The following is a 1,153,433-nucleotide window of genomic DNA, read 5'->3' as shown; positions in this document are numbered from 1 at the left end:
ATAATTTCATCCAATATTTAAGGAAGCAATTACAACATCCCACATATATATCTTTCAGAAAATTGAACATGTGGGAATACTTCCCAATTTGTCATATGAAGCTGGCATTATCCTACCAACAAAGCCAAATACAGCAGGAAAAGAAGACTAAAATCTAATGAATAATAACCCCATGAACATATGCACAAAAATCCTTAACAAAATGTGAGAAAGCTGAATCCAGCAACATGTAGAAAGTGTTATGTACCATGATCAAGAAATTTATCCCAGGAATGTGAGGTTAGTAACATCTAAAAATCAATTAATGAACTGCAACATATTAATAGAATAAAGGAGGCCGGGCACAGTGGTTCATGCTTGTAATCCCAGCACTCTGGGAGGCTGCGGCAGGCAGATCACTTGAGGTCAGGAGTTCCAGACCAGCCTGGCCAACACGGTGAAACCCTGTCTCTAATGAAATTACAAAAGTTAGCCGGGCATAGTGGTGGGCGCCTGTAATCCCAGCTACTCGGGAGGCTGAGGCAGGAGAATTTCTTAAATCCGGGAAGTGGAGGTTGCAGTGAGCCGAGATCGCACCATTGCACTCCAGCCTGGGCGACAGAGTGAGACTCCATCTCAAAAAAAAAAAAAAAAAAAAAAAAGAATAAAGGACAAACCTTTCATATGCACTTCAACAGATGCACAAAATGCACTTGCTATGGAAATGTAAAATGGCGTAGCTATGGAAAACAATATGGCAGTTCCTCAAGAAGTTAAAAATGGAATTACCACAGGATTCAGCAATTCCACATCTGGGTATATGCCCAAATGAATCAAAAGCAGGGACTTGAACAGATATTTGTACACCCATGTTCACAGCAGCATTATTCACAATGGGCCAATGTTGGAAGTAACCCAAATGTCCCTTAAAGGATGAATGGATAAACAAAATTTAGTATATACCTACAATGAAGTATTATTCAGCCTTAAAAAGAAAGAAAATTCTGATATATGCTGCAACATGAATGAACCTAGAGGATATTATGCTAAGTGAAAAAAGCCAGACACAAAAGGACAAATACTGTATGATTCCCCTTACACGAGGTACCTAGACAAACTCAGAGATAGAAAGTAGAATGGTGGTTGCCAGGCACTAGCAGGAGAAAGGAATGGAGAATTAGTGTTTAATGGGTATAGGGTTTCCATTTTGCAAGACGAAAAGAGTTCTGGAGATGGATGGTAATGAGGGTAGCACAACAATGTGAGTGTACTTAACACTACTGAACTGCACACTTAAAAATGGTTAAGATGGTAAACTTCATGGTATGTGCATTTTACAATTCAAAAAAAAATGGGGCCAGGCGGGATGGCTTATGCTTGTAATCCCAGTACTTTGGGTGGCTGAGGCGGGCAGATCACTTGAGGTCAGGAGTTCGAGACCATCCTGGCCAGTATGACGAAACCCCATCTCTACTAAAAATACAAAAATTAGACAGGTGTGGTGGTGCGTGCCTGTAGTCCCAGCTACTTGGGAGGCTGAGGCAGGAGAATTGCTTGAACTCGGGAGGTGGAGGTTGCAGTGAGCTGAGATCACGCCACTGAACTCCAGCGTCTGCAACAAAGTGAGACTCCATGTCAAAAATAAATAAATAAATGAAATGAAATGAAAGCTACTGTGGCTGTGAGGCCATGACAGGCAGATGTGGCATCACAGTGCTCTCCACAAGCCCATGCAGCTGATCAGACTTCCCTGTGAGCCCAGCCTTTCCTTTGTTTCAGGCTGACATCATTAGTGACTTTTCCTCTGATCCTCCAGCTGCAGCCTTCCAGAACTCTCCTCTTCCAGCTCCACCGACAATCTAATTCCAATATAAAACCTGTTAATACTTTTTAGAAAATAATGCATTTGAAAAAATCCAACTCCCATTCATGACAAAACCTCTCAGCAAAATAGGAAAAGAAAGGAACTTCCTTAATCTGATAAAGGGTATCTATGCAAAACCTACAGCTAACTTCATATTTAATATGAAATACTGTTAAGACTGGTAGTAAAGCAAAGGTGTCACCTCTCATTATTTTTATTCAACATGGTATTAGAAAATCTTATCACTGCAATAAGGCAACAAAAAAACAAAACATCTAGATTGGAAAGGAGAAAGTAAAGCTGTTTTTATTTACAGATAACATGATTCTGTATGCAGAAAATCCCAAGGAATCTATCATCAAAACAAAACCCAAAAACCCATACTACTAGAACTAATAAATTCAGTAATAAGATAAACAATCCCATTTTTAAATGGGAAAGGAATTTCAATAGGCCATTTCACCAAAAATTAGATGTTCAATAGCTAACAAGCACATGAAAAGATGCTTAATGTCATCAGTCATTAGAGAAATGCAAATTAAAATCAAAATGAGATGCTACAACACACATCTACTACTAGTGTCAAAAAGACTGACAATATTAGGCATTGGCAAGGATGTGGAGAAACCTTATACATTGCTGATGGGAACATAATATAGTACCATCACTCTGGAAAGTATTTTGGCAGTTTCTTAAAAAGTTAAATATATACTTATCATATGATTCAGCAATTCTACTCCTAGATATTTTCTCAAAAGTAATAAAAATATATGTCCACACAAAGACTTGTATGCAAAAATTCACAGAAGCATTATCCATAGTAGCCCAAAACTGGAAATAATAAAATTTTTCATCAACTAGTGAATGAATAATCAAAATTTGATGTATCCATACAAAGGAATACTGTTGAGCAAAAAAAGGAACAAACTACTGATACATGCTACAACCTGGATGAATCTCAAAAACATTTTACCAAGTGAAAAAAATCAGACATAAGCAACCGCATATAGTATTATTCCATGTATGTGAAATTCCAGAAAAGGCTAATCTATACAGTCAGAAACAAGATTTAATGGTGGCCTAGGCTGGGCGTGGGCACTGGACTGACCAAAAATGGGTCAACCCTGTTTGGAAGACATGGAAATATTCTCAAACTAGATTATGGTGAAAGTTGTACAACTCTATAAATTTACTAAAAACAATTGATTTGTACACTTACAATGGATGAAATTTATGAAGATAACATATACCTTAATACAGCTGTTTAGAAAACTGGGGGTAATTAGTAGGGGAATGGAGCTGTTGTAGTGATCTAAGGTGAAGGTGATGGCTTAAGCCAACATGATTGTAGTGAGGATAGTGAGAACTGATGGGATTCTGGTGTTAGTAAAGTTGACCAGACTTGCTGACAATGAAACACATAGTGAGGAAAGAAGATAGAGAGGAACTGTGGGAATAGAGGTGGTGATAGTTGTGGTTATATTTTGACCTGGAAAAGACAGGCTTTGTGGTTAAATTCTGAGGGTTCATTATCACCCACAGCTGAGAGCCCTGGCTGATGTGTGGGTGGAGGCAAGAGGAGGTATATGTGTGTGCATGTTGGGTGAGGGACAGGAGGGCCCTTCCTGTAAGTACAGATTCCTGGGCTCTGCTTCTACTGAATCAGGACTGCTAGTGGTTGTTGCTATAATCCACATTAAAAAAGAAAAAGTTCCCTCAGGCAATTCAGAAGCACAGCAAGATTTGTACATTAATTTGCTATATGCATTATTTTGAAAGTGTTACAATGGGTGATTTTAAAAAATTAATTCCTATAGTCTAATGTTCATCTTTAGTGTCAAGAGTATAGATATCCTGTTCCCATTCACATTGGTTTGGCCCTAAGAAAGCCAACATCAAAAGTCTTTCCCGTAGTTCAAAAACGGAACTTCACAGAAAACCAAAAACAAATATACAGCATAAGACTATCACCAGCAATATCCCAGAACTCAAATATGAAAAAGAGACAGGTCCTGGGGCCACAGAGAAGTGAAAATTTTCTGAGCAGAAACAGACTGTTCTCGCTAAGAATCTGCCACATCCTTCCCAGCAGTCTGCCCAGCACCCAACATGAGGGAACCTCTCCACCCCACAACTCACAGTTTCTACAGCGGAAAAAGTGAGATGAAGGTGGACAACCAGCTTCCCTGCTTTCTTGAGTTCTCTGGCAGGAGAATTATCCCTGCCTCCATCCATGGGAAGCATCAAGAATGCCTGGTGGGAGAAATATCCCTGAGAACAGCCAGAGACAAACAGGGGCAGTAGGGTCACTATCCCTAGCCATGGAAACTGCTCTGTAACTTGGCCAAAAGAGATGCCAAATCAAAGTGGCTTTTCAACAGAATCACTCTGTGGGAGATTCATTCCACAGGGACACAAACCCCTAGTCAGCCTCCCCATACTTCTGGGATAATCCCTTTGGGACATCCCCGACTCAGGTCAGGTGGCATTCTGATTGTTTAACCAGAACTGAGGCAAACCTGGAATTAAGGTGTCATCTAGCGCTAAAAAGAGAGCAGTTACCTAGTAGGGGAGAAAAAGAAAGAAAATTGCAAAGAATCTCTAAGCAAACATATACAATAAGAAGCAAAATGAGCCAGAGAGGACTGGAATAAACAATTAATCCTTCAATATAAAGGCATAGATGTATGTCCATGAGAAAGAACAGCAAACAGGGAATGATGCCTTCCCAAATGAACAAAGCAAATGAGCGCCCTAATGAAATGGTGGTATGTGAACTCTCTGGCCAAGAATTTAAAATAGCAGTTTTTTTCTTTTTTTTTTTTTTTTGAGATTTTGTTTTAATATACTTTAAGTTCTGGGGTACATGTGCACAACGTGGAGGTTTGTTACATATGTATACATGTGCCATGTTGGTGTGCTGCACCCATTAACTCTTCATTTACATTAGGTATATCTCCTAATGCTATCCCTCCCACCTCCCCCCACCCCACGACAGGCCCCGGTGTGTGATGTTCCCCACCCTGTGTCCAAGTGTTCTCATTGTTCAATTCCCACCTATGAGTGAGAATATGTGGTGTTTGGTTTTCTGTCCTTGCTATAGTTTGCTGAGAATGATGGTTTCCAGCTTCATCAATGTCCCTACAAAGGACACGAACTCATCCTTTTTTTATGGCTGCATAGTATTCTATGGTGTATATGTGCCACATTTTCCTAATCCAGTCTATCACTGATGGACATTTGGGTTGGTTCCAAGTCTTTGCTATTGTGAATAGTGCCTCAATAAACATACGTGTGCATGTGTCTTTATAGCAGCATGATTTATAATCCTTTGAGTATATGCCCAGTAATGGGATGGCTGGGTCAAATGGTATTTCTAGTTCTAGATCCTTGAGGAATCACCACACTGTCTTCCACAATGGTTGAACTAGTTTACAGTCCCACCAACAGTGTAAAAGCGTTCCTATTTCTCCACATCCTCTCCAGTACCTGTTGTTTCCTGACTTTTTAATGATCGCCATTCTAACTGGTGTGAGATGATATCTCATTGTGGTTTTGATTTCCATTTCTCTGATGGCCAATGATGATGAGCATTTTTTCATGTGTCTGTTGGCTGCATAAATGTCTTCTTTTGAGAAGTGTCTGTTCATCTCCTTTGCCCACTTTTTGGTGGGGTTGTTTGATTTTTTGTTGTAAATTTGTTTAAGTTATTTGTAGATTCTGGATATTAGCCCTTTGTCAGATGGGTAGATTGCAAAAATTTTCTCCCATTCTGTAGGTTGCCTGTTCACTCTGATGGTAGTTTCTTTTGCTGTGCAGAAGCTCTTTAGTTTAATTCAATCCCATTTGTCAATTTTGGCTTTTGTTGCCATTGCTTTTGATGTTTTAGTCACGAATTCCTTGCCCATGCCTATGGCCTGAATGGTATTACCTAGGTTTCCTTCTAGGGTTTTCATGGTTTTAGGTCTAACATTTAAGTCTTTAATCCATCTTGAATTAATTTTTGTATAAGGTGTAAGGAAGGGATCCAGTTTCACCTTTCTACATATGGCTAGCCAGTTTTCCCAGCACCATTTATTAAACAGGGAATCCTTTCCCCATTTCTTGTTTTGGTCAGGTTTGTCAAAGATCAGATAGTTGTAGATGTGTGGTATTATTTCCAAAGGCTCTATTCTGTTCCATTGGTCTAGATCTCCGTTTTGGTACCAGTACCATGCTGTTTTGGTTACTGTAGATTTGTAGCATAGTTTGAAGTCAGGTAGCATGATGCCTGCAGCTTTGTTCTTTTGGCTTAGAATTGACTTGGCAATGTGGGCTCTTTTTTAGTTCCATATGAAATTTAAAGTAGTTTTTTCCAATTCTGTGAAGAAAGTCATTGGTAGCTTGATGGGGATGGCATTGAATCTATAAATTACCTTGGGCAGTGTGGCCATTTTCACGATATTGATTCTTCCTATCCATGAGCATGGAATGTTCTTCCATTTGTTTGTGTCCTCTTTTATTTCATTGAGCAGTGGTTTGTTGTTCTCCTTGAAGAGGTCCTTCACTTCCCTTCTAAGCTGGATTTCTAGGTATTTTATTCTCTTTGAAGCAATTGTGAATGGGAGTTCACTCATGATTTTGCTCTCTGTCTGTTATTGGTGTATAGGAATGCTTGTGATTTTTGCACATTGATTTTGTATCCTGAGACTTTGCTGAAGTTGTCTATCAGCTTAAGGGGATTTTGGGCTGAGATGATGGGGTTTTCTAGATATACAATCATGTCATCTGCAAACAGGGACAATTTGACTTCCTCTTTTCCTAATTGAATACCCTTTATTTCCTTCTCCTGCCTAATTGCCCTGGCCAGAACTTCCAACACTATGTTGAATAGGAGTGGTGAGAGAGGGCATCCCTGTCTTGTGCCAGTTTTCAAAGGGAATGCTTCCAGTTTTTGCCCATTCAGGATGATATTGGCTGTGGGTTTGTCATAAATAGCTCTTACTATTTTGAGATACGTCCCATCAATACCTAGTTTATTGAGAGTTTTTAGCATGAAGCGTTGTTGAATTTTGCCAAAGGCCTTTTCTGCATCTACTGAGATAATCATGTGGTTTTTGTCTTTGGTTCTGTTTATATGACAGATTACATTTATTGATTTGTGTATGTTGAGCCAGCCTTGCATCCCAGGGATGAAGCCAACTTGATCGTGGTGGATAAGCTTTTTGATGTGCTGCTGGATTCGGTTTGCCAGTATTTTATTGAGGATTTTTGCATCAATGTTCATCAGGGATATTGTCTAAAATTCTCTTTTTTTGTTGTGTCTCTGCCAGGCTTTGATATCGGGATGATGTTGGCCTCATAAAATGAATTAGGGAGGATTCCCTCTTTTTCTATTAATTGGAATAGTTTCAGAAGGAATGGTACAAGCTCCTCTTTGTACCTCTGGTAGAATTTGGCTGTGAATCCATCTGGTCCTGGACTTTTTTTGGTTAGTAGGCTCTTAATTATTGCCTCAATTTCAGAACCCATTATTGGTCTGTTCAAGGATTCAACTTCTTCCTGGTTTAGTCTTGGAATGGTGTATGTGTCACGGAATTTATCCATTTCTTCTAGATTTTTGAGTTTATTTGCATAGAGGTGTTTATAGTATTCTCTGATGGTAGTTTGTATTTCTGTGGGATCGGTGGTGATAGCCCCTTTATCATTTTTTATTGTGTCCTTTTGATTCTACTCTCTTTTCTTCTTTATTAATCTTGCTAGTGGTCTATCAATTTTGTTGATCTTTTCAAAAAGCCAGCTCCTGGATTCACTGATTTTTTTAAAGGGTTTTTTGTGTCTCTATCTCCTTCAGTTCTGCTCTGATCTTAGTTATTTCTTGCCTTCTGCCAGCTTTTGAATGTGTTTGCTCTTGCTTCTCTAGTTCTTTTAATTGTGATGTTAGGGTGTCAATTTTAGATCTTTCCTGCTTTCTCTTGTGGGCATTTAGTGCTATAAATTTCCCTCTACGCACTGCTTTAAATGTGTCCCAGAGATTCTGGTATGTTGTGTCTTTGCTTTCATCTATTTCGAAGAACATCTTAATTTCTGCCTTCATTTCGTTATGTACCAAGCAGTCATTTAGGAGCAGGTTGTTCAGTTTCCATGTAGTTGAGCAGTTTTGAGTTTCTTAATCCTGAATTCTAGTTTGATTGCACTGTGGTCTGAGAGACAGTTTGTTATAATTTCTGTTCTTTTACATTTGCTGAGGAGTGCTTTACTTCCAACTATGTGGTCAATTTTGGAATAGGTGTGGTGTGGTGCTGAAAAAAAATGTATATTCTGTTGATTTGGGGTGGAGAGTTCTGTAGATGTCTATTACGTCCACTTGGTGCAGAGCTGAGTTCAATTCCTGGATATCCTTGTTAACTTTCTGTCTCATTGATCTGTCTAATGTTGACAGTGGGGTGTTATAGTCTCCCATTATTATTGTGTGGGAGTCTAAGTCTCTTTGTAGGTCTCTAAGGACTTGCTTTATGAATCTGGGTGCTCCTGTATTGGGTGTGTATATATTTAGGACAGTTAGCTCTTCTTGTTGAATTGATCCCTTTACCATTATGTAATGGCCTTCTTTGTCTCTTTTGATCTTTGTTGGTTTAAAGTCTGTTTTATCAGAGACTAGGATTACAACCCCTGCTTTTTTTTGTTTTCCATTTGCTTGGTAGATCTTCCTCTATCCCTTTATTTTGAGCCTATGTGTGTCTCTGCACATGAGACCAGTCTCCTGAATACAGCACACTGATGAGTCTTGACTGTTATTCAATTTGCCAGTCCATGTCTTTTAATTGGAGCATTTAGCCCATTTACATTTAAGGTTAATATTGTTATGTGTGAATCTGATCCTGTCATTATGATGTTAGCTGGTTATTTTGCTCATTAGTTGATACAGTTTCTTCCTAGCATGGATGGTCTTTACAATTTGGCATGTTTTTGCAGTGGCTTGTACTGGTTGTTCCTTTCCATGTTTAGTGCTTCCTTCAGGAGCTCTTGTAAGGCAGGCCTGGTGGTGACAAAATCTCTCAGCATTTGTTGGTCTGTAAAGGATTTTATTTCTCCTTCACTTATGAAGCTTAGTTTGGCTGGATATGAAATTCTGGGTTGAAAATTCTTTTCTTAAAGAATGTTGAATATTGGCCCCCACTCTCTTCTGGCTTGTAGAGTTTCTGCCAAGCGATCAGCTGTTAGTCTGATGGGCTTCCCTTTGTGGGTAACCCGACCTTTCTCTCTGGCTGCCCTTAACATTTTTTTCTTTCATTTCAGCTTCGGTGAATCTGACAATTATATGTCTTGGAGTTGCTCTTCTCGAGGAGTATCTTTGTGGTGTTCTCTGCATTTCCTGAATTTGAATGTTGGCCTGCCTTGCTAGGTTGAGGAAGTTCTCCTGGATAATATCCTGAAGAGTGTTTTCCAACTTAGTTCCATTCTCCCCGTCACTTTCAGGTACACCAATCAGACATAGATTTGGTCTTTTCACATAGTCCCATATGTCTTAGAGGCTTTGTTAGTTTCTTTCTACTCTTTTTACTCTAAACTTCTCGCTTCATTTCTTTCATTTCATCTTCAATCACTGATACCATTTCTTCCACTTGATCAAATCCGCTACTGAAACTTGTGCATGCATCACATAGTTCTCATGCCTTGGTTTTCAGCTCCATCAGGTCATTTAAGGACTTCTCTACACTGTTTATTTTAGTTAGCCATTCATCTAATCTCTTTTCAAGGTTTTTAGCTTCTTTGCAATGGGTTCGAACATCCTCCTTTAGCTCGGAGAAGTTTGTTATTACTGATCGTCTGAAGCCTTCTTCTCTAAACTCATCAAAGTCATTCTCTGTCCAGCTTTGTTCCGTTGCTGGCAAGGAGCTGCATTCCTTTGGAGGAGAAGGGGTGCTCTGATTTTTAGAATTTTCAGCTTTTCTGCTCTGGTTTCTCCCATCTTTGTGGTTTTATCTACCTTTGGTCTTTGATTATGGCGACGTACAGATGGGGTTTTGGTGTGGATGTCCTTTCTGTTTGTTAGTTTTCCTTCTAACAGTCAGGACCCTCAGCTGCAGGTCTGTTGGAGTTTGCTGGAGGTCCACTCCAGACCCTGTTTGCCTGGGTATCACCAGCAGAGGCTGAAGAACAGCAAATACTGCAGAATGGCAAATGTTGCTGCCTGATCCTTCCTCTGGAAGCTTTGTCTCAGAGGAGCACCTGGCTGTATGAAGTGTCAGTTGGCCCCTACTGGGAGGTGCCTCCCAGTTAGGCTACTCTGGGGTCAGGGACCCACTTGAGGAGGCAGTCTGTCCGTTCTCAGATCTCATACTCCATGCTGGGAGAACCACTACTCTCTTCAAAGCTGTCAGACAGGGACGTTTAAGTCTGCAGAAGTTTCTGCTGCCTTTTGTTCAGCTATGCCCTGCCCCCAGAGGTGGTGCCTACAGAGGTAGGCTGGCCTCCTTGAGCTGCGGTGAGCTCCACTCAGTTTGAGCTTCCCAGCCACTTTGTTTACCTACTCAAGTCTCAGCAATGGCGGATGTCCCTCCCCCAGCCTCACTGCTGCCTTGCAGTTCGATCTGAGACTGCTGTGCTAGCAGTGAGCAAGGCTCCATGGGCGTGGGACCCTCTGAGCCAGGCACGGAATATCATCTCTTGGTGTGCCGTTTGCTAAGGCCATTGGAAAAGCACAGTATTAGGGTGGGAGTGTCCCGATTTTCCAAGTACTGTCTGTTACAGCTTCCCTTTGCTAGGAAAGGGAATTCCCTGACCCCTTGCACTTCCCGGGTGAGGCAATGCCCTGCCCTGCCCCATGGGCTGCAACACTGTCTAACAAGCCCCAGTGAGATGAACCCAATACCTCAGTTGGAAATGCAGAAATCACCTGTCTTCTGTGTTGCTCATGCTGGGAGCTGCAGACTGGAGCTGTTCCTATTTGGGTATCTTGGAACCTCCTCCTAAAATAGCAGTTTTAAGGAAACTCAGTGATCTCTAAGATAACACAGAAAAGCAATTCATAAATTACTCAGAGAAATTTAACAAAGAGATTGAAATTTTAAAAAAATCAAATATTGGAACTGAGAAATACATTCCCTGCATTAGAGACTCTCAATGACATAATAGATCAAGCAGAGGAAAGAATCAGTAAGCTCATAGACAGGCTATTTGAAAATATGCAGTCAGAGGAGAAAAAGAAAAAAGAATGAAATGAATGAAGATTGCCTGCAAGACAAAGAAAATTATCTCAAAAGACCAAATCTAATAATCATTGATGTTCAAGAAAAAGTTGAACAAGAGCAAGGGGTAGAAAGTATATTCAAATAAATAATAATAGAAAACTTTCTAAAACTTGAGAAAGAGACAAATAGCCAGATACTGAAAAGTAAGAGAACAACAGATTTGACCAAAATAAGACTATTCCAAGTCATATAATAATCGAACTCGCAAAGGGTAAAGACAAATTCTCAAAAGATAAAAGCAGCAAGAGATAAGAAGCAAATAACATACAAAGGAGCTCCAATTCATCTGGCAACAGACATCTCAACAGAAACCATACAGGCCGGGAGGGAGTGGCATGACATTTTCGAAGTGCTGAAAGAAAAAAACTCATCCAAGCATACTGTGTCAAGCAAAGATATTCTTCAAAAATGAAGGAGAGATCAAGTCTTTCTTGGACAAACAAAATTCTGAGAGAATTTACTACCACCTGACCTGTTTTACAAGAAATGCTAAAGGGAGTTCTTCAGTGTGAAAACAAAACAAAACAAAACTCTGACATGCAAAAAGAAAGTACTTAAACATATAAAACCCACTGGTAACATTAACTACATGGACAAACCCAGAATACTCTAATACCGTAATTGGGATATGTAATCCACTCATAACTCTAGTATAGAGCCCAAAAGACAAAACTATTAAAACTAGCAACAGCAACATGTTAAGCTCTTAGCAACAGCAATGTGTTAAGAGATAGGCAATATAAAAATATGTAATTAGAGATGACAAAGTCAAAATTTGGAGGGGATAGAGTTAAAGTACAGTTTTTTTTTTCATTTTTTTCTTTGTTTCTATTTTCTTTGCCATTGAAGATATAATCTCTTTAAAATAACTCGTTATAACTATAAGATGTTTTTTGTAAGCTTCATGGTAACCACAATGCGAAAATCTACAACAGAGTCACTAAAAATGAATAACAAGAAATTAAAACATACTACCAGAGTAAACCACTTACCCACAAAGGAAGACAGTAAGAACGGAAAAAACAGAAGAGAGGAACTACAAAATAACCAGAAAACAAGCAACAAAATGGCAGTAGTAATTACTTATAAATAATAATGATGAATGTAAATGGACTAAATTCTTCAATAGAAAGGCATAGAGTGGCTGAATTAATAAAGAAACAAGACCCAACTATACATTGTCTACAAGAAACCCACTTCACCTATAAAGACACACATAGAATAAAAGTGAAGGGTTGGAAAAGATATTCTGTACAACTGGAAACCAAAAAAGAGCAGGAATAACTGTACTTAGATTAAAAAATGGACTACAAATCTAAGACTGTAAGAAGGACAAAGAAGGTCATGGTATAATGATAAAATGATCAATTCAGCAAGAGGATATAATAATTTTAAGTATCTATGCAAATAACACCAGAGCTCCCAAGTATATAAAGCAAACATTAGGAGTTCCAAAGGAGGGATAAACTGCAATACGATAACAGCAGAGGACTTCAACACCCCACTCTCAGTAATAGACGGATCATCCAGACAGAAAATCAACAAAGAAATGTTAGATTTCACTACACACTAGACCAAATAGCCTTAATTGACATTTACTGCAATAAAATACACATTTTTAATAAGTACATGGAAGATTCTCCAGAATAGACTATATTATGTCATAAAACATGTCTCAACAAATTCAAAAAAGTAGAAATCATATTAAGTATGTATTTTGACCACAGTGAAATAAAACCGAAAATCAGTAGCAATAGGAGCCTCGGAAAATACACAAATACCTGGAAATTAAACAACAGCTCCTGAATGAGCAATGGGTTGATGAAGAAATTCAGAAGGAAATTTGACGATTTCTTGAAACAAATGCAAATGGAAATACAACATACCAAAATCTATAGGACACAGCAAAAGCAGTTGTAAGAGGGAAGCTTGTAGCAATGAACACCTATATCAAAAATGTAGAAAGACTGAACGATCTAATGAGGCACCTCAAAGAACCAGGAAAACCCAGACAAACCAAATCCAAAATGAGTAGGAGGAAAGAAGTAATACAGGCCAGGCACAGTAGTTCACCCCTGTAATCCCAGCACTTTTGAGGCTGAGGCAGGTGGATCACTTGAGCCCAGGAGTTCAAAACCAGCCTGGGCAACATGGCAAAACCCTGCCTCTACTAAAAACACAAGAAATTAGCTGAGCATGGTGGCACATGCCTGTAGTCCCAGCTACTCAGGTAGGAGGTAGGAAATCACCTGAGCATGGGAAGTTGAGGCTGCAATGAGCTGAGATGGCACCACTGCACTCCAGCTTGGGCAATGGGAGTGAGACCCTGTCTCAAAAAACAAAAACAAAAACAAAACCCAATACAGATCAATGAAATGAAAAGTTGTGCTTTTTTAAGAAAGATAAAGTTGGCAAACCTTTAGCTAGACTAAGGAAAAAAAGTGACCCAAATAAATAAAATAAAAAATGAAAAAGGAGACATAACAACTGAGAAATACAAAGAATAATTAGAGACTATTGTGAACAACTACATGCCAACAAATTGGAAAACCTAGAAGAAATGGATAAGTTGCTGGACACATACAAACTACCAAGATGAACCATGGAGAACGAGAAAACCTCAACAAATGAGTAACAAGTAATGAGATTGTCTTAGTCCATTTTGCATTGCTGTAAAGGAATACATAAGGCTAGGTAATTTATTTAAAAAAAAAAAATAAGAGGTTTAGTTGGCTCACTGTTCTGCAGGCTATACAAGAAGCATGGTGCCAGCATCTGCTTCTGGTGAGGGCCTCACAGGATGCTTCCACTCATGATAGAAGGTGACAGAAAGTTGGCATGTAGAGATCAAATGGTGGGAAGTGGGCAAGAGAGAGAGGGGAAGAGGTGCTAGGCTCTTTTCAACAACCAGATTTCTTAGGAAATAATAGACCCAGAACTCACTCGTTACTATGAAGACAGCACCAAGCCATTCATAAGGGATCTGCCCCCATCATTCAAACATCTCCACTAGGCCTCACCTGCAACACTGGAGATCAAATTTTGACATGACATTTGGAGAGCACAAATATTCAAACTATATCAGAAATTGAAGCTATAATAAAGTCTCCCATCAAAGAAAAGTCCAGGACCTGATAGCTTCACTGCTGAATTCTACCAAACATTTAAAGAACTAATACCAATTCTACTCACACTCCAAAAAAATTTAAGAAGAGGGACTACCTCCAAACTCATATTACAAGTCCAGCATTACCCTGATACCAAAACCAGACTAGGATACAACAAGAAAGGAAAACTACAGGCCAATGGCAATGATAATATAGTTGGAAAAACCCTTGACAAAATACTAGTAAACCAAATTCAACAATACGTTAAAAAGAGTATTCACCATGATCAAATGGGATTCATCCTAGACATGAAAGGATGTTTCAACATTTGCAAATTAATAAACATGATATATCACATTAACAGAACCAAGAACAAAAACCATAGGATCAGCTGGGAGCCGGTGGCTCACGCCTGTAATCCCAGCACTTTGAGAGGCCAAGGTGGGTGGATCACGAAGTCAAGAGATCGAGACCTCCTGGCCAACATTGTGAAACTCCATCTCTACTAAAAATACAAAAATTAGCTGGGCGTGGTGGTGCACCTGTAGTCCCAGCTACTCGGGAGGCTGAGGCAGGAGAATCGCTCGAACCTGGGAGGCAGAGGTTGCAGTGAGCCAAGACTGTGTCACTGCACTCCAGCCTGGGCAACACTGTGAGACTCTTTTTCAAAAAAAAAAACAAAAAAAAAACCATAGGATCATTTCAATAGACACTGAAAAAGCATTAAATAAAACTCAACATTCCTTTATGACAAAATTCCTCAACAACTGAGTATAGAAGAAACATACCTCAACATGATGAAGGCCGTATATATGACAAGCTGACAGCTAATATACTGAACAGGGAAAGACTGAAAGCCTTTCCACTAAGATCTAGAAGAAGACAAGGATGCCCACTTCCACCATTTTTATTCAACATAATACTGTAAATCCTGGCCAGAGCAATGAGCAAGAGAAAGAAAGAAAAAGTCCAGGCACGATGGCTCATGCCTTTAATCCCAGCACTGTGGGAGGCCAAGGTGGGCAGATGGCTTGAGCTCATGAGTTCAAGACAAGCCTGATCAATGTGGCAAAACCCCATATCTACAAAAAATACCAAAATTAACCAGCCATGGTAATGTGTGTCTGTAGTCTCAGCTACTTAGGAGGCTGAGGTAAAAGGATGGCTTGATCCCAGGAGGCAGAGTTTGTAGTGAGCCAAGATCATGTCACTTCACTGCAGCTTGGGGGATAGTGCCAGATCTTGTCTCAAAAAAAAAAAAAAAAAAAAAAAAAAAGGAAGAAAGGGTATTGAAATCACAAAAAATGTCAAATAAGCCTTGTTCACAGATGAACATGATCTTATAATTAAAGACAACCAAAACTCCATCAAAAAACCATTAGAACTGATATATAAATTCAATAAACTTGCTGGATACAAAATCAGCAAAAAAAATCAGCAGTATTTATATATGCCAACAATGAACAATCTGAAAAAGAAATCAAGAAAGCAATCCCATTTACAATAGCTACAAGGAATCAATTTAACCAAAGAAGTGAAAGATCAAAGATCTATACAATGAAAACTATAAAACACTGGTGAAAGAAATTGAAGAGGACACCAAAAAAAGGAAAGATATTCCATGCTCATGAATAGGAATAATTAATGTCATTAAAATGACAATACTACTTAAACCAATTTGCAGATTTAATGCAATCCCTATCAAAATACCAATGACATTCTTCACAGAAATAGAAAAAACAATCCTAAAATGTATATGGCACCACAAAAGACCCCCCATAGCCAAAGCAATCCTGAGTAAAAAGAGCAAAGTTGAGGCATCATGCTACCTGACTTCAAAATGTATTACAAAGCTATAGTAACCAAATGAGCATAGTACTAGCATAAAAGCAGATGTATAGGCTGGGCATGGTGGCAGGTGCCTGTAATCCCAGCTACTCAGGAGGCAGAGGCAGGAGAAACGTTTGAACCTGGGAGGTGGAGTTTGCAGTGAGCTGAGATTGCACCACTGCATTCTAGCCTGGGCGACAGTGCAAGACTCTGTTTCAAGAAAACAAAAACAAAAACAAAACAGATGCATAGACAAATGGAACATAATAGAAAACCTAGATATAAAGCTACTCTTTTACAGCCAACTCATTTTCAACAAAGGAGCCAAGAACATACAATGGGGAAAGTCTCTTCAATAAATGGTGCTGGGAAAAATGGATAACTATTTGCAGCAGAATGAAACTAGACTCCTATCTCTCAACATACACAAAAATCAAATCAAAATGGATTAAAGAATTAAATCAAGACTCAAAACTATGAAACTACTAGAAGAAAACTTGGGGAAATGCTTGAGTCCATTGGTCTGGGCAGATTTTTGTGTGTGTAAGACCTAAAAAGCACAGGCAACTAAAGCAAAAATAGACAAATAGGTTTACATCAAGCTAAACAGCTTCTGCACAGCAAAGGAAACAATCAACAAAGTGAAGAAATGACTCATAAAATGGGAGAAAATATTTGCCAACTATGCATCTGAAAGGGATTAACAACCACAATATAGAAAGAGCTCAAACAATTCAACAGCAAAAAAACAAATAACCTGATTAAAAATGAGTAAAAGATCTCAATAGACATTTCTCAAAAGAAGACATACAAATGGCCAAAAGGTACATGAAAAGGTGTTCTACATGACTAATAATCAGAGAAATGCAAATCAAAACCACAATGAGGCATCATCTTACCCTGGTTAAAGTGACTTCTTATCAAAAAGAGGAAATAACAGATGTTGGTGAGGATGTGGAGAAAAGGGAACCCCTGTACACTGTTGGTAGGGATGTAAATCAGTACAGCCACTATGGGAACTGTATGAAGTTTCCTCAAAAAAACTAAAAATAGAACTGGCATATGATCTATCAATGTACTACTGGGTATATATCCAAAAGAAAGGAAATCAATATATTAATCAATTGGATTATTTTGGATATACCTGCACTCCCATGTTTACTGCAGCAATAGTCACAATAGCCAAGACATAGAATCAATCTAAGTGCCCATGAATAAATGAATGGTTAAAGAAAATGTGATTTCAAGACCAGCCTGGCCAACATGGTGAAACCCCACCTGTACTAAAAATACAAAAATTAGCCAGGCATGGTGGCGGGCACCTGGAGTCCCAGCTACTCGGGAAGCTGAGGCAGGAGAATTGCTTAAACCTGGGAGGCGAAGTCTCCAGCCTGGGCAACAGAGTGAGACTCTGCCTTAGAAAAAAAAAAGAAGAAAGAAAGAAAGAAAAAAGAAAGGAAGAAAGAAAGAAAGAAAGACGGACGGAAGGAAGGAAGGAGAGGGACAGAACGGAAGGAAGGAAGGGGGAGGGGGAGGAGGAAGGAAGGAAGGGAGGGAAGGAAGGAAGAGAGAGGGAGAGACACAGAGGGAGAGAGAAAGGGGAGGGGAGGGGAGGGGAGGGGAGGGAGAAAGGTGATATATATGCACAATGGAATATTATTCAACCATATAAAAAGAATGAAATCCTGTCATTTGCAGCAAACTGGATGGAACTGGAGGTCATTATGTTAAGTGCAATAAGCCAAGCACAGAAAGACAAATATTGCATGTTGCCCACTCATATTTGGGAGCTAAAAAAGTGGATCTCATGAAGATAGAGAGTAAACTTGTAGTTACCAGAGGCTGAGAAGAGGAGGCGGGAGGGTGAGATAAAGAGAGGTTGATTAATGGGTACAAATGCACAGTTTGATAGAAGAAATTAGAACAGGCATTTGATAGATCAGTAGGGGAACTATAATTTATAATTATTGTATATTTCAAAATAGTCAGAAGAGAATGATTTGAATATTTCTAGCAAAAGACAAATATTTAAGGTGATGGTTATCCCAATTATGCTGATTTGATCATCCCGCATTATATGAATGTATTAAATTATCACATGTACTTCAAAAATAAGTACATCTATTATGTATGAATTTTATTTAAAAATTTTTTCATTGGAATACTCATAATAAAAGAATGGATTCATTTTTTAAAGTTCTTTCAGGGAATGTCCAGCTTTCTCTGTGCACTGTGTTCTTTCTCACTTAATTTTGTTTGCCCAGGATGGTGAGAACCACTCCCAAGAGACAGGACACAACTTTGGAGGAGAAAGTTTTACCTAGGCTGGTGTCTGGAGTTTCCATGCCAGACTTCCTACCAGGGACTGTTTTAAAATGATGTAACCACAATTCTGACATGAACCACTGAAATTATTTAGAATTCATGGAATTCACAAGTGTTCCCACCAACCCTTTTAATTGGTCTTCCTCTCTTTTTTCTCTGACTATATCCACCTCTTCTTAAGACCATTGATTTATGAAACCTGAGTTTGAAACCTCATGTCCCACTTAACTAGCCATGTGGCCTTTTTCAAGTTCAGGGACACAATTAGCTTATCTGTACAGGGAGCATGGAACAAAATCAGTGGAACAAAGTCTTAACCCTAGCTGAACATCAGAATCACTGGGGAGGAGATTTTTAAAACTACTGATGCCCTGGCCACATCCCAGACCTCTGGAATCAGAATCCCTGGGTGGTAGTCAGGCCTCAGTAGCATTGAAAGATACGCAGGTGATTCCACTGTGCAGCTGAGGCTGAGAACCACTGATGTAAGGTGATCATTAAGAACGCTTAAAGTGGCCAGGTGCAGTGGCTCATGCCTTTGGGAAGCCGGGGCAGACTTTGGGAAGCCGGGGCAGGAGGACTGCTTGAGCCCAGGAGTTTGAGACCAGCCTGAGCAACATGGTGAAACCCCGTCTCTACAAAAAATACAAAAATTAGTCAGGCATGGTGGCACATGCCTGTAGTCCCAGCTACTCAGGAGGCTGAGGTGGAAGAATCATCTGAGCCCAGGAAGTCGAGGCTGCAGTGAGCCGTGATTGTGCCACTGTACTCCAGCCTCGGCCACGGAGCAAGACCCTATCTCAAAAAAAAAAAAAAAAAAAAAGAGAGAGAAAAAAAAAACTCTTAAAGTTCTTTCTCTGATCTGTATTTTCCTTGGCTCCCATGATCCCCACCCATGGCCACCACTCCAAGGCAAGGATGAGTGGGGTACACTGTATCCCAGTCAGTACCAGAGAGTGTATCTGTTCAGTCCAAGGAGGACCACATCTAGCCTGGCTATGAAGAACCAGTATTTGAAGGTGTGTTCTCGAGCATATAAGCAAAACCAGCCTCCCTGGGTTGCATGCAAGATCCTGCCCTTGATGTCTCCTAAATCAAGGAAAACTACCACTTTATGGAGAGCAGGGGTTATATCTCTTAAAGACATTGCCTGGAAGCCTCCAGAATCCACAGAAAGGCAATCACGGTTTGTTTTTTCATCTTTTGTTTCTGCCACCCAGATGGAGTGAGTCAAATAGAGGGAATGTTAACTTCAGGAAGCAGAGACTATTTTTAAACATTAGTTTGACTTTTTGGATTGATCAGGTGTCAACATTAGCTAATAGGATCCTGAGAAATTTGTAGGACTTTAAGTTATGTGGAAATCTCTAGACATCTTATTTTTCTATGTATTTAGAAATTGCCCATTATGCCTATATGGTATAAATCATTCCTAAACCTATACAACACAGAATTTGAAGACAACAAGAATGTCTGAAAACTTCAAATTACCTTCCCCACAAGTGTCTCCCCCATCTCAGCACACGGCACCATCTAAAAACCCTGGGTCCACCCAGGCACAGTGGCTCACACCTGTAATACCAGCACTTTGGGAGGCTGAGGCAGGTGGATCACCTGAGGTCAGGAGTTCAAGACCAGCCTGGCCAACATGGCAAAACCCCGTCTCTACTAAAAATACAAAAATTAGCCAGGCGTGGTGGTGAGCACCTGTAATCCCAGCTACTCGGAAGGCTGAGCATGAGAGTCGCTCGAACCCGGGAGGCAGAGGTTCCAGTGAGCCGAGATCACACCACTGCACTCCAGCCTGGGCAATAGAGTGAGACTCTGTCTCAAAAATAATAATAATAAACAAATTTAAAAAATAAAAAATAGAAAAATGAAAACCCTGGGTCCACCTTGATTCTACTCTTTCCCACCTGTATGCCCAATCCATCAGCACTTTCAGTTAGAAGTACTGTCGTCATATATCCCTAGCCTAATTTTTTCCACCACCTGTGTCTAAGCCACTGGCATTTCTTTCCCAGGTCTGGCTTTAATGCCCATTTGCTTTGTGACCCACTGAAGCAATATCTCAGGTCTGACCCGCTAATATCTGAGGTCTCTGCTAGTCCTAAAGGTCTAGATTCTAACTCATAGAAGTGGACTTGTACTGAGTGCTTACTCTGTACTAAGTGCTCTGCTTCTGTTATTTCCTTCCTCATGCCAACCAACGAGGTAGGTGCTATTATTCCCCCTTTGAAAGGATGAGATGGCAGAGGCTTATGGAGGCTGAGTGTGACAGATGCTGCTGGTGCCTACCTAAGGCCTTTATCCTGTGCCTTCTTGCTAACAGAACCTGATTTTGCTGGGAGTGGCAATGAGCCCAGCTCCTGGTGAGTCAGTGAGACAAGATTAGCCAAGCCAGTTTTGCTAGCCACAGTCCACTTTATCCATGTTTGGTACAGAGGTGGGCATGACAGACAGAAGGGAAAGTCTGTTGAAGGCTCCTGGGGAAGTCTTTTCTCCCCACAAGAAATAAAAGAGCAGGAGACAATTATGCCACTGCTCCTATTACTTCATGCTTGGGATATTATCATGAGAGGAGGTGAAGCTGGGGTCTTTGTCAGTCTTATGGCAATCATAAGGGGCAGTGTGGGATGAGATGTACCTGAGGATGGAAGAAGAAAAGGATGAGAAAGTTCGGTCCTTGGTGATGTCCTTGAGCCACTGAAAGCTACCTCATCTTGCCTAGTTCTGGGCTGCTTCTTAAGTGAACCATAAATGTCTTTAGAAATTAAGCCAGGCTAGTCAAGAATCGTGTTACATGGGACCCAAAACATCTTGACACAGGAGCAACTTCCCTAAGGACACACAGCTAGGAAGTGGCACTGCCAGACTGCAAAACCATGTCTATCTCTCTGTCTGTCTGGAAAGCCAAAGTGGCCAGGCTCTTGCCTCTGTCCCACCCCTAGTTTAATTCCAACTCTACAACTCTGTAATCAGCTGCAGTCGAACAAGCATTCAAGGGCTCCCGAGCCGCAGCTGCTGCTGGGCATAGATCTGAACACAGCTGCTCTTCTCACCCTCCTGGGCTGCACCATCCTGAAGTCAGCTCTGTGGGAACCAGGGACCCCCATCCCCTAGCATTGGGAAACGGTAGTCAGGGGCACCAGTGCATCATAATAAACAATGAGACTCACAGGAAGCCACTCAGCCTCCCCACTCATCTGCCTTCATGACTCTGCATTTCACTGTGCTTATGTCTGGAGCTTGGTTGACTCCACTCAGCCTTATTTTCTGGAGTTAGAACTCAACAGGAAAATCCTTCCCCCAAATTATTATGTTCTCATCTGGGAGGCCTCAGAAGTCAAGCCACTCATTCTTGTACTGTACACAGAGGGCTCAGGGAGGGTGACTGGAGTGTTCTCCTCTCTCCACTCCTGGTCTAACCCTATGCCCCAACAGGCTGGCCTGTAATTGTTGAAGCAAAGAGATCTGAGGAATGCCAAAAGCTTCAGTCATCTACAGATGTCTCCCCCATTGACCTAGCATAGGGTGAGAACTCCTACCCTTAGCCAATCCAAAGAAATATAGTAGTATTTCAAAATTTGTATGTTTTGCAAATATACAGATTTGTATATTTTGCAAATATATTACTTAATAGGGATAGCAGATCAGCCTCCTTGTTACACAGGAGGCTTTTATATGCTGCCTCCGTTTATGTGGAAATAAAACCTATCTCTATTTGAAACAATTGTTAATACAGAGATCATAAGACTGACAGAATGGACTCTTTGTGTCAATAAGATACCAAATTATAAACAAGAACCTAAAGCCATGCCAGACAAGGGTTAAGTCATACATCCCAAAGAATAAACTATATTCTAACTGCTACAAGACTTTTTGCTTTTTCTCTAGCAGCTAAACAAGCACTGGCCTTGAGATAAGCAATGTTGAAACAATTGGAGCTCACTGACAACCAGATGCTGACTAACTGGCCCCATGTTCAAAAAGCTGTAACTACAGCTTTGATTGGATAAGAGACTGAAGTCAGTAACTTTCTTTTTTTTTTTTTTGCTTTGTTTTTAGACAAGAGTCTCACTCTGTCACCCAGGCTGGCGTGCAATGGTGTGATCTCAGCTCACTACAACCTCTGCCTCACGGGTTCAAGCAATTCTCATGCCTCAGCCTCCAGAGTAGCTGGGATTATAGGCATGTGCCACTACATCTGATTGAGTTTTGTATTTTTAGTAGAGACGGGGTTTTACCATGTTGTCCAGGCTGGCCTCAAATTCCTGGCCTCAAGCGATCTGCCAGCCTCAGCCTCCCAAAGTGCTGGGATTACAGGTATAAGCCACCATGCCCAGCCAACTTTCTCCTGTTAAGAGATCACTGATGGTGGACTGGTTCTGGCCAGTTTACAGAGGCCGCACACTGAGGGCCTTCATGTCCCTGCTTTACCCTTTGACACACAGGGCTTAATTGTAATACATTTAAATGTTATGTCTCTGCCCCAAAGTGAACATGGGATGCATGTAACAGGCATGTTTGGTTAGCTTATAACACATGTGTGCATCCCTCTCTTTGTGAATATTAATAGCTCCTCCTATAACCTGTTGCATATGCATACTTGGCCAACTTATTCAGCATAAATCCTTGTCTCATCTTTCCCTCCCTTGAAGTACCTGCTTTTAGTTTCTGCTGGAGGCTACACTTCCCAGCCCACAGGATGGCCAGCCTGCAGGATGTAGCCCTTTATAAGAAATAAAGTTCCCCTTTCCAAATTTATGGATCTCATGATTTTTCAGTTGACATTAAGTACCTTTAAAATGTGATTTGTGGCTAGGTGTGATGCCTCATGCCTGTAATCCCAGCACTTTGGGAGGCTGAGGCAGGCAGATCACCTGAGATCAGGAGTTCGAGACCAGCCTGGCCAACATGGTGAAACCCCGTCTCTACTAAAAATACAAAAATTAGCTGGGCATGGTGGCACATGCCTGTAATCCCAGCTACTCAGGAGACTGAGGCAGGAGAATCGCTTGAACCCAGGAGGCGGTGTTTGCAGTGAGCTGAGATCACGTCACTGCACTCTAGCCTGGGTGGCAGAGTGAGACTCTGTCTGAAAAAAAAAAATGTAGGCAGAGCGTGGTGGCTCATGCCTGTAATCCCAGCACTTTGGGAGGCCAAGGTGCGCAGATCACAAGGTCAGGAGATCGAGACCATCCTGGCTAACAAGGTGAAACCCTGCCTCTACTAAAAATACAAAAAAATAGCTGGGCGTGGTGGCGGGTGCCTGTAGTCCTAGCTACTTGGGAGTCTGAGGCAGGAGAATGACATGAACCAGGGAGGCGGAGCTTGCAGTGAGCCAAGATCACACCACTGCACTCCAGCCTGGGTGACAGAGCGAGACTCTTTCTCAAAAAAAAAAAAAAATGTAATTTGTTATTAACCCTGTTTCTCTTTCTCAATAGTCTGTAAGCTCTGTGAGTGTGTAGGGCCTTATTTATTTAGTAGTCTGAGCATATAGGATGGTACCTGGCATATAATAGGTATTTAATAAATATATATTGAAAGAATGGGTGAACTGTACAATGGAAAGTCAAAGGGAGGTAGGACGTGGAGACAAGTGTAAGTAACTTTTTTAAGAAGGTTGGCTTCTTAAGGAGAGAAAATGACTGTTAAGAAGGGAGATGGCTGTTGTTGTTGTTGTTGTTGTTAATAATAATATACTGGAGAGAAAGGGATGGTAGAGAAGTATTATTTTCAGGACAATGCTGTGCATTGCCAACTCCAGGTGGCATAATTTACACTGTATTACTTGTGAATGGCACCCCCTACAGTTGTGCAATGCAGTGGCCCAGTTGCACATAGGCAGGGAGTGATCATCAGTGAGAGGAAGATAGACAGGGATCTATCTAGAACATAGCTTGGCTTTAGTTGGGGTGCTCATCCTTTGAAATTGAACATAGATGAATATATTAGGAGTAAAGTGGGAGGCAGGAAATTAGGGCAGTTTTTGCCCAGTGGGTTAATTTTTTTTGGTAATATGGGAGATGAAACCATCCAACTATGACAGGGCTGGGACTGTGTGAAGGTCTTAAGGAATGTGAAAAAGGTTTGGAAGGGGAGAAAGACAAGTAAAAGAATGTAACTAAATTACATGCAATGTCCTAGGGATCATAGACCTGGGTCCGGGAGACCTGGGGACCATCCAAAGGGAAAGGAGGGGAGGCTGAGAAGTGAAGTCGGGGGAGATGGTGAAGGCTGGAAGGGTGTCTTTCACGCACAGCCTCCAATTCACATATGGTTAGAAAACTCATTTTTAAGTGACTTATCTGGACTCACACAGCATTGTCCTATCAGAACTATTGTTTACAGTGGTTTGATTCTTCAACCAGCAACACATCAAAGTCTATTTATTCTTCAAAGTCGCTGACGTCATGAGCTGATGGCTGTAGTAATACTTCAATGTCAACTCCCACTATTACTATTTGTAACCTTTGTATGGAAAAATGTATTCCATGTTACAGGTCAGCAGACCAATAGCACCCTTCCCTTTTACCACCCATCTCTGAGACTCTCCTCCAGCTTCCCCGCCTAACATGTGGTGAAAGCCTTGGTCAGCCTCCAGTGCCAGCCTGCAGGTGGGACCAAGACTCTGTGCCTCCAGAGTTTGTTGTTAATTCCATTCACTCAGCCAGCCACTGGACCTGTAAGCATTTGTAGTGGGACTTAGCATCCCCCAGAGTTTCTGAATTCCACACAAATGGCAGCAGCCACCACGTGTGCTTGGGGAAGAAGGCTTTAGAGAATGGAGCACTCTGAGACAAGTCTCCCTTTGATTGACAAGTCGTTTCTACATCACGACACTTAATCATTGAAAGGACCCTTAGACTTCGATCCAGCTGTCCTGTTTCTAGGATTCTGGCTGGTTGAAATATCTACACAAAAGTACGAAGATAATCTTGAAGCTCTTCACTGCAGCACCATTTGTATTTAAGAAAAACTGGAAGTGATGAAAATATTCATTATGGGGGAATAGGTAAATTAATTATGGCATTCTTATTTCCCCACACAGTGGGCCACCATGTGACCTTTAAAAGGATAAGGTAGGTCTCCAGGTATTAATATGACGGATAATTGAAGAAAAAATTGGGTTAGATACAGTATGTGTGATATTAACTTAGATATAGCTGTATTAAAAAATATAGGCTGGGTGTGGTGGCTCATACTTGTAATCCCAAGACTTTGGGAGGCCAAGGCAGGAGGATCACTTGAGCCTAGGAGTTCAAGACCCTGTTCAAGATGGCAAGACTCAGTCTCTACAAAAAAAGAAAATTAAAAAATTAGCCATGTGCGGTAGCAGATACCTGTATTCCCAGCTACTCAGGAGGCTGAGGCGGGACGATCCTTTGAGTGCAGGAGTTCGAGGTGGCAGTGAGCCACTGCATTCCAGTCTGGGTGACAAAGCAAGGACGCTGTGTCTAAAAAAGAAAATATACACATGTTAAATATATGTGTATGCATAATTACAAATGTGCTTATTGAAAGCACCTTGTAGGATGAACACCTCATAACAGTAAATTTTAGTATCTGCTAGGGTTTATCTCTTTTAATTTCTCTTCCTTTTCACAAAATTCCTGATTATTCTACTGTGTTTATTTTTTCATATTAACTTGAAATCAGCTTGTTGGCTGGGCATGGTGGCTCACACCTGTAATCCTAACACACTTTGATCCACCAAGGCGGGTGGATCACTTGAGCTCAGGAGTTCAAGACCAGCCAGGCAAAATAGTGAAACGCCATCCCTAAAAAAAAAATTAATTAATTAATTTAATGAAAATAAAATCAGCTTGTTATATTACCCTCAAAAAGCCTCTATTTATATTTTCATTGGGAGAGCATTATATTTATAGATTAATTTATGGTAACATAACATACTTACAATACCTGATATACTTTTAAATGGGCTTAAAATGCTGTTTCTATTATAGACATAATACATGCTCATTGTAAAAAAAAGTTCTGGCAATTCTGTAATTTATGAGGTAGAGTATTGAAGTTCAGTTTCTTCTGTCCTAATCTTTCCCCTAGAGGTAACCACTGTTCATCATGAGGAACGCTTTTACACTGTTGATGGGAGTGTAAATTAGTTCAACCATTGTGGAAGACACTGTGGCAATTCCTCAAGGATCTAGAACTAGAAATACCATTTGATCCAGTGATCCCAATACAGGGTATATACCCAAAAGATTATAAATCATGCTACTATAAAGACACATGCACACGTATGTTTATTGCGGCACTATTCACAATAGCAAAGACTTGGAACCAGCCCAAATGCCCATCAATGATAGACTGGATAAAGAAAATGTGGCACATATACACCATGGAATATTATGCAGCCATAAAAAAGGATGAGTTCACATCCTTTGCAGGGACATAGATGCAGCTGGAAACCATCATTCTAAGGAAACTATCACAAGGACAGAAAACCTAACACTGCATGTTCTCACTCATAGGTGGGAGTTGAACAATGAGAACACATGGACACAGGGTGGGGAACGTCACACACCGGGGCCTGTCGTGGGGTGGGGGGTTGGGGGGAGGAATAGCATTAGGAGAAATACCTAATGTAAATGACCAGTTGATGGGTGCAGCAAACCAACATGGCACATGTATACCTATGTAACAAACCTGCAGTTGTGTACATGTACCCTAGAAGTTAAAGTATAATGATTAAAAAAAAAAAACCATACACCTGGCTTTCTTTTTTAAAAAAAGAAATTATAAAAGTATTCAAATAAAGTATAACAGAATTTGAGAATATGTAAAATACAGAATGCAGAGTGATTTTCTAAAGAATACACAAAGCCCAGAAACCATAGAGGAAGTTATTGATGCATTTGACTTGATAAAATTAAATTTTTTTCTACATGGCAACAAATACCTAAAACACACGAACTGCAGACTGGAAACATATTTGCATAATAAATATTAGGAGGTTAACTTCCCTAATACATAGAGTATTTCTACATCAATTTTAAATAGAGGTCAAGGAATCAATTTTTAAAAATAACCAACCGTGACTAGAAAATCCACAGAAATCTAACTATAAACATACATGGCTCATGACCACTTAAAAGATGATCAGCCTCACACAAAACAACATAATATCATTTTTCATCTATTAGCTTGACACAGATAAAAAATTTAACAACAAAGTTTTAGTAAGACCATGAGCAAACAGACTCCTACACGGTTGGTAAGAGTAGGTATGATCCACTTTGGAGGGGAGTTTGGCAATATCAGAATAAATGTGCATCTACTCTTTGGCCCTGCATTCCATTTCTAAGAGCTCATCCTTCAGATGAACAGTACCTGTGTGCAAAGATGTATAGTCAAAGTTGTAGAACAAAAGACTAGATATAACCTGTCTATCACTAGGGAATTAGTTAAACAAACCAAGGTACATCTATGCCAGAGAATGGAACATTACACTGTTATGGAAAAGAATGATTGCCTCTTATGTATGATGATACAGAACAATTTTCAAATTATATTTTAATGACAAAAGCAATATGCAAAACAGGGTGTGTAATATACCGCCATTTGTGGACAAAGGGCGAAATTGTATCTGTGCTCATACAGTCTCCGAAAGCATGCCCAAGAAAGTATATGGTGCTTGCATCTGGAGAGAGAGACCAAGGACTGTAAGTCTGCAGTAGAAGATAAATTTATTTTTATCATACATCTTATTCAGACTATGTGAATTGTTTGCCAACTACATGCATTTGTTTTCAGTTAAGCAAACAAAATGTAGTTGAAAATACAACATTACAGATCATTAACTGAGTCCAAACCTCCCATTTCACAAACAAGGGAATGGAAGCCCAGCCTATTCATTCGTTGAATGCTTTTGAGTGCTCTTTTCGTTTCCTATTGCTGCAGTAACAAAGTGCCACTAATTCAGTGGCTTAAAACAACACAAGTTTATTCTTACTGTTCTAGGAGGTCTAAAATGGGATGGAAGGACTGCATTCTTCCTGGAGGCTCTAAGGGAGAACCCATCTCTTTGCCTTTTCCAGCTTCCAGAGCCTGCCCGCATTTCTTGGTCCGTAGCCCCTTTCAACAATCACATCTCTCCAGCCCTGCTTTCATCATCACATCTCCTTTGACTCTGACCCTTCTACCCTTCCTCTCATAAGAACCACTGTGATTATGTTGGATCTACCCACATAATCCAGGATAATCTCCTCATCTCAAAATCCTTATTTTAATCATGTCTGCAAAATCCCTTTTTCCATGTAAGGTAACATATTCACAAGTTTCGGGATTAGGGCATAGACATTTTGGGGGATTATTACTCTGGCTACCACAAGTGCCTTTAAAACAGGAATAATACAAGGCGGTCATAGGAGAATAGAAAATTCCAGGCAGCAGTTTCACATGACAAGCAAAAGGAAACCGTTAAAATAGCTGCAGAAGCTAGGAACTGATTAAGACCCTGAAAAACAGGGTGTGGACCAAGCTGGTTTAGGATCGACTGGACCCAACATGGTAATGTATTTGATTAACATACAAATCACACACCCACCAGCACCATGACAGTTTTGAGAACACTCATATTTGGTGCAAAAATGGGTGGCATGGCAGTTCCGAGAAATCCCCACCTTTTCCCAGGAATTTTCATGACTATCCCACCCCTTGGTTAAAGAAAACCATAAAGGTAGCAGATCAACCTCCCTCACGCGTGTCTCTCTTGAGTATGCTTGCACTCCCATGTCTTCAGTGTGTACTTTTCCCTTTGCAATCCATCCCTGTACTTTCACTATTTTCTGATGCATCTTTGAATTCACATTCTTGAGATGGCGTCAAGAACCTCGACACTAGCTGGGGTCGAGGTCCTACTGGCATTTGGGGACCTCCCCCAGGCCCAAACAACTGGTATCCCCTTTACTGTGCTGGTGCCTACTCTGAACCAGGGACTGAAGATACAGCAGCGACAAGACATACAATCCCTGCCTCAGGCAATTCACATCCAGTAGGGGGAGGGAGACAGTAAACAACACACATGGATGAAATAAATACTGTTAGATGGTGACTCGTGACTCTTGCTACAGACAGATAGCAGGATATTGGGGGAAGGGGTGTTGGAACTGGGGTGGAGGAATTTAGAACCAGAAAGCCTTCACTGGGAAGATCTAATTCACTGGTGTGAAGATCTAGGGGAGATAAAGAAGTGGCTATGCAGACATCTAGGGGAAGAGCATTCTCAGCAAAGGGAACAGCAAATGCAATGGCTCCAAGGCTGGAGTGATTCTGAAATGTTCACCGCAGCACAGAAAATGACATGTGTGGCTGGAGATGGGGAGGGAGATGGTAGGAGACAAGGCCAGAAAGAGCTGAGTGGGCACACAGTGCAGGGTCTTCAAGGCCGTTGTAAGCCTGCTTTTCATGTGGAATGTCCTGAAGCTTCTGGAGGAATGTGAGCAGAGGCGTAACAAGATCTGTCTTACAAAAATCCTGTTAAAATGTAAGGGAGGAAACCAGGCAGTGATTGTGGATTAAAGATTGTGGTAATCCAGGTATTAGAAGGTGATAGTGTGGTTCATGGTAGTAGCAGCAGAGGTGAAGAGAAGTAATTTGATTTTATGAGACGACAGCATATGATATATACGCCAGACAGATTTATAGACAGATTGGATGTGGGATGTGAGAGAAAGTGATAAGTCAGGAATGACTCTAAGGGTTTTGGTCTGAGCAGTTGGAAAGATGGCACTGCTACCACTGGAGAAGGGGAAGAGCTTCAAAAGAAGCAGATTTGGGAGTGGCTGGGGGCCAGGAGACAAAGATTAGGAATTTAGTTTTGGACATGTTAAGTTTGAGAATCAGGCATCCAAGTGGAGATGATACATGGGTAGCCATAAATCCAAATCTTGAGTTCAGAGGAGCGGTCTGATTGGAGATGAAAATCAGGAGTCAGAGAAATGGCACTGAAAAGCATGAGACTGAACTGCTACCAGAAAGGGGTCCCAATCCAGACCCTCAAGAGATGGTTCTTGGATCTCCTGCAAGAAAGAACTCAGAGTGAGTCCATAGAGTAAAGTGAAAGCAGGTGGATTAGAGAAGAAGCAACAGAGAGGCTACCCCATAGAGCAGCCCTGAGGGTTGCTGGTTGGCTATTTTTATGGCTATTTCTTGAGTATATGCTAAGCAAGGGGTGGATCTTTCATGAGTTTTTTGGGAAAGGGGTGGGGATTGCCTCCCCAACTGAGAGTCCTCCCTCTTTTAGACTATATAAGGTAACTTCGGGCGTTGCCATGGCATCTGTAAACTGTCATGGCGCTGGTGGGAGTTTTTTAGCGTGCTACTGCATTATAATTAGTGTATAATGAGCAGTGATGACGTTGCTTTCATGGCCATCTTGGATTTGGTGGGTTTTGGCCAGCTTCTTTACTGCATCCACTTTTATCAGCAGGGGCTTTATAGCCTGTATCTTGTGATACCAGACCTACCAACCTCTTAGCTCATTCTGAGATTAAGAATGCCTAACGTCCTGGGAATGCAGCCCAGCAGGTCTCAGTCTCATTTTACCCAGCCCTTACTCAAGATAGAGGTGCTGCGATTCAAATGCCTCTGACAGAACAATGGGCCATGGGTTGGTGAAGCCACAGCTTGGGCCCAGATCTACTTACACTTGCCCTTCTACACTGAAGACGCGAGGAGAGAACCGACTGTATTTGTTAGTTTTTGTTTTGTTCTGTTTGTAAAAGAATTAATTTCTGTTTTCCTTTTTTAGTAGGAAAGTATTTCATGTTCAACTTAGAGACTTTCTAAGAAAACATAATAAACATCAAAAATAAAAATTATTTATAATCTCATTAATCACAAATAATTGCTCTTAACCATTTGACATATTTTCTTTCAGACTCTCGCCAGTGTACAGTATATATTTTGTATGTCACACAGTGTCCCGCCCAAAAAGTATGAGTTGATTTGACTTTTTTATTTTATAAAAGAATGTGAGAAGGGAAACAGGTAGCCCCAATGGGAGGCTGGCCGGGAGAAAGAGTGGAGAATTACCATCCATCACTATCCCCAGTGCAGGCTTCCTGCCCAAGGAGGCTTGGTTTTGCATAAGAATTCTCAGTGCCCTGCCCTGGGCCATGTGGCCATGTGGCTCTGCCATCTGTTGAGCAGATAAGGGAGCCTGGGTTTCTGACGTGGGTCCCTGGCACCTGGTGAATACACCGGTAAATGGGCCTTTCGCTGGTGTGACTGTCTGGTGCATCACAGACCTTACCGCCCTGGGCTTCCCCCCACTCCGCAGTTGGGTAAGTGAGAGGCTGTTGCCGTGGCAGCAGGAAATTTGTTTCCTTATCCAAACTGTGAGGTTCAGGGAAGGTTATTCAGGAGTGGTTTCACAGTGGAAACAGAAAACTGTTTCAGACAAAATGGGAAAAAAAATAAATCTCAGGAATTCATTTTGTCTTCTTAGCTCCCAGAACATCTCATTCAGAGGGGAGCTGTCACCTTTCTATTTCTGACCTGGCACGAGGCTCAGAACTCATGCCCTGCCTGTCTTTAGCCTGCTCTTTCTTTCCCCCCTTAATGTGAGGCCCAAAGTGAAAGTCCCCAGGGAGCAACTGCTCTAAATACTGATTCACAAATGGAGGAGGGGTGTGGGGCAAGATCTGCTGCGACCCTCCCCAGCCACACGCCTTTCCCACTTTCCTGCCTCATCATCCCACATGCTCTGGCCAGGACAAAGTGAAAGTGTGACATGGCCCCAGGGGCCCCAGGCTCAGGGTTTTCCTTTCCATGGAGGTCAGCGCCTCTTATCACAATGAATTCAGCACACTCAGCCTTACTCACTCCTGCCAGAGCCCAGCATGATGCATTGATAAAAGCACGGATTTTACAGGCAGCACATTTGGGCTCAAATTCCCCCTTGAGCAAGTTCTTTAACTTCTTTCAGACTCAGTTTCCATGTCTGAACAATGGAAATGGTAATGCCCACGTCAGGTCTCTTGGGCAGACTAAATGGCTGCAAAGCCCCTGGCCTAGAGTACAGTCACAGCAAACATGACTTCCCTTCCCTATTCACAGAGGCCAGTCCGGTGGAAGTGGATTCCCTCTCTATATATGTTTCTTCTGGGGACCTCAGGAGGTCATCTGGTGACACACTTCTCCATTAGCATCTTCCACAGTGTTCCCAAAAAGGAATCACATGTCATTACCTTGACATTTGCAGTGCTTACTAAAACAGAACCTGATATGAAGTTCAGAGACTAAAAGTCACAGTTCAGGGCCTAAAGAGGGTTCAAAATAAAAATTACCTGGGGTGAGAAGTTTAATTTGGGAAAATGTGAGTAACTCTCTTTGGGGAAAAAGGTAGATGCTTCCCAAAACTGCCTCAACAGAAACATTTAATGAGGAGGAAGGCCTGCTGGGGCCTGGGGATGGCACGGATGTCCCAGCCCCATGCGGTGAGGCCCTCTTGGATTAGAACCATTGCTGGGCCCAGGTGTGGCCTGTGGAAGAACGTGCATGTGGGTCCCAGAGGAGTGCCTGAGCCCTGCTTTTATAAACAGCTTCATCAGATAATCTCCTGACACTTCGAAGGGGGAGTCCTCCCCACAGGAAACGCGAAAGCACAAGGTAAGTGATCTTATCCTTTTCCACTTAGGCTTCTTCAGAAGAGACACAGCGGAGAGCAGTGTGTGAATGGAAGACAATTTTTACTTAAAGATTGTAGTTTCAAGATTATTTCTACAAACAGATACTAAATGCCTCCATGTGACAGGCAGGATAAAAGCCAACTCCTCACCACAGCATGACAGGCCAGGGCATCCGGAGGGATGTATGCTCCCTCCAGCCACCCTGAACTTGACTCACTTCCTTGAGTACCCCGACAAAAACCCTCCTTCCTCATCCCAGCTCCAGGGGTGAATGGTGGCAGTGCCTAAACCAGGCCTGGCAATCCCATTTCCCTGGAGGTGATTCATTTGGGTGTGGGCATGGAACAGAGTTCTGGCTAAGAACTAGAAGGGAAATCTCTAGTTCCCTGGGGAGTGGGGAACCAGAAAGCACATTAAACAAAAAGCTCCTATTATTCTGCTGGACCCGCCCATGTCTGTATGTGAAGCCAGGAACAAGGGCAACCACTTTGTAACAGAGAGTGAGCTAAGCTGATATGTGAAGATAACAAAGGGAAAAGGTGAAAAGAACCTGGGCTTTAGAGAATGTTGTTTGAGCCGCTGAACTAATTGGCCCTGCAGCTGCTCTACCTCAGGACTTCTTGCTGAGTGAGACAATACATTCCCCTATAGAGTGAAATAATACATTCTCCTATACAGTGACATAATACATTCCCCTATAGTTGTAGCCATTTTGAGATGGGTTTTCTGTTCGTTCCCACCAAAAGCATCCTAAGTGATACATGGTCCCATCGACTTGAAGTCGATTTTTAATGCTGTATTTTAATTATATACATAGTCACAAGACTAGATTGTTTTTCTCTGAAGCTTCTACTTTGTTTTTCAAGGGAGCAGGGGAAATGAGGGGCACAGCAAGAGAGAGGAAGCACAATCTTTCTTGGCTGTCTACGAACTGAGACTAGCATTTGCCTGGATGATTGTTTGTTCCTGTGGGGATGAGTGGTTGCCTTTTCACATTTCACTAGGGTGTATGTACGTGTGTGCTGTGAAGGGGAGGATGCCCTTGGAGGATTGCTTGCAAAAGACAAGGAGCTGAAGGAAAAAGTTAAAGGAGTTCTTTTTCTGAGGGTTTTTATGGGAGTCTATACATGGACAGCCAGGGACTTTTCTCCACTCCACACAAGGCCACCTGGCCAAGGGGGCAAGTAGGCATGCAAATCCAGCTCATTCCCTGCTAATTGAAATGCCTGGCACTGGCTGCATCCACCTGGAGGAAGGGGCATTTTTCTAATCTGCACAAAGGTACGATAAGGGCTGGTGGTCACTTTATTGCAATATTGCTTCAAGGCCAGGTAACGAAGTGTGTCACAGAGGTCAAGAAGACCTATGTTCATATTTAGCCCAAAGCTGTTCTAGAAGTCCATTCCGGAAGTAGGGCTTTGGCAACAGCAGGAGAGAGCTTTCGGAACAGATGTTCTTGACATCTCGAAGAGCATGTCCCCATGTCTATAAATTGCTTTAAACATTTCATCATAGACCAGGTGTGCTAGACATACGTGCTAGATGGTTCAAATGTCATCTCTGAGCATGTCAGTTGTCTTAATCAAACATATGTGTTCTAGGGGTGATCAGTTGGCTTTACATCAGAAAGGCCACAACACATGCTTCTGATCGCATTTCCATCAATGCTTTGCCAATTAGGACAGTAAATGTCAGAAATTGCTGTTGAATGATGAAATTGGCGACTTGTTGATTAATGTGATTCATGGTTAGATATGCATTCTCGTTGGTGAAATAATGGTATTTAAGATATGTGGACTGCACGAAATACTTTAGAGATAGACAATTAAAACACAGCTTGCTAAATACTAGGATAGAGGGTCATCAGGCTGCTTGGATCAGACACATCACAATACATCAAGGCTTGAGGGGCGATCTTCCAGGGTGTGATCACTTGATCTGAGTCTTGCAGGATTAGCCAAGTGGCCAGGGTGGAGGAGCAGAATGAAAGGCATTCAAGTGGGATGGCAGCATGTGTGAGGGATTGCTGTTGTGACTGTGGGGGTCCCCGGCGAGTCTGCAGGGAATTAAGCTCTTTGGCAGGTGGGGCATAGGATGCACTGGGTGGGGAGGGTGCAGGATAGAGTGGTTGGGGTAGCATCAGAGAAAGCTGAAGCTCCAGGCAGTGCCCAGATCACAGAGAATATTGAACTTAATCCTGAAGGTGATAGGAATTCAGAAGATTTTAAACACAGAAGGAACTTATTACAAAAATATTTTGTTAAAGGGCATCGAGGACAGACTGCAGTAGAAAAGAAAGATGGGAGGCAAGGCCATGGCAGCAGTCTACTGTGCGATTTTTAAAAAGACCCCATTCACTTATATTTACCCCTAATATTATTCTACTCCCATAAGTAGTCTATAATTAAGATTTTTTTTTTTTGAGACGGAATCTCACTCTGTCACCCCCAGGCTGGAATGCGGTGGCGCGATCTCTGCTCACCACAACCTCCACCTCCCGGGTTCAAGCAATTCTCCTCCCTCAGCCTCCTGAGTAGCTGGGACTACAGGTACACGCCACCACGCCTGGCTAACTTTTGTATTTTTTGGTAGAGATGAGGTTTCACCATATTGGCCAGGCTGGTCTCAAACTCCTGACCTCTTGATCCACCTGCATCGGCCTCCCAGAGTGCTGGGATTACAGGTATAAGCCACTGCACCCGGCCGATATAATTAAGACTTTTAAGTTGAAGGCTCATTGTTCTCTAGTACTGGTACTTGAATCAAGGAATGCTATTTATCATTACCAGTAAATCATGTTGCTGAGCAACTTCCCACCTGTTGAAGCAGTGGCCTTCTTTGCTTCAGAGAGAAGGCAGACACCACTGAGATCAAAGAAATCATAGCTCAGCTTTAAGTTTCAAGTATATTTGAATTCCATGGTGAAGACAATAATCTTGAAAGCTGGGCTTTGTTGAATGACAAGGGTGTTTTCTAAATTCTGAAACCTTCTGTTTAAATAAAAAGAAACAAAGCTTCGATCATAGAGAAGGAAAGAACTTGGATAAAGGGGGAACATTTGAAAAGGGTAGAGGAAAGGGGGCAAAAGATCAAATGCAAATGCCTTGGCTTGTCCTGGGGGGTGGAAACTTCCAGAAGACGTGTAATGAGCCCACTCTTACGTTTGAAGAAACCTGAGAACACTGGGCGTTCTATGCATGAGGAAGCTGTAGGAAAGGAAGTCCCACACTGGGCAATGATGCTGTAGGGAAGTGGTGGAGCAGCTTCATTCAAGTGGAGTTAGTGGTCCCACTGGACCACAGTCTACATGGTGCATGCAGGGCTCCAGGAGGGGATGTGGAAATACTAAGAAAATTGGTGGACCAGAGAAAGCCTGGGCACCAAAAAGAGGAGGCCCCACAGCGTAAGATCTTATGACTGAAGGATGTAGCAGGGACCTTCATATTTTGTGGTAACATCCAAAATTCCAGCCAGGACCTATTTGTCCTCAACATCATGGTTAGAGATGGCCCTGTAGGACAAGGGCCATCTAGTGGTCAGCAGGGGCAACCCATAGAGGGCACCACCCCACCCCGCCCCACCGCCTGCCACCTATACCCAGGTGCCCAAGGAGAGGGGAAGATACAGTCTTGAGAAAGAATGTAAATAGGGTAAAAATCCACTATTTACCCACAATTCACAGATTTAAACTGGGAGACTGAGTTAAATTTAATATAAAATTTTAAGTGTTTTCCTCAACACGGGCAAGACGGGCTCACTGAGTAAATACAAAATTACAGGCTTTGTGTGTGTGTGAGTTGTAGTGTGTAAACTTCTATCCTGCTTCATATATGTATGTGAGTATATATGCGTGTATTCATATACACACACAGACACACACACAGGCTTTTGGATTCCTTCTCTGACAGAAACGAGCGTGTCAAAAAATATGGCCCGATGTAGCAGACAACAAAAAATCCCAGTGAAGGGTGGCTTTCCAATGAAAAGGGTGAGCATTCATTTACAGAGTATAATCATTACAGAGTATAATCACTGAGCCCAAGGGACCAGACTGGGAGTCTTCGGACCCTAGTTCTGTTACCAGTGGATGGTGTCCAGGTTCTTGGCATTCTGAACAAAGAATTGTTCACAATGCACAAACAAAGCAAGGAAAGAATTAAGCAAAAAAGCAGAGATTTATTGAAAGCAAAATTACACTCCACAGGGTAGGAGCAGGTCCCGAGCATAGGGCCTCAAACGCTCAAGAGCCGGTTATAGAATCTTCTGGGGTCCAAATACCCACCAGAGGTTTCCCATTGGCTACTTGATGTTTACCCCATGCAAATGAAGTAGTGGCTCACAATCAGTCTGATTGGTTGTGACCAATCAGAGGTACTTTCCATTTTCCATATGCCTGCAGAAAAGTGGGGTGGTAGGGATTGCAAAGGGAGTAGCCTCTGGTCCTTTTGCTACTTAGGCATGGAAAGTTGGGATTTTCCTTTTGATTTAGTTCTAGGAAGTCAGCGTGAATTGGCCTTAGGTTCCCTGCCTCCAGACCCTATTCTCTTGTCTCAGTCCCACCACTGACTAGCCGTGATCTTGAGCAAGTCATTTTTCTCACTGCCTCAGTCTCCTCATCAGTAAAATGGAAATAATAGTACCCACTTCCTAGGGTTGTCATGAACGTGAAATAAGTTGATATTTGAAAAGCACTTGAAATAGCGCCTGGCCACACAGTTGGTGCTGTGTTTAACGAATGAACACTGCTCTCAGAACCTCAAACTCCGGAGGGTCCCCTGTGGTTGAAGGCACAGGGCACGTGTGAGATAACCATTTAGAATTTTTAAATGTAAAATTATTTTTGTCCAGTCTTCTTTTGGAATCTGGGCAGGTCCTTGGGCTACAAAACTTCTTTTCTCCTAAACCTCTGTACTATGGATATAAGTTTCTTTTGTCTGTTTCTTACACTAAAGGACTGTGGGAATGAATAAGGAAGATGTCTGTGAAGTGCTTTGAATTCTCTGCAGGAAAAGTGTATCATAAATAAAAGATGATCTAATTTTTGAGGCACTTTTTTATAATCTTTTATGTCTAACTGTTTCACATTGTTGTCTTTCTTCTAGTATTCTCTATTTACCAGGTGAAAAAAAGAAAAAGAAAAAAGAATACCAATCAAAAATATGATGTTTCATGAAATGTTTGTCCCTCAGCTCTCTTATAAAATTTAGAGCTGGGTGGCCTATGATATGTATTTAATATATTTTCTTATGTTTGTATTTAATATATTTAGATTTAAAATAAATTTTCATGTGTTAAACATAAGAAGGGATTTCTCTTACACTGAATCCGGAAAATTAATCTGACATCTATCTAAAAATAGAGATGGTTTCTTTTCTAATTTTTTTATTTCTGGAACAGGGTCTCACTCTGTCACCCAGGCTGGAATGCAGGGGCACAATCTTGATCTTGGCTCACTACAACCTCTGCCACCTGGGTTCAAGTGATTCTTCCACCAGCCTCCCTAGTAGTTAGAACTACAGGTTTGCACCACCACACTGGCTAATGTTTGTACTTTTTGGTAGAGACAGGGTTTCACCATGTTGGCCAGGCTGGTCTCAAACTCTTGACCTCAGGTGATCTGCCCACCTCGGCCTCCCAAAGTGCTGGGATTACAGGTGTTAGCCACTGCGCCCAGCCTGTTTTCTTTCTTCTATGTCCTTTTCTCTATTTTTGAAAACCCACTGCTGTTCATTTGCCTTTCCCAGATGTTAGCTGGAAAGTCTAAATTTTTTTAAAGCCTAGGTAGAAGAACTCACAGATACACAAAAGTGTTGATAACACCAAAGGTGGAAGTTACATCAAAATCTCACAGAATTCAAAATTCTGCATCGTTGCCACTTCATCTTCCATTATTAAATGCATAGAAATCACAAGATGTGTGCCTGTGAGAATTTCTTGAATTAACAAACATCCAAAAATGTAGAACTAATGGGAATGACATTTAGGCTTTGAGGCAGAGCTAAATTCAGATTTTAAAAGGTGGTCAGCTGTTCAATGCAGATGTTGTTTTAATCTAGTGCTATGATCATTTCATCAAACGAGCATGTTTCTTGAAGTGGCGGGAAATTTGGGTCTTGAGATATGTTTAAAAGGGGTAGTTCCTGTGATCCTCCTAGGTGCATATGTGAATTACACTCAGCTGTGTCCTCTCCCAGGCTCTTACCAGTGTTTTTTCAAACTGGGTCATGACCTATTCATAGGCCTTGAAATCAACTTATGAATTAAAGCTAGCATTTAAAAAAATAGAATAGGAGATAAAAGAAAACACAACATCAGAGGAATGCATTATGTGTTCAAAGAGAAAGCTTTGTTTCAGTTCATTTATGAGTGTGTGGGTGTGTGTTTGGTTAAGATACAAAATGTGTTTTTTAGGGTGAGTTACAGTTAAATATCTTTGAGAGCCACTAAGATTACTACACGCAGATTTCCCAGCCCATCATATTGCTAGTAGGAGAGAAAACTAGTACAAACCTAATGGAAAATAATTTTTCAAGAAGTTTCATAGACCTTGAAATTAGCCACACCTCTAAACCACTTATTTCATCTTTGGTTATCTACCTTAAGGAAATAATCCAAAATTCAGCAAAGGCTTTGCACAAAAATATTCACTACACTGTTATTCATTATACTGGAAATCCCAAACAGCTTAAATGCTCAAAACAGCAACATTAAGTCCATTTTAGAAGATGAAAACGGTTGAGTATTGTGTCATCATTAAAAGCAATATTTTCAGAGGATTTATAGTGATGTTGGAAATGCTCATGATATAATATGAAGTAAAAAAAATGATTCAAAATTGCTCATGCTACATACTCTTGACAATTACAAAAACTGGTTAGAAGAAAAATGCTGCATTAGTGGTTCCCCAAGTGGTGGAGTTATGGGTGATTTTTATTCTCTGTTTTCCTATATTTTCTAATTTTCTAGAGTGCACATGTAACATATATCTATTGCCTAAGGAAAACAGTGTTTATTTTGAAAAAAGATCCCCCTCCCTAGGACAGTTAGGTGTATTCTCATCAGTCAGGTAACTGTCATCATTTACTTTTGCAAGGATGCCACCTTGGTTGGCTCTCTGTTGGGCCAGAGAGAGTAAAATTTCTCTTCCTGTAAATGCATTTTCACAGTGTCATGACTTTCAAGGATTTGGTTCACGTTCTTCCTGGGTGATTAACACAAAAGCAACAGCACCAGGGTCAGGGTTTTAGGTCTCCTGGCAGCGTGCCCCATAGCGGCTTTCTCTTTTCTCAAAAACTAGTCTATTCGTTTCCTATGGCCGCTGTAACTAATCACCAGTAGCCTGGTGGCTTCGAACAACACACTCTTATTATCTTACAGTGCTAGAGGTTGGAACTCTGAAATGGGTCTCACTGGGCTAAAATTAAGGTGTCACCAGTCCTGGGTTCCTATCGGAGGCTCTAGGGGAGAATCTGTTCCCTTGCTTTTTCTAGCTTTATGAAGCTGCCTGTGTTCCTTGGATCATGGTCTCCTCCTCCATCTTCAGAGACAGCATCAAAGCATTTTCAGCTCTCATTCTGCTTCTGTTCTATCTCCTTGTCTCACTCTGGCCTTCCTGCCTCTTTCTTGACGGGACCTTCTGATTACATTGGGCCCACCTGGAAAATCCAGGGTAACTGCCCATCTCAATGTCCTTAACTTAATGACATCTGCAAAGTCCTTTTGGCCATGTATGGTAACATATTCACAGGTTCTGGGGATTAAGACACAGACGTCTTTGATGGGGGGGGGGGGGGGGTGGGAAAGAATGTTCTGTCTACCACAGCCAGGTTTGACAGAACAGCTTGAAACTGGGAAGTTTCATCCCGCTTGCATAACAGAGTGGTTTGAAAATTGCACTGTGGCCAAGTAGCTGTCCAAAATGTGAACGGTCCTGTCAATTTTCCACTAGGGGGCAATATCCATTAATAACAGATCCCTGTCACTCAGCACTGGCACTGGCTAAAGGTTAAACTAAGAAGAGATGGTATTTAAGTTTACTGTTATCTTTGTCATACTCTACAGCATGACAAAAATGTAGGCAAGGTAGAAGCACATACATAACAGATGCTAGAGGACCTGCAGTTGCAATTAGGATTCCTTTGTATTGTTATACTTTGGGCTATTGCCATATAGAAAGCAAATGAACAAGAGGAGGGAAAATATGGGCTCAAAAAATTCAGAGGTTATTGTAAATAGCTTTTATTTTTATTTTAGAACTTTTATAAATCACTTGAGTAATGCCACATTGTAGAAAACTTAAAAAAACAGGTAAATTTTTACATGTTTTTTATGCCACTTTCAGTTCTTGCAAGTTGAGTACAAAACAACTAAGTGTCAGTGTTTTATTTCTTAAAGACCTTTTTACTGAGTCGTGGATTTTGAAAATTAAAGTTCATTTTAATAAGTCAAATTCCAAAGCAATAAGAACATTTGGTTATTAGCTAATTATCTTTGCACCTACTGTTTTTGTTTGCTTGTTTTAAACTCTAGTGTGCTTTTTCTAAAAAAAAAATAATTTTACTGTCTTATCAAATTTTAGAATCACAGTTTTCTCCAGGTTTGAGCAGACCTCTGTGTTCCTGGCTTTTTTTTTTTTTAATTTAATTTAAAAAATTTTTTGGCTGGGTGCTGTGGCTCATGCCTGTCATCTTAGTACTTTGAGAAGCTGAGACAGGCAGATTGCTTGAGCCTAGGAGTTTGAGACTAGCCTGGGCAACATGGCAAGCCCTGTCTCTACAAAAAATACAAAAATTAGCCGGGCATGGTGGCACATGCCTGTAGTCCCAGCTACTCGGGAGGCTGAGATGGGAGGATCACTGGAGCACTTCAGCCTGGGCAACAGAGCAAGACCTGTCTCAAAAAAAAAAAAAAAGGCAAGACAGAGTCTCTCTCTGTCACCCAGGCTGGAGTGCAGGGACACAATCATAGCTCACTGTAACTTTGAACTCCTGGCCTCATGCAATCCTCTCAACTTGGCCTCCCAAAGTGCTGAAATTACAGACATGAGTCACTGTGCCAGCCCGTTTTGTTTTAAATAGCCTCCAGTTCGGGTTTCCCTTCCTTTCCTTTACTTCAAAACTAATAGAGGAAATAAAATGCCAGTATTCACAAGACAATGTGCCTTTTCTTTTAATTCCTCTTTTTGGACAAAAAAGTAAAAAAAAAAAAAAAAATTCTTTCCCATCTGTCTCTTCATTTCCTTTAAACTTTTTCTTCTCAAGAAATTATCCTGCCTGAAATAGTCTGCCTTCCTCCCCATTTCCCTAATCTCTGCCCACCCTCTCAAAGCTCAACTCAGATACTGCCTCTTCCATAAAGATTTACAGAACCACAGAGGCCAAAGTAGATTTCTCCCTCTCTGAGTTTCTCCAGAATGGATAGATGTTCTCCGCAAGTCTGCTACTTAAGCACCGGTGTGTTGACCAAGCATTTTCATGTGGCCTGAACGTATGTTCCGAACTCCCCTTTTACAGCTAAGGGAATTTCATCCCAGAGAGGTGAAGTGGTTGTCCCAAGGCCTCAGGGGACCCTCAGCACCAGTGCCATGATATTGTCGAAAACAGGTCTTTTCATTTTATGAGATTAAGCTCTTGAATGTTCATATTTCACCCTAGATACATTATAAACTGCTTGAAGGTGGAGGTCATATTATTTCATGCAAAGTACAAAGAATATGGATTGAGCTCCTACTGTTTGCCAGGTACTATGTCAAGTGCTAGAAATGCAAGGCTAAATTAAGACCATCCTTACCGTCAAAGTTCCTAGGGTCTGGTGCAGAACAGAGAAGTAAACCAGCAATGGCGCTGCCTTGTGCAAAGAGTCCTAATATAGGAAAATGCAGGGGTGGCCAAGACAGCCTCGGGGTCAGGAAAGCCTTTCCAAAGGAAAAGTCCTTGAACTGAGCCTGGAAAGGAAAGGAAAGCAAAACAGAGGGGAACTAGCATTTATTCAGCAGGTACTATGTGCTCAACATGAGCCGGCTGCCACTGGCATAGACCCCTTTTAATCCTCATAGCAACCCTATGAAATCTGCGGGGGAGGGCAGAGGACACCAGACAGGTATGACTTACTTGCTGTGTTTCACCATACATTACTAGTAACGGCAAACTCATATGCAGCATGTATGAGCCGGCACTATTCCAAACATGTCATGTATGTTACATATTTAATCATCACAATAACCCTACTAGCTAAGCACTGTTTTACAAATCAGTAGAGCAGGCACAGAAAGGTTGAACAACTTGCCCACAGTCTCACAGCGAGTAAGTGGGCAAGCTGGATTTAAACCAGGCAGCCTGGCTCCGGAGTCTAACCACCATGCTATGCAACCTCTACCAGACTTTTTTCATTCCTTGAACACTTCTATTGGTAAAAAGCAATGCATATTCTTATGAAAGAAGTCAACAATTTAAAATTGTATAAAATGTAAGCCCCTTCTTCACACTGACCCTGACTGCATTTCCCAAAAGGAGCCAGTATGAACAGTTTGGTAAGTAGTGAAGCTAAATATTATTATCTCTATTTTACAGATGAGAAAATTGAGTCTCAGAAATGTTAAGTAAGTTGTCTGGGTCACACCATTGGTAGGTGGCAAATCTGAGGTACAGAACCAAGTCTTTCTGGCTCTAACACCTGCATGGGCACTCCCAGGCAAGCCGGGAGTCTGGTGAAGGGTCACTAGCTGACTACTGGCATGTGTTTTGTAGGTGAGATCAAGAAGAGCTGAACATGCCATGCTAATGAAATTAGGCTTGTCTTGTTGGCAACGTGCCAACAAGGGCACACATGATCCCATTGGCTTTTTAGGAATTTCTCTCTGGTGACAGTGTGAGGTTTGAAATGTCGGACACCAGAATCTGAAACAAGGCAGTGGTAGAGGCGGAAAGATGCCAGTGATACTGGGGGATTGCGGTGATGGAACTTGGTGACAGATCTGCTGTGGGGAGTAAGGGAAAGGCAATGTCTGTGTGGGTCCCTGTCTTCTGGCCTGGGTGAGTAGGTCTATGGGCCATTGGTGTCATCCCCAGAGGTAGGGAGGACACTTTTAATCCACGAGGAGTTTGCTTGTAGTAGGATGCTGATGCATGGCAGAATTTCAACATTAGTTCTAGGCAAGAAAAATTTGTCTTTGTTTTACTGGTTGTGAAATTGCTAGACAATTTACTTTCCTGGAAATAGTTCCTCATTAAGAGTTCCAGAAACTGCTTCTGATGGTTCAGGCAGTCTGAGTTTACTGGAATAGGCTGAATATTTATGTCCCCCTAAAATTTATATGTTAAAATCCTAACCCTCAAGATGCTGGTATTAGGAGGTGGGGCTTTTGGGAGGTGATTAGGTCATGACAGCAAAACCCTCATGAATGAGATTGGTGCCCTTTTAAAAGAGACTCCAGAGAGCAAGCTTGCCCCTTCCTCAGTGTGAACACAAAGCGAGAAGTGTCATCTAAGAACCAGGAAGTGGACCCTCACCACGCACAGAATCTGCCTTGATCTTGGACTTCCCAGTCTCCAGAACTGTGAGAAACAAATTCTTGTTGTTTATAGGCCATCTGGTCTATGGTATTTTTAATGGTAGCCCAAACAGACTAAGAGAGTTGCTTTCCTGCTGTCTTCTTTCTCTAGCCTCTCAGGAGAAAGCTCTGCCACCCCTGTATCTCCTGCCCATTGAGCTTTTCTTTCCACCTTCTTGGTCCCTCTCTGAATGATACACTTAGTTCTGGGCTACGGTTCACCATCTCTGGCCAGCAGCACCAGCTTCAACAACTGCATCAGACAGTAAGTGAGCAGTGAAGAGAGAGGGGCCCCAAAGCCCATGCTGGCCAGGAGCTGTGCATGTGAAGATTGTCAATCAGAATATAAAGACCACAGTGTGGCAAAAGGCAGTGGGTTTGTCACTGGGAGACCAGAAGCAGGAGAAAGTTGAAGGAGTATAGCTTTTCATCTTAGTGTCGAAAGTCCTGACCAGGGCACAGCATAGACTAGGCCAAGGGGCAATACTAAAGAGTTATCCTGGCAGACCTCCCTGAAACTCAGTCAGCAAGCACACCTACTGCAGCACTCTGGAGCTTCCAAACAATATTTCCTGCTTTTGTAGACTTAAATAGCTCAGGCCTACTTTGCTAAGTCTGTCTCTGCCATTTTTCTGGACTTCATCAGAACATTGATAGCAGGAAACAGGGATTACTGATCAGCTAAAACATACAAAAATCCAACAAATAAAAGGAAAATAGCAGGAGGCATTCAGTGTAGGAGTCTTCAGGCCCTGAGGAAATCATGCTAGTTCAAAACGGTACTGTGTTAAGAGTGATGCTACAGCTGGGCGCGGTGGCTCACACCTGTAATCCCAGCACTTTGCAAGGCTGAGGTGGGTGGACTACTTGAGGCCAGGAGTTCGAGACCAGCCTGGCCAACATGATGAAACCCCCGCCTCTACTAAAAATACAAAAGTTAGCCGGGTGTGGTGGCACACACCGGTAGTCCCAGCTACTCGGGAGGCTGATGCAGGAGAATAGCTTGAACCCAGGAGATGGAGGTAGTAGTGAGCTAAAATAACACCACTGCACTCCAGCCTGGGTGAACGAGCGAGACTCCAGCCTGGGTGACAGAGTGATGCTATGCTATTTTATGTTTAGTATCATTTTACCTGGCAATAAAGGAAAAAAAATTGATCAAAAAGATTTCCCTCCCATGGCTAGAAATTTCAACTTGTGCGCTCAACAGACACGTTTCAGGTCCCTGGAAAACTCAGACCTCATTGTCTGTGAATAGATGATGGGAACTTATCTGACCCATGGCCTTCCCCCTAGTTCTGCTGGCTCAGGTGAGACCACTCATCTGAAACTGCAGGGGAATGTCCTTAGGGCAGAGTGAGAGGGTCAGCTGGCCCAGGCCCCACCTTCACTGTCTACCTGGAGGGAGCAGCTGGGGCTGTGGGAGGCAGAAGTCAGGCAGTGCCTCCAAAGTGCCCCGTGGGCTTGGACTCCTTGAGAGGCCTGAGTCACACCCAACCCCACCAGGACAGCCAATAGCACACCTCTGTCCTCCCCTCAGCAGGCTGCACTGTTTTCCCTGATTTTCTCATGCTCTATGTCCACTTCCCTGGATGCTCATTCCCCTACTTCACTGGGATAGAGGTAACAGTGAATGGTTTCTCAGACCTGCCCTCTGACAGAAGGGGCAATTTACCTCTGGCAACCCCCTCCAGGTGCCCCAGACTCATGCCTCCACTGTCCGGATAGGGAAAGTAAATGTGTGAGGCAGTCCACAGGAAACAAATGGGAGTGGTGGGAACTGTGGCCAGCTCCAGAAGGCATCCCTCATTCCCAATCATTCCCATTCCATTTATTTTTTTCTTTGCATCACCATGCTGGTCAAACAAAATACCAACTATCCTCATTGTCTGCAGATTCTGTATCTGTGCATTCACCTACTTGCTAAAATGTATTTGTAGCCTCCAAATGAATACTTGCCTGTGTTTGTGGGTCATTTGCAGGCATGCATAAGCAGCAAAAATTGGAAGCTCCCCACCCACCTGTTCCCCGCTGAGGTCAAACTAGCCACACTCTGCCTTCCTGTTTCAGCTGCCATACTGTAAATAAGTGTCCTTTCTGCTACCTATTTACTGCCACATTTGTCATGTTTTGATGGAGTTTTTGTCTGTGATTTTGCTGTTGAAAATGGCCTCCAAGTGTCGTGCTGAAGTGTTGCCTTGGGTTCCTAAGCACAAAAAGGCTGTGATGTGCCCTGTAGGGTAAATAACATGTGTTAAATAAGCTTTGTTCAGGCGTGAGTTGCATTGCTGTTGGCCATGAGTTCAACATTAGCAAGCCAGCACTGTATATTAAATAAGATGTCTTTAAACAGAAATACACACAAAACAAGGTTATAGATTTATTGGCTGACAAAAACGTTGTGACCAGAAGCTATAGGAATTTAGCCCTGTATTTCTCTTAGGAGCAATTGTTCAAGATTTGCAAATTCAGTGTTTGCTGCTACTATATAGAATCTAACTGCCAATTATAAGAAGAATCATCTGTATCTAAAAGCCCCTCATTTGGCTGTCAGTTTGGGAGTTTCTATTTGATAACCTTATCCTAGTTCTCAAACTTCTCTGTTGTGGGGCTTCTAAGGTATAATGGACTGTCACTGGGACTCATCATGAAGTACTGAAGTGTGTGTATTAAATGAAATTTACAGTAATCCCTATAATAACATCACTTACATTCTGCAATGCCTTCTAGAATGGGAAGATGTATCAGTCACAGCCCTCCAGATCACCTGCCAGTGCTTCCTGTGGCTAAACCCAATGGGAAGCCAGGTGGCGAGGGAGTCCAGGGTCAGCCTCTGGGGACAGGGAAGGGTGAGGAATGGGCCTGGGGGAGGGCCACGGAGAGAGTTAAAACAGCACAAAGAGCCAGACATGAACCAAACAATCCCCACATTAAAGTAAATATACACACTAAACACTCTGAAGGACAAGCGCTTGATGTCCTAACAGCTCAGGACACAGGAGGATGATCCTGCAAGGGGGTGAGAAAGCAGGGCTTGAACTGAGATCTGAAAGATGAGGAAGGGAGAAGAATCCCAGTAGAGGTAATAGCATGGCATGTGCAAAGGCCCCCAGAGGGGTGGGGGCAGGGGCAGGGTTCACTGAGAGCTGTTGGTAAGAATGTAAATCCATGGTCTTTTGAGAGGCAATTTAGCTGCTGCTATCAATTTTTTAAATATGCATGCAGCAAACCTCCACTAGGTTTCTATTCTAGCAAATCTGCTTGAGTGTGGCACAAAACAGTGTTAATCTGATGTTGAGGGCAGCAGTGTTTGTTACAGCAAATCTCTGGAAACAAACAAGGGAATGGTGATATCAACTATGACACATTCATCTTACAAGCACCAGGCAGCAACGAAAATGAATGAAGTAGATAGAGATAGGGTAGCTTGGAAATATCTAGAAGATGGAGTCATTATGGAGAAAAAAAATTAAGAAGAATATGAAAAGCATAATTGCATTTATGAAAAATATATTTTTATACAAACATATTCAAATATAACAGCAATGGAAAGATCTGAATGGATATACCCCATCCCAACAAGAGAGTTACCACTGCAGTGTGGGTAAGAAGGAATTTTTGCCTTTTTAACCTACCTACAAAGGCTTCAAACTTCTAAATCATTTGAAGGCTTACGAAGGTAATTTGTGCATAATTTCCATAATTAAAAATAAGTACAGTATATTTTAAAAACAGAAAACGAGATTTTTTTGACTCAAGCACTGCTGGTATCTGTGAATTTTAGTCTTAGAACAGATAAGCTTTCCCAGAATAATTCCTTCCTATAGTTTATCCTCGTCCTTAAAGATCCTTTAGGCCAGTGGTTTTCAACCTTGGTTGCTCATAGGAAAAACCTAAGCAGCTTTTCAAAATGATGGCATTCGGGCCCCATACGTTGGTTGTGGTAGGAGCTGGTTATTTATTTATTTTTTTAAAGCTCCTAAATGATTCCAATGTGCAGCCAAGGTTGAGAACTCCTGTTCTATGGTATCTTTATTCCATGGGTCAGAAAGTCAAAAACTGGCCCAGAGGCTTTAGTCAGCTTGGAATTGCCATGCCCTGGCAAAGACTAGTGGCTGGGAAGGGTATTGCTAAAGCCATCCTCACCAAGAACTATGAGTTATTGTCAGAGAACAGGCACGCACATGTTGGCCTCTGAGTTGAGAAGACACCACTGACCATCACAAGACTGTGAAAGCTACACAACCAACTAAGGAACTTTGAAGACATATGCAATTAGAGAAAATTTTACTTGGTTATTTATTGAGCACCTACTATGTGCTTGGCCCTTGAAAAGAGAGCACAGACCCTGCTCAAGGAGAGGTGAAAGGATCAAGAAGAACTTTAAAAAAAAAAGTGTTTTTTTTTTTTAATTTTTTAGAATAAATAGAGACGGGGTTCTGCTGTGTTTCCCAGGATGGCCTTGAACTCCTGGCCTCAAGCAATCCTCCTGCCTTGGCCTCTCAAAGTGCTAAGATTACAGGCGTGATCCACCACTCCTGGCCAAGAAGAACTTAGAGCAGGTGAAGCTTGTGGTGTGCTTGAGACTGTGTTTGTAAGGTGGACAGGATACTTCGTTTCTATGCAAGCAGATAATTGCCCCTTTGAGATTTAGTCACAGTGGGCTTAACCTATGGGAAATTCAAAAGAGAAAATAAACATATCTGTATGCTCGAAGAGTACATTCTCTATTTCTAAAAAGCATTATGAAAGATGACCATTGGGGAAGGTGGGTCATCCACAGATGACCAACTGTACCAGTTTGGGGACACTGAATATGTGCCCCCAAAACTCATATGTTGAGGTCCCAACACTTTGGGAGGTATTTCAATTTAGATGAGATCATGAGTTTGGAGTCTTCATGATGGGATTTTAGTGCTTTTATAAGAAGAGACCAGAGAGCTTTCTCTCTCACTCTCTCTTTCCTTCTCTCTGTCTCTGTCTCTCTCTCCACTATGTAAGACACAGCAAGAAAGCAGCCATCTGCAATCTGGGAAGAGAGCCCTCACCAGAACCTGATGAAGCAGGCAGCCTGAGCTCGGACTTCCAGCCTCCAGAACTGTGAAAAATAAATATCTGTTGCTTAAACCACCCAGTCTATGGCATTTTGTTTTCGCAGCCCAAACAGAGTAGGATGCCTGGGATGTGGGACTTTCCCTTTGAATAGAGGGACGGTCTTGGCAAACCATTCCTGGTTGTGTAGGACTGAGAGGTTTCCTGGCACTTGGACTTTCAGTGCTAAGACTGGAAAAGTCCCAAGTAAGCCAGATGAATTGGTTGCCCTACTCACCACACACAGTGTTCCTCTTTCCAAATGAGGGGTTTGCTCCTTTTATTGGACAAGGGTAAGATTTTTGGCAACTCTATTCTAGGAGGTATCCCAGATTCCACCACCCCCGTGGTTTGGTCCCTGGGTTGAAGGCATTTGCAAACAAGAGCGAATCCTCCTTGGCATAGGGCACGCTGCTTTCAGAAAATTAAAGCAGAAGGTTCTCCATAAGCAAAGCCTCCATGGCTTTCATGACAAGTCAGACTGAGGAAGTGGCCCACTGAGAGGCACCTGAAATTGTATTTATTTTCTATTAATGTATCTGGGCTTCTCTCAAGGCACCAAGGTAAGCTTGATAAAAGTTCCCTTACAGATGATCCCCGAGTGGCAGCTTCTTTGCCTGTAATTCAAAGTCAAGTGCGGCTCCTTGTCAAATGGTTGCCAGGAGATAGCACAGGAGCCAACTCCCCATCTCCTCTGCCATGGCAACGTGCTGTTATTTCCTCATCCATCTTCCTTCTGCAGGAGTCTAAATTTCTGAGAGTAGTGTGCCACGCTTAATTATGTAATTAATCTTGCAGAAAGAAAAGAACCCTTCTAACCTTTCTTCTGCACAAAAAGACCTCCTCGTGTGATACCAGCCTACCACCAATTTTCCTCTGTGATCCTGCATGGTAGTAACCATCATTCTGTCTTATCCTCTCAAGGCTAAAGTGAGACACTTCTCGAAGCAGCAATACACTTTGAACCCATAAAAGTACAATCACTCACTTAAATGGTGGCTTCTCAAATCGCAGGCAAGGTCTTTGTAATATTTCCCTGACCCAAGAGCAGGAAGCATGATGAACACAGAGTTGATGGAAGTGGGGCTCACTAAGTGCCTCAGTTTCTCTATCTGTAAAATAGGCATGTACTCACTTGTAGGTTACTGTGGGGATTGCATGAGTGAGTATGTTAAGCTCTCAGAACAGTGCCTGGCACATAGTAGGTGCTCAATAAATGTTAGCTCTTATCACTATAAGAATTACTCCAACTTGTTTTTATTGAAAACTTTAATCAAATTTACAAAAAAAAGAACTTAATAAAAATTATTAGGACTGTTCTGGTTGCAAGTGACTACTCAAGTAAAGGCGTCACATGGTTCCAAGTTGAGTTGTTTTCAAACAGCTGGCTCTGAGGGCCTAAAGACAGTCTCCAGGACTTTCCCTGTCACCCCATTACTTGGATCTGTTTTTCTCTGTTGTCTTCACACTCCAACAGGCACTCTCACAGCCCCAGACTGACCTCCTATCATCTGGCCATCCCAGTGGAAAGAGGACTTCTCTTTCCCAAAATATCCCACAAGGATTTCCAGCCGGGGGCTCCTGGACTAACTGACATCTTGTGCCTATCTCTGAGCCAGTCTTTGTGGCCAGACGGATGGGACATAAGATGGGCCAGAACTGGGTCTCAGCTCCATCTCTGGAGCCAGATGGGGTAGCAGGGTGGTTGAGGAGGTCTGAGGACATAAGGTCACCCTGACCCAAACCACATCAACTGAGAGTGAGGTAGGAGACCCCTCAAAGGAAAGCCAGAGTATTAATACTAGAAAAAGGAGAAGAGATGGCAAAAACAACAGATAGATATGTGGTGCAATATCATTCTTGGTATATGGAATTATTACATAGTTTAAATCTAGTGATTTTTAACGAAGGGTGAACATCAGAATTATTTATGGCTTTTTAAAAATTTGGAAGTCCAGCCTCAACTATAGAAATTCTGACTGAGTAGTCCTAAAGCAAGGCCCAGGCATCAGCATTTAAAAAAAAAAAACTTCCCAGGTAAGGTTTATATAACGTGTAATTTTTTTGAGACAGGGAGGGTCTCACTCCATTGCTCAGGCTGGAGTGCAGTGGTGTGATCATGCTCACTGCAGCCCCGACATCCCGGGATCTTGAGTAGGTGCGATTACAGTTGTGCACCACTACACCTAGCTAATTTTTGTATTTTTTGTAGAGATGGGGTTTTGCCATGTTGCCCAGGCTGGTTTCGAACTCCTGGGCTCAAGACATCCACCCACCTGGGCCTCCCAAAGTGCTGGGATTATAGGTATGAGCGGTATAAGTTTTCTTTTGTGTTCTTTTTCTTTTCTATTTGACAAAGGCAGCATGCATGTTCTATATACTTCTAGAACTTTTTAAATCCCATGCCCATGAATCTAAAGTAAAATAGAATACCATAAAGAAAGATGAAATACTTAACAGCACCTTCCTTATACTCTGACTGTACCTCCTATAGTGATCAGTTACAGCCTTCATCCAACTCCTTCATCTACTCCATCCACTCATTCATTCATTCATGCATACATTCATGTATTCTTCTCTTACTCTTTGCTTGGTGTGAGAGATTCACTTCCTGCACCTGAGAAGCTCCTGGATTTCTGAGAAGAGAAGAAGACGAACCCAGACAGTGACAAGGCAATACAATAAGAACCACGATGTATAATGCTTACATGGGGTGATATGAGACGTAGAAAACCATGGAGAGGCTACTACTGTTTATCCACCTATTTCCTTCACTAGATGCTAAGCCCCATGAGGACAGAGATTGTACATTTTCATCTAAGTTTCTCTCTGTTCCAACAGAGGCTGGGAGGGAGTGAGATTGAGGCAAATCCAGGTTTTGTGGAGCCCAAAAGCTTACACAATTTTTGAGATACTCTCTAAGAAAAATACTAAGACATAAGGAGACAGAAAGATGAATATTTATTTAGAATGAGAAGAAAAATCAGAACAAAGCAGTAGAGCCTTGGAGATTCCCGTCACTTTAATTCGAGGTCTCTTCAGACAACTTATCAAAAATGCTTACAGAGAAATTTTTATTTTATTTTATTTTATTTTATTTTATTATTATTTTATTTTATTTATTTTATTTTTAGAGATGGAGTCTCACTTGTTGCCCAGGCTGGTCTCAAACTCCTGGGCTCAGGCAATCCTCCTGCCTAAGCCTCCCAAACTGCTGCGATTACAGGCGTGAACCACTATGCCCGGAAGTGAGAAATACTTTCAATTGTTGATGGATTTTGCTTCCCCACACAGAACACGTTTTACATCCCAACAGCAATTGGCACTCCAGGGGCCCATGTGAGTGGGGGAACTTCAGGCTTCAGTTTCAAGAGCTTCAGGGTAAATCCACTTCTGACAGAGTATTTCTTCCTGGCTCTCTCCCTGTGGGCTGCAGATCCACACAACTCTCACAGTCTTGGTTCTGGAACCTCTTTCTTCCCTTGTGCATTCAGGCCTCAGAGAGGTAACTGCACCTCAATGTTTCCCGCCCTGGGGCACTGCACTTACCCAACAGCTTCCCTCCACCCTGCCCACAAGTTTGTAATTAGTCCCTTCATTCAGGTCTCTCAAATTTTCTAGTTTGAATGTGCCATCAGTTTCTGCCAGGACCTTTCATGAATACAGAAAATAAAATGTGTTAATTTATATTGTGCATGGGTCAGCATTCTCTCAGTATGATTATATGATCTGTTATATTACACACCTCATATTATGCATATAACGTCATTACTGTGAGTATGCACACTATTCCTAGCTCCTTTTAATTCACTGGCATGAGAGTTCCTTTTTTTTTGAGAAGGAGTCTCACTCTGTCACCCAGGCTGGAGTGCAGTGGTGCTATCTCAGCTCACTGCAACCTCCACCTCCAGGGTCCAAGCGATTCTCCTGCCTCAGCCTCCCTAGTAGCTGGAAGGACAGGCACGTGCCACCATACCCAGCTTTTTTTGTATTTTTAGTAGAGATGGGGTTTCACCATTTTGGCCAGGATGGTCTTGATCTCTTGATCTCATGATCCGCCCGCCTCAGCCTCCCAAAGTCCTGGGATTACAGGCTTGAGCCACCGTTCCTGGCCGAGTTCATTATTTTTATTCCTCTAGTGATAAGAGATGCTAATACAAATAGAAACCTAAAATCTAAGACAGAAAAGAAGCAACTCAGGCCTCCTCATTGGAGAAAATCTACCAAAGGCCAGTGAACAGTGAGTCATCCTCTTCCAGTCTCTACAAGTGAGTCCCGAAATCAAATGAGGACTCAGAGGCAACCCAGATCACCCATAGCTCAGGGGCTTAGGCCGCTCAGAGGGCAAGAGCAGCTTCAAGCACAGACAACTCACCAACAGACTCCAGCAGAATGAGAAACCAAATTGCCCCAGCAACTAGCACTTTTCTATAATGTACCTGAACAAATAGCATGCAGGGCCATCCTGGAGCTCCAAACTCTAGCCAGCAAGCACAATTTTAGCAAACCAAGGAGACCAAGTTTCAGCAAATCAATTCAAATTGGCTTAGGACAAAAAATGTATTAGCTCATATCACAAAAAAATCCACGGGTAAATCTTGCTTGAAACGTAGCTGGGCTCAAAGGGTCTCACCAGGAACCCCTCTCCCTGCTCCTTCTCCCCCTGCCCCTCTCTTTTCCCCCTCTCTCTGTTTCTCTGTCTGTTTCTCCCTCAGTCTCTCCTTCTCAGCTTTGCTTTCCTCAGGGTTGATTTGCTTCTCAGTCAGTCTCTTTCCAAGTAGTGGCAAAACGACCATGAACACCTTCAATTTTATATCTTACTAAATGGACACCATATTTCTTCACAGCAACAGCCAACAGCCTGAAGATGGGTCTGATTGGCCAAGTTTTGGTCACATGTTCATCCCTCTACCAATCATCTTGGCCACTGTCCAGACTGGAATCAGGAGATAGGGTTTGCCCCGCTGAAGCCACGTGGACTGAGAGAGGGGGAAAGGAGAGTGGATGCTGTCAGGAAAAGAGGAAGAAATCCTAGGAAGGAAAAAACCACAAATATCCATCACACCATGGCTGTAGGGCACCAGGCTAGAGCTAAATGCCTCAAATCTAGGACCTACAGACAGATATTGGACCTAGGCCTTTGAGACTCCTGCAGTTGCAAGGCAGGGGAAAGGAGAGAGAGGAGGCATCCCAGCTTGGGCACTGCCTGACCCTGACCTCTCAAGTCACTTCTCTTCTTTGCCTTTAATGGCCTCAGCAGCAAATAGTGGTGTTGGAATAGATTTCTAAGGGTCCTCCTGGATCCAGAGAAATCGATGCTTGAGTATAGAGAGGTTTAAAATCTCCAAATCCCAGATAAGAACAAAGCAAAATTCACCGCCAGAATAGAAACCAGAAATATGAATTATTTTTTACTTTGTTCTTCCAGCCGCAGAGGCTAGCAGATCAGCACCCTCAGGCAACCACCACATCACCTGGTCTTGAGGCCTCATCAAGGCGGCTTATGGGCAGACATTAGTGAGACTCATATGTATTTCTTTGTCACATGCTGACCTTAGCAAAGCACCCAGAGACATTTTCAACAAAGGATTTGACTTGGGGTCGGTAAAACTGGATGTGAAAACAAACTCATGCAGGAAAATGAAAGAGGCCTTAGGGAATAGAAATGGGGTGATACGGTATGACTTTCATAGAAAGTCAGGAACATTGATTACACTTAGGGAATATAAATTATTGAAGACCAGAACTGTCATGGTTTGAAACTGACATTTGATACTAACTCCCCAAAAAACACAGGAAAGAAAGGGGATCGCATGAAGACTGTTTGCAAACAGGAGAGTATAAACTTGATGGAATATTGACTTTGATTTTGTCACGTCTGCCATCCTTGGATCACTGTCTTTGGTTTTCAGAGCTGGCACGTTGACCAGATGACGACTGACAGTGCCACATCAAAGCTGAGAAGGAATCAGTTTGCAGTGGGCAACGGCACACTGATACCAATAATGGGCAGCATTTAGAGGTTCAGTCTGTCAAAAGTATGTAAAGACCTTGATACCCAGCTTGGACATCAGGTACTAAGTGATTCCAGGCTGCTACCGCAGCTAAATAGCCATTGATCCCACTGCTTCCTTTTCTGAAGAAGTCAACAATTCCACTCTAATTGGAACAGACCCTACTCAGCCCCTGAACCCTGGTATGACATTCTCACTGGCTGATCTGGAGTTGGAGGCTGGGCATAGACAGCAGGTTTGGCCTTATTATATTTCCAATTTCTTTTTTCTCAAGGGGATGATATAATCAAAGGATGATGAGTACAAGAATATTTAGACAATTACTTGCCTGCTGGTTTCTACTTAAATTGATTATTCAGTTACAACACAGTCAAGTACACATTATTTAAATGTATTTATTTGTAAAATGCTGCCCACCAATAATGAAATAGACCTTCACTAAAACGACTCTTCCTTGCTCTGACTCTGCCCAGACTTTCTAGGTCAGGGTTATATTATATATCTTGCATCATAGCAGTGGTTCTCAAACTATGGTTTCAGCACCTTTTTACATACTTAAAAATTGAGGACACTGAAGAGTTTTTGTTTATGTAGGCTAAATCTATGAATCTTTACCACATTAGAAATTAAAACTGAAAAATTTTTAAAACATGTTTATTAATTCACATAAAAACAATAACCCTACTTAATCATAGCATAACTTTTTATGAAAAATAACCATATTCTCCAAAGCCAAAAAAAAAAAAAGGAGAGAAGTGTGGTAGTGTCTTCCAGTTTTTCAAATCTCCTTAATATCTGACTTAGTTGAAGACTGCTGGATTCTCACATTTGCTTCTGCACTCAAGCTGTTGTGATATGTTGTTTTGGTTGAAGGATATGAAGATTATCTTGGCTCACATTGACATACAGTTGGAAAAGGGAGAACTATTATAATAGCACTCTCAGATAATTGTGGATATTCTCCTTTGATTCTATACCAAAACTTGACAAGTAGCAGTTTCTTAAAAGTTAGTTGCAATGCGGAATCTGAAACCACATTAATTCTTTCTATTCTGTTACTTTAAAACCCAGTGGTCTATCTTGCATTGTTAATTACTTTGGAACATCATGCATTGGTCACCTGAAAAATATTAGTTCTCTGAGCTCCAAATATTTTATAATAAAATAAAATATATTTCATTTAAATACATTTACAATAAAATATATTATAAAATAAAATATATTTTATTTGATACTAACTCCCCAACAAACACAGGAAAGAAAAGGGATCAAATGAAGACTGTTTGCAAAAAGGAGAGTATAAACTTGATGGGATGTTGACTTTGATTTTGTCAGGCCTGCCATCCTTGGATCACTGTCTTTGGTTTTCAGAGCTGGAACACTGACCAGATGACTACTGACAGTGCCACATCAAAGCTGAGAAGGAATAAGTTTGCAGTGGGCAATATTACATAATGTTGTATACATAATTATAAATATTATATAATTTTTTTAAAGTTACATTCATTAATATCACTATCAATCACATGAAAAAAGTCTTTAAGTATCAGAAAGTTGTTGAGCCCATAGGGGATCATGCATGTTCTCCAAAATTCTAATTTTTGCTTGAAACCTCAAATGTTATCATTGACAAAAAAAATTGATTGCCTTCCTTAAAGTCAAACTTTGCTAATTTTCAAGAAACTATGTCAGTTACACAAAACTAATAACCATAGCTTGTCCACCAGACATTCTTTTAAGTAAAAATGTTATTTCATGAAAAAGGTGGCTAGCTCAGCTCATAACTCAATCACACAAGTATTTTACTCAAGATATGCATCCTTCAATATGCAGCAGCAATTTTTTATGCAGACAGTCCCATTTTTCCACTGGAATATTTTCCAAATATTGCATAATATTTAAAATATATGTAATCAAGAGTTTAGATTTAATACAATTAATAATTTTTACTGCTTCATTAAGGACATTCTTAAGTGAAACTGGCTTTTTCTTTTAACTGCAAGTGCATAATGGTGAAAATACAATCACTGCTGGTGCAGTTCGGTGGTGTTGGCTTGATTCCTTTTAATAAGGCCTCAGCAGTTTTACCCACCATTGCTTTTACACTATAAGAGTAAATGTCAGCACAGTGGAAAAAGCAAATCACGGTTTAGTGTTGTATGATTTTCTCCAGCTACTGCCAACTGCTCAGGTACTGAGTAGGCAAGCAGTTGGGTTTTAACCAAGGCTGGGATTCTGCCAGGCAGATACAAGGACAGATTGGACTATGGAAGTCAAGAATGTTTAAAAGGGAGGCATATAGTATGCACTTAGGAATCTAAGTTGAGAAGAAAGGAGCTGAGAGTAATGGATAGTGAGAAAGTGGTATGCCCAATGGAAGGATGGGGGCAATGGTCCAAGCCGGATGATTGCCATTGAGATGTTAGAGGTGTGGTAGTTATTGATGATCTCATCTTGGGTTTGACCCTGTGACATCACCCTGTGGTGATACGAGTGACTGACAATAATAAGAACAGTAGCTAGCATTTATTCAGGCACTATGCTAAGTACTTTACAAGTGTTGTATCATTTCATCTGAATAAAATTTAAAAAAATTATTCTCTAAAATAAATTTTTTTAGAAAGTCATTGACTTGGACTAGGCTCTTGTACTGGGCCCAACAGACCAAACCAATGTAGAAGTTGATCCCAGTAGCTGAGCTTTAGTTAATTGCAGGAGGCTCTGTAACCAATTAACCAGTTAAGCTATAACCAATTAAGTTGCCTCTATACCTCACTTTTTCTTTTCTTTTCTTTTTCCCTCTTCCTCCAGTCCTATACCTCACTTTTCTATAAATGCTGACATATTCTGTTGGTGGGAGTCCTCTGAATCTGTTTGGTTCTGGGGGGTTGCCCGATTTGAGAATCGTTTTTTGTTTTCTTTTGCATAATTTTTCTTTGCTCAAATAAACTCTACTTGACATAATTGGTCTACAATATTTTTTCCTTTTTACAGCTCTTTATGTCAATTCTGTACTATCACGACCCACATTTTAGTGATGAAAAGTGGGCTTTTCATCACTAAAAGTGAAGAAATGGTGAAGACCTCAGTACACAGATAAATAAGAACATGTGGCTGTTTCTCCTAGCTCTTTTTCTGTCATTGGTCTGAGATGGGAAGAGGGAGGGAGAGAGAAGATTGTGGTTCAAGTGCCACAAACTCTCAAAATTATGAGATTTAATAAATTCTCTTGAATAAATATTTCTTCATTTGTTGTATTCACCTCCGATTTCTCCTACAACAGTTGCTTTCTTTTGATGCATAGAAACAGAATTCTTCCCTGCTTGTGAATTCTTAGCTTTATTCCAGTCTGTTTCTTGGTCCACGGACATGTAACTCAGTGACATGAGCTGGGAAAAGTGGGACAGACTATATTACATGTTAATTTGAAATTGAAAAAATTGAAAATCTTTTTCCTTAGACATGGGCAGATGCATTTTCTACATTGAGATATAAAGCATATATATATATATATATGCTTTTTTTTTGAAGACAGGGTCTTGCCCTGTCACACAGGCTGGAGTGCAGTGGCACAGTCATGGCTCACTGCAGCCCTGATCTCCCACGCTCAGGTGATCCTCTTGCCTCAGCCTTTTGAGTAGCTGGAACTACAGGTCCACATCACCACGCCACGCAAATTTTTTTTCTTTTTTTAATATGGAGTCTCACTCTGTCACCCAGGCTGGAGTGTGCAGTGGCACAATCTTGGATCACTACAAGCTCCACCTCCCCATTCTCCTGCCTCAGCCTCCTGAGTAGCTGGGACTACAGGCACCCGCCACCATGCCCAGCTAATTTTTTCATATTTTTTTTTAGTAGAGACAGGGTTTCACCATGTGTTAGCCAGGATGGTCTCGATCTCCTGACCTCGTGATCTGCCCACCTTGGCCTCCCAAAGTGCTGGGATTACAGGCATGAGCCACCATGCCTGGCCCAGGCTACATTTTTTAAAAAATTGTTTGTAGAGACAAGGTCTCACTCTATTACCCAGGCTGGTCTCAAACTCCTGGGTCCAAGCAATCCTGCTTCAGCCTCCCAAAGTGCTGGGATTATAGGTCTGAGCCGCCGTGCCTAGCCTAACGCACGTTTTGAATAAGAACAGATTGTATTACTGAATCTTAAAAGTTGGCAAAATAATGGCTCAAGAGTTCACAGTTGTCATATCTTCTGTCTGAGATGATTGGGATACAAATCCCCTTTCAAAAAATGGTTTTTCAACATAATGCTTTATATGTTTCCTAAGAATTTCATTCATTCCTTCATATATCAAAACTTTTTTTTTTTTTTTTTTGAGACGGAGTCTCGCTTAGGCTGGAGTGCAGTGGCATGATCTCGGCTCACTGCAACCTCCGCTCCCTGGTTCAAGCAATTATCCTGCCTCAGGCTCCCAAGTAGCTGGGACTGCAGGCATGCGCCACCACGACCAGCTAATTTTTGTATTTTTAGTAGAGAAGGGTTTCACCATGTTAGCCAAGATGGTCTCGATCTCTTGATGTCATGATCCACCCATCTCGGCCTCCCAAAGTGCTGGGATTATAGGCATAAGCCACCTCGCCTGGCCCAAAAGTTTTATATATATGGAGGATCTACTTAGTGACCAAGTGGTATCGGGCATAGACAGAGACTAAAGAGCCGAACCAAACGCTTGAATCGCTTGAACCTGGGAGGCGGAGGTTGCAGTGGGTCGAAATCACACCACTGCACTCCAGCCTGGGTGACAGAGTGAGACTCTGTCTAAAAAAAAAAAAAAAATTACCAACGCATTTACTCCACTTACCCTCATCCTACAGATATGCCTGCTTTGCATTAAATGGCACATGTTCAAAATCATTCACAGCAGTCTTGTTCATTAGAGAAAAATATTGTAAACAATACATTTGTTTATCTCTAGAGCAATAGTGAAGTGAACTTTACAGTGGAATAGCATACAGCTGTGAAGAAGAACAAGGAAGCTCTCTACAGACTGATATGGAAAGATCTCCAAAATATACTGTTAAGTGAAAAAAAGCACAGTACAGAGTAGTTTATATAATGTGCTACCTTTGGTGTATGAAAAGGAGAAAATAAGAATATACATTCATATTTTCTTATACTTACTTAAATATTGAAGGGATACATCAAAAACTTAAAAAAGTAGTTACCTATGGAAGACAAGGCTGTGTGGAATGAGGTAAATGGGGTGGGAGAGGTACATTTTTCAATGTTCATCTTTTCATATCTGATTTTTTAACTAAATGAATGAATGAATGAATTTAAGTAACTTACTGGTCTAAGGTTGCATAATTAATTATAACAGTAGCAGCAAGAGTACAAACAGCAGTAGTGGCAGCAGCTACCCCATATTGAACACATGTTATGTGCCAGACATTGTCAGGTCTTTCTCATTGAGTCCTTACTATAACCCTATGAGGTAGGTGTCATTATTCTCCATTTATAGATGAAGAAACTGAAGCTCAGAAAGATTGAGTGACTTCCCTGTAGTCACTCAGCATGTAAGCAGAGGAGTTGGCATTCTAGCATAGTTCTCTCTGACTCTAAAGCCTGTGCTCTTGGCCACCAGGTTCAGTGCCTAGAAACCACTTCGACTTCTAGCATAGGGCTCTTAATGTTACAACATACCAAGGTTGGTCACAGTGGCTCACTCCTGTAATCCCAGCACTTTGGGAGGCTAAGGTGGGAGAATTGCTTGAGCCCAGGAGTTCAAGATCAGCTGGGGCAACATAGTGTGTCCAGAATTTGTTCTCGCTGACTTCAAGAATGAAGCCACGGACCCTCGCAGTGAGTGTTACAGCTCATAAATGCAGCACATCCAGAGTTGTTCATTCCTCCTGGTGGGTTCATGGTCTCGCTGGCTTCAGGGGTGAAGCTGCAGACCTTCGTGGTGAGTGTTACAGCTCATAAAGGCAGCACATCTGGAGTTGTTCATTCCTCCTGGTGGGTTCGTGGTCTCGCTGGCTTCAGGAGTGAAGCTGCAGACCTTCATGGTGAGTGTTACAGCTCATAAAGGCAGCACGTCTGGAGTTATTCATTCCTCCCGGTGGGTTCCTGGTCTCGCTGGCTTCAGGAGTGAAGCTGCAGACCTTCGTGGTGAGTGTTACAGCTCATAAATGTGGTGCGTCTGGAGGTGTTCATTCCTCCCAGTGGGTTCGTGGTCTTGCTGGCTTCAGGAGTGAAGCTGCAGACCTTCATGGCGAGTGTTACAGCTCATAAAGGCGGCACGTCTGGAGTTGTTCTTTCCTCCCAGTGGGTTTGTGGTCTCGCTGGCTTCAGGAGGGAAGCTGTAGACCTTCGCAGTGAGTGTTACAGTTCATAAAGGTAGTGCGGACCCAAAGAATGAGCAGCAGCAGGATTTATTGTGAAGAGCAAAAGAACAAAGCTTCCACAGCGTGGAAGGGGATCCAAGTGGGTTGCTGCTGCTGGCTCAGGAGGCTAGTTTTTATTCCCTTATTTGGCCCCGCCCACATCCTGCTGATTGGTCCATTTTACAGAGCGCTGATTGGTCTGTTTTTACAGAGTGCTGATTGGTGCATTTACAAACCTTTAGCAAGGCACAGAGTGCTGATTGGTGCGTTTTTACAGATTGCTGATTGGTGCATTTACAAATCTTTCAGCTAGACACAGAGCACTGATTGGTGCATTTTTACAGAGTGCTGATTGGTGCATTTACAAACCTTTAGCTAGACACAGAGCACTGACTGGTGCGTTTCTACAGACTGCTAATTGGTGCATTTACAAACCTTTAGCTAGACACAGAGAGCTGATTGGTGTATTTACAATCCTTTAGCTAGATAGAAAAGTTCTCCAAGTCCCCACCCGACCCAGAAGCCCAGCTGGCTTCACCTCTCAGTACCCCCTCTAAACAGGACCACCTCAGTACCACCTCTCAGGACACCCCAACTGCTGTTGGGAATTGGGCGATGACCACTCTAGCTACTTCCTGCTGAATAGGGGCAAAGAAGGGGCCCTGCAGTTGTAGTGTGCTCCAGAGGGGAACTCTTCAGGCCAGTGAAAGGGCCAGTGAGTCAGTCCAGGGGTCCTTGGTAGAAGTTGTTAGTTGAGCTCATTTGGGGTTCCATTTGTAAAACCATCTGCAGCTTGATGGCCTCAATCCTAGAGGAAACAAATTTGACAAGGAGGTTAAAAATACAGGGCGCGAAGGGGAGTAACAGCAAGATGGTTGCCATGGGACCTAGAAAGGGGAGAAGCCATGTTGCCCAACTCCAGAGGTTGGTATAAGAGTTTGAAAGGCGTTGTCTGATTTCAGAAGCCTTTTCCTGTAAATGCCAGGTGGCATCTTGTACTATCCCTGACTGGTTAGTGTAAAAACAACACTCTTCCCCTAAGAATGTGTAGAGTCTTCCTTTCTCAGCAGTGAGAAGGTCTAGGCCTTGGCAGTTTTGGAGAGTCACTGCTGCCAAAGAGTCTATTTGGGATTGTAGAGTAAGGATAAATTTCATTATTTCTTGCAAACTGTCTAAGAAATCCTTTGAGAGTGTGTGGTAGTAGGATAATGAATTAGATAAATTGGCTATTCCAGTTCCTGTGGCAGTAGCCATTCCTAACCCTATAAGTAGGGGTATTAGTTGTATGTCTCTGTGCTGATGGACTTGAGCTTTGAGGGGTACTGATAGGGTCTGATTTCCACAAGACTGGAAGTTAGGATAATATATGTTTACACTGTTAACTTTTAGCAAACTTTACTTTTGTTGAAAACCTTGTAAGTTTGGGATTTCAATTATTCTTTGCTATTAATAAGACCTCATTCAGTCTATATTAACTTAGAATTGGTATAGATGGCTCCTTCCTGATTCTGTAAGTACTTTAAGGTTCGGCTCGCATATTTGAGCAGACCAATTATTAGGCAATTTTCCTAACTCTGCTTCTACAAGAGCTTCCTTATCATTTACTGAATACCCATTGTGTCTTCTTTCCTTAATCTCCCGGGAGGAACCATCTATCGTCCTGCCCTGAAGGGAGTTCCTCCTAGATCTGGTCAGATCTTTGTATGGTAATTAATTAAGATTCAGATCCTCTGTTAGGAAACCTGCTGGGTTAAGGATTTTTGATAGGAAGGCTATGGGTTGTCAGTGGCCTCAGTGCTTTTGAGCTATGCCCTTGTTTACACTGACAACAAGGTGGTGTTGGAGTGTTATAGGGTTACATATAAGACCTTCAATTATCAATTATGGGTTTTAAATTTACCTTGGCTTTTAAAGGAATAGGGTACACTGTTTTTTCTTTACTACTTCTATCTCTCTCTTTCTCTCTGACTTCTTCTTTGTCTCTTCCTCTCTTTCCTTCTTCTCTTTGTCTCTGTTTCTTCCTCTCTCTCTCTTTCTCTGACTTCCTGTCTCTTTCTCTCTTTCCTTTCTGCTGCCTCTGCCAGCTGCTTATGCTGCTGTTCTCCCCTCTCCTTCCCCTTTTGATGGCTTCAGCAGTGTAAGACTGCCACCTCCTTGAGTTTTTGCACTGCGTGCAGTAATTCCATGGTTTCTTTGTGATATTTAATGAGGGTTCCCCCAGAGGTTAGGAACTCCCTTTCTTTCCATATTGCAGCATGGGCACGTAGGATTAGATAAGCATACTTGCTATCTGTATACACACTTATTCTTTTTCCTTTTCCCAGTTCTAAGGCTCGGGTAAGCACCACTAGTTCTACTAACTGGGTGCTGGTCCCTCGGGGAAGAGGCTTACTTTCAAATACAGTTATATCACTAACTATGGCATAACCTGCCCTTCATATCCCATTCTCCACAAATGAACTTCCATCGGTATATAGGTTAAGGTCAGAATTAGCTAAGGGGACTTCTAAGAGATCATCTCAGGTGGCATAAGTCTGAACTATAATTTGTTGGCAGTCATGCTTGATTGGTTCCCCATCCTCTGGGAGAAAAGTGGCAGGGTTGAGGGCCATGCAGGTACATATTCGAAGCACCAGTCCCTCAAAGAGTAGCACCTGGTATCTAAGCAGGTGGTTGTCTGATAGCCATAAACTTCCATTGGCACCTAGTGTGCCATTTACATCATGAGTAGTCCAGACAGTGAGATCCTTTCCTTGTATTATTTTGATAGCCTCTGACACTAAGACAGCCACTGCCGCAAACTACCCTTAAACAGTGAGGCCAGCCTTTTGATACTACATCAATTTCCTTACTTAGGTATGCCACTGGTTGTGGGGTTGTCCCATGAGTCTGAGTAAGGACTCCAAGAGCTATCCCTGCTCTCTCTGTGATGTATAAAGAGAAGTTTTGTCCTGTGAGAAGGCTTAAAGCTGGAGCTTGTACTAGGGCCTTCTTTAAGGTTTTGAAGGCTGTTTCTGCCCCTGGTTCTCATTCTACCAGATGATTATTTGCCCTCTGGTTCTCTTTGATTAGAGTATATAGGGGCCTGGCTTTCTCGCTGTATCTGGGGATCCATAGTCAGCAAAAGCTGGTGATTCCAAGGAACCCCTACAACTGTTTTAATGTCTTAGGGTGAGGATAAGCCAGTATAGGCTGTATTCATTCCTTGCTGAGGGCCCTGGTTCCTCTGGCTAAGATCAGGCCTAGATATTTGACCTGCTGTAGGCAAAGCTGGGCCTTCGACCTAGACGCCTTGTACTCTTGATTAGCTAGAAAGTTCAAGAGATCTAGAGTAGCCTGCTGGCACAAGGCTGCCGAACTGGTAGCCAAAAGTAAATCATCCACATACTGAAGGACCAGAGTGCCTGGACTTGAGAAGTGGCCTAGATCTTGGGCCAGTGCCTGACCAAACAGGTGAGGGCTATCCCTAAGCCCTTGGGGCAAGACTGTCCACGTAAGTTGGGACATGTGGTCTGTGGCATCATCAAAGACAAAGAGAAACTGGGAGTCAGAGTGCAGGTGAATACAGAAGAAGACATCCTTGAGGTCCGGAACAGTGAACCATTCTGCCTCCTCTGCTATTTGAGAGAGCAGAGTACAGGGGTTGGGTAAACTGGATATAGAGGAACTACTGCCTCATTGATGAGTCTAAGATCTTGCACTAGTCTCCACTGACAGTTTGGTTTCTGTACTCCTAGAATTGGGGTGTTGCAGGAACTGCTGCATTTCCTTACTAAGCCTTGAGCTTTTAAATGTTTAACAATATCCTGTAATCCTTTATGAGCTCCAGGCCTTAAGGGATATTGCCTTTGATAAGGAAAAGTGGTGAGATCCTTTAGCCTGATTTCGACTGGGCAGGCATTTTTTGCCCTTCCAAATTGTCCTTCCAATGCCCAGACTTCAGCATTGATTCCCTCCTCAAGTAGGGGACAACAAATGGGTAACTTGTTCCCCATATTCACATAGATAATATCTCCAGCTTTGGCTAATATATCCCTCCCTAATAAAGGTGTGGGACTTTCAGGCATAACAAGAAAGGCAGGTGAAAAGAGCAAAGTCTCCTAATTACAACTGAGGAGGTGCGAGAAATACCTGGTTACAGGCTGTCCCAGGATTCCTCAGATGGTAATGGACCTTGAGGACAGCTGTCCAGGACAGGAGATTAACACTGAGAAAGCCACGCCAGTGTCCAGAAGGAAGTCAATTTCCTGGCCCTCAATAGTTATACATACCCAGGGCTCAGTGAGAGTGATGACATGAGCTGGCACTTGCCCTGGGCTCCCTCAGTCCTGTTGTTGGATCATCTGGTTGGGGGCTTCTGGCCCAGAGAACCTTTGTCCTCTGGGGCAGTATGCCTTCCAGTGACTGCTTGGCATAGTGGACATGAGCGAGGGGGCAGCTTGTTTCTCATAGGACAATCTTTTTTAAAGTGTCCTTGTAAACCACACTGGTAACAAGCCCTACCAGGTGATTGGCCTGCTCCATTTTTTGTCCTCTCTGAACCACCAAGGTTTGTTTGTCTGAGGGCCATGACTAAGGCTGTGGCCTTTCTCTGATCTCACTTTTCCTTTTAGGCCTGTTCCTCTTGGTCCCTATTATAGGACACTGAGGTTGCCAGGTTTAATAATGCCTCCAGATGTTGTTCAGGGCCCAGGGCTCGCTTTTGGAGCTTTCTCCTGATATCTGCAGCTGATTGGGGAATAAACTTATCTTTTAGGATCAATTGACCCTTGAGTGAGTCGGGTGACAGGGGAGTATATTTTCTTAAGTCCTCCCATAGCTGCTCGAGGAAGGCAGAAGGATTTTCTTCCTTTCCCTGAGTTATGGTGGACATCATTGAATAATTCATGGGCTTTTTCCTAATTCTCCTTGGTCCTTCTAGAACACAGGTCAACAGATGTTTACAACTCCAGTCCCCATGATCTGAGGTGAGGTCCCAGTGGGGATCCATACTGGGAACAGTTTGCTGACCAGTAGGGAATCTGTCCCTTTCTTCGGCTGTCATTCTATCATCTACTTGACTAAGATACCAGGTATCTCCAAACTCTTGGGCTGCAGCTAAAGCCACATTCTTTTCATTAAAGGCCAGAGTTTGATCTAACAATAGCATGACATCTCTCCAAGTGAGATTGAAGGTTTGCCCTAGACCCTGTAGGACATCTACGTACCTATCAGGATCATCTGAAAACTTCCCCAGGTCTGTCTTGATCTGTTTTAAATCAGAGAGGGAGAAGGGGACATGTACCCGGTTTTGGCCAAATTCCCCTCCCCCTACAGCTTAAAGGGGACGTAACCTATAGCCCACGTTTTTTTGTGGTCCTTTGGAGATTTCTTTGCTTATTTCCTTCTGGGTGGGGGAGATTAGAGAAGGCTTACCATTAATAGGAAGGGGAGCTATAGGGAGGCTAGGATATGGGGGTAAGCTGGAAGGTCCTCCTGTGGGATGCAGATTGCAACCTTTGCGTAGTTGTGTATTCTCCTTCAATGAAAAGAAAGCTTGGACATAAGGTATTTCACTCCATTTGCCTTCCCTCTTACAGAAAAGGTCAAGCTGCAGGATACTATTGTAATTTATACTTCCCTTAGGTGGCCATTTTTCCCCATAAGAGAGAGCATACTGGGTCCAAGCCACAGTGCAGAAAAAAATGAGCCACCTCTTTTTCAGGGTTTGCGGGTCAAATTGGTCCCAACGGCTTAGGATGCATTTCAAGGTGAGCCTATTGATGGCTGAGTGTTTCCCATCTGAAAGACAAAACTGCCTGCAGTTTTGGTTTGTTTCTCCCCCTGCCCAAGAATCCGCAACAGTCCCTGCAACCTGCTGATTGGAATAGTTGCGCTCACCAATGCAGCAGCAGAAACACCTCTTGCCCAAGAACCCACAACAGTCCCTGGGCCCTGCTGATCGGAATAGTTGTGCTCACTGATGCAGCAGCAGAAACACTAGTTTTCCTCCTAGACCACAAGGAGGACCAAGGAATGTCGGATTTAGTGGCCCTTACCGACGCATTTTCAAAAACCTGCACCCTTGCCTGTCCTCTTAGACCACAAAGAAGACCGAGAAAAATTGGATTTAGTGGCCCTTAATGACACATTCTCGAAAACTTGTTAGAGTCTTGAGCATTCTCCTGTTAGTATTGGGACTTTACCCCTGTCCTATAAAGATGTTATGCCCCAAAAATGAAGTGGAGGGCCATACCCTGAGGGAGGGGAGGGATCTCCAGAGTTGGAAGAGTGATGCCTTTTGTCTTTACTTATATGAATAGGAAGGATACAATTTCTGAGGCTTCCCATATCCTAGCTTCAGGAATAGCTTTTGTTAGGCCTGCTTGTCTGAGGAGGGATCCTAAAATTCCAGATAGCCCCCCTACAATGGGACTTTGGGCAAAAATTATGTCTTTCTGATTGGTGGGCCCGGGTACCTAAATAAGGGTAACAGAGTCCTGGAGTTTACACAAGAAATCATTCTTACAGGAGAAACTAGAAAAGCACCAGAGACAGGGAGTGGTTTTTAGAAGCGGGACTAGCCTCGGAGAAGAGAGGCAAGAGGAAGTTTGCCTGACAGGTATTGGGACCCAAGAGGCAAGGGTCAGGATAGGCAGGATGGATAGACGAGTCTCGCTTGGGCGACATGACTTTGAGAGTTCTGTTCATGGCTGCAGGGTCAACCAACTTGTTGTCAGGACCCCAGAGCTGAATGACTTTCCTCTCTGTCGACCTTCGTTTCAGCCCAGAAGTACAGGAAAAGCGGAAGCTGGTTCCAGGCAAACCGACGCTCCCAACTCCAAGGATTTGGGGGTTGTTAGAGAGCCCTTTCCCAGAAAGCCTGATACCCATGTCTTTAGTCTGGTGGCTGCACTAGTCACTTTTAACTGGCCGACAGGTGCCTGGTATTTAGCCCCCAAATTCTAAGGAAAAATAGGACAGAATAGCAAGCAAAAGGGGTCCGATATTACTCACCACTTGGCGATAGTCGATGGTTCCTTTGTGGTCACCAAAATGTGCCCCACATTGGGTGCCAAAATGTGTCTGGAATTTGTTCCTTCTGGGGGGTTCTTGGTCTTGCTGACTTCAAGAATGAAGCCGTGGACCCTCGTGGTGTGTGTTACAGTTCTTAAAGATGGTGTATCCGGAGTTTGTTCCTTCAGATGTTCAGATGCCTCTGGAGTTTCTTCCTTCTGGTGGGTTTGTGGTCTTGTTGACTTCAGGAGTGAAGCTGCAGACCTTCGCAGTGAGTGTTACAGCTCTTAAAGGTGTCACGTCTGGAGTTGTTTGTTCCTCCTGGTGGGTTCGTGGTCTTGCTGGCTTCAGGAGGGAAGCTGCAGATCTTCACGATGAATGTTACAGCTCATAAAGGTAGTGCGGACCCAAAGAGTGAGGAGCAGCAAGATTTATTGTGAAGAGCAAAAGAACAAAGCTTCCACAGCATGGAAGGGGACCCGAGTGGGTTGCTGCTGCTGACTCAGGTGGCCAGCTTTTATTCCCTTATTTGGCCCCACCCACGTCCTGCTGATTGGTCCATTTTACAGAGTGCTGATTGGTCCATTTTTATAGAGTGCTGATTGGTGCGTTTACAAATCTTTAGCTAAACACAGAGCACTGATTGGTGTGTTTACAATCCTTTAGCTAGACAGAAAAGTTCTCCAAGTCCCCACCTGACCCAGAAGCCCAGGTGGCTTCACCTCTCAATAGTGAGACCTCATCTCTACAAAAAATAAACAAAATTAGCTGGTTGTGGTGTCATGTGCCTGTAGTACCAGCTACTTGGGATGCTGAGGTGGGAGGATGGTTTGAGCCTGAGAGATAGAGGCTGCAGTGACCTGAGATCACACCACTGCACTGGGTGACAGAGTGAGACCCTGTCTCAAAAAAAATTTTTTTTTTACAACATAGCATATCACATACACATTGTTTACTGACTAAAATGGGAGCCAAGCTGGCTAAGTGAAATATGAGCATTTATTCTATTTTTGCTATGCTCTTCTGTGCAGCTTTGGAAACTTAATTTGGGGACAAACCATTGTTTTTTAAAAAATCTATAAAATGACATAGTACAAGCAGTCTTATTAGTGTTTGCACCATAAAATGAAATTGGCAGGTTCTTCCTTACTTTCCCATCTAGGATCCAGATCCAAGCCTCTTGAGTTCTCCACCTGCCTTCCAGGCCAGACCCTAACATCTACAAGGTCTGGGGCAATAATATAATTGGAGATCCATGTACCATATTTGTGAATATTTAGAAGTTATATCTCAAGCTGTCAAATAAAATATATTCTATCCACCTAACTTAACAAATATACCTTCAGAACTATGTGGAATGCTAAGAGTGAAATTAAAATTCTTGGGTTCCTAAAAGCTCTGAGCCCAAACATGATATTGTTGAGATCTCTGGCCCCTGGCCCATGAACTATGTGGCTTCTCTTCCCATCTCCAATTTCCCTCCATGCCAAAATAGGCTTCAAAATCCCAGTCAAGGCTGGGTGTGGTGGCTCATGCCTGTAATCCCAGTACTTTAGGAGGCCAAGGCGGGCAGATCACCTGAGGTTAGGAGTTTGAGACCAGCCTGGCCAACATGGTGAAACCCAATCTCTACTAAAAATATAAAAATTAGCCCAGAGCAGTGGTGGGCACCTATAATTCCAATTACTAGGGAGGCTGAGGCAGGAGAATCACTTGAACCCACAAGGCAGAGGTTACAGTGAGCCGAGATGCACCACTGCACTCCAGCCTGGGCAACAGAGTAAGACCCTGTCTCGGAAAAAAAAAAAAACCCAAATGCTCATCAATGTTAGACTGGATAAAGAAAATGTGGCATGTATACACCATGGAATACTATGCAGCCATAAAAATGAATGAGTTCACATCTTTTGCAGGGACATAGATGAAGCTGGAAACCATCATTCTCAGCAAACTAACACAGGAACAGAAAACCAAACACCACATGTTCTCACTCATAAGTGTTCTCAGTGAGAACATATGGGCACAGGGAGGGGAACATCACACACTGAGGCCTGTTGGGGGTGGGGGTCAAGGGGAGGGATAGCATTAGAAGAAATACCTAATGTAGATGACAGGTTGATGGGTGCAGCAAACCACCATGACACATATATACCTGTGTAACAAGCCTGCATGTTCTGCACATGTATCCCAGAACTTAAAGTATTAAAAAAATTTAATGTAATACGACCTTAGCTTTTGGCAGTTATACGTACTACAACTGTTTTGTTTTATATACCACAAAATAATTTGCAACTCTCATGTACACTAAAAGGGCCATATCTAAACTACAACAGAGAAATAAAAGCTAAGCTTTAGATTTATATCAAAAGAAACACTCAAATGTTTGTGTTGGTAATTTTAGTTCCCAGATAGCAATACCCACTGGACAATTTATAGTCTACTACAAAATCCCAGTCCACATGTCCAGGCTCCATCTACACACCCACAAACAGCCACTCCTTGGCCACTCTTTGGTCCTAGGAGTATGTGTGCAGTGGCACATTCCGTCCTTGGGAGGATGGACCAAGAGACCCACATAGAACCTGGAAGCAGACTCAGAGCCACTGGGAATTCTAGGCCCATGGTATAAATGGTGAGAGAGATGGTTATAAATGGTCATGTCTTCTTGGCCTCTGGGACTCCCCTGCCCTAGCGGGAGGGTCTGAGGCCAGAAGAGAGCCAGAGTCAGTGTCTGTCTGCTAAGCATGGGGTGGAGAGAAGGAATATTTCTTTTTCAAGTCCAAAAGAAACACTACCTGCCCCCAGAAGTATCCACAAAAGGGATCCAGGAGATGAGTAAAATGCAGAGTTCAAGCTCAGTCAATCACTTAGTGAACCAAAGAACGTAGTGAAGAGAAAGAATCAGGATGAACTCACGTGTAAAACGGCAAATAGTGGAGGAAAGCAACTAGATTAAATTCAACACAGTGAATGTTTTAGACACGTGTGAGCTCAAATGTAAATGACCGGCAGTTGAGCAATGATGGAAATTCACCATTTTCCTTTTTATTGTTTATGTCAGAATATTTAAGCCACACACACGCACACATGGGCGCACATACGCACTTTTCGCCTTAGAATTAATTCCCTCATGCCATGAAAGTCCATTTCTGGGTTGTTTGTGCTCTGTCGATTACAAGGAACTCAGTGTCTCTCAGGTACCTAAAGTAACGGAGGTTTGCTGTAAGGCTGCAATGGGTCACATTGTTAACCTAGGTGTATCCCCAGACAGTGCCCTCTCCCTGCCCACCAAAGAGGATTCTGACTGAGCCTGCTCAGTCCAGTTCCTACCCCCATCTTTCTAAGTCAGACTTTTGGGATTTAAAACTGCAAAACTGGGAGAAAAGGGAAAGGAGGATAAAAACTAAAAATCCAAAGGCTGGGGCTGGGGAAGAATTGGGAATATGAGGTTGTATGTGGGGAAAAAAATGTATTTAAAGAAATTTTAAGATGTTTTATTTTGGTCTATGTGTCCCCTAAATGGTGTTTAAGAAATAAACGTTGGAGTTTCTTAGAAATTACATTTAAATGTTGGGGTAGCCTCTGTCAGTGGTGACTTGGTAATGTGATGAGACCTCATAGGTGAAGCCTTCATGAGCTTCCAGCTGTCTGTGGAAATAAGGATCTTGGGACTCTCATAGGAGCATGGAACAGGCATATTAATGCATCCCATGTCGACCAGAATATAATGCCAACAACCTTTGATGTGGTCCAGTACCAAAAGCAGCTTCAGCAGCATCTTCTGAATCCTGAGCAGCACAGCCTGGTCAATGCCCCCTGCCACACCCACACATATTCACACAGCTACTTTATATGACCCTCTTCATCTGCACCTCATCTTCTATTACTCCTGCCACTGCCAAACAGCCAACAAGAATTTTGCTCAATTCATGCTTCCTGTTATCTCATGGCCTCTGCATGCTGTTTTCTTCTGTGTTCCAGTTTTAGTTTCAGCTTCTTTCTGTATGGTCATTAGAGCAGTTCCCAAATCCTCTGGCCCTCTCCCCTTCTAACCAAATGGTAAGAGTGTATTTACCTGCTCCACGAGAAGCTGTGCGTGGCTACATGATTTCCTTTGACCAAGGAAATTGAGTAAAAGTTACATATGTCACTTCCGGGGGAAGCTTTAAGAGCCAGGGTGTCCTTGACCACATCTCTCCTTTCCCTCTGCCTCAGTGCCCAGAATGCTCAAGATAGTGGCTGCTCCATACAGCTGGGTCCCAGAGTGAGGAAATCACCATTGTGGACCAGAACACGCAGCCATGTCAACACATGTGCATGATAGACACATGGCATGAACAAAAAATAAGCTTTTGTTAAATCACTGAGATTTGGAGCTTGTCACTGCAACATAAACTAACCCAGTAATTCCCAAAGTGTGGTCCCTAGATCAAAATAAGTAGCAACAGTATCACCTGAAAATTTATTAGAAATGTAAATTATTGGGTTCCAGTCAAGGTCTATTGAATCAGAAACTCTGGGGTGATAGCGGGGTGTAGTGGCTCACACCTATAATCCCAGCACTTTGAGAGGTTGAGGTGAGAGGATCACCTGAGCCTAGGAGTGATTAAGACCATCCTGGGCAACATAGCGAGACCCTTTCTGTACAAAAAATAAAAGTAAAAAAGTTAGCCAGGAATGGTGGCGCATGCCTGTAGTTCCAGCTACTTAGGAGGCTGAGGCAGAAGGATCGCTTGAACCCAGGAGGTCAAGGTTAGAGTGAGCTATGATTGCTCCACTGAAATAAATAAATAAATAAGAAACTCTGAGATGTAGTCCAGCAATCTGTGTCTTAGTAAGCTCTGCAAATCATTCTAACACCCTCTAAATTTTAAGAGCAACTGACCCAACTGATTCCTCTTCTATTACTGATCACCTGATGCCCTGTATCCAGAAATAAAATACACAAAGAGAGAACCTGTCTGGCCTAATTTAATCATCATCACCCTGCCTGGGCAGAGCTCTTGTTACCATATCACCTCATGAATCATTGTACAAACATTAAACTGACCATCCTGGGTGATGTGCTTCCCTTAGGTTCAGTCAGCCCCAGGCCCAGTAGCCACAGTTTGGAAGAGGCAAGGAGGGTCACTGATAAACAACACGGCCAGGCATGCCTGCATAACCACCTGGAACTGTCCACTCAGCAGGGGCCAGAGGTTGGCAGTTTCAAGAGGGGCTGTGGGTGCAGCAGGTACCAAGAGTGTTCTCTTCAATAAGTTATAGCAAATATAGAATATAGGATAACAAAATAGACGACCTTAAAGGAGATGAAGGTGATCTGGGCTTCATGATTGCAGCAAAGTACTATATATCAAGGGAGGGTTGTTGCTTGGGAAAAGCCAGCTGATTTGAAGTCTAGAGGTCTTCCAAAGTGATATCTTGTTTAGGAGCTCAAGCCTGGGACAGTGTTATACATTCCTTGTACTGTCATTTCAACTCACTCCTGGATCTACAAAAAATTCCTAGAGTCATACATGTACCCTCTGATTTCCCTTTCTGTTAGTCATATATGGCCTAGAAAAGCTGTATAAGAAGCCAATGATAAAAATAAAGGCCAAGTAGACTGTAAAGGTTTAGACACAAATGGATTACCAACAAAAGGACGAACAAAAATCTCTGATAAAAAGAAAAACTGAAGCGATTTTTCCAAAGGACCTCATCATTTTAAAAATGGACCTGGTAATATGAATCACCTTCTTTTTAATTGTCTCTGATGTCTTTCTCTGAGACTTGAATTCAAGAAAGGTAGTTTAGATATTTACCTTTTATGAATCAGGAAATACATGGTAGGTATATTTAAAATGTAGTTAGTTGTATTTAATGACCTCATTTCTGAATTCAATTTTCATTAATATAGCTTTCATTTCTGTATCTGCCATTTTAACAATATGACAAATGGAAGGCTTGTGATTTAGACACTGTTTCTAAATCAGTACTTTAAAATCTTTGGTTGTCAGGTGCCTCCTGAGTGCAGTAGGTAGCACGTCAGTCTCATAAAATCTTTAGTTGTCTATCATTCATTCATATGAATTTGATGACTGCTCTAATTTCTTTGTTCTCTTCTGATTTGAGTGGGGTACAATTTTACCATGAAACAGTGCGGTCAGACTGCAGTTTTGGAGGTGATAATGATGCCAAACACAAAGATAGAATTACTGTCCAACACAATGGAGCAGTTTGTCCATGCAATAGTAATATAATTTATTGCTCTGAAGAAGATAGAAAAGATAGAGAAATAGGGGAAACTTTCTTGAAAGATGAAACATCTTTTACATAAATGTTTAATATAATTATAAAATTCTATTTTAAAAAAAGGAGTTGGGGCCGGGCACAGTGGCTCACACCTGTAATCTCAGCACTTTAGGAAGCCGAGGCAGGCAGATTACATGAGGCCAGGAATCTGAGACCAGCTCGGCCAATATGGTGAAACTCTGTCTCTACTAAAAATACAAAAATTATCCGGATGTGGTGGCACATGCCTATAATCTCAGCTACTTGGGAGGCTGAGGCAGGAGAATCGCTTGAACCCCGGAGGCAGAGGTTGCAGTGAGCCGAGATCGCGTCACTGCACTGAAGCCTGGGTGACAGTGAGACTCTGTCTCAAATAAATAAATAAGTAAATAAAGGAGTTGGAATGGGTGTACTCATCCCATGGCTGTTTTCCCAGCCTTCTCTTTGCTGTTTTTAGTTTGCCCTTTGCCAACCTGAGCCTACAAAGGACACCATATATATATGTATATATACACACACATAAATAATATATATATGTGTGTGTATATATATGTGTATATATATATTTGAGACAGGGTCTCACTCTATCACCCAGTCTGGAGTGCAATCGTGCAATCATAGCTCACTGCAGCCTCAAACTCCTAGGCTCAAGCAGTCTCCTTGCCTCAGCCTCCCAAGTAGCTGGGAATACAGGTGTGCACCACCATGCCCAGCTACTTTTTAAATATTTTGTAGGGAGGGGACCTCGCTATGTTGGCCAAGGCTGGTCTTGAACTCCTGCCCTTAAGCGGTCCTCTGGCCTCAGCCTCCCAAATCCACATCTGGGATTACAGATGTGATCCACTGCACCCAGCTGCAAAGGACATCTTTTAAAGTTTAGCCCAGTCTTTCAGAATCTTGGTGCACATTAGAGTCACCTGAGGAACTTAAAAAAAAACTACCAGACCTGTGTCTCCCTAAATAACATCAAGAACCCTGCAGGGGATTTGCAAATCCAGGACATATGGGCTAGAGGGACTGTGGACATGTCCAAAGAGATTAAGGCAAAAGGGAAGCTTTTAAAGGGAAAAGGGAAAATTACACGTAATTTGTTTTGGGTCACAAAGAACACTGGTTACAGGGGCTTATCACAGGAGTTGATGCCAATTCATTATGGAGACAGTGTCAGGCAAGTGTTCCATACGTCCAGCTAGCTGTGACTCAGTAGCAAGCTGAGTCACAATACGTCCTTGTGACTCAGGTAGCAAGCTGCAATTTGAGAAGTCCTTGACTAAAGTTCTTGTTACAGGTATATGTGCGTAAGAGCCCTTCTGAGAGTCTTTGTAACAGTTCTTATCACAGGCATTTGCGCACTGAGGGCCCTCCCTTCTCAGAATCCCAGCTTTGTTTATTTTTTTGTTAGAGTTTGACACAAGCGACTCCATTTTGCTTCGGACAACTTTCACACCTGTTAATTCTGAATGTGGTTTGGGGTGTGTACATGCCAGATTTAGTAGGTAGAAATACAGAACTGTAATTAAATTTGAATTTCAGATAAGTAATGAATTATTTTTTGGCCGGGCACAGTGGCTCAGGCCTGTAGTCCCAGCACTTTAAGAGGCCAAGGGGGGACAGATTATCTGAGGTCAGGAGTTCCAGACCAGCCTGGCCAACATGGTGAAACCCCGTCTCTACTAAAAATACAAAAATTAGCCAAGCATGGCGGCATGCGCCTGTAATCCCGGCTACTCGGGAAGGTGAGGTGGGAGAATTGCTTGAACCCAGGTGGCAGAGGTTGCAGTGAGCTGAGATCATGCCACTGCATTACAGCTTGAGTGACAGAGTGAGACTCCATCTCAAAAAAATAAAATAAATAAATAAATAAATAGTGAATTATTTTTTAAGCGTAAGTACATCTCAAGCAATATTTGAGACACACCTTATACTGAAAATATTATCCATTATTTGTCTAAAATTCAAATTTAACTAGGCATTTCTGGCAACTGTGGGAGGGGAAGAAAGGGATGAAGGGGAGAGGTGGATAAAGTTCTCTCAAGTGATTGCCATTTGGTATTTAAGATTGAGAACCTCTGGTTTTGCCCAACCCACCCTCAACCTTACAAGAAAAAGAGTTATTTTCTGTCACCAGAGTTCTGAATAAGTCTAGAGTGATGTTCAACACACATCAGATGGTTAATTTCCCATTCATTTATTTCTGCCTCTCCCCTCCATAGCTTTGTAACAGTATGCCATGATTGACAACCCTAGCATTGTCATTATGAATGAATAGCACATAATCTCCCATTATGTAAATGTCTACCACCTCATTTCTGAATTAGTCATCGATTACGGCAGTAGGGAATGAAGAGGCTTAGTCAGAGGAAAGCTGCTTCCTGATTCAAAGTCATGGTGGAAAAAAGATGAATAAAATTCAAGTGCACCACTAGTTTTTAGGTTGGCACTCATAAATCTGATTTAAGGTGAGCCAGTCATTTTTCCTGGATGCCAGTAGGCATAGCTAGCTCTTTCCACAATTGCAGAGCCTTATTAGGTTACTCTGATCTGGCAAAGCTAACACAATCAGAGGGGATCCTGGATTGAATCTCAATTTTTGGTTCCTGCAATTGATTTAAAAGAGTTCAGGAGGCAACTAGAGTAGAATGTGGAGGGCTGTAGGATTACTGACTCAATTATTTGAGCAAACAGGTATGTCTAGGTTATCAGAATGGGATGAGAACATTGGATTATGACTAAAACAGCTCAGAGAAGATAAACCATTGTGTTTCATGGTCAAGGATGGCATTAGTGATGATGACTTTTGAGAACAGCGACAATGTGAAACATCACAAATTCTTTTTTTATTATTATTATTATACTTTAAGTTTTAGGGTACATGTGCATAAAGTGCAGGTTAGTTACATATGTATACATGTGCGATGCTGGTGTGCTGCACCCATTAACTCGTCATTTAGCATTAGGTATATCTCCTAATGCTATCCCTCCCCCCTCCCCCCACCCCACAACAGTCCCCAGAGTGTGATGTTCCCCTTCCTGTGTCCATGTGTTCTCATTGTTCAATTCCCACCTATGAGTGAGAATATGTGGTGTTTGGTTTTTTGTCCTTGTGATGGTTTACTGAGAATGATGATTTCCAATTTTATCCATGTCCCTACAAAGGACATGAACTCATCATTTTTTTATGGCTGCATAGTATTCCATGGTGTATATGTGCCACATTTTCTTATCCAGTCTATCATTGTTGGACATTTGGGTTGGTTCCAAGTCTTTGCTATTGTGAATAGTGCCACAATAAACTTACATGTGCATGTTCTTTGAAACCGACGAGAACAAAGACATACCAGAATCTCTGGGACACATTCAAAGCAATGTGTAGAGGGAAATTTATAGCACTAAATGCACACAAGGGAAAGCAGGAAAGATCCAAAATTGACACCCTAACATCACAATTAAAAGAACTAGAAAAGCAAGAGCAAACACATTCAAAAGCTAGCAGAAGGCAAGAAATAACTAAAATCAGAGCAGAACTGAAGGAAATAGAGACACAAAAAACCCTTCAAAAAATTAATGAATCCAGGAGCTGGTTTTTTGAAAGGATCAACAAAATTGATAGACCACTAGCAAGACTAATAAAGAAGAAAAGAGAGAAGAATCAAATAGACGCAATAAAAAATGATAAACGGGATATCACCACCGATCCCACAGAAATACAAACTACCATCGGAGAATACTACAAACACTTCTACGCAAATAAACTAGAAAATCTAGAAGAAATGGATAAATTCCTCGACACACACACCCTCCCAAGACAAATTGTTTTTAAATATGCTTTTATAAATCTTTCAAATGATCAGAGTGTAGTAACTTTATTATAAAATATTTGGAAAACAGGGACACAAAAACTCGTTCATAATTTTACTACTCTAATAGAACCACAGTATACATTTGGCTGCATTTTCTTCCAGATTTAAAAAAAAAAATTTATTTGTGTGTTTCCAAGTGGTTGTCTGTAAACATTCTTAAAGTCCAGCTACAATGGTGCCCTAATGCTGTTCATCACCTAGCAAGCAACTCAAGTGCCATTTTAAAGCTATTCCTTGCTTTGTAAATCTCCAACTCTGTCTCAGTGGATGACTTCACTTGCTACCTTGGAAAGACCATAGGTACTGACGACTCTTGATTGGTGATTGCTTTCAGGTTAACACATCATGGCCCCCTTATATAGTTCCATCTTTTCCTTCACCCTCAAAAGGAGAGATGATCCCTCCTCTCCAAAGCTAACCCTTCACCTGTACTCTGATCCTCACTCCCTGTCCCCCTGAGCTAACCTTCACCTATCCTCTGATCTCCATCACTCCCTGTCCCCCTGAGCTAACCCTCACCTATCTTCTGATCTCCATCACTCCCTGTCCTCCTGAGCTAACCCTCACCTGTCCTCTGATCTCCACCACTTCCTGTCCCCCTGAGCTAACCCTCACCTGTCCCCTGGTCCCCATCACTCCATGGGTCCTTGAGAAGCTTACCTCCCTTGATAATATGGTCTATATACCAGTGGGATTATCAATCCCAACCTTCCAAAGAAAAACTCCCTGTCTGTATAATGAGATCTGAAATTCCTAATTCGCTTGCAAAAACTTCAGGTGTGTCATTGTACAAATATATGCAAAATGTAATTTTTCTACTTTTCTATAATACTCCTCATTTTTTAATACAAATCCATGTCATCAGATGGCAGAAACATAGTCTCAGTTATTTCAGGGTTTCTTTTACCCAAACATTTTCCTTGAGGTTTTGTTTAAATTGTGGCAGGCTTATGTGACAATAATAACATGAGAAACAATGACTGACCCTTATATGCCACTAACTAACCATTGTTTCATATGCTTTCCCTGACTTAATTCCTTTAATCCTTACAACAGCCCAAGACAGGTTCTACTATTATTGTCCTATTTTACATATGGAGAAACTGATACATAGAGAATTAAGTAATTTACCCAAAGAAACAGATTTGTAAGTTTATGCCAGAGTTCATGCTCTAAATCATTATCCTAGACTCTCTCTTACTCTCTTTTGTAGCCCACGGCATTAGCCGTCAGAGGTGGTACCTGGTTTGGGTCACTGTCTAGGTTAGATCGGCGAAAACATTTTCCTCCCATCATCAACACACACAGGTGCCTGCTGGGTCATCTCTCACTCCTCACCCCAAATCCCTTTCATGGCTGGCTACTTTCAGCTACTGTCACCCTTCTTTTAGGACCACTCTATACCTGTCTTGCCTTGCTGAGCCTCAGACACTCTGCTCACTTATCTAAAGTCTTCTTTGTCCACATACAACATTCAACACTTTTTCTTGCTGACCCAGTTTCCCTCTACTACTAGGTCAAAATCCCCTGGCTCACCTGGGGTTTCTTTCCCCACCCCATCCTGAGGCCTGGCCCTGGAAGGCAGGGTTCAGGGAGGCCCTCCTCAGGGACTCATAGCATCCATACGTTCCCTTCTGTTCTTTGACTCCCCTCTACCTGGTCTATAAGGTTTTATTTAAGGGAAAATTTAGTCTCAACCCTAGTTCCTCCCAAGTCCAAGGCTCAAAGTCTTCCCACTGACCACTGTAAGTGAGGTGCTTTTTTTGAGACAGTCTCGCTTTGTCGCCCAGGCTGGAGTGTGGTGGCATGATCTCGGCTCACTGCAACATCCGCCTCCCAGGTTCAAGCAATTCTCCTGCCTCAGCCACCTGAGTAGCTGGGACTGCAGGCGTGCACCACCATGTCTGGCTAATTTTTGTATTTTCAGTAGAGATGGGGTTTCACCATGCTGGCCAGGCTGGTCTCGAACTCCTGGCCTCAAGAGATCTTCCTGCCTTGGCCTCCCAAAGTGCTGGGATTACAGGCTTGAGACACCATGCCCATCTGAAAGTGAGGCTTTTAAAACTCAAAACCCAAGAGCTGGCTTCTGTTTTTACCCTTTATCACTTAATTGACTAAATATAGAAAGGGCCAGAGGGTTCAAAGAAACACGGGGAATGGCACCTGTTGCTCCATGATATTGAATAAGGGCTGAAATCTCTTACATAGCAGTTCCACTTGAGTCTTAGATAGAAATGTTCCTGAAAGGACATTTTACCCACATATTCATGTCAATTTACTTAATGATTAATTCATTCATCAAAAATGTATCAAACATTTATAAAGCACTGTATTAGAGTTTCCTAGAGACACACAACCAATAGGAATGTGTGTGTGTGTGTGTGTGTGTGTGTACTTATAAATATAAGGAGAGAAAGAGAGACAGAGAGAGAGATTTACTATAAGGAATTGGCTCACATGATTGTTAAAGGCCTTCAACTGACTGGATGAGGCTCATCCACATTATGGAGGGTAAACACTTTTACTCAAAGTCTATTGATTGAAATGTTAATCCCACCTTAAAAACCCCCAGAGAAACATCTCGAATAATGTTTGACAAAATATCTAGGTGCTGTGTGACCTGGCCAAGTTGACACAAAATGAACCATCGCAAGCACCTACTCAATTGCTTTTCACTGAGAATGTAATCCAAAATAAACATGGCCCCTGTCCCCATGGTGTTTACTCAAAAACTTAATTCAACAATGCCCAGATATAGACAAATTCAAACTCAAGTGCTAAAGACTGAAACCAGCTCCTTTCCCATAGCAAGTATTTATAAGGAGGAGAAAGAGACTAAGAGGTCTCTGGGTATCAAAAGCTAGGGACTGGGAAAAGGCAGCAGAAAGGGACTCTGGTATCTTCTAAGATGAAATTGAAATTATTCACTGCTTTGTCAAGGTCATTGGTACTCCCACTCCTCCAACTAACTCTTCCAGGAGGAAATGGTCCCTTTTACCATTTAGGGATGGTAGTAGTCAGGAGAGGCTTCACAGAGGAGGTGATGTTTAAACTAAATGTTGAGTAATGGACGGGAGTAACTTTGGCAGAAAGAAGGGCAGGCAAAGGTCATTCTAGACATCAGAGGCCAAGGAGCCATAAATAAAGACAGAAGGGGGAATGTACTGCATTTGCTAGGCACAAAGTGCTTCCTGTGACCGAGGGATAGGGCACAGTGGCAAAGCACAGAGACAAGAGAGGTGGAGAAGTACCTCGGAGGCCTTATTTCCCATAAATGCTTGGACTTAGCAGTGAGAACCCATGAAAAGTGTTACACTGGAAGGAGATGTGATCATTTTGTATTTTAGAGAGATCACAGGCTGGCCAAGAGAATCTTCCAGATGAATCACTGTGGACCAAGACTAGAGTCAGAGACCATTAGTAGATAATTTAAAAATCCTGGAGTGAGATGATGAGGGCCTGAAAGTGAGACTAGAGACAAGGAAACAGGGTTGCTATAAAAAGGGGTTATGATAATGCAATGGGATTAGAATAAACAGACTCGGTGATCTATTGATTGTGGAGAGAGACAGACAGGCAGAGATGGGGTAGTTTGGCTTGGATAGTGTATCATCCACTGAGAGAGAGAACACAAGAAGAGGAGCAGATGTCAAGGTAAGGAATCCCATTTTGGAATGGGAGCTTCCAGAAGTGGTCCATTCAACCTGTGGAGCTCCCACATTCAAGTGGATCACACAGACCTGGCCAAGGGAAAACACAATCATGGTGACCACCACAGAGGGCATTCCCCAACCCCATATTCCTGGATCACCCAGGATTCTTATATAATATAATCCAAGAAAGGGGAAGCAAGTTCTCTTAAACTGATAGCAGACTTCAAGCCAGTCTTTGTATATGACGGACTAAAAAATAATTGGATTGGCCAGGCGCGGTGGCTCATGCCTGTAATCCCAGTACTTTGGGAAGCTGAGGTGGGCAGATCAAACGCCTGAGGTCAGGAGCTTGAGACCAGCCTGACCAACATGGTGAAACCCCATGTCTACCAAAAACACAAAAATTAGCCAGGCGTGCTGGCATACACCTGTAATCTCAGCTTCTCAGGAGGCTGAGGCAGGAGAATCACTTGAAACCAGGAGGTGGAGATTGCAGTGAGCCGAGATCACACCACTGCACTCCAGCCTGGGTAAAAGAGCAAGACTCCATCTCAAAAAAATAATAATAATTGGGTTATGTGCCAGGCATAATCCAGAGCTGATAGCTTTATATGACTCAAGTTATTGCTTACTACAACTCTATAAAATCAGTTCTATTATCATCCTAATTTTATGGACAGACTAAATAACTTACCCAAGGCTATCCAGTTAATAAGCAGTGGAGTCAAAAGTCAAACCTTGGTATCTGAACTGATTCACAGTCATCAGATTAGGGCCAAGAGGAAGGAGCTTCTCAGACATGGTCTAAACCTCTTTATTTTTATCCAGTGCAACTACTGAATAATGTAAGAATCTCTTGGTTTTTGGAGCCAAGATGGCCGAACAGGAACAGCTCCGGTCTACAGTTCCCAGCGTGAGCGACGCAGAAGACGGTGATTTCTGCATTTCCATCTGAGGTACCGGGTTCATCTCACTAGGGAGTGCCAGACAGTGGGCGCAGGTCAGTGGGTGCATGCACCATGTGCGAGCCGAAGCAGGGCGAGGCATTGCCTCACTTGGGAAGCTCAAGGGGTCAGTTCCCTTTCCGAGTCAAAGAAAGGGGTGACGGACGGCACCTGGAAAATCGGGTCACTACCATCCGAATACTGCGCTTTTCCGACGGGCTTAAAAAACGGCATACCACGAGATTATATCCAGCACCTGGCTCGGAGGGTCCTACGCCCACGGAGTCTCATTGATTGCTAGCACAGCAGTCTGAGATCAAACTGCAAGGCGGCAGCAAGGCTGGGGGAGGGGCGCCTGCCATTGCCCAGGCTTGATTAGGTAAACAAAGCAGCCAGGAAGCTCGAACTGGTAGGAGCCCACCACAGCTCAAGGAGGCCTGCCCTCTTCTGTAGGCTCCACCTCTGGGGGCAGGGCACAGACAAACAAAAAGACAGCAGTAACCTCTGCAAACTTTAAATGTCCCTGTCTGACAGCTTTGAAGAGAGCAGTGGTTCTCCCAGCACGCAGCTGGAGATCTGAGAACGGGCAGACTGCCTCCTCAAGTGGGTCCCTGACCCCTGACCCCCGAGCAGCCTAACTGGGAGTCACCCCACAGCAGGGGCACACTGACACCTCACACGGCAGGGTATTCCAACAGACCTGCAGCTGAGGGTCCTGTCTGTTAGAAGGAAAACTAACAAACAGAAAGGACATCCACACCAAAAACCCATCTGTACATCACCATCATCAAAGACCAAAAGTAGATAAAACCACAAAGATGGGGAAAAAACAGAACAGAAAAACTGGAAACTCTAGAAAGCAGAGCGCCTCTCCTCCTCCAAAGGAACGCAGTTCCTCACCAGCAACGGAACAAAGCTGGATGGAGAATGACTTTGACGAGCTGAGAGAAGAAGGCTTCAGACAATCAAATTACTCTGAGCTACAGGAGGACATTCAAACCAAAGGCAAAGAAGTTGAAAACTTTGAAAAAAATTTAGAAGAATGTATAACTAGAATAACCAATACAGAGAAGTGCTTAAAGGAGCTGATGGAGCTGAAAACCAAGGCTCGAGAACTACGTGAAGAATGCAGAAGCCTCAGGAGCCGATGTGATCAACTGGAAGAAAGGGTATCAGCGATGGAAGATGAAATTAATGAAATGAAGTGAGAAGGGAAGTTTAGAGAAAAAAGAATAAAAAGAAATGAGCAAAGCCTCCAAGAAATATGGGACTATGTGAAAAGACCAAATCTACGTCTGATTGGTGTACCTGAAAGTGATGGGGAGAATGGAACCAAGTTGGAAAACACTCTGCAGGATATTATCCAGGAGAACTTCCCCAATCTAGCAAGGCAGGCCAACGTTCAGATTCAGGAAATACAGAGAACGCCACAAAGATACTCCTCGAGAAGAGCAACTCCAAGACACATAATTGTCAGATTCACCAAAGTTGAAATGAAGGAAAAAATGTTAAGGGCAGCCAGAGAGAAAGGTCGGGTTACCCTCAAAGGGAAGCCCATCAGACTAACAGCAGATCTCTCGGCAGAAACCCTACAAGCCAGAAGAGAGTGGGGGCCAATATTCAACATTCTTAAAGACAAGAATTTTCAACCTAGAATTTCATATCCAGCCAAACTAAGCTTCATAAGCGAGGGAGAAATAAAATACTTTACAGACAAGCAAATGCTGAGAGATTTTGTCACCACCAGGCCTGCCCTAAAAGAGCTCCTGAAGGAAGTGCTAAACATGGAAAGGAACAACCGGTACCAGCCACTGCAAAATCATGCCAAAATGTAAAGACCATCAAGACTAGGAAGAAACTGCATCAACTAACGAGCAAAATCACCAGCTAACATCATAATGACAGGATCAAATTCACACATAACAATATTAACTTTAAATGTAAATGGACTAAATGCTCCAATTAAAAGACACAGACTGGCAAATTGGATAAAGAATCAAGACCCATCAGTGTGCTGTATTCGGGAAACCCATCTCACGTGCAGAGACACAGATAGGCTCAAAACAAAAGGATGGAGGAAGATCTACCAAGCAAATGGAAAACAAAAAAAGGCAGGGGTTGCAATACTAGTCTCTGGTAAAACAGACTTTAAACCTACAAAGATCAAAAGACACAAAGAAGGCCATGACATAATGGTAAAGGGATCAATTCAACCAGAAGAGCTAACTATCCTAAATATATATGCACCCAATACAGGAGCACCAAGATTCATAAAGCAAGTCCTGAGTGACCTACAAAGAGACTTAGACTCCCACACATTAATAATGGGAGACTTTAACACCCCACTGTCAACATTAGACAGATCAACGAGACAGAAAGTCAACAAGGATACCCAGGAATTGAGCTCAGCTCTGCACCAAGTGAACCTAATAGACATCTACAGAACGCTCCACCCCAAATCAACAGAATATACATTTTTTTCAGCACCACACCACACCTATTCCAAAATTGACCACATACTTGGAAGTAAAGCTCTCCTCAGCAAATGTAAAAGAACAGAAATTATAACAAACTATCTCTCAGACCACGGTGCAATCAAACTAGAACTCAGGATTAAGAATCTCACTCAAAACCACTCAACTACATGGAAGCTGAACAACCTGCTCCTGAATGACTACTGGGTACATAACAAAATGAAGGCAGAAATAAAGATGTTCTTTGAAACCAACGAGAACAAAGACACAACACACCGGAATCTCTGGGACGCATTCAAAGCAGTGTGTAGAGGGAAATTTATAGCACTAAATGCCCACAAGAGAAAGCAGGAAAGACCCAAAACTGACACCATAACATCACAATTAAAAGAACTAGAAAAGCAAGAGCAAACACATTCAAAAGCTAGCAGAAGGCAAGAAATAACTAAAATCAGAGCAGAACTGAAGGAAATAGAGACACAAAAAACCCTTCAAAAAATTAATGAATCCAGGAGCTGGTTTTTTGAAAGGATCAACAAAATTGATAGACCACTAGCAAGACTAATAAAGAAAAAAAGAGAGAAGAATCTAATAGACACAATAAAAAATGATAAAGGGGATATCACCACCGATCCCATAGAAATACAAACTACCATCAGAGAATACTACAAACACCTCTACGCAAATAAACTAGAAAATCTAGAAGAAATGGATAAATTCCTGGACACATACACTCTCCCAAGACTAAACCAGGAAGAAGTTGAATCTCTGAATAGACCAATAACAGGATCTGAAATTGTGGCAATAATCAATAGCTTACCAACCAAAAAGAGTCCAGGACCAGATGGATTCACAGCTGAATTCTACCAGAGGTACAAGGAGGAACTGGTACCATTCCTTCTGAAACTATTCCAATCAATAGAAAAAGAGGGAATCCTCCCTAACTCATTTTATGAGGCCAGCATCATTCTGATACCAAAGCCAGGGAGAGACACAACAAAAAAAGAGAATTTTAGACCGATATCCTTGATGAACATTGATGCAAAAATCCTCAATAAAATACTGGCAAACCGAATCCAGCAGTACATCAAAAAGCTTATCCACCATGATCAAGTGGGCTTCATCCCTGGGATGCAAGGCTGGTTCAATATACGCAAATCAATAAATGTAATCTAGCATATAAACAGAGCCAAAGACAAAAACCACATGATTATCTCAATAGATGCAGAGAAGGCCTTTGACAAAATTCAACAACCCTTCATGCTAAAAACTCTCAATAAATTAGGTATTGATGGGACGTATTTCAAAATAATAAGAGGTATCTATGACAAACCCACAGCCAATATCATACTGAATGGGCAAAAACTGGAAGCATTCCCTTTGAAAACTGGCACAAGACAGGGATGCCCTCTCTCACCACTCCTATTCAACATGGTGTTGGAAGTTCTGGCCAGGGCAATTAGGCAGGAGAAGGAAATAAAGGGTATTCAATTAGGAAAAGAGGAAGTCAAATTGTCCCTGTTTGCAGACGACATGATTGTATATCTAGAAAACCCCATCGTCTCAGCCCAAAATCTCCTTAAGCTGATAAGCAACTTCAGCAAAGTCTCAGGATACAAAATCAATGTACAAAAATCACAAGCATTCTTATACACCAGCAACAGACAGAGAGCCAAATCATGAGTGAACTCCCATTCACAATTGCTTCAAAGAGAATAAAAGACCTAGGAATCCAACTTACAAGGGATGTGAAGGACCTCTTCAAGGAGAACTACAAACCACTGCTCAACGAAATAAAAGAGGATACAAACAAATGGAAGAACATTCCATGCTCATGGGTAGGAAGAATCAATATCGTGAAAATGGCCATACTGCCCAAGGTAATTTACAGATTCAATGCCATCCCATCAAGCTACCCATGCCTTTCTTCACAGAATTGGAAAAAACTACTTTAAAGTTCATATGGAACCAAAAAAGAGCCCGCATCGCCAAGTCAATCCTAAGCCAAAAGAACAAAGCTGGAGGCATCACACTACCTGACTTCAAACTATACTACAAGGCTACAGTAACCAAAACAGCATGGTACTGGTACCAAAACAGAGATATAGATCAATGGAACAGAACAGAGCCCTCAGAAATAATGCCACATATCTACAACTATCTGATCTTTGACAAACCTGAGAAAAACAAGCAATGGGGGAAAGGATTCCCTATTTAATAAATGGTGCTGGGAAAACTGGCTAGCCATATGTAGAAAGCTGAAACTGGATCCCTTCCTTACACCTTATACAAAAATCAATTCAAGATGGATTAAAGACTTAAACGTTAGACCTAAAACCATAAAAACCCTAGAAGAAAACCTAGGCATTACCATTCAGGACATAGGCATGGGCAAGGACTTCATGCCTAAAACACCAAAAGCAATGGCAACAAAAGCCAAAATTGATAAATGGGATCTAATTAAACTAAAGAGCTTCTGCACAGCAAAAGAAACTACCATCGGAGTGAACAGGCAACCTACAAAATGGGAGAAAATTTTCGCAACCTACTCATCTGACAAACGGCTAATATCCAGAATCTACAATGAACTCAAACAAATTTACAAGAAAAAAACAAACAACCCCATCAAAAAGTGGGCGAAGGATATGAACAGACACTTCTCAAAAGAAGACATTTATGCAGCCAAAAAACACATGAAAAAATGCTCATCATCACTGGCCATCAGAGAAATGCAAATCAAAACCACAATGAGATACCATCTCACACCAGTTAGAATGGCAATCATTAAAAAGTCAGGAAACAACAGGTGCTGGAGAGGATGTGGAGAAATAGGAACACTTTTACACTGTTGGTGGGACTGTAAACTAGTTCAACCATTGTGGAAGTCAGTGTGGCGATTCCTCAGGGATCTAGAACTAGAAATACCATTTGACCCAGCCATCCCATTACTGGGTATATACCCAAAGGACTATAAATCATGCTGCTATAAAGACACATGCACACGTATGTTTATTGCGGCATTATTCACAATAGCAAAGACTTGGAACCAACCCAAATGTCCAACAATGATAGACTGGATTAAGAAAATGTGGCACATATACACCATGGAATACTATGCAGCCATAAAAAATGATGAGTTCATGTCCTTTGTAGGACATGGATGAAACTGGAAATCATCATTCTCAGTAAACTATCGCAAGAACAAAAAACCAAACACCGCATATTCTCACTCATAGGTGGGAATTGAACAATGAGATCACATGGACACAGGAAGGGGAATATCACACTCTGGGGACTGTTGTGGGGTGGGGGGAGGGGGAGGGATAGGGATAGCATTGGGAGATATACCTAATGCTAGATGACGAGTTAGTGGGTGCAGTGCACCAGCATGGCACATGTATACATATGTAACTAACCTGCACAATGTGCACATCTACCCTAAAACTTAAAGTACAATAAAAAAAAAAAGAATCTCTTGCCTTTTTCCACAAAGGAATGTGCAGTATAAAGCTCATCTGATTAATAATTCCACTTTTTAATGTACAGATGAGATCTTATACAATTTTCCTTTTGGTTTTCACTTTCCTTAGTGTTACAGTGGGAACGGAAACAGTGTTATCTGCTCACAAAAACTCTATCTAACCTCTTGCCCGTTTAGCCCAAAGGTTTGTCTGTCCTTATGAGCAAAACTAAAAGCAACCTCTCTTCTTCTGTTACAGGTACATTGAACATACATTAAAGGTAGTCATATACACGATTTTTTAAATCTCGCACTTTCCCTTTAATTCTGCTTAGTGAAAGTAGTCTTTCTCCTCTCTCTGGATGAAAACCTGTGTAGCCTCCAAGACATTTTTTTAATATAATTTATGTTCCAGGATACACGTGCAGGATGGGCAGATTTGTTACATAGGTAAATGTGTGCCATGGTGGTTTGCTGCACCCGATCAACCCATCATCCAAGACATTTCTACTCACTTTTAGGCTGCTTTAAATTGAAAGCCAAGTCTCTGTTCAGAAAGTAAAAATGCCCAGTATAATATATTAGGAATCTCTTCAATCCTCATGGGAAGGTAAGGCTTCTCTCCCTGAAAATGAGCGTATGAATCTTTCTTTTCCTTCCCTAACTGGCATTTCCCCACTCTAAGCTTGATCTCTTTCTCTAGCAGGGTCAAAGCAGGCAGAGGGAGGATATGTGAGGGCTACAGAAAAGTTGTTACTTGACTGACTCTCTGGTAAGATGGCTCAGAGCCCTGTGGGCCAGGCTGGAGCTTAAAAAGCACTCTCCTTTTCTTGTGGAATGCTTTTGAGGTTCTTTGGTGGTTCTCCAGCATTGGGACACTCTGCTGCCATTCCTTGTAGATAATTTTTATTTGATTGACTTACCAATAATTGAAAGACATATGTTAGAAAATTTGTCAAATATATATATACATATATACAGTCATGTGTCACATAAGGACATTCTGGTCAGCGATGGACTACATATACAAAAAAATGCAGAAACTACAAAAAAATACAAAAGAGGTCCAATAAGATTTTAATATTGTGTATTTATGGTACCTTTTCTATGTTTAGATACACAAATACTTTCCATTGTGTTACAATTGCCTACAGCATTCAGTACAGTAACATGCTGTCCAGATTTGTAGCCTAGAAGCAATATTATGCCATCTAGCCTAGGTGTGTAGTAGGCTGTACCATCTAGGTTGTATAAGTGTACTCTGTGATTTCTGCACAATGACAAAAATCACTTAATGAGGCATTTCTTAGAACATATCCCTGTTGTTAAGTGATGTATGTCTGTGTGTGTGTGTGTGTGTGTGTATTTGTGCATTACATATTTTGAGGCAAATTTGTAACAAATTTAGAATTATTACTTATTTTAGTTTTTATTATAGTGGTCCTCTATATTATTTATACTGATCCTCTATATATTATTTTGTGGTCCTTTCTATATATTATATTGATAGTGGTCCTCTATATATTATATAGTGGTCCTCTTTTGTCTCAATAATGCTTTACATTTTTTAGTCTTGTTTATCTGACATATGTTCCTGCTACCATAAAATGTTATGATAAAAAACTATCATAGCAGCCGGGCATGGTGGCTCACACCTGTAATTCCAGCACTTTGGGAGGCTGAGGCAGACAGATCACTTGAGGTCAGGAGTTCAAGACCAGCCTGGCCAACATGGTGAAACCCCATTTCTACTAAAAAAATATAAAAATTAGTCAGGCATGGTGGCACATACCTGTAATCCCAGGTACTCGGAAGGCTGAGGCAGGATAATCACCTGAACCCAGGAGGTGGAGGTTACAGTGAGCAGAGATCGTGCCACTGCACTCCAGCCTGGGTAACAGAGGGAGACTCCATCTCAATAAACAATAAAAACAAACAAAAAAACAAAAAAACCTATCATAGCTATCTTTTGGTTAGAATTCGCTACTTTTAATTTCTTGTAATATTTTTGCTTTCAAACTTTGTATACTCTTATAGTTTAAATGTGTTCCTTATAGCTGGATTTTGTTATTTCTGCCATTTCGTTTTGTGCTTTCTATTTGCCCTACTATTTATGCTTTTTTTTCTCTTTTATTGCCTTCTTTTGAATTAATTTTTTTCTTATTCCATTTTCCACTTCACTGGCTTTTAATTTATATATTCTATTTGTATTCTTTTAGTAGTTACTCTGGAAATTTTACAATGCCTAATTAGGGACAGCTGAAAATGTCCCCCTCTACCTGCTCAAAGATGTCCATAGTCCCCAGAACCTGTGAATATGTTACTTTACATGGTAAAAAGGGCTTTAAAAATGTAATTAAGTAAGGATTATCCTGGGTTATCTAGGTAGGTCCTGTGTAGTTACATGGGCCTTTATAAGAAGGAGGCAGGAGAGTTAGAATTTTTAAAAGGCAAGGTGATGATAGAAGCAGAGAGGACTAGAGGATGCCAATGTCTTTGAAGATGGGTTTCGGGGGCAGGAGCCAGGGATGCAGATAGTCTCCAGAAGATAGAAAGGCAAGGAAACATTCTTTTGCAGAGGCTCCAGCAAAAAATACCCCTGCTGACCCATGTTAGACTTCTTACCTCTAGATCTATGAGAGAATAAATTCATGTGTTTTAAGCCATTAAGTTTGCAGTAATTTGTTACAACAGCAATTCGAAGCTAATACAGAGTTTGGTACCTGAAAGTGGAGTACCGCTGTAATAAATACATAAAGATGTGAAAGCAGCTTTGGAATTGGACATTAGGCAGAGGGTGAAATAATACTGAAAATCCTAGATTGCCTTGAAGATACTGTTAGTAGAAATATGGATGTTAAAGATTCTGCCAGTGAGGGCTCAAAGGAGTGAGGAGCCTGGTAGAGTGAACCTATATTGTCTTGGAGAACACCTTAATCATCATAAACATACCATTGGTAGAAACATGCATATTAAAGGCAATGTGGGCCAGGTGCAGTGGCTCACACCTGTAATCCCAGCACTTTGGGAGGCCAAGGCAGGCGGATCACCTAAGGTCAGGAGTTCGAGACCAGCCTGACCAACATAGAGAAACCCCATCTCTACTAAAAATACAAAAATTAGCCAGGTGTGGTGGTGCATGCCTGTAATCCCAGCTACTCGGGAGGCTGAGGCAGGACAATCGTTTTAAGGCCAGAGGCAGAGGTTGCGGTGAGCCGAGATCATGCCATTGCACTCCAGCCTGGGCAACAAGAGCGAAACTCTATCTCAGAATAAAGAAAGAAAGAGAGAGAGAGAGAGAGAGAGAGGGGAGGGAAGGAAGGAAGGCAGGAAGGAAGGAAGGAAGGAAGGAGGGAGGGAGGGAGGGAGGGAAGGAAGGAAGGAAGGAAGGAAGGAAGGAAGGAAGGAAGGAAGGAAGGAAGGAAGGAAGGAAAGAAGGAAGGCAGGCAGGCAGGCAGTGTGGTGAGGGCTCAGAAGGAAATGAGAACATGTTAGGAAGTGGAGGAAAGTGAATCCTTGTTATATAGTGGCAGAAAACTTAGCTCAATTGTGTTCCCTACAGTTGTGTGGAAATCAGAACTTGTAAGTGATAAAACTGGATATTTGGCTGAGATTTCCAAGCAAAGTATTAAAGATGCATCCTGGCTTCTTCTTGTTTATAGTACATGCAAAAGGAAAAGACAGATTGATAAAATGGTAAACTAAAAGGAACCAGGACTTAATGATTTAAGAAACTCTCAGTTTATCCAGATTGCAAAAGATGATAGAGTTAGGAGATTCACTGTTGGAATGGCATGCCAAAGATGTGGTTGGATAACATTTTGCTATGTCTTAACTCCTTAAAACAGGCAGTAGTAGTAGTAGTAGTAGTAGTAGTAGTAGTAGTAGTGCTTAATATAGTTAGGTTTACTCATAAGATTACCAGTTTGTTTGTTCCGCATTCAATCTTGTATTTCAGACCATCTTTCTGGAGTCACTTTTTTCTTTTGGGAGTACGTCATTAAAAATTTCTTCAGTGAGGCTCTGTTGATAGCAAATTCAGTTTTTATCTGAAAATGTCTTTACTCTTCCTTCATTGTTAAAATTTTACATGGTGTACAATTCTAAGTTCACAGTTAGCATCTCTCAGCCTTTTGAATATATTATCCTATTGTCCTATGGATCTCATTATTGCTCTAGGAAGTATGCTGTCAGTCTAATTCCTGAGTTTTGGAGGCACTCTCTTTCTCTCTAACAGCTCAAAGGATCTTATTTTTATTTTGATGTTCTGTAGTTTTCACTACAAGGTTTCTACAAATGAATTTTTGTCAGTTCTTCTTGATACAGGTTTTGATTCCTGGATCTGTTGGCTCACTAGGTCTAGAAAATTCTCAGCTACTATCTCTTGGAATATCTCTTCTCCAACTTCTGACTCCTCTATTTTAGCAATCCAGTTGGACTCTATTTAAACTTTCTTGTTCTAACCTGTGTGTTTTGTGCATTACATATGCTTAATTCTCTCATCTCTGTGTGAAAGTCTCTCTTCCACTTCATTAATTCTATTTTTAGCTACATCTGTTTAACCTCTCCACTGAGTTTTTAAATTAAAATTATTTTGATTTCATTTTTAAAGTCTCATTTTGCTCATTTTCAAACTTGGTAAACATTCTTGGAGGTTTAAATCTATTATTTATTACATCTGTGGACTCCTGCTCATAGTGACTTTTTTCCTCATGTGTGTAGAATTTTTTTATTGTGAGACAATACTTTGTTGGGGGTGCTTAATCTGTGGCAATACTGAGGAGACAGAATTGGGATGTTTTTCTTCAGGGAGGATTTACATTTCCTTTTTCTGGTCAAAAGTAGTACTAGGGTTTGGATGTAATTTCTCCCTACCAAAACATGTTAACATATAATTGCCAATGTAGCAGCATCGGGAGGTGGTGTTTTTAAGAGGTGATTAGGCTGTTAAGATGGATTTTTCACAAGCCTGGTTTAGTTCTTGAGGTTGGATTAATTCTCATAGAAATAGATTAGTTCTTCCAAGAGTGGGTTGTTATAAAACTCATTAGCCTCCTTTGTCCTGTCCCTCTTTGCACACATCTGCATACCTTTCTGCTTTTCTACCATGTTGTACCTCAGCATGTGGCCCTCACCAGAAGCCAAACAGCTCCTGGTGCAATGTTCTTGGACTTCCCAGCCAGCAGAACTGTGAGCCACATGAGTTTCTTTTCTTTATAAATTAACCAGACTCAGGTATTCTATTAAAGCAACACTAAATTGACTAAGACAGGGTGGGAGGAAGTAGGTGAGTGGTACTTTAACTAAAATCTTAGTGGGTGACCTTGAATAGTAATTCTCAAAGAAATTCTCAGAGAAAATTGTTATTTCTTCTCTTTTTTTCCCCTCATAGTGAAGACAGGTTTCATTACAGACTCCCTCTTTTTGGCCAATGGATTTTTTTTCCTAGACTACTTTTTCCCTGAGGGTCTAGATCCTTCCAGACTTTTAGTGTAATGAGGGCATTTCAGTTTTGTACAAGCCCATATTATTATCTCCCATTCCCTTGTGGGATATTAACCCTGAAATCTCTAGGAGTCTGAAGCCACATTTTCTGGATTCTAATTCCAGTTCTCCCACACACTATTGCGTAACCATGAACAAGTTACTTCTCTGTGCTTCAGTTTCCTCTTCTATAAAATGAATATTGGTCCTAGTTCTTCCCCCACAGGAATGTTATGAGTAATAAGTGAACCGACGTTATTAAAATTCATGGACCAGTGCCTGGCCCATTGGGAGTGCTCTAAAAATGCTTGCACTTACTTACTCAGTATTAGCAAGTGCCTCCATGTTAGTTTAAGGCTTACTCATTCAGTTTTAGCTCACTGAACTTCTAAAAAAATGGATTTCAAGGATTTCCTTTATTTTCTTTCAAGCTGTCTGTTATAATTTATCCAGAATCTAGCTGAATTACAGAAGGAAGCTTTTTGACTACTCAATTTATGTATTGTGGAGTCTGAGCTGAAGGGAGCAACCAAGGCAGGTTTAAGGGTTTGCCAGGGGACCTGGGGTCCCTTGAACATTTTAAGCTGTCCAGGAAGAGGAAAGGGTAAACACAGAACAATCAAGGGCTGTTTTGTTCCAGGCTCTCTTTAGAGGCATGACCATATAAGCCCCACTTTCTGCTGTATTGGAAGCCCTCCCTGACTGCTCTGATAATGCTAAATGGAAATGGCTACTATCTTCTTTTCCCTACACTTTAGGATATGTATCATCTTTCTCTCAGTCAACCTTACATCGTCAGCACATAGCAGTTCTCCATAAATGTTTGTTAAATGCATGAATGAAGCTGGGTGCAGTGGCTCTCGCCTGTAATCCCAGCACTTTGGGAGGCAAAGGTGGGTGGATTGCTTGAGCCCAGGAATTCCATACCAGCCTGGGCAATATAGTGAGACCGCGTCTCAAATTAAAAAACAAAAAAAAAAGGAAAAAAATGCATGAATGAATGAGTCCAAGACAAAGGCACTGGAGGAAAAAACATATATGAAGAGTGGACTCTTTCTGTGATTTAAAATGTGAAACCTCCCCATAACTTTTCAACACGTTAAATTTTCATGAACAAGACAACTGTTAAATATTATTTAAAGATATGGGAGTAACTAACTGAACAAAAAGCAAAATCATAAAAACTGGCTGCTTCTGAATAGTGCAAGGAAAAGTAAGAAAAGGTGAGTCAGGGATCTATCCTTTTTCTGTAAAAGCCCTCTGCATGGTTTTATTTTTAACTACAAACTATTTAATTATTAACTATGTACAACTAAGTTAAAATATTTAAAATGAAAAATCAGTCAATTTTTGACCTGCTGTAAGTCAAAGCATCCTGCTGTGCTTTTGACCTCATACAGTTGAGTACATTTGTTTTTTTGTTTTTGTTTTTGTTTTTTTAAGTTTTGTGCCAAGAGTCCTGACTACCAAACTGTGTTGACCCAAAGCTTGATTAACAAATAAAGCTTGGTTAACCAAAGCTTGGTTAACAAATAAACAGAACTTTGAACTTTAATAAAGCAGTTCTAATGGACCTAGACTGGGTTGGGCAGGCCTACTGACTGCTGCCTGAAGGTTGCTGTAAAGGGACTAAGTAAATCGATTAACTCCACAGTTTTCACAAAGGTCTCTTGATATCAAAACTTCTTTCCTTACATGCTTCTCTGATCCTGTGGAGATGAAAATTGACATCCATAGTCATATTCTACCAAAAGAATGGCCAGATCTAAAAAAGGTAATGGTAATTAATTTGCTGAATTATTTCTGAAACTTCTCCAGGGTTTCTCAATGCCTTTCTCTTCTTTGTGGAATTAGATGTCTAGTTTATCTGCTTTGGTGGGGGGCGAGGGGGTTAAATTATTTGGTAGTTCTGATTTTGTAGCTTTTAAAAATGACTTTTATATTTATTTTGAAAGAACATTGGATTAAAGAAATAAGTGCTTTCTCAGAAACCCTTTTTTCCCTCAAATGAACCATTCTTTAAAATATCTGGACAATTTAAATAAGGCAGATTTACCTTTTCAAAAATCACATATTCAGCTGCTGGGAAGATACATGCCAACTACAGAATTTAAAGTTACAATTTTAAGTAGAAGACTATTAAAAATGGAATGTGATCGGTTTCGAGGACTTCTAAAATATATCTCCTTTCCAAAATGTTTAAAATAAGTTTTAGAAGCAACAAGAGATAGCTTTGTGAATTTTTTTAGTCTATTTTAGGACACTGCCTGAAACCTTTACTGTTTGATGTTCTTTATTCTATAAATCTTTGTCCTGAAGAACTAGGAAGTAGGTACATCAAAAAACCCGAGAATAAATGACATGAAGCTTTTGCACAGTGACATCTCCTAAGAGAGTATTCTTTGTGTTTCTCTAAAGATGGAAATTTCCTTTTGTCATTAAGAACTTTTGAATGAATATAAAAAGAGGAAGGTGAGGAACATGAAAGAAATGTAAAATTGGCTAGAGGTTTGTTCAGGCTTAATATCAGGTTTTACCCAATCTTCAGCATTCTGCCAGTACTTTCACACCACCGATAATGTTCCAACTTTTTTATCCCAAGTGAGGGAAAATGAATTAACCCAAACTTGAATTAAATGTGGTTCATTGTGCAAATAGATGAAACTATTTTCTTCTCATAGTTGTCTCATCGAAGAATGTTTATCTTAAGTATTTCTTTGTCCATTGGTATCTTAGGTAAGAGGGGTGGTAGAAACTGTGGATTGAAAAACAAAATCTTTGAAAGCCTATCCTATGTACAGCTAACGATAAAAGATAAACCTCTCAACCTGCTCTTCCTAAAAGGACTCTACATGTTTACACAGGAACATGCCGTTCTGAGTGCTGTTGTCCTCATCATAGTTTACTGAAGTGTAAACCACTTCACAATGTTAATGATTTCATGAAGGGAATGCACCAGTTACTTTGTGGGAGTGCATCTGCCTTGTTTAGAAGCTGCATGCAGTTTCTTACATCTTATGGCGCCCACCACTTTCTACCCCTCATTTATGAGTATTTGCCTGATGAATGATGCAATGAACACATTGATTAACTTGTGATACAGGTAATGGAAGCAATAGATTATACTCCCTAATCTGAGAGTTTTAGAAAAATCCAAATTTTAGTATTTGGTATTTTAAAATAGCCATAAACTATACCTAGCAAAAAAAAAAAAAACAAAAAACACTAATTCCTCTGTTACAGCTTTTTTCTCTATTTGAGTATGAAAGAATATCCACATGAAATGCTTTGGAAACCACCACGGTGGTCTCTAGAGGACAACGCCCCCCTGTACTATCCCACTGAGAGAGCTAGCTAGCATGATCGACCCTCCAAGCAGGGCTCCAAGCTCCAGGGCATACACCTCCTTGTGCAGACAGGATTTTGAGGCATAGAGAGAGCTACAGTCTGAATGTGTATGTCCCCCCCAAAATTCAGGTGAAACCCTCGTCCACAAGGCAATGGTATTAGGAGATGCAGCCTTCTGGAAGTGATTAGGTAATGAGAGCAGAGCCCTCATGTATGAGATTAGTGCCCTTATAAAGTAAGCCCAAGGAAGCATGTTCGCCCCTTCTGCCACGTGAGGGCACAGCAAGAAGGCACCATCTTAGAACCAGGAAGCAGGTTCTCACCAGATCTTGGACTTCCCAGCTTCCAAACTCCCTCTCCTTTCTATCACCAGCTATTGCTTTAAAGAGGGAGAGGAATTTTGTCCCAATAAACCAGGTTTCTTCTTCTTTTTTTATTTTTATGTATTTATTTTTATTTCCATATGCTATTGGGGAACAGGTGGTGTTTGGTTACACGAGTAAGTTCTTTAGTGGTGATTTGTGAGATTTTGGTGCACACATCACCCAAGCAGTATACACTGCACCCAATTTTAGTCTTTTATCCCTCATCTGCTTCCCACCCTTTCCCCGAGTCCCCAAAGTCCATCGTGTCATTCTTATGCCTTTGCATCCTCATAACTTAGCTCCCACTTATGAGTGAGAACATATGATGTTTGGTTTTTCATTCCAAACCAGGTTTCTTCTTATGTAGTAGTCTCATATGCTGCAAGCAGACAGCTGATACACTTCATCATCACCATCTACATCATTTCCATCATTACAGTCATAACACTTCGTACTTCCAGGGAGAGACAGAGGGAGAAATAATTTACATAAACCTTGTGAAATATGCAGATAAGATTTATATTATTCACTTGACAGATGAGATGCTTGAGACTCAGAAATGAACCTAGAATCCCAGAGCTATGAGAGGCCACCGTGGTCCCTCAAGAGCCTCCCCACCACCACATCCATCTTGAGAAAACTGGCCCAAGAGAGTACTGCTGCTGGAATAACCTTGACCTTCTTGCACAATGAAGAGATGGAAAAGCAGAATCAACATGCCTGAAGTGATGTTTAATTAATGATGACAATGGACTGGGATTTGAGAAATCTTTTCATTTTCACTTGCTAATAATAATTTTAGTCAGAGTTACAAGTAGGGTTCTTGAAAAAAAAACATATCTGACATATAAAGACAATGGATTCAGGGATACTTGATCAAATTGTTTCTGATGAATGAGGACCCACACTCTCTGCTGTCACAAACAGGAGGTGGGGCCCAAGAAACAGTGGTGAAAGATGTTTCAGGTTGATCTGCAATGGATTATTCACAGCAACAGTGAGGATGATAGTTTCAGCTTTTTCCTCCAGCAAGGCCTTACTGACAACCTACTGTCTGCCCAATAGTAGGGCTTGCAAAGATTCTTCTAATTATAAATGGAGCAAAAAATTCTGACCTCCAATTTAAAAACCATATACTTACACCTTCTTTTGTTAGCAATTGCACTTCATCGATATAAGGCTTTAGAAGACAAAATCCTAGACATCATTTGATTTTTAGAAAATCCTTCTGAGGAGATAAATATCTGGTTTCATCACCCAGGAGGCTCATTATTCACCTCATGGAGGTGTGATGTCTTTAAGACATTAACAATGTCATTCAGTTCATCCACTTTGATTCATACATGCCCATTTCAGAAACATATCTCTTGTATATAAAACTGAATTTCCTTGAATGTTTTCAATTGTTTATTTGGCATGCTCATAAATGCTGTGAGACACTGGTTATTGTCAGTCAAACACTTTCAGATTGTAGATGCTTCCTGGCATATGCTCGGACCAAAACCACTCCCAGGGTCATAAATTTTAGACTCCAGGCTCGGCTTAACCTAGGATGAGAACTGCGGGGCTACATCAAGCACAGACCTGGAGAAGAATAAAGTTGCCCTAAATAAGTTGAGTCTTTGCAAGGGGCCTGTGAGGTAAATTGGCACTTTATACTTTCCAGGAAAGGGAGGGAGGGACACAGAGGGACAAAAGGCTCTTTTCTTCATGGCTCTCCTTAGTTCTGACCCCAGGGTATTCTATTTGGGGTTGGAATAAGACTGTCGCCATAACTGCCACCCCTACCACCATCCCCACTGCTACTATCACCATGGCTGTCACTGCTAGCACCATCACCATCAGCCATCACGGGTACCACCATTGCCACCATACTCACTACTTCAGCCACACCACTACCACCACCTCACTCCCTCCACCATGGCAATTAGTGCCCCCACCATCACCACCGTCACCATCAGCATCATTGTTAGCATGAATGAAGCCTTGTCCACTGGCCAGGCCTGGTGTCAGCAGCTTTATACGCACTATCTCAGCTAATTCCCCTGAAAACTTATGTCCCCACCACTCCTCTTAGCCTCATTTCATTAACACACATAAGGATACAGTGACTTGGAGACATTTCACACCAACAAAGTCAAGTGCCTTGTAAGTGACTTGTTGCATGTGGGAGGATCCCTCTGCTCTGCCTTTCCTACCTCCCTATCCTTCCCCAGATGGAATACTTCTCTACCTGCTAACATATGGGTTACAGTTCCTTACAGAATTACGAGAAAGTAACAAAGAAAGAGAGTGAGGAAGAAGCGGGAGAAAGCAGGCAGTAGAGAAAGAAGGAAATAAAACCTTTTCTTCTACATTAAGGATAAAAATTCAGTGGCAAATTTCCAATTTAAGAGCACATAGTCTTAAGTTCACTCTAAAGTGTAACTGATTAAGGTCATATTCCATTCCTCCCCCAACACACCTCTCTTGGCAGCTTTTTCCAGGGGAAAAGAAGGAAAAAGTACCAGGGCTTTGAATGCATGAAGGGTGAGAGCAGGGGTTGAGGGCACAAGCAAAGGAGAGGCTGGATGCAGAGAGGAGAAACTGAGCTCCCTTGCCTGCCCAGCCTGCAAAACCGGTTCTGCTGATGTCACTGGGGAAGAAACAGAAGATAGATTTCTAAAGGTAATATGATAATTTGGGGCTAGGACTCAAGAACAGACCTCATACCTGGTTGGAATAAAACTGGTATAGAATTAATCCAAACCTTAAGAAGCTGTTGAGGCAGACCCCAGGCACAGACAGAGACACAAACACCTCTATGCTGCACTGTGGCCCAGGCCCAGACCTTCCCCTCAGTCTAGTGGTGAAGGGAGCTAGGAAAGGAGTCCACCAAGACCTGACTCCCTACAGACAACTTCCCTGCACCACAGCATGAGAACCAACTGCTGTACCCTGGCCTCATCCAGCCACAAGTGAGAGGTTGAGTTGATGTTCAGTTTGCTTTACTCGTTGACCCATCACCGCTGACCAACTCAGAGCCATTAAGGAGCTCCCTCATGTAGCTATCTCCTGCCTCCATTCCTTCCCTCTGACACCACACTGTGAGAGCCATGCAGGAAGCGTGGAAATCCTGAACACTAGAAGATCCTCTGCAATCTGACCCCAGGACTACCTTTTCAACCTCCCTCCCAATACCGCAGCCCAAGGTGTTAGGTCAGCTCCCTCGCCAAGGCCCCCAGAGCACCTGTGCATCACAGTCACAGTGCGTCTCACACGCAATGATGTGGCCCTTCAATTCCTTGCCTACCCCAGCCTTAACCTCCCAAGACTCTGCTCCACATGGGCTGGAACTAACCTTCACTTTTATTTTCTCTGCCCTAGTAAGGCTTGTCATAGATGGGACTCCATGAAAGCGTGAAGAAGGAATAATGATATGATGCAGTATGATATGATATGATAAAGTCAATAGTTATTTGAGTCATATTTACCTATGTTTTCAGGCGGTGGCTTTCCACAGTTTTTATGCATGATCCCCAGGCGGAAATCTATTTTATATTATGACTCAGTACAAACATTTATATACATTAAATGGGAAGAAAAATGTTATGAAACCATTACTTAATACATGGGAGACATTCTAATTTATTCTATTCCTTTCCATTCCTTTACTCTCTTATGTTTTCCAAGAAGCAGACCCTGAGACAAGGATTCAGATGCAAGTAGTTTGCTTTGGAGGTGATCCCAGGAAACACCAGTAGAGTGAGGAAGTGAGACAGGGAAAACAGGGCAGCCAGTGAAAGGTTTGTATTCCAGAGCAAAATGTGTGCCTCATCTCTGTGTTATCCTGACCGAGGGGTGGGGTACGGTGTGTTCAGTGTATTTATATACAACTCCCTCAATTATCTGTTAAGGGCGTTGGGCCAAGGGGATGCAGGGGGCTAATTTCTTAGTACTTCTGACCTACTAGGATGGCTTGATCAAAGCAGGTTCCAGGAGAAAGCCCTCAGCCAGTGAAATGCAGGCGCTGGCTGATGGAGGTGGGCTGGCATGCACAGAAGTGTGAAAGCAAAGGGATATGAGCGGGACACCAACAGCATCTGCTACATACATGATTTCCTGTTTTAAAATGTTTGAGTCCCTATCCACTAAACTGATATCACAATCTACTCATGGATTGCAACCCACAGTTTGAAAAGCAGTGTATTTCCTAAAGAGTGGTCCTTAGGAGCTATGTACTCCTGGTAGCCTGTGAAATGATTTTAGGTGGCACATGAACAATATTTTTTTCATGTTAATCTTTATTTTAAAAATTCAAGCTGCATTAGGGGAAAAGATAAAACCAGCACTGCTGAGATAACAGAATTTTCTTCTTGTATAAATATATTGAAGGAAAAATGTAAGTGAATTTAATTGTAAATACTAAATAGGCGATACATGGGTATGGGGGAAATGGGAAGGCAATGCTTGAAAGGTGGAGCTCAGGATCTTCTGCACTTAGCATGCCCCTTGATTGCAGCCTGGTCTTTGCTCTTTGACTCTAACTGTGCTTCTCCCCACTGCAGAGGTTTGGCTACGGAGGCTGGGTGCAGCTCCAACACCACAGCAAGGTGAGTTTCTTCCAAAGTATGAACATCAGTAGCACTCAGGGAGAGCTGAGCCATGGGATACCTCACTGCAGGCTGGGCCTCCAGGGAACCCCACTCTTCTGCCCATGTATTAGCTTTGTTGTAGACAAGGGAACAGCACTCAGATTTCTCAGAATAATTGGGAAAAATGGAGGTGACTTCAAAGAGTAGTATTTAGGAAGATAAAATTGGAATTTGAGAACACATTAAAAGGTCTCTCTCTCTCTCTCTCTCTCTCCCCTCTCCCCACCCCCACCAACCAGTTTTAGCATTTATTGCTCTGCCTGGAGGAAGTGACCTAGTGCTCTCTACAGGTTATTACAGTATATTAAAGCTGACCAAATAAATGGGACAGTTAGGTTTGAGCACAAGCTGGAAAAATTGAACACTGGAGACAAAGGGGAGAAGACAGTGTTATTAAGGGTTGAGTTTGGTAAGAGGAAAAAGCAAAAAGAAGGCTGTGGGCAAAGCCCTCTAGAAATAACGAGCCCCAAGAGTGAGCTGGGAGTCTAGATCTGCCCAGGGCATGGGTCTGACTTCATTTTCAGAGGCATCATATGTCCTCTCCGAGTTCAGAGGGAATATTCTTGAGCTTCCAGCTGGCATACAGACATGACTAATGCAGGCTCTGGAGGACTTGTGGTCTGGAAATCTAGTTAATCTGCAGAGTTAACCCAATGCAGCATGGAAAGGTTAGGACTCCCTTTACATCAGGTGCTAAGGGGCAGAGATTTGGGCACCAAGGTTCAGAGAAGGCCTTCTGGAGGAAATGATGCCCATCCCACATCTTAAAGCAGGCGGGGAGGCTTGCCCAGGGAATAAGGAAACCATGTTCTAGGAAAAGAAGAAAGGGAACAAAGGCATGAAATATTAAACATATGTAAGCTCAGAATTCAAGCACTCAGCTACCAGCATTTCTCAAACTGTGGTCCCACAACCAGTTTCACCATCACCTGGGAACTTGGGAGAAATGCAAATTCTCAGGCCCTACCCCAGTCCTACCAAATCAGAACTCTAGAGGTAGGGCAAGCAACCTGTTTTAACAAGCCTCCTGGTGATTCTGATGCATCGTCAAGGGTTTTTTAATTATTAATTTTTTTAAGGACAAGGTCTCGCTCTATTGCCCAGCTGGAGTGCAGTGATGCAATCACAGCTCACTTGCAGCCTCCAACTCCCAGGCTTAAGTGATCCTCCCACCTCAGCTTCCCAAGTAGCTGAGACTACACGTACACACCACCATGCCCAGATCATTATTTTATTTTATTTTTTAGACAGGGGGTCTCACTATGTTGCCCAGGCTGACCTCGAACTCCTGGCCTCAAGTGGTCCTCCCACTTCAGCCTCCCAAAGTAGCACATTCAAGTTTGAGAACCACTGGCTCTCACACATTCATTCACTGACTCACTACTTTTTATTGAAACTTGTTTTGTGTCAGGCCCACCAACCTAGACACTGAGAATATGCTGGTGAACAAGATAGACATAGTCCCTGCTCTGATAGTGCTCAGATTCCAGGGGTCACAAGTCAACATGATCAATTCAGAGAATGGAATATAAAGCAGTGATGTGATAGAGAGCAAGAGGCTGGCTGGTCTGTGACCTGGCAAAGGCTTTGAGGATGAGAAGGGAACACTTTTCCAAGTGGGGGAACAGCAGTTGCAAAGGCCACCAAGTGGTAAAGAGTTGATGTGTTCAAGGAACAGAAAGGAGGGCAATGTGGCTGAAATGCAGTGAAAGGGGGAGATAGTAGGAAATGGGCTGGCAAGGTAGGCAGAGGCCCAGCCACATGGGGACTTGCAGGGCACGCTAAAGAGTCTGGATTGCATTCTCAAAACAATGCAAATTCTTTGGAGGGTCTTAATGGCTTTAAAAGACCACTTTGGTTGCTCTGTGGAGAACACATAGAGGCAGACAAGAGTAGGGAGAGTGAAAAAGAGGCAAAAAGATGGAGAGGAAGCCAGAAACCTCATCAGACAGGGCCATGAAGGATTTAGGGGTTTAGGCCCCAAAATGAGCTTAGGTCTTTGAACTTGATCCTGAAGACAGTGGGGAACCACTAAAGAGTTTTTTGGGGATTAGATAGATAGATAGATAGATAGATAGATAGATAGATAGAGATATATATACTTTAAGTTCTGGGATCCATGTGCAGAATGTGCAGATTTGTTACATAGGTATACAAGTGCCATGGTGGTTCACTGCACCTATCAACCCGTCATCTACATTAGGTATTTCTCCTAATGCTATCCGTCCCCTAGACCCCCATCCCCCGACAGGCCACAGTGTGTGATGTTTCCCTCCCTGTGTCCATGTGTTCTCATTGTTCAACTCCCACTTGTGAGTGAGAACATGCAGTGTTTGGTTTTCTGTTCCTGTGTTAGTTGCTGGGAATGATGGTTTCCAGCTTCATCCATGTCCCTGCAAAGGACATGAACTCATCCTTTTTATGGCTGTATAGTATTCCATGGTATATATATGCCACATTTTCTTTTCTTCTTTTTCTTTTTTTTTTTTTTTGAGATGGAGTTTCGCTCTTGTCGCACAGGCTGGAGTGCAATGGCACAATCCTGGCTCACCGCAACCTCTGCCTCCCGGGTTCAAGTGATTCTCCTGCCTCAGGCTCCTGAGTAGCTGGAATTACAGGCATGTGCCACCACGCCCAGCTAATTTTGTATTTTTAGTAGAGACAGGGTTTCTCCATGTTGGTCAGGCAGGTCTTGAACTCCCAACCTCAGGTGATCTGCTCGCCTTGGCCTTCCAAAGTGCTGGGATTACAGGCGTGAGCCATTGCGCCCAGCCAGCCACATTTTCTTTATCCAGTCTATCATCGATGGGCATTTGGGTTGGTTCCAAGTCTTTGCTATTGTGAATAGTGCTGCAGTAAACATACGTGTGCATGTGTCTTTATAGTAGAATGATTTATAATCCTTTGGGTATATACCCAGTGATGAGATTGCTGGGTCAAATGGTATTTCTGGTTCTAGATCCTTGAGGAATCGCCACACTGTCTTCCACAATGGTTGAACTAACTTACACCCCCACCAACAGTATAAAAGCATTCCTATTTCTCCACATCCTCTCCAGCATCTGTTGTTTCCTGACTTTTTAATGATAGCCATTCTAACTGGCATGAGATGGTATCTCATTGTGGTTTTGATTTGCATTTCTCTAATGACCAGTGATGATGAGCTTTTTTGCATGTTTGTTGGGCACATAAATGTCTTCTTTTGAGAAGTGTCTGTTCATATCCTTCGCCCACTTTTTGATGGGGTTGTTTTTTTTCTTGTAAATTTGTTTAAGTTCCTTATAGATTCTGGATATTAGCCCTTTGTCAGATGGATAGATTGCAAAAGCTTCCTCCCATTCTGTGGGTTGCTGTTCACTCTGATGATAGTTTATTTTGCTATGCAGAAGCTCTTTAGCATTTGTCAATTTTGGCTTTTGTTGCCATTGCTTCTGGTGTTTTAGTCATGACGTCTTTGCCCATGCCTATGTCCTGAATGGTACTGCTTAGGTTTTCAAGAATTTTAAACATCACTGTCTCTGAGGCAGCCCATCCTCACCTTCTTGTGTGTCCACTAAGTGCCAATTCAAACACTGTGCTTCACTTCTCCCATTCAAAATGCTAGTTCCTAGACCAGGATCTGATGCTCTAAGCTGGACTCAAGTCTCTCTGAGGGAAAATATGATATAGATGGAGCTGACGGCAAAGCAGCTAGGAAGCCCCAGCTGCAGGGACAGGCAGCTGTGATTTTTTTTTTTCTTACTCCATGTCCCTGTCTTCAGTTTGTCCTTCAATAGTGGATTTGAATGGCCTTCATTTCATTTTGTTTTAATATCAAGAAATTTCATAAACTTAGTAGCCAAATCTCCAAAATAAAACAAAAAGGAAATATTTTCCAGTCACATCTACTGACTTATTTATTTCCAGCAAAATCTGATACAATGGTAATCAAATAGGACAAAAGAGTAACACACTCCCTCTCTCTCAAAAACAAAACAAAGCAAACCAAAACATACCCAGTCTGTATTTTTCATAATTACAGTTGTCAGGGATTTGAGTCCATAGAAAACAATATGCAAATGTAAACAACATGCAAATGTATACAATTATGCAAAATAGGCTGGGAGCAATGAGAAAATCCAGATTTGGGATTTGAAAATAATTCTTACTCTCCTATGTTCCTTTAGTGAAGAAATGTGTTCTGCCCCCAGGATTGACTTACCCTGGAGATTCCTGTTCTCTCAAAGTTCTTTCCAAAACATTTCTCTGGTTTGCTCCATTTCTCTTCTTAACTCTTGGTTTTTCAGTGTTCCCCAAACAAATTGAGGGGTAGTCATTTGTCATGGCAAAGCCTTGCTCAGAACTGAAAAACATTATTTGTCTTTTGATTGAATATTTATAAAAGTATAAGTAGATTACTTGAGGTCAGGAGTTGGAGACCAGCCTGGCCATCATGGTGAAACCCCGTCTCTACTAAAAATACAAAAATTAGCCAGGTGTGGTGGCACGCGCCTGTAATCCCAGCAACTCAGGAGGCCGAGGTGGGAGAATCACTTGAACCCAGGAGGCGGAGATTGCAGTGAGCCGAGATCGCACCACTACACTCCAGCCTGGGGAACAGAGCGAGACTCCATCTCAATCTAAAAAAAAAAAAAAAAAAAAAAAAGGAAAGACAAGAAAATACGTTTCTGATGGTACATGCAGTATCAGATATTTGAAATACCAGCCATATTTGGGCTTGTTTGGGGATAGTATTAGAATTAGAACTTAAAAGTCAGAAGTTCACAGGTTAGGTTCCCTAGGAATCAGACTCCAAGATGAAGTTCTGGCTTTAAAAATATAAGAGGTGTATTTAAAGTGTGTTATCTGGATAGTAATAGTTGCATGGAGGAATTGTTTAAAAAAAAAAAAAACTTGATTTTCTTTTGAGAGTTTAGGGAAAAATGGGATTGGGCTCTGGTTGTCTAAATTAAAGCAGCTTGCTCCCATTACTTGGTTATTAGTTTAGTTTAAGATCTTGGTTAATGCTGAGGTCAGTGTTAAAAAACAGGACCCAAGAAATCCCTGTTTCCTCCTCCAGCAGCAAGTGCTGACAGACACATCCACAGCCTTGCCTGAATGTAAAGCGACAGAGATCAGGGATTGATTCCTTACAATGGCTGTCAGCTCTCAAAATTCCGGCTGGAAAAATAAAAACCAATGAGAACTGGGGGCTTATTATACGGGCACAGCTGCTCTGCAGTGATTTTTACTCAGAAAGAGTTCTACCGACTTGCTACCGTTCATTTTTCTTACCGTGGATCTAGCATGAAGGATGTGAAAAAGTGAAGTTTGGTGAGTCTGCTTCTCCTGCCATGTAATGAGAGGCACTCCCAGCCCCTAAAAGATCAAACTCTTTAGGAAATTATAGTAATTAACTTTAGCCTACTACATAGACACCCATCACCAAATATTAGCCTTGTGAGATGGAAAATGGCTTCATAAACTACAGCTCTATACCAGCTAAGCATATGGCCTTGGACAAGTCACTGCACCTCATGGACTTATTGGTAAAATGCAAGGGCTGAACTAAATAATCTATTGCGGCTTTAAGATACTCTGCTTTGTTTGAAATCAAAACTTACTCAGGCATCTCCCACAGAAACCCAATTTCCTCCCTTGCAGTTGACAATACATGGTAAAATCTGGCTGTTATTTATTGAGCATGCTCTCTGGCCTGGTGCTAAGTTCTTTACATTCTATGATTGAATCTTCTTTATCACTCAGTGTTCTTAATTGCAAACAACAGAATTCACTCTAGTTAGTTTAATTAGAAAAACAGCTCCCAGAGTTCCTGTGAGGGCCAGAGATCAAGCTCTGAGGGCTGTGCTAACATGATCAATGCCCACATTCACCTGGTGAGCTGCTCCAACAAGGATGCAAGTGTTGCCACTCCCAGTCATGGACAGGATGCTCATGCTAATGCTGCCGAGGCTGGAGACTAGAAGCTTTGCCTCTGCTCCTCCAGTCATGTTCAACATCTTAGACAACACCCCTATCTACAGGTGGACTCTACTTCCTCACATTGCTCACTTCCAGGTCAAAGTTATATGCACAGGTGGGTGCATATAATTGGCAAAGCCCAGAGCACATGCTAATGCCCCATTACAAGGGAGACTGGGAAAGCATATTTTGGATTCTACCTCAAGAAAGCAGAATTTATAATTGTGAACGTTTCTTCACACATAGGATGTGTTCCAAGGATGTTGGATGGCCACAAGCATGACAAGTATAATGATCCACATTTTACAGATAGAAAAAGTGAGGCTTAAACTCAGAGGGCCCGTAACTTCACTAGTCAGTGCTGCTAGTAAGTAATTTAATGAGATTTAAACCCAGAGCTGTCTGAATGCAAAGACTGTGCTCTTTGGTACTCTGCTATACTGGGTATTTTATAGTGATTAAGCTTTCCCAGCAAGGAGCAAAAATAAATAAATCCTCCAATTTGCCAAATCAAAGTTTGTTTCTCAACTTTTTTTTTCACCATCACCCCTCTCCTCTCCCTTCTTCACCAAATGAAAAGACATGTGTTCCTATATCCTATTTGTGCAATCATTATCAGTCAGGACTCTTGGTTGCAGGCAACAGAAACCAACACTCATTAGTGTAAGAAGAAAAGAAATTTGTTGAAATATTTTAAGCCCCTCAAGAACTACAAAGTATCTGTGGAATCAAGCTCAGAAAACTTGCAGAAACTCAGGGAATTCCCATGATTGAAGCCACAGCCAAGGCAACACCACAGGAACAGCCTGGCAAGGAGGCTGCTGCCCCAGCTGGATACTGCCCCCAGCACCACTGCCAGTAGCCACTGTACATGGCCACTGCTGGAATCACTGGCAGAATAAATTCAACTCTTCCTGTTTTTTTGCATCACTTAATGCAAAACCAAGCATTGATTGGCCAAGCTTGGGGCAGGGGGAGCAAGTATTTGGCCTTCTGCAGAAGAAGGCTAGGCCCTGCCTCCACCAAGACTCCTGCAGGAGATTCCCCAACCTAGGAAGTGGTTCAGATGCTGGCATGGTCAACGGAGGATCAGAGCTGAAGCACATCAATCTTGGTGTCCTGATGTCAGAGACCCAGCTCTGCTAGTGTGTGGACACCTGTCACAATTACACAAGTCAACTTGCTCACTGACCTGTTCCCCATCCCTGAGAAATAAAATGTGGATCTGAAGTCTTCCTCATATATGTGCAAAATGAACAGGCTACAGCACTTAAAGGTGAAAAGCGTCCAGACTTCTTCATGCAGGAGATGGAGTAGAAGGATGTCTTGTCTATGGAGTAGAAGGATGAAGCCTTGGATGCAATTCATGATCAAGCCAAGAGGAGGAGGAGGAGAGCAGAGGACTCCACCAAGCAGAGCTCAAAGCCTTTGATCATTGCACACCCACTTGGACATTCTATGGGGCCCAAAGGTAACCTTGAGGCCCTGAAGCACCACCAAAGGTGGTGTGCTCTCAAAGCAGAGGAACACTGTCTAGCCCCTAATTAGTTATACAACATTAATAACAAATAACCATAATAACTAACACTTATGTGTCAGATACTCCACTAAGCGCTTTATATGGATTATCTTATTTCATGCTGACATGATCCCTTTAATGTAAGTCACATTAATTTTTTAAGGTAAGTCATTATCATCCCTATTTTAAAGATAAACAAACTGAAGCTTGAAGATATTGTTTAACTTGCTCAAGACCACATAGTAAGTGGCAGAACAAGAATTTGAATTCAGGCAATTTTATTTCCAGGGCCTACCCTAGTTCTTCCCCTTTTCTTTAGGAATCACAAACTGGAGGCCCAACGTAGATGCCACTGCCATGTTCTGCACAACCATTTAGTTTGGTCCCCTGCTCTGAGTATTAAAAAGTTGTGTATTCCATAATGGCTGTACCAGTTACCAAATAAGAGCATACAAGGGTTCCTTTTTCTCCGCATCCTTATCAACACATTATCTTTTGTCTTTTTGATAACAGCCATCCTAAAAAGTATGAGATGATATCTCATTTCTCAATGATTAGTGAAGTTGAACATTTTTTCTTATACCTATTGGCCATTTGTATGTCTATTCTGAGAAATGTCTTTTCAGGTCCTTTGCCCCTTTTTTCACCCAGTTATTTGTTTTCTTGCCATTGAGTTCTTTGAGTTCCTTATATAGTTTGGATGGTAACTCCTTATCAGATATATGGTTCACAAATATTTTCTCCTGTTCCATAAACTGTCTCTCTACTCTGTTGATTGTTTCCTTTACTGTGCAAAAGGTTTTTAGTTCCTCCAGCTTTGTTCTGTTTGCTCCAAATTGCTTTGACTATTTGAGATCTTTTGTGGTTTACATGAAATGTATGGGGTTTTTTTTTCTATTTCTGTAAAAATGTCATTGGAACTTTGGGGGGCATTTTATTAAATCTATAGATTGTTTTAGGTAGTATGGACATTTAAACAATATCAATTTTTCAATCCACGAACATGGGATGTTTTTCCATTCATCTGTGTCTTCTTTAATTTTTTCATCAATGTATTATAGTTTTCAGATCTTTCACCTTTTTGGTTAGATTCATTCCTAAGTATTTTTAAATACTATTTTAAATGGGATTGCCTAATGCTGGGAGCAGTGGCTTATGCCTGTAATCCCAGCACTTTGGGAGGCTGAGGCCGGTGGATCACGAGGTCAGAAGTTCAAGACCAGCCTGGCCAACATGGTGAAACCCCGTCTCTACTAAAAACACAAAAATTAGCCGGGCGTGGTGGTGCATGTCTGTAATCCCAGCTACTTGGGAGGCCAAGGCAGGAGAATTGCTTGAACCTGGGAGGCAGAGGCTGCAGTAAGCCAAGATCATACCACCGCACTCCACTCCAGTCTGGGCAACAGAACAAGACTCTATCTCGAGAAATAAATAAATAAATAATGGGATTGCCTGATATCTTTTGCAGATTGTTAACATACAGAAATGCTATGGGCTTTTATATATCAATTTTGTATTCTGCAACGTTACCCAATTTATTAGTTTAACAGTTTTTTGGTGGAATATTTAGGGTTTTCTATATATAAAACCATGTTGTCTGCAAACAGAAACAATTTAACTTCTTTCATTCTGATTTAGGTGACTTTTATTTCTTTTTCTTGCTTCATTGCTCTGGCTAGAACTTCCTTTATGATGTTGAGTAGAAGTGGCAAAATGAGCCCCCTTGTCATGTTCCTGATCTTAGAGAAAAAGTTTTCAACTTTTCATCATTTTCACCATCAAGTATGATGTTAGCTGTGGGATTGCCATACATAGACTTTATTGTGTTGATCAACAATAAAGTTCATGTATGGCAATCCCACAGCTTTATTCCTTCTATACCTAATTTATTGAGGTTTTTTAAAGTCATAAAAGGATGTAGAAATTTGTCTGTATCTATTGATATGATCATATGTTTTCCTGAGAAATGTAAAAATAGAACTACTATATGATCCAGCAATTCTACTTCTGGCTATATATGCAGAGGAAATGAATCCAGTATGTTGAAGAAGTATCTGCATTCCCATGTTCAATGTAGCATCATTCAAAATAGCCAAGATATGGAATCAATCTAAGTGTCCATCAGTGGATGAATGGATAAAGAAAATGTGGCATATATACATAATGGAATACTATTCAGCCTTTATAAAAAGGAAATTCTATCATTTACAACAACATGAATAACACTGAAGGATATTATGTTAAGTGAAATAAGCCAGACATAAAAAGACAAATACTGTACTTATATGTAGAATCTAAAAAAGTCTAACTCACAGAAGCATCAAGCAAAATGGTGGTTACCACAGGCTGAAGGGGTGGGGAGAGATTGAGAAGGTCAGAGGATATGAAATTTCAGTTAGACAGGAGGAATAAGTTCATATCTATTGCACAATATGGTGACTATAGTTAATAAAAATGTATTGTATACTTGAAAATTGCTAAAAGAATAGATTTTAAGTGTCATCACCTCAAAAAAATAAGTATGTGAAGTAATGGACATTTTAATTAGCTTGATTTAGCCATTCCACAATGCACACATATATCAAAAGATAATGTTGTACAGCATAAATATATGCAATTTTTATTTGTCATTTAAAATGTATAAAAATTATTGCTGTGTACCCAGGCAAGCATGATGCCTGGTGGAAGAAGTAGCTCAGTACCAAATTTTGTGCTTGCTACCAGACTGACTTCTTTGCCCACCTCCTCCCACAGGTGTTGACACTAGTGGGCCCTGCTCTGTTTGACAAATCATATACTGCCATTATCCATATATTGCTTCTCCATAAAATGAGAGGGTTGGACTAGGTGGTCTATCTCAAAGGTTCTTTTCAATTCTAAATGTTATAGAACTACCATTTTCCAGACGCTGGGCCATCCTCTTGTATCTAGTAGCCAGGGGTTCAGATCAGCAAGGTGATCAGCCATTCTCAGTCATGCAGCCCAGAGAAACATAACCTCAACCTTGCTATCTCTGTGTCCAGCCATTGACACCCACAGAGCACACCCCTTCAACTCTAGGCCAAAGAAAAGCATGAGGAAAGAAAGCTGATTTTTGTTAAATTACTGATTTCTACTTCCACAAGGATTAAGTAAAAATCTTTTCAAATATTAGGGAAGAAATAGGTTCTAAAGCACATGAGGAAAGATTAGTCCAAGTGGTCTTAGGTTGCATTTTAGTAATGTGGGTTTTCTGCCCCAGGGAGAAGCAAAGTTGTTGAAAGATGGGAAAGTCTTCAGAGTGGTGCGAGAGAATTGCTGGGATCCAGAAGTTCGTATTAGAGAAATGGACCAAAAAGGTACGATGAGAAGTGCTACCAATGTTAGCATCTGATGTAAAAGCAATGTCTGCCCTTAAAGTTTGCTGACAACTTTATGTGATGGTAACTTCTGACCCCCTTTTCTCTGCCAGGACAGGCTGTTCCAGCTTCACTGTGGGAGGGACAGGGCCTTCCACTACAATGCTTTTAGAGTGTGGATTCAAAATGTTTCATATGAGTTATACCCTGTTTTAAAATAGAATGCTATATCATGAAAAAGATAAAAATGGCATTTTATTATTTTTAAAAATTAGTTCAAATGTATAGTATTTACTTATTATAAAATCAATTAAAATAGTAAAAATTGGAAATCACAAAACTAAGAATGACAATTGCCTGCTTAATAACACTTAAGATCCAATTTCTTTCTGTAGTTTGTCTCGGTGCATCATACACAGAACATTCCCACTGACACATCAGGGTTGGAAATGGAAGCAGTTAAAAATAGTTAATTGTGTAATCTCAGAATACACTACAATAAAATCAATCCAGAAATTTGAAAGAAGAGAATTACGAAGTGTTCGTTTCAAAGCTGAATTGCTAAAAAGCTATAAGAACATCTTGCACTTTTTACCTTATATCTAAAAATCAAACAAGTCCTCACAATTTAAAAGAATTTCAGAAAAGGCACAGTAACAGTTTGGGAGGCCGAGGCAGGTGGATCACCTGAGGTCAGGAGTTTGAGACCAGCCTGGCCAACATGGCAAAATCCTATTTCTACTAAACATACAAAAATTAGCCAGGCATGCTGGCGCGTGCCTGTAATCCCAGATGCTCAGGAGACAAAGGCACAAGAATCGCTTGAACCCAGGAGGCGGAGTTTGCAGTGAGCCGACATTGCACCACTGCACTCCAGCCTGGGCAACAAAGTGAGACTCTGTCTCAAAACAAAACAAAATGAAATTTCCAAGTCTATCTAAAGTATGACATGATGGCCACATTATGCTTCACCTGTGACTGCCTGGTTGACTGTGCCACCTGAGGAGAACATGCTCCAAGAAAATGCCTGAGCCTTCCAGATACATGTGGGCTGTGTCCATGGGCTGTGATGAGGAACTGACCACCACTGACATTGTCAGAACTAAGTGTTTACATTGGTGGAAGATTTCAACCAGAAAAGAAACAATTCAAACACACAAATAAAAGAGCAGTTTAGCACTACCACCTTCCTAATCAAAGACAAATTATAAGAAGTTCAAATATACAAAGAGATGGCAGGAGACATTTTATTCCAAGGTCTGCAAAAAAGGAATCAAACTGTCAGCCTAAAGTGAGTAGGTGGTCTCCAGCATGTTGGAATTTGTTGTAGATACCTTTGTCCAGGTTTTGCTTTATATATTTTTTAACAATTAAAAATAGAGCCAGGTGTGATAGTTCATGCCTATAATCCCAGCATGTTAGGAGGCCACGTCAGGAGGATCCCTTGAGCCCAGGAGTTCAGGATCAGTCTGGGAAACACAGTGAGACCCTGTCTCCACAAAAAAAAAAAAAAAAAAAAAAAAAAAAAAATTATCTAGGCATGGTGGCATGTACCTGTGATCCCAGCTACTCAGGAGGCTGAGGTGGGAGGATCACCTGAGCCCAGGAGTTTGAGGCTGCAGTGAGCTGTGATTGCACCACTACACTCTAGCCTAGTGGTGGAGCAAGACCCTGTCTCTAAAAAAATTCTTTTTAATTAAAAATATATTTAAGTGGCATTTAAATTGAACTTTGCAGAAAACCTGCAGCACCTCTGTAGAGTACTCCACAGAATATAGCATATATCCCTCTGTTCTAAAAGTATATTGGAGTGGGAGGAGAGCTGGAGAAAGAACATGCTTCCCTGACCTACAGCAAAGAGCAAGGTTTTGTAGTAAATGTGAAGCTGCAGCAAGGACCTGCCTTTTCAAGGAGAAAACTAGTGAGCATGAGACTTGAATGACTGGTGTCAGAAACCACTACTTACGGCTGCACGGTAAACGAATTGTGTGTGTCAACTTTGGTTTTTGTTGTGTGTTGCATTCCTTGGCTGTCCCTGAGAGAACAGTCATGACCAACCCTCACTGAGTATTTACTTTGTGCCAGGCACTATTCTAAGAACCTAACATGTATTAACTCATTTAATCCCTACAACAACCCTAGGAAGTAGACCCTCTTGAAGACAAAAGATTCTTGGCTTCCTGGATGCTGGAGTCAAACTCAGGGTCCCATTCTGGGTATTTCAGATCATGGGACTCCTTCTAGGATCACTTAGGAGCTGAATTAAAGGGGCAGGGAAGGTGGCTGAGAGACATGCTCTGTTGTGCATAACCTAAGACAGAAAGCCTGAAAAAGTCTTGCTTAAATAAAATTTCACAGGAAGGAGGGCAGAAATAACTCTTTGGAAATGGGGTCAGTTAGTTTTCCTTGAATGATCTCATTTGTGTCCAATCTTTACTTACTTCCCTAGAATCTGGGGCTGGGGGCTGAGGGGGGTCCAGGGAGAGGACTGAGAGGGACGCAGGGAGGGAGAGCAGGAGGAGTTTAGGGTGGAGGCTTGCTGCCGCTTGGCCTTGGGAAAGGAAGGAGTGCCCAGCCTATTCTTCTCACCAGCTTTGCCCTTCTTTGTGTCCATGTCTAGGAGTAACAGTGCAAGCCCTTTCCACAGTTCCTGTCATGTTTAGCTACTGGGTGAGTGTGAAACCTCAAGCCATCTCCTTGGTGTTGAAGGTTCGTGTTGAGCTCCCAAAAAGTGAACAGATGCCTCAAGTTTGGACACCAGTACCACTAACTGCCCCCAACAACTGTCCTCCTCTTTAGCGATCAGCAGGGTCCCCTCTCAGGCCTGTCTTCTTAGCCATGTCTTTGCTCCAGTACGGTAGCCAGTAGTCACATGTTGCTATGTGACTTGCATTATAGTTTCACTGTACAGTGGTACTAGACCAGCCTTAATCTCCACCAGAACTTACCTGTCTGGTGACTCATTCCTGCAATGCCTTGCCGGGGAACTGACAAGCTAATATCTTCTGAGACGAGAATGATTTTGAGGTAGGAATAATAATCATGACCTAATATATCACCTCTCCAAGGGAAAAACACAATTCAGAAGGGTAATCCTGAAGTGGGATGCCCTTTCCCAAGTGAATAAATCTCAAGCACTAAAAGTTTCAGGCATGATTTCCAGCCTGTGGAGGAAAATTTTTGTACATAGCCGGGAATGTGCTAGTCCCTGCTCATCCAAGCAGATACTCACTCTTGTGATTTAAGGAGCAGTGGAAATATCACCTGTTCATACATACTTCCGTGATCTGTGTTCATAAATCTAGTATTAGTGAGTGACTCAGTCTTTGCCTGTTCCTGCAATTGCATTCACTACTTAAAAGTGCCCTGAGACCTCAAAATGCCTGAATTTATCAGATTGGCTACCACTCTGATTAGACAACTGAGGCTGCAGGAGAGGACCAGATTCCTGGCAGTGGGCAGTGGGGTGACAGAGGAAAGTAAACAGTGAAGAAGGGAGCATTAGGAAAACCAACAGCAAACTTCATCTGCCTCAGCATTTTGCCAAGGACAGCCCTGAATGTCACAGCCAACAAGAAGGACAGAGAGGAGGACAGGCAGGGGCAGGACAAGTCAGTGAGCCAGCCTGGCCGCCCTCAATGGGGCATGACAAGGAGGTGCCTTGATGGTGGCCTGGGGCCCTTGGCCAGGCCCGACCTCCTGGGAGGTAGGGGGGCATTAAGATCTTTCTGCAGTTGGTAGTGGCCCATGCTCATTCCATCTCTAGTGTTGGGATACCATGCCAGTAATTGTGTTCTTCCCTTCTGATTCTGGCCTCAATTTTTCCAATGAATCAGCAATATACCTGCAGTTTTCTTTGCTTTACAAAGATTGGCTTCTCGGTCGTCTGTGGCCAGCGCCTTTCCCAATCTGTGCCTCTGTTTTCTGATGTGGTAAAGCCACTGAAAATGACAAATATTATAGCCATGAGGAGGCACTGTTCAGAGTGAATATCTAAAAGAAGTAGGTTTTCAACAATGCGGTTTTCCCTTTCCTGTCTCCACCAGGCCAAACCTGAGGACACTTTAAACCTGTGCCAGCTTTTAAACAATGACCTTGCTAGCACCGTTGCGAGCTACCCCAGGAGGTTCGTGGGTCTGGGGACGTTGCCCATGCAGGCCCCTGAGCTGGCGGTCAAGGAGATGGAGCGCTGTGTGAAAGAGCTGGGCTTTCCCGGGGTCCAAATTGGCACCCACGTCAACGAGTGGGACCTGAACGCGCAGGAGCTCTTTCCTGTCTATGCGGTGAGTAGCGGGGCTGCTCAGCCAACGCCAGCCGCCCAGTGCCTGGGCCGGGGGCACCGCTGGGTGCTGGCAGGGAGGAGGTGAAGCGTCACCCCACTGGGAGGGGAGAGCGGTGTCCACGACTTGTTTGATGTAGGTAGAAGGTGTGGAAATAGCCCCCGCAAAGGAGTGGGCCATTCCAAAGAGGAACTGGTGGAAGGGTTCCTAGGCCAGCACTGAGTTAACAGTGAAATCTCTTTTCTTTCCATCCCCCTTGCCCTCCTTTTAATCTTTCACTTGGAAGACAAAATACCCTCTTTACAGCCACTGTGCAAAAGAATCGTGTTAATGACATACAAATACATATATATATTTCGGCCAGGTGCAGCAGCTCACACCTGTAATCCCAGCACTTCGGGAGGCCCAGGTGGGCGGATCACTTGAGGCCAGGAGTTCGAGGCCAGCCTGACCAACATAGCAAAACCCCATCTCTACTAAAAATACAAAAAAATTAGCCAGGCGTAGTGCCACACCCCTGTAATCCCAGCTACTTGGGAGGCTGAGGCATGAGAATATCTTCAACCCAGGAGACAGGTTGCAGTGAGCCAAGACTGTGCCACTGCACTCTAGTCTGGGTAAGAGAGCAAGACTCCATCTCAAAAAAAAAAAAATCTGCTTTGGAAAAAAAATACTAAACATTTTTCAAAATTATGAAATAATTTGGAAGAAATTATCGAAAATACAGAAAAGTATAAAGATGATAACAAACATTACCCATAATCCAGCCTCCCAAAGATGAGTAGCCACTGTTATCATACATAGTTACTTTTTTGATATACATATATCTATATTTTAATGAACCTGAAATTCTGTTACACATGTGATTTTGTATGCTAATTAAAAATTTCCAGCATAAGTGAAAATTCTTTTAATGCACGATTTTTAAATAACTGCAGAATATTCCAATATATGGCTATGTTTTGATTTATTTAACCAATCTGTAATTAAGATATTTTTTAAGTCATATATTTTGGAAATGTACTTTAAAATACCTAATAAAAAATAATACCATGAAAATGTTAACATTTGATGAAACCAGGTGGTGGGTATAGGGATGCTCATTGTGTTATTGTTTATACTTTCTATACTTAAAATATTTCATGGTAAAATGTATGTTCAAAAATTCAGTGCCATTCATTTCTGAAATATCCAACTTCAAGTGTCCATAGTTCCACAGTCATCTCCATCAGTCTTCTTCTTCCTCCTCCACTTTCAACTCTTTCTATAACCAAACCTTCTCATCTCAGTACCAGGATTCATGATGCATAATTCTTTACTCAATTGCATTGTTTAATTTTTTATTTCCCTCCTAGAATTATAATAATATTGCTTTCTATTATTTTCATTATAAATGCAAAATCTTTAATAATGACTTAAACAGATGTTTGTGGACTCACCAGGCACTGTGACTACTGATCATTTACTCATTTAGTATTTACTGAGGTCTAACTACAGGCAAAAAATTTTCCATGTTTGTATCTATGGCGACTGCCCACCAGTCAGGAGATTGCCTGTTAAATTGCCTTCTAATGACTTGAAAGATTTAATGTTCCTCAATATACTGAACTCCCTGAAGCTTACTGGCTGCAGTGGTTTAGCTGATGCAGTGAATGTTTTCTAGAAACTTTAATGAGCTTTGAAAGAGGATTTATTTACTTATGCATCCAAGTTGTTTCAGCACAGTGTGATCGAGACTTCAGCTGCAAGTCATTTTAGCATTCATTGGATTTGGGTTTATGAATTACTAAGGGGCTTAGGAAGCAACAGCAGCCGGTTGAGGTCCACATGGATATTTTCATTTGTGTGACTAGCTCGACCCATCAATCCTTCTAACTGGGCTGTTTTGAGGACATCCAGTCTCTGAAGGGATTCAGGAGCACATCCTGTCCCCAGGTGACTTATGATGTCCTGGGGGTGGCAGCATATTTGTTTGGTTAGCAAGGTTTGCCTGCCTCTCTGCTCTCTAGTTTGCGTCAATAATGTGCTGAAATGAATTATCATGAGCCAGGTTGGCTTTGTCATCTCAAGGTGATCCTGGTACTCCAAAGGTCTAACTGTCCCCTTTATCTCCTAGACCTCCCTTTTTAGTGAGTAAACCCAATCATACATGCTCAGGTCAGTTTTCAGTTGCAAAAACAACTTCGTTATTGGTATAAGGCAGACTGAATGGTAGTGCCAACTGCCCAGCTCCACCATCTATCAGCCACAAGGCCTAAGTAAGTTAGCTTCTATCTGCCTTAGTTTTCTTCTCCATAAAATGAGGGTAGTAAAAGTGTGCATCTCACAAAAAATTAAACTAGTTAATAATTATAAAATTCTTATAACAGCTTGGGCACATAATAAGTTCTCAGTCAATGTTAATTATAATTGTGAGAGTATAACTTCTTTTTCTATTCTCTACAAACCCCACATATACAAGGAGATCAACAATATGTTAATTTGAACTGAACAGAAATGAGGGTGGGAGGAGGGTGAGGATCAAAAATCTACCTATTGGGTACAATGGTTATTACCTGGGTGATAAAATAATCTGTATGCCAAGCCCCTGTGACATGCAATTTACCTATATAACAAACCTGTACATGTACCCTTAACATAAAAGTTAACAAAAAATAAAAAGGAAAAATTTTAAAAAGAAAAGAACCACCAGAGGCACATAGAATAAACTTGTATCCAAATGAGGAGTCAAATCCCACTGAGATACCATGACCATGCACCTTTGCCAAACCCAAACCATCCCAAGAGGTCAATATTTTCTTTCCAACCGGCACCTATTATCAGAAACCAATTAGCTTCTCTCTCTTTAAAAGGCTTATATCTCTTCTGCTCCCCAGGACCTGTTGAATTAAAAGTCCTTTCTTCAACTTACCCTTTTCCTGACACTTCCAGAATCCCTTGTTGTCCCAGAATTGGTTTTCCATTTTAAAAATGCTTATGTACACAAGTCACATTGCATCAGCCTGGTTAGCACAAACATTTATGTATGAGGGTAGGATGAATCACTCCAGAACCTCAATATATGTGGTGAGGAATTATTCTAAGGGAAATCTCTTTTGAATCTTGACGAGCACTAATATTCAATGCCTGTTGAGGAGACTTCTTTTAATTAAACTTTTTGTTGCATAAAGGTCATTCCATCCAGATGGTATTTCCATTTCTCAGAAGGCCCTGGAGCATGCCTATGACATTCATGTCAGTGCCTGTCTGGCTAAGGCACTGACCTCTTCCATTTCTGAGGTCATCTCACTCACAGCCAACTGTTCAGAGACTCATCTGGGCTTCTGGGGATGGGTGAATGCCTGTAGACCCCAGGGATTCCACCCAGTGCTGGGCTCTGAGTAGCCAGGTGGCTTGGGTCAGGCCAGCCAGCCCCAGCCCAGCACTGAGCCTCTGGCTCCAGCACATCACTTCTTCACTTTCCACAAACTCTGGTTTCCAAGTGGGGAAAAGGAGGGGGCACTCTTGCCCTGACTCCAAGGATACAATCTCAGCAGTCCTTCCAAAAGCGTAGACCAAGTAGGAGCCAGAAGGAGCCAAATGTAGGGGAAATTTTCCCCTACATTTCAGCTGTGGGATTAGTCCTTGAGCATTTTGCTGTCAGCCAAAACATTTGAATGATGGATATTTCCTGACGCTTGTTTTACCAGATGATATATTAAGTTCATCAACCTCAATGGTAAATCTACCAACCCCCTTTGTTAATTCTAAGTGTCCCTTTTATTTTCTAAGCAGGAGAAGTTTGTCAATATCTCTTCTATATAGATCATAAAACAACTTCAAAAGCATTTTAGTTTATTTGTGCAGACCAATATAGACTCAGAGAAAAGCAGTTTCCCCAAAACAGTACCTGGTATCTGCTCACTCATCAAAGTAACCCTCTCTCTCTCTCTCATTGCTTCTTTGAAGGCAGCCGAAAGGCTGAAGTGTTCCCTGTTTGTGCATCCCTGGGACATGCAGATGGATGGAAGAATGGCCAAATACTGGCTCCCTTGGCTTGTAGGTTTGTGTCTGTGTGGGGTCTGGAACAGAGGACCAACTCTTGGGTTTTTCCAATCATCTATGGAAACCTATTATGTCAAATAGGGAAAGTATGAATAATTAACAGGATTATGAGTAATAGCAGCTATCACTTACTGAGCTCTTACTTGGATTAATGCTATATATATATATGTATTACCTCATTTAATTTTAAACATATCCAATACCATCATAAATAAATCATATATTTAATCTATGAGTTTGACTTTATAATGATCATTTTACAGATGGAGAAACTGAGGCTTGGAATTTTTAGGTAAGGTGTCCAGGTCACACAGTTAATACATGAAAATGTAATTTACACAGATATATCTGACTCCAAAGCCAGTCTTGCTACACAGACTCCCAAAGAGGCTTCAAAAAATGTAACCATACCTGTCTAGTAAATTTTTTGGATGATGATAATAGCATCAGCTCATACAAATGAGAACCCTAGAATTAAAGGTAGAAGGTCAACTTCCACCACCCAAAGATCTGAAATCTTATATAAAAGATGACCCAGGCTTGCAATTTGCCTGTTATCTGCTCCTCTCTTCTGCCCTTTGCCTCCTGCACGATCCATAGTTCCACGAAAGCGTAGAGGAGAAAGCTCCATTTGCTCTATCCAATCTCTCATTATCAGTTGTGATAAGAAGAGATAGAGAACAGATGTAAAATTCTGGAGCTATAGGTGAAAAATACAGCTCATCTACAAACCCAATGAAAACTTGGTCCCCAAATGAAAAGTGCTGGATATTTTTTTCTTTTTTCTTTTTTTTTTTTTTTTTGAGACAAGGTCTCACTCTGTCGCCCAGACTGGAGTACAGTGGTGCAATCTCAGCTCACTGAAAACTCCACCTCCCAGGTTCAAACAATTCTCCTGCCTCAGCCTCCCAAATAGCTGGGATTACAGGGGTACAATGCCACGTCCAGCTAATCTTTGTATTTTCAGTAGAAACAGGGTTTCACCATGTTGGCCAGGCTGCTCTCAAATTCTTGGCCTCAAGTGATCCACCCACCTCAGCCTCCCAAAGTGCTGGGATTACAGGTGTGAGCCACTGCACCCGGCCTGGATTTTCTTTAAGGGGACCATTGTTCTTTCTCTCCTCAGCCAAACTAGTACAATTAGTAATTATTAAGTAATCAAAATGGCAATCACCATGAAGAATTAAATGGGGCAATATATTGGAAGTCAAAAACTGGGATTTTAGTTTCAGTTTAGTCTCTATTTCACTGTATTGCCTGTAGTAAATCACTTTACCTCCATGGGCTGCGGTCCCTCATCCGTAAAATGAGAATGCTGGTCCAGATTTCTCCAAAGGCCTCTTTCTGCTCATGTTTTATATATTCCTGTGATTGCTGTTGGAAACCAAAGTATTTAGTAAGGAGGCTTCCTACTCATCCCCTACCAAATTCTTGGGCAATAATTAATAGGATGAGATAACCCAAGATGCCCAGTGCCATCAAGCTTCAAAGAAAAATGTCACCCTTATTCACAAAACTCTGATAAGTCCCACAAGCTTATTTATTTATTTATTTATTTATTTATTTATTTATTTATTTAGAGACCGAGTCTCACTCTGTTGCCCAGGCTGGAGTGCAGTGGTGTGATCTCACCTCACTGCAACCTCTGCCTCCCGGGTTCAAGTGATTCTCCTGCCTCAGCCTCCCAAGTAGCTGGGATTACAAGTGCATGCCACCATGCACAGCTAATTTTTATATTTTTAGTAGAGACGGGGTTTCACCATGTTGGCCAGGCTGTTCTCAAACTCCTGACCTCAAGTGATCTGCCCACCTTGGCCTCCCAAAGTGCTGGGATTACAGGAGTGAACCACCGCACCCAGCCCACAAACTTATTTATATTGCAACAGGAGAGCATCTGCATATAGAGTCATTTCATCATCCATTTATGCAACACAAATACATTGATTACCTCTAGCATGCCAGGCCCTGTCCGAGGCACTGAGGATATATTCACGAACAAAACCTCTGCCTTCATGGAGCTTATATTCTGGTTAGAGGAAAGAGATTATAAACAAGTATATATATATATCACAAGAAAACAGGCTAATTTTGGAATTTTATTCTGGATGCAAAGGTGGTCATTAGTGGATTGGAGGATTCCCAGCAGAGAAGTGTCATGATCCAATTCACATTATGAACGTAACTCTGACTGCTATATGGAGAATGGATTGTGGGGTTATGGTTCAAGTAATTATGGGAAAGTAGAGTCACAGAACTAGAACAAAGTGATGCCATCCATCTCTCTGCCTTCAGGAAGCTCTACCCACAAACTGCTTCCAGATGGGTACAAATCCATCATGCTTCCAGAATTCCCAGGCAGCTGGGTGCCAGGGGCGTCTCTGCCTGTGAAGCAGTGACCAGCCCCGGGCAGAATGAGCATACTGTGTAGCCTAGCTCCGCAGCCTACAGAGTCAGGCTTCCCCAGAAGGTGCAGGGCACAGCTGTGGAGCGGTCAGATTTCTGAGTCATGGTCTGAAAAGCAGTCAATGGCAATGTAGCTTGGACTGGCTCCTCAGGGGTGAAGGCATTAGACATGGACCAGCTGCTTCTCCTAGGAGCACAAAGCACTTGAAATAATTCATTTTAATCCAGTTATTTTCAATCTCAGCTACCAGAGGCAGCAAAGATTTTTCAGGAATGACCATAATGATAGTTAATATTTAGTAAGCCCTTACTAAATGCCAGGTGCTGTCTGCCAATCCTCAAAACAACTCACTGGCAGGAACTCACCATTTTACAGATGAGGAAATTGAGAGAGAGGCAGCTAATATCTTTGTTGAGCACCTCCATTGTGAAGTTCTGTCCGGGAACTTGGCCGACATCATTATTTGCAAGGCTCCACAACAGTCTTGCAAAATGGGCAACACAGACGTCATCTTACAGATGAAATGTGGGCTCAGAGCCATTAGATAACTTGCCAGAGGCCAGGAGGCAGAAAGCTGGAGGAGCTAGGGTCCAGCTCGGACTTGGCACACTCCATCTGTCCCATTGCATCCCAAACTGAAGTCGGGGGAATTAGGGCAAAAACCAAGTCCTCTGGCTCCTCAATCTCTCTAGCCATTAGATGACTCTCCCTTCAAGTGGCAAGTAGGAAGTTTCACGTGGTTCTCCTTGCCAAAGTAATGTCCTATAATACAGCCAAACTATGCCAGGGTACAAGGGCCTCAAGTTTCTTTGCACTGACAATTCCCTAGCCACTAACATCACTGAATTCTTCTTGGTGGGGTGATCATCCCTGAACCTTGTGACTATTTCCTCTTTCAGGAATGCCAGCAGAGACCACCATAGCCATTTGCTCCATGATCATGGGTGGAGTATTTGAGAAGTTTCCCAAAATGAAAGTGTGTTTCGCACATGGCGGTAAGACCCTATCTTTATTAGTCAGCTCAGGCTGTCACAACAAAATCCCACAGATGGGGTGACTGTAAGAAAACAGAAATTTATTTTCTCACAGTCCTGGAGGCTAGAAGTCCAAGATCAAGGTGCTGGCAGGGTTGGTTTCTAGTGAGGGCTCTCTTCCTAGCTTGCACATGGCCACCTTCCTCACATGGCCTTTGGTTTCTCCTCCTTTTCTTACAAGGACATCAGTACACCAGTCCTGTTGGATTAAGGCCCCACCTTATGACCTCATGTAACCTTAATTATCTCCTTAAAGGTCCTTTCTCCAAGCACAGTCACATTTGGCATTAGGGCTTCAGCATATGAGTTTTGAAGGAATACAATTCAGTTCGTAACATCCTTCCAGCCATCATTCTAGTCACATGATGGTTTAGGAACCAAATTCTACTTTTGTAGGCAAGTTTAGTTTTGTCATTGTTTTTTTTTTTTGTTTTTTTTTTATTTAAATCCCTCTAGTTAGATCATGAGCTCTCCAGTCTACAATAGTCCCCACTATTCTTCATTGTTTACAAATAGGCCTATTTCATTCTTTTACATTGTCTGCCTGGTCCCCGTAGGTAGTTGAATTTGTGACCCTTCAACAGACAGACACACACACACACACACACAATCAAACTACACATGTTACTCGCTAACATGCCTTTCCTCCTCAACAGCATAGAGAAGACATCTTTCCAGGTCAACAAATACAGAGCTTCATCATTTTTTATGGTGTCATGTATGGCCTTATATTTCATGGATATGCCATCATGACTCAGATAGCCCCCGACTGATAGGTTGTCTCAATATTTTGCTATTATAATCACACTATATTTGAAAACTTTGATTACATATCTTTACACACTTGCCTTCACTCTTTTTTTTTTTTTTTTTTTTTGAGACAGAGTCTCACCCTGTCACACAGGCTGGAGTGCAGTGGTGCAATCTCGGCTCACTGCACCCTCCGCCTCCCAGGTTCAAGCGATTCTCCTGTCTCAGCCTCCTGAGTAGCCATGGCTACAGGAATGTGCCACCACACCCAACTAATTTTTTTGTATTTTTAGTAGAGGTGGGGTTTCACTGTGTTAGCCAGGATGGTCTCGATCTCCAGACCTCATGATCTGCCATCCTTGGCCTCCCAAAGTGCTAGGATTATAGGTGTGAGCCATTGTGCCTGGCCTGTCTTCTCTCTTTAAGATGAATTTCTCAAATCTGAATTTCTAGATGAGTTAATGCCATTTCTTCCATCATCTCCCAGCATTCAGAACACAATAGGTCCTTTGTAATTACTGTTAATCAGCTGGCCTACAGTAACTTCTTGCATATAACATCAAGACTAAAGGAATCCTTTACAATCAACACTAGCCCCTCAGTAATGGGTTTTACTTGCAGGTGGTGCCTTCCCCTTCACAGTGGGAAGAATCTCCCACGGATTCAGCATGCGCCCAGATCTGTGTGCCCAGGACAACCCAATGAACCCGAAGAAATACCTTGGTTCCTTTTACACAGATGCTTTGGTTCATGATCCTCTGTCCCTCAAGCTGTTAACAGATGTCATAGGAAAGGTAAGCCCAGTCTGCCACTTGGATGGCTTATGGGGAGCAGAATGCTGCATCAGCAACCCATTCTCTCTCCTTTTTTGGCCTCTCTCCAAAAAAGGGATGGAAGAAAGGTATTAGATGAAAGGAGAGAGACAGTGAGGTTTGGGATTAGGTTTGCTCACACAGGGGATTCTCTCCAGGGTCTCCCTCCACACAGAGTACATAACACTAAGAAACTATTATATATGCCAGAGAAATCCCAGATCATCTACATGGCTGGGTATTCCCCCAGATCAGCTCCTCTTCTTTAGTGACATCCCTATATACACCCAAAATGACACATGGCAATGTAGTAAGCAGGAAAGGGGCACAAGTTTCAAAGTCAAATTGACCTGGGTTAAAATCCTGGCTCTACCTTTCACTAGTTGGGTAAATTGTGAATACAACTGTCCTCATCCACTACATGGAGAAAACTGGAACATTGAAAGTGTGTAAAATCCATAGTTGGGAAATTGCGTTGGACAGGGAGTCAGGGGAAGATGATGAAGGGTCTCGTGTATCATGCCCTGAGATTTCTTCCTGGAATAATATGGCTTTTGATTCTCTCATTTAATTAAAACACCAGCATAGTGGTACTTTAAAGCGCACAAGAAAAAGTCTTTCCTCTGATGTAGTCTCCTCGCCAATCTCTCTGTTGGAGGCACACCCACCCTTTAAGTATTCTTTAAAAATGCTAACTCAGCAAGTTCAAGAATTTCTAGGGAAAAGGCCATAGTGAAAAGTCTAAAATATTTTGTATTTCAATTCCATCTTATTCACAGATATCTATAGAAGATTTCCACATTTTCCCAAGGGAAAAATCTTTGGGGTTAAAAGTATATAGACATATTTAAAAATCTGCAATATGGTACTTGAGTTTAGACTCTAAGGTTTAAAAAAATCATGTCCAGCAAAAAGAGGCCCATCATTTGAAAGTTGCAAGTAGTGGTTTATCTCCAGAATGGACACTTTATCTCATATTAATGCTGACTGTTTCTCTGGCTTGAGAAAATCACCAGAATATAAATATTAAGCATTTTAGCTTGGTAATCAATTATGTGGTTGAGCTGTGCCTCTGAGTTGTTTAGCTTTTGTGTCACCCCTGCAGACATGGATGGTTAGCAATGGGTTGTGACTGTTGATTGTTTTTGGTTTGGATGGAGAGTGATGAGAAGGTATGTAAGCAGAAGACTTCACAGGGCAGAAACTGAAAGAGACTTTGTGGGCTCTGGACATTGAGCAATGGAGGAAAGGAAGAGGGAAAATCATGTGGAATTGGGGGAAGGGCTGTTCTTATTACATCCCATCAAGCCTAGTACCTCCTTACTAGTATTCTTGGAAATTGAAAACACCAGGAGAAAACACCATTGCCAAATCCAAAGCCCATTTTCTAAGGGATACTATCAGCACCTTCAGCAAGCACCCAGTGCAATACACATTGGCCAGGGGACAGGAGCAGAAGAGGAAAAATATGGCAAATGCTTCATGTTAACAAGTGGATGGACTAGTTGGTGAGCACGTGTGAATATATTCCTATTAGGGACCTCCAGAAAAACTCAGCAGGTACTTTACAAACTTCTTGGTGCTGAGATCTTACATTCAAACTGTGAAAGCTTGAGCTATAATAATTTGGGCATCAAAAGCAAATGTGACCTTATTTTATGTGATCTCACAGGCAGGTGAATCCAGGACATAGAAGCGGTATATATTAATAATTTAGGATTCTTTTTAAAATATTAATACTTCTTCATTCTAGTCATATTCACATTAGCAAATTCACTTTTAAAAACAATCCCCATATCAGAATGGCTAAGGAAAGTCCTAGCTAGACAACTGGGCTAGAGAGCAACCTGGCCAGATTTGAGCAAGAGGACAGAATGCCGTGGAGGGAGGTCTCTAGAAAGAAAATAATGGAACTGATGAATTATTTGATCTGTCTGAGAGTTGGAAACAATTATTGCCAGACATTTAACAGATCTGTTGATGCATTAGGAACAAATGCAGGATATACATAGAAAATTAAGCTAAGGAAAGAAAAGGAAATAATTAACTCCAAGAAAACAAAAAATCTACATGAGGGCAGATAATCACTGTATATTACTTGACTCAGCAGTGAGCAATATTTGTAGTCATAATAGGGTAAATATTAGTACTGGTTTAAATGAAAATCATAATTCTATTAAGAAAATAGAGTAAGAAAGAAATTCTCAATGATCATAATGGGAAATCAGTAAATACTCTCTAAAGTTAGTAAACTAAGAAACAATAGTATAAGCTTATTATCTGGGAATATAAAGGTAATTATCAAACGATGCATGCTAAAATGGTAAAAGTGGCTGCCTTAGGGGATAACAGTTGGGAAAGTGAGTCAGGGTTTCACTCTGTTACCCAGGCTGGAGTGCAGTGGCATGATCACAGCTCACTGCAACCTCCACCTCCCAGGCTCAAGCCATCCTCCCACCTCAGCACACCACCACACCCAGCTCTTTTTTTTATTTTTTGTAGAGACAGGGTTTTGCCATGTTGCCCAGCAGGTCCTGGACTTCAGCAATCTGCCTGCCTCAGCCTCCCAAAGTGCTGGGATTACAGGCATGAGTCACCATGCCTGACCAAAAAAGTGTTTTTAAAAAAGAGCTGCTTTTGATAATAAAGATATTTTAGTAATATTTGATTGTTTATGTATAAACTATACTTTGATAAATATAAATTTTAAATAACATCTTAAGAATATACAGATACATGTCATATATAAAAAACCAAAACCATTATTGAGCACCTGCTATTTCTAAAACCCTGAGCTATTTGGTCAGAAAGTATTTAAATGGCATAATCTCTTGGCTTCCTTCCACCTCTAAAATTCTTTTGCTTTTAAATTCTTTGCTTTGATTTTTAAAGACGGATACAAAGAATGCAGGTTATAGATTATCAGTCTAACACTGTGAGAAATACAAAAAAATGGAAAACTATATTGCCTCCCTATATTAACATGATCACAGAAAATACACTTCACTATTTAAGTGGATAGATTTTTGAGAGGTCGGTCATACGCTCATTATGAGTATATCATAATTCTGGCTAGATCCATTGGTAACCTACCGCTGCATAATTACAGTCATGCATCACTTAACAGTGGAGATATGTTCTGAGAAATGCATCATTAGGCAATGTTGTGGTTGTGCGAACATCACAGTGCCCTTACACAAAGTTTTATGGTACAGCCTACTACACACCTAAGCTATATGGTATATAGCCTGATGCTCCTAGGCTACAAACCTGTACATGTTACTGTACTGAATACTGTAGGCAGTTGTAACCCAATGATACATATTTGTGTAGCAAAACATATCTAAACATAAAAAGGGTACAGTAAAAATAAGATGTAAAAGATGAAAAATGTATAGGGCACTTACCATGAATGGAGCTTGAAGGACTGGAAGTTGCTCTGGGTGAGTCAGTAAGTGAATAGTGAGTGAATGTGAAGGCCTAAGATACTGCTTTATATTACTGTAGATTTCATAAACACCCTACACTTAAGCTACACTAAATTTTTTAAAAATTTTCTTTCTTCAATAATAAATTAACTTTAGCTTACTGTAACTTTTTTACTTTTTAAAATTTTTTAAACTTTTTGACTCTTAATAACACTTAGCTTAAAATAAGAACACACTATACAGCTGTACAGAAATATTTTCTCTTTATATCCTGATAATCTCTCTTATATTAAAGAGAATTTTTTTTTGCTTTTTAAACCTTTTTGTTAAAAACTAAGACTCAAGTACACACATTAGCCTAGGCCTACACAGGGTAAGGATCTTCGTCACTGTCTTTCACCTCCACATCTTGTCCCACTGGAAGGTCTTCGGGGTCAATAACACAGCTGGAGCTGTCATCTCCTATGACAATGCCTTCTTCTGGAATACCTCTTGCAGGACTTGCCTCAGGCTGTTTTACAGTTAATTTTTTTTTAATAAGTAGAAGGAACACACTCCAAAATAATGATAAAAAGGATAACATAGTAAATACATAAGCCAGTGACATCGTCATTTATATCATTACCAAGTCTTACATACTGTAAATCATTATCTGTGCTATACTTTTTTTCTTTAAGACAGTCTCACTCTATCACTCAGGCTGGAATGCAGTGGCATGATCTCAGCTCACTGCAGCCTCCACCTCCTGGGTTCAAGCGATTCTTGTGTTTCAACCTCCCAAGTAGCTGGGATTACAGGAATGCACCACCACACCCAGTGTATTTTTAGTAGAGATGGGTTTCACGATGTTAGCCAGGCTGGTCTCAAACTCCTGACTTCAGGTGATCCACCCACCTTGGCCTCCCTAAGTGCTGTGATTACAGGCATGAGCCACTGCGCCCAGTCTATCTGTGCTATACTTTTAATAAGACTGGAAGAGATAGGTTTGTTTACACCAGCATCACCACAAACACTTGAGTAATGCATTGCACATAATAATAGTAGTAATAATGCATCACATTATGATGGCTGTAATATCACTAAGCAATAGAAACTTTTCAGCTCCCTTATAATTTTATGGGACCACCATCACATACACAGTCTGTCATTGACCAAAACATCATTATGTGATGCATGACTGTAATTACCCCAAAACTTAGTGGCTTAAAACAAGCCACATAAACAATAATAAACATTTATTATCTCTCATGGCCTCTATATGTTAGGAATTTAGAAATAGCTTAACTGACCCAAAATCTCTCAAGAGGTGGGACAGGCAAGGTGTCAGTCAGGGCTGTAGTTATCTAAAAGCTTGGCTGGGGCTAAAGGATTTACATTCAAGGTGGATTTTACCCATGAGTGGCATGTCAGTGCTTGGTTTTGGTGGGAGGCCTCAGTTCCTCTCCAGGTGTGCCTCTTCACAGCTGCTTGAGTGTCCTCACAACATGGCTGCTGGATGCCCCCAAGAGTGAGTGATCTGAGAGAGAAATGGGGAGAGATGGTAATGGAGACAGGAGGGAGGGAGGGAAGAAGAGGGGGGGAAAAAGAGAAAAAGAGAGAGAGAGATTGAGCACACACCAGAGAGAAGCTATCCTTTTTATGACCTAGAGTCAGAAGTCATGTAGTATTAATTCCATCACATTTTATTCATTAGAAGCACGTCATTTAATCTAGCTCACATTCAAGGGGAGTAGAATTAGATCCCACCTTTTGAAGGGAGGCTTATCAAAGGATTTGAAGGCATATTTTAAAACTACCTCATTCCACTCTCTGGCCACAAATTATTTATATTCCTCCTAAATGCAAAACACCCTCACCCCTACCAAGACTGCCCCAAAAGTCTCATCCATTTATAGCATCACTTTAAAGTCTAGGATTTTGTTGCTTAGATGAACTGGTGTATGAGGCTCCTCATGTATACTTTCTCCAAATCTGAAGAACTGTGAACTGAACAGACAAGTTCCTTTGTTCCTCACACACTCAATATAAAATGGCGAGACAAGCATAGGATACTTGCTATCCTTTCCATTCCAAAAGGGGAAAACAAGAGCTTCAGAGGAGGTCACTAGCCACTAGCAAGTCTGAAATCCATCAGGCACATATTGGTAGTTCCTTTATTAGAACTCAAAGCATAGAAACCATTCAACAAAAACATTCTTTTCGTTTTGTTTTGTTTTTGAGACAGGGTTTTGCTCTGTCATCCTGGCTGGAGTGCAGCGGCACCATCTCAGCTCACTGCAACCTCCACTCCCCAGACTCAAGGGATCCTCCAGCCTCAGTCCCCTAAGTAGCTGGGAACACAGACGCATGCCACCACAGCTGGCTAATTTTTGTATATTTTGTAGAGACAGGGTTTTGCCATGTTGCCCAGGCTGGTCTCGAACTCCTGGACTCAAGTGATCCACCCACCTCAGCCTCCCAAAGTGCTGGGATTACAGGTGTGAGCCACTGTGCCAGGCCAATTCAACATAGCTGTTGCTTCTACATTCTCAGTCATCTTTCCTTTTCCATAAAAGCCTGTGTTTGTGGCTGAGCAGTTTGTACAGACTGCTTCATGCCTGTACATGTTTTATAGTCCAAAGGTTTACTTTCCTTTTTTATATCTGTTCCTTTCAGTCCAAGCTGGTGGTGCTTCTAATACAATTCCTTTAAAAACCAAATGAGTCTTTCATGAATCTTATTAAGTTTCACATCATTAGGCAAAAGACTTAGCCACAAATCTCTGAGAAAAGCCCTTCTCTACCTTTGGGTTTCTGCTAAGGTGGCTGAGAGACAACAGCCTTAAGCTTCTGAGAAGCCCTTTTTGTTTGACTGAATGGCTTTTTGAGGCACTTCCTAAATCTTTTGAGGTTATAACAAAGACATTATAGTCACATCTTGGCTTAATTTTTAGACTCTATTTTTCTGATTATGCCCTGGATTTAGTTTTTGCCAGAAATCCGTATCTTAACTTTAGCATCATTTGCTATAGGAGAGGCTGGAAATATTCAAACCCAACAATCCCCATAGTACCAGTCCATGGCTCAGGGGTTGGGGACCCCTGTTGTAGTTGACAGCATTGCTAAATTTTTGCCACCACCATAGCAAGGATCACCCTTCTTCTAGTTTCCAATCACATTTTCCCCATTCTCCTTTAAGCCTTTACTGCAACCTTCTCACAGGCCATTGGGCTTCTAATAAGAGTCTTTACAAGGACCTTTGGTCTTTTATTATTCTCAAAGTCCTTCCTACTTCCTCCTACTAATCAGTTCCAAAGCCACTCCCACATTTTCAGGTTTTTGTTATGGTAGCACCAAATTTCCAGGAACCAAACTCTGTATTCGTTACATGCTGCTGCATCACAAATTAACCTAAAACTCAGTGGTTTAAAACAAGAATGCATATTTACTATCTCATTCATTTTCTCTGGGTCAGGAATTCAGGAACCCTCTGGCTTGGCAATTCTGGCTCAGGGTTTCCCTTGAGGTTCAATAAGATGACTGCAGACCACCAATTTCTTCTTTCTTTCCTTCCTTGTTTTATTTTATTTACATGCTACTTACACAAACTTAACCTTAAACTCTCCACCAGTTTTGTAACTTTCCTCTCAGTACATTCAGACACGTAGACTAACACTAGTCCATTAATTCTGTGTTCTTAAAGAAATATCTTCAGGAGCCTTCTGATGCTCTAATTGGGACTGAGTTGCTATTTAAACCTGCTGCACAGCTGTCATCCTGAAATCTCTCTTCATGAGGATATTCTCAATCTCTCTCATTGGATTCCTTGTTTGCTGAATCTCATGATTTTCCCATTTCTTGGTTTTACTCCTTCATCTTGGTGGACAACATCCTTCAATAACTTTCAGAGAAGGAAGTATGGAGGATGAACTTTTCAAAACCTTGTTTATCTAAAAATGTCTGTATTCGTCCTTCGCAATGACCTAATTGTTTGGCTAGGTAACAATTCTAGCTTGGAAGTCGTTTCTTTCCCTCAGAATTTTAAAGTCATTGTTCCATTGTGTTCTGGCTTTTAGAGGTGCTGTTGGGTAATGCAATGACATCCTAATTTTTGAAATTTGCGTAAAACCTGCTTCTCTCTTCTCCTTACCGCAACTTCAAAGAGTCTAAGAATTTCTTTTTGTCCTGAAATTTCACAATGATACTACTTGATATAGGTCTATTTTCACCCATTACCCTAGTCATTTGGTGGATCCTTTCATTCTGTAAATTTTCTTAAATTATGTGTTAATGATTTCCTTCCCTCTGCTTTTTCTCTCTAGAATTCCTATTGTTCTAAAGTAGAACCTATTTTTGTTTTCTGTCTTATATACCACCTCTTTGAACTTTCGTTTTACTTTCTGGGAGATTTTTTTCAACTTTATTTTAAAAGGCTTCTATTTAGTTGGTCTCTTAATTTCCAAAAGCTTATTATTTTTCTTGTTCTCTGAATTTTTTTTAATATCCTGTCCTTGTTGGGTGGATGCAATACCTTTTCTTATCTCTCTGAATATAGTAAGAATTTTAGGAAGTTTGATTATCCCTGCAAGTCTTCCTCCAGGTGGCTTTTTTGTCTGTTTTTTAAAGTCTCGGTCTTTCATATTAAATGCTTTCCTCATGTGTCTATACTTTTTGAGCATGTACAATGTTTTAGTGCCTGACTCTTGGAGTTGTTAGGGCAAGACAGAGGTAATAATTGCACAGCACTGTGAATGTGCTCTATGCCGATGAAGTGTACATTTTAAATAGTTAATTTTGTGTTATGTGAATTTCACCTCAATTTTTTTTAAGGGGCCTGTTTCTGCAAGTTAGACTTTCCGCCACCCCAACCAAAATATCTATTCATATGTTATTCACTTTCTTTATTTATTTAGAGACGAAGTCTCACTCTGTCACCCAGGCTGGAGTGCAGTGGCATGATCTCAGCTCACCGCATCCTCTGCCTCCCGATTCAAGCAATTCTTGTGCCTCTCAGCCTCCTGAGTAGCTGGGATTACAGGCATGAGCCAGAACACCTGGCTAATTTTTGCATTTTTAGTAGAGACGTGGTTTCGCCATGTTGGCCAGGCTGGTCTCAAACTCCTGACCTCAGGTGATCTGCCTGCCTCAGCCTCCCAAAGTTCCGGGATTACAGGCATGTGCCACTGCACCTGGCCCTTTTCTTTATTTTTAATGGAGAATCCCGAAATTCTTGTTCTGTAAAATAGAAAGTATTTTTATTTTGTAGTAAAAGAAACGGTTCACTTTTAGGAGCAACACTGTCAGTTTTTACAACAATAAGCAGAGATATGATCTTGTCTTGGGCATTTGATCTGTGAGTAAGAAGATGAACCTAAGCTGGACATCATTCAGGCCCAATGGATAAAACTTCACCATCCCCTTTCTGTACCTCTACATCTTTCATATTCAGGACTACTCTATTCAAGGGGTTCTGAAGGGCAAGGATGATCCAGAAGCACTGAAAAGTGATTTATCATTAAAGAAAGATTTGAATATACCCACAGCTATTGTAGGCAGCAGACCATACCATACGTATTAGAAATATTTCCAACATGGCTTAAAACAAAGAATTTCTCAGGCTGCGCATAATCCCAACACTTTCGGAGGCCGAGATGGGAGGATCACTTGAGGTCAGGAGTTCAAGACCAGCCTGCCCAACATGGTGAAACCCTGTCTCTACTAAAAATACAAAAAAAAATTAGCTGGATTACGCCTGTAATCCCAGCACTTTGGGAGGCTGAGGTGGTTGGATCACTTGAGGTCAGGAGTTTGAGACCAACCTAGCCAACATGGTGAAACCCCATCTCTACTAAAAATACAGAAAGTAGCCAGGCGTGGTGACGGGCACCTGTAATCTCAGCTACTTGGGAGGCTGAGGCATGAGAATCACTTGAACCTGGGAGGTGGAGATTGCAGTGAGCCAAAATTGCACCACTGCGCTCCAGCCTGAGAGGTACAGTGAGACTTGGTCTCAAAACAAACAAAAAAAGGTGGGGGAGGGTACCTGCCTAATTCCCACCTAACTTGACATTTAAATTTGTTTGAATACTTTGGCTTCCAAGTATTTTGGTTACAAGATATTTTCCTGTGTACTGGAATCCTCAATAGAGTAAAAATACTTTTTTGAGGCCTGTAAGCTTCCTTTCTGTCTTCTCAAGAAGTTGTGGTAAGCGAGAGAGTTCAAGTCCTGGCTCTACTACTAGTTAGGTGGTGACCAAATATCAAGTCACTTACCCTTCTCAGCCTCAGCTTCTACAACTGTAAAATGGGGATGATAACCAGGCAGAGTTGGTGTGACGAGTTAACATAATACTATGCCAAAGGACTGTATAAATGTCAAGAGATTTTCATTACCTACTCCAGCACTTTACAAATAGTAGGTGTTAAGTTAATGTTTGTTTAATTGAATTGTATAATGATCTTGGGAATATAAAGCTAATTTTACTTTGCATTGATTGAATTAAACCAGGCTCTTTCTCTAGGAAATTATGTCTCAGGGAACAAACTAAATCTCTGGTATGCTAGAATTTTTGGATTAAGTTATGTTATAACAGAGTATGCTGTATTTACTGCAAATGCTACTAATGAGATATGCTAATGGGAAGATAATTAAGTGTTCCTTTTCCAGAAGAAAAAATGAAACTTTCTCCCACAATTAGAACCATTTTGTAAGCCACATCTTTGTGTTTGCAGAACTCCCTAAAAATGTGAAAAAGTTCATGCATGCCAGCAGGTGAGAAGTTTATTTCTTTTCCCTGACAGGAATATTAATCACTATTATTATCAGCTCAGTAAGTCCTTGACCTCACAGGGAGATGTGTGCAGCTGCTGGCTTTGGAGAGGGAAATGTATGTTGGAGCAAAGTGTTGATATCCACTGCTTTACTGCCTAATAAGGAAAGCCAGCACCTGTCCAGAAGGTAGAATTCCAGGATTCCAGATGAGGCAGCCATGGTACCTAAAATGTCCATCATTAGAATCATTCCTTGGGGTTTAATACAGTCTTTAGAAATGCCCTACTAAAATGGAGATGTTGTCAAATGCTACATTAGCACAGATATCTTTAAAAACTGGTGCATGATTATGGCGGATACCAAGGGAATAGAATCTGGGATCACAGACAAAAAAAAAAACAGAAGAAATTTCAGCTTTTGGGAGGCCAAGATCAGATATGTTATTTGGGAACCTTAGATGTGAGGACAGCTTTGGGTATCCCAAGGAGCTAAGGTTAATGGAAATGGAATCAACAGTCATCCAAGGCCATATCATGTGACTCCTTAACCCAGGATTCCTCATGTAATTCATTTAAAACATAATCAATTTGCAGTTATGAAATAACAGGTGATAGAACTAGCAATAGAAAAAGTCATTTTTTTAGAGACAAGGTTTCACTCTGTCGCCCAGGCTGGGGTACAATGGTGCGATCATAGCTCACTGCAGCCTTGAACTCCTGGACTCAAGTGATCCTCCCACCACAGCCTCCTGAGGAGCTGGGACACAGGTACCATGGCTGGCTAAATTTTTTATTTTGTAGAGACAGGGTCTCACCATGTTGCCCAGACTGGTCAACATAGGTTGCTTCTGGCTGAAAGTGATCCCCCCCCACCTCAGCCTCCCAGAGTGCTACAATTACAGGTGTGAGTCACTACACCCAGCCAAAAAAGTATTTTAACCCAAGTATTTATTAGGCATCAATCAACAGGAGACTGGCATTACTCAATAGAGTATGTGACCTTCATCCTACAGGATCATATACTCTTGAAGAATCTCTTCCCTCCCATTTTTTCTTGCTACTATCTCTTCTCCCTCTGAACAAGAAACTCAATAAAAATTTCATTTCCAATTTTGTATGCCTATCGCTTTCTCTCTTGCGAAATTACTGACAAGTCAGAAATGGTCAAAGATTTACCAGAAGTTTCAATGAGATGTACAGACAGATAACAGGTATGAAAAATGAAAAATTCACAAGCCAAATACAAGTACATACAATTATCTACTTGTACATAATTACAAGTAGATAATTAACCTCCTACAGGGAGGAGTTGTGAACAATAGTTACTAAATAATAATTCAACATTGCCAAACTCTGAGTGTGATGTTCTGCAATGGGCATCCAAAATCAAGTTAGGAAGGAAAGCAGGGAAGTGTCTTAACCAGAAGGACAAATTGCAGAAGGGTGATTTTCATTTCTGCTTCAGAATTATTTGCTTTCTCCATATTAAAATGGAATATACCCCTTCTTAAAATATATTTATATCCAAGAAGGCCATAATACTGGAAATGGAAGAATTCCAGACTAGAAGGCAAAATTAATTTCTAGAGTTCATTTTCATGTTAATGTAGTTGACAAATGTAGTGAAAGCAAGGGACTTTTAAATATTATGTTGTGTTTTGGAATTGTAAACAGCTTTAGCAAGAGGAGTTTAGAAATAAGGACAAATGAACTTCCAGTGAATACCAAGCAGACAGTTCAGAATGAGATCAGCTGTTGCCACAGATGTAAGTAGACATAACTTTGGGACTTTAGGACTATTATCAGCAGGTGTATTTGTTTGGTTTCATACAGCAATGAGTACAGAAATCTAAAAATAAGACTTGTTAGTCTACCATGGCCTTCCTCTAAACTGTATTATATACTTTCCCATATTATTTCATATAAATGTATTTATAAAACCTAGGAAAATCTTTTTTGGGGGTAGAAATCAAAGTGTCATTTATCCTCAAATAGCTCAAATTTACAGTATTTAAAATATATTTAATATTTCAGGCCTAGGCCAGGCACAGTGGCTCAAGCCAGTAATCCTAGCACTTTGGGAGGTTGAGATGGGTGGATCACTTGAGCTCAGGAGTTTGAGACCAGCCTGGCCAACATGGTGAAACCCTGTCTCTACAGAAAATTCAAAAATTAGCCAGGCATGGTGGTGCGTACCTGTAGTCCCAGCTACTTGGGAGGATGAGGTGAGAGGATCACTTGAGCCTCGGAGGCAGAAGTTGCAGTGAGCGGAGATCATGCCACCGCACTCCAGCCTGGGTGATGGAGTGAGACTTTGTCTCAAAAAATATATACATATATATTTATATATAATACATATGTAAATATATATATTTATATATAAAATATATATGTAAATATATAATATATAAATATATATAAAACATATATTAGATATGTGATTTTTTTTCAGGTCTAGTTACAGTCGGACTTCATCTTTCATATATTCAAGCATGCATTCCTTCAACACACACACATTTGTTAAAGTAGCTCTCATATTGATTATGAACATGTATCAGAGTTTTATTCTAAACTTGTATTAAAATAAGAAACATTCTCAAAAGTCCAATTCAAAGAATCCTTCTTACAAACACATTTTATAGAGAAAAAAATCAGCAGATAAATTATTAAACTAGATTTTTTTAAAGAAGGAAAATAATATCTAGTTAAGGATGACAGCCTCTTTGCCTTATTGGTTAAAGGTCTTAAACCAGTTTCAAGAGTAATAATCAGTCGAGTGGGTTTCCCGAGAGGGTCTTTTAAGCTCATTACTCTATTAGAAAATTGCTCAAGTATTTTATCAGGAAAAGAATTATTTCCCGAGGAAAAGCAGCTAGTCACATCAGACCACAAAGTTCTGCCCCCACAAAGGTTCGGGACCCCTTTATTTCTCACATTTATTGGGGGCTGCTTATGCCATGCTAAAGAACTTGAGCTTTACCTTCTAGGCAATGGAAAACTATTGACAGGGTTTAAGCAGAGATATGCTATGATCAAATTTGTATTTTTAAAAGACCATTTTCTCCACTATTTAGTATTGACTGAAGTGGATGAGACTGGAATTCCAGGAATAGGATGGCCTTAACTTTTGAAAATCAGTGTAATTCACCATATTCATGAAATAAATAGTATGATCATTTTATAGATGAATAAAAAGTACTTGGCAAAATTCATTACCCATTCATGACTTTTTTTTTTTTTTTTTTTTTTTTTTTTTGGCAGAGTCTCGCTCAGCCGCCCAGGCCGGCGTGCAGTGGCGCCATCTTGGCTCACTACAAGCTCCGCCTCCCGGGTTCACGCCATTCTCCTGCCTCAGCCTCTCGAGTAGCTGGGACTACAGGTGCCCGCCAACACGCCCGGCTAATTTTTTGTATTTTTAGTAGAGACGGGGTTTCACCGCGTTAGCCAGGATGATCTCGATCTCCTGACCTCGTGATCTGCCCGCCTCAGCCTCCCAAAAGTGCTGGGATTACAGGCGTGAGCCACTGCGCCCGGCCCATGATTTTTAATAAAACAAAACTCAGCAACTAAGAATAGAAAAGAACTTCCTCAATCTGATAGAGATTGTCATAAAAAAAATCATAGCTATCCCCATACATAATGGTGAAATATTAAACACCTTCTCCCTAAGATGGAGAGAGAGGCAAACATGTCCACCCGCACGCCTTCCAATCAACAATGCACTGGCAATCCTACCCAGTACAAGAAAACAAGAAAAAGTAAAAAGGCATACATATTGGTGAAAGAAGTAAATAGTCTCTTTGGCAGATGACATGACATAATTGTTTATGTAATAAATTTTTAAGGACCCTACAAAGCAGTTACTGGAACTAATAAGTGGCTTTAGCAAGATTGCAGGACATAACGGCAATATTTTAAAAATCAGTTGTATTTTTATATACTAGCAGCAAGCAATTATAAATTAAACTTTTAAACAATTCAATTTATAACAGTGTTTTAAAAACTAAAATACTCAGAAATAAACTGAAATGATGTGTAAGACCTCTACACTGAAAAATATAAAATATTGCTAAGAGCAATTTTTAAAAATCTAAATAAATGGAAAGTTCTATCATGTTTATGGATCAGAGAACTCTACGATGTTAAGATATCAATTCTCCTCACATTGATCTATAGAGTCAATGTAATCCAAGCTAAATCTAAAAATCTAAAATGTATACAGATATACAAAGGACTAGAAGAGCCAAAATAATCTTGAAAAAGAAAAATAAGTCAAAAACTTGCATTAACTGACCTCAAGGGTTACTACAGAACAACAGCAGTCAAGATAGTGTGATATTGGCATAAGGAAAGACAAATAGATTAATGGAATAAACTAAAGAATCCAGATATATATCCATTCTTTTTTTTTCTTTCTTTCTGAGACAGGGTCTCACTCTGTCACCCAGGCTGGAGTGCAGTGGCACAATCTCGGCTCACTGCAACCTGTGCCTCCCAGGTTCAAGTGATTCTCCTGCCTCAGCCTCCCAAGTAGCTGGGATTACAGGCATGCACCACCATACCTGGCTAATTTTTGTATTTTGGGTAGAGATGGGGTTTCACCATGTTGCCCAGGCTGGTCTTGAATTCCTGGCTTCAAGTTATCCTCCCACCTTGGCCTCCCAAAGTGCTGGGATTAGTCATGAGCTGCCGTGTGCAGCCCAGAAATATATTCATCCTTATATGGTCAATTAATTCTTGACAGAGACACGAAAGCAATTACATGGGGAAAGGAAAGCCTTTTCACAAATGGTGCTGAAGCAAGAATCCATCATATGGGGGGGAAATGAACCCTGACCCTATCTCATACCAGCCATACACAAAACTTAATTTGAGCAAGATTATACAACTAAACAAAAAAGCTAAAACAGTAAAGCTTCAAGAAGAAAATATAGAAGAATATCTCAACCTGGAAGCAGGCAAAAATTTCTTGGACAAGATGCAGAAAGCAATAAAACCATAAAGAAGAATTTGACAAATTAGACTTCATCACATTAAACACTTTAGCTCATCCTAAGACAACATTAGCAACATGAATAAGTAAGCCACAGAATGATAGGAAATGTTCATAAAGCATATATATGACAAAGGACTTATATCCAAAATTTATAAAGAACTACTAAAACTCATGATGAAAAGTCCAACAATCCTATTTAAAAGTGGGCAAAAGGCTTAAATGGCCACTCCCAAAAAGAAGGTAACAATTAGCCAATAAACATATTTAAAGGTGCTCAACATCATTAGTTCATCAGAAAAATGCAATTTAAACTATGATGAGAAAACACTGCACATCCACTGAATAGCCAAAAACAAAAAAGACTGAGAACTCAACTATGAGCAAGGATGTAAAACAACTAGAATTTTCACACATTGTTAGTAGAATATACTCCTATCCTATCACCCAACAGTTTTACTCCTAGGTATTTACCTAAGAGAACTGAAAATACATATCCACACACAAAAATACCGCTTGTATAAAAAAGTTCTTGGCAGCTTTATTCCAAATAGCCAAAAACTGGAAAAAGTGTTAAATGTCCATCCACAGAAGCATGGATAAACAAATTACCATATATCTGACACAATGGAATACTACTCAGCAAAAAACAACAACAAAACAGAAAAGAAAAAAATAATTTGCTGATACACACTACAACATAGATAACTCTTACAAAAGGCTGAATGAATGAAGCTGAATCCCAGAGAGTGTATACTGTATGACTCCATTCATATGAAGTTCTTGAAGAGGCAAAACTAGTCTACGGTGAAAAAAAAAGACAAGTTATTACCTTTAGTGGGAGAATTGAGAGGAGAGAATGACCAAGAAGGAGCATGAGGGAGCTTTGTGGGGTGATGAAAATGTGCTGTATTTTGATAGGGATGTGGGCAATGCCAGTGTATTCTTTGTCAAAAATCAGCAAATTCATCACTCAAGAATTTGTGTTTTACTCTATGTAACTATTACTTTTAAAAAAGACATTGAATGCTAGCTAGTAGATTTGCTTTTTGCAGTGGTGTGGGTTAACAATTCTGAAAATACTTCATGTGCATTCTAGGCTCATGCAAATGAAGAAACAACATGAGTAAAATGGCAGGTGTCTCACTGTTGGATAAGGTAATTAGAAATCTGAAGAGTAGGAAGAAGATGAGAAGGTACCCTGCAGTGTTTGGATTGGAAATGGATATATTGGTATAATACATGGTTTTTAATATAGAAAGATATGGAAATATAGATATGTGTGTGTGAGGCAGGTATTTCCACATCAGTAGCAGTTATCACTTACAGCGCCCAGATCTTGGTTTCTAGTTACCATTTTCCATCAAAGGAAGCTAGTCTGCTTGGAGAAAAGGCTGTTTCCAAGACAGAGAAAGTATAAAGTGAGCTAGAACATTTTGTACCTGAAAGTAAGGAAGTACGGTCAGCCCTCTGTATTCACAGGTTCCACATCCACAGATTCAACCAACTGAATTGTCCAACAGGTCAAAAATAGTTTTAAAGATAAAATAAAATAACAGAATAACAAATACAAATATAAAGAATAATACAGTATAACAATTGTTTACATAGCAACATTGTATTAGGTAATATAAGTAAAGGATGATTTAAAGTATGCAGGAAGATGTGTATAGGTTATATGCAAATACTACATCATTTTATATATAGGATTTGAGCATCTGAAGACTTTGGTCTTGAGGGATAACTGTACTCAAAGAATGGTGGGGAAATAGCATAAGGATACAGGGGTCAACCTGAAGAGGTGATTCACATTGAGCAAACCTGAGATGATCTGGCTATCAAAATAAACAGTGATAATAATGGATTATAACCAATTGGATAAAATTAAGTCCATGAGTCCAAAATGATATAAATAAAAAGAATGAATATATTAATAAATAGGTGAACATATATATTTAATTTACATAAGTTAATGTGTTTGTATATATGAAGAAATCTCTTCTTTATAATGAATATAGAAATAACAATAGTTAGAAAATTATTACTGAATGATAATACCAGTGGATGAAAGTTGGAAAAGGACAAGATATTTACATGATCTCAAAGTGGCTCCCCACAAATTGCTTATTAATCATGAAGAGAAAAAAATAGTGATTTCACATTAGAGAAACCCAGCAAACACCAACTTAACTAATCAAAATTACCAATACTAAGACAAACCGACATGATATGCCCTGATATAATGCACTGAATAAGACTCAATATCACTTCTGTAGTATTCCTATCCCAAATGCGTAATTTGTACACAATCACGAGGAAACATCAGACAAACACAAACTGAGGACATTCTATAAAATAACTAATCTACAGTCTTCAAAAATATCCCAGATGAAGAGTGACAAAAAAGGCCAACTGATCCAAATTAAGGGAAACTTCAGAGACATAACAACTAAATTTAATATGTGATCATCAACTAGATCTTTGACTAAGAAAAATAATTAGCTATAAATCACATTATTGGGACAATTGACAAAATTTGAATATGAACTATGGATAACGAAATAACACTGTTATCAATGTTAAATTTCCTGATTTTGAGAAGTATACTGTGGTCATATAAAAAGTATCCCTTTTTTTAGGAAATAAACACTAATTTATTTAGGAGTAAGGAGCCATGATGTGTCCAACTGACATATAGCTCAAAGAAGTGTGTATATATACATAAATATCTATGAGAAAATGATAAAGCAAAGATGGCAAAGTATAAACAATTGTTAAATCTGGGTGAAGATTACATGGAAGGTTCCTGAATTTTCTTGCAACATTTCTGTCAGTTTGAAATTCTGCCAAAATAAAAAAAAATTCCACCACATTCATTAATCAGTTAGTGAATAAAAAATAGGAGTTCAGACTAGTCAGGAAACCATAACATATCTGTATAACTATTCATGTTCTTTGCTCAATTTTTAATGGGGTTATTTGTGTGGTGTTTTTTGCTGAGTTCTTTGAGCTCCTTATAAATTATAGATATTAATACCCTGTGTCAGGTATACGGTTTTCAAATATTTTCTCCCATACTGCAGGTTGTCTTTTCACTCTGGTAATTATTTCTTTTGCTGTGCAGAAGCTATTTAGTGAATTAAGTTCCATTTGTCTATTTTTGTTTTTGTTGCTTGTGCTTTTGAGGTCTTAGTCATGAATTATTTGCCTAGACCAACGCCCAGGAGAGTTTTCCCTAAGTTTTCTCCTAGTATTTTTATATTTTCAGGTCTTGCATTTAAATTTTTAACCCATCTTCAGTTGATTTTTATATATGGTAAGAGATAGGGGTCCGAGTTCATTCTTTTGTATGTGGCAATCCAATTTTCTCATTTATTGAAAAAGGTGTCCTTTCCCCAGTGTATGTTTTTGTCAACTTTGTCAAAGCTCATGAATAGACACACTTCAAAAGAAGACATACAAATGGCCAACAAATATGTGAAAAAATGTTTAATATCACTGATCATCTGAGAAATGCAAATTAAAACTACAATGAGATATCATCACGTGCCAATCTGGCTATTATTAAAAAGTCAAAAATAACACATTGGTGAGGAAATGCAAAGAAAATGCTTATACACTGTTGGTGGGAATGTAAATTAGTACAACCTTTATGGAAAACAGTATTGAAATTTCACAAAGAACTAAAAATAGAACTACAATTCAATCCAGAATCCCACTACTGGGCATCTACCCAAAGGAAAAGAAATAATAATATCAAAAAGATACCTACACTTGTATGTTTATAACAGCACTATCACAATAGCAAAGAAATGGAATTAACCTAAGTGTCCATCAGTAAATGACTGGATAAAGAAACTGTCATATATATGCACAATGGAATAATATTCAGCCATAAAAAGTATGAAATCATGTCTTTTGTAGCAACATGGATGGAACTGGAGGCTATTATCTTAAGTGAAATAACTCAGAAACAGAAAGTCAAATACCGCATGTTCTTACTTACAAGTGGGAGCTAAATAATGTGTACACACAGACATCAAGTATGGAAAAATAGATACTGGGGACTTGGAAGGGTGGGAGGGTGGATGGAGGTGAGGATGAGAAATTACTTACTGAGTGCTATGTACATCATTCAGGTGATGGTTACACTAAAAGCCCAGACTTCACCATTATGCAATATCTCCATATAACAAAACTGCACTTGTACCCCTTACATGTATATTTTTTTTAAAAATCGGGTATAACTGGAAAACAGTGTAACTCATTTAGGGCTCCAGCAGAAAATAAGATGACATACATGAATTGGGAAAACTAAACTAGTAAAGGGAAATTAATAAAGGGATTATTGACAAAGTTGTGAAAAGCTCCATTACTATTCCAGGCCAAAACTTGAAGCTAGAGAGGCTCTGTAAAAAGGGCCTGTGCTGAAGTCTTAGGTTTCTATTGCTGTGGAAAAAATAAATAAATAAATAAATAAATCCCTGTGGACAGGAGCTGAGACTTCTAGTTGGAGGCTAGATGACTCCATGGAAGGCGCTAGGTAATTAAGTACTTTCCTTTCATTCTACAATCTCCTGCCTGTGTTGCTCATTAACTAAATCCATCTGGAAGCCCAGGGTCAAGGGAGTCCATTGTATACTTCATACAAGTCAGTCTCCAGGGGACAAGTAGGAGTGAAGAAGGATGGAAAGTTGATCTGGAAGAGCAAGCAGCAGATATCCAGAATGAAGGTGGATCAAGGTGGGGGAGAGGCCAAGAGAGCAAAAGCAAGAATGAGAGTGACAGAATAGAAATGAACATGATGTTGAGTAAATACTTAGATGACAACTTCAATATTAACATAACATGCTGAGTTTTAATTGCCTGTGAAGCAGCCAAGTGTGGCTGTCCAGCAGGCAGTCACATACCAGAGCTTGAAGCTTAGGATGAGACTGACTGCCCAAGCAGCACAAATAGAGTGACAATGACAGAGAAGAAGTAAGTAGTTAACACTTAGATTCGCATTTTTCACCACCCATTTACTTTTGATTGAATGCATTTGATTTTTTCTTTATCACTCACTGAAACTGCATTTAATAAAGCTGCCAAATCCAATAGACACTATCCAGTCCTTACCTTTGTCTTCCTCTTGTCTCTTGTGAATCATTACTTATTAAATACTTTTTCTTCCAATATATCTCACTGCATTTTTTTTTTTTTTGAGACAGGGCCTCACTCTTTCACTCAGGCTGGATAATCATAGCTCACTGCAGCCTCCATCTCCCAGGCTCATGCAATCCTTCCATCTCAGCCTCCCAAGTAGCTAGGACTACAGGTGTGTTCCACCACACCAAGCTAATTTGTTTTATTAAGGTCTCACTATGTTGCCAAGGCTGGTCTTGAACTCCTGAGCTCAAGTAATCCTCCTGTCTCACCCTCCTAAAGTGCTGAGATTACAGGTGTGAACCACTGTGCTGGCTACATTTTTTTTTAGATAGTACTTCTTTCTAGTTCTCTTTCCACATCCCTGTCTCTCTCTGCCTCTTTTGTAGGCATTTTCCCCCGTCCTCCATTTCTGCAATCACTCCACCCACCATGTTGATGATTCCTATGATTCTATCCTTAGCCCTCCTCATAAACCACGGAGGCCAGAAGGCAGTGGAAGACAAATTTAAAGTACTAAAAGAAAGAAGAAAAAATACTGTAACCCTGTAATGTGAGAACTCTATTTCAAGCAAAACTATCCTTTAAGAATGAAGGAGAAATTAAGACATTTCTAGATGAAACAAACTGAGCTAATTCATCATTAGTAGACCTGCCATACAAGAAATGCCAAAGGGAGTTCTTTAGGCTAAAATGGAAGGACACTAGACAGAAGAAGTCACAAGGAAAATTAGAAAACATTAGACATGAATAGAATACAAAAACACAACATTCTAAAACTTATGGATGCAGCTAGAAGTAGTACTTAGTGAAAAATTTATAGCTGTAAATGCCTATATTAAAAAAGAAGAAGGACCTTAATTCGGTGGCCTAGGACTTGGCCTTGAGAGCTTGAAAATGCAGAGTAAACTAAATCCCAAGCAAGCAGAAAAAAATATATAAATATTAGAGCAGATATAAAAGAAATAGATTATAGAAAAACAATAGGGAAAATCAGTGAAACCAAAATTTGGTTCTTTGAAAAAATCAACAAAAGCGGCAAACCTTTAGCTAGACTGACCAACAAAAATAAAGAAAAAAGATTCAAATTACTAATACTAAAATCACAAATGAAATAGGACGGCAGTACTACAGAACTTACAGAAATAAAAAGAATTATAAGTAAAAATTTGAGCAACTGTATGACAACAAATGAAATAACCTAAATGAAATTATGAAATTCCTAGAAAGACTACCAAAACTGGCTGAAGAAGAAATAGAAAGTTCAAACAGGTCTATATTAAGATACTGAATTAATAATTTTCAAACTTCCCACAAAGAAAAGCTGATGACCAGATGTCTTCGCTGGTGAATTCTATGAAAAATGTAAAAAAGAATTAAAACAAATTCTTCACCAATGCTTAAAAAAATATAAAAGAGCTCAATAAACAAGGAGTGGAAGGGAACATCCTCAACCTAATAAAAAGCATCATGAAAAACCCACAACTAACATCACACTTAATAGTGAAAGACTGAAAGGCTCTATTCTCATCACTTCTATTCAACATTGTACTGGAGGCTCTAGTCAAGGCAATTAGGCAAGAAAAACAAAGAAAAAGCATCTAGATTGGAAGAGAAGGAAAAAAATTTTCTCTACTTGCAATTGAGACGGCTTTGTATATAGAAAATCCTAAAGAATCCACAAAGAAACTATTAGGGCTAATAGATTCAGCAAGCTTAGAGAGTACAAGATAAATAAAAAATTAATTGTATTTCTATTTGTTAGCAATGAATAATCCATAAATGAAATTGAGGACACAATTCCATTTATAATAGCATCAGCAAGAAAAACATTTGTGAAAAATATAGCCAAAAAAGGCACAAAATATATACCCTGCTGTAATCCAAGCACTTTGGCAGGCCAAGGCGGGTGGATCATAAGGTCAGGAGATCAAGACCATCCTGGCTAACACAGTGAAACCACATCCCTACTAAAAATACAAAAAAATTAGCTGAGTGTGGTGGCATGCACCTGTAATCCCAGCTACTAGGGAGGCTAAGGTAGGAGAATAGCTTACCAGGAGGTGGAGGTTGCAGTGAGCTGAGACCGTGCCACTGCACTCCAGCCTGGGCAACAGAGTGAGACTGCATCTCAAAAAAGAAAAAAATATATATATATTATATATATATAACATATATAATATATATAATATATGTTATACATATATATAACATGTATATATGTTATATATATAATATATATTATATATATTATATATGTTTTATATATATGTTACAAAACATTGTTGAAGAAAATTAAAGAAGACCTAAATGAAAAGACATTCCATGTTCATTGATTCAAAAACTTAATGTTGCTAACTGGCAATACCCCCCAAATTGATCTACAGATCCAATGCAATTGCTATCAAAATTCCAGATGTCTTTTTTTTGGCAAAAATTGATAAGCTGATCCAAAAATTCATATGAAAACGCAAGGGGGCCAGGTGCAGTGGCTCACACCTGTAATCCCAGCACTTTGGGAGGCCAAGGTGGGTGGATCACCTGAGATCAGGAGTTTGAGACCAGCCTGGCCAACATGGCAAAACCCTGTCTCTACTAAAAATACAAAAATTAGCTGGGTGTGATGGCGTGCGCCTGTAATTTCAGCTACTTGGGAGGCTGAGGCAGGAGAATTGCCTGAATCCGGGAGGCAGAGGTTGCAGTTAGCCAGGATCGCACCATTACACTTCAGCCTGGGTGACAAGAGTGAAACTCCGTCTCAAAAAAGAAAATGCAAGGGATCCAGAATAGCCAAACAATCTAGAAAAAACAAAATTGGCACAGTCACATTCCCAACTTCAAAACTTTCTACACAACTACAGTAATCAAGACTCTATGGGACTAGCCTAAAGACAGACATAAAGATCAACTGACTTTCAACAAGGGTGCCAATACAATTCAGTGTGATAAAGAATAGTCTTTTCAACATATGATAGTGAGATAACAGTAGATATCCACATGTAAAAAAAATAAATAAAGTTGGACTCCTTCTTTACGCCATGCAAATTAACTCAAACTCGATCAAAGACTTAAATTGAAGAACTAAAACCACAAACTCTTAGAAGAAACCATAGGTGTAAATCTTTGTGACTTTGGGTTAGGCAATAGTTTCTTTGCTATGGCACCAAAAGTACAAGCATCCAAAGAAAATAATAGATAAAGAAGACTTCATCAAAATTTAAAACTTTTGTGCTTCAAAAGACAATACCAAGGAAGTAAAAAAGACAACTCACAGAATGGAGAAAATATTTGCAAATCATGTATCTATAAGGCTCTAGTATTCAGAACACACAAAGATCTCTTATAGCTCAATGACAAAAAGATAACAAAATGGACATGAATGTACACAAGGGATCTTAGTAGACATTTCTCCAAGGAAGAGATACAAATAGCCAACAAGCACATGAAAAGATGTTCAACATAATTACTTATTAGAGAAATACAAATAAAAACTACAATGAGATACCACCTCATACCTACTGAGATGGCCATAATCAAAAAGATGAATAACCAATGTTGGCGAGGATCTGGAGAAACTGGAACCCTCATACATGCTGGTGGGAATGTAGAAAGCTGCAGCCATGGTAGAAAATAGTTTCTCAAAATGTTAACCATGGACTTACCATACGCGCCAGCACTTCCACTCTTAGGTACGTATTGATTCAAGCAATAACATGGGTGAACCTTGAAAACATTAAACTAAATGAAAGAAGGCTACATATTATGTGATTCCATTTATGTGAAATGTACCAACCAGGCAATTCTGGAGACACAGAGGGTAAACTAGTGTTTTCCAAGGGCTGGAGGGAGAAAAGAATGGGGAGTAACTGCTAATGGGTACAGGGTTTATTTTGGAGGTGACAAAAATCTGTGGTTATATAAGATGAATAAAATTTTGTTAAACATTCTATAATTAGTGGAAATGATTACACAAACTTATGAATATACTAAAACCCATTGAATTATACACTTTAAAGGGGGTGAATTTTATGGTATGTGAATTATATCTCAAAAAAAAAGAAAAGGGGATATTCTGACCCCCAAGCCCTAGTCCTACTCCATGGAGGAAATTAATGGTATTTGTTTCTTAGATACCATTCCTGAAATAGACTGTATATATACAAACATATATTTGTGGGTCTATAGGTACCTTATTGAAAACAGAAACCAAAGCATAGCAGACACATTGTTCTAGACTCTTTATTTCTCTTTATAACTTCAAGATCATTCTTCTTTACACTGTAACTTGGAGATTATTCCATTTCAGCATATGTAAGTATTCTTTATTCTTTTCTATTTGGAGATATTCTGTAATTTAATTGGCCAGTCTTTTGCTGTTCCAAATAATGTTGCAATTTATTTCTTTGTATAACTTTCCAGCACAAGTGTATGAGTGGAATACGTTTTGAGAAGTAAAATTTCTGGTTTGAATTTTTATTTTATTTTACTTTGATAAATTGCCATTATTGACATAATATCTTTCTCACTTGATTATGAGTTCCTTCAGAAAAGGAACCATGTCTGTTTTGTTGACAAGGGTACATCTAAATTCTAGCACATTGTCTGACACACTGCTTAATATATTTGTAGATTGACAAGCCTACGTATTTTATTGTATAAAGTGTCAAATGGAAATTCAAAGCTATACTGTTCAAAAACTTATGATCCAGTTTATAGGAATTGTTTATAGGAACTGATCCAAAGATAGGGGATTTTCTTTTTCTATTTTTGGTTTTTGTTTTTGTTTTTTTTTTTACTTTTTATCGAGTTATTTGTTTTTTATGTTTCCTTTCCTACTCTGTTAATAGTATGTTTTGAAAAACTGTGGAATCAATTGCAATGTATCATTCAAAGAAAGACAGAATCCCTTAATTTCATCTGAATATATATATTTTAGTAAATAAATATCAATTTCTTATATTTCAGTATTCTATATTTCAGTTATTTAAAAAGAGAGAGAATGGGGTTGATTTGCAACAAAGAGACCTAATAGTGACACCTGCTGGAAAAAAAAAGTCAGAATAAAATTTGAACCATTAAATCTTTTTAAAATTTTAGACAAGTTTTATGTTTCTATTAATCAGGAAAAAATGTGTTATTTTTATGACAGGAATGTTTGTAATAAGTAAACATAATTGTTTACAGGAGGCTCTTTCATGTTTTACAAAACAACAGAGAAATATATATTTTGTTTTTTAGGATAAAGTCATTTTGGGAACCGATTACCCCTTTCCACTAGGTGAGCTGGAACCTGGGAAACTAATAGAGTCCATGGAAGAATTTGATGAAGAAACAAAGGTATAATGCCTTTTACTTCACGGCTTTCTTACTGACTTTTCCTCCTCTAATTGGGTTTGGTTTCAGAGCACTTTGATACATGAAAACAAAGAACAGAGGAACCATTACACTGAATTCCCTAAAACTATTACTCTATCTCCATAAATAGCTAAACTATTAAAGGACAAAAAAAATGACAAAGCTGAAAGTCAGCCTAGTACAACTAAATTCATAAACCCAAGAAAGAAAGTTGTATAGAAGGATATGACAATAAAATATGCCTGCATGTTAGATAGATCATAGGAAAAATGTCTAAATTTTTTCTATATTACTTCTGTTACAAATCTACCAATCTCAAAAGTTGTAATAACTCTAGTTATTTAGATGATGAAACTAAAGTCTTGATTAAAAGGATCCAAGGAATCAGATCCTTTAAGTAACTAGACTTTATTTTTTTTCCCGGCATTTGACTTTTAAGGCAGGTAAATGATACTAATATGTGCTATAATGCTACCATTACCTAGTCTACCCCTTAGACTCCTAAACCAAGATGAGTTTAAAATGACATGCAGTGTCTTCAGTTTCCCTCTCCTTTGCCACTCCTTCCACACCCCCATCCTCCAAAAAAATAAGTTCTTCCTAAGACCTTCACTGCCCATCACTCCCAGGAGTCAGGGATGGCCAAAAATAACAATATGAGAATATATAAACTCTTAATAAATCTTACAAAACTTTTAGTTGTAATCCTTTTGCATAATTCTTGGCTTTCTTCTAAACTAGAATCCAAAAGTTACCTTGAACTCTCTCTGCCTTAACTATTAAAGATATTGTTCATCAAATCTTCTCAATAGGCTTAAAGTACATTAACAGATGCCAAGAAAAATTCATTCTTCAGTATACTAGTTACAAGTTATTAACTGGGAAACCTTAGACTATTTTATACACAAAGTGTCCCTTTTGGCACTAAAAGTCTTGAACTGTTAAATATTACCTACTAAATATTGTTAAATATTTACCCACTTCCTTCCTAAAGTAGGAAGCTGTCATAAAGGCATTTTTAATCTTTTTTTTTAAACAACAAAGGTTGAAAATGAAAAACTTTCTACTAACCAAAATTAAACAGAAACCAGATGACCCACATATCCTGATTAAAAACTTAATGGAATAATAGTAATTATTATTACATGCCTTTTATTGTTTATTCTTATGTGCTTATCACTTTCAAGTTTTTTCTGTAATCTTGCATAAAGGCTTTATACTAACACAAATTCACAATGACATTCTGTACAAGGGTACTCATTGTAACGCTGTAATACTGAAAACAATCTTTAGGGGAATAGTTAAATAAATCATAATATATCCACACAATGGAAATTATGCCACCATAAATAAATTAGAAATCAATTTCCAAGATACATTAAATTTTAAAAAGCAAGGTATAAAACAATTTGTATAGTATACTTCCATTTGTAGATCCAATACATCTTTTGTGAAAAAGAATCTTTATATGCCTGAATATAAGTATTTGCTTATGGAGTATAAACATAAAATATCTCTGGAACATAAACAAGAAACTGATCAAACTCTGGGAAGAAAAAGGTAGTTGGATGGCAGTAGTGGAATGAAGTATCTATTTTTAGACATTTTGAATTTTGAACCATGCGAAGGTAAATACCACTAAAGAAATTTAAAATAAATAAATCCATTTGATAAGTACATTGGAAGGTATAGCAGTCCCCGCTTATCCTCAGTTTTGCCTTCTACAGTTTCTCTTACCCCAGTCAACCACAGTCCAAAAATATTAAATGGAAAATTCCAGAAATAATTCATAAGTTTTAAATTACATGCCATTCTGAGTAGCATGGTGTAAGCTTACACTGTCCTGCTCTCTCCAGCCCAAGATGTGAATCATCCCTTTGCCCAGGGTCTCCATGCTGTATCCACTCCCTCCCCATTAGTCACTTAGTATCATCTTGGTGATCAGATGGACTGTCGCCATATTGCCATGCTTGTGCTCAACTCACCTTATTTTACTTAATAATGGCCCCAAAGCACAAGAGTAGTAATGCTGGCAATTCAGATATGCCCAAGAGAAGCTGTAAAGTGCTTCCTTTAAGTGAAAAGGTGAAAGTTCTCAACTTAATAAGGAAAGAAAGAAAAATTATATGTTGAGGTTGCTAAGATCTTACTTTGTAAGAATGCATCTTCTATCTGTGAAACTGTGAAGAAAGAAAAAGTAATTTGTGCACAGTATATATAGGATTCTATATAGCATCCACAGAGGGTCTTGGAATGTATCCTTCATAGATAAGGGGGGACTGCTGTATATAGGCAGATGCATTCTACCATGAAGATGTGGAGAAAGAAAACAAGACTTGGGAGTTGAGTGACTTGCCAAAGGCAATATAACTGGTGGGTTATAGTGTATGGATGCGATCCCAAATCCCTTGACTCCAGGATCAGATCTCCATCCAACACTCTGAAGGGTACCTCCCTCAAAGGATACATGGTACTAAGCTATCTTAAAAGGTAAAGCACATGGTTCCTCCTAGCACCAATAGTCACTTCTGAAATCTTCCTCTAGAGGAGGATGGCCTAAGTATGTATTGGGGAAGAACCCTGAGTAAGAGGTCCTGCCTCAAATCACCCACTTTTCAAGGCTGTGTAAGAACACTGAAGTGGTCATAATATAGAAGGACACATTAATGGTATGGATGTCACACAACCCCATATATTTCTTCCATCCTCAGCTACATACCTGTCCTTTGCAAGCTGGATAAACAAATCAGTTAGGGTATCACAAAGTTACTTCTTAAATCTCTTCTTTCAGCAGAGTTGATATAGTTTATAGCTGGGGAGTCCATTTCTTATGTGAAAATTTTAAGATGTACAGATTTGTACCCTCATCTGAGACCCTTCATTTATATCACTTCTCTTGCTCTGAAAAAGCTTAACTTTTATTTAGGGCCATGTGAAAACAACAACACATATGTCTAGCAGCTGGGGGATGGCTAGATGACTTTTGAGCACCTTTTGCAGCCCTCTTGTCCCACAGACCTAACTGTACCTTTTCTCTGTATTTGCCTCCAAATGGTCCTTAAGATCCAACCTGTTAGAGGGTCCAGTTTCCAAACAAGGGCACCTCCTAAGGAGGGCTCTCCCCTTTATAAGTCTCTTCTCTCCCCCTACAATCAAGTTTCAGATTTAGATTTCAAATAGCGGGGCAAAACATAGGTCAAGAGGATTTTGGTAAGAGATTCACTGTATAACCTGCTAGTATTTTTCTCTCATATTGGGGAGCTGATTTTTTTAAACCTGATCAATGTAGTACTTAAAAGTACTTAAAAAACAACCAATAATGCTTTAAAATATTTTCTTTTCTTTTCAGAATAAACTCAAAGCCGGCAATGCCCTGGCATTTTTGGGTCTTGAGAGAAAACAATTTGAATGACTGAATTTACTACAAAGGCAAACTTTCAAAAGGATATCTCATTTTTGTTTCTAAATATGTATCAACAGGTATCAACAAAATCCTATTTTGAACTATTTTACTCAGAAATGAATGTCCCAAATATCCTAAATTATTCATAATAAAAATGATTTGTAAGTGTTTTCATTCTGAAAAGCAGTACATTATTTCACGTGCAAATAAAAAATGATTTTCCCAGTGCTCTTTTAATTAATCTGGAGAAATACAAAATAAAATGTCATTAATGATTTATATGGAGAAAGATTCATCCTAGAGGACTTAGGTAGGTTGTCCATTTTGAACAAAGATATGTGAATTGGACTCAAATAACCTGTTCCATCTGCCTTTAACACCTACCATTAGCCCAGAACTGGGCTGGGAATGCTTTAGCCTCCACAAAATAAATAACATGAATATAGGATATCCATAACCTCAGGGAGCTTCCAGACCAATTAAGGAAGTAAGAGATGTTCATGGAATAATTACTAAGCTATCAACTTTGAGTGTCAAAGAAGTTTCATTACGCGGAATTCACTTTGGTCTAAAACTGTGGAGCAGATCTTCACAGAGGGTGGAACATGAGAGTCCAGGAGATGAATAAGGAATTTTTAGGGTTAGAGGATGGGAAACAGGAAGGCAAAACTATGGGAACACAGCTGTGGTTTCAGACTGAATGAGACATCCATTTTAAAAGTTTTTGTCTATAAATTTACTCCTACCAGAAGCTCTTTTGATTTTAAAATACCGAGCAGAATGTATAAAGCTAACTATGGAAAGTTAACAGGGCAATACCAGGGTAGCCTTGTTTTACCCATTTCATTTATGGTCCCACTTGGGCTGCTGAAAAGGAACTTGGTCCTGGGATGGGTGATGAAATCTATGGTTCATCTGCCTCTGGCTGAATTCCAAAATCAAGCATGGATTCATTCATTATTTTCCCTTCCATTCATCTAGAAAATCAAGAGTTGAGTATTGACATGTAATTTGTGCTGACCCCTCTCCAGAATAAAGATGAGATCTAATTCTTACTTCACTATGCTCACGCCATTATTTTCACTTTATATAGTTCATTGCCCCACCTCCTTCTCACCCCACCCCCCACCATTTCTTTCTAGGATTTTACCCACCCACCATCTGCTTATTGCTCCAATCTGCCCAAAAAGGAAAACAAAGTTGAACAAAGCAACAACATGAACCATATGTTATTTTTTCCTTCCCCAATCTTTGGGGATAAAGTCCATACCTTTTCAAATATTCTATATTTGAGCACTCTGAATACAGCATTTAATGATTGTTTTATTATAAAAAGTAACCCAATCACTTTATTCAATATCATACACACACATACACATGCAGAGTGAATTGATATATTCATATTCACATGTTTTCTATGTGCCAGGACTATAGGAATGCTCCAGGCACTGGGGGTATAGATGTAAACAAAAAAGATAAAATTCCTTTTCTGACAAAACCTACAATCTGAAGAGTGAGAAACATAAATAAGGTAAGGAAGAAGAAAAAGAGGAATAAAAGGAGGAACAGAAGGAGGAAAGAAGGAAGGAAATTTTTCTTATACTGATAAACATTATGAAGAAATTAAAACGAAAATGTGGTAGTGACTAGGAGAAAGATGGGGGGTAAAATGTTAAATTGTAGAGTCAGAGAAGGCCTCTTTAAAGAGGACTTTCAACTGAGATTTGAATGATAGAACAGTGAAGAAAATGCAAAGGTTCTCAGGCAAGAGACCTCGTGACAAGTTTGTGAGCAAGGAAGGGAGACAGGAGAGGAAGCCAAAAAGTTGGCTAGATCAGTAGATCATGGTCAAGGGTTGAGTTTTTGTTGTTGTTGTTGTTGTTGTTTTTTGAGGCAGAATCTTACCCTGTCACCAGGCTGGAATGCAGTGGCGCGATCTCGGCTCACTGCAACCTCCGACTCCCTGGTTCAAGTGATTCTCCTGCCTCAGCCTCCTGAGTAGCTAGGATTACAGGCACATGCCACCAGGTCCAGATAATTTTTTTTTTTTTTTTTTTTTTTTTTTTTTTGCGACAGAATCTTACCCCGTCACCAGGCTGGAATGCAGTGGCGCAATCTCGGCTCACTGCAACCTCTGACTCCCTGGTTCAAGTGATTCTTCTGCCTCAGCCTCCTGAGTAGCTAGGATTACAGGCACGCGCCACCAGGTCCAGCTAATTTTTTTTTTTAATAGAGTCGGGGTTTCACCCTGTTGGCCAGGATGGTCTCGATCTCCTGACCTCGTGATCCTCCTGCCTCACCCTCTCAAAGTGCTGGGATTACAGGCATGAGCCACCATGCCTGCCCAAGATTTTTATATTGTTTCATAGGAAACCACTGGAGACTTTTTAATAGGTCTGTGACATGCTCGGACTTATGTTACTCTTTTAAAACAAACAAAAAAAAATAGAAGGGTGCAGTGGCTTGCAACAGTAATCCCAACACTTTGAGAGGCTGAGGCAGGAGGATCACTTGAAGCCAGGAGACTGAGACCAGACTGGGCAACACAGCAATCTCTACAAAAAAAAATTTTTTTTTAATTAGCTGGGTGTGGTGGCTCATTCCTGTAATCTCAGCTACTCAGGAGGCTGGGATGGGAGGATGGCTTAAGCCCAGGAGTTCGAGGCTGCAGTGAGCTAGGATCATGCCACTGCACTCCAGCCTGGGTGACAGAGTGAGACCCTGTCTCAGAAAAAAGAGAGGAGAGGAGAGGAGGAAAAAAAGAAAAAAGAAACCCATATACATTAACAGCTTTGTAGAGACCTATTAAAGGGAGTCAAGAAAGGAAGTTGGAGGCTAGGCAAGAAATGATGGTGACTCAGGCACAAATACAAGAATGGGGATCATGAGATATGTTTGTAGGCAGAACCAACAGCATTTAATGATGGACTAAATGTGAGGAAGAGGGAGGAAGGGGAGGAAAGAAATCAAGGCTGACTCCTGGGCATGTGAATGTGAAGTGTGTGTACACATGTGCACACCATGCTTTTGTCAATCAGTCTCCTATATTTGGACATTTAAATAATTCCTAATGTTTTGCAATTATAAATAATACTGCAATAAAATTTGATTCATTTCCCAAATCATACATATGGATAAACTACAACTCTGATTGGATCAAAGATTTAACTCTAAAATATTAAACTATGCAGGTACTAGAAGAAAAGATGAGAGAATTCCTCTTTAATCTGGGTGTAAAGAGGGTTTTCTAACTAGGACTTTCCTGGGCACATACTCCTGGTGACATTTAAGCTTTGAGATGATTAATAGTAGTTAATGGTGTTAAATGCATCCATACTTTAAACATAGGTGCTTTGATTCCCAGGCTTTTCACTTGAACAGCTGGGTAGATTTATTACCATATACCATAATGAGGAAGACTATGGGAGAAACAGTCTTGAGAGGAAAGAGAATCAACAGTTCTGTAGTTGGACTTGTTATATTTCAGATGCCTCTTAGACATTTAAGTAGGAATGTCAAGTAAGCACTTGAGTGTTCTAGTCTGGAGAGTTCAAGAGAGAGGCTAGGGAAAAATCACCAGTGTATAAAAGGTATTTAAAGAAATGAGACTGGATGAAATCACCTGGTGAAAAAGTAGAGTAGAGACGCAAAAGACCCTAGGCCTATTTCCTGGGATTCACTAACACTTAGAAGTTAGATGAAGGCTATACAAAAATTAGCCCGGGCATGGTGGCACGTGCCTGTAATCCCAGCTAATCGGGAAGCTGAGCCAGGAGAATCACTTGAACCCGTGAGGCGGAGGTTGCAGTGAGCCGAGATCGTGCCACTGCACTCCAGCCTGGGTGACAGAGCGAGACTCTGTCTCAAAAAGAAAAAAAAAAAAGTTAGACGAAGGCACCAGCTTTGTGCACAGAAGAGTAGCCAGTGAGGTAGGAGGAAAACCAGGAAAATATACTCAGGAGTCAAGAGCAGACAATGTTTCAAGAAGTCCTAACAGCATTAGGCATACACACACACACACAAAATCAAAGCTACAATACTACGGTATTCAATAGAACCATATGCCTCAGATATAACTCAATCCCTTTATCCCAAAATTTAATTCCACTTCTTACAGTCCTAACCTGATGAATGGCATCACCCAGTCACCTAATCCTTCTCCTTCACCTGTATCAATACACCATTAAATCCAAAAGATTCAACTCATTTTATATCTTTTATTTCTTATCTGTTCTTTCCTCCATATGGCTTCCAACTAAATTCAGGTCTTCATCTCTCAGCAGGATATTGAAATAATCCCTTATTTGTACCCCTGCCCCTTGGCTTAGTCTGGTACAACCCATCTTCTACCTTGGTGCCAGAGAAAAATGTCCAAAGTATGTATTTGATTATATTACTTTCTCTGTTAAAATTCCTCAGGACCTAAAGTGCTGGTTTCTAGGCTTTGGGATTCCATCGCTCAGTAACTCCCCCTTCAAAAAACCGAAAACAAAAAAAAAATATACTGCTATCTCTAACAGAGCACACCTCTCATTTTGAGTTGTGATTCCTATCTGCCTTCTAGACTGGACTTTCTTGAGGGATGACCTAAGTCTTCATTCACTCATGCATTCAACAAAATTTATTCAGGACTTATGATGGGCCAAGAACCATGCTAGATTCTGAGAGTATGAAAAAAGCAAACATGGTTCCTGCCCTCAGTTGTGCTTATAATCTAGTTAGGGAGACATGTATCAAGTAAGCAACAAATCAATAGAAAATTGCTACCACAACAGGAGCTAAGAAGGAAAGGCACATAGTATGTAGAAAGCTTATTATAAAGGATTTGTCCTAGTCAGAGTCGGAGAAAGATTTTTCAGAAAAAAGTTTTGCTTGAGCTAGGATCTGAAAGCAAACAACAGCTAAAACGTAAAAAGGGAAGGGAAGAGTATTCCAGGCAGGAGAAACAGGATAAATGAAAGCCTTGTGTCTGTGTAGGAAAACAGCCATTGTATGGCAAGAGTGACTCCATCTGGAAGGAGACTCGCCATGATAACTGATGTTTGACCACAGCATACCAAGGTGTTCTGCAGCAAGGTCTTTAAGCAATGCCTGTAGCATACATAGCCCTGCATAAAGATGCTTATCTAACCTCCCCAGTAGTCATGAGTTTCAGCAAGAAAGTCTGAGATGTAATCAGCTTGCCATACAAAGGATACTTTCTGGACAGTGAATGCAGGGACCCACCATTGCATGGTTATCCCAGATATCACTTCTGTTTGTAAGAGACTATTAAATATTTCTTTCTGAGAAACTGAATTTGTCAGCCTCTTTCTTCAGCCTCTCACCTTGGGGGTGGGTTTGCACAGACCTGCTCACCACGGAACAGGCAGGAGAGAACACAGCAAGAAAGAAAACCACTGTGGCTGAAGATGACAAAGGAAGACATTCTTGGTAAAAAGTGACAAGCTCATGTGAGGCCATAAGTCAGTTGAGGAATTTTATATGTTGAAAAGCTGTGAGAACTCACAAATGGGAGAAAACATTTGCGAACTACCCGTCTGACAAGGGATTAAGAACCAGAATCTATAACGTGCTCAAACAACTCTACAAGAAAAAAATTTAATAATCTGATTTTGAAATGGGCAAAAGATTTGAATAGACATTTCTCAAAAGAAGACATACAAATGGTAGACAGGCATATGAAAATGTCCTCAGTATCATGGCTCATCAGAGAAATGCAAATCAAAACTATAGTCAGATATCATCTCACCCCAGTAAAAATGGCATTTTTCCAAAAGACAACCAATAACAAATGCTGGCAAGGATGTGGAGAAAAGGGAACTCTTGTCCATTGTTGGTGGGAATGTAAATTAGTACAACCACTATGGACAACAGTTTGGAGGTTCCTCAAAAAACTAAAAATAGAGCTACCATGTGATCTAGTAATCCCACTGCTGGGTACATACCCAAAAGAAAGGAAGACAGTATATCAAAAGGATATCTGCACTCTCATATTTGTTGCAGCTGTGTTCACAATAGCCAAGGTTTGGAAGCAACTTAAGTATTCATCAACAGATGAATGATTAAACAAACTGTGGTACATATATACAATGGAGTACTATTCAGCCATAAAAAAGGATGAGATCCTGTCATTTGCAACAACGATGGAACTGGAGGTCATTGTTAAGTGAAATAAGCCAGGCACAGAAAGACAAACTTTGCATGTTCTCACTTATTTGTGGGAGCAAAAATTAAAATAATTGAATTTACAGACATAAAGAGTAAAAGGATGATTACTAGAGACTGGAGTGGATAATTGGGGAATGGGGATGGCTCATGGGTACCAAAAGTAGTTAGAAAAAATGAATAAGACCTCATATGTGATAGCACAATAGGTGACTATTATAGTCAATAATAATTTAATTATACATTTAAAAATAACTAAAAGTATATAATTGAGTTGTCTGTGACACAAAGGATAAACGCATGAGGGGGATGGATACCCAATTTACCAAGATGTGATTAATATGCATTGCATACCTGTATCAAAATATCTCATGTACCCCATACTATTATGCACCCACAAAAATTAAAAATTAAAAAAAAACAACAAGAGTTGGAAGCAAAGAAGCATGGATTGGAGTCTTACGGTCACAAGCCAAGAAAGGCCTAGAGTCACCAAAAGCTGAAGAGCCTAGAAACAGATTCTCCCCAATAGTCTTCAGAGGGAGCACAGCCCTGCTGTTTTAGTCCAGTTTTCATTGCTCATAGCAGGATACCTGAAACAGTAATTACTTCTTAGAGTTACAGAGGCTGAGAAGTCCCAGGTTGAGGGGCCACATCTGGTGAGGGCCTTCTTACTGGTGGGGACTCTGCAGAATCCAAAGATAGTACAGGGCATCATATGGCAAGGGAGCTGAACGTGCTAGCTCCAGTTTCTTCCTCTTCTTATAAAGCGACCAGTTCCATTACCATGATAACCCATTAATCCATTAACCTATTAATCCATTCATGAGGGCTCTGCCCTCATGACCCAATCACCTCTCAATACTGCCACATTGGGGATTAAATTTCAACATGAGTTTGGGAGAGGACAATCATTCAAACCATAGTCCCTGCCAACACATTGATTTTAGACTTCTGGCCTTTAGAATTGCGAGAGAATAAATTTCTCTTGTTTTAAGTCAAAAAACAATACCAAAAGAAAACAAACAAATAATAACAACAACAACAAAGAAAAGCAATGAGAAGGTTTTTAAGTAGGGGATGGCATTAATTAGAGCTGATTTTTTTTAATCCTGCTCCTGTGGGATAGAATTCAATTTTGAAAAGATTCCTCTGGCAGGCTGCAGGATGACAACAGCTTGCAGGGGAGCTTAAGTGAAATAGCTTGGGCCAAGATGGTGGTAGTGTTGCTGGTGGAGAAACATACGTAATAGACTCCAGAGATAATAAGGGTCAACAGAAAGGCTTTGGTGATGGGTTAGATACGGGAGATAAGGATTAGAGATACCAAAGATGACCCCTGAGTTTCGGACTTGCATAACTGGAAGTAGTGCCATTTTACTACAAGAGGCACAGAGAGAAGACCAGGTTGGAAAGACAGGATTATGAGTTTAGTTTGGGGAAATATTGATTATTAATGCCTTTGAGACATACAAAAGGGAAAGTCGAGTGTGCAGACTTATGCAGTTTGAATTTCCTAGCACATAGTAACATCTCTACTAGCATTCATTGGATAAATAAATAGTAAAATAAAAATAAGTAAACAGGTCTTCCTCCTAAAATGAGCAAAGAAAGGAACTGGAAATCAATCTTCACCGAGTATGTTAGGAATTCATGCAGTTCTGAGTGTAATCCAAATGGCAAGGCCTCACAAATTTGTGACTATCTACAATGACTTGAGTCTTCACTATCCTCGTGAGCCTTTCTTCTTGGCTCACCCGCCTAGTAAGCCCTTCTCCTTGGCTAATAGATGGGTGTCTTCTCCCTGTGTCTTCATATGGTCTTTCCTCTGTACATGTCTACATCATGACTGACTCTTCTTCTAGGACACCAGTCATACTGGATTAGGGCCCACCCTAATGATCTCATTTTAACTTAATTCCCACTTAAAAGAACCTGCATCCAAATATAGTCACATTCTGAGCTACTTGGGGTTAGGACTTTTGGGACACAATTCAGCCCGTAACAAATGCCTTATATATATTCACAAACCAATCTGGCAATGTCCATACCAGGGGTGTAATTTGGTGACAGCAGACATTCTTCTCAGATGCCATTAGCAGCACAAGGTTCTAAGCAAAGGTAAAGAGAATAACCTCCTCAGTACCATATTTGATTGCCTGGCCCTGGAACAATATTGCTTACACAGTGAATCTGCTCACAACCCAGAATCTACAAAAGTCACTCAGGAAAATCACCTTTTCAGTGTTTTCTCTCCTTCCTTATCTACTGCAAGCACTTCTCCAAAAACAACCTTTTTAAAACACTCCCAACACCACCAGATTCCAAAGGAGAAACAACCACTCATAGCCATCCAAGCATCTTTCTCTTTCCCTTGTACAGTACCTTCTCCTATATCCCCTAAAAAGAAAGCCAGTACTGGCTCAGCCTAATTCATATTCCCTGACCAAAAAGCTTAAATCTGTATTCAAGGTAATCACTTTAGATTAACATACCAAGACAAATACCAGCTTTAAATTTGTTTAACTTAAAGAGACCATTATGAAGATTTTCCCAATCAAAATTGAAAAAAGGTAAATTGAAGTTTCCATTTCTGAAAATAAAAAACTGCTCACAACCTAAAAACATTAAAGTTTATTTTTAAAAAGTCAACACAAGCATATGTAAAAGTTCAAACAGATCAAATTCAACCTATGTCTCCCAGTCTACACCCCAGAAGGAACCAATTTTATCTGTTTTGTGTGTGTGTATTCTTGCAAACACAGTCTATGATTATACAAGTATTTACATGTATATATTCCTTTTTCATTTTAAGCAAACAGTAGAATTTGCCCTTTCTGGTACCTTTTAAATACCTTGCAGGGTACTTAATAACTTGGTGGTCATTCCACGTATAAACTGCCTCTTTCTTTTTAATGGGTGGATCCTATGAATGAAAATTACAGATTACATAGATGTACATAATCATCCAGTCCTCAACACATGGACATTCCTGTTTCCAATCTTTTGCAATTATGAACTGTTGCCAAGAATACCCTTGTTACTGGAAAGGGGTCCCAATCCAGACCCCAAGAGAAGGTTCTTGGATCTCACTCAAGAAAGAATTTGAGGTAAATCTATATAAAGTGAAAGCAAGTTTACTAAGAAAGTAAAGGAATAAAGAATGTCTATTCCACAGGCAGAGCAGCCCGGAGGGCTGCTGGTTGCCTATTTGTATGGTTATTTCTTGATTATATGCTAAACAGGAGGTTTATTATTCATGTCTCCCCTTTTTTTAGACCATATCTCCTTTTTTAGACCATGACGTTGCCATGGCATTTGTGAACTGCCATGGTGCCAGTGGGAGTGTCATTTAGCATGCTAATATATTATAATTAGCAAATAATGAGCAGTGAGGATGCCCAGAAGTCACTTTTATCGCCATCTTGGTTTTGGTGGGTTTTAGCTGGCTTCTTTACCACAGACTGTTTTATCAGCAAGGTCTTTATGACCTGTACCTTGTGCTGATCTCCTATCTCATCCTGTGACTTAGAATGTCTAACCTCCTGGGAATGCAGCCCAGTAGGTATCAGCCTTATTTTACCCAGCCCCTACTCATGATGGAGTCACTCTGGTTCAAACGCCTCTGGCACCATTATATATTTGTTCAGCATCTTTTCATATGCCTATTTGCCATCTATATACCTTCTTTGTGAGGTATCGGTTTAGATCTTTTGCCCATTTTTTAATTGGGTTGTTTATTTTCTTATTGCTGAGCTTTAAGAATTCTTTTTTTTTCATTTGCCATCTAATCTTTTAAAAAGTTCTGTGGGAACATAGTAGGTATATATAATTTATGGGGTATGTGAGATATTTTGATACAGGCATGCAATGATGTGAAATAAACACTTCGGGGAGAATGGGATCTCCATCCCCTCAAGCATTTATCCTTTGAGTTATAAACAATCCAATTACATTTTTAAAGTTATTTTAAAATGTATAATTAAGATATACTTGATTATATTCACCCTGTTGTGCTATCAAATAGGTCTCATTCATACTTTCTTTTTTTGTACCCATCAACCATCCCCATATCCCCACAAGTCCCTCTGCCCACCCTTCTCAGCCTCTGGTAACCATCCTTCTACTATGTCCATGAATTCAATTGTTTTGATTCTTAGATCCCACAAATAAGTGAGAATATGCAATCTTTGTCTTTCTGTGCCTGGCTTATTTCACTTTACATAATGACCTCTGGTTCCATCCATGTTGTTGCAAATAACAGGATCTCATTCTTTTTTATGGCTGAATAGTACTTCTTGTGTATATGTACCAGTTTCTTTATCCATTCATCTGTTGATGGATACTTACATTCCAAATCTCAGCTACTGTAAACAGTGCTACCACAAATATGCAAGTGCAGATATCTCTTTGATATACTGATTTCCTTTCTTTTGGGTATATACCTAGCAGGGGGATTCCTGGATCACATGGTAGATCTAGTTTTTTGAGGAACCTCTAAACTGTTGTTCATAGTGGTTGTACTAATTTATATTCCCACCAACAGTGTACAAAGAGTTCCCTTTTCTCCACATCCTCACCAGTATGTGTCATAGCCTGTTTTTTGGATAAAAGCCATTTTAACCGGGGTGAGATGATCTCGTTATACTTTTGATTTGCATTTCTCTGATGATCCATGATACTGAGAACCTTTCCATATGCCTGTCTGCCATTTGTATGTCTTCTTTTGAGAAATGTCTATCCAAATCTTTTACCCATTTTAAAATCAAGTTATTAGATTTTATTTCCTACAGAGTTGTTTGAGCACCTTATAGATTCTGGTTATTAATACATCGTTAGATGGGTAGTTTGCAAATATTTTCTCTCATTCTGTGGGCTGTCTCTTCCCTTTGTTTTGTTTGTTTGTTTGAGACGCAGTCTTGCTCTGTCGCCCAGGCTGCAGTGCAGTGGCGTGATCTCTGCTCACTGCAAGCTCTGCCCCCCAGGTTCATGCCATTCTCCTGCCTCAGCCTCCCGAGTAGCTGGGACTACAGGCACCCGCCACCACGCCCAGCTAATTCTTTTGTATTTTTAGTAGAGATGGGGTTTCACCGTGTTCACCAGGACGGTCTTGATCTCCTGACCACGTGATCCGCCCGCCTCGGCCTCCCAAAGTGCTGGGATTACAGGCATGAGCCACCCTGCCCAGCCCTCTTCCCTTTGTTGATTGTATCCTTTGCTGTGCAGAAACTTTTTAACTTGATGTGATCCTATTTGTCCATTTTCGCTTTGGTTGCCTGTGCTTGTTGGGTATTGCTCAGAAATTTTTGGACAGACCAATGTCCTGGAGATTTTCCCCAATGTTTTCTTGTAGTAGTTTCATAGTTTAAGGTCTTAAAGTCTTTAATCCATTTTTATTTTTTTATAGGACAAGAGATAAAGGCCTAATTTCATTCTTTTGCATACTGACATCCAGTTTTCCCAGCACCATTTATTGAAGAGACTGTCTTTTCTCTAGTGTATGTTCTTGGCACCTTTGTTACAAATGAGTTCACTGTAGGTGTGTGGATTTGTTTCTGGGTTCTCTATTCTGTTTTGTTGGTCTATGTATCTGTTTTTATGTGAGTACCATGCTGTTTTGGTGCTGAAAGCTCTGTAGTATAATTTGAAGTCAGGTAATGTGATTCTTCCAGGTTTGTTCTTTTTGCTTAGGATAGTTTTGGCTATTCTGGGTCTTCTGTTACTCCATATAAATTATAGGATTGTTTTTTCTATTTCTGTGTAGAATGTCATTGATGTTTTGAAAGGGATTGCACTGAATCTGTAGATTGCTTTGGGTAATATGGACATTTTAACAATATTGATTCTTCCAACTCATGAACATGGAATTTTTTCCATTTTTTGTGTCATCTTCAATTTCTTTCATCAGTGTTTTATAGTTTTCATTATAGAGATATTTTGCTTCTTTGGTTAATTCCTAGGTACCTAATTTTATGTGTAGATATTGTAAATGGGATTACTTTTCAATTTCTTTTTCACATTGTTCACTGTTGGCATATAGGAATGTTACTGATTTTTGTGTGTTGATTTTGTATCCTGCAACTTTACTGAATTTGTTGATCAGTTCTAATAGTTTTCCTTTGGAGTCTTCAGGTTTTTCCAAATATAAGATCATATCATCTACAAACAAGGATAATTTGACTTCTTCCTTTCCAATTTGGATGCCCTTTATACCTTTCTCTCGTCTGCTTTAGCTAGGACTTCCAGTACTAGGTTGAATAACAGTGGTGACAATGGGCATCCTTGTTGAGTTCCAGATCTTAGAGGAAAAGCTTTGTTTTTTTCCTATTCAGTATGATACTAGTTGTGGGACTGTCATATATGGCTTTTATTATGTTGAGGTAAGCTCCTTCTATCCCGTTTTTTTACGGCTTTTATCACGAAGGGATGTCAAATTCTATCAAATACTTTTTCGGCATCAATTGAAATGGTATGGTTTCCAGTCTTCATTCTGTTGATATGATGTATCACGCTGATTTATTTGCAACCATCCTTGCATCCTAGGGATAAATCCCCTTTGATCATGATGAATGATCTCTCTAATGTATTGTTGAATTCAGTTTGCTGATATTTTATTGAGGATTTTTGCATCAACATTCATCAGAGATATTGGCCTGTAGTTTTCTCTTTTCAATGTGTCTTTGGTTTTAGAATCAGGGTAATACTGGCCTTGTAGAATGAGTTTCGAAGTACTCTCTCTTCCTCTATTTCAGAATGGTTTGTGTAGTATTGGTGTTAGTTCTCCTTCAAATGTTTAGTAAATTTAGCAGTTAGGCCATCTTAAGAGTTCTTTATCAGAGGTATGTTTTGCAAATATTTCTTCCTTGTATTTCATTCTCTTAACAGTGTCTTTCACAGAACGGAGGTTTTAATTTTTTTAATTTTAAGTTTTGAGATGGAGTTTCACTCTTTGTTGCCCAGGCTGGAGTGCAGTGGCACGATCTCGGCTCACTGCAACCTCCGCATCCCGGGTTCAAGCAATTCTCCTATCTCAGCCTCCTGAGTAGCTGGGATTATAGGCGCCTGCCACCATGTCCAGCTAATTTTTTTTTTTTTTTTTTTTTTTTGAGATGGAGTCTCCCTCTGTCGCCCAGGCTGGAGTGCAGTGACACGATCTTGGCTCACTGCAACCTCCACCTCCTGGGTTCAAGCGATTCTCCTACCTCAGCCTCCCCAAGTAGCTGGGACTACAGGCATGCGACACCACGCCCAGCTAACTTTTTTTGTATTTTTAGTAGAGACAAGGTTTCACCATGTTGGCCAGGCTGGTCTCCAAATCTTGACCTCAGGTGATCTGCCCGCCTCAGCCTCCCAAAGTGCTGGGATTACAGGCATGAGTCACTGCGCCTGGCCATAGGTTTTTAATTTTAATGAAGTCCAACTTACCAGTTTTTTCTTTCATGGATTGTACTTTTGGTGTTGCATCTAAAACCTCATTGCCAAACACAAGGTCAACTATATTTTTTCCTATGTTATCTTCCAGAAGTTTTACAGTTTTGCATTTTACATTTAGGTCTGCAGCCCACTTTTAGTTAAATTTTGTGGAAGGTATAAGGTCTGCATGTAGATTTTTTTTTTTTTAATGTGGCTTTCCGGTTGTTCTAGCGCCATTTGTTAAAAAGACTATTATTGCTCCATTGACTTGCCTTTGTTCCTTTGTCAAAGGTCAGTTGACCATTTATGGGTGGGCTCTCTATTCTGTTCCATTGATCTATGTGTCTATTCTTTCTCAAATACCACACCGTCTTGATTACTGTAGCTTGATGTTAGGTAATGTCAGTGCAACTTCTTTGGTATTGTGTTGGTTATTCTGGGTTTTTTGCCTTTACATAGAAGTTTTAGAATCAATTTGTCAATATATGCAAAATCACTTGCTGAAATTTTGGTTGGGATTGCACTGAATTTGTAGATCAACCTGGGAAGAATTGACATCTAAATTGATTCTTCTAATCTATGAACTCAGAATAGCTTTCTGTTATTTAATCTTTTTTTATTTTTTCCATTAGAGTTTTATTATAGTTTTCTGCATATAGATCCTGTACATATTTCAGATCCATATCTTTTTTTTTTTTTTTTTTTGGAGATAGAATCTTGCTCTATCACCCAGGCTGGAGTGCAGTGGAGTGATCTCGGCTCACTGCAACCTCTGCCTCCTGGGTCCAAGCAATTCTCGTGCCCCAGCCTCCCAAGAAGCTGGGATTACAGGCATGCACCACCGCACCCAGCTAATTTTTGTATTTTTAGTAGAGACAAGGTTTCCCCATGTTGGCCAGGCTGGTATTGAACTCCTGGCCTCAAGCAATCTCCCACCTTGGCCTCCCAAAGTGCTGGGACTATAGGTGTGAACCACTGCGCCCTGCCTAGATCCATATCTAAGTACAGGTTGAGTATCCCTAAATCTGAGAATCAGAAACACTCCAAAACCCAAAACTTCAAGCCCCGACATGACATTCAAAGGAAATGTTCATTGGCGCATTTCAGATTTAGAATTTTTGGATTAGGATGCTCAATGGCTAAGTTTATAATTCAAATATTTCAAAACCTAAAAAAATCTGAAATCCAAAACACATCTGGTCTCAAGCATTTCAGATACGTGATACTCAACCTGTATTACTTTGGGAGACAGTACTATTGTAAATGGCATTTTTAAATTATAAATTCCAATTGTTCATTGCTGGTGTATAGGAAAACTGACTTTTGTATTCAACCTTATATCCTAAAATTTTACAGAAGAAGTTTTATTTCTTCCTTCCCAATATGTATATACTTTTAATTTACTTTTCTTGTTAGCTAGAACACCCAGTACCACGTTGAAAAGACTGGTGACAGGGGACATGCTTGCCTTGTGTCAGACTTTAGGTGGAAAGAATGTAGTTTCTCACAATAGAAACAATCTATTGTTAGCTGCAGAATTTTTGTAGATGCTCTTTATCAAGTTGAGGAAGTTCTCCTTTATTCCCAGTTTGCTGAGTTATCATGAATGGATGTTGAGGATGGGCACTTCTTTTATTTGTGTGTGTGTGTGACAGGATCTCACTCTGTCACCCAGGCTGGGGTGCAACCTCACCTCTCAGGTTGAAGCGATACTCCCAAGGAGCTAGGACTACAGACGCCACCACATCCAGCTAATTTTTTTAAAAACTTTTGTAGAGGTGGGGTCTCATTATGTTGCCCAGGCTGGTCTAGAACACTTTGGCCTCCCAAAGTGCTGGGATTACAGCCGGGAAACACTGCACCTGGCCAAGGGTTTGCACTTTTAAAATGCTGCTTTAAATCAATCTATCCCAGAAATTGTAAGCAACATAAAACGTAAAGCAAGGGAAGTGAGTATGAAATAGCAACTGTTACAAAAACTGCCTACTATAATCAATATTCTTGTGCAATGCAGTATGCTGAGCGTGGGAGCCCCAAAACAATCACTTGCCTCCATGGTCTTTGGCAAATAGATATTACTTTATTTTTTATTTTTGAGACAAGGTCTTGCACTATCGCCCAAGCTGGGGTGCAGCAGCGAGATCTAGCTCACCGCAGCCTCCACCTCCTGGGCTCAAGCCATCCTCCCACTTCAGCCTCGGGAGTAGCTGGGACTACAGGCGCGCCACCAAACCTGGCTAATTTTTGTATTTTTGGTAGAGACGGGGTATCGCCATGTTGCCCTTGCCCTCGAACTCCTGACCTCAAGTGATCGGCCCACTGGACCTCCCCAAGCGCTGAGATTACAGGCGTGAGCCACCGTGCCCGGCCTCCAAATAGTTAAGACTTTAAACTTAGAAACCCTATTCACAACACAAACTCCGAGTGAAGCTCAGTGGCATTTTCTTACAGGAAGAAATACAGGAGTTAATCAACAGGTATGTGGGATGTTCCCACATCAAATCCTAAAGATAAAATTTTAACTCAGTTCCTCCTGCACTATCTGATTCTCCCCAACCTTGTCTCGCAGAAACCACAGCGCAGCCTGAAAACACGCCCCGTCTAGATTCAACACCTCATTTAGAAATTCAATTTCTCGTTGCTAGTTGGATAGCGTTTGCCAAGTAATTTGAAAAAATAAAAATAAACCAAGTGGTCTGGGATTTAAACAAGATAATGTAGGGTGAAAAAAGCACTCAGGTGCGGACAGCCATGGAGCGTGACTTCCTGTGCACTCTTTCCCCGCCAGCTCAACGCCAGAGCCGCGCGCTAGGCGGAGACTGTTGGTGGCGGAGGCCGGAGTCGCACGCCTACGAGACTGCGCGGACCCGCCCGAAAGGAAAATGGAAGTAGTGGCGTGAGGCTGCGACAGTGAAGGCTATTTTTCTCTTTTTAAAGGGCCGCTAGACCTCCCGTATAAAGGAAGCGCCCGACGGGCCTCGAAGTACACGCCCAGGCCCCCATAGCGCAGCCGCCCGACCGCCTCTCTCCACACCGGCCAGAGTCCACCCTCTCCCACTTTCCCCTCCCCTCCCCGCCCCTTCCCTCCCCACCCCTTCGCCCTGCCAACCCTAGACCCGGCATGCGCTGCGCCGACCTTTTCCTTCCGAGCCGACCCCCCCACCTTCGGCGCCTCCCAATGACAAGCGGCGCGGAGCATTGTGGTCCCGTGCGCAAGAGCGAGGCCGAGGGCAGAAAAAGAAAGCAAAAGACTAGGGCGAGTCGGTAGAGCGGGCCCCGCGCATGCGCAAGGGCGGAGGCGGTGGTGAAAAAGGGTGGTGCGTGGTCTACGGCGAGCGGAGTGGGGCGGGGTCGCGCGCCTTGGCGGGGAGTCCGCGAGCCAGGAGGGGCGGGGGGTGAATGAAGGAGCGGGCGGAGGAGGAAGTGTCATGGCGTCGGGCCGTGGAGCTTCTTCTCGCTGGTTCTTTACTCGGGAACAGCTGGAGAACACGCCGAGCCGCCGCTGCGGAGTGGAGGCGGATAAAGAGCTCTCGTGCCGCCAGCAGGCGGCCAACCTCATCCAGGAGATGGGACAGCGTCTCAATGTGTATCCTTTTCTGTTCGCCGCCGCTCACGCCCTGTTTCCCTTGCCCGGTCGCCGGGCCTGGTGCCCCGCGAACATGGCGCCGCCGGCCTCGGCCTTCGCTGGGCCTCGGCGCCGCGGTCAGGGAAGTAATGTTCCGGCTCGGGCAGTCGCGAGGGGCCAGCAGAGGAAGGGAGGAGGAGATAGGACCCCAGGAATGCGGGCCAGGAGCCTGCGTTGTGTAATCTGTTTGGGGCAGCGCGTGGTGGTGGCGGCGGGGGTTGGGAGTGTGGCTCAGGCGAAAGAGGAATTTTAGGGATTATTGCAGAAAAGGGGCGGCTCCCTGGACTTGTCCTTGACCCCGAAGGGTTTGAGAGGTAGGAGGGTTAGCGATGCTGAAAGGCCTAAGTGTTTGCCGCAGCCTTTCCCGGCTCTCGTCGCCGGCTTGATGGCGGTTCTCTTCTACCTTGGGAGCGCACTGGAGGTCTTTATGTTCTTGGCGTGGTTTTGTATGGGTGTGTGCGCGCGCGTTTCAACTGTTTCATTTTGAGTTTAGTCAGTCGTAGCCATTGATAAATAGTTCCAGGGCCCTCAGCGCTGTTAGAGTGAAAAGATCAGCAGTTCTTATTCCCATTTATTTGGCGTCAAGCCTATTCTCTTCCTGCCGCCCCACCCCCCGCGGGCATTTATTTCTTTATTTCCAGTTTGGGGTTTGGATTTGAATGGGAGGTATTGGAAAAGAACCTGGGAATTTTCCATCAAAATTGTTCTGGGAATGAGATCTTGCTTTTGTCAGATATTTCCTAAATATTACGTTCCAGCTCTCAGCTTACGATAAACACTGCGATTGTTTATATGCACAGGTTTTATATGCACCATTCTTTCACCAAATTCAACAAAAATGTAAGTACTAGTTTGTTGTCTGTTTTTACTGTCCGCAAATTTGAGGGTAAATCGATACGCAGAAAAAAAGTTGGTCATTGCGTTGTTGGATTTAGTGTTCTGAATTAACGGTAAACGTATATCACGTGATAAATATTTTGCTTCAAATGCGGGGTTTTTGTGTTTTTAAAATTTATGATGAATTAAACTGCAAGGCACTGTTAAGCTCTGCCAGGCCTTTTAAGCTAAAAAAGAAAAACATTTATTTCTTTACAGAGTTATTACATAGGTTTTCTTCATTTAAATTCTATACTTAACATTTGAATAATTTCAGTAGTGATGTACAGTGGAATTGGGCAAGCCTGGTCGTTCTGTGATACATCTTAATTATGTTGGACTCATTGTTTAAAAGACTGTCAATTGAGATTAAATTAATTATGACATTCTTTTGAAAGAGCTATTTAGTAGAAATAATTCATTTCTTCATTTGCTAACCTAGTAATTTCTTAAGATGTCAACGTTTCTGTTTATCACGTTAGCATCAGTTGTCTCCTAAAATTTTGGGTGATTCAAACGTCCACTCTTGCTTCAGATATAGTACGTCAGGAGTATGTTTATGTATTATTAGTAAAATTTACACCTGAATATTAAGGTATATAACCTGTAAACCTTGACAAATAGAGTAATGGCATTTTGTTGAAATGTTAATTTCATTTATGAAAGATACGAGTTTGGTGTATGTTGAGTAACACGCATACTGTGTTGTGTGTGTTAAAGAAAATTGCATATTGTTTAGAAATGTTTAACTCTGCTTTAATTCTATCTTTATTTGTTACTTTTTATCATAGTTATTTTTAGAATATTATTCTGAAAGGTATGTGTAGAAAAATGGACCAAAGAAGACTTTCTGCTATTTGTGGATAGTCATTAGGACTTATTTGCTAAGAAAACAATCCTAGTAAAGATCCTCAGAATATTATTTTTGAAATGGAAGGAAAGGCTACATGGTTTAGATTGAGTCCTACCTTAATCTCTTCGGATCCTATTTCATTTATCAGTTTGGCATACAGGTTTATCTTGGACCACATGTATTTTAATATACATTTTGATCTCTTGAAGACTTCTTCTATTTCTTTTTTAAATCTGCATAATTCTTGCTCTGTTGCTTCTAGTTTCCTAGTTATTTCTTGTGCATAACATTTAGGTCAGTGATAGTGTTATGGAAGAGAAAGGAAGCCATTGGTGATAACATTTAGATTAAGGGAATTCAATTTTTATATAAATTGTCTCCAAAGGCAGTAGTGAACTAATGAATGTTAATATAAATTTGGCGTTCCTTACGTAACCCTGGATAATAATGGTAGAAATTACAAATCAAAATAGTTCTGACTATTCTTTATATGGCTACAGATGTCCCATTTGCCGAATCAGGCATACTTTTGTACTTCCAATAAATGATCTAGCCACAAGTCTTCACTTCTTTTATTTATTAATTTTTTTTTTATTTTTTTGAGACAGAGTCTCACTCTGTCACCCAAGCTGGAGTACAGTGGCGCTGTCACAGCTCACCACAACCTCTGCCTCCCTGGTTCAAGCTATTCACCTGCCTCAGCCTCCCGAGTAGCTGGGACTACAGGTGTGTGCCACCACTCCCGGCTAATTTTTGTATTTTTAGTAGAGAGGGGGTTTCACCATGTTGGCCAGGCCGGTCTTGAGCTCCTGACCTCAGGTGATCCGTCCGCCTCGGCCTCCCAAAGTGCTGGAATTACAGGCACGAACCACCGTGCCCGGCCATCTTCACTTCTTTGTTTTGAGCCCTCCTTATAATTTGTCTTTATGGCGTGGTTGGCGTGCTTTGCAACAAATACCCTGCTTAAAGCCAGAATTCACAACTTTAGATTGTCATTTGCATTCTAGCTTTCACTATTTTACTTAAATGTTTTCCTTCAATAAAAAGGCCAAGGTATTAATTTTTTATTACCTTCTTTAATGTCTTATTGTGTATGAAGGTAAACTTCAGCATTTTTACGTAGAGTCAGTAATAATTGAAATCTGTTCATATCTGTTTTGAGAAATATTATTATACCCTTCATATCTGTTGTCTTTTTTTACCTTTGCTATTATAATATCAAAAGTGGTTTTTATATTTGTGTCAGTGCACTTGCATCAATTGCACCGCCTCACTTTTATCTTTCTTCCCCCCTGTTCTTTTAGGGCAAAGGGGGTGGTCTGAAATTGAATGTGAGTCGCTTTTAAATTTGTATTATTGCACACCAGTGGGAAATTTTTTTCTATATACTGAAATGTCATGGTAAACTTTAAAAAGCGTGAATCTTCACCAGAGTAAACTGAACACCGTTCAGCAAATTAAACCCTATGAAATAACAAGCTTAAATAAGTTAAGATGCTAGTGACAAACTATATCTAGTCTTATAGTAAATATTAATAACATCCATTAACTGTGTGAAAATATTTTTAAATGTTCAGGTGACTTAATTATATTTTCCCACATTGACATATTAAAAGTTTTAAAACCCCCAAAAGTAATGTGCTGCTGTATTAATATTTAAGAATTAAATCAGTATCAGCATGTTTTGGTGACCCAGAAATGGTCTCTTATCATTGAGTTCTTTTGTCAGTTACTCAGAGTTGAATAGCTGTCAGCAGTAAATGACTTTTATATGTAGCCTAATTAGATAAATCTACACTTTGTTCACTAGATGCAATGAGGTTCATGTAATTGGAATTAATAAAGAATGGCCTTGCTGGATCAAGCTCAAAAATAAATTTAGTAAAGTGTAAAAGCCCTGGAGCCAAAAGTGATGCCAAGGTATATACTGAGGGAAAGCACCCACCCCCCAAGTCACACTTAAGTAGATATTGACCCAGCTTCTCTTACAAACTCCTAATTTGGTCTTTTGTGATGCATTTTTTTCTTATACCAGTTCCAGGTCTCTTAAGATTAGGTTGTAAAGAGCACACCCTTTTCTAAGTATTTTTGTTGGTCATGGTCTGTTCTCATAGCACATCTCCAATTTATTTGATCTTTTCCATCTTCTCTTAGTTCCATGGCCTCTTTCTTGAGCTCTAGCAATCAGAACTCCATGTATAATATGCAAGATTTAAAGCTATTGTAGGGCCTGGCATGGTAGCTAATGCCTGTAATCCTGGCACTTTGGGATGCTGAAGTGGGCGGATCCCTTGAGGTCAGGAGTTCAAGACCAGCCTGGCCAATATGATGAAACCCCATCTCTACTAAAAATATAAAAATTAGCTGGGTGTGGTGACACGTGCCTGTAATCCCAGCTACTGGGGAGGCTAAGGCAGGAGAATCACTTGAACCTGAGAGGTGGAGGTTGCAGTGAGCCGAGATCACATCACTGCACTCCAACCTGGGCAACAGAGTGAGACTCTGTCTCAAAAAACAATAATAATAATAATAAAAATAAATAAATTTTGCTTTTTCTCCTGTTCGTTTCAATTCATTGTTATACTCTGGTCATGTTTTACAGGAGTCAAATCAGCATGTGTTTCATTGTGAAGTCTAATCAGGTGTTTATAGCTTACTTCTCTTTCTGCCTTTTAGTTTAATAAAGCAATAATTAATCCAACAATAATCTTATGCCCAAGATCCATTAGCATTACTTGGAAATACTGCAGTGCTGTCCAGTAGAACTTTCTGCATAGCACAAGTTTTGTGTATCTGTGCTCTTCAATGTAATAGGTACTAACCTGTAAATTTGAGACGATTAGCCTAGATGATTTTTAAATTCCTTTTAAACTATAAATTACCTGGTTGAAATTTTATTAAGATCTCACTATGCCAGGCACTTTATATTTGTCTTGTTTTCTCAGGTAAAGTATTCTCCTAAGGAAGCAGACACAGTTACCAAGTGACTTGTCTGAAATTAAAACTATTACGTGGCTGGGATTTGAACCCAAGTCCTTTGCTTAATCCCAAACTGTAGTTCTCACTTTTTCCTGTTCTAGTATATTTCAGAAGTAGAGCACAGTAGCAATTTATGCCAGTGATTTGTAAGATTTATAAAGTAAACAATGAAAAAACCTCAGATTTTTATTTGCCTGCCTCATTGCACTAAATCCAATGAGGTCCTCTTTATAAGTCCCAAATTCCTCTTTTTCAACTATACATCAGTGTTAGCATTTATGCATTGTGTATCACTGTTTTTCCTTAGGGTGCTTTCTCTTTGCTTTCATGTGACTGTGCTCTGTCAGGTTTTAAGACTCAGCTGAAGTTGCTACTCTTTCATAAAGCATTCCCCAGATAACTCTCTTTTCCATTTGTGAATTTATCTCTCTGATCTTACGTTTGAATCTTACTCACATCCAGTTGTATTCCATCTATTTGGGAGTTTATAGTGCTGTAGTGTAACTGTACATATATGAGATGAGTGTTTTCTTTTTAATTGTAAAATATATAAAACCACCAAACAAATGTATAGTAGATTATTATAAAACAACCTTGTAATCACCAACCAAGTCAAGAAATAGAACTTTGCCAACTACCCCGGAATGTCTCCATGTGCTCAACTCAGTGTCGATCCCCTCCCTCCAAAAGTAACCAGTATTCTTTTTTATTTTTTTGAGATAGGAGTCTGGTCTTGTCACCCAGGCTGGAGTGCAGTGGTGCAATCTCGGCTCACTGCAACCTCCGCCTCCTGAGTTCAAGTGAATCTCCTGCCTTAGCCTCCTGGGTAGCTGGGATTACAGGCATGCACCACCATGCCCGGCTAATTTTTGTATTTTTAGTAGAGACGGGTTTTCACCATGTTGGTCAGGCTGGTCTCAAACTCCTGACCTTGTGATTCCCCCCACCTCGACCTCCCAAAGTGCTGGGATTACAGGCGTTAGCCACCTCGCCCGGCCCCAGTATTCTTACTCTAATCACTTTCTTTATAGTTTTAGCACCCAACTCTCCATTCCCAAATACCATAGACCTTGCTCATTATTAAAAATTTGGTAAGTCTTTGAAGTCTCTCAGTATGCATGTGTCCCCTCCATCTTTTTATGTCACCTAAGTTGTAGCTGTTGAAGGACCTTAGAGTGTGTGACCTGTAGAGTTTCCAACTGTCTGAATTTTGCTGATTGTATACTCATGGTGCAGTTTACTGTGTTCCTTTTTTCTTGCATTCCTGGAAAAATTGATGATTAGATCCAGAAACTTAATCAGACTCCTGTTAGATCCCTTAGGCAAGGCTATAGATGGTGTTAATGTTCTTTGGTCAGAAGGTCTAAAGTCTGGTTGTCTCTCTTTGTAGTGTTAGTGGCTGCTGATATTCAATGCCTGGGTCCTTTCATTCATTGGTGATACTCTAATTCTGTCATTTCTTTCTTACAAATTGGTATTTTTGTATTGGAATTCTTGATTCATCTCCTATATGGACACCCAGTGGTACGTATCATATAGGATAATTACTGGATTTTTGCCCTTTTTGTGATATAATTCACATACTGTACATTTCACCCATTGAAAGTATGATTCCGTGGGGTTTGTGGGTTTTTTTAAGAATATTCACAGAGGTGTGCATCAATTTTTAGAAGTCTTCACTACACCAAAAAGAAACCCCCAACCCACAGTCATTTCTCCCTATTCTTCCCCCAGCCTATTAATAGACATTTCATTAATGGAATCCTACAGTATGTTGTCCTTTGTGACTGACTTCTTTCACTTACCGTGTTTTCAAGGCTCATCTATGTTGTTGTATTTATCAGTAGGTTGTTTACTTTTCTTGCTGTACTACCCATTATTCCACTGTATGGCTAGACCACATTATATATATGTTCATCAGTTGGTGGGCATTCGGATTGTTAGCCACTTTTTGGCTAATATGAATAGTGCTGTTAAGAACATTTGTGTACAAGTTTTTGTGTAGACTTGTGTTTTTGGTTTCTCTTGGGCTTATACCCAGGAGTAGAATTGCTGGATCATATGGTAACTCTAGATTCCAATAATATTGGAAACTTGGATAGCTGCCTTTTTTTTTTTTTTTTTTTTTTTTGAGACTAGGTCTCCCTCTGACACCCGAGCTGGAGTGCAGTGGCACAATCATGGCTCACTGCAGCCTCAACCTCCTGGGTTCAAGTGATTCCCCCACCTTAGCCTCCCAAGTAGCTGGAATTACAGGCACGTGCCACCACACAGTTAATTTTTTTAATTTTTTATAGAGACAGGGGTCTCACCGTGTTGCCCAGGCCGTTCTTAAACCCCTGGACTCAAGCAGTCCTCCTGCCTCAGCCTCCCAACACTCAGCCTAAAGCAGCTCTTTCCAGTGTGATTTGTCACTTTAAGCACCACTCTTCTAGTCTTTTCTTACAGTCTTTGTGTGAACTGAATACTCTTCGGTTACTCATTTTTGTGAGATATTAGCTTTCCTGAACTTCAAAAAGGTGATGTACCTTCGAGTGCTTTAATAATTTCACAGAGCTCCCTTTTCTGTTATTTTGTATAATGTTCAGAAGTGTAGCAGCTTACTTTCTGGGAGTTTCTGGCCCTCTTCCCCTCCACATTTTTAGTTTCTCTTTTCCCTTCTTCCTATCTTGCTGATTGTGCTTTTCCTCCCAATGGTTTCTCTTCAAACTGGAGTCTTGGAAGAGAACCTTGGAAGATCAATTTCAAAAGTTTGTAGAAGTTAGCTTCAGTCTTTTAATCCTTACTGTAGGTCTCTTGCATCCATCTACTTATTGGACTGGCAAAACTCCCAGTGCTAGCTGCTCTTCTCACATTGGCCTGCCATGATTTCCAGTGAATGTCTTTTGGCTCTTTGAGGTTCTTCTTATATCAAGTCCAGCACATGCCCCATTCCTTTGCATCTTGTTGCACTGTGCGGTGTATGTTGACATAGTAGCCTGTTTTTTCCTCATTCATATGTGTTAGGAATTCCCTAGGAATGGCTTGTCATGTGATTTGGTTGTAGCTATCCATGGGGTTTTGGTTTTGCTATCTTGTTGCTCTGTTTTTCTGTGGGGATTTAAGTATCCCCTCTGCAGCCATCAACTCAGAATTCTTCAGGTAAATCACTAAAAGTTTACCTTCATTCAGAAGATGATACACTCATTTCCAGTGGGACCACAATAGGCTGTCATTTAAATGTACTTATAAATACTTCTGGAAAGATGAAGTTGATTTTTTAAAAAGAATAAATCACTTGAAGTTTCTGTTAAATAAGGAAGCTGTGGGAGAGTTCATTTATTAATAGGCATTACAAAGAATATATGATATTCTTGATTGATTTTCTCAAATTAATTCTGAAAGCTACTCTAGAACTTCCTCAGAAAGCTTTAAATGTTATTTTGAAACATGCTGCTCTTATCTGCCTAATTACAGGGATACTGACTTCAGTGACTCTGTATTATTATAGAAGTCTTATGAAGTATTCCTGAAGCGGCTTAAAATTTTTTTTTGCAAAATTAAATGATTGTGAAATAACTCATACCTTTTCTCTGCACACACAGATACATGTATATTTTAGCCTTGGTAATTTATATGCTTCTCTGTGGTCCTAGCTCATCGTTTTTGTTGAGTCATCGCATGGCAGGAGTGGAAGAGAGTGAACCCAGTCCTGCAAGATCCAAGGCGCTTTCAAACCATAACAAAATCTAAACTTAGGTGTATAGAGTAGAATAGGTTAATATATTAACAAATGTGCATTGAGTGTTTGCATTGGCCAAGGCATACAAATGTCTCAGTATAAAATCAGACAGATTTTATATAGTTTATAAACTGATTTTCAAGGCCATTGCAGAACAGGAGTTTTGTTTTTAGTATTAATAGCTAAAATTGGTTAAGGTAATTTTTTAAGTGAAAATCCAATTAGATAACTGCATTTTATTATAAACATACATATACATTCTAGGGAGTACATATTTACACATGTTCTAGGGATTAGGGGAAATGATGGAATCTCCTTACCACTCTACATTTTCTGGTGTTAACCTAATATTTTACCCTTAAATAAGCTAAGGCTCTGATTGTTAGTGACATATTACATACTCTTTATATGGCTATATATAAGGAAATACATGTAACGTGGATTTTTCTCTAAATTATTTGGAGCTGATACAGAAAAGAAATGGATGAGAACTGTAGAAGTTCACCTATTTGTTGTTAAAAGTTAAAAGTGAAGTTAAGGCTTGTGCTTAGTGACAATATGCAGTTCAAGCAATTCTCCTGCCTCAGCCTCTCAAGTAGCTGGGATTATAGGCATGTGCCACCACACCTGGCTAATTTTAGTAGAGACGGGGTTTCACCATATTGGTGAGGCTAGTCTCGAACTCCTGACCTCAGGTAATCCACCTGCCTTGGCCTCCCACAGTGCTGGGATTACAGCATGAGCCACCATGCCCGGCCTCACATTGTATTTCTTTTTTTTTTTTTTTTTTTTTTTTTCTGAGACGGAGTTTCACTCTTGTTGCCCAGGCTGGAGTGCAATGGCGCGATCTCGGCTCACCACCGCCTCTGCCTCCCAGGTTCAAGCAATTCTCCTGCCTCAGCCTCCCAAGTAGCTGGGATTACAGGCATGCGCCAACACTCCCGGCTAATTTTGTATTTTTAGTAGAGCCAGGTTTTCTCCATGTTGGTCAGGCTGGTCTAGAACTCCCGACCTCAGGTGATCCGCCCGCCTCAGCCTCCCAAAGTACTGGGATTACAGGCATGAGCCACCGTGCCCAGCCTATATTTCTATTTGACAGTGACGGTGTGGGCTATAGTCATTTGTATCCACCAGCAAATAGAATTACTATTGGCCATTCACACTATAGTAATTCCTTCCAAAGGCAAATGTGCACTTTCACACTAATCTTAAACTGAGGGTTCATTTAGAAGTTGAAAAAAAAAAATGGGAAAGATGTTTCTTCTGTGGCCAAACATCGGAAGATAATGAAACTTTATATAGTTCCATGCTTAAAAAGAAATACCTGAGAGGGCAGGAAGAGAAAATTCTGAGGGTTTGGGGGTAATCTTTAAATGATGCAAGGATTCAGAGAGGATACCAGGTATTTCCACACCCCCACCCCAAGGTAGATATTTCAGTTACTTTGTGTTGCTATAGCTCCATGATTGGGGTTTTGAATGCCTAGTGTGAGTAACTGTTTGAGTTGATATGGTTCACTTTATGTAGACTTAAATATCTGTTAAAATTATTTTTGTTACCCAAACAAATTAATAATTTTATGAAACAATTGCTTTTTAAAAAATAATATAATTGCATAATGTAAATGCCAAAAAGTTATTTGCTGTTTAAGAAATTGATATTCTCAAAACAAAACCTGATTCTACTTTTAAATTAACAAATGTGTGATAAAGTTACACATGGTTAAGATGCATATTGTTTATTAGTATTTGTTACGTTATGATTAGGCTTTCGGTTTCCTTGAAATTTCTTTTGTTAGTGCATGCACACTACATCTATGGAGATCTGGCCAGGCATGGTGGCTCACACCTGTAATCCCAGCACTTTGGGAGACAGAGGTGGGAGGATTGAACCCAGGAGTTCAAGACCAGCCTGGGCAACTTGGCGAGACCCTGTCTCTACAAAAATTAATTTAAAAAAAAATTAGCCCGGCATCTTGGTGTGCGCCTGTAGTCCCAGCTACTTGGGAGGCTGAGGCAGGAAAATCGCTTGAGCCCAGGAGGTTGAGGCTGCAGTGAGCCAAGTTCACGCCACTGCACTCCAGCCTAGGTGACAGAGCAAGACCCTGTCTCAAAAACAGAGAGAGAGAGAGAGAGAGAGAGAGAGAACTAATAAATAGATGCCTTTTTTTTTTTTTTTTTTTTTGAGACGGAATCTTGCTGTGTTACCCAGGCTGGAGTGCAGTGGTGCAATCTCAGCTCGCTCCAGCCTCCACCTCCTGGGTTCAAGTGATTCTCCTGCCTCAGCCTCCCTGAGTAGCTGGGATTACAGGCATGCACCACCATGCCTGGCTAATTTTTGTATTTTTAGTAATGACAGGGTTTTACCATGTTGGCCAGGCTGGTCTCGAACTCCTGACTTCAAGTGATCCGCCTGGCTTGGCCTCCCAAAGTGCTGGGATTACAGGCATGAGCCACCCCGCCTGGCCTAAATAGATGTCTTTAATGTTAGCTCCTTAAAAAAAGAGAGAGAGAGAGAGATACAATTCATATACCGTAAAATCCACCTATTTAGAATGCATAATTCAGTGGCTCACACGGAGTTGTACAGCTATCACCACAATCTAAGTTTAGAATATTTTTATCACCCCAAAAAGAAACCTGGTTGCTGTTAGCAGCAGTTCACCGGTCCCACTCCCCTTCCCAAACCTGGGCAACCCCTAAATTATTTTCTGTCTCCATAGATTTGCCCATTCTGGACATTTCATATAAATGGAATCATGTATATATGGTCTTTCACGAAGCATGTTTTCAAGGTCCGTTCATGGTGTAGAATGTGTTAGTACTTCATTCCTTTTTACTGCAGAGTAATTAATATTCTATTCGTCATGTGGCTGTACCTCTTTTTATTTATCCATTTATCAGCTGATGGACATTTGGGTTGATTACACTTAACAGCCATTCCACTGGCTATTGTGAATAATGCTGCTATGAACATTCATGTACAAGTTTTTATGTGAACGTATGTTTTCATTTCTTACGGGTGAGAGTTACATGAGAGTGGAATTGCTGGATTGGTATGGTAACTTTAGACTCCAATAATCTTTTTGGATAGCTTTTAAAAAACATTTTGAGGAACTGCCGAACTGTTTTCCAAAGTAGCCATACCATTTTGTGTTCTCAAAATGTGTGAGGGTTCCAATATCATCACATTTCTCGTCTTTTTTTTTTATCGTAGCCATCCTAACAGTGTGAAATGATATCCCCTATTCTATGCATTGTCATTTTTATGTTCTTGGTGGTATTTGCAGCACAAGCATCCAGTTTATTAATATTTTTCTTCTGTAACTTGTGTTCTTGATAGCATATCTAAGAAACCTTTACCTAAACTAGAGTCATAAAGATTTATTTGTCTTTTCTTCCAAGAGTTTTATAGATTTAGCTCTTACATTTAGGTCTGTGATTCCTTTAGAGTTAGTTTTTATGTATGATGTAAATAAGGATTTGAATTTTATTTTTTTATTTTTTATTTTTTTGAGACATCTCGCTCTGTCCCTCAGGCTGGAGTGCAGTGGCGCCATCTGGGCTCACTGCGTGCTCCACCTCCCAAGTTCACGCCATTCTCCTGTCTCAGCCTCCCAAGTAGCTGGGACTACAGGTGCCTGCCGCCACGCCAGGCTGATTTTTTGTATTTTTAGTAGAGACAAGGTTTCACCGTGTTAGCCAGGATGGTCTCGATCTCCTGACCTCGTGATTTGCCTGCCTTGGCCTCCCAAAGTGCTAGGATTACAGGCATAAGCCACCATGCCCGGATCTTTTTTTTTATTTTTATTTTATTTTATTTTATTTTTGGTATTTGAATATACAGTTGTCCCAGCACCATTTGCTGAAAAGAATTCTTTCTCCCACTGAATTTTCTTGGGATTGTTAGTGAAAATCAATGGATCATAAATGTAAGCATTTATTTCTGGACTCTGGATTCTATTCCATCCCCTTATGCGGACCACATAGTCTTGATTACTGTAGCTTTGTAATAACTTTTGAATTTAGGAAATATGAGTCTTCCAACTTTGTGCTTTTTCAAGATTGTTTTGGTTATTCTTAGTCCCTTGTATTTCCATGTGAATTTTAGGATCACGCTCATCAGTTTCTACAAAAGAAGCTGGGATTTTTATAGGGATTACATTGAATCTGTAGATAAATTTGGGGAGTACTGCCATCTTCGTGATAATCTGTTCGAAGGAAAGTGGCCTTTTGTAACATTTATGTAGTATATTTGAATTCCTGTGCAATGTTAATGTTCTTGTTTCACAATACAAGTCATTTTTTGTCCTTTTGGTTTTTTAAGAGAAGGGATCTCACTCTGTTGCTCAGGCTAGCCTCAAACCCATGGACTCAAGCAGTCCTCCCACCTCAGCCTCCCAGGTAGCTGGGACTTAGAGTGGTATTTTTTAGTATTTATTGTAGGCTGTTAGGAGCTGTGTCTATATAAGAGAGAGTAGATAGAGCCTTAACTATGAAATACTAAGTATACTTTATAAGTTGGTTTTTTTCATTTTTTCTTTTTTGTTTTTTTGAGACAGTCTCACTTTGTCACCCAGCCTGGAGTGCAGTGGTGCTCGCTGCAACCTCCGCCTCCCAGGTTCAAGCGATTCCCCTGCCTCAGCCTCCCAAGTGGCTAGGATTACAGGTGTGTGCCACCATACCTGGCTAATTTTTTTGTATTTTAGTAGAGACGGGGTTTCACCATGTTAATCTTGAACTCCTGACCTGTTGGTCTCAAACTCCTGACCTCAGGTGATCCGCCCGTCTTGGCGTCCCGAAGTGCTGGGATTACAGGCATGAGCCACCACGCTCGGCTGATATTTTTTCTTTTTTAGAAACATTCATAATGCTCAGGTACTCCCCACTAAATAATTTTTTAAATGCTGGTTATGTTAACCATTTTCAGTATATTGTTTAAGTATAATGTAGTTACTCTATGGAAGTCAAGCCTTATTCTCTTAATCAGTACTGCTTTTCAGCAATATTGAATACTGATATTTTGGGGCCGTTATTAACCCAGCTTTCTTTTAAATGTAATTAGGTATCTTAACATCCAGCTTGAAGATTTTTTTAAATTTTTTAATATAAATTTTCTTTCATGTCAGTCTTTCACTCACATAATCATTTGAGTAAGAAAACTAAAATGCCACACTGGGTTAATAACATTTTCTGCAATTCCTTAGTGCTGGTGTTTCTAGTGCAGCAAAATTAAGGATTTAAACCACTTTTTAACAATGTGCTGGAATTTTGGTTTGATAGGCTCACACTTGGCAAATGCCAATTAACAAATGGGCATTTTGACTTATTCCACTTCCTTTGTCAGCTTGTTACCTCTCTTGTCTTTCCTCTACTTTCCTTTTCTTATTCTAAGACCTTCTTTCTATAAGCCTGTAGTAAGGTTATACAACTATCCCTTCTCCTGAACTATAGCCTTAGCAAGAAAGTTCCAATTTCTGAGCTGTAATAGTCTGACTAGAGCTTGGTGAATATTTATTAATGAAGTCCGTTTCAAGGCACTGAAAATAGTTATCCTAGTGTTAGTCAGGGATTGGATAGGGGGGTGTTTAGGGCAATGGGAGAAATGGCATCACTAGCCTATAGAACCTAAAGATGAAACCCAAGAACAGGTTAGAATGAACCTGTTGGTAATAGTAAGTGAAAAGCAAACTTGGAATCCTTTTCTTTGCTTCTGTTGGAGTTTTCCTGGATTGGGAGATTTAATGTTGAAGAGTAATCAGATAGCTTTGGCTAGTTCTTAAATACAAATACACCCACAAAGTGTTTGCACAGGATTAATTATTAATATTAAGAGAATAAGGACTAGAATGATTGATTGAAACTGAATACAGCCATCTTGGGTGACTTAGAAATTACCCAGACTTTTTGTTAACTCAGCCTGACCTTGCCTCCGCTATCAAGGTTGAAGCCAGCAGTGGAGAGTGAAGAGTATCAGCAGTAAGGGTATCAGGAGCAGAGAGGGGAGACAGCAGCCAGGAGTGGGCAGGAGGAGAAAAAATGGAGAAGGAAGGGAGTCAGATCAAGAAGTAGGAATGGAAACAAAAAGGAATAAAAAAGAGAAGGAGTGAAAGGAATATGGATGTAAATCACTGAAGTAATGTCAAATATCATAAATTCAGTGTTTGGATATGCTTGCTTAGACTGCAGCAGGACCCTCCAAGAATTAAGTTTACCTGTGAAAGGAAGAAGGTGAGCAAGAGAGAAGGGAATTTAAAAAATACACTTGTTAAATTGTTTTTTAAATTTAAAATCAACATTAACATGCACAATTTAAAAAATTTTTCAACATAATAATATTTGAGTCATATTACTAGGGAGCACTATTCTAAGTCCTGTGTATATTGGTTCATTTAATCCTCACACAACTTTACAAGCAGGTACTATTAATATTTCTCCCATTTTACAGATGCAGAAACTGAGCCACAAAGAGAATAAGTAAATTGTCTAGGCTAGTCAGATCACAGAGCCAAGATTCCACTTGAGGCAGCATGGCTATAGCTGGCTCTGTCATCTCTACCTCCCCGTCTCCATGATTTGTATGATATATTTCTATAGATATTTGTCTCGTTTTGAGAATGTTACATTTCCTTGAAATAGTTATATATCTGCTAGAGTAACAAACTCATGACACTATTCAGAGTTCAAACAATTCTAAACACTATTCGCATCAACTTCCTTTTACTTTTTTCCCTTTAATTTGAGAACGTTTATTAAACTAGGTCCAAAATACAAAAATAAATAGTGCATGGTCCCTGTCCTCAGTGAACTGAATCTCAGTTTGTAATTGTTTGATTACTTGAACCAAACCAGCTGTACTCCTCCAATACTAGTGTGAATTATTTGGCTTGAACCAAGCTTGCATGTGCCAGTGAATGTTTGTTGGCTTCAAAAGTATGCTCACCTTTAAAAGCTATGGACCAACTAGTAATATTTCTGTTACCCAAAACATTTGGAATTCTTTTAAGCCTCACAACAAAATCACCTTCCATACAAAAAGCAGTAGTACCTAGTTTGATCACCTTCCTTAATCATCCTTGAAATTAAAGCCTCACATGGATACTCACAAAATATTTATCTAAAAAGGTGTTTTGTTTTGTTTTTACAGCCTTGATGGAGGGAAATATTTGCAGGTTATAGAGAAGGAAATGTGAATGGAATTAGTGGATTTCACCAGGAACTTTGGAAGAGTGTTGGGAATTAGTGTTTAGCTGGAAAGTATTTTCTTGATCAGTGTCTTTCAGGCAAGTAAGAGAAATTCTGGATCATCTGACAGGAAGGAAGTTTAAGTACTAAATTCAGTCTAATTTGACTTTTGACCTGAGCCTCTATTGCTTCACTCTGACAAATAGTTTTAGCATTTGAAGGCTTGATTAACCATTCCCCTGTTAGACATGAATAATGACAATAAATGAGAGATTGTGGGAAACTGAGAGTGTCTTCATTTTCTTGAATGTCTTATGTGGGCATCAGCTCTCAGATTTTTATAGTGGCATTTGGAATACTTTGAATTTAATATTAGTGCCACTATATATTATAAATATTCATTCAACAAATTGAACAACAGCCACATAGTGCTAAATCCTAGGAACACAAATAAAGAACTCTGTTCTGTGTTCAAGCTACTTCCAGACTAAATTACTCTTTTGAGCATTCTCAATTTTTCTAATCCTTTCCTTGTTGTAATTTTAAAAGGAAGAAATAAGTTGAAAGTGCAAATTAAAATTATTCACTCATTTTAAGGTAACATTATTTCTAGTTCTTGGGAGCCAAACTCTATTTTACATCTGTTATAAAGATTTACCAGAAGGAAAACTTCTTAAAGTCATTTTTACTTCCTTTACACATCTGCAAATGCAGTTGGACTAGAAAGGTCCTTTTCAGATCCTAATTCCAGTGATTAAGTTTCATATTACATTTTTAAAAATCTCATACCGAAAGGATCCACTGTCCCTCTGTCAGAAATTTTCTTCACCTCTAGTTTGGCATTGTTTCTGTACGGTAATTGTTGACACCCCCCGCAAGACATAGTGAGGCTCAAATGTTCATCTCTTGAAAAATGGGTACTCAAATCTTGACATTTAGAAATTGTCTTCCCATGGGAAATTTCTTGAATGTAATCTTAAAACATTATTTGAGTTTATTTTATGCCTATTTTCTAAGTCCGCAGTTACTTGATTTATTATTAACTTTTGGGGTACATATTCAAACTTCATGTTTCTCTGTCTTAGTATCTTTGTAGTGCTTGTGTTCTTATATTTCTGTCCCAAGGACCTAATTTACTAAGCTAAAAAAAAAAAATTGCTAATTTATGGATCTCTGATTGGCAAAGTTTCTACTATATTGGTTTATATTACATGCTTATACCCTGGTGGTGTAGCTGCTTTCATTATTGCTATAGTTAAGTAATAGAGATAATTAAGTAACAGTTTTATGTTCAGAATCCTCCTTATTTTGCCCTCTAGGTGGTTTTTCTGTTCCTTCAACAAGATAGTGAAGGTATCTTCACTATCTTGTGTGGTAGTTATAGCCACACAATGAATCATTGCTTGATTTTTTAAAAGAGTATTAGAAAATGGTGACTCTGCCTAGAAAAGGAGTATAGTGGGTATACTTGATCCGCTTTTCATCTTTTTTTTTTTTTTCAGGTATAGCATCATTTTTTTGCTTATTTTCTTCTTTGCCTCCACAATGTGCAAATTAATATTATTTAAACTTTCTCTTTAGCATTTTTAGTATGTTCAGTCAACTCCCCTTTGTTCTATGTGCAAAACGAGTAAAACAGATTTATAGATTAGTTCTATTTAATGAATAACTTTATTAAAACTATTACATCAATCTTGTCATAGCCCAACTCACAGTTCATACTATTAATATTGCATTCCTTCCTTGCACACCCCCCCCCCCTTAAAAAATAGAAGGTTTGGGCTGGGTACAGTGGCTTATGCCTGTAATCCCAGCACTTTGGGAAGCCGAGGCAGATGGATCACCTGAGCTCAAGAGTTCAAGACCAGCCTGGCCAACATGGTGAAACCCTGTCTTTACTAAAAATACAAAAATTAGCCAGTGTGGTGGTGCATGCCTGTAATCCCACCTCAGGGAGGCTGAGGCAGGAGAATCGCTTGAACCTGGGAGGTGGAGCTTTCAGTGAGCCGAGATCACAGCACTGCACTCCAGCCTGGGCAACAGGAGCGAAACTCCTCAAAAAAAAACAGAAAAGAAAAGAAAATAGAGGGTTTTTTGAAATGTATTTGTTTTTAAATGACCAGAGTTTTATCTTTTCTTCAGATAATATCGTCTACTGCATTATTTTTGGCTGCAAAAGTGGAAGAACAGGCTCGAAAACTTGAACATGTTATCAAAGTAGCACATGCTTGTCTTCATCCTCTAGAGCCACTGCTGGATACTAAATGTGATGTATGTAAATACTGGGTTTTTTATTTTTCTTTGTAAATTTGAAACTTTTTCATAATGTAGGCCTAACAAAAATACACAGTTCAATTAGTGGTGCCTTCCAAATGCTGCTTGTTTTATTACCTCTTAGGAATGCAATGCCAGGAAGCAGTCTGGCAGAAAAACATATAATGTATATTCATGAATTTGGATGTCATTCTGAATTATAGAAGGCTTTGATTCCAGATGCTTTGTTGATTCAAAGATACTTTTGTTTCATATTTTGTTGTTCAGAGTTATGATATATGTAGAGGGTAAGTCCTATCACCTCCACTGGAAGCTGTATTTGAGACCAGAATATAAATAACTTCTTAAATTGTCAACAGATGAAGGAACAGAAAATCTTCTGAATTTACCCCTAGATGAGTAGTCTTTTTAAAGTATTGTTCCTTTTTTAATGCATGTACTACTACTAATCTCTCTGATACATAAAGCTGCATTTTATTATGCTTTCATGAGCAGCATTTTTTTAGTATTTTAATTTTCCTAGAGTAATGTTCCTTTCCAGACAACTTTATCATCAACATTGTAATAGACCTTATTTGAAAGAACTGTTTTAAATTTTTCTGACGTCTTAAGAAATAAGGAGAAATAAGGAAGTTAGAATTATGGCCCTTTAAAAATTTTCGGCCAGGCACAGTGGCTCATGCCTGTAATCCCAGCACTTTGGGAGGCCGAGGCAGGCGGATCACCTGAGGTCGGGAGTTTGAGACCAGCCTGATCATATGGAGAAACCCCATCTCTACTAAAAATACAAAATTAGCCAGGCATGGTGGCACATGCCTGTGATCCCAGCTACTTGGGAGGCTGAGGCAGGAGAATCGCTTGAACCCAGGAGGCAGAGGTTGCGGTGAGCTGAGATCGTGCCATTGCACTCTACCTAGGCAACAAGAGTGAAACACCGTCTCAAAAAAAAAATTTTTTTTTCTAGCATCCTGAGTTACTTAATCAGGAACCTTTACCCATTGAATGACTAACAGATTATATTAATTCAAAGTCCAGATTAATTTAAGCTTCAGTGGAACTATATCTGATTTTATTAATGGCAAGTTTTATCATGATGTTGGCTTTAAGGGAGTAAACTGTTAATGTAGCCATTAAATAATAGGTTGTCATTATTTAAAGATAATTCCTACAGTTTATATTAACTGTACAAATTCAGAACTATTTCTTGGGGTACTGTTTAAATAATAGAAATTGACTGTTTTAAAAATCAGCTCAATGACCTTTCAAAGTAGAGCATAAATAAAATAAAAGGTACTTTTACTCTCTGGCTTTAGAAATATGTCCTTACAAAAATGAATATAGGTATATTCATATCAGTAATATAGTATTTCCTTATCACTTTGGTCAATTGTCATGATTTCAGAATAGGACAGCAGTAATTTTTCATATCCTTTATTTCCAGAGTAACTGTAATAGAGGGATAATTTCTTGAAATTGAGTAAGGAGGTTCTCTGGTATTTATGTCCCCATGGGTATGAGATACATTATTTTGGTATGTTTGGTCATTTCTAAGGTGGCAGGGAAGTTAATTCTAAAATTAACTCAGTGACTTACTGTGACTTTTGAGGAATTACCACATGAAATGTCCTAGAGTGAGTTTGTAAGCCAGGTTTGGGTTAAAGGCAGGTTTGAGTTGGATGTTTTTAATTGACTTGGTGCTTCCTGTCTTTAATATCTCTTGAAGCACCAGTGCCTAGGTTGTTTCACTTTACAGACTGTGCACATCTCCTTATTTCAATTAACTTACCCTCTTTCGTATTGGTTAGGTTTTTGTTTTCTGGTGTTTGTTTCCTGTTACAGAAAGTAATTCAGTTTAGGCTTGCCACAGAATACAGGCTTTCTCTGTCACCCTCAGTTTATTTTCTCCATATTTTCAAACTACTGTGGTTCTTTTGTAATCAACCTGTAATTCTCACAAGATGTAACAGTCATGCAGTCTAGTAATGTTATTTTTATTTTAATCAATTTGATAATATTTTTATCTGACAGGCTTACCTTCAACAGACTCAAGAACTGGTTATACTTGAAACCATAATGCTACAAACTCTAGGTACGTACTTACATCAGATAATGGCTTTTTGTGTGTATTTCACTAAAGCATTCTAAGTAAGTGAAAAGATTTCTGAAATAATTGTATTATTGAAGAAAGTTGTTTTAGACAGAATAAGGTTGCCTGGTTATAAGGAAATTACTTTTCTAGAATTTAATTTCATTTGGCATAATTAAATTGAATGGTAAACGTACCCTTCAGTATGATTTCTTAGGTTTTCAGGTAGTTGAAGTACTGTGCTTCACTCTGGATTTGCACTGGAGAGTAAAATGGTCCTTTAGGGTTGTTTTGCATGATTATGATGTATACAAACCTACACAGCAATCCTTATTCTCCTCGAGCTTCCAGTCAGTATTTTATGAGTATATCACCTTTTTTATTTATTTATTTATTTATTTATTTATTTATTTTTAAGACGGAGTCTCGCTCTGTCGCCCAGGCTGGAGTGCAGTGGTGCCATCTCGGCTCACTGCAACCTCTGCCTCCTGGGTTCAAGCAATTCTCCTGCCTCAGCCTCCTGAGTAGCTGGGACTACAGGTGCATACTGCCACACCTGGTTATTTTTTTGTAATTTAGTAGAGACGGGGTTTCACCGTGTTGCCCAGGCTGGACATGAACTCCTGAGCTCAGGGAATCTGCCCACTTCGGCCTCCCAAAGTGCTGGGATTACAGGTGTGCGTCACCACGGCCGGCCTATCACATGATTTTTAATGGGACATAGTAATTATTTAAATGTTGGTCATCCTTTTCTAAAAGTTATATCTTTGTATGCAAGTTCATTTACTGTCACCATTCACCTTACTCAATTTACTGAAATTGAGGCCTAAGAAAGTGATGGCTTATCTAAAGTCATATGTTAGTTCTGGAAGAACCTACTAGGATGTGGTAGGAAGAACATGGGCTTTGGGGAGATCCGAGTTAAAATCTGTAGGCCTCTGACTTGCTTTGTAAACTTGGGCAAAAGTTCCTTTACCTGTTGTACCTCCATTCTGTGGAGGTGGAATAGTATCTGAGTCATATCGTGAATTTGTCATTTTTTAAATTTCATTACTCCATTCCCAGATGTTGAATAGAAGTGTGATAAATCAGTCACAACTTCCCATTGTGACAGACTCTTCATTACAAAACTAGTTTGTGTGAAATACATATGCAGTTGACCCTCGAACAGCACGGGTTTGAACTCCATGGGTCTACATGGATTTTTTTCAATAAATAATATTGGAAAATTGGGAATTTGCAGCAATTTGAAAAAACTTGTAGGTGAGCTGTAGCCTAGAAATATTGAAAAAAAATTAAGAAAAAAATTGGATATGTCATGAATGCATAAACTATATATAGATATTAGTCTATTTTATCATTTACTGCCATAAAATATACATAAATCTATTTTTAAAAGATAAAAATTTTAAAAAGTTAGGCACACAGACGATATGTGGCTCTATTCGCAGTTAAGAGAAAATGTAAATAAACAAATGTAAAGGTACATAAAATTAACTTTAATAATACATAACTGTACTGCTGTGATAATTTTGTAGCCACCTCCTGTTGCTATTGCAGTGAGCTCACATGTTATGAGTATCCACGTAAAATGCTGTGTGACCCTTGTCATCTCTGAACAGTTTGTCTCTCCAGTAAATTACATATTGCGGTAAAAGAGGTTCTGGCATATTTTTACCGTATTTAGTGCGATACTGGAAACTTGGATTAATACCATGGGACCCATACAAAGTGCCTCTAGTGATGCCAGAAGTGCTCCCAAGAAGCAGATGAAAGTTGTGATGTTACCAAAAAAAGTTGAATTGTTTGATATGTACTGTAGATTGAGGTCTGTAGCTACAGTTGCCCATTTCAAGATAAATGAATCCAGTGTAAGGTTCAGTGTGAAAGAAGAAAAAGACATTTGTGAAGTCATCGCTGCAGCTATACCAGCAGGCACAAAAACCTTGCACTTTATCTCATATTGAAAATGCAGCTTTTATGTGAATGCAGGATTGCTGTAAGAAAGGCATACCTATGGACTCTAATATGATTGGAGAGAAGCTTAAAGCAAAGGGAAGGTGAAGGATCTAAAGCCAGAGAATTTAATGCCAGCGAAAGACAGAAATTATGGTGTATTTCTGTAAAGTTACACCAGGTGTTGCCTGCCTGTCCTGCCTCCTCTTTTGTGTCTTCCAACCTGAGACAGTAAGACCAACCCCTCTTCTTCCTCAGCCTACTCTATATGGAGACCTTTATGATGATCCACTTCCACTTAATACTAGTAAATACATTTTCTCTTCCTTATGATTTTCTTAATAGTTTCTTTAGCTTACTGTGTTGTAAAAATACAGTATATGATACATATACAAAATATGTGTTGATTAACTGTTTATGTTACCAGTAAGGCTTCAGCGGTAAGCAGGTTCTGATCAACGATAGTTAAGTCTTAGGGGAGTACTTGGATTTTCGACTGCATGGTGATCGGCACCCCTAGGCCCTGCGTTGTTCAGAGGTCAACTGTAAATTATTTGAAGTTTCTATAAAATAAAAAGATACCAAAAAAGTGAGGGTCTTATTTCTTCCAAATCCGATGATTTAGCATGTTATTGTTTTACTATACAAAATTATATAAATTTCATTTAAGTAAAAAATTGAAAATGAAAAATCATAAATCATTATAAAATATTTAATTGTTATATAAAATCGTAATGTAATATCCATATTGTTTATGACATATTCTTAAGCACAGAGAATGAAAAGTGTTATTTTAAGGGGAACATTAGAATTTAGAAGATATGCCTCTATGGCTTTAAAGTATTCTGCATATTTAATTACAGTAGAACTATATATAGACCACACAACAACTTTATAAATCTAGATTACCCATTTGTTAGGATTTTATTTACTTACTGCTTCTGAAGACAACCAAATGTGATCTTCACTTTTAATAAAAACAGAAACCCTGCCACACCTAAGGGTTGATTGCACGTTGATAGCTTTTAAACATTTCATCTTTGGTATTAGAAACAGTAGTTTAAGCAGTCATGAGACCTCTATGGTTTGTCATATGATTTTAATTATTAATGAAGTATGGTTATAAGGTAACTGGTTGAAACCCTTTGATCTAGAGTGCCGTATCATTTAAAAGCTCGTTTCTACCACTGTGGCCCAACAGTTATGTTTATGAAAACTGCACTTTTCATGTCTTCTGAAAGAAAGCTTTGGAATATTAAGAAAGATATTACGTAGTTGAATTCCGTCCTTAAATTGTGGGACCAGCTTAACAGTTGTATTTGCCAGGAATTTAATTTGTTTTTAAGATAATCCCAAATCATTTATAATTCAGAATTTTGAATAAATTTACCCTTGGTCTTTTAACTTTATTTTCATAATTGAGACATTGTATTTGAAAAATTATATCTTGTCATTGGAAAAGTAATGAGAATGTCAGTGATGAGAAACTTATAACTTTGGATTTTTCTTAATAATGAAGAATATATTATACGTTTATGGCATTTCTCAGGCAAGTACTGTAGTGGTAAATGATTGGAAAAAAAAGTGCTTATCATTTCAGGTTTTGAGATCACCATTGAACACCCACACACAGATGTGGTGAAATGTACCCAGTTAGTAAGAGGTAGGTGATCCTTGAAACTTTTAAGATAAGTATTAATGCTTTTTATTATCTGTAATTGATTTGGGTGCTATTTTGTTTTTCTAGCCTTTTGTTAGGTTTCATTAAAATTAGGGAGAAATGTCATTTTTTAAGCATTACTTTTTAGTGTTCTACATCTACTTCTATTTGTGATTCTACCTGGTATGTTAGCTGCCTTTAAACATAGATAAGAATCTCATTTCACTAAAACTCCAGAGGGCTTCCAAGTATTAGGACTCTATCCATCCCCCATTGAGCTTTGCTAGTCCCATTTCAGTCAAGTGTGGGCCAATAGTGCATAGGTTCAGAAAATAATATTAATTTTGGGTTTGTGTCAAACTTTGACTTTTTGAAAAGTGATAACAGTTGAAGAATTTTGAGGCCAACCTCAGACCTTTCAGATAAAAATTGCCTTTGTTAAAAGATTTGTCAGTACGGTGGCTCCCACCTGTAATCCCAGCACTTTGGGAGGCCAAGGCAGGCCCATCGCTTGAGCTCAGGAGTTCGAGACCAGCCTGGGCAACATGGTGAAACCCCATCTCTACAAAAAACACAAAAATTAGCTGGTTGTGGTGGTACACGCATGTAGTCTCAACTATTCAGGAGGCCAAGGTGGGAGGATGGCTTGAGCCCAGTAGTTGGAGGTTGCAGTGAGCCCAGATCATGCCCCTGCACTCTACCTTGGGCAACAAGAGTGAGACCCTATCTCAAAAAAAAAAGTTATTTTTGGGGGGGAAGTGTTTTGCCCATATTCATTTGGGCAATCTAAAATTGATTTAATGTATTTTTCGAGGGTCTTTGACATTACTAAAAGTGGTTTCCTTTTTGTGTGTAACGGAGAAATAATTATAGAGCATAATACATTTAGTTTGTGATGTGCCTGTTAAGCCTCTTGTTTATAAACAGGAGTACTTTTTAAAAGTATTGCTTTACTGCTTGTAAAGTATCTGGTAGTATCTGATACAGCATTTTCTACTCCTAAATGAATCTTATATATCTGTTGTATCCCTAGAAATATTTTTTACACAGTTGCATGTTGTTCTGCTTCTTACTTCCACTTTCCTGTTTCCATTTCAAGTGTTAATGTATTCATAGCAACCACTTGGGACTTGTAATGTGCCATTTTCTGTTACTTCCTTTTTGAAAATAGAATTTTGCAGTTTCATTCATTTACTACCAAGTTTTTTTAGATTTATCCTAAACAAAATGAGTACGACTTTTGAAAATCTTTTGTTTTTAGTATTTACCTAAGTATTCTCACATTTTATTCATTCTAAATTGAATTCATTTTATACCTAGTGATTTATTATGTTAGTGGCTACAATTTTTTAAAAATTGTCTGATAGTGTCATTAGGAAGTAGACATCTGAAAATCTAATTTGTATTTTTTGTAGTAGCACACGTTATCATTTGTAAGCTAGAACATATTTAACTGTGGTTCCTGTTCTTCGTGGTTATATCAGCGTGTTTTATAGCACATTTTCATCTCAATATTACAGTATAGCATAGAATTATATGCATAACTAGTTGTAGTTGTTGAATTAAGGAAAAAGGGTTAGTTTTTTCTAAAAACTTGAAAAAGGTTAAGCTAAACTTTGTAAGCATTGTAGCCATATAATTTGCTTTAAATTAAGAGCCTATTGAAGAAACATTAGTTGAAGGAAGTACTAGTATATGTTTAAAAATATTACTGTGAATATTAACTTAGGAAATTGGATTTTCAGGTTACTGTTGTGAAATTTGAGTCAACTTTAAATTCTTTATCAGAGATTAATATTTTTTGTACAAGTTCTCCTACAACTAAAAATTCTAGAGACATGAAGTCAGTTTACTTGAAAAATGAAATAGTAACTTTTAAAACATTTACAAAAACTACAAATTTGATATGTCATCCAAAACAAATATTTAGACCAGATTATTTGTTGTTGTTAATATTAAAATGTGACTGATTCTTTGAGTACAAACCATATATATGTTTAATGTCATTTTGTCTGACTAACATTTCAGGTAACTATAGAATATATCTCACTCCATTTTAAAAGTACTCTTTCATGTTTTAGTGTCTTTTTGTTTTCTTTGCTCTTTTACAACTTTTAGCTAACAGCATTTCCCCTCTATTCTCTGTTGCACAGTGACTGTTTCTGGATCACTGAATTTAGATACATGCCTAGGTGAAAACTGCTAATGGCATTTTTTAATTATTATTTTTTCCTTCTCTACGTATTTTTATTCGGGGGGGGGAGGGGAAAATAAATTTGATTTCTGTGAAGTCTTTTTCTCCCCTCTGGAGATGAGAAAGTTGGTATTATGCTACTTTGCTGCAGAATTGGCTAATGTCATTTTACAGGGACCTTCACTTCTGTGATTTCTCCTTCCCTCCCCACCAGGAAAGTCACACTGCCTCCAAGACATCTGATGCTTTGACACTCTTCCTTAGCACAACTCTGCTAAACCCCAATCCCTTTTGTAAAACCTTTATGTTGATGATCCACATGGGGCAGCAGGGATTACAGGTGCCATGAATAAAAAATAGGGGAGGGGGAAAGAAATTTGAGGACGGTTAGAGGGGTGGAGTTGAGATAAACTGATCCTAGGTGAGCAGAGGGGAAAGGTATGTCAGTGCTTGTGGATGTAATTGGGAAAAAGGGAAACTATAACAAGAGCATCCCTGTTGGGAAGACTAAGAGGCAGAATAAGGGGAGGGAAAACTTTTCAGTGTCTTAAGCTAATTAAAAATTGCCTTTCTGTTGGGTATCAGTGTTGAAGCATTCTGATCCTCCCTAGAATACCTGTATCTTTCCTAAGTTAGTCTTTAATTAGATTCTGTAATTTGAACTAAAATACAGTGGAGCCTCCTGTATCTGTACCCGTATGCTGTTTCTAGGTTTATTCTCTGTTGATGCTTAATAGCATGATGAAAAACTGAGCAGTTTGTGCTCTGTGTTTTGTGGGGTGGGGGTTTGTTTTGTTTTGTTTTTGATGGAAGTATTTAAGCCAACTTAAATATGACTGAGGATTAAGTCTGGCAGGCAACTCTTTGTATTTTGTATTAGACTTCAAAATCTTTTCTTCTTCTTCTTCTTTTTTTTTTAAATCCAGGAGAATGCTTTATTGCAACTTTTAGCTGACTAGATGCTTAACTTAGTAACAAGTTTAGCCCTTGTAACTGGCTAGCTAAAAGCAAATCGGCTTGTTTCTCAGATCTTTGGGGGATAGCAAGAAACATTTGAGTGAATGTTGTTGAAGATTTTCAGTAGTATAGAAAATGATGGCGCTCTTGTGATATTTGTAAGTAGTAAGTAAAATTTACTTTTTGTGTACAAATCTTTGAAGTTTTTGTTGTGTTGAGAACTTTTTGATTGTAGCACGTTAAAGCTGATAGTATTGTCTTCGTTTTTTTTTTTTCTTACAGCAAGCAAGGATTTGGCACAGACATCCTATTTCATGGCTACCAACAGGTTGTTATCCTGACCCTCTTTGTTGCACTGTTGTAGCACACTATAGCTTCCTTTAATGCAGGGCCCCCTCAATGTGTCTCTTACCCTTGTTGCGACAGGAGACTGGACCATCTACTGTGGTGGTACCTTCCTGTTTGCTTTGCGGTGTATTGTACAAGGGACTTTGGGCACAGAGGGGTTAAATGCACAATGTGAAGTGTAGTGGTGCTTTCTGATGACATATTCTCGATTTGTGAGTGCATAAGTCTAAAATTGGTAGCCTGAATAGCAGCTAAAGATTACAAAGAGCTAAACTTAACGTAGAAATTCGAGCAACTTGGTAAGTATAAAGCTATTTCCAGTTTACAATTATAGTTAAATGACAATTTTTAAAATTTCACGTTGATCCAGTCTTAACTTTAAAATACTCATTAAAGTTTTTTTAATAAATAAAATTTATGTAATTTGAAATTTTTTTTCAGATAATACCCACTAGTAGCAAGTTAAAAGTAGTCAAGTCCTATCCATGCCTGGATTTGCATAAACACAATTTTTCCTTTTTTTTTTTTTTTTAAACAAAAAAACCTTCCTTTTCAGTTTATATAGAGTAAAAAATGGTATGTGTTTATGGCTGAACAGATAACATTTCCATCATTGAAACTGAACTGGAAGAATAGTCTTAAGGAGCCTTTAATATATAATTCTGTTCTAGATTTATTAATGATTTAAATTTGTCTTTTTGAGTGGATCATTGGGGAGAAGGGACCAAACCAGCTTTGTATGGTCCCTAATTTCTTGTGACACTGATAAGTTTTATTTACAATTTCACATTGGCAAATACTGCTATATTTTCTCAAATATTTGTTGTTGGTATTTAACCTCTATCCCCAGTAATTCTGAACAGCAACATAAAAAGACTTAAATTTGAAACTTTGATTAGAAAAGGCTAGCTGTGACACATATTTCATGCCCAATATTTGGCATATAGTGGAAGGAGAAAGGTAGTATTTTTGCAGTATTTAATAACATTGAGCCTTGAAGCTGTTTGGCAAAAGGTAAGTTTCCTTTGTGGCTTTGCTGAAAAACAAGGCATAGATTTACATAGATATGTGTTTAATTCTCTGCTTCACTAAAGAAAGCAAATGCCTATTAAGCCACTTCAGTTGGGATAATCCCTGATTATTGTGAGATTGAAATTACTTTGTCAATTTTACAAATAGTTTTTATCTTTCCATTTACATATTTACCATGACATTACAAAAGAAAAATACCACAGAAAATTTACAGTGTTATCTATATAGTGATTATTGCAAATATACTATCCTCCTCTCCTTTTATAAAATACTTCAATTTTAGATGTAAAAACAAAATTTTAAATATTAATATATTAGTAGTAATATACTCGGGAGTGAGTGAGGGGAAATGTTCATTTTATGTAGATTTTTTAGTACTAGAATTTTATAACTTAGCTTTTAATTTAATAAAATAAGGTTTTATACTCTAGACTTAAAGATAGAGTTTAAATTTTGCTCTAATCTTACTGGTAAATGTTTTTCTTTGTTTTACATACTTGAATTTTTATGGCTCTCCATTTTCAAACCTGCTCTGCAACAGTCTGCATCTTACAACCTTCTGTCTTCAGTACAAACCAACAGTGATAGCATGTGTATGCATTCATTTGGCTTGCAAATGGTCCAATTGGGAGATCCCTGTATCAACTGATGGAAAGCATTGGTGGGAATATGTGGATCCTACAGTTACTCTAGAATTATTAGATGGTAAGTAGAGAAAATAAATTTTTAACAGTTTGGAATTATCTAAGTTGGCAGTTGTCTGAATTGACAATAGAAAGTGTCAGTACACTATCAAATGAACAGAATGAAAACAACAATTCATCAGCCTAAAGAAAAAAAAAGAGTCTGGAAGCTGTGCTCATACCTGTAATCCCAGCACTGTAGGAGGCTGAGGCAGGAGGATCACTTGAGCCCAGGAGTTCAAGACCAGGCTGGGCAACATAGACCCTGTCTCTACAAAAAAAAAAGTTAAAAATTAACTGGGTGTGGTGGTGCGTGCCTATAGTCTCAGCTACTTGGGAGGCTGAGGCGGGATGATCACTTGAGCACGGGAAGTCAGGGCTGCGGTAAGCCTTGAAGGCACTGCTCTGCTCCAGCCTGGGTATATATTAACTACCACCGAATATCTAAAGCTTTTTCAGGACTTAAAAAATAAATAAGTAAGGTTTAGAATTCCATAAGCTGACAAGATAAGAATAGTGATTTAAAGTATACTAATTCTGTTGAGTTTTAAATGTGTATACTGAAAGTTGAGTGTTAACTGTGAAGCAGTAAACGAAAGGGATTTTCAAGGGATTGTGTTTCTTGCTCTGTATTACCATTGTTGCCTTACATTGTTAAATATGAATACACAAGGAGAAATTGTGGGTGTGTGTTCTGTTAATTAGGAACGTGGAATTTTGGGGATGTTTTGATGAGAAATTCTTCTGGTTGAGAAGTAAAAGAAGCTGGCCAGAAATGGGAGATTCTTGGGATTAGGGCATTTTAACCACGTACTGTAGATTTCAGCAAGAAAATAGATAACACTTTTTTTTTTTTTTTGAGTCAGTCTCACTCTGTCGCCAAGGCTGGAGGGCAGTGGTGCAATCTTGGCTCACCGCAACCTCCACCTCCCAAGTTCAAGCAATTCTCCTGCCTCAGCCTCCCAAGTCGCTGGGACTGCAGGCACGAGCCACCACACCCAACTAGTTTTTGTGTTTTTAGTAGAGATGGGGTTTCACCATGTTGGCCAGGCTGGTCTCAAACTCCTCACCTCAGATGATCTGCCCACCTTGCCCTCCCAAAGTGCTGGGATCACAGGCTTGAGCCACTGTGCCTGGCCTTGTTTTGTGTTGTTTTGTTTTTTGAGACAGATACTCACTCTGCCCCCCAAGCTGGAGCGCAGTGGTGCAACCTGGGCTCACTGCAACCTCTGCCTCCCAGGTTCAAGCGATTCTCCTGCCTCAGCCTCCTGAGGAGCTGGGACCACAGGCGCATGCCACCACGCCCAGCTAATTTTTGTATTTTTAGTAGAGATGGGGTTTTGCAGTCCACCTGTCTTAGCCTCCCAAAGGGCTGGGATTACAGGTTTGAGCCTCCGTGCCCCACCTGATGTTTCTTTAAGATAGGGGTCTGCAAAGAGTAACACTATTTTAGAGTTTGTGAACTATAAGGTCTCTGTTGCAACTATACAACTATACCATTGCAGCCAGAAAGCAGCCGTAGGCAATTTGTAACTGATTGGGTGTGACTGTGTTCCAGTAAAACTTTTGTTGACAAAAATAGGTGGCCAGCCATATTTGGCCAATTATCCATAGTTTGCCTGTTCTTATTTGTGAAATATGCTTCTTTGTTTCATCCTTTTCTATTTTGTTTTCCACCTGGAAAAAATTATCCCAGAATATATATCTCATGCTGTATTATTGCTGCATGATTATAATGTTTTTCTTAAATTGTTAGAGGCTTTTTCAGAGTTTATCCAGAGGAAAGGAAGTCTTCAATGAGTTGAAATGACATCTAAAACTCAGTGAGGGCTTATCTGTTCTATAGCTTGAAAAATCAGGTTATCTAGGTCATTGTTTTAGTTTAATAGTCACTAGATTAAGATTAGGTAGGCAAAATTTTTTTTTGGGGGGGGTGGGTGGGGGACAGAGTCTCAGTCGCCCAGGCTATAGAGTGCGGTGGCGCAATCTCGGCTTGCTGCACCCTCCGCCTCCCGGGTTCAAGCAGTTCTCTGCCTCAGCCTCCTGAGTAGCTGGGATTACAGGTGCCCACCACCACGCCTGGCTAATTTTTGTATTTTTAGTAGAGATAGGGTTTTCACCATGTTGGCCAGGCTGGTCTTGAACTCCTGACCTCATGATCCACCCACCTTGGCCTCAAAGTGTTAGGATTACAGGCGTGAACCACCACACCCAGCCAGTAGGCATAATCGTAATAGAAATAGTTTATATACCTGGTGCTGAAGTAAAAAGATCACAGAAAAGTAATCTGCCTTTTATCCTGACTTTAGGTCAGAGGTTAGGTTGTGGTTTATGTGGGGTTTTTTGACACAGGAGGAGCTACCTCATTTCCATTCTGAAAAGTAAAGTTTGTTAATTTGGAGAGCAATTGAATAGGAATCTTGGAGAACTGATATGTTAAGACTTTCACCATGTTTTGCAGCAGCTTTTTTTTCTGTGTCAGTCACAAAAAGGCAATTCAAAATTTAAGACATGAAGGTGTGGCCGGGTGCAGTCATTCACATATCTTGAGCACAGGAGTTTGAGCCCAGCCTGAGCAACAAGGCAAAACCACGTTTCTACTAAAAATACACACAAACCGGGCATGGTGGCGCACTCCTATAGACCCAACTACTGTGGAGGCTAAGGTGGGAGGATCACCTGAGCCTGAGACGTCAAGGTTGTAGTGAGCTGTGATAATGCTACTGCTCTCCAGCCTGGGCAACAGAGGAAACCCTGTCTGGGGGGGAAAAAAAAGACATGAAGATTTATCTGAATTGTAGAGTGAAGTGATACTACTATTCTTATTACTTACTGAAATAATTCACTTAATGACTGTGTTCCAGAAAAGAACATTGGCTTAGACAGTAGCTTTGAGAGAGAAGGGCCTCTATTTTAGGTACATACTGTGATTTTTGTGCATATAGCTAATTAATTATGTTAATGGATTATTTAACAGATTCTTTTGTTGTTCTGCTATAAAATTTAATACAGTAGGATACTTAAGAAAAACAAAGCTTACATTTTGTGTACGAGATTTTGGACCAGAACTTGAAGTGTATTTAATGTTTTACAACCAAGTTGTTAACAGAAATTGAGTCAAAACAGTTTTGTTAATGTTGGACCCAAAAGTAGAAAAATAGTCTTTTTTTTTTTCTTTTTTTTTCAAATGAGGAAGTAAAGGTCTGGGCATTAGGGTTTGTTTCATCCAAACTGGATGAAAAAGCTCATGAGACTTTAGCAGGGACTAGTCATGACATTGTCAAGGAAATTACATCTTGAAAGATTAATGGTTAAATTATAGCTTGTCTGAAGTGTCGATCTTAACATTGGCTTAGAATAGTTTACAAAAAAGCTTGCTATTACAAAATGAACCTGTAGTCTCTATTAATAGAGGTTCCCCCAGTATTGAGGTGGAATTGGCATTATTAATATTATATAATATTCTAATGTATTTGACTGATGAATATTTGAGAGTGGCTGGTAACTATTAATGACATTATTAGTTCATCAAAACCACACTACTTTGGAAAAGTGGGTCATTTGATTGTAATCAGAATTTTAAGAAAGTTGGTAGAAATTTACAATGAAGATAGTTTGCTAATATATTAATAGTGTTGATAGCTAGGAAGTATATTTGGAGGAATTTTCCCCTTTAAAAAAAAAAGTCTGGGCGTGGTGGCTCACACCTGTAATTCCAGCACTTTGGGAGGCCAAGATAGGAGGATCACTTGAGGCCAGGAGTTTGAGACCAGCCTGGTCAACATAGCGAGACCCTGTCTCTGTTATTTAACAAAAAAAAAAAAGAAAGAAATGCAAAATATTGCATAGTTCCCTGTATACCCTTTAGCTTCTCCTGGTACTAACATCTTACATAACAATATATGATTATCAAAACTAGGAAGTTAACATTGGTACAATACTGTTAACTAAACCACAAATGTTATTCAGTATTCCATATTTTTCCCTATTCTAGGATCCCATGTTCCATTTAGTTGACATGTCCCTTCAAGTCTTCTCCATTCTGTGACAGTTCTTCAATCTTTCCTTGTCTTTCATAACACTGACACTTAGAAGAATAATGGTCATTTTATACAGTGTTCCTTAGTTGGGGTTTGTCTGATGATTTCTCATTATTATGTCGAAGTTATCCATTTTGAGTAAGAATACCATAGAAGTAAATTGGGTCTTGCTTGGTGCATCATATCAAGGGGTACATTATGTTGATACGTCTTATAACTGGTCATGACAACCGTGATCACTTGGTTACAGTGGTATCCTTAAAGTGGTTTCTGCACTTTAAAGTCACTATTTTTTTTCTCTTTGTAATTAATACATTTCATGGGGAAGATACGTTGGGATTATACAAATAACCTTTTTCCTCAAACTTTTGTCCACTAATTTTAAAGAATCTTTTGATAGATCTTGCCTGTGACAAAAATTATTGTGGTGTTTGCCTAATGAAGATTTTTTTTTAATTGGGGGGTGATTATTTTTAATGCTACTAGATTTTCTAGAGATTCTAATTAAGCAAGTAAAATCAAGAGGGAAAGTAATCGTTACAAAAGGATTCAGCTTTGAAAATGCCGGTTGAGAGTTGTGTGTACTTCTGTGTATGCTGAGGATTTAATAGGAGGGTAAAAGTGAAGTAGATGAATTCCTAGCATTCCTTTTTAATACTGCCCACTTAAGAGAAATTTAAATCCTAAAGGCATCTTCTAAGTTTCAAATTTAAATTTTATTTTTAGAGCTAACACATGAGTTTCTACAAATATTGGAGAAAACGCCTAATAGGTTGAAGAAGATTCGAAACTGGAGGGTAAGAGAATTGACAGGGTTTAACAGAATTTCAGTCTTTTATGTAACATTTACATAGCTAACCAGTTTGAATTTTTGTGGTTAAATAATCTTTGCAGTATTCCTGAATAATTCAACGTATCTCAAGTTACATATACTCACATATTCAACTACTGAGTCCAGTGGACTTTGCTAAAGTACATTATACTTTTAAAAAATTTTTTGCAGTGATTATGACAAAAGTATCCTCTTCATTTTACAAATGGGGAAACTGAAGCCTAGACAAGTTAAATTACTTTCTGAAGTGCTGGGCTAGGATTTAACTTGTATCTGATTCTAAAATTGGTGTTTTCAATTTTTTATAGCCTTCTTTTATGCCTCTAAGGCATTTATTTACTGACAACATAAAATCTTGAACCCCAGGTCATTTTATTTTCATATGTTTAATATATAATGTTTTTAATATATAACTTTTATAAGACAAGAAATTTGCATTAAATTATTTTGCTATATCACTGCTTCTTCTGTGTTTTGTTTTAATAGGCTAATCAGGCAGCTAGGAAACCAAAAGTAGATGGACAGGTATCAGAGACACCACTTCTTGGTTCATCTTTGGTCCAGAATTCCATTTTAGTAGATAGTGTCACTGGTGTGCCTACAAACCCAAGTTTTCAGAAACCATCTACATCAGCATTCCCTGCGCCGGTACCTCTAAATTCAGGAAATATTTCTGTTCAAGACAGCCATACATCTGATAATTTGTCAATGCTAGCAACAGGAATGCCAAGTACTTCATACGGTTTATCATCACACCAGGAATGGCCTCAACATCAAGACTCAGCAAGGACAGAACAGCTATATTCACAGAAACAGGAGACATCTTTGTCTGGTAGCCAGTACAACATCAACTTCCAGCAGGGACCTTCTATATCACTGCATTCAGGATTACATCACAGACCTGACAAAATTTCAGATCATTCTTCTGTTAAGCAAGAATATACTCATAAAGCAGGGAGCAGTAAACACCATGGGCCAATTTCCGCTACTCCAGGAATAATTCCTCAGAAAATGTCTTTAGATAAATATAGAGAAAAGCGTAAACTAGAAACTCTTGATCTCGATGTAAGGGATCATTATATAGCTGCCCAGGTAGAACAGCAGCACAAACAAGGGCAGTCACAGGCAGCCAGCAGCAGTTCTGTTACTTCTCCCATTAAAATGAAAATACCTATCGCAAATACTGAAAAATACATGGCAGATAAAAAGGAAAAGAGTGGGTCACTGAAATTACGGATTCCAATACCACCCACTGATAAAAGCGCCAGTAAAGAAGAACTGAAAATGAAAATAAAAGTTTCTTCTTCAGAAAGACACAGCTCTTCTGATGAAGGCAGTGGGAAGAGCAAACATTCAAGCCCACATATTAGCAGAGACCATAAGGAGAAGCACAAGGAGCATCCTTCAAGCCGCCACCACACCAGCAGCCACAAGCATTCCCACTCGCATAGTGGCAGCAGCAGCGGTGGCAGTAAACACAGTGCCGACGGAATACCACCCACTGTTCTGAGGAGTCCTGTTGGCCTGAGCAGTGATGGCATTTCCTCTAGCTCCAGCTCTTCAAGGAAGAGGCTGCATGTCAATGATGCATCTCACAACCACCACTCCAAAATGAGCAAAAGTTCCAAAAGTTCAGGTAGTTCATCTAGTTCTTCCTCCTCTGTTAAGCAGTATATATCCTCTCACAACTCTGTTTTTAACCATCCCTTACCCCCTCCTCCCCCTGTCACATACCAGGTGGGCTACGGACATCTCAGCACCCTCGTGAAACTGGACAAGAAGCCAGTGGAGACCAACGGTCCTGATGCCAATCACGAGTACAGTACAAGCAGCCAGCATATGGACTACAAAGACACATTCGACATGCTGGACTCGCTGTTAAGTGCCCAAGGAATGAACATGTAATAATTTGTTTAGGTCAATTTTTCCTTTACTTTTTTAATTTAAAAATTGTTAGAATGGAAAAATTCCTTCTGATCTAGCAGTGGTAACCCCTGCTGTTGCTGCCACTGCTTCAGTATTTGTAAGTGCTGCTTTATTCTTCATTCTGAAAAGAAGAGATTATAGTAAACAAGTCTTTATCTCCACATATGATAGTGTTATAAATACTGTAAAAGCATGGAAGGTGCAAAACTCAGTATTTCTACAATTGCAGCTAAGAACATTAGGATGAATGGCTGGCTGCTTCTAGGAATATAAGATGCCTCAAGCATTCATTATTTATGATTTGAATACTGTAGCTATTTTTTGTTGCTTGGCTTTTGAATGAGTGTAAATTGTTTTCTTTTGTGTATTTATACTTGTATGTATGATTTGCATGTTTCAATGATAAAGGGATAAAACAGTATACTGACAACTGTTTACAAGAAAGTGGAGAAAAATGTACATACATTTTTGTATGTTTAGATATTACCATAAATACTCAGGATTGGAGCTGCTTGTAAGTATAACAATATACAGAATAACTTTATTTTATCTTGTCAGAGTCCATCACTAATCTAAAACAAAGGTGGCACTTTTTTATGTTAACCTTAAACTCTAGGCCTTACTGGAAGCCACTGATAGGGGACACTTCACTACCAGATGTGTATGCAGTGCCACAGATGGTCATATACACTGTGAGGCACTGAAATTTTGCCTTCAGAGGTTCTGACCAGATTGGCTGCTGAAATAGCCCCTAACTTTCTGAAGGCTTGAAGAGGAGAAAATAAAGTTTACATACTCTTGATGTGAAGTGCATTTAAATGTTTGTTGGCTTGTTGCAGTTCTATGAAACAGAGCTGTTAATAATGGTTATGTGGATTACTGTGATTTGAAAACTAAATTCACAATAACTTACCTAGTAGAGATTTAGTGAGTTGTTTCCTTAAAGAATTTTACACTACATATTTTAATAGTAAACAGGGATCACTTTTCCTTTAGCATTCAGAATGACACCATATTCTTAAATATACTCCTTCCCTGAAGCGTGTTTGTGTGTGATGCCATATTTCTTTTTCAGGTAAATGTAGTCTTCCTTATAAAAATGAAATTAAACCTATGCTCTCAATTCTTTTATATTCTAACAATAAATAAAAAAGAAAAGATTACTGACTGTGCATTGTACCTGTATTTATAGTTTATGGTTATCAGGAAGCTCTGTAAGAAAGAAAAGGTCAGCCTCCCAGGCAAACCAGTAGTGGAGGTTTTACATTTGTTTGCACATCTCAGTATATTTCTGTTGAGGTAAAGTTTGCACAGTCATCTGACTTCTGATCAAGCATTATATTTTAACTTGTTACAGATTTTGTCTTAAACACCAGTAATATGGCTCTTGTTTATCAGCTAATCTTGAATTTATTCTGTGGTAAATCTTTTGAGTTGTTGAGTATATTTGAGATTGATTGGATTCAACCTCTCGTTGAACTGAAAACTTAATTTTTTCTCTGTATTTTTGTTACAAAGCCACTGATACGTGCACAATTGTAATTAAGTATGTTGCAGTTGTAAATATTAGAGTTTAATCTCATGCTCTACCTTTATTTAGCAATTACCTAATTTGCCAGTAGCTTTATAATTTTTAAAGATAATTGTTCATTATTTTGTCAATGTTATTTGAACTTGGGGTACTTAGGAGCCTCTTTGTAGGGACTGTGCCTAGGTAGCATGTCCTAACATTTGTTCTTGTCTTGCATAACTTCAGTAATCTTTGTCATTATATGTAACTTTGTTGCTCTGTATGGCATAATATTGTATCCATAAACATGGTAATTTTGATACAGTTATACTTTTACAGTGGTACATAATCCAAGGACTAGTATAGAATTAAGCTGAGTGCAAGATGAGGGAGGGAAGGGCTTTCTTGGTAATTTAGATGTGAAACCTCTACAGAGCTATCATGTAAAAACTACATAAGGTGGTTGTGCTACTGTATAATTGGGGGTGATAATACCAGGAATTTTAATAAGATTTTGTAAAGAATATCCAGAAAAGTAGTGAACTTATTTTCAGTAGACATAGAAAACAATGTGAATATTTAAGGTCTGTGACTATAGTTAAACTTCACTAAGAATTTGCAGAATTGTTTTGAGATGTGGGAATAAAGGTAATTTTATTGAATCTTCATTGGTGCTAATGATGGACAGTTAAAAAGATAGCTAGTGTATATTGTTATGGGTCAGTACTTATTAGTACTTCCAAAATTGAATTTGAAATGCTATGTATTCACTTTTCACTCTGTAAATGTAATTCTTTACAATGACTTTATTTATTAAAGGGCAGCCAGTTGTCATTTTTACAGGATTGTGTGAGCTATTCAAACTCTTCAACCCCTGAACAGGGTATTAAGCTTCCAAAATAATGATGGGGATAAATATGGAAATCCTTTTTAAGTTGTATTTCCATTAAACAAAAACCCTTATAATTCATACTATCATGAATTTGCTTTATCCATCTCATTTGCATAACAGTTCATCTGCCTGGTCCCATTAGGCTCTACCAAAGAAAGACTCTGATGAGTGGACATTATTACTGTGACTCTTGTAAGTAGCCATAAATAAACCAAAATAGTATCAAATTTAGGTATGAAATTCCACATGTGCAAAGTACTGTTAAGGTGATAACATTTTTGATGAGATTTAAAAAAAATATTTGAAATATTAAAAAGCATTATCTTTAAACATCCTATAAAAGAGTGAGTCATTTTTAAGTTGTGTTTTCCCTAGATCACTGATTTGTTACCTTTACACAGAAGCACATTGCAAAGAAAGGCTTTACTTCTACCTCTTCCAGCCAGTTTTCCAATATTGAGCTGTGTCCCTCTAAATATTTGCCTTAGCTATTTCAAAATAGGTATTTTCAGAACCAAAGCAAAGGGTGGTTTGTTCACTGAAACATTCTTAGAGGCCTACTTAACGGGCGGCAGTATCCTGTAGTGGTAAAACCTCACAGTTTCCTAATTGCAGGTATGTAAATACCAAAAAAGTCCTGTTGTCAGCCCTAGGTTTATCTTTGAAAGCAGTTAAATGTGCACCTTGGTCTTCCTCCATGTGTTCAGATTCGTTCTGGTTAAAGTTCTTATTCAGAGTCATCTAAAAGAAATTTCTAACATGATGTATGGTTTCTTGAATGTCATGAGTGGCTGCGTATATTGCTTTGTAGCAACAGATTGTATTAATAATTAATAGAATACCTAATTTTTTTGGCCTATCCTCTTTGAACTAGAAATGACTACTTGAGGGCTATTTCAGAGAACCAATATGAAATGTTTTTGTTAGTACAAAATACCATTGCCTTAAAAGGTTTCAAGCACATTTTCTTTTCTATTTGAGAACTTAAATTGCTGACTTGTATTCGTTAAGCAACCTTAGAAATAAACCACTGCTTATATCTGCATGAATATTATGCATTTCATGAGTACAGTTAGTTGATTAGATATTTCAGGGTTTTGCATTTTCTATAGACATGGGGACTTTTTTAACATGGTAACATCTTAGGAAAACCATTCTCTCAAGGTATTACACCATTTCCAATTTTATCCAAATGAAAAGCGTATCTGCTTAAATTTAGGATGTCTTTGCTGAGAATATTTGGAGGCTCTTGTTAGGAAGAATCATGGATTCAGTATTTCTAACCTGATTACTGCCTCAGAGGCTGTCTTGAAGGGAGGCAGTAGGATTCACTGACTACCTTTACCCAGATGAGGGATCAACAAATCTCACACTTGAACTAAATGAGTTAACAGGACAATAGGTGCTAATCTCATGTGCCCTAAGATGGACTTATTTAGACAGGGATTTTTGCACTGGAAAAGCAGCACATTCTCTGACCTTGGGTACCAAGCTATGATACTAATTTGAGAATCACATTCTGATACGTTAATATCAGAAATCAGTGAGCAACCTAATTGCTGTAAGCTGACATACATGGAAGCCGAAATCAAAAGGTTGCTTTTGTTAGTTTCCCTGGAGCGTCTATTTTTGTAATACATTTTGCCAGTGGGACTGAAAAGCTCAAAATGTTTTAGGCCTAATATCATACATTAATTTTCTGCTCTGCAGTGTCAATTTGGGCACAGCCAGTTTTTGCCTCTGTGGCACCTTCTTTATAATTTACTGTTACCTATTCTGCCTGACAGATTGCTTAAGTAGGTTGATAAGATCCATCGAAGATTGAATGGCTAGGAGTAATTCTGTTCTCGTATAGGCAACTTAACTTCACTGTGGAATCCATTTATCTCAAAGTTTGAGGGCCGTCTACTTTATTTTCAAGTTTGGGGCGGAAACTCAAAATCCCGAGCATTGCCACTTTAGTAGTTTGTTTGATTTGCCTATTGTTTAATAACGAGTACATTCTTATTAAGTGATGAGTACATTCTTATTTTTAAGGTATGTTTTTTTCAAGCAGCTTCATTTTATTAGAAAAAATACGTACTCATTTGTTGTAAACAGTGATTGTGGGGTTTCATTTTCTGAATGTACTCAAAACTCCCAACAACAATTGAACAGGATGTTTGCTAATAGAAAATCTAAAACAGGAATATGTGTATATGGCATGAATTAGTCATTGACTTTAAGCTTCTTATCCATACAAGGAACTAATAAAATGTTTATTGACAACATAAATCCAAGGCTCTAACATGTCTTAAGTTAATGTGAATCAGAAGTAACTTTGAGGTGGGGCGCAGTGGCTCATGCCTGTAATCCCAGCACTTTGGGAGGCCAAGGCAGGCGGATAACCTGAGGTCAGGAGTTCAACACAATCCTGGTCAACATGGTGAAACCCCGTCTCTACTAAAAATACAAAAATTAGCTGGGTGTGGTGGTGCATGCCTGTAATCCCAGCTACTCGGGAGGCTGAGGCAAGAGAATCGCTTGAACCCAGGAGGCAGAGGTTGCAGAGAGCCTGAGATCGCACCACTGCACTCCAGCCTGGGCGACAGAGCAAGATTCCTTAACAACAACAAAAACAGAAGTAACCTTCAGTCCCTGGAAAATGTGAGATCTCTAGTATAATTGACCCTTTATCCAAGTAATTTCATGTATCATTCAGGAGTGCAGGCTCTGAGATCAAATGGTCCATGCTCTAGTCTCAGCCCTACCATTTAATAACAGAATGGCATTGGGTGAATTACTTGATCTCATGCTTTTTCTTCCCTACAAAGTGTTAGTAGTAGTACCTGTTCATCATAGAGTTGTGTAAGGCTTGGATGGTCAAGGAAGGCTAGATAGAATAGCATTAAAGAGAATCCTAATTGAGGGGTAGATGTGGGATATTGGAATGATGAAGGCCAATCCAGGTGTGTAACTGGAACATATTAAATACTGCATGCCCGCTGTGTCCAGAATTCTCTTAAATTGTTCATTCTAATTTCTGTTTTAAGATTTTCTTGTCTAACCTCTTGCATCACTCCCATAAAAAGCACAAAGAATAGTTGCAGTTATCTGGAAGGGGAATTACCCATTTAAAATTTTTTATTTTTTGAGACAAGTTCTCACTGTCAGCCAAGCTAGAGTACAATACAGTGGTGTGATTTTTGGCTTACTATAGCCTCCGCCTCCCAGGCTCAAGCGATCATCCAACCTCAGCCTCCTGAGTAGCTGGGACTACAGGCATGTGCCACCATGCCCGGCTAATTTGGGGGGGTTTTTTTGTGGTTTGTTTTGTTTTGTTTTGTTGTTGTTGTTCTTGTGTTTGGTAGAACGGAGTTTTGATATGTTGCCCAGCGTGGTTTCAAACTCCCAGGCTCAAGCAGTCCGCCCACCTTGGCCTGCAAAAGTGCTAGGATTACAGGTGTGAGCCACCATGCCCAGCCCCTTCAAAAATATTTAAGCATAAGCTGTTCTTTAATAAGGCTGCTCGCCAGCTTCCCTCTCCTTACCAGCGATTTCCCTGCACCTTCCACTTGAGAGAAAATGAAAGCTAATTGCAATAACTTTGATAAAGTAGAATTAGGATAGAAAAGTCGCTTCTTTTAAAATAGATTTTCAGGCCGGGTACGGTGACTTATGCCTGTAATCCCAGCACTTTGGGAGTTTGAGGCCAAGGCGGGCGGGTCACCTGAGGTGAGGAGTTCGAGAACAGCCTGACCAACATGGCGAAACCCTGTCTCTACTAAAAAATACAAAAAGATTAGCTGGGCGTTGTGGTGCGCGCCTGTAGTCCCAGCTACTCAGGCGGCTGAGGCAGGAGAGAATCGCTTGAGCCTGGGAGGCAGAGATTGCAGTGAGCCGAGATAGCGCCACTGCACTCCAGCCTAGGCGACAGAGCAAGACTCCATCTCAAAAAAAAAAAAAAATTTTTTTTTAATTAAAAATAAAACATTTTCAGCCTAAATGTAACAAATATTTTTTGTATCACAGTTAAGAGATTTGTCTCACTGGTGCTGACACCAGTAAGGGCTTGTTCTATTAACATAATAAATTGGATGGGTTTTAACTTTACAAAGTGAGTAATTCCATCTAACCAAACTCATCTAAGTCCATTGTTTATTCCTTCACCCCTGCCCCCTGCACTTTTCAATATAATAAATTGTATGTTTTTATTTTAGCTGTAGCATATGGCCTGCCTATTCCTTCCCCTGAATACCACCTCCCAAAACAATGTAGGGCCTCACTGACAAAATATTTTTATTATATTGCCATGAAATTAAGAGGCTTACTTAGACCTTTCAAGTGTTCAGACACAGTTGAGGAGGCCAGTTTTCTTTAGTCTTTCACGTCAGCCTGTTAGTGACTGCTTTATGGATGAATTCAGCCATGGATTTTCATAATGTTGTGATGTCCTGTCAATAGGAAAAAGCACTATCCTCTATAAACTTGACAGTGTAATGGCATATACAAACTTTTTTTAAAACTTTATTACCAGTAGAGAGAGAGGCTGCTTACACCAGAGATTTTTTAATTGGCAGAATCACCTGGAAAGATTTTTAAAATGCAAGTTTCTGCATTTAAATAGCTGCTTTAAACTGAATTAATACTTGTAAGTGCAGCTCGTATGAAGAAGAAAGACAGCCTGGTAGGTGATGGTATGCAGCTTTTGGCTGCTCCTTGAGCAGATTAAGTGGGTTATTATCTTGGAGCTACTCATTACACAGTGTACGACTAAAGTAGGTTAAAGTTAAGGAGATGCTGTAGGTCTACTTTTTAGAACTTGGGGGTTAAAATGTCTTTGGTTGAGCTTGGGCCCAGAGCATACAGGAATTTAGTACATAATAAGATGAGTTTTCAATGTGATTGAAAACTCAGCGGTTGTGCCTTGGGAAAAGGGTGATGCTCATGGAAGGGAGGACGGTATTACTGCTAGGTGAACAATGAAAAGTTTCACGCCATTAAAGTACTCAAAATAATAAAGGGAGGAAGATACTACCATCCCAATCAGCAGCTAGAATGAAATGATGTGCCTTTTTCTGCTAAAAGCTCAGTGAATGCTAGCCATCCCAGCCCCAACCTACCTCCACTCCCAACCTCCTTTCAGACCCCCTTCAAAGGAAGAGAGCACACATATGGGCAATGATAATGAAGAGTGTAATTCCAAACAATTGTTCATGTCTTAAACACAGTGAATAACAAAAACACAGAAGCTTTGAGGACCAAGGCTTGCCTATTGAAAACTTCAGCTTTTTTTTTTTTTTTTTTTTTTTTTTGAGATGAAGTTTCGCTTTTGTTGCCCAGGCTGGAGTGCAGTAGTGCGATCTCGGCTCACTGCAACCTCTTCCTTCCAGGTTCAAGCGATTCTCCTGCCTCAGCCTCCCAAGTAATTGGGATTACAGGCACACGCCACCATGCCCAGCTAATTTTTTGTATTTTTAGTAGAGATGGGGTTTCAGCATGTTGGCCAGGCTGGTCTCCCAACTCCTGACCTCAAGTGATCCACCTGCCTCGGCCTCCCAAAGTGCTGGGATTACAGGGGTGAGCCACCCTGCCTGGCCAAAACTTCAGCTTTTTGAAGTTTCTGTTCAATATTCCAAAATTGTCTTCAGTACCCTTATATTTCAGTAGAATAGGAGTAAACTTGTTAACACCAACTTCATGTGTCCATTACTGTGATCTCTATACACACTATTAACAGGTCTTACTCTTTGCCCTTTCCCCATAGGGTTTAACAGGCTTGATTGTAAATAGTTGCTTTAAAATCCAATATAATATTCAGATTTGAAAGAATGCTGAAGATCCCTCCAAAATGGAAAAGAAATAAGCCCTAACCTTTCAAAATTATGTTGTTTCTGGTCATGTTGAGATACAAGTAAGTAAAATAAAGGACATATTCTTCCCTTAATTTCTTAAATATGAAAAAAATTTGAGAAAAGTTATACCCACAAAGACTCATCTAATGTTACATGTCCAGAGTAAAATCTGTTTTTACCTCACCTGGACAGCATTTCACATTTATTTCATAAAAACTAAACCAGCTTTGTTTTGACAAATCCTGATACTAGTATTAGAATACTCCTAAAGTTAATTTTTAGTTGTACCAGCTTGAAATGACGGCAGCCAATAAAAATATCTGTGGCTATAGCTTAGAGCAATAGGTGCTGGCTGGGCGCGATGGCTCACGCCTGTAATCCCAACACTTTGGGAGGCCAAGGCGGGTGGATCATGAGGTCAGGAGTTCAAGACCAGCCTGGCCAAGATGGTGAAACCCCATCTCTACTAAAACTACACAAATTAGCCAGGCACAGTGGCAGGTCCCAGTAATCTCAGCTACTTGGCAGGCTGAGACAGGAAAATTGCTTGAACCCAGGTGGCAGAGGTTGCGGTGAGCCAAGATCACGCCACTGCACTCCAGCCTGGGCAACAGAGTGAGACTCCATCTCAAATAATAATAATAAAAAAAAGAACAATAGGTGCGAAGTTTAGTGGATGAGTGAGATCAACAGCAATGGAAACCTTATAAAAAATGCTTAATCCTGGCTGGGCACGATGGCTCACGCCTGTAATCCCAGCACTTTGGGAGGCCGAGGCAGGTGGATCACTTGAGGTCTGGAGTTCAAGACAGCCTGGCCAACACAGTGAAACTCCATCTTGGCCAACATGGTGAAACCCCATTTCCACAAAAAATACAAAAATTAGCTGGGCGTGGTGGTGGGCAACTGTAATCCCAGCTACTTGGGAGGCCGAGGCAAAAGAATCACTTGAACCCAGCAGGCGGAGGTTGTTGCAGTGAGCCAAGATAACGCAACTGCACTCCAGCCTGGGCAGTAGAGTAAGACTCAGTCTAAAAAAAATATTGCTTAATCCACCAACTTAAAATGGCTTGTAATACTACTAACTCATCCATGCTCACTTTTGTGAGGTCTACTAATGTTCTGGGAATGGCAGTATTTGAAGGATGACCTCAGCAGAGGTAACTATTCAAATGAAATGAGCAAAGGTCTGTGGAAAAATCATCCTTCCCTTACCAGACCTAGCTTTTGTCCTACCAGCTGATTTAGACTTAGCTAGTTCTGCATATGGAAATGACCTGATTCACTGCAAATAGATTAAAAACTTCAAATCACTACAAATAAATTACAGAGAAAGGAGCCCAAGGTTTATGATGCCACCTTAACTAGCACAATTTCTCAGAGACATCTGAGGAGTTTGGGGGCCCTCTGATAATGAAATGCCGAGGCCCTCACCTCCTCCCTATTAGGCCTTGAGCCTCCTAGAATCTTTTAGGCTAAGATTGCTGCCAAAGTACAGAATCTAGAATCTCTTTAACTTACCTTCCTGCCTTCCTCTGCTCTGCTCTGCTTTGGACGAATTAAGTAAGCATCTTTACTCACCAAGCAAGAAAATATAAGTTGTTTTTACAATTTATTTTAAACTAACAACATTAAAATTGACAGGACAGGCCAAAAATAAAAAGAAATGTCATATAAAACAATAGAGAATGTAGTTCCTGGACAATCAAAACTGTAAACACTGAAATAGTTTTTTGTTGTTATTAAGAACATGTTTTCTGATACTATGAGTAATAATGTCTGACACTTGAGGAGGCTAATATGTAACTGCAACTTTCAGTTAATGACTCCATAGGATCTGGTTAAACTGGGTTACACTGAATTTTCAGTAGGGAAACAAAAATCCCTTAGCCATCATTCCCCACAATTAAGCAAGGGAGCATCTGCAGTGGAACTGGGAAGAAAGTCTTGTATATTCAGTGACTTCTCTCCAAGAAGGAGTGCTTCAGGAGCTGGAGAGCAGAAGGTCGCTCATGCTGGTCCCTAAGAAGGGAAAAACACATTAGAAGCAGCAGCACTCAGTAATGAGACTGCCAATGTAGATCTACTTAAATGTGAACTTTTAAAGACGGAAATACAACTTCTGATAGTCAAACAGACTTGGGTTGAGTCCAGTCTCCAATTTTTAGCTGTGTGACCTTAAGCTAAGTGACTAAAACTCTCTTCATCAGTAAGATGGAGATAACAATAATACCTAACTCATTGGGAGAATTAAATAATATATATACAACTTTTAAACAATAGCATGGTACTTGTTTGAAAAGTGGTAGCTATTGTGATTGAAAACTAGGCCCTACTTTCCCATTGTACTTTTGTGCAATTTGTTTGGAGTCTAATTTACGTATGGTAAAATTCACACTTACATTTACTTTTAAAATTCAGAAGCATTAAAATCCAGAATTGAAAACCTTTTAAAATAGATATTCAAATATGCTTTGGTGATTAATTGAAATAATCCCGTTTTGGGCACTCCTGGATTAACGTAAGATAGAGGGAGACAGTTGTTCAGTAATATTGTGGCATAGTTTTTTTCTTCAAGAAATTCAAAAGATTTTAGAAAGGTATCAGTCAATGAGCCAGTTAATGAACCAATGAGCTAATGAAATAGTCAATGATTAGCTGCAATGGCCTATTCCAGAGGCATTCTTTTGGTTAAATTGGCCATCTTTTGATTTTTTTTTTCAGATACATAAATATTTATTAAGGCTTCAACAACCAGGTAACTTCCCCTACCCACTACATTGTGCAACCACTTTCTTTATTGATATATAATGAGTATTTGTCATTTCTATGTGTCAGGAACACTTCAAGTCCTCTCTTCTAGCTATTTGAAATACAGAATACATTGTTGTTAATTACAGTCACCCTGCTCTGTTATCAAACATTAGAACTTACTCCTTCTATCTAATTATGTACCCATTAACCAACCTCTTTTTATCCTCCCTGCCCCACCACATACACACCCTTCCCAGCCTCTGATAACTATCATTCTACTCTCTACTTCCATGAGATCTACTTTCGTAGCTCCCACATAAGAGTGAGAACATGTGGTATTTGTCTTGCTGGGCCTGGCTTATTTTATTTAAGATAAAGAACTCCAGATCCATCTCTGTTGCTGAAAATGATAAGACTTCATTTTTTTTATGGCTGAGTAGCATTCTGTTGTGCATATATACTAAGTTTTCTTTATCTATTCATCTGTTGAGGGACACTTAGGTGGATCCATACCTTTGTTATTGTGAATAGTGCTGCAATAAGCATGAGGATGCAGGTATCCCTTAGAGATAATGATTTTCTTTCCTTTGGATAAATACTCAGTAGGAGGATTGCTGGATCACACGGCAGGTAGTTCTATTTTTAGTTTTTTGGGGTTTTTTTGAGAAATCTCCATACTGTTTTCCATAATGGCTGTATTAATTTACATTCACACCCAACAGTACGTGAGTTTCCTTATCTACACATTCTTGCCAGCATCTGTTATTTTTGTGTTTTTTTTTAAATATTTATACGTGGTATATTTTCCCATAATAAAAGATGAAAATTAAAGCAGTTGGATGTTTAAAAAGAAAAGAAAGAAGTGAAGAATACACACCAGCTTTCTCCTGATTAGAGGAAGAGCCCCAAAGCTTCTACGGGCACTCACTTTTCTTCTTCTTGCATTATTATGAGGAAATCCTTAGAGGTTGGGAACTTGGGTGACTTTGGCTAATGAGGAGCTCTGTGCCTTGAGCCCCCCAGGCCACAGAATAGTAAATAGTCAGTCTGTGCCTCCAGCCCTGCAGTGTGAGGTTGCAGTCCTGTGGGCTCCACAGACATCTCCTGTATCAGGAGGCTCATGTCTTACCCTATCTTCTTGCCAGCCTCGAGGACGGAGTCTGAGCCTCCATGGTGCACCACGCAGGGAGGACAGTGGACCTGTTCTCTGTGGTCATGGCCCAGCAGAGGGGAAGGGCAGTTCAGTGAGTGTAGGCTAAAGAAAGAGCGATCAGACTCTTACTGTGTCTATGTAGAAAGGAAAGACATAAGAGACTCCATTTTGAAAAAGGCCTGTACTTTCAACAATTTCTTTGCTGAGATGTTGTTAATCTGTAGCTTTGCCCCAGTCACTTTGAACAAACCACTTTGACCCAACCTGAAGCTCACAAAAGCATGTGTTGTATGAAATCAAGGTTTAAGGGATCTAGGGCTGTGCAGGATGCGCCTTGCTAACAAGATGTTTCCAAGCAGTATACTTGGTAAAAGTCATCGCCACTCCCCAGTCTCAATAAATCAGGGGCAACATACACTGTGGAAAGCCTCAGGGAGCTCTGCCCTTGAAAGCGCCGTATTGTCCAAAGTTTCTCCCCATGTGATAGTCTGAAAAGTGGCCTCATGGGATGAGAAAGACCTGAGCGTCCCCGAGCCCGACACCAGTAAAGGGTCTGGCTGAGGTGGATTAGTCAAAGAGGAAATCCTCTTGCAGTTGAGAGAGAGGAAGGCCGCTGCATCCTGCCTGCCCCTGGGAACTGAATGTATCAGTATAAAACCTGATTGTACATTTGTTCAGTTCTGAGATGGGAGAAAAACCGCCCTATGGTGGGAGGTGAGACATGTTCGCAGCAATGCTGCCTTGTTATTCTTTACTCCACTGAGATGTTTGGGTGGAGAGAAACATAAATCTTGCTTAGAGACACGTCCAGTCATAGTACCTTCCCTTGAACTTCCTTATGACTTAGATTGTATTGCTCACATGTTCGTTGCTGACTTTCTCCTTATTATCACCTTGCCCTCCTACTACATTCCTTTTTGCTAAAATAATAAAAATAATAATCAATAAAAACTGAGGGAACTCAGAGGCCTGTGCCTGTTCAGATCCTTGGTATGCTGAGCGCCAGTCCCCTAGGCCCACTGTTGTTTCTCCATACTTTGTCTCTGTGTCTTATTTCTTTTTTTTCTTATTTTTTTATTTTTTATTGATCATTCTTGGGTGTTTCTCGCAGAGGGGGATTTGGCAGGGTCATAGGACAATAGTGGAGGGAAGGTCAGCAGATAAACAAGTGAACAAAGGTCTCTGGTTTTCCTAGGCAGAGGACCCTGCGGCCTTCCGCAGTGTTTGTGTCCCTGGGTACTTGAGATTAGGGAGCGGTGATGACTCCCAATGAGCATGCTGCCTTCAAGCATCTGTTCAACAAAGCACATCTTGCACCGCCCCTAATCCATTTAACCCTGAGTGGACACAGCACATGTTTCAGAAAGCACAGGGTTGGGGGTAAGGTCACAGATGAACAGGATCCCAAGGCAGAAGAATTTTTCTTAGTACAGAACAAAATGAAAAGTCTCCCATGTATACTTCTTTCTACACAGACACGGCAACCATCCGATTTCTCAATCTTTTCCCCACCTTTCCCCCCTTTCTATTCCACAAAACCGCCATTGTCATCATGGCCCGTTCTCAATGAGCTGTTGGGTACACCTCCCAGACGGGGTGGTGGCCTGGCAGAGGGGCTCCTCACTTCCCAGTAGGGGCGGCCGGGCAGAGGCGCCCCTCACCTCCCGGACCGGGTGGCTGGCCGGGCGGGGGTCTGAACCCCCACCTCCCTCCCGGACGGGGCAGCTGGCCGGGCAGAGGGGCTCCTCACTTCCCAGTAGGGGCGGCCAGGCAGAGGCACCCCTCACCTCCCGGACGGGGCGGCTGGCCGGTCGGGGGGCTGACCCCCCGACCTCCCTCCTGGACGGGGCAGCTGGCCGGGTGGGGGGCTGACCCCCCCACCTCCCTCCCGGATGGGGCGGCTGGCCGGGCGGGGGGCTGACCCCTCCACCTCACTCCCGGACGGGGCGGCTGGCGGGGCAGAGGGGCTTCTCACTTCCCAGTAGGGGCGGCCGGGCAGAGGCACCCCTCACCTCCCGGACGGGGCGGCTGGCCGGGCAGAGGGGCTCCTCACTTCCCAGTAGGGGCGGCCGGGCAGAGGCGCCCCTCACCTCCCGGATGGGGCGGCTGGCTGGGCGGGGGGCTGACCCCCCACCTCCCTCCCGGACGGGGTGGCTGCCGGGTGGAGACGCTCCTCACTTCCCAGACGGGGCGGCTGCCAGGCGGAGGGGCTCCTCACTTCTCAGACGGGGCGGCCGGGCAGAGACGCTCCTCACCTCCCAGACGGGGTCGCGGCCGGGCAGAGGCGCTCCTTACATCCCAGATGGGACGGCGGGGCAGAGGCAGTCCCCACATCTCAGACGATGGGCGGCCGGGCAGAGACGCTCCTCACCTCCTAGATGTGATGGCGGCCGGGAAGAGGCGCTCCTCACTTCCTAGATGGGATGGCGGCCGGGCAGAGACGCTCCTCACTTTCCAGACTGGGCAGCCAGGCAGAGGGGCTCCTCACATCCCAGACTATGGGCGGCCAGGCAGAGACGCTCCTCACTTCCCAGACGGGGTGGCGGCCGGGCAGAGGCTGCAATCTGGGCATTTTGGGAGGCCAAGGCAGGCGGCTGGGAGGTGGAGGTTGTAGCGGGATCACGCCTCTGCACTCCAGCCTGGGCACCATTGAGCACTGAGTGAACGAGACTCCGTCTGCAATCCCGGCACCTCGGGAGGCCGAGGCTGGCGGATCACTCGTGGTTAGGAGCTGGAGACCCGCCCGGCCAACACAGCGACACCCCGTCTCCACCAAAAAAAATACGAAAACCAGTCAGGCGTGGCGGCGCGTGCCTGCAATCGCAGGCACTCGGCAGGCTGAGGCAGGAGAATCAGGCAGGGAGGTTGCAGTGAGCCAAGATGGCAGCAGTACAGTCTAGCTTCGGCTCGGCATCAGAGGGAGACCATGGAAAGAGAGGGAGAGGGAGACCGTGGGGAGAGGGAGACAAGGGAGAGGGAGAGGGAGAGGGAGAGGGAGAGATTTTGTGTGTTTTTAATAGTAGTCATTTTAACTGGGATAAGATGGTATCTCTTGGTGGTTTTAATTTGCATTTCCTTGTTGATTAGTGATGTTGAGCATTTCTTCATATACCTGTGGGCTATTTGCGTCTTCTTTTGAGATATGTTTCTTGTTGGATGAACATTTTGCAAATATTTTCTCCCATTCAACAGGTCATCTCTTCACGCTGTGCTTTCCTTTACCTTAAAAGCACAGGTGACAAAACCAAAAATAGACAAATGGAACTATATATTAAAGAGCTTCTGCACAGACCAATAACCTGGAGTGTTTCCCTATGTTTTCTTCTAGTAATTTTATAGTTTTGAGTCTTATGTTTAGGTATTTAATCAATTTTGAGTTGATTTTTGTATATGGTGAGATAGGGGTCTAACTTCGTTCATCTGCATATGAATATGCACCATATATTGAAGAGGGTGTCAATTCCCCAGTATATGTTCTTGGTCCCTTTGCCAAAAATAAGTTGGTTTACATATGGGGACTTATTTCTGGGTTCTCTACTCTGTTCTATTGGTTTATGTGTCTGTTTTTATACCAATACCATGCTGTTTTGGTTACTGTAGCCTTGTAATATATTTTGTATATATTTTCTGTATATTTTGAAGTGACATAGTGTGATGCCTCCAGCTTTGTTCTTTTTGTTTAGTATTGCTTTGGCTCTTTGAGCTCCTTTTTGGTTCCACACAAATTTTAGGATTGTTTTGTATATATTTCTGTGAAAAATTACATTGGTATTTTTGCATTGAATCCATAAATAACTTTGGTTAGTATGACCACTTTAACAATATTGATTCTTGTGACCCATGAGCATTTGTTTGTATCTTCAATTTTTTTCATCAATGTTTTGTAGTTTTCCTTGTAGAGGTCTTTCACCTCCTTGGTTACATTTGTTCCCAGGTATTTTATTTTATTTTTGTAGCCATTTTAAATGGGATTGCCTTCTTGATTTCTTTTTCAGCTACTTCATTGTTGGTATATAGAAACACAACAGATTTTCGTATGTTAATTTTGTATCCTGCAACTATACTGAATCTTTACTGAATCGATCTAAGAGTTTTTTGGTGGAGTCTTTAGGTTTTTCTAGATATAAGATCACGTCATCTGCAAAGAGGCACTGTTTGACTTTCTCTTTTCCAGTTTGAATGCCTTTTATTCTTTTTTTTTTTTTAGATGGAGTCCCACTCTGTCGCCCAGGCTGGAGTGCAGTGGTGCGATCTCAGCTCACTGCAAGCTCCACCTCCTGGGTTCATGCCATGCTCACTGCAAGCTCCACCTCCCAGGTTCATGCCATTCTCCTGCCTCAGCCTCCCGAGTAGCTGGGACTACAGGTGCCCGCCACCACACCCGGCTAATTTTTTGTATTTTTAGTAGAGATGGGGTTTCACTGTGTTAGCCAGGATGGTCTCGATTTTCTGACCTCATGATCTGCCCGCCTTAGCCCCCCAAAGTGCTGGGATTACAGGCATGAGCCACTGCGCCCAGCCTGAATGCCTTTTATTCTTTCTCTTGCCTAATCACTCTGGCTAGAACTTCCAATACTATGTTGAATAGGAGTGGTGAAAGTTGGCATCCTTCTCTTGTTCCAGTTCTAAGAAGAAAGGCTTTCACCTTTTCCCCATTCTGTATGATGTTAGCTGTGGGTTTGTCATATATGGCCTATTATATTGAGGTATGTTCTTTCTATGCCTAGTTTGTTGATAGTTTTTATCACAAAGGGATGTTGGATTTTAGAAAATGCCTTTTCTGTTTCTATTGAGATGGTCATATTGTTTTTGTCCTTCATTCTGTTAATGTGATATATCATGTTTATTGATTTGTGCATGTTAAACCATCCTTGCATCACTAGTATAAAACTCACTTGATTATGGTGTATTATCTTTTTGATGTGCTGTTGGGTTAGGTTTGCTAGTATTTTGTTCAGGAATTTTGTATCTATGTTCATCAAAGATACTGGCCTATAGTTTTCTTTTTTTGTGGTTTTCGCATCCTTGTCTGGTTTTGGTATCAGGGTAATGCTGGCTTCATAGAATGAGTTAGGGAGAATTCCTTCCTTCTCAATTTTTTGGAATAGTTGGAGGATAACTGGTGTTAGTTCTTCTTTATGAGTTTGGTAGAATATGGCAGTGAAGCCATCCAGTCCTGGGCTTTTCTTTGTTAGGAGATATTTTATTACTGATTCAATCTTATTGCTCATTATTGGTCTGTTCAGGTTCTCTATTTCTTCCTGACTCAGTCTTGTATGTGTCCAGGAATTTATCCATTTCCTCTAGGTTTTCCATTTTGTTAGCTTATATTTGTTCATAATGTTCTCTGGTGGGTTTTTTCATTTCTGTGGTATTAGTTGTTATGTCTCCTTTTTTGTTTCTGATTTTTATTTCGGTCATCTCTCTTTTTTTTCTTGGTTAGTCTAGCTAGCAGTTTATTGATTTTATTTTTTTTTTAACCAACTTCTCGTTTCACTGATCCTTTGTATTTTTTTCTGTATTTCATTTAATGCTACTCTGACCTTTATTACTTTTCTATTGATTTTTACATTTTTTTATTTTTAATTTTTGTAGGTACATGGTGTATATATTTGTGGGGTACATGAGATGTTTTGATACAGGCATGCAATGTCAAATAATTACATCATGGAGAATGGGGTATCCATCCTCTCAAGCATTTATCCTTTGTGTTACAAACAATCTAATTACACTCTTTTAATTATTTTAAAATGTACAATTAAGTTATTAATGACTATTGTCTCCCTGATGTTCTATCAAATGGTAGGTCTTATTCAAGCTTTCTATTTTTTTTTTTAATCCATTAACCATCCCTATCTGCCCTACTCCTATCCTCCTACTATCATTCCCAGCCTCTGGTAACCATCCTTCTACTCTCTATGTTAATGAATTTAATTGTTTTTATTTTTAGATCCCACAAATAAGTGAGGACATGCAATGTTTGTCTTTCTGATCCTGGTTTATTTCACTTAACATAATCTGATCTTTATTTCTTTTTTTCTACTAATTTGGGGTTTGGTTTGTTCCCTTTTTCTTCTGTTTCCTTGATTATTTATTTAAATTTTTATACTTTTTTAAAAGGTCACCCCATCTGGAATGCAATGGTGCAATCATGGCTTACTGCAGTCTTGAACTCTTGGGTTCAAGCAATCCTCCCACCCTAGCCTACCAAGTGACCTAGCTAGCTAATTTTTTTTTTCTTTTTGAGACAAGGTCTCACATTGCTACCCAGGCTGGTCTTGAACTCTTGGCTTCAAGTGATCCTCCCACCTTGGCCTCCCACAGTGTTGGGATTACAGGTGTAAGCCACCATGCCCATCCAATCTTCATACATTTTTGATGTAGGCTTTTATTGCTATAAACCTCCCTCTTAGCACTGCTTTTACTATGTCACATAGATTTGGGTATGTTGTGTTTTGATTTTCATTTGTTTTGAGAAATTTTTTAATTTTCTTCTTAATTTCTTTCTTGCCCCAGTAGCCATTCAGGAACATGTTGTTTAGTTTCCATGTATTTATACAGTTTCCAAAGTTCCTCTTGTTATTGATTTCTAGTTTTATTCCATTGTGGCTGAAAGAATACTTGGTATGATTTTGATTTTTAAAAATTTGTTGAAACTTGTTTTGCAGCCTAATGTATGGCCTATCCTGGAAAATGTTCCATGTTTTAATGGGAACATTTATTCTGCCATTGTTGGAGAAAATATTCTGTAGGTATCTGTTGTGTCTGTTTGGTTTAAAGTGCAATTTAAATCCAGGTTTCTCTGTTGATGTTTTGTTTAGATGATCTGCTTAATGTTGAGAGTGGGGTGTTAAAGTCCCCATCTATGATTGTATTAGAGTTTATCTCTCTCTTCAGATCTAATAATATTTGCTTCATATACCTGGGTGCTCTGGTGTAGGGTGCATCAGAACTGTTACATCCTCTGGCTGAATTTTTCTCTTTATCATTATATAGTGACTTTGTCTCTTTTTACTGTTTTTGACATAAAGTGTGTTTTATCTGATATGAATATAGCTACTCATGCTCTCTATTGGTTTCTATTTGCATGAACTATCTTTTTCCATCCTTTCACTTTCAGTCTATATGTGTCTTTACAGGTAAAGTGAGTTTCTTGAAAGCAGCATATTTTTGGGTCACTTTTTAAAAATCTATTCAGCCATTTTAATTGGAAATTTTAATCCATTTATGTTCTTATTCCTGTCATTTTGTTGATTGTTTTCTGGTTGGTTTTTTTGTTTGTTTGTTTCTTTCTTTCTTTCTCTCTTGTTATTTATCATTGTGGTTTGGTGGTTTTCTGTAGTGTTAACATTTGAGTCCTTTCTCTACCTCTTTTGTGTGGTTTCCTCTACCTGTGAGTTTTACACTTTCATATGTTTTCATGATGATAGATATGACCTTTCACTTCCAGGTGTAGGACTTTCTTAAGCATTTCTTGTAGGGCCACTAATGGTGATGAAGTCTGTCAGTTTTTGCATGTCTGTGAAAGACTTTCTCCATTTTTGAAGGATAACTTTGCTGAGTATAGCATTCTTGGCTGACAGTTTTGTTTTGTTTTTATGCCTTTCAAAACTTTTTGTTTGTTTGTTTGTTTTTTTGAGATGGAGTTTTGCTGTTGTTGCCCAGGCTAGAGTGCAAAGGCACAATCTCGGCTCATTGCACCCTCCACCTCCCAGGTTCAAGCAATTCTCCTGTCTCAGCCTCCAGAGTAGCTGGGATTACAGGCATGTGCCACCACACCTGGGCAATTTTGTATTTTTAGTAGAGATGGATTTTCTCCATGTTGGTCAGGCTGGTCTCAAACTCCCGACTTCAGGTGATCCACCCACTTCAGCCTTCCAAAGTGCTGGGATTACAGGTGCGAGCCACTATGCCTGGCCTAAAACTTTTAATATATTATCTCATTCTCTCCTGGCCTGTAAGATTTCTGCTGATAAATCCACTGTTAGTCGATGGGGGTTCTTTTATACATTACTAGATGCTTTTCTTTTGCTGTTCTTAGAATTTTCTCTTTGACTTTTGACAGTTTGACTACAATGTACCCTGGAGAAGACCTTTCTAGGTTGTATCTATTTGTGGACCTCTTAGCTTCCTGTATCTGGATGTCTAAATCTCTTGCTAGACCTGGGAAAGTTTCAACTATTCTGTCTTTAAATAGATTTTCTATACCTTTGGTCTTCTCTTCACCTTCTGGAACAATCAAAATTGTATATTTGGCCAATTTATAGTTTCCTACATGTCATGTAGGCTTTGTTCACTCTTTTTTTTCTTTATTTTTGTCTGAATGGGTTATTTCAAAAGATCTGTATTCAAGTCCTGAGATTCTTTCTCCTGCTTGATGTAGTCTATTGTCGAAGCTCTTGAATGAATTGGCACATGTGGTATAACAGTCACTTCTTTTAAATTTTTGGTATCTATGGTGTTGATTGGGTAGGATGCTTTAGCTTTGATCCTGGGTGTACGCAGTAGTGTGGTCTTAGTATAATTTCTTCAGCTGTAAACAGCGCCAGTGGTGTCTGTGATTTCCTCAGCGGCTAAGTCTGTGATTGTTAGTGGAGTCTATGGTGAGGTTTTGCTGGGGATTGGTATGCCAGGTGGGCCAGTCCTTTAGCCTGAGTGGTAGCAGTGGTGTGTCAAGCATGCCCATCCTTGGGCCCCTGGGTGACATACATGGGCACTAGTGTTAGTGGGTTCAAATGAGCCAATTCTTGGGCCTCCAAGGCTTGCTCAGGTCCTGGTAGTGGCAGTGGTGTGCTGGGTGGGTGGATAGGTCCTTAGACTCCTGGGCAGCATGCATGGCATGGGCAATGGCAATAGTGGTACTGGGATAATGCTTGGGCTCCATAGCGCAGGCATTGGTGTTAATAGTGGCTGCAATGGGCTGGATGGGCCGGTCCTCAGGTCCTCAGGAGGAATGTACAGATACCAGCAGTGATAGGGCAGAGAATCCCCAGGCCCCAGGCAATGTGCTCAGACACCGGCAGGGCTGCTGGGCCAGGCTTGGTTGACCTTTCCTCAGGCCCTCCAGTGGTACACTCAGGGGTCAGCAGTAGTGGGCAGGGTGGGGTGATCCCCAGGGCCCTGGCATGATGATTGGGTGGCTGCAGCTCCGGTGGTGGTGGGCAAGGGGAGCCTGTCATTAGGGCATGTGCAAGTGTGCTATAGCCCTGCTACTGGTGGAAGCAGAGTTGCCGTCAGTGGCAGCAGCTTCAGGCAGGTGGCTCTCAGGTTCCAGGGAGCTCATGGTTTGGCTTCTGGTGGTGGCAGCAGCTGCAGCCAAGAAAGCCAGTCCTCAGGGCACATGCAAATGTGCTGCAACCCTGTTGCTGAAGGGGGTGGGGTCACTGCCAGTGGCACACACTTCAGCCTAAGCAGAAGCTGCAGTGGACAGCAGCAGAGTCTGTCCTCAGAGCATGTGTGTGGCAGCCCTGCTGCTAGAAAGGGTGGGGTTGCTATCTGTAATAGCCACCTCAGGTAGGCAGTTCTTAGGCACTGGGGAGCACATGCTTTGGCTCCCTTTGTCCCAGAAGCAGCCTCCCTGGTGCGCTGCACTGTTGTTTCTGGGGTGCAGGACACCATGTGTGCTACAATGCTGGGGATCTGGCCACTCCACTGGGTACAACTGGCATCACACTGCTGCAGCCCTCCAGGTAAACACAAGAAGATGTAAGTAGGGTTCCAAGGATATGGAGTTGCAGGGGCTGTTGGACCCCAGGGCAGGATGGAGTCTGGTGGGGGCTGGACTCTCAAAATGGTGCCATGCTGTAGCTGCTTAGGACTCAGGTGTGAGCTCCCTCTCCGGAGCAATGCTGTCACATGGTTTCCAGGCAGCTCCATATTCTAGTCTCAGTGTCTGCAAAGACTAAAGGGTTCTGCCATGGCTAGGATTGCAGGAGTTCACTGTGAGAATGTGGACCACTGAGGATCTCTCACCCTTTCCCCACACTAGGGAGGCTCTCTGGGCTCTCGGCCAATCTCAACCAAACTGACTGCCTTCCTTTCCTTTTCTTCCATGTCTCAGGTGTTTCCTGTAACTTCTCTGTTGAAATCCAGTGTTCTCTCTCAGATGCTGTATTTGAAATGTGCTTATCTACTTGCTATTTTAGTTCTTTGTGGAGGAAGTAAGTGCCAGATGCCTCTAGTCAGCCATCTTGAAGCCCCTCCTCTTTCAATAATTTTGAAAGCACAATGGCCACCAGATCATTTTCCAGGTGAAAATGGAAATAAATACTCTTAAAAGTATTTTGTGTAAAAGTATTATATTTTGTGTCATTTCAAAAGTAAAAAAAAAAAAAAAAAAAAAAAAAAAAAAAAAAAAAATCCAGCAAGGCACAGTGGCTCACACCTGTAATCTCAGCACTTTGGGAGGCTAAGGTGGGTGGATCACGAGGTCAGGAGTTCAAGACCAGCCTGGCCAACATGGTGAAACCCCATCTCTACTAAAAAAACAAAAACATCAGCTGGCCACAGTGGCAGGCGCCTGTAGTCCCATCTACTTGGGAGGCTGAGACAGGAGAATTGCTTGAACCCATGGACGGAGGTTGCAGTGAGCCAAGGTCACACCACTGCATTCCAGCCTGGGTAACAAAGCAAGACTCCGTCTCGGGAAAAAAAAAAAAATTATTTCACTATCTGGAGGCCCTTTCTCCTGCCTTTAAAATATGCAGAAATCTCTCTCCTTTAAAATCCTTTCCTTGAACTGGATACCATTTCTAGCTACCAGCGCTCCCCCACCCACTTTTTTTTTTTTTTTTGAGACAGGGTCTCATTCTGTTGCCAAAGCTGGAGTGCAGTGGCATGATCACGGTTCACTGTGGTCTCAACCTTCCAGGCTCAAGTGATCCTCCCACCTCAGCCTTCTGAGTCACTGGGACTACAGGTGTACATCACCATGACTTGCTAATTTTTTAATTTTTTTTTTTTTTTTTTGAGATGAAGTCTCGCTCTGTCACCCAGGCTGGAGTGCAGTGGAGCAATCTCGGCTCACTGCAAGCTCTGCCTCCCGGGTTCACACCATTTTCCTGCCTCAGCCTCCCGAGTAGCTGGGACTACAGGTGCCTGCCACCACACCCGGCTAATTTTTTGTATTTTTAGTGGAGACAGGGTTTCACCGTGTTAGCTAGGATGGTCTTGATCTCCTGACCTTGTGATCCGCCCGCCTCGGCCTCCCAAAGTGCTGGGATTACTGGCGTGAGCCACCGCGCCCGGCTAATTTTTAAATTTTTTGTAGAAACAGGGTCTCCCTATGTTGCCCAGGCTGATCTCAAACTCCTGGGCTCAATCAGTTATTCTGCCTCAGCCTCCCAAAGTGCTGGGATTACAAGCGTGGACCACTGTGCCTGGCCCATCCCATTTTAAATGTCTCTGCCAAATGTCTCTAACAAGGCTAAGCTCGGTGACTTCCCTCCTGTATTCTTAACCATTTGGCCCATTCCTCTATAGAAATTGCCCTCTTGAAATTAACCAGATTTAATGAGCTGTTTGTCATTTCTGTAGCACTTGAAACATTCACTACTCCCTCCTACCTGAAACTACCTCTGCTTAGACTTAGGGACACTCTGTCCTCTTGTTTCTTCTTACACCTTGGGGCAACTCCCTTCCCTTCCTCCCTTCCCTTCTCCAGTTATGTGCTAGACTTGATGCCATGCGTTTCTGTTAGCTTCCATTGTGAGCATTTTCAAAATATTTTCCTCAGCCCCATAATTTTGTTATGACTGTAGCAATCAACCTTATAATGATTTTTTTTTTTTTGAGACAGAGTCTCACTCTGTCCCTTAGGCTGGAGTGCAGTGGTGCCATCTCAGCCCACTGCAGCATCAACTTCCGGGGTCAAGCGATCCTCTCATCCTCTCACCTCAGCCTCCTGAGTAGCTGGGACTACAGGCACACACCACCATGCCTGGCTAATTTTTGTATTTTTTTGTAAAGATGGGGTTTCTTCATGTGGCCCAGGTTGGTCTCCATCTTGAACTCCTGGGCTTAAGTGATCCCCCCACCTCGGCCTTCCTAAGTGCTGGGATTACAGGCATGAGCCACTGCACCTGGCTGTTATAATTATTTTTAAATGTGTCCTTCCAATCTTAATTGCTTTCCTGAGCTGCAATTCCATAGCTTCAAATGTCTCCTTACAGGAGGTGGGAAGGGTTTAGCTGCCTCCCTGTTCTTCTCTCACAACTGTGATTTCTCCCATTATCCAGAGTCAAAAACGTGAAATCCTATCATTCTGCTCCATTACCAAGTCTTGATTCACCTTTTCTCTGAAATTTTCTGGAATCCTTTACAATCCCACTGCTTCTACCACCATCAGCATCCAAGCTCTGGATTTCTGCAGAGCTTTCTAGTCTCAAGCGACATCCATCCCAGGCCCTTCAATACATTGCCATCTGACCTGCCTTCCCAAAGACCCTTTTCTTTATGGCCTTTTCTACCCCAAATCTTTTGCAGCCCCCTGCTCCTCACTGCCTATTGCAACAAAGCTAAACTCCTTGGCCTGACTTCCCAGAACTTGATCTGTCAATAGGAGTACCCCCTCCATGCTTATTTCTCTCAGCTTCCCCAAGTTCATTTCTGTTTTCTTTAGACTTTCCCTAGTCTATGCCTGATTATCTCTATTTCTGAATCTTTAAGAGTGCCTCGCCCTTTATTTTCTGAATATCCCTATCTCCAAGGAGTATTGTTATTGATATCAGGTGAGATGCTAGGGTCCTCAGGGTCTTTGCCATAGAATTTTAGGAGGTAATTATATACTTGTATATGACTCTAATTAGGTAAGGTATGTTAATATTCTTCCTAATGATTATTAACTGTAAACTCCTAATTTTGTGCCCCACACTCTGCTAAGCAATTTACATGCACCATTTCACTTAACCTTCACAATAACCCTGTTAATTTTTATTAGTGGTGTGAATTGTATATTGCTTAGTTTATGAAGCAACGGTTCAAAAGGAGAGCCATAAAAGAAGATTCCACCCTTTCTCTTTAAAGTGCTTCGTGTGTGTGTGTGTGTGTGTGTGTCTGTGTGTATTTAATCACAACTTGAAAGAAAATGAGAATAACAAGTGGTTTCTAGCTGTGAGTCAATAATATAGGTAATTGTTAAATTCAGAACAAAGCAACTACAATAGTTTTAACAGTTAACACCAATATCAAACTAGTACTTGTCTATACGATTTTCCAACACATTTATGCGGTTTTTTTTTTTTTTTTTTTTGGAGAGGGTGGGCAGCTCAGTGACTGGGGCTCTGTCCACAAAATCCACGCTGGAAACCTAAGGGGTCTCTGCATCTAGCAATGCCAAAAACTGGACCCCTGGAGTGGCATTCCTGCCCTGGCCCATGTAATCATCCTGAAATCAGCCAGGACAGGCTGATACACATGTGCTGGGAGAGAGAGACAGAGACTGAAAGAGAGGCACATTCATTGGCAGAGAGGGAGACCTGTAGATTCTAAGATTTATCCAGAAAGGCAAAATGAACCCCCTGGGAGTTGGGGGTTGCCATATGTGCTTGCTAAAAGGTGGGACACTGGAGTTTTTCATCTAGGGATAAGAAGGCAAACTTCCTTGAAAGACAGGAAATTGACTTTGAGTCTCAGGCCTTTCTTGTCCTCCAATTAAAGTTGAGCCTTGCTAGGTAGGTGGGTTTGGGGCTGCTGTGCAGTATCCTAGAGTGGGCTCCAGCACCCACAGCCCTACTCCTTAACTCTTCCCCGCCCCATGGATACACACTTTAACTAGAGCCATCTGTCTGCTTTTATTTTATTCTTTGATTTAAGATTTCTATGAGCAGAGAGTACCTGGCTAAAAATTTGAAAATCACAGCACTAGTTAATTTCCATTACATTACAGTTACAGTTCTAACATTTTACCCAGAATTTAATTCCATAGATATGAGAGAAGATAAGGAAGAGGAAAACAGGCAATTTTCTAAGGCTTTTCTGATTCACCAAATACTCCCCCACTTGACGCTTGAATTCTCCAATTAGACATTTGTTTCTTTGGCTCAAAATGTTTCCCCTCACTTTAAATGCAAGATGATGTCATTTCACCCTAGCCAGTTCCTAGGAAGATGTCTCATTGGTAAATAAGTAGATCTTTAACAAATTTTGCAAACCCATTGATTTGGGCAAGTATTGACAGAACTTGATAAGACATTTAATTGAGGCACTTTCTACTTGAAGCATTGCCTCCTATACCCTGATACAACAATGAACACAATTACCCAATATGACTGATTACGATTACTTTCGGCACAAAATCACTGTCTACTTGACTTCATAACCAAAACAGAGCTTTTAATGGGCCATAAATTGAAAGGGAAATGTCTGCCACTTGGAATCTCTGGGCATTTATCTTCCTCCTCTTGCTTTCAGTTTCTTACCTGGTCAGGCACATGCGCACAAAGTCTGCTGCATTTTCTGAGAAGTGGTCTGGTAAAGGAGGCATCAGCCCTCGGTGTGCTCCGATGTAAAACATGGCGGCCATCCTGTCCATGGAAGCCAGTGGAGGCTTCCCTGTAGCCATCTCAAACACAGTACAACCAATGCTCCAGATATCTGATTTCCGTCCATAGCCAGACTCATTGATGACTTCTGGGGCCATCCAATATGGAGTCCCATGCATGGACTTAAGCATGTCACTGTGGGTGCCATTTAAACCTGCCCAGGCCAAACGCCTGGCACAGCCAAAGTCAATCAGCTTTATTATTCCAGTTGGCATGAGCATAACATTATTTCCTTTGATATCGCGATGTACCACACAGTTCTCATGGAGATAAGCAACACCTTGAAGAATTTGTTTCGTATATTTACAGAACACCATCTCAGGCAATGGCCCAAAACGGTTTATAATACTAGAGATTGAGCCACCAGGAACAAACTCCATGAAAATGCTCACAGTGTTCTCTTGCAAGCATGTCCCCAAATAGGCCACAATGTTGACATGTTTCAGTGCTTTGAGCAAATCTACTTCTTCCTGTAGTTTCCGGTATTCCTTTTCAGCAGCTAATTTATTAGAGGTATCCAAAGCCACCTGTTTTACAGCTATTAGCTGTCCTTGACTAGTGAGACCACAGTATACCTAGAAGCAAATCAATAATACCTTGTTATTAAATTAATGACATAACTTATTCACAAAATGCCTCAGGTGACACTTGACTTTCCCTTCTCTTTCTAAACCCTTGTCTTTCTCTAAGTTGATACCTCCCTTCCTAAATGCAAAGTGTTTAAGCAAATTCAGTGTTTCAGTGGAGCCAAGATGGGTATGAGAAACATGGTGGATGGATGTCATATTGGCTTAAAGTCAAGTGGCTTGAATTGGCTAGAATCCTGGCTTCATCTTTCCCCAGCTATATAACTTGGGATAAATGTGTAATCTTTTGACTTCAGTTTTTCTCATCTGTAAAACTGAGATAACAATACTTGCCTCACAGATTTCTTTTCTTTTTTTTTTTTTTTGTTTGTTTTTAGACAGGGTCTCACTCTGTTGCCCAGGCTGGAGTGCATTGGCACAATCACAGCTCATTGCAGGCTCAACCTCCTGGGTTCAAGCAATCCTCCTACCTCAGCCTCCTGAGCAGCTCGTAGCTAGGATCATAGGTGTGTGCCACCACACCTGGCTAATTGTGTGTGTGTACTTTTTGTAGAACCACCGTGCTACCTTTTTCTTTCTTTCTTTTTTTTTTTTTTTTTTGGAGACAGAGTCTCTCTCTGTCACCCAGGCTGGAGTGCAGTGGCCCTGATCATATCTCACTGCAGCCTCAAACTCCTGGGCTCAAGCGATCCTCCTGCCTCAGTGTCCTGAGTAGCTGGGACTACAGGCATGTACCACCACACTAGGCTAATTTTTAAAGTATTTTTGTGGAGACGAGGTCTCTCTATGTTGCCCAGGCTGCCTCACAGATTTTTTTCTTTTTTTCTTTTTTTTGGAGACAGGGTCTCGCTCTGTCGCCCAGGCTGGAGTGCAGTGGTGTGATCTGGGCTCACTGCAACCTCTGCCCCAGGGTTCAAGCAATTCTCATGCCTCAGCCTCCTGAGTAGCTGGGATTACAGGTCTGTGCCACCACACCTGGCTAATTTTTGTATTTTTAGTAGAGACGGGGTTTTACCATATGGCCAGTCTAGTCTCGAACTCCTGACCTCAAGTGATCCACCCGCCTCGGCCTCCCAAAGTTCTGGGATTACAGGTGAAAGCCACCACACCTGGCCTGCCTCCCAGATTTCTATGATGACTACATGAGATGGTGGTTTGGAAAAGCTCCTGATAATATGTAAAATAGAGCTAGTTCAGCTCCCAAGCTCTCTGGAGTGAGAAGGAGACAGGCCCTGGAAATCACCCTTGTGATGTAATCTCAGTGGTTTTGTGTCTTCCTGTCTTCTCACTGATTTCTGAAATGTCCCCATCTGGAGACAGCACAAGTCTTATTTGGGGGCCAGCCTTTTCTTTACTCGTCTATGTAAATAACTATCTAAAGTGCTAGGGTTTAGATATATAATGTTTGTACATATTTAAGAGGCACATCTGATATATTAATACATGCATAGAATGTGTAATGATCAAGACAGTGTGTTTAGGACATCCATCACCTCAAACATTTGTCATTTTCTTTGTGTTGGGGGCATTTCAATCTTCTAGCTAATTGGAAATACACAATATATTGTTGTTAACTATAGTCACCCTACTGTGTTATCAAACACTAGAACTTATTTCTTCTGACTGTATGTTTGTACCCACCTCTCTTCATCGCCCACCCCCCAAGATCTCTTATGCAGTTCACAAAATGGAAGGAACATCTTTTGTTTTTGCCATCTAGTAATGATTCTCCAAACTTCCAGTAACATATTCAGCTGTTGAAGGAAGATATTTCTTTCCCATTGGACTTGAACCTGGGAGGATGAGAGGTTAGAAATGCAGTGGCCATTGAGTCACTATATGTGCCTGAGAAAAAGCCAGGCAAAGAGAGAGAGAGACCAGATCCTGATGACATTGTCTGATCCCTGAAGCCACCTGGACCCAGAGCCAGACCTATTCCAGACCTTTCAGTCGGATAAAGCAGTAACTGTCCTTTCCCTCAGTGGTTGGATTTTCTGTTACTTCCAACTGAAAGAGTTCTAAGTAAAAGAGTGCTTGCCAGAGGAAGCAGGGAGGATGACTGGGGGAGTGGGAGGGGTGGAGGGAGGGACTGTGGAGGGGTGGGGAGTGCTGATTTCAAGTTTCCAGTTTAACTTACTGTGCCGTAGGCTCCCTTTCCAAGAATCTCACCCTTGGTCCATAGGATAGGTTCTTCAGACTTTAAACTATTTTCAGAAAATATCTTCTTTTCATTTGAGATGAGAAATTTCTCCTCCCTGTCATATATCCTGAGCCCACTACTATGCCTCTGGAAGAATGAGACAAAAGGAAAGATGACCATTAAACCAAGTCACTGGGATGGAGAGAAAGGGGTGAGAGTAAAGTCTTCTTTTCAAATGTTCCTGTCTGTGGCCACTCTTACAGGTAACTTCTAGAGACACATCATTCCCCCAAATGACCACATAGTGTATCTTAGTTGTGAACTTCAGCCTTGTTAATTATACACATTTTAAAACCACATCTTGCTCTGCATATTTTATAGGAGGAGATCTTAGTCCTGTTCATCTCAGGCCCCACATAGGCCTGCAGCTACTAACCACTGTCTTTTGAGAATCATCTTTCACAAGGTCCCTATCATGACAGAATATGTTAGTGTGTGCCATCTCCTCAGCCCCCAACCTCAACTCTCTCCTCAAAATTCCCATTATCATGGTCAGCTTGCTCCTAAACACAGACAAGTTCAGAAAGAGAAACATACACAGAGCTGGACACACACATAGAGACACACAAACTCATACACACATATTCACATATGTGTTCACACAAATGTACACACACATAAACAAATATATATCATGCACACATATATATCATATATATACATACACATATGTACTGAGAGATAATATACAAACCAACAATGGCCAGATCATATATAAAAATAGAACTCTGACCTACAATGTGCAGCAACCAACCCAGGAAATCAACCCATTATCTACAGTAACCAAAACAGGAAGCCAGTTTACCATCCACAAGCCAGACTTGCAGGAAGTCAGACTAGTATCTCTAGCAAATAGTCCAGGAAGCTACGGGATAATTATTTACCTTGTATGTTCTTCTGACCAATAATTATTTAAAATAATTATTCCTGGCTGGGCGCCGTGGCTCACGCCTGTAATCCCAGCACTTTGGGAGGCCGAGGAAGGTGGATCACGAGGTCAGGAGTTCCAAGACCAGCCTGGCCAAGATGGTGAAATCCCGTCTCTACTAAAAATACAAAAATTATCCAGGCGTGGTGGTGAGTGCCTGTAATCCCAGCTACTTGGGAGGCTGAGGCAGGAGAATCGCTTTAACCCAGGAGGTGGAGGTTGCAGCAAGCCGAGATCGCAGCACTGCGCTCCAGCCTGGGCAATAGAGCAAGACTCCATCTCAAAAAAAAATTATTCCTGATCCTGATATAGTGTGGATATAGTGTAGTATGACCTGAGTTAGTGTTCAATAAATAATATTTCAGTTTACCTACTGTTTCTGTCTTTAAAATTTCAGTTTGGGAGGCTTGTGTACTTTAGTGAAAACGATAACAAAGAAAACCCGACTATGTGTTGATCTTCTTCCCCACTCCATGCCAACTCTCATGCCAAACAAAATTTTTAAAAATCTTATTTCAGGATTTTTGCTTACACTTCCATGAGAGCAATGGCCGAGTCTTGTACAGCACTATGCTCCTAGTTCTTGGCCCACTGCCAGAAGCACAGTAGGCATCAATAATAATTTTGCATTAAAGTAGTGAATCATCTGAGAGCAAATGCTCAGGTGTAGGGGCTCTGAGAAATGTACATTTCATGTCTTCCTATGAACAAAATGGTGAGCCACTTCTGGAGCCATGTTCATTTCTTTCTATCTCACATACCTAGAGCAATGTCTTGCCTATAATTATGTATCTGCTGATAGTTGGAAATGATATGCTGTTGATTGAAAATGTCATCATTGAATAAAATACTGACCTATTTGAATGGTTTTGCTAAATTAATTTAACCAAACTGATTTCATTGCAATGTCAAGCTAGCTAAATTCCAGAAGGGAGTCAATATAATGAAAACATCTTAGCCTGGGGGTCAGAAGACCTGAATTCCAACCTTGTGATCAAACAGTGAGACCTTGAAAAAACTATTTAATTGTTTAGGGTTTATAATTCCTCATTTGAAAATAAGGGGTTTGAACCAGATTGTCTCTGAGGTCCTTCCCACCCCAATGAATCTTGGATTCTAATTATACCAACCTGTATTTTGACTTTTGTTGTCTCTCTGCCCATTTCTTTTGGGGTACTTCCTCTCCATCTGAGGACAAGATTTAGGTTTTCAGGATCTGTTTCATTTGCCATTTTTTGGCAAGAGTTGTTATCTTTCTCATCAAGAGCTAATAATTCTGCAGCTAGACAACCTAACAGTTCATCTGTCAATTCTTCATTATTTACAGAGTCCATAATTTCTTGGGAAATTGAATTTGTGCCACTTAAGGTTTTTCCAAACATTTGATATGTGATTGACTTATTTGCTAAACTACCATGATCCAAATAATGTACCCAATATTGATATGTCTGGGAAGATGCACTTTCTTGTTTTTCTTGGAAAGAGAAATTTGTAAGTGTTTTAGAGTGATCTGAAACACTATCAAACTCTAGATCATTAGTTAAAATTCGGCTGGCATTTACTTTACTAAGAGATGCTGTATTCTGCTTTTCTTGCTGTACATACTTGTTAGAATTCTTCTCACTGGGCACTGCCCAGCTGTCTTCTGAAGGGATAAATGGGATCTGGTGATGTAGCTCTTCAAGTTCTTGCAGATCTCTGAGGCTTGTGGTGAGTATTTGATTGTTAGAAATGTCTCTATCACCAGTAGACTCTTCCATAGAAACTTCTTCAACAATGGATAAATCTGAGACAGGAGGGAATTCATTCTGTTTCATGGACTGCTCAGGTGTCTGAGCCAAGTTCATGGGATGAATTTCATCTTTGGAAGATAGAAACTCATTTCCTGAAGACTTTATCTGCCAGTCTGGTTCTGAAATACCATCACCATTTTCAATGTCATGTAGGTTGCTATGTACAGCCTTGGAACTCTTTTCTTTAGAAATTAAGACTTTGTGCTCTTGTTTAATGCCAAATGAAGTCTTTGGGCATTTCATATGTGTTTTTTTCTGAGAAAGTCTTGTTCTGATATTGCTCTTCCTCTCACTGTGTGAAGATCGACATTTATTGGTGATACGTCTGCCTGATGGAGCCGAACATATCTCACGGTAATACTTGTTTTCATCCCTTTCAGTCTCTCGCACATGACAATAAACAGGGGTCCCAAACATTTCATAGATTCCAGGTCCATTAGCAGTTGAATTGATTTCTTTGAACATATCACTATACTTAAGATCTAGGTAATTTAGTCTTGGCTCTGTCGGTTGAACAGAGAGAGGAACATATGACTTCTGTATTCCTGGATTTTTACAGATGCAAGGAAATGATTGCTTTTTGGGTTTCTGAGTCCGGTGAGTTGATTGCTTCTTTGCTATCTGTGGCATTTTCTTTTGAAACCTGGGCAATTGCCAAGGCCTGGGGTCAACAAGTCCCAAAGCCGGGAAAATTTGTGTTTTTATGCTGGTTTTACGCATGGTAGGCTTAATGGGACCTTCAGTAGAAATCACGAAATTCTGAGGTGTCTTCTTACTTGTCTTGGTCTTTGAATCCAACTTACTCCTATGGGAATTCATCTTATGCTTGTCATTTTCTTGGTGTACAGGTATGTTGACACTATGGTTGTTATGAATGGTTCCCTTTCTTTTTTGGAGGCTTGGTTTGGCTATCACTGGTTCCTTGGGGCTTCCATCCACAGGGAAGGTGATGTGGATAAGAGGCACCATCCTACTCATTTCTGGTTTGGCTCTTTCTGCTATTGATATTTTTATGTTTGTCTCCATGCTGCTACAACCTTCTGGGAGTTTATCAATGGGGTCATCAAAGACTACACTGGATAAGCTTTTAAGTACAGTACACTCTTCTAAAATATTGTTTGGTTCCATTGCTTCATTTTTATGTAATGAAGCTCTTTTTGAAGCAGCTTTATTATTTCTCATCTCTTCATCCTGGCTTGGAGTTATTTCTGAATGCTGGGTTTCTTGGAACTTGCTTGGAATGGTACATACTATTTCTGGATCTTGTTCATAGTTTTTGGCTACTGAATTCTCATTCTTTCTTGATGAAAGATATTGAGAGTTCTCTTCTTCAGGTTTTCGCGTTTTACTACCATGGCAGTCAATATCCTCTTCCCTATCTTCAGGAATATTGCCTTCCTTCAAATTCTCAAAAGACACCAAAGACTGCCCTTTTTCAAAGTCAGTGATTTCAATTTTGTTACATTCTTCTATTTCCTTGGATTTCCAGTTTTCCTCCTTCTCCAGGCATTGTCTGTGATGGTTAGTCTTAGGAAAAGAGCACATGTTTCTTGACCAAATGAAGCCATCAGAAGACCTGAGAGTTGGATCCATCAACGACTTAACTAGGGCTCCCGGAGGCTTGTTTGATGGGCTGAGGTCATCAGATTGACGAACAGACACTGAGAGCTTAGGCACAAAAGATGTGAGGCTTGGAATGTTTCTTTCTTTTTCTTTTGGAAACTTGTGATTTTGGGGGATAGTAAGGACACCAGATCGCGTGGGCAAGAGTGACAGTGGTGGCAGAAGGAACTAAAAGGAAGACAGAAAAAGCTGTGAATGCAGAAACATATATAAATATCACACTAACTCGTTTAAAGTAGTCTAAAGAGATTATAATGTCCTCTTAAGGAAGGCTTTTTAAAGTTCAAAGCTATCCTGGAGATCACAATTCTTTTTTTTCTTCTTGAGACAAGATCTCGCTCTGTCACCCAGGCTGGGGTGCAGTGGCATAATCACAGCTCACTGCAGCCTTGACTTCCTGGGCTCAAGCGATCCTCCCACCTCAGCCTCCCAAGTAGCTGGGACTACAGGCATGTGCCACTATGTTCGGCTAATGTTTAAATTTTAGTAGAGACAAGGTCTCTCTATGTTGCCCAGGCTGGTCTCAAACTCCTGGCCTCAAGCAATCCTCCCACTTCTGCCTCCCAAAATGCTGGAATTACAGGCATGAGCCACTATGCCTGGAAAGATCACAATTTTTAAAATTAAAACCTCATTCCCAATTTTTTTTTAGAACCAATTTAAAACAACACGTTTTAAAACCAGGATTATTATAGATGTAAATATTCATGGTTATATATTTTTAAATGAAGGCCCTATAATGTAAATGGTAAAAATTTAAGATAAGAAGCATTTTATTTCTCTTCTTTTTTCTTTTTACTTTCCATAGAATTGATTTAAGATTTTTGAAATCCCACTGAAAACAGTTTAAAATTGCTGTTAAAATACCTCAAAAATTGTCAGTTATTGACTAACTCAGAATTCATATCCGAAACACAACTACTCACCATCGTTTTGCTGAATTAGTTTGTGAATGAAATGTACAAAATTTCATTTTTGTGGATGACAGGCAAATGGATGGCTTTCCTTTCTCCTTTGCCCTCTGGTTTCAAACTAAGCTAGTTTTTATTATCATCCTGTAGAGGTCAGTGTAACCCAATGTATAATATTAAACTTTGCGGGCAGTAAGCTATAAACTCCTTAACTTTATGCTTCTTTTCATTGTGGTCTTTTCCTGTGTATACAGATTCAATACCTATTTATATCACAATATTTATAGGCATGGGTCATGGGTAGTAATTGAGAAATGTATGTTTAATTTTCATTCTATTGCCACCTGTGTGTAAGAAGGAAGGAAATGGAACCTGACTCTAGAAACTTAGGCATTAAAAGTAGATGAGATGTAGTGTAGACCCCAGTGTTACTGTCTAGATGATTTTTCCCATTTCTCAAAAATGACTTAGGACATAAAGGCAGATTCATCCAGTGCTTAACCATCTGCCTAGTAACAGCCATTACAATTTTTTAGGTCAATAAACTCCTTTTGCAATGCTAAGCAGTACCTATGCATAAGTATTTCTCAAAGGCTCATAGGAAAAGAAGGGTCAGGTAGTTGAGAAACTAAGAATTGCAAATATCTTTCCAAAAACTTATAAATTAGACAGCTAGGAAAATCTTTCCACCACTGGGGGAAAGAAAAGAATTGCCTAATTTCTAAATAGGTTGAAAGAAGACAAATTAAAATATGTCTGGCCAGGCGCGGTGGCTCACACCTGTAATCCCAGCACTTTGGGAGGCCGAGGCAGTCGGATCACTCAAGGTCAGGAGTTCGAGACCCACCTGACCAACATGGTGAAACCCCATCTCTACTAAAAATACAAAAATTAGCTGGGTGTGGTGGCAGGTGCCTGTAATCCCAGCTACTCGGGAGGCTGAGGCAGGAGAAACGCTTGAACCCAGGAGGTGGTGGTTGCAGTGAGCCGAGATTGTGCCAACTGCACTCCAGCCTGGGCAACAGAGTGAGACTCTGTCTCAAAAAAAAAAAAAAATGTCTAAGGGAGCTACTCAGCTCATTATGTAAAGAACAGAAACACTCCAGAAAAGCACTGCACATGGCAAGGCATAATTTCCCCAGGAACGATTTGCTACTCTAGGAACTATATGTGAGTTGTTGTTTTTCCAAGAAATACAGTTGACCCTTGAACAACAGGGCTTCAAACTACGCAAGTCCACTTATATGTGGGTTTTCTTCCTCCTCTGCTACCTCTGTGACAGCACGACCAAGCCCTCCTGTTCCTCCTCGTCCTCAGCCTATTCAACATGAAGACAGTGAGGATGAAGACCTTTATGGTGATCCACTTCCACTTAATGAAGAGTAAATATATTTTCTCTTCCTTATGATTTTCTTTTTTTGTTTGTTTGTTTGTTTGTTTTATTTTTGAGACGGAGTCTTGCTCTGTTGCCAGGCTGGAGTCCGGTGGCATGATGTCGGGTCACTGCAACCTCCACCTTCCAGGTTCAAGCAATTCTCCTGCCTCAGCCTCCCGAGTAGCTGGGACTACAGGCACCCGCCACCATGCCCAGCTAATGTTTTGTATTTTAGTAGAGACGGAGTTTCACCATGTTGGCCAGGATGGTTTCGATCTCTTGACCTCGTGAACCACCCGCCTTGGCCTCCCAAAGTGCTGGGATTAAGGCGTGAGCCACCACACCTGGCCCCTTATGATTTTCTTAATAACATTTTATTTTCTTGGCTTTATTGTAAGAATACAGCATATAATACATATAACACAAAATGTGTGTTAATCAACTGTTTATTTTATCTATAAGGCTCTGGTCAACAGTAGGCTACTGCAGCCATGTGCGGTGGCTAACATCTGTAACCCTAGCACTTTGGGAGGCTAAGGGGGAGTATTGCTTGAGGCCAGCAGTTCAAGACCAACGTGGCCAACATAGCGAGACCCTGTCTCTAAACAAAACAAAACAGAACACCCAGCACTTTGGGAGGCCGAGGCGGGCGGATCACGAGGTCAGGAGATCGAGACCATCCTGGCTAACATGGAGAAACCCCGTCTCTACTAAAAATACAAAAAATTAGCCGGGCGTGGTGGCGGGTGCGTGTAGTCCCAGCTACTCGGGAGGCTGAGGCAGAAGAATGGCGTGAACCCGGGAGGCGGAGCTTGCAGTGAGCTGAGATTGCACCACTGCACTCTAGCCTGGGTGACAGAGTGAGACTCTGTCTCAAAAAACAAAACAAAACAAAACAAAACAACCAGTAGGCTATTAGTAGCTAAGTTTTGGGGGAATCAAAGCTTATGTGTGGATTTTTGACTGTGTTGGGGACATCAGTGACCCTACCCCCTGCATTGTTGAAGGGTCAAGTGTAATTGCTGAGGATTTGGTTCTAAATTAATGGATAGAGTTGTTTGGTTTTAATTCTCAAGTCAAAAACGCTAGCACTAATCTTACCTCGATGCTTCGGCCACTGTACTTCATATGAGAGGTCGAAAACTCTACAACAAGAAAAACAATAACTGTATATTCTTAGTAGTAGAGAGAAAACAGTCTCAAGCCAGAGTCTGGGGATGGAGTAATACAGATGCTAAGGGGTCTGAGGAAAAGTTGTAGAAATTGGAGGTTTCCCCTGTGGAACTCACACAGAGGTGGAATCATCACACAAAACTTCAGGCTGCTGCCACTAGCAGGGGTTGCTGTTTTATATTTATATCTCTATTCTGACAGAAAACCTGAGATCTCTGGACCAGAGAGCAGACCATTTATCACTCACAGAACATTGTAATGCCAGTTCCCCACAACCCAGTTCCTCACAGGGCAATGTGATGAGAGCCGGGTGTTGACCTGCACAGCTGGCAGAGCTGCATCACAGGAGGGAGCTCTGGAATGATGAGACTCAGGTGGTATATTGGGTGGTGGCACTTTAGCCCATCTTTCCCTCCAGAGAAGGAGAGAGCACTTTACTATGAATTGTAAGCAAATGCCTCCAGGAGAAAGGTGACTCTATGTTTTATTACCCTAGAATATAAGCAAACAGCTTTTGGGAAAATCAGTCTCTAAATTTCTCTGGAGCAATACACTAACTTTGGAGGCGTTTCTGCCATTCAGTCATCTTTTAACTTAGTTTCCTAGTGTTTTTTGCTTAGAAAGCCTGAACTGTGCAGAAATGTGAAAATATTCTTGTATAAGTGTCTCCCAACAGTTGTTTAAACTAGATCGACCATAAACTCTGAAAGGTGAGTGTGAGGAAGACTCACCTAGGGAACGAGATGGGACTTACTAGGTAGTATAAAACTTACAAGTTGTTCTCTTCTTACCAAAAAGTCAGAATGATCCCCAAAACCCCATGAACCACCACCACCACCACTTCTGCATAGTTTGGACTTTCTAAAGCTGAAGCCAAAAGCTCCAGTGTCTCCAGGGTCAAAACAGGTCACAGAAATGGATGATGTGGGACAGGAAGGCACAGCAGTAAATCGAGATCATATGCCCAACTAAAGGGGCATCATTACCCAGCTCGCAGTGATGTTATCCAACCCAGATAGATAGTCCAGCCCTGCTACATCTTCCAAAAGAAGCCAGAGAGCTGCAGATTTTTTTTTTTTTTTGAGACAGGGTCTCGCTCTGTCGCCCAGGCTGGAGTATAGTGGCATGATCTCAGCTCGCTGCAACCTCCACCTCCTGGGTTCAAGCAATTCTCCTGCCTCAGCCTCCAGAGAAGCTGGGATTACAGGCGCCTGCCATCATGCCCGGCTAATTTTTTGTGTATTTTTTATTTTTTAGTAGACACGGGGTTTCACTATGTTGGCTAGGCTGGTCTCGAACACTTGACCTCGTGATCCACCGGCCTCGGCCTCCCAAAGTGCTGGGATTACAGGTGTGAGCCACCGCACCCAACCCAAGCTGCAGGTTTTATGTGAAATCTCCTTCCCCCACCCTTGCTTATTTATTTAAAATTTTTATATTTTTAATTTTTTGTATAGACAGGGTCTTACTGTATTGCCCAGGCTGGTCTCAAACTCCTAGGCTCAAACAATCCTCCTTCCTTGGCTTCCCAAAGTTCTGGGATTCCAGGTGTGAGCCACTGGGCCTGGCCTCTCCTCCCTTGTTTTTCAATGTTGTGAGGGTCAAACAAATGTCTGTAGGTGCATTTCAGCCTGAGGCTGCCATTCTGAAGTTTCACACGGAGAGAAAAAGACCTCTAAGGTTTAACACAGTAGAAAAGCCAATCCCAGGTGAAAAACAAGTCACCTAAGAAGAGGACCCCAACAGGCAACAGGAGGGGGCACAGGCATTCCCCTTGGACACAGCTGGCCATGGCACCTCCCCTTCATTCTTAATGCATTTACTCAACAATTATTTACTGAGTGCCTGCTGAGTGGCCAACACTGTCCCAGAAGATGGCAATTTATAGTTGTGGGCAGGAAAGACAGATCTTTGCTCTTTGCTCCCAGAGGTTGCATTCTAGAGGTTGAGGTTTTCTATTGAAAAGATGTTAGAAGTTAATCTAGAAATACAACTGAATATAATTTATAGTTGGGTACACAATGGATAGCATCCTGAATTTTTTAAAAAAACGCTTTCAAGTATTCTTATAAATATTTGAATATGTATTATCCAGTATTGGTCAGGAATTATGTGGGGTAAAGACTTTTGGTGGGAATGTAGAGGCAAGATCTTTCTGGTAGGTAATTTGATAACATGTGTCAAAGCCTTTGAAAAATGTGTAGAGACCACTCTGAGCAACATAGCGAGACCCCATCTCTACAAAAAATGTTAAAAGTAGCCAGGTGTGGTGGCATGCACCTGTACTCCCAGCTACTCAGGAGGCTGTGGTGGAGGATCACTTAAGCCTGGAATATTGAGGCTGCAGTGAGCCATGTTTGCACCACTGCACTCCAGCATGGGCAACAGAGCGAGACCCTATCTCCAAAAAAGTAAATAAAATAAAATAAGTACAGAGTTCCAATTAAAAATGGCAGATTGAATGTACAAGCTTTTCTCCAATCCCTCCACAAATCACACTAAAATCACAGTAAAAGAATTAAAAAACATGTAAATAAGGACAAAAAATAAAAACACCTAAATGATAAAACAACAGATGAGCAATATCAACATTTTGGACAGAGAAAATTATATGGATGAATAATAACTGATTGAGTTGTCAGCTTTCTGTGTTCTGCCCAATGCTTGCAAGGGGACAGCCCAACCAGAAATAAGAATTTCAGAAAGGAATGGGAACTGAAGGTACCTCCGAAGACAGGGATGCAGGCAAGACTGAAACGAGAGGGTGCTCATAAGTCTGTGCTGGAATAAGTACTGGATTCCCTGCCCTGTCCCCTATGAGGAGTTACTCTTCTCCTTTCCTGGCAGTTGGCTGGAAGTTTACTCCCTGGAGGGCTTGAAACAAAGATGCTAAGGAGCTGGGTATGGCTGGGAGCAGAAATGGGGTGCTGGAGTGAAAATATGAGGATAAAGAAGAGTCTACACACTGAAATATGAACCCCATTCAGTGCCAAGAATGTTGCCTCCAGTCTCATAACCTACAGGCAGGTGTTTGGATTATCTCTCTGGGGAAAACTAGCTGAGAGAAAAGGTCCATTGATCTATACAAGCTGACACTTGGGAATCCCTCTATGAATCGTCCAGTTCTCCACCTATTCAGCTCCTTTGAGGCCCATTCAACAAGCTCACTCAAACATACAGAACTTTTTAGTGAAACTCTTTTAGATACAAATTCAACTGATATGTGAGGATATGTGATTCAACTGATATGTGAGGAAATGCTCCAATATGAACATACAGAGAACAGATCAAACTGAAAGAAAGAAAAGAGCTCAGAAGAATTAGAGACAACAAACAACTCTATCTTTCATATTCTCCGTGTACCCTTTCTCAAGAAGCTGCTGGGAAATATGCCCTAGTAAAAGAGGATTAAGTAAAGCAAGGAAGCCAGGCAAGGTGGCTCAAGCCTGTAATCCCAACACTTTGGGAAGCCGAGGTGGGTAGATCACTTGAGCCCAGGAGTTCAAGACCAGCCTGGGCAATATAGTAAGACCCCATCGCTACCAAAGAAATTTTTTTAAAGTAGCTAGGCCTGGTGGTGCATGCCTGTAGTCCCAGCTACTCAGGAGGCTGAAGAGGGAGAATGGCTTCAGCCCAGAAGACAGAGGCTGCAGGGAGCTGAGATCGCGCCATTGCACTCCAAGCATGGGTGACAGAGTCAGACTCTGTCTCAAAAAAAAAAAAAAAAAAAGTAAGGAAAGGAAGATTAAGCCACATATCCAGTACACAAGGATTCAACACAGCAAGGAGGCAAGGGAATTCCCAGGATGACACGAAGGGAATCTCAGATGGGCGGCTGGGCAGTGGATCCAGAGAGCAGGTGGTGTGGAGTAAAATTAGAGGCCAGGAGGGTCCAGGAGCAATGTCTCCAAAAACAAAAGGAACCAACAGATTGCCTGATATCTAATCACCTGTATTGAGATTTGTTTTATAGGTGCAATACACAGGATGGGATGAATTAGTAACAGATATACAAAAAGTAAGCAAATGAAGAAATGAAGTGGTTATTACTAATGCTGAGATAAATACAATGTCTAAAAGGAGAGGAAATGTAATCAACACACTATGGAGCTCAGCTGCAAATAATATTTTACCTAGTCATAATAACAGAGACATTGAATATTGATTTTAAAAAAATAGACACAAAGATTGGGAAAATTGGGCATTGCTTGTGTGTGAGGCAAGTAATGTAAAAGTAATAAATCTTAATAGATGAAGCCCAAACTGAACAATTAATAAATACCATTCTAAACATGATATTTAGCAATATGAAAGTACACACTAGAAGAAAGTCTTGTACTAGCTGTACTTTTTTTTTTTAAGAGATGAGGTCTGTCACCCAGGCTGGAGTGCAATGGACTAATCATCATCCACTGCAGCCTTGGCCTCCTGGAATCAAGCAATCCTCCCACCTCAGCCTCCCGAGTAGCTGAGCCTATAGGTGTGCACCACCACAGCCACCTAATTTTTAAAATTTATTTTTATATATGTACATTTTTTAGAGGTGGAGTCTGCCTATGTTGCCCAGACTGGTCTCAAACTCCTGGCCTCAAGCAGTGCTCCTGCCTCAGCCTCCCAAAGTGCTGGGGTTACAGGCGTGTGCCTGTGCACAGCTAGTACTTCTTATTTCTTTTTTTTTTTTTTTTTTTTTGAGACTTCAAGTGATCCGCCCATCTTGGCCTCCCAAAGTGCTGCCCTGGACCTGATTATTGTTATTATTAATTAAAAGTGCATTTGTAATGGCTATGTGCCAGGTATGATGCCAAATGCTTGGAGGTTGAATGATTCTTGCTTTTGTAATCCGGTGAAGATGAACACATAAACAAATAGTGACAATTGCGCTTGATTAGTGCTATGTTGTAGGTAAGGTCAGGATCCTATAGCGGAACAAAGAAAGGGCAACTCATCCAGTCTTGGGAAGTTCAGGAAGACTTCCCAGAGGAAGGGGTTTCTAAGACAAAACCTGAAGGATGGCATAATGCTCCAGCAGAAAGAACAGTAGGTGCAAATATTCACATGCATGTTTAGGGAATAGAGGGCATTTAGTGTGCTAAAGTTTATCATGCTGCGAAGGAAGAGTGGCAAGATATGAAGCTGAAAGAGGCTGTTGAAGCTGAACATGGTGGCTCATGCCTGTAATTCCAGCACTTTGGGAGGCCAAGATGGGAGGATCACTTTAGCCCAAGAGTTCAGTAACAGCCTGGGCAACATGGTGAAACCCCATCTGTACCAAAAAACAAACAAACAAACAAACAAACAAAACTAGCCAGGCGTGGTGGCATGCACCTGTAGTCCCAGCTACCCAAGAGGCTGAGGTGGGAGGATCACTTGAGCCCAGGAGGCAGAGGTTGCAGTGAGCCAAGATCATGCCACTGCACTCCAGCCTGGGCAACACAGCCGGAATGTGTCTCAAACAAACCAACCAACAACAAACAAACAAACAAAAAACAAAAAAACGCTATCAAGATTTGGGAACTAACTTTGTAAATTTCAAGGAACAAGAGTCTAGGTCCACTTCAAGTCCAGATTTCTTATGAACTATTTTACATATAGCCCATCAAAACACTGCTTCACCATTATGCCAAATGAAACAAGCCAGACACAGGACAAATATTGCATGATTCCATTTCTATAAAAGACCTAGAATGGTCAAATTCGTATTGAGACAGAAAATAGAATAGTGGTCACCAGAGGCTTTGGGAGAGTGGGAAATAGAGAGTTATTGTTTAATGGGCACAGAGTTTCAGTTTTGCAAGAAGAAACTGTTCTGGGGATGAATAGTTGTGATGGTTACACAACAATGTGAATGTACTTAAATGCCACTGAACTGTACACTTGAAAATGATTAAAATGGTCAATTTTATGTTACACACATTTTAGCATAATAAAACAAAAAAAAATTTAGGCCAGGCGCAGTGGCTCACACCTGTAATCCCAGCACTGTGGGAGGCCAAGGTGGGAGGATCACGAGGTCAAGAGATCGACACCATCCTGGCCAACATGGTGAAACCCCATCTCTACTAAAAATACAAAAATTAGCTGGGCGTGGTGGCATGCGCCTGGAGTCCCAGCTACTTGGGAGGCTGAGGCATGAGAATTGCTTGAACCCAGGAGGCAGAGGTTGCGGTGAGCTGAGATTGGGCCACTGTGCTCCAGCCTGGTGACAGAGCGAGACTCCGTCTCAAAAAAAAAAAAAAATTTAAGCACTGCTTCATTTAAATTTCACTTAAAATGTACCCTTCTCTTAAAATCCCATAATAATTATTCTTTTTTTTTTTTTTTTTTGGTAGGATGTGTCACAGCTCCACTGGCATGCAGTCTCCCTCATTGTGATAAATCAATGAATGTAACTTGTTGGATTATAAGGTTGTTCCTGGTGGTTTTGGCTGGTTGGTTGAGGACAGTGGTAAGCAAGTAGCAAAGACAATGTTGCCGCAGGGGGAAATGCTGGCATCAGTGCTGCTATCTAGCAAATGAGTCTTGGGCTCAATGTAGTTGGAAGTTGGCTCTTAGACTTGCACATTAACTTGGGGATCCAGGAATAAGGCTAACGTAGACTCAAGTCCATAATGACCCTGGGACCTGGTAGAAGTAAATTCAATACTTCTGGCCAAAAGCATCCACAGCATGGGCCCCCAAGATTCCCACAGATAAACATCAACCAAATATGAGCTCACAATGAAGATTTTCAAACACTCAAGAAAAAAGCCAACCATAGTGCAAATCAGTAGGATATTGATACTGAAATTATCAAGTATAGTTTACAAAATAATGTCTGAAATGTTTAAAGAAATAAGCAATGAAATAATCTAAACAATAAGATATTCTCAAAATATTTGCCTTCTATTCCTTGAACAAATATATAAACATTTGCACATATAGTGTTCTTTCTGCTGGAACATTATGCCATCCTTCATTTTACTTGTTTACTAGTTTATTGTCTGTCTCACACCCCCATGACCCCCAGGAATGTAAATTACACAAGGGCTGGGGTTATTGTCTGGTATGTTCACTGCTTTATCTCTAGCATTTAGAACAGTGCCTGGCACAATACATAAATATTTGTTGACCAAAAGGACTCACTGTGGAATTCAATGTTCAACTTACCTTCAGATTTTCTTTGCTGCTCCTTCAGAAAATGAGAAGCATCTTCTCTGGTTACAGACTTGGAAATGTTTAGTTCTAAACAAGATCTTGGCAGCAAAAAGCCCAAGTTCACATTGCAGAGCTCCCTGGAACTTTCCTCTTTTTGCAAAACTAAGGGCCGCATGGTCAGCTTCTTTGTCCTGAGCTCCACCGTTTCTATTTCATTTGGATGAGAAACTGCATGTGCTTGTGCCCATTCTTGATGCAATGAGTTTATCACACTAAAGGGGGAGGGAAATGTTTGATTTAAAACTCAGTTGCCACATCTTCTGGATCTCCAGTCCTCAGTTCAGCCTGACATCACTAGAAAGTCTGAAGAACTACTTCCAAATGGTGCTGCTGAAAGGAAAGGCTGAATCCTGAGAGGGTAAGACATCTCCACCTGCTGACTCCTCCTGGCCTCCTTAGCTCTCTGTACCATCGCTTGGATGGATTAGGTTTCAGCTCACTCTCGTTTTCCCAATCACCATTTCCTTGCACAAAGAAATCAGAGACCAAGGGCAGGCCTGGGGGATGTACCCTTTTATCTCCACAGGTACTGACTAGCCCAGTGTTTCTCAAACTATTTTTGATGAAGAACCAGCATTTAAATTTCCAATCATTGTGAACTGATACTTTTGTAAAATATAAATGAATTGCCATAAAAATGGAAGAAAAATAAAAGACATGCAAAAAATAAGCCTCAATTTGTTTCACTACCCGATCAATGAACGTAAGTTATTTGCCAAATTGCTTTGCAACTTTTTTAATGGTCACCCTCGCAGCCTGTCCTGACCTCATCATGGACTAGTAACAGGACCGCAGAACCACATTCTAAGTAGCTCTGCCCTGCAGTAGGGTCAGCAAACTACAGCCCGGGGACCAAATCCAGCCTTCAGCCTTTTTCTGTAGCTTTAACTGGATCACAGCCACACTCATTTGTTTACATATTGTCTATGGCTGCATTCAAATGACAGTTGCAGAGTTGAATCATTACAACAGAGACCATATGGCCCACACAGCCAAAGTGTTTATGATCCGGCCTCTGCCACATACTATTTATTGTGACCTCTACTTTTAAGCATTATTATGGATTCAATTACTAATAATGTATGTTGCCATATGACTATCATTGCTTCATACTTCATTTCAAATCTGATACTTCAAAGAATATTCCTTACTTCTTTTCTTTTAAGTCTTCTTGGCTCATTTCTTGGGGAGGACTGACATCTCTTGGAAAAGTTACAGTGATCTCAACACCTGTAGAAACATACCACAGTAGTAGAAGGAAGAAAGTAATGAATTCCAGTGGAAAGTGGGAGATGTACTTTATTTCTGTTTGGCTAATCTCTTCTTAATGATTACAAAATGGACATTAATCAGGAGCTGAGGTTTAGCCATCTTTGTATCTTTCCTGTTCAGGATATGATAGATCCTAAATAAATGCTTGCTTAAAGAGCAAAAAACCATATAATAATATTTTACAGATGGAAAATAAAGTTTTATAACAAACTATGTTGTCCTCAGGATGGAGAAAACAGAACCACCTTCTATAAAGCGTAACGACACCTATCTCCCAGAACTATTGTGAGCATTCAATGCGATAATTTATGTAACACCAAAGATGTTTGCTTGTATTTGTAATTTTGGTCATCTCTTGTCTCATTTCATGAACTAATTTCCAGAATAACCCTTAAGACAGAAAGTTCCAACTTATAGAATACGCGCTTGCTCACAGTATAAGATGTTAAGCAAATTTATGTAAAAAACTAGTGTGAACTATTCTAACATTGCCTGTTCTTTAAGGTGTGTTCATTCATTCCTTTTTTCCATTTAACGAACTTTTATTAAGGATATGCCAAGCCCAGCACTTAGTGCTGAAAACAGGGAAATAAACAAGATGCAGCTGAGGCCCTAGTAGAGCTGATAAGAAAATAAAGAATGCAGTGAGATAAGCACTGTGATAGAAGCAAGTGGTGATGTGGGAGCAGAGAGGCGTGTCCTTCCGGGAGGACGCAATGCTTGCCCCGGTATTCATTTCTATCCATTTATCTGTCAGAGCCATTTATTCACTCAATCTGCTTGTGCCTGGAGGAGCAATGGCTGTATGAGCTCCACTAATTAAAGGCTGGGGAAGGAGTATCGCAGGGAGGATAAGGTTAAGGTGTGAATCAGACATCCCTTTTCTGCCACTTCCTGGGTGACCTTGGGAAAGTTGCTTAATAGATATCATCATTATCTAAATTAGTAGATTTTTATTATTTTAAAGGACTTTGGATATATTTGTGTAATACATAGGAACTACCATAGTGAAAGCATTTTTGTTGTTCAATTTTTATACCTGTGCCATTTAATGAAACAAGTGCATTAAAAAAAAAACACAGTAAAAAATTCCAAAATGAAAAGTTTTGTTTACAATCAGGCAAATGATAATAGTGTTTACTATCATTGTTATCCAATATTATGTTTTGTACTACCATAAAAATGTAGCTAGCTTTGGTTTTCTTAATGTTTCTCAAAGGAGACAACTTGATTGCATGTTTTCTAATACTATACAATTGCATGGAACACTTGTCTAAAAATGAAGTTTCCCTGGAATAGTCCATTGTTTTTTAAGTTTTCAAAGAGGCTATCACCAGACTATGTAGCAAAAAATGAGAGACTTGGAATTATTGAGCTGGAAGGAACTTAGAGGTCACCTAACCCAAGCCTTTCGTTTTAGAGATGAAGAAACTGATAGCAATGAGTTTGCATGACATGCTCAAGGTCGTTCTCCTATTTGAAAGGAAGATGGATGTCTTTCATAATATTTTTGTAGTCATCCTTGAGTGCAAACACCTAGCTGACATGTTAGAGTGAGAAAAACATACAGCATACATTCCTAATAACTAAACTGTCAGTGAAAAGGATGTTCTGGCACAAAAGCTAAATGTATTTAGTTCTTTGCTGTGGAAGTTAGAAAACTGAGTGTATTCACATGAACCATATTTAAGAACAACTGTACTTTTGCAGTTGTCAAGAATTAATAAACCCAGAATGTTTTCAAACAAATGTAATGTGCTTCAAAGTCTGTTCATCAGCTGACTTCTTTTTCAAACCAAGAAACAAAGATATAACAAGCACATGTAAGAAATACCTGCCTTTTAAGATATTGCTAAGAGCTAATGGCCACCGTCCTAATTGTTGGTCCTAAATTGGAAAAAAGTTTACAGAATATTGATTCTGAAATCCACTAGAAACATACAGATGTTCTCTTTGTTCTGCCTCTTGAATACTGTGAGTTGCTGATGTTGCTGTGGATAAGGCCTCTCAAGCTACCCAGTAGGCCAGGGAAGAGGATGCATTGTCACAGGTAAAGACAAAACACTTGCTCTTAGCAAGTGCATTTTTCACATAATGAGGGTAAATTAACGCTATCAGAAAATATTACCATAGAGAGAAATTAAAAGACAACATTTCAACATAGCCACGAATATATTTTCTTTATAGAAGAGGTGAAAATGACATTCATAACCAGTCAGAAAAATGATCATTAATTTGTTGTTGTTAGTGTCAAAACCATTATTAAAATAAAAACTTAAAATCAGGCCCAGCCTAACTGATTTCAATAAAGAAAAATTATTTACTCCAGAAAAGCCTTACTTTCCTGTTTGGTCTCCTTATTTTATTTTATTTGTTAAATTTCTGTGGGTACATAATAGGAGCATATATCAATGAGGTCCTTGTTCTATTTCAATGGATGTGCATATCTGTCTGGATTGCGAGCATGGAGGTTCAAAATATTTTGATGCCATCTTCACATTTTGATGATTTCCTAAATTGTGAAGCTCAACACAGACTTAAAAAAAAAAAACAAACAGCTGTATTTCCGGCTTCCTGCGCTGCTAGATTCAGAAAGCTTACTTGAGAGACTGATGCATGTGAGTTACATGAAAAAAGATAAGGTGCAGGCATGCTGTGTGCTGATGTGGGTACCAGCAGAGGGAGGGGGTTCTTACATTGATAGTGGGAGCGGCTCTCTGGTTATGGCAGACGTGGCATGATTTGAGGGTCAGTAGCAGCCAGTTTTGAAATGCAGTTATGGGAATCCTTCCTGACAATCCAACCTGGGGCCTTCCTGTTATGGACTGGATGTTCTGAATGTTTGTGTCCCCCACCGCACATTAATATGTTGAAGCCCTAACCCCCAAGTGTGGCTTATTTGGAGATGGGGCCTCTAAGGAAGAAACGAAGGTTACATGAGGTGTCAAGGGTGGGGCCCCGATCCAGTTGGATTTGTGTCCTTCTAAGAAGAGAGCTCACTCACTTGTGCTCTGCCTGTGTGTGCACAGAGGAAAGACCACGTGGGGACAGACCAGCCATCTGCAACCAGGAAGAGAGCCCTCACCAGAAACCCATCCCTGCTAGAATCTTGATCTTGGACTTCCCATTCTTAAGAACTGTGAGAAAATAAATGTCTGCTATTTAAGCCCCCCAGTCTATGGTATTTTGTTTTGGCAGCATGAGTGGACTAAGAAAGTTCCTCCCCTCTGGTTTTTCAATGGTATATGAACTTCCTAATATCTTTCAAAATTCCCTTCCTTTTTAACCCAACCAAGAGTAGGTTCTTGTATACCTGCAACTACAAATCCTGATGAATTTATACGGAATTAAAATATTTTTAAGCCCATTAGTTTTAGGGAATAGGCTCTCTTGTTCACTCATGAAAACAGTAAATTTATAGGCTCAATTTCTAGTCTATAAGATTTGTGTCTGTTATGTTCTGAGAAAATAGTGTTTGTTTGTTTGTTTGTTTGTTTTGAGACGGAGCCTCACTCTGTCACCCAGGTTGGAGTGCAATGGTACAATCTCAGCTCACTGCAACCTCCGCCTCCCGGGTTCAAACGTTTCTTCTGCCTCAGCCTCCCGAGTAGCTGGGATTACAGGTGTGCACCACCACACCTGGCTAATTTTGTATTTTTAGTAGAGACGGGGTTTCACCATGTTGTCCAGGCTGGTCTTGAACTCCTGACCTCAGGTGATCCGCCCACCTTGGCCTCCCAAAGTGCTGGGATTACAGGCGTGAGCCACAGTGCCCGGTCTATTTAAAGAGATTTAAACCAATATTTAAAATGAATATAATGGACAATAATATCTAAAACACTTTTATTTCAGAATTTCTGATTAGAAAGAGTAGCTAGCTCAAGTGAAGTCTCTATCAACTGTGAGATGCAATTTTATCAGGAAGAGAATTGCTTCTTCCAAATGTGTAACTCAAGTTGTTAAAAGCTTAAAACTGAAATAACTTAGTGGAGATGCCTCATAAGTATTATGGCTCCCATATGAAAACTGAAAATATTGCAAATCAAGTTTAAAAGAATGACTAACATCCCAAATGGTGAGTTATCTCCATGTGGAGCAGAATAAATGAAATATTTAACCTCCTGGAAGGTGCTTGGGACACCATTAGGCTTCTAAGAGCTTGGCTTTGAAGTCTATGAAAGTCGAAGGAGGACTGCAAGGACCGTTCTGAAGGGTTTCGGGGTTTATTTTCTTTCTGTTAGCTCTTTCAGGCTTAATGGTTTTCCTAATTTTAATGGTTACTAAATTACTCTCGGCCCTCAGCCTGGGGAGGGAAGATTCCCAGTGGGCGTGAGAAAGGCAGGCGGCTGCCCAGGAGAGGGCAGCATCGCACCACCTCCCGGAGGAGACGCTACTCGGGAGAGCTGCAGCCTTCTGGGAGGTGCGAAGGGATGAGAAACACGGGCATCAAAGAGGGCGGCTTCCCTGGAGTGCTAGAAATAGAAGCCAGAAGATTGCCCGGGAGAAATTGCAGCAGTTCAAATAAACATTTACTTTAAGAAGGTTATGGATGAATAGATGACAGACAAATGGGATAGCCGTGGCAACTATGCTCTGAGGCGAGAATCTGCAAATACCTTGTGGTCTGTTAAGTGCAAGGGCACTTACGGTGTGACAGGATAACATGTTTGAAATGGGTGGTGTTCTGGAAGATTCCAGACTTATGGCCTTGTAAATAAAAGACCGAGACTTGGGGACTTTCAGGTCTTGTACATTCCCCCACCTTCCCCTCAGGGACAACGGCTGATGGAGACACGTGTGGTTCCGGAAGGGAACCGATCACTGAAGCCGCTGGAAGATTCTGAGAGGAAGAAATTGGGGAAAGGATGTTATCAGACAAAAAGAAATGGACAGGGAATGGGTCGGCTGAGCTGGAGTGAGGTGGAATAAAAGAGCCAGAGAGCATTTGCCTATTCTGGCCAGTCAAGCTGCCTAGACCCACTGATTCAGATATGGACCAAAAGGTAGTATTATGAGTGGTTTTTCTTCTCCTTTGGGCTTTTTCTGTGTTTTCAAACTTATTTATTATAATTTTTTAAACTTTTATTGCAAGAGTTAAGCTCAGGGGTACAAATGCAGGTTTGTTCCATAGGTAAACATGTATCATGGGGTTTGTTGTACAAATTATTTTATCACCCAGGTATTAAGCCTAGTACCCATTAATTATTTTTCCTGATCCTCTCCCTCCTCCACTCCCTCTACCCTCTGATAGGCTCCAGTGTATGTTGTTCAAACTTCTACAATAAGCCCTTCTGAAATTGGAGAGAAGCCCATATGATAATGTTATCTTTGTAAACACATCAAGGAGTAAAGCCCAGTACCTTCTGTCCTGGGTTGCCAGTCCTGTCTACCACCACTGGGATCTTCTTCTTCATTAACCAGTGTGGAATGACTGCAGTCACCGTCTTGGTCGAACTCCTGCAATATCATAAAATTCAAAACTCAGTTATTAGTTATTCGATGTACCAGTTTGTTGGCAGAGTGAATGTTGATTTTTCTGGGCTAAAGATTTACACCATGGATTCCTTTTAAATTGGATAAAGTATTTAGGACTAAAATAATAAGAAAGTATCTGCCCTTGGAGCACTAGGCTCAGACAGTCATGGATGTGATTAATTGCATAATCAAAAATGAAGAGCAAAGCTGAAATCACATCGACACATAGAAATTCAGTATTTTATACTTTATCATCTCAGTGCCCAGGCTGCTAAGCTGCCCCAAATTCCATCTGGGTAGGTAACTGGAAAGAATCCTTTGGCCACAGTCACAGTGAACAACCCCAAAGGAGCATGATCTTTTCCATAATGCCTCCCTGGGGCATCATTTACATATGGCAAGAATGGAAATCCCTGCCCCTGTGGAAGCTACAGATATAACCCTAGACTGAAAGGAGGCAGCAAAGCTGATTAAAGTCTTCCCTATGACGGCGTTCTGATCTAAATCATGGTGCATAACCTCTTAAACTTCCTTTTCACTCTCTAGAAAATAATCATTATAGTTGAAAACCAACTTGATTTACAAAAAGTACTCCAAACATTTTAAAGAAGAAATGTTTTCTTAGTAGAATTCATTGTTTTTGATAGTTTCCTTCATTCGAAGTTATAGCTGATGATTTTGTGCCTTTAAATTTCTAGAACCATGATAGATCCAAGTAGTAGTTAAAACATCCCATCACAACCCGAATGTTACAACTATCTGTCTGGTTTCTATGATCTAGGTGGACTACCTATTTAAGGGGACTGATGGACAATAAGTCTTTGCCCTAAGTGCTCAAGCCTGTCATCTGAAATGTCAGAGAAGTGGCGAGTCACAAAAATTCTCTGATAGCTCATTTATTAATTCCCAAGAGAGCTAGGAAATTTCTTGCTTTTCTCTCCTTGTTCATTTTAATTGTCGTAGCAAATAATAAAAGTTGGCCAGGCATGGTGGTTCACTCCTGTAATCCCAGCACTTTGGGAGGCTGAGGCGGGTGGATCACTTGAGCTCAGGAGTTCGAGACCAGCCTGGGCAACATGGCAAAACCCTGTCTCTACTGAAAATACAAAAATTAGCCGGACGTGATGGCACACCCCTGTTGTCCCAGCTACTTGGCAGGCTGAGGCAGGAGGATGGCTTGAACCCGGGAGGTCAAGGCTATGGTGAGCTAGGGTCACGCCACTGCACTCCAGCCTGGGTGACAGAGTGAGACCCTGTCAAAAGAAAGAAAAGAAAAGAAAAGAGAGAGAGAAAGAGAGAGAGAGAAAAAAGAAAAGAAGAAGAAAAGAAAAAGGAAATAAAAGTAAAACCTGGCCAGGCATGGTGAGTCACACCTATAATCCTAGCACTTTGGGAGGCCGAGATGGGTGGATTGCTTGAGGCCAGCCTGGACAACATGGTGAAGCCCCATCTCTACAAAAAATACAAAAATTAGCCAGGCATGGAGGCACGTGCCTGTAGTCCCAACTACTCAGGAGGCTGAGGTGCGAGGATCATTTGAGCCATAGGAGGTTGAGGCTGCAGTGAACCATGATTGCACCACTGCACTCCAGCCTGGGCAACTGAGTGAGACCCTGTCTCAAAAAAAAAAAACCAGAAGTAAAACCCTCCATTTATACAGTCATTAAAAATATTTTAGGTATTCAATCATAATAACTTAGTTGTCATACCTTACTTTTATTCAGCAGTTTATACTTAAACATTGTTTTTTAATTTTTATGGGTACATAGGTATATATATTTATGGGATACAGGAGATATTTTGATATAGGCATGCAATGCATAATAATGACATCAGGGTAAATGGAGTATTCATCACATCAAGCATTTATCCTTTGTGTTACAAATGATTCAATTATACTTTTAGTTATTTTTAAACGTACAATTAAATTATTACTATAGTCACCCTGTTGTGCTATCAATACTAGGTCTTACTCTTTCTTTTCCTTTTTTTTTCTTTTTGTTCTCTCATTGGGTTGATTATTCATTCTTTCTAGCTATTTTTTTTTGTACCCATTAACCATCCCCCTTCCTCCCTACTCCCCACTACCCTTATTAATACTTTCTAAAGCGTTTTCTATCTCCTGGCAAAAGTTGGGTGCCCTACCTCAGACTATCCTGGTTGTCAATGGCGGATGGGTTCACTCAGCTCCTAGGCTGTTGTCAATTTCACTGCTTAATCTTCTCTGTATTTCAAAAATTCTACCATTATCTGGCAAATTCCTCCTCCTTCCTATCAAATCACAAAGGGGGATTTATTCTTCCTAGAACATACAAAAATACAAAAAAGTATTTTTTAAAGCAAAATTTAAAAAATCACCTATAACCTGACAACCAAAGAGCAAACACTGTTAACACAGGAATCATATTTTCTTTGTGTTTCTCCTAAGTATTTAAAAATATAGTTGCATCACATAATTTTTGTATCTGGCTTCTTCACGTAAGTGTAAATTCATAAGCAATTTACTAAGTAAGTGTCATTTTAATTTTAATGGAATTTAAAATTTCTTTCCTTCAACAAATATCAGAGGGTCATAATAGTACTTCTTTTTTTTTTTGAGATGGAGTCTTGCTCTGTCGCCCAGGCTGGAGTGCAGTGGTGCGACCTCAGCTCAATGCAACCTCCACCTCCCGGGTTCAAGAGATTCTCCTGTCTCAGCCTCTCGAGTAGCTGAGACTACAGGCACCCGCCACCACGCCCGCCTTATTTTTGTATTTTTAGTAGAGACGAGGTTTCACCATGCTGGCCAGGCTGGTCTCAAACTTCTGACCTCGTGATCTGCCTGCCTCGGCCTCCCAAAGTGCTGGGATTACAGGCGTGAGCCACCACGCTCAGCCAATAGTACTTCTTTAATAAGCCCCGTTAGTCTTACAATGTAACTCCCATGATGCTTAGTAGGTAATTTAAAATTCTTCACTGTTACACATAGTATTATTAAATATTTGCAACTAATACCCCAATTTTGCATTATTTCTTTAGAGTACATCCCTAGATATGGAATTATTGATCCAAATACTATGAAAAAGTTGTTTTTTTGTACACACATTGCCTTAAAAGTAAAGTTTATCCCTATTTATAATCCACCAGCAGTGCATGAATGTGCTATATCATATCTTCTCCCTTATCATCATTCCTTTTCATTTAATTAATTATTATTGTTTTCCCTTCTTTTCACAGGTGTTTATATGATTATTGTTATTATTTTGAGGCAGTGTCTCACTCTGGCACACAGGCTGGAATGCAGTGGCACTATCATGGCTCACTGCAGCCTTGAACTCCTGGGCTCAGGTGATCCTCCCACCTCAGCCTCCTGAGTAGCTGAAACTATAAGTATGTACCACCATGCCCTGCCCCTTTTCATTTTATTTTTTATTTTTTGAGACAGAGTCTTGCTCTGTTGCCCAGGCTGGAGTGCTGTGGTGCAATCTCGGCTCACTGCAAACTCCACCTTCCAGGTTCAAGCGATTCTCCTGCCTTAGCCTCCCAAGTAGCTGGGGTTACAGGTGCCCACCACCATGCCTGGCTAATTTTTTTTTTTTTTTTTTGTATTTTTAGTAGAGATGGCGTTTCAATATGTTTACCAGGCTGGTCTCGATCTCCTGATCTCAAGTAATCCACCTCCCTCTGCCTCCCAAAGAGCTGGGATTACAGGCACCTGCCACCACGTCTGGCCGACTTTTCATTTTATTATATTTAATGTAATAGATGGAATTGGTCTTCTTATTATTGTTTGAATGTTCATACTTTGATTAATAGAAAAGTTGGAGATAGTTTTAGATGCTTATGGGTCATTTGAATTTTTCTTTTTTAGTATTATATATAGTTTTTGTGTAGATCCTTAGTCTAGAACACTCTAAGAGACCTCAAAACACATTTCTACCATTTCATTTAATTACAGTGATTCAGTGAAATTTTTATGCTAAGCTTTGAGAAAACAGCAGCCTTCATTTGGAAGTGTTAGTCATACAGCAGGTTCTCACATCAAGTTTCCATGTTGATTACTGGGCTGTGGTCAATCTCAGCTACTCAGTTCATTTGTCAGTTGGTCCTGTAGGAAAAGTTGGAAGCCGGCAGTGTGGTCATACCCACCTACAAAATCCATAATGATGACTAGCATTTACATATATAGTACCAGACACTGTTCTATATGCGTTACACATATTAACCCATTTATCTCGGAGGTTGCAAATTTTTTTGTGTGAAAAATCAGACCTTGGCAATGACCTTGAGCAGTGGGATATAAATAACCCCCACAAGCTCACCGTCCCAATAATGGAACACTAAGCATAAATGGGTTAACTAATTTAATCCTCACAACTCTAAAGTTAGGATCTATTATCTTCATTTTGTACCTGAGGCCCAGAAAAGTTAAGTAGCTTACACGAGGTCACACAGCTAGCCAGTGGCAGAGCCAGAATTTACACCCAGGCTGTGAAATCTGGGTCCAGAGGTTGTGACCACTCAGTGATCTTGTTAGCATGAAAAGTTTGAAACAATGAATTTCAACAAGAACCAGAAAAAAAAAGAATTAATGAGCAAAATAAAGGGAAAGGATACTCAAACCTAATTGATAAGTTTTGCATAGAAAAAATAATAATAAAAGATGTGTGATCCCTATAAGTACCTGACAAAAATTTATACCCTGGAACAAACTGAAAAACCATAAGTATCACAATCAAAAAGGATGTAGGGAGTAAGATCTACTTCGAAGGTGATGACGGAAGTGAAGACTCAAACAGAAACAGCTCAGAATTTTCTAACTTATTTTATAAATCTAACCAGCAATGACTTTAAGATGTGCTTGGGTGCCACAAGGAGGAGAATTGAAATAGTGTCATCTAGGAGTGAGTAAAAGAGAGAAAACATCAGAATAGCAAGTCCCAAACATAGATGGATTTCATAAACCATTGACAACACCACGGGAGCTGATAGATGGATAAGAAATAGAGCATCGCATTCTAGCCTGCAGACAACAGCATACCAAACATACAGAATGTAAAGGCACGATGGAAATCAGACGTAATTAAATTTTTTTATTTTTATATTTTAGAGACATGGGAGCTCACTCTGTCGCCGAGGCTGGAATGCAGCAGCACAATTATAGTTCACTGCAGCCTCAAACTCCTGTGTTCAAGTGGTTCTCCCACCTCAGCCTCCAGGAAGTAACTGGAACTACAGAGGCACGCCACCATAACCAGCTAATTTTTTAATTTTTTTTGTAGAGATAAAGTCTTATTATGTTGCCCAGGGGTGTCTCGAATGCCTGGACTCAAGGGATCTTCCCACTTCAGCCTCCCCAAGTGCCGAGATCACAGGCATGAGCCACCATATCCAGCCTATGATAAAATTTTGAAAGAAGATTCTCCTCAGATGAAAAAAGATGACTGGGCGAGTCTATAACAAGCCTCTCTGGAGCTGTCCTACATGCAAGGCAGCTGCTTATATTTGTAAACTATAAAAACCTATTTCAGACAACCAAAAAGAAAACAAAGCTTTCATTTAAAGAAAAGAGTGAAAGGGATTTAAACCCCAGTTAAACCACTAGGGAAGGAAAGGCAAATATAATACTGAAAAAGTCCATTTCTCCCTCAAAAAGGAGTTTAAACTTTATTTCGGCTACAATAAGAAAAAACACCTAATGAAAGGTTTTTTTAAAAAGTTTTGCCAGGCGCGGTGGCTCACGCCTGTAATCCCAGCACTTTTGGAGGCCAAGGCGGGTGGATCACGAGGTCAGGAGATCGAGACCATCCTGGCTAACACGGAGAAAACCCGTCTCTACTAAAAATACAAAAAATTAGCCAGGCGTAGTGGCGGGCCCCTGTAGTCCCAGCTACTCGGGAAGCTGAGGCAGGAGAATGGCGTGAACCCGGAAGGCGGAGCTTGCAGTGAGCCGAGATTGCCCCACGGCACTCCAGCCTGGGCGACAGAGTGAGACTCTGTCTCAAAAAAAAAAAAAAAAAAAAAAAAGTTTTAAAGTTGCCTCAAAAAATGTACTGATCAGGCACGGTGGCTCACACCTGTAATCCCTGCACTTTAGGAGACAGAAGTGGGAGAATCTCTTGAGACTAAGAGTTTGATGTTGTTTGTTTGTTTGTTTGTTTTTTAGAAACAGACTCTCCCTCTGTCATCCTGGCTGGAGTGCAGTGGTGTGATCATAGCTCACTGTAACTTTGAAGTCCTGGGCTTGAATGATCCTGTTGCCTCAGCCTCCCAAGTAGTTGGTTCTACAGGTGCATGCCACCACACCTGGCTGAGGCCAGGAGTTTGAGACCAGCCTGGGCAACATAGTGAGACCCCATCTCTACAAAAATGTTTTTAAACATTTATTTCAATGTATTAATGTGAAGTGATATAGTTAGTCCTTTTAAAAAGAAAATTGCTTAAATAGACCATAAAAATAAAAAGTATGTTTTTGTTTATCAATATCTTATGCATGACACTCACCTTAAAGATTTGTCTCTAGGTATTTTATTTTGATTACTATATAATATTAGTAACCAAACACAGTGCAGCCTTCAATATTGTGACAAAATGTAGCAAATTTCTCAGTCTCAGCACTGTTGACATTCAAGACCAGATAATTCTTGGCTGTGGGGGCTGTCGTGTGTCTGATAGGATGTTTAGGAGCGTCCCTGGCTTGTACCCACAAGATGCCAGTTGCATTCTCCCCTAGTGATGATACCAGAAATGTCTGCAAACATTGTCAAATGACCCCCTAGGGTGGGAGGGGTGGGAGGTGGGCGCTGGGAATCACTCCCTTTTTGGGAACCAGGGTACTAAATTCCACTTCGGTAGGAAGCAGACTAAACTACTTAGAAAATTTATAAATGCACAAAGCTAAAATATTCAAATAGGATTTAAAAAGGAATGTTTCCATGGTAGCTCATCCCATCCCATGTCCCAGAGAAGTCTTGATTTAACTGTTTATTTTTAATTTTCACTTAATTTTTATCAAAATTAAACTGCACATATAAAAAAAATCAAATAATGGTAAAAGACTTATACCGAGAAAAACAGTCACCGTTTTCCTCAGAGGCAACCACTTCCAAACTTTTAGCTGTTTCTTTTGGTATTTTCTTCCGTATTTCTGCATAGTTATCATGCTGTCTCTTGATTCATCAAAGTGAGGCATCATCTATTGACTTATTACGGCAGTTAATAATTTAATGTTCTTATGCCCTGCCTCCATCCTCCCAATACATTTACCTTCTTTGCTGTTAAATCAATAGTCAATGGCTAATTTTGATTATGAGGATATTGTACTATGTAGTAGTACAATTGTAATATAGTATGATTATGCTTTCTTTCTTGTATAACTGTTTTATTTTCCAGAACAAACCCCCAAACCCTTGTTTGTTTGTTTGAATAGACTTTATTTTTAGGGACATTTTAAGTTCACAGAGAAATTAAGAGGAAGGTATAGGCCGGGCACAGTGGCTCCCGCCTGTAATTCTAACACTTTGGGAGGCCAAGGTGGATGGATCACCTAAGGTCAAGGGTTTGAGACCAGCCTGGCCAACATGGTGAAACCCTGTCTCTACTAAAAATACAAAAATTAGCCAGACATGGTGGTGCATGCCTGTAACCCCAGCTACTCAGGAAGCTGAGGCAGAAGAATCACTTGAACCCAGGAGGTGAAGGTTGCAGTGAGCCAAGATCGAGCTCCAGCCTGGGCGACAGAGTAAGAGTCCGTCCCAAAAAAAAAAAAAAAGAAGAAGAAGAAGAACAAGGTATAGGGATTTCCCATATACCCCCTGCTCCCACACATGCACAGCCTCACCCATTATTAACATCGCCCTCCAGAGTGGTACATTTGTTACAGTTGTCTGTAGTTAACATTAAGGTTTACTCCTGGTGTTGTACATTCTATGGGTTTGAACAAATGTATAATGGCCTGTATCCACCATTATAGAATCATACAGAGTAGTTTCAGTGCCCTAAAAATCTTCTTTGCTCTGCCTATTCATCCTTCCTTCCCCTCATCCCTTGGTTTTTTAATTTCTAGTTGGTTTATTTTATTTACTTTCTTATGTCCTTTTATTTAAAGCCTAAATCTTCCCAACCTACAATGGTCTTGCCACTTGGTGAAATTTATCACACAACAATATCTGTTCTGTTTCCCTCCTCTGTCCTGCTCCCTGCCCCCACCCCAATCCCCCAATCATCTGAGCTCTTTGTTTTCTAGAGTTGCTAACTAGCTGAAGTCCTGGGACCTGCCTTCTTCATTATACCAATGATTCCCTCTTCTCTCTTGATCCTCTGAGTCACAGATCCTATTTTTTCCTCTTTCTTTATTTACTTTTTCAATTTAATAGAGCACTTAGTAGCTTCCTTAAAAGGTATATCAGAAGTAATATGTTTGAGATTTCTGTGTCTGAAAAATGTCTTTATTCAACTCTAATGCTTAACTGAGAGTTTGTTTGGGCATAGAATCCTAGTTTGAAAACCACATTCATTCGGGCCAGTGGTTCACATCTGTAATCCCAGCACTTTGGGAATCTGAGGTGGGCAGATCACTTCAGGCCAGGAGTTCGAGATCAGGCTGGGTGACATGGTGAAACCCCATCTCTACAAAAAAATGCAAAAATTAGCGGAGCCTGGTGGAGCACGCCTGTAATCCCAGCTACTTAGGAGGCTGAGGTGGGAGGTTTGCTGGAGAACGGAAGGCGGAGGTTGCAGTAAGCTGTGATCATGCCACTGACCACTGCACCCCAGCCTAGGTGACAGGGTGAGACCCTGTCTCCAAAAAAGAAGAAAAGAAAAAAAAAAGGCATGTTGTCCAGGCTGGTCTCAAACTCCCATCTCAGCCTCCTGAGTAGCTGGGACCACAGGTACAGGTATCCACAGCCATGCCTGGCTGAAAACCATATTCTTTTTTGTGTGTGTCAGATATTTGAAGACATTCCCTACTCCACCCCTTTTCCATTACTTTTGATTTTAGTATAGCATACATTCAGAAAAGTTCACTTACCATATGTGTATAGATTAATTTTAATAAACCAAATACATTTGTGTATCCAGGACCCAGATCAAATAAAAGAACACTACCAATATCCCCAAAGAACACTCTCATGCAAGTGCTATTCTGAATTCTAACACCATAGATTAGCTTTGTTATTCCTCCTTTTGTTTTTTGTATAAATAGACCCATACAGGATTTAATTTTTTATGTCTGGTTTCTTTTGCTCAACAGTGTATTTGTGAGATTCATCTGTATTTTTGCATGTAATTTTAGATCATTCACTCTCATTCTCATTTATGTGTAGTTTTACACTATGTGAATATACCACAATTTATGTATCCTTTCTATTCTTGATAGGCACTTGGGTATTTTCCATTTGGGGGCTATTATAATAGTGCTGCTATGATCATTGTAATATGTAGCTTACGGTAAACATATGATGCATTTCTGTTAGGTATGTATTTAGGAGCAGAATTGCTGGATTATGGAGTATGCATATATTTCTCTTTAACAGACACCAAAAGACAGCTTTCTAAATTATTCTAACAGTTCATTCTCCCATCAGCAGTGCATGAAAGTTCTTGTTGCCCTACATCCTTGTCAACACTTGATATTTCCCAACTTGTAAAATTGTAATCATTCTGTGGATGTGCAGTGTTATCACATTGTTGTTTAAAATTACATTTATCTAATGACTAAAAGCTGAGCATCTTTTAATATATTTTGTTGGCCATTTAGACATCTTTTTTTTGCTAAGTGTCTGATCAAGTTTTTGCCCACTTTCTATTAGCCTATCTGTTCCTAATTTGTGGGAGTTTTTAAATTTTTTCTGAATGCAGGTCCTTTGTCAGATACATACATTTTAAGTATCTTTTCTCACCTTATGAGTTGCTTATTATTATCTTAATGATGTCTTTAGATAAAAAGAAATGCTTCATTTAAAATATAGCCCATTTAATTAACTTTTCTTTTATGGCAAGCATTTTTTGTGGTGTGTGTTCTGTTGTAAAAATTGTTGGCCGGGCACAGTGGCTCATGCCTGTAATTCCAGCACTTTGGGAGGCCGAGGTGGGTGGATCACGAGGTCAGGAGATCAAGACCATCCTGGCCAACATAGTGAAACCCCATCTCTACTAAAAATACAAAAATTAGCTGGGCATGGTGGTGCATGCCTATAATCCCAGCAACTCGGGAGGCGGAGGCAGGAGAATCCCTTGAACCAGGGAGTTGGAGGTTGCAGTGAGCCGAGATTGCGCCACAGCACTCTAGCCTGGCAACAGAGCGAGACTCCATCTCAAAAAAAAAAAAAAAAAAAAATTTGTTGCCAGCTCCAAGGTCACAAAGATTTTCTTACATTTTCTTTCAAAAGGGTTAGTGTGGTCAGGCAAAATGGCTCACATCTATAATTCCAGCACTTTGGGAGGATGAGGCAGGGACATTGTTTGAAGCCAGGAGTTCAAGAACACCCTGGGCAACAAAGCAAGACCCCATCTCTACCAAAAACAAATTGAAAAAAATTATCCGGGAATGGTGGCATGTGCCTGCAGTCCCAGCTACTCAGGAGACTGAAGCAGGAGTTTTGCTTGGGCTCAGGAATGCTAGGCTGCAGTGAGCTGTTCCAATCAATGTGGAATTGATTTTGTATATGGTGTGAGGTAGGGGTCAACATGCGTATTGTTTTGTATATGACTATCCATGCAACCCAGAACCATGTATTGAAAATTCTTTCCCCTATTTCACTGCAGCATGAACTTTGTCATAAATCAGGTAATGGATTTATCTATATTTCTAGCAATATCACACTGCCTTAATTGATTTCGCTTTATAATAGGATGTGATATCTAGTAGTGTAAATCTTCCTACTTTGTTCTTCTTCAATATTGCCCTCAGTATTCTTGGCCTTTTGCCTTTCTATATGAATTTAGAATCAGCTTGTTAATTTACACACACACACAAACCTGCTAGGTTTTGATTGGGACTGTGTTGAATCTACAAACGAATTTGGCAGAATTGACATCTTTATAAAAGTAAATTTTCCAATCCACTAACATGTTACATCATTCTATTTATTTAAGTCTTCTTAAAATTTTCAGCAATATTTTACTACTTTCAGTGTAGAGGTCTTTTATTGCTCCATATATTTGTAGCTCCATATATTTGTAGCTTACAATGGTATTTTTAAGACATCTGGTGCCATTCCAGTTTCCTATCCTTTATATTATCTCTCTCTCTTTCTTTGAAAACTTTTAGGATTCTCTTGCAGCCTCAGTGCTTTAAAAGTTCATAATACTTTAAGGTAATGTACTTAGTCACTGTCCTGCAATGATGGGTCTTGCAGTGATGGGTGCTTTAAACTTGAAAACTCATATCATTTGGTTCTGATAACATTTTTTTCTTTATTTTTCTCTCCTCCCTTTAAAACTATTTCTTCCCCTTCATTTCTTTGTGCTCCTGATGTCATCTGCATTCCTTGTTGTTTTGATGCTACTTTTCATATTGGAGGCTTTCCTCAAATACCTGGTAACCCTTGGCTATCTTGGCTCTTCATATTAAGGAAGAGACACTAAAAATATGACTAGAAGTTCTCTATGTATATTGCTATTTACCTGTTGGTGGGCTTCGCTGGGTTAATCTGGTGAAATGCTTGTGTTTCAGGGAACTTAAAAATGTCAGTATCGGTAGGTTTATTTTCTGGGGTTATTAAATCTCCAGAAGAGAATCTTCCAGTCTTTTGGCTTAGTAGTATAAACGGGCTGCTGGCCATATGGGAGCTAGGTGGGGAAGGAGGATGGGTGCAATCTCTCTGTCAATATTCAGACTTAAGCCTGCAGGTTGAGACCTGATTCCCATCTTTCACCTTGTATGTTGTTACTAAGTCCAGAATTCCTCCAGCTCAAATAATCCTCCACCAAATCTTCCTGCCTTCTGTGAGGGTGGGGAAGGAGTAGTGATGTAGTTACATAGAGTGGAAGTAGAATGTTGGGGATCTCTCTGCTCTTATATACATTTTCAACCAAACCCTCCTGTTTTTCAACCTCATGCGAACTCCCAACGTCTGCAGTACCTGGTGCCTCTAATTCCTGGGCTTTTCCATGGTTCTCTGCAGTACATCATCTTGATTCTCATTAATATCCTTTCTCTGGAAAATTAGGTTTTACCATTCTCCATGCTGCAAAATCATTTCTCACTTCTCTATCCACTTTCTGACATTTTATATTGTGACTTGGGTTTAGCAATGTATCCTACCATGTTTCAATAAATCTAAGATGTCCTTGATTAAAAGCTACAATGTTGTTTTATGTACCACTAAAAATGACAAAACAGTACCAATTTGACAGTGACAATTGTAAGATGTCTGACTTCAAAGAGGTTAAAATGCAAAGTACACATCTTAGAATTGATAGTAGTTTAGGCCAGGTACGGTGGCTCATGCCTGTAATCCCAGCACTCTGGGAGGCCGAGGCGGGCAGATAACCTCAGGTCGAGAGTTCAAGACCAGCCTGACCAACATAGAGAAACCCCGTCTCTACTAAAAATACAAAATTAGCCAGGCATGGTGGCCCATGCCTGTAATCCCAGCTACTCCGGAGGCTGAGTTAGGAGAATCACTTGAACCCGGGCAGCGGAGGTTGTCGTGAGCCGAGATCGAGCCATTCCACTCCAGCAGCCTTGGCAACAACAGCAAAAAAAAAAAAAAAAAAAAAAAAAAAAAGAATTGATAGTAGTTTAATTGAAGAAAGAAGCTCAACATATATATTTTTTTAAGGGATTGGGCCTCTCACTGTTGGCCAGGCTGGAGCGTAGTGGCATGGTCTTGGCTCACTGAGGCCTCAATTTCCTGGGCTCAAGCGATTATCCTGCCTCAGCCTCCTGAGTAGCTAGGACTACAGGTATACACCACCATGCCCAGCTAATTTTTAAAAGTTCTTGTAGAGACAGCTCTTGCTATGTTGTTCAAGCTGGTTTCAAACTCTTGCCCCCCCAAAGTGATCCTACTGTCTTGGCTTCCCAAAGTGCTGGGAGTACAGGCATAAGCCACTGCACCTGGACCAGATCTTTTTTCTTTTTCTTTTTCTTTCTTTCTTTTTTTACAAAGATGTGAAAGTAAATCAGTGGAGGAAGTATGGTCTTTTCAACAAATGATAGAGGAACAACAGGCAAAAATACGTACCTCGACCTAAACCTTGTACTTTGTAAAAATTAACTCAAATTCCACTGGGCGTGGCGGATCACACTTATAACCCCAACACTTTGGGAAACCAAGGCAGGCGGATCACCTGAGCTCAGGAATGCGAGACTAGCCTGGCCAACATGGTGAAACCCCATCTCTACTAAAAATACAAAAATTAGCCAGGCGTGGTGGTGGGCACCTTTAATCCCAGCTACTTAGGAGGCGGAGACGGGAAAATTGCTTGGGAGGCAGAGGTTGCAGTGAGCAGAGATCGTGCCACTGCACTCCAGCCTGGGTGACAGAAGTGAGACTCCATCTCAAAAAAAAAGAAAAAAAAAAGCTCTAATTGGATTATGAATCTAAATGTAAAATGTGAAACTATAAATCTTTTAGAAGAGAGCATAGGATAAAATTGTGTCCTGGGCTTCGGTGAACAATTCCTAGTCACAAAAATCATGATCCATAAAGAAAAAAATGGATGTTGTTTTTTATCAAAATTTAAAACTTCTTTTTAATAAAACATTAAAAGGATGAAAAAAAAGTCAAATTATTTTCTTGACTAGGAGAAAATATTTTATGAAGCATATACCTAGAATATATAAAGGCTTCTCTAAACCTATCAGTTAGAAAGCAAATAATCCAATTAGAAAATGGCAATGGTGGCTCATGCCTGTAATCCCACTACTTTGGGAGGCCGAGGCAGGAGGATTGCTTGAGGCTAGGAGTTCAAAAAATTTTTTAAATTAGCTGGGTGTGGTGGCATGTGCCTGCAGTCCCAGCTAGTCAGGAGGCTGAGGTAGGAGGATTGCTTGAGCCTGGGAGATTGAGTCTCCAGTGAGCCATGTTTATGCCAGGGCACTTCGGCCTGGGCAACAGAATGAGACCCAATCTCAAAATAAATAAAAAAATTTTTGGACTTTTTTTTTTTAACCAATAAAATATAGAGTAGTAGGATCTTTATTTGGGATATGTTAATTTTTACAAACATTCAAAAGGTACAAATGAGTACACAGTGCAAATTGCATCTCCAGTTCTCTCTCTGTAGGCAATCACTGTTGCCAGTTTGTTGTACATCTTGGGTCTCATTCCACGGTTTTCTATGGGCTGCAATGCTTGTTACTAATACTGTTACTGTACTATAGGGGACTTTTTGTAAAGTCATTCATCATAGACAGGATGATAACCAGGGCCACGAGGAGGCACCTCCTTTTTGGTACCCTGTGATGGGTTTGATATGATCAGATTAATGATCTCCTTTTCTTTTCCTTTTCTTTTTGAAATGGAGTTTCGCTCTTATTGCCCAGGCTGGAGTGCAATGGCACAATCTTGGCTCACCGCAACCTCTGCCTCCCTGGTTCAAGCGATCCTCCTGCCTCAGCCTCCTGAGTAGCTGGGATTACAGGTGCCCACCACCAAGCCTGGCTAATTTTTTGTATTTTTAGTAGAGATGGGCTTTCAGCCAGGTTGGTCTTGAACTCCTGACCTCAGGCGATCCACCTGCCTTGGCCTCCCAAAGTGCTGGGATTACTGGCATGAGCCACCGTGCCTGTCTCTTTCTTTTTTAAAAAATTGAGACAGGGTCTTGCTCTGTCACCCAGGCTAGAGTTCACTGGTGCAATCATAGCTCACTGAGGCCTGAAACTCCTGGGCTCAAGTGATTCTTCCACCTCAGCCTCCCAAGTAGCTGCGACTACAGGCGTGTGCCATCATGACCAGCTAATTTTTTTTTATTTTTAGTAGAGATGAGGTCTCTTTTTGTTACCCATGCCAGTCCAGAACTCCTGGCCTCAACAGATCTTCAGCCTCACAAACTGCTGGAATTACAGGTGTGATATGATTTGGCTCTGTGTTCTCCAGCAAATCTAATCTTGAATTGTAATCCCCACATGTCAAGGGAGGGACTTTGTAGAAGGTGATTGGATCATGGGGGCGGTTTCCCCCATACTGTTCTTGTGATAGTGGGGGAGTTCTCACAAGATCTGATGGTTTTAAAAGTGGCAGTTTCCCCTGCACTCTCTCTGTCTCTCCTACCACCTTGTGAAGATGTGCCTGCTTCCCCTTTGCCTCCCACCATGATTGTAAGTTTCCTGGGGCCTCCCCAGCCATGTGGAACTCTGAGTCAATTAAACCTCTTTTGTTTATAAATTACCCAGTCTCAGGTAGTATCTATAGCAGTGTGAAATGGACTAATACAAGGTGTGGACCACCGCGGCTAGCCTAGACTTCCTTTTCAATATTAATGTACATAAAAAGGAAGGTACATTTGATTATTTAGTATGGATTCAGCTGAAACAATCTTCTGTGGTACTGGAGACACATACACACACACACGCAGGCACGCTCACCCAGAGTAAAGAACTGAATATTTGTGTCCCACCAAAATTTATATGTTGAAATCTTAACTACCAATGTGATGGCAAGTAGGAGGTAGGGCCTTTGGGAGGTAGATTATGAAAGTAGAGTCCTCATGATGGGATTAGTGCCTCTTATAAAAGGGACCCCAGAGCACTAGCTAGCTCTCTGTCCATCAAGTGAGCATATGAGAGGTTGGCAATCTGCAGTCCAGAAGACAGCCCTCACCAGACTCAAACCTGCTGGCACCCTGATCTCAGACTTCCAGGACTGTAAGAAATAAATTTCTGTTTATAAGCTACCCAATCTATGGTACTTTGTTATAGCAGCCAGAACTGACTAAGACACACACACATACACACACACACACACACACGTGTACACACACATCTTATGCATGAGTCTCAGAGTTTACTAGCTAATTACTGCTCTGAGATTAAACTTTCAGAAGAGTGTCTTACCAAATATGCTTTTTCATGATTACACTTAAAAATAAAATTGTAATATATGAGTGTTATGAAGTATTCAAGCAACACATATAAAGTAGTAGATGGAGTAGGCTGTCCGTTGTTTCTTTAAAGGGAGGCTCTTACCTCACTTCTGCTGATGCTTTGCAAGATGATGTTTTGATTTTTGGTAACTGTCATCAAATCAGTTGGAGAAGAGTTTGTATCATGACAAATGTCAAGCAATGACTCAGCATGTCTTTCTATCAAAAGAAACATAATAGTATGTTTTGATAAGATTCATCTCCAGCAATTTCAAAAGAAGATCTAGCTCTATGTTCTAAAATCAGCTCCATTTTGTCAAAGATTTTCCTGAAATAGTGGTCTGGGATCCTGATGAAGCTTCAAGCACTAATTTTCACAAGAAGAGATGTGAAGACAAGAGTCCACGGAGTGGATGGCTTACTATTTTTTTTTAAGGCTTTGATGGTAACTGCTATTACATAAGGACAAAAAAATCAAACAGGTAGTTTGAGATTTTGAGCAAGTGAAATATTTTTTAGAGAGTTAGGATGAATCGATCATCCTATCTGATCTGAGCACCCACCAAATTTTAAGCTGTATGAGAAATTAAAACTTAACAAGAGTCAGATTTTAGTTCAGCTTAAATCTAGTCACCTCATACTTAATGTCTACATCGCCATTGCAAAACCCTCTGTAGGGTGCTGGGATGTGAGTAAGAACTTTTTAACCATTAAAGCCATCAGCAGTTCAAGGTTAGGGAATCCTCTTCTCCAGAGCTGCGCAGAGGAAGGACATCTGTCTTCCATGTTTCCTGAGGATGACCCATCATTACAGACTTCTACTGGTGGAAGATTAGGCGATGCTTCTTGGCCTCTTCCAACTAAACCCTGAAAAACTACCATGTATTTTTCAGGGTACTGAAGACTTAGTGCTGGCTCAATCGATACTGTATTTTCTTTCTCTGAATCTGCGCACTGCCCTGAAGCCCCTGAAGTTATTTCTTGGGGATTGAGGATAATTTCTGCACAATTTGGCTAACAACTGAAATCAAAGCAATACAGAGCCTTACAGACCATCCTATAATTTAAAAAATTTAGATCGCTCAAACTTTCTTCTTTAGTTTGTAGAAGGGAGTGAATCATGAAGTTAAATTAATAGCGATCAACAGTTATCACTTCAAATGTTTGTGATTAATGGTTTGTGGTAGGCAAAGTTGCTAAGTGAAACCCTAATGATAAGCTGGAAATCACATTTGCTCTATAGTTGCCCAGGACAAAGACACTCAGCTCCTCTGAACACACTTCCTATCTAGTGATTAAAGCCACATTAAATGGACAGAGTTCCTAACACCAAACAGCAGACTCCCAGTTTGTACCCTAGGGACATTGCTCTCATATGTATCCCCTCCTGCTATCCTGGCTTCTTCAAATAAGCATTGGCTTCTTTCAACAAAAACTCCCCCTCTTTCAGTGGCTCCTCCATTTATCTTGTAGTGGAAACAAAATTGAACAAGTGATCTATACCCAGACTTTCCATTTCTTCATCATATTTTCCTTCTTTACTCTCTGCAATCTATCTTCTGCCTACATCCTGCCATTGAAACCTCTCACATCCTTACCACATCTGCTTTGTAATCTCTTTTCCAATTTAACATTGTTTCCTGCTCCTTTCTTCCTGCAACTCTCTTCTGATTCTCCTCCTCCTCTCACTTCCTGAGTCCTGATGTCCCCACGGCTCCTCTCTATCTGCGGGTGCACCTCCTCGGCTCAGCCCTCTGCAATTTTCTCACTCTCATCAGTCCCTCAATGACCTCACCCACCATCATGTCCTCACAATCTCCTCTCTGTAGAGAACTCCCAAACTAACCTTTCAACCGGTCCTTTCCCACAAGCCCAGTCCTACAGAAACTTGCTACTTGAAAGTTCCAATGTACTCCCATTTTGTTGGTTGTATTTCCATCTCCTGCACTTTCCAGGCCTTAAAATGTAGTCATCTTTGACTCAAGTTTCTCAGCGGTTGTCTCTGTGTCTCCGCTGTCAACATCACATCTCGCAGTTCTGTGAATTGTTCTTTCACAATGTCTCCTAGACCCACCACTCCCAGCATCTCTTAGGCTCACTCTCACACCCCACCCAAGGACTCATTCCCTAGTTCTTACCACCATACATATGGGCACTTCTATAATTTCTTAATAGAGATCCCTGCCTTTTCCCTCAGATGTAGCCAACACGATAGGAACAGGTTAATATTCCTAAAACATGGCCTTCATCATTCTCTGGCTTAAAATTCTTTAGTGTCTGTTTTATTGAAAAAAAAAAGTGATGTCCTTCAGCCTGACATCTAAGGCTCTCCCCTCCATGGACCCAGTTTCTTTATGTATCTGACCTTCTGTTTCTCTTTTCCCTGACATGAACTTTCAGTTCTAGTTTCTTGTTTGCCCCTGGGATAAGCTATGCTCACTCCCAGCAAGGGGCCTCTGCTCCACAAAATCAAATTGCATCCTTTTTTCAAAGGTCAGATCAAGTCTCACCACTTTCATGAAACCTTCTTAGGTATAGCTTTGTCCTCTGCCCCCGAAGCTTCAAACAGAAAGCGAATCAAACAATAAAGTCAGGCAGCTTTCACAAAGTCACACGCTGCTCAGTGGCACACTTTTCATTATACTTCTTGCTGTGGCTGTTTCTTTGCCTTTGTTTGGACTCTTTTCCTACCTATATCAAACCTTCCCACTGTTATCCAGCCTTCAAGAACCACTATAAGTCCCTCTTCCCCTTTCAAGTTTACAGCAAGCTCTCTCTGACTTATGTGATGTGCCCCTGACCATGCTGTATATTTTCAAAAGTTTAAACCTTGCGTTAGACTTCTTTGCATCCCCCAGAGCACCTAGTCGTGGGCCTTGTACAGAGTCACTGCTCCATAAATAGCCGTGGACTTGATTTCTTTAAATGGATCCATCAAACAGATGTAGAAAAAGAAAGAGTTCTAACAGGAATTTTTGGGTTGGGAAATTATGCATGTGGAGTGAAAGTATTTACCTGGTTTTGGCATAGAACTCATTAAAATGTCCAAAAGCTGCTGTTTCTTTGAACTCTCTATTTGTGACACATAATGTATTGCTGATTTTCCACTAAAATCACAAAGTTTAGGATCTCTAGGAAGAACAGAATCAACATTAAAGTTTATTTAGTTGAATCTGTTGAAAAAAGAAAACTAATATGAGAGGGAAACATTTACATCAAATAAATAAAAAGTAATCTTATGTAGTTTGGGGATAATAATAATGATTTCAAAATGTATGAATAGAGGATGACAATTTTACAAGATTTTAAATAAAAGGAATTTGCTGTGTATCTTTATTCCCACCCCCATTCTAAAAACATTCTGAGATTTGCAGAGAATTCCCAACTTTGGACAAAAATTTTTATAATTCTTTAAGGGTGCATAAAATCAAGTAAAGATAAAAACATCTTTTGTTGTTTTTTTTATATTTTTAAATTTTTTTCAATGAGTCATAAGGATTAAAACATTTTGATAAACGATTGTCTTATCATTCCAAATAGCTCACTTGATTTTTTTCTTTTCAATAATTAAGCTAACTGCTGACTTTTTTGATATTTATTTTTTCTAATGCTAACAGCTAGTTCTTTTATGATTCAAAATGGTGGAATGGCATAGAATCTTCTCTTTAAAATTAAGCTGATACTTTTATTTCATGGTCTCTTGGATGAGTGGAGCAATCTTGTCATAAAAACCAAAGTGTGCCTCTCCACATGGCCTTTTCTTTTTTCTTTTTTTTTTTTTTGAGGCGGAGTCTTGCTTTGTCACCCAGGCTGGAGTGCAGTGGTGCGATCTCGGCTCACTGCAAGCTCCGCCTCCCGGGTTCACGCCATTCTCCTGCCTCAGCCTCCCGAGTAGCTGGGACTACAGGGGCCCGCCACCATGCCCGGCTAATTTTTTTTGTATTTTTAGTAGAGACGGGGTTTCACCGTGTTAGCCAGGATGGTCTCGAACTCCTGATCTCGTGATCCGCCTGCCTCGGCCTCCCAAAGTGCTGGGATTACAGGCGTGAGCCACCGCGCCCAGCCCCCACATGGCCTTTTCATTCCTCTTTACCTGGCTTTGTGGTTGGTAAACCCAACTGGCTGATCTTAGGACCATTTACAACAGCACAAGTCTCTTCTTATCCTCTCTATTACAACAGCACAAGTCTCTTCTTATCCTCTCTATGTTGTATCAGCTCAGAGAAATCCAAAGTTAAATGATGAGAATCCCATTAATAGATTACAGTGAGGGAAACAATGATGAAACTTGCTTTACTTATCCTATTCTAGGACAAGGAGCAAGTTGATCATGGTCTCTATCCTAAAACATTTGAATTTGAATCTCTTCGTTGCTATGGGACAGGGTAATGTGTCATGAGCCACAGTAATATTCTCTTACGGACTTTTCTTCATCAAAGATTGTAATTCAAAAGAAATAGCATAGGACTGAGAATTGGGGTTGCCACTACCTTGATATATGGCTTTAAGCAAGCCACTTATCATATTTGCAGAGAATTCCCAACTTTGGACAAAAATTTTTATAATTATTTAAGGGTGCATAAAAACAAGTAAAGATAAACTCATTGGGACCTCTCCTCATCTGCCTAGATTAGGGTGTCTCCAAGTGGCATACCTTGATTTCCAGTATTCTGGACCCCAATCCAGACCTACTGAACATCTCTGGGATGATGTCCAGGAATCTCCACTTTTATCAATTGGCCAAACTATTTCTCAACACTAGGCTGAAGTAGCTTCAAAATTCCCTTTTCATTCCATTATACTAACTGATCCTTTTACAATATCTTGTATTCTTGACTATAATTTTGTTCTTGAAGCTCCCTCCTCCTTTTTTTTTTCAAAACAAAATTCATATGAAATACTGAGAAAGAGCTCAGGCCATCTGTTCTTATTTGATGACAAGATAACTAAGTAACAGCTTTAGGAAACTGCAATTGTAACATAAGAGATTGCTTATTAACCCTCTTATTTTAAAAAAAGTTCATTGTTTATCTCCTCCCTCCTAAAAGAGCATTTGACATATAGTAATTTTAAGATAACTTGAAAACACTATTATAAATTGCTTTTCAGACATTGACAGTGTTTTCTGAAATAATTAGTAATATCTTGGGGGTAGAGAGCTGGATACTCAAGAATTATTTGACATTCCCAGTAACTACCAAAACAGTAATCATTTCAAGAAATGAAACAAAGCCAGATATCATAAGAATAATAGGTAGCAAATTTTAGAAACTGCACATCACTTTTCAATTGTGAAGTCACTTTTATGATGATGCATGTGCATTTGGTATATATAGTAGAAAACAGCCTGTAATCTCCACAGCTTGGGAGGCCAAGATGGGAGAGCAGCTTGAGGGCAGGAGTTTGAGACCAGCATGGGCAATATAGTGGGACTCCATCTACACAAAAAATTAAAAATTAGCCGGGCATAGTGGTATGTGCCTGTAGTTCCAGCTACTCGAGAGGCTGAGGCAGGAGGATCCACTGAGCCCAGGAGTTTGAGGTCACAGTGAGCTATGATTGCATCACTGCACTCCAGCCTAGGCAACAGAGCAAGATCCTGTATAAAAAAGAGGAAAGAAAGAAAGAAAGGAAGAAAGAGAGAGAGAGAGAGAAAGGAAGAAAGGAAGGAAGGAAGGAGAGGGAAAAGAAAGAAAGAGAGAGACAGAGAAAAGAAAGAAAGAAAGAAAGGAAGAAAAGAAAGAGAAAAGAAAGAAAGAAAGAAAAGGATGGGAGGGATGGAGGGAAAGGGTAAAAAAGAAGCTTTGTGTCTCGGTTTACATGTGATTTCTGTAAATAACAATTGAATAGACACCCTTCAGCTGGGCTGACTAACTGCTCATACTCACGCATGATGCCTTAGGAGCTGGGACAGAACTTCCACAGGTTTGTACACTGTTAACATGTCAAGAGTCTCAAACAGGTCCACATCTCTCACAGCCAGCATCAGAGGGGTCAAGCCATGTTGGTTTGGGAAATTTATATCCAGGAACTCTTCAGATGCCTTTAAAAACATGCAGCTTTATTTCTGTTGTGTTTTTACTGCATAGCTCTTTGTGCTAATCTTTGCATTTTCATTGCTTGGCCAACGTTTCATTATAACTTCAATATGTTCTTTCTCAGTGTCTGTCCTGAAAGGAAACTGATGAGGTGAAAGAACACAAGCCAGAAAGACAGATCTGGGTTTCAATCTCAGCTGCTTAAGGTGGTTATTTAACTTCCCTGACAGGTTGTATCAGGGACACCCTGTTAAAAGGTGATCAAATCACCCTGATAAATTGAGGGTATCCAGTTAAATCATGTATAATTTTCATTTGGGATGTATTTATACAAAAAACTATTTGTTGTTTATCTGAAATTTAAATTTAACTGGGTGTCCTGTATTTTTATTTGCAAAATCTGGCAACCCTATTTGCTAAACTTCAGAGCCCTCAGTTGTAAGGTGGAATAGTAGTGTCTTCCTTGTAGGGTTATGTTGCTGATTGGTGCTAGAATGTAAAAAGTACTTAGCAGAGTGTCTAACACACAGTAGGTGCTCAGTAAACATTCATTGAATGAATAAATAATTTATAATAATACAGCAGCTCAGCCGGGCATGGTGGCTCACACCTGTAATCCCAGCACTTTAGGAGGCTGAGGCATGTGGATTGCTTGAGCCCAGGAGTTTGAGACCAGCCTGGGCAACATGGCAAAACGCCATCTCTACTAAAAATACAAAAAATTAGCCAGGCATGGTGGCATGCACCTGTAGTCCTGGTGACTCAGGAGGCTGAGGTGGGAGGATCACCTGAGCCTGGGAAAGTCGAGGCTGCAGTGAGCTGTGATCACGCCACTGCACTCCAGCCTTGGCAACATAGTGAGACCCTGTCTCAAAAAAAAAAAAATTTTTAAAAAAACAGCTAACTTACCTGTATTTATATAGTCAAATGGAGGGAGGCATATGAATGTAATTTGGTGCCTTAATGAAAGTAAAACTTAATTTGGATAATTCAAAACTGAAAAGCTACCGCAGGCCAAAACACCTAAATTCCTCATTTTATAGACCAAAGAAATGCACTAATTTCCATTTCTATTTCACTTTATGCCATGTAAGTATACTCAGTGTCTCTACCTCAGCTTCTCTAGGGACAAACTAGAGATAATGGTATTACTTCAGCAGGGTACTGTGGGAATTAATTAGTTAATTTTTTTTTTAGTCGCTAAGAAGAAACCACCTCTGATATCAATGTTTATTATTAGTTAGAACCAATATGAAAATTTTGAACTGAGAATAGTCTTGCAATAGCATATCGATTCAGCATCTGTTGATCAAGGTATAGATCCAGTTACAGGTACCAGTTTCTTAAAACTTGGTTCCTAATGTTTAGGGGTTAAAAATGTGGCTATAAAAACAGACATTGGGCCAGGCGCAGTGGCTCACGCCTGTAATCCCAGCACTTTGGGAGGCCAAGGCGGGCAGATCGCAAGGTCAGGAGATCGAGACCAACCTGGCTAACATGGTGAAACCCCGTCTCTACTGAAAATACAAAAATAAAATTAGACGGGCATGGTGGCGGGCGCCTGTAGTTCCAGCTACTCCAGAGGCTGAGGTGGGAGAATGGCGTGAACCCAGGAGGTGGAGATTGCAGTGAGCCGAGATCGCGCCACTGCACTCCAGCCTGGGCGACAGAGCAAGACTCCGTCAAAAAAACAAATAAACAAACAAACAAAAAAACATTAGATTACAATCACAACTGCTGAAAACACCATTAAGTAAAATACATTGTCTTTCAAAAAAATTTCTAAGCCTCAGTTCGTGATGTCTGGCAATTTTAGACTATCATTTAGTCCAACAAAAGAATTTGAAGTATTGTTTGGTTTTGTTATATCTCTTCTTGAACTGTACCTGACTGGAATATCTTTCATTTTTTTCTTTATCTGTTTGTGTCTTTACCATAAGGGATTAGAAGAAACTGTTTCCTAGCAGCAATTGATTTTCTTTCAGTTGGAAGGTCACATGGTCTGACAGTCTCTTTGAAGGTAAATGCCAAGAGTAGGCAATTACCAGTCACCAATAATTAATGTCCTTGGTTATGCATATGATTTTGCAAGTTGCTTTGGGAAAAAGTATCTGTAAGTAGAAAATCTAAACACGAGGATCAATACCCTGAGAAGACAGCCCTTTAAAAATGTATCCTCTGAACTCTTTCATGACAACTAAATATTATGCAAGGCATAGGCTCTCAGATTCCTTTTTCAGGATAAAGATAATAACAGCAACTGGTCCAAAGGGATCTAAGCAGCAATTGTACAAATGGCAATGATGCCAAGGGAACTCCTCTGAGCAAGTTGATAGTGGTCCTCTGGAGGCTTCCTGGGAGCAAATCATTTCCCAGGGGTGTTGCGTGACTTCTAGCACCCAGCTCGAGGAAGGTGGAAATCGACTGCTCCTGTGTTCTTTTATTATCTTGTTTTCCACCCCAGTGTCCTGTTTGATCCCTTCTTTTTTATATGTTCTGTCTGAAACTTCCTAGGATTATATTTGAAAAGAATTTATTCTTCTTTAAAAGGAATCATATGTAGTCTGTGCCCTTTTCACCATCCACTCACCCACCCAAAGACAGAAACAAATATCAACTAACCAGTAAATGTTGAACTTGCTCAAGATCACCTTGCCATGAACTTTGTAGAAGTTGCATTTGGGGAGCCTGGATTCTATTGACTGCCAAGAGTTGTCTTTGGATATTGCAATTAGCTACATGAATTGCGGTTCGATTGCTGTAATTGCAAAGGGTGATATCTACTCGCTTTTCCAGAAGAAATCCAACAACCTGCAAAATGACACAGTCTTAGTTAAATATTTTAAAGTACCAACAGTGTCTTCAGAGCTAGGTGGAAAACTGACTTAGGCATGGCTCTGATTCATCGGGATGTGGGTAACTGCTATTTGCCCTTTTTAATTTGGGGAACAAAAATCTCCATGACATGCATGATTTTTGGGTAGTCTTTTTTGCAGGGACTAGAGATCTATGAGTATTGTATGTTAAATCCACACAAAACATTGAAGTTTTATAACTGTCTATAATCAAAAATACAAAACCGAAGGGAGCAGGCATGGTTGTGTGTGCCTATAATCCCAGCTACTGGGAGGTTGAGGCAGGAGGATCACTTGAGCCCAGGAGTTCAAGGCCATCGTGCACTATAATCCTACTGTGAATAGCCACTGCACTCTAACCTGGGCAACATACCAAGATCCTGTCTCTAAAAAATACAAAAACAAAGATGATTCAGGCTTATATATCCTTGAATGTCACAAGTATTTCTGCAAGTGTTTCTAGAAAGAGAGTAAACTCTATTCAATATGGTGAGGGGACAGACTGCCCAGTTGCATGTTAAGAACTGTCCTTGGTGCTGAGACTGCACCAATGAACAAGACCAGCAGCCAGCCTTTAAAGTATTTGCAGTCTAGTGAAGAACAGAGACATATTTAAAAAAAAAAAAAAAAAAAGGCAATTGCAACATTGGGTGATAAATGTAACAAGAGAAGTGAATACAGGAGGATGATGGGGGCACTTCGACAAAATCTATTAAGATATCTTGGAGAGTCTGCGAAGACTTTTTGGAGAAAGTGATGTCTAAGCTGAGACCTGAGGAATCAGACTCAGCCAGGCAGACTGGGAGAAAGACTGTTCCAAGCAGAGGATACAGTGTGAATAAAGTACAGTGTGTACAAGAGGGCAAGTAATATTCAAAGCTCTGGAAGGAGTTAGGTATGTCTAGAGCCCAGAATAAGAAAAGGACGGGAAGGAGATGCGGGTGGAGAAATCAGCTGTGCCTCAGTCCTGAAAGACCTGACAAACCCCTCTGAGGAGTTAGGGCTGTGTCTTCAGGGCAATAGGCAGACAGTGAAAGATTTTCCTCAGGAAAATGACATAATCAGGTCAGTGTTTTAGAAAATCACTCTGACTGCTGAAATAGATTGATGTGGGGAAGAAGGGAAGTGGGGAACCAGAGAGAGGACTACCACAGTGGCCTTATGAAGAGACGACAGCGACTGAACAAGAGAAATGGTAGTGGAGATTTAGTGGCTGAGGGCATAATCTAGGAACACTTAGGAGGTGGAATTAACAAAACATAGCCACTTATTCAATGCGGATGTTAACACTGAGCCAGAAATCAGGGATAATTCCAAGATACTGTCTTCAGTGTACTTTTGTCTGTCTGCTGTACTGCCACTGCAGACCAGGCCACCATGGTCCCTTGTCTGAAGCAATGGAACAGCCTTCTCTCCATTTCAAGTGCTTCTGCATGAAACCCACTAGAAAGGCCCAAATCAAAAATTCAGATAACAGCAAGAGTTGGAAAGATGAGAAGAACTTGGAGCCCTCATACCACCATTTCTGCTGGTGGAAGTGTAAATGGTGCATCCACTTTGAAAAACAGTCTGGTTTGGGAGGCCAAGGTGGGTGGATCATGAGGTCAGGAGTTCAAGACCAGCCTGGCCAAGATGGTGAAACCCCATCTCTACTAAAAATACAAAAATTAGCCGGGCACGGTGGCAGGCGCCTGTAATCCCAGCTATTCGGGAGGCTGAGGCAGGAGAATTGCTTGAAACCAGGGGGCAGAGGTTGCAATGAGCTGAGATTGCACCACTGCACTCCAGCCTGGGTGACAGAGTGAGACTCTGTCTCAAAAAAAAAAAAAAAAGAGAGAAAAGAAAAGAAAAACAGTCTGTCAGTTCCTCAAATGATTAAACATAGAACTCCCCTATGATCCAGCAATTCCACTCCTAGGTATGGTACTCAGGAGAAATGAAAACATATACTCACACCAAAATGTTTACAGAAGCATTATTCATAGTAACCAAAAGATGAAAAGAACCATTTTCTGTCAATGGATTGGATAAATAAAATGTTGTATATAAAGACAATGTGATATTATTTGGCTATAAAAATAAAGTATTGACACATGCTACAACATGAATGAACCTTGAAAACATTATGCTAAGTGAAAGAAGCCAATCACAGGAGACCACATACTATATGATTCCATTCATGTGAAAATCCCACATAAGAAAAGTTACAGAGGCCAAGCACGGTGGCTCACACCTGTAATCCCAGCACTTTGGGAGGCCGAAGCAGGTGGATCACTTTAGCTCAGGAGTTCAAGACCAGCCTGGGCAACTTGGTGAAACCCTGTCTCTACAAAAAATACAAAAATTAGCTGGGCATGATGGCACATGCCTGTAGTCCCAGCTACCTGGGAGGCTGAGGCAGGAGGATCACCTCAGCCCAGGAGGTAGGGCCTGCAGTGAGCTGTGATCGTGCTACTGCACTCCAGCCTGGGCAACAGAGTGAGATCCTGTCTCAAAACAAACAAACAGACAAACAAAAAACAATAAAAAAGGAACAGTTATACAAACAGAAAGTAGATAAGTGGCTGCTTAGGGCTGGGGTGGGAGTTGGGAAGAAAGGATAGAGAGTGATAGCTAAAGGATATCGGGTTTCTTTTTATCTTCTTTTTCTGGGGATGAAGTTCTTTTTGAGATGATAGGTGTTCTAAAATCAATTGTGAGGATTGCATATTAATATGAATATACAAAAAAACATGGAAGTGGCCACTTTAAGTAAGTAAATTGTATGGTATATGAATTTTATCTCAATAAAGCTGTTTTTGAAAATGCCTTTGCATGCCTTTATGGCTTTGCATGATCCAGCCCCTGCCTGCATTTCCAGCTTTATCTTGTGCCATTTTTCACCCTCCCTCTGCAAGATCAAGTCACCTTTCTATACTTCAAAAATGCAAGATTTTTTTTTCCTTTTTTTTTTTTTTTTTTTGAGACGGAGTTTCACTCTTGTTGCCCAGGCTGGAGTGCAATGGCACGATCTCGGCTCACTGCAACCTCCGCCTCCAGGGTTCAAGCGATTTTCCTGCCTCAGCCTCCTGAGTAGCTGGGATTACAGGTCCCCACCACCACGCCTGGCTAATTTGGTAGTTTTAGTAGAGACGGGGTTTCTCCGTGTTGGTCAGGCTGGTCGCAAACTCCCGACCTCAAGTGATCCGCCCGCCTCAGCCTCCCAAAGTGCTGGGATTACAGGTGTGAGCCACTGGGCACCTGGCCAAGATTTTTTTTTTCCTAACCAAGGCCTTTGTCTTTGCTGTTCCCTCTACCCCAATTGCCCTTCGTTTATGTCTTAGCATAAATACAACCACATCATTAAGGATTTCTTGACCACTTTCTCTAAAGACAAGCCACTCTATTGGTTACTTCAAAGTACTAATAACAATTTGTAATTCATTGAAGTGCTTCTTGTTTCCTTATTTGTTGTGTTTCACCTTCATTCAAATATAAGTCCCCAAGGGCAAGAGATCTTATCACATGAATAAATATTTTATGAATGAGTGAATGAGTAGTTTAAGATAAATAGATGATGATGCCTTAATTTAATTCAATTTCAAATAATTAAATGTTTATTTGATTTCATAAGATGGGTAACACTGATGCTGGTGTCCCTCAGGAGGGTAAGGTTTGGGAAGAAAGATGATGAAGATAATTTTGGACATGTTATGTTTGGGATGTCTGTAATATACAAGTGGAAATATTTAGTTGGAGTTCAACATTGTGTGTGTGTGTGTGTGCGATATGTGCTTGAGAATCAGGGGCCATCCTCACATGATTGAAGGACACCAACATTTAAGGGATGAGAAGAAACAGCCCATAAAGGGGACTGGATAGAAGTTGCCAGAGAGGTAAGAGGAAAAACCAGGAGGAGGTCAAGGAGGAAAATACTTGAAGAAAAATTGGAGTCCAGTGGTGCTAAGAGGTAGAAGCGGCAAAGGACATTGTAGGGAACATTGGCAAGAGCAGTTTCAATGGAGTAGTAGAGGAAGATGTCAGACTGCAGTAGTTTGAAGAGGTAAGTAAGTGGAGGCAGTGAGGATAAACCAGTAAAACATTCTTTTTTTTTTTTTTTTTTTTTAGACAGAATCTCCCTCTGTTGCCCAGGCTGGAGTACAGTGGCACTATCTTGGCTCACTGCAACCTCTGCCTCCTGGGTTCAAGCAATTCTCCTGCCTCAGCCTCTGTAGTAGCTGAGACTGCAGGAACCCGCCATCATGCCCGGCTAATATTTGCATTTTTAGAAGAGATGGGTTTTCACCCATGTTGGCCAGGTTGGTCTCAAACTCCTGACCTTAGGTGATCCACCTGCCTCGGCTTCCCAAAGTGCTGGGATTACAGGCGTGAGCCATCACCTGGTTTTTGACAGCAGACCCGGATGGTTTATGTGATTTGTTCAGCTGAATGGATTCAGGACTTTGCGCAGCATTGTTGAGGTGAGTACTGTAGACTGGCCTCCTCCTGCTGCTTGGAGTTCTGTTGACAGCAGCTTTCATTGAATGTTATATGAGACAAATTGATGAATTTGGTCCCAGCCTCTGTTGGTGAGATTAATCAGAGTGGCCAAGAGAGTGATGAAATAATGAGACAATTAATCAGATGCCAAGATAGTGTAGAAATGAGGGGTGGACATTGTTAGGAGGCATGTCTCCACGGGTCTCTTACATTTCTGCAGGTCTTGTGAGCAAAAGTGCCAACTGTCTTTATTCCATGCAAACTTTTCAAGCTTATTTGTATAGTGAATGGCCTTGGAAGATAGAAATAGTGTCTCCTTCTGCAGCAAAGAGTAGCTTTGCTTACTGCACATTGTAAATTATTAGGGGTCTCTAAGTTGAGGGTTCCTCTGCTGTCATGCAACTCACTGCAAGTTCAGGGGTCACCTGGTCCTCTTCCTATCACTCAGTGGGAATTAGGGCTTAGGGAACTAATACAAAACTGCTAAAATTCTGACTAATGCTATTGTTATGAATAAACACACTGCCCTTTTTCTCTGACCCAGTAGTTGTTTCTTCTGCTAGGAATCCAAGCAATTCTGGCACGCTAACTCATTAGCTGCGAGTAGGGTAAAATCTCAGATCCTTCATAGTTCTCGAGAGATGTCTGCGAGTGAAAAGGCCTGAGAGAGGAAAGGAAGTGGTTGCAGGAGGACATGGGATCAGGGGAGGTGTTTGCTTCTTTATGGGCTGGCAGAAGGCACTTATCTAAGCATTTTTAAATGCTGATGGAAAGAAGCATCATTGTTTGTAATGACAAGAATCTGGAGACCACCCAGATGTCCACCAGAGTAGGATAGGGAGATAAATTGTGTAGGCAGATAAATTGTGGCATATGTATACATATGTGTATGTATATATTTGTATGTATATATTTATGTATGTATGTATATATGTATGTATATATGTGTATATATATATTTAAGCTCTTTTTCCAGACCTCAAGCAATCCTCCCACCTCAGCCTCCCAAAGTGCTGGGATTACAGGCCTCAGCCACCATGCCCAGCCATGTTCCTGCATAACTTGCTGCTTCTGTTCATTATCATGTTTTTGGGATTCCTCCATTTTGAAACATGAAGTGTAGCTACAGTTTTTCATTTTTAGTGCTATCTAGTGTTCCATTAGATAAAAATATATGCCACAATACAGGCACAGTGGTTCATGCCTATAATCCCAGCACTTTGGGTGGCCAAGGTGGGTGGATTTCCTGAGTCTGTCAGGAGCTTGGGACCAGCCTGGGCAACATGGCGAAACCCCATCTCTACTAAAAATACAAAAAATTAGCTGGACATGGTGGTGCACACCTGTAATCCCAACTACTTGGGAGACTGAGGCATGAGAATCGCTTCAGCCCAGGAGGCAGAGGTTGCTGTGAGCCGAGATCATGCCACTGAACTCCAGCCTGGGCTACAGAGTGAGACTCCATCTCAAAAAAAAAAAAGGTTATGCAAGAACATATATAGTGTGAGTTTGTTTTTATAATATTCAATACCAGGAAAAAGCAAGTAATTATTTAGGCATGGATGCAGAGGTGGCCAGGAAATTATTAACCCAAAATTCAAGATAATGGTTAGCCAGGGTGGGGGATGCAATTCAAGACAGGCATATACAGAGAGGGCTTTTGAGGCATGGCAATGTTCTAATTTTTGACCTGGGTGTTGGGTACACAGGTGCTTGTTTCATTAATTTTCTTTCTTTTTTTTTTTAGCATATGTGCTATATTTTATAATTTGTTTAAAAAGCATTCATGGAAAGGAGTCAAAAAAGAAAAAGAGCTTAAAACATAGTCAAGAGAGGCTAATTGAGGAAGCAAAGGTGACCAGGCAGGATTGAGGGTCCACTTGCATTTAAAGTACCAAGAACTGGCCAGGTGCAGTGGCCCATGCCTGGAATCCCAGCACTTTGTGAGGCTGAGGCGTGTGGATCTCTTGAAACCAAGAGTTTGAGACCAGCCTGGGCAACATGCTGAAACCCCATGTCTCCAAAAAAAAAAAAAAAAAAAAATTAGCCGGGCATGGTGGTATGTGTCTGTAATTTCCAGCGACTTGGGAGACTGAGTTTGGAGAATCACCTGAGTCTGGGCAGGTTGAGGCTGCAGTCAGCCCAGATGGTGCCACTGTACTCCAGCCTGTCTCAAAAAACAAAACAAACAAAAAAACAAAGTCCCAAGAACTTACAGAGGCATCAACTTGTGCAGTTGAGTGAAATTTGTCTTTTCCAGCCTAGTTTCCCTATTCTTGCCCTTTCTATTCATGAAGCCTCCCTCTTTGCTGCCTCTCCCCAACTCTACATGCTCATATTGTTGCCACTTTTACCTGAATGCTTAAACAGAACTTTATAAGTTATGGCACACAATGATATAACTGATGAATAAGACCCAAATGGGTTACTTTTTCATTAATGTCTCCATTTAATAAATATTTATTAACCCCTGGCTGGGTCAGGCTCTCTGCTGGTAGCTGGAGATACAGCTAGAATAAAGAGGACAAAGTCTGCTGCCCTTTTAAGTCTTATTATTCACTTATTTACCCCTGTTTCCCTACTTCCAGGTTTACGTGCATTTGTTAGAGCAAAGCATAAATTTCCAGGTACTGATGGAGTTGAGGGTCCATCATGTGGCGCCACTAGACCATTAGCTCCTCGGGGGTGGCATCTGTGTTTGATTCACATCCAGATCCACCATAAAATCTAGTGATCACCTTGGATATAGCAGGAATATTTGTGGACTGAGTGAGGAAATGAATAGAGATGGTTCCTATCTAGATTTACGGTATCCACCTCCCTATACCCCACTTTGTATCTTCAGACATTCTTTCATGGCAATGGGTGATATCACTATTCACAAATACCTCACTCTCAGAATCCTTAGTTTGGAAGACTTTTTATCCTTGAGCCCAGCATGCCACATGTTACCTCTGTTAGATTTTCCTCTGCTGCAGTAATGAGAGGCGTATTCCCCGTCTCTGGGTGCTGAAAGTCAAGGTTTCCGAGGATGGATTGGACTTCGGTAATATAGTCACAGATGACTTCCACATCACCTCTTGAAACCACTTCTAGGAAATCATGAATCAGTTTATTTTTATTCATCTTGCTAGTTCCACATGATTGCCTTGAAAAGAAAAGGAACGATTTAATTATATGAGAGCCAGCAAAGCTGTGAGTGGTTCAAATGTAACATATTCTGCCTTTACTGCCACCTGTTTCCTTCTTTTATGTATAAAATTCTTATAACAGTTTTAAAGACAATTTTGAAAATAGGGGGAAATGCCGCAATACCACCAGGCTTGGTTCTTTGTGTACATGCTGAATTAGGAAGAATAATAGTTTCACCATTATTTTGGAAGATCTGCTGTGGTAGAGGAGAAGAGAGGATGTATCCACAGTAGAATGGAAACAGCACAAGCTTGGAGCCCAGTAGAACCTGGATTTAAATTCCTTCTCCACAGATTACCAACTGTGTGACTACGACCATATGGCTTATCTCTGGGCTGCATTTACTTATCTCTAAAATGGAAATGATCGTCCCCTCTTCAGAAGGTTGGTAAGGATCTGAAATATGATCTACAGAGGGTTGGCACATTCTACAGGTGAAAATTCTTGTTGGTTTTTTTTTTAGCTTGTTTATTAACCACCTTATATGTATTTCCTTTCTGAAAGTCCTAGCTTCCCAACAATACTGTAAGCTCCTCAATAGCAGGGACATTACATGACTTATCCTTTTGTCTCCTCTGTGATTCTAGCACAGTGGGAATCATTAAGAAGCACAGTGCCCACTGTTCTGGATTTTCCGGAAAGCCCTAATTTTAAATAACTCATATCAGTTTTCCAAATCATTGAAATATCTCAAATTGCAATTTTGGAGGTCACCGAACTACCCTCTCCTGCATGGAGCCTTTTTTTTTTTTTTAATTTTGAGATAGAGTCTCACTCTCTCGCCCAGGCTAGAGGGCAGTGTCACTATCTTGGCTTACTGCAACCTCTGCCTCCTGGGTTCAAGCGATTCTCCTGCCTCAGTCTCCTGAGTAGCTGGGACTACTGGTGCGTCACCATGCCTGGCTAATTTTTGTAGTTTTTAGTAGAGACGAGTTGGCCAGGCTGGTCTCGAATTCCTGACCTCAGGTGATCTGCCCACTTTGGCCTCCCAAATTGCTGGGATTACAGGCGTGCGCCACCGCACCCAGCCTGGAGTCTCTTGCTGTTAGTAACAGCACGACATCCTTTGTCAGGCTCTATACTCCAACTTCTGCTTCTGACACTACAGTCATTGTATGTAGCCACATGCTATTGATTCGATGTGCAATTTCCTTGCTATAATCTGGCATGAGATTGAAAGCAAAAGAACAAGAGGCTCATTTCATAGTATAACTTTGTGGAGGACAGCTAAGAAAAACAAACAAGAAAAAGTCTAGATTTGCTCTTTAATGTTCTAAACACACAAATACCTTCAGAACTCATGGGCCAGACTACATGAACATGTACAGAAACACAGAGAACATGTGTTTCACTCTAGAAATAGTACTAGCCCATGAATTCATCCATTCATTAGGAAGATGCTATATGCCCTTCAGCAGCTTTCATTGACCAGTCCCAATAAACATAACACAAAATAGGTTAGACAAAATACAAGAAAGAACACACATGATTAACTGTCCATATAAACATCAGATAATGAATCTTACAGATGTCAGAGAAATGGGCTGGCCATGTGATCTGGAAAATCCCCTTGAAAGAAGGCATTCATTGCCAGGTAGTGGCTCACGCCTGTAATCCCAGCACTTTGGGAGGCCGAGGCGGGCGGATCACGAGGTCAGGAGATTGAGACCATTCTGGCTAACGCGGTGAAATCCCGTCGCTACTAACAGTACAAAACATTAGCTGGGCATGGTGGCGGGCGCCTGTAGTCCCAGCTACTCTGGAGGCTGAGGCAAGAGAATGGTGTGAACCCAGGAGGTGGAGCTTGCAGTGAGCTGAGATCTCGCCACTGCACTCCAGCCTGGGCGACAGAGCGAGACTCTGTCTCAAAAAAAAAAAAAAAGAAAATTAAAAAGAAAAAAGAAAGAAGGCATTCGTGATATCTGGAGAGTCACAGTGAAGGAGAATGGGCAGCTCTGATGAAGGACAGGCATGAACTCAGGCCTCTATCTGGGGCCGAGGAGGAGAGAGTAAAACCAGATGGGAATTTACCCTGGATTCCCCAACACATCGGGAAGCCCATGGAGATCGGGAAGCCCATGGAGAGCTTTCAGCAGTGCGTTTTAGGAACATTGGTACTTTCGTAAGATTATTATGATGCAGAGGAAAAAGGCAGAAACAAAAATTTGAATGTGGCTGGGCATGGTGGCTCACGCCTGTAATCCCAGCACTTTGGGAGGCCGAGGGAAGGGGATCACCTGAGTTCAGGAGTTCAAGACCAGCTGGGCCAACATGGTGAAGCCTTGTCTCTACTAAAAAATACAAACATTACCCGGGTGTGGTGGCGCGCACCTGTAACCCCAGCTACTCAGGAGGCAGAGGCAGGAGAATCACTTGAACCCAGGAGGCACAGGTTGCAGTGAGCCGAGATCAAACCACTGCACTCCAGCCTGGGCAACAGAGCGAGACTCCATCTCAAAAAACAATAACAACAACAAAATTTGAATGTGAGGGTTCACAGGATTTGTGACTGATTGACCATAGACAATGAAAAGGTCCAAGAGGTTGGGGTCCAGGAACTGAGGGAGGACCCACTACTGGGCAGGTGATTCCTTTTACAGAAAGACAATAGATGAGGTCAGCAGCAGAGCCAGTATGTAAACAAGTGTGTGTGGTTGGTGTTCTTGGCTTTCAAAGAAATGGTGGCCTTAGCTCAGTGCAGTTTCCTGAACTTGCTTGAACATAAACATTTCCTTGTTATAAAGATTCCAAATTTCCTTTAGTAGATCTGGGATGAGCCTGGCGACTCTCTTTTTTTGAAAGAAATTTTTAATAGACTTTTAAAAATTGACTTTATTACTTAGAGCAGTTTTAAGTTTTTTATGCAAAATTGGGCAAATTCTGCAAAATTGGGCAGAAAGTACAGAATATTCCCTCTCCACTGCCCCCTACTGGCCTCGCCATCAACAGCCTGCACCAGAGTGGTACATTTGTTAACAATAGATGAACTTACAAACAGTATTATCACCCAAAGTCCGTAGTGTAAATTAGGGTTCACTCTTGGTGTTGTACATTCTGTGGGTTAGGACAAAGGTATAATGACATGCATCCACCATTTTAGAAGGTACAGAATAGTTTCACGGCCCTAAAACTCCCCTGTGTTCTGCCCATTCATTCCTCCCTCCTCACTAACCCTGGGCAACTGGTGATCTTTTTATTTCTCTGGGAGGCTCCCATCAGTTGCCACATTAAAAGGCAACTTCTAGAAACACAGATCTTGTGATTAGAATTGAATCCACAATCTTTCTTGCAATCCACTTTGTTTTCTAATTGACATTTATCATTACTACCTGTTACTCCTTTTGATTTAAACTTGCTAGAATAGATATTAGTTTCCCCTTCAAATTTCTAGCAGAATACTTTGAAATAGTGAATGAATTCCTCAAGTCTTTATCTACCTTTGTTCAAAGTGAAGTTACATAATAATAACAATAATACAACAACAGCAATCATGCCCAACATTTATTGAATGCTTGCTACGTGTCATATGCTTTTCTAAATGGTTTACAGGTGTTTGTTCTATTTAATTCCAAATAACACCATCAGAACAGTTGTATTATTATCCCTATTCTACAGATGAGGAAAATGAAGCACAGACATTGGCAAAATGGTATCTCACTCCAGAGAGATGAGAGTGCTGCTGCCCAAAAAGATGTAATGGAGCCAGGCGCAGTGGCTCATACTTGTAATCCCAGCACTTTGGGAGGCCGATGTGGGTGGATCACCCGAGGTCAGGAGTTCGAGACCAACTTGGCCAACGTGGTGAAACCCCATCTGTACTAAAAATACAAAATTAGCCAGGCATGGTGGTGCATGCCTGTAATACAAGCTACTTGGGAGGCTGAGGCAGGAGAATCACTTGAACCTGGGAGGCGGAGGTTGCAGTGAGCTGAGATTGCACCATTGCACTCCAGCCTGGGCAACAAGAGTGAAACTCCATCTCAAACAAACAATGACAACAAAAAAGATGTAATGGAACTAGTATTTAAAGGCACATTTGCAGAATAGGCTTATTTCCATTTTCATGTTTGGACCTTAGCTAGATGGGGATGAGCTCATCATTACTCCTTGCTAGCCACACTGGATGGTGTCAGGCTTTCCTCTTGTTTTATTTTTTCCCTTCAGCTCTGATCCCCTCTGCCTGATAAGAACCCAATCTAACGTGCCTGAGAGGTATCCTCAATAAGTGTATATCCTTATAATGCATGTAGTGCTGTTACATTACATTGGTTTTTAATTTACACAAATAATATTGTACTCTAGATCTTGTTAATTATTTGTTAACACTTTGCTTTTTAAGCTTTATCCTTGTACTTATATGTACGAGGTTTTTGGTTTTATGTTCACCGTATTTTATTACTCCCTTAGTGATGGACATCTAAGTTGTCCACTCCACAAACAACACTGTGATAAACATCCTTGTTTGGACCTTATTATGCACCCTGTAAACGTTTCTCTGGGGCAAGTGGGTCGAATGGATTTAATTTCACAAAGTACTGCCAGATTGTCCTCCAGAATGGCTGTATCAATTTACACTCCCACCAGTAATGCCTAACAGTTTTCTTTAAGCTCTTTTAAGAGAAGCAGACGTTTAGTTGATTGCTGTCACTTAATCATCATTATCTTAATCATTAGCATTTAATAAGCAGTGTACTTGGAACCTTACTAAGGGCGGAAGGGGCAGATGATATACTCAAAATCAGGCCACAGAAATAATTAAAACCAATACACACATCTGTCCCAGCAAATTGCTTTGTAACTTAGATTTACATACTTGTTTTTGAAAATGCAACAGTGTTTGCAGGATCATTTCAGGGGGAAAAAAAGGTTTTCCGAAACAAAGGATAATTAAAACTTGTCTTTCAATAAAGCTAAAAATCAGATATTCAAATAACAACTAGGCAAGAAATAGATATTTATATCACACCTTATTCATAAAGTTGTAATAAAACTTCAAACATTTTTCCCCCAAGGTTATTACCTAGCAATGTTATGGAGTTGTAATTTAACTTTTTAATGTGACCCTTAAGGGAGAGCATTTCATAAGTAGTATCTATCATCTAAAATAAAACAAAAAAATTTAGATTTAACTAAACTACAATCCCAAAATTATCAAATCAAATCACTGCAATACCGGGTAATGTGGTCATTATTTGGCCATTTATTGTCTCACATACTCAATAGAGACTGGAGGAAGACAATGAAGATTGAATGAGCACATAGCATTATCCCTATATGCAGGTCATTCTTTTAGTTAACATGCACAGACCATGGCTTTTAAAAATTATTTTTATTAGAGATGGGGTCTCACTCTCTCATCCAGGCTGGAGTATAGCAGCTTGATCATAGCTCACTGCAGCCTCAAACTCCTAGGTTTAAGGGATCCTCCCACCTCAGCCTCCCGGATAACTAGGGCTACAGGTGCACAGCACTATGCCCCGCTAGTTATTTTTATGTTTTATTTTTGTAGAGACAGAGTCTCACTATGTTGCCCAGGCTTAGTCACAAACCCACAGTGCTTTTTATTATTGAGCTCTATTTCCTCTTCCGACCTTCAATCTGTACATGTCCATTTTAGGTTTTTTTCATATGAAAATATTTCTCAACTTTCCATTTAGAATTGTTGTTGTTATTGTTGTTGTTGTTGTTGTTGTTACAGAGTCTCCCTCTATCGCCCAGACTGGAGTACAGTGGCACAATCTCGGTTCACTGCAACCTCCGCCTCCTAGGTTCAAACAATTCTCCTGCCTCAGCCTCCCAAGTAGCTGGGATTACAGGCACCCGCCACCTTGCCGGCTAATTTTTGTATTTTAGTAGAGACAGGGTTTCACCATGTTGGGCAGGCTGGTCTCGAACTCCTGACCTCAGGTCATCCACCCTCCTTGGCCTCCCAAAGTGCTAGGATTACAGGCATGAGCCACCATGCCCGCCCCATTTAGAATTGTTTTGGTCAATGATTTTTGAGGAATAGTGTTTCATTCCACAGAGGTTTTTAGTTTAGCATCATTAAAACCCAGTCTTTTTTATTTTTAATTGCATGCATGGTTTATCTATTTGTAAAACCAAAACCTTTTGTTATAGTGTACATTTGATTTAGAACCTTATGTAATAAAGATTTAAAGCAACAGAAATCTCATTTCATGTTGAGAAAGCATGGTTAAGAACATATGTATACAATATTCATTGGTTACAAGAAGATTCATACCATGTAAAGTTTACACATATTTGGGTGATTAAACTAAAAGATTACCCCTAGGTATAATTCAATGAAGGCAAGTGTTTTTCATACACTTTTCTTGTCATTAGTAATTTAGCCTATGGTCTAGAGGTGCCTGCATAAGTATTGGAGGAAATCGTCACAATATTTGAAAAGTAAAAAATAGTTTATTACAACTCCAAGGATATTATTATTTGAGATTAGGACACAGTTTCCTCTGTCAGTTTACCAGGCATTCCTCCTCTGGGACATCCTTTGGGGAGTAAAAAAGTTGCAACATACAGTTTATCTAAAATGAGATGAAAAGCAGAGATTCGGCTTACCTGTGCTGTGTTTTGCTGAGGGACATGGCACACAGTTGAAGAAACACCAAGCCAAACAGTAGCCAACATCATCCTAATTCATTGTGGCACTGATTTCTGGGACAGCTGTAACCCACACTTCAACCAGGGATCCATTTAAAAACAGCATAGATTCAGATTTTTTTTTCAGTGTTGTACAGCCCAAATAATTTTTCCTTTTAAATTTTGTCTTTAATTAAGCTGGTCCTGCATGCACAAACCCTTTAGTTAGCTGCAAATAGACTGCTTAGTTTACAGGTTGTCGCCTAGGCAACCATCCACTGTGCATTTAGCTTAGAGAATTGAAAGCAGGACAGTCTCATCCAGGAAGGAAAACAAGTTTTGTATGCTCTTCCGAGTTGTTGCTTAAGTGCTTTAAAACTACCAAACCCCTATGTACTTCCATGGTTGGCACAATTACTGTGATCACCTGATGCACTGAGACTTTCTCTAAGAGATCCACGCCTTTGTAATCCCCGCAAGGTGCCAGAAGGGCCCCTTTCAAAGCTGCATATAGGTCACAGAGTGAGAATCCAATCGATTACCACCAAACTGATTGCATTCTTAGACTCAGCCTTGAGAAAGCGCTAGCAGACAGAAATCCTTACATTACAACATACTTCTTCTCTAGATATGCTTGTGATATTCTGAAGCAAAAGCTTCAGTAAACAGACTACATTTTTGTCTGAGTCCAATGGTAATAAACCCAACTGCAAAAGACTTCAAATCATGGACTATGAAAACATAATCATGAGGAAGTGGACACAGGGCACTCCATAAGGTCACCTGGCATTTGTGTGCTGCTAAATTCTTTTCTGCCACTTACCAAAGGATGCAGGGGTTTCTCTTCTAAGGTAGGGCGTAACATTATATATTCTCAACTGAATGGGGTACGATATTCTATCGCAATAACAACAGCTGACATTTATTGACTAGTTCCTACGTTAGTCTATAAAGGACATGATTAATGTCATTTAACCCTCATAACAACTCTATGGAGTTGAAACAATAAACAGCATCATTGCCACGTTACAGAAGATGACACTGAGGCTTAGAACTTTTGAGCTAATGAATGGTGGAGCTAGGGATTGAACCTAAGCGGCCTGGCCACAATGTTGCAATACTACCTTTACCATGCGCAAGCACGTACATACACACACACACACACACACACACACTCTCTCTCTCTCTCTCTCCTTTAGTGGATGAAGACTTCAGGGTAAAAACCATTCAGAGATTGTTAGATCTACGTAAACTCCCTCATTACCAATTCAGCTTCAAGCTGCTTGACACCAATTTAAGCACACACAGGCTATTACTCTGTTTTGCTTCCTATGCTCTACTTTGCTTCTACTCCCATCAAGGTGAGTACTCTCTCAGCCTAACAGAGGAAGGTGCAAGTACCGTAGTTTCTGACTTTTAGGATTTCTGCCAGGTTATCCTAGGGTTCCAGCTTGTCTGCAATCCATGAATCTTTAAATTGGCTTCTCAAAAAGTAATCCTGGCCAGACGTGGTGGCTCACACCTGTAATCCTAGCACTCTGGGAGGCTGAGGTGGGTGGATCACCTTAGGTCAGGAGTTCCAGACCAGCCTGGCCAACATGGTGAAACCCCATCTCTACCAAAAATTAAAAAATTAGGCCAGGCGTGGTGGCTCACACCTGTAATCCCAGCACTTTGGGAGGCTGAGGTGGGTTGATCACGAGGTCAGGAGCTCGAGACCATCTTGGCTAACACGGTGAAACCCCGTCTCTACTGAAAATACAAAAAAAATAACTGGGTGTGGTGGCAGGCGCCTGTAGTCCCAGCTACTCGGGAGGCTGAGTCAGGAGAATGGCGTGAACCTGGGAGGCGGAGCTTGCAGTGAGCCGAGATCGCACCACTGCACTCCAGCCTGGGCGACAGAGCAAGACTCCATCTCAAAAAAAAAAAAAAATTAGCCGGGTGTGGTGGCTAGCGCCTGTAATCCCAGCTACTCGGGAGGCTGAGGCAGAATTGCTTTGAACCCAGGAGGTGGAGGTTACAGTGAGTCGGGATTGTGCCACTGCACTCCAGCCTGGGTGACAGAGTGAGCAAGACTCCGTTCCCACCCCCCCCAAAAAAATGTAATCTTCTGGCTATGCGCAGTGGCTCATGCCTGTAATCCCAGCACTTTGGGAGGCCAAGGTAGGAGGATTGCTTGAGCTTAGTTGTTTGAGACCAGCCTGAGCAACATGGTGAGACCATGTCTCTGCAAAAAATAGAAAAAATTGCTGGATGTGGTGGTGGGCACCTGTAGTTTCAGCTACTCAGGAGTCTGAGGCAGGAGGATTGGTTGAGTCCAAGAGTTTGAGGCTGCAGTGAGCTATGATCATGCCACTTCACTCCAGCCTGGGAAACAGAAAGACATCCTGTCTTTAAACAAAAAAGGAATCCTCCTTTTGTCTCTCATTTTGAGATAGAGTCATTCAAACCATTCTCTTTTTCAAGAAACTCAATGTTTAGAAATAGTGGAGGGATAGGCATACAAAACAAGGACAATATCAGGCTGCCCTAGGGCTGTGTCAAAAGCTCTAAGGAAGCATGGAAGGGGAGTGTCTGACTTCCTGGGTTGAGGGTGGGGGATGTATGTTTGCCTAGGGCTGCTTGAACAAAATGCCACAGACTGGAAGGCTTAAACAACAAAAATTTATTTGCTCACAGGGCTGGGTGCCGTGGTTCACACCTGTAATCCCAGCACTCTGGGAGGCCGAGGAGGGTTGATCACCTGAGGTCAGGAGTTTGAGACCAGTCTGGCCAATATGGTGAAATGCTGTCTCTACTAAAAATACAAAAATTAGCTAGATGTGGTGGCACATACCTGTAATCCCAGCTACTCAGAAGGCTGAGGCTGGAAAATTGCTTGAATCTGGCAGGTGAACGTTGCAGTGAGCCAAGATCTCACCACTGCATTCCAGCCTGGGTGACAGAGCAAGACTCCATCTCAAAAAAATATTTTTTTATTTGCTCACAGCTCTGAAGACTAGAAGCCCACGACCAAGGTATCAGCAGGTTGGGTTTCTCCCGAGGCCTCTCTCCTTGGTTTGCAGGTGGCCACCTACTCTCTGTGTCCCCCCATGGCCTTTCCTCTGTGTGTGCACATCCCTGGTGTCCTAATCTCTTCTCATAAGGACACTAGTCAGATTGGATTAGGGCCCACTCTAACGGCCTAATTTTAACTTAATCGCCTCTTTAAACACTCTGTCCATAAATACAGTCACATTTTGAGGTACTAGGAGTTAGGGCTTCAACATATGAATTTTGAGTGAGAATCCAATCGATTACCACCAAACTGGTTGCAAATACAAATAAGCTCCTAACAGGGGGCAGAGAAAGTCTTCACAGAAGAGCAAATATCCAAGCTGAAACTTGAAGGACAAATTTTACCAGGTAAACTATAGACACAAGGACATTGCAGATTCTAAACGACAGCATGTCCAGAGGAAAGAGAAAGCACAGGATGTTGAAAACATTGTAGGTGCATGTTAAAAGAGGCTGTCTATTAAAAGAGAGTGGCAGACACAAGAGATGTGCTGCTCAGACCTCCCTTAAAGAAAGACTCACTGCCCAGCTGTAAGGCGTGTGGTTAGATGAACAGCCTATGGCTGTTGGGTTTATCAGGTTTGTCTAACTGTTGAGCCAAGGACCTGCTATTCTTGGAGTGCTTCCTCCAGCCAAAAACTGAGCAAACAGTGATAGCCAAGGCCACTCTTTTCTTGGGGAGATCCTGGCCAATGATTGACTGAGCAAGGCAGTAGTACAAGGGGCTACACATTTCCTGATGCATAATTTTTGCCCTAGCACTTCCAGTTGGACTTCAGAGACTTCGCCAGCTTGGAATTGTAGTGTCTGCTTTTTTAGAGCACCAGTCTGAAAAAAAAATAGTGAAAAAGCAAGCTGCAGAGTGGGAGAAGGTATTTGCTACATATATAAACAATATAAAGCTCAGATGCAGAATATATATAAATAACTTGAAGGTGTTAAAATAAAGACAAGGCCAGGCACAGTGGCTCACACCTGTAATCCCAGCACTTTGGGAGGCCGAGGGGGGCAGATCACAAGGTCAGGAGATCGGGACCATCCTGGCCAACATGGTGAAACCCCATCTCTACCAAAAATACAAAAATTAGCTGGGTGTTGTGGCGCATGTCTGTAATCCCAGCTACTCGGGAGGCTGAGGCATGAGAATCACTTGAACCCAGGAGGCAGAGATTGCAGTGAGCCGAAATCGCGCCACTGCACTCCAGCCTGGCGACAGAACCGAGGTGGGCAGATCATGAGGTCAGGAGATCGAGACCATCCTGGCTAACACGATGAAACCTCATCTCTACTAAAAATACAAAAAATTAGCCGGGCGTGGTGGCGAGCGCCTGTGGTCCCGGCTACTCGGCTACTCGGGAGGCTGAGGCAGGAGAATGGCGTGAACCCGGGAGGCGGAGCTTGCAGTGAGCCAAGATCGCGCCACTGCACTCCAGCCTGGGCGACAGAGCAAGACTCCGTCTCAAAAAAAAAAAAAAAAAAAAAAAATGAAGCGTTTGTTGAACACCGTGTTGCTTTTCCCAGAAACCAGGTAACTAGTATGATTTTATTTCAGGACAATCAACTGAGCAACTTCTTGCAGGGTCAGGGGCAGAGGGTAGAAGTGGTATTACAGCACCTAGTTTAGTGCCTTACAATCAATAAATAGAGGGTGAATGAAAAGAAACCCAATAGTTAAAGTGTAAGCTAATTGGTACTAACTACAAATACGGGTTGAATGAAAACAAACCCAACATGCTTTAGGTTTTTTAATACAATCTTATCCACATGAGTTTAGGGTCTTGTCCTATCACCTTGGCTTCTGTTCCCTTTCTGTATTCATTACAGGAAATTTTCAAGTTTTATTAAACCAGCTAGAGCGGAGTTTTATTAACCAGCTGAGGGCGGACTAAAGACTTACAGACCTGGGCGAAGAAGCAGCACTCCTACTTACCAGGGCAAGACTCATGAACAGGGGGCGGGGGCTCCGGGGGCGGGGACGCGCCCCGTTCTCTTTCGCTCTTCTTCCCGGCAGCCTTAGCGCCAGGCCCGGCGCTCCTCAAGATGGCTGCCGACAGTGAGGTGATTTCTTTGCTCCCTACTTAATCCTTGTCACTATCTAAATTCGTTCCTCCATGTCTTCGCCTTGGGGCTTAATTTCTTTTTCTCTCCTTCCCCTTCCCGCAGCCCGAATCCGAGGTATTTGAGATCACGGACTTCACCACTGCCTCGGAATGGGAAAGGTGAGTGAATCGCATTTTTGGTTACCAGCTCCCATGGGCCCTGGCGTCCCCTAGCCGCTTCCCTGACCCCAGACACACCACAAGTGACGCCACTTGTGCGCGAACGGTAATACCATGGGTCCTGGGTCTCCTCCCCCAGTCTTCTTTGGTCAACCGCAAGCCTCTTCCGCGTCTCGCGTCTGGCGAGACCCGGCCCGCCCCCGTCAGCCAATCCTTGAGGCTCAGGCTCTCAGAAAGTTTTGTTTTCTCTCCTGTCAGACCGCTTCCCTTAGACTTTGGTTTTCTGGTTGTTACCCACTCGCAAGAAAAATTTCCGAGGCTGCAACAACCGTTCCGGTTTTCATTACCGTTTAACTCATTATCGTAAGCAGTAAACTTGGTAGGTGCGTCCCGCACCTCATCCCGTGTACGTTGGTATACCCTTTTCAGGGGGAAGTCTTTCTTCAGGGTATTGGTAGTTGTCCATCTGTCACACTCCCACCATCTCCATGCTGTCTTTAATTTTTTATTTTTATTTATTTTTGGAGAAAGAGTCTCAGTCTGTCCGCCCAGGCTGGAGTGCAGTGGCGAGGTCATAGCTTACTGCGGCCTCGAACTCCTAGGCTCAAGTGAAGCTCACGCTTTAGCCTCGGGAGGAGCTGGGACCACAGGCACGCGCTATTACGCCCAACTAATTTTTTAAAGATCTCGCTCTGTTGCCCAGGCTAGTCTTGAACTCCTGGGCTCAAGCCTGGGCCGCCCAAAGTGCTGAGATTACAGGCGTGAGCCTCCGCCCATCCTGTCTTTTAGAATAACCTTTTTAAAAAGTCTCCATATGGTTTTGGAATGCTTTGATTTAAGTTGTTACATTAAAGTGGGTACTGTGCCCAGGCTTCCTGTGCCTGTCAAACTCAGGTGAACAGCTGTCTGGGTGAAACTGTTCTATTACTGAAATTAGTTGAAAGCCAAGTTTGTGGAGGAGTGATAGCTTAGATCGAGAAGGTTTCTGTTAAGTGTCACAGAAACCTTTCAATTTCCTGGGTGTTGAAGTCAGTGTTTACGCTGTTACAGCATTTTATAATCTTTCTGGTTGGGAGAGGAAATTTGTGGATGTCGTGTCATTAGGTGGCACAGGAAAATATAAAAGGTCCTTGTTGGAATAATAGTTAGACCTGTGGTACCCTTCATAAAAGTGTCAGTAAGACATAACCACACTGGCAAGACTTCATTGAGTAGGTACTGGGTGTCCAGAGCTATATACAAAGGGAAAAGCAGAAACTTGACCCATATATTTTTAAAAAACAACAAACAGCAAATAGTTAAAATGTAAGCCAGTTGGTACTACCTGTAAAAATAATAATTAAAATAATTATTATTTAAATAGGGGTGATATTGTGGACTACAATAATTGGAGATATTCTCATAGAAAAGATAGGAAATGAGCTGGGCCTTAAAAGTGGGAAGTGGTTGGTTAAACATGAGAATGAACTGACATGGGTAGAGACATAGGTGAGAATGAATCTTTGAAGGGACTGAATGAAGAAATATATCTTCACTAGAGTGAAGACTGTCTATTGAAGGGAAATAAATAAGGTTAACAAGGAAGACGGGATTGGGTTATGGACATCTTCCCAAACTAAATACAGGAATCCAGATTCAGTATTCCTATGACCAGTGATTCTCATACTTTAATGTACATCAGAGTCTTAGATTGCTGGGCCCCATCCTCAGATCTGATTCTGTAGGTCTGAGGTGGGACTGAAAATTTTGCTTGTAACACGGTCTCAGGTAATTCAGATGCTGCTGGTCAGGAGACCACACTTAGAAAGAACCACTGCTTAAGACAATAGTGAGAGACCCTTGGTTTTAGAGTGGCCAGGTGATATGATGAAAGTGGTTTTAGGACATGATGATGTAGAATAATGGTGGGAGACTTAACTTGATTCATAATTAGGATGGTGATTTGTGGACTGGAATACAAAGGGAACCTAGAAGGGAGGATTGTAACATATTTCAGAGAAGATTTAGGTAATAAACTTGATGATATGTTAAGAGTGGGAAAAATCAAATGTGAACTGTAGTTTTTTGCCTGTAAGAATGAATGTAAGGAAGTGTCAAAGTGAGAAGATTTGAACCTGTTTTGAACCTGTTGATTTTGAAATAATTTGATGTCTTGAAGGTAGTTAGAAAAATGTAATTCAAATCTTGGAGGGTGGGGTAGGGAAACATCAGTTTTGAATGGAAAAATGATCACTTTCCCCTAGTTAAAAATATCCTGAAGTGGAATATTAAGTCCTTTAGCTTTGCATATGGAAATAATTATTAACACAGTTAAAAGAACTATTGCAAAGTAGAAAATTTGGTTTTTGGCTTTTACACTGTAGTGTGCATTTTACAATTCATGAGAGAAAATGTTAAGACTTTGAAGTCTCAAACCTTGAGTTTAATTTTAAATGAAAGATCTTGTGAGTACAATATGTTATGAACTATATAGATAATTTATTGAGAGAACTGTATAGAAGCCCATAACTCTTTTTATCATTTGTTCATTGACAATATTTATTGAATCCCCATATGTCAAGCACAGTGCACATTACGGATTTAGGGATGTGGTGATTAGTAAAACAGGTACGGTTTCTGCTTTTACTAAATGTGCAGTCTAGTGCATTACAGACACAAATCAAGTAATACAAGTCTGTAATTATGAGTTTATGTAAGAGCTAGAAAGGGAAAGAAACCTGGTTTTATAAGAGCCTATAACAGAGGGACCTAATATAGAATAAGGAATCAGGAAATGACCCTTCATTTCCTGAGAGCTTTTAAGGAAAAAATTACTTAGTTTTTCTAGTCAAATCTCAATACTTGTAGGATAAAGTCCAAGTCTCTTAGCTAGTACTGATAGAATTCATTATTCATACAATAAGTATTTTAAGACATTCCTGGCTGGGCATGGTGGCTCATGCCTGTAATCCCAGCACTTAGAGAGGCTGAGGCAGGCAGATCACTTGAGCTCAGGAGTTCAAGAGGAGCTGGGGCAGCATGGCGAAACCTTGTCTCTACTAAAAATACAAAAGCTAGCTGGGCATGGTGATGTGCACCTGTAGTCCCAGCTAGTCAGGAGGCTGAGATGGGAGGATTGCTTGAGTCCTGGAGGACAAAACTGCAGTGAGCTGTGATTACACCACTGCATTCCAGCCTGGGTGACAGAGTTGAGACCCTGTCTCAAAAAAAAAAAAGACATTTCTTCTTTTACTGTAAAAACTATATTTTAAATAGTTTTCACTATAATAGTAATACCTTATAGTAGAATAAAAAATAAAAATCACCTGTAAACTTAACACCAGGAAATAACTGCTGTTAATTTTTTGACATATTTCCTTTTTTTTTTTTTTTTTTTTTTTTTGAGACGGAGTCTCGCTCTGTCGCCCAGGCTGGAGTGCAGTGGTGCGATCTCGGCTCACTGCAAGCTCTGCCGCCCAGGTTTACGCCATTCTCCTGCCTCAGCCTCCCAAGTAGCTGGGACTACAGGTGCCCGCCACCACGCCCGGCTAATTTTTTGTATTTTTAGTAGAGGCGGGGTTTCACTGTGTTAGCCAGGATGGTCTCGATCTCCTGACCTCATGATCCGCCCACCTCGGCCTCCCAAAGTGCTGGGATTACAGGCATGAGTCACCACGCCCGGCCGACATATTTCCTTCTAACATGTGTTAAAAACTTTTTTGGATCAAATATTAATATTTCTTTTTCTTTTTCTTTTCTTTTTTATTTTGAGACAGAGTCTCACTCTGTTGCCCAGGCTGGGGTGCAGTGGTGCAGTCTTGGCTCACTGCAACCTCTGCCACCTGGGTTCAACCAATTCTCCTGCCTCAGCCTCCTGAGTAGCTGGGATTACAGGTGCCTGCCACCGCCCCTGGCTAATTTTTGTTGTATTTTTAGTAGAGACGGGGTTTCACCATCTTGGACAAACTGGTCTTGAACTCCTGACCTCGTGATCCACCCGCCTCAGCTCCCAAAGTGCTGGGATTACACGCGTGAGCTGCTGTGCCTGGCCTTTGTATATTTTCTTTTGATTGACATGATTTTTATTGGGTGCATATTAGTCCTCTGAGTGGATTAATTTACAAGTATTTCCTGCAGTTGGGCATTAAGGTAACTTCCAGTTTTTTTACCTTCGTAAATATAGTATACATTTCATGCAAATTTTTGCTTGCCTGTGGATATATTAAATTTTTCCTTTTTGGTAAACATGTAAACTTGTTTCTAGAGCACTCATTTTCAAACCTAGTAATTGTCATTTGACTGACCTCCCCATGAATTAGTGTATGAATTGATACTGCATTTAATTTTAAAGAGGAATTAGTAAGAAGCCTCAGATGAATCATAGATTTATTATTACTATCTTAAAACATAATTATTAGTTCATATTAGTTCATAATGTCACTGAAGGAAAAAATCTGTTGCCTTTCCATACAGTTTGACTAGAATTAACTCTAGTACTCTAGCAGTACTTCCAGGTGTTCAGAGAGCAATGTTGCTGTTAGATTGCATCATACTTAGCTTATATAAGAAGTCAACTTCTTAGAGTAAGAACAATTCTTCTGAAAATGTCTTTGACTGAGACTTGACAGTTTTCATTTACTGATGTTGAGCATGTTGCTACTCAAAATTCAGTTCTCTTTTTAATAGGCCTTCTTGATCATTGGATTTAAAGATTGGTGACTAGTTTTAAGACCTGTCACTTATACTTAAAGTTGACATATTTACTTCCAATTTCTTGTCAGCTGTCCATTAAAACTTGTTTTAGTTTCATGAGCCAAGTTCCCAAATAATATTTTCTTTTTTTTGTTGGGGGCTGGGGGGGTAAATCGGAATTCCTAATATATTTAAAGGAAAAGTTTATTTAAATAGGTCAGTTATTGTGGGTAGGAGAGAGATTATTGGTTTCATAATTTTATTTATTTATTTATTTTTGAGATGGAATCTCATTCTGTCGCCCAGGCTGGCGTGCAGTGGCGCGATGTCCGCTCACTGCAACGTCCGCTTCTATGTGATTTTTGTGCCTCAGCCTCCTGCGTAGCTGGGATTACAGATGTGTGCCACCACACCGGGCTAATTTTTTTTGTATTTGTGCTGGGCTGGTCTTGAACTCCCAACCTCAGGGTTAGGAATTCAAAGGGCTGGAATTACAGGCATGAGCCACTGCACCCAGCCCATAATTATCTTTAATAGTATCATTTTAGTCTGTCAGTTTTTATTTGTGCCCCAAATTTGTTTTATTCATTTTATTAGAGATTCATTAATTCTTAATTTACATTTTATAGAAGGCAGAATGCTTTTGTTGGGTAAGCAATAGATATAAATGAATCAAAACCTAAGAATTCTTGAATGAAAGCAGATTATTTCTCTTACCCCATATCCATAAATTAAGCTAGCAATACTAAATGTACTGAGTCCTCTCTGGTCAAATTGCTAAAATATAAAAAATACCTTTTTAAAGAAATTATATAATAATAGGAAAAAATGTGTGCTGTTGTATTTAGAAGCTTTCTCCCTACTTCCTAGGTTTATTTCCAAAGTTGAAGAAGTCTTGAATGACTGGAAACTGATTGGAAACTCTTTGGGAAAGCCACTTGAAAAGGTCAGATCTATTTGCTGGTGTCTCTAAATGACTATTTACTTTGAAACCTCTATTTTCCAGCCCTTTGCTGCATTTGGCACATTTGAATTAAATGTTTTTTAAAGTTACGTATAATCTATAAACATCAAATAGCATTTGGAAGAATTTGGATTTTAATCTGTGGCAAGTGATATATGTAAGACATTTGTGAAATGTTTAATAAAGTTATATATATGTGTGTGTGTATATATATATATAAAATGTCATTCTTTGTGAGTGATTCTTTGTGAGTGAAGTTTGCTTCTCTTTTGCCTTCTCCCTTGGAATGTTAAAACATGTTTTTAAAAGTTTTTTATTTGGTCAGAGAAACATTGCAGTGACCATCTTCTTTGGTAGCGTATTTTGCTTACTAATGAGGAAAATTCTAGTACTTACCATTGACTTACTGTAGTTAACAACTATTTCACTCAGTTTTTGTATTTTATAATATCACTAATAACATCCCCCTTCCCTTTTAAGCTTTTTAACTTATGGATGTTTCAAGGATTTTATTTAAGAATGAAAAAATTACTCTTTGAAATTGAGGTAGAAATCAAATTCTAATCTAAAGTATTGGTAGTTTTATTCATAAACCACACCCCAAATGTTTACTGAAGAATGTACTCTGAGAACAAACCTGGATTCACTGTGAAGGGATCTAACAATTTGATTTTAAGTTTATGTAGATGCTTAGTTTGTTAGATAAATTCTTTTGAAATAAAATTTATGGTTGGTTTTATTACAACTCAATATTACTAACTCAGTGATAACTTATTAACTCAGTAATTATTAATTCAATAGTAATTTAATTATAATTTACCCTGTGTTAGGAACTTTGAGTTCTCAATATTTGCTAGGGGTTTTCAGCTTTGTGATGGTGATACTATCAAAAAAGAGACTGTCAAAATGCATTAGGAAGCCAGGCAACATAGTGAGACCCTGTCTCTTAAGGAAAAAAAAATCTCCTTATTTGTATCAATATGAACAGAAAAAGTAAGACCACATATAAAAAATACATCATTCAAAGACTCTTGGCAATATATACATTGATTTACTACACTACATGTGTGAATAAAGAAAATGTGACGCTTTCAAACACGGGTCATTCTACTCCACTTGAAACAAATACATAACAATTGATATAGATGCCAATAAGATTAAAGGCAAAATAAGCTGGATATAGCTAGAATAGGAAATGATTTACACTACTAAGAAGAGAGCTAAACCGGGTACTTATGAGCTCTGATATTCTTTCATTCTTTGATTTACATGTATTTACTGAGTACCTGCTATGTGCCTGATGTGAAGAAATTGTGAACAAGATAAGATTAGTGTTGCCATTGAACATAAATTCTAGTGAGGGTGATCAGTAAAGAAACATTAAAATTTTATTTTATTATTATTTTTTAAATTGATATATGATAGATGTACATATTTTGGGGTACATGTGATAATTTGATACATGCATATAATCAAATCAGGGTACTTGGGAACCCTTAAATATTTATCTTTATGCTAGGAACATGCAAGTTACTCTCTTTTAGCTATTTTGAAATGTACAGTCAATTAGTGTTAACTAAAGTCACTCTAAGGGTTAAAGTTTTAGATGCTAAATTCAGTTTTGGGATTTAAGTGGGTAGTTATTTAAAGTAGGTAGCATACTGCCAGGCATGTAGTAGAGGCTAATGAAGTGTTAGCTCCAGTCTGTTTCTCCCTACTAGATAGTAGTACATAAATAAGATACAGAAAATATGGGCAGATTTCAAGGTGAGCTGTAACTATGATGAATATGAAGAAAGTGTAGAGGACAGGGATTGTTTGGTGTAGAAAACAAAGTTTAGAGACTTCCTTTGAAGATTTTAATTTATATGAAGGACAGTGATTATTAATTTTCTCCTCCACTGAGGGGGAATTAAGGGAAATTATTTATTAAAAACCTTTAATTATGGAAAATTTCAAACATATATGAAGTAAACAGAATAGTATAATGAACTCCCATGCACCCATCACTTAATGTCAACAATTAATACTTTGCCATTTCTTGTTTGAGTGGTACCTCTGTTTACTCCCCTACCTCCACTAGATTTTTTTAATAGTTTTTTTTTTGGGTGAGATTTATATACATTGTAATGGACAAAACTTAACTGCTGGATTTTTTTTTTTTTTTTTTTTTTGAGACCGAGTCTTGCTCTGTTGCCCAGGCTGAAGTGCAGTGACGTGATCTCAGCTCACCGCAACCTCCACCTCCCGGGTTCAAGAGATTCTCCTGCCTCAGCCTCCCAAGTGGCTGCGACTACAGGCACCCGCCACCACACCTGGCTAATTTTTTGTATTTTTTAGTAGAGACGGGGTTTCACTGTGTTAGCCAGGATGGTCTCGATCTCCTGACCTTGTGATCTGCCTGCCTCGGCCTCCCAAAGTGCTGGGATTACAGGTGTGAGCCACCGCGCCTGGCCAACTGCTTGATTTTGACAAATGTTCACATGGGTATAACTTACACTCCTGTCAAGATAGAGGTCATCTCTGTTACCCCAGGAAGATCCTTAGTGACCCTTTCTAGTTAATTCCCATGCCCTCCAGTCATCTGCTATTATTATTATTGTTATTATTATTATTATTTGAGACAGAGTCTTGCTCTGTTGCCCAGGCTGGAGTGCATTGGTGTGATCTTGGCTCATTGCAACCTCTGCCTCCCGGGTTCAAGCAAGTCATATGCCTTAGCCTCCCAAGAAGCTGAGACTACAGGCATATGCCACCTTGCCTGGCTATTTTTGTGTTTCTAGTATTTTGTATTTTCACCACGTTGGCCAGGCTGGTCTCCAATTCCTGGCCTAAAGCAATCTGCTTGCCTGGGCCTCCCAAAGTGCTGGGATTACAAGTGTGAACCACCGGGCCCAGCCTTTTTTTTTTTTTTTTTTTTTTTTTTTTTTTTTAATAAACATAAATTACTGTCACCTGCTTTAGAACTTTACATTTAGGTGACCATAAATGTCCTTGACATCCTTTACTCACGATGTTTTTGAGATTCATCTAGGTTGTTGTACATACCAGAATTTCATTTCTCTTTATTGCTGTGTAGTAAGTGATCTGTTTTATGAATATACATGGTTTCTTTCACTTGTCCACATACGTACTATTAGGAATAAAGCAGAACATTATTGTATGAGGCCTTTTGTGGGCATGTTTTTATTTCTCTTGAGTAAATACCTAGGATTGGAATCACTGGGTAATAGGATAGGTGTAACTTTATAAGAAACAGCTAGAGCTTTTTGTACTGTTTTACCTGCCCACCATCAATACATGGGAGGTTGTGTTGCTATACATTCTCACCAACAATCAGTTGTTTGCAGTCATGTATATTTTAGTCATCTTAATGGGTATGTAGTTTGTGCTTTTAATTTATATTTCTCATTTTGGTTTTAGTCTGTATTTCTGTGATGATATTAATATTGACCACTTTGAATTTTCATGCACTTATTAGCCATTTGTTTATCTTCCTTTGTGAAATGTCTTTTCAAGTTCTTTATCCATTTTAAAAATTGGATTTTGTTTTTATTGAGTTGTAGGAGTTCTTTTAGTTTTTTTTTTGGTATATATATATTCTGCTTTTAAGTCTTTTCTCAGTAGTTTTGCTAGGTTGTGAAGATGTTTTTAATGCATTTTTCTAGAGGGTTTACCAATTTATCATTTAACTTTTGTTAAGGTCTATGATTTATTTTGAGCTACTATATGGAGGGAAGTAGGGATCAAGTTTCTTCTTCCTTTTGTTTGTGTATGGATATCCTGTTGTTTAGAACCTACTTTGGAAAACACTTTTTCCATTGAGTTGCTTTGTCACCTTTATTGAGTAGTTAACCTAAGTGGTCTACTTCTGGAGTCTGTATTCTGTTTCATTAATCTATTTGACTATCCTTATGTCAATACCATATTGTCTTTTTCTTTTTTTTTTGAGACAGAGTCTCACTCTGTCACCCAGACTGGAGTGCTTGATCTTGGCTCACTGCAGCCTCCTGCCACCATGTTGGCCAGGCTGGTCTTGAACTCTTGACCTCAGCTGATCCACCCGCCTCGGCTTCCCAAAGTGCTGGGATTACGGGCATGAGGCACTGCGCCCGTCGTATATTGTCTTGATTACTGTAGTTTCAGGTTTCCTAACCTTGGCACTATTGACATTTTGGGCCACATTGTTGTGAGGCTGTCTTATGCATTGTCAAATATTTAATAGTATCTTTGGTTTCTACCTGCCAGATGCCAGTAACATGCTTCCAGTTGTGACAACCAAAATTGTATCCAGATATTGCCAAATGCCCGCTGAGGGGCAAAATTGGCCCCAGCTGAGAACCATTGAATGGCTTTTTAGTAAATCCTGATGTTAATGTAAATTCTCCATTTTTGTTGTTTTCCCAAGATTTTAGATCTTTTGTGTTTCAATTATGAATTTTAGAATAGGCTTGCTAATTACTATAAAAAGGAGTATGATTATGCTGAGACTGTAATTGGGGTTGGGTTGAATTTGTAGATCACTTTGGAGACATTTTAACAGTTTTGAAAGTTCTAGTCATGAACATGGCACATCTCTCCATTTATTTAGGTCATCTTTAATTTTCCTCAGCAACATTTTGTAGTTTTGGTAGAGGTCTTGTATATCCTTTGTTAAATTTATTACTAAGGATTTTATGTTGTATGATGCAAAAATAAATGGAATTGTTTTTTAGTTTTGTTTTCCAGTTGTTCACTGCTAGTACATAGATACACGGTAAAATTTTTTATGTTAACTTTGTGTCATAACGCCTGGCTAAACGCACTTATTAATCGTGATCATTTAATTGTTCTGCATTTTTCTACATTAATAATTATGTTGCACACAAATAGGGACAGTTTTACTTTCTTTCCAATTTTTATACCTTTATGACTGTTATTGTACTATCCCAGACCTTCAGTGACATGTTGAGTAGAACTGCTGCAAGTAGACATCCTTGCCCTCTTTAAATGTGAAGTGGGGGGAAATGTTCAATGCTTCAAAACTGAAGTTAACTGTAGGTTTTTTAATAGGTGTCCATAAGACTGAGTAAATTATTTTCTTACTTTGCTGAACGTTTTTTGTTTTTATTGTAAATGAGTAGTCAAGTTAGTAAAATCTTATTTAGCATCTATTGAGATAATCATATAGTTTTTCTTTTTTATTTTCTGAATATGGTAAATTATGTTGATTAAAAATTTTTTTGTTGTAAAATGTAAGATTTACCATTTTAACAATTTTTAAGTGTAAAATTTAGTGGCATTTAGTACTTTCACATTATTGTGCAATCATTACTACCATCCACATCCAGAACTTTTTTCATCAGCTCAAACTGAAACTACCCATTAAACAAGAACTCTTTCCCCACCCTCAGTCCCCTGGTAACCACTCTTCTACTTTCTGTCCATGAATTTGACCATCCTAGGTACCTGATATAAATGGAATCATACAGTATTTGTTTTTTTGTGTGTGTGTCTGGCTTATTTCACATAGCATAATGTCTTCAAGGTTCATCCAGGGTTATAGCACATGTCAGAATTTTCTTCGTTTTTAATGCTGAATATTAATATTGTATGTATATATCACATTTTGTTTATCTGTTCATCTGTTGATGGACACTTGGGTCGCTTCTACCTTTTAGCTATTATAAATAATGCTGCTATGAACGTGAATGTACAAATATCTGTCAGGTTCCTGCTTTCAGTTCTTTTAGGTTTATACCCAGAAGTGGAATTGCTGAATTATTTGATGGTGCTATTTTTAACTTTCTGGGCAACTGCCATACTTTTGGCTGGCTACAAATTTTGTTTTTGTTTTCCTGAAAGATTTTGCCGTATTTTTGAAGGATAGTTTTGCTGAAGAGTGCTGGCTTGATGCTTATTTTTTTCCACTTGTATAAAGATGTAGTTCCATTGTCTTCTGTTCTCTGGAGTTTCTAAGGAGAAGGTAGATATATTCATATTTTTGTTTGACTTTGTTGTTTTTCTCTGGCTGCTTTTGAGATTTTTTTATTTAAAAAAATTTTATTTGAGCCATCTGACTATGATGTGCACAGATACGTTTTCTTTGTATTTTTGCTGCATAGTGTTGATATTGGATAAATTTTTGTTTTTCACCACATTGGGGGTGTGTTCGGTCATTATATCTTCAAAATTTTTTTGCCCCATTCTCTACTCTTTTTCTGTGACTTAAGCTATACTTAACATTTGACTTGTTGATCCTGACCCACAGGTGGGTCTCTGAGGTTCTGCTGTCAGTCTTTTTTCTCTCTGTTCCTTAGGTTGGATAATTTTTCTTGATTTCGAGTTCATTTATTCTTTCTTCTTTTGTTTCCAACTTGCTATTAAGCCTACCTGCTGTATTTTTCAATTCAGTTATTGTACTTTTTAGGTTTAGAGTTTTCATTTGATTCTTATGAAAAACTTCCAATTCTCTGAGATTACTTATCTCTAAGTTTGTTTGAAACTTGAGTGTATTTATTATAGCTTTAGTCCTTGAGTGTATTTATTATAGCTAGTCTAATGCCAGTTGCATGACTAGGTCTTTTTGGGGTTGGTTTCTGTTGATTATGTTTTTTTTTTTTGAGTATAGATCACATTTTCCTGTTTCATTTTGTTTTTTTCCTGAGGTGTTTTTTTTTTTTTGATATGTGTATCCAGTAATTTTAAAGTTTCATGCTTACATTATGAAATGTAGAGACGAAATGTAGTCTACATTTTATTTATAATGTAAGCATAAATTTTCATTCATAAAATTTATAACATTTATGTTGTGTTCCTCTGAAGAGTATTTTTTTTTTTTTTTGGTTGTAGAGAGTGGTTTGCTTGGCTAGATTAAAACTGCATTCTCTTTTCAGTGATGGCAGCAGTTGAAATCTTTTCTTTCCAGCTTTTTCTTTGTCATCGTACCCTAGAATCTCCTCTGCACATGCATGGTTTAGCAGATAGCCAAGGTTTGGGACAGTTTATATATAAATTTGGGGGACTTACCCCCTTTTGGCTTCTTCCCTTCCAGAATTTACACCTCAATGTTAGAACTGTCCTGTCACCCTCAAACTTTGTCCGGTGTCACCTAAATTCAGTAAAGCTATATCTTTCTGCTTCCCGAGTTGTACACAGATTAGAGTCCCCTTAGATCAGCAATTCTCAGTGTGTGATCTGAGGACCGTTGTCTGTCTCTGAGAGCTTTGCAAGGGGTGATCAGGGTCCCTGCCTTTTCCAGTTAGGTACGTGTGTACTTGAGGCCAAATTTTCTTCATATACTTCAACTAGAACAATGGATTGCAGTGATTCATTGCAGAAGCAGATATGAGAATATAGTTAACTTTTTAAAAGCTATACATTAAACAGATTTGCAAAAAGGTAGAACAGGGTTACTCTTCTCATTAATATTTTTGTTCCAGAAAATGTCATTAGAACTTATATGTTAAAATATAAAAAGTTCATCATTATTTGTAATGAATTAATAAATTACAATTTTTTCCTTTTCAATTTTTTTGTGTTTTCATGTCAGATGGTAATGTACCAATGTTGTGACAATGTTTGAGGGAGGCATATCTCATATGTATGCGTGAAAACTTAAACGTCACGCTTTCGAACTATGAAAGGATCTCTTAAAATTTCTAATACGGGATCTTCACTAATTTTTTTCTTTCTTTTTTTTTTTTTGAGACGGAGTCTCACTCTGTCACCAGGCTGGAGTGCAGTTGCGCGATCTCGGCTCACTGCAACCTTCACCTCCCAGGTTCGAGTGATTCTCCTGCCTCAGCCTCCTCAGTAGCTGGGACTACAGGTGTGCGCCACCATGCCCAGCTAATTTTTTTTTGTATTTTTAGTAGAGATGAGGTTTCACCATGTTGGCCAGAATGGTCTCAATCTCTTGACCTTGTGATCTGCCTGCCTCAGCCTCCCAAAGTGCTGGGATTACAGGCGTGAGCTACTGCACCCCGCCAGTAATTTTTAAGAGTGTAAGGGTGTCTGAGTCCAGAAAGTTTGAGAATTGCTCTTAGTCAAAAAGGTATAAACAAGTGCCTGTTGTCAGATACACTTTCTTTTTCTCATGGGTAAACTCTTCCCAGCTTCTGCCTGCATTTGGTCTCTCTCCAGAGCATTGAAAAATGGTGTTTTTGTCCAGATTTTATAGGAAAGTTTATCTGACCAAGCTGCTTCGCCATTACCAGAACCCAAAGTGCTGGGAAATGATCTTAAAAGGGAAGGAAATGGCAATTATTGAGCACCAGCTATGGTATTGGTATCATGCACTATAGTTGGGACTGTGTCTGTTAACTTAATCCTTAAACAGATTTCAACAGTTAGTTATAACCCTATTTTATGGAGGAGAAATAAGGCTTTGAGTTCATGTGGTACTGTAATTTTCCCAGTGTCGTTTTGCCAGTAGTTTTGGTATAAGCGGGATTAAACTTAGGTCTTGCCTTCAGAACCCGTGTTGTTTCTATTTTACTCTGTCCTTTTTGGTTTCAGAAATTTAAGTGTGTGTAAAATTACTTCCAGTGAGTATTAACATAGGTTTCTAAGGCAGATTTTGGGATTCTGTTGTCTGGGGCTTTATAAAATAGATAAAAATCTTGGTGGTATGAGTATGATCCTTGAAGGCAAGGGAAGTAAAGAAATGACCTTTTAAGTTCCTTTTAGCCTTGTAATTTTATGATTCTATTTAGCTAGCAAAAATTTTAAGTACTTTTAATGAAATGTTAAGTTTAGGTATGTCATGATCCAGTAATATAACTGTTTAGTCAGTGACTGACTCGTATCTCCCTGAAAAATTCATGGAAGAAGAATTAGCTTGAGAGTATTAATAGAATAATAATGACTACAATGATGTTGAAATGAGTTCACGTTTTTCATACCCACTCAGTAGATGGGAATGACACTTCAGTACTTAAAGTTCATATGGCAAATTTAAAATGAATTTGAATTATAAATTTTCTCAATTAGAAACTTCCCAAACTAAGTTATAACAATAAGTCAAATTTGGGACTTATATAAACTTTATATAAACAGTTTAGATTCCTTTATTTGCATTATCTCAGAACATTTAGTTTTTTTATGGAGTATTAAAGTGGAGGAGTATATGTTTTATCAAAGCTGAAGTTTTTGGAAACTATAGAAGGTTGAGGATCAGTCACTGATGGGAATGCAGTGTTTTTGAAATTCAGTAAATAAAAACAGAAGCAACATTGAGCTACTCACAACCTTGTTTGGAATGGGACATGTAAGATAAGGTTTGTAGTTTGTTTTTTTTCCTCTTCATTTTTATTTTTCCTTTAAATCGTAACCATAGTGTCTATAGCTTCTTTGGATATTATGTAGAAGAAAAAAAATAGGTGTTTTGTTATATCTCCGATTCATTCAAATTGGAAGTTTTGGGAATCTTGCTGTTATTGTTGTCAACATTTTTATTGTAATATAAAAATGGCAGGAGATATCTTTAAGAGGCAGAATAGCACACATAGGTGATGAAGAGTATGCACTTTAAAGTGGTACAGCTTGTGTTGGAATCCTAGTTCTGTTGCTTATTTGCTTTGTGGCATTGTGCTGTCTCAGTTACTGTTAGTCATTATTTATTGTTTTTGCCTTTCTGTCTTAATTGCTGTTATTATTTTTGAGAGAGGTTCTTGCTGTTACCCACGCTAGAGTGCGGTGGCACCATCTTGGCTCACTGGATGGAGCCTCAACCTCCTGGGCTCAGGTTATCCTTCCACCTCAGCCTCCTGAGTAGCTGGGACTACAGGTACATGCCACCATGCCCAGCTAATTGGTTAAATAATTTTTTTTCTGTAGAAATAAGGTCTCACTATGTTGCCCAGGCTAGTCTTGAATTCCTGGGTTCAAGTGATTCTCCCGCCTCAGCCTCCCAAAATGCTAGGATTACAGGTGTGATCCACTGAGCCTGGGCCTCTCTTATAAGTATTTACTAGAGTCAGTAAAATGATACTTGCTTAAGTAGAGTAGAATATAAACATAGAATTATTTAACACTCTATTGCAATAAAAACGATTGTTTCTTAGAGCACCTATCAGTTAAAAGCATAGCACCTAGCTGGGGGAAAGCTTTATGTAATATATTCTGGCTGAAAAAGCTCAAGTTTAATTCTGAGATAGATAAGAATTAAGTATCTTTTTAGACATTTTTAGTTCTATTATTTCCTAATTCTTTTATATATTTTTAATGATTTGCTTGCCATTTAGTTACAGCACAATAACTAAATTTGTGATAAGTGAAATTTTCAATATGCATTATGAATTTCACTTTGAACTTAAATTTGGTTTAAGGTATATGCCACTAAAGGAAGTAGACTATAAAAATCTTTCTTAAAAAAAAAAAAAAGAGGCTGGGCGCCGTGGCTCACGCCTGTAATCCCATCACTTTGGGAGGCTGAGGTGGGCAGATCACCTGAGTTCAGGAGGTCAAGACCAGCCTGGCCAACATGGTGAAACCCTGTCTCTACTAAAAATACAAAAATTAGCCAGGTGTGGTGGCAGGCACCTGTAATCCCAACTACTTGGGAGACTGAGGCAGGAGAATCATTTGAACCGGGGAGGCGGAGGTTGCAGTGAGCTGAGATCACGCCACTGTACTCCTGCCTCGGTGACAGAGTGAGACTCCATCTCAAAAAACAAAACAAAACAAAAAAATCCATGCTTATTTTAGACACTGTTTGATGTAATGAAATTTCTGTGTAATTCTAAACAACAAACATCAATCTGCTATGAGAGTTTTTCATAAATTAATACTCATTTTCATTACACGACGTGCTAACTTAAATTTTACCACTTGGCTGGGTAGGGATCACATTTTGTTATAATGAATGCAACAAAAAAAGATTTTTCACAAAAAATAAGTTAACAAAGCCATAATCATTTACGGGGGATTTTGGCAGTTACATCTCTATTGCTGTGACTCTTAACCTTTTTTATGGTCTGGCATACAGAGGGTGTAATTTGGTATCATTAGTAATAACAGTTAATTTGATAATTCATTTATTATATACACAACACATTGCCTGGTATATGCTTAGTACATGTTTGTTGATTGACTCCCCAGAATACACGATTAACCCCTTGAACTTGTCATGTTCCCTTTGTATAAGATATGCAGTGTAAACAGACCACATTTACTTACCTGGGAATTTTGTTAAAATATGGTGATGGTGGCATTTTTAAAAGCATTATACAGAAGATGGAAAGTCTTCTGGATGGTCTTGTACCTTTTAAAATAACTGTGTAGTTTAATTTTTCTGCATTTAGTTTTATAATTAACCATTTTCTGTACTTTTTTTTCTTTAGTCATTTTTCCCTTTAGGTTTTTGATTTAGTGATTTGATTTTTCCTTCTAATGAATTTCATATAAATTGGCAAGTTTTATGGATGAGTCATTTTCTAAAACTTTGTAAAAATGGTTATTGAGAATTTCAATTGCATTTTTCCATAGAACAGATGTGTTTAAGATATGTTTACAGGGTAGCAAATAAAATATTAATTTTTTCTCTCTACCTTTGGGGCCATGTCATAAAAGATTATTCATCATCTCAGCTACTTCTTTTTGTTCGTTTTATTCATTTTTTTCATTTATTTATTTGTAGAGAGCCTACCGTGCAGTAGGAATTATCCCCCTCACTTCCTGTTTATTAAAACAACCTTCTACCCCTGCCCTCCCTCACCTCCAGATTATTAAACCCTTTTCCCTTTACTCCACAGTCATTTTATGTCAGCTGTCATACTTTCTGTGCCTCCCTTCAGGAAAGGAAAAAAACTTTTTATCTGAGGAATGGGAGCTTCTTTAAATTATCCATCAGAGAGAGTCATTTAAAATGTAACAGCAGTCTCACCTCTCCTGAGCTAAATAATTACCTTGAAGCCACTTGCCATGTGGGTTGTTAATTGATGCCAATAGCCATAAAATGCCATACGATGGGTATTATAATTCATACCCTGTAGTTCAACAATGTATAGCCAATCACTAATCAGTGTTATCTCTGTAAACCAATGAGAATTCCTGTCAAACAACTTGGTATCAGCCCACTCCTTCTTTCCTTTAAAAACCTGTTTGTAACAGAGGCAGACAGACAGACAGAACACTCCCCAAGGCAACTTGGAAATGTGTCCCGGGCTGCAGTCCTCAACTTTGGCCCAAATAAAGTCCCTCTGTTATTTTGCCTCAGCTTCTTCTTTTAGGTCAACATGTGTGACTAATGACTTGGAGCTGTTCAGGCAGTTAGAGTTCAACCAGTTTAAAAGCCACATAGCTCATCGTGGATAGAAGGACTTTACCATGGTATATAATGGGTGTTCTTTCTGTCTTTAGTTTTTTAAGTAGAGATAGGGTCTTACAGTGTTGTCCAGACTGGTCTCAAACTCCTGGCCTATAAAAGGAATTATTATTTTTATTTATTTATTTTTTTTGAGACGGAGTCTAGCTCTGTCACCCAGGCTGGAGTGCAGTGGCGCAATCTCGGCTCACTGCAACCTCTGCCTCCCGGGTTCAAGCAATTCTCTTGCCTCAGTCTCCCGAGTGTCTAGGATTACAGGTGCCCACCATCACGCCCGTCCAATTTTGTATTTTTAGTAGAGACGGGGTTTCTCCATGTTGGTCAGGCTGGTCTCAAACTCATGACCTCGTGATCCACCCAAAGTGCTGGGATTACAAGCGTGAGCCACCACGCCCGGCCTGTAAAGGGAATTCTTAATCCAGAGTCTTGGGTCTCTTTAAATTATATGCATTCTTAATTTTGAATGTGAATATGCACGATTTTCTTGGGAGGTGGTCCATAGCTTTCGTCAGATACTCAAAGGAGCCCATGACCCCAAAAAGGTTAAATAAAAGCTAACGTTTAAAAATATTTTGGTATATATTCATTATTTTAAAAATTAATGTATTTCATGTTGACAGAATATGTATATACAAAGTCTTACTTGAACATGTACTTTTGGGACAGCTTGTATGATAGAGACTACAGGTTTGTGTGGAAGCCACAGTTTATGCACATACAGGACTGGTAGTTTTTAAGTTGGTGAAATTTGTCCTTGATACCCTTCTACCATCTTACCCTTTTTCATAATCCTAGTATCCTGGCCTTGAGGCCCAGAGCCTCATTTTACTGGCCCTTAAATGCTCCAAAATTACCCACTTTTTTCCTTCGTTTCCAGTCTCTACCCCCTAACTTCATCCCCTGTCCAAAATATTATGCTAATCCTAATCAGTGGAAAGCAGTTTTATTAATTTATTTAAAACATTTGAATGGATGGTAATTACTTGATGTTACAAAAATAGTTTGGTTTCATATTTTACTAAAATAGTCACAGAAACTTCTTTTAGGCTCCTATCTTTGAATTCCTTTCTGTTGTGGGTACGACTGGCTGGGGCTGGTGTTGCAGGTAGTAAAATAATTTACCAAGACAGTCGTAGGTTTAAAAAAAAAAAGAATTATTAGAGAAAGTATGAAGATACAAAGATGTGTTGCAAGGGTGCAAGTGCAGCACAACAGAAAAGGGGCTGTCTGCAAAGAGGAAGGAGCTGGAGGGGGCTAAATGCAGGATGAGGTTATGTTCCTGGGGCTACATGCTCCCCTTCCTTGTTGTTGTTTACCTATCAGGACTCCACATTCCCCCCACAACAGAACAACGATGACAAGTCTTTGACATTGAGGGTAGAGGTCTCATCTCCCAACCACTTCCTGCTAACCATGGGTATGGCAGTGGCCCTGCCAATGGCTGTTGGTCTGTCAGGAGACTCTGTGGGTCATTGTCCTGGATTGTGGGACTTAGAATTTTGTATTGAATCTTTCTTTCTTTCTTTCTTTTTGAGATGAGTCTCGCTTTGTTGCCCAGGCTGGAATCTAGTAGTATGATCTTGGCCCATTGCAACCTCCATCTCCAGGGTTCAAGCAGTTCTCGTGCCTCAGCTTCCCAAGTAGCTGCGACCACAGGTGTGCACCACCATGCCTGGCTACTTTGTTGTATTAGTAGAGACGGGGTTTCACTGTGTTGACCAGGCTGGTCTCAAACTCCTGACCTCAAGTGATCCTCCTACCTCAGCCTCCCAAAGTGCTGGGATTATAGGCATGAGCCACAGTGCCCAGCCATATATTGGATCTTGTTGGAGGAAGGGACTTATCAGAGAGGGGGAGCATGTTAAGACATAACTAGCATTCAACTGAATCCAGGGAAGATTCATAAAAGTAGCAGGCATCATTGGGGAGAGACTTATATCCCGTTTGCAGTATCATTTGTAGGTGAAACTGTAGAATTCTAGAAGATAAAGTTTTGTTTCTTAAGCCAGTTATCAAAAAGGCAAAAAACCTTTTGCAGTGTGACTTTTTGTCCTTATTGGAAGCCCATTTGGGTAACCTGGAAGTTAAACTTGATGAAAAAGTGTTTGAATTTAGTTAGACACAACATAGGGAACCAATTTTAGAGAGACTATTATGCTTTAATTACATACAATATTCTTTTTATAAATTTCCTGTCATGATTTTCTCATGACTTACATAGACCATCTATTATATGCTTGGACTTTTTGACTTGTCCTGAACATCCCTTATTTTTAAACAATGAGTTATTTTACTTTAGGACAAGAAATTACCATACAAGATCCTTTCTCATGTAAAGTATCTTTTTTATAACCTTCCTTACCAAAAATACCTCTTTACCATTATAACCTTTAATTAGGCAGAAATTATTTTTCTTCTGTTAGTAAGTTATGGTTTGTATTACATGTTGCTGTGTGAGCCTGTGAAGGGGAGCAGATAGGGAAGTTGTCTACATACTGTAGAAGTTATCCCCCTTCAAGAGATTGCCCAGTTAGATTTCCTGCTAGGGTCTGTCTGAATAAGTGTGGGCTATTTTTAAGCCCAGGGGTAGGACTATGTAGGTTGAAGTTACTGGTTAAAGATTTAGGTAGCTTTCCCGGGAGAAATAGGGCTATTAGAGGGAAAGATGAATTCAGAGGTTGGGCACATATTAAGCAGACACCCATCTTGGAAAGTATATTTTTGCCCCAAAGGGGTGTGGAATATTTAGACATTGCCCAGGACTGGTGAGAGAATGGTAATTGGTCCCTTAAGTAATATAAAGCAGTGTGATTTTTTTCTTTTGGACAGAGAGAGGGAGTGCATTTGCCCCCATTACCCAGCAGGATTTGGAAGAGTGTTGCTCAGGGAAGGAGATTAGTACGGAGTAGGCAGCTCTTGAACCCAAAAGGGAAATTTATAATTTCATTTGCATCCTCAGAGTTGCCCTTGCCTTTGTTTTGTTGATGCCAATGTCTGATTTGGAAGCCAGGTAGAGCAGAGAGACCCCTCAGCTCAAGGCCATCAGTGGTTGGGATTATCCTGGGGGCCCTTTGGCCTTTAGGCAGTCCCATTTTTAATGGCTGAGCATGTGACAGAGGGGCAAGCTGTACAGGGTTCTTTCCCATGTATCTCATTGGGGCAGTTTGCCTTCTAGTGGCCTGGCCTTCTGAACCGGTGGCAGTTACCTGGAGGAGGCTGGGGGCTTATAAAAGCAGCCAGCACTTGAGCCTGACTTGTGTTCCTGTGTTTTTCTTTCTCTTTAGCCCTGTCCTCCTCATTCTACTCTCAGTTATAAAAGACTGAGGAGGTTAATTTGAGGATTTCTTGCATAGCAGCCATGCTAAAAGAAAATTAGACATTTCTTTTTGAGAGTCTGAGGGTTAAATTTATCCCAGTGCTTTAAAATGCAACCCAGGGGTGAGTCTGAGGGAATTGAGGGGCTTCATCCCATGATGGGACCGTAAAAAACGTCTGTTGGGGACGCAAACTGCAGTTTCTCCCAGGGCATCCCACCAAGGGATGAGGGATCCACTCACATCTGCTGAGGGACTTCTCGATGCACTTTCCAAAGGGGCATTCCACCTATTGGAAAGGATCTCCTGGCACTAGGGCCTTACACTGGATGAACACTAGGTGAAAGACCCCAGGTTAGTCTAGGTACGAATTGTGCTGGGTGCTCAATCCAGGTAGGAGGGGAAAGGGTTGAGGGAAGACTCACTGTCTGGGTGCTGTTTGGGATTACCTGGTTTAAGATGTCTGGAGCAGGAGGGTTGGCTGCCTTACGTGGGAGAATTTAGAGTGAGAAAGAGAGGGGTCTGAATTCCCCAAAATGTGTATAGGTTTGCCCTGGTCAAGCTTCTGCCTGCCAGTTATGCCAAACGTAGGGATTGGGGACTTTCCAACAGAAAGGACAGGAGAGAGCCTTCCTCCCTTCTGGGCAAGGCGGCCAAACCTGTTCAGTCCCTAGCCTTCAGGCTATACCAGGGAGTGGCCCTGGCCAGTTGTCATTCATTGCCAGAGGAATATTAGAGTTTGTCTGCCAGAAGACTGAAAAGGAAAGCAAACTTTGAACTCTTACCCGATTGGGTGGCGGGTCAGACATCTTTTTACTGGCCCTGGCCAGGAACCTTCAGTTGTCTCCGGGCTTGGACACTGTCCACCAAGAGGTTGGAGTTGGAGGAGAGGAAAGGGAGACAGTAAGAGAAAGGTCCCCAAGCAGTCCCCAAGCACTCCCCAGATGGGCCACCAAAATGTTGCAGGTGCCACTGGTTGGGGCCAGTGTCATGGGCAGTAAAGGATTTACCAAGACAGTTGTAGGTAAAGACAGGCAGATTTAGAGAAAGTACGTAGATGTATTTAGAGGAAGTACGTATTAGAAAAAGCACGAAGATACGATACTGGCAGCACAGCAGAGAAGGGGCTGTCTACTAAGAGGCAGGAGCTGGAGGGAAGTTTTATAGGGTCATGCCAAAGGGGTCATGTACGGACGAGATATTTGGGAACAGAATGTTGTGCCAGCAGGTTGTTTGTGATTAGTTGTTTCTTGGAACAGTTGTTCTCCCCACCTGGGACCCCTTCCTTGTTGCTTACTAATCAGGACTCCACACTTTGCATCATTTAGTCCTCAAGTTTTTAACGTTTAAAAAAAAAATGCTTCTGGAATTTCAGTAAAATGTAAGAAAAGTTAAGTAAACACTTTATATGGGGAAATATTTTGGGGCAAGGTATCTGTCTAAGGGCCTAGAAGGCTGTCCTGTGGAGCCAGTCCCCGCTGTTTCCCTTGTTCTTTCTTTTCTACTTTTTGAGTAACAAATTCTTTCATTAAAAAATTTTAGAGACCTTTAATTACAAAAATAATGTAACCACACCAAATGATGCATATGTATAAAAAAGTGATAGTCCCTTCCTCATCACTTCTCCATTCATCTACTTTTCAGAACAACTTTTAACAGTTCCATGTGTGCACATTATACCTTGAAAAAAAAGATGAGTAACTTTTTATTACAGTTATCTTTTTTTAAAAACTGTATCTTGGCATGTTTGCAAGATAGGACATAAACATCTATTGTTACTTTAATTCTTGCTTTGTAGTCTGTTGTATGATTATCATAATGTGTTTATACATATTCCTATTGAAGAATATTTACTTTCCAGTTTTTGCAGTTAAGGTACTGTGGTGGTAAGCATTGTTCTACATACTCTTGCATGTTTGCCTTTTTTTTTTTTAATTTTTTTTTATATTTGCCTTTTTTTGGGGGGGGTCACTATTTCCTTCATATGGGGGTTTTCCTCAAATATCTGACAATCTCTATCTACTCATTTGAGAGTGAGGAACTAAAATTCGTGGGAGTCATAGGATCAAAAACTTTTTTATTTCATTGTGTGGTCACAGAGTGTCAGTCTCTGTAGGCATTTTCATTTGAGCCCACCAATCTCCTTGTGAATAGTCTTGCATATTTGTATGAATATTTCTGTAACAGATTTCTTTTTTTTTTTGAGACGGGGTCTCACTCTGTCACCAGGCTGTAGTGCAGTGGTGCAATCTCAGCTCACTGCAGCCTCCGCCTCCTGCGTTGAAGTGATTCTCCTGCCTCAGCCTCCTGAGTAGCTGGGATTACAGGCGTGTGCCACCACTCCCAGCTAATTTTTCTATTTTTAGTAGAGACAGGGTTTCACAATGTTAGCTAGGATGTCTCGATCTGACCTGCTGATCCACCCGCCTCAGCCTCCCAAAGTGCTGGGATTACAGGCGTGAGCCACCGTGCCTGGCCTTCTGTAACAGATTTCTAAAAGTGGAATTACTCGGTCAGAGAGGACATGATTCTTATTTTTGATAAATACAGCCATGTTTTCTGCCAAAATAGTTGACTGCATTTATACTTTTTCCACTTATGGTATATGAAAGCACCCATATCCTCACTCTGTCCACACTGTTTATTTTCATTATATTTTTTCTAATATAACAGACTAAAACTATCTCATTTTTATTTATATTTTCTTGAGCACTCATGAGATTGAGCATTCATTAGTGTTCATTAGATATTAGAATTTCCTTTTTGATGGCATGTTGGATATGCTGACCAATTTTCTACTGTCTCATTGGATTGCACAAGGGCTTTTATATTTTTATGAATGTTGACTCTGTGGGTTGCAGATATTTTCCCTCATCTGTCATTTTTCTTTGAATGTCTTATGCTTCACAAGAGTTTATATATATTTTTACTGTGGCAAAGTACATCATATAAAATTTACCATTTTTAAATGTATAGTTCAGTGGCATTAAATATATTCACATTGTTGTGCAATCATTACCATCATCCACATCTAGAACTTTTTTATCATCCCAAACTCTACCCATTAAACAATAACAACCTCACATAAGTGGCATCATACAGTATTTGTCCTTTTGTGTCTGACATGTTTCACTTAACATGAAACATGAAGTAATATCTTCAAGGTTCATTCATGTTGTAACGTGTCAGAATTTCATTCCTTTTGAAGGCTGAATAATATTCCATTATATGTATATACCACATTTTAAAATCCATTCCTTGGCCAAGCACAGTGGCTCATGCCTGTAATCCCAGCACTTTGGGAGGCCAAGACGGGTGGATCACCTGAGGTCAGGAGTTTGACACCAGCCTGGCCAACATGATGAAACCACATCTCTACTAAAAATAGAAAAATTAGCCAGGCATGGTGGCTCACGCCTGTGGTCCCAGCTACTCAGGAGGCTGAGACAGGAGAATCGCTTGAACCTGGGAGGTGGAGGTTGCAGTGAGATGAGATTGAGCCACTCCACTCCAGCCTGGGCGACAGAGCAAGACTCCATCTCAACAACAACAACAACAACAACAACAAATCCATTCATTCATCTGTCATCTGTTGCTTCTATAGACTATTGCGAATAATGCTACTGTGAACATGTGTTTTACAAGTTTCTGTTCTACTTGCTTTCGGTTCCTTTGTGTAGGCTGGGCATGGTGGCTCATGCCTGTAATCCCAGCATTTTGGGAGGCCCAGGCAGGAAGATTACTTGAGGCCAGGAGTTTGAGACCAGCCTGGGTAACATAGCGAGACCCTATCTCTACCAAAAAAATCCCCAAGAAACTGCTGGTGTGACTTATTTTGGGTATACAATCAGAAGTGGAATTGTTGGGTCCTATAGTAACTCTTCAATTTTTTGAGGAACCATCACGTTTTCCACAGTGGCTGTAGCAGTTTACATTCTCACCAGCAATGCTCAAGGGCTCCAATTTCTACACTGTTATTTCCTGGTGTTTCTTTCTTTCTTTTTTTTTTTTTTTCCAAAAAAATAATGATTATTCTAATGAGTATGAAGTGGTTGTGGTTTTGATTTGCATTTCTCCAATAATTAGTGATGTTGAGCATCTTTTCCTGTTCTTATTGCCTATTTGTCTATGTTCTTTGGAGAAATGTTTATTGAAGTCCTTTGCCTATTTTTACAATTGGGTTATTTCTTTTGTTGTCGAGTTGTAAGAGTTCTTTATATATTCTATATTAATCCCTTATGTGATATATGACTTACAAATATTTTCTCCCATTCATGGGTTGCCTTTTCACTCTGTTGATAGTGTACTTGATGCACAAAAGTTTTTAATTTTGATGAAATTCATTTTATTTTTTCTTTTGTTGCCTGTGCTTTTGGTGTCCTGTCCAAGAAATAATTGCAAATTCAGATGTTATGAAGGATTTCCCCTGTTTACTTCTAAGAGATTTATAGTTGTTAGCTCTTATGTTTAGACCTTTGATCCATTTTGATTTTTATATGTAATGTAACAAGAGTTTATATTTTTAAGTAGTGAGGTTCTTTTTTTTTTTTTTTTTATTGATCATTCTTGGGTGTTTCTCGCAGAGGGGGATTTGGCAGGGTCACAGGACAATAGTGGAGGGAAGGTCAGCAGATAAACAAGTGAACAAAGTTCTCTGGTTTTCCTAGGCAGAGGACCCTGCGGCCTTCCGCAGTGTTTGTGTCCCTGGGTACTTGAGATTAGGGAGTGGTGATGACTCTTAACGAACATGCTGCCTTCAAGCATCTGTTTAACAAAGCACATCTTGCACCGCCCTTAATCCATTCAACCCTGAGTGGATACAGCACATGTTTCAGAGAGCATAGGGTTGGGGGTAAGGTCACAGATCAACAGGATCCCAAGGCAGAAGAATTTTTCTTAGTACAGAACAAAATGAAAAGTCTCCCATGTCTACCTGTTTCTACACAGACACAGCAACCATCCGATTTCTCAATCTTTTCCCCACCTTTCCCCCCTTTCTATTCCACAAAACCGCCATTGTCTTCATGGCCCGTTCTCAATGAGCTGTTGAGTACACCTCCCAGATGGGGTGGTGGGCAGAGGAGCTCCTCACTTCCCAGTAGGGGCGGCCGGGCAGAAGCGCCCCTCACCTCCCGGACGGGGCGGCTGGCCGGGCGGGGGGCTGACCCCCCCCCACCTCCCTCCCGGACGGGGCGGCTGGCCGGGCGGGGGGCTGACCCCCCACCTCCCTCCCGGACAGGGCGGCTGGCCGGGCAGAGGGGCTCCTCACTTCCCAGTAGGGGCGGCCGGGCAGAGGCGCCCCTCACTTCCCCGACGGGGCGGCTGGCCCGGCGGGGGGCTGACCCCCCCACCTCCCTCCCGGACGGGGCGGCTGGCCGGGCAGAGGGGCTCCTCAGTAGTGAGGTTCTTTATGACTTCTAGATTTCATACTGTATGTAGAAAGGGTCTCTTGACCTTACTATGATAAATTTATAATTCTCTATTTTTTAGTACTTCTAAAGAAAGATTTTTTCTTTTAACAGTTAGATATTCTACTTAGAATTAATTTTTGTGAGTGAAGTGAAACTTTTTGTTTTTTGTTTTGCTATTGGATAGCCAGCTTTTCCAAACTGTCCCATTGAATATGTTCCCTTTATTATGTACTGAGTTCCCATATGTATTTGGATCTGTTTCTGAATTCTGAATTAATGTTTATTCCCATATACATATCATTTTATTTTAATTACTATAAATTTGTTATACATTCTGGTAGGACAAATATCCCCCCATTATTTCCTTCTTCAATCACTGGGCTATATTAGTTTCCTCCCCTCCCCTCCCCTCCCCTCCCCTCCCCTCCCCTTCCCTTCCCTTTCCTTTCCTTCCCTCTCCTTTCTTTTCCTTTTGACAGAGTGTTGCTGTGTTGCCCAGGTTGGAGTGCAACCTCGACCTCCTGGAATCAAGTGATCCTCTGCCTCAGCCTCTGGAGTAGCTGGGACCACGGGCATGTGCCAACACACCTCACTAATTTTTTTATTTTTTTGTAGAAATGTGGTTTCTCTTTTTTTGAGACAGAGTCTCGCTCTGTGGCCCAGGCTGGAGTGCAGTGGCACGATCTTGGCTTACTGCAACCTCTGCTTCCCAGGTTCAAGCAATTCTCCTGCCTCAGACTCCTGAGTAGCTGGGATTACAGGCACACGCCACCATGCCCGGCTAATTTTTTCTTTATTTTTAGTAGACACAGAGTTGCACCCTGTTGGCCAGGATGGTCTCGATCTCTTGACCTTGTGATCTGCCTGCCTCAGCCTCCCACAGTGCTGGGATTACAGGCGTGAGCCACTGCGCCCAGCCAGAAATGTGGTTTCACCATGTTGTCCAGGATGGTCTTGAACTCCTGGGCTCCAGTGATCCTCCCATCTTGGCCTCCCAAAGTGCTGCAATTACAGGACTAAGCCACCACACCTGGCCCCTATACTACTTTCTGATTGTCTTTATTCCTTACTTCTCCATGCTTTCCCCTTCCTTACCTTCTCTTTCTCATTTGTTTTTCTCCTTCTAGTGTGTTCAGATGAATTCTCCTGAACTAATGCTGTCATTATATTATGAGACTTCACAGAAGCCTTCAATGGCTTTCCATTGCCTACAGGGTAGTCTGAACTAGGACTGATATTCATAGGCTTCCATGGTCAGGTCTCTAATTTCTCCACCTTTTTTCTCTACTCCCCTATAGGGAACTTTAGCTGAGTTGGGTTGTTTCCTAAATTTGCTGTTCAATTTCCTGCCCCAAATCCTCGTCTGTTCTTTCTTATCAGTTTTACCTTACCTAAAAGCTAACAGGGATCCAATTTTCTTCATGAATCTACTGATGGCCTACTTATCTGGCATTTAATCATGTCTTTAATTATGTCCTTAGTCATGTCCACTTACCCTACTGGTAAATGAGATGGTAAATCATTTTACCACTTAATAGTTTGGTAACCTGGGACAGGTTTTTCAGTCTCTTAACTTTTCTCATCTATAAAATGAGGTTAATACTTAACCTCATGTAAGTTTAATTTTGTATGCACAGGGGTATACACACATGAATTATCTGGCTTAGTAGGTACTTAGTAGATGTGAGTGAGTTCCTTTCTTGAAGAGCAGGAAATTAATTCATACAGTCTGCTTTTACTTTAAAAAATACTTATAATGAACTTCAAGTATATGCAATTGGAGTAATTAAAATCCTTGGTGGATATACATAAATGTGATACATACTTATGAGCAGATGAGAAGATCATATATACAGAGGAGAAGGTCAGATCAGGAAATAAAACACACAGGCTTAAAATGAAGCCAGGCTGGCTCAGAAAGGAGTATAGATTTTGACTGCTAAGGTAGGCCCAAGTGCCTATTAGATCTGAGTGCCCGAGATGATGCTAAATGGTACTTGTTTCCTTTAAAGAAGGCTTATTTGTGTTAACCAATGTACCTTATGCCTACGTGAATCAATACCTGGCTAATTCTTTTCCCTGAGGATTTCTTCTTACATTTGATCTGGTTTTTCACTTAACAGTTGGCTGTGTCCCTTTTGCTCAGGATCTCTTCCTATGACAGTTCTTAGGTAGTTGAATGTTCTCTGGTTGAATTGTGGTTCTTGGTGACTGAAGAAGGACTATTTCAAGTTCCCCTTTGTTTCTGAATTTCCCCTGTGGAATGAAAGTCAAAAGTTGCGTACAAAAGAGCTTTTGGACTGAGCCTCGATATCATTCCTTTCTGTGCTTTTGTGCTTTTAGTGGGATGATCTTGATCCAGGCTGAAGGCCAGCCAGGCCACCTGTATAGAGTGGAATGTATCTAGATGACTGCGTTGTTTTTGTTCAATGATTAGAAACTATTTATTAATCCCAAATTGTCATGATCAAAATATCTATATCCATGTCTGCATAATACATATACTGAGCTGGAAATTTTGCCATGAAGCAAACGTTCATTAGTGTTAAGACCATATTACATATTATATCCATGTCACAGCAGAGAAGAATTCCTTAAAGTAGCAAATCTCCATTAGCCGGGCGTGGTGGTGGGTGCCTGTAGTCCCAGCTACTCGGGAGGCTGAGGCAGGAGAATGGCGTGAACCTGGGAGGTGGAGCTTGCAGTGAGCCGAGATTGCGCCACTGCACTCCAGCCTGGGTGACACAGCAAGACTCCGTCTCAAAAAAAAATATATATATATATATGTGTGTGTGTGTGTGTGTGTGTGTGTATGTATATATGTGTGTGTATATGTGTGTATATATGTGTGTGTGTGTGTATATATATATATAGCAAATCTCCATAACAATATGAATGGTGAGAGGAAAGTCAGCCTTCTAGATTAAAAGTGTTCTTCCACACTTTTGCTGTCTTTTGGGATTATTGTTTGTGGTCACCAGCAGACCAGATATCTGTTGGAATTGAGAGCTAGGTTTTTATTTGCATGCAACTTTGTGAGCATAATTGCATGTTTGTTTTAGGAAAGCTGCTTGAAAAATGTATAGTTCTAGGGTTACTTGTGACTAAAGAAACATTTGATTTATATTATTCCAGAAATAGATGAAATGCTCAGTGAGTATTCTTTATTTTTAAAGATTTCTGCACATTCGGATTATAAACCGCCTGGGTTCTTTTAAGACAGAGTAGACAGATACAAAATATTGTGATTAAAAGAGAATCTTCTCAGTGTAAATTATTTTTAATTGGGCTGGGTGCAGTGGCTCACATCTGTAACCCCAATATTTTGAGAGGCCGAGACGGGTGGATCACTTGAGATCAGGAGTTTAAGACCAGCCTGGCCAACATGGTAAAGCCCCCATCTATACTAAAAATACAAAAATTAGCCAGGTGTGGTGGCACACACCTGTAGTCCCAGCTAATCAGGAGGCTGAGGTGGGAGAACTGCTTGAACCCAGGAGGCGGAGGTTGCAGTGAGCCAAGATCATGACATTGCACTCCAGCCTGGGTGACAGAGCAAGACTCTGTCTCAATGAATGAATGAATGAATGAATGAATGAATGAATGAATAAATAAATAAATAAAGATTTTAATTGAAATAAAATTTATATACCATAAAATTTACCAATTTAAGGCATATAATTCAGTGGTCTTTAGTATATTGATAGAGTTGTCAACCATTACCATAATGAATTTTAGAATATTTTCACCACCACCTAAAGAAACTCGATACTTGTTAGAAGTCACTTACCATTTTCCCCTAACCCTACACAACAGCTAACCTGCTTTCTCTCTATATATATTTGCCTGTTCTGGACATATCATATAAATGGAATCATATAATACACACACTTTTTTTTTTTTTTGAGACACAGTCTTGCTCTGTCACCCAGGCTGGAGTGCAATGGTGCGATCTCAGCTCAGTGCAACCTTCGCCTCTTGGTTTCAAACGATTCTCCTGCCTCAGCCTCCCAAGTTGCTGGGATTACAGGTACCTGCCACCACGCCCAGGTAATTTTTGTATTTTTAGTAGAGATGGGGTTTCACCATGTTGGTCAGGCTGGTCTCAAACTTCTGACCTCAGGTGATCCACCTGCCTCGGCCTCCCAAAGTGCTGGAATTACAGGCGTGAGCCACCGTGCCCGGCCAATATGTACACTTTTGTAACTGGCTTCTTTCACTTAACATAATGTTTTCCAGGTTTGTCATATTGTAACATTTATCAGTGTAGTCATCCCTTGGTATCCTTGGGGGGATTGGTTCCAAGACACCATTCCCCTATCCCTGTTGTGGATACCAAAATTCCTGGATGCTCAAGTCCCTTTTATAAAATGGCATATTAGCAAATGGCCTACACACATTATCCCATATATTTTAAATCCTCTCTAGATTACTTATGATACCTAGTACAATGCAAATGTTGTATAAATAGTAGGTATACTGTATTTTAAAAATACATATATATTATTTTAAATTGTTGTATTGATGGGTTTTTTTTCTGAATATTTTCAACCCACAGTTGGTTGAATCTAAGGATGTGGAATCTGCAGATATGGAGGGCTGATTGCTTTTCATTGCTGAATAATATTCCATCGTAGGGGTATACCACATTTATCTTTGACTATTGATGGGAATTTGAGTTGTTTCCACCTTTTGGTTACTGTGAGTAATGCTATGAGCATTCATCGCATTAAGTTTTTGTGTGGACATGTTTTTATTTCTTTTAGCTGTATATCTAGGAGTAGAATTTCTAGATCCTATGTTTGTTTTTAACCTTTTGAGGACCTGTCAGACTGTTTTCCAGAGTGGCTCTTTCATTTTACATTTCTACCAGCCATGTATAAGACTCCTGAGAAACACTTGTTACTTTTATTTTTATTTTTTAGAGGCAAGGTCTTGCTCTGTTGCCCAGGCTGAATTGCAGTGCTACAATCATAGTTTACTGTAACCTCAAACTCCTGGGTCTCAAGTGATCCTCCTGCCTCAGCCTTCCAAGTAGGTAGAACTATAGGCATGTACCAACACATTAAAAAAAAAAAATTTTTTTTTTTTTTTCAGTTAGGGATGGAGTGTCATTGTTACTCAGGCTGGTCCTAAACTCTTGGCCTCAAGCAATCCTCCTGCCTAAGCCTCTCAAAGTACCGGGATTATAGGCGTCAGCCACTGTACCCAACACGGTTTTTTGTTTTTTTTTTTTAATTATAGCCATCCTAGTAGATATGAAGTAGTATCTCATTGTGGTTTTGATTTGCATTTTTCTAATGGCTGATGATGTTGAACATCTTTTGATGTTTTTATTGGCTGTTAGTATACCTTTTTTAGAGAAATGTCTTTTCAGGTCCTTTGCCCATTTTAAATTTGGGTTGTTGACCGGGTGCGGTGGCTCATGCCTGTAATCCCAGCACTTAGGGAGGCCAAGGCGGGTGAATCATCTGAGGTTAGGAGTTCAAGACCAGCCTGACCAACATGGTGAAACCCTGTCTCTACTAAAAATTAAAAAATGAGCCAGATGTTGTGGCACATGCCTGTAATCCCAGCTACTTGGGAGGCTGAGGCAGGAGAATTGCTTGAACCCGGGAGGCAGAGGTTGCAATGAGCCGAGATCACTCCATTGCACTCCAGCCTGGGCAACAAGAGCGAAACTCCCTCTCAGAAAATAAAAACAATAATCAATTTGGGTTGTCTTCTCCTTATCCAGTTGTAAGAGTTCTTTATATATTCTGGATACAAGTCCCCATGGGGTACATAATTTGCAAACATCTTCTTCCGTTCTCTATATTGTAGCATGTATCATTGTGAGTCATCCTTTTACTTTCTTGATGGTATCTATAGTTTTAGCTCTTATATTTAGATCTGCAAACCATTTTTAGTTAATTTTTAAGTCTAGAGTAAGAAAAGGATCCAACTTTATTCTTTTGCATGTGGTTATCTAGTTGTTGCAGCAGTTCAAGACATAGGAATACCTTTTGGATGGGGTTGTTTGCTATTTCAGCTTGTTAGATCACAGTGTATATATTACTGAAATATATGGATATCCAGTATGTTACTGGTTAACATACTGGTTAGGAAATATTTTCTAGTACCTTTGGAAGTTACAGGGGTTATTATTAATACTGAACAAAGGTGACTCCCTAAATACATATTAAGCATGTAGATACTGTTAAGTACCGGGGCTGCAAAGATAAATAGAACAATAGTCTTCGCTTTTCACAATCTAGGGGAGAAATAGACATGTAAATAAATAATTAGAATAAGGTATCGTTCTTGTATTTGAACAAGATGCTGAGAAATAATCACTAACTGTTTGAAAATAATCAAAGGCAGATTTTCTATAGGAATTAATATTTAGGTTGAGTTTTGAAGAATGAGTTAAAAGTATACTGAAAGAATGAAGTAGAGAAGAGCAGTAGGAATAGCCTATGCACAGGTGTATAAAGAAAGCACACCTCTGGGGAAAAACAAGTTGTTAGGCATAATTGTAATACAAGGAAGATGGAAGGTAGCTGTAGGGGTAAAACTGGAAAGGAAAAGGGTCAGATCTGTAAGCTTTGTATTTCCACCAATGTGAGAAACTTGGCTATCTTGGAGGTGCTCGTGTTGAAACATTTGTGTATTATAACTTCTAATTATGTTACATTTTTATATCCTTTTAATGTCAGGTTTTAAAAATTTTTATACAATATGTGTAATACTATAATACATAATTGGAAATAAAAATATATGGAGGTGTATAATCAGATTTTTACTGATAGAGGTCACTGTTACAGATTATGGAAAGCTGTTGAATATTTTAAGTGGAGGAGGGAACAATAGCAGATTTGTATTTTAGGAAGATAACCACGTGGAAGAAGGATGGAAGGCTATTAAAACAGTCCAGGAAACATATTGTGAAGGGCTTAATTAAGGCAGTGATCTTTATCTTACTGAGGTCTTTGGCCCTCCAAAGTTATGGCTTAGACTCTATCTTAGTTACCTAATGTTTATTGAGTAGGTTGAAAGATAAGTGGAAAGGATGGTTGGTGCCAAATTGTGATGATTAGTACCATGCTGTTGTTACATAATTGCCATTACTGTGTTTTCTTTAGGAAAAAGAGCATCTTCCTCTCACCAACCCTCACATTTTCCTCAGAAGTTATTTTTCCACTGCTTCTTTATCTCATTTTTAAGGGATATTTTATTGAATTTTTTATTTGTTGGGTTATGATTTATACACAGTGAAGTTTACAGAACTCATGTATGTAATTGTTTTAACAAATGTACATACCCATGTTACCACCATTCATATCAAAATGTAGAACATTTTTGTTATCCCAGAAAGATTGCTTGTTTCTCAATCCCAGAGGTAACCACAGTTTTGACTTCTTTCACTGTATATTTTAGTTTTTCCTGTTCTTGAGCTTTTTATAGATAGACTCATACAGTATGCACTCTTCGTATCTAACTTTTTTGCTGAACATGATGTTTTAAAAATTCACCCATATAGTATGTATGATTCTTTTTATTCTATAACTATACCACAATACACTATCCTTTCTCCTGTTGGTGGGCATTTAAATTGTCTCCATTTCTGGATTATTATTATCAAAGCTTCTCTAGAGAATTCTGTAGATATCTGCTTTCCTTTCTTTGGGTATATTCTTAGGAGTGGAGTTGCTAGGTCTTAGGGTAGTTACATGTTTACTTTTATTAAAAACTGGCAAATTCTTTTCTAAAGTGTTTTATCATTTTATGCTCTTAACCGTGCATGAGATTTCAAGTTCCTCTGTGTTCTCTGTGACACTTGGCATTGTCAGATTTTTATATTTAGTCATTCTGTTGGGTGTGAAATGGAATCTCATTGTGGTTTTAGTTTGCATTTCACTGATGACTATTGATAGTGAGTAGTCATCTGGTAATTAATCAGAATTACTGTTTATTGGTCATTCATAGCGCTTTCTGCTGTCTATTCAAGTCTTTTGCTCATTAAAAAATTTGGATTGTTCATTTTTTTTATTATCCTCATATATCCTGGTTGCAAGTGCTTTTTCAGGTATGTATTTTGTTTTTCCTGTAGTCCATTGCTTCCCCTAATCTTTTTTTTTTTTTTTTTCTTTTTTCTTAGAGATAGGGTCTTGCTTTGTCACCCAGGCTGGAGTGCAGTGGTACAATCATAGCTCACTGCAGCCTTAAACTCTTGGTCTCAAGTGATCCTCCTGCCTTAGCCTCCCTAAGTAGCTGAGACTACAGGTGCACACCACCATGCCTAGCTAATTATTTTGTAGAGACAGGGTCTTGTTGCCCAAGCTGGTCTCGAACTTCTGACTTCAAGTGATCCTCCCTGATGGACCTCCCAAAGAGCTGAGATGACAGGTGTGAGCCACTGTGCCCAGCCACCTAATCGTTTTCTTAACTGTGTCTTTTGATAAGCACAAATTTTATTTAGATGAAGTTCATTTTCTCTATTTTTAATTTTATTGTTAGTGCTTTTTGTGTCTGGTCAAAGGAATCTTTGCCTATCCCAAGGTATTTGCAAGATCCCAAGATATTCTCATGTTTTCTTCCATGTGAATATTTAATTATTCCAGCACCATTTGTTGAAAAGACTATTATTTCCCCCCTGAATTCCAGTAGCACCTCTGTTGTGAAGTCAAGTGTAAGTGCGAATGTTATTTCTGGACTCTATTTCATTGATCTGTTTGTCTGTCTTTATGCCTATACTATACTGTCTTAATTATTGTAGCAAAGTAAGTGTTAAAATCAGGTAGTATACTTATTCATCAAAATTATTTTAGCTGTTCTAGGTTCTTTGGATTTTCATATTAGTTTTAAAATCAACTTGTCAATTTCTACAAAATGCCTGTTGCTGATGTTTTGATTGGGATCATGTTGAATATATAGATTAACTTGGGGAGAACTGGTGTGTTCACAGTGTTTTATCTTTCAATCCATGTATGTGATGTATCTCTATTAGGTCTTTAATATCTCTCTGCAATGTTTTGAAGTATTTTTTAGGTAGAGTTTTTGCTCATCTTTCATTAAGTTTATTCCTAGATAATTTCTTTTTTTAATTGTAGTAAGGTATTTTTAAAACTTTCTCTTTCCAAGCATTTGTTGCTAGTATATAAAAATACAGATGGTTATTATATATTGACCTTGAATTTCATAACTTTGTAAACTCATCAGTTTTAGTCATTTGTTTGTAGATTCTTTTGGATATTCTACATACATGATCAGGTAATCTGTGAATAGGGACAGTTTTCTTTTAAATCTATACATTTATCTCTTTATTTTCTGGTTAGAATCCTCAAAGGTAATTTTTAATGAATTACTAGGTCAGTTTTGATGAACTAGAATTGTCATTTCGGTTCGCATAGCAGATACATGCCTTACTGGAACTTGGTATCAAATGACTATATCCTAATGGAATTGAATATGGGATGTTAGAGTGTTGTTTATCAGTTGAGTCTGTTTTGGAGACAGAACTTGAATGCCTTGTCTTTATTGAATACAATCAGATCTTCCTCTAGATAGTTGTTGGTTAAGGTTGACAATAGTACCGGAATCCAGAATTAGGGACAGACAGTATCTCTGTATCATTTAAAAAGATTTACTGCAAACTTGAAAAAGGGATTTCTCTCTCCTTTTCTGGACTTTCTTTTACCTAGTTTTAGCCATAACTGCTTTATATTGGGCATTTCTTCTAGCAAAACAAGCTCTTATGTACATTATCGTATTACTTACTGCCTCTTGAGACTTTGGTATAGGCAGTTGATGCCTTGATTTAACACAGGTCAACCTCATGGTAAAGAAACCCACCCCACACAAAAAAAATTATGATTTTTGGCCAGGTGTGGTGGCTCATGCCTGTAATCCCAGCCCTTTGGGAGGTTGAGGTGGGCAGATGACTTGAGGTCAGGAGTTCAAGACCAGCCTGGCCAACATAGTGAAACCCTGTCTGTACTGAAAATTCAAAAATTAGCCAGGCGTGGTGGTGCTTGCCTGTAATCCCAGCAACATGGGAGACTGATGCAGGAGAATCGCTTAAACTTGGGAGGCGGAAGTTGCAGTGAACCAATATCGCACCACTGCACTCCAGCCTGGGTGACAGAGCGAGACTCCATCTCAAAAAAAAAAAAAAAAAAAAAAAAGAAAAGAAAAAAAATTAAAATTCTTTGCCCACTTTTTGATGGGGTTGTTTTTTCTTGTAAATTTGTTTAAGTTCTTTGTAGATTCTGGATCCATTAGCCCTTTGTCAGATGGATAGATGGCAAAATTTTTCTCCCATTCTGTAGGTTGCCTGTTCACTCTGATAATAGTTTCTTTTGCTGTGCAGAAGCTCTTTAGTTTAATTAGATCCCATTTGTGAATTTTGGTGTTTGTTGCCATTGCTTTTGGCATTTTAATCAAGAAGTCTTTGCTAATATGCCTAGGTTTTCTTCTAGGGTTTCTATGGTTTTAGGTCTTATGTTTAAGTCTTTAATCCATCTTGAATTAATTTTTGTATAAGGTATAAGGAAGGGGTCCAGTTTCAGTTTTCTGCATATGGCTAGCCAGTTTCCCCAGCACGATTTGTTAAATAGGGAATCCTTTCCCCATTGCTTGTTTTTGTCAGGTTTGTCAAAGATCAGATGGTTGTAGATGTGTCGTGTTATTTCTGACGCCTCTGTTCTGTTCCCTTGGTCTATATATCTGTTTTGGTACAAGTACCATGCTGTTTTGGTTACTGTAGCCTTGTAATATAGTTTGAAGTCAGGCAGCGTGATACCTCCAGCTTTGTTCTTTTTGCTTAGGATTGTCTTGGCTATATGGGCGCTTTTTTGGTTCCATGTGAAATTTAGTTTTTTCTAATTCTGTGAAGAAAGCCAATGGTAGCTTAATGGGGATAGCATTGAATCTATAAATTCCTTTGGGCAGTGTGGCCATTTTCATAGTATTGATTCTTTCCATCCATGAGCATGGACTGTTTGTCCATTTGTTTGTGTCCTCTCTTATTTCCTTGCCTCAGCAATCCCATTACTGGGTATATACCCAAAGGATTATAAATCATTCTACTATAAAGACACAGGCACATGTATGTTTATTGCAGCACTGTTCACAACAGCGAAGACTTGGAACCAACCCAAATGTCCATCAATGACAGACTGGATTAAGAAAATGTGGCACATATACACCATGGAATACTATGCAGCCATAAAAAAGGATAAGTTCATGTCCTTTGTAGGGACATGGATGAAGCTGGAAACCATCATTCTCAGCACTCTTAACACAGGAACAGAAAACCAAATGCTGCATGTTCTCACTCATAAGTGTGAGTTGAACAGTGAGAACACATGGACACAGGGAGGGAAGCATCACACACTGGGACCTGTTGCAGGAGGGGAGGGCTAGGGGAGGGATAGCATTAGGAGAAATACCTAATGTAGATGACAAGTTGATGGTTGCAGCAAACCACTATGGCACGTGTATAGCTATGTAATAAACCTGCATGTTCTGCATGTGTATCCCAGAACTTAAAGTATAATAAAAAGGTTATGATTTTGGATGTGTATCATACATGACAGTTCAAATACTAATGAAAAGATTGATATTTGTTGTACTTACGTAATAATACACACTTAGGACACTTAAAATAAGATTTAATTTAATTTAGAATTATAAATATCTTTCCAGGAATATATATAAAAATTCAGATGTTTACACTAGGTATAGCCATGAAAACATTTTTAAAATAGTAACTCACAGATTAATTGCTTATATATTTTCAATCTAGTTTGGGGCTATCTGTGCTTGGCTAGTTGCTTGGTTGGTATTTCCTGCCTTATGTGGTGCTATGCTGTAATGACTGTTTACCTCTCCATTGGAAAAAATAGCTATGGGAGATTAGAAGCTCTGTGGGAAAAATCCTTTTTTATGCTTAGGGTTCTGTATAAGTAAGGAGCTCTTTGGAACTCTTAATTAATATATGTTTTTCATTCAAGAAGTTGCTGTTCACATGGAAAGACTTGAATGCCAAAGCTTGATAAAGAAGCAGGAATCTGTTAAATAAGTGCTACAGGTGTCATGCCACTTAAATTGATTGTGCAGACTGCTTCTTTATGAAGCAATTTCTGGTGTCAAATAATGCTATATGCTGTATTATTAATATATAGTGATGTGTTCATGATTTTATATAGAGAATCTTGGAAAAAATTATTAATCTTTGTAAGTCACTTGATCGTTAATATTCTAGGAGAAATTTCTTTTTAAAGGAACACTGATAAATCATTTATAAAATAATTTTCTCTTGGTTGCATTCACTTTTATGTTTTTCTTTGATTGTATGGAGGATATTTATAGGGCAGAAAAAGGGGAAAATATCCCTGTCATTAGTAAATATAATGATAGCTATTGATTAAGGTAAATATTTTGCCATTTTATTGGTACATATAGGGTATATTTACTTCTGGCACATGGGAAGAGAAATCAGATGAAATTTCCTTTGCTGACTTCAAGTTCTCAGTCACTCATCATTATCTTGTACAAGAGTCCACTGATAAAGAAGGAAAGGATGAGTTATTAGAGGGTAAGTTATTTCTATATAATAATATTAACTTCTGATTTGTAGGAGTGGCTGTAATTTTGAATTATTAATTTAGTGTTCTTCCATAGTGTCAGTTTCTCTGGAACTGTTTTACATAAGCAAAGTTGTTTCACCACATCTGAGATAGAGGATGAATTACAGTGTCATTCATTTTTTAATTAATTAAATCAGCTCATATTTATTGAGTACCTAACATGTACCAGGTACTCTTCCAAGCCCTACATTCCTGTAGGGAAGATAAGATAGATAAGTAAGTAACCATAATAGGTAGAAAGTGATAAGTGCATCCTGAAGGACAGATAAAATTCTGTTGGAATTCAGAGGAGAAAAGATCACTTTTAATTGGGAGATTAGAGAAGGAGAATTAAGCAAGTAAATTTGGCTTTGAAGGATTACAAATAAAGGAAAATCTGTTGATTAGAGGGTAGTATTTTGGATTTACTCCAGATTTTGGAGTCAAAACAAGTGGTTTAAAATTTTATTTTTTCTACTTGCTAGTTAGTTGCCCCATCTAAGCTTGAGTTATCTCAGTTGTAAAATGAAGTAATACTACCTGGAGGGCTAAGTGAAGATTTAATGAGAAATTGTACATAAGCAAGTATCTCAGTACCTGACCCATGCCAGGTACTCAATAAATGGTGTCTATAATTGTTAATAGGTCAAATCATCCAAAATCTTCTGTCCTTAGATAGACTAGTGCATAACAGTGAGTGAGCAAGATACTGAATAAACATGAACTTTGGAGCTGCCAGTCAAATATCCTTCTTCATTCACTAAGCAAATAAATAGGTAGAATGTGTTAAATTTTTTCTGATCATAACAGATTATCATTTGTAAGCTCAGACCTGAAAAAATCTGTGCTTTTTCTTGTGTAGGAATAGAATTTTGTTACCTTTTCTATTACGTATATTCTTCTTAGAAACAAAACAATTAGATAACATATGCATTCAGATTCATAAACCAGGGCAGATAACATTAACCATATATACATATATGGAAGGCAGTTATACAGCAAAAGAAAATAATTAAGCCAGAATGTGAATATGAGAACTTTAAGAGGAAGAGGGAAGTGTGTGCAATTGTTGGGAGGTCTTATAATAGCCCAGCAATTTTCAGGTTCAACGTTCTGCCAATTAATGAAGGAAGCTATTCAAGATAGCGAAAATTTAAGTGCTGTTAATTTAAGGGAAGATCATGCATCAAGGAAAAGCTGCTGTAGTAAAGAGGCTTAGAATCAGTGCTCTGAGATGAATAGATAAAGGAGACTGTGGTACAATGAAGGTGAATGATTTTTTTGTTTGTTTGTTTTTGAGACTGAGTTTCACTCTTGTTGTCCAGGCTGGAGGGCAATGGCGCGATCTCAGCTCACTGCAACCTCCGCCTCCCGGGTTCAAGCAAATCTCCTGCCTCAGCTTCCAAAGTTGCTGTTATTACAGGCACCAATCACCATACCCAGTTAATTTTTTGTATTTTTAGTAGAGACAGGGTTTTGCTGTGTTGACCAGGCTGGTCTTGAACTCCTGACCTCAGGTGATCCACCTGCCTCGGCCTTCCAAAGTGCTGGGATTACAGGCGTGAATCACTGTGCCCAGCCAAAGGTGAATGAATTTTAAGCTAGTTAAGGCATTGTTGCAAGTGTACATATAAAGTGCAGTTTTCTTTTAATTTGGTTGTGATTGAGCCTGTAACTTATGGTGGGAGTTACAAGCCAAACCATCAGCTCAATTTTACAGATACGCATTTAAAACTATATTATCAGAGGTCAGGAGATTTGAGCACTAATCATTTATTTTATCAGCATTGTCTATTGCTTTTGGTCTGAAAAGCACCAAATCAATAGCATTCTCTTTAGTCTTTTAGCAAAATAAAAAGTATAGATCTGCTAAGCAATGATAGCTATACAACAAAAATTATTTTTGTGAATGGATACTATTTTTTATGCATTGAATTTGTCATGTATTTATGGGTATAATGATCTTTTATGTTAGTACCTTATCGTGGATAGTAATTTAAGTGTGTAAACATAGTTTAGAAGTGGGAAGCCAGGTAGAAGTTTTACAAGAACATTTAAGATGGACAGGGGGCCTAAAAAGGCTTGCTATGGGAGGTTATACAGAGTTGACATATCTCTAAATAGAATGTTGAAGAAAAGTAGAGGCACGGACAGGCTAAGAAGAATAAATAAAACAAAGCTTTCTGGTAAGGGTGAGGAATTGTGTGAGTTGTGACTCAGAAGCAAAAAAATATTTTAAACATGGGAGTGGCATATGTCTTTTTTATAGGCTACTTTTATTTGAAGAAAAAAAAATGAGAGAGAAATCCCTCTCCCTGTACTCAAGAGCTATCTTTAGATATAAATCTTAAAGCAATATCAAAACTGCATGATCTAGCAAGACATGTGTTTCCTCAAAGCATGTTATAAAACTCTGCCTGATCATGAACATACTAACTTTTTCATTATCAAATGTTTTTGTAGATGTTATTCCACAATCTATGCAAGATTTGCTGGGTATGAATAATGACTTTCCTCCAAGAGCACATTGCCTGGTAAGATGGTAGGTATATCTTTTACTCAGTATCTTTTAGTATGTGTGTTGCGGGGGACCTCAACACTGTCCCCAAGTTCAGTGATTTGCTAAGAAGACTCAGAGGACTCAGCATTTAATTGCAGCTGATTTATTGCAGAGACAGGATACAGGGCAAAATCTGCAAAGGGAAAAAACACATGAGGCAAAGTCCAGAGGAAGTACAAGCTTTTAAGAATCCTTTCCTAATGGAGTCAGGCAAGATGTACTCAGTTCCCTCAGCAACAAATTGTGACAAAGTATGTGAAACATTGTCTATCAGGGACAGTGTTAGAGGCTCAGTGCCCCAGGTTTTTAATTAGGGGGCTGGTCATATAAGCACCCTTTAACTGGTATATACCAAAATTTCAGGCTCCCAGAAGGAAAGCAGGTGTTCAGCATAAATTACATTGTTTGCATAAACAATTTAGGCTTAGTGAGCAGCTTAATCAGTTCTGGGAATGGTGAGAACCCTCCCCAAATCCCATTTCCCAGCTGTTGGCCAAGAGTTAACCTTGCAAGCAGGCTTTTCTTTTCTTTTTTATTTTTTTGGTTTGTTTTTTCTTTCAGTTTTTTTTGTTTTTAATTATTGTGGATATATAGTAGTTTTACATATGTAATAGTTGTACATATTTATCTTTTTTTCAAAAGAAATGATAAATGCTTGAGGTGATGGATTCCCCAATTAAACGTTCCAATTCCATTCTTTTATTTATCTTGACATATACAACAAATTATTGTTAACTATAGGCACCCTATTTTGCTACTGAATGCTAGATCTTACTTTTTCTATCCAAGTGTATTTTTGTCCCATTAACCATCCCCTCTTTATGCCCTGCTCCCCATTACCCTTCTAAGCCTCTGGTAATTCTACTTAGAGATATGTCAACTCTGTATCACCTCCCATAGCTAGCCTTTTTAAGCCTCCTGGCCATCTTAAATCTTCTTGTAAAACTTCTACCCAGCTTCCCACTTCTAACCCATGTTTACACACTTAAATGACTATCCATAAGACACTAACATCATTCTATTCTCTTATCTCCGTGAGTTCAGTTTGTTTGTTTTTTTAGCTCCCACATATTAGTGAAAACGTGCAATACTTGTCTTTCTGTGCCTGGCTTATTTCACTTAAATGTCTTTCAGTTCCTTCTATGCTCTTGTAAATGACAGGATTTCATTCTTTTTTATGGCTGAATAATATTACATTGTGTATATGTACCACATTTTCTTTATTCATTCATCTACTGATGGGTACTTAGGTTGATTCCATATCTTGGTTATTGTGAATAATGCTGTAGTAAACATGGGAGTGGAGATATCCCTTCAGTATACTGATTTCCTTTCTGCAAGCAGGCTTTTTTTGTGAAACAGAGTCTCGCTCTGTCGCCCAGGCTGGAGTGCAGTGGCGCGATCTCGGCTCACTGCAACCTCTGCCTCCCAGGTTCATGTCATTCTCCTCCCTCAGCCTCCCAAGTAGCTGGGACTACACGTGTCCACCACCACACGCAGCTGATTTTTTGTATTTTTAGTAGAGACGGGGTTTCACTGTGTTAGCCAGGATGGTCTCGATCTCCTGACCTCGTGATCCGCCCACCTCGGCCTCCCAAAGCGCTGGGATTACAGGCGTGAGCCACCGCGCCCGGCCGCAGGCAGGCTTTTTTAAGGATAGCGGTCACAGGCCTGCTGGTTCATCTTTTCTGCACAATGTATTTCATAATCCAGGGTAGTGCTTAACTGTAGTCTCATGACAAGCATGGAACATTTAAATATCATAGAAATTTTAATACATATTATTGAATATTGAAATGAACTCAATATGTTGGATGTTGATCTGTTATGTGATAAAATCAAAACTCACTGTGTCTAAACTATAAATGTGATACATTAATGTAAGAGGTACAATCTTACCCCTCTTATCTGTGGTTTTGCTTTCTGCGGTTTCAGTTACCTGTGGTCAAGTGTAGTCTGAAAATATTAAATGGAAAATTTCAGGCAAAAACAACAAGTTTTAAATTGCATGCTGTTCTGAGTAGTATGGTGAAGTCTTGGGCCATTCTGTCCTGGAAGTGAATCATGCCTTTGTCCAGTGTATCTACATTGTATACACTACCTGCCCCTTAGGCACTTAGTAGTCATCTTGGTTATCGGATTGACAAATCACAAGAAGAAGGGTGAGTATGGTACAATAAGATATCTTGAGAGAGAGAGAGAGACCACATTTATATAACTTTTATTACAAAATATTGTCGTAACTGTTCTATTGGTACTATATATAGGAAAAAACAGTACATACAGGCTTTGATACCATCTGCAGTTTCAAGCATCCACTAGGGGTCTTGGAACTTACCTTCCACAGATAAGGAGGGACTATTTACATCACATTTAAAAGGTCTCTTCTGTCTTTTTCAGTTATTCCAAGTGTCTGTGAACTTTATTTATTTTGGATGGAGTGGTCTTAGAACAAACTACCACCAAAATGGCCCTAGTAAAGAGTATATATTTAAGAAAGGAGACCTAGTTAAAGGAAGTTTATATACTGGTTTGAAATTATTCTATTGTTATCAATTGGTCTTTTGATTTTTTTAAATTAAAGAATTCTAAGGTAGGGGAAAATGACATTAATCTGTGTTTATCTTTTTCTTCATTTCATATAGCAAATAGGCTGTGTAGCACTTTAAAAAAAGAAAATTATTTGCAAATGCAGGTAAACGGGATAGTGTTTCATAAATATTCCTCTTTTAGTATGACCTTTTAAAAATTGTTCACTTAAACAACTAAAAAAGAAATGTAATAATTATATCTATTAAATTTAATTTAATCCTTCCACATTCCGTTCTGGCCTTTTAAAATATGAATATATACATTTAATGTGACTAAATTTATCAGAAGGCAGCATAGTATCAGAGCATGAGCTTTGTATGCATTCATTCATTCAACATTAATTGAACACTTACTTACTGTTTGGCTACATACTGAATTAGGTTTAATTCCTAACTCAGGTACTTAGTATCTCTGCAACTTTGGGCAAGTTACTTAATTTCTTGTAGTTTGTTTCTACACTGGTAAACTAAGAATAATAAATAATATGCACTTCCAGAGTAGTTATGAGGATCAAATAAGATAATGGCACCTAGTATGTTTATCAAAATCTAAATGCTATTAACATGATTTCAGCCTTTTGGTATGTATTTCCTCACTGTTACATAGTTTGTGGTCAAAATATTAAATGAAGTAATGAAACCTTTCTATATATTAATATAAATAACTTGTTAGTAGGGTGGTTTTTGTAACCTTTCCATTTACTTTTAAAAATATTTTTAAAATCAACGTAGTAAAATTGGACTTTTTGTGGAGGTGACCAGTTCTCTGAACTTCAACACTATATAGTTTTTTACTAGTATCAAAATCAGGAGATAGAACAGTTCTATAACACCCCCTCACCTCTGCTGCCAAAAAAAAGCCCTATTGTCCCTTTTGTCTCTTAGTAAGCATAGGCACGTCCTTCCCCCTTTTTTTTTTTTTTTTTTTTTTTTTTTTTTTTTTTTTTTAAAGAGACAGGTCTTACTCTGTCACCCAGGCTGGAATACATTGGTGCAATCATGGGTACTGTAGCCTTGAACTCCTGGGCTCAAGTGATCCTTCTGCCTCAGCCTCTTGAGTATCTAGAACTACAGGTGCACAGCACCATGCCCGGCTAAGTTGGGTTTTTTATTTTTTGTTGAGACAGTGTCTTGCTATGTTGCCTGGGCTGGTCTTAAACTCCTGGCCTCAAGTGATCCTCCCACCTCAGCCTCCCAAAGTACTGGGATTATAGGTGTGAGCCACTGTACCTGACTACACTCCCGACATCCTTATAATCCCTGGAATCCCTGATCTTTCTTGGTCACTATAGTTTTGTCTTTTTGAGAGTGTCATATAAATAGAATTCTACTGTATGTAAATAGAATTCTACTGTATGTGACCATTGGTGACTGGCTTTTAAAACAGCATGGTGCCTTTGAAATCCTTTGAGGTGATTCTGCTTATCAATAGTTTGTTCCTTTTTATTGCTGAGTAGTATTTTATTGTAAGGATATACCAAGCTGTTTATTCAGTCATTTGTTGAGGGTTATTAGGATTGTTTTTAGGTTTTGGCATTTTTAAATAGAGCTATATACTATAAATATTTGTATACAGATTTTTGTGTGAAAACACATTTTCAGTTCACTTGGGTAGATACCTAGAGTAGTATTGCTAAGTCATGTGGTAAGTGTATGTTTATAGGAAACTGCAAAACATTTCTAGAGTAGTTGTACCATTTTGCATTCCCACCAACAATGTATGAAAATTCCAGTTTCTACATCCTTACCATCACTTGGTATTGTCAGTATTTGTTTTTAGCCATTCTTAGTAGGTGCATAGTGGTATCCTAATTTTAATTTTGAACATCTTTTGTGTGTTTATTTGTCCATTTATATCTTCTCTGTATTAACAGTGTCCAAGTCTTTTGCACATGTTTTAATTGGGTTGTTTGTTTTCTTTTTTGGGGGTGGGGGTTGTTTGTTTTCTTACTGTAAAGTTTTGAGAGTTCGTTGTATACTTTGGATGTAAATCTTTTTTATAATGTGTGATTTCCAAAAATTTTCTAGAAAAGACAGCACTAAGAGAAATGAAAAGATTATCTGTAACAGATAAGACTGTAACTTATCTTTTAATTTCTCTTACTATGTCTTTTCTAGAACAAAAGTTATAAAATTGAATGAAGTTCAGTTTTATCAATTTTTAATTTTATGGATTGTGCTTTTGGTGCCATGTCTGAGGACTTTTTGCTCTAGGTCACAAATCTTTCTCCTATTAAAAAATTATTTTATTTTGGAATTATTCAAAATCTGAGGGTGAAAGCAGCTGTTTATGGATGCTGGGGATGGTGGTAGCAGATCCATTACCCAGCTGGCAAAAGGGGTGGCAGTGGCCTGTAATATTCTTTCCAAAAACCCCTAATCCCAATATATCCATTTTGATATTTAGATGTTACCTGATTTCTTTCAGCAGTGTCTTACAGTTTTCAGCACGAAGATCCTGTAAATGTTATATATTATGTTTCTACTTGTTGCTTTCTTATAAAGGAGGTATTGTAATGATATTATTTAAAAAATTTTTCATTTCCAGTTGTTCGTTTCTAGTACGTAGGAATATGGCTGATTTTGAGGGGTTAACCTTGTATCCTGTAACCTTGCTAAACACAATGACTAGTTCTAGGAGTTGTCATTTCTTTGGGATTTTCTATATATACAATCACTGTCTCTGAATATGGATAGTATTATTTCTTTTCTAATCTCTGTTCTTTTTTAAAAATATGTATTACAAGATACCATGAAGCAGTCTGTTCATTTTTTTTTTTCTGTTTAAAACTGGCTAGGGCTTCCAGTAAAATATTGAATAGGAGTTGCTTATGTCAGGGGGACAGCATTTAGTCTTTTACTGTTAAGTGTGATGTTAGCTGTAGGTTTTTTCGTAGATGCTCTTTATCAGATTGAGAAAATTCCCTTTTGTTCCTGCTTTGCTGAGAGTTTTTATTATGAATGGATGTTGAATTTTGTCAAATCCTTTTTCTGTTTAAATTGATATGATTGTTGTTTTCTGCTTAAATTGATATGATTTATTTTCTTTAGATTTTTAATATGTTGATTGCATTGACTGATTTTTGGATATATAACCAGCTTTGCATTCTCAAGTTAAACTCCACTTCTTTGTGGTGCAATTTGTATTTCTGTGTGTGTGTGTGTGTGTGTTCGTGTGTATGTATGTGTATTGCTGTATTTGATATGCTAATAGTTTGTTGAGGACTTCAGTGTCTATGTTCATGAGGGATGTTGGTCTGTAATTTTCTTTTCTCCTGCTTTGGTTTTGGTATCAGAGTAATGTTGGCCTTATAATGTGAGTCAGAAAGTATTTTGTTCTCTTTTATTTTCTTTGAGAGAGTGTAAAATTTTTTTTTTTTTTTAACCGTTTGATAGAATTTGCCTTTGAAACTTTCTGAGCCTGGCATTCTCATTTTATTGAGGTGGCAATTCCTTCTAGGGTCCAGGATTTAAGCAGAAGTCTCAGTTCCAGTACCTTGTCTCATGTATACCCATATCCCTGAGAGGTCATTCAAAACATTACAACCTCTGTAGTGATTTGGATTGATGGAGTAAATCTAAATATAAAGGATACAGAAGGAAGCTTGTGTGTTTAGGTTATATAGCAGAGAGATTGGTAATCTCATCAGAAAGATAGGCAGCTTCCAAGTCCCAGGGCCTCGTAAGCAGAGGCACAGTTGTGGATGATGATATCTGAGTGATATTGTGCTTCTGGAAGCCCAGTTTCTGGGTGTAGACTTATTTATATTTATTATTATGAGACTGGGGCATTCTTGGACATAGCCTAATCTGGATGCATGCCAGAGACCACTTTCCCTGGGCTGGGTGTACCTTATCATCTCAGAGTTATATAATTCACATTATGACTGCTAGGCTAAAATACATGGTATTGTCAGACGTAAACAGACTTTTCTTCCATCATTCTTGTTCTCTTCAGTCTAGCACAGCATAGTCAGTTTTGCAAACAGTTTTATAAGTCAAACTAACAGACTTTCAGCAGTAAAAGGCTTACCCTGTAAGATCCCAGCTCCCAGTGCCCAGCTGTTAGGGCCTATAGCCAAAGCTGATCATCCCCTGGTATTTTTCAGTCACCTTCTATGCTCGCTTTTGCCTTTCAGTATACTCTTTGTTTCTGTCACCCAGGAATCTCCTTTTTATTATTTCAAATTCAGCTGTGTATTTTGACAGCATTGTCATATTTGATCAGGTATTTCTGTGTGTTTTGGGACAAGGAGGGCCTGTGTCATGTTAGTTTGCCGTATGGTTGGAAGTCACTTTCAGTTTTGTCTTACTTGACCTTTCTTAAAGTTTAGGAAGCCAACAACAAAGCTTTTGAGAACTGTTTAAAAGTTAAGCATATTAAATGTATGTGTATTTTCTTTTATTCAACAAATATAATTTTTAAACATTTACTCTGATCCAGATACAGAAATGTCAAGAATAAAACATGGTTACTGCCTTAGTAATCTATGGGATTAATAGAAAGATAAGGGAGTAGACAACAATAACATTTTGTGATAAATGCTCTCATAGGAGGCAGAACACAAGTTTGATGGAAACTCATAGGAGGTACCTGTAATTCAGACAGATTAAGTCAGGAAAATGTTTCCAGACAAGATGATACCTCACATGAATCCTGAAAGACAAGTGAGAATAAACCAGGTGAATAAGCTTAATTAATAAGTTAGGTAAAAAATACTTGAGGCAGAATTAGTAGAGGTGATGATGTTTAAATGAACTTTTGAAACTTGTAGGTAGTTTGGTAAGGTTGGGTATAGCAGTAGAGGGTTGGGAATGGGAAAAGATGAGAAGGACTTTGGTATGTGGGTATTTTAAGACTAATGTGAACCGGACATCTTAAGAGGATTTCATAATATTCTCCTTCTGTTTTATTCATATAATTTTTATTGTAATTGTTAATAAATACATTTCTCAAAAATTTCAAGGATACAGATTACTTGTAATGCTTCAGAGATACTGAAGAATAACATACCCAGAAGTTTTCACCTAAACATTTATTTAAATTTGAATTTTAAAAAGTTAAACCAGAATTAAAGCAATGACAATGAAAATTTGAAAACGATTTTGCAATATATGCATCTGTACTTATTTATACCATAAATATACAATTAGTATAGGTTGACCCTGTCAGAGTGATTTAAAATTAATATATGATTAACTTATATTTTCAAATCAAATTCTAGAAAATAGATTTTTGGCATTTATGTCCAATGCTCAATTTTGGTAGTTCGAGTTTGTCTATTAATCTTTATCTATTTTGAGATCTTCTAGTTTCAGTTTTCATATCAAGCACCTCTCAGATTAGCTCCAAGCCTGTTTAACTTTGTTAAGGGACTTTTATAAAAGTGGACTTTAAAAGATATGTGGGCATGATCAATTTTATGTTCTTGGCAATGTAATTGATCTTAATGATGTGTTTTGCTGGATGTATTTCAGCCTTCTAATATACCAATCCTTTAAATACTTTTCTTTTTTTTTTTTCTTTAAATATCTTCTAGTGGGTGTTTCCTGAAACCATCATTACAGATTTATTCTCTTGATTGTTATGCTTCATGATAATATAAATAGCCCTGGAAATGACACAGACTTTAACCGTAGCAAACATTTATGTCCAAATGGAAATTCATGAGCAGAGATTTTAATAGGAAGGTGTGGTAGGCAAGATAATGAACCCTGCTAGCCCCCAGAGATGGTCCACAACCTAAATCTTAGAACCTGTGAATATAAGTTATGTGGCAAGAGGAATTAAGGGAGCATTAACATTAACATTGCTTAGCAATAGACTTTAAGGTAGGGAGATGTATCCTGGATTATCTGGGTGGACCCAGTATAATCACAGGAGTTCTTAAAAGTGGAAGAGGGAGACAGAGGAGAGTTAGTGTCATAGCGGTATGAGAAGAACTTGGTCCCAGTAATGTAGGTTTTTAAGATGGAAGAAGAGGGCCATGAGCCAAGGAATGAGGGTAAGCCTCTAGAAACTGGAATGGGTTCTGCGCTAGAGCCTCCCGAAGGGACACAGCCTTGCTGCCACCTTGAATTTAGCCTTGTGAGACCTGTTTCAGACTTCTGACCTGCAGAACTATAAGATGATCAATCTGTGTTTTTTTAAGTCACCAAACTTGTAGTAATTTATTACAGCAGCAATATGAACTAATACAGAAAGTAACAGCATGAAAGCTGTAGATGCCTGGAGAGGCTCTACTGAGAGTGGAACAATACACTGAAAGCACAGCTAGGTTTAAGGGAGGACACATTTTGTCCCCATGGCTCTGCCTTTGTTGAGCGTTGTCTTTGGGTCTTTAGCTTTAGTCATGCTTTATTGGTCACCACAAAGGAACAGTCCACAAATAATCTTGTGAAAACTGTGTAGTTGAATAATTATTATGGCTTTTAAGAAATATTCATTTTTGGCTGGGCACGGTGGCTCATGCCTGTAATCCCAGCACTATGGGATGCCAAGGCGGGCGGATCACGAGGTCGGGATTTCGAGACCAGCCTGGCCAACATAGTGAAACCTCGTCTCTACTAAAAATAACAAAAATTAGCCGGGCGTGGTGGCGCACACCTGTAGTCCCAGCTACTTGGGAGGTTGAGGCAGGAGAATTGCCTGAACCCGGTAGGCAGAGGTTGCAGCAAGTCAAGATCGCACACCAGACTGGGCGACAGTGCGAGACTCCGTCTCAAAAAAAAAAAAAAATTCATTTTTGTGATTTTTTTTTTTTTTTTTTTGAGACGGAGTCTCGCTGTATTGCCAGGTTGGAGTGCAGTGGCGAAATCTTGGCTCACTGCAACCTCTGCCTCCTGGGTTCAAGCAGTTCTCCTGCCTCAGCCTCCCGAGTAGATGGGATTACAGGCATATGCCACCAAGCCTGGCTAATTTTTAGTATTTTAGTAGAGATGGGGTTTCAATGTGTTGCCCAGGCTGGTCTTGAACTCCTGAGCTCAGGCACTCTGCCCACCATGGCCTCCCAAAGTGCTAGGATTACAGGCACGAGCCACCGTGCCCAGCCTTATTTTTGTGACTTTAATGTATTTTTTTGCTGGTAATAGAGATACATGTAAAAGAACCTGACAGTTTTGAGAAACCAGCATTTTAGACTAGCCCTAAGGACCTGTAAAATGTTTTCATTCTTCCAAAAGTGAATGTTAAGAGGACTTCTTGTAATGGTAGTGTGAAGTGGTTAGTGATTCCTCTTTGCTAAAGGGGAATTTTTTTTAAAAGGCATTAAACTGGACAGAACTGTCAAAAAACAACCATTTCTGGCTCCTCTTCCTGTAGCTGTTTCTGTCACTTCCCCTCTTCTCTCTAATCTATGTTGGTGATAACTGAGCTTTCTAGTCTAGGCTGGCCATGAAAATACCACCTCTGTTGCCAGATGAGCAGGTTTAATTCTTTGTTGCGGGGGGAGGGAAGGTACAAAAACTTTTGCCTTTGCCAAGCAAAAGGAACAGATTCTGTTGGGAACAGATGGGTAAAACCTGTACCTTTGTTAGACCAAGGTTGCAGTCCCAATTCGAGGCAAGTGATGGATTAGTCAGAAATTTAACAAGGAGATCTTGTATTACAGCCATAGAAAGACAGATACCCTCTCTACACATCCCTAGATGACAGGAAAACTACATATATGCAGGAGAGACCCAGCAGAGCTCAAACTGGAGTGCCAGTTGCAATTTTGAATGCATTCCCCAACCCACACACAGATCATTTAGCAGAAAGTGAAAGGAAAACCTTATAGGCTCAGGTGTTTGGGCATGATCTGTGCTCAAATTATTGGTTTACCTGCAAACTATACAGACAAGAGGTAGCTGCTAGAGAGCCAGGCTAAAACATTGAAAATAAGAATAAAGCAATGGAATAGAGATATCAGAGGCTGCACACTGTTGAGGAGACAGTTTCCTCAGTGTAAGTCCAGGCAAGTTACGAAATACAAACAAATTGAAAAAGCTAACAACCCTCAGAAAAGCTAAACAGAATATGGTCTTGCTACAATGTATTATCAAAATATAGAGTTTTCAGCCACAAATTACTAGATGTACAATGAAACAGAAAAGTGTGACCCATACAAGGGGAAAAAATAGTAGAAATGGACTCTTAGTGGGTCTAGATATTAGATTTAGCAATAACATCAAAATATTTATTACAAGTATGTTGAGAGAATTGAAGGAAAGGGTCTTCAAAGAAATACTAACAGTGATTTACATAGGAATCTCAATAAATAGAAACTGTAATAAAGAACCAAATGGTGGCCAGGCGTGGTGGCTCATGCCTGTAATCCCACCACTTTGGGAGGCTGAGGTGGGCAGATCAACTGAGGTCAAGAGTTCAAGACCAGCCTGGACAACATGGTGAAACCCTGTCTCTACTAAAAATACAAAATAAATAAATAAATAAATAAATAAAATTAGCTGGGTGTGGTGGTATGTGCCCATGGTCTCAGCTACTCAGGAGGCTGAGATAGGAGAATCACTTGAACCCAGGAGGCGGAGGCCACAGTAAGTTGAGATACTGCCACGGCACTCCAGCCTGGGCAACAGAGCGAAACTCCATCTCAAAACAAACAAACAAACAAAAAAACAAATGGAAACTCCAGAGTTGAAAAGTATAATTGAAATGAACTTTCTTCACATGGGCTCAAAAGCAGATCTGAGATGATAGAAGAAAGAGTTGGGTGATTTGAAAGATTAACAGAAATTGTCCAGTCCAAAGAACAGAGAAAAAAGTTTGGAGAAAAAACAGAACTTCTGAGATCTGTGGGTCAGTGTCAAGTGTTCCAAAGCATGCATGTAATGGGACTCCCAGGTGAAGAGAAAGAAAGTGGTAGAAAAACAAATGTGAGCTCTCCCTCTCCCTCTCCCCCTCCCCCCTCCCCCTCTCCCCCTCCCCCTCTCTCCATGGTCTCCCTCTGATGCCAAGCCGAACCTGGACTGTACTGCCGCCATCTCGGCTCACTGCAACCTCCCTGCCTGATTCTCCTGCCTCAGCCTGCCGAGTGCCTGGGATTGCAGGCACGTGCCACCACGCCTGACTGGTTTTCGTATTTTTTTGGTGGAGACGGGGTTTCGCTCTGTTGGCTGGGCTGGTCTCCAGCTCCTAACTGCGAGTGATCTGCCAGCCTCGGCCTCCGGAGGTGCCGGGATTGCAGACGGAGTCTCGTTCACTCCGTGCTCAATGTTGCCCAGGCTGGAGTGCAGTGGCATTATCTCAGCTCGCTACAACCTCCACCTCCCAGCCGCCTGCCTTGGCCTCCCAAAGTGCTGAGATTGCAGCCTCTGCCCGGCCGCCACCCCGTCTGGGAAGTGAGGAGCGTCTCTGCCTGGCCGCTAATCGTCTGGGATGTGAGGAGCCCCTCTGCCTGGCTGCCCAGTCTGGGAAGTGAGGAGCGCCTCTTCCCAGCCGCCATCCTGTCTAGGAAGTGAGGAGCGTCTCTGCCTGGCCGCCCATCGTCTGAGATGTGGGGAGCGCCTCTGCCCCGCCGCCCCGTCTGGGATGTGAGGAGCACCTCTGCCCAGCCGTGACCCCGTCTGGGAGGTGAGGAGCATCTCTGCCCGGCTGCCCCGTCTGAGAAGTGAGGAGCCCCTCCGCCCGGCAGCCGCCCCGTCTGAGAAGTGAGGAGCCCCTCCGCCCGGCAGCCACCCCGTCTGGGAAGTGAGGAGCCCCTCCGCCCGGCAGCTGCCCCATCTGGGAAGTGAGGAGCGTCTCCGCCTGGCAGCCGCCCCATCCAGGAGGTGGGGGGTGCCTCCGCCCGGCCGCCGCCCCGTCCAGGAGGTGGGGGGTGCCTCTGCCCCGCGGCCCCTTCTGGGAAGTGAGGAGCCCCTCTGCCTGGCCGCCACCCCGTCTGGGAGGTGTACCCAACAGCTCATTGAGAACGGGCCATGATGACAATGGCGGTTTTGTCGAATAGAAAAGGGGGAAATGTGGGGAAACGATAGAGAAATCAGATTGTTGCTGTGTCTGTGTAGAAAGAAGTAGACATAGGAGACTCCATTTTGTTCTGTACTAAGAAAAATTCTTCTGCCTTGGGATGCTGTTAATCTATAACCTTACCCCCAACCCCGTGCTCTCTGAAACATGTGCTGTGTCCACTCAGGGTTAAATGGATTAAGGGTGGTGCAAGATGTGCTTTGTTTAACAGATGCTTGAAGGCAGCATGCTCCTTAAGAGTCATCACCACTCCGTAATCTCAAGTATCCAGGGACACAAACACTGCGGAAGGCCGCAGGGTCCTCTGCCTAGGAAAACCAGAGACCCTTGTTCACTTGTTCATCTGCTGACCTTCCCTCCACTATTGTCCTATGACCCTGCCAAATCCTCCTCTGCGAGAAACACCCAAGAATCATCAATAAATACTAAAAATAAATAAAAAAATAAAAAAATTAAAAAAAAGCAAGCTGGAAAAAAAAAGAAAGGAAAAACAAATGTGAAGAAATAATGGCTGAGAATTTTCCAAATTTGATTAAAAACACTCAGAACTGGAAGTCTTAGTGAATCTTAAGTAGGATAAACACAAAAGAGAACCACCCCTAGACATAGTATGGGCAACCTGCTGAATCCCTTAGATGGAAAGAAAATCTTATAGGCAGCAAGAGAAAAATGACTTCTCATGTACTAGAGAACAATACCCTTGGCTGACTTCTCATCAGAAACAGTGGAGGCCAGAGGGCAGTGCAACGACACAAAGTTCTGAAAGGGAGAAAAAAAAAAAAAAAAACCACTGTTGACCGAGAATTCTATATCCAGTGAAACTATATTTCAAAAATAAAGATGAAATAATGACATTCTTATGTAAACAAAGATTGGCAGAATTCATCCTTGCCTTACAAGTAATACTAAAAGACATAGAAGGTAACTTGAATCCATAGAAAAGAATGAAGAGCATTGGAAATACTCTAGTAAATACAATAAATATATTCTCATAATTTAAAAAAAGCGTAAGATTGCTTAAGCAATAATGACAGCACTATATGGTTGGGTTTATAACATATGTAATATGTAATATATATGACAATATTGCACAAAGGAAGAGGGGGAAGGAATGGAGTTATACTATATAAAATTGGTAGATTTTACTAGAATAACCTGAATAGATTATAAATTAAAGATGTGTATTATAATATCTAAAAAAGTTGCTAAAAATAAATTCAAAAAATGAATTTGTTTGAACACCTCCAGTTACCCAGGTATTTTTGTAAGTGATAGGTATTTAACTTTTTTATGCCATTTTTTTAAAGAGGTCCTTAATCTATTTCTTTCTAAGGTAATATATGTGAGAGTTGTAGAATGGTAGCATTCAAAGTAAGTGGTATGGCTGGGCGCGGTGGCTCACGCCTGTAATCCCAGCACTTTGGGAAGCCGAGGTGGGTGGATCACGTGGTCAGGAGATCGAGACCATCCTGGCTAACATGGTGAAACCCCGTCTCTACTAAAAATACAAAAAAATTAGCCAGGTGTGGTGGCACATGCCTGTAATCCCAGCTACTCGGGAGGCTGAGACAGGAGAATCACTTGAACCTGGGAGATGGAGGTTGCAGTGAGCCGACATTGTGCCATTGCACTCCAGCCTGGGCAAGAAGAGTGAAACTCCATCTCAAAAAAAAAAAAAAAAAAACCACACAAAATAAGTGGTATGGTTTTATGATTTGCCTATGTGAGAGTAACAACAAATATATCAAATATTGGTTAACATTTTGTTGTTGTTACTTTTGATCTTTATTGGTACAGGAAAGAAAAATGCATCTTAAAACAAAAATGAATGGTTGATTGTCCTACCTTTCTCATTTGGAGGATGGGATGCTAAAACACATTTATATTTAAATATAGTATTTAGTATACATATGCAACCTATTATTCAGATGAAACAGTTCTTTCATTAAGAAGTGCAATCGTGACATTTTAATTTGTGTTGTTACATTTGATCTCCTAATAAATTTAAGTTACTGGGCTAGAAATTGTAGGAAATATAATGATTTATTAATGAAACTCACCCTAGTAGGTATGTAGTGGTCTCTCACTGTTGTTTTAATTTCACTTCCCTGATTACATGTGATATGGAACATCTTTTCATACGCTTGTTTGCTATCTTTATATCTTCTTGGGTGAGGTGTCTGGTTGAAGTCTTTGGGGCTTTTTTTTTTTTTTTTTTTAGCTTCGATTATGTTCTTATTTTTGAGTTTTAAGAGTTCTCTGTAGATTCTAGATAACAGTCCTCTATCTGAAATGTCTTTTGCAAATATTTTCTCCCAGACTATGGTTTTCTCTTTCATTCTCTTGACAGTGTCTTTTGCAGAGCAAAAAATTTTAATTTTAATGAAGTCTAGCGTATCAGTTTGTTCTTTTCTGGATTGTGCCTTTGGTGTTGCATCTAAAAGGCCATCAACAAACTCAAAGTTATCTAGATTTTATTCTGTGTTCTAGGAGTTTTATAACTTTGCATTTTATATTCAGGTCTGTAATCCATTTTAAGTTAGTTTTTGTGGAGAATGTAAAGCCTATCTAGATTAATTTTTTTGTATGTGGATGTCCAGTTGTTCTAACACCATTTGTTGAAAAGACTATCTCCATTGTATTGCCTCTTTTCCTTTTCAGAGATTAGTTGACTATATTTATCTGGGTCTATTTCTAGGCTGTCTATTCTGTTCCATTGATCCCTATTTGTTCTTTTGCCATTACCACACTGTATTGATTTCTGTAGCTTTATAGTAGTGCTTGAAGTTTGATAGTGTTAGTTCTCCAACTTTCTTCTTCAATATTTTATTGGCTACTTTGAGTCTTTTTTTGCTTCTGCTTGTGAACTTTAAACTCAGTTTGTGGATATCCTCACGATAACTTGCTGAGATTTTGATTGAGATTGCATTGAATCTGTAGATGAAGTTGGAAAGAACTAATATCTTGATAATATTATCTTCCTATCCATGAATATAGAATATTTCTTTATTATGTGTGTGTGTGGTGGTATTGGTGGTGGTAACCATAATTATTTTGCCACTCCTCTATTGAAGAATATTTAGATTGTTTCTAGATTTTTACAATTAAATTAAAATATTATAGTGAAAATCACTGTACATACACCTTTTTGCATTTGTATGAATGGTTTTGTAGCATAGATATAAAGAAATATGTAATTCGTTTGAGTTTTGTCCATTTTAAATATTGATATATTCTTCCCTTTTGCTCTCCAAAAAAAATTTTTTTTTTTTTTAAATTTTTTATTAAGAGACAGTGCCTTGCTCTGTCACCAGGCTGGAGTGCAGTGGCGCAATCTCGGCTCCCTGCAAGTTCCACCTCCTGGGTTCACGCCATTCTCCTGCCTCAGCCTCCTGAGTAGCTGGGACTACAGGCGCCCACCACCACGCCCAGCTAATTTTTTTGTATTTTCAGTAGAGATGGGGTTTCACCATGTTAGCCAGGATGGTCTCGATCTCCTGACCTCATGATCCGCCTGCCTCGGCCTCCCAAAGTGCTGGGATTACAGGTGTGAGCCACCGCTCCCGGCCTTTGTATATTTTCTTTTGAGTGACATCCATCCAAGTCCTTTGCCCATTTTAAAATCTGGTTGGTTGTTTTTTGTTGTTGTTGTTGATTTTCGCTTATTTTTTTTTAAAGCTCCCACTTAATGTTAGTTTACTTTTGATGAAGACATAGTCTCAGGATTCAAGTAGACCTATTGGGGAAAAAGTAGTGACTTATATTGACATTTTAAAGATCATAAAGAAGAGAGTACATTTATCAAGAGTGATATTTGAGGTAAATCCTTTTTTTTTTTGAGATGAGGTTTCACTCTGCTTCCCAGGCTGGAGTGCAGTGGTGTGATGATGGTTCACTACAGCCTTGACCTCCTGGCCTCAAGCAGTTCTCCCACCTCAGCCTCCCAAGCTGCTGGGACTACAGGCGCTCTCCACCATGCCCAGCTAATTTTTACAATTTTTTGTAGAGAGTGGGTCTTGCTATGTTGCCTAGGCTGGTCTTGAACTCCTAAGCTCAAGTGATCCTCCTGTCTTGGCCTGCCAAGATACTGGCATTACAGGTGTGAGCCACCACACCTGGCAAGGTAAATCTTTAAAGAATTTGTCAGGATTTGTGTATTTAGTAATGGCAGTAGAATGGATGGGGGGAGACATTTTATCAATAGATAGAGGAAAGAAAGGCTTAGGGGATAGAAGGTAGATTGCAGATAAATGGCAATTCAGTTTGGCTTGTTACTCATGGCTTGTATGCAGTGGCATTGTGTGTGTGTACAGTAAGAAGGTTAGCAACAGCTATCAGTGTTAAAATGCAAATGTTCTTTTATCCAGCAACCACTAGAAATTTATTATAGAGATATAGATGTAGAAAAACAGTTGCAGTATTGTTGCAGCAGCATAAAACTGGAAATAAAGTACTGATCAATAGGGGATTGTCCTTTTGAAAAGAAGCTTTACAAAGTGTATACAAATAATATAATTGTATTTGAGGGTAGGGTGGTTACGCAAATAAATGGAACATTTCTGGAAGAATAACCAAGAAACTGTTGACAGTGATTTTATACAAGTACAGAGGATGGAACGGGGATGTTCACTTGTTTTGTTTTCTTTCTTCCAGGGACATTTGAAAAAAAGAAAACTATTTTTCAAAGATCTTTAGAGCTCAATTTTTAAAGCTCTAGATTATTTTCATTATTTTATGCTGCCTCTGCATAACTAATTTTGATTTCAGGGCTAGGAGGGTGGAGGTAGGGTGAGGAAATGAAATAAGTTTTTGTCATCTAAATAATAAACATGAATTAAACTTAATTTTTTAAATCATTACTCCTGTTTGGGGCATTTCTTGAGGAGGATGTTTATAAAAATAAGCATTAATAATTCTTTATATACCAGAGATAATAAATTAGGCAAATGAGTAAAATCTCTCATAAGTTATTTTCTTTATTAAAAAATATTAAATATAAATACATTAAAGAGTGAATAGGAGAGGAATTTTCAGTATACAAGATAATCAGTTTGACTTTATTTTCATAAAAATTTGGCAGCAAATTTGTGACTTTAAAGGATATGGCAACTGAATGAGAAGTTTTAATTAATGTAGATGTCATAGCAAGATCAAGCTGCTTTATGATAATTTTTTAACCCCTTTTTAATGTGTTATTGAGTAAAAGAACACAAGAATTCCTTAATTAGGATACTTAGTAAACTGTGTTCTCACATTTAGAAAGGACATGTACATCATTGCTGATAATTTTCCTGCAGTTTAGGGAATCTGTCAAACTTTCTTCATCTGCAGGCTTAGTGGTATCAGTTCATTAAAGCAAAGTTTCAGTACTTGCCTCTTTTATCTTGTAAACTTAACTTTAAAGGCAAAACTATTGTTTAATGGTCCTTGTGGTTTCAGCAAATTGTTTCTTTTTTTTTCTTTCAAATATCAGATTGCTTCATACTTAAAATGTGCACATTATAGTTTACTTAGATACAAAATGTTCACTTTCCTTGTAGGTAAGGAATTTCACTGACATTTCCATGTCAATTAGCTTCTTTTTAGTAAAAATCCTTCCATTAAAAATAAACATTTAAATTACTCAACTATTATATTCATTAGTCTCAATACCTCTTAAAAATACTTAAAACTTTAGAAAATAGACTGTAAACCTTGTCTAAAGGAGGCATCCAGCTCTGAGCAGACCACACGGAATGTGTTAGAGCATGGCCATATGCATGGCCATACAACTCCTGGGGCCACCTCCACGATGGCCCAGCCCCACCACTGACCCTCTGCTGAAAACCCTGCCCCTCAGCAGGACGCAAGCTTGTCCCTCAAATAGTGGTGACCTCAAACTGTAATATGATGATGAAACCTACAGCCGATACTGCCCTCCACAAGGGTTTCTGGAAAGGCTGAAGCTGGAGACGGTAAACCGCAACACCGTCCCAGGTCACCCCAGCTAAAGACATTCTACACCAGCCAAAAGGCTAAAGTTTAGTTAAGGGTTCAAAGGCAAATACACTGAAACCCATGTGTAAACCTGCCTGGTTTTCAAGCTGAAAGAGAAACACTTTGGTGTCTTCAGTAACCCAGGCCTGCACTGGATGAAGCAATGAAGGCAAGGTCACGGCTGCTAAAGCACGGAGAGGTTAAAAAGTGTGAAACCAGAAGAAACTCTTGAGTGAGAGATGTGAAGCAGCAGGCCGAGGCATCAGACACCTCTCCCACCACACACCTCTCCCACCAGACACTTCTCCCACCAGCTGCAGGGCTCTTGGCAGCGTTCTCAGCCCAGCCATTCTGTGACAGTTGTTTTAAGGAATCAGCTGTTGACCTTTTTTCTCAAGCGGCAACAATAACATCAATATTACAGTGGTCTTATGAACACACCCATGTGATCAACTTGTTAGTAAACACATGGGTATACAACATAAAGTAGGCAAAGCGGAAAAAGTATTTACAACTGTCAAAGTCTCTCTCTCTCTCTCTCTCTCACACACACACACACACACACACACACACACACACAGATGGGCACACAAATATATCTGAGCCTATTTTAGCTGAATCAAATTTAGATTTCAGCAAATTGTTTCTAATTTGTAAAGAATAGAGGGGAACTAGTAGGTGGATGATGGAAGTGCTTCTTAAAGTTGAGGTCTTGTAGGTTCGGTTGCCATTAAAAGAAACACTTTTAGTTTAAACCTGACTTGTTAAATTTTCTGTAGTGAAATTTTTTTGTGCTTTTCAAGTAATGGATTTTTGTGTTCTGAGGTTTCCCCTGTTTAATGCAGTTAATTCTTTTTTTAAGGTATGGGCTACGTGAGTTCGTGGTGATTGCCCCTGCTGCACACAGTGACGCTGTTCTCAGCGAATCTAAGTGCAACCTTCTTCTGAGTTCTGTTTCTATTGCCTTGGGAAACACTGGCTGGTGAGTGGACATTTTTTAAAACCTAGACAAAAAAACTGTTTTTAACAATAATTTACGAAGGCAAACAGTTATTAAATGTTAGCTTTTTAATTGTAATTAGGAACTTAGTGCATATATATTGTTAAACTAAATTTGACTTGAGGTTACCTCTGTATCCGCTCCCTATTTAAAGAACTGCTACCTAACTTCTTCCGTGTACAAACTGAAAGCTTAATTTAGGAGTATACTTTTGGAACAATTAACTGAGTCCCAGCCAGTCACAGCAGCTGAGGTTCAGTCAATCACAGGGCAACTGATCAGAGCATGCACAAATGAAGCAAACTCCGAGCTGTAACCAATCAAGCTGTTTCTGTACCTTACTTCCATTTTCTGTCTATAAATGCTGCCTGCCCACCTTACAGAGCTGATCTGTCTGAACCTCCACTGGTTCTGAAGACTATGTGATTCTCAACTCATTTTTGCTCAAATAAATTTTTTTTTCTTTTCGAGACGTAGTCTTGCTCTGTTGCCCAGGCTGGAGTGCAGTGGCACAGTCTGGGCTCACTGCAGCCTCCACCTCCTGAGTTCAAGCGACTCTCCTGTCTCAGCCTCCCGAGTATCTGGGAGTACAGGTGTGCACCACCCTTGGCTAATTTTTATTTTTATTTTTTAAATTTTCAGTAGAGATGGGGTTTCACTATGTTGGCCAGGCTGGTCTTGAACTCCTGACCTCAGATGATCCGCCCGCCTCGGCCTTCCAGAGTGCTAGGATTATAGGTGTAAGCGACTGTGCCCAGTCTTAAATAAACTCCATTAAGTTTAATTAGTTGAAAATTTTTCTTTTAACAATATATCTGCATGTTTTTATACTGGAATTTGGTATATAAGGACAAAACTAATAAAACCTAAATGGAGGCCATTTCTAAAGGTAATCTTCCTGAAACAATTCAATGTATATCTGGAATAACTTTTTTAAAAGTTAATTTTCAGTACCTTTAGGCCCTATTCTTAAATGGAAGTATTTAAGAAAATGAAATTTGTTTAATCACTATTCTGCTATTTTGAATTGTATTTCATTTGCATATCGAATAGACTATGATACTCTAAATCTACTGGGGAAGAATTAATTTATTTTAGTGGATGTACTCCATGGTATATCCTAAGTGAATAATTTTGCTAGAATATTTACTAATGTAGGATTATTAACTTGGGGATATATTTGTACAATCCTTTCTTGTTATTTAAGGTAGTTATGTGCTATAAAGTTGCCACAAACACTGAGTTATCAATTCCTCATCTGTTTCTCCTAGGAGAAATACAGACTTGGGTTCCTTCGAGCCTCTGGTCACATTTTTTGTCAATCAGTTAATACATAACCTTCTTTTATGTGTGTTTCTGTTTAAAGATAGCTTATTTAATATACATTGTTGAGTCATTAACATTGAACTTGTAGCCAAAAGCAATGTAACTTGTGCATGAATGATGCTTCTGGGAAAATACGTGTGTTAACACGTATTCTCTCTAAGGCACATCACAACCTTCTTGTGCTTGGGAGCCTTACTTTATCTTTGAATGATGTGAAAAATATTTCACCACAATATTGGCTTAATTTATATTGTTTAATACCTGTAAGTTAGGTTTTATTATCACTTTGGAAAGACTAATATGAAATAATCACTTTTACTCAAGACAGTTTTCATTCTGATGTTTTCTGACTTTTAGCTGTTCTAAAACAATTTTCAGACTAATCAAAGTACTTCTAGATGATAGTTTCTTCAGTTTGGTAGTGTAAGGAGAAAAAGGAACTAAGAATGTCTTTGTTATAAACACAAACCTGTGTTTTTGTTGTGTTTCCAGTTTAGTGCTTTCAAATTCTTGAGATTAAAATAATTTGGAAAAAATTTGAGGTTCAGGTTTAATGTTTAATGAGCTTGTATTCCATTCCTATTTAATCATGTCTTGCAGTCAGGTGCCACTCTTTGTGCAAATTCACCACAAATGGCGAAGAATGTACGTAGGAGAATGTCAAGGTCCTGGTGTACGAACTGATTTCGAAATGGTTCATCTTAGAAAAGTGCCAAATCAGTACACTCACTTATCAGGTCTGCTGGATATCTTCAAATCAAAGATTGTGAGTTGGGATTGATATTGTCAGTCTTATCTGAGATCCAGATAAAAGTAGAGATTTGATCATTTTATTCAGCATATAGAAACATTTCTCTATAATATTGATAATGTAATTGCTTAGAAGAAAGCTATAAGTGACTACATAAATTACTTTGTAATTTCTAAGAAACAAAATATCCAATTGTATTTTTAGTGTACTCATGCTAAAGCAACAACTGATTTGTCTGTTTGTTCAGTCTGTTAGCATTTATTGACTGTGTTATCTCTTCTACTCCTTGTCCTCTATTGGTAATATTGCCAGTCTCCCAAGCTTAATGGGGCTCAGGTAGCTGCTTGTTTGAGCATTTGAAGCATTTGACTATGAGCTCCTTAAGGTCTAAACCCTTTGGGTTCTGAATTGCATTTTTTCCCCCAAATCTTTATTTGATTTAATTTTCAAGGTTAATCTGGCTTATATCCTAGGCCTGAGAGCAGCAGGGCTAAATGGGACATGCTAAATATATTCTTATATTCTATAACAACACTGTCTATAGCTATGGAGGACTTGCCTGTGCTGCTCTGTGGGGGTTGGGGGGAATGGGGCTGATGAGGGCTTAAGTTGAGGAGCTGTTTGTGAATACCTCTAGAAAACAGAGAAAGCTAGATAACCAATAGTGGAGGGGATCCTCTACTTAGAGAAATATTACTCTTAGGTTATTAGGATGCTGATTTAAATTTGGAGTATGTTAAGTGCTAAACATGACACTATCTCACTATCTCACAGTTGATTAATAAACTGACATCATGTGTCGTGTGATGGCTATTAGTCACATTTGGCCACTTAAGTGAGATAGTGGCAGCTTTAGCACTTAAATATTAAGTATATTGATTAGGATATTGATTATATGTATATTATAATGAAGTATATCGATTATAAATAAATATATTAATTATGATATATAATTATATATGTGGCATTCCTGCCAAAATGTTCAACATACTGTAAATCAAAACATGAGGAAGCAATCACATATTTTCAAAGTGAGCCATGTTTTGCAACAGTAACTGGTCAGTATCATGATAGGCAAAATAAAGGCTGGAAGCAATTTAGATTTAAGGAGAAAATGGAACCTGACAGCTAAATGCAACACATGATTCTTGATTGGATCCTTTTTCAAAACAAAATAGCCAGTAAGGACATTATTGGGACAATTGGGATGATTTTAATATGGACTGTATATTAGAAAATAGTATCAATGTTTAATTTATTGAGTGTGATAATTGTATTATAGTTGTATAGACTAATGTCCTTGTTCTTAGGAATTACATGCTAAAGTATTTAAGGGTGATTTGTTCTGATGCCTACATTTTTCAGAAGATTCAGCCAAAAAAATATCATATGCATAATATATATATGTGTATGTGTGGCAAAGTGTTAATAATTATGAACTCCGTGAAAGTCATATGGGTGTTCATTATACTAGTTTTCCAATCTTTCTGAAGGTTTGAGAATTTTCAAAAGAAAAAGAATTATAAGAAAAAATTGCTGAAATTTCTTTTTAAATAGATAACATTTGTTAGAAAGATATTTAGGATTAGAATTTAATCATAAAAATATGTTTTTAATGTTGAGGACCTAAATAGTGTACTGGTAGGATTATTACTAACTAGATAAATCCCTTTGATATTAAAAAAAAAAAGTAATGCATTTACGAGATTAGGAAATTAGAGTAAAAGCTTCCTTTTACCTCTCTGCCTGTCTCCTCAAAATGACAACTGTTAGCAGTGGCTTGTGATTATCTCCATTAGAAAAATTACAGATGCTTCTATTTTAGAGAATTCCGTGTATATATGTAATTTTCTTTTCAAAAACCTTCTGGGCTCTGAAGTGCTATAGGTACTGCTTAATTCCACATATAGTTTGGGAAATTTTTGAAAAAGGCAAGTATGTATTAGTATCTTCTCCATTAGTTTTCCTTTGCTCTCACCAGAAGTCTTCAATTATATTTAAAATTTTTAGATCAAGTTTCTGGTCACATGGAAATATCAATACTTTATTTCTTCTTCTTCTTCTTCTTCTTCTTCCTCCTCCTCCTCTTCTTTCTCCTCTTCTTCCTCCTCTTCTTCCTCCTCTTCTTCTTCTTCTTTTTTTTTTGTTTGAGACAGAGTCTCACTCTGTCACCCAGGCTGCAGTGTAGGGCGTGATTACAGCTCACTGCAGCCTCGACTTCCTGGGGTCACTGAATCCTCCCACCTCGGCCTCCTGAATATTTGGGACTGTAGGTGTGTATCACCACACACAGCTAATCTTTGTATTTTTTGTAGAGACCAGCCTGTTGCTCATGCTGGTCTTCAACTCCTAGGCTCAAGCAATCCGCCTGCCCAACCTCCCAAAGTGCCAAGATAACAGGCATGAGCCACCGGCTGGGCCTTAGTCCTTCTTCTTAAGAAATCATTAATGAATATGATCTTCAGATCTTTTATGTCACATCTCTTTTTTGAAGCTAGGGACTACATTGATCTGTGGAACCCAACTTACATCTTGGCTATTTATTAGCAGTAGTTAAAAAAAAAAAGTTTTTAATCAGTTTATCTCATCATCTGACAAACCTAAAACTTACTTTTCTGATAAGAAACATCTCTCAAAATTGATTTGAGAGAATTGAACTTAAGAGCTGGTTTGGGTTCTTAAGTTTAATCCTCTTCTGCCATAATCCTCTAAATATTTGAAAACTCTCATAACTTCATCTTTTCTTTTTCAGCTTAGACATTCTTAGTTCTTGAGATGTTCTTTACATTTTATGGTATTATATCATGACTGTTGATTTGGATATTTGTCTCTTTTAGAACTACTTTTTTATGTTTTGGGAAATTTAGTTTGTAGGCTCATTTTGAATGAGTTTCATTTTAAATTTTTAATGTTCACTCCCATCCATCCTCTCTAGTGATTCCGTAGTTTTATGGTTACTCCCTACCTGCAGAATATTTCAGAATTAGGTCTTAAAATAGTGTTTGGAGTCTCTTGCTCTGTAGTAATGTTGGGGATTTTGATAACTGGTCTTAGAATCTTGGGTTGTTTGCTCACCACATGCGGGTGAGGGTTTTTTCCCCTCACACAATAACCTCCAGTCCCATACCTTCCGATAAAGCCATTGTGCCAAGCAGGAGTGACATGTCCCAGTGTCTGGCTTAAGCAGAGAGTCTTGCAATGCCCTCACTCTGGACTGAGCCCTTTTGGTTTCATCCTAGGTTGTCAGTGCCACCTTCCACACCTCAAGGCATGTGCCTTGAACCCCACTTATCCTCCAGGGTCCACAAAGATATTTCCGTCATTTTTCATCCTAATCCTTCCTTCCTTCCTCCCTCCCTCCCTCCCTCCCTTCCTTCCTTCCTTCCTTCTGTCCTTATTTTTTTGAGACAGGGCTTCACTCTGTCACCCAGGCTGGAGTGCAGTGGCACGATCTTGGCTCACTGCAACCTCTGCCTCCCGGAATCAAGCGATTCTCCTGCCTCAGCCTCCCAAGTAGCTGAGACTACAGGCGCGCACCACTACTGCCCAGCTAATTTTTGTATTTTTATTAGAAATGGGGTTTCACCATGTTGGCCAGGCTGGTCTTGAACTCCTGATTTCAAATGATCCACCTGCCTTGGCCTCCCAAAGTGCTGGGATTACAGGCGTGAGCCACCGCGCTTGGCCATAATTATTTCTTTTCTGGGTATCTGTTTTTGTATTTATCTGTGTGACTGGATCAGAGGTTATGTGTCAAAGTGGCCTTGTTATGGCTTCTAGAACATTTGCTCCTTATTATAGGTGAATGCTCATTTGATATCTGGACATGACTAAAAAGTTGATATACTGACCAGCCAAAATCTCACCTTGCTGTTGGGCACAGGAGCCCAAAACTGAATTAGGTTTTTTGGGAGCAGCTGTCTACTATTGTGACTTCAAATTGAGTTTGTGTTCTTAAAGCTACTAGTGACATTTATAGATGCTGCTGCTGAGCTAAATGTAAATGTCATGTATTGCTTTGCTACTCAAAGTGTAGTCTCCTGAACAGCAGCATCTGGAAACTGGTTAGATATGCAGAAGAGTATTGAATCTGCATTTCACAAGTTCTCTAGGTGATTCCTATGCATATTTAAGTCCTATTTTATATTAGTTTAGATTAAGCATTATGAAGGGAAGCTGAGGTCATAGGATGTTTAAATGATAGTATTAAGTTTTGTGATTTTTAGTGAATTGACAGATAAATCTAAGTTTTCTTTTGTTAGCTGATTCGTTAATCTATTTTGTGTGAGTGATCATTCATTTCTCTTAGTCTGAAATTTTGGTTAAATATTCAAGGGTGGCTTTAATTTGAGTTTATTTTCATTTAAAAGAAAAGACATCCTCTCCCCAAACCAAGGCTTATGCTTTATAATACTTTTACTTATTTGAAAAATGAATCACCTTTTTTTCACATTTAATATGTCTGAAGTGAATAGTAAGAAATGGTATTTTATGATTAAAATAGTAAAAGATACTTTAAAGAGCATTTTGCTTAATAGAATGTAATATCTCTTTTTCTAATAGCAGTTTAAACAGCTTTATTTTAAAGCTATGGCATTGTTTTTGAAACTTTTTTTTTAGCTACATCAAATGAAAACATTTGTGGAAGCAGTATGCAGAAATTATGGAAATCCTTCTGTACACACAAATATGTGGACAAAAATACAGTGATTCTTTGGAAAGTTTACTTTTCCATTTTTTAAAATTCAGTCTCACAATTGCCACTACTGTTCCTTACTATGGGATCTTTCCTCCTTTTCATCCCTGATCCACCTCTTGAGCTTTTGGACTGTGAGAATTTCTTCTGTGAAAAGGATTTCCTAAATTTTGCATCTTTGGCTCTAATGACTTCGGTGACTTATTTTTCCTTTGGAATGGCTGGAATATCATGTTTTTAATAAGTAGAATATGCACACTATTGTTTAACACTAGAATCTGAAAATCCAGGTTTCATAAAGGTAGTATTAATCCATTCCATAAGTTTGAAATTTTGATGTTGAATTAATATGAAAAGGGTACCAGCATTTACACGGTATTGTCTTTGCATGTATTTCCTAGGGATGTCCTTTAACTCCATTGCCTCCAGTTAGTATTGCTATTCGATTTACCTATGTACTTCAAGATTGGCAGCAGTATTTTTGGCCTCAGCAACCTCCAGGTGAGATCATTTAGAACTATATTTAACTTACTGAATATAAATGGAAAAGAAGATACATTCAGAAATTAAAATTACTTAACAAGAGTTTCAAGTGTTTTACATTAGAAATATTTGTGATTCATTTTAAATGTAATATTATTGCTTTCATTGCCCTTATTTTTTTTCTCTTGAAGAAAAACTGTAGGTTTTCTAGAGATAGTATTACTCTATATTTGACAATCTGTCTTTGAAAGCCTTATTTATAAGGGCACCCCTTGCTGTGGCACATCATGTGCCATAAATTACTATGTAGCGAATGATTAACATGTCTGTTTTTAGACTATTATAAGAGAAGAGCTGTTCTCAGCTCACCCTCATAAACTGAGAACACTCATGGAAAAAGCTTTAAAGAGAGTAATGTTTCAAGAAAGGGGGCTAAACAAGGAAAACAGAGAAGAAAAATATATGTAGGGAAAAAATAATAATTAACTTGTATGTTATAGAAATATAATCAAAATCAATTTGCCTGCTTACCCTTGATAAACAGATTCATTCAACAATTATTAATTATTAACCTGAGACTAGGCGGTGCTAAGACAGCAATATGAGCAACACATTACCTAAGTTCTAGAAAAGCTCAGTTTCATGGACATATATCCTAAATAATATTTTGATTCCTGGGTGCTTCTTTCACATGTTTGATTATATTAAAGCACATCTAATAAGGAATATAAGACAAACTTTTAAAATATAAGAATTTTACTAGCCTGAAAACGTTTTTTAATCTACCTCTCCTAAAGAGAAATAAAATAAACTAATATTCATTACTGTTTATTTTTGTTCCAAGTAGTTGGCTATTTATAGGATTGAAAAAATTGGTAGGCATGAGATGATATAAAAATTAATATAATACAGGCCGGGCACGGTGACTCACACCTGTAATCCTAGCCCTTTGGGAGGCCAAGGCAGGCAGATCACCTGAGGTCGGGAGTTCAAGACCAACCTGGCCAACATGGTGAAACCTTGTCTCTACTAAAAATACAAAAATTAGCCAGGTGCAGTGGCAGGAGCCTATAATCCCAGCTACTCTGGAGGCTGAGGCAGGAGAATCCCTTGAACCTGGGAGGTGGAGGTTGCAGTGAGCTGACATTGCGCCACTGTACTCCAGCCTGGGTGACAGAGTGAGACCCTGTCTCAAAAAAAAAAAGAAAAAAAAATTAATGTAATATATCCTTAGCTTTTGGCAGTTATATGTACTACTACTATTTTATTTTATATACCACAAAATAATTTTCAACTCTAATGTACACTAAAAGGACCGTATCTAGACTACAACAGAGAAATAAAAGCTAAGCTTTAGATTTATATCAGAAGAAACACTCAAATGTTTGTGTTGGTAGTTTTAGTTCCCAGGTAACAGTACCCACTGGACAATTTACAGTCTATGTCTGGTTAGAAGTTTCCATTCTTATCTTCCTTTTTTTTCTTCCAAGGCTACTCTCTTATAAAGCAGTTGTAAAGATTTCCTAAGGTAGTGTGGTCTGCTCATGATCTGTGAAGAAGCCCAAGAGTTAGAACCTTAGCATTATAAGATTGCCAATAAGGTCTTTGTTAATCTTCTATTGTCAAGTTTTTAAAATGGGGATTAAAAATATTAACCTTCTCCCTCAGTAGATTGAAAGCCATATAAATTCTTAACATTTTCCTTTATAAGGGGGAAGGGACTGAACATATAATATGGATGAGATACTGTGCTTTTCATATTTTATATCCCATTTTGTATAATTTTCACTTACCTATGAGACAATTATTATTATCTTTTGTTTTGTTTTGTTTTGTTTTTTGAGACAGAGTCTTGCTTTGTCACCCAGGCTGGAGTGCAGTGGCATGATCTTGGCTCACTGCAACCTCTGCCTCCTGGGTTCAAGCGATTCTCTTGCCTCAGCCTCAGCCTCCTGAGTCTCTGGGACTACAGGTATGCACCACCACGCCTGGCTAATTTTTGTATTTTTTAGTAGATATGGGGTTTCACCATGTTGGCCAGGCTGGTCTCGAACTCCTGACCTCAGGTGATCCACCCTCCCCAGCTTCCCAAAGTGCTGGAATTACAGGTTTGAGCCACCGTGCCCAGCCGAAGACAAGTATTGTCTTTCTTAGAGATGTAAGTTTCTTAAAAGAACCCATGTAACTGGCTTAAAGTCATATGGTCACCAAGTGATAAAGTTTGCATACAAACACTAGTCAAACTCCAAGTCCGATGTGCTTTTCATTCCACGAGTTGCTTCTCCCTTTTTAATTCAGCTAAAACTTTTGTACAGTTATATTTTAGTAATAATTTTTAATTTACTAATTATAAAAATGTGCTTGTAATTTTGAAGCTTTTACAAACTCACTTGTAACAATGCTAGTCATTGTGATCTTTCTTATTATAAGCATTCTTTAGTTGGAAAAATGGAATTGACTTGAGAAAATTTACTGAATCAAGTATTGATTCATATTTGATGACTAATTTTAATCATTTACTTAGGATGTAGATAAATATCAGATGTGATTTTAGCAAATATGGGAAGTTTTGTTAACTCAGTAGGCTTTAATTTCAGGAAATCCTAGTATAGTGTGAATAATTAAATATCACAATTTGTATTATTTCAAAGAGAAAAAAATCCTTTTGATGCCTTTTAGAAATGCTTATTACTTCTTCAGGAGAGATAGAACTAAGGGAATGATTTACCCTCTAAGTTCTCTTCCAGTCTAGTATGCCATTCATAATGGAAAGGAGGTTCTTTTCTGATCTTTATATATTTCCATTTACTATCAACCAAAATATAATGTTATTAATGATGACAAATATACTAATTTCCTATTCAGAAATTACTGATAGCAAAACTGATTAATGTAGTTGGTGATTTTTAAATACTTGGATACTCTTTTTGGGTTATACTAATTACATTCTTTAAAAATGCAAAAAAATGTACAGAAATAATATTCTCTTGAGTAATATTTAAGGAATATTTCAGAAGGGCAAAATTTAGAATACCTGGCCTGAATGAAATACTGGATAAATAGGAAATAAGTGTGCCCTTTTACTGTAACATTCTCTGGGGAAGTCAAATATTGTTAGACTACATATGCTGTAAGTTGGTCTAACTTGCTAACTTGCTACATGTGTTCTCTTGCAGACACTTTTAAAGCTATGATATTCCAAAGGGCTTAACTAGATTAGACTCTTCTTTATTTTTTCCCAAATAATGGAAAAATATTTCTTTTGTTTAGACATAGATGCCCTTGTAGGAGGAGAAGTTGGAGGCTTGGAGTTTGGCAAGTTACCATTTGGTGCCTGCGAAGATCCTATTAGGTGAGAATTTCAACCTGTCATTTGAATTGTGGGAATATTTTACTTTGAATTTATATTGATATTGATTTCACTGTGCTTTATGATGCTATAGCTTGCTGGGATGAATGTAGTACTGGAAATAAAGAAAGACGTACACCTGGGCTGGGCACAGGCTCATGCCTGTAATCCTAGCGCTCTGGGAGGCTGCGGTGGGCAGCCCCTGAGGTCAGGAGTTCGAGAACAGCCTGACCAACGTGGCGAAACCCCATCTCTACTAAAGAATGTCAAAATTAACTGGGTGTGGTTGTGCACACCTGTAATCCCAGCTACTCAAGAGGTTAAGGCACAAGAATCACTTGAACCCGGCAGGCAGAGGTTGCAGTGAGCTAAGATCACGCCACTGCACTCCAACCTGGGCAACAGAGCAAGACTCCGTCTCAAAAAAAGAAAGACCTACACTTGCTTTATTTATTTTATAATTTTACATGAAAACTTTCTGAGATTTGATATTCATCTATAACTCAGCAAACTGTGTCCTTTGCCAAATCTGGCCATTAGCCTATTTTTGTATGGCCAGTGAAGTCAGGATGGTGTTTACATTTTTAAAGGTTATGAAAGAAAAAAAATAAAATAGAGACTGTGCATGGTTCACAAAACCTAAAATATTTACTCTCTGGCTCTTTATAGAAAATGTTTGCCAACTCCTGATTTATAACATTTTTCAAACTTGAGATATAATTTACCTGCCATAAAATTCACTATTTAAAAGTGTACAATTCAATGGTTTTTAATATTTACAGAGCTGTGCAACCATCATAATCATCTAATTCCAGAACATTTTCATAACCTTAAAAAGAAATTCTTCACCTCTTAGCCATCATTTCCCCTTAGTCTTCTCAGCCCTCCGGCTCTAGGCAAACACTGATATGCTTTCTGTCTCATTGGATTTGCCTATTCTGGACATTTCTTATAAATGGAATCATATAACATGTGGCTTTCTTTGTGTCTGACTTCTTTTAATTAGCATGTTTTCAAGGTTTGTCCATGTTGTAGCATGAATCAGTACAGTAGTACCCCCTTATCCACAGCTGGTATGTTGCAAGATCCCCAGTGGATGACTGAAACCATGGATAGTGCCACACACTAAATATTTTTCCTATGCATACAGATAAGTAGTAAAATTTAATTTATAAATTTGGCACAGTAAGATTTCCAGGTGATGTAATACAAAATAAATAAATTAATTAAATAAATGTAAATGAGGCATAGTAAGAGATTGACAATAATAACTAATAATAACATAGAACAGCTATAACAATATACCTTAATGAAAGTTATGTGAATGTGATCTGTCTCTCTCAATATATCTCATTGTACTATGCACACTCTTCTTGTGATCGCTCTGATCACCAAGACAGTTACTAAGTGACTAACAAGGCAGGTAGCATAGACAGTGTAGATACACTAGACAAAGGGATGATTCACCTAATGGGGTGGGATGGCACAAGATTTCATCATGCTACTCAGAACAACATGCAACTTTAAATTTATGGATTTTTTTTCTGGAATTTTTCACTTAATATTTTCAGACTGCAGTTGATTTAGGGTAACTGAAGCTGCAGAAAGTGAAGCTGTGGATAAGGGGGAACTAATGTACTTCTGTGCTTTTTATGGCTGTAAATATACCATTGTATGGATATGCCACATTTTGTTTATCCATTCATTAGTTGGTGGGTTATTTATGCTTTTTGGCTATTATGTATAATGAGATGTTTGCAAAACATTAACTTCATAAGGATGTGCTACCATTTGCCAAATAAGTTGTTTCCAGTATGTTGTATTATAAATAATGCCACTGTAACATACTTTTATTTCCTTGGTATAGTTTTCTAGAAGTATTAAATATAATTGCTGAGTCAGTATTAAAGCTTTTGGGTGTATTTTATGTTTTTTAGTGAACTCCATTTAGCTACTACATGGCCTCATCTGACCGAAGGGATCATTGTGGATAATGATGTTTATTCGTAAGTATGTGAAGTGTAGTAGTACACTGAGATTAAAAAACTTCAGTAGAATAACTCTCAAATTGCTAGTAATTTTTATATGCATTTTTTATTATTTTGTTTTGATTTTAGTGTTCCCTTTTGTGTTTTATTGTCTAAGGACTTTGATTTCTTATGATGTTATTTTTTAAAAACTTATCCAAATGGCTCCATGTATCTGGATAAGAGTAAGTTTAAGGGAGGCTAAATGGATTGCTTGTCTTATGTTTTCATTAGACTGCATTTTAATAAGTTCATGAATCTTGCAGATGGTCATAATTAGGATTTTATATTTATTGGTTTGCATTTTAGTGATTTGGATCCTATTCAAGCTCCACATTGGTCTGTTAGAGTTCGAAAAGCTGAGAATCCTCAGTGTTTGCTAGGTAAGGTATATTATGCTCCTTTCCTGAAATACTGCTGATCTGCCTAACTTCCAAATCGGAGACACTGCATACATTCTTTATACTTTGTCACCTCTTCAGTTAACACCATGTAGGAAAAAAATCATTGCCAATAGCAGTGAATCCTTTTTTGAATAGTGCCAGCAAATTCTCCATTATTTTCTCATTATCTCAGCTTTATGTTTCTGATGCTTTTATTTATTTATTTTTATTTATTTTTTATTTTTTGAGACGGAGTCTCTCTCAGGCTGGAGTGCAGTGGCATGTCTCGGCTCACTGCAACCTCTGCCTCCCGGGTTCAAGTGATTCTCCTCCCTCAGCCTCCCGAGTAGCTGGGACTACAGACGTGTGCCACCATGCCTGGCTGATTTTTTGTATTTTTAGTAGAGACGGGGTTTCACCGTGTTATCCAGGATAGTCTTGATCTCCTGACCTCGTGATCCGCCCGCCTCGGCCTCCCAAAGTACTGAGATTACAGGCATGAGCCACCACGCGGCCTTAAGATGCTTTTTCTTTTTTTTTTTTTCCGGATGCTTTTATGTTACTCCCTTTCCTTCCTCCTGTGGCATAGTCTGCATCTTCTATTTCTGTTATTGAAGCCCTTTTTGCCTTTTGTTGCCCCTCTAGACGTGTGTTATCTGAAGAGCACTGTTTTGTTTGTTTGTTTGTTTGTTTGTTTGTTTTGAGAGGGAGTCTCACCCTGTCGCCCAGGCTGGAGTGCAGTGGCGCGATCTCGGCTCACTGTAAGCTCCGCCTCCCGGGTTCACGCCATTCTCCTGCTTCAGCCTCCGGAGTAGCTGGGACTACAGGCGCCCGCCACCACGCCCTTCAATTTTTTGTGTTTTTAGTAGAGACGGGGTTTCACCGTGTTAGCCAGGATGGTCTCGATCTCCTGACCTCATGATCCGCCCGCCTCGGCCTCCCAAGGTGCTGGGATTACAGACGTGAGCCGCCGCACCCGACCTGAAGAGCACTGTTTTTGACGGTGCGCTTTAGAGCCCTTCTATAGAGTTGTGTCACATCTGCAGCCTATTTTCTGATATGGGAAAAGAAATGTGAATAATCTTATACACCTCACAAGGTTATTTGAGGGATCAAGTGAAATAACATAAATGGAAGTACTTTGAAAAATATTAATTGCTATTCAGATAATATTATTTTGTCTTATGTCTGGGATTTGTCCCCTTCTCTTTTTTTAGGTGTATCTCTTTCATGAAGTCTTTTGAACCCATCTCCTCAGTGTGCCTTGTCATCTTTTTCCTCCTTATATTTAGTACACATGAAAATATTTTCTCCTTTTCTTTATGTTCATCCATGCTACCTTAACTCTCTATCACTTGATATATTACCATTTAACTGATGGAGTTACCAAAGATTTATTATGACAGTAATGATGCATTTCTCTAAAGCATTGTTTCCTTGGGCTCTTTATCATTCATATGCTATTTGTCAAATGCTGATTAGTAGCTGCCATTTGTGCTAACTATATAATAGTGAATACAAAGATGTATAAGGTGTAAGTCCACCATTGGTGAATTTGTCTAGGGTGTTAGGGCAACAGTATAGGGTCAATGTCAAGAGTATTACAGTTGGACAGACCTCAGTTCAAATCCTAGATTCACCAGGTTGGTCAAGTTTCTTAATCTTTTTAAGCCCCAGAGTCCTCATAAATAAAATAGAGATAACACTAATACTTACTTCATAGGGTTATTGGGAGGATCAAATGAGATTATGTACCTGTATGTGTGTGTATATATCACTTTTAACAGTGCCTTTGTTATAGTAAATGAACAGTAAATGCTTTCTGTTGTTTAATCGTTGAATTACTACATATTATGTTTACGTACTAAGTTGCTTCTTAGTAACATTATTATTCCTCATCTTGTTACTGTATGGTAATTGCTGAGGACCTTAGAATTGAAAGTATTCTCATTTTAGTTTAACGTTCCATGATCTTACCCTACCTCTTTTAATATTTTGTATGACTAGATTATAGACTTTTCCTACCTTTCTGAAGAAGCCTCAAAAAAGTTATGGGTTAATTCAGAATTAGTTGGTGAATTATAAAATTTAGATGTACTTGATGTATCTTAGCACTGATAGTATTTGTTAAGCATTCATTTATTTGTGTAAACATTGTAGCTGTTCAGAAGATTCAAATCGCTTTACCTCTGTTTATAATATGACAGACAGCTGGGTGCAATGGCTCATGCCTATAATCCCAGCATTTTGAGAGGCCGAGGCAGGTGGATTGCTTGAGCCCGGGAGTTTGAGTCCAGCCTTGGCAACATGGCAAAACCTCGTCTCTACAAAAAATACGAAAATTAGCTGGGCATGGTGATGCACACATGTAGTCCCAGCCTACCCAGGAGGCTGAGGTGGGAGGATCACCTGAGCCTAGGAGGTCAAGGCTGCAGTGAGCCATGATCGTGCCACTGCACTCCAGCTTGGGCGACAGAGTAAGACCCTGTCTCAAAAATAATAATAGTAATAATGGGCCGGGCGCAGTGGCTCACACTTGTAATCCCAGCACTTTGCGGGGCAGAGGCGGGCGGATCATGAGGTCAGGAGATCGAGACCATCCTGGCTAACACAGTGAAACCCCGTCTCTACTAAAAATACAAAAAATTAGCCAGGCGTGGTTGCGGGTGCCTGTAGTCCCAGCTACTTGGGAGGCTGAGGCAGGAGAATGGCGTGAACCTGGGAGGTGGAGCTTGCAGTGAGCCGAGATTGCGCCACTGCACTCCAGCCTGGGCGACAGAGCGAGACTCTGTCTCAAAATAAATAAATAAATAAATAAATAAAAAATAATAGTAATAATGACGGAAAGAATACCATTAATATGTAGCAGAAACTGAAATATCTTTATCCTACATGATTTCCTAATCTTCTAGAAACATGTCTTTAGCGTTTCTTCTTAATTTTATTAATGGATTTAGATTCTAGTAGTGTAGCAGTTGGGGAAAGATTACTACATACTTAGAGTAAGTTCTTGTTACTTACATAACTTAATGACAAATGGATACTGTGTCTCATTGAGGCATATAGTAAGTACTATTAGGTACAGTTATTTTTTTCTTTCCTTCTAGAAGGAATTCTAAGGAAAAGCTTTTTAAATATCCTGGGACATGGAGAGAAAGAAAAGAACAAGGCTACCTTTGATATAGGATTAATTTTTGTTTTTTTCAGTGGAAAAACTGAATGGTTTTACTTTCTACCATATCTTAGTTAATAGCTTTTGTGGAAAGATGTACTTTAATTTATAGGACTGATTTTTTTTTTTCAGTTAAGTGTCAAAAATAACTTTTTTTCCTACATAGGTGATTTTGTCACTGAATTTTTTAAAATTTGCCGTCGAAAGGAGTCAACTGATGAGATTCTTGGACGATCTGCATTTGAGGAAGAAGGCAAAGGTAACCTACATTTTTTTTTAACATTACTTTCAAATGTCTTACTGTTTTTCCTTGGCACATTTTTCAGCAACTTTTCATCTGTTTTCTCATTTTGAATTAAGTTGGATAATCAAGTTTTGATGGACTAGACAGCTACAGTTCCTTTCCAGGCTGTACCCAGTGCTTGTTAAGACATTAAAGGCATTTAATAAGTTCTTTCCACCAAAAATGTAAAATATTTTGAAAAGCAGAGTTTTAGAGGTTAAATTTTGAAGTCTCCTAGGGAGAAATAATTTGTGTGACACCATTGTCACTCATGCTTGCACATAAAGCTGAACATGTATATTAATATTTTATAATTCCAAGACCATGTAACACTAGTAAAAAGAATGAGTAAAATATTCTATATAATCATCAATTTGTTCATCACTTTCACCTGCTGAGGTTGGTGATATAATTTATATTTATTTCTGTTCTTTTTATAGAAACTGCTGATATAACTCATGCTTTGTCAAAATTGACAGAGCCGGCATCAGTTCCAATTCATAAATTATCAGTTTCAAATATGGTACACACTGCAAAGAAGAAAATCCGAAAACACAGAGGTGTAGAGGAGTCACCGCTAAATAATGATGTTCTTAATACTATTCTCCTGGTAACTAAATGTTCTGTCTTTATAGGTCTATATGCAGAATCATTTATTCATTATATAGCCAGTTCCTTTTATGTGGTAGGCAGTGACCTTGGAATATACAATGAGTAAAACAGTTACCACATTTAGAAAATTCCTACTAGTTTAGTGGTGAGAAGGAAAGTAAATAGTAGTTGTGATACCATGTTGCATGTGAGAAATCTGGCAAGGGGGCTGTGAGAGCACAGCAGGGGTGCATTTGTCTCTGTCTGGGCAGTGGGAATCAGGGAAGGCTTCATGAAGAGGGACATTTGAGCTGAATCTTGATGAAAAGAAGGCTTTAGAAGCAGAGGAATAGCAGAGGTTCGAGAGCATGTTGAACGGTTGATATTTTGTAGGGTGCTTCCCAGACCATGACCAGGGTTGAGGCTGGAGAAGTAGCAGGTAACCTGCCATGCTGAAGCACTGGCTTTTATCTTGCAGTTTAAGTAGAAGATCAACATGATTAGAATTTTTTTATTTTTTATTTTATTTATTTATTTTTTTTGAGATGAAGTCTCGCTCTGTTGCCCAGACTGGAGTGCAGTGGTGCATCTCGGCTCACTGCAACCTCCACCTCCTGGGTTCAAGCAATTCTCCTGCCTCAGCCTCCCTAGTAGCTGGGACTACAGTCACGTGCCACCATGCCTGGCTAATTTTTTTGTATTTTTTTTTAGTAGAGATAGGGTTTCACCGTGTTAGCCAGGATGGTCTCGATCTCCTGACCTCGTAATCCGCCCGCCTCGGCCTCCCAAACTGCTGGGATTACAGGCGTGAGCCACCGCACCTGGCCCCGGAAGTATATTTTTGAAGGATTGCTTTGACAACAGTTGAGAGAAAGCTTTTAGTGAGAATGAGAGGGAGATGAATAGAGAGCTAAGGTGGCTCCTAGGTATAACAGAGTGGAATGGCCCCAGCCTGGGGGCCATCCACACCATGGTTTAATGTCTGCATGACTTACTGCATGACTTTGAATAAGTCACTTCAGTTTCCTCATCTATAAAATATGGCTAACAAAACCTTGCGAGATCGTTGTGAGGATTAAAGGATCTTCTGTGACACTGCCTGGCATATATGGGTCTTTGATAAATGATAGCTATTCTTAACTGTAATTGTGGTTAAAATCATACTCCCGGAAATTTGTGCATTAAGACAATCTTGGGAGAAACCTTCAAGAAAAGTGTTGAAAAGAAAACTGGAAACTTAATGTTAATCTTATCCCCTGCCATTTATCTGAACAAAACTCTTAGCCAACTTTTTAGCTTGTACATCGTAAGATGTAGGTAGTGATACTTAGCTCAAACAGTTGTATGAGAATAGGATAATGCTGGTAATTGTGCCTTATGGCACTTGGCACATAGTAGTTCATCTAATTTTTAAAAGTCTATTGGACATGTTCTATAATGTGTGGCAAAGTATACATAGTAAGAGGGATTACTAATCAGCAGTACCACAAAACAATTGAGAGGAACAGTGATAAAAGGACTGTAAATAAATGTCTATAGAGAGCCTCCTTCTTAAGACTGTATTCTTAAAGAATGTTATTCAAATCATGTAGCTCAGTTGTCATGTACACTGGATTTTTTTTTGACCACTCGTACATGTACATATAAACAGAAACCACATGGAAAAGGTACATTGGTTATTATAGGTTTAGACTGCTTCCTACTTTCCAGGGGTATCATAAAATAAAGTTGTGGGTCTTGAATATCATCTCTTAGTAGTCTATATATGAAAGCCTGTGGATGATGTAACTCTTCAGATCCTCATGAGTACATGAGTGTTTTTAAATTGTCTTTTGTGGTTTTGTTTTTTAGATAGTAGTAACACTAAAAAAATGTAATGGCCTTGGGTGAGCATGAAGTCACAGTGATAAGATTTTGCTTTTGCACCTTTCAGCTTACAGAATCAAGTGATTACTTTTAAGAAAAAAATTCTAATTTCTAAAATTGGCTAGTCACTGAAACCTTGTATATTTTCAAAGAAAAATAGAAAAAATTTGAGAGTGTAGAACAAACTGGCCAATACAACTGGAACATTTCTATTGTTAGAGCAGCAAAACCATTAAAAAGTTAAATAATGTCTATATGAGTTATAAAAATCAACAAAATAGGAAATGTGGTCTAAAATGTGATTATTTTTTTCCTTTCCTTCAAGTTCTTATTCCCTGATGCTGTTTCTGAGAAACCATTAGATGGAACTACTTCAACAGATAATAATAATCCTCCATCAGAGAGTGAAGACTATGTAAGTTGATGTGGAGTTCAATGTTAAAATGTTTTAAATGCACTGAATTTCTAGAGGTTCTATATATTTCTAGTTTAATAGCTTACTATATTTTTATTTTAAAAATCACCTTGGGAATTTTGGATGGGAGATCGTGGTTTCCATTTAGATAACTAGCACAGATACATATTTTGGGTAGCAAGAATTTTTCTGGAAACAATGAAAAAATAGCACAAATATACTCTACACAGCTGTAGGATTTCCCCCATTGTAGAGTTTTGGTGAAATCATTAAATTTGTGTTTCTCAGCAGATTCTTTTTGATATTTTAAAACTAGTTAGTGAATGGACAACTCTTTAATGAAGTAAAATGTGTAAAATTAGGTAAAATTTTCATGGTCTCTTTGTCTAGTCTTTGAAAAATTAAGAAGTTGAAGAATTTAAATGACAAGTGTAGATATATATCAAACTTTACAGTAGTTATTGGTGAGAAGTAGATTTGATGAGGTGAGAGAAAAAAGCAAAGGCTTTTTACATTTTCAGTTTAGATAGTTATGATTTTTGTTTTTTCAGACGTGCTCATTTTTGTAATTAAAAGATTTTTAAAACAACACATGAAATTTGGAATACTTCCTAGATATTCCACAGAAGAAATTGAAAGCTGTAACTTTAGCTTCATTAAACTATAGCTTTATCTTTTTTAATCTTAGTAGAAATCTTGAAAATGTGGGACTTCCTAAGAATAGTTTATGCAGTAGTGTATTAGACATTTGATAATGCCTAGTTTAGGTGGGATACGTTAATTTTACAATTAAAATCTCTCCCTACGAACTTTTCAGTTATATGTGTAAAATATTTTGGTAACAAGTTTGCTTTGTTTCTATTTTGTTAAATTTAGAATCTCTACAATCAGTTCAAGTCTGCACCATCTGACAGTTTAACATACAAACTGGCTTTGTGTCTCTGTATGATCAATTTTTACCATGGAGGGTTGAAAGGAGTGGCACACCTCTGGCAGGAATTTGTTCTTGAAATGCGTTTCCGATGGGAAAACAACTTTCTGATTCCAGGGTAATAATTTCAATTTTCAATTGTTTGGATAGGATTTTGTTTGTTAGCAGACATTTGACTTTTGACCTATTTTTTCCCCCTTCTAGGAAGTCTGCCCTAAGAAAGTGGCAAGAAGCTTAGACATGATTTATGTTCAGAGGTGTTCACTGCAGCAAATTTATTAATATAATAGAAAAAAAGGCAAAACCTAAATATCAAACATAAAAGAATAGTTAAATAAATTATACTGTATCTCTACAATAGAAAATTAGATTGATTACAGTTTTTTCCCCAATAATCTTTAATAACAGATGTTCATATTGTTTCTAATAAAGTAGAATATTTTAATGCATATACAAAGTGCTTTTAATTATGTTGCTATATTTGTACAGGAAAATATTATAAATACTGTGAAATGCTATCAGTTTTTCCCAGTGTGAAATTATATTTTTATTTTGTTCTTTATACTTTTATGCATTTTCAAAGTCTTTTGTAATAAACCTGTTTTTTGTAATTGACATTTTACTTAATCAAACAGAACATTTTCATTAGCACATAGGTTGATATTGCATAGTTTAGTGCTCATCTACCCATGCTATGATAGGAGAATCATGATTTTGAGCAATATAAAATGATTACTGATCCAAAAACATTTATATCATTTGCCAATCTCTGCTTAGCTGGATTCTCTCTTGGTTTTAGACAGTTCGCTCTGGAACATTTTACAGACCCAGAAGCATGTTGAATATGAGGGAGTGCCTCTGGCTGATTGCTGGGAACCTAGTGGTCTAGAGGAACCTAGAACTAGAGACAGTCCAAGGTCCTGTTGAAATACAGGTGGAGATCTTGGTTTTTATAGTGAGAATCCACTGTAAGAATTTAGTACTGAATACACAAACTGATTTATTTTGTATGGTGTGAAATACTGCATGCTAGTACTTCCTGGAGTGGGTTCAGGGGCTTTTTCTCATTTTGAGTTTTTGTTAGCCTGAAAACTATCACTAATTTGCTGTTATGTTTTGAAATATCTATTATATTTGCTATTGGTGATTTGTGGACAAGGAGTATAAAATAAATTTTCATCTTTTAATTCTATGTGCTCCCCCTCTGGAATTCACTTACCTTACCTGTGGAAATCTAGTTTTGATTTCTTATCAATATAGCTAAAAATTATGGTAGTATAGAAAATAATCATATCTGAAGCAATTTTACTAAAACTAAGCTTTCTTTTCTCCTTACTTTATTTGATAGATTAGCAAGTGGACCCCCAGATCTGAGGTGTTGTTTACTGCATCAGAAACTACAGGTAAAGATTTCTCAATGACATGGATAAATGTGGTCTTGATTTAATCAGAGATTATTCTAATACTAAATGTAATAATGGGTTACATGCTGTTCTCATGGTGCTGCTGTAGGTTGCCTATAGTCAGTAGTCACTGCAATTCACAAGGTCCTGAGAAGTGGAGAGTGAAAATTAAATATTCAAGCAGTAGGTAGATTTTTATTTTTCTGTAACTAATTCAACTATAAATGTTATTTCTCTTTTCTTAAGATGTTAAATTGTTGTATTGAAAGAAAGAAGGCACGTGATGAGGGGAAAAAGACAAGTGCTTCAGATGTCACTAATATATATCCAGGGGATGCTGGAAAAGCAGGAGACCACTTGGTGCCAGATAATCTAAAAGAAACAGATAAGGAAAAGGGAGAGGTAGGAAAATCTTGGGATTCCTGGAGTGACAGCGAAGAAGAATTTTTTGAATGCCTAAGTGATACTGAAGAACTTAAAGGAAATGGACAAGAGAGTGGCAAGAAAGGAGGACCTAAGGAGATGGCAAATTTAAGGCCGGAAGGACGGCTCTATCAGCATGGGAAGCTTACACTGCTGCATAATGGAGAACCTCTCTACATTCCAGTAACCCAGGTAGGATGCACTAGTTCTTTCCATTTTAATTTATTTTGTGGTTTATATAACTTCATCCTAGTAGAAGATAGTGCTTTGAGTAAGGAAAATTATCCAAAAAGTCTATGTTTAGGCCAGATGCGGTGGCTTACGCCTGTAATCCCAGCACTTTGGGAGGCTGAGGTGGGCAGATCACCTGAGGTCAGGAGTTCAAGATAAGTCTGGCCAACATGGTGAAACCCTGTCTCTACTGAAAGTACAAAAATTAGCTGGGCGCAGTGGCGCACACCTGTAGTTCCAGCTACTGGGGAGGCTGAGGCAGGAGAATCATTTGAACCCAGCAGTGGGAGGTTGCAGTGAGCCAAGATCGTGCCACTGCACTCCAGCCTGGGCAACAGAGCAAGACTCTTGTCTCAAAAGAAAAAAAAGTGTTTATGTTTAAAGATAAAGATATAGACTGTTTAAAGAAACTAAAGGTAAGGATTTCCCAATGACATAGATAAATGTGGTCTTGATTTAATCAAGGACCTTTAAAAGATTGGACAAAGTCTATGTTTAAAGATTAAAGAAATCTAAATAAACTTTTGGGGCTTTTAGGTTTGCCATTTCTGTAATTGAGAAATGTTTTGAAGTTTAAGTAGATCACGTCATCATATATAAGGTGATTTATAAACTGAGCAGTGAATGCTCAGATGTTTAAAAAAGAAAATCCGACTGCACTTATGTATGTTTTTGTTTAACTTGTGGACAAAGACTTATGGATAGGTGCAAAAAATAAATCCTCTTTTGCAACCCAGAACTCATTGTTCAGTATGAGTTTTGATACATATAAGAAGGGATATTATGATACCTGAGACAGTTAACTGATGGGAATATTGATAGCCATAAAGGTTGGTCCCAGACCAGGCACAATGGCTCAAGCCTGCAAGCCCCACACCAAGGTGGGAGTATTGCTTGAAGCCAGGAGTTCAAGACCAGCCTGTATAAGAAAGTAACAAACACCTCATCTCCACAAAAATTTAAAAATTAGCTGAGTATTGGGGCATGTGTCTGTAGTTGCAGCTACTCAGGAAGAGGAGGCTGAGGCAAGAGTATTGAGCCCAGGAGTTGGAGGCTGCACTGAGCTTTGATGACACCACTGTACTCCAGCCTGGGTAACAAAGACAGACCCTGTCTCTTAATTAAAAAAGATTGATTCTAGGACTGTGGAAGAGATAGTTAAACAGCATGGGATATGAAGGAAATCCTCAGCAGTATTAATTTTGCATTCCAATTTCATGTTGACTTGATACCTACGATGGCTTTTTGTTTTAAAGGCTTTTATCTTGAGAACATGATGTCTGTAGTTAAAGGTATTGGCGTATTCCACACATCTGTACTATTCTTGAGTATGATCGCTTAGGGTGTCAAATTGAGAACCAGGCAGATCCACCACCTACAGTAAAAAGGACCCTAAAGTAAATTGGTTGAAGAAATTAGATCCCAAAGATTCTTGGTGAATTTTGAAGACTTCATCAGTATATCCATATTAAAAGGAGATGACAGAAGCCAAAATAAAAGAATTATGGGCTAACAGGACAGCTGGATTAAAATAAGCATCAGTTTCATTAAAAAAGGTTAACTTGAAGATAAATCTTTTGACTCCAGCTCTTTAGAGGATCTGAAGTGACCTTGATGGACAGTGGAAGAAATCACAACATGGAATTCCTTGAATAAAAATTTATTGACTTAAAGAAAAAGAAAAAATCCAAAAATATATAGAGAGAACAAAAGTAAATATCCTTCAATTATATGATTAGCTTTTATCTGTTCAAAAATATAGTTTGAAGTCATATACACCATTAGGATGTAGAACAGCAATAACTCAACAACAACAGCAGCAATAGTTGTTTTTAAGGGTTTTGTTTTGTTTTTTTGTTGTTTTTTTTGACACAGAGTCTCTCTTTGTCACCCAGGTGGGAGTGCAGTGGCATGACTGTAGCTTACTGCAGCCTTGACCTCCTGGGATCAAGTTATCCTCCCACCACAGCTTCTCAAGTAGCTGGAACTACAGGTGCATGCCACCATGCCTGGCTAATTTTTCGTGGTTTTTATAGAGGTGGGGTTTTGCCCTGTTGTCCAGGCTGGTCTTAAATTCCTGAACTCAAGCCATCTGCCTGCCTCAGCCTCCCAAAGTGCTAGGATTACAGACATGATCCACTGTGCCCGGCCTGAAAACATTTTATTGTGAAAATTGTAATCTAGTAAAAATGAAAGAGGCTCAATGCCTGTAATCCCAACACTTTGGGAGGCCGAGGTGGGGTCGGATTGCTTGAGCCCAGGAGTTCAAGACCAGCCTGGGCAACATGGTAAACCCTATTTCTACCAAAAAAAAAAAAAAAAAAAAAAAAATTAGCCGAGTGGGGTAGCGTACACCTGTAGTCCCAGCTACTCGGGAGGCTGAGGTAGAAGAATCAATTGAGCCCGGGAGGTTAAGGCTGCAGTGAGCTATGATTGTGTCACTGTTCTCCAGCCTGGGCAACAGAGCAAGACCCTGTCTCAAAAAAATAAAAAGTGAAAGCCACCATCCACTAATTTTGACTTGCATTCCTTGAAGTAACTAACAAGTATTATTGGTTTGGGTTATATTTCTTATAACTGTTTCTCTGCATTGATGTATAATACATATATGTGTGTACATATTAATACATGGTTTTATGGATTTTTTTTTTTGAGACAGGATCTCATTCTGTTGCATAGGCTGGAATGCAGTGGCATGATCATGGCTCACTGCAGCCTTGACTTGCTGGGCTCAAGTGATCCTCTGACCTTAGCCTCCTAGGTAGCTGGGACTACAAGTGCTCACCACCATGCCAGGCTGATTTTTTCACTTTTAAAATTTTTGTAAAGATGGAGTCTTGCTATGTTGCCCAAGCTGGTCCTAAACTCCTGACCTCAAGCAATCCTCTGTTTCGGCCTCCCAAAGTGCTGGGATTATAGGCATGAGCCACTGTGCCCAGCCTCAATTTCTTATAAACAATTGGTATTACCAACCATATAAATTTTTGTTAACATGATGGTCAAAAGTAGTATCTCAGTGTTTTAGATTGTATTTTTCTGAATTTTCATGAACCTGAGCATCTTTTAATATGTTCGTTAGCCGTCCTTTCCTGTGAATCACCTATGATTTTTCTTTTAGGTTGCTTTCCTGTTCTTATTGATTCATATGAATTCTTCATATTTTAGATGTGAATCTACAGTTATATATATTGTATATGTTTTCTGCTAGTCATTTTAAAAACATATGTTCATGTATTTACTTAATTATTGAGTTATAACTTAATACAATAAAGTGTACAAATCTTGGCTGGGCATGGTAGCTCACGCCTGTAATCCCAGCACTTTGGGAGGCCAAGGTGGGCAGATTGCTTAAGCTCAAAAGTTCAAGACCAGCCTGAGGAACATGACAAAACCCCGTCTCTACAAAAAATACAGAAATTAGCCGAGCGTGGTGGTGTATGGCTGTAGACCCAGCTACTTGGGAGCCTCAGGTGGGAGGATGGCTTGGGTCCGGGAGGCAGAGGTTGCAGTGAACTATGATTGCACCATTGCACTCCAGCCTGGGCAACAGAGCAAGACCCTGTCTCAAAAAATAAAAATAAAAAAATAAGTGCACAAATCTTTAGTATACTGCTTGGTGAGTTTTTTCATATTGATACATGCATATAACTACTTCCCAGATCAAGATACAGAAAATTCCCATCATCCTAGAACAGTGCTGATAAATAAAACTTTCTGTGAAGATGGAAATTCTCTACATTCTCTGTCTTTCCCATTCAATACAATAGCCATTATCCAAATGTAACTACTGAGTGCTTGAAATGTGGCTAATGTTTCTAAGGAATTAAATTTTTAATTTTAATTTATTTAAATTAAATAGCCAGATGTATTGGATAGTGAAGCCCAGGATTCCCCTCCAGCAACTCTTTCTCTTAACTTTTATCACCATAGGTTAGCTTTGTCAGTTTTTGAACCTTTTAAATGGCATGCTTTGCTTACTCTTTTGTATATAAATGTAATCATACATTGTGTACTCTTTCGTTGTATAATCATACATTATATACCATTGAGCTTTTTTATTTACCGATTTTGAGAGTCATCCTTGTTGTTGCAGGCTTCAGTGTTTGTGCATGTGTTATTAGTATTCTATTCTATGAATTTGTCACAATTTGTTTATCCATTCACCTGTTGATGGGTATTTGGGTTGTTTTCACTTTGGGCTAATATGAATAAAGCTGCTGTGAACATTCTTGTTTCTTTTGGTAGACAAAGGCACTCATTTTCTTTTGGATATATTCCTAAGAGTAGAGTTATTGGGCTATATGGTGCAAATATGTTTTGGCTTTAGTAGATCTATCTAAATAGTCTCTCTAAGTGGTTGAACTAGTTAACCTTCTCACCAACAATTTATAGTAGTATAGTTATTCTACAGAATCCTCCCCATTTGATGTGTTCTCAAGACCACTCCCAGGTTTAGTGATTTTCTAGGAAGACTCATAAGACTTAGCCCATAATCATGCTCGTGGCTATAATTTATTACAAGAAGATCAGCAAAGAGAAAAGGCACATGGGATGAAGTTTGAAAGAGATGAGGTTTAAGCTTCCAAAAAGCTTCCCCTAGTGTAGTTACACAGAGTGCACTTAATTCCTGTTGCAACAAATTGTGACCACATGTGTGAAATGTTGTCTTCCCTGGGAAGCTTGTTAGAGGCACAGCAGTGGGAGTTATCAGTAGGGGCTGGTCAAGTAGGCATCCTTTGCTTAAGCATAGGGTTAACCATACCAAAATCTAGACTCCCATAAAGAAAGTAGGTGTTCAACATAAACCATATTATTTGCACAAACTGTTTAGGCATAGTGAGTCATTTTTATCAGTTCTGGGAATGGTGGGAACCTTCTCAAAATCCAGGTTCTCAGGTGCCAGCCAAGGGCCAACTTTCAAGCAGGCCTTTCTAAGAATGGCAGTCTCAGACCTGCAATATTAACTCTTTTCTGCACACTTGATATTTTTGGTCATTTTAATTTTTGCCTTTCTGAAGGGTAGGAGGTAGGATCTTGTGGTTTTACATTTTCCTGAAGCATATACAGATTTTTATATATTTATTGCCCATTTGTCTATCTTCTTGGTGAAAAGCCTGTTCAAGGCCTTTGCCTATTTTTTTCTTAAAGCAGTTGTCTTTTTTTTTCTTATTACTTTATAGGAATTCTTCATATATTCTGGATATGAGTCCTTAGATACTTGTATTGCAAATATTTTGTTGCTTATCTATTCACTTACTTCTTCTTTTTTTTTTTTTTTTTTTTTTGAGACAGTCTCACTCTGTCATCCAGGCTGGAGTGCAGTGGTGTGGTCTCGGCTCACTGCAGCCTGAGTCTTCCGGGTTCAAGCGATTCTCCTGCCTCAGCCTCCCGAGTAGCTGGGACTACAGGAGTGTGCCACCATACCTGGCTAATTTTTTGTATTTTTAGTAGAGATGGGGTTTCACTATGTTGGCCAGGCTGGTCTCGAACTCCTGACCTCGTGATCTGCCTGTCTGGGCCTCCCAAAGTGCTGGGATTACAGGTGTGAGCCACCGCACCTGGTCTGTTCACTTTCTTAATGATGCCTTGGGTTGAAGAGGTGTTCTTAATTTTAATACAGTCTCATCTATCCTTGTTTTTCTTATGTGGTTAGTGCTTTTTGTGTTCTGCTTAAGAATTCTTTACCAAGTACTGAAGATATTTTCTTTTCTTTTGGAAGCTTTATTGTTTTACCTATATCATTTGTTTGTGACCCACCTCAAATTAATTGTTTGGTAAGAGGAACAGGTTAAGATTCTCTTTTCTCTATAGGGAGATTGAATTGTTCCACCACCACTGTTGAAAAGATCTGCCTTTTCCCATTGAGTGGCAGTGATATCTTTGATGTAAATCAAGCAACTGTATGTGTTTTGGTCTATTTCTGGACTATTTATTCTGTTCCATTGGTCTCTGTCGTGTGCCAATAATGTACTGTCATCATTATTGTAGCTTTATAATAAGTCTATCTGGTAGTGTAAATCTTCTAACTTTGTTACTCTTCAACATTATCTTAGCTATTCTAGGGCCTTTGCATTGTTATATCAATTTGAGAATCAGCTTGTTAATTTTTATAAACAAACACATATTCAAAATCTTGCTGGGATTTTAATTCAGATTGCATTGAATTTGTAGATCAATTTATGGAGAATTGACATCTTAATATTGAGTCCATTAAATATCTTCAATTTTATTTAAAGTTTCTGTTCATTTATCTCATTAGTGTTTTAGCTTTCAATGTAGAGGTCTTACATATCTTTCATTAGATATATTTCCAAGGTATTTGTAATTTCTTAAATGGTTTTATAAATGGTATTTTAAAAGTTCATTTTCCAATTTTTTTCCCTTGATAGATATAAACAGTTGATTTTTATATATTGACCTTGGATATAACAATCTTGCTACATTGACTTATTAGTAGTTTAGAGATTATTTGGAGTTTTCTACATACACAATCATGTCGTCTTTTAGTAAAGATGATTTGAATTCTGATTTTGCAATCTTTATGCTTTTGAATTACTTTTCTTATCTTATTGCAGTGGCTAGGACCTCCAGTACAGTGTTGAATACTGGACATTATTCTCTTGTTCCCAACCTCAGAAAGAAAGCATATGATAGTCATTGAAGGCACCTGATACAGATATCACTTATCATATTAAGGAAGTTCCATTCCTAGTTTGCTTAGAGTTTTGTTGTTGTTTTTTTTAATCATGAACAGGTATTGCATTTTATCAAATGTTTTCCTGTATATTAAGGTAATCCTATTTTATTCTCCCTTATTCCATTAATGTGGTTAATTGCATTGACTGATTTTTGAGTATTAAAACATCCTTACATTCCTGATATATATCCCACTTGGGCTTTCCCTTTTTATACAGCTGGATTTTATTTTATTTTTTTTTAGGATTTTTATATTCATATGTCAGAGGTATTGACCTTTATTATGTTGTCCTTGTCAGGGAAGTGTCCCCTCTTTTTCTCTTCTCTGGACAAATTTGTATAAATAAGATTTTATTTCTTCTTCAAATGTTGAACATATTCACCAGTGAAACCACTCAGAATCTGAAGTTTTGTTTGTAGAAATATTTTCAAATATAGACTTACTTTTAAATTAGATTTCTTTAATAGATAAAAAACTATTCTTATTTTTTATTTCTTGTATCAACTTTGGCAAATAGTGTTTTTCAAGTAATTTTTTATTTTTCTAAATTTTATATTTACTGGCATAAATTATTTCATAGTATTCTTTTATAATCTTTTTAATGATTATAGAATCTATAATGATATTGCAGTTTTAATTTTTAAAATTGGCATTTGGTATATTATCTCTTTTGTTCCTGATCTATAAGAGGGTTTTATTAATTTTATGAATCTTTCCCCTGAAAAAACAACTTTGGGTTTTGTTGATTTTTCTCTGTTGATTTTGTTTTCTATTTCATTGATTTCTTCTATTATTTCTTTGCTTCTACTTTCCTTAGAACTAATCTGCTATTTTTCTAACTTGTTTTATTAGCAGCATAGGTAGTTGATATTCAACCTTTCTTCTGTAACATGCTACTTTTTTTTCTTTTTTTTTTTTGAGACGGAGTCTTGCTCTGTCCCCCAGGCTGGAGTGCAGTGGCGCAATCTCGGCTCACTGCAAGCACCGCTTCCCAGGTTCATGCCATTGTCCTGCCTCAGCCTCCTGAGTAGCTGGGACTACAGGTGCCCACCACCACGCCTGGCTAATTTTTTGTATTTTTAGTAGAGACGGGGTTTCACCATGTTAGCCAGGATGGTCTCGATCTCCTGACCTCGTGATCCGCCCGCCTCGGCCTCCCAAAGTGCTGGGATTACAGGCATGAGCCACCGTGTCCGGCCCTAACATGTTACATTTTAAGCAGTCTCCTTCATTTGGGACTCAGATGTCATAATTCCTGAATATGTTCTCTTAACTCTTGCCTCTTCACTGTTTGTTCATACATTTTATCTTTTTGCATAGTGACACAGGAATTTTCTTGGCCACTTTGCCCGCTGGGGCCCTCTGTGGCTGGCGATGCTTCTGCCCAGGCCTCACTCAGCCCTGGGCCTGCCGCAGGAGGTGCTCTGTCCACCAGGCTTGTGCACCAGCTTAGCTCTCAGCTGGGCTGAGCATGCCCTAACTCAAGCGTGCCCTAACCCACCTGTGTTACAGCTTGTACCCACATTCAGTGGGTCCCGAGTTCTTGTCCCACATCCAAGAAGAATGAATTTACGTTGACAATCAAAGGGTAAGGAAGGTGGAGAAGAATTTTATTGAGTGACAGAAACAGCTCTCAGCCAAAAGGGGCTGCGAGGGTGGTCTCCCACCTGAAGTCGGGTGGTTTCTCTCTAAGTATGGCTGGGTCCAGAGCTTTTATGGGCTCAGAATGGGGAGTGCTTGCTGATTGGTTTGCGAGTACGCAAAATGGGCTAAAACAAAGGCACCACTCAAAGGGGGGCATGACAATGTATAAAACCAAGTAGGGAAGGATAGGTGTATGTAAATACGTGAAGGGTGAGGATTACTCAGAGGAAAGCATGCCAAGTAGGAAGAGAGTTTCTCAATCCAGTCTGTGGATTTACCCAGAACTTGTACCATGGCTTTCAGGCTTTAAACTATCTTTGTTTGAAGGTCAGATTTCACTGAGGACCTGCCTCTTATCTGCCTAGGCATTTGACTTTTTGCTGCCACTGTCAGTAGCATTATGGGAGAATCTTTTGACAAATTTTTGTTTATTCCATTTGCCATTTGTGTTTTGTGTTTCCTTGTTTTGGGGGATTTATCACACTTTCATTTCCAAGTCCTAAAAATGATTCTTTTCTTGTAAAGAAAAATGGTTCTTGTGTTGTAAATGCAGTATTCTCTCTTGCCTCTGAACTTTCCAGTTTCCTCTTACGGAGTCTTAATTTGCCATTGCACACAAGATGGTTGTACTGACAAATTACTGTTGATGAAATAAAGTTATTATCCTGAACTTTCTTTTAGAAAATGTGCTATTGTAGAGTAACAGTGGTTTATTTGCCATTTGCTAAGTCAATACTAACAGAGTTTTGCTTAATATTTTTAGTATTTATTCTTTAAAATTTGTTTATTGGTACATAATATTTGTACATTTTTATGGGGTACATATGCTATTTTGTTACATGCATAGAAAGCATAATGATCAAGTCAGGGTGTTTGGGGTATCAATCGCCTTGATAGGTGATTGATAAATCTGTCACTTATTTATCATTTTTATGAGTTAGGAACATTTCAAATTTTTTCTCCTAAGTTATTTTGCAACACACAATACATTGTTGTTAACCATAGTTACCCTACTTTACTATTGAACATTAGAACTTATTCCTTCTATCTGTTTGTATCCATTAGCTAACCTCTCTTCATACCACCCCTCACCAACACACACACACATACACACACACACACACACACACTTCTTAACCTCTAGTAATTATTCTAATTTTATGTAGTTTTTATTTCGTTTGCTTTAAGCCTACCAAACCTATAAGGAGTCACAGCATGATAGTTAGGAATACTGTCAGTGGAGTTAGATTGCCTGAGTTCAAATTCCATTTCTACCATTTAGCATATGTATGGATTGGGGTCATTATTTAATCTTTCTTTGCCTTAGTTTTTTCAACTATAAGTTCATAGTACTTCTTAACATCATTTAAATGAAATAGTACCTGATGAGTGATTAACATAATGTCTAATTCAAAATAAACACTTAATTTTTAGCTATTATTCTTCTGAGAACATTTTCTTATATAAGTGGCTATTATTGCCCGTCAAGATGCAAGGATTACTTAGTTTTTGCAACTAGTCTTTATATTCTGAAATGGGTTGATGAATTATAATATTTGTACAAGGAGTTGTGTGCTTTCTGTTCTAGCCCTCAACTTGGATTTTGTGTGGTATATGATAATATGCTTTAATAGTCATGAATTTTAATAAAGTACCAGGTATAGTGAAATAAATAATAATTTGAAACATGGATTCTGTTAACTTTATTATCCATGCTTATATTCTTTATTTACCAGGTATAATTTACTAGCTTTGGTTTTTGTTTTGTTTTTGATAGCCCATATGCTATTTGCTTTATTATACCTTTTTAAAAGTAAGTCAGAGTTTAGGTTTCTCATGATTAAATTTTAGTATTAGAACAGAATCTTCTAATGCTAGAAACCAAGTGTATAAGTGCATATTTGTTCTTTTTTTTTTTTTTTTTTTTTGAGACAAGGTCTTGCTCTGTCACCCAGGCTGGAGTGCAGTGGTGCGATCATGATCTTGTCTCACTGCAACTTCTGCCTGCTGAGTTCAAGTGATTCTTGTGCCTCAGCCTCCTGAGTAGCTGGGATTACAGGTGCCCGCCACTAAGCCTGACTAATTTTTGTATTTTTAATAGAAATGGGATTTCATCATTTTGGTCAGGCTGGTCTTGAACTCCTGACCTCAAGTGATCTGCTCGCCTAGGCCTCCCAAACTGCTGGGATTACAGGCTTGAGCCACCGCCCCTGACTCCAAATGAATATTTGTTCTAATCTTGCTATGGCGAATGCAGTTGGTATTGAGGTCTTGTATAGACCTGGGTTTTAGGATGTAGCAGAACTGGATTAATATCCTGCATCACCATTTATTAACAGCATTGCTAATACAAGCTATGTTTCCTTTCTGAGCCTTGTTTTTCTCATCTTAAAAAACAGTAATAGATTAATTTGCACATTCTAGAATTTTATGCAAATGGAATAACATTTTTTGTGTGCATTCTTTCAGCATAATTATCTTGAGATTCACACGTATTGTATGTATCAATAGTTCATACACATTTTTAGGTTTAGTCGTATTCCCTTGCATGGATATACAACAGTTTGTTTATCCATTCACTCTTGATAAACATTCCAAAAATAATGAGCATAAGGAAATTTCTGAGGTGATGAATACATTCAGTATCTTGATTGTGTGATTATTTCAAGGGGGTATAAACACACACACACACACACACACACACACACACACACGAAAATTTATCAAATGTGCCTTTAAATTATTGTTTGTTGATTCTACTTCTAAAAAGTTGTTTAGGGCTGGGTGAGGTCGCTCACGTCTGTAATCCTAGCACTCTGAGAGGCCGAGGCAGGTGGATCACCTGAGGTCAGGAGTCCAAGACGAGCCTGGCCACCATGACGAAACCCTGTCTGTACTAAAAATACAAAAATTAGCTGGGCATGGTGGTGCATGTCTGTAGCCCCAGCAACTGGGGAGGCTGAGGCATGAGAATTGCTTGAACCCAGGAGGTGAAGGTTACAGTGAGCTGAGATCGCGCCACTGCACTTCAGCCTGGATGACAGAGTGAGACTCTGTCTCAAAAAAAAAAAAAAAAAAATCTTTTAACAAAGGAAAAACGACAGTTTCTATCTTGTTCTAACACTTCTGCAGTTTTAAAACCCTACTTCCTCATCTGTTTAATAAATAAATAAATACTGAATTCTTAAAAAGCAATAATAGTTTGTATTACTCTAGTTTGTTCAGGATTAAGTCACATACCATATTCGAAAACACTTGGCATGTAAGTGTTCAGCAAAAGTTAATTTTTTTGTATCCTTTCTCCTTCCAGATTTTAATTAATAGTAGTCCCCTCCCCCCCCCCCCCTTTTTTTTTGACTCGGGGTCTCGCTCTGTTGCCCAGGCTGAAGTGCAGTGACTCAATCATAGCTCACTGCAGCCTCAATCTCCCAGGCTCAAGTGGTCCTCCCACCTCAGCTTCCTGAGTAGCTAGAATTATAGGCGCCCACGACCATGCCCAGCTACTTATTTAATTTTTTGTAGAGACAGGGTCTTGCTTTGTTGCCCAGATTGGAGTCCCTATTTTTAATAAGCTAATTGTACATTTGTTTTCTTGGTTTGACTGGGTTAATAAACAGTCTGAAAAAGTTATTTTGGAAGCTCAGGCTTCTTCTTTCCTGAAACAAAAATAATACTTTTTAAATTTAGTGCTTTATTTTTCTTCAAAAGGCTCTGCTCCCTCTCTCATTTCAGATGCTTGAATTTTCACATTTGAATTTATAGTCTAAATCTGGACTGACTTACTCTTCTTTCAGTGTGCATCTTATGTATTTAGAAATTAATTTTTATATTTTGCCTTTAGGTAAATCTAGGCAAAATTTTAGTCCATTTTACTTTCTTATTTTAAGGTTAATTTTATTTGAATTATGATCATTATAAGTATACTTATATGAAATGGTTGGAATTCAAAATGATCCCAGTTGAAACCAATGTAATTTCAAGCTTTAGAAGTTAGCTCAAAATGTGCCATTAATCAGTTGCCTCTTCACTGAAAAATAATGACTTTATATAGTTGCTTCATAAGAATTCAAACATACTTCTGTGTTCCATTTATGTAGACTTAGGTCACAACATAAAATACATGGCTAGAAAAAGTTTGAAGACTTTACCCCAATATACTAGAGCCAGGGCTAGAAGAAAATGTCCTTACCCAGTGGATTGGAACCAAGCTAGTAATTCTTTTTTTTTTTTTTTTTTTTTTGGTGACGGGATTCTCACTGTTACCGAGGCCTGAGTGCAGTGGCGTGATCTTGGCTTACTGCAACCTCTGCCTTCTGGGTTCAAGCGATTCTCCTGCCTCAGCCTCCTGAGTAGCTGAGATTACAGGTGTACACCATGCTTGGCTAATTTTTGTATCTTTTTTTTTTTTTTTTTTTAAGTAGAGATGGGGTTTCGCCATGTTGGCCAGGCTGGGCTCGAACTCCTGACCTCAAATGATCCGTCCACCTCGGCCTCCCAAAGTGCTGGGATTACAGGCTTGAGCCATCACGCCCAGCCTCAAGCTAGTAATTCTTAAAGTCAGCATTAAACTGATGTCCTAGATTCTGTTTGCTGCTTGGTAGTTTTGCGACTTGGTGATCCTGGGCAAGGCGCTTTATCTCTGCACCTCATTTTCATCACTTGCAAAATTCCCTTACCCCTCTCAGTGATCCCATGGGTCCACGAATATAAGAATGCTTTGGGCATATTCAGAAACAGTATATGTGAAAATGTATGGCCCACATGCAACTTGCTGCTTATTCTCCTCTTTATCATGTTCTTCTCCATTTATAAGTGGCTCAAATTTCCAAGTGGGAGAGATAGTCAGTGTCCTCTCAGTATCTATTTCCTTCCTTCCCATCCTGTGATTTCAGGGCTGTAGGCCAATGAAATGTAGCCCCTTCTTAATAGAAAGAATGAAGGCCTCTGCTCTTGAGTATACTCCTTCATGAGAGATTGAATATAATTTGTGAACTTGACTGAAATATTTTGAGAAGGATACTGACCCTTAGTCAAAGAGAAAGTATGAAGCCTATAATATAACCTAAGTATTTTATCTTTAATTGCTAGTATCTATCGAGCATGTGCCAGGATCTGTTCTTCACAACAGTGAGTCACAATGAGGGTTGAGTGATTGCCCAAGGTCACAAAGCTGGGATTCAAGCACATAGCATATAGTTTCTGGAGCCCAAGCTCTTAAACGTTATACAATACTACGTTACAGGTTGTTATTCAACCCTAAATCTCAGTGTGAGATTCTTGCTTGGTACTTGCAGGATAATTAAAAGTGATGCATGTTCATTGTAGAGAAAAAATAAAAACTCATAGTTCTATAACCAGAGATGATCATTGTTAGAGCAATTTTTTTTTGGAGACAGAGTCTCGCTCTGTTGCCCAGGCTGGAGTGCAGTGGCTCGATCTCGGCTTGCAGCAAGCTCCACCTCCTGGGTTCACGCCATTCTCTTGCCTCAGCCTCCTGAGTAGCTGGGACTACAGGCGCCCACCACCATGCCTGGCTAATTTTGTTTTTGTATTTTTAGTAGAGACAGGGTTTCACTGTGTTAGCCAGGATGGTCTCGATCTCCTGACCTCATGATCCACCCGCCTTGGCTTCCCAAAGTGCTGGGATTACAGGCATGAGCCACCGTGCCTGGCCCTGTTAGAGCAATTATTTCTATATCAAACCATTTCTATTACTTATAATTAAAATTTTGTTGTAGCTAGTGATGACATATATAATAATATCATTAGGACTTCATTTCTTTATCACTAATAGGCAGGAAAATGTTGCTCAGTGGACCCAAATTCCTCTGTCTTTTACTATCAATCCTTGTCAAAGGAAACATGGTAATCTTATCTGTGAGGGGGAGGAGGCCTGAAAGTGGTATTTATTTTTCTTAATTTGTTACCTTTTTTATGTAAGTTCTAAAAAACTTACGCATTTCTCTGAACTTTTAAAAATACTCATCTTGTGACTGCTATAGCTGAAATGACTGTTGTCTTTATTCTATTTTTATGGTACTTCTTTTTCTAAAAAGGGCTGTTTATGAGCCTTGTCCTTTTGTGCTTCACAGGAACCAGCACCTATGACAGAAGATCTGCTAGAAGAGCAGTCTGAAGTTTTAGCTAAATTAGGTACATCGGCAGAAGGGGCTCACCTCCGAGCACGCATGCAGAGTGCCTGTCTGCTCTCAGATATGGAGTCTTTTAAGGTGGGTCACACTTGCAGAGCTCTGGGGTCTATTTTGAGCTATTCTGGGATGAAACTGTGAAAATCACTCCGTAAAGTGGTATAAAGGCCTGAATGTCTTTTTGTTAAGTGTTTGGATTTCATTAGTAGTTCAACACTCTGCCACCATCCCCCCAGAGGACATAGTCAAACTTGTTTCTTAAGTTTTAAAAAAAGCAAAGATCTAGTATTATTAATAGTTGAAAGTTGAGAATAGAATCATTTCTATATGTCAATTGGAGTGGTTTGCTTGTGTTCAGCCAATTTAACGGAAGACTTTTAGGAAACTTAGGATTTAACATGGGTCACTTCACTCAACGAACTTTTGAGCGCCTATTGTGTACCTTGCACTGTGACTAGATGAGTTAAGAAATACAGTGTTTACCCTCAGTTACAGTTGATTGAGGTTGTGGGAGGAGATATGTAAGGAATTGTCATGAGTTCTCTTATGGAGGCAGGGTCAAAAAGACTGACTCTGCTGAGTAGGTCATGAAAGGTTTCTCAGAAGAGTCACTATTTCAGATGAGTAGGCATTTGCTATCTGAAGAATATTTTAGGGTTAGATACAGGTCTGTATTTCGAACATACAGGATTCAGGGAATGGTGACATTTGGCTTATTAGCTTAAAAACTAGTAATGAGGAAAGGACTTTTATTTTTGAAAGCAAAGGCAAGTCCACGTATATTTTAAAACCCCAAGTGGGTAGCCCCATGGGCTACAGGGCTTCCTTTCCTACTGCTGATACTCTGAACTATCCCCAGGCCCAGACTTCCCTCTTTATTTAACCTGTGGTGGCCTCCACCTTGCCAATCCATATCCCCTACCCAGTCCTGCTTCTGTACTGTTTAGGCCAGTGTGAGTTTGATTTTTCTCTGAAACACCTGTGTATTATTTTTAAACATAAACACTCCACAAACACCTATGCCACTTTCATCCTTTTTTGCTAGCAGATTTAAGTGACAATAAAAGGGAGCCTTTTGTTTCCTGCTTATTTTACCCATCTTTTCTAAATGAAAAACATCTTTAGTGAACCTCTTAAGAGCTATATGTTTTCCTTGGAGACTAAAATGATACAGAAAATCTGCAAGTTCTATACTGCCATGTGACAAGAAACGGAGGAGTTGCTTTAAAACAAATAGTTGGTACAGTGGATAAAGAGAAGCCAGTTGGCTCTTGGGGCACATGTCAAACCAAAAGGTAGAGAAGGGAATTGGCTTAAGGTGTGTGTGCACAGCAGGAAATACCAGCCTCCGCAGCAGTAATTTTCCATCTGACCTCTAGCTGCCTTCAGAGTCATCTTTCCCTGTCCTGCTGCAGTGTCTTTGCAGAGGCATGCACGGGAGGACATTCCAAATAGGAACTACGAAAGTTTTTCCCCATGGAAACATACTACTCCTTCTTGGTAAAGTTCTATATAGTTCCTCTAACACTGCACTTCAGCAAAACTGTGATTCATTAGACTATTTTGGGCTAACCTGGGTACCTGCAAATCTTACATGACATTGTTTTAACCAGAAAATAGACAGTAATTTAAATAGTCAACTTACATATACACCCATATGTAGAAATCAGATAATACATTTAAGGAAATATGTAGTTATTCTAAAATAGATATGGTTGCCTTTACTTTTTGTATAGGGATGAGTTAGGGGCTCTTGAGAGTCCCCAGAGCATTGGAAGCATACTAATATGTGCCTGGGCACCTACACCTACACCTCAGAGTTCCAGAAGGAGAGGGTGGATTCTGGAGCATGCCCTTGTGGTACATACCTTTAACAGTAAAGAGAAGATAAGCTCAAATGAACCTTGGCCTTCTCTTGGTAGCTATGTTCAGCCTAGTATAGTAAGGACAACCAGAAAGAAGAATTTTGGTATGAAATGCCTTTCTTCAATATAATCTATAGTGTATGAGTGAATATTATTTTCTTTTGAAGTTTATGCTCTTTACTCTGGGCCTCTGGTTTCCTACGATGTTTTCATGTGGGTATGATGTTGACTGATTAAGATCTAGATCTTTGTACATGAATCCTGAGTCACCCAGTATCATGAAATAATCTTGACCCACTGCTTTTGCCATGGACCGTATCATAACCCTTTTACATTTGTGTTGTTGACAGTCAGTGAAGGATCTTCTAGGGGATATGCCCTTAGGGGTATAACCTAAGATGGTAGGGATGGTCATGCTGGTAGCCCTTGAGCCCAGTGAGGAGAAACTGGTAGTTTTACTCTTCACATTTAAGACAGAACATTCTCATCATGGTAGTTTTCATGCCCATCCTTAGGACTCTACTAGTACATCACTGGAACACTTGTAGAAAGACCTCTGTGCCTTACCACAAACACTGGGAAGCCTCGTCTTTTTTTCCAAGCTTGAAGTTAGAATCACTGAAAGGTTTTTGGCATACATCATCATTAATTCTATAGAACTATCCACTGAGTAAAACTTTAATCAGTTTGGTTCCAGAAGCCTGAAAAACAGTAGTTTGAATTCCAACTCGTTAACAGCACAAAACCAATTAATTTGATGGTAATTTGTTATATAAAGTACAAGAATTTGATGGCAGAATAGAACAGTTTTGAAGTTAGCTGACATTTATTGCAGAACCAGTATTGATTTATTGAGGAAAAGAAGAACAGAACTTTTCCATCACTGTGTTATTCTGATCGTGTGGTGTATTATTTAATTTTTACTTTTCTTAGTATTGAGTAGTTATTATACTGTAATATGAAACTAAGCTGTGTAACACATAATGTGTTTAAGGAAATGATTTTCTCTTTACATCGAGTTTTTATATCCAAATTCATTGAATGAAAGTGTTTTCATTACTAAGTTATATAACACATAATGTGTTTAAGAAATGATTTTCTCTTTACATCGAGTTTTTATATCCAAATTCATTAAATGAAAATGTTTTCTTTTTCTTTAAAGCTGAGAAAATAAAAATAAAATGCTTTTGATACTTTAACATCTGACCTATTTTAAAGGTGACATCCAAATTCATTTTACATATTAGATTGTAAAGATTAGATAGGCTTTTTTTGAAAATACAATTTTGCAAACAGGCTTATCAGTAACTGTTGATTTTCATTTGACTCTGCTGAATTTTTTTGTCTTATTTTAGGCAGCTAATCCAGGTTGCTCCCTGGAAGATTTTGTGAGGTGGTATTCACCCCGGGATTATATTGAAGAGGAGGTGATTGATGAAAAGGGCAACGTGGTGCTGAAAGGAGAACTGAGTGCCCGGATGAAGATTCCAAGCAATATGTGGGTAGAAGCCTGGGAAACAGCTAAGCCAATTCCTGCTAGAAGGCAAAGGAGACTCTTCGATGATACACGGGAAGCAGAAAAGGTAATTGAGGTTTGAGTCTCTAATACTAGAATGCAAATTACTGTTCTTATGATTTAGGAACTCACTGTCATAGACGTGAGAGTTTTGGACACACTTGAGGTGCAAAGCATTGAAATTCAATGAGCGTTTTATATATCTACTATTCACATTTAAGATTCTAGAACTAGTTGCAAATAGGGCAAATAATAGGCATGCATAGTTTAAACAGACTGCTTACCATTGAACTGTCTCACAGTATATGTTAAAAGTGTTAAAAATGGGTATGTCCTTTGAGCTAGCAGTTCTATCACCAAAACATTTATTAAGGAAATAATGAGAAATATACAAAGATCTATGTATATAAATGATGTTCAACAAAGTTCTTAAGTGAAAAAGTAGAAACAACCAAAGTTTCCAACAACAGGGACTTGGTTCAATAAATTATGGTATATCCATTAGTGGCCAGCTTTACAGCAGCTATTAAAAAACATTTGGAGTTATGGAGAATATAGTGGCACCTGCCTGATATTTAATTGCCCTGCACACCTTCCTACCTCCTCCACCCCCCCAAGAAAATCCCGTGAAATCAATAAGTAAATCCATGCATTCAGCATTACTAAGAAATAGAAATTGCAATGACCTTCAAATTAACAGTAAATAGAGAAATAAGCCAAATTCCAGTGGAGCTCCCACTGCTCTAAGTCTTTGCAGATATAGTGAGTAGGGGGCAGGAAAAGAAAAAGAGCCAAGAGATACAGAAGACTTAGATGAAACACAAAGTCACCCCAGAAAGAGAGAGCCTAACACTACATGCCAAAACACTGAACACAGGTAGGGTTTGCTAGTTCACAGCACTTGCCACAGGGAAGGGACTTGAATGTAAACAGGGCTAGAAATGGAGCCTTGGAGAAAATCAGATATACAAAGAAGGAGTGGATGGGAATGATGAGAAAAAGGAAATAAGAGGGGAAAATTAAGGATCTTGCAGAAATGAAAGAAAAACAAGACAACCAGCCTCCCTCATCTCCCTCTATCCATTAAAGAAACTTCAGAAGAGGGCACTTTGAAGCTATTTGTGATATTACTAGGAATAGAAGAGAACAGACCACATCCATATAAAACTACTTTACAAAACAGAAAATGCAAATCAGCTCATTTCAGGTAAGGAAAATATTTCCCAGAAAATCAGTCACAAAGCAGAAGAAAATTGTAACATAACATTCCAAACTGAATCAGATATCCTCAAACAGTTAAGGAGGATATGAAAAAACCATGTTTAATCAGAAATACTAAAATCAAGAACAGAGATGGACCAAAAAACCCCACAAAGAAATGAAACCACAACTGATTTAGCTCAGGATAGAAGTAAAAGAAAAAAGAAAACCATATAAAAAATGAAGACTAAATTACAAGAGGCCCAAGTTTAAATTTTATAAAGGGCATTGAAGAAAAGTGGGAAAAGAGCCCAGAAAATGAAAATGAGATATAGGAGTAAAAGGAATTGAAGAGAAAGTAGTATAAATGAAAGATAAGAAAAGTCAGAATATTCAATTCATTAGTTTCCTTTAAGGAGAAAAATCAGAATACTAAGACAGAACTAATACAGTCCCTATGGCTTAACAAAGAGGATACGTTTTGAGAAGCTCCTCATTAGGCAATTTTGTTATCATGGGAACATCATAGAGTGTACTCACATAGACTCAGATGGTATAGCCTACCACTCAGGCTAGAAAATTAGTGGAATACAAACTTTCTATTAAACAATATGGGTGAAAGGGGAAAATACAAATTGAAAGTACAGAACTTTTGAAAAACAATGAGGATGAAAACACTGCATATTAGAACCTACAGGCTATACTTAAGAAATTGATGAAAGGAACTTTCATAGCCCTGTATCAGTAAAAACAAAAGGATGAAAATAAATGAATTAAATTCCTAACTAAAAACCCTAGAAAAAAAGTCAAATCAAAAGAAAACAAAAGGAAGCAAATGAAAAGGAGTGTAGAGAACACAAAACAGATGAAATTAATGAGTTCAATCTAGTTCTTTTAAAATCAACAAAATAGAGAAGCCATTAGCTAATTTAATCAAGAAAAGGGAAAGCACATATATATATATAATAAAATAATAAATGACAAAAAGGGCACATATTAGTAACTACTGATACAGAGGAAATGTGTTAAAAATACTACTTTGCACATCTCTGTGTATGTAAATTTGAAAATCAAGTTGAATTAGACAATTTCCTAGGGAAATTCCTACCAAAAATATAATGTATATCAGAACTACCCCCAGTAAAAACAGGAAGTATAAACAGACAAATTTTCATAGAGACAATTATCAAGGAACTGCCACATTAAAAAGAACCAGGCCCAGATGGTTTCACAGGGAAATTCAACTAAATGTCAAGAAACCATATAGTTCCAATGCTACATAAATTATTTCAACACATAATAATTGGAGGAAAATTTCCAACTTCTTTCTGTGAAGCAACTATAACATTGGTACCTGAACCTGATAAAGATAGCATATTTTTAAAAATAGCAGACCAGTAATACTTAAGAAATTTAATGCAAAATCGGAAGTAAACAGACTCTAATATCATTTTAAGAAAATAATACATGTTGATCAAATATGAGGATGATTATTTAGAAGTCTGTTTATATAATTTGCTTCCTTAATAGATTTAAGTAGAAAATTGTATCTCCATTTATGCTGAAAAAACTTTTGATAAATTTAACTTAAAACTCTTGGGAAAAGAGTGGAATAGATGGCTACTTCCTTAAAATCAGAAAATATATAGAAACTTTAGTCCTAAACACAGCATCTTAATTTGGGAAGCCTTAGGGTCACTAAGGTCAGGAACAAAGCAAGGATGCCTGACATCTCCACTGCCAATCAAAATTGTTCTGCAGGTATTAGCTAGTGTAATTAGCAAGAGAAAGCAGAGGCATGGGAGTTGAAAGAAGAACTCTGTTTGCAGTGATATGACTCTATACTTGGAAAAATTCAAAAAGTCAATGTTAAAACTAATAAAAACAAAAGAATCCAGGAAGGCAGCATGATATATAGTTAACATACAGTAATCAGTAGCATTCATATACACTAATAACCATTTAGAAGATCTAAATATAATTTTCATTATAAGGGGAAAGTAAAATACTTAACAGAAAATATTTGAAATCTTAATGAAGAAAACAAAACGCTCCTCAAAAACACACTTGAACAACAGAAAGATAGCCCTCAAACTCCTAGGCTCAAGTGATTCTCCTGGCCCAGTTTCCCTAGTAGCTAGGACTACAGGTGAACACCATGATGCCCAACTAATTATTTTTCTTAATTTTTTATAGAGATTAGATCTCACTGTGTTGCTCAGGCTGATCTCAAACTCCTGGCCTGAAGCAATTCTCCTGCCTCATCTTCCGAAAGTGTTGGGATTACAAGTGTGAGCCACTGTGCTAGCCTATGCTTTACTTATTCCAAAAAATAACAAGAATGGAAAGAGGAAAAATAAACCTGAAAGCAAGTTGAGATACATTAATCCAGCTGTATTTTAAATGAGTAACATAACCACACCAACGGGGATTGGTGAAGGGAGGATGGAAAATCTAATCCAAGTGATTTATCGACACATCAAATGTGTTTGACTGTATACTGTCAGTTGTGGTGGGGGATGGGACTGCAAAAAAAATCTTGAGGCCAGGCGCCGGTGGCTCATGCCTGTAATCTTAGCACTTTGAGAGGCCGAGGCAAGATCACCTGAGGTCAGGAGTTCGAGACCAGCCTGACTAATGTGGTGAAACCCCATCTCTACTAAAAATACAAAAATTAGCTGGGGGTGGTAGCACACGTCTGTAATCCCAGCTACTCAAGAGGCTGAGGCAGGAGAATTGCTTGAACCTGGGAGGCAGAGGTTGCAGTGAGCCGAGATCACGTCACTGCACTCCAGCCTGGGTGACAGAGTGAGAATCCATCTCAAAAAAAAAAAAAAAAAAAAAAAAAACAATCTTGAACCCTATTATTATCTAAGCTTGGTTTTTGTAATGATACGGGTACAGCAATTGTGAAACTCTTCTAGATGTATTATTGGTTGGGTGAAGTGAGTAACTAAATATGTTGGTGGTGTTGGAAGCCAGAATTTCTTACTGTGGAAGTGAGATGCAAATATGAAATAAAGGAAGGCAAGGAAGAACCCAGTGGCAATGAATTGGAATTGGAGGTATTGGTGTGGACTTACGAGTTTTTAAAATATGGATAGGTATGTGGGTATGGACATAGTAACTATTTGTGTATATGTATATACACAAGCAAACATTCCCTGGCTTTCTTCTGAAAGAGTCTAGAAGCACTGACACCCTCATAGCAGTGAGCACACATAGCTTGATTTTTTTTACACATTCCTTTTTTTAGACATTTACTTTTAGTAACCATGCTTTCCTCAGAAAAATGACTGATTTCAAGATTGAGGCAAGGAAGGTACAAGATGAACCTGGAACATCCTGGATTGCTCGACAGTAAGGAAGTGCTTTAAAAAAAGATGGGGGCATTTCATAGAGAGCTAACTTGAAAGGACTCACATTGGCCAAATCTGGGACAATTTTGAGTTGTAAATATTTAAGGACAGGAATGATTATAAACCGTTGGAAAAAATAGGAATTCTTGGAACCATATTGATAATTAATGGATAAACAACTAGGGGAAAGGGGAAGTCATTTCCTACAGAGCAAAGATGAGTGGTAAATGTAGAGGATATGTTGGAGTTGGAAGTCTTCATTTTGCAACCATGTTCATAGTAAGGATTGGTTCACCAAGAATCATGAATATTAAGTCTAGGTGGAAAATTGAAGAGCATCATCTTGCATGATTTTTAAGTGTTTCTCTATAGAGTGCTTCTGCATTGCAAGGAAAGTGGAGAAATAGGACAGTATCTCCAAATTAACATCACCAATGAGGAGTAAATGGAGATCGTACACATTGGGCTATGATACTCTGATGGACCCAACACCACTTAACATGCCATTTGGTTCAGGAATGTAAAATCTTAGTCTAATTGTGAGGGAACATTAGATGAACCCAAAATGAGGAACATTCTATTTTAAAAAGATTTTGAAAAAAGAAAAATTTGCAGAAGTTTGGGGGCATATTAAAGACACAGGAGCCAACTGAAAGAGTTCCCAGCTGGCCAAGACTGGAACAATTTGAACACCAAAATAAAATAATATTGGATTGTAACTCAGAGTACAAAATAAATATCCTTGAGTTCATACTGGTATAAATAATTGATTGGATATATAAATTAATGGGATAGAAGAGACAAATCCCCTGTGCAGAATTCTAAATGTATATAAATACTCCACCCTCAAGGAGGTGAAGCTAATTCCCACTCTGTAAGTGTGTGCTGCACATAGTGTGTTCCTGCCAGAGAGTACAGTGCACAGAGAGGGAAAAGGAGTGATGTTACAGTGCAGCAGCCCGACTGACACTGTCTCAGCCAGGTGGTGAAGGTTAACATCCACAGGCTAAGCCATACTGGCGGTATGTACTCCTGACATGATGTGATGACAGTGGCACTTTACCTCTCTGGTCTTCCTCCCAGAAATACATAACTCAGCTTAATCATGAGGAAAACATCAGATAAACCATAATTGAGGGAGTTTTTATGAAATACTTGACCAGAACTCAAAACTGTCAAGGTCAGTAAAAACAATGAAAGCTGAGAAATGTCACAGCCAAGGGAGCCTAGAAACATGACAGCTAAACATAATGTGGTATCTTGAAGGGGATCCTGGAACAGGAAAATGACATTAGATAAAAACTAAGGAAACCACATACATACATACATGCTGACAGCATTATTCATGACAGCCAAAAAATGGAACAAACCCAAATGTCTGTCAGTGATGAACAGATAAGACAAATATGGTCTGTCCATGCAATGGAGTATTATTCAGCCGTAAAAAGGAATGAAGCACTGATATGTGTTACAACATGGGTGAATCTTGAAAATATTACGCTCAGTGAAAGCAGCCAGAAAACAATGGGCTGCATGTTGCGTCGTTCCATTTATATGAAAGGACCAGAATAGGCAAGTCCATAGAGACAGTAAGTTAGATTAGTAGTTGGCAGCAGTGGAGATTGGGAATGGGGGAAATCAGGAGTGGCTGCTTTGGGGTACTGGGTTTCTTTTGGGGGAGATGAAAGAAAATATTCTGGAATTAGATAATGGTGATGGTAACATAACCTTGCAAATATGCTAAAAACCACTGAAGTTATTCATTTTGAAGTGGTGCATTTTATGGTATGTGAGTTATAACTCAATTTTTAGAAACTAAGGAAATCCGAATACAGTATGGAATTTTAGTTAGCCAAAAAGTAGGGAGGAAGAGGAAACTATACTCAAAATGCCAATGTTATAAAAGACAGAGTGAAAAGCTGTTCCAGATTAGTTGAGATTAAAGAGCTATGATAACTAAAGGCAATGGATGATCCTTACCAAGACTTGTAGTGGTTGAGGGAAAGGGTCATAAAAGACACATTTTGCGGCCGGGCGCGGTGGCTCATGCCTGTAATCTCAGCACTTTGGGAGGTTGAGGTAGGTGGATAATTTGAGGTCAGGAGTTCGAGACCAGCCTGGCCAACATAGTGAAACTCCGTCTTTACTAAAAATACAAAAATTGGCCGGGCAGTAGTGGCCATGTGCCTGTAGTCTTAGCTAATCAGGAGGCTGAGGCAGGAGAATCGCTTGAGCCTGGGAGGCAGAGGTTGTGGGGAGCCAAGATCGCACCACTGCACTCCAGTCTGGGCAACAGAGAAAGACCCTGTCTCAAAAAAAAAAAAAAAAAAAAGACACATATGGGATCAGTTGACAAAACTGCAATAAAGATAGTAGGTTAGATTACAATTATTTTTATCAGTGTTAAATTTATTGTATATAATCAGAATCATTTGCATTTTGATTATATAATAAAATATTTTTAATTTTAGGAAATACAGATATTTTGGGATAAGGGACATGAGTATGCGACTTATTCTGAAATTATTCGAAACAAGTTTATGTCTATAGTATGTACACACATGAAAGCAGAGAAAGATGCAAGGGATCCAGAACAGAGGAGGGAGACAGGTCATATGTGAATCCAGGTAAAGGGGAATCACATATTTCATGTTATTCCTGCAAATTTGTTTTTCTGTGAATCAGGGGAAAACAAAATTCAGAAAGGTGGGTATTAGCAAGGATGTACAACAGAGGGAACTCATTACTCTAGATAAGAATGTAAATCTGTTGAAACACTTTGTAGGATAATTATGTTGTACATTTCCTAGTTCAATTGTTAGGTATATATCCTAAAGTAATTGCTGTACATGTCCCATTTGCACCAGGAAATATGTGCAATAATGTAATAGGAGCATCATTTGTAATAGCCAAAAACTGAGGAGCTATCCACTACTATTAGTGTAGGAACATTTTAATACAGCAGTGAAAATGAGGAAACTATAGCATATTGGAATGGTATACGAATATCAAAATACTGAATGAAAAAAAGCAAGTCACTGAGGGCTATAAACAGAAACACTCCATTAATATAAAGGTTAAAACTAGACAAAAGTAAACAATATATTATTTAAGGCTACATATGTGAAAAAAACCATAAAGAAAAGCAAAAGAATGATTTGTAGTTAATTCTGGGGATGGAGGGTACACAGGAGGACTTCGAAAAGCCTGGTAACATTCTGTTTCCTAAGCTGGTGTTTTCTTTAAACTATTTCTAATACTCTAGTATGTATATTTCTTAATTTAAAAAAAGTTTCAAATCAGACAAAACTCTCTAAGCCAAAAAAAAGTCCACCACAAGTCATTAAATAAAGCAAATAATAAAACAGTATGTAAGTTATTAATTTTTGTTAAGAAATTACATATGCATCTACATTTTTGTGTTTAAATGGACATACAAGTAGTTTGAGAGGATAAACACGAAAATGTGGTTTTGGGGAAGTAGGATTTCAGGAAAATTTCTGCATCACCTGTATTTTTTTTAAAATTTTGAAATCCATGAGCATTTATCAGTCAGACTCACATTATGAGATTATACTTCTTAAAATTTTTATTGATGTAAAAGAATTGTACATATTTATAGGGTTATACTTCTTTTATCTTTACTGTTGAATAAGGAGCCTAAAGGTAGGGTCCATGTTTTGTACATACTTCTCTGTATTCTTATAATAAGAATTGGAAAAAAAATAAACCAAAACAACTAAAACCAAAAAATGTGTCGGAAGTCACTAACAATGTTTAGAAATATTAAGTGAGAAAAGCAGGTTAAAAGGCAGTATTTTACATATTTAATATTAGTGCCCTTAGTACGTGTATTCTGTGTCTTAAAATGAAAATGCTCCACTGTCAATGGTTGTTTTCTCTTGGTATTGTAATCAGTCGGTAGTTTTTATTTTCTTTGTATTTTCCTTATTTGCGTGTATTACATAAGAAAGCAGAAAAAAATAGAATATTTATAATTATTAAAGATTGAAGTTCTTAGGTGCTTTCAGTAACATTATCCTCACCTTTGGGGTCGTGGCTGCCTACCTGGAGTGCTGTCTTGTTAAGGATTAAGATGAGTGGCTGAGGATTTGCACTTCTGTAAGTGGCTGCTTCATCCTTTGACACCTGCGCTGATCATTTGTGTGCGCTGCACCTCCTTCAGGTGCTGCACTATCTGGCAATCCAGAAACCTGCAGACCTTGCTCGGCACCTGTTACCTTGTGTGATTCATGCAGCTGTACTCAAGGTAAAGGAAGAAGGTAAATGTCATATTTAACTAGTCATTAGTCATTTCCAAAGTGAAAGTCTATTTTGCCTAATTTATTTAATGCTGGCTTCAATCTTTTCTAAAATAGAAAGTCTCGAAAACATTTCTTCAGTTAAGAAGATCATAAAGCAGATAATATCCCATTCCAGTAAAGTTTTGCACTTCCCCAATCCAGAAGACAAGAAATTGGAAGTAAGTTTGATGTAGTGTTAGAATCTTGCCAAGTGTTCTCCTCAGTTGGCAAAAATAATTTTTAAGATGCGTTTTCAAAGGGCTTTGCTTTTTTGCCATCTCCCAATGTATGCCTCTTCCTTTTCTACTGCCAGGAAATCATTCACCAGATTACTAATGTGGAAGCTCTCATTGCCAGAGCTCGGTCACTAAAAGCCAAGTTTGGAACTGAGAAATGTGAACAGGAGGAGGAAAAGGAAGATCTTGAAAGGTAATTGCTATTTGGCTAATTCAGTTTTGTCTGCAGTAGGAAAAGCCACCACTCTCTTAAGAAAAATTGTAATAGGATATTAAGACTCTTTTGTGGTAATCATATATTATTTGAAACAAGCATTGTCTAGAGACAGAAATAATTATCATAGCATTTGACCTCTCCCGTATTTCTGAGTCTCTACCAGGTGTTTCCATTCTTCCCACTTTTAGAAACAGTCTCCCAGAGCCTCCTTTTCTAGGGATTCCTTGGTTTGCTCTTGGAGATGTGGTGTCTGGAATTTCTTGTGGAGGAGCTGTTAACTGTGTTGCTCACCCTGCCCCAAAACTTTGTTTTCAGCTGTTACTATTCCTTGACCACAGGGTGCAGGTGCTGAAACCATTTCTGCTTACTGTTCCTAGTTGTTTATTTTAAACAAGATTTGTGATAGCAAAGGTGCACATCCTATGTGCCTTGCGATTATGTTTCAAAGATTGACCAGATGGCTTTTCTCAGATGAAGCAAATGATTGGGGCATTCTCTTTATGAGACTCGGCACCATTACCAATGGAGCTTAGATCAGTGTGAGGCCCTGTTCATTTTTTGCCCATGTTATTTGGAAGGACAATATTGTTTTAATGTGTGATAAAGTGTTCACAAATTAGCTTGTTCAGTGGCTTAAATTTGTCATCATTTAAAAATTTTCATTAGCCTTTCCATGATAAATGGCATTATTGATGCTAAATAATTAATATTATATGGCAAGGCATTTGCTGTCTTTTAACAAGTTCGTGTTTGAATTTTATGTCTTTTGTTAGGTGAAGTTTTCTCCCACACTGCATTGCTCTTGAAAATGTCTTCCTTTTAAATGAGAAGAATAAGCTCTAATCAAGGGACTCGTTTCTAAAATAGTAGAGTATGAATTAGTGAGCAGGTGTTGCAGGCTTGGTGGCTTTGTGCCTTCAACTCTGTTAGTTCCACCATACGTTATCTGTGACATACTTGGAAGTTCAGTGTTTCCAGCATCTAATGGCACAGTTTACAATTGCGACTTTGCCCAACACAAGTATTTTAAGCATATGTGCACGTGTGCGTGCACACACAGACACATACCCCTTAAAAAAAACAAAAACAAATATGGATCATTGCTTTTATTGGATAAATATAACTTGGTTTATATTATACAAATTTTTTTTCATCTTTTATTAACTGTAGCATTTTCTAAGCTTCTAGTCTGAAAAAAACAGACTGAATATTTTTTCTTACACTTTGACAGAGATAGGCTTTAAACATTTTTTATGAGCACAGGTGAAAAAGCAGGAAGATTGTCAGTTAAGTCGATAATAATTCCAAATGTCAATCTTATCTTGCTGTAAAATTTCACTCCAACCTTGTTGGGTTTAGCCAGCATCAGCTTGAGGATTTGTCCACAAACCTCCTGTGGGAGGATGGACGCCCAGTGGCCTGGACAGCTCACTTTCCACCCTTTCATTGCCTGTCTCTGTCTCCTAGGTTTGTGAGTTGCCTGCTGGAGCAGCCTGAAGTGTTAGTCACCGGTGCAGGAAGAGGACATGCTGGCAGGATCATTCACAAGCTGTTTGTGAATGCCCAGAGGGTATGTGAGAGTCATTATTGACTCCATCATAATCTCTCCAAACCTCTACTTGGGAAGAGGCTGTTTTAGTTCCCACACGTGGCTGATCACACTCATGTCACCTGAGTGTAAGTCTGGGCATTGGGTTTGAACACTGAAGAAACAATGACTTCTGAGTCTTCGAAATCCATTTGATTTCCTACATGTTGAATTAAAATGATAAGTATATTCTAGGACCTAAATTTTAAAAATTAGAAGAGTCCAAAATCCATTGTTATAGAAGCTGGCAGGGAGTCAGTTAGCAATGGCCAGTGCTGTGCTGTGGGAAAAAATGTTTACTCACAGGTACTTTCAAATGAGAATGGAGTTCAGTTTTACCATCTTTAAACCCCATGTAGGGCAAAGTGGAGTCACAACTCAGCTTGAATTATAAATATAATTGTTCTTGTAATGGTGAGGAGATCTACCTTTGAGGTTTCCTAGAAAAGAAGAGGAAAACTTCAGATTTTTAGGGCTATGGAAACAGATTTCAGCACAGAAAGAAAGCCCAGTTTGAAAAATTATCATAACCATTACCTCTAGTAGTGAAAGTAAATATTTTAAAATTATATTGTATCTTGGTTACTGGCTAAGGGCTCTGGCATCCCACAGATAATTCTCAGTTCAGGGCTCATTAATATTAGGGATTCTGATAAAGGCGTTATGTGCACTAATTACACGCTTCCCCTTATATGGCACTGTGATTACACTAGAATGACCCAGTTTTGAGAGTGTAATTTTCCGAAACAAATAAGAAAAAGAATTTCTATGTGTCTACACGTGGAATAACAACTGGATAATCCCTGTAGAGTTGGTCTGGAGTACAACTAGTTAATATATTCAAATTCATAGCCAAATACACTGATAGGAATTCTTAGCAAGAGCTAAAATGTGAGTTTGTTTATGGGGCAGCTCCCTAAACCTCAGAATTTCAAATTAATAACCAAATATTTATTTCCTTATAAATTAGACTTCTAGCAAACAATAGATGCTTGCTTTGATTTATTTTGTTTTTCTCTCTGGCATGAAAACAAGAACCGAGTTTGGTTCCACATCTGATAATATCTATCCAGTTCACTACCCAGAAGCTTACAAGCACATTTCCTTGTTAGCTACCAATATGAATGTTCCTCATATTGCAAAAATTCTTTCCTCTTTGATCATTTTTAAAAAGTGACATGTTGGCTGGGTGCGGTGGCTCACGCCTGTAATCCCAGCACTTTGGGAGGCTGAGGTGGGTGGATCACCTGAGGTCAGGAGTTCAAGACCAGCCTGGCCAATGTGGTGAAACCCTTTCTCTACTAAAAATACAAAAATTAGCTGGGCGTGGTGGTGAGCACCTGTAATCTCAGCTACTTGGGAGGCTGAGGCAGGAGAATCACTTGAACCCGAGAGGCAGAGGTTACAGTGAGCTGAGATCATGCCACTGCACTCCGGCCTGGGCGATAAAACTCCATCTCAAAAAAAAAAAAAAAAAAAAAAAAGTTATGTGTTAAGAGGATTTAAAATGTGAAGTATTTATATTTTTAGTCCTGAGATTGTTACTTATTTTAGATAACTAAGCAAAATTATTTTCCCCAAAATAGAAATAACCTCCTTACCCCCTCTACTGACTGCAAGTAAAACTTTGACAATATAGGAACTTTTATATTTACTTATTCATTTTTTAAAGAGAGGGTCTCACTCTGTGGTCCAGGCTGGAGTACAGTGGCAAGATCATAACTCACTGCAGCCTTGAACTCCTAGGTTTAAGCAATCCTCTTGCTTCAACCTCCCAAGAAGCTGGAGCCACAGGCATGCACCACCATGCCCAGTTAATTTTTATATTTTTTGTAGGGACGGGGTCTCACTTTGTTGCCCAGGCTTATCTAGAACTCCTGGTTTCAAGCAATTCTCCTTCCTTAACCTCCCAAAGTGCTGAGATTATTTCACACCTGGCCTAGAAAATTATAAGAAAATATTAATCACATAATCTCACTACCCATTGATGATTTAACATCTAGTATATACATATGTATATATAATTTTAAAAGTAGGGTTATATTATATAATTACTTCATTATTCTTGTTTTCCACTTAATATACTTAAGATATCTTTCAAAATCACTAAATACAGGAACATAGTATATCATCTTTCAGTAGCCTCATTGTATAGCTAACCCCCTTAATGGCTACTGAAATTGTACATCCATCTACATTATGTCATTTAAGAAAAGATTTTAAAGTTTTCAGACCTTGTAGTGAATGTTTTTAGGGAATTGGTAGACTGTGTAATACATATAACAAGCATCTGGTTGGTACATTTTTAAACTCAGTTCTTAAATGTCTGGCTGAAGTAAACTGTTAGAATTTATTCATGTAACTTTTCTTTTCATTAGCTGATACTTTATATCAATTTTACTAATTAGTCAAGATTTTAACACATTTTTTTAAAAAGTTGTGATGTAATTTCACTTGGTGTTTTTATAGCTTATAGTAATTCTATATATTTATAACTTTTCTTTAAAATTATAAATAGTAATAAGCCTTATCATGATTATAGGTATCTCTGGTATGTACATACTTAAATGGAATTCAGCAAATAAATGACTGACTGGATTTCGCTTCAGACTTGCTAGATTGAATAACTCTTAGGCACCTATTCCTAAATTCTATTTTTCAAGCCATGAACACTGTTTTTTTTTTTTTTTTGCATCATAATTCCCAGTAAAAGAGCTAGGTTTTTGTTGGTCATTTCTCCCATTAAATGACATCATATTTCACCTGTTGAGCCATGGATGCATGAGTAGTAGTAGATGTCTGCTGTAGTTGACAGCTGGGTGTGCTGTGTTTGGTGTGACTTTGTCTTGAATATTCTTTAGGATCATGTTCCATAATGTAATGCATACTGTCTTTGAAATAATCCTGAACTCCCTTGTCTAGCCCTATTTAAACCATCTTGCTTGTTTCCCTTTCATCACTGTTTCTTTTCTTACCCCTTCTCAAGCTGACTGAATCTTCTGATGAGGTAACAAAATAGCCTTTGCCCCTCATAGTTCCTTGTTCCTTCCCATCCCTCTAATTTCATAAGGTCATTAACACTAACCACCTCTCTCACAGTCTGGATTTGGCTTACCTACCTTGCTGATGTTTAGCGCAACATGATTTCATGTTTCCATTGCCAAAACAATTTTTTTTCCCAAACTGATGGTATTAAAAAAAGTACAGTAATCAGAATTAAAATTGTAGGCTGTAAATGAACATGCATTTTATGTCATTTCAAGGAAAAAATAGATGCCTTTAATATTGCGAACTTCTCTTTTGTGGTCATTGCTATATGGGCCTCTATCACTTCGGCATCACATTAGCTGCCCAGCAAGCAAGACCAATGCCCCCACTTTTAATTTGGCAAGTGAACCTTAAAAAGAATCGATTAAAAAATTCTTACCCAGAGTCAAGATGAAAATCATCTTTTCACTCTGGAGAAAAACAGCTCCTTACTGGACTGAGGCTGTCAGACGTAGACTTGGGTCATTGCTGGAAGAAACATAGAAAGCAGCACAGCTCCGAGGTCCTTTTTCATCAGATGTGTAAATATGGCCTTCTCTCTTCAGAGCAGATTGCCTGGCAGTCATCATCCCTCCTGTCTGTCTCCAGCCCGGCTGCTCATGCAGTGTCTCAAGCTTCTTGCATTTGCTGTGTTATGTGGTTTTTGAGTAATCTTAACATATAGCTGACTGCATTACTGAGTAACGTGGGACATTTTCATATCTTTATTATGTTAATTCATCTGTCCTTCAAAAGCATCTGAGTTTAGCATTTGACCTGCTTTTGACTTTAGCATTTGATTCTTTTCCAGGCTGCAGCTATGACTCCACCAGAGGAGGAATTGAAGAGAATGGGCTCCCCAGAGGAAAGAAGGCAGAACTCCGTGTCAGACTTCCCACCCGCTGCTGGCCGGGAATTCATTTTGCGCACCACTGTGCCGCGCCCTGCTCCCTACTCCAAAGCTCTGCCTCAGCGGATGTACAGTGTTCTCACCAAAGAGGACTTTAGACTTGCAGGTGCCTTTTCATCAGATACTTCCTTCTTCTGATTCTTCTAGCATTACTCGTTGGTGGCTTCAGAGACAGTGCTGCCTCCTTCTGAGGGAGGGAAGGTACCAGGGAGAACCTGGGAGGTCCTGGAGAGGGCCCTGTCCAGTTGGGTGATCAGGAATCAAACCAGCATCGGAAAGACTTCCCAGCACCAAGCTTGAGCTGTGTCGTTTCGTGGAGGGGGCAGCGAGGATGGGCTTGAGCTGTTGAGAGATTTCTGCCCTTAGAGATGGCCTTTGTATATGGGGGGGTGGGGGGGGACACAAACACATCAGACACTCTGTCCTCACACTGGCAGGACGGTGTTCATCGCATTCTCTTCTGTGACCGGCCTCTAGGCTAGCGGCTGCATTCGTGGTCTGTGCAAACACTTCGTGGTTCTATATATCAGCAGCAAGTGTGCAAAATAAAGGACCTGTTAACTCAGATTTCTGGATATTTTGGTGGTAGCTTCTAGTCCCAGAATCTGTGTTTTTAAAATACTACATGACATTCTGTCTATTCAATCACCTGGTGGTCATCTTTCTTGTACTAATTAACTGTTGATGAGCATTTTGGATATTCTAGGAGAAAGCCTATAATTTCACATAGTTTCTCTTTTTCATGTAACTGTAACTTAAATGTATTACTTCTGATAAAACTATATATCAAATGTCACTGCAAATTAGTTTTATATCTGTCGTGTGAGATTTGTCTTACTTATTTTTCTTTTGGTTGCCATGTAAGTTATGGCCCTGAAAATCGTCTCCCTCCCCTTCTCTTGCTGTACAGCATGCATTCTCTTTTTGTGGTTGCTGGCTGGGTACTGTATTTAATGAAGTAGAGAATAGCACTTGCAAAAATACAGTCTTGGTACCTAGAGACTGTCATGCAGATAGTATAATTTGGTATATGTGCTAATGCATTGAGTAGAGGATTATTTTAACACACTATTTTGCTTTTGTATTTTAGTTAAAATAATCGATGGGGATGTGTAGCCCCCCGTGTGAGGATGACATCACCACATTTCTAGTTTCATGGAGCTCAAGATGTCTTGTGTCTGTGTCGCTAGATGGCCTCTGCTTGGTAATCTTATTTTTAGGCCTAAAATTCCCACTTAAATCCAAAGTAAAAATGGTTATACTGAAGCATAAACCTTGCCTGTGTAATTTTAAAGAATTAATAGAGCTGTGCAAACCCTGTTATTTTTGTAAAAAAAAAAACAACATATCTATATATAATGTGTGTGTGTGTGTGACATATGCACACGTCTCTGTATGTGAAGTAGGGGAAGCCCTGGGGGATGACCTCCCAGCCTTTATGATGCTTTTCTCTATGCTGCTGGACTTCATTCTTACTGGTCCACGCAGATGCAGGCGGCCTGAGGCCAGTGCTGTACCAAGTAGAAGACGGTTCCTAAGGACAGAGTTTGTCTGTTTTCTAACAAAGAAAAATTCTACAAAGGAGAGGTTGGGCGTTACAAAGGTATTGTGAATCTAATAAAAGGAAAGTGTCGCTTTCTGTGGCGTTTTCTTTCATTTTCTCCCGCTGAGGCATTTCAGTCTAATTTCATGTGGTTTTGTGCTGTCTCAGCTCTAATGTTTGCAGCCTGCTGAGCCTAACAAGGCAGTGGTCTCAAGAACATTCTTTGTGCCTTTTTAAAGTACTCCATTTTATTTTTATGATAGTTATGTATTTATTTCACAGATATATTTAAGTACCCACTTTGTGTCAGGTACAGTACAAGCAATGAAGATAAAACAGAAACCAAAACACACTCCCTTACAGGGAAAATGGACACCACGTTGCCACAAAATGTTGAGTATAGTCAACTCTGCTGTGTGGATCGGAGGGCCTGCATTTATCCTACAAATAATTGAATGTAATCCTACATTCATGTATTCATTGGCAGTACGGAGTAATAAATGCAGCAATGTCATAAAGTGTTGTAGGAGTTTCTTCACCCAGGCTTTGGGGATCAGGAAAATTACCCCAGAGGGTGTGATTTTGGGATTGAGACCAGAAGCTGAGTAGGCACTGGGGAAAGCATGGGGGGCGTATGGGAAATGGCTTGCAGAGAACCAGGCATTCCTCCAGCCCTGTGTGCAATGAAATCATGATTTTCATTGTGAAGTGCTATATTTCTCCACCTCTTCAATCTGGTCTCGGCCATGTCTTTCTTTGGTCAACAGACAGAGACTTGACAAGTCCTTGCACATTGGGGCTTGCCCTCCCTTCTTGCCAGGAGCCTTGAAGCCACTGTGAAGAAGCCCACTCTAGGGTAAGAGTTGGGGCAAAAGGTAACTGACAGGAGGGGGCAGAAAGCGTATTACAAGCAGAGGAACGGAATGGGCAAAATCCCAGAAATAAGGGAAAATGTCTATTTGGGGGGCAGCCAACATTTCTATTTGGCTGAAGTGTGGTATCTAGAGTGGGAAGGGGCAAGAAATGAAGATGGTGAGGTGAACTAAAGCAAGACCAAGAAGTTCGGGGGAAGCCGCAGCTACAAGTTAGTTAGGGCTTTGCCTTTGGGGCGGTAGTGAGTCACTGAAGGGTTTTGTGCAGGGGAGTGACATGGTGGGTTTTAGAAAGGCCACACTCTGGCAGGAGAGGAGATGCTAAGAAAGTATACGGCTGTCGTATATCTTGAGCTAAACTGCTCCTTAGAAGAAAGGTGGCAATTACAACTGCAATGTGTTTTTTAATCCACCTGTGTGCCTGAGACCGTGCTCCTAAGAGGTGCACATGCTTGTGAAATGGCCTCTCCAGGGCCCTCCTACCCCCATACATTCCTATACCACTGTAATAATTCAGATTTTTCTTCAAGTTGGGGTATTTTAAAACCCTAAGCATTTATGTTTATATTTCATTCATTAGTCCAGCAAATGTTTATTGAGTACCTGCTATGTGCCAGGTACTGTTCTAGGCATCAGGGAGACAGCAGTGACTAGAACGTGGAAGACCTGGTGCTCAGGAAGCTCACAGTGTGGGACACCAAGTGTCAGCAGCGGGTCTAGGAAGGGAGTCTGTCTTCTAGGAGGTTTGATAAGGGAGGGCTTACGAGGCAGTGACACTTGGGCAGAGACTGAAGTGAGGAAGCAGTCCTGTATATAGATGACTAGGAGAAGACTGCAGACAGGGATTGGCCAATGAAAAGCCTGAGGCAGGAGTGTACCCGGCACATGGGAAACACAGAAGGAAGGCCACTGTGGCTGAAGGGGAGTGAGGGGAAGAGGGGCAGGAAAGAAAGTTGCACACGTGCAAGGGCCAGATGTGTAAAGGTGTAGGAGTTGAGATTTGTTTTCTTGATTAAGAAGGGAAGCCATTGGAGAGTTTGAACCAGGGAATGTCATGATGTGACATTTAAAAATTTCTTTGGGGCTGGGCGCAGTGGCTCGTGCCTGTAATCCCAGCACTTTGGGAGGCCGAGGCGGGCGGATCACGTGAGGTCAGGAGTTCGAGACCAGCCTGGCCAACAAGGTGAAACCCCGTCTCTACTAAAAGTTAAAAAAAAAAATTAGCTGGGCATGGTGGTGCATGCCTGTAGTCCCAGCTACTCTGGAGGCTAAGGCAGGAGAATTGCTTGAACCTGGAAGGTGGAGGTTGCAGTGAGCCAAGATCATGCCATTGCACTCCAGCCTGGGCAACAGAGTGAGACTCTGTCTCAAAAAAAAAAAAAATCCCTTTGGCCACTGTGTGGAAAATACACTGCAGAGGCTGGGGTGGAAGTAGTGAAACTAGTGAGACGAGGGGAGGTGAGAGCACTCTGGACTGGTGTGGTAGCCATGGAGGGTAAAAGGGATCAGATTTGATACAGATCTTGAAGGCAGAATGTGCAGAATTTACAAATGGATTCAGTGAGGGTCTGAGAGTCAAGGATGACTTGAAGGTTTGGGACCTGAGTGAATGATGCTGTCATTTACTACGATGGAGAAGACAGGGAAGAGCAAGTTGTGGGGCTGCTGCGAGTGATGAATTTGAGCTTGGGCCATGTTAATTTTGAGAGGTTTATTAGATGGCTGTGGTGGCCAGCCTCCTGCCTCCAACTCACACACCCTGTGGAGTCCCCCAAACCCACACCCATTGTACCAGGGTTAGTCTCTGAACAACAGAACATGGAGGAAGTGTTGGTATGTCACTCCCAAGGTTGGTTATAGGAGCCATTGCAACTTCTATTTTGGTTCGTAAAGAGAGGCCCACATGGTGCGGAATGGAAGGTCCCTGCCAACAGCCACATGAGTAAGCTTGGAAGTGGATCCTCCTGGCCTGCAGGTAACTGCAGCCTCAGGAGGGACCTTGGGCCTGGACCACCAGCTAAGCCACTCCCAGATGACTGACCCTCAGAAACTGTGTAAGATGCTTATTTTTAAACTGCTAAATTTGGGGGTAATTTATTATGCAGCAATAGATAACTAATACCCAAGCGGTTGGCTATATAAGTTTGGGGCTTAAGGAAAGGGTTAGGGCTTATAATATAATAAATTGGGAAACATAGATAGTACTTAAGCCATGGACAGTATGAGGTCACCCAAGCAGAAGAGGTCTGGGGATTGAGCGAGAAAGGAAGAGGAGGACAAAGACTGGCAGAAAAGATGAAGAAATAGTTACTAAGGCAGAAGGAAAACCAAACGTGTGATGTCTTAGAAGCTAAGAAAAAACATACTTCAAGAGGGTGGGAATTGATCAATTGTGTCAAATGCCACTGAGATGACAAGTAAGATGAGGACTAAGAGGCGACTGTTGTGTCTGTCTATGCAGAGGAGCAAATGCATTCAGAGAGAGGCAAATACTTCTTACTGGGAAAGAATAGAGAAGGGGCTGCCTCGAGGGCAGTCTGGGAAGGTCAGTACCCCTTTGCTAGCAGGGTGGGTGCACTTAAAACTTCTGCCCCAAACCAGGTGGGGTTTGGGTTTCTTGCACTGCTCCTTGCCAGGCATTGGTGGGCAGGATGTGGAAGGGGAGAAGGTCATGAAGCAGCTGCCAATTTGCCTCAGTCCAACAGGTGGCCCGTCTACTGTCCTGGCCCCTACTGCCAGCTCCCCTCTTCTGGGCACACTGTAACAGATAGGGGTGGGTGGGTGGATCGATGGATGGTTGGATGGATGGATGCCTCGATGCCTCTATGGCAAAAGAGGCCCCACTCTTGTGTTTAAATCTTCTGGCCTCTAATTTACGGTCATCTGGCATCATGAGACTAAGTTTGAGAATATTAGCTCCCGGAAGCCCAAGGACTCTGCCGCTGGCATTTCTTTGGCTCTCAAAAGTGGAACTTGGCTAGTTCTTGTAGCACAAACTCAAGCTACTTCATCTAAGCACAACTTCTCTGCCAGCTCCTCCCCTGGAAGCTTGTGATGTCTGACAGGTGGTCATGGATAGATCCCTCCAAAGTGGAAAGTCCCCCCTCTTGCAGGGAGCGTTCTTGGCCTTAGCTTAGCAGCCAAGGATGCAGCTGAACCAGAAGACCCCCAACTTGGGACCCCATCCGGAGAGGGTGGCGACATGGCCCAGCCACTCAGGGTTGGGGCCCTGCCACCAGCCCACCCACAAGCCCCATGACAGGAGCGCTGTGTGACCTGTGCTCTGGAATGGCCCCTCCTCTTCAGCATGTGCCCCAAAATGGGATGGTGTCCCAGGAGGCAGTCTCCGTCCCTCACTCATCCAGGAGTCTCCCAGCCTGCCTGTGTGCTGGGCCAGGGCCTTGCCTTAAAACAGCCTCCTCTACAGACACCTTTGCTTCCATTAAACTTTGCTTCAGAAAGGTGGCCTCGGCTGTGGCCAGACGGGACACCATCAAAGCTCTTCCAAAGCCCCCCCCAGCCACAGGACGATTTGAGTAAATAATGACTTGTCCATGCTATTTGTTCACATTCTTCTTTCTCAGCCCTATTTTGGCCCAAAACACTATTTTTGCCCATGTTACATAACGAGGGAACTGCATTCTTAGTAACCCACTGTCACTCTGCTGTGTTATCTTGCCTATATGAAAAAATGAAATATTTTTAGAGTGTGAATTTCCCAAACGTCCTCAACTATTCTGGGACTGAAGTCACAACATCACGAAGGGAGTGCGACGGTGGGAGGCCCAGCCTCCTCTGTGGCTGTGGCTGTGGCTGAGTCCCACCCAAGGGCTTCCGTTGCCACTGAGGCTGGGTTGGGACGTGCCCTATCCTGCCCTGTCCCAGTGGCAAGTGGCTGTCTCTGCACAGGGCTTTCCACTGTCAGCAGTGGACTCCGCAGCCTAGGAATACTCTTCATTGATTTTCTTGACTCCTGTTGTTACTTTGGGGAAAAAAACACAAGCAATGGCCTGTCCTCTTAGGGACTCAAGTAGGAGGCTGAAATCCCCATTGGGGGTTAGTCCAGGTGAGCAAATTACCCTGAATAAGTGTGTAGGCTCCCTCCCTGCCACCGAGGGACATGGTAAGAAGGCTTCCCCAACACAGGTGTTAGCAGGGTTAATGCTGTCCCATCAGTAAAGCAAACCTGTCCAAAACGCTCAGGGGTTTCAGGCCTTGCCATCTGGCTGGGGAGCCAGACATGTTTCTTTTGTGTGTTTATCAGCTCCCCAGGTGTGTCCTGGTAGACAACTGCTCCCAGGAGCTGGCATAGAAGCAAACCTGCAGGAAAAGCTGACCCACTCCAGGTGTGTGGAAGCTGCTGGCAGGAACCCAGCAAGGATCCAGCTGGGTTGTAATGGAAACAATGCAACCAACAATCCTTGAGCGAGCCGGGATAGATGTGGCCTCATCACTGAAGATTTCATCTGAGACCTCTGCAAATATCCAAATTGTATATGCTCTTAGAGCAGATCATTTTCTCACAGGTAAATAAAAATCTATGTTAAGTAGAAATTATGAGTGGCCTGTTCCCCTGCTACCCACTTAACTTTTCCTTTCTTCTGTGTGTTCAGACGGAGAGAAAAGACAAAAGCTATGTTGGGTCACTTCTCAGGACAGAACTTGGCAAAGTGGCCATAGAGCTGATTTAGGGGATACATTTTCAATTAGGAGATAGGTTTTCAAATTTGAATTCTAGGTTTTCAAATTCGAACTCTATCAGACGTGGTAGAGAGCTACTGATAAATTTGGCAAAAGATATGCAAGGTTTCCAGAGAGAAAATCATGAACCTTTGTTGAAAAAGAATTAAAAGACATTTAAGTTGAGAATGTCAATATTGCCATTGTTATATTATTTTGGTAACATACCATTGTTCTTGTACAGAAAGATAAGGTACCACAAAGATGTCCATTCTCCCCACAATGACATATGATTCCAAACAAAATCCCCAAAATACGGTTTTTGATGTTTTTTGGTGGAATTAGAATAGTTGAATCTGAATTGTATATAGAAGTGCCAAAGGCCATGAACAACCAAGCAATTCTTGAAGAATAAGGTCATGGATATTGCTCTATAAGATAGACTTACTGTAATGCTATACTATAAAAGAGTATGGTACTACCCTATGATCCAACCGTCCCCCTACAGGGTGTCTAACCAAAGGAAAGGAAATCAGCATATCAAAGAGATATCTGCACTCCCATGTTGATTGCAGCACTGTTCACAACAGCCAAGATGTGGAATCAACCAAAGTGTCCATTGGCAGATGAATGGATTAAAAATGTGGTGCATGGCCCGGCGCAGTGGCTCATACCTGTAATCCCAGCACTTTCGGAGGCCAAGGTGGGTGGATCGCTTGAGGTCAAGAGTTCGAGACCATCTTGGCCAACATAGTGAAACCTCGCCTCTCCTAAAAATACAAAAATTAGCTCAGCGTGTTGGCACATGCCTGTAATCCCAGCTACTCAGGAGGCTGAGGTATGAGAATCCCTTGAACCCGGGAGACAGAGGTTGCAGTGAGCCGAGATTGCACCACAGCACTCCATGCCTGGGTGACAGAGGCAGACTCTGTCTCAAAAAAAAAAAAAAAATATATATATATATATATATGTATATATATATATATATATATATGTGGTGCACATACACAATGGAATACTATTCAGTGATTAAAAAAAAGAATGAAGTCCTGTGATTTGCGACAACATAGATGAACAGAGAGGATATGATGTTAAGTGAATAAGCCAGGCACAGAAGAATGAATACTGCATGTTGTCACTCATATCAGGTATCTGAAGAAGTTGGTATCATAGAAGTAGAGAGTAGAATAGTAGTTACCAGAGGCCGGGGAGGTGGTGGGGGATAGCGGGAAATGGGAAGAAGTTGGTTAATGGGTACAAAGTTACAGTTAAATACGAGAAATAAGTTCTGGTGTTTTATTGCACAGTAGGGTGACTATAGTTAACAATACTGTATTGTTTATTTCCAAATAACTAGAAGAGAGGATTTTGAATATTCTTACCATAAAGAAATGACAAGTGTTTTATTGGGGGAACCCGCCCCCAGTATTTCAACATAGGTTCTTTCTATTTCCCGTAAGTGTCGGCCAGCTGAGAAATAAAGAGTAAGAGTACAAAGAGAGGAATTTTACAGCTGGGCCACCAGGGATGACATCATGTATCAGTAGGACCGTGATGCCCACCTGAGTATCAGACCAGCAAGTTTTTATTAAGGGTTTCAAAAGGAGAGGGGGTGTGAGAACAGGGAGTAGGTACAAAGATCACATGCTTCCAAGGGCAAAAAGCAGAGCTACTAATAAGGGTCTAACAAAGATCACAAGACAGAGGGCAAAAGCAGAACTACTGATAAGGGTCTATGTTCAGCGGTGCACGTATTGTCTTGATAAACATCTTAAATAACAGAAAACAGGGTTCAAGAGCAGAGAACTGGTCTGACCACAGATTTACCAGGGCGGATTTTTTCCCCACCCTAGTAAGCCTGAGGGTACTGCAGGAGACCAGGGAGTATCTCAGTCCTTATCTCAACTGCATAAGACAGACATTCCCAGAGTGGCCGTTTATAGGCCTTCCCCCAGGAATGCATTCCTTTCCCAGGGTATTAAAATTAATATTCCTTGCTAGAAAAAGAATTTAGTGATATCTCTCCTACTTCCACGTCCGTTTATAGGCTCTCTGCAAGAAGAAAAATATGGCTCTTTTTGCCCGACCCCACAGGCAGTCAGACCTTATGGTCATCTTCCCTTGTTCCCTAAAAATCGCTGTTATTCTGTTCTTTTTCAAGGTGCACTGATTTCATATTGTTCAAACACACGTTTTACAATCAATTTGTACAGTTAACACAATTATCACAGTGTTCCTGAGGTGATGTACATCCTCAGCTTACGAAGATAACAGTATTAAGAGATTAAAGACAGGCATAAGAAATTATAAAAGTATTATTTGGGAACTGATAAATGTCCATGAAATCTTTACAATTTATGTTCCTCTGCCACGGCTCCAGCCGGTCCCTCCATTCAGGGTCCCTGACTTCCCGCAACAGTGTTTGAGGTGATGGATATGCTAATTACCCTGATTTGATTATTACACAGTCTATACTTGTATGAAAACACTGTACCCCATAAATATGTACAATTCTTATGGTCAATTAAAAGCAAAAGCTAAGGCTGCACATGATGGTTCACACCTATAATCCCAGCACTTTGGAAGGCTGAGGTAGGAGAATCACTTGAGCCCAGGAGTTCAAGACCAGCCTGGGCAACATAGCGAGACCCATCTCTATAAAAAGAAAATAGTAAAAATGGCTGGGTACAGTGGCTCACGTCTGTAACCCTAGCACTTTGGGAGGCCGAAGCAGGTAGATTTCCTGAGCCCAGGAGTTTGAGTCCAGTCTAGGCAACATGGCAAAACCCTGTCTCTACAAAAAATACAAAATTAGCTGGATGTGGTGATGCATGCTTATAGTCCCAGCTACTTGGGAGGCTCAGCCCGGGAGGTTGAGGCTCAGTGAGATGTGATCGTGCCGTTGCACTCCAGCTGCAGTGACAGAGTGAAACCCATCTCAAAAAAAAAAAAAAAAAAAAGGAAAAATTAGCCAGGCTTGGTGGCATGTGCCTGCAGTCCCAGCTACTTGAGATCCTGAGGCTGCAGTGAGATGAGATTGCACTGCACTCCAGCCTGGGTGACAAAGGTAGACCCTGTCTCAAAAAACAGCAGTTAAAAAAAAAAAAAAAAAAACCGTGGCACTGACTTAAAGTAGTCCAATAGAACAGATAGAGAGTTCAGCCAGAAGCAGACTGTCCATATAAGGAAACTTGAGTTTTGATAGAGACAGCAAGGCAGATCAGTGGGAAAAGATGGAATAGTCAATAAACCTCTCATACAAGGATGAGAGGTTATCCTTGTATCCCAAGAGGAAAAATAAAATTGGATCCCTACATCAGTCCCTACTCAAAAAATCAATTTCTGGTAGACTAAATACTGTTCTGTAAAACACAGATACATAAAACATTTAGAATACTATGTGGGAAAGTAACTTTAAAATTCCAAAGCAAGGAGGTCTTAAATAAACACAAAAGAATATGAACCACAAAGGAAAAGATGGATACACTTGACTCCATTAATATTAAGGACTTCTGTTTAATAAAGAAAGAACAGAATGAGGCCGGGTGAGGTGGCTCACGCCTGTAATCCCAGCACTTTCGGAGGCCGAGGTGGGTGGGTCACGAGGTCAGGAGATCGAGACCATCCTGGCTAACACGGTGAAACCCCGACCCTACTAAAAATACAAAAAATTAGCTGGGCACAGTGGTGGGCACCTATAGTCCCAGCTACTCAGGAGGCTGAGGCAGGAGAATGGCGTGAACCTGGGAGGCGGAGCTTGCAGTGAGCCAAGATCATGCCACTGCACTCCAGCCTGGGCGACAGAGCAAGACTCCGTATCAAAAAAGAAAAAGAAAATACAGAATGAGAAAAGATAAGCTAGGACTAGGAAAATACAGAATGGGAAAAGACAAGCTACAGAATAGGAAAATAAATTTGTACCTAGACAACCAATATGGATTATTGTGCAGAACAGACGTTATAATCCCTCCCTTGAATCAGTAAGAAAAGACTAAAAACTTAATAGCAAAATACACACACACACAAAGATAGGAAGAGGTCTGTCATAGAAGAGTAAAGAGGAATGAGCAAAACACACAAGATAAGTTGTTCAACCTCATTAGTATTTTGAAAAATGCAAATCAAAATCACGAGACACCATTTCACACATACCAGATGGGCACACATTTTGAAGTTAGACAATATTCAAGTGTTGACAAGGATTCTGAGCAACAGGAACTCATATTCATTGTTGGCAAGACTGCAAATTGGTGCAACTTTGGAAAATAATTTTGCATTACCTAATAAGGTTTGAACAAATACATATCCAACAACACAGTAGCTCTGCTCCTGGGATGTACTTTAGGGCAGTGGTCCCTAGACCAGCAGCATCAGTATCACGGGAACTTGTTAGAAATGCAAATTCTCCAGCCACTAGACCTACTGAGGCAGAAACTCTAGGGCTGGGGCCCAGCAACCTGGGTTTCAGTAAGCCCTTCAGGTGACTCTGATGCAATCCAAGGGTAAGAAATGTTTGCACACAGCACCAGGAGAGAAGAACAGCAATGTTCCCAACAGCACTTCTTTAGAGAAACCACAAACTGGAAACTCTGATGTCCTTCAACAGTGGAAAGGATAATTATTTTATATCAGAATAGTGAAAAGAAATGAACTACTATTATTACACTTATTGGCATGGTATCACAAACGTAAAACTGAGTGGCAGAAGCATGTCACAGAGACATATATGCAGTATAATTTCATTATCTAAAGGTCAAAAACAAGTAACTCAACAATAACCTGTTTAGGAATATGCACATACGTGGTACTCTCATGAAGAAAAGCAAAGGGCTGCTTTCCACACAATTCAGGAGAGTGGGTCTGTTTATGGGGAAGGAAAGGGAACGTACTTGGGCAGCAGAGGACCAGGTTTAAAGGCAGAGGGAATACTCTTATTTTTCAGCTAGGTGGGAGGTACACTGCTGTTCATTTTACTATTTTAAAAAAATAGTTTATATTTAGGCCGGGCACAGTGGCTCACCCTGTAATCCTAGCACTTTGGGAGGCTGAGGCGGGTGGATCATTTGAGGTCATGAGTTTGAGACTAGCCTGGCCAACATGGTGAAACCCTGTCTCTACTAAAAATACAAAAATTAGCCATGCATGGTGGTATGCGCCTGTAATCCCAGCTACTCAGGAGGCTGAGGCAGGAGAATCACTTGAGCCTGGGAGGCAGAGGTTGTAGTGAGCCGACATCGCACCACTGCACTCCAGCCTGGGTGACAGAGTGAGACTCTGTCTCAAAAATAAATGAATGAAATAAAATAAAAATAGTATATATTTCTATCCTAATGTGGGACTAAAAGTTTCCATCACAGAAGATGCAGGATTTGCATTATCAAGTGGTCAATGCAAAGGCTGCAGCCAGCCCGCCGAGCCTGAGGCCTGAGTCTGAGGGTCCAGCTGGGAGCCCCCAGCTGGTCTGGCTTATGCAGACTGGCAGCAGCTTGCATAGTGATGGGGACAATTCTGGATCTTACGGCCGGGTTTGAAGGGATGAGTTAGGGAGGATAAGGGAGTGTGGAGTCCCACTTCTGCCTCTCCACCCCGGGCCTCAGCGGGGCCTTCTCTTTTGCCACCTGACCTCACCGGCCCCTCCATGTCTCCTCTTCTCCCAGTAGGATAAGAGCTTTAGCCAGGGCCTGAGTGGAGGACGGAAGCCAATTTCCAATTTATGAGAACCTTTATAATAGTGCAGTTTTATTGTGTATGTCTTATGTATATCTTTACGTGTGTGGGTACACACAACAAAAAAAGGATATTTATGGTTGTGAGTGGTAATTTTTAAAAACTATTTCATTTACATGAGCATTTAGGAAAGTCATCTATCTTTATAAAAAATCCTTTTAACAAATATTTCCCTAAAATAATGACAGATGGTCAGTAAGTCATTCAGTCACATGACAGAGATTTAGCCTCTCAGTGATCAAACCCAGCACTCTGGCGGCTGCGTGCAAGGGGGTTTAGGGAAGGCCAGGCTGGAGGTGTGGCCAGGGGAAGATGCCACCTGGGGCTGCTGCTCTCCAGGTACATGGATGCTACTGTTTCTGGGAGTCACAGGTAGGCGAGTGCTGCAGAAACACGATCATGTTCATCACTCGTTTCTCACAGGGCCTATTGGCCTGCAGTAGTGGAAAGGATAAATTTCCTCTATGCAGCCACAGCTGCATAGAGTATGGGAAAGAGCTGCAAGTCTTCTGGAGCTCAGGAAGGGTGCCCTCCTTTTGGGATCTACCCATCCTTCAAGATTGAATCCACAGGAGGTATTTATGCAAGGACTGGGGCTGACCCCACTAAGAAGGATTTAATGCATCCTCTCAACAAAAGACCTTCCCCAGCACCCTTTTTCAACGACAGGAGGCTGGTCAGAGATCCTGCCATCTGGGCTGTTAGCAGATCTGTGTCTGAAACAAGCAGGCTTCTCAGGGAAACTTCAACCAGGCATTGTTTTTCACAGAAGGCTCACGTTTGACAGGAAGAGAATGGTATGTAAGTTCCAGGAGCACAGGGTTGGGTTCCAGGGTCAGGACAAGAAGCAGGGCACTCAGAAGAGCAAAAGGGACCGAACGCTGCAGCCCCGTTATGTTCCCGACCCTCAGAGGGATAGACCCTTCCCTGCTGCGGCTTTTAGCTCCCACCAGGTGGGAATGTGCTGGGCAGGGAACAAAGACTGTCTGTTCAAATTGTCCCCAAACCTAGCTCTGAGCACATTTCCTGATTTGGAGGGAGGATGGGAGGAGGTGCTTCCACTGCAGGACTTGATCTGGAAGGCTGCTTTGGACCTCCTGACTTATCCGGCCCAGGCGGCTTCAAAAACGCCAAGTTCTTACCAGGAATTACCAGCTGACTCAGTCATAGTGTTCTGGACAGCTTAGGATCCTCCAACCCTCGATTTCTTGATTTCAGCAGGAAGATAGTTCTTTTGTTACCCTTCTCTAAAAGAATGGAAAATGTAATACTGCGTTTCCATGGAGGCCTCTAAAGAAAGATCATTCTCCTTTAGAAGAGCATCCAAGAAATTATACTCAAAACAAATCTTCTTTTGGCAGGACACCATTTAATCAGCTGAAAGATATTTATACCTGTGCTTGTAATTCTATGGCTTGTTGTGGGAAGGGAGAAGAGGAAGTTAGGAATCAAATGCTCCCTCATTTTTCAGAGGAATGATTGGAAGACTCTGGGAAAACATCCTAAATTGTTAGGTTTGATATTCAGCCATCTTAAGTTCACTAGAAACAATAGTTTTCTTGTTAATAAAAATAACCATAAAAATAGAATAACAATAAGTAAGGGCAGAGATCATGTCAATTAACTGTGAGGATGTATTTGGTCCCTCCGTTAATCAGACTGATACAACAGTCCATAGAGCAGATGCCTTAGCAGGAATTGTATACATTCTCACTGAGCACTGGAATTGGTGTTTTTTTCCTCAGCTATCCTGATTTGCTTCCTTTTGAAGATCCATGTGCTCTTGAGCCTTCCAGCAATACACCTATCAAAATGTTACCTGTTAGGTGCAAAAGCCTGGCCCATGGCTGCTCAGAATCAAGAGCGTTTGTGGGAGGTGGGAGTAGGATGCTGGATGAAAAGTTTACCCATAAAATACTGGCATGGGCTCCAAAATGATGCCCCCCAGCAGGCCTGGAAGCCAGCAACACCCAAGGAGACCTGCACTTCCCAAGGTTGAGCACGCTCAGCTTGTTAAACACGAGGACACACAGAACTAAGTATAAACCCACCAGGGTTCCTTTGGGATATTTCCATGCACCAAGTATTTCTGAACAGAGTAAGCCAGCAAATGTCTCAATTCTTCCAGTGGCAAAATGAGGATGATACCTGCCTTTTATTTGCCACAGAACTCCTAAGATTCAGAACTGATTTTCAGCAAAACTACACAATGGGTGAAGCATGTATTTGAAATCCTGCCATTTCAAACTAATCATCCAATTTACCAATTGGTCAGGCCCACTCCTCAGACAACCCCACTTATGAGCCACCCCCCATTACACTTAATATGGCAGAGCCTTCATGCTAGCTAATCTAATGAATTACTTCATGCCTGCCCAGAGGAGGCCAGCTGTGACTGTCAGGATACATTGTGCCACAGATGGGCAAGCCTCTGAATCTGCTAGATGGAACATTCTTGAGGAGCAGGGACCATGTTTTATTTACACTGCTCTTTAACCCACCTAAATGATATACAATATATGACTAATTAATTGAGCATGCACATGAGTCTATAGAGAAGTATATTTCCTATAATTCCTTTTAGCTAAGCTAGGTGGCATTTCTGTTATGAAATAGTTCAGATTTCCAAATATGTGTATGTTGGAAGGTATACAGAATGGCAATGATCACTGTGACTTAAACCAAACTTCAGAGCATGACTGTACCTTAAAGAAAACAGGTAACCACTCTCTGGGTTTTCTCTTAACCAGTGCCTCACTTCTCTCTTTCTCTTTTTTTTTTCTTCTTTGAGATGGAGTCTCGCTCTGTCACCCAGGCTGGAGTGCAGTGGCGTGATCTTGGCTCACTGCAAGCTCCGCCTCCTGGGTTCACGCCATTCTCCTGCCTCAGCTTCCCGAGTAGCTGGGACTACAGGTGCCCACCACCACGCCCGGCTAATTTTTTTTTTTTTTGTATTTTTAGTAGAGATGGGGTTTCACCGTGTTAGCCAGGATGGTCTCGATCTCCTGACCTTGTGATCCGCCCACCTCGGCCTCCCAAAGTGCTGGGATTACAGGCGTGAACCACTGCGCCCAGGCTCTTTTTTTTTTTTTTTTTTTTTATTAAAGAGACAGGGTCTCACTCTGTTGCCCAGGCTGAAGTGCACTGAAGTGATCACAGCTCACCGTAACCTCTAAGTCTTGGCCTCAAGAGGTCCTCCCCCTTCAGCTTCCTGAGTAGGTGGGACTACAGGTGTGCACTGCCACACCCAGCTAATGTTTAAAATTTTTTTGTAGACAAGGAGTCTTGCTATGTTGCCCAGGTTGGTCTTGAACTCCTGGCCTCAAGCAATCCTCCCACCTCTGCCTCCCAAAGTGTTGGGATTACAGGTGTGAGCCACTACAAGCAGGCTGCCTTGCTCCTCTTCATAGTTTCACCACATAGGAATGTATTCCCAAACAATACGCTATCAAGTTGAGGTTTTTTTGTTTTTGTTTTTTTTGAGACAGAGATTTCACTCTGTTGCCCAGGCTGGAGTGCAATGGCATGATCTCGGCTCACTGCAGCCTTGATCTGCCAGGCTCGAGTCATCCTCCTACCTCACTCAGCCTCCAAACAGCTGGGACTACAGGTGCACACCACCATGCCCAGCTAATTTTTAAATTTTTTGTAGAGATAGTATTTCGCCTTGTTGACCAGGCTGGTCTCGAACTCCTGGCCTCAAGCTGTCTGCCCGCCTCGGCCTCCCAAAGTGTTGGGATTACAGGCATGAGCTACTGCACCTGACCTGCTATCCAGTTTAGCTTCTTTTTGACCTTCTTGTAAGTGAAATCACAGTGTATGTATTGGTCCTGATTTGTGTTGTACTTTGTATATGTGACATCACCATGTTGATACACATAACTTCATTAATTTTCATAGCTATATAGTATTTTATTATGTGAATATATCCAATTTATCCATTCTTCTGTTATGAACACTTGGGTTCATAACAGACTTTTTCCTGTTACAAACAGTGCTCTCTAAGCAACCCGGGGAGTGTCGCCTCCATCACATGCAGTTTCTCTAGTGTGTACATTCAGTGAAGGATCTGCACCTTTGACTTCATTTGATAATGTCCAGTTGTTTCCCAAAGTGGCTGAACTAATTTACAGTCCAACTAGTTCTGGATGAGGGTTCGTTTTAGTCTATATCCTTACAGGCTCTTGGGTGTTGTTGACAAAGACAATATTTTTTTTCTTTTACCAAAAATTTGATGATTGTAAAATAGTATCATTTTATGGTTTTGTTTTGTTTTGGAGACGGAACCTCACTCTGTTGCCCACCTGGAGTGCAGTGGCGAGATCTCGGCTCACTGCAACCCCTGCCTCCCTAGTTCAAGCAATTCTCCTGCCTCAGCCTCCCCAGTAGCTGGGACTACAGACGCGTGCCACACCACCTGGCTAATTTTTTGTATTTTTAGTAGAGATGGGGTTTCACTATGGTGGCCAGGCTGGTCTCAAACTCCTGAGCTCAGGCAGTCTGCCTGCGTCAGCCTCCCAAAGTGCTGGGATTACAGATATGAGCCACTGTGCCCGGCCTCTTATTATGGCTTTAATCTGCATTTCCTGAGGCTTACCATACTGTACTAAATTTGAAAAATTAAAAACCTTAAAAAATTCGGAAGTCCTCTTTGTCTTGCTCAATCAGCTCTATTAAAAACTTCCTGCAAGCAGCAGGAATTCTACTGCATGGATGTTCACAGCACGAATCCCCACAAACAGGGCAGAACTTCTCACGGTTGTAAAATGAAGCTGAAGCTGCTGCCAGCACTGCTCTTATCAGAAGTGGCAGGCCCTATGCTGGACTGAGAATGAAAGCGTTGCTGCTTCCAGAACAGAAGACGAGCACGACATGGCTGTGCACGCTTCCATCCCTGCTAGAAACTTACGGCCTAGAAGACATAACCACTCACCCACATGTCGACGGTTAGTCTTAGGAGGGATGGAGGGATTCCCTGTGGAGGCTTCTGTTTTAACAGCGACTTCCCAGCCTTCTACAGATTGAAGCCTGCCTTGCATGGGAACTGTCTCACCTAATCCAGTATGAATTTTGAAAAAGGAAGGAACAGAATGCCCTTCAGTAAACCCGGCCGGGCACAGTGGCTCATGCCTGTAAGCCCAGCACTTTGGGAGGCCGAGGCAGGCGGATCACCTGAGGTCAGGAGTTCGAGACCAGCCTGGCCAACATGGTGGAACCTCGTCTCTACTAAATATACAAAAAAATTAGCTGGGCATGGTGGCGGGTGCTTGTAATCCCAGCTACTAGGGAGGCTGGGGCAGGAGAATTGCTTGAACCTAGGAGGCGGAGGTTGCAGTGAACCAAGATCATGCCACTGCACTCCAGCCTGCAGGACACAGAAAGACTCCGTCCCCCACCCCACACACATACACAACAACAAAAAAAAAAGAAAAAAGAGAACCAAATCAAACCTTACCTCACACATCCCCTGTTTTGGAAGTGGGTGTTTACAGCCATGCTGCCAGTACAGCAGCCACTGCCACATGTGGCTACTGAGACTGAGGAACTGAATTTTTAATTTTGTTAAATTTTAATTAATTTAGAAACTAAAGCAGAATAAAATATTTTTCTGCTAAGCACAACATTACTGTTTTGGTAGTGCTACATTTCACTTTAGCCATTGAAAATTTAGCATCTTTGATTGAGATGTTCTCTAGGTATACAATATATATTTTGAAATATTTAGTATGAAAATCACCAATTTTTATATTGTTACATGTTAAAATAATCATATTTTGGATACACTAGTTTAAGTAAAATATATTGTTAAAATATTTATCTGTTCCTTTTCACTTTTTAAAGCAGCCACTAAAAAATTCAAAACTACATATGTGGATGACATCAGGCAAGATGGTAGCGTGGGAAATATAGGACTCTGTCTCCCTATCTAGATAATTACACTGGCAGAATCTGTTTGATGTAACTATTCTGGAACTCTGGAGTCTATTCAAAGGCTTGCAGCTGCCAAAGGAAGGCTTGGACAGTAAATTGCAATTAATTTTGGTCAATTTCAGCTCTTTGCACGGTAGTGGCTAACCATCCCCTTTTCCCAGCTCCATGGCAGTCAGTCATGCACGTGTACTTGGTACGTGTACATGCAGCTTGCACACAGCTTGTGGAATTTAGAGAAGGGAATTAGGACCTTGTCTTCCAGATATCAGGGATCTATGTTCTGAATGCTGCTTCTGATCATAGAGGTGCAGACACAGAGGCAGACTCTACTGTTGCAACCTCACCATCTGAAGTAGGTTTCAGAATATTTAAAGATCCAGAGCCTGTTACCTCCCGCCCCCTTTGTTATTCCCTCTTTTCCCTTTTGGAAGCCACATTTGAATAATGGAACATCAAAAAGCAGCTGCATATATAGGGAATTCAGAAAGTCACTACATATGTCCAGGGAAAGATTTAGGCTCAGAAAATACCCAAGAAGAGCTTAAATTTACACCTTGGGTGAATGCCTGGCACAAAGTCACCCGACTACAGTAAGAACAGCAACAACAGGCTGGGCGCAGTGGCTCACGCCTGTAATCCCAACACTTTGGGGGGCCAAGGTGGGTGGGTCATGAGGTCAGGAGTTAGAGACCAGCCTGGCCAATATGGTGAAACCCTGTCTCTACTAAAAATACAAAAAAATTAGCCAGGCATGGTGGCGCACACCTGTAGTCCCAGCTACTCAAGAGGCTGAGGCAGAAGAATCGCTTGAACCCAGGAGGTGGAGGTTGCAGTGAGCTGAGATCGCGCCACTGTACTCCAGCCTGGTCAACAGAGCGAGACTCTGTCTCAAAAACAAAAAACAAAAACCAAAAAAAAAAAACACAAAAAAACCAAAAAACAACAGCAATAACAACCACAAACCCAGTAAACCACAAACCTTGGGGAAGAGGAGAATCTGATTTCCAGAACTGCCAAAATATAAAATTCAAATGTCCAGTTTTCAACAAAAAATTACAAGGCATACAAACAAACAGGAAAGTATAGCTAATTCAAAAGAAAAAATTAAATCACCAGACATAGTCTCTGAGAAAGACCAAATAGTAGAAAACTTTTTCCTAGACAAAGACTTTAGGACAACTGTCTTAAAGATGTTCAAAGAGCTAAAGGAAGAGGTGGACAAAGTCAAGAAAATGATGTATGAACAATATGGAATTATCAATAAAGAAACAGAAAACATAAAAAGGAACAAAAAAATTTTGAGTCAGGCGTGGTGGCTCATGCCTGTAATCCCAGCACTTTGGGAGGCTGAGGTGGGCAGATCACCTGAGGTTAGGAGTTTGAGACCAACCTGGCCAACATGGTGAAACCCTGTCTCCACTAAAAATATAAAAATTATCTGGGTGTGCATATTCTCACTAATAGGTGGGAATTGAACAATGAGATCACATGGACACAGGAAGGGGAATATCACACTCTGGGGACTGTGGTGGGGTCGGGGGAGGGGGGAGGGATAGTATTGGGAGATATACCTAATGCTAGATGACGAGTTAGTGGGTGCAGCACATCAGCATGGCACATGTATACATATGTAACTAACCTGCACAATGTGCACATGTACCCTAAAACTTAAAGTATAATAAAAATAAATAAATAAATAAATAATAAAAAAAATTATCTGGGTGTGGTGGTGCGGCCCTGTAGTCCCAGCTACCTGGGAGGCTGAGGCCCAAGAATTGCTTGAACCTGGGAGGTGGCGGTTGCAGTGACCTAAGATTGAGCCACTGCATTCCAGCCTGGGCATAGAGTGAGACTCTCTCAAAAAAACAAAAATTTTATTTTGGAGCTGAGAAGTACAATAACTGAAATGAAAAATTCATTAGAGGGATTCAAAAGCATATTTGAGCAGGCAGAAGAGAAAATCAGTGAATGTGAAGAAAGTACAATTGAAATTATCACCTGAGGAACAAGAAAGAAAAAATATTAAAGAAAAGTGAACAGAGCCTGTGGGATCTGTAAGACACCATAAAGCCGACAAACATATGCAGTATGGGAGTTACAGAAGAAGAAGAGAGAGACAAGTAGCAGAGACATTATTTGAAAAAATAATGGCAAAAAAAAAAAATCCCAAATTTAATGCAATTTAGTGTTTATATTCTTGGATGAATATAAACGCAAAGAAACCCACATTAAGGCACATTCTAATAAACTGTCAAACACCAAACACAGAGAGAATCTTAAAATCAGCAAAACAGAAGTCATTCATCACATCAAAGGGTGCTCAAAAAAATTATCAGCATATTTCTTATCAGAAGTCTTGGAGGCCAGAAGGCAGTAGGCTGATATATTCAAAGTGCTGCAAGAAATAAAATGGCTAACCAAGAATCCTATATCTGGCAAAACTGTCCATCAAAAATGAGGGAGTGATTAAAATACTTTAAAATAAATAAAAGCTGAGAGAGCTTATTACCACTAGACTAACTCTGCAAGAAATGCTAAAGGGAGTCCTATAAGTTGAAATGAAAGGATGTGAGACAGTAGATCAAAACCATATGAAGAAATATCTCCAGCAAAGATAAATACTTGGGAAATTATAAAAGCTAGTATTATTGTAACCTTGGTTTGTAACTCCAGTTTTTGTTTTCACATGACTTAAGATGCATTAAAAAAACAATTATTAGTCTATGTTTTTGCACACACACTACATAAAAATAGAATCTTGTAGCATTAATAACTTAAAGGGGTTGAGATGAAGCTGTATAGAAGTAGAGTTTCTTTATTTTATTTATTTATTTATTTATTTATTTATTTATTTATTTATTTATTTATGTTTGAGACAGAGTCTCACTCTGTCACCCAGGCTGGAGTGCAGTGGCACATCTTGGCTCACTGCGACCTCTGCCTCTCAGGTTCAAGCGATTCTCATGCCTCAGCCTCCCGAGTAGCTGGGATTACAGGGGTGCACGATGACATCTAGCTCATTTTTGTATTTTTAGTAGAGACGGGGTTTCGCCATGTTGGCCAGGCTGCTCTTGAACTCCTGACTTCAGGTGATCCGCCTACCTTGGCCTCCCAAAGTGCTGGGATTACAGGTGTGAGCCACCGTGCCTGGACTAGAAGTAGAGTTTCTGTATGCTACTGAAGTTAAACTAGTATAAATCCTTCTCAAATTCTTCTAAGAACTGAAGAGGAAACATTTTTTTTTCTTTTTTTATTTTTTTGAGACAGAGTCTCGCTCTGTTGTCCAGGCTGGAGTGCAGTGGTGCAATCTCAGCTCACTGCAATCTCTGCCTCCCAGGTTCAAGCAATTCTCCTGCCTCACCTCCTGAGGAGTTGGGATTATAAGTGCGCACTACCACACCTGGCTAATTTTTTTATTTTTAGTAGAGACGAGGTTTCACCATGTTGACCAGGCTGGTCAAGGAAACAATTTTTAACTCATTCTATGAAGCCAGCATTGCCCTAATACTAAAGCCAGACAAGGGCACCACAAGAGAAGAAAAATACAAATCAGTATCCCTTATGAACATGGATGCAAAAATGCTCAACAAAATACCAGCACACTGAATTCAGCAGCATATTAAAGGATTATGCACTATGACAAAGTTGTATTTATTCCTGGAATACACGCATGATTCAACATATAAAAATGGATCATTGTAATACACCACATTAAAAGAATAAAGGACAGAAACCACATGATCATCTCATTTGCTGCAGAAAAAGAATCTGACAAAAAATTCAACACTCTTTTACAATAAGAACAATCAACAAACTAGGAATGGAAACTACCTCAACATAATAAAGGCAATATATTAAAAAAACATAATTAACATCATATTTAATGATTACAGACTAAAAGCCTTTCTTCTAAGATCAGGAACAAGACATGCCTGCTTTCACCATTTCCATTCAACACTAACAGAAGTTCTAGCCAGAGCAATTAGGCAAGAAAAAAAAAGAAAAGGCACTGAAATTGGAAAGGATGAAGTAAAATTATCTGTTTGCAGAGAACATGATCTTAATATAGAAACCCCTAGAGATTCCACATTTTAAAAACTCTGTAAAAACTAATAAATGAATTTAGCAAAGATGCAGGATATAAAACATGCAAAAATAAGTTTCATTTCTATACACTGAAAATGAACCAATTGAAAAGGAAATTTAAAAAACAATTCTATTTATACTAGCATCAAAAAGAATAAAATATGTAGTAATTAACCATGAAAGGGAAAGACCTATAAACTAAAATCTACAAACATTGCTGAAAGAAATTATAGATGATATAAATAAATAAATGAAAACACATTCCATGTTCATGGATTGGAATAGTTAATATAGTAAATATGTCAATACTACTCATAGTGATCTACAGATTCAATGCAATATTTATTGATATGTTTTGGATATTTGTCCCCTCCAAATCTCATGTTGAAATGTGATCCCAATGTTGGAGGTGTGGCGTGGAGGGAAGTATTTGGCTCATGAGGGCAGATCCCTCATGGCTTGGTGCTGTCCTTGCGATAATGAGTTCTTGTGAGATCTGGCGGTTTAAAAGTATGTGGTACCTCCTCCTGCTCTCACCATATGAAACACTGGCTCTTCCTTTGCCTTCTGCCATGAGTGTAAGGTTCCTGAAGCCCTCACCAGAAGGGGATGCTGGAGCCATGCTGGTACAGTCTGCAGAACTGTGATCCAATTAAACATATTTTCTTCATAAATTACCCAGCCTTGGGTATTTTTGTTTTCTTTCTTTTTTTTTTTTTTTTTTTTGAGATGGAGTTTTGCTCTTGTTGCCCAGGCTGGAGTGCAATGGCATGTTCTTTGCTCACCGCAACCTCTGCCTCCTGGGTTCAAGCAATTCTTCTGCCTCAGCCTCCCGAGTAGCTGGGATTACAGGCATGCGCCACCATGCCTGGCTAATTCTGTATTTTTAGTAGAGACAGGGTTTCTCTAAGTTGGTCGGGCTGGTCTTGAACTCCTGACCTCAGGTGATCCACCTGCCTCGGCCTCCCAAAGTGCTGGGATTACAGGCGTGAGTCACCACACCCAGGCCGGGTATTTCTTTATAGTGACACAAGAATGGCCTAACACACCTATCAAAATCTTACTGATATGTCTGTAGAAATAGAAAAGTCCATCCTAAAATTTATATGGAATCTCAAGGGACCCCAAATAGCCAAAACAATCTTGTAAAGAAATCAGAGGTCTCACATTTCCTGATCTCAAAATTTACTACAGTTACAGTAATCAAAACAGTGTGGTACTGGCATAAAGGCAGACATATAGACCAATGGAATAAAGTACAGAGCCCAGAAATAGATCCACACTTACATGGTCAAATGATTTCCAACAAGGGTGCCAAGATCATTCAATGGGGAAAGGACAGTCTTTTCAACAAATGGTGCTGGGGAAACTGCACATCTACATGTAAAAGAATGAAGTTGGACCTTAGCTAATACTAAATACAAAAATTAACATGAAATAGATCAAAAACTTAAATGTAGGAACTAAAACTATAAAACTCTTAGAAGAAAACACAGGGGAAAGGCTTCAAGGCATTGGACTTGGCAATGACTTCCTAGGTCTGACATCAAAGGCACAGGCAACAAAAGAAATAACAGACAAATTGGGCTTCATAAAAAATTTAAAACTTTTGTGTAAAGTTCATTCAACTGAGTAAAACGACGATTCACAGAATAAGAGAGAAGATTTGCAAATCACATATCTGGTAAGTAATTAATGTCCAGAAGATACAAATAACTCCTAAAGCTCAACAATAAAAGCAAATAATTCAATTCAAAAATGGGCATAGGACTTGAATAGATATTTCTCCAACAGTAATATACAAATGGCCAATAAGCATATGAAAAGATGCTCAACATCACTAATCATTAGGGAAAAGCAAATCAAGGCCACAATGAGATACTATTTCAAACCCATTAGGATGGCTACTATAAAACAAAACAAAATGAAAAGTGATGGTGAGGATGTGGAGAAATTGGAACCCTTGTGCATTGCTGGTGGGAATGTAAAATGTTGCAGCTGTAGAAAACAATGTAGCATTTCCTCAAAATATTAAACTAGAATTATTTGTTCCAGCAATTCCACTTTTGAGTACATACCCCAAAGAATTGAAAACGGAGTTTCAAACAGACATGTGCATACTCATATTCAAAGCAGCATTATTCACAACAACTGAAAGGTGGACACAACCCCAATGTCCACGGATGGATGAATGAATTAAAAAAATAGTAGATAACAATGAAATATTATTTGGCCTAAAATAGGAAGGAGATTCTGACACATGCTTCAACATGGATAAACCCTGAGGATATAATGATAAGTGAAATAGGCCAGACACAAAAGGACAAATATTGTATGATTGCACTTATATGAAGTGCCTAGATTATTAGTCAAATACATACTGACAGAAAGTAGAATGGTGGTGTTTTACACTATTCTTGCATTGCTATAAAGAAATACCTGAGACTGGGTAATTTATAAAGAAAAGAAGTTTATGGCTGGGTGTGGTGGCTCACACCTGTAATCCCAGCACTTTGGGAGGCTGAGGTCAGAAGTAAAAGACCAGCCTGGCCAACATGGCTAAACCCCGTCTCTACTAAAAGTACAAAAATTAGCCAGGCTTGGTGGCAGGCACCTGTAATCCCAGCTACTCAGGAGGCTGAGGCAGGAGAATCACTTGAACCCGGGAGGCGGAGGCTGCAGTGAGCTGAGATTGCACCACTGCACTCCAGCCTGAGTGACAAGAGCGAGACTCCGTCTCAAAAAAAAAAAAAAAAAAAAAAAAAGAGGTGTATTTGGCTCATGGTTCTGCAGTCTTTACGGGAAGCATGGTGCTGGCATCTGCTCAGCTTCTAGGGAGGCCTCAGGAAGCTTACAATCATGGCAGAAGGTGATGGGGGATCAGGCACGTCACATGGTGAAAGGAGGAGCGAGAGAGAGAGAGTGGCGAGGGAGGTGCCCCACACATTTAAACAACCAGTTCTGGTAAGAACTCACTATCATGAAGACAGCACCAAGCGATGAGGGATCCGCCCCCATGATCCAAACACCTCCCACCAGGCCCCACCTCCAGATTGAGGATTACAATTCAACATGAGATTTGGGTGGGGGCAAATAGCCAAACTATATTAGGTGGTTACCAAGAACTGGGGAAAGAGTTAGTGAGTGCAGAGTTTCAGTATGGGACAATAAAAAGTGCTAGAGATGCATGGTGATTGATGATGGTTACACAATAATGTGAATGTACTTAATACCAATTTAAGTACATTTAAAAACAAAATGATAAATTTTACCACAAAAATTACATATATGGCTTGTAGTATATTTCTGTTGGATTGTACTGGTCTAGAAACACAACGTGTTTTATAGTTAATTGTGATTAGTGGTCATAATTGACAAATACCTTTAAAAAAAAAAAAAAAAGCAAAAACACCCTTGGCAGGATTTATTTGAACAAAATCAGGTGCCTGACCTCTACTTAACTACTAATATGAAACCACACTGGCATATGGCACACTAAGGAAGGGAGTCATTTTTACTTACAAGCTGCAGCAGGCACAAGGAACCAAATGGGCCACAGAGATGCACATTAGGCTGGAGAAAGGGCAGGCATTGATGTCAGGGTGGCAGATGGTTTCTAAGGCCCATGGGGAGTTCAAGAACTAGTGGACACATGTCCAGGGTCCAGGGTTAGGGTAGTATTTGAGCAATGGTATTTCAATAGGGACTGATTTTGTCATCGTGCTATATGCACAAGATGGCATACAGTGATGCAACATGAAATACCTCTTCCTCAAACCTCAAGTTTTGCTAAAAGAAGAAATTTTTGGCCTCTCTCTACCCTCACTCCCTCCTCCCTAAAGGAAGCAGAGTGACTTATCCCATTGGCAAATTTAGGAGAAGTCATGGAGGATGAAAACGCCTGCCCCCTTTCTCTCTGATCAGCTTGTCTACAGAACAGACTGCTTTTATGTGCTGAGGACAGAAGCCCTCAAGTTTGGCCTGGGGATCCTTCTCTCATTGTCCCCAAGATGAAGTCAAGTGACTGCAGGCCTGGGTTTTGGGGTAAGTTTGCTTGCCCTCCAGGATAGATTAACTTTTACTTTCCTGCAGGGGGCCACCCCAGGGCCCCAGTTGAACACAGAGGCCCTAAGTATTAGAGAGCTTGACTGGTGCTGCAGATCCATGCATGACTTAGAATTCTCTTTTATTAACCTCAAAACTGACATTGTCAATTCCATCTGTCTGATTTCTGCATCTCATTTCTCAACTGGTTCCCAGTTTGATGTGGGGAGACAGGCATTAGAAATTATCCTTCCTAAACCTCCTAAGAGCAGTTTTCAAAACAGTAAGAACAAAAACAGCATAGCAATATTTCATGTATGGCTTTAAAAAATACCCATTTGATGAAAGCCAAGACATAAATTAAGTCACAGTTCTGTAAGAAAGTATTATGTAGAAGGCAGGTAAAACATTTCTGCAGGATCGCAAAGGCTCTAAGCTGAAGCACAGCAATCTGGGTTACACCAAGAAGACTGGGCTGTGTCTGTGGCATCTGTGTGTAAATGATGCATGCCAAGCACTTGCCAGATTCAGGTAGCACAAGATTGCTTTCTTTAACTCATTTTGGAGGCTAAGTTGAAATGATGTTGGGTTTTTTTTTTTTTTGAGATGGAGTTTCACTCTTGTTGCCCAGGCTGGAGTGCAATGGTACAATCTCAGCTCACCACAACCTCTGCCTCCCAGGTTCAAGTGATTCTCCTGGCTCAGCCTCCCGAGTAGCTGGGATTACAGGCATCCACCACCATGCCTGGCTAATTTTTTGTATTTTTAGTAGAGACAGGGTTTCACCAGGTTGACCAGGCTGGTCTTGAACCCCTGACCTCAGGTAATCCACCCACCTCGGCCTCCCAAAGTGCTGGGATGGGTTCTTTCTTTCTTTTCTTTTCTTTTTTTTTTTTTTTTTGAGGCAGAGTCTTGCTCTGTCACCCAGGCTGGAGTGCAGTGGTGCAATCGCGGCTCACTGCAAGCTCCACCTCCTGGGTTCATGCCATTCTCCTGCCTCAGCCTCCTGAGTAGCTGGGACTACAGGCACCCGCCACCACGCCCGGCTAATTATTTTTTCGTATTTTTAGTAGAGACGGGGTTTCACCATGTTAGCCAGGATGGTCTCGATCTCCTGACCTCATGATCCACCCACCTTGGCCCCCCAAAGTTCTGGGATTACAGGCATGAGCCACCACACCCAGCCTGGATGGGCTCTTTCTTAAACAGACTTTAGCTTCATATAGTTTAGGTGTTTGGCGGCTCTCCAATCTAATGATGACATCTAGTTGCAGGGAAAGCAGATGTGTTAGAGCAGAGAGACCATGAAATATAAACACTTTAGCAAATGTGGAATAATTAACAATATTTTTAAGGTGTACCAGAGGCCAGTTTCCAGAAAATAGCTAGAAGCTACTGCTGGAAAGACCCTAGTCAATGATTTGAGGGAGGTAAGAGAGAAACTGCTAAGGCAGAGAGGCAGGTAGTTGGAACACAGAATGTATTTTAATAACAGTGACATTTCTCAATGGTAATTATGAACACAACCAGGGTGGCAAAAACACCCTTAACGATATAAAGCAACTGACAAACTTGAGATGGGATAAACCCTTTCTGGTAGTTGGATATTCAGATAGATTAGTGCAGTGACTAGGAGCCCACAATTTTCCAGTTCAAAAGAACAAATGGTGGAATGAGAGACAGGCTAATAATATGCAACAGAAAATGAGACATTATTTTTACAATTTATTTTTGATGTTTGATATCCATGATTCTGTATCCTATGAGTAAACACAACCTATTTACTGTAAAGAGCTCAAGAGCATTGACTTTTTTGTCATATAATTTAAAATGCCTCATACTTTTATTTCTAAAGAAACTACATTTTAAATGTTTCACTCAAGAATCTGAAGAAGGGATTTGATTTATTAGCAAGATGTATGGGCATAAAATCCTTTTCCCATCCAGTTAAGAAAATGTAGAGGGTATTCACTTGTCACAGGAAAATCTCCCCAAGAAATGTACGTTGGGCTGTAATTAACGCCAAGAGTGGGCGTCTTTAAAAATTCCGTATGAATTATTCCTCCTGGCTCTGGGGCTACTAAAAGCAACTTTACTAGTCATCAGAATGTGTCTGGGATCAATGTCACCCAGTGACGGGAACAGGAAGGCAGGCCAGCCTAATGCTGGCTGTGCAAGGTTTGAGTGTGTGAGCCCACCATGCTCCGGAAGTCCTCCCCACCCTACCCCTACCCACAGGCATATTTTCATATGGTTCCCTATCGTAAGCGAGTTCCTTAGTCACCTACCACTTCCCAGCTCTGTTCCCTGGACCCAGAGCCTTTTTTCTTTTTTGAGATGGGGCCTTGCTGTGTTACCCGGGCTGGTCATGAACCCCTGGGCTTAAGTGACCCTCCTACCTCAGCCTCCTGTGTAGCTAGGACTACAAGCAAGTGCCATCATACCTGGCCAGAGCCCTTTTTTGTTGTTGTTTTCTTAGCCTAAACTGTATCTTGCAGCTTCTCTGAGTCTTTTCAGAGCCAGGCCTATCCTTTTACACGCATTGTACCCACCTGTGTTTTCACTCCATCTCCATCTCCTGAGTGGCAGCAGCTGTCTTCTTCCTGGGGCATCTGCACTTCCTTCTGCACTCAGGATCTGCCACTTGCTCTGACACTTTCTGTGTCCCTCTGTCATAACCTCCCATTTGCAATACATAGTGGGGAGCTTCTGTTTCAGATTGTGAGGAGGAAAGAACAGTCCTCAAGATGCCCTTTCGGTCTCGGTTATTAGATCAATCTCTATCTTTATTTTCAGTCTCAGAACCCTTCATCTCAATGTGCCCCACAAGTAATGCAGACCAAATTAGGGGAAGGCAGGACACAAAGCTCTGAGACATGTCAGGAAGGGATGGGAACGGGCCAGTCAGTGTCCTGTACAGCAAATGCTCAATGCTCCTTACGGCATTTTTAATTAGTCAGAATTCTGAAACCTGGTATAGACTGAGCCTATCTTCATGGACTGTTTCACCTCAAACCATCACACAGTTCTTACATCTGAGAACTTTCTCCTTAGAATTATCACCTTAGTGTGATCTGAAGAGCAAGTTCCCCTCAAATTTGACCTACTTAGACCTCGCTTGCAAAACCCCATGCTGGAGGAAAGGCAGCGTGCCTGCTTCTTGGCTCTCAACCGTGACAAATCCTAGGTTACCTTGGAAATGAGGCAGAAAACTGCAAAGAGCACCTGACCAACTAAGCAGAAAGGAGGCCAAAGAAAGCCCAACTTCATTTATAAAATAACCAACATGACTTGATCTCATACAATGAAATAGAAACTGAGGAACAACTGTGGTTGTATAATCTTTGTATAATCTTTCTAAAAACAAGTCCTTTATGTTGTAAAACACTAGCTATTAATTAACGTGGGAAAATGCTCAAACTAAAGAGGTATATGTCCTAATAGTATTTACAAACAGCTCCCTTTTGGGAATGTAATTCTTCCTCGGTCCTGTATTTTGTATAGTTCTGACTCTTTGCCCTCATGATTCTGACATATTGCAGGACTAGGCCCTGGGTTTGTTTCATCGTCACTCTTATTTTATGTCAATTACATTTTAATGTTATTATTGTATATTTAAATGCATATAACCATCTGATTATGCCTTATTATAAAGTGTTTTATCATCATCACTCTTTTTAAAATAAGTACCAGAAATATATCTTTAATAACACAGGGTTTTAAAAACAGAAAATGAGAACCAGAAGACAAAGTGTATTTTGATAGTACGCTTAGTTTTTTTTGTTTGTTTGTTTGTTTGAGACGGAGTCTCGCTCTGTCGCCCAGGCTGGAGTTCAATGGCGTGATCTCGGCTCACTGCAACCTCTGCTTCCCGGGTTCAAGCAATTCTCCTGCCTCAGCCTCCCGAGTATCTGAGATTACACGCGCACAACACCATGCCCGGCTAATTTTTTGTATTTTTAGTAGAGATGGGGTTTCACCGTATTAGCCAGGATGGTCTCGATCTATCTCCTGACCTCATGATCCACCCACTTTGGCCTCCCAAAGTGCTGGGATTACATGCGTGAGCCACCGCGCCCAGCCAACAGTAAGCCTAGTTTTATTCACTTTTTAAAAAAAGATCTAAAAAATCAAGCTTAAGTGGCATTTTACATTTTATGTTTTCAGTTAATTAATAGTTTTAACAATTACTTTACACAGAACCCCCAAATTGTCCACAAACACCATAGGTACCTCATTTTGAAAAGGATATTTTTGATAAAGATGACTAGCTAAGAAATAAAGCAAGAAAAGCAACACCCAAAATGTGTGCCCCAAGCTCATTCTGGAGGTATTTAGTGGACAGTCTCTCTTGAATCCTAAGCAGGCTGGTCATGCTTGGCCCAGAACTCCCAAATAATGATTTGCGTCTGAAATTTCCCATAAGGTTTTGCAATGTTCCATTCATACCTATGACAGTCCAGAACAATACTAATCCAGAAGCATTTTTAGGTAATTGAGAGTACATTTTTTAAACACAATCTATGCACAATACAGTGATTAGGCATATTAGGGGTAAAGAGCTTTACAAAACATTGCTGAAACATAATTGCGAGTCTGCATCAAATCAAAAAGACCACAGAAATATTCAGTATTGTATCTTAGTTTCTGTTAAGTACTTTCAAAATGTATTTAATACTAAAAGTAATTAGTAGAAGAGAATTTGAATTCTTGATTTTTGTTCTGAAAATTTTTACTCTCGATATATTAAACAAACATGGAAAACTTCTGTATTAAAGTCTTCCACATGTAAACCATTTGTCATTCATTCATATATTTTTCTACTTTACTTCTTTACCAAAAATCGTGTGATGTCTGATCCATGCTTTGATGCTAGAGATTGTCTTCTCACCTGGCTTCTTTCCTTAGCTTGTCTGGCAGTTCTCTAAAAGTTAAAAAATAGGCATGTGTACATGTTAGGAAAAAAGCACTGGCTACAAAAGCTCAAAAACTCTTTATATTGTTAGTTTGGAAAATCTACAGTCACTACACCCATTTTCCAGTGGTTGGCTATGGAAGAGTTACCAAACCACAAGGCAGAGTATCTCAGCAGCTCTGAGATCCTGAGGTCCTAGGTTCATAGGACCAACATAGCAGGAGAAAACATACAACTTAGGGGATGTCTTGCTACCCAGCAACAGCATGAATTCCTCATTTGGAGACTAGGAAGGCCCTGATTCTCCCATCCAAGTGGGAGTTTTTTTTTTTTGTTTTTTTTTTTGAGATGGAGTTTTGTTCTTTTGCCAAGGCTGAAGTGAAGTGATGTGATCTCGGCTCACTGCAACCTCTGCCCCACAGGTTCAAGCAATTCTCCAGCCTCAGCCTCCAGAGTAGCTGGAATTATAGGCACCTGCCACCACACCCAGCTAATTTTTGTATTTTTAGTGGAGACGGGGTTTTGCCATGTTGGCCAGGCTGGTCTCGAACTCCTGACCTCAAGTGATCCACCCACCTCAGCCTCCCCAAGTGGGAGTTCTTAAGGCAACTTGGGATTACCCAGCGAAGAAAATCTACCCACTTCCTATTCTCTGATCCCAGAGGCCATTTCCAACTCAACAGATGAGCTGGTGTAGAAAATAAAATGACATAGACCAGAAATGGATTCTTCTGCTAATCCCACAAATAACATTTTTCATGAGAATCTAAAAAAATAATTACAGAAAGGGCTGCATTTTCTTTGGCTATTTCTTAATTCTCTTATAGGTCTTGAATTTGCTAATAACTTGCACAGCTGAGAAATCAGATGACTTTTTTTTCCCAACTGAAGTCCATGTGAGGTGTTCCAGGCGGAAACAGTAAGGACAGAAGAGAAGCTTACGGTGGAGGGCGGTGGCTCACACCTGTAATCCCAACGCTTTGAAAGGCCAAGGCAGGTAGATCACCTGAGGTCAGGAGTTTGAGACCAGCCTGGACAACATGGTGAAACCCCGTCTCTACTAAAAATACAAAAATCAGCCAGGTGTGGTGGCGGGTGCCTGTAATCCTAGCTACTCAGGAGGCTGAGGTAGGAGAATCAGCTTGAACCCGGGAGGCAGAGGTTGCAGTGAGCCGAGATCATGCTGAGATCACACCATCACACTCCAGCCTGGGTGACAGAGCAAGACTCTGTCTCAAAAAAAAAAAAAAAAAGTAGTAAAGAGTTCATACTTTATAAACATTGGCAAAGGATCTGAAATAGTACTCAAAAGTTTAAATATAACTGATTAGCATCTTTTAAAAACATCGATGTCTTTAGCAAACAAAACAATTGCAGGCCATTCTCCCTGCACCACATTGGCACCCACTGACCATACCCAGTGGCAGTTAAATGGGCTTCTGGGGCCATAAATGAGTAAAATTCTTTGGAAAACAGTTTGGTGATAAATTCCTACATTGTCAAAAATATCCAAATACTTGTGACTCCGTGATTTTTACACATGAGAATCTACCTTAAGGAATGACCTCAAAATGTAGAAAACAGGTTTGTTTACAAAAAATGTGCTTGGTGGCATGATATATAAAAGCAAAAAAATTTAGATAAATATTAATCAGTATGGGAATGGTTAAGTAAACTACAGTAGAGATCTGCTCAATAGAATACTGTATTATGCAGTCATTTTAGATGATATAAGTTATGAATGGTTAGAGTACATGAGAAATGCTTAGATCTTGCTGTAAGTGAAAAAAAGTTGAATACGAAGTTGCATATTGAATATTTCTACGATGATCTCAGCAGGTAAATCCCACTACCTTTTACTGGACTGCCTGTAAAAAATTCATCCTGGTAGATAAACAATAGTATGTGTTTTTTCCTCTCATTCTAAGCAACAGGTAACTAACTACCCAAAGATGGGGCAGAGTTAATTGGTTTCATACTTTGGCCAGCAATGAAACCTTTGCATGTTGAACTGAGTTGGTCCTAGAGATAACTTATCAATGTTTTCAGATATTTCAGGATATCCTTAGTTATATGCAAACATGTATCACTGCCCCAATTCACCAAACTTCCAGTTTGAGGATCCGGGTCTCATCAAGACAATATGTAAACTGTATTCATTTCTTTCTTGGTAGTGGTACAAATGTCTTGGTCCTAGAATGAATGAAAAGGGAAGCAGCTTCTCTTGCATCTGTGACACGGGCCTTGAGAGGAAAGGCAAGTGTTAGGTGATTAAAGGAGTAAAATGCGCCTCGAATCTCAGACCAGAGATAAATTCATCCACATAATCTTCCACAACTGTGTGCACAATTTTCCATTTGACTTCTCAGGATGCAGTCAAAGCTATATGAGAGCTTCACTGACCTCTTTGTGACAGACTGTGCAGAGAGTCTGCAGGTTGTCCAGGGAACACTGTCCTCCTCCCCCATACACTGGCTTGATGTGATCCACCTGCCAGAAATGTCCTTCCCCTGGGTTTCTTATCATTTCATTTAGCTGCAATAAGAATACAAGATCAGCAATTTTCAACATATACTGCAAGAAGTGTTTGTTGGTTTTGCATTGTGCAATCATGTTTATACAGGAAAATCATAGGGAAAAATACATCAGGAGAGCTTTTTATAGCTTTTATTGTGAGTAGAAAAAACCCTCTGTTAGAAGTTTGAAAGCAATAAGATGTGTTTCTGCAAGTTTTTTTTCTCCCTTAAGCTAACTCATTTTGAAAAAATTACAAGAAAATATAAAATACCAAGACTCCTGACAGATTGGGAAAAACTGGTTTTTCTACACCTGTAAGTTAGTTTATATATTCACTAAACCAAATCTAAGAAAAGAATAAGAATAGATTAGAAATTTAAAACTTCTCAGCCAGGCACAGTGGCTCATGCCTGTAATCCCAGCACTTTGGGAGGCCAGGGCAGGTGGATCACGAGGTCAGGAGATCGAGACAATCCTGGCTAACACGGTGAAACCCCGTCTCTACTAAAAATACAAAAAATTAGCCAGGCATGGTGGCAGGTGTCTGTAGTCCCAGCTACTGCGGAGGCTGAGGCAGGAGAATGGCGTGAACCCGAGAGGTGGAGCTTGCAGTGAGCAGAGATTGCACCACTGCACTCCAGCCTGGGTGACAGACTCGGTCTCAAAAAAAAAAAGAAATTTAAAACTTCTCAATACTACTGAGTCAAACAATCTCTAATTGTTGACCTAAATGCTTTTGTCACTATACAATGGCAGTTTAATGTCAATAGCTATTACCTAGAACTTTTATACTATTCACCAGAGAACTTTCCAAGTTATGTGAACTGGAATGAAATTTCTAGAACAAATATCTGTAACTTGCATATTTGGAATAATTAAAGATGACCGTTTAAAGTAGCCTTTATTTAGGCCAGTCCATATATACACATTTTATATTTAATCAATGATAACCTACATTAAAATGGGATGTATTTTATCATTTTACCTGAGGTAGTAAAACCAACTCACACCACGGCAATGCAGTTGTCTAAATATCACAAAGATGAGTATGGCACTTGCTTTTATTTCCTTCAACTTCACGGCTGCTGGCCATGGGAACCCATGATTATGTATAAAGCCTGTTTAAGCAAGCCTGTCAGGCACAATGACCTGATCAATAGTGCTGGCCCATGAGGAGTCACAAGAGGCAACAAGTTGGAGCAGTAAACTTTGTCCAGCTGACCTTTGTTACTGCCTGCCTTACCTTCTCTTCTGTGCTGAACTTCCCAACTTCTGTTAGAAGAAATGTATTGATTTTTGTTTTTGAGGTTGGCATTGTTAGAAGCTACTACAAATGGCGGTCTTGTGCATCAAGCTAATGGCATAGTCTTAGGGGAAAAAAATCCATTTTGGTTTTGCCTTTTTAAACCAATTCCTTCTCTCTGAGCAGCCCCCACTCTGACAGACTCAATAATTCAGAAGATGCTTCTTTAGTTTTTCCAAGCAATTGTAAGGCAAATCACTTGAGGCCACTCTTCAATATCCTAAATTTGCCCACCTCTTGAAGGAATCACTTGATGTGGTAGTGCATGCCTGTAATCCCAGATGTTTGGGAGGCTGAGGCAGGAGGATCACTTGGCCCAGGAGCCAGGAGTTCAAGATCATCCTGGGAAACACAGTGAGATCCCAGACCCAATCTCAAAAAAAAAAAAAAAAAAAATATATATCTAATATAAAAATATACATAATATATATTATATATGTTTTATTATATATTATAAATATATATTTTTATTATATATATATTTATATATATATTATATATACATATAAAATCACTCTCTAGTCCTACCCAATTCGAGCCTATTGTGTTCCTTATTCTCAGAGCACTTTTGTTTTAGATGCCTATTATATTACTTCTGCATTCCTGGACAGGTTGCTTTCAATGACCTTGAGTCATTTTGTTGCATGTCTTCTGGAAGCCATCATGCTGAGACAACAGTAACTGGAGTCTGACTGACATCCCTGGGATGTGTACAATATGTCCCTCGCCAATGAGACCAAAAGATCTTTCAGGAACTCTGGATATCATTAGAGAAATAGTGTATTTCCCTATCTCTCAGAGACATGCTAATTCATCTTTGCAGAAATGCCGATTAATTCATTCTCTCATAATTCAGCAACACTGTCCTAGGTAAATAAAAATATATAATTTGTCAAACTGGCAGGAATTCATCCAATATTTTAGTGGGCACACAGTGGCTGAGGGGTGATTCTTTTTAAATTAAGCACATTACAAAATTACATTTTATTTAGAGATAGGGTCTCGCTCTGTTGCCCAGGCTGGAGTGCAGTGGCACCATCACAGCTCACTGCAGCCTTGACCTTCTGGGCTCAAGCAATCCTCCTATCTCAGCCAACCAAGTAGCTGGGACTACAGGTGCATGCTACCACACCTGGCTAATTTTTCAGGTTTTTTTTCTTTTGTAGAAATGGGGTTCCACTAGCTGGGACTACAGGTGCTTGCTACCATACCCGGCTAATTGTTCTGGTTTTTTTCTTTTGTAGAAATGGGGTTCCACTATGTTGCTCAGGCTGGTAACTCTTGGCTCAAGCAATCCTCCCGCCTTGGCCTCTCCAAGTACTGGGATTACAGGTATGAGCCAACGCCTGGCCCAGTTTGAAATTTAGAATTGTTCAGATAGCAAGATTAGAAATCCAGTTGAATTTTGGAAATGAAAGTGAATATTGATGATAGTGTGCTATAAATAATAATTTGTCATAATTTGGTGTATTAAAATTACATTTTTCAATGCAATGAACACATATATGTGTGTGAGTGTATATACACATACATAGCCTCTGATTGTGATGGACTACATTTCTGGGTTATCTGTTTGCCTCTTGTCTTTCAATATTAACATGGAAAGGGGAATCGCCAGACCATAGGTGCCTCTTGATATACTGCACCACCTGTTAAGATCTTTTCCCAAAATAACTGAATGAGAATGAAACTAAGCCTCTAGATCTTACAATTCTTACTGAGAAAATTGGGGGAACAGAGGAACATGTCAAACAATACCTTGCAGATACAGGAAGACAAATCCAGAATGGCAAATGATCCAGTATATTCAACCATTGATAGTATGATAGTATAAAAAAGGAATGGGGTGCTATAATAGATTAAATGAAGCATAAGAGGCATTATAATCAAATATACTATGTGGGTGACATTTTGATTCTAATTTGAACAAAGTAACTATAAAATACTTTTTTTTTTTTTTTGGAGACAGAGTCTTGCTCTGTTGCCCAAGCTGGAGTGCAGTGGCATGATCTTGGCTCACTGCAACCTCTGCTTCTCAGGTTCAAGCGATTCTTCTGCCTCAGCTCCCGAGAAGTTGGGATTACAGGTGCTTGCCACCACGCCTGGCTAATTTTTTATACTTTTAGTAAAGATGGGGTTTCTCCATATTGGCCAGGCTGGTCTCGAACTCCTGACCTCAGGTGATACACCTGCCTTGGCCTCCCAAAGTGTTGGGATTACAGGTGTGAGCCACTGCGCCCAGCAAAAGGCATTTTTGAGACAACCTGGGAAACCAAACATAGACTTAGTATAATTAAGGAATTGTAATTGTGTTGGGTGTGATAACTCATACTGGGATTATATTTAAAAGAAAGAGAGGAAAGGAAATGAGGACAAGCAAAGAGGGAAGGAGGAAAGGAGAAAAGGAAGGAAGGGAGGAAGGAAGGGAGAGAGACAGAAAGGGGAAGAGGGAGGGGGTAACAGGGGAGGGAGAGGAAAAGAAGGATAGAAGGAAGGAAGGAGGTCTTTACCTGTGAGAGATACAGAATGAAAATATTCAAGAGTGAAAAGAAACGTCTGGAATTTTCTTTAAAATAATCTAGGAGATGGCCAGGCATGATGGCTCATGCCTGTAATCCCAGCACTTTGGGAGGCTGAGGCGGGTGGATCACCTGAGGTCAGGGGTTCAAAACTAGCCTGGCCAATATGGTGAAATCCCGTCTCTACTGAAAATACAAAAATTAGCCAGGTGTGGTGGCACATGCCTGTAATTCCAGCTACTCAGGAGGCTGAGGCATGAGTATCGCTTGAACCCAGGTGGCAGAGGTTGCAGTGAGTTGAGATTGCGCCACTGCACTCCAGCCTGGGTGACAAGGGCGAAACTCTGTCTCCAAAATAAATAAATAAATAAATAAATAAAAAATAAATAAATAAATAAAATATTCTAGGAGAAACAAGTGAGTCAATGACAGATGAAAATGAATGCCAAAATGCTGGAAACTGTTAAAGCTGGCTGATGGACATATGGGTCCATTATTTTCTTTCCTTTTATATATCTGAATATTCCCATGTTAAAATGTACAAAATAGAGAGTCAATATTCATTACTCAGTACAATGCTGCCTTCTATCTATCACATGATTATAACTTACCTGTTCTAATGGGAGCTTTGAAGTCCAGGTAGCATCCAGAAGATTCTTCCTCTGACTTTTAGGGGCATCTCTCAGACGTAAAAAGAGTTCTTGTGCGTTCACATTACAGAGCTGACACACACCATGTTCAGTTTCAAATACTTTGGCTCTCAGGTAACTGTTATTAGATCGAATCCAAAACTCTTCCTGACATTTCAGAGAGCAAAACCGTGAATCCCAAGAGTTCGCTTTACACGCTTGCTTAGTCTGGCAAGTGGGTTGCTGACAGCGAAGGCAAAGTGGATTTCCTTCATTATCCACAGCTTGCAAATAGCCTTTGGATGTAGAGGGCTTCACAGTGAGATCTGCCTGGACTGCGTATGGATTTAGAAATGGGACACAGGCTCCATCTTCAAGAAGTTTTCTACAATTGATAAAAACATTGAATAGGTAACTAATGAATGATTAGGCTAAATAGTAATTGCTTCATATAAAGGTTATCAAAGTTTCTATACGGATAAATAGTAAACACAGATCACAGTGTAGAAATAAAATAGTTACAGTCAGCCCTCTATATTCCATGCCAAGTAAAGAAGAATGGTGTGTTACAAAAATTAATTGAATATAAATATGTTGCCTCTCTTGGGAATTAACACAAGGGGATGCCCTTGTGTTAAACGATCTGGAAACATGTGAAACATCTGGAGAAGCTGTTAGAAAATGCTTCTTCAGGCTGGGAAAGGACAGGCTAATGTAAAACCCCAACCAAAGCTTAGTGGCTACCCTGCTCCTTAAATATATGTGGTCACACACCTCATTAGCTCAGAGAAGTAATTACAAACTCTCTCCTCCAGCCTCTGCTAGCTCACAGGAAACAGAGTCACAGCCATAAAATGACAGAGTGAAATAGCTGACAGTGCTGATAGGAATTAGAACAGAAGACTTGCTCCTATAGGTAAACGCAGAGTGGATGAAATTAAACATGATAGGATACAAAACATGATAGGATATGTGCTCAATTTGTTAGAATAAAAGAAAAGGTACACTAGTCAATTTTGTTAGAAAGTCCTACTTGGGAAGTAACAACAGCTGCTTTGTCTGTTTTCCATGGTTGTTTGTTAGAAGAGTTAAAAGAAAGACTTCTAATGATGGAGCTCAGGATTCGGGGACAGAGCCCAGATTTAACCTCAGGTCTCCTGGCATCTACCCGCAAGCCCTGGGGCAGGTTACTTAGTCCACCTGGTCTCAGTGTCCTTCTTCATCTCTAATGTTTAAAATGAGGACACCAGGTACCTCAACAGGTTGCTAGGACAACTGAAGAGCTACTATCTTGTGAACGTTCTTTGTAACCTCTAAAGTGGTCATGCAAAGGTGAGATATTATTATGAAAATCAATACATAAATGTAAAGGAGTGGAATTAGTACTACTATATACTAGTAGTAGAAAAACCTTACTTTGTGAAAGGATCCCGTGGCCTGGACTCCTTTGTGATCAGACGGACATGGCCCCCAACATTCTTCACTTTGTCCATTGAGGCTACGGCAACATCTTCTTTGGTTATGTATCTAAAACAATGATATGTTAAATAGATTCCCTCTATCTCATATAAAAATGTCTCTATTGCATGTTCACATTGTTCCTTGCAAAAGCAATAGAAGAAAAAGCAAGCATAATTCTATTAACTGTGCTGAAACTCAAGTTAGAAAATGGAATTTTTACCCTTTATCTTGGTGTCCATTATGTGAGAAATACATCTCTTTGTTCCAAATTAGTTTTCTCAAATTTCTTTTTCTAAGAAATTCAAGAGTCATTCAATATCCTTTGGAGCAATTTTCATTTAGGGGAAAAAGGAGTCGGTGTGAGAATAAGAAACGATCGAATACACGCACAACTGACAGCCTTAAGGAAACTGCTTGGCAAGCTGTGCAGAAAATCTCTAACTGTATTTTACCTCCCTCTTGGCCTTCCCTTCAAGGCTTCTCCAAATCACCTTAGTCAGTTATAATAGTGTATCAGTGTTTGGGTAAACTGAGTTTCTTTTTAGTTAACCAGGTTCAATCACATCTTCTGTAATCTCAAGGTTGTTCCCCTTATTATCAGCCCATACAGGGTTTATGGATTCTTCCACGGAAATAAAGCCACTCTTGATATGGGATTCAGAACCTTATTACCCAACACTAACAATACCACACAATGTTCAGGGACTAGAAGTAAAGAGAAGTTATTCCCATTAAAGGTGATGGGGGAATTTAAGTTGGTAAAATGCAATTACCTGATTAATTCCTTCTTATTAATTGGCCTAGTTTCTCTGATGGTTTACACCTATTGTAGATTTTTTTGGAAATTAGTTTAAACATGAATTTCTTAATATTATTGAGTGCTTCTTAATTAGGCAGCTTGACAATAAAATTAAAGTTCAATCACAATGGAATTGTGCGATCGTAGGTAAAATTTTAGAAATTTGCTTTATGTTATTAGGATAGATTTAATAATAAACAGGTTTCCTTTTTTAATAAACTATTTTATTAATTTTTGATTAGGTGATATAAGCACATGGTTCTAAATTCAAAAGGCAAACAAGCATGTTTATGGTGATGAGAAATTTTCTCTCTCACTCCCATCTTCCTTTTTCCCCTCCCCAAAAGTTACCTCTGTTGGCAGTTTTGTTTTTATTTTATTTTGACTCAAAATGACCTTAAGTCATTTTATTGCATGTCTTCTGGAAGCCATCACACTGAGACAGCAGTAACTGGAGTCTGACTGACATCCCTGGGATGTGTACAATACATCCCTCGCCAATTAGACCAAAAGATCTTTTAGGAACCCTGGATATCATTAGAGAAATAGTGTATTTCCCTATCTCTCAGAGACATGCTAATTCATCTTTGCAGAAATGCTGATTAATTCATTTTATTTTATTTTATTTTTTGAGACAGGGTCTCACTCTGTTGCCCAGGCTGGAGTGCAATGACACTATCTCAGCTCATTGCAACCTCCACCTTCTGGTTCAAGCTATTCTCATGCCTCAGCCTCCCGTAGCTGGGATTACGAGCATGCACCACCATGCTTGGCCAATTATTGTATTTTTAGTAGAGATGGGAATTTGCCATGTTAGCCAGGCTGGTCTCGAACTGGCCTCAATTGATCCGCCTGTCTCAGCCTCCCCAAGTGCTGGAATTACAGGTGTGAGCCACCGTGTCTGGCTCATTTTAGAAATAGTTTATTTTTGGCCTGGCATGGTGGCTCATATCTGTAATCCCAGCACTTTGGGAGGCCAAGATGGGTGGGTCTCCTGAGGTCAGGAGTTCGAGACCAGCCTGGCCAACATATTAGTCTGCTAATAGTGATAGGTATCTCATCATAGATTTTAAAATTCGCATTCCTATTAAGAGTAAGGGGGAATATCTTTTCACACATTCACATGGTGAAACCCTGTCTCTACTAAAAGTACAAAAATTATCTGGGCATAGTGGTGTGTGTCTGTAATCCCAGCTACTCAGGAGGCTGAGGCAGGAGAACCGCTTGAACCGGGAAGATGGAGGGTGCAGTGAACTGAGATTGCGCCACTGCACTCCAGCCTGGGTGACAGAGAGAGACTCTGTCTCAAAAAAAAAGAAAGAAAGAAAAATAAAATAAGCAATAGCTTATTTTTTTCTGAGTATAGGTGTATGCCTTTTATTTACTTACTTTTGCATTTCCATTGACATATCATTCACAGAGCATAAAATTCACCAATTTAAAGTTTACAATTAAGTGCATTAACAGTATATTCACAAGGCTGTACAACCATCATCACTAATTCCAGAATATTTTCATCACTCCAAAAAGAAACCTGAGGCTGGGTGCAGTGGCTCACGCATGTAATCCCGGCACTTTGAGAGGCCAAGGCGGGTGGATCATTTGAGGTCAGAAGTTCGAGACCAGACTGGCCAACATGGTGAAACCCTGTCTCTACTAAAAATATAAAAATTAGCTGGGCGTGGTGGTGCGCACCTGCAGTCCCAGCTACCTGGGAGGCAGGGGCAGGAGAATCACTTGAAACCGGGAGGCAGAGGTTGCAGTGAGCTGAGATCCCGCCACTGCACTCCAACCTGAGCAACAGATTGAGACCCTGTCTCAAACAAAAACAAAACAAAAAGAAACCCGTACCCACTAGCACTCATTTTTCATTATACCTTTTATTTTTAGAAATAAATAATAGCATAGCATATACACTAATCTTCACCTTGCTCTTTTTACCAAAACATGCTTCTCAGAGATCTTTCCTTATTAGGATTCATAGTTTCCCTATTCTTTTTAATGGCTCCATGTTATTCCATTATATGGATAAACCATATATTTAACCAGTCTCTCATAAATGCACATTTAGGTTGTTTTCATTCTTTGCTATCACAAACAATGCTGCAATAGATATCGTTATATATGATATTTTCTACACATTATGTATCTATAGAATAAATCCCCAGAAGTAGAATTCCTTGGTCAAAGGTCTTAGGTGTTTTAAATGTGTGTAGATTTTGACAAATTTCTTTCCTCTAAGGTTATACCAGTGTATGTATCCACCAGCAATGAATAAGAGTATCTGTTTCTTCTCTTTCACTAGCACAGTGTCATTTTTAAGAGTCTCTGCTAATAGTGATAGGCATCTCATCATAGATTTTAAAATTTGCATTCCTATTAAGAGTAAGGGGGAATATCTTTTCACATGTTTGCACTCTACTTGCATGTCTTTCTTAGAGCAAAAAGGAAATTAAGCCATCGTGCTCCAGTCTGGGCAGTAGTAGTAGTTAAAGCACAGTAAATTGTTTTAGAGTTCTTTTACTTGCCCTTTTAGTTCCCATATTTCCTCCTTCTCTGGCCCCACCTCCAACAATTTCTTCAACCATTTTATTCCCTTGAAAAATGCACTTTGGGAAAGTATTTCTGTGAATTCTAAATGAACTCAAAAGCTTCCTAGCTTTGAGGGGCAATGGGATATTAAGCCTTGCCTGAGGTATTATTCAATGTTTAAAAGCTTAAAAACCTAATTCAGTAACTAAAAGATGCTGAGAAATCTAGTCAGAGATTTAGAAACTAAAAATAACCTTTTGCTTTCCTACAAGAGGTTTAAGAATAAATTTTTGGAAACCACAAGAAACAGACGAACAAATTCCAAAAAACGGAGCTGACAACTTTTCAAACGTAGTTGCAAGTTGCCAATACTTAATTTTCTACTGAGGTTTGCTAGGAAGTTCACCAACTCCCAAAAGGATTATGGTAAATCCCAATTTTAGTAAATAGAGAAGGGAGAATGTTGTCTACTAAACAAATTCCTGGATAGGGACGGGAGTGGAAGATGGCAATTTTTGCAAGAAAAGTGTACGTTGCAAAGTGGCCCACATCAATGAACACAATCTTGGGCTCTGGATTTCTGACCTGCTTTCGAGCTCAGCTGTAACCAGAGATTAAACAATTGGCATCCTAAACATGACAGGGCTCCAAGTGAATTAGGCCTGCCTCTGATAAATGGGACTCAGTAACCAAAACAGTGGCTGGTAATCTTGGCTACCATTCAAATGTAAAAGTGAGACATTCAAAAGCTGACTGCAAGCTCTGAGCTTGGATGGGGCCTGCAAACTGGTGGACATCACTGGCGGATAATCTGGTTGGAGACCTTTATCAATGTTTTTGGGGGAGTGCCCAAAGTCAATTGCATTTGGGGGAGTGCCCAAAGTCAGTTAACTATAGGTCTTTTTTCAGAACCATTCAATACTTTTAAGAGAGAAATCCTCTAACGTCCTGCTTAGGAAGTAAAATGTCGCTGCTGTCAATCTGAAAGCTGTGCAAAAAAGGGGGTCCGAGGAGTTTCAGTTTTCAATATAATACCTCACTCTTTATCTCTACTGAGCCTGATGCTTCTAAGTCTGGAGACTCTCTGATTCAGTTTCTCTAGAAAGTAAATTGATAGGACAGTGTCTAACTGATCCTTATACAGACTGCCAGTCAATGCTGTTGTTCAACAGCATATTTCACATTTGCTTTCAGAGATACATGGTTATTCCAAATTACTGAGACTTAACTTGGGTTCTGCAGCAAGAATCAGAATGCTTCCCGATAGTATCTCCCTGCTGCAGGTACAGAGGTTTCATTTCATGATGCTGCTAAGTTGGTTTCCCTGGAGGCCTCTCTCTCTCTGCCTCTCTATAATCAGTCACCAAGTCTCTAGATATACCTCCTTAAGAGCTCTCTTCATTCTCTTTCCTGATTCCCATTGTAATAACTTAATACAGATCCTCATCGTTTTTCTCCAGGTATACTAGAATAGTCTTTTAACTTGTGTAGTAGGCAGAATTTTAAGATACCCTCTAGGATTCCTGTCCCTCGGTTATTTAATCAATCACTAATTTAGATAATGCTATAAAAGGACTTTACAGATATAATTAGATTACTAATCAGCTCACTTTAAGATAGGGAGATTACTGAGTGGGCCCAATGTAATCACTTGAGCCCTTAAAAGCAGAAGACGAAGGCAGAGAGATTCCAAGGAGAAAGATGTAGTGGTCCATGTGCTAGGACCACAGAGAGGCCTCTAGGAGCTGATGGTCCAGCCGACAGCCAGCAAAAAACAGGAACCTCAGTCCTACAACTGCAAGGAACTGAGTTCTGCCAACAATGTTAGTGAGCTTGGAGGTGAATTCCTTTCCAAGCTTATCAACTAGAGCCCAGCCAGCCAACACTTTGATTTCTGCCTTGTAAAATCCAGAGCATTACTAGAAAACTAGTAATAGCCAACTTGGACTTCTTACTTATAGAACTGTGAGATAATAAATGTGTGTTGTTTTAAGCTGCTAAATTTGTGGTAATTTGTTATGGCAGCAATAGAAAAATGTAACTTATCTCCCCACTTTGAGTCTTGCCCTTTTTGATCTAATCTCCCAACTGCTGCTAGAGCTAGCTCTTAAAAATACAAATCTGATTAATCTGCTGCTTGTTAACACAAGTTATATCCTTAATATATTATCTATATATAATTTTATAAATAATATTGTGTCTGACTTTGGTTTTATGAATTGACTTTTGCTTTTAAATCTGATCAGTCACCTTTCTCAGTTGGTACTTTAAGTGGTCATCCATGTCCGATGGAGAAGAAATAATAGGACATGTCTAGAAATAGCTAGAAATTCAGTTATGAAAAGAATTATGATCATGTGAGAAAGAGAAGGTCAACAAAGACTGGTTACAAAAATGAGAAAGGTTGAGAGGACTGGAAGTTTTGGGAAAAATAAAATAGGCATTGTGCTTTTTGATATATGTGTGCGTGTGTGCACTTATGTGTAAGTATGTGTATATATGTATATAAATATGTAACACATATATTTTAAATGCATTTTTATAGAAAATGACACACGCCCATGGGAAAAAAATCAACTGTTACAGAAGAGTTCAGGCTAAGAGTCCCAAACTGGCAACTTATGGATAAATTCAATTAGTCAAAGGACTTTACTGTACTCATACAGCATTAATTTACTGTACTCATACAGCATTTTAAATTTATTTATTCATTTTGAGACAGGGTCTTGCTCTATCACCCAGGCTGGAGTGCAGTGGCATGATCACAGCTTATCGCAGCCTTGAACTCCTGGGCTCAGGTGATCCTCCTGCCTCAGCCTCCCAAATACTTGGGCCTGCGGGCGTGAGCCACCATACCTGGCTATTTTTTTGGGATTTTGTGGAGATACAGTCTCGCTATGTTGACCAGTCTTGTCTCAAGCTCTTGACCTCAAGTGATCTTTCCACCTTGGCTTTCCAAAGTACTAGGATTACAGGTGTGAGCCACCATGGCTAGCCAGTATTTTTTTATTTCATTAATTTAATTTAATTTTTGTTTTGTTTTATTTTATTTTATTTCTGAGACAAGGTCTCACTCTGTCTCCCAGGCTGAACTGCAGTGGCACAATCATGGGTCACTGCAGCCTCGACCTCCAGGGGCTCAGGTGATCCTCCCACCTCAGTCTCCAAAGTAGCTGGGACTACAGGCACCACCATGCCTGGCTAATTTATCTGTTTTTTGTAGAGATGAGGTTTTGCCATGTTGCCCAGGCTGGTCTTCAGCTCTGGGCTCAAGCAGTCTGTCCTCCTTGGCCTCCCAAAGTTCTGGAATTACAGGCGTGAGCCACCATGTACCAGTATTTTATTTTTAAATCTGAATTTGAATGACTTCAGATGGGTTCCAAATCTGCCAGTTTGACATAGTCTCAGCCCATATCTCATCCTTTTTTAGTTTTATAACTGACCTCATTCATTCATTTGTGATTCTTGTTTTGTTTTTAGTCAAATGAGTTTGTAATCCTGGCATAAAGTGTAAAGTCCCTACTACCTCCACAAATCCTCAAGTTTTATGCCCTAGAGCAAGATTTCTCAACAGTGGTAATACAGACATTTTGAAATGGATAATTCTGTTTTGGGGGGTGCAATCCTGTTCACTGTAGGATTCTCAGCAGCATCCTGGGCCTCTACCCACTAGATACTCCCTAGTCACATCCCTTACTTGAGACAATTTAAAATGTCTCCAGACACTACCATCCTACGGGACCAAATTGCTCCAAATTGAAAACCACTGTCCAAGAGAAACCCGTGAAAAGAATTTCTAAGGTATCCTTCTAGACAATTTCTATGTCAGTAATAGCAAGTTGTGCAAATAGTAAAGTTTGTATCTCCATCCCTTTTTTTTTTTACAATTTATATTTACCCTTAACAATTTATCACAAGTATTATTCCTTGTTCTTACAAACAAATAAATGTACCATATGCCATATGTTGAAACAGTGGAAAAGATTTTCGCTGTATGGAACTATCATAATTTATTTAATCAACCATGTTATGGAACTATCATAATTTATTTAATCAACCATGTTCTCGGTCCCTTGCTCCCCTCCAACCCCCTGGATTTTTTTCACCTGTGTGCATGGAAAAAGCTAGAGAAAGGAAACCTCTCTGATAAACTGATGAAATATAAGGATGAAGAGAGATTACAGGTGTATGGAGGCAGCAAGAGCTAAAGGGCTTTCTCTGCCAATGCTGCCATTTGGTTTATTGCTTTGCCATCTGTTTTGTTTTGTTTTGTTTCAGACAGGGTCTTACTCTGTTGCCCAGGCTGGAGTGCAGTGGTACAATCTCAGTTCACTGCAGCCTCAACCTCGCAGGCTCAAGCGATCCTCCGGCCTCAGCCTCCCAAGTAGCTAGAACTATAGGAGTGTGCCACCTGGCTAATTTTTTTTTTTTTTAATAGAAACAGGGTCTCCCTGTGTTTCCCAGGCTGATCATTGAACTCCTGGGCTCATGCAATCTACCCGCCTTGGCCTCCCAAAGTGTTGGGATTACAGGCATGAGCCACCGCGCGCAGCCTGCAATCTCTTTCAAAAGCAAGGATTGGGCTACAAAACAGCTGACCACTTTTCCTGATAATCCTTGCTTCATGCTAAGAAAAGAGTTTACAAAGAACAGGGATTTGAGATCACACATGGGGAGACTTGAGTGGGATAAAGATGATTGTGATGACAAGGAAGGAAATCAATGTACAGAGATTAGAAAGGAACCTGTAATGATAAGGACAAAACAGTCACAAATATCTGACAGTCAACCTTTCCTTTTATTTCATTTCCAATCATGGACATGATTATAGTTATCTTCCATTACTTGGGTGGTGATGCATTCAAATAGAACCAGCTCCCTTGCTGCACAGCATCATACTCACGCACAGCAGGGCAAAGCAGATGGGGTCCAGAGGCATGCTCTGATGTTCTAAGAGTAAAATGTATTCCTGCTGCTAATAAGTGTCCCAGGCTTGGCAGGTCATAGGTTGCACCATCCTGTGACTCTGGTCTTTTTGTTGATTGATGGGACTCATGGAGAGTAAGATCTGGACAACCTGATCTCTTTTAGCAGATTTTGTCAAATTCACTAGACATATAATTATCTTGTTATGAAACAATATGGCTGTGATTTTATGCATAATTTTCTCATAACTCATCAGGATTTCATTAGTGGTTCCAAAAGATGCCTCAGACCCCCCTGTAGAAAGAACCATGAAAAGTAATATAATACAAAATTAAAAAAAAGACAATTCATACCTTTTGGTGCAATTTTGTTTGGTTTGTTGCTTTGTGATCTCTTCCAAAGCAAGAATTGGGCTACAGAATAGCTGTCCACTTTTCCTGATTATCCTTTGCTTCATGGCAGTTAGACTACTCCATTCTCGAACAAATCTCAAAATCTGGCAGAAAATGAGATAATAAGAGTTAACAGCTCACAGGCAGATATCTTCCTTTGAATGTGAGCCAATTTACAACATCAGAAAACTGCTATTTTGTTATGTCCCCCAAATAGGCTTTTGAGTTCCACAACCTAAGGCTTTCTTCAATTTGATGCAGTTTTCATATCTTTATTGTAAACTACCTACAGCAGTTCTCAAGAGATATCTTTTTTTTTTCTTTTTGATAGGGTCTTGCTCTGTTGTCCAGGCTGGAGTGCAGTGGCATGATCACAGCTTACTGCAGCCTTGACCTCCTGGGCTCCAGCAGTCCTCCTGCTGCCTTAGTCTCCTGAGTAGCTGGGACTACAGGCACATGCCACCATACCTGGCTAGTTTTTCTATTTTCTGTAGTGACAGGGTCTCACTATGTTGCCCAGGCTGGTCTTAAACTCCTGGGCCAAAGTGATCCTCCTGCCTCAGCCCCCAAAGTGTTGGCATTACAGGCGTGAGCCATCTCACCCGGCCAAGAGATCTTTTTCAAGCCAAAGATTCTCTAAAGGCATGTTTCAGGACATGCAGTGTATGCCCTTAACACACATAGATCAACAGTGATAATATGCTCATTGAGACCAAAAAAGGTCTGGAAGTACATACCCTAGCTGGGGTCAAGGCAAAACTGGGTGACAGAATGATAGTGCAACATCTGAGAATTGCTTCGTAAATGATGCCTACGTTTTCACAGGAAAAAAAACATCAATAAATCTGGGACATTTTTAGTAGGGTTACCAGTCAAGTATACACAGCTGGCTATTTTCTGGGACTCTGAGAATCAGGGTTAGATGATTCCAAGTAAATAGCTTACTGCTCCCTTTTCATTTAAAACAGGTATAGTTGACCTACGGGCAATGCTTCATTTCCACTCAAATGGTAAAAAAAAAAATCACCATTTTCTTGTAAAAATAGCACACAGCATGCTAGGTTAGTCCCTGCGCATGATGACCCTTCTTGGCAGTGAAGGAAAATCAGCCACAGATCAGTGTTAAGACCTCCCTGGCAGGAACTTGGCCTGAAGCTGCATGCTAGTGCTTCTGATAATGAATCAAGAATCACCCAATAAGGTATTATCTCTGCTCTGGGAATTTGTCATTGTTAGAACTTAACCTTAATAGAAAAAATGTGATTCTAGCAGATACAAATATCACAGTTGCTAATCGTGTGAATGAGAAATTAAATAATGTGAGGATGATTCTATCCACAGAAACAGCAACTGTAGGTGTGATCATTTGCCAAGGAAACAGATTTCACGTATATTCTTAGCACTGGGTAATTAATAGGCACCGCCTAGACTGATGAAAATGCAACCAGTGATTTGACTCTACAACATGCCACAAAGTGCTTTTTTAAAATTAAACTAAAAATGATCATTAAAATTACTAAAACAAGTTTATTTAAAGTAAATAAAGCCATTTTATTTAAAACTATTCTTACCAGTGAGCGATATTGTTTCAGCTGAAAGCTTGCTGGTAAATCTTCCCAAAGGTCTAATTTTATATCCAAAGGAATGAAATTACAGCTCATCTGTTTTCCATCCTGATGATAGATTAGGAAGACACTAATAATCCATTTTTGTATAGGCACTAGTAACTATTTTAAATGAAAATAATTACATTATGACACAATATGCCTAGTCTCCTAAAAGAAAAACTGAGGTGACACATTCTAGACAAGGGTCCACCGAAATGGCTCCTCTGGAGAAACTGTGAGCCAAGAAGAGGAGGCAGGCTCTCTACCGCACTGGATGCCTCCATTGCCCATGCCTAGCCCAAGGCTATTGCCTTCAGCCTGGAATCCTTTGTTTACTGCTGTGTCATACTCTTTTCTATTGACTAATCTTGGAAAGATGTATCAAAACAATAAAATTTGTACACTGCAAATTAATATAGAAGAATATTACATCCTTGAAGTTAACAGTAGCACAACCATTCCAAATTTGCAAATAAACTTCTTTATACTCACTGACAATACAAGTATCACATCAAAGAATGGTATCAAGGAATAGTCTTAATAATCTTCACCAAATGATATGCCTGTCCATTGTTACAGGAACAAGGAAGTAAAGAGAAGGTAGAAAGATCAATTCTAGAGAAATTACTTAAAAATTGGCTCCCCCAAAGCAATGTCACAGTATCAGTCAATGAGGACTGTCTGCCAATGGTACCACCTGGAGAGTAAGTGGAACTGCATTTAGGTCCCATCAATCGGTGCACAACATCCTGAAATCTTTTTTTTCCCTTTTTTTTTTTGAGACAAGGTATCACTCTGTCACCCAGGCTGGGGTGCGGCAGCATGATCTCAGCTCACTGCAGCCTCAACCTCCTGGGCCCAGGTGATCCTCCCATCTCAGCCTCCCAAGTAGCTGGAATTACAGGCACGTTCCACCACACCTGGCTAATTTTTTATATTTTTTGTAGAGACAGGTTTTCAACATGTTGCCCAGGCTGGTCTCAAAATCCTGGGCTCAAGTGATCCTACCACCTTGAACTCCTGGGCTCAAGTGATTCTCCTGCCTCGGCCTCCCAAAGTGCTAGGATTATAGGCATGAGCCACCACGCCCAGCCCCTGAAATCTTAAGGGTAGAAAGTAACCACATACAGCGGTATAGTAGAGGTATTTCCTTTATAAAGGGGAAGAAGAACATCTCATACGAAAATCTATTATATCAACAATAGTTGAACTCATATTCTCTCAGCTAAAAAAAAAAAAAAAAAAAAAGTTACAGCTCCCACAATTGCTTTGGAGAAAAACATACAAAAAGTAGGCACTGATTAAAAATTTTGAGGCCAGGCACAGTGGCTCATGCCTGTACTCCCAGCACTTTGGGAGGCCGAGGCAGGAGGATCACGAGGTCATGAGTTCGAGACGAGCCTGACCAACATGGTGAAACCCCGTCTCTACTAAAAATATAAAAATTAGCTGGGCATGGTGGCGTGCACCTGTAATCCCAGCTACTCCGGAGGCTGAGGCAGGAGAATCGCTTGAACCCGGGAGGCAGAGATTACAGTGAGCCTAGATCCCGCCACTGCACTCCAGCCTGGGTGGCAGAGAGAGACTCCATCTCAAAAAAAAAAAAAAAAAAAAATTGATATGTAATTCTAAACCCTGATATAGACTTGGGATTCTAGCTGAAATGAACAGTTCTAATATGACACAGGATGCTAAATGTCTGTTACTACTCTTCCTTTAAAGGGATATCCTTTTAGGCAGTGAACTAGGAATTTTTTTTTTTTTTTTTTTTTTGAGACAGAGTCGCACTCTTTTGCCCAGGCTGGAGTGCAGTGGCACGATCTTGGCTCACTGCAACCTGTACCTCCCGGGTTCAAGCGATTCTCCTGCCTCAGCCGCCCAAGTAGCTGGGATTACTGGTGCCTGCCACCATGCCCAGCTAATTTTTGTATTTTTAGTAGAGTCGGGGTTTCACCATATTGGCCAGGCTGGTCACGAATTCCTGACCTCAGGTGATCCGCCTGCCTCGGCCTCCCAGAGTGTTGGGATTACAGGTGTGAGCCACTGTGCCCAGCCTTACTTCAGCTCTTTTAAGGTGAAAAGGAAAGCTTTCATCTCAGCTCTACTCTGGTTGTGAAAAGATATGTCAACAACTCATCTGCTTAGTGTCTTGTGTTTGGAAAATTATTTGGGTGATAACATTTTATGGTAAAGGGACATGTAAGTATTTAGAACAGTCATAAAAATATATTTGAGACCATTAACAGAGATGTCAAGAAGAAGCAGGCTACTAGGCTGGTGGCAGAGCCTGAATACGGGTCAGTGAGGTGGTCGCTGTGGTTTGGTTTGGCAGCAGGTGCATTATACCCTCTACCAGGAGCTTGCAGTTCTCTCCCTGTCTCCACCCCAATGGGGATAAAACATTGATCAGGTAATCCAAGAGGCAGAGCTTTCACTGTATAGAGTAAAAAAAGATTAAAGAATTTAAGGGCTTCTGGATTTCTGTGGTATGCTCTGCCTGGTGTCTGCCCTTCGGTTTCTCTACCCTCTTGGGACCATTTCTCTGTCCCTCTCATGTGATGGTCTGAGAAAGAGGCATGGCCTAAAGATCCCCCAACATGGGGGATGAAGGTGGCTCAGGCACTTAAACCTGCCTCAAGATGAATAAAGGAGTCATTGGTGCTCCCTGCAGCCTGGTTCACCATGTCAGAGGCTCCACTTGGTAGACCAGGCTCCAAACCTATAAGAGGAGCATTGATTACTGCCTGGCTTGGTTCTTGGTGTCTCTCTCTCAGTTATTGTCCATGCTAGAGGCTGCTTGGGGATTCTGGTATTCATAATCCTAGCCATCTCCTCCTAAAAGAATATTATTACATGGTACACTATCTATCTATATCTATATTCAGTTTAGTAGAAAACCTGTAACTGAAAGTTTGGTCATCTCCAACATATTATCTTTTAAACATCGATATAATGGACCATGAGTTTTAAAAGTTTCAAATACTATCTTATATACTTATAAAGATTAGAAATTTAAAATTTTAGGCTGGGTGTGGTGGCTCACGTTTGTAATCCCAGCACTTTGGGAGGCTGAGGCAGGCAGATCACGAAGTCAGGAGTTCAAGACCAGGCTAGACAACACAGTGGAACCCTGTCTCTACTAAAAATAGAAAAATTAGCTAGGTGTGGTGGTGGGTGCTGCAATCCCAGCTATTCGGGAGGCTGAGGCAGGAGAATCATTTAACCTGGGAGGCAGAGGTTGCAGTGAACCGAGATCGCACCACTGCACTCCAGCCTGGGTGACAGAGCTAGACTCAGTCTCAAAAAAAAAAAAAAAAAGAAATTTAAAATTTTAGACCAAATAAAAGTATTCATAATCTATCCAGGCCATAGATTCTCACATGGTTCCTGTGATCCTTTCAGAAAGTCATAAGTGTTTTCATACTAATAGTAAGATACTGTTTGCCTTTTTCACTCTCATTCTTTCACAAATGTATGGTGACTTTTTCCAGTGGCTACATGAAATGCTATCTCAACAAACTGAACGCAGAGACAGATATGGGAATCCCACTGTTTTCCATTAAGACTTTAGAGAAAATTGCTAAACATTTAAAACAATGACATTCTTCTCACTAAATATTTTTTTGACTTGGAAAATATAATTATTTTAAATAAAAAATGTTATATATATATATATATATATATATATATATATATATATAATGGGTTTGTTTCTCTTAAAATATGCATTTACTCACTTAAAAATAATTGTTGGCCAGGCATAGTGGCTCAGGCCTATAATCCTAGCACTTTAGGAGGCTGAGGCGGGCGGACTGTTTGAACCCAGGAGTTTGAGACCAGTCTGGGCAACACAGCAAGACCCTCTCTCTCCAAAAACAAACAAACAAACAAAAAACGGCCAGGTGGGTGGCTCACACCTGTAATCCCCGCACTTCGGGAGGCTGAGGTGGGTGGATCACAAGGTCAAGAGGTCGAGACAAGCTTGGCCAATATGGTGAAACATCATCTCTACTAAAAATACAAAAATTAGCCAGGCATGGTGGTGGGCACCTGTAGTCCCAGCTACCTGGAGGCTGAGGCAGGAGAATCGTTTGAACCCAGGAGGCAGAGGTTGCAGTGAGCCGAGATTGCACCACTGCACTCTAGCCTGGGCAACGGAGCGAGACTCTGTCCTAAAAAAAACAAAAAATACAAAACAGAAATAGAAAAATGTAATTGTTAATTATTCACATTTAAGTGAATAAATGAAAAAAACATTTTTTTTTTTGAGACAGAGTCTCATTTTGTCACCCAGGCTGGAGTGCAGTGGCGTGATCTTGGCTCACTGCAACCTCTGCCTCCCAGGTTCAAGCGATTCTCCTGCCTCAGCCTCCTGAGTAGCTGCGATTAAAGGCACTTGCTACTACACCCAGCTAATTTTCATATTTTTAGTAGAGGTGGGGGGTTTCACCACGTTGGCCAGGCTGCTCTCAAACTCCTGACCTCAGGTGATCCACCCACCTTGGCCTCTCCAAGTGCTGGGATTACAGGCATGAGCCACCACACCCGGCCATAAATGAGTATTTCTGAGAGGCTCCATTTTAATTTCAAATATAGTAGACATCAATAGATATAACCCATACAAACAAAAGCTCTTTGGGGTTCTCAATAAATTTTAGGAGTGCAAAGGGGTCCTGAGTCTAAAAAGTTTGGGCACTACTAAGCTAGCCTATGGCAGGAATCAGCAATCATCTGACAAAAAGCTTCCTAACATTTACTCAACACAAATGGGCAGGTCTAGGCTTCTGTAAGGATGCTGCTGCTCCTGCTGCTCCAAGTGATCATTGCAGGAATTAACATTTATGGAGAGTTCATATAGGCCAGGCACTGTGCTAAGTGCTTTACGGGACTCAGCTTGTTTTATCTTTGTAACAAATCCTGTCTGCATTTTATTTTTTATTATTTTAACAATTTTTAATTTTTAAGGGTACACAGTAGGTTTATATATTTATGGGATACATGAGATATTTTGATACTGGCATACAATGTGTAATAATCACATCAGGGTAAATGGGGTATACCACATTTTACAGTTGAGGAAATTGATGCACAGAGCAGTTGAGTAATGTGTCCAAGATTACATACTAACAGATTTGAACTGAAGCAGTCTAGCCCTGAAGTCTATGTTCTTAAAGACATGTGGTTTTACCTCTCATTGTCTGTAGATTTAACACAGAAATTTGAGAATTAGCTTTGAGGAAAATAACTAGATGCTTATCTCAATGTTAATAAAATTAAGTATCTCCACTGAAAAGTGAAAAAAGGAAGTCTTTTTTATGTTTCAAGTTACAGAATCTGCATGACGCTTACCTTAGTATAGATGTGAATCCGGTCAGTATTCCTACTTGCACAGAACATTAAGGTGTCATACACTGGCAAAGTGTCTGAACTCTTCCACTGTTCTATTAAAGAAGACAAAAGAGAACCTGAAGGCTTATCTACCCTCTATCTAAAATAGCTTATTTTAATCGTGTGTAGGTTAGAACGATGAAATAGCTATATCAAAATATCAATATATTTAACAAAAAGTAATTGTCTAGGCTTGAAATAAAACTACCACGGTAGGCCATTGAAGAGCATATTGGCTTATATGGTAACCAATTGTTTTACATTTTTGCTAATGACCTAACAAGAAACAAACAGATTCAGAATTAGCTGAAAAAATACAAGTTGGTAGGCATAAGGAAGAATTTCCACCAATAAGAGCTGCTATTGGTCTTGAAAAAATTTAGACTAATCTATTCCTTTTGCTAGAGTAGATTTGAGACCGAATGAGCATCATTTTGATTATTAGCAGCAACATCGCTATGTTGAGGGCCACTTAAATGCCTGATTCCCTGTAGCCTGGTGCCTGACATTCACAAAAGAAGATAAGCAGACAAGCTTCTTTTCTGATAATCTCTTCTTTTTTAGCCCTTTCTCAGTCCTACTGTCCAATATATTTTGCAGGAGATACAGGATTATCAACGCAGGTCTAAATAACAATTATAGTTAACATTTAGTGAGCACACACAATGTGCCAGGCACTGTTGTAGGTACATACAGTAACACCTTTTAGAAATAAATAGTGCATTTTACATAGGAAGAAACTGAGGCACGTTAACTTACTTATGGTCATATGGCTAGTAAGAGGATGTAAAACCTGCAAGCTGGCTCCAGAGTCTGTGCTCTTACCTTCTCTCACAGTTCCTCAGTGATCTTTTAAAGTATTTTCCCAGACCTAGAAGTCTATGATTTGTTTGCCATTCTACTTGGCAATGTCATCATACTATTATTTTTCTAATCAAGGCATTGCCCACTTTACAAACTTGATTTATGAATTATTCCCTTATTTTGTAAATTCAAAAATGTACTTTAACATCTCTGAAACTGGCATGTCTTACAGCCAATAACAACAATGGCATTTTACAATCATTGCTGGCCATGTGGCAGTTGTAAAATAGTTGTCTTTGCCTTAGTATGGATGAGCTGAGTCATAGCTGTAATACTATTGTCACTTCTACACTACACATGAGGTATATGCATTGTTGCTACTATATGTATTTACTTTATTACCTTTAAAATGTCTTTAAATTTTTTCACTATGATTTGGTATTGAAATGAAAAGTTATCATGTATACCATAAAACTTGGATACAGACCAGGAAAGCATAAACTTGGTATTAAAGAAGCAAATGTGTATCACTGGAGGAATAACCAAAATATCTTATTTTCTTGTAAAGGAATAATGGAGTGCTTCATGGTACTGAAGGAAGCAAGAGCTCTGCAAATAGAGGAAAGTGTCTTACATTGGTTACTGAGATGTTCAAAAGGGTTGCCTATTACATGCCAAAGAAAGCAACTGAAAGCAGGAGAAATTGCCAAATCCCTCAGAATAAATGAAAGAAATGTCCAAGCAACAGAGGATGATGTGGCCTGGCCTGGGCTATCATTAAGGTATTGTGTCATAGCTTAATTGGCAGTTTTCTTTGAAGAACTATGCATTAATGCTTAAAGATCAGAAGCCATTCTTTGATAAAAATAACTGTAACAACAATTCCAAATCAGTTGATATTAATTCTTGATAGCTATCAGCTATATTAGGGAACATATTTCTCTTTTCAGTGTTGCCATGAAGTGTAAATTAATGGTTTGAGACTATAGATGATGCACCTATGGTCATTCTTCCAAACTCCTGGAATTCCAGAGAGAACAAAACTACAGTTCTAGAGTAGTATGTACCACTCTGGTTCTAAAAGAGCATATGTAGGTAGAATAAGCATTTAACATAGTGTGCCTACTTTGTTTTCTGTTTGTTTTTCATGGAAATCCATGTTAGTGGAAAGATGTGAAGCATACCTCTTATGTGGAATTCTCAGCCCAGTGATCTGAAAAGTCAAAAGAGGGAAGCAGGAATAGGTAAGGGGTAAATGCTGGCATTGTCTGGAGTGAATGAGGGCAAAGCAAATTTCACTGGCAGAACAAAACTTCAAAGTGATTTTTAAAAAGCATTTGTAAGTACAAGCTAACATGTTTTTATCAAGAGATCAATGTACAACTAACAAGCCAATATTTCCCTGCCATAGATGAAGAGACTCATAGCCCAGGTGATGACAATTGCCAGGTGTTGGTTCCTAGTCTCATATTTAGTTCACTGAGCCATATGCTGTCCCATTACCAGAGTCTCATCAGCACTTGAGAGTTTCTCACAGTGAGATCAAGAAAACTAGAGACACAAAAGAGTATAACCCACCTGAGTCTACACTGTCTACTTAAAAGCTGTTAAAATTAACAGATCTAAACAGATCCATTCCAAGACATTCTTTGGGAAGACCTTGAGGAGTTAGAAGGAAGGCTGAGAGAAGAAGAAAGAAGGATGCCTTGAGCTCAGAAATTCTTAAATGAACATTTCATTTTAAAGCTATGAGTCAGACTCTTCTATTAGTGTTTAATAGCAACTAACTTAGAAGAAAAGCTTCAACAGTCTCATCCCAACTATTGGGTTTATCTGAATAAGAATATCAATCTGTATGTTACTATGGTCACTAAATGAGTAACAAGGAAAATAACCCAAAAGTACTCAGTCTCTTGCCAGCTAGCCCATAAACGATAGTGAAATATGACATACAGGCTAGTATTTGCTAACCATCACAGCTATAAATAATGAATGGAATCAACCAAAAAGTAAACAAACCCGAAACACTGTATGGTTGGCTCCAAATGCAGTCATGATTCATACAGTCTTGACATTATGTTCCCTAAAAACATTTTCTTTAAAATACTTTTTTAAAAATATGCCAATTAAGTATAACTATTTACAAGAATTTTTGTGTAAAGGATTAATGATATGCTAAGTGTTAGTTAATTATCTGTCAGTCTTACTGTTTTGTCCCAAAGCACCTCCCAAATATCAAAACAACACCCTTACTGTGTGAATGAGCTAGGCTTGGTTGAGGCTGGGCAACAGGCCTGGTGGCAGCACATGTAGGTATTTATCGGTTTTGCTCTATGTGTAATGTCTGAATGCCAACAGACACACTCAGCTCTTCTAGCCATCTGGTGTTTAAGTATGTGGTTACAAATGGTTGGTATTTTTAATATAAAAGAGAGTAAAAAGAACCTGGAACAAAGTAGTAATTACTAATCTAATAACAGTATTATGTGTGAAAGTATATGGTTATTACTTGGATGCTAGAAATGGAAACAAGACTTACCATTACCTGGCTGGGATGTAAGTCCGTCTTCTTTCTCAATTTTTGGTGTTTCTTCCTTGCTGTCAGCCAACTGGCCAGGTTCTGACTGTGCCAGGGCTTGTTTTTCACAGTCTGAGATAGTTTGAACCTTTTTGGAGGTGTCTTTCTGAGAATCATCCTTCTTGTTTTTATCCTGGATATGGTTGAGGCTATCTATTTGCATAACTATTAAAATAAAAATTATTACAAAAATGTAATAATTTACATTTAAAAGTAAAGTAAAAAGAATGTAACAGTTAGGTCTTATAAAAAGAAAGTGAATAATGTTTATTCATATGTTCAAAACATTTATCAGGAGCATACTATATACCCAGTATTATTCTAGATGCTGAAGAGACAGCAGGAACAGGACAGAGAAATCCCTGCATTCTAGACTCCATTCTAAATGGCAGAGAAAGACAATAAAATTAACAAATAGGTAAATAGTATATTTTCAGATAAAGAGAACACAACTAAGTTTTGTTTTGTTTTTTTTTTCAGTAAGAAGGTTTTGGAGAGCACTACTATAGCAAAAGTCATGAGGACCAAGCTCTGAGAGGAGTCCCATTTGAGATGAGAGCTGTTCATGGCTCTAGGAAGCTTGGACTCGGGCCTATATTCTTGGTCTAAATATTCTAAATGTAACTGGAAGCCATTAAAGAGTTTTAGGCAAAGAAATAAAGGATCACTTTGGCTGCTGTGCACTGAAGGATCAGATTAATATGGAGGCTATTGAGGTCTGGGAGAAAGATGGTGGCTTTAGAGTAGGATGGTAGCAATAAAGATAAAGTGGTTGGAATCAAGATTTATTTGGAGGTTACTTGATGGGTTGAGTGTGGGAGGCGAGAAAGAGACCAAAGATACAGCCCAAGTTTTTAGCATGATGTAGTAAAGAACAGGGAGGAGAAGATTTGGGTATCAGATGTGGCAGTGGTAGAAATATAAATCTAATAATTATATTTTTTATATATAGTAATATCACTGTTACTTAGACTATGCATTTCTCTCTAATCAGACTTTCTTATTCACAAAAGGTAGTTTTTATTTTTTTAAGTTGCTTGACAGATTCCTTATTAAATCATGGGTCTAGAAATTTTCATTGTTGCTCTTGGTATTGCAAAGGAAAAATCAGAACTATAAAACCCATATTAAATTATGACTTGTTGCTAAATCATTCAACTTATACATTTAATGTGAACGGACATTATTTTATAGTCACAATAGAGCTTATTTTTATTGCCTGTAGCAGTTGGGAATTGCATGCAATCATGCTAATTGTGACAGAGATATTACATGGAATAAGCATGTGATTCCAATTTAGTTCACAGACAACAGGTGCCCACATACAAATATAACCACTCAGAGGGCAGACTTGTCAATTTTGGTGGGAGTACCCAGAAGTGAAAGAGGGAAGACTCAGCTTCTCCCTACATTTTCCTTCAAATCAAAATTAAGACAGAGAGAAGAGCAAGGCAAGAGGAAGGAACTGCAATATCAGAATTTATATCTTAGCTGAGTCTTTGTCAATGCCAATATTTTGAAGAGTTAATGTATGATGCAAAATTAGATGTGTACAATTATTACAATTGATAAAATACAATGTGTACTTCCAGTTTCCAAAACTGTCAACTTGGCATTTTTATTACTATAAAAATGCTCTATAGAATTGGAAACAAGAATACGCATGATCTTTTTCTTACGACAACCACGGGTATTAATAATCATTTCAGAAACTAAACATCAGAAAATGGTATCCCATGCTATAAAAACATACTTGAGGTATATTTATGATTTCTGACTTTAAAATAATATGTTTTAAAAAAGAATAAATTCAAAAACACCAGACATCAAATTGGTTCACAAATGAAGATTGATCCATAGAGGAGTTTTGATGCTTTGACAAGCAAAAACCATGGCACAATGTATACTGACTAGGCAAAGAAGCTACATTAGATTATTTTGCCATTTAAACATAAAAATAATCCGCAATTTCCTTAAAAACAAGTATTAGCTACAGAGGAGAGAAAATAGAAGGTCTATGAGTATAAGGCATATTTGCTACCATAGCAACAGAGCTTCTATTCCTGCTCACTGAATTCATATCCTGCTGACATTAATCAGAAATGTCCATTTGTGCCAAATTAATGCCATATCACAGACGTTTGGGGATATACATTCTTGACAGAACTGAGAGCTTTTCACATTCCATAAGGGATAAATTCAGTCTTCATTATAAGAAGCTCTTATTCCAATTTAAAAGCTAAAGTTGTGCTGAGTCACACTAACCCTGGATAACAGCAGTCTCTAAAAGCACAGGTTATCTGAAGACACCACTAACAGCCCTTACCTCCATGGTCACCTTCTATATACTCACCAGCACTGCCTTGAGGAGTCTCACACATTTCACAATAGGGTAACACTGAATTATTGATATAGGTGCAGAGACTACACTGCCAGCCCTCTACAGGAAAGGCTGGGGTGGTTAACTGGGCCTTGGCCTCCTGTACACTTTCCACGAGTGGAGTTCGGATTTGCTTGGACTGGGATGGTGTCTCTTCCGACGGACTGCAGTGGTCTTCCGAGGCAGCCAATTTCAATCTTTTTGTTTCAGGTTCAACATCACTTTCATAATCGATGATATCTCTTGCAGCTCTTTTTGTAGGGTCTGATGACACTACAGTATTTTCCTCCTGGAATCTCTTTGATTCGTCACAGGAGGTCATCAACTGTCTTTTTTTAGGTTGTGGTACAAAAAATGATCGAATATCATGCTGTTTTTCTTTTTCGAACTAGGAAAAGCAAGCAGTAGTTATCAAAGTAAGAAGCAATCTAATATGTTCTTCTTACATAAAAGAGCTTAACAAAATATTTTAATTAACCATATTGCCTTATCCTTTAAATACCTTTTGGAAATGAATTCATTATGCTCTGACTCTTCATATATACATATATAAATATATATATGTAAAACATATCCATGTACTTCCTGTGTCTAACTTTTTTCTTAGCACTTATTGTGTGCCAAGCATTTAACATATATTAACTCATTTAATCCTCACATCAGCTCTATGAAGTCAATACTAGTATTATTATAACATTTCGGAAGAAACTGCAGCTTTAGAGAGGTAAGATAACTTGGTTAGAGCAGTTATATAACAAAAATATACTTAATACATTACCCTAAATATATGTCACGGAAAAAAAGGCAACTGTGTATTCAAATATTTCAGGTCAATCAAGGACCTAAAAAAATGCTTCACACCTAAAATATAAACACAATGCTCACACATAATGTTATTCATATGAAAATGTTTTCTTGACCAGGAAGCTGTTAATTAGGCTGGGTGCGGCGGCTCATGCCCATAAACCTAGCACTTTGGGAGGCTGATATGGCAGGACTGCCTGAGCCCAGGAGTTCAAGACTAGCTTGGGCAACACGGTGAAACCCCGTCACTACAAAAAAAACCAAAAAAACAAAAAACAAACCCCAAAACAAAAATTAGCCAGGAGTGGTGGTGTGCACCTGTAGTCCCAGCTACTCGGGGAGCTGAGGTGGGAAGACTGCTGGAGCCTCGGAGGTTGAGGCTACAGTGAGCTGTGATTGTGCCACTGCACTTCAGCTGAGGCAAAGGAGTGAGACCCTGTCAAAAAAAAAAAAAACAAAAAAAAAAAACGGGGGATGGAGCCAAGATGGCCGAATAGGAACAGCTCCAGTCTACAGCTTCCAGCATGACTGAAGATGGGTGACTTCTGCATTTCCAACTGAGGTACCAGGTTCCTCTCACTGGGGAGTGCAAGACAGTGGGTGCAGGACAGTGGGTGCAGCACACTGACCATTAGCTGAAGCAGGGCGAGGCATCGATTCACCCGGGAAGCGCAAGGGGTCAGGGAATTCCCTTTCCTAGTCAAAGAAAGAGGTGACAGATGGCACCTGGAAAATCGGGTCACTCCCACCCTAATACTGCGCTTTTCCAACGGTCTTAGCAAACGCCACACCAGGAGATTATATCCCGCGCATGGCTCGGAGGCTCCTACACCCATGGAGCCTTGCTCATTGCTAGCACAGCAGTCTGAAATCAAACTGCAAGGCTGCAGTGAGGCTGGGGGAGGGGCGCCTGCCATTGCTGAGGCTTGAGTAGGTAAACAAAGTGGCCTGGAAGCTCGAACTGGGTGGAGCCCACCACAGCTCAAGGAGGCCTGCCTGCCTCTGTAGACTCCATCCACCTCTGGGGGCAGGGCACAGCCAAACAAAAGGCAGCAGAAACCTCTGCAGACTTAAATGTCCCTGTCTGACAGCTTTGAAGAGAGTAGTGGTTCCCCCAGCACGCAGCTGGAGATCTGAGAATGGACAGACTGCCTCCTTAAGTGGGTCCCTGACCCCCGAGTAGCCTAACTGGGAGGCAGCCCCCAGTAGGGGCAGACTGACACCTCACGTGGCCAGGTACTCCTCTGAGACAAAACTTCCAGAGGAATGATCAGGCAGCAACATTTGCTGTTCACCAATATCTGCTGTTCTACAGCCTCTGCTTCTGATACCCAGGCAAACAGGGTCTGGAGTGGACCTCCAGCAAACTCCAACAGACCTGCAGCTGAGGGTCCTGACTGTTAGAAGGAAAACTAACAAACAGAAAGGACATCCACACCAAAACCCCATCTATACGTCACCATCATCAAAGACCAAACGTAGATAAAATCACAAAGATGGGGAAAAAACAGAGCAGAAAAACTGGAAACTCTAAAAATCAGGGTGCCTTTCCTCCTCCAAAGGAACGAGCTCCTCACCAGCAACGGAACAAAGCTGGATGGAGAATGACTTTGACGAGGTGAGAGAAGAAGGCTTCCGACAATCAAACTACTCCGAGCTAAAGGAGGAAGTTTCAGCCAATGGCAAAGAAGTTAAAAACCTTGAAAAAAAATTAGACGACTGGCTAACTAGAACACCGGATGCAGAGAAGTCCTTAAAGGACCTGATGGAGCTGAAAACCACGGCATGAGAGCTATGTGATGAATGCACAAGCCTCAGTAGCCGATTTGATCAACTGGAAGAAAGACTATCAGTGATGGAAGATCAAATGAATGAAATGAAGCGAGCAGAGAAATTTAGAGAAAAAAGAATAAAAAGAAATGAACAAAGCCTCCAAGAAATATGGGACCATGTGAAAAGACCAAATCTACATCTGATTGGTGTACCTGAAACTGATGGGGAGAATGGAACCAAGTTGGAAAACACTCTGCAGGATATTATCCAGGAGAACTTCCCCAATCTGGCAAGGCAGGCCAACATTCGAATTCAGGAAATACAGAGAACGCCACAAAGATACTCCTCGAGAAGAGCAACTCCAAGACATACAATCGTCAGATTCACCAAAGTTGAAATGAAGGAAAAAATGTTAAGGGCAGCCAGAGAGAAAGCTCGGGTTACCCACAAAGGGAAGCCCATCAGACTAACAGCAGATCTCTCGGCAGAAACTCTACAAGCCAGAAAAGAGTGGGGGCCAATATTCAACATTCTTAAAGAAAAGAATTTTCAACCTAGAATTTCATATCCAGCCAAACTAAGCTTCATAAGTGAAGGAGAAATAAAATCCTTTACAGACAAGCAAATGCTGACAGATTTTGTCACCACCAGACCTGCCCTAAAAGAGCTCCTGAAGGAAGCACTAAACATGGAAAGGAACAACCAGTACCAGCCACTGCAAAAACATGCCAAATTGTAAAGACCATCGAGGCTAGGAAGAAACTGCATCAACTAACGAGCAAAATACCCAGCTAACATCATAATGACAGGATCAAATTCACACATACAGTAATAACCTTAAATGTAAATGGGCTAAATGCTCCAATTAAAAGACACAGACTGGCAAATTGGATAACGAGTCAAGACCCATCAGTGTGCTGTATTCAGGAAACCCATCTCATGTGCAGAGACACGCATAGGCTCAAAATAAAGGGATGGAGGAAGATCTACCAAGCAAATGGAAAACAAAAAAAGGCAGGGGTTGCAATCCTAGTCTCGGATAAAACAGACTTTAAACCAACAAAGATCAAAAGAGACAAAGAAGGCCATTACATAATGGTAAAGGGATCAATTCAACAAGAAGAGCTAACTATCCTAAATATATACGCACCCAATACAGGAACACCCAGATTCATAAAGCAAGTCCTTAGAGACCTACAAAGAGACTTAGTCTACCACACAATAATAATCAGAGACCTTAACACCCCACTGTCAACATTAGACAGATCAACGAGACAGAAAGTTAACAAGGATATCCAGGAACTGAACCCAGCTCTGCACCAAGCAGACCTAATAGACATCTATAGAACTCTCCACCTCAAATCAACAGAATATACATTGTTTTCAGCACCATACCACACCTATTCCAAAACTGACCACATAGTTGGAAGTAAAGCACTCCTCAGCAAATGTAAAAGAACAGAAATTATAACAAACTGTCTCTCAGACCACAGTGCAATCAAACTAGAACTCAGGATTAAGAAACTCGCTCAAAACCGCATAACTACATGGAAACTGAACAACCTGCTCCTAATGACTACTGGGTACATAATGAAATGAAGGCAGAAATAAAGATGTTCTTTGGAATCACTGAGAACGAAGACACAACATACCAGAATCTCTGGGATACATTCAAAGCAGTGTGTAGAGGGAAATTTATACCACTAAATGTCCACAAGAGAAAGCAGGAAAGATCTAAAATTGACACCCTAACATCACAATTAAAAGAACTAGAGAAGCAAGAGCAAACAAATTCAAAAGCTAGCAGAAGGCAAGAAATAACTAAGATCAGAGTAGAACTGAAGGACATAGAGACACAAAAAACCCTTCAAAAATTCAATGAATCCAGGAGCTGGTTTTTTGAAAAGATCAACAAAATTGATAGACCGCTAGCAGGACTAATAAAGAAGAAAAGAGAGAAGAATCAAATAGACGCAATAAAAAACGATAAAGGGGATATCACCACCGATCCCACAGAAATACAAACTACCATCAGAGAATACTATAAACACCTCTATGCAAATAAACTAGAAAATCTAGAAGAAATGGATAAATTCCTCAACACATACACCCTCCCAAGACTGAACCAGGAAGAAGTTGAATCTCTGAATAGACCAATAACAGGCTCTGAAATTGAGGCAATAATTAATAGCTTACCAACCAAAAAAAGTCCAGGACCAGATGGATTCACAGCCAAATTCTATGAGAGGTACAAGGAAGAGCTGGTACCATTCCTTCTGAAACTATTCCAATCAATAGAAAAAGAGGGAATCCTCCCTAACTCACTTTATGAGGCCAGCATCATCCTGATACCAAAGCCTGGCAGAGACACAACAAAAAAAGAGAATTTTAGACCAATATCCCTGATGAACATTGATGCAAAAATCCTCAATAAAATACTGGCAAACCGAATCCAGCAGCACATCAAAAAGCTTATCCACCATGATCAAGTGGGCTTCATCCCTGGGAGGCAAGGCTGGTTCAACATACGAAAATCAATAAACGTAATCCAGCATATAAACAGAACCAAAGACAAAAACCACATGATTATCTCAATAGATGCAGAAAAGGCCTTTGACAAAATTCAACAACCCTTCATGCTAAACACTCTCAATAAATTAGGTATTGATGGGATTTATCTCAAAATAATAAGAGCTATCTATGACAAACCCACAACCAATATCATACTGAATGGACAAAAACTGGAAGCATTCCCTTTGAAAACTGGCACAAGACAGGGATGCCCTCTCTCACCATTCCTATTCAACATAGTGTTGGAAGTTCTGGCCAGGGCAATGAGGCAGGAGAAGGAAATAAAGGGCATTCAATTAGGAAAAGAGGAAGTCAAATTGTCCCTGTTTGCAGATGACATGATTATGTATCTAGAAAACCCCATCGTCTCAGCCCAAAATCTCCTTAAGCCGATAGGCAAATTCAGCAAAGTCTCAGGATACAAAATCAATGTACAAAAATCACAAGCATTCTTATACACCAATAACAGACAAACAGAGAGCCAAATCATGAGTGAACTCCCATTCACAATTGCTTCAAAGAGAATAAAATACCTAGGAATCCAACTTAGAAAGGAAGTGAAGGACCTCTTCAAGGAGAACTACAAACCACTGCTCAATGAAATAAAAGAGGATACAAACAAATGGAAGAACATTCCATGCTCATGGGTAGGAAGAATCAATGTCGTGAAAATGGCCATAGTGCCCAAGGTAATTTATAGATTCAATGCCATCCCCATCAAGCTACCAATGACTTTCTTCACAGAATTGGAAAAAACTACTTTAAAGTCCATATGGAACCAAAAAAGAACCCACATTGCCAAGTCAATCATAAGCCAAAAGAACAAAGCTGGAGGCATCACACTACCTGACTTCAAGCTATACTACAAGGCTACAGTAACCAAAACAGCATGGTACTGGTACCAAAACAGAGATATAGACCAATGGAAGAGAACAGAGCCCTCAGAAATAATGCTGCATATCTACAACTATCTGATCTTTGACAAACCTGAGAAAAACAAGCAATGGGGAAAGGATTCCCTATTTAATAAATGGTGCTGGGAAAACTGGCTAGCCATATGTAGAAAGCTGGAAGTGGATCCCTTCCTTACACCTTATACAAAAATTAATTCAAGATGGATTAAAGACTTACCATGTTAGACCTAAAACCATAAAAACCCTAGAAGAAAACCTAGGCAATACCATTCAGGACACAGGCATGGGCAAGGACTTCATGTCTAAAACACCAAAAGCAATGGCAACAAAAGCCAAAATTGATAAATGGGATCTAATTAAACTAAAGAGCTTCTGCACAGCAAAAGAAACTACCATCAGAGTGAACAGGCAACCTACAGAATGAGAGAAAATTTTTGCAATCTACTCATCTGACAACGGGCTAATATCCAGAATCTACAATGAACTCAAACAAATTTACAAGAAAAAAACAAACAACCCCATCAACAAGTGGGCGAAGGATATGAACAGACACTTCTCAAAAGAAGACATTTATGCAGCCAAAAGACACATGAAAAAATGCTCATCATCACTGGCCATCAGAGAAATGCAAATCAAAACCACAATGAGATACCATCTCACACCAGTTAGAATGGCGATCATTAAAAAGTCAGGAAACAACAGGTGCTGGAGAGGATGTGGAGAAATAGGAACACTTTTACACTGTTGATGGGACTGTAAACTAGTTCAACCGTTGTGGAAGTCAGTGTGGTGATTCCTCAGGGATGTAGAACTAGAAATACTATTTGACCCAGCCATCCCATTACTGGGTATATACCCAAAGGATTATCAAACATGCTGCTATAAAGACACATGCACACGTATGTTTATTTCGGCACTATTCACAATAGCAAAGACTTGGAACCAACCCAAATGTCCAACGATGATAGACTGGATTAAGAAAATGTGGCACATATACACCATGGAATACTATGCAGCCCTAAAAAATGATGAGTTCATGTCCTTTGTAGGGACATGGATGAAGCTGGAAACCATCATTCTCAGCAAACTATCGCAAGGACAAAAGCTAAACACCACATGTCCTCACTCATAGGTGGGAATTGAACAATGAGAACACATGGACACAGGAAGGGGAACATCACACACTGGGGCCTGTTGTGGGGTGGGGGAAGGGGGGAGGGATAGCATTAGGAGATATACCTAATGTTAAATGATGAGTTAATGGGTGCAGCACACCAACATGGCACATGTATACATATGTAACAAATCTGCACGTTGTGCACATGTACCCTAAAACTTAAAGTATAACTAAAAACAAAAAACAAAAAAACCTGTTAATTAGGACAGCTTCTTTAGTAGACACATTTTAATAATAACCTTGTTTTCAAGAAATGTATTTCTTTTGTTTAAGAACAGCTACATCATTGCATGTTTTACATCTTTTCAATGTGTGAATCTCAGTTTCCTAATTAGAGTAAGTAGGATACCTATCTCCATGGTTAATTAGCTACAGTTAGGGCAAATTAAAGGATTTAGTTTCAGAGGTGGAGTTGGGAACTATGTTAGAAACACAGTGTGGCTGAATATATTTTCAATGATGGTCACACCAATTCTTATGTCATTTCACATGCTCTTCGTACAATATGACACTGACATGCCTCCATTGAGAGGTGGGATCTATGTTCTTCTTCCTTGAACGTGAGTAGACCTTTGTAACTGTCTCACCCAACAGAATGCAGTTAAAGTAATGCTGTGTGACTTTTTTTTTTTTTTTTTTTTGAGGCAGAGTTTCCCTCTTGTCTCCCAGGCTGGAGTACAATGGCGCAATCTCAGCTCACTGCAACCTCCGCCTCCCGAAAGTAGCTGGGATTACAGGTGTTCACCACCACGCCCAGCTAATTTTTGTATTTTTAGTAGAGATGGGGTTTCACCATGTTGGCCAGGCGGGTCTTGAACTCCTGACCTGAGGTGATCCACCCGCCCCGGCCCCCCCAAAGCGATGGGATTACAGGCGTGAGCCACCGTGCCTGGCCAATGCTGTGTGACTTCTGAGGCTAGGTCATTGAAGGTAATACGGCTTCAACTTGGCTGGCCCTCTGTCTCTCCCTTTCTTTCTCTCTTGGGACACTTGCCTTGGGAACCTAGCCACCATTGGTGTGAGGAAACCCAGGCCACATGGAGAAATCCTGCGGTGTTCCAGTTGACAGCCCCAGAAAAGCTCCCAGGTGACAGACAGCACCAATTGCCAGACATGTGAGTGAACAAGCCTTCAGAGAAGTTTTCAGCCCCTGGCATGGGTGTCTTCCATCAAGGGCCACAGTCATCATGGAGGAGACATGTCATTCCTGTTGTACCCTGGTTGAATCCTGCACCCATAGAAACTATAAGAAATAATACATGGCTATTGTTGTCTTAAGACACTAAGTTTTGGAGCAATTTGTTATGCAGTAATAGATAACTAAGACAGACCCTGTAGATAATGATAGCAAAATACCATATATTGTAAATGATATTTTACATAATGAATATTATCTGTACTTCTTAGTGGTACTATATAAGAAAGAATTATAAAATTCATAAAAACAGAAAGATTAGTGGTTACCAGAGGCTGGAGGGGAAGGGGAAATGGAGAGTGATTGCTACATAATTATAGACTCTCTGGGGTAATGGAAAATTTTTGGAAATACTGGTGGTGGGTGCACAACACACTGTGAATGTAATGCCACTAACTGTACACTTAAAAATGGTTAAAATGACAAATTTTATTTACCACAGTATAAAAATTCAAAAAAAAAAGGAAGCGAAAAAATAAGGAAGGAAAATTTAGGCTGTTCCCATATTTGTAAAATTAAAACATGTTATCATAGGGAAAAAGCTCTCTCCCCTGCTCCACTACTCCCAATAATGTAGAACTCTTATTTTGCATGGCTGCTAATTTATACATTCTCAAATACTACAAAAAGTTATCTAATTAGTTGTGAAATATACAGAATTCAGATAAATATAGAGAATGAAATCATTAACCACAAGACACGATTTTTAAAACAATGCGTAAGGGAAATTAAAGAAAGAGCGGGCCAGGCATGGTGGCTCATGCTTGTAATCCCAGCACTTTGGGAAGCTGAGGCGGGTGGCTCACGAGGTCAGGAGTTTGAGACCAGCCTGGCCAACATGATGAAACCATGTCTCTACTAATACAAAAATTAGCTGGGTGTGGTGGCATGCACCTGTAGTCCCAGCTACTTGGGAGACTGAGGCAGAAGAACCGCTCAAACCTGGGAGGTGGAGGTTGCATGATCCAAGACCACACCACTGCACTCCAGCCTGGGCAATGGAGCAAGACTCCATGTCAAAAAAAAAAAGGGTGGAGGAAAGCAGAGAGATTAATAGACTGATGAAGTTTGGTGTTTTTTAAAAAAAGGTAACAGGCTGAGTACAGTGGCTCATGCCTGTAGTCCAGTACATTGGGAAGCCAAGACAGGAGGATTGTTTGATGCAAGGAGTTCTAGACCAGCCTAGGCAACATAGCAAGATCCTGTCTCTACAAAAAACAGAAAAATTAGCCAGGCATGGTGGCGTGCGCCTGTAGTCCTAGCTACTTTAGGAGGCTGAGGAAGGAGGATTGCTTGAGTCCAGGAGTCCCACACCAGTCTGGGCAACATGGCAAGACCCTGTCTCTTAAAAACAAAAAGGTAACAAAGAAACAAATAGAATTAAACATTTAAAGAAAATATTCTATTCTGCACAATAAAACAGCAAAGAGAGCTTGCAGAATTTTGAAAATACTAGCAAATGTTCAGCAAACATGCACAAATTCTATCAGCTATTTCTAGTTAAGCCATACAGTTTTTCTGATAGAGGTAAACTTTCTGTCTTTGCCTGTCTAGAAATGAGTTGATTTTGTCCTCATGTTTATTCAGTAGTTTTGCTGGGCATACGATTCTCCTTGAATCCTTCCTTTTTGAGACAGGGTCTTCCTCTGTCACCCAGGTTGGAGTGTAGTGGTGCAATCACAGCTCATTGGAGTCTTGACCTCCTGGATTCAAGTGATCCTCCCACCTCAGCTTCCCAAGTAGCTGGGACTGCAGGAGCATGCCACCATGCCTGGCTAATTTTTGTATTTTTTTGCAGAGATTGAGTTTCAACATGTTGCCCAGGCTGGTCTTGAACTGTTGAGCTCAAGTAATCCACCTGTCTTGGCCCCCCAAAGTGGTGGAATTACAGGCGTGAGCCACCATGCCTGACCTCTCAAATCCTTAAAGGCATTGTTCTGTTTCTTCCAATATCTGTTGTTGCTGAAAATGTTGTTCCTTGGTAGGCTGCACATTTTTGCTTTCTTTTAGGGCTTTTCAGGAACTTTTATTTTTGGTGTTTTAAAATTTCACAGTGATTTACCTCTATATAGTCTATATTTATATGCCTTTAAAAATTCTGCTCAGGACTTAAGATACCTTATTAATTTTGAATACTATTATCTTTAGCTCTTGAAAATTTCTATTATTCTTTGATAGTTCCTTCCTCTTAATTTTCTCTTTTTCTGGCATTCCTATTAGTAGAATGTTAGACTTATACATTTATGTCTTACCTTTTACTGTAATATTTTCCTTCTTTTTGTCTTTTTACCCTGTAAACTCTTAGTTTTCCTCTACTTATCTTTCAACCCTTCTATAGAATCATTTTAGTTTGGCAGTCATATTTTTAACATCTAGAAGTTCCTTGTTATTCTATGTTCTTTTTGTTTGTTTGTTTTTACCATATTCTCATTTTATTTTTATGGGCAATATAATCTCAAATCTGAAACTACTACTTAAGAGTTTTTAAAAAATTATCTTCAGGATCAATTTGTATATTAGTTTACTTTTGCTTACCTTTTTCATGCTATAGATTTTCTCTTCAAATGTCTAATGACACTTGATCGTCCCTTCCTTGAGGGATGAATGGGGAATGGGAGGGTTTCCTGGGAACTTAGGACACATGGGGCTAGCAGCAAGAAGATCTGATGGGACATGCTGACTGAACATGAGGGGTGAGGAAGATGCAGGGGCCTAGAGTAATCTTCAGACTCCTAGATTTTTGACTTGTAACATGGTAGGGATGATATTTTCAGTTACTGCAATAGAAAATACAGAAAGATAAATAGGTACATTAGAAGACCAAAAAAGAAGAGCTAAGGAAACAAGTTCACTTTTAGAAATGTATGAGAACTAGTGGTACTGGGGTAGAGGATTACAGGAAGCAGGTTTGGAGTCCATAAGAGAGACAACTGAGGCCAGGCACGGTGGCTCACGCCTGTAATCCCAGAACTTTGGGAAGGTGAGGTGGGCGAATCACTTGAGGTCAGGAGTTCCACACCAGCCTAGCCAACGTGGTCAAACCCCAGCTCTACAAAAAATACAAAAAGTAGCTGGGCATGGTGCGCACGCCTGTAATTCCAGCTTCTTGGGAGGCTGAGGCACGAGAATCGCTTGAACTCAGGAAGCAGAGGTTGCAGCGAGCCAACTTTTGCCTCTGAACTCCAGCCTGGGTGACAGAGTGAGACTCTGTCTCCAAAAAAAAAAAAAAGAGAGAGACAATTGGATTTAGGTATCAGAGAACAATCATGGACATGCAGGTGGATAAAATCATAAAAGTGGATGTCATGCCACATAGAGGTAGTTCAATAAAGTAAGAAAAGGTAAAAAGGACAGAAAACAAGGGAACAAAATTAATGGCTGAATGAGTAAAAGATATCCAGAAGAAAACTCAAAGCAAAAAATCAGGAGGGTAATGGCTTTAGTGTGTGTTTCGGTTTTCCATTCATTATAGTAGACACTCAGTAAGTACTTTCTTTCTTTTTTTTTTTTTTTAAAGAGATGGGGTCTCAGTGTTACCCAGGGGGGGGCTCAAACTCCTAGGGCACAAGCAATCCTCCTGCTCAGCCTACTAAGTAGCTGGGACCTACAGGCACACCACTGCACCTGGCTTTCGGTAGGTACTTTCAATCAGATCAACTTGTGTCCTTCCGTCCTGGGAAGTTTTCTTAAATTATTTTTTTCTTCCTCTATCTTATCTTTCTAGACCTCCTATTAGGAAAAAAGCTTCTGAACAGATTATTTAATTTTCTTCACTTTTCCTATATCTTTGTTCTACTTCTGGGTAATTTCTTCATTATCCTCCTTTCTTTCCTTATTTAATTATTAATTTCTGGTATTAGAGTTTTAAGCTCTAAGAGCTTGTTGTGTTCTCTGATTTTTCCTTTTTCTTATTCATGTTTCATGAGCACAATATTTTTACTTATCTGTGTCTACTGATGGTAGTTTTTTGTTTTGTTTTTACATTTTCTTCAGCTCATTACATTGTCTCTGTTTCTTTTGTATCTCATTCTTGGCTTACATGTTTGTTTTGGTTTCTGTTTTTCACATGAGAGGTGGCCTTCTGTTATCCACTGATATTTAATAAGATGCTAAAATGCTATCAGGAGTTCCACATGGGAGACTTCACTGTAGGGTCATCACAGACTCTTTTATGATCTCCTTCAGTCTCCACAAGTTTTTGCTTGGTCTAGTCAATTTCTCCACAGATGACACAATGTTAGCTACCACGGAGCTGGTCAGAGAAAGGTGCTAAAGAGGCTGGGTGCGGTGGTTCACGCCTGTAATCTCAGCACTTTGGGAGGCCAAGGTGAGTGGATCATGAGGTCAGGATTTCAAGATCAGTCTGGCCAAGATGGTGAAACCCCGTCTCTACTAAAAATACAAAAATTAGCTGTGCGTAGCGTTGGCGCCTGTAATCCCAGCTACTCAGGAGGCTGAGGCAGGGAACCCGGCAGGCAGAGGTTGCAGTGAGCCGAGATCGTGCCACTGCACTCCAGCCTGGGCAACAGAGTGAGACTCCTTCTAAAAAAAAAAATAATTAAAAAAAATTACCATTAATTAAGGAATCTTTCTTAATCTGCTTGTTTTCAATTTAATGCCTTAACCATACCCTCAACCACCTCTCTTCCTATACTTAAAAAAACTTTTTTTTTCTTTCTGAAGCAGGGTCTCACTTTGTCACCAAGGCTGGAGTGCAATGGTGTGATCACAGCTCACTGCAGCCTTAGCCTTCTGGGCTCAAGAGATGCTCTTGCCTCAGCCTCCTGAGTAGCTGGGACTACAGGTGCATGCTGCCATGTCTGGTTAATTTTTGTTGTTACTGTTTAGACAAGGGTCTCCCTGTGTTGCCTGGGCTGGTCTTGAACTCCTGGGCTCAAGCGATCCTTCTGCCTTAGCCTCCCAAAGTGCTGGAATTAAAAGCATGAGCCACCATGCCCGGCCTTAAATTTATTTTTTTTAAGAAGAGCAAATAAAACAAACTGATGTCAGCATAGCTATATATATAAAATATATAATAGTCCACTATCATCTACACTGAATAATGTTTAAATAATACTTGAATCTTTTGTCCTAGTCTATATTTTAAAGAATCTGTTTATTTAATGACTTATGTCTCCATTTCCCCACCAAAAAAAAAAAAAAAAAAAAATTTGCAACATTTGTTAAAACAAAAGGAATCTTCCCAACAACAAAACAGAACAACAAAGAAGGCTGAACGTGGTGGCTCATGCCTGTAATCCCAGTACTTTGGGAGTCCAAGGCAGGCAGATCACTTGATCTGGCCAAACAGATCAAACCAGCCTGGACAACATATCAAAACCCCATCTCTACTAAAAACACAAAAATTAGCTAGGCATTGGGGCTCATGCCTGTAATCTCAGCACTTTGGGAAGCCAAGGCGGGCAGATCACTTGAGGTCAGGAGTTCGAAACCAGCCTGGCCAACATGGTGAAACCCTGTCTCTACTGAAAATACAAAAAAATTAGTCGTGCGTGGTGGTGGGTGCCTGTAATCCCAGCTACTCGGGAGGCTGACGCACAAGAATCACCTGAACCCAGGAAGTGGAGGTTGCAGTGAGCTGAGTTCGCACCATTGCACTCCAGCCTGGGTGACAGAGCATACGCCATCTCAAAAATAAATAAATAAATAAATAAACAAATAAACAAAACAACTAAAGAAACCTCCCCACAAAAAAAGAATTCTCAGGGCCTTCAAATACCAGCTTTATAGTTGATCTTCTTAATTAAGCTATTTAATTAAGCTATTTTAAAAATAACTTATTTTACTATTTAAACAATGACTTATTTTGGGAAAATAGCATTTGAGAATTCTCATTATGTGCTGAAGGCAGGTTGAGAGGTAAGGTTAGCAGTGACTGACAGTAATGAGAAACTGATGCTTACTTCTGCCATTATGGTAGTTTATGAACAGTGCATGGGAGTAATCAGTATAGGTGATGTTCTAAAACAGAACATTCCACTTGGGTAATAAAATTGAGGCTTTAGTACATAAAATCCAGAAAACAAGGGAAAGGATAGAAAGGAAATCATTTTAATAATATTGTGAACCAAAAGATACTCTTAAGAATACAATATTAGCAAAAGGAGAGAGCAAGATTAGCAACGACTATGGCTAATGTTATGATGGCTAAACTGAACAATGATGAATGCTGTCACAGGAAGTAAACCTTACAAGTTAAGGTCCTGGCCATAGGGCTGCCATAAGCTGGAAGGCCTAAAAGGAGTAAGGATTTCCTATGAGGTAATCAGTGAGAAACCTGATCCATGTCATCAATTGTGCTTTCTGATTGTAGCCTCTGGGCAATCAGCAGGAAGTTGGTTGAGGTCTTTTTGACATTTAGCAGCTATGACTAATAGAAAAACAAGTGAGAAAATCTCTTTGATATATTCTAAAGATAATTATACCTGCTGGATGGAAACAAAGAGGGTCTCCTGGTTTACTGAAAATGATTTTTTGTTTTGTTTTTTGAGGCAGAATCTCACTCTGTTGCCCAGGTTGGAGTGAAGTGGCACAGTCTTGGCTCAATGCAACCTCCGCCTCCCTGGTTCAAGTGATTCTTGTGTCTCAGCCTCCCGAGTAGCTGGGACTACAAGCATGTGCCACCATGCCTGGCTAATTTTTTGTATTTTTAGTAGAGACAGGGGCTGGGTGCTGTGGCTCACGCCTGTAATCCCAGCACTTCGGGAGGCTGAGGCAGGCAGATCACCTGAGGTCGGGAGTTCGAGAGCAGCCTGACCAACACGGAGAAACCCCATCTCTACTAAAAATAGAAAAATAGCCGGGCATGGTGGCACATGCCTGTAATCCCAGCTACTTGGGAGGCTGAGGCAGGAGAATCGCTTGAACCTGGGAGGCAGAGGTTATAGTGAGCCGAGATCGCGTCATTGCACTCCAGCCTGGGCAACGAGATTGAAACTCCATCTCAAAAAAAAAAAAAAAAAAAAAAAAAAAAAAGAGACAGGGTTTCACCATGATAAACATCTGAAGGTGGACTTGTGGTTTTAATAGCTCCATTTCTTTTCTTTTCTTTTCTTTCTTTCTTTTTTTTTTTTTTTTTTTTTGAGACAGAGTCTTGCTCTGTTGCTCAGGCTGGAGTGTAATGGTGTGATCTCGGCTCACCGCAACTTCCGCCTCCCAGGTTCAAGCCATTCTCCTGCCTCAGCCTCCCAAAGTGCTGGGATTACAGGTGTGAGCCACCGTGCCTGGCCATCCTTGATGTTTTGAGACAGAGACATATCACCATCAACTCATGGAGACTCAAGCAGGTATTGGGAACATGTCTGGTTTATAAAAGAAGAAGGTGACCTTAAACAAGATACTAATTTGTAGATACAGATATCAAATAAAAATATGCTTCTAATGACTTTTCTGTTGTCTTTATTTGTTAATTTTTCATAAAGTGTTCTCTTTTAGTAGAGCTGGCAACATTGCTACAGCTGTCAGTAGATTCACTGATTAAAGCATTTGGGAAAAACATAGTAAGAAATAATTGCAAACAGAATGCTTCCCAAAAAAATGCATATTTTCCAAAAATGTTAGATTCATCAACAACATGACTCCCTGCTCCTTAAAGAAGGAAGAGTGATCTAAGCCTATAGTAATTTTTATCACAAAGCTTATGAGAAAAATATAATTATAACAACACGCCCATGTTATAAGGAAAGTGGAAGATAGAAGAACATATTCCTCTCTTCAGTTATACAGCTGAAACTCAGTTATTATGTTCCTGTCTTTTGTTCAATATTGTTTTTGAAAAACAAAAGAAAAATACTGCTTTTGGTGAGAAGTGCTGGGAATACAAACTGCAAAATGCTTAAGATGGCAAAATGCATGTTTTTATCTGAAAAGTTCAGAGTCCTAATCTTTTTGCCCTGTTTTTCACCATAGCAAACTACTGGTCTTTACAGACAAATCCCCTGGCTATGATGATAGGATTAAAAGCCAGTTATTAGAACTGAAGGAGAGGGGAAAAAAATCTAGTAAAACTCATAAAAAATAAAGCACTTCAAAGCTTGGTGCTATTCCAGGGAAGCACAGGCTACCAACAAAAGCACTGATGTCAAGTTTAATAGACTTTGATCAAAGGGCAGCTCTGGTAGGAACCATTACTGCCTCGTGTCATTTGGCTCCTGTTCCTAAAAATATTAATAAACCTATTTTACAAATGGGTGATTGGGACATCATGCTGGTCTCTTGAACCACAGAGGATTGATGATTGGAACTGGAACTAAAGAGCCCTCGTGAGCATTTGTAAACAAGCCAACAAGAGTCTGTTTTCAAAGGAGACAGTGTGACACAAGTAGGGTTTTAATCATCTAACTGAAAAAATAGATTTAAATTATTCTAAGAAAGAAATGACTGTTTTTTTTTTTTTCAGATTTTCCAAAATGTTCATTCCCATACAGCTGAATAAAATACTGACAATATCCACTCTTAGGCACAACTACCAGTGTTTCTCTGCAGATAGAGAGAAAACAAAACACACAAAATAAAACACATTTTGATTTTTTTTAAAACCCAAAGTAGTAAAAAAGAAAACGTTATTACTTATTATTATTTTTTTTTAGAGACATGGTCTTAGCCAGGTGCAGTGTCGCATGAAGTGGGAGGTTAGACTCCTGTACATATCCCTAGGAAAGAGGCTGAATGCAGGTGGATAAGCAGCAACAGCCTGCAGGCCCCATTTCCACGGCAACTCACTTCCATGGCACCTCTAAAATTCCAATCAGCTACCAGAAGCGTCATTGCACCTCCCTAGGAAAGGAGGACCTGAGGGGAGGGGCTAGTCACCATGTTTGCTGTTTGGGCACCTTAGCTGTTCCAGTCTTCCAGCTTTGGAGAGTCCAAGCAGAAGGGAGTGTGGAGGGTGGAAGGGATCCCCCAGCACAGCACAGCTGATCTACCAAAACGTGGCCAGACTGCTTTTTTTAAGTGAGTCCCCGATCCCATTCCTCCTCACTGGACAGAACCTCCCAACCAGGTCACCAGCTACCTCCTTCAGGTGCCTTTGGACCAGCAACAGGCCTGTACCTCCCTGGGATGAAGCTCCTAGAGGGTGGGATAGGCTGCCATCTTTGCTGTTTCACAGACTTCACTGGTGATACCTCTACGTACTAGAAAATCTGAGGTGACTAGGGACTGGAGGGGCCCTCAGCTACTTCAGTAGCCCTACAGAAAACTGGCCAAACTGTTACATGGGTGCCCATTCCCATATCTGCTCATTGGGTAGGTCCTCCAAGCCTGGGGCTCTAGCCATCCGCCACCAGAGCTATTGAGCCAGTAGCTGCTCGGCAACTCCCTGTACAGAGCCTCCAGGCCCAAAAGTATAAAAGCCCTGGGAGACAACATAGGCAATACCATTCTGGACAAACGAATGAGCAAAGTTCTCATGACAACACCAAAAGCAATCTTAACAAAAGCAACAGTTGACAAGTGGGATCTAATTAAACTTAAGAGCTTCTGCACAGCAAAATAAACTATCAACAGGGTAAACAGACAACCTACAGAAAGGAATAAAGTATTTGCAAACTATGCATCTGACAAAGGTCTAATATCCAGCATCTATAAGAAACTTAAACAAATTTACAAGAGAAAAACAAAAAATTCCATTAAAAAGTGGGCGAAGGGCCTGGCATGTTGGCTCATGGCTATAATCTCAGCACTATGGGAAGCCGAGATGGGTGGATCACCTGAGGTCAGTAGTTTGAGACTAGCCTGGCCAAAATTGTGAAACCCTATCCTTACAAAAACTACAAAAATTAGCTGAGCATGGTGGCGTGCACCTGTAGTACCAGCTACTCAGGAGGTTGAGGCATGCAACTTGCTTGAACCTGGGAGTTGAAGGCTGCAGCGAGCCAAGATTGCACCATCACACTCCAGCCTGGGTGAGAAAGCAAGACTCTGTCTCAACAACAACAACAACAAAAAAAAGTAGGCAAAGGAAATGAACAGACACTTCTCAAAAGAAGACATACACGTGGCCAACAAGTATATGAAGAAAAGTTCAATATTACTGATCACTAGAGAAATGCAAATCAAAACCACAGTGAGATACCATCTCACACCAGTCAGAATGGCTATTAAAAAGTGAAAAAAATAACAGATGTGGGCAAGGTTGCAGAGAAAAGGGAACACATACACTGTTGGTGGGAGTGTAAATTAGTTCAACTATTGTGGAAAGCAGTATTGCAGTTCTTCAAAGGGCTAAAAGCAGAACTACCATTTGAACCAGCAATCCCATTACTGGGCATATACCCAGAGGAATAGAAATCATTCTACCATAAAGACACATGCACAGGAATGTTCACTGTAGCACTATTTGCAATAGCAAAGACATGGAATCAACAGAAATGCATGTCAATGACAGGTTAACTGAAGAAAAAGTGGTACTTATATGCTATGGAATACCATTTAGCCATAAAAAAGAATGATATAACGTCTTTTGTGGGAACATGGATGGAGCTGGAGGCTATTATCCTTAGCAAACTAATGCAAGAACAGAAAACCAAATACCACATGTTCTCACTTATAAGTGTGATATGGTTTGGCTGTGTCCCCACCCAAATCTCAACTTGAATTGTATCTCACAGAATTCCCACATGTTGTGGGAGGGACCCAGGGGAAGGTAATTGAATCATGGGGGCCAGTTTTTCCTGTGCTAGTCTAGTGATAGCGAGTAAGTCTCATGAGATCTGAAGTGTTTATCACGGGTTTCCGCTTTTGCTTCCTTCTCATTTTCTCTTGCCGCTGCCATATAAAGAAGTGCCTTTCGCGGCCTGCTGTTGATTCTGAGGCCTCCCCAGCCATGTGGAACTTTAAGTCAAATTAAATCTCTTTTTCTACCCAGTCTCAAGTATGCCTTTATCTGCAGCATGAAAATGGACTAATACAGTAAACTGGTACCAGTAGAGTGGGGCGTTGCTGACAAGATACCTGAAAATGTGGAAGCGACTTTGGAACTGGGTAACAGGCAGAGACTGGAACAGTTTGAAGGGCTTAGAAAAAGACAGGAAAATGTGGGAAAGTTTAGAACTTCCTAGATACTTGTTGAATGGCTGTGCCCAAAATGCTGATAGCAATAGGGACAATAAAATCCAGGCTGAGGTGGTCTCAGATGGGGATGAGGAATTTGCTGGGAACTGGAGCAAAAGTGACTCTTGTTATGTTTCAGCAGAGACTGGCGGCATTTTGCCCCTACCCTAGAGATTTGTGGAACTTTGAACTTGAGAGAGATGATTTAGGGTATCTGACAGAAGAAATTTCTAAGGAGCAAAGCATTTAAGAGGTGACTTGGGTGCTGTTAAAGGCATTCAGTTTTATAAGGGAAGTAGAGCATAGAAGTTTGGAAAATTTGCAGCCTGACTATGTGACAGAAAAGAAAACTTCTCGGGAGAAATTCAAGCCAGCTGCAGAAATTTGCATAAGTAGCAAGGAGCCTAATGTTAATCCCCAAGACCATGGGGAAAATGTCTCTAGGCCATGTCACAGACCTTCATGGTAGGCCCTCCCGTCACAGGCCAGGAGGCCCAGGAGGAAAAAGTGGTTTTGTGGGCCAGGTCCAGGGTCCCTGTGCTGCGTTCAGCCTAGGGACTTGGTTCCCTGCATCCCAGCTGCTCCAGCCATGGCTGAAAGGGGCCAATGTACAGCTTGGGCTGTGGCTTCAGAGGGTGGAAGCCCCAAGCCTTGGCAGCTTCCACGTGGTGTTGAGCCTGTGGGTGCACAGAAGTCAAGAATTGAAGTTTGGGAACCTCCGCCTGGATTTCAGGAGATGTATGGAAATGACTGGATGCCTAGGCAAGTTTGCTGCAGGGTTGGGGCCCTCATGGAGAGCCTCTGCTAGGGCAGTGCAGAAGGGAAATGTGGGGTTGGAGTCCTCACACAGAGTCCCTACTAGGGCACTGCCTAGTGGAGCTGTGAAAAGAGGGCCACCTGTCCTCCAGACCCCAGAATGGTAGATCCACTGACAGCCTGTACCATGCTCCTGGAAAAGCCATAGACACTCAATGCCAGCCTGTGAAAGCAGCCGTGAGGGAGGCTGTACCCTACAATGCCACAGGGGCAGTACTGCCCAAGACCATGGGAACCTACCTTTTGCATCAGTGTTACCTGGATGTAAGACCTGGAGTTGAAGGAGATCATTTTGGAGCTTTAAAATTTGACTGCCTCACTCGATTTCAGACTTGCATGGGCCCTGTATCCCCTTTGTTTTGGCCAATTTCTTCCATTTGGAATAGCTGTATTTAACCTGTACCCCCATTGTATCTAGGAAGTAACTAGCTTGCTTTTGATTTTATAGGCTCATAGGCAGAAGGGACTTCCCTTGTCTCAGATGAGACTTTGGACTGTGGACTTCTGGGTTAATGCTGAAATGAGTTAAGATGTTGGGGGACTTTTGGGAAAGCATAATTGGTTTTGAAATGTAAGGACATGAGATTTGGAGGGGCCAGGGGCGGAATGATATAGTTTGGCTGTGTCCCCACCCAAATCTCAACTTGAATTGTATCTCCCAGAATTCCCATGTGTTGTGGGAGGGACACAAGGGTAGGTAATTAAATTATGGGGGCCAGTCTTTCCTGCGCTATTCTTGTGATAGTGAATAAGTCTCATGAGACCCGATGGTTTTATCAGGGGTTTCCTCTTTTGCTTCCTTCTCATTTTCTCTTGCCGCCAACATGTAAGAAGTGCCTTTCTCCTCCTGCCATGATTCTGAGGCCTTCTCAGCCATGTGGAACTGTGATTCCAATTAAACCTCTTTTTCTGCTGGGCACGGTGGCTCACACCTGTAATCCCAGCACTTTGGGAGGCTGAGGTGGGCGGATCACAAGGTCAGGAGTTTGAGGCCAGCCTGGCCAACATGGTGAAACCTCGTCTCTACTAAAAATACAAAAATTAGCTGGGTGTGGTGGTGTGTGCCTGTAGTCCCAGCTACTCGGGAGGCTGAGGCAGGAGAATTGCTTGAACCCAGGAGGCGGAGGCTGCATTGAGCCTGGATCGTGCCACTGCACTCCAGCCTGGCGACAGAGCAGGATTCCGTCTCAAAAAAACAAAAGAAACAAACAAACAAAAAAACCCTCTTTTTCTTCCCAGTCTCGGGTATGTCTTTATCAGCAGCATAAATGGACTAATACAAAATGGGAGCTAAATAATAAGAACTTATGAACACAAAAAAGGAAACAACAGATACTAGGGTCTACTTGAGAGGGGAGGTTGCATGAGGAAGAAGAGCAAAAAAGATAACTATTGGGTACTGGGTTTAATACCTGGGTGATGAAATAATATGTACAACAAACCCCTGTGACACATGTTTACCTATGTGTCACCTTCCCATGTGCCCCCAAACCTAAAATAAAAGTTAAAAAATATAAAGAAAAGATTAAAAAGATTATTTTGTAGAAAAAAATCCCAAGACATCAAAAGTAGTATATGCGAATGTCTTTGGGAATGGCTGTCTCTTCCAATAAGGACAATGAGAATTTATTGCAAAATATCATATAATATATAGATTATTAGAATGTAACTCAGGGGGTTAAATTAATCCACTTATGTCTAGTGTGTACCTATGTACCATTATTTCTCTTTAAGCTCTAGGGCTGAGCTCCAAATGACTCTTGGACAACAGCTGAGGTTCAGAGACACCTCAAACTCAAGATGTCCTGAGTGAACCCTTCACCTCTGTCCTGAAGCCAGCTCCTCTTCTACCACCACAATCTTTTGGCTCTTCACTGCTCATCCAAATTAACTATAAAGTCCTCTGCATGGAAATCTCCAGTTTTAGACTAAATTAGATCTCTTTCTGTTGTTTCAATTTGTCCTCTCCTTATCTACCTGCATGCTGTTGGCTGTGGTGTTTTCCTTAAGTGCCTGCTTCAATCCCTTCTACTCTTTTTGCACTGCTGCTATTAGATAGGTTTCCACTCAGGTCTCATTTTATTGATTCTACTGCTGAAATGTCTGGCATTTTTTGCCTCTCTATTGTCACTACCACTATTAGGAATTCAGGGTGGTTATAGTGCCTCAAATCCCCTCTAGGAATCCTTGACAAAGGGGCTTTATACATACCAATAGCCTCATGAATAAAAAGGAACTGGCTTTATTAGTAGACCTGTAAGTGCCTGATAATACCAAAGTAAAATTCTGGTAAAAGGTATACTGAAGAACCCAGCTAGAACCCAAGGTCAAAAGTAGACTTCCTAACTTGTCAGCACAGATCTAGCGGCAGAGGTGGTGGTAGGGCCTGCCAACGCAGGCTTGTTTGCTGTGCTCACAGTGGAAGCAGAAAGCAAAGGAGAGGCATGCCTCCTGGGGGAACAGTAACTCACCTACCTTGAACTGTGACCCAACCAAGTTCTCAGGCTCTAAAAATCAGGGGGAGAAAGCCTGGACAGGGAGTGGAGAGAGAGAGATCCCTTCACCATAGGCTGAAACTAGATGGGAGACTATACTATGCTTTGCTTAACAACGGAGATACAGACACACTCCGAGAAATGTATCTTTAGGTGATCTTGCAGTTGTACCAACATCATAGAGTGTAATTCACAAACCTAGATGGTAGAGCATACTATACACCTAGACTACCTGGTATAGCCTATTACTCCTAGACTATAAACCTGTACAGCAGTTACAGTACTGAATACTATAGGTAACTGTATCACATGGTGAGCATTTGTGTATCTAAACATAGAAAGGGTAATACATTGTGCTACCATGTTACTATGGCTACAACCTCACCAGGTGACAGGAACTTTTCAGCTCCATTATAACCTTATGAGACTTCCATTGCATATGTGATCGTAGTTGACCAAAACATTATTATGTGGTGTATGACTGTAATCCATTCCCCAAGTAGCACTGCCTCCAAGTACTTCTGTCTCTTCACCCTTCCATTTGTTTTCCACACTACCATTAGGACTATCTTTTGAAGACAGATATCTGATCATGTTATTTATCTGCTTAAAAACATCTCATGACACTACATACTTCCAGAATCAGGTCTCACTTTTTGGCATGGCAAGTGTGAGTTCCTCTCCAACTGGTTACTGCTAAAGTTTTAGGCTTCCTCTCCTTTAACTCACTTCTCATGTGCCCTAAGCTCACATATTTGTGTAGATTTTGCATTCTCAGAACAATTAATATTTGTTCATATCTCTGGGCTTTTAGGCATGCTTTTGGTGTTCCCTCTGCCTGAAATTGGACCTACTGCCTCTGAATTCATCCTTCAAAATCCAGCTCAGATATTTCCTAACAGAAACTTTCTCAAATGCTCCAGGTAGTTATTTATTCTGTCCTGTGTTCCCAGAGCCTGGCTTACATGTCTCTATTTTCATATTTATCGTATTGCATTAAAATGATTTGTTTACAATTGTTTTTTCCTAACTAAAGAGTAAACCCCAAAAGAAAGTTAGCTATTTTCCTTATCTTCGCATTCTCAAAATTTAGCATATAGTCTTTTTAAAAAAAAACAGCTTTGGCCAGGTGTGGTGTCTTACGCCTATAATCCCAGCTACTTGGGAGGCTGAGGCGGGAGAATCACTTGAACCTGGGAGGCAGAGGTTGCAGTGAGCCAAGATCATACTACTGCACTCCAGACTGAGCAACAGAGTGAGACTCAGTCTTGAAAAAAACAAAACAAAAAACAGCTTTATTGAGATATAATCCATATACCATAAAATTCACCCTTTTATAGTGTCCAATTCAATGATTTTAGTATATTCAGACTTTGGCAACCATCACCCCTGTTTAATTGTAGAACATTTTCTTTTTTTTTTCTTTGAGACAGAGTCTTGCTCTGTCGCCCAGGCTGGAGTACAGTGGCGCGATCTCAGCTCACTGCAACCTCCACCTCCCGGGTTTACACCATTCTCCTGCCTCAGCCTCCCGAGCAGCTGGGACTACAGGCACACACCGCCACACCTAGCTAATTTTTTTGTATTTTTAGTAGAGATGGGAGTTCACCATGTTGGCCAGGCTGGTCTTGATATCCTGACCTGGTGATCTGCCTGCCTCAGCCTCCCAAAGTGCTGGGATTACAGGTGTGAGCCACCGCATCCGGCCGTAGAACATTTTCATTACCCTCAGAAAGAAACCCTATACTCATTAGGCAATGTTAAATAAAATGTATGTGAAGCCATTGTTTTAGTCTCAGCTCCTACACTAGGACCCAAAAGACCAGACCAAACCAGGATGGAGTAACACATGCTAGGTGCCACTTAATCAAACTGAACTTAAAAACAGTCCAGTTTAGAAAAACAAAACAAAACAACACACACAGACACACACACACACACACACACCCCAGGGATTCATGGCAATCAAAAGGGGCCCAGTCAACCTGAACCAGCATGATGAGGAAGTTCTCTCTGCTTTACCCCTACAAAGAAAATAATTTTGAAACTATTAATCTGCTTTTCCTTCCTTGTTTCTGCTTCCTTTTCTGTTCCTTGTTTCTCCTTTTCTGCCTATAAAACTCACCCACTCTGCTCTGCTCAGCTTAGTGAAGCATCATTCTAGTTCATAAACAGGATGCTGCCCAATTCATGACTTGCTAATAAAAACAAATCAGGGCCAGGTGCAGTGGCTAACGCCTGTAATCCCAACAGTTTGTAAGGTTGAGGCAAGAGGATTGCTTGAGCTGAGGAATTTGAGACCAGCCTGAGCAACATAAGGAGACCCCTATCTCTACAAAAAATAAAAAATTAACCTGGCATGGTGGCATGATGATAGTCCTGGCTACTTGGGAGGCTGAGGCAGGGGGATCACTGGACCAGGATTTCGAGGCTGCAGTGAACTATGACCTCTCCACTGAACAATCCTGGGCAATAGAGTGAGAGTCTGTCTCTTAAAAACAAAAACAACCCTCCTCAAACAAAAAAAACCCAATCAGATATTTAAAGGTCAACTCATTAAAAATTTTTTTTTTTTTTTTTTTGAGACAGGGTCTTACTTTGTCACCCAGGCTGGAGTGCAGTGGAGAAATCACGGCTCACTACAGACTCGACCGCCCTGGGCTCAGGTGATCCTCTCACCTCAGCCTCCTGAGTAGCTGGGACTACAGGCATGTGCCACCATGCCCACCTGATTTTTGTATTTTTTATAAAGACAGGGTTTTTTTGCCATGTTGTCCAGGCTAAATTTTGTTCTTTGACAGCAGTCACTGCCCATCCTCTCCTTGAATCTCTTAGCAAGTACTAGTCTATTTTGTGTCTCTATGGATTTGCCTATTCTGGCTAATCTGAATAAAAAGAGCCATACAAGAAGTGGCCTTTATGTCCTGCTTCTTTCACTTAGCAAATTTTCAGGGTTCATCCATGGTGTAGCATGTATCTTTTTTTTTGTTTGTTTGTTTTTGAGACAGAGTCTCACTCTGTTGCCCAGGCTAGAGTGCAGTGGTACAATCTCAGCTCACTGCAACCTCTGCCTCCCGGGTATAGACAATTCTCCTGCCTCAGCCTCCCGAGTAGCTGGGATTACAGGCGCAAGCCACCAGGCCCAGCTAATTTTGTATTTTTAGTAGAGATGGGGTTTCTCCATGTTGGTCAGGCTGGCCTCGAACTCCCAACCTCAGGTGACCCGCCCGCCTCAGTCTCCCAAAGTGCTGGGATTATAGGCGTGAGCCACCAGGCCCAGTGCATGTATCCTTTTTAAGGCCAAATAATATTCCACTGCATGTGTCAGAGGCATTTGAACCAGAGCAACTCCATCTTGAACAGGGGCAGGGTAAAATGAGGCCGAGACCTGCTGGGCTGCATTTCAAGGATGTTAGGCATTCTTAGTCATAGGATGAGACAGGAGCTTGGCAGGACTGGTTTCACAACACACAGGTCCCAAAGACCCTACTGATATAACAGCATGCAATAAAGAAGCCAGCCAAGACCCACCAAAACCAAGATGGTAATGAAAGAGACCTCTGGTCATCCTCACAGCTCATTATATGCTAATTATGATGCATTCACATGCTAAAAGATATTCCCACCAGCACCAAAAGAGTTTAAAAATGCCATGGAAACATCTGGAAGTTACCCTATATGGTCTAAAAAGGGGAGGAACCTTCAGTTCCAGGAACTTGCAACCCTGGAAAACTCATGACTAATCTACCCCTTGTTTGGCATATAATCAAGGAATAACCATAAGCATACTCAGTCAAGCAGCCCATGCCACTGCTCTGCCTATAGAGTAGCCATTCTTTAGTTTCTTTACTTCTCTAATACATGTCATTTCACTTTACTTTGTAGACTCACCCCAAATTCCTTCTTGCATGAGATCCAATAACCTTCTCTTGAGGTCTGGATCAAGACCCCTTTCTGGTAACATATGGATTAACCACACTTTGTTTACCCATTCATCAATTTATAACTTTTTTTGGTCTAACTTTTTTTGGCTACTATGAATCATGCTGCCATAATGTCCATGTCCAAGTTTTTGTGTGGACAGGTGTTCTCAATTCTCTTGGATGTACGATTGCTGGGTCATATGGTGACTTTATGTCTAACATGTTGAGGAACTCCCAGATGGTTTTACAAAATGGTTGCATCATTTTACATTCCAATCAACAATATATGAGTCTTCTAATTTCTCTACATCATTGCCAATACTTGTCTTTTTTATTTTAGTCATCCTAGTGGGTGTGATGTGATAATCTCATTGTGGTTTTGACTTGTATTTCATATAATCTTAATAGATGTTTATATAATGAATGATCTTTGAATGTCCTGTATGTGGCTCACATCCCAGAAACTTGGCTAAACCAAATTGAAGTTTTTCAATGTTGTATTCATTCCACATACATTTATTGAAGGCCCATGATATGCTAACTCTAATGCACCTAGTATGGATTGGCAAAGTTATGAGAACAGACCTTGAAGCAGAAAGGCCTGGCACTTTCTGCCCCAGCTGTGCCACTTATTGGCTGTATGACCTTGGGCAGATTATGTAACCTTTCTCAGATTTAGTGGGGCAAGTTAATAGTATCTTCCTCATGATGTTGCTCTGAAGGTTAAATAAGATCATGAGTCTGGAGTGGTAGCTCATGCTTGTAATCCCAACACTTTGGGAGGCTGAAGTGGGAGGACTGCTTGAGCCTAGGAGTTCAAGACCAGCCTGGACAACATGGTGAGATCCCATCTTTATTTAAGTAAGTTTTTTTTTTAAAGAAAGATCCTGAATGTTAAGGGCTTAGCACAGTGGCTGCAAGAAATAACAACTCAATAGATGTTAGTCATTATTATTGAGTGTATTAAAAGTCATAAAAGTAAATAAGACAAATGTCTAATAATAACATAATGTTATGTAAGCTATTGAGACAGTGAAGTAAAAAGGGCTCCCTGGAGAATCTCCAACCTGCCTGTGCATTGGGAGGATGTGGTGGAGCCTTGGGGAGTTAGCACCCATTGCAGGAAGGAGAAGCCTGGCCTCTCCTGTTCCTGGGTGGTAAAAGGGGATTCAATCTGTGAAGCGCAAAGCCTGCTAGCAGGACTCTCACCTTTGCTGAGAGTCCCTGTTTCCCTTTTATTCCTTTTCACACAATAAATGCTGCCCTTCTCACCCTACAATGTATCCGCATGCCTAAATTATCCTGGTCGTGTGACAAGAACCCGGGTTTTCCTACAACACTACGACATAGACATTTGTATGTCTCTATCTGTAACAATGAGGCTGCCCTCATGTCCTTATCAATTAGGCTATTATGCAGACTAATTACATAATAATTACAAAGTGCTTTGAATTCCTAAAATATATATTAAATAAATATTCTCATTTAAGATGTGCTGCCCCAAGAAACCAGTTCTTTACCAAATTCAGAAAGAAGAGATTTTGGACAAGAGGGATTTAGATTTCACAAGTGCCACAGCTCCTGTGGTCAACTTTCTTTTTGCTGTTACCATGTATTCAATTGGACAATATGCAGGAAAAAAAGGTTATTTTTTGTATATACGAGACATTTTTAATTTGCACTTTTTACCACAACAAAGCAAACATTTCATACAATGTTGGCATTTAATTTAAAAATGCGTTTTCTTTTTGAATTTTGAGAACTGTGTTTCGTTTTTGTTTGTTTTTGAGACAGGGTCTCACTCTGTTGCCCAGGCTGGAGTACAGTGGTGCAGTCATCCTCCTGAGCTCGAGCAATCCTCCCACCTCAGATTCCCAAGTGGCTGGGATTACACGTGTGTACCACCATGCCCAGCTAATTTTCTTATTTTTATTTTTTTTTTAATGAGACAAGGTCTAGCCATGTTGCCCAGGCAGGTCTCAAACATCTGGGCTCAATGGAGACTCAGCCTCTCAAAGTGCTTGGATTACAGGCAAGAGCCACCAAGTTCTGGCCTGAGGGCATATTTTAAAATTTCATAATAATGCTAAAGAGCTCTCCTAACTACATACAATCTTTTGCAGCAGACAAGCAACCATTCTACATATTTTTATTTTTTTTTTTTTTTGAGATGGAGTTTCGCTGTTGTTGCCCAGGCTGGAGTGCAAAGATGCAATCAATTTCAGCTCAGCACAACCTCCGCCTCCCGGGTTCAAGCGATTCTCCTGCCTCAGCCTCCTGAGTAGCTGGGATTACAGGCATGTGCCACCACGCCCGGCTAATTTTGTATTTTTAGTAGAGATGGGGTTTCTCCATGTTGGTCAGGCTGGTCTTGAACTCTCGACCTCAGCTGATCCGCCCGCCTCGGCCTCTCAAAGTGCTGGGATTACAGGCGTGAGCCACTGCACCCAGCCAGAAAGCAGACATGTCCTAACCACAAGCAGGACTCATTACCCGTACTAAATTAGAGTCCTTTTTTTTTTGGCTCACCTATGAATCATTTATGCACCAAGTTTCTCTTAGGATACTTTATAGTTTATATATAATGGATGAAAGGGGGCTTAGAAGCCATCTAGTAATCTAGTGACTCAAATGGCTAGATAAATAATGTTGCTGATTATTGGAGAAAGGTGCAAAAGAGGATAAGAAAAGGCCCTAAAGAGGTTAAGGGAAGGGCCCCAATTTCCCACAGCTAGAGCTAGAGGAAGAGATACTTGTTAGATGATGGCAGCAAAATGAAAACCGGAGAGAGAAGGAGGCTCCCTATTTGAACACTCCACTCAGCTTGCTTTATTCAGAAACAGCCTTTCGTTGCTTAGAAATAACATACACTAATATTATCTATACCATTCTCCTGCCTGGAGATGACCTACATTATCACTCAATGGAAGCCACTGTAGAGAAATCAAAACACCTCAAAGCCAAAATAGTACTTAGAAGTCAGACACATTCAGATGTAGAAGAAAGGAAGAAGCAGTGGAAATTGGACTGACCACATCTTAGGCAGTGACCCTGGTGATGGACTCCAAGGCAAGACTGCTTACTTATGGGACAGCCAACTGGGCTGTGCAAAAGTATCTTTCCTTGTGGTGGTGGAATTTTTTCTTTTCACTTGAATTGGACTTCAATTTGAGTTTCATTTGGGTTAATAAATACTGTAATTTCTTAAAAAATGTAAATACATCTAGCATGGGTAAAGAATTGTGACTCATACATTTGTGTGGATTAGTTTCATTTAAGGTATTATTCAAATACTTGAATAATATATATTCAAGTATATATATTCAAGTATATATATAGTATATATGTACTATATATACTATACTATATGTACTATATATGTGCTATATATACTTGAATTTATATATACTTGAACATATTTATATATACTTGAATATATTATTGACTATTATATATTCAAGTATATATATCAAGTATACTTGAATATATATAGTATATACAAACTATATATATTCTATATATATACTATATATATTCAAGTTTATAGTATATACATATACTATATATTCTATATATACTATATATATTCAAGTATATTTGATATATAATATATACTATATATACACTTGACATATATAGTATACTATATATAAAAATTTTGTATTTTTGTATTTTTATTCTATATATACACTTGATATATATAGTATATACTATATATGTAGTATATATATACTTGAATATATAATATTCAATAATATACTGAAATATCCACAAGCTGTTAAAAACCATCCAATTAGAACTGATAAAAATTTTTGAGTCAAAGAAGTTTTTGATGTCAAATGGCAAGTTTGGTTAATCTAGGAAAGTTTAATTGAAAGTTGAAAGTTTTCTAAAAATGGAGATGCTGGAAATGTCCTTTAAAAGGCTTTGTAAATGGATAAAAAATAAATCAAATTCATAGGAAAATTCCCGTTGGAAATGCTGAAATTCTGGCAATGTTCAGAAGAAAAATAAGTTAATCAGTAGACTAAATTTCCTTAGTACCTGCCAACAAATTGAACATTTCTTAAACTGCATGAAGCTGGGAGGGTATAGACAGAGTGGTGAGAGGGCACACCCACCTAAAGTCAATCAAAGCACACTTCACTTGTTGGCCATACAATAAATAAGCAAATACCAACAAAGCAAAACTAACCAAAACCAACAAAAGATCCCTACATTCTAAGATTCCAATTTACATCAAACTGCGTCTGTATAAAGACAAGTATTGGAAAATCTATAAGACAACACTAAACTATGAAAGACACATACCTAACTCAAGAAAGTAAAATTTGGTATGGGTGATTTTTTAAAATTGTGTACACAAATATATATTTTTCTTCAGATAAACTTTTGAAAACAATAAACATACACATATGTAGGAAGATTTATTTCAAATTCTTAATATCTATCTTAGAAATGAACTTGTAAACACAGTTTGATAGGAAATTTTAGAGAAAGAACAGCTACAAATCATAGATTTATTTATATATTTTTAAAATAGCTAGGATTTCTATTGACTTTATTGTAGACCAGAATATAATATAATAAGCATTGTTGAAAGAAACCTTGGCTGGGCACAGTAGCTCATACCTGTAATCCTAGCATTTTGGGAGGCTGAGGTGGGCAGATTGCCTGAGCTCAGGAGTTGGAGACCAGCCTGGGCAACAGGGTGAAACCCCGTCTTTAATAAAATACAAAAAATTAGCCAGGCGTGGTGGCGTGTGCCTGTTGTCTCAGCTACTTGGGAGGCTGAGGCAGGAGCATTGCTTGAACCTAGGAGGTGGAGGTTGCAGTGAGCCAAGATTGTGCCACTGCACTCCAGCCTGGCGACAGAGTGAGACTCCATCTCCAAAAAAAAAAACAAAGAAAACTCTTTTTTAAATTAAAAGAAAATCTTACAAATAATCTAATTTTTAGCACTATTTGACGGAATTACATTCTAATATTCTAGAAAAAAATTGTACTAGACCTCCAAATAAGATAATTAAAAATTTAATACAATTCTACATAAAATAATGTATTTTTATGCAATTAAACTTCACATTAAATTTTTAATTTTGTATTATCAGAAAAATGTAAATATTAATTTTATTCCTATAATTTCTGATCAGTTCTTTGAAAAATTAAAATTAAACTCTCTATAACTTTGACATCATATTACCTCAAAAAGACTAGAAGGCCAAGAGTGGTGGCGGTTCATGCTTCTAATCTCTGTGCTTTGGGAGGCAGAGGTGGGAGGATTGCTTGAGGCCAGAAGTTTGAGACCAGCCTGAGCCACGTAGTGAGACTCTGTCTCTATGAAACATAAAAAATTAGCCAGAAATGGTAGCACATGCCTGTGGTCCTAGCTACTCAGCAGGCTGAGATGGGAGAATCTCCTGAGTCCAGGACTTTGAAGCTGCAGTGAGCTATAATCATGCCACTGGACTCCAACCTGGGTGATAGGCAGAGAGCCTATCTTTTAAAAAAATAAGAATTAAAAAAAAAAAAAAAAGGCTAGGAAACAGCAGACATTATAAATTACAAATTTCTCTAATATATTATTTCTTATTAAATTTATAAATAATCTGTTATAAGGTGAGACTGGGGGATTTTACATATAGCATTTGTTAGAGGTGAGACTGGGGGATTTTACATATAGAAATGTATAGTGAATATAACAAAAATCTATATATCCACCATTCAAAATTTACAAATATTAATATTGTACTTCTGATCTTTTTATAAAATAAAAGAAATAAAAACATTTTTGCTGAAGTTGCTATCACATTTTTATTCTTCCCCATATCCATTCTTCTCTCCCAGAGGTAACCAATTTTATAAATTTGATATATATTCTTCCAATGTGTGTTTATGTTTTACTACATATATGTACTCATAAATATAGAATATACTGTGTGTGCTATGTGTTTTTAAAGCAACTTTGTGTTTTCAAGATCTCATCCTGTTGATACATATAAATATAACTCATTCACTTTAACTTCTAAATAGCATTTTATAAGATATGACAAGCTACATATCCATTCTTCTATTGAAGGGCATTTTGGTTGTTTCCATTTTTTTGCATTCTAAAAAATGACACAGTAAAGATCTTTGTGCATGTATCCTTACATATGTGTGAGAATATATTCTGTATATTGAAAAGAGCCTAGAAGCAACGATAGCCCAGAGGAACAACAACAAAAAAATCCTAATTTCTAACTATCACTCCACAGTAAAGGGAGTAAGTGCTCCTTAAAGAAATGGCCAATTCCAAGTCTGGAGCAAAAAAATGTAGGTGAACCTGTTATATATTGTGTGCCAGAAAGCAAGGAAGCACTTGGAGAATTATAAGGATGTGTTTTTTAAAAAAGGAGCCAGTTTAAAGGAGCTTTCATTAGCCAGATCTAAGCTTAAAAAGAAAAAAAGGTAAAGGATTATAACACATTAAATAATAATAATTGAAACCCCTAAGTTCATAGTAATTTTTTTTTTTTTTAGACGGAGTCTCACTCTGTCACCCAGGCTGGAGTGCAGTGGCGTGATCTCAGCTCACCAAAACTTCCAATTCCTGGGTTTAAGTGATTCTCCTGCCTCAGCCTCCCAAGTAGCTGGGATTACAGGCATGTGCCATGACGCCCGGCTAATTTTTTTTTTTTTTGTATTTTTTTAGTAGAAACGGGGTTTCACCGTGTTGGCCAGGCTGATCTCAAACTCCTGACCTCAACTGATCCACCCACCTCAGCTTCCTAAAGTGCTGGATTATAGGTCTGCGAGCCACCACGCCTGGTCCATAGTGGTATTTTTTTAAAGTGGGGAGGTAAATGTCTTCTTTACAGAAAAATGCCAACTAATAAATATAGAAGCAATGATGGAATTAGAAAAACCATTTCAGGCCGGGCGCGGTGGCTCACACCTGTAATCCCAGCACTTTGGAAGGCCGAGGTGGGCAGATCACAAGGTCAGGAGTTCGAGACCAGCCTGGCCAACACAGTGAAACCCTGTCTCTACTAAAAATACAAAAAATTAGTCAGGCATGGTGGTGGGCACCTGTAATCTCACCTATTCGGGAGACTGAGGCAGGAGAATCGCTTGAACCCGGGAGACAGAGGTTGCAGCCAGCTGAGATCATGCCATTGCACCCAGCCAGGGCAATAGTGCAAGACTCTGTCTCAAAAAAAAAAAAAAAAGAAAAGAAAAGAAAAGAAAAACCATTTCAAAGGTGATTCATGCAAATATCATTAATGAACGCTAAAAACACTCAGTAAAAAGTTTTGGGAACGGGGGGTCACATGCTTTGAAAGTGTTATACTGCTACTTACTTACTAATAAATAGTAAAGGGGAAAATTATCTTTACAATTTGCCTTATTTTAGTGAGGTAGAGCTTCTTTTCATGTTTATTGGCTATTCAGGTGTCCTCTGATGCTCATATTCTTTGCCTATTTTTTTTTTTTTTTTCTGAGACAGAGACACAGTCTCACTCTATCGCCCAGCCTGGAGTGCAGCAATGCAATCTCAGCTCACGGGAACCTCTGCCTTCAGGTGGTTCAAGCGATTCTTGTGCCTCAGCCTCTTGAGTAGCTGGGATTACAGGCATGCACCAACACACCCAGCTAATTTTTGTATTTTTAGTAGAGACAGGGTTTCACCATGTTGACCAGGCTGGTCTCAAACTCCTGACCTCAGGTGATCCGCCTGCCTCAGCCCCCCAAAGTGCTGCAATTACAGGTGTGAGCCACCATGCCCAGCTCTTTGCCTATTTTTCTGTTGACTTGTTTATGCTTTACTAATTGAGTTGTATAAATTCTTCATATACTTTGGACATTGTAATGCAAATATCTTTACTGAGTCTGTGATTTATATACAGGACATTTTGTATAACAAAACCTGTGATTTCGATATACTCAAATATCTGAATCTTTTTCTTTATTATTTGCACATTTTAAGGCACATTTAATATACCTTTCCCTATTCTCAGTGTCATAAAGATAGCCTCCTATATTTTCTTTTGAACTCTGAATTCTATTCAGTTTGTTTATCCGAGGAGCTGAACAGTAAGTACTAAAACTGTTGGAAAACAATATTAATTTTTGGCTCTAAGAGGGTTTCCAGCTTTATGTGAAGTCTCCTTTCAACACCATAAATAATTGAGAGTTGCTATTTAAAACCATACATACAAAGTTATAGTTTCAGGATACTAAAAAAAATAGAAAAGAGTAACGCATATAATCTTACGTGAGTGAACAAAGCTTCCTTCCTTAACTCTTCAGAACTGTCATTTGGAGTCCAAGCTTCAGCAAACTGCAGGAAATCCCATTTTTCCTTATCACCTTCCTCAGCCTGAATTTTTTCTTTCCTACCGTTCAGTGTGCTCCCTGTAACTTGAGCCTACAAGAGGAAAAAGTAAATGAATTTTTGAGCAGTTCACCTCACAGCTGAAATTCACTAAGTAACTTGATTTTGCATTTAAATCATAAGCTACCCACTAAGAAAATCTTACTGTTCCAACATATCATGGGCTTTAGTAATATAATTATCTTTGTAAACCAAAAATAAAATTATAAGCCTCCCAACCAAACCAACTTAATGGATTCCTCCTCTTGGCCAAGAGCATTCTAAAGTAAACCTGAAACACGCCAGGTGCAGTGGCTCATGCCTGTAATCCCAGTACTTTGGGAGGCCAAGGGGGGTGATCACCTGAGGTCAGGAGTTTGAGACCAGCCTGCCCAACATGGTGAAATCCCATCTCTACTAAAAATAGAAAAATTAGCCGGGCGTGGTGGCAGGCGCCTGTGATCCCAGCTCCTTGGGAGGGTAAGGCAGAAGAATCCCTTGAACTCAGGAGGCGGAGGTTGCAGTGAGCTGAGATCCTGCCACCGCACTCCTGTGTGACACAGTGAGACTCTGTCTCAAAAAAGCTGACCAGCATTAACATTAAAATAGAGATCTTAAGGCTGACAAAACAGACTCTTTGTAGCAACAAGATGCCAACATGACAGATAGCAGGCCCTAAAACAAATTGAAACCTTTTACTCCCTAACATATTTCTTTTGTATGAAATGGCTCTGCAGAGCTGTCTTTTGTGGGAAAAATTTACATTCTGTAGAGAATCCCCCTTCCTTTCCAGGTCTTTATCCTGATCCAGGAGAGAATTAACTAAGGAGTCTGGCACCTTTTAAAGTCTAATAAGAGGCCAGGAGCGGTGGCTCATGCCTGTAATCCCAGCACTTTGGGAGGCTGAGGTGGGCGGATCACAAGGTCAGGAGTTCGAGACCAGCCTGGCCAATAAGGTTAAACCCCATCTCTACTAAAAATACAAAAACCAGCTGGGCGTGGTGGCGGGCGCCTGTAGTCCCAGCTACTCAGGAGGCTGAGGCAGGAGAATCGCTTGAACCCAGGAGGCAGAGATTGCAGTGAGCTGAGATCACGCCACCATACTCCAGCCTGGGCGATAGAGCAAGACTCCACCTCTTAAAAAAAAAAAAAAAGAGTCTAATAAGAAACATTTACAATCTATTCTGTCTGAAGCCTGCTACCTGGATGCTTTATCTGCCTAAGAAGAACCTTGGTCTCCACAACTCCTTATCTTAACCCAGGTATTCCAAGTCTTCAGATAAACTCTTTCAACCAACTGCCAATCAGAAAATCTTTGAATCCACCTATGATCTGGAACCAATGCCTCCCTCCACCCCACCTTGCATAAAACCAAGCTGTAGCCCAACCATCTAAGGCACAAGTTCTCAGAATCTCCTGGGGCTGTGTCATGAGCCACTGTCATTCATATTTGGCTCAGAATAAATCTCTTAAAATATTTTACAGTTTGACTCTTCATTGACATCTAGTCTGTTTTCTTTTGCTTATAACAGAATATCTGAAATTGTGTAATGTGTAAAGAAAATGAACTTATTTCTTATGGAAGCTGAGAAGTTAAGGTTGAGGGGCCACATCTGGTGAGGGCTTCTTGCTGGTGGGTACCTGCGGAGTTCTGAGACAGCACAGGTCATCTCATGGGGAAGGGGCTGAGTGGTGCTAGCTTAGGTCTCTCTTCCTCTTCCTATAAAGCCACCAGTCCCACTCCTGTGATAACCGATTAATCCCTCAATCCATGAATGGATTAATCCATTCATAAGGGCAGAACCCTCATGACCCAATCACCTTTTTTTCTTTTTTTTAGAAGAGGGTGGGAAAGAAGGTCAATCATCTCTCTTAATGGCCCACCTCTCAATACTGCCACAGTGGGGATTAAGTTTCAAAGTAAGTTTTAGAGGGAATGAACATTCAAACCATAGCAATAATTATCCAAAATTATAATCCATTACCCAGTCAATGGTTCCATGCTTAATGAGAAAAGGTTTAACTGGAGAAGTTATACTATTCATTTTCTTCATAAAAACTTTTATTCTTTTTTTTTTTTTTTTTTTTTTGAGACGGAGTCTCGCTCTGTCGCCCAGGCTGGAGTGCAGTGGCGCGATCTCGGCTCACTGCAAGCTCCGCCTCCCGGGTTCACGCCATTCTCCTGCCTCAGCCTCCCGAGTAGCTGGGACTACAGGCGCCCGCTACCACGCCCGGCTAATTTTTTGTATTTTTAGTAGAGACGGGGTTTCACCGTGTTAGCCAGAATGGTCTCGATCTCCTGACCTCGTGATCCGCCCGCCTCGGCCTCCCAAAGTGCTGGGATTACAGGAGTGAGCCACCGCGCCCGGCCAACTTTTATTCTTATATTTATATGCTTTGAAACTTAACCAACATATGATCGGCCATTTTGAATATTTATATCCAGTGCTTAAAAAACATTTCATTGAAAAACAGTGCTATGGGCTGAATGTTTGTATCCCCCCCAAATTCAGATGTTAAAATCCTAACTCCCAATGTTGATGGTGTTCGGAGGTGGGGCTTTTGGGAGGTGATTGGGTCATGCGGGTGGAGCCCTCATGAATGGGCTTAGTCCCCTATAAAAGAGACCCCAAAGAGCTTTCTTGCCCTCTTTCCACAATGAGAAAGCAGTAGTCAGCAACTTGGAAGAGGGCCCTCACCAGAACTCAACCATACTGGCATCCTAATCTCAGACTTCTAGCCTCCAGAAGTATGAGAAATAAATTTCTGTTATTTATAAACTACCCAATATAGATTGGTACTTTGTTATGGCTGCCCAAACGAACTAACCCAGAAATAATCTAATCCTTTTTTTTTTTTTTTTGAGACAGAGTCTTGCTCTGTCACCCAGGCTGGAGTGCAATTGTTGCAATGGTGCGATCTTAGCTCACTGCAACCTCCACCTCCTAGCTTCAGGCAATTCTCCTGCCTCAGGCTCCCAAGTAGCTGGGATTACAGGCACCTGCTACCATGCCCAGCTAATTTTTTTGTATTTTTAGTAGAGACAGGGGTTCACCATGTTGGCCAGGCTGGTCTCGAACTCCTGACCTCAGGTGATCCACCTGTCTCGACCTCCCAAAGTGCTGGGATTAGAGGCATGAGCCACCGCGCCCAGCCAGAAATCATCTAATCCTTAGTCAAGTCCTTTCTATAAACATTGTCAAGACTGAGGAAATGAGACAGCTGAGAGGACAGAGCAAGCAATGTCATTCCTACATTTTCTAGAGTCTGGGTACAGGCTACCTTCTGTCCAAAATTAGCTTGGAACTCAAGAATTCTTCTAGAAAAGGTTTATTCTTAGGTTACGCAAAGGACTTGGGGCTTGAAACATTACGTTTCCTTGCTAGCCAACCCCATCATTGTACCTCTAAAGTAGTAGAAGGGCTTGGAAGATAACAGGAGTACGTGGAAGTTCATGCCTCTCTTACTACAGAGGAGAGCAGGCAAGGTACTACTATTGAAGCCTTTTCTTAACTTGGTCTCTATTATCATCATTATCTTGATGTGCTTAAGTATCCTTTGCCTGAAAACACTAAAACTCAGCCTCTTAACTCACATTGGCTATGGTTAATAGTAAGTAAGCTGCTAACTTGATTTAAATTCAAGCTTTACCTTGCGATTCAACATTCCCCACATAAGGATGTCTAAGGTTCCATTTGCAATAAGGTAGTGAATATTCACAGAACTGCACTGGCCAATTCTGTGAGCTCGGTCTTCTGCTTGTTTTATATGTCCAGGGTCCCAGTACAACTCAGCAAATACAACATGACTTGCTGCAGTAAATGTTAATCCCTAAGTGAAATAAAGCAAATAAATTGAGAATGTAACATACAGCCATATATAATAAAGTCTTTCTGAACATGTTAAATGGAGAACACTGAAGGACTTGAAAACAAATTAGTTGTCTATTTTAGGCCAAATTAAGATTTAATTCATGAAAGGCAAATGAAGAATGTTTAATGCAACATAGCTAGGTGAACTACAAAAAACACATTTGAAAGGTATTTCAAAATTTCAAAAGTCAGCTTGATGTAAGTATATAAACTAAATCACTTCATTCTCTGATGATGAACAGATTCACATTACCACTGGAAAATCTAATAAAATACTTTATAAATGAGAATACAATTTCCAACATATGGTATCTATAGCAACTAGGCAGAGAGCATTTACATCCTCTTCATCTAACTCACACTGTCATGTTATAAAGCAAGAAAACAACGTCTCTGGTTATACTATTTTCTTCCTGTGATGTTATATTCCGAAGACCTGAAATTTACTGCCTATGTCTCAATATATACAATGCAATTGCATTTTCTGTACAACTGCATTTTCATGAATTTCAAATAGTGTGACATAAAAATATTAACTAAGTCTTGCTTTATAATCAATATATGAAATAATGCAAAATTCTCAAACTAAAAAATGTGTCAAACTAAAAAATGTGTCCAAAAATGCATGACTTTAATGTTGGTAGGCTGAATGAAATGTGAACCACGCTTATGCTATAGCCATATAGCAGTAAAATGACATTAGGTGGTAAACAGAAATATCTGCCTTTTTTTGGAGTATTATTTAATCAATGCTGTTTGTTGTTCATATGCACCAAACTCCTGTGAGTGACTTTTGTGACTGCTATGCTATTATTTTGATATGTTATTTTCACTTAAAATATTTTCATGTCACATAACAAAATCATGCTAGCATTAATTAAATGGTGGTACTAGTTCTCAAGCTGAAAAATTTACTGAAAATCAGTCTCTGAAAAAGAAGTTAGAGGTAATAAAAATACAGAGACAAATATATTAAACTGTACTGCTATTTAGGACTGAAAATGCCACAGAATATTAGAAATAATGCTGAAAAAATAAAAAGTAGTATTTAAGGAGAGACATCTTTAATTTTATAAAAAACATCATTTGATTATACAAGCATAAAGGGAAAATATGTAGGCAAGATCAATACCACTCTAAGCAGCTGCTAAACTATAATGTAAGATTCACAGTACCAAGAACAAAGACCTTTCTACTTTCCTTTATTCCTATGGAGATATTAGTCCTCAAGTATATGAGTCTTGATTTATATAAGGTCTTCAGAAGCACAGCCTTGAATAAAATGTAAGTGCCCCATACATTATTAATTTCAAAAGGTCCTAGACTCTCCTGTCTGGCTTTCTCCTACTTAGCACCTCCCCAGCTCTAAGTACTTCATTTCTAATTCTAAGCCCTTTTTGATGATATTCTCTATGGCTGGAACAGTCTAACAGATAAATAACTCCGATTATTGGAAGTTTAACTGAACATGAGGGAAGCATTGAGACAACCCTCCTTTTGGTTAGAACTCCCAGAGAGTTGTGGAACTGCTTCATCCTCATAAAGTTTCTCTCTGTATATAATTTTATATACTTTAATTAGCCGAGTAAAAACAGATCTTTGGCATGTACCAGCTTGGCTGAACAGCAGTATGCTCAATTACTTTTCCCTATGTTAAATATCCCAGCTTAGACATTTACAACAAAGTATTTTAGAATGCTGGCAGAAAAACAGTCCAGAAGATCCCCTCTTACCTACTGTGGCAGAGACTGCCATTACTTTCCCTAATATCTATCCTTCTCTTATTCCTTTGTAACATAACACCCAACTTTTAGCAGGGCTACGTGGAATAAAGAATACTCTTCCGAGCTTCCCTTGAAATTAGGTGTGGTTGTGGGACTAACTATAAGAGATGCAGTGTGCTTTTCTCCAGGCAGCTGCTTAGACTGCAGATAAGATGGAGCTCTAGCAGCCCTTTTAGATAAGACATACTTGCTAAGAGTGGTAAAGCAGAAAGCGAGAAGGGGTATAGGTCCTAAGGACTTTGTGCAAACATCAGGCTAGGCCTGGACTGTCTACATAAGAGAATTAAACTTTGTATACACATTAAGTCAGTCTTAATCTGAATTTCTGTTTACTTGCCTTCAAACTTAATCCTAAGGGACAAAACAGAAGCACTCCATAAAAAGTCCTGAGACAAGAGTTCTTTTCCCCCAGGCCACCTTGTCATACAGGTCCTAATGCAACACAATCAAGTAAGTGAAGGGTTGGATATAAGACAGGTATAAGAAAAGCCTATACAAATTCAAAGGAAGGAAAAAAGGTCACGCAAAAATATTACAATCAAATTAACTATACTCTTCTTACTCTTCTTTGAAAGTATATTCTTTCAAAGACATCCTTTCCTTGAAAATTTAGGAGATCTGTGTCAAAGACATCAAGGCCTCTTTCTATTATACTTTCTGGAACTCTCTGAAGAAGAATTACTATTTATTATACAAGGCATCCAGATACAAAGTTACAAGTTTATAAACCAAAGTTATAGTGAATGGCCTTTTTTCTTATTTCGATGACATTTCATAACCAAATTTAGACTTGAAATTTCTTACCTGGCCAGCAGCCTGAATGCTTAGGATAGCCACGCGAGTGTCAGGATCCTTTTGAAACTGATTAACCAGATGTATTCTTTCTGAAGATGAAACACTTCCATCTATCCTAATGTAACGAGTCTGGCATCAACAAGGAAAACGGCAAAATTAGGACAAGCCCCTATGTACCCATCTCATTTTATATATTTTACAGCTTATTTTTATGGTCACATAACAAAATGGAACTTGGTTAAGGTGACAGATTGGTAAATGTTATACAAGAAGAATCTTAACCAAGATTTTTAATAGCTTCTTATAACAATTTCTTATTTTTTTAATCTTTTAAGCTACTTGAGGGTAGAGTCTATGTCTAATTCATCTTTATCCCATCAATGCCAAGGGCAATGCCTTGTATATAGCAGAAGCTCCACAAATCTTTTATGAATTAAGCTAATGTTGTCTTCAGTAAAATTCTACGTAAATTGACACGCAAACTTTAAACCATGGATCAGACTAACTCTAAAGTTTTAAGATCACTAATTCTAAAGTGAAAATACAGCCAGACATGTGAGAAAAGAGAAAGATGATTCTGCCCACAAATCACGGATTCATGAAGAGTAGTACATTTATTTCTGAAATATCCCAAATATTAACTGGGAAAATAGAGCTTTTTTTTTTTTTTTTTTTGTGACGGAGTCTTGCTCTGTCACCCAGGCTGGAGTGCAGTGGCGGGATCTCTGCTCACTGCAAGCTCCGCCTCCGGGTTCACGCCATTCTCCTGCCTCAGCCTCCCGAGTAGCTGGGACTATAGGCGCCCGCCACCACGCCCGGCTAATTTTTTGTATTTTTAGTAGAGACGGGGTTTCACCGTGTTAGCCAGGATGGTCTTGATCTCCTGACCTCGTGATCCCCCCGCCTCATTGCTCCCGGCTGGAAAATAGAGCTTTTAATTCTGGTTTTTCACATTATTAAACTTTAAAGAAATATGTGATATGGTCATCTCCAGAGAGGTGGGGCACTGAGGCACCCACACACATTTTTGAAAAGTAGGGAAACATTAAGTGTTAAACTGAACATTGTTGTCTTTAAGAATGATTTGAGTTGAGAAAAGGGGGTTATCACTATGTGTTAGAATAGCTAAAAAGAAGTCATTATTGGCCGGGCGCGGTGTCTCACTTCTGCAATCCCAGCACTTTGGGAGGCCGAGGAGGATGGATCACAAGGTCAGGAGATCACGACCATCCTGGCTAACATGGCGAAACCCCATCTCTACTAAAAAAATACAAAAAAATTAGCTGGACGTGGTGGCGGGCGCCTGTAGTCCCAGATACTTGGGGGGCTGAGGCAGAAGAATGGCGTGAACCCGGGAGGCGGAGCTTGCAGTGAGTGGAGATCTAGCCACTGCACTCCAGCCTGGGCGACTGAGCGAGACTGTCTCAAAAAAAAAAAAAAGAAAAAAAAAGAAAAAAAGAAGTCATTATTCAACTTCTAAAAATGATAACTCCTAAATTTCAAAAAACCTTATTCATATATGTAGTGCCATAGAAAATATAGCCTTAAATAGTTGGAACATATGAATATTCACTTTTATAAGGGAATATCCGAGTTAATTATTAAAAAGAATGTCCCGTATTAACGTTCTGTCCTCAAAGAGCAAGTATACATTAACCAGTAAACCATTTAATAGCCATTAAGGAAGATTATAAAATTCTCTCAGGGTCTTTCTAAAGAAAATACATTGTCAGGGTAGGAAGAGTTGGGGAAAAATTCACCTCCAACCCCATGAATATCTACATTTTTTTTTTTTTGAGACGAAGTTTTGCTCTTATTGCCTAGGCTGGAGTGCAATGGTGGGATCTCAGCTCACTGCAACCTCTGCCTCCTCCTAGGTTCAAGCGATTCTCCTGCCTCAGCCTCCCGAGTAGCTGGGATTACAGGCATGTGCCACCATGCCCGGCTAATTCTTATTTTTAGTAGAGACAGAGTTTCTCCATGTTGGTCAGGCTGGTCTCGAACTCCCGACCTCAGATGATCCGCCCGCCTCGGCCTCCCAAAGTGCTGGGATTACAGGTGTGAGCCACCGCACCTGGACTATATCTACATTTTTAACTCTTAGTAAAGCTAAATGGGATTCTAAACATATCAGTAAAATGGATGTAAGAAAAAAAGACTATTATACTTGGAATCGATCCCAGTAGTTTTAAGGTATAATGGAATCAGAATAAGAAAAATATTATGAATCTAATTTCTTGCCCAATCATTTAAAAAATATTAAGGTTAATTAACTCTTAGAGGGTGTTTTTCAGAAACTATATGATAACCAATGAGAAAGTACCTTTTAATGTATAGCACTTTATTATAACTCTTCCTATGAAGGAAACACTAGAAGTATGTCTTTGGTAATATTAATGAACATATTACCTAATGTTTAAACAATGTATACTAAGTTTTTATCTTTGATAGAAACAAAGGAAGATGTTGTCACTCACTGGTGGACTATTGGAAATCAAGGTAGACCTAAGAAGATGCAGTAAAGCCACATGGCTTGATGGAGCTAACCTGATAAATTACTTGGGCCATATGTTTCAAATACATCTACACTAAATTTTAGTAATAATTTTCCATATATTGCCTGGAAGTTTAAATAGTATGACTGCAGTTGGGTACTAACATTGGCCAAATTCATTCTTTCTTTCCTCTCTATGTCACCCACATTCAAAGGCCACTGTGTAGGTAAATAAAAAGTCTAACGTTTAACTGTCTACACCACTCTAAAACGGTATATCCAGGAACAAAAATAAAATTCACATTATAGCCTATCATGGCAGCATATCTTTTTTTTTTTAGCAACCTTTTTTTAAATTTTTTTAATTTATTTTTTATTTATTTATTTTTAGTATTTATTGGTCATTCTTGGGTGTTTCTCGCAGAGGGGGATTTGGCAGGGTCATAGGACAATAGTGGAGGGAAGGTCAGCAGATAAACAACTGAACAAGGGTCTGTGGTTTTCCTAGGCAGAGGACCCTGCGGCCTTCCGCAGTGTTTGTGTCCCTGGGTACTTGAGATTAGGGAGTGGTGATGACTCTTAACGAGCATGCTGCCTTCAAGCATCTGTTTAACAAAGCACATCTTGCACCACCCTTAATCCATTTAACCCTGAGTGGACACAGCACATGTTTCAGAGAGCACGGGGTTGGGGGTAAGGTTATAGATTAACAGCATCCCAAGGCAGAAGAATTTTTCTTAGTACAGAACAAAATGGAGTCTCCTATGTCTACTTCTTTCTACACAGACACAGCAACAATCTGATTTCTCTATCTTTTCCCCACATTTCCCCCTTTTCTATTCGACAAAACCGCCATCGTCATCATGGCCTGTTCTCAATGAGCTGTTGGGTACACCTCCCAGACGGGGTGGCGGCTGGGCAGAGGGGCTCCTCACTTCCCAGAAGGGGCGGCCGGGCAGAGGCGCCCCCCACCTCCCGGACGGGGCGGCTGGCTGGGCGGGGGCTGCCCCCCACCTCCCTCCCGGACGGGGCGGCTGGCCGGGCAGGGGCTGTCCCCCACCTCCCTCCCAGATGGGGCGGCTGGCATGGCAGCATATCTTTAATCAATCCAGATAATTTGGTCAGTGGAAAATTATGAGATCAGTTAAGAAAAGAGAAAATTTAATAGTATATAATCATCATATACTATTAATATAATTTTCAAGAAAAATGTGTAATAATTTATATACCATCATCTAAAGAAGACAAAAAACACCTCAACTATGAGACTACAACTGATGTTTAGTATAGTAAAAATATGCATTCTAAAAAGTATTTAGTTAAAAAATGGCAACATACCTTATTTTCGATGACTGCTTCTGTGCAAGCTTGGAGCATGCTTAAATGGTGAGCAAAAACCAGAAATTTAAGCGAATCATTCTGAAGCATCATCTTAATATAATCCTTTACAGCACCTGCCTAAATATTAAAAGGTAAACCTTATTAGTGTCATAAAAATGATTATTTAAAATTTATGTCACTTTTAATAAAGCAAGAAAAATGGCTTGAAAATCAGTAAATATGAACTTTTAGCTGCATTGTTCTCTAGGTAGCCTAAGGAAGTAGAAGCCCACATATAAGGAAAATGTAAAAGAAGAGAGACAAGAAGGGGAAAAACTGAGCAATTAAATGAGAAGAAGACAAGAATTAGAAGAATTAAAAAACAACACAACAATGGGTTTCAATGGAAAGGAGGTAGTCAAGTAGGCTATGGCCAAGAAGGAGTTGGCAGTTTTGTTTAGAAGGTGATTTTCAAAAAAGTTTATATATAAGACCAAGTAGAACAGAGTTAAGGAGAAACAGAAAGCAAAAAAAATCAGATGAAGAGCATTTTTTTTTTAAAAGGGAAGATTGAAAACAGTAAGAAATCAGGGACTGAAGCTTAAGGTTTAAGGAAATTTTTTTTTTTTTTTTTTTTTTTTACTTAAGAAACTTAGGTAGACTTACAAATAAGCAGTTCAAGGAGTACACAGATTTAGAGAAATGGAAATGAGGTCATTTAGCTTATCTCTGGGATGGAGAAGGTTCCAGAAGAGGCTGGAGTGATGGGATGAAGACAACGGTAGTGAGGTCTGAGAGAACAGGGGGACATATAGAACAATTATGACACAGAAGGAAGAAAATTTTAAAAGTTCAGATTAACAGGTAACTTGAAGCCAAGTTACTAAGAGTGAAAAATCAATTTGATATGAAGCAAATACGAATTAAAGAGGATAGCATGAATTAAGTTTAAAATCTGAATATATGTATCTTTTAACTTTTAAAAACTGGTTATGTAGAAATTGTGGAAAAAGATACCAGGCTGACCACATTTAACTTCTGCTCCTTCTCAATGCTATGTTTAAAAGATAGCAAGTGTAAAGGGACAAAAAGAACTGGAGAAAAGTCAATAGCAACAAAACTTTGGAAGCTAAAAAGCAGATAATGACTGATAACTGATTAACCAATCTCACAGATCCTAAACTGGCTATGAAAAGTGGAGAAGCACTTGATTTACGTTGCAGTCATCTAAAAAGGCTCAGAAAATGACACCTCTGGAATGGGGGGTAGGAGTGTGGTTAGGAAGACCTGCTGAAATAATGTTTAAGTAGTTGATTATGTGCAATACTGCTATTTACCTTCTCTCTACCTATTCCATATAATAGGTAACTACCATAACCATTCTGGTAGAAAACTACAGACTTATTCTCTGGAGTGGATAAAATAGAGGGTATTTGGATGGAGGAATGCTATATTGATGATAGGTATATCCTACAAAACTCATGGGGATTACATGAAAGTTACAAAATAAATGCTGAGATCTGCCCCTCTGTCCCAGCCTTCTTACCCCTATACTTCCCAAAACAGAAACAGGCTTATGTCCTTCAGGCAAGAGAGCAGAATCACATAAAGTGATTCTTTTCTAAGGAATCTGACCAGCCAAGAGAAAAAACTAAAGATACTGCTATCAGGGGTTTCCCAGGGAGACATCCCATTCAGATCACCATTTATTGAAGGCCACAGTCTATAAATTGTATACATGCGCAGAGCTTCTAGTCAGTGGTTAGTGTCTTTCTTGTAAATATAAGCAACCAACCAAAGATCAATAGATACTTGTAGAAAGCAACATGTATGAACGGATCACATATACAGAGCTAAGAAAACTGGAAGAGATTGCATTTATAAAACAAGATCAGTATGCTACAAAAAAAACAGATATAAAGAAGAAAAAAAGTACTATCAGAAATGAAAAATATAATAGCAGAAATGGATAATTCATTGGTTATTAAGCTAAGGAAATCTCCCAGAAAGTAAACAGAAAATATAAAATATAGGCCAGGTGCGGGGGCTCATGCCTGTAATCCAAGCACTTTGGGAAGCCAAGGCGGGCAGATCACTTAAGGTCAGGAGTTCAAGAACAGCCTGGCCAACACGGTGAAACCCCGTCTCTACTAAAAATACAAAAATTAGCTGGGTGTGGTAGCACGTGCCTGTAATCCCAGCTACTTGGGAGGCTGAGGCAGGAGAATCGCTTGAACCTGGGAGGTGGAGGTTGCAGTGAGCCGAGATTACACCACTGCTCTCCAGCCTGGGCAACAGTGCGACTCTGTCTCAAAAAAAACAAAACAAAACAAAAAAAACAAATATAAAATGTAAAATAGGTAGGGGATCAGGTCATGAGGGCAATATATGAAAATATATGAATAATAAAAGTTTCAGAAAACAAACAGAGAAAACTAACAAAAATCATCAAAGAAATAAAGTTCTACATAACTGAAGGGCATGAGTTTCCAAAATGAAAAATGGAAAAGACCCACTACGTGTCTTTCACATTGAATGAAAATAGACCCAGAACGAGGCTCATTATCAAGAAATTTTAGAACACTGGGACAAAGAAATGATTCTATAAGCTTCCAGAAAAGTGAAGAAAAGATTTCATAGAATCAAAATAGAATAACAATTCTGAATTGTATTGGATTTCTCAATACCAATACCAGAAATGAGAGAAAATGATTTCCCCATTTTTATATCCAGCTAATTAAAAATCAGATAGAATAGTAATATTTTCAAATATGCAAGGAATGCAAATAATTTGCTTCCAATATACCATTTCTTGGGAGGCTACTGGACAAAATGCTCCAACAAAACAAGGAAGTAAACAAAGAAAGAAAATAATATATAAAGGAAAGAGGTAAAAATCTCCAGGATGAGAGCTCTGCAGCAGGCCTAAAGAGTAACAGTTCAGACTGGAGCTAATCAGAAGGAATCAGGTGAAATTTCTTTAAGAAGATGAGATTAATACAATGCTTAATGTTTAAAGATATTGGGAGGAGGTTAAATAACTAGGGGAAACTTTGAGGATGGATTAGTGACAACTACACAGAAAACTAATAAAAGAAGAAAAGAAAAACCTTTATAATTATTAATGCCAAAGAAAATAAAATGAGTTGTGGAAGAAAACGTATCCATAGCATACCATGTTTCACCTGTAAATGTTATAAATATGGTTCTAATAATAAACATGGTGAATACTGATCAAGCCAAAATTGGTAATAAGTTCCTATATAATCAGTAAAACTATGATTATGACTTTCATGGAAGGATGGAAATAACAGAAAGATATGTGTGTGAGAGTGGGGCAATAGGGGACAGGGCTAAAATTTAATCTTCCGTATTAAGAAGCCAATTGATGACAGCTAAAATTACAAAGCAAATAGTAATACAAACAAAGCAGCAATATAAGTATGGTGTTGAGGGATTTGAAGTAAATACTAAAAAAAAATCAGCTGAAAGAAAAGAAGGTTGTTGCCTTTGAGAAATAAGGTTAGGGGACTGTTATTTTTTGGATCTCTGGTCATTAAACTATGATACTATGTAGCTTTGGCAATAATAAAAAATTAAAAAGGAGGCATTTCAAAACTGAAAAATACCTACTTAAAATTCATACATATGACTATAAAGTCACATGACAGATTCTGCAAACTACATTTTGCATGTCTAAGTTTTCTAAACCACAGAAATTCATCATACAATGAGAGTAGGGGCTGTTAAGAACTTTAGCCTTGGATTTCAGTGCCTTGGAAAGTGGAAGTGAAGTACTGTCAAAATAAGGAGCTATAAATTCTGGATATGTTGTCATGGCAACTGAACCACTTTAATAAAGTGCATATTTGCCTAAAGAGCTATATTTACTGTGATAAGCCTTTCAAAATGTACATGTCAAGATGGAGTACTTTTAAGGTACATTCATTACTATCCAGTCCAGACTTACAAACTATATAATTGCTAAACCTCTAGTCGCGGATGGATTCCCCCTCCTCTTCCCAAGTGAGCAATTTTTCTTAGAGTCTCCTCCACTGATATCACCTGCTTCCATCACAACCAGAGATGCCGATGCCAAAGTTCAAGCCCCCTTTTTCCCACTCCTTTCCACTAGTGCTTCAAAAAGGTTTATGGTTACTAACATTATTATAAAGTTCAATTACATAACTGACTAAATAGGCTCTTAGGACTAACAAAGCAATTTAACCATCATTTGTGATATTGCTTTTTAGGAGAAAATGTGTTGGGAATACCAAAACATCAAAAGTAACAAATGAACTTTTGGGATTCTCTTAGGTTCTTAAGATGGGGATTACACAGATTTTCATTTTAAAATGTACTATGCATGCATTTTAACTATTTTGATTTTATCCTAATAAAAACTATCACTGCATCATCAGATTTTAAATTATCTGAACAGGAATTTGCTTCCAAACGATCTTAAGTACATAGTATGTGGAATAGCAGGTCCTCATAATAATCAGCATCTTGGTAATGTCGGTTCAGGTTTCACAGAAGTTGCAGAAAATGCATGTATTCAAAACTCTATTTTATTTTACTAGAATTGATCTGTTAGTAATAAGCCTGTTAGTCGAAGATCTAATTTAAGTAATTAATGAAGACTATACATTATATCTTATTTTAAAAAATGCAGGCCAGGCGCGGGGGCTCATGCCTGTAATCCCAGCACTTTGGGAGGCCAAGGTGGGTGGATCACCTGAGGTCGGGAGTTCAAGACCAGCTTGACCAATACGGAGAAACCCCATCTCTACTAAAAATATAAAATTAGCCGGGTGTGATGGCACATGCCTGTGGTCCCAGCTACTCGGGAGGCTGAGGCAGGAGAATCATTTGAGCCCGGGAGGCAGAGGTTGCGGTGAGCTGAGATCACACCATTGCACTCCAGCCTGGGCAACAAGAGTAAAACTATCTCAAAAAATAAATAAATAAATAAAATAAAATACAACAATGAAGAGAATATTCATGATTTTTTTTTTCAGTGAAGAGGTACACATCTTACTTTCTGAAGTAAAAGTAGTTAAAGAAAAATCTGTATTGCACTAAAGACCTGACAAAAGTTATTTGATTTCAAATTGTTGGCTTTTAAACAAATAATAATAAAAAAAAAAAAGAAAGACAAAAACTTCAAACCTGAGCTATGACAAAGACTCTCCTTTGACCTAACTTTAGTTAGGCTCCCCTGAGCCCTCTTTGCAACTAAGCCGTCACCTTGGCCTTCAGTGTCCATCCTGTCCTTGCCAGGCCTGCATAGCCTGGTCTTATAGGAACCCCACTAAGTCATTTCAGTGAAAATCCCCCCACTCTTGATATTGGATCTAGTTCCTTATTCCGTACCTTTGATGTATAAACCCTTGGCCTGTCTTTAGCAAGAATCCCCTTACCGTTGATGTCTCCTCTTAGTAATTTTCCATTCATCAACTCTCTCAACCTACTTGCTGGCTATAAATCTCTACTTGTCCTTGTGTTTGGAATTGAGCTCAACCTCTCTCGTCTATTGCAAAAGAGTTGACCTCTACTGCAATAGTCTTGAGTAGTCTTCCCTACTGTTTTAACAAGTCAGAATAATCTTTTCTTTAACAGCTATAACTTGCAGCTAAGAGAGTGTGAGCACAAAGGAAGCTTCCCTTTAAGTCCTGAAGTCCTCAGAACCCAATCAAATGATAGTTTTGTTCAGGTATTGCATGACCTTTTAAGCTCTTTTTTTTTTAAAGCTCTTTTAATGGCTTCTTAGTCACAGGTGAATTGTGATTGGTCTAAGCAAACCTAGCATTTTCCTTTCCCCTGCAAATGATTCTGACTAATATGACACCTGAGGAGTCTGCTGGGGGTTTCAAAAAAACATCCTCCCTGACAAAGGCACTCTTAGGAACACTTTTCCTTGCTTTGGACATTATAGGCTGCACTTGATATCTGATATCCCGGAATGCAGCAGTCATCTTGGGGCTATAATAGGAGCTGTTGAGGGCAAGCAGTGAACTGGGGTCAGACAACAGAAGACAGAAGAACCTGGATTCTCTCTCTTTTTTAAAAAATAGCTTCACTGGGATACAATTCACATACCATGAAATTCACTCTTTTAAAGTGTACAATTCAATGGCTTTTAGTACATTTGCAGAATTGTGTATCATCACAAAAATCACAACCTAACAATGTTAGGACCTTTTCATTACCCTAAAAAGGATTCCTTTACCTCTCAGCTGTCACACCCCAGTTCCCCATCATTTCAGCTCTAGGTAAACATTAATTAACTTTCTGTCTCTATGGATTTGACTCTTTTGGACGTTCCATATAAATGGAATCATATAATATGTGTTTTCTGAGACAGCTTCTTTAACTTAGTGTAATGGTTTCCAATCCATGTTGTAGCATACATCAGCACTTCATTTCTTTTTTAATGTCAAATAATATTCCATTGTATGAATATATATGCATTTTATTTACCCATCAGTTGATATACTCTCTTATTTTTATTCATTTATCTAGCTCACCTTATACTGTTCCTTAATAACTTATTTATTTTGTGATAGTTGATTTACTTACTATCCTTTAAAATTATCTTAAATAAGCAGAGCCAAGTACCAAAGTAAAGGAGAATATGCATTGTTTATTTACTCCCCACCTAGCTTCTGCAGCTCACCACAAAAGGAAGGCTAGACATTGTCTTCCGGTATCCCTTCCCCCTTTGCCAGTAGTTTTTAATTTAGAAACTTTTTCATTAGCCTGAAAAAAACATTTTCAAATCTGTTAGTAAACATTTTCAAATCTGGTAGGAGACAGCCTTCAGGAGAAGACTGGCAGTTTCCATACCATAATGTCAGGGCTTTGAACATTTTTACAGAGCCTCATGCCCAAATTTTCCCAAAGAAACACTAGTTTCACTTCAAAAGATGGTTCCAGTGAACTATCAAAAGTATTATTTTCTTATCTCAAGGAGTATTTTACTTCCTTATAAATATATCTGCAAATACAAATCTAATACCTCTAATACATTTAATCTTTTGACACTGATGGAGTTCCACAAGCAGCATGCTGAAAAGTAGATGGGATACAATACCTTGTGAAGAAGGCAATTCCAATTTAATATCTTAACCAGCATAGTTTTACAAAAAAACCCTGGGATCCTAAATCTTTCCATAAGGTTTTCAGAACAAGTTATAATAAGGCAATCATTATCAATCAATCTATCAATTTGGCAAGGATACATGAGAACATTCCTGTGAATGACATAATTCCATTTACCCAAAATTTACCCAAATTTTGACAAAGTAAAGCCAATAGTATTATGAGCTTTAAAAAAGGTATTTTCATGGAGGTTTGATCATAAAAGTCACTGATCAAAACAGCTAATCTAGGCCAGACACAGCGACACATGGCTATAATCCCAGCACTTTGGGAGGCTGGGGGGCAGGAGGACTGCTCAAGCCCAGGAGTTTGAGACAAGCCTGGGCAACATAGTGGGTGCCTGTATCTACAAAAAATTTAAAAATTAGCCGGGTGTGGTGGCATGTGCCTATATTCCCAGCTACTTGGGAGGCTGGGGCAGAAGGATTGCTTGAGCCTGGGAGGTTGAGGCTGCAGTGAGCTGTGATTGTGCCACTGCACTCCAGCCTGGGTGACAGAGTGAGACCCTGTCTCAAACAAACAAAACAGCTAATCTAATTCTTTTAAAACTGAATTCAGGCCAGGCACGGTGGCTCACGCCTGTAATCCCAGCACTTTGGGAGGCTGAGGCGGGTGGATCACGAGGTCAGGAGATCGAGACCATCCTGGCTAACATGGTGAAACCCCATCTCTACTAAAATACAAAAAAACTAGCTGGGCGTGGTGATGCACACCTGTAGTCCCAGCTAGTTGGGAGGCTGAGGCAGGGGAATCACTTGAACCCGGGAGGTGGAGGTTACAGTGAACCAAGATCATGCCACTGCACTCCAGCCTGGTGACAGAGCGAGAGTCTGTCTAAAAAAAAAAAAAAAAAAACTGAATTCAATTTTTAAAAACATTCTTGATTTATTTCTAAACTCCATCCACTACTCATGACAATAAGATAATCAACTTTGTCCTACTAAAGTACAGAATACACCTTATTTGGGTGTTAAAAATCAAAATACACAGAATGTACAGACTTTAAAGTCTGTATCTTTTCCATGCCTATTTAGGGATGTTGAAAAATCACTAATAGGAAGCCAGGCATGATGGCTCATGCCTGTAGTCCCAGCTAGTCAGGAGGCTGTGGTGGGAGGACTGCTTGAGCCCGGAAGTTAGAGGATGCAGTGAGCCATGATCACACCACTGCACTCCAGCCTGGGCAACAAGAGCGAGACCCTGACCCTTAAAAAAAATCACTAATAGAAAAACAGGTAACACATTAATCCATGGTCACTAACAAATATTATGTCTATTAAGCTATCTTTGTTGAATGATGGCTAAGCACATGGACTCTGGAGCCAGACAGTCTGGGTTTGAATCCTAGCTCCATCACTTACAATGTGAGAGACATTGAGAAAGTCACTTAATCTCTGTGCTTTAATTTTCTCATCTATAAAATAAGATAAAAGTACCTACACCGCATAGGGTTGTGGTGAAAATTAAATAAGTTAGTCCATGAAATATGCTTGGATTAGTGATTGGCACATAGTGAACATTATAAAAGTATTAGCTCTTATTATTAGCCTATTTCTCCAGTAAAATGCAAAAACTATTTCAACTTCTTCCACTTCCTTTGAAATCATAACCTATGACTCCTGGCTTTCAAACCACCCCTTGCCCAAAGAAAATAGAATCACATCTGAGAATTGTTACCTTTCCTTGTTTGTTTTGTTTGTTTGTTTGCTTTTGAGACGGAGTCTCGCTCTGTCGCCCAGGCTGGAGTGCCGTGGCGCGATCTCAGCTCACTGCAAGCTCCGCCTCCCGGGTTCACGCCATTCTCCTGCCTCAGCCTCCTGAGTAGCTGGGACTACAGGCGCCTGCCACCACGCCCGGCTAATTTTTTGTATTTTTAGTAGAAACGGGGTTTCATCATGTTGGCCAGGATAGTCTTGATCTCTTGACCTCATGATCCACCCACCGCGGCCTCCCAAAGTGCTGGGATTACAGGCGTGAGCCACCGCGCCCGGCCACCTTTCCTTACTTTACTCATCCTCACTTCCTTTCCTTTTGTAACAAGAGAGGTTATTTCTTCTTTTTTTCTTTTCTTTTCTTTTTTTTTTTTGAGACAGAGTTTTGCTCTTGTTGCCTAGGCTGGAGTGCCATGGTGCAATCTTGGCTCGCTGCAATCTCTGCCTCCTGGGTTCAAGCAATTCTCCTGCCTCAGCCTCCTGAGCAGCTGGGATTACAGGCATGCAACACCACGCCTGGCTAATTTTGTATTTTTAGTAGAAACGGGATTTCTCCATGTTGGTCAGGCTGGTCTCGAACTTCCGGCTTCAGGTGATCCGCCCGCCTTGGCCTCCCAAAGTGCTGGGATTACAGGCGTGAGCCACCGCGCCTGGCAAAGAGGTTATTTCTTCTTTTTCTATGGTAAACTCCTCTATTTGTGATTCCAACCTACCCATTCTTGCCACCTCAAAAACCTTACAACACTCCTCAAGTGGATTATTTCCTTATATTTAATAAAGCCTTCCTCCATGCCACATCTCCATATAGTTAATATACTCTTTCATCCTCTAAAATGGTAACATTATTATTTTATTTGCACTGTATTGATTATTGCTATTTCCTGCTAATGAAGAGGAGGCAGAGTGTCCCCAATTCAGAGCCAGAGATCCTTTCCGAAACTACAGAACTGGCACAAGAAGCACTCTTCAGTCTCATATCTTCCCAGACCCTGTGCAGCAGGGAATATTGCAGTGGCCTCATTATACCTCACTGAATATTATAAATAGGATTCCACCGGTGCTAAGCTGCTGAGGCAATTAAAGAGGAAACACACTTTGTGCATAAGGAAAACGTGTTTAAAGTAATTTGCCTTCTGGAAAGTTGTTAAGGCACGAAGGAATGCTGCCATCCCTCTAGTGACAAGAAATTTTAAATTATGGGTTGGCTTTAATCCTTTTCATAGAAAAATAACTGGCATTTCTCCCAAAATGGTTTCTTCTAAAAATAAGGCATTGTTTTGATGTGCCTGTTGTAATGTACTTGAATTGAGAGATGGCTAGACCATATGTAACATATGTAACTGTTTTTTTTCTAGGAGAATATTATGCTGATCACAAATCTGAAGGATTTGTTTATTTTCATCCATTGTATTCTCAACATACATTACAAAGCAACAAAAATAATGATATAGAAGAAAAGTAATTGTCCTAATTATCGGAGATTCTCCAATAGTTGACTTTGTACTGGTAACACTGATTATTTTTGGTTCATTCCTTTACTATTTATCATCATTATTTTAAAAAATGTTCCATTGTTTTATTATTTTTTTATTTTATTAGGTTTTTGGGGGAACAGGTGGTGTTTAGTTACATGGATGTGTTCTTTAGGTGTGATTTCTGAGATTATGGTGCACCCATCACCTGGGCAGTGTACACTGCATCCAATGTGTAGTCTTTTATCCCTTACACCCCTCTCACCCTTCCCCCAAGTTCCCAAAGTCCCATTGTATCATTCTTACGCCTTTGCATTTTCTTTTTCTTTTTGAGAGGGAGTCTGGCTTTGTCACCCAGGCTGGAGTGCAGTGGTACAATCTCGGCTCACAACAACCTCCACATCCCAGGTTCACACAATTCTCCTTCCTCAACCTCCCAGGTATCTGGGACTACAGGCACACACCACTACACCCGGCTAATTTTTGTATTTTGGGTAGTGACGGGGTTTCACCATGTTGGCCAGACTGGTCTCAAACTCCTGGCCTCAAGTGATCTGCCTGCCTTGGCCTCCTAAAAGTGTTGGGATTACAGGCGTGAGCCACTGCACTCGGCCTTATTTTTTGATTTTTAAATGATAGCCATTCTTACAGGAATAAGGTGGTATCGCACTGTGGTTTTAATTTGCATTTCCCTGATAATACGTGATGATGAGCATTTTTTCATTTTTTTTGGCCATTTGCATATCTTCTTTTGAGAATTGTCTATTCATGTCCTTAGCCCACTTTTTGATGGGATTATTATTATTTTTTTTTTCTTGCTGACTTGTTTGAGTTCCTTGTAGATTCTGGCTATTAGTCCTTTGTTGGAGGCATAGTTTGTGAAGATTTTCTCCCACTCTGTGGGTTGTCTGTTTACTCTGCTGACTGTTCCTTTTGCTGTGCAGAAGCTTTTACATTTATTTAAGTCTCATCTATTTATCTTTGTTTTTGTTGCATTTGCTTTTGGGTTCTTGGTCATGAACTCCTTGCCTAGGCCAATATCTAGAAGGGGTTGTCCAATGTTATCCTCTAGAATTTTTATGGTTTTAGGTCAGATTTAAGTGTTTGATCCATCTTGAGTTGATTTATGCATAAGGTGAGAGATGAGGATCCAGTTTCATTCTTCTACATGTGGCTTGCCAATTATCCCAGCACCATTTATTGAATAGAGTGTTCTTTCCCCACTTTATCTTTCTGTTTGCTTTGTTGAAGATCAGTTGGCTGTAAATATTTGGCTTTATTTCTGGGTTCTCTATTCTGTACCATTAGTCTATGTGCCCATTTTCATACAAGTACTATGCTGTGTTGGTGACTATAACCTTACAGTACAGTTCAAAGTCATGTAATGTGATGCCTCTGGATTTGTTCTTTTTTGCTTAGTCTTGCTTTGGCTATGATGAGTCTTTTTTGGTTCCATATGAATTTTAGGATTGTTTTTTCTACTTCTGTGAAGAATGATGATGGTTATTTTGATGGGAATTGCATTGAATTTGTTGATTGCTTTTGGCCATATGGTTATTTTCACAATATTGATTCTACCCATCCATGAGCATGGGATGTGTTGACGTGTTTCCATTTGTTAGTGTCGTCTGTGATTTCCTTCAGCAGTGTTTTGTAGTTTTCCTTGTAGAGGTCTTTCGGGTCCTTGGTTAGGTATATTTCTTTCCTTTTTTTTTTTTTTTTTTTTTTTTTGCAGCTATTGTAAAAGGGCTTGAGTTCTTGACTTGATTCTTGGCTTGGCCACTGTTAGTGTATAGCAATGCTACTGATTTGTGTACATTGATTTTGTATCCTGAAACTTTACTGAATTCATTTATCAGATCTAGGAGCTCTCTGGATGAGTCTTTAGGGTTTTCTGGGTATACGGTCTTATCATTGGCAAACCATGACAGTTTGACTTTCTCTTTACTGACATGGATGCCCTTTATTTCTTTCTCTTGTCTGACTGCTCTGGCTAGGACTTTCAGTACTATGTTGAATAGAAGTGGTGAAGTGGGCATCCTTGCCTTGCTCCAGTTCTCAGGGGGGAATGCTTTCAACTTTTCCCCATTTGGTATAATGTTCGCTGTGGGTTTGTCATAGATGGCTTTTATTACCTTAAAATATGTCCCCTCTATGATGATTTGCTGAGGGTTTTAATCACAAAAGGATGCTGGATTTTGTCAAATGCCTTTTCTGCATCTATTGAGATGATCATGTAATTTTTGTTTTTAATTCTATTTATGTGGTGTATCACATTTATTGGCTTGTGTGTGTTAAGCTATCCCAGCATCCCTAATATGAAACCCACTTGATCATGGTGGATTATCTTTTTGATATACTGTTGGATTTGGTTAGCTAGTATTTTGTTGAGGATTTTTGCATCTGTGTTCATTAGAAATATTGGTCTGCAGTTTTCATTTTTTGTTATATCCTTTCCTGGTTTTGGTGTTAGGGTGATACTGCCTTCATATAATGATTTAGGGAGGATTCCCACTTTATCTTTCGGAACAGTTTCAATAGAATTGGTACCAATTCTTCTTTGAAAGTCTGATAGAATTCAGTTGTGAATCCATCTGGTCCTGAACTTTCTTTTGTTGGCAATTTTTAAATTACCATTTCAATCTTGCTGCTTGTTATTGGTCTGTTCAGAGTCTCTATTTCTTCCTGGTTTAATCTAGGAGTGTTGTATATTTCCAGGAATTTATCCATGTCTTCTAGGTTTTCTAGTTTGTGCACATAAAGGTGTTAACAGCAGCCTTAAATAATCTTCTGTATTTCTGTGGTATCGGTTGTAGTATCTCCTTTTTCATTTCTAATTGAGCCTACTTGGATCTTCTCTCTTCTTTTCTTGGTTAGCCTCACTAATGGTCTATCAACTTTGTTTATATTTTTAAAGAACTTGTTTCTGCTTCATTTATCGTGTGTGTGTGTGTGTCGGTGTGTGTTGTTTCAATTTCATTTACTTCTGCTCTGACTTTTGTTATTTCTTTTCTTCTGCTGGGTTTGGGTCTGGTTTGTTCTTGTTTCTCTAGTTTCTTGAGGTTATGACCTTAGATTGTCTTATTAGTGCTCTTTCACAGTTTTTGATGCACGCATTTAATGCTATGATCTTTCCTCTTAGCACTGTTTTTGCTGTATCCTAGAGGTTTTGATGGGCTGTGTCACTATTATCATTCAGTTCAAAGAATCTGTAAATTTCAATCTTGATTTTATTGTTGACTCAGTGATCATTCAGGAACAGACTATTTAATTTTCATGTATTTGCATGGTTTTGAGGGTTCTTTTGTAGTTGATTTCTTTTTTTCTTTTTAAGACGGAGTCTCACTCTGTCGCCCAGGCTGGAGTGTAGTGGCGTGATCTCGGCTCACTGCAGCCTCTGCTGCCCAGGTTCAAGTGATTCTCCTGCCTCAGCCTCCCAAGCAGCTGGGATTATAGGTGCCTGCCACTGCGCATGGCTAATTTTTGCAGTTTTAGTAGCGACGGGGTTTCACCATGTTGTCCAGGCCGGTCTTGAACTCCTGAACTTGTGATCTACCCGCCTCAGCCTCTCACAGTGCTGGGATTACTGGCGTGAGCCACTGTGCCCGGCCATGGAGTTGATTTATAATTTCATTCCACTGTGGTCTGAGAGAGTACTTGATATAATGTGATTTTTTGGCTGGGCTCAGTGGCTCAAGCCTGTAATCCTAGCATTTCGGGAGGCAAAGTCAGGTGGATCACTTGAGGACCAAAGTTCAAGATCAGCCTAGCCAATATAGTGAGACCCCATCTCTACTAAAAATACAAAAATTAGCCGGGAGTGGTGGCGCATGCCTGTAATCTCAGCTACATGGGAGGCTGAGGCAGGAGAATCGCTTGAACCCAGGAGGTGGAGGTTGTGGTGAGTCAAGACTCTGCCACTGCACTCCAGCGTGGGTGACAAAGTGAGACCCTGTCTCAAAAACAAAAACAAAAACATTCGATTTTCTGAAATTTATTAAGGCTTGTTTTGTGGCCTATCATATGGTCTACCTTAGAGAATGTTCCATGTGCTGATGAATATAATGTAGATTCTGTAGTTGCTGGGTAGAATGTTCTCTAAATATCTGTTAAGTCCATTTGTTCTAGGGTACAACTGCAGAATGTTATGTACATATCTGTTATGTCCATTTATTCTAGGGTATAGTTTCAGTCCATTGATTCTTTGTTGACTTTCTGTCTTTATGACCTGTCTAGTGCTGTCAGTGGAGTAATGAAGTTCCCCTATATTGTGTTGTGGTCTATCTAACTTCTTAGGTATAGTAGTAATTGTTTCAAAAGTTTGGGAGCTGCAGTGTTAGGTGCATATATATTTAGGATTGTGGTATCTTCCTGTTGGACTAGTCCTTTCATCATTATATAATGTCCCTGTTTGTCTCTTTTAACTGTTGTTGCTTTAAAGTCTGTTTTTTTCTGATATAAGGATAGCTACTCCTGCTCACTTTTGGTGTCCATTTACATGGACTATCTTTTTGCACCGCTTTACCTTAAGTTTATGTGAATCCTTATGTGTTAGGTGAGTCTCCTAAAGACAGCAGATACTTGGTTGATGAATTCTTATTCGTTCTGCCAATCTGTATCATTTAAGCGCAGCATTTGGGCCATTTACAGTCAATGTCAGTATTGAGATGGGAGGTACTATTCTATTAATTGTGCTAGTTGTTGCCTGAATACCTTGGGCTCCCCCCCCTCCACCCCCACCCCATTGTGCCATTGTTTTACAGGCCCTGTGAGATTTATGCTTTAAGGAGGTTCTGTTTTGGTGTATTTCAAGGATTTGTTTCAAGATCTAGTTTCATGATCTTTTTGCGATGAATTTCCTGGGTGTTCTTTGAGCTTCTTGTATTTGGATGTCTAGATCTCTAGCAAGGCCAGGGATGGTTTCCTTGATTATTCCCCGAAATAAGTTTTGCAAACTTTTAGACTTTTCTTCTTCCTAGGGAACACCAATTATTCTGGCACCCAGGCTGGAGTGCAGTGGTATGTTCTTGGCTCACTGCAACCTCTGCCTCCCAGAGAGGCAAGCCATTCTCATACCTCAGCCTCCTTTTTGTATTTTTACTAGAGATGGGGTTTCACCATGCTGGCCAGGTTGCTCTTGAACTCGTGACCTCAGGTGATCCACCTGTCTCGGCCTCCCAAAGTGCTGGGAATACAGGCGTGAGCCACTGCGCCTGGCCTGGGAACACCAATTATTCTTAATTCTTTTTTTTTTTTGAGACAGAGTCTCACTCTGTCACCCAGGGTGGAGTGAGTGCAGTGGCATGATCTTGGCTCAAGGAAACCTCTGCCTTCTAGATTCAAGCGATTCTCCAGCCTCAGCAGCCCAAGTAGCTAGTATTACTGGCGTGTGCCACCACACCTAGCTAATTTTTGTATTTTTAGTAGATACGGGGTTTCAACATGTTGGCCAGGCTGGTCTTGAACTCCTGACCTCAAGTGATCCAGCCCCCTCGGCCTCCCAAAGTGCTGGGATTATAGGCATGAGTCACAGCACCTGGCCATTCTTAATTATTCTTAGGTTTGGTTGTTTAACGTAATCCCCAACTTCTTGGAGGCTATGTTCATTTTTAAAAATTCTTTTTATTTTTTATTTTTATTTTATTTTTTTTAATTTTATTATTATTATACTTTAAGTTTTAGGGTACATGTGCACAACGTACAGGTTTGTTACATATGTACACATGTGCCATGTTGGTGTGCTGCACCCATTAACTCGTCATTTAACATTAGGTGTATCTCCTAATGCTATCCCTCCCCCCTTCCCCCACCCCACAACAGGCCCCAGTGTGTGATGTTCCCCTTCCTGTGTCCAAGTGTTCTCATTCTTCAATTCCCACCTATGAGTGAGAACATGCGGTGTTTGGTTTTTTGTCCTTGCAATAGTTTGCTGAGAATGATGGTTTCCAGCTTCATCCATGTAGCTACAAAGGACATGAACTCATCATTTTTTAGGGCTGCATAGTATTCCATGGTATATATGTGCCACATTTTCTTAATCCAGTCTATCATTGTTTGACATTTGGGTTGGTTCCAAGTCTTTGCTATTGTGAATAGTGCCGAAATAAACATACGTGTGCATGTGTCTTTACAGCAGCATGTTTGATAATCCTTTGGGTATATACCCAGTAATGGGATGGCTGGGTCAAATGGTATTTCCAGTTCTACATCCCTGAGGAATCACCACACTGACTTCCACAATGGTTGAACTAGTTTACAGTCCCACCAACAGTGTAAGAGTGTTCCTATTTTTCCACATCCTCTCCAGCACCTGTTGTTTCCTGACTTTTTAATGATCGCCATTCTAACTGGTGTGAGATGGTATCTCATTGTGGTTTTGATTTGCATTCCTCTGATGGCCAGTGATGATGAGCATTTTTTCATGTGTCTTTTGGCTGCATAAATGTCTTCTTTTGAGAAGTGTCTGTTCATATCCTTCACCCACTTTTTGATGGGGTTGTTTGTTTTTTCTTGTAAATTTGTTTGAGTGCATTGTAGATTCTGGATATTAGCCCTTTGTCAGATAAGTAGATTGCAAAAAATTTCTCCCATTCTGTAGGTTGCCTGTTCACTCTGATGGTAGTTTCTTTTGCTGTGCAGAAGCTCTTTAGTTTAATTAGATCCCATTTGACAATTTTGGCTTTTGTTGCCATTGCTTTTGGTGTTTTGGACATGAAGTCCTTGCCCATGCCTATGTCCTAAATGGTATTGCCTAGGTTTTCTTCTAGGGGTTTTATGGTTTTAGGTCTAACATGTAAGTCTTTAATCCATCTTGAATTAATTTTTGTATAAGGTGTAAGGAAGGGATCCACTTCCAGCTTTCTACATATGGCTAGCCAGTTTTCCCAGCACCATTTATTAAATAGGGAATCCTTTCCCCATTGCTTGTTTTTCTCAGGTTTGTCAAAGTTCAGATAGTTGTAGATATGCGGCATTATTTCTGAGGGCTCTGTTCTGTCCCATTGGTCTATATCTCTGTTTTGGTACCAGTACCATGCTGTTTTGGTTACTGTAGCCTTGTAGTATAGCTTGAAGTCAGGTAGTGTGATGCCTCCAGCTTTGTTCTTTTGGCTTAGGAATGACTTGGCAATGTGGGTTCTTTTTTGGTTCCATATGAACTTTAAAGTAGTTTTTTCCAATTCTGTGAAGAAAGTCATTGGTAGCTTGATGGGGATGGCATTGAATCTATAAATTACCTTGGGCACTATGGCCATTTTCACGACATTGATTCTTCCTACCCATGAGCATGGAATGTTCTTCCATTTGTTTGTATCCTCTTTTATTTCATTGAGCAGTGGTTTGTAGTTCTCCTTGAAGAGGTCCTTCACTTCCTTTCTAAGTTGGATTCCTAGGTATTTTATTCTCTTTGAAGCAATTGTAAATGGGAGTTCACTCATGATTTGGCTCTCTGTTTGTCTGTTATTGGTGTATAAGAATGCTTGTGATTTTTGCACATTGATTTTGTATCCTGAGACTTTGCTGAAGTTGCCTATCGGCTTAAGGAGATTTTGGGCTGAGACGATGGGGTTTTCTAGATATACAATCATGTCATCTGCAAACAGGGACAATTTGACTTCCTCTTTTCCTAACTGAATGCGCTTTATTTCCTTCTCCTGCCTCATTGCCCTGGCCAGAACTTCCAACACTATGTTGAATAGGAATGGTGAGAGAGGGCATCCCTGTCTTGTGCCAGTTTTCAAAGGGAATGCTTCCAGTTTTTGTCCATTCAGTATGATATTGGTTGTGGGTTTGTCATAGATAGCTCTTATTATTTTGAGATAAATCCCATCAATACCTAATTTATTGAGAGTGTTTAGCATGAAGGGTTGTTGAATTTTGTCAAAGGCCTTTTCTGCATCTATTGAGATAATCATGTGGTTTTTGTCTTTGGTTCTGTTTATATGCTGGATTACGTTTATTGATTTTCGTATGTTGAACCAGCCTTGCCTCCCAGGGATGAAGCCCACTTGATCATGGTGGATAAGCTTTTTGATGTGCTGCTGGATTCGGTTTGCCAGTATTTTATTGAGGATTTTTGCATCAGTGTTCATCAAGCATATTGGTTTAAAATTCTCATTTTTTTTATGTCTCTGCCAGGCTTTGGTATCAAGATGATGCTGGCCTCATAAGATGAGTTAGGGAGGATTCCCTCTTTTTCTATTGATTGGAATAGTTTCAGAAGGAATGGTACCAGCTCTTCCTTGTACCTCTCGTAGAATTTGGATATGAATCCATCTGGTCCTGGACTTTTTTTGGTTGGTAAGCTATTAATTATTGCCTCAATTTCAGAGCCTGTTATTGGTCTATTCAGGGATTCAACTTCTTCCTGGTTTAGTCTTGGGAGGGTGTATGTGTTGAGGAATTTATCCATTTCTTCTAGATTTTCTAGTTTATTTGCATAGAGGTGTTTATAGTATTCTCTGATGGTGGTTTGTATTTCTGTGGGATCGGTGGTGATATCCCCTTCGTCATTTTTTATTGAGTCTATTTGATTCTTCTCTCTTTTCTTCTTTATTAGTCTCGCTAGCAGTCTGTCAATTTTTTTGATATTTTCAAAAAACCAGCTCCTGGATTCATTGATTTTTTTGAAGGGTTTTTTGTGTCTCTATTTCCTTCAGTACTACTCTGATCTTAGTTATTTCTTGCCTTCTGCTAGCTTTTGAATGTGTTTGCTCTTGCTTCTCTAGTTCTTTTAATTGTGATGTTAGGGTGTCAATTGTAGATCTTTCCTGCTTTCTCTTGTGGGCATTTAGTGCTATAAATTTCCCTCTACACACTGCTTTGAATGTGTCCCAGAGACTGGTATGTTCTGTCTTTGTTCTCGTTGGTTTCAAAGAACACCTTTATTTCTGCCTTCATTTCATTATGTACCCAATACTCATTCTGGAGCAGGTTGTTCAGTTTCCACGTAGTTGAGCAGTTTTGAGTGAGTTTCTTAATCCTGAGTTTTAGTTTGATTGCATTGTGGTCTGAGAGAGAGTTTGTTATAATTTCTGTTCCTTTACATTTGCTGAGGAGTGCTTTACTTCTAACTATGTCGTTAATTTTGGGATAGGTGTGGTGTGGTGCTGAAAAGAATGTATATTCTGTTGATTTGGGGTGGAGAGTTCTGTAGATGTCTATTAGGTCCACTTGGTGCAGAGCTGGGTTTAATTGCTGGATATCCTTGTTAACTTTCTGTCTCGTTGATCTGTCTAATGTTGACAGTGGGGTGTTAAAGTCTCCCATTATTATTGTGTGTGAGTCTAAGTCTCTTTGTAGGTCACTCAGGACTTGCTTTATGAATCTGGGTGCTCCTGTATTGGGTGCATATATATTTAGGATAGTTACCTCTTCTTGTGGAATTGATCCCTTTACCATTACGTAATGGCCTTCTTTGTCTCTTTTGATCTTTGTTGGTTTAAAGTCTGTTTTATCTGAGACTAGGATTGCAACCCCTGCCTTTTTTTGTTTTCCATTTGCTTGGTAGATCTTCCTCCATCCCTTTATTTTGAGCCTGTGTGTGTCTCTGCACATGAGATGGGTTTCCTGAATACAGCACACTAATGGGTCTTGACTCTTTATCCAATTTGTCAGTCTGTGTCTTTTAATTGGAGCATTTAGCCCATTTACATTTAAGGTTAATATTGTTATGTGTGAATTTGATCCTGTCATTATGATGTTAGCTGGTTATTTTGCTCATTAGTTGATGCAGTTTCTTCCTAGCCTCGATGGTCTTTACAATTTGGCATGGTTTTGCAGTGGCTTGTACTGGTTTTTCCTTTCCATATTTAGTGCTTCCTTCAGGAGCTCTGGTAGGGCAGGTCTGGTGGTGACAAAATCTCTCAGCATTTGCTTGTCTGTAAAGTATTTTATTTCTCCTTCACTTATGAAGCTCAGTTTGGCTGGATATGAAATTCTAGGTTGAAAATTCTTTTCTTTAAGAATGTTGAATATTGGCCCCCACTCTCTTCTGGCTTGTACAGTTTCTGCTGAGAGATCTGCTGTTAGTCTGATGGGCTTCCCTTTGTGAGTAACCCGACCTTTCTCTCTGGCTGCCCTTAACATTTTTTCCTTCATTTCAACTTTGGTGAATCTGACAATTGTTTATCTTGGAGTTGCTCTTCTCGAGGAGCATCTTTGTGGCGTTCTCTGTATTTCCTGAATTTGAATGTTGGCCTGCCTTGCTAGATTGGGGAAGTTCTCCTGGATAATATCCTGAAGAGTGTTTTCCAACTTGGTTCCATCCTCCCCGTCACTTTCAGGTATACCAATCAGACGTAGATTTGGTCTTTTCACATAGTCCCATATTTGTTGGAGGCTTTGTTCATTTCTTTTTATTCTTTTTTCTCTAAACTTCTCCTCTTGCTTCATTTCATTCATTTGATCTTCCATCGCTGATATGCTTTCTTCCAATTGATCGCATCGGCTACTGAGGCTTGTGCCTTTGTCATGCAGCTCTCGTGCCATGGTTTTCAGCTCCATCAGGTCCTTTAAGGACTTCTCTGCATTGGTTATTCTAGTTAGCCATTCGTCTAATTTTTTTTTCAAGGTTTTTAACTTCTTTGCCATTGGCTCGAACTTCCTCCTTTAGCTCTGAGTAGTTTGATCTTCTGAAGCCTTCTTCTCTCAACTCGTCAAAGTCGTTCTCCATCCAGCTTTGTTCTGTTGCTGGTGAGGAGGTGCGTTCCTTTGTAGGAGGAGAGGCGCTCTGATTTTTAGAGTTTCTGGTTTTTCTGCTGTTTTTCCCCATCTTTGTGGTTTTATCTACCTTTGGTCTTTGATGAAGGTGACATACAGATGGGTTTTTGGTGTGGATGTCCTTTCTGTTTGTTAGTTTTCCTTCTAACAGTCAGGACTGTCAGCTGCAGGTCTGTTGGAGATTGCTGGAGGTCCACTCCAGACCCTGTTTTCCTGGGTATCAGCAGCGTTGGCTGCAGAACAACAGATATTGGTGAACCGCAAATGCTGCTGCCTGATCGTTCCTCTGGAAGTTTTGTCTCAGAGGAGTACCCTGCCATGTGAGGTGTCAGTCCGCCCCTACTGGGGGCTGCCTCCCAGTTAGGCTACTCGGGGGTCAGGGACCCACTTGAGGAGGCAGTCTGCCCATTCTCAGATCTCAAGTTGTGTGCTGGGAGAACCACTACTCTCTTCAAAGCTGTCAGACAGGGACATTTAAGTCTGCAGTGGTTACTGCTGCCTTTTGTTTGTCTTAGCCCTGCCCTCAGAGGTGGAGCCTACAGAGGCAGGCAGGCCTCCTTGAGCTGTGGTGGGCTCCACCGAGTTCGAGCTTCCCGGCCGCTTTGTTTACCTACTGAAGCCTTGGCAATGGGGGGCACCCCTCCCCCAGCCTCACTGCCACCTTGCAGTTTGATCTCAGACTGCTGTGCTAGCAATGAGCAAGGCTCGGTGGGCGTAGGACCCTCCGAGACAGGTGCGGGATATAATCTCCTAGTGTGCCGTTTGTGAAGCCCATTGGAAAAGCACAGTATTAGGGTGGGAGTGACCCAATTTTCCAGGTGCCGTCTGTCACCCCTTCCTTTGACTAGGAAAGGGAATTCCCTGACCCCTTGCGCTTCACGGGTGAGGCGATGCCTCGCCCTGCTTTGGCTCATGCACCGTGCGCTGCACCCACTGTCCTGCACCCACTCTCCAGCACTCCCCAGTGAGACGAACCCGGTACCTCAGTTGGAAATGCAGAAATCACCCGTCGTCCGCATCGCTCACGCTGGGAGCTGTAGACTGGAGCTGTTCCTATTCGGCCATCCTAAAAATTCTTTTTTCTTTGTCTTTGTCAGATTGCATTAATTTGAAAGCATTGTCTTCGATCTCTGAAGTTCTTTATTCTACTTGTTCAATTATATTGTTGTAAGTTTACAGTGTATTATATATTTCTCTAAGTGTTTCTTTCATTTCCAGAAGTTATGATTGTCTTTTCTTTACGATATCTATTTCTCTGGAGACTTTTTTGTCCATATCCTGTATTGTTTTTAAAATTTATTGGCTGGGCTTGGTGGCTCACGCCTGTAATCCCAGCCCTTTACAGAGCTGAGGTGGGTGGATAACCCGACGTCAGGAGTCAATATCAGCCTGGCCAACATGGTGAAACCCTATCTCTACTAAAAATACAAAAATTAGCTGGGTGTGGTGGTGCACACCTGTTGTCCTAGCTACTGGGGAGGCTGAGGCATGATAATTGCTTGAACCCGGGAGGCAGAGGGTGCAGTGAGCCAAGATCGTACCACTGCACTCCAGCCTGGGTGACAGAGTGAAACTCTGTCTGAAAAACAACAAAATATTATGTAAGTTGGTTTTTACCTTTCTCTGATGCCTCCTTGAGTAGCTTAATAATTGACCTCTGAATTCTTTTTCTGGCACTTCAGATTTCTTCTTGGTTTTGATCCATTGCTGGTGAGCTAGTGTGATCTTTTGGGGATGTTAAAGAACCTTGCTTTGTCATATTACCAGAATTGTTTTTCTGGTTCCTTCTCATTTGGGTAGACCATGTCAGAGGAAAGATCTGGGGCTCAAGGGTTGCTGTTCAGATGCTTCTGTCTCACAGGGTGATCCCCTGATGTGGTGCTCGCCCCCTTCCCCTAAAGATGGGGCTTCCTGAGAGCTGGACTGCAGTGATTGTTATTGCTCTTATGGGTCTAGCCACCCCAGTAGAGCTACTGGCCTCTGGGCTGGTACTGGGAAGTGTCTGCAAAGAGTCCTGTGATGTGATTAGTCTTCAGGTCTCTCAGCTGTGCATACTATCACCAGCTCTGGTGAAGATAGTAGGGCAGTGAAATGGACTCTGTGAGGGTCCTTGGTTGTAGTTTTGTTTAGTGCACTGGTTTTCTTGAATGCTGGTTGTGCTAGCAGTGAATTTGTCACATGTACAGACTGAGGATCTCAGGTTAGCCAGGATGTTACAGGCAGTGGGATTACCTGTTGTTTCCTCCTTTTTTGGAGCACGGTTGTTCCAAGTCGCTGTAATGGCTTGAGTTGGCTGGCCTCCAGCCAGGAGGGGGTGCTTTCAAGAGAACATCAGCTGCAGCAGTATAGGGGGCATACAAGCTTGTCTAAAGTCCCTGGACAAGTATTCCACTTTCTCGGGTGATGGACAGGACTATATAGATTCTAAGAGATTATGTCTTTTGTCTTCTCTTACCAGGGAGGGTAGAGAAGACCATCAGGTCGCAGGGTTAGTTGTGTCTGAGCTCAGACTCTCCTTGGGCTGGGACTGCTGCATCCACTGTGGGGGCTGGGAGTGTGGTTCTCAGGCTAATGGACTTATGTTCCTAGGGAGATTATGGTTGCCTCTGCTGTGTCATACAGGTCTCCAGGGAAGTGGGGGAAAGCCTGCAGTGACAGGCCTTATCCAGCTCCCAGGCAGCCAGCAAGGCCAGTCTCACTCCCATTGTGCTCCACGGAAAGCACTGAGTTTACATCCAAGCAGCTCTTGCCCCAGGCTACAAGCCTCCCCTGCTCTGCCTATAGCTTCTTCTGTGCTTGTATCTGCACTTCCCATTCTCCTTGAGCACCATCCCCCTCCCCAGGTTTTTGTCCAGGAAAATTTGCACTAGGTCGAAATTATTAGAGTTCAGCTGGAAGTTTCCTTCTCCTTGTGGCCCTTTCCCAGTTCCACTGGAAGCCCTCCCTATCGTCATTATTTACTATTTATCATTACCATTATTTGTTTTCTTTAAGAACTATCTGAAAAAGAGACCTTGATAATCTAATAACACCACTAAGGAGATAACAAACATACTTAAAATATACTTTGTCCTCCTAAGAAGTACTTCAAAAGGCAGACTAGCATAAATGTTTATATAGCACATAAATAATATATGCCAATACCATAATTCTGTAGCATAGCACTGTACATATTAAAATTTATTAACAATATGACCTAATTTGCTGACATGACCTAATTTGAAGCCCTGTACTAACCTATTGTCTGCCTAGAACAGTGTATATGTTATGAAGCAAAGAAAAGATTACAGCAGAGAAAGAAATCTTTTATCTTGAAGATCTATAAAATTAGGATGGATAGAGACCCATTTGTTTGGAAGGCTTTAGGCATAACTCTGTCTAGAGCAAAGGAAGAGGAAAGATGACCCAATACTCTCTAGGCACAATGCTCTCTAACCACAATTAGTGAACAGTGTTAAAAAAAAGAATAGAGAAAGTATTCATTTCCTCAGTTTGACAAGAACAAGATTTCATACTGCATACATTTATGTATTTATTATGGAATTATAGCCTTTGAAAAACTAAATACCACAAATAATGAGGAATTCATTTTACTATAAGCAATAATTAAGTATATGCCCTTAAAATAGCATATCCTATAAGTAGCTGCATATTTGCACCAATCTATTTACTTGAAAACTCATTATTCTCTTTAAATTTTTCCTTCTTATTCTTATGAAGATTTTTAAAAAACCATCATCAGGTGGCTTTAAATTATCTTCAAATTCCTCAACATAATTTTTCAAATGATTCATTGAAAACAAAAGTATTTCTAAAATGATGCTACAGAGTACAAAGAAAATTTTTACTATCTAACAGCTTGCACCTTGTTGTGTTTGGCACAGATCATGCTTAATGGGGGTCTGGGCACAAAATATATCTCCTATTTTTTCACAATTTTGATGAATGGCAGAAATATCAACCCAGTTGACCAAGCAAGAAATCTAGATTTGACCTTTTCCCTCCCTTCCACATTCAGTCAATCACCAATGTCTACTGATTGCACTGCCTTAATCTATCATGAATTATTCCTTTCCCAGTTAAGATATGATACAGCCACTACATTGGTTTAGCTCACCAGCATTGTTCATCTAGATTATCAGTGAGCATCCTAAGTGGATTCTCTGCCTATTAGTTATTGCTTCCAATACATTCTCCACACAGCTAGTTATTCCTCTAAAGCCCAAATCTGATTATTGTACTCCAATCCACTGTACCTGACTGCTAAGAACCTTTAGAATAAATTACAAACTATGAACTGTGACTTTCATAATGTAGTTACAGCTCTCATTGACCTCCAGCCTAGTCTCAGTCAGAATTCCTCTTCTTTTTGAGAAGAGGAATTCCTCCTCTTCTTGCTCTGTCACCCAGGCTAGAATGCAGTGGCACGATTGTGGCTCACTGCAGCCTTGACCTTCTGGGCTCAAGTGATCCTTCCACCTCAGCCTCTCAAGTAGCTGGGAGTACAGGCAAATGCCACCATGCCCAATTAATATGTTAATTTTTTTTTTTTTTTTTTTTGAGACAGAGTTTCACTCTTGTTGCCCAGGTTGGAGTGCAGTGGTACCATCTCACCTCACCGCAACCTCTGCCTCCTGGGTTCAAGCAATTCTCCTGCCCCAGCTTCCCAAGTAGCTGGGATTATAGGCACGCACCACCATGCCCAGCTAATTTTTGTATTTTTAGTAGAGATGGAGTTTCACCATGTTGGCCAGGTTCATCTAGAACTCCTGACCTCAAGTGATCTGCCCGCTTAGGCCTCCCAAAGTGCTGGGATTACAGGCATGAGCCACCACACCTGGCTATGTTTAATTTTTTGTAGAGGTGTGGTCTCACTATGTTGCCCAGGCTGGAGAATTCCTCCCTAGCACTGTATGCTTCAGGCATGTTGACCTACTTTTGGTTCCCTGAATATGTCTTTCCGGTTATTCTGTGAGTTTCCACAAACTGTTTCAATTGCCTGAAATACATTCCACCAGCTCATCTCCTTTCCATTTTACTCCCTCCCTCTGACAGGCTAAATCTTATTTGTTCATTCCTTGGGATGTCTTTCCTGCACCCTCAAGACTGGGCCAGGTATCTTCTCTCATGTACTTTCATAAGCATCCTGTTTTTGAAGCACTAAATACACTCTATTGTAGCTGAATATTTATTTCATGGTCTTCCCCAGTAGACTGCAAGTTCCTTGAGAGGAAGACATTCTGTTCACCATACCTCCCTAGCACCTTGCCACATAGTAGGCAATCAATAAATATGTACTGAATTAATAGGAAAACATTTAATCAAAGAAAAGAAGCACCAACACTGGTATACATACAATATAATAATCAAATTATAATCTATGCTATTTCAAGTTCATTTACAAACTGGTTTGGGAGAGCTCTGAAACTCATTTCCTCACAGAATCAATATTAAATGTAGTTGATAACTAGCTACCTCCTGCAAAGCCTATTTAATCTATAATGTAGGTAAACTGTATTATTCACAGTTACTATAGACTCTACTAAATATCAGTAATATTTCTGGGGAAAATGTATTAAGAATTCCAATTTGGTCATAGTTTGAATTAATTATTTCTGGCTGTAGCTCAGGAATAGAAATACACAGTTCCAATTTCCATAGGTGGTTGAGGACAGAAGTTCTATTAGAGAGGGAATGAAAAATGACTAAAAACTCTAGGGAACTGGGGAGGCAAGGATTGGCCTTCTGCTGCCATTAATCTTTGGGAACATTACCTAATTTAGGGACAACTACTTTTCATCTCTTTTCTTTTCCTTCAAGAATCCTAGGAATTAGATGCCAGATTCCTATTGATTGTCAACGCTTCTGACTTCAAACCAGGGTTTGTTTTTTTTTTTTGAGATGGGAGTCTCGCTCTGTCACCCAGGTTGGAGTGCAGTGGCACCATCTTAGCTCACTACAACCTCCACCTCCTGAGTTCAAGCGATTCTCCTGCCTCAACCTCCCGAGTACCTGGGACTACAGGCACACACCACCACGCCCGGCTAATTTTTGTATTTTTAGTAGAGACAGGGTTTCACCATGCTGGCCAGGCTGGTCTCGAACTCCTGACCTCGTGATCTGCCCACCTTGGCCTCCCAAAGTGCTGGGATTACAGGCAGGAGCCACTGCGCCCGGCCCCAACTAGGGTTTTTTAACCACAGACAAGAAATGATCTAAAAGGTTCTCATATATGTTCTTTTTCCTTAAGCAAGCATTCTGTATTCAGTATTATATACAAAGAAAGCTAAGTAAGCAAACAAGCAAAAAACAAGAGAGTTATTAACTCTAGGAAAAACAACAGTCAAAGAAAAAAATTTAATTATAGCTCAACAGTGAGATGTTTAACAAAGTTATTATACTGTAAACAATGAACACTGATCTAACAAAAAATTATGATCAAACTGAAAATTACGACATGGGAAAATGGAACAAGGAGAGTATATTGAAAATATTTTCTTCCAATCTATGTTTTGCATTTTCATTTTCCTAACAGTATTTTTCATACTACGTATATATATATTTTTTACCACCATGTGTTCAAGTTTTTAATCTCAATTTTTTCTTCAAAGTTTGTGCTTTTTGTATCCTATCTAAAACATTGTCCTACCCAAAAGTTGGGAATATTTTTACATATGTATGCTCCTAAGAATTTTATAATTTTAGCTCTCATATTTAATTCTATGACTCATTTCAAGTTAATTTTTATGTATGGTGTGAAATAATGTTCAAGACTTCTTTTTTTCCTTATGGATATCCAATTGTCTTAGTACCCGTTACTGAAAACTATAATTTCCCTATTGAGTTACCTTGTCTCCTTTCTTAACAGATCAACTGACAATCTATGTGAGGTTCTATTTCTGGACTCTCTTTTTCTGATTCATTAATTAACTTCTTATTAAGTATTTATATAATGTAGTGTGACTCGTTCAAAATTGTTTTGGCTATAGTAAGTCCTTTGTATTGCCACATAAATTTTATATTTAGTGTGTCAATTTATACAAAAAAGACTACAAGGATTTTGATTAACAGCATTGAATATAAAAATTTACAGAGAACTGGCATCTTAACAATATTGACTCTTCTGATTCATGAACATAATCTATCTGTTGTTTATTTAAATTTGCTTTACTTATTCTAAACAATGCTTTGTAGTTTTCAGTACATATTTTTTGTTGACTTTATTCTAAATTAGTTCATGATTTTGGATGCTATTTCAAATCGTATTTTTAAAATTTCAGTTTCCAATTTTTATTGCCAGTATACAGAACGAGAAACGATTTTTGTATGTTGAACATGAATTCTGTGACCTTGATAAAATCACTCTTCGATTTTCTATGTGGATAATCCTGCCTGTGAATATGGACAATTTTACTTACTGCTTTTTGATATGTACACCTTGTATTTCTTTTTCTAGCCTTAATGCACAGCTAAGACCAGAACCAGAACAATGTTAAAGGGAAGTGATGAGGAAAGGCTCTCTTGTCTTGTTCCTGATCTTAGAGGAAGAGCATCAGTCTTTCTGCATTAAGTATGATGTTAGATGTAAGTTTTCATAAATGCCTTTTATTGTGATAAAGAAGTTCCTTTCTATTCCTGATTTGTTGACAGGTTTTTTCAGGAATGGATATTGAATTTTGTCAAATGCTTACACTGAAATAATCATATGGTTTTCAATTTTTATATTGTTCATGTGATGATTTACAGTGATTAATTCAGTGTTAAACTTTGTATTGCTGGTATACTTTTTAACATACTGGTGGATTCAATTTGCTAATATTTTGTTAAGGACTTTCACATTCATTAAGAACACTGACCTATAGTTTTCTCATTATTTTGTTTGTCTGGTTTTGGTAACAGAGTAATCCTGAAGTTATAAAATTATTTGGGAGGTATTTCTCTTTCGTTTCCTAAGAAATTTTTAGAATTGGTTTTACTTTTTATGTTAAATGTTCAATGGAATATAGCAGTGAAACCATTGAGGCCTCAAATTTTCATTATGATTTTTACTATGAATTAAATTTTTCTAGTTGATACAGGGCTATTTAGGTTTTTAATTTCTTTTTGAGTCAGCTGTGATATTTATGGAATCTATATATTCATATAAATTTTGTTGGCTTTCTTGACATAAAGTTGTTAATGATATTCTCTTATTATCTTTTTAATGCCTATAGGGTCTGTAGTGACAGTCTTTTTATTCTATTTTACTGCTGACATGGGTAAATTACTTTCTTCTCTATTTTTGTTTTAAGTTTTACAAGTTTTATTCGTTCAAAACAATCAGTTTCAAGTTTCTTTTTTTTTGTTTTTTGAGATGGGGTCTCACTATGTCACCCAGGCTGGAATGCAGTGGTGCGATCTCGGCTCACTGAAACCTCCACCTCCCCGGGTTCAAGCAATTCTCCTGGCTCAGCCTCCCAAGTAGCTGTGATTACAGGTGTGTGCCACCGTGCCCGGCTAATGTTTATATTTCTAGTAGAGACGGGGTTTCGCCATGTTTGCCAGGCCTCATATGATCCACCCGCCTTGGCCTCCCAAAGTGCTGGGATTACAGGCGTGAGCCACTGTGCCTGGCCCCTTTTACTATTTGACATAAAGTTTGCTTTTTCTGATAAGTATAGCTATTCCTGCTCACTTTAGGTTTCTCTTTGTGTGGAACATCTTTTTCCATCTCTTTGCTTTCAGTCTATATGTATCTTTACAGATGAAGTGAATTTCTTGTAGGCAGCATATAGTTGGGCGATGTTTTTTGTTTTAAAACAATCCATTCAGCCAGTCTGTATCTTTAAAGTGAATACTTCAATCCATTAACATTTAACGTTATGTTTTACATGTGAGGACTGCCATTTTGTTAATTGTTTTATCGTTGTTTTCTATATCATTTGTTCCTTTCTTTCTCTCTTATTTTTTATCATTGTGGTTTGGTGGCTTTCTGTAGTAGTAACATTTGAGTCCTTTCTTTTCCTCATTTGTGTATCTGCTCTACCAATGAGTTTTGTACTTTCATGTGTTTTCATGATGGTGGCATGATGGTAGATACAATTATTTTTTTCCAGGTGTAGGGCTCCTTTAAGTTTTTCTTGTAGGGCTGTTCTAGTGATGATAAATTCCTTCAGTTTTTCCTTGTCTGGGAAATATTTTATTTCTCCTTTACTTTTGAAGGATAGCTTTGTTGGGTATAGTATTTTTGGCTGAAAGCTTTTTTTTTCTTCCTTTCAGCAAATTGAATATATTATCCTAGTGTCTCCTTGCCTGTAAGGTTTCTTTTGAGAAATCTGCTTTTATTCTGTTGAACATTCCCTTATATGTGATTTGATGTTTTTCTCTTGCTGCTTTTAGAATTCTCCCTTTGTCTTTGACTTCTGACAACAATGTGCCTTGCAGACCTTTTCAGGTTGTATCTATTTGATAAGTCTTTGAGCTTCCTGTATCTGGATGTCTAAAGCTCTTGCTAGACTTGGGAAGTTTTAAACTATTACTTAATTAAATATTTTTTCTATGCCTTTGCCCATCTCTTCTCCTTCTGGAATACCCCAAATTTAAATATTTGGACACTTTATGGTATTCCATAGGCTTTCCCCATCCCTTTTTATTCTTTTTTCATCTGACTGATTTTTTTTTTTTTTTTTCTGAGGTGGAGTCTCACTCTGTCACCCAGGCTGGAGTGCAGTGGTGCAATCTTGGCTCACTGCAAGCTCCGCCTCCTGGGTTCATGCCATTCTCCTGCCTCAGCCTCCCAAGTAGCTGGGACTACAGGCACCCGCCACCACGCCCGGCTAATTTTTTTTTTTTGTATTTTTAGTGGAGACAGGGTTTCACCATGTTAGCCAGGATGGTCTTGATCTTCTGACCTCGTGATCCACCCGTCTCGGCCTCCCAAAGTGCTGGGATTACAGGCATGAGCCACCGCACCCAGCCTTTTTTTTTTTTTTTAAGACAGAGTCTCACTCTGTCGCCCAGGCTGGAATGCAGTGGTGCAATCTTGGCTCACTGCAACATCCGATTCCTGGGTTCAAGCAATTCTCTTGCCTCAGCCTCCCGAGTAGCTGGGATTATAAGCAAGCACCACTACACCTGGCTAATTTTTTGTATTTCTGGTAGAGACAGGGTTTTGCCATGTTGGTCAGGCTGGTCTCGAACTCCTGACCTCAAGTGATCCTCCTGCCTCAGCCTCCAAAAGTGCTGGCGTTACAGGCATCAGCCACTGTACCCAGCTTATTTTTGTATTTATTAGTAGAGATGGGGTTTCACCATGTTGGCCAGACTGGTCTCTAACTCCTGGCCTCAAGTAATCCTCCCACCTCAACCTCTCAAACTGCTGGCATTACAGGCATGAGCCACTGTGCCAGCCAAATGTTTTAATTAATGAATTTTATTTTATTTTACTTTATTTATTTTTTAATTTTTGAGACAGGGTCTCACTTACTCTGTTGTCCAGGCTAGAGTGCAGTGGCATCATAGCTCATTGCAACTTCTGCCTCCTGGGCTAAAGTGATTATCCCACCTCAGCCTCCTGAGTAGTGGGACCACAGACGTGTACCATCACACTGAGCTAATTTTTGCATTTTCAGTAGAGATGGGTTTTTGCCTTGTTGCTCAGGCTGGTCTTGAGTTCCTGGGCTCGAGCAATCTGCCTGTCTCAGCCTCCTGAAGCACTAGGATTACAGGTGTAAGCCACCACACCCGGCCAGATTTTTTATGATTACATTTTATTTCCACTATTGGCTCATAACTGATACTGTGTTTTCTATTTCTAGCATTTCCATTTTACTGTCTTACAATTTTCATACTATTTCTAAAATTCTCCATCTTTTCTTGCATGTTGTTTATCTTTTCCATTTGATGCTTTAACATATTATTCATAGCTATTTTAAAGCCCTTGTCTAATAGTTCTACAATCTGGGTCATTTCTGCATCTGGCTTTATCAGTTGCTTTATCTCTTGGCAATGGTTGTTTTTTTAAATGTCTTTTTTGTTATTTTGCAATTTCTATTGAATGCTAGGAGTTATGTGTAGAAGGATAGTACAGACTGAGGAAATGATAGTTACATCCAGAATTGAGCATGCTTCTTCCTTTGAGGTGATAGTATGGTGGGGGAGGGGACTGAGTGAATGTAGTCAGCGCTGAGTTCTGTTTAGGTTCTCTTGTTACATTTACCTTTGGAGCACCATGAACCTCAAATTCCCCCAGCAATGGGATACTTCTAGCTTGTAATACTGTGTGTCAAGGGTTTTGCTAAGTGTTCCTGCCACATTCTCAGCTTTCAGTAGTCCTGCACGCCTGTAGGATAGTAGGTTGTCTCTCTTTCCCAGTGGTAGATTGATCTTGAAGGTTTCTCAGTGTTAAGTTCATAGTGGGGGTTGGGGGACCTTTTGAGTCTCCTGGTACCAACTCAGCATAAGACAAATTTTTTGCTGCAGCTGAGCCTTGGGGGTGGGACTTTCTTGGTGTTCCTGTCCCCCACCACTAACAAAACTATGTCTTGTAACTGCAGGTGGTGCTAAAGGGGTCTCTGCCTCTCCCCTGGCAGTAACAGATCTCTGTCTTATATCAGTGCAGGGTCCTGAGTCCAACAGGGTTTCCTGCCCACTCCCCAGGGGTAGGCAGCATTTGTCCCTATCCCATCACCAGAAGCAGTCCATCATGGACTAGGCTTTGAGGTTGGAGGAGGGGGTACTCTGCCTCTTCCACAATGGCTTAAGGCTTTTGTTTAGTGTAAGAAAGGGGTATTGAAAATAGGCAGAGTTTTGAACTTCTGCTCCACTAATGGATATGCTCTCAGGACTCCCAGCTAGCACCTGCTAGATGCCAGTGGAAATAAAGCCTGTGAGTGAGTATAAACTCCCCTGTGTCAGGACCACTTTTATTGTGATCTTTTTTCTTTTTTATTTAAATTTTGTTTCTGAAAAAAATTTGTTCTTTTTTGTTTGTTTTGTCTTTTCCTTTGTTTGTTTTTTATAGAATAGAGACGAGGTCTTCCTCTGTTACCCAGCCTGATCTCGAACTCCTAAGCTGAAGGGACTCTCCCACCTCGGCTTCCCAAAGTGCTGGGATTACAGATGTAAGCCACCATGCCTGAGTGAACATTCATAAAAGCCTAATTCCTTCACTTATAGTAGTGCTAGAACATTAGCTATTTTCTTCATATCCACCTTTATAATAACCACCTCTTCTTCCCCTTCTCCGCCAAAGGAAAAAAAGTTCATATGTTCCATCTCTTCTCTAAACAAACTAGTAAAAAAAGGAAGTTTCCTCTACATAAGAAAAGTCACCTAAAAAAACTTAGTAATAACATCATTTTTTTTTTTTTTTGAGATGGAGTCTGGTTCTGTTGCCCAGGCTGGAGTGCAGTGGTGCAATCTCGGCTCACTGCAAGCGCTGCCTCCCGGGTTCACGCCATTCTCCTGCCTCAGCCTCCCGTGTAGCTGGGACTACAGGCACCCGCCACCACGCCCGGCTAATTTTTTGTATCTTTTAGTAGAGACGGGGTTTCACCGTGTTAGCCAGGATGGTCTTGATCTCCTGACCTCATGATCCGCCTGCCTCGGCTTCCCAAAGTGCTGGGATTACAGGTGTGAGCCACCGCACCCAGCCGCAATAACATCATATTTAATGGTGAAAGACTAAATGCCTTCCCCCTAAGACTGGCTACAAGGTAAGGCTGTTCAGTCCTATCATTTCTATCCAAAATTGTACTAGTCTTCCTTCAACGTAATAGGCAAAACAAATAAATAAAAGGCATATATATTACAAGGAAGAAATAAAAATGTCTTTATGTGCAGACAAAATGATCCTATATCTTCTAGAATTAACCAAAAATCCACAAGAACTAATAAAAGGAGTTCAGCAAGGTCACAGAATAAAAGGTTAATATAAGAAAATCGATAATAATTCTATACTTAGCAACGGAAACCTGGAAATTTACATTTTAAAAAATGCCATTTACAGGAGCATAAAAGGACACAAAATACCTATGGATAAATCTAACAAAATGTATTTAAAAAACTAGAGAACATTGTGGGGATAAATTAAAAGTGAACGATACTCTTTTCAGGGACCAGAAGACTAAATATTATTCAGAAGTAAATTCTTCCAAATTAGTCAACAGATCCAACACAATTCCAACAAAATTGTATACACTTAAAATGCTGATTCTAAAATTCATACAGAAAAGCGAAGGACCTACAAAAGACAAAGCAATATTGAAAAGGAATACAGTAGGGTAAACACTACATAATTTCAAGGCTTATTTATTTATTTATTTTTTGGAGACAGAGTCTTGCTCTGTTGCCCAGGTTGGAGTGCAGTGTCGTGATCTCGGCTCACTGCAACCTCCACCTCCTGGGTTCAAGTGATTCTCCTGTCTCAGCCTCCCGAGTAGCTGGGATTACAGGTGTGCACCACCACGCCCAGCTAATTTTTGTATTTTTAGTAGAGATGGGGTTTTGCCATGTTGGTCAGGCTGGTCTCAAACTCCTGACCTCAAGTGATCCACCTGCCTCGGCCTCCCAAAGTGCTGGGATTACAGGCATGAGCCACCGTGCCTGGCCTTCAAGACTTACTATAAAGCTACAGTAATCAAGCCATTGTAGTATAAGGCTGATGAATAGACCAATGAATGAGAATAGAGTTCAGAAACAGACCTACACATACATTGCCAATTGATTTTTGATGAAGGTGCCAAGGAAATTTAAGGAGGGCAAAATAGTCTTCTGTGTTCTGATGAGTGTTGTAACAACTGAAAATCCATATGTAAAATGACAAACCAAAACAAAAATAAAAAAATCAGAACTGCTACCTTTATTTTGTAGCATATAAAAGAATTATATGCCACAAAAATAATAGTTTATAGACCTACATCTAAGTCATCTATCACTTAGCTATGGGATATGTTCTCAGAAATGCATTGTTAAGGGAATGCTGTCATTGTGAGAACATCACAGAGTGTATTTACACAAACCTATATGGTATATGTATTTTTATTTATATATATATTTTTCATATGAAAAACCAAAGGACCTAGCATCATTACTGAATACCAATTATTTCTCCTACTTGATCTGCAATGCAATATCAAGTGCCATTTATTATGTTTCTATATATGCTCCATTATAATCTTATGAGACCAGTGTTGTATATGTGCTGTTTTGTTGACTGAAATTTGATTAAGTAGCACATGACTGATAACCTAAAGCTATGGCATTTTTAGAAGAAAATATAAGAGGGTATCTTTGTGAACTTAGATTAGGCAAAAATTTCTTAGGACTCAAAATACAAAAAAAAAAAGGAAGAAAAAAATTGATATACTAGATTGTTTCCAAATTTAAAACTTCTGTTCTTTGAAAGACAATGTTAATAAAATAGAAATCAAATCCATAGACTTGGAGGACATATTTGTAAAAGATATATATATTACAGAACTTGTTTCCAAAATAAAGAGTTCTTATTACCCCATATAAATATGGACTCAATATGAACAGATACTTCACAAAAGAAAATGAATAGACAAAAGGCACCAAAAAACATGCTCAACACCATCAGTCATCGGGAAAAGAAAAATTAAAAGCACGATGAGATGCCACTACATACCGACAATAACGGCTAAAATGAAAAAGATGGCAATACCTAGTGCTGACAAAGATATCAAATGGAACTCTCATACAATGTCAGTAGAAATGCAAAATAATATAGCTACTTTGAAAAACAATTTGGCAGTTTTTTTTATCAAGTTAAATCTATACTTTTATGACTCACCAGTTCTATTTCCAAGTATTTGCTCAAGGAAAATGAAAATATATGACTATACAAAGGCCTGTACATGAATGATTATACCACTTTGACTTACAATAGTCCAAAACAGAAATATTCCAAATGTCCATTAATAGGTGAAGGAATAAAAAAAAAAACAATTTTAGGGGCCAGATGAGGTAGCTCACACCTATAACCCCAGCGCTTTGGGAGGCTGAGGCAGAAGGATCCCTAGAGCCCAGGTGTTCGAAACTGCAGTGAGCTATGATTGTGGCACTGCACTTTAGCCTGGGTGACAGAGCAAGACTCTGTCTCTCAAAAAAAATTTTTTTTAAGTTTTGTTCCCATACATTGGAGGATGTAAGGAAAGCAATAAAAAGGAAAAGTAATAACATATACAACAACCTGAATCAATCTCAAAACCTTTATGCTAAGTGAAAGCAGCCAGACACAAGGCTACATGCTATTGTTCCATTTTTGTGACATTCTGGAAAGTGTAAAACTATAGTGACAGAAAGCATATCTGCGGTTGCCAAGGTATAGTGATGGGTGGAGGGGAAATGCTACAAAGGTACATGGGGGAACTTTTTGGCATGACAGGAATATCTCTATTTTCATGGTACTGATGGTTACCCAACTATACACATTTGTCAAGCCTCATCCAACCATACATTTTATTTTATTTTATTTTAGAGACAGAGTCTTGCTCTGTTGCCAAAGCTGGAGTGCAGTAGCACAATCATAGCTCACTGTAGCCCAGATCAGCGATCCTCCCTCCTCAGCCTCCCAAGTATCTAGGATGACATGCGCACTACCATGTCTGGACCAACTATACATTTTAAAAGGATAAATTTCACTTTATGTAAATATACCTCAACAATCCTCATCTTAAAAAATTATGTTACAAAAAAAATCTCAGAATCAAGAGGGGTGACACTCGTCAGTATTTACAGGTTCTACCATGGTGGTAAAAACAACTACCACAAATATATGATAAGTTTACTTGACAGTTACACTAATTTTACTAAATTCTAAAATCCTATATTTTTCACTTTTAGACAAACAGAATGTGAGCAAAATTACCTCTGTAGGGTACTGAACATGGAATATCAAAGGAAGATGACTGACAAATAAAAAAAGATTATTTGCAGTAATAATGCAGTAAAACCATGGGAATACTAATAATAAAGATGAATATAGTTCGGGCACGGTGGCTTACACCTGTAATACCAGCAGTTTGGAAAGCCAAGGTGGGTGGATCACTTGAGGTCAGGAGTTCAAGACCAGCCTGGCCAACATGATGGACCCTGTCTCTACTAAAAGTATTAAAAAAAAATTTGCCAGGCATGGAGGCACGTGCCTGGAATCCCAGCTACTTGGGAGGCTGAGGAAGGAGAATTGCTTGAACCCAGGAGGTGGAGGTTGCAGTGAGCTGAGATTGAGCCACTGCACACCAGTCTGGGCAAAAGAGTAAGATTCCGTCTTTAAAAAAAAAAAAAGAAAAGAAAAAAATGAATATATATATATAATTTAAATGAGAAAGTATAACGTATAGTATCCTCCCGCATCAAAATATACCTGTATATTGGAAAAGATAAATATATGGTTGGATACAGCATTACTGTTTACTTTGAGTATGTCTGAATTTTTCCATAAAAAAGAGTTAAACAGGCTGGGCATGTTGGCCTGTGCCTGTAGTCCTGGCTACTTGGGAGACTGAGGCAGGAGAATGGCTTGAACCTGGGAGGCGGAGGCTGCAGTGAGCCGAGATCACGCCACTGCACTCCAGCCAGGGTGACAGAGTGAGGCTCCCAACTCAAAAAAAAAAAAAAAAAAAGAGTTAAACAATAGTAAAGAAATTCTGCAATATATAAATAACTTGCTTAATTAAAAACAGTAAAAGACATTGAATAATTTGTATGAAGACAAATACATGATGGCCCAGCAAAGAGTACCTTGGCAATAGCAGTTTGTTTAAACATGCGAGTTATCAACCCCATGACTGTCTCCATGGCACCTGAATTTGGAGTTCTCATTATTTTTTCCCACTCTTCAAAGCTGGTATTCAATTCCTATGTGGGAAAAAATAACATTGTTTATGAATATAGCATAACGAACAGAACAAATTAATGCAATCATGAATCATGTTCTACTTTTTTTCCTTTTCTCTATAGAAAGATATAAAAAGAAAATCCCCAAAGATTCCAACATGTTCATTTAAAAACATCAATGCAGAGGTAGGTCAGTCACATTTTCAAAATTATAGAAACCAATGATAAGCTGTGGGTGAAAACAAAGCCCTTTGCTAACAGCATAAATCAAACAATTATAATTTCTTCTTTTTTTTTGAGACAGAGTCTCGCTCGTTGCCCAGGCTGGAGTGCAATCGTACAATCTCGGCTCACCGCAACCTCCGCCTCCCGGGTTCAAGCGATTCGCCTGCCTCAGCCTCCCAAGTAGCTTGGATTACAGGCATGCGCCACCATGCCCAGCTAATTTTGTATTTTTAGTAGAGACAGGGTTTCTCCATATTGGTTAGGCTGGTCTCGAACTCCTAACCTCAGGTGATCTGCCCACCTCGACCTCCCAAAGTGCTGGGACTACAGGCGTGAGCCACCGCACCCTGGCCTATAACTTCTTAAGAAGATACATTCTGTAAAGTGAACATAAGAAACATAAGAAAGCAGAGTAGTAAAAATGTATAAAGCAGCTAAGTACTTTTGTAAAAAGATGTGGTTTGATTTAAATAAAGATGGGGAATATTAAATAAAATTAATATTAAGTACAAATATAATCATATGTTGATTCCATTTTATTTTTCTTTCATACTAATAGATAAGAAAATCAGATTGTTCTTATTTTAGAAGTAACATATTGCTCAATGTTTACAAAATGCTTATAAGCTTTCAAGATAACAATGAAAAACTCTGTTAATAAAGTCATTTTCAGATTTGCAGAAATTTCAGAGAATATATAAGCACTGCAGTCTCCAAAAGTAAACATGGATAAGGATTAGGTAAGGATTAGTAAACTGGTTTTCTGATATACTGAATTTCACGTCTTACAACATGATCACAGAGTTTTAGAATTTCAAGAATAGGGCTGCATGAAGTTATTCTAGAAGAGAGTTATTCATACTTTAAAAAGAAATTCTAGAGCAAGGAACACAATTTCCCTTGCTAATTATTGGGTTTCACACCTTCTATTTAGAATTCTTTTTTTTTTTTTTTGAGATGGAGTCTCGCTCTGTTGCCCAGGCTGGAGTGCAATGGCGCGATCTCGGCTCACTGCAACCTCTGCCTCCTGGGTTCAAGCTGATTCTCGTGCCTCAGCCTCCCGAGTAGCTGGGATTACGGGCACTCGCCACCACACTCAACTAATTTTTGTATTTTTAGTAGAGACGAGTTTTCACCATGTTGGCCAGCTGGTCCCAAACTCCTGATCTCAGGTGATCTGCCCACCTCAGCCTCCCAAAGTGCTGGGTTACAGGTATGAGCCACCGTGCCTGGCCGATATTTAGAATTCTTAATACTACATCTCTGTTGCAATTGAAGTTCTTTTTTCAGCAAAAATACTTTTTTTTTAAACCACTAGGTTACCATATCTTTTTATGTATCTGATGAATAAAATTGAATTCTTCCTGCTTTCTTGCTGAAATACAAAACCAATGTATAGGCTCTATTAATTAAACCTATTTTAAGAAAGCAAACCTTTCCTTCTGTGAAATATGAAATACGTATAATCTTTAATAGTATAATTCAAAATTATTTAAAGTAAGACTTTAAATCAATCAACGGTTCTCACCTTGGCAGCTGCTGATGGAAGATCAAATGGAATACGCTGTCTGACTTTAGGGGGTAGCTGGGTTAAAACTTCAGTCTTTAATCTTCTAATCATTATGTCACTTAATAGCTGGTGAAGTTCATTAAGATTTGATGCCCCTCTACAATCCCACTGAGGTCTTTTACCAAAATATCTGTTAAAATGAAGACAAAACATGTAGCAAAATTGAATGCTGGAGTTAAGAAAATAATTTATCCAATGTGCTCTTCCTTTTAATGATAAGGAGCCATGACACTGTTTTCATTGATATTTCTGAATGAATATTAGTTTCAAAAAGCTCAGCCTGAAAAACAGTAATGAATAAGATTTGACACTGCTTTAAACTAAAGATGTTAGTGTCTAAGCATACTGTTTACACTGAGTTAATGCAAGGCTGTGATGAACTGATGACTGTGAATTGCACTAGGTCACTGTTTGTATATGGGGGTGTTATTGGCATTTTGAGTGGGCTCACACATGGTGGTGTTTTAGCAGATCTATCCATAAAGTAGGCATGAACTGCCAGTGCATCAGCCAGTCATTATAATAACCAAAACCACCCAGAACATTTTCTGTGCCCTCTAGGAGGAGATATTATCTCCAATAGGGCTGTTAAAGCATAGCAGATTGATTACATGGTGGTCTCTTCTTCCTTTGAAATACTTCTTCCTTTCTAACCCTTTCCTGGATTGACAGCAAAGGGATAAAATAAAAGAACACAAAATTACTATGAAAGAGAGAACGAGAGGAGACATCAGAGAATAAGTGCTTTGAAGAAATATTTAGAAGGCATAATGCAGATAGAAAAGTGGCAACTGACTTGGCAAAGGAAAGGAAGCGATAACTTAAACTGCTTTCAAAAGACAAGTTATTCTCTAGACCTTTCAGAAAATTAGAAGCTCAAAGCACCAAGTACTGTGAACAAATGTTAAGAGAAGGGTTGAAATCTAGTGGATCAATTGAACTTACACATTAGGACAATTGATCCAATAACATATCCCTATCAATGTGACAACCAAAATACCAGCCCATAAAATTCCCAATCATCTCCTAGGGGTCCATACTACCCACTACTGAAAACAGCTGTTAGAGAATAATTCACAAATAAAAAATTCCTGTTAGGTTGGATTATGATTACTAATATTAATAATTTAAGTAACTATCATTTTACTGGATAAAAAATACTGGGTGTATTTTAGCACAAATAGGTGTCAATTTGAGAAATGTGGAACTCGTTAACATTAGCTTTTTAAAAAATAAATATTAAACATAAACAATACACACAATATTAAAAAGATATACTTGTAGCCGGGCACGGTGGCTCACACCCGTAATCCCAGCACTTTGGGACGCCAAGGCGAGCAGATCACGAGGTGAAGAGATTGAGACTATCCTGGCCAACATAGTGAGACCCTGTCTCTGCTAAAAATACAAAATTTAGCCAGGCATGGTGGTATGCGCCTGTAGTCCCAGCTACTCAAGAGGCTGAGGCAGGAGAATCGCTTGAACCTGGGAAGCAGAGGTTGCAGTGAGCCGAGATCGTGCCACTGCACTACAGCCTGGTGACAGAGCGAGATTCCGTCTCGAGAAAAAAAAAAAAAAAAAAATATATATATATATATATACTTGCATGTAGAGTCAATTACATAACTATAGTGAATGAATGGAATCTACTGTATGATAAAATTATACACATACCATTTAGTTGTCATCAATAAGAAATTTACTTGTTTAAAAAATCTAAGTGCTGTCACTATATAAAAATTTTTAACGGATTTGCTTATAATTGTTATAAATTGAATTGCTGAAACTTGTTCATTAAAATTTTTTGACTTCCTTTAATGCATCATGTCCCCATATTTATATTAAAAATTCACACACTAATAAAAATGGGAAAATACTTGCCAATACCTGTTCTGCATCTATTTTTCCATTCATACACTTAGGTATATTTTGATCACATGGTCACAAAAAAAATCTAACATTCAGAACTACCAATATTGGGAAGAAGTTGGTAGGTGGTGGTTTTTGTTTTATTTTGTTGAAAATACAGTGTTTGCCATTAAAATGGATTCTTAAGCACACTCTCCACTTATATGAGACATTGTACAGGTGTGCAGTATGCTAGCTGGAGGCCTTTTGGTATGACTGCTACATGCTGGCAAAGACAACACACAAGTGTCTTCAAACAGGCTAACCACATAGGCCACACTTGCCTCCTGCAGAGTACCAACAGTTGTACTCCCAAAATGCAGATCTGTTTTGAAGTCTGAGCAATCTATTTTCAGTGTGTCATAGTGCCAGGACCTGGTCTGTAACAGTGAGGTTTCCTCACTGCTCCAGGGGAGGGTACACTATTGAGAGAAGTTTCAGCTAGTTGCCTCCTGGGTCTTATGCCACTAGTTGATCCTAAGCGCCATACGCCTGGTATGAACCATGGTTCAGAGGAATTATTTCTTGTTACCCACTCTCCCCACCCACATCTCTTTCATCTAGAGCTTCGAATGCTAGTGGTGGCGTTTGTTCTAAAGAGTGGTGACAATATCACATTTGCCAAAACCCCAGCCTCATGTTTGGGGTGCAAAGGGGAAATAAGAGGGATTAGGGAGGACTAGAAGAGGTGCCACCTGTGAACCTTTAGTCTCTTTAAATTTGCTGAATTTGAAGAATTTGCCCAACATCTCATGGATGGTAATAGTGGTGCTGAGATTTGAACTTGGGCAGTCTGACTCCAAAGTCTTGCTTTACTAAAAGCCAAGTTTTACCTAATAATATAAAAATTATATTAAATATATTTCTTGGGATTATTTTCCTATGCTATTTACACACTATTTTGTGTGTGTGTCTGTGTGTGTGTGTGTGTATTGGGGGCAGCTACACAAAAGCAGGAGATTCTGGGACTAGGAAACATTCCTAACTTTAGGTTTTGGCCTTTATTTTTCTTAATTCTCAATTCCTACATATATAAAATGGGAAGATCCACTGTTTGGGGGATGGTTGAATAAACTGTGGGGCATGCCAACTATGGATTATTAAGCAACTATTCATAAGAATCACTTAGATCTTTATGTAAGGGGTAAGATGAATGTCGAAGACATATGTTAAATGATAAATGCAAGTCTCAGAGTAATATGTTGGGTATGAAGGATTATGTAGTATGTGTGTAGATGTGTGTACATATGTATGTCTGTATAATAATGGAAACAGTTCCAGAAGAATACACATCAAGATATGATACATTGCTTACCTTCGGGGTCATAGTTAAAGAGACCGAAAAGTTTATGTGAAAAACTGGGGTTTTGTTACCCCATTTTGTTTTCACTTTGTCTATCTGAAAGTTTACAATAAGCAAATAATGCTTTTGTAATTAAAATTCAATGACGTAAAAAGAATCTTAAAAAAAAAATACCTTCAATAGCTCCCACTTCATAGCATTGGTCTCCAAAGTGTGGGGATGGGTAGACTCCAGGGGCGTTCAAGTCAACCCACTGAGGGGCAGAAGGAACTTCCTCTACATATTGTATTCTTATCTCAGCTTTCTAAATTAGCTTCTCTTTCATGTAAGTTTTAAAATATACATCATGCTTAGAATAGTAACATGAATATAATTCATGCATTGGCAGTATGCTAAAAAACAATGCTTTAAAATGGGGTGTATACAGAGTTGAGAAGAGGGGCAAGTGCCTAGCAGGCATGGGCACAACTTGACTGACAGAATTGGCCAGTAAAGATACAATGAGCCCTTTTTAGAGTTAGACACTTTTGTTACTTAAACAGAATTACGAATAAAAAGTGAAGTACAAGTATGAGTCTATAATGAAAAAAACACAAGTTACACAAAACAAAAAATTTATGAATGCTTACAGATGTTCCTAAATCCAGAAAAATAACACTTTTTAATTAACCACTTATCACATCTATAATGTTTTTTCAACATTGTCCACTGCTTACGCTTTGACTGCCTCTTCAGGTGACAATAACTTTGTAATATTTGAGAAATAGGATACTTCAGTCTTTACTCAAGCATGGATGATCGAATTTTGTTGTTTATTAATGATAATTTTTTAAAGTTTATTTCAAGTTTATAACTTACTGTCATACTCTGTGTGTGTACATATATTTCTAATTATAATCAAATTTGAAAAAAATCTCTATCAAATTTCTGTCAAATATAAGCTATAAGAATTGAAAGAATTATTCGCAGATTATCCTCTGGCTCTCTACATTTCAACCTGGCTTCTCTTCCAGTACTCACATGTTCCCAGCATCTGGCACCATAAGACACGTTCGCACTGCAATATGTCCACTCACCCATTACCAGGATTATTTCTGGAAGCCATTCCTATACTAGGTTGGCTAGCAATAACCTAACTAAATACATAAATATAACCCACTAAATCCAAACCAAACATACCGCTAATATAATTTCTTCTTAGCCTGATCCCAACAACACTTGGTGATAACTCCACCATCACAAAACACAAGGAAAAATATGAGAAGAGGAAGATGTGCTGAAAAGAGATCTTTTAATATATTGAAAGTGTCTACTTCTATAAATTTGACAGGGACATATGATCCTGTGAAAAGTGCCAAAACTCCCTCCTAGGGTCTTGAAATGGCCTAAAAAGTGAGTGATTCTTTTTTTTTCCCCCCAAGAGATGGGTTCTCACTATGTTGCCCAGGCTAGAATACAGTGGCCATTCACAGGCACAACCATAGTGCACTGCAGCCTCGATCTCCTGGGCTCAAGTGATTATCCTGCTTCAGCGACCTGAGTAGCTGGGACTACAGGCACATGCCACCAGGCCAAGCTAAAAGTGAAAGATTCTGAAGATTAAGGTCCATAGTTGCATGGGAAGGAAAGAAAATTATCAAACAAATTTGTAAATGCATTATCAAAGAGGTAAAGTGCATAGAACAAAGAGAAAAGGTGTAAATGAATAAGAAAAATATGTTTAAGGACAAAGTATAAGCAGTATGCTTTGGGGGTAGGTTTAAAACAAAAGGATACTTAATTCCTAACAAATTAAAATTAGCAACAACCAAAAAATTGTAAATGCCCCTAAAGACATTATGAAACATGAACTTTCTTTTGAGCTTAGAATAATTATTTTCTCATTCAGTTTTACAGAGTAAGTAAAAATTCATTTATTCTTTTCTAAATTGAAAGAATAAACATACACCTTCTAATCTCCTTTTGATCATATATAATTTAAAAAAGGCATTTCCCAGTAGCATTTAACATTAGCTTATGATGATGAAACAGGAAGTTTATGGCCAAGAACATATATGCTTATCTGTGTTCATGAACAAACACACATACACATGCAGAGTTAACTTTTGACTTTGGAAATCACCCTCTGATTTTTTAAAGTTAGGTTCTCTTGTGCCTCTTGTAGCAATCCTTTCCTCTCATCCTTGGCTCCTGGCAACCATTAATCTGTTTTTTGCCTTAGTAGTTCTGCACATTCTGGAATGTTATGTAATATAAATAGAATTATGCAGTAAGTAGCCTTTTAAATCTTATTTCTTTCACTTAGCATATTGCATTTGAAAGTTATATATGTTATTGGGTATATTAATAGTTCATTGCTTTTTATTGTCAAGTAATACATTCCAATGTATGGCTATATCACAATTTCTGCAATCACATTAGTTGAAGGACATCTGGATTATTCCAGTTTTAGGTGATTATAAATAAAGTTACTATAAACAGCTGCATACAGATTTCTGAGTGAACATATGTTTTCATTTATCTTTACTAAATACCCAGCAGTAGGATTTCTGATTTGTATTGTCAGTGTATGCCATAATGTTTCCAAAGTGGTTGAACATTTTGCATTCCCAGCAGCAATGTAAGCAATGTAATTCCCAGCAGAAAGTTCCAGTTGTTCGGTAACCTTGCCACCATTCTAATGCACGTGTACTGGCACCTCACTGTGATTTTAACTCACATTTCTCTAACGACTAAGGTCTCGGGCATTTTTTCATGTGCTTATTTGACTTCTGTATATCGCCTTAGGCCAAGCGCCTTTCTAAATCTTTTAACTGTTTTTAAAATTATTTTGTTTTCTTATTACTGAGTTTTGGGTTTTTTTTTTTTTTTTGAGACAGAGTCTCATTCTGTCGCCCAAACTGGAGAGCAGTGGCACGATCTCAGTTCACTGCAATCTCCACCTGTCAGGTTCAAGCGATTCTCCTGCCTCAGCCTCCTGAGTAGCTAGGACTACAGGTGTGTGCCACCATGCCGGGCTAATTTTTGTATTTTCTTATTTAGTAGAGATGGGGTTTTGCCATGTTGGCCAGGGCGGTCTCGAACTCCTGACCTCAGGTGATCTGCCCACCTTGCCTCCCAAAGTGCTGGGATTACAGGTGTGAGCCACCCTGCCTAGCTGAGAATTTTTAATATATTATTTTAAAAATTCCTTCTGTGTACTTATAAATTTATATATTCCTTTATCAAATATGTAGTTTACAATTTTCTCTCCAAGTTTATGGCTTGTCTATTCACCTCTTAACAGTGTTGGGGAGAGACATTTTAAGTTCTGATGAGGTGAAATTCATCACTTTTGTCTTTTATCGTTCATGAAGTTTGTGCCCCATCTAAAAAAATCCTTACCTAACCCAAAGTCCCAAATATACAATCCATTTATCATTAAATTTTGCATATTGTGTAAGATATGGTTTGGGTTTCTTCTTCTTTTCACATATGGATGTCCAATTGTTCCAAGAGCGTGTGTTGAAAAGACTAGCTTTTCTCCAGTGAATTGTCTTGCATATTGTCAAAAATCAATTGATCACTTATATGGGTCTATTTCTAGATTCTATATGTTCCAGTGATTTACATGTGTCTCCTGATTGACGACTGTAAAGAAAAATAGTGTGAATCTTATTCTTTTCTTCTTTTTCAAAGTTCTTTTAAAAAAGGAACTTTGTCTTTGCATATAAATTTTAGATTTAAAATGTCAATTTCTACAAAATCTTGGGTTTGATTGTTATTGCACAGAATCCACTGAACAATTTGAGGGAAACTGCCATTTAAAAAATATTGAGGCCAGGCACGGTGGCTCATGCCTGTAATCCCAACACTTTGGGAGGTCAAAGTGGGAGAATTGCTGGAGGCCAGGAGTTCGAGACCAGCCTGGGCAACATAGCAAGACCCAATCTCTATAAAAAATGAAAAACAATTAGCTGAGTGTGGTGTTGTGCTCCTGTAGTCCTCCCTACTTGGGAGGCTGAGAGAGGAGGATTGCTTGAGCCCAGGAGGTTGAGGCTACAGTAAGCTATGATTGTGCTACTGCACTTCAGCTTGGGTGACCAAGCAAGATCATGTCTCTTAAAAAAATTTTTGTTGACCAGGCGCAGTGGCTCACACCTGTAATCTTAGCACTTTGGGAGGCCGAGGCAGGTGGATCACCTGAGGTCAGGAGTGTAAGACCAGCCTGGATAACATGGCGAAACCCCGTCTCTACTAAAAATACAAAAATTAGCTATGAGTGGTGGCGGGCACCTGTAATCCCAGCTACTTGGGAGGCTGAGACATGAGAATTGTTTGAACCTGGGAGGCACAGGTTGCAGTGAGCCAAGATCGTGCCACTGCACTCCAGCCTGGGCAACAAACTCTGTCTCAAAAAAAAAAAATTTTTTTTTTTAGTCTCCCTGTCCACAGACATGGTATACCACTCCATTCATTTAAGTCTTCTTTTATTTTTCATTAGTGTTTTGCAGGTCTTGTAAGTTTAACTTTATAAACAATTATAAACAAATTATCAAACTGTTTTCCAAAATGGTTGTAGTATTTTGCTTTCCAACCACATAAGTTTAACAATGAAACAGTTTGACACATGATAGAATTGGGGGAAAATTTACGACACTCTGTTCTTATATCAAATAATATTGCCTTGCAAATGTAACAGAAGGTTTAGCTCTGGTTTATCATCCAAGAAGAATATTATAGACTAGACAAGATTTAGAAAGGGGACACAATCTAATTGTTAACATAACAGAGGGAGATAATGGAGTGTGGAAGTTAGAGGAGGATACATTGAAAAACTGAAATTATTCACAGTGAAATGATGATGACAGATTACAAATAGAATTGACAAAGAACAGCCCAGATAAACAGAACACAAACTTGCTCACTAAATACTGAACTATCAAAGTGCTCTGAAAGTGGAATAAAGGTATCATCATGAAAAGAGTAGAATGTAAATTACAAAGTAATTGGAGATCATCCCATCTGTCAAAAGAGGGACAATTTGATGATCAATAAGGATTATAAATAAAATTGATTAAAAAAAACATGAGTTAAAAACTCTCAAATACTCAATAAACTAGAATTAGAAAGGGTCTTTCCTCACCTTGATTTTTTCTCTTTTTTTTTGAGATGGAGTCTTGCTCTGTCACCCAGGCTGGAGTGCAGTGGTTCGATCTCGGCTCACTGCAACCTCTGCCTCCTGGGTCCAAGTGATTCTCCTGTCACAGCCTCCTGAGCAGCTGAGATTACAGGCATGCACCAGCCACCTCCAGCTAATTTTTATATTTTTAGTACAGATGGGGTTTCGCCATGTTGGCCAGGCTGGTCTCAAACTCCTGACCTCAGGTGATCCGCCCACCTCGGCCTCCCAAAGTGCTGGGATTATAGGCATGAGCCACTGTGTCTGGCCCTCATCTTGATTTTTTTATTATTATTATTATACTTTAAGTTCTAGGGTACATGTGCACAACGTGGAGGTTTGTTACATATGTATACATGTGCCATGTTGGTGTGCTGCACCCATTAACTCATCATTTAACATTAGGTATATCTCCTAATGCTATCCTTCCCCCCTCCCCTCACCCCACAACAGGACCCGGTGTGTGATGTCCCCTTTCCTGTGTCCAAGTGTTCTCATTGTTCAATTCCCACCTATGAGTGAGAATATGCGATGTTTGGTTTTTTGTTCTTGCGATACTTTGCTGAGAATGATGGTTTCCAGCTTCATCCATGTCCCAACAAAGGACATGAACTCATCATTTTTTATGGCTGCACAGTATTCCAAGGTGTACATGTGCCACATTTTCTTAATCCAGTCTATCATTTTTGGACATTTGGGTTGGCTCCAGGTCTTTGCTATTGTGAATAGTGCCGCAATAAACATACGCGTGCATGTGTCTTTATAGCAGCATTATTTATAATCCCTTCGGTATATACCCAGTAATGGGATGGCTGGGTCAAATGGTATTTCTAGTTCTAGATCCTTAAGGAATCGCCACACTGTCTTCCATAATGGTTGAAACAGTTTACAGTCCCATCAACAGTGTAAAAGTGTTCCTATTTCTCCACATCCTCTCCAGCACCTGTTGTTTCCTTTTTAATGATCGCCATTCTAATTGGTGTGAGATGGTATCTCATTGTGGTTTTGATTTGCATTTCTCTGATGAGCAGTGATGATGAGCATTTTTTCATGTGTCTGTTGGCTGCATAAATGTCTTCTTTTGAGAAGTGTCTTTTCATATCCTTTGCCCACTTGTTGATGGGGTTGTTTGTTTTTTTCTTGTAAATTTGTTTAAAATGTAAGACTTATACCCTGAAAGCTACACAACATTGTAGGATTTCTTTTTTAATTAAATAAATGGAAAGACATTACTGTTCATGAATTTGAAAACTTACTATTATAAAGATGCTAAACTCCCAAAGTTAATCTACAGAGTCAATGCAATCTGTATCAAAATTCCAGCTGACTTCTTTGCTGAAGTTGACAAGCTGATACAGAAATTTACATAAAAATGCAAGTGACACAGAATAGCCAAAACAACCTTGAAAAAGTACAAAGTTGAAGGACTTAAACTTGCCAACTTTGAAAATAAAGAGCACTGGACACCACTGTAAGTTGCTAACAAAACAACTTATTACATTGAAAATTAATAAATGAGAAGGAAAAAATTTATCCTGCCTTTCTTAAGCAAACTGAACCAGTGAATGTCCACATAATAAATTATGATGAGGTTTTATTTTAAAGAGGCATGCCAACTATTTTTTTTTTTGAGATGGAGTCTCCAGGCTGGAGTGCAGTGGCGTAATCTTGGCTCACTGCAAGCTCCGCCTCCCAGGTTCATGCCATTCTCCTGCCTCAGGCTGTAGCTGCGACTACAGGTGGCTGCCACCACGCCTGGCTAATTTTGTTTTTGTATTTTTAGTAGAGATGGGGTTTCACCATGTTAGCCAGGACGGTCTTAATCTCCTGACCTCATGATTCACCCACCTCAGCCTCCAAAAGTGCTGGGATTATGGGTGTAAGCCACCGCACCCGGCCATGAGGCAGGCCAACTATTAAATGAAGAAAGTGTGTTAGAATATCACCATTCTGCAATGTCCAAAGGCTTAATAATGTACTGAACATTCACAGCTGCTAACATCATAAAAAGAGAGGCTTTAGATATCTCCTAACAGAAGAAAACATCACTACAAAGGAGAATTGTCTCCAAATATTAGAAGTTTCTAGATCTAAATACGAACATGGAAATACAGAGGACAAAGGAACATGTTAAACAACACCATGAGGATGCAGGCAGCAGAATCTAGATTACAAAAACAATTTAGATTCTTCCACAATGGAAAAATAAATAAATAAAACAAGGAAATAAAAGAGAAACCCAAGACTTCAGTGACATCTATCATTTGCTGTATGTGAGCCTTATTTGGGTACTGATCTATATGAACCACAGGGAAAAAACTAAAAAGAACCCCAAAAAACAGTAAAATTATGTATTCACAAAACAACTGGAAATTTCAACCTTTACTTCATTTTTTATAACATAAAAAGTGCATTTTAATTATGTAAAATTAAATATGTTTTATGTGTGTGTGCATGTTTGTGCTTTTCCATAGGTTACTGAGGTACAGGTGGTCTCTGGTTACATGAATAAGTTCTTTAGTGGTGATTTGTGAAATTTTGGTGCACCCATCACCCAACCATTTACTGCATTTTAAATGCAATCAAGGGATTTAATGCAATTAATTTTAATTTTTAAGGTATAATAATGGTATTATAATTAATTACTTTTTAAATGGGGATTAAAATTTATAGTTTTTTTTAAATTTTACTTTTAGTTCCGGGATACATGTGCAGAATGTGCAGGTTTGTTACATAGGTAAACGTGTGCCATGGTGGTTTGCTGCACCTATTAACCCATGACTTAGGTATTAAGTCCCGCATAATTATTTTTAAGAACAGTCCCAGCCAGGCATGGTGGATCATGCCTGTAATCCCAGCACTTTGGGAGGCTGAGGCGGGCAGATCATGAGGTCAGGAGATTGGGACCATCCTGGCCAACACGGTGAAACCCCGTCTCTAATAAAATACAAAAAATTAGCCAGGCGTGGTGGTGCACACCTGTAGTCCCAGCTACTCAGGAGGCTGAGGCAGGGGAATTGCTTGAACCTGGGAGGTAGAGGGTGCAGTGAGCAGAGATCACGCCACTGCACTCCAACCTTGCAACAGAACAAGACTCCATCTCAAAAAAAAAAAAAAAAAAAAAAGAACAGTCCTTCCTTACTCTTTAGAGACATATGTGAAACATTTTATAGATAAAATACAACCTCTAGGATTTCCTTCAAAATAATATGGAGTAGAAGAGGTAGATGGGAGCATAGCAAAAATAAAACTGGTCATGAGATAATCATTGTTGAAGCTGGGTAATGAGTACATGGGGGGTTCATTATACTATAGGATGTACTTTTGTATATGTTAATTTTTTCCATAATAAAATATTTAAAATATCAGGGAATAAACTACGAAATAAAAGTCATGAAATCCAGGAATGTGAGGATCCAACAGAGCAGAATGGCCCAAGGAAATTCAGGGTGACAGCTTTCTGCCATGCCTAAAGAAAAATCGGTTTAGACTGGAGCATAACAGAAGGCTGTGGGAGGAAAATCTCCAGGAAAACGAAAAAAGATTATTTTATGTGCTTATAAGACATGTTGGAAGTTGACAGATTGGTTGGAGTCTTTCAGTGAAAAAGCAGCAATAGCTATATAGAAAACCAAACAGATGGGAAAAAAATGAATTATAAGGTAAACAAAAAGTTGACCAAGAAAGGAACAGTCAACTGCTTGATTTAGTAGAGAATAATATTAATTTATTTAGTCCATTAATTTAATACACTTAGTCAATAATATAAAACTGGACACTGAATTACCAAATAATTCAAATACTGGAAGGAGAACAGAAGAAAAGGGGTGTCAAAGGGTGTTTATACTCTTGTCTTTTCACTGTTTAGTTATGTGATTTGACAAGTTACTTAACCGTTCCAAATACAGCTTAACCTTTCCAAATACAGCTTCCTCATCTATAAAATGGACATACTATCATCTGCCTTGTAGGATTGTTAAAGGAATTAAAGATAATACATCTAAAACACATGGCATAGTATCATATATAAAATATAATCATATAGCCAATAAAAATTATGTATTTTAGTTACTGATATCAAAAAATGTCCTAAGATAGTATTGATAAAGACATATTACAGAAAAGTGTGTACAATATGATCTTATTTATATAAAATTGCTTATCTATCAATTCATCCTTCTTTATGTACTTAAGTAGAGAAGCTGTCTAGAGGGAAAGTTACGAAAGCACTTCAATTGACTTTTAATTTTTTTTAGTTAAAGCCGATTATTATTATTATTATTATACTTTAAGTTCTAGGGTACATGTGCACAACGTGCAGGTTTGTTACATAGGTTTACATGTGCCATGTTGGTTTGCTGCACCCATCAACTCGTCATTTACATTAGGTATTTCTCCTAATGCTATCCCTCCCCCAGGCCCCCACCCCCCAACAGGCCCCCATGTGTGATGTTCCCTGCCCTATATCCAAGCATTCTCACTGTTCAATTCCCACATAAGAGTGAGAACATGTGGTGTTTGGTTTTCTGTCCTTGTGATAGTTTGAGAATGATGGTTTCCAGTTTCATCCACGTCGCTGCAAAGGACATGAACTCATCCTTTTTATGGCTGCATAGCATTCCATGGTGTATATGTACCACATTTTCTTAATCCAGTCTATCATTGATGGACATTTGGTTTGGTTCCAAGTCTTTGCTATTGTGAATAGTGCCACAATAAAGATATGTGTGCATGTGTCTTTATAGCAGCATGACTTATAATCCTTAGAGTATATATCCAGAAATGGGATCACTGGGTCAAATGGTATTTCTAGTTCTAGATCCTTGAGGAATCGCCACACTGTCTTCCACAATGGTTGAACTAGTTTACACTCCCACAAACACTGTAAAAACATTCCTATTTCTCCACGTCCTCTCCAGCATGTGTTGTTTCCTGACTTTTTAATGATTGCCATTCTAACTGGTGTGAGATGGTATCTCATTGTGGTTTTGATTTGCATTCCTCTGATGAGCAGTGATGATGAGCATTTTTTCATGTGTCTGTTGGCTGCGTAAGTGTCTTCTTTTGAGAAGTGTCTGTTCATATCCTTTGCCCACTTTTGGCTGGGGTTGATTTTTTCTTGGAAATTTGTTTAAGTTCTTTGCAGATTCTGGATATTAGCCCTTTTTCAGATGGGTAAATTGCAAAAATTTTCTCCCATTTTGTAGGTTGCCTGTTCACTCTGATGATAGTTTCTTTTGCAGTGCAGAAGCCCTTTAGTTTAATTAGATCCCATTTGTCTATTTTGGCTATTGTTGCCATTGCTTTTGGTGTTTTAGTCATGAGGTCCTTGCCCATGCCTATATCCTGAATGGTATTGCCTAGGTTTTCTTCTAGCGTTTTTATGGGTTTAGGTCTAACATGTAAGTCTTTAATCCATCTTGAATTAATTTTTGTATAAGGTGTAAAGAAGGGATCCAGTTTCAGCTTTCTACACATGGCTAGCCAGTTTTTCGAGCATCATTTATTAAACAGGTAATCCTTTCCCCATATTTGTTTTTGTCGGGTTTGTCAAAGATCAGATGGTTGTAGATGTGTGGTGTTATTTCTGAGGCCTCTGTTCTGTTCTATAGCTCAATATATCTGTTTTGGTACCAGTAGCATGCTGTTTTGGTTACTGTAGCCTTACAGCATAGTTTGAAGCCAGGTAGCATGATGCCTCCAGCTTTGTTCTTTTTGCTTAGGATTGTCTTGGCAATGCGGACTCTTTTTTGGTTCCATATGAACTTTAAAGTAGTTTTTTCCAATTCTGTGAAGAAAGTCATTGGTAGCTTGATGGGGATAGCATTGAATCTATAAACTACCTTGGGCAGTATGGCCATTTTCATGATATTGATTCTTCCTATCCATGAGCATGGAATGTTCTTCCATTTGTTTGTGTCCTCTTTTATTTCATTGAGCAGTGGTTTGTAGCTCTCTTTGAAGAGGTCCTTCACATCCTTTGTAAGTTGGATTCCTTTGTATTCTCTTTGTAACAATTGTGAATGGGAGTTCACTCATGATTTGGCTCTCTGTTTGTCTGTTATTGGTGTATAGGAAGGCTTGTGATTTTTGCACATTGATTTTATATTGTGAGACTTTGCTGAAGTTGCTTATCAGCTTAAGGAGATTTTGGGCTGAGACAGTGGGGTTTTCTAAATATATAATCATGTCATCTGCAAACAGGGACAATTTGACTTCCTCTTTTCCTAACTGAATACCCTTTATTTCTTTCTCTTGCCTGATAGCCCTGGCCAGAACTTCCAACAATATGTTGAATAGGAGTGGTGAGAGAGTGCATCCTTGTCTTGTGCCAGTTTTCAGAGGTAATGCTTCCAGTTTTTACCCATTCAGTATGATATTGGCTGTGGATTGATCGTAAATAGCTCTTATTATTTTGAGATGCATTCCATCAATACCTAGTTTAGTTAGAGTTTTTGGCATGAAGGGCTGTTGAATTTTGTAGAAGGCCTTTTTGCATCTGTTGAGATAATCATGTGGCTTTTGTCATTGGTTCCGTTTATGTGATGGATTACATTTATTGATTTGCGTTATGTTGAACCAGGCTTGCATCCCAGGGATGAAGCTGACTTGATCGTGGTGGATAAGCTCTTTGATGTGCTGCTGGATTCAGTTTGCCAGTATTTTATTAAGGATTTTCGCATCGATGTTCATCAGGGATATTCGTCTAAAATTCTGTTTTTTTGTCATGTCTCTGCTAGGCATTGGTATCAGGATGATGCTGGCCTCATAAAATGAGTTAGGGAGGATTCCCTCTTTTTCTATTGATTGGTATAGTTTCAGAAGGAATGGCACGAGCTCCTCTTTGTAATTCTGGTAGAATTCCCTGTGAATCTGTCTGGTCCTGGACTTTTTTTGGTTTGCAGGCTATTTTTGCCTCAATTTCAGAGCCTGTTATTGGTCTATTCAGAGATTCAACTTCTTCCTGGTTTAGTCTTGGGAGGGTGTATGTGTCCAGGAATTTTTCCATTTCTTCTAGATTTTCTAGTTTATTTGTGTAGAGGTGTTTATAGTATTCTCTGACGGTAGTTTGTGTTTCTGTGGGATGAGTGATGATATCCCTTTTATCATTTTTTATTGCGTCTATTTGATTCTTCTCTCTTTTCTTCATTAGTCTTGCTAGTAGTCTATCAATTTTGTTGATCTTTTCAAAAAACCAGCTCCTGGATTCATTGATTTTTTGAATCATTGATTTTGGTTTTTTGTGTCTCTACCTCCTTCAGTTCTGCTCTGATCTTAGTTAAACTATTTCCTGCCTTCTGCTAGCTTTTGAATGTGTTTGCTCTTGCTTCTCTAGTTCTTTTAACTGTGATATTAGGGTGTCGATTTTAGATCTTTCCTGCTTTCTCTTATGGGCATTTAGTGCTATAAATTTCCCTCTACACACTGCTTTAAATGTGTCCCAGAGATTCTGGTACGTTGTGCCTTTTTTCTCATTGGTTTCAAAGAACACCTTTATTTCTGCCTTCATTTCATTATTTACCCACTAGTCATTCAGGAGAAGACTGTTCAGTTTCCATGTAGTTGTGCAGTTTTGAGTGAGTTTCTTAATCTTGAGTTCTAATTTGATTGCACTGTGGTCTGAGAGACAGTTTGTTGTGATTTCTTTTACATTTGCTGAGGAGTGCTTTACTTCCAATTATGTGGTCAATATTAGAGTAAGTGTGATGTGGTGTTAAAAAGAATGTATATTCTGTTGATTTGGGGTGGAGAGTTCTGTAGATGTCTATTAGGTCTGCACTGTGTTCAAGTCCTGGATATCCTTGTTAATCTTCTGTGTCGCTGATCTGTCTAATACTGACAGTGGGGTGTTAAAAAGTCTCCCATTATTATTGTGTGGGAGTCTAGGTCTCTTTGTAGCTCTCTAAGGACTTGCTTTATGAATCTGGCTGCTCCTGTATTGGGTGCATATATATTTAGGATAGTTAGCTCTTCTTGTTGAATGGATCCCTTTACCATTATAGTAATGGTCTTCTTTGTCTCTTTTGATCTTTGTTGGTTTAAAGTCTGTTTTATCAGACATTAGGAGACTTTTACTTTTTTAAGAAAATGTTTTTTCTATGTGTGGTTTGTTAAAAATAAGTATGAATAACTTTTCAAAATGAAACAAACTATCTTTAAATCAATAAAAGTAAAGGAAATGAAACAACTTATAAAGACAATGTTAATGCATGGGACAAGGCATTCCTAAGAGAAAATTAGCAGATGATAGCATTCATTACATGTAAGATAGATAAAACTATGTAAAAATAATTAGATCTATAGACAAGAATAGAAATAAAAAATGAAAACAGTTTACTTATTAGTGTAGTAGAATTATGGTATTTTTCCTTTCCATTTTTATTGTTATAGTGCTTAATACATAAGTACATATATTTTAAAACTTCTTACTCATATTAAGCCAAAATCTACCTCCCTATTAAGTTCCACTGCTTGATACTAGTTTTGCTCTCTGAGGCCACAAAGACAGAAGTCTAATTCTTTTAGAACATGACAGATCTTTAAATATTTAAAAACCTGCTCCCCTTAGGGCTTCTCGTTTTCAAATTCCTGTAGGCTTCATAAGATCAAGTACTATGTCTTATTCATCTTTGTATTGCCGGCAGCTCTGAAATAATGTCTTAAATATAGTAGGCAATCAATAACATTAGACATTTTTGAACTGAATATGAGATTCCTCTCATTATTCTGGTCACCCTTTTCCAGATATGTTTTCATTTGTTAAAATGCTTCTTAAAACATGGCTTCTAGTTCCCTCTTAGTTCCTCACACTCATTGTCTTCAATGACCCTCTAAAACCTACTCCAACTATCCCTATGGTTACAACCAGGTCCTAAGAAACCGTTCTACTTGGTAAATTGAGACATTCTACTCTCTACTTACCCCATCCTTCGAAGGTGCTTGTTCATTCATACTCACTATGTCTTTACTATTGCATCAATACATTTCAGTCAACTGACTCCTCTAATTTCCAAATCCATTATATTTTTTCTGTCTTCACATCTTTCCTCAGCCCTGTTGATTTCTGAGTTCATACATTACCTTTGTTCTTATGAATATAGCTTAAGTTCTCTTGTCTCACAGTCCATGCATCATAAGCTGTTGAAAAAATCCAATCTTGAATGGATCCAACCTCAGGATCAAAAAGGCCTGAAGCCTTTTCCATGCCTGTATCCAGGCTGCTGGGTGTGGCTGGAGAAATTGTACCTTAGAGAAAACTGGTTCCATTACAAATCTGCAGTTGCTGATCTCAAATGATTACTAGAGCTGTTAACAATCCTACCACACTAATCTCATTCTCATTTGGTAAAATTTCAAACCACATCAACTTTCATGAAACCTTTAACCCTCTATTTTTCCATTTCTCTGAACCTATGATTGTCCTTCCCATTCCACAGAGAAAATATAAACTGTACAATGCAAACTCTCAACTTCCTGCCATCCCCGAAAGTACAGTATATTTCCAAAGATATAATGACATGCAACCATAATGTATACCATTTATGTATATGAAAAAAAGACAAAAACGGAAAGTACAAAACAATGTTTATGCTTATATTACAATCTTTTTAAAACAATGAATTTGCCTGAATATGCACACAGCTTCTGAGGGACGATTAAAAACTACATACAGTTGCCTATAGGGAGAACTTAGGTAAAAGGGATTTTTCAATGTGTATACTCTTCCATAGGTTAGAATTTTGAACCATGTGAAATATCTTAGATAATAAATCAAATTTGTAAACCTAATGATGTATGTTTCATGCTCTAAGTTTTACATTATAGGGACTAGGGGAGGCGGAAATGGGGTCAATTATTTAATGGGTACAGAGTTTCAATCTGTAATGATGAAAAAGTTCTGATGATGAGAAGTGGTAATGGTTGCACAACAACAGAATGTACTGAAACACATTAGAATGTATTGAAAGTCACTGAATTGTACATTTAAAAACGTTTAAATGGTAAATTTTGTTGTACATATTTTACTGCAATTGAAAAACCTAAAACATATACAGGCAACTGTATCTACTGAACTGTACATTTAAAAATACTTAAATGGTAAATTTTGTTATGCATATTTTACTGCAATTAAAAAACTACAATACTGATAACTAAAAACCAAACTACCCTGCAATGTCTTCTTATTGCCATTATGATGAAGAACAAGACTCTGTATATTATCCCTACCTAACTCCATCACTATCTTGAAACTCTCTTCTTTTAGTTCTAGAATATTCAACTAGGTTAGTATTTGACTTGAAAACTCAGTGAAGGCTGGACTATGTGGGTCTTGTTCCGTAATGCATATCTGATGGCTACTACATGGCTTAGCATGTAAGAGGCATCCTAAAATACTTTCAGAATGAATGGATAAATTCAAAATTAAACTGTACTCTAAATGCAGTCTAATCAATGAATGGAGTAGAAGCACCCCTTACTCCAATTTAGCCTAAGGTTATTCAAAACCACAAATCTTTTAGAACTGAACTATTGATAAATAGGTGAGGGTTTCTCAAATCCCTTCCACACAAAGCTGACTTTCTTATCTAATTATTTTTCAAACATATCTCTGCCATCCACTATATTAACTATTTCTCTCAGATTCGAACCATTTGCAAATGGAATAGACACAACCTCTATTTAGCCATGGGTGAGAACATTAAATGCAACAATGCTGAGGACAAAGGAGGGACAGTGCAATTCCATGAGAGACTTTTTTTTTTTATTTAATTTAATTTAGGCCAGGCTCAGTAGCTCACGTCTATAATCCCAGCACTCTGGGAGGCCGAGGCAGGTGGATCACGAGGTCAGGAGATCGAGACCATCCTGGCTAACATGGTGAAACCCCGTCTCTACTAAAAATACAAAAATTTAGCCAGGCATGGTGGCACGCGCCTGTAGTCCCAGCTACTTAGGAGGCTGAGGCAAGAGAATCGGTTGAACCTGGGAGGCGGAGGTTGCAGTGTGCTGAGATCGCACCACTGCACTCCAGCCTGGGTGACAGAGCAAGACTCCATCTCAAAAATAAATATATTTAAAAAATAAAAATAAAAATAACTTAATTTAATTTTAAGTTCCAGGATACATGTGCAGGATGTGCAGTTTGTTACACAGGTAAATGAGTGCCATGTGGTTTGCTGTACCTATCAACCCATCACCTAGGTATTAAGCCCCGTATGCATTAGCTATTTATCCTGATGCTCTCCCTTGAGACATTTCTTGAAGCTGACAATGACCCATTAATTAACAATCTTTAGGTATGTCTATAAATACTTTTAATTTGTATTATCATGCAGCATTTTTCCTCTCATAAAAATTTAGACAACGAATTCTCCTTAGAGGTGGAAATGGTACAAAATATCAATGACAAATAACATTTTAAAAATTGATGAATTATTGTTAAGATATTCTAGACACTATTCTGTGTGACACAGAGTAGTGTCTAGAATATCTTAACAGTAATTCAAACATAACATTACATCAACATAGCAATTCAACAGTAATTCAAACATAACATAACACACCATTGGAAGAGGCTGGGCGCTGTGCCTCATGCCTGTAAATCCTAGCATTTTGGGAAGCTGAGGTGGGCAGATGGCTTGAGGTCTGGAGTTTGAGACCAGCTTGGCCAACATGGTGAAACCCTGTTTCCACTAAAAATACAAAAATCTGCCTGGTGTGGTGACACACACCTGCAGTCCCACCTATTTGCGAGGCTGAGGCAGGAGAATCTCTTGAACCAGGGAAGCGGAGGTTGCAGCGAGCAGAGATTGCACCACTGCACTCCAACCCAGGCAAAAGAGCAAGACTCTGTCTCAAATAAAACAAAACAAAACAAAACGACAAAAACATAATATTAGGGAAGACCAATATGTCTTCTCACAGCATACTTTTTGAAGACAGCTGCTGGTAACAGGATGCTTGGCTGGGTTATCTATGTGTTCTCTTTTTCTATGTAAAAGAATATTTATTAAAGTTGCCATTCCCTAAGTTTTCATTACTTCCAGGGGAAAAAAAAAACAACATAAAAGGAAGTGAGATAGAGCAAGCCATTTAAACTCACCAAGTGCTTATAAAATGACAGAGGGGAACTGGGTGATCTCCAAAGTCTTTTAGCTTTAACAATTGATCATTCAATGTGCTAATGGTTGACAACTGAGTATGTTGCCTTCTCCAAATCATATTTGTATTTATAGTTTCTTCTAAATATAACCCTGTGAAGTGAATGATGTAAGGCATTTTGGATAAGAGATGTTCTGGTTGAGTAATACTTCTGCTGTCTGTCTCAAGTCAAACCAGGTAGCTGGTTACCTATACCCTAACTTCTCATCCCTGAACTACATTTGCATTAGTACATTTGTGTTTGTCATTACTTAGGTATTTAATACACTTTATAAAAGCAAAATTATATTTTTGCTGAAGCTTCACTTAACTTATTTTGAATACAGTCATGACATTTCAAATATAAAATATGGGTCTAGAACTGAATAACTAACCAAAATTTGCATTCTGCAAAATTATAGTGTGAAAATGACACCTTCACAGAATCAAAACATTATGGAAAAATATATAGCACTCCACAGACTAACTTAAAATGCCAGGAAGTGACTTGAGCTGAGTTAGAGTCTATGGAACCATAGTGCTTTCAAGGTAAAGAAGTAAAGGAATAACATAAAACTTCTGAAATGGAACCTGAAAGAAAATGCCTTTTGAGAAGCATGATATTAATCTTGAAATGGCTTTCTCCAGAAAACAGAACATGTCCTCCACAATCATAAAGCATTTCACAGAGATGAATTTTTTTATGAAACAGGGTAGGCATTAAGTAAGAAAGAGACAGGTATACTGTCTCTTTCTGTTGTCATATGACAAGTTCTAGTCAGGAAACAAAAAAAGAAATGCTTATTGACCACGTGGGTTGTTCCAGACTCCAAAAGATAAATGCAGGTAAGTATGTTTGTTTTATGTGGGCAAATTTTTGGCATTTACAGTCTGCAACAATTACAATTAAGGGCTTCCCACCAATACCTGGCATCATGAAAAAAAAAAGACCTATGATAGGAACAAAATGAATATTTAGAAATGACATGCCAGGAACCATGGTTTTTGGCTATAAGGAACTGAAACTCTGAATCAAGATTGTTTAATAAAAAAAGAAATGTTTTACAACATGAATAAAAGGAATTCAGAGTCCAGGAAGGCTCCTGGATTGGTCAACTCTTGTATTCCTTGCACCTTGTCACTGTGCCATTAAAAAGCTTGCCTCATCTAAACCCGATACCCACCATGGTCAGAAGACAGCTACCAGAAGCAGGTAGGACAACATGCTTCTTTGTTCATATTCAGCTTAAGATGCTTATCTTGTCCTCCATCCTGGAAATAAAGCCTTTCTTCAGCATGCTTGGCACAAGACCAACCCTAGACCGTTAACAGTTGTCTGAAGAATACTATGTGTTAACTGGCTTAGAATGACCAGAATCCATCAGGGAAAAAGGATACAAAGTCAACTTCCCCAGAGTCCTATAGATATGTATATATAACTGAAGTAAATCAGAAACCTGTTTGGAAGGAAGACGGGGTAGACAACTAACAATGTTAACTACATTTGCTGCTGTTGATTTCCTAGTGGAGGGAAGGGATATTAATTTGTGGCACTGTAGCAAAATCATTATAGTCATTTCCATGCACTGTTAAAAAAATCACTTGGTAAAGACTAAAGAGTTATTACTTTGGTCAAACTAGCATCTAAATGGATTTATAGTTTAATCAAAACTGATGTTAGCAAATTAATTATGCCCCCAGTTACCAGAAAAACAACTAAGAACTGTGTCACAGAACTCTCTCAGTCCAAGTCACAAAACTATAATAAATTAAAATTCTTAATAGAAAGTAGCCAAATTATACTAGTTTTTCCATTTTTTTCTTTTATACAGAAGTAGTAAAATAAATGTAACAGTGTCAGTTATGTAAGTACTCCTCTTAGTATTTCACTTAATATAAGAAGAATCCCTGTTTTGCTCATGATTTTTAAAGTCAATATGAAGAAACCAAACTTTGAGCTGGGAAAGATTATCCAAATCACTTAGTTCAGCCATTTTATTCCAGAAGCTCCAAATCTAAAGTATAAGAAATGCTTCTCCAAGATGATTGTGCAGCGTATTTTTTAATACTATGTCAATATTCAGAGCAATTTTAAGTTATATCTGAGTAACCCCATTAGTTTGACAACATCTGTGAATTTAGCAGATGAATGATGTTATTCATGTCAAGAAGTTACATGGATCTAGCATACAAAAAAAACCCAGATCCAGTATTCAATAATTCAATAAACATTGGATATCATGTGCCAGGTGCCGTGTTAGCCATTGGGAATAGAATACTGGAAAAAACAAGTGTTCTGCCCTCAAAGAGCTTCTAGCTAGTAACTCACTCCAATGAGGAATACAATGCAGGTCAAGTTCCCTATCAATCTGATCACTTGCCACTGCAAACTGGTCTCTTGTTATAAATCTCCAGCCAGCTGGGTAATCACACTATGCTGAACAGTTAAACTAACAGCATGCAAAGTGGACACCACAGTGCCGCGTGGCTTCTATAGAGAAGTCTCAGAGACTGTCAGTTGGGTCAGGGGCATCAGAGGCTACCATGTTGACAATTTCAAGACATCCAGGGAAAATCAGTGCGTGTGTTTTACACATATACATTTTTAAAAATACAAAAGATAACACAATTTTCTGTAATTTCCTTTTCTTTCAACACTGTATCTTGGAAATGAGTTGCATCAAGATTACACAGTATTCCACTGTATGGAGGTACAATAATTTACAGTAAGTTCTCTACAACTAGTTGTTATCCAATCATGTATTATTTACTAAACATGCAATTTCAATTTTGCATACATGTGCATATGTGTGTATGTGTATATCTATATGTTGTGTATTTAATAAATATGTGAATAACACATAAGAACATACATGAACAATTACATACAATAGTATATATGAACAAGTGTAAGATAAACTTATATTTTAATTGCTAGAATAAATGTATGGGCTTTTCAATGTTTGGTCGGTATAGTGAAATTTCTATCAATAGATGGTATAGGCCAGGCAGGGTGGCTCATGACTGTAATTCCAGCACTTAAGGATGCTGAGGTGGGAGGATCGCTGAAGCCCAGAGTTCCAGACAAGGCTGGGCAACATACTGACACCCCGTATCTACAAAAAAAAAATTTTTAATTGCCAGGTGTGGTGGCTCATGCCTGTAATCCCAGCACTTTGGGAGGCCAGGGTGGGCGGAACACCTGAGGTCAGGAGTTCGAGAACAGCTTCACCAATGTGGTAAAACCCGTCTCTACTAAAAATACAAGAATTAGCTGGGTGTGGTGGTGCATGCCTGTAATCCCAGCTACTTGGGAGGCTGAGGCAGGAGAATCGCTTGAACCCGGGAGGCAGAGGTTGCAGCGAGCGTGCCACTGCACTCCAGCCTGGGTGACACAGCAAGACTCCGTCTGAAAAAAAAAAACAACAAAAAAAACAAAGAATTAGCCAGACATGGTAGTGCATCCCTGTAGTCCCAGCTACTAGGGAGACTGAGGTGGGAGGATCACCTGAGCCAAGGCAGTTGAGGCTGCACTGAACCATGATTGTGCCACTGCACTCCAACCTGGGTGACAAAGCAAGACCCTGTCTCAAAAAAAACCCAAAACAGATGGTATAGCCATAACATTCCTTTCAACAATGTAAGACAGTTTGTTTCTTCATATGCTCATTGATATACTGTTTTGTTAAATGTTATAATTTTTATAACTGTAATAGGTAAAACTTTGTCTTACTGTAGTTTCAATTTAAATTCCTCTTATCAATTAGATTTATGCAGTTAAAACCTATTTGTATTTCCTTTTCTATAAATTATTTGTTTACATTTTTTGCACATTTTTCTCAGTCGCTGAAATTAGCCTTCTCTTTAATTCGCAACACATAAATAATTTTTCCTTAATTAGAAATTTTTTATTTTATATATATTTTCTAGAAGGGTGACACCTTTTAAATTCTTACACAATCAAATATATTCCTTTTTATGACTTCCCTAAAACAAAGTTATAAAAGAATTCCTCTATGTTTTATTTAGGGTTTTATTTAATAATGTTTAAATATTTTATTCATCTGGAATTTATTGTTGTGTAAGAAGAAGGGAAAGAATCCCTGTCCCTTTTCTTTTTCTTTTTTTTTTTTTTAAGACAGAGTCTTGCTCTTGTCGCCCAGGCTGGAGGGCAATGGCGCGATCTCGGCTCACTACAACCTCCGCCTCCTCAGTTCTAGTGATTCTCCTGCCTCAGCCTCCTGAGTAGCTGGGATTACAGGTGCCCGCCACCACGCCCAGCTAATTTTTGTATTTTTATTAAAGATGGGGTTTCACCATGTTGGCCAAACTGGTCTCGAACTCCTGACCTCAGGTGATCTACCTGGCTTGGCCTCTCAAAGTGCTAGGATTACAGGCGTGAGCTACTGCGCCCAACCCCCTTTTTTTTAATACTCTAGTTTTTCATAACTTTCTTGGCAATTGTTGCTTATTTATTTTTTCAAATAACATTTAGAATCAATTTTCTGGATCTACAAGAAAAATATTCTTATTTGAATATATTATATCTACCTAAGTTCAGAAAAAAGTAAAATCTTGGCCGGGTGAGGTGGCTCACACCTGTAATCCCAGCAACTTGGGAGGCTGAGGCAGGCAGATCATGAGGTCAGGAGTTCAAGACCAGCCTGGCCAACATGGGGAAACCATGTATTTTTTGTATTTTGTAAAAATACAAAAATTAGCCGGGTGTGGTGGCGGCACGCGCCTGTAATCTCAGCTACTCGGGAGGCTGAGGCAGGAGAATTGCTTGAACCTAGGAGGTGGAGGTTGCAATGAGCCAAGACCGCACTATTGCACCCCAGGCTGGTCAACAGAGTGAGATTCCATCTCAAAAAAAACAGTAAAATCTTTATAATACCAAGTCTTTTCATCAAACAGGAGTATGTCTTTTTATTTATCTTTTTATATGTCCTTTAGTAATATTGAGTCTTATATCTTTTATCTTCATTGTATTTTAGAAATATTTATTATTTGTGTAGAGAAAGACAACTGACGATTGATTGATTGATTGATTTTGAGACGGAGTCTTGCTCTGCTGCCCAGGCTGGAGTGCAGTGGCGCTATCTCGGCTCACTGAAAGCTCCACCTCCCGGGTTCACGCCACTCTCCTGCCTCAGAGTAGCTGGGACTACAGGTGCCCGCCACCACACCTGGCTAATTTTTTTTCTTGTTGTTTCTTTTAGTAGAGACGGGGTTTCATCATGTTAGCCAGGATGGTCTCGATCTCTGGACCTCGTGATCTGTTGCGGGAAGCCAGGGACCCCGAACAGAGGGACTGGCTGAACCCACAGCAGAAGAACATAAATTGTGAAGACTTCATGGACATGTATCACTTCCCCAATCAATACTCTTATAATTTCCTATCCCTGTGTTTACTTTAATCTCTTAATCACATCATCTTTGTAAACTGAGGATGCATGTCACCTCAGGATCCTGTGATGATTGCATTATCTGCACAAATTGTTTGCAGAGCATGTGTGTTTGAACAATATGAAATCTGGGCACCCTGAAAAAAGAACAGGGTAACAGCGATGTTCAGGGAACAAGGGAGATAACCATTAGGTCTGACTGCTTGGGAGCCAGGCAGGACAGAGCTGTATTTCTCTTATTGCTGAAAACGGGTAAGAGAAATATCGCTGAATTCTTTCCCCAGTAAGGAATATTAATAATTAACAGCCCTGGGAAAATAATGCATTCCCAGGGCGGGGCGGGGGGCCTCTAAAATGGCCGCTCTGGGAGTGTCTGCCTTATGCAGTTGTAGATAGGGATGAAACACGCCCTGGTCTCCTGCAGCACCCCCAGGCTTACTAGGATTAGGAGATTCCAGCCTGGCAAATTCTAGTCAGACTGGTTTCTCTGCTCTTGAACCCTGTTAAGATGTTTATCAAAGATAATGGGTGCACAGTGGGACATGAACTTAATCAGCAATTCTAGTTTCACCCTGGCCTTATGACCTTGCCCTACCCATTTGCCTTGTGATATTTTATTGCCCTTGAAGCATGTGATCTCTGTGACCCACAGCCTATTCGTACACTCCCTACCTTTTGAAAATCGCTAATAAAAACTTGCTGGTTTTACGGCTCAGGGGGCATCACGGAACCTGCCAACATGTGATGTCACCCCCAGAGACCCAGCTGTAAAATTTCTCTCTTTTGTACTCTTTCCCTTTATTTCTCAGACCGGCCAACACTTAGGGAAAATAGAAAAGAACCTACATTGAAATATTGGGGGCCGGTTCCCCCAATAGTGATCTGCCCACCTTGGCCTCCCAAAGTGCTAGGATTATAGGCGTGAGCCACCACGCCTGGCCAACAACTGACTTTTTAATAGGAACTTTGTGCTAGGATATCTTAATCTATTCTTGTTTTGAACATGTTTCAGCTGATTCTCAGTCTTCCAAATAAATAACATCAGCTGTAAATAATGATAACTTTTTCTTTCTTGAAAATGTTTACCTCTTTTAATAGAAATGGGGTCTCACTATGTTGCCTAGGCTAGTGTCAAACTCCTGGGCTCAAGTGACTGTCCTACCTTGGCCTTCCAAAGTGCTGGGATTACAGGCGTGAGTCACTATGCCTGTCTTTTTTCTTTTTTTTTTTAAGTAAAAAAATTTTTTCCTGACAAAATTAGCCTCATATCCTCTTATTTTTCTTTTGAGTAATTGAATTATCAGTTCTCCAGAGTACAGGTAAGCTGTGGTAATAGTGAACATCCTTTTCTGGATTTTAGTGTTTCATGTGGTAGTGCTTTGGGATTGAAAGACACCCATAAACATATATACACTTATATATATGTAAAGACACACATATACATATATACCCTAAATTTATTAAAAACTGTAATCAAGGGTAAATGTTGGCTGGGCATGGTAGCTCACGCCTGTAATCCCAGCACTTTGGGAGGCTGAGGCAGGTGGATCACCTGAGGTCAGGAATTCAAGACCAGCCTGGCCAATATGGCGAAACCCTGTCTCTACTAAAAATCCAAAAAAAAAAAAAAAAAAAAAAAATCAGCAGGGCATGGCAGCACACAGCTGTAGTCCCAGCTACTTGGAGGCTGAGGCAGGAGAACTGCTTGAACCCGGGAGGCAGAGGTTGCGGTGAGCTGTGACTGTGCCACTGCACTCCAGACTGGGCAACAGAGTGAGACTCTGTCTCCAAAAAAAAAAAAAAAAAAAAACAGGGAGGGTAAATGCTATATTTTACCTAAGGACTTCCAGCACATATAGAGATGATGAGGTTTCTCTTTGTCATTATTAATATGGTGAATTATATTTATGTCTTTCTTAATATTCAACTTTCCTTGAATTCCTAATGTGAATGCTATTTGCATATAATCAATATATTAGGTTTTTAATGAGTTTCTGGATTTCATTAATCTATTAATATTGAGGATTTCTGCATTTGTAGTCTCGTTTTCATTTTTTGTGCTATCTTGTCTGATTTTGGTATTAAGTGTTAGACTGACTTCATAGAAACAATTTAGAAGAATTCTATCTTTGTACTTTGGAGCCCTTTAAAAAGCATCAGAAAACCATGACCATGTGGTGTTATTTAAAGGAATTATAAAAAAAAATGCATTGGGAAACAAAACTTGAGAGACTCATATCACATATAAAGAGATTATTTTTGTAATATATGAAGATTTTCAGCATATCAAGAAAAAAGCCAATACATTTAGTAGACAGAAGGGCAAACAGCACACATAGACAACTGACAGAAAAAAAGTACAAATTACTCATATGTGTGAAAAAATAATGCTCAAATGCATTTAATGACATAATGGGCAAATGTCACAAGCTACTATCAGTTCACATCGGCAAGAATAAAATAATTCACATTTCACTATGTTTGAAAAGTATGGAAAAAGAAACAATCTGACACTAAGCTGGTGGAAATATAAAAAGCTATACCTTCCGTGGAGTATGATTTGGAAAAATCTAATAATATAAAAATGCACATGCCCTTTAAACTAGCCATTTCACTTCTATAACTTTATCTTAGATTTTTCCCCTATGCATATGGCATGAAATACTAAAATAGCTAACAATTATCACAATTATCAAGTACTCCCTATGTATGGTCACTGTTCAAGCACTTTAGAAATATTAGTTAATATAAGTCTCATAATAACTCTCCAAGGCAGGCATAATAATTTGCCATTTTTTTTGAGCTGAAGAAACTGAGGTATGAGGAGATAAAGTTACTTTTCTAAAATGAAGCGTTCGGCAATAGTAGACGTGAAAATAAAACACAGGTGGTCTAGCTCTAAATTTCCATGCTCTTCAGAACTATAAAATACTACCTCTCAACATGTGCAAAGATATTCATCGCTGCATTGTATGCACAGCTATATACTACAAACGTCCAATAAGAGTAGACTGCATAAATAAATTCTAAACAGTAGAATAGATGCAGCATTTAAAATGAATAACAGGCTGGGCGTGGTGGCTCAAGCCTGTAATCCCAGCACTTCGGGAGGCCAAGGCAGGCAAATCACCTGAGGTCAGGAGTTTGAGACCAGCCTGGCCAACATGGTGAAACCCCATCTCTAGTAAAAATAACAAAAATTAGCCGGGCATGGTTGCGCATGCCTGTAATCTCAGCTACTCAGGAGGCTGAGGCAGGAGAATTGCTTGAACATCGGAAGCGGAGGTTGCAGTGAGCCGAGATTGTACCACTGCACTCCATCCAGCCTGGGTAACGGAGCGAGACTCCGTCTGAAAAAAATATGATAAAATAAAATAAAATGAATATCAAAGCTCTTTGAGTAACTGATATGGAAAGATCTACAATACATACTAGACGAAGAAAGCAAACTGCAGACTAATGCACAAATTGTGCTATATATGTTGAAATAAAATGAAATAATATTATACACATGTAATCATACATGCTTGTTCACCCAAAGGGTATCTTCAGAAGGATACACAATAAAGTGCCAACACTGCTTACATGGGAAGGGAAATGGTTTGCTGGGAGACAAGAGTGGAAGAAACACTTAGTTTTTACTTTTGTATAATTTACATGTAAATCTAGCCAATAAAAATAAATAATTTCAAAAATAAAAAGTAGAAAGTAAAAAACAAAGGAAAACTTTGCCATTATCTATTACTTTTATTTATTTTACATATAGGTCATCCACCTATATGTATAATAGTCCACCAATTATTTCATAGCTACCACAAATTTGTAAAACACTGGAATAAAGAATGATTAATAACCTGAGGTCAGGAGTTCAAGACCAGCCTGACCAACATGGTGAAACCCCATCTCTATTAAAAATACAAAAAAATTAGCCGGGCATGGTGGCGCATGCCTGTAATCCCAGCTACTCAGGAGGCTAAGGCAGAAGAATCGATTGAACCCAGGAGGCAGAGATTGTAGTGAGCCATGATGGTGCCACTGCAGTCCAGCCTGGGCGATGGGAGTGAGACTCTGTCTCAAAAAAAAAGAATGATTAATAAAGCAATGTTCACAGTAAACATGTGAGGAAAAAATTTACGGAAAATAGTTTAACTTACCTGATGTGTGCATTACAGTATCTTTTTGCATAGTCGGTCCATCTTCCAAATTTTTGTGGAAAGAGAGCTTCAATCTGCATAAAAAGCTATAATAATACAAGTGTTTGTAGTATGTTGTAATATTTTCAAGTAAATTATTATTACAATGATAAAACCATTTAACAAAATAGTAGGAAGTATAAAAGAAAATCCAACTGTTTCTTCCTCAAATCCCCTCACTACTATTCATCAGGGATAACCGTTATCTGTTGTATAAATATACATTTATACATCTTTCTATGTTGATATAAGCATATGTTTATGCTTTTATTCACATAAGGAGGATCATATCATATATATTGTTACACTAGAATTTTGTCCCATAAAACATGTCTCAGACACTTAAATTACACGTGTCTATTTTTAGTTTTAAAACTTTATATAGACAATATAATAATAATGCACTGCTTAAAAACTGAATAGCAACCCATTATGATGTAGATGTACTGTAAAAGATTTAAACAGACTCCTGATATTGGACATATAGGCTATTTCTAGCTTTTGTTTTGTTTTTTTTTTTGTTTTTGAGACGGAGTCTCGCTCTGTCGCCCAGGCTGGAGTGCAGTGGCGTGATCTTGGCTCACTGCAAGCTCCGCCTCCAGGGTTCATGCCATTCTCTTGCCTCAGCCTCCCGAGTAGCTGGGAGTACAGACGCCCACCACCATGCCCGGCTAATTTTGTTTTTGTATTTTTAGTAGAGACGGGGTTTCACCTTGTTGGCCAGGATGGTCTTGATCTCCTGACCTCGTGATCCACCCGCCTTGGCCTCCCAAAGTGCTGGGATTACAGGCATGAGCCACCACGCCCAGCCTATTTCTAGCTTTTATGAAGTTACTAATATTAACAACTTCATATAACTGTGTGTGTATATATATATATGAATATATAGGTATAGTACATATATTTATATCTGTATCTATTAATCATCTATCTATCCATCCATCCATCCATTCATTCATCCATCCATTTGCATTTCTATTAGAGGTGATGTAGGATTATATTTAGAAATGGAATAGCTGATTCTAAGGTATATGCTGTTTTAAAGTTTGATAATGTTACCATGTTGCCCAGTAAGAAGATTATCCCAATTTACACTCCCATCAATAGTATCATGAAATCTTTTCATTTTTACAGCTCTGATAGGCTACACACAGGACTGTCTCACTGTTATTTTAATATATTTTTAAAAACCAACAGCTTTATTGTGACATGTAATTCATATACTATTCAAACTTTGAAAGAACATAATTCAGTGGCTTTCAATAGATTCACATAGTTGTGCATCAATCATGACTAATTCTATAATATTTTTATCACCCCCCAAAAAACCTCCACACCCATTAGTAGTCACTGCCTATTTCTCCTCTCTTCCAATCCTGCCAACTACTAACACACTTTCTGTTTCTATGAATTTGCCTATTCTGGGCATTTCATATAAATAGAATTATACAATATGTAGCCTTTTGTATCTGGTTTATTTCACCCAGCATAGTGCTTTCAAAGTTAATTCATGTTGTAACACATATAGTATTTTCATTCCTCTTTAGGTCCAAATAATTCCATTGTACGGCTATATCACATTTGTTTATACATTCGTCAACTGATGGGCATTTTACTTGTTTCCACTTTTTGAATATCATGAATAATGCTACTATGTAACTATACACGAGTATATAATTTTTGGTGAGAATTTGTTTTCAGTTCTCTTTTTTTTTTTTTTTTTTTTTGAGGCTCTGTCGCCCAGGCTGGAGTGCAGTGGTGCGATCTCGGCTCACTGCAAGCTCCGCCTCCTGGGTTCACAACATTCTCTTGCCTCAGCCTCCCGAGTAGCTGGGACTACAGGCGCCCACCACCGCGCCTGGCTAATTTTTTTGTATTTTTTCGTAGAGACGGGGTTTCACCTTGGTCTTGATCTCCTGACCTCGTGATCTGCCCACCTCAGCCTCCCAAAGTGCTGGGATCACAGGCGTGAGCCATTGCTCCTGGCCTGTTTTCAGTTCTCTTGGGTATATACCTAAGAATAAAATCGTTGGGTCATACAGTAACATTTTAAGTAACTCCTAAATTTTTCTAAAGTGACTTCAGTGCTTTATATCCATTTAATATGACAACATATTCAGAAATAACCAATGGGCCAAAGAAGAAATCACAAAGGAAATTAGAGAACATTTTGAGATAAAGGAAATTGAGAACACAACATACCAAAACATGAGTTGCAGCAAAAATAGTGCTTAGAGGAAAATTAATAGTTGCATATGACTATGTTAAACAAGAAGAACTCAAATCAATAACCTAATTTTTCACCTTAACACACTGGAAAAGTAAGAGCAAACAACCTACAGCAAATAGAAGGAAGGTCACAATAAAGATAAGAGTGGAAATAGACTGGGTGTGGTGGCTCAAAACTCTAATCCCAGCACTTTGGGAGGCTAAGACGAGCAGATCACTTGAGGCCAGGGGTTTGAGACCAGCCTGGCCAACATGGTAAAATCCCGTCTCTACTCAAAATACAAAAATGTGCCGGGCGTGGTGGCATGCGCCTGCAATCCCAGCTACTCGGGAGGCTGAGGCAGAAGAATTGCTTGAACCTGGGAGGTAGAAGTTGCTGTGAGCCGAGATCATGCCACTGCACTCCAGCCTGGGCAACAGAGTGAGACTCTGTCTCAAAAAAAAAAAAAGAAAAGAAAGAAAGAAAAGATTAGAGAACTCACACTTCCTAATTTCAAAACTCCAAACTTAGAATTTCTAATTTTATATTCTTTTTCTTAGAAAAAAATCCCAAACACAAATTATACAATCATCAGGACCCACAAAATTGGTATTTACCCTTGCTTTGAATAGTGGCTACCACAGGTGAAGAGTGAAAAGTACTGACATGTGATCAGAGTAGGATGTAAGAGCCACTGTTGTACTGTTAATGTTCTATTTCTTATGCTCGATTATAAGTAGATGAGTATTCATTTTATTATTGTCATTTGAAACGTATGTATCTTTTGTATACTCTCTTTTATTTTTGAGACAGAGTCTCACTCTGTCACCCAGACTGGAGTGCAATGGTGAGATCTCAGCTCACTGCAACCTCTGCCTCCTGGGTTCAAGTGATTTTCCTGCCTCAGCCTCCCAGGTAGCTAAACTACAGGCACAGGCCACCATGCCCAGCTAATTTTTGTGTTTTTAGTAAAGATGGGGTTTCACCATGTTGGCCAGGCTGGTCTTGAACTCCTGGCCTCAAGTGATCCACTCGCCTCGGCTTCCCAAAATGCTGGGATTACAGGTATGAGCTACTGAGTCCAGCCGACTCGCTGGACTCAGTAGGACTGAGTATCTTGAAGGATACGTTTCATGATTTTTTTAAAGTATATCATCACCCCTATTATTCATTGACATAATTTGCGGACATAATGTCAATTACGTGGAGCTACAGCACTGTCAGTGGGCATCCAAGAGTAAAAACTATAAAAGGTAAAATTAAGCATTTTATCATCACTATCTATGTACTTTTATATGTATCTCACAAGATTTCCAGGATAGAATTGAAAAGCAGAGCTTAGGTAATACTGTTAGACAGGGCAATGATAATAGCCGTCACCCAGGCTTGGCTCAAAAATTAATATAACATTGGCTACCATACGTTGAGTGCTTAGTATGTGACAAGGCATAGGGTGAGGAACTTTCAAAGCAGTATTACCTTTAATTCTCCCAGCAACCCTACATGACAGCCCATGTTTTTCTAAGATTCAGTGTTCATTAGTAAACAGAGCCTCCTTAAACAACACTAAACCTTACAGACATTTCTTCCATCATGTCTTCTTCCTAACCCTTTAACCATTCCACGTACTACCCATCTCTTACAGTAGCAAAAGCTAAATGGGGTATCAAACACATGCCTTATTCTTTCATTCTAAGCAGATACCTTATCTGGTCTGCACGTAAGTTTTAGTTTCTCTTTATTTTTCCAAATGTGACTCTTAAAGTGAAAGAAGAACAGAGAGAAGCTCTGAAATGCAGTGTAAAAGAAATAAGGTAGATTCAATCCCAACCCTAAGAAGCTTATAATGTAAAATAGGATAAATGAAGATTAAGACCATAGAAGAACCTCAGGAACGCATTGTGAAGAATATTATAAAGTTGTACTAAATATGGCAGCCTTATAATAAAGGTAAAAGCTATGTTTTATACATACCTACAAGCTTGGCTAAGGCTTAAATGTAAATAGATTAAAATAGCCATGATAAAACATACGTACTATCTAGAAATTCCCAATGTACTCCTCTAGCATTTGAGGCATCTAATTTGAAATTAAAAATTGCAAAACAGGTGGTTGATTCAACACCCCTCCCACCCCCCTTCTCTTCTTTTAAGTTTGAAGTATAAGGATTGTAATACCTCTTCAGGCCTTCCTAAAGCTGGTGTTCCTGTAAGAAGAATGGCTCGTCTGGCTTTCTGTACTATTGGCAATAAAATCCTGCTGCGAGTTGCATTTCTGGATTTCATGTAGTGTGATTCATCCACTATAACTACTTTGAAGTTCTGATTATTCAGTGCATCTATCAAAGTCTTTGCATCTGCGGTTAAGAGACCATAACCCAGAACTGTCACTTTACTGGTCGACATTCTCCTAGAAAAGAAAATCCATGTACTTAAAAAATATCTCAGTAATGACGTTATCATAAACAATACAACTCTCTTGGGAAAAAATACAGAGGAGAAGAAAGAAGAATAGAGGAAAAATAAAAGGAGATGGTACTACTACCGAAACTCTGAAGATTTCACAATCCTCAAATATAATAAACCAGGATCCAAAATTTACAGTTTTGGTTAACCAAAACCAAAATTTTAGTTAAATGATCTTTGAAAGATTTTGACATCCAGCAAGCCACATTAGTCTCTGACAATATTTGCTTCTATGCACCTAGGATCATGCATAAAATGGATACTTAAATATTAGTTGACTCTTCAATGAAACTTTCACACAAATAGGATAGCAGTTTTTCAATCCAGATGCTACTGGTATTTTGAGCAGGACTAAGTGAAGCTCTGCAGTGCACTGAACAGGCCCTCCTGCTCAAAATACCAGTAGCAGAACAGACTTAACAGGGCTGTTCAGTGCACTGCAGAGCTTCATTTCCTGGTCCTACCCATTAAAGGACAGTGGAGTCCGAAGCTTTTGTGACAACAAAAAGCTTCCTGGACCTGAGGTGATAAAATGTGAAGTGTGGTTAGAAGAAGCGGGTACCACCTCACATCAAGAACCATTAAGCTAAAATGATCCCTGATCTTTAGATTTCTATAATTCATACATCTGTAATATTCTGTATCTTGCTGTCAATAAATTATTCATTTACATATTTATGTCTCTTACCATATCATGAGATTGGTAAGGGCAGGGAATGTGTCTTATTCATCTTTTAGTAGTATTCATACACAGTGCTATGATCCCAAATAAAGTTTGTAGAATGAAATAATTAGACAAATAAATTCAATAATACTAAGACATATCACTTTTGCATTTTCTATATCACCAGAAAAAAATACAGGACAGAGCCAGTCTTCTTCAATTCTCTATCCTCTAACAGAAAAGGTAGAGCTCCTAAGCAGCCAGAACCACTATGGCTACTGCATTTTAAGCCCTGGATTAATCTACTTAATACAGAGACCTATAATTTTCTTTTCATTTTTTTTTTTTTTTTTTGAGACAGAGTCTCGCTCTGTCGCCCAGGCTGGAGTGCAGTGGCATGATCTTGGCTTACTGCAAGCTCTGCCTCCCAGGTTAATGCCATTCTCCTGTCTCAGCCTCCCGAGTAGCTGGGACTACAGGTGCCCATCACCACACCTGGCTAATTAATTATTTGTATTTTAGCCAGGATGGTCTCGATCTTCTGACCTCGTGATCCGCCCGCCCTGGCCTCCCAAAGTGCTGGGATTACAGGCGTGAGCCACCGCGCCTGGCCGAGACCTATAATTTTCTCACTGTATTCAAACACCAGAAGAGCCTGAAGAAGAAAGTAATAGGTTATTTAATATTACTAACTAACTTAGGTATACTGAGAGCAACATATAGGAGACTGGCTTCAAAGGCCACTGCAGCAATCTGTAGCTTCTATCCTACCATGTCTTGACTTGTAAACAGTCCAGACATAACTGATATAAGCCAGAAGGAAAGTATATGTATTTGTGGTGGACATATTGGTATACACCTAAACCTGCTTCTTTAAGTACCTGGAAGACATTGGGTAGTTTTTCTGTCCTTAACTAACATCCTCCAGGAAACTTATACTCTGGAGTTGTAGTCCTATCTAACATATCCCAAATACTATTCAAATAAAAATATTATCCACCATTTAACTGCAAGAGTGTATTTTCAAAATAATATAAAAACTAGATGCCCTAGTGGCTATAAAAGATGATAGAAGAGTCATTTTAAGAAAATTTAAATGTGAACATTTAAATAAGGTTTATCAGCCAGGTGCAGTGGCTCACGCCTGTAATCCCAGCACTTTGGGAGGCTGAGGTGGGTGGATCACCTGAGATCAGGAGTTTGAGACCAGACTGACCAACATGGTGAAACCCCATCTCTGCTAAAAATAAAAAAAGTCAGCCAGGTGTGGTGGTGGTGCCTGTAATCCCAGCTACTCGGGAGGCTGAGGTAGGAGAATCCCTTGAACCCAGGATGCAGAGGTTGCAGTGAGCCGACATGGTGCCACTGCATTCCAGCCTGGGCGATAGAGTGACACTCCGTCTCCAAAAAAAAAAAAAAAAAAAATTAATTAATTAAATTAAATAAATAAGGTATACCAAACAGATGATGGTTATGGAGGCCTTAAAAAAATTCTACATTCTCTAAATTTGTAAGTCTTTTCAATTTCATTCAGTTTTATTGGAGAGGAGATTTATTTATAATTAGGATAAGATAGCAGTTTTTCCATTTTAACCATGTAAATAGAGTCCAGATTTTCTTGGGCCCATAAAGATATATTCTACTGAATTAGCATTTCAAGGTTGAAAGTGAAAAGGCCCTCCATACATTTTGTGTTTCCTCCTTCCACATTTGTAAGACAACTTTATTTTTAAATATACCTTTTATGTTAACAGTCTTAGAGAATACAATACAGTACAATAATATCAAAATTTAAAAATCTAAGTATTAACAGATATTTATTTCAGTAGATGTACTGTACTGCTTTTTATTTAAGGTTCAGAAATAGATAACTTTGAACCTCCAGAGACATAATTTGTATGAATCACCTACACATTCCATGTAATAACTCATCAATACTCAAACTGATTGTCTTATTCTAATTGCTAGAAAGCAAAATGAGGAAAAAAATACTAACACTATAACAGATTTTAGAGTGAGAGCTTCAAATAAACACAAAGCAAATATTTTCAAGATATAAAATATTAAAATTATAAATAAGGAAAATCAAACTTACTAATGAGTCACACACAAAACTTGCATATTAATTAACAAATTGGAAAGCAAAATCCACTAAAGTTGCTGATAATAAACGATCACAAAGCTTCAAGTCAATCAATGAAAAGCTGTGAGATTTATTTCTGAACCTTAAGATGGTTTCAAATATGTTTAAGGTATATATAAAGTAGATATACTACATATATCTTTAAAAGTATATGTATTTTACATTTACTTTAAAAACATACCATAAAGGAACTTAGAAATAAAATATTCTGTTGGGTTTTAGATAAATAATTCATATTTTAAAATGTAAAATAAAATCCTCCATACTACTTACTCCACTTCTAAATTATTATCTATAGGTGATATTGCATTCTAAAACATGAATATATACCAGGTACACACAAGGAAGACTTTTCTCCTTAAATATTAAACAGTTGTTCTTACCTAACATCAGTTTTATTCTGAATAACATTGATTTCTTCTGGACTTAGCTCTGGGATCCATTTTTCAATTTCTTCTGTCCAAGGGTACCTCAGAGACGAAGGGACTACTATTAACAGAGGCCATTCCTCTTTATAGAAGTAAGTAATTCCAATTGCCTGGATTGTCTTTCCTAGACCCATCTAAATTAAAAAATAAATAAATGTTAATTAATAATAGAGCCTAAAATATTTTAAAAGAAAATATTTATCAAACATTTTATTTAAGAGTATTATTAGCTGGGTGTGATGGCTCATGACTGTAATCCCAGCACTTTGGGAGGCTGATGCAGGTGGATCGCTTGAGCCCAGGAGTTCGAGACCAGCCTGGCCAACATGGTGAAACCCTGTGTCTATAAAAAAAAGTACAAAAAATTAGCTGGGCGTGGTAGGACACACCTGTAGTTCCAGCTACTTGGAGGCTGAAGTGGGAGGATTGCTTGGACCCAGGAAGTTGACGCTACAGTGAGCCTAGACTGAACCACTACACTCCAGCCTGGGTGACAGAGTAAGGCTGTCTAAAAAAAAATGTATTATCAAAATAATTTTCCAATGTAAAATTAGTTGGATTATACAGTTAATAAAAAGTTTGAGATAATAAGGACCTGTAAAATTCATTAAGCAAATCATATTATGTTCAAAATATTCATGATTGAACTTAAAGAGACAAAATTACTCCTAAGGTTAAATATTATGTTGATTTTATATAATTAGTTTTATAAAATGTATGTAACCATTTATAGTCTCTCCTTTTAGACAATAGTAAATGTCTTAACAGCACAAAACCATGTTATTTCAAAACTAGAGTAAGTCCTGAATGATGCACATTTTACAAAACAAGCAGACATAGAGAAGTTAAATTATTTAAATCACAGCTGGCTGATGCAAAACTCGTATGAGATCCCAGGTCTCAGGTGTCTTCCCACTTGATTTGTATCCACACTGTCACAATGCCTGACTTCTAAGCTGTTCCAATTTAAAAAGTAGTCACTTAGTGAATATTTATAGTGTTTTTGTTCAAAATAGCCAGAAACTGGATATAACTCAAATGTACTTCACCTGTGCATGAATAATCAAATGATGTCATATTCATACAATGGAGTACTATTCGGTAATAAAAAAAGAATGAACTCATGCTCTACACAACATGAATACATCTAAAACGCATTTCGGTAAGTGAAAGAAGCCAGATTCAAAATCTACATACTCTATGATTCTATTTATATGTCTCATTCTGGAAAGTAAAACAAAAGGGAGCCATAGCAGATCCGTGGTTGCCAGGGGCTGGAGGTGGGGGAGGGGAATAGCATAAGGGAACTTTTGGGAATGGAGTCGGTCTATACCTTGATGTTAGTGGCTGTTAACATAACCGTATGCATTTTTTAGAACTCAGAATTGTACACTAAAAATGGGTGAATTTACATAAAAGTGTGAATTATACCTCAATAATCCTTACTTTTTTAGTAGTTACTATGGCAAACAATGGGAAAGAGAGACTAAAAGACAGGCCCTGTTTACCAGACTATACAAAGAGAAAAAAGAAAAATGCAGAAACTGAAAACAAAGAGTTTAAAAATGAATTTTAAATGCTGAGCAAAACTAAAGAAATGAGAAAAGAGCAGATTTTGGACTTTAAGCAAGTTTCCACTGAGAAAACTTTATTATTTTGTTTATGTATTTTTCTTTTAACTGCTCCTGTTAACAACAAAAAAGCAATCTTAGAATTCATGCAAAGTTATATTTATACATTCGTTGGATAATAATTAGTATGTTTCCGTGTCTTCAAAGCCCTCCAATTTTCATACCCGAAGCCACTCAAACATCGCTGGATTCTGGGAACAACTTGGTTCCAATACAGCAGAACTTTAACAATCACAGATCTTTTTTTTTTTTTTTAAGACGGAGTTTCACTCTTGTTGCCCAGGCTGGAGTGCAATAGCACGATCTCGGCTCACAGCAACCTCCACCTCCCAGGTTCAAGCCATTATCCTGCCTCAGCCTCTGGAGTAGCTGAGGTGGCATGCACCACCACGCCTGGCTAATTTTATATTTTTAGCAGAGACGGGGTTTCTCCATGTTGGTCAGGCTGGTCTCAAACTCCCGACCTCAGGTGATCCACCCACCTCGGCCTCCCAAAGTGCTGGGATTGCAGGCATGAGCCACCGCGCCCGGCCAACAATTACAGATCTTTACCTGGCTAGAGTTATTCAGTGTGCCACTTCCCCGCCTCAACAACTCTGCCAAAAACAGACTTCCAGGAACTGAGGCTTGGCCCTATTTTTTGTGTGTGGACAATACCACTAACTTTGTGCTATGGTTAGGGGTCTTTGGTTTTGTTTCCTGCCATGGTTTCATAACACATTTTCTTAATTTCAATTTATCTGGAAATAGGATCTGTTTTGCTTCCCTGATTTTCTGGAAAGCAGAATTCTCTCTCTGCAACCCAGATTCTATCACTAGAACCTCAGCTTCTTGCTGCTAAATTTACTTGGTGCCAGTCACCTGTCTATGTATACATTTTGCACTTCATGTATGACTAACAATGTTCTGTGTTGGCTTGCCAGACAACTCTCTCCCAAAGACCACCACTCCTCAAAATTTCCTCATCTTGTCTACTGAGATCAGGTATGTAAGCCTTCAATAGGATACGTAGAATTGGGACTTGAAACAATAGGTAGAATTAAAAAAAAAAAATTCAGTTAGATAGAAGGAATAAGGTGAAGAGATATATTGTCCAACAGGGTAACTATAGTTAATAACAACATACTACATTCTTAAAAATTGCAAAGAGAGTAGATTTTAAGTGTTCCCATCACAAAAAAGCATGTGAAGTAATGCATATGTTAATTACCTCAATGTAGCCATTCTACAATGTATACATATTTCAAAACAACATAATGTACACCATAAATATATATAATTTTTATTTGTCAAATAAATATTTTTAAAGAAAAAATAAGAAAAGGAGTTTTAGGTTGACGACAGGTGAAGAAAAGGGAAACTAGCATAAGTATGGGTAAGAATAAGAAGAATCCTGATATGCTGGGAAGTTAATTTGATTAGAAGTTTGAATATTTTGTCTTCTAGTTCTCTAATTCTGTATTCTTGTATCTAATCTATTAAATCTACTAGAATTAACTCCAGATGTTATTTTTCAGTTCTAAAATGTCCATTAGAATCTGTTTTTGTTGTTGTTGTTGTTGTAACATGTTAAAAATTCTTGGGTTTTTTTTGTGTGTTTGTTTGTTTTTTAGATAGGGTCTTGCTGTGGCTGGAGGGCAGTGGCGTAATCGTGGCTCACTGCAGCCTCGATCTGGGCTCAAGCAATCCTCCCAGCTCAGCCCCCTGGGTAGCCAGGACTCCAGGCATGTGCCACCATGCCCAGCTATTTTTTTTTTTGGTACTTTTTGGGCAGGCTGGTCTCGAACTCCTGAGCTCAAGCGATCCACCTACCTTAGCCTTCCAAAGTGCTGGGATTACAGGCGAGGGCCACCATGCCCGGCCTAATAGATTACATTCTATTAATTACATTTTTTACAATCTATTACATTCTTTTTAATAGATTACATTCTCCTTTGAAACGTCTTTTTGTCCACCTTTTTGCTGATTTTCTTCATGATGTTGTTTTATATTTGAGACAGTGTCACTCTGTCACCAAGGGTGAAATGTAGTGGCATGATCTTGGCTCACTGCAACCACCTCTACCTCCTGGGTTCAAGTGATTCTCGTGCCTTAGCCTCCTGAGTACCTGGGGACTACAGGCGAGTGCCACCACGCCTGGCTAATTTTTGTTATTTTTAGTAGAGACAGGGTTTTTGTTTTCTTTTTCTTGAAACAGAGTCTTGTTCTGTCACCCAGGCTGGAGTGCAGTGGCATGATCTCGGCTCATTGCAATGTCTGCCTCCTGGGTTCAAGCGATTCTCCTGCCTCAGCCTCCCGAGTAGCTGGGATTACAGGCGCATGCCACTACTCCCGGCTAACTTTTGTATTTTTAGTAGAGACGGGGTTTCGCCATGTTGGCCAGGCTGGTCTCAAACTCCTGACCTCAGGTGATCCACCCGCCTCGGCCTCCCAAAGTGCTTGGATTACAGGCGTAAGCCACTGCGCCTTGCCAAGACACGGTTTTGCCATGTTGACCAGGTTGTTCTCAAACTCTTGACCTCAAGTGATCTGCCTTCCTCAGCCTCCCAAAGTGCTGGGATTGCAGGTGTGTGCCACCATGCCCAGCCAAAAAAATAAGTTATTTTAAAGTCTCTCTCTGATAACAACATCTGATCTCATGTGGGCTCTATTTCCTTTTCCTTTTGGTACCAGTTTTTCAGGATCCCTCATATTTTCTAATTTAACACCAGATATCTTGAGTAAAAAATTCATAGAAGCTTTGGGTAGTAGTATCTTCTCCCAAGAGGGGTTAGGTTAAGTTTTCTTAGGGAAGGCAAATTGAGTAACGGCAAATACCTCATTCCTTTTAAGACTTGGTTTTATGCTTTTAAAGGGCAAGTTTACTCATTGTTGCCCTTATTCCCAGCGCCTGCTATTTATTATAGAAGATGGCCCTTCTGGGGGTCAACAGAAGCCAACGCAAGATATCTGTAAACAATTTCTTACCTCAACAAGGCTCAACCCCATCTCTGTCTACGTAGTACCACAATACTGCTAAAATCTTGGCTTAGTTTTTATCCTTCCCAACTCTATATTTCTTCTAGGTTTCTTGGGATCTCATTCTGTGCATGTATAGTTTAGGAAATAGCCAAAGACTTAAGGCTAATGTGTATGCAGATTTTCTTTATAATTCTCTCAAGTTTCCTCCTCTCTGAGATTTTTATCTTCGTATCTACATGCACAGTGCATAGTTTGGGAAGTAGACAGAATAGTCTCTGAGAGAAACAAGTAGAAGCAGCCTGTTTGACTTATGTTGCTTAAGGCTTAAGGAAGATAAATAATTGAATATTCGGTGATGAATTTAGGCAGCTGAAAAGGAAAAACCAAATTATGGGAGCTAATAATGTATTATTTTTGTTAGGTTTTCAAAATTCTGAACATTTTCTTCCTGTTCCCAGCTATCATATCATACTTTCCTAATAACCTAAAAAAATACGACTGCCATTTAAGAAGTATTAAATGTAAAACATTAAGTACCAATTAAGAAATATGAAGTCATTTTAAAAAGAAAAAAAAGTTTCTCAAGTCAAACAGTCTTCAGTATAACTCTTGCAAGGATTGGTCTTGCAAAGCTGATGTGCTGAATATAAGAATAAGCAATGGAAGCAAACAGAAGGATAAAATAAAGAGTCTCACTCCATTTTTTGATGTTTACATGCAAGCCCTCTTACCCTTCTGCCCCAATTGTGTACAAGCAGATACGAAAGTGTGGGTGCTATTTCCTTTGGCACTGGTGGGAAATACAAGCTATGCAAGCCCCGGCCCACATGGTAAGAACCCTCACCTTAACCCCACCCCATAAGCCCAATAAGAGACTATGCCTGTCTCTTCTCCTTGTTTTTTTTTCAAGTCATTTTTATATCTACTTGGGAGCCTGCCCTCCTCATCCCAGAAAGACTTGTTATGTCAGTAATAAACCCTTTCATACCCTCTTCATGTCTGGGTAGCATCATCAGCCTCGACATCCAAATGAAATTTTGAGTGGAAAGATCCATTGCATCTCTTCAGGGTGACCATGATAAAGGGAAAGCCATCTTTCAATATACGTTAATAAACTGGCATTGTGATTTTTATAAAAGAGTTTCCTTGAGCTTTATTAGCTAGAGTAAAACATCTCAGGATTTGATCAACTTGCTGTCACTGAAAATAATAAATTTCTTGGTTGGGTACAGTAGCTCACATCTGTAATCTCAACATTTTGGGAGGCCGAGGCAGCAGGACTGCTTGAGGCCAGGAGTTCAAGACCAGTTTGGGCAACAGAGAGAGACTCTGTCTCTATAGAAAAATTTAGTAATCCCCAGGTGTGGTGACATGTGCCTACAGTCCAACTAATGGGGAAGCTGAGGTGGGAGGACTGCTTGAGTCCAGAAGGTTGAAGCTGTAGTGTGCCATTACCACGTCACTGCACTCCAGCCTGGGTGACAGAATGAGACCCTGAAAAAAAAAAAAAAAGGAAACAAAGAAAAGAAAAAAGAAAAGAAAGGAGAAGAAAAGAAGAAAAGAAAATTTCTTAATCTACCCATTTCCTAATCTACTTGAAGATCATACCCTATGGTATTAGGACTGACACTGACACTCAGTTTTTGTCCAGCTATCTTTCCTGGTAAGAACCCCCAACTTCTTATTCAGCATCTCTTTAGTTTAAAGATTATGTAGTGAAATGACTAAAAGTGATTCTCAGAAATTAGAAAGATATTTATCAATACAAAGTGAAACATTTGGGTACTATTTTTCTTAGGTATTTGTTTTTGGTTGTTCATTTTTGGGCCATGGTGAAGTAGGAAATAAAGTTTGATGAAACAAACTAGAAAAATACATAGTTCTAAATTAGAAAATAAAAGTATATTGGCATAATCTCATATTCCCATTAAAGAAAGGAATAATACATAGAATGACTCAGTTCTAAATAAAATTTGAAAAGGACTACCTTTTAAAATAAACTTTTAAGGCCAGGAACAGTGGCTCACGCCTGTAATCCCAGCACTCTGGGAGGCTGAGGCGGGTGGATCACCTGAGGTCAGGAGTTCGAGACTAGCCTGGCCAAAATGATGAAACCCCGTCTCTACGAAAAATACAAAAAAATTAGCCCGGCATAGTGGCGCACACCTGTAGTCCCAGCTACTCGGGAGGCTGAGGCAGGAGAATTGCTTGAACAGGGGAGGCGGAGGTTGCAGTGAGCTGAGATCATGCGTTTGTACTCCAGCCTGGGCGACAAGACTGAAACTCCACCTCAAAAATAAAGAAATGAATAAATAGATAAAACAAAATAAACTTTGGCTGGGCACGGTGGCTCATGCCTATATCCCAGCACTTTGGGAGGCCAAGGTGGGCGGATCACAAGGTCAGGAGATCGAGACCATCCTGGCTAACACGGTGAAACCCCATCTCCACTAAAAATACAAAAAATTAGCCAAGCGTGGTGGTGAGCACCTGTAGTCCCAGCTACTTGGGAGGCTGAGGCAGGAGAATGGCGTGAACCCGGGAAGCGGAGCTTGCAGTGAGCGGAGATTGTGCCACTGCACTCCTGCCTGGGTGACACAGTGAGACTCCATCTCAAAAAAATAAAATAAAATAAAATAAAAAATAAACTTTTAAAACATGTACTTAGATTTTCAGTTTTTGTTTTTATTTTGAGACAGGCTCTCACTGTCACCCAGGTTGGAGTGCTGTGGCCTGGCCTGATCACAGCTCACTGCAACCTCAAACTCCTGGGCTCAAGCGGTTCTCCCACCTCAGCCTCCTGAGTAGCTGAGACTACAGGGGCACACCACCATGCCTGTTTTTGTTTGTTTGTTTGTAGAGATGGGGGGGTCTCACTTTGTTGTCCAGGCTTGTCTTGAACTCCTGGCTCAACGAATCCTCCTGCCTTGGCCTCCCAAAGTGCTGAGATTACAGGCGTGAGCCACCGCACTTGGCCAGATTTCAGTATTTTGAAAAGAATTGAAAACAGCATAGCATTCAGTTATAAAAGCAACAACACACTTCAAGTAATTTAGGCATACAGGAATAACTACACTCAACATGTGGTTCAAAGCCCTGGGCTCTAACAACAATAGAATTTGTTAATGTGGAACTCTTCAGTGTTTCATCACCATTAAGGCTAAATCAATGATTAAGAATCAAAGTCTTGAATAAACAATAGTACAAATGTCCAGGTAGCTACGTAAGAATTAAATAGAATACATTAACCTCAAGAACACATTTCATCAATGTTTTCAAAATTGTAAATCACCATTTTACTTAGGAGAATAATTTTAGGTTTCCTAAATGTTTTATTCTATGAAATTATTAAGAGCAATTAAATAACAATTATCCTGATACATAAAATTTCAGTTTCACTTTTTTATACTGTGATTACTTTTATAAAGCAATTTTTATTTCTATGCATTAAAAATGCTCATTGATTGACAATTTTTCAAAACTAAAAACTTTTCCGGTTTTAATGTTATAAGCAGCTTGTTCCTTTGAAGGCAGAGAGGTAGGTTTGTCTTTAAAATAGGTGGCCTGTTTGTTATAAAAGAGATTGCTTTGGAGGACCCTTTTAGGTATGCTTTTAAAATCTTAGTGAGGATTTCAATTAAGAAAGAAAACCCACATAAAGAAATAGCAGACTGAAATACTATGTTCTGTTACTTATTATTAAGGGGGTATATATTTTAGCAGAACTACTTTCTTGTTCTTGTACATTGTTAGTGCTATTTCCAATAGAGAATTTTAGATGGTACAGGTGAAGATTATTTGTTCTTAGAATTGTGTGTGTACGGCCGGGCACAGTGGCTCACGTCTGTAATCCCAGCACTTTGGGAGGCCAAGGCAGGTGGATCACGAGGTCAGGAGATGGAGACCATCTTGACTAACACAGTGAAACCTTATCTCTACTTAAAATACAAACAATTAGCCGGGCATGGTGGCGGGCACCTGTAGTCCCAGCTACTCGGGAGGCTGAGGCAGGAGAATGGCATGAACCTGGGAGGCGGAGCTTGCAGTGAGCTGAGATCGCGCCACTGCACTCCAGCCTGGGCGGCAGAGCAAGACTCCGTCTCAAAAAAAAAAAAAAAAAAAAAAAAAGAATAGAATAGTGTGTGTACATTTCAATTCTGTCTTCTTTTCTCATAAGGGACTAGGAAAAGAGAACAGACCATATGGGTATGCACATAGCCCTGATCTTCTTCTTATTCAAGACAGAAGAGTCTATGCTTTGGGAACTGTGCTATCACTTTCCTGATGGTTGGTTGGTACTTGTGTGCAGGAGCAGGCTTTCTCTTGAAGGGAATGCACTGGGAACAGAGGAAGGCAGAAAGGAGATGGGCCTTAGAGAGCAGCAGGATGAGAGAAAAAAAACTTATTTATCTAAAGGGAGGGCACTGAGTCGGGGATGGTGGCAGAACTTAAGTAGAGTTGTAGTCCAAAGCATGGCTTAGAGATGCCCATATTGGGACTAGAAAAAGAAAATCAGGGAGAAGGCTCTGGAATGGTCTGAGAGGCTGGATATAAGCAAATATATGCCCCTTTTTATTTTTTTTCCTAGACATGGGTCTCTCTATGTTACTCAGGCTGGCCTCAAATTCCTAGGCTCAAGCAATCCTCTGGCCTCAGCCTCCAGAGTACGTAGGATTACAGGTGCACACCACTGTGCCCCACTTGAGCAAACGTGTTTTAAGAATAGACATTTCTAGTGGCAGTTAAATGTTATGCTTTTAATGTGGTATTTTTATCCTCCTCCAGTCTCTAGTAAAGTTTTATTCAAAGTCACAGCTTTACAAATGGAATAAAATGTCATCAACTGATAAATCTGAGTAAAGGGTATATGGATGATCTTTGTATTATTTATGTTCCTGAAACCCTTCTGTAAGTATGAAATGACTTTCAAGTAAAAAGATTAAAAAAAAAGTTACAGCTCTACAACGTAGTAGCAGTCGTGCTTGGTGGAAGGAAAAGAGGGCTGTTCTACACTTCAAAAGTAGTAGACAAAAAGAAGTGATAATCTATATCACACAGTGCCAAAAGAAGCAAAATTTCTAAATTCTTATTCATTTATTTAAGACAGGATCTCGCACTGTTGCCCAGGCTGGAGTGCAGTGGCATGATCATAGTTCATTGTAACCTCAAATTCCTGGCTCAAGTGATCTTCCTGCCTCAGCCTCCCAAGTAGCTGGGACTACAGGCAAGCATCACCTCACCCAGCTCATATTTAATCTTAAAGAGTCACAAGACAGTAAAAAATGAGATACTTAACTATAATGGGAACTGCTCACATGCATATGTATTATTCATTCAACAGTACCATTCCTCAGATAAAATTTGAAGTTCAGAAATAAATTTTCCATAATTTTTGTACGTTTTAAATCTGTTTTGTAAAATTAAAACCAAGTTAACACACTTAATTAAGATTCTAGTCATTTTTTTCCACTTGCATCGTAGTATAGGAGCCTCAGCAATTTCTTAAAATTGAGAGCCCAACACAGCACAAAGAAAATAACTACAAGTGCTTGGGTAGGGTAGGGAGAAAGAAAAGGAAAGGACAAAAACAAATGGGGGGGGAAAAGTCCAATCTCCCAGTTATGCTCTAAGTTCTTACAATCTATTATACCTAGGCATCATTTAGATACATGTTAAAAATTCAGACTTCAGGACAACACCTCAAATTCTGATTCAATAGAAATGGACTTTTAAAATAAAAATCCCTTTGGGAGGCTGATATGTGAGGATTGTCTGATGCCAGGAGTTTTGAGATCAGTCTGGGCAATATAGAGAGACCACATCTCTACAAAAAATACAAAAATTTGCTGATGTGCTGGCATGTGCCTGTAGTCATAACTACTGGGGAGGCTGAGCTAGGAGGATTGTTTGAGGCCAGGACACTGCACTTCAGCCTGAGTGAAACAGCAATAACTCGTCTCTAAAAATAACAAAGAAATGAAGGAAGGAGGGAAGGAGGGCAGGAAGGAAGGAGGGCAGGAGGGAAGGAGGGAAGGAAAAAGGGAAGGAAGGAGGGAGGGAAGGAAGGAAGGAAGGGGCAAGCAAAAATGATTCTTATGTGGATGACTCTCAGGTTGCATTTTGAGAATAACTACTATAATGATTAAACTTTGGGAAAAAAATCTTAGCTTTGCCTAATTTTTGGCCATTTCCTCATCAGGAGAAACAAACAGATAAAAACACGAAAAACACTTCCATGATTTGATTCTTGAACTTTTAAATCATTTCTGGGGTATCTGGTTTCTTGACTGGCCTTTAATTACAATTCCAAGGCAGTATAAACATAGTGCTTTCTACCCTGCTATATAGTATGTAGAATAAATTTATCTAAAACAGAATTTGGGGCTGAGCACAGTGGCTCACACCTGTAATCCTAGCACTTTGGGAGGCTGAGGTGGGCGGATAACTTGAGGTCAAGAGTTTAAGACCAGCCTGGCCAACATGGTGAAACCCCACCTTTACTAAAAATACAAAAATTAGGCCAGGTGTGGTGGCTCATGCCTGTAATCCTAGCTACTCGGGGGGGTTGAGGCAGGAGAAATCGCTTGAGCCCCGGGAGGCGAAGGTTGCAGTGAGCTGAGATTGCACCACTGCTCTCCAGCCTAGGCTATGACAGAGAGAGACCCTGTCACAAAAAAATAAATAAGGCCAGGCACGGTGGCTCACGCCTGTAATCCCATCACTTTGGGAGGCCGAGGCGGGCAGATCACGAGGTCAGGAGTTCGAGACCAGCCTGGCCAATATGGTGAAACCCCGTCTCTACTAAAAATACAAAAATTAGCCGGGCGTGGTGGCACACACCTGTAGCCCCAGCTACTTGGGAGGCTGAGGCAGAAGAATCGCTTGAACCTGGAAGGCAGAGGTTGCAGTGAACAGAGATGGTGCCACTGCACTCCAGCCTGGGCAACAGAGACTCTGTCTCAAAAAAATAAATAAATAAAATGAAATAAAAATAAATAATAAATAAATGAAAAATAAAAATACAAATATAAAAGTTAGCCAGGTGTGGTGGCGGGCAACTATAATTCCAGCTACTTGGGAGGCTGAGGCAGGGGAATTGCTTTAACCCAGGAGGCAGTGGTTGCAGTAAGCCAGGATTGCACCACTGCACTCCAGCCTGGGTGACAGACCAAGATTCTGTCTCAAAAAACAAAACAAAAACGAAATTTGGCTTTTCACTTCACAATCTACTTGAATTAGCTAGCAATTTTATAGAAAAAGGCTAATTTCAGAAGTTTAATAAAGGCGCTGAAAGGGTATCTAATTTGCACCTTGCTTTGATTATATATCTCAGGTAATCAATTAAAGTGCTATATATAAGCCTCAATGATCAACCTTAACTGTTTAACAGATTGGAAGAACAATAACTTACATCACTAAAATTTCTATACGTAATGAACACAGTGAAAATATAACATATTCTTAAAAAAAACAGTGTATGAAAAATACTAAATTTTCTATGTTGTTTACTAACACTGTGAATTTGTTGATCACAAATGTAAACAAAAGGGTGTTTCAAAACACATGAAGACAAGGATTAGGAAACAAAGAGCAGATAAGAAGCATTTGCACTTGGCAAACTTGATTACTGCCATTAAGGACCATAGATAAGTTCAGTTGGAGATTTTATAAAAGGAAGATGAATAAATCCCTTGCTTAGTATCATAAATAATTACAGCGTGATGCTTTATATCCTTTTTAATGTGGCAACACTATAATTAATTTGAAGACATCATAATTAGAAAATAAAGAACCCTGTATTGAAATTCAGACTAGTATATTAAAATACTATGTTCTGCAGTTACATAATGACACATTAAATTACGGTGGAAGTAAAATAAATAAATAAAGACACCACTTATTTGTAACAAAGGGAAAATTATTTCTGCTTTTAAAATAAGGAATCAAAAGCACATCCATCAACAGCTTGAGACAAAATTTTTGCAGGTTATTAGGATGCTTTCGGTTGAACAAGTACTTGGATTAATCTGTCAATTCATGTGTTGACACACAGCAATCACTTTAGAATAAAACATTAGAAAGAATTCCAAATCTCAACTAGGTAATTTTTGGAAATGTTAATTAAACAATGATGGAGATTCCCTACTCAGATTCAGAACGTACACCCTTTTAAGATGGGTCTCGTATATATTAAAAAGAAGGAGAAAGAAAGGACGCCTTTGTGAAAGTTTTTTTTTAAGAAAAGTAAAAATTAACTTACCTAATGGTTACTAAATCGTTACATAAAATGAAAAAGGAAATAAGCAAAAGGAAAACAAAATGCTGGTTAATCACATCCTCTGCCAGTTGCCAAAATGCAACAATTGACTAAAAATTGAGCCCTAATGAGTTGAGTAGTTTCAAAAGTTAAAACATAAAGGAAGGCCACTGAATACTGAGATTAGGCTGGGTATTATGTGCAGAAATGAAAACAAGAATATGAATCAAATGAGACAGCAAAATCAATTTGTTATTCTAAGAAAGACATGGAATGTTACAAGTAAAATTTGCTGTTTAAATTGAGTTAGGCAACAAAAGAAAAAAAAAGGACTACTAAGAAAAAGAAAGAGAAAACTATCAATTCTTTTAAGTATTTATTATTTAAAAATTAATTTTTAGGCCCAGGCGTGGTGGCTCACTCCTGTAATCCCAGCACTTTGGGAGACCGAGGTGGGTGGATCACGAGGTCAGGAGATCGAGACCATCCTGTCTAACACAGTGAAACCTCGTCTCTACTAAAAATAAAAAAAAAATTAGCTGGGCAAGGTGGCAGGCGCCTATAGTCCCAGCTATTCAGGAGGCTGAGGCAGGAGAATGGCGTCAACCCAGGAGGCAGAGCTTGCAGTGAGCAGAGATCATGCCATTGCACTCCAGCCTGGGCGACAGAGCGAGACTCCATCTCAAAAAATAATAATAATAATTTTTATATATTTAAAGAACATTGGCACCAATGATTTTTACTCTAAAAAACCACTCCAACGCTGCTTTGTAAAAATGGCCATGCAAATGTGTGCTAATTACCTTGATATTTGCAAGTTGGTGCTCAGAATTCATACTTTAGGACAGGAGGCTCTGGAGTGGTGGCCCATAGTGTGATCTCTTGGACCTGTATGGTAAGAACCTCAGTTTATAGTGTTTAAAATTCAGATCTGTGTAAAAATGTGACTCCTGGCTTCTCTCAACAACTCAGGACTGGTGGCAGCCACGTCCCCGTGTAGACAGTGGACTGGAGGCGGGGACTGCTCCTTAGCTGGGGTCCTCTCATCCCAGTGTGCCCATGTCCCTGCGAGGACTTCACTCCCTGGAGGCCCTGTCTGTATCTGCTTTTGGGATGCCTGCCTTAAGGATTGATGTCAAGTCTTTATAAACAATCACTGTGTGTGTGTTTGTGTTTGAGAGTGCGTACATGAACGAGAGAGAGAAAACCAAAAATCACAAATCTGGAAAAGTTAATAAAGATCTAGAACCTAAAAAAAAAAAAAAAAAAAAATCAACCACCCCATTGTCAAGGTAGAGTTTCCTGGGTCTAAACCATATGGTTTTCTTCTCTACGGTAGCATCTACATAAATTGTTTCTGCATTAAACATAGTGATAGATAACTTTTCCCTATAATGCAATGTCACCATGATCTCCAGGGTAGTATTATGACAAGGTGAAAAATATTCAGTTTCTGACATTTTTATTGGATAGAGATGTCCCTTGTTTCCCAATATAACTAAATATATTATTGAATAACTTCTCTTTTACTCAATAGCATGAATTAACTGAGAAGTTATTCAATAATGTTTATTAGTTATAATAACCAATAATAACAGGTTATTATTGAATAACTTCTCTGTTCTTTTGTCTTCTAGTAGAATTAGTAACAGCTCCAAATTTCTTAAATGAATCTATACGTAGAATATACTCAAAAGAGCACAGTCTGTCAATTATTACTTAAGGAATTCACTTTTAATCTATAAAAAGAAATGAGATGTCAAAACTGACAATGTCATCACATGCTAGTCACATTCCTAATTTATTAAATATTATTCATGTCAAAATTTTAAAATGACTTTAATTTTGTAGAATCAGTTGATAAGAGAAAATGCAATACATAACGAACTTCAGAAAAGTTAATGAGAAGGTTATCTAAAAATATCTTCCTAAGAAAAAAATTTCAAATTGGGTTAAGAATCAAAATAAATGTTATTTGCTATGTACTAATAACTACAACAATAAACAATAAATAATGAAAGTTAGTTTTTAGGGGAAAATGAATATGTTAAGACCAAATCTGGGCTTGATTTTATTTTACTGAAATATTAGTGGCATTAAAAGCAGTGAAAATAGTTCATTAAATTCATGGTTAACATCATGTCATAAACTAATAAGTTAAAATAAAATAACAAAATATTATGAAAATGTTGAAATAAAGTAGTAAATGGTAGGAATCAATATTGAAATAAAAAAGTAAGATAGCTGGGTGACTGTAGTTAATAATAATTTAATTGTACATTTGAAAATAACGAGTATAATTGGATTGTTGCAACACAAAGGATAAATGCTTGAGGAGATGGATACCCCATTTACCTTAATGTGATTATTACACATTGTATGCCTGTATCAAAATATCTTATATACCCCATAAATATATACATCTACTATGTACCCACAAAAATTAAAAATTAAAAAAAGACAGCTAACTCAATCCATGAATTAATGATCTATTATAAAATAACCTAAAACGTAAATTTCAAATAAAAATGTACTGAAAAATAGCAGAAAATTTCAGCAGACAGCATTTACTCGTCTTTTGTAATATTATTTATCAATAATAGCCTCAATACCAACATTAACAAAAATAGATAAAGAGTCATTTCATTTTGCCTGTAAACTCACTTAGGACAGAGAAGAAAAAGGCTTTGGAGGGGTGAAAATAAAAAATAAGATGCAGACACATAACTTAAAACACTCTATTAGATTAAGTAAAGGGTCTAACTTGTCTCAGTAGTTGATAACTTTGAGTAACAAAAAAGGTTAAATTATGTTCAGAGTACAATGTTTAAAAAAACAGAAATACATAGAAAGTATTTGAAAAAAATGTTTCTTTCAAAACTGTTATGGTAAAAAAAAAATGGAATGCCTGGCTATCCTAAAAACTCTGACTCTCTAGAAATATCTCATTTCCTATGGCCTTAAATATATAAAATTTCAAAACAGTAAAACATTGCCATCATTACAAATATATTTTATTAATAGTTTGTTTCTAAATTAATGTTTAAAAAATTGAAAGCAGTATGAGAAGATTAGAACCTGCAGAAAATGTCAAAGATTAAATCATTCTACTGAAAACTTCTGAACCACTGATGAGTAAAATTAGATAAAGGTTAAGAGAAACAGACACACTTTGCCTCACTATAATATATAAGAAAAGGACACAAAGAAGCTAAGAATCAAGAAAAGTCAATCTTACACTGTTTTTTTAAAGCAATGCAAATTTTTTACAAATAAAATATTATACAGAAACTCAACATTTGTAAAGCCGAAAAAGTGAGACCACTATAGCCGAAGTAAGGTGGGGACCTCATAGTCCCATACCCTCAGTCTCAACCTCAGTTCTGTGAAAGAAAGTTCTGTGAAACAGGGCTTTCAAATCATTGAGGGTTGCTCAGTCAATAAACTCCTCAATTTTCATTTTTTCAATGCTAGTTTTCTACTTATTTCTTTTACAAGACCCACTTCCAATCTACCTCCTCCACAAACCCTTCCAACTTAATCAATATGAAATTAATGGTTCCTTCCACAATAGTATCATAGACTTTATATTGTAAACTTCACTTCCAATATTTCCAGTACCCTACATTTTACAGATACCACACAGAGCTATACACCCCCACTCATCCTTACTTGATTAGAGGGAGGGCATGTTTCTTTTTTTTTTTTTTAATATCCTCGAAGATCTTTATCTATACACATACAGATAAATAGCTATAATTTTGTGTGTTTTGAGGGACGTGGCTTAAACAAAAACAAGCTCATTTTTTACCTATTGTTCTATAATCTTTTTTTTTTAACTTTTTTATTTCCATAGGTTATTGGAGAACAGGTAGTGTTTGGTTATATGAGTAAGTTCTTTAGTGGTGATTTGTGAGATTTTGCTGCACCCATCACCCAAGCAGTATACTCTGCACCCAGTTTTAGTCTTTTATCCTTCACCCGCTTCCCACCCTTTCCCCGAGTCCCCAAAGTCCATTGTGTCATTCTTATGCCATTGCATCCTCATAGCTTAGCTCTCACTTATGAGTGAGAATATATGATGTTTGGTTTTCCATTCTTGAGTTACTTCACTCAGAATTAATAGTCTCCAATATCATCCAGGTTGCTGCGAATGAAGGCATGTTTCTTAATCCATAGTTCTAAGAACTTACCAAATAGAAGACTCAATAATATTTATTTGTTGCATACAGAAGTAAAAGTTAGATTAATCAATGGATACAGGAAAAAAATGGCTTTAAAATGTTTCAGTACAAAGAGTTAAGACTTGTATTGACAACCATCCCTAGCTACTCTACATGAAAAGTTGGGTGCCTTTATGTATATTCTCAGTTGTCCAATTCCCAATACAGATGTGGGAAGAGGCCCATTGATGTGATTTGGCTCTGTGTCCCCACCCAAATCTCACCTTGAATTGTAATAATCTGCATGTGCCAAGGGTGGGACCAGGTGGAGGTAACTGGCTCATGGTGGGGGTTTCCCTCATGCTGTTCACATGATAATGAGTGAATCTCATGAGATCTGATGGTTTTATAAGCATCTGGCATTTCCCCTGCTTGCACTCATTCTCTCTCTCCTGCCACCCTGTGAAGAGGTGCCTTCTGCCATAACTTTAAGTTTCTTGAGGCCTCTCCAGCCATGTGGAACTGTGAGTCAATTAAACCTCTTTTATACATTACCCAGTCTCAGGTATTTCTTTACAGCAGCATGAGAATGAACTAACACACCAATAAAGTTGTGGCCTCTTTGGATTTTTAAGTTCTGTCAAAATTTAAGCTCATTACTCAAAAAGGAAAAGGAGGTTACAGGGTGGTATTTAATTTTAACCATTCTTCCCATTTTTAAACAACTGCTAGTCATAAAGAACATTTCACTTAATAAAAACTGGTATGGTAGGAATGTTTGCAACATTTTCTTTACGATGCACTTGGAGGTGTTAATGTATTAATATAATAACAATACTTAGGGTGAGATGATGCTATTAGTGCTTTGTGCTTTTCAAATGCTCATGTGAACTTAAACATTAAATTCCAGGAGGATGCTTTGTGTCTGTATCTATCTGGGTATGGTTTAACTCACCATCACTGCCACCTCTGCTTTTCATTTCGAATTTTGTCTAAGACTATTGAGAGAATACCACAATAACCCAGTTGTGCAAAACAGCAGGAGCTCTCAACAAAATTACATCAGCTTCCAAAGAAATCAGGACAGACTTCCTTAAAATTGAAGATGCAATCAATTGCATTTGTACTCTGCTAGTGGTCAAGATAAATTTTTAGGCTGAGAAATGACTTAAACTTATTTAGAAAACCAAGAATACTCTATGCTAGACATTTTAATAAAGTTTTTGAAAAGATTCCTGTCAAGGGCTGAATGTTTTTTCTCCAAAAAATTCATGTTAAAATCTCTAACCCTGAATGTATCAGGAGGTGGAGGTAGAGGCTTTTGGAGGGAAGTCATAAGGGTGGGGCCCTCATGAACCGGATCAGTGTCCTTTTAAAAGAGACTTCAGCCCACGCACGGTGGCTCACACCTGTAATTCTAACACTTTGGGAGGCCAAGGCAGGCAGAACACTTAAGGCCAGGAGTTCAAGACCAGCCATGGTGAAACCCCATGTCTACTAAAACTACAAAAATTAGCCAGGTGTGGTGGCAGGTGCCTGTAATCCCAACTACTTGGGAGGCTGAGGCACGAGAATCACCTGAACCTGGGAAGCAGAGACTGCAGTGAGCCAAGATGGTGCCACTGTGCCAGCCTGGGTGACAGAGCGAGACTCTGTCTCAAAAAAAAAAAAAAAAAGAGACACAGAGAAACTTAAGACTTCAAAAAGCAATCTCACCCCTTCTGCCATGTGACACATCAAGAAGATGGATGTCTATAAACCATCAGATACTGAATCCGTTGGCGCCTTGATCTTAGACTTCCCGGCCCCCAGAACTGTGAGAAATACATATTTGTTTTTTAAGCCACCTGTCTATTGTATTTTTGTTATAGGAGTCAGATGGGATCAAGACAATCCCCAAACCCACTTAAAGGAATATCTGCTACTTTATCTCCATGCTTAGAATAACTGGAGGTGGGTGGTAGTAGGCATGGATCTAATTTAAAGCACTGGCTAAAAGGCCAGGTGCTGGCCGGGCGTGGTGGCTCATGCCTGTAATCCCAGCACTTTGGGAGGCGGATCATGAGATCAGGAGATCGAGACCATCCTGGCTAACATGGTGAAACCCGTCTCTACTAAAAATACAAAAAAATTTGTTGGGCGTGGTGGTGGGCGCCTGTAGTCCCAGCTACTCGGGAGGCTGAGGCAGGAGAATGGTGTGAACCCAGGAGGCGGAGCTTGCAGTAAGCCAAGATTGCGCCACTGCACTCCAGCCTGGGCGATACAGCGAGACTCCATCTCAAAAAAAAAAAAAAAAAAGCCAGGTGCAGTGGATCACACAGATAATCCTAGCACTTTGGGAGGCCAAGGCAGGATTGCTTAGGCTAGGAGTTTGAGACCAGCCTGGGCAACACAGTGAGACCCTGTCTCTAAAAAAAAATTAAAAAATTAGCCTGATGTGGTGACATACACCTGTAGTCCTAGCTACTTGGGAGGCTAAGGCAGGAGGATTGCTTGAGCCCAGGAGTTCAAGGCTGTATTCCAGCCTAGGCGACAAAAGCGAGACTCCATCTCGAAAAAAAAAAAAAAAGCACTGGTTACTGATAGACAAGACCTCCATTTGTCTAGGTGATGAGATCTTTTCTTTTTTCTGACTAGTTCAAGTGATCTTAAGTCAACATAAAGAATAAATTAATAAAAATTCATTCATTTGTTCAGGAGACATTAACTAGAAATACATTCTCAGGCACTGTGGTAAGTACATATGGCTCCTAGGAGTTCCAATCTGTGGAGAAAACCAGACAAGTACGGTAGGATATGATTCAAACTACAGCAGAAGTGAGAGCAGACAGGAACCAAAAGGCAACCAGAGATGGCAATATAGAGGTAGTGATATCTGAAGAATGTTTTGAAGGATTACTTTTTAGATAGACTTGAGAAAAATATGAGACACAGAAGGAAAGGAATTAATCAGAGAAAGAACTACACAGAAATAGTAAAGCATAAAAAGTCATGATGGGCTGGGTGCAGTGGCTCACACCTGTAACTGTAGTACTTTGGGAGGCCGAGGCAGGCGGACCACTTGAGGCCAGGAGTTCGAGACAAGCCTGGCCAACATGGCAAAACCCCGTCTCAACTAAAAATACAAAAATTAGCTGGGTGTAATGGTGCATGCCTGTAATCCCAGCTACTCGGGAGGCTGAGGCATAAGAATCGCTTGAACACAGGAGACGGAGGTTGCAGTGAACCGAGACTGCCCCACTGCATTCCAGCCTGGGTAAGACTCTCGTCAAAAAAAAGAAAAGAAAAGAAAGAGGGGAGGGGAGGGGAGGGGAGGGGAAGGGAGGGGAACAGAGGGGAGGGGAAAGAGAAAGAAAGAAGGTCATGGTGTTTGAAAACAAAAGAAAAAGAGAAAGAAAACTAACATTTGTTGGGTATATGAGACATATTCTTCCTATGCTTTACATAAGCAATCCAATGGCAAAAGTATTATTATTGCCTACTTTAAACAAGAGATAATTGAAGCTGAGAGATCAATTAACTGGTCCAGTGTGATGTAAACAGTAATTGGTAAAGATTACAACAAATAGATGGAACTGTCTCTAGAATTTCTGCCAGAGAATAGCAGAAGAAAATGGAAGAAACAGGTAGTGGCTAGCTTGTGAAGTGCTTTACTCTATCGGCCTGTAATCTCAGCACTTTGAAAGGCCAAGGTGGGTGGATCATCTGAGGTCAGGATTTTGAGACCACACTAGCGAACATGCGAAATCCCGTCTTTACTAAAAATACAAAAATTAGCTGGGTGTGGTGGCCAGTTCCTGTAATCCCAGCTACTCAGGAGACTGAGGCAGGAGAACTGCTTGAACCCAGGATTGGGAGGCTGCAGTGAGCTGAGATCACGCCACTACACTCCAGCCTGGGCGACAGAGCAAGACTACACTAAACAAACTAAACTAAACTAAACTTCTGCTCTGTGAAAGACAATGTTAAGAGAATGAAAAGACAAGCCACAGACTGGAAGAAAATATTAAAACATATCTTTTTTTTTTTTTTTTTGAGATGGAGTTTCGCTCTTGTTGTCCAGGCTGGAGTGCAATGGCGTAATCATAGCTCACAGCAATCTCTGCTTCCCAGGTTCAAGCAATTCTCCTGCCTCAGCCTCCTGAGTAACTGGGATTAGAGGCACCTCCCACCACACCTGCCTAATTTTTGTATTTTTGGTAGAGATGGGGTTTCACCATGTTGGCCAGGCTGGTCTCAAACTCTTGACCTCAGGTGATCTGGCCGCCTTGGCCTCCCAAAGTGCTGAGATTATAGGAGTGAGCCACCATGCCCGACCTAAAACATATCTAATAAAGACTTGTACTTAAAATATACAAATAACTCTTAAAACTCAACAACAAAAAAAGAAACGATTTAAACATGGGTATAAGATCTGAACAAAGACCTCACCTAAGAAGATATGCAGATGGCAGATAAGCATATGAAAAGATCCTCAACAACATAGGTGAATAGAGAATTACAAATGAAAATGAGATACTACTACACATACATTAGAATAGCTAAAAGAAAAATGATAATACCAACGGCTAGTGAGGATGCAGAGCAAGCGGAACTCTCTTTCACTGCTAATGGAAATGGAAAATGGTATAGCCAATACAAAAGACACTTTGACAGTTTCTGTTAAAAAAAATATGGTCTTGGCCGGGTGCAGTGGCTCACGCTTGCCACATTCTTCAAAACTGAAGAATGTATTGAAGGATTACTTTTTAGGTAGACTTGAGAAAAATATGAGACACAGAAGGAAAGGAATTAATCAGAGAAAGAACGCTTGCAGTCCCAGCACTTTGGGAGGCCAAGGCAGGTGGATCACCTGAGGTCGGGAGTTCGAGACCAGCCTGACCAACATGGGGAAACCCCATCTCTACTAAAAACACAAAGTGGCCGGGCACAGTGGCTCACTCCTGTAATCCCACCACTTTGGGAGGCCAAGGCGGGCAGATCACGAGCTCAGGAGATTAAGACCATCCTGGCTAACATGGTGAAACCCCGTCTCTACTAAAAATACAAAAAACTAGCCGGGCATGGTGGCGGGCACCAGTAGTCCCAGCTACTTGGGAGGCTGAGGCAGGAAAATGGCGTGAACCCGGGAGGCGGAGCTTGCAGTGAGCCGAGATTGTGCCACTGCACTCCAGCCTGGGCGACAGAGCGAGACTCCATCTCAAAAAAAAAAAAACCCACAAAGTTGGCCGGGGTGGTGGAGCATGCCTGTAATCCCAGCTACTTGGGAGTCTGAGGCAGGAGAATCACTTGAACCCCGGGAGACGGAGGTTGTGGTCAGCCACGATTATGCCACTGCACTCCAGCCTGGGCAACAAGAGCGAAACTCCATCTCAAAAAAAAAAAAAATATTGTCTTACCATATGTTATGGGTTGAATTGGGTAACTCTCTCCCAAAAGATATATTGAAGTTCTAACCTCTAGTATTTCAGGATATGAAATTATTTATTTAAAAATAGGTTTGCTGTAGACATAAATAGCTAAAATGAGGTCATATTAGAGTAACCTTAATTCAATCTGACCAGTGTCCCTATAAGGGAAGAGGCATAGACACTCTGGGAGAATGGCGTGTGAAGACAGAGGCAGACAATACAGTGATGCATCTACAAATCAAGAATTGCTGGCCTTCACTGGCAAGTAGGACAAAGGCATGGAACAGATTATCCCTCGGAAACATCAGAAGAAACCTACCCTGCTGACACCTATTTCAGACTTCTAGCCTCGAGCTATGAGAGTAAAAATTTCAATTATTTTAAGCCCCCCAGTTTGTGGTACTATCTTATGGCAGCCCTAGGAAACTAGCACACTATATGATCTAGCAGTTTCACACTCCTAGATTTGAAAACCTATGTTGACACAAAAACCTACATGTGAATATGTACAGCAGCTTTATTGTCAAAAACTGGAAGCAATCAAGATGTCTCTTCATCTTTGTGAACGAAAAAACGAACTGTGGTACATCCATACAATGCAATATAAATCAGTGATAAAAAGAAAAGGCTATCAAGCTACAAAAAGACACGGATGAATTTTAAATGCATATTGCTAAGTTAATAAAGCTGGTCTGTAAATATCATACATATAGGATTCTAATTATATGATATTCTGGAAAAGGCAAAACTATGAAATTGTTAAAAATATCAGTGGTTACCAGGGGTTCAGCCCTGGGGGAAATTGAATAAATGAGGCACAAGGGATTGTGTAGGGTAGTGAAACTGTCCTGTATGATACTATAATGATGAATACAAGACATTAAGCATTTGTGAAAATCCATAGAACTTTATCGCATAAAGAGTAAACCTGAATGTATGCAAATATTTTAAAAATAACCGAGGAGGGCAAAGATACCAGGATGGAAAACAAAATGTGATAAAAGAATGTATATGTACTACAAATGTCTGAAATATCCTCACTGGAGGATGTGGGGGAATAAGGTGCTGACCTGAGTAACACTGGAAATGAATGGAGTCTATAAGAATAAAGTCAAAAGGAACTGTACATTACACCATGCTCTAGCCAATAAAGTTCTTTCCCATGGAGGTACAGGTTAACAACTGTTAAACTGCTATTCATGTATACTGGAAATTAGCAATTAAGTAAATAGATGGCAGATGGTGGGACCCACTGTTAGGGTTAAAGATTACAGATACTTAATGTGTGTGCATAGCAATGCGTGTGTACAGCATCTGCAAACCAAGGAATGTCAAGGATTCTTGGCCTTCACACCCTGCTATACATGTACATATATATGTATATCTATGTATAAATACACACACAAGTTAGTATACATAATCTCCTTGCTCTATAAGCTGATAGAACCTAGAAGGAAGGACACCCCTGGAGAAATGGAGCACCCAGGTCCTCATTCTAGTATCGATCTTCAGTAAAATGAAATTAGTTTTTTTTTGAAAAATGACTGATTCTAGACTGGGACAAGAAATGCATAAGATGAGCCTGAAGCATCCTGTAGTACCAGAAAGTAAGAAAATGCTCAAAAACCCAAACCAAAACAAAAAACTTCTAAAATGAAGGGGTTATGTCAAAGGGACACAGGAGTGGGTACCCAGTTGCCAAAGCTGAAACAATTTGAGCAACAAGATAAAGAAAGTAGTAATGAATTTTAACTCAAAGTATACAATTAATATCCATGAGTCCACACTGATACAAATACATGATTAAGTAAATAAATGAATGAATGAATTCCAAATAATTTATGTATTTACTCCAGCTTTGTGATGGTTAATACTCAGTGTCAACTTCATTGGACTGAAGGATACAAAGTATTGATCCTGGGTGTGTCTGTGAGGGTGTTGCCAAAGGATATTAACATTTGAGTTAGCAGGCTGACAAAGGCAGACCTACCCTTAATCTGGTTGGGCACAATATAATCAGCGGCCATGGTGGCTAGAATATAAGCAGGCAGAAAAATGTGAGAAGAGAGACTGGCCTAGCCTCCCAGCCTGTATCTTTCTGCTGTGCTAGATGCTTCCTGCCCTGGAACATTGGACTCCCAAGTTCTTCAGTTGTGGAACTAGAACTGGCTTCCTTGTTCCTCAGCCTGCTGATGGCCCATTGTGGGACCTTGTGATCATGTGAGTTAATACTTAATAAACTCCCCTTTATATATATATCTATCCTATTAGTTCTGTCCCTCTAGAGAACCCTGACTAACTCAAGTTTAAGAAAGTAAAATACATCCAGGCACAGTGGCTGACACCTGTAATCCCAGCACTTTGGGAGGCTGAAGCAGGCGGATCACTTGAGGTCAGGAGTTCAAGACCAGACTGACCAACATGGCGAAAGCCGGTCTCTACTAAAAATACAAAGATTAGCCAGGTGTAGTGGTGGGTGCCTGTAATCCCAACTACTCAGGAGGCTGAGGCAGGAGAATTGCTTGAACCCGGGAGACAGAGGTTGCAGTGAGCCGAGATCACGCCATTGCATTCCATCCTGGGTGACAGAGTGAGACTCCATCTCAAAAACTAAACAAAACAAAAAAGTAAAACACAACTCTCCATTCCTAAAGTATGGGCTGTGAATAGTTACTTTCTTCCCAAAAATTCAGTATAAAAAAAGGGGGGGAAATGAGTAACTATACAGTAACAAAACCTGGCAAACACTACCTTAAGCCAGGTGATCGGGATTAACATTAACAGTGATAAATCATATTGATAGTATGCATACTTTGTATGATGTGATGACAATAGCACTTCACCTCTATGGTCTTCCCCCAAAAAACATATTACCCAAGTATAACCACAAGGAAAGTACCAGTTGAATCCCAATTAAGGGACATGCTACAAACTACCTAACCACTAATTTTCAGAACTGTAAAGGTCTTCAAAAACAAACAGAGTGTGAGAAATTGTTACAACCCAGAGAAGCCTAAAGAGACATTGCTAATATGCAGAGTAATGTGTTTCCTGGATGGAATCCTAGTTTTATTTTTATTTATATATTTTTTAAAAGGACATGAGAGAAAAACTGAGAAAACCTGCATAAAGTATGGTCTTCAGTTAATAATAATATATGAATATTGGCTCATTAATTGAGATAAATGTACCATACTAATCTAAGATATCAATAATAGGGGAAACTGGGTGTGGGGTATACAGGAACTCTGTAATATCTTTGTAATAATTCTATAAATCTAAAATTGTATTAAATTAAAATTTTTTTTAAAAGAGCACATTCAAAAATAATAAAGTTGGACTTAGAAACAAGGAAGTAAGCAGGCAGGTGACACTGATTTAAAGGACTACAGTGTAGTCTCACCAACACACACTTTTAATGCTATCACCTTCATTCTAACTTCACTGTCTTATTCCTTTGAGCCCTATGTCTTCCAAATTCTTCTGTCCTCAAGAATACTGTTTCAAAAATAGAAAGTCTGGTACCTGGGGACTGTAATGTAATTGACAGTGAGAGTTGGAGCTGAATCACTCCAATTATTTCACTTGAGGTCAAATATCAGGTCCTGGCATCTTCTAGTTATATGTCCTTGGGCAATTTAATTAACCCAGAATTTCATATCCAGCCAAACTAAGCTTCATAAGTGAAGGAGAAATAAAATCCTTTACAGACAAGCAAATGCTGAGAGATTTTGTCACCACCAGGCCTGCCTTACAACACCTACTGAAGGAAGCACTAAACATGGAAAGAATCAACCGGTACCAGTCACTGCAAAAACACACCAAATTGTAAAGACCATCAATGCTATGAAGAAACTACATCAATTAACAGGCAAAACAACCAGCTAACATCATAATGACAGGATAAAATGCACACATAACAATATTAACCTTAAATGTAAATGGGCGAAATGTACCCATTAAAAGACAGAAACTGGCAAATTGGATAAAGAGTCAAGACCCATCAGTGTGCTGTATTCAAGAGACCCATCTGATGTGCAAAGACACACATAAGCTCCAAATAAAGGGATGGAGGAACATCTACCAAGCAAATGGAAAGCAAAAAAAAAGCAGGGGTTGCAATCATAGTCTCTGATAAAACAGATTTTAAGCCAACAAAGATCAAAAGAGTCAAAGAAGGCCATTACATAATGGTAAAGGGATCAATTCAACAAGAAGACTTAACTATCCTAAATATACATGCACCCAATACAGGAGCACCCAGATTCACAAAGCAAGTTCTCAGAGACCTACAAAGAGACTTAGACTCCCACAAAATAATAATGGGAGACTTTTAAAACCCCACTGACAATAATAGACAGATCAGCGAGACAGAAGGTTAACAAGGATATTCAGGACTTGAAGACAGCTCTGCACCAAGCGGACCTAATAGACATCTACAGAACTCTCCACCCCAAATCAACAGAATATACATTCTTCTCAGCATCACATCACACTTATTCTAAAATTGACCACATAATTGGAAGTAAAGCACTCCTCAGCAAATGTAAAAGAACAGAAATCACAACAAACTGTCTCTCAGACCACAGTGCAATCAAATTAGAATTCAGGATTAAGACACTCACTCAAAACCGCACAACTACATGGAAACTGAACAACCTGCTCCTGAATGACTACTGGTTAAATAATGAAATAAAGGCAGAAATAAAGATGTTATTTGAAACCAATGAGAACAAAGACACAACGTACCAGAATCTCTGGGACACATTTAAAGCAGTGTGTAGAGGGAAATTTATAGTACTAAATGCCCTTAAGAGAAAGTAGGAAAGATCTAAAATTGACATGCTAACATCACAAGCAAAAGAACCAGAGAAGCAAGAGCAAACAAATTCAAAAGCTAGCAGAAGGCAAGAAATAACTAAGATCAGAGCAGCACTGAAGGAGACAGAAACACAAAACACCGTTCAAAAAATCAGTTAAGGGCGGTTCCAAGATGGCCGAATAGGAAGAGCTCCAGTCTACAGCTCCTAGCGTGAGCGATGCAGAAGAGGGGTGATTTCTGCATTTCCAACTGAGGTACTGGATTCATCTCACTGGGGATTGTGGGACAGTGGGTGCAGGACAGAGGATGCAGTGCATTGAGCGTGAGCCTAAGCAGGGTAAGGCATCGCCTCACCTGGAAGCGTAAGGGATCAGGGAATTCCCTTTCCCAGCCAAGGGAAGGGGGTACAAATGGCACCTGGAAAATCGGGTCACTCCCACCCTAATACTGTGCTTTTCTGACCGTCATAGCAAACGGCACACCAGGAGATTATATCCCATGCCTGGCTCGCAGGGTCCTACGCCCACGGAGCCTAGCTGATTGCTAGCACAGCAGTCTGAGATCGAACTGTAACACAGCAGCAAGGCTGGGGGAGGAGCGTCCGCCATTGCTGAGGCTTGAGTAGGTAAACAAAGCGGCCTGGAAGCTCGAACAGGGCGGAGCCCACGGCAGTTCAATGAGGTCTGCCTGCCTCTGTAGACTCCACCTCTGTGGGCACTGCATAGCCGAACAAAAGGCAGCAGAAACCTCTGGAGACTTAAATGTCCCTGACAGCTTGGAAGAGAGTAGTGGTTCTCACAGCACACAGCTGGAGATCTGAGAACGGATAGACTGCCTCTCACATGGGTCCCTGACCCCTGAGTAGCCTAACTGGGAGGCACCCCTAAGTAGAGGCAGACTGACACCACACATGGCCGGGTACCCCTCAGAGATGAAACTTCCAGAGGAACGATCAGGCAGCAACATTTGCTGTTCACCAATATCCACTGTTCTGCAGACTCCGCTGGTGATACCCAGGAAACCAGTCTGGAGTGGACCTCCAGCAACCTCCAACAGACCTGCAGCTGAGGGTCCTGACTGTTAGAAGGAAAACTAACAAACAGAAAGGACATCCACACCAAAACCCCATCTACATGGCACCATCATCAAATACCAAAGGTAGATAAAACCACAAAGATGGGGAAAAAACAGAGAAGAAAAACTGAAAATTCTAAAAATCAGAGCACCTCTCCTCCTCCAGAGGAACGCAGCCCCTCACCAGCAACAGAACAAAGCTGGACGGAGAATGACTTTGACGAGGTGAGAGAAGAAGGCTTCAGACGATCAAACTTCTTCGAGCTAAAGGAGGAAGTACGAACCCAATGCAAAGAAGTTAAAAACCTTGAAAAAAGATTAGACTAAGGGCTAACTAGAATAACCAATGCAGAGAAGTCCTTAAAGGACCTGATGGAGCTGAAAACCATGGCACGAGAACTACGTGACAAATGCACAAGCTTCATTAGCCGATTCGATCAACTGGAAGAAAGGGTATCAGTGATGGAAGATTAAATGAATGAAATGAAGCGAGAAGAGAAGTTTAGAGAAAAAAGAATAAAAAGAAACGAACAAAGCCTCCAAGAAATATGGGACTATGTGAAAAGACCAAATCTATGTCTGATTGGTGTACCTGAAAGTGACGGGGCGAAAGGAACCAAGTTGGAAAACACTCTGCAGGATATTATCCAGGAGAACTTCCCCAATCTAGCAAGGCAGGCCAACATTCAAATTCAGGAAATACAGAGAATGCCACAAAGATACTCCTCGAGAAGAGCAACTCCAAGACACATAATTGTCAGATTCACCAAAGTTGAAATGAAGGAAATGTTAAGGGCAGCCAGAGAGAAAGGTGGGGTTACCCACAAAGGGAAGCCCATCAGACTAACGGCGGATCTCTCGGCAGAAACTCTACAAGCCAGAAGAGAGTGGGGGCCAATATTCAACATTCCTAAAAAAAAGAATTTTCAACCCAGAATTTCATATGCAGCCAAACTAAGCTTCATAAGTGAAGGAGAAATAAAATCCTTTACAGACAAGCAAATGCTGAGAGATTTTGTCACCACCAGGTCTGCCCTAAAAGAGCTCCTGAAGGAAGCACTAAACATGGAAAGGAAAAACCGCTACAAGCCACTGCAAAAACATGCCAAATTGTAAAGACCATCGAGGCTAGGAAGAAAGTGCATCAACTAACGAGCAAAATAATCAGCTAACATCATAATTACAGGATCAAATTCACACATAACAATATTAACCTTAAATGTAAATGGGCTAAATGCTCCAATTAAAAGACACAGACAAACTGGCAAATTGGATAAAGAGTCAAGACCCATCAGTGTGCTGTATTCAGGAAGCCCATCTCATGTGCAGAGACTCACATAGGCTCAAAATAAAGGGATGGAGGAAGATCTACCAAGCAAATGGAAAACCAAAAAAGGCAGCAGTTGCAATCCTAGTCTCTGATAAAACAGACTTTAAACCAACAAAGATCAAAAGAGACAAAGAAGGTCATTACATAATGGTAAAGGGACAAATTCAACAAGAAGAGCTAACTATCCCAAATATACATGCACCGAATACAGGAGCACACAGATTCATAAAACAAGACCTTAGAGATGTAAAATGAGACTTAGACTCCTATACAATAATAATGAGAGACTTTAACACCCCACTGTCAACATTAGACAGATCAACGAGACAGAAAGTTAACAAGGATATCCAGGAATTGAACTCAGCTCTGCACCAAGCGGACCTAATAGACATCTACAGAACTCTCCACCCCAAATGAACAGAATATACATTCTTCTCAGCACCACACCTCAATTACTCCAAAATTGACCACATAGTTGGAAGTAAAGCACTCCTCAGCAAATGTAAAGGAACAGAAATTATAACAAACTCTCTCTCAGACCACAGTGCAATCAAACTAGAACTCAAGATTAAGAAACTCACTCAAAACCACACGACTACAGGGAAACTGAACAACCTGCGCCTGAATTACTGGGTACATAATGAAATGAAGGCAGAAATAAAGATGTTCTTTGAAACCAACGAGAACAAAGACACAACATACCAGAATCTTTGGGACACATTTAAAGCAGTGTGTAGAGGGAAATTTATACCACTAAATGCCCACAAGGGACAGCAGGAAAGATCTAAAATTGACACCCTGACAACACAATTAAAAGAACTAGAGAAGCAAAAGCAAACACATTCAAAAGCTAGCAGAAGGCAAGAAATAACTAAGATCAGAGCAGAACTGAAGGAGATAGAGACACAAAAAACCCTTCAAAAAATCAACGAATCCAGGAGCTGGTTTTTTGAAAAGATCAACAAAATTGATAGACCACTGGCAAGACTAATAAAGAAGAAAATAGAGAAGAATCAAATAGATGCAATAAAAAATGATAAAGGGGATATCACCACCAATTCCACAGAAATACAAACTACCAACAGAGAATACTATAAACACCTCTACGCAAATAAACTAGAAAATCTAGAAGAAATGGATAAATTCCTTGACACATACACTCTCCCAAGACTAAACCAGGAAGAAGTTGAATCTCTGAATAGACCAATAACAGGCTCTGAAATTGAGGCAATAATTAATAGATTAACAACCAAAAAAAGCCCAGGACCACATGGATTCACAGCCGAATTCTACCAGAGGTACAACGAGGAGCTGGTACCATTCCTTCTGAAACTATTCCAATCAACAGAAAAAGAGGGAATCCTGCCTAACTCATTTTATGAGGCAGCATCATCCTGATACCAAAGCCTGGCAGAGACACAACAAGAAAAGAGAACTCTAGACCAATATCCCTGATGAACATTGATGCAAAAATCCTCAATAAAATACTGGCAAACCGAATCCAGCAGCACATCAAAAAGCTTATCCACCATGATCAAGTCGGATTCATCCCTGGGATGCAAGGCTGGTTCAACATATGCAAATCAATAAATGTAATCCAGCATATAAACAGAACCAATGACAAAAACCACATGACTATCTCAGTAGATGCAGAAAAGGCCTTTGACAAAATTCAACAACCCTTCATGCTAAAAACTCTCAATAAATTAGGTATTGATGGGATGTACCTCAAAATAATAAGAGCTATTTATGACAAACTCACAGCCAATATCATACTGAATGGGCAAAAACTGGAAGCATTCCCTTTGAAAGCTGGCACAAGACATGGATGCACTTTCTCACCACTCCTATTCAACACAGTGTTGGAAGTTCTGGCCAGGGCAATAAGGCAGGAGAAAGAAATAAAGGGTATTGAAATAGGAAAAGAGGAAGTCAAATTGTTCCTGTTTGCAGATGACATGATTGTATATCTAGAAAACCCCATCGTCTCAGCCCAAAATCTCCTTTAGCTGATAAGCAACTTCAGCAAAGTATCAGAATACAAAATCAATGTGCAAAAATCACAAGCATTCTTATACACCAATAACAGACAAACAGAGAGCCAAATCGTGAGTGAACTCCCACTCACAATTGCTTCAAAGAGAATAAAATACCTAGGAATCCAACTTACAAGGGATGTGAAGGACCTCTTCAAGGAGAACTACAAACCACTGCTCAATGAAATAAAAGAGGATACAAACAAATGGAAGAACATTCCATGCTCATGGGTAGGAAGAATCAATATTGTGAAAATGGCCATACTGCCCAAGGTAATTTATAGATTCAATGCCACCCCCATCAAGCTACCAATGACTTTCTTCACAGAATTGGAAAAAACTAAAGTTCATATGGAACCAAAAAAGAGCCTGTATTGCCAAGACAATCCTACACAAAGAAAAACAAAGTTGGAAGCATCATGCTACCTGGCTTCAAACTATACTATAAGGCTACAGTAACCAAAACAGCATGGTAGTGGTACCAAAACAGATATATTGAGCAATAGATCGGGAACAGAGGTCTCCGAAATAACACCACACATCTGCAACCATCTGATCTTTGACAAACCTGACAAAAAAAATGGGGAAAGGATTACCTGTTTAATAAATGGTGATCAGAAAACTGGCTAGCCATGTGTAGAAAGCCGAAACTGGATCCCTGCTTTACACCTTATACAAAAATTAATTCAAGATGGATTAAAGACTTGAATGGTTTTAGACCTAAAACCATAAAAACCCTAGAAGAAAACCTAGGCAATACCATTCAGGACATAGGCATGGGCAAGGACTTCATGACTAAAACACCAAAAGCAATGGCAACAAAAGCCAAAAGAGACAAATGGGGTCTAATTAAAGTAAAGATCCTCTGCAAGGCAAAAGAAACTACCATCAGAGTGAACAGGCAACCTACAGAATGGGAGAAAATTCTTGCAATCTACCCATCTGAAAAAGGGCTAATATCCAGAATCTACAGAGAACTCAAACAAATTACAAGAAAAAAACAAACAACTCCATCAAAAAGTGGGCGAAGGATATGAACAGACACTTCTCAAAAGAAGACATTTATGCAGCCAAAAGACACATGAAAAAATGCTCATCATCACTGCTCATCAGAGAAATGCAAATCAAAACCATAATGAGATACCATCTCACACCAGTTAGAATGGAGATCATTAAAAAGTCAGGAAACAACACATGCTGGAGAAAATGTGGAGAAATAGGAATGCTTTAACACTGTTGGTGGGAGTGTAAACTAGTTCAACCATTGTGGAAGACAGTGTGGTGATTCCTCAGGGATCTAGAACCAGAAATACCATTTGACCCAGTGATCCCATTACTGGGTATATACCCAAAGGATTATAAATCATGCTACTATAAAGACACATGCACACATATGTTTACTGGGGCACTATTCACAATAGCAAAGACTTGGAACCAACCCAAATGTCCATCAATGACAGACTGGATTAAGCAAATGTGGCACATATACACCATGGAATGCTATGCAGCCATAAAAAAGGATAAGTTCGTGTCCTTTGCAGAGACATGGATGAAGCTGGAAACCATAAACTATCACAAAGACAGAAAACTAAACACCGCATGTTCTCACTCTTAGGTGGGAACTGAACAATGAGAACAATTGGCCACAGGGCAGGGAACATCACACACGGGGGCCTTTCGGGGGTGGGGCCCTGGGGGAGGGATAGCATTAGGAGAAATACCTAATGTAAATGATGAGTTGATGGGTGCAGCAAACCAACATGGCACATGTATACCTATGTAACAAACCTGCACGTTTTGCGCAGGTACCCTAGATCTTAAAGAATTAAAAAAAAAAAAAAAAAAAAAGAAAAGAAAAAGATAACAGTGAAAAGATACCGAAAGAAGTGGGAATAATACTAGTGAAGGACGTCATTTGTTTCTAAAGCTAGGGAGAAAAGATCACAGCAGACAGCTAAAGTACACAATACTCCAAGTGCGTATTCAAGAGTTTATAAAAAAAAAAGTAGGTTCAATAACACAGATGTAAAATTGCTCTCCCAAGGCTTTTCACTATTTGATGAGTCAACAGTCATCACATCAAAATCTATTTTTAATTTACAAATCAAAAAGTGGTTGACCTTTAAATTATAAATTGTACTTCCTTCTCTGGCTTCACCACTGTTTTATAATAAAAGCAAGAGAAGGAAAACCATATTAGAAAACAGAATGAAGGTAGAGTTCATATAATTTACATATATAGAAGTTCTTTTTACTTCAGCACATTTAATTTATTAACTTTCATCCACACTGGCATGGTAAGATTCCATAAAAATAGCAGTCCAACTCTACCACTAAATAGATTATTAGTGGTTATGAGCTGTGATCTTACGTCTTGTATGTCATTCTGTTTATTTCTATGGCCTGATTCTTGTATTCATGTATAAAGTTGAAGATTTTTTCTTAATCAACATTATAAATAGGATACAACATCATAAACCCTGTCAAGTCAAATAGGTATAAAATAATGGGTCTTCAAAAATGCTGGTGAAAAGAGAGAAGTAATTAAGTAATTATGATGGACAGGAAGGTGGAAGTTTCTTTTAAGTATTGAGGAAATATTAAACGGATTTTGCAATGTATTTAATTAAAAAGTAAGAATGGTTTTGAAAGATGACAACATGTGAATCAGTCAAATGTGAAAAGTGCTATGTAATTGTAAATCACAAGAAATGGAAAAGTGATTTGTATAACGGGAACACTCTTGCTGGCTAAGGGTTCATGACCTCTGCATACTCGTTAACTGAGGATAAGGGTGTGTTAGAGAATATAAGAGTTAAGAAGGTGTCTTAGTCTGTTCTCACACTGCCAATAAAGACATACCCGAGTCTGGGTAATTTATAAAGGAAAGGGGTTTAATTCACAGTTCCACATGGCTAGGGAGGCTCCACAATCATGGTGGAAGGCGAAAGAGGAGTAAAATCACATCTTTTACACTGCAGCATGCAAGAGAGCGTGTGCAGGGGAACTCCCATTTATAAAACCATCAGATCTCGTGAGACTTACTGGCTATCATGAGAACAGCATGGGAGAGACCCACCCCCATGATTCAACTATCCCCCACTGTGTCACCCCTCCCATCACATGTGGGAATTATGGTAGCTACGATTCAAGATGAGATTTGGGTGGGGACATAGCCAAACCATATCAGAAGGGTTATGGTGCAGATCAAGTGTTTATCTGAATCCATGGTGAATTCCACAGATTTAAGGTGCATCTAGATTTCTACAACATCAAAATGAGGACCAAAGTACCAATGGTGTACCATAACTGCTAAGATTTTTCACCATGACTTACTTGTGGAAATCATAAAGGATGCTGTTTGTTACCTTTTATAATATATTTTCTGTGGACCTCAGCTGGTCTGTTTGGAAAAGAATTTATACACATGCATATACATATATGACATATATGTTCTATACATGTATATATATAAGAGGAAATAGTTATGGCTAGTCTTGAGGTTTTGGAGAATGAGTTCATATTTCTATTTGTTGAAAACATATTCAAGGACTAAAAACATAAGCCTCTTTCAGTCATTTGGACTCTCAAATTAATTAATTTATGAAGAGCCATTTAGAGCTCATCCTGTTTTAGGCCGGGCACGATGGTTCACACCTATAATCCCAGCACTTTGGGAGGCAGAGGCGGACGGATCACCTGAGGTCAGGAGATTGAGACCATTCTGGCTAACACAGTGGAACCCTGTCTTTACTAAAAATACGAAAAATTAGCCGGGCGTGGTGGCAGGTGCCTGTAGTCCCAGCTACTCGGGAGGCTGAGGCAGGAGAATGGCGTGAACCTGGGAGGCGAACCTTGCAGTGAGTCGAGATCGTGCCACTGCACTCCAGTCTGGGTGACAGAGCGAGACTCCTTCTCAAAACAAAAACAAGCAAACAAAAAACAACAAAAGAACTCATCTTGTTTCAAAAGAAAAATTTCTGTTTATTGTTTCCCAAATGTCTATGTCTTGTTTCTCTAATTATATCGCTAAAGTTCTTCAATGGCAATGACTCTTTTTCTAATTATAACATCTAGTCTAAATAAACACCTATTGAATGAAAGAAGAGTTCAAACTAAAAAATTAGGTCATTATAAATTAGCATGAACTATGAACCACTATATCAACATTTCTGTATAGGACTCATGTTATTCCTTAAATAAATCCTTAAATTCTCTATTCATGTTTTCCTTAAAAACAGACTACAGGCCAGGCACTGTGGCTCACACCTGTAATCCCAGGACTTTGGGAGGCTGAGGCGGGCGGATCACGAGGTCAAGAGACGGAAAACACCTTGGCCAAAATGGTGAAACCCCTTCTCTACTAAAAATACAAAAATTAGCTGGGCGTGGTGGTGCGCGCCTGTAGTCCCACCTACTGGGGAGGCTGAGGCAAAAGAATTGCTTGAATCCGGGAGGCGGAGGTTGCAGTGAGCCGAGATCGTGCCATTGCACTGCAGCCTGGGCGACAGAGCCAGATTCCGTCTCAAAAGAAGAGACTACAGAGATAAGCCATTGGTGGGAGTCTATATGCAAGCAAAACTAAATCATAATTAATTGGGAGAATTTTTTGATGATTCCACTTTTATTTTTTAACAATTCAGTTTCCATTTCCTTCATTTCTAATATATTTTGAAAAGTGTATGTTTTGCTGTTATTCTTTTTTTTTTTTTTTTTTTTTTGAGACGGCGTCTCACTCTGTCGCCCAAGCTGGAGTGCAGTGGCATGCTCTCGGCTCACTGCAAGCTCTGCCTCCTGGGTTCATGCCATTCTCCTGCCTCAGCCTCCTGAGTAGCTGGGACTACAGATGCCCGCCACCACGCCCGGCTAAATTTTTATATTTTAATAGAGATGGGGTTTCACCGTGTTAGCCAGGATGGTCTCAAACTCCTGGCCTCATGATCCACCTGCCTCGGCCTCCCAAAGTGTTGGGATTACAGGCGTGAGCCACTGCGCCTGGCCGTTTTGCTGTTATTCTTAAAGACATAATGAAAAACAGCAACACATTTCTCAAACGGTTGTTAAAAATTAGAACTTTATTGACTTATATTAGTCTGAGAATGTACACAAAGAATATCATAGTTCACGTAACAAGAGCCTCCATTTCAGAGAGAAAACACGAATAGGGATACATATAAGCACATGCCATTTAAATCTATCAAATTGTTGAGTGATACTAAAATACCATTTCAGAACTATGTTTCAAACTCATAGGAAACAATAAACAATAACCTTTAGAACAGAATCTTTAAAGTTTAGCTTTTAAGCAAGTACTATTATAACAGAAAAGCTTTTTGGGGGGCTGCATTTCAAAACTCATTCATGCATCCTAGGTAACAATTTGGGGTCACTAATGTTAATATTAACATATGTATCAGATGCATGTCTAGAAAACACAAACACACACACATTCATTCATTCTCATTCTCTCTCCCCCTCCCTCCTCACCCTCCCATCTTTCTCTCTCTCCCCATCCCCATATACAGACATACAGTCATATGGAGAAAGAGTACATGGAAAATAGCAGACACTAAAAACAAGCTGTGTAATCTTATAAAAGACATAAAAACCATTGAAACACTTACTTCATCAGCCACCATACACCTGGAAAAAATAAAAAAAAAATTAATTATCAAAGTGAACCTTTTTCCTTTTTTTTTTGAGATGGAGTCTCGCTCTGTCACCAGGCTGGAGTGCAGTGGTGCGATCTCAGCTCACTGCAACCTCTGTCTCCCAGGTCCAAGTGATTCTCCTGCCTCAGCCTCCTGAGTAGCTGGAACTACAGATGTGTGTCACCACGCCCATCTAATTTTTGTATTTTTAGTAGAGAAGGGGTTTCACCATGTTGCTCAGGATGGTATCGATCTCTTGACCTCGTGATCTGCTCGCCTCAGCCTCCCAAAGTGCTGGGATTACAGGCGTGAGCAACTGTGCCCGGCCAAAGTGAACCATTTTTAAAGTTCTGATTAAGTAGCTTGCCACAAAATAGTTCATAAATACTAAAGTAGTAAGCCAGAGAGAGGTGTTTATAAGTATGAGAACATGGGCCAGTGCTGATTTTATATGACTCTCCAGCTGCCAAAGGCATATGGCTACGTGGGAGTGTTAGAGCTTCAGATGTGCTGTTCCCACAGCCCACCCATGAAGATAGTTACAATGACCCTTCAAAAACGTGAGCAAAGTGGTAAGCGATTGTACCAGTGACCACCCTCCTCATCCTTAAACCTTAAGATTGGTCTTCCCTATAAAGAGAAGAATGCTGCATTAAAATATAAGAAAATAAGTGTGAATTACATATTAGCATAAGTTAAATACATAACTATATATGCTAAGCCTACCTTTAAGATGAGTTTTCATTTATTTCTTTTTTTTTTTTTTTTTGAGACGGAGTCTCGCTCTGTTGCCCAGGCTGGAGTGCAGTGGTGCGATCTCCGCTCACTGCAAGTTCTGCCTCCCAGGTTCATGCTATTCTCCTGCCTCAGCCTCCCGAGTAGCTGGGACTACAAGCACCTGTCACCACGCCAGGCTAATTTTTTGTATTTTTAGTAGAGACGGGTTTTCACCGTGTTAGCTAGGATGGTCTTGATCTCCTGACCTCGTGATCCACCCACCTCGGCCTCCCAAAGTGCTGGGATTACAGGCGTGAGCCACTGCGCCTGGCCGCTGAGTTTTTATTTCTATTACTTTGCTAAACTTTCTTTTCTCAGTTCTTTCTTATTAACCTGTATAAATAAATTCTATGCAATGATAATTGAGGATGGGGGCATAAACTCAAGTATTAAGTAGCAGAAAAACAAAGGGCAAAGGGAAAGAATAGCAGGCATGGTCAGGATCATCGGGTGTTCCTTTGAGACAGCAAACATATGATAAGGGGTAAAACCAATCCCTTAAGTGAGGATATTTCCAGACAACCTAAAAAAATAGCTGGAATAGTATAAAAATTGGCAAGAGGCCAGGTACAGTGGCTCATGCCTGTTATCCCAGTGGCTCAGGAGGGTGAGGTAGGAGCATAGATTGAGGCCAGGAATTGGAAGCCACACTGAGCTACGATTGTCCCACTGTACTCCAGCCTGGACAACAGAGGGAGACCCTATCTCTAAAACAAAACAAAACAAAATGAAAATACAAAAAAAAAAAAAAAAAAAAGGGGGCGGGGCAGGAAAAAAACTTTTTCCATTTTATTGTTCCTTTATTCCCAGTTGTCTTGATATCATATAATCTTGTAAGATTTATTTCTATATATAAAATACAAATTATGGCCGGGCACGGTGGCTAACGCCTGTAATCCCAGCACTTTGGGAAGCCGAGGTGACTGGATCACCTGAGGTCAGGAGTACGAGACCAGCCTGGCCAACATGGTGAAACCCTGTCTGTACTAAAAGTAAAAAATTAGCCAGGTGTGATGACGCACCCCTGTAGTCCCAGGTACTTGGGAGGCTGAGCAGGAGAAACACTTGAACCCGGGAGGCAGAGGTTGCAGTGAGCCAAGATCATGCCACTGCACTCCAGCTTGGGCAACAGAGTGAGACTCCGTCTCAAAAACAACAACAACAACAACAAATTAAGCATTTGGAGTAAATAAATTACCAATGAATGCATTACAGTTAAGTGAAAATGAAATTTCATTGTTCAAAAAGATGTCAGCTTACCCAATAAATATGTTTTTTGGTTTTTTTTTTTCTGAGACAGTCTCCCTTTGTCACTCAGGCTAGAGGGCAGTGGCACGATCACGGCTCACTGCAGCCTTGACCTCTAATGATCCTACCACCTCAGCCTCCAAAGTGGCTGGGACTACAGGTGTATGCCACCACACCCAGCTATTTTTTTATTTGTAGAGACAGGGTTTCACTATGTTGTTCAGGTTGGTCTAGAACTCCTGGACTCATGTGATCCACCCACCTAGGCCTCCCAAACTGGTGGGATTATAAGCGTGAGCCACTGCACCTGGCCCCAATAAATATCTTTACAAAAAATAAAATTCAAATACTTTAATTGAAAATTAAAACATATATAAGAGTAAAAAATTTATTACATTCTTTGTAAACAAGCCAACAGATTAGAAAACTAAAAAGCAATACTTGGAAAAACATGATTTTTTTTCCAGGAAGATTCATGTATAGATTTCAAAGCAAAACGACAACATGAACTTTTTTTTTTTTAAGATGATCATTATTGACAGCTAAATAAATAGACTGGAAGATGCAGTACGTGGATTATCTCAAAGCACAGAACAGAAAGCAAAATAAATGGAAATACTGAAGGAATAGAAAGACTTGAAAATAGTCCCAGAAGACCTGTTTTACAAAAACTAGGTGTTCAAAAAGAGAAAAAGCACCAGAGGGAGGAGAGGCAACAATTAAGTAAATAATAAAGGGAAATTTCTCTGGGCTGGCTTTTGGTGGATAAGTGAAAAGGGAAACCAAGTTTCAGGATGGATTAAAGAGAAAAGACAAATATCTATTATACCCTTGTAAAATTCATTAATTTTACAAATAAAGAAAAAATCTTCTAAGTGTCCAGAAAGAAAGAACAATTATCCATAAAGAGAAAACTAGGACTGGTACTGGTCTAATCATCAACTCTAGAAGCTAGAATAAAATGCAACAGGATCTAAACTAACTGAAACGAAAAGCAGCAGAAGTTATGAACCTTTTTTTTTAGATGGAGTCTCACTCTGTTTTCCTGGCTGGAGTGCAATGGCGCGATCTCGGCTCACTGCAACCTCCGCTTTCCAGGCTCAAGCGATTCTCCTGCCTCAGCCTCTCGAGTAGCTGGGTAAACAGGCGCCCGCCACCATGCCCAGCTAATTTTTTTTTTTTTAAGTAGAGACAGGGTTTCACTATGGTGGCCAGGCTGGTCTCAAACTCCTGATCTCATGATCTGCCTGCCTTGGCCTCCCACAGTGCTGGGATTACAGGCGTGAGCCACCATGCCCGGCTTAGAAGTTATGAATCTTATACTAGCCGAGATATCCCCGATTTGTTATGGGATGGCAAAAAGATATTTAAGGCTATTCAAGATTACCAAAATTACACCACTAAAGCAAACCATTTCAGTAAAAATACCTGAGAAAATAACCAAACAATAAAAACACCTTAACATAGATTCAAGATAGGAAAAAAGGAAAAGGGAATCTGGTAAGCAATGAAGCTTGATATGTGATAACTTAATGGACCATATACACTCTAAATAAAGACTAGAAACAGAAGGGACATAATCCAAAAATCTGAATATGCAAAACTGAAGGGAGGTAAGGAGATGGGAAGCTGAAATTAAACTAAAGCAAAACAGATGATATTTTAGTCAAGAGACTAGACGTGATCACCTAGGAAGGAAGAGTATAGAGACAAGGGAGGAGGAAAAGGGGAGATGTTAACTGGGTATAGAGTTTCGATTTACTAGATGAAAAAGTTGTTACCTATACCTTACATAATAAGATATACTTAACACTACTACACTGTAAAATTAAAATGGTTAAGGTAGTAAATTTTACATTGTGTTTTTTTACCACAAGGGAAAAAAAGCCTTGGAGCACTACAACAATGAGAAGTCAAGAGAGGGGAAGAATCCAGCAAAAGAGAATGAGAAGGAATGTCTAGTTATGTAAAAGATACTAAGCTGGGTGTAGTGGCTTATGTCCATAATCCCGAAGTGCTTTGGGAGGCTGAGGCAGGATTGCTTGAATGCAGGACTTTGAGATCAGCCTGGACAACATAGCAAGACCTTGTCTCTACAAAAAAAAAAAAAAAAAAAAAGTACACTCTTCACAGAAACAGAAAAAACAATTCTAAAACTTATATGGAACCACAAAAGACCCAGAATAGTCAAAGCCATCCTGAGCAAAAACAAAACTGGAGGAATCACATTATCTGACTTCAAGTTATACTACAGAGCTATCGTCACCAGCAAGGTACTAGCATAAATACAGACACACAGACCAAAGGAACAGAATAGAGAACCCAGAAACAAATCCATACATCTACAGTGAACTCATTTTGGACAAAGCTGTCAAAAACATACACTGGGAGAAAGGGCAGTCTCTTCAATAAATGGTGCTGGGAAAACTGGATATCTGCATTCAGAAGAATTAAACCATCTCTCACCGTAAACAAAAATCAAATCAAAATGGATTAAAGACTTAAATCTAAGACCTCAAATCATGAAACTACTACAAGGAAACACTGAGGCGATACTCCAGGACACAAGAATGGGCAAAGATTTCTTTTTTTTTTTTTTTAATTTTTTTTAGTTTTGAGACACAGTTTCATTCTGTCACCCAGGCTGGAGTGCAGTGGTGCAATCTTGGCTCACTACAACCTCTGCCTCCCACGTTCAAGCGATTCTCATGCCTTAGCCTCCTGAGTAGCTAGGACAACAGGCGCACACCACGACGCCCGGCTAATTTTTGTATTTCTAGTTGAGGCGGGGTTTCACCATTTTGGCCAGGCTGGTCTCAAACTCCTGACCTCAAATGATCCACCTGCCTCGGCCTCCCAAAGTGCTGGGATTACAGGGGTGAACCACGGTGCCTGGCTGGGCAAAGATTTCTTGAGTAATAACCCACAAACACAGGCAACCAAATAAAATGGACAAATGGGATCACATCAAGTTAAAAAGCTTCTGCACAGAAAAGGAAACAATCCACAAAGTAAAGAGACAACCCACAGAATGGGAGAAAATATTTGCAAACTATCCATCTGACAAGGGATTAATAACCAGAACAAAGAAGAAGCTCAAACAACTCTTCAGGAAAAAAATCTAATAATCCAATTTTTTAAATGGACAAAAGATCTGAATAGATATTTTTCAAAGGAAGACATACAAAGGGCAAACAGTTATATGAAAATGTGCTCGACAGCATTGATCATCAGAGAAATGCAAATCAAAACTATAATGAGATATCATCTCACCCCAGTTAAAATGAAAGACAGGCAACAACAAATGCTGACAAGGATATGGAGAAAAGGGAACACTTGTACACTGCTGGTGGGAATGTAAATTAGTATAGCCACTATGGGGAACAATTTGGAGGTTCCTCACAAAAACCAAAAATAGAGCTTCCATCTGATCCAGCAATCCTACTGCTAGGTATATACCCAAAGGAAAGGAAATTAGTATAACAAAGAGATATCTACACTCCCATGTTTATTGCAGCACTATTCACAATAGCCAAGATTTGGAAACAACCTACATGTCCATCAACAGATGAAGAGATAAAGAAAATGTGGTACATATACACAATGGAGTACTATTCAGCCATAAAAAAGAATGAGATCCTGTCATTTGCAACAACATGGGTGGAACTAGAGGTCATTATGTTAAGTGAAATAAGCCAGGCACAGAAAGACAAACTTTGCACGTTCTCACTTATGTGTGGGAATCCAAAATTAAGACAACTGAACTCATGGAGATAGAGAATAGAATGATGGTTATTAGAGACTGGGAAGGGTAGTGGTGGGGTAGGGGGAAAGTCGGGATGGTTAATGGGTAAATAAAAATAGAATGAATAATATCTAGTATTCAATAGCACAATGGGGTGACTATAGTCAATAATAATTAAATTGTACATTTAAAAATAATTAAAACAATATAATTGGATTGTTTGTAACATAAAGAATAAATGCTTGAGGTGATACATCTGCTTATTATGCATTGTATGCCTGTATCAAAATAGCTCATGTACCCCATAAATATATACACTTACTCTGTACCCGCAAAAACAAAAAAGAAAAAAATTAAAATAAAATTTAAAAATATTAGCCAGGTGTGTTATCCACGCCTGTAGTCTCAGCTACTAGGGATGCTGAGGCAGGAGGATCCCTTGAGCCCAGGAGATTGAGTCTGTAGTGAGCTGTTATTATCATGCTACTGTGCTCCAGCCTGGGCAACAGAGTGAGACTGCATCTAAACAAACAAACAAAAACAAACAAAACCAAGAGACTGGACAAGGTGGCTCATGATTATAACCCCAGCACTTTGGTAAGCTGAGGTGGGAGGATCACTTTAGCGTACCAATCTGAGACCAACGTGGGCAACATAGCGAGACCTCCTCTCCACTAAAACTAAAAATAAAAAACTAGGCAGGTGTGGTGGTGTGTGCCTCTAGCCCCAGCTACTTGGGAGACTGAGGTAGGAGAACTACTTGAGCCCAGGAGGTTTAATCTGCAGTGAGGCATGATCGTACCACTGCACTTCAGCCTGGGCAAGAAAGCCAGACCCTGCCTCAAAAAAAAAAAACAAAAAAAAGGAAAGAAAAGAAAAACTTTTTATTTTCACTTTAGGATGGGTATATCCTGTTGAAGAAATAAGAAAGGTTTCTATTATAGTTAAAGATGGCATTTGAACATGCTCATGTAGCTCCTCTTCTTCTTAAAACTTTTTAACCAGAAATCTTGCTTAATTTCTTCAGCCAAGAACCCATTTCTAATTTAAGTTATTTTAGCAGGAGGGCTACTAAAAGTAACCATTGTTTCAATTGGTAACTGTGAATACATGCTAGGGATACAGTGGGCTTCCATGCCTGCTTTCTGCTACACTCTGGAAATGTCCTGTTTGCTGTGCTTTCAATAAGCTACAGTATTCTGCTGCTTTTATAGCCCTAGATCAAGAGGAAAGCTGAAAGTTACCATGTAACCCTTTCCCTTACCTCTCCTCCCCCAAAACATATACAAGGAGGAGACACATACTTAGGGTCATTGTCTGCATATGTAGCAGAAGTGGCTGTTTCTCCATATCTTGCACATTTATGAACTACATATCTTTGGAGAATTGCAGCAATAAGGATCATGTCCATTTGCTCTCCACGTTTTACATACCTGTTCTTTTTCTTTTTGTTTTTCTTATTATTTATTTATTTATTTTTTGAGATGGAGTCTCGCTCTGTCACCCAGGCTGGAGTGCAGTGGTGCGATCTCCGCTCACTGCAAGCTCTGCCTCCTGGGTTCACGCCATTCTCCTGCCTCAGCCTCCCGAGTAGCTGGGACTATAGGTGCCCGCCACCACACCCGGCTAATTTTTTTGTTTTAGTAGAGATGGGGTTTCACCGTGTTAGCCAGGATGGTCTTGATCTCCTGACCTCGTGATCTGCCCGCCTCAGCCTCCCAAAGTGCTGGGATTACAGGTGTGAGTCACTGCACCTGGCCCTACATGCCTGTTCTTAATTTCATCTACTAGCTTCTGACTCCTGAATTCCACTGTTAAAGGTATCAAGCCTTGAGCTGCACATTTCATTGTATCTTTTTGCCCTTACTCTTTTTTTCTACCTCCTTTGAACAAACAAAAACCATTTCTTTTGTCACTTTTTTTTTTTTTGAGATGGAGTCTTGCTCTGTCGCCCAGGCTGGAGTGCAGTGGCGCTATCTCAGCTCATTGCAAGCTCCGCCTCCTGGGTTTACGCCATTCTCCTGCCTCAGCCTCCGGATTAGCTGGCACTATAGGCGCCCGCCACCATGCCCAGCTAATTTTTTTTTTTTGTATTTTTAGTAGAGACGGGGTTTCACTGTGTTAGCCAGGATGGTCTCGATCTCCTGACCTCGTGATCCGCCAGCCCCGGGCTCCCAAAGTGCTGGGATTACAGGCGTGAGCCACTGCACCCAGCATTTTGTCACTTTTTTTATTGATCAGTTCTCCTTGGATTTCTGTGTAAACTGGGTTTTCATATACCTATTCAACCAATTAAAGTATTTTCCCTAAGTGATGACAACCACCTAATCACACTGTGTTCAGTACACTTGTTGAATCTTTGGCTTGTCATAGTTGCTTTGGTTGGCTGTTTCACGTCCATAGTGTGACTGTGATGATAGTATGATTTGCAAATGAACTATGCCTAGGTTAGAAGATGATTCTGGAGAAGATATGGGTTTTAAAAGATATTTCATTGATTTACTTGAATGGCCATACATGTACATGGATCAACAGTAAAAAGGCACAATAGAATATACAGTGAAATGTTTCTCTTCACCCTGTCACCTGGTCTCCCAGCTCCCCAGGCCCCTTCCCAGAAGCAACCTCTGGACCTGCTTTCTTATGTATCCTTCTAGAAGTCTATGAATTTATAAGCATATGTGAATTATAGATCAGAAATACAGTGTTTTAAAACTACAACCTCAGATAGTATTAAAGTGTACATTCAATGGGTGGCAACATATTAAGTATGCCATCGACAAAAATTCACAGGTTTTTAAAATATGAACAATGTTATAGGATATAAGATCACAGGCTAAAGTTTTAGAGTAAGACTGACTAAGCTGCACCCTGGAAGGAATGAGGGTGAACACATATAAACTGGAGGGTTTTTTTTACATTGTCTTTTCATAGGCATGCCACTTATATTCTTAAGAGAAGGGCATACAAGGTTAGACAGAAGATTTTCTTTAGACACTTTAACTCACAACATGATGACAAAAATGAAAAATGTTTAGTATTGTTACTAAAAATATTTAGTATTGCTTAGTATTCTATGTTTTTCACTTATAACTGAGTTGTTGTTTGAGTGCTGTTTGTAAGGAATGCCAATAACATGCTTTTGAATGAGAAAGATCTTGGTACATGGTCACGGGGAAGGGGCAAAACACAAGATTCTATCAATTCGAGACTACCATTTCTGTAACTGGTGATCTCTGTGTCACTGTAGCTCTTTCAGTGTATAAGGCCTAATTTGTTTTTCGAAAAGGTTTTCGTATTTTTCTCAATTCTGAACTTAGGACTTTGAATTTATTCCTATTAAATTACATCCTGGCTGGGTATGGTGGCTCACACCTGTAATCCCAGCAATTTGGAAGGCCAAGGCAGGCGGATTAAGAGGTCAAGAGTTTGAGACCAGCCTGGCCAACATGGTGAAAACCCATCTCTACTGAGAGTACAAAAATTAGCCGAGTGTGGAAGCGGGCTCCTATAATCCCAGCTACTCGGGAGGCTGAGGCAGAAGAATTGCTTGAATCTGGGAGGAAGAAGTTGCCGTGAGCCAAGATTGCACCACTGCACTCCAGCCTGGGCAACAGAGCAAGACTTCATCTCAAAAATAGTAATAATAAAAATAAATAAATAAATAAATAACATCCTATTGGCATGGACTCTGTGTGTTCACTCTTCTGATAAATCCATATTTTGTTTCTTCGTCTAGTCTTTTTTTTTCTCTAAATGGAGACGTGCTCTGTTGCCCAGGCTGGAGTACAATGGCACGATCTTGGTTCACTGCAACCTCCGCCTCCTGGGTTCAAGTGATTCTCCTGCCTCAGCCTCCCAAGTAGCTGGAAATACAGGCACACACCACCACGCCCAGCTACTTTTTTGTATTTTTAGTAGAGATGGGGTTTCACCATGTTGGCCAGGCTGGTCTCGAACTCCTGACCTCATGATCTGCCCACCTTGGCCTCATCTAGTCTTAATAGAAAGGTCTTATGTATCAAACTAAAGTCATAACTTTTGGCACTGTACCAGAAACTTTCTTTAGGTCACTAATTCTTAAAAGGTTGTTCACCAATATATTCTAAGGCAGGGGTTGGCACATTTTTTTCTAATGGTAAATATTTTAGGCTTTACAGGTCATGCATGCGATTGTCTGTCACAACTACTCAACTCTGTTCTAACACCGGAAAAGCAGCCAATGACAACAAATAAATGAATGAGCAGGGTTGTGTTCCAAAAAAACTTTATTTATCAACATAATTGGTGGGCCTGGTTTGGCCTACGGACAGAAATTTACGGACTTGTAAGGAACTCAGAATTCTCTTTGTTAACTGTTAAGTCATTTAGATTAAATTCCAAAAAATATTACCATAAGTATATTCTGGGTCATCTGAACAACTACTTTAAAATCAGGCCTATGTACATTTAGTGGTCCCTTTTGCACTTAGGATTATATGAGAAATCCCTTCCCATTTACCTATATTAAACACTTCTTATTGCAGAATGATGAGTAAATACGTTTTTACAATAGTCGGACTTAGGGTAGTGTGGAATTGAGACATCACCAGACACATAGGGGTGCATGCACGGAGAACATCATACTCACGAGGGAACTGATTTCTTTTAGCTTTTAAAATTTAAACTTTAATTATCAGTAATTATGAGAGCAAATATGAAGGATTTTTCTTTCCCGGATTGCAGACATAGTTAGATACCTACTTGAGAGAGATTTCAATAACACCCCAAAGTTGATGTGATCTTTATGTGATGAAGATGGCTATAAGTGCTTCCAAATCATCCCTCGATAAAAACGGCCTTAGAAGTTATGGTAGAGCTTGCTGTTGCTTTTCCAAAATCCCTTCTCCCCTTCCCCCTCACTAACACACCCTGTGGGTGGGGGGCCTGTGGTGAACTAAACCTCTCCTTTTCCAATCTCTTTTTCAACTAGCTGTGGTTATATGACAAAATGTGGCCAATGAGGCCTTAGTCAACATAACTAGGTGGTGATTCTGAGAAAGCTTGTTAAAATAGGGTTGACTCAGTTAACACATGTCGTTTTGTCTTCTTCCTGTCTTCCTGCATCACGCAATGATGCCAAATCTGGAACCGTAATAGCTGCCTTGTGATCTACTAGGCAGAAAAGGACAAGAAGATTGGAAAGGTGTGGCTCTAAACTCCTGTTAACTGCAGGAGAAAATAGTCCAATATATTTTAGCTATTATTATGTGCAGCTGAACTCAATTCCTCATCATTAAAAAAGGAAGTATAGGATATGAATAAACTTTCAATATTTAAGAGACATGAGGCTATTAGTTTTGGCCATAAAACCTCACTAGCATCAATTTAACATCTGCCAAATAATACTATCATATTAAATTAATACTGTTAACTGAACTATTTTTATTTTGCCTTATTTGTATTTAATTTTGAAAACTTTTCATATTTTGAAAATATTTCCTAAAAGCTATAAGTATATGAAATTTTTTAACCTAGTTTTGGTGTGTACATATTGAACATAATACAAAAATTTTAACTAAACAATGAGGCTTTTGGAAAATATTTTTCCTTTGAAATGACTTCAGTGATTAATCACATACGAGGACTGCTCTAGAGTTATTCATTCATCTTGATTTGAGGCAATAATTTAATATTTCAATGTAACCTTTATTGCATATACACGTGTTAGTTCATTCTTTCTCTCTCTTTTTTTTTTTTTTGAGACGGAGTCTCACTCTGTTGCCCAGGATGCAGTGCAGTGGCACGATCTTGGCTCACTGCAACCTCCGGCTCCCAGGTTCAAGTGATTCTCCTGCCTCAGTCTCCCGAGTAGCTGGGACTACAGGAGCCCACCACCATGTCCGGCTAATTTTTTGTATTTTTAGTAGAGATGGGGATTCACCGTGTTAGCCAGGATGGTCTTGATCTCCTGACCTCATGATCCATCCAACTCGGCCTCCCAATGTGCTGGGATTACAGGGCTTAGCCACTGCACCCAGACTTTTTTTTTTTTAAGACAGTTTCGCTCTTGTCACCCAGGCTGGAGTGCAATGGTGCGATCTTAGCTCACTGCAACCTCCACCTCCTGGGTTCAAGCGATTCTCCTGCTCAGCCTCCTGAGTAGCTGGAATTACAGGTGCGGGCCACCACATCGAGCTAATTTTTGTATTTTTTGTAGAGACGAGGTTGCACCATGTTGGCCAGACTGGTCTGGAACTCCTGACCTCAGGTGATCTACCCACCTCAGCCTCCCAAAGTGCTAGGATTACAGGCATGAACCACCGCACCCGGCCAGTCCATTCTTTCTCAATGTAACCTTAATGCATAATACACATGTATTAGGCCATTCTTCCACTGCTATAAACAAATGCCCGAGGGGGTGCAACCAAGATGGCCAAATAGGAAACGCTCCAATCTACAGCTCCCAGTGTGAGCGACGCAGAAGACGGGTGATTTCTGCATTTCCAACTGAGGTACAAGGCTCATCTCACTGGGGAGTGTCGGAAAGTGGGTGCAGGACAGTAGGTGCAGTGCACCCAGCGGGAGCTGAAGCTGGGCGAGACATTGCCTCACCCGGGAAGCGCAAGGGGTCAGGGAATTCCCTTTCCTAGTCAAACAAAGGGGTGACAGATGGCACCTGGAACATCAGGTCCCTCCCACCCTAATACTGTGCTTTTCTAACGGTCTTAGCAAACGGCACACCAGGAGATTATATCCCGCACATGGCTCGGAGGGTCCTATGCCCACAGAGCCTCGCTCATTGCTAGCACAGCAGTCTGAGATCCAACTGGAAGGCGGCAGCAAGGCTGGGGGAGAGGCGCCCGCCATTGCTGAGGCTTGAGTAGGTAAACAAAGCAGCCTGGAAGCTCCAACTGTGTGGAGCCCACTGCAGCTCAAGGAGGCCTGCCTGCCTCTGTAGACTCCACCTCTGGGGGCAGGGCATTGCCAAACAAAAGGCAGCAGAATCCTCTGCAGACTTAAATGTTCTTGTCTGACAGCTTTGAAGAGAGCAGTGGTTATCCCAGCACGCAGCTGGAGATCTGAGAACGGATAGACTGCCTCCTCAAGGGGTCCCTGACCACCGAGTAGCCTAACTGGGAGGCACCCCCGAGTAGGGGCAGACTGACACTTCACACAGCCGGGTACTCCTCTGAGAAAAAACTTCCAGAGGAAGGATCTGGCAGCAACATTTGCTGTTCACCAATATCCGCTGTTCTGCAGCCTCTGCTGCTGATACCCAGGCAAACAGGGCCTGGAGTGGACCTCCAGCAAACTCCAACAGACCTGCAGCTGAGGGTCCTGACTGTTAGAAGGAAAACTAACAAACAGAAAGGACATCCACAGCAAAATCCCATCAGTACGTAACCATCATCAAAGACCAAAGGTAGATAAAACCACAAAGATGGGGAAAAAACAGAGCAGAAAAACTGGAAACTCTAACAATCAGAGCGCCTCTCCTCCTCCAAAGGAACACAGCTCCTCACCAGCAATGGAACAAAGCTGGATGGAGAACGACTTTGACGAGGTGAGAGAAGAAGGCTTCAGATGATCAAACTACTCCGAGCTAAAGGAGGAAGTTCAAACCCATGGCAAATAAGTCAAAAACCTTGAAAAAAATTAGACGCATGGCTAACTAGAATAACCAATGCAGAGAAGTCCTTAAAGGACCTGATGGAGCTGAAAACCAAGGCATGAGAACTATGTGACAAATGTACAAGTCTCAGTAGCCAATTCTATCAACTAGAAGAAAGGGTATCAGTGATGGAAGATCAAATGAATGAAATGAAGCGAGAAGAGAAGTTTAGAGAAAAAAGAATAAAAAGAAACGAACAAAGCCTCCAAGAAATATGGGACTATGTGAAAAGACCAAATCTACATCTGATTGCTGTACCTCAAAGTGACAGGGAGAATGGAACCAAGTTGGAAAACACTCTTCAGGATATTATCCAGGAGAACTTCCCCAAACTAGCAAGTCAGGCCAACATTCAAATTCAGGAAATACAGAGAATGCCACAGAGACACTCCTCGAGAAGAGCAACTCCAAGACACACAATTGTCAGATTCACCAAAGTTGAAATGAAGGAAAAAATGTTAAGGGCAGCCAGAGACAAAGGTGGGGGTTATCCACAAAGGGAAGCCCATCAGACTAACGGCGGATCTCTCGGCAGAAACTCTACAAGCCAGAAGAGAGTGGGGGCTAATATTCAACATTCTTAAAGAAAAGAATTTTCAACCCAGAATTTCATATCCAGCCAAACTAAGCTGCAAAATCATGCCAAAATGTAAAGACCATCGAGGCTAGGAAGAAACTGCATCAGCTAATGAGCAAAATAACCAGCTAACATCATAATGACAGGATCAAATTCACACATAACAATATTAACCTTACATGTAAATGGACTAAATGCTCCAATTAAAAGACACAGACTGGCAAATTGGATAAAGAGTCAAGACCCATCAGTGTGCTGTATTCAGGAAACCCATCTCACGTGCAGAGACACACATAGGCTCAAAATAAAGGGATGGAGGAAGATCTACCAAGCAAATGGAAAACAAAAAAAGGCAGGGGTTGCAATCCTAGTCTCTGATAAAGCAGACTTTAAACCAACAAAGATCAAAAGAGACAAAGAAGGCCATTACATAATGGTAAAGGGATAAGTTCAACAAGAAGAGCTAACTATCCTAAATATACATGCACCCAATACAGGAGCACCCAGATTCATAAAGCAAGTCATGAGTGACATACAAAGAGACGTAGACTCACACACAATAAAAATGGGAGACTTTAACATGCCACTGTCAACATTAGACAGATCAACGAGACAGAAAGTTAACAAGGATATCCAGGAATTAAATACAGCTCTGCACCAAGCGGAACTACAGAACTCTCCATCCCAAATCAACAGAATATACATTATTCTCAGTACCACAGCACACGTATTCCAAAATTGACCACATAGTTGGAAGTAAAGCACTCCTCAACAAATGTGAAAGAACAGAAATTATAACAAACTGTCTCTCAGACCACAGTGCAATCAAACGAGAACTCAGGATTAAGAAATTCACTCAAAACCGCTCAACTACATGGAAACTGAACAACCTGCTCCTGAATGACTACTGGGTACATAACAAAATGAAGGCAGAAATCAAGATGTTCTTTGAAACCAACGACAACAAAGACACAACACACCAGAATCTCTGGGACACATTCAAAGCAGTGTGTAGAGGGAAATTTATAGTACTAAATGCCCACAAGAGAAAGCAGGAAAGATCTAAAATTGACACCCAAACATCACAATTAAAAGAACTAGAGAAGCAAGAGCAAACACATTCAAAATCTAGCAGAAGGCAAGAAATAACTAAGATCAGAGTAGAACTGAAGGACATAGAGACAAAACAAACCCATCAAAAAAATCAATGAATACAGGAGCTGGTTTTTTGAGAAGAACAACAAAATTGATAGACCGCTAGCAAGACTAATAAAGAAGAAAAGAGAGAAGAATCAAATAGACACAATAAAAAATGACGAAGGGGATATCACCACCGATCCCACAGAAACACAAACTACCATAGGAGAATACTACAAACACCTCTACACAAATAAACTAGAAAATCTAGAAGAAATGGATAAATTCCTTGACACATACACCCTCCCAAGACTAAACCAGGAAGAAGTTGAATATCTGAATAGAACAACAACAGGCTCTGAAATTGAGGCAATAATTAATAGCGTACCAACCAAAAAAAGCCCAGGACCAGATGGACTCACAGCCGAATTCTACCAGAGGTACAAGGAGGAGCTGGTACCATTCCTTCTGAAACTATTCCAATCAATAGAAAAAGAAGGGATCCTCCCTAACTCATTTTATGAGGTCAGCATCATTCTGATACCAAAGCCTAGCAGACACAAAACAAAAAAAGAGAATTTTAGACCAATATCCTTGATGAACATCGATGCAAAAATCCTCAATAAAATACTGGCAAACCGAATCCAGCAGCACATCAAAAAGCTTATCCACCATGATCAAGTCGGATTCATCCCTGGGATGCAAGGTTGGTTCAACATATGAAAATCAATGAATGTAATCCAGCATATAAACAGAACCAAAGACAAAAACCACATGATTATCTTAATAGATGCAGAAAAGGCCTTTGACAAAATTCAACAACCCTTCATGCTAAAAACTCTCAATAAATTAGGTATTGATGGGATGTATCTCAAAATAATAAGAGCTATCTATGACAAACCCACAGCCAATATCATACTGAATGGGCAAAAACTGGAAGCATTCCCTTCGAAACATGGCACAAGACAGGGATGCCCTCTCTCACCACTCCTATTCAACATAGTGTTGGAAGTTCTGGCCAGGGCAATGAGGCAGGAGAAGGAAATAAAGGGCATTCAATTAGGAAAAGAGGAAGTCAAATTGTCCCTGTTTGCAGATGACATGATTGTATATCCAGAAAACCCCATCATCTCAGCCCAAAATCTCCTTAAGCTGATAGGCAACTTCAGCAAAGTTTCAGGATACAAAATCAATGTGCAAAAATCACAAGCATTCTTATACACCAATAACAGACAAACAGAGAGCCAAATCATGAGTGAACTCCCATTCACAATTGCTTCAAAGAGAATAAAATACCTAGGAATCCAACTTACAAGGGATGTGAAGGACCTCTTCAAGGAGAACTACAAACCACTGCTCAATGAAATAAAAAAGGATACAAACAAATGGAAGAACATTCCATGCTCATGGGTAGGAAGAATCAATGTTGTGAAAATGGCCATACTGCCCAAGGTAATTTATAGATTCAATGCCATCCCCATCAAGCTACCAATGACTTTCTTCACAGAATTGGAAAAAACTACTTTAAAGTTCATATGGAACCAAAAAAGAGCTCACATTGCCAAGTCAATCCTAAGCCAAAAGTACAAAGCTGGAGGCATCACGTTACCTGACTTCAAACTATACTACAAGGCTACAGTAACCAAAACAGCATGGTACTAGTACCAAAACAGAGATATAGACCAATGGAACAGAACAGAGACCTCAGAAATAATGCCGAATATCTACAATCATCTGATTTTGACAAACCTGACAAAAACAAGAAATGGGGAAAGGATTCCCTATTTAATAAATGGTGCTGGGAAAACTGGCTAGCCATATGTAGAAAGCTGAAACTGGATCCCTTCCTTACACCTCATACAAAAATTAATTCAAGATGGATCAAAGACTTAAATGTTACACCTAAAACCATAAAAACCCTAGAAGAAAACCTAGGCAATACCATTCAGGACATAGGCATGGGCAAGGACTTCATGTCTACAACACCAAAAGCAATGGCAACAAAAGCCAAAATTGACAAATGGGATCTAATTAAACTAAAGAGCTTCTGCACAGCAAAAGAAACTACCATCAGAGTGAACAGGCAACCTACGGAATGGGAGAAAATTTTTGCAATCTACTCATCTGACAAAGGGCTAATATCCAGAATCTACAATGAACTAAAACAAATTTACAAGAAAAAAACAACCCCATCAAAAAGTGGGCAAAGGATATGAACAGACACTTCTCAAAAGAAGACATTTATGCAGCCAAAAGACACATGAAAAAATGCTCATCATCACTGGCCATCAGAGAAATGCAGATCAAAACCACAATGAGATACCATCTCACACCAGTTAGAATGGCGATCATTAAAAAGTCAGGAAACAACAGGTGCTGGAGAGGATGTGGAGAAATAGGAACACTTTTACACTGTTGGTGGGACTGTAAACTAGTTCAGCCATTGTGGAAATCAGGGTGGCGATTCCTCAGGGATCTACAACTAGAAATACCGTTTGACCCAGCCATCCCATTACTGGGTATATACCCAAAGGATTATAAATCATGCTGCTATAAAGACACATGCACACGTATGTTTATTGCGGCACTATTCACAATAGCAAAGACTTGGAACCAACCCAAATGTCCAACAATGATAGACTGGATTAAGAAAATGCGGCACATATACACCATGGAATACTATGCAGCCATAAAAAGTGATGAGTTCATGTCCTTTGCAGGGACATGGATGAAACTAGAAACCATCATTCTCAGCAAACTATCGCAAGGACAAAAAACTGAACACTGCATGTTCTCACTCATAGGTGGGAACTGAACAATGAGAACACATGGAGACAGGAAGGGGAACATCACACACTGGGGCCTGTTGTGGGGTCGGGGGAGGGGGGAGGGATAGCATTTGGAGATATATCTAATGTTAAATGACAAATTAGTGGGTGCAGCACACCAACATGGCACACATATACATATGTAACTAACCTGCACATTGGCAGATGTACCCTAGAACTTAAAGTATATAAAAAAAAAAAAGAAATGCCTGAGGCTCAGTAATTTATAAAGAAAAGCAGTTTAATTGGCTCATAGTTCTGCAGGCAGTACAATAAGTATGTTGTTGGCATCTGCTTCTGGTGAGGGCCACAGAAAACTTACAATCATAGTGGGAGGTGAAGGAGGAGCAGACACATCATATGGCAAATGTAGGAAGAAGAGAGTGAGTGGGGAGGTGTCACACACTTTCAAACAACCAGGTCTCACAAGAACTCACTATTGTGAGGAAAGCACCAAGCTATTCATGAGTGATCCACCCTCATGATCCAAACATCTCCCACCAGGCCTTAACTCCAACATTGGGGATTACATTTCAACATGAAATTTGGAGAAGATATCCAAACAATATCACTGCATAAACAGAATTAAAAACAAAAAACACATGATCATCTTCATAGATGCTGAGAAAGCATTTGATAAAATCCAACATCGCTTTATGATAAAAAAAAAAACTCTCAACAAATTAGGCATCAGGGATATACCTCAAAATAATAAGAGCCATCTATGACAAACCCACAGCCAACATCATACTGAATGGGGAAAAGCTGAAAGTGTTCCACCGAAGAACTGGAACGAGACTAAGATGTCTACTTTCACCACTCCCATTCAACACAGAACTGGAAGTCCTAGCCAGAGGAAGAGAAAGAAATAGAAAGCATCCGAAAAAGAGGAACTCGAATTATCTTTTTGCACTGATGACATGATTTTACACCTTGAAAACCCTAAAGATCCCTCCAAAAGACTCCTAGACCTGATAAACAAGTTCAGTAATGTTTCAGGATACAAAATCAGCATACAAAAATCAGTAGCATTTCTATACACCAATAATGTTCAAGCTGAAAACCAAATAAAGACTTCAGTCCCATTTACAATAGCCACACACACAAAATAAAATACCTAGGAATACATTTAAGTAAGGTAGTGAAAGGAAAGATCTCTATAAGGAGAACTTTGTATGAAACACTGATGAAAGAAATCATAGATGACACAAACAAATGGAAAAACATCTCATGCTCATGGACACAAAGAATCAATATCATTAAAATGGCCACAGTGCCTAAAGCAAAGTACAGATTCAATGCTATTCCTATCAAACTACCAATGGCATTCTTCACAGCCAAGGTAATTCTAAGCAAAAAGAACAAAGCTGGAGGCACCACACTACCCAACTTCAAACTATACAACAGGGCTACAGTAACCAAAACAGCATGATATTGGTACAAAAAGAGACACATAGACCAATGGAACAGGATAGAGAGCCCTGAAATAAGGCCACACAACTACAACCACCTAATCTTTGACAAAGCTGACAAAAACAAGCAATGGGGAAAGGACTCTATATTCAATAAATGGTACTGGGATAACTGTCTAGCCATATGCAGAAGAATGAAACTGGAACTCTACATATCACCATATATAAAAATTAACTCAAGATGGTTTAAATACTTAAATGTAAGACCTCAAACTACAAAATTCCTAGAAGAAAATCTAGGAAAATCTCTTCTGGACACTGGACTAGGCAAAGAATTTATGACTAAGACCTCAAGAGTAAATGCAACAGAACAAAAAATAGGTAAATGGGACTTGCACAGCAAAAGAAACAATCAACAGAGTAAACAGATGACCTACAGAATGGGAGAAAATATTTGCAAACTATGCATCTGAAAAAGGACTAATATCTAGACTCTATAAGGAACTGGAACGAATCAACAAGGAGAAACAAACCCCATTGAAAAGTGGGCAAAGGGCATGAACAGACACTTCTCAAAAGACATACAAGTTGCCAAAAAACATGAAAAAATGCTCAACATCACTATCATTTGACAAATGCAAACTAAAACCACAATAAGATACCATCTCACACCAGTCAGAATGGCTATCATAAAGAAGTCAAAAAATAGGCCAGGTGTGGTGGCTCATGCCTGTAATCCCAGCACTTTGGGAGGCCAATGTGGGCAGACTGCTTGAGTCTAAGAGTTCAAGACCAGCCTAGGTAACATGGTGAAACCCCAACTCTATTAAAATTACAAAAAATTATCTGGGCGTGATGGTGCACACCTGTAGTCACAGCTACTTGGGGGCTGAGGTGGGGAGACTGCTTGAGCCCCAGAGGTTGAGACTGTGGTAAGCCCTATCATGCCACGGCACACCAACCTGGGTGACAAAGTGAGACCCTGTCTCAAAAAAAAGAAAACATATATAACAGATATTGGCAAGAATATGAAGAAAAGAGAACACTTATACACTGCTGAGGGGGGAGGTGAGTGTAAATTAGTTCAACCCCGATGGAAAGCAGTAAGGAGTTTTCTCATAGAACTAAAAATAGAATTACCACTCAAATCAGAAACCCTACTACTGGGTATTTATCCATAGCAAAAGAAATTGTTTTATCAAGAAGACACCTGCACTCATATATTTATCACAGCACTATCTACAATAGCAAAGTCATGGAATCAACCTAAGTGTCCATCAACAGTGGACTGAATAAAGAAAATTTAGTATATATACACCATGGAATATTACCACAAAAAAGAACAAAACGATGTCCTTTGCAACAACATGCCTGCAACTGGAGATCATTATCCTAATAGTTACTGAAATTAAAATAACTCAGAAGCAGAAAATCAAATACCTCATGTTCTCACTTATAAGTGGGAGCTGATCAATGGGTACACATAAAAATGAACAATGGCCACTGGGGACTCCAAAAGGGGGTAGAGGCAAAGGCGGGCAAGGGTTGAAAAACTATTGAGTATGTTCACTATTTGGGTGATGGGTTCACCAGAAGCCCAAACCCTCCCATTATGCAATATACCTATGTACCAAACCCATACCTGTACCCTTCTGAATCTATAATTTTTTAAAAAAGAAGTGACTGCACCCTTCTTCTGCCTCTGAATAAACTTATACCATAACATCAGTAACATTTGGTACACTTATTTGTTTATATGGTTATCTCTTACTTAAACTAAGGGCTTAGCACTGTGCTTGATGCTCAAAGGTATGTTTTGTGAATGACTAAATAAATAATAATGTGTATTTGATGGCTACTAAAATTGAAAAACAATTTTTGATATATACTTGCTGTAACCTCTACATGTCCACAATATAGAGACTATAACAGAAATGCTCAGGTTTTTTAGCATATAATTCAATAAATCAAAACAACTAGACTAAATATGGGCTAGACATGGGCTGCTTCACCTACAGCTGATTAGTAGACAAAATGGTGTCACGTTATATTCTGAGAGAGGCACTCAGTTTGTAACAAAACTATTTCACTTATTCCTCCATCTATCAACATTGAGGTATCAAGTATATCCACATTTTTATTAATGAAATGATTTTAATATTGTAAGTCATTTTTACTACTTATAAAATAATTATAAACTAGATCAAGTAGACCTGGCTTACTTTTTGTTGCTTTTTTATATAAAATATATTTTCATTTTTAACTACAAAATATTCTAATGAATATTATTATCTAATTAAGCCCTAAAAATTTTCTACTAGTTCCTGCAGGCATAATCAAGTTTTTTGATCTGCAGTTTTATGAATAAGAATAAATAATTGTGTAAAAGCTAATGTGTGAAATAATGGCTCAGTGGGAATTATTATACATCCTGAAAATAATAAATTCTCTCAAAACAGCTGAGGTATACCTTTTTTTAAACCATCTAGTAAGATGCAGAGACTATTTCCTGTTTTGTTCTTCATTAGTGAAAGTTATAGGGCAATTTTCTGCTAATGGAATCAGACTAATGAAGCAGAATATTTTCAAGATATTATCAAGCATTAGATACTAGTTTAATTTTTTTAAAGCTTATGAACAGAAAAGGCAGTTCTTTTTAAAAATTCATTAGGTTTTTGGAATACACAAGGATTTATTTGTATTACTCTGGATCTCTTATGTACCTTGAAATTATTACAAGCTTTTATGTCTTTCCTGTATATTACTGATGTTTCATAATAGGTAAAAAGAACTAAAACAAAACAAAACACTGAATGTTATTTTAACCAGTTTTTCAAAGTTATAACATATGTTGCAAATATAGGCTGCTTCACATAAAGCTTTTCTCCTCTTTCTTCCCTATTAAGACACTTTAGAACACTTCGGATATATCCTTCCACGTGCTTCTGAACATTGCTGAGTAAGGATATGATGTCTAGAGCTGCTAAGGATGACAAAGTAGAAAGATGACATGAATAGACTAGTGAATCAACCAATCCTAGATCTATCCCTCTCTTATGTGTTATGTGGTCTCTTTAGTGATTAAGCCATTTTGAGTTCTATTTCTGTTATTGTACAACATCCTAATTCAAAGTATTTACAAAACCAGGTTTTAAGGCCAATCACATTTCCTTCAGTTTATAATGGCTACATTTGAAGCTACCATCCTCTGTAACTTCCTTATATCTGTTGCGAGTATTTATTTACTGACAACAGCAACAAAGGTTTTAAGATACTTTTCCATTTACAAAGTACTATCTCTCCTCATTTGATCACAGCTTGGTTTAATTGGCTTAGTCATTTTCACAAAAACACGAGACTAGGAAACTGAGTACAGAGATCTAGGGTATTTATAATTATATGCTAGTTAACAAGAGTCTACTTTAAGCTTTTACAGAAATGCAACAGACTAATTTGATACGCAACCAAGATAAAGTCAGCCCTCTATTTCCACAGGTTTTGTATCTGTGGATTAAACCAACCAACTCTACAAGCCAGAAGAGAGTGGGGGCCAATATTCAACATTCTTAAAGAAAAGAATTTTCAGCCCAGAATTTCATATCCAGCCAAACTAGGCTTCATAAGTGAAGGAGAAATAAAATACTTTACAGACAAGCAAATACTGAGAGATTTTGTCACCACCAGGCCTGCCCTAAAAGAGCTCCTGAAGGAAGCACTAAACATGGAAAGGAACAACGAGTACCAGCCGCTGCAAAATCATGCCAAAATGTAAAGACCATCGAGACTAGGAAGAAACTGCATCAACTAATGAGCAAAATAACCAGCTAACATCATAATGACAGGATCAAATTCACACATAACAATATTAACCTTACATGTAAATGGACTAAATGCTCCAATTAAAAGACACAGACTGGCAAATTGGATAAAGAGTCAAGACCCATCAGTGTGCTGTATTCAGGAAACCCATCTCACATGCAGAGACACACATAGGCTCAAAATAAAAGGATGGAGGAAGATCTACCAAGCAAATGGAAAACAAAAAAAGGCAGGAGTTGCAATCCTAGTCTTGGATAAAACAGACTTTAAACCAACAAAGATCAAGAGAGACAAAGAAGGCCATTACATGATGGTAAAGGGATCAGTTCAACAAGAAGAGCTAACTATCCTAAATATATATGCACCCAATACAGGAGCATCCCGATTCATAAAGCAAGTCCTGAGTGACCTACAAAGAGACTTAGACTCCCACATAATAATAATGGGAGACTTTAACACCCCACTGTCAACACTAGACAGCTCAATGAGACAGAAAGTTAACAAGGATACCCAGGAATTGAACTCAGCTCTGCACCAAGTGGACCTAATAGACATCTACAGAACTCTCCATCCCAAATCAACAGAATATACATTTTTTTCAGCACCACACCACACCTATTCCAAAACTGACCACATACTTGGAAGTAAAGCTCTCCTCAGCAAATGTAAAAGAACAGAAATTATAACAAACTCTCTCTCAGACCACAGTACAATCAAACTAGAACTCAGGATGAAGAATCTCACTCAAAACTGCTCAACTGCATGGAAATAGAACAACCTGCTCCTGAATGACTACTGGGTATATAACAAAATGAAGGCAGAAATAAAGATGTTCTTTGAAACCAACGACAATAAAGACACAACATACAGAATCTCTGGGACGCATTCAAAGCAGTGTGTAGAGGGAAATTTATAGCACTAAATGCCCACAAGAGAAAGCGGGAAAGATCCAAAATTGACAACCTAACATCACAATTAAAAGAACTAGAAAAGCAAGAGCAAACACATTCAAAAGCTAGCAGAAGGCAAGAAATAACTAAAATCAGAGCAGAACTGAAGGAAATAGAGACAAAAAAAAACCTTCAAAAAAATTAATGAATCCAGGAGCTGGTTTTTTGAACGGATCAACAAAATTGATAGACTGCTAGCAACTCTAATAAAGAAAAAAAGAGAGAAGAATCAAATAGACACAATAAAAAATGATAAAGGGGATATTACCACCGATCCCACAGAAATACAAACTACCATCAGAGAATACTACAAACACCTCTACGCAAATAAACTAGAAAATCTAGAAGAAATGGATAAATTCCTTGACACATACACTTTCCCAAGACTAAACCAGGAAGAAGTTGAATCTCTGAATAGACCAATAACAAGATCTGAAATTGTGGCAATAATCAATAGCTTACCAACAAAAAAGAGTCCAGGACCAGACGGATTCACAGCCGAATTCTACCAGAGGTACAAGGAGGAACTGGTACCATGCCTTCTGAAACTATTCCAATCAATAAAAAAAGAGGGAATCCTCCCTAACTCATTTTATGAGGTCAGCATCATCCTGATACCAAAGCTGGGCAGAGACACAACCAAAAAAGAGAATTTTAGACCAATATCCTTGATGAACATTGATGCAAGAATCCTCAATAAAATACTGGCAAACCGAATCCAGCAGCACATCAAAAAGCTTATCCACCATGATCAAGTGGGCTTCATCCCTGGGAGGCAAGGTTGGTTCAATATACACAAATCAATAAACGTAATCCAGCATATAAACAGAACCAAAGACAAAAACCACATGATTATCTTAATAGATGCAGAAAAAGCCTTTGACAAAATTCAACAACCCTTCATGCTAAAAACTCTCAATAAATTAGGTATTGATGGGACGTATCTCAAAATAATAAGAGCTATCTATGACAAACCCACTGCCAATATCATACTGAATGGGCAAAAACTGGAAGCATTCCCTTTGAAAACTGGCACAAGACAGGGATGCCCTCTCTCACCACTCCTATTCAACATAGTGTTGGAAGTTCTGGCCAGGGCAATGAGGCAGGAGAAGGAAATAAAGGGCATTCAATTAGGAAAAGAGGAAGTCATATTGTCCCTGTTTGCAGATGACATGATTGTATATCTAGAAAACCCCATCGTCTCAGCCCAAAATCTCCTTAAGCTGATAAGCAACTTCAGCAAAGTTTCAGGATACAAAATCAATGTGCAAAAATCACAAGCATTCTTATACACCAATAACAGACAAACAGAGAGCCAAATCATGAGTGAACTCCCATTCACAATTGCTTCAAAGAGAATAAAATACCTAGGAATCCAACTTAGAAAGGAAGTGAAGGACCTCTTCAAGGAGAACTACAAACCACTGCTCAATAAAATAAAAGAGGATACAAACAAATGGAAGAACATTCCATGCTCATGGGTAGGAAGAATCAATATCGTGAAAATGGCCATACTGCCCAAGGTAATTTATAGATTCAATGCCATCCCCATCAAGCTACCAATGACTTTCTTCACAGAATTGGAAAAAACTACTTTAAAGTTCATATGGAACCAAAAAAGAGCCTGCATCGCCAAGTCAATCCTAAGCCAAAAGAACAAAGCTGGAGGCATCTCACGACCTGACTTCAAACTATATTACAAGGCTACAGTAACCAAAACAGCATGGTACTGGTACCAAAACAGAGATATAGATCAATGGAAGAGAACAGAGCCCTCAGAAATAACGCCACATATCTACAACTATCTGATCTTTGACAAACCTCACAAAAACAAGCAATGGGGAAAGGATTCCCTATTTAATAAATGGTGCTGGGAAAACTGGCTAGCCATATGTAAAAAGCTGAAACTGGATCCCTTCCTTACACCTTATACAAAAATTAATTCAAGATGGATTAAAGACTTACCATGTTAAACCTAAAACCATAAAAACCCTAGAAGAAAACCTAGGCATTACCATTCAGGACACAGGCATGGGCAAGGACTTCATGTCTAAAACACCAAAAGCAATGGCAACAAAAGCCAAAATTGACAAATGGGATCTAATTAAACTAAAGAGCTTTTGCACAGCAAAAGAAACTACCATCAGAGTGAACAGGCAACCTACGGAATGGGAGGAAATTTTTGCAATGTACTCATCTGACAAAGGGCTAATATCCAGAATCTACAATGAACTCAAACAAATTTACAAGAAAAAAACAAACAACCCCATCAAAAAGTGGGCAAAGGATATGAACAGACACTTCTCAAAAGAAGACATTTATGCAGCCAAAAGACACATGAAAAAATGCTCATCATCACTGGCCATCAGAGAAATGCAGATCAAAACCACAATGAGATACCATCTCACACCAGTTAGAATGGCGATCATTAAAAAGTCAGGAAACAACAGGTGCTGGAGAGGATGTGGAGAAATAGGAACACTTTTACACTGTTGGTGGGACTGTAAACTAGTTCAGCCATTGTGGAAATCAGGGTGGCAATTCCTCAGGGATCTACAACTAGAAATACCATTTGACCCAGCCATCCCATTACTGGGCATATACCCAAAGGACTATAAATCATGCTGCTATAAAGACACATGCACACATATGTTTATTGCGGCATTATTCACAATAACAAAGACTTGGAACCAACCCAAATGTCCAACAATGATAGGCTAGATTAAGAAAATGTGGCACATATACACCATGGAATACTATGCAGCCATAAAAAGTGATGAGTTCATGTCCTTTGTAGGGACTGGATGAAATTGGAAATCATCATTCTCAGTAAACTATCGCAAGGACAAAAAACTGAACACTGCATGTTCTCACTCATAGATGGGAATTGAACAATGAGAACACATGGACACAGGAAGGGGAACATCACACTCCGGGGACTGTTGTGGGGTGTGGGAAGGGGGGAGGGATAGCATTAGGAGATATACCTAATGCTAAATGACGAGTTAATGTGTGTAGCACACCAGCATGGCACATGTATACATATGTAACTAACCTGCACATTGTCCACATATACCCTAAAACTTAAAGTATAATAATAATAATAATAATAATAATAATAATAATAAAAGAAACAACAAAAAATATAGTAAAAACAATACAAATAAAAAATACAGTATAACAATTATTTACATAGCATTTACATTGTATTAAGTATTATAAGTAATCTAGAGATAATTTAAAGTATATGGGGAGACATACGTAGGTTATGTGCAAATACTATGCCATTTTACATGAAGGACTTGAGCATCTGTGGGTTTTCGTATCCACTGGAGTACTAGAACCAATCTCCTGCATATACCAAGGGATGACTATACTATTGTTTTGTAGTTTTTATTTTAAACAAACTTCTGGCCCAAGAATAAGAATCACAGACTCAAATGTTTAATGCATTTAGAGGTTTGTTTTTTTTTTTAAATCTAGGGCTTAATTAGCTTTAGTTTCAAATATCAACATGCATTGTATGTCATAATAGCCTCAGAATATACAGGAAAAAAGTCCAAAAGGAGCTATTAAGTTTGGATCTGGAGCATATGCTAAGAGCCAAATGTACACATTTAGGACTTATATATGGGTGGTATTTAAAACTATGAGAATGGATGATAGCCTCAGGAATTTAGGTGAAACAAGAACTGAAAATGATGAAAGACTGAACACTGAAGACGGTGGGCAGAGGAGCAGGTACTAGGAAAAGAGGCAGAGATGAGAGCTTAAAGAAGAATCAGAAAAGCTGAGGGGCCCAGAGGAGCTTTTCTAGGAAGCAGTGGTTCCTCCTGAGACACTACAAAGAGGCTGAGATAGATGAGAGTTGACAATGAAGGTTTTCCTAACTATATATACCTGTCATTTGCCAAAGTAATGAAAAATAAGGATTCTCTTTTTTTTTTTTTTTTTTTTTTGAGACGGAGTCTCGCTCTGTCACCCAGGCTGGAGTGCAGTGGTGCGATCTCGGCTCGCTGCAATCTCTGCCTCCCGGGTTCACGCCATTCTCCTGTCTCAGCCTCCCGAGTAGCTGGGACTACAGGCACCCACCACCACGTCTGGCTAATTTTTTGTATTTTTAGTAGAGATGGGGTTTCACCATGTTAGCCAGGATGTTCTCAATCTCCTGACCTCGTGATCCACCCGCCTCAACCTCCCAAAATGCTGGGATTACAGGCCTGAGCCACCGCACCTGGCCTTTTTTCTTCTTATTTTCAACCAAAGTTTTCCTTTTCTTAGTTTTCATGATGTTACAATACTATTTTGTGTACATTTTGGATTTTACATAAGATTAGGAAAGGTATAAATCAATCGTAGGTTATATGTGACATACACACGTGTGTGTGTGTGTTTATGTGTGTGTGTGTGTGTACAGAGAAAGAGAGAGAGAGAGAGAAAGATAACCTAAATAACAGGAAGACTCTGAGAGAAAATGATGTTTATTTGGAAATAGGCACTGAAATGGGAATATGCATGCCATAGTAAACTGTATGCATCTTTAGGGAGGTAACAGAAAACAAAGGTTTTTAAGGGTAAAATAAGGATTGCACCCATATACAAGTTCTAAATGAGAAATTGTTTTGAGATAACTATCCTTGGCCACGGGAATCAGTAACAAGGATGGCACCAGTCTGAAGACAGTTGTTGGGCAAATGTCCTCACAAAGGTTTTTTTTTTTTCCTTAAATAAAAAAAATTATACTGCTCCTTGCAGAGCAGGGCTACACCATAGGCAGTGTACCCAGAATACCCAGAAGTATTATTTTGTATAAGGTTGGATGGCCTTTGTGCAAAGTTGTGGTTTTTGCAGTCTTTGGTGGTAGTTGTTGTTATCAGGCATTTGTGTCTAAGAATCCTCCCTTCACAGCCTTCCCTGGCTCTGTTTGTTAGGTTTTGTCTTTGATAGGGTTTTTAACACAATAGAATTTGTTTTGATTTTGGAAACTTAAACTCGCTCTCTGGCCATATACATATATATGTACCTTTAACTCTCCATATATATGTACCTTTTGTGTACATTTTAGATTTTACGTAAGATACATATATATATCTTAGATTTATATATTTATATATATATATAAAACTTATAGAGGATATTTCTAGAAGGCTACACAACAAATTAGTAACTTTCTGCCTCCAGAGTTGCCAGTATCTGGGGCACTCCTGAGGAATAGGGATTAGAGAGAGACTTTCCACTTTTGTACCTCTTTAATGGTATACATGTGGATTTATCATCAATTCAAAAAATTAATAAAATTAAAACTGATAAATAAAGGCCATTTTATCATGTTGCACTTGTTTTACAGTTTAAGGAAAAATATTTTTAGACATCACCGTGGCTGAAAAATATGTTGTGACTTGGTCCACTGAACCCAGGATCTTTGTAACTTAGTCTATGGTGAGGTAGTAGGGGAGTTTATTAAATTAATGTTAATTAAGCTAGTGTTGGTCAAATATACCATATAAAAGAATAGGTTGTGATTCATTCCTAACTAAGGACAGACTACATATGAATGTCCAAATGGGGCTAATTGTCTTTGAGCTAATATCCTACTTCTGAGGCTGAAGTGTGCATGGTAATTGATAAAGTAGATCTGTTTTCATGTCCTGAATCCTGTACTTGGGATTCCAAAAAGAGTAAGAGTGCTCTTCTTATATCTGTGCACCTCATTAAATTCTCAGAATAATCAAAATATTCTTTTGGAGAGTTTTCTTGTTTTCTTTATATCAATATAATTTATTCAAAAGAGATATAAGTACTATAGAAAAAGATGTTTTTATGTAAAGAAATTAAAGGAAAATTTTAGGCTAGATACATATTGTTCAGTTCTATGGGTCTTCAGTAATTTAGCTGGTGTTTAAAATGATTCTCAGGAAAATATAATGCTGTTTACTTTTCTATTTTCTATCTGTATCAGAATTTGGATTAAAAATAGTAAACACCGAGTATGTGCATCCAAAGATATGGCTGCTGGAAACACTGGAGTCTATATGTATTGATATTGTAAGTGGATGATTAATGTAAGGAGCCTCAAGGTTCTGGAAACCACTCTGAAATGAAAAGCTGCTTTTTGAAGTCTGCAGTCAAGCTGGATAAATTACAATTGAAGCAATTAACGATGAATTTGAAACAAAGAATATAATTTACTTCTTGTAACTATGGAAAACTGAACTGCTTGTAAAATTCTGATAGAATTGCGTAGCTGTTGGCATACCAAACCAGATTTGGCAAATACAATGGATTGTCTTTAATGAAGGAAGTTTTCTTTTTAGCTGCAGGTTAAAAACCCTATAACTCAGATCCATTTTCCAATGAAGAAAAAAAGCAATTTTTATTTCCATGGATAACTGTAATTATGGAGAGGCCTCCTTTTACAAAGTAGACTTCATTTGTAGTCAAATATGGTATGAAATTTCTATAAAGTAAAAAGTATTATTAGCCATATTTTCCCCCTTTTATAGTAGCACTTTAAAGCTTCCATTAGTCATCTTTCTTAATTTCTTTCTCACTGTTGACTCCTTCCTCCCTCTTCCAGATTTCCAACATATTCCACAGCTCCTGCCCTATTTTTAAACTTTTCTTTGCTACCAAAATTCCTCTGACTACTCTATATCTGTTGCTTCCATTTTTCACTATCTACAATCTCCTTAACCATTTTTTAATGATGTTTACAAGTGACCTGATCATTACTTAGTATGGTGGCCTTTTAGCCCTCTTCTTTTGCAACATCTTTGTGGTATTTTATATTGTCAACCCATTTACTCTGTGGTTAATGTCTTTCCCTTTGGCTTCTTGTTCTCCTCCTTCTTGAATACTTTTATTTCTTTTTTTTTCTTTTTTTTTTTCTTTTTTTTTTTTTGCTTTCTAAAAGAATGTTTCCCAAGGTTCTGGCCGTGCAAAATTTCCTTCATCTCTCTACAATTTACACATGAGAACCCTATTTATTTCTACATTTATCATTATATTCATGCATAGCTTCTTTCTTATTTTTATTCATCGTCTTGAATTGATTTCTAAATTCCTGAATCACATTTTTATCTGCCTGCAAGGTGTCACATTCGTAGAGTCAATAAGACACTTACTAGGTTGTGTATTCTATTCTACCTTTTTTTAATTCTCTTGACCCCAGTTTTCCTGACAGCTACGTTTTTCTGCTCCCCTTATAAGATAAATTCCTGAGACAGTAATCTATACTCACTGTTTCTCCTTTCCTCTCATCTCTCTTGAACGCACTCAAGTGAGGCTTTATCCCCTACTACTCCATCACAGTTACTCGTCAAAGCCATGAATGATATATCTTGCCAAATCAAATGGTCATTTCTCAGTCCTCATTTTATTAGACTTCTCAGCATCATTTGCTACAGTTGTTCATTGTCTGCTGGTTGAAAATATTTTTACTTGGCTTCTAGAATGCCATATTCTTCTGGTATCTTTCTTTAAAAAAGGCGGGGGGCGGGGGGCGGCGGGGGCATAAACCCACAGGACAGAAGGAGAAAAAAGCAAGTAAATTCCAGAAGGTGGAAAGGAGATGAACACTTGAAAAGCGCCATAACAGAAAAGAATGGGGAATTCTACTTCAATAGGGGACAGACCAGAAAAGCAACCTGATTGTCACTGATGAACCCCCAAAGAGCCCAGAAAATGACAGAAAAAGGTATTACTGCAGGGGGAGAGGGCGTGAAGATGTGAAGAAAATAGAATGACTGGTTAAAAGTTTATAAAATAATTAGATTTACAGGTGCCCTACTTGATACAAAGTTTTCTCACATTCTATTAGAAGTCTGACTTTCTTCTCTAGAGAGGCTGAAACAGAGTATTTTAGTTTCCAAGGGCTACTGTAAAAAAGTAGGTGGTTTAAAACAAAATAAATTTGTCTTCTCACAGTTCTGGAGGCTAGAAATCTAAAATCAAGATATCAACAGGGTTGGTTCTTTCTGGAGGTTTTGAAGAGAATCTGTTCCATGCTTCTCTCCTATCTTCTGGTGGATGCCCGGAATCCTTGGTGTTCCTTGGTTTGTAGGCACATCATTCTAATCTCTGCCATTCTGCTTACACAGCATTATTCCTTGTGTTTTTCTGTGTTTAACTATCTCCCCTGGCCAGGCGCACTGGATCATGCCTGTAATCCCAACACTTTGGAAGGCTGAGGCGGGCTGATCACCTGAGGTCAGGAGTTTGAGACCAGCCTGGCCAACATGGTGAAACCCTGTCTTCTACTAAAAATACAAAAATTAGCCGGATGTGCTGGCAGGTGCCTGTAATCCCTGCTACTAGGGAGGCTAACACAGGAGAATTGCTTGAACCCAGGTGGAGGTTGCAGTGAGCCCAGATCGCGCCACTGCACTCTAGCCTGGCGACAAAGTGAGACCCTGTCTCAAAAAAATAAAAAATAAAAAAAAAATTTTCTCCTTGTAAAACCACCAGTCACTGGATTTAGGGTTCACTCTAATCCAGTATGGTCTCATCTTAAATTGATCACATCTGCAAAGACCTTATTTTCAAAGAAAGTCACATTCCCAGGTACTAGGGATTAAGACTTCAACACATTTTTTCAGGGGACACAATTTCATCTACTACCCAGAGGATTTATAGAGTTGGAACAGTCACAGTGGAGGTAGGGGGATATGAACTGAAAATAGAAGAAACAGGTGAGGTTTTACAAAATTTGAGGAAAACTTTCAGGCTTCTTTCCTAATTTAAAGAAAACCAACAGCTAGTTTTATATTTTTCAGGTAAAAGTCTGAAAGTATCTTCTCTAGACAATCAGACCAGCCCACAATAAATGATCTGAATATGCTACCATCAAGAGTTCCTCCAAGAGATCAACTCAGCCAAATAATCTACAGCAAAGACTGCAGTCAACAACCCCACAACCTCATTTAGTCAGGGTGCTTCTGACTGCCTTTTTGCTGTCCTGATCTTAAACTGAAGCCGACAGAGATGGATCACTAGACATTTAAGAACAGCTAATAACATGAAAGACAGAATGCAAAACTCTGTTTAAGAAAGCAAGTCGGAGAAAACACTGATGATTTAAAAAGAAAAGAAATTAAGAAAAGTTGTCATTAGTACCTTCAGAGAAGTCTCACTCATGAGGCAAGAAGAGAATACTAGTAAAATAAAATATTCAAAGAACAAAAGAGAGCTGTTTGAATTAAATATAATAGCATTAATATAAAAGTTCAATAGAAGTACTAGAAAATAGATTTGAGGAAAATTTTCACAAAACAGAGCAAAAGATAAGCTCAAAAACAGGATAAAGAGATAAGAACATTAAAGGACCAATTCCAAGACATCTAATATCTGAACAATGTAGAAAGAAAGAAAACAAAATAAAAAAGAATAAACATAATATTAATGGTAATAATTCTTTTAAAACCCCCAAACTAGGCTGGGCGCAGTGGCTCACGTCTGTAATCCCAGCACTCTGGGATGCCGAGGTGGGCAGACCACTTGAGGTCAGGCATTCAATACCAGACTGGCCAATATGGTGAAACCCTATCTCTACTAAAAATACAAAAATTAGCCGTGCATGGTGGAAGGCACCTGTAATCCCAGCTCCTGGGGAGGCTGAGGCAAGTGTATCACTTGAAACTGGGATGCAGAGGTTGCAATGAGCCAGTATTGTGCCACTGCACTCCAGCCTGGGTGACAGTGCAAGACTCTATCTCAAAATAAATGAATAAATACATAAAATCCCCAAATGAAAGGAAATTAGTTTCTATATTCAATGGGTCAAACCAGTGCCCAGCACAAAGTCTGAAAATAACTCTAACCCTAAAGCCACTCCTACAAAATTTCAGAACAATGAGGAAAACAGGAGATCCTAAAAGCTTCCAGAAAAAGGTTTCATACAAAAGGTACCAATTATACAAAAGACTGCATACAAATGATGAGGTATCAGAACAAGAAAGCTTAGAAAAATATGGAGCATATAAAGTCAATGGATTTGAAGAGGAATTCCAAAAACTAGACGACAGAGGGAGCAATGCCTACAAATTCTGAGAAAAAAAAATTTATAGGCCAGGATTATATACCTAGTTGTACTGTTAATCAAATGTTAGAGTGAAATAAAAACATTTTAAGACATGCAAGGCTCTCAAAGCATTTTTCATGCAATATTAGCTCCCTGAAATTCAACACAAGAGTGGTGAATAAAATCTCCAGGATGATGAGGTAAAGAAAAAAACAAAACAATAGCTACGCAGCATACCCAGCAACAAATTGTACTGAAAAGGTCAGAAGTCTCTGGACGAGACATCTAAAAGATAAAAATGATAGAATACTTAATGTGTCTGAAAGTATTGAGAAGAGATTTACCCAAGTAGAAGTTAGTTTGGGTTTAATTAATAATAAAAAACATACAAAGTTAAGCAAGTGAATAAACCAATTACTAACTCCAGAAGATGAAAATATTGTGTAAGAAAAAGAAATGACAGTAGGCTACATGGCTCTGCTGTGAGTAGATTTTTCCATAATCAAAAAACTGTAAATGACAGAAATTAAACAACTTGCTCCCGAATGACGTTTGGGTAAAAAATGAAATTAAAGCAGAAATCAAGAAAGAAATTCTTTGAAATGAATGAGAACAAAGATACAACATACCAGAATCTCTGGAATACAGCTAAAGCAGTGTTAAGAGGGAAGTTTACAGTGCTAAACACCCACATCAAAAAGTTAGAAAGATCTCAAATAAACAACCTAACATCACACCAAGAGGAAATAGAGAAACAAGAGCAAACCAACCCCAAGGATAGCAGAAGACAAGAAATAACCAAAGTCAGAGCTGAACTGAAGGAAATTGAGATACGAAAAAAAACCATACAAAAGATCGATGAATCCAGGGATTGGTTTTTTGAAAGAATAAATAGATAGACCACTAGCTAGGCTGATAAAGAAAAAAAGAGAAGATCCAAATAAACACAATCAGAAGTGACAAAGAGGACATTACCATTGACCCCACAGATACACAAAAAACCCTCAGAGACTATTACTGACAGCAAACAAACTAGAAAACGTAGAAGAAATGGATAAATTTATGGAAAAATACAACCCTCTCAAGATTAAGCCAGGGAGAAACTGGATCCCTGAAAAGACCAATGATGAGTTCCAAAACTGATTCAGTAATAAAAAGCCTACCAAGCAGAAAAAGCCCTGGACCAGAAGAATTGACAGCCAAATTCTACCACATGTATAAAGAAGAGCTGGCACTATTCCTACTAAAACTATACCAAAAAATTGCGGGGGAGGGACTCCTCCCTAACTCATTCTATGAGGCCAGCATCATCCTAATACCAAAACCTGGCAGAGCCACAACAACAACAACAACAACAAAATATCAGGCCAATATCCTTGATGTGCACAGATGCAAAAATCCTTGACAAAATACTAGCAAACAGAATCCAGCAGCACATCAAAAGCTAATCTACCATGATCAAGTAGGCTTTATCCTTGGGATGCAAGATTGGTTCAATATATGCAAATCGGCCGGGCGCGGTGGCTCATGCCTGTAATCCCAGCAGTTTGGGAGGCCGGGGCGGGCGGATCACGAGGTCAGGAGATGGAGAACATCCTGGTTAACATGGTGAAACTCAATCTCTACTAAAAAATACAAAAAAATTCAGCCAGGCTTGGTGGTGAGCGCCAGTAGTCCCAGCTACTTGGGAGGCTGAGGCAGGAGAATGGCATGAACCCAGGAGGCGGAGCTTGCAGCGAGCCAAGATGGTGCCACTGCACTCCAGCCTGCATGACAGAGAGAGACTCTGTCTCAAAAAAAAAAAAATATATATATATATATATATATGCGCAAATCAATAAATATGATTCACCACATCAACGGAACTAAAAACAAAAACCACATAATGATCTCAATAGATACAGAAAAGGTTTTCAATAAAATTCAACATCACTTCACATTAAAAACTCTCAACAAACTAGGCATCAAAGTAACATACCTCAAAATAATAAGAGCCATCTACAACAAACCCACAGCCAACATCATACTGAATAGACAAAAGCTGGAAGCATTCCCCTTTAGAACCAGAGCAAGACAAGATGCCCACTCTCACCACTCCTATTCAACATAATACTAGAAGTCCTCGCCAGAGAAATCAAGCAAGAGAAAGAAATAAAAAGCATCCACGTAGGAAGAGAAAGAGTCAAACTATCTCTATTTGCAGATGATATAATTCTATACCTGGAAAACTCGATTGTCTCTCCCAAAAGCTCCTAGATCTGATGAACAACTTAAGCAACGCCACAGGATACAAAATCAATGTACAAAAATCAACAGCATTTCTATACACAAACAATGTCCAAGCTGAGTGCCAAATCAAGAGCCCAATCCATCCACAACAGCCACAAGAAGAATAAAATACCTAGGAATACAGCTAACAAGGGAGGTGAAAGATCTCAACAACAAGAATAACAAAACACTGCTCAAAGAAAACAAGCAAATGGAAAAACATTCCATGCTCATGAATAGGATGAATCAATATTGTAAAACAGCCATAATGCCTAAAGCAATTTACAGATTCAATACTATTCCTATGAAACTGCCAATGACATTCTTCACAGAATTAGAAAGAGCTATTTTAAAATTCATATGGAACCAAAAAAAAGCTTGAATGCTCAAGGCAATTCAAAGTAAAAAGAACAAAGCTGGAAGCATCATGCTACCTGACATCAAACTATACTAAAAGGCTATAGTAACCAAAACAGCATGGTACTGGCACAAAAACAGACACATAGACCAATGGAACAGAATAGAAAGTCCAGAAATAAGGCCTCACGCCTGTAACTATCTGATTTTCAACAAAGTTAACAAAAAAATAAGCAACATGGTAAGGAACACTTATTCAATAAATGGTGCTGGGATAACTGGCTAGCCATATGTAGAAGATTGAAACTGGATACCTTCCTTTGATCATACAAGAAAATCAACTCAAAATGTATTAAAGACTTAAATGTAAAACCTAAAACTATAAAAACCCTAGAAGAAAATCTAGGAAATACAATTCTGGACATAGGCCATGGCAAAGATTTCATGATAAAGCCAGGTGCAGTGGCTCATGCCTGTAATCCCAGCACTTTGCAGGTCAGAGGCAGGTGGATCACCTAAGGTGAGGAGTTCAAGACCAGCCTGGCCAACATGGGGAAACCTCATCTATACTAAAAAATACAAAAATTAGCCGGGCTTGGTAGTGTGCACCTGTAGTCTCAACTACTTGGAGGCTGAGGCAGGAGAATCACTTGAACCTGGGAGCCGAGATCGCGTCATTACACTCCAGCCTGGGTGACAGAGTGAGACTCTGTTTCCAAAAAAAAAATTCATAATGAAGATTCCAAAAGTAATTGCAACAAAAGCAAAAATTAACAAATGGGACCTAATTAACTAAGGAGATTCTGTACAGCAAAAGAAATAATCAACAGACTAAACAGACAACTTACAGAATTTTGGGAGAAAATATCTGCAAAATATTCATCTGACAAAGGCCTAGTGTTCAGAGTCTATAAGAAACTTAAACAAGTTAACAACCAAAAAACAGTTTTTAACTTTGCCATTTAACTTTAACTTTGCCATTTAAAGATGGGCAAAGGCCACGAACAGACACTTCTCAAAAGACATACATAAGGCCAATAAGCATATGCAAAAATCCTCAACATCACTAATTATTAAAGAAATGAATATCCAAAGCAAGATGACATACTGTCTCACGCCATCCGGAATGGCTATTACTAAAAAGTCAAAGAATAACAGATGCTGGTGGGGTTGAAGAGAAATGGGAGTATTTATACACCGCTTGTGGGAATGTAAATTAGTTCAGCCACTGTGGAAAGCACTTTGGAGATTTCTCAAAGTACTTAAAACAGAATTACTATCTGAGCTAGGAATCCCATTACTGGGTATATATCTAAAGGAATACAAATTGTTCTACCATAAAGACACATACACGCATATGTTCATCACAGTGCTACTCACAATAGCAAAGACATGGAATCAATCTAAATGCCCATCAACAACAGACTGGATAAAGAAAATGTGGTACATATACATTATGCAATACTACACAGCCATAAAAAGGAATGAGATCATGTCCTCTGCAGCAACATGGATGGACCTAGAGACCGTTATCCTAAGCAAATTAACAAAGGAACAGAAAACCAAGTGCCACATATTCACTTATCAATGGGAGCTAAACATGAGTACAGATGAACGCAAAGAAGAAACAACAGACACTGGGGCCTACTTGAGGGTGGAGAGTGGGAGGAGGGAGAGGATCAGGTACTATGCTTATCACTTAGATGTCAAAATAATCTGTACTCCAGACCCCCATGGCACACAATTTACCATTATAAGAAACCTGCACATGTACCCCTGAACCTAAAAGTTTAAAAAAAATAACTTGCAACATCAAATATTTATCTAACCAAAATTATAATACATCTATACCGAGAAGGTAAGAATGAGAAGTAGTGTGTGATGTGGGAAGCAGAGTCAAAGAGAGGCAATTTTTCATCTTCCATATTGGAGAGTTAACAGAGAATGCCCAAAACTGGAAAAACAAAAACTTCAACATACATACATTATTTAGAGATACGGGAAACGGTAGAGAGAAAGATTAAGGGAGCGTAGGAGGCAGCTATTTTAATAATGAAAACTATATAGTTACTGACCCTTTAAACTATATTCATGTAAAACTCTGATAAAAAACAAAAGTAAAGTTGATAATGAAATGAAGAACTTTCCAGTGTATAAAAATCAAACCAGGCTGAGCCTGGTGTCTTATGTCTATAATCCCAGCACTTTGAGAGGCCAAGATGGGAGGATTGCTTGAGCCCAGTAGTTAGGCAACATGGTGAAAACCTGTCTCTACAAAAAATTCTTAAAATTAGCCAGGCCCACGTGGTGTTGCACGCCTGTGGTCCCAGCTACTTGGGCGGCTGGGGTGGGAGGATCACTTGAGCCCAGGAGGCTGAGACTGCACTGAGCCATGATCACACCACTGCGTTCCAGCATGCGTGACAGAGCAAGACTCTGTCTCAAAAAAAACAAAAACAAAAACAGAAACAAAAAAAACAGTTACAAGTTAAATAAATGCAAGGATCTGGAAAGATTCATTTCTTGATGAAGAGAGCCATAGTTTTTCTTAATGATATGATCGCAGGAACTATGTTTTTTTCACTACATTCAACGTAAGGTACATATGTTAAGGATACTAATGAGGAATTATTCCACAGAGTTTAGTTTTACTTCAATAAATACTGATTGACTTTCTAACATATTATAAAGTAAGAAGATTAAAAAAAAAAAACCCAAACACATAGTAAGGTGCAGAGTTTTAGAGCATATAGAGGCTTGGTCCAGATTAAAATGTATAAACATTTGTTCAAATAGATGAATTGTCAGATAAAATAGGAAGTAATCTTCTTTTAGAGGACATAAACAGGATTAATAGGTAGAATTTACAGATAGAAATATTTCAGCTCAAAGTAGAGTTTTCTCAATATAAGACTAATCGAATTTCAATACTTACTACAGAACTGCAATAATCTAAACAACATGGTATTTTTATAAGAATAGATATATAGATTAATCAAACAGGATACAGCTGAAAAATCATCCATATATGGTCAAATGATTTTTTACAAATGATTTTTGAGAAAATAATTTGGTGGGGAAACGACAGTCATTTCAACAAACGGTGACAGAATAACTGGATTTCCATACGTAAAAACAAAAACAAACAAAACTCTCAACTGATACCTCATACCATATACAAACTTGAAGTAGAAACACAGATCTATATGTAAAACTATAGCAAAAACGGTACAACTTGTGAAAGAAAACATAGAATATCAGCTTGAATCAACGGCTCATGCCTATAATCCCAGCACTTTGGGAGGCTGAGGCAGGAGGACTGCTTGAGCCCAGGAGCTTGAGGCCAGCCTCAGCAATGATGTGAGACTCTATCCCTACAAAAAAAATAAATAAATAAAATAAAAATGAGCTGAGTGTGGTGGCACATACCTATAATCCCAGCTACTCGGGAGGCTCAAGTGGGAGGATCACTTGAGCTCAGAGAGTCGAGGCTGCAGTGATCCATGATCGCACCACTGCATTCCAGACTGAATGATACAGTGAAACCCTGTCTCAATGTGTATATGTAAATATATATGTAAAAAAATGTAGATGATATATATTGATTACATATTACCAAATATTATACATTATTATATATAATTTATGTATTTACATACATATTTGGATTATATATGTATCTTTGTGATCTTGAGTTAGGCTTTTTCTTAGAGAAGACACAAAAAGTATGAAAAGTAAATTTGACTTCATCAAAATTAATATCTGCTCTTTGAAAGACACTTTAAAGACAAGGCACAGGCTGGGAGAAGATATAATAGCTGATAAAGAACTTATATCCAGAATATATAAACACCTTTTATAATTCAATAATAAGGAGACAGACAATCCAATTTTTAAAATAGGCAAAAGATTTGAGCAAATGCTTGACTAACAAAAATATATAGATAGCCAGTAAGTCAAGACAATGTTGTCATCATCTTTAGTGATCCGAAAATTGCAAATTAAAACCATAGTGAAATACCATTATATACCTACTAGAATGTCTAAAATTAAAAGGACTTATAATACCAAATGCTGGCAAGGATGCAAAGTCACTAGAACCTCATGTATTTGCTGGTGGAAATGAAAAATATATACCAAATTTAAATAGTTGTACGACATTGTGAATGTATATAACACTGAACTGCATACCGTGAGCCGAGGTAAAGGCTTAAAAATTGTTTAAAAAAAAGGCTGGCCATGGTGGCTCACGCCTGTAATCCCAGCACTTTGGGAGGCTGAGACAGGTGGATCACCTGAGGCTGGGAGTTCGAGACCAACCTGACCAACATGGAGAAACCCTGTCTCTGCTAAAAATACAAAATTAGCCGGGTGTGGTGGTGCATGCCTGTAATCCCAGCTACTCGGGAGTCTGAGGCAGGAGAATCGCTTGAACCCAGGAGGCGGAGGCTGCAGTGAGCTGAGATTGCGCCATTGAACTCCAGCCTGGGCAATAAGAGTGAAAACTCCATCTCAAAATAATAATAATAATCCCAAATGGACCATAGTAAAAAAAATTTTTTTAATTCAAATATTTCTAGAGGAATTTAAAAAAGACATATACATTCACTCAAATATATAAAACATTACATGAAAATGGGAATTTTTAATGCTTTCAATAAGTTATAGAAGTGATATTGATTTTTGTGTTCTAAAATTTTGAGTCAAGATCAGCAATAAACATGAACCCTAATCTACAGAGTAAAATGCAATTTTATAAGAAAGACTTCCTAATAATAATAACACAAGATGAACATAAAGTTTGGTAAACTTTATGGTTTTAAGAGTTAACCATAGCTGACAAGCTGGACTGTTAACACTTATGAATGCCAGGTATTCATAGATGGTAATACTGGGCACTTAGGTAGAGCTTAACCTTGTAAATCAACTATTCTTCCATTCTTCCCCTCCTCTAGGATTCAGTTGGCCCAAACAGGAACGTCTGAAATGTAGGACAGTCTTATCTAAAATGTCTCAAAGAAGGCCAGAAAGGAACAACAACAACAAAAAGTTAGGAGTTGGAGTTGAAGGGCTGTCTTAAATAGGAGGCCAATACTCTTCAGAGGCTAGCAGGAACATTCTGTCACTGTTCCAAGTGAACCAGAGGAAAATCTCCCTTACCCCCGACTTCAAATAGTCATGGCTATTTGGCATTAGGAGTCCGCGCCTCTGGAAAACAAGGACGAGCTAGACTGAAGTGCTTATTTTTCCCCTGCTCCATGGAGAAGTCATCAGTTTACAGCTGGGGAGATTATCAAAGGTATCCAAGGTGAGTGGCCTAACCTATGTATGCTGGGCTGAAACTCTGGCAGGTCTAGGTAAATTGAGGCAGGTAACAGGGTATTATATGTGGATAAGGAAGAATGAACCCCCTAAGATAGAAGATCTTGACATAAAGAAGAAATCAGAGTTCCCAGCCTGGGCAACATAGTGAAACTCCGTCTCTACAGAAAATACAAAAATTAGCCAGGTGTGGTGACGTGCGCCTGTAATCCCAGCTACTTGGGGTGCTGTGGCAGGTGGATTGCTTGATCCTGGGAGGTTGATGCTGCGGTGAACCGTATTTGCACCAATGCACTCCAGCACAGGCAACAAAGTGAGACCCTGTCTTAAAAAAACAAAACAAAACAAAAAACAGCAAAGAAATCAAAGTTTAAAAAGTAGTTGATCAAAAATAGGACACATAGACTTACTCCTTCCAGGAAGAACCCAAGATAGGCCTACTCTGTGATAGAAGGTAAAAATTCTCAGATTCAAAAACACTAGATGAATTTGACAAATGAAAACAATTTTGGGTTGGGCACAGTGGCTCACACCTGTAATCTCAGCACTTTGGGAGGCCGAGGCAGGCAGATTACCTGAGGTCAGGAATTCGAGACCAGTCTGGCCAACATGGCAAAACCCCGTCTCTACTAAAAATACAAAAATTAGCCAGGTGTGGCTGGGCACAGTGGCTCACGCCTGTAATCCCGGCACTTTGGGAGGCCGAGGCGAGCGGATCATGAGGTCAGGAGATCGAGACCATCTCGGCCAACCTGGTGAACCACTGTCTCTACTAAAATAAAAAAAAATTAGCTGGGCATGGTGACGTGTGCCTGTAATCCCAGCTACTTGGGAGGCTGAGGCAGGGGAATTGCTTGAACCTGGGAGGCGGAGGTTGCAGTGAGTTGAGATAGCGCCACTGCACTCCAGCCTGGTGACAGAGCAAGACTCCATCTCAAAACAAAACAAAAAAATTAGCCAGTTGTGGTGGTAGATGCCTGTAATCCCGGATGCTCAGGAGGCTGAGGCAGGAGAATCGCTTGAACCCAGGAGGCACAGGTTGCAGTGAGCCAAGATCACGCCACTGCACTCCAGCCTGGGCAACAGAGCGAGACTCCATCTCAAAAAAAAAAGAAAAGAAGTAAATTGGGGGTGGAAAATTGATCCAGGGCAACCTCAGGCAGGGTTGTCCCTGAGGAAATACGTTAGATGTCCCAAATATTAACAGGCGGATCTGAGTCCCTTGCCTGCTGTTGGTGATACTCTGGCAGAGGAACAAAGTCAAATGGCTGCCCACAAAATGTCAACGGAAAGCTATGAGTAAACAAAGAGAAGACTGAATGATGCAAAGACTGAAGAAGTAAATTAGGAGAGAACTAGGATTTAAGAATAAAGCCAGTTTTAGACTGCATGTTCTGAAACATTGGAGAAGGAAGATAATCTATCAGTTAAAATGGTGATTGATGGGCAAACAGCCCTCAAAACACAGGGCTAGAAGTGAGTATTTAAAGGAACATAGTTTCTCTTATAGCCCAGTTATCAGAATCAAAACCTGTTACTCTTTATTTTGTCATTTTTATCCCCTGTGCTGGCACAAAACCTGAGGCAACAGAGGTTAATTTATAAATATCCAGATTTACTATCATGAATCCTGTTTTTCCATTAAATATGAGTGTACCTCACAGGCCAAACTGTTCAGAAGATAGACTATAAACTAATCTAAGCTGAACAAGAAAGGTGCACATTATATATGCATTCTTAAAACTACACATGGAGTTTTTGTAAATGAAAAGCTAATTTCTTACTTATTTTCATTATCTGATTGTGTTTTCTTTGGCAAAATATCCTAAACTTAAATTTTAGGCAAATGCAGCAACAGAAAAGATACACAGAAAAGAAAACAGAAAATAATTTTCTTTTCTCTCTCTTTTTTTTTTTAAGAGTTAAACTTTTTTTTTAAATTTGTACTTTAGGTTTGGGGGTACATGTGAAGGTTTGTTACAGAGGTAAACATTCGTCACAGGGGTTTGTTGTACATATTATTTCATAACCCACATACTAAGCCTAGTACTCAATAGTCACCTTTTCTGCTCCTCTCTCTCCTCCCACCCTCCCCCTTCGAGTAGACCCCAGTGTCGATTGTTTCCCCTTCTTTGTGTTTATAAGTTCTTATCATTTCGCTCCCGCTTACAAGTGAGAACATGTGGTATTTGGTTTTTGTGCCTGCGTTAGTTTGCTAAGAAGAATGGCCTCTAGCTCCACACATGTTCCTGCAAAAGACATGATCTTGTTCTTTTTTATGGCTGCATAGTATTCCATAGTGTATATGTATCACATTTTCTTTATTCAATCTGTCAGTGATGTGCATTTAGGTTGATTCCATGTCTTTGTTATTGTGAATAGTGCTACATTGAACATTCACATGCATGTGTCTTTATAGCAGAATGATTTATATTCTTCTGGGTATATACCCAGTGATGGGATTGCTAAGTCGAATGATAGTTCTGCTTTTAGCTCTTTGAGGAATCACCATACTGCTTTCCACAATGGTTGAACTAATTTACACTTCCACCAACAGTGTATGTGTTTCCTTTTCTCCGTAACCTTGCCCATATCTGTTATTTTTTTGACTTTTCAGTAATAGCCATTCTGACTGGTGTGAGATGGTATCTCACTGTGGCTTTGATTTGCATTTCTCTAATTATCAGTGATATTGAGTTTTTATATGCTTGTTGGCCATATGTATGTCTTCTTTTGAGAAGTGTCTGTTCATGTCCTTTGCCCACTTTTTAAAGGGGTTATTTTTCTCTCGTGAATTTTTTAAATTTCCTTATACATGACGGATATTAGGCCTTTGTGAGATGCATAGTTTGCAAATATTTTTCTCTCATTCTGTAGATTTTCTCTTTACTCTGTTGACAGTTTTTTGCTGTGTAGAAGGTTGTAAGTTTAATTAGATCCCACTTGTCAACTTCTGCTTTCGTTGCAATTGCTATTGGTATCTTTGTCATGGAATCTTTGTCCACTCCTGTGTCTAGGATTGTACTGCCTAGATTGTCTTCCAGGCTTTTTATAGTTTTGGGTTTTACATTTGAGTCTTTAATCTGCCTTGAGTTGATTTTTGAGTATGGTGTAAGGAACAGGTCCAGTTTCAATCTTCTACATATGTCTAGCCAGTTATCCCAGCACCATTTATCGAATAGGGAGTTTTTCCCCCATCGCTTGATTTTTGTCAGATAGTCATAGATGTACAGCCTTATTTATGAGCTCACTATTCTGTTCCATTGGTCTATGTACCTGTTTTGTAGCAGCACCATGCTGTTTTGGTTCGTGTAGCCTTGCACACCCAAAAGCTCCTCTATCTGATAAACAACTTCAAATTGGCAGGATACAAAATCAGTGTACAAAAATCACTAGCATTCCCATACACCAACAACAGCCAAACCAAGAGCCAAATCAGAAAGGCAATCCCACTCACAACTACCACAAAAAGAATAAAATACCTAGGAATCTATCTAACCAGGGAGGTGAAAGATCTCTACAATGAGAATTACAAAACACTGCTCAAAGAGATCAGAGAAGATACAAACAAATGGAAGAACATCTCATGCTCATGGATACGAAGAATCAATATCATTAAAATGGCCATACTGCCCAAAACAATGTACAGGTTCAATGTTATTCCTATGAAACTACGAGTGGCATTCTTCATAGAATTTAAAAATACTATTTTAAAATTGATATGAAACCAAAAAAAAGCCCCAATAGCCAAGGCAATCTTAAGCAAAAAGAATAAGGCTGGAGGCATCACATTACCTAACTTCAAACTATACTACAAGGCTAGAGAATTTTCATAGCAGTACTATTCATAATAGATTAAAATGGAAACAACACAAATGTTCATCAATACTAGAATGGATAAATTGTGCCATATTCTTTTTTTGAGACGGAGTCTCGCTCTGTTGCCCAGGCTGGAGTGCAGTGGTGCAATCTCGGCTCACTGCAACCTCCACCTCCTGGGTTCAAGCGATTCTCCTGCCTCCGCTTCCTAAGTAGCTGGGATTACAGGTGCCCGCCACCATGCCCAGCTAATTTTTGTACTTTTAGTAGAGATGGGTTTTCACCATGTTGGTCAGGTTGGTCTCGAACTCCTGACCTCATGATCTACCCACCTCAACCTCCCAAAGTGCTGGGATTACAGGCGTGAGCCACCGGTGGCATATTCTTGATATAGAATTCCATATAGCAATGAGAATGAAGTATTTACAACTACACAACATGACAAGATAAAGTTAATAAACATAATGCTCAGTGAAGAAAGCCAAACACAAATGAGTGCACAACGTGTTATTCTATTTGCATATCGTTCAGAAACAAAGTATCCAATGATGTACAAAGGCAGAACAGTAGTTTGGAGATGAGGGAACAGTGACTGGAAAAAACATACCATAAACGTCCTGGATTTGGGCAATACATATTTCCAGTTTAGATGCTGGTTATACAGGAATGTTCCATTTGTGAGCAATTCACAGAACTGTTCACTTATGATGTGGGCCCTTTCTGCACATATGATATACTTTAGTAAAAAGCTTACTTTAAAAAATCAAGAAGAGACTTTCTAAAAGGATTTTAAGTTTAAAATTATTTTTTCATACAAAATAACCACACTCTGAGTTCATAAATTTCAATTCTCATAAAAAACATCCTATTGCTACAAAATATAAGAGAATCTAATATAGTTAATTTGGTGTGTCAACATGACTGGGCTAAAGGATGATGAGATAGCTGGCGAAACATTATTTCTGGGTATGTCTGTGAGGATGTTTCCAGAAAAGATTATCCCTCCAATCAGTAGACTGTGTAAACATCCACTCTCACCAATGTGAGTGGGTACCATCTAATCAGTGGAGAGTGTGAATAGAAAAAAAGGTAGAGGAAGGGTGTATCTGATGACTGCTTGAGCTGGGAAATACATGTTCTCCTCCTCTGGGACATGTGTGCTCCTGATTCTTGGGCCTTCCGACTTGGACTAAATATCACCATCAATTTTCCTGGGCCTCCAGTTTGCTGTTGGCATATCATAGGACTTCCCAGTCTCCATAATTGCTTGAGCCAATCCCTCACAATGAATCTCTTCCTATATCTCTCTCTATATACTATTGGTTCTGTTTCTCTGGAAACCCTGACTAACATGGAAAGCAATATTTTCATGTCTATACATTTTTTATTGGGAGGCTGAGGTGGGTGGATCACCTGAGGTCAGGAATTCGAGACCAGCCTTCCCAACGTGGTGAAACTCCGTATCTACTAAAAATACAAAAATTAGCCAAGCATGGTGGCGTGCACCTGTAATCCCAGCTACTCAGAAGACTGAGGCAGGAGAATCTCTTGAACCCAGGAGGCAGAGGGTGCAGTGAACCAAGTTTGCACCATTGCACTCTAGCATCGGTGAAAAGAGCAAAACCCCGTCTCAAAAAAAAAAAATTTCTGTTAATTGTATTTCCTGGCCATAGTTTCTATTTTTAAAAAGACATAGTATGGAAGAGCTTATAGTAAAGAGCAACTGCCTCCATCTTGATCCCTTCTCACCTCAAGTCCCAATCCTACTCCTGAAGACAACCTTGATAATCTTAAATAATGTACTTATTTTACAACTCCATTATGTATTAACTGAAGACATTATCTGTTGACTTCTGTGGAAAGAGAAAATCATAAATCCATGTTCTTAAATCTCAATCTGACTAAAAAAAATACCTCTGAGGCCAGAACACTGGGCTCTAATGAATATCTCTGAGGCCAGACAGAGCACTGGGCTCCTTTAATGTTAATGAAGAACTTTTAAAAAGATGAGACTGATTTTGAAAACTCTGCAGGTGATTCAAATGCATAATCAAGGCTGATACAGGCTGAGTCAGATAAAAAAGGAGAAGGCTGAAATATATTTACCTTACCTTCTAATTACTATAAAATTTAAAGTAAATCCATAATTATTTTGTACGTTATATTATCCGTATTTGCTAATGTATAGCAAATATGGATACTATAAGAAATTTTAAAAGTTGAGCTTCTTCCTAAGTTTTTTGCCAAGAAAAACAAATGACAGGTTCCAAGGACTACTAGCATGTAACTTTGTATCTAAAGTCTGTCAGAGGAAACTACATTTGTTAAAGTATCTTTTATAGAATACTTTGCCTATGCACTAATAAATGTCAACTGTGTTTGCCAAATGAAGTTGATTTTAACATCCAGATAATAATTTATTCATAACGACCTCATTGATCTAGGTCTAATTAACTCAATCTATATAAAAAAAGATGATACAGATTCTCATAAAATTAGGAACATGACTAAAGGGACATTTCCTCTTTGCAAGTAAAATAAAATAACTAACAAATTAACTTTGAAGCAAAATGCAGAATCTTGTTTTGTTACCACATCCCACTATAAGAGATTTGGCTTTCCACTAAAAAAAAATTTTGGTCCACTTCCAGCACCCTTCTACCTCACCTCCCCCTTCATTTTCACAATGATAATAGTTATAAGAATGACTCTACCACTCATCACATTCGTGATTTTAGAAAATATATTTAAGATTCTAGGACTATTTCTGTGAAATTTAGCTTTATGGTTCTCAAATTTGACTATACACTGGAATCACCTGGCAAACTGACAACAACAAACAGATACCTAGCTTTCCCTGCCAGCAAAGATTTTTATTTAACTGGTATAATGCAGTTTGATGAAGTTTGGGGATCAAGATTTTGAAAGCTTCTCAAGTGATTTTAATGTGCAACGAAGTTTCAGAACCACTACATAGGATGAAGATTTTGAGTAGCAGTGACCATGCCTTTCGCTCACAACTTCTATCACCTGTACCTTTAAAAAACATTTTTCAGGCTGATGCAATTTATGTTATATTCTAGAACCATAATTAAGACTGCCAGACTTTGGATATATAGCTAATTCTAATTAACAAATCAATACACAATGTAGTCTCAGGATTTATGTATTGTTCAGAGCAGAACCAAGCTGTGCTCTCAGGTTATATTTCTTCCCTACTATCTACATCAAGGCCAGGAGAAGTTTCTCATACTCCATAAATTCCTCAAAATCATATTACTTTTAATCTACATAATGTTTTTGGACACTAACTTTCTTATCTAGTTATTTTGTTTTCCTGAACTTTCTGACCATCTCTCTTGAGATAAGAAATAAATATGTCTATTTTACCACAGTCCAATATGGTGAAACCCCATCTCTACCAAAAATGAGAATCACTTGAACCCAAGAGGCAGAGGTTGCAGTGAGCTGAGATTGCGCCATTGCACACCAGCCTGGGCGACAGAGCAAGGAAGGCTCTGTCTAAAAAAAAAAAAGCATATACAGATTTTCAACTGCGTGAGGGACCAGCACCCCTAACTCTTACATTGCTCAACAGTCAACTGTGCAAGAAGGATGCTATATGCTATTGCTGGCTTGAAGATGGAGGAGCCTATATGGTAAGAAATGGGGATGGTCCTTGGAATCTGAGATTGAGCCAGGCTGACAGCAAGCAAAGAAACAGGCACCTCACTCCTACAACTGCAAGGAAATAAATTCTGTGAACAAAAAGAAGGAGCTTGGAAACAGATTTTTTCCATGGATCCTCCAGATGAGAACTCAGTCCAGCTAACACTTTGATTCAGCCTTGTGATATTCTGAGCAGGGTATCCAGCCATGCCTTGCCAGACTTCTAACCTACAAACTGTGAGTGACAAATGGGTATCATTTTAAGCTACTAAGTTTGTGGTAATTTGTTATGCAGCAAACGGAAACTAACACTGGGATCACAAACTTATGAGAACAAATAATTAGTGAATTTGATAGAGCAATAGAAATTATCCAATATGAGGTACACAGAGAATAAAAGGTTTAAGAAAAATGAATGAAGCCTCAGACAGAGACCTTTGGGACAATGCAAAGCATCCCAACATTCATATAATGCAAGGCCCAGAAAAACAGAGAAAGGGGCAGAAAAAAAAATACGGAAAAATCAGGGTCCGAAACTTCCCAAATCTGAAGAAAAACATTTACTCTCAGACCCAAGAAGCTCAATGAATCCTAAGTCAGATAAACACACAAAAGAAGCCCACATAGATACATCAGGGTCAAACTGTTTAAAGATAGAGACAAAGAAGAAATATTAAAAGCAGAAAGAGAAAAACAATTTATTATGTACTGGAAGCAATGATACTACTAGGGGCTGACTTTTCATCAGACCAACAGAGGCAAGAGGGCAACCGAATGACATTCATGGTGTAGAAAGAAAAAATACTGCCAACCAAGACTCCCACATCCAGCAAAACTGCCCTTCAAAACTGAAGGTGAAACAAAGACATTCTCAGAAAAACAAAAACTGAGAGAATTTGTTGCTGGCAGACCTTTCCTACAGTAGTTTTATATATGTTTTACAACGGTAAATATTTAAGTATATATTAATCTAAATATAAATGACTGAATACACACATGCATACACATATTTTTCTTTTTTCTCTTTATTTAAAAAAGATTTAAAATCAATAATTATAACACTATATTCTTACATATAATATATACTTGTATAATACAAGACAATACCACAAAGGGAAAGAAATAGAGTGATACTGGAATGAAACTGCTATATTTTACCAGAATTAAGTCAGAATTAAGTCAATGTTAAACTCAAGTAGACTGAGATATGTTAAAAATATGTATTATAATTCCTAGAGCAACAATTAAGAAAAAAAACTTTTTAAAAGGCTAAAAATTTACATTGGTAAGCAAAAGGCATTTGTTTTAACACAAAAGAATGGAGTCAAAGAGAAACAGAGGCATCATCTCTGCAGAAATCTCCCTAAAAGTCCATCATCTCAGTCTAAAGTGAAGGAACATAAGACAAATCCGAAATGAGGGACATTCAACAATGAGGGACATATAGCCATATGTAGAAAGCTGAAACTGGATCCCTTCCTTACACCTTATATAAAAATTAACTCAAGATGGATTAAAGACTTAAATATAAGACCTAAAACCATAAAAACCCCAGAAGAAAACCTAGGCAATACCATTCAGGACACAGGCATGGGCAGAGACTTCAGGACTAAAACACCAAAAGCAATGGCAACAAAAGCCAAAATTGACAAATGGGATCTAATTAAACTAAAGAGCTTCTGCACAGCAAAAGAAACTACCAGCAGAGTGAACAGGCAACCTACAGAATGGGAGCAAATTTTTGCAATCTACCCATCTGAAAAAGGGCTAACATCCAGAATCTACAAAGAACTTAAACAAATTTACAGGAAAAAAACAAATAACCCCATCCAAAAGTGTACAAAGGATATGAACAGACACTTCTCAAAAGAAGACATTTATGCAGCCAACAAACATACAAAAAAATGCTCATCATCACTGGTCATTAGAGAAACGCAAATCAAAACCACAGTGAGATACCATCTCACGCCAGTTAGAATGGCGATCATTAAAAAGTCAGGAAACAACACATGCTGGAGAGGATGTGGAGAAACAGGAACGCTTTTACACTGTTGGTGGGAGTGTAAATTAGTTCAACCATTGTGGAAGACAGTGTGGTGATTCCTCAAGGATCTAGAACTAGAAATACCATTTGACCCAACAATCCTATTACTGGGTATATATCCAAAGGATTATAAATACTACTACTATAAAGACACACGCAAACGTATGTTTACTGTGACACTATTCACAATAGCAAAGTCTTGGAACCAACCCAAATGTCCATCAATAATAGACTGGATAAAGAAAATGTGGGCTGGGCGCAGTGGCTCATGCCTGTAATCCCAGCACTTTGGGAGGCCAAGGTGGGTGGATCACGAGGTCAGGAAATCGAGACCATCCTAGCTAACACGGTGAAACCCCATCTCTACTAAAAATACAAAAAATTAGCCAGGCATGGTGGCGGGCGCCTGTAGTCCCAGCTACTTGGGAGGCTGAGGCAAAAGAATGGCGTGAATCTGGGAAGTCGAGCTTGCAGTGAGCCAAGATCCCGCCACTGCACTCCAGCCTAGGCTACAGAGGGAGACTCCATCTCAAAAAAAAGAAAAAAGAAAAGAAAAGAAAATGTGGCACATATACACCATGGAATACTATGCAGCCATAAAAAAGGAAGAGTTCAGTCCTTTACAGGGACATGGAAGAAGCTGGAAACCATCATTCTCAAAAAACTATCACAAGGACAGAAAACCAAACACTGCATGTTCTCACTCATAAGTGGCAGTTGAACAATGAGAATACATGGACAATGGGAGTGTCGGGGGGGACACATCACACAGTGGGGCCTGTCAGGGGGTGGGGGGCTGGGGGAGGGATAGCATTAGGAGAAATACCTAATGTAAATGATGAGTTGATGGGTGCAGCAAAACAACATGGCACATATATACCTATGTAACAAACCTGCACGTTGTGCATATGTACCTCAGAACTTAAAGTATTAAAAAAAAGAGAAAAAAAGTACATTAGTAAGCAAAAGGCATTTGTTTAACACAAAAGAATGGAGTCAAAGAGAAACAGATGCAGCATCTCTGTGGTACTCTCCCCAAAAGTCCATCATCTCAGTCTAAAGTGAAAGAACATCAGACAAATCCGACGTGAGGGACATTCAACAAAATACTGATCAGTACTTTTCAAAAAGTATCAAGGTCATGAAGGATAAGGAAAGATTAAGAAACTACCACAGAATGAAGAGACTAAAAAGACACAATAATTAAATGCAATGTAATATCCTGTATTGGATTAACAAAATAAAGTAACAAGTCACAGACCGGGAGAAAATATTTTCAAATCTTGTATTTGATAAAAGCTATGTAAGAAGAATATATAAAGAATTCTTTAATAAGAAGACAGACAACCCAATTAAAACTTAGGTAAAATATGTGAATAGACAATTCACTAGAGACAATACTTAATGGCAAACAAGCACATGAAAAGTTGTTCAACATCATTACTTACATGGAAATGCAAATTAAAGCCACAATGTAATACACATTATTAGAATGGCTATAATCAAAAAGACAAAAAAAAAAAGCCCTGATAAGAATGAGGAGAAACTGGAACCGTCATATGTTGCCATAGGGAATGTAAAATAGTATAGCCACTTTAGAAAACTACTTGGCATTGTCTTAGGAGGTTATATAATATATACAGTTAACATACAACCCAGTAATCCTACTCTTAGTTTTTCATGCCAGAGAAATGAAAACAAATATCCAGAATTGCATGGGAATGTTCATAACAGCTTTATGCATAATAGCCCCAAAGTGGAAAAACACAAATCTCCAACAATTAGTAAATTTATAAACAAAATGTAGTTTACCCATACAACAAAATACTCGGCAATAAGAAGGAACAAACTACTGATTTATACAACAAGGATGAACCTGGAAAGAAAAGCCAGACACAAAAGATTACACAGTTTGCCAGAGAGCTGGTGACTGGAAAAAAATAGGAACCCCCCAAAAAAAGATTAGACAGTATATTACTTCAACTACGTGAAATTTATAGAAAAGGTAAACTGTAAAGAAGGAAAAAAAGCAACATCATTTGTTGACTAGGTCTGGAGGTGGGGACAAGGATTGACTGAGTACAAAGAGGCACAAACTTTTTGGTAAAACGGAAATTCTAAAAGAATTCTGGTGATGCTAAAACTGATCAAACTGTGTATAGTTTATAACACAAATTATACAGTTATGTGTTAATTTTTTATATGTAGATTATACTGCAATAAGCTATTAAAGCGGTAGGCGTGGGCGGGGAGGGTACAATCAAAAAGATAAGAAAACATATGTCTCAAATTATGCTAATAGTTTTGATAAAATAAGAAATGAGCAATGATCACTGGATTTAGCTACTCTGGGGAGTATTAGTAGTCTCTGTAAGTGTAATTTTGGTGTTATGGTTAGCATGAAAACCCAACAAGAATAGGACCTGAAAAATGGAAGCAACAAATACACATAATTATTACATGGAATTTTGCAGTAAAGAAGTTAAGAAATATAGTGGTAACTGGAGGAGAATATGCAGTCAAGAGTAGGCTGGTTTGGTTGCTTTGTTTTTAAAGGGAAAAATAGGCCGGGCATGGTGGCTCATGCCTGTAATTCCAGCATTTTGGGAGGCTGAGGCAGATGGATCACTTGAGGTGAGGAGTTAGACATCAGCCTGGCCAACATAATGAAACCCCATCTCTACTAAAAATACAAAAATTAGCTGGTCATGTTGGCAAACTCCTGTAGTTCCAGCTAATGGGGAGGCTGAGGCAGGAGAATCGCTTGAACCCGGGAGGTGGAGGTTGCAGTGAGCCAAGATGGCTCACTGCACTCCAGCCTGGGTGACACAGTGAAACTCCATCTAAATAAATAAGTAAATAAAGGGGAAAATAGTGTGCTTTTATGGTAATAAGAATGATCAATAGAGAATGGATTGAGTGGGAGAAAATCTACAGAATTGCCAGGGCAATGTTCTTGAGTACATAATAGGAGGCAATGGTTGAAACTGCATGACAAGGGCCAGGTGCAGTGGCTCACACCTGTAATCCTAGCACTTTGGGAGGCTGAGGCGGGTGGATCACAAGGTCAGGAGTTCGAGACCAGCCTGGCCAAGATGGTGAAACCCTGTCTCTACTAAAAATACAAAAATTAGCCGGGTGCAGTGGCGGGTGCCTGTAATCCCAGCTACACGGGAAGCTGAGGCAGGAAAATTGCTTGAACTCAAGAGGCAGAGGTTGCAGTAAGTCGAGATTGTGCCACTGCACTCTAGCCTGGGTGACAGAGCAAGACTCCATCTCAAAAAAAAGAAAAGAAAAGAAAAACAAAAAAAATTGCATGACACGGCCTGGTGCGGTGACTCACACCTGTAATCCCAGCACTTTGGGAGGCTGAGGCGGGTGGATCACATGAGGTCAGGAGTTCGAGACCAGCCTGGCCAACATGCTGAAAGCCCGTCTCTACTAAAAATACAAAAACTTAGCTGGGCATAGTGGTGAGTGCCTATAATCCCAGCAACTTGGGAGGCTGAGGCAAGAGAATCGCTTGAACCCAGGAGGCAAAGGTTGCAGTGAGCTGAGATTGCGCCATTGCACTCCAGCCTGGGCAACAAGAGCGAAACTCAATCTCCAAAAAAAAAAAAAGAAAGAAATTGTATGACAGAATCAACAGACGGATAGTTCATCCAGGGTATTAGGGGAGACGATAAAATACAGGGGTAAAAAAGCAGAGACATGAGTAGATATAGAGAGCTTATAATACTTCTTGTCTGATAGCTTCATTTCCTTGGAAACGGAGGAAGCAGTGTCATCAACTGGGTGTTAAGATGCAGGAGGAGGTGTTAGAAATTTGAGGACATGGGAGAAAGAAAGAAATAGTTGTCATGGAGAATGATAGAGAATGAATAGTGCAGTATAGTATGACTGCCAGCCAGAGCATGGATTTAAAGCTAGAATAATTGGCAGGTTTTTCTCCAACCACCATTGGAAGTACGGGCATACAGGAACAAGCTTGATGAAAAGTCGGATTTAACCAGAACTGTCCTAGCCACATGAGGACAGAAAATAAGAAGGAGCAAGAAATTTGAGAGTGTATTTGAGGAAATTATTAGAATGATTAACCATGGAATTTAATCTAGGTATGAAGAAAAGAGGCTATCAGGAGAGTGAGAGACTGTGCAAAGGTGTAGCGTTTGGAAGGATCAATAGATTGTAGGTCCTGGTAGTGTTTTGACTAATTGTTGGAACTGGAGTAGAAAAGGTGTGAGCTGGAAAAATAAGACGTGAAAATTTTCCTTATGAAATTTATTTGATAATCCCTTCAATTTAATGTTTAATTTTCCTATTTTATTTTCTCTTTATGAAGTATCTCTTAGCTATGTGTTTAACCTCTTGGGTTGTTCTGTTTAATTTTCTTTCCTCTATTTTTCTGTCTTTTTAGGTTCCTTGTTTCAACCCTTTTTATTTTATTTTATTTTATTTTATTTATTTTTTGAGAGACTCTCGCTCTGTCTGTCACCCAGGCTGGAGTGCAGTGGCACAATCTCAGCTCCCGGCAACCTCCACCTCCAGGGTTCAAATGATTCTCCTGCCTCATCCTCCTGAGTAGCTAGGATTACAGGCGCGCCACCAAACCTAGCTAATTTTTGTATTTTTAGTAGAGATGGGGTTTCACCATGTTTGCCAGGCTGGTCTTGAACTCCTGACCTCAGGTGATCTGCCCGCCTTGGCCTCCCAAAGTGTTGGGATTACAGACGTGAGCCACTGTGCCTGGCCAACACTTTATTAAGTTTTAAAATATCAAGAATCATACTTTTGATTTATAAGAGCTCTTTCTTATTCTCAGCCTGTTCATTTTTCATAGCCATTTTTCATTTTATAAATGCTGTGGCTTTTCAGCATTCTCTATGTTTCTCAGAGTATTTTTTCTGAAGTATCTTATGTTCCCTGAATAATCTGCTTCTTCTGAGGACAGTCTCCCTCTTTCAAAATGCTCATTTGCTTCCTATGATGGATGATCACTGGTGGTTCAGAATGAAGGGGTGGACTTATAATTCTAGGTAATATGTTGTGTTTTATCCCTTCTGCTGTTGGATATGTAGAAAAATCAGCTGCTAGGTCCACTAAGTTTCCTTCTGTTTTGTACTCTGGGCTGGAACTTCCTCTTTTTCTATTTCAGCTGTCAGCAATCTTCAGTAAATTTGCTGAACCTTTTCATCTACAAATGACCAGTCTCTCTTCACTGTCATGGGTTTATTTTTTATACTTATAATGAGTTTTAATGAGATTTTGAGAGGGAAACAAGGGAAATGACAGTGGTTACTTATTCTACCATTTTGTACCAGAAGCCATATTCTTTTTATTTTACTGAAATGTATTCGACTAGAAAGCCCATTTAGTTAAAGTAATTTTGGAAACTCTAGAGTATTGTACAAAGATGAAGAGTTGCCATATTTTTGCCTCCTGGAGAGAACAGACCCAACTTCCCAAATATGTATGCTAAATTACAAAGGAAAAGGAAATAATTGAGCTCCTTTAATATTTAATATTTTAGAGTTCTTGTTTTTGGCCAAATCTCCAGGTCTATCGGGCTTAAGCAAGATTAAAAGAAATAGAAAAATACACAAATAGCCTAAGTAGATAAGAACTAGGCATTATGATTCATGATCTTTCCTCTTTTAACAAAGATTTCCTGCGCTCTCAGCTGCACACCAATTTTAATGAAAACCACTCTTGGCAATTAATTGTTGAGTTGACATCAATAAAATGTTGACATTTATCTGAACAGCCGCCATACATTTACTTTGAAAAATCTCAAAGTAATCTTATGATGAAACTTCAGTCACACCAATCTGGAATTCAGTCTCTTTGTAAAATAATAAAAGATATTTCAGTTGAACAACAGTTGGAAAATACTAAGACATTCACTATAACACAAATTATTAGCAATCACATGCAAAACACAAGAAATAGGAGTAAAGACTTTATGCCAATTGCTGATGTCCTCCATAAACACATATGAGTGGGCAAATTATTCATTAATGATAAAAATGAGAAGGAATTAATGTATTAGTCTCAAAAGGCAGACTTCATGCACTCTGATTAAAGACTAATAATGATTTATAAGGCTCAAATGGAAGCCAGAAGAATGCAAGCTAGAAGAATGCTGGCCACAGGTACTTCAGATATAGACAAAAGAGCTCACAAAAAAACTTTGTAAAGAAGGGGAGAGGACCCAAAATTGTATGTGAAATGTGTGCATACATGTAAACATGCACATGAATAATAGCTAACTGTGGCAGACTGTACTGTCTAAAAATGGCTGCACCAATACTTCCCATCACACAAGTTCTTCTTGCAAGGTAACATTGACCCTCATCCTACTAAGAGAGGAGTCTATGTTTCCTCCTCTGGAGATTATGTGGGCCTATGACTACAATAGAAATAACCTAGTACATTGTAATACTAGGTGATTACAACTACAATGTAATACTAGGTGATTTCTGAAGCTGTCATAAAAGATAGTCTTCCCACTTGATCCTCCTGGGATGTTTGTTCTTGGAATTCAGTAACCATACTATGAGGAACTAAAGAGATCAAATGAGGGTGTCCATAGCACCAGGTGAGATTCCAGCAAAGAACCTAAATCAACTGACAGACATGTGACTAGGAAAGCCTCAAAGATGACACCATCTAATACAATTGCAATGAGAAATCCCGAGTGAACCCAGCCAAACCCCTGAACCATTACAGATAATAAAACAAGCAATGGTATTTTAAGAGTTGTTTTGGCTGGGCGTGGTGGCTCATGTCTGTAATTCCAGCACATGGGAGGCCAAGGTGGGCGGATCACCTGAGGTCAGGAGTTCGAGACCATCCTGGCCAACATGCGGAAACCCCGTCTCTACTAAAAATATAAAAATTAGCCAAGTGTGGTGGTGGACACCTGTAATTCCAGCTACTCGGGAGGCTGAGGCAGGAGAATCACTTGAATCCGGAAGGCAGAGGTTGCAGTGAGTCGAGATTGCTCCACTACACTCCAGCTTGGGTAACAGAGTGAGATTCCATCTCAAAAAATAAAAAATAAAATAATTGGAACAATAATAATCACTGAGTAACTCATCTGTGCCGGGCACTGTGCCAAGTGCTTTACAAATACCATTTTATTTTATCCATATAACTATTTAATAAGTAGGTTTATTATCATCCCCATTTCTTTCTTTTTTTGAGGCAGGGTCTCTCTCTATCATCCAGGCTGCAGTGCAGTGACAAAACCTTGGGTCATCACAGCCTCGAACTCACAGACTCAAGCAATCCTCCTGCTGCAGCCTCCTGAGTACCTGGGACTATAGGCAAAGACAACCATATATGACTAATTTTTGTATATTTTGTAGAGACAGGGTCTCACTCTGTTGTCTAGGCTGGTCTCAAACTCCTGGGCTCTCAGCCACCCAAAGTGCTGGGATTGCAGGCATTAGCCATGGCACCTGGTCCACATTTTGTAATGAGTAAAATGAGATTAACAAAGGTTAAATAAGTCCACAATAAGTGGTAGAGCTGATAATGAAACCAACATCTGTCTCCTTCCAAAGGTGGAGTCTCTTGCAATAGAAATTTTATTTTAGAATAACTTGTTTATTCTGGGAGGCAAAGCTTGCAGTAAGCCGAGATGACGTCACTGCACTCCAGCCTGGGTGACAGAGCGAGACTCCGTCTCAAAAAAAAATAAACAAATAAAATAAAATAAAATAAAATAAAAAATTTTTTTAAAAAAAAGAATAACTCGCTTATTGAGAGCTTATATAACAGGCAATATTTGAAGCACTTCATATGCATTAACTCTATTAATCCTCAAAAACACCCTATGATACTAAAAAATTTTATGTTTCTATTATAGATTAGGAAACTGAAGCTCAGAGAGGTTAAGTAACGTATCCAAGGTCAAACAGCTAGTAGTAGAAGACCCGGCATTTAAACTGAAGCAATTGAGCTTCAGAGCCTTCTCATACTGCTTTTATGAGACTCTTAAAACTATAGAAAGAGTTCTAGCCAAGAGAGTAACAGACTGGATTTAACCCTCTATCTAAATCTGAAAACAAAGAAACAAAAAAAAAATGCAAAATAAACAATGGGTTTTAAGACACTGGACATGAGACAACAAAGGCCAGTGATCCTTGAAAGACAGAAATCAAAAGACGTTAGCCTATGAAAGCCAAAGAGTAAGCCTAGAGAAGAGCTTTCAGGGGGGACCCAGATGGAGCCTCAGAATATCCAGTCTCTGTGAGTTGAAGAGGGGGAGCTGAGCGTCTGGGAAGGCCAAGACAATTAAAGTTCACATGAGAGAGATATCCATATCTACTACATCCAAAGATCCCTTCAAGTCTTTAGCCTAGTACTCTTCAATGCATGCCAGTGAGCAAACTACCAAAGCACAGGTAAAGAATCACTTGAAAGATTTGAGGGAACAATCTCCAGACCAGGAATTGTTTCTGCTCATAATTCACACAGAATATTGTGTACTCAGAAGAGTTTTTGCCTTCACAGTGGGGCAAAATCATCTTTAGATTAAATACTGCTTTAGTCCTATTTGACGAAAGTTAAAAAGCCAGGCCCTAAAGGATCAAACCGTTTCTAAGTAAACTAGCTATGTCCTAGAATAAAGCTCAACAATATTCCTATGAATATTAAAAATTTCCAACACTAACATGGAAATATATACAATGTCTGGTATCCAGTAAAAAATTACTGGCCGGGTACGGTGGCTCATGCCTGTAATCGCAGCACTTTCAGAGGCCGAGGCAGACAGATCATCTGAGATCAGGAGTTCAAGAGTAGCCTGGCCAACATGGAGAAACCCCGTCTCTACTAAAAATACAAAACTTAGCCAGGCAAAGTGGCACATGCCTATAATCCCAGCTACTTGGGAGGCTGAAGCATTAGAATCATTTAAACCTGGGAGGCAGAGGTTGCAGTGAGCTGGGATCACACCACTGCACTCCAGCCTGGGCAACAGAGCGAGACTCCATCTCAAAAAAACAAACAAACAAACAAACAAAAAAAACCACTAACACTAAAAACACCTGATGAGCTAATAAAAACAGAAACAAAAAATCACACACACACACAGAAATTACCAGCCATACAAACTCCAGGAAACTGACCAAAAATGAGGAGGGAAACCAATCAACTAAAACCAGTAGTTTAAACCACTAGAAGGATATTAAAACTGTTACTAATAACAGCATTCCATATGTAGAAGAAGCTAGAGAAAATGACTTAGCATGTTTGAGATATGTGACGCACAAAAAATCCAAACTAAACTTCTAGAGGTGAAAACTAGAATGTCTGAAAAAAATACATTTGATATGGTTAACAACAGATAAGACATTGTAGAAGAAAAGATTAGTGTACTTGAAGACAGAGAAAAACATCCAAAATGAAACAGAAGGGGGAGAGAAGTCAAAAAATATAGGAAAAATTATAAACATTTGTATTAGTCTGTATTCATGCTGCTGATAAAGATATACCAAAACTGGGAAGAAATAGAGTTTTAATTGGACTTACAGTTCCACATGGCTGGGGAGGCAAAAGGCACTTCTTACATGGCAGCGGCAAAAGAAAAATGAGGAAGCAGCAAAAGCAGAAACCCCTGATGAACCCATCAGATCTTGTGAAACTTTATTCACTATCATGAGAACGGCATGGAAAAGAGGCCCCCATGATTCAATTACCTCCCCCTGGGTCCCTCCCACAACACATGGACATTCTGGGAGATACAATTCAAGTTGAGATTTGAATGGGTACACAGCCAAACCATATCATTCCCCCCATGGCCCCTCCAAATTTCATGTCCTCACATTTCAAAACCAATCATGCCTTCCCAACAGTCCCCCAAAGTCTTAACTAATTTCAGCATTAACCTAAAAGTCCACAATCCAAAGTCTCATCTGAGACAAGGCAAGTCCCTTCCACCTATGAACCTGTAAAATCCAAAGCAAGTTAGTTACGTCCTGGATACAATGGGAGTACAGGTATGGGGTAAATACAGCAGTTCCAAATGGAGGAATTGGCCAAAATAAAGGGGTTGTAGGGCCCATGCAAGTCTGAAATCCAGCAGGGCAGTCAAATTTTAAAGCTCCAAAATTATCTCGTTTGACTCCAGGTCTCACATCCAGGTCATGCTGATACAAGAGGTGGGCTCCCATGGTCTTGGGCAGCTCTGCCCCTGTGGCTTTGCAGGGTAGAGCCTCCCTCCTGGCTGCTTTCATGGACTGGTGTTGAGTGTCTGCAGCTTTTCCAGGCACACAGTGCAGGCTGTCAGTGGATCTACCATTCTGGGTTCTGGAGGATGGTGGCTCTCTTCTCACAGCTCCACTAGGCAGTGCCCCAGTAGGGACACTGTGTGGGGGCTCCGACCCAACATTTCCCTTCCACACTGCCCTAACAGAGGTTCTGCATGGGGGCCCTGCCCTTGCAGCAAACTTTTGCCTGGGCATGCGGGTGTTTCCATACAGCTTCTGAAATCTAGGCAGGGATTCCCAACCTCAATTCTTGATTTCTGTGCACCTGCAGGCTCAATAACAAATGGACACTGCCAAGGCTTGGGGCTTCCACCCTCTGAAGCCATAGCCCAAGCTCTACATTGGCCCCTTTCAGCCATGGCTGGAGTGGCTGGGACACAAGACACCAAGTCCTTGGGCCTGGCCCACAAAACCATTTTTTCCTCCTGGGCCTCCAGGCCTGTGATGGGAGGGGCTGCTGTGAAGGTCTCTGACATGGCCTGGAGACATTTTCTCCATGGTCTTTTGGATTAACATTAGGCTCCTTGCTACTTATGCAAATTTCTGCAGCCAGCTTGAATTTCTCCTCAAGAAATAGATTTTTCTTTTCTACTGCATCATCAGGCTGCAAATTTTCCAAACTTTTATGCTCTGTTTCCCTTTTAAAACGGAATGCCTTTAACAGTACCCAAGTCACCTCTTGAATCCTTTTCTGCTTAGAAATTTCTTCCGCCAGATACCCTAACTCATCTCTCTCAAGTTCAAAGTTCCACAAATCTCTAGGGCACGGGCAAAGTGCCGTCAGTCTCTTCGCTAAAACATAACAAGAGTCACCTTCGCTCCAATTCCCAACAAGTTCCTCATCTCCATCTGAGACCACCTCAGCCTGGATCTTATTGTTCATATAACTATCAGCAATTTTGTCACAGCCATTCAACAAATCTCTAGGAGGTTCCAAACTTTCCCACATTTTCCTGTCTTCTTCAGAGCCCTTCAAACTGTTTCAACCTCTGCCTGTTACCCAGTTCCAAAGTCACTTCCACATTTTTGGGTATCTTTTCAGCAACGCCCAACTCTACTAATACCAATTATTGTATTAGTCTGTTTTCATGCTGCTGATAAAGACATACCCAAAACTGGGAACAAAAAGAGGTTTAATTGGACTTACGGTTCCACATGACTGGGGAGGCCTCAGAATTATGATGGGAGGCGAAAGCCACTTCTTACATGGTGGCAGCAAAAGAAAAATCGGGAAGAAGCAAAAGTGCAAACCCCAATAAACCCATCAGATCTCATGAGACTTATTCACTATCACGAGAATAGCACGGGAAAGACTGGCCCCCATGATTCAGTTACCTCCCACTGGGTCCCTTCCAGGAAGAACATGTGTTAATAGGAAATATTGGTGCAGCCATTTTTAGACAGTACAGCCTCCCACAACACGTGGGAATTCCAGGAGATACAATTCAAGTTGAGATTTGAATGGGGACACAGTGAAACCATATCAACATTCATATTATATAAAAACATTGTTTCGGAGCCTTTCACAGATAGTGACCAGGCTCTCATTATTAATTTATTGGGTCTCTCACTCTCTCTCTTTTTAAATCTTTAATTTTTTTTTAATTTAATAATCTGAATAGCTTTAGGAATACAAGTGATTTCTGGTTATATAGATTAACTGCAGAGTGGTAAAGCCTGGGCTTTTAGTCTACTAATCACCCAAATAGTGTACACTCTACCCAAAAGATGACTTTTCATCCCTCACCCCCTTCCCATCCTCCCCTTTCTGAGTCTCCAAGGTCCATTATACCACTCTGTATGCCTTTGCATACCCATGACTTAACTTCTACTTATAAGTGAGAAGATTTGGTATTTAGTTTTCCACTCCTGAGTTACTTCACTTAGGATAATGACCTCTAGTTCCATCCAGGTTGCTGCAAAAGACATTTTTCATTCTTTTTCATGGCTGAGTAGTATTCCATGGTATATATATATCACACTTCCTTTATCCACTCATTGGCTGATGGGCACTTACGATACTTCTGTATCTTTGTAATTGTGAATTGTGCTGTGGTCTTGGGTCTCTCTCAATGCGCTACTACAATTTAGAATGGAGAATATTAGGACAGCAAATTTTCCATTCCCATTCTCCAAATCCAACAGTCTTGCTATTTTTTTATTTCAGCCAACAAAAGAGGCACCAGAAACCACAGAACAATTATATACAAGAGGTATATATAACTTAGGCTGGGTCAAGAAGAATACACAAATGAAAACTATCTTTATGTCAATGACCTGCTCAAACTCTTTCAGTGTGCCTGGCCACTGAATGGGATCACAATGCCTTCTTATACTTTTTTTTTTTTTTTTTTTGAGACGGAGTTTTGCTCTCATTGCCCAGGTTGGAGTGCAATGGCACGATTTTGGCTCACTGTAACCTCCACCTCCCAGGTTCAAGCGATTCTTCTGCCTCACCTTCCCAAGTGACTGGGATTACAGAAATGTGCCACCACACCTGGCTAATTTTGTATTTTTACTAGAGACGGGGTTTCGCCACGTTGGCCAGGATGGTTTTGAATCCCTGACTTCATGTGGTCCACCCGCCCCGGCCTCCCAAAGTGGTGGGATTACAGGCGTGAGCCACCATGGCCGGCCGACTTCTTACACTTTCTAACTAGAAGAGTTTCTTTTTCAACCTTCTAGTTCACCCTCCAAATGACTCCATACTACTACTGAGGCCAACTATTGATTTTTTTCTTTTTTCTTTTTTTTTTTTTTGAGACGGAGTCTCGCTCTGTCCCCTAGGCCGGAGTGCAAGTTCCGCCTCCAGGTTCACACCATTCTCCTGCCTCAGCCTCCTGAGTAGCTCAGACTATAGGCGCCCACTACCACACCCGGCTAATTTCTTTTTGAATTTTTAGTAGAGATGGGGTTTCACCGTGTTAGCCAGGATGGTCTCGATCTCCTGACCTGGTGATCCACCCACCTCGGCCTCCCAAAGTGCTGGGATTACAGGTGTGAGCCACCGCGCCCGGCCCAACTATTGATTTTTTTAAAATTTCAGCTTGCCAGTATCTCTAGTTGATTATCGTTTATGGATAAAATATTCCACATCTCTAAAGGATTAAATTATTCCAAAATCTACTTTGCTTATTTCCTTGAATTAATTTTATTTGTTTAGTTCACTGCCTGTCATGATACTGGCTTTGGAGATTTTTCTTTTTTTGTCATTATTTTTTGTGAGAATTACATTCAGCTGGTATGTTGATTAGGGTAGACTTGGCTATATAGCAAATAGACTCCAAAACATGTAAGAATTCATCTGAAAAAGGAATTTATTTCCTAATCACATAGTAGTAGGAGAAGGTGTTGCTGATTTGCAAGCAGTTCTCCTCCATGCAGTAACAGGAATCCAGGCCCCTTACATCTTGAGGTTTTGCCTACACCTAGGTTCTCCATCTAGCTGGCAAGGGAGAATAGCAAGAAAACACATGTGGGAAGTGTCTTCTGCTAATATTTCATTGGCTAGAACTCAGTCACATGGCCTTACATTACCTGTAAGGAAAGTAGAGAAAAGTAGGCTAGCTATATCCTCAATAAGAGTAAGAAACAAATTTTGGTGAACAGCTAACAGTGTTGTCATAGCCATTCTGTTAAAGCACTATTCATGACAATCTATTTTTAGAGAAGAGATGGGAGGTGCTTTGGAGTAGACTGTATTAATAGTTAATTTTACGGGTAAAGTAGTTCTCATTCATCCCGAGAATGCCAGCCATGGGAAGCTGTGGTGATCTTTCCAAAGGAACCAGAAAGCCACACTTACCGATTCATCTGAAGTTAGATTGTTACATTACTAGATGCCTGGCCAAAGAATTTTTTATGTGGATACAAAGTACAGGATAGGGGAACAGTCTATTCCTAAAGAACCTCAAATTATCACTCTACTGACTGCCTCTGGATCTCATTCTCATTTAAGAATCTACCACCTCTGACAGCAGAACACCTTTCAAATGGTCTCTAAATTCTGAAATAGAGAAGACTGTAGGAGGGGCAGGATTGACAAGGAAATTAGTAAATTCAATATTTTCAATGGAAATATAATTCACTTGCCCTGAAATTCACTCTTTTAAAGCATACAATGCAGATTTTAATGTATTCACAAAGTTGTGCAATCATCTATCTAATTCCAGGACATTTCATAAATATGCCATCATACAATAAGTGGCCTCTTGTGTCTGGCTTCCTTAACTCAGCATGATGTTTTCAAGGTTCATACATGTGATACAGTGTATTAGTATTCCATTTCATGGATACTAGTCCATTTTATGGATTCAGCACATTTGTTTGTCCATGAGTATTTGGCTTCATTCTACTTTTAGGATAACATGAAAAACAGTCAAAGACCAAATGTATACATGTTTTTGTCACCATATATTCTCAATTTTCTTGGATACAATACATCTACAAGTGGAAGGGCTGGATTATGTGGTAACTTTATGCATACCTTTGTGAGGAACTAGCAAACTGTTTTTCAAAGTGGCTGCACTATTTTACATTCCAATTAGGAGTGCATGAGGATTTCAATTAATCCACATCCTTGTCAACACTTACTATTGTCTTTCTTTTTGATTATAGCCATCCTCATGGGTAAGATTAAAGATGTTCAGCATCTTTTCATGAGCTTATTGGCAATTTGTATATCCTCTTTGGATGAATGTCTATTCATATTTTTTACCCATTTTTTCATTGAGTTATCTTTTTATTGCTGAGTTATAAGTTGTTTATATATCGTTGATACAAGTCCCTTATCAGAAACATGATTTTCAAATATTTGTTCCTAGTCTATGGGTTATCTTTACACTTTATTGATGATGCCCATCTATTCATATCCTTTGCCCATTTTTTAATTGAGTTATCTTTTTATTGCTGAGTTATAAGTTGTTTATATATTCTTGATACAAGTCCCTTATCAGAAACATGATTTGCAAATAATTGTTCCTAGTCTGTGGGTTATCTTTATACTTTATTAATGATGTCCTTTAAAGCACAGAAGTTTCTTAATTTAATGAAATTCAGTTTATGTACTTTTAATTTGGTTGTATGTTTTTAGGTGTCATATCTATGAAGCCACTGCCTCCTACCAAGTCACAAAAATTTACACTTAGGTTTTCTTTCAAGTTCTAGCTCTTACATCTTTGATCTATTTTGAGTTAATTTTTGTGAATAGTGTAAAGTAGGGGTTTATACTTCATACTTTTGTATGTGAGTTAACTATTGTTGCAGCACTATTTGTTGAAAATACTATTCTCTCCCCCAATGAGTAAGCATACTTGTTGAAATCAACTGACCATAAATGTATGCTTTTATTTCTAGTATTCCACTGATCATGTGTATGTCTCTCTTTATGCCAGTACTTATAGTCTTCATTCATTACTATAGCTATGTAGTAGTTTCAAAATCAGAAGTATGAGACTTTCTCAAAATTGTTTTGGCTATCTTGGATCCTTTGCATTTCATATGAATTTTAGAATCAGCTTGCCAAGGCTGCAAAAAAAAAGGCAACTGGAATCTTGATAGCTATTACACTGAATGTGTAATATCAGTTGATTTTAGACATGCTGCATATATGTCTACCAGACATGCTAAAAAGATGTTACATTTAGAATTCAGAGAAAAATGATCACATTTATTACATACCATGTTAACCACTTATGAAATTGGTACTTCAGGGACACTGAACTCTACTGATGACAGAGGAAAATCATTCTAGGAATAAAAACTATTTAGAATCAGAAAATTCTTCCAGACAGCCCCTAGATCTAAGTCGGGGGAAGAAAACAACAAAAAAGTTTATGAGGAGACACAGAGATCTATTCTAATCCACCCAGTACTAAATTCAATAGTATCACTAATATTCCTATATTTTTAAATTGAGTTGTAGGGTGATATGTGCTAAATTTATTATTTTGCTATTGTAGAAACAATACCTTACATACATTACTTTGACTATAATCAAATATTTCCAAATTATAAAAAGGGACAGAAAGAAAAAAATAAAACTCTGATCAAAGCAGGTTAAATCACTGCTCAAGGTCAGACACCTAACTAATATTCAAACTAAAACAAGAACCCAGGTCTCCTAACTCCCAAAGACACTGTGGTTTGTAGATTATAAGCTAACTTTTTTGAACCCTCTCTTCCCGTCATGATACTTCTTATCACCTTCTTTTGGGTAACTGATAAAAACTAAATGAAAGTGATCCTGACTATTTCTTACATATGTGACAGACTCCCAGACTGTCACAGTTCAGACCGGCCTAATACTGTATTAATGGAATTGGTAGCTATGCAGAAAGCATAATCATTCGACTTTGTCAATTCTTTCTGCCTCATTCTTCTCTTAAACATAGGACTACTCCCATATACATGAGATATTTGGGGCTACAAAGTCACCAATAGGCTTCTAAAACTCATCTGTTCATCTCATTTTAATACATTTTCAGCTTACTGAGACAATGTCAGTGCCCAGCTTGCCTAGTAAAATTTGAAGCTCAAATCAAAGCACAAAGGAAGAAGCATACCATGCCCAGAGAAGAAAGAATATTACTATAATTTCCTCTTATTATAAATGTCCTATTACTATTCTGTCAAAGAAAGACCCTAACAGAAGAAATTAGGATTCTTTGCTCCAATGAGGAATTTTATCACTGTCTTTGATTTTTTTAAAGCAATTGTGTATCTCTATCTGCTTTTTAAAATCTGAAAAACATAAAGATCTAAAAAAGTAAGATATGCACAAAGAAAAAAGTTTTCATCCAGTTCCAGAGCTTAACATATCTAGAAATTCTCCTTATGAAACAAAGCTTCTGACAACATAGTTAACTTTAGAGGGATCTATTCAGAATGACAACATAAATTTCTGGGGTACCAACTCTGAAAACAACTAAGAAAAAGGAATCTTTGGGTTGATATATTTATATTAATTTGACAGCAGCCAAAAGATTTAAAAAATAAAAATAGAAAAATTTCAAGTAACAAATCTTTCATTGATTCATCCTAAATATCAAAGTCTAAAACTCTGGTTCTCAAGTATTTTTTTCCTGTCAATCTCATTCTCATGGGTACTTCACTATTATCAGTAAGATTTCCCATTATACAAAGTACCTTGAAACAGAAAGAGAAACATATCAGAATATTCAAGGGTGTAAAGGTGGTGAATGGGGCAGGGGTAGGGGGTGTGGAAAGAGGGTCAGGATGTGCGAAATTTTTAAATGTCCCTTCCTGACTTGGCTCAGAATTGCTATTTGACAATGTTTTACACCTGTAGCTGCAAGAAGTCCCTACTCCAATGGTGACTTTTAGTTTAATTTTTCTGTTTACTGCTTAAATATTAGCAAACTTTCAAACAGCTAACTTTTTTTTTTTTTTTTTGAGATGGAGTTTCATTCTGTCATCCAGGCTGGAGTGCAGTGACGTGATCTCTCAGCTCACTGCAACCTCTGCCTCCTGAGTTCAAGCGATTCTCCTGCTTCAGTCTCCTGAGTGGCTGGGATTACAGGTGCCCGCCACGACGCCCAGCTAATTTTTAAAAAATATTTTTAGTAGAGATGAGGTTTCACCATGTTGAACAGGCTGGTATCGAACTCTTGACCTCAGGTGATCTGCCTCCCTCAGCCTCCTAAAGTGCTGGGATTGCAGGTGTGAGCCACCGAGCCTGGACGAAACGGCTAACTTTTGAACCTGAAAATTTCCACTCATCCAGAAGCATTATCAATTATGTAATATTTATAACTTGCTGCATGATGAAACTGCATAAAATAAACCAAAGTAAGTTTAGTTCCATGAATCTTTAGTATCTAAGGCAATTTTCGTATTTTCTCAAAGGCAGTAGGCAATGAATTTAACAAATTATGCTTCTTGCCCCAACAAGAATCTCAGAAAAAGAAATTAAATCAAGTATTCTATTTTTGCCTTAAAATAAATATATTTTATAATACATATAAATCATAATACAAACTATAATCTTATAGAGCTGTGCTGTTCAATATGGTAGCCACTAATGACCAATTTTTAATTAATTTAAATTAACTAAAAGGCAATAAAATAAAACATTCAGTCCCTTAGTCATATTAGTAACTTTTTAGTAATCAATAACCATAGTAGCTATCAGGTGCTGTATTACACATCTGTAAATATAAAACATTTCTATCACTGCATAAAGTTCTATTGGATAGCAATAGAGAACAGGCCTGAAAATGACCACTGAAGCTGATATTCCCCTTCCGGGTGGGTGTGAAAACTTTATATAATCACTTTCATCACTCCTGTATAGCTCATGTATACATTATTCACATATTATGCTATAAATAAAAATGGCTGGTATACTTGTTTGACCTTCACAACCAAATAAGTGATAAACAACATGCCTTTAAGATAAATCTGGCCAGGCACAGTGGCTCACGCCTGTAATCCCAGCACTTTCGGAGGCCAAAGGGGGCAGATCACCTGAGGTTGGGAGTTCAAGACCAGCCTGATCAACATGGAGAAACCCCATCTCTACTAAAAATACAAAAAATTAGCCGGGCTTGGCGATGCATGCCTGTAATCCTAGCTATTTGGGAGGCTGAGGCAGGACAATTGCTTGAACCCGGGAGGCAGAGGCTGCAGTGACCCGAGGTCACGCCATTGCACTCCAGCCTGGTCAACAAGAGCAAAACTCCATCTTAAACAAAACAAAACAAAACAGATAAATTTGACAACAAGTTCACAAAGCAGGTCTTTTGCTATAGATAATTATAATCTATAGCTCAGTACTATGAATCTAAAATCATGAGCTTATAAGCAGAAAACACTGTACGTGGACTAGACAGCTCTACGTAGCATCGTAGGCACTGGAGATGATACTAGTTCTGAAGTCAAAAAAATGATTCAAACATAGGTTCTGCCACTTTGTCTGAGAAACCTTAAATTCATTGAATCTAGTTTCTTCACTAGCAAAATGGAAAATATAGTATACATATGAAAAGATCGTTAGCAGGATTAAATAATTTAAAACATATAAATCATTTAGCAGTCTCTAGGCAAAGTAAGATTCAGTAAACACCCCTAGCCTGGAAAAGACTAATTTTAATAATAAGTAAATTTAAAAGTTTTACAGGTGCGGGATAGAGTTGGACTAGTTCTAAAGAATAGCAAAGGAAATTGGATGGGAATTCAAAATAGAAGGCAAATGCAATTTAAAGTAGACTAAAAACATTAATTACCTTATTTGTTCAAGTTTCAGATATACACATTCATACATATATATGAATAAACTGCTGTACCACAAATAAAAACTTTAAGGACCAGGTAAAAACATAAAGGCACCAATGGACACTTTCCACAACAAATCTATCAGCTTAAAAGCCTTTTCTACTTCAGTTGATTATAAGTACTCCAAGCTCCTCCTTCCCTATAAATGAAACCCTAGGGGTCACTTTGAAAGCTTCTTCCCAGGGGCTGCATCCAGTACAGAAATAATCTTTGGCTACAATTCCACGTAACTAAAAAGAGTAGACATATATAAGCACACACAGTATTTAAAGCCGTGGTAAATGTAGCCTATTCTCAGGCAACTTTCTGTAGCCTCTTCTGAGGCAACTTTCATATTATAATAATTTTTCCTTAACTCTGTCCTTTCTGTAATTTTCTTCCTTTCTTTCCCTTCCTTCCTTTCTTTTCCTTCCTTCCTCCCTCCCTCCCTCTCTCTCTCTTTTTCTTTTTTTTTTTCAGTCTCCCTCTGTTGCCCAGGCTGGAGTGTAGTGGCACTATCTTGGCTCACTGCAACCTCTGCCTCCCAGGTTCAAGAGATTCTCCTGCCTCAGCATCCCTACCAGCTGGGATTACAGGTGCCCACCATCACACCTGGCTAGTTTTTGTATTTTTAGTAGAGATAGGGTTTCGCCATGTTGGCCAGGCTGGTCTTAAACTCCTGACCTCAGGTGATCCACCTGCCTCAGCCTCCCAAAGTGCTGGGATTACAGGCATGAGCCACCATGTCCAGCCCTAATTATTTTTTATTCTATTATTGTCTTTTCTCTAGCTCATTCACTAATAACTCTTCCCTCCTCAGAGGAAACTAATTGAAATGTCATGTGAACCAAAGTATTTAAGGTTAATTTCATGTAAGTCTGAGATTTGCTTTTAAAAAAATATCCAAGCTGGATGCAATCGCATGAGCCTGAAGTCCCAGCTACTTAGGAGGCTGAAGTGGGAGGACAGCTTGAAGCCAGGAGTTCAAGACTAGCCTGGGGAACACAGTGAGACTCTGACTCTAAAAAAAATTGTTTTAAGTTGCTAAAAGTTACATATAAATATATCTCCAGTGGGAGGCACAGGGGTTGGGGGTGTGTATACTTGAGTTGGTAACTGTTGAAGCTTGTGATAGGCACATAAAGATTCATTATATTAATCCTCTTCTGTTTTATATATATAAAACATTTAAAACAATGTTTTGGAAGGATGGCATCAGTAACTAGAAATTTTCATTGGTCACTTACAATATTCCTATCTTTCCATAAAATAGGAATATGTTTTTTTTTTTTTTTTTGAGATGGAGTTTTACTCTTGACGCCCAGGCTGGAGTGCAGTGGTGCGATTTCGGCTCTCTGCAACCTCCGCCTCCCAGGTTCAAGCAATTCTCCTGCCTCAGCCTCCTGAATAGCTGGGATTCCAGGCACCTGCCACCACGCCCGGCTAATTTTTTGTTTATCGTAGAGTCGGGGTTTCACCATGTTGGGCAGGCTGATCTCGAACTCCTGACCTCAGGTCATCTGCCCGCCTCAGCCTCCCAAAGTGCTAGGATTACAGGCATGAACCACCACACCCAGTCACCTTTAGGTCTTACTTAACAACTGCCTGTTACCCCTATCTTTCCTTCTATTTTTCCACAAAAGTATACCAGAAAGTTTTTCTTTATTGACAGAAGTGTACCTTAGAACTAGTCACAAAAATTGACTTATTAGCTTGGGAGTTATTAACTTGGGAACCAAGTTTAATTCAGACAATCAAGTACATTGACCCTGAAGGGAAGAGTTCCAAATCCATTCATCTATAAAACCATGAGCTTCTACATCTTAAAGTCTGTATCGTCTGTGGAAGACACAAGTATGTACTACTCTCCTAATTTCAGGAAGTGAAAAGAACAACAACAAAAACAGAAAAACAGGTTGAATAGTAAAATCTCAAGGATCAAGGATGTGCTATGGTCAATTTCAACAGACAGGTAAGGTCAATCTTAAAACAAAATTGAGTTATCATCCATGAAAAGAAAGTGTTTCTCAGAGGAACATAGGCTTTTATTTATTTTTAAATATAAATGCTTTTCCCCTTCAAAGGGGAAAAGTATAGGAGCTGAGGTAACACACAGAACTAAACAAGTTCCTACCTCCTTTTGTTCTTCTTTCTTCCTAACAGCCCCAGAGCCCTCAATGTTTTCAGAGCTGGCTAATACTGGTAGTGGTGGCAGGTGAAGCAACGTGGAGGCAGAGGGATCCATGTCACACTGTTCGCCTTAGGGTGGAAGTTGCAAACTCACAGTCTGGTTTACGGAAGGATCTGCTTTGGCCTCAGAGTGCTTGGGAAATTCACATTAGGTGCTAACATTTCAAAATCAGAATAATTCACAAAAAACCTTTAAAAAGTGAGAAATTTGGCAATGTTGGATGGGTACTCTGGCCTGGCAATAATTGGCTAAAGCTGAGAAGCAGCTGTCCCCCTGAGATATGAGGCTAGTCCTGCTTTGCAATCAAGCTGCCACATCGGTATCTGTTACCTGCCTGGTGCCTGCAAGTTGATTTCAAGAGAAACTGACAGGTAGTTCTTAAGATCTACAATAGGAAAGGCCACTAAGCCATGTACGTATTCCACAGCTTGGACATGCCAATCATCTGACTGCTGGGGTATAAGGATCTGTCTTTCATTTAATATTTTAATAGCTAACAAGAGTTGCCGAATGGGACTTTGTTTAGATGTGTTGGGACACCACCTCTGTTTCAAAAGAGAATTACACAAACCACTCGAATGCCATATAGTTAGAAGCTTTGTTAGTCTGGGCAGGCAGGATGAACTAAAAAATAGCCTCAGCCTGGAGGGCATGCTATCACCAAGAGAAACTAAAAATGGGGCGGTAGAAGGCATTTCAGTCTATAGGAGAGCAAATGGAGAACAAAATCGAAGAAGTTGAGAAATGAAATGGTATACTCAGTTCCTCATGTGTGGGAGGTATTTTGTAAACAATTCCTGCATGTATTGATAAACCTCTTCATTCCATCAATGAAGATAATGAATCCAAAGCGGACTTATCAAAGAACACCAAGGTAAAATATCAAAGATTCAGAAACCTTTAGTTCTGGTCCTGTTTTAAAGTTCATGTAAACATTTCCCCCTTAACTCATGGTTACCTAATTTTGTCATTATCTTACCCATTGGTTCCTATGACAACTTATCAAAGAACACCAAGGTAAAATATCAAAGATTCACAAACCTTTAGTTCTGGTCCTGTTTTAAAGTTCATGTAAACATTTCCCCCTTAACTGATGGTTACCTAATTTTGTCATTATCTTACCCATTGGTTCCTATGATAACGAAATGAAATCTATATCCAAAAGTACAAGTCTAAGTTATTAATCATTTATTTTCAACTTCACATAAATATTCAGTTCATGTTCTGAAAATTGATTCAATCCACAAAAAGAAAACACAGGAATTCAAAAAAAATATGAAATGTCAAAGACTTCATGACTAAAACACCAAAAGCAATGGCAACAGAAGCCAAAATTGACAAATGGGATCTAATTAAACTAAAGAGCTTCTGCACAGCCAAAGAAACTATCAGCAGAGTGAACAGGCAACCTACAGAATGGGAGAAAATTTTCGCAATCTATCCATCTAACAAAGGGCCAATATCCAGAATCTACGAAGAACTTAAACAAATTTACAAGAAAAAAACAAACAACCTCATCAAAAAGTGGGCAAAGAATACGAACAGACACTTGCCAAAAGACATTTATGCGGCCAACAAACACATGAAAAAAGCTCATCATATTTATTGAAACAAAATAACAAAATAAATTTGATGGTTTCACCTAACAGACATTTTGCAGACCAAGTAGCTGACCATTTAAATTAGGTATTTGAAGAGAAATATCAACTAAATGTTAAGGACTCACTAAAATAATACAGAATCTGAAAAACACAATATATGAAGAATGGATGGGCCAGGCGTGGTGGCTCACGCCTATAATCCCAGCACTTTGGGAGGCTGAGGCAGGCAGATCACCTAAGGTCAGGAGTTTGAGACCAGCCTGGCCAACATGGTGAAACATTATCTCTACTAAAAATACAAAAATTAGCTGGGCGTGGTGGTGCACGCCTGTAGTCCCAGCTACTCAGGAGGCTGAGGCAGGAGAATAGCTTGAACCCGGGAGTCGGAGGTTGCAGTGAGCTGAGATCATGCCACTGCACTCCAGCCTGGGCGACAGAGTAAGACTCCATCACAAAAAAAAAAAAAAAAAAAAAAATAGAAGAAGAAGAATAGATGAATAAACTATTATAAGAGAAAAAAATGTTTGGAGAGGCGAGGATCATGTTTAAAGGAAGCATGGTGTGGTGGAAAGACAGTAAACTGCAAGTTAAAAACCTGTGGTTTGAGTTCTGAACTTGCCACTAAAAGCTGTTTGGAATCTTGGATTAATCACTCAACTTTGATGGGTCTCAGTTCTCTTTTTTATTAAATGATCCATAATAGTATATAAGGATCCTTCAGCTTTAGAATTCTATGATTTGTGTTGTTTTTTTTGTTTTTTTTTTTTTTTTTGAGACAGGGTTTCACTCTAGTTGCTCAGGCTAGAGTGCGATGGCACAATCTCAGCTCACTACAACCTCCACCTCCCAGGCTCAACCAGTTCTCCTGCCTCAGACTCCTGAGTAGCTGGGAATACAGGCACACACCACTGCACTCAGCTAATTTTTGTATTTTTTGTAGAGATGGGTTTCACCATGCTGCCCAGGCTGCAAGTGATCCACCTGCGATGGCCTCCCATAGTGCTGGGATTACAGGCGTGAGCTACCGCGCCTGGCTTTATGATTTGTGATCTGAAAAGTTATTGCATATAAAAGCACTTAGAAAAAAGGTTAGATTCTTTAAGTGTGATGCTATTCTATTATTTTACATGGTAGGTTTTCATTACCTTTAAGGTAGATGAGCTGTAGGAACTATGTCTCTCTTGGTCCAATTCCTCTTCCTATGGCTTAATGTGTATTTCTCTCCACATCTCCTAGACCCAGGCTTGAGTGGCTTTCACTCTCTGCTCCCATTTAAACAAATGAGCAGAGCATTATCTCACTTTTTCCTTTGTACCAGGGAGTCACAACTTTCTCTCTTAAGACTCCCAAATACCAACCCCTCCTTGTCCATATCTACAGTTAAGACTCCCAGATGAATGCCAAGAGCACTTCTAATCCATATAAGGTTGTTGTTTCAGGTATATCCGGGATACTTAAAGGACAATGTGCACAAGCAAAGCAGCCCAATAGGCCAATACATGAGATAAATTAACCACCTTTAATTTCCCAATACAAACCTTAACTCTTCATCTGTACTATGCCCATCTCTGCCCTCCCAGGGGGTGTTCCTTCTGGCAAACTCTAAATTGGTGTTCTGGGTCCTAATCCCTCTTACATTCTCAGAAACCTTTACTATTGAGGATCCCCCCTTCTTTCATCTGTACTTTCTAATTGTCTCTCTTTGCTGGATAATTTTTATCAGCATTTATACATGCTAAGCATTGCCCATCTTAAAAACAAACAAAAATGCCTCCTTGGTCCTTACTTTGCCTCTCTAGCTTCCAGCCATTCTGTCCCACCTCTTCACGGCCTAGCTTCCAGCCTTACTTTGTGTCTCTCTCTCATTAACAGCACTCCAGACCCTCTGAGCTTTTTTCAAGTTCTTTAAGCACTGGCTTGGAATCAAAATGTAAGCTGCCTTGTCCATTTATACTGGTAAGCTTAGGCAAATTACTTTACCTCTGTGCTTTAGTTTTATGGCTTGTGAAGTGGAGATACCAGCTCAATATACATGTGTTGAATAAATGAGTCTTCTGCAGAATTTATATTTTAGAAAACACATAGTTACCTTTTCTTTATAAAGTTGGTAGATAATCCAGGCATCTTATTCTTCTATTTCCCTTTTATTACCTGCTACTCACTTTATCATTTATTAGTGCCACCTTAACGCTTATAAATGATCACAGATGGAAAGAAGCTTGGATCAGTACAAGTACTACTTGATAAATGCTCTAATTACCGCAAAATTTTACTTAAAAAGCAAGAAGAAACATGCTTAAAAACATCTTCTGGAATATATGTGGATTACTCTTCTGTATAATGTTTCCCTAATCATTATGTTCCTTTTACCTGAAATGACCTCATAAAAATTCCCTTCCCATATCCCACCCTATCTAGTTAGTAAATGCATATTTGTCCTTTGAAACCCAGTTTAGACACTAGTCCCCTGAGAAGCATTCCAAGATGAACTTTCCTTTCATGCCATCTTCAACCAGTATACTCTATGTATTTTCAACACACTTCCACTGTGACATCTACACAATGTAACAAAATTTATGTATGCTCTGCAGCTAGGCAATGCATTTCTTAAAGACAAGACAACGTCTTATTCATTTCTGTATCTAAGGGCCTCTCTCTGTGGCCAATATATAGCCACTCAGTGGACATTTATTTGAATTGCCACCAGAAAGCAAAGACAGTATTTAGACCCTAAGTTGTAGAACACTGGTTTAAGAAACAAAGTCCAATCTTACAAAAATGTTAATGCAACAAGAAAGTATTATGAGAAATGAGTTTTTGCCTATAGAACTTATTTTATCATTAAGCTAGAAAGACAAAGTAAAAAATTCTCACAGATCTGACAGACATATTTGCAAACAATGATTCAGTGGAGAGAACTAAGGATCAGTGGTCATAAGTAGCCTGAATTCTATTTCTATCTTTGATATTATCCAACACTGAGAAAATTATCAAGAATTATCTCCTTCAACCTACTATTTGCATACAGTAGGAGTGACAACTACAATGAAACCATACAGGTTAAAGTATTAAATTATAAAAAATAAAGATGCCACATAAATCCAAGGAATGATCACTATAGTTACAGTTATGATTGATTACAATTCAAAACTAAACTTCTGAAGATACAATTCAAAACTAAACTTCTGAAGACCCTGCTGATCAAATTAAGTTTCCACTGATTAAGAAAAGGTTCAGAAAGATTTACAAATCAATATTTTTCTAAGTGTTCAACACATCTTAATTAAAATTTAATCTGATACACACACCAACATGCATGCAGACACACACACACACACACACACACATATATATGTGATAAACATATACATCCTAGAAATTTGGATTTACTTAAAATTCTTTCATGAGTCCTCTTTACTAAAACAAATAAACAGTTTGTAAAAATAACGTTAATTATTTGATCACAGCTTTAGTTACATGATCAAGTATGGAAATTCTAATACAAATAACTATCACAAGGAGGGTTATTTTAATCATTATCAATTAAGAACATAATTAATAAATTTAAATTCATTTTTTAAATCTGGAAAATATAACCATACTAATGTATAATAGAATTAATTCAGTTTGAATAGCATCCCATTTTGAGAACCGGGACAAACTTCCTTGAAAGTTTGTTAGATTTCTTTTTGTACTGGAGGTGGACAAACAAACGCCAACAAAAAATTCTCCATACAAACAAAATCTAACTTGGGATATTCAACCAAACAATATTTTGGATAATATAATAAATACAGTTAAGGATATCTGGGCCGGGCACGGTGGCTCACGCCTGGATTCCCAGCACTTTGGGAGGCTGAGGCGGGTGGATCATGAGGTCAGGAGATCGAGACCATCCTGGATAACACGGTGAAACCCCATCTCTACTAAAAAATACAAAAAATTAGCGGGCGTGGTGGCGGGCGCCTGTAGTCCCAGCTACTCGGGAGGCCAAGGCAGGGGAATGGCGTGAACCCGGGAGGTGGAGCTTGCAGTGAGCTGAGATCACACCACTGCACTCCAGCCTGGGCGACAGAGCGAGACTCTTATCTCAAAAAAAAAAAAGAAAGAAAGAAATATTCTAGGTTGGGCACGGTGATTCATGCCTGTAATCCCAGCACTTTGGGAGACTGAGGCAGGCAGATCACCTGAGGTCAGGAGTTTAAGACCAGCCTCACAAACATGGCGAAACCCCATCTCTACTAAAAATACAAAAATTAGCCAGGCGTGGTGGTGGGCACCTATAATCCCAACTACTCAGAAGGCTGAGGCAGGAGAATCGGTTGAACCCGGGAGACGAAGCTGCAGTGAGCCGAGATTGAGCCACTGCACTCCAACCTGGGTGACAGAGTGAGACTCTGTCTCAAAAAAAAAAAAATTCTAAAATACTCTAAAAGTAGGTATGTTTCATTATTTTGATCTTAACTAATTAAAAAACTGAAGCGGGCCAGGAGCGGTGGCTCACGCCTGTAATCCCAGTACTTTGGGAGGCCGAGGCAGGTGGATCACCTGAAGTCAGGAGTTTGAGACTAGCCTGATCAATATAGTGAAATCCCATCTCTACTAAAAAATACAAAAATTAGCTGGGAGTGGTGGCAGGCGCCTGTAATCCCAGATACTCGGGAGGCTGAGGCAGGAGGATTGCTTGAATTCGGGAGGCGGAGGTTGAAGTGATCCAAGATCACGCCACTGCACTCCAGTCTGGGTGACAGATTGAGACTCCATCTCAAAACAAATCAAAACAGAACAAAAACTGAAGTACAGAGAAGTTAATTACTTCAAATACGGAGTCAAGCTTTTTCATCCTACAGCAAATAATTTTTTAAATGATCACGAAGTTTCTTTTTTTTTTTTTTTTTTTTTTTTGAGATGGAGTCTCACTCTGTCGCCCAGGCTGGAGTGCAGTGGCGCAATCTCGACTCACTGCAAGCTCTGCCTCCTGGGTTCACAGCATTCTCCTACCTCAGCCTCCTGAGTAGTTGGGACTACAGGCACCCGCCACCACGCCCAGCTAAATTTTTATATTTTTAATAGAGACGGGGTTTCCCTGTGTTAGCCAGCATGGTCTCAATCTCCTGACCTTGTGATCCGCCCACCTTGGTCTCCCAAAGTGCTGGGATTACAGGGTTGAGCCACTGCACCCGGCCTCACTTTTTTTTTTTTTTTCAACCAGAAAGATATCCACCAAGGCAATGAAAGAAATTACAGAAATTTCTTTAATGAATATAGAGTTCCATTAAGCAGCCTGCTAGAACATAGTGTAAAGAGAAAGTGTACATATTGGCTTTTTCTAGTGTGGGTGTCCTGGTATTCTTGGGATCTTTCACCTACTCATATGAGTCAGTTTTATATAACACTGTAACATATAATTTCCCTCCTACACACAAGCCAACACTTCAGCGATAACATCTTACCATAAGTTATTTAAGGAATATGGTAACTTGCAACATTTTAGTATTTTATAAAATGTGCAAACAACCAAATTATTACTATGTCAGCAACAAGCTCCTTGGCTTCCAAAGAAGCATTCAGTGTGTTTCAGAGTTTTGGGGAGATGTTAAGAAAATATATAAATTGCTTCACTGTAACAAAATATCGTAACTATTTTTAAAAACTTCATATTTTATCAAATATTAGTCATTTTTGTATGTAAAGAAAGGTAATTAGGCAGTGATTTTGCAACTATATATTTACTGGGGAATTATTTCCATGGCTACTAAAGATAGTTAAGTAACAGGGTTCACGAAATGTAGAATTGATTCAGTTTTCTCGATAGTACATCAAACATTCCATTTCTGAAGGGTAATGGAAAGGGTATACGTAAAATCAAGTTACCACAAATACAAAGGGAATATCTAGATCTTTTTTATGGTATAGGCTAAAGTTATTTTGCCTTTAGCATTACCAAAAATCAGTCATTCCATGACTAGTCTTTGGAAATTATTATATTCTGACATTTTCCATTGAATTATTTATCATGAAGAGACAACTTCAGTCTTCTTTCACTGGAAGGATGAAGGCTCCCAAAGGAAGAAAGCAAAATAGAAAGGAAGGAATGCAAAGTGAAACAGCAAATAAATATAAGAATGAAATTCTTCCCTGAGAGACTCGAGAGGCTCGTGGCATTATAAAGAAAAGCACCAACTTTATATCTGATGGGAAACTAATTTAAAACAAACATACTGTCATAGATAACCTCATAGTATATGAATAATTTCTATCTTATAGTGTATTCAAATTAGATATGACCTGTTTAAAACTCACAGATGTGGCCGGGCACGGTGGCTCACGCCTATAATCCCAGCACTTTGGGAGGCCGAGGCAGGCGGATCACAAGGTCAGGAGATCGAGACCATCCTGGCTAACACGGTGAAACCCTGTCTCTACTAAAAATACAAAAATATAGCTGGGCATGGCGGCATGTGCCTGTAGTCCCAGCTGCTGGGGAGGCTGAGGCAGGAGAATGGCGTGAACCCGGGAGGCAGAGCTTGCAGTGAGCTGAGATCGAGCTACTGCACTCCAGCCTGGGTGACAGCGAGACTCAGTCTCAAAAAAAAAAAAAAAAAAAAAAAAAAAACTCACAGATGTTCACAAGCTTGGGATTATTTTGGGATGCTTGCATTGTCACTATTTGACTTTTTTCCCCCAGTCTTGCATTATGACATGCCAGAATCTACGGTATAACAGAATGCCATTGTCCATATTTCATCATAACAAGAATCTGCAATATTCTCATGGAAGGCAGAGTGGTGGAACAGAAAGAGTAAAGCAAAAATAGGTTGAAATATCAGCCACCTCTGTTATTGGCTTATAAGTCTTATACCTCAGACAAATTACATTGAGAGTTGAACAAACAGGAGGCTGTTAATAAATTTGTATAAATGAACCACTTTAAGCTCAACGTGGTTCATCTACAGGTAAAGGAGAGCTAGTAATAAGTTTATATATCATAGGGTTGTAGCCTTATATATGTAACACTTCTAGCATATAATATGTGCTTTTGAAAATCAAATTCACTTTCATATTCATTCCTATACCCTAAGAAAGTGGACCATTCAATATTACTAGTACAGCTGTACTATAAGTATTTTAAATATACAGTCGAATGGCATTAAGTACATTAACTTTATTGTGCAACCTTCACAACTATCCATCTCCTGAACTTTATCATCCCAAACTAAAACTCTACCCATTAAATGATAATACTCATGATGTCCCTTCTCCATAAACTCTGGTAGCCACCTTCCATTTTCTGTTTCTATGAACTTGAATATTCTAGGTACCTCATGTAAATGAAATCATATAATATTTGTCCTTCAGTTATATATAAAGGATCAAATAATCCAATGGTAACAGCAACTCATCTACCAAAAAGACCTAAAATAAACATATGCAAACATACCAACACCACTAAAATCTATTTTTATGATCAAAGAATTTGAGCTGGAAAAAGGACATTGATATACTAACCAATTTTATGGCATAACTGGAAAACTACTACCATTGCCCACATAATGCTTTATAAGTACTAAGTAGCAGTATACATATGAAAGGACTCAGGTAATGTACATTGCCTTTGTCTCAAGATAGCTAGTAATATGCTAAAAAAAAAAAAAAAAAGATGGAAAGGAAAAGAATATGGAAATACACATTCGATTTTAAAATGTGTTTTCATAATAGTGTATCATTCCACATCATTAGGTAAGCCCACAGAATTATTCTGGTGCCTATGAATAGATAATGGTGTCTTCGTATTTGTCTTAAATAGAACCAAGGTCATTGTCAAAGATTTCTGGCCATGACACAATGGCCATCTTTCTTTTAGACCCCCAGGTGGCAGTGTGGCCCAGGGCAGAAGTCACTTTCTCAGCTGCAAAGCTCCCATCCTACCCAATATAAAAATATCACTTTTTATAGAAGAAACTTACCTTGCCTGATAGACACACTTATAAAAACTAATGTAGGACACACACACAGGCTCATGCTTGTAATTCCAGCACTTTGGGAGGCTGAAGCAGGCAGATCAATTGATCTCAGGAGTTTGAGACCAGCCTGTGCAACACAGTGAAACCCTGTCTCTACCAAAAACAAAAATACGAAAAATAGCAGGGTGTGGTGGCTTGCGTCTCTAGTCTCAGCTACTTGGGAGGCTGAGGCGGGAGGATCACATGAGCCTGGAAACCAGAGGTTGCAGTGAACCATGATAGCACCCCTGCACTCTGGCCTGGGAGACAGATCAGGACCCCATCTCAAAAACAAACAAACTGACAAAAAACCAAAAGACTAATCTAGAATGCTAAAACCAACAATTAGTTCCAGTTCATTTTTAGTAAATAATATAAATTCATTGGATTCTGCCATGTTTGACTCAACCCGACTCTAGCCTTACTTAAATTTCCTCTTTCAAGGGACTGATATAATTTGGATGTTTGTCCCCTCGAAATTTCTTATTAAAATGTGATCCCCAATGGTGGAGGTAGGGTATCGTGGGAGGAATCTGGCTCATGGGGGTGTGGTGCCCTCCCCACAGTTAGAAGTGAGTTCTCACACGTTTAGTTACCATGAAATCTGATCATTCAAAAGAAGCTGGCGCCTCCTCTCTCTCTTGCTCCCTCTCTCACCATATGACATGCCTGCTCCTAACCTTCCACCATGAGTAAAAGCTTCGTGAGGTCTCACCAGTAGCCAAGTAGATGCTGGTATCATGCTAGTACAGCCTGCAGAACCAGACCCAAATAAACTTATTTTCTTTATAAATTACCCAGCATCAGATATTCATTTATAGCAATACTACAAGGACTAATGCAAGGATGGATAATGAAATATTTTCAAGAATACCTATAGTTCGGTTTAAATATAGTACAGTTACTATGATAAGCTGAAAGTTCAATATCTAGGTGTTCAAAGTTATTTCTTCTAAGGTAGGGGAAAGAAAGGTTTTATACATACCAGTGAGGTATCATAAACCAAGAATTGAGATGCAACTCAAAAGGGCATTACCTTAATCCAAAAACACACCACCCTTGCACTCCCATTCACACACTGACTTTCAGGATGATACTGGCCATCTGCCTCTGCCTTCATGAACTGGTAAGAACCATGGCATGCTTGTTCTGCAGACAAAAGGGCTGTTCTACCTTGCACTTCATTTGTTGGTTTCCTCATTTGTTGATGCCTAACAATGGGATCAACCATTCACTTACCCAATAGCCAGTTTTATTGTTAGAAATGTAACACATTCTTCTGTATTTTGTAACTATTCCCCAATTTCTAGTTTCTGAATAGAAAAAACCCTTTCTTACACAGTCTGTACTTACACATGAAGCATTCACTTAACATTGGGGTCCCATTTATGTCTTCACTGCTAGAGAGGATCCTCTTCCTGCCCTCCATCCACTTCTCTGTCTGCAGTCATTTTGAAAGCCTCAGTTTGCAGAGATGATTCATCTATTCATAAATATGTAAATAACTAACTCACAATAATTAAATCTAAAGCTTCTTGACTATATCTTTTGAACTGGGCATCATGTTGTCATGCTCAATTTCATAGAGTTTTAAGAGTATACCCATGATCATAATGGTGGCATGGGCATACTCTTGACATGGATGGAATGAACAGAACCTAAAGCCAGCTTTGGCTAAAGCTCATGCTTCTTTTGTGCTATCCCAGTGTTATTAAGTACTTAAAGCAATGCTAAGCACTACACAGATACTTTCCAGAAAGGCCAAGTTTTAAAGTTATTTCATTAGGTTATTTTGGGGATTCACAAAAACATACACAGTGCCAAAGGATATTTAAATTAACCAAAGAAAAAATTAAAGTGGCTAATAAGGCAAATAAAAATATTAAAATTTTGGCTGGGTGCAGTGGCTCACACCTGTAATCCCAGCACTTTGGGAGGCTGAGGTGGGAGGATCACCTGAGGTCACAAGTTCAAGACCATCCTGGCCAACATGGTAAAACCCAGTCTCTACTAAAAATACCAAAATTAGCCAGGCATGGTGACAGGTGCCTGTAATCCCACTTACTCGGGAGGCTGAGGCAAGAGAATCATTTGAACCGGGGAGGCGGAGGTTGCAGTGAGCCAAGATCGCACCACTGTACTCCAGCCTGGACAACAGAACAAGACTCCATCTCAAAAGAAAAAAAAGAAAAAAAATTAAAATGTTTAGTGAGCTTGCTGATCTAATAAAAGTTAAAGAGTCAACTAAACTCAATGTGTGGAGCTTATATGGGTCTTCATATGAATAAACAAACGGCATGAAAACACTTTTGAAATAAGTGGGGACATTTTAATATGTACCAAATATTAGATATATTCAGCAATTAAATTTTGATAGCTGTGATAAATAACATTGTATGTATGAGAAAAGTTTCTTATTTGTTAGAGATTAAAATAACAGAAGTATTTATGGGTAAAATATAATTTCTTAAATTTACTTTTAAACATTCCAGGGAAAGAAAAGTATGTCTGTAGATAAGGGACAGGAAACAGAACAATCAATAACTAGCAAAATGTTCATAATTATTAAAGTTGGGTGATAACCACACAAGGGGTTGTTATACTCTTCTCTGTACTTCTATATACACTTGAAAATTCCTATAATAAAAATGTTTAGATAAAACAAAAGGCAGTACTGTACTTTGTACATTTTCTTAATGGTACTAAACACTAGGTAATTATGTTACAAACCTCAGTTGAGAGAAAACCAGAAAATCCAACAAATATTGAGCTCTCCATATTTCTTTTCCTTTTTATTTTTTTCTTTTTTTTCTTTTTTTCACACTGGGTCTCACTCTGTCTCCCAGGCTGGAGGGCAGTGGCATGATCATGGCTCACTACAGCCTTGACCTCCCAGGCTCATGAGATCCTTCCACATCAACCTCTGAAGTAGGTTGGGATTATAGGCATGTGCCACCATGCCTGGCTAATTTTTAATTTTTACTTAAAGAAATTTTTTATAGACACAGGACCTCACTATGTTGCCCAGACTGGTCTCAAATTCCTGGGCTCAAGCTATCCTCCAACCTCGGCCTCTCAAAGTGCTGGGATTACAGACATAAGTGACCATGCCTACCTTCTCTATATTTCTAATAACATATTTTACTGTTTTAAACTCTTATCATATTTGCTTATACATCATCACTTTTTAGTGATTTTAAATTTAGTGTTTAATTTTCATTTTACTTGCTGTTGAAGTATAGTATGTCTTTTTCTCTGTTATGTGTAAATATACATACACATAACCAGAAAGAGGGAGAAAGAAGGATAGATATGCATATGTAATATGAAAATTACCCAAAATAGAACTTCAAAGGCAAGAGATGATTAGAGGGGAAAACAAAGTCATAGTCTATACTAATTCTCTGGAGTTTTCCAAAGTCTTAGTTATGCTGATTATTCTCCATTTGCTCTCTCCTACAGAATACTCCCTTGACAACCAGCTTCGAATGGAGTTTGATCAATGGAGGTTATACAACAGGAAGAAGGAATGGTAGAGGAAGGTCTGGTAGTAGCTGGATCCTGCCTGCGGCCCCTCTTCCTTACCTCCAAGGCCCACTGGGCTATACTTGTTCTCTCAGGCCTAGGAATGGTCATGACTGGCTGCTATCTATTGCCGGTTTTTGGTAACTGAAACTAACTGTTGGCTCTCTTAACCTTAGACCTCTGAAACAGTTTTCCACTAAAATCTTTTAAGTTGAATCATCTGAGTAAATTTCTATTTCTTGCTTGAATTGACTAATGAAGTAGCATAAGAAAATACAGTAGGCCAGGTGTGGTGGCTCAGGTAAGTAATCTCAGCCCTTTGGGAGGCCAAGGCTGGAGGACTGCTTAAGCCCAGGAGTTGGAGACCAGCCTGGGCAACACAGTGAGACTCCATGCCTACAAAAAATTATTAGCCAGGTATGATGGTATATGCCTGTGGTTACAACTCAGGAGGCTGAGGTGGAAGGAGGACTGTTTGAGCCCTAGAGGTGAAGGTTGCGTTGAGCCATGATCATGCCACCACACTCCAATCTGAGTGACAGAATGAGACCCTGTCTCAAAAAACAAAAAAAGAAAAGAAAAAAGAGTGTTAACAGTTCAGTCTGGAAACACACACACATATACAAACAAAAAACAAACACACCCAATTTTTTATTCCTTATTAGAATTTTTCTTTTTGATAAATTACCTAAAATAGAACTATTTCGATAGTGTCTATGCTTAAAAATATATATATACATACAGACGTCTATAAATATACATATATACATTGTATGTATACATAATGAAAAGCAAAGTACATGTAATAGTTTTGGTAAACTTGTTACTGAAGTATTAAAAACAGAGAAATTATGTAAATCTCAAGTATATGGCTTAAGAAAATTCAAAAATTTTCATAAAAAGAGCATACTGATGTAAATAGCACCAAGTTAAAGAAACAGAATATTATCAGCACCCTCCCGAAGCCTCTCTTGTGGCCCATCCTTTCACAACACCGCCACCTCCACTGAATGCTATGCTGGCCACTGACTGACACTGAACACCATAGATTAATATGTTATTTATATTTCACGTAAGTGGTTACACATAAATTAGTATCTTATATAACTTATGTAAATGGACATATACACTTAATGTATGTATGTACAATTAATATATGTCTTTTATGGCTGGTTTCTTTCAGTCAACACTATGTTTGAAAAATTCATCCGGTTGTTATGGTAGTGATAAATTTGTTCATTCTCATTGTTTTAAGTTTTCCACTATGTGAATATACCACGATTATCTCCCATTACAGAGTGGATAGACAGCTGAAGTTAACTATTATGAATAAGGCTGCTATTCCTAACTATTATGAATAGGACTGCTATTCTTTTCTTTTATATATATAAACATATATGTGTTATATATGTTTATATGTACTTAATACATGTTTATGTATACCTGTTATATGTATATATGTATATTTTATGTTCTATATGTATATATGGAAACATATGTGTATACATACTTACATATGTTGTATATACTGATATACCTACAGGAAGGATTACTAGCTCTCAGAACACACATATGTAGACACTGCCAAACAGTTTTCCAAAGTAGTTGTGCCAATTTCCCCTTCTAACAATAGTATAAGACAGTTAACACTGTTTCACATCCTTGCTGGTATTGTCTTTTTTTTTTTTAATGCAGTCATTCTGGTGAATATGTATGTAGTGGCATTCCAATTTTGTTCTTATATATGCGAATCTCCAACAGAAATTAATACATATGTTCACCAACGCAACTTAATTTTATTCCGAAATTCACAGGCTAGAGAATCGTAGAAGGGTACTTTCAGATAAAAAGTCTGATAAAGTAGAAGGTTTATCTACAATGAAAACAGCAGTTAAGTTCATCTATTTAAAAAGTACACCTATTGGCCAGGCACGGTGGCTCATGCCTGTAATCCCAGCACTCTGGGAGGCTGAGGCAGGCAGATTACCTGATGTCAGGAGTTCAAGACCAGCCTGGCCAACATGGTGAAACCCCCATCTCTACAAAAATACAAAAATTAGCCAGACATGATGGTGGGTGCCTGCAACCCCAGCTACTCGGAAGGCTGAGGCGGGAGAATCAAGCTACTTGGAAGGCTGAGGCGAGAGAATCGCTTGAATCCAGGAGGCGGAGGTTGCAGTGAGCCGAGATTGTGCCATTGCACTACAGCCTGGGTGACAGAGCGAGACTGTCTCAAAAAAAAAAAAAAAAAAGGACACCTATTGATACACGCATACATAACACTTTCAGACACAGACAGCCAAGTCTCTCTATAGACACTCTTATGGGACCCACCCTGCTTGAAGAGGGGACACAACTATGATGCTATTCTACAAATCAAATTAATACTATTCAGAATGCCAAGATATGGTTTCTCATAAATTAGATGAATCAGGCAGTATGCAATTAATTAATAAATTTTTGTAACTTATCTCTTTTGGTTTTTTATACCTATACTTACGATTAATTCATTTTTTTTTTTTTTTTAAACGGATGCTCTGTCATCCAGGCTGGAGTGCAGTGGTGCCATCTCAGCTCACTGCAAGCTCCGCCTCCTGGGTTCACGCCATTCTCCTGGCTCAGCCTCCCAGGTAGCTGGGACAACAGGCGCCCGCCACCATGTCAGGCTAATTTTTTTTTTTTTTTTTTTTGTATTTTTAGTAGAGATGGGGTTTCACTGTGTTAGCCAGGATGGTCTCGATCTCCTGACCTTGTGACCTGCCCGCCTCAGCCTCCCAAAGTGCTGGGATTACAGGCGTGAGCCACAGCGCTTGGCCTCATACTTTCACTTAATTACCCTTACCCTGTTAGGCTGAGATGATAAGCATGGAAATTCATGCCCTTGAAATAATTTAACAAAGAATCTTCTTATAGGAAAACCACCAGGTATTTTTTGAAGAAAATTTTTGTTCACTGATGCAAAAATTCAATCTAGTCAGCCAAATAATAAGGATTATAAGACAACAAAAACAGCACATCTATATGGGTAATGTAACAGAAAACTTTTCAATTTTAGGAGAGAAAACAAAACAATGAAAGAAATTAGGTTGTCATAAAGTGATACTTTTAAAGAATAAAAATTACTATGAAATCTTCTCATCCTTTTTGCAAAAGCCTTACATACTACAAAGTCTTTTTTTAAATCTTTTATTATTATTATTATTATACTTGAAGTTTTAGGGTACATGTGCACATTGTGCAGGTTAGTTACATATGTATACATGTGCCATGCTGGTGCGCTGCACCCACTAACTCGTAATCTAGCATTAGGTATATCTCCCAATGCTATCCCTCCCCCCTCCCCCCACCCCACAACAGTCCCCAGGGTGTGATATTCCCCTTCCTGTGTCCATGTGATCTCATTGTTCAATTCCCATCTATGAGTAAGAATATGCGGTGTTTGGTTTTTTGTTCTTGCGATAGTTTACTGAGAATGATGGTTTCCAATTTCATCCATGTCCCTACAAAGGACATGAACTCATCATTTTTTATGGCTGCATAGTATTCCATGGTGTATATGTGCCACATTTTCTTAATCCAGTCTATCATTGTTGGACATTTGGGTTGGTTCCAAGTCTTTGCTATTGTGAATAATGCCACAATAAACATACGTGAGCATGTGTCTTTATAGCAGCATGATTTATAGTCCTTTGGGTATATACCCAGTAATGGGATGGCTGGGTCAAATGGTATTTCCAGTTCTAGATCCCTGAGGAATCCCCACACTGACTTCCACAATGGTTGAACTAGTTTACAGTCCCACCAACAGTGTAAAAGTGTTCCTATTTCTCCACATCCTCTCCAGCACCTGTTGTTTCCTGACTTTTTAATGATTGCCATTCTAACTGGTGTGGGATGGTATCTCATTGTGGTTTTGATTTGCATTTCTCTGATGGCCAGTGATGATGAGCATTTTTTCATGTGTTTTTTGGCTACATAAATGTCTTCTTTTGAGAAGTGTCTGTTCATATCCTTTGCCCACTTTTTGATGGGCCTGTTTGTTTTTTTCTTGTAAATTTGTTTTAGTTCATTGTAGATTCTGGATATTAGCCCTTTGTCACATGAGTAGGTTGCAAAAATTTCCTCCCACTCTGTAGGTTGCCTGTTCACTCTGATGGTAGTTTCTTTTGCTGTGCAGAAGCTCTTTAGTTTAATTAGATCCCATTTGTCAATTTTGGCTTTTGTTGCCATTGCTTTTGGTGTTTTAGACATGAAGTCCTTGCCCATGCCTATGTCCTGAATGGTAATGCCTAGGTTTTCTTCTAGGGTTTTTATGGTTTTAGGTCTAACGTTTAAGTCTTTAATCCATCTTGAATTGATGTTTGTATAAGGTGTAAGGAAGGGATCCAGTTTCAGCTTTCTACATATGGCTAGCCAGTTTTCCCAGCACCATTTATTAAATAGGGAATCCTTTCCCCATTGCTTGTTTTTCTCAGGTTTGTCAAAGATCAGATAGTTGTAGATATGCGGTGTTATTTCTGAGGGCTCTGTTCTGTTCCATTGATCTATATCTCTGTTTTGGTACCAGTACCATGCTGTTTTGGTTACTGTAGCCTTGTAGTATAGTTTGAAGTCAGGTCGTGTGATGCCTCCAGCTTTGTTCTTTTGGCTTAGGATTGACTTGGCGATGCGGGCTCTTTTTTGGTTCCATATGAACTTTAAAGTAGTTTTTTCCAATTCTGTGAAGAAAGGCATTGGTAGCTTGATGGGGATGGCATTGAATCTGTAAATTACCTTGGGCAGTATGGCCATTTTCACGATATTGATTCTTCCTACCCATGAGCATGGAATGTGCTTCCATTTGTTTGTATCCTCTTTTATTTCCTTGAGCAGTGGTTTGTAGCTCTCCTTGAAGAGGTCCTTCACATCCCTTGTAAGTTGGATTCCTAGGTATTTTATTCTCTTTGAAGCAATTGTGAATGGGAGTTCACTCATGATTTGGCTCTCTGTCTGTTGTTGGTGTATAAGAATGCTTGTGATTTTTGTACATTGATTTTGTATCCTGAAACTTTGCTGAAGTTGCTTATCAGCTTAAGGAGATTTTGGGCTGAGACAATGGGGTTTTCTAGATATACAATCATGTCATCTGCAAACAGGGACAATTTGACTTCCTCTTTACCTAATTGAATACCCTTTATTTCCTTCTCCTGCCTAATTGCCCTGGCCAGAACTTCCAACACTATGTTGAATAGGAATGGTGAGAGAGGGCATCCCTGTCTTGTGCCAGTTTTCAAAGGGAATGCTTCCAGTTTTTGCCCATTCAGTATGATATTGGCAGTGGGTTTGTCATAGACAGCTCTTATTATTTTGAAATACGTTCCATCAGTACCTAATTTATTGAGAGTTTTCAGCATGAAGGGTTGTTGAATTTTGTCAAAGGCTTTTTCTGCATCTACTGAGATAATCATGTGGTTTTTATCTTTGGCTCTGTTTATATGCTGGATTACATTTATTGATTTGCATATATTGAACCAGCCTTGCATCCCAGGGATGAAGCCCACTTGATCATGGTGGATAAGCTTTTTGATGTGCTGCTGGATTCCGTTTGCCAATATTTTATTGAGGATTTTTGCATCAATGTTCATCAAGGATATTGGTCTAAAATTCTCTTTTTTGTCTGTGTCTCTGCCCAGCTTTGGTATCAGAATGATGCTGGCCTCATAAAATGAGTTAGGGAGGATTCCCTCTTTTTCTATTGATTGGAATAGTTTCAGAAGGCATGGTACCAGTTCCTCCTTGTAACTCTGGTAGAATTCGGCTGTGAATCCATCTGGTCCTGGACTCTTTTTGGTTGGTAAGCTATTGATTATTGCCACAATTTCAGATCCTGTTATTGGTCTATTCAGAGATTCAACTTCTTCCTGGTTTAGTCTTGGGAGAGTGTATTTGTCGAGGAATTTATCCATTTCTTCTAGATTTTCTAGTTTATTTGCGTAGAGGTGTTTGTAGTATTCTCTGATGGTAGTTTGTATTTCTGTGGGATCGGTGGTGATATCCCCTTTATCATTTTTTATTGCATCTATTTGATTCTTCTCTCTTTTTTTCTTTATTAGTATTGCTAGTGGTCTATCAATTTTGTTGATCCTTTCAAAAAACCAGCTCCTGGATTCATTAATTTTTTGAAGGGTTTTTGTGTCTCTATTTCCTTCAGTTCTGCTCTGATTTTAATATTTCTTGCCTTCTGCTAGCTTTTGAATGTGTTTGCTCTTGCTTTTCTAGTTCTTTTAATTGTGATGTTAGGGTGTCAATTTTGGATCTTTCCCACTTTCTCTTGTGGGCATTTAGTGCTATAAATTTCCCTCTACACACTGCTTTGAATGCGTCCCAGAGATTCTGGTATGTTGTGTCTTTGTTGTCGCTGGTTTCAAAGAACATCTTTATTTCTGCCTTCATTTTGTTATGTACCCAGTAGTCATTCAGGAGCAGGTTGTTCAGTTTCCATGTAGTTGAGTGGTTTTGAGTGAGATTCTTAATCCTGAGTTCTAGTTTGATTGCACTGTGGTCTGAGAGAGAGTTTGTTATAATTTCTGTTCTTTTACATTTGCTGAGGAGAGCTTTACTTCCAAGTATGTGGTCAATTTTGGAATAGGTGTGGTGTGGTGCTGAAAAAAATGTATATTCTGTTGATTTGGGATGGAGAGTTCTGTAGATGTCTATTAGGTCCACTTGGTGCAGAGCTGAGTTCAATTCCTGGGTATCCTTGTTAACTTTCTGTCTCATTGAGCTGTCTAGTGTTGACAGTGGGGTGTTAAAGTCTCCCATTAACTTTGTGTTCAATTCCTGGGTATCCTTGTTGACTTTCTACAAAGTCTTTTCTTCCCCAGACAGACAATTAAAACAAATTACTTTGCCAGGATTTCCAGAAAAAATAAAATTCACTTTATTTCAGAACAATAGCCATACAAAGAGTATGAACTAATGAAAAAGGCAAAAAAGAAAATGTACAATGCTAAGCCTAGTAATTTCATTCAATCACAAGCTTCTTACATCTCCTGAATGAATAAGTACATGACAAATAGCAAATGTTCTTGTTCAACTGTATATTATAAATTTCATGTATTATTACATTGTCAATTATTTTTAACCATGTATATTCACAATATAGATATCCAGAAATAAATACATGACATAAATATGAATTAATAAAAAATTAGGCAATGTATCTAACACTAAGCTTGATGGAGCAGAGATTCAAAGATTTAATGCATGGTTTTTTAATATCTATGAAAAAATTGGGAGAAATCTAAAAATCTCAAATGGCAAAACAAAAAGATAGGTTACCAAAAGTATTAAATATTTCAAAAACCTGTCTGGGTTTTTAAATATTTAATAAATATTAATAAAATAAAATTAATTAAAATATTTAATAAATATTTTAAATATTATGGTGGCTCACACCTGTAATCCCAGCACTTTGGGAGGCCAAAGTGGGCAGATCACTTGAGGTCAGGAGTTGGAGATCAGCCTGGTCAATATGGTGAAACCCCGCCTCTACTAAAAATACAAAAAAATTAGCCAGGTGAGATGGCGGGCACCTGTAGTGCCAGCTACTCGGGAGGGAGAGGTGGGAGGATCACTTGAACCTGGGAGGCAGAGGTTGCAGTGAGCCAAGAATGCGCCACTGCACTCCAGCCTGGGCAACAGAGTGAGACTGTCTCAAAGAAATATGAATAAATAAAAATAAATATATTTTTAAAACCCCAATAACTGAGGGAGTATACCTAGAAAGAACACTTCAGGCTATACATCTCAGAGAAACAAAACAAAACAAACAAAACAAAACAAAACAAAACAAAACATAACATAACATAACAGCCAAACACAGTTCCAAAGTAGGAGGAATAGCTATGTTGCAAAGTCAAGAATCCCTTCTTTACAGCAACGCAGGATGATATGTACACTGTCTATCCCAGGGGCCAGTCTGGGTGCAGGAGAAGAGAAGCAGGCAAGGCTCAACGACAAATGCTGAATGTAGGAAGTAGTCATATTAAGGCAGGGGCATGTATGAGAGACTTTGCCCTGCTAGCCATCTTTCTTTTGATTCAGAAGATACAGGCATACCTCCAAGATTTTGTGAGTTCAGCCCAGAATGAGATAGATTATCACAATAATTATTATAGCAGTCACCATTTACAGTGTCTGCTCCCCTAGAGGCACTGTGCAGGGTGCTGTCATAAACATGGCATTTAATCTTTATAGTTGGTCACAATACTGTCAGAATGATACAGGCATACCTTGGAGATATTGCGGGTTCCGTTCCAGATCACCTCAACAAAGCTAATGTAGTAAAAAGGTGAGTCACACAGACTTGTTTCACAGTGTATATTAAAGCTCTGTTTACACCATAATGTAGCCTATTAAGTATGCAATAGCATTATGTCTAAAACAATGTACATATCCTAGTTGTAAAACATTGCTAAAAAAGGGTATTGAACATGTGATCGTTTAGAGAGTTGTAATCTTTTTGGATTACATTTTCTTCTTATATCTCCTCAGACGTGAATAAGTAAATGACAAATAGGAAACATTCTTGTTCAACAGTATACTAAAAATTTCATGTATTAATACATATATCAATTATTATTAACCATGTATATTCACAAATACACATATCCAGACATAAATATGGAGAGTGAAGGGTTTTACCTCGATGATTGTTGATGGCTGCTGACTAATCAAGGTGGTGGTTGCTGAAGGGTGTGACGGCTGTGGCAATTTCTTGAAAATAAGGCAACAATGACTTATGCCACATCAATTGACTCTTTCTTTCATGAAAGATTTCTTGAAGCATACACTGCTGTTTGAAAGCATTTTAGTAACAGTAGAAGTTCTTTCAAAATTGAAATCAATACTCTCCAACCTGCTGATGCTGTATCAACTCAGTATACGTTTTATTCTTAATTTTTTGTTGTCACTTCAACATTGCTCACAGCATCTTCACCAAGAATAGATTCCATCTCAAGAAACTGCTTTCTATGCTCATCCATAAGAAGCAACTCCTCATCGTTTAAGTTTTAATGCAAGATTGCAACAATTCAGTCACATCTTCAAGCTCTACTTCTAATTCTCTTGCTATTTCCACCACATCTGCAGTTACTTTCTCCACTCAAGTCTTTTTTTTTTTTCAATATAAGAGGAGTCTTGCTCTGTTGCATAGGTTGAAGTGCAGTGGTGTGATCTCAGCTCACTGCAACCTCCGCTCCCAGGTTCAAGCAATTCTCCTGCCTCAGCCTTCTGAGTAGCTGGGATTACAGGTGGTTGCCAGCATGCCTGGCTAATTTTTGTATTTTCAGTAGAGATGGGATTTTGCCATGTTGACTAGGCTGGTCTCAAACTCCTGACCTCAGGTGATCCACCCACTTGGCCTCCCAAATTGCTGGGATTACAGGCATGAGCCACTGCACCTGGCCCCCTCTACTGAAGTCTTGAACCCCTGCAAGTAATCCATGAGGACTGGGATCAACTTCTTCCAAATTCCTATTGATTTGACATTTTAACCTCCTCCCATGAATCATGAATGTCCTTAATGGCATCTAGAATAATCCTTTCCAGAAGGTTTAAAATTTAGTCTGCCCAGTTCCATCAGAGGAATCATTATCTTTGGCAACTACGGCCTTACAAAATGTATTTCTTAAATATTAAGACCTGAAAGTCAAAATTACTCCTGGATACATGGGCTACAGAATGGATGCTGTGTTACCAGGCACGAAAACAACATTCATCTTGTATATCTACAATAGAGCTCTTGGGTGACCAGGTCCATTGTCAATGAGCAATAATATTTTGAAAGGAATCTTTTTTCTCAGCAGTAGGTCTCAATGGTAGGCTTAAAATATTCAGCAAACCTTGCTACAAAGAGATGTACTGTCATCCAGGCTTTGTTATTCTCCTTATAGAACACAGGCAGAGTAGATTTAGGATAAATCTGAAAGGCTCTAGGATATTCAGATGGTCAATGAGCACTGGCTCCACCTTAAAGTCACCAGCTGCATTAACCCCTAACAAGAAAACCTATCTTTTGAAGTTTTTAAGCCAGGCATTGACTTCTCTCTAATTATGAAAGTTTTAGATGGTATTTTCATCCAATAGAAGCCTGTTTCATCTACATTCAAAATCTGTTGTTTAGTGTAGTCACTTTTATCAATGATCTTAGCTAGATCTTCTGAGTAACCTGCTGCAGCTTCTACATCAGCACCTGCTGCTTCACCTTGCACATTTATGTTATGACAATGGCATTTTTCCTTAATCCTCACGAACCAACCTCTTTAGCTTCACATTTTTCTTCTGCAGGTTTCTCACCTCTCAGCCTTCATAAAACTGAAAAGAGTTAGGGCCTTGCTCTGGAATTAGGCTTTGGTATACGGGAATGTTGTGACTGGTTTGATACTCTATCCACACCATTGAAACTTTCTCCACATCTGCAATAAGACTGTTTCGCTTTCTTATCTCTCATTTGTATACTGGAGGAGTACATTTAATTTCCCTCAAGAACTTTTCCTTTGCAATCCACAACTTGGGCTAACTGTCTGGCACAGGAGGCCTAGCTTTTAGCCTATATCCACTTCGACCTGCCTTCCTCACTAAGCATGATCATTTCTAGCTTTTGATTTAAAGTGAGAGATGTATGATCTTTCCTTCTACTTGAACACTTACAGCCCACTGTAGGGTTATTAACTGACCTAATTTCAATATTGTTTTCTCTTAGGGAATACAGAGGCCTGTGGAGAGGGAAAGAGAGGAAGAGCCAGTCGGTGGAGCAGTTAGAACACACATAATATTTATCCATTAGGTTCACCATCTTATATGAATTGGTATCATTCATGGTACCCCAAAACAATTATAATAGTAAACTCAAAGATCACTAATTACTGATCACCATAATGGATAATGAAATAGTTTGAAATATTGAGAATTACTAAAATATGACACAGAGACACAAACTTAACACATACTGTTGGAAAAATGGTTCCAAAAGACATGCTTAATGCAGGAATACCACAAACCTTCAACTTGTAAAAACCACAATATATGCAAAGCACAATAAAGCAAATTATAATAAAACAAAGTATGCTATATAATCAAATATAGCATACTATATTTGATTATACTGTATAGCATATATATTTGATTATACTATATAGCATACTATATTTGAATACACTATATAGCATAATTTGTAAAAACCACAATATATGCAAAGCACAATTTGTAAAAACCACAATTTATGCAAAGCACAATATATGCAAAGCACAATTTGTAAAAACCACAATATATGCAAAGCACAATAAAGCAAATTATAATAAAACAAACTATGCTATATAATCAAATATACCATACCATATTTGATTATACTATATAGCATATATATTTTATTATACTATATAGCATACTATATCTGATTATACTATATAGCATAATAAAACAAAGTATGCTATATAATCAAAAGAAATCAATTACATACAAAAACAGTGTCATATCAAAAGAAATCAATTACACACAAAAACAGTGTCATAAGGAGAATAGGTGTTAGTCTATAACATTGCTCTAGCCCATACTGTTTGCAAGATGACCTTTTGCAAACAGTATGATCAGGAAAAAATGTTTCTCATTGAATGATGAGCAGTCATTCTTAAAAAAGGAATTCTACAAATAAAATGAAGGAAAGAAAAAGGAAAATCAAATGGAAACACATAAGAAAAACAGTTATGAAGCAGATGAAAATTGTAGTCAAATATGTTCTCTCTCATAGGTGGGAACTGAACAATGAGAACACACGGACACAGGAAGGGGAACATCACACTCGGGACTGTTGTGGGGTGGGGGGAGGGGGGAGGGATAGCATTAGGAGATATACCTAATGCTAAATGACGAGTTAATGGGTGCAGCACACCAGCATGGCACATGTATACATATGTAACTAACCTGCACATTGTACACATGTACCCTAAAACTTAAAGTATAATAATAATAAAATAAAATAAAAATAAGAAAATTAGTCAAATATGTTGCCACAAATATAAACTTATAGAAGCAATCACCTCTATAACACAGAAAACATAAAGAGGAGATGCAGGAGCTCAGGGGAGCTATGGTCAAAAAGATGAAGAAATAAAATGTGAACTTACAGGTCAGAGAAATAAAAAAAATACATAAACAAACAAAACTGAAATGAAGGCCAAATGGAAGCAGAAGAGAGAACAGGTACTACTAAAATAGGAAAGTACACACAGGATAGGATTGAAAAGGAAATTTTCAAAAAGAATTTAAACAAAAAAAAGGGTTTTGGAGAAAAAAATAAATTCAGAATGCAAAAGAGAAAAAAACAAGTGATATAAATAGGCCAAGACAAATCAACAAATATAAGCATATTTGATGTCTTCAAAGAAGCAAGCCAAAATGAAAAAAGTAAAAAACTGTTCTCAGTGTAATTCAAGAGAAGTTTCCAGAAATAGAAGAAAAATGTAAACTAGAAACTAAAAGAATATGGCACGTCCAAGAAAAAGAGAAACACAAAGGTCAATGCCAAGACATATTCTAGTACTGGACTGTAAAAAATGGGTAGTGAGGTAAAAAATTGATCACTTCTAAGTAGAAAAAAATCCAGTGAGTCCTCAGACTAGTCTGTAGCAAACAGTGAGCACTGCCTACAAAATCAGCCAGGAAATAAAGTGGGCCTGAGGAATTTCTTACCCCACAGATGTGTAATTATAAAGTGAGTGAAAGGATACTTTTAGAATACGAGAGAAAATATTTACAAAATGTCTATCTGATGAGAAATTAATAGCCAGAATATATAAGAAAACTCTATAGCAAAAAAAAAGAAATATTCCAATTAAAAAATGGACAAAAGATCTCAACACACAATTCTCAAGGAAGATATATAAAATGCCAACAGGTATATTAAAAATGCTCCACATCACTAATCATCAGAGAAATGCAAATCAAAACCACAATGAGATATCATCTCACCCCAGTTAAAACTGCTTTTATCAAAAAAAATGGGAATAAGGGATGTTAGTAAAGATGTAGAGAAAGAGGAATCCTTGCACACTGTTGGTAGGAATGTAAATCAGTACAGCTGCCATGGAAACCAATATGGAGATTCCTCAAGAAACTAAAAATAGAAATACCAATGATCCAGCAATTCCACTACTGGGTATATATCCAAAAGAAGAGAAATCAAGAGATATCTGCACTCTTATGTTTACTGTAGCAATGTACTCAATAGCCAAAATGTGTAATCAACTTAAATGCCCACGAGTAGATAAATGGAAAAAGAAAATGTGATATATATATATACACAATGAATATTATTCAGCCATAAACAAGAATAAAATCCTCTCATCTGCAGCAACATGGATGGAACTGGAGGTCATGATGTTAAGTGAAATAAGCCAAGCACAGAAAGACAAATATCACATGTTCGCACTCATATGTGGGAGCTCAAAAAGTGAATCTCACAAAGGTACAGAGTACCTTAGTGGCTACTAGTGGTTGGGAAGGGTAGTGGGGAGGGGAGGATGAAGAGGTTGATTAATGGGTACAAATATACAGTTAGATAGAAGAAATAACACCTAATGTTTGGTAGATCAGTAGGGTGACTATAGTTAGCATTAATCTATTGTACATTTCAAAATAACTTCAACCAAAGGACACCGTACAGAAACAAAAGGGACCGAGGGAAGCAATGAAAATACTTCACTATTTAAATAATACTTAACTATTTAAATAATCTGGTTTACAGATGAGAACATAAGTTATAGATAATCGCAACACAGGAATTACATACCTAACAGAAGGTAAAAAGGAAACAAAGGCAAAGTTTAAAGTTGGTAAAGAAATAATGTTAAGTATTTTTTTAAATTAATTTATATTTTTTGAGACAGAGTCTTGCTCTATCACCCAGGCTGGAATGCAGCGGCACAATCTTGGCTCACTGCAACCTCCACCTCCCGGGTTCATGCGATTCTCCTGCCTCAGCCTCCCGAGTAGCTGGGATTACAGTAATGTGCCACTATGCCTGGCTAATTTTTTGTTTTTTTTTTTTTTTTTGAGATATAGTCTCACTCTGTTGCCCAGGCTGGAGTGCAGTGGCGCAATCTCAGCTCACTGCAACCTCCACCTCCCTGGTTCAAGCAATTCCCCTGCCTCAGTGTCCCAAGTAGCTGGGATTACAGGTGCATGCCACCAGGCCCGGGTAATTATTTTTGTATTTTTAGTAGAGATGGGGTTTCACTGTGTTAGCCAGGATGGTCTTGATCTCCTGACCTTGTGATCTGCCCACCTCAGCCTCACAAAGCGCTGGGATTACAGGTGTGAGCCACCACGCCCAGCCACGTGAGTATTTTTATAAATGAAAAGTGTAAGTATTATTAAAGATATAAAGGTGAACATCAAAAAAATAACCAATTGATATCATGCTCAGAAAGGACAGAGAGGGAGAAAAAGGCAATATACCAATGTCACTGCATATAACTGGGAATAAGAAAATAATACGTAATAAAATAGAGAACAGAGTATATTACACAAAACATTAGTTATAAAGATAACCAATGGATTCCAAACCAAACCTTTAAATTACTAATGGTTTATACTAAACGAAAACAGGAAAACATGGATTATATAATGACATATTTAGTGGATCATAGAATGATCATATAATAACATATTTTTAGGCAACAGAAACCATAACAAATACTATGATAATTGCATAAAGACTAAATATAACTCTAATATCAATGAATGAAAGTGAGTTTAACACTGTTACTTAAAAGACAAACTGAGTAACAAAGTGAAACCTAACCTTGTAACATAAAAATTTATCTAAAGGTTTCAAAAACGTTGAAAATAAAAAGATGGTTAAAGGCATGCTAGGAAAGCATGGACAGAATGAAATAGTTGTTGGGATACTAATTACAGATCACATTCAGAGGACGAAAGGAAAGAACTAAGTGATTTTATAATAAAGAAATTTTATAATGATAAAGAGTATAATCCAGAATGAATGAAGACTTAACTGTAAGGTTTTTACTCCCAGTACTGTGGTGTTTTAGATATTCTAAAAATCCCTCCTTTTGCAAACACCTAGAAATGCTAAATTAGGTAAAACATTATCTTTTAAAATGTAGCACCAGTCTGAAGAAAAAGTAAAGGTAATTTACAATGGTCAATGAAAATTTACAAAGAGAAAGTCAAACATACAGTGATGAGTGATAAAAACACATGCTACATTGAAGGTGTCTACAGAAGCCACCAACAAAGAACCTTAGGACTGAAGAACCATGCAGAGCAACAAGAATAAGGCCCTAGACCTAAAAGAAATAGATAGTGGAAATAAGAGTCCTAAATAAAGCTTCAGCCTAAGAAAGCTGGAGATTCAATGAAAATGGAAGAAGGGTGACAATAGAAAAAGAGATCCAGTGGCAAAAGGAAACAAACAGGAAATAGATTTAGACATATGTGGTCAATCAATTTTTCACTGAAGTGCCAAGGTAATTTATGGGAATGATAGATTTTTCTACAAATGGTGCTGAAATAACTAGATATTGGTATGAAGGAAAACAGAACCTAGAACTCTTACCTCACCCCGTATTTAAAAATTGAGATGATATCAAATATATACATATATATATCAAAATAGAAAAAGGAAAACTATAAAACTTCCCGAAGAAAACAGAAGACGATTTTCTAATCTTCAGGTAGGAAATGACTTGTTCAAATATAAAAAGCACTAACTATAAAAGGAAAACTTGATGAAGTTAATTTTATTAAAGTTAAAATTTTCTGTTCATTAGAATACTATACTACAAGGAAAATCAAAAGGAGGCTACAGACTAGGGAAAATATTCACAAGATACATATCTGGCAAAAGTCTTATATCTAGAATATAAAAAGAACTTCCAATAAATAATAAAAAGGTAACCCAATTAAAACAAGGGCAAAACATTTCAGTACTTTACAATATATCTATTATATGTTGTATATAACATATATAACTATATAAGGATGATCAGTAAGTACAGGGAAACATGTTCAACATTATTCAGAAAGTACAAAGTAAAACATAATAAGCTACGTCTCGAATAGTCATTCATTTTGAATGCCTAAAATAAAAAAGGCTAACAACATCAAATGTTGACAGAGATGTGGATCATCTAGAACTCTCATATATTGTTGACTAATGGGGAAAAGTTGGACAGTTTTTAAATAAAGTTAAAGCAGACTCCCACCCAAAGAGCTAACGAGAGAACTGAAAACATGTCCATAGATGGACTCATCTAAGAATGTTAAGACTATCTTTATTCATAAGAGCCCTAAACCAGAGCCAACCCAAACGTCCATCACCAAGTAAATGAACAAAATAATTGTGACATATTCAGAGGTAAAACAACATAGATGAAATTGCTAAAACATTATGTTGAGTGAGAGAAGATCCACATAAACTGCATGATTCTGTTTGTAGCATGTTCCAAAACAGAGAAAACTAAGATACCATACAGTAAGAAATTCATGAGTCCATCTGAAGGATGGATGGATGGGAAGATGAATGGATGGATAGAAATAGAAAGGAGGGAGGAAGGGAGGAAGGGAGGGAGAGAGGGAAGGAAGGAAGGAAGGGAGGGAGGGAGGGAGGGAGGGAGGGAGGGCGCGGTGGCTCACGCCTGTATCAGAAGAATGGCATGAACCCGAGAGGCGGAGCTTGCAGTGAGCTGAGATCGCGCCACTGCACTCCAGCCTGGGTGACAGAGCAAGACTCCATCTCAAAAAAAAAAAAGAAAAGAAAAAAGAAGGAAGGAAGGAAGGAAAATAAAGGAAAGAAAGAAAGGAAGGAAAGGAGAGGAGAGGAAAGGAGCAGAAGGGGGGCTCTTCTTTACAATAAAATGCCAATTAATAAATCATTTTACAGCCATCATGACAAAATTTGATTTGAACAGGAATCATCTATGTATGCTAAATCCAAGAGAGGGAAAATCAGAGAAGGAGCAGCATATTTGCATGGTCATAATATCTCATGTTAATTGTTACATACTAAACAACTGTGAGAAGCAAAAATAGTAACTATACAGTGAAACTGGACCAAACTTTGGCCAGGAACTTGGCCTTGGGGCTAAGAGGCTCAAAATAATACCCTGGGAAGAATATGACCTCAATCTCACTATGTACTGATGCAGGAAAGATTGCATAATCTAAATCTCATTGTGATGAAACATTATAAAAATAAGTTGAGGCCAGTGTCATGAAAGGGTAAGGAAGTGTCCCACATTAAAGGAAACAAAAAGATATCATTAAATGCAGTAAGTGATCCTGGATTAGATTTTCATATTGAACAAAAAACATGCTATAAAAGACAGTATTGGGACAATTGACAAAATATATTAAAGTATTGTATAATAGTTAAATTCCAGCCATGTGCAATGGCTCATGCCTGTAATCCTAGCACTTTGGGAGGCCAAAGCAGGAAGATCATATGGGGCCAGGAGTTCAATAGCAGCCTGTACAACACAGCGGAACTCTGTCTCTATAAAAAAATACACTGGGCACAGTGGTGTGCACCTGTAATACTAGCAACTTGGGAGGGTGAGGTCAGAGGATCACTTAGGGCTGTGAATACGAGGTTACAGTGAGCTATGATTGTGCCACTGCACTCCAGCCTATGTGACAGAGTGAGATCGTGTTTCTAAAAAAACAAAACTAAGAATAAAAAAAATAAAAAGTTAAATTATTAAATTTGGTAACTGTGCTGTGTCTATGTAAGAGAATGTCTTTATTTTTAAAAAACACATACTATATTATAGTATTGCATATTATTCTTATTTTTAAAGCAAGTTTATTAGGAAAGTAAAGGAGTAAAAGAATGGCTACTCCAAAGGCAGAGCAGCCAGTTTCGCAGATTAAAGGAGCATAATGTATGCAACCTACTCTCAAATGGTTTATAAAAACATGAATGCGAGCATAGGTGTATATATGTGTATGTTGTGTTTGTGTAGAGAGAGAGAATAATAAAGTAAATGTGGCAAAATGTTAAAAATATGTGACTCTAGGTAAAACATACATAAAAGTTATTCTATATTTTTGTGACTTTTCTGTACATTTGAAATTACTTCAAAAAGTTGAAAAAAATACAGCACCAAGTAACTATAAAAAATATACTTTAGTGACAGAAGTCAGATCAGTGATTTTAATTTAGGAAGATGGGGTTGTTTAGAAAGGGGCCTACTCTGAGTGATGGTAATGTTTTATATCTTGACTGAGGTTTCTGAAAACACAGGTGTATTCAGTGTATCAGAATCTACAAAACTGTGCACCTCAAATCTATATATTTTATTAAATTAAATTATACTTAATTTTTTAAGCTAACAAGGAAATTTAAAGCTTGGCAAGAGATGAAAATTAATGATCAAAATTCATAATAGTAAGCCTACCTAAAAATGAACTTGAGGTTTGAATTTGTATTACCTGTGTGACCTTGGAAACTGCAAGCCAAGAATCTAATTTTGCAAATCCTCCATTGAAGAATTTACTCATTTACATCTCTCAAAATTTCCAAAGACTGGCCAGGCGTGGTGGCTCATGCCTATAATCCCACCACTTTGGGAGGCCAAGGCGGGTGGATCACCTGAGATCAGGAGTTTGAGACCAGCCTAGCCAACATGGTGAAACTCCATCTCTACTAAAAATACAAAACATTAGCCAGGCATGGTGGCGTGTGACTGTAATCCCAGCTACTCGGAAGGCTGAGGCAGGACAATCACTTGAACACAGGAGGCAGAGGTTGCAGTGAGCCAAGATGGCGCCACTGTACTCCAGCCTGGGCAACAAGAGCAAAACTCCATCTTAAAAAAAAAAAAAAAAAAAACAAAATCCGCAGATTAAGATTATTTATTAAAACAAAATTTAAGACATCTGCAAATACACTGGGAAATAAACCATCACATAAAACAATAAAAGGCAAAATTAACCTCTAAAGGACTTCAAATATGCAAATAAGTATGACTTACATAAATATGTTCTAAATATTTACAGAAATACGACACAGAACCAAAACATTGCAAAAAACAAGACACTACCAACATAAGCAGGCAGAGCTGAACTCGATATTCTAGGAGTTAAAAATATACTTTCTGAAATTAAGAACAGAAAGTTAAATGTCCCTGTTCTCCAATTTCAAGAAAGGAAAGGACTAACTGTTCTCTGGTAGTCAGCTAATCCCTAAACCATACACAGAAATTTCAGACAGTCCTTAAACACTCCTGTTTTTGAAAGTCTTCAGGCTTCCGAAGCCCAATGCAATACCAACTCTTTGCTTTGTTTAGAAAGTCATGGCTAAGAAGCACAGTTCTCCCTTGCTTATCAAGAAAGAAATTGAGTGGTTTCTCATTTCAAGTATATTGAGTGATGGTCTCATCCTTAAGAGAATCCAATAAATTAATTAACAGCAAAAGATAAAATCAGTAAGCTTGAATATGGCTAAATACAAAATATCAAAACTGCAGCACACACAAAAAAAGATAAGAGATATACAGGACACCGAAAGAGCAATTAAGTAAATGTAAAAATAATTCATATTCATGGAATGAAATACTCTGTATTATAAATATATAAATTCTCCCCAAACTGATCTACAGATGCAGTAAAACTCCATTCACAAATCCAGCACATTTTTTAATGAAAATTGATAAATGACTTCTACAATTTATATGTAATGCAGAGTCAATAATAGCTGAGACAATTTTGAAAAAGAGTAAGGCTGAAAGATTTATACTGCCTGATACCAGAATATTTATTATAAAGCTACAGTAAGAATTATTAAGAAGTATGGTACTGACACAAAGATGGCAAACAGAGAAACAAAACAAAGAATCTACAACTGCACTATTCCATATGGTAGGCACTATTTAAATTTGAATTAATTAAAATTAGTAAAATTAAAAATTCAATCATTAGTTGCACTAGCCACACTTCAAGTACTCAATAGCCATCTGCAGTGAATAGCTACTGAATTAAACAGTATACATAAAGAATATTTCCATCACAGCGGAAAGTTCCATTAGACAGCACTTATCTAGAAAGGTACACACATAAAATTACTTGATTTATGACAAAAGTAACATTACAATGCAGTAGGAAAAAGTCTTTTCAATAAATTGTGCTGGATCAAGTAGACATTCATATGTAAAAATAAATTTAAAAATAAGTAAGTGAGGCTGAGCGCGGTGGCTCACACTTATCATCCCAGTACTTTGGGAGGCCAAGGCGGACAGATCAACGGAGGTCAGGAGTTCGAGATGAGCCAGGCCAACATGGTAAAACCTTGTCTCTACTAAAAATACAAAAATTAGCTGGGCATGGTGGTGTGCACCTGTAGTCCCAGCTACTCAGGAGGCTGAGGCAGGAGAATCGCTGGAACCCAGAAGGCAGAGGTTGCAGTGAGCTGAGATGGTGCCACTGTACTCCAGCCTGGGCAACAGCGAGACTCTGTCTCTAAAAAATAATAAATAAATAAATAAATAAATAAATAAATAATCAATCCTGATGTCTACTTCATACCATATACACAAAACAATTCCAAGTAGATTGTAAATCGAATTAGTGTAAAAATTAAAACAATAAAGCTTTTAGAGGAAAACACAGGAAATCTCTTCATGACTTTGTAGTATGTTGCGGGAAGTCAGGGATCCCGAACGGAGGGACCAACTGAAGCCATGGCAGAAGAACATAAATTGTGAAGATTTCATGGACATTTATTAGTTCCCCAAATTAATACTTTTATAATTTCTTATACCTGTCTTTACTGCAATCTCTGAACATAAATTGTGAAGATTTCATGGACACTTATCACTTCCCCAATCAATACTCTTGTGATGCCTGTCTTTACTTTAATCTCTTAAGCCCGTCATCTTCGTAAGCTGAGGATGAATGTCACTTCAGGACCCTGTGATGATTGCGTTAACTGCACAAATTGTTTAAACAATATGAAATGTGGGCACCTTGAAAAAAGAACAGGATAACAGCGATGTTCAGGGAACAAGGGAGATAACCATTAAGTCTGGCTGCCTGAGAGCCGGGGCCATATCTCTCTTCTTTCAAAAGCAAACAGGAGAAATTTTGCTGAATTCTTTTTCTCAGCAAGGAACATCCCTGAGAAAGAGAATGTGTTCCCAAGGGAAGGTCTCTAAAATGGCCGCTTTGGGAAAATCTATCTTTTTACGGTTGTAGATAAGGGATGAAATAAGCCCTGGTCTCCCGTAGCGCTCCCAGGCTTATTAGGACGAGGAAATTCCCACCTAATAAATTTTGGTCAGACTGGTTGTCTTCTCTCAAACCCTGTCTCCTGATAAGATGTTATCAATGACAATGCGTGCCTGAAACTTCATTAGCAATTTTAATTTCGCCCCATTCCTGTGATCTCGCCCTGCCTCCATTTGCCTTATGATATTTTACCTTGTGAAGCATAGGATCTCTGTGACCCACACCCTATTTGTACACTCCCTCCCCTTTTGAAAATCATTAATAAAAACTTGCTGGTTTTGCAGCTTGGGGGGCATCCTAGAACCTGCCAACATTTGATGTCTCCCCTGGACATCCAGCTTTAAAATTTCTCTCTTTTGTACTCTTTCCCTTTATTTCTCAGGCCAGCCGACACTTAGGGAAAATAGAAAAGGACCCATGTTGAATACTGGGGGCTGATTTCCCCAAACAGTAGTAGACAAAGATTTTTAAAATTTGATGAAAGAAGTGGCAGCCATAGAATGAATGCGGATAAAGATTATGTAAGATGACATTAAAATTGAGAATCTCTGCTTATCAGAAGACATCACTAAGACAAGGAAAAGGCAAAACACAACCTGAGAAAATTTACTTGCAATAAATATACCTGATAAAAGACTCATATCCAGAATATACATATGACAAAAGGACTCCTACAAAACAATAAGAAAAAGGCAAATAGACAATCCAGAAGAAAAACAGATAAGACATGAACAGGCATTTAACAAAAGATGTCCAAATGACTAATAAGCGTATGACAAGGTATTAAATTTTACTTATCATCAGAGAAATGTAAATAAAAACCTCAATGTACATCACTATATACCTACCAGAATATCTAAAATGAAAATAAAGATAGGCAAAATGAAGTGTTGATGAGGATGAGATATAAGTGGAACTCTTAAACACTGTTGATACAAGTAAAGATTGGTGAAATTACATTGGAAAATGTTTAGCAGTGGTATGGGTTGTATTATGTATCACCCAAATTCATATGTTGAAGTTCAAACCCCCAGTACCTCAGAATGTGACCTTATTTGGAAATATGGTCACTGCAGACATAATTACTTAAGATGAAGTCATTAGGGTATCACCAATGTAACCAATATGACTAGTGTCCATATAAAAAAGGCAAATTTGGACCCAGAGACATAAACAGAGGGAAGACAATGTGAATAGAAATAGGAAGAAAACAGTAGCCTACAAGTCAAGAAAGAGAGCCCTGGAAAAGACAATTCCTTCACAGCTCTCAAGAGGAACAAACCCTGCCCACACCTTAATTTTGGACTGCTAGCCTCCAAAACTGTGGGAAAATAAATTTCTGTTGTTTAAGCCACCCAGTTGCGGTATGCTTTTATGATAGTCCTAGCAAACTAATATAGGCATTATCTACTAAAGTGGAAAACATGCACAACCTATGACCTAACAATTCTTCTTGGTAGATATACATCAGAAATGTGTATATATGTTCACCAAAAGATCTGTATAAGAACATTCATATCATTACTATTCTATGAGCCCCAAACTAGAAATAACCCAAATGCTCCATAGTAGAATGAATAAATTATGGTATATTCACATGATGGGATTTTACATGGCAATGAGAATGAACGAACCACAACCGCATACAAAAACATAGATTGAACTCACAATAATGTTGAGAAAAACAAGATACAAAAGAATATACAATTACAATAATATAGTTGAACAGGCAAAAGCAATCTATAATGTTAGAAGTCAGGATAGTGGTTACTTTTCAAGAAAAAGGAGGTAGTAATGATTGGGAAGGGGCAAGAGGGAGGTTTCTGTGATGCTGGCAATGTTCTATTTCTCGATCTTGGTGATGCTATACTGTGAAAATTCTTCAAGCTATACATTCATAATCTGTGTACCTTTGTCCATGTAAATTACATATCAGTAAAAAAAAAAAAAAAAAGTACTTTAAAAAACTGAACAGGTTGGTTAAACAGCAGATTAGACCAGCCGGTTGTGAATTCTATGAGAGAACTTGAAAACAGTCATAATGTAGCACAGACAGAGAAAATATAAGACACATTAATAGAAGCATAGGATGAAGTAAAAAGGTCAAGTATAAATCTAACTGGAATTGCAGCAGACAAAACAAATGGGGGAGAAGCAATATTTGAAGAGGGAATAGCTGAGAATTTCCTAGAATCAACAGACACAAATTCCAGATTTAAAACGCACAATAATCCTAAACAGGATAAATAAAAAGAAAACCATACTGAATAGAGTATAGTGAAACTGCAGAACTCCAAAGACAAAGAGAAAATCTTCAAGTCAGATGATGCACAAAGGAACAAAAATTAGACTGATTTTTTTTGTTTTGAAAAATTTCAAACTCATAGAAAAGCTAAAAAGAATAATTCAATGAGTGTACCCCACAGATTATGCCACTCACCAATGAAGACACCCACCAGAATATACTACTCACTAAATTCACACTGTTAACATTTTGGCTCATCCACTCAAAATGTTTCTGAACATAAGTCCTTCCCTTTTGGGAAAATGTAGAAAGTATAGCACTAACAATAGCACTATTATTCTTTGTCTGATGCACTTACCAGAAACAAGAACATTCTTCTATTCAATGACAACACCATTACCTCATCTAAGATAATCAACATTAATCCAATAACACCATCTAAAGAGAGTCCTGATGAAATTTTCCCAGTGATCTTAAAAGCGTTCCCTAAAGCTTTTCTTTTTGCTGATCCAGGATCTAATCAAGGCTCGTGCATTACTTTCAGATGGTATAGTTATTAGGTCTCTCTCAATTTAGAGACTTTCCTTGATACGCTACTTCCTCTGATTTTTGATGACACTGAATCCTTTGAAGAGTCCAGGTCAGTTGTCTTGAAAAAATGTTCTACATTCTGGATTAGTTGGACTGTTTCGCCATGATTCCTAGATCAAATGTTTCCAGTAAGAACACCACATAAGGTAATGTTATGTCTCTCCCGTGCACCACATTATGCATGGCTGTCCCACTATTAGCAATACCAAGCTCGGCCATTTTGTAATTTTTCCCTTTGTAATAAATAAGTCATCTGTAAGGTGATATTTTGAGACTCAAGGGTATTATCAATGACAATTATGGGAGCCAGAAGACAGGAGGATACCACCTACAAAGTGCTAAGAAAAAAATAACTATTAAAGCAGACCTATATTGTCAATGAAAATATTACTGAAGAATGAACTCAACATAAAATATATCCTTAAATTATTTTTAAATCATGAAATTATTATTTCATGGTCAAGTAAACAAAAAACTTGATGGGAAACATTGCCAAGTTTCCATTTGCCAAAAAACATAATAAAAAATTTCAACTACTAACATCATGCTTTCAGAAAAGAAAGGACAATTCTAAGCTTCCAAAAAAGAAGACTTAAGCTCAAAATAAATGAAAGTTCTCTAAAATGAAGGAATTTTGCTTTATGAACAGCACACTTTTTATTTTCTCATTTTGCTACATGTATCCATATTTTGTTAGGACTGGTTAACAGTCCAGGGACAAGTGTTTGGAAATTACTAAGTCTAGCTACGAAAAAGGGAAAAGGCATTTTATTTCACCATTATGAAGAACTCGGGCTTTTTAACCACAGTAATTAGGATTATAAAATCCATTTTATACTTAACGAATCTGAAGTATGAATTGTTAAAGAAGCATGCACAGCATCACAGAGATAGTAAGTGGCTCAGATTTCAACCAAGTCTAAACCTAAAGCGTACATTCTTTCTACTCCGCCATAGTGAGAAGCCCAACCACCCAAGTATGAAATACCTAAAGGAGTTAAAGGCTGTCAAATGGCAGTTTAAAATGTCATTTGTGACTGAATCTTCAGGAATCTGAGGACCATTAACACTGTGAATATGGAAGAGTACAACTTTTCTAACTCCATAAAAGCAATGGAAATCTACAGAAGTGATGTCTAGGCTGGAAAAACTGAGAAAATGCAGGTGTAAGGTGAAAAACACCAGATATATAACCTTAAGTGTCAACTAACAGCTATAAATACAAATGTGTACAATAGACACAAACTACTAATACATGAATCTCACTCAGTAAGATTACAAAAATTTTAAGAGGTTTTTCATAAACAGCACATATTACTGGATTCCATTTATATAAACCATTAAAAACAGGCAAAATACAAAACATCAGATCAATGTGAGAGTGGGGACTGACTGAGAAAGGGAATGAAGTAACTTTCTAGGATGATGGGTTTGGGTTATAAGAGTATATGCATTTGTCAAGGTTTGTACATTTCATTAATTAAATCTCAACAGAAAAAAAGTCTGTAAACAAATACGAATTCTGGTTAATCATACATATATTTAAGTATATATGGGAAAGTATAATGATGTCTGCAATTTACTTTGAAATGAATGAAAATAATAAAAGGGACTGATGGGACAGAAGGATAGAAGGATGGATTTATAGATAAATACGTGATAGACCAAGCATGGCAAAATGTTAATAATAAACTGTGGGTGTTGCCTCTACCAAGCATTTACTCTAACATTCTTTCAACTTTGTTGTATGTTTTTTAAATTGTTCATAATAAAATGTTGAAGAGAAAGTATATGATATATGTGACTGTGGAACTAAGACAATGTTATCCTTAAAAATATAGAAAACCATATAATGGCCCAATTTGATGGAAGAGATCATATAACTATCACAAAGTTTGAAAAAAGTAAAGAAATACAGACAGTAGTATAAGGTACTCATAAGACACACCCAGAAGTTGCTAAATCTAAGGTGGAAAATAAAAAGAATAAGAATACAATGGATGGGTGCAGTGGCTCATGCCTGTAATCCCAGCACTTTGGGAGGCAAGGCAGAAGAATCACTTGAGCCCAGGAGTTCAAGACCAGCCTGGGCAACATGGTAAAAACCCATCCCTAAAAAAAAACACAACAAAAACAAAAATTACCCGGGTGTGGTGGCGTGCACCCTGTAGTCCCAGCTATTCAGGAGGCTGATGTGGCAAGATTGCTTAAAACCAAGAGACAGAGGTTGCAGTGAGCCAAGATCATACCACTACACTCCAGCCTGGGTGAAAGGGCAGAGTCTATTAAAAAAAAAAAATCTTTCTGGTAATAGACAAAAAAACAAAAAACGATGGAAATAAGTTGAATTAGTTTCATGTGAAAGCAATACATTCTAGAAAACCGTCAATATATGAGTTTCTGAGAGTATCTGATAACTGAAATAATTAAGATAACTGAACATACTTTCTCTTAAGAAATCACAATTGGTTCAATATATTTCAACATGAAGTATCAGTCAACCATAGTAAATGGATAAAGCTAACTTGGTCACAATCAATTCTACTAAAGAAAGACTGTGAATACACGAAAAGAATAGTTTGAACAGAACTTTGTTTTTAATACACTTGCCAGGAATTTAACATTTTTAGCATGTCTTAAAAGAACTTTACCTGCCATTTCTTTTGAGGGCAAAAATGATGCCATCTTTCTGGAATGGAAGTAGCTTTGCTCTTAGTCTGTCAGGCAAAAAATCCAGCAGTTTATCAGATTCATTTGTCACACAAGAAATGTGAGGTGTAAGAGACTTTTTTATGTTATGAACCCTAGGCATGATGATCCTAAAAACAAAGAAACAACAAAAAAGGGAGGGGTATAAGAAATAGATATTACTAAGTATGTTACAGAATCACATATAAATAATATTAAAGTACTTATAAATAGCTTTGACATACCATTTATATAAACTAAATCATATTCTCACAGTAAGTTACTAAGAAAATTCAAAGCACTGAGTTTGAAAGCAATTACTTAATGCACTCTCTAGGAACTCAGCATGCACTATTTCATTTTGAGCCATAATACCATATACCATACACCAGTTTAACGCCACAAATTTATTACTAAAAAATTATAAATAAACTAGATTTTTCACAAATCAAATAATTTTTAAAATAAGGGATGAATCTGCTAGAGAAAGATGAATCCTTTAATAATTCATCCTTTTATGGATCCACATTTTCATATCACACCAGATTTTCTAAGAGTGAGGTAAAGCTGCATTTAAAAAAATTATAAAATACAAAGACATTAACTCCAAAATCAAATTTATACTAATTAAATTAATGTAATATTATTAAATTGTTTAAATATTAAAATTAATTCTTTTTAATGAGCTGAATCCACAGTATAGCACTTTGCCTGATTAACACCTTCCTCACCCCCTGGTTTTCCACAGATGTGACTGTAATTTTCTATGACATAAAAATGTCATATATCTGTAAATTCTTATAACTCTGGAAGAAAATGTCCTATTATACAACTACACTATAATGCCTATCAAATAATAAAATTTTGTATTTAGATGGTACCCTGCCTTCTGTTTATATATTATCTCATCTTTAAAAAAAAGTTTGCGGGCCAGGCGCGGTGGCTCACGCCTGTAATCCCAGCACTCTGGGAGGCCGAGGTGGGTGGATCATGAGGTCAGGAGTTCAAGACCGGACTGGCCAATATGTTGAAACCCCATATCTATTAAAAATAAAAAATTAGCTGGGCGTGGAGGCGCTCGCCTGTAGTCCCAGCTATTTAGGGGCCTGAGGCAGAAGAATCATTTGAACCCAGGAGGCAGAGGTTGCAGTGAGCCAAGATCATGCCACTGTGCTCCAGCCTGGGCGACAGAGTGAGACTCTGTCTCAAGGAAAAAAAAAAAAGTTTGCTTTTTTCCTCAATTACATGCAGACTTATGTAACTATTGCTCTCTTCCATCCAAAAACGTAACCAACTTCTGTGTCTACTAAGAAGGTCAAGAACAAAGCAAGTATTTATTTATTAATAACAAATAGGTACTACATGTCACAACCTAGAGAAGCAAGACCCACACACTCGTAGGGTTTATATTCTTCAGGGGAAAACTAAAAATCAGCAAATAAATAAATATGATGGTTTTTCTTGTTTTCAGCTACACCTGATCGAATGGGAAGGATGATTAATTATAATATAGCACAAATAGTGTAAGGAATTTAAGAGAGTACTGGTCACTTTAGGTAGGCTGACCAAGAGTGGCCTGTCTTAGGAAGTGCTGTTTGGCTTATGGTCTGCAAGATGTAAAAAGCCACCCAGGATCAAAATTAAGAGAAGAGCAGTCCGAGGAGAGAGCATCACTGCAAAGGACCCAAATTGAGAAAGGGCTTGGTGTTTTCAGAAAACAGAAAGAAGGCTAAGGTGGACCAGGCACAGCGGTTCATGCCTATAATCTCAGCACTTTGGGAGGCCAAAGTGGGCGGATCACCTGAGGTCAGGAGTTTGAGACCAGCCTGGTCAACGTGGCGAAACACTGTCCTACTAAAAATACAAAAATTAGCTGGGTGTGGTGGCACAGGCCTGTAATCCCAGCTACTCAGGAGGCTGAGGCACAACAATCACTTGAATTCAGGAGGAGGAAGTTGCAGTGAGCTGAGATCGCACCACTGCACTCCAGCTTGGGTAACAGAGAAAGACTTCATCTCAAAAAAAAGAAAAACAAAAGCCAATGTGGCTGATGACCCAAAGGAGGGAATGGTGTAAGATGAAGCTACCGAGATAAACAAGAGCCAAATCATATACAGCCTTGATAATAACTTTGGATTCCTTTTTAAGAAGGAATGCTAATGGAGTTGTGCTGTCGCATACACCATTAACAAAATGTTTAATTAAAATTAAAATAAAAAATTCAGTTATCCAGTTTCACCAGCCATGTTTCCCGGGCTCAACAGTAACATGTGTCTGGTAGCTATGATATTTAATAGTAAAGATACAGAACATTTCTCTCTTCACTTAAAGTTCTGTTGGACAGTACTGAATGGAAGGTTTAAACAGGGGAATGACACAATCTGACTTACATTTCAAAAAACACCTGAAGGAGACAAAGATATCAATAAGGAGGCAGGAGATAAATGTTCTTATAGGATTTGGCCACTCAACAAAGCCTCTACTGCTTCAGTAGGCAATTGAATTTAGAAATGATTTATGAGTCAGTTCTGTCTGAATAAGGTCCTCATAAACACTCATGAGTGGCCCTCCCTAGGACCCTCTCACCACCACCACCCCCATAACAAAACTTAGCAAGGAATAGAGAATGGAGCAAAAAGGGAAAGCATGAAAGCAGGAAAACTGTTTTCAGGTTGCAACAGACAAGGCAAAAAACCTTTAGCACTGAAACTGAAAAGATTCACGAAGTATATCAGAGGTAAAGCAAACAGCATCTGCTGATGCGGTATATGTAGAGAATAATAGAAATGTAGAATCAAAATGTGGACCTAGAGTGATGGAGTTAGTGATGCAATTGGCTGGGATGGTAAGGACTACAGAATAAATAAATTGGGTAGAAAAAAAATCCACAGATTTTCTTTGAGATGGCTATAAGATAAGAAGTGGAAATGTTGGGTATGCTTGAAAATATATGAGTCTGAAGTTCCTATAGGGAGAGATAGAGAATGGATACACACGAGAAATATCAGACACTTTCCCAGCCTGCCTTAGAGCTACTAATCAGATAAACCTATTGTGGACTTTAGAAAGTCAAAACTCAAAGGAGCAGAGATTAAGTAAAATTCCTTCTGGCAAGGTTAACAGCAGCAGAAAACCATGTCCACTTTCCAGAAGTAACAGGAGTTTCAGAAGCACTTTTTAGGGTCAATGGGATAAAGGATGTAATGTTTTAGGGTGGAACACTGGCAAGAAGTTAAGTAAAAAATTTTAAAAAAAATGTTGCTGTCTATCATCTTTATTCAAGACTCCTTTTTTTTTTTTCTTTGCTGGGTGCAGTGGCTCATCGCTGTAATCCCAACACTTTGGGAGGTTGAGGCAGAATAGCTTGAGGTCAGGAGCTGAAGATCAGCCAGGGCAAACAGCGAGATCTTGTTGCTTACAAAAGATCATAAAATTAGCTGGTTGTGGGGGTGCATGCCTGTAGTCCCAACTACTTGGGAGGCTTCAGAGGACTGCTTGAGCCCAGGAATTTGAGCTATGATCTTGTCACCGCACTCCAGCATGGATGACAGAGCGAGACTCTATCAAGAAAAGAAAGAAAAGAAAAGAAGGAAAGGGAAAGAAAAGAAAGAGAGAGAGAGAATAACAAAACAAAACGACTCCTTTACATTTTACTTAGTAAAAAATTTTAATAAACACTCCAAAAAAATCTGGTAAATTGGGGTCACTTTGCCACTTACATGATTTATTTTTATGAGGACTGACTCAGGCACAATATTTGTTTTTTGTTTTTTTTCTTTTGAGATGGAGTCTCACTCTGTTGCCCAGGCTGGAGTGCAGTGGCGCGATCTCGGCTCACTGCAAGCTCCGCCTCCTGGTTTCACACCATTCTCCTGCCTCAGCCTCACGAGTAGCTGGGACTACAGGGGCACGCCACCATGTCAGGCTAATTTTTTGTATTTTTAGTAGAGACGGGGTTTCACCATGTTAGCCAGGATGGTCTCAATCTCCTGACCTCGTGATCTGCCCGCCTCTGCCTCCCAAAGTGCTGGGATTACAGGCGTGAGCCACCGCGCCTGGCCAAGGCACAATATTTGTAAAAATAAACAATGAAACTAAAGTTATATTAATCAAAAATTTGTTTTAATAGGCACAAATAAGAGAAAAAAATAATTAAATATGAAGATAAAAGAAATCTAAAACATTATGAAAATGTACAGAAAAAAATTTCAGTTGAATTTAAGATTATAGTGTGGTTCATTGATGATTTAAACAGATATATGGATAAATAAAGAACTTAAAAATATGTAGTGGTACAATCTAATGAATAGAACATGAATGTTTTTGTTAATCCTAAAAATAATTTTTAAAATATTCTTTTCTATTTTTAGGATCTAAAGTAAAAAAGGTGTAATAAAGAATATCTCATGTAGGTTCAGCCATATAGGTTTAATTGCTACAAAAAGTCAGTTGTAATCAACATTACATTAATAAAAGAAGATGCACATTTTATCTTCATTCTAGATTACCAAGAAATTAACAGTTACAATAATGTGCATACCTTTTTAATAATGAATACTTTATTCAGTTCAGAGGTTTAGCTTAAAAGGTTTTACTCAATATATGTATACTAATTTACTTATAGTAAGGTGGGGGGAGCCTATCAAAATGAAACCAGCAATACATAATTTAAAAAAAATTTTATTCCAGAAATATTTTAATAAACATTGACCATTTCCAAGAAACACCCACTGCATGCCCACCAATGAAAGAGAATCATAACAAAATAGAAAATTTACCATATGGCTATGATTTAAAGAAAAAAAAATGTGGACAGGAGCACATCAGCAAAGTCCATTATTAAAGTCACATTCCTTCTTATGGGCTATGAATAGGAGTCCGATTAGATACCAGAATAAAACTTACTACAAATGCTGAACCATTTAGGTCAAAGAACCTCTACAGAAGCATCTGTCTTCAAAGGGATTCTAGTTTGAGACTCAATTTTAGAATAAGTTATAACAAATAATGTTAACAGAAGACATACAAGGTGATAAAAGAGGGTTTCTACAATTCCCCACATGAAGTATAAGTCAACCATAGTAAAACCTAATAAAACAAATCTAGATATTAAAAACAATATCTGAACCTAATAAAACAAATCTAGATATATTAAAAAATTATTTTTCTTTAAACAATTGCCAAGACTAAAATCAAAGATAAACAGAAGGCACAACAGTTTTGTTCTGGCTGTTATCTGGGTTTTGGGAATATTTTGTCTTTTGTTTTTTTACAAATACAAATTAAACATGAAAAAACTCTACTTCAAAAAAACTAACAGTTCAAGAAAAGCCCATCCAGTTGCATTCTAGACATTTAAAACCTATACCACAATATAAATTTCAATGGTAAAAACGGTAGGTTTTAGAATTGTTTTGTGATCCTATATCAAAGGAAAAATTCTATTCCTTTTATTCAGTTTTTAAACATACCAGCAAGAATCAAAATTGTCAAATTTTCCAAATTTTAAACATACCAGTGAGAATCAAAATTGTCAAATTTTCCAAACCCACTGTAAAAACAGGTTTTAGAAGTGTTTCGTGATCCAGTATCAAAAGAAAAATCCTACTCTTTTTATTCAGTTTTTAAACATACCAGCGAGAATCAAAATTGTCAAATTTTCCAATGGCAATTTCTCCACACCAGAAAGTGGTTGTGACTCTCAAAGAAGTAACAATTTGGGGTTTTCCTGCCTTCAAAATGTTATCAAATCCTGTATTTCTCACAGGCTTTTGAAACACACAGAAAGTAAGAAATATTCCAATGAATGAAACGTACCAAATGTCAGTAATACGCAAGACACATTCCTTTGGGGAAATGGCTGTTAGAAAAAAAATCCAGTCTGTACATGCAAAATAAGCAAGGAAATTCAGTCTTTCTTTCTTCTTCTTCTTGAAAAATCCGTTACTCCTAAAATATCATTCCACAAAATTGGAAGTGAAAGACTAAAGGTCAGGAAAGGGAAGAGAGGGAGAAGGAGCACACATCATTAACACACAAAAGAAGTAAAATTATACTAACTTAAGCAGTTTATAACAAACTGGGGTCATACTCCAAGATACCAAAGGCTGGTCGAAGAAATTCACCATTCTGTAGGAGCTAGGGTTTGTATGGCCGCGTGAAGATCCATGAAGATTCACTGCCATGGAGCAAGCCTTCTTCCCACTCCAAATCCTGCTTTCTGCACCATGCCTCCATGGGGAGGGCCTCTCATTCCACCACCCACCCCACATAGAGGGCCTCCAGGTCCCCTAAGGCGATCATCTCGTCAGTCCCCTTCCCTAGCAGCTTGAGGCTTCTTCTCTTCCACATTCAGACAGACCTCACCTCTGAACATGATGGGCCTGTTGCGAAGGACCTTCTGAACAGGCTCAGAATCATCAAAACAAAACCAAAACTGGGTAATTTCCCACCACTGTTAATGTGCAACTCCACCACGTTCCCATAATTTTGAAAGAAATCTTTAAGCTCTGATTTGTCCACTTAATGAGACAGGTTGCCAATGAAGAGTTGGTGACTGTCAGGGTGTCTCACCACTCTTTGGGGTTCAATGTCACCTTGCTCACCAGCCTCACAGATCGGTCTGGGTCCCCTTTGGGGAGGAATATTTCTTCGTTGTTCTCACATCCTTTGATCCCTTTGAGGTTTCTGTGGTGGAATCTGAGATTCAGGCTTAGACTCTGTACAGGGCTGTGAAGCTAGTACTTTACCAACATAAGGAGGTATCCCAGTAACTGGAACAGCTCCACTGGGTTGAAGGTTGTTACTGGTCACAGATGCCCAAGAAAATGTCCTCAAGTCTTCCCGTACTGTCTGAGATATGTCTGCAGGTGCTGGAGAAGAACTCTTCTGAGCATCCTCAGGAGCAGTTTCTTCTAATACCAGCTCAGACTTTTCCTCTTGGATTTCAGATACACATTCTTGTTCTGGTTCTGGCTCAGGATCAGGCTCCAGTTCAGCAACTGGCTCCTCTAAATGTTCTTCCACGTCATTACTGACAACTGCCTGATCACAGAAAGTTCCAGAATCATCAGGTACCACCTGAGGTGTTTTCTGTCTTTTCTTCAGGTTCCTCTACTACTTCTTCAGACTCCTCCTGAGGCTCAGTGACAAACCCACCAAAGACCTCATCTTGCTATCTGAAGATATCATTGTGAACATAGAACTGATTTGCAACAGACCCCTCAGGAGCAAGTACGAACATCTGCATGAATCTCCTCAAAGCCTGGTTGTTGTTAGACAGAAGCCCCAACACCTGGACTACCACACCATCATTTAGCGTGGCATAAGCATCAACATGGAGAATCTTGGTGTGGCAGTTGCTGAAGTTTCGTGACATCACTTTCCTGTGGATTTCTTTCTGTCCGTAAACTGCATCTGCTAGCTTTCTATTTGAATCCAATCCCCCACGGACATAAGAAGAGTTCCTTCCATAAAATCTATGCAGCATGTCTGGGGCCTAGTTCAGCAGTGTGTAATGCTGTCTCACAAATTCCCACCCAACCAGCAGGGGACTAGCCTTCTCCATCACCATTGCTTTGGTCAATTCAAACTGAGGGGAAAAAGTCAAATATGTCCAAACCTGTGCGGCTGAGCTGGAGAGGAACTAGCTCTGCTACACAGCACTGATGATGGCAGAAACCCCTCATGCAACTGTGTCCGCACCAGCAATACATAATTTTTAATACCATGTTATTAAAATCAAAATGACAATATTGGCTAGGGAAATTTAGTGAAAGCAAAATCTAGTAGAACTTATTTTCTAAGCAATTTGCTTGGTACGCAACACTTGAAAAAAAGAAAGAAGGAAATACTTTCTATCTTTTTAGGTCAAGATAGTGTTTTTGTACTCAATTGAGAACAAGGCAAATTCAACTGGAATTCACTGACTCATTTAAGTAAATAGTAGAACTGTACTGAGGAGAATCAGATATTGTTAAAATACACTACCTAGAGACTTATTTCAGGAACAACAAGTAAATGGCGGGTCAGGACAACTATATAAACTTTGGGGAGATAATTTTTTTTTTTAATTAAGAATGTATTGGATGAAATTTACTGCAGAATAAAGAATTAGTAAATTAGAAAAGATATTAAATGTAAATGGACTAAAAACAAATGAAAAGATTCCTATATTAAATTAAAATATATATAAATTTACATGCTGCTTTTAAAAGACATACCCTTAAATAGGAGGATTCATAAACACTGAAAGTGAAAGAATTAAAAAAGACATATTATACATGCCAAAGTATAGCTAGTATTGCTTTACATTATAAGATAACATAGGTTTCAGGCAAAAAAAAAATTATTAAAATAAAGAAAAGCATTTTATAATGATAAAAGATTTATTAGAAAAATTTAGCCTCGAAATATATCTTAATAAATATACAAGGCAAAAACTGATAAAAATAAAAGGAAAATTTGACACAACCATATCTATCTATAACCACAGTGGAAAAGTTTAACACATGTCTCTCAGTAATTGATTATGCAAGTTGATTAAATTGTAACAGGATAAAGATGATTTCAAGAATACAATAAACAAATCTGACCCATTTGGTGCAAAGACAGGAGTATTATTTTCAAGCTCATTGTGTGAAGCCAGCCTAAACAATCTCACAAGCACATTACAAGAAAAAACATACATAATACAATCTCTCATATTCATGGGTAAACAAAATATTAGCAAATCAAATATAGCAGTAATTAAAAGACTAAGACACCAAGACTAAAATGGGCTTATTTCAGGAATGCACAGCTGATTATACTTTCAAAATTCGATCACTGACAAGCTGATTCTAAAATTCATATGGAAATGCAAGGAACCCAGAATAGCCAAAACAATCTTGAAAATGAACAAAGCTAGAGGACTTCTACTTCCTGGTTGTAAAATTTACTACAAAGTGACAATAATCAAGGCAGTGTAGCACTACTAGCATAATGACAACCAGCTAGGTTAATGGAACAGAACTGAAAGTCCAGAAATAAGCCTTTACATTTACAGTCAATTTTTTGACAAGGGTCCTAAGAGGATTCAATAGGAAAAGAGTAACTTTTTCAACAAATAGTGCTGAGACAACTAGATGTTCATATAAAAGAATGAAATTAAACCCCCACCTCATGCTGCATATGAAAATTAACTTAAAATGGATCAAAGATTAAAACATAACAGTTAAAACTATAAAACTTCAAGGAGAAAACACAAGAGTAAACCTTTGTAATCTTGGGTTATGGTATGGTTTTAGACAACAACACTAAAAGCAAAAACATGAAGTCTTTGAACATGCCTATGTCCTGAATGGTATTGCCTAGGTTTTCTTCTAAGGTTTTTATGGTTTTAGGTCTTATGTTTAAGTCTTTAATCCATCTTGAGTTAATTTTTGGGTAAGGTGTAAGGAAGGGGTCCTGTTTCAGTTTTCTGCATATGGCTAGCCAGTTTTCCCAACACCATTCACTAAATAGGGAATCAATAGGGAATCCTCTCCCCATTTCTTGTTTTTGTCAGGTTTGTCAAAGAGCAGATGGTTGTAGATGTGTAGTGTTATTTCTGAGGCCTCTGTTCTGATCCATTGGTTTATATATCTCTTCTGGTAACAGTACCATGCTGCTTTGGTTACTGTAGCCTTGTAGCATAGTTTGAAGTCAAACTAGGTAGCGTGATGCCTCCAGCTTTGTTCTTTTTGCCTAGGATTGTTTTGGCTATACGGGCTCTTTTTTGGTTCCATATGAAATTTAAAGTAGTTTTTTCTAAGTCTGTGAAGAAAGTCAATGGTAGCTTGATGGGGATAGCATTGAATCTGTAAGTTACTTTGGGCAATATGGCCACTTTCACAGTATTGATTCTTCCTATCCATGAGCATGGAATGTTTTTCCATTTGATTGTGCCCTCTCTTATTTCCTTGAGCAGTGGTTTGTAGTTCTCCTTGAAGAGGTCCTTCACCTCCATTGTAAGTTGTATTCCTAGGCATTTCATTCTCTTTGTAGCTATTGTTAATGAGAGTTCATACATGTTTTGGCTCTCTGTTTGTCTATTATTGGTGTATAAAAATGCTTGTGATTTTTGCATACTGATTTTGTATCCTGAGACTCTGCTGAAGTTGCTTATCAGCTTAAGAAGATTTTGGGCTGAGATGATGGGGTTTTCTAAATATACAATCATGTCATCTGCAAACAGAGACAATTTGACTTCCTCTCTTCCTATCCGAATACCTTTTATTTCTTTCTCTTGCTTGATTGCCCTGGCCAGAACTACCAATACTATGCTGAATAGGAGTGGTGAAAGAAGGCATCCTTGTGTGCCAGCTTTCAAAGAGAATGTTTCCAGCTTTCACCCATTCAGTATGATATTGGCTGTGGGTGTGTCATAAATAGCTCTTATCATTTTTAGATACATTCCATCAATACCTAGTTTATTGACAGTTTTTTTTAGCATGAAGGGGCGTTGAATTTTATGGAAGGCCTTTTCTGCATCTATTGAGATAATCATGTGTTGTTATTGGTTATGTTTATGTGATGGATTAGGTTTACTGATTTGCATATGTTGAACCAGCCTTGAATCCCAGGAATGAAGCTGACTTGATCTTGGTGGATAAGCTTTGTGATGTGCTGCTGGATTCAGTTTGCCAGTATTTTATTGAGTATTTTCGCATCAATGTTCATCAGAAATATTGGCCAGAAATCATCTTTTTTTGTTGTGTCTCTGCCAGGTTTTGGTATCAGCATGATGCTAGCCTCATAAAATGAGTTAGGTAGGAGTCCCTCTTTTTCTACTGTTTGGAATAATTTCAGAAGGAATGGTACCAGCTCCTCTTAGTACCTCTGGTACAAATTTGGCCGTGAATCTGTCTGGTCCTGGGCTGTTTTGGTTGGTAGGCTAGTAATAGTTCTTTATTTCCTTCAGTTCTGCTCTGATCTTAGTTATTTCTTATCTTCTGCTAGCTTCTGAATTTGTTTGTGATATCAGGGTGTCGATTTTAGATCTTTCCCGCTTTCTCCTGTGGGCATTTAGTGCTACAAATTTCCCTCTACACACTGCTTTAGCTGTGTCCCAGAGATTCTGGTACGTTGTGTCTTTGTTCTCATTGGTTTCAAAGAACTTATTTACTTCTGCCTTCATTTCGTTATTTACCCAGTAGTCATTCAGGAGCAGGTTGTTCAGTTTCCATGTAGTTGTGCGGTTTTGAGTGAGTTTCTTAATCCTGAGTTCTAATTTGCTTGCACTGTGGTCTGAGAGACTGTTTGTTATGATTTCCGTTCTTTTGCATTTGCTGAGGAGTGCATTACATCCAATTCTGTGGTCAATTTTAGAATAAGAGTGATGTGGTGCTAAGAATGTATATTCTGTTGATTTGCGGTGGAGAATTCTATAGACGTCTATTAGGTCTGCTTGGTCCTGAGCTGAGTTCAAGTCCTGAATATCCTTGTTAATTTTGTCTCATTAATCTGTCTAATATTGATAGTGGGGCATTAAATCTCCTACTATTATTGTATGGAAGTCTAAGTCTCTTTGTAGGTCTCTAAGAATTTGCTTTATGAATCTAGGTGCTCCTGTACTGGGTGCATATATATTTAAAATAGTTAGCTCTTCTTGTTGCACTGATCCCTTTGCCATTATGTAATGCCCTTATCTCTTTTGATCTTTGTTGGTTTAAAGTCTGTTTTACCAGACACTAGGATTGCAACCCCTGCTTTTTTTTTTTTTTTTTTTTTTTTTTGGCTTTCCATTTGCTTGGTAAATATTCTTCCATCCCTTTATTTTGAGCCTATGTGTGTCTTTGCACGTGAGATGGGTCTTCTGAACACGGCACACTGATGGGTCTTGACTCTATCCAGTTTGCCAGTCTGTGTCTTTCAATTGGGGCATTTAAGGTTAATATTGTTATATGTGAATCTGATCCTGTCATTATGATACTAGCTGGTTATTTTGCCCATTAGTTGATGAAATTTCTTCACAGTGTTGATGGTCTTTACAACTTGGTATGTTTTTGCAGTGGCTGGTACCAGTTGTTCCTTTCCATGTTTAGTGCTTCCTTCAGGAGCTCTTGTAAGGCAGGCCTGGTGGTGAGAAAATCTCTCAGCATTTGCTTGTCTGTAAAGGATTTTATTTCACCTTCACTTTTGAAGCTTAGTTTGGCTGGATATGAAATTCTGGGTTGAAAGTCCTTTTCCTTAAGAATGACGAATATTGGACCCCACTCTCTTCTGGCTTGTAGGGTTTCTGCTGAGAGATCCACTGTTAGTCTGATGAGCTTCCCTTTGTTACCCAGGTAACCCAGCCTTTCTCTCTGGCTGCCCTTAACATTTTTTCCTTCAATTCAATCTTGGTGAATCTGACAATTATGTGTCTTGTGGTTGCTCTTCTCAAGGAGCATCTTTGTGGTGTTCTCCGTATTTCCTGAATTTGAATGTTGGCCTGTCTTGCTAGGTTGGGGAAGTTTTCCTGGATAATATCCTTAAGTGTGTTTTCCAACTTGGTTCTATTCTCCCTGTCACTTTCAGGTACACCAATCAAAAATAGGTTTGGTCTTTTCACATGGTCCCATATTTCTTGGAGGCTTTGTTCATTCCCTTTCATTCTTTTTTCTCTAACCTTGTCTTCACGCTTTATTTCATTAAGTTGATCTTCAATCTCTGATATCCTTTCTTCTGCTTGGTCAATTTGGCTATTGATATTTGTGTATGATTCACAAAGTTCTCATGCTGTGTTTTTCAGCTCCATCAGGTCATTTATGTTCTTCTCTAAACTGGTTATTCTGGATAGCAATTCCTCTAACCTTTTTTCGAAGTTCTTAGCTTCCCTGCATTGGGGTAGAACATGCTCTTTAAGCTTGGAGAAGTTTGTTATTACCCACCTTCTGAAGCCTACTTCTGTCAATTCATCAAACTCATTCTCCGTCCACTTTTGTTCCCTTGCTGGCGAGGAGTGATCCTTTGGAGGAGAAGAGGCATTCTGGTTTTGGGAATTTTCAGCCTTTTTGTGCTGTTTTTTCCTCATCTTCGTGGATTTATCTACTTTTGGTCTTTGATGTTGGTGAACTTCAGATGGGATTTTTGTGTGAGCGTCCTTTTTGTTGATACTGATGCTACTCCTTTCTGTATGTTAGTTTTCCTTCTAACAGTCAGGCCCCTCTGCTGCAGGTCTGTTGGAGTTTGCTAGAGGTCCACTCAAGACTCTGTTTGCCTGGGTATCACCAGCAGAAGCTGCAGAACAGCAAAGGTTGCTGCCTGTTCCTTCCTCTGGGAGGAGGCACAGCCAGATGCCAGCTGGGGCTCTCCTGTATGAGGTGTCCGTTGACCCCTGATGGGAGGTGTCTCCCAGTCAGGGGGCATGGGGGTCAGGGACCCACTTGAGGAGACAGTCTGTCCCTTAGCAGAGCTTGAGTGCTGTGCTGGGAGATATGCTGCTCTCTTCGGAGCCAACAGGCAGGAACATTTAAGTCTGCTAAAGCTGTGAGCACAGCTGCCCCTTCCCCCAGGTGCTCTGTCCCAGGAAGATGGGAATTTTATCTATAAGCCCCTGACTGGGGCTCCTTTCTTTTGGAGATGCCCTGCTCAGAGAGGAGGAATATAGAGAGGCATTCTGGCTAGAATGGCTTTGTGTGCTGCGGTGGGTTCCGCACCCAGTTCGAACTTCCCAGCAGCTTTGTTTACACCGTGAGGGGAAAACCGCCTACTCAAGCCTCAGTAATGGCAAACGCCCCTCCCCCTACCAAGCTCCACCGTCCCAGATAGACTTCAGACTGTGTGCTGGAAGTGAGAATTTCAAGCCAGTGGATCTACTTAGCTTGCTGGGCTCCATGGGGTGGGATCTGCTGAGGTAGAACACTTGGCTCCCTAGCTTCAGCCCCCTTTCCAGAGGAGTGAACGATTGTCTCGCTGGTGTTCCAGGAGCCACTGTGGTATGAAAAAAACTCCTGCAGCTAGCTTGGTGTCTGCCCAAAGGGCTGTCTGGTTTTGTGCTTGAAACCCAGGGCCCTGGTGGTGCAGGTACCCTAGGGAATCTCCTGGTCTGCGGGTTACGAAGCCCATGGGAAAAGCATAGTATCTGGGCTGGAATGCACCATTTCTCACGGCATAGTCCCTCACAGCTTCCCTTGGCTAAGGGAGGGAGTTCCCTGACCCCTTGCACTTCCCGGATGAGGAAACGCCCCACCCTGCTTTGGCTTGCCCTCCATGGGCTGCACCCACTATCTAACCAGTCTCAATGAGATGAGCCAAGTACCTCAATTGGAAATGCAGAAATCACTGGTCTTCTGAGTTGATCTCGCTGGGAGCTGCAGATTGGAACTGTTCCTATTCAGCCATCTTGCCAGCCACCATAGTCCTGTAACTTGTAGTTATGGAGCTGGGTCACAAACTCAGGTCATGTGGCTATAGATGTCATATGCCACATTTTCAGCTGCTATTCTATATGCTTCCCCTACTGAGAAGATCTATCTGCTGGGAGGCACTGCAGCATGTTATTTCCTTGTTTGCTTAATCTTGCTTCCTACTTCTGTTTGTTGCTATCAAAAATTCCAAAATAATAGGGTTCAGGAGGGAGAATTTGGAGCTGATTGTTGGACAGGGGAAACTATTTCTGTCCCTCAGATTAGGTGATTTATCAGGGAGAGCCCATTTATTATTTTTAATTCCATTTATTATTTTATTCCATTTACACGACCTATTTTCAAATAGGTCAAAATTTTAGAAATGGATAATAGATTGGTGGTTAGGTTGGGGTGGGATAGAAGTGGTTGTGGCTATAAGAAGGCAACATGAGGGATCCTCCTGGGATGGAAATGTTCTCTATTTTGACTGTGTCAATATCCTGGCTGTACTGTAGTTTTCTAAGATGTTACCACTGGAGGAAACTAGGGAAAGGTCCACAGTATCTCTCCGCATTATTTCTTACAATTTCCCGTGAATTTACAATGAACTCAAAAAGTATGATCTTTTTTAGATTAAAAAAAACAAAACACCCTGGCTTGGGCATGATGATTACACCTGTAATCCCAGAACTTTGGGAGGCAGCAGCAGAAAGATCACTTGAGCCAGGGAGGTCCAGGCTGCAGTGAGCTAAACAGAGCAAGACTCAGAAAGATAAAACTCCAAGATCATGTAGCTAACAGCAGAAGTAAGACCTATATTTGGGTCTTTCATCCCTTTTTATCACACGAATGCTCCATCTCTACTTCAGGGCTAAATCCCACTGAAAATATCTATTTTAAATATTAATATACTGGTCCTAGAAACAGTTATATCCTATGAAAAGTAATCATCCAACTCCCTGAATTTCATTTTTTCATGCATTCAACAAATGTGTATTCGGTTGTTCACATGTAGCAGACATTGCGCTAGGCTCCAGATATATAATAGTAAATATATTATTACATGCAGTTCTGAAGAAAGACTACAGGGGAAGTACTGGGTGTTAAGGGAGCATACAAACGGGACTAATTTTTCAGATTAGAGTGTTTGGAAGGCTTCTAAATATACATACATCAAAGTTCATACTTCAACAACATTAACCAGAGAGGAAGGGATCAAAGAGTGTTTTAGGAAGAGGATATGGTATATATAAAGGCTGTGAACCGGAGGTAAAAGGAAGGAAGCAAGCAGTAAGGAATTCTCTGTCTTCATCTTACCGGACCTATCAGTAATCACTCCCTCTTCATTAAGTCTTTTTTTTTTCCACTTAAATTCTTTTTTTTTGTTGTTTTGGTCAGGCACGGTGGCTCATGCCTGTAATCCCAGCACTTTGGGAGGCCGAGGCGGGTGGATAATTTGAGGTAAGGAGTTCAAGACCAGCCTGGCAAACATAGCGAAAACCCATCTCTACTAAAAATAAAAATAAAAATAATTAGCCGGGCATGGTGGCAGGTGCCTCGCCTGTAATCACAGCTACTGGAGAGGCTGAGGCAGGAGATCGGTTGAACCCAGGAGACGGAGGTTACAGTGAGCCGAGTTCATGCCACTGCACTCCAACCTGGGTGACAGAGTAAGACTCCACCTCAAAGAGAAAGAAGGATTTTTTTTTTTTTTTTTTTTTGAGACAAAGTCTTGCTCTGTCACTCTGCCTGGAGTACAGGTGTGCAATATTAGCTCACTGCAACCTCAAACTCCTGGGCTCACACAATCCTCCTGCCTCAGCCTCTCAAACAGCTTGGACTACAGGCATCTGCCACCACACCTGGCTAATTGTTTTTTTTTGTTGTTTTTTTTGAGACGGAGTCTTGCTCTGTCACTTAGGCTAGAGTGCAGTGGTGTGCTCTCGGCTCACTGCAACCTCCGGCTCCTGGGTTCAAGCGATTCTCCCGTCTCAGCCTCCCGAGGAGCTGGGCTTACAGGTGCCTGCCACTGCGCCCAGCTAATTTTTGTGTTTTTAGTAGAGACGGGGTTACACCATTTTGGTCAGGCTAATTGTTTTTTTTTAAATTTTTGTTGTGATAGGGTCTCATTACATTGCCAAGGCTGGTCTGGAACTCCTGACCTTAAGCAATCCTTTCACCTCAGCCTCCAATTACTTTAAAAGCAAGAATATTACAGTCTTTCTTTCTACAGGCAACTGTTTTCAGATTAATGATAAAATAATTCCCACTTATTGGGTGACCTCTTTCTGCAAACCACTACACTAGGAAATTTTAGAAGAAATCTTGAAATTCTCAAAACAACTCACAAGATAAATATAATTATCCTCACGTTAAGGACAAGAAAATTTAAAAGTTCAGAAATGTTATATAACTTACACGAGGTTTAAAAGTTAGCAACTGGTGATATTAGGCCTAGAACTCAGGTTGGTCTAATTTAAAAGTCTGAATTTTTGCCATTATGCAACATTGCCTCTCCAAATCACTCACTCAAGAAATACTTAAGAAGTACCTATTATGGCCGGGCATGATGGCTCATGCCTGTAATCCCAGCACTTTGGGAGGCTGAGGCAGGCAGATCATGAGGTCAGGAGTTCAAGACCAGCCTCATCAACATGGTGAAACCTTGTCTCCACTAAAAGTACAAAAATTAGCCGGGCATGGTGGCAAGCTACTTGGGAGGCTGACAGAGGACAATCGCTTGAACCCGGGAGGCAGACGTTACAGTGAGCCAAGATCGTGCCACTGCACTCCAGCCTGGGCAAAAAAGAGCAAACTTCGTCTCAAAAATAAATAAATAAATACCTACTATGCTTCAGACACTACAGAAGGTATTGGGTAAACAATGATGAATTTGTGCCATTGTAGCCTCACATCCAAGCCCAGGGGAAATGACAGCTGTAAACAACACAACACAATGCGATAAGTGCTATGAAAATAGAATATATATAAGGCACTACACATAAGAGGGAACATTGGCTTTATACGGCAGCAAGTAATCAAAAAAGCCTTCACTTGTGAGAAAAAATGCTTGGTATGGTACACCTTACTTAAATACCAGATGCCACTCACGCTAAAACTTGAAGAGTGGAGTCTGCAGACAGAGAATCATGATAAGGATATTCTAGAGAGTGTGGGAAAGACAGTTTCTGGGTGCCAGATGAGTTGGTCTCCCCTGTGTGAGACACCCATGGGGAGCCATGGGCAGCCTCTGAGGAGAAAAGTCTCCTTACTGCCTTCATGTCTTTATGCCCCTAGAGCATAACAGCTCTGCGGCATGCCACAGGTTGCTCAGGGAAATAACACTCCCTTGAAGCAGGGGAGTATAATCAAACATCTTGGATTCTCCTGAAACCCACTCCCACCAATTTCAGTCCCGAAAAGTTAAAGATCTTAAGTAGTTTAGACACACGCCTTTGCTCAAGGAAATTCACAGAAACCGCCACTGCTATAACATCTTATTGAATGACTCACAAGTTCTCCTTCACTGATTAATCCTTTTCCTCTTCCCTTCCTATTCCTCCGATTTGCCCTAAGAACAAAGAGCTTGTAAACCAATAAATTGGGTGGAGGCCAACAGCTTGAGGCTACGAGCAAGCCTCCGATGCTCCAGTCCCCTGGACTCGCCTTTTAAACTCTTATTCTGTCTCTTTCTAATTCCTTTGTTTCTGCTGGACTTGGGGTACCCGCCGGGTGGTGTGGGGCTGGTTTCCCCAACAGGGAGAAAAAAGCCACAGTTGCAAAGGCATAAAGTTTTAGAAAATCTGGCCAGGCAAGGTAGCTCACGCCTGTAATCCCAGCACTTTGGGAGGCCGAGGCAGGCAGATCACCTGAGGTCAGGAGTTCAAGACCAGCCTGGCCAACATAGTGAATCCCTGTCTCTACTAAAAATACAAAAATTAGCCAGGCCGAGATCACACCACTGCACTCCAGCCTGGGTGACAGAGTGAGACTCCATCTCAAAAGAAAAAGAAAAAAAAAGTTTTAGAAAATCCTAAGCAGTTTAGTATAGCTAAAGAATAAGATCCTTGTGACATGTAGTAAAGAAGTAAAAACAGGCCAAGTCAAAGAGGTGCCATGCTAAGAGTTTGGACTTTTTTCTGTAAGGAATTGGAAGCAATTTTTAAAGTGTAATCAGGTTGCTATTTTACAAAGATTACCTTGTCAAGTTTAGAAAAATGAATGTGGGGGCAGGGATAACCTTTTAGAAGGCTACCACAAATAGTCCAGGTAATACAATTCATAATCTCTTCATAGACTCCTATATCTAATTACCTACCTGACATTTTGGATATCTCCAATATCCAAACAGACATTTTTAGCTTAAAAGTCCAAAACCAGTCTTGATTTCTCACCAAATTTGTGTGCCCCTGTAGTCTCAGTAAATAGTACAACCATGCAAGTTACTCAAACTGGGTTTCATTCTTGATTTCTCCCTTTCCCTAAACCACCAAGTTGAATCCACTTATTATTCATTATTCCCAAAATATTAATGTATCTCAAGTCTATCCTTTTCCCCCCCAAGTTCCACTGCTATCACCAAATACAAGCCATCATCACCGCTCAACAGGATTAGCACAACAGCTCCCAACTGGACTCCTCTAAATTTCCCTTAATACCACTTGGTTTCCTTAAAGTACTTATTGTAATTGGCAATTATTCTTCTCTGTTTCCTTAAATTTTGTCTCTCACTTCTGTTAGAATGCCTTCATAAATCAGGGATCATAGACTTTCTTATGGTTTTATTTCAGGACTCTAGCATCTAGCATCAGCCTGATTAACGGAAACAATATTAATAAAAAAGCAACACACACTTATTATGTGTCAGGTACTATTTTAAGTATTTTATGTATTAAATCATTTGATCCTCACAAAAGCCTCTAAGGTAGCTTTTCTCATTATCTCAGTTTTACAAATAAGGAAACTGAGACACAGATGGTCAACTAATCTGCCCAAGGTAACACAAGTAAATGACACAACAAAGAATCAAGCCTAGGCAGACTCCAGCCTATAGTCTTGATTATTCAGTACCTCTTTCAGCAGATGCTCAATAAATATTCCCTGAACAAATAAACACATGAGAGAATACAGAGGGTAGAACAGATTTAGGGGTAAAGATTGTGGGCCATGATTTGGGACATGCTGAATTTGAAGTACTTGGAGAAGGCTGTGAAGTACAGTGGGATAAACAGTTTTAAGTTACAGATAAGCATTTAGAAGTTATCAGGTTCTCCTGGAAGCCACCTACAAAATACAAGTATCTATATTTAAAAAGTGATTATATAATTTAAAAAATAAGATGGGCTTTTAAATTGTAACCATTTTGGTCGAATTCTTTTTTCTTTTTTCTTTTTTTTTTTTTTTGAGAAAGAGTTTCGCTCTTGTTGCCCAGGCTGGAGTGCAATGGCACAATCTCGGGTCACTGCAACCTGGGCCTCCTGGGTTCAAGCTACTGCCTCAGCCTCCTGAGTAGCTGGAACTACAGGCATGCACCACCACAGCTGGCTACTTTTTTGTATTTTAGTAGAGACGGGGTTTCACCATTTTAGTCAGGCTGGTCTCGAACTCCCGACCTCAGGTGATCCACCCGCCTCAGCCTCCCAAAGTGCTGGCATTACAGGCTTAAGCCACCACGACCATCCTGTAGAATTCTATAATAGAAATATGTTTTAACAAAGCATAGAATGACCCATTGATTCCGATGACACCCATGAAAAATTCTGTATTGTTACTATGAAATGAAATACTTGGCTTTAAGAAGTCATATTTGGTATATATATAAATGTCAAACTTGCATTTTGTTAAAATATGAAAGTGCAGAGATTTTTAACTTGACAAAAATCTAACTAATAAATTACAAGAAAAGCTGAGAATAACAAGAAAATGACTGAAAAAGAAGAGCGGGAACACACCTTACCTCTAGACACCAAAACATATTATTACAAAGTTACAGAAATTAAGATAATGGGTATGGTACAAGTCAAAGAAAAGAGAGAACAATGAAAAAGAACAGTGTCCAAAGAGAACCATGTATAAATGAGAATTGTGAATATGATAAAATTATATTTTAAATTAATGGGTATGGAGAGATGAATTATTTAATAAATGGTATTGGGTTTAGCCTAAAAAAGATTAATCTTTATTTTGTTCCTTATACCAAAAAAATTACAGATAAATTATAAAATACAAAAATGTTTTAATTAGATATATAATTTTTTTACTAATCTGGGGTGGGGAAAGCATTTCTAAGCATCACAAATAAATTAGAAGCTATAAAAAAAGATGGATAGATTTGGACACTAAAGTAATTTAAACTTCTAGCCATAGGAAGAAAACATTAAAAAGTTAAAAGATATTTCAAAATGAGAGTAAAGATGTGAGAAATATGACAAAGAACAGCCTATGAAGTAATTTTTAAAAAATATTAAGAGACAATGACAGCAACAGGCTACACAAAAGAGACTAAACACCAAAGGATAATAAACATAAAAAAGATGCTCTACATCAATAGAATTCAACTAGATACAAATGAAATATAATGAACCATCACCTTTTAGATCAGATTGAATAGAGTAAAACATGGGAAATGGGTGCTCTCAAACACCATTAGTAGGAAAGAAAATGGGAACATCCTTTCTGAAGAGCAACTTAGAAATCACAGAGTATTTGTGGCTAAATAAACGTACTTCTAAAAGGTTAGATTCAAGGGATAATCAGGGAAGCATACAAAGAGAGTGCACATGACAGCATTACCTATAAAACCTAGTCTATTCAGCAATCGTACTTCTGGGTATATATCTGAAAGAACTGAAAACAGGATTGGGCCGGGCACAATGGCTCACGCCTGTAATCCCAGCACTGTGGGAGGCTGAGGCGGGTGGATCACCTGAGGTCAGGAGCTCCAGACCTGCCTGGCCAACATGGCGAAACCCCGTCTCTATTAAAAATAAAAAAATTAGCCGGTCATGGTGGTGCGTGCCTGTAATCCCAGCTACTCGAGACAGTGAGATAGGAGAATCGCTTGAACCCGGGAGGAGGAGGTTGCAGTGGGCTGAGATGACACCATTGCACTCTGGCCTGGGCAACAAGAGCAAAACTCTGTCTCAAAAAAAAAAAAAAAAAAAAAAAGGAAATCCTATCATGCTCTGCACAGATGAACCTTGAAGACATTATAGAAAGTGAAATAAATTAGCCACAAAAAGTGAAATAGTGTACTACATGATTCCACTTACATGAGGTATCTAAAGTATGTAGTCAAATTCAGAAACAGAAAGTAGAATGGTGGCTGTGGTGCAAAGGATACAGGGGAGTTGCAGTTGTTGTTTGATAAGTATAGAATTTCACATCTGCAAGATGAAAAAGTTCTAGATAGCTATTGCACAAGGTACATTTAATTGTACTTGAGGACTAAGCTATGATTTTTTTTTTTTTTTTTTTTTTGAGACGGAGTCTCACTCTGTCGCCCAGGCTGGAGTACAATGGCACTATCTCGGCTCACCACAACCTCCACCTCCCAGGTTCAAGCCATTCTCCTGCCTCAGCCTCCCGAGTAGCTGGGATTACAGGTGCCCGCCACCACACTCAGCTAATTTTTGTATTTTGAGTAGAGACAGGGTTTCACCATGTTGGCCAGGCTGGTCTTGAACTCCTGACCTCAAGTAATCTGCCTGCTTTGGCCTCCCAAAGTGCTGGGATTACAGGCGTGAGCCAATGAGCCCAACCTGATTTTTTTATTTTACCCAAATTCCTAACTAAGGGGTCTAGGGAGTCATGCCCTACAAACCATAAATTCTCATCAGGGGGGTTTTATTTGAAACTATATATTGTGATTTATTTTTCAATCTGACTGTGGCATAACATTATGAGACAGGGAAGAAATATTTAACCCCAAAATATATTTCCTTGCCATACCTTAAAATTGTCCTGCAAAGTCTCTTGTGGTTAAAATCCATATTCTATAGTGAATCCCCTTCCCCCTTTGTTTTCCTACCTTCCTTCCCAAATCCAGCAGATAATCAACTAAGAGCCAGATACCCTTTTAAGTCCGATAAAAAACAATTTACAACCTGCTCTCTCTGAAGTCTGCTATCTAAGAGCTTCCTCTGTACAATAAAACTTGGTCTCCACAATCCTTTATCTTTAACCTGAGCATTCCTTTCTGTCAATCCCAGGTCTTCAGACAACCTCAACCAATTGTCAACCAGAAAATGTTTAAATTTACCTATAGCCTGGAAGTCCCCACTTTGAGTTGTCCCGCCTTTCTAAACCAAACCAATGCATTTCTTAAATGTATTTGATTGATGTCTCATGCCTTCCTAAAATACATAAAACCAAGCTGTACCCCAACCACCTTGGGCACATGTTCTCAGGACCTCCCGAGGGCTGTGTCATGGGCCATGGTCACTCATATTTGGCTCAGCATAAATCTCCTCATATTTTACAGTTTGACTCTTTTTGTCAACAATCATCTGGCACCCACACATGGGGCCTCAGAGAAGACTCAGGGTCACACTATACATTTAAAAATGGTTAAGATGACCAGGCACGGTGGCTCACACCTGTAATCCCAGCACTTTGGGAGGTGAGGTGGGCGGATCACTCGAGGTCAGGAGTTTGAGACCAGCCTGGGCAACATGGTGAAACCCCATCTCTATTAAAAATACAAAAGTTAGCCAGGCATGATGGTGCATGCCTGTAATCCCAGCTACTCAGGAGGCTGAGACAGGAGAATCACTTGAACCCAGTTGGCAGAGGTTGCAGTGAGCCACTGTACTCCAGCCTGGAAGACAGAGCAAGACTCTGTCGCAAAATAAAAAAAGAAAAAAAAAGATGGTTAAGATGACATATTGTGTTATGCGTTTTTAACACAATAAAAAATAAATTATTAATTGAAAACAATGCAAATATCCATCAGCAGGGAATTGGTTATGCTAGAGCTATACAATAAAGTAGCTATCAAAAATGATAATACTGGTATCTATTCAGCCACACCCATAGCCCACTGTTGCAAGTTTTTTCAATTTAAAAAAAGCAAAGCATTATATCACTAAAACATGTGTCCATACCTGTAACTAAAGACAGAGATATGTGTAAACAGTGGCATCTCTTGGTAATAGAATTGCAGATGACCTTTACTTTCTTTTTTACATTTTCCCGTGTGGACTAAGTATTATGTACATGGCAAAAGATGGCTTAAAAGAGGAAGTGACTGCCACCACTGGCTCCAGAATCCTGGGATGGAATTTTGTTTCCCTCATCACTATGTGTCTGGCACACGTTGAAGGATTAATAAAAATTTGAAAGGCAAGATGAATAGTGGTTAAGAGTTCAGGAATCAGACAGGCCTGGATATGAATCTCAACTCAAATTTATTTAATAGGGGCCTCAGACCTTAAAGCTCTTTTTTTTGTGTGTGTGGTTTGTTTGAGACAGAGTCTCCTGTGTTGCCCCAGGCTGGAGTGCAGTGGCTCAATCACAGCTCATTGCAGCTTTGACCTCCTGGGCCCCAGCGATTCCCTCACCTCAGCCTCCTGTGTAGCTGGACCACAGTTGTGCACCACTATGCCCAGCTAATTTTTTTATTTTTTGTAGAGACTGAAATTTCCTATGTTGCCCAGGCTGGTCTAGAACTGCTAGACTCAAGTGATTCTCTTGCCTTGACATCTTAAAGTGCTGGGATTACAGGTATGAGCCACCAGGTCAGACCTCTACAAGTCTTATTTACCTTCATTGAGCCTCACTTTCTTCAAATATAAAAATGTCAAGAAGACTTACAGTTTGTCATAAGGAAAATGTACTTATCACACATAACATCATTTCTGGCTCAGACGAAACTCAATAAAATGATGGCCATCATTACTATTTAGTGACTAGATTTACACTGGAAGAACTGACACAAACAAATAAAAAAAAACTAAGCATCTACAGTAGACTGCATTGCTAAATTATCACTGAATATCCTAATTGCATTAAAAAGCAAGAGACAACACTTTGCCTGGTAGATCTACAAAAATGTCTTGCTGCAAGGTATGGTTACATTCCTATATCTAGCAGAATTACACTATAAGATTTACCATCTACTTTGTATACAAACATCACTCGTTAGTATTGGACACAGATCTATTAGTGCTTTAGTAAAAACAATGCAAAGAGGAAAACGTGCTTATTTTAATCCAAAGGTAGAATATAAAGAAGGGACCAAATAAACATACAAAATGTGACTAAAGAAGACTTGACTTAGAGATTAAAACAGTAAGTGACATTACAATTTTGTTTAGCCTCTCTCTTTCTCACAACTTTTGGACAAGGAGCCTGTCTTTTTAGGCACTGCTCTACCCAAAGTCTGGTATAGTACCCAATACAGTGTTAAGCGCTCATACCATAAATACAACAGGATTTATAAGAGAAAATCTCAGTAAAATCATGGAGTAAACTGAATTAGAATTTATCTGAGAAAAGTCTCAGTCAAAATAATAAAGCAAAGAGTTTAAGAATAAAGGGCACACGCATAGGGAGGGAAAAAGCCTTTTCTGTAAACTTGTATCTCCTTTATTCAATCAGTTTTCCTGGGTACCTTAAATGGAATGTCCAAAAGTATACATACAGTCGCCCTTGAACTCTGAAGGAGGCATAAATCAGGGCCTGACGTGCTAAGATTATTAGGCTGTGGGCTCCATGTGGCCGATGAATAAAGGCATCTTTTTAGTGATGCCTTTATTCATCGGTGTATTATAGTTGGCACCCTGTAGTCACACGTTTTTTGTTTTTGTTTTTGTTTTGAGACGGAGTCTCGCTCTGTCACCCGAGGCTGGAGTGCAGTGGCGCGATCTCGGGTCACTGTAACCACTTCCGAAGTTGAAGCGATTCTCCTGCCTCAGTCTCCCGTGTAGCTGGGACTACAGATCCCACAGATCTCTGCCACCACGTCCGGCTAATGTGTGTGTGTGAGTTTTTAGTAGACACAAGATTTCACCATGTTGCCCAGGCTGGTCTCGAACTCCTGACCTCAAGTAATCCTCCCGCCTCGGCCTCCCAAAGTGCTAGGATTACAGGTCTGAGCCACCGCGCCTGTCTGCCACTCGTTTAATAAATGGTCGTTATTCAAAGAGTGGTGATGGGGCCACTCTTGATTATCAATCCTTCAAACAGAAAAGCCCTTTTCTGTGACTCTTTTCCTTCCAAGCTGACTTTAGAAGTGTGATTGTGGCCGGGCGCGGTGGCTCACGCCTGTAATCCCAGCACTTTGGGAGGCCAAGGTGGGCGGATCACGAGGTCAGGAGATGGAGACCATCCTGGCCAACATGGTGAAACCCCGTCTCTACTAAAAATACAAAAAATTAGCTGGGCTGAGTGGCACGCGCCTGTAATCCCAGCTACTCCGGAGGCTGAGACAGGAGAATGGCGTGAATCAGTGAGCCAAGATCCCACCACTGCACTCCAGCCTGGCGACAGAGCAAGACTCCGTCTCAAAAAAAAAAAAAAAAAAAGTGTGTCTGTAAATGTAGTTCAGAACTTCGGAGCCCTGTCTTTACAGTCCAAACTGACCACGCGAAGACTAAAGGCAGTAGAGGTACTTTCTACAAATTTAGCCGTGCAATCTAATAGCGAGCAGGCCGAGACGCCCGCGATTGAAGGCCGGGGTGGAGAAAGTAATAAGGGCCCTGGAAATTACCCCCATCCCATGTCACCCACTCTTTCTTAAAATGCCATTAAATTCCGTTCAACTTTTTATCTCCCATGCAAGAAACTATCGACTTGCCAGCCACGCCACTTCCAGACAGTCACACCTGGCGTATTCGCCGCAGAATCTCCAACTCCCGCCACAGGTTTGGGACGTGTCCGCCCCTAAGCGGAAGTGACGTTCAACGGGACAACGTGAAAGTAGATGAGTTTAAATACGTACTAATAATTTAAAACCCCTATGGTATTTTGAGGAAACTCTTCCGGCTACCCTTCTTCCATCATTTCTCTCCCGTTAGGGTTGCGAAAAGGGCTCTGTACAGCCTCGCGACAACTCGTTCTCCGCCCTAATTTCAAGTCATTCAAAACTCTGTCCCTTTTCATTGGCTGAAGCGGCGGCATGGGTACCTCTCAGGAACTACAATTCCTGCCAAGCACCGCGACAAGTGAACGGAGGAGAAGTTATGAGTAGGGGAAAAGCATGTTGGGAATCGTAGTCCGCTCCAGGCCGAAAAGAGCAATCACCCCGCCCTCCGCCACTGAAGCTGGAGAAACCAGGTGTTCGTTTCAGAACCCGTTAGCGCTAAGGGGAGGAGCCAAGCCCTTAAGCAGCATGCCTCACTTCGCCCCACATGGAGGATAATTTTCCTTTACCCCTAAAAAGCACTATAAATACCCCCTGAGTAGATCTGGTTGTCTTTTAAATACCTCGAGTCAGTAAAAACTCACGAAACTCCGCACCTCGGGCTCCAACTCGTGGGAAAAGGTAGCTCTTTCACAAGTGGGCAAAATGGCTGTCCTCCTAGTTTTACCATTGGTTGGCTTTTGCGTCCTTCAAGGGCGGTTACTTACCACGGATTGGTTCTTTTTCTCTTGAGGTTGGAGGAAGATTTGGCACGGCTCTCCGCGGCCTGGGAGGAGGTAAAGGGGTGGAGAGAAGACAGTTTTTTTCAAGCTTGATTGGGCAAAACTCATGTCACTCTGGGGACGTACAACCTATGAGTAGACGGCTGCCGCTCAAAGAGAACGAAGAGGCGGGGCTAGTGCGTGGTGGGAAGGGGCGGGATTCTGCCAGCCGCGGCTGCCGCTGGAGCCGGTGTCCGGGCTGGTGATGGGGTTAATTCCCTTTCGTAAGACTCTTACTTGCACCCACCCAGCCCCGCCGTCGCCCCGCCGCGCCGCGCTCCAACCGCCTCCTCCTCCTCAGTAACGCGGGTAAGAGATGCCCTTCCCTCCCCCGTCCAGCTCCCCGGGAATAACGCGCCTCGCTCCCCTCCCCCGCCCGCCAACCGGTAGCGCTAACGGAGAAGGAGGCAGGCAGGGGAGAGATGTGGTGTGTGGAAAGGTGGCCTTCCCCGCCGGGTCGTCGGCGCTTCAGCCAGGGCCTTCTGACGTCCCGCTGCTGCCAGCCCGCCGTTAGGTCGGGTTCCGAGTGAGCCAGGCTCGCCTGGCCCGCGGCTGCGGCTGCGGCTGCGGCTGCAGCTGCAGCCACTACCTTGTGCCCACCGCCCCCACCCGGGGGCCATGTGAAAAGCAAACCTCTCAAGGCCTAGCGGAGGAGGCAGGGGAAAGGTTCCCGAGTCCCTGCCATGGCTGCTGCTGCTGCCTCCGCGGCTGCTCTTGCAGCCCCAGGGACTCGGGAGCCAGCCACAGCAGGCCTGCCAGGAGCGTGGTACTGCTCTCTCGGGTGGCTGGCGCCGGTGCCCCGGGCTCCCCCGGCCGCCCCACGGCCGCATCCCCCGGCCTTGCACCAAGAGAATTTTCAGCTTCGACCAGTTGGTAAAATGTAGGTACATTTTCCCTGTGGTACCAGAAAAAGCACAATGGGAATATTAAAAAGAAAGTTGAATGACTGTCAGTGCCACGGTCCCCCAGGATCAGATTTACACACGTTTTGATTCCTGAGCCTTAGGCTGCCAACAAATCTTTGTGTGCTTTGAAGTTTTTTGGTGTTTTGTTTTCTTTTGTTGCTGTGACTAGGTGCAAAGGGTGACTCTGTTGAGCTTGTTTTTATAAAGAAACTTAAATTATTGGGACTATCATGCTCCGTGTGTAATTGTCCTGGGATAGTAAGTTAACTAAGTAAAAGGTGAAGAAGAGGTGCTTTCCAAATTAGGATTAGTGAACAGCAAATGGTTTTTCTAATAAAATTTTCTAAATATATATATATATATCTTCATGGTTATAGTTTACCTAATTGTAACTGTAAGAAACCTTTTTTAGCTTAAATGTCATTGATGACAAAAACTTTTAAATGAAAAGATGATTAAACTCAAACTGAAAGTCTACCCATTTATAATATGTGAAACAAGATCTTCTAAGTAATAGGATACCAGTCTGACAGGAATAATTGGACACGTCTCAATTTCTAAAAATTTGGCATATTTGGCTATTTTTAGGGCATTCTGTTATGATTTCTTCGTCACATTTTGATGGAGTACGCTCGTCTTTTCAAATACCACTCTGCTTTTATGCCTGGAAGAATATGTCTTTAAATCATGGATTCTATAGTCTGTAGTAGACATAACTGTGATCAGAGATAAAATTCTAGGCCCATTTCTGAGGTTTACTTGTTAGCAGAATAAACTTGGGTTCTGAGGAAATATCTGAGTTTTGATCATTTCTTCAGGGTCTGAGAAGACTATGGTGGCTTAATGATCTTCTGTATTCCATAACTAGTACACCTAGATACAGAATTGACATAGATACATTCAGGTCCTGGAGGAAATTTGTGGTATCTATTAAAAAAATGAAAATTGCCAGTCATGTAGTAGTCACCTGTAGTCCCTGCTACTCAGGAGTGTGAGATGAGAGGATCACTTGAGCCCAGGAGTTCAAGGCCAGCCTAGGCAATATAGCAGAACATGGTCTCAAAAAAATAAATAAATAAATACACAGCCTTGGAAGGCAAGTCCCCTGAGATCCCCACAAAGTTCCTGTAACATATATTGCCAGCTGCCAGCATAGTATTTTCCAGAACTTAAGAGTTAATTGATAAATTATACAATCGATACTTTCAGATCTTGGGTGATTTATATAGAGAAAGAGCTGTTGAAAATTTAGGAATCTTCTACATTTTCTTCCTGGCTGTTGGATCCCTCCATGAACCTCAGTTCGGTTTCCTCATCTGTAAAATGAGGATGATAATGCTTAACTTAGGGAGTTATGAAAATTAGAGATAAATATATAATAGTGGCCGGGCGCGTTGGCTCACCTGTAATCCCAGCACTTTGGGAGGCTGGGCGGGCGGATCACCTGAGGTCGGGAGTTGGAGACCAGCCTGACCAACATGGAGAAACCCCGTCTCTGCTGAAAATACAAAAAATTAGTCGCTCATGGTGGCGGGCACCGGTAATCTCAGCTACTCGGGAGGCTGAGACAGGAGAATCGCTTGAACCTGGAAGGCAGCGGTGAGCCGAGATCAGGCCATTGAACTCCAGTCTGGGCAACAAGAGCGAAACTCCATCTTAAAAAGAAAGAAAACAGAAAATTAGAGGTAAAGTATGTAAATCCCCTAGCATTGTGCCTGACACAGTTTGTGCAATAAATATTAACTGTTATTTTCATGCATATTTAGAGAATGGGTTTGTTGTTCATATGCTGAGGGTGTTGTTGCAGCCTTAGAACACATTCTGTTACTGAAGAGTACCATGGGTGTATTAATTTATATAGTGACTTAAGCACAGTTTGCGGCTAGTTATTTTTGATTAGCTTATGGAAGTTTTTTTGACTTTGAATTAAAATGCGAGTGTCTGTGGAATACATTTCAAATGGATTATTGGGAATAAAAATTAGTGTACTCCATGTAGTGGTTAACTATTGTAATATCTTTTAAATTTTATTTAGCTGTTAAATGTTTCAAGCTCTAGTTTATATACTTGCTATCCATATTCATTGTGCTACCAGATGACATTTGAACTGTTTAATACAGAGTTAAGATTAAGCAAATCATTTGAAATTGTTACAACCATATGTGACTACAGTTTTGTTGCTGTTCTTTTTAATTCTCCTTATTTATCAACACTTGAGTGTTTCTTTTCTGTGAAACAACTTGTGAGAGGTGCTATTCCTTTCTCTTCAGAGGCATTTCTGAAAATTTACTGAGTCTTCACATATAATAGTGTTCTTGGAATTTGTATAGTTAAACAAATTTAAGGTTAGCATGAAGACAGTTATATTATGAAGTCTTTCTGACAGGAATGTCCAGTCAGGGTTCAAGACAAGCTGCACCTTATGCAAAATAACGAGGTGAGGTATATATATGGTGGGCCTCCGAAGTCATTGAACCTGGTACAAATGGGTGCTTCTCCAAAGAGGTCTTACATGACAGTAGCAATAGAAAATTATATAAACTTGAAATAAGCTTTGTCAAATATTATGCAGAAGATGTGCATTGCCATGCCTTGCAAGTAATAGGGTTTTTTTTCTTCTTTTTTGAACTGGTACTTTAGTATACCTAATTACATCCATTTGAGTTAGTATTAAGTTTTAATTTCTCAGAAATAAAGTAGTGAAAATTGGTAGCAGTTTTGTTTTTCCCATTCTTGAGAATATTACAGTGATAAACAAGGCTTGATAGGTTTGTAAAATACTATTGCTATTTGAATTAAAAAATTTCACTATTGACTTTCCATATTCTATTGTAAATAAGTTGGGGAATTAGTGTGTCAAGGGGTGTGGTAACAAATGGTAATGTAATTTTCAAATTGCTATTGCAGCACCAAACCACAGAATCAATACTCTGTCTTTATAACCACATTTGCATATAGGGATAATAATTTATTTCTTATAACTTAAGATAACTAAAATGAAGGGCCAGGCGGGGTGGCTCACACCTGTAATCCCAGCACTTTCGGAGACCGAGGCAGGCAGATCACAAGGTCAGCAGTTCGAGACCAGCCTGGCCAGTATGGTGAAACCCTATCTCTACTAAAAATACAAAAATTAGTAGGGCGTTTTGGCGGGTGCCTGTAGTCCCAGCTACTCGGGAGGCTGAGGCAGGACAATCACTTGAACTCAGAAGGTGGAGGTTGCGGTGAGCTGAGATTGCACCACTGCACTCCAGCCTGGCGACAGAGCAAGACTTTGTCTCAAAAATAAATAAATAAGTAAATAAATAAATATGAGATGGCTGTTGTGAAGAGAAGGAAGTCAGTTTTTTCTCAGTATAATTGTAAACTTTAAAAAAAATTAAATCATCTTCCACTTAATCCCCGAGACTTCCCATAATGTTTAGTAATACGGACATGTGCAAAGAATTAAATCGTATAATTAAACAAAATTTTGTCAAGTTAACTTTGCTTCTCAAATAAGGAAGTTATATAATTAAACACATTTGCTTGTACCTAATGAGACGTTAGCATCAACATGACTGTATATCATTTCCAGAATTTAATTCAATTAGTTATTGGCTGAGGGATGAAATAGAGATGAAACTAAATCCTGGCCTAAAACTAGTTTTGTACCTTATTTTCCAGCAATTTGGTTTTTTTATATCTAGATTTTATCTTTACTATTTTCCCTCATCTTACCCATTCTTAGTCTCCATACACACCTATTAACTTTAATTTCTTTTTCTGAGAATTTTGAAAGCCCTATAGTTTATGATCTTTTTTCCCTCTTTGCCTTGTGAATTTTATATTTGTGAGTTTTTTCCAAATTTCTACCTGTCAGCTCACTTCTTTAGGCAAGTTGTAAGGTTTTTGAGCCCCCTTATTTCATTTTTTATTTTTTTAAGAGACAGGGTTTCACCCTGTCACCCAGACTGGAGTGCAGCGACTGGATCATAGCTCACCACAGCCTTGAACTCTGAGGCTCAAGGGAGCTTCCCATCTTATGCTCCCAAGTAACTACGACTACAAACTTGTCACTAGGACTACAGGCATATGGCTAATTTTTTAATTTAGTAGAGACAGGTTCTTACTGTGTTACCCAGGCTGGTCTCCCACCTCCTGGGCACAAGCAATCCTCCTGCCTTAGCCTGCCAAAGTGCTGGAATTACAGGCATAAGCCACTGCACCCAGCCTATTTCATAAATAGTAGATTGCACAGCATGTTTAAATCATGTTTGCTTTACTAAAGTTTTTATCTACAACTCCCTATAACAACTTCATCTGCAAAAGAAATTAGGTAGAGAAAATAAACTACATTTGTTTTTATTCTTGACCATTCTCGAGAGGGAATAACTTGATATTGTCTGATCTAAGCGTTTAAAATAGTGAATTTGACTTGTCACAACATTAGTTTGATGAAAGACAAATATAAATTACTTTTGTGGGTTAGTTGTACAATTAACTTTGCTAACCTGTCCTATAAGGCAGGGGTCCCCAACCCTTAGGAGCTGGGCCACACAGCAGGAGGTGTGCAGTGGACCGGTGAACATCAGCACCTGAGCTCTGCCTCCTGTCAGATCAGCGGTGGCATTAGATTCTCATAGGATTGCAAACCTTACTGTGAACTGCGCATGCAAGGGATCTGGGTTGCATGCTTCTTATGAGAATCTAATGCCTGATGATCTGAGGTAGAACAGTTTCATCCCATAACCATCCTCCTTACCACCTGCACCATCTGGGGAAAAATTATTTTCCACCAAACAGGTCCCTGGTGCCAAAAAGGTTGGGGACTGCTGCTCTTAGGACAGAAAGAAAGAAGTTCCATAACTAGAGTAAAATATCACCTTACAGTATGAGGTAGCTTAACTGTGGATTTACTTTGTTACCTTGCCCCTCAGTGGGGAGAGAAGCTCTGGAATTTAAAACAAAAAACAACAACAAAAAAAAACAAAGTCTTACTGTTGTGAAGTCAAAATTCTTTGTACGTGTATGCAACATGTATGCAAAACAATAGCTAAAGTGAGCATTAGTCTGTCTTTTTTTTTTTTTTTTTTTTTTTTGAGATGAAGTCTTGCTCTGTCACCCAGGTTGGAGTGCAGTGGCGCAATCTCGGCCTACTGCAACCTCCACCTCCCAGGTTCAAGTGATTCTCCTTCCTCAGCCCCCCCAAGTAGCTGGGACTATAGTCACAAGCCATCATGCCAGCTAATTTTTGTATTTTTAGTAGAGACAGGATTTCGCCATATTGGCCAGGGTGGTCTTGAACTCCCAACCTCAAGTGATCTGCCCACCTCAGCCTCCCAAAGTGCTGGGATTACAGGCGTGAGCCACCATGCCCAGCCTAGGCCTTCATTTTAGTGAACCCTTATTTTATTTTATTTTATTTTATTTTATTTTATTTTATTTTATTTTATTTTATTTTACTTAGACAGAGTCTCACTCTGTCGCCCAGGCTGGAGTGCAGTGGTGCAGTCTCAGCTCACTGTGACCTCCGCCTTCTGAGCTCAAGCAATTCTCCTGCCTTAGCCTCCCTAGTAGCTAGGATTACAGGCATGAGCCACCGCACCCGGTGGGTTCTCATTTTAAAAACGTTCTTGGGAAAGATGCTTCCTTCATACAGAACTACTGAGTATCTGTTTGTTTTTTACTGGGAACAACCCAAATGTCCTTCGCTGCGTGAATTATTGAACTGTGATACATCCATACCATGGAATACTACGCTGCCTTAAAAAAGGAACAAACTGCAGTCACACCTTGTTTAACATTAGGGATAAGTTCTGAGAAATGTGTCATTAGAGAGTTTTGTTGTGCCAACATCATGGAGTGTGCTTACACAAACCTACATGGTATATAGCCTTATAGATATCTAAGTTATATGATATGTATGGCCTGTTGCTCTTGGGCTACAAACCTATACAGTATGCTACTATACTAAATACTGTAGACAATTCTAACACCATGGTTAAGTATCTGTATATGTAAATAAAGACAAGGTATGGTAAAAATAAGGTGTAAAATATTTTTAAATGGTATACCTAAGGCACTTACCATGAATGTGGCTTGCAGCACTGGAAATTATGGTAGGTGAGCCAGTGAGTGAATGCAAAGGCCTCAGACATAATTGTACACCATTGTAGACTTTATAAATGCTGTATACTTGGGTTCCACTAAATTTATAAAATATTTTTCTATCTAAAAAATTAACTTGTTTGCAGTAACTTTTTACTTTATAAATTTTTAAAAAATTTTAAAGTTTTGACCCTTTTTTAGTAACAGCTTAAAATAGACATATTATAGCTGTACAAAAATATTTTTTCTTTATATCCTTGCCCTATAAGCATTTTTCTATTTTAAAAGGTTTTGGAGTTTGTTTTTGAGACGGAGTTTTGCTCTCGTCACCATCACCCAGACTGGAGTGCAGTGGCACGATCTTGGCTCACTGCAACCTCCGCCTCCTGGATTCAAGCGATTCTTCTGCCTCGGCCTCCCAAGTAGCTGGGTCTACAGGTGCCCACCACCATGCCCGGCTAATTTTTGTATTTTTGGTAGAGACGGGGTTTCACCATGTTGGCCAGGCTGGTCTTGAACTCCTGACCTCAGGTGATCCGCCCACCTTTCATTGATTTGTATGTGTGTCTTTATGCCAGTGCCACACTGTTTGATTATGTACCTTTGTAGCAAGTTTTGAAATGAGAGCTCCAATTCTGTTCTTCTTTTTCGAGTTTTTTTTTTTTCCTTTTTGTCTTTGGCTATTCCAGATCCCGTTTATTATTCTATATAGTTTAGGGTCAGGTTGCCAGTTTCTGCAAAGAAGCCAGCTTGGATTTTAATTGGGATTATGTCAAATATGTAAGTCAATGTGGATAGTATTGCCATTTAAAAAATATTAAATGAGAAATTTTAAGAAATATTTAATGATTAATAAGAATGATAAACTTATTGCAAGTTTACATGATACCATATTTTATACAAAATAACTTAAAAAAGAAGAATCCCATTGTTTTAACATTTTTGCAAATTTCCTTAATGTCTGGCTTAACCGAAGAAGATGGCTGGGTTCACATACCTGCTTTTGCATTCACTCTGATATATGTGGTTTGGGTTGAAATATAAGAAGACAATTTTGGCCAAACGTAGATACAAAGATAAAAAGGGGAGGACCTCATGAACCCTTTGAAAGGATCTTGGTGACCCTGCAGTGGTCCTCAGACCACACTTAGAGAACCACGTGTTGAATGGAAACAAGTATGTGTTTGGAAACTCAGAGACCTAATTGAAATTCACAGCTCTGCCTCTTAACAACTGAACAAGTTAAGTTACTTAGCCTCTCAGTCTGTTTCTTCATTTATAAAATGAAGATAATGACATCTCCTTTTAGGGATTTTGTAAGGAGGAAACAAGATAATGCCTGTAAATGTTTTGGTATGTGGAAACCGCTAAAGAAATTATGCTGTTTTCATTCATTTATACTTGTCGACCTCTCGCTATAGGATTAGCTAATTTTTTTTCCAGTGAAAGGTACAAATAGTTGGGAAATGAGAGAGGTTGGAATTTTAAATATACTTATGTAGTAAAAACACATCATATAGACATTCAGCTGTCAATTGTTGACTCCCAAAAAAGGACACCAGAAAAAATGTGTTGATCAAAGTTGTATTTATTAGATTTACTGGAATAGGGGCAAACACAACTTGACAAAGTCTTAGTAGTCTCAACATGAAAACTTTAGTTTTTTATAGTGGTATTTACAGTGAGCTGAGCTGTATTCATATAGTTTCCTATTATCTGGCCTTTTAACTACAAATGTTATTGAACAAGTAAAGGAAAGGGAAGGGCTAACAAAAAAAGGTAAAAATTTCCAGAAATGGAGGAATAAAATTAGTAGCACCTTTAAAACCATTTGCCACTCACCCTAATCCCACTATCAACTGTTGAAGAATGAAAGAAACTGCAAAAATTCTCCATTAAATTAGAGCACAGGGCCAGGCATGGTGGCTCACTCAGGCCTGTAATCCCAGCAGTTTGGGAGGCTGAGGCGGGCAGAATACTTGAGGCCAGGAGCTCGAGACCAGCTTGGGCAACCTGGCGAAACCCTCATCTCTACTAAAAATACAAAGAAATTAGCTGGGCATGGTGGTGCACTCCTGTTAATCCCAGCTACTGGGGAGGCTGAGGCGTGAGATTCGTTTCAACCCCAGAGGCAGAGATTGCAGTGAGCTGAGATCGTGCCACTGCACTCCAGCCTGGGTGATAGAGTAAAACTCTGTCTAAAAAAAAAAAAAAAAAAAAAAGAGCATAGTGCTTTAGCATGTATTTTCCCTGTTAAAATTAATAAAATGTAAATAACCCCACCTCCTTAATGATTCCATAAATACTGACCCAAATCATATACAGAGTTCTAAAAAATAAATTCCTGTGGTTACAACTCTGTATTATTCCAATGGTAATTTTAATTTTGAATGTATCTGCAAAACTAAAGTGATAGGATTGTTGCCCACCCAGGACATTATGGATTCACTCAGCATTCATTCATGAAATATTCGTCGATAATTTACTATATGCCCTGTACTGCCTATATAAAGCAGAGAGTACTTGCCCTTATGGATTTTATTTTCTAGTGAGTGAGACAAAGAATGAAATATTTATGTATACTATAGTGTCAGATAGAAACTATTGCAATGATTTTAAAAAAGGAGGTTGAGGTTAGAACATGATGGAATGGAGCGTAGGGCCTGTTTTACACAAGGTAGTCAGAGCAACATCTCTTGACATTCAAGCAAACACTTGAATGAAATGAAGGAAAAAGCCATGAGATATATCAGGGAAGAATATTTTGGATGGAAGGAACAGAAAGTACGAAGGCCATGAAAGAAGTACACACTTGGATGAAGTTGCAGGTACACTTGTTTACTGAAGTTCAGCAGTGTTTTCCTGTAGACAATTGGGAATTAAAATAAAAAGTACATAAAGAATACTGGAGGTGTGGTTCTGGGCTGTCAGCTAGGTGTATTCATTAGTTACATGAATCATTCCCACAGTAGTCTCTTCATCCCAAATGTAGTGGATTTGGGGGGACACTTGTGACGTCTAAACCCCAATCTTTAATCTCCATATATCAAGGATTTCCTGTCTTCTTAGTGTTTAAACAAAAGATGCCATAGTTTTTCTTAAACAAAAGTACCTGTGTTTAGACAGACTGATAAATCTTAGCTATTAGAATGTGAGAAGTCATCCGATCCAACCTCAGTGGTGTGGGACGCATCCAGGGGCAATCACCTGGGCAGCTTTTCCTAAAATTGTGTGCTTTTCCTTGTCTGTCTTCTTCCAGGGGATATCAGAATAGGGGAAGAGGAGATGCCTGGCTCATGCCTTTCGAGCAAGTGCCTGTGGGTATGTGAAATCAGGCAGATAATGTTTTTATTCTTTGCTTGAACTATTCTAGTGACAAGAGCGCATTCCTAAGAGAATGTTTGTCTCGACATTGTATTTCTTTGTTTCAGGATCTGAAGATTACCAGATAAATTTTTGTTCTGTTCTCTTTTTTGTTCTTTTTTTGGATATAGGGAGGAAGGGGATAGGCAGGGGAGAGGAAATCGACCTGGTCCCAGACACAAGTGAGATGTTATCCTAAAAGTGCATCAGTATCAATGTCACCTGTGCCCTCTTCCCTTCCCTTCCTCTCCACCCTGAAGAGAATAGAATAGATGGGATGGGAATAGGGATGGGAGACTTTGTTTGCACTCAAGACCCTCCAGCCTGGCTCAGTTGTGCTAAAAAGAGGAAATGGTGGACAAGTAATTCTATAAATGTCCTCAGTAAGTAATTATCTCCCCTTTATATTCCCCTTGGCTGTTTGGCACCCTTCTTAGGCTTATCAGGTTGTATTACATATTGTTGCTAAGATGCTAGAACCAGTACCCAAAGCACATGAGATGTTATCACAGAGCCAGGCAACCAGACCATGATGTTATCTGTGTGATTTTAGTTTTTGTCTTACTCAGGATGGTTTGACCGCAGAAAAGAAATGGTTACGCTGGAGTGCAGTGTCACTATCTTGGCTCACTGCAACCTCCACCTCCTGGATTCAGGACATTCTCCTGCCTCAGCCTCCTGAGTAGCCAGGATTACAGGCGTGTGCTACCATGCCTGGCTAATTTTTGTATGTTTAGTAGAGATGGAGTTTCACCATGTTGGTCAGGCTGGTCTCGAACTCCTGACATCAAGTGATCTGCCTGCCTTAGCCTCCCAAAATGTTGGGATTACAGCCATGAGCCACCGCGCCCAGCCAAGAAATATTTTGAAGGACATTATAAAAACCTTTTTTTAAGATCATTTTAATAAGTTTATTTGAGAAAGAAGATGGTCAGATTGGTTTTGTCTCGAGTAATTTTGATAACTCCTCCATCTTTTGAACTCAGACACCTATCATATTGTTCAGTATGCTTGACAAATTATAAACATTTTGGTGGAAGGCATGGGATAGAAAACTGAGCCTGTGTAGAACTTAACTACATTTCTAAAATTAAATTAATTTTTTAGAACTTTTTTTAAGTAGCATTTTTAAAAATCAAAACAGTACATGCACATAGAAATCAGTATGGTGGGTCTGCATTTGACTATCATTCTCATCCTCTGTTTTATCATCAGGATTCATGAGTTACTTGAAGAGAATGTTTCTAGCACCAAAAATCAAATGAATTTTTTTAATGCTTCCATCAGTTTATCAGAATTATGTCACATTGTTACTTCTTATGACTGTCTTCGATTTTTTTTTCTGGAGTTTCTAATTGTCTTTTTTTTTTTTTTTTTTTTTCTGGTTGACAAACAATAGTGCACCATCAGCATATCCTCAAGATTATCCAGTCTGTGTTTCCATGAGATTTTTCTCCTGGAATCTTATGTCCCGCTCACAGGTCTCATTCCTTCACTGCCCTACTAGGTTGAATCAACTGTTTGCTGAATCTTATGGCTCCTTCTCTTGTTTTTTACATTAATTTGTCTAGGTAATAGTCTGAGATATTTTCCCGAGGAAGGTTGCTTAGGAAATAAACCTTCTGAGAGCTTATATGTCTGTAGTCTTTTTTCTTTTCTTTTTTTTTTTTTTTTTCTTGAGACAGAGTCTTGCTCTGTCGCCCAGGCTGGAGTGCAGTGGCACGATCTCGGCTCACTGCAATCTCCACTTCCCAGGTTCAAGTGATTCTCCTGCCTCAGCCTCCCGAGTAGCTGGGACTACAGGCGCATGCCACCACACCCAGCTAATTTTTGTATTTTTAGTAGAGACAGGGTTTCACCATGTTGGACAGGATGGTCTCGATCTCCTGACCTCGTGATCCACCTGCCTTAGCCTCCTAAAGTGCTAGGATTACAGGTGTGAGCCACCGCCCCAGCCTGAAGTCTTTTTTCTGACATCAGACTTGATTGATGCATAGAATGCTAAGTATAGAATGATGTTCCTTTTGTACTTAGACATATTTCTAGTGTCTTCTAACATCTAGATTGCTGTTAAGAGACCTGTTGCCAATCTGATATTTCATTTTATTTTGAAATTTTCCAAACGTACACAAAATTTGATAAATTACTCAATTTTACAGTTAACCTTTTGCTCTTTTTGCTTTCTGCCATATTAATCCATGTTTTATGCATTTTAAATTAAGTTGCAGGTATTATAATAGTATACATCACCCCTAAACACTTGGACATGCATATGATTAGAGTTGAATGTTTGATTGCTTTTTAAAGGCACATATGCATTTAGAAAAATGCACAAATCATAAATATGTCGTTCAATTAGTTTTTGACAAATTGTATACATGTCTACAACCCATACATCCATCGAGATATAGAACATTGCTGTCACCCAAGAAAGTTCCCTCATTCTCTTTCCCAGTCATCGCCCCCCGACCCCATACCCCAAGAGGCAACAACCAAAATTTCCGATTCTTTTCCATCGTATATTTGGCTGTCTAGGATTTACATAAATGAAATGATACAGTATATACTCTGTGTAGGGCTTCTTCCATTCAACATGTTTTTCAGATTTATCCATTTTTGCACATATGAATATCCTTTTTATTACAGAATCGTATTTTATTATATAAATACACAGTTAATTTTTCCTTTCTGTTGATGGCTTCCGGTATTGTTTCTATTTAGTAATTTAAGAATGTTTTAAATCTTCGAATAAGAAATACCTGCTAACATGCAGTGCACAAAAATCTACTTTCTTTATTCCTAGTTTTTGAAATTTTGTTAATACAAAATTCAGTCAATTTAATACTGTCAAACGTTTTATGATTTCTTGTTCTCAGTAATAAGAGCAGGAAGAAGATTATGTAAAGTCATCCCCTTTTTAAAAAAGTTTTGAACATTTGTATTGAAACTAGAATCAACCTTTCTAACTCTTAATTGACTTTAGGTAAATAGGTGTTTATATTAATTAGGTGTAATTAAGTATGTATCTTTCCTAGAATGCATTTATATGCATATGCAGCATATGAAGTCATTTAATTTTGAAGAACACATATTGTATGGTTTTGTTTTGTTTTGGTTTGTTTTTTTAAAAAATGGGGTCTTGGCCAGGCACGGTGGCTCACACCTATAATCCCAGCACTTTGGGAGGCTGAGGCAGGTGGATCACCTGAAGTCAGGAGTTCTAGACCAGCCTGGTCAACATGATGAAACCCTGTCTCTACTAAAAATACAAAAATTAGCTGGGCGTGATGGTGGGTGCCTGTAATCCCAGCTACTCGGGAGACGGAGGTTGAGGCAGGAGAATCTCTTGAACTCGGGAGGCGGATGTTGCAGTAAGCCGACATTGCGCCATTGCACTCCAGCCTGGGTGACAAGAGCGAAACTCTGCCTCAAAAAAAACAAAAACAAAAACAAAATGGGGTCTTGCTATATTGCTGAGGCTGAACTGAAACTCCTGGGCTCAAGGGATACCCAGCTTATATAGTTCCTTTTATGTGATAGATTCACAGTGGGCAAATCCAGAGACAGAAAACAGGTTAGAGTTTACCAGGAGTTGGGGGAAGGAAAAAAATAGTTATTCCTTAAATGGAATGGGTGTTTTACGGGGTAATGAAAAAGTTTTGAAACTAGAGATAGCTGGTAGAGACAAACATTGTGAATAGACTAAATACTACTGAATTGTACCTTTAAAAATGGCCAATTGTGTTTGATTTTCACCTCATTTAAATAAGAATACATTACATATGTATTACCCTTGACACAAAGATGTGTAACTTTTGTATTATAAATTTTTCTTTGTTCTTTGGTAAAGATTATTGTCAGTTCTACTTTTCATAGCTTTTGGAATGGCAGTTTATATTCATAAGACCCAAGTTTAAAATCTTTTCATGATCTGGAATGTCTTTTCCAGCTGAAGTTTTGTTAAGTCCATATGATAAATTACAAATGAAATATTTTGGTTGTCATTCTATGTTACACAAACTATTTTTTTACACACTCCACAGCTTTTTGTGAGTGTTGATTTTCTTTTTTAATGAATGCTGATTTTGAAAATTAAAGAAAGGGTAAAGCGTGTTTTTAGTCTAGCATTTAAGTTTTATTTGTGATATATGGAAATTTCTTTATGCCTTTTCTTAGGCAAGCAGCTTTCATACAGCTACTCTACCATGTTTTTGTTGCATTTACCTTGCTACTGAAATGGAGAACCCAATGGTAAAATAGGTGGCAGTTTAAGAGAATTGACTTAAATGTTAAGTTTGTATCACTTGTACTTCATTAGCATTTAACACCTATACTGTAATTTTAGAAAGGGCTTATCTTTTCTCATGTCATTTTTTTCTTGGCTTATTTGGCATTTGTGAAAATGCTTACAGAAATACTGGTCCTACGATAAGGGGTAATTGGTGTTCTTGTTTGTGAAAGTCACATCAAGATCACAGAAATGGCTACTGATTAAATTGTTTCCATCATCAAAGATATACCTCTGCTCATGACTTAGTGGAGATCTATTTGAGTCAAAATTTCAATATAAAATATTGTACCTTCTTTCTTTTTTCTCCTCTTTCTACTTGTCCTCCTCTTATAAAAGTTCAACTTTATGCTTGTATCAAGTATAAATCATTTTAGGAATCAAGTCAATTAATGTGCCTTTATCCCCAAAATTTAATGGGTTTATTAGGGAAATTTTCAAAATGGATAGCTTGTCAGGCATACTACAGTTATACTTCGTATTTTGTTCAGACTTTGTAATGTTCTTAGAATTGTTAGTTGCTTACAGCAAATTACATATGCACTTAGAAGACCTTCTGTCTTGACTCAAGTCATGAAGGTTAAGAAAAAAATAAATCCATCCACCAGTGGACAAGGGACCTATACCATGTAATCCAAATTTGTAAGTTATATATAGACAGGTGGCTGAGGAAATCTATAATTTCCTCATTGATAATAGTTTTAAGATCATAGGCACAGAGTAGTGATTCCCTGCCATTCTATCGTTAACACTTTTATCTAGCCAATGCATGGCAGTAGGTTAGTAGGAGATGCAGGCAAACTGACAAGTTTGTTTTTCCTCATAGAAAATTAGAAACAAAATTAGAAGTGGGAGAGGCTGCCCGCTGTAGCTGCACTAGCAGCAGGAACTGATAACTAAAATCAAAGAAGGAAAGAGAACTATAAAAGGTATTAAGTAGTTTAAAACTATTCGGGACCATTTAGCACAGAATAAATTGTCCATGTACCTAGTAGAATGAAAAACCGCCAAGGTTATTCTATTGCACTCTGGTATTTTGTTTTTAAAACAATAATGAAAAAAAAAAAACAGTGCAACAGTCATCTAGAAAATATACTTATTCTTTGACTATGCCAAGTAATTAAGATATTACGAAATAATTGAGTGTGCATTAAAAGTTAAATCACGTTGAATTGCATATGAGCACTGATAGTTATTTCAAACTCACATTAGTGAAGTAGTATATAATTTATAGTTTTGTCCTTTTACATTGTGGGGTATTAGGAGAATCTTTTCAAATGGAATTCCTAGAGTGATTGCTGTTTGAGATCGGGGGGTGTATCTTTCTGGTTTCTTTCTAGTTCTATAGCTTTTTAAATTTTTTGAGTGAAATGTCAAAAATTATTGTAAACTGATTTGAGAGTCGTTTTCATTATCTGATTCATTAAGCTTCAGATTTTAACTCAGTATTACCTTGAAGGCAAATGTTTATTTTAATATGAAAATGATAGTTCATTTGTTGATGCTAGTATTTATGACTGTATCATAAATTAACATGAGCTGCTTAGAGTCTAATTGCAAAATTGAAAAGTTAGCATAAATTATCCATCATATAAATGAAAAATAATTTCAGTTTATTTAGTAAAGAAGTTTTTGTGTCTAATGTGCAAGGGATTTTGCTTTCAGCATTGTAAGATTTAATAGTAAAATATATGCTGTAATAATTATGAAAGCATACCTACATCTCTTTTAACTTATGGCGTGACCTAATCCAGAATTTTTTTTTCTTTTTTGGGGGGTGCAGGGAGGGACAGGGTCTTGCTCTCTCACCCAGGCTGGAGTGCAATGGCATGATCTTGGCTCATTGCAACCTCTGCCTCCCGAGTTCCAGCAATTCTCCCTTCTCAGCCTCCCAAATAGCTGGGATTATAGGCACACACCACCACACCTGGCTCATTTTTGTCTTTTTAGTAGAGACGGGGTTTCGCCATGTTGGACAGGCTGGTCTCGAACTCCTGACCTCAAGTGATCCACCCGCCTCAGCCTCCCAAAGTGCTGAGATTACAGGCATGAGCCACCACACGCGGCCTAATCCAGAATTTAAATTCTTCACAGTATAGACTAAGTCAACAACCAGTGATAGCTTCACAATTTCTAATGAGTGACTTGAGAGTGACAATCTGATAGTTGACCCTAGGTACTTTTTTCCCAGCAAAAATACTATATTTATTTAGATTGTATATTAATTAAGGGCGGCTTTGGAAGAAGTTGATAGAGATATTGGTTCTTAAAAAGCCCAGGTCATCATTGGCACTCCAGTTTAAGTTAGCTTTCTTCACTGTAATGACTTGAAAAAGTAGAGTTGTTAGAAATTTGTAATTTCTTACTCATTGTGCAAACCAGGACATATTTTTAAATGAAGTAAATTTTGTGAAGTGGAACAGTTTGATAGGTAGTTTGTTGTTAACATTGCTTTTTTTTTTTTCCTCAGAGACAGGCCCTCACTCTATTGCCCAGGCTGAAGAGTGCAGTGGCATGATCATAGCTCACTGCAGCCTCACCCTCTTGGGCTCAAGCGATCCACCTACCTCAGCCTCCTTAATAGCCGGGACCACAGACATGTGCCACCGCATCCAGTTAATTTTTGTAGAGACGGGGTCTCACTGTGTTGCCCAGGGTGGTCCTGAGCTCCTTAACTCAACTGATCTACCTGCCTTGGCCTCCCAAAGCACTGGGATTACAGGCATGAGGCACCGTGCCTGGCTCTAACATTGCTTGGCATCCATTCTATGAATAGATTTCTTGGCTATCTAGATTATGTTTGCTTACATATTTGAAAGAGTCTTTCTGAACTAAAGTTCAGGCAAATGGGAGGAAATTCAGTATTTCATACTGAAACGAAGTACAACCCTCTGTTCCTTTTTTATAAAGTGGCATTTGTGCTTTTTAGGATCACAATATGTTGTGGCAAAAGCCAAACAGCAGTGATTTGTACAAAATTTCAGCAGATCCAGATTAGCAATAATAATGTTTCCAAGTCATCACCATGGAAAGAGGAGTAGGAAGGAATTGAGATGTGTAGCAGTTGCAGAAATCAGGGATTCAGGAGCATCAAAATATTTGAATGTCGGTCAAGCTGATGCCCGATCAAGCACTGTTATAAGAAGGTTTCAAAATGTGATGTTTTTACAAGTTTGTATATAACCTGACTTATATGAATCATGTTGAAAGTGGCCGATGTTAATATTCTGCTATTCTGCTGGGGTTTTTGTATGTGTTTTTTGTTTGTTTGTTTGTTTGTTTGTTTTTGAGACGGAGTCTCGCTCTGTCGCCCAGGCTGGAGTGCAGTGGAGCCATCTCAGCTCACTGCAACCTCTGCCTCCCGGGTCAAGCTATTCTCCTGCCTCAGCCTCCCAAGTAGCTGGGATTACAGGCGTGAGCCACCACGCCTGGCTAATTTTGTATTTTTAGTAGAGACAGGGTTTCGCCATGTTGGCAAGGCTGGTCTCGAACTTCTGACCTCAGCTGATCCGCCCACCTTGCCTTCTCAAAGTGCTGGGATTACAGGCATGAGCCACGACGCTCAGCCTCTGCTGGTTTTTTAAACAAGTTTATTGAGATATAATTCATGTACTGTAAAATTAACCCTATTAAAGTGTACAGTTCATTCAGTTTTTATATATTCACAAAGTTATGCAACTATCACCATATCTAATTATAGAACATTTTCATCTCTCCAAAAAGAAACCCCATACCCATTAGCAGTCCCTTCCACATTCTCCCTCTTCCCCAGTCCTCAGCAACCACTACTTTTCTGTCTCTATAGATTTGCCTATTCTGGACATTTCATATATGTGTAATCATATAGTATGTGGTCTTTTGCAACTGGATGCTTTATTTAGCATAATGTTTTTGGGGTTCATCCATGTTGTAGCATGAATCAGTACTTCATTCCTTTTCATTTCTGAATAATATGCGTTTGAATGGATATATGACGTTTTATTCATCAGTTGGTGGATATTTGGGTTGTTTCTGTTTTTTGGTTATTGTGAGCATCATTCTGTAAACATTCTTGGACAAGTTTTTATGTAGATGTATGTTTTCATATCTCTTGGTTATATGTCTAGGAGCAGAATTGCTGGGTCATATTGGTAACTATGTTTAACCTTTTGAGAAACTGCCAAACAGTTTTCTAAGGTGGCTATACCATTTTGCATTCTCATCAAGCTGTGGATTAGGGGTGGGCCCCTATTTCAATATATTAATAACTGGTGTCTATAAAAAGGGGAAATTTGGAGACCGTTATTCATACAGGAAAAATGCCACATGAACATGAAAATGGCCATTTACAAGCCAAGGATAGAGGCCTGGAACAGATCCTACTTGACCATTTTAAGGAACCAACCCTGCCAACACCTTGATTTTACCCTCAGAACTGTGCAAAGATAAATTTTTGTTGTTTAAGCTACCCAGTTTGTCATACTTTGTCACAGAAGCCCTCGCAAACTACTACATAAGTGGTCCATGTCCATTCTGTCCTAGCAAATAGGCAAACTTCTTTTGTTTTGATGACACACACTCCTGCTGTGACATACAGTAGTAAACTTAAAAGTAAAATAAGTCGGGCGTGGTGGTTCACATCTGTAATCCCAGCACTTTGGGAGGCCAAGGTGGGCGGATCACGAGGTCAAGAGATGGAGACTTTCCTGGCCAACATGGTGAAACTCTGTCTCTAATAAAAATACAAAAATTAGCCAGGCATGGTGGTGCGTGCCTGTAGTCCTAGCTACTCGGGAGGCTGAGGCAGAATTGCTTGAACCCAGGAGGTGGAGATTGTAGTGAGCCGAGATCGAGCCACTGCACTCCAGCCTGGTGACAGAGCAAGACTCTTGTCTCAAAAAAAAAAAAAAAAAGTAAAATAGATGTCATCTGTCCTGACGGAAATACAAATCAAAGCCATAGTGAGATACCACTGTGTCTATAATTACAAAAATCAGATAATAACAACAGTTGAAAAGGATGTAGACAAATTGGAATCCTCATATACTGCCAGTAGGAATGTAAAGGGTGTGGTCGTTTTGGTGAGTCTAGAAGTTCCTCAATTTGTTAAACACTTAAATAAGTAAACATGAGTTACCCTGTGACCCAGGAATTCCACTCCTAGGTATATAACCAAGGGAAATGAAAATATGACCAAACAAAACTGTACACCAACGTTTATAGCAGCACTGTTTATCGTAGTGAAAAAGTAGAAACAACTCAAATGTCCGTCAACTGATGAATGGATAAGCAAAATGTAATATCCATGCAGTAGAACATTGTATGACAATACAAAGCAATGAAGGGCCAGACGAGTGGCTCATGTCTGTAATCCTAGCACTTTGAGATGCCAAGGCGGGAGGATCCCTTGTGTCCAGGAATTTGAGATCAGCTGGGGCAACATAATTTCTACAAAAATTAAAAAAATTAGCTGGGCATGGTGGCATACATTTGTGGTCCCAGCTACGTGGGAAGCTGAGGCAGGAAGATCACTTTAGCCCAGGAGGTTGAGGCTGCAGTGAGCCATGATCTTGCCACTGTACTCCAACCTGTGCAGTGGAACAAGACCCTGTCCCAAGTGGGGGGATGGGGGGAGGGAAGGGAAGGAATGAAGTGTTGACACATGTTCCAATGTGAATGAACCTTGAAAACATGCTAAGTAAAAGAAGACAGTTACAAAGGACCATGTACTGTATGATTCCAGGCATACAAAATGTCCGGAATAGGCAAATCTATAGAGACACAAAGTAAATAAGTGGTTGCCTTGGGCTGGGAGAATGGAGGGGATTAGCAGGTGATGACTAAGAGCAGTGGGGTTGTTTTTTGTGGTAACAAAAATGTTCTAAAATTGATTGTAGTGAGGGTCACACTACTCCGAATATACAAAAGCCATTTAATGGCTTTTATACCATTCGGTAGTAATATGCCATTGTATGGTATGTGAATAATATCTCAGTAGAGTGGTTTTTTGAAAACACTAGAACATATATGATCAAAAAATGAAAAAATCAACTAGACCTGGTAATCTGTGTTTAAGAGTAGCAGTTGATTGATCATTTATTATGCATGTGCTATGTCAGACTTTTTTTTTTTTTTGAGATGGAGTCTCGCTCTGTCCCCCAGGCTGGAGTGCAGTGGCACAATCTTGGCTCACTACAAGCCCTGACTCCCGGGTTCACGCCATTCTCCTGCCTCAGCCTCACGAGTAGCTGGGACTACAAGCACCCACCACCACACCCGGCTAATTTTTTGTATTTTTAGTAGAGACAGGGTTTCACCGTGTTAGCCAGGATGGTCTCAATCTCCTGACCTCTTGATCTGCCCGCCTCGGCCTCCCAAAGTGCTGGGATTACAGGCATGAGCCACCGGGCCTAGCCCAAAACTGTCATTTTAAAGCAACACTTACTAGAATTCATATAGAAAAAAAAAACTATTAAAATTCCTCCGCTTAGATTCTCTAGGTCTTACAGCTTTATCAGCTACCTGTTTACCTAGATCATATTGCTCTAGCATCCTTTTTTTTTAAACCCAAAGAATTCTTCACTGATCTTGCTTATTTTAGAAATATTTTTAGCTTTACTTGTAAGAAAGGTACTGCTCTTTAAAGATTGAAGAGCATAAGATGAAGACTGAAATGTGGGATCTTACTGCCTTTTTTCTTTCTTAATCAGTGACTTTTAAACCTCTATGAAGATCCAGATCTAGAATTCTAGGACAAGTGCCCTTGTGGTTCTACTTACTCTACGGTGGTAATTAGCAATTTAGTAACCTTAAGGAAGTATTTTGTTGTTAGTTTATTGCTCTTTTTTTCCTCTACTAATTTTACTTTTTTTTTCCTTTTTACTGTCCATATTTAACGTAAGTATATCCTTTGTATCTTTTTCTTCCCATACTATAACAAGGGTCTTGAAACTCTTTATCTCTGATTATTCTACTCCTGCACTTTAAATTCTAAGTGATACAAATCCAAAGCATACAAACTCAACAAAACAGGAGTCAGAGAATTTACTAAACTCATCTGAATGCCAGGTCCAGAAGTTAAGAGGCAGCCAGGTTCAGGTCTCAGATGGTGTAATCCGAGTCTTATTTCTTCTCCACAGGTATTCTGTAGACAGCTTCTTTCATGTTGCCAGGAAAAATTGGTTACTATAAATCCTGACTTACTTGGTCCTTATGGCTCTTGATCCCGATAGCAGTGAGCCAGTGGCAAGGAAGATCATATGGCATATTCTGAATGACCCAGCTTAAGTCACATGTTCAACATCGAACTGTGGCCAGGGACTGGAGTATAGTTCATGTCTAGGTCATGTTCTCACCCCTGGGGCTGGAAGTGGAACTTAACTGCCAGGCAAGGCTGCTGACATTGAGTGATACTATTACCAGGAGAGGTGGAGGAACAAGGTATTCAAGAGACAAAAATAATAGAGGCTAGTAAGTGTGGTTAGTATACATTGAACAAAAAACATGGGCCCATGTACAAAGGAATGACATCAGATCTTAGAATACATTAAAACTATGTAATTCTTTGAGTTGCATGGAGCCCACCGTGCTAGAGAAGTACGTATTTTAAGAGATACAGTGGATAATGATAAATGATAATGGGTATAAAAGTAATAAAACATTAGAAATATCGAGTTATAGATTAATTGGTTCAAGTGTAATGCCAATTCTTTAAGCACACATCATAAGCAGCTGATATGAAAACATCAGTTTTCACACATTGGTACCATCCAATAGAGTTTTATACAGTGATGGAATTGTTTCGTATCTGCACTGCTCAACATGGTGGCCACTAGCCATATATGCCTGCTGAGCAGTTGAAATGTGTCTAGTGTAACTAAAGAACTGAATTTTTAATTATATTTAGTACTGAACAGCCGTATGTGGCTGGTAGCTACCTTATTAGACAGCACAGCTATCTAAATTTGGAACAACTTGATCAATATCCTGCCTCCTATATTTAATTTAAGATATTGGGGAGTTTTACAAACCTTGCTTGCTGTTGTTTTCCCATTTGTAAAATGAGAGTAAATATCTTATAATATATAACCTTAGTGGGTTATTTTGAGGATTAAATGACTTAATCCATGTAAATGTGCTTGGCACTCACCTAGCATTTAGCATTTAAGTGTTAGTCTTTATTGTCATTGTTATATCACTACCTTAGAATGGGAGCTAAAGAAATGAGTAGCCAGTAATCCAACAGTTAAAAATTTTATTGAACATCTTTGGAGCTGTAGCAGTTGAACAGTTTATTAATGTGTATATTATTATGGACTGAGTACAGAATATGTAGTTTGGGGAGATTTAGGGATGAACATTTCAGTACTGTCTTGGCAATTTAAAATTTTTATCAAACAAAGGTTTCTGTACATATTTCATGGTGATTTGGTCAGTATTTTGTTTCTAAGGTGGTTAAATGTATTTTTAAACTTTTAAAATGATAATCATCTTCCTTTTAGGATTCCTTAAGGGTTTTCTTCTCTGAAAGTCAAAATGTAATTTAAAAAGTTTAAAGGGTTACTATTTTTTAGCCTGTCTTAACTTTAAAATTGTTTTACGAAACCTTAAAACTAAAATACCTTATCAGTGGTATTTATGATTCCACAAAGTGTGTGTGTGTGTGTGTGCGTGCGTGTGTGTGTGTGGTTTTGTTGTTGTTGGAGACAGGGCCTCGCTTGGTCTCCCAGGCTAGAGTGCAGTGGCATGATCACGACTCACTGCAGTCTCGACCTTCCGGGCTCAAGTGATCCTCCTGTGTCAGCCTCCCACACAGCTGGGACTACAGGCACATGCCACCACATCCAGCTAATTTAAAAAACATTTTTTTTGTAGAAATAGGGTTTTACCATGTTGCCCAGGCTGGTCTCAAATTCCGGGGCTCAAGCAATCCTCCCACCTCACCTTCCCAAAGTGCTGGGATTACAGGCATGAGTCACCATACTTGGCCCACAAAATATATTACCTTCTTGCATTCCTTGCTAGATTGTTATTTTGTCCCCTGAGATATTTTGGGATGGTAGAAAATCACCAGGTCCATCCTGCATTTCTTCTAATTTATATTATTTTTGTGCCTTTTAAAATATCAACCCTTGGCTAGAAGTATATTTATATGCCTTAATCTCTGTATTATCAATTATTAGATACTTGGGCTGAGCCCCTTGGACCATCTCATTTCCCTCCTTCCTGCAGTAGGATCCAACTATTTACTACTGTCTGTAATTCAGTATTTTAGACAATTGTTTAGTAGTTGGTTGTCTCTTATCACTAGTTGATTGAAGGAACTGTCTATCTCCGTGAATGTTTGAAGTATCCCCTGGCAGAGCTCTTTATGTTTTTGGAATGTGGAGCTGACTATAGCTTTCTCTCAGTAATAAATTCATCTAAGTAATGAAACATTCACTTACTAAATTAAAGGAAAAAGAGATACACTCTTAATTTATGCTATGCGCAGTAGATAGAGTTGAACAAAAGTTTTAAATATTTCACTATCATCATGTATAATTCAGTTCGCACCTGTTCCATAAATTACTAAATCAATTCAGTGAGAGGGCTGAGATTTTGAAATGACCAAATGACAAATTTTCCCTGCAGTGATGGCAGGGAAATCACTTGGTCTTTGTTTACAAAGTTGGCGCATGTATATATTATTCTGCAGGACCTATTGATTTTTCCACTCTAAACCATTTAATGTTTAAAATTTCAAGTTCTTAGGATTTATTAGTAACATTGTGAGCATACTAAAAATTGAAGGCTGTGTAAACCAAAGAATTTAAACATGCTGCAGGTGATACTTAGATTCCCTTTGTCTCAGTTCTAACTCAAACATGAAGCATTTTTACTTTACCACAATCTATGATATTTTGACACATTTCTTTCTGAATCTTTTCAGGCTGGAGTGCAGTGGCGCTGTCTCGGCTCACTGCAAACTGCCTCCCAGGTTCAAGTGATTCTCCCACCTCAGCCTCCCTAGTAGCTGGGACTACAGGCGTGCACCACCACATCCGGCTAATTTTTGTATTTTTAGTAGAGACGGGGTTTCACCACGTTGACCAGGATGGTCTCAATCTCCTGACCTCGTGATCCGCCCACCTCAGCCTCCCAAAGTGCTGGGATTACAGGCTTTTTCTGAATCTTTCATTTAAACCATTTCACTAAAAATGAAAATTATAGTTGAAATATTTAGAATCATAGAATCTTTGGATAAGAATAAAAAATATACAAGTTGTGGTAGAGACTTGAGGTGCTTATCTGTACTCAGTTATGCTTTCTGGGCATCTGGAACAGTACACTTCCCAGTCCCGTTGCACTTAGGTGGTACCAGGTGACTCATTCTGGAGTGTGAGGAGAGACTGTCATGGAGGCTGTGTGTTAAGATGGCAGAGCCACTTACAGTAAGAAGCCAGGAACCCCAAACTTAAAGCATCCTGAGTCTCTGAGTATGACATGGAAGGCAGATAATAAATATAAATATAAAAGTTGTTCTTAGTGCAAGGGACATACAGAAACAGGCCACAGGCCCTAGTTTACTAACTTCTGTGCTTGTCACCTGAGTGGTAACAAATGTATGGTGCAACCAAGACAAAAGTCTTTCTGTTAATCCAGTAAGTTTTAAGGGTTAATTATCACAGCATTACTTGACTTACTACATCACAGGTGATCTCATCTAACTGTCTGACTCTGTCAGATTTCTAAAGAATGCTTCTGATACCAGGAATCTCTGCACTGTACATTCTGTGAGATGACCTATTCCATTGATGGACAACTTTGTAACAAATTTTTCTCTTTTTAGTGAGCCAAAGTCCTGATTCCATTTTATCTGTTGGTTCCAATTTTGCCTTTGGATAAGTTTTATATTTTGTGGCAGCTTTTCATTATCCAAAGATAGTTTTCAGGTCTCCCTGGTCTGTTAACGTGGAGAAAACAGAATAAAATAGCAAATGACATTTTAAAAAATGTTAAGCTTGGTGGGACGTGGTGGCTCACACTTGAAATCCCAGCGCTTTGGTAGGCCAAGGCAGGCGGATCACTTGAGCACAGGAGTTCATGACCAGTCTGGGCAACATGGCAAAAACCCATCTCCACTAAAAATATAAAAAATTAGCTGGTTGTGGTGGCATGTGCCTGTGGTCCCAGCTTCTCAGGAGGCTCAGTTGGAAGCATCACCTGAGCCCAAGATGTCGAGGCTGTAGCGAGCCACCATAGAACCACTGCACTCCAGCTTAGGTGACAAAAGTGAGGTCCTGTCTCAAAAACAAAAAAAAAACCAAGCTTAAAATAAAAGTTTTATTAACTAGAATATAATAAACTACATTTAACTTTAGAAAAATTAACTACACAAGCGGTAAGAATATTTGACCCAGTTCTGAGAAAAAAACTGTCAGCTTAGTATAAAACAATAAAATGACCGTTAAAGAATTAACTGAATTATAGGCTTGGCATTTTGTTTATGGCAAATATTTCTCTCCTGTACTGTGAATGAGTCCAGCCATCTATTACATTAAAGACCACCAAATTTTAAAGGAAAAATTGACAAAGTTAGTCTAGAGGAATGGTCACCAGAATGTCTCAACAAAAGTCTAGATACTGTAAACACAGTGAATGGCTAAAGGAATTAGAGATACTTAAAGAGAAACAGCCCATTGCACAATATCTCATAATCTCAGATAGTTACAATGAAATCTGTCTTTTATAAATTTTCTTTCTCTATCTTCACAGCAGGTGACTAATAGCTGTTTGTAGGAATGAGGCGTATGGGCATCCAGGCTTTACATTTGATCTTTCTAGCCAACATCTTTCAGTTATGTGTTTGACCATCATCCCCAAAGCTTCTATAGGATATTTGGTCAAGAACTTTTCTGAAATCATACAGCATATAGTCTGTAGTATATTAACAACATACTAATTCTATCAAAAAAGAATTTAAAGTTGAGTATTAGATGATATGACTTATTCTGTCAATGCCAATTCTTAATTATTTGGTCGCTTATTTTTTTTTCTAGTTGCATTTCTTCTAGTAATCTAGATTATAATTTTGGTAGGATTTGGCATCAGATATACTAAGCCATAAGTCTTAAACTTACACCATTTGTTGCAAATTGAGAGTTCACTTACCAATATCTAGACTTGAAAAATCTTATCTCCTTAATTGAATAAAACTTTCCTTCTCAAATTTATTTACACCTTCAGGTTCATGAAGACCTGCACAGTTGAACTTATTTTAAGTGGCCAGGTGCTTTCATCTTTACATTCCTACTTTAGTCCCATACTTTATCAGGTATCTTTTTAAAGCCAACTATGCTAAGTCAACTAACCTTATCTGGTTGGGATAAATTCATCTTTAGCAAAGGAAAACGTCCTGTTTCAACCTCAGTAAATGTTAACTGTTCCTTTTATTTCATTTCTTATGAAAATAAATGGACCATTTTATCCTTTTACTTTGTGCCTTTACTGTTTGCTGTCAGTTTGATAACTAGGGCGACCACATTACCTGTTGCCCAGCAAAAATAATAGTATCCCCTTTCATTATGAAAAGTATTCCAGTTTGGATAAGTTATTTGGTCATCCTCACTGTTGTTTACCATTTTTGGCAATGATTGGCAGAAATGTCTTATGTGAGTGTTTCGTTTCATTTGGCTGATAACCTAATTTTTTCATTTACCCCTTGCAACTAACAAGTAGTCTATGAGATCATACTCAGGCACTCTGAAATCCTTAGCATGGGGAATAAATGCGTGCATGTGTGTCACTCTTGTGCTGGGGCCATATAATATAATTTTTGCTTATGCACTGCCAAAGCAAACTTAAGAATTGCCTTTTAATTTAAAGCAAGAAAAATCTTCTTTGTTCTAAAAACTTTGGTGCATTTCCTGATTTGCTGAGAATGAGAACTGTGTACATATCTTGTTCCATTTTGCTCTTGCTGCCATGACTCCTAGGTCCAGATTTGATCCACTGTCAATTCTGCATCAGCGTTTTTGGTTAGCATATGTCTTCCTTTCGGTAAGGGTGATTTATTTGATTTTATTGTATACTTTTTGGCTCTTTAGTAGCCATTTAAAATTTTTGGCAAGGTATTTGGTATAAAATCATAACAAGTATCTTTGTAGGACTCCATAATGATAGCCATTACTATTTAAATAAGTTGGGACCAGGGTGTGGTAAATACCCAAAGCCCAGTGGAATACTTTTATAATCCTGTTATGGGAGGAAAAGACCAACCACTAAAAATAAGCTAGCTATACAACACCAGCCTTAATTTTTTTGTGGTTACAGTTTAGCTCTTCTGTATTATTCTATATGTGTTAGTCCATTTTTGCATTGCTATAAAGGAATACCTGAGCATGGGTAACTTATAAAGAAAAGTGGTTTGTTTAGGCTCACTGTTCTGCAGGCTGTACAGGAAGCGTGGTGCCAGCATCTGCTCCTGGCAAGGGCTTCAAGGAGCTTACAATCATAGGGAGGGTAAAGGGAAAGCAGGCACATCACATGGTGAGAGCAGGAAAAAGAGAGAGTGGGGAGGCGCCGCATGAATCACATCCTCTATGATCTCAGAGCAAAAACTCATTCATCATCACAAGGACAGCACCAAGCCATTCATGAGGGATCTGCCCCCATGACCCAAACACCACCCACCAGGTCTCACCTCCAACATTGGGGATTACATTCCAACATGAAATTTGAATGAGACAAACATCCAAACTATATTACTGTATATTTTGTACCTCTACCTAGACAGTAAGTTATATGCAGCTTCTTTCTTACCATGTGTAATATTGTACTTAGAAATGAGATAAATGAAATGTGCATTCTGCAAATGGTGAATTTAAATGTTGCAGAAAAATTTCCTTTTTTTGTTTTGTTTTGTTTTGAAGACAGTCTCACTCTGTTGCCCAGGCGGGAGTGCAGTGGCACCATCTTGGCTCACTGCAACCTCCGCCTCCCAGGTTCAAGCGATTCTCCTGCCTCAGCCTCCCAAGTATCTGGGATTATAGGTGTGCACCACCATGCCCAGCTAATTTTTGTATTTTTGGTAGAGATGGGGTTTCAGCATTTGACCAGGCTGGTCTTAAACTCCTGACCTCAGGTGATCCACCCGGCCTCTGCCTCCCAAAATGCTGAGATTACAGGTGTGAGCCACCAGGCCCAGCCTAAATGTTGCAGAAAAATTTCTATAGTGCAGAGTAGAGTAAGATTGGTCTCAAAGTGTCACATTTCCCATATGTGTAGGTCCTAGCACATAGATTTTCTTTATATTTTTATAAATAAATATGTAATACACATTCATAGAGGACAAAATACAGATAAGCAAAAATATGAAAACTAGCCACCAATAAATTACTATTTACTGTTAACATTTGGTGTATAACCTTCCAAACTTTTAAAAGTATATTTTCCACATTGCCTGGCAAGTAGTTATCACAAAATGGATAAGGTATTCCTTTTTCTTATTTTAACTAAAAATCAGATCATACTGTACATACCATTTTATGGTCTACTTTTTTGTTTCACCTAAAATGTCATCATCCTCTTTTGCTGCCAGTAAGTACATTTCTGATTTTATTGAATGTACTGTATTTCCATTTAACACAGCCAGTTCTAGTGTGTACAGTTTTTCAGTCTTTTAAAACAACACTTTGATGTATGCTGTAATTTTTTCTTTAGGATAAACTTTCTCTAAGTGGTCTTCCTGGTCTTCCTGGATCAAAGATATATTCAGTATAAGGCTTTCATACTGGTAAACTAACCTCCAAAGAGTTTGGACCATTTTTCACAACAGTTTATGAGACTGTACATTTGCTGAGCCCTCCTTGCACTTGGCAAAATTCTCTTCTGTCCTTGTCAATGAAAAAAAATTATTATTATTATTATTATTATTTTTTTTTAATTTAAGAGACAAGATCTCATTATGTTGCCTGGACTGGACTTAAACTTCTGGGCTCAAGGAATCCTTCTGCCTTAGCCTCCTAAGTAACTGGGATTATAGGCACGTGCCATTGCATCTAGTTCAAAAATGCTGTTTTAAAAATTGCTTTTCTTTAATCAAAAATCTTTCGTTTCTTTGCCTTGGACTACCTCTTCATTTCTTTGGCTGTTTCAGGTATGTTCATCTTTTTCTTCTTTACTTGCAAAATTAAAAATATAACTTAATAGTAATTATTAAATTTTAATTAGTAGAAATTACTGCTCAGAGCCAGACTTGATTTTCTTTTTTTTTTCTTTTTTTTTCTTTTTTTTGCAGTTTCATCAGTAAGAAACTAAATCACTGCCTTGTACAATAAAAAGCTCTATCTTGGGGTGATCAGACCCAACACCAGATCATGGGGGCGATGAGTCCGGTGGAGTCAAAGGAATGAGAAAAAGACAGTTTGAGAGAGAAAGTGGGACCAGGGAGCCTACGCTATTTATTGGTGATCAAACAAAGAAACAGGTGGTGAGGATGTGGGGATTGAAAGAAAATGGTGTATCAAGTGAATGAGAAACCTATGGCTACTTGAGATAATGGGAGTGCTAGAAGCAAGGAGCTAGCAAGTCTAGCCGACATGCAAGCCCTGCCTCAGCTTCTCTCCCAACACTCAGTTTTTCTCCCAACAGATATATTTGAAACTTAACTTCAGATATAGTAAAATTGAAAACTTATTAAAATAACTTATGATTCATATATTATGTTTGCATCTTATTTTATCTGATTGTCTACCCTGAACAACTTCTACCTTCCCTGAGCTAGACACACCCTTTTGAAGCAGATAGAAGGCTAGGGGTTTTGAGGGGGGAAGCAGGGGAGTTTTTTTCTTTAAAAAAACTTGGCAATTGTTTTGTAATACTAATCTAGAATATATGTAAAACTCTTTGTACTATCTTACATAGCGTCTTTATGTGAAAAGGGATAAGTTAGGGAGTAAGAGTGATACTGCCCAGAGATCTCACAAGGCATCGTTTACATTATTGAAATACAGTGCTTGTGGCCTCAACTTTGAGAACTCAGAAATTTTGTTTTTGTAGATTCACATAAAATAAGCTCAGGTTATATATGCTAATGATGTTTGCAGAGATTGAATAAATCTGAATGCCAGATTATTAATTTACTGTGAAAGTTGAGTAGTGCTTCTGTCAGCATTACCAGTATATTTTCTTCTTCAGGTTAATCTGCATGGAAATCCAAACTATTAATTAGAAGGCTGTTTGGTGAGCAAGAGGTTCAGATTAAGGTTTGTTAGTCGTTTGGATGGTTCTAGGGAAGGAAATGATCAAAACTGTAAGCCCAGCGCGGTGGCTCACGCCTGTAATCATGGTGAAACCCTATCTCTACAAAAATACGAAAATTAGCCAGCATGATGGCGGGTACCTGTAATCCCAGCTACTTGGCAGGCTGGGGCAGAAGAATCACTTGAACCTGGGAGGCAGAGGTTGCACTGAGCCGAGTAGTGCCATTGCACTTCAGCCTGGGCAACACAGCGGGACTCCGTCTCAGAAAAAAAAAAAAAAAAAAACTAAACCCCAGCGAGATGCTTTCTACCTTGCTGTTATTGGCACTACTGGCTCTACCACACGTCTTTGTGGTCAAGTTCTCAGCGTTTTCAAGTGTGAAAGAATTTGTTTTTAATTTCAAAAGTGTCTGTAATAGTGCTTGGGATACAGATGAGTGTATGAATTTTTTGCAGTAACTGAGCAGTATCCTACCAATCTGCAGCCTGTAGACAGGTAGTCCCTGCTATCTCCTAACAATCCTGCTTCTCTTTATACATTTGGTCCAGTTAGAGCCCAATATAATTAATTGGTACTTATTCCTTGGAATTATACACCCAGGTACTTTGGGTGCTGTTAATTTCTTGAGTCATATATAGACAGTAACTTCATTTTTCCCAAAGATGAATGAGTACATTGTGTATATGCATACACGTACACTCAATAAGCTTTACTTTTCACTCCCAAAGTGTGACCTTTTACCAGTGTGGGGAAGGGGTCTAGGGGCTTACTGCTTGACCAACGTTCTGGTGAGAATGGTAAAGCTGAGTATTTCACCTGTTCACCTCTAGAGCTTAGTATCCTAGAGTATATCAAGTTGCATCTATTTTATCTTCCCTTTAAAAAAGTAGAGTAAAATTTTTAAATCTTTAATTAAATATTTAAACTATGGGTTTTCTTCATTGAAAGGGTAAACCATGCCCACGTCATTTACTGTTCTCATTTCAGGATTTTCCTGTAGGTATTTTTTCTATTTTTACCTTTGTTGTTTTTTTATTTTTGATTTTTTTTAGAGATAACGTCTCACTCTGTTGCCCAGGCTGGAGTGCAGAGGCACAGTCATAGCTCAGTGCAGCCTCAGATTCCTGGGCTCAGGTAATTCTCGCACCTCACACTCCCAAGTAGCTGGGACTGCAGGTGTGCATCACCACACCTGGCTTTTTTTTCTTTTTTCTTTTTTTTTTTTTTTTTTTTTGCGGGGGAGAGATAGGATCTTACTCTTTTGACCAGCCTGGTCTCGAACTCCTGGCCTAAAGGGATCCTCCTGCCTTGGCCTCCCAAAGTGCTGGGATTACAGGCCTGAGCCACCATGCCTGGCCACATTTTTGTGTTTTTTTGTTTGAGACAGGGTCTTACTCTGTCACCCAGGCTGAAGTACAGTGGTTCAATCACGCCTCACTGCAGCCTCAACTTCCCCAGACTCAGGTGATTCTCCCACCTCAGCCTCACAGGTAGCTGGGACTATAGGTACATGCCACCATGTCCACTAATTTTTTGTAGATATGGAATTTCACCATGTTGCCCAGGCTGGTCTCAAACTTCTGGGCTTAAGTGATCCGCCCACCTTGGCCTCCCAAAGTGCTGGGATTATAGGAGTAAGCCACTGCACCTGGCCACAGTTTTTTTGTTTGTTTGAGGCGGAATTTTGCCTTTGTTGCCCAGGCTGGAGTGCAGTTGTGTAATCTCCGCTCACTGCATCCTCCACCTCGCAGGTTCGAGTGCTTCTCCTGCCTCAGCCTCCCGAGTAGCTGGGATTACAGTGTCCGTCACTACACCCGGCTAATTTTTTGTATTTTTAGTAGAGACATGGTTTCACCATGTTGGCCAGGCTGGTCTCGAACTCCTGACCTCAGGTGATCTACCCGCCTTGGCCTCCCAAAGTGCTGGAATTACAGGCGTGAGCCACTTGTGCCCGGCCTGGCCACAGTTTTTTTAACCTTTGAAATGGAGTTAGTATTCATACAAGTTTAACAATACTTTTTTAAAAGAAACAGTTTTTCATTTAAAAAACACTTCTATTCATAGGGTGTATTGGTGACCTCTCGGAAGAAAGGGATAAGGAGTCGTCACTTGGCCGGTAAGGGAAATAGACTCAAGTGGATGAGGTCCAACGATTCAGTCTTGAGATTTCACTGCCCTAAAAGTCAAATAATGTGTAAGAGGACAGCGAAGGGAAGACTTCCTCCTCCCCCACCCCCACCTCAGGAAATCCTGATCTTAATTCTCACTCTGTATACCCAGTCACTCAAACCAGAAACTTGGGCATCATATCTCCTCTGTCTCCTCCAGTCCAGTCACTTACTAAGTCCTGCAGTTTTTACTGTGGCCTATTTAAGTTTCAGTGGTTTAATATTCTGGAATACATAGGCTAGATTTGCCCTACTCTGTAGGAATAAATCAGAGTAGATGGTGATGTTTGTCAGTTAAAACTATTAAGAATGTAGAAGATTTTTTTTAATTTCACAATTACTGCCAGGCACGGCAGCTCATGCCTGTAATCCCAGCACTTTGGGAGGCCGAGGCGGGTGGATCACAAGGTCAGGAGTTCGAGACCAGCCTGGACAACATAGTGAAACCCCATCTCTACTAAAAATAGAAAAATTAGCCAGGCATGGTGGCGCACGCCTGTAGTACCAGCTACCTGGGAGGCTGAGGCAGGAGAATTGCTTGAACCCGGGAGGCAGAGGTTGCAGTGAGCCAAGATTGAGCCACTGCACTCCAGCCTGGGCAACAGAATGAGACTCCATCTAAAAAAAAAAAAATTCATAATCACAGAGAAATAGGTAGTATATCAAAGTAGTTAAGCACATGGATTATAGAGCCAGACCACTCACTTCAGATACTAGACTCTACCGCTCACTGGTTGTGTGACCTTAAACAAGTTAGTTAACCTATCTGTCTCAGTTTTCCCAGCTCAGAGATTAGGATGTTAGTACAACTTGCCTCATAGGGAATGCTTAGAACATACCTTTCACATAGTAAGCTCTTTTTTTTTTTTTTTGGAGAGGGAGTCTCGCTCTGTCGCTCAGGCTGGAGTTGAGTGGCGCAGTCTCGGCTCACTGCAAGCTCCGCCTCCTGGGTTCACGCCATTCTCCTGCCTCAGCCTCCCCAGTAGCTGGGACTACAGGTGCCCACCAACACGCCTGGCTAATTTTTTGTATTTTTAGTCAGACTGGGTTTCAACATGTTAGCCAGGATGGTCTCGATCTCTTGACCTCATGATCTGCCCGCCTCGGCCTCCCAAAGTGCTGGGATTACAGGCGTGAGCCACCATGCCCGGCCAGTAAGCTCTTTTTAAGTGTTAACTCTTGATCCATTTGTTGTTTTCATTCAAGAATTAGAAAAATCGATTTCCTCAGCTGATGATTTTGAATTAACTATTGATTGTAAACATCTCTTTTATTTACTAGGATATTTGAGATGAGGAATTTTAAACAACTAAATTATTCTTATTTTCTGCCACTTAAGCTTGTGTTCCACCAACTGCATCTAGAATAATTCTCTGACCTTTCATTTGCTACACAAGTTAAGTTATCTCAGTATTAAATGTCATGTAGGGTAGAAAAGTATCTTCCATGTGTAATGATGTGTCTGTATGCTGTAGGAATACATAAGCAAATATTGCCTTCTACTTTGTGGCCCATGTACTTTCAAACAAAAAATCTTTCATTTGATTTCTGTTAGTGATTAGATGACTGTGTTACAGTTACCTTCAGCCTCTCAAGAATCTATTTTGTATAACTTAATTAGCAGCTGAAAAGAGGAGAGAAAACTTGTTTATATACTCAAAGGGAAAGAAGAACTTTTTTGGAAAAACAAATTATTGATTGCATTGTGCATCCCACACCTAATGCTAGAATCAGTTCCCCTTTACAACTGTCTGAGGACCTAGGATAAAAATTAGTTCTCCCAAAGTTGTAGAAATGAGCACAAGAAGATAGAAATTAAGTAATTCACAGACTTCGTTGTAGAGATTATGTGTAATAAAGCTTCTTGCCAGTATTGACAAAGTCCTTGTTGCTCTTACATGCCATCAAATGTACAATTTTATTGTTCCAGGTCCTTTGCTCTTTTATTTAGCTTTGTTGTCTTAATTTTAAAACTATTTTCGTTTTTAAAAAATCATCTAGCCTAAAGTGTCACAAAAGTATTTTCAACATGTGTGTTGTAGCCTAATGGTGGGAAGACTCATTTAGGCAATGACTTGATCAAAAATTGCATTTTGACCCCTCAGAAAAGTCAGTATACTTATTAGCATTTTTTATTTACTTTTCTTGAGGCCAAAAATAACTATACATTGTTTTTTAAAACATGCCTATACTGCCAGAAATTCCTGGAGTTGCGACATATTTTTTTAGTTAATGAGGAATATAAAATGTTTGTTGAAAAATGTTTTTCAAGTATGTCAGATTCAGATAAATTGGGTTTCATCAAATTAAAAAGTTTTATATTTTATAGGATGCCATCAAGAAAGTGAAATATTTTCACAGATGGAAGAAAATATTCACAAACCGTGTATCTGATAAAAGATTTACAGGATGTTTACTAGCAAAATTTTATTATTATTATTTTTTATTATTTATTTATTTTTTTTTTAGAGCTGGAGTCTTGCTCTGTTGTCCAGGCTGGAGTGCAGTGGCGCAATCTCGGCTCATTGCAACCTCCACCTCCCCGGTTCAAGCAATTCTTCTGCCTCAGCCTCCCGAGTAGCTGGGACTACATGCGCACACCACCACACCCGGCTTATTTTTTGTATTTTAGTAGAGACCAGGTTTCACCACGTTGCCCAGACTGGTCTTGAACTCCTGAGCTCAGGCAGTTCGCCCGCCTCAGCCTCCCAAAGTGCTAGGATTACAGACGTGAGCCACTGCACCCGGCCTAATTTTATTTACTTTTTTAAGACAGGGTCTCACTCTCTTGCCCAGGCCAGAGTGCAGTGGCACAATCACAGCTCACTGCAGCCTCTACCTCTGGGGCTCTAGCGATCCTTTCACCTCAACCCCCAACGGAGCTGGGACTACAGGCACACTCTACCATGCTGGCTAATTTTTGTATGTTTTGTAGAGACGGAGTTTCACCATGCTGCCTAGGCTAGTCTCGAACTCCTGGACTCAAGCGATCTACCCGCCTTGGCTTCCCAGAATGCTAGAATTATAGGTGTGAGCCACTTCATGTGGCCTGCACAATTTTATTTTGTTTTATTTTATTTTATTTCGAGACAGTGTCTCACTTCGTCATCCAGGCTGGAGTGCAGTGGTGCCATCTCGGCTCACTGCAACCTCCACCTCCTGGGTTCAAGCAATTCTCCTGCCTTGGCCTCTCCCAGGTAGCTGGGATTACAGGCACACACCACCACGCCCAGCTAATTTTTTTTGTTTTTGTAGAGACAGAGTTTCACCATGTTAGCCAGGCTGGTCTTAAACTCCTGACCTCAAGTGACCCCCACCTTGGCCTCCCAAAGTGCTGGGATTACAGGCATGAGCCACTGCGCCTGGCCCCAGCCTGCAAAATTTTAAAAAATGATAAAGGACGTGTATACAGAATACATAAGGAGCTCTTATGACTCAATAGTAAAGACACATAACCCAATTTAAAAGGGGCAAATGATCTGAATAGATATTTTTCCAGAGAAGATACACATAAGGCCAATAAGCACATGGAAGGATACTCAACATTTTAGCCATCAAGGAAATGTAAATCAAAACCAAAATTGAAATCAAAACCACAATGAGATACAACTTCATACCCACTAGGATGACTATAATAAAACAACACACATAAGAATTGGTAAGGATGTGGAGAAATTGGAACCGTCCTACGTTGCTCTTGGGAATGTTAAATTGTACACAAATTGCTGGGGAAACAGGGTTGTCATTTTACCCAACAAGTCAACCCAGATATATAGGCAAGAGAAATGAAAACGTGTTCTCACAAAAATTTGCATAATACATGAATGTTCATAGCAGCATATTTATAATAATCAATAGATGGAAACAAGACAAATGTTATCAGCTGACAAATGGATAAACAAAATGTGTATCCATGAAATGGAATATTATTTTCACTATAAAGGATGAATTGCTGATAAATCCTACAGCTTGGATGACTCTTGATATCACTGTGCTAAGTGAAGGAAATCAGCCACAAAAGACCATATATTGTATGATACCATTTATATAAAATGCCTAGAATAGGTAAATCTATAGAGACAGTAGATGAGTGGTTGTCTTGGGCTGGATGGGGAATGGAGGAATTAGGAGGCAATAGCTAAAGAGGGCAGTTGCTCTGTGGGATGATGAAAATATTCTAAAATTGATTGTGATTGTTACATAACTATGAGTATACTAAAAAGTATTGAATTATACACTTTAAATGGGCAATTACATGACATGTCGTTTGTATGTCGATAAGCTGTTACCAAAAGAAAATTTTCAAGGAGGACTTCCAAATAGCTAAAGACAGTAGTGGTCATCGATCTACTGCCTCCCAATTTTCATTCAAATAAATATAGAATAAGAAGGACAAAAATCTATACAGAATTTGAAGACATAGCATAACTTGAAGAGAATTTAAGATTTCAGTATAACTGTAACTAAAAAGAGAGCACTCACCAGATCCTGGCATGTGATCTCTTCATACTCCCATTCAGCTCCTGCCTGCCGCAAGACTTTGTGGCAAGCACAGGCAAAGAAAAATGAACACAAAATGGAGAGGGAATCTTAACGTTATCTAAATGTTCAGCCAGAAGAAGTCCATCCTAAGTCTGAAAATTCTTTTTTTTTTTTTTAAGGTTTCCAAATAGAATAAGAGTAGGGATTATAGGGGAGGGACTTAAAAATACATACAATCTGAAGAGGCAGTCTTCAAAGTGCGTAGCTTATAGGGGAGAAAAAGAAGGTACATAAGAAGAGGAGAAGCACCCTTTGGCAGTTGAGTGGTGAAAAGGTAATAAAGCAAAGGAGGAAATTCAGAATGCAGCAAAACAAAGAGAACCACAAAGTTACAGGATTCATAGCCAACTGTTCCCCCCACAACAAAACAAATAATTGGCAGGACTTTGCTATACTAACAGAAGAGGGCACTGTTAAAATAGGAATCTTGTAAAACATCCCAGTAATATGGTGCTTTAATAAAAAAATTTATAGCAGTAAACACATTTATCTGAAAAAATGAACATAAATGAATTAAATTTCCAGCTCAAAACAAAATTTAGGAAAACAAAGTAAACCTAAAGAGCATACCCAGAAGGAAATAATAAGGATAAAAGCAGAAATTAATGAGGTAGGGAATAGAAAAACAAGACCTAACAAATCTGTATTCTGAAAATTTTAAATTATAAAATAGACAAATGGTTAGCTAACTTAATCATGTAAAGGAAAGGAGTAAAACATAGATATGCAAAATAAGATAAAGTGGTAAATAACCACTAAAAATAATTTTTAAAAAATTTTAAAATCACAAGAGACTACTTAGCAGACCTCACTGCAGTTATTTGAAAACCTAGATGAAATGAGTAATTTTCTAGGGAAATGCATATTACCAACATGGAGTTGGAGAAGTTGAAGAGACTAATTTCCATAAAAGAAATAATTCTTCTAAACTATCCCACCAAAAGGCATTAGACCTGAATGGTTTCACAGAGCAATTCTATCAGACCTTCAAAGACCAGATAGTTCCACTGCTGCATAAATTGTTCCAGAGCATTGGAATGTTGGAAAGCTTCTGAATTTCTGTGAAACAAATATAGTATTGATACTTAAACCTGGTAAGAACAGTATTGAAGAAAGAAAGCTATAAATCAGCATCCCATAAGAATATTGATGCAGAAGTGCTAAATTAAATATTATCATTGTGAAGTGATATACCATGACCATGTGAGATTTATTTCAGGGATGCAGGGCTGGCTTAATGTTAGGATACTCATTAGCATACTCCCTATTGATAGATTTGTGAGGAAAACTCAGTGTCTCCATAGGTGCTGAAGGAGCCTTCAACAAGACCACCCATTTTGTGATATTTCTCTCTCGCTCTCTCAAATAGGGATTGTGGGATACATTTTTGAAATGATAAAATTTATATATCTTAGTCCTAAAGCCAGGAATCTTATATATAATGGGAAATACTAGAAGTATTTCCACAGTATACAGAAACAAGGCAAATGTGCACTATCTTCACTGCTGTTCAACATTATAATGGAGGTATTAACCAATATAGTTAGATACATCGATTTAAGGCATAAGAATGGGTAAAGAAGAAAGACTATCTCTGCAGATTATGTGATAACGGGTTGAGCATCCCTAATCTGAAAGGCTCCAAAATTCAAAACTTTTTAAGCAGTCACACGATGCACAAAGTAAATGCTTATTGAAGCACTTCAGATTTTGGATTAAGGGTGCAATGAAAATAATGAAGAAATTCCAAAATGCAAAAAAATTCAAAATACCTCGACCCAAACTGTTTTTTGGTTTTGGCCGGAGTGCAATGGCACAATCTTGGCTCACTGCAACCTTGACCTCCCAGGTTCAAGCAATTCTTCTGCCTCAGCCTCCAAAATAGCTGGGATTACAGGCACCTGTCCCCACACCTGGATATTTTTGTATTTTCAGTAGAGACAGGGTTTCACCATGTTGGCCAGGCTGGTCTCGAACTCCTGACCTCAGGTGATCCACCTGCCTGGCCTCCCAAAGTGCTAGGATTTACAGGCGTGAGCCAACATGCCCGGCCCAACCCAAACATTTTTGATAAGGGATAGTCAACCTGTAATATGGCTGGAAAACTACAGGGGCTCACTGGTAAAATTAATCCAAATGATAATAGAATTCAATAAAATAGCAGGATATAAAATTAACTTAAAAAATCAATAGACTCATATACAGACAGTAGCCAGTTAGCAGTCAGTCACAATGGTAGAGAAAACTCCACTTACAATAGCAACAAAGATTAAATACTTATTAAACATAAAAATGTACAAAGCCTACAGGAAGAAGCTTTTTCAATACTTAAGTCATAAAATTAGATTTGAATAGGATGGCTCATCATTATAAAGATGTCAGTTCTCCTTAATTTCTGAAATTAATGCATTCACAGTAAAAACACCAAGAAGGCTTTTTTATTTTTTAAGTTAGACAAGTTGATACTAAGTCTTGTGGGAAAACAAACATACAAGAATAGCCAGGAAGAAACTGGAAAAGAAAAACTGCTGGTGGGACTAGCTCTACCAGACATTAAAACATATACTATAAAGCTTCTATAATTAAATCTGTGTGCTACTGTCACATGAATAAATAAATAGAGAAGTGGAATAGAAAGCCCAGAAACAGACACAGGTACAAGTGGAAATAATAAAAATGGTATCTTGGGCTGGGCTCAGTGGCTCACATCTGTAATCCTAGCACATTGGGAGGACAAGGCAGGGGAATGACTTGAGCCCAGCAGTTTGAGACCACCCTGGATAACATGGCGAAACCCTGACTAAAAAATTAGCAGGCATGGTGGCTTCTCAGGAGGCTGAGAGATGGGACAATTGCTTGAACCCGGGACATCCAAGACAGCAGTGTGCCATGATAGTGCCACTGCACTCCAGCCTGGGTGACGGAGTGAGACCCTGTCACAAAAAAAAAAATAAAAAAAAGTGTTAAATCACTGAGGTAGAAATTGGCTTTTTAATAAATGGTACCGATATATCTGAATGTCCCAGATAATAAATGATACCACTGAATAAATAGTACTGAGATATTTAGAAAGAGATAAAATTAGATACACATCTTGTACCATGTATAAGAATAAATACAACATGTACACAGGTTTTCATAGCATTATTCATAACAGCCAAAAAATTCAAACTTATATGTCCATTGACTGATAATTGGATAAGCAGAGTGTGGTATGTCCATACAATGAAACATATTTCAGCAATAAAAAGAAAAGCAGTGATACATACTACAATGTGGGTGAAACTTGAAAACATTATACTAAGTGAAATAAAGCAGTCACAAAAGGCCACAGATTGTATGATTTCATTTATATGAAATGTCAATGTTAGGCAAGTCAATAAAGTGTGAAAGTAGATTAGTGGTTGCCGGGGGCTAAGGGAGTTTGGTCTAAAGAGGGGTGACTGATGAAAGGTACAGTAGTTTCTTGTTGGAATAATGAAAATGTTCTAAAATTTATTGTGATGGCTACACAACTGTATGAATATACTAAAAGCCACTGAACAAGACACTGAATGAATTTAAATGGATGAATATGCTATATAAATTATATCCAATAATTAGCTGTTACAAAAGAAAAAAAAAAAAACCTCCAAACAGGTTAAGGATCTAAATGTTTAAAGAGAGAGAAAAAAAGACCATATAAGAAAACCCATGTTTTCTTATTTAACCTTTGTGTATGAAAAAGGCTTTTGGGCTATGACTCAAAATGCAGAGACAACCAAAGATTGACAAATACGTCTATATAAAAATAAGAAAATTTTACATGGCAAAAACCGACATGAAAAAAAGTCAAAAACACAAGCTGACAAACTGGAAGAAAATTTTTTCAACATATACCTTAGCCAAAAGGCTTATAGCACTAATATATACTACACTTGATTTTAGCCAAAAGGCTAAGAAGCCATATCCCTAATATATAAAGAACTCTTAATAATTAAATGACCAAAAAAAAAAAAAAAAAAAAAGCCTTGAGCACCAAAGGACCAAAGACCTGATAGAAAAAATGGGGAAAAGACATAAATGGACAACTCACAAACAATGAAAATTAGGCCTTAAGCACGTAAAAAGTTTTAAGTTCATACAGAGAAATAAGCTCACGCCTTTAATCCCAACACTTTGGGAGGCCAAGGTGGGTGGATCACCTGAGGTTGAGAGTTCGAGACCAGCCTGACCAACGTGGAGAAACCCCGTCTTTACTAAAAATACAAAAATTAGCCAGGCGTGGTGGTGGGCGCCTGTAATCCCAGCTACTTGGGAGGCTGAGGCAGGAGAATCGCTTGAACTCGGGAGGCAGAGGTTACGACCAGCCAAGATCGCGCCATTGCACTCCAGCCTGGGCAACAAGAATGAAACTTCATCTCAAAAAAAAAAAAAAAAAAAAGTGAAACAGCACTTAGATGCCATTTCTCATCTACCAGATTAGTGAAAACTAAAAAGAATGACAGCTAATTCTGTGCAAGGCACCTTCAGATACTGCTGGTAAAAGTACACACTAGCATAGCCCTTCTTCTGAAGAGCAGTGCCAAATAAATTGACATATGCACTTATCTTTTCACCCAACAATCCCACTTCTAGGAATCTTCTCTAAAGAAGTTTATCCATTTTAGGAGTGTTTGTAATTGCAAAATATTGCAAGTAGCCTAAATACCCATGCAGGAGAATGATGAATAGATGATGGTACAGCCACACAATGGAGCAGTACTGTGTCACTGTAAGAAAGAATGAGGAAAATCGCTGAACTACTTGCAGTGCAATTAAGGGAATTAAGTATGAAGAGTATCTATAATATGCTACTCTTTATGAAGCAGGGAAATACAGGCACAGATATCAACTTAATGTGCGAAAGAAATACCAGAATGATAAACTAGAAACTATTGAAACTGGTTTCTTACAGGGAATACATGAGAATGGGGTAGAAAGATTGGGAGTAATGGGAATAAGATAGTAGGGATAGGGAGCAGCACTTCTCTGACTATAATTTTTTATATGACTTTGACTCTCAGAACCCTGGTAATTTTTTACGTAGTCTCCAGAAATAACATAAAATAACTTAGACGTTGGCAAGTGTGGAGAAAGGAGCCCAAAATGTAATGCAAGCACTAACAGATGAACAATATTAACTTGATTTATGAAGTCAATGAATAACACTGACTTGAGTGGGGAAGAAAAGAACTAAGTAACTTTGGAAAACAGTATTTTGATTAGGCATTCTAAAGCTAAACACAAGACAAAAAACAAATATTGTAAGTAGTAAATGTGTTTCTCACAGAGGTATCGCTTAGGAATTCTGAAACTGCCTTTTGTGTAAAGTTTTAAAAATAAGTGAATATATTGTAGATAATGAAAGTCAGACTTCTCATTGTTGTATAAAGAAGTTACAGATTAAGATAGTAGGCTAGAATTAACCCTGTGTTCATTGACTGGAGTTTGAGGTATCCATATGAAGTCGTGGTTTTTAATATATATGTATATATGATGTATGAATACAAAAATACATAATACAGATGTGTGAATATGTGTATACTGTACATACACATATTCCCGAGCTCTGTCCTGAGAGAGCCAGAGGAATGATATCCTAGTAAGCACATTAGTGTTCGGATCTTCTTTAAATGCCATTCTCCAGTAAAGGGAACCATGGGTCCTTCGAAAAATGGTTGAGTCTGGCGCAAGAATAATACAAGATGTGCCTGGAACATCACGTGGTGCCAGAAAGTAATTCAAAAAATGATTAGGGCATGTTGAAAGGACAACAGGAACCAATCTGTTGGAACTCCCAATGGCCCAAACTGGGATAATTTGAGAAACAAAATAATGAGAATATTAGATTGTAACCCACAAAATAAAACACATGTACAGGCATTTAGGTAGATAAGATAGATGGGAGGGATAGGAAGGACAGCTCTTCCTTACATGGAATTCCAATTAGCATAGATGAAAAGAGAGAAATAAAAACCATCATTAGGCAGACAACACTATGATAAATATTGCATGCAAGAACTATCAGCAGATACTCAATGGAGAAGTTGTGATGAAAAGCAGGATATTTTCAAGGTCACAAAATATCTCCCCACAAGATACGAATTACAAAGAGAAAAATGGTAACTATGGGGTGGCGGGTGGGGGGAAATGGCAGATACCACCTTAACCAGGTAAAGTAGAAGTCACTAGTAATCTGAGACACGCCAGCGTCATGTGTTCCCTGATGCACTGAAAGGGCACAATTTCACTTCCGCGGTATCCCTACCAAAAATGCCTAAGTTCAGTCTAATCATGAAACTGGTGGTGGTTGCTTAAGGAATCTAAATAAGGTCTGTAGATTAGTTAATAGTGTTACATCAATGTTAATTTTCTGATATCAGTAATTGTACTATAATTTTGTAACACATTATAAGGGGAAGTTGGATGAGGTATATGCAGGAAGTCTGTGCTATTTTTGCAACTTTTCTCCGAGTCTAAAATTATTTCCAATAAAACATCTTTAAAAATAGGGGCCGGGCATAGTGGCTCGCGCAGCACTGTAATCCCAGAACTTTGAGAGGCCGAGACAGGCGGATCACTTGAGCCCAGGAGTTCAAGACCAGCCTGGGCAATATGGCAAAAACCTGTCTCTACAAAAATTAGCCGGGCATGGTGGCATGCACCCTTTAGTCCTAGCTACTCGGGAGGTTTATGTGGGAGGATGGCTTGAGCCCAGGAGGTAGAGGTTGCAGTGAGCTGAGATCGCACCACTGCACTCCAACTTGGGCAAGAGGGACACCCTGTCTCTAAATAAATGAATGAATAAATGATAAAGGTTTGAGGTACCAGGTATCTATTGTTACCTAAACTCTTGTTATCTGAGCTCAGAAGCCAGAAAAATTTTCATGACATAGTAAGCTTTGCTATCAGGGCTCTCACTATTTGAACTAAGACTGAATAGAGTCACAAGAGATACTTGTATTTATTATTGATTTTTTTTTGCAATATTATTGGAATTTGTTCTAAATAGAATTTATTCTTATTCTCCTGGAGTCAACCATTGATTTCTTTGCTTGTTCTCTTAATATACTCTCCCTTAGAGGACTCATCCATTTGATTGGCATCAGCTGTCACCCTTTAAGTGAAAAATCTGTACATGTCACTCTCCTAATTGTCTTCATTATCTCCCTAATGAGTTTCAGGAAAAGTCCCAGCTCTTAAACTTCACTCACAAGGCCTTGCCTGTCTGCTCCTACTTACATCTTCAGCTTTATTGTTTTAAAACAACAAACTCTTAGCTTTCCTTGAACTTGCAGCTCTTGCCTTGCTGAGCTACTCTGAAATTCACTCATTCCTTGAACTTGAAGCTGTTGCCTTGCTGAGTTACTTTCAGATCCACTCTTCCTAATGCTTTTTGGATCTTGTTCACATTGTTCTTTCTTCTTCTAATTCTTTGTCTTACTTCTTTCCCTGGCTAATTCTTTCAAATGATAGCTTAAGTATTAGTTCCTCCACAAAACATTCTTTGACCTTCAAAGACTGGCTTTCAGTGTCCCCCTCAGATACTTCCATGGCATCCTTTAGTTCCCCTGTCCTGGCACTTACTACTCTATTATAATGTTTATATCTTATACTAGACCATCTATGGTATGAAGAATAAATTAGAAGGCAGCAGAACCATTTTAAAGGCTGGAGACCAGTAAGAAGCCTCTTGGGGAAATCTAAGCAGGAACTAATAATGGTTGCCTATATTAAGGTAGTAGTGAGGATGGAGCCCAGAGATACTGTATGAAGAAAGTGGGGTATAAGATCCTTGAGAGCATTGTCTGTCCTGTTTCCCTGTAGATCCACAGTAGGGGAACTCTCATGAGTCCTTCCTTATACTCATAATTCCAATTCCATTTCCCACCTGTGGAACATTTCACTTTACCCTTAACGGTCTTGGTGCCTTATTTCTATAATTATCTGTGTAGTCTTTGAGGCTGGAACTTTGGATACCTCATTTCACCATTGGTTGTGGACTGTTGATTGACCTCACCTGACTGACTGAGTAATACCACAATCTTTCCTCACCACTTATTAATAGTATCTCCTCTCTATGACATGTTAAGTTGAAGAGGATGATTTAGGATTGTTTATTTGCTTAATGCTTGTTTACTTGCTTTTGGTGAGTGGTGAACAAGAGTAGAAATTAGTATTTTTGCCCCTATCCCAGTTGACCATGCCAAATTTCCTACTTCTAGTGGCATCAACATTCTTTTATTTATCCAGGTTTTCAAGTTTTTGAATTTTTATTAGGCTTCTAAGTTTTACTTTGAAGTATCTCTCCACTGTCTTCATTTTTCTTTCCCAGTTAACTCTCTGACCTTAACTCATGGTACCTTATATCTAAATTATTGTAAAATCTCTCAGTTTATGTTCTTAATTTCTTTGCATCATTATCCTCAACTTAGATTCATAAGAAGTATATTGACTCTAAGCCTTGACATCAAATTATCTTGGTGAATTGATTTTTCCTCAGAATTTTAAGGACTAAATGAGATAATAGATGAGTGCTTTGTAACTGTATATCCCATATCTCTTGATTTATTCCCTCCTTTTAAAAATCCTTCCATCTTGCTGGGCTCACACCTGTAATCCTAGCACTTTGGGAAGCCCAAGTGGGCGGATCACCTGAGGTCAGGAATTCGTTACCAGCCTGGCTAACATGGTGAAACCCCGTTTCTACTAAAAATACAAAAAAATTAGCCGGGCATGGTGGCGCACACCTGTAATCCCAGCTACTTAGGGAGGCTGAGCCAGGAGAATCACTTGAACCCGGGAGGCGGAGATTGCAGTGAGCCGAGATTGCACCATTGCACTCCAGCCTGGGCAACAGAGCAAGACTGTCTCAAATAAATAAATAAATACAAATTATTTAGTCAATGGTTTTAATTTTAATGAAAATTAAAAATGGATCATAGGAAGTGAATTTCTTACCTCCTTTTAGGTTATTACATTTTATGTTCAGTAAAAGCAGAATCTTGAGGGAATGAGGAAGCTTCCAGAGTTGAAATGCCTTGGTCGTTTTGTGTCCCTGGGCTGTAGGCAGTGTGACTCTGCTACAGAATACCACTTGGGGAGATCAGCTTACTCAGTACAGGGTGCAGGGAATGGGGGAAGTCGGGAGGGCCAGAAACCCACACTGCGTGGTATGGAGTAGTGGAAAAGAACCCTCCCTTAGGAGGATAACATCCTCTGCAGTCTATTTTTATATTTCAAAGTGAGGTATTTTTACTTCAAATTACAGTACTGTATATAGTTAATAGGAGAATGTTGTATATTTGCTAATAGAGGGTTATTGCTATATAATGGTCTCCTTCTGCCCCTGTAACATTGTAAAGAAAAAATAATCCTAACCAGTTTTTAAAATGTTTTAAATTCTTAATAAATAAAAAATGCTGCAGTAAATATAGATCTTTACTTCAAAAAGAAAAGGAAAGGAGGCCTACTGGAAAGGGTTACACAGAAAAGTTTAAAGTTATAAAATAGACACACAGATAGCCTTCTGTCTTCACCAGTTCTTAACATTTCGGCACATTTGCTTTCTCTCTGTGTGTCTCTGTTTCTCTGGCTAATGTATTTTTATCACACCCAAGAAATTTAACATTTATAAAATGTAATCATTTAATATACCAACCATGTATATACTGCTTCAGTTGCTCCTCAGATTCCCGAATCTAATCATATATAACACTTTGCATTTTGCTTACCGGTCTCTCTAGTCTTCTGTAATTTTCCCAGTTTTTTCCCATAATACTGATTTTTTTTTTCAGCATTAAAGCTAGCTCTCTTGTAGAGTAGTCCACAGTCTGAATTTATCTGATTGTTTCATGATTAGATTCAGATTAAATATTTTTGGAGAAATATAGCATAGGTGATTTTTTTTCCCTGTTGCATTATATCAGGAGGCATGAAAGGTTAGCCTGCATGATTATTGGTGATGTTAAATTTGATCACTTGATTAAGGTAGAGTCTGCTGGTAGAAAACATACCTTTGAAATTAAAAGTTATCAGTAACCAAAGATTATCTTGTTCAATGACCATCTCTCATCTAATAGGTTTTGTCATTTATTTATGATCCTTGCCAGAATCAGTGATTACCTTAGTGGTTGCAAAATATTGATTTTCTACTTCAAGAGATGTGTTAAATTTCTTTTAAAAATTGTTACCCTAAGATGGCCCTTGGCTATAGTAATCATTTGCTCTTTTTATTTAGAATGTATTAGGAAGTATGTGAGAGGATTAGGTTCAGATGTTGTCTTTACCTGTAAAGGTTGAGATCTTTAAAAAGTTCCGCAAGAGCTAAGCCACCAGAAAAATTAAGAAGAAAGTTTATCAGCCATGTTAGTAATTCGATTTAGATAATTAAATTTCTGATGTTAGTCCCATAGTTGCCCCAGTTCCTATCATTCAGATGGGTATTATCTTTTTACCTTATAACCACAGTGAAACCCTGTAGAGTCAGTATACTTCTATTTTTGCAGAAGTTGCTGGACATTCCAAAATGGATAGCACAAAACTTAAGGTGCAAGCAAAAAGTTAAATTTTATTAACTCAAATTTCAGCTGGGCATGGTGGCTCACACCTGTAATCCTAGCACTTTGGGAGGCCAAAGCAGGTGGATCACTTGAGGTCAGAAGTTCAAGACCAGCCTGGCCAACCTGGTGAAACACCATCTCTAATAAAAATACAAATATTAACCAGTTGTGGTGGCAGTTTCCTGTAATCCCAGCTACTCGGGAGGCTGAAGCAGGAGGATCGCTTGAACCTGGGAGGCAGAGGTTGCTGTGAGCTGAGATTGTGCCACTGCTCTCCAGCCTGGGTGACAGAACGAGATTCCGTCTAAAATAAATAAATGAATAAATATTAACTCAAATTTCTGTTATTGAGGATTTATTTGAAAGTTTTCATTACCTGACCTCGGTAGCATGTTTAAGCACAGTTCCACAACATCATTAGAAACCTAAACCTGTTTCATATTTGTGTTTTAACATTTGTAAGGTAGAGACACAGCCAACTCATACAATTACCAGTGTAGCATCCAAAAAGAATATTAAAAGATAAGATTCTGTCTTACTAACAAGTTGTAGATTATTCCTAAATTAACGGTTTATTATCACTAAAGCTCACTATTAACAGCTAAGTTACTTCCCTTCATAATTAGAGGAAGGCCTCTACTTGACAGCAATAAAACTGTATTTTAAGATATTTTTAATTATGACTTTTCACTAATTCACAATTACTTGAGTTTATAAGGCCTACCTAACAATTTCCAAAGCTTGGAGAGAGAGAGAATCTTTTGAAATGTAGTAGAAAATATTCATTTGTTTTTGCTACAGTGTAAGTGGGTTGCTTCATTATTCTGCATTTTAGCTTGTCCATCTGTTTCATAACAAGAGTTTCTGTTACAGTTTTTAAGAAAAGCTGCCTTGAAATATGTTTCTCATAAGTAACAAAGATTTTATCTGAGAAAAAAATCATTTATACCCTTTGGCAAAAGCAGTAGCTCTTTATGGAAAAAAGTTAGGAGCTTAGATATTTGTTTCTTGGGTACCTAGGCTGGCACTTGATTTTTACCAGAAAGTTCAGGGTGCAGTAAAAGATTGTACACTGGAGAAATTTTAGGTAAATCAGCGGGAAGCCTCTCAGATAAGTCTCAGTGTTGTTAGCTGCCTCATCACCTTTGTTGTTTGAAGATTTAGGAAGATTTTGTGGATTTCTATGTATTTTTAACAATCTACTTCTAGGGCCGAGTCTATTTTTGGAAAGGTGTTAATATTTTTTCACATTATACTATAAAGCTGGTATCTTTTAGTGTTTGTCAAGTTGGTATAAAGAACACTGCTGGTTTATTAATCCATAAGGTTGTGTAAACTCTACATGACAACATTTTAGTGACACAGAAAAGTGGGATTTCTGGTTGGTGTACAGATCTTTCTTCACATAGTGCAGGTAACGTATGAGCATTGTCTGACGGATCCTTACAACATTCCTGTATGCTTTTGGAAAGTATGATCTTTGTTTAACAAAATGGGAAACAGAGGCACATGCTATACCCAGCTATCACAGAAAACAACAGTTAGAATCCAGAAAACATACTCATCTGGTTTAGTGTGTTGCCCAATAGATACAATTAGTATTCTGTTTTATCTTATTTGTTTGCCTTATAATTATTAAACATTGTTTTTTAAATTTGGTTTTGGTTGATTCCTTTTCTTCTAAGTCCGCCACTTGAGCTAATATAGCCAACAAGCATCTGACATGAGGCAGAATTGTCCTCGGATCACAGTTCTATTGCTATCTCCATCTGTTGGTATGAAGAAGTAATGCTCTTGCCAGAATAAGCAAGCTTATTTTAATTTGAGCAAAAACAGATTAAGAAATAAGGAATTGTGCTGTTAATTCATTTTCTTTGTGACAGGTAAAGTCAGTTGGAAGATGCAAAACTGTCACAGGAAGTTAGCTATTACAGACAAATTGCCTTTTTTTAAGGCTTTTTGTTAGTAATACTAAAAGTGTCAAAGAGAGTAATTTAAAAATGATATATTAACCATACCTAAATTATTTATGGCTTGTTCTTTAAGGAATTATAGAAAAATATGGTTGTCTCAACTTTTTTTCTTCAACCTGGGATCAGGCATCGTTGTGCAACAATATTTTAATAGCGAGAAATCTCAAAAATCCTGACAGTCTTTGCATATTCACAGTTTCATGGGCTTTTGCATCATTGCTTCTGAATTGCTAATGAAGAGCTCAATATAGCTTCTGATGCTTTTCAGATATTCTGGGTGGTGACTGGCTAGAGTGTTACTGACATCACAACATACAGCTGTTGACTTTCTATTGTCTGAGTCCTCCTCGGCAAGTGCTTTAGACTGCTCTAGCAGGCACTCCCAATGCCAGACTAATCAGCTGGATGTGTGCAGTGAGCTCTATAGAGGAGCAATGCAGAGCATCAGTTTACAGGTACTATGGAAAGAACATCTCCTTAACTCTGTATGATGAAGCAAATACCAATACAATGAAGGTATGTGACTCAATTCATTTGCTAAATTTGTATAGAATGTAATCTGATACATGAAGTATTCATGTTTACTTAGTACCATAATTTTTGTTAGAGGATGTGTGATAAAATTCTACTATATTGAAAGTGAGAGCATTTTAAAATTGTCTTTATTTTTGCAAAAATATATTTGTTTAGGTTGGTGGAGTGAAAAGTAGAGTCATTTACTTCTCAGCTGTAGCACCAATTTCTTCTCCCCACCCCTCACATGTTTGATATTTCTTGTAACTTACTGATAGAATGGTTTACCTGTGTGCTAATTGGTATTTGTGTATAGCACAGCAAATTGTCAGCTGGAAAAATGACTTCTCTTTCAAGTTCATCTTAAAATAGACATACTATATGGCTTGTTGAATTTTAAAAATTTTATTGTGGAACAAATACAATGTGAATGAGACTTTTGGAAATTAAGAAGCTAAGAATCTTAACTTTCAAAACTCATGGTAACGGTTTTCTACCCTTTTGGGGGAAGAGGTGGAATAATTTTTAAAGTGCTTGTAACAGCAAAACCTAGATCTGTCATTGCTATGATTAACATAATCAGATATCACATTGCAAAAGAGAGCAAATGCTAATCAAACTATGTAATTTTTGAGGAGTATCTTATTCCTAATTATACAGTCTGAAAACTTTGACATTTACCTTGATATTTTGATTCCTCAAAAGTGAAATCTCATCATGTAGGTGATACTGAATGACTAACACATGTCCATTAGTGTAAAATTGAATTGTTTAGAAGGTTTTTGAGAGTTTTGCTTGCTTTTTATCTGGAATTAGCTGAAATTTTAACAGCATTTGGAATTGTTATGATATGAATTCCTTCCCCCTCCATTTACAAAACAATTATTTTGTTCTTAAGAAATAATTCATCTCTTTTCTAGAGGAAATAGGAAGAAAATCACTAAATGGCCTTTTATCAACGCTGAATGTCATTGCTCTTTCTTTTGTCTATTTCTGATTCCCAACTGTGTAAGTAATTAGGGTCATGAAAATATTAATAGCTATTATTAAAATTAGGGTCTTCTATCAGATGCATTGCTTCACCCTAATGCCAAGAGAATTTCATTATTTTTAAGCCTCAGATTTTAAGTTTTTTCTTGAGAACTATAAAAGAAAAAATTAAAATAAGCAACGCATACTCTCAGTTCTTACTTACAACTGCTTTTATCCATCCTTTGTCATATTCTGCTTTGCTTTTTCATACTTTTCCTCATTTTCATTTCTTCTTTTTCCTTTAGGTTTCTGTTTGTCTGTGTGTCTCTATCTTGCCCTCCCTCTCTTTTTCTGTTTGACTTTCTGAATATTTGTCTCTCCCTGTTGATTTATCTCATCTCTCCCTCCATCTTCCATTCTCCCTATCCCCACACATTTTTCTCCCCCTCTCCCTCTACATTTGTCTTTCCTACTTTGTCTCAGTCTGTCTCCCTTTTTTGTTCATCTACCTGGTGTTTCAGGGTGTCTCTCCCTTTCTGACTAAATCTATCTTAATCTCTCTCTCTCTATCTTTCTACCTCCCTCCTTCCTCTTTTCTTTCTCTTTCTGTCTTTCCTTTTCTGCCCCTCTGACTCTCTCTCCCTGTCTGTTTCAGTATTTCCCATTCTCTGTCTCTTGCTTTCCCACTGTGTCTTGGTCTCTTCCTGTCCCTATCTGTTAGTCTCTGTCCATCATTCCCTCTTCCTTTGTCTGTTTCTCTATGTGCCCTTCTTTCTTCTCCCTCTCTCATCCTTTTGCTGCTCCGTGCCTCTCTTTCTCTCTACCTTTCTGTCTCTATCTGTGTGTCTCCCTGGCTACACCTCTTTCAGTCTCTCTGCCTCCGTCCTTCCCTCTCTTGGCACTCTGCTCCCTTTCCCACCCTACTCCCAGATCTTTCTCTTTTCTGTCTAAGCTTCAGTCACACACATTCACTCTGCAAATTTTCATTCTCATACAGGTTTTCAGTTCATTGGAGCCAGATCTGCACTTAAATTTAAATTTTTTGGTGAATTAATAAACCATTAGATAAAGAAATTAAATACTATATTTTAAACATGATTTACTGTTTGCTCAGTTTTTTAATTTTGAGAAACTTATGCTTGAGGTCTTATAAGTGGATTGAAGTCATTATTTAAAAATTTTTTGTCTTCTAAAGATATATGTGTTAGGCTACTATTAAAGGGAATTATTTTTCTCTTAAAGGATTTTTCCATTAATTTTTAAGATTTATAGAAAGCAATTTAAAATTTTTTCCTTTTAAGGATACATAAGATAATACCCCACTTCATAGTTATATTTCAGATTATGGGTAAACTTGTATTTAAAACTTGTATTGACTTTTTTATACCATCTGTATTTTTCAAATGTGTTAACAGCAGATATATGCTAGTATTTTCTTCTTTTGTTTTTAACCTCTTGTTTTGAAATAATTATAGATTTATAGAAAGTTGCAAAAACAGTACAGAGAGTATTTTTTAATGTTTTCCTCAAGATTTTGTATTTTGTATCTGAGTATTTAAAATAGAAGAACAGACGCTCATTTAGCATTTACGTGTTTAGATAATCACAAACCTAGCAACTGTCATTATATTGTTTTCATTTCATTTTGTAAAGCAGATTAAAATACCATTTGATTCAAGCATAGTATATATTAATAGCAGTATGGCTTTGTCATAACTAGCATAGAGCTATCAGGAAAGAAAATTAGATTTACAAGTAACAAGTTATATATATAAAGTATTCAAGAAACAAAGAAAGATGTATAAGATGAAAATCTTCTCAGAGCTGAGTTAAATGTCATTTTCACATACAGCTCTTCCTCCTCTGAAATTATGTAGCATTCCTTGTTTCTGCATTCTTTTGATGTCTCTCCTGCTTTGTATAGTTTTCATCTCTGCTCTGTGATCCCCCTCTGGTTGTAGGGGACAAAAGGTGGAAATGAAACAGAACCAACAAAATCATCATTTCTAAATTTGCCATACTTGCACAGCTGACCAACCCTCCTTCTGAGTAATAACTGAGATCTTTAATACAGTTAATATAATTTATTTTTTCCAAACTGAGTTCCTCTAAGCCCCAGAGTACCACAAAAGTACTTCAGGAAATAGAGAAAAGCCTGAAGCCCAGTTAACACTGCTCTACTCATCCCCACCTTCTCACTTGAACAGAGCAAGTTTATATAATAAATATATGTTTCCACAGTTTTAGTTCTCCAGAAGCCTATATATGAATCCTACTTAACCCTTATTTTATATTTTATATATGTATGTTATAAAGTGACTTGGATAATATATCTGTCACATTATATAATATATATTATGCAAATCTGTTACATTATATAATATATATGATGCAAATCTGTCATCTTATAAATATGCATGTCATTTTATTATAATATACATAGATATAAAAAAGGGGTTGTTAGCTAGGATTCATGTATAGGCTTCTAGAGAACCAAGCAGTCCCTAAAAGCATGTGTAAACTGTGAACATACACGTGTGAGTAAGCACATGTGATTGCTGCATTTCTGAGGAGAGGATCCTGGGGTTTAATAAGATTTTCAAGAGGGATCCTTTCATGGCCCAAAAATAAGTAAGAGTCACTGCTTTATAGTGTTTATAAATCATTGCTCAATATGCTTTGTTAATTTTAAATTTTCTCTCTTTTCATTTTCAAATGCTTAGAAAGTTATGTAGTACCTCTACAATAGCAGACACATCAACAGAGATCACATACAGTTTTTGGAAGTAGTTTGAAAATATACAGTGACTGATTACTAGGCACATCAGATGTCAGACTTCAGCTTGGGGTCACTAGAGAGAGAGAGCAGAACATTTTTTTATTCCAGTACTTTCAGAGTGCTGACTAAACCACAGCTTTCCTTAACAGGTAGAAAATGAATGACAAAAAAACTGTATGCCCCCTTGAGCTCCAATGAGACAATTGTAAAGAAACCCATGGGTTAAATATGAATAACTACTAAAACAATTTGATGTGGTAGACATAGCTAGGAAATAAAGCCACAAAAAAATAAAATCTGAAATGCATTAAACCCATTGAATTTTTGTGTTTTGTGCAAAGCCATAGGAAGTTGAGCCAATTAAATTGGACAGGTACTTTAAAGAGAAATTATATCTGCTAGCTCTACATGTATAGTATGTAGTGTGAACTATGAGAGATTGTGAGCTTTTTAGCAGTGTTCACCCATGCCCAGCAGCAGCACCTTCAAGCTGTAAAATTGTTTGCACTTTGTTGTACACATCCTTTTATAGAGTATGAAGGCAGATGATGGCAACTGAAAGACAGCACCTGTTCTGCCTCAAGCTGTTTTTAAGCTATTTTTACTGGCCACAAAATGCTCTTTGACAGAAAGAAGAAATCAAACGTTTTCTAGCCTTTTCCTTCTAACATAATCCTTAGGTGCTTTCTTGAGAGAGGGCTGTGATCCTTTGTTAGAAAAAAATGTAGTTGGCAATTCAAGAAATAAAGGGTGGCACATTAGTAGTTATGAAACTGAATATCTACCAATTGTAACCTAAATTAAAATCCTATAAAGGAAACAGATTTTTTGGTGTAGGAAGGAAATGGGTCATGTTAGATCTACCGATTCAACTGCTAGAGAATGTGAAGTTTCACATTTTAAGCCATCAAAGAACCATTGGGTGGGTTAATGTGCCAGGAGCCCAGCGTGAATTTTGCTAAGATTCTTTGATAATAAGCTTTGTACCTTTAAGACCTGTAAAGGATTTTCATTGTGACCCTATAATAAAAATGAAATGTTGGTCATGGGTAAAAAGTATATAGAGATACATTCATTTAGTTATATATTAGTAGGGTAGAGAAAAATATATCAAGCGAAATCGAATTTTGAAAGCATGAAGGAAACACCACATCAAAGTCTAGCTAAAATACCATAAGACTGAGGGTTTCTTATAAATAGTCCAACACTTGCCAAAGTCTGTGTAAAGCAAATGCCTACTCATTGATGGCATTCTGAATGGCTAAATTTTAGAAACCAAGATTATGCTCATAATGATGTTCACCTTTACTTATGAACTGCCAACATTATCATGCTATGAACAAAGCACAAAACACATTAAAGAATATAACTTAATGAGACTAAGTTATGCACCCACAATGACTTTTGACACTAATGTGCAGTTAGGCCAGACAAGTCCTACACAAGACTGCCCTCACTTCAGCCACTGGGCCACCCTGCTGATCAGCTGGCTACAAATTTGGAGGTTCCCTCAGACTTAATTGACTAGAATAACTCAAATTACACTCAGCATTAGAGCTTTATTGTACCAAAAGAATACAAACCAGAACTAGCCAAAAGGAAAGACACACAGGGTAAGGTCTAGGTGAGTCCCAAATGCAAAGCTTTTGTTCTCTCCCCATGAGGTCAAGATGTATTGTCTTTCCTGCACATTGGCGTTTGTTAATTTGCAGACAATCAGGGAGGCTCACCCAAGCTTCAGTGTTCAGAGTTTTTATTGGGATCTCATTACATTGGCATGATTAATTGAATCATTGGCCATGCAATTGAATTCAATATCCAGCCTCACTTCCTTCCTTGGAAGTCAGACTGTTTATCACATTCCTCAAAGCCCCAACTTTCTAATTAACATGTTTAGTCTTTCCAGCCAGTCCCCATCTGGAATCACCATCTTAACATAAACTATACCATAGTAACCTCATTAGCATACATTATCAGGACCCACCATGAATGACAAAGACATTTCCATCAGTCCAGAAATTCCAAGAATTTAGAAGCTGCTTACTAGGGACAAAGGTCAGCCAAATTTTCCGTTACACAATATCTTATTTTCCAATTATTGATAATGTCTTTGGTGTACCCTATATGGGAAGTAATTTACTTTTATGGTAATTATATGTGAGATAACTCTGAGGTCAGGACTGAGTAAGTGATCTTTCTCCTTCTGACCACTTCCCTTTAGCTGATTTTGTACCTTAAAAGCATCTCTAAACAGATCACTTTTGAAAGAATGAATTATTTTTTGAAAAATGAATTGTAAACAATCCAGTATGGAAACAAACAAAAAAAACTATGTTTTCTCTTACATGCCTGTTATCTTAAGCTCTCCTCTCACATCCTTATTATCCATAGCTCAGTTTCCAGGAATCCAAACCTTTTGAATGTTCTTTGCTGTTTATTTCTCAAAGCATGACTAGATGGTAATACCAGTTTGGGTTTTTTTTTTCCTCCATGTAGTTTTTTATTATTTTTTTTTTTATTTTTATTTTTTAAGAGGCAGGGTCTTGCTGTGTCATCCAGACTGGAATGCAGTGGTGCTATCGTAGTGTACTGCACCCTCAAACTCCTGAGCCCAAGGGATCCTTTCTTGTGGTAGATGGGACTGCGGGCATGTGCCACCATACTCTACCTCCGTGTAGTCTTTTTTTTTTTTTCTTTTTGAGATGGAGTCTCACTCTTTCACCCAGGCTGGGGTGCAGTGGTGCCATCTCGGCTCACTGCAACCTGTGCCTCCTGGATTGAAGCGATTCTCCTGCCTCAGCCTTCCAAATAGCTAGGATTACAGGCGCCTGCTACCACACCTGGCTAATTTTTGTATTTTTAGTAGAGTTGGGGTTTCACCATGTTGGCCAGGCTAGTCTCGAACTCCTGACCTCAAGTGATCCACCCACCTCAGCCTCCCAAAGTGCTGGGATTACAGGCACGAGCCACCACTCCTAGCCCTGTGTGCAGTCTTTAAAAGAGATTTTACCTCATGCCAATCAGATCATATTACACCCTGAGTTATTTATTTCAGTCCTGCATTTAGCACATACATGGGGAGCTCTCAGTATAACCCTGGACTATGGTAGGTTCAGAATTAAGGCAAAATACATTTTACCCTCACTAGCACTATATTAGGAGGTCATTAACTTCAGGTTTAGAGTTACATTAATGGCCCTGACTTTCTTGCATTGTCTCTTACCTATATCTGCCAATATCTAAACCCCTTTAGAATCTCACCAGGTTATCCCCAGGATTATCCAGGATCTCCTCATGAGCTCAAGAACAGCCGTTTCATGATCTTCCAGTTTTGTCTTTCTCTGGCCCACTGCCCACTACCATTTTGCTAGTGTTTGCCATGAATTAGCTCATGTCCTTGCCAAAGTTTGTATCTCTTAGTGTTCCCAACATGTTTAGTCTTCAGGGTACCATATTCTCTAGAATTTTCTTATTTTTTATTTTATTATTTATTTTTTTGAGACGGAGTCTGACTCTGTCACCCAGGCTGGAGTGCACTGGCACAGTCTCGGCTCACTGCAGTCTCCACCTCCCAGGTTCAAACGATTCTCATGCGTCAGCCTCCCAAGTAGTGGGATTACAGGCGTGCACCACCACACCCAGCTAATTTTTGTATTTTTAGTAGAGATGAGGTTTTGCCATGTTGGCCAGGCTGGTCTCAATCTTCTGACCTCAGGTGATCCGCCCGCCTCAGCCTCCCAAAGTCCTGGGATTACAGGCATGAGCCACTGCGCCTGGCCTTCTCTAGAATTTTCTATGTACCAGCACCATGCCATCCTCAGAGAAGTTAGGCAAGCCATTCACCCGCTTCTGTGGTGGGCTTGGTCACCTGGGCACCAGGAGCTGCTTGTCTCCCACATCTCCCCTGCTTTGGTTCTCCAGTGAAAACACTTCCTTTAGCTTTTGCTTTCACTTAAACTAGGATCACTGCTACATTAAGATATATGTATAGTTCTTTTAGTACTCTAGCATTCCTAATTTCCAGCTTTTTATGTATTGATTTGGCATTTTAAATTACGTTTCTTAAGCTACTATACCATACAGTGATAAAAAGTCAGATCTGGAAATGGCTGTGAAAAAAACATTTAGCCTATTCTATAGCCAAGTAGCATCTGAGCTTTCTCATTTGCATCACTCTCACTCATTACAATGCCCTCAGTCAAAGAATTAGAGATACCCCCAGTCTTGTAGTTTACAGACTTCTCCTTAGAAGGACTGTGCCAAAACAGTCCTGAATGTTGGTGTTGGCCTTAATGAACCACCCCTTAGTGACTCACTCACCATTCTCCACAAGCCCTACAGCCATCCTGGCTCCCTCTCTTCTAGCAAATAGGTTCGGGGTAAAAAAGAAGAAATTTATTAGGTATGAATTCCCTCCTTTTCCTGCCACATTCCCTTCAGTATCTTAGGATAATGTATACATTTCAGGCTTATTCACCAGTTTGTACTTCTGATTACATTTTCTCATTTCATCCCACTTCTTCAGATTTTCCTTCTTATTACCTTTCTTCCCTCCTAAACCTCTAGCCTCTCCCCATCTTTCCTTACTGGCTTCTGTGGCCTACACACTTTTTCATTCTGACAACCTTCCTCTAACTTCGCATCTCCTGCTAACTTTATTACCAAATCATGTATACTCGTTGTGATCTTCCACTTTCCTCCTCAATCCTTAAGGGTTCAGTGTTCCCTAGGGATTCCACACCCCCCCCCCACTCTTTTCAATGAAGGCTTGTGGGCAACTTCATTAACATTGATAACTCAAAACTTCAATCTATATAGTGATTCTCCACCAAATAAATAACATTAGCTGACTTCTTTCCTGAGCTCCAAGTCTATATATCCAATTTTCTGTTAGATTTCTCCACCTGAATGTCCTGAAGATACCTTAAAATTAACTGTAGGCAAAACCGAAATCATCGTTCTGCCATCAAATCCATTTTCCTCCCAGATATATTTCCTATATTTAGTGGTAGCAAGCACTACCTGCACCTTCAGTGTGTCCTCTCATAACTCTTCCAGCTCTCACAGCCCTTACCTTTTCCCTGACCACTCATGTATTGAATTGGCTTCCCCCAGTTAGTTACTTGCTATTATATTAATCTATTCATTTCTACATGGAGTACAGGTAGTGGCTGATACCAAGGGCTCTGGAGCCAACACTACCTGAGTTCATATCTTAACTCTACCCCTTACTAGTCTTGCTACTTTGAAAAAGCTGCTTAATCTTCCTCTGCCTCAGCTGCAAACTATGTAATACTGCTTTTATGGGGATTAAATGAATTAATACACTTAAAGCATTGGGAGTAGTGCTTAGTAAATAATAAATAACTCTTTAAGGGTTTGCTGTTAATATTATCAGTTTCACAGCACATATTGCAATCAGTTATTATCTTGTATATTTTGTCTCTGCACTAGAATGTAAGCATTTTAGGTTCTAGGATCCCATCTGCTTGGTTCACTCATGTATCCCTATTACCTAGAACAGTGCTCTAGTATCCAGTCTGGAGATGGAATGAATGGAATATCTTTTCTCCTTTTCAGCTTTCACCTTTTGATTCTTTGTCTAAACCCTAGTCACTTTCCATCAAAACTTTCATTTTGTTTGCTAGAACAGGGTTAATCTATATTGTAGCTAAAATCATTCTCCCTGGCTTCTCTTAAAATGTGTTCCTCTATTACTCAAGCTTCCTGTTGCTCCTGGGATCAGTACTAAGTTTCTTCTTTTTCTTTTTCTTTTTGAGAGGGAGTCTCATTCTGTCGCCCAGGCTGGAGTGCAGTGGTGCGATCTCAGCTCACTGCAACCTCCGCCTCCCAGGCTCCAGCGATTCTCCTGCCTCAGCCTCCTGAGTAGCTGGGATTACAGGTGTGCACCACCACGCCCAGCTAATTTTTGTATTTTAGTAGAGACAGGGTTTCACCATGTTGGCCAGGCTGGTCTCAAACTCCTGACCTCAAGTGATTCACCCACCTCAGCCTCCCAAAGTGCTGGGATTACAGGCATGAGCCACCGCGCCCAGCCTAATACTAAGTTTCTAATCTTAATTTCAAATATATCCACATTTTTTGTTATTCTCATTTATTTTCAGGACATTTTTAATGAAAAATGTCATAAACAAAAAAGGAGCATTATAACACTCAGTACTGACCACTCAGAATTAACAGTTGCTAACCTTTTTTATATTGGCTGGAGATCTTTTTTTAAAATAAAATAATACAGATGTGATTTGAAGTCCCTTCTCCGTCTTACCCAATCCCTTTCATTTCCCTCTCCAGAGGTAATTACTAACATGAAATAGGTATATACTCTTCCCATCCATGCTTGTGTGGTTTTTAAATTTTTATATACGTTACATTATATGGTAGAGTTCATTCTGCTTTTTGACTAAACATTCTGAGATTCTTCTTTGGACTTATATTTGTACCTATAGTTTTAGTTCATTTCATTTTAATCGTTTCATGGTATCATGCAACATGAATATGCCACAGTTGTTTTTACTTTAAAAAGAAAAAAACAGTTTTCCTATTAATACAACATTTGGTCTTTCCCATTCTTTGCTTTTAAATAAAACAGTGCAGTGAATATTTTTGTACATGTCCCTTTATATAAGGCGTTTCCTTAGGGTGTGTCTACACCAGAAGTGGAAATGTGGAGTCATAGGATATGTGGGATTTAAAATTCATTTGATAGCACAAATTGTTTTCTAAAGTGGATCACAATGTATGAGAGGCCCAGTGTCTTCCCCATTTCTCCAGTCAGAATGCAGCACATTCGTGTAACACCTTGCCTCTCCATATAACTTTTTCCCTAAAAGTAATTTGTTTCATATAGTCTTACAAGACTCCACTAATTATTCTCTCTCATTCTTCAACTACCAAAAGTCTTTCCTTCTTGCTTATAATGTCCTCCTAAAATTATTATTTATATTTGTTGGTAAGTGTCATCATTAACCTCTTCATGGTTTAACGAACTCTTTTAGGTCAAGGGAGTTCATTCTCTTCACTCTTTTTAAATGTAACTGATATTCATTAAAGCTATAGTGCCTTGTGTGGTTATTTGGTAAATTTTTGTTAAATGACAGTAACTGTTTACAAATCACATGCACATTTAACATTTTGAAATGTCAGTGCTTATATTCTTGTTCAAGTGACTGACAAAGTGACTGCAAATGTGAATTTCCACTATTTCTAAATAGAGCATAAACAGTGCTCTTCGCCTTTCTTTCTAGAGGCATTTGACCAATTTGGTTGTGCCAATTTATAACCTCAGGGAGAACTTGATATGGGTTGCTTTTGTGCATTTGATTTTCTTTATAGATGTGCCTGCTTGGTTATATTTCTGTCTCTAAGAGAAAAAACATAACATCTTATCTATTGAAACAGGATTGGATAACTGGATAGTGATAAGGAAGCAACAACCCTTTTTTTTGGGCTTTGCCAAATTCTGTTCAGATAACATCAATAATGTAACTCTTTTTCCCCTAAATATTTTTGTGAAGAATATTTTTACCTATAGGAGCGAGATTTCTTTCCCACATATAAATTAACTTAAATGATTTTTAAATATTTTGTTAACCTAGAGTAAATTGACTTTTGTTGTGTGAAATTTGAGTATTTATTGTTGGGGCTACGGAAGTTTTCAGTTCTTTTGTGTTGTGAAACCAAAACTTAGACCCCAAGTATAATAAGTGATATTTTGAATTGTCAGTGTCAGTATTGCATTTTTGTTGTTAATACTTCCAACTAAAATTTTCACTAGAGAAACTACTTGTCTTTAGACTTCATATATACTAGTTTGCCTTTGAAAGTGTTGATCCTAATTCTGCCTTGCTTTGTTTCATAGAGGAAGGTACTTAACCATGCATATTTATCATTTGTAAGCTACTGCCTTCTCATTGTTCCTTAGCCACAAACTCTGAATCCTTATTGCCACCCAAGTTTGCATAGTTGGTACTCATCATCACAGGTGATAGGAGGATTGAGAGAAAGAAACAAAATGGTTATATAATTCCTGGCAGTTCTGATAGTTTGGTAGTGATTACTCCTGGTGACCATTAATACAAAGTTAATAGTACTATCTTCTTGTACACACACAAAAAATACATAGCTCCTCTTCATGTGAAAAGAATAAGTTTACTTTGTCTTAAGTCCAGTACAAAGGAGTTACCATGTCATAATTACTCTTGAAATGAAAGTGCTCCGTAAACACAAATTGCCCCTCTTCTTGGTACCTACAGATGATGATACAGTATTGCGGGTAAGAGCCTGAAATGGAGCACTAGTCTGTCCAGTTCAAATCCTGGTTTCCATACTTACTGGCTGTGTGATGTTGGACAAATTACTTGATTTTTCTATCTGCCTTAGTTTCCTAATCTGTTGTAGGACAGAGTGATAATAGGACATACTTCTTAGAACTGTTCTGTGAGTTTTAAATGAATTCATTATGAAAAATATTACCACAGGGCCAGGCACACATGGTAAATATATGTATTAGTATTTGGTTTTGATAGTAGTTGTTTGTATTCTTTTTTAGCTTACCTGTTCCGGTCATTCCCCCATCCTTTTCTTTCCTTTGATTTATAAGACCTTTGCTTTCAACATTTTGACCCTTTCATGTTGGAAATAGTTCATATGTATCATCTGCCTTTTGTTTATGTTCTATTTTATTATACAGGAATTTTAAAACTTTGTTCTAAGTTTTATAACTATTTACCTTTAATGGCTTCTAGATTTTGGTGTCACACTTGGGAAGGACTTTCCCACCCAAAAATTATAAAAAGATTTCCTATATATCCTTGTACATTCATAGTTTTACTTTTTTAAGGTTATGACCTTTAATTTTACCTGTAATTTCCTTTCATTTATGGTTTCAGGTAAGTGCCATCCTTTTTGTGCATATGTAAACATACATGTGGCGTTTCTCTGGTTATCTACCTGGTAGCACAGGAATTATATATAAGCACATCTCTGACTTGTCCCTAATAAATAGCATGTTGACAATTAGAATTTTTTTTTGAAGTTGAATATGAATTTTGAGCTCATATATCCATCTCTCTTAGGTTGACAAAGATTCTGAAAAATTCAGTTTTTAAATTTCAGTAATAGAAGGAACTGAGATATATACTTGAATGTCTATATTTTGTTCATTTTTTTCTCTAAGTTGTCTTCCTAAATTTTGTAAGTTCCTAAGTATCTTTCACTTACTGTACAACTATTTATTATATTAAGACAGTACATTTAATGGACTTCTAAATGTTGTGTTAGAGACATGATGTGCCATGTCTATCTTGTAGCTTTCTATACTTGACACCCACGTGCCCACACAACCTTTGGCAAACTGAGAAGTGTAGGCTTCATGGGTTTACCAAAAAGGGGTTTGTTTTTGTTTTTCCAGTGAGTACCAAAAGCTGAAACATCCCTTTTACTTGAAGATTTGGAGAGGGAAAACATTTTTATATCAAAGAAGTTCATTAGCTGGGCAAAGTGGCTCACACCTGTAATCCCGGCACTTTGGGAGGTTGGGACGGGGGATTACTTGAGCGCAGGAATTTGAGACCAGCCTGTGCAAAATAGCAAGACCCCGTCTCTACAAAAACAATTTAAAAATTAGCTGGGCATAGTGGTGGGCACCTATAGTCGCAGTTACTCAGGAGGCCGGAGTGGAAGGATAGCTTGAGCCTCAAAGGTCAAGGCTGCAGTGAGTCAGGATTGTGCCACTGAACTCCAACCTGGGTTACAGAGTGAGACCTTGTCTCTAAAAAATTAAAAATTAAAAATTAAACTAGTGCATTAATATTTTGGAGAAGAATACAAAGTTCATATGATTTTTTTTTTTTTTTTTTTTTTTGTAGAGATAGGGTTTGCTATGTTGCCTAGGCTTGTCTTGAACGCCTGGTCTCAGTGATCCTTCTGCCTCCACCTCCCAAAGTCCTGAGATTACAGGCCTGAGCCACTATACCCAACAGTTTGTATGAATTTTTAGTATTCAATTAGAAGCCTTCAAATGAGAGCCATACACAAAAATGCTAAGCCGCTTGTACACAGTGGTAGGCCTCCTGTCAGTCTACTGCTGTGTAGTGGTAGGGGTCAGGACACAGCAAATTTAGGCTCAGCCAACTGCTGATCTAAAGGGATTCTGACCAGAGAAGACAGCTAACATTTTTGGAGGGCCTGCCCTGGGAGAGAGGCTGTGGTCCGTGCTCTACATTTAAATCAGTCAGTCCTCACAACAAACCTAGAAGCTAGATATTCTTTTTTCCACTTTGCAGATCAGAAAACTGCAGCTCAGAGAGATTAAGTTATTTACCGAAAATATAACTAGCAGAGCTGGGATTTAAATTATCGTCTAATGCTAGTGCACTTCCCTTTCTATTGCCATTTCTATATGCCATTGACTCCTTCCCAGGCAATAACTGGTCATTTTCATTCTGAATCATTCATTATTTAGTCTGTTATCAAATGGTGTGGCATATTACCAAGTTTTGGTCACACATACTGGTTGTGTGACTTTGAAGAAGTCATTTGACTTCTAGGCAATAATAACGTGAATGCTGAATTACAATATTGGACTAGGTGGTCTCTCAGGTTCTTTGGGGTTTCATGGAACCTTGGGATCCTAAGAGGATCTTCTAAGGTGTTCACCTCTTCGGTTTTGCCTCTTCCTCACTCTCCCCTGCAGCTATTGCCTTATCTAGTACCTTATTTATTTCTTAAATGAATTAAAAACCTTGCTTTTATGGAATTACAAAATTAAGAGATTCATGATAAAATTGTAAAGTCACTTTACAAAGAACACAAATAATTTGGTTGCTTAGAGAATGCTGCCATCTTGTGTCTACCATTTTATGAGATAAAAAGCTAAAATGGAGAAAAAATACTTGAAGGATTTTTGTTTTGTTTTGTTTTTGGTGGAACTTAATCATTTGATGTAGTGGCTGGAGAATCTTGGTCAGATTGAGATGACACAGTATCAATTAAAAGTTTTTTGATATTTGTTTTTGATACCCCCTTTTCTATTATCCTTGTGTCAAACATTGTGAAATCAAAATGTGAAAAGTAACGTAAGGATATATCGGGTTCCAAGTGATTGTATTTCAAAATGGTTTTTGAAGAGTTAGTATAAAATGTGAGTTACTCTATAATGCATGCTTGGCTATCTTGGTATTAGGTCTCTTGGTGCTTAGATCTCATTATATGCATATATGTATGCTTAGTTATTTCACCTTAAAATGTACTATTCTGTTTATTGACAGCAAAATTGTCAAAGGACAATGGAAGAGGTAAATAATCTTTTTAGAGTTGTTTACTTGCTAGGCTATATTCATTCATACCGAATAAATATAAAATAAAACCGACTTCAAAAATATAACATGGAGAAAATTTTGTATTTGGGGATTTTTGTTTTGTTTTGTTTTCTTTTTGCTCTGCCATCCAGACTGGAGTGCAGTAGCATGATCATAGCTAACTGTAACCCCCAACTAAAACTATTCTCCCACCTCAACCTCGCAAGTAACTAGGACTGCAGGTGCACACCCCTACACCCAGCTAATTTTTTAATTTTTGTAGAGATGGGGTCTCACTGTGTTGCCCATGCTAGTCTTGAGCCCCTGGCCTCAAGTGATCCTCCTGCCTTGGCTTCCCAAAGTGCTGGGATTATAGGCACGAGCCACTGCACCCAGCCAACTTTTTTTTTTTTTTTTTTTTTAGAACAGACAATGTGGGTTTCATTAAAAATGTTAAATGGCTTGTTATTTTTGTTTTATTTTTTCTTTTGTATTTTTAAAAATCTAGAATGTTATTACTGTTCAAAATTACAGTCTTAAGTCCATAGAGTTACACAGCTCTAGAAGAGAACTCTAAAAATGATGGTTCTTGGAGTTAAAGTGTTTCTGATTATGATCTTTTTTCTCTCTCTTTATCTATAGATACTATCTCAATTATAACCCTGACTGCATTGTAGCTTCTCAGTACATATCATTTTCTTTCCTCTTCTCTCTTCTGCTTTTAACTAATCAATCCTCTCGGCCTCAGTGACTTATTCAGGTTCACAAAGCTAATATATGTTAGAATTCATTGTTACTCAGTGTTCTGACTTTCGTTTAGGAAAATAATGTAATAAAACAACTGACAGTAATATTTTTAATTTCTCAGTTTCATGTGGAGTGTTCCATTTCCCTTGGCCATTTTGTTAAAATGGTTTCTTTTGTTTTCATTTTAGGCCACGGAAAGGTATGATATATTTGATCCAAGACAGTCCATTCCAGTCCAGGAATCTACAGTGGTGACAAGGACATGGGACTCCTCCTGCCAGATTACAGATGGTTCACTACAGTTGACATCCTGGCTGACAACTGTGAAAAAGAACCTTGGATTATTTTATTTTATTTTTGTGGGACACCACAATCCCAAATCCAAAGGACGCATCAGGTAATGCTTCCCTGTCATTCAGAAAAACATATTTTTCTTACAAAATCTCACCTATAAAAAGCAAGAAGCCAGTGTCTTAAGTAACTTCACCACCCTCTCCCTACTTTGCAGCTGTTTGTTTTCGGAATGAACCAATTAACTTTTGTATGGGTTATAATTAAGGAAGACATGGTTTTTTTTTTAATTCAGTTCAGTCTGTCTGTGACTTTAAGACCTACTTCTCTTTGGCTTTTTTAACTTTTGAGCTGTATTTATCAATTCCTAAAATCCATTTATTTATGTATTTATTGAGATGGAGTCTCACTCTGTCACCCAGACTGGAGTGCAGTGGCGCGATCTTGGCTCACTGCAACCTCCACCTCCCAGGTCCAAGCAATTCTCCTGCCTCAGCCTCCCAAGTAGGTGGGACTACAGGCGTGCAGGCACGCGCTACCATGCCCAGCTAATTTTTGTATTTTTAATAGAGATGGGGTTTCGCCATGTTGGCCAAGCTGGTCTCAAACTCTTGGCCTCAAGTGATACACCTGCCTCAGCCTCCTAATGCACTGGGATTACAGGTGTAAACCACTGCACCTGGCCCTAAAATCCATTTAGATTGCAAAACATTCTTTCAGGAAATGAACTTTTGAATTTTTCAAATTGATATAGAGAAAATAAGTTTCACTGGTTTCCCCCCCCCCACAAGATTTTATTACGAAAATTTTCAGAAATATAGAAAAGTTGAAAGAATTTTACAGTGAACATCCCTATAACCACCCCTTGATTTCACCAGTAACATTTTAGCATACTTGCTATAACCTATATCTGTCTATCCCTCTATATATCAATCTGTTCATTTTTTTTAAAGATGCATTTCAGAATAAGTTGTTTATATCAAGTTCTGCCATTATTGGGTTTTTTTGTTTGTTTTGTTTTGTGACAGAGCCTCACTCTGTCACCCAAGGTGGAGTCTAGTGGCGTGATCACAGCTCACTGGAACACACGCCTTTTGGCTTCAAGCAATTCTTGTGCCTCAGCCTCTTGAGTAGCTGTATTATAGGCATGCACCACCATGCCTGGCTAATTTTTGTATTTTTAGTAGAGTCTGGGTTTTGTCACGTTGCTCAGGCTGGTTTTGAACTCCTGAGCTCAAGCAATCCGCCCACCTTGGCCTCCCAAAGTTCTGGGATTACAGTCGTGACCCACTGCAGCCGGCCAAGTTCTGCTGTTTTTATTACATTTTTTGCAGCTTAAAATGAGTGCTATCTTTAGCTTAATCTCTGATACATTAATCCAGTGTGAAACCAGTAATTTTCTTAAACTCACTAATGACATGAAAATATATTGGAATCTTATGTATTTGATTTCCTGTGGATTCCATATTCTAGAGTGCCTGGATAATGTGTTGTTTGGCATTGAGTCACTTAATTCAGGAGAGTTTTCAATGCTTTCTTCATATTGCTGAACATATTTGTTAATCCAGATTTACAAGTGTATTTTGTAATAGAATGTTACTGTTTATTTTTAAATTATTTCCTTTTGGAAATATTTCAGGGTAATTTAAGAAATTTGGAATTTTAGGAATCCAGATGAAAAAGCTATTATAGGTATCCCTTTGGAGAAAAAGATTTCTAATGTCTTCTAAATACACATATATTATTCTCCAGCCATTACCTTCTACCTTGATCTGGCTCAGTCCTTAATGTTTCTTAAGAATTGCCACAAGTATATGTGCATCAAAATCACTCCATATTCTTTTTTTAAATGTAAAAAAAACACACTTATGTGTTAGCAATAGGGTCTTGCTATGTTGCCCTGGTTGGCCTCCGCCTCCTGGACTCAAGCAGTCATCCTGCCTGACTCCCAAGTAGCTGGGACTACAGCTGGGTACCACTGTGCCTGGCTCACATACTTTCTATAGCTCTTTTCTCACTGTATTGTGATCTTTTTTTTAATTTGGATGTATCTAGCACAAAATTATATACTCCTTGAAATCAAGAATTTTGTTCCTGTCTATATTCAACATTATTTGTGGAACATAACAGACAGTAGGTCAGTATCATGCAGTAACTGAATGTAAAAAAGTTTCAAACTGTATTAATTTTTTTTTCTTAAGGCTTCAAGCTCCCTGTAGAATTCGAAAATAACCTTTTCTAATGAGGATGTCTGATACTGTTACTGTAAAAGATGAAACTGCAACAATGAAGGATTTGGAGGCAGAAGTGAAAGATACAACCAGAGTTGAAAATCTTATAAAATCAGAAAACTATGGGAAGATTTTGGTAGAGAAGAATGAACATTGTATTGAGAACAATATAGATTTGCAGGTAAACAGGAATTTTTCTCTGGCTACAAATACTAAATATTCAGTATATATTTATGTTTATTTTCATACAAAACTCACTTCTCAAAATTCTAAAAGGGTAAGTTGACCCTTCGTGACATGCTTACTAGCTGGTTTTGGAGCCACTTGGATTAGCTTGCTGTGAGTCTTAACTTGGCTTGTATCATGTAATATACTTATTTTTATTTGTATGTGGCTAGTGCATTTTTATTGGCTTTCTACTTTCTCATTCCACCCTTTTCCTAATTACCAGTGCTGTGAGAGTTTTGAACTCTCACAGTTAAATTTTGAGTTTAACCTAAGAGCTCTTAAAGGAAAGACAAATAGAATAGAATAAAACTGCAGACGAACTATTGGCAAAAACAGCCCTCGGGGGGTTCCTCAGTCACTCAACCTGACTGACAAAAAAGATTGTGGGCCCGGGGGAAGTTAATGCTTTTAATGCTGTGCATATATAATGACTTAGAGCTAGCCACTGAGAAGGCTTCTAATTCCAGGCATAAATGGAAATTGAGTTGATTAACAAATTGAAGATAGGTAAAAATGGTCCCAAGTAATAGCATTTCTAGTACTATTCATTTCTTTGGTAAGGTTTTCCAGTTATCTATTTTCTCAGAATGAAGGGCTAACACTTTTAAACAATTTATTTTATTTTATTTTATTTTATTTTTTTGAGATGGAGTCTCTCTCTGTCGCCCAGGCTGGAGTGCAGTGGTGTGATCTCGGCTCACTGCCGCCTCCCTCTCCTGGGTTCAAGCAATTCTCCTGCCTCAGCCTCCCGAGTAGCTAGGACTACAGGCATGCACCCCCATACCCGGCTAATTTTTCTATTTTAGTAGAGATGGAGTTTCACTGTGTTGCCTAGGCTGTTCTAGAACTCCTGAGCTCCGGCGATCCGCCCACCTCGGCTTCCCATAATGCTAGGATTACAGGCACAAGCCATCGCACCTGGCCCACAATTTTTTTTTTTAATATCTCATCATTTATCAGTCAGGAAACGAAGCAAGGCTTGGGCTGAGTGAATTTTCTATTCTACAAGGTATCCAAAGAGGTCCTTTGTTGGCATTTAACAGGCCGGTGGACTTGGTCTGGAGCATCCTGGATTGCTTCTCGCACCTCTCTGGCACCTAGGTAGGCAAGGCTGCAGTCCTGGGCTCAGGTAGAACTAGAAGCACCTATTTATGGCTCCTCCAACAAGGTGGGTCCAAAGTAGTCAGACTTCTTATGTGGCAGCTCAGGGGTCCCAGAGAGAATGTTCCAAGAAAGCCAAGCAAAGCTGCAAGGTTTCTTTTGACATAGGCCCAGAAGTTCCAGAACGTTACTTCAGCTGTCTTCTTTTGATGACATAAGTCAATAAAGCCAGGCCAGAGGATGGGGAATTAGACCCTACCTCTCAGTAGGAAAGAATTTGTAGCCACCTTTAAGCTACCACAAAAAGTTATTCAAAAAAAAATTGTTTAGGCTGGGAGCGATGGCTGTAATCCCAGCACTTTGGGAGACCGAGGTGAGTGGATCACAAGGTCAGGAGATCGAGACCATCCTGACCAACATGGTGAAACCCTGTCTCTAGTAAAAATACGAAAAATTAGCCAGGCATGGTTGCACGCACCTATAGTCCCAGCTACCAGGGATCCTGAGGCAGGGGAATCACTCGAACCCGGGAGGCAGAGGTTACAGTGAGCCAAGATCGCACCACTGCACTCCAGCCTGGTGACAGAGCAAGACTCCATCTCAAAAAAAAAAAAAAAAGAATTAAAAAAAAAGTTTAACAATGTTTTAATTTTGCTTTGCAATTAAAGAATTCTATTTTTGGAGAAAATAGTCTATCATTCTATATGCTAAAGACTTTGAAGGCTATAAGCCAAAAAGTATAGCTTCACTTTTTTTTTCTTTTGTGTTTTCTTTTTTAGCTTCACTTTTTTAAAGTAAAGAAGCCTGGTTTTTTTGGGTGGGGGGCGGGGTTTTTTTGTTTTTTGTTTTTTGTTTTTTGTTTTTAAGACAGAGTCTCGCTCTGTCACCAGACTGGAGTGTAGTGGCGCAACCTTGGCTTACTGCAGCCTCCACCTCCCGGGTTCAAGCAATTCTCCTGCCTCAGCCTCCCAAGTAGCTGGGACTACAGGCGTGCGCCACCATGCTCAGCTAATTTTTGTATTTTTTTGTAGAAACAGGGTTTCACCATGTTGGCCAGGATGGTCTCGATCTCTTGACCTCGTGATCCACCTGCCTCAGCCTCCCAAACTGCTGAGATTACAGGCGTGAGCCACCGCTGCTGGCCAAGAAACCTGTTTTTAAAGGTTTTCTCATTCTTTTGTTCAGTCAAAAACTGTCTTTTTTCCCTATTATGTACCAGACACCAGGTTAGACAGTGATAGCAATTCCTCCAGCAATAAAAAAAGCATTTAGGCCCCACTTATAGTCAAGTGGTAATCATCTAAGAAATTGGGAGAAATAACATATTTTTTTCCCAGTCATTTTTACTAATAGCACTTTCTAGAACAACAAAAAATTGCCATACCTGTAATCAGTACACTCGGTGATGACAGCATGCCAGTGTCCTGATTGCATCAGAGAAAATCTGCTAAAATTCTAGTGCATTTGTGATTGAAATAATAAAATACTTCATTTTAGCCTCTTTTCTACACCTAATATTTCTTTTCCTAGATCATGCTTATCAACAAGTCATTAATTTGGGTTATTGCATTTCCTACCATGTCTATTATGTTGCCCTTGGCAGTAAGCCACAAGAACATTCTGATGACCACTTTTGCATCATGGCCCAGTTGTTTGTAGTATAAGAAAATTTCCCACATTACCCAAACCATTTATTGAAAAATCTCTTCTTTACCAAGGGAATACCATAGTAAACAAACATGGGTATGGTCTTTGACCTCGTTTCCTATAGCATAGCGACTGTAACGATTTGGAAGGAGGGAAAAAGAGAATGTGAGAATTTATTTTATGTTAATCTGGTGAATGCCATATTCATTGTTTATTGAAGTATTTATTAATAATTTACTATATGGGCCGGGCGCAGTGGCTCACGTCTGTAATCCCAGCACTTTGGGAGGCCAAGGTGGGCGGGTCACAAGGTCAGGAGTTCGAGACCAGCCTGACCAACATGGTGAAACCCTGTCACTACTAAAAATACAAAAAAATTAGCTGGGCATGGTGGCACACGCCTGTAATCCCAGCTACTTGGGAGGCTGAGACAGGAGAATCACTTGAACCCGGGAGGCGGAGGTTGCAGTGAACCGAGATCACGCCACTGCACCCCAGCCTAGGTGACAGAGCGAGACTCCGTCTCAAAATAATAATAATAATAATAATAATAATAATTTACTATATGTACGAATATTGACCCTGCTTTGAGCTTTTGAGGCCCAAAATGCTTTCATCCAAGGTGCCTGGCAAGGGGTGTACAGTTGAGATACCTTGTATAGAACAGATTTAATTAATGGAAATTGGGAATTGGAAATAGATAAAACTGGAAAATTGGTTTCTTCTGTGTTTTCATTTAAAATATTGTAAAACAAAGTTAACTGTTTTAAGCATCAACAGGGAATAAGTGTTTTGTTTTAAAAAGTCTGGTTAATACAGAGTTACTTTTAACTTAATGTGGAGTTAACTATTCTAACATACTACCAGATATTTCATCTTCCTTTGGTACCTCTAAGGTACTGCCTAAAGGTTGTCATCTTAAATAGCAACTGCTGTTTTTCACTCATAAGTTTGGATGTATGTAGCAAATAATGTAGGTTTTCTATTGAGATTTTTGGATAAACTATTATTTTTTCTAATAGAGTGATAAGATATTCTCTACTTTGCTCTCATTCTGAAAATCAGCTACCATGAATATTATAACTTACGTCTGTTATCTTGCTTCAGCATAGTAATATTTAAAGTGATTAAAGGAAACAAATGTTTACCTTCCAAAAGATGCATTCATTTCATTCATTTATATAAAAAAACTGCACGTTTAATATATACATTTTGAGTGAAGTCATTGTTAATTAAGGGATGTTACAGCCCCTTTTGTACTATGAAGAGACTTTATGATTTTCTTTCTGTTAAGGGTAGTATTTACATAAAAAATAATTTCATCAAACCAGAGAGAGGCCAACAGACATTACATGTCATCTCAGGTGGTTCCAAGCAGAGATTATCTCAGAGAGCTCTTTGACCATTTAATTTATAAATAATTCTACTTGTGTTTTCTTTCTACTTTTACTAGTTTTCTCTTTCCACTTTTAAAAAATGTTGTGTTTCTTATTCAGGGTTTTGTTTTGGACTGTAATCTTTTATAGAAATTTTAGGATTACTTTCATAAAAATTTCTTAATACTTCAGAGCTAATTCAAGAAATCTGTGTGCATTAACGTCAGGAAGTTAACTTTCCCACATAATTGCCTTGGAGTTGTTCTGAATTGTTGATTATGGTCTCAAATAATTATCTGACAGGTTTTTGGTTAGGAATTTTTCTGCTGCCACACACTGTTCCTGTTGAGAATGTAGAGGTACATTTCGGACTTTATATTTTTATGAAACATTTGGAAGGTTGGGGTGGTGGATGCCAGGTTTCTAAATCCAGAAAAATGTATTTTGTTAGACTATGAGTATCCCTAATCTTTAACATGGGTTAATTGGATGGTGGGGAGTATTTGCTTTGATTTCCTGTGTATAACTCACTGATGGGTCTCCATTGTTTGATTTTCTTCGCGGATAGGTTTTTCAGATTACAATTAGTCTAAATTAGCCTGGTGCGGTGGCACATGACTGTAATCCCAGCACTTTGAGGGAGGCTAAGGCAAGCGGATCGCTTGAGCTCGAATTCAGGACCAGCCTGGGCAACATGGCGAAACCCTGTCTCTACCAAAAAAAATAAAAAAATTAGCTGGGTGTGGTGGCATGCACCTGTAGTCCCAGCTACTCAAGAGGCTGAGGTGGGAGAATTGCTTGAGCCAGGGAGATCGAGGTTGCAGTGAGCTGAAACCATGCCACTCTACTCCAGCCTGGGTGACAGAGTGAGACCCTGTCTTAAAAAAAAAAAAAAAAAATTTTTAAACTTAGAGTAAATTATTTGTGTTGATTTTTACAGTCATTTATTTTAAATATAAAATTCAGAACTCTGTGCTCTGCTTATTAAAGGTTCAAACTCAACTTTCCCATTCTTTTACAGTTGTATCTTTGTACTTAACAAACAGCTTGTCCAGGGATGTTCATCTGTATACATGTGTATATGCACACAATTCAAAACATATTTGGGAACAGTTCAAACAATGCCTCTCCCTCACATTATTATTAACAATAGGATAGGGAGTCCACATTGTGTTGGTAACCCTTGTCATGGAGAAAATAAGAGAGCTGATTTTTGTTAAAAACTAGGCCTTGTGTGCCAGAGTCAATGAATAGCTCTGACATACGTGAGTCAATTTTCCATGCACAGAGTTGGCTAAAGTACATGTTTTGTATATTGTTTCAGTAGTAAGTCCTTCAGTAATCAAGATGAGACTCTTATGTCTTGTATCCTTCAAGTTAATTCCAGTGCATTTCTTTAAAAGAGGTTTGGGCAAGAAAGCAATGAATCTAATAAGGCTATCAGAAAAGTTCAGAACACAATGCCACACTTCTTCGACAATGAAGGCAGTACATAACAAATTCCCTCATTTGCTTGGAAAGTATTGATGAAACAATTAACTTATTTCATTAATCTGTTAAGAAATGAAGTATTTTTTTAAAGGACTGAATAAAAGTCTCTTTATATAAAATCATTCAAATAATAATCTTAGCTATTTCCTGTTTGTCAAACAAAGATTAAAAGCATGTATGTGGCCAAGCGTGGTGGCTCCTGCCAGCACTTTGGGATGCCGAGGCAGGAGGTTTACCTGAGCCCAGGACTTTGAGACCAGCCTGGACAACACACAAAGACTTTGTCTCTACAAAAATAAAAATAAAAAAAGTATTCATGCGTCACGGTACATACCTGTAGTCGCAGTTGTTTGGGAGGCTGAGGTGGGAGGATGACTTGAGAGTTCAAGGCTGCAGTGAGTTAGGATTGCACCAGTGCACTCCAGCCTGGGCAACAGAGTAAGACCTGTCCCTTAAAAAAAAATAAAATTAAAAAAAAAAAAAAAAAAAAGGATGGCTGGGCACGGTGGTTCACGCCTGTAATCCCAGCACGTTGGGAGGCCGAGGCAAGCAGAATGCTTGAGTCCAGGAGTGTGAGACCAGTTGGGGCAACATGGCAAATCCCCATCTCTACAAAAAAACACAAACAATTAGGCATGGCGGCTACTCTGGAGGCTGAGGTGGGAGGATCATCTGAGTCCAGGAGGTCAAGGCTACAGTGAGCTGTGATTGCACCACTGGACTCCAGCCTGAGTGACAGAGTCAGACCCTGTCTCAGAGAAAAAAAGATATATGTAATGTACCTAGTACATAGAGCCTAGCAAATGGTAGGTGCTATTAACAATGTTATAATTGTTACTATTAGCAATAACACGATTCTATGGCCTCTCAAAAATTTGTCACTTTATTGTCATGCAAGATTTTTTCTTTAGTAATAAAACAGAGTAAAACTTACTTTTAACATAACCTCCCCACATTTTCAGTACAGTAGTTTTAATTCTATTAAGTTCTGTATCTGTATGCTGTATTTTTACTGTTTTTTATTAACATTGAATGAGTTCAACTTTTTAAAACTTATGATACATTTTCCATAGTATATTTTTATAATTATTTCTAGGATTTGGTACTCTTTCTACTGAACTTGGGTCATATGCACATATGGTAGTTCTTTTAAGCACATTTACTTTTCACGGTGCTTTCTTGTGCTGTGTAAAGATGTTGGCTACATCTTGTAGATGTAGAAATGCTTTTGCATACTTACCGTTTGTACTTCTTTGGATAATTTTCATGTACATCACCAGTAGGATGGGATGATCCTGTATCTTCATTTATTACAAGGAATAACTATAAACCAGATAGTTTGTGACTTTCTCCACATACTTTTCATTAGAATCTAAGAGTTAGGCCTTTGAGTATTTAACTCTGTGCTTTATGGCTCGAAAGATTAAATGTTAAAAACAAATTAGTGATTGTGTTTAGTTTATTGATTTTTAAAATAGCTCTCCCACCTCAGAGAACTTTGTATTTTTCATTTATTCCAGTAGAAATTAGCATCCTGGCATCCATTATTTTTACTGCCCTGACCTTAACTAGACATGGAATATTTTAATTCATTATCTTCCTTACAATTGCCACTAATCTTTACTATTACCTAGAAAAGTACTGAGAATTCGTAACCTCTTCAAGGTGTTTTGAGTCTGGTTGAAAGGGTGTAACCATTATAATTTTTCTTCATAACAATTATTAATTACAAAGAGAAAATTATTCCTATTTTTTAAATGTCAGATTTTCTTAGTTGAGTGATATTTAATTGGTTATTTTTGTGCTAATACATATATAACTCATAAGGATTGCTCTGTTTTTTTCAGTTCTCCAAATTCTAGTAGCTGGTAACTCTGACAACGTATTAGTATCAATTTCAAACTGAAATTCTATTAGGGATGTTTCATATTCTGCACCCATTTTTTCGCCTAGTTCCTGTCTTATACTTCAGTATAAAACAATGTAAATTATAAATTGGGGACTTTGTCCCTAAACCTTCTAAATTCTAATTTAAATAGCATTTCTCTGGACTAATACAGGTCTATTAAACAAGCTGCTAAATTTTTGCTGTGACAGTGAAATTCTGCTAAGGGTGAAAAGTGTGCTCTAAATAATAAAATCCACTTTTAAAATAATTACATATCAAATAGAGGGAATTGCTACTTAAAGCCAAATCTGGCTGCCAAGTAGATTACAAAAATATGAAATAAAATGTTTACTTTAATAAACAACTTGTTTTCTCTGCTTTGTTATGTATGTATGGCATATTTTCTAGTACATATAATTTCTATTTGCTGTTTGAAAGGAAATCAAAATAAATTATGTTATTGAACAATGCCACTTTAGCAATTTATGGTTTACTTATATAGTAGTGTATTAGTTTTCTATTGCTGCATAAAAATTACCACAAACATAGAGGCTTAAAAGACAACACCCATTATCAGCTCACAGTGGGCCCAACTGTGTTGTCCGCTTAGAGTTCTATGAGGTCAAAGTCAGCCAGGCTGGGCCCTTTTCTGAACGCTTTGGGAAAGAATTTGCTTCAAGGCTTATTCCAGTTGTTGACACACCTTAGTTCGTTGAAGCTGTAGGTCTGAGGTCCTGTTTTTTGGCTGGTTGTCAGTAAAGGCCACTCTGTTCTGAGAGGCTGCTCATAGTCCTCCTTACATGGCCCCTCTATCTTCAAAGCCATCAACGATACGTCAAGTCCTTCTCACGCTTTAAATCTCTCTGACTTGCCCCCGTGCTCCCACCAGAGAAAAGTTTGAGCTTTTATAGGGCTCATTTGATTGAATCAGACTCACCTGAATCTTAAATTGTATCTTAAGGTCAGCTGGCTTGGAGCTTAGTTAACAAATGCATAAATCCAGCAGGGTATGGTAGTTCACACCTGTAATTCCAGCACTTTAGGAGGCCAAGGCGGACTGCTCAGTTGAGGTCAGGAGGTTGAGACCATCCTGGCCACCCAGCGAAACCCTGTCTCTACTAAAAATACAAAAATTAGCTGGGCATGGTGGCAAGCGCCTGTAATCCCAGCTACTTGGGAGGCTGAGGCAGGAGAATTACTTGAACCTGGGAGGCGGAGGGTGCAGTGATCCAATATCACGCCACTGCACTCCAGCCTGGGCGACAGAGTGAGACTCAGTCTCAAAAAACAAAAAAGCAAAATCCTTTCTTAGCAGTACCTTGATTTGTGTTTGATTAAATAACCAGTGGATGGGAATCTTGGGTGCCATCTTTAGAATTCTGTCTACCTCAGGTAGAATTTAATCCACAATAAAGTTTTTTAAAATATATTAATTGCACTGGACTAAGATTCTGAAGATATGGGGTGCTGTTTGACTTTAGTAACTGATTCTGGACTGTGAGGTCTTTAAGACCAGGAACTATGTCTTATTCATCTTCATAGCTCTAGTGCCTAGCACAGTATCTGGTGTACAGCAGGAACCTAAAACATGTTCGTTAAATGAAGTCAAATTAAGATAATTTTACTTCTCTGTATCTTCCTTTATCTTTTCCTCATTTTCATCAAAGCCTCCTTGTAGATTAAAAGTGAGATAAATACATGTGTAAGTCTATGAATATTCTCAAGCATTACAATAGGGACAATATACAGCACCCCCATTTTATAGACTTTTTTTAAATTAGCATTTGTTAGATTAAGTAATTTTTCTTAATCTCATCGCTAATAAGCAGAGGCAGCACATTGGTTTTCTGACATGGTCAGTTCCTAACCTTTAATAATCGATTACATTTATGACACACTTTAGAGTTTTCAAAGCCCCTTTGTTAGCTACGCTTTCACTGAATCCTTTCAAGAATCCTGTGAATTAGTGCAAGTAGTATGAACTTTTAGACAGATAAAAGTAAACTGAAGTAATTTGACCATGGTTACCCACTAATAAGAAGCAAATTCAAAAATTTAAGTCCAGCTTTTCTGCATATGAATACAGGATTTACATTGACAGTTAATGACCCCTTTCATTTTAGAATTTTTAATAGAAGATTTTATACCAATGATACTTAAAATTACAAGAGATTAAAGCAGAGGACTGGGAGTAAGTCACAAATTATTTTCCCTTCTGCTTCTTCAGAACTCATTTAGGTATGTGCATTTTCATAGTATTCACCTGTTGCTTTTCTCTCTCTTTTTTTTTTCCTGTAATCCCTAGATGGTGGCATCTACCACCTAGACTGGATGGTAGTACAATTTATTTTACTTTTATTGTTAGATGTGAGTTATGGGTAATTAGAAATCCTCTTGAACAAGTTAGAGAGTAGGTAAAAACAGAAGACAATACCAACATGCAGAAGACCTCTTAGGCGGCACTGCCATATTCATGTGTGTGCACACATGGTATTTTCTTCTGTATAAGAAACAAAGTCATTTTTCTTTTATTTTTTCTATTTTCCTTTTGTTGTTCTGTAGTTTGTGTAATCTAGGGTTAAAATCCCAAGAATACAGTGCTTTTTAATCTTGAAGAACTTTTGGCTCAAAATGGGAGCAGGACATACTGCTACTGTAGACTCTTGTTTCTGTTGACTCTACAAGGAAGGCCTTTTTGAAATAAAATGATGGGTTTTTTTTTTTTAATGTAAAGCATACTAGTCTGGATATTAAGGATTTTGTATCTGTTTTATGTTTGTTACCAGACTGTCTCCCTCATGTTAAGAAGTAAAAATGATAGATACTTTGGCCATGTACTATTTGGTGTTGGGTTTGGGGAGGAAAATTGGAAGAAAGTAGAAGGAAAGAGTGTTTAAAACCTATCTGGCTCTGGTTCACAGGTGCTTCAGCTGGTTTCCCAAACCAAAGCTTGTATCACAAACTTGAGTTAGTTTGCCTTACCGCGTTCTCCAATCATGTGACTGATGGTCGGCCTATCAGTCATGCTGGACATCCGTATTGGAAGTCTGCCCTTTTTTCTTCCTTTCTGCTTCATTGCCTCACCTCAGACCTGATGAATAGGTTTCTATCACTAATAAACTGGTGGTGTACTTTATACAGTGTTGAAACACCTCAGTAGATTTGTGGTTGGACTCTGACTTACTGTGCATTTGAAACATTAAGTTTGGAACTTTTCTGAGTTTATCCACCTTTAACTGCTGGTTTTTGTGTGTGTTCTTTTTCCTTAACCTTGGCTAAACTATAATATGTTGTAAAATAATGAAGTATATTTTATTTCACTACCAAGAAGTCACCATATAAGTTCCATTGTACTCAATTAACACAGAAATTGTGGCCATTTGCTGATTTAAAGAAAAATGCCTAAGAAAGAAAAATAATAATAAAAATGCCAACCTATCAGGATTTTAAAGAAACTTCTGCAAGTGTGCTTCTGGGAGGAATCAGTACTCCTTTACTGAAACCAACTTTGATTTCCTCACTTTTCATACTTTATGCACAGTTAGTTTTTCTGTGGTTTAGGACTATGAATTAAGAAGCAAATTTTCTGTTTCAGTATGAAATTTAATACAAATCTTTCTTGTATGTTCAGCGGCCATTGCAGTCATTTGGACAGACAGGAAAAAGGTCTAAGGTATAGTAAATATTTTGGTGTGCTGGCATGCCAAGGGCCTTCCTTCATGCTTGATGAATCCTTGTTTTCATATAGCACTACATTCAGTTTAGTTCTTCCATATTTTATGGGGGGCAGAAAGCTTATTTTGTTTTATTTGGGATTTTTGTCTTGCCTAGTCGCTTTTGTGCATTGCTTTTTTTATCTTGATGGTTCTTTATCTGTAGAGAAAATCGCTTTCTCACCATTTTTGGGGATATGAAGTTGGAATTATTCCCATTCTTTCTATTGCTATAATTTTCAAAACTGCAAATGTTTGTGTTCCTTCTTAACAAAGGCCTTTAGTAGTGTTTAATGATATATTTAACTTGCACATTTCATCTACTGTTATACATGGCAGAAACTATAAAGAAACTTAGAAACTCTTTCTAGGGGGCTTTTGGATATGCCCTAGATTTCTGAAATGTAGTGTTAATTATAAATACTTCTCTTTAGTCAAGCTCAAAGTTAAAGCTAGTTCGGAGCCTTGCAGTGTGTGAAGAATCTCCACCACCCCCTGCACCAGAGATATCACAGGAGAACCAGGTAAAAAAGCAAAACAAATGTTATTTCAAGACATGGTGGAACTGGAGAATTTTTGTATATGATTTAAGTTGTGTTTGTTATATTTGTTTTATTTTGACTAAATGAAACTTATTCAATAATACTTGGCACCCAAGAGATATATGAAAAGTTAGAAAACCTCTTTGCTTCAATCTAAGCCTTAGAGCAATTATTTCTCTTCTGGAAGAACTTAGGAATCATGTAATTAATTAGGAATGTGGCTTTAAGAAAGTTATAAATTAATTTTTATAAAGTTAAAAAATGTTGGTTGGGTGCAGTGGCTCACGCCTGTAATCCCAGCACTTTGGGAAGCCGAGGTGGGCACATCACGAGGTCAGGAGATCGAGACCATCCTGGCTAACACGGTGAAACCCCATCTCTACTAAAAAAATACAAAAAAATTAGCCGGGCATGGTGGCGGGCGCCTGTAGTCCCAGCTACTCGGGAGGCTGAGGCAGGAGAATGGTGTGAACCCAGGAGGCAGAGCTTGCAGTGAGCCCAGATCGCACCACTGCACTCCAGCCTGGGCGACAGAGCGAGACTCCATCTCAAAAATATATATATATATATTAAGGTAGCATTTCCAGTGAATATAATTGTGGTGAAATTTGCCCTTTTAGTTTTACCTTTTAGAAATTTCTCAGATACTTAATGCTTGTTTGTAAAGAGACCAGCCAAGACTTCTTCTTGATAGGTTATTTAACGTAACCTGAATGCATGGTGAAACCAATTTTCATATTAGCTTGGCTCTTTAATAGTTATCTAGTACTTCTAATTTCTCACATGTCTATTCTTGTAAAGTTTAGAACAGTGAGTAAACCTCTAACTAAATGCAAACCATTTAGTTTGCATTCTTTTTAATGCTATGACTACTTTTCTGTTAATCTCAGCTATGGGTTGATCTCTGTCTCATGTTACATCTGTATATTTATGCATAAATATTTTTGGATCCTTTACCAATGTTTATCTTGTGATAACTTTGCCTAGTGGCTAGTTGTACTTAATAAGAGTTTGAGCAACTTAAAATGCTCCTTTATCCCAAAAAACAGTTTCCAAGGAATTTGGGCAATTTTGTGGTTATTTAAGAAGCCATGACTGATCCATGACATGTACATCTTTTTTATAAAGTAAATATCATTATACATTTGGTGATTCAAACTAAAATTGTTAAACTTTCCCTTGATTTACGTGATACCCTCAAAAGCCTATTACAGATATTTAGGATAGTTGTCACATATTTAGAATATGCACTGTTTTTGAAAAGCACTATATTTTATTGCTTGAAAATGCAAGGAAAATGTTTTGAAATAGATTGTTGTCAATGAAATGTACTTAAAAATCTGTTTGCTTTGACATTTCTTTGCATCAGAAACATAGGGCTGAAAATTAATTTATGATTTTTTTTTTTTTTTTTTTTGAGACGGAGTTTCACTCTTGTTGACCGGGCTGGAGTGCAATGGTGTGATCTCAGCCCACTGCAACCTCCGCCTCCCAGGTTCAAGCCATTCTGCCTCAGCCTGCCGAGTAGCTGGAATTATAGGCACCCGCCACCACGCCTGGCTAATTTTTTGTATTTTTAGTAGGGACGGGATTTCACCATGTTGGCCAGGCAGGTTGCGAACTCCTGACCTCAGGTGATCCACCTGCCTCTGCCTCCCAAAGTGCTAGGATTACAGGTGTGAGCCACTGCGCCCGGCTGATTTTTTATTTTTTATTTTTTTTGATGTATCTACATAGGAGATAGCTGTATGCATTTATTTGATATAATAGATACATTTTAGCAATGAAATAGACTTTCTAGCAAAAAGCAGAAATACAGTCAAAGTATTTACTAAATCCTTGCTTGGAGAATATTTTCAAATATTAACCTTTGGCTTTTGCATGATTGTAATAAAGCTGAAGAGCTATATAATACAGTCTGAAAAAAAATCAATAAAATTGTTTTTTGAAACAGCACTTTTAAAAAGTTCTTTTGGCCAGGGACAGTGGCTCGCGCCTGTAATCCCAGCACTTTTGGGAGACCAAGGCAGGTGGATCATTTAAGGTCAGGAGTTCAAGACCAGCCTGGCCAACATGGTGAAAACCCGTCTCTACTAAAAATACAAAAATTAGGCAGGTGTGGTGGCACACGCCTGTAATCCCAGCTACTTCGGAGGCTGGGGCAGGAGAATCGCTTGAACCCGGGAGGCAGAGGTTTCAGGGAGCCGAGATTGCGCTGTTGCGCTCCAGCCTGGGTGACAAGAGCGAAACTCTTATCTCAAAAAAAAAAAAAAAAGTTATTTTGTACAAGTCAGAGTAAAGAATACGCCTGTTTGGGATGGAGTAGTAGGCAGTGTAATGTTTTTGAAAATTCATTTCTTTGTTCTGTTGACCAAAAAACAGATGTTACACCATCTTAGCTTCATGACAGTCTAAAGAGATTGAGGAAAGAAGGGTCAGGCATTCATAAATCTGTTAATACAGAGGAAGCGTATACTTTTTGAAAAAACAAAAGCTGTACCATGACCCTTGTTTTTTGTAGTGCATTTTACCTGTTTGAAAAATCTTGAGGGAGAGCCTGTTATGGTACTAAATTTGGCTAGTGAAAATTTATATGAAGAAAAAATAACAGGAATATATGTTGTGTATTGATATATACATTATTGATCATAGATAATTTTTTGTGTTGACAGTTCAAAAAGATGAGTTATGGCATGTGGATAATGACTAAAGAAGCTATATCAAAACTCAATTATTTCCCTTAATATATTCTTTCTCAGTTTCTCTTAGATACAATAAGCTTTTTCTTTTTGGATAATTGCCTATGAATACAATCCTCTGAATAAAAGATACTTCTTCTAGTAGGAAGTCTTTTTCCAAGCCTTGAGATAAATAAATTGCACCTGAGTGGAAATTGGAAAATAAATTATTTCTCATGAAAGGTACTAGTATCTAATCCTTGATGGTAGACACAGTTTCCAACTAATTTGCTTGATTCAGAATGTGATTTTTGAGGAATTAATCTGGAATAAAACTCATTATTCAAAAAGTTGAGAGGCAATTAAGAGAGAGATGTCACTTGTATCTGATGAGAGCTTGTGAGAGGGAAGTGACCTCAATAACAGATGTTATTGACAGAGTGAAGAGTAAAGGAATTGCAGTTTCCTATGGAGAGGTAGCTATTATTCCAGTTATTTATAGTCTGAAGATTTTGTATATAAGAACTTCAGTGTTTAAAATATATCTTGTTTATTTGCTACTGAAAACTAGGCCAACTGAAGACAGGCCTCAGTACATTAAGCTTACAAGATTTTAAAAATATAGTTCATCTTGATAAAATAGTGTAGTATCTGTAATTAAAATATATGGCTTTTTGAGGAGAGCTTAGAAATGAAATCTGCTAGTTACTGGAAGTGCCTTTTAGTGAAGATCTAAGAGGAGGTAGTGTGAAATCTTTTCTCCCAGCCTGGATTTCACTGGGTTCCTCTTGAGTAACCAGAATAGTAGTTACAAGTCAAGAAAACTTCTAAATATTATACTTCTGAAAAATAGTTCTGGGATTCATTTCTAGATACCTGTTTTACAGTTATGAAAAGAGTAAAGAAAGTGGGTTGGAAAATGAATCACAATAAGAAAAATTACTTACTGGTTGATGAGTGTAAGGAAGTTGCCAGTGTCTTTGGTAAACAAGACAGAGAGTGCAAAAAGCAAGTGTTTGTCATCCTAGTAAAAACTTCCAGTGTGCATCATTTACCCTATATTATGAACAGAAATTTTAACTGGTATGATGAATTAAGAAGAAGAAAAGAGATGAAAATAGCAGGTAGCAGTCCTATTGGGGTAAAAAGTCTATGTGTCTGATTGATGGTTTTCTTGACTATAGAACAACAGTATAATTTAGTGTAAAAATAGGCTACACTTTTATCTTTAGTAAAACTGGTGTAGAATTTATTATAGCTTTCTTTATAACTTTACCTAAGTAAACAGAGCTACATGATTTTTGCCTTTTCTGTGTGGATTAATTTCTAGTAATCCCTTTGGGTTCTGGAATTACATGTAATGGCATTGTTTTTAAAATAAAACATGAATTCTCCTTTCAGTCTTACAGAATGTGGTTACTTTACAGTTAAACATTACGTATCTGTAAGGATACAATTTTGTTTGAAATCTTTCTAAAAAACTGTGGTGATTGAAGGATTGACAGTGATATATAAATCTCAAAAAGGAAATAAAGCTGTGTGCCATTGATTTTGGAAATGTTTGTACTTAACATTTTTATATGGTAGGAGAATGAAGGAATGTGTGATTATAATGGATACTCAGAAACCTGATTTTTATTAATCATTGACTTGACACTTATACATTCGTATTGTCATGATTGATGATAATTATGCTCTTGCTTGGCATCTTCCTTGCAAAAATAAGTTAAGAAGACCTGAGTTCTCATCCTCCAGGGATTTTACAAGTTGATGCACTTAAACTATAATAGAAAACATTTATTTTCTCTATAATGTTGAGGATTTGTTGTAATTGATATATTCAACTCAGAACATTAGTTTTACATTTTATATAAAGTATTTGATAAAAGTAGTAAAGTATTATTAAGTTGTTTTTTAGTTTGAAGAATCCGGTTGGGTAAAATAATCTTTTTCCTCTGTACAATTCTATGTTACTCAAAAAATATAAATGTGTGGTATTAAATGAATTGTATTGTATTTTCATTGAATAATTGACTTTGCCTTCCAACAGGAGAAAATTCAGATCCAGTTAACACAATCATTTGAGAAAGAAGAGAAGCCCTCAAAAGATGAAGCAGAAAAAGAAAAGGCCAGTGATAAGTTGCCCAGAAAAATGTTATCAAGAGGTTTGCAGTTCTTTTGTTTTTTAAAAAAAAAAAATTTGCTATCAGTAATTCCATCCTTTTCCCCTTGAATAATTATATATAGTATATCTTTATGTAAAATGACACAGAACAGACTGGAAGGATGATACAGTACTTAACTCATCTGGGCAAAATTGTTTAACACAGTTCCATATATCAGTAACACGTTTCAACCAAAAACTGCAACACATAACAGACATTGAGGAAGGTAAACATCTTAATCTCTTACTGGTCCCTCACTCATAGTAAAATACTAAAGTCATTATAATTTTTATATTGATTCCTCTAAGGATACTATCACTCTTGAATTCCTTATGGTACAAAGAGCTGATGTCATAATATTGAGTATCCAGTAAGAATATTCTTGGAAACAGAGTGTTTATTTTTTATAAGTTTGGAGGGTCTTCACTATTACCTAGCATTGCAGATCAATAGAAATGCTTTTTAAATTTAAAAACCCAGTTATGTTGACCAGTATTATAAATAGTATAAAGATACTACATTTAAGGCGAAGATAGCATGAATATTTGAAAAGTATTTTGAAAGCAAGCCTGTAGTAATAGACCTGACAAAAATCAAATTCTTTCACAACTAAAATTTCTATCTACCTCCAAATTATTGCCTCCATTATATTCATATCTGAACTAAACTGTCTTAATTTGCTACAAATGTAGTTAATTATGTAAATCATTTAAATTTTTCACACACGGAGGTATTTTGAACATGAGGTTGTGGTGAGTATATAAAAGGATCTTTAAAGAATTTAGAGGAAATTAAACAGACACATGTGAGAGGTTAATTTTTTTTTAAGAATGTGCGTGGATATGCAGTTATATAAACTCATGTCATGCACATGATATGGAAATAGAAACATCGTGGTCACCTGATTTCATTGTAACTTTTCCTACTTTGTCGAATTTTTTTCAATGTGGGGCATCTTGTTTTATTTAAGATATACATCATGTGTAAAAGGGAATGGGACTTGTTTTCAAACAACTTTATACTGGGTTTTTGTGTTGTTGTTTTTTAGATTCCAGTCAAGAATACACTGATTCAACTGGCATAGATCTACATGAATTTTTAGTAAATACATTAAAAAACAATCCCAGGTAAAAATTAAATTTATAAGGTTTCCATTGCTTCTAGAGTACCATAATTTTGCTATATATGTTTTCATTATTGAGTTAGAGTAATAGAATAAGATTGCAGATATTTGAAGTACACCAGAAACATTTTAGTTTTTTAGGGCAAAGATGTTGTTGGTCTAGTATATGCAAATATATAAATATCTTTTTGCATTATGCATGTCACCATGATGTATGAATTTTGGGAAATATAGAATCACTAAGATATTTAGGCTCTTGATTGAGTTAGACATATACCATTAATCATGAGAAAAAAGAAAAATAGGTATCTCACCATAGTGCACTCAACCAAATAAGAACTTAGTGTATTCACTTACGAGTTTTTGAAGTTTTTAAATGCAAAGTTTTTGTTCCTTCTTGCTGAGTTTATAAATCATCAACCCAAAGATTTTTGAGGTGTTTATTTGAGTCAGTACTTTAATTGTGAAATCTTTCATTTTGTCAGATTACTAAATGAATAATTTTTAACTTTTTGGCAACTCATAAGCACTTTGAGGCATTCTCCCTACAAAAATGACTACCCACAAATTATCTGACCAACACTTTCATGGAGTGAAAGATGCCAAGGTGAAGAAATCTTCCTCTAGATGTTAGCTTTCCAGAGTTGACATATGTTGAAATAAAAATGATGTCACTAGATATGGGCACACGGAAGATAAGAGAGTTGTTTATCTCTTACACAGTCTTGCTTCAAGATAACTTGTTTTTATTCAGGATGTATTGTATTCAGTACTATCTTGATTTTCTGTTTTGTATTTAATATCAACCCCAAAGAGAATTACCAAAATGAAGTGGTCTCTATAATAGGAGCTGAAGGATTATAGGTAAGGATTTAGAGAGAAGGTAGGCAACTCTCCTTGACTTTTTTTCCTCCAGTTCAAGTTTATTCCTCAGTAGTCCCAACAGAAAGATAAATTTATGAGTCTATTGAACAGCTCTAACTATGTGCCAAGCATTGTGCTAAACATTGTAGATATGAAAAGGTATTACATAAAAGCTCTGACGCTACAGTATTCACTGTCTCTGTACTAGAAAAAGACACCTGATAATTAAAATAAAACAAATGTAAAAGAGGTTTATAGGTGCTGTAATAGCCAGAGAAGGGCCACAACCTCTGAAAGGATTTTGGAATATGTCACTGAAAAGGTAGTGCCTAACCTGAATCTTGAATTAAGAGTGTTTTATATTGGAGCTGTCTATACAGAGAGACATGGGAAGGGCATTTGAGATAGAGACTAGAGGATAGCCAAGGCATAGTTCTGTGAGAGGAAGTGTTATATTCAAGGAAAGATAAGATCGTACCCTCTGGCTCTCAGAGGCATGTGGCAAGTTATTCTAGAAAGTGATGGTAAAGGTCGGGCGCAGTGGCTCACGCTTGTAATCCCAGCACTTTGGGAGACCGAGGCGGGTGGATCACGAGGTCAGGAGATCGAGACCATCCTGGCTAACACAGTGAAACCCCGTCTCTACTAAAAATATAAAAAATTAGCTGGGTGTGGTGGCGGGTGCCTGTAGTCCCAGCTGCGTGGGAGGCTGAGGCAGGGGAATGGCGTAAACCCGGGAGGCAGAGCTTGCAGTGAGTAGAGATGCGCCACTGCACTCCAGCCTGGGCGACAGGGCGAGATTCCGTCTCAAAAAAAAAAAAAAAAAAAAAAAAGGAAAGTGACAGTAAAGGTACTGGTGAGATATGAAGCATAGGCCATATCCAACTATCGTCAGCAAGGGATAATACCAACACCCTATGGCAGTGAGGAAATGTGAGGGGACCTTTTGATTGTCCCAGTGAGTGCAGAGTGCTGCTGGGAAGCCAGGGATGCCAAAAAGACCTATAAAACGGTGATGAACCACGAAAAATTGTCTTGAAATGCCAGTAGTGCATCAGTCGAGAAATACTGACTATGGCATGCCAAGTTAAGGAGTAATTAAACAGGATTTTAAATAGGGCCATACCATAATGAGATTTGTGTTTTGGAAAGATTACTTTGGTGTTTTAGAAAGATTATTTTGGCAGAGATAACTGTAAAGAAAAAGAGTGGCTAGGAGACCATAGAAAAGAATGGAGAGGAAAAGACACATTTGAAAGATATTTAGGAAGTATCATGGCAGGACTTGATGATCATTTGTATATGGAAAGGCAATGGGGACAGTAGAGTAGAACAGAATGACCAAGTACTAAAGATAGCAAAAACAGGGCCTGGTGGCATGTGCTTGTAGTCCCACCTACTCAGGAGGCTGAGGTGGGAAGATTACTGGAGTCCTGGAGGTTGAGGCTGCACTGAGCTATGATCTCACCACTGCCCTCCAGCCTGGACTCCATCTCTAAAGAGAGAGAGAGAGCAGAGGAATCCTGAGAACATTTGTCCTGGAACTCAACCAAAAGGGAACAGTTACACTGAAAATAAAATAACAGAGGGGCCCTGCACAATGATTCATGCCGGTAATCCCAGTACTTTAGCAGGCTGAGGACAGTGGATCACCTGAGGTCAGGAGTTCGACACCAGCCTGACTAACATGGTGAAACCCCGTCTCTACTAAAAATACAAAAATTAGCTGGGCGGTGCATGCCTGTAATCCTAGCTACTTGGGAGGCTGAAGCAGGAGAACTGCTTGAATCTGGAAGGCAGAGGTTGCAGTGAGCCGAGATCACGCCATTGCACTCCAGCCTGGGCAATAAGAGCAAAACTCCATCTCAAAATAAATGAATGAATTAATTAAAATAAAATAACAGAGGGATATGAAAATATAAGTATTGTAAGATTGCGAAATATATATATTTGGTCTGCCTCCGTTTCCTAGTTTACAACTAAAATACCTGTAATCTCCAAAGAGCTATCTTTTTGTATGCTAATGTTGACTGATAGCTTCAAGATATCAGATTAGGCGGGTCACTGGAAGGACAAAGGCATGTTCAGAGGGTTGGGACTTCAGCCCCTGCTCCCAACCTCCTGGATGAGGAGATTGGTGAAGGTCAGTCTCCTCAACAATCATACCTACATAATGAAGACTTCATAAAAACCCAAAAGGACAGATTCAGAGGGCTTCCAGATAGCTGAACACATGGAGTTTCCTGGAGGATGTCAGGCCCCAGGAAAAGAATGCAAGCTCCATCCCTCTTCCCCCATACTTCGTTGTATGCATCTCTTCATCTGTATCCTTTATAATAAACCAACAAATATGAGTAAGTGTTTCCCTGAGTTCTGTGATCTGCTCCAACAAACTAGTTGAATCCAAAGCAGGGGTCATGGGAACTCCAACTTGAAGCCGGTAGTCAGAAGTTCCAGAGGCCTAGACTTGGAACTGGTGTCTGAAGTGGGGCAGTCTTGGGGACTGAGCCCCAAACTGTGGGATCTGACACTATCTCCAGGTATAGAGTGTCAGAATTGAATTGGAGGACACCCAGCTGCTGTCCACTGCAGAACTGCTTGCTTGCGTGCGTGCGTGCGTGCGTGCGTGCGTGCGTGCGTGCGTGCTTGCTTGCTTGCTTGCTTGCTTGCTTGCTTGCTTGCTTGCTGGTGGAGAGAAATCTCCACATATTTCGGGTCACAGAAGTCTTCTCTGTTGATTGTTGTTGTGTTGGTGTGAGAACAGAGGGAAAACATGATTAAAGAGGTTTTCCAAAACAAGTACCAAAAATAATTTGTTAGATTCAGAAGTTAGAAATTGTTGGCTATTTTAACAAGTCATTTCATTTGGGATAGGGTGGTGGGAACCAGAACTCAGTAGGTTGAGTAATAAGTGGGAAGGTAGGAATTCATAACTAGTATGAGTAAAATAAGATTCTAGACAGGCAGAATTTTTCTTCTCTCTCTAAACCTGTGGGAAAGACATCAGCAAGGAACAAAGATTATAAATCCATTTTTATGTCTTCCAAATTATGTTTTGATTGTGTAGTTATTTTTCCTCTATAGATGCAAACGTTTTTAAGTTATCCACATAGACATTTTTTAACTGTACGGTTTAATGGTTTTTAGTATATTCAATATACAGATAGGAGCACTATCACCACAGTTATAGAACTTTTTCATTGCCCCAAAAGAAACCCCATACATTGTAGCTATTCCTATGCTAGTAATAATAGTAATACTGATATTGGATGATCCCAACCCTAATCTGTTTTCTGTTTCTGTAGATTTCCCTGTTCTGGACATCTCATATGAATGAAATTATATAATGTATGGTCGTTCATGACTGGCTTTTATTCACTTAGCATAATGTTTTTAAGGTTCATCCATATTGTAGCATGTACCTTTTTTTATTCCTTCTGTGTATGCATTTTTATTTGAGCAAATATACAAGTGAATAATTCATGTAATGGCTAATGTATAAGTTACTATTAGTGTCATTGTGATTTTAGGAAGTTGAAGCTAATGTTAAATTTTGTGAGAAATAAGGTTTGCTTAATAATTGATTCAGTATTCTCTCTCAGTGAAGCATACAGCTAATTGCCAGCTATACCTGGTACACAATTAGTTAGAAGTATGGCAAATTCCCCCTGAAGCATTCAGGGTTGAATATTGCCTGGAGAATTCTACTAGATGTTAAGCAGATTTATTTTTAGTGATACTAAAATTTAGTCAGCCTTTCCTTTTTGGATCACTTTAATTTCAAGATTTTTTTTTCACATCATTAAATCTTCATTATCTTGTCATAGCCCAATAAATAAACTAAATTTCAGGGGTTAAATAATAAGTTATCTGGAATTTCTGGGTGTCTGCAATATTTTCAGAGACTACCCTATTAAATACAGTCATTAATAAATTAGAACCTAGGAACCTGAAGGTGTTACTGATAAAGATTACACTCACTGACATAATTTTATATGTATTTTTGTGTTGCTTTTAGCCATATTGTATAAATTTTATATGGAGAAATATGGATGGTACAGATAACTTATATTATGTAATAGGAAAACAATACCATGGATTAACCTGAAGATGGATTTTTTTAAGTAATTTGTTTTGCTCTAGGGAACATCACGTATTTGTTCTCTGAAATATCTTCTAAAAGTCATTTTTATTGGAGGTAATATTTAAGTCATTTTATTTCTTATCTGTTGCAGACATTTAACCAAGAGCATATGAAACATTGGGTGGAGGGTGGTCAAACAGAAGCATTACTATTTTCTTCTTTTTTTATTTGCCACTGGTATAACATCGGTTCCCTCTTTCTCTAAAATTACTTCTGGAATAACGACTAGAACAATAGTAACTAAAAGATTGTTAGCCCTTCATTTTAGCTTTTAGTTTATTAGCTTGTTTTTATTACTTCTTTAATAATTAACAGCATGTATCGGTTCATTTTAAAGGTTACACGATAGAAGTTTTAGTTTGTGCCTACTTTTAGATGGTTTTGGCTCACCTGCTAAAAGATCAATATACCTTAAGAAAAGTAGTTTACCTGTTAGTTTGAGTCTCATATGTAGGGCCCCTATAAAGGATTAGTAACCTTTAACTTATGACCATTATAAAAATATCTAACCTCAATTACAGATTTGAAAATTTGAAAGCTTGGATAAGCTACAATGTGGAATAAAAGGCAGAAGGTATAAATCTTAAGACCTTAGGAAAGTTGTCATTCTTGTTTTTTTAACAAGTGCTACTAAAAGCAGGGTATCTTTTTTAAAATAAGTGACCCAGATAATCTAAAAATCCTCTGCAATCTATAGATGTACGTCTTAAGGGGAGAGAAAGCCTAAATTTGTATCAATTGCTAGTAAAATTGTTAGATTCTGTTATTTCATGCAGATAGTGGAAATTTCAGTGGCAGTGCATTTCACTGAAGAACAATTGAAATATTCTTATACCTGCTCTTTAGCTCAAACACAGAAAATCAATTTAAATGTACTGTTTTATGAACTCCAAATAAGTTGCCTCCTTTCTTGTTTGTTTGTTTGTTTGTTTGTTTGTTTGTTTGTTTTTGAGACGGAGTTTCACTCTTGTTGCCCAGGCTGGAGTGCAATGGCACAATCTCGGCTCACAGCAACCTCCGCCTCCCGGGTTCAAGCAATTCTCCTACCTCAGCCTCCAAGTAGCTGGGATTACAGGCATGCGCCACCACGCCCGGCTATTTTTGTATTTTTAGTAGAGATGGGGGTTTCTCCATGTTGGTCAGGCTGCTCTTGAACTCCCTACCTCAGGTGACCTGCCCACCTCAACCTCCCAAAGTACTGGGATTACAGGCGTGAGCCACCGCGCCCAGCTAGTTGCCTGCTTTTGATTCTCGTCTTTATTTTTTTACAGTAAGGCAATATGTAAATTATAAAAGTTACTGAAAATAGTGTCTCACAATAACCCCAAAAGCTTGGATGAGGCTGGGCACAGTGGCTCACGCCTGTAATCCCAGCACTTTAGGAGGCCGAGGCGGGTGGATCACCTTAGGTCGGGAGTTGGAGACCAGCCTGGACAATGTGGTGAAACCCTGTGACTACTAAAAATACAAAAATTTGCCGGGTGTGGTGGCACACACCTGTAACCCCAGCTACCGGGAAGCTGAGTCAGGAGAATCGCTTGAACCCGGGAGGCAGAGGTTGCAGGGAGCCGAGATTGTGCCACTGCACTCCAGCCTGGGGGACAGAGCGAGACTGTCTCAAAAACAAACAAACAAACAAACAAACAAAACTTGGGTGAAAGAGGGTCTTATAATTTAGTAAATAAATTCTTTGTTGGGAAAACTTTTGGAAGTACCTTCACCCTCCCCTAAAATTTAAGAAAAACAAAAAGAATACTAAAAGACCTTCTGGATGAAGTAATTTTATTAATTTATTCCATGCAAAATATTTTTGTTGAACCTTTCTATATACAAATAGTTCAAATAACTATATATGACAATAATTGTGATAAATGCTATTAAAGAAAAATATGAAAGAAACAATTCTAAGAAAGAATATAAGAATGTTTCAGCAAAGGGGAACAGCATGTTCAAAGTACCTGAGAAAGACAGGAGCTTGGCAAATACAGAAATAAACCAGGATGATAACAGTTTTGTGAGTTCAGGTCAGGAGATGAGGCTGGAGCTGGATGAAGACCAGCTCATGCCTGCCTTGTACATATGTTTAGTTCTAAGAACAGTAAGAAACCCATGACAGATTTAACAAAGGGAGTGATGTGTGATCACATATGTGTTCTTAAAAGATTGTTATGCATGTTTCATGTAGAATAGATTAGGGAAGATCAGGGAAGATACAGGGAGACAATATACTCCTGCTGTAGTAGTCAAGCCAGAAATCCTGTTGCCTGGATCCAGGGTTGTGGCAGTAGAAAAATAGATCAAAAGTAGATAAAATTTGCAGTAGTAATTAACTGTATTGGAGCATTTGAAAAAGGATGATTTAAAAAAAAAAAAACCTTCGAGACCAGCCTGACCAACATGGAGAAACCCCGACTCTACTAAAAATAGAAAATTAGTCTGGCGTGGTGGTGCATGCCTGTAGTCCCAGCTAATCGGGAGGCTGAGGCAGGAGAATTGCTTGAACCTGAGAGGCGGAGGTAGCAGTGAGCCGAGATTGTGCCATTGCACTCCAGCCTGGGCAACAAGAGCGAAACTCCTTCTCAACCAAAAACAAAAACAAAACTAAAATTCTCATGCTTCTACTATCATATACTGAGTAGAAGGTGGTGCCAGTTACTGAGATGGGATATACTAAGGAAAAGCAGGTTTGGAAACAAAACTGAATATTGCTATAAATTTTGTTAAAATGTAATTCTGTGTTCAGCTTTGGATTTGAAATCACCAGGTAGACATGTTTTTCTGTTGATTTTTTTAAAACAAATATAAAAATATAAGTTAAATATTTAATGAATGATGGGGGAAATGTTATTACTTAGTTTTATGAAACTTTTGCAGTATAGGAGGAGAATCAAATGCAGGTCTGATGTGTAGACTTTCATGTGACCAAAGCAGGGGCTACCAGTTCTTCTATTGAAATTGAGAATAATCTGCATAGTGTTTATTTTAGGGAATCATTAACCTCTTGGCCTCGTTTTCTTGATCTGTAAACTTTGGAAGACAAAACTGAATGATTTGTAAAGCTGCTTTTAGCTTTAAGTTTCTGTAAGTTACATTTTTTTTTTCACATGTATATGAAATTTCCAATTAGCACAGGAAAATTCTAGAGCCATGTTATGGGTGTGTGAGCAGGGAGGTCCTTTGGGGAGCGATACCATTAATTTGTTGCAGCTAAGAGAACTAAATAAGACCCTAGTGATCTAAAGGAGCACATACAGGTACTCCCTAGAGTCCTTATTTATTTTATATGTTGGAGGTTTTTGGTTCACTTAGATTTTTATGGGAAAATTTAAAAATATATAATGGCAGTTTATAGAATGGGTTGAAATATCCTCTTCTTCTAAATTAGCGATATAATTAATACTTCTCTGCCATAGTCCCATCTGCATACTAGTATTAGATTCCCATAGAAGTATTCCTGTTGTTACTGGCATTGCATGTTCTTTAGAATACTGTTTCTATGGAGTTCAGCATGATAACAAAGTCCTGAGCCTAACTAAAGATGTCTGTTCTTCTGCTTCCTCTCCACTTTATTGAATGAGGAAATAAAAACTAAAATGCTTTTATTATCCACACATTCACAGAGCAAACTCTAATATAGTAATACTAAGCAGATCAAAATACATTTAAGTTCCTTCGTTATGTGTAAGCAAAAAAAAAAAAAATGCATTTAAGAATAGCCACATGTTGATTATTGTTAAAGTTGGGTGATGGGTACATCAAAATTCATTACACTATTCTCTACATTAGTGTATGTGTGAAAACTTCTGTAATAAAAAGTTAAACTACAAAAATCATCTTTTGTTTTAAAACAGTAATAAATATTCTAGCATCAAGATTGGGGTAATACTGAATGTATAGTTTTTAGGGGGTGAAATTTAGCTGTATAAATCATAGGCTGTTGACATTTGTGATTACTTCATTGCTAAGTTTTACATACAAGAGTCTTCATACTTTGTTTCAGGGACAGAATGATGCTGCTGAAATTGGAACAAGAAATTTTAGATTTCATTGGTAATAATGAGTAAGTCCTGACATTTAACAAGAAAAGAAATTGTCATCACCATTCTCCTTGACTTACTAAGTTGGTTTTTCTTGTGCTTCTAGGTCTCCACGTAAAAAATTCCCCCCAATGACATCTTACCATAGGATGCTATTACACAGAGTAGCCGCTTACTTTGGATTAGACCACAATGTTGATCAGAGTGGGAAGTCTGTCATAGTAAACAAAACTAGCAATACAAGAATGTAAGTGTCAAGAGATGTGACTACATATTATATATCTAAATAATAATACTTTATCTTTCTATATTACCTTTCATCTGAGGTTTTCCACATGTTTGAACAGTCTAATTAAGTTTCATGATAACCTTATGTGATAGGACTGAAAAACACATTTAGTTTACTGGGAACAAAATGCAACAGCCTGGACTCAAATATGGCATATGAATGAGGACTGGGGCATATGGTAAAAAAATAAAAATCCAGAGGACATAGTATCAGTGATGTTTGACAACCACTCTTAGGGATTTTTAAAATTAATTTAGACAGCTATAGCCAGCCTTAGTCAAATTAAAAAAAAAAAAAAAAAACACAAGAGAGAGAGCAGACTTTGTCCGTGACACCCTCACATTTAATCTTCTGTCAGTTTACCGTTCTTTCCAAAAGCCTCTGAATTTACTCCTTTTCTCTCACAATTCTTAAGAAAGTGGGACTGTTGGTTAATGCAATATCATTAGTGCTGTCTTCTTCCTGGGCTATGTATGATTCTCCGGAGGAGCTTTTTGTTTTAAGAATTGATTGCTTTATAGTGTTACGGAAGTAGATCATCATTGCTGTTACTTGGGAACAGAAGACCCAATGCAGAGGCACCCAAGTTATAAAACATACACAGCACATCCATTACATCTTCTGCCTATTTATAAGGCTAATCCTAAAACAACTAGCTGAGTTCAGCTGAAATTTATATTTTGATGGTGATTTGCCTATCAAAAGGAATTTCAGTTTGATATGAGGCAGCAACAAGTCTGTGGTAATGAATAGCAGTCAACTTCAGATGGCATAAATAATCCTTTTTGGTCCATTATTTTTCTTTCTTTCCTGAAGCCAGATTTCTCCCAGGTTCTTATCTATGAATGATTTAATTTGCATGGTTATATTTAATTCACCTATGCCTTTTCTGATTTATGGTCTTTTGTCCTTATAGCTGCCATATCACTTGCTGGAACTATTGGTTTTCTCCCATTTTAAATAGTCTTTTTGTAAACTAAGTAAATACTTTAGTATTTTTAAATGATCGTTCCTATAATTAAAAGTAAATTAGTGAAAATAGATGTGTTTAGAAAGGGATCTTTTCTTCTTATAGGGATTAAATGTTACCAAAATGTGAGTCTGATTTAGTTTTCATTAAAATTTAAATTTTCATATCCCTTCGTCTTTAATATTCTTTTCAGTTAGTCTTTTTCCAGTCACTTATATCATGACTAAAGTAGGATAGTAACCATTAAGCTATGAGCTGAGCTAGAGGTGAATAGAACTGTTAATTCATTTAACCAGTACCTCTCAACATTACTCAGAGCTGCTGGATACACAAGCACATATACATTAGCAGGCATTTTGACTAACATTTTGACTGGTGACTCTCTAAGGTTTTCAATACAGTGTAACCTCAGTTATTTGAATTATATGAATGATGTCAAAAAGCTTTAGAGCTGTCTTTATCAAGATAAAAGCTAGGCTCAGCAGAGATGCTTATAATATACTTATAAAGAAGTATGGGTCAATAATATAATTATAATCAGACAGTTCAAATCATTGAAGTTACACTGTACTTTATATATATATATATATATCTTCTGGGATATGAAGAAGGTTGTAAATCAGAAAACCTTAGAGATCTGCTCCATATTGAATAAAAACAAACTTACCTTTTCCTCATAGGGAGATTACCCGCTCCAGCCTTGAATCAGTGGTGTTATGGATGTCAACAACCCAGTGTCCACTGGGGTGTCTCAATGGAGCGGGAAGTTGGCGATTACAGGGCAGTAAATTCAGGCATCTATAAAAGAATGAGGTAAGACAGTCTTAAGGTTAGCTGAAATGCCTGCCAGTGCTGTTGGTGTGGGAATCCAGCTGCTCTTAGAAAAGTTGCCAGGCCCTTGGTTAAACCTTATAGTTCACTTTGGAATAGCAGTCTCTCATTCAAATATAAACTCCTTGAATAAGAAAATGTGACTTTGAACAGTTACAAAGATAGATGACATAAGTCAATGGGGCAATCATGTGACAAAAATAACATACTGCCATGGTCAGAACTAAATAAAAATCTTTCAAACCCTTGAAGAAAATACTCTTTTTCTTATTATTTTGGTCACAAAGCTGTTTTTCGTCTTCCTATTTTTCTTTTACTTCTTACATATATTTATGTACAAATCTGTTCTCTATTTCACCCATCTAAGTATTTTACAATAGAAATTTCATTAACTTGCTTAGATAATTCTCACTTTTAATCTCCTTTTGCATAATTTGACAGGAGGCTTTTACGTACTTTATTAGAAATTCATAGGTTAAAATAAATGTTCAAAAGTATTACTTCAGTTCTAGGGCCAGGCGCAATGTCTCACGCCTGTAATCCCAGCACTTTGGGAGACTGAGGCAGGTGGATCACTTGAGGTCGGGAGTGTGCAACCAGCCTGGCCAATATGATGAAACCCCATCTCTACTAAAAATACAAAAAAAATTAGCTGGGCATGGTGGCACCCTCCTGTAATTCCACCTACTCAGAAGGCTGAGACAGGAGAATCGCTTGAACACAGGCGGCAGAGGTTGCAGTGAGCCAAGATCGTGCCATGGCACTCCAGCCTGGGTGACAGAGTGAGACTCTGTCTCTAAAAAATTTTTTTAAAAAGAAGTGTTACTTAGGTTCTAGATATAAGGAAGTTTGCTGAAAATATCATTACTCAGATTTATTTGGATTAGAAATTTACTTAGGTTATTCACATATATCATTTGATATTTGAACTATAAAAACTACCTAGGAGTTCAATGAGATTTTCTCTAAAGCCATTTAATATATTGTTATATTTCATATTTCAAAAGAATTCCAGTTTTATAATAGAATGATAGTCACAGGAGTATTGATTGAATTAATTTGTTGAAGCTGAGAATGTATTTTGGGAGGTGAAATTTTATATAATTGTAATTTTCCAAGGGCCACAACCTTGTGTTTGTCCTCTAGATCACAGTGGAACTTGCAACATTTCTGTGGAAGAAAGATGAATCCACTATAAAATGTATTGCTAAGATTTCATAATCGTTACTTTAGGTCACAACTTTGACCTCTATAAAAGAACATCTCTTTTCTAACCTGTTCCAGTTAATGTTAGCAAACCTGTGCCCTACTGTAATTTAAAATTAATGGATGCTCTTTGAAGTAGTCTGTAAGTTTTTAGCTAATTGAATGACAAAATATTTTATTACTTTCAGGTATAACACCAAACTAGGTACCATAGGAGTAGCATAAGATACGGTACTGCACTTTCCTTGTCCCAGCATTTTTTCGTAGGTTTAGACGAGGCAGTACAGGCTTTGGGTCTAACTGACCTGGGCTCCAACTATGGCTTAATCATATGCCTGCCTTTGACCTTGCATATTTGCTTAAGCCATTTGAACCTCGGTTTGTTCAATAATATTTATATCAGTAACTAACTTCTGAGTGTTTACTGTTTTATGTGTTATTGACATTTTCATTTCATCTTCAGAACAACCCTAAGAAGTAGGTACACTATATAATTCCCATTTTACAAGTAAAGAAACCGGGAAAGAGAAAGGTTAAGTAACTTGTGCAAGTCATAAAGCAGCTAAAGTGCTAAAGCTCAACCTTTGAATCCAAGTGGACTGACTCCAGAGCCAACATTGTATTTGATATGGCCTCTCAACCATAACATGGAATAGTTAGTATTTTCTCATGAGATTATTGTGAGGACTAAATGAGATTGCATAAGCATCTATGGATGGCACTAAAAAGTGGTAACTTATTTTATTTCTTTTCATAAAATGTTATGTTTAACTTCTTTGCTAATATTGTTCATTATCTTTTCCTGTTCCTTTGTTTTTGTTTTTGGTTTTTAAGACCTGATCAGAAATTTAATGAACATATTAAGGATGATAAAGGTGAAGACTTTCAGAAACGTTATATCCTCAAGAGAGATAACTCTAGCTTTGACAAAGATGATAACCAGGTAATCTAGAACAATTGTAGCATTTGTATAGGTGCAAGACATACTATACCAGTAGTTCATTTGCCTAAAAATTATCCTCTTTTCTGTAGATGAGAATACGTTTGAAAGATGACAGAAGAAGCAAATCTATAGAAGAAAGAGAAGAAGAGTACCAGAGAGCCAGAGACCGAATATTTTCCCAAGATGTATGTACTAACTTATTTAGGTCTTCATGTTAGAGTATATTCTAATTACGTTGTAAGGTCTCAGTCTCCCTTTTATCTATTGATCACATTTATTTTTAATCACATTTGTTGCACATAAGGTCATCTTTTAGAAATATTGAGATCAGTTTTGCTTGTGTTATTAATTTAATAGTTTATAAAATACTACCTTGCAGTAGTTATATAAAATTTTACAAAAGTTGGAAGCAGGTAGACTACAGGAGTCATTAAAAGAATGTTCTCCAGTCTATATAGTTTGTGTGATTTTTTTTTCCCCAGACTTGTGACAGACTTGAGATTTTTATTAATAGAACATTGCTCCACTGTCTGCAAAATCATATACTCTAGATGCTACTTGTTAGTTGACTTTCTTTGACAAATAATTTATTTCTTCTTTTGAAATAAAGCTAATTGATTTTGTAGGTTAATATCTGTTTTCTTCTTCATAAGTGATTATATAAGATAGGCTTTCTAAATGGCTAATTATTTTATGCATATATGCCAGAAGAGAATCAATTTGTTTTTTTGTTTGTTTTTTTTTTTTTTGAGACGGAGTCTCGCTCTGTCGCCCAGGCTGGAGTGCAGTGGCGCGATCTCGGCTCACTGCAAGCTCCGCCTCCCGGGTTCACGCCATTCTCCTGCCTCAGCCTCCCGAGTAGCTGGGACTACAGGCGCCCGCTACCACGCCCGGCTAATTTTTTTGTATTTTTAGTAGAGACGGGGTTTCACCGTGTTAGCCAGGATGGTCTCGATCTCCTGACCTCGTGATCCGCCCGCCTCGGCCTCCCAAAGTGCTGGGATTACAGGCGTGAGCCACCGCGCCCGGCCGAATCAGTTTGTTTTTTGTCAACATCTACTAAGCATCTGTCCTGTAATATGTGTTAATCAGCTACAGATAGAAATTTCCTCTGTGTTAAAAAAAAAAAAGAAGATTAAATAACACTAAAATCCAGATTGTAAGTGAAGAACTTATTCATTCAACAAATTTTATTGAGCACCTGTAGTAAGTGCTATCCTAGGCACTGGAGAACATATTCATGGACAGTTAAAATAATTTATCCCCAAAACAACCCTATATGGTAGATACTATCATTGTTTTTATTTTACAGATAAGGAACCTGAGATTCCAGGAGGCTAAAATAGAGATCACACAGCTAGAAAATGGCAGAGTTGGGATTTCAACCCAGGTCTGCTGAACTCCAAGCCTATACTAAATGTCCTTCTCTCTAGTTTATAAGATAGATGAGGTATCTGCCCTTGATGAATAGCCAAGTAATGACAACAGGGTATGTGGTTTATATAGAGACATGAAGGTGTAATAGATGACACAGCAGATAAGCACCAAAACCAGAACTGGGGAAGGGATGGGAGAGTTAGCTTCCAAGAAGTAACCTTACAGGAGTGAAGAGTTCCAAGTAGAGAGTCAGTATGTACAAGGCCCAGAGGTAAGGGAGAACTTGACACACATTAGGAATTAAAAGATTTAAGAGGAGGCCAGGCACAGTGACTCACACCTGTAATCCCACCACTATGGGAGCACTGAGGTGGGTGGATCACTTGAGCTCAGGAGTTCAAGACCAGCCTGAGCAACATGGCAAAACCCCATCTCTACAAAAAATTAGCCAGGCATGATGGTGCACGTCTGTAGTCCCAGCTACTCAGGAGGCTGAGACAGGAGGATCTCCTGAACTCAGGAAGTACAGGTTGCAGTGACCCAAGATGGCACTACTGCACTCCAGCCTGGGTGACAGAGTGACTCTGTCTCAAAAGATTCAGAGTAGCCAGATTCTAGCCTGAGTGATATAGGAAGTGAGGAAAGTTTAGGTTGGAAAAATAATCAGAAATGAGATGACTTGGTCCTGAAGGTTTAAGATGATTGGACTTCTGGGGTTTTTGGTGGTGTTTTTTTGTTTCGTTTTTTACTTTTGGATTTTTTCTTTTTTGGTCAGCAGACTTTTTCTGTAAAGGTCAGATAATAGCTGTTTTAGGCATTGTGAGCCACATAGTCTTCATTGCAGATACTCACATCTGACTTTTTGCTACTCAAACGTGACAGCAGCCACAGACAATACATAAGTGAATGGTCATGGCTGTGTTCCAGTAAAACTTTGTTTGCAGAAACAGGTATCTCGCTATAGTTTGCTGACACTGGTGCTAAAACATCAGGGAGCCATTCAAGTGGGAAGAGTTATGATCAAGTTGACATCTTAGAGAGATTGCTCCTGTTATATAAAATGGGCCAAAAATGGTAACTGGAAAACTAGTTACAAGACTGTTGTAATCATACAAACAAAAATGGTCATTCCTAACCCAGATTAACAGTGCTGAAGGACTTTAAGCACCATTAAGGCATAGCTACTTGTTCACTGCTCTAGCCACAGATAAAGCACAGGTGATCAAATATTTGTTAAGTGAATGAAGTGGAATATGTATCCTATATATACCTTGAATATATAATGAAAATGGGTTCACTTATTTGGAAGATAATATTTGAATTTCAAATTAATTTGAGCCACAAAATGAATAGCTTCAAGATATGTATATTATATATTTGTTAAAAGTAAGCATAGGATCTCCAAACCAGAAAAAAATTCCATTATTATTTATTTGTGTACCCTTATCACCATTTTTAACTTACATTATTACACATGATTTTTGTTGTCATCATTGGTTTACAGATGGCATTACGTTATATTTGACAAAAGCTCAACTTTTTGTATCTATTCTTTTTTCTAGTCCCTGTGTTCCCAAGAGAATTACATTATTGACAAAAGGTGAGGGAATTTTTAACATCTGTTTTGGTAATTGTCTGACTGATGCTAATAAAAATTAAAATGTCCTATTAAAATGCCAACAGACTCCAAGACGAGGATGCCAGTAGTACCCAGCAGAGGCGCCAGATATTTAGGTATTGGAAGCATGTTTTCAATACAGTATTGAAAAATTAAAGCATTTTTTTCTTTACTTTTTGTTCCCCTGCATTAGCTTTTCAAGGTTTTATTTCTAAATTACAGAGTTAATAAAGATGCTTCAGGGAGATCTACAAATAGCCATCAAAGCAGCACTGAGAATGAGTTGAAGTACTCGGAACCACGACCCTGGAGCAGCACAGATTCAGACAGCTCTCTTCGAAACCTGAAACCTGCTGTAACCAAAGCCAGCAGCTTCAGTGGAATCTCAGTCCTGACAAGAGGTGATAGTTCTGGAAGCAGCAAAAGCATAGGCAGGCTTTCAAAAACAGGTATAAATATCTACACAAAACTGTGCAGTCAAGTCATTAGTTTTCCTAATGTTGTCTTAGGTCCTTATTTATCAGATGGCTTCTAATTATCCTAAAATATAAAATCACTATCAATAGTACCTTGACCACCTCCGGAGCACTTAAGGGGTAATATGTTTCTTGACATGAGGATTCACTCTCTGTCCTGGACACAGATTTACAACCATCAATTACCATAAAAATTCTTCTCTATTGTGACATAAACTTAATTAGGTGGGTTCAATGAAACATTATCTCTTGATTGAATGCCCATAGGTAATTGGAAATTCTTTATTACTTATTCGTAGTTGGTAGAAGGCATGGTTTCTCACCTAGGATTATTTAACACTGATTGCATTTTCAGCTAATACTATCAATTATTGATTGCATTTTTTATGATAAAGTCCTTCATTTTCCATTAAAAAAATTAAATTGCTGAGGAGATTTTGAGGAATTTAAAAAACAAAAACAAGTAACTTACAAATGACTGAAAATTTCAATAATCTCCTCATTCTACTACCTGCTTCCTTGGAGTTCATTAGCTCATAACATTTCTTCTTTTCATTTCCTCTAACTGGCTTCAATACTAAAGAAGCTCATGTGTTTTTAGGATCCTTGAAGATCTTTATTTTTATCCCAAAATAAGCATGAAAGTCAAAAATGGGTGTTTCCCTGTCCGGGCGCAGTGGCTCATGCCTGTAATCCCAACACTTTGGGATGCCGAGGCAGGCAGATCACCTGAGGTCAGGAGTTCAAGACCACCCTGGCCAACATGGCAAAACCCCATCTCTACTAAAAATATTTAAAAATCAGCTGGGCGTAATAGCACGTGTCTGTAGTCCCAGCTGTTTGGGAGGCTGAGGCAGGAGAATCGCTTGAACCCAGGAGGCAGAGGCTGCAGTGAGCCGAGATCATACCACTGCACTCCAGCCTGGGCAACAAAGCGAGACTCCATCTCAAAAAAAAAAAAAAGGAAAAGAAATGACTGTTTCTCCCTAACCTATTTGGGTGAGCCTAAACATAAGGTATTGTACACGTAAGAATTGAAGGACATATTTGAACTGAAGGGCTGTAATCAGTGCTTTAAATTATTAAGGCTTATGAATTGCAGTTGTCATCTTTCTAATGTATAATGTGGTTGTATTGAAAATATCTTAGTATCTATGTTAGGATTTTGCTAAAAATAGGTAAATTTTATCAGTATAAGAAGTCTACTTGTGTACCAAATATGCATTATTTGGAACATGGCCACTTGGTCATCATAACAGAAAAAGCTATTTATGTATCATGAGAAAATTATGTAGACACACTGCCAAATTAAAACATTTTAAGAATGTGTACTATATGTATTCTGTATTCTCTTCAGAGATGAAAAGAAATATTAATTGGCCCTTTTAATAGGCAAAAAATGATTTTTGTTTTTAATTCTTAGGGTAAATTGATACAGTTTTTATGAAGAGTTATTTTGGCATAACTTAAAATAGAAGCTGTCCTTCAGAAGGCAATCTGTATAGTGTATCATAGTTGTTTCATTCATTAAAGATTAATTATCCATCCCAGAGTCAATTCTCTTATTCAAAACCTAATTAACTATATACGTAAGATGCAAATCATTTTCTTTCTTTGTCTCGGCCATGTTTTTTAGCCATTATGCTAAAAATCAGTGACATTTTCAGTCCCTGTATAATAGAAAATGGAATAAATTGCAGGGATGAAGGCATTTAAAAATCAGTTATCAAATTAGTTCGGTAAGAAATAAATTTTAAGTTAACACCAGTATAAGTACTTGGAATATATTTCATGGTATCTCTGTCCCTTGATTAGATAAAATATTCAAAGTTGATTTTACATTTTGGGAAAATGCTATGCTAGTAAAATGAGAAATTAGATTCTGCAATTAAATTTGACAGTTATTTGTCTTAATACAGAATTTATCATTTATTTCTTACACTGAATCTTTCTGTGTTCTTATAGATAAGGGGTTTCTGGTATTAAAGATTTTGGGCATTTTGCTGTTCTAAATTCTTTTTCCTGGGGGAAAATTATCTATATATTCCTAGGTGTTAATCTAAAAGGTAAAATGTACATAACTTTGTCCTTTTGGGAATGTGGGTAATGTGCTTTTTGTGGCTGTCTGTGGCTGGTGTTGTTATAAATGTGCTTAAATTGCATGCTTTGGCAGTGATTTCTCTGACAACTTACGTAATCAGTTTGCTGTATTAAACTTGTTCGTTATGGGGAGGGTAAGCAAACGTGGACAGTAAATTAAAAAGAGCCAATGCTTTTATGTAGTAACTGCATGTTATGCAATGTAAATTTTATTGTTGTTTTAAAAACCTGTGTTTTTTATATGAGGTTTAAAAAATCCATATTTTTCATTACTCCTCTTCTAGGTTCTGAGTCTTCTGGTAGTGTAGGGTCATCTACAGGCTCTCTTTCTCACATCCAGCAGCCTCTTCCAGGTACAGCTCTCAGCCAGTCTTCTCATGGCGCACCTGTCGTCTATCCAACTGTCAGCACTCATAGTTCTCTTTCCTTTGATGGTGGCCTAAATGGGCAAGTCGCATCTCCTAGCACTAGCTTCTTTTTGCTTCCCTTGGAAGCGGCAGGCATACCACCTGGCAGTATTCTGATCAACCCACAAACAGGTTGGTATCCAGAAAAAGGTGTTTCAGGAATTATCTGAAAATTTAAGGATACTTATTAAATGTATTTTCTGAATATGTGTAGTCAGCTTTTTATTATTCATGAATAATTAGCGTTTTCCAAGAACTTTATAACAAAAACGCTTAATGCTAGGGAAGTTTCAAAGACATTTATATCAGAAAGCATTTTTTCCCCTTGTACATCTGTGATATCATCTATGCCAAATACTAGCCCAATTATAATTTTTAAAAAAATTTATTTCCTAGAAATGAGACAACTACCTACGAAAGAGCTTTGTTTGATATAACAATTTTTTTTAACCAACATTGATTTTTTTGGATGATACAACAATTTTATACTTGGGAAAATCAGATACATTTTATGAAAAAGGACTGAATAAGCAGCTTTTTTTCATTATGTAATGGAGGGGGGAAAATAATTATCTTTCAGAATGTGTTGATTTTCTACTGAGGAAAAGGTAAAGGACATCTTATTGGTAGTAAAAAAAAAAATTGGGGGGAGTCATGTATTAATATTGACAATACATATTCTTTGCAATTAGCTAATAGTAATTTACATTTTGGAGCATTTACTTTTACCATATGCTCTGTTAGGTGCTTTAAATATGTTATAACCTTGTTAGGTAGGTGAAATCCTCATTTACAGATAAAGAAACTGAACCTCAGAGAGGTGAAGAAACTGCAGTTATAGTACATTTCACTATGTAAATTGGTAAAAATGATTTATATAGAAAAAATGATCTTTTAAAAGATCACAAGAAGTCTTGATCTCTTCAAGATAGCATAGCCCAGTCATTTGGCAAGGTAATGAAAACTCTCCTTGATCTTTTGATAACTTTAAATCTCATAGATTTAGCTGATGTGGTCTCATCATAATGGCAGTAGTTTACAGGCAGATACGGGTGGGAGTATAAGGTCTCTAAGTGTTCCTGGCCCTTTCCTTTCATTTGTAGTAGAAAAATCATGGCTTGGGACTCATTACTTTCAGGTTTTATTCACATCTCTTTTTAAGACGAAGTATGTGAACATTTGTTTCTCTTATAAGTATTAAATTAGCATAAATAACTGATTTTTCAGAAATTCAATTTTTGCTTAGTAATTACCTTCTTATTCTTCAGGTTATTATGTTACTAACATTCCTGTTTTTATCCAGCAAGATGTAAGATGATTTAATATTTTACTTTTTCCTATTATTTTTCATTCAAAACATATTAATATGGTTTTGGTAACATGAAAGATTCATTTGCTTAGGAAGGGATAGAGTGAGAAACTGATTGGTCTGAAATTGAATTGTACTATTAATTTAAATGAATCAAAAAGTGATCTCTGGTTTTTGACAACAGTATTACAATACATTTAACTTTTTTAAGATGACCCTTAAATTACATTTGACCACCTTCACCCGAATCTGCTCCACCAATTTTTTCTCCAAATTATTTAGCAGTCAACAAATACCCAGGACAACTTGTTTTCAGTTATCTATAACTGTCACACAAATTATCAGTATACTAATTGATTAAAATAATTTTACTTTAGAGTACTTTTTCTGCTTGATAGCTATAGACTAGTATAGTCTTCTCTCCCAAATATTATGTTTTTATGTCATAAGTTTCCTCAAAAAAAAAAAATGGAAAGGGATTTACTATGGAAGAACAGATGTTTTTAAGACAATTTAAGAAACTGTTTTTCAGTCAAATTTTTCTGTTTCTGTGTATTTTTCTCACTCATAATCATTGCACAGTTACTTTTTATGTAGTCCCTTCTTGTTTCTTTTTTTAACAATCCAATTTTAGTAAAGAAAAATACTAATCTTTTAATCTACTTATTGAAAAAATGTCTGGAAGACAGTATCTGAAATGTTAATGATATGATTATGGGGAATTCCACAATAGCAAAGACATGGAATCAACCTAAATGCCCATCAGTGATAGACTGGATAAAGAAAATGTGGTACATATACACCATTAAATACTATGAAGCCATAAAAAAGAATAAGATCATGTCCTTCACAGGAACACAGATGGAATTGGAGACCATTATCCTTAGCAAACTAACGCAGGAACAGAAAACCAAATATCACACGTTCTCACCTGTAAGTGGGAGCTAAATGCTGAGAACATGTGAACACATAAGAGGGAAACAATACACACTGGGGCTTATTGGAAGGTGGAGGGTGGGAGGAAGGAGAGGATCAGGAAAAATAACTAATGGGTGACAAAATAATTTGTATAATAAACCACCATAACACAAGTTTACCTGTATAACAAGCCTGCACATGTGCCCCTGAACTTAAAAGTGAAATCACACACACACAGAGACTATGGTGAATTTATTTTCTTTTTTGTCTCTATTTGTTATTTTCTTAAAACAAATGTTACTTTTTGTAATAAGAAAAAGTTGTTTAGAATGTACGTGTAGAGAAGCCAGGTGCAGTGGCTCACACCAGTAATCCCAGCACTTTAGGAGACCAAGGCGGGTGGATCACGTGAGGTCAGGAGTTCGAGACCAGCCTGGCCAACATGGTGAAACCCCATCTCTACTAAAAATATAAAAATTAGCCGGGCGTGGTGGCAGGTGCCTATAATCCCAGCCGGTCTGGAGGCTGAGGCAGGAGAATTGCTTGAACCCGGGGGAGGCTGAGGTTGCAGTCAGCTGAGATCGCACCACTGCACTCCAGCCTGGGCCGGGCAACAGAGTGAGACTGTCTCAAAAAAACAGAAAAGAGGTTGTAAAATAAGGACAGTACCGTCAAGTTTACAATTTGAAACATGAGCTATTAATTATTTTAGTTTTTCATCCAGTTCTAATTTTATTAGTGAAATATATGTAATGTGGCCTAAAAATTAGATATTTCCTACCTCCTAATAAAAACTAATGAATAACTTTCCAATATCCTGAAGTCAAGCATTTTCTCTTTGAACTGAAATATAGCCTTATAGGACCCCAATCCTGTAACTGAATTTCTTAGGCTAAATGTGTTTCGCAATTCAGAGTTTTTCAGGAAACACTACATATTATGAAATAAGGCTAGGATTACTTTGGGAGGTCGAGGCGGACGGATCACCTGAGGTCAGGAGTTCAAGACCAGCCTGGCCAACGTAGGGAAACCCCATCTCTATGAAAAATACAAATATTAGCCATGTGTGGTGTCACATGCCTGTAATCCCAGCTACTCGGGAGGCTGAGGCAGGAGAATCATTTGAACCCAGGAGACAGAGGTTGCACTGAGGTGAGATTGTGCCACTGTACTCCAGCCTGGGCAACAGAGTGAGACTCCGTCTAAGAAAATAATAATAATAAATTAATTAATTAAATTAAGCTCACTAGCGGTCTGGGCCAGTACCCCATAATAAGAAATGCAGTAAAACATTTGAATATTTAAGTGAGGGAAATAAAGACTATTAATAGCCTCATGTCAGAGCAGGCATTTCCCAACCTAAGGAAATCTTTCTGTTTTCAAATATTAGGGGTTTTTTTTAATTGTGGTTAAAGGATTTTGGACATGCTTTGTAAATTGTTAGTAAAAGGACCTATTTTCCACCTGTATTCTAAGTTATTTTTTTCCCTCTTTTTGAATTTTTCAGGTCAGCCCTTCATAAACCCAGATGGGAGTCCAGTTGTGTATAATCCTCCTATGACTCAACAACCAGTTAGATCCCAAGTGCCTGGACCTCCACAGCCACCTCTGCCAGCCCCACCTCAACAACCAGCAGCTAATCACATTTTCTCACAGGTGCACATATCCATAATGCTAAGTTGACTTGCCTTTACATATTTGGGACTAAATTCGCTAATTATAATTGAGATAGCCTAAGTATCTCTTAGAACTTTAATATTCTGCCACCAGTGATATTCCACTCACTACTCATAGGAAAAGAGATAACTTCAAAGGTTTTTTCCCCTGATAAATACTGAAAATATGTTGGAAAGAAGGGAATTGTTTTAATCATATGAGCCTGTCTGGTGAGTATTTTATCCCTATTTCACAACAGCAAGAAATGGACAACAGGAGAAATAAAAACAAAACTGTGATTGTTCATTGCCCCAATGAGCAAAGTGAGTTGTTTTAAGATTCCACAGATTAAGCAGTTAGAAGAAACTGAGATAGGCTGCTCAGGTTCTGCAAGGTACTCTTCATCCATTCTACCTACCCTATGAAAGACAAAGCAGTTCTGAGTTGGAATTCCCAAAAGTACTCTCAGTAACATTTTGAGTTTATAAAAATGTTTAGAATTTACACATTCATTTTCACATTCAGTCTTTTTCCCCTACAGTTGTATTATCCATCTTTGGGGAACTTGACTATACCAGTATGAACTCTTATTTTTATTCTAACTTTTTTTTTTTTTTTTTTGAGATGGAGTCTTGCTCTGTCACCCAGGCTGGAGTGCAGTGAAGTGATCTTGGCTCACTGCAAGCTCCGCCTCCTGGGTTCACACCATTCTCCTGCCTCAGCCTCCCGAGTAGCCGGGACTACAGGCGGCCGCCACCACGCCCGGCAAATTTTTTGTATTTTTAGTAGAGACTGGGTTTCACCATGTTAGTCAGGATGGTCTCGATCTCCTGACCTCGTGATCCACCCACCTCGGCCTCCCAAAGTGCTGGGATTACAGGCATGAGCCACTGCACCCGGCCTATTCTAACTTGTAAAGATTGTTTAACATATCAAAGTTTCTGTAGTTAGTTATACCTCTTTTTCCCTGCAAGACTCAGTATTCCATTGGTGAAAACATGCAGAGTGATTTTGTATGAAAGAAGTATGATGGGCCTGGCGCGTTGGCTCACACCTGTAATCCCAGCACTTTAGGAGGCCGAGGCAGGCAGATCACCTGAGGTCAGGAGTTCGAGCCCAGCCTGGCCCAAATGGTGAAACCCCCGTCTCTACTAAAAATACAAAAATTAGTCGGGTGTGGTGGTATGCACCTATAGTCTCAGCTACTCAGGAGGCTGAGGCAGGAGAATCACTTGAACCCGGGAGGCTGCAGTGAGCCGAGATCAGGCCACTGCACTCCAGCCTGGGTAACAGAGTGAGACTCCGTCTCAAAAAAAAAAAAAAAAAATTAAATAAATAAGTGAGTATCCCTTTAAAAAAAAAAAAAAAAGAAGAAGAAGAAGTATGATGATAAACTTGAACTGGAGAAATTTCATTAATTTTGCTCACAAATGATATTTGTATTGCAGGGTTGAAGAACATACAAGTTTAATTACATTATTTAATGGTGTGAAAGTCATAAAAAATAATTGTACTTCTGGCAATTAAGACTCCTAATACTGGGCAAGGCAGTTTTTTAAAAAGAAGAACTTACAAGTTATGGATATACTTCTAAGACCATAGAAATCAGTTAATGTATGTAGAAGAGATTGCCTAAAACTATTTCCACAGACTCCCATATTCCCTTCCCAATCCCATTTGGTTACATACAATAAGCTCGCATAAAACTTCTTCCCTGGCTTTCTCTGCCTTGGCTTCAGTCAGCTTGGTCCCAAAGAGTTTCCTCTTTATTATGCTGTCATGTAGTTGTCTTTGCAGTGCCATGTATTTTACCAGGAGCTTTAAAACACTAATTTTCATTTGGTTTCATTTTTATTTAAATTTCAGTGGAAATAATGTTAATCTGGCAACTTTTAAAAACTCTGGGATTTATCTGTGATTATATATTTCAGATTATTATCTCTTAGAACTTTGTCTGATTTAGTGATAAGAGACAGTTCTAAATGAAGATGTAGGCCACCTAGTTTAGAAACAGATGCTTTAATGAGCTATAATTGGAATTCTTGGGATATTCATCAAATTTCATAACTTATTTTTCTAGCATTGCTCCAAGTTCAGATAATGCATCATCAGATCCAGAAACAGAGACTCAAAAGTGATTCTCAATGAATACCTTTTGCACAATCTGAAATAATTTATCAATGAGATTGCAAATAACCAAACAAAATAATGCTATGATTTCCAAAGCCTTCAGAAGGGCTACTTTTCTTAGACCTAACGTAAAACCAATTACTTTAGGTGGATGTTGTTTTGCAGCCAGTTGCAATTCAAGTAGGAAAAGGATGTGCTAAGGCTCTTTCTTCCCTAAATGGTGTCAGAATTTCACTTTCATCAATCAATCTTCTAGCCCACAGTTTTTTTCATTACTCTCTGAAATTCGGGAAGACATTAATTCATACCCTTGGTGCTCATAGTACTTTCCTTAATCCCCCAGCTGACTAAAACTTTTGTTTCATCTGACACATAGGAGATCAAGTCATCTGAAAGTTATGTCTTAATGGTTATCTGACTTAATAACACATCAAGTAGCTTGTTCTTGAGAGTTCTAAAGCTATGGCACCTCATGTAGTATAATATGTACTATCATCTGTTAGGAAGCTCACTTATTTCTAGCCATGAGTTTTGTGAGGAACCAGAGGCTACTTCATAGATCTTTCAGCTTTTACTGAAAGATTTTTTTAATGCTTTAATTATAGATTTTTTTGCTTTCTTTTAAGCTTATCTAAGCTTTTGTTTTTTAGAAACCGTTGTGTTGATTTTGTGGTAAAAGTGCAACTCAAATCATTATTATCTATCTATGATGTCATAGACAAACAATGTCTATCTTAGTTGACATAGAAGTTCTCTATTTAAATTATTGCCTGAACAATCTGAATTCCATTAGTTTATCTAACATTTTTAAAGTATTGTCTCTGAAGACAATATGCAGAGATATTGTTCAGAAGGAGATGCATGAATATACATTTTAACTAAGAGTTTTCATCAAGTAAGATTCCCTGGGTTCCTCATCTACTTGCTTAGGTGGCTGTCTACAAGTCACTTAATTTACCTTAGTCTAACTGCCTTCTGTAAAGTGGGTTGCTATAGTCTTTAAGCCAATATGTATATTACCGTTTTTGTAATAAACAGTATAAATATGAGAAAATTAAACAGATGCAATTTTAGTTTGTGGATGACCAGCTGTATTCCCAAGATTGAAAAGTGATTACAACTTTAAAAAAAAAAAAAAAAAAAAACCTGTGTTTGAGTGCCCCTGGGAAACATAAAACCCTTTTTTTCCTGAAACTCAGTATTTCATTAATGGCCAGAGATTTTAAGTAACTAGTTTCTCAGCTCCTAACATGTACTATCTTAATAGAAATGTGTTTAATTACAAAGAAAGTGTTTATCTTCCTTATATAAAAGAGGTGTTTGTGTGTGTGTGCATGTGTCTGTATGTATATATGTGTTTGTTGTTCCTTAGGCTATTATTCTTAATAGTTCCCACCATATATATATATTTGGGGTTTTTTTTGTTTGTTTGTTTTGTTTTGTTTTGTTTTGTTTTTAGACGGAGTCTCCCTCTGGCGCCCAGGCTGGAGTGCAGTGGCGCGACCTCGGCTCACTGCAAACTCCGCCTCTTGGATTCACGCCATTCTCCTGTCTCAGCCTCCCGAGTAGCTGGGCTACAGGCGCCCGCCACCGTGCCCGGCTAATTTTTTGTATTTTTTAGTAGAGACGGGGTTTCACCATGTTAGCCAGGATGGTCTCAATCTCCTGACCTCGTGATCCACCCGCCTCGGCCTCCCGAAGTGCTCGGATATATTTTTTTACCCAGAGCATTTTTCTTATAAAATTGCTAAAAGTTAGGGGCTTTGGTCCCAAAAGACTGCTTAATTTCACCTTATCAGTAGGGTAATTGGAATAGTTATTGTGTAAGTTATTACTCTCTGATAGTAAGAATGAAGTTTTTCTTTTATAATTTAGTGTTATACTGCAAAATAGGGCAACCCTTTCATAAAACCAGGAAATAATGAGAAGTAGTTTTGCTTTTACTGACTTAACCCGGGGGTCTTGGTTAAATAATAGGATTCAAAATGCCTAAATCACCTGTTCCCATTAATCTATAATAAAGAAATATTTTATTGCAAAAAATTATTCTCCTAATTATGTAATAAATTCAGGCGTACATGTTTTTGAAAGTTTTACTGTATTAGAGTTGCTTCACTTTGTATTGTTTTTGTTGTTTCCTATGTTGTTATATTTTAAATGACTTTATAAATGTAGTTAAAGCTATTGCCAAAAAAGTGTAAATTTCCGTTTTATGCAATTCTTCTAACGTTTTATTCTGACATTAACATTGTTTGCCAACCTGTTATTCTTTAGCCTGTTCGTCCTCTGCAGTCCTCTTCACAGCCTGTTCAGTACTCTACAGCCCCTTACCCATCCCCGCTCCTGCCAGTGTCACCCACCCAGCAATACTCCGTGGTACTATATCTCTATTCACCTCCTGTGTTGTTTCTGTGGGTGGATGTGTGAAGAATGCTCAAGAGTGTTATTAATGTAATATGATCTTTTGTGATTTTTTTGGGTCAGGTTTACATATGTATCTAAACAAAGTATTTCTAATTCATACTAGAAATAATTTATTCCATAAAATATTGGTTATAGTGGCTTATTATGGTGATTGTTTAACCTTTTCCTGCTTTTTCATAACGAAAGAATTTTCAGGTTGATTATTCTAGTCCTAAGATGTTTTAGCAACTTTCTCATTGAGGCCACTGTAGGATCTGTGCTGCCCTGGGATGGCAGCTTTCATCTGGGTTTAGGCATTCTATTTTCTCCCCAACACTGTAGCTCCAGTAGACCCACTACCAGTTCTTAGGGTGAGTTGTAGCTTACAGCTACAGAGGACTTCTAAGTATATTTTCTAAGAAGATTTCTGGATATTTAATCTGTGACTGTAAAGTAATGATACTTTCTTCTATCCAAAGTATGCCCCAATTTTTATTGGAATAAGAAAATGACTTTTTTCCAAGGTGACTCTGAGAGTGGTATACAATTATGGTACTTCTGTTAACAATATTTGATCATATAACATTGAAATTATAGTTCATAGGTACATTTTTTTTCCTTTTGACACCATTCACTGAATTAGGCTAATAGTGTTAAAGTGTCAGAGTGACAGTTGGGGAAGAGAAAAACCATATATTTTCAATCATTAAATCAGGCATCTCCTTTCAGTCCTTTATCTTCTCCATAGCCTTAATTTACTTTGGAAAATCCAGCAGATCTAGAAACTGCAGACATGTCAACTTTGATATGATGACTCAATTGCCACAATTTTGTAAGTCATTTTTTTCAGTGTTGACCTTTTAACAAAATGTGGTATATTTTATTGCCAGTCTGTGGTTTCTTGGGAACAGGGAGCATTTTAACCCTATATAATCATTTCAGTGATATTTTTCTGGAACAATAAGAGCTGGTCCTTATCCTGCTGAATTAGAGAAATGTTTGTCAGATAGCACATAAATCATAACCCTTGTCTTGGTAGGGCACCATTTAGTAAAAGCATAGGAAACTGTCATTTGAATTACATTTGTCAAATTATCTGACTTCCAGAACAGACTGAAAAACACAAGGGAAGAATGGAATGTATGGCCAAATTATTTTTAGAAAGATTAGAGAAAGGACTGTAGTGGATTTTATATATTTAATTTCTGCAAATAATTTTCGTGGTTAGGGATACAAAAATGCATAGAATTTGCATTTTGCCTTCTAGGAAGAGGGGAGATAGTTTAAAGCAAATACTAATTAGTACCTTGCTCATTGCTTGGTCTTTGAAGTCCTTTCAGAAAATATTAATTGTATAATATGAACTTGGCCAATTTCACTTCTACATTCTAATGTTGCTTTCATCTTCATTTAAATAAATGTCTTCATTTTTTAATGTGAAATGTTGTACCCTACTCTTTTCTGCATGCTGTACATCCCCACTAGATATATTTTTTAAATAATTTATAATTTATAATATTCAACAATAGAGTTGTCATTTTTTTGAAGCTTTACCCTATTACATAATTGCTGTTGTTGATATATATAATTTCCATAATGTGTAGTATTGCATCTTATTTAAAAATAGGAAGTATTTTTCTTTGATAAGTTTGGCCTATGTGTAGAAGGCTTACTAATTTTTGACTTCTTCCTTTTTTAGCAGGATAACCTAGGGTCTCAGTTTAGCCACATGAGTCTTGCTCGCCAGCCATCTGCTGATGGTTCTGACCCTCATGCCGCCATGTTCCAGTCCACTGTGGTTCTTCAGTCTCCACAGCAGTCTGGTTATATCATGACAGCAGCCCCTCCACCACATCCTCCTCCACCGCCACCACCACCACCACCACCTCCTCCTCCTCCCCTACCACCTGGGCAGCCAGTCCCTACTGCTGGATATCCTGCCTCTGGTCATCCTGTCAGCCAGCCTGTGCTCCAGCAGCAGGGATATATTCAGCAGCCATCACCACAGGTATATTGCTTTTTAACCTTTTCTTTCTTGTGGAAACCTCTCACTTAAGATCAGTTTTAACTTCAAAGAACTTATTTTTAAATTCTCATGAAGAGAATTTGTGAGAGTATATAAACAAAGCATATACTCATCTTTCCGCCTCTGGAGATTTTCACGCACATGCTAAGCAACCATATGACAGGTAAATGCTCCAGTTGGTTAGTAAAGTATGTGAGCTTTGAGGGGTTTTTTTTCTGAGAGGTATGGGTTTCTAAAAAACTAACCTAGGCCGGGCGCGGTGGCTCACGCCTGTAATCCTAGCACTTTGGGAGGCCGAGACGGGCGGATCACGAGGTCAGGAGATCGAGACCATCTTGGCTAACACGGTGAAACCCCGTTTCTACTAAAAATACAAAAAATTAGCCGGGCGTGTTGGCGGGCGCCTGTAGTCCCAGCTACTTGGGAGGCTGAGGCAGGAGAATGGCGTGAACCTGGGAGGCGGAGCTTGCAGTGAGCCGAGATCGCGCCACTGCACTCCAACCTGGGAGACAGAGCAAGACTCCGTCTCAAAAAAAAAAAAACTAACCTAAGGGAAACACAATAAAGTGTAAATCCACTGTAAAAATAAAATGGTAAGACTGGGCACAGTGGCTCACGCCTGTAATCCCAGCACTTTGTGAGGCTGAGGCTGACTCACAAGGCTGGGCTTGAGCCTAGGAGTTGGAGACCAGCCTGGGCAATGTAGCGAAACTTTTGAATATTTAACTAACTTTTAATTTCTGAAACAGACCCCACTTGGTTATGATGTAGTATCCTTCTTATATATTGTGGGATTCAGTTTGCTAATATTTGTTAAAGATTTTTGCATCTATGTTCATGAAGGACATTGGTCTGCAGTTTGCTTGTAATATTTTTGGTTGTACTATCCGCATGGTAGTAGCCTTAAAATGAGTTGGGCATTGTTCCCTCCTCCTTTATTTTCTGATGGTGTTTATGTAGGATTGATGTTATTTCTTCTCACATGTTTGCCAGAATTCACCAATGAATTCATCTAAAGCTGTAGATTTTTTGCAGGGAAGGTTTTTAAATTACAAATTTAATTTCTTAGTAGATATAAAACGATTCCAGTTCTCTTTTTCTCTTTGGACTAAATTTCATACTTTGTTTCCGTTTCATGTTTCAAATTTGTTGTCATAAAATTGTTCTTAATATCCCCTTATGCTTTTAATGTTTTTAGGATCTTAGTGGTATCCCCTTTTTATTTCTTGGTATTGGTAATTTTGCTCTCTCTTTTTTGTTTTTTATTAATTTAGCCAGTTGATTTATCAAGTCTTTTGATGTTCTTAAAAAAAAAAAAAAAAAACACAGGCCAAACATGGTGGCTTACACTTGCATTCCCAGCCCTTTGGGAGGCTGAGTGAGGCAGGCGAATCACTTGAGGTCAGGAGTTCGTGACCAGCCTGGCCAACATGATGAAACCCCTTCTCTACTGAAAATACAAAAATTAGCTGGGCGTGGTGGTGCACGCCTGTAATCCCAACTACTGGAGAGGCTGAGGCAGGAGAATCACTTGAACCTGGCACATGCAGCTTGCAGTGAGCTGAGATTGAGCCACTGCACTCCAGTCTGCAACAGAGCAAGACTCCATCTCAAAAAAGAACAAAGGTTTCATTAATTTTTATGATTTTATTTTCAGTGATTTTAGATTTTTCTTCTAATAGAAGTTTTTAATGCTATAAATTTCTTTTTTTCTTTTTTTTTAATGCTGCAAATTTCTAAGCACCATTTTGGTGCTATCCACAAATTTGGATATGTAGTATGTTAGTTATTATTTAGTTTAAAATGTTTTCTCTTTTGAGAGGATTTTTTATGACCCATGACTTACTTAGAAGTATGTTATTTAATTTCCAAATACTTAGGGGCTTTCTAAATACCTTTGTTATTGATTTCTGTTTTAATTACATGTGGTCAGAGAGCTTACTCTTTTAAGATTTCAGGGTTTTGGGCCAGACACAGTGGCTTATGCCTGTAATCCCAGCACTTTGGGAGGCCAAGGTGGGCATATCACTTGAGGTCAGGAGTTTGAGACCAGCTTTGCCAACATGGTGAAACCCCATCTCTAATAAAAATACAAAAATTAGCTGGGTGTAGTGGTGCGCACATGTAATCCTAGCTACTCGGTAGCGTGAGGCAGGAGAATTATTTGAACCCAGTAGGCGGAGGTTGCAGTGAGCCGAGAATTTGTGTTCTAATATTTTAGTGTTGTGTGGTTTTTTGTTCAGGGTTCTTTTGTGGGGCAGGGCATTTTGATTTTTTTATTGAAATTCACATAATATAAAATTAATCATTTAACCATTTTTATGTGAACATTTTAGTTGCATTTAGTACATATTCACAGTGTTGTACAACCACCACTTCTGTTTGGTTCCAAAACATTTTCATCACTCTAAAAGGAAACCCCATATCTGTTAGGCAGTTGCTACTTGTTCCTCCATTTCCCAGCCCCTGGCAACCACCAATCTGCTTCTGTCTCCTATGGTTTTACCTATTCTGAATACTTCATATTAATGGAATCAGGCAACATGTTACCTTTTGTGTCTGACTTCATTCATTTAACATAATATTTTCAAAGTTCATCCACATCATAGCATAGGCACACACACACACACAAACACACACACACAGTGGCACACTATTCATACTTAAAATGTATTCACACTTAAAAATCTGTTCACACTATTCATTCTTTCCCTTTTTATCCATTAATTGAAATTTGGAATGTTTTCTTTCGTTGTTGTTGTTGTTGTTGTTGTTGTTGTTGTTGAGACAGAGTCTCTTTTTGTTGCCCAGGCTGGAATGCAGTGGTGCAATCTCAGCTCACTGCAACCTCCGCCTGCCACATTCAAGCGATTCTCCTGCCTCAGCCCCCCGAGTAGCTGGGATTACAGGCTTGAGCCACCATGCCCAACTAATTTTTGTATTTTTAGTAGAGACGGGGTTTCACCATGTTGGCCAGGCTGGTCTCAAACTCCTGACCGCAAGTGATCCTCCCGCCTCGGCCTCCCAAAGTGCTGGGATTACAGGCATGAGCCACCGCACCTGGCCAAAATTTGGAATGTTTTCATCTTTTGTTTCTGTAAATAGTGCTGTTTTGAATATGTAGGTACATGTATTTTTTTAATATCTGTTTTCAGTTTTTTGGAGTATGTGTGTATATAAAGTGTGTGTGTGTGTGTGTGTATTTGTCTTTTTGTTATTGAGCTTAGAGTTCTTTATGTGTTCTGGATACTAGACCCTTGTCAGATAAGTGATATGCAATTATTTTCACTCATTCTGTAAAATTGTCTTTTTAGTTTCTTAATAATGTTCTTTGATGGACAAAAGTTTTTTAATTTTGGTAAAGTTCACTTTATCCATTTTTTCTTTTATTGCTTGTGCTTTTGGTGTCTTATCTAAGAATTGGTTATCCTGTCTTTTAAGTGCTTTATGTTTTTAGCTCCTAGGTCATTTATCCATTTTGAGTTAATTTTTGAATATGGCGTGAGGCAAGAGTTCATCTTCATTCTTTTTCAAGTATATATCTAGTAATTCTAGCATTATTTGTTGAAGATACTTTTCTTTCCCCATTAAATAACCTTGGAATCCTTGTCGAATATCCTTTGACCATAAATGTAAGGGTTTTTTCCTGGGCTCTCACCTTACCCCATTATGTATTTCTATCCTTTTGCCAGTACTACATTGTTTTGATTGCTGTGGCTTTGTAGTCACTTTTAAAAATGGGAAGAGTGAGTACTCCTACTCTGTTCTTTTTCTTTTTCTTTTTTTTTGTTTTTGTTGTTGTTGTTGTTGTTGTTTTTGAGATGGAGTCTTGCTCTGTCGCCCAGGCTGGAGTGCAGTGGCGCGATCTCGGCTCACTGCAAGCTCCGCCTCCCAGGTTCACGCCATTCTCCTGCCTCAGCCTCCCGAGTAGCTGGGACTACAGGTGCCCGCCACCACGCCCGGCTAATTTTTTGTATTTTTAGTAGAGATGGGGTTTCACGGTAGTCTCGATCTCCTGACCTCGTGATCCGCCCGCCTCAGCCTCCCAAAGTGCTGGGATTACAGATGTGAGCCACCACACCCGGCCTACTCTGTTCTTTTTCAAAATTGTTTTTAGTATTTAGGCTCCTTGCAATTCCATATGATTTGAGAATGGGCTTTTCTGTTTCTGCAAAAAAAGACCTTTGGAGTGTTGATAGGTATTGCGTGGAATATGTAGGTCTCTTTGATATTATTGCCATGTTAACAATACTAAGTTTTCCAGTCTTAAATGAGCATGGGATGTTTTTTCGTTTACTGTGGTCATCATTGATTTCATATTCTATTGTTTTGGGATTTGTCCATCTCCCTTTTAAGTTCTATCAGTTTTTTATAGTATTTGAAGCTATATTAAACAATTTATATTTATCATGTCTTCCTGATATATTGACTCATACATACATTTTTCTCTGTCTCTAATAGTATTTCTTGAAACCTATTTTATCTGACATTATAGTGTCTTTCTTTTGAGTAACATTTAAATGGTAGATCTTTTTCTATCTTACTTGCAACCCCTATATTTAAAGTGTCTTTCATTTATGGTTATTAGTTGGGTTCTGCCTCTTTATACAGTGATTGGAGTGTCATTAGACCCTTTAAATTTAATATATTTTTGACATGGTTAGATTCAGGTATGCCACATTGCTATTTTTTTATTTGCCCTGTCTGTATTTTATTCTACTTTCCTGCATTTTATATTATTTGAACTTTTTTTTTTATAATATTGAATGCTTTACGAATTTCCGTGTCATCCTTGTGCAGGGGCCATGCTAATCTTCTCTGTATTGTTCCAATTTTGTCTTTTTAGGTACATCCCCTTGAATTTTCTGAATGTGTGTGTTTTTCTAGGGAATGTGTTACGTACCTTTACCTTATCAAAATCTACTTCAAGTTAATATTGAAATTTCAAGTAAAATGTAGCAGCCTTATAACAGTATAATTCCATTTACATTCTCTCCGTCCTTTTGCTGTTGTTGCCATATACATTGCATCTCTATATATTATATACCAAAAATAGTGTTAATAATTTTTGCCTTAAAAGAGATATTGGCAGCCGGGCACAGTGGCTTACGCCTGTAATCCCAGCACTTTGGGAGGCCGAGGCACGCGGATCACTTGAGGTCAGGAGTTCGAGACCAGCCTGGCCAATGTGGCGAAACCCCATCTCTACTAAAAATACAAAAAAAAAATTAGCCGGACCTGGTGGTGGGTGCCTATAATCCCAGCTGCCTTGGGAGGCTGAGGCACAAGAATTGCTTGAACCCGGGCAGCAGAGGTTGCAGTGAGCTGAGATCGTGCCACTGCACTTCTGGGCCACAGAGCAAGATTCCATCTCAATTAAAAAAAGAGAGAGAGATATTGGCTAGGCACAGTGGCTCAAGCTTGTAATCCTAGCACTTTGGGAGGCTGAGATGTACGGATCACTTGAGGTCAGGAGTTCAAAACCAGCCTGGCCAACATGGTGAAATCCCATCTCTACTAAAAATACCAAAAAAAAAAAAAATTAGCCAGGTGTGGTGGCGGGCACCTGTAATCCCAGCTACTCGGGAGACTGAGGCAGGATAATTGCTTGAACCTGGAAGGTGGAGGTTGCAGTAAGCTGAGATTGAGCCACTTCACTCCAGCCTGGGAGACAGAGCAATACTCTGTCTCAAAAAAAAAAAAAAAAAGATACGTTTTTTAATTAAAGGAAAATACCTAAACTCAGGATTTAGATTACTTTCTGATACCTCCAGGAACAGTTAAGGGATCCCATATGTATTGTGTCTATGTTAATGCTTCAAAGACAGGAGATCTACGGTAAACTTGAGTGATTCTTGGCTAAAAACTAACCTAGGAATATTATGCCTGGCTGGTTTTCAGATGAGATGAGCACTCTTTAAAATCTCCACAGATCTCTGTTCTTTTTACAGATAACCCAATCAGAAGAGCAGAATGTGAGTGAGCCCATGACACTGTTAAAGTTAACTTACCCACATACTTCTGTAATACTGGATTAGGTATTTATTCTTCACCCCAAACTAGGTCAGATTAAGAGAACTTCATTACTAATACTAATAGCTCTGGAAGGAAAAATAAATGAAGATGGTCTTGATGGCATTTTAATTTGCATTAGAAATATGGTCATGCATCATTTAATGATAGAGATACATTCTGAGAAATTTATCTCTAGTGGGTTTTGTCATTGTGTGAATGTCACAAAGTGTATTTACACACACCTTGATGGTGTAGCCCTCTACACACCTAGGTTATATGGTATAGCCTACAAGCTACAAACCTATGCAACATGTTACTGTACTAAATACTGTAGGCAATTATATCACAATGGGAAGTATTTGTGCATCTAAATATATGTAAACATAGAAAAGGTACAGTAAAAATATGATATAAAAGTTTTGTGGTTTTTTGTTTTGTTTTTTTCTTTTTTGAGACGGAGTCTCGCTCTGCCGCCAGGCTGGAGTTCAGTGGTATGATCTCAGCTCACCACAACTTCCGCCTCCCTGGTTCAAGTGATTCTTCTGCCTCAGCCCCCCGAGTACCTGAGACTACAAGGCGCGTGCCACCACGCCCGGCTAATTTTTTGTATCTTTAGTAGAGACGGGGTTTCACTTTGCTGGCCAGGCTGATCTCAAACTCCTGACCTCGTGATCTGCCCGCCTCGGCCTTCAGAAGTGCTGGAATTAACAGGTGTGAGCAACTGTGCCCGGCCAAAAGATTTTTTTAAATGGAACACCGATATAGTGCACTTAACCATGTATGCAGCTTGCAGGACTGTAAGTTGTTCTAGGTGAGTCAGTGAATGTGAAGGCCTGGGACATTTTACTACTGTAGACTTCATAAACACTCTTAAATTAGGCTACACCTAATTTATTTAATACATTTTTCTTTCTTCAGTAATTAACCTTAGCTTACAATAACTTTATAAACTTTTTAATTCTTTTCACTTTTTTATTCTTATGTAATAAAACAGCTTAAAACACAAATACACCATACAGCTCTACAAAAATATTTTCTTTATATCCTTATTCTAAAGTTTTCTTTTATGAATTTTTAAATTTTCTTTCTTTTTAATTTTTTTTAATTAAAAACTAAGGTGCAAACGTGCATATTAGCCTAGGCCTACGCATTTCAGGATTATCAGCATCATTGTCTTCCACCTCCACATCTTGTCCCTCTAGAAGGTCTTCAGAGGCAGTAACACACATGGAGCTGTCATCTCCTATGTAGAGCTGTCATCTCCTATGATAACAATGCCTTCTTCTGAAATACCTCCTGAAAGACCTACCTGAGTCTGTGTGTGTGTGTGTGTGTGTGTGTGTGTGTGTGTGTGTGTGTGTGTTTGGTTTGGAGTTGTTTTTTGTTTTTTGAGACAGAGTCTCACTTTGTCACCCAGGCTGGAATGCAATGGCACGATCTTGGCTCACTGAAGCCTCAACCTCCCAGATTCAAGCAATTCTCCCACCTCAGCCCCCCAAGTAGCTGGGACTACAGACACGCACATCACACCTGGCTAATTTTTGTATTTTTTGTAGAGACAGGGTTTCACCATGTCGCCCAGGCTGGTCTTGAACTCCTGAGCTCAAGTGATCCACCCACCTGAGCCTCCCCAGAGTGCTAGGATTACAGGTGTGAGCCCCTGCCCCTGGCCCTGAATCTGTTTTGTAGTTTTTAATAAGTAGCAGGACTACATTCTTTTTTTTTTTTTTTAAGACAGGCTCTTGCCTCTGTCACTCAGGCTGGAGTGCAGTGGTGCAATCACTGCTCACTGCAGCTGTGACCTCCTGGGTTCAAGTAATCCCCAATCTCAGCCCCTGAGTATACAGGACTACAGGCGTGTGCACCTCCACACCTAGCTAATTTTTAAATTTTCAGTAGTGATAGGGTCTCACTATGTGGCCCAGCCAGATCTCAAACTCCTGGGCTCAAGCGATCCTCCCGCCTCAGCCTCCCAAAGTGCTGGGATTACAGGCGTCAGCTGCCATACCCAGCCCAGAAGGACTACATTCTGAAATAATAGTTAAAAATATTGTAAATACATAAACCAATAACAGCCATTTATTATCATTACCAAGTCTTATTTATATACTGTCTGCTATACTTTTAAACAACTGCTAGCACAGTAGGACTACAGACATGTGAGTGATGTATTGTGCTATGACATCACTGGGTGATAGGAATTTTTCAACTCCTTTATAATCTTAGGGGGCCACCATCATATATGCAATCTATCATTGACCAAAATGTCACTTTGTGATACATGACTGTACGAGAAAAATTAAAGAATGGAACCAGTATAACTGTGCATTAATGTGGGAGTGGATAAAGTAGTTTATACAATGAATGTTGTTTAGCAGTTAAATTGAATGAGCTAGCTGTATATGTTTCAATAAAGAAAGATGTCTCAAAAACAACATGAATTGCAAAATGAGTTTCATGAAGTTATATGTAGTTGAGTTTCCCTTATTTGAAAAGCCTGGGACCAGAAGTTTCAGTTTTTTGGGTTTTTTGGGGGGGGATTTTGGAATATTTGCATATATACAATGAGATATCTTGGGATAGGGCCCAAAGTCTAAAACCAAGTTCACTTGTGTTTCATATACATCTTATACACATAGCCTTAAGGTAATATAAGCCATATTTTAAATAATTTCATGCATGATGTAAAGTTTTGACTGTAACCTGTCACATGAGGTCAGGTGTGGAGTTTCTTTTTGAGTACTGACATGACATGATGCTTTTGGCATCATGTTGGTACTCAGAAAGTTAAAGATTTTGGAGCATTTCAGATTTTGGACATTTGGATTTTTAAAATACTCGCCCAGGCTCAGTGGCTCATGCCTGTAATCCCAGCACTTTGGGAGGCTGAAGTGGGCGGATCACTTGAGGTCAGGAGTTTGAGACCAGCCTGGCCAACACGGTGAAACCCCATCTCTACTGAAAATACAAAAATTAGCTGGGCATGGTGGCACATGCCTGTAATCCCAGCTACTTGGGAGGCTGAGGCAGGAGAATCATTTGAACCTGGGAGGCGGAGGTTGCAGTGAGCCAAGATGGCAGCACTACACTCCAACCTGGGCGACAGAATGAGACTCCACCTCAAAAAAAAAAAAACCTAAAAATAAATAAAATAATAATACATGTATGGATAATAGATATATAGTAAATAGATATATACTGTATAGTAAAATCACCAACTACAGAATAATGGCTTCTATGGAAGTTAGAGTAAAGGAAATAGGGTGAGTCTTTAGCTAATTCAGTAATGTTTGGTTTTGTATGAGAGAGAGCTGAAGCAAATATGGCAAAAAAATTAAAATCTAAATATGATTGATGACACATTAGTTATATTTTTATGCATACTTTGTTTGAATTTTTTTTAATTTCAGTTAAATTTAAGAAAAATCAGTTTTCCAATGATCAGTGCTGAAAAGAATTATTACTCATTAAACTCTGATCTTCCTCACAGAAAAACATATGTAATGCAAGTAAAATTGATTTTTTCCCGCAATATTTATGATCCTAGATGCCAGCCTGTTATTGCGCTCCAGGCCACTATCACTCCAGCCAACCTCAGTATCGCCCAGTCCCTTCTGTTCATTACAATTCACATCTAAACCAACCACTGCCACAACCTGCGCAGCAGACAGGTGAGTTGTGTTTCTTATGTCATAACTTCTGAGCCACGCTTTTTTTCCATCTTCTATTTCAGTGTTGCTCTTAAGATAGTACCTACTCAGTCTCTCAGGATCTCGAATATGTTCATACATATGAGTTTGCAAACCAATGAGATTAAAAGAGTGAGCAAATCTTAGCATCCTCTGGAAAATACCACAGTGTCACGTCTACATGCTAAAGGGTTGGGAGCTGTACTGGGAATATCTTAAGCAGTTTGTTAAGTGGCTGCCATCTCTCACTGCCATTGAGATTGAAACTGTCTTTGCAGCCTGATAAATCACCTATGGTAACAGCAAAAGAGAGGCAAGGCGAGGCAAGGTGACTTATGAATGGCTAACCAGAAGCAAAGATCAAAACCACCTAACTTGGATTGAGAACCCTAGTCTAGGGATGATATTTTGATCTCTTAGTAGGCATGCCTTTAAAAGAAATGATGTACTTAGCATATTTTCTGTGTTTTGCTTTTCAGTTTATTGATTGATAGTGAAAAGTATTTTTAAACCAAATACAATCTAAGGCCACTTAAATGAAATTTATTAAAACTCAGCATCGTTTTTGTTTTAGCACTTTGCAGATTTTCTTCAAGCATTCAGTGAAAACAATTTTGATCTCAGTGTATAAAACTATCTTATTGATTTTTTAATGAACTCATTTCTCTATATGCTTCTCACCTAGATGTGTACTTCCCAGATGTTTAATAAGGTATTTATTCAGCCTTTTATAACTCTAGGAGTTGAAGTAGAATTTTATCATTGGTTTCTTTAGAGCTTTCTTAACTGCTTATCACTATTGGAGGCTCCCTGACTATGTGAGTGTGACTCACTGAGGAACCCATAACCTCCACCTCCACTGAGGCTGTTTACTGCTCTTGATATTGTGTGAAACTCGTCAGGGTTACCACCAGTTTAGGAGAAGCATCTCTGCACTTGCCCATCTGATGAATAGTAGTCATACTTCTCTTTATTGTTGCAGTCTTCAGTGATCGTGATTCACTAACTTTCTGTGCTAGATATAGTTCATGCTTAGCATAGCCATGCAGGATAACTTCCAGGTCCTTAATCTGTTACCCTTAGGAGTTGTCTCGTTGTTAGTTTACAGGTTCTCCCCTTTTTAGTATGTTACTAGCCTTGTATTGTACATGTGACAAATGTTCTTCCAAAGAACATTGAATACAAACATTGGTCATTTTAGCCAAGTTAGAATTTTAGTTCCAAGCTACCTAAAATTTAATAATACAGTCCACGTCAAATAATGTAAACTAGTATATGATATAATTTCAAAAGGTATCAAAAGTTATTCTCTATTCGTGGGAACATTGGTTGTGGTACTGCTCATTAGCTTTATATACACTGGTGTTTTATTCAGAAACAATTTTCTGAATTTTTCTGGACCTCAAGTAATAGAATTTTCATAGTGTTTTTTCTTGATTTTTTTCTTCCAAAATTATAACACAGACTGTAGCTGATGCCATAATAAAGAAATGTACCTTCATGCTACTCATTTAAATATCCTTGCGTGTGACTAATTAACTTAATTCATTAGTACACTCTATTAATAAGGCGAGCAAAAATCCTTTGTTCTGTGTTTGTGTTAGCTTACTAATTTTGTTCTTCAACATGGCAAAATTTTTATCCCTGTCCATGGTCAAACTGCCTATAAAATCACTTTCAATCACAGGTTGGGACTAGTGTGCTAGTATGTATGCCTCTCTGCCAAAAAAAAAAAAAATGACACTTAATAGAATTCAACTAAATATGCCTGATTGGAGGTGAAAACATCTATGTGACAGATAGCATGTGTTTATCATTGGTGATATTTTTAACTGTGGGGTTTTCTCTGATGCTAGTTATGATGAGAAGGAGGAAACAATAAATCAGGTTGCATCTGGGTAGTGCTACAGGCACAAAAAAGAGAATCATGTCTTTGAAAAATGTTTGACATTGTGTTTGACTCTTATGAGTCAGTCATAATATAACACTTTATAAAAGCTAGACTTGTCCTTTCAGCTGTTTTATATAGTATCCTCTTAACTTACAGCTTAAGTTAGTTGACTCATTCAGTTTGAAGAATAAAAGGAATAAATCCTCAAAGCATTCTTATCTAAAAGAGAAAGGAATTTTGTTATGCTAATAAGTATCATAGAAAATTTTCCTTTAAAGAAAAGTTCAGCAGGGCCAGTGCCAACTGTTGTGTTGGTAATTGTATTGAACCTTTTCATAGAATTAGTGGGGATTTGAACTCTTTTTTAAAAGTTATAATCTAAAGACTTTTTTATAGTTAGCTCATCATTAATTTTTATGTCAAAACTTGCAGAAGGCCAGGCGCGGTGGCTCACGCCTGTAATCCCACCACTCTGGGAGGCCAAGGCGGGTGGATCACCTGAGGTCAGGAATTTCAGACCAGCCTGGCCAACATTGTGAAACCCTGTGTCTACTTTAAAAATACACAAAAAAAATTAGCCGGGCATGGTGGCGCACACCTGTAATACCAGCTACTCGGGAGGCTGAGGCAGGAGAATCGTTTGAACCTAGGAGGTGGAGGTTCCAGTGAGCTGAGATGGCACCACTGCACTCCAGCCTGGGCAACAGAGTGAGACTGTCTCAAAAAAAAAAAAAAAACTTAACAGAAAAGTGTGCATTTATGTTTGTATGTGCCCTAGTGTAGAAAAGTAAAATGTACTGGGAAATTAACATGATAGTTTATTGTTTTTGAGTTTTTTTACAGGTATATAGCAATTACTGTCTCATAATTTACATTTTTATGTGGAAACATACTTCTGGGTTTCCTTTTGGTTTTTATTTTCTTACCTCTCTACATTCTACTATCCCAATCTGATTAAAAATGAGAAATACTTTTTCATATCTCTTATATTTTTATTTCTTGTCAAACAACACTTGCTTACCCCACAGTGTCAAGAAGCATGTTTTTTTTTAATTACATAAAAGGGTGAAACTAATTATTCAACCAAATAATGAAAACACTAGTAGATTTGGAGCAATTTTTTTTCACTGTGGCACAAGTAATGTTTAAATGTTTGTATTTGAACTTAAAGAAATTTTGCCCTAAATTAACAAGCCCAACTGAGCAAAGTATTTTTAGACCAGATAGGGTATGGGCAGTAGAAATACAGGATCTTTCATTATTTTTCCTTTGGTGGATAGGGAGGAGGTTGGGGAAATATCTCAAGGATAAAATGCTCTAGGTCTTTTATCCATGTGTCCCAGTGGACCACAACTGAAATCAGGACTAACATTACTGCTGGGGAAATGAATGTACTAGTCTTTTGTTATGAATGTGAAACTACTGAACTGTTCATTCAAAACAAGGTTGAGTAAACCCCTGTCAACAGAAACAGAAGAAACCCTGGCTACACACATAAGACTTTCTGAACAATGCACTGTATAATGGGAAAGAACAACAAAATAAAAGTCAGAATCCTGATGGCCCTTAGTCATTTGTAACTGGTGTTAGGCATATCACTTAAAGCCACTGAGTTTCAGTTGGACTCATTTGCAAAGTATGGAATTTTTACTGTGTTGTCTATTGAAGCCTCTGTGTACTGTAAAACTCCATAATTCTTTGTGTCTCATGTGAGTCATTTCTAGTTCTAAAAGGTAGAATAATAGAGAATTGGTTTGTAACAGCTTGGCAACCAACTGTCAATAACTGGAATCAATGAAAGCAACTATTTCAAAAGATCAGATTACTTACCAGTTTCACTAATAAAGATTTATTACTTTAAACCTTTATCATAAAATGTATGCTTTGAATACTGTGAAGTATACTGCATATAAGGAGTGTGGTATAGTATAAAGAAACTTTCTGCAGGTAGTAATTATAGTGAAGATTTTAGGTTTACAAAGCCCTAGCTGTTTTCTGTGTAGCTTTTATTATTCTTATGACTCTTGAAAAGTTTGTAGCTTCACCATATACATTTAATATTTTGCAATAATTGGCCTTGTTCCTGAGCTGTTGGATTCGGGGCCGTAGCACTGTCTGAGAGGTTTACATTTCTCACAGTGAACCGGTCTCTTTTTCAGCTGCTTCCTGGCTTCTTTTTACTCAGGTTTCCACTGCTTTTTTGCTTTTTTTAATGCTGTATGAAGGTGTTAACATTTGTTTATATTTTTCATTAATTGTAATACCTTTAAATCATGCATCATACTCAGAAATAGGGATTAGAATTTAAGTGACATCTTTGGCCTAATATAATTTACCTGTTAAAAATTTGTGAAAGCTATTGCTTATTTCTTTTCCAAAGTAGATTTGGATGACAAATTCAGTTTGGTTTTGAGCTTATCTAAAAAGCTTAATGTTTTAAGCATACCAAACTCATTAGCAGAAGTCAAATATGTCTCTCCCTATTGCTACACAACTTTTTAGGGATATTGTTATATATGAAAGCATGACATCAAACGGACCTAATACACCTAAATGCATTTGAAGCTACTTGGTCTCGGTTCTTACCAACGATATAATTTAATTTTTTTTTCCAAACGATGATGTTGTTGCATACCTGTGGAAAGCAAAATGATTCTGTGAAACTATACTTTTAGTTTTGCAACCATTTGATAACTTCAAAGATTATCAATGTATTATATCTTTAGTCTTAGCTTTCCAGATAACCCAGAATCATATGGTTCCAAGTTGATTAAGCTTTGTTACCAGCAGACTATGGTAGGATCCTGATGAACGACACTATGGAAGAAACTTGTTAGGATAAACAGTCTTCAATGTGTGCATATTGTTGACAGAATTTGAAGGCACAAATTTAAGAGTAACTAGGGTGTAAAAGGCGAGCAAAGAAAAGTCAGCACTACTGGGTAAGCAGGTGAGGGGGCTTATTGATAGGAGAGTCGGCTATGTCAAATAGGGACTCAAGGCACAAAGTCAATTTCTTTATTGACAACTTTTAATCCAAGTAATAGGAATTTTGTATTTGTAAATTACTAGGTAGTGGCTCTGGCTATTCTTGTTTTTTCATTGATTTCTGTGAGCATTTCTTAGTATGTATTGTGTGATTCAGCATAGATTCAGACATTGTATGATACCTACAAATCCACCTATTTCCCTTTTCCCTTCTCCATTAACCTGCCGCCACTGAAATCTGGAGCCAAATATATCTGGTAAGTACCCACAGATTTCCTTGAGTTGTATAGACTCTTCCATGGAATAGTTCTTTAAATAGCTGTGAGCAATAAACTGTGTGACTGTTTTTGTTAGAATTGGTTTTTGTATATGTATATGTTTATTTCAGGCACAGAAGTGAGAGAAGAGGGGATTAGAGATGAGAAGGGATAATCAAGTGTGATGGCAATTGCATCTCCTTCCAAATACACCCATGGGGCTGGCTTTAGTTGAACTTGCCCACCTACTAAACTAGTGCCACAGACAGAAGCCCAAGATTATAAGCTTGAGGTTTTAACAATTTGGTCTTGTAGATGCCTAGTTACAAATAAATTTGGCTTTAGTAAAATGGCTCATCTTTAAAAAAAAAAAAAGAAAAAAGAAAACTACCTTCACAGTGCTTCTATTGTACAAGCACAGTCTGGAAAAAAAATTAATAGGTACTATTAAGTGAAATAACCTTAGATTCATGGGTATTCTAAGCATTTCTTTAATACTTTTTGTAATTTTTCTGATTATTTCTGTGTTATTAAGAATGCTTTCCTTTAGAACAAATGCTAGTTCAGATCACCTATATAAAATAAAATCAGCCTGTTAATGCCTGTTCAATACTTTTGTGCTGAGCACTGCATTTCCTTCCTGCTCTCTTCTTGGTTAAAGTGAGAGTTAAAAATAGAACATTCTGTGGAGCCCTCCAGGGAAGTTCCTGAACCATCAGTTTATATTGTCCTAGTTCTCTCAGCTTGCAGAATTGATTGTGCTTTCCTCTGAAAGTGCTGAAAGAAATGGGATAATATTACAACAGTGCAGTCCTTTAACAAAGCAGAATGGTAGTGTTTTTAAAAAAGAAAAAATCTATGTTGAGATCTGGATATTTATTTTGTTGTTTGGTATCACTTACTATTGGCATTTCTTACTTTACAAAATAGAGGCTTTCCCACAATATTGACGTAAATTCCTATAAAAGATATAGTGTTTTCCTCTACTTTCCAGATTAAATTCAGATGTATCACAGGAAGAATTTTTTTTAATTCTAATATACTAAAATATACTTTTTAGTGAAGAAAGAATAATTTATGTGGTAGCCAAGTTGGAGTCGGGATACTGGAAATACTCTTCTTGTAGCATTTTTGAAACCTGTTGATACTTTTCATTCTCTAGAAATCTACTTCTCCTTCCTAATCCTCAGCCTTCTCCCTCTTTTCCAGATCATTGGATTTTTCTTTCTCAAACTTGGCAGTCTTCAAACTATACTTTTGACACTATGAGAACTCTGTACCCACTCTTGCTTTTGTCTGAATAATTAGACAAGGAACCTAACCTCCAATGCCACTTCTCTAGGTGTCACTCTGTAACGGTTCATGCCCAGCAGTCTGAAATTTCTTTGTTTAAACAAAAGTTCAGAGGAATTCATGAGCAACTTGAACAGTTCAAGATGTAAATTTTATTAAGCAAATGTACATAATGTGAGGCATACCTGTAATTAAATGATCCTTTATTTTATGTTAACAATTATTTTATTAATGATTTTGTCTTACATAGGCAAGAGTAAGGTTCTTATCTTTGATTGGATTAGGAGAATGATGTGGGCTTTTTTGTTTTTAGTGCTTTCCAGCTGAGTATTTCTAGTTTTGCTTGTGATTATAGTAATTTTAACCAATATAGATCCCAGTTTTATTTTCTTTTTCATTGGAACAAATGTTAGCCTGTTAATGCCTGTTGAGTACTTTTCTGCTAAGCACTGCATTAGAAAAAGACCAATAATCTTTTAGTAATCTTTAATGTTCTGCTCTTTAGAGAATATAATTCAAAATTATATACTTTTTAGCCAGTTGCTGTGTTGTATGTTATAATTATTAGAATGAGTGATAAAACATTTCATCATGATTTCTGGAAAAAACATTCATATTCCTGTCCTAATGCCAGTCGAATTTCCCTCCTGGGGTACCGATCATTCTGAGCATCAAATGTTAAATAACAATTTTAGTTGTGTTAGTTTAGAACGGTTCTTCAGACCCTGATGGCTTTCTAACCAGTGTAGTTTAAACCTGGTGAATTTTCCTGCCTTGGATGTAAAAATGAATGAAATGCTACTCAGTGGATGGAAAAAAGCCATTGCTTCACAGAACTTCAAGACTTCACCCATAAAACGTAGCAGCTCTCCTTGCGCAAAATGTGTCCAGGTTAAAGCTGGCACTGCCCTGCTGAGTAAAGTCTGACTTCTTGGCAAAGCAGCCTGACTTTGTGGAGAAGACAGCCAGTATCTATGAAAACTCTGCTAGACTAATCTTGTATAGACTCATCTGGAATGTGGCAACAGACTTTTTGAGCAAAAGCAGCCTCCGAGGCAAAACAGCAAAACTAAAGCCGAAAGGGAACATTGGAGATTCACTTGGAAATACTCAGGCTGAGAGACAGAACTGTGGGATGTGGAACCTGAAATAGTGTCACTATTTGAGCCAGTTCTTCTCCTTCCCAATTGTCTTTTGTTATGTTTTAATATTTTTAGAGATGGAGTCTCACTGTTTTGCCTAGACTGGAGTGCAGTGGCCCTTCCTAATTGTTCAATACAATTTATGCGTATAATCTAATTATAGTAAGGCAAGGAAGTATAACTTTGAAATACATCAGTAGTAAACCACGCATCTTGGGGGTAGTGGACAAACCAAGGGAAGGACTGTTCCTCCCACAGAGAGGATATTGTGGGCTAATCATATGCTTATTTACACCTGCTCTTTTTTAAAGCCCCCAAGTTCATGTGGCTACCATCTGAACTAACTACCCAAAAATTTTCACTCTGGTTCCTATTTTGAATAACATGCTTATACTCACCAATAAATCTTTAGTTCAAATGAACGAAAAGTTTCCTTGTTGATTGACATTACTTCCAGTAATTATCTGTTTTCCTGTAATTAAGTTTATCTTGAGACTTAGGTATGTTAAGCTACAGTAAAGTCTTCATTAACCAAAATTATCAGAAAATGAAGCAAGGCCAGGTTCTGCTTATTTGAACAATATTACTGTAATACTTTTTCTTCTTCAACATGTGTTCCTCAAAAAAGTAAATTTTAGAATCAGACAGCTGTGTGCAGCTCTCAGCTACACATTTGATAGCTGTTGATCATAGAGAAGGTATGAACCTCTCTGTGCCTTTTGTTTCCTCAGCTGAAAAACAGGGATAATAATTGTATCTATTTCATAAGATTGTGAACACTAAATGAGTTAACATATGTAAAGTACTCAGAACAGTGCCTGAAACTTAATAAATATCATTTGAGGCTTAGGTATTAAGATTAGCTTGTGTGACTGGGTGCAGTGGCTCACCCCTGTAATCCCAGCACTTCGGGAGACTGAGGTGGTCCAATCACCTGGTGTCAGGAGTTCAAGACCAGCCTGGCCAACATGGTGAAACCCCATCTCTATTAAATATACAAATATTAGCTGGGTATGCTGGCACGCACCTGTAATCCCAACTCCTTGGGCAAGAGAAGCACTTGAACCCAGGGGGTTGAGGTGGCCATAAGCCGAGATTGCACTGCTGCACTCCAGCCTGGGCGACAGAGCAGACAGAGCAAGACTCAGTCTCAAAAAAAAAAAAAAAAAAAAAAACCAACAAAAAAGATTAGCTTTTGGTATCATTGAAGCAAAGATAATTATATTTTAAATGAAAATTTAAATTTAAAATGAAAATATAATTTTAAATTATATTTTAAGTGAAAAGACAGGGATTTGGGGCCAAATTCTAGAGCAGACACAGGAAGCTGACAGAGTTTGCTCTAAAATGTTTATATTTTTTGTCCTTTTAGCTACTCAACACATGCCTTCATCCTGAAAGTACAGTAAAGATCAGTTGAGTTGTTTGATGTTAAACTTGAGGTCTAAATATGTTTTGAAGAAAATTACTTAAATACTTTCTTCCCATACATTGTACAATTTCTATTGATAAGATGTGGAAGCATTATATGAAAAAAGATTTTGAAATGGTCTGTGTCATATAACCCCATTTCTATAAATAATGAAAATGAATATATATGTTGCCCTCTGCATGGAAAATTAGGCTAGCCACATATAAAAATGTAAATGGGGAGTATCTATAAGTGATTATTTTCCCATATAGACTTTTTCTATGTTTGTATTTTTTTCCAAATTTTCTACTATAAAAGTCTTTTTTATGCTCTATAAGGTTTTTATAAAAGATATTAAGTGTACATTTTTAAAAATATTCAGGCCAGGTGCCGTGGCACACCCCTATAATCTCAGCACTTTGGGAGGCCAATAGGGGCGGATCACTCTGAGCTCAGGAGTTCAACACCAGCCTGGGCAACATGGCAAAACCCTGTCTCTACTAAAAATACAAAAATTAGCTAGGTGAGGTGGCGCGCACCTGCAATTCCAGTTACTCAGGAGGCTAAAACAGGAGAGTCGTTTGACCCAGGAGGCAGAGTTTGCAGTGAGGTGAGATTGCGCCACTGCATTCTGTCCTGGGCGATAGGGTAAGACTCTGTCTCAAAAAATAATAGTAAGTAAATAAATTAAAAGTAAAAATATTCAAATAATACCTTCATTACAAACTTTACATACTAGATATAAAGTTAAACAGTTTGTATTCTTTCTTTGAGTTCTTCCTAAGCACTTTGAGGCTAACTATATGGAATCTGTGATTTAGCTGCTGTACAGTTTTCTAGGAGAGACTTAATGAGTGATCTAGAAATTCCAGTCTGATGTGATTTGTATTCGTGGGAGTGTCATTTTAATGAAAAGGTGATTAAATGTGTTTAATCTTGTAAACCAGTGTTACGTTAAAATTTATTTTTTTAATTTTTATTTTTATTTTTTTAAGATGGAGTTTCGCTCTTGTCGCCCAGGCTGGAGTGCAATGGCACCATCTCAGCTCACTGCAACCTCTGCCTCCTAGGTTCAAGTGATTCTCCTGCCTCAGCCTCCCAAGTAGCTGGGATTACAGGTATGCGCCACCACGCCTGGCTAATTTTGTATTTGTAGTGGAGATGGGGTTTCACTATGCTGGTCAGGCTGGTCTTGAACTCCTGACGTCAGGTGATCTACCCACCTCGGCCTCCCAAAGTGCTGGGATTACAGGTGTGAACCACCGCGCTGGCCCAATGTTACCTTAAAATTTAAATTCAGGCTGGGCGCCATGGCTCATGCCTATAATCGCAGCACTTTAGGAGGCCGAGGCAGGCAGATCACCTGAAGTCAGGAGTTTGAGAGCAGCCTGGCCAACATGGCAAAACCCTGTCTCTACTAAAAATACAAAAATTAGCCAGGCATGGTGGCACACGCCTGTAATTCCAGCTACTCGGCAGGCTGAGGTATGAGAATTACTTAAACCCAGGAGGTGGAGGTTGCGGTGAGCCAAGATGGTGCCACTGCACTCCAACCTGGCCGATAGAGTGAGACTCTGTCTCAAAAAAAAAAAAAGGCATACACAAACCATGAGAGAACAACTAACCAGAAATGTTTATGTTACCTGTAGAGTTTTATGAGATGTGGCATAAGAGAATGGACAAAATCGTAAAGGGATTAATAATTAAGATAGATTCTTAGCGAAGGCATTTTTTTAAGTGCTTGGCATCATTATTTTTAATAGCTCCACTGTGTTCAAAAACTCAATCCTAGCTTATTTATGCTACTTCTGAATGAAGTCCTGAGATGTTAGTGTTTTTTCTCCTTTCACAGTCTTTAAAATCTAGAACTTCCTGGTAGTTCTTATCACTCTTCTATGTGTAAAACCTTTGCTTCTTCACCAGTATTCTGTTGTACCTTCATCTTCCACTTATCACTTCACATACCATATTCATTCATTCATGACTATTCCCTATTAAAACATATTAACTGTCTTACTTTTTCCAAACCTTTTATTTTTGCTGGAATGAGCTTTTCCTTTAAGTCCAAGCCCAAATGTCACTACCTTTATAAATATCAGTCAGGACTAATTTCTTCCTCTTTTTTTCATAAGACTCTATTTATACTGCTATCCTCATACGGTATGGTGGCTAAAACTGCCTAATTTCAAAGATAGGGACCATGTCATATCTATCTTTATCTAACCCAGATGGTGTTCTTTTTACTACTATTTGTAACAAATGACTAGATGCTGAGATCAACTGTTTTATATTTCATGTCAAATTTTCAAAATGTACGTGGTGTTTGTAAGAGAGTGCGTGTGTGTGTTTGTGTGTGTGCTTGTGTGTGTGTGTGTGGCAATTAGTGGGCATGGATATTAATGGAGATTAGGCTGCTTTAAAGAATAAGATACCAGGCCAGCCATGGTAGCTCTCGCCTGTAATCCCAGCACTTTGGGAGGCTGAGGTGGGCGGATCACCTGAAGTCAGGAGTTCAGGACCAGCCTGTCCAACATGGTGAAACCCCCATCTCTACTAAAAATACAAAAATTAGCCAGACATGGCAGTGCGCGCCTGTAGCCCCAGCTACTGGGGAGGCTGAGGCAAGAGAATCGCTTGAACCCAGTAGGTGGTGGTTGCAGTGAGCCAAGATTGCACCACTGCACTCCAGCCTGAGCGATAGAGACTGCATCTGAAAACAAACAAACAAAAAGAATAAGATACCATTGGAAATTTACTCATGCAGCTTTCATGATGTAACCAGGCATGATGGTGCACACCCGTAGTCCTAGCTCCTCAGGAGGCTAAGGTGGGGAGGATTCATTGAGATGAGGAGCTCAAGGGTACAGTAAAACAAAAATTCTGCCAAGTCTGTCATAAGAAGTTATTATTCCAGTCTATACAGAACCCAAATTCTGATGCTGCAATAGACATGTGTATGTGTTGAGGTGGCATTTCCAACACTAAAAAAGGTCTCATGTTCACATTTCATTTCCATTCCTGTGTTATTTTTTAAGGGTGGAAATTTGTCATTGTATTTTTTAATGGTGTTTGGAATTTGGGGTATAAATTTGAAATACTTGTCATTTGATGAACTGAAAATAGTGTTAAATGTTAATTGTTAGATTAAAAAGGAAGAAGTTTATTCTGTTCTCTGCCTTTACCTGCCTGTAAGTTTAAGTAGTATAGGAAATTCACAAGGAATAAAGGTTTAGAAAACAGCATATTATCAATCACTTTATTACAGATGAGAACTAGAATACACAGTATTCTGTTTTTACAAAGTTAGATTGGTGAGAAGGAAGTCATTGGAAACATGGCCATAAAGTAGTTTTGCCATAGAAATAACATCCTTTTACAAAAACCCTTCACTGTTAAGGGATTCACTATAACTGAATTTTTACTTTGGTTTTGGTTTTTTTCTGTGTATTTGGTTTTTTGTTTGTTTGGTTGGTTGGTTTTGTTTGTTTGTTTTTTGAGACAAGGGTCTTGGGCTGTTGCTTAGGCTGGAGTGCAGTGGCACTATCTTGTATTTTTTCGTGGAGACAAGATTTGGCCATGTTGCCCAGGCTGGTCTCAAACTCCTGAGCTTACCCACTTCCATCCACCCAATCCATCCATCTCCCAAAGTGCTGGGATCATAGGTGTAAGCCACCACACCTGGCCAAGATTTTTAGTTTCTTAATTTTAATGTGTTGCTTTGTTACTGGATATACCTTGTGGTTATATTTTTAAAGAAGATAGATGCTAGATTTTATTCAATTATTTAGTCCTTGAGCAGAATTATTAAGGCTACCAGACAACTACAGTGATGCTGCTGTCTATAATCAATACTTGAAATTGCCATGTCTGTTGCTTTAGGAATTAGTGAGGATAAATGAAAACTGATAACAAAATGTATTTATGGTGTTATCAGGGAAACAATTTCATTGCCCTTTAGCTGTTAAAGTCTGTATAGGTGGTGTTCTAGTTCAGTTCATCCTTGTAAAAACTTTTCAGTACTCTGAAGCTAGATGATTATTTTTATCTAGTTCTTTAAAAAATAAAAAACTTTGTGGGTAGCATCTAGTAATTTACATGAGTCTTTAGCTAATTAGTATACCTAAAAGAATCCTCTTAGGATCAGGAGACAAAATACAATTCGTATTCACTACTTAGAGCTTATCATTGTAGATTCTTGTTAAGTAAATAAGTTTACTTGATAAAAGTAAATTTGTGCACTTAACTTACCACTTAAATTACCAACAGTCAGTTTAGGTGTTTGCTTTGTGACCTTGAGCAGATTACTTGATTTGTTTAATGATTTGTCAAGTGACCTTAATCATACAATGAAGAAATAATCTAAAAAATTACAGTATAACTCCATTTGCCTGTGTCTTTGACACATTCAAAAATGGCTCTCTCCCCTGCCTTTTTTTTTTAATCCCCAGCAGGGACAGTTTCATGGGAATGGAACCTCTGCAGATGCATAGAGCCCCATGCTTGTGTTAATATTCTGTTGTTACCAACTTGAAATTCTTAATAGTTGTTTTTTTTTTTTTTTTTTAACAAAGGGCCCTACATATTTTCCATTTACTCTGGGCTCATGTTATGTAGCAACTCCTGGTCCTGAGAAACTAGTTATCATAATCGATTGTAATATGCACTGAATAGTAATTGTCCTATGTTATCTAAGTGTGTGACCCTATAATCTTTGCAATTGTAGAAGAAATCTTTGTAGGCAGATTTTATTTCAATATATTTTAGTGAGGGAATGTAGGTAACTTGGGCTAAAATGTTATTTCATAATAGATGGTTTTAGGGGCTTACCATTTAATCAAAATTTTATCATTTTAGAGCATAAAAGTACTCGCTTAAATTTTTTTTTAAATCTTACTAGATGAAATGAATTCAGAGCAGGATTTAACTCATTGTACCATTACAGGTTATCAAGTTATACCCAACCAGCAGCAAAACTACCAAGGAATAGTTGGAGTTCAGCAACCCCAGAGTCAGAGCCTAGTCAGTGGCCAACCCAACAGCATTGGAAATCAGATTCAAGGAGTGGTCATCCCCTATACTTCAGTGCCAACATATCAGGTATATTGTCTCTTTTATGTACTTTGGGTAGAGATGATTTCGAATAAATTAAGTGCACAACTACAATACATCTTCTACGCTCTCCTTTTAATACAGGAAAAACACTTCTGTAATATACAACCTTTTAATACAGGAAAAACACTTCTGTAATATACAACTTTATAGTCTTAAGAGTTTTATTAGTCGTAGAAGCTTGGTTTTATCCTCATTTTATTGCATTATTCATTTGTTAATGTTTAGGATCTGAAACACATTGATATTGGCAAGTTAATATTGTCTGGCATTGTCTTATGTTTCCAGCAATATAGGTAGATGAGCAAATGTCTTATTCTATTCCTCAGCTCTTTAGAAAGTCCTCATTGCTGGGAGAGAGGAATAGGAGGGAAAATAGAGGTTAGTGGTAGATATTTGAAATAGTGAGATACAGTATAGACCATGAATCTGTAGTTATAGAATAGGGAAGTATGTGCAGTTTCCTGTGCTGTGACTGATTTTTTTCCTTCCTCTCCATCCCAAAAAGCGATTATATGTCTCATATTTTAAATTGTTGTAGATATTAGGCCAGGCACAGTGGCTCACACCTGTAATGTCAGCATTTCAAGAGGCCTAGGCAGGCAGATTACTTGAGATCAGGAGTTCCAGGTCAGCCTGGCCAACATGGTGAAACCCTGTTTCTACTAAAAACACAAAAAATAACTAGGCAAGGTGGCGGGGCCTATAATTCCAGCTACTCGGGAAGCTGAGGCAGGAGAATTGCTTAAACCCAGGAAGTGGAAGTTGCAGTGAGTCACCACTGCACTCCAGCCTGGGCAACAGGCAGACTCCATCTCAAAAATAAAAACAAAATGTTACAGATTTTAATTTATAGTTCTAAAGCAGAAATACCTATTATTTGATGAATAAGCACGTGTCTTCAATATAATATGACACATTTTTCAAAAATTTGTTTTACCTTTATATTTATGGAGTAACTTGCAAGAGGGTTTATTTTATTAGCCTCATTGTTTTTCATAGCTGAGTCTGATTTTAAGAACTCCAGGCCAGGGCCAGGTGCAGTGGCTCATGCCTGTAATCCTAATACTTTGAGAGGCCAAGGTGGGTGGATCACTTGAGGTCAAGAGTTCGAGACCATCTTGGCCAACATAGTGAAACCCCATTTCTTTGAAAAATACAAAAATTAGCCAGGCATGGTGGAAGGCACCTGTAATGTCAGCTACTCAGAAGGCTGAGGCAGGAGAATCACTTGAACCCAGGAGGCGAAGGTTGCAGTGAGCTGAGATTACGCCACTGCATTCCGGGCTAGGTGACAAAGAGAGACTCGGTCACAAAAAAAGAGAGAACTCCAAAGACCACTTTCATTCATCTCAACAAGGAGAGAATAGCCTAGTTGGGAAGATAGGGAATAGCCTAGTTGGGAAGATAAAATACACGTATTTTGTGTATTTTATCTGAACACATGTAAACAAATTGGTGATAGTGTACAGATTAGTAACTGAGAGGATCATGAAATACAGCAATGAACAGGTTAAGGACTTGATTTGAAGCCTTCTGGGAAGTTAGAAACCTTTAGCTCTTCAAAGAAAATGATGGGCGTAAATTGGTTAAGATGACATTCTGAGAATGAAGAAGGATATAAGCAAAGGTGCAAGCATATTCCATATAATTTCAGAAAATTGAAATTAAAGTGTGAAATGTGAGGTTGTCAAATGTTGTTGAGCACCAAGTGTATGTCCACTTTTGAGAACCCTTTACCATAGAACACATCTACAAAAGAAAGAAAAGATACTTCATGAAAACTGGGCTTTCCATCTTCATTTTCTCTCACATCCCCCATGCTTCTGACCCTTCTCCTCCATCCTTGAGCCTAGGCACATGAGCCTGCCCTTCGTCTGTTTCCCCATAGTTAAGCATTAAACAGGATTGACACCAAGCCTGAAGCCTTCCTTTCTCAAAGACTCTGGTTCTACTATCTAATCCAATACAGAGTTCAGCATGTAAGATCTGCCCTTAATCTTTGGGGGCTTACATCTAGTAAGAGAAATGTCATTTTTAAACAAATTACAGCCTAATTAGTATAGTTTTTTTTTTAATTAGCTGGATATTGAAAATATTCCAGAGCTAAGGTAGTGGTCATAATTTTTACACCATACATTTTTACATTTTAACATTATTTTCTCATTGTATTTAATGTAATTCTCACATTGGCTGAATATTGTAGGAAGTATTGCTCTGGCCAGCAATCAATAATAGTCATCTGCTTTAAAGTATGGCTCCTACTACATTTGATAAACAAGCTAGGTAGTGATAAACTGTTATCTAAAAAATAAGCCAGAAAAGTCATCTGTCCTACACCTCCTGAGTCAGAGGGCATGGGTTTGAATTCTGACTTTCCCTCCAGTGTATTCTATGCCTGTACACTCTCTAGTAGTGGTCGGTCGCTTGCTCTCTCTCGCTCGCTCTCTCTCCCCCTCCCTCCCTCCTTCCTTCTCTTTGTTTTTGAGACAGAGTCTTGCTCTGTCACCCAAGCCGGAGTGCAGTCGCGTGATCTTGGCTCACTACAACCTCTGCATCCCAGCTCAAGTGATTCTCATGCTTCAGCCTCCCTAGTAGCTGGGATTACAGGCGCATGCCACCACGCCTGGCTAATTTTTGTATTTTTAGTAGAGACAGTGTTTCACGTTGGCCAGGCTGGCTGGAACTCCTGACCTCAAGTGATCTACCCTCCTTGGCCTCCCAAAGTGCTGGGATTACAGGCATGAGCCACTGCACCCAGTCAGTCATTACCTTTTAAATCATAGAGCCAGGTATAGAGAACAGTGAAGTGATTCTAGAACTGAGTTTCTGGAGCCACAGGGTTTGAATTCTGACTTTCCTACTTACTAATCTAAGGTCTTATAGCTAGTAAGTGGGAAAGTCAGAATTCAAATTCCTGCCCTGTATTTACCCATCTATAAAATAGATGATAAAAGTACCTTCAGGCCTGGCTCAGTGGCTCATGCCTGTAACCCCAGCACTGTAGGAGGCCAAGGTAGGTGGATCACCTGAGGTCAGAAGTTTGAGACCAGCCTGGCCAACATGGTGAAACCCCATCTCTCCTGAAAAATACCTTCTTAGGTTGTTCAGAAGCCTTAATGAGATAATACACATAAAGCACTTAGAACAGAACTTAAAACATGGCAATAAGTACCCAATAATGTTAACCCTCCCTATCATTACTATTATTAACGTCATCATCATCATCAGTGGTTATAGTGGTTATACTGGCTTGCTTTTTTTTTTTTTTTTGGAGACAGAGTCTCACTCTGTCACCCAGGCTAGAGTGCAGTGGCTCATTCTCAACTCACTGCAACCTCCACCTTCTGGTTCAAGCAATTCTTGTGCCTCAGCCTCCTGAGTAACTGGGACTACAGGCACGCGCCACTACTCCCAGCTAATTTCTGTATTTTAGCAGAGACGGGGTTTCACCATGTTGTCCAGGCTGGTCTCGAACTCCAGAGCTCAGGCAATCTGCCCACCTCAGCCTCCCAAAGTGCTGGGATTATAGGTGTGAGCCACTGCGCCCAGCCCGGCCTTCTTTTTTTTTTTTTTTTTTTAATAAAGATCCTTCAGGCCATTGAATGTACATTGGCTTTATTTAACAAAATCACTGTAATCCAACTCTAATATTGAGGTACATTTGTAAATTAAGAACCCTTTATGCCTGTGTTGTTTCTATCTTAGAAACTGTAGAGTGGCAATACAGAATTGTGTTCGTGTGATTTCATTTAGATGATATAGAAAACAGAACTGAAAGATACACTGTTTACTGAATGCCTACTATAACTAGATACTTTAGTTGTGCTATCTCATAATGGAAATAATACCTCCTTTGTAATGGAGGTGGTGTTTCCATTTCTTCTGATAAGAAGCTAAGGAGCCTCAGAATAGTCACTTGCCCAATATCACTTAGATAGATGGCTGATATCACATGTAGGTATTTTAAGCTCCAAAGCTCTCACTTTTTATGACCCACTGCGTCTCACTGCCATCCTGCCTGATTTTTACTTAGTTCTACCTGAGGTAAACTGTGTTACTCTTTCTATATCAAATGGCCATCCTTATGTGGAAAGTTTCTTTTTCATAATTTAACCTTTTCATAATTTAATGCATCAGCCTACAGTACATACATTTACAAATGCTAGCCAGAAGCAATAGCTGACATAGAAATAAAGTGGTAGTGCTGTGGCTAACAGGAAAGCCTGTTGGCAGTGTTAGCTTATTTCTGACTGCTCATGCTTTAAAAGTTTATGGTGGCTGCTGGGTATGGTGGCTCACTCCTGTAATCCCAGCACTTTGGGAAGCCAAGGTGGGCGGATCACTTGAGGTCAGGAGTTTGAGATCAGCCTGACCAACATGGTGAAACCCCATCTCTACTAAAAATACAAAAATTTGCCAGGCATGGTAGCGCATGCCTGTAGTCCCAGCTACTCAGGAGGCTGAGGCAGGAGAATTGCTTCAACCCAGGAGGCAGGGGTTGCAGTGAGCCAAGATTGCACCACTACACTCCAGCCTGGGCAACAGAGCAAGACTTCATCTCGAAAAAAATAAAGTTTATGGAGGTTGAAAACATAAACATTTGCAAGGCTTTGAAAAAAACCTTTTTCTCTTGAAATTGTCTTTCAAATTTTAGGTTTCACTGCCTCAAGGTTCTCAAGGAATTCCCCATCAGACTTACCAACAGCCTGTTATGTTCCCTAATCAGTCTAATCAAGGATCTATGCCCACAACAGGAATGCCTGTTTACTATAGTGTCATTCCACCTGGTCAACAAAACAATTTAAGGTGAGTATGACTGAGTAACCTAATCTTCCAGCTTCTCATTGTTTACCAGGATTATGGTCTGTTGCTAGTTTTAAAGTTGACTAAGGGGCATTACTTGAGAACATTCTCTAATGTAGAATAGAAAAAAACTATAATACAGTATACTTTTTAACATATTTCTTTCGGCTAGGTACGGTGGCTCACGCCTATAATCCCAGCACTTTGGGAGGCCAAGGCTGGTGGATCACCTGAGGTCAGGCATTCAAAACCAGCCTGGCCAACATGGTGAAACCCCGTCTCTACTAATAATACAGAAGTTAGCTGGGCAAGGTGGCGTACGCCTGTGATCACAACTGCTCGGGAGGCTGAGGCAGGAGAATCTTTTGAACCCGGGAGGCAGAGGTTGTAGTGAACCAAGATTGCGCCGTTGCACTCCAGCCTGGGCAACAAGAGTGAACTTCTGTCTCCAAAAAAAAATATATGTATATTTCTTTCAGTAAAATCAGTACAAGGAAAGCAGTCCATATAAAAGCTAAAGGCAAGTCAGATAGATCTCTCTTGTGCCTAAAAATTAGGCCAATCTTCTGTTACTCACACAAATGGAGTAACAGTTGGAGTGTAATATTTAAGGTTTTTATAGGGGTCTGGAAAAATTGTATTTCCTGTGTATAACTTTAGCAGTGAAATATCTTGCTGGAATATTTCAGGCTTTGGGAAGCTCATTTTTCATCAGTAAGGGAGGGAAGGCATGTAAGAGAAGTAAATGATAGTAGTTCTACATTAAAGCAAGTCATGAAGTATTCCATCAACAGAAATGTCTCTGACAAGCCATGTGTTGAAAATACTAATCTTTCATTGAATTGGGTCCCTTTAGTTCATTGTTCAGAATGTATTACCAAACCATTCATTTATTCTCATGGCATCCCTGTGTTACCAACCAAGTCCATTCTGCCTGTGTATAGCAAGCCAATCACTGTGACAACGGGTTTTGCAAAAGAGGAAATATTTTATTCACAAGGCTGCTTGTGAAAGGAGATGGGAGAACAAATCTCAAATCCGCCTCTGAAAATAGGGCTTGTGGGTACTTAATTTTAACATTATTTTCTCATTGTATTTAATGTAATTCTCACACATTGGCTGAATGATTGTAGGAAGTATTTATCTGGCCAGCAATCAATAATAGTCATCTGCTTTAAAGTATTTAAAGTAGGGTGGTCTAAAGTGTGAGAAAATGTGATTGATGGGTGGGAAAGTTGATTGGCAGGTTGGAAACATGAGGTAATTGGGGTTTCTGCACAAGCATAATCAAGCTACATGGTTCTTCATAGGACGTGTGTGCAGAAAATGGCGTTAGCATGATCTGAAGGTGGAGTAGTTTTAGGCCCTCTGACACCAAAAGGTCACTCTCTGGGCACCTGTGCAGGCCTAGTTAAAGGGTTCATGATCTCAACCAGCTTGGACTGGACATGAGCTGCCCCCTGGATCCTGAAAAACAGCTTTAAATACCTGTTATATAGTTACCCACAGTCAGAAATGTTATCTATAAGGAAAACAGTGGGAGTTTAGTTATATACTTCTTGGCCACATGACTTGCTAGTGGGAGTTTTAAGATTAGCTAATCCCAGCCCCTTTGATGCAAAACTGCTACACAATGAAAATAGAAATATGTACTTGGTTACATTTCGCATTTGTTGTGTGAGTTTAAATTTTATAAATAAGGAAAAAATACTCCGAATCTGAGTTTTTTACCCTGATAAATCTAAGTTTGGGATCTAGAATGCCAATTCAGTTTCCAAACTGTCAGTTAGAGGCAGAAATCTGTGCTAAAGTAGGGTGAAATGAGGAGTGAGAAAATTGATGATTTATCTACTTTTTGAACCAAAGTTTAATTTTTTATTTACCAGAGAATATTGCCAAAGTCATCATTTCTATGTGGGGCAGAGGCTGAGAGATGGGTATTAAGTTACCTTTGTAGGCCTGCCTACTTGGAAGAGGGGCTTTCATGAGGGAAGGATATCAAGCCTATAAGAACCTATATAAGATGGCTTAGGCTTTCACAATTTTTCACGTTTGTTATACTTGTCAGTCCCTTGAAACAAAAAGGATTTTGTGTGCTTGACTTGTGAGAGAGCTTGCCATAAGAGTGTGGATACAGGTGAGAGAGCATAATTATGTTCCTGCCCCTATAGTGAGCCTTATTTTAAGCATAAGAGCAGAATCCAAAAGCTGTCAAGCGAGTGCTGATGACTACACTTTGGAAAGATCCTTGGTTTTAGTCCCTGGGCCTGCTTCACAAAGAAAATAAAAAAATTTTTAAGAGCTAGCTTTGGCCTGAGGGATAGCCTGCAGCACAGAAATTAAAAGATAGATAAGATTCTCCAACAACCTCCAATGTGAATCTTGATTAAAAGTTTGTGGTGTTGGGCATGGTGGCTCACGCCTGTAATCCCAGCACTTTGGGAAGCTGAGGCGGGTGGATCACTTGAGGTCAGGAGTTCAAGACCAGCCTGGCCAACATGGTGAAACCTCAACTCTACTAAAAATACAAAAATTAGCCAGGCGTGGTGGCGAGCACCTGTAATCCCAGCTACTCGGGAGGCTGAGGCAGGATAATCGCTTGAACCTGGGAGGCAGAGGTTGCAGTGAGCTCAGATTGCACCACAGCACTTCAGCCTGGGCAACAGAGGGAGACTCTGCCTCAAAAAAATAAAATAAAATAAGTCTTCGGAATTACCCGCAGCTTGGACCCAAATAAGGCAGATAAACTTGAAATAAGGTAGGTGTAAGCTGACAGTAGTGATTGGTCACCATGTGACAAACTAGCATTGATCTGTTCCAAGTATAGAGTACCAATGTGAGAAATTGAATGAGTTGTACGTGAAGCAGGGAATGTGTATTCTGTCAGACTCATCTTGGTACGTTTTGGACTAGTTACTTGGTAGGAAGTCAAGTCATGTACAGAATTAAAGATCTCTGACTGGCTGCAGTGGCTCACGCCTGTAATCCCAGCACTTTGGGAGGCCAAGGCAGGCAGATCACTTGAGGTCAGGAGTTTGAGACCAGCCTAGCCAACATGTTGAAACCCTGTCTCCACTAAAAATACAAAAATTAGCCGGGCGCGGTGGTGGGTGCCTGTAATCCCAGCTACTCGGGAGGCTGAGGCAGGAGAATCGCTTGAACCTAGGAGGTTGGGGTTGTAGTGAGCCGAGATCGTGCCACTGCACTCCAGCCTGGGCAGCAGAGTAAGAACCTATCTCAAAAAAAAAAAACAAAAAACAATTCATTAAAGATCTCTTTGGGTGAAAAAAAATTCATAATTAACTGATTAATTTTTTAAAACATAGCAGCATTCTTTACAGAAAATGTCATTTCTGCTTCTGGGCAATATTTAGTAGACAAATCACCATAATATTTCAAGTTTACTTGGAACCATCACTTAAGAAGTCAACTATTGGTAATTTTTATTAATCAGATAGTTGAATTACCATCTAAGGGCTAATGAATAGAGGCAATTCAGAAATCTAGACTTAGTGGCTTATATAAATTATATTTTATCCTACATATTTCAGTATATTTACATGAAAAGCAGGGGTTGATCTAATTACTGAAGCACCAGCTGGGCGTGGTGGCCAGGTAACAGAGTGATACTCTGTCTCGTAAATACATACATACATACATACATACATACATACATACATACATACTCAAGCACCTGGAACAGGGCCTAGCATAGAGTCAGAGCTTGGTAAATCTATATTGAATGAACATATTTCTTTTGTTTTGTTTTGTTTTGTTTTTGTTTTTTGTTGTTGAGACGGAGTCTCACTCTGTCGCCCAGGCTAGAGTGCAGTGGCACGAACTCAGCTCACTGCAAGCTTCACCTCCCAGGTTCACGCCATTCTCCTGTCTCAGCCTCCCGAGTAGCTGGGACTATAGGCGCCTGCCACTACACCCGGCTAATTTTTGTATTTTTAGTAGAGATGGGGTTTCACCATGTTAGCCAGTATGGTCTCAATCTCCTGACCTCGTGATCCGCCCACCTTGGCCTCCCAAAGTGCTGGGATTACAGGCGTGAGCCACCGCTCCCAGCCGAACATATTTCTTAAATGTCAAAGGCCAGCTTGCACATGTGTATATGTACATAGACATCATTAACTGTTGGACTCAATTTTATTTTGTTTCTATAACCTCTCTATGCTTTTTAAATTTTTCATCAATTTTTTAAATTACAAAACAAATAATGCTGTTAATATAAGTGAAGCAATACAGAGATGTGTAAAGGGAAAGGTAATCATCATGCCCTGCTCCACCCCCCATCCCCAGGTAACCAGCATTCACAGGCTAGGGTGTGTTCTGTCACATTGGCCTCCTGGCTACACAAACAATACACGCATAAATACTCATATAAGGAATTGGGTGGTGAGTTTTAGTGAAATACACATTCTCTTGCTTTTTTTTTTTTCTTTTTCCATTTTATTCTTTGTTTTTGAGGTGTCTCACTCTGTTAACTAGGCTGGAGGGCAGTGGCATGATCATGGCTTACTGCAACCTTCTCCTACCAGGCTCAAGCAATCCTTCCACTTCAGCCTCCTAAGTAGCTGGGACCACAGGCATGCACCACCACACTCAGCTAATTGTTTATATTTTTGGTAGAGATGGGGTCTCACTATGTTGCCCAAGCTGGTCTCGAACTCCAAGGCTCAAGCAGTCCTCTCACCTCTACCCCCAAAGTGCTAGGGTTACAAGCATGAGCAACTGCTCCCAGCCTGCATTTTTTTCATAATAATGTATCATGAACATCAGATTAGTAAATACTAGTATAAAACATCCTGTTTTGTTTTTCTAATTTCTTGACAAACATAATTTTATATAAGTAAGATTATGTCATCCTGGCAGTTTTTTATTGTCCTAACCTTCTCTCTCCCTACCCTACCACTGGACCATTTCCCACACACACACATGCTAGTTAACCCGTGTTTCTCTCCTGGTTTCTGTCCTTCCTTCCTCACTTTCCTTCTTGTGCTTATTCATATACTAACACAGATATGGTACGGCAACATGAACAAAATAGCACACATACACACACTCAAATTGAGTTTATAAATAGTTTTGAATATAAAATGTCTACAACTTGGTTTTGGTTTCTTGTAGGAGCACATCATGTCTGACATGTGATGGGAGAATCCATTCACATTTAATATTACAACTGATATACCGAACTTTTTTCCGCCAGCCTGTATTTGTTTGTGTATTTCACCACACTGTACTTGTAACTGATGACTAATTGGTTAGTCTTCTGCTGTTTTCTCAGATATTTATCTGAGAAATTTCTCTAAATACATGCTATATTCATTGAGACTCTTCATCATGGAATCCCACTGATCTGATACCAGGGAATATGCTGGTCCAATAAGCTAATTTTTCAGATAACTAAAACTCATGCCTTTAAGTATTAGTTATTAGGTGGCATGATATGGTTAGAAAAATGGGCTTTGGAATCATAAAAACCTGTCTTCAAGCCAGTGTGACCTTGGACAAGTTATTTATTTGTACTTTTGTTTTCTCATTTGTAAGACAGAAATACCTTCCAGGACTGGTGGAAGGAATTACATGTCTAGAACTTTGTATATGGAAACTGCAAATTTGCCAGCTGTTTATCTGATATCCAAAATATTAAGGAAATCCTGTAATTCAGAAAAAAAAATGGCTAAGGAGTTGAATAGAAATTTATCCAGAGAAGACATACAAATGGCAAACAGGCCAGGGAAAGGATGCTTGATATCACTAATCATTAGAGGAATGCAAATCACAACCGTAATGAGATATCACCTCACACCTGTTAAAATGGCTGTTATCAAAAAAATCAAAAGCTATTAAGTATTGATAAGGATGTGGAAAAAAGGGAACCCTTGTAACACTGTTGTTGGGAATGTAAAATGGTGTAGCTGCTATAGAAAACAGTACAGAAGTTCCTAAAAAAAATAAAAATAGAACTATCATTTGATCCAGCAATTCCAAATACTTCTAGATATTTATGCAGAAGAATTAAAATCAGTATCTCGAAGAGAGATTTACACCTCCATATTCATTGCAGCATTATTCACAATAGCCAAGACGTGGAAACAACCTAAATGTCAATTGGTGGATGAGTGGATAAAGAAAATGTGGTATGGCTCATTCCTGTGATCCCAACACTTTTTGAGGCCAAGGCATGAGGATGGCTCGAGCCCAGGAGTTTGAGACCAGCCTGAGCAACATAGGGAGACCCCATTTCTACAAAAAATTTAAAAAGTAACTGGGTATAGTGACAAATACCTGTGAAGCTAGTCTACTCAGGAAACTGAGTTGTGGGAAGATAACTTGAACCTGGGAGGTCAAGGCTATAGTGAGCCATGATTACGCCACTGTATTCCAGCTTAGGCGACAGAGCCAGACCCTCTCTGAAAGAAAAAAAGGTTATATATGTACTGTAATGGAACATTATTTAGCCTTTAAAGATGGAAATCCTGCCATATGTAACAATGTTGATGAACCTTGAGGACATTATGTTGAGTAAAATAAGCCAGTCACAGGACAAATACTGCCTTATTCCACAGTATGACCTCTAAAATAGTCAAACTTGGCTGGGCGCAGTGGCTCATACCTGTAATCCCAGCACTTTGGGAGGCCAAGGCAGGTGGATCACCTGAGGTCAGGAGTGTACACCAGCCTGGCCAACATGCTGAAACTTCATCTCTACTGAAAATACAAAAAACTAGCCGGGCATGGTGGTGCCGGTAGTCTCAGCTACTCAGGAGGCTGAGGCACAAGAAGCACTTGAACCTGGGAGGCAGAGGTTGCAGTGAGCCGAGATAGTGCCACTGCATTCTAGCCTAGGCAACAGGGCAAAATTCTGTCTCAAAAATACAGAAAATAAAATAGTCAAACTTGTAGAAGCAGAGAGTAGAATGGTCATTGCCAGGGGCTGCAGGGAGGGGGAAGTGGAGAGTTACTCTTCAGTGGATATAACATTTCTTTTATGCAAGATGAATGAACTCTGGAAATCTGCTATACTACATTTTGCCTATAGTCATATTGTGTTGTACACTTGAAATTTTATTAAAAGGGTAGCTCTCGTGTTTAAAACAAACAAAAAAAGAAAAACAGTTATGGTGTCTTTGAAGGATTTGTGACATCCATTTTAATAGTTCACATGTCTTTAGCACTTAACCTGTTTCTGAGCTCTGTTCCAGATCATTGTAATGAGTGAATACTTCTCCAAAAAGCAAGTATGAAAGCTTGAAGAAATCATACAGAATCATTAGTTTATCCTTAAAGCAACAAATATTTTTATTTTGGCTCTTACTCCCAATTAGACTAAATGTAGTAAGATGTGAATTTTTTTAGTGTGACTTTTTTCCTGATTAATATGTTTTCTGTGTAACATGAATCTACGTCATTGTTCTTTTCTGGCACGTCAAACCAATACCTTTTCAATGACACTACCTTTTTGGGTTTAAGAAAAGTTATCTTTTTGTTTACCTCACTGAATTTGAAGTCTACATTTTTACAAGAACACTCAGCTGAGAAATGAAAAATAAATCACATTAATTTTCAGAGTTACATAAAGAAAAATATGTGTAGCAGATTCTCAATATTTGTAGACTTTGTATTTGCAAATTTGCCTATTTGCTGAAATTATTTGTAACCCCTAAATTGATACTTATTGTACTTTCTTTTTCATTCGTGGACACGTTCAGTGTGGCAAAAAAGTTTGAATCATCAGGCAAGCACATTCCCATCTGAGGTCAAACAAGGCACATGCTGCCTCCCTGTTTCAGTTCTTCTATTATAAACAATTGTCCTTTTCAGTCTATTTAGTGCCACGTTGTTCACACTTTTTGGGTTTTTGTTTGAAATGGCTCCCAAACAATGCTGATTTTCTGTCTTGTGTTACTAAGCACAAGAAAGCTCTGCTGTGTGTTCAAGCATGGGTTGCTACTGGCCATCAGTTCAGTGTTAACGAATCAACAATACAGTACATCCAGAAAAAGAGGAAATTCACAGATGTGTATGTGAGGCCACTCTAGAAAGTCCTAAAATAACATCCGAAATACATGACAAAGTTATGAAAAAGATGGAAAGGCAGCTGGATTGGTGGATTCATAAGATGATGAATGAGTTTATCTTCCTGTTTTGGGGGATTTTTTTTTCCTTTCTCTTGGCTTCTCAATATGATAACCAAGTTTTTAAAAAAGCATAGTGGACAGCATTGTTGTGAAACTGAAAGCCAAAGAAATTCATGATCATGTTACCCAGGGTCAGGAAAATGGTAAACACTCCTCAAATAGTGTTTTGTTATCAAGAAATACTGCGAAGGGCCAAGGACGGTGGCTCATGGCTGTGATCCCAGCACTTTGGGAGGCCGAGGCGGGTGATCACTTGAGACCAAGAGTTGGGGACCAGCCTGGCCAACATGGTGAGACACCATCTCTACTAAAAATACAAAAATTAGCCAGGTGTGGTGGCGGGCACCTGTAATCCCAGCTACTCAAGAGGCTGAGGTAGGAGAAACACTTGAACCCAGGAGGCAGAGGTTGCTGTGAGCCAAGATGGCACCACTGCGCTCCATCCTGGATGACAGAGCGAGACTCCTTCTCAAAAAGAAATACTGCAAAGTTTTTACATTTCTAGAATCCCATTTGTCTTCACAGTGTCCTTCTAAAAAGGATAAGAATATGTATTTGTTTTTATTTTACATGTAGACACTATGAAATTTCAACCCTATATATCTTCATTTAATTGGTCTGGCCCTGATCTTAAGCCTGAGCAACATTATTTTTTGATGCCCTCCAGGTGATTCTAGTGGGAGCCAAGAATTGAAACCCTCTGGCCTACACTAACCAGCCCTTTAGTCTGGTTTTTATTCATGCCTTCAGCTGTCCACAAGTAGCTATAGCCCAGTAAAACTTTACACATTAGCAGAGAAGTCATGATGTCTATCACTGTTTATTAGTAGATTTTCATCTGAAATCCAGTATCCTGACATAAAACTATAAATTACTACATATCAACAAGTTTATAAATTTCTAGATCTTAGATGGAAAGTGTATCTTAAACTCTAGGTTACAGGGTCTTGATCCATACAGTCTTACTATGTTTTAGATGCTAAATGGACTCTAGTAGCCTTCATTTTATTACAAGATTATAAGGAATAAGATTCCTATAAGAACACAAAGTGAGTCTTTGTTTTGAAAAATGTCTTACTTAGCTTGGGTTGCTTAGCAAAATTGTTTTCTTACAGAGGTTCCTTGTGTAGAAAGGTAGAATTTGAATTATTATGTCTACTTGCAGCTCATCCTTTCAGTTCACTGAGGCAACTTTGTGTTTGGATTGGATTGTGTTGTTATGTATCATTATGAAGATTGAGCACAGCCTGATACAAGTCAACATATACTGTCACTTTAAGCGAGCAAAGTACTAGTCAGGGACACTAATTTTACAACAACTCATGAGATTTTTCTCAGTCCTTAGTGTGGAGAGAAAATTAGTTTGATACCAGCAGTCTTCAAAAGTGGGCAAGTGAGTTGGATATCTTCAAAATGCTCTCATTTTTACCGGTTCTTCTCCTATTTTCCCTTTCATTTTCACTATTTTTATCTTGAAATTCAAAACGATAATACCTTTGTCTTTGATCTATATTCTCAAAGGGGTAGCATACAGACAGGAACTTGAAAAGACTATAGCCTTTTTTTAAGAACCTTTAAAAAATGTTTCACAGAATCTTTATGAAATTATGAAAAAGAAAACCTACTTTCAAGTCTTTTTCCCTTTTTTCTGTCCACAGTCTGTTTTTCCTCATTTTTGTATCCTAGTATTTCTCTAGTGTCCCATTTGTCCTACTTGTGATACCTCTCTTGTATTCATTTTATTTCTCCTAAGCTTCTAGTTTTACATTTTCAGTTTTTTGTTTGCCTCAGCTATCCTTTGAAATAATTGTTGATAATAAGTCTGTTGATCTGAACTATATCTTTTGGTAAAGTTTTACTTCTCTTGTTATTAAAAATGAAGTTACTAACAGCTTAGAGAAATAAAATGTAATAAATAAAATTTTGATTTTGCAAGATAAGTTCAAGAGATGTGCTGTACAAGACTTTGTCTACAGATAAATATTGTATTATACACCTAAAACTCTGTGAGGATAGATCTTGTGTTAAGTGTTTTTACACCAATATGTTTTAAACTGAGCAAACCAATATACCCTACAGCATATCTGCACTGATAACCTATGTATGATTTTGTAGCACTAACAGAATAGATGAAGAAAGATACTGTTGAAGGAATAAAATGTAAAAGAAAAAAAGTTACTTTCACTGCTAAAACATTGCCTTTTCAGAACATTCATTTCTTCTTTAGTGGATATAAAAGAGGTTTTGTTTGTTTGTTTGTTTGTTTGTTTCTTTTTTTCTTTTTTACCATTTTTGTAGGCATGTGTTTATTAGCAAAATTTATTAGTAAATTGTTTTATTCACCAAAAAATGTTAAAGGAGAAGGGAAGAGGGTGCTTTAGCTATTTCATTTTTGTGAACTCACCAAAATGAGTGATAATAGTAATACTTTGGATTTAAATTATTTAGGTACCTTTAAGGAATAGGAGAGGCAACATTTCATGAAAAAACCTCTTTATCCATAATTGATCACACCGAGTATTTGTGGTGCTTCCTCAGCCTCTCAATCAGTTTCTGTTTTTGAAAAATACTTCTCTTATATCTGTATTTTGTCTATTAAAACAGTCTTTCCTCTATGTACCTTGTTTAGGTCTTTCTGGTTAAACATACATAGTCATTGTAGAAAATTTGAAAATATTTGAAATTTCAAGTGTTTGATGACAAATCAACCACAGCCTTAGCACCCAGAAATAATCACTGATAAATTTTGATGTACCTCACCAAAGTCATTTTTCAGTGTGCATACATATATATGAACTATGTTAGCAATCAAATTTTTTAACATTTTATTTTATACTTTGTAAAAACTCCATTATTAGTTTTTCTTTTAGGCTGGGCATGGTGGCTCATGCCTGTAATCCCAGCACTTTGGGAGGCCAAGGTGAGTGGATCGCTTGAGCTCAGGAGTTCAAGACCAGCCTGGGCAACATAGCAAAACCCCATCTCTGCAAAAAATACAAAAATTAGCTGGGCGTGGTAGCTCATACCTGTGGTCACAGCTATTCAGGAGGCTGAGGTGGGATGAGCCCAGGAAGTTGAAGCTGCAGTGAACTGAGATCAAACCACTTCACTCCAACAGAGAGAACCCCTGTCTCCAAAAAAAAACAGAAGTAAAGAGATTTTCTTTTTAAATTAAATATATAAGCTGGATTTGGTGGTGGGCCCCTGTAATTCTAGCTACGTGGGAGGCTAAAGTAGGAGAATAGCTTGAACCTGGGAGGCAGAGGCTGCAATGAGTCGAGATTGTGCCACTGCACTCCAGCCTGGGCAACAAAACAAGACTCTGCCTCAAAAATAAATAAATAAAACATATATAAATATCTGGAGTTAAATAGTAAAATTCTACCTCCATTGCCCTTTCTGGAAAGCAGTCACTATACACCAATATAATCACTAGAGTTTTTGTTTGTTTCTTTGTTTTTTTATTTTGAGATGGAGTCTCACTCTAGCCCAGGCTGGAGGGCAGTGGTGAGATCTCAGCTCACTGAGCAACCTCTGCCCTCCAGGTTCAAGCAATTCTCCTGCCTCAGACTCCCAAGTAGCTGAGATTACAGGCTGCCGCCACCACACCTGGCTAATTTTTGTGTTTTTAGTGTAGGCGGGGTTCACCATGTTGTCCAGGCAGGTCTCGAACTCCTGAACCTCAAGTGATCCGCCCACCTCAGCCTCCCAAAGTGCTGGGATTACCGGCAAGAGCCACCACGCCCAGCCATTTTTTTTTTCCTAAGGTGAAGATCAGTGTTGTTTTTGTTTGTGTCATGTGGAGTCTTTATGAATCTTTTATTCTGCAATTTGCTTGTCTTATTAAACATTATGCTTGGCCGGGCACAGTGGCTCACGTCTGTAATCCCAGCACTTTGGGAGGCCAAGGCGGGTGGATCACCTGAGGTCAGGAGTTCTAGACCACCGTGGCCAACAGGGCAAAACCCTAAAAAATACAAACATTAGCTGGGCGTGGTGGCACATGCCTGTATTCTCAGCTACTCAGGAGGCTGAAGCAGGAGAATCGCTTGAACCCAGGAGGCAGAGGTTGCAGTGAGCCAAGATCACGCCATTGCACTCCAGCCTGGGCCAAAGAGCAAGACTCGGTCTCAAAAAAAATAAATAAACATTATGCTTAAACTTTTTTCCATAGAGCATCTGAATTTTAGGTTAGGATAGAAAAAAATTAGTTTGAGACTCTTTATAAAAAAGGCCAAAAATTAGTCCAGTAGTGGTCTTTGAAGTGAACTTGAAGTGGGAAGAACCCCCAGGCAGAAGGATATCGTATTATGTGCATCAGGTGGTGGCACCCTCAGCTGTGGTAGTGGCAGTAGGAGGGGGATTAATCTGGGGTGCACTTTGAAAGAAGAAACAAATATTTTATGTTAAGTGAGGATTAAGGAAAGATTTGAGATATCTTAATGGGTAATGCCCCACTAGCAGCAATACATGTTGGGATTGAAAATCAGTGTAATTGTTATTTGGGTCTCATTTACTTTAACATACCTACTAGATCTAAGGTCGGCAGACTTTTTCTGAAACACGCCAAATAGGAAATATTTGAGGCTTTGTAAGCCAAAATACAGAATTGTGGATTCTATTTAGGTATTTATATAACAAGGGGAAAAATAAGTTTCCATAAATTTTTATTGCTAAAATTCAAAATATAATAATGAGCACAATGGATTTATTTTGGGTGGCAGATAATATTTTACTTAATTGGGGTTCAAAGTTAGTGTTCTTTGTCATCAAGTTGATTTCAGATGTTCATCTGTAAAAACCATTCTTAGCTTGGAGGCAATACAGAAGCAAGCAGTGGTCTGGGTTTTGCCTATAGGCCATAGTTTGCCAACTCCTGTACATAGCCAGCAAAAAAAAAAAGACAAAGAGGCAGTGGTCACAAATGAAGACCAACAACTTAGGAAAAAGGAGTGTGGAAGCCAACATACAAGGAGATTTCAAAGATTAATAGTCAGATATTGTAGGGGGTGAGGAAGGAAGAGAGTTGAAGACCATTAAAGGGAATAAAAAACACTGGATGTGACCAGAAGAGGTCATTTGTAACCTTGAGATAGTATGTGGTAAAGTAAAAAGGACTCTTAAGAAAAAAATAACAAGTTCAGATGGTTCATGAAGTATTATGGACAAAAGGTCATAGTATTTATTCAAAAAGAGGAAAGATGTAACTACTTTGAAAACTAGAAGAGAAAGAACTAAAGGAGAAAAGAATTCTTAGGCCAGGTGCAGTGACTGACACCTGTAATCCCAGCACTCTGGGAGGCTGAGGCATGTGGATCATCTGAGGTCAGGAGTTCAAGACCAGTCTGGCCAACATGGCAAAACCACATCTCCTAAAAATACAGAATTAGCCGGGCTTGGTGGCACCCGCCTGTGATCCCAGCCACTTGGGAGGCTGAGACAGGAGAATAGCTTGAACCCAGAGGCAGAGGTTGCAGTGAGCCAAGATCACGCCATTGCACTCCAGCCTGGGGAACAAGAGCGAAACTGCCTCAAAAAAAAAAGAAAATAATTAATTTAATATGAGACAAAAAGGAATGATTCTCTAAATCTTCCCTGCCTACTTTTGAATTATTCTTCAGTTTAGATTTTTACAGCTTTTATTCCTCAAGTAACTTTTAAACTTTTCCCAATTGTTTTTAAAAATCCACAGTGACTATTTTTACTGCCTAAGGTTTTGAATGGCTATTGCCAAACTTGCTGTTTTAGATATTTCTTGAGGGCACAAGCAACCTATATAACAAGCAGTCCCCTGAGATAGGCCAACCCAGTTTACAAGGTAGAAGAGGTATGTTGGAAGTGTCCCTCTAGCATATCCTGTGTATTTTATTTTTTGAATAATTTCCAGGTCTTGGGAGTGTGCTGACTTTGGCATCTTACGTGGTATCAGGGCCAATATGAGGGATATTGAAGAAAGGATCTTTAAAACTTGCATCCTCCTGACTTCTGTTTTTAGCCAAAATGGAGTAATATAGACTGGATTTAACTCCTGCCTTAACCAAAAAGCCAGAAATTATGTGAAACAGTGGTTTCTAGATATTGGACATGGGACATTGAAGAACAGTAAACCCTGAGAGGGAGAAACAAAAGAAGTGAGTCTTAGGATTGCCCCAGCTTAGTGCCACAAGAATGTTTCCCAGACACAGCTCAGGGAGGGGGAACCCAACCAGAGTCTCTGAGTTAGGAGATGGAGTTGGGACTTAAGGAAGCCAAGGTAGCTAGAGTTTACAGGGCAGAATACTGAAGAGAAGAGAGCTCTAGAGATCTCTGGAGGGACCTCCTTGAGTCTTAGTTGAAGAGATTGGTGCATATGTTTGCAAAAACTACTTGAGGCCAGGAAAAGAACCACTCAAAAGGAGCAGACACAAACAATCCCTGGAACTCACCCAAGGACAGTAATAATTTGTAGTCCTACCAGCCACTGGCAAAACTTCATAATACAGGAAGCAACAAGTAGAGGACTTAAAAGGACACTATCTCAATATGGAGGAAAATTGGTCCTAGATTAAAGGCTGCTCTGTTTGGCTCTAAGCTTCCTGTTGCCCGCCCCCCAAAAGCATTTAAAAACAAAAGGCTGCTGTCGTCCTGCCTGAAAAATCATAAAAGCAAAACCCAAAAGAATTAAATTATTTCCAGACAAGTTAACTATGGTCCAGAACAAAGCTCAAAAATACTGTTACAAATTACAAGAGTATCCAACACCCAGCGAGGTTAAATTCACAATTTAGTCTTGACTCCAATCAGAAATTACCTGTCTCCAATCAAAAATTACTGAGAATGCAGAGAATCAGGAAAGTAAGGCTAATAATGAGGAGAAAAATCAGTGAGTTGAAACTGACTGTGAAACAATGCCAGTATAAAAATCAGAGAGGGAAAATGATTAACAAAGCATCATTGCTCTTAAGGAGCTAATTCATGTGTAACAGGCATCCTCAAAAGAGAGAAAAGGGAAAAAAAATATTTGAGTAAGTGATGGTTGAAGTTTTTCAAAATTTGATGAAAATTATAAACCCACAGATCCAACAAGCTCAGCAAATCCAAGCAAAAGAAATGTGAAGAAAACATCTTAAAAAGTTATAGAGAAAATCTTAAAAGCAGCCAGAGGGGGAAAAGAGCCATTGCATACAGAGGAACACAGTTAAGAATGTCAGCCGACTTAGAAGCAATACAAGCCAGAAGACAGTGGAGCAACATCTTTATTTGAAGAAGTGAAAGGAAGAAAACTTGCATTCTATACCCGTAAAAATATTTTTCAGAAACAGAGATTTCAAACACACAAAAGCTGAATTAATTGCCAGCCAACTCGCACTGTGAGAACTGTTAAAGGAAGTTTTTCAGACAGAAGGAAAATGATACCAATGGAAATTGGTGGTACACAAAAGAATACAAATAAAAGGTAAGCAATATACAGGCTTAAAAACCAAATATATTTTTGTCCTTCTGACAAGGGCTCGTGTGTATAATAAATCAAGAATTCTCAAACCAACCACCTGGGGAAACAGTTTGTTTTAAACGTTAAACCCAATTATTCCACTTCCAAGTATTTAAGAAAAATGAATACTAGAAGAAACCCAAATGTCCACCCACAGGTGAATGGATAAACAATCCATGGTATATTCATCAGTGGAATATTACTTAGCAATAAAAAAAGATCTGTTGATAACAGCAACATGGATGAATCTCATAATTATCCTGAGCGAAAAAAGAAAAAGGCCAAAAAATATATATAAACCACATTATTCCATTGATATTATAGAAAATAACAACCTAATCTCTGTTGACAGCAGACAGATCAGTGGTTGCCTGGAGCCAGGAGGCTGGGAAGAGTTTATGGGGAAGAAGGGAAGGTGGGACTACAACGGGGCACAAGGCAACTTTGGTGAGGCTTTATGGTGTGCATATACATAAAACTCTTTAAATTCTATACTTTATGTGTGGTTTATTTTCTATAAATTATACCTCAGTAAAACTATAAAATAATCTGAGTCTTAAATTTTTTCTTAGAGACTGGTTCTTGCTGTCATTTAGGCTGGAATGCAGTGGTGTGACCCTGACTCACTGAGGCCTCAACCTCCTGGGCTCAAGCAATCCTCCTGCGTCAGCCTCCCAAGTAGCTGGGACTACAGGTGCACGCCACCACATCTGGCTAATTTTTAAATTTTTTTTAAAGATAGGATCTCACTGTATTACCCTGCTGGTGTCGAACTTTTGGGCTCAAGCAATCCTCCCACCTCAGTCTCCCAAACTGCTGGGTTTACAGATGTGAGCCACCTTGCCTAGCCTTCTTTTCTAATAGTTTAAACAAAAAGACTAGTTTTGGATAAAGTGAAAAGAAATACTGTAAAACTAACAAATTATTAAAAACAAGAGTAAGAATTTGTGAGGTTAAGATAGGCCACAGGGCATTTAATGGAGGAATAAAGGTAGACTTGAACTAACTGTAAAACCTGTTACAGAGTCATATTGAAATGTTAAAATTTAATCAAAAGTGTTTTTTTCAAAAAGCAAATGACTAAAAACTCCTTTCAGCCAGAGGTGAGAGATCGGGGGGAAACAAAAAAACAATAAAAAGAAAGTCCAAATAACTATGTTGCACCAGCCTGACCAACATAGTGAAGCCCCACCTTTACTAAAAATACAAGAAATTAGCTGGAAGTGGTGGCATACTCCTGTAATCCCAACAAAATACATGTAAAACCTTTATGCCCAAAACCATCTTGTGATGTGGAAGATTTGTACTCCCTATGGTTTATATCTTAGAACAGATGTCAGAAAACTACAGCCCACAATCAAAGAATGGTTTTTAAATTTGTAAAGGATTATTATTTTTTAACTCCTAAGTCACCATGTGTTACTCAGAGCTAAAATATATACTAGCTGGCTCTTGCAGAAAAAGTTTACCAGCATCTGCCTTTAAAAAAACCTTGGCAGATAGGTATCAGAGACATGTTTATGAATGTTTGTAGCAACAATGTTTAGCCTAATACTGGAAGTAATCCAAATAAAATGGAATAGAATGTGTAAGTATATTTTGATGTATTCATTTCAGACACTACTATACAACAAAGAAAATTACTAAAGTACAACTACTTGTATCCAATTGGTTGAGTCTCACAGATATGATACTGAGTAATTAAGAAACAGTCATAAAATAATCTATTATTCCATTTATTTAGAATCAAAAACAGTCAAAACTCAACTATGTTCTTTTGGGATACATATATATGTGGTAAAATTATACAAGAAATAAAAAGCAAGTAAGTACTGGTTGGACAAAGTGGGTCACGCCTGTAATCCCAGCACTTTAGGAGGCCAAGGCAGGCAGATCAGTTGAAGCCAGGAGTTTGAGACCAGCCTGACCAATATAGTGAAACCCCATCTCTACCAAAAACAAAAAATTAACCAGGCATGGTGGTGCATGCCTATAATCCCAGCTACTCAGGAGGCTGACGCATAAGAATCACTTAAACCTGGGAGGCGGAGGTTGTAATGAGCCGAGATGGTGCCACTGCACTCCAGCCTGTGTGACAGAGCAAAACTCTGTCTCAAAAAAAAAAAAAAAAAAAAAAGTAAGTGCTCTTCACAAAACTGTGGTAGGAGGGGGTTTTGATGTTAGAGGTGCATGAGACGGGAAGGCAGGGATACTTCTTTTTTTTCTTCTCCCTTTTTTTTTTTTTTGAGACGGAGTCTCACTCTGTCACCCAGGCTGGAGTGCAGTGGTGCGATGTCGGCTCAGTACAAGCTCCGCCTCCTGGGTTCACGCCATTCTCCTGCCTCAGCCTCCCGACTAGCTGGGACTACAGGCACCCACCACCACGCCCAGCTAATTTTTTGTATTTTTAGTAGAGACAGGGTTTCACCATATTAGCCAGGATGGTCTCAATCTCCTGACCTCGTGATCCGCCCTCCTCGGCCTCCCAAAGTGCTGGGATTACAGGCATGAGCCACCGCACCCAGCCAAGGCAGGGATGCTTCTAAGATACTAGCAATGTTCTGTTTCTCAGTCTGAATGAAGTTACATAGATAATTATTTTGTTATTATACTTAATTTAAACTGTAATATATTTCTAAGCACTCTATATTCGTCTGTTCTCACATTGCTATAAAGAAATGCCTGAGACTGAGTAATGTATAAAGAAAAGAGGTTTAATTGGCTTACAGCTCCGCAGGCTGCATAGGAAGCATAGTGGCTTCTAGGGAGGCCTCGGGAAACTTCAATTATGGCGGAAGGCAAGAGGGAAGCAGGCACGTCTTACATGGCTGGAGCCCGAGGAAGAGAAGAGTGGGGGGAGCACCACACACTTTTTGAAGAACCAGATCTCATGAGAACTCACTGTACAGTACCAAGGGGGAATGGTGCTAAACCATTAGAAACCACCTCCATGATCCAGTCACCTCCCAGCAGGCCCCACCTCCAGCACTGGGGATTACATTGTGAATGAGATTTAGGTGGAGACACACATCCAAACAATATTACACTCATAGATAGATAGATAGATAGATAGATAGATAGATAGATAGATAGATAGATAGATGATAGATTAGATAGATTGATTAGATAGATTAGATAGATAGATAGATAGATAGATTAGATAGATATTCCAAACCCCAAAAAATAGCAAAATCATTCGAAGAGAGGCCTAAATATGTAGAAGACTTTAGGAGAAAAAAAGGTAACAGAATGGGAGGAGAGGAATTGAAGACTATAAATAGAGACAGCCTTTGAAGAGAATTGCTTTCATAAGGATGAGCGTTGAATTGGATTCGTATATGGAGAGGATGAAGTCAAGACAGAGGATCCTTTTTTGATTGAAAGAAAGATGCATGTGTTTGTATGCTGAAGGGAAAGGCTTAGTAGATACAGAAGATTTGCCTCTGCAAGGGACAAGAGAGAGAGTTGTAAGGTCCCCAGGGAGGGTGAGAGCCACCACAAAAATGGAAGCGGGGTAGCCTTAGATAACAGTGCAGAGGATTTCATGGGCAGTAAACGAGGACAAGGAGAGTATAAGGATACAGATATGGGTAGATGGATAGATATGGCAGCAAGAGAAATTCTTTTCTGATTGCTTTGCTTTTCTCAGTGAATTAGTCAAGATATCAAGTACATTATCAGAGTAGAAGAATGTTCTAAAGTTTTGTAAATATAGAAATCCATTACAGCTATATTAAGACTAATATTCAAAGGAAAGAAGCAAGATACAGGGGAAATGTGACAAGTATGCCTAATAAAAGCTTATTATATAGAACATTTTTATCACTTCTCTATGTTCTAAGATGGTAACAGTGAGACTACAAGTAAATAATCCATAGAGATAAATTGTTACTCGAAGAAAACTGATAGTAAGTTTTCACATGGGAAAATGTTGTCTTACCAGCAATCCAAAAAATGAGAATTAAGGCAACTTGAACACAAAAAGTAGGCTAAAACATATAGTTAGCAATACTGTGCATAGAGACGTTTAAACATTACTGGTTGCTAGGCATATCAAGCCCATTTTTCTATAAATCAGTCGGGATATTTAACAAAATGCAAAATTGCTGTACTTTTAAATTCTACCTCTAAAATTTTATCACAAAGATAATCCACCCCAGAATTTAAATTGTGGCTAAACAAATTATAACAGTGCTGTTATTAACATAAGAATCCAAATAAAAAGATGCAAAAAAAAAAACGTGGAGTAACCTGGTAACCTTTGAATAGTTTAAATTTTCTTCTCCATTTATTTTTCTGCTAGGCTGATTAAGTTTAGCTTAAGTCATAGTGAGATTTACTTAGTTGTCACAGACCGTTTCTCAGATAGTGGGACCAGTGAGTTTTAAAGGTGTTTGTTCTGTGTTAATTGCTCCAGTATCTTCAATTCAGAAGAATAAATGTTTGATATTCAGGCTGCTATAGTTCACAAATGGATTTTATTGATGACTTACAGCATTTTAAGTGAATAGAGCACATGTCTATTAAGTAATATTATTAAGTTCAGGAAGCTTGCTTAACTGCCATTGACAATAAGATGTAGGGTGGTTTAAAAAGGCAGAAAACCAAATGACTTAACACACCTTGACAACTGTTCATAAATTTTCGAAGACATCGCTTCTAGTAGTCACTAAAAGCTGTAGTAGATGTATGACTTGCTTTTCAAATGAATCAATTATTGCTTGAGAAGAATACACTTGTTCCTATTCTCCCATCTAAAAAATAATTTGAAATAGCAGCCATGAAATATTTACAAAAACATAAAGAGAAAAGACACATGATGGCAGTTTATTTTCATGTGGAATTTCCCATGCTATTTTCCTAAGTCTCGACCTTTTGTGGGTGATTTCATACAACAGGATTTTGTAAATACTTTTCATGTACAGTAGTCCCCCTTATCCAGAGGGTATATGTTCCAGGATCTCCTAGTGAATGCCTGAAACCATGGAATTGAACCCTGTATGTACTATGTTTTTTCCTATACATACATGCCTCCGATAAAGTTTTAATTTATAAATTAGGCACAGTGATAGATTAATAACTAATGATAGAACAATGATAACAGTATACTGTAAGAAAAGTTACAGGAATATGGTCTCTCAAAATATTGTACATCGGCCTGGCACAGTGGCTCACGCCTGTGATCCCAACACTTTGGGACACGGAGATGGGAGAATCGCTTGAGGCCAGTAGTTTGAGAGCAGCCTTGGGCAACATAACAAGACCTCATCTCTACCAAAAAAAAAAAAAAAACCTATAAAAATTAGCCAGGTGTAGTGGTGCACACCTGTAGTCCTAGCTACTTGGGAGACTGACGTGATAGGATCACTTGCACCCCGGAGTTCAAGGTTACAGTGAGCTACAATCTTAACACTGCACTCCTGGGTCACAGAGCAAGACCCTATCTCCAAAAAATAATAATAAAGTAAATATATACACATGCATACATATAAATGTACTCATCCTTGTGGTGATGTGAGATGATGAAATGCATATGTGATGAGATGAAGTGAGGTGAGGTGAATGATTGTAGGCGTTGTGACATAATGTTTGGCTACTGTTGACTCTCCAACAGGATGTCAGGAGGAGGATCATTTGATTCAGGTGATCTAGATCATCAAGTCGTGACAGTGTTGATAGCTAAATGTCAGGAGCAAACAGTGTCCATGACTAACAGGCAGCATGGATATGCTGGGCAAAGGGATGATTCACATCTTGGGCAGAACACCATGAGATTTCTTCATGCTACTCATAATGACATGCAATTTAAAACTTATAAAGTGTTTATTTCTGGCATTTTTAATACTTTTGGACCATGGTTGACTGAGGGTAACTGAAACCAAGGAAAGCAAAACCACAGATAAGGGGCGACTACTGTGTGCACCATTTTTATTCATTCTGCCATGTTCTTATTTATCTTGTTTTTAAACAGCTCTATTGAGATATAATTTATATACTATACAATTCACTTAACATGTACATTTCAGTAGCTTTTAGTGTATTTACAAATGTGTGCAACCATCACCGTGGTCAATTTTAAAACATTTTCATCACCCTCAGAAAGAAACCCTGAGGTGGAAGCAATTCAAGTGTCTATCAACAGGTGGATAAAGAAAATGTGGTATGTACATACAGTGGCTTGAGCCAGGAGTTTGAGATTGCAGTGAGCTATGATTGCACCACTGCACTCCACCCTGGGCGACAGAGCAAGACGTTGTCTCAGGAAAAAAAAAAAAAAAAAAAGGCTGGGCGCAGTGGCTCATGCTGGTAATCCCAGCACTTTTGGAGGCCAGGGTGGTTAGATGACCTGAGGTCAGGAGTTTTGAGACCAGCCTGGCCAACATGGCAAAACCCCGTCTGTACTAAAAAATACAAAAAAATGGCCGGGTGTGGTGGCTCACACCTGTAATCCCAGCACTTTGGAAGGCCAAGGCTGGCGGATCACAAGGTCAGGAGATCGAGACCATCCTGGCTAACACAATGAAACCCCGTCTCTACTAAAAATACAAAACAATTAGCCAGGCATGGTGGCGGGCACCTGTAGTCCCAGCTACAGCAGGAAAATGGCGTGAACCCAGGAGGGCAGAGCTTGCAGTAAGCCGAGGTCATGACACTGCACTCCAGCCTGGGCGACAGAGCAAGACTCCGTCTCAAAAAAAAAAAAAAAAAAATCAGGCATGGTGATGTGTGCCTGTAATCCCAGCTACTCGGGAGGCTGAGGCAAGGGAATCACTTCAACTTGGGAGGTGGAGGTTGCAGCGAGCCAAGATCGCACCCCAGCCTAGGTGACAGAGCAGGACTCCTGACTCAAAAAAAAGAAAAACATATAAAGAGATCTCAGTCTAGGAACAGACTTAAGAGATGGCAAAAGAGAGCAGCATAGAATCAACTATACTAAAACTGAAATTATTGTTTAGCAGGTGTTTTCTATCACTTCATTGACCCACTAAAGTGCTGTCTCTAACAGATCTGCTAATACGCTGCTTGATGATGGCTGGTTCATCCTAATGCACTGGTCAGAATATGCCCCATCTCAAGATCAGTCATTCTCCAGGAGCATCAGAGACATCTTTGTGGTGAATTGTGTTTATGATACCTACCCTCCAATTTCTCAAGCCGAAGACATCTTTTCCATTAAATATATAATGTAGACTCTTTTTTAGGTTTCATGCAAATACTTGTTTAAGTACTTAAAAAGTTCAGAGCTCCTTTTTAAGGAATATATTAGCCCTTCTTGCAGGTACTTCTGCATCCTACCTATTTATTAAATGGGAAATAATCCTCTTTGGGCAAGATTTCCAGCCCAGCTTCTGAGTTTCCTAGTAAAACATGAAGTATGTTTTATATGTGATACTGGAAGGCTGGATTTCTCTATAATTAACTGCATGCTGTAAATTTATTGTAGAATACAATTATGATATTCTGCAATCCAGCACCTGCCAGTGGCCTAACTGCTTGCTTTCCTTATCATCCTGGCAGTTATATAATCCCTGGGCTCACCATTTTATCTTAGCTGCCAAGAAACACAAAGCTACATTCAATGCTCTGTGAAAGCAACAATCTTAGGGCAGGCGTCCCCACTCCCTTTTTTTAATACTTCATTTTTTAGTCAAATTCAGTTTTTTTTTAATGGCTCACATTAGGGAATAGATGAGCTATAAATTAATGCTTTTATAAATATGAGCATTTAACCAGAAAGCCCAGATAAATCAGCTATTAGCATTTAAAGGAAAACCCAAAAAATGACACATTAAAGATTTTGACATTTATTTTCATTAATTGAGCATATAGTCAAATTCTGATTGATTGAAAGTTTATATTATACTAGGTATATATACCCTCACCACAAAAAATATATATAAAATGGAAATTACTATGACTTTGAGAAAGCTTATGAGGCAGAAAGTTGGTGTTTTCTTCCAGAGACTACAAGCCTAGTTGAGCATCTGACCCGCAAATGAATTGGTTATTTATTCATTTATTTATTTATTTAGAGACAGAGTCTTGCTCTGTTGCCCAGGCTGGAGTGCAGTGGTGTGATCTCAGCTCACTGCAACCTCCGCCTCCTAGGCTCAAGCAGTTCTCCTGCCTCAGCCTCCTGAATAACTGGGATTACAGGCACCCACCACCACGCCCAGCTAATTTTTGTATTTTTAGTAGAAATGGGTTTCACCATGCTGACCAGGCTGGTCTCGAACTCTTGACCTCAAGTGATCCGCCTGCCTCAGCCTCCCAGAGTGCTGGGATTACAGGCATGAGCCGCCACACCCGGCTGAACTGAAGGTTTATATTGCAGAATATCAGCATAAACATCTTCAAATGGCCATACTCTGACATCTGCTGAAGTTTTCTGAAGCAGATTCAAATTGTTTCATTGAAATTAACTGTCTACTATAACATTTAAAAGCTAAACTTTTCAGTTTTCAAAAAGCATTTTTAAAGTATTATTTATAATTACAAAATGCATGCATGCTTTTTTTTTTTTTTTTTTGAGACAGAGTCTCACTCTTTCGCCCAGGCCAGACTGCAGTGGTGCCATCTCGGCTCACTGCAACCTCTGCCTCCCGGGTTCAAGTGATTCTTCTGCCTCAGCCTCCCAAGTAGCTGGGATTACAGTCATGCACCACCACACCCAGCTAGTTTTTGTATTTTTAGCAGAGATAGGGTTTCAGGCTAGTCTCAAACTCCTGACCTCAAGTGAGCCGTCCTCCCCGGCCTCCCCAGATGCTAGGATTACAGGCATGAGCCACCACACCCAGCCTCTTACAGAGTTTTAATGTAGCTGAAATCTTACTGTATATATTTCACTTATTGGTCATAGTAAAAATTTTTTCATCCTATTAAAAATTCATTAATATAATTTAATGATCATACTCTTACATTTTATGAATATACAATAATATATTTACCCTATTGCAGAACATTTAGGTCGTATCTTTTTACTTTATTGAACCATCTTGTAAGCAATTTTAATTACTCCCTTGGCATGAGTCCTTAGAAGGGAATTAGTAGGTTAAAGGATGTGACTGCTATTAAGGTCCATGGTACATTTTGTCAAAATCTTTGATTCACAGTCCCAATATGTACTGACTCTGCTTTACTGTTTTCACATTTCATAAATGGCAACATGTATTAATTTGGCTCTGTGATTATTAATGAAGTTGTACATTTTTATGTTTGGCTGTTTACACTTTGAATTATTTGGCCAAATCTTTCATCATAGTTTGGTAAGGCAAGTGCTAATTGCATGTTTAAGTGCTAATTGCATGTTTGTTGATGAAAGAGCTGAAGTTCAAATAACATGTTCAGACTCATATAACGAATAACAAGTAGAGTTGGAACACAGCCCTTTGCTCCCTTCTGACACCCAAACACATGGTGCTTTGCCCTAGGTCAGGTATTAAATGTCAAAGGCATTAAAATAGCAAGGTACTGTCACTTGAATTTGCAAGATCTAGTGAATATATCTTAATATCAAGCATTGATATTGCTTGATATTAAGCAGTGGTGGGCGCTTGTAGTTAGCTACTCGGGAGGCTGAGGCAGGAGGATCACTTGAGCCCAAGTGTTCAGTGCTTCAGTAACCTATGATAACACCACTGCATTCCAGCCTGAGGAATAGAGTGAGACCTTGTCTGTTTAAAATAAATAAATAAATAAAATCACACTTTGATAAAGTAAGTTTCTAACTTTAAAAATACATTATATTTGTCATTTTTTTTTATCATGGCTTCAATTCCAAAACATGGTAAGAATGAAGAAATAATTAACTGGAGAGAAGGGGAATTTCTCTGAATTACCCTATAATGTTAAAGGAATAAGATGAGCACTGTAAAAAAACTCAGAAGAAGGACCGGGCACAGTGGCTCACGCCTGCAATCCCAGCACTTTGGGAGGCCAAGGCTGGCGGATCACGAGGTCAGGAGATCGAGACCATCCTGGCTAACATGGTGAAACCCCGTCTCTACTAAAAATACAAAAAATTAGCCGGGCGTGGTGGCGGGCACCTGTAGTCCCAGCTACTCGAGAGGCTGAGGCAGGAGAATGGTATGAACCCGGGAGGCGGAGCTTGCAGTGAGCCAAGATTGCGCCGCTGCACTCCAGCCTGGGTGACAAAGGGAGACTCCATCTCGGAAAAAAAAAAAAAAAAAACTCAGAAGAAACCTGTGGGATATCCTATAATGTCTTTCATCAATCTCCAGTGATCTTGTAGAAGCATTTCACAGCAGTTTGTCTGGCTCTACCTTACGTAGAGAAGAGGCAGCTCCTAAACAGGAAAAAAATATTGGTAATAATTTTTATTGCAGTGGCCTTAATACAGTTGAAAGTGGATATTTTGATTTTTTTTTTTAGTTTACATATCCATAGTTTTTGTTTTTGTTTTTGTTTTTGTTTTTGATCATTCTTGGGTGTTTCTCGCAGAGGGGGATTTGGCAGGGTCATAGGACAGTAGTGGAGGGAAGGTCAGCAGATAAACAAGTGAACAAAGGTGGCAGGGTCATAGGACAGTAGTGGAGGGAAGGTCAGCAGATAAACAAGTGAACAAAGGTCTCTGGTTTTCCTAGGCAGAGTGTTTGTGTCCCTGGGTACTTGAGATTAGGGAGTGGTGATGACTCTTAACGAGCCTGCTGCCTTCAAGCATCTGTTTAGCAAAGCACATCTTGCACCGCCCTTAATCCATTTAACCCTGAGTGGACACAGCACATGTTTCAGAGAGCACAGGGTTGGGGGTAAGGTCATAGATCAACAGGATCCCAAGGCAGAAGAATTTTTCTTCGTATAGAACAAAATGAAAAGTCTCCCATGTCTACCTCTTTCTACACAGACACAGCAACCATCCGATTTCTCAATCTATTCCCCACCTTTCCCCCTTTTCTATTCCACAAAACCGCCATTGTCATCATGGCCCGTTCTCAATGAGCTGTTGGGTACACCTCCCAGACGGGGTGGTGGCCGGGCAGAGGGGCTCCTCACTTCCCAGTAGGGGCGGCCGGGCAGAGGCGCCCCTCACCTCCCGGACGGGGCGGCTGGCCGGGCGGGGGGCTGGCCCATTCATAGTTTTATGTCAGGACTTTTCAGGAAGTTTGGGGATAAATGGGATTATTTGAGATTGATGTTTCATTTTTCTGTTAAAGGGCAGGATATCAACTTTGAATGACTAGGCCTGGTGCTTTACTTTAAAAGTCCTTCTTTCCCTCCTGTCTTCCAAAGGAGGAGAAACTTGTGAAATTACTACAGAACTGATTCATCTCTGGTATAATATATTTGTATTTTTAAAGAGAGAGTGTAAATACTGACTTCTATGCTTTCTTTTTTCTAAAGTGTTTAAGTGATTTAAGAGGGTGTCTCATTGCCTAGTCTATGTCCCTTGAATTATCTATATGTCTCTCAGAAGATTAGTAGCGGCCTGGAACTCATTTACATAATTCTAAAACTTGATTCTTACTCATTTACCTAACGGGTAATCTAGTGCTAGAAACCCACTAGAGTGGTAAAATGAAATCGCAGTTTGTAATTTAGTAGAGTATGGGCTATATTGCTTACTTCAGTGACCGACCTGAGTATTCCCTTCCCTTGGCAGGATGGCTTGCTTTCACCCACATGTGTCAGACCTTAGCAAACAAGATCAGAGTGAGGGGCATGGCTCAGGAGAGCTGTTCACATGGGTTAGAACAAAGCCTAAAAAACCTTCCACCTCTGGGGACCTTTCTGTTTTCCTCAATTTCGGCACATTTACAGACTTAAGCTGTATTATTTCCACAGGTAGCTAATACTTATATTACACATTACAACCATAATTAACATAAATTTCAGAAAGTACTGTTTTCACTTATGATCCAAAATCACTTTCTATTAAATCCTCCCTTTATATCTCTTTCTTTTTCCCTTTTATTGAACCGCTCTGAGTTACTGCCCCTAAAAAGGCATAAAGCTTTACTAATTCTTATTAACTGTCAGCCTGAAAGACAGAATTAACTTTTTATTATGGAAATCTGTAAACATATATAAATATAAACAGAAGTATACTGAACCCATATATGCCCATCACCAATTATGTAATTACTAATCTGTTTTCATATAAATCTCTGCCTCTTCTCCCTCCAATATTAGTTTGAAATAAATCCCAGGCATCATAGTATTTCATATCCATGAGTATTTCAGCATATGTATCCCTGAAGGATTTTTTAAACCCCACATATCATATCTTAAAATATTGAGGTTAATTCATTAATTACATCAAATATCCAGTTAATATTTGTATTTCCTTCCACCCTGCAAATATTGCTTATGTTTTTACACATTTGTCTTAAGAGTTTCCCATATTCTGGATTTTACCGATTGCATCATCATACTGTCATTTAACATGTCTTCCTGTATTCTCTGTAATTCAGTAGTTTTGTATAAAGTTTAATGCAATTATACGAGACACAGGTGCAAAAAGTTATTCCAACTAAATTAAGAAATACTGTTTTTGTAAGACAGCTTTTTAAAATGACAAAGACAATAGAGTTTTAGATATAAATTATGGCTCTCAGTTACTCATGAATTCTCAGAATAGTATCATTCTGTGGTTTTTAACTATTATAAAAAAATTCTAGAAAAAACTTCAGAGATAATGTTATGACAAACCCCATATTAATTTGAGTCTGAAAGACTGCTCAGGCCAGGTGCAGTGGCTCACACCTGTAATTCCAGCATGTGGGGAAGCTGAGACAGGAGGATCACTTGAGGTCACGAGTTCAAGACCAGCCTGGCCAAAATGGCAAAACCCCATTCTACTAAAAATGCAAAAAGTAGCCGGGTGTGGTGGCAGACACCTGTAATCTCAGCTACTTGGGAGGCTGAGGCAGGAGAATTGCTTGAAGCCTGGAGGCAGAGGTTGCAGTGAACTGAGATCCTACCACTGCTCTCCAGCCTGGGTGACAGAGCAGAACTCCGTCTCAAAAAAAAAAAAAAAAAAAAAAAACTGTTAAAAAATACAGCAGTAACTTAATGGTTTCACACTAATAGCCTTTAATTTTTGTCAGTATTTTGTTAACTATGTCAGAACATGTTCTGTTGTTTCCTCTATTCTTAGTAATTAGTCTCGCTGTGTCGCACAGGCTGGAGTGCAGTGGCGCAATCTCGGCTCACTGCAAGCTCTGCCTCCTGGGTTTACACCATTCTCCTGCCTCAGCCTCCTGAATAGCTGGGACTACAGGCACCTGCCACCACACCCGGCTACTTTTTTGTATTTTTAGTACAGATGGGGTTTCACCGTATTAGCCAGGATGTTCTCGATCTCCTGACCTCGTGATCCACCCGCCTTAGCCTCCCAAAGTGCTGGGATTACAGGCGTGAGCACCGCGCCCAGCCCATTCAAGAATCTTTATAGTCATCCTCCTCTCATTATGCTGTTTTTTTTGTTTTTTCCATAGCTCTTCAGTAGGTTACCTGCAACATCCAGGATCAGAACAAGTACAGTTTCCTCGAACCACTTCACCATGCAGTTCCCAGCAGCTTCAAGGCCACCAATGTACAGGTATAAAGAAATCAGTGAAAATAAGATAATGATTGGTTCATATGAGAAATAGTTCGATTAATTTCCTTAGGCATTTCTACAAAAAGCTTCTCAATTTGTGATGTGCTGAAATACACCCACAATATTGAGGGTGCTGTACTGAATCATAGTTAACATGTGCAGTCCACTTCTTCCTTTCCTTCTACTGCTGCTATCACAGTACTATCCTGATTCTCCTTTCTCAGAAATATTGATACTCTCTAGGGTTATTTCCTATGCCTTCTGTCATTACTCTTCCAGCTGTTCCTGTTTACTCCAAATTACCTTTATGATAAGTGAGATGTTTAGGCCTACAGAGTCCATCTTAATGCCTGTTTAAACACACAATACTTGTAGTGTGATGCACTAGGGCTTCAACCTGGTTTTCTTAGTTAATAGTAAAATTTTATTCAGAAATGTAAAATTACTACTGTTATCCTAGTGTTCAGAAACACCAACTAGTTGCTAAAATATTCTGACTGTAGCATCCTAAATTCTGATTTTCAGCTGGCCCACCACCGCCACCTGGTGGGGGGATGGTGATGATGCAGCTCAGTGTACCAAACAATCCACAATCTTGTGCCCACTCACCCCCGCAGTGGAAACAAAACAAATATTACTGTGATCACCAGAGAGGACAGAAGTGTGTAGAATTTAGCAGTGTAGACAATATTGTCCAGGTAAGATGGTTTTGTTCATTATCATTTTGAAACGTTATATTTTTGTTACCTAAGATTGACTTATAAGGCTTGAATTTGAAATCCCGTCAGCCAGATTAATAAAAGAATTTGGGCCAGGCGCGGTGGCTCTCCCCTGTAATCCCAGCACTTTTTGGGAGGCTGAGGCACGGGGATCACCCAGTTTCAGACCAGCCTGACCAACATGGTGAAATCCCATCTCTACTAAAAATACAAAATCAGCTGGGTGTAGTGGCACATGCAAAAATACAAAATCAGCCGGGTATGGTGGTAGCATGCATCCCAGCTACTCAGGAGGCTGAGGCAGGAGAATCGCCTGAACCCAGGTGAGTGGAGGTTGTAGTGAGCCAAGATCGTGCCATTGCACTCCAGCCTGGGCAACAAGAGTGTAACTCTGTCTCAAAAAAAAAAGAAGGAGGAAAAAAAGAATCAGTGTTTAAATATTATTTGCTAACTTCTGCGTATTCAAAAAAGTGTTTTCTAACTTAAAAAGATAAACTAGATCTAAAATTTGGTGAAGAAAAATAAGCATTTATCCTACCTTTCCCATATGACTATATATTAATGTAACCAAATAGTTGATAAGGGAATGTTCTCTGTAGAATAATCCAGTTAATAAATGCAGAAGCAATGGTAGAATTAGAAAATTGCCAGAAAATCATCAGCAGATCTAAAAATATTAGATTAAAAAGTTTTGGTTGAGAAACTGCTCACTTAAAAAAAAAAATTTGAGGGGTATTTTAAATGGATGAATTTGAGAGACAGCCCTGAATCCACTGATCAGTTGTAACATCACTAAAAGTGGGCCAGCCAAACATTATTTACCTCTTCATGTGGTATAGAAGGAAGTACACAGCATTACTTATGATATACTCTTACCAAAATTTGAATCTATTCAAGCCTCTAACCCTAGCTACTAGTTTATGGGAAATATAAGAAGAAACAAAAACAAATTACCTGATACCTGATACCAGTGGGACATTTTACTTGACAAATTGGCCCTGTTACTTGAATAGATGGCATTTTGAAATAGGAGCTTGGTCTGTTATACATTAAAAGAGACTCAAGAGGTATAATATCAGATATAATGTATGGATCTTATTTGGATATTGAATGATCAAAAGACATTTTTTAAGGCCAGGCGCAGTGGCTCATGCCTGTAATCCCAGCACTTTGGGAAGCTAAGGCAGACCTGGAACGCAGGAGTTCGAGACCAGCCTGGGTAACATGGTGAAACCCTGTCTCTATAAAAAATACAAAAAATTATTCGGCCATGGCAGTGTGCACCTGTAGTCCCAGCCACTCAGGAGGCTGAGGCAAGATTGCTTTAGCCCAGGAGTTCAAGGCTGCAGTGAGCTATGATCATGCCACTGCGCTGCCCCCTAGCAACAGAGGGAGACCCCAACTCTTTGGAAAAAAAAAAAAAAAACCCAGGCACAGTGGCTCATGCCTATAATCCCAGCACTTTGGGAGGCCAAAGCGGGCAGATCACCTGAGGTCAGGAGTTTGAGACCAGCCTGGCCAACATGGAGAAACCCCGTCTCTACTAAAAATACAAAACTTAGCTGGACGTGGTGGCGGGCACCTGTAATCTCAGCTACTCAGGAAGCTGAGGCAGTAGAATCGCTTGAACCCGGGAGGCGGAGGTTGCAGTGATCTGAGATCGTGCCCTTGCACTCCAGCCTGGGTGACAGAGCGAGACTCTGTCTAAAATTAAAAAAAAAAAAAAAAAAAGAGTTGTCCGTTAGATATAAATGTTTGTATACTGAAATATTGACAAGTAAAATGCTGAGATTTGCTTTAAATACTTCAGGAAAAACAAAGCCAGGGCGATCACAGTTGAACCTGGATGATGGGTACATGGAATTTCATTATGCTTTTCTATCTATACTTTTATATACTTGAAATTTTATAGAATTAAAAGGTTTTATCTTTTGTTGAGAAAAGGTTACCCTCTGACACCAGGCTGGACTGCATTTGCACAGTCACAGCTTACTGCAGCCTCAACCTCCTGGGCTCATCATTTAGAGACAGGGTCTGGCTCTGTTACCTAGGCTGGAGTGCAGTGGCATGTTCTGGGCCTACTGCAGCTTCCATCTCCTGGGCTCAAACCGTCCTCCCACCTCAGCCACTTGAGTAGCTGAGACCGCATGCACACCACCATGCCCAACTAATTTTTTTTTTTTTTTTTTTTTGTAGAGATGGGGTATTGCCGTGTTGCCCAGGCTGGTCTCAAATTCCTGAGCTCAAGCGGTCCACCTGGCTCAGCCTCCCAAAGTGCTGGGATCGTAGGCTTGAGCCGCTTTACCCAGCCAGGTTTTAACTTTTTTTAAAAGATACAGGTTGGGCATGGTGGCTTACGACTGTAATCCCAGCACTTCCGGCCGGGCACGGTGGCTCACGCCTGTAATCCTAGCACTTTGGGAGGCCGAGGCAGGAGGATTACGAGATCAGGAGATCGAGACCATCCTGGTTAACATGGTGAAACCCCGTCTCTACTAAAAATACAAAAAATTAGCCGGGCGTGGTGGTGGGCGCCTGTAGTCCCAGCTACTTGGGAGGCTGAGGCAGGAGAATGGTGTGAACCTGGGAGGCGGAGCTTGCAGTGAGCCAAGATCGCCCCACTGCACTCCAGCCTGGGCAACAGAGCAAGACTCCGTCTCAAAAAAAATAAATAAAAATAAAAAAAATCCCAGCACTTTGGGAGGCCAAGGAGAAAGGATCACTTGAGTCCAGGAGTTCAAGAGCAGCCTAGACAACATAATGAGATTCCATCTCTATAAAAAAATTAAAAATTAGCCAGGTGTGGTGGTATACACCTGTAGCTCTAGTTACTTGGGAGGCTGAACCAGGAGGATTGCTTGACCCTGAGTGGTAGAGGCTGCAGTGAGCTGTGATCACACTACTGTACTCCAGCCTAGGTGACAGAGTGAGACCCTGTCTCAAAAAAAACAAAAGGAGGGGGAACAAAGGTTATTACAGATCAGCTCACAAACTACCAGTGGCCATTAAACAGATGAAAATATAAAACTGCTTTTCATCTATATAATTGGGAAAATTCAGGAAGACCAATAATCTGCTGTAGTAATAGTTTGGCAAAGATCAAGTTATAAGCTCTGGGACTCTCTTCGTGGTAGTGTAAATTGGTACAGCTCTTTGGAATGCACTTTGGAGACATTTTTCAAAATGTAGAATTTGATCCACAGATATGCTTCTGGAACTTTACCCAGTAAAAATTAAATAATAAGTGCAAAAATATGTGTACAGTATTTCTTTTTTCCCTGTTGTAATATTGAAAAACTGTGAACAGTCTTGACATTCATCAGTGGGTAACTGATTATTATTGTGCCATTTAGGAAAATGCCCTTAAGTGTGTAATACTGAAAAGAATAAGATAAACCTACTATTGAAATGGTAGTTTGTAAATAACCAGTCTCCATTAAAAGGAACTAGGGCTCCTTAGAAAAATAACTGTTGCCAGAGTTGGTGCAGGGAAAGTACCAGATGGGTGTAGGCCATCTTGGCTATGCCAGAAAGTAAGGAAGGGATGGAAGAAAAATAGGGACGTGTTGAAGAATACAGGATCAGGAGTGGAGGTTTGGGGCATAAAACAATGATAGAAATGAATGATCATCCATAGAATAAAATAAGAATTCATGAGTCCATACTGATAAAAATCAATAAATGGAAAATGAAACTGTCTTACCTTAGTGTAATATAAAGTGATAAATGTAGAATCGTGAAATTAGAAGATCACCACCAAGAAAACCATCAGGCAAGAGTCACCACTAGAGGCTACAAAACTAGTGGGTGAAATTCTGAGGAAAAGCAGAATTTTTTTTTAAAGTATCTCCCTACAAGATACTTAAAACTACAAAGGAAAAAAAATGTAATTTACAGTGGAGAAACCTGATAGGCACCATGTTAACAAAGCAGTCGAAGTAAATATCACCAATACTGTGATGAGAGATAGACGTCAGGTTCCTTCTGATGTGATCCATTGAGAAGGACACATTACTTCTCTGGTGTTCCTTTCCCAAATATATAACATGAACTTTTTAATGAGGATACAGCAGACAAACCCAAATTGAGGGACAGTCTACAAAATAACTGATCTTCCAAAACAAATCTTCAGAAATGTCAAAGTCATGAAAGAAAGAAGAGACTGTGCTGTTCTGCTTCAGATTAAAGAAGATTAAAGAGCCATGACAACAAAATGCAGCCCTTGATTCTAGTCTGGATTCTGGACTTGAAGGGAAACATTTTTCTTATCTTTTGCTATAAGGGACATTAGTGGGACACTTGGCAAAATTTAAATTAACTGTAGATTAGATAATACTATTGTATTGTTAATTTTCTGGCTTTTATTCTACTTTGATTATATTATAAAAGTCCTTGTTGTTAGGAAATAGACACTAATTATTTTGGGTTAAAGGAATATCATGTGAAATTCACTTTCAAACAGTTCCAAAAAACACAGTGATATATATGTATATATATGGGTGTACACACACACACACACACACACGCACAGAGAAAGCAGTGTAATAAAAGTTAAGATCATTTGGGAAATCTGGGAATTCTTTTACAATCTTAGGAACTATTCTCTAATGAAATTATTTAAATATGAAATGTTACAGTATTTAATATGAAAAAAGAGTGAGTTCACTGTATGTATTCTCTCATGCAAAAGTATCGGCAATATTATTGCCAAGGTACAAAAGCAAGTTTCGAAAGTAGGATGTATAGTCTGTTCCCATTTTTGTGAAAAATGGATGTATGAATGCATGTGCATAGAAACAATCTGTTGGCCAGGTGCGATGGCTCACGCCTGTAATTCCAGCACTTTGGGAGGCTGAGGCAGGCGGATCACAAGGTCAGGAGATCGAGAACATCCTGGCTAACACAGGGAAACCTCATCTCTACTAAAAATACAAAAAATTAGCTGGGCATGGTGGCGGGCGCCTGTAGTCCCAGCTACAGGCTGGGACTGAGGCAGGAGGCTCAGGAGGCTGAGGCGGGAGAATGGCATGAACCTGGGAGGCAGAGCTTGCAGTGAGCTGTGATTGCGCCACTGCACTCCAGCCTGGGCAACAGAGTGAGACTCCGTCTCAAAAAAAAAGAAAAAAAAGAAACCATCTGTTACCAGTGTTTATTTTGGGGAGTTGCAGATCACATGCTTCTATAATGTTTGAATTATTTTCTAACAAGTACATATATGTAATCAGGAAGAATAAAAAATAAGCCTGCCCAAAATGCTGACCCATTTTCTTGACGTATTGTAATTGCAGCACAGCCCTCAACTCAGTAGCCCCATTATTTCACCAGCTCAGTCGCCAGCACCAGCTCAGCTGTCCACCCTGAAAACTGTACGTCCCTCTGGACCACCACTTTCCATCATGCCCCAATTTTCTAGACCTTTTGTCCCCGGGCAAGGTAAGTGCACATGAAACTAGTCACAACTTCAGAGAATTTAAGACATCCATTCCCAGTCACTTGGTAATTTATCTTGGTAATATTGCCTTTCTATTTTCCATACAGCTGCATCTTCACGTACACTCAGGCATGTCTATTTGTGACCATATACCCTCCTAACCTTAATGTATCATTGCTAATTAATAATTATTAATTCAGTAATTACTTATGTTTAGTAATTACATGATCACATTAAAACCACTTTAACTTATTCTTAGAATCCATTCCTCTATAGTAATAATACACAGTTTTCTACATTTTTTCGGTATTTTAATTTCTACTTAGAGTAATATATATCAAAAGTTTATCCAGGCCGGGCGCAGTGGCTTACGCCTGCAATCCCAGCACTTTGGGAGGCCAATGCGGAAGGATCACTTGAGGCCACTCAAGACCCTGTCTAGAGAAACTACAAAAATCAGCCAGAAGTGGTGGCACATGACTGTAGTCACAGCTACTCAGGAGGCTGAAGCGGGAGGATCACTTCAGCCCAGGAATTTAAGACTACAGTGAGCTCTGATTATGCCACTGCATTCCAGCATGGACAGCAGAGCAAGACTCTTGACTCAAAAATAAAACAGAAAAAAGAGATTATCCAAAAATTTATTCAGCAATCATTTATTAAGGAAATGGCTATGCCCTTGGTGTATAAAGATGAATAAGGAGAAGTCCTCACCCTCACTAACCCTTAGTCTACTTGGGGGAACAGATATGCAAGCAGATGATTATAAACTAATATGGAAACCATTTTATTTCCTAGAATTTATCCTAAGGATAATGCACACAAAGATTTATATACAGAAGAGTTTATCCTATAGCAAAAAAAATTTACAAACAACCTAACTGTACATCAATGAGGAATACTTAAATTATGGTATATTCATACAAGGAATATTATGTAGCTATCTAAAGAATCACTAAAAGGGGGCAATATTCAGGCTAGGTGCGGTGGCTCACACCTGTAATCCCAGCACTTTGGGAGGCCGAGGCAGGTGGATCACAAGGTTAGGAGTTCAAGACCAGCCTGGCCAAGACAGTGAAACCCTGTCTCTACTAAAACTACAAAAACGAGCTGGGCGTGGTGGCAGGCACCTATAATCCCAGCTACTCGGGAGGCTGAAGCAGGAGAATCACTTGAACCTGGGCGGCAGAGGCTGCAGTGAGCCAAGATCGTGCCACTGCACTCCAGCCTGGGCGACAGAGAGAGGCTCCGTCTAAAAACAAAAAACAAACAAAAAAACAAACAAACAAAGACGGGGAGCAGTATTCACAATATGGTAAGTGATTTTGAAAAACAAGTTACACAGACATTTTGAAGTAGTATGCAGATGTCTAATAAGCCCTTGAATAGATATTTAACATCAGTCATTATAGAAATGAATATCAAGCCAGAATACCACTTCACACCCATTAGAATGGCTATAATCAAAAAGACGGACAACACCAAATGTTAGTAAAGAATGTTCTCACTTGCCAGGCATGGTGGCTTACGCCTGTAATCTCAGCACTTCGGGAGGCTGAGGTGGGTAGATCACTTGAGGTCAGGAGTTCGAGACCAACCTGGCCAACATAGTGAAACCCCATCTCTACTAAAAATACAAAAATTAGCCGGGCACAGTGGCACATGCCTATAATCACAGCTACTTGGGAGGCTAAGGCAGGAGAATTGCTTGAACCCGGGAGGCAGAGGTTGCAGTGAGCCAAGATCGCACCACTGCACTCCAGCCTGGGCGACAAGATTGACACTGCATCTCAGAAAAAAAAAAGAAGAATGTTCTCCCTTGAAAGTGGGAGCTAAACATTGGTGAACACGAAGAAGGGAACAATAGACATTTGGGCCTACTTGAGGGGAAAGGGTGAGGATTGAAAAATACCTATTGGGTACTATGCTTATTACCTGGGTGATAAAATAATAAGTACACCAAACCCCCACAACATGCAAAATCCACATGTGAGTATTTAAAAAATAATATTGGTAAAGATACAGAGCTACTAAAATTCTCACACATTGGCGGTAAGAGTGTACAGTGATGAAACCGCTTTAGGAAAAGGTATGGCAGTTTCCTAAGACTTTAATCATTTACCACATAACCCAGCAATTCCACTCTTGGGGGAAAGAGAATTGAAAACATGTTCACATAGTCTTGTGTACGAACATCTATAGCAACCTTATTTTATAATAGCTCAAACTGGACATGACCAACATGTCCATCAACAGGAGACTGGATACCCAAACAAGTTGTGCTATATCCTTAAAAGGGTACTACGCAACAATAAAAGTGAACAAAGCAAGCTACTGACACACAACAACATGATGACTCTCCGGGTCACGATGTTAACCAAAAATAAGACAAAAAGAGAATATATTCTATATGATTCTAATTATATGAAATCCAGCTGCAGACAAACTAATCTGTTATGTTAAAAATCAGATAGTAGTAGAGATGGGGTGTGGAACTTACTGGGAAGGGACTGGAGGGAACTCTTCCAGGGATGGAAATGTTCTTTAAGGGGGTGGAGGAACAGGGTATGGTTACACGGACTTTTACAGTTGTTAGAATTCATCAGATTCAACACTTGTGGTGGGGAGGGGGGAGGGGGGAGGGATAGCATTGGGAGATATACCTAATGCTAGATGACGAGTTAGTGGGTGCAGTGCACCAGCATGACACATGTATACATATGTAACTAACCTGCACAATGTGCACATGTACCCTAAAACTTAAAGTATAATAAAAAAAAAATTAAAAAAAAAGAATGTTTATTTTATTGATTGTATTGTATGTTAATTATATCTCAATTTCCTTAAAAACTTACACACACACATATGCATGAGTCAGCCCACACATGTAGAAGAAGACTGAAAAGATAGACACCAAAATGTTAGAAGTGATGGAATTACCAGAGTGGGTTTTGTTGATGTTGGTTTGTTTGTTGTTGTTTGTTTTGAGACACTGTCTTATTCCATCGCCCAGGCTGCAGTGCAGTGGTGCACTTGTGGCTCACTACAGCCTTAACCTCCCCGGGCTCAGATGATCCTCCCACCTCAACCTCCTGAGTAACTGGGCTTACAGGCACACCACCACACCTGGCTAATTTTTGTATTTTCGGTAGAGACAGGGTTTCACCATGTTGCCCAGGCTAGTCTCGAACTCCTTGGCTCAAGCAGTCTCCCCACCTTGGCCTCCCAAAGTGCTGCGATTACAAATGTCAGCCACTACACCCAGCACCAGGGTGGTTTTTATTTTCTCCTTCGTAATTCTGTATCTCCAAATTTTCTACAAAACAAATTCCTTATTAAATTTAGAAAAAAGGTTAGGCGCAGTGGCTCATACCTGTAATCCCAGCCCTTTGGGAGGCTGAGGTGGGTGGATCAGGAGGTCACGAGTTTGAGACCAGCCTGAAACATGGTGAAACCCCGTCTCCATTAAAAATACAAAAAAAAATTAGCCGGGCATGGTGGCGCACGCCTGTAATCCCAGCTACTCAGGAGGCTGAGGCAGGAGAATCGCTTGAACCCGGGAGGCAAAGGTTGCAGTGAGCCAAGATTGTGCCACTGCACTCCAGCCTGGGCGACAGAGCAAGACTCCATCGCTAAATTAATTAATTAATTAATTAATTTAGAAATTGCATATTTTTAAAAAATAAATTGAAACAGTATGCGTCATACAGTCTGGTATGAATGCCGCAGGAGGAACACCTAGCCCAGCCTATTAGGAGGGGTCTTTGTACTGCTGACTATAATCTTATCTCCATATTTGAAAAAAATTAGCTGGACATGGTGGTGGGCACCTGTAATCCCAGCTACTTAGGAAGCTGAGGCAGGAGAATCGCTTGAACCTGGGAGGCAGAGGTTGCAGTGAGCAGAGATGGTGCCACTGCACTCCAGCCTGTGTGACAGAGCAAGACTCTGTCTCAAAAATTAAAAAAAAAAAAAGGAGTTATCCATTAGATATAAATGTTTGTATACTGAAATATTTACAAGTAAAATGCTGAGATTTGTTTTAAATACTTCAGGAAAAACAAAGCAGGGGTGATCACAGTTGAACCTGGATGATAGGTACATTATGCTTTTCTATCTATACTTTTATATACTTGAAATTTTGTAGAATTAAAAGGTTTTATCTTTTGTTGAAAAATCTTAGGTGTCTTTATCTAGGGGATTCCAGAATTTTTAAGCAATGTTCTCTGTATTCTATTAATGCTAAGTTTTTGAGCCTCATTAAATTTTTAAAATTTCATTATTGTAGCACTTAACTCTGACTTCTTTACAACTATTTTCTTTTCTTTTTTTTTTTTTGTTTTTTTTTGGTTTTTTTTGTTTGTTTGTTTTGAGACGGAGTCTCGCCCTGTTGCCCAGGCTGGAGTGCAATGGCATGATCTTGGCTCACTGCAACCTTCACCTCCAGAGTTCAAGCTATTCTCCTGCCTCAGCCTCCCAAGTAGCTGGGATTACAGGCATGTGCCATACGCCTGGCTAATTTTTTGTGTTTTTAGGAGAGACGGGGTTTCACCATGTTGGCCAGGCTGATCTCGAACTCTGACCTCATGATCCGCCCGTCTCAGCCTCCCAAAGTACTGGAATTACAGGCGTGAGCCACCACGCCCGGCCTTCACAACTATTTTTTATACACCTTCACACTTGACTTTGCATCTCTGATCTCAGTGCTAAACCCCCATGTCATATCTGCCCTTCCATCTATAGGTTGGGAAAGAGTGAGTATGTCATGCATATGTCCTGCCAGGGAGCTGCCCAGGCATCTTCACTGTGTTCACCCGGAAGGAGCCTTGTGGAATGGCAAGAAGTCCACACCTTGCTGCTTTCTGTTATGAAGCTCTCAGGAGAAGGGGTGTACAATTTCCTGAGGATGCTTTCCTAGCACCTACTGATAACCCTCCTCCAAACACAAAATGTACTAAATTTGAGAACTTAAAATAAATGAAAATGTAACACAAAAACCTTATTATCCAAGACAAAGTTTTTGCAGTCAGCATTTATTAAGCCTTTGCCGTGTGATGACTTCAGGCTTTCCTGAGTGATAGAAAGCAATTGGAAGATCTCCATCCTCATTAACCCACATTTACTGATTTAGGAAGGGAATACTTACGAATAATGACACTTAAGAACTACACAACTTTTTCTGAACCGGTTCAAATTATAAATGCAAATTTCACTTAAAGATTAAGAAGAGCAGACTTAAGACCTAGGATGTACAACTACCCATTGGTTAAAACTATTAAAGTGTGTTTGAGTATATGTAAATGTGTACATGCATATATTATATGCATAAATTTTTAGCAATTAATAGTGAATTGGGGAGATAAAAACTTAATGTTTATCCAGAGTTTCTTCCTTCCTCTGAAAGGTAAGATTTTAATCATAATAGAGTGATATGGATTTCAGCACCTCAAATGATTGGCATGTGTGTTGTAGTTATTTTGGTGTATTTCATACGGGATGTTAGGATTTAGTGTCATAGTTTTCTTAGATTCTTCCTCTTCCATATCTTCAAAGTATCCAGAGAAGTTTCTCTCCATCCTGTCTCTATTCATGTAGTTCCTACCATGCACCCTCCTTCCTAACCACTGTTATTAGTCCTTAATCTTTTCAGAATTTTGCCTGGGCTCTTAAAAGGATATGTGGAAATTTTTAATTCTTGTTTAAAATGTCATTTAGCCAAGCATGGTGGCTTGTACCTGTAATCCCAGCAACTCATGAGGTGGAAGGATTGCTGGAGGCCAGGAGTTTGAGACCAGCCTGGTCAACATAGTGAGACTCTATCTCTACTAAAATAAAATTAGCCAGGCATGGTAGTTTGTGCTTGTAGTCCCAGCTACTTGTGAGGCTGAGGCAGGAAGATCACTTGAACCCAGGAGTTCAAGGCTGCAGTGAGCTATGATTGCACCACTGCACTCCAGCCTGGGTTGTCGACAGAGCAGTACCCTGTCTCCAAAAGAAAAATGTCAGTTATCTATACTTTTTTTATGCCACCATACTTGTTTCCCCTGTTCATCTTATTTTGAACAATTAGAAAACTCTGGCAAGTACTTTTTGTTTTATTTTATTTTTTATTTTTTTGAGACAGTCTCTCACTCCGTCACCCAGTCTGGAATATAGTGGCGCCATCTCAGCTCACTGCAACCTCTACCTCCCAAGTTCAAGCACTTCTCATGCCTCAGCCTCCTGAGTAGCTAGAATTACAGGCGCCCACCACCAGGCCTGGCTAATTTTTATATTTTTATTAGAGATGGGGTTTCACCATGTTGGCCAGGCTGGTCTCGAACTCCTGGCCTTAAGTAATCCGCCTGCCTCAGCCTCCCAAATTGCTAGGATTACAGGCATGAACCACCGTGCCCGGCCTCTGGCAATAAAATAAAATATTTTATTGACTTTCAGGAGATTCCAGGTATCCATTACTTGGCCAGCCACTGCAGTACAATCCTCCTGCTGTTCTGCACGGACACATTCCAAACCAACAGGTAGGAAAGACAACTAACCTCCTAGGCTTTGTTGCAGAACATCATAGCTCCCTCAGAGTGTAAGGGGCAACCCTGAGCCCACCTGTTGGCACTGCCCAAGAAGAGCTCTGTGCCTCAGCCAGTTGGTTTACACAGATTATCACTGGCTCCATCAGGAGCAGAGCAAAGGAGAAGATGGTGTGCTGCTTGGCAGAGCAGTAATTCTCTAGTGCCACCCAAAGACAAGGCAGTGGCTAGGGATTGGGGCACTCTTGCTAATGAAGGACTGTCAGCAAGTGATTGGTCATAATGAAGGACAGGAATGCCACTGCCACAGGCAGAATCCAGAGGCCTGGGACTGATTTTCTTCTGCCAGAGTGCAAAACCCAAACTAAAGGTGTTTTGGTGTTAATTTGTTAAACATCCAAAGTGTGTTTTTCAGCATTATTAACGTTGTTTCTCAACTATTTGTGGGTTTTCAGGGTCAGCCTGGCAGCAGGCATGGAAACCGAGGAAGGAGACAAGCTAAAAAAGCTGCATCCACAGACCTTGGAGCAGGAGAAACAGGTATGTCTCTGAGGGGCAACTAGATGTGGGTCTGCAAACTGGTGACAGTCTTTAAAAATACACCACAGCACAGAAACGGGTTTTCCTCTTCCTAGAATCCTGCAAAAAGTCATAACTTTTGCCATCTCTGATTTAGGGTTCTTGGATATGTTCCTATGACCCTGTGTCATTTGAGATGTGAGAGTATATATGGTAAGATGCAGGTAGGTTTAGGAGGGACAGAGGGGCCACAGGGAAATGTGTGAGAGGAACAAGTAGAGTGAAACTCTTAGCCTCTTAGTTCTTTGAGAAAGGGTTTGTCCTTACATCCATGTGGGAGAGAGTCTGAGTGAACAAATATGTTGCCTGTCTGTGGTAAAGTACCTTCAAGTTTATATTTTAACTTTCTACTCAGCAGCCTTGTGGTGTGGTTAGGGCAAGTGCTTTTATTTTATTTTACAATGGAAATGTGAAGTTCAGAAAAATGTTTGAGATCACCTAATTTAGAGAAGCCACTGTACAATGCTTCTTTTTATTTGTGCAACTACCAGTAAAGACTATGACATCAGTAGCTTAATTTTATTTTATTTATTTATTTATTTATTTTTGAGATGGAGTTTCATTCTTGTTGCCCATGCTGGAGTGCAGTGGTGTAGTCTCAGCTCACTGCAACCTCCACCTCCCAGGTTCAAGCAGTTCTCCTGCCTCAGCCTCCCAAGTAGCTGGGATTACAGTCGCCCACCAGCACGCCCAGCTAATTTTTTGTATTTTTAGTAGAGACGGGGTTTCACCATGTTGGTCAGGCTGGTCTCGAACTCCAGACCTCAGGTGATCCACCCACCTTGGCCTCCCAAAGTACTAGGATTACAGGTGCGCCCGGCTCAGTAGCTTTAACACTATTAGCCCTCTATTCCTTGCCTATGGGGTAAGTAGGAATGATTTAAAAGATGGATGTCCCTGGCCAGATGCAGTGCCTCATGCCTGTAATCCTCTCACTTTGGGAGGCTGAGGCAGGTGGATTGCCTGAACTCAGGAGTTCGAGACCAGCCTGGCCAATATGGTGAAACTCCATCCGTCTCTACTGAAAACACAAAAAATTAGCTGGGCATGGTGGCGGGCGCTTGTAATCCCAGCTACTTGGGAAGCTGAGGCAGGAGAATCGCTTGAACCTGGGAGGTGGAGGTTGCAGTGAGCCGAGATCACACCGCTGCACTCCAGCCTGGGAGACAGAGTCAGACTCCATCTCCAAAAAAAAAAAAAAAAAAAAAAAGATGGCCCTAACAGTTTTAATTTTGTGTATTCAAATGGTCATTTCCCATGTCATATTTGGGTCTGCAGTGCTTTTTTACCCAACTTTTTTGGTAACAGGAATGTATTGATTCTGTACCTTTTCTATTCTAGTTGTTGGGAAGGTCTTGGAAATTACTGAACTACCAGATGGAATAACTCGCATGGAAGCTGAAAAGCTTTTTGGGGAACTCTTTAAAATTGGCGCCAAGATCCGGTGGCTCCGGGACCCCCAGTCCCAACCACGTCGTCACCCCCTCTGCTGTGGCAGTGGGGACAACACTGCCAACCCTGAACGCTCTAAACCCAGTGACTTGGCCTCCACCTACACCGTCTTAGCCACATTCCCCTCCATTTCAGCTGCACAGAATGCACTGAAGAAACAAATTAACTCAGTTAACAAGTTTAAGCTGAGAACAAGCAAGAAGCACTATGACTTTCACATTTTGGAAAGGGCAAGTTCTCAGTAACAGCCACCTTTGGACCCTTCGCCTTTATGGTTCCCCTGCCCTCTCCCATCTTTGATTGGCTTGGTATTTGGAGCTTCTGTTAACATTATAGAGACTCCTAGGATGTGTGTTCATGGCGTTATAGCTTTTGAAGAAAGGCCAGTGATCCAGCAAAGGGGGAAAAAATATGCATTTCACCCCACATGACTAGGAATCCACATCAGAATGATACAGAGTTAGCAGGTTTTTCTAAGGAAATGCCATTCAAATGCCTCCTAACTTTTATAGTTATTTTGTTTTATATTTCTAAATTCTTGTATCAGATCCAAAGCTCTATTGTACAGCAAATTATTCTTCAAAATGATTATAACCAGTTGCACCCTGTATTTCTTTTTGCAGCCAGCACAATGTGACCCAACTTAAAATTTGGGGAAAAAAGAATGCAGGAGTGAAATAACCAAGTCAAAACCATGTACTATCTCCTTGGGGGTTAGGGATGCTAAGAAGAGCCCACAAATAGAGGATTACTCTTCCCCTGAATCTCTAAACTCAGAAACAATTGCCAAAAAATACATAACTCTTCCTTGTAGGGCCCTTTCCTTATTCATTTAGGTAGTGTGAACATTAAGTATAAAATAAATTATGTTCTTAATGCCTCTTAAACCACTTACATTCAAAGGGGAACAGAAATCATTCTAAGCAGGAAAATACTTCCACTTTTTTTTTTTCAAGTATCTCTCTAATAACTAAATGCCACTTATTTGCATTCTCCTTGTGGATTTTTTGTCACCTAAGGAAATGCATTTGATGAGTGCTGGAAACTTCTTAAGTGCTTTACAGTTTGTTTTCATTGTTTGCAGCGGATCACTGGACATCAAAGATTCATTGCACTTATGAACAAGGAACCTTCTTTTCAATTTCTGTGTAATTTGCAAGGCTGTACAATGTGTGCTGATGCAAGCCTTTTTCAGTTCAAGAGAATAAATGTTTACAAATATAGGCTCACTTTGTCTTTTTTTTAATTAAAAACACCTTTTAAATGAGTCAGTTTTGAAGACAATAACCTTTTTGGAAGATTTAAGTCAATTTCAGACTTACAGAAGATGAAAAACAGTAAACCACCTCATTTTACAAATGTCCTAAACATCCCTTTCTCTGTGGCAGTGATTCCTGGTGGACATGATTCGTGTTACTGTGTTGTCTATCATAAAGTTATTACCAACTGTAGAAATTTGGAGTATGAACATACTTATTGTCAGGCAACTAAAAATAGAAGGTTATGTTTGGTGAGATAAATTTGTTTTTAGCTTATGTATTGCACACCCAATTGTCCACTTAGGCTCAAATGCTTTATAGACATCTTTTCCCTTTGGTTAGCCAAGCAAAGTCACCCCGTTGGGAAATCTAAAAGGTAGGGGTCTGCCAGCTGCAGCTTTCCTGGAGTCTGGTTATCTTCCAGCCCAGACTAGGGCTTCTACTATGAAATTGAAGAGCACTAGGTGTTACCAGACTCTGGTGCAGATGTGCACTCACTTTAGCGCATTTGCAAGGTCCCACTGGTCCCAGAGAATGCCATGCCTCCCCACCAACTAGCACATCCCAATTGTGAATATTGTACTCCTGGGATCAAAAGTTGAAGCTGTCTTAGAACCATTTTAGATTAAGGAGCCATAGCCAGGGAAAAGAGTAAGAGTGTGAGGTCTGTGAAAATCTCTTGCTTCCAAGGCTTGTTGAATTTTAATTATTTTTGACATGCAGAGAGTCAAAGATGGAGAGGACACGTAAGTAAGGCTAGCATTTCAGCAACAATTCTTCAATCATACATGGGGACGGAGACCAAAAAAGTCACAACCTCCCATCCTGGCCAACATGGTGAAACACTGTCTCTACTAAAATACAAAAAAATTAGCTGGACGTGGTGGTGTGCACCTGTAATCGCAGCTACTTGGGAGGCTGAGGCGGGGGATTTGCTTGAACCCAGGAGGCAGAGGTTGCAGTGAGCCAAGATCGTGCCACTGCACTCCAGCCTGGTGACAGAGCAAGACTCCGTCTCAAAAAAAAAAAAAAAAAGTCACAACCTCATGGTTTCTGACAATTAATTTTTTTTTTTCTTTTGAGACCAGAGTCACTGTATCACCCAGGCTAGAGTGCAGTGGCACGATCTCAGTTCACTGCAACCTCAGACTCCTGGGCTCAAGCAATTCTTCCTCAGCCTCTCGAGTAGCTGGGATTACAGGCACCTGCCACCATGCCCCACTAATTTTTGTATTTTTAGCAGAAACAGGGTTTCGCTATATTGGCCAGGCTGATCTCGAACTCCTGACCTGAGGTGATCCACCCGCCTCGGCCTCCCAAAGTGCTGGAATTACAGGCATGAGCCACTACACCTGGCCTGCAATTAATTTCTCTTGAATATTCCCTTTAGACCAGGCACGGTGGCTCATGCCTATAATCCCAGCACTGGGAGGCCGAGGCGGACGGATCATTTGAGGTCAGGAGTTCGAGACCAGCCTTGCCAACATAGCAAAACCCCATCTCTACTAAAAACACAAAAAGCCGGGTGTGGTGGTGGGGTGCCTATATAATCCCAGCTACTTGGGAGGCTGAGGCAGAAGAATCACTTGAACCTGGGGGGCAGAGGTTGCAGTGAGCCGAGGTTGCGCCACTTCACTCTAGCCTGGGCGGAAGAGCGAAACTCCGTCTCAAAAAAAAAAAAAAAAAAAAATTATCTTTAACTCCTGCAGTAGGAATTCTGGTAAACCAGTTTTTGCTTTAAACTCTTAGTTTACCTTGTAGGAATTGAATACTGTGCAAAGTAAATAGGTAAGACACTAGAGCTAAAAAAAGATCAGAGGCTATTGTAGAGTTAACTCCTAGCCACCACCACCACATTCCCTGACAATCACATGGAAATAACAATGAAATTGGCCAATCCTACCACCATTACAAAAATATGCACACGTTCCCTAATCTACATTCCCCCTTTTTTTTTTAATCTAAAGTCTGTATAAAAATGGTGGGAGGTAGAAGCACACACAGGAGGCATTTAAGATGTGATTTGGTCTAGACTGGTAATCTCAAAGACAGCTTTTGATGTCCCATAGCCCTGGCAATAATCCTTATCATGGGTTTTTCCAGACCCCTGACCATTTTTAGGGGTAGATATTGCTTTTTTTTTTTTTTTTTTTTTTTGAGATGGAGTCTTGCTCTGTCGCCCAGGCTGGAGTGCAGTGGCGCAATCTCTGCTCCCCGCAAGCTCCACCTCCCAGGTTCACGCCATTCTCCTGCCTCAGACTCCCGAGTAGCTGGGATTACAGGCGCCCACCACCATGCCCGGCTAATTTTTTGTATTTTTAGTAGAAATGGGGTTTCATCGTGCTAGCCAGAATGGTCTCGATCTCCTGACCTTGTGATCCGCCCGCCTCGGCCTCCCAAAGTGCTAGGATTACAGGTGTGAGCCACCGCGCCCGGCCAGATACTACTTTTACCAATAAAGTGTTATTCTTTCTTGTGCCAATATTAGCAGCTCCAGCAGTCCTTTCTTTGGGAATGATAGAGGTCAGTCCATAACATTCTGTCTGTTTATGCTACTTAATATTAGAAAACTGAGAATGACTTATGGTTTGAAGCTCTTGGTTTGCAAAGAACATGGATATATTGGGTACGTGTTTGTGATCTAGAGTACAAGGTGTGTTTGCCATGGTGCCACAGGTAATTAAAAATTATTAGGTTGGCATCAGAGCTGGCAACAAAATAGGGGTGTGAGCCTTTCCCAAGCTAGGAAAATGTTTTCCTGATCCCACTAGGTAGGGCCTTATGGCCTATGAATAGTGTGGCAACACAGGCCTCTGAGTAGAACCCACAGTTCCGGATTAGCTTGGGAAGAGTAAAGTCAGCATATCTGCAGCTACCTCAGGAAACAGCTGAGTTGGATTCTCTACCTGTTACCAACAACAGAAAACATGCAAACTTAAGACTTAAGCAGAGGCAAGACCCCCTAATCCCAGACCACTGCCTGCCCAACAGATAATATGTTATCTATAGTCTCCAAAGGCTAAGGGCATGAGTTCCGTCTTCTAGGGCCCAGTGAAGTGCTAGCACAAAGGCATTATATACATGCTGGTGGGATTCAAAGCTGGCCCCTGGTTGCTTGGGATTCTAGAAGACCTTTAACAGCTGGTGCTAAAAGAACCTCGAGTCTCTTGCACACACATTCAGCCCATGACCTTCACCAGCTTGAAAAACAGATACAGCTGCCCTTGAATCCACCCCCACATCCACATATGCTCAGGCTACACAGTGCATATTTGTTCATTATTTTTCCCCTCAATGTCTCTACTTGTATTCATTTTGGTTTGACTTCACCCACATAAGAATACTGGAGGGCTGTAAAGAAAAGGCAGTGGGAACTTCTGAATCAGAAAGAAAAATGATAAAAGTTTGTTCTTTGGGGGTTGAGGAAGAGGAAGCATTGAAATAGATACATTAAATAGTTTTTTAATTAATTATTTATTTTTTGAGACAGAGTCTTGCTCTGTTGCCCAAGCTAGAATGCAATGGTGCAATCTCGGCTCACTGCAACTTCTGCCTCCCAGGTTCAAGCGATTCTCTTGCCTCAGCCTCCCGATTAACAGAGACTACAAGCACACGCCACCACACCCGGCTAATTTTTTGTATTTTTAGTAGAGATGGGGTTTTACCACGTTGGCCAGGCTGGTCTCAAACTCCTAACTTCAGGTGATCTGCCAGACTGGCTCATTTCTGCAAGTAATAAACTCTAATAATATCCTGTACTTCCTCTTCAAAGCATTTAGCACAATGGTAATTACATGAGTAATTGGCCAATTAGTTGCTTACTGTTTTTCTATCCACCAGAATGTAATCTTTAGGACAGGGAAAATGTCTATTGCTTCTGTTTACTAATATATCCCTGGCACCACGAGTGCCTTTCCCAGTAAACATTTGTCCAGTGATTAAATGAACAAATGATTTGGCAGAGTCAAATGCTTTGAATGTTTTTTCTTTTTCTTTTTCTTTCTTTTTTTTTTTTTTTGAGAGTTTTGCTCTGTCACCCAAGCTGGGAGTGCACTGGCATGATCATAGCTCACTGCAGCCTCAACCACCAGTGCTCAAGCAATCCTCCCATCTCAGCCTTCCAAGCAGCTGGGATTACAGGTGTGAGCCACTGCACTGGCTAATTTCTTAAATTTTTTTGTTTTTCTTGTTTGTTTTGTTTTGTTTTTGAGACAGAGTCTCGCTCTGTCACCCAGGCTAGAGTGCAGTGGCACAATCTCGGCTCACTGCAACCTCTGCCTCGCAGATTCAAGCAATTCGCTTGCCTCAGCCTTCCGAGTAGCTGGGACTAAAGGCGAGTGCCACCACGGCGGGCTAATTTTTTGTATTTTTTAGTGGAGATGGGGTTTCACTGCGTTAGCCAGGCTGGTCTCAATCTCCTGACCTCGTGATCCGCCCGCCTCGGCCTCCCAAAGTGCCTGGATTACAGGCATGAGCTGCTGTGCCCGGCCAATTTTTAAAAATTTTTTGTAGAGACAGGGTCTCACTGTGTTGCCCAGGCTGGTCTCAAACTCCTGAACTCAAGTGATCACCTCAGCCTCCCAAAATTCTGAGATTATAGGCTTGAGCCACTGTGCGCAGCTGCTTTAAATCTTGAAAGGCATATATATGTATATGTATATACATACATTTTAACTGCTTTACATATGTTATTAGTTATTTCTGACAGCCTGCCAAAATCTTGCATATATCTATACATATATACATTATATATACACATACATACATATGTATGTGTATATATAATGTATATATGTGTGTATATATGTATATATACACGTATCTATATATACACATATATATTATACATATGTATATATATGTGTATATATGCAAGATTTTGGCAGGCTGTCAGAAATAACTAACATATGGAAAGCAGTTAAATACTATGTGCTAAGTACTTGCTAAGCACTTACAAGGGTCTCTATGTGATTGATCATCACAATAGCCCTAAAGGATAAATTATATTATTACCCTAGTTTACTAATGAGGCAACTGAAATGTCAGAGAGGTGAGGAAATTTGCCTAACGCCTCAGCTAATAAGTGATGGTGGTATTCATAAACCAGGCAGGCTGACTCCAGAGGTCATGGGCTAAACTATTTATATTACTGCTTCAAGCCTTGCTAACGCAGTAGTTGCCATTTTTGATTTGGCTTATTCACCTGGATCTCTATGAGAAGCCAGAGAGGAGTACCATCCTATCTTACATGTGAAAATTTGATTGTTGTGAGTGAAGCTTGGAACTTATTTATTTATTTATTTATTTAGAGACAGAGTCTTGCTCTTGTCGCCCAGGCTGGAGTGCAATGGCACGATCTCGGATCACTGCAACCTCCGCCTCCTGGGTTCAAGTGATTCTCCTGCCTCAGCCTCCCGCGTAGCTGGGATTACAGGCGCCTGCCACCATGCCCGGCTAATTTTTGTATTTTTAGTAGAGACAGGGTTTCTCCATGTTGGCCAGGCTGGTCTCAAACTCCTGACCTTGTGATCCGCCCACCTCGGTCTCCCAGAGTACTGGGATTACAGGCGTGACCCACTGCGTCCGGCCCTGGAACCTATTTAAATGCTTCTTCTCTTCTTTTTTTATTTTATGCACACCCATGAACTTTATGTGGTAATTAAACTATTCTCCTACTGGTCTACAGGTGAGTGATGATGATGCTCTGCATAATCTATCATATTAAGCTTTTTTTTTTTTTTTTTTTTTGAGAGAGTTTCACTCTGTCACCCAGGCTGGAGTGCAGTGGTGCGATTTCAGCTCACTGCAACTTCCACCTCCTGGGTTCCAGTGATTCTCCTGCTACAGCCTCCTAAGTAGCTGGGATTACAGGTGCCTGCCACCATGGCTAGCTAATTTTTTGTATTTTTAGTAGAGATGGGGTTTCACCATGTTGGCCAGGCTGGTCTCAAACTGCTGACCTCAGATGATCCACCCACCTTGGCCTCCCAAAGTGCCAGGATTACAGGTGTGAGCCACCGCCCCCGGCCATATTTAGCATTTTTTATACTTCTCACTTTCACTCAAGAAAAAACAAGAACAGACAATAATATTTTTCCTTTACATGGTTTTTATACAACCAGCTTTGCAACATGTAAGTTATAAAGCCTTCTCTGGTGGTAAGCAGGTACAGGCTTCTGTGGGACAGAAAATGTTTTTTTTTTAAAGCATGATGTGAGACTTTATATTTCAAGGTGATGTTACCAATCCAGTTTCAGTAAGAAATGCCCTTTGATTTCTTTTGAATGACTACAGTTAAGAATTCAGTTTGTGGTAGGTTTTTCTCTGTGCAAATTAAAATAGAACCTTAGTAGTGGGAAACCTTTGGCCTCAATGACACTAGTAACTCATTCATTTGGCAAAAAATACAAGACACTGAAAATAGAAAAAAGACTGAGGCAGGTCGCGGTGGCTCACGCCTGTAATCCCAGCACCTTGGGAGGCCAAGGCAGGTGGATCAACTGAGGTCAGGAGTTTGAGACCAGCCTGGCCAACATGGTGAAACCTTGTCTCTACTAAAAAAAAAAAAAATACAAAAACGTCCTTGTCATCGTGGTGCACGCCTGTAATCCCAGCTACTCGGGAGGCTGAGGCAGGAGAATGGCTTGAACCTGGGAGGCAGAGGTTGCAGTGAACCGAGATCGCGCCATTGTACTCCAGCCTGGGCAACAAGAGTGAAACTCCATCTCAAATAAATAAATAAATAAAAGAAGACTGAGTAAAGCTATTGTTTCTTTTTTTTTCTTTTTCTTTTTTTTTTTTTTTTTTTTTTTTTTGAGATGGAGTCTTACTCTTGTCACCCAGGCTGGAGTGCAATGGTGTGATCTGGGCTCACTGCAAACTCTGCTTCCTGGGTTCAAGTGGTTCTCCTGCCTCAGCCTCCGGAGTAGCTAGGATCACAGGCACCCGCCACCACACCTGGCAAATTTTTTGTATTTTTAGTAGAGACAGGGTTTCACCATGTTGGCCAGGCTGGTCTCGAACTGACCTCAGGTGATCCACATGCCTTGGCCTCCCAAAGTGCTGGAATTACAGGCATGAGCCACCGCGCCCAGCCAAAGCTATTGTTTCCAAACTCTCTTCCTGGGGAAGAGAGAAGATATAAACCCAGAACTTTAAGTAACTATATAAAATAAAATGTTCACAGGATGTAAATGACCGTGAGAAACTGCGCTCTTCCCCAAGATGTGATGGAAGCCAGTACCGAACAGGTATGTGACACACTGGCCAATGCTGTGAGTACACTGATGCCTGTCCGATGCCAGCTTCACATGTACAGCAGCGACCGCAAACTCAAAATACTCGCTATAGTCTGAGTGTAAGTAAATGAGTGAAGCTTAGTAGTGGGAGGGGCTGTGGCAAAGTAGAATGCACATGACCTTTCTACAACCTTTTGCAGGCCCAGTAAGAACATCAGGAGACCAGACACAGTTCATACATCTCACACTGCCAAGACATGAGGAGAGTTAGAAGGGCCCTGTGTGAGGTAAACTGCTGCAGGGCCTCCACGGAGCAAACCAGAAACAGCACACAGTGATTGGTCACAGAGGAAAACAGGGAGATTTCAAAGGTGGAAGGCCAGGGGCTCTATGGCAGGCCACATGTGATGGTTCCCCATCTTGCCCTGGGACCACCATGAACAACCTCTCTGGCTTGGAAGACAAAAAGCAGGACGTTGATAATGCACATTGGGGTCAAGCTGATGTGGTGAGGGTTCTTCCAATGGTCACAGAGACACCAACTGAAACCTGACCTTCCTCTTCAGCAGCTCTAGACCTGGTAACCAGCCTAAGACCCAAGACCCCTCAGAGAAGAGCTCATTGCAATGAAACCACCCATTGTGTATCAAAGAAGCCCACAAAACCTTGGGACTTAGCTCACGGGAAGTCTTTTATCTCTAGAATTAAGGGTTTGCACTGGGAAGGAAAATAACAGTACAAACCATGCCATATTTTTACTGCTGCACAGCAGTGAACAAACTTCTGTGGTAAGGGCCTGAGTGTAAAAAGTTCCTGTAGTTTGTGATTCAGGTCTGTTTGAAAATTGGCGTTGATGCCACTTCCCTCAACAGGCCACCACTCACCTCTCCTTTCCCTCTACAATAACCAGTACATGGCTCTTTCATTTTATCCAAGCCAAAGAATTATGGTCACCTATTCATGTATCAATCTCTCTCACTGACTAGACTACAGGCTTTTTGAGGACAAAAATAGTATTATTGTCAATGAATTAACCAATAGTTCAATCTCAGCACCTAATCTATAGCCTGTCCCGAAACAGGCATTCAAAGTTTTAATGAGTGAAGGGAGAGGCCGGTCACGGTGGCTCACACCTGTAATCCCAGCACTTTGGGAGGGGATTACAGGAGGATCACTTGAGATCAGGAGTTCGAGACCAGCCTGGCCAACATAGTGAAACCCAATCTCTACTAAAAATACAAAATTAGACAGGCATGGTAGCACACACCTGTAATTCCAGCTACTTGGGAGGCTGAGGCAGGAGAATTGCTTGAACCTGGGAGGCAGAGCTTGCCGTGAGCCAAGATTGTGCCACGGTACTCCAGCCTGGGCAACAGAGCGAGACGCCGTCTGGAAAACAAAATAATAATAAGTGAAGGGAGACAATTCCATGCAAGAGTGAACCACGCAAGAGGCAGCATGGTGTGAACAAAAACAGAGTTGGCAAAGAGTATGCCCTGGTAGGTGAATAATAGTATTGTTGGTTTAGAGGACCCAAGTGGGCAAAGAGAAGAAATGAATGTTGGAAAAGCAGGTTGGAGCCAGACTGCAGAGGATTTTGAATGGCTACAAACTTTGTTTTTGGAGGCACTACAGATGCACTGAAGTTTTTTTTTGTTTTTTTTTTTTTGTTTTTTTTGAGACACAGTCTCACTCTGTCGCCTAGGCTGGAGTGCAGTGGCATAATCTTGGCTCACTGCAACCTCCGCCTCCTGGGTTCAAGCGGTTCTCCTACCTCAGCCTCCTGAGTAGCTGTGATTACAGGTGCACACCACCATGCCCGGCTAATTTTTGTATTTTTAGTAGAGACGGGGTTTCGCCATGTTGGTTAGGCTGGTCTCGAACTCCTGATCTCGTGATCCACCGCCCCCCCTCCCTGACCTCCCAAAGTGCTGGGATTACAGGCATGAGCCACCATGCCCGGCCGGCACTGAAGATTTTTAAGCAGAAACATGCTAAAAATCAGGGAAGATGGATATGACATAATTGTGTGAGATAGACTGGAGAGAAGACAGAGTAGTTACGAAAGCTGTATGAATCTTTCAGGCATCAGGTGATTAGGTATGTCTCTCAGCTGGGTTCACAGAAACAGACTGAGAAGATCTGCTTGCAGGAGGTTGATAGGGAGTGAGCTACATGGGAAATAACATTGGTGAGATGCACCCAAAGAGAGACAGAGATGGGAAGCCCCTCAGAAGACAAAATGAGGCAAGGGGCCCAGGCCTTCGTGTCCTCAGTGAAGCACCACTCCTGGAAAGGACACACTTTGGATATTCTCAACTGCTGGGGAGAGAGAGTGCCAGGGTCCTGAAGATGGGGCACTATGGTATCCATTACAGTAGAAATTAAAAGGATTTAAGATTAACACAAAACAATTGGAAGGCTGCTGTGACTGGTTTCATACAAGTAAAGGGAAGACTCTGGCTTCACTCTATGTGACAGAAGACACAAGGGTGTGTTGATTTGAGAAGGGATAGGGATATGTTCTTTTTTTTTTTTTTTTTTTTTTTGAGACAGAGTCTCTGTAGCCCAAGCTGAAGTGCAGTGGCACGATCTTGGCTCACTGCAACGTCTGCCTCCCTGGCTCAAGAGATTCTTGTGCTTCAGCCTCCCGAGTAGCTGGGACTACAGGCGCCTGCCACCATGCCTGACTAATTTTTTGTATTTTAGTAGGCATGAGGTTTCACCATGTTGCCCAGGATGGTCTTGAATTCCTGAGCTCAGGCAATCTGTTCCCCTTGGCCTCCCAGAGTGCTGAGATTATAGGCGTGAGCCACCATGCCCGGCCGAGAGGGGTTATGTTCTAATTGAATTTTATAATATCAGATTTCAGGACTCAAGAATCTTTTCCATAATCTCTGACTGCTTTCCCTCCCAGAAAGCATAACGTTTTGTTATTTTATTTTATTTTATTTTTTGAGACAGAGTCTCACTCTATTGCCCAGGCTGGAGTGCAGTGGCAGGATCTCAGCTCACTATAGCCTCCTCCTCCTGAGTTCAAGCGATTCTCTTCCCTCAGTCTCCCGAGTAGCTGGGATTACAGACATGTGCCACCATGCCTGGCTAATTTTTGTAATTTTTAGTAGAGATGGGGTTTCACAATGTTGGCCAGGCTGTTCTCGAACTCCTGACCTCAAGTGATCTGCCAGCCTCGGCCTCCCAAAGCGCTGGGATTACAGTTGTGAGCCACCGTGTCTGGCCACGTTTTATTTATATTTATTTATTTGTTTATTTATTATTTATTTTGAGACGGAGTTTCGCTCTTGTCACCCAGGCTGGAGTGCAATAATGCGATCTCAGCTCACTGCAACCTCCTCCTCTCGGGTTCAAGTGATTCTCCTGCCTCAGCCTCCTGAGTAGTTGGAACTGTAAGCGCCCATCAACATGCCTAGCTAATTTTTGTATTTTTAGTAGAGACAGGGTTTTGCCATGTTGGCCAGGCTGGTCTTGAACTCCTACCTCAGGTGATCCACCTGCCTCGGCCTCCCAAAGTGCTGGGATTACAGGCATAAGCCACCACGCCCAGCCAGCATTTTAAAACTCCATATTGCTGACCTGTTTCCTGCCCACTCTGCGCCCTCCAGGCCATTGCCTCCCCTGTACCATTTTATTTGTTTGTTTTTTTCTCCTTTCTGCATTTCTTTCCCTCCCCAACTTATTTATTTATTTATTTATTTATTTATTTATTTATTTTTGAGACCAAGTCTCACTCTGTTGCCTAGGCTGGAGTGCGGGGTGTGATCTCAGCTCACTGTAACCTCCGCCTCCTGGACTCAAGTGATTCTCATGCTTCAGCCTCCCGAGTAGCTGGGACTATAGGCATGAGCCACCACGCCTGGCTAATTTCTATATTTTTTGTAGAAACGGGGTTTCATCATGTTTGCCAGGCTGGCCTTCAACTCCTGACCTCAGGTGATCCACCTGTCTCAGCCTCCCAAAGTGAGCCACGGCGCCCATCCCCCAACCAATTTAGATTCCATGTTCCATCACATTGTTTGTTCCATTGCTAATCTCCTAAACTTCTTTTTCATTTGTTCTTTCTCCCACTGCCTAGCACCTAAAACCCTGGATAAATCCAAGTCTCCACTTTCTCCACGCCTGCCCTCAGGGATTAAGTGACCGCTGAAGAAAATTACACAATTGGGCAAATTCAAGACCACCAATTTCACAGTCCCTTCTGCACTGTCTGGCACACTGTGTTTCCCTAGTCCACTTGCCCTCCAACACTCAACACTACTTCAAACCTTGTTTCCTTGTACTCAAGGCGTCAATTTCCTTACTTCCCCCCTTACTCTCAGCAAATAACCTCTCCTTCAAGGAAAAAAAAGCTAAAGCTTTCACGTAAAATCTTCCTCAAATTATTGTTTTGAAATGTATAAACATATTTATGTCTGTTTTTTTAAATAAACTTATTTATATCTGAAGTTATTTTTTCAGCTAGGTGTGGTGACTCACGCCAGTAATCCCAGCACTTTGGGAGGCTGAAGTGGGTGGAATGCTTGAGCTCAAGAGTTTGAGACCAGCCTGGGCAACATGGTGAGACCCTGTCTCTACTAAAAATACAAAACAAAACAAAACAACAACAACAACAACAAAAATACATAAGTTATTTTTTCTTTCCTCTGTCTGTTAAAATGGGAAGGGTATCTCTTCTATCTGCCTGTATTCTAGATCCCACCCCAGATTGTTTAGAATGGTGGTAATTAAAAGAAGCAAGATCCAACTTCCAGTAGCCTAACTAGTGAGGACAGTTACTATCTCACAAAACAAGACATATGGAGGCTGAGTAGTCCCAGGGTTGGTTCAGGAGCTCTGTGAGGTCATCATAGACACAAGTGCTTTCTAGATTCCACTCTGCCATTCTTAGAGCATAAGCAATGTCTTTCCTCATGGCCACAAGATGGCTGCAGCAGTACCTGGCATCATTTGCATATAACCACATCCAGCAAAGGAAGATTGTGCCTTCTTTTTTTCCTTTTTCTTTGAGACGGGGTCTCACTCTGTCGCTCAGGCTGGAGTGCCATGGTGTGAGCATGGCTCATTGCAACTTCAACCTCCTGGGCTCAAGCAATCCTTCCACCTCAGCCTCCTGAGGACTACAGGCACACACCACCACACCCGGCTAATTTTTTCTTTTTTTCTTTTTGTTTTTGTTTTTTGTTTTTTGTAGAGGCACTCTTACTATGTTGCCCAGGCTGGTCTAGAACTCTTGGCCTCAAGCAATCCTTTCATCTCAGCCTCCCAACATGTTGGGATTATAGGCATGAGCCACTGCACCCAATCTGTGCTTTCTTCTATGTGTCTTTTATTAAGAAAGCTTTTCCTAGAAGTAGCCCCTCCCACCCCCCTACCCTTCCTACAAGGTCTTACTGGCTTCAAGGGGAGGTTGAAAAGCCCAGTATCTGGCGGGTTGCTTTGTTGTTGTTGTTGTTTGAGACAGGGCCTCACTCTGTAGCCCAGGCTGGAGTGCAGTGACGCAGTCTCTGCTCACTGCAACCTCCGCCTCCCGGGTTCAAGCGATTCTCATGCCTCAGCCTCCCAAGTAGCTGGGATTACAGGTGCATGCCACCATGGCTGGCTAATTTTTGTATTTTTAGTAGAGATGGGGTTTCACCATGTTGGTCAGGCTGGTCTCGAACTCCTGACCTCAAGTGATCTGTCTGCCTCAGTCTCCCAATGTGCTGGGATTACAGGAGTGAGCTACTGCACCCAGCAGTTTTGCTTCTCAGTAGAAAGTGAATTCTGTCAGGAAGGAATAATAGAAGGCATGGTAGAAGAATGACTGCTGGATCGGCCATCAACAGAATGTGCTGTATACCCCATTTTCCCTCCCATCTCCAGAGGGGCCTTCCATTTTCCCATTTGTTCAATCTAAGACCAGTTCCTTTCCACTAGCATTTAATTTTATGCAAATCTCTCCCATCTTTAAAAAGGCTGTCTTTTCAAATCCAAATTCCTGTCCAGCTAATGTTCCTTTCTTCCTTCTCACCTTCACACTCACTGACTCTTTACCTCCCCTTACTTTTCAACCTTTTGCCATCTGGCTTCTGTACACAAGAACCATGAGAATTGCTCTTGCTAAGCTTAAAATGACCTCTGTGTTACTAAAAACAACGGACATTTTTTAGTCTCTCATCTTAATTGACCCAACAGCAGCATTCCACACCACTGCTTCTCCTTTCTTAAAATTCTCTCTACCCTTGGCTTCTTTGATATCACACACTCTCCCATTTTCTTCCACCACCCCACACTCTGCCTTTCCTGCTGAGTCTCTTTTACTGGTTTATACTTTTTAATACAACCCTATAAACGTTGGAGGCCCTAAGACCTCAATCATGCTCGTGTCTCACCTCACTTTGCACCATCTCCCTAAGTGATGGTATCGTTATCTTCCAGTGCCTCATTGATCCCCTGTATGTAGATAAATCTCACTTTCCTATCTCTAGTTAAGAACTGTTATCTGAGCTCCAAGACTAATAGCTATCTGCCTACTTAACACCGCATGTGAATATCTCTCTAGTACTCCAAACACATGTTTAATATTGAACTCACACCTTCATGAACAACCTCCCCACCATCCTTCACTTCTTTCAGTGTTGCCTATCTCAGTACCATCTTCTTTACGATTTTGCAAGGCAGATACCCCAAATCTCTCTCTCTCTCTTTTTTTTTAGAGACAGGGTCTTTCTCTGTCGCCCAAGCTGGAGTGCAGTGGTGCAGTCATGGCTCGGTGCAGTCATGGCTCACTGCAGCCTCAAACTCCTGGGTTCAAGCGATCCTCCTGCCTTGGCCTCCCAAAGTGCTTGGATTACAGGCATGAGCTACCACACCTGGCCACAAAATCCCTTCTGGAGTCCTTCTTCCTCAACCTCCACATGTAATCAACAAAATATATTGGGTCTGTCTCCAGAATATCAAAAGCATCCACTTCACTATCTCCCTTATGTTAATACATGAATAAGTACCTCTTACCTGGTCTATTCACATTCAGCCATTCCACTTCAAATCCAATCTATTCAATTGCTATCATACAATTTAAAAATGGAAGTCTTATATGTATCTGTTTGTTTATTTATTTATTTTTTGAGATATAGTCTTGCTCTTTCGCCCAGGTTGGTGGGCAATGGTGCCATCTTGGCTCACTACAACCTCCACCTCCTAGGTTCAAGCAATTCTCCTGCCTCAGCCTCCTGAGTAGCTGGGATTACAGGCATGTGCAACCACGCTCAGCTAATTTTTGTATTTTTAGTAGAGATGGGGTTTCACCACGTTGGTCAGGCTGGTCTTGAACTGCTGACCTCACGATCTGCCCGCCTCGGCCTCCCAAAGTGCTGGGATTACAGGCATGAGCCATTGTGCCTGGCCAACTCTTCTGTTTAAAATTTTTCAATGGCTCCCTGTAATCCTTAGAAAAATGTCTTAAAATTTTTAACATGATTTTCAAGTCTCTGTATCACCTGATCCTTGCCTAGCTTTCCAGCCTTACTTGTACCACACTCCTCTTTCTATGTTATAGCCACACTGGGCATTTTTTAGTTCTGCAAGTGCACTGTGTTTGCTTGCTTCAGAGCCTCATGTGGAATAGCCTTCTCCTTCACCTACTTAGAGTTCCCCGACACGTCATTTCCTCATGAAGGCCCTTTCTGACTCCACTAGCCCATGTTCGGTCCCATCCTCATACACTTCTGTAGCACTCTGAATTACCCTTCTGTGACATTTATCATCACTCATAATTACTTATTCAATGTCTGTCTTCCTGACTAGACTGTACAGTCACAAAGACAGGGCCTTTTTCTGACTGCCTCACCTCCTTATCAGTGCCAGGCACAATGCCTAGCTCATAATAGATGAGTGATAAACACTTGACAAATGAATATAAAACTATGAAGGATTCTTATTTAATTCTAAAATTAGAGATAATTAAAGACATAGCTCTATTGGAATAATTTCTAGATTGATCAAATTTCCAGAAGTCCATTAAAGTTGGTGTTAAAGGTCAATTCTAATTTTTCTATAGGATTGTTGTCCTATAGAAGCAACTGTCCCTAATCAGCATTATGTCTCAGTTTATTATAACACTATATACGAGAGGCCTGATTGGGAAAAAAAGTACAAAAATCGGAGTGCAAATAATTAGCTATTTTTAGGGAAAATATCTGTAGGAAAGGTGGTATATTCAGATGTATCACTTCCTTTATCTTGCAAAGATTGTCAGATAGATGTACTGCTGGAGGATAAATTTAATTGATGTAGAATTTAACATAATAGTATATGCAACTTTAAATAAACCATGCAAGCCTTTAGCTAATAGTTATTACAGACCATGTGATTTCATGAAAGTATTAAATATGGATCAGTTTTCATTTAATGGCAGCCAATCACAAAGCGCCACATCTTGATTATAGGACATTCTCCCAGAAAATTGGAAAATAAATCACTATCTGGTCTCTTTTGTATTACCATGGAAAGTAGCTGGAAAAGAAATAATCTATTCTCTGCTTTGTGTTACTTTAAAAAGTAGCTGTGGCAATAGCCTAACGCGTTTTGAAGTTTTGAAATGATCTCTATCCAGTGTCTAGGAAATTGCTGAAGGCCTGCGTTCTACCAATTCCTCCGCTTAGGCACATGGACTACAGGTTATTAAAGAAGGTGACTTGCGGTTTTTATCCTGTTTTTCTGGAAGGTTGGGCTACGTTCAGAAGAAATCAAAGCCTCGGAGTTAATCCCTACAAAGCCCATTTAGTTCTATGCGAGGACTATTTCCTCCACACTGAGAGTCTCAACGAGGCCGAGAATAGCATATGCCAGTTGGAGTGACACTTATTTCTCCCTCTCCCCTTTATAGAATGTGTAGTGGCCCTCACTACTGCCCCCTTTAGCTGTGCCTCAGAACCCACAGTTACATGCTCCACAATATGGAGGCGAACAAGCCTAAGAGGACTACAATTCCCATCATGCCTCACTGCAGGCGCCGCCGACGTGTCTTAGCGGTTAGTCATCCTTCTTACCGCCTTCCTCCACTTCCTGGACTGCGCGACCGGAGGCCTAGCGGGCGCGCGCACGCACCATCGACTCGCCAACGAGAGAAGGTCCTGGGGCACGGACAGCGACGGGTTGCGACTGTGGCGTGAGGTGTTCTCGCGCGCGCTAGCGCGCGTCTCCGGGTGCCGCTGACGGGCGTGCGCGCTTGTGCGGAGCCGGAGGTGGGGGCCGAACCAGCCGAGGTTGCGGGGGCCGCAGAGCCGGACGAAGACGGAGGGCGGAGCCGGCTTCGGGACTGCGGAGACTACACACCGAGCGAGCGCCGGGGCCCGAAGGGAGCGATGCTGTGGTTCCAGGGCGCCATTCCGGCCGCCATCGCGACGGCCAAAAGGAGCGGCGCGGTCTTCGTGGTGTTCGTGGCAGGTGAAGGAGGCAGGGGTTCGAGAGGCGGCCGGGACACCCCTCCGGCCTACCTTCATCCTCTTGTATACCTCAGCCGCCGGCCCGCCCTCCCCGAGACGCGGGCTCCTGTCGGCTCGCACAACTGCCACTACTACCCCGCGCCCCAGGGACGGCTGCGACTCCGCCGCCAGATCCCCCAGAGGGGCCATGCAGACCCTCAGCGCCCTGCTCCTTCAGGCCCCGGGCGCCCCCAGCCTTTCCTCAGTGTCTGCGAGGCCCGGGCTGCCGGCCCGTGGCTGTTCAGCGCCTCCCCGGTTCGTTTGAGATACAGCGGGCCTGGCCCCACCGCTGCGTCTCCGGGCAGCCGGGCCGGAGGCACAGTCTGGCCCTGGTCTCCAAAGCGCCCCGAGGCCCGCCGAAATCTCCCCGCTCGGGGCGACGGACGCGGCCAGCAGGCCCCAGCCGCCCAGCCCCGCTCGTCGCCCCGAGCCTCTCCCCTGCGCAGCCAGACCCCCGCGACCCTCTCCCTGACGTCCCTCTCTGTCACCAAGGACCCTCTTTGTGCTGCTTGAACGCCCGTTTCGTTACTGCTGTTTAGATGGAGATAGGAACGGGCCATTAGGCAAGCAGTTGGGTTGTAATTAGTTGTGGACTGTCGGGAAGAAAGCTGTGTCATCGATAAGCAACAAAGAGAAACCACCTGATGTTCACGGTTACTGGTGTTAGTACGTTCCTGAAACGTAAACTTTTGAGCTGAATAGAGGTTTAATTTTTCTTAATGGCAGTCTTGGTAGGGGATCTAGTGTGAAATAATGTAAGTTTAAAAAAAAATCGATTAGTTTCAAAGAAAATAGACGTTCAGTCCTTGGTTTCTTCCCTTTGTTGTCTTCCTAGGCTAAAATCTACACGACTTTGAGAACGTTTATTAACTCATATATTCTATGTTGCTCTAGGCTATTTTGCTCCATATTCTCTTGTTTTATTACTGAAATCTTGTAGATTTACAGTGAACTCCCTGCCTCTACGGTTCTGCTCATTCTCATTACATGGACCAAATCAATGTTTGTGGCTGTTGTTAATTTGAGGTGTATTTCTTCAACTATTTGTGTTTAATAACGGTTTATTCATAATTAACTCATGTCTTTTAATAGCTCTATAACTTATATGCACTGCAGTGAAGAACGAATTACTGAAATGTGAATGTCATTTAGCATTAAATTTGGAATTTATAATTGTTTTGTTACGCTAAGTTTTTAGCTCAATGCTGTTTATTAGAAGAGCTTGAATAGTTTAGATTCTGCGATGCTGTCTGGGGGTTATATTATACTTTACATAAATTAATTCTGTAATCCCGTAAGGAAAAAAATGGATTGAAAGTGAAAGGAAAAGTAAATGACACTATGCTTATTGTGTACATTAGTAGGTTTTTGACATTTTAAATTGTTTTTCTCCTAATATCTCAGTTGATCCTTGCAGTAAATAGAACAGGTTTAATTATCCCCATTTTATAGATGAGGCACTTAGGTCAGCAGTCATAAAGTGACTTGCACTAGGGTCACAAAAAGGATTTACATGTCTTAACAGTCAAATTTTTTAGTAGCTTCAAAAAAACTGGCTTTTTTGTTTCTTAAGGAAAAAACTGAACAATTTGTAAATTGGTGATTTAAATTGGTATAGAAATCAGAAATTTGGATTATGGTAGTCATGTTTTTGAACAAATGTCCAAACATTCCTAGAAGGCACTCTTGAGGTAAATCAGTTAATTTAAAAAAAGAAACGAGAGATTTTTATTAACAAATATTAATATTTGGAAACTCTAGTACAAATTATTGGAATAGTTAAATAAAGTTATAGGTCTTGCCTTTCGGGGCTTTGTGTATATATATATATACTTTCTTCAATTAAGTTTTTACTGATGAGCATGTATTACATGTATTTAGAATATAATGACTCTTGAATGTTTGCAGGAAGACTGTTAGCAATCTCACAAAGGAGTCTCTGTCTGTCCCTTGACCTGTTCCAAAATCCAGCTAGCTTTTTTAGAGCTTTAGCCAGTTAATCCCCAAGACTAAGTAGGATTAGTGTCACTCTAGGAATATGTAGATACTGGACTCATGAAACCAAAACACTTACAGATTGCTTAGAGCTTTCTTCATAACTCTGAAGTCAGAACTCGTGATTTTCTTAGGTCTAAGATCTCAGTAATAATATACCAACTTAATGGAAAATTTGAAAGATGTCTTTATAGCTGGAAGAAGTGATCTCAAGAGTACACTTTGGTTCATAGAACTGTTCAAGTGGGAAACGTTTTAGGCAAGTGGTCTTTAGTTAGTGACATTTTCATGGATGAATTAAAGAATATTGTAGAGTTGATGTTAGGAGACTGGAGAGATTACTACTACTTCAGCTAACAAATTAATATGATTTTCAAAGTATTGTGGCTGTGTAAAGTAAGTGAAACAAAACGATATTCATTTAATACTTGGGAAGGTAGAATAATCTGACGAGACTGAAGTAAAGGTATCTGTTCACTGGCTAATGTTGCTAGGTAGGTAGGCCAAACTTTGTTAATGATAGACGCCATTTTCTGCCTTTTTTGGTGAATGTAGACCACAGAAGCCTTTAGGTTTTGAGCAGTTGAGATTTTTTTTACATCGGAAAGACTGGCTGTATGAGGGTCTGCAACTCTTTGCTTCTGAGTTCGTGTTGCTCTCTTTAAGTGCCTTCGCTTAGGATACTGCCGATACAAAGGATATGCTGTTTTCTCCTAAAATCTTAGGCCCACCTAACTTTATAGTTGATAATTTGATTAAAAATAAGAAAAGAAAGATACCAGAGTTAGCAGTCAGTCATCCCACTCAGTAGTATTAGGAAAGTTGTCATTAAGCATTGAGTAATTCCATTCAGCTTTCCACCACTGCTGTTCAAGCAGCTGCTGCCACCACTAGGCTGAGTCTAGGACAGACACTGCCAGTAGGGTTGAGACATCTGGGACCCTAATCACATGGTACAGTATAGGTGAGGGAGTGATGCACCAGCCTCACAAGAAGCAAGATTTATACTTTCAGCTACTTACGTGATATCACTGTTTAGATCCTCCCAGGATTCTCAAGCCTAAACGTGTAAGTGCTGCCTAAACCTGTGTTTCTCCCAGTGTTCTGCATCTGATTGGCACTACCATTCATCTGGTTGGATAAACCATAAATATGAGAGTCATCTTTGACTCTTAACTCTTCAGTCTCTTCTTGAGCTCCGGATTGTTCACAACATTCCAAATCACATAGGCCTTTCCCTACACACGTATTCCTTCTGTGTGGTGAACTCTTCTGGCTGTTGGCATGGCTGAGCTCTCTTATCCTTTAGATTTTAGCTTAACTGTCACCTCAGAGAGGGCTTCTCTGACCATTATAAAGAGTTCTCTTGTTATTTTCTCTCATAGATTTCTTTTTAGTAGCATTTATTACTGTAATTATGTATAGTGTCTATTTGTTTAAAAATTTTGTATACCATTAGATTTTAAGCTCTGTTGAAGGCAGACAATGTCTCATTTGGTTTATATTTAGTATACAGTTCAATGCCTAGAACAAAATAAATGCAATAAAATAGTGAACATATAAAAGAATGAATGGAAAGGATTTCTCATTCTTCACAGCCTTCTCTGAGAAGGGTTCGTAGTAAGAATATTCTCATATACTTATTTTTCTTTGGTAGGTGAGTCATTTATTTGGAATCTTAATCTCTCCTCATCAGATGGTTTCTGAAGATGCATTTAGAGTGATCTCACTTGTAAATAGTAACTTCTCGTTATTTTGCATCTTCAACATCTAGGAGTCTGCTAATGGAGCATTCTTAATGGAGCATTTGGTCTGTGGATGCATTCTAGTCCCGTTTACTTTTTTTTTCTTTTTTTTTTTTTTTTGAGATGGAGTCTCACTCTGCCGCCAGGCTGGAGTACAGTGGTGCAATCTCGGCTCACTACAACCTCCACTTCCCTGGTTCAAGCGATTCTCCTGCCTCAGCCTCCTGAGTAGCTGGGACTACAGGTGTGTGTCACCACGCACAGCTAATTTTTGTATTTTTAGTAGAGACGGGGTTTCACCGTGTTGGCCGGGATGATCTAGATCTCTTGACCTCGTGATCCGTCCGCCTAAGCCTCACAAAGTGAGCCACCGTGCCCGACCCCGTTTACTTTTCCATGGTCAAATTTCTCAAACTCCTATTTCTGGTATTCCTGAATCTCATCTCACAAAATATATGCAAATAAACAGCATTAGAGTCAATTATTATAGGCATGCCATCATACTTACTATATTAGGCATTTAGCTATTCCACAGAGTACTTATTGGGTGCCTACTATGTTTTGTAGAGATTTTAGTCTTGTCAGTAAATAAAATGGAACCAATCCTTGCCTTCATGGAACCTTCATTCTAGTTAGGGGAGACAGATACTAGTAAACATAATTAAAAATGCATAGTATATTGGAAGGTGATAAGTAATACAGAAAAACAACAGGAGATAAGGGAGCTTTGGGAATGTCTCAAGAGTGTAATTTTTAAGTGAGTGAGTAGGGGAGTTGTAATATTAAAGTGGGTGATTAAGTATCAGCTTTATTGAGCTGATATTTCAGCAAAGTTTTAAGGGAGTTGAAAGTTAACCATGTAGTTATCTGGGGGAAGAACATTCCAGGCAGAGGAAACAACTAGTACAAAGACCTTATGGCTGAAGTGTCTTTCATATTTGAGGAATAGAAGGAAAAAGAATAGCAAGAAAGGAAAAAGGAATGAGGTCACAGAGGTAGTTGGAGTCCTGATGTATGGGGCCTTCAAGCGCCCTGTAAGGACTTTGGCTTTTACTTTGAGGAAAATGGGGAGCCATTGTGTGATCTAAGCAGAGGGTTGATGTGATCTTTTTTTTTTTAGAGAAAGTTGCTGTGTTAAGAATAGACTTAGCAGGAAGACCAATTTGGAGGCTTTTACTAGGCTTCCAGGTGAGATGTGATAGCTTGGATCAGGGTAGTTAGTAGTGGAAGTGGTAAGAAAGTTACATTCTTGATTTATTTTGGAGCTGGAGTCAGTTACAATCAAGGAAAACTAGTTTTTGGCCTGAGAACTGGAAGGATGGAGTTACCATAAACGAATAACTGCAATGAGGAAGGCCAAAGTGGATTAAATTGTCCTGGCCAACATAGTGAAACCCCGTCTCTACTAAAAATACAAAAAATTAGCTGGGCGTGGTGGCGGGCGCCTGTAATTCCAGCTGCTCAGGAGGCTGAGGCAGGAGAATCGCTTGAACTCGGGAGGCAGAGATTGCAATGAGCCAAGATTGCACCATTGCACTACAACCTGAGCGACAAGAGTGAAACTCCATCTAAAAAAAAAAAAAAAAAAAAAAGATACAGAACATTTTCAGCATTCCAGAAGGCTCCTTCATGCTCTATCAAGGTAGCCACTATACTGAATTCTATCACCATAGATTAGTTATAGGTCAGCATACCTTTTATAATTAGCATACCTACAATAAAAAGCAAGTCCAAAATTGCAAACAGAATTGTACCTGCCTCTGTCTACCTTGGATTAATTTTGGAGTATAAATGCTGTGGAGTGGAGATGTTGAACTCAACAGAAAGATGCCACATAAAGGACAGATATCAAACTTTTTATTTTTCTCTCTCTCTAGATGGTCTCACTGTGTCACCCAGGCTGGAGTGCAGTGGTGCAATCTCCGCTCACTGCAACTTCCACCTTCCGAGTGCAAGCAATTCTCCTGCCTCAGCCTCCCATGTAGGTGGGATTACAGGCATGCGCCACCACACCTGGCTAAGTAGAGACGGGGTTTTACCGTGTTGGCCAGTCTGGTCTCGAATTCCTGGCCTCAGGTGATCTACCCGCCTCAGCCTCCCAAAGTGCTGAGATTATAGGCGTGAGCCACCGAGCCCAGCCCACAACTTTTATTTTAATAAAATCTTATGTACAAAAGCCCAAATAGGCACTGCACCCATGACTGCTTATTATTGTGGTATTTTTCGCATCATAATTTAGATGGCTTCTTTTATGAAATATTTTGTATCATTTAAATAGTCCAATGTAGTTTGTTTTCATTGCTCTTCATGATGTGAACTGTGTATGCAGTCACACTTTTCATTTAGTGGAAAATTCAGTTTTCAAATTTGGCAGAAAGTGGTATAGGTGGGATTATATTTTATTTGAGGTTTCCGTTTTCCAGGGAAAAAGAGTTTGCAATCAGCAGATCCCAGCCTGGTATAAGAATTTTTGAAATGTTTTACAGGTGATGATGAACAGTCTACACAGATGGCTGCAAGTTGGGAAGATGATAAAGTTACAGAAGCATCTTCAAACAGTTTTGTTGCTATTAAAATCGATACCAAAAGGTTTGTTTATGTTTTAATATTTTATTAGTTTTAAAATTTATAAGTATTGTCTTTGATTTATAGTGATACTCTTGGACTATAAGAATGTTGATGTTGGGCTGGGCACTCCCAGCACTTTGGGAGACTGAGGTGGGAGGATCGCTTGAGCCCAGGAGTTAGAGGCTAGCCTGGGCAACATAGTGAGACCCTGTCTCTATAAAAAATAATAATAAAATTAGGAGTGTGGTGTGTGCCTTTGGTCCCGCTACTTGGGAGGCTGAGGGGAGGATCACTTGATCCCTGAAGATTGGGGCTACAGTGAGCTGTGATCATGCCACTGCACTCCAGCCTGGGTGACAGAGTCAAACTCTGTCTCAAAAAAAAAAAAAAAGAATGTAGGCCAGGCACAGTGGCTCATGCCTGTAATCCCAGAACTTTGGGAGGCCAAGACAGGCGTATCACTTGAGGTCAGGAGTTTGAGACCAGTCTGGGCAACACAGTGAGACCTTGTCTCTACTAAAAAAAAAATACAAAAATTAGCCGGGTGTGGTGGCACACGCCTGTAATCCCAGCTACTCGGGGGGCTGAGGTAAGAGGATCATTTGAGCCCAGGAGGTTGAAGTTGAGGCTGCAGTTAGCAGTGACTGCACCACTGCACTATAGCCTGGGCGAGAGAGCAAGACTATCTCAAAAAAAAAAAAAAAAAAAAAAAAAAAAAGAATGTTTATGCTATGTTTTTGGGTATCTAAGGCATATTAGGAACTTAAATTCTGACTGCTGTTTGCTAAATTCATCATGAATCCTGCTGAAAAAACTTTAAGCTTTCCTACTCTACCAAGCAGCCATCTAACATGTACCAGGAATGCAAAAAGAACAGTCATCTCCAGCTTCTAAAAACTTGGAAGTAATGGTAAATCATACACTGAATATCTCTGAGAGGTTGATCACTTACTGTCTTGAATCCTATTTTTGGGAATGGAGTCATTTAATCAATGGAAATAAGGACATTTATAGGTTCCTCACAGTACCTGATGTCCACAAGTCTATTTTGTTTCTCCGTTCCTCCTCCCCATCTTTTAAAAAAATTTTTATTATAGGAAGTTTCAAACATATATGAAAGTAATGTAACAGTGTAATGTACCCCATGTACTTGTCTACTAGCTTTGGTAATTAACTCATGGTCAGTCTTGTTTCATCTATACCTCCACCCATTTCCACTCAATCCAAATAATTTTGAAACAAATCACAGTCACTGTATCACTTCATCTATAAATATTTTAGTATGTCTCTGAAGTATAAGTATTGTTAATTTTTTAAGCATAACTATAATATTAATACTTCATAAACTAATAATAATTCTTTAATATCAAATAACCAGCCAGTGTTCGACTTTTCAGTTGTCTCATCAAAGTCATAGTTTTATTACTTTATTGCAGTTTTTTAGTTCAAAATTATTCAAGGGCCACACATTAGGAAGCATTGATTTCTCTCAGTATGTAGGCTTCTCCTCCAACTCCCCTGCTCCTTGGAATTTATATTTTAAAGACACCAGGTCATTTGTTCTATACATTTGTTCTGTGGTTTCCTACAGTATGGATTTTGTTGACTGCAATGTGTTAGTGTCAAGTTGGTTCTTTCCTGTTTTCTGTATTGATAGGTAGATTCAGGTTTGTTTCCCCTCCCCTCATCCTGTCCTAAGACTACTTCATAAGTAGTGATGTGTCTTCCATCAGAAGACAGATAATACTCTGTTTTCTCTCTTTATGATGTTAGCAGCTATCAGTGATCATTACCTAAAAACATTATTATTTTTTTTTTTCTTTGAAGCAGGATTTCACTATGTTGCCCAGGCTGGTCTTAAAATATTGGACTGAAGAGATCCTCCCATCTCAGCCTCCCAAATAGCTGTAGTTACAGGCATGCTTCACTGTGCCTGGTGCTGAAAACATTAATTCATTAGCACTTACAAAGTGGTATTCCTGTCTTTTTGATATTGATACTATCAGAATGAATAATGTGTTTGAAAATCACTGTCAAGATTAAAGCATTCAGAAATTTCTACTCGGGAGGCTGAGGCAGGAGAATGCTGTGAACCCGGGAGGCAGAGCTTGCAGTGAGCCGAGATTGCACCACTGCACTCCAGCCTGGGCAACAGAGCAAGACTCCGTCTCAAAAAAAATAAAAATAAAAATAAAAAAATAAATTCAGAAATTTGCCTATAAGTTTGTAAACTTTATGTAAAAATTTTCTGTGTTTACAAAAACATCAAGTTGTAGTATAGCCTGTCTCACAACAGTTACTGAACTATGTATTTACTGAGTAGTTTTAAAAAACAGAATCTGTCAATTTAAGTATATCTTTTTTTTTTTTATTGTTCATCACCTTCCTGAAGCACCTTTGAGAGTTGGCAGTGGCAAGAAGAATATAGGGATTTATAGGGAATGTGCAATACATGAGAATTCCAGAATTCTTGAGATTGTATACAGACTGATGTGTCTGGCATTTTTTTTTTTTTTTTTTTTTTTTTGAGACGGAATCTTGCTCTGTCGCCCAGGCTGGAGTGCAGTGGCGCGACCTCGGCTCACTGCAAGCTCCTCCTCCCGGGTTCACGCCATTCTCCTGCCTCAGCCTCCCGAGTAGCTGGGACTGCAGGTGCCCGCCACCATGCCCGGCTAGTTTTTTTTTTTTTTTTGTATTTTTAGTAGAGATGGGGTTTCACCATGGTCTCGATCTCCTGACCTCGTGATCCGCCCGCCTCAGCCTCCCAAAGTGCTGGGATTACAGGTATGAGCCACTGTGCCCGGCTGTGTCTGGCATTTTTAAAAATAAATTACTTTTTTTTACTTTTTATTTTTTTTTGAGACAGAGTCTCGCTCTGTAGCCCAGGCTGGAGTGCAGTAACGTGATCTTGGCTCACTGCAAGCTCCGCCTCCCGGGCTCACGGCATTCTCCTGCCTCAGCCTCCCAAGTAGCTGGGACTACAGGCGCCCACCACCATGCCTGGCTAATTTTTAAAATAGTTTTAGTAGAGATGGGGTTTCACCGTGTTAGCCAGGATGGTCTCGCTCTCCTGACCTCGTGATCCACCTTCCTCGGCCTCCCAAAGTGCTGGGATTACAGGTGTGAGCCATCGCGCCTGGCCTTAAAAACAAATTTCTATTAGCAGATGCAGGTATACCTGCATATAGTGATGGTTCATGTTTGTTTCACTATAGACTGCATGCTGATAGAATCTAGTGTGCCTTTAAATTATGGAAAATAAATTTTCTTTATTTCATAATAAGTAAGTCACCCAATGTTTTGGGAACATTTTAGTGTGTATGTATTTTTGGAGATAGCGTGCATTGAAAATAGATTAGTAGGAAATGCGTAAAAAGTTTACAGTTATTTCTGAAATGGTAGGATTTTGGGTAATTTTTTTTCTTGATTTTTTACTATGTTTTCAAATGTTTTTATGATAATCTTTATATTTGGGGGAAAAAAGCAAATTCTAGTTCTTAGAAGCATTTGTTTGATTATTGGAAGCATCTACATTGATGAGTATCTCTTACTAATCTTATAAATTCTCTCTCCCATCCCTGACCACTCAGCTCCCTTCTCTGGAGGGAACCAAATCAAGAAAATATATTTATGTTTGTTTTCCTTCCGTGTTTTACAAAAATAGTATTAATAGCATTTTGACATACTTTTCTATACCTTTTTCTTTTCTTTTTTTTTGAGACAGAGTCTCACATTGTACCCTGAGCTGGAGTGCAATGGCATGATCTCGGCTCACTGCAACCTCCGCCTCCTGGGTTCATGCACTTCTCCTGTGTCAGCCTCCCGAGTAGCTGGGATTACAGGTGCACACCACCACACCCAGCTAATTTTTTGTATTTTCAGTAGAGAGGGAGTTTCACTATGTTGGCCAGACTGGACTCGAACTCCTGACCTCATAATCCACTTGCCTCGGCCTCCCAAAGTGCTGGGATTACAGGCGTGAGCCACCACGACAGGCCAATTTTTGTATTTTTAGTAGAGACAGGGTTTCGCCATGTTGGCCAGGCTGGTCACGAACTCCTGACCTCGTGATCCACCTGCCTTGACCTCCCAAAGTGCTGGGATTACAGACGTGATCCACAGTGCTGGCCTGCCTTTTTTTGTGATTGCATAATTATTCAGTTTTTATTGGTAGATAGATTGCTTTTAATCCTTTGTTATTATAGAGTATTACATTATCACATGCCTAAGTAAGTCGTAGGCCTTATGTCTTCGTGTTCCAGGTTAAGATATTGTATTCAGGTATACTTGTCTGCTGAGGAAGCAGCATGGCAGATACCAAATTAATTTTTTAGCTACCAGATGCAGCCACTAGCTTGTGGGTTGTAAGAGCAAATAGTTCTTTCTCTTTTGAGATGAAGTCTCACTCTGTTGCCCAGGCTGGAGTGCAGTGGCGCGATCTTGGCTCACTGCAACCTCTGCCTACCAGGTTCAAGCGATTCTCTTGCCTCAGCCGCCTGAGTAGCCGGGATTACAGGTGTGTGCCACCACGCTGAGCTAATTTTTGCATTTTTAGTAGAGACCAGATTTCACCATGTTGGCCAGGCTGGTCTCAACTACTGACTTCGTGATTCACCTGCCTTGGCCTCCCAAAGTGCTTGGATTATACCTGTGAGCTACCACGCCCGGCCTTTTTTTTTTTTTTTTTTTTTTTTTTTTGAGACAGAGTTTTGCTCTTGTTGCCCAGGCTGGAGTGCAATGGTGCAATCTTGGCTCACTGAAACTTCCGCCTCCTGGGTTCAAGCGATTCTCCTGCCTCAGCCTCCCAAGTAGCTGGGATTACAGGCACTCGCCACAATGCCCAGCTAATTTTTGTATTTTTAGTAGAGACGGGGTTTCGCCATGTTGGCCAGGCTGGTCTCGAACTCTTGATCTCAAGTGATCTGCCTGCCTCGGCCTCCCAAAATGCTGGGATTACAGGCATGAGCCACCATGCCAAGCCACAAATAATTCTTTCATTTGAAAATTATAAAACAAACCAGAAAAAGTCTTAATGAAATAAGAATTATATTTTTCTCCTTCAACCTGATTGCTGTGAAAGAAACTGGTAGTTGCAGGAAAATACTTGTGATTGGTACAGTAAATTTTATTAAAACAACTCAGTATTTAGAAAATACTTGCATTCATCTAGTGATTTTGTTTGATTTTGTTTTACAGTGAAGCCTGCCTACAGTTTTCACAAATCTGTATCCTTTCAGTAAAGAATGGCTTATATATATACATTTATTTACCTTCCTTTTGGTTAATTTATGAAATTTAGAAATTATTCATTTTTATTTAGGAAATCATACATTCTTTTTTATGGAAACTTTATTACTAAGTGTCCTCATTTAAAAAATGTTATTATAGGAAATTTCAAACATATATAAAAGTAACTCAATGGTGTAGTGCACCCCATACATTGAGATAATATATTGCAGCTAAAGATAGGATAGGGAGTTTTTAAAATGTGAATATCTGAAAAACAATATAGATCAGTTGGGTTGGAATGTTACAAGTAGCTTGCAAGAGTCAGCTGGCAGCAAGATGGATAGAAAAGGAAGTTATGATAGAGGAGAATGTAGTAGATTCTTCACTAGAATATACCTCATAAATTAACATGTCACATGTATTAATACTATAGGTATAATGATGCAGTACTTGAAATTATTTAATAAATGTTAGATTATATTGTGAAAATCACAAAGATCATTTGTTTTCCTTTGTTACCAATAGTGTTTCATAAAACTATCCTTTCGTTTCACATGAATTGTTAGACTTCATTAAACTGTACAGATCCTGTAGTGTGTGTTCCATCCAGTTTCTTTATTGGAGACAGTGGAATTCCCTTGGAAGTAATAGCAGGAAGTGTTTCTGCAGATGAACTTGTTACAAGAATTCACAAGGTCCGACAGGTAAGAAGGAACAGAACTGTTGTTTCCGTAAATGGTACGTCAGGAATTGGATTTTTTTTTTTTTTTTTTTTTTTTTTTTGAGATGGAGTCTCGTTCTGTCGCCCAGGCTGGAGTGCAGTGGTGTGATCTCAGCTCAAGTGCAGCCTCCACCTCCCAGGTTCAAGTGATTCTCCTGCCCCAGCCTCCCAAGTAGCTGGGATTACAGGCACCTGCCACCACACTGAGCTGATTTTTGTATTTTTAGTAGAGACGGGGTTTCACCATGTTGGCCAGGCTGGTCTCAAACTCCTGACCTCAGGTGATCTGCCCGCCTTGGCCTCCCAAAGTGCTAAGATTACAGGCGTGAGCCACCACACCCTTCCTAACATTGGAATATTTTTGGAGCCCCTCTGTATATTCAGGAAACTGCCATGCCAAAAATCTTAAAAGGTAGTAAGTACTGTTTTTGTCACCTGTTTTGTAAATAGCATGAAGTTACAGGTGCCAGTAGCCAGTACCTAATACTTGACTGACTTCTTTACCTTTCTTTTTTTTTTTTTTTTTTTTGAGATGGAGTCTCTGTTGCCCAGGCTGGAGTGCAGTGGACTGATCTCAGCTCACTGCAATCTCTACCTCCCGGGTTCGAGCGATTTTTCTGCCTCAGCCTCCCCAGTGGTGGGATTACAGGCGCATGCCAACATGCCCAGCTAATTTTTGCATTTTTAGTAGAGACGGGATTTTGCCATGTTGGCCAGGCTGGTCTCGAACTCCTGACCTCAAGTGATCTGCCCGCCTTGACCTCCCAAAGTGCTGGGATTACAGGCATGAGCCACCACACCCAGCCATCTTTTACCCCAATCTCAACACATAATGAATATCACCATAACTTTGTTGAAAGAGAAAGTTGCTGTCATATTAAGGCTCTAACTATATATTGCTTAATATATTTTAAGGACTTTATACTCAATAATTAATCATTTCTGTCTACTTTGGACAAATGGCTGGTAGAAGTTTGTAACTTTTTTCTTTGAATTCTAATTTGAGGGAAAATCAATAGTGTGCTTTAACAAATGTTTTTATGGTCTTGCCAGCTTGCAGGTAAATTCCATAATGTGATTATATCATACTTAGGATTATACATTTTGGATTCATCTATTTATGAGCGTTTCGTATTTCTCTTTTTATAGAGTATAAATCAACCTGTATTTTGGTCTCTACTGCCATGGTAAGTTTAGATTCTTATCTATTCATTAAAATCCAATTTATTTTCTGCCTAGATGCATTTGCTAAAAAGTGAAACATCAGTAGCAAATGGCAGTCAGTCAGAAAGTTCAGTGTCTACTCCATCTGCGTCATTTGAACCTAACAACACTTGTGAAAACTCTCAGTCCAGAAATGCAGAGCTTTGTGAGATACCACCCACTTCTGATACAAAGTCAGATACTGCAACAGGTAACTTTTAATGTACCTTTTTGAGTGCAATAGAAGCTCCTTCACTACATTTTAATATTTAAATATTAATATTTTATAAATATATTGTATGTATTTTTCTTCACATTTATTTAACTTAAAATTTAAGAGTCATATTAAATACACATGTGTCATTTAGTGGCAGAAGACAATAAAGTCAGTGAATGTCAACTCAACTCCCAAATAGTCAACAATCCAGAGCAATTGATTTATAATTTCTGCTATTGCGCTACATGCTTCAAGGAATGTCATGACACTGAGCAGTTTTATAAATCTCTTACTAGCCTAGAGAATTTGGAAAGTTTCAAATGAACTAAAGTATTATATTTGGAATTGTTTCTATAACCTGTAAAAAGCTATATAAATTTAAGAGAATAGTATTATATATATATTTTTTTGATTAGAGGTAAAAGATAATTATGAAATAGAGCTTGTAGAAGTAAGAGGTGTGACTGTAAACTCATTGATAGAAAAGGCAAAAGAGAAATTTTTGGGATTGTGGTTGGAGTTGTTTGGTGTAATATAGCTTTGTATTAGGCAACCGAGGGGTAGATAAATCAAGATGTTAGGATGTTAGTGTCCTAAAAGATGATTCTACTCCAGCATCCCACACAAATAATCATCAAGCTTCTATTTGAATGCCTTCAATGATGGGAAGCTCATTACCTTGCTAGGAAGCCTGTTCTGTTGTTGAACAGCTCTAGTTTTTAGAAAGAGTCTTCCTTATACTGAGCTGAAATTTGATGCCCCATAACTTCCTGTTAACATTAATGCTGCCTTGTGGAGTTACACATGACAGGTTTTGAATATTTGAAATACAGCTATTTGTCTCATTTTGAGGTTTTACATCAGATGGATCATTCAACTTCTGGATGTGTACGGAACGGGGGGACTCTATTATGGATGTTCATTTAGGTCTATGACAGAATAATTACTTTAATTGTATTTACCTGGATATATATCATTTCCAAAATTCTTAATTCCATTTTGAAGATAGACACATGTTTCCCTCTGGTATAATATTCTTTCAACCTGAAATTTTTCCTTTAGCATTACTTATTGTACAGGTCTGGAGTTTTCTTTATGTGAAATGACTTTGTTTTATCTTCATTCTGGAAGGATATTTTTGCTGGATATAAAAATTTTGTGTTTACAGTTACAGGTATTGTCCACCGTCTTCTGGTCTTCATAGTGTTCTAATGAGAAGTCTCCACAAATTCTGATTGTTCCCCCCTGTAAGGAGTATGTTGGTTTTCTCTGGCTGCTTTCAGGATTTCTTTCTTTCTTTGGTTTTTAGCAATTTGACTGTGATATGCCTAAGGGTATTTTTCTTTGTATTTATCCTGTGTTTGGTTTGCCTAGTTTCTTACATCTGTAAATGTGTGACTTTCACCAAGTTTGGGAATTTTGGTCCATATATCTTGCTGGAATGAATTACATGTATATTAGGCTTCATGGTATTGTCCCACAGGTTTATTTTTTCACACTTATTTTTTCTTCTTTGGATTGGATAATTCTGTTGATCTACAAGTTCACTGACTCTTTATCATCTCCATTCTGATGTTAAGCCCATCCAGTGAATTTTTTATTTTAGATAAAATTATGTTATACATTTTTTAGTTGTAGGATTTCTATTTCTTTCTCTCTTATTATAACTTTTTATTTTGAAATAGTTTGACTCATAAGTTACAGAAGTTGTGCAGAATGAGTACTCTTCATCTATGTTTTATTCTTTTAATTCATTTCAAGTGTATTTCCCTTTTCCTCATTTGAGTTATAACGGCTGCTTTAAAGTCTTTGTCTGACAGTTTCAATATCTAGCTCATCTGAGGATTGGCTTGTGTTGATCACCTTTACCCTTTAGAATGGGTCACATTTTCCCGTTTGTTCATATGTCAAAAAATGCTGGATTGTATCTTGTACATTGTTGTAGACACTCTGGATTTCATTGTATTCCTGCAAAGAGTGTTGTTTTTGTTTTAGTAGACAATTAACTTGGCTAGACTAAAACTGCAAGCTCTGGCTTACCTGAGGTGAGTAGCAGCTCTAATCTCAGTTTTTTTTAGCTTAAAAAAATTTTTTTTTTTTTTTGGTCAGGTGTGGTTGTTCACACCTATAATCCCAGCACTTTGAGAGGCCAAGGTGGGCAGATTGCTTAAGCCCAGGAGTTTGAGACCCGCCTGGACAACACAGCAAAACTCTGTCTCTACAAAAATACAAAAATGTGTCTGCAGGGTCTGGCTCTGTCACCCAGGCTGGAGTGCAGTGGCACAAACATAGCTCACTATAATCTCCAACTCCTGGCCCACGTGATCTCCTGCTTCAGCCACCTGAGTAGCTAGGACTACAGGTGTGCACCACCACACCTGGCTAATTTTTTTTTTTTTTTTTTTTTTGAGATGGAATTTTGGTCTTGTTGCCCAGGCTGGAGTGCAATGGCGCAATCTTGGCTCACCACAACCTCCATCTCCTAGGTTCAAGCGATTCTCCTGCCTCAGCCTGCCGAGTAGCTGGGATTACAGGCATGCGCCACCATGCCTGGCTAATTTTGTATTTTTAGTAGGGATGGGGTTTCTCCATGTTGATCAGGCTGGTCTCGATCTCCTGACCTCAGGTGATCTGCTTGCCTTGGCCTCCCAAAGTGCTGGGATTATAGGTATGAGCCACCACGCCCAGCCTAATTTTTTAATTATATTCTTTGCAGAGATGGGGTCTCACTGTGTTGCTTAGGCTGTCTCAAACTCCTGTCCTCCAGTAATCCTCCTGCCTTGCCCTCTGAAAGTGCTGGGATTACAGGCATGAGTCATTGGATCCAGGCCTGTAGCTTTTTAAAACTATTTATTATGGAAAATTTCAAACATATATAGAAGTAGAAAAAAATAGTATAAGAAAACCCCATTAATCCATTGCCTGGCTTCATGGCCAATATTCTCATCTGTGCCCTCCACTCCTCTTCTTTTTCAACTTATTTAGAACAAATCTCAGGTAAAATATTTCAATATGTATCTCTAAAATATAAGAAAGGAATATAAATCTTTTAAGATTATATATAGTTGCCTTTTAAAATAATTTTTTTTTTTTTTGAGACAGAGTCTCACTTTGTTGGCCAGGCTGCAGTGCAGTGGCGTGATCTCGGCTCACTGCAACCTCCACTTCCCAGGTTCAAGTGATTCTCCTGTCTCAGCCTCCCGAGTAGCTGGGACTACAGGCGTGCACCACCATGCCCGGCTAATTTTTGTATTTTTAATAGAGACGGGGTTTCACCATGTTGGCCAGGCTGGCCTCGAACTCCTGACCTCAGGTGATATGCCTGCCTCAGCTCCCAAAGTGCTGGGATTGTAGGCGTGAGCCACTGCGCCCAGCCAAAATAAATTTTAATTATGGAAATTTGCAAGCATATTCTAAAGTAGAGAGAACAGAATAACGAACTCGAGGTACTCATCATCCTGTGTCAGTGATTCCCATTATTTGCTCGGTTTTTGTTATCTGTCTCCCTATATGACCACCCTTCCAGGTTATTTTGAAGCAAATCTCAGGCATTTGTATGATTTCATCTTTTAAAATATCAATATCTAAAAGATAAGAAATTTTTAAAAATAACAACAATACTATTATCAAAGCCAGAAAGTTCAATAGTAATCCTTTTTGTCATCAATTATCTAGGCAATATTTATATTATACTTTTTTTCAGTTTGAGTTACAGTTCGAGATATTGCTATTGGTTGATGTGTTTTTAAATTTAATATATAGATTTCTGCTCTCCCTGGTAGTTTTTCCTATAGTTTTCCACAGTCTGGATTTTACCGCATCCCCATGGAATTGTGTAAGATGTTCCTCTGTCCCCTTTATTCCTCTAAATTGGTAAAGCTACAGACTTGATCAAGTCAGCTTCATTATTCTTTTTGACAAGACTACTTTGTAGATGATGATGTATATTTCTCTCAGGAGATACATTATGCCTGTTATTCCAGTTGGCTTTTTAAGCCTAAAGGCAGAACTTCTCAATACATTTTTATTATATTTGGATTTTTATCAGTTGTTTTAGCTTATTGAGGTGTTTTTTCAATCCAGAATTTTTTTTTTTTTGAGACAGTCTCGCTCTGTCTCCCAGGCTGGAGTGCAGTGGCGCGATCTTGGCTCACTGCAGCCTCCGCCTCCCAAATTCAAGTGATTCTTCTACCTCAGCCTTCCAAGTAGCTGGGATTATAGGCACCCGCAACCATGCCCAGCTGATTTTGTATTTTTAGTACTGATGAGGTTTCACCATGTTGGCCAGACTGGTCTCAAACTCCTGACCTCAAATGATCCACCTGCCTCGGCCTCCCGAAGTGCTGGGACTACAGGTGTGAGCCACCATACCCAACCTAGAATTTTTCATTTAGGAATTAGCAGTTAAATATGAGTGTTAATAAGCTATTTCACACAATTTTGGGTCACCCATAAAGTTACACATGGGCCTGGTACAATGGCTCATGCCTGTGATCCCAGTACTTTAGGAGGCCAAGATCACTTGAGCTCAGGAGTTCGAGACCAGCCTGGGCAGTGTGACAAAACCCTGTCTCCATACAAAATACAAAAATTAGCCAGGCATGGTAGCGTGCACTGGTGGCCCCAGCTACTAGGGAGGGTGAAGTAGGAAGATGGCTTGATCCCAGGAGGCAGAGGTTGCAGTGAGCCAAGATCATGCCACTGCTCTCCAGCCTGGGCAACAAAGCTAGACCATGTCTCAAAAAAAAAAGTTACAAATTTATATTTTACATCTTCAAGTCATTTATGAAATACCCAAGGCAGAGAACTCTGTGACATACAATTGGAAATCTTCCTCTGTATGACATCTTTCCATTTCTCTTTAATTATGAGTCATAGATTCACCTAACTGTACTCTTATTCAACACTTTTCCCCCAGCTTGTCCACAGGTTATCTTCATAAGATGTAAATTTTTGCTGATAATAAGACATGTCCTCAGCATTCATTTTATTTTCTAAAGAAAGGTGGTTAATTTCCTATTGAGCCTCTACTGGCTGCTAGTGGTTACCACTTCTTATCCAAGAGTTGCATTCAGTGATACACTGGTAAACATTTATCAGAAGGATCTGTGGAAGCAAAGGCCCATATTTGTAGTATTTGCTAATTTCCCAGGTGTAAATACTCCCACTTTGTTGATTTCAAGCTACCTAGGTTATGCCCCTGAATGGGGAGGGAGAAGAGATATGCACCATCGTCTCTACTTAGTCATACTAATTATTTTTACTACTACTGTAGTAACGAAAATGCTTACCATGTGCCAGTCTCAGTTAAGTTCTAAGCATTTTACTTGTATTAACACGTATTTCTTATAACAACCGTGTGAGGTTACTATCCTCATTTTACTGATGAGATACAGAGGTATTAAGGAACTTACTGAAATGACTGTGTGGCTCCAGAGTCCTTGTTCGCCAAAGACTGTAAAGAAGAATCAGGTTGGTGGCAAGTTGTAAGGAAGGGAATGACAGAGGTCTTGTAGAATAGGCCAGGACAAAAGTCTATCTTTCAGGAAATCCTTCAAAGAAAACTAGCATAAAGAGGCTCTCTAAGGAACCACTCTGGTCAGCAGAAGCAGATTCCTTGGACCAGTGTAAGTCCAGAGCCATACCCAGGATCAAACCTGGCCTGTATTGCTCACTGCTCAATAGCCACAGCCACATTTTAATTAAAATTAATTACAACTAAAATTTGTCCCTCACTTGCAGTAACCTCATTTTAGATGTTCAACAGCCGCCTGTCTAGTGGCTGCTGTATTAGACAGTATAGATATTGGAGGGCACTGCTCTAGAGTGAAGGCTACCCATAGCCAGGCATGCCTCCTGCCAGATTGTTATTCATGTTTTACATCTGACCTTTACCTTGGTGATTTTAACTCGGTAACTGCTTTATTTCTATTTGTGAACAATTTTATCCACGTCTAAACTTTAGGATTAGTAATAGCATATTTAGCTCCTTCTCCATTTTTAGGGAAAATATATAATGCTTAAGATATAAAATTATTAACAGATGCTATAATCTGAAAGAGTTATTCCTTTAAAAAGTTGCATTAAATGCAGTATTCTTATTTCTTTTTATTTAATAATTAAGGAGGAGAAAGTGCAGGCCATGCCACTTCCTCTCAGGAGCCTAGTGGATGCTCAGATCAGAGACCTGCAGAGGACCTCAACATCCGAGTGGAAAGGTTTGCTCTTCTTTTTGCAAATAGCATTTTGTTTAAAAAGACAGTGGTTTTCAGTTATTTCATTAATTTGAATTAAAGCTAAAGTTATACAAATGAAGTTTTAGAATTCTGAGTTGAAATTTTTGATCACCTAACTAATTTGTATCCATAAACATTACACTCTAAATGTAAAGTTTTCATGTATGTCTGAAGTCACCAGTCAGCTTTTGGTCTGATCATTCTAAGAATCCCCTTTTTAATGGTATTTTGGTACATGGGTGTTTCCATCTGTCACTTCTGCTTTTATCTCTATGCCATAAGGATAATAAGCTCCAGATGGGCAAGAACTTCAGCTTATTTCATGACTATGTACTGAGCTTAAGTTCTGCATAAGTGGGTGTCTACTAAGTGGCATTTTTCATTAGTTGGTCTAATAATCAGATACAAATTTCTGGCTCTTTGTAGTTTCTAGTATTTTTAATGATACAGTAATTGTCAAATCATAGTCTTTTATGCTGTGATTCTTACATGAGTTAATAGTTAGTGGTTAAGCGGGAATATTTTAAACCCTGATTTAAACCCCTTTAGCGTTAGTTATATGGAAGTTTAAAAAAATTCCTTAGCATTTAAAAATTTTTTTTAAAAAACCTTCCTTAGAGAGACTTGATATTTTCTTGTTCACATAGATGCTTCGGGGAAACAGGGTTCAAAGTGATTGCTGATATTGTCTTTGAGTTTGCTTGTGACTCAGTAAAGATCAGCTTCTTTTCAGCAAAACCTAGATTCTGATTGTTCTTTGTAGGGGTAGGGGCAGTGCCCAGACCTTGAGGTGAAAAGCAGGCTGGACCTCACAGTGGTGAGGAAAGTGGTATAAGCCTAGAAGAATAGCAGCAGGAAACTTAAGTTCCCAAGGGTTCATCCTGTTTTGCTTCTTTCTGATTTGCTAACACCAGGCCCACTACTCTGTACCTTTATTTGCACCACTCTGGGCTGAAGTGAAAATAAAAAATCTGGAAAAGGGTTTGGAGACTTGGGGCAAAAACCTGAATTACATCAGGTAGCCCTTTATTTTGAGGTGGGGTCAGGCGCTATTTAGTTATACTGGAAAAAGTTTTTAATAGCCTCCATTCTTATGTAGGGGAATGTCAGCTAGTGTCTGCCTGTGTCATAGTACTAATTAATTCACAAGCTGAGATCCTGCATTTTATTCATCTGCGTTCATGCCAAATTAGGAATCTTGTTCCTTTTGTGGAATCTGATTCATTGACAATGACAATAACTAATAACACCAGCATATGTAATATTCCCATTCCAAATGTCCACTTAGCTCATTATTTATACCCTAAGAGTTGCCATCATTCTCACCATCCCCTGCCATAGACTGTGAAGCTCTTGTGCCCTCAACTAACTCATCCCCTGCCATCTTTTGCAGGGTATTGAACTGTGAAACTACTAGTTTCCCTGTCTCTCTGAACTGAAGTGCTTTTTCTCAGCCTGGTTAAGTTGGACCCATCAGTCCCTGTTGTGTAATCTGATATTTTAGAATTATATGAAGTTCTATAAAGCAAAATTCATGCATTTTTCTCTGACCTTGATGATATTTTAAAATCTATTTCATACAAATTAAAAATTCAGAGTTAAAATTTGGCAGGGGCTGTGAGTGGTGGCTCACGCCTGTAATCCCAGCACTTTGGGAGGTTGAGACAGGTGGTTTGCTTGAGGCCAGAAAATAGAGACCAGCCTGGGCAACATGGCAAAACCCCATCTCTACAAAAAAATACAAAAATTAATTGGGTGAGGTGGTGCACACCTGTAGTCCCAGCTACTCAGGAGGCTGAGGTGGGAGGATCACCTGAGCCCAGGAGGTCAAGGCTGCAGTGAGCCATGATCACACCACTGTACTCCAGCCTGAGTGACAGAGCAAGACTCTGTCTCAAAAAGTAAATAAATAAGACCAGGCATGGTGGATCACGCCTGTAGTCCCAGCACTTTGAGAGGCTGAGATGGGTGGATCATTTGAGGCCGGGAGTTGAAGACCAGCCTGGCCAACGTGGCGAAACCCTGTCTCTACTAGAAAAATACAAAAATTAGCTGGGCATGGTACGCATCTGTAGTCCCAGCTACTCAGGAGGTTGAGGCAGGAAAATTGCTTGAACCCGGGATGCAGAGGTTGCAGTGAGCCAAGGTCATGCCACTACACTCCAGCGTGGGCGACAGAGTGCTACTCCGTCTCAAAATAAATAAAATAAAATAAAAAATAAAGCAGGATGGATTAGCAGATGTAAGATTCTTACTTTCCTCTCAGGCTACAGTTGAAACTGAGATCTATTTCCAAACACCATGTTTTTGGAAAACTAATTACTGTAGTTGACTTTAAGTCTTAGGCTTTTTTCTCATCTAGCTTCAAAGAAAACTAATTTTGTTAAGGGAAAGGGTGACTAAATCAAATTGACATTAGTGAGAAATTCATCCTATCTTGTACATAAGAACATAGTCCTTCAATCTTGAGCTGCATTTTGTCAAGTAAACATAATTTTAAAAAAAACGGATTGGTGATTTGAAATTGTGAGATCTAAGTTTTTATTTTTAATATTAATGGATATACAATGGTTATTTATTTATGAGGCAGAGTCTTGCTCTGTTGCCCAGGCTGGAGTGCAGTGGCATGATCTTGGCTCACTGTAGCCTCTGACTCCCGGGTTCCAGCGATTCTCCTGCCTCAGCCTCCCAAGTAGCTGGGATTACAGGCATGCACCACCACACCCGGCTAATTTTTAAAATATTTTTAGTAGCAACAGGGTTTCGCCATGTTGGCTGGGCTGGTCTTGAACTTCTGACTTCAGGTCATCTGCTCACCTTGGCCTCCCAAAGTGCTGGGATTACAGGTGTGAGCCACAGCACCTCGCCTATGATGGTTTTTTGTTTGTTTGTTTTTGAGATGAAGTCTGGCTCTGTTGCCAGGCTGGAGTGCAGTGGCGTGATCTCGGCTCACTGCAACCCTCCTCCCAGTTCAAGTGGTCCTCGTACCTCAGCTTCCTGAGTATCTGGGATTACAGGTATGCGCCACCATGACTGGCTAATTTTTGTATTTTTAGTAGAGACAGGGGTTTGCCATGTTGGCCAGGCTGGTCTCGAACTCCTGGCCTCAAATAATCCACCCGCCTTGGCTTCTTCAAGTGCTGAGATTACAGGCTTGAGCCACCACGTCTGGCCAGGATATACAATGTTTCACTAAAGCTAACAGATGTGAAATAGGAATCTTTTAGCGAATCTTTAGTTAAAATGCATTATTTTGTTTATTTCATTATGTTTTTTTTTTTCCCCCTGAGATGGAGTTTTGCCCTTGTCGCCCAAGCTGGGGTGCAATGGCACAATCTCGGCTCACTGCAACCTCCACCTCCCAGATTCAAGCGATTCTCCTGCCTCAGCCTCCCGAGTAGCTGGGATTACAGGTGCCCACCACCACACCCGGCTAATTTTTATATTTTTAGTAGAGGCGGGGGTTTCACCATGTTGGTCAAGCTGGTCTCGAACTCCTGACCTCAGGTGATCCGCCCGCCTCGGCCTCCCAAAGTGCTGGAATTACGGGCATGAGCCACCACACCCAGCCATGTCATTATGTTTAAAATGGGCAGAATTATCTGGCAAAGATAATGTATACTACCATGAATTCTAGTCTTTTTATTTGAATAAGTTTCAAACCTCAACGTTGAAAAAATAGTGTAATGGCCATCTTTTAATTTTTTTTCTTTTTTTTTTTTTCTTCTGATTCATTTGAAAGTTGCAGACATAATTTCACTTCATGCCTAGATACCTCAGCATGCAGCTCCTAGGAAGACATTGGCTGAGGGTCTGTGGGCTTTGAGCAGGGACTCCATCCTAGGCCAGGATCTGGGGATCTGTGCTCACAGACCCATGTCCTGCCCCCTTCTGGCACCCAAGCAGGCATAGTGACCATTAAGAAGTAGATGCCAGCCCGGCACAGTGGCTCATGCCTGTAATCCCAGCACTTTGGGAGGCCGAGGTAGGTGGATCAGCTGAGGTCAGGAGTTCGAGACCAGCCCGAGCAACATGGTGAAACCCTGTCTCTACTAAAAATACAAAAATTACCCGGACGTAGTGGTGGGTACCTGTAATCTCAGCTATTTGGGAGGCTGAGGCAGGAAAATTGCTTGAACCCAGGAGGTAGAGATTGCAGTGAGCTGAGATTATGCCATTGCACTCCAGCCTGGGCAATAAGAGAGAAAATCCGTCTCAAAAAAAAAAAAAAAGTCGAAGCCCAAATGTAGAAGTTATGGAACAGTCAATTTGTTATTAAATTAGATGCAGTGTAGCTTTTCACCCAAATTAAAACAAACTTGCGTTTGTATTTCTCAGAAGAAAATTCTACAGATGGTCTATAAATACATTTACACACCATTTTCAGATGGTGTATATTTTCAGATATAAGCACAATACCATTATCATACTCAAGAAATTCTAAATTGATACAATAAGATTATCTAATTTGTCCATATTCAGATTTCCCAGTTGCTCCAATAATGGCCCTTTTAACTTTTCTTCCCTTGATTCAAGATCCAGTCAAGGATTGTTCATTGCATTTAGTTTAGGCTCTGAATCCAAGACACTTCTTGTTTGCATTTTTCATGATTTAGACATTTTGAAGAGTCTAGGTTAGTTGTTTCTACAATGTCCTTTGATCTGGTCCCTGTTCTATCATTAGATTCAGGTTAAACTCTGATAAGAACATTACCAAGATAATGTTTTGTCCTTTCCATTACCCATATCAGGAGACAAGTAATATGAGATGTATGCATTATTGGAGATGTAAAGTTTAATTATTTGGTTAGGATGTTGTCTGTTGGGTACCCTTTTCATTTTCTAATATATAAGTTGTCTATGGGTGATTCAAATGGTAAATATCCTACTGCTTAAAAACTTCACCCGGTGGTTTCAGCATTCATTGATTTTTGCTGTAATCACCTATTTCATTGATGTTTAAAAATTGTGGTATTTTTCTCATTCTGTTTTTTTCTACATTTATCAGCTAGCATTCTTCTGTAGAGAAATGCTTTGATCTACCCCCTCTACTTTCCATCTGCCCACCCCCGCCCCCTTTTTCCAGTAAACTACTTATTGGACACCAGCACCCAGATGAAGGAATAGAAAATTACCAGTGCTAGTCTGGCATGGTGGCTCACGCCTGTAATCCCAGCACTTTGGGAGGCCAAGGTGGGCGGGTCACCTGAGGTCAGGAGTTCAAGACCAGCCTTGCCAACACAGTGCAACCTTGTCTCTATTAAAAATACAAAAATTAGCTGGGCGTGGGGGTGTGCATCTGTAGTCCCAGCCACTGAGGAGCCTGAGGTAGAAGAATCACTTGAACCCGGGAGGCAGAGGTTGCAGTGAGCCGAGATCGTGCCACTGCACTCCAGCCTGGGCGACAAAGTGAGACCTTGTCTCAAAAAAAAAAAATGAAAGAAAGAAAATTAACAGTGCCTAATAAGCTTTCCTAATGCCCCTTCCCAATTATGGATTCCCTCCATAAGATGATCACTATCCTGAATCGAACACTGTAGGTTAGTTGTCTGTTTGTGAACTTTGTGATGGAATCATGCAACGTGTATTTTTGTGTTTGATCTCCTTTGTTCAGCTTTGTATTTTGAGGCTTATCCGTGTTGCATGTCGCAGTAATTGGTGCACTCATTGCTTTATAGTATTCTGTTTGACTCTACCTTGATTTATTAATCCATTCTACTGTTGGTGGATATTAGGATTGTTTTCAGTTTGGGGCTATTTGAATAGAACTGCTATGAGGAATATTCTTGTATATGTCTTGGTGAACATGTGTACACATTTCTTTTGGGCATATATATGAAGAAGCGGGAATTTCTGGGTTATACATAGTGATCAAACAGCTTTCCAAAGTGGTTAGGCCAATTTACAGTTCCCCTTAGCAGTTAAGACATGTCACAGATGCTTTTTTTTCTCTCATGTGTTACTGTCCATTTCTCTATTCTTTTTGGTGCACAAATTGCCCCAAATTTGACTTGTTGGAATCCCCTTCATATTGGGTCTTCTGGCTTTTTGACAGTACTCACTCCCTTGATTGCTGGCACACGTTGTTCAGTTTGGTATACACCAAACACTTTTAGAGAAAATACCATTTTCATTTAAAAAAATGAAATATAATTCACTACCATGAAATTGAAAGTGTACAATTCAGTGAGTTTTAGTATATTCACAAGGTTGTGCATCCACTACCACTGTCTAATTTCAGAATCATTATTTTATTTTTTAAATTTTTTTATTTTTTTGAGATGGAGTCTCACTTTGTTTCCCAGGCTGGAGTGCAGTTTCACCATCTCGGCTCACTGCAACCTCCACCCCCCAGGTTCAAGCGATTCTCCTGGCTCAGCCTCCTGAGTAGCTGGGATTACAGGCCCATGCCACCACGCCTGGCTAATTTTTGTATTTTTAGTGGAGACAGGGTTTCACCATGTTGGTCAGGCTGGTCTCAAACTCCTGACCTTGTGATCTGCCCACCTCGGCCTCCCAAAGTGGTGGGATTACAGGCATGAGCCACCGTGCCTGGCCGATTTTATTAGTTTTTGAGATGGGGTTTCATTACGTTGCATTACACTACCATGCTCAGCTGATTTTATATTATTATTTTTTTTCCTGAGGCGGAGTCTCACTCTCGCCCAGGCTGGAGTACGGTGACATGATCTCGGCTCACTGCAACTTCCGCCTCCCAGGTTCAAGCGATTCTCCTATCTCAGCCTCCCGAGTAGCTGGGTTTACAGGCGCTCACCACCACGCCCAGATGTTTTTCTATTTTTAGTAGAGACAGGGTTTCGCCATGTTGGCCAGGCTAGTCTCAAACTCCTGACCTCAATTGATCCACCTGCCTCGGCCTCCCAAAGTGCTGGGATTGATTACAGGTTTGAGCCACCGTGCCCAGCCTGATTTTTTATTTTTTGTAAAGATGGGGTCTCAAGTTGTTGCCCAGACTGGTTTCGAACTCCAGGGCTTAGGCTATCCTCCTGCCTCAGCCTCCTGCAGTGCTGAGATTACACATGTGAGCCACCACACCCAGCCTCCATTTGTTTGTTTATTTCAGACAGGGTCTCCCTTTGTCACCCAGGCTGGAATGCAGTAGCGCGAACGTGACTCGCTGCAACCTCGACCTCCCGGCTCAAGCAATTCTGTTACCTTAGCCCCTAAAGTAGCTGGAACTACAGGCACACGCCACCATGCCTGGCTAATTTTTGTGTTTTCTGTAGAGACAGAGTTTTGCCATGTTGCTCAAGCTGGTCTTTAGCTCAAGAGATCCACCAACCTCAGCCCTCCCAAAGTGCTGGGATTACAGGCATGAGCCACTGTGCCCAGCCTCCATTCATTTTTAACTGATGAACTTCTTACGGTTGAGAATCAAGTTGGTGTTAGTAATTTGGTATTAATAATTTGCTGGCCTTAAGTTTTTATTTTTACAGGTTTTTTTTTTTTTTACCATAGTGCTATTTAGTTTTATATAAGGAGTAGAGCATTTATAAGTCACTGATTTATGTATTTGTTTGAAAATGTATTTGTAGATTTTAAAGTCAATATCAGGTAAATCAGAAAAAAAGGGAAACTAATCATAAGTGGGAAGTGAGGCATTTAGAATGAAGCTAGGCTTCTGATGGGCTCTCGTTGACTCCAGGATTTCTGTAGGGGCCCGAAGCCAGGCAGATAAATAGTTGCTTGCTTTTTGTTTGTTTGTTTCTTTATTTCTCCAATTGTTTTAGCTAAATCCATCTCCTAAGTGTGTTTTATATTAATATGATGTGTCTCAATTAGTGGTGTTTTTTTTTTTTTTTAATACAGACTAACAAAAAAACTTGAAGAAAGGAGAGAAGAGAAAAGAAAAGAGGAAGAACAGGTAAAGTTCATGCAGTTAGCATTGTTTTGTCCTCTCATTAACTGAGGTTGTGATTGATTATTCTATTCAGTGTGGCAGGCCTAGGGTGACTTCATAGTTTTAGTTCAGTGTTGCAGCACTATGAAGATAATTCCTGTTTTCTCTAGTAGAGTCATAGTATATACATTTTTTGTGTTCTTTTCGTAAATTGCTATGAATAAATTAGACCATGCTTTTTCCCTCTGCAATGATTTTTTTTTACACTAAGAATAAAGGGACTTGAGCTAAAATTGTTTGGCTTGAGGTTGAACAAAGTTTTAGTTCATTTTTGTGAAAAAAATGTGTAGACATTTTGCTGAATTTTTCCTCTCCTGTTAAGCATTCTAGCACATGGTTCATTTTTCTCACCATGTATACCTAACTGTGTAGCATTTCTTTGGAGTTCTAATATAGGAAGGTTACCATTTCATTCAAGCCAAATACATGACTGCCATGTTGTCCCTGAAGGGTAATATATTTACCCTCATGACTAAAGACCTGTAATATGCTTGCCTTCAAATTACACTGACTACATTATTATCTTAACAGACCATTGGCAATGATTTATAGATTGATAGACATTTGACCATTAACCGTGCCATTAATAAACTCGTCTAGACTTACATTTTATGAAGTTTTATTCTTTTAACTGCAGTTTTCCTTGCATTCAAAATAATATCTGGGGCAGATTATCAAGTTTTTGGATCATAAAACTTTTTCTTTAATTCAGAGAGAAATTAAGAAGGAAATTGAGAGGAGAAAAACTGGAAAAGAAATGTTGGATTATAAAAGAAAACAAGAAGAAGAATTAACAAAAAGAATGCTGGAGGAAAGAAACAGAGAAAAAGCAGAAGATAGGGCAGCTCGAGAACGTATAAAACAGCAGATTGCATTGGTAAGTCTTAAGTTTCCAGACATTCGTGAAACTGTTTTTCTGTGCACAGTAGCTTTAGATTACTACCAGACTGTGCACACAAAAATAGATTTTAGTGACTCATAGACTACCAATCCTGAGCTTCCTTTTATTAGAAATTGTAAATGAATTAAAATAGTTAAGATTAAAATTGAGTTGATTTTTTCGAAGTGATTTTTATTCATATTTTGTTAATTTATGACTTTTATCAGCATTCAAAAAGCAGCTTTTAAAGATTCCCTAGAAAATAAGCTAAGTACTAGTACCTACTACTCGTACTAAGTACCTACTAGTAGTAACAACTAGTACTAAGTACCTAGTAGTTCTTCTGTAGTCACAGGCACACTTTTTTGCAACATTGAAAGGATTTAGGCACATCATAAAGCTTAGTTTGCAACAATTGCTTTTAGAATTCATCAGCTGCAATACATATTAAAACCATCCCGCCAGGTGTGGCTCACGCCTGTAATCCCAGCACTTTGGGAGGCTAAGGAGGGCGGATCACCTCAGGTCGGGAGTTCAAGACTTGCCTGGCCGACATGGTGAAACGCCATCTCTACTAAAAATACAAAAATTAATCGGGTGTGGTGGTGGGCGCCTGTAATGCTGCTACTTGGGAGGCTGAGGCAGGAGAATCACTTGAACCTAGGAGGTGGAAGTTGCAGTAGGCTGACATCGTGCCATTGCACTCCAGCCTGGGCAACAAAAAGCAAAACTCCATCTCAAAAAAAAGAAAGAAAAAAAGCCATCCCTACCTTAATATTTTTGTTCATTTGGTCAGTCAACAAGTATTTGTTGAGCATTTATTATTTATTTATTTTTGAGATGGAGTTTTAGTCTTGTTGCTCAGGCTAGAGTGCAATGACGCAATCTTGGCTCACTGCAACTTCCACCTCCCGAGTTCAAGCAATTCTCCTGTCCCAGGCTCCCAAGTAGCTGAGGTTACAGGTGCATGCCAACATGCCCAGCTAATTTTTGTATTTTTAGTAGAGACGGGGTTTCATCACATTGGTCAGGCTGGTCTGGAACTCCTGACCTCAGGTGATCCACCCACCTCGGCCTCCCAAAGTGCTGGGACTACAGGCGTGAGCCACCACGCCCAGGCTTGTTGAGCATTTATTATGTACCAGACCTTGTTCCAGGCTTTGGAGATACAGTAGTGAGCAAATTCATTTCCTTGTTTCCTTAATAATAATTCTGGTCTCCGACAGTTGATAAAACTAAAAAATAACAGTTCCAGAATGTTAAAGTTCACATATGGTGTTAGACAATTTCAGGCAGCAAGGCACAGTGGCTCACAACTGTAATCCCAGAATTTTGGGAGGCTGAGGTGGGAGGATTGCTTGAAGCCAGGAGTATAAGATCAGCCTGGGCAACAAAGTGAGACCCCACCTCTACAAGAAAAGAAAAAAAATTAGCTGGGCATGGTGGCACGCACCTGTAGTCCCAGCTACTCTGGAAGCTGAGGTGGGAGGATTGCTTGAGCCCAGGTGTTCAGAGGCTGCAGTGAGCTATGATTGTGCCACTGCACTCCAGCCTTGATGACAGAGCAAGACCCTGTCTCTTAATAAAAAAAAAAAATTCCATGCATATTTGTTTGGAATTGTGTGAATTGACCATTCTGGCAGTAAAGGTAATTGGTATTTAATGATGTTTTAAAGGACCGTGCAGAGAGAGCTGCTCGTTTTGCAAAGACAAAGGAAGAAGTAGAGGCTGCCAAAGCTGCTGCCTTGCTAGCCAAACAGGCAGAAATGGAAGTCAAGAGGGAATCTTATGCAAGAGAAAGAAGGTACTATATTTCATGCTGAAACATCTCTGTGCACATAGGGGCTGAGGAGAGTGATTATAGTCTGGTTTTTAACACTGATGTATACTGTGGTTATAAGCAGTCCATTCCAGAGGGACATATTAATTTGACAGCTCCCAATGGTATCTCTCATTTCGTGTGAGTGTACACTAAAAAAGTACTACATAAATAACTTTAAAAGAGGGCCCAATAGCCGGGCGCAGTGGCTCACGCCTGTAATCCCAGCACTTTGGGAGGCCGAGACGGGCGGATCACGAGGTCAGGAGATTGAGACCATCCTGGCTAACATGGTGAAACCCCGTCTCTACTAAAAATACAAAAATTAGCTGGGCATGGTGGCGGGCGCCTGTAGTCCCAGCTACGCGGGAGGCTGAGGCAGGAGAATGGCGTGAACCCGGGAGGCGGAGCTTGCAGTGAGCCGAGATTGCGCCACTGCACTCCAGCCTGGGCAACAGAGCGAGACTCCGTCTCAAAAAAAAAAAAAAAGAGGGCAATAAATACCTGTTTTCCAAAGACAGAAATGATTTGTAACCAAATGAATATAATGTTTATCTCATACGTATTAGGATTCTTTATTTTTCAGAATCCCCTATCCAATAGGATTAAGCAAAAGAGGAAATACATTGGCTCTGCAGTTCAGAAATCCAAGGGTGAATTTGGTTAGGCATAGCTGTGTCCAGCAATCTAAAGGATACCATTACAATTTCTCTCTCTCTTTTTAATTCTTGGTTTCTTCTGTTTTAGCTTCATTCTTAGAGAAACTCTCCAAATGGTGTCAGGAGAGCCCAGCACCTCCTGGCACTTTCAGGACCTTGAATTCACGATCCCAGACAGAAGAGATTAACCTTTTCTCTCTCATGCCTGTATCAGTCACTGAGAATTCTGACTGCCCCTGTTTGGATCATGTGGCCACCTTCAGAGTAGTCAGTGTCCACATGTGTGGGCCCTCTGGTTGGAGGAGGTGACATGCCCAATCTTGTGGTGAAGGAGGTGGGGGAAATGTTATTGATAATTATACCAGAATGAATGACACATAGCAGGGTAAGAAGGCAGTTCCCAAAATAAAAATATGTTGAAAAGACAAAAAAAGTTTAGATTTCTAGTACACCTTGCTAATTGGATTATGGTTAATACTTATTGTCTTCTCTGTGCCTTTTCATATTTCCATATTGGACAGTTAACAAGTAGTATTTTGTAATCAGAAAAATTTTTAAAAATAATTTTCCAAAAATAATGAAGTAATAAATTTAACAAAAATGTAAGATTTGTGTGCTAAAAATGACAAAACATTGTTGAAAGATTTAAGACCTAAATACGTGGAAAGTGTCCTATGTTCATGGATAAGAATACTTAACATTGTTAAGATGATAATCCTCCCCAAACTGATCTAACTGATCTATAGATTCAACACTCCTATCAAAATTCCAGCTGGCTTTTTTCCATAAATTATAAACCTAAAATCCATATGGAAATGCAAGAAACACAATAGTTAAAACAAACTGGAAAATGAAGATAGATGACTCATACTTCCTGATTTTCAAACTTACTACAAAGCTATACAGTGATGTAATGGTATAAGATGAACATACAGGTCATTGTAATAGAATGGAGTCTCTAGAAATAAACCCTTACATTTATGAACTGTTTATTTTTGAAAAGGGTACCAAGACTATTCAGTGGGAAAGAAGAATCTTTTCAACAAAAGGTGCTTAGACAACTGAATATCTACATGCAAAATAATGAATTTGGACCTTTACCTCACACCATGTACAAAATTAACTTAATGGATCATCTACCAAAAAGTAAAACTATAAAATATATATTCTTAGAGGAAAAAAGAGGAATATATTTTTGTGATCTAGGAGTAGCCAATGGATTGTTAGACATGGCACTAAAAGCACAGGAACAAAATTTTAAAATAGGTAAATCGCACTTCCAAAATTTAAAACTTTCGTGCTTTGAAGGATATCATCAAGAAAGTGCAAAGAAGCTGGACATGGTAGCTCACACCTATAATCCCAGCACTTTGGAAGACTGAGGCAGGCAGATCACTTACGGCCAGGAGTTCAAAACCAGCCTCGCCAACGTGGCAAAAAACCGTCCCTACTAAAAATACAAAAATTAACTAGGCATGGTGGTGCACACCAGTAATCCCAGCTACTCAGGAGGCTGAAGCATGAGAATCGCTTGAACCAGGGAGGCGGAGGTTGTAGTGAACCGAGATTGCGCCACTGCACTCCAGCCTGGGCGACAGAGTGGGACTCTGTCTCAAAAAAAAAAAAAAAAAAAAAAAAAGGCAAAGAACAACCCATAGAATTGGAGAAAATATTTGCAAATCATATATTTGATGAGAGACTTGTGTCTAGAATATAAAAAGAACCTGTGACTCAATTATAAAGACACCCAGTTCAAATATGTGGAAAGGATTTGAATAGACATTTCTCCAAAGAAGATAAACAAATGGCCAGTAAGCACATGAAAAGATGTTCAACATCATTAGTCATTAGGGAAATCAAGTCAAAACCACAATGAGATACCATTTCACACCCACTAAGTATGCCTAAATGTAAAGAGAAAGTAATAAGTGTTTGTGAGGATGTGGAGAATTTGGAACCTTTCTGTGTTGCTGGTGGGATTGTAAAATGATGTAGCCACCTTGGAAAACAGTTTGCCAGTAACGCAAAATGTTAAACATAGTGTTATCATAGGACCCAGCAGTTCTACAGCAGCAGTTTATACAGCAGTTTATATCCAAGAGAATTGAAAACGTCCACACAAAAACCTGTACATGAGTATTTATAGCAGCATTAGTCAAAATAGCTAAAATGTGGTAATAACCCAAATGTCCAGCAACTGAAGAATGTGTAAACTGTATCTCATACAACAATGTTTTTCAGCAATAGGAATAAGAACTGATACCTGCAACAACATGGGTGAACCTTGAAAATACAATTTCCATGAAAAAAGCAAGTTACAAAGGTCACATACTGTATGATTCTATTATACAACATGCCCAAAATAGACAAATCCATAGAGATAGTAGATTAGTGGTTGCCAGGGTCTGGAGGAGGGAGGGATGGGGAGTGACTGCTGATGGGGTTGGAGTTCCTTTTTGGCATGATGAAAATGTTCTGGAATTAGATAGTGTTGATAGTTGCACAATTCTGAATATATTTAAAAATCACTGAATTGTACACTTTAAAAGGCTTAATTTTTGTTTGTTTGAGATGGAGTCTCTCTATTGCCTAGGCTGGAGTGCAGTGGCGTGATCTCGGCTTACTGCAACCTACACCTCCCGGGTTCAAGCCATTCTCCCTGCCTTAGCTTCCTGAGTAGCTGGGATTACAGGCATACACCACCATGCCCAGCTAATTTTTGTATTTTTTAGTAGAGACAGGGTTTCACCACGTTGGCCCGGCTGGTCTTGAACTCCTGACCTCAGGTGATCCGCCCACCTTGGCCTCCCAAAGTGCTGGGATTACAGGCGTGAGCCACCACACCCAGCCTAAAAGAGTTAATTTTTTATATGAATCTCAGTAAAGCAGTTATTAACAAACAAAAAGATCTGATATGGTAGAAAAAACTATTGTCATTGCACATTTCCACTTCCATTTTCTCTAACTTAATGATATTGTTAGAGAATATATAGAGGTGAAGATTGTGACTTTAATTTTCTTTTTTCATAGCACTGTTGCAAGAATTCAATTCCGTCTTCCTGATGGTTCTTCCTTTACAAATCAGTTCCCTTCTGATGCTCCTCTAGAAGAGGCAAGGCAGTTTGCTGCACAGGTAAATTTATGTCTTGAGTTGTAGTAAAAATAGATGTGTAGGTTACTAAATTACAGGAAGGGAAAATTTCAAAGCAGAAGTTGAATGTGAGTGAATTGTGACCTCTCCAGGAGGGAGGCACAAGAGGCCTCTGAGATATTGTGGAAATTCTGTCGGGTGTTAGTGCATATGGGAGTAACATATCTGCTTTGTGTGCAGAAGTAGGAATTTGCTGATATTGTATAATAGGTCCTGGGAACTTTTCTTTTTTAAAATTTTTTGAGACAGGATCTCACTGTGTCGCCTAGGCTGGAGTGCAGTGGTGCGATCACAGCTCCCTGCAGCCTCCACCTCCTGGGCTCAAGCGACCCTCCCACCTCAGCCTCCTAAGTAGCTGGAACTTACAGGCATGTACTGCCATGCCCGGCTAATTTTTGTACTTTTTGTAGAGACAGGGTTTCACCATGTAGCCGGGCTGGTCTTGAACTCCTGGGCTCAAGCATTCCTCCCACCTCAGCCTCGCAGTGCGTTGGGATTACAGGCGTGAGCCACCCAGCCCAGCCACTGGGAACTTTTTTCACTGATTAGTAGATTCATTGAAGGAGTGACAGGCAAGTGATTTCCCGAAGGTCTGATGTGAGGGAATTGTCCCACTCCCCTGAAATGGAAGCAGTTTTTCTCACTCCTCTCTCCATTTCCTACAGATTGCTTAGGGGCTGGTCATTTTCCTACGATTTACCTTTTGGCTAAGGAAAAAGAGGCAGTAAACTTTATTTGACAATAGTATCTTCTTCAGGAATTTACTTCCAAAAGGTGGCCTTACTCAGAATCTGAATGGAATATATATCTTAAGATATGAGTAGTTTTCAATTTATTTTTATTCCCTGATTGATTCCTTATTCAAAACAGATTCTGAGCATCAGATGTCCTTTGGGTTCTAGGCTCATTATATGTATCAGTAATTTTTTCATATATATAACTTCAAGGTTAAAATTAGGGATTTGGGTTCAGATCTTTCCGCCAGACCTTTTCTCCACATTTGGTCTTCTTCTTGCACTTGTGAACTAGGCTGGACAATGTAAACGTTTATTTTAAAAACTGTTTCCCCCTAAGCTTTATAGTAGAAACAGTCCCAAATAGGTGCTTTCATTCTTCTTTTGTCTTGGAGCCTCCCACAATGTGTCCCCTGTCCTGAGTTTCACTGCTTTTGCCACAGGTAAATGGAGAAGGGACTACATCTTTGATTGCATGTGTCCTATTAAAACTCCACCTCAGGCCAGGCATGGTGGCTCACGCCTATAATCCCAGCATTTTGGGAGGCCGAGGTGGGTGGATCACGAGGTCAGGAGTTTGAGACCAGGCTGACCAACATGGTGACCCCATCTATTCTTAAAATACAAAAATTAGCCGGGCGTGGTGCTGGGCGCCTGTAATCCCAGCTTCTCGGGAGGCTGAGGCAGGAGAATCGCTTGAACCCAGGAGGCAGAGGTTGCGGTGAGCTGAGATTGTGCCACTGTACTCCAGTCTGTGCAACAGAGCAAGACTCCATCTCAAAAAAAACAACAGGCTGGGCGCAGTGGCTCACGCCTGTAATCCCAGCACTTCGGGAGGCTGAGGTGGGTGGATCACGAGGTCAGGAGATCGAGACCATCCTGGCTAACACGGTGAAACCCCGTCTCTACTAAAAATACAAAAAATTAGCCAGGTGTGGTGGCGGGCGTCTGTAGTCCCAGCTACTCGAGAGGCTGAGGCAGGAGAATGGTGTGAACCCGGGAGGTGGAGCTTGCAGTGAGCCAAGATCGCGCCACTGCACTCCAGCCTGGGCGACAGAGCAAGACTCTGTCTCAAAAAAAAAAAAAAAAAACCCAAAAAACAAAAATTCCACCTCAGTACAGTTATCAAGTTTTGTATTTTGTGTATCTTTAGAACAGTGAGGGGTATGTGTGATCTACAGTTAAAAAAAAATACAAAAAACAAGTTAGTCTCCTTCTTTGGAATCTTCTAGGGAAAGATACACAGATGTCTAAGATTTTACAAGTGATTTTTGTATATAGAGGACTTAAAATTGTGAGGGTGACTTATGGTGCTGTCCATTGTACGTTCCTGGATCTGGTATTGTGTGTATCATGTAGGTTGATTATGGACCATTTATGCATTGAGACAAGGAGGAGGCTACACTTCCTGAAGGTATATATGAGGGAAATACTGGTCTAGTCCAAATTCTTAATAGGGATTACCTGTAATCCAAATGTGTGTTCATGAGACATTAAGTTTGCCAAAGGATAGTGACAACCTAATGATGAACTGCAACAGTACTTAAAGGAGATACACAATTGTCCATTTTTACTCAATTTATTTGTGTGTTTTTAGGAACTATATTTTGCTATTTTGTGGTCATCTTTGAGTTATAGAAGCTTTTAAAAACTATTTGGATTTGATAGCTTTTCAGCTGCTTAGGGGCTGGAAGCACAATTTTATACCTTTTTTTGAGTTTACATGTAATGGACTTTTAAAATTAAGGCAATTTTAATTAAAGCAATCATTTTGGATTCATCTGAGTAATATCTTACTTTTAAAGGCACTCTTTAAGTTTTTAAAACTTATTTTACAGACTGTTGGCAACACTTACGGTAATTTTTCGTTAGCAACCATGTTTCCCAGGAGGGAATTTACCAAAGAAGATTATAAAAAGAAGTTACTGGATTTGGAACTCGCCCCAAGCGCTTCGGTGGTACTGTTGCCAGTATGTATATACAGATGCATTTTTTTCTCTTCTTATTGTTTTCTGTTTATCATACTCTTCATTTCTTATAATTAGGGGAAAGGAAGTGCACAGATATACTGTAGGTAATTAAAATTCAAGTGATCCAATAATTAGATGAATTTATAATTCCATTATCCTGTGCTTTATTTGTATTGCTGATATTACTTGTGAGACATGAAACAGTTTAATTTTCAACTTTTTTCTTCACATATTTTTGTGTACAAAAAAATGACCAATAGGAGAAGACAGTAAGAAATGCAGATTATCTGTCTAATCCACACACTTAGTGTCTTTTATTTATATATGCTCTACTGTTTGCCAAGTTTTTAAAAAAAATTATTTTAACATAAAAATAACATGAATATTCAAACAGATTATCCCATTTGATCTGCACAACAATATTTTAATCTCTGGTGAAGAAAAGAAGCTCAGACAGCTTAAATGACTGCTGCCGTAACTGGGATGAGAGCCTGGGTCTTCTGTGTCCTGGTTAACATAGTTTTCCTTGCTCTATACTAGATGTGCCCTCCACCCCAAAACAGTTAGCTCTCCAGTAATCAGGATTTCATTGTTTGAACCTTTTTTTTTAAATCAGCAAGAAAGACTTTTCTTATAAAAGTTTAATATTCTTAAAAAATAGTTGGCTCATTTCACTGAGAACTACTTTCTAGTTTGTATATTACAATTTCTCTTAAACACAGCTCCAAATATTATAACATAAAATTACAATTGTATATATAATATACAATATTATACAATTATATACAATTATTATATAAAATAAATAATTTTATAATTATATATAATATATAAAATATAATAAATATAATATATTATATAAAATAATTGTATACTATACAATTATAGTTATTATACAATTATATACAATTGTATAATATTGTATATTTATCTTTAAAAACTTCTGGGAGTCTTCAGAAGTTTATATATACGTGAAAAACAGCAAAAGATATCATTTTACCCTCTTGAAGTAAACTAAAATTGGTAGGACCTCCTTTTCCAGATAAAAGTTTCATCTGGAACCTTGGGCGTGATGTGATTGTGCTAATGTAGTCTTTATCTAGGTTTGTTTATTAATTTCTAGGCAGGAAGACCAACTGCATCCATTGTACACTCTTCCAGCGGAGACATTTGGACCTTGTTGGGAACAGTGCTTTATCCATTCCTTGCCATCTGGAGATTAATTAGCAATTTCTTGTTTAGTAATCCGCCTCCCACACAGACTTCAGTGAGAGTAACATCGTCAGAACCCCCAAACCCTGCATCATCTAGCAAATCAGAAAAAAGGTATCTGTGTGTGTTTTCCCCATTTATAAAATATGTAAGTCATGCCCAATATCTTTTTTAAGTAAAAAGTTGAGTACTTTGCCTTTCTGTATATGTCCTCTCCAGTTCCCACGGTGGAGGAGAAAAACTCCGATGCTCTGAAACTTTATTACATCATCTCTACTGCAGAGCTCACTACCTGCGTTTTCTCAGCCAGCTTCATAAAACCAATTTTTTGGAAAGCAGCTTCACCTCTACTGGTTTATTGTTTCATTCATTGAAGTTTCTTTACCCCATAACTATCAAGGCAGATTTTTTTTTCTAGTAACCTCTTTCTTGCTAACCATGTTTGCTTGACAAGATAGTTCATTGCATTAATCGTTCAGGGTCATCTTGCATAATTACTGTAGGTGAACTACTCTGTTTTGATCATTTTAACCCTGTTGGTTCTTTTATCTACCGGCTGACAGCCTTGTCTGGATCATTCAGAGAAGGACCAAATTGCAGAAACAGGTTATTGCTTTGAAAATTCTCTCTCAGAGAATTATTTTGGACTAATCCCTTAACCAAGAGACCAGGGCCTGATGCAGTGGCTCACGCCTGTAATCCCAGCACTTTGGGAGGCTGAGGCGAGAGAATTACTTGAGCTTATGCATTCAAGACTAGCCTGGGCAATATAGTGAGACCTTGTCTCTACAAAAACAATTTAAAAATTTGCCAGGCACATGTCTGTGGTCCCAGCTGCTTGGGAGGCTGAGATGGGAAGATCACTTGAGCCCGGGAGATTGAGGCTGCAGTGAGCCAAGATTGTACCATTGCACTCCAGCCTGGGTGACAGAGTGAGAGTGAGATCCTGTCTCAAAACAAAAACAAAACAACTTTTATAGCAGATAGCATGCAATGGTTAGCATAGTAATACAACACTGACAATTTTAACTCCTATCTTTGTTAAGATTTTATATACTTGAAACAGGTTAATGGGAAGTATTTTCCTAGAAAGTAAGATTATGCCCCTTTCTAATAATTACATAATAATGTAACTTACTGAAATGGACACCTCTGTTAAGCACTCTGTGAGGCCTTTTATAGGCATTATAACAAATCTTCATGCCAGTCCTATGTGATAAGTAATAGAAATTCTTTTTTCTCTGCCCTCAGTATGGAGAAGCCCTAGTCATGTGTTTATGGATTCCATAGGTAATGACATATAAGTATTGTGATTGGGCTGCTTTGTCCTTTATCTTATTTCATAACTGTTAGGCAGGAAGACCAGTTACCTACTAAGTACGTTACTGTAGTGAGGACAGAGGGAAGCTCAAACAAGGCTGAATCTTAAAACTCTTACTGAGCAATGGGTGGGAGCATTTAATACTGAATTACTGTAATATAGGAGAGCTCGTTGTATGGATTTTTAAAACTTTTTTCAGGCTGGGTGTGGTACCTCATACTTGTAATCCCAGCTCTTTGGGAAGCTGAGGCGCAAGGATCACTTGAGGCCAGAAGTTTGAGACCAGCCTGGGCAACATAGTGAGGCTCCATCTCTACAAAAAAAACTTTTAGTGAGCTGTGTGTGATAGCGTGTGCCTATAGTTTCAGCTGCCTGGGAAGCTGGGGCAGGAGGATTGTGTGAGCTCCAGAGTTTTGAGGCTGTAGTGAACCGTGATCGTGCCACTGCACTCTAGCCTGGGCAACAGAGGGGACACCCTGTCTCAAAAAAGAACAAAAAACAACACTTTTTTCAAATAAGAGAAAGGTCTTAGATTAGAGCAAAGGATGGAATAAAAGGTGTGTCAAAGAGAGGGTGAAGCTTTGTGTTCCACCATTATTTTTCCTTTTTTCTCTCCCCTCTAGAGTTATAAAAGTCTGTTGGCTTAAATTTTATCCTTATACCTTTGTATTTTCAGAATAGGAAGTCCTCTTCATTCTTAATTGTTTATAAATAAGTCATTCTTGAAGATTTTGCGAAGGATTTAAAATTGACCCTTTCTGTCAAGCTGACTGGAGCTTTGGATAGTCTCTAGGGTGCTAAGTTACAAATGTTTTAGTAGATAATGTCGGCTTGCATAAATAACAAGGGAAAGATTAGTTGGCAAATGGTCACACTCCTCTAATGCTTATTAAGTCACTAAGAAACACAATGGAAATGGAATATATGATTTGGCTGGCTGGCTTGACTTAGAGATCAGATGAAGCTAAACTACCAAAGACTACTAAAGTCTAGTACTGTGTTAGTAGATATAATGGTCTCCCATGGACTTTCCTTACTTTAGATGGCATTAAAAGTAAAGCTTAGTTGCCTGTACTGATGGAAGTTGGAAACAGCTTGTATTACTATTGTTTTTATTTTATGACATCTTCCCCTTGCTCCCTCTTTTTCGTATCAGGGAACCAGTGAGAAAAAGAGTGCTGGAAAAACGTGGAGACGACTTTAAAAAGGAGGGGAAAATTTATAGATTAAGGACTCAAGATGATGGTGAAGATGAAAACAACACTTGGAATGGAAATTCCACTCAACAGATGTAGTGTGACAAGTATAATATGTGCAATAATCATTGTTTCTCTTATGATTTAATTCAACTAAAATTCTACTGGAGAAGTGGGACTGCTTTATATTTTCCAACTGGTCTATAAAATGTCTCTTTATTCCTGCTTAGTGGGTGTGGGTTGAAGGTGTTTAACTCAGAAAAGTAAAGACAGGAAATAACTCTCTGCTAGGTCCTTGCTTATATGGCAACCACTGCTAGAACCCTAAAAGAACCAAAAAGTCTGCCGCAGCCTGCCTCCATCAGCTTCTTATTTAGTATTTCATATGCCCATTAGCCCTATGCTTCAGATGACACGTTTTGTTTAGAGCTACTTTGCTCCAAGACTCTTAAGCCCAAAGTAACTGGTATGTCACTGAGTAACTTGACTCGGTGTCAGAGCATTTTAACTAGCCACTCAGATGAGAATTTATGTTTAACTTCTCTTTTTACTCATCAGCTGCAAGCAAAATCTTGTAGTTTTTAATCTTAAACACTGAATAAAAAAACTTTCCCCTAAATTGGAATGATCTTAGTTTTGCTTTGAGTTTTGTTATCTAGCATCTTTTTGTTGCACAGGGCTCTATTGAGGTCCTATGTCTCTGATTTTTTTTTTCCCCAGTATCGCCCTGGAGCTGTCTCTGGAAAGTAGCTGGCTAGGTTACCTTAACTATCACTGAAGAAAGAAATTTTCTGACACACTGATGGCATGTGACTTGTCTCCTAAGTCAGTGAGGCATCACTTTGTTTGCATAAAGTATACGGTTTGCTAAGGCCTTTGTTCTTGTGAGATGCAAAACAGCTGCTAGTCTGCAACCTAGTTTTCCCTCTCACCTTTAACTGAAGTTTTGTCCTCAATAATTACACAAGGACCTAGAGTACCTATAGGACAAAAAGTATAGAATAAAAATATGCCTTTAGTCATTTGGTTTTTCTTAAAAAGTTGAGATTCTTAATCTGACTTAGATGTTACTTTATCCGTATGTCTTTGTTAGTGGAGACCGCTAAACTAATGATGTTTGAAAACAGTTCCTCTGTTTTAGATTGGAAGATAGCACTCTAGAGTGGACATACGGAAAGACTGTGACTTTATTTTGTAATGGGAGGAAGAAATTTTCTCAGAGCAAACTTTCTGTTTTTTACCTGTGAAATAACAGTGACTTTTAAAAATGGTGACAGTGTTGGCAAGGAAACAGCAACACAGGCTGCGCTGTTGGTAGGAGTGAAAACCAGTATAATTCTTCTGAAAAACATTTATCAGAAACTTAAAATATTTCATACCGTTTGATCCAGTAGCTTCTTCTAAATCATAAATGCAGACAATGTTTAGGTAAAGACATACTCATTAAGTGTTATTTATTTTACTCAAGAACTGGAAACCAACTAAATGCCTTCTATAGAAGTAATTTTTGATGAGGAGAAATGGTACAATACTAATTAACAACTTGGTTTAACATGTTTACTGAGCATCTGTTAAGTGTTGGGGGAAAAAGCAGCAGGATCCAGAGCTATAGGTATAGGTACAGTGTGATCTCAGCTTTGCAAACACATTTTCTACATAGATAGTACTAGGTATTAATAGATATGTAAAGAAAGAAATCACACCAAAACATTAATAATGGTAAGATTGCTTTATGTGATTTTAGTGGTATTTTTGGCACCCTTATATATGTTTTCCAAACTTTCGGCAGTGATATTATTTCCATAACTTAAAAAGTGAGTTTGAAAAAGAAAATCTCCAGCAAGCATCTCATTTAAATAAAGGTTTGTCATCTTTAAAAATACAGCAATATGTGACTTTTTAAAAAAGCTGTCAAATAGGTGTGACCCTACTAATAATTATTAGAAATACATTTAAAAACATCGAGTACCTCAAGTCAGTTTGCCTTGAAAAATATCAAATATAACTCTTAGAGAAATGTACATAAAAGAATGCTTCGTAATTTTGAAGTAGGAGGATCCCTCCTCAATTTTGTATTTTTAAAAAGTACATGGTAAAAAAAAAAATTCACAACAGTATATAAGGCTGTAAAATGAGAATTCTGCCCCCTCACCTCTTACCCCAGTACTATTCTCCAGAGGTAATCTATTAACAATTTCTTATGTAATTTTCAGAAAATTTGTATGCGTATATAAGCAAATATGTAATCTTTATTTTTTAAATAAATGGGATCATATTATATATTCTACCCTGCATCTTGCTTTTTTGCTTACATAGTCTTGAGATCTTTTCCTGTCGACACTGAGCTACCTCATTTTTAATGGTTGCATAGCATTCTGCCTGATGAATGTACTGCATTCAGCTTACTGTCCATGCTCTGGTGGCAGTCAGTGCTTATTACACAATTTTGTTTTTCTATTACAAACATTGCCATCATAAGCAACCTTCAGTGGGAGGTATAGTCTTACTGTGAAAATATACCTGTAGAATATGTTTGTATAACTTGCTAAGTGAAAGAAGAGTGTTTGCAGTTTGGATTGTGAAAGATGCTGTTGCATTGCCTCCTCTACAAGCTGTGTGAATTTGAACCCCTACCAACAGTCATGAGAATGTCCATTTTCCCACACCCTTGCCAACACTGTATTATCATACTTTCTTAGCTTTGTCAAAATGATGGATGAAAAATGATATAATCTCGTATGCATTGTATTTATCATGAATGAAGTGAGCATCTTGATGTTATTGATCAGTTTGGCTTATCTTGAGAGCTCCGTGTATTCCTTGCCAATTTTTGTTTTCATATTTTTCTTACTGATTTATGAGACTACTGTGTACATTACAGCCATTTGCTAGCATATGCAGTGAATATTTTCTCTTTTTTTTTTTGAGACGGAGTCTCCCTCTTGCCCAGGCTGGAGTGCAGTGGTGCAATCTCGGCTCACTACAAGCTCTGCCTCCTGGGTTCACACCATTCTCCTGCCTCAGCCTCCCGAGTAGCTGGGACTACAGGTGCCCACCACCACAGCTGGCTAATTTTTGTATTTTGTTTAGCAGAGACAGGGTTTCACCGTGTTAGCCAGGATGGTCTTGATCTCCTGACCTCGTGATCCGCCAGCCTCGGCCTCCCAAAGTTTTGGGATTACAGGCGTGAGCCACCGCGCCTGGCTTCTCCCTCCCTTTTGTTGAGTATATTTGGTAATTTTTTCCACAGTATTATCTGTGTTTTCCTTTATGACCTCCAGGTCTTGAGTCTCGCTTATAAATACCTTTCCCACTTCAAAAATTAATTTTTTTATATCCTAGGATTCTTATGGTTTCCTTTTTGTATGTTTAAATCTGGTATCCAAGGAAAGGACCTGGCTCCTTCCCATGCCCGTGGCTAACATCCCCAGGAGCCTGTTCCCTCACTGCCTTCATGGGCCCTCTGCCCCGAGTAGGCGCACTGCCTGCGAGGTGGGCATCTGTTCCATGTGCAGATGCTTCTGTGTCTAGGCTTTCTCTTCCTTTATTGATCTGTTTGCTCTCTGCTATACCAAACTAAGCTAGCTTTATAATGTGTTTTAATCTTCTTCCCCCAGATTTATCCTGGCTCTTCTTACAAGTTTATTTCATATATGAAACTTCTTTATATTATTTTGTTAGTGTTGTCCCAAAAAAGTGATGTTGAGTTTTGAGATTATTTAGGTATAATTGGCACCTTATGATACTGAGTTTCTCCCCAAAGAATGTCTTTTTTTTTTTTTTTTTTGAGACAGTCTCACTCAGTCGCCCAGGCTGGAGTGCAGTGGTGCGATCTCAGCTCACTGCAAGCTCCGCCTCCCAGGTTCACACCATTCTCCTGCCTCAGCCCCCTGAGTAGCTGGGACTACAGGTGCCCGCCACCATGCCTGGCTAATTTTTTGTATTTTTAGTAGAGACGGGGTTTCACCATGTTAGCCAGGATGGTCTCGATCTCCTGACCTCGTGATCTGCCCACCTCAGCCTCCCAAAGTGCTGGGATTACAGGTGTGCGCCACCACGCCCGGCCAACAAATGTCTTTAATATCAATTTTAGAACCACCCCCACCCCCATCTGACAAACTTTTCCAGTCGATTGATGGAGAAAAATGCTTGTGCACCACAAGCTCCTGACTGCCAGGTTGGGACTCATGGCGTTGGAATGTTTTGATAGGGAAAGGAATGCTTACAAGAAGCAAATTTCAAGTGTGATCATCCTTTTAAGACCAGCTCAAAATTACTCTATTTTTACAAAACATTTTCCCAGCTATCTAGATGTAATATATGGGCCAATCAAGTGTTTAGGTGTTTCACACTGAGATTGTCTCTCAGCACATTTGAGGGGATTATATCTCTGCTCCCACCACTGCCCTGGAAATGCTATGTGAGTGGGTGAACACACGAAAGGAGCATTTGTGCTTTTCATTGCTCTCTCCAAGTTGTGCTTGCCAGAGACAATGAGACATGGTCCTTGGCCTTAAGAAGCTGATGATAGAGAAATACGCAATTCCAGTATAGAAACTGGATGGTCAAGTTGTAATAGGGGATATTTACAAGCAAAGCAGACGAAGGAGAATCTGCCTGGGGATTTCAGGGAAGCCATTCAGAGGAGGAGGTACATTATTTCAGCTGAGACTTAAAGGCATTTTCAGAAGAAAGGGCATCCTAGGTGGAAGGAGTAGCATTTGGGAAGACACAAAGGAATATGGATAGTTGTCCTATGTGCAGTTTAGAACTACCACAAATTGGGAAAGGAGGAAGGAAACAGACTAAATGAACCAAGGTCAGATGGGAGAGCTGGGGATGGCATAAAAAGTGGCAGTGGGGGTGTTCGAGGGGTGGGAAAAGGCCACTTTCTGCATGTTGTGTATTTGCCCCAAGGAATATAATGTCAACAGAAAGACTTGGTCTGGTGAGAAAGCTTAATCGGAGCTCCAGATGGCTTGTGTGACTTCATAACTTCTCTTGAACCTACTTTCTCAAGGAGGGGCAACCATAGGAGAAAGGACAGTCTGCTGTTTTTATTTTCTGGAAAACACAAGATGTGAAGCTAGGGAGAGCTTGCAGAAGGGCAGGAGATGATATTGCAGTCTATGCAATGGAGTTGATTTCTTCTTATAGAAAGGATTTTTACGGTTTTTGCTCCCTTAACAACCCTTAACAACTCTGAAACTTAAAACAGCCCTGTTAAGTTCAATTAAATGGTTCACAGACCCACTAGACCAGTATCTACACGTTTCCGCAAGAGCTACTTGCTTCTCAAATGCCCAAATGAACTCTGATACTGGAGCAAGATGGAGATATTTCCATTTTAATCAGCAAGTCGAAATCATTCAAGATTAAAGTCATCTCTAACGGTGCAGCAGGACTTTATGGAGAAGTCCAGTATAAGCAGAGTCTAAGACCCTAAGGCATTTGGTGGTCGGTAAAGATAGATGAAGAAACTAGGCCTGCTTCATAGAACTTGAGGTGGTAACTCATCAGAATGAAGACACCTGGCTCAATTCCTGTTGGCTTCGTTGTGTTTTCCCTTGCTTAGAGCGCTTGCAGTACTTGTATGACAGAAATGCCAAGCCACAGACTCCAAGAAGCACAAGAGAAAAGAGAACGTACAAAGCTGTCTGTGCTTCTGTGGTGCCGAGCATTAGCCCCAGGAACTGCACCTCCTCCTGTCTCACGGGGCTGATGGTGGGTCCAGCATCTAGGAGAGTGTGACACAGGGTGGTTGGTGCTCTGGCGCTGATTTGAGTTCTCAGATCTCTGAGACCCCAGCAGAGGCTGCACGGTACCCCAAATCCGCACAGCCATTGACGGGATGCCGAGGTGGAGGTACCCATCCCCTTTCACTGTGTGTCAGGAGCCTCTGAGTGAAGTTAAGCAGTTGTATTTTTTAAACATCTCTATCAGCAATTAGAATACAGGTTGAATATCCCTTATCTGACATGCTTGCTTGGGATCAGAAGTGTTTCAGATTTGGGATTTTTTAAGATTTTGGAATATTTGCATATACATAATGAGATATTTTGGGGATGGGACCCAGGTCTAAATATGAAATTCATATATGTTTTATATGCAACTTATCCACATGGTGTGAAGGTAATTCTATACAATATGTTAAATAATTGTGTGCATGAAACAAAGCTTTAACTGTGTTTTGACTGCGACCTGTCACATGGGGTCAGGTGTTGAATTTTCCATGTGTTGTCATGCCAGTCATGCTCAAAAAGTTTCAGATTTTGGAGTATTTTGGATTTTGATTTTGAATTTTCAGATGAAGGATTCTCAGCCTGTATAATCGAAACTGGATAATTGTCATTTACATTTGTGTAGTGATTTATACTCTTACATTTAACAAACATGGGGCACCCACATGGTGCAGGCATTGTACTTTCATGGTCCCTTTATTTGATCCTTATAACTGCCCTGAAGCATGTGCCTGGTTTCTTATCTATGAGTGCACAGCAAGTTAGTGGTAGGGCTGGAAGAAGAGTCTAGACCTGCTTATTCCCAGATCAGGGCTCTGGTTTCTAGGTGTAACATTGACCCTAAGTGTCCTTTGTTCCACCCCAGGAAATGTCTGGAGCATTCAAAGAAAATAAACATTTGTTGAATGAATGAAGGAGATGGGGCAGCAGAGAGGAGGGTAATAAACTAGAAGAAAACAGACTGAGAGAGGCCCTTCCACCTGCCCCTCACCCTTAGGCTTTATTCCCTCCCAGAGCCACATCTCACCTGGCTGGCGGAGACAAGCGTGAGGCCCTGTAGCGGGGTCAGGGAAGCCATTGCATCGGACCACAGAGGCGTAGAACTTCGCTGATGCTTTGGGGATCCTTGGCAGAGAAGGGTCACTGTAGTTCACAAAATGCAGACCAAATCTCTCCGAAAAGCCTGTGGCCCACTCAAAATTGTCCATCGCACTCCAAACTGTGTATCCTCGAAGGTCCACCTTGTCCTGCACAGCTGCTCAAACACAGAGGACTAGGCATAAGTTTCCTATCTCATAAGGCAGCTTCCTGCCAGGCCTTCGGAAGCCAGGTCTGCCTACTGCTCTCCCCACCGCCTTCACAGATGGCGGTAAGCTTTGGCTTTAGCTCTGTGAGAAAGCTGCCCCTTTCTTTGCATGCAGTGACTGTTAGCGGGTCCTCTGTGGATGGAGATGCAGAGCCACCAGCATCTTTAGAAAGGCTCAGCCCTGAATGGGAGTCGGGAACATGGGTGGACTAATTTCCCTGGGTCACCTACACTTCTATCCATGATCTTGGTCAGTGCCTTAGAATGTTAATGCTTCTCCCTGTAGAAAATAGCCCTTAGATAGAATAGATTTCAGCTGGGTAGGATTTTTCTAATCATTTCCTTTGCTGGTGCATTGCTTGCTCCTTTACTCAGCATTTGTTCCATTCTCTTATCCTCATGGTCCCATCTCAAGTTGTTAGGGCTGAGCCAAGAGCCTCAAACTTTTGCTCGGAGACTAAGAGACCCTACAGGCAACCACACAGCCTACTCCTCCTGGGCCCTACCCAGACCATTCTCAGGAGGGCACTGCTGTTCCGACATCAGGGAGGATCAAGGGGAGCAAGTGACTCAGGCCAGGAACTAGGGTTTGGTGGCATCAGGCCACTGGTCTTGCTTGCTGAGCTTAGACATAGGAAGGAAAAAAACTCAGAGTGCAGCCCTAAAGCAAAGCTTAACCCCAACAGGAGCAAGAAGCCTTATCGTTCTCTTCTTACTGTGGCCCAAGGACGCTGTATCACACTCCTGCAGATAGCGGATGTTTCCAACAGGGAAAGGTGCACGCTGGGGAAGGGCAGGCCCGTCGTACCTTTGAGGGCCTCATTGATGTAAGTCCGAAGGTAGTAGATCCTTGCAGTGTCATTGAGGTCTGTTTCTTCCCGCTGGGACACTCCATTCTCTGTGACATAAATTGGAGGGTCATTGTATTCCTCCTTTAACCAGTTCAGGATCCTCCTGAAGCCAAAAGGCGTCATCTTCAGCCAGAAGGAGCCAGAGTCTGGCCACGAGCGATCTGCGATGGAAGCAACTCCTCTACAAGTTCAAAAACTAAAGATGAGGTCTTGTTTTGTAAATCTCAAGAGGCCCTTTACACGAAACACAAAACAGGACTGAGACCAGGAAAAGCCTTAGGTTTTGTCTAGCCTTAAGAATCGTACTAAACCCAGATGAATCAAATTGCCTCAAATTCTCCTCCTTTCGCTGGTTCTAGCTGCCTGCACTCTGCGCTTGTATAGCATTGGACAAGCCACTCAGCTCTCCGTCCTTCAATTTCTCTGCCTGTGCAGAGAATGGTCTTGCTCATGGAGCCCAGCCCTCCACTACTCTGAATAGATGGCTCCTTACACCAGCTATGAAAGGCTATGGGTCCCCAGCTCCAGGCTTCCGATGGACGCCAGTGCTGTGTCTTCAGAGAATGGGCTCCCCCAAGTCACCCATGTCTAGTCAATGCCACATGCAGACCACGGGTGAGGCCACAGGCACGAATATTTGTAGGGGCCCTGCTTTGTGTGAAGACAGGCAGCAGACAGGCTGGCACCTCCTTCAAGTGTCCAAGAGCCTGGCCTCTGTCTTCAGTGATGGATGAGGAGGTGGACAGCTCCTGCCACAGGGGTGCCTGCTGGGGGAGGCCACAGAAGCCTGATCACCTGTAGTCACATATGTCAAATAAGAACCAAGCATTTAGACACTTCCTACACTCAGATCTTTCAGGGAAAAAAAAAATGTTGGTTTTTATCAGCATCTGGATTTATCTGACTCAGCTGAATTGAATGTGGGCCATTTCATAAGCACTAGAGGTCTTCCCAGGGACAGCCCCAGGGCTCATAAGAGGGAGGGAGAATCAGAAGGAGTAGAGGGGTGTTCTGGAGTCTCCTCAGCCCCCTTGGTGAGCCTGACTCTGGGGGTTTCAGGATACAGTGGGAGTGGAGGGGCTGGTTTTCAAAGAAAGAACCTGGACACAGTCAGAGCTACTGGTGTGGAAAGATGCTTGATGGAAAGGAACAAAATGAGATTTTCTGAAAATGGCAGATAAGAGACAGGACTTAGGTACAGCTCCCACTTGGATGGACAGAACAGTGTGTGGAGACTCACATTGTTAACTGTTGCTCCAAGAACTACTGCTGGAACATACCAGAAAAACCAAAAGAATTCACAGACCCTTTGAAAGAAGCAGAATGCTACTGCAAACTCCATGAGACAGCTGCAAAACTGTGAGTTCCCAAAGTGTGAGAAGGGGAAAGTCTGCCTCTGAACACACATCCTCTCTGGGGACCTGAACATCCAGATCATAGGAGAAGGATTTAACCTTACCTAGAGCGCAAGTGGATTTAGGGAGCCAAGTGAAATGTAAAAGTAGAAGAAGCAGTGGGAAGAGCCCTGCAGCCACTCCCTGTCCCCAGCTTGAGCCCAGGGAAGCCATTCCTGACTTTATCCTACAGGGGTCCTTGTAGAAGGAAGCCAGTGGAATTAGGGAGGGGCAGGATTAAGGAAGCTTCTAGCTCAACTTATTAATTTCAACTAGAAGCATGAATTTTCCTGAGCAGAATCTTGGGGGCAAACAAGAAGTGCAGATAAAAGCACAGAAGCCACAGCCAACAGTGTGGGCAGGTGGGGAGGGGCAAGGCCTGAAAGCCCTGTTTGCTTTCTCAGAGAGAAGGCTTGTGGCCTGGGGTGAGATCTCTGCCCTGCACACTGTTGGCAGGGCACAGCAGGAGTGAGACTGGCCTTGCTGGCTGCATGGGAGCTAGGTGAGGCTTGTGACTGCCAGCTTTCTCAACTTCCCTAGCAACCTGTATGACACAGCAGAGGAAGCCATAATACCCCTGGGAACAGAACTCCACTGGCCTGAGAACCAGCCCCCCTATTCCCCCACAGTGGCCACAGCAAGCCTCACCCGAGGAGAGTCTGAGCTCAGATATGCCTAATGCTGCCCCCACCTGATGGTCTTTCTCTACCTTTGCTGGTAGCTGAAGACAAAAGACATAAACTCTTGGGAGCTCTATGGCCCCGCCCATAACCTGAGAAACCCAAATACCCTGGCCAACGTAGGGCAACCTTGTAATCCCCCTTCTACTACCGCAGCTGGTGGCAGTGGAAGGGGAAAGCACCTCGAAAGTGCCACCTCCTCTCTTGAAAGTGCCACCTCCTGGCTGGAGACCAACCAACTCACGCCATTATAGCAACTCATAACAGAACAACCCTGCTCCAAAGAAAGAGAGAACAACAACTAATTCCACTGCCTGCAACATCCTGGCTAACCAGAGGTCCTGAGTCTGTCCACATGACAACTTCACTGCTCGCATAACCAGCATTTGAGAAAACCAGTGCACGAAAGAAAACTACAACCAAGGACCCTCACAGAATCCACTTAAGTCCCCTGCCACCTCCACTGGAGCAGGTGCTGGTATCCATGGCTGGGAGACCTGAAGACAGATCACATCACAGGACTCTTTGCAGACATTCCTCAGCACTGGTTCAGATCCCAGTAATCCTGCTGGGTGGATAGACCCAGAAGGGCAATGGCAATCACTGAAGTCTGGCTCTCAGGAAGCCCCATCCTTAGGGAAAGGGGGTGAGCACCACATCAAGGGATCACCCTGTGGGACAAAAGAATCTGAGGGGCAGCCCTTGAGTTCTAGATCTTTCCACTGAAACAGTCTACCTGAATGAGAAGGAACCAGAAATGTTAATTCTGGTAATATGACAAAACAAGGTTCTATAAGACCCCCAAAAGGTCGCACTAGCTCTCCAGCTATGGATCCAAACCAAGAAGAAATCTCTGAATTGCCAGATAAAGAATTCAGAAGTTTGATTATTAAACTACTCAAGGAGGTACTAGAGAAAGGTGAAAATTAACTTAGAGAAATTTAAAAAACAATACAGGATATGGATGAAAAAGTCTCTAGATAAATAGATATCATAAAGAAAAAGACAATCGGCTGGGCACAGTGGTTCACACCTGTAATCCCAGCACTTTGGGAGGCCAAGGCGAGGGGATCATCTGAGGTCAGGAGATAGAGACCAGCCTGACCAACATGGAGAAACCCTGTCTCTACTAAAAACACAAAATTAGCCGAGACCATTCTGGCCAACATGATGAAACCCCGTCTCTGCTAAAATACAAAAAAAAAAAAAAAAAAAAAATTAGCCAGGCGTGGAGGTACGCGCCTGTAATCCCAGCTACTTGGAGGCTGAGGCAGGGGAATCACTGGAACCCGGGTGGTGGAGGTTGCAGTGAGCCAAGATTGTGCCACTGCACTCCAGCCTGGTGACAGAGCGAGACTCTGTCTCAAAAAAAATACATAAAATAAAAATAAAAACCGTTACTTAAAAGGTGAACCAAAATCTTTTACTATCTCTACTTCATAAAAGCATTGTTTAAAAAGAGAAAATAAAATTTTACTCTTGTATTATTGTAATATTTATTAATATTAAAGCGAATTTTGATAAAACCTAAACAATTTTTTTCTTGAAAATCCTTTTTAAAAACCAAGCATTTTTAGAGTTAAGCAGCCTGTGAAAAAGAACACAAAATAAATAAATTTTAAAAATGAAATAAAAAAACAAAAAGCCAAGCACATGTGCCCTAATGGGAGGTGCCCTGGAGACCCCGGCCTTCTCTCCCTCTTGCTTGCTGGAGATTTCCTTGGGATCTGTGGGGTGGCGAGCATCTTGCAAACCCCGGCACATTCGGCGTTGGAGGCCCTGTTTTGAGGCTAGGCAGGCCTCGGAGAGCACAGCCAAGGGCACCTTTCTGCCTTTTCCAGAGATGGCTCCGGGCTCCCTGTTGGTGGACTTACCTGTCTGCATCAAAAGAAGAGATGGCAGTGTCGTAGTTGAGGTTGTAGGCGAGGACAGTGGTGTAGTGATTGAACCCAAAGTAGTCATAGGTGCCGTTGATCCTCCTCTTCTCACTCTCTGTAAATTCTGGCAGCCTGGGTGGAAGAAGCCATTGAGGGCAGGGCTTCAGGGAGAGCCATGCTTTGAGAAGAGAATATCATAGGGCTGGGGCGGGGGAGCTCTCCGAACCCCAGGCACTTGGCAGTGAGTAGGGGAAACTGGCAGGGAAGGAGAAGAGGTCCTTCAGGCGGTGCAGGAAGCACCTGCGGCTCCTCCCGCCAGACCATAAACCTGGCTTCCCTAGGTCTCTATAAGAGCCTCTGAAACCTGAAGGACCACACACACACACACACACACACACACACACGCACCCACGCACACACACACACACACACACACACATGCATACACAGTTTTTAATTTCCTTCAAACATTAACATATGCAAATTCTGATATTTAGCATCTATGACAGATTTCAAAATCAAGAGCATGCCTGAGGTACATATCTGAGACTCTTCCCCTATGTTTGTAAAGTTAGATCTTGTATAATTTATTTTTGTGTGGCTGAGTCTGGCTCTGTCACCTAGGCTGGAGTGCAGTGGCGCGATCTCAGCTCACTGCAACCTCCGCCTCCTGGGTTCAAGTGATTTTCCTGCCTCAGCCTCCCAAGTAGCTGGGACTACAAGTGCCTGCCACAACTCCTGGCTGATTTTTTATATTTTTGGTAGAGATGGGGTTTCACCATGTTGGCCAGGCTGGTCTTGAACTCCTGACCTCAAGTGGTCCGCCCACCTCAGCCTCCTAAAGTGTTGGGATTACAGGCATGAGCCACCGCACCCGGCCCTGTATCTTGTGTAATTTGTATTTCCGTTTTCTGCCCTTTCCAAGTTTCTCTGCTCCTCTTGGGGTTTGTTTAGGCATGCCTCTTTTCTCCAACTCTAATAATAATAATAATAATAATAATAGCTTCAAGATCTTCAAAGTAGCAGGGGAAATAATTTGCAAATTGAGTATTTGAGTTTGAATTTCTCAGTTCTCACGATTTCACTGAACTTTGTTTTCTTTCTTCCTTTTTTTTTCCCCAGACAGGGTCTCGCCCTGTCCTCCTGGGGACACTGCACGCCCCCTGAGGCTGGAGTGCAGTGGTGCAATCATAGCTCACTGCAACCTCAGTCTCCTGGGCTCAAGCAATCCTCTCACCTCAGCCTCCCAAATAGTTGGGAATATAGGTGTGCGTCACCATGCCTAGATAATTTTTAAATTTTTTGTAAAGACAAAGTCTCACTATATTGCCCAGGCTGGTCTTGAACTCCTGGTCTCAAGCAATCCTCCTGCCTCAGCCTCCCAAAGTGCTGAGATTACCTGTGAGCCTGGGAACTTTGGCTTCTTAACGTGTAGATGGAGCATTTTCCAGGCACTCTGAGTGAAAAGCCTCTCCTGTAGAACCTGACTAATACACTTGTGTGCAGCATGTGTACATGCTGAATGCATGCACATGCCCACAGGGAGACCTGGGGCTTCTGGTTTAGGTGTGGCCCAGAGATGCTCTGCTGAGGCCTCTGACACTTTCATCTTGACCTTTCTGCTACCATTAACCTGAGGGATCAAGAACCTTCCTTCCCTGGGGTTTCTGAGATGATGGGAGAAAACCAAAGCACAGCCTCCTCCTGTCCCTGACGCTTCTGCTCAGAAGCCAGCAATGGCCTGTGGCACCAAAGCCAAGGCCCTGTGCTTGGCTTCCAGGCCCTCCACCATGTGGCCTCAGCCCCTTCACTGCTGCTGGGCTGGTCTCCCCACTCTCAGCTCTGGCACCCCCACTCATTCTTACCTCTAGGCCTGTCTTCACAACTCTGCCCCTTGGAAAGAACGACCTGCAATCCCCCACATTCTATCCCCTGTCAAGGCCCAGCTCAGCTGATGTCCTGCCTTGTCCATGAAATCTCCTGGGTCTACCCAGCCTACCCTGATCTCATCTTCCGAGTTTTCTTTGTACTGAAGAGCCTGGGGAATGGGATGGAGAACTGTCTTTCCAGCTGATCTGTCAGCAGCTTGAGGAGCCGAATGGAATCCTCTCCTTCCATGGACCCCTCCCCCTGGCCCTGGCTCGGGCAAATGGTAGGTGCTCGGCAAAGTTGTGCAGATGGGCCGGGCACTCATCGGTTTTGCTGGAGATCACAGTTCGCAGATCAGACCTTTAGGCACAGCCTGCTCTGGGGGACTTACCCTAACTAGGCCAGGGTGTGCATTGTGAGGTGGGAGCTGGATTTTTTTTTTTTTTTTGAGACAAAGAGTCTTGCTCCATCGTCCAGGCTGGAGTGCAGTGGCATGATCTCGGCTCACTGCAACCTCTGCCTCCCGAGCTCAAGCAATTCTCTGGCCTCAGCCTCCCAAGTAGCTGGGATTACAGGCCCCCGCCACCGCGCCCAGCTAATTTTTGTATTTTTAGTAGAGACAGGGTTTCGCCATGTTGGCCAGGCTGGTCTTGAACTCATGACTTCAAGTGATCCGCCCACCTTGGCCTCCCAAAGTGCTGGGATTACAAGCGTGAGCCACCGCACCCGGCCTGGGAGCTGGATTTTTAATCCTCAGCTGGACTATATGGGGGCGTCTAGGGGCAGGACTCAAAGGCTATGTTGGGAATTCACACTTGATTCCCGCCGGCCTTGGAGCGGTGGGCATGTTCCCGTGGGCAGTGACTGCCGCTTCCTGCGCTTCCTCACACCACACCTCTCACCCCACCTGCATGATTCTCAAGCCCCCAGCATGCGCCCTGGGGGCCGACAGCTTGGCTGCAAATCTCAGCTCTATCTCTTAATAGCTGGGTGATCTTGCCCTAATCTTTGCGCCTCACTTTACTCGTATTTAAATAGAAATAAAGATACCAACAGAAGATGGGTAAACGTTGGCTGCTAATGTTGCTACTCCTTCCTTGACAAGAAGGGGCGGGCGGGTAAGGAAGGACGCTTTGGTGCAGACCATCGCCACCTGCTGGCCAAATGATGCAAAGCACACGCCTGACTGTCAGCCACTGCCACCCACATTCACACGTGCGGTGATGAAATAGGATAGGATGAGCTGGGATTTGTCTGTGGAGTGGCATAGTGGGGTTGCTCAGAGGTGGACAGCCTTGGAACAGATTTCCTGGCTGTTCCACAATATAATAACCATAATAGCAAACCCCTCTGTCAAGCATATAGCAGTGCCAGGTGCTGGGCTAAGCTTTACATATATGATCACATGTAACTTCCCAGCAAGCAAAGAAGCTCAGTCATGGTAACTTGCCCGACACATGCCTCTGTGACCCCGACGCCCATGCCCTCACCACTGCGGGCACCAGGCCCTTACCGAGACTTGTTGAGGCCTGCAGCCAAGCTCCTGTCACGGATCCGCGTCTTCATCACCTCATTGTAATCTCCATTCTTGAAAATAGGATGTGCAAACCAGCCTCCCATGAACTGCGGGTGGGGTGGGGGAGACAGCCCAGGCGTTACAGGTGGGCACAGCAAGAGACAGCATCGTCCCCGCTCAGAAGTGCCTGGCCTCACAACCTCCCTCCTTTTCCTGGACCCCCAGGTTAAGTTCTCTTCCCTGTGGCTCCTGCCTGTTGCAGCTTCAGTGTCCACAGGTCTCCCAGCTGGGTCTGTGCTTGCTCAGTTGCTGTTGCACTGAGGACAGGGCCACCTCTTCATAGTTGCAGCTTGAGGTGACAGTAACTGACCTGGGCACTGGCCCTGGTGCTCAACAAATGCTTCCTGGCTGCCCTTGGATGGGTCCTGCAGAGGAGAAGGGAGAACCCACAAGCCTCCAGGCTCCCGGTTCTCTTTCTCACCACTGAGCGGCTGCACTTCCTCATCAAAGTGCCCAAGGAGCAAACAGAACTTTCTGGGGAGGGCTGAGATGCAAGGCTTTCCTGACTTTCCGGGCAAAGCATAACTCTTAATGGGCTTTCACAGCCCCAGAGTGGGGAACCGTTTGACCTATTTTCTCTAATGAGGCCTAGGCCATCCTTATCATGTGCGGGGATACGTGGCACCCAAACACTATGATGCTGGGGGTTTGAGAGCCTTCTTTAGTCTCTCCAAATCCTCTCCTCACCCACTGGCTGCTGCTGGGAATGTGGGGTGAGGGCAGCTTCCACTCATGGTCAGAGATGAGGCATGGAACACACATGCCCTGGTAAAGAGGCTTAAATGCACCCACTCCAAGGTAACACACTAGATATTTTCGTGGAAGCTGATTCTAATAGGAGATGCATCTGTCATAGTCCATGGCTGCAGTATCACAGTTCACCAGTAAGTGGCTCAATCTAATGATATGACAGCCTAACGTTTCCTGACGTTTGAAGTTTTGATTTCAGGAAAAAAGGAAATGTTGTTCTAAATCACCAGTTCTGTGAGTCTGAAATGAGGGATACATTAATTTTGTTTCAAAACTGTTTCCCCAGCTGGCTAGCAGACCAGAAAATTAAGCCCTTCGTTGCATTTATTAATTTGACTATCTTTGTCAAGTTCTCCTGTGAAGAGTTTGGCAAACCAAGGCCCATGGTGTTTCCCCCGAGAGAGTTATAGTGCCACAGTTGGCAGACTCTTCCACGGAGCCCAAAGTGGGAACCAATCCAGAGAGAAACCCTTGCCTTTCCTTCCTGATGTAAAACGTAGGAGAGAGCACCTTCTATCCCTTTCTAGGAGGAGCCAGAGGAGCTGTGCCGTGAAAGAGGATCATTCTTTTCCTTCTCTCCTCTTGTCAGTCAGGGGTTCAGGTGGAAATAAAGGTAGGCCATGCTGGCACCTGCTTCCTTTTTTTTTTTGGAGATGGAGTCTCTCTCCGTTGCTCAGGCTGGAGTGCAATGGCGATCTCAGCTTCTGGGTTCTCCTGCCTTAGCCTCCAGAGTAGTTGGAACTACAGGCATGTGCCACCACGCCTCGGTAATTTTTATATTTTTAGTAGAGATGGGGTCTCACCATGTTGGCCAGGCTGGTCTAGAACTCCTGACCTCAGGTTATCAGCCTGCCTTAGCCTCCCAAAGTGCTGGGATTACAGGCGTGAGCCACCTTGCCCAGTCGGCTTCCTAGTAATGTCTCTACTTCCTTGGGTGAAATTCCATGACTGAAAGATGCTGTTCTTAAACTCATTGAGTTGGCAAATTAGGGGCACTAATGAGTTTCACAGAATCTAAAGCCCCCAATTTAAGAAATGCCTAGGCTGGAGCAAATCAAATTAGATGGTGACACCTAAAGGTGACGTGTGACACTGCAGCCCAGCTCTGTTAGCTACTATAGTCAAACCAGAGAGACTGAAGAAATGGAAATTTCTCTCTAGGAGTTAACTTCAAACCAATGTTACAGAAAGAATTACCTGTACAAATGATTTTTAAAAACTTAAAGACAACTTAACCCCACAGACTTTATCACTTTCATCACAGCAAACTTATGAGGTGGGCAGGGCATCTCCAGTTCGAAGTTGAGGAAACTAAGGTGTGAAAAAGTTAGATGATTTTCCCAAGCTCACAAAATCAGGCAATAGCAAAACTAGGCTTAGATCCTAATAATTCTTCTTTTTGGGGGTTGGGGGTGGTCTCCCTCTGTCACCTGGAGTTTAATGGTGCCGAAATCATGGCTCACTGCAACCTTGAACTCCTGGACTCAAGCTCCCACCTTAGCCTCCTGAGCAGCTGGGACTATAGGTGTGTGTCACCATGCCCTAATAATTTTTTTTTCTTCACAGACAAGGTCTTTCTATGTTGCCCAGGCTAGTCTCAAACTCCTAGCCTCAAGCAATCCTCCTGCCTCAGACTTCCAAAGTGCTGGGATTATAGACATGAGCCACCACACCCTAAATCTTTGATTCACAATCTGTTTCCATTAGGCTGGAAGGAAAGATGGACAAGAGTAAGAACAAGCGCCCAGAGGAAAAACAGACCTGAACATATCTCCTGGCTGCCTCCACATCCTCCTGGTTAGAGGGATCTCTGGGTTCAGCCCAGTCACTGCTGATGGTGATGGAAATCACGCCACCTTGACTGGCGCGGTACACATCGTTGTACAGATGCCAGGCCTCAGCATGAGCCTTTATTAGATTGTGGCCAACAATGTACGGGGCAGTGCCAGGCCTATTGGAGATTCCTGGAAACATACACATGGATGTCAACAGAGAATGGATAGAATGGATGTGACTGAGATTGTTAGTCCCTGCCTGCAGATGTCCCCTCTGTGTTTGGGAGAAGGGGTGTAGATTCTGACACTAGGAAAACTGGAATTCAAACCCTGGCTCTCCCTCTTATTACCTGGCTGTGTAACTTTGGGTGAGTAATTCAGCCTTTCAGTTTCCTCCTTGGTGAAATGGGCAGCAGAGAGTGATTGTGAGAGGGAAATTAAACAGTGTATGAAACCCACCCACAGCAGCACTGTGTCTGGAAGAGGGAAGGCCACTTGATAAATGTTGGCTTCTGTTCCCCTCCTCCAGAAGAGTGGCTCGTATGTCTCAGGCAAAATACCCATAATAGAGATACCTATCACAGAATCTAAAGCCCCCAATTTAAGAAATGCTTAGTCTGGAGCAAATCAAATCAGATGGTGGCACCTAAAGGTGAAGTGTGACATTGCAGCCCAGCTCTGTTAGCTACTATAGTCAAACTAGAGAGACTAAAGAGATGGAATTTCTTTCTATTGAGTTAGCTTCAAACCAATGTTATATTCAGAAAGGACTATATGTACAAATGATTTTTTAAAACTTAAAAGACAACCCAGGCCAGGCAGGGTGGCTCACACCCATAATCCCAGCACTTTGGGAGGCTGAGGCAGGTGGATCACCTGAGGTCAGGAGTTTGAGACCAACTTGCCCAATATGGTGAAACCCGTCTCTACTAAAAATACAAAAAATTAGCCAGCTGTGGTGGCAGGCGCCTGTAATCCCAGCTACTCAGGAGGCTGAGGCAGGAGAATCACTTGAATCCAGGAGGTGGAGACTGCAGTGAGCCGAGGGGTTCAAACAATTCTCCTGTCTCAGCCTCCTGAGTAGCTGGGACTGCAGGCGCATGCCACCACATCTGGTTAATTTTTGTATTTTTAGTAGAGGCGGAGTTTCACCATATTGATCAGGCTGGTCTTGAACTCCTGACCTCAGGTGATCCACCTGTCTTGGCCTCCCAAAGTGCTGGGATTACAGGCGTGAGATACCATACTCGGCCTATGATTATTTCTGAGACAGGGTCATGCACTGTCATCCAGGCTGGAGTGCAGTGGTGCCATGAGCATGGCTCACGGCAGCCTTGAACTCCTGGGCTCAAATGAATTGACAGGAGTTGATAATCTGGAGCTCCTTGGGGACCCATTGTGATCATTAGGGTTGGAGAATGTAGCTAATGCAACCAGCTGACACGGAGATACCCTGATAGTGAATGCTGCAAGAGAGGCGCCTCTCATGTGTTGAAGGAGTGTAAACCAAAGGGGCGACCTAGGACCAATGGAGATGCCTCTGATAACGATTTGAGGCACATCTCCTGGTGGCTCTTTCCAGCTGTTACACAGTGTTCTGAGGAATCACATGAATGAACACAAATTTATTCTTATTAACTCAGAACTAGAGAAAAGGGAAACTGGATGGTTCTCAAGGCACAAAAATAGGTCCACAATTTCTTATTCAAAACCCTAAGGGATCCCACAATCTTACTTTTGGGTATTTATCCAAAGGAAAGTAAGTCAGAATACCAAATCAATACCTTGACCTCTGTGTTTATTGCATCACTGTTACAATGGCCAAGATATGGAATCAACCTAAGTGTCCATCAACAGATGAATGGATAAAGAAAATGTGGCATCTATATATGATGGAATACTATACAGCCATAAAGAAGGATGAATCTTATCATTCGTGACAACATCGCTGGAACTGGAGGTCATTATGTAAAGTGAAATAAGTCAGGCACAGAAAGGCAAATACTGCATGTTCTTACTCACATGTGGGAGCTAAAAAGATGAGCTCCTAGCAGCAGAGAATAGAATTGTGATTATTAGAGGATGGGAAGGGTAGTAGGGAGGGAGGATTGGGAGAGGTTGGTTAATGGATACAAAGTTAAGCTAGATAAGAAGATGAAGTTCTAGTGATGTGTGGCACTGTAGAGTGAATGTAGTTAACAATAATTTAGGCTGGGTGCAGTGGCTCACACCTGTAATCCCAGCACTTTGGGAGGCTGAGGCGGGCGGATTACCTGAGGTCAGGAGTTCGAGACCAGCCTGGCCAACATGATGAAACCCCATTTCTACTAAAAATACAAAAATTAGCTGGGCATGGTGACACATGCCTGTAATCCCAGCTACTTGGGAGGCTGAGGCAGGAGAATTGCTTGAGCCCAGGAGGTGGAGGTTGCAGTGAGCTGATATCATACCACTGCACTCCAGCCTGGCCAACAGAGCTAGACTCTGTCTCAAAAAAATAAAAAATGAATAAAAAATAATGATACAAAAGAATTTAGTGTATATTTGCAAAAAGCTAGAAAAGAGGACTCCGAATTTTCCCAACACAAAGAAATGATGAATGTTTGAGGTGATGAATATACTAATTATTCTGATTTCATCATCACACATTGTATACATGTATCAAAATATATTTTGTACTCCATACATATGTACAATTATTGCATGTCAACCAAAGTTAAAAGAAAAAAAATCTTTTAGGGTCAGATGTGTTTTGGAATTAAATGTTTCCTTTGAGAAAAGTACCTATCAGCCCCATGGGCCGCAGACAGCTCTCCATAGTCAAGCACACTGATATCTCTGCAGCAGAACTTAGGAATGTTTGCTCAGTGCGATAAAGACCATGAGCAGCCTCCTGTTGGTTTGAGTCAGGTTTCACTACGATTAAATGAGCTCAGGTCAGCCAAACCAATTGTCAGAAACTTTGGGGTTTGGGAACTGTGGAAACAGACTGTAGACCTGTACAGCCTGACAAACTGTCCTTCCCCACATCAATTTGCCCACATCTCTGATCTCAGAGAGCTTCCCACCTGAGGCCGATCAGAGTCACAGAGCAAAGAAATGAACCCACCTTGAGGAATTGAGATGTGAAATTCATGTTTAACAATGCAATGCCAGGAGGGAAACCTCTACAGCCCTGAGCAAGAGGCAGGGTTTCTGCCATGGGGCTTTCTTGGTTGCCTCGTCCTGTGCCATCTGGATTTCAACTCTTGATGTGCTAAGAATGCCATGATCCAAAGAGCCGATGAGCCAGGGCTGGGACTTACCTGGAGCTGCTGTTCCGTAGCCATAGCCCTGGTAAGCAATGACAAAGGGCTCATTCAGCGTGATCCAAAACTTCACCTTGTCTCCCAGCCTCTGGAAGAGCACATCTGCATACTCCTTAAACCGCTGCACGATGGTCTCATTCTCCCAGCCTCCTACATCTTGGAGCGTCTGTGGTAGGTCCCAGTGGTAAATGGTCACCTGGGAAGAAGCCAGATCAGCTGTTGCATCAGTCATGCTTTCCATGGGAAGCCCTAGGTTAGATGTGCCAGCATCAATGTCTGCTGCAAATCCTGAGAGTGACTTATGAGACAAAAAGGCTCAAAGATTTTTTTCTTTTTCTTTTGGGAAAAGGGTAAATTGCTTTCAGGGAGAACTAGATGGCTGAGGTCAAGGTTGGGAAGGAAACTCTTTTATGCTTTTCAAATTCTGCATCATATGAATTCACTGAAAATTAAAAAGTTAAATTTGAGGTCGAGCACGGTGGCTCATACCTATAATCTCAGCACTTTGGGAGGCCGAGGCAGGTGGATCACTTGAGGCCAGGAGTTTGAGACCAGCCTGGCCAACACAGTGAAACCCTGTCTCTACTAAAAATACAAAAATTAGCTGGGCATGGTGATGCGTGCCTATAAGCCCAGCTACTCTGGAGGCTGAGAAACGAGATCCGCCACTGCACTCCAGCCTGGGTGACAGAGCGAGACTACGTCTCAAAAACAACAATAACAACAAAAGCTAAATTTGAAACCAGCATTTTGTTTACATGATAAATGTGCTCCCCCAGCCCCGCTGGTTCCTGCATGTGGACTTTCCCAAGGCCTTGCCAGGACCCACCATACCTGGGGCTGGATGCTGGCGGCCAGCAGTGTATCGATGAGCCTCACGTAGTAGTTCAGGCCCGCTTCATTGATGTACCTGGTGGTTCCATCAGGGAGGATGCGAGACCAGGAGATGGAAAAACGGTAGTGGGACACGCCCAGGTTCTTCAGGGTGACCAGATCCTCAGCAATCTTGTGATAACTGTCACAGGCCACATCTCCAATGGCATCGTTCTCAACCCTCAGTGGTGTGTGAGAAAACGTGTCCCAAATGCTGAGTCCTTTGCCATCTGCTCTCCACGCACCTTCAATCTCAAGATGACAAGACATGGTCTTATTAAGTCATTCAGTCAAGCACTCACAGGTTCCTTTCTTTCACTGGGTGAGTCTCAAGTCAGGACGTTTACTCTTTTGTGATAATGCTTAGCTTAAAACAAGCACATTGGTCCAGGTGTGGTGGCTCACGCCGGCAACCCCAGCGCTATGGGAGGATCGCTCGAGCCCAGGAGTTCGAAACCAGCCTGGGCAACATGGCAAAACCCCATCTCTATAAAAAAAATCAAAAAAATTAGCCAAGTGTGGTTACCTCCTCTGCGAGCCTGCTCTGGCCCCCGCTCAGTCTCGGAACTCCCCTGGCTTTCTCTACGCATGTGGCAGGCCCACTCTTGCACAGAGACAGACGCAGGCAGAAGATGGAAAGCAGGAACCACCACTAACTGCCAGGCAAGTCACTCTTGCCTTTTCCATTTTTCTTGCACAAAATAAAACCATCCTATTTTCTGTATGAGCAAGCCTCATTTTGGCATGAATACAGTAGTGGTGTGATGTTTTTAGGACATCAGAATAAGCTCAGGCCCATGCTGAGAGCCAATGTGAGCAAACTGCCTGCTTGGAAGGATCTAGCTGGGGAATAAAGGGGTCCAACAGGGACTCGTCATAGTCATGGGCTGTAGAACAGTGTTTTGGTCAATGACAGACCTGATATATGATGGTGGTCCCATAAGATTATAATGGAGCTGAAACATTCCTATTGCCTAGTGCTTTGCAGCCATCATAACGTTGTAGAGCACTGCATTATTCATGCTTGTGGCAGTGCTCATGTCAATAAATCTACCGTATGGCCAGCAGTATAAAAGTATAGCACATGCAGGCCGGGTGCTGTGGCTCAGACCTGTAATTCCAGCACTTTGGGAGGCTGAGGGAGGAGGATCACTTGAGGCCAGGAGTTCAGACTAGCCCTAGCAACATAGCAAGACCCCCATCTCTACAAAAAAATTAAAAATAAAAAATTCATTGGGTGTGGTGGCATATGCATGTAATCCCAGCTAATGGGGAGGCTGAGTGATCCTCCTGCCTCAGCCTCCCGAGTAGCTGGGACTACAGGAGTACACCACCACACTTGGCTAATTTTTTTGATTTTTTTATAGAGATAGGGTTTTGCCATGTTTTGCCCAGGCTGGTTTTGAACTCCTGGTCTCGAGCGATCCTCCCATAGCACTGGGATTGCAGGCATGAGCCACCACACCTGGACCAATGTGCTTGTTTTAAGCTAAGCATTATCACAAAAGAGTAAAAAAGTTTAAAAAATTAAAAAGTTAATAAAGTAAAAATGTTACAGTAAGCTAAGGTTAATGTGTTATTGAAGAAAGAAAAACATTTAAAAAATAAATTTAGTGTAGCTTAAGTGTGCAGTGTTCATAAAGTCCACAGTAGTATACAGTAATGCCTAGGCCTTCCCATTCACTCACCCCTCACCCACTGACTCACCCAAAGCAACTCCCAGTCCCGCAGGCTCCATTCATGGTGAGTACCCTGTCCAGCTTTTATGCCATATTTTCACTGTGCCTTTCTACATTTAGATACATTTAGATACACAAATACCACTGTGTTACAACTGCCTACAGCATTCAGTACAGTAACAGGCTGTACAGGTTTGTAGCCTAGGAGCACTAGGCTATACCGTGTATCCTAGGTGTGTAGTAAGCTACACTATCTAGGTGTGTGTAAGTGCACTCTGTGTGATGTTCACACAACTATGAACTCACCTAACATCACATCTCTCAGAGTAAATCCCTGTTGTGAGCAATGCATGACTGTATTTGTGTGTCTTTGCCCAAGTACTTCTGCCCAGGCTCCCCCTGCTCCATCTGGCCCTGCAAGCACCCATCTCAGGACAGCGAGCCTCACCATGCTGGTCTGGGTAAATTTGGGGGTGTGAAGAAGCCAGGCTGTCTGGAAGAGGACCTCCCAGACTCCATGCTGCCCCTCCATGGGTCTGCTGGAATCTCCTGTTCATGCATCTGCCCTTCCCAGCACTGAGCCCAGAGCCTGGCACAGGGCAGGTGTGCAGTCACTGGTGTCCCACCACCCTGAACTCCTCACCTGATATGCAGCAGAAGCTGCACTCCAGATGAAGCCCTCAGGAAACCGTCCGTACAGAAACTCATCCTCCCTGGCCAGTGGCATGCCGTTGTTGCTAATGACCTCTGTGTAGTACCTGGCGGAGGCTCTTGCTGTGCGAGGCCTGTTCGTGTTGTTGAAATCAACATGGTACAGTCCAAACTTGACCGTGTAGCCATTTAGCCACTCAAAGTTGTCCATCAGAGACCAGGCGACATACCCTCGAAGGTCTATACCATCGAGCCTGTAGGCTGGGAACATCCCAAAGGGAGCAGAGGAGAGCTTGACACCAGGAGTCAGGACCTCCATGCAGCCAACCCACTGCCAGCTCCTCAATTCAAGGTTGTGGTCCTAAAAGTGACATACACCCTGAGAGACCAACAGATCATCTGTTGATCTTACTTTTCTGCCAGTACCTATGACCCCACAGCAAGCATTAATGACTGATTATCTCCAAATCAAATTCTTCTCTTGGGGTAAAGAAACATGCCCCAAATTCAAGATCTTCAGCCCACTTAGGAAGTTAAGCCCAATGCATCTGTAGTCCTAGCTACTGGGGAGGCTGAGGCAATAGAATTGCTTGAACTCGGGAGATGGAGGTTGCAGTGAGCCGAGATCACACCATTGCACTCCAGCCTGGGCAACAGAGTGAGACTGTCTCAAAAAAAAAAAAAAAAAATCAATGAAACAAAAAGTTGATTTTTAGGCTGGGCACAGTGGCTCACGCCTGTAATCCTAACACTTTGGGAGGCAAAGGCAGGTGGATCACTTGAGGTCAGGAGTTTGAAACCAGCCTGGCCAACATGGTGAAACCCCATCTCTACCAAAAATACAAAAAAATTAGCCGGGCACGGTGGCCATTGCACTTCAGCCTGGGTAACAGAGCAAGACTCCATCTCAAAAAAAAAAAAGGAAGTTTGAATTTACACAACTTTCTTGTTCTGGGGTGCATGGGATAAGCTCTATGAAGGCAGAAATTTGTGTTTTGTTCATTGCTGTATTCCCAGCACCTAAAATAGAACTTGCTCAGTAATGAATGAATGGACCCATGACAATATAAATATTCTGCTAGGGACCCTGTGTGTGTAGTGTTTGTGTTTTTCCTCTGCAGAGACAACCATAGCCTTTTTTCCCCCAGCTTCTCAAGGAACATATAACCCCCAAACAGATAAAGAATTATGGAGTTGGGACCTAAGAGAGAGATCTATTGATGGTTCATAAATCATCCCGGCAAAACATTTCAGGCATATGACCCAGGGAATGTTGGAAGATTTCTTTAAGGGGAACTGAACCCTCACACACCTTTCAAAGCCTCATTGATGTAGGTTTTGTGGTAAAATATCCTATCAGTATCCTCCGTGTTCGGATTGGTCAGCCCCACTCCGTTTTCGGTGATGTAAATGGGGATGTCACCATACTCTTCCTTGATCCAGTTCAGCAGCCTTCGCGTCCCCCAGGGCGCAGCTCTGTTCATTGCCGTGGAAGGCCATGAAGGGTCCTCCTCCTCGGCCATCTCCCGGTCGTCTTCGTAGGAGGGTGGGTTTAGCCTGGGTGTTTTGTACTGCACGATTCTGGAGTAGTACGTGTTGAGGCAGAAGACGTCGGCCGTCGCCCTGATGAACCTCTTCTCTTCCTCAGTGAAGCTTGGCAGGCGGGAGGTGGCTAAGTGCTGCAGTTCACTCCTGTTCCCCACTTTCCACTTCATGGTGTCAGGATAGTCTCCGTTTCTAAAAATGGGGTGAGCAAACCAGCCCAGGGAGAACTGCAGCATTCGGTCAGCGGCTTCCACATCTCTGGGGACCCCTGGTGACTTGGGCTCTGCCCAGTGTGTACTGAGGCTCAGCGAGATGACCCCCTTCTGCTCCTGCCTATATTTCTCATTGTACGTGTGATAGACTCTGGCATGGGCTTTGATGACGGCGTGGGCTATCCTATATGGTGCCCAGCCTGGGTCCTTCACCCCTGGGGGAAATTCCCCTGAGCCATAACCCAGCCATGCCAGGTACATGGGCTCATTAAAAGTCATCCAAAACTTGACTCTATCACCAAAGGTCTGGAAACAAAAGTCTGCGTAGCTGTCAAACAAGTCAATCAAGGCAGGATTCTCCCAGCCTCCGATATCCTGGAGGGCCTGGGGCAGGTCCCAATGGAACAATGTCACCATGGGAAAGATGTTGCTTGCCACCAAGCCATTGATCAGCCTGTTGTAATAATCAACCCCATGACTGTTGATAGAGCTGTTTCTCCCAGTTGGGAAAATCCGAGACCAGGAGATAGAGAAGCGGTAGGCCTTCACCTTCAAAGCTCGGAGCATATTCAGATCGGCATCCAGCTGGTGATAGCTGTCACAGGCGATGTCTCCAGTGGCATTGTCTTTCACATTGCTCCCTGGTGTGTGGGTAAAGTTATCCCAGATGCTGGGGCCTTTGCCATCGGCATCCCACCCGCCTTCAATCTGATAAGCGGAAGAGGACACGCCCCACAGAAAGTCATCCCGAAACGTCCCGTGGTAGAACAAATCTCTTTCGAACTTGGGTTGGCTGGAGAACTTTTCCCAAACGACTTTAGCCTTGGAGGGCACCTCAGATGGAAAAGTGAAGGCTCTGACTTTGGAGGGGAGGTTTACTGTATTAGGTGGTAGCAGTCTTTTTGCCCCCTTGGTGAGGAAACCGTTCTTTTCTATGATGCTAGTGAAAAAGTAGGCAGATTTCCTGGGAGTCCTTGACTTGCTGCTGTCGCTGAAGTTGACGTGGTGCAGGCCAAACCGCTGGCTGTAACCAGAAGGGCCTTCGAAGCCATCAATGAGGGAACGAGCAATGTAGGAACGAACATCCACAGAGTCTTCCTTGATAGCTGTGAAGAAAAATAAAAATTAGATTTATTTATTTATGGATTTATTTAATTGAGATGGGGTCTCACTGTGTTGCCCAGGCTGGTCTCAAACTCCTGGACTCAAGTGATCCTCCCAAGTAGCTGGGACTGACTACAGGAGTGAGCTAGTGCACCATTACTTTATTTATTTATCTTTTAAAGACTAGTCAGTGCAGTAGTGAGAAGGGGGAGAAGGGTATTAGAAGCTGTTTGATCTGTAACTGGTTGTGAACAGTCAACTGAGATAAGTTATTACCTCAGACCAGCGAGGACTGTTTTTCAATAAAATAGTTTTTATTGAAAAATTAGAAGTATAGTCTCTGTTACTAATGTTGCTTTTAAAAAGTGTTCCTTTTGACATGAAAGTTTTGGGGGTGACTTGGGTTACCCCCCAAATGTTCATCCTTTTTCCTCCTCAGAATGGATAAAAGGAAAATCCACAAGATCCTCACAAAACATCAGGCCACTTTTGTGGCCATAAATCTCAAACCAAAGGAGCATCCCCATCTTCAAATAAATAGTGGAGGGGATGTGTCCCATGTGTTACCACCAGGGTGTCTTGGTTTTATATAAAATACATAAATCAATCTTTTAACAATATGCTTTTGCTTTTCCTTGTTTATGTTTAGTAATATTGACATTAAGTGACAACATATTTCATATTTTAAAAAAGAAATAAAGCAGCCTGGGCAACATGGCCAGACTCTGTCTCTATTGAAAAAAAAAAAAAAATGTGGCCAGGCATGGTGGCTCATGCCTGTAATCCCAGTACTTTGGGAGGCTGAGGCAGGCGGATCATGAGGTCAGGAGATTGAGATCATCCTGGCTAACATGGTGAAAACCTGCCTCTACTGAAAATACAAAAAAATTAGCCGGGCGTGGTGACAGGAGCCTGTAGTCCCAGCTACTCAGGAGGCTGAGGCAGGAGAATGGCGTGAACCCAGGAGGCGGAGCTTGCAGTGAGCCGAGATCGCGCCACTGCACTCCAGCCTCGGCGACAGAGCCAGACTCCGTCTCAAAAAAAGAAAAGAAAAGAAAAGAAAATTAGCCTGGTGTGGTGGTGTGCACCTGTAGTCCCAGCCACTTGGGAGGCTGAGGTGGGAGAATCGCTTGAGCCCAGGAGGTCAAGGCTGCAGTGAGCCCAGATCAGGTCAGTGTACTCCTCAGAGCAAGACCCTGTCTAAAAAAATTAAAATAAAAATAAATAAATAAATAAAGCCTAAAACATATATTCCCTGATACAGTGCATTGAATGGTGACCCCCGAAAGATATGTCTAAATTCTAACCCGTGGTGCCAGTGAATATAACCTTATTTGGAAAAAGGATCTTTGCAGATGTAATTAAGTTAATGAGCTCAAGATAAGAACATCCTGGGTTAACTGAGGACTGACCTGTGAGATGAAATCTATTTGCCATACCTTTCCAATTGGAATAAAAAGACATATGAAATAGTATGTCAGGTAAGAATGAGACCGTAGATGTGGATCAATTGGATCAAAATCAATGACATAGAATGTAGATTTTATAGCCAATTAAAGGAAATGAAGACCAGTGTGGCTGGAGCAATGAGGGAAGAGTTAATGGGTTGGAGTCCGGAGGATCACTAGAGCCTAGGAGTTTGAGGCTGAAGTGAGCTATGAACATGCCACTCTATTCCAGTCTATGTGACAAAGCAAGACCCTGATTCTAAAAAAAAAAAAAAAAAAGATAATGAGGCTTGATGACTGCATAGGACTCAGATGGGCAGAATGTAGACGGAGGTATTATTGCCTAATAAGGACACTGGGTCAGGCATGGTGGCTCATGCCTGTAGTCCCAACACTTTGGGAGGACTGAAGTGAGAAGACTGTTTGAGCCCAGGAGTTTGAGACCAGCCTGGGCAATGTGAAGAGACCCCATGTCTAAAAAAAAAAAAAATAAGCCACGCATAGTGGTTTGCACTGTGGTCCCAGCTACTCAAGAGGCTGAGGTGGGAGGTTGGCTTGAGCTTAGGACTTTGAGGCTGCAGTGAGCGATGTTTATGCCACTGCACTCCAGCTCTCCAGCGGGCAACACAGCAAGACCCTGTCTCAAAAACAAAACAAAATAAAACAAAAAAACCACAGGAGCAAAGACGTGAATGACATGAATGAACCTTGGGAAAGAGAGTTAGGGAGCTGACGTGAAGGACTCCCCACTATTATGCTTTCTTTGGCTCCATTTCTCTAGGAGACTTTCTTTGTCTTATTAAACAAAACTGTGAAGACTTGGAGAAGTACCACCCACCTTCCAAACACTGGCACATCCATTGTTCTTACCCTTGAGCACCTCATTGATATATTGATTGAAGTAGTCTACTCTCAAGGAATCATCAAAGAGATTTTCACTTTCCCCTATGGGCATGCCATTCCCGGCAAGGTATATTGGAACTTTTCCTCTTGTGTATTCCAGGGATACAAACTGCAACAGCCTCCTTATCCCCCAGGGCACCACACGAATCCAAGAGGATGAGGTCTGGGGCCACACATGGTTCACGTGTTGGGAGAAGCCTCCAATGGTATCATAGCTAGGGATGCAGGTGTTTTGTGGGGCGTTGCTGATGAGGCGGGAGGTGTAATGCGACAGACCCAGAAAATCAGCAGAGCCTTTCAGGAGCTGCTTCTCTGCCTCTGTGAACTCGGGGAGTTGAGCCACAGGATGGGAGCACTGTCTGTTCATCTGTTGGATCTGGGTCCTCAGGGTGGCTGGGTAGTCTCCATCCACAAAGACAGGGTGTGCAAACCAGCCCAGCATGAAGTGCAAGAAGCGCTCAGAGGCTCTTAGGTCCTCAGGCCTCTCTGGAGACAGGGGTTCTGCCCAGTCTGAGTTCAGCACAATGCCCACGTGCCCCTGCTGCTGTGGGCGATGGTGGCTGTTGTAGTGGTGCCAAGTTCTGGCATGAGCCTTGAGGACCAAGTGAGCCACCTTGTGAAAAAGTAAGAAGGAAATACAGTGATTAGTAATAATAACAATGACAACAACAGGACTAATGAACCAATAACAAGTCAACAACAATGTCAACAAGTCAATAAAGACAACAACAACATTGACATTGTCAATATTGACAACATCAGCACTAATGTTAACATCAAGTCATCAACAAATAACAATGTTGACACTAACGTCAATGATGTTAACAAGTCAATAATAAAGTTAACAAGTTAACAACATAAACAACAAGTTAAGACTGATACTAACAATGTCAACAAGTCAACAATGTCAAGAAATCCAAACCAATGTCAACAAGTCAATAATATCAACGATGTTGATGTCAACAACATCAATACCAACATGAACGGCATCAACAAGTGAACACCAATGTGAAAAGGTCAACAATATCAAGTCAACAATGTCAACAAGTCAACACCAATATCATCAACAAAATCAACAAGTCAACAGCAATTCTTCAAAATTGTCAACAAAATAACAGCATCAACAACCACATTAACAATAACAACTAACATATATTGGGCACCTACTACTTAATGAATTCTCTCATGTAATCCTCACCACAACCTCATATGGCAGGTACAATTATTATCACCACTATAGAGATGGGGAAAACAAGATCCAGAGCTGTGTAGTAACTTCACAAGGCCAAGAGTCAGGAGTAAAGTGAGAACAAGCCCCTGGCAGTCTGATTCCAAGCCTGTTACTGTTACCCACACTGCTATTCTGCCTCTGTCCTTAATAAGTGCTTTTTGAGAAATTAGTCCATGGGGAGGATTATTTTAATTAGCACACAAGGGAGAGGAGGGCTCTTTCTTGCTTATTTGTTCTTCTTTCTGTTTAATGGAATCTCGGAAGAAAAACCAAACTAGGAGTTTCTTTGTAGACTTAACTCATGCTCTTACAAACAGCAACAGCTTTTTGTGGGAAGTAGGGGCAAAAGGAGGGTGTCTGAAATATAACAAGCCTAGATTTAAATCTTGACTCTGTTACTAACTTGTTAACTTGGACAATTTATTCTCTCAACTTCAGCTTACTTGTTGGCAAGAAGTGGGTAATTATGGATCCATCTGGGATGATTAAATACATGTATATAAAGCATTGAGCAGAAACTCAGAGAGCAGGAGTGAGCTTGCTAAATCTTAGCTTGCTTTCCTTTTTCCTTTTTATCATCTGAAGAGGATGACACTTACCTCTGAAGAATTTCATGTCAAAATATGCCATAATCACTAAAACGCCTGGCTGCTTCTCACATCCCAAATATTCGTCCTTAGTTGAGTTCTAAACTCGAATGGCAAACTGTGCTCCTTTCCCAAAAGCAAGGATGTCTTTCTTCTAAATTAGCCAGTGTCAGGAAGGGAGCTCAGTGGAATATTAGACAACCATCAAAAACAGTCATCACGACTGCTTAATAATAGGGAAAAGTGCTAATGACATGATATCAAGTAAACAGTGAGCAACAATCTGAGGTGCCCTGTGACAACATCATAAATGCAAAGAAGCCAAGACTGGAAGGAAATACTCTAAAATAATAAAATACCTTTTTTTTTTTTTGAGATGGAGTCTCGCTCTGTCACCAGGCTGGAGTGCAGTGGCGCAATCTCGGCTCACCGCAACCTCCACCTCCTAGGTTCAAGCGATTCTCCTGCCTCATCCTCCAGAGTAGCTGGGACTACAGGTGCCCGCCACCATGCCAGGCTAATTTTTGTATTTTTAGTAGAGACAGGTTTTCACTATGTTGGCCAGGCTGGTCTCGAACCCCTGATCTCGTGATCCGCCCGCCTCGGCCTCCCAAAGTGCTGAGATTACAGGCGTGAGCCACCGCGCCTGGCCCAAGACATTTTTTTCTTTAAATTTTTTCCTTAATAGTTGCTATGAACTGAATTAGTTCCCCCATCAAAATTCATATGTTGAAGCCCTAATCCCCAATGTGATGGTATTTGGAGATAGGGCCTTTGAGGGGTGATTAGATTTAGAGGAGGTCGTGAGGGTGGGACTCTCATGGTGGTGGTATTAGTGTCCTTATAAGAAAAGATACCAGTGAGTTCTTCCAACCACCCCTATATGAGGACAGCAAGAAGGTGGCTGCCTGCAGGCCAGGAAGAGAGCCCTCACCAGAACACAAACATGCTGGTCCCTTGATCTTGGACTTCCCCAGCTCCAGAATGCTGGGAAATAAATATCTGTTGTTTAAACCACCAGTCTATGGTGTTTTGTTATTGCAGCTCAAGCTCACTAAGACAATGGTATTCTAACATTGAACTAATAAATAAAGGGAAGAATTGAAGGAGAAGAGTGAAGGGGACTTTCTCATCAAAGTCTCTGTAAAGATATCTCAAGAGCCACAGTTCAAAGGGGAAGAAAAGCCTAAGAAGAAAACGTTTAGATAAGTTTTACAACAAGGAGTGAAACAGAAGATTTCAAACCTTCCATTTTCAGAAGGTGGGTGGTGGAATGGCTCCATATGTGCAGTCACTTGCTGCTCAAGAGCTGAATGGAAGCTCTGACTTATGTGCTACAATGTTTGACATTTCATTGAGTTATTTATTCATGATGTTCCAGCTCACCCTAGTAATGGTCTTTTTGAAGAGTTCTGTAATTTTGCTACGTGTGTTAGTGTCATCTTCCCCAAAAGGCTATAACATGTCCAGGGCATGGCTGTGACCCCTCTTTAACACCTAGCACGGGGCACAGGAAATAGTATTATTATTATTATTATTTTTGAGATGAAAGTCTCGCTTTGTCACCCAGGCTGCCCAGGCTGGAGTGCAGTGGCATAATCTCGGCTCACTACAACCTCCGCCTCCCAGGATGAAGTGATTCTCTTGCCTCAGCCTCCCAAGTAGATGGGATTACAGGCGCCCACCAACACATCTGGCTAATTTTTGTATTTTAGTAGAGACAGGATTTCACCATGTTGGCCAGGCTGGTCTCGAACTCCTGACCTCCCAGGTGATCTGCCTGCCTTGGCCTCCCAAAGTGCTGGGATTACAGGCGTGAGCCACCATGCCCGGCCGGAAATACTCATCTTTAAGAATGGAACCCAAACAGTGACAGGGAAAAGGCAGACTAACATGTCCATCCTGAAGAACACTGCCAAAGAAAGCTGGTGGGTTTTCTGGGAGATTCCGAAGAAAAAGGGAAATAATGGAAAAGACCTATAACCATTTAAAATTTTGTGCCAAGTGTATACATCCCCTTCTTGTTGAAACGATGCCCTGACTGGCGTCTGGAAAGCCAATGCCTCCTTGCCTCTTCCCTCTCTGCCTCCTCAGCTCTCAGTGAGCGTATTGAGGAGTAAAGCATGGGTCCTTGGCCCACACCAGTCAGTTGTCACAGCCCCCTGGCCAGGACCCAGCAATGAGTTCAGGGTGGGTATGCGACCCACTGAGAGACCATGAGACACAGGGACACTTCTGTTGGGAAGGACAGAAAAGAGCCGAGCTTTTGTCCCTACTGGTCATGAAATAACAGAAACAGGGCTGCTGCCATCTGGCTGCAAAGTAGCCCAAGAATAAAGCCAACGAGGGGAACAGGAGAGGAACTGGGTCCTGGTGGCATCGCTTGTGCTCTGATCAAATTCCACCCTGATCAGGCTAAATGAAGAATTTTCAACCTCCTGAATGTGTAAATTCTCTCCTTGCTTAAGTCACTTTGGGTTGAGCTTTCTGTCACTTGTCACTGACATGAGGAACTTGATTTGGAGTCAAGAAGACTCGGACTCAAATCCTGACTTCCACCTGGCTACTCACTAGCAATGTCATCATGACCACATTGTTTATCCTGTCTGAGCCTCACTCATCCCTCAGTGCTATTCTGAGTATGTAATAACTATTATATTTTAAAAGTACCAGTAGAGGGTCTGGACAAAATAAGGTGATTAACAATTTTTTTTTTTTTTTTTTTTTTTGAGACAGGGTCTTGCTCTGTTGACCAGGCTGGAGTGCAGTGGCAAAATCTTGGCTCACTGCAGCCTCTGCATACCAGGCTCAAGCGATCCTCCCACCTCAGTCTCCTGGGTAGGTGGGATCACAGGTGTGCAACACTATGCCCAGCTAATTTTTGTATTTTTTTTGCAGAGACAAGATTTCGCTATGTTGCCCAGTCTGGTCTCGAACTCCTGGACTCAAGAAATCTGCCTGCCTTGGCCTCCCACAGTGATGAGATTACTGGCATGAGCCACTGCACCTGGCCAGGTGATTAACAATTTAATTAACAATTTATGGTTCCTTCCCTCCCCCTGATTTCCTTTAAAGAAAGAACAAAAAGTAAAGGCTTGCTGATGGAAGAAAACAGAGAAAATGACTTTCTTCCAGCCAATGTCCTTTCTCCTCCAATTAGTAGGAGCTGCAGGGATGGGAAGTACCTTAAAAGAGGCCACTCCTGGGTCAGAGATGCCGGGAGGGTGCTGACCGGTGCCATAGCCTGCGTAGCTCATCACCCACGGCTCATGGAAGGTCACCCACAGCTTCACACGGTCCCCAAATGTGGAGAAGCAGAAGGCCGCATAGTCCAGGAAGGCATCCACCACGCTCTCATTCTGCCATCCACCATGATCCTGCAGGGCCTGAGGCAGGTCCCAGTGGAACAGCGTGGCCATGGGCTCGATGCCCGCATCCTGTAGGCTGTCAATCAGCTTGTTGTAGTAGGCAACGCCTGGGAGGCTGGGGCTGCTCCCGTGCCCCATGGGGAAGATCCGGGACCAGGAGATGGAGAACTTGTACACCTGAGCCCGGAGGCCGCGAAGCAGGGCGACGTCAGAGGCTACCTTGTGGTAGCTGTCGCTGGCCACCTCCGGCGTCGCTTGGCCCTCAGTGGTGTTCAGGAGCCTGCGTGGATCCCAGATGCTCGCCCCTCTCCCACCCTCGGCCCAGCCTCCTTCCACGTTAAAGGCTCCTGTGGAGGCACCCCAGAGGAAGCCTTCAGGGAAAGTATCCTGCAGGAAGGCATCCCTTTCCGCCCTGGACTGATTGGCAAATGCTTCCCAGACTCTCTGATAGGCAGAGGCAGGAGAGGAGTCCGTGGTCTCGTGGTCCTGCTGCTGGTCAGGCTGAAGGGCCAGGCTGCCAGTCAGAGAACAAGACATGCTGCAGGATTGAAGGGACAAAAAGGGACATAATAATGAGTGACGCTGGCAGTTACAAATGCCCCCTACGGATGACTACTGTGTTTAATCAGAAAAGATTCCAGAAACACTGAGTCAAAAGTCATATCTGCAAAGCCATGGGCAGGAAGTAACTGGCAGATGGGAAAATTATTATTATTACCCCTTCTGAGGTGAGTGATTCTTGCTCTTTCATGGTTAAAACAGGAACAATGCTACTGTTCTCTGTATTAGATTGCCCTTGAATATTGTCTTCAGTGTTAGTACCATACTTTATTCTTCTTATAATTCATTATTTGTAAAACATAGCTAATAATAACAATGACTCCAATTTATTGAGCCTTGATTCTGCGCTGGCCACTGTAATAAGAATGGATGTGTATTATCTCATTTAATTTTCCCAACAAATTTATGAGATGGGTACTACAATGATTTATCCTCATCCTACACAGGAGGAAACTGAGACTAAAAGAAACGGGGGCTGGGTGTGGTGGCTCATGCCTGTAATCCCAGCACTCTGGGAGGCCGAGGCAGGTGGATCACGAGGTCAGAAGTTCGAGACCAGACTGACCAACATGGGGAAACCCCGTCTCTACTAAAAATACAAAATTAGCCAGGCGTGGTGGTGGGGGCCTGTAATCCCAGCTACTCAGGAGACTGAAGCAGGAGAATCACTTGAACCCGGGAGGCAGAGGTTGTGGTGAGCTGAGATCATGCCATTGCACTCCAGCCTGGGCAACAAGAGTGAAACTCCGTCTAAAAAAAAAAAAAGAAATGGAAAACTTCCTGATTTCAGGGAGCCAGCAGCTATTTATCAGCTGGTACAGAAGTACACTGATGTGGACCAGTTGAATATCAGTCCTGGCTACTGCTTCCTTTCTTCATGCTGCTTGGATTTCTGACATAATGGCAGGAGCTCAAGCATCCATCCTGAACCATGAGGTAGAAACCTTATTAAAGGTGACAAAGCAACAACAAAGGAGCCTGGATTCCTGGTGATTATGAGTAACTTCTCCTTGCACACAGCTTGCAGGTGGTGGAGCAGATTCTGTGCTTTTAACCTCATACACATACATGTTTATGTGCATGTATATGCGTGTACATACGTATATGCATATGAAATAAAACATCACATAAAAGTGCATGCTGCATTTATACAAAATGTGGTCTGATTTTTCTATTTTATTCTAGTCCATTTTCCTCCCTCCCACTCTCCTTTCCTCTTTTTTCTTTCTTTTTTTTCAATTGTGATTGCCAACTTCTAAATTGAGTCATGTCATGCAGGCAGGAAGCATGCATGCTGCAAATTACAGCCAGCAGAGGTCGGCCTTGAGGAGTGTGGCACATGCCTGGGGAAAAGGACGTGGAGTACAAGAGCATCTCCCTGTCACACAGCCATCGTGTGGAGAGCCGATGGCACCTATACCAGGCTGGCCCACAGCGCAGAACTGGGAGAAGTGACAGGAACACTGCACAGGGATCTTCCTCTCAAAAAGCGAAGCCTGGGGCCGGGTCACTCTGCAGGAGGCGTCTTCCGAACCTAAGAGCCTTCTGTTTCACTCAGCATCAACTCCCTGACATTTGCTAGATCAGGGGGAAAGGCCTTTCTTTCATAGATGATCCCAAAACATATGCGACTGTGGATCGCAGCTGGGGATGTGTCGCGGCCCCTCGGTGCTCAGCCTCTGCGTATCCACGGTGCCCATAAACACAGCGTCCGCTGCTCCAAACCTCGCTCTTACCCAGCCCTCCTGGCCCTGACTGTCCTCCTGGATTGCATGAAGAGTTTTAAGGAAACAAATAAACTGCCCTGGGATGAAACAGAACTTGCTGTACAGGCTTGGAGCTGGGAACCCTGGGTTTGCCGGCCATGGAGAGGGATTTAGCACATGACGGCACCTCAGGCTCCACACCCAGGGCTCCTAAGTTCTCCCTTTTTTAGGGTGCAGTGCTGTGTGTCTCCTGCCACATTCTCATGTGAGAGTTGTTCAGGGGCCCTCTGTCTCCCCTATAAGGTCTAGAATTCTGAAGGAGAAAACTAGGTTAGTCATTTCTGAATCACTCCCCACCCACCGCCCCTGCATTCAGCGGGTTCTCCAACCACATCCTCCTGAGTAGGGGCCCCTGGCTGTCCGTTTAATGTAAGCCTGTGTTGGCCCTCCCCTTCAGGCAAAGCACCACCAAGTGCTGAGAGAATCTCCGAGCTGGTGTCACTTGTAATCACTGGCTTTTCAGGGAACCCATTTTATTACGGCTTCTTGAGTTTTCTTTTGTGAAGCCACAGCCAGTCCTTCTTGGCTGACTCCAAGTGTGGTCAGGAAGCAGTGGTAACCCATGTCTGTCTATTGCAAGTCTGCACTGCCACACAAAGCCTGAGGTACAGCTGCTGCTGCGGGTCTGTTGATCTGAACTGCTGATTTGAAGTGGATTGAGAGGATGGAACAATAGAAGGAGGATATGGCTCAGGACAGTCAAGTACTGGAAGAGGAAAGGTACAAAGAGGTGTTGGCACTGAATGACCCTGAACAGGGCTGCACTGGAAATATCAGAGGTGAGTGACAAAGAGAACTCTAGTTGAAGGTCTGGAAGTCAATTATTGTCTCCAGCTTTTGTCCCACCCTAAGGGATGGTGCATGAACTTCATGCATGTAACATCCCTCCAGGAGCGCTGAGGTTCTGGGCAATTCCCAGTGCTGGCTACCATGCCATTCTTTTCTCATTCACTCAAGAGCGTATTGGGATATGTGTGCATGAAAGCAATGTAATTATGGGCACAACCTCAAAATCTGCTCTAATTTTTTTTTTTTTTTTTTTTGAGATGGAGTCTCGCTCCGTCACCCAGGCTGGAGTGCAATGGCGCGATCTCGGCTCACTGCAAGCTCTGCCTCCAGGGTTCACACCATTCTCCTGCCTCAGCCTCCCGAGTAGCTGGGAATACAGGCGCCCGCCACCATGCCCGGCTAATTTTTTTGTATTTTTAGTAGAGACGGGGTTTCACTGTGTTAGCCAGGATGGTCTTGATCTCCTGACCTCGTGATCCACCCGCCTCGGCCTCCCAAAGTTCTGGGATTACAGGCGTGAGCCACCGTGCCCGGCAATCTGCTCTAATTTTTTAAAGCATATCATTTGCAAACTTTGGCACTTGAGTCACTCAGTAAGATATTATTTACAACCCCACCATAGATTCAAACCTCTGTCCCTAGAATGTTGTCGAGTTAGGCATCTGGCTTGCAGCAACAGCTGGCTTTCCTGTCTATGCTGTCTCCTTCCAGGGAGGATGTTTCACCCTTCATATTGAGGAAATGGGCACAGAGAACCCATTTCTCTTACTCATCATGTAACTTCAGCGGGATGGTCAGATCTATCTTTAACCTGGCCACTCTTCCACAAGCTCACACTGTCTCCAGCAAGATCTTAAACTAGAAGGCAGGAGTTCAAATCCTAGCTGGTGCAGTGGCACAATCTCGGCTCACAGCACCTTCTGCCTCCTGGGCTCAAGCGATCCTCCGACCTCAGTCTCCCAAGTAGCTGGGACCATAGGCATGCACCACTATGCCTGGCTAATTTTTGTATTTTTGTAATTTTTTGTAGAGACAGAGTTTCACCATGTTGCCCAGCCCAGTCTTGAACTCCTGGACTCAAGCAATCTTCCAACCTTTGCCTACCAGAGTGCTGGGATTACAGGTGTGAGCCATCATGCTAGTTGCGCACAGTTGGGCGAACTGACAGATGAGAAAGCAGAACCTCGTGAGTCCCACTCAGTAAGAGACTCCCTACTTTCTTTCTGAGTCTTTGTTTCTCATCAATTGAATGGCAATAATCAACTTGGTGGCCCAAGAGTTGATGACAACAGTCCTATAAGATTATACATGTAAAAGAAACAGAGTATTCTACAAATATCAGTTATTGATAGTTCAATAGGCAACCTGACATTACCTTTTCTTGGAACTTGATGAACAACTCAGAAACTCATTAATATCAAACCCAATGGTGAGCACTTGGTCTTTATTTATGGCTGTAAGAGAAGAAATTGAATTAACTCTATGTAAATGCCAACTAAGAACATGCAAATCTGAAATCAACAGTTTTCCTCGCTCATACGACACACCCAAACTCCAAGCAGTGGTTCCAAGCCCCTTTGGAAAATACCATGGGCTAACGACTTTAAAAGCTTAGAAGTGAGTTCTACTTACTTATTACTTAAAAGTGGTTCTCAAACTTCAAGGTGAATCAAAATCATCTGTAGAGCTTGTTAAAACACAGGTTGCTGGTCCCACCCCAAGAGTGTCTGATGCAGTAGGTCTCAAGTAGGGCTCAAGAATATGCATTTCTAATGAGCTCCCAGGTGATGCTAATGTTGATGCTGCTGGTCTGGGAACCACAACTTTGGGAACAATTGATTTAGAAGAACTCAAAGATCAGAAAGGGGTGGAATATTTTTTAAATTGTGGTAAAATACGTATAAACAGAAAAGGTACAATTTTAACCACTTAGAGAGAGGTGGGATCTAAGAACAGAAATTGTTATGCCATCAAAGGTGAGTTAAGATAAGCATTATTAAATGGTATCTATGGATGAACTTCAGGGGCCCTGTGGAGCCAACCCAATGCTGGGAGGGGGTCCAGGTGTGCTATGGTTTGGATGTGGTTTGTCCCTACAAAAACTCATGTTGAAATTTAATTGCCAGTGTAACATTATTGAGAGGTTATGGACTTTTAAGAGACATTTGGGTCATGAGGGATCCACCTTCAGGGATTAGTGCAGTCTCCAGGGAGTGAGTGAGTTCCCATTCTAGTGGGACTGGATTAGTTACCATACAGTGGTTGTTATAAAGTGAGGCTGCTTCTGGTGTTTTATCTATTTGCAGGCACTTCCTTCCCCTTCCACTTCTCTGCCAGGTTAGGATGCAGCATGAGGCCCTCACCAGAAGCTGACCAGATGTGGCTGCCTGATCTTGAACTTCCCAGTCCCCAGAACCATGAGCTAAATAAACCTTTTTTCTCTATAAATTACGCAGTCTAGAGTATTCTATTATAGCAACACAAGACAGACTAAGACACAGTGGTAGAAAGAACACTACTGACTTCTCCCATACTCTGGCCTATGGACAAGAGTGACAGACAGACAAGAGTGAATATCAGGGCCCTCAGGCACATTCCCCTCTGCCCCTTCCTCCCTTCTTGCAGAGTCTCCAGTGACTGCCAGCCTCAGTGCTATCATAGACCCCATCTTTCCCCTGACTTGATTGGACCAGAAGCAGCCTCCTGATCCATGGCCAACAATCAGATTCACTTTCAAGAATTTGAACTAAGAGACACTAGGAAGATGGCCCTTGAGCTGTGAGTCCTACACTTGAAAGTTCTTAGCATCTTGGTCAGGTACCCACCAGGGCCATGTGCAAACTGAGATAATGGGGACATGGAACAAGGGTAAGTGGAGAGGGCTGGCTGGAGAGAGACAGGCAGAGGAAAGCCCTGCCAAGAGGAGCAGAGATGAGAGACCTTGGAGGGAGAGGTAATGAAAGGAGGCAAAGATGATTTTCCATGCTTACAACTCACAGCTGAGGCCTAACTATCTTTATGTCCATAAGAGGCATCCTTGTGTCGAACCTCTCCTCTTTCTTGGGTCAATGGGGGATGGTTGCAAGGGACCATCAGTAGGAAGGCATAGTACACTAACCCAGTCTGGGGTGGGCTTTTAGACTAGTCTTCCTCCCATGCTCCTCCTCCCATTGGAACCCCGGACTTTCAAGACTGCTACCTAGCACACCAGTGCACCAGATGTCACTCAAAACCTCTTCAGCAATGGCCCACTCACCTTCAAAAAGGCTGAAGAGCAGACTGGCTGGGTTCTTCATGGTGGAGGGGCAGTCCGGGAGTTTTAGGTTGAAGATGAAAACTTTCACTTTTGGCTCAATGGTCTGAAAAAGAGAAGGACCAGCAAGTGAACTGAAGCCTCCTGGAAAGCATCTTGATAACAGGGACAGAGTTTCAAGATGAGAAGCTGTGGCACTTACTCTGGCTTTGGAAATGACCTCTAAGTATCTCAGTTAATTAAAGGAGCCGACTCTAGACTCTGAAGGAGAAAGATCTACAATTTTCAATAACATAGTCTACCCTCCCCACCAACCCCCACCTTCACCTCTTCTTTCATCACAGGCTTACAGGGCACCTCTTAGAGCCAGGCACGGTGTTAGGATCAGGAACAAGGCCACTGCTCACATCCAGAGCCTGTGCTACTTAAGAAGCTTAGTTAAGAGGCCACCATCTATGGATGTCTGGGATTTGCTTCAAAATAATCCTGTTTGGTTAGCTGGGTGTGGTGGTGCATGCCTGTAGTTCCAGCTACTTGGGAGGCTGAGCCAGGAGGATCGCTTGAGCCCAGGAGTTTAAGGCTGCAGTGAGCTATGATTGCACCACTGCACTCCAGCCTGGGTGACAGAGCAAGATCCTGTCCTAAAAAAAACTTTTTTAAATTAAAAATCTAGTTTGGGAGATAGAAGTTATAGGTTAGGTGAAAGAAGATTAGCTATGAGCCAATAATAGCTCTTGCAGCTGGAGATGGCTTCGTAGGGGTTCATCATTCTTTTTACTTTTGGATGTTAGAAATTTTCCAAAACAAAAAGTTACAGCAGCCCAGTGGGTGTGGTGGCTCACGCCTATAATCCCAGCACTTTGGGAAGTTGAGGCGGGCGGATCACCTGAGGTCAGGAGTTTGAGACCAGCCTGATCAACATGGTGAAACCCTGTCTCTATCAAAAATACAAAAATTAGCTGGGCTTGGTGGTGCATGCCTGTAATATCAGCTACTTGGGAGGCTGAGACAGGAGAATCGCTCGAACTCAAGAGGCAGAGGTTGCAGTGAACCGCTGCACTTCAGTCTGGGCAACAAGAGCCAGGCTCCATCTCAAAAAAAAAAAAAAAAGAAAAGTTATATTAGCTGTTATCATTAAAATGGAAGCAAATGTAATTTCCTCTTCTTATTTCTAGCCATTTCAGTATCAAGGAAAACGTCTCAGGGCTGACATGCTGTTTGACTTCACTTTAAATTACCTTTTTTGCGGGGCTTGGAGTTTGGTCATTTTACTCACAGTAACTTTTTCCTCCTCTGAGCAACTAAAAGCTACCAAAAGATACCAATAGTAACCACTTTAAAAGGAGCCAGGCATAGTCTTTACTTTCTCATAGCCACCTGTGACTTTCTTTACAGATGGGGAGTCAGAAGCTCGAGAGGCCGAGCGGGTTGCCCATGACTGCGCAGTTAGTGGAGCTGTGACTCCACACAGTCCTCATCCCTCCCTGTGCTGGGTCAATGCAGTGGGGACAAACGACCCAGGGTGGCGTGCTTAGGGAAGCAAGGGTTTTCTCCTTCCTGAAAGATGGATATGCCATGAGGCAGCCGGTGATGTCCCAGGGCTGGAGAGCTAGAGGAGCCTCGGAGGCCCCCAGCCTGTCTTCTGCCAAGCGGAGAACTCCCTGGGAGCACAGCTTTTTCTGATAAGTGGATGGGGGACCTCCTCGTGTGCCTCCTGCAGAACCGAGAACCCTGGGGTGTGCCGCAGCTCTTCATTTCTGGGCTTGAGGCTGTTCTCAGGCCCTCAGACAGCTGTGTGCTGTTGGGGAGTGGCCGCTGAGGGCCCCTGAGGCTCAGAGAGGGCTGTGCAGGTGCTCCGGGGAGAGGGTGGGAATGGGAGCAGGTGCCTGCTCCTCCCTGCCCTGCTTTCGCCCTCTTCCCTTGCAGCCCACAGGAAGAGGCCCCTTCAAGGGGAGGGTGGGGTTCCAGGACAGGGAGGGAGGGGACACTGGGAAGGTGGGCAGCGCGATTCAGGCTCCTGTGGACACAACTCAGCCCCTGTTCTCAGGGCAGGCTCAGCTGTTCTCCCTGTCCTGGGTGTGGTAACTGTGCATGGGAAATGCTACCAGGCATGAGACCACAATCCCAGGAAGGAACAGTGTGCTCTCCAGCTCAGGGGTTGTCAGCTGTCATTTCCGAATCTTTGAGGCTGCCTCTGAGGGGCCAACCCTACCCAAGGAAGTAAAAGGAATAGATAACCATTGCAGAACATTTATAAACGGCTGCTAAGTTTGTCTAGGGAGAGTTTTACTATTTGGCTGGCCAGCTACAGACTGAAGTTCCAGTGCTTTACCCAGACACTGGTAGAAGTGTCTTGAAAATGTGGTAGCCAGGTGCAGTGGCTCATGCCTGTAATCTCAGCACTTTAGGAGGTCGAGGGGGGTGGTGGATCACTTGAGGCCAGGAGTTCGAGACCAGCCTAGCCAACATGGTGAAACACCGTCTCTGCTACAAATACAAAAAAAAAAAAAAAAAAAAAAAAAGCCAGGCATGGTGGCGGGCACCTGTAGTCCCAGCTACTTGGGAGGCTGAGGCAGGAGAATCGCTTGAACCCCAGAGGTGCAGGTTGCAGTGAGCCGAGATCATGCCACGGGGCACTCCAGCCTGGGTGACAGAGCGAGACTCCATCTTAAAAAAAAAAAATGTTGTGATGGAAAAAGGGAAGAGACTGAAAATCACATCCTCAAGTACCAGCCATGCAGTGCCTCTGCTGCCTGTCAGAGGCACGGCGCCTCCGCACAACAGAGATGGTTTTAAAATGGCAGCTTTGTCTGAACCCATTAGCCTAGCAACAAGCTCTGGTTTAATTCCATGAGGAGGACAAAAGGCAGCTTTAGTCATCACAGGCACAAGCAGACCTCGAAGACACTAGAGTGTTACGTAAGGCCCAGAAACCTTGTCAGCCAGCCCGCAAGCACAGGCCCTGGGCAGCAAGCAAGTTTAGGTTCAGGTGAGGCATTCCCAAAAACAACTGAAACTGATCATATGTGATTTAAAATATACCACCCTCATTATCATGTTCCAAACCCTTGGACTTCTTTTTCTTTTTCTTTATTTTTTTTTGAGACAAGTCTCTCTCTGTCCCCTGGGCTGGAGTGCAGTGGCGCCATCTCGGCTCACTGCAACCTCCACCTCCCGGGTTCAAGCGATTGTTGTGCCTCAGCCTCCCAAGGAGCTGGGATTACAGGTTCGTGCCACTATACTTGGTTAATTTTTGTATTTTTAGTAGAGATGGGGTTTCGCCATGTTGGGCAGGCTGGTCTTGAACTCCTGGCCTCAAGTGATCCGCCTGCCTCAACCTCCCAAAGTGCTGGGATTACAGATGTGAGACTTATTTTTCTTTTGAAAAGACAGTGTGGTGTCTTAGAATGAGAAAGCCCTAGTTCATATCCCAACCCTGGAGCTCACCACCTTGGTTAAATTGTTTAAACCTTAGGGTGTGTTTTGAGAGGTTGAGATGATGTGAGAATGAAGTGCCTCCCAGGTGTCTGGGATAAGCAAGCACTAAAATAGCTGTTACTCAGATGTCTTTGTGGCTGCATCTGTCACCTTTGATTAGATCAGTGGTTCCCAACATTCTTGGCACCAGGGACCGGTTTCGTGGAAGACAATTTTTCCACAGACTTGGGGGAGGTAGGGGGGATGATGGGGATGATTTGGGGATGAAATTGTTCCACCTCAGATTATCAGGGATTAGATTCTCATAAGGAGCACGCAACCTGGATCCCTCGCATGCGCAGTTCACAATAGGGTTTGTGCTCCTATCTAATATGGTCGCTGATCTGACAGGAGGTGGAACTCAGGTGGTAATGCTTGCTCGCCTGCCACTCACCTCCTGCTGTGCAGCCAGGTTCCTAACAGGCCATGGACCAGTACTGGTGCTCCGCCTGGGGGCTGGGGACCCCTAAATTAGATCATCTTATTATTTGTAGATAACAAAAGCAGCAGTGTCTACTATATAGACAGCTAGAAACACACAGACATTGGGATACGACTGGTGCTAATTTGTCCATTTCAAGCACTCTGCCTCAGGTAAAATGGAGGGTCCATGTAGCTGAAGCTCAGTTTGACATTCCTGAGCTTGGCCTTTTATTTTTATTTTTATTTTTGAGATGGAGTCTCGCTCTGTCACCAGGCTGGAGTGCAGTGGCGAAATCTTGGCTCGCTGCAACCTCCGCCTCCCAGGTTCAAGTGATTCTCCTGCCTCCACCTCCCAAGTAGCTGGGACTACAGGTGCGTGCCACCACACCCATCTAATTTTTATATTTTTAGTAGAGATGGGTTTTTACCATGTTGGCCAGGATGGTCTTAATCTCTTGATCTCATGATCCACCCGCCTCGGCCTCCCAAAGTGCTGGGATTACAGGCATGAGCCACTGTGCCTGGCCAGACTTGGCCTTTAAAGGGATAATTCCTCAGGTAAACCATCCTCCTTGGTGACGGAGATGGTGGGATTCAAAACCACAGGTGAGTGTAGGGGGCTGCTCTGCCTCCCTCATGGGAGGCACAGGCTGAAAGCAGCGGGGAGTGGTTTTGTGCCCAAACCTGAAGAGGCAGGAGGTCCAATGTGGGTGCATACCAGTGGCCAGACATCCTTGGAAAGGCCCACAGGAAGGCAGCTCTCCAGGGTTATAGGAATACTGCCAGCACTCGGAAGGTGCAGGAGAAAACGTGGGCACCATCAGATAGACCTTGTCACAGGGGAATAGTTGGGACTCCAGGGAATGAAGCAAGTAAGTCACACAGCAGTGACCAAGCCTAAGAGAGAAACCTGGTAGTTGGATAGGAGGCTCCTAACGCACTTTCTCTAATGAGCCCGCATCATTAGACTTGAGAAAAGCAGTACTGGGTACAGGAGGGAGTACTGAGCTTACTGGAAGGTCCAGACAGCTGGGATCTGATTTAGTAGACCTGGGTGTGAAATGTTTGTTTTTTTAAAAATGTGGTAAAATAGACATAAAGAAGAAATTTACAGGCCAGGTGTGGTGGCTCACGCCTGTAATCCCAACACTTTGGGAGGCCAAGGTGGGCGGATCACTTTAGGTCAGGAGTTTGAGACCAACGTGACCAACATGGTGAAACCTTGCCTCTACCAAAAATACAAAAATTAGCCAGGCGTGTTTGTGTGTTCCTGTCATCTCAGCTACTGGAGAGGCTGAGGCAGGAGAATCGCTTGAACCCGGGAGGTGGAGGCTGCAGTGAGCCAAGATCGCGCCACTGCACCCCAGCCTGGGCAACCGAGGAAGACTCCGTCTCAAAAAAAAAATTACCATCATAACCATTAAATGTATAGTTCAGTGGTGTTAAGTAGACGCTTATCGTTATGCAACCATCACCCCCATTGATGAGTTGCCATTTTAAAACTCAGAATGAACCCCAGAATCTCAATTCTCGGCAGATTTCTACACAAGCAAGCAGAGGATCTATGTAAATATTCACCTTAACAAGCTAACCCTCGTATCCCTTCTAGGAAAGACTGCCTAACATCCGATGTTCTCTAGGGATGCTTGCAATGGAAATCTCCCCAGACACAACTCAGCCGGTCTCTGCTGTTGATGGAAGTTCAGTTTATGCAGTAGCCAAAGCATTAAATGTCTAATCTGCTCTCTGAAACCTTCGCTGCATTCATCATTAATGTGGAAAAGGGCTCAAATTACCTGCAATTTACTCAGCTTCTGCCGCAGACTTGCCTCATTTTGGCATTCATAAGACAAATCAAGAGAGAGGAAATCAACCGCGTCCTGAAAATAGTTAAATAGGGTCATTAGAACCTAAGCACTGTCAAGACTAAGAGCCTCTCAGAAGTACGCTTTTTTGTTTCTCCCCTTATCACTAAACCAAATATTCCAAAGCAGGATTTTCCAAAGGAAAAGACGGAGATGGAATGAGAAAGTGTGTGTGTGTGTGTGTGTGTGTGTGTGTGTGTAGTGGGCGGGGGGTGCCTGTGCCTGTATGTTGTTGGGAATGCATCACCTATGTGCTCATCCATGCGCCTCTGTGCTCAGCACACAGAAAGCATGCAGTGTTGATGGCTAAATGAATGCGTGAAGGAGTGTGTATGCCAGAAATGGGAGGCAGTTAGAGGCCAGTGCTGCCCCTGGTGCTTCCTCCATAGACCCTCACATTTGGCCAGGATGGGGGTGGTGGAGCCTTCAGCCACGCATGGCTCCACAGTCATCCCTGTGAATCCTACCGGGTGTTTGGTTTTGGTTTAAATTTCAGGCCACCGTTTGAAGTCCACCCCCAGTTATCCCTAGCCAGGCCAAGAGCTAGGGCCTGTGGAGTACGCGTTGGGGACTTCCTCTTTAGCAGAGCACAACCCTCATGGTCCTGGTCATCGACACCCCCATCCACACTTCTGATGAGGATGTCCCCTCTGCCCTGTCTCTGGCCTGCATGTGCTCAAAGAACTTCAGATTCACAGAGTCTACACAGGACCATGCCAACACCCCCAGTGCTGCGCTCCCCTCCACGAGCCTGGCTGGCCGTACCTGTCTACCCTTGGCCTGATTAGATAATTACCTGTCTTATCCCTCTCACTGATCATCTGCTTCTTTAAGACAAGGACTAATGGTTACTGTCACCTGGTCAGAACCAAGTGCTCTGTGAATGCCTAGTGTTCCATTATGGGAATGCTAAGCCTGTGGAAGTTACTTATATCCTACTGCTCAAGGTCTTCGCTAAGGTCTGATTGCAAAAGTTCAAAAAATTGCAGCCTCAGGCATAAATGGGTTAATAAGTGGTTCACTACTGGTTCCCTGTTTCTTTCTCAGTCAAGTTGTCATCAGTGTTCACTAAAGACCACACTGGCAGGTATCACTCCAGCATTCCCTGCCCACTCTCGCAGCTCTTCCTTATGTCTGTCAGTTCTGCACAACACATCGTCACTGAGTTCCTACCTCTGAAAGTCACACTGTGTGGGGATGGTGGGTAGGGATTCACATTTAGAGATAAATAATATCCACAGAGGTTTACACCTTTAATAGGGAGGGTTAGCAAATGCACCAATCACACGAGGAGAAGACAGAAATTTAGAAGTGCTGTAAGAAGCCCACATCAGTGGTTCTCATGCCTTGCTGGGGATTAGACTCACCTGGGGACTTCGGATGCCTGTGCAGGCCCAGGTGGGTCCCACCACATTAAGTCTTGGTCTCCGTGCTCTCTCCTAGCTCTCTAGGTGGTTCTGATGCCCACTCAAGCTTGGGAACCACTGGTCTAAAGCAATGGCTAAGGGTCCGGGTGGGGACAGAGTGCACCAGGGTGAGTGAGGGAGTGTTACTGAGCGAGGCCTCAGCTGGAGAGCACAGTTACGTGTACATTAACAATGGAGAAAATTTTGCTGGAAGGAGATTTGAGGAAGGCAGGAAGACAGGAAGGACGTCCAGTAGGGGATGCAGGAGGGTAGGAAGCAAGCATAGCACTCACGTGGACAAAATAGGAGGTGAGGCCAGAGAGAGACAGAGAGAGACGCCCACACGTTCATGCACTGGAGGGTCCTGTGGGATTCATCCCACTCAGAAGTGTGGCTTCCCAGCAGGTAACTGGTCAGAACTGTGCTTTTGGGAGATGACCCAGAAGCATTGCACAGCATGGACTGGGGCAGAGAGACCAGTACAAAGGCTATTTCTCGACAAGCATTTTTCTGATCAGCACTTTGGTCTCCTGCGTTCATAACTGATAGCAGTTATCGCCCTTTGCAAACTAATTTAGGTGCCATTCTGGCCGTGCAATCAGCCTGGGAGTTGTCCCTCCAGAACCTTATCAGTCTTGGTTCCATCGTGTTTGAACTGGAAAATCTGAAGACCACACCCTGACTCCTGGGGCCCCCATCAACGCACAGACGCCAATGAGCAGCACAACATCTCTACAGCACCAGGGCAATGCTGCAGAACTACGGAGACCAGCGGTGGTTCCCATGGCTTCCAGACTGCCCAGCTGCCCAAGGGGGCCCAAAGCTGTTCACTTCCCAGATTATTTTAATTTTTCTTTTAAAAATTATAGTTAAAGGCTGGCGTGGTGGCTCAAGCCTGTAATTCCAGCACTTTGGGAGGCCGAGGCAGGTGGATTACCTGAGGTCAGGAGTTTGAGACAAGCCTGACCAACATGGTGAAACCCCATCTCTACTAAAAATACAAAATTAGCCGGGCGTGGTGGTGCACACCTGTAATCCCAGCTACTTGGGAGGCTGAGGCAGGAGAATCGCTTGAATCCAGGGTGTAGAGGTTGCAGTGAGCCGAGATCGTGCCACTGCACTCCAGCCTGGGCAACAAGAATGAAACTCCATCTCAAAAAAATAAAAAAAATAAAAAATATAAATTATAGTTAAAAAGTGATAGTTGGCTGGGTGTGGTGGCTCATGCCTGTAATCCTGACACTTTGGGAGGCTGAGGTGGGAGGATTGCTCAAGGCCAGGAGTTGGAAGTAGAGGCTGCAGTGAGCTGTGATCATGCCACTGCACTCTGGCCTGGGTGACAGAGCAAGGCCACAAGACCCTGTCTGTAAAAAAATAAATAAATAAAAATAAAAAATAAAAAGTGATAGAGGATATACATACATTTTTAATTTTTTTTTTTTCAAGACAGGGTCTTGCTGTGTCACCCAGGCTGGAGTGCAGTGACACGATCACAGTTCACTGCAGCCTTGACCTCCAGGGCTCAAGCAATCCTCCCACCTCATCCTCCCGAGCAGCTGGAACTACAGGCATGCATCACCATGCCTTGCTAATTTTTGTATTTTTAGCAAAGAAGGAGTTTTGCCATGTTGCCCAGGCTGGTCTCAAACTCCTGGCTCAAACAACCCTCCCATCTCCGCCTCCCAAAGTGCTGGGATTACAGATGTGAGCCACCGTGTTTGGCCAGGTGCACATTTTTTAAAAACCCCTTTACCCTAGTACCTGTTTTGCCATAATCTCATCTCTTATCCTATAAGCTATTTTGGACTCAAAAATCAGAGCCAGCAGAGGCAAGTGGCTTCTTCCTGCAGGGAAGCTGACACTTGACCAAGCAGGAGCTGCAGCTTCAAGATTTTGTTTTTAAGGTAATTATGAACCTGGAGAACATACACCACTCATTCTGAGGCATTTACAGAAATGTCAAACCAATAGACCAAAACTTCTCTTGTTTTTAAAAAATTAAAATCAAACTCTCCTCAGATGTTACAGGTATATTTTTGGGCTGCTGTCACCTGGGCAAGCGCAGATATGGGTGGTTCTAGCAGGAGCTCCGGGATATCTTCAGCTCGCAGGACAACAGAGAGTTTTCCGCCTGAAACCAACCAGAGACACGAACAGCAGGTGAGCGAGGGCAGGAGGCTCTGACTGTGGAAACCACTGGGGGATTCATTTCCTATGGACCTGAAGAAATCATCCAAATGACTTTACTCTAGCTGAAAGATTTTAGAAGACAAGGTGGCTTAAAAAAATAATGTTCGTTTAGAGAGTGTTTTGTGAAAATCAGGACTATGAAATGCAGAGCAGTTGGAAAGTTGGCAAGGAGAGAACTCCTTCCTAAACTTCTTTTTTTTTCTTTTTTTGAGACGGAGTCTCGCTCCGTCGCCCAGGCTGGAGTGCAGTCGTGCCATCTCGGCTCACTGAAAGCTCCGCCTCCTGGGTTAATGCCATTCTCCTGCCTCAGCCTCCTGAGTAGCTGGGACTACAGGTGCCCACCACCACGCCCGGCTAATTTTTTGTATTTTTAGTAGAGATGGGGTTTCACCGTATTAGCCAGAATAGTCTCGATCTCCTGACCTCGTGATCCGCCCGCCTCGGCCTCGCAAAGTGCTGGGTTTACAGGCATGAGCCACTGCGACCGGCCTTTTTTTTTTTTTGAAACAGGGTCTTGCTGTCGCCCAGGCTGGAGTGCAGTGGCGCAATCTTGGCTCATTGCAGTCTCTGCCTCTCAGGCTCAAAATCCTTCTGCCTCAGCCTCCTGAGTAGCTGGGACTATAGGCATGTGCTTCCATGCCTGGCTAGTTTTTAAATTTTTTTAGAGATATGGTGTCATTATATTTTCCAGGCTGATCTCAAACTCCCAGGCTCAAGCACTTCTCCCGCCTCGGCCTCCCAAAGTGCTGGGATTACAGGTATGAGCCACTGCACCCATTCCTAAACTTCTTTTTAAAGTCAGGGTGCTCTCAGGAAACTGCTGTTCCCTGATTCTTATTTATGGGAAAACATCAATACAGCCCCTACTGGGCACTGAGGGGAGAAACAAGGAAATATAAGCATGTGTGGCTTGTACCCACTTGCTTTGACATTGGATGATGTAACAGCGGTTCTGAAACTGTTGTGTGCATCACCATCACCTACTGAGATTGTTAAAATGCCAATTTCAGGCCGGGCACGGTGGCTCACGCCTGTAATCCCAGCACTTTGGGAGGCCGAGGTGGGTGGATCACTTGAGATTAGGAGTTCGAGACCAGCCTGGGTGACATAGTGAAACCCTGTCTCTACTAAAAATACAAAAATTAAGTGTGGTGGAGTGCACCTGTGATCCCAGCTACTTGGGAGGCTGAGGCAGGAGAATTGCTTGAACTCGGGAGACAGAGGTTGCAGTGAGCCTAGACTGCACCACTGCACTCCAGCCTGGGCGACAGAGTGAGACTCCGTCTCAAAAAGAAAAAAAAAATGCCGATTTCAGGCCCTGCCCTCAGAGATTCAGAGTCAGCAGAGTAGAGTGGGCCCAGGCGCATGCATTTTAACACACTTTTCGGGGGATTCTGATACAGTGGTCCTCAGACCATAATTTGAGAAACACTGTGTGGAGCTGGGATGGCTCAGCCGTTCTGTGTTGCTAGCGATGGATATAAATTTTCAACCCATATTGGATGTTCCTTGAGGAGCAAAACTTAAACATTTATTTAATCCCTCCAAGTATCAAGCTTAGGACTGGGTGGATAGAAAGTGCTCAGACCTGTGATTTGGAAACACGAAACAAAAATTGAATAAAACCGGAGTTTCAGATTTTAACAGGACCATATGGCTATCTTCACTTTCACACAAATTCTCTACAGAAGGAAGATATATACTCCACCAATGAAACCACCACAAACAACCATTACCAACTACAATAGTGCTTATTTTGATAAGCATAATGAATCTTTGAAATCCTTCTAGCATGGAATATCACTCGGAGATATTTAGTTCTCATTCTGACAAGATAACGTTTCCCAGTTATTTAATGGTTGTGCCCCATGGATCCGTTTCACATTCCACAGATTTCCAGACTTCAGACCATCATCCCTTCTGCAGATTAAACCGCTAATCTACTTCAGCGTCTCTATACATTTGCCTATTCGGGACATTTGTTGTAAATGTAAATTGTAAATGTAAATAAGTGGTTGTGACTGGCCGCTTTCACTAGCATGTTTTCAAGGTTCATCTGTGTTGTATCATATATCAGAACTTCTTTCTGGCCAAGCACAGTGGCTCACACCTGTAATCCCAGCACTTTGGGAGGAGGATCACTCCTCCTTTGGGAGGAGATGGGAGGATCACTTGAGGTCAGGAGTTCGAGACCATCCTGGCCAACATGGTGAAACTCTGTCTCTACTAAAAATACAAAAAAAATAGCCAGGCGGGGTAGCGCATGCCTGTGGTGCCAGCTACTTGGGAGGCTGAGGTAGGAGAATTAATTGAACTCGGGAAGTGGAGGTTGCAGTGAGCCATGATCGTGCCTCTGCACTGCAGCTTGGATGACAGAGCGAGACTCTGTCTAAAAAAAAAAAAAATTAATTAAATAAATAAAAGAACTTCTTTCTTTTTATTGCTAAATAATATTCGATTGTATGGATATATTAGTATCACATTTTATGCATCAGCTGATGGTCATTAGGTGTTTCCACTTTTGGTTTTTATGAATAACACTGCTATGAATGTTTGCGTACACATTTTTGTTTGGACATTTGTTCATTTCACTTGGATCTATACCTAGAAGAGGAATTGTTAAGCCATATGTTAACTCTAAAGTTTGAGGAAACACTGGGCTGTTTTCCAAAGTGGGTGCACCGTTGTTCATGGCCCCAGCAGTGTACACAGGTTCCATTCACTCCACAGTGTCACCAGCACTGTTATTGTCTGTCTTTTTAATTATAGCCCTTCTCGTAGGTGTGAAGCGGTATTCTGTTCTATTTTAATTGTTGGATTAAGTAGTTGGTTCATTGGCATTTCTTATAGTTTTTTTTTTTTTTTTTTACTTTTAACCAAGTTAAGTTATATAACATTTTTGATGTATATTAAATAATACATTTTTAAAAGAGCAATACATCTATAGGATTGGACTTAGAAGGGAAGTGAGAATGAGGGAGAGAGAGGGAAGAAAAACCACTTTTTAAAATAGTAAGGAGACTGAAAAAGAGAACTTATTCTGTGTCTTGCATGATATTGGGGACAGATATTTGGGGAAACACAAAATGAAGGGTAGAAAATAAGCAGAAGAAAAGAAGAAAGATATGAGTTTAAAAAGAGAGTCTTTAGTCACCTGATGGAAAGTAAAAATAAAGTATGGAAAACATTTAAATAAACATGTACATATAGTTTTATAATTTAAAGAATTTTGTGGCATCCACCCTCAAAATAAGATTTTTCTTTATTTGAGATTATACTGTCTTTCCTTCTTTTTATTATTATTTTTCAATCCTGCTTCTTCTGTAGTCTTTCATTTTTTCTTTTCTTTTCTTTCCCCTTTCTTTCTTTTCTTCTTTCTTTCCTTTCTCTCTCTCTCTTCCTTTCTTTTTCTTTCTTTCCTTTTTTTTTTTTTTTCTCAGGGTCTGGCTCTGTCACCTAGGCTGGAGTGCAGTGGTGTGATCTTGGCTCACTGCAGCTTCTGCCGCCCGGGTTCCAGCGATTCTCTCACCTCATCCTCCCTTGTAGCTGGGATTACACATGCACACCACCACCCCTGGCTAATTTTTGTGATTTTTTTTTTTTTTTTTTTTTTTGGTGGAGATGGGTTTTCGCCATGTTGGCCAGGCTGATCTCGAACTCCTGAGCTCAAACAAGCTGCCCACCTCGGCCTCCCAAAGCGCTGGGGTTACAGATGTGAGCCACTGCACCTGGTCTCATTCTTTCAAAGTTTATTTTACTCAGAGCTTCTTCAGTAGGATTGGAGCCAACACACGTCTCTGCGTTTATTTGCTGACTCGCCCCAAGACAGGCTCTGCAATGAGCGCAGTGGTTCTTCTTCGTGGCGCTCCTGGGTTCAGGAAACCGTCTCCATGTCCAGAGCTCCGCTCTCCCTCAGACTGGGCCCCTTTCCTCTTTCTGGAGCCTGCTGTCTCCCTGCATTCCTGACTGCTCAAATGGTGGCCCAGGAACAGCCTTCCTGGCAACTCTGTCTAAAATACCCCCAGCCACTCTCACACTTTCTTCCCTTACCCTGTCTTTAAAAAAAAATCATAGTAAAATACACATAACAGAAAAAGTACCATCTTAACTATTTTTAAAAAAATTTTTTAATTTTTTTTTATTTTTGAGATGGAGTCTCGCTCTGTCGCCCAGGCTGGAGAACAGTGGTGCAATCTCAGCTCACTGCAAGCTCTGCCTCCCGGGTTCACGCCATTCTCCTGCCTCAGCCTCCCGAGTAGCTGGGACTACAGGGGCCCGCCACCACGCCCAGCTAATTTTTTGCATTTTTGGTAGAGATGGAGTTGCACCGGGTTAGCCAGGATGGTCTCGATCTCCTGACCTCGTGATCTGCCCGCCTTGGCCTCCCAAAGTGCTGGGATTACAGGCGTGAGCCACCGCGCCCAGCCATCTTAACTATTTTTAAGTGCACAGTTCAGTATTATTAAGTATATTCACATTGTTGTGCAACCAATCTCCAGAACTTTTTCATTTTTCTGAACAGAAATTCTACTCCCATTAAAGAGCTCTCCATTTCTCCCCTACCCCAGCCCCTGGCCTCTGCCATTCTCCTTCCTCCCTCCATGAATTCGACTGCTCTAGTTTCCTCCTATACATGGAATCATACAGCGTTTGTCTTTTTGTGTCTGGCTTATTTCACATAGCATAATGTCCTCAAGGTTCATCCATGTTGTAGCATGTGATGATTTCTTCCCTTTTTAATAAATGTGGAGTAATATTCCATTTTATGTCTATGCCACGTCTCATTTATCCATTCATCCATCAGTGGATATCTGGGTTGCTTCCACCTTTTGGCTACTGTGAATAAGGCGGCTATGATGTCCTAGTTTATTTTTCATTTATTTTTGAGACAGAGTCTCGCTCTGTCGCCCAGGCTGGAGTGCAATGGCGCAGTCTCGGCTCACTGCAACCTCCGCCTCCCAGGTTCAAGCGATTCTCCTGCCTCAGCCTCCTGAGTAGCTGGGACTACAGACACGTGCTACCACGCCTCGCTAATTTTTTGTATTTTTAGTAGAGATGGGGTTTCACCGTGTTAGCCAGGATGGTCTCGATCTTCTGACCTTGTGACCCGCCTGCCTCAGCCTCCCAAAGTGCTGGGATTACAAGCGTGAGCCACCACGCCTGGCCTTATTTTATTTTTTTGTTTAAGGCCGGGGGTGGTGGCTCACGCCTGTAATCCCAGCATTTTGGGAGTCCGAGGCGGGCGGATCACCTGAGATCAGAAGTTTGAGTCCAGCCTGGCCAACACGGTGAAACCCCGTCTCTACTAAAAATACAAAAATTACAGGTGCGTGCCTGTAATCCCAGCTACTGGGAAGGCTGAGGCAGGAGAATTGCTTGAACTCGGGAGGCAGAGGTTGCAGTGAGCCGAGATCACACCACTGCACTCCAGCCTGGACAAAAGAGTGAGACTCCATCTCAAAAAAAAAAAAAAAAAAAAAAAAGAAGAAAAAAATGTTTAACGTCTCTATAATCAAATACATGCAAATTAACAAGAGATGAAAATAAGCTGTTTTCAGCTGTCAAATTAGTAATAAAATATAGCATTTGAAACTGACAGAATGGGGTCAGAGAGTAATTTTATAACTGTTCGTATAAATGATTACAACTTTTCTGGAAAATAATTTAGTACCATGCTTTAAAATCTTAAAGAACGCAGATCTTTTCACCTAGTAGTTTCAATTCTAAGATTCTGTCAGAAAGAATTTATCAGAAGGTGGGAAATAGTTTATAGATAGGAATGTCATTGCAACATAACTTGTAACTAGTGAAAATTAGAATAAACATACAAAAATAAGGAAAATACCTTAAACTTTATGCTCCATTTATACAATGGGAACCTAAAAGACCATTGAAAGTTATGCTTTCAAGTTTTTCTTTTGTTTTAAGCAATACTATTCCAGCACTGGAGTAAATTATTATATTATTTTAGAGATAGTGGCTCTCTATGTTGCCCAGGCTGGTCTCCAACTACTGGCCTCAAGCAATCCCCCTGCCTTGGCCTCCTAACGTGCTGGGATTATAGGCATGAGCCACCACGCCTGGCTCAAGTTTTTAATAAAATGAGAATATAGTCATAAACTATGTTAAAATGAAAAAGTAGAATATAGAAGTATATATATATATATCAGGTACTATATATACAAATATGTATGTATATGGTATATAATAAAAACAAGAAAGCATATATAATCCAAAATTGATTCTCAAAATTGGTGTACCTAACATACACTTAGGGAATTGATTATAATCACAAATGTCCTGGTTCAGCCTAGGCCTACAGATCAGAACTCCAAGTCCCCTAGGAGGCAGGAATGTGAACAGTTACAGTTGTGCTCTCCTCATCCTGTGATATATAATTGTTTCATCTTGTATTTGTCTGTCTCCCAAGCTGCAATGTAAGCTCCAACTAAGACATGTAAGTATAGGGGAGCCGAGGGGGAAGGACAGGAAACCACGAAACTTTGCCTCCAAGTCAGGGTAGCAGGACATAGACGGAAAGGAAGACAGAAAGACAATCAGTGCTTGCACAACTCAAGACTGGGCAAGGGGTATTTCAAAGATACATGTGTGTATATAAATATATATATATATATTTTTTTTTTGAGACTGTGTCTTGTTCTGTCGCACAGGCTGTAGTACAGTGGCATGATTTCGGCTCACTGCAACATCTGCCTCCTGGGTTCAAGCAATTCTCCTGCCTAAGCCTCCCGAGTAGCTGGGATCACAGGCGCCTGCTACCATCCCTGGCTAATTTTTGTATTTTTAGTAAAGACGGGGTTTTGCCATATTGGCCAGGCTGGTCTCGAACTCCTGACTTCAAGTGATCCGCCCACCTCGGCCTCCCAAAGTGCTAGGATTATAGGCATGAGCCACTGCACCTGGCCTCAAAGATATTTTTCAAAGGAAATGCTGAGTGTTTTGCCATGTTAGCTACCCCTTCCTATCGCCAGTGGGAAATCAATTTACAATATTAATTTCTCCCTATGCACAGACCTAAGAGGACTGCTGAAGGTGAGTTGGGAGAAATGTCGAATCTGCTCTAAGGAGGATGGGGAAGGTGTGTGATGAAGGTTGCCGAGGGGTCACCATCAGGTCAATGTGTACTCACCCTGAGAAGCATAGTTTTCGTGGTAAATCTCATAGGCTTTTCTGTGGGCATCACTGAGGGTCTGGAGTTGTGACGCTCTTGATTCCTGGTGGGGAAGCTCCTTGATCACTTCCTCCAAGTCACTGAAGGTGAACCAGATCCCAACTAGGTCCCCAAAGGAGTGGAAGGCGAATGTGGCATAGTCGGCGAAGAGGTCAGCGAAGGCTTCGGTTCTCCGGAGGGTGCTGGCAGGGAGGGTCTGGTGGTGCAGGATGACCATGGGCTGAAGCCGTGCAGTCTTGAGGGCCTCGAGGAGTCGCCGGTAGCACTGCACTGTTTTCTCGTCTGGATTCTGGGTGCTTCCTGCTGGGAGGAGTTGTGCCCATGACAGAAATACCTTATAATGGGTGATCTGACTGGCATGGAGACTGCTGAAGTATTCTGGCAGGAAAGTGGGCAGTGGCTGGTGACAAACATACATGTCTTTGTCCCCTGCTACAAAGTTAGAACTCTGGTCTCCCAGGAGACCACTCAGGTTGTGCAGCAAGTCATTGGTTAGAGGACCAGCGGTGGAAATGAAATTTCTATCAGACTCCCAGTCTGACCCCCAGCATGAAAAACTTAGCAGGGCAATAAAGACTACATGCCAAGACAGCTCCATTTTCTAGGAACTGTTAGGAGGTATGTGGAACCCTTACTTTATAACTACAACTGAGGTTGTAAAATACTAAGTGATAATTAAGACTTAATATTTAACTGGGTTATCTATGATCACAAAATCAGTACACGGTTCACTAATGCAATATTTAAAAATGTAAAGATCAGGGCCGGGCGTGGTGGCTCACACCTGTAATTCCAGCACTTTGGGAGGCCGAGGCGGGCGGATCACGAGGTCAGGAGATCGAGACCGTCCTGGCTAACATGGTGAAACCCCATCTCTACTAAAAATACAAAAAATTAGCCAGGCATCGTGGCATGCGCCTGTAGTCCCAGCTACTCAGGAGGCTGAGGCAGGAGAATCACTTGAACCCAGGAGGCGGAGGTTGCAGGAGCCAAGATCATGCCACTGCACTCCAGCCTGGGCAACAGAATGAGACTCCATCTTAAAAAAAAAAAAAAAAAAAAAAAAAAGGTAAAGACCAACACAAAAACCTCAGACTTCCTATACAATTTAAGCAGAGGAACCCGGAAAATGTATGAAGACAATGATTACCAATTTTTTTTTTTTTTTGGTGACAGGGTCTCACTCTGTTGCCCAGGTGGGAGTGCAGTGGTGCGATCACAGCTTCCTGCAGCCTTGACTTCCTGGGCTCAAGTGATCCTCCCATCTCAGCATCCTGGGTAAGTGGGACCATAGGTGTGCGCCACCACGACTGGCTAATTTTTTGTATTTTTAGTAGAGATGGAGTTTTGCCATGTCACCCAGGCTGGTCTTGAACTCCTGGGCTCAAGCAATCCTCTTGCCTCAGCCTCCCAAAGTGTTGGGATTACAGGTGTGAGCCAGCGCACCCAGCCACACATTATTTTAAAATTTGTTTACATAATACAAAAATAAGTATTTTGCCCCAAATTTTCTCTTTAAAAATATGAACATATTTTGTAAGAGATTCAAACAATATGGAAACATCTATGAAAAACTTGCAAATTCCTTCACCCTCCCCTCTCCTCTTCCTATAATAAGTATCTTCAGCAATATGTATCTTTCCAGTTTTCTTTCTCTGCATATCTTAATGGTTATACAGGAGTCAGAATGCCTGGGTTTAAATCTCACCTGACGAAAATTACTTAACTTTGTGCCTCTATTTTGTCACCTGTAGAATGTGGATAATTCATCATAGGCTGTGGGGATTAAATGGGTCTTTCTTGTAGCATGTATACAACAGTACAGCTCAGGGATCATTATTATTACGTAAATACAAATGGAAACGTGTATAACATGTAAAATATAGAACAATTTAACATATATGGAATTATGCCATATGTATTTTCAGCCTTCTTTTCTTCACTTAATAGCTCTTAGAGTTCTGCCTGTATCAGAACATATAGACCCACCTCTAACAGATGCATAGCTTTCCACAGCAAGAATGTACCATAAATTAACAACTTGCATATTAAACACTTCGGTTGGTTTTACATTTTTGTGTTGCAAACAATGCTGCAAATGAATATCCTTATATACAGGCTGGGCATGGTCAATCACGCCTGTTTTGCCAGTACTTTTGGAGGCTCAGACTGTAGGACTGCTTGAGCCCAGGAGCTTGAGGCCAGTCTGGGCAACACAGGGAGATCATGTCTCAAAAAAAAAAAAAAGGTTTTTGATTGATTGAAATGCAAATTGTCTTCCAAGTTAAATCCTACATATAGTTAGATGTGTGCCTGTATCTGTCTGCCTTGCTAACGCCTATTATAAAACTTTTACATTTTTGATACTTTGACGTAAATATTATGTGCTTTTTTCTGATTATTTAAGAGGTGAAGCTCTTGTTAATTGCGCATTTTTCTTCTGAGTTTTATCTTATTACTGATATAAAAATTCTTAATGGGAGTTTGGATATCACATATTAAAACGTGATAGAAAAAATTTCCCATCTTTTAATTTGGTTTATAGTGTCTGTTTTTTTTTTTAATAGATTCCCATGACTTTCCATAGACTGTAGAGGGTGAAGCCTGGGAATCTTTTTTTGTTGTTGTTGCCGCCCAAGCTGGAGGGCAGTGGCATGATCTCAGCTCACTGCAACTTCCACCTCTTGGGTTCAAGCAATTCTCCTGCCTCAACGTCCTGAGTAGCTGGGATTACAGGTGCCCACCACCATGCCTGGCTAATTTTTGTACTTTTAGTAGAGACAGGTTTTCTCCACGTTGGCCAGGCTTGTCTCGAACTCCTGACCTCAGGTGATCTACTCACCTTGGCCTCCCAAAGTGCTGGGATTACAGGCGTGAGCCACCGTGCCTAGCCTTTTTTTTTCTTAAGTGAAAGCAAGCCTATTAGGAAAGTAAAGGAATAAAAAATGGTTACTACGTCGGCAGAGCAGCCAAGTCTTTAAAGATACATTACCTGATACCAGTCTTCTTATAAAAATCCCATGACAAATCTACTTGAGTATTCACTCTTGTTTTTAATATTTGTCATTTATTTTAAAAATACTTAATTGTACATACTTGTGGAGTACATTTTGACAAGGTTTCATACAAGTTGATTCCAGGGAAAGAGATAATTATTGGGAGAAACATATTTAAATCATTGTTTTAACCTATATTAATCTGTCTTGCTTTCTACTAATAGATTTCTGGCTGCTCAAATTCACATTGCACTGGAAAGCTCAGACATCAAGGCAAGTTGAGTACTCATGGGTATTAGACTGTCCCACGTGGGCCTTAGCCTCAGACAGTTATTTTGCTTTTGTGACCTTTAACATACTTTGTGATTTAATGAATGCCATCTGTTGTTAAAAGCTGCAACACAGGAACTGCTCCACCTCATGAACATACTGATCATAGCTAAGTCTCAGGAACTGTTAGTATCATAAACGGTAATAACTTTTCCTGGAAGACCATAAAATTTGGGGATTGCTTGTAATATAGCAAATGACCTATTTCCCCTAAAAAAGCAATTTGAAAACAATCCTGAGAAATTACCCTTAGGACACAGAAGTAAAATAAATTACTAAAGAGTAATTTTAAAAAAGTATAATAAACTTTTATAAACTTAAAAAAAAAAAAACAACTGGAATTAACCTTGGAAAGTCATTTCCAAGGCCTCTAGCTTTCATATGAGTTCTCTAATGACTCCTTCTCATAGAAACCTCATCCATAATACCACAGTTCTACCCCTTCACTCCAGGTTAAGCAAAAAGGGAAAGTCTCACATTCAGAAGTAGATGGAAGTAATAATCAGGGTACAGTAGAAAGAAATCCAATAGACAACTTCAGAACAAGTTATTTTATTTTGATGAATAAAAGCAGTAGCTGGCAATTGAAAAAAAGTTATTTGCTCAATAAGACAGCACATACCTTAAAAGTAATGGGCCTTTTCTTACACATGAAAACAAAGGTATTGGTTATAGAGACTACACATTATTTGGTTCCAACTTCACTGGGACAGGAAACACACCAAAGGAAGTGCTGAAGCCTGTGTTGGTATGAAACCTGTGATGCATGTGACACATAGGACCATCAACTCAATTCTTGTTTCTGAAAACAAATCTTGGAAGCATCACTTCCAGAAACACTTCTGTCCCTAGCAGAGCTCCAGCCAGGCTCCAGGCCACGAGGTGCTGTGCCACAGTTCCTCAGTCTGGTCAGTTACTTTCACTATCTCAATCTTCGAGCAAGTAGTTAGGGTTAACTACCAAGTAGGGATCTTCTTCATAGCTCTCACTTCCCTCTGTGGAGCCTTTCAATCCAGCCTGGGTGAGCTCAATTAGAACATGATCCTGTGAAACACAAATATTTGTCCTCAGGTTTCAAGCAGTATTATACCAATGTCCAGATATACAAGACTTGACCCTTCTTCCGAGTGTTTGCTATCAACATTTTCTTTCATTTCCCAACTAGAAACTCCTAGGAAAAGGACCACACTTTAAAAATCACTATCAGTGCTCTGCTAAACCCTGTTCCTAGTAGGATGCTGACCTTTTCATACCATAAACCCCTTGTGGAAAATTAAGAAATACTTAAATATATTACATCAAATGCTTGTAAATACAACTTCAAAAAAGGAAGTAATGCTTGAATTTTAAGGTTAAACAACTCTGCAAAATCTTCTAATTAATTGGAAGTCTGTTTCATACTTAATATCATTCAGCAATTTTTAATTACTGACCACTGAACTTTTTCATATACCACCATTTCATAGAGTTAGGAGAAGAATCTATGAAAATTCATCTGAAAAATTTTTCACTCTGAGCTAATAAAAAAAAAAGGTAGAACATGCCATCTGGCTTAAAATCTTGATGACAGATTTTAAGCCCACGATATAATTACAGGTTAGTCAAAACTGTCCACAAATGAGAAGAGCTCCTAGCCAAGCCCATAGAAAGGAACTCAGGAAACTGCGATTTGATCCTAAGAAGTCTGGCAAGGCTCCACAGTATAAACACTGAAGCCACTAAGGGGGACTGGACACTTTTTAAAAAATTGCCCTTTCAAATCTACCCCTGAAGTTAGATTGGACACTTTCAAGCACTCACTCTATGTGTTAACATACCTTCATAGGAAGCATCATATCTCATCAGCACAGTATAAGCTCTCTAGTTTTCTGTAGCAAATTAGTTCAGGTGGTAAGCCAAATTTTAAAAGGTAATCCAGGCTGAGTGCAGTAGCTCATGCCTGTAATCCCAGCACTTTGGGAGGCTGAGGCGGGTGGATCACCTGAGGTCAGGAGTTTGAGACCAGCCTGGCCAACATGGTGAAACACCATCTCTACTAAAAATACAAAAATTAGCTGGGAGTGGTGGCGGGCACCTGTAATCCCAGCTACTCTGGAGGCTGAGATAAGAGAATCATTTAAACCCAGAAGGCGGAAGTTGCGGCGAGCTGAGATCATGCTACTGCACTCCAGTCTGGGCAACAGCAAGACTCTCTCAAAAGATAAATAAATACATAAATAAATAGGTAATTCAAGTTTAGATCAGTTAGCTTCACAGTGTGTTCCAAAGTCCTGAAGCAGATTCCTTGCCTGGGTCGTTTTACTTTACACTGATCCCAAGGAGCACACAGACATGTCCCACCACTAGAAAAGCAACTCTGGACCCTGATCTGAGTAGCTGTTCTTACACCTCCCTACCCCTCAATAATCACAGACTGATCTACCTTCACAGGAAAACGGTTTTTGAGAAGACACAACCCCAATACATGACCTCTGTAATATTTATATAGTGAGCCCTGTGAATTGGCACGACAGTTAAATCTCTGCCACATAATAGGAAATTTTAACCATTCAACATATATTTGATCCTGCTATGTGCCAGGTACCACTGTAGCTCCGGGGCAAAGTCTCTACCCTCACAGAGCTTATATTCCATAAGAGAGACAAACTAACCACTTAAATAAAGAATATACTGCTGGGCCATGTTAAACATTATGAAGAAATACAAGGCAGGGTGACAGCAAGAGCAGAAGGCTACTATTTTGGCAGGCTAGCAAGAAAGGTTTCTTTGAAGAGGTAACATTTGAGCAGACATCAGAGAGGAGGAGGATATCTAGGGAAATGGACAAAGGGTGAGTGCAAAGGCCCTCATATTTGGTGTGCCTAGGGAACAAGGCCAGTGTCACCGGGGTGAAATGGGTACGGAGAAGACTGCTGTGAAATTAGGTGAATGAGGGGACAGGGGTTACACTGTATAATAGTTCTGCAGGCCATGACAAGGAGGCTGAATTTCCTTCTAATGTGAGAGAAGCACTGGAAGGGAGGGTAGTAAAATAATCTGATTTATATTTTAAAAAGACTTATCTGGCTGCTGAGCAAGAAGCCAATACAAAAAAAGGACAATTTTATGAGGCTTCTGCAACAGTCCATGCCTGGTGGCTTGGGTGGGCTGGTGAAGGCGGTAAAAAGAGAAAAGAAAATATACACACACTGAAACTGGGGGTCAGAGGATTTGCTGCTGAAGAGGAGCTGTGAGGGGAGAGTGGAATCAAGGAGTCAAAGGCAATTCCAAGGCATTTGGCCTATAGCAATTGAGTAAGAACAACTCAACTGCAAACAGGGAAGAACAACTCTGTTTTTGAACACATTAAGCACGAGATGCCTGTTAAACGCTCATCAGTAGGCAACCAGCTCTATACATCTGGAGTTTACAGGAGTGGTGAGAGCTGGTGACATAAATGTGGAAGTCATCAGTAGATGGATAAATTCATAAAACCAAATGAGATCACTTAGGTAATGAATGTAAACTATCTGAGAGTAAAGTAAGAAGAGAAAGATTCAGGCCAGGCACGGTGGCTCACGCCTGTAATCCCAGCAGTTTGGGAGGCCAAAGTGGGCGTATCGCCTGAGGTTAGGAGTTCTAGATCAGCCTGGCCAACATGGCAAAACCCCATCTCTACTAAAAAAAAAAAAATTAAAAAATTAGCCGGGCGTGGTGGCCGGCGCCTGTAATCCTACTTGGGAGGCTGAGACAGGAGAATCGCTTGAACCCAGGAGGTGGAAGCTGCAGTGAGCTGTGCCACTGCACTCCAGCATGGGCAACAAGAGCGAAACTCTGTCTCAAAAACAAAAACAAAAACAAAAAAAACAAAAAACCATTCAGGGAAAGAGACTAAGAGGGAATAACCAGTGAGAAAGAAGCCCCAGGAGGATACAGTGACTCAGAACCAAGTGAGGAAGACAGTATTTGTAGGAGTGATCAACTGTGACAAAACTGTGGACAGGCTGAGTACTGAGAATGGCCAGCTGACAGGAGTGGAGAGAAGGTATGTGATGGGCCTGTGAGAGAGTGAGGCAAAGAACTGACCCGGGAAAAGGAATTGCACTGGGCAGTGCTGTCATGAGGTTGATGAGACAGTAAGAACTGTCCACTTGAGATTTCTGGTCATCGATTTAAATAAGACTGGGCTCATAATTATATGCTTTTCTCCAGATACTTTCAGCTGCTTAGATAAGGATACAAAAAAAAAAAAGTTATATTTAACCAAGTTTGGGGTTTCGCCAAGCAAGTAAGATGGAAGATTGACTATTGGGTTGGGTAAGGTGGGAACTAAGAATGTGAGGAAAATGAAACATAGAAAGTAGGTGACAGCAGTACGACCAAGGGCAAATATGAGGATGGGAAACAGAAGCTTAAAACACCTAACTAGTAAGACCTCAATCCCACCTTCTGAGATTTAACCTAAATTCTGCTTGTTTCAGCAGAGGAAATAAGTCATTTACCTGCTGTTCATTCTCTTATTTTACAACTCATACTTCTGACTACACTCCAATGATTCAAAACAAACAAAGGTCAAAAAAAATTTCACTAGTGAACCTGCAGATACAGGGCATGAACTCCCTCCCTCCCTGATACCAGAGCACGCGCACTTCTGCACCTACATAGTGTGTGAGTCGATGAATAACTTTCTCTATGATTCTTTTTTTATTTATAAGTTCTTCTTCAGAGTCTATCTCTGATTCGATTTCCTTCAAGTACCAGTTAACAAGCTCGCTCCTCTTTAATGCTGACTCGTCCTCTTCTGCAACAAAAAAACACATTCAAATTACCCTAGCAACTCGTACTGTCAGTCCTTGGGTAAATCTCTGCCACATATACAACGAGATAATGTACAGATTAGATAAATGTCAAGCCGTCCGAAAGTACATCTGGTGACATAAGGTCCGCAATGTTCTAGCGTAAGCCTGAAATAACAAGTCATATCACTTGTATTAAAGCATGCCTTATTTTATCCATAAGGAGAGAAACCTAATAAAATAGATTATAAGAAATACGTTTCTTAAAGCTATTAAGATTTCAAAGTATGAAGGTCTTTTCTTCATCTTCTTATGCTTCACCACCTCTGAGAATGCTTGCCAACAGAAACTAAAAGCATAAATTAGGAATGAAGCAACAGCAAGCAAAAATTCTGAAATATAACAACTTTTCCTCTGTAGAAAGGGGAAGGCTTTATGGAACTGGAGTTTACTAAGAAGTAAAATTCATGAGTATTCACTCAAAATGAAAAATTACCTGTTTATTTTAGCAAGGTTCATCTTACTAAGTGAACTGCCTGCTGCTTTTAACAAGTCCAAGGTCTACCAGACTTTTAGAAAGTCCTGGTAGAACCCTCAACACATAGGAAATGTTTGGACCTGGATAACATAACTATCATAAAACTCAACTTCTGCTATGTTTAAAACTTACTTGTATGAGGGAGAAAGAGAATAATGACATATAACATGAATCAAGAACACCTTGAGTTCCCAAATCATTTTGTGTGAGACGCGAATGAGGACAAAAGCTGAGGCGTCCTAGTGGCCACTTTGTTGCCTTCTCTCCTACTGGTCTAAAGTTCCCAGGGGAACAAGGGCAGAAACTACAATCTCTTGTTCTCTTCTTTCATAGCAGAGCAAATACTGTGATGACAAAATATTCCAGAAAGCCAGCACAAGCCATCCTTGGGGCTTTTAATCAAGAATTATCTGATGCTTAACTATCAAGTAGAAGTTTAGGTTCAACATCTTGAATTCATCATTTTCCCTTCTGCTTTGTAGTTAACTATAGGGTGATAAAACTTTGAATAGCATGGTAAAGCAGTTAAGGGTAGGAAGCGTACTAGTGTCCAGACGCCACACTTTACCAATAACTAGATGAGGATTTTACTCCATTTCTAGTCTGCAATGGCCTTTTGATAGTATAGATTTCTAGGCTCAATTAATTACTGTTAAAATATACCCTAGGGGTCCAGCTGTTTTAAACAGGACCATTGTAAGGGAATAGTAATTTTGCATTTGTAAAAACATTTGTATGTGCTGCTTCATTTGTTATCAGGTCCCAAAATTATTAAAATAGGCCCAGAATGTTAAAAAGAAGGATCTACAAAGCTTTGCCTGACAATAAGCTTGTGAAGAAATGTTCAGGCTGGCAGGTATGCTGATACTCCACAAATTTACTTTGCTAAAGTGAGTTTATCTAACAACTTATCCTCTCTTCCGACAGAACAACACGAAGTTTGGCAATCACAAGTGGCCTATGTGAACAGAGCTTACAGAAGTGACTGAGCATGTAAGCAGTACCAGGTAAGCCTCACCTTCTTCCACCTTTCTGAGGTGAAGCACAATAAGGTTAGAGATTCGGCAGTACTCAGAGAAGCCCAGCCTTAAGGAGGCTTTGGGAGCAGACTCTTGATTTATGTCTTCATTGTAGCCATTGATCCCGTTCACAGGAGCAGGGCTGTCAGCATGACCTAAGTGAAAAATTGACCACCTGAATCTTATTTTTGTGCACTTAACATCCCCTTGTCAAGCATTTACAAATACACTACTTACATTTAATACTGATTTTTTTCACTTTTAAAAATTATTATTATTATTTGTTTTAGAGACAGGGTCTTGCTATGCTGCCCAGGCTGGTCTCGAACTACTGGACTCAACTGATCCTCCTGTCTTGGTCTCCCAAGTGCTGGGATTACAGGTGTGGGCCACCACATCCAGCCTTAATACTAATTTTAAAACAAGCATACATTCCCACATGATCTCCTCTGCCAAAAAATAAAAATGAAAAACAAAATAAACCGGCTAGGTGCAGTGGCTCACGCCTGTAATCCCAGCACTTTGCGAGGCCAAGGGGGGCACATCACCTGAGGTCAGGAGTTTGAGACCAGCCTGGCCAACATGGTGAAATCCTGTCTATACTAAAAATACAAAAATTAGCTGGGTGTGGTGGTGGGTGCCTGTAATCCCAGCTACTCGGAAGCCTGAGGCAGGAGAATTGCTTGAACCCGGGAGGCAAAGGTTGCAGTGAGATGAGATTGCACCATTGTACTCCAGCCTGGGCAACAAAAGCAAAACTCCGTCTCAAAAATAAAAAAAAACAAAAAACAAAAAACAAGCAAAAAAAACATGCATACAGTTATACATAGCATATAAGAATTTTCAAATAAATTAGAAGCAAATGTATAAACTCTACTAGTAAAGACAAAAACTAACTTGGGAGGAACGTGAGGGATCAGAGATATAAAGATTTCACAATCTGAAAGTCCACTTGCAGTATTATATACAAAATAAAAAATTCTACCAGTCTGGGCAATATGGCGAGATCCTGTCTCTAGAAAAAATTCTCAAAAAATTAGCCAGGAGTGGTGGCGTGGGCATATGTCCCAGCTATTAGAGAGGATAGGGAGAAGGACTGCTTGAGCCCAGGAAGTTAAGGCTGCAGTGCCATGAGTGTACCAAGGCATTCAAGCCTGGGTGACAGAATGAGACCCCATCTCAAAATAAATAAAATTTCTAGTATTTTTCTGTTCTGATGTGCTTGAAAAAATGTTTTCAATTCAGAAGCAAAACAACAATACAAATAAGGGTAAAACCCAGGGGATTTATGTCTATTATCACCATTTTGGTGCCTTTTCTTTTAGTCTTTCAAATATCTATGTATTTTTTGAGACAGAGTCTCGCTCTGTCACCCAGGCTGGAGTGCAGTGGCACAATCTCAGCTCACTGCAACCTCCGCCTCCCGGGTTCAAGTGATTCTTCTGCCTCAGCCTCCCAGGTAGCTGGGGCTACAGGCAGCCGCCACCACGCCTGGCTAATTTTTGCATTTTTAGTAGAGAAGGGGTTTCACCATATTGGCCAGGGTGGTCTCAAACTCCTGACCTTGTGATCCACCCATCTCAGCCTCCCAAAGTGCTGGGATTATAGGCGAGAGCCACCGTGCCCAGCCAAGTATATATATTTTATATCAACTATTTAATTTCATTTTAACTTGTAAACAGTGAATAGAATTCAGTATCTGCTTTTTCCTTTTTGCTACCATAGACTATTAGCCAACAGCAGGTGTACTTCTACCACATGACATCTCAGAAAATGTTTTGGTCCCTAACTCCAAAACAGTCACATGAACAAGTATCTCACCATTGATGCCACCAGCACCCTCATCTACCTCCATCTGGATCTCTTCCTCTTGATCTAGATTGACATCAGGTGTTTCCACACGGATGATTGATTTATTCAGTAACCGGAAAGCTTCCTTCACATGTTTAGGTTGGACCTAAACCAATAATGATGAAGTAATTAAGCTACTTTTTTTGATATACCAAACAGATTTTCTCCCAATGAAATCACAGTAGTATGTATTTTGGTTTTCTCACAAACACACACACTCTCACAGTGTTGCTTTGGTTTTCTCACAAACACCCTCTCTCATTCTCTCTCTTACACACACAGAAATAGCACTATAAATTCACCAGAATGGCTAAAATGACTGACAATATCAAGTGTTGTCAAGAAGGTAGAACAACTCTCATTCACAGCGGTGAAAACAGAAATTGACACAACTGTTTGGCAGAAAAACATGCATTAACCTATGACCCAACAATTCCACTCCTAGGTATGTACTTGTAGAAATATAAACATATATACATATCATATGAATCCAAAGACATATACATCCCATAAGAACTAGGCCGGGCACGGTGGCTCATGTCTATAATCCCAGCACTTTGGAAGGCAGAGGCAGGCGGATCACCTGAGATTGGGAGTTTGAGCCCAGCCTGACCAACATGGAGAAACCCCATCTCTACTAAAAATATAAAAAATTAGCTGGGCATGGTGGCACATGCCTGTAATCCCAGCTACTCAGGAGGCTGAGACAGAAGAATCGCTTGAACCTGGGAGGCAGAGGTTGCACTGAGCCGAGATTGTGCCACTGCACTCCAGCCTGGGCGACAGAGTGAGACTCCATCTCAAAAACAAAACAAAAGAAAAAAACAACCAGCAATGAAACCAGCCAGAAAATGAAATGGAAAAAAAGGCTACTCCCAGTATGAACAAACATGATAAAATATCAAGAAATTCAACAAGAAACACTGAAAAACATATGAAGAAAAGTTTAAAGCACTACTGAGTGAAACAGAAGACTTAAGTGGAAAGATAACGGTATTTGTGGTACTCAGAACTGTTCACAAATGTTTGCTCTTCTAATTCTGGGCACCTGGTAGGAAGGCATTTCTCTATCCATTTGAACTTAGGAGTGGCCATGTTAATTTCTCTGGCGAATGCAATGTGAGTATGTGTCATTTCTGGATAGAAGGGGGAGAAAGCACATGGCTCACCACCTTCTCTTCCCTGCTTTCTGTCATCATGAAAGCATATGTCAAGATCAAACCTTTATATCAGCCTGAATCTCTGAGTAACTTGACAAGGTGAGTCCCTTGATGACCTAATGGATGTGTAGCACAAGCAAAAAAAAATTGTTTTATGCAGCTGAGATTTTATAGTAGTACAACCTAACCTATTCTAAGTGATACGTTATTGAATAGGAAAAATCATAAAGATGTTTTCAATTCTTCAAGTTAATATAAATAGAATGTTATACTGATAAAAAAAAATACCAGGTTTTTCTTTAAAACAGAGCAAGCTGATTTCTAAGTTCCTAACAGCTGATAGAGAATAATGCGCTGGAACTGGCCCTACATTTAAACTACAAAGCCCCATAGATTAAAACATCATGGTACCAATGTAAGAGGAGCTGATAAGACTCAATGAAACAGAATGGAAAGTCCAAAAGGAGATCCTAACACACACAAGAATATATAATTAAGGCATGCCAAACCAGTGTCAAAAAGATGGATTGTTCAATAAATGGTTTTGGAACAACTAGAAAACTAGCTAGGTAAATAATGGGAGAATTTTTTATAATCTTAGAGTGAGAAAGGCCTAACAAAAGTTTTTTTAATGGATGAAGATTATGAACATATGAGACAGAAATAGCTCTTAAATATATGCAAAGATACTAAATTTCATTCAGAAAATATATTTGTGTATATAATTTATGTGCATATATTTTAATATCATGTGAATCTGCTATTTGAAGACTAATTTTTAAAAATAGAACAAAATAAAAATCAATTAGAGACTGCCCTAAGACATGTACCAGTTTTATGCAACTCATTTCAGGAACTATCACAATGGAAAAAAAAAGTACAAATGTTAGCATGGTTTTAGAATGACCTTGTCCCAGGGTATCTTGCCTATCCAAATTCTGCACACCCTTCAGTGATTGGGTTTAAACGTCGGCACCTCCCTGAGTCCTCCTCCTTCTTTGGTAATAAAGTAATTCATCTCAGCACTCTGCTTGTGATGCTCTATTCTCTCTCTCGTTTTTTTTTTCTTTCCAACTTATATTTTAGGTTCGGGGGTACACATGCAGGTTTGTTACATAGGTAAACTGTGTGTCATGGGGATTTAGTATATAGATTATTTCATCACCCACTCTCTCTCATTTTTTACATGCTTAATTAAATACATGTCTCGTTCCCACCAGATTAGCAGCAATGGAAGGCAGGGGCTCTCATTCATTTTTTGTCCCCTACAGGTGTTCCCTAAATATTAGGTGAATCAAAGAATATTAAATAACTTAGTATGAAAGTACTTCGTCAATAGTAAAGTACCATATCAAAGAATTTGAAAATTTAGTGGAAAAAAGCCAAAAAATTAACCTGTGGGATAAAAGTAGTGATTGAAGTCGGAACAGTGGTTACTTCAGGGGAAGAGGGCTAAGACTGAAAAGAGGCAGGGGTTTGGAACTTTCTGAAATTATGGAAATGTTTTGGATCTTGAGCTGGGTATTCACAAGGATGTATGTGAAAAAACTCACCATGCCATACATTTCCCTTTTTATAAATTATACCTCAGTCACACTGTAAAAAAAAGCCAAACCCCCTTTTCAAAGACGACCTCACATCAAACCTATTAATAAAACTAGGAAAAAGCAGGGCTGCTTTGGTTGAAGCGAAGATGGGACGCTTGAATGCCCTTTCGTACTACTCCCCTTTTACCTCGTTAATACCCACTGACCTATCCTCGTGGAATGCAGGGCTCAAAGAACAATCTAAAAATCAAACATTATACAAATGCAACCTAAGGAGGAGAGTTCCTTTGAGGCCAGGGGCTACATTATCTTATCTGTATTGCCAGCGCAGAGGCCTACTAGTACATTGTGGGGTCTAAGTACATTTTTCCTGAATGAAAGGTATTAAATGGTAACTTACGTCTTTATGCACTCTATAACCTATGACGTGATCGTCTCCGTCTAACAACTACACTCAAATGCTTACCAAGCTTTTTAAAGGGAAGAATTCCATGGTCGTATGAGCATTCAACAGTTACATAAAAATGTATTTGCAGTGAATTCTAGTATGTCCCATACCAAAGATTAAAAACATGCAACAAATCTGTTTATCTCTGCTCTCATCATATCAAAGTGACTCTGATACCTCATCACAGCAGTGCATCCGAGCCATAGCTTCAGAGAGACGAATCATGCTCTCAAGCTGTCGTACTGTAATCCTCCACGAAGACTTGGTCACTCCAGAACCATCTCTCTGGCGGAGATGTTTATATTGCTCCACAATGAAGTCCTCTGACTCTTTGGAAATCTGTTTCAGATCATCACTCAAGTTAGCGAAACATTTCTATTTGATGAGAGCTACGGTAAACCTAAGTTTAAGAGCCTTCCAGGTGGAAACATTTAGGGAACCTGAGAGGGTTGAAACTTTGAGAAGCCAGTGACAATAAATTACTATTGTAATGTCTTTCAAAAGAAACTAATATTAAGGAGGCTTGTGAATTCCATGTTACTAATTTTATGAACCTGAAAAAAGGCTTAGTATTTAAGCAAATGACCATTTCTAAAAGCTGCTTAACAAGCTGAAGCAATGGAACAAGATGTAATGTCTTTTACACCTCAGGATGTCAGTGCTCATTAAATAAATTAATGCTCAGTATTTGAGGCTCAATTAATTAACTCACACTCTTTGCAGGGAAAAAAAAAGCTGTTTCAATAAACTTTATATCTAAAGGATCCTCAGCTTTTCAGAGCAAGGAATTCAGCATATTAAGGAAGCATGCCAAGGTTACAGAGGGATCAGTATATCAGTATGCAGTAATGGAGAACAGATGCTCTTTTTTACACAAGAATCACCCATAATCCTTAGTTTTAAATGATTAAATTTCTTTGGGACAGTGAGAGCCAACCGCAATCTCATGAATAATCAAGTGAAGATGATAAATGATCAATACCTAGTAACACCTTCCAGAAGTCAAGTTAGCCAACAGTGTGAAAATCTCAACCAGAATGAGTATTTTTTTTCCTTTTCATACCCTATTTTGGGAAAATGCCAAGCATTTGGGGGTTTATGTCCAGGTAAGAATCCTGGGTCCAGAACAGAGTTAGTCCAATACAATGCATCAATCACTGTAAAACAGTAATTTATATTTATCATAATGGCCTAGATGAATCCAATGTTTCCTTCAAAGAAAGAGTCAACTATTGATTTAGGCACATAAACAATTTTAACGTTCTTAGTAATGTTTGAAATAAAAGAATGTTCTAGATTATCCAGTTATCCAAAACTCTTCTCCCATACAAATCTTTTTATTACCACTAAACAAATAATGGAATTATTCAGAATTTTTTTTAAAGTTCCCTTTCTCAGCCCTCTCTGAAAAAACAAATTGCTGTTCCACAAAAAAAAAAAAAAAAAAAGTTGTAAAATTTAGGAACTAAGGTAGATGACAGGTTCAGTTAATTTCCATATAACACACTTACTTAAATTCCACTTTAATATACCCATTATACCTTATCCCAGTACAAAAGGGTAGGTTACCTTGGGTTTAAACTGTCTTGCAAAGAGAAGATATCTTCTGATATCATCGAGGGAATAGACACGATCAATTGATTCCTCAATTCTTGAATGCAAATCTACTATGCGCCTGGCAATGGCATAATCTGTAACCTAATTCAAAACAAAAAAATCACTTTGATAGTCACAGCAATATCTTCTCCAGACTATCCCAGGCAATAAGAAATGATTTATCGCCAAAAACAAGCTCTAATATGCCACTTAAAGAAGTATTAATGGGTACCAAGTTTCTGATGAAAGTTTGGGAACAGGTGGATTTAAAATCAAACGTTTAAATGTATACCATTGCCCCACTCTAAAACTATACCTGAAGGAATTGATTGGCTTTAAAAACAATAGTAGGGTAAAGTGCAGTGGCTCACACTTGTAATCCCCACACTTTGGGAGACTGATGTGAGAGAAGAGCTTGAGGTCAAGAGTTTGAGACCGGTCAGGGCGACAAACTGAGACCCTCCCTGTCTCTACAAAAAAACTAGCTGGGCATGGTGGTGCACATGTGTAATCCCAGCTACTCAGGTGGCTGAGGCAGGAGGATCACTTGAGCCCAGGAGGTTGAAGGGGCAGTGAAGCCATGATTGCACCACTGCACTCCAGCCTGGGCAACAGAGCAAGCCTTATCTCAAAAACAAAACAACAAAAATAGCAGAACTAACATTTATAGGGCCCTCAGTGTATGAGACACTGTTGTCTTAGGCAGGTCTTAGAATAATTAACTTATGCAATCCTCACAAAAATTTTATTAGGTAAATGATATTATCCCCATTTTATACATGGGCAAATTGAGGCCTAGAAAGGTTAAGTAATTTATCCAAGGTCACAGTTAAGTAGTGGAGCCAGGATTTAAATAGTCTAGCTTCAGAGACTGTGCTCTTAGCCACTAAATTTTGAAGATATTCATCCCAGAATACTGGAAAAAAAAAAAAAAAAGACCCCAAAATATGCAACTTGCTCTCAAATGGTTCAGGAAAAAAGTGTGCAGATATATACAGACAGTAAGCAATAAAGCAAACAGGGTAAAATGTTATTATGTGAATCACGTAAAGGGTATATGGGTGTTCTATGCACTATTCCATTTCTTGCAACTTTTCTGTAAGCTTGAAATTATTTCTAATTAAGAAGTTGTCTGGGTGGAACACAGTGGCTCATGCCTGTAATCCTAGCACTTTGAGAGGCCAAGGCTGGTGGATAGCTTGAGCTCAGGAGTTCAAGACCAGTCCAGGCAACACGGCAAAACTCGGTCTCTACAAAAAATACAAAAGTTAGCTGGGCATGGTGGCCTGCACCTGTAGTTCCAGCTGCTCAGGAGGCTGAGGTGGGAGGCTGGCTTGAGCCCAGGAGGCAGAGGTTGCAGTGAACTGAGATCATGCCACTGCACTCCAGCCTGGGCAATACAGCCAGACCCTGTCTCAAAATAAATAACTAAAATAAAACAGGCTGGGCCCGGTGGCTCACGCCTGTAACCTCAGCACGTTGGGAGGCCAAGACAGGGGATCACCTGAGGTCAGGAGTTTGAGACCAGCCTGGCCAATAAAGTGAAACCCCGTCTCTGCTAAAAATACAAAAATTAGCCGGGCATGGTGGCACACGCCTGTGATCCCAGCTACTCAGGAGGCTGAGGCAGGAGAATTACTTGAACCTGAGAGGCGGAGGTTGCAGTGAGGTGAGATGGCAGCACTGCACTCCAGCCTGGGTAACAGAGCAAGACTCCATCTCAAAAAAAAAAAAAAAAAGAGAAAAAGAAAAGGCTTTTTGGCCAGGTATGGTGGCACATACCTATAATCCCAACACTTTGGGAAGCTGAGGTGGGCAGATTGGTTGAGCTCAGGAGTTTGCAGCCAGCCTGGGCAACATGGCAAAATCCTGTTTCTACAAAAAACTCAAAAGTCAGCCAGACACAATGGTGCACATGTGTGGTCCCAGCTACTCGGGAGGCTGAGGTGGGAGGATTGTGTTAGCCCAGGAGGCTGAGGCTGCAGTGAGCCATGATCACGCCACTGCAGGAAAGAGTGGGACCCTGTCTCAAAAACAAAACAAGCCGGGCGCGGTGGCTCACACCTGTAATCCCAACACTTTGGGAGGCTGAGGTCGGTGGATCAACTGAGGTCAGGTGTTTTGAGACCAGCCTGGCCAACATGGTGAAACCCTGTCTCTAGTAAAAATACACAAAATTAGCCGGGCGTGGTGGCACACGCCTATAATCCCAGCTACTCAGGAGGCTGAGGCAGAAGAATCACTTGAACCTAGGAGGCGGAGGTTGCAGTGAGCCAAGATTGTGCCACTGCAGTCCAGTCTGGGCAACAGAGTGAGACTCCGTCACAAAACAAAACAAAACTAAAGAAAACAGTTTAAAAAAAATCTTGAATGTTTTAAAGGTTTATATTGATCTTTTAAAGGTTTATAACTTGATCTGCTACTAAAGCTACTTTAATGAATCATGAACAAACATAAATGTATGAAAATCAGACAACTCAATTATCTGGTGATTAAATATGTCTCTCTTGTGAAGGGAAAAAAAGTGAACCAAACCAAACCAAACCAAACCAGGTGTGATGGTGCAGGCCTACAATCTTAGCTATTCAGGAGGCTGAGGTGGTAAGGTGGTTTGAGGCCAAGAGTTCAAGACCAACACGGGTCTTGAACTTGTTGCTGTTGCTACAAAAGGATGAAAAAATTAACCAGGCATGGTGGTACACAGCTGTAGTCTCAGCTACTTGGGAGGCTGAGGCAGGAGGATCACTGGAACCCAGGAGATTGAGGCTGCAGTGAGCTATGATTGTGGCACTGCCTGGGTGACAGAGTAAGACTCTGTCTTTAAAAAATAAATAAATAAAAATCCAAGCCCTCCAAACACTCACAAAATGGAAGGCTACTTTTATTTAGATAATATTTAAAGTTCCACTGTAATAAAGAGCTGTGCACTGTACCCAATAAAATGTAGAACCTCAATGCTGAATGATTTAAAAAGTACAGCCTAAAATATTAGTTCCTACAAACTGTCATTTTATAGTTCTGTGGGCATCTGAAGTGCATTATTAAATATTTAAGTACACATAACTCTAATAATTAAACTAACATATCAGTATCCAAGTAAATCTACATTTTTTCACTCAATCTTAAAAGTGAGAAAAAAAGGTAAAATACATTCAGCAACTTGATAGGAAAAAATACGAAGATAAATGACTCATGATTAAAAAAAAGAAGAAGAAAAGAAATTTCTTTGGCATCCCAGTTTTTTTCAAAGGTGACTGAAAAATAAAAGCCCAATCAACAAAACAAAAAATTGTATAAAAATCTTAAGAGTGTGGTTGGGGCCAGGTACAGTGGCTCACACCTATAGTCCCAACATTTTGGGAGGCTGAGGTGGGTGTGCATCACTGGAGGCCAGGAGTTCAAGACTAGCCTGACCAACATGGTGAGATCCTGTCTGTACTAAAAATATAAAAATTAGCCACGCATGGTGTTACATGCCTGTAATCCCAGCTACTTGGGAGGCTCAGACTCAAGAATCGCTTGAACCTTGGAAGTGGAGGTTGCAGTAGGCCAAGACTGTGCCACTGCACTCCAGCCCAGTCTCCAGTGAGAGGCTGTTTAAAAAAATAAAAAGTGTGGTTGGAAGTTAACTGTAACTTGTTTCCTTTTGAGAAATAAATAGTAACAAAACCTGAAAACTTAATTCTTTAACACAATTAAGTGGAAGAGGCAATTCAAATGACTTTATTTTGAGTTGCTTACTAAACCCTTTGTCCGATCCTGTGCCACCCTGAGGGAAATCAAAGGCTGGTGCACATACATGCACCAGCTGTTGAGCAGTGTATCTTCCAGCCTTGTCTCACTCGATTACTCCAACTGGGAATAAAAAAGGAAGCTCATGGGGTTACCTCATTACATTCATCCACAAGGATAAAGAAGAGATCGAATCGGGACATGATGGGAGCTGACAAATTTATATTCTGTTTCAATGATTTTGATCTGTCATAGTGTCCACTGATTGGGTTTGCTGCTGCCAAAATGGACGTCCGGGCGTTCAGAGTAGCCTGACCACAAAAGAAAGAATCTTAACAGATTTAAATAGACATCAGCCAATAAATATATAACAACATGTTCAATCTCACCCATAATTAACTAAACGCAAACCAAAATAATGACATACCCTTTTTCACATAAACAGGAACTCCTATGTGATTTTGGTGGTATGATGTGCACACCGTTGAAGACATCAATTTGTTAGAAATTTCTCTTATAGCCAAATATAAAAGGATGTTGCGTTCAAGGATGCTTACTACAATTTTGTTTGTAATACAAAACACTGAAAATGAACCAAATGTCACTCAACAGGAGTCTAAAGAATCAAGCTGTGGTATACACAATTGAATATGGGAAATAAATAAAAAACCAAAGTTGATCTAATATGTGCTGGTAAAAGATTGCCAAAATAAAATTATGAAGTTAAACCAGCAGGAATGAAACTGTCAGTATTATGCTTATGTACAAAATATTCCTAAAAGGGGCACAAACTCAATAGATGCCTTATTTTCTTCCTCCTAAAATTCCTTTTTATCCATTAGATACCTCTAAGTATCTACTGTTGCTGGGAGTTGCAGGGAAAGAGTTGTCTTTTCAATTTACAATTGTGTACTGCTTAAAAGCTACTTGAACCTGTAGCTTTTAAAGTTTAGATTCTCCCTAGTGTTGGTTATACTGTCATACTTATTTTCATTTAAATACTCTGTTAATATAAATAAATATATACATATATAATCAATCTGTTGATCTTTGGTTATTTTTGTTATAATTGGAGCATGCTTTATCAAAGAAAATAAAAGCTTTGTTCATGGACATTTTCCTCTATTATCATGGCAATACATTTACACAGTACTCTAAACAACATTTATAGTTTCAATAAATAATTCTCAGGGCTGTATTTTCCATTTTAATGAACAGCATTACACACTGAAGTAATGAATTTTATCCAGGTGAACTTCTCTAGTACTACATTAATCAACAAGGCTATGGACGATGCAGCAGAACAGAAGTAGATAACACATACCTTCACTCCTGCTTTAGTGATGGATATGGTCTGCTGTTCCATAGCTTCATGAATAGCAACTTGATCCCGCACGTCCATCTTATCAAATTCATCAATACAACACACACCCTGTAACCAAACAAATCAAGCCTAAGAAGCTGTCTTTCAAGCTAGATGCATGGCTCACACCTGTAATCCCAGCACTTTGGGAGGCCAAGGCAGGAAGAACGCTTCACTAAGGCCAGGCATTTGAGGTTACAGTGAGCCATGATTGCCACTGTACTCCAGGTTAGGTGACAGAGTGAGACCCTGTCTCTTAAAAAACAACAACGGCCGGGTGTGGGGGCTCACACCTGTAATCCCAGCACTTTGGAAGGCTGAGGTGGGCTGATCATGAGGTCAAGAGTTCGAGACCAGCCTGGCCAACATGGTGAAACCCCGTCTCTACTGAAAATACAAAAATTAGCCAGGTGTGGTGGCGTGCACCTGTAATCCCAGATACTCAGGAGGCTGAGGCAGGAGAATTGCTTGAACCCGGGAGGCAGAGGTTGCAGTGAGCCAAAGTTGCACCACTGCACTCCAGCCTGGGCGACAGAGCAAGACTTCATCACAAAAAACAAGAACAGTCTTTCAGATGGAAAATTACAAGTAAACTCACAAAGTCTGCTACCACAGGGACTCTTCTATTCTCCAAACAAGTAGAAGATAGGTAAGTGAAGATTCTTAACTCCCTTTTCTAAGGAAGATAATTCAACAGATCCTAAAGCTAGAAAGAACCATACAATTGACTTAAAACTAAGAGCATAACTAAAAATATACACTTACTGTACTTGTACTCAACATCAAAACCTTGTGTCAACTCAGGATTGATTTTATACCTGTAACTTATATACACATCTACCGATCTAAACTAGTCACAGCAAACACACGTGCTCAGGACATGCTGATCAACTATCACAATTTTAAATTCTAGATGAAGAAAACTATGAATTATTTACTAAAGAATTTTGGGTTTTTTTTGTTTTGGTTTTTTTGAGACAGAGTCTCGCTCTGTCGCCCAGGCTGGAGTGCAGTGGCACAATCTTGGCTCAATGCAGCCTCCATCTCCTGGGCTCAGTGATCCTCCCACCTCAGCCTCTTGAGTAGCTGGGACCACAGGCACCCGCCACCATGCCAGGCTAATTTTTGTATTTTTAGTAGAGAAGATGGGTTTTCGCCATGTTGGCCAGGCTGGTCTCGAACTCCTGACCTCAGGTGATCCACCCACCTTGGCCTCCCAAAGTACTGGGACAAAGGTGTGAGCCACCGTGCCCAGCTGAGAATGCTGTTTTTAAGGACATCTTTTTAATGGTAACTTATAGGCCTTTACTGATAGGGTAGGGGTATTCTGACTTCTTTATACTGAAGAGTGTAAAATGTTCTTACATTATCAGCCAACATCAAAGCTCCAGCCTCAATGACAAACTCATGAGATTCTTCATCTCTCACAACAGCTGCTGTTAAGCCAGCAGCACTGGACGCTTTACCACTGGTGTAGACAGCTCTGGGGCTGAACTCCTCCACGTGCCTGTTCAAGGTTATCACATAAAGACTCATTAATATGTGATTATACAGCACCCTTCCCAGGAAAACCAGCAGAAGAGTTTAAATTACTGAAAGAACATTTGAGAGCTTAAGCAATTCATGAAGACACATGCCACAGACTAAATGGGAAGGTTTCTCTCCCTCGGCTTTTCCTTTTTTTTTTTTGAGAGAGTCTCGCTCTGTCACCAGACTGGAGTGCAGTGTCACAATCTCAGCTCACTGCAACCTCCACCTCCTAGGTTCAGGCGATTCTCGTGCCTCAGCCTCCCGAGTAGCTAGGATTACAGGCGTGGGCCATCACGCCTGGCTAATTTTTGTATTTTCAGAGTTAATACCTGATAAAAATATCAATTTTTTTTTAATTGAGACACAGTCTTGCTCTGTCGCCCAGGCTGGAGTACAGTGGTGTGATCTCAGCTCACAGCAACCTTTGCCACGTGGGTTCAAGCGATTCTCCTGCCTCAGCCTCCCGAGTTGCTGGGATTACAGGTGTGCGCCACTATGCCCGGCTAATTTTTGTATTTTTAGTAGAGATGGGGTTTCACCATGTTGGCCAGGCTGGTCTCGAACTCCTGACCTCAGGTGATCCACCTACTTTGGCCTCCCAAAGTGCTGGGATTACAGGCGTGAGCCACCACACCTAGCCTAAAACATCAATTTTATTTATTTTTTAATTTAATTAATTTATTTATTTAGACAGAGTCTTGCTCTGTCACCCAGGCTGGAGTGCAGTGGCTTGATCTCGGCTCACTCCAAGCTCTGCCTACTGGGTTCATGCCATTCTCCTGCTTCAGCCTCCCGAGTAGCTGGGACTACAGGCGCTCGCCACCACACCCGGCTAATTTTTTTTGTATTTTTAGTAGAGATGGGGTTTCACTGTGTTAGTCAGGACGGTCTCGATCTCCTGACCTCATGATCCACCCACCTCAGCCTCCCAAAGTGCTGGGATTACAGGCGTGAGCCACCGCACCCGGCTAAAACATCAATTTTAAAAGAAGTCTTTAATAGTAATAAACAGCAACAATCATCTATCAGAAGGTCTTGCAATTAAAAATAAAACAAAACAAAACTAGATATGGGGCTTATTCCAGAAATGCAAGATTGGTTTAACATCTGAAAATCAATCAATATGCTAAATTAATAAAAGAACTACATGACCACCTAAACAGATGTAGAAAAAGCATTTGACAAAATCCAACACCTTTTCATTACAAAAACCAAACAAACTAAGAATAGAGGAGGTTTTCCTAAGTCTAATTAAGGGTTTTTTCTTTAACCTGACAAAGGGCATCTATGAAAACCCACAGATAACATCAAACTTAAAGGTGAAAGGCTGAATGTTTTGCCCCTAAGATCAGGAATAAGACATGTATGTCTGCTCTTGCCACTTCTATTCAACATTATACTGATGGCTCTAATCAAGGACTATTAGGCAAGAAAAAAAGGCAGCCAGATTGGATACTCCGACTATCATTATATACAGATTTTATACATAGAAAATGCTATGGAATCCACTAAGACTGTCACATACCACATGACACTGTTACCAGAGGCAACACTGTAGTACATCTTTCTTTTTGAGGGGGGAGAAAGAATGACAAGAAAAAAAAAAAGAATCCTTTGTAACACAGGACTACTATCTTAAAATCTAAAACTCAGTCTGTGATATGTTCAAAAGAAATATTTAATCATAAAACTCCAAACCAACTAAAAATGTTCAATATTCTAAAATGGTACTATGCTACAAATTTCCAAAACAAAGAAAAGGCAGCTTGATGTAGTATGAAGTACACATGTTTTGCAGGCAACTGTATCTGAATTTTAATATTCATGGCTCAGTGTCACCTTTCACCTACAAGAAAGTGGGCAAATTTCTTGTAGGCTTGGAGAGGTTGTGACTCCCTGAAAAAAAAGGGAATAATACACATGCCTGTCTGGGTGATGCTAGAGTAAGACATAACACATATACAGCACTGAGAACATGGCAGGTGCTCAGAAACTTGTTGCTTTTATTTTGGGCCCTAAGTTTCTTAAAAGTTTGAAAGTAATCAAATATTTATTATAGCTTCTAAAAACAGTCAAAAATGGTGTTCACACTGACAAAGTTAACATAAAATATCTCAGAGCAGCATTCCCTTTGGAAAGTACATCCTATTTTATTTTTATTTTTTTTGAGACGGAGTCTCGCTCTGTTGCCCAGGATGGAGTGCAGTGGCGCAATATCGGCTCACTGCAAGCTCCGCCTCCTGGGTTCACGCCATTCTCCTGCCTCAGCCTCCCAAGTAGCTGGGACTACAAGCGCCTGCCACCACGCCCGGCTAATTTTTTGTATTTTTAGTAGAGACGGGGTTTCACCGTGTTAGCCAGGATGGTCTCCATCTCCTGACCTCATGATCCGTCCACCTTGATTTCCCAAAGTGCTGGGATTACAGGCGTGAGCCATGGCACCCGGCCAGTACATCCTATTTTAAAACCTTACAAATGTTTGTATTCTTAGTCTCAACAATCCTGTATCTAGCAATTTACCCAGAGGAAACAAACAAAAAATGTATATAACATTATGATGTTCACTGCATCTATATGGGTAATTATTATAATAAACTATCCTGTTAAATTTAACAGGGCTAAGAAAATGATTTTGTAAGCTATAGTATACCAACAAAAAAAGACAATTGTGAAAATGACAAACTCATGAGATTCTTCCATGCGAAAAGAAACATGGAAAAAAATGTTTATAGAAAATTGAAATTACAAGTATGTATAATATGATTTACAATAATGAAAATACATAATTCATATTTTTATACAAATAATAAAATTTGTATAAAATTTTATACAAATTTATTATACAAAGACTAAACAGTTCAATGTGAGATTGGTATTACAGGCAATTTTTCCCTATTCTAAAAAATTGTACAATGTTGCCATAACTTTAATCTATGAGAATTATATATTCAACACAGTCATAATTTACACTCCTAGTAAGGCCATACTGACTGCATTCTTGGTAGCACAGCCAGCCTGGGAACTATGTACACTTTTTCCTGCAACACTGTATCAGGCAAACGCTTACTTGAGAAATTGGCTCTTAGCTGTACTTGGGTCACCAACAATGCAAACATTTATGTCCCCTCGAAGAGAGGTCCCTTCTCCTGTTGTCTTTGGAACGCCACCAAAGAGCATCAGCAGGACACCCCGTTTTACTTCATCATTGCCTGAAATGAAAAGAAGCTACAGATGAAAAACTAATTTTTCAACATGAAGTTAAACACTTTCAGAAGAAACAGTAAAGGCATGTTTACCAACCGAAAGGCAGAGTCAGCTAAAGCAAAGCATAAAACTGGAGTAATAACACCTGGCTTCCGATCTTGGTTCTTGTTCTGTGGACTTAGTCACCTAAACCACTGTTCCAATGTTTTCTCCTACACCACAGATGTCACCGTGCCAGTGCTCACCATCCTAAGAGCCTTTACTTGTCCATGAGTCCTACTTCCTACACAAAACCTTACCCAATGCCTTAGCCCTCAAAGATCTCTCCTGATAAATGAACTATGTCCACCAAGGCCTACCACATTTGCTAGTCCTTTTTAATGCCAGTTCTTATAGTTCTGTGAAGAGTTTGAGGAAATGGTTCATAACACTTTTCTATCACCTACAGTGACCAGCACTGAATAAATATATGTTAACTGAATTCATGTGGATTAAATAAGATGCTGAATGCAATTTACAGCTGCTTAGTTCATAAATCCAATAAGAAGGAAAAACAATTTTCTTAAAAAAGAACACTGTGCTATGAAAAGAAACATTTTTCTGTGGAACTGTTGACTCTCAACTCCATCAACAAAGTGCTATGCAAAGTTACACAAGGCATTCCTTAAAGCAGAAAATTAGGCTGGGTGTGGTGGCTTATGCCTGTAATCTGATCACTCTGGAAGATCCGAGCACTTTGGAAGGCCAAGGCGGGAGGATTGCTTGAGCCCAAAGGTTTGAGACCAGCCCAGGCAACATGGTAAAACCCCATCTCTAAAAAAAAAAAATTTTTTTTAATTAGCTGGGCATGGTGGCAGGCGCCTGTAGTCCCAGCTAATTTCAGGGCTGTGGTGGGGAATCGTTTAAGCCCAGGAGGTTGAGGCTGTAGTAGGCAATGTATGCTGTCACTGCACTCTAGCCTGGGCAAGAGTAAGACCCTAACAAAACAAAACAAAACAAAACAAAACAGGTAGAAAACTAAAAATCCTTTCCACAAACAAAACTTCTCTGACTTATATTTAGATAGAAAAAAAGGGCCGGATGCAGTGGCTCATGCCTGTAATCTCAGCACTTTGGGAGGCCAAGGCGGATGGATCACTTGAGGTCAGGAGTTCAAGACCAGCCTGGCCAACATGGCGAAACACCATCTCTACTAAAAATACAAAAATTAGCTGAGTGTTGTGGGGCAATCCTGCAATCCCAGCTACTCGTGAGGCTGAGGCAGGAGAATCGCTTGAACCCGGGAGGCAGAGGTTGCAGTGAGCTGAGATCATGCCACTGCACTCCAGCCTGGGCGACAGAGTGAGACTCTGTCTCAAAATAAAATAGAATAAAAAAAGATAAAAAAAGGTTGAGTTCTTACCATAATCCTAATTGAGTATGGAAGACAAGGATGGAAGAGTTCAAAGATAAAGCATCAGGCCTACAATTTTAGTCATAGCCTTCAAAACACAGCTAGCAACCAAGAGTCAGGAAAATGTGAAAGAAACTGCCAAAGGTATAGACAGAACAAGTAACCAATCATAAACACTCCATTTCGGTAAATAAAAAGAGAAACAAGAGCCAATGTGGTGACCTACACCTGTAATCCCAGCTACTGGGGAGGCTGGAGGTAGGGTTGCTTTAGCCCAGGAGGGAGTGCTTCAGCCTAGACAACATAGCAAAACCCCGTCTCTCTAAAACACATACACACACACCAACAACAACAAGGCCAGGAGACTACAACCACAAAAAGGCCAGGAGACTAGTCTAGCATATGGAAACACACTTAAGTGCAGCTCTGTCATAAGGCCAGGAAATAAGATGACAAAATAACTTTTCCTTAAAAAAATAAAATTGTGATAAAAATACATAATAAAACTTATCATTTTAACCATTTTTCAGTGTATAAGTTCAGTGGCAGTAAGTACATTATGTTGTATAACTGTCGCCACTATCCCTTTCCAGAACTTTGTCATCATCCCAAATAGCAACTTTATCCATTAAATAACTCATTTCTCCCATTCCCCCAGCCACTGATAACCTCTATCCTACCGTGTCTCTATGAATTTGCACATTACAGGTACCTCGTATAAGTGAAATCATGTACCTGTCCTTTTGTAAATGACCTCTTTGAGACCCACTAAAAACTTTCACAGTCTGATTTATGTGCTTTCAGAAATCACCTGTGGCTGTTTATAATCATTATTTTGATTTCAAGTTTATGGTACAAATGGATGGAATTCTTACCATGTATAGTAGGGAACAGGCTGGTACAAAGATTGTGGTATAGATTTTTATCTTGACTCATCTCAAACACTTTCTCCCATTCTTTCACAGTCATTTGGTTCTTAATGCTCTCAGCTGTCTGTTCCTCATCTCTGAGCTCTTTCCCCCCAAACTAATGGTAGAGAACAAAGGAAGAATCATTAGTATAGAAGCAGTCAAAAGAGCATAAAGGAGAAGAAACTTCATTACAAACACAACATAGCGTGGGAAAGTCAACCTCACAATTTATTGACTGTAAAGGTTTAAAAAAAAACAACTCCCCAAAGTAGTAAGCCCTCAGTTAACAAAGACACTTAAGGGTATGTCATTTGTCCAGTGAGTTAAACAGAAAAAAAGCTACCTGAATGCTCAAGAGATAAGCCATAGCAGAATGTTAATCACTGACATAAAGATGCAAATAAAATAAGAGAATATTATGTTCACTCCCTTTTTCCAATACTGAACTATTTTCCAAACTCCCATTTATGACACAGAATCAAGTTAACTGAATGATACTGCCAGGGGTTCATCATTCTCAGAAGTTTACTTCCCAGATTACTAAATCTTTTTATTTGTATTTCCTCCAGAAGAATAACAGAGGAACTGTGAAACTTTAAAACAAAAAACAGCGTGGATAATTTGTACCACTGCACTTAAAAGCATTGAGCTTTTATGTAAGACATCAAATAAGACTTTTTTTCAAGATCAGAAAGGCATACGTCGAAAGATTTGGTTTTAAAACTCATCAAATCTTAACCCCATCCCGTGCTCTCAACATTGATGAGACAGCCCAGATGTTTCAGAATCCTATCATTTCGTGGCAGCCTCAGGGTAGGTGTTTCTTAAGCTGTCACTCTACTAAGACTCACTGTTGGCCTGCCTGGCCAACAGAGCAAGACCTCATCTCTAAAAAAATTTTTTTTATTAGCTGGGTGCAGTGATTCACACCTATAATCCCAGCTACTCAGGAGGTTGAGATGGTAGGATCACTTGAGCCCAGAAAGTGGAGGCTACAGTGAGCCATGACTTTGCCATTGCACTCCAGCCTGGGTGACAGAGAGAGACTGTTTCAAAAACGAACAAAAACCCCCAAAACGACTGACCCTTGGGTTGGTTGGCGCAACACAGCAGGCAAGAAAGACCAGCCTATAAGAAAGGTCCCTAACACCAAGGGCCCGGAGTCCTCGAATGCCTTCTGTCTCATATCCATCAACACCACTGACACGGGAATTAGTTTCTGCACGTGCTCCTGAAACAGAATGATAGGTTGTTTCACAACTTAAATATTAAAGGTGCTGAACATCAAAATTGCTCAAATAAATGAAAGCTATAAATCCAAAGACTTCACTTAAGCCTTGAATACTTTCAGAATAGCACCATTTGTGGCAAAACCAATTTGTTTTTATTCTCATCACACTTCGTTCCTCAGCTTCTGATTGGTAGCCAAAAAGAAGACAATGAAGATGTGGGAAGCTAGATACTCTGCAGTTTAGGTAACTGAGAATTTGTTAAATTTGAGCCACAGATTACTGACCTGGTGTGCTAAGCTTGGAGACGTCAGGCACAACAATCAGTGTCCCTGTAAAGTCACACTTGTCACCAGCTTGAGCTGATTCCACAGCTTCAGCCCTTAAAATTACTTCTAAACTGCGGGGGATACTCCCTCGAGGAAGCTCAGCTTGGGTCTCTTGAATACGAACCTGTAATACAGACAACCAACCAACCAAGAATGAGAAGCAATCCCTTTCAGATGCCATATAATCTAAATTAAATACCACAAACATGGACATATTCTAAACTATCTGACCCATTAGCAGACTTTTCACATGTACCAACATTTATCCTAAAAATTATCTACTCTAAAACTCCTTTTAGTCAAATAGTTCAATTTGGCAAGAGATTACATCTATTTAAAAACTCCATGATGATTCAAGCAGCAGAGAAAAAAAAACTTCACTTTTACTCTCATTAAAAAATAATTTTTTTCTTTGTTCAAATGACTCCAAATATCTGTTCCATGCTCCATCTTCTCCTAAGCTTTAAGATAATTTTACAGAAAATTTCAAATACACCTTTTATACCCTCCACTTCAACACAACTGCTAACATTATTTACAGATACATGTTTTTTTTACTATATATTTGAACACAGTTGTGAACATCAAGAAACTTCATACCTAAATATTTTAGCATTCATCTCTAAGAATAAAGACAATCCTGTTACAATATCATTATTACAACCAAAATAATTAAACAATATTTAATTTCATAAAATTACATATCTTCTATTATCTAGTCCATCTTCAAATGTCTTGATTGTCAAGAGTGTCCTTTACACAGTTGTGTTCCCCCTCCAAACTAAGACCCAATCTAGATTCATACTTTATAAGATAAGACATCTCCTACCCAAAGCTGTTGGTAGAATATGTGCATCTTATAAGCTACCAGGTTAATGTAAGAAAGCCAAATAAGGAGAATGATTATCAGAGCAATATAAATAATATTAAATTCATCTGATAATAATTATTCCATACTTGAGCTGCTTCAGCTTTTCTTTCCATTTTGTATGTCCCATAAAATTAAGTCCTGCTGAAATTTGAGGGTCCCCTTCATTCTTACTACTGCCATCCATCACCTCTTGCCCAGGTAACTGAAATTGCCTATTACCCTCTGTTAAACCCATCACGGACTTATTCAGTTTCCTTTTAAAAAAAAAACACACAGGCTGGGTGCAGTGGCTCACGCCTGTATCCCAGCACTTTGGGAGGCAGAGGCAGGCGGATCACGAAGTCAGGAGATCGAGACCATCCTGGTTTAACACAATGAAACCCTGTCTCTACTAAAAATACAAAAAATTAGCCGGGTGTGGTGGTGGGCACCTGTAGTCCCAGCTACTCGGGAGGCTGAGGCAGGAGAATGGCGTGAACCCAGGAGGCGGAGCTTGCAGTGAGCCGAGATCGCGCCACTGCACTCCAGCCTGGGTGACAGAGAGAGACTGTCTCAAAAAAAAAACAAAAAACAAAACAAAACAAACACACACCCACACACACAAACTACCTTCCCACTATATTCCCACTGCTTATTAAGATAGGCTCAAACTCCTCAGCCTAAGATTTAGGGATCCAAGTACCTCCAGGTCTCACATCAAATCATCTCTCAGATGATCTCCAATTTGGCTCCTTTACTTCAATCATGATAATCCTCATTGCTTCCAAGCTAGCCTGTCCTATTCATGCTTTCCTTTCTATGCAGCAAATGGAAATCTTACACTAACAAGTTGCTATTTCTTTAAGTTTTCTTAATTCCAGTTCATAATGACAACCACCACCATCTAGTTACCATTTATTCTTTGACAAATACATCTTGTCAGTCTTAAGGAACTTCCAAGTTACTGAAAGTTAAAACAAATGTATATACTAACAATTATAATTTACATGAACAGTTTTGGGCTTAACTTTGTAGTCATTTTGATGATGCTTAACTTACATAAAAATTGAGTTGAACATTATCTAAATAAGCTATTGCAAGGGCCTAGAAGTGAATTATTATCATAGATGGACTCTGATCTAAACAGATGTTAAATAAATACCTTTTGAAAATCAACAAATCTTGATTTATTTGTATCCAGTAAGAATCTCCTCCTGTTGGCACAAACTGGATTTCGGCAGATGTTTGGCTGTGTGTATTTGAACTGCTGTTCTACATCCCTGATCACTGTCTGACAGTCCAAGCACAGAAAAGTTCCGCTCACAAGCTCTGGGTGAACTGGGTGAGTCCGCACCACCTGCCCACTGATGCGAGTGAGCAAACCAATTCTGGATGAGGTGAGCTCTCGAATCCTGTTTAAAGACAAATGTCCCATTAGTAAACATTCATCTCTTAACTAAGAATCTTTCCATTTTAGTGAGAGGGTATTCAAAGATAATTTATGTTTAAAAAAAAAATTCAAGAGACAAGGTATTCTTTGGACTCTCCTATAAGAATAATTTAGTCAACGTGCCCATTCCTAAATTATATGACGTATATGTATCCAGAACAAAATATATAAATGAACTAAAGGATGCCAAAAAAATGAAAATTAAAATTATAAAACAGAACGGGCTGGGCGCAGTGACTCACGCCTGTAATCCCAGCACTTTGGGAGACCAAGGTGGGCGGATCATGAGGTCAAGAGATCAAGACCATCCTGGCCAACATGGTGAAACCCCACCTCTACTAAAAATACAAAAACTAGCCAGTCGCGGTGGCGGGCGCCTGTAATCCCACCTACTCGGGGAGCCGAGGCAGGAGAATTGTTTGAACCCGGGAGGTGGAGGGTGCAGTGAGCCAAGATCGTGCCACTGCACTCTGGCCTGGGTGACAGAGCAAGACTCTGTCTCAGAAAAAAAAAAAAAAAAAAAAAACAGAATGATCCTGTTTTTGTTTTATATGCAAATACTTTTTTGCTTACCCGCAATTTCTAAAAAAAAAAGCATGTGTTACATAATAATCCTATCATGAGAAAAAATTTTGTTCTCAAAGTTCAGAAACACTTCCTTTACAAACCCATTTTATGTGAAGTAATTTGGTAATTTTATAATTTCAGTAGTTTAACTTTTCAAAATATCACTTCAATTTTATCCAGTAAATTTATTCTTAAAATAACTGCCAAAGGGGTGTTTGAAAATTATGCATTTAAACCGACAAAAATTTCCAGAGATTCAGGAATTTCTAGAATTTCATATTTTCTCCTTTGATCAATTTTCTCCCAAATTTCCCCAAAAGGCGCCCTGAAATGTGATAATCCTAAAAATTTGCTTCACTCCCTTTACATCTAATCCCATCTCCATAGGAAAATACATTTCTCCAACACTAAACTTTCTGGATAAGTGGGTATAACTCCTACAAAAGTCAACCTTCTACAAAATCTGAATGCAAACCACTATTTTTTCCTCCTGGTATTTTACAGCATCAATTTTGTAAGTACTTGTTTTATAATTATTGTGATTATCAATTATGAAAAAGTAATTTTACAGCAACAAATCTATTTTTTGCATGATTTAGGTAGAAAACCTAAGCCAAAAGACTTCACAGACAAGGAAACTGAGGCTCAGGGAGGTAAAAGTGATTTGTATAATGTTAAATAGCCAGCTAATAGCAGATCAAGGCAAACTCTCAAGTTTTCTGACTGTCAGCTAAGTGGTACCTATACCATTTGGTGAATTCCTTTTTTTCCAGAGAAGGGTTTCTTACTTGTGTCTGGTAGGCAGGTCTTGGAATGCAACATAAAAATCCTTGGCAAGAGGGATCTCTTTACGGTCTTTGACGAATGTTTTCAAGGCCCGACACAGGTAAGGGTAAACTCTGAAAAACAAAAAAGTCAGCTGATACCTTAGAGGTTTACCAAGGCCTCCTTCCCTTTACATACCTACCAACAGCCGAGATTAAGGAATTTCATCTGGTTACAACTAAACCTTAGAACTTAACTGTGTAGGACACTTCTATTATCTACTCTAGGTTTAGGACCCTCTTTCAGTTCTCTCCTATCCCACCAAAACACTAAATATAAAATGTCATACCATACCTGATTATCATATAGCACATAAATAATCATACAGCACCCACACTGTTGGCCATTCCTCTGTCCAAGATGACTAGCTGAACAATCATCTTGTCAATATTATGCTCAATACTGTGAATTTTCTGTGGGCTGTTTATGACTTAGTAAGTCAGGTGTCAAGTCAGTCTATTTCTTTGGTTTCATTCTGAGACAAGGTCTCACTCTGTCACCCAGACTGGAGTGCAGTGGCACGATCACAGCTCACTGCAGCCTCAATCTACCTAGGCTCAGGTGATCCTCCCATCTCAGCTTGCTGAGTAGCTGGCACTACAGGCATGCACCACCATGCCCAGCTAATTTTTGTGGGGTTTTTTTTGTAGAAATGGGATTTCACCATGTTGTCCAGGCTGGTCTCAAACTCCTGGGCTCAAGTGATCTATCCACCTCAGCCTCCCAAAGTGTTAGGATTACAGGTGTGAGCCACCACATCTGGCTGGTTTGATAAGAAATGGATGAGGACAGAAGTATTTGTGCACTAATGTGAGAACAAATTGGCAAAAATGCTCCATTTGACTGGTGAGAGTGAAGTATGCATGTCCTTTTGATATGTTTCTAATACCTACTCCAGCTTAGTTTGTTTAAGAAGTGGGGTCTGAAACCCTCTAAAAAAGGCGCTACTCTCAGGAAAGAGAACTGCTGCCTGGCTTGTGCATGAGGCATGGCACAGCTGCTTCTACCACCAGGCTTGATTGTCTACCTCTCCCTTATTTGTCAGTGCTATAATTTCTACTGCTGCATGCTTTCACAATAAATCCTGTTGCTTACTTACCCCCTCCAATTATTCTTGATCATCAGCTATGACCAGAAACACAGACAAATCCTCCATCTCCTAATCTACCAAGAAATGAAAGAGACTGTGCCTCCTTATCCCTGGGTTTTCATTTATCTTTCACAGCTGTCCACAATTTATTTTAACCTGATTCTATTTCTATAGACTGTCACATTTATTTAATCCTAATACAAAGTCTTGTGTGCAAAGATGTTTCTTGCTATATATAACAAGTCAAAACAAAATAAAAGCCTTCTATTAAATATAATGTCTAACCATAGTATTTCTACCAAAAAACCACAATTGGAGCTATTAGTATGAGTTTAAGAAATTTTATATGAATTTGAGTAATTTCATACACAGTACACACACAAAGACATCAAAATGTGACAGAAGATCCTTACAAAACTCTGCACTTGCAGACTTGGAAGGCTCCTGGAACTCTGTTGTAGCAGATCTGCTAATGACGGTGGTGGATTACAAGTGTATAAGCAATTTAATTCTCCTTACTCTTCTCCATTTTCTACAATATATACCTATTACTTTTATAAGCGAAAACAAAATTAAACTTTAAGGGAACAAGAAGTACAACAACGTCAATGCTGTAAAGATATCCCCAGTACAAGAAAAGGACCCACACAAACACCTATTCCTGTGGGGAAAAAGGATGAATGGAATGACACAAAAGTAAGTAAGTACAGTTTTCCTCTTGGGAAAACTATATAGAAAGCAAAGATTTTCACAACATTTGTATTTGAAAAAAAAAGTTCAGCTCTGGCCGGGCACGGTGGCTCACGCCTGTAATCCCAGCATTTTGGGAGGCCGAGGCGGGCGGATCACCTGAGATCAGGAGTTCGAGACCAGCCTGACTAACATGGTGACACCCCGTCTCTATTAAAAAATGTAAATAATTAGCCGGGCGTGATGGTGGGCGCCTGTAATCCCAGCTATTCGGGAGGCTGACGCAGAAGAATCGCTTGAACCCGGGAGGCAGAGGTTGCAGTGAGCCAAGATTGCGCCACTGCATTTCGGCCTGGGTGTGACAGAGCAAGACTCCGTCTCAAAAAACAAACAAACAAACAAAAAAAAAACACAACAACAACAAAAAAACGTTCGGCTCTACAAAGGCCTACATGAAGTTCAGAGCAGTACTAAAACGACCACTGGCAGTATCAAAGCGCCTCTTCTCAGTGGGAAATAACTGTGAAAGCTGCCCTTCTGCTACACAAGTGAACACTTACAGTCCAAGAAGAGCTGGCTTCCCCGATTTCAACCCCTATTCAAAGTAAAGAAGATTAATATGCCCATACCTATAGAACTCCTCTTGAATGGTGGTGGAAAGTTGCTGGTTAAATTGTTCCAGGTCCACAAAACTCACAACCAATGTGTTTCTCTCAGGACGAATCAGTTCCTCTGCTAATTGCAAGTATTTAATTTCTCCATCGCTGCTCTGAAACCTGCAGGTACATTCGAGTCAACTAGATTAAGGACACAGGCAGTACAAAGAACCTGAATGATAATTCAGAATATTGGTTAAAGTCCAACAACTAGGCTCAGACAGGCCCATGTTTGGCAGTTCTGTAACTTGGGGCAAGTTACTCCTCCCTTCTGATATGGTTTGGTTGTGTCCCCACCCAAATCTCGACTTGAATTCCCACATGTTGTGGGAGGGACCTGGTGGGAGTTAATTGAAGCATGGGGACAAGTCTTTCTCCTGCTGTTCTCTGATAGTAAGTCTCACAAGATCTGATGGTTTTAAAAAGAGGAGTTCCTCTGCACAAGCTCTCTTTGCCTGATGCCATCCACGTAAGACATCAGTGACTTGCTCCTCCTTGCCTTCCACCATAATTGTGAGGTTTAACTGCTAACTAACAAAAAAACCCAACAACTAACTCTTCTTTTACTACTGTCATGTATAATTAAGATTGGAAAATGTTAAATCAAGAAATTCAGTCTCAAACCCAATGATTCCATTTCTGTAGGGAATTTGCAAACTAACAAATTAGTCAGGGATTTAAGAAGCAGAACAGAAATAAGAATACATGGAAATGAGGTGTTTCACTGCCCAAGACTTCAGGAAAATTGAAACAGGCACACTAAATAAAGCTGCTGGTATTTTTGCTTCTAAAGCCCAAGCAGGATATCATACAAATTTATTTCTGTTCTTTCAAACATAATATGCAGATTCGCCTTAAGAAAAAAATCAATTTCTCCTCCATATACAGCATGTTCTGACTCCTTAAAATATTTGTTAAACAACTACGTGCAAAGCCCTATAACAGAGGTACCTGAGGCTGAAAATGGCAGCGTTCTTCCTGCCCTAGGGTTAACTAATACTTTGTCTGCGTCTAGGGAGTTAGACATGTAAGCAATGAAGACAGACAAGAAAGATGTTCCTGTTAATGAGAAGAACAAGAAATGTGCTAGGGTAATAGAAACTAATTCTGCCTAACAGAACATCTACAAGTCATACATATAAAAGGTGGCGTTGGAATTCAGCTTCTGAAAGAGTTAAAAATTTCAAATAAAAACAGGTGGTGAAGTGACTGACTAGATGATTCCAAGAATGTGATTAAGTCAGAGAAGGTAGGGGAGAAGTGTGGATGATGACTGGGGTGTTTTTGTAAGACAAACAGGAAAGAGGAGTGATGAAGAATTTGAACTTTATTCCACAAGCAATGGTGAATTAAAAGTTTATTTTGTGACAGGGAGTTGGCATTTCTTTAAACAAAGTACAGAGATTATTTGTCTCATCATTATCATCTAGCTGCAAAGTCAAGGCACTTAGATTATTTGTTGAAATGAAACGTTTATTGAAAAACCTTTGTAATGTGATGTGGTGGGTAGGTGGGGTTGAGGATGGAATTTGAATTCCAGACTAAGCTGAGAGGTAAATGTGTTACACTGCCAGAGATAATGAAAAACAAACAGCACCCTGGGAGCCTAAGGAAGAAAGGATTAGTGCCTCTCAAAAAGGTGTACAAGGTTTCACAAAGGTGTGAGTTTTTAGCTGGGCTTTGAAGGAGGAACTATCAGGCAGACAATAACACTGCCATAGGTAGTGAAATGGAAATTAAATTACGGTTTTAAGTATACCAAAATTTCCTAAGACGGCAGCATTATTCACAATAGCCAAAAGGTGGAATGAACCTGTGTCCACTGAATGGATAAGCAAAATGCAGTATATATACAGGTTGAGCAGCCCTCATCTGAAACTTTAAAATATGAAATGGTCCAAAATCTGAAACTTTTTGAGTGCTGACATGATTTTCACTGGAGCATTTCAAATTAGGGATGCAATTGGCTAAGTATAATGTAAACATTCCAAATCTGAAAAAAAAATCCAAGATCCCAAACTCTTCTGGTCCCAAGCGTTTCAGAAAAGGGATACTCAATGTGTACAGACAATGTTATTTAGCCTTAAAAAGTAAGGAAATTCTGACACATGCTACCTCGCAGAGGAACCTTGTAGACATTATGTTACACAAGCCAGACACAAAAGGACAAATACTACACGCTTCCACTTATATGAGGTACCTAGAGTGGTCAAACTCATAATGAAAGGAAGCAGAGTGGTGGGTGACGGTGGCTGAGGGAGAGGGTAACGGAGGAGAGTTCGTGTTTAATGGGCACAGAATGTCAGTTTGGAAGATGAAAAGAATTTGGAGCCGGACACGGTGGCTCACGCCTGTAATCACTTTGGGAAGCCCAGGCGGGTGGATCACCTGAGGTCAGGAGTTCAAGACCAGCCTGACCAACATGGAGAAACCCCATCTCTACTAAAATACCAAATTAGCCGGGCGTGGTGGCGCATGCCTGTAATTCCAGCTAGCAGGGAGGCTGAGGCAGGAGAATAGCTTGAACCCGGGAGACGGAGGTTGCGGTGAGCTGAGATGGTGACATTGCACTCCAGCCTGGGCAACAAGGGCTAAATTACGCCTCAAAAAAAAAAAAAGTTTGGAGATGGGAGAGTGGTGACGGCTGCACAACGAGGTGAATGCACTTAGTGCCACTGGACTGTACACTTAAAAATGGCTAAAATGGTCAACTTTGTTATGTATATTTTACTAAAAAAGAACTTCAAAAGCCATTCCAAACTGCTGACCCTTCATCCTGGAGGCCGTGGTGTATCTGCTCCAGGAAAAATAACCGGTGGGTGAGGCAAGCCAGGGAGGAGGTTGGGGTTATGAAGCTAGGAGCCCAGAGGCACAGAAAAAAAGAAGAGTAGAGAAAAGAAAGGAAGGCCAGAGGGAAAGGGGAGCAAGGGACCCAGAAGAAGGGATATGGTGAGCTACTCTCTGCAGGGCAGGGCTCCGCCCCCCAGCAGCTTTCAAACCACAGTTGACGCAGAAACTTTCATCAGCACAAGAGGCGAGGGTGGCCCGTGCCCTGCGCACCCCCAGCACCACGCTCCCGGCTGCGTGGCCCAGCAGGGCACCGACGAGATTCAATGGCACTTCGGCCTCCCACTCGACCTGGCCGCACCCAGCGGCCCAGTTACTATACTCAGCGAGCCCAGGTTTCCGCGCCGGTCACCGGGGGCTGTGCAAATACCAGGCTCGCGGGGTGGTGAGCATCAAGTGACAGAAGCAAAGCGCTGAGCACTGGGCACGAGCGTCTTAGGGCTCGAGATGGTTTTTACTCCAGAAAAACCCAGCCTGTCCCAGGCTCCTCGCGGCCGCCGGGCTCGGAGCCTAAAGTTGGGGGGCGGGCGGGAGGCGCTTCCCGGACGCGCGACCCCCAGGTTCCGGAACACCCGCCGCCCACACGGCACCGCCCGGCCCAGACGCCGCAGGCTCCGGAGGCGGGCGAGGCCCCGGGCGCTCGCCGACTTACTCCTCCAAGAAGTCCAGGAACAGTTTCTGGCACTTCTCGGCCACCTCGTCGCGGACCTCCAGGTGCTGGCTGCCGGCGCCCGGCTCCGCTGCCGCCGCGAGGTCCATATTTGCCTAGCGCCGAGGATTCGCCTACGCCACGCTCGACCGCCACAAGTCGCTTCTTTCCAGACGCTGCAGCTTTGCGCGCGCCGCCGCCGCTTCCGCCCCGCCCCCTCTTCCGACCCGCACGGCCGGAACCAATCGTGACACAGGAGCCGGAGATTTCGCGCCAAACCTGACCAATGAACGGCGCCTCTCCAAGAGCCCCAGCCCACGGAAAGGGATTTCGCGCCAAATGCAAAGCCCTTCTGGAGAAAGCCCATCTGCCTTTGCGCCTGCGCAGTGTAGCCGTGGCCCGCGGGTATTTTTGGCTGCTGGAACAAGTTCGAATCTGAGGGTTTTGTCCGAGTGGTTTTTCAAATGTTCTTTAAATCATTCCACTGATATTAATTGAACGATCGGAGTAAGACTCTATGGAAGAGAAAAATGAGTAAGATTCAAATCTCCCGCTTCTGCTGTCTAGTTAGAGGAAATAATGGAAACCACAGTATAAAACCCTGTAAAAGAGTCAAAGAGATGTCTAAACCTTGCATGGGTAAGGTGGCACAATTATTGTGGTGGTGCTGACCGAGGAAAATCAGCGAAATATTTGACATTGGCCGGGCGCGGTGGCTCACAACCTGTAATCCTAGCACTTTGGGAGGCCGAGGCGTGTGGATCACCTGAGGTCAGGAGTTCGAGACCAGCTTGGCCAACATGGAGAAACCCCATCTCCCCTAAAAATACAAAAATTAGTCGGGCGTGGTGGTGCACGCCTGTAATCCCAGCTACTCGGGTGGCCGAGGCAGGAGAATCGCTTGAACCTGGGAGGAGGAGGTTGCAGTGGGCCGAGATTGTGCCACTGCACTCCAGCCTGGGCAACACAGTGTGACTCCGTCTCAAAAAAAAAAAAAAAAAAGAAAGAAAGAAAAAGAAAAAGAAATATTTGACACTTTGATTAATCTTTTTTTTCTTTTTCTTTTCTTTTTTTTTTCAGATGAAGTCTCACCCAGTCGCTCAGGCTCGAGAGCAGTGGCGCGATCTCAGGTCACTGCAACCTCCAGCTCCCGGGTCCAGGGGATTCTCCTGCCTCAGCCTCCTGAATAGCTGGGATTGTAGGCGCCCGCTACCATGCCCAGCCAATTTTTGTATTTTTAGTAGAGACAGGGTTTTCGCCATGTTGGCCAGGCTGCTCTCAAACTCCTGACCTCAGGTGATCCGTCTGCCTCGACCTCCCAAAGCGCTGGGATTACGGCCGTGAGCCACAGCGCCCGGCCTTAATACCCTTCTTAAATTGCACTATTGGCTTGAGTTATCCTTATGTTTTTTTTCCCCATCTTTCCCTAACCATTTCACTTGGTTTTTCTGCCATCTCTTTGGCCATTCCTGATTAGCATCCTTTGTAGGCGCCTCTCCTTCAGTGAGTCTTTTAAATGTTCTGGTTCCAGAGCCTTCTTTTCCCGTAAAGTCGCTCTCTTGGGCGACCCCTTACACTCCCTTGGCATTAATTAACATCTGGGTACTGATGATATCTATATGTGTATTTCACCAACCAGTACCTTTTTTTGGCCTCCAAGACATTAAGAGAAACGGGGACCACTTCCATTTTTTGAGGCTTGTTGCATATTAAAAATATTTTTTCTTTCTTTTCTTTTTTTGAGACGAGGTCTTGCTATGTTGTGCAGGCTGACCTTGAACACCTGGTCTCCAGCAATCTGCCTGCATCCGCCTCCCGAGTAGCTGGGATTTCCTGCCACCACCAAATCCAACTTATCGAAAAATTTTTTCTTTTTCTTTTTTTTCTTTCTTTTCTTTCTTTCTTTCTTTTTTTTTTGGAGACAGAGTCTCGCTCTGTCATTAGGCTGGAGTGCAGTGGCAGGATCTCGGATCACTGCAGCCTCTGCCTCCCAGGTTCAAGCAATTCTTCTGCCTCAGTCTCCTGAGTAGCTGGGACTACAGGCGCACACCGCCACGCCCGGCTGATTTTTTTTGTTTTTGTTTTTTTGTTTTTGTATGTTAGTATAGACGGGGTTTCACCATGTTGCCCAGTCTGGTCTCAAACTCCTGAGCTCAGGCAATTCGCCCACCTCGGCCTCCCAAAGTGCTAGGATTACAGGCGTGAGCTACCACGCCCGGCCTGAAAAGATTTTAAAATGCCAGAGTGGACAGAAGCTCAAGTAATTATTTTAACATACGTACAAATACACTATTCACAAGATATTTACAGAGTTTAACAAAAAAGCTCAATGCTGGTGTGTTGCAGTGTATCTGTAATCGTATGTATTACCTCATTTGAAAATGAACACTCGGCAGGGCACGGTGGCTCACGCCTGTAATCCCAGCACTTTGGGAGGCCGAGATGAGCGGATCACGAGGTCAGGAGATCGAGACCATCCTGGTTAACGCGGCGAAACCCCGTCTCTACTAAAAATACAAAAAAATTAGCCAGGCATGGTGGGGGGCGCCTGTAGTCCCAGCTACTCGGAAAGCTGAGGCAGGAGAATGGCCTGAACTTGGGAGGCGGAGCTTGTAGTGAGCCGAGATCGTGCCACTGCACTCCAGCCTGGGCGACAGAGCGAGACTCCTTCTCAAAAAAAAAAAAAAAAAAAAAAAAAACCCGAAAATGAACACTCAGCCGGGCGCGGTGGCTCATGCCTGTAATCCTAGAACTTTGGGAGGCCAAGGTGGGTGGATCACTTGAGGTCAGGAGTTCCAGACCAGCCTGGCCAATATGGTGAAACCCCGTCTCTACTAAAAATACAGAAATTAGCCGGGCGTGGTGGTCGGTGCCTGTAGTCCCGGCTACTCAGGAGGCTGAGGCAGAGAATTGCTTGAACCCAGGAGGTAGAGGTTGCAGTGAGCCGAGATCGCACCACTGCACTCCAACCTTGGCGACAGAGCAAGACTCTGTCTCAAAAAAAGAAGAAAAGAAAAGAAAATGAACACTTAAGGCTCTGTGTCCTACAGCCCTTTACCAGCTCTACAGTCTGCCTGCCTACCGGACATCACCACTTGTACATATTTTAGGAAGCTTGAACTCAACAGTGCTTCCTGGATATTCACAACCCGATTGAGCTAACCTGATTCTATTCCATCCTCTCAAAAGGCCTCACTCTTTTCTTTCTCATTTTTCTTCTTCTCCCTTCTCTTCCTCTTCTATGCTCAGGATAGATTTCTCAGAACTAAAGTCCCATGTACAGAAGGAAAAAAACAAAAATGATAGTGCAGAGCTCTGGGCTGATTTTCAGCTATGCTCATTGAGAAACTCAAGGCTTCCTCTTCTCAGCTCTCCATATCTCACAGGTGTTCCCTTCCTCCTTCAGACATGTATCTCTGAATCAGAATAGTAGATGATGTCTGTAAGTGAGGTTTGTAGGGATAACTTCCACAACAGGAGGAGGGTATGAATTATGAAATATCTCTGCCACACCCCAGAAAGTTGTATGCTATGTGTGTGCACTGGTGCCCAGGCCTGCTTGCTATCCTTAGAAAGTCCTGTTCACAAGATTGGCCTTTGGCTGGCATTGGGAACTTGACTGGTAAATAATTCTCTACATTGATATAACACTATCCCTTGATAATGATGGCTCATTGTACCTAAACTGTACAATGTGATTTATGCTGAATACCTGGAAGTCTAAAATTTTTTTTTTTTTTTTTTTTTAAAGACAGGGTCTTGCTGTATCACTCAGGCAGGAGTGCAGTGACACAATCACAGCTCATTGCAGCCTCGACTTCCTGGGATCAAGTGATCCTCCTGCCTCAGCCTTCCAAGTAGGTACATGCCACCACGCCTGGCTAATTTTTGTATTTTTTGTAGAGAAGAGGTTTGGCTGTGTTGCCCAGGCTGGCCTCGAACTCCTGGGCTCAAGCGATCCTCTTGCCTTGGCCTCCCAAAGTGCTGGGATCACAGGTGTGAGCCACCACACCGGGGCCTTTTTTTTTTTTTTTTTTTTTTTGAGACAGGGTCTTGCTGTGTCACCCAGGCTGGAGTGCAGTGACATAATCATGGCTCACTGCAGCCATGACCTCCTGGGCTCAAGTGATCCTCCCACGTCAGCCTCCCACGATGTGCACCACCATGCCTGGCTAATTTTTATATTTTTTGAAGAGACAAGATTTCCTCATGTCACCCAGGTCAGTCTTGAACTCCTGGGTTCGGGCAATCCTCCCAAAGTACTGGGATTACAGGTGTGAGACACCATGCCCAGCCATCCGTGATTCTTTTTAAAAAATTATTTTAGAATAGCTTTGGATTTACCAAAAGTTGCAAAAGATAGTATAGAATTTTCAAATACACCTTGCCTATTTTCCCTTACTGTGAATATCTTACACTCTTATAATACATTTATTACAACTCAGGAACCAACTTTAGTATGTTAGTATTAACTAATATTGCACAATTTATTCAGATTTCACCAGTTTTTCCCTACTGTTCTTTTTCTCTTCCCAGATCTCATCCTGATGCCACATTACACTTAGTGGTCATGTCTTCTTAGACTCTTCTGGTTTGTAACAGCTTCTCAGACTTTCCATAGTTTTAATGCCAATGTCTCTCAGTTGGGATTTGTCTAACATTTTTCTCATGATTAGACAGTGATTATGGGTTAGGGAAGGATGATCACAGAGGTAAAGTATACGGTTTCTTACCATTACCTTATGATTTTGAAGCAAAACCCAGACATTGTATCTTTTCATTTGTAGATATTTCAGAATGATTTTCTAAAACATAAGGGTTCTTTTTCCTGAGACGTGTTTTTAGCTGGGAAGGAAACATCCTTCAAACAGCTGTAGCAGTGCAGGTTAGTGATGCTTATTATTTTAAATATAACTGTAATATTTTCCAGAATCATTGACACTTCAACTTACACTAAATAAAACCAGCAGATTAAAAAGTTACATGATTTGTTGTGGGTGGTGTGCAATATTCAATAAGGTATTTCTCATATTATGAAATATTTTCTTTCAATGCAGTCAACCCTCATCTTATAAAATATTTGGTATATTTTACTTCTTTTTTATTTATTTATTTAATTTTTTGAGACAGCATCTCACTCTGTCACCCAGGCTGGAGTGCAGTGGCACAATCACAGCTCACTGCAGCCTTAACCTCCTGGGCTCAGGTGATCCTCCCACCTCAGCCTCACAAGTAGCTGGGACTACAGGTGTGCACCACCATACTCAGCTAATTTTTGTATTTTTTGCAGAGATGGGGTTTCACCATGTTGCCCAGACTGGTCTCAAACTCCTGGGCTCAAGCTATACTCTTGCCTCAGCCTCCCAAAGTGCTGGGATTATAGGCATGAGCCATTGTGCCCAGCCCGTTCTACTTCTTATTAACAACAACAACAACAAATGTATGCTAGCTGCTAACCAGTTTTTAGCAGTATGACTTTCTTCCTAATTACTTAAATAAGCAAAGTTTGATCTTGATATCTAACAAAATAAGTTCAACTATGATGTCTAACAAAATAAGTTCAAATAATGGCAATTTTTAGTTATTTTTATATGATTCTTAGTTTTTCCAAAAGCTGAACACCAGAATTCCATACACACACACACACACACACACACACACACAGAGTTAATTTTATGTGCCAACTTGAGTGGGTCATGGGCTGCCCAGATTAAATATTATTTCTGCTTGTGTCTTTGAGGGGTTTCTGGAGGAGATTAGCATTTGAATAGACAGAATCTGTATAATAGATTGGCCTGCCCAGTGTGGGTGGGCACCATCCAGTCAGTTAAGGGCCTGAATGGAACAAAAGACAGAGGAAAGAGGAGTTTGCCCTCTTTTCCCTGCCTTACTGCCTGAACTGGGACATCTCGTCTCATCGTATGCCTTCAGATAAGATTTACACCGTTGTCTCCCCTGGTTTTCAGCCCTTCAGGTTGAGACTGAACTACCTACCAGCTTTCCTGGGTTTCCAGCTTGCAGATGCCAGCTCATAGGATTTCCCAGTCTCCTAATTGCATGAGCCAGTTCCTCATAATAAATCTCTCTCTCTCTCTCTCTCTCTCTCTCCTATTAGTTCTGCTCTCTGGAGAACCTGGCTACTACACTCACTTTTAACTTTCATATACTCCTCAATTCATAATAACCTATCATTTTAAATATACTTTACATTATATTATAAATTAAGAAATATGAAGCTGCATACAAATTTACTCTTGTTTTATAGCTACCATAAAATGCTTTTATGTCCCCCTTAAGATCCTCCCAGGTTCACTTGTCTGTCATTCAGCTCCATATGGGCTCTGAGTCGCTCATTGATGACTCTTGCCCTCTGTGGCTCTCAGGCTTCTCCGTCGTCCCCACTGAGTAACAGGCTCGTGCCTCTCAGAAGCACCTTGAAGGAGAGAGGGGTTAAGGCCCTGGAGAATCCTTGACATTGGTCAAAGACATGAGTCAGTGATTAAATTTCTTCTCTTTAACCAATCCTCTGCAGATGGATATTTAGGTTAGGTTAGGTTAGGTTATTTGCTCTCTGCTCCTCCGTTAGAAATAACAGTACAATTAGCATCTTTGCATGCATGTATTTCTGGAGGTTAAGTTTCTGGAAGAGCTAGTCCTGGGTGAAAGGGTATGAACATTTTATGTTTTCATAAACTGCCCAATTGCTTTTCAATAAGGTCGTATCAATTTGTTCTCTTATCAATGCACATGGCATTTTCATTTTAAGTAAAATAAGAACCTTAAGGCAAATGGATTAAGTTCTGATCTTAGAATTACAGGCTTCAATCTGTCAGTGGGAAAGGATTATTTGGGGATTAGAAGCTTCCTGATGTCTCTAAAATCTCAGCCATCCCCACACTGCTCCATTCATTCATGTATTCAATCATTCTGTGTCAGGTACTGTGATAGGTACTAGTGATATTGTAGTGAACAAAACAGACACAAGTCCCTGCTTCTCATGAAGCTTACATTCTAGGGGGTGAGGTGCACTGGAGCACACTGAAGAGTTTGATACAATTCATTCCTTCTTGATTTTGAGCCTCAACAAGAAAATTGCTTCTGTTACTATATTACAGAGCCCAAGAATCACCCAGTATTTCAGAGAGATTTAAAACCCATCTCCATGGCTTGAGATTGAAAAAGAAAATTTCACATGCCACTCTTCTAGACATAAAAGAGATCTGTACTCCTCATGTGCAGCTGTAGGAGGCTGCACAGGCAGCATGGGTTGACCTTCACTTTCATTAGCCCCAAGAGATATCCTAGAAATAGCAGACCGTTAAGTCTCACGTATGGTCCATTAAAAAAAAAAAAATAACAGACCATTGGGTTGACAGGGAGCTCAGAAGAAGGTGCACTTTCAAGCAATTCAGGTGGAACCAAATGAAACATTTTTTCTGATCTGAGTGCAAGTTATTCTGAAGTAATTAAAACAAAACATGAAACAAAAAAACCAAAAAGAGCCCATGGTGCTCTCAGCAGTTGCAGAGAGGATTGTATGAATGGTGGCAGCTTTGTAGAAAGCATTTAGTTGCACAGTATGTGGCAGGCATCAAGGATGGCTAGTTTGATTCCTAGTGCGACTTCAACTAAAATGTCCAAGGGCATGGTATGTGGGGGTTTTGTTGTTAGGTTCCTAATTAACAAGAATGAAGGGCTGACGTGTTCTATGATATGATTCGTCTCAGTGTGTGCATTCTGTCCTTCAGTCTTCTGCTGTCCTTCAGTCCATCCTACTGTCTGGGTATCCTGCAGTGGGCAGCCATGTTTGTGGATAGGGCTCCTGGAAACTTACAACCTAATGGTGGAGGCAGGATATGAACACAACTACAATTTGCAGAGTGATATGCAACTGTACCAAAAAACATAAAGTGTAAAGTGAAATCAAAGTACAAGGTTACAGTAGAAATAAAGGATCCTAATTAGGATATTTACTGTAAAAAGAGATAATCTACTGGGAGGCCAAAAAAATCACTGATTTCTTATTTTATAGCAAATTATAATTTAAAAAATTGCAAATAATATACATTCATTGAAGGAAAGCAGAAATACAGAAAAGCAAAAAGAATAAAAACCACCCCAAATTGTACCACACAGAAATATTATTTAATATTTTGATGAATTTCATCCTTTCATATGAATTTCATTATTGTATAAGCTCCTTTTAAAATAAATTCAGGCTAGGTGCAGTGGCTCATGTCTGTAATTTCAGCACTTTGGGAGGCCAAGGCGGGTGGATCACTTGAGGTTAGGAGTTCGAAAGCAGCATGGCCAACATGGTGAAACCCTGTCTCTACTAAAAATACAAAAATTAGCTAGGTGTGGTGGTGCACCTGTAATCCCAGCTACTTGGGAGGCTGAGGCAGGAGAATCCCTTGAACCTGAGAGGCAGAGGTTGCAGTGAGCTGAGAAGTCACCACTGCACTCCAGCCTGGGTGACAGAGTGAGACCCCATCTCAAATAAATAAATAAATAAATAATAAAAGAAATTCAACAGTATATCATAAACATCTTTTCAGTTGATAAATATATTTCTGTATTATTTTAATGGCTAAGTCTATTACTATAAAGACCATCCATGTAGTATATTTTTACAAATTTAAATCTTTAGATAATTTTGATGAGAAATTAATGAGTCAAAGGGGAGTCACATTTTTTTTTTTTTTTGAGACGGAGTCTCGCTCTGTCGCCCAGGCTGGAGTGCAGTGGCATGATCTGGGCTCACTGCAAGCTCTGCCTCCCGGGTTCATGCCATTCTCCTGCCTCAGCCTCCGGAGTAGCTGAGACTACAGGCACCCACCACCACACCTGGCTAATTTTATTTTTTTTATTTTTAGTAGAGACAGGGTTTCACTGTGTTAGCCAGGATGGTCTCGATCTCCTGACCTCGTGATCTGCCTGCCTCAGCCTCCCAAAGTGCTGGGATTGCAGGTGTGAGCCACCGCGCCCAGCCTGGGAATCACATTTTAATACTCTTAATACATCTGCCAAAGTATCCTCCAGAAAACTTGCACATCCTCACCGGCATATGATAGTGCTGTTACAATTATTTTTCTCCTTGTCAAATTAAAAGGGGAAAAATGAGACCATGTTTACTTCTTACATATATTTTAATAATTTCCTAGGGCACCTCACCAGCTTTCAATCAGTCCAGTTCAGTGGATTGCACTCAACCAGGATTTCTTGGATTGTTCCATTGTATCTTGTACAAGGGTGTTCTCTCCTCTTGCATTTCACACAAAGGGTGCTCACTCTGAGAGTACGTCTTCCTCATTGTCTTAGTCCTCAGAAATGGATATCGGTGTGCAGCAGGTTTACTGGGGAGTGCTGTGGGGATCAATAGCTAGTGGGGACAGGGAGAGCATGAATGGGCAGAGGTAGAAGTCGAACTGCTGTGCAGTTGCAACAAAGACCTCGGTGGAGCCCACAGGGAGCTCCGCAGCTCAGATAGCCCTTCAGAGTGTCTCCAAATCAGGCAAGGGGGCTGGGCCTTTTACCCAGCATCAACCAGTCATGGGATGCAGGCTGCCCTTGGGGAAGTAGTGTAAATGTGGGTGAACCAGCTTATTTTAGTCAAGGGTAATTCCTAGGGAGAGAGGTTAGCTATGAGCTGTCAATAGTCAACGAGGTACTAAAGTAGGTTTCTGGGCTGCACATCATGGCATCCACTAGAGCCCACCCTAGTACCTGCTCTGTATAGTAACAAGACTGCATTTCAGAACAGCACCTACAAGATCCTGGTTGGCCTCTTTTCCTAAGGAAACTTACAAGAGGAAGGCTAATAGGACGAAATTCAGCTGTTGCAGCTGGAGCTGAACTTGAGCCTAAAATTGATACTGATCATGATTCCCTCCTCTACAACCCATTCCTAGATTCCCCTCTTAGCTAGCACCTTTTCTAGTCTAGGTGGTTTACCTGGCGGAGTGACACAGACCTTCATTCCTGAAGGACCTAAGTCTTTGGTCACCATACTTTTTTAGGCCACGGCTGGTATACTTGTCCTTTACTGTCAAAACTGGTTAGTGGTTGTATGAGAAGTGCTGGATTACCTGGGTGTCAAACCTTTATCCTGCTCCCACTGTATAACAGATACCTGACCTCTTCTTGCTGCTCAGGTCAGTTAAACCCACTAATATTATGACTGTTTGGCTTGCCGGCAGGCATGTGGAGCCTGAAATGGCAGAGCAGCAGTGACAGTTTCAAGTTTCAAGGAGCTCTTCTTGTGTCTCCTAGTGCAAGTGTTAGACCTGTGGGAACTAGGATATATAGAACCACAGAGTCTGCAGCTGTGGGGAAGGAAGCACGAATTTCCCAAGTGGATCACCGGAAGAGATGGTGTGCAGGGCCACTCCTTCCACCTCTTGTATCCTGGACCCTTGTATTCTACCTCATGGGGACTATGCCTCTTTTTTTTTTTTGAGATGGAGTTTCACTCTCGTCACCCAGGCTGGAGTGCAATGTGCGATCTCGGCTCACTGCAACCTGCACCTCCCGTGTTCAAGCGATTCTCCTGTCTCAGCCTCCCGAGAAGCTGGGATTACAGGTGTGCACTACCACGCCCAGCTGATTTTTTTTTTTTTTTGAGATGGAGTCTCCCTCTGTCGCCAGGCTGGAGTGCAGTGGTGCAATCTCGGCTCACTGCAACCTCCGTCTCCTGGGTTCAAGTGATTCGCCTGCCTCAATCTCCATGCCCACCACCTAATTTTTTTTTTTTTTTTTGTATTTTAGTAGAGACGGGGTTTCAACATGTTGGCCAGGCTGGTCTCAAACTCCTGACCTCAGGTGATCCGCCCGCCTTGGCCTCCCGAAGTGCTGGGATTACAGGCGTGAGCCACTGTGCTCGGCTGGACACATCTTAAAACAGTTGCTGAATTAAGGCATAGACCATATTTGGAGGTGGTGCCCCTGCCTTGCACAATAACATCTCCAAGCCAGCACCTTGGTTGAGCCTCCAAAAGGCCCTTCTATCACCCTATAAGTCATGAAGCTTCTGGGCAGTTCAGTGAGTAACAGGATCAGTGTCAGGAACTCAGTGGAGCTGGGAGAGTGAGCTGTCAGAGTAGCTGATTAAAGCAATAAGCCAAAAATTAAAGTGAAGCCTTTAAGCACTTACTGCGATGGTAAAAGCGAGTTTAAAGCTGGAGAAAGCTCTGACTCCTGCTTCATTTCCCCTATGAAATGATGCAGTGAATGAGGGTCAGGGGGATCAGCACAGACATGGTGGTCTCTTGGGCAAAAGGCTCCAGCAGTTTTATGGACCCTGAAGTGGAGAGGGTTTGGGGTAGAAAAGTCCTGGGTGCTCAGTCAGATTGGGGAAAAAGTGTCTTCAAGGTTCTTCCTCCTCCCCCCATAAGGAGACCTCAGCAGAGGAGGCCAAGGAGGACCTCTGCCCAAGGTCTCAGACGGTGACCCAGAGATAAAGGCACCAGGCTAGGAATGTAAATGCATGAAGAGCATGGCTGGCCAGGGGAGCCTGAGTCCTTGACTACAACTTCCTTTAGAAACCAGGATGCACCGGCTGTGCACCATGAATGGCATGAAGAGGGCAGCTTTCCCTGTGAGGCCTGCCAGGTAGTCTTTGTAATTGCTTATGGTCAGGCCTGAAAAATCACAGATAGGTATTTAACCAAGGGCCAGACTCCTCAACCCGTAGATCTCATGGTATCGTGCCTATTGCTTTGCTGTAAGGTGGGACTCTGAGTCTGAGCTGTGGGGGATTCCATGTCGGTGCATCAAACTTTGTAAATGCCGGGACACTGCTACTAGATGAGACCTCAAAGGCAGAAAATGAAAACCCATGCTGTTGGGGTGATCAGACCCAACACCAGACCATGGGGGCTACGAAGTCCAGCAGAGTCAAAGGAATGAGAAGAGACAAGTTAAGAAAGAAAATGGGACCAGGGGGCCAACGCTAGTTTGGAGGCTGCGAAGGCCCCAAGCTCTGGGAGCCCATGCTATTTATTGGTGATCAAACAAAGAAACAGGTGGTGAGGATGTGGGGGTTGAAAGGAAGCAGTGTATCAAGCAAATGAGGTACAGCTATGATGGTTTAGCATTTTCTTTGAAACATATGGCTACTTGAGATAATGGAAGTGCTAGAAGCAAGGAGCCAGCAAATCTAGACACATTCCAGAGGCCATGAGGGGTTTTAGACCCTGGACCCCAGACATGTTCCAAGCCCTGCCTCAGTTTCTCTCCCAACACTCAGCTTTTCTCCCAACACATACCTAGAACATGTGCTGAGTCCAGTAAAGTTGAATTGCTGCTGGAGGTTGGAAGGGTCCAATGTTATCAACTTGCTAAGAAGTGAGTGGTTGGTTTCTTCCAGGGATGGTGCCACACTGAGGGCTTGGCGTTGAGTTCTGTTGCTGGCAGACAGTGAGAGGTGAAGCCAGTGGGACTTCCTGGGTCAAGTGGGGACTTGGAGAACTTTTCTATCTAGCTGGAGGATTGTAAATGCACCAATCAACACTCTGTAAAATGGACCAATCAGTGCTCTGTAAAATGGACCAATCAGCAGGATGTGGGCGGGGCCAAATAAGGGAATAAATGCTGGCCATCTGAGCCAGTGGCAAATGTTCAGGTCGCCTTCCATGCTGTGGAAGCTTTGTTCTTTCTCTCTTCACAATAAATCTTCCTGCTGCTCACTCTTTGGGTCCGCACCACCTTTAAGAGCTGTGACACTCACCATGAAGGTCTGCAGCTTCATTCTTGAAGTCAGCGAGACTACAAACCCACTGGAAGGAAGAAACTCGGGGCACATCTGAAGGAACAAACTCCGGACACACCATCTTTAAGAGCTGTAACACTCACCGCAAAGGTCCACGGCTTCATTCTTGAAGTCAGTGAGACCGAGAACCCACCAAAAGGAATAAATTCCGGACACAATAGGACAATTGGCAGTGAGAGAAACTAGATCAGTCTCAGTGAGTGGGAACCCACGTTGGGTCCATAGCCTCCATCCCTGCCACCTGCCTACTTTCATTAGACCGTTGTACTAGACTTGCAGTGACTGATGACAGAGGCAGGTTGACGTCAAATGGTCAAGTCATTCTGTCCACCAGAATTCCATGGTGGATATTCTCTGGTGAGTGTTAACATATGATACTAAGATCTTTACATTTTGTTCCTATTTCTGTAGTTCCACCCATATGATTTTTGGGCAAGCCTCCTTGCCCCTAAACTTCCAATCTTTCTCTTTCCAGGCCCCTGACTAATCAGCCTAGCCATTCACTAATGTCCACAAATGTATGTGTGTTGTTCTTACCTTGGGCCACTTCCCATTCCATACAAAATATATAACCAGAGGCACTGCCCATTGGAAAGATTTTATGTCTTTCAAGGCCACCCTTAAGTGGTTGTAGTATAATAGTAGCAGCCTCTTACCAAGTCAGCCCAACCGTGAAACAAACATGGCTCTTTTCATCCTCTGCCAGCTGGTCTCAAGGGAGGTTCCCTTTTCCCTCTTCCTCCAACTCCAAACATGACCATAAGTTTGAGCTGAGGAAGAGAACAGACCCAACAGTGGTGATGACATGAAACTCTGAGAGTCCTGATTATTATCCAACTTACTTGGGTCCTTCTACTCATGCCCAATCCCAAGTGTCCAACTACTATACGTGTGTGTGTGTGTGTGTATTTTTTTTTTGTGTGTGAGAGTCTTGCTCTGTCACCCAGGCTGGAGTGCAGTGGTGAGATATCTCTGCTCACTGTAATATCCACTTCCCAGGTTCAAGTGATTCTCATGCCTCCGTTTCCGAAGTAGCTGGGACTACAGGCGTGTGCCACCATGCCCAGCTAATTGTTTTGTATTTTTAGTAGAAACAGGGTTTCGCCATGTTGGCCAGGCTGATCTCGAACTCCTGACTTCAAGTGATCCGTCCACCTCAGCCTCCCAAATTGCTGGGATTACAGGCGTGAGCTGCTGTGCCCAGCCGGCAACTACTATCCTAGGATGCTTTTAGCCCTTGTAACTTGGTGAATCTGAAAGAATCCAGCACACAATGGGAAGATCTGGCTGCACAGTCACTTGATGTCCTATAATTAGGTACTCTATCTCCACCAGGGCCCTGTAGCCAGCCAGGGTCTCTTTTCTGAATGGTGTATAGTTCTCTGCTGCAGATGGCATAGTCTTACTCCAGAACCTAGGAGGTCTATGTTGTGATTCTCCTACTGGGGCCTCCTATAAACTCTACATGGCATCATTTCCTACCACAGATACCTTTAGTAGCATAGGATCTGCTGCTTGAACCATAGCCTGGAACTGCTTTAGAGCCCTCTCCTGTGCTAGGCACAGCTCAAAACTGACAGCACTCCATGTAGATGGGTCAGAGCAGTGTTGTTTGAAGGTTCTGTTCGATAGTTATTTAGTTATTAGTTCCATGTATTCCAGACTTGGGAAGTGCAAAGAAACCAAGAAGTTATTATTATTATAACACTTTTTGAATGTCTTATAAAAAGTGAGGCACCGTAAAAATGTTATTTATCGAATAAATGTCTCTTCAGTCATGATATGGCTTGGGTATTTGTCCCCTTCAAATCTCATGTTGAGACGTAATTCCTAGTGTGGGAGGTGGGGCCTGGTGGAAGGTGTTTGGATCATGGAAGCAGATCCCTCATGAATGGTTTAGCACCATCGCCTTGCTGATGAGTGAGTTCTCACTCTGAGTTCATGTGAGATCTGGTTAAGTGTGTGGCATCTCTGTCCTCTCTTCCTCCCATGACATGTGCCTGCTTCCCCTTTGCCTTCCACCGTGATTGTCAGTTTCCTGAGGCCCTCACCAGAAGCAGATGCTGGCAACATGCTTCCTTACAGCCTTCATTACAACCATGAACCAATTAGTTCTCTTTTCTTTATAAATCACCCAGTCTCGGGTATTCCTTTATAGCAACGCAAAAATGGCCTAATACAATTCACAAACATGAAACCAGTGGAGTGCATTCTACAGCTATCGCTGTAGAAATGGTAGACTTTTAAAGGCAAAGGCAAGGAATTCCAGTAAACAAATCTTTCTTTAGGGTGCTCTTTTATGATAGGTTTCTTCAAAAACATCCAAGAAATGTTTTACTTTCCTATCACCTTAAAATAAAAATAAAAATAAAAAAAAAAACACCCCAGAACCTTTAGCATTTCAAATGATAAATCTACATTGGCATTTTCAAAAGCCATTTTGTATATGTGTTTAGCCCCACCATGTTTGCTTGCCTCGTTGAATATTCTGGTGACAATACTAAGAACACAAAGGAATTTCAGAATTAGCATTTTAATGCTTCTCATAAGTAAAAAAATCAACTGAGTCTCATTCTGAAGCAAATGTTAAGTTTGCTATGTGGAGGCTGTGGCCAATAACCAGTCAGCAGCACTAAAGCTGAGTGTGGATGTTGGCTGTTTTCTTGCAAAGTGGAAATGTTAGCTCTCCCAAATTGGACCCAGTGACAGTCCAGATGTGGGAGTCTGTTACAAAAGAAAGCAGGTTCTGAGTTACTCTAAGAAAGAAGACAACAGCTAATCTTATTTACTTCCAGAAACTTGTCTCTGATCAGCAATTTCTTTCTCTTTTTCTTTTTTTAAGAGACAAGGTCTTGCTCTGTTGCCCCAGCTGGAGTCAGCTTACTGCTGCCTTGAACTCCTGGGATCAAGCAATCCTCCTGCCTCAGCCTCCTGAGTAGCTGGGACTACAAGCATGTGCCACCATGCCCAGCTAATTTTTTTTTTATTTTTGGTAGAGACAGGGTCTTGCTACGTTGCCCAGGCTAGTCTTGAGCTCCTGACCTCAAGCGATCCTCCTGCTTCAGCCTCTCAAAGTGTTGGGATTATAGGCGTGAGCCACCGCGCCTGGCTAGCAATTTTTAAATATGAATTGCTGCATGATCTGCTCTTCTTTGTTAGAACAGACTTATAAGAACACTCATTCAAATATAGATCTGACTGAATATGTTAAAAAGTAGAATAGTTGGCTGGAGGCTGAGGTGGGCAGATCACCTGAGGTTGGGAGTTTGAGATGAGCCTGACCAACATGGAGAAACTCTGTTTCTACTAGAAATACAAAATTAGCCAGGCATGGTGGCATATGCCTGTAATCCCAACTACTTGGGAGGCTGAGGCAGGAGAATCACTTGAACCCGGAAGGTGGAGGTTGCAGTGAGCCGAGATCGCACCATTGCACTCCAGCCTGGGCAACAAGAGTGAAGCTCTGTCTCAAAAAAAAAAAAAAGGTAGAATAGTTAATTTGGAAATTTCTATAATAGATTTGACTAAATTAGAAAAATGAATAAGTATTTTGAAGCCCAAATAATCCATCAATATATGTAATCTACTTTTACAAACAGATGGGAAAAAGCAAATTGGTTAAAAATGTTACTGCTTGCATCCTTTCAGACTCCGAATGCATATACTATTTGGATATGTGCATATAAATTTCCCTGAGCAGTATGACATGTTATCTAGGTCAGGGTCGGTCAGAAACATATGGCACACTCAAATAAAATATGCTTAAAGAGTTATGTAAAGAAGCCATAAAGATTTGGGAAGCTTTAAAGGAAACAGAAAGGATTGGTGAAGTACCCTAGAGCCAGCAACCACAGGAAGCTACTACCACCTTTAGGTCTGAAGGAGCAGAGAGGGAGCAGCTAGTGGGGTCTAAGAAGCAGGTGTACTGGTAGAGAGGAGGCTGTGGCCTTCAGGAGAGGAAAGTAGCTGTGGCTAGAATGTGGTCCAGCAAAGAAAGAAAATAAATATCCTGACCTTTCTCTTCTCCCTCCATTTGATCTGTTGGTATTTTCCAATGACCAAAGCCAATTAGAAGCCATTAAGGAAGGTGCTTGGTTAATGCAGTCCATAGAGGTTGGCCTCCCAGGACACACAGCAGAGTGGAAAATGGCAGTAAGTGGAGAAAGCAAGGGCAAACAGAGAAAGTCCAGCTCACAGGAAGAGCTTTCAATGACAATGAACACACATATAGGTAGTCCTTGCTTTGGGTGGTTCTGATATATATTATTTTCAGTTACCACTGTCAAGTTAAATTACATCAGTCCCTCAACATGGTTCAAATTTCAGTTACTGTGGTATATTAATTGTGAGTAATTGCATAAAATACACTGTCACCTCTTCAGGTCAGAAATTACTCCATAAATAACAGATGTGTGTCATAATCAGTGATCAGCTGTGTCATTTCTTTCAAAATCTATTGGTGATCAGTCACTGTACATGTTATTCAGTTCATGCACAGACAGCAAAGTGTGTAGTTGTGTTGCCTCCATGTCTCTTACTGATGAATCCATGTGATATTTTTAAAAATAGATATTCAAAAGAGGGCATTAGTCAACAAAGATGACAATGCAGCAAAGGAACAAAATATGTTAACTCCGGAAGTGAAATTTGCATCAAACATAAATGACATTGCAGAAGAAAGAGCTGACCATGGGAATGTCGACACTGCCACCTTTGAGAAACTCCAGGTATATACCATAAATGAGGAAAGAGGTTGTGATGGAAAGGATGAAGATTTCCTAGAGGAAGTGACAATAGCAAAAAAACTTCACATTAAAATATTTTGAAGATATTTCATGGTTTTGAAAGCACAACAGATAAAATATTGGAAGCTGAGCTGAATGTAGGATGGAGTATGACGATTCACCAAAGCATAGAAGAAATGGTCACCCCAAGCTGGGTGCAGCAGTGCGTGCCTGTAGTTGCAGCTATTCGGGAGGCCGAGGGAGAAGGATTGGTTGAGCTCTGGAGTTCAAGACCAGCCTGAGCAACATAGGGAGACTCTGTCTCTTAAAAAAACAAACAGTCATTCTATAGTGAAAGTTACACCACAAGAAGTGAAGCATTGTTCAAACTACTCTTCATAATTTTTTTTTACAAAGGCATAAACCATTTTAATTTTCAATGTTTCTAATGTTTTAAATTATAGTACACTAAATAAATATTAGTTTCACTATTTTTTCTTTTTTTCTTTTTTATTGAGACGGAGTCTCGCTCTGTCACCCAGGCTGGAGTGCAGTGGCATGATCTAGGCTCACTGCAAGCTCTGCTTCCCGGGTGCATACCATTCTCCTGCCTCAGCCTCCCGAGTAGCTGGGACTACAGGTGCCCACCACCACGTCCGGCTAATTTTAAAATATTTTTTAGTAGAGACGGGGTTTCACCGTGTTAGCCAGGATGGTCTTGATCTCCTGACCTCGTGATCTGCCCGCCTTGGCCTCCTGAAGTGCTGGGATTACAGGCGTGAGCCACCGTGCCCGGCCACTATTTTTTTCATTTCTCTATATTCTTATAACCAACAGTAAGGGAATTTTTAACATTTGACAAAAATTTTTAAAGATCATAGGACAATCATATTTTACCCTTTGAATATTAACATTGCTTTGCATGGTCATTTTTAGAGTCCCACATAATTATGCAAAGTGAGGACTTCTTGTACTGTGCTTTTCAATGGCTGATTAACATTCTACAATATGGATATAGCATTATTTAATCCTCTAATAATGGACATTTAGGTTGTTTGCATTTCTTTCTCTGGTATAAACAATGCTACAATAGATATCTTTAAACACATCTTGTTTCATGCACCTGTATTCTTAGGATACGTTTTTTTTTTATTTTATTTTTTAAGAGATGGGGTCTCGCTGTGTCACTGAGATACTGAGGCTGGAATGCAGTGGTGCACTCATAGCTCACTGCAGCCTTTAATTTTAACTCCTGGGCTCAAGCGATCCTCTTGCCTCAGTCCTCCATAGTAGCTGGGATCACAGGTGCCAGACACCCCACCCAGTTAGGGCTAAATTCTAAGAGAGAGGCATTACTGGGTTAAAGGATATGCACATTCACATTTTGATACACACAGCTAAACTGCCTGCCTGAAATTATGTATGTTTATACTCCACCAACAGCACCTCAAAGCTCCCAATTCTCCACCCTGTGGTGAACAATAAGCATATTTTATTTTCATTGCCAGTTTGTCACCTCACTGTTGTTTCAATTCATGATCACCAGGGAAGCTGAATATTTTTGAAGAATAAGGTTTTAAAAAGGTATTTGAAGAGTTCCTAGCCGGGCGCAATGGCTCACGCCTGTAATCCCAGCATTTTGGGAAGCTGAGGTTTGCGGATCACTTAAGGTCAGGAGTTCGAGACCAGCCTGGCCAACATGGTGAAACCCCATCTCTATTAAAAATACAAAAATCAGTTGGGCGTGGTAGTGGGCACCTGTAATCCCAGCTACTCGGGAGGCTGAGGCAGGAGAATCACTTGAACCTGGGAGGCGGAGGTTGCAGTGAGCCAAGATCCTGTCACTGCACTCCAGCCTGGGCAACCGAGTGAGACTCCACCTCAAAAAAAAAAAAAAAAAAAAAAAAGGAGTTCCTTCAATATTACTGACATTGAAAGCAGAGAATTTTCTTGCTCTAGGAGTATGATATCTTTATCCATGAGAAATAGTGGCAGCTACCAGTTTAACATTCTGGGTAGCAATTATGAGTCTGCCAGCTCATTTTAATTAAGCTAATGCATAATGATTTGAAGAAAGACTATAGAGAAAAAGTGGTAAGATTTTGCAAAGTGTCTTAGCTCATTTTTAAGAAAGGCCTATGGGTCATATTTTCATCTCTCAACTAAATATATTCACACACACTATCAGACATAAATGTACAAAATAAACTGTCAGATGTGCATGTAAAAATAAAACTTCTAGTATAAATACATTTTACGTTTGGTTTATTATTACCAGCTTTATCTCTGAACTCCCAAAACCAAGCAATCAATTTGTAATATCAGGCACATGCCATATACTCATCATTATGCTATGAATATGGGACTACAAAAAGCTTAAATGTGGTCAGGACACGGTGGCTCACACCTGTAATTCCAGCACTTTGAGAGGCTGAGGCAGGTAGATTGCTTGAGCTCAGGAGTTTGAGACCAGCCTGGGCAACACAGTGAAACTTCCTCTCTACAACAAATAAAAAATTAGCTGGGTGTGATAGTGTGTGCCTGTAGTCCTAGCTCCTTGGGAGCTGAGGTGGGAAGATCACTTGAGCCCAGGAGGTCGAGCTGCAGTGAGTCATGATTGCCACTGCCCTCCAGCCTGGGTGACAGAGAGAGACCCTGTATGAAAAATAAAAAAAAAAAAGTTTAAAATGTGGTCCCTACCCGTAGCATTAACAACAATACCTGTTTAGTGAATATATTTTATATGTCAGGAGCTGTAGAAGAGTCTTCGCTTATGGGTCTCATTTAATCCTTATGATCTTTCAAGGTAAGCATCGTTAACTCCACTCTAAAGATGTGAATTCTGTGCTCAGAATTACACACCTAGTGTCAGGTCAGAATTTGAACCTGAAGCTTTCTGATTCCACGCTGCTACACCAAATTGTTTAAAACCTAGTAAAAGAGGCCGGGCACGGGGGCTCCACACCTGTAATCCCAGCACTTTGGAAGGCCAAGGCGGGTGGATCACTTGAGGTCAGGAGTTCGAGACCAGCCTGGCCAACATGGTGAAACCCCATCTCTACTAAAAACACAAAAATTAGCTGGGGATGGTGGTGCACACTTGTAATCCCAGCTACTCAGGTGGCTGAGGCGAGAGAATTGCTTGAACCCAGGAGGCAGAGGCTGCAGTAAGCCAAGATGGCACCACTACTCTAGCCTGAGCAACAGAGTGAGATGCTGTCTCAAAAAAGACCCCAAAAAACAAAACAAAACAAAAAAACCTAGTTAAAGAGACAAAGTAACAAATTTTAGAGAAAAATTAGGTGTGAAACCGTGTGTGTGTGTGTGTGTGTGTGTTTTTCGAAATTACCAGTTCATATTTAATTACCACAAATCACAGGAGCACTGGACGTGGCTTTAGTGAGTGGGCCTCATTCAGTTCAGGCAGCTAAAGGGAGGGGGGTGTCCTCCTAGTCCTCTCCCTGGAGCTAAATATGCACCTGGGAAAAAGTAGGCTCTGGAGCACAGAGGTTTGGGTTTGGTTTTTTTTTTTTGAGACAGAATCTTGCTCTTGTCGCCCAATCTGGAGTGCAATGGCATGATCTTGGCTCACTGCAACCTCTGCCTCCCAGGTTCAAGCTATTCTCCTGCCTCAGCCTCCTGAGTAGCTGGGATTACAGGTGCTTGCCACCATGCCTGGCTAATTTTTGTATTTTTAGTAGAGACGAGGTTTCGCCATGTTGGCCAGGCTGGTCTCAAACTCCTGATCCACCCACCTCAGCCTCCCAAAGTGCTGGGATTACAGGTGTGAGCCACTGCGCCCAGCCACTTAGAGGTGTTTTTTGGAGCAAAAAGAACTGAACTCCTAGCACCGGGCAAAACTGCAAAAAGAAAAACACCTGTGCCCAGGCACTAGCTACAGGGCTGCACCGGATAAGGAAAGCTTGGGTCCTGTAAGCTTCAGGACAGGGACTGCTCCTTGGTCAAGCTTTCCCTGGCACCTGGCACATAGGAAGTTGCTTGAGGAGCAAGTGTTCAACGAACCTGAGAGTGCTCAGGATGATTTCCAGATAATTGGGTTATCTGAGGGCCCACCCAGAAGCACTCAGCTGCCAACATGGGAAGGAGTGAGTGCCTCCAACCTCAGCTGAGCCCCATGTGGTGACTTCTTCCGGAGAGACAAGGGCATTAGCACGTCACACCCCTGTTTACAGGCCCCTCACCTGAGCCACTGCACCTTCTCTTTGATGAAGTGCTCGCCCAGCAGCGGGTCAGCTCCAAGTACAGGCTGTGCTGAGGAGGCAGGTAATCCAAATACAGGCGGGGGTGTCTTCTTGGGAGTGGTCTTCTCCATCTGGGTGCCCTCGGGCCACTCATTGAAGGAGGTGATGGAGCTGATCTTGGGCCTCACCATCGCGGCCGCCTGCAAGGCCCTGTCATAGTCCTTGCCATTGACCCTCTTCTCCCTATTGTGGTCGTCCCAGGGCCGGATGCTAGTGTCTATGCAGCCAGGCCCCATGCTGAGAATGAACATGAGGCTGTTGGCATCATAAAAGTTCTTCACAGCTTTCCACTTCTGATGGGAGGAGCCCCAGGAGAATCCATTGGAGACAAAGTAGGTGGACATGCCGTCAAACCCCGCGGCCAGGACATCGTAGGTGTGGCCCTCTTCCACCAGCAGTGCTATGAAGACCCCATAGTGGGGGCTGTTTGGCGTCAGGAGGTGGGTCCAGGCCTCAAGGGATGTCAGGTATGAGTCATAGATATAAAAGAGTGGGGTGCTCTTGCCCATGCTGTTCTTATACAGGGATAAAATGCACCATGGGAGCCATTCACGTCAATGATATACTTGATGTTGTCATGTACAGTGATGTCATCCTGACCTTGTGGGGTTGGATGTGGATATGGGGTTAGATGTGGATCCAGTCATCTGGATCTGCACTGATGGATGGTGTCCAGAATGGCAGGCACCAGGTCATCTGAGGGTTCCCTGTGACCATCAGCCATGCCAGGTGTATACCAGGAAGGGACCAGGGCATTGGGGTCCCAGGAGCCATAGGGCCCCAGCTCTGTGTAGAAGCTGGAGCCCAAGTCGTCTGGGGGGCTGTGGTGGCTGTAGGGGTAGCTGGCTGAGATCTTGGGGTCCGAGTGAATGCAGTGGCCCTCACGCTGAAGCTCTGGTACCACGAGTGGTAGAAGGTGTGCAGGTCCAAGTGGATGCGCAGGCTCTGCCCGGGGCCAGGAGTGGCTGCCCTCCCACCCACCTCCCACGGCGCTAAAACCACGTGGTTTTGATAGTAAGATGGTCACGTTTTTCACTGGTTTAATAACCTGCAATATAGTGAATGGACAGGTGAGTATTTGGAAGATCCTGAGCAGTTTTAGGAGAAGACTCATTCCTGTAAGTGTTGGGAGAGAGAAGCAGGCCTGGGGAAAGGAGGGTTGAAGGTTTGCCCGGATCTGATAAGATAAAAGGACAACGTTTTACGGCTGAGCAAGGGGAAGAAATGGCAGATGCAGCCCATCTGGAGAGAGAGCATCAGGGGCTGGTGGTGTGGGTTCTGCTGTAGTGATGAGGAAATCTAAGACACTGTGAAAGAAAAATACAATCTTGGGAACCCAAACTCGCTAAGCCAAAGGGAAAGTTAAACTTGGGAACTGAGTCACACACAAAAAACCTTTTTTTGTTCCCAGATGGCTGTAACTTCACATGCTTATTTTATCTTATGCAAAATACAGATTTACTGAGCTGAGACAAATGCATAATTGACTTTCCCCCTACTCCTTTATTTTCACATGTAAAATGCAGATTCACTGAGCCCTAATCAAAGCCTCACAAGAACGTATCCACTTGCCTCACTGCCTACCCTCCCTCCTTTTTTTACCTTCCCCTCCTGCTTGCTTTTTCCCCTTTAAATACTGAAGTTCCCCAAACCTTCTCTGCAGAAAGCACGGGTCACAGATCCAACTGTAACTTGTGTTTTGTTTCCCAGGCGCATCCTCAACCTTGGCAAAATAAACCTCTAATCAGCTGAGATCTGCCTCAGTCACTTTTTGATTTACAACACCATGTGGTGAACAAAGGACTACTTTGACTAGTGAGTTAGCCAATCATTTGTGCAGATGTTGACATTTGGCAGAAGGTGGAAAAATAAAACTGTTTGTATTAATCTGAGTCTACCTGACTTTTGAGAAACTGACGCAGCAGGTAGCAAACACAACTCAAAATCTAGAAAAACCCTCAAGTGCCAGCCAACTGAACTGAAACAGAAATTAGGAGAATGTTGTATTTTCTTTATGGTTAGACATTGCCAAAGGCAGTATCACTTAGAAGTCTATAACCATAGCCCAGAAACAAAAAACAACAACAAAACCCAGGCTATTTTAATGGTCTAAATACTTCCAGATCCTAATATATACAGTGAAGAAAAAAAGAAAAAAAAAATTTCCAGGGATCACAGGAGCCTATGTTAAAAAACATATTCTTATCTAACCCATCTGTATAGTAATGTATTATATATACATTCACTTAAAAATATCAGTTAGGGCCAGGCACGATGGCTCACGCTTGTAATCCCAGCACTTTGGGAGGCTGAGGCGGGTAGATCACTTGAGGTCAGGAGTTTGAGACCAGCCTGGCCAACATGGTGAAACCCCATCTATACTAAAAATACAAAACAAAAAAACAAAACAAAAAAAAACAACAGGCAAAAGACATGAACAGACGCTTCTCAAAAGACGACACACAGCCAACAAGCATATGAAGAAATGCTCAATATCAATCATTAGAGAAATGCAAATAAAAACCACAGTGAGGTACCATCTCACACCAGTGAGGATAGCTATTATTAAGAAGCCAAAAAATAGCAGATGCTGGTGAGGTTGTGGAGAAAGGAAGTGTTT

The 1,153,433-nt window shown here is 39.8% G+C and overlaps 9 protein-coding genes, 4 long non-coding RNA genes, 4 other non-coding genes and 2 pseudogenes across 89 annotated transcripts; 9 read left to right on the top strand and 10 right to left on the bottom strand.

The window, feature by feature from the left end:
• Window positions 1–95,742: 95,742 nt before the first annotated feature.
• Window positions 95,743–156,884, top strand: ACMSD (aminocarboxymuconate semialdehyde decarboxylase). Of its 2 annotated transcripts, XM_057301407.2 has the most exons (10): window positions 95,743–96,913; window positions 103,400–103,444; window positions 114,208–114,304; window positions 116,925–116,974; window positions 118,351–118,587; window positions 122,533–122,626; window positions 125,932–126,027; window positions 127,438–127,610; window positions 153,182–153,280; window positions 156,648–156,884. In XM_057301407.2, the coding sequence occupies exons 1-10, from the start codon at window positions 96,857–96,859 to the stop codon at window positions 156,708–156,710; spliced, it is 1,011 nt and encodes a 336-aa protein (XP_057157390.1). In that variant the 5' UTR covers window positions 95,743–96,856; the 3' UTR covers window positions 156,711–156,884. The 2 variants fall into 2 exon arrangements, with proteins under 2 accessions (XP_057157390.1, XP_054964524.1); XM_055108549.2 differs by lacking the exons at window positions 95,743–96,913; window positions 103,400–103,444; window positions 116,925–116,974 and having other exon boundaries at window positions 113,993–114,304; window positions 156,648–156,878.
• LOC112439085 (uncharacterized) lies at window positions 119,535–173,553 on the bottom strand. Of its 3 annotated transcripts, none has more exons than XR_008624486.2 (6): window positions 173,419–173,553; window positions 132,449–132,572; window positions 131,036–131,567; window positions 124,577–124,654; window positions 123,905–124,002; window positions 119,535–122,693 (listed from the first exon to the last, which is right to left on the bottom strand). It is a non-coding gene; the product is annotated as an uncharacterized LOC112439085 (long non-coding RNA). The 3 variants fall into 3 exon arrangements; XR_010109341.1 differs by lacking the exon at window positions 131,036–131,567 and having other exon boundaries at window positions 119,535–119,935; window positions 121,496–122,693; XR_008624487.2 differs by lacking the exon at window positions 131,036–131,567.
• Window positions 173,554–173,678: 125 nt separating this feature from the next.
• On the top strand, window positions 173,679–211,858 carry CCNT2 (cyclin T2). 5 transcript variants are annotated; one of them, XM_008976382.6, is made up of 10 exons: window positions 173,679–173,868; window positions 174,666–174,747; window positions 191,663–191,791; window positions 193,823–193,883; window positions 197,437–197,499; window positions 200,930–200,975; window positions 202,569–202,732; window positions 207,477–207,547; window positions 208,069–209,218; window positions 209,320–211,858. In XM_008976382.6, the coding sequence occupies exons 1-10, from the start codon at window positions 173,711–173,713 to the stop codon at window positions 209,385–209,387; spliced, it is 1,992 nt and encodes a 663-aa protein (XP_008974630.1). In that variant the 5' UTR covers window positions 173,679–173,710; the 3' UTR covers window positions 209,388–211,858. The 5 variants fall into 5 exon arrangements, with proteins under 5 accessions (XP_008974630.1, XP_003822851.1, XP_054964522.1 ...); XM_003822803.7 differs by having other exon boundaries at window positions 208,069–211,858; XM_055108547.1 differs by lacking the exons at window positions 173,679–173,868; window positions 174,666–174,747; window positions 191,663–191,791 and adding an exon at window positions 200,719–200,812 and having other exon boundaries at window positions 208,069–211,858.
• Window positions 211,859–216,648: 4,790 nt separating this feature from the next.
• MAP3K19 (mitogen-activated protein kinase kinase kinase 19) lies at window positions 216,649–305,323 on the bottom strand. 3 transcript variants are annotated; one of them, XM_003822805.5, is made up of 16 exons: window positions 304,888–305,323; window positions 302,737–303,785; window positions 299,880–299,996; window positions 293,061–293,256; window positions 285,397–285,585; window positions 282,625–282,779; window positions 279,752–279,867; window positions 276,840–276,955; window positions 260,608–260,704; window positions 255,127–255,205; window positions 253,928–254,187; window positions 246,710–246,753; window positions 241,037–243,490; window positions 238,916–239,065; window positions 236,069–236,766; window positions 216,649–219,766 (listed from the first exon to the last, which is right to left on the bottom strand). In XM_003822805.5, the coding sequence occupies exons 3-16, from the start codon at window positions 299,903–299,905 to the stop codon at window positions 219,700–219,702; spliced, it is 4,647 nt and encodes a 1,548-aa protein (XP_003822853.3). In that variant the 5' UTR covers window positions 299,906–299,996; window positions 302,737–303,785; window positions 304,888–305,323; the 3' UTR covers window positions 216,649–219,699. The 3 variants fall into 3 exon arrangements, with proteins under 3 accessions (XP_003822853.3, XP_054964519.1, XP_054964520.1); XM_055108545.2 differs by lacking the exons at window positions 216,649–219,766; window positions 279,752–279,867; window positions 282,625–282,779; ... (3 more) ...; window positions 302,737–303,785; window positions 304,888–305,323 and adding exons at window positions 238,420–238,571; window positions 278,583–278,690 and having other exon boundaries at window positions 236,593–236,766; XM_055108544.2 differs by lacking the exons at window positions 216,649–219,766; window positions 279,752–279,867; window positions 282,625–282,779; ... (3 more) ...; window positions 302,737–303,785; window positions 304,888–305,323 and adding an exon at window positions 278,335–278,539 and having other exon boundaries at window positions 224,923–236,766.
• Window positions 304,966–423,226, top strand: RAB3GAP1 (RAB3 GTPase activating protein catalytic subunit 1). Of its 3 annotated transcripts, none has more exons than XM_055108546.2 (25): window positions 304,966–305,015; window positions 305,121–305,176; window positions 310,718–310,793; window positions 344,291–344,423; window positions 346,918–346,996; window positions 366,408–366,527; window positions 368,472–368,637; window positions 373,720–373,819; window positions 377,072–377,153; window positions 379,088–379,156; window positions 379,487–379,560; window positions 382,899–382,991; window positions 383,456–383,625; window positions 385,798–385,887; window positions 386,764–386,936; window positions 388,167–388,221; window positions 388,468–388,836; window positions 403,309–403,446; window positions 406,586–406,813; window positions 415,492–415,588; window positions 415,685–415,788; window positions 415,923–416,038; window positions 417,530–417,632; window positions 421,489–421,693; window positions 422,678–423,226. In XM_055108546.2, exons 1-25 carry the CDS (start codon window positions 304,998–305,000, stop codon window positions 422,701–422,703), a joined length of 2,940 nt encoding a protein of 979 aa, XP_054964521.1. In that variant the 5' UTR covers window positions 304,966–304,997; the 3' UTR covers window positions 422,704–423,226. The 3 variants fall into 3 exon arrangements, with proteins under 3 accessions (XP_054964521.1, XP_003822856.1, XP_003822855.1); XM_003822808.6 differs by adding an exon at window positions 420,637–420,657 and having other exon boundaries at window positions 421,489–423,226; XM_003822807.6 differs by having other exon boundaries at window positions 421,489–423,226.
• LOC112439213 (small nucleolar RNA U13) lies at window positions 318,337–318,439 on the bottom strand. Its single transcript, XR_003027508.1, has one exon. It is a non-coding gene; the product is annotated as a small nucleolar RNA U13 (small nucleolar RNA).
• On the top strand, window positions 389,531–389,658 carry LOC112439180 (small nucleolar RNA SNORA40). The gene has a single exon (XR_003027479.1). It is a non-coding gene; the product is annotated as a small nucleolar RNA SNORA40 (small nucleolar RNA).
• Window positions 414,877–421,489, bottom strand: LOC134728692 (uncharacterized). The gene is made up of 2 exons (XR_010109339.1): window positions 421,078–421,489; window positions 414,877–418,090 (listed from the first exon to the last, which is right to left on the bottom strand). It is a non-coding gene; the product is annotated as an uncharacterized LOC134728692 (long non-coding RNA).
• A 5,583-nt stretch (window positions 423,227–428,809) lies between the features above and the next one.
• On the bottom strand, window positions 428,810–783,974 carry ZRANB3 (zinc finger RANBP2-type containing 3). Of its 11 annotated transcripts, XM_063595170.1 has the most exons (22): window positions 783,782–783,900; window positions 756,935–757,102; window positions 643,616–643,634; window positions 606,262–606,440; window positions 602,784–603,015; window positions 598,359–598,444; window positions 568,242–568,413; window positions 566,393–566,509; window positions 528,601–528,720; window positions 524,778–524,897; window positions 521,969–522,148; window positions 518,219–518,371; window positions 483,194–483,608; window positions 480,802–481,005; window positions 477,420–477,511; window positions 472,035–472,136; window positions 470,425–470,567; window positions 461,770–461,880; window positions 460,336–460,738; window positions 455,789–455,920; window positions 453,362–453,394; window positions 428,810–429,452 (listed from the first exon to the last, which is right to left on the bottom strand). In XM_063595170.1, the coding sequence occupies exons 1-22, from the start codon at window positions 783,853–783,855 to the stop codon at window positions 429,405–429,407; spliced, it is 3,303 nt and encodes a 1,100-aa protein (XP_063451240.1). In that variant the 5' UTR covers window positions 783,856–783,900; the 3' UTR covers window positions 428,810–429,404. The 11 variants fall into 11 exon arrangements, with proteins under 11 accessions (XP_063451240.1, XP_054964516.1, XP_063451242.1 ...); XM_055108541.2 differs by lacking the exon at window positions 428,810–429,452 and having other exon boundaries at window positions 449,934–453,394; window positions 783,893–783,974; XM_063595172.1 differs by lacking the exon at window positions 428,810–429,452 and having other exon boundaries at window positions 449,934–453,394; window positions 480,808–481,005; window positions 783,893–783,958.
• Window positions 478,831–483,187, top strand: LOC134728693 (uncharacterized). The gene is made up of 3 exons (XR_010109340.1): window positions 478,831–479,044; window positions 479,427–479,506; window positions 481,321–483,187. It is a non-coding gene; the product is annotated as an uncharacterized LOC134728693 (long non-coding RNA).
• Window positions 760,092–764,647, bottom strand: LOC103786819 (ras GTPase-activating protein-binding protein 1-like; annotated as a pseudogene).
• A 75-nt stretch (window positions 783,975–784,049) lies between the features above and the next one.
• Window positions 784,050–974,300, top strand: R3HDM1 (R3H domain containing 1). 50 transcript variants are annotated; one of them, XR_008624484.2, is made up of 28 exons: window positions 784,080–784,255; window positions 850,600–850,808; window positions 852,904–853,114; window positions 864,296–864,337; window positions 864,812–864,901; window positions 869,648–869,762; window positions 870,811–870,889; window positions 879,894–879,953; window positions 880,037–880,177; window positions 884,061–884,169; window positions 884,259–884,354; window positions 887,109–887,146; window positions 887,230–887,280; window positions 887,387–887,613; window positions 890,025–890,279; window positions 893,882–894,030; window positions 898,435–898,536; window positions 900,263–900,571; window positions 910,152–910,275; window positions 920,271–920,393; window positions 924,218–924,372; window positions 929,042–929,193; window positions 958,269–958,372; window positions 958,898–959,070; window positions 964,380–964,524; window positions 970,238–970,330; window positions 970,958–971,040; window positions 971,502–971,522. XR_008624484.2 is itself a non-coding variant. In XM_055108509.2 (28 exons), the coding sequence occupies exons 3-28, from the start codon at window positions 852,944–852,946 to the stop codon at window positions 973,320–973,322; spliced, it is 3,300 nt and encodes a 1,099-aa protein (XP_054964484.1). In that variant the 5' UTR covers window positions 784,082–784,255; window positions 850,600–850,808; window positions 852,904–852,943; the 3' UTR covers window positions 973,323–974,300. The 50 variants fall into 50 exon arrangements, 49 of the variants coding, with proteins under 49 accessions (XP_054964490.1, XP_054964474.1, XP_054964483.1 ...); XM_055108509.2 differs by lacking the exon at window positions 970,238–970,330 and adding an exon at window positions 972,967–974,300 and having other exon boundaries at window positions 784,082–784,255; window positions 887,387–887,565; window positions 890,025–890,093; window positions 971,502–971,586; XM_055108500.2 differs by lacking the exon at window positions 970,238–970,330 and adding an exon at window positions 972,967–974,300 and having other exon boundaries at window positions 784,082–784,255; window positions 887,387–887,565; window positions 971,502–971,586.
• LOC112439249 (U6 spliceosomal RNA) lies at window positions 905,345–905,447 on the bottom strand. Its single transcript, XR_003027531.3, has one exon. It is a non-coding gene; the product is annotated as a U6 spliceosomal RNA (small nuclear RNA).
• On the top strand, window positions 914,269–914,350 carry MIR128 (microRNA mir-128). The gene has a single exon (NR_106528.1). It is a non-coding gene; the product is annotated as a microRNA mir-128 (primary transcript).
• A 12,334-nt stretch (window positions 974,301–986,634) lies between the features above and the next one.
• On the top strand, window positions 986,635–1,034,120 carry UBXN4 (UBX domain protein 4). Of its 2 annotated transcripts, XM_063595158.1 has the most exons (14): window positions 986,639–990,262; window positions 990,459–991,018; window positions 997,283–997,385; window positions 1,002,561–1,002,589; window positions 1,003,179–1,003,297; window positions 1,004,554–1,004,728; window positions 1,010,859–1,010,952; window positions 1,018,801–1,018,855; window positions 1,019,604–1,019,768; window positions 1,021,448–1,021,575; window positions 1,025,280–1,025,382; window positions 1,027,973–1,028,104; window positions 1,029,228–1,029,430; window positions 1,031,794–1,034,120. In XM_063595158.1, exons 2-14 carry the CDS (start codon window positions 990,937–990,939, stop codon window positions 1,031,930–1,031,932), a joined length of 1,527 nt encoding a protein of 508 aa, XP_063451228.1. In that variant the 5' UTR covers window positions 986,639–990,262; window positions 990,459–990,936; the 3' UTR covers window positions 1,031,933–1,034,120. The 2 variants fall into 2 exon arrangements, with proteins under 2 accessions (XP_063451229.1, XP_063451228.1); XM_063595159.1 differs by having other exon boundaries at window positions 986,635–991,018; window positions 1,003,160–1,003,297.
• LCT (lactase) lies at window positions 1,033,758–1,091,046 on the bottom strand. Its single transcript, XM_003822810.6, has 17 exons — window positions 1,089,442–1,091,046; window positions 1,082,153–1,082,232; window positions 1,078,627–1,078,710; window positions 1,072,934–1,073,036; window positions 1,071,053–1,071,131; window positions 1,066,379–1,067,099; window positions 1,061,343–1,061,988; window positions 1,057,476–1,059,026; window positions 1,056,156–1,056,424; window positions 1,053,795–1,054,085; window positions 1,052,958–1,053,156; window positions 1,049,639–1,049,841; window positions 1,047,065–1,047,174; window positions 1,043,680–1,043,814; window positions 1,039,689–1,039,912; window positions 1,038,602–1,038,829; window positions 1,033,758–1,037,570 (listed from the first exon to the last, which is right to left on the bottom strand). The coding sequence occupies exons 1-17, from the start codon at window positions 1,090,079–1,090,081 to the stop codon at window positions 1,037,350–1,037,352; spliced, it is 5,784 nt and encodes a 1,927-aa protein (XP_003822858.3). The 5' UTR covers window positions 1,090,082–1,091,046; the 3' UTR covers window positions 1,033,758–1,037,349.
• On the top strand, window positions 1,067,504–1,074,045 carry LOC134728691 (uncharacterized). The gene is made up of 2 exons (XR_010109338.1): window positions 1,067,504–1,069,667; window positions 1,070,708–1,074,045. It is a non-coding gene; the product is annotated as an uncharacterized LOC134728691 (long non-coding RNA).
• Window positions 1,091,047–1,093,345: 2,299 nt separating the features above from the next.
• MCM6 (minichromosome maintenance complex component 6) lies at window positions 1,093,346–1,129,360 on the bottom strand. Of its 2 annotated transcripts, XM_003822816.4 has the most exons (17): window positions 1,129,062–1,129,360; window positions 1,125,536–1,125,682; window positions 1,123,090–1,123,200; window positions 1,121,447–1,121,696; window positions 1,119,393–1,119,558; window positions 1,118,962–1,119,107; window positions 1,117,841–1,117,991; window positions 1,115,436–1,115,577; window positions 1,112,204–1,112,345; window positions 1,110,800–1,110,907; window positions 1,109,631–1,109,786; window positions 1,105,717–1,105,845; window positions 1,104,325–1,104,486; window positions 1,100,963–1,101,098; window positions 1,099,141–1,099,296; window positions 1,097,450–1,097,589; window positions 1,093,346–1,093,853 (listed from the first exon to the last, which is right to left on the bottom strand). In XM_003822816.4, the coding sequence occupies exons 1-17, from the start codon at window positions 1,129,166–1,129,168 to the stop codon at window positions 1,093,737–1,093,739; spliced, it is 2,466 nt and encodes an 821-aa protein (XP_003822864.1). In that variant the 5' UTR covers window positions 1,129,169–1,129,360; the 3' UTR covers window positions 1,093,346–1,093,736. The 2 variants fall into 2 exon arrangements, with proteins under 2 accessions (XP_003822864.1, XP_034809960.1); XM_034954069.3 differs by lacking the exon at window positions 1,097,450–1,097,589 and having other exon boundaries at window positions 1,129,062–1,129,264.
• Window positions 1,129,193–1,152,529, bottom strand: LOC100977491 (glycoprotein endo-alpha-1,2-mannosidase-like protein; annotated as a pseudogene).
• Window positions 1,152,530–1,153,433: the final 904 nt, after the last annotated feature.

Source organism: Pan paniscus, chromosome 13 (genome assembly GCF_029289425.2).
Source record: "Pan paniscus chromosome 13, NHGRI_mPanPan1-v2.0_pri, whole genome shotgun sequence".
Taxonomy (NCBI): Eukaryota; Metazoa; Chordata; class Mammalia; order Primates; family Hominidae; genus Pan; species Pan paniscus.
The sequence above is the reverse complement of the archived record's forward strand: the minus strand, read 5'-3'. Positions and strand labels throughout refer to the sequence as shown.

Excerpts from the sequence above, each read along its gene's own strand:
- MCM6 (XM_003822816.4), bottom strand. The coding sequence starts at position 1,129,168 with ATGGACCTCGCGGCGGCAGCGGAGCCGGGCGCCGGCAGCCAGCACCTG. Across the intron at positions 1,112,346-1,115,435 it reads GCTAAGAGCCAATTTCTCAA|GCACGTGGAGGAGTTCAGCC; the intron begins GTAAGCGTTTGC and ends AACCTTGAACAG. Across the intron at positions 1,101,099-1,104,324 it reads GGATGCACTGCTGTGATGAG|GTCCAACCTAAACATGTGAA; the intron begins GTATCAGAGTCA and ends TTATTGGTTTAG.
- R3HDM1 (XM_055108496.2), top strand. The coding sequence starts at position 852,944 with ATGAGGATGTCTGATACTGTTACTGTAAAAGATGAAACTGCAACAATG. Across the intron at positions 853,115-864,295 it reads AGAACAATATAGATTTGCAG|CGGCCATTGCAGTCATTTGG; the intron begins GTAAACAGGAAT and ends TTGTATGTTCAG. Across the intron at positions 887,281-887,386 it reads CAGAGGCGCCAGATATTTAG|AGTTAATAAAGATGCTTCAG; the intron begins GTATTGGAAGCA and ends TCTAAATTACAG.
- MAP3K19 (XM_003822805.5), bottom strand. The coding sequence starts at position 299,905 with ATGTCCCTCAGCAAAACACAGCACAG. Across the intron at positions 276,956-279,751 it reads GAGTTCTATGCCAAAACCAG|AAAGACATGCTGAGTCATTG; the intron begins GTAAATACTTTC and ends TTCTTTTGATAG. Across the intron at positions 246,754-253,927 it reads GCAGCAAAGAAAATCTGAAG|AGTTTTCGACCTCTCATATG; the intron begins GTAAGTTGAACA and ends TTCTTGTTGTAG.
- RAB3GAP1 (XM_003822808.6), top strand. Across the intron at positions 346,997-366,407 it reads GCACATTGCCTGGTAAGATG|GTATGGGCTACGTGAGTTCG; the intron begins GTAGGTATATCT and ends TCTTTTTTTAAG. Across the intron at positions 420,658-421,488 it reads TGACTGAATCTTCTGATGAG|GCTGCAGCTATGACTCCACC; the intron begins GTAACAAAATAG and ends ATTCTTTTCCAG.
- CCNT2 (XM_003822803.7), top strand. The coding sequence starts at position 173,711 with ATGGCGTCGGGCCGTGGAGCTTCTTCTCGCTGGTTCTTTACTCGGGAA. Across the intron at positions 202,733-207,476 it reads TACTCTAGAATTATTAGATG|AGCTAACACATGAGTTTCTA; the intron begins GTAAGTAGAGAA and ends TTTTATTTTTAG. Across the intron at positions 207,548-208,068 it reads AGAAGATTCGAAACTGGAGG|GCTAATCAGGCAGCTAGGAA; the intron begins GTAAGAGAATTG and ends TTGTTTTAATAG.
- ZRANB3 (XM_034954090.3), bottom strand. The coding sequence starts at position 783,855 with ATGGTAAAACTAGGAGGACAGCCATTTTGCCCACTTGTGAAAGAGCTA. Across the intron at positions 455,921-460,335 it reads CAAAGCTCCCATTAGAACAG|CTAAATGAAATGATAAGAAA; the intron begins GTAAGTTATAAT and ends TTCTTATTGCAG. Across the intron at positions 453,395-455,788 it reads GCACAGTCTGTCACAAAGAG|AGAACTGCCAGACAAGCTAA; the intron begins GTCAGTGAAGCT and ends TTTAACTTTTAG.
- UBXN4 (XM_063595158.1), top strand. The coding sequence starts at position 990,937 with ATGCTGTGGTTCCAGGGCGCCATTCCGGCCGCCATCGCGACGGCCAAA. Across the intron at positions 991,019-997,282 it reads CTTCGTGGTGTTCGTGGCAG|GTGATGATGAACAGTCTACA; the intron begins GTGAAGGAGGCA and ends AATGTTTTACAG. Across the intron at positions 1,021,576-1,025,279 it reads TCTTATGCAAGAGAAAGAAG|CACTGTTGCAAGAATTCAAT; the intron begins GTACTATATTTC and ends CTTTTTTCATAG.
- LCT (XM_003822810.6), bottom strand. The coding sequence starts at position 1,090,081 with ATGGAGCTGTCTTGGCATGTAGTCTTTATTGCCCTGCTAAGTTTTTCA. Across the intron at positions 1,056,425-1,057,475 it reads CATCAATGAGGCTTTGAAAG|CCTACAGGCTCGATGGTATA; the intron begins GTGTGTGAGGGT and ends GGATGTTCCCAG. Across the intron at positions 1,038,830-1,039,688 it reads CATCAATGAGGCCCTCAAAG|CTGTGCAGGACAAGGTGGAC; the intron begins GTACGACGGGCC and ends GTGTTTGAGCAG.
- ACMSD (XM_057301407.2), top strand. The coding sequence starts at position 96,857 with ATGAAAATTGACATCCATAGTCATATTCTACCAAAAGAATGGCCAGAT. Across the intron at positions 114,305-116,924 it reads TAGAGAAATGGACCAAAAAG|GAGTAACAGTGCAAGCCCTT; the intron begins GTACGATGAGAA and ends GTCCATGTCTAG. Across the intron at positions 126,028-127,437 it reads AGTGTGTTTCGCACATGGCG|GTGGTGCCTTCCCCTTCACA; the intron begins GTAAGACCCTAT and ends TTTTACTTGCAG.